At 40.0% G+C, this 1087500-nt stretch overlaps 4 protein-coding genes and 1 non-coding gene across 8 annotated transcripts in view; 2 read left to right on the forward strand and 3 right to left on the reverse strand.

Annotated features, from left to right (window-relative positions):
* Positions 1-244879, forward strand: part of SLC16A10 (solute carrier family 16 member 10) — a 256305-nt gene extending 11426 nt beyond the window's left edge. The window contains exons 2-6 of the mRNA XM_053710863.1: positions 161209-161353; positions 198985-199423; positions 204512-204655; positions 212354-212582; positions 241792-244879. Of these exons, the coding sequence (XP_053566838.1) occupies positions 161209-161353; positions 198985-199423; positions 204512-204655; positions 212354-212582; positions 241792-242027 (1193 nt within the window). The 3' untranslated portion in view covers positions 242028-244879. The remainder of the gene's footprint in view (positions 1-161208; positions 161354-198984; positions 199424-204511; positions 204656-212353; positions 212583-241791) is intronic.
* LOC128658302 (5S ribosomal RNA) lies at positions 97098-97216 on the reverse strand. The gene has a single exon (XR_008402147.1). It is a non-coding gene; the product is annotated as a 5S ribosomal RNA (ribosomal RNA).
* A 51396-nt stretch (positions 244880-296275) lies between the features above and the next one.
* Positions 296276-341430, forward strand: MFSD4B (major facilitator superfamily domain containing 4B). The gene is made up of 4 exons (XM_053710864.1): positions 296276-296775; positions 313237-313405; positions 329689-329805; positions 339559-341430. Exons 1-4 carry the CDS (start codon positions 296494-296496, stop codon positions 340785-340787), a joined length of 1797 nt encoding a protein of 598 aa, XP_053566839.1. The 5' UTR covers positions 296276-296493; the 3' UTR covers positions 340788-341430.
* Positions 341431-440838: 99408 nt separating this feature from the next.
* On the reverse strand, positions 440839-911890 carry REV3L (REV3 like, DNA directed polymerase zeta catalytic subunit). The gene is made up of 32 exons (XM_053710865.1): positions 911196-911890; positions 752542-752734; positions 730762-730836; positions 716154-716314; positions 690752-690848; positions 690489-690583; positions 689431-689535; positions 644622-644706; positions 643622-643767; positions 629728-629856; positions 610276-610510; positions 609840-609976; positions 603543-607620; positions 587580-588499; positions 586236-586318; positions 579764-579889; positions 567118-567307; positions 566168-566279; positions 557571-557686; positions 555358-555476; positions 535107-535225; positions 534200-534341; positions 514677-514921; positions 504325-504433; positions 487366-487572; positions 485877-485986; positions 479290-479404; positions 478794-478931; positions 472024-472214; positions 461123-461369; positions 449748-449957; positions 440839-442037 (listed from the first exon to the last, which is right to left on the reverse strand). Exons 1-32 carry the CDS (start codon positions 911332-911334, stop codon positions 441897-441899), a joined length of 9315 nt encoding a protein of 3104 aa, XP_053566840.1. The 5' UTR covers positions 911335-911890; the 3' UTR covers positions 440839-441896.
* A 159947-nt stretch (positions 911891-1071837) lies between these two features.
* The window catches only part of TRAF3IP2 (TRAF3 interacting protein 2), a 121821-nt gene continuing 106158 nt past the window's right edge, over positions 1071838-1087500 (reverse strand). For all 4 annotated transcript variants that reach the window (XM_053710869.1, XM_053710867.1, XM_053710866.1 and 1 more), the window contains 2 exons: positions 1083974-1084048; positions 1071838-1073150 (listed from right to left, as the gene is read on the reverse strand). In XM_053710869.1, coding sequence (XP_053566844.1) covers positions 1073004-1073150; positions 1083974-1084048 — 222 coding nt within the window. In that variant the 3' untranslated portion in view covers positions 1071838-1073003. The remainder of the gene's footprint in view (positions 1073151-1083973; positions 1084049-1087500) is intronic.

A 1087500-nucleotide genomic window follows, 5' to 3' on the forward strand; every position in this document is an offset into this window, starting at 1 on the left:
TTTTAAAAGGATTTTACCTTTTATTTATTTTTACTTAATTTGTGAAGGGTCCATTACTTCCTATCACAGCCCCTCAAGGGGGATAAGGTCTCTACAGGAAAGCATATCTAGCTTGATGTCATAAACCTTCAAGAGCAACATGAGCTGGCTTACTGTTAAGTGAATGCTAGAGAAACTGAAGTCAGTTTCTTGCCCATGCTCAGTAGAGGCCGAATGCAATTTAAGTTCTCAGCATGTCTGCTCCCTTATGTAACTAAAAAGAGAGGTCACACTGTGCTAATTTTGCAAGAAAAGAACGGCCAGATAACAAGTTTTGCGTTATGAGCTGTGCAGTGCTAACGTGCAGTTTATTGTCACCGTTCGCTTACCTGCAGCGCTGGTATTACGTTAAAAGGCAAGAAGTGAGCGTAGAGCAAAATTGAGCTCCATACCGCACTTCAATACCAGCGCTGCTTAAGTCAGCGGTGAGCTGGTCGTACGTGCTCGTGCACGATTTCCCCATAGATATCAATGGGGAGAGCCGGCTGAGAAAAAGTGTAACACCTGCAAAAAAGCAGCGTAAAACTCAGTAACACAGCCCCATTGATTCATCAAAATTGACATTTCACTCGTGTTGTGAAAAAAAACCTTACCTTTTAATCTTGACAGCAGCTCCAGCTTCCTCCACCCGTCGCAAAGCCTCTTCCTGGGCATAAAATGAGGAATCGGGCTTCCTCCAATCACGGCATTGAATTAGACACTGATTGGAGGATGACCTATCCATCATTTCTGATATCAGAAATGGCTTGCGACGACCGGAGGAAGTTGGAGCTGCTGTCAAGTTTAAAAGGTAAGTTTTTTTTTTACAACACGAGTGAAATGTCAATTTTGATGAATTAAAGTGCCCCTGTTTTTAATCGAATTTTTAAAAAACCGGGCACTTTAGCATCAAAATTTACATTCACTTTAAAGTTCCTTTATTTGTCTGCACCTCAGGCTGCCCACGGCAGAACACTATTTTGCAGTGAGGTGATCTTAGCCAATAGCGTGCTAGCTATCCAGAATAATGCCAGCTGGCCTGCACATCTATTGGCTAAGAGTTGGAAAAGTCACCTCATTGAAAAAATAGCGTTCTGCTGCAGGCGGCCTGAAGCTGCAGACAAAAAAAGGAACTTTCACTATGAAGTATTTTATACTTCATGACTGAAAATCCCCTTTTTTGTTTGCACTGGTAAATCCTAGCATTTCACAAACGCTAGGATTTACTATCTCTTTAGTGATTCCTTGAATCCCCCTTTAAAGGTGCCTACAATATACAGTACAAACAAACTAAAGTTGTTTGTGAGAATAGAATTGAAATATATACACAAACACAAGTTGTTTGCGACAATAAAAGTAAACAAGGAACTGGTTTTCTGGTAGTTGTTATTGTTGTGTGAAGTAATCTGTAACTATTGCTGCAGAAGCAATGATAAATGCTTTGCCTTGAACACAATAATATTTGTATTTACTAAAATGTATATTTTTTACAAAATACTTGACTTACTGTACAAGGTGTTTTCATTGTGCAATATGGGACCTGTGATTTTTTGTTTTTGTTTTCATCAGTCATTTAATAAAATTTTCTTTGTGGTGAATTCATTGCATTTTTGTTCAGATACTTCAGTCACCTTCATTTAAGAGACACAAATATTCTTTTTAAAATTGCTTCCAGTGACCACTTAAAAGGACAGTACACTGTAAAATTGTTTTTATATTAATGTATTTTCAATGACTTGTTAAACCAGCTGCAGAGTATAAAATGTATTAGAAATTGCATTTTCAGGTTTATTTGTATATAGGAATTAGCTGGTCTTGTGCTTTTAAACCACAGCCTATTAAAATGTACGAACGGACATGATACGATGTAGTGTATCATGTCCGCCGCACATTGATAAATGCAGACAGCATACGCTGTCGGCATTTATCAGTGCACAAGCAGTTCTTGTGAACTGCTGGTGCAATGCCGCCCCTGCAGATTTGCGGACAATCGGGCGCTAGCAGGGGGTGATAATCAGCCCGATCGTAAAGGATCAGGCAGATTGATGTCTGCAGCCTCAGAGCAGGCGTACAAGTTATGGAGCAGCGGTTTTTAGACCGCTGCTTGATAACTGCTGTTTCCGGCGAGCCTAAAGGCGAGCCATTCGGAGCTTGATAATTCGGCCCCTTAGACTAGACATATAGCTGTCTCTAAAAAGATGATAATATGCATTTCAGCAAATTGCTTTTTTTGCTAATGCAGAAAAACTGTACAGAAGTTATTTACTTTTATGAATATAATCTTATTCATGAACATGCAAGCATTTGTAAACACAGAATTATACAGCAACTGTGTGTCCTTGTCAGATGTGTGATAATTATATGTGTAGTTTATTTATAAAGGAGGGTCTTATATGCTTATTTCTCCAGTATTTGTGCTGAGTAAACCAAGCGCTGTGTACTGTGATATAGGGATAAAGTCCTACCTTATCTAAAGATCTTTGAGAACATTGAGGGGGTGTCAATCAGCCCGATCGTATAGGAATGGATTGAAGACCGCAGCCTCAGAGGCAGCGGACAAGTTATGGAGCAGTGGTCTTTAGATCGCTGCTTCATAACTACTGTTTACGGCGTGCCTGAAGGCTCGCACAGAAACAGGGGCATCAAGCTCCATTCCGAGCTTGATAATTTGGCCCCTTTGTGCACACACACTTGCTTCCTTATCTTATATTTTTCTGGAAAACCAAAGCTGAATACTTAGAACAATGGAAAATTATCATGTTATTACTTAACTATCCTCCACCCCGCTGTGAGTGTAATTTATTCTGCTGGTTGTGTTTACTTAGGCTATTCAATAGCCGAGACTCCAGTATCAAAACTTTCAGTATAGGTTGGGATACCATAAGCTAAATCAGCTATTTCAAAGCCCAAAATAGGGGTAAAGGAGCTACTTGGAAACAATTTAAATACACTATACACTAATATACACTCCAGCAGGTAAATAGATCATTGGGAACAATTTAAAGGGGGGGATTTTTTGGGGTGAACTGTCCCTTTCAAAGCTTAAAAGGGACACGAAACCCCCCAAAAATGTCAGGATTTGCCAAGCTCTGCTTTACAATATTTTATTGTTTTCCCAAAAAACAGCATTTGGGTGGGAATATTGACTTAGTAGAAAGTTATGTTTTTTTAAGTTTTCCAGTTGATTCAGACTGAAAACATGAACTTTCCGGCAAGTGGTTTCTAAACAAATTTTCATATACATTAGAATAGCAGCAGAGATATCTCCAGGAACCGTATATGGAATGAAGGCACAAAGTCAAAAGTAGAGGGGCCACAAATTACTTCCAGTGTCAAAGACCTACTAATGAAATAATAAATCATATACCTATACATCTCTAAAGATAGATAGACAGACAGGGATAGACAGGCAGATAGTTTTACTGCAATGCCAAACAAATTGTGCTAAATCCCCCTCATGCATTATGTAATTTGTGGAATGAAGGGAGTTTAGATAAAAAAAAATGACAGAGCAGAACTGTCTACCTTAGATCTTAATTTAGACATTCCTTCTACCTATTCTGCATTCTTACATTAATATTAACTACTAAGGAAAAAGTATTATTTTATTGCTAAATATTGATATATACATACCCCCCCCTCACCCTCCTTACCCTCCCTTCCTCCCATACCTCCTCACTCCGGAATATTTACCCCCTTTACAACTCCTTTTTCTTCTTCTCCTCTTATATACATCTTCACTTTCTATGATTAAAGTATAATATTAAGACCCTTAATTAAGGGCTGCAAAATCGTTTTTCCTTAATCTTTTGCTTTATTAATTAGTTAACAATGATAATAAGAACTGGTTATGTGAACCTGTAAAAATAACAGCTGTTGAAATTAAACTACTGAGGAGCTGTGCCTCCTACTGCCTGTAATGTTTTATTTAACTTTCAATAAAGTTGTTTGAAAAAAAAAAAAAAAAAAAAATATTGATATATACATATATACAAATCATATGGTGTCTTTCATTGGCTCCTGCAAATAAAACAAAATTCTAGTTTGTAAACATGATGTATTTTTCCCCTGTACTGTAAAATATACTTGTTTTGTACAAAGTATAGTGTTGTTAATTCACAATAAGCATAAAAAAAAGAATAAAAATTACCCTACAGCCCTTGCAGAATTCTCAAAATATGATGTGTCTGACCTAATATTTTGTCCAGCAATACAGCTCATCAGTTTTAGGTAACTATCATATAGCACCAGAAACGACAAACGTTATCTGTATCAGCACTATTACTAGTCTAGCTTGTAGCACTTATCACTAGTCTAGCATGTACGTACACTGTATGGTCTGTATTTTATAATCGGAAAGGACAGATTTGCTTAATCATTGCAAGAAACTTAAAGGGATAGGAAAATTAAACGTGCATGATTCAGATAGAGCTTGTCATTTTAAGACACTTTAAATTCACTTCTATTTTCAAATTTACTTTGCCCTCTTGGTATTCTTTGTTGAAAAAAAGAATATGTAAATATACTACACTGCTGGGAGCTAGATGGTGATTGTTAGCTACACACATTTGTTTCTTGCCACTGGGTCACCAGATGCGCTCAGCTATGTGTGAGCTACAAAGGCACAGGAAATTTGGTCAGAATTGATGGCAAGATGAATGCAGTATGTTATCAAACAGAACCCCTCATTTTCCACTTCTTGATTAGAGTTTGAACACTGCTGATTTGCATTCTCAATTCCTTGGATATCTTTTTATATCCCTTTCCTGTTTTATACAGTTCAACTACCTTTTTCCCGCAGATCCTTTGACAATTCTTTTGCTTTCCCCATGACCCAGAATCCAGAATCGTCAGTGCAGCACTGGATGAAAGATGCAAGGGTCTGTTAGGAGTCCAGAAACTCATTGACCTTTTATACACACACACGAATTACAAGCAAACAGATCACAGGTGAGGATGGTTACCTTTAATAGCCATTCAAACCCCTTTGTGTCAACGTGTGTGCATGTTATCAGGCCAAAATCACCAGGGTATGTCAACTTTTGATCAGGATCATTTGGGTAGTTTCTGTTGTCATTGTGATTTAAAAAGAGTAAACACATTTGATTGATAATAAATGGTGTCAGCCAAACACTAACCATGAGTGAAAGAAAAGTTTTTGTGTTATCATTCATATTCTCTGAAAAATGGCCAAAAAATCATAAATTCTGCCAGGGTATGTAAACTTATGAGCACAACTGTATATGTCTCTCATCCTTTTACTTGGTCCATACCAGAAAGTTCTGATACATTTTGGTGCCCAAGGGTAGATACATTAATCTAACCTTTTTACTTGAGGTTAAATCCTATCATTGCACAATTCAGCTAATTTCATATGAGTTTAAATGCTGAAGCTGTCATACATGGTATTTACTTTGGTACTTTGTTTATCTAACATGTCAGAAAGCTATGTAAGGAATATTATTTATTTAAGATTTGTTAATTGTATCCCCCCCCCCCCCCCACAAACCTATCTAGAAACATTTCAGTACTACAACTAGGGCAAACTGCATACTTGGTGATCTTGTATATTTTGCTAATATTTTGGTCTGTACACATTAAAACATTCATTTTAATAGAAACACAGCTATAAAAATCTAGGTTCTAGTCTAGAGCTATAAAATGTAATGCTATTGTTACTTTTTGCTATCCTTTGGTGAATGTACATGCAAGAATTATGTAGTAATGATGCATGCAGCTTTTAGATCACATGACTAAGACCTGATGTCACTTCTCCCCAACATCCATGCACGTGCTTGCAGGTGTGATTGGCCAAACACAAAGGCTGAATAGCACCTTCTTTATATGGAAATGCTCTGGGGGAGAGTTGGATTGAGAATATTCACAGGAGAATCTGAAGGGGTTAATGGAGGACTTGCACAGAACAAGTTTAACAGGAACCTTTGGATTTTGTTTACTTTACTCTGGTGCATTTATCTCACCCTATTTTATGGCCCTTTATTAGCACTTTATTTCCCTTCAGAATCTACAAAAAGAGGCTGTTTAGAGTTTTTTCTTCAAAGCACAGATTAGCATCACTTGCATGCACGGGCATCAATCTTATAATTTACATGGCTGGGCACTGACATGACATATACCTACCTAGGATGTGCCTATAATTCTAAAGTTGGTGTTGAGAAAAAGGCTAAAACAGGTTATTATTATAATTTTTTTTTTAAGAAGCACTATGCATTAAAAAGTGTCCTGAAGGGGTTTGTCTCTGGGCAGCACCTTAAGTGGTCACAACATTGGAAGCTAGGAGCAGATATCTGTTAAGCCTCCAAATATCAGTAGATATTAAACCCATCCAACTTCAAAACTTAAATATTTGTTTTCAAGAGTGAAAGCTGTGTTGATTGATACTAATTTTGTTGGGGATCTGCTCCATCTCTCTGTTTTATTGTGCTGAAGCCTGTGGCGGCCATGATAAGAAGAGGCTATCAACACCCCCCTCCTCGGTAAACGGGGCTAAACAGTACAATGATACTGTTACTAATTGAGCAATGGAGGACCCTCAAATCCTTATCACTAATCTAATATTGATCTTGGAAGCTCATAGAACCCAGCTTCTCTATGTCATAGAGAGGGCATTCCACCTTGACTGTGACGAGTTACTGTGTGCAAAATAGAGGCGCAGTCACAGTTAAAGGGACATAATACTCATATGCTAAATCACTTGAAACTGATGCAGTATAACTGTAAAAAGCTGACAGGAAAATATCACCTGAGCATCTCTATGTAAAAAAGGAAGATATTTTACCTCACAATTTCCTCAGCTCAGCAGAGTAAGTTTTGTGTAAAAAGTTATACTCAGCTGCTCCCAGCTGCAGGTAAAAAATAAATAAAATGAAGAAATGAACAGCAGCCAATCAGCATCAACAGTGCTGAGGTCATGAACTCTTTTACTGTGATCTCATGAGATTTCACTTAACTCTTATGAGATTTCATTGTAAACTTCCTTACACTGAATAGGGAAATAAGATGAGTGTGCACGTAAGTTCGCTCCTTCCGCTGTCCTGGGACAGACATACTGATTTGTTGCTTAGAAGTCCTTTACAATGGGATGTGGATATTGAGAAACTTTTGAGGTAAAATATCTTTTTTTTACATAGAGATGTTCAGGTGATATTTTCTAGTTAGCTTTTTACAGCTATACTGCATCACTTTCAAGTGTTTAAACATTTGGATACTATGGCCCTTTAACAACTCTACCTGATTTTCCTCAGGAGTCTCATACAGGTTATTATTTTTTATTTTTTACAAGGGTTCAAAGGTATATAGTATATGACAAGGTATTTGACTGGAAAGGGCTACAATGTGTGTGTGTGTATGTATATATATATATATATATATATATATATAGTGGCTGCAGAAGTAACAGCCCAGCAACTTTATGCCTAATTGGAAGTTATGACATCAGATGTAATTGTTATACACTAGTATAGTTTTAACTTATACTTTTAGGGTTGAGTTATTTGAGCTTTCTGACATGTTTAGTGTTATATGTTTGATTTTATTTATATATAAACTTGTATATCTCTCCCAACATTAACGTATGCTTCTGGCGAGAAAATGGGACCTATAAAATATGTCAGTTAATATACATATACCGTTTGTGAGGTCTGAGGTTACAATGTATTTTTTTTTCTTCTCTTTTTAGGTTGTTATTGATGTATCGACTACAAGATCTAACATAATACTGTGTTTTTTCTACTAGTCTTTTCTGAGATATTTGAAAGCCAGATACCTTCCTGCTGTGTTATGTTTATATGCCCAATTGAGATATCTGGTTTCTAACTATATTACACCCTAAGTTGCTTACCATGATATCATTTAGTTAGCCGCTTATGTCTGTGTGTGCTTAGGCAATGCCCACACATTATGATTGTGCTATACAAGCAAGAGTAGATTTTTAGTAACATTTTAGTAACATTTTTAGTAACATTCTATTATTATTGGTTTTGCTTCAGAGTGTTTAGTTAGTGCAAGTCTTATAAACAGTGTAATTAAAGCGTACACAAACTATTAATATTGGCCACTATCATTACATGATTGCTGATTCTCTACGCACTGCACCTGTATGGGAATAAAGCTGTTGCGCACTATAACCATAATGTTATTTGTAACTCTGTTGTGTGAATTTTTATTTTAGCCTAATTGTTGTAATCTCATTCATCTAGTCATATTAATAGAAGCCAAGCTGTCAGCAGGCGAGGCTGTGTGGCCCATTTAGAACAGATAGCTATTATAATAATAAGATAATGATAATAATATGATCTCCAGACAGGGGGTCAAGTCCTACAAAAATAAGTGTGGGAATTTACCAAGACTTCCACCCTGCACACAATTAAAGTGAATGTAAATTTTGATGCTAAAGTGCCTGGTTTTTAAAAATTTGATTAAAAACAGGGGCACTTTAATTCATAAAAATTTACATTTCACTCGTGTTGTGTTACCTTTTAAACTTGACAGCCGCTCCAGCTTCCCCCGGTCATCGCAATCCATTTCTGACGTCAGAAATGGTGGATTGGTCATCCTCCCCTGTCACAGAGTCTCACCCACTTAAGGTCCAACAGTCCTATTTCTGCGGAGGGAAGCTAAATAATCCCAGAGCAAGCCACACAGAAATGTAAGCACCATGTATTCCACACAGTTCAGGGTGATTACACAGCAGGACCGCTGACAGGCTTGAACTTAGTGTATTGTAGAAAGTGTTACTGCCCATTACTAGAGGATCTCAATATCCCTCTAACCAGATTGTGCTTCAGCTCCTCACACCAGCAGCAGCAGTGTTTACTGAGTGTTTCTGTTCTCTGTCCAGGGGAAACTTAGTTCCACCTGCAAAAATAGTGCAGGAACTGCTTTCCCATGCGTCCCTGCTGAACTTGACCCCTATCTCCAGATATTAATGTTTGGAATGTATTTTTTTATGCTCATTAAATATAAACACGTGTAGAGGTTATCAGTGTTTCAGCATGCTACCTCCATAGTAGAAGTACCAGAGCTCTCTAAATATTATCTATTTGTGACCTAGGGCTATACCTATAATTTGAGGTCACCTGTTTTTTTTGTTTTGTTTTATTATTATAATGTTCACTCCATAATTCTAGCAGATAGGGCTGGATTTTCTTGTGAGCTCTTCCTCTTGTAATCATAACAGCTTTTCCCTTTATGTGGTTTAAAGGGACAGTATACACTCATTTTCATATAACTGCATAACTATAAAGAATAATATGCACAGATACTGATATAAAAATCCAGTATAAAACTGTTTAAAAACTTACTTAGAAGCTGTCAGTTTGGCTCTGTTGAAAAGGTAGCTGGAAAGTCCACTGCAAGTGGCAAATAAGACCCTCCCCCTCCCCCTTCTTTTGCATATGAAAAGACCCTTTACACAAACAGCAACAAGTTGGAGAAGGTAGCTGACGGTATTCAAATAAAACTTTGGGGCTTGGTTAGGAGTCTGAAAATCAGAGTAATGTTATTTAAAAATAAGCAAAACTATACATTTATTTTAAAAAAAAACTTTATGGGCTATATAAATAGATCATCTACAAAACATTTATGCAAAGAAAAAATGAGTGTATAATGTCCCTTTAATATAGTTGCTGCTAAGAAGAATTTATATTTTTCCAGAGGCCCAAAAGTGGTCCATTGTGCATCATAGTTCTCAATATTCCCCGTTATTCCTTGCATATACAGTAAGGTCAGGGGTATAATTAATTGACCTCTATTCTCTAGATGGGGGTAACATGCTTATCAAATATTAAGTATTACAGGGATTAAACCTCTTATACAAATCATAGAAATGTGACCAATTCTGTGATATTCAGACACTTTCTAAGCCATTCTCTGCTTTGTTAGAAATAAACATGGCTAGTTTTGGCTTTGGCATTTATACTGCGTTGGAGTTTATTATATGGCCAACATTTATGCATGTGCAGATGTTATTGTATGTAATGCCATTTCTCCTGATGTTTGATTTGCCTGTAACTCTGAGTTTTTACCTCAATATAATGTATTTAAAAAAAAAAGATTCTTGAAATAGTATACTGGGTCTGTGACTTTAAATAACTATATTTCTTGCTATTTAGGACCAGATTTAACAAAGTAAGGTAGACAGGGGCGCACATCTTCGCCCCTGTTTGTCCGACTTCACACCTGGCTTATGTGAACCTGCAGCCGACACCACTCCAACCCCTTATTAAATCTGGCCCGTAATGTGTAAAAAAGCAAAGAAGATTTTTTTTTGTTAAACAATGCTGTATTAAATCTCCCCCTTCCTCAGAATTATCAATTAACATTCACCATTAAATATAAACCTTAATCTAATTAAACAGTATTTGTACAGTCTAATTTATTGGGACATCAGCTAGTGTTTGAACGATTGTGCTCATGAAATGTGGCTGAAAACATACAAAGGGGGATCCCTAATCCTTATTATCCTAGCTCACTGACTGGGATAAAGGAGTCATTGTGAACTAATCTATAGGCAATTGCTTGGATTTGTCATGGATGGCTAATTTTCACAGCAGTCACTTTTACTTAGAGTTGTTGAACTGTCAAAAGCTGTGTGAATCCTCACCAATGAATTGTAAATGATACAGTGCTATAAATCTTCAGCGTTTAGTTTAGGATAGTCCAATTTAGGGCCCAGGAGCCACGGTGAGGATTAGCTGTGTTTACTTCTACAACCTGAATGCTGTATGTGGCAGAGCAAGAATGAGCATTTTTATTTTATAATAGCAAAATTATTATCTGTCAGCAAATACATTGGAAACAGAATTGGAGGAAGTCCTGTATGTGTGCCTGTATGTCATATATACATCAAATCATTATCATTTGTGCAAGCCAAAACGCTGACCTATAGCGATTTGCAGCGATTTGCTAATACTGTACTAATACGGAGCTGAAGTCCAACCTCCAAAGATTTTGAAACAGTACTGTACTCATTGCAAGAAAGGCGACTGGCACCATATTGTTAAGTGCAGTTTGGTCCATTTACAGCATTGAGGTGCACTCCGTGTCTCAGTTTTGTAATCTGTCAAATTTTGCTACAGTGATTATCACTGTTTTATAGGTACTGTACAGTTTTTATTAAATAGTAATTAAATACTTTACTGTACTGTGCTAGTGTTAAACTAAACTTAGCGCTATTGCACACCTAATATATGTTTTTTTATATATATATATATTAGCATTTTGCTCAGTTTATTAACCTTTCAAGCTTGTATATAGCCTCACAAAAAGGTTGATCAAATCAATTTTAATTAGTGTGTTATTGGGCTTGACAAAAGCCACAGACCCTGAAAAATTGTGCCTGACATCTTGATTAATGAGCCCTGATAATCTGCATTTTCCTGCCGCAATACTCCTTTGTGGACAATTAAAGTGATGGTCAATTTATCCAAACCAATTAATGACAAATTAATTAACATACAATGCATGCTTCAGTCGCTATTTAAAAATAAATAAATATATATAATCAATCATTATTTATAAATACACTTTAGTTTCTAATATACGCAATCATTGACACGCTAAAGGAAAACACAAAAGAAATAAAAAGGTATACGTGACGGGGCTTTTGGAACGATCATTACAACAGTAGCATTTAGAATAAGAAATACCGAAGTTAGAATGCAAAAGTAAGTTTTTGCTGAATGAAACTAATATTATTATTTTATTTGAAATCTGATTTCTTCTGTTATGTGTGATCAGTCCACGGGTCATCATTACTTCTGGGATATAACTCCTCCCCAACAGGAAATGCAAGAGGATTCACCCAGCAGAGCTGCATATAGCTCCTCCCCTCTACGTCACTCCCAGTCATTCTCTTGCACCCAACGACTAGATAGGATGTGTGAGAGGACTATGGTGATTATACTTAGTTTTTATAACTTCAATCAAAAGTTTGTTATTTTACAATAGCACCGGAGCGTGTTATTACCTCTCTGGCAGAGTTTGAAGAAGAATCTACCAGAGTTTTTTACTATGATTTTAACCGGAGTAGTTAAGATCATATTGCTGTTTCTCGGCCATCTGAGGGAGGTAAAAGCTTCAGATCAGGGGACAGCGGGCAGATGAATCTGCATTGAGGTATGTAGCAGTTTTTATTTTCTGAATGGAATTGATGAGAAAATCCTGCCATACCGTTATAATAACATGTATGTATACTCTACACTTCAGTATTCTGGGGATGGTATTTCACTGGAATTACTCTGTTAAAAGTACATTAAACCTTTTAATAGGTATTTATTATGTTAAACGTTTTTGCTGGAATGTAGAATCGTTTGCATTTTCTGAGGTACTGAGTGAATAAATGTTTGGGCATTATTTTTCCACTTGGCAGTTGCTTGTTTTAATTGTGACAGTTTCGTTTCTCTCTCACTGCTGTAGTGTGAGAGGGAGGGGCCGTTTTTGGCGCTCTTTGCTACGCATCAAAAATTTCCAGTCAGTTACTCTTGTATTTCCTGCATGATCCGGTTCATCTCTAACAGAACTCAGGGGTCTTCAAACTTCTTTGAAGGGAGGTAGATTCTCTCAGCAGAGCTGTGAGACTTATATATTGACTGTGATTAAAAACGTTGCTCTGTAATTTTTATGTTTCAAATTTAATTATTGTTACTTTACTAATGGGAACAAACCTTTGCTAAAAGTTGTGTTGTTTTCAAGGATTGATGCTTTAACTGTTTTTCAGTTCATTATTTCAACTGTCATTTAATCGTTTAGTGCTTCTTTGAGGCACAGTACGTTTTTGTTAAATAAGATTGTAACCAAGTTGCAAGTTTATTGCTAGTGTGTTAAACATGTCTGATTCAGAGGAAGATACCTGTGTCATTTGTTCCAATGCCAAGGTGGAGCCCAATAGAAATTTATGTACTAACTGTATTGATGCTACTTTAAATAAAAGCCAATCTGTACAAATTGAACAAATTTCACCAAATAGCGAGGGGAGAGTTATGCCGACTAACTCGCCTCACGTGTCAGTACCTGCATCTCCCGCCCGGGAGGTGCGTGATATTGTGGCGCCTAGTACATCTGGGCGGCCATTACAGATAACATTACAAGATATGGCTACTGTTATGACTGAAGTTTTGGCTAAATTACCAGAACTAAGAGGCAAGCGTGATCACTCTGGGGTGAGAACAGAGTGCGCTGATAATACTAGGGCCATGTCTGATACTGCGTCACAGCTTGCAGAGCATGAGGACGGAGAGCTTCATTCTGTGGGTGACGGTTCTGATCCAAACAGATTGGATTCAGATATTTCAAATTTCTTCTGTTATGTGTGATCAGTCCACGGGTCATCATTACTTCTGGGATATAACTCCTCCCCAACAGGAAATGCAAGAGGATTCACCCAGCAGAGCTGCATATAGCTCCTCCCCTCTACGTCAGTCCCAGTCATTCTCTTGCACCCAACGACTAGATAGGATGTGTGAGAGGACTATGGTGATTATACTTAGTTTTTATGACTTCAATCAAAAGTTTGTTATTTTACAATAGCACCGGAGCGTGTTATTACTTCTCTGGCAGAGTTTGAGGAAGAATCTGCCAGAGTTTTTTACTATGATTTTAACCGGAGTTGTTAAGATCATATTGCTGTTCTCGGCCATCTGAGGGAGGTAAAGGCTTCAGATCAGGGGACAGCGGGCAGATGAATCTGCATTGAGGTATGTAGCAGTTTTTATTTTCTGAATGGAATTGATGAGAAAATCCTGCCATACCGTTAAAAATGACATGTATGTATACACTTCAGTATTCTGGGGATGGTATTTCACCGGAACTACTCTGTTAAAGGTCACTAATCCTTTTAATAACTATTTTTCATGTTAAACGTTTTTTGCTGGAATGTAGAATCGTTTACATTGCTGAGGTACTGTGTGAATAAATATTTGGGCATTATTTTCCACTTGGCAGCCTTTTTTGCTTTTATTTGTGACAGTTTCGTTTCTCTTCACTGCTGTGTGGGAGAGGGAGGGGCCGTTTTTGGCGCTCTTTGCTACGCATCAAAAAATTCCTGTCAGTTACTTTTATATTTCCTGCATGATCCGGTTCATCTCTGACAGATCTCAGGGGTCTTCAAACTTCTTTGAAGGGAGGTAAATTCTCTCAGCAGAGCTGTGAGAATTCTTATAGTGACTGTGAATAAAAACGTTGCTTTGCATTTTTTATGTCAAATTTAATTATTGTTATTTTACTAATGGGAACAAACCTTTGCTAAAAGTTGTGTTGTTTTAAAGTTTGATGCTATAACTGTTTTTCAGTTCATTATTTCTACTGTCATTTAATCGTTCAGTACCTCTTTGAGGCACAGTACGTTTTTACTAAAAAAGATTATAACCAAGTTGTAAGTTTTTTGCTAGTGTGTTAAACATGTCTGACTCAGAGGAAGATATCTGTGTCATTTGTTCCAATGCCAAGGTGGAGCCCAATAGAAATTTATGTACTAACTGTATTGATGCTACTTTAAATAAAAGTCAATCTGTACAATGTGAACAAATTTCACCAAACAGCGAGGGGAGAGTTATGCCGACTAACTCGCCTCACGCGGCAGTACCTGCATCTCCCGCCCGGGAGGTGCGTGATATTATGGCGCCTAGTACATCTGGGCGGCCATTACAGATAACATTACAAGATATGGCTACTGTTATGACTGAAGTTTTGTCTAAATTACCAGAACTAAGAGGCAAGCGTGATCACTCTGGGGTGAGAACAGAGTGCGCTGACAATACTAGGGCCATGTCTGATACTGCGTCACAGCTCGCAGAGCATGAGGACGGAGAGCTTCATTCTGTGGGTGACGGCTCTGATCCAAACAGATTGGACTCAGATATTTCAAATTTTAAATTTAAATTGGAGAACCTCCGTGTATTACTAGGGGAGGTCTTAGCAGCTCTCAACGATTGTAACACCGTTGCAATACCAGAGAAACTGTGCAGGTTGGATAAATACTTTGCGGTACCGGCGAGTACTGAAGTTTTTCCTATACCTAAGAGACTAACTGAAATTGTTACTAAGGAGTGGGATAGACCCGGTGTGTCGTTCTCACCCCCTCCAATATTTAGAAAGATGTTTCCAATAGACGCCACCACTCGGGACTTATGGCAAACGGTCCCCAAGGTGGAGGGAGCAGTTTCTACTTTAGCTAAGCGTACCACTATCCCGGTGGAGGATAGTTGTGCTTTCTCAGATCCAATGGATAAAAAATTAGAGGGTTACCTTAAGAAAATGTTTGTTCAACAAGGTTTTATATTGCAACCCCTTGCATGTATCGCGCCGATTACGGCTGCGGCAGCATTTTGGATTGAGTCGCTGGAAGAGAACCTTAGTTCATCTACGCTAGACGACATTACGGACAGGCTTAGAGTCCTTAAACTAGCTAATTCCTTCATTTCGGAGGCCGTAGTACATTTAACAAAACTTACGGCTAAGAACTCAGGATTCGCCATACAGGCACGTAGGGCGCTGTGGCTAAAATCCTGGTCAGCAGATGTTACTTCTAAGTCCAAATTACTTAATATACCTTTCAAGGGGCAGTCTTTATTTGGGCCCGGTTTGAAAGAAATTATTGCTGACATTACAGGAGGTAAGGGCCACGCCCTACCCCAAGACAAAGCCAAAGCTAAGGCTAGACAGTCTAATTTTCGTCCCTTTCGGAATTTCAAAACAGGAGCAGCATCAACCTCCACTGCACCAAAACAGGAAGGAGCTGTTGCTCGTTACAGGCAAGGCTGGAAGCCTAACCAGACCTGGAACAAGAGCAAGCAGGCCAGGAAACCTGCCGCTGCCCCAAAGACAGCATGAACCGAGAGCCCCCGATCCGGGACCGGATCTAGTGGGGGGCAGACTCTCTCTCTTCGCCCAGGCCTGGGCAAGAGATGTTCAGGATCCCTGGGCACTAGAGATCATATCTCAGGGATACCTTCTAGACTTCAAATTATCTCCCCCAAGAGGGAGATTTCATCTGTCAAGGTTGTCAACAAACCAGATAAAGAAAGAAGCGTTTCTACGCTGCGTACAAGATCTGTTATTAATGGGAGTGATCCATCCGGTTCCGCGGTCGGAACAAGGACAAGGGTTCTACTCAAACCTGTTTGTGGTTCCCAAAAAAGAGGGAACTTTCAGGCCAATCTTAGATTTAAAGATTCTAAACAAATTCCTAAGAGTTCCATCGTTCAAAATGGAAACTATTCGGACAATTTTACCCATGATCCAAGAGGGTCAGTACATGACCACTGTGGATTTAAAGGATGCTTACCTTCACATTCCGATCCACAAAGATCATCACCGGTATCTAAGGTTTGCCTTCTTAGACAGGCATTACCAGTTTGTAGCTCTTCCATTCGGATTGGCTACGGCTCCAAGAATCTTCACAAAGGTTCTGGGTGCCCTTCTGGCGGTACTAAGACCGCGAGGGATTTCGGTAGCTCCGTACCTAGACGACATTCTAATACAAGCTTCAAGCTTTCAAACTGCCAAGTCTCATACAGAGTTAGTTCTGGCATTTCTAAGGTCGCATGGATGGAAAGTGAACGAAAAGAAGAGTTCTCTCTTTCCTCTCACAAGAGTTCCATTCTTGGGGACTCTTATAGATTCTGTAGAAATGAAGATTTACCTGACAGAAGACAGGTTAACAAAGCTTCAAAATGCATGCCGTGTCCTTCATTCCATTCAACACCCGTCAATAGCTCAATGCATGGAGGTGATCGGCTTAATGGTAGCAGCAATGGACATAGTACCTTTTGCACGCCTACACCTCAGACCGCTGCAATTATGCATGCTAAGTCAGTGGAATGGGGATTACTCAGATTTGTCCCCTACTCTGAATCTAAATCAAGAGACCAGAAACTCTCTTCTATGGTGGCTTTATCGGCCACACCTGTCCAGGGGGATGCCATTCAGCAGGCCAGACTGGACAATTGTAACAACAGACGCCAGCCTACTAGGTTGGGGCGCTGTCTGGAATTCTCTGAAGGCTCAGGGACTATGGAATCAGGAGGAGAGTCTCCTGCCAATAAACATTCTGGAATTGAGAGCGGTTCTCAATGCCCTTCTGGCTTGGCCCCAGTTAACAACTCGGGGGTTCATCAGGTTTCAGTCGGACAACATCACGACTGTAGCTTACATCAACCATCAGGGAGGGACAAGAAGCTCCCTAGCAATGATGGAAGTATCAAAGATAATTCGCTGGGCAGAGTCTCACTCTTGCCACCTGTCAGCAATCCACATCCCGGGAGTGGAGAACTGGGAGGCGGATTTCTTGAGTCGCCAGACTTTTCATCCGGGGGAGTGGGAACTTCATCCGGAGGTCTTTGCCCAAATACTTCGACGTTGGGGCAAACCAGAGATAGATCTCATGGCGTCTCGCCAGAACGCCAAACTTCCTCGCTACGGGTCCAGATCCAGGGATCCGGAAGCAGTTCTGATAGATGCTTTGACAGCACCTTGGAACTTCGGGATGGCTTATGTGTTTCCACCCTTCCCGCTGCTTCCTCGATTGATTGCCAAAATCAAACAGGAGAGAGCATCAGTAATTCTAATAGCACCTGCATGGCCACGCAGGACTTGGTATGCAGATCTAGTGGACATGTCATCCTGTCCGCCTTGGTCTCTACCTCTAAGACAGGACCTTCTGATACAGGGTCCTTTCAAGCATCAAAATCTAACTTCTCTGAAGCTGACTGCTTGGAAATTGAACGCTTGATTTTATCAAAACGTGGTTTTTCTGAGTCGGTTATTGATACCCTGATTCAGGCTAGGAAGCCTGTTACCAGAAGGATTTACCATAAAATATGGCGGAAATACCTATACTGGTGCGAATCCAAAGGTTACTCCTGGAGTAAGGTTAGGATCGCTAGGATTTTGTCTTTTCTACAAGAAGGTTTAGAAAAGGGTTTATCAGCTAGCTCATTAAAGGGACAGATTTCAGCTCTGTCCATCTTGTTACACAGGCGTCTGTCAGAAAATCCAGACGTCCAGGCTTTTTGTCAGGCTTTAGCTAGGATCAAGCCTGTGTTTAAGGCTGTTGCTCCGCCATGGAGTTTAAACTTAGTTCTTAACGTTTTACAGGGTGTTCCGTTTGAACCCCTTCATTCCATTGATATAAAATTGTTATCTTGGAAAGTTCTGTTTTTAATGGCTATTTCCTCGGCTCGAAGAGTCTCTGAGTTATCAGCCTTACATTGTGATTCCCCTTATCTGATTTTTCACTCAGACAAGGTAGTTCTGCGTACTAAACCTGGGTTCTTACCTAAGGTAGTCACTAACAGGAACATCAATCAAGAGATTGTTGTTCCATCCCTGTGTCCAAATCCTTCTTCAAAGAAGGAACGTCTTCTACACAATCTGGATGTAGTTCGTGCCCTCAAGTTCTACTTGCAGGCAACTAAAGATTTTCGCCAAACTTCTTCCCTGTTTGTCGTTTATTCTGGACAGAGGAGAGGTCAAAAAGCTTCTGCTACCTCTCTCTCTTTTTGGCTTCGTAGCATAATACGTTTAGCCTATGAGACTGCTGGACAGCAGCCTCCTGAAAGAATTACAGCTCACTCCACTAGAGCTGTGGCTTCCACTTGGGCCTTTAAGAATGAGGCCTCTGTTGAACAGATTTGCAAGGCTGCAACTTGGTCTTCGCTTCATACTTTTTCCAAATTTTACAAATTTGACACTTTTGCTTCTTCGGAGGCTATTTTTGGGAGAAAGGTTCTTCAGGCAGTGGTTCCTTCTGTATAATGAGCCTGCCTATCCCTCCCGTCATCCGTGTACTTTTGCTTTGGTATTGGTATCCCAGAAGTAATGATGACCCGTGGACTGATCACACATAACAGAAGAAAACATAATTTATGCTTACCTGATAAATTCCTTTCTTCTGTTGTGTGATCAGTCCACGGCCCGCCCTGTTTTTTAAGGCAGGTAAATATTTTTTAAATTATACTCCAGTCACCACTTCACCCTTGGTTACTCCTTTCTCGTTGTTTCTTGGTCGAATGACTGGGACTGACGTAGAGGGGAGGAGCTATATGCAGCTCTGCTGGGTGAATCCTCTTGCATTTCCTGTTGGGGAGGAGTTATATCCCAGAAGTAATGATGACCCGTGGACTGATCACACAACAGAAGAAAGGAATTTATCAGGTAAGCATAAATTATGTTTTTAAATTTAAATTGGAGAACCTCCGTGTATTACTAGGGGAGGTTTTAGCGGCTCTTAATGATTGTAACACTGTTGCAATACCAGAGAAATTGTGTAGGTTGGATAAATACTTTGCGGTACCGGCGAGTACTGACGTTTTTCCTATACCTAAGAGACTAACTGAAATTGTTACTAAGGAGTGGGATAGACCCGGTGTGCCGTTCTCACCCCCTCCAATATTTAGAAAGATGTTTCCAATAGATGCCACCACACGGGACTTATGGCAAACGGTCCCTAAGGTGGAGGGAGCAGTTTCTACTTTAGCTAAGCGTACCACTATCCCGGTGGAGGATAGCTGTGCTTTTTCAGATCCAATGGATAAAAAGTTAGAGGGTTACCTTAAGAAAATGTTTGTTCAACAAGGTTTTATATTGCAACCCCTTGCGTGCATCGCGCCGATTACGGCTGCGGCAGCATTTTGGATTGAGTCTCTGGAAGAGAACCTTAGTTCAGCTACGCTGGACGACATTACGGACAGGCTTAGAGTCCTTAAACTAGCTAATTCATTCATTTCGGAGGCCGTAGTACATTTAACCAAGCTTACGGCTAAGAATTCAGGATTCGCCATTCAGGCACGTAGGGCGCTGTGGCTAAAATCCTGGTCAGCTGATGTAACTTCTAAGTCCAAATTACTTAATATACCTTTCAAGGGGCAAACTTTATTTGGGCCCGGTTTGAAAGAAATTATCGCTGACATTACAGGAGGTAAGGGCCACGCCCTGCCTCAAGACAAAGCCAAAGCTAAGGCTAGACAGTCTAATTTTCGTCCCTTTCGGAATTTCAAAGCAGGAGCAGCACCAACTTCCACTGCACCAAAACAGGAAGGAGCTGTTGCTCGTTACAGACAAGGCTGGAAACCTAACCAGTCCTGGAACAAGGGCAAGCAGGCCAGGAAACCTGCTGCTGCCCCAAAGACAGCATGAATCGAGGGCCCCCGATCCGGGACCGGATCTAGTGGGGGGCAGACTCTCTCTCTTCGCCCAGGCTTGGGCAAGAGATGTTCAGGATCCCTGGGCGCTAGAGATCATATCTCAGGGATACCTTCTAGACTTCAAATTCTCTCCCCCAAGAGGGAGATTTCATCTGTCAAGGTTGTCAACAAACCAGATAAAGAAAGAAGCGTTTCTACGCTGTGTACAAGATCTGTTATTAATGGGAGTGATCCATCCGGTTCCGCGGTCGGAACAAGGACAAGGGTTTTACTCAAACCTGTTTGTGGTTCCCAAAAAAGAGGGAACTTTCAGGCCAATCTTGGATTTAAAGATCCTAAACAAATTCCTAAGAGTTCCATCGTTCAAAATGGAAACTATTCGGACAATCTTACCCATGATCCAAAAGGGTCAGTACATGACCACAGTGGATTTAAAGGATGCTTACCTTCACATACCGATTCACAAAGATCATTACCGGTATCTAAGGTTTGCCTTCTTAGACAGGCATTACCAGTTTGTAGCTCTTCCATTCGGATTGGCTACGGCTCCAAGAATCTTCACAAAGGTTCTGGGTGCCCTTCTGGCGGTACTAAGACCGCGAGGAATTTCGGTAGCTCCGTACCTAGACGACATTCTGATACAAGCTTCAAGCTTTCAAACTGCCAAGTCTCATACAGAGTTAGTTCTGGCATTTCTAAGGTCGCATGGATGGAAAGTGAACGAAAAGAAGAGTTCTCTCTTTCCTCTCACAAGAGTTCCATTCTTGGGGACTCTTATAGATTCTGTAGAAATGAAGATTTATCTGACAGAAGACAGATTAACAAAGCTTCTAAATGCATGCCGTGTCCTTCATTCCATTCAACTCCCGTCAGTAGCTCAATGCATGGAGGTGATCGGCTTAATGGTAGCAGCAATGGACATAGTTCCCTTTGCACGTCTACACCTCAGACCGCTGCAATTGTGCATGCTGAGTCAGTGGAATGGGGATTACTCAGACTTGTCCCCTACTCTGAATCTGGATCAAGAGACCAGAAACTCTCTTCTATGGTGGCTTTCTCGGCCACATCTGTCCAGGGGAATGCCATTCAGCAGGCCGGACTGGACAATTGTAACAACAGACGCCAGCCTACTAGGTTGGGGCGCTGTCTGGAATTCTCTGAAGGCTCAGGGACAATGGAATCAGGAGGAAAGTCTCCTGCCAATAAACATTCTGGAATTGAGAGCAGTTCTCAATGCCCTTCTGGCTTGGCCCCAGTTAAAAACTCGGGGGTTCATCAGGTTTCAGTCGGACAACATCACGACTGTAGCTTACATCAACCATCAAGGAGGGACAAGAAGCTCCCTAGCAATGATGGAAGTATCAAAGATAATTCGCTGGGCAGAGTCTCACTCTTGCCACCTGTCAGCAATCCACATCCCGGGAGTGGAGAACTGGGAGGCGGATTTCTTGAGTCGCCAGACTTTTCATCCGGGGGAGTGGGAACTTCATCCGGAGGTCTTTGCCCAAATACTTCGAAGTTGGGGCAAACCAGAGATAGATCTCATGGCGTCTCGCCAGAACGCCAAACTTCCTCGCTACGGGTCCAGATCCAGGGATCCGGGAGCGGTTCTGATAGATGCTTTGACAGCACCTTGGAACTTCGGGATGGCTTATGTGTTTCCACCCTTCCCGCTGCTTCCTCGATTGATTGCCAAAATCAAACAGGAGAGAGCATCAGTGATTCTAATAGCGCCTGCATGGCCACGCAGGACTTGGTATGCAGATCTAGTGGACATGTCATCCTGTCCGCCTTGGTCTCTACCTCTAAGACAGGACCTTCTGATACAGGGTCCATTCAAACATCAAAATCTAACTTCTCTGAAGCTGACTGCTTGGAAATTGAACGCTTGATTTTATCAAAACGTGGTTTTTCTGAGTCGGTTATTGATACCCTGATACAGGCTAGGAAGCCTGTTACCAGAAGGATTTACCATAAGATATGGCGTAAATACCTATACTGGTGCGAATCCAAAGGTTACTCCTGGAGTAAGGTTAGGATTCCTAGGATATTGTCCTTTCTACAAGAAGGTTTAGAAAAGGGTTTATCGGCTAGTTCATTAAAGGGACAGATCTCAGCTCTGTCCATCTTGTTACACAGGCGTCTGTCAGAAAATCCAGACGTCCAGGCCTTTTGTCAGGCTTTAGCTAGGATCAAGCCTGTGTTTAAAACTGTTGTTCCGCCATGGAGTTTAAACCTTGTTCTTAACGTTCTACAAGGAGTTCTGTTTGAACCCCTTCATTCCATTGATATAAAGTTGTTATCTTGGAAAGTGTTATTTTTAATGGCTATTTCTTCGGCTCGGAGAGTCTCTGAGTTATCAGCTTTACATTGTGATTCTCCTTATTTGATTTTTCATTCAGATAAGGTAGTTCTGCGTACAAAACCTGGGTTCTTACCTAAGGTAGTCACTAACAGGAACATCAATCAAGAGATCGTGGTGCCTTCCCTGTGCCCGAATCCTTCTTCAAAGAAGGAACGTCTTCTACACAATCTGGATGTAGTTCGTGTCCTCAAGTTCTACTTGCAGGCAACTAAGGATTTTCGACAAACGTCTTCCCTGTTTGTCGTGTACTCTGGTCAGAGGAGAGGTCATAAGGCTTCGGCTACCTCTCTCTCCTTCTGGCTTCGTAGCATAATTCGTTTAGCCTATGAGACTGCTGGACAGCAGCCTCCTGAAAGAATTACAGCTCATTCTACTAGAGCTGTGGCTTCCACTTGGGCCTTTAAGAATGAGGCCTCTGTTGATCAGATTTGCAAGGCTGCAACTTGGTCTTCGCTTCATACTTTTTCCAAATTTTACAAATTTGACACTTTTGCTTCTTCGGAGGCTATTTTTGGGAGAAAGGTTCTTCAGGCAGTGGTTCCTTCTGTATAATGAGCCTGCCTATCCCTCCCGTCATCCGTGTACTTTTGCTTTGGTATTGGTATCCCAGAAGTAATGATGACCCGTGGACTGATCACACATAACAGAAGAAAACATAATTTATGCTTACCTGATAAATTTCTTTCTTCTGTTGTGTGATCAGTCCACGGCCCGCCCTGTTTTTTAAGGCAGGTAAATATTTTTTAAATTATACTCCAGTCACCACTTCACCCTTGGTTTCTCCTTTCTCGTTGATTCTTGGTCGAATGACTGGGAGTGACGTAGAGGGGAGGAGCTATATGCAGCTCTGCTGGGTGAATCCTCTTGCATTTCCTGTTGGGGAGGAGTTATATCCCAGAAGTAATGATGACCCGTGGACTGATCACACAACAGAAGAAAGAAATTTATCAGGTAAGCATAAATTATGTTTTTATTGAGTACTCTGTCTAAGTTTAAGTAGAGCAGAGAACTGTGAGTTGCATTATGGAATCTATAGTTCTGTTGCACTTGTGAAACTACAACTCCCATCATGCCACACGTGACTAATTCAAAGTGCAATGCTGGAAATTGTAGGGTCCCAGATTAACACAATATAAAGCCACTGGATCACATATAAATTTAGTTATCTGCTCAAATTGTTCCTGACATTTAAGGGGTCAAATCACTGTGCCAGGTACGTTATGCATATCTAACCTTTTGATTGGTCATGTATGTCCATGGTAACGAATAGGATAAGTGTGTGTGTGTATAGATAGATAAATAGATATGTACAGTGATAGAAAATATTTCCCCATAACTAAAGAGGCAGTAAAGTTAAAATTCAATTTTCATGATTTAAATACAGCAATATTAAACAACTTTCCAATTTACTTCTATTATCCAATTTGATTTGTTCCCTTGGAATCATTTGTTGAAAGACATACGTAGGTAGGCTCATGAGCAGAAGTGCACTATTAGGAGCTAGGTTATGATTGGTGACTGCACATATATGCCTCTTGTCATTGGCTCATCAATGTGCTCAGCTGGTTCCTAGAAGTGCATTGCTGCTCCTTCAGCAAAGGATATGAAGAGAATCAAGCAAATTTGATGATAGAAGTAAATTGGAAAGTTCTTTAAAACTGTACGCCCTAACTGAATTATAAAAGAAAAAAAAAATAGTTTCCTGTCCCTTAAAGTGGTCAGGGAAGAAATTCTACCGGTACAAATACCCAAATCCGGAATTCCAAAATTTGAAAATAGAAGTGAATTTAAGTGACTTAAAATGACTTGCTCTGTCTGAATCATGCAAGTTTCTTTTTACGTTTCCTTTCACTTTGCTTTTTTTTTTTTTGTATATGAAAAAAATGCGTAGGGGCCTATTTATTAATGTGCGAGCAGACATGATACGATGTAGTGTATCATGTCCGTCGTGTATATGAATTAGCTGATTTTGTGCTTTTAAACCACAGCCTATTGAAATAGGTTGAGTTTCAGGTAATATCATATCTCATTGTGTTATCATTTTGGGGCCGATTTACTAAAATGCGGACAAACATGATACAATGTAGTGTATCATGTCCGCCACACATCGATAAATGCCGACAGCATACACTGTCGGCATTTATCATTGTACAAGCAGTTTTTGTGAACTGTTTGTGCAATACTGCCCCCTGCAGATTCGTGGCCAATCGTATAGGATCGGGCTGATTGATGTCCGAGGCCTCAGAGCAGGCGGACTAAAGACCACTGCTTCATAACTGCTGTTTCCGCGGAAACAGGCGCATCAAGCTCCTTTCGGAGCTTGGTAATTCGGCCCCTTAGTCTAGACATATAGCTGTCTCCAAAAAGATGAAAATATGTATTTCAGCAAATTGCTTTTTTTGCTAATGCAGAAAAACCGTACAGAAGTTATTTACTTTTATGAATATAATCTTATTCATGAACATGCAAGCATTTGTAAACACAGAATTATACCGCAACTGTGTGTCCTTGTCAGATGTGTGATAATTATATGTGTAGTTTATTTATAAAGGAGGGTCTTATATGCTTATTTCTCCAGTATTTGTGCTGAGTAAACCAAGCGCTGTGTACTGTGATATAGGGATAAAGTCCTACCTTATCTAAAGATCTTTGAGAACATTTGACTCGTTTTCTGTAAATTATAAGTGTTTTATTTATTTCCTAGAGAGGTACATTTGTTACTTTACCATAAAGGTTACTAGCCAGTAACTCTGTTTTTATAATTTATATACATATGGAAATTTCCACCTCTGACATGATGCCAGATTCAGTATTCATTCAAAAGCTTATGCTTTAAAGGGATTTTGTTGACTAAAAATATCTTACCTGTGACAGTACAGCAATTATAGAAACATATTAAAAATAAAATAGCGATGAAAGAGGATAAAACGCTGTTTACATTTACTCTGGAATTAGGATTCATGTGCTGCACACCTAGGCCGATTTATTAATGTCTAGTGAATCATGTCCGCCAGACATCGCTGAATGCTGACAGCGTATTAACATTGCACAAGCAGTTCTGGTGAACTGCTTGTGCAATGCCGCCCTCTGCAGATTCACGGCCAATCAGTCGCTAGCAGGGGGTGTCAATCAACTCGATTGTACCCAATCGGGCGGATTGCTATCCGCCGCTTCAGAGGAGGCGTATGAGTTAAGGAGCAGCGGTCTTAAGCTTAAGCTGCTTCTTAACTCCTGTTTCTGGTGAGCCTGAAGGGTCGCACGGAAACAGATGTATTTTGGCCAATACGGGGCATAATAAATCGGCCTCCTATTCTTCACTGGCTGACAGCAAGAAACCCTCACAGCTGAGGTGCTGACAGACAGGAGCCACGATTTAAAGGGACATTGTAGTGGGTAAATTATATGATCCGATTCATTATAGAGCATGTCATTTTTTCACTACTCACTGTGGGCCAGATTACGAGTGGAGCAAAAAATTGCACTTTTCACAAGCAGGATATTTGCGCTCCACTCGTAATACCAGCGCGCACAATTGTGCGCTGTATTAGAGGTGAGACGCAATGCGAGCGCGGCATCTCGTTCCTATTGCAGGGAAGCTTTACGCTCACGAGAGCGCGCTTCCATAGGCCCCAGATCCACTCACTTTAACCCCTAAAACTGCTTTGTGCAGTTATTATTTTTTTTTTTTAAATGCTAATATGTTTTATTTTAATACAGGTACTACATACTGGTCTCTGGTAAATTTTCGGACCGCTAATTGCTACTGCAAGCTCGTGGTAGCAATAACCAGCCACTTGTATTGGCTGGTTATTTATTGTGCGCCATAAATGGGCAAGTGTGCACAATAAATTAGCGCTCCACTTGTAATCTAGCCCTATGTGTTTAACCTCTCCAAAGGAGGTATTTAGGGTGCGTAGGTCTGTGACCGTCTTTATACCTACAGAGACTGTCTGGTAGGAAATTGGCAACAGTGTGTCAGGCGGCTCTGTAAAATGCATCTGGGCTGTAGGATACTGACTGCTTACCCTTAAAGGCAGTGTTAGTTACTGTTGTGATCTTGTAATCCAGACATCTTTGTTTACCTGTTGAGAAAAAACAATAAACTGCTTCTATGGAACATAACTCTCCAGAGGGTGTAGTTCCCAGGAAAGTGATCTATTTGTAGAAAAGGGATCTCTCATGACTTTTTCTTCACAATGTTTGAAAGTGGAAGGAATATCCCAACCCATTGTTAAATGGACATATTCATGCAATGATACAATGCTGTAATGTGTAGCAGCGTTTTGTTATTGAACAAATAGTAGTACGTCAATTTGTGTATAACCCTTGCAAAGGTTTTAAACATATACTTCATCTCCTGCCAGTTGAGCCGGCCTTGAGCAAGACAAAGCTTGTGAGCCAATCAGATGTGACATACGGATGAAGCTGCCAATTACCAGCTGTGTCAGGACTGACTGAGATAAAATGTTTTTTTACCCCTTTTGTGAGAATTAAACACAAAGTTACATGAAAACTGCTCCTACACATAATACAGACCATTTAGTTTTTTCATTCTATTCAAATATTGGGCCACAACTGAGTTTTTATTTTCATTCACAGGACAAGTTACTAAATTTTTAAATTATTAATAAAAACAAAACAATTATATATTGTTATGAGGATATTTATGAACAAAGTAAGATTCATAAAACATGCACATAGCCCCAGACGTTTGTGCATCAGATAAATGCGTAAATAACAGCTATGAACCATTGGGTTTTAGACCAGTTAAATTATTTTTTCTATTTATGTTTACTGAATACACTATTTCTCTCCCTATTTTTCTCATCTATCTTAAAGGGACATTGTACTGTATTTTTTCCCTACCCTAAAATGTGTTCCCAGTGATCCATTTTACCTGCTGGAATGTATTTGTTTTCATATAGATCATTTACCTTTATTTTGTGGTATGAAATCGCTGCATTTGTCTGTTGAGACCTACTCCTCCATACTACGCATTTTAATACTGCAGTATACACTATAACAAAGCTTTGTAAACAAGAGGAAGCAGAAAAAAATCAACCTCCCAGTGGAGGTAGGAAAAACTCCAGCCTATTTGAAAGTATGTTTCTGCACCATCTGTAAATACAATTAACTGTTTATCATATGCTGCTTTCCTAATTATTCTGTCTCAAAAAACATGTTTGTTTTTGGAAAAATAAAATATGTGCCCTTTAAAGTGATGGTAAATCGAAGTGCCCACGGCACAGTGCTCTTCTTCAGTGAGGTGACGTTTCCACCTCTTAACTAATAGCCGTGCGTGTCATTTGACAGTGTTAGAGGTTTAGCGGTTGAAACGTCACCTCATTGGTAGAAGAGCACTGTGCCGTGTGCTGCCGGAGGCTCTGGGGCAGATTTGCTAATGTGCGGGCGGACATTGATAAATGCTGACAGCATACGCTTTCGGCATTTATCACTGCACAAGCATTTCTAGTCAACTGCTTGTCCAATGCCGCCCCTGCATTTTCGCAGCCAATCGGCCAGTAGTAGGAGGTGTCAATGAACCCGATCGTATCCTCAGAGCTGGCAGACAAGTTAAGAAGCAGCAGTCTTACGACCACTGCTTCTTAACTTCCGCTTCAGGTGGACCTAAAGCGGAGTGGGTCAGAAGCAGCATCCGCTGCTTCATAAATCGACCCATCTGACTTAAGCGAGAAAACTGCTTGTGCAATGATAAATGTCAACAGCGTATGCTGTCAGCATTTATCGATGTGTGGCTGACATGATCGCTACAGCGGATTATGTCCGCCAGACACTTGATAAATCAACCCCATTGGGGCCTATCTATCAAGCTCCGGATAGAGCTTGAGGCCCCGTGTTTCTGGCGAGCCTGCAGGCTCGCCAAAAACACCAGTTATGAAGCAGTGGTCTAAAGACCGCTGCTCCATAACCTGTCCACCTGCTCTGAGCAAGCGGACAGACATCGCCGCAATTCAACCCGATCGAGTACGATCGGGTTGATTGATACCCCCCTGCTGGCGGCCGCATTGCACCAGCAGCTCTTGTGAGCTGCTGGTGCAATGCTGAATACGGAGAGCGTATTGATAAATAGAGGCCATAGTGTGAAGTAATTCAAATGAAGCTACTTTATGGAATGCTATTTGCTTTCAGTGAAATAAATAAATTCTATATTTCATCTTACAGGAACATTATCAGTGGCATTAGTTTGATAATAATACCATGGATAGAGAACACCCAACATTTGTTACTGAATATTATTTGTTTGCACAGCTTTACAAATATGGGAAAAAAAAGATTGTACCTTCAAAGGTTTCCTAGATTGGTAGAATTTGTTAGTGTACATGAATGTTCCTCACTAAGCAAATATTGGCACCTGTGCTGTGGCCTCAGCCTTGACTTATATTCAGAGCTTTTTTTATTTTATTTTTTTGCTACCCTATAGAAAAATATTTTACAAAGGAGTCTATTTTAATTTAAAAAAAAATAAAAAAAAAATTCTGCAAAAGTCCCCATTAATGTGTGTAAATTGATTCTTTTGGTTTAGTGATGTGTTAAGTTTTTATCAGGTTCCCATGATCGATAAAATCTGTTTAAAGAGATATAAAGGTGAAATGTGTGTGGGCGTATTTCAATTTGAAATATAAACATGTTTGCAATATAATTCCATTGGCTACAATGCTTCTAGTAAAAATTATTACTGTTTTTCCTGCGGCATACGCACATATGCTGTGAGGGCCCATGCTCCAGTATGTGTATGATATAAAGGAATTTTGAAAATCTGATTTTTTTTTTCTCCATAAGATTAATATGCTTGCGTGAAAAACTTTTTAATGAACAACATGTACGAGGAGGAGGGATTGATTTAAAGGGGCAGGGTACAGATTTTATTGTTTAAAAAGATAAATAATCCCTCTATTACCCATTCCCCAGTTTTACATAACCAACACAGTTATATTAATATACTTTTTACCTTTATGATTACCTTGCATCTAAGCTTCTGCAGACTGCCCCCTAACTCAGTGCTCTTTACAGACTTGCATTTTAGCCAATTACTGCCGCTTCATAAATAACTCCACAGGAGTAAGCACAATAAAATGCACTGAGATAAGAGGCGGCCTGCAGGAGCTTAGCAAAAGACAGAGATTTAGAGGTTATAAAGTATATTAATATAACAAAGATGTTTATACAAAGCTGGGGAATGGGTAATAAAGGCATTATCTATCTTTTTAAACAATAAAAAAAAAACAATGAGACCCTTTGAATACAAACTATCATTTTCCCACAGCACTTCTGATAGTGCTTTATTTATAGATAGCTTTATTTTTATATTGCAAAGTAACAAATATACTGAGAGTGTGAATTAGCGCCAATAAGGAACAAAAGCAATGCAAACTGAAATCATTGTTCATTTCAAGTCTGGTTATGGAGTAACAGCTTTTAAGGTGCAACCTGCTTCTTTTGCCTCTCCGCCAGCTCAGAAGTATTGAGATCATTTTACCCAACCCTCAAGCAGGATGGTGGCATTGCATGAGCTCTAGTGCAATGTTAAAGGGACAGTCTAGTCAAAATTAAACTTTCATGATTCAGGTAGAGTATGCAATTTTAAACAACTTTCTAATTTTCTTTTAGAATAAAATTTGCTTTGTTCTCTTGGTATTCTTTGTTGAACGCTAAACCTAGGTAGGCTCATATGCTAATTTCATAGTCCTTGCAGAGGTTTAGATACAAGGTAATAACAGAGGTACCAACGACCTACTTACAGCAAAATCAAAAGGCCACTTCTCTCTGCTTATCCTCCTTGATCTGTCTGCAGCCTTTGACACTGTTGACCACCCTCTTTTGCTCCAAAACCTCCAATCCTTCGGCATCTGTGACACAGCCCTCTCGTGGCTCTCTTCCTACCTGTCAAACCGTACCTTTAGTGTAGCCTTCTCTGGGGCCTCCTCTGCCCCGTCACCAGTTTCTGTCGGAGTACAGCAAGGCTCTGTCCTCGGTCCCCTTCTCTTCTCAATCTACACGTCATCACTAGGTTCCCTAATAAAATCCCACGGTTTACAATATCATTTGTATGCTGATGACACCCAAATCTACTTCTCTGCACCAGAACTATCTCCTTCCTTGCTAACCCGTGTCACTAACTGTCTTTCTCACATCTCTAACTGGATGTCCTCTCACTACCTCAAGCTAAATCTCTCCAAAACTGAGCTCCTTATTTTCCCCCTTCTTCTAAACTCTCCACCCCCAATCTCTCTATAAATGTCGACAACTCCATCATTACCCCTACTCCGCATGCCCGATGTCTCGGGGTCACATTTGACTCAGATCTTTCTTTCACTCCTCACATTCAGTCATTGGCTAAAGCCTGCCGCTTCCACCTTAAAAACATCTCTAAAATTAGACACTTCCTTACACAAGACACAACAAAGATTTTAATCCACTCTCTCATTCTTTCCCGCCTCGATTACTGCAACTCTGTCCTCTCTGGTCTCCCCACCTGCCGCCTAACTCCTTTACAATCCATAATGAATGCCTCTGCCAGACTCATCTTCCTTAAACGTCGCTCTTCATCTGCTGCACCTCTCTGCCAATCCCTTCACTGGCTTCCTCTTGCCTCTAGGATCAAACACAAATTCTCATTCTGATATACAAAGCCCTCAACTGCACTGCTCCCCCCTACATCTCAGACCTTGTCTCCAGATATTCTCCCTCCCGTCCCCTTCGCTCTGCTCACGACCTCCTACTCTCCTCCTCTCTTGTCACCTCATCACACATTACAGGACTTCTCCAGACTGGCTCCCATCTTGTGGAACTCTCTGCCTCACTCCACAAGACTCTCTTCTAGTTTAAAAAGCTTCAAGTGCTCCTTAAAGACTCTACTGTTCAGGGATGCATACAACCTATACTAACCTTACTTTATACCAGTCCCTCTCCTCCATTGCTATCCACTGAACCCCCTTAGCATGTAAGCCTAAGAGCCCAGCTGTTTGTAGATCACCTTCTTAAGAGCTGACTACAACAGTGCAACTCTTGGCAGGGCCCTTTACCCATTTGATCCCTATAATTGTTTTGTTGTACTCCGCATTTGTTTATAGCGCTGCGGAATCTGTTGGCGCTCTACAAATAACCGATAATAATAATAATAAGGTAAAAAGTGTATTAATATAACTGTTTGTTATTTAAAACTGGGGAATGGGTAAGAAAGGAATTATGTATCTTATTAAACAATAACAATTTTCAAGGAGACTGACCTTTAAATTTTGTCACGGGATGCAGCATTGCAGGTGGACAGGTTCTCTAGCACGCAAACGATAACTGAAAAGACTTTCTTTAGCGCGCCACATAGAAGTCTATGGGGGCTTTAGCACAGTTGCTATCCTAAGTCCTGAAGTTAGCACACCTAAGTCTTTCACTCGCACGCTAACTTTTGACTTTCAACTTCCAATACCCATGCTAATCAGGCCATGCTAATTTTTTTTTAACTTAAGCGATGTTAGTGATCAGCTAAAATTAGCACACCACTTGTAATCTGGGCTTTAGTAAATTAGTAAATTTTTATTGGCAGATTACATCTGCATTTGATTAGGCATAGACAATAGGAAAATGAAAGCGCCTAAAAAGATAGTATATAATGTATATGCAAATGTGTTGCAGTTGTATGTATGTTGCTAATTGATGCTGTAAACATGTACCTCCTTATTCCTATTTAACTGTTCCCTCGGGTCACATTGTGTTTTAAGAGTTGAGCGGAAAGACATAATTACAATTTAGAAACATGCTGACCTCCAGCCCACATTGGCATGTCCTCTTCTATTTTCTCAGGAGACTTTATATGCCCACAACAAGCTCCTAACAAAGTGTAATGACTGCAGGATATTAAACATAGTGTAATTAGAACAAAATTAACAACCATGAAATTGGTAAAACCTAATCAAAGAATTTACCCAGGGTTCTATAGGCAGCAGGCACTGGATTTCTACACCTTGGGATTAAAATAACTTTTTAGCTTACTCTGGGATTTTTTTTTCTTATAGCTATATAGTAAAAACCTTGTGATAAAAAGTGGGTTTAGGGTTCACCTCCCATTTGTAGTTGGGTAAACACATAGGCTTAGATTAATAGACACTTGTGAGGTTGCCCTTGGGCCTAGTTATAAAGGCGAGATCATATTCAAAATTCATTAAGCATCGCTTCACCTATCTTTTCAAGCATTTTGTTAGGGGTTGCCACGGATAACAGGCTGCCAAGGCCACCCCCTCTCAACCTTGTAGATTATTGTGTTCTCACCAGTTTTCCTTTTATTGTTACTCTTATTACACTTTGCCCTAAAAGAGCTGATCGCTGCCCTGCTGGGCCCTTCCTGACTTGACGAGACCCAGCTGGAGTCTGTAGAACTACTCGCCGGCAAGAAGCCCTTTGCCACAGATCTCCGCTCTTTTGGAACTTGTTATACCTTTGATGGGCATGAGTTGGGGTGATTGCTAAGAGGGAGCTCACTCTGGAATCTGGGGTTTTGGACACCCCTCTACCTCATGCTGGTCCTGAGTACCCTTTGCCCGGCTGCCGCTCTGGCCCCCAGCCACGGATCATTTTGCTTTTTGGACTGTGACATCTGGGCGCCCAGGGCTCTCTAATGGTACCCTTGAACAGCCACCGCTCCCTCGGGAACATCCCGAAACTGCAACCTAGCTATTGTGGGATCTCTATGTGACTATGGCTCCTATGGAGGCGCCAGCCTGTCTGTAGGGGCGGGTATCTTTTGATCAGATAAGGATCTTATCAAGATGGCAAATGTGTATATAAGCTGTGTGTTTGTCCCAATAAAGCCTGTTCGTGTTTCACCTTAAAGGGACAGTTTACAATAGAATTGTTATTGTTTTAAAATATAGATAATCCCTTTATAACCCATTCCCCAGTTTTGCTTAACCAACACAGGGATATTAATACACTTTTTACCTCTGTGATTACCTTGTATTTAAGCATCTTCTGACAGCCCCATGATCACATGATATGGCATGTATTTATTATCTATTGACTTGCATTTAGTATTGTTTTGTGCTAACTCTTAAATAACTCCCTGTGCCACAGTGTTATCTATATGGCCCACAGTCTCTTGTTGTGGAAAGCAATTTAAAAAGCATGTGATAAGAGGCAGCCCTCAAGGGCTTAGAAATTAGCATATGAGCCTACCTAGGTTTAGTTTCAACTAAGAATACCAAGAAATCAAAGCAAATTTGATGATAAAAGTAAATTGGGAAGTTGATTAAAATTACAAGTCCTATCTGAATAATGAAAGTTTAATTTTGACTAGACTGTCCCTTTAATCCTGGTCTTGTCTGGTTATTAGGGTGGGCTCTTGCTAAAATCACTTTTCCCGCTCTACAGCTACAGGTTCCAGGCTGAAGAAGGATCTTTTGGCGGATATGCCTAGCCGAGGTATCCGGAGTCTGTCACAGGGGTGTTTCTGCTATTAACATGTACAGTTAGGTGCCCAATATAGAACATCTTGCACATTAAACCCAAAACGCTAGCAGTGCTGAAAAACAATAATTACAACAGCTACACTTCACAAACACAAAATGGTTTACGTAAATATTTGTAAATGTTATTTATTTATTTTTAATTATTTTGTTCTTGGAGGCTTTGAAGATGTGATTTTGAACAGTGGAACTTATTCTGTCTGCCAAGAAGTGAGCAGTTCTGAGAAAAATGCAGCTCCATTAATGATAATGGAGCTTAACTTAAAGCTGTGACAAACATTGAAACATAGATTTTGACGGCAGATAAGAATTATAGGGCAAACAAGTCTGCCCAATATTTCCTAAAAGTATATACGTAACTAGTTTGTAGGATAGTCTTATGCTTGTCCCAGGCATTCTTAAAGTCCCCCACAGTGTTGTCATTTCCACCTTTTGTGCAAGTTTATTCCATGAATCAATCACCCTTTCTGTAAAGAAGTGCTTCCGCAAATTACTCCTTAAAGAGACACTAAACCCAATTTTTTCCTTTCATGATTCAGATAGAGCATGCGATTTTAAGCAACTTTCTAATTTACTCCTATTATCAAATTTTCTTCGTTCTCTTGCTATTTTTATTTAAAAAGCAGGAATGTGATGCATATCCCGTGAATTCAGTCCCGCCCCCCTGCCGCCACACAGCCAATCACGCGCAGGCAGGAGCTGTCAATCTCCTCGGTCGGACTCGACCGCGGAGATTGAATTTCGCCACCTTAGAGGTGGTGAAGAGGTTAAGGAAGCGGCTTTATAAATTATGGCGAGCAAGTTCTTGTGAGAACTTGCAGCCTTAGGGCTTTGGTAAATCGAGCCCCAAGAGAACGAACAGTAAAGCTAGGTAGGCTCATAAGAGCTCAGGAGTGTGCGCGTGTCTTTAGTTATCTATGGCCGCAGTGTTTTGCAACATTGTATAACAAAGCTACAAATAATGTTACAAAACACTGCTGCCATGGATAACTAAAGACACGTGCACACTCCTGAGCTCTTATGAGCCTACCTACTTTTATTCTTTAATTAAAGATACCAAGAGAACAAATCAAAATTTGATAACAGAAGTAAATTGGAAAGTGATTTAATACTGCATGATCCATATGAATCATGAAAGTTTAATTTTGACGTTACTGTCCCTTTAAGTGAGATAAGAGCACTCTCATTAGAGCAGTGATTTTTAACCTTTTTTTTGCTGTGGCACACTTTTTTACATTAAAAAATCCTGTGGCACACCACCATCCCAAAATTTTAAAAAAATCACACATTGTAGCCTAATACAGCATATATATATACACATACACACAAACACACACATACTGTATGTATTGTGCTGTTATGCCATGCCTCCTACAAACTACCCCTGCACTGGGAGTAAAAAACAAGCAAAGTTTAAAAAAATATGTCACACTGTTGTCAGTCTGCCGTGGCACACCTGAGGATCTCTCACGGCACACTAGTGTGCCACGGCACACTGGTTGAAAAACACTGCATTAGAGAACCTACATTCTACTGTCACATGGTTTTTGCAGCAAAAGTCTCTACTTAGCAAAAGCAATAAACTGACTTCAGCTAGAGCAGGTGTCTCCTAGCAACAACATTAAAGGAAAAACTGCTCCTTTAACTTCCTATAAAGACCACAACCCCTTAAATTAAAAGGTAAAATCCTTTTAAAACAATGAATAATACATATTGCAATTAGGGATGCACCGAAATTTCGGCCGCAGAAAGTTTCGGCCGAAAATGGCATTTTTGGCTATTTCGGTTTTCGTTTTTTTTTGCCTGTTATTTTCGGTAAAATTATTGTGTAGCATGTTTCAAATTTGATGCTAGCCTAGAGCTGCTGTTTAAGGTTATTACTTGACTTACTGTTCTGCATATAATGAGTTTTCTAGGACTATACTTTATTTGGATAATTGGTAAAAAAAAACTATTAAATATGATTCTGTTACATAGAACTAAATGAAGAATAATACAGTATATTGATATTTATAATTGTTTTAACTAGGGATGCACCAAAATTTTGGTCGCAGAAACATTTTGGCAGAACATGGCATTATTTTTTGACTGTTTTTTTTTCTTGGTAAAATTATTGTGTAGCATATTATTGTTTTAAGATATTTTTGTGCAATTTTAGTGTGTTACTTTAATAAAAGTGTGGGCTTTTTTTTCTAGGCTCTAATTATGCAAAAAAAAAAACCTAAAAAAAAATAATTTGAAAAAATACATTTTCGGTATCAGTTTCGGTTTTCGGCCAAGTGCATCCCGGATTTTCGGATTCGGTTTCGGTCCAGAATTTCCATTTCGGTGCATCACTAATTGCAATGGTTTCTATGAAATATAGCCCACTGCTTAGTGCTTTTTATTACAACAATGAAATAGACTGCCTTATATCCCATTAAGAGAGTAAATGATTATAGACAAGGTGAAGGAGGAGGGAGGGATATATTAGTTCACGGAAAGTAGATAACAGTATTAAAGGAACACTCAAGTCAAAATAAACTTTTATTATTCAGACAGATCATGCAGTTTTAAGACACGTTCTAATTGACTTCCATTATCAAATTTTGCAAAGTCTTTTTATATGCACACTTTCTGGGGAACAATATCCTACTGAGCATGTGCACAAACTCACAGGGTATACGTATACTAGTCTGTGATTGACTGATGTCTGTCACATGATACAGGGGGGCCGGAAAATGGGAGAAAAAATAAAGTTGTCAGAAACAAAAATCTACTGCTTATTTAAAATTCAGAGTAGGTGTTAAATCATTATCTTTTTTATTATGCGCATTTTAATTATGCAATCCTACTGCATTGAGTGGTCCTTTATCCAAAACCTCCCAAGGAACATGCACAATTTTTACATGTATTTTACCTCAAAATGCATGAAAATAAATAATGAACATATATTGCAATAAAGTTAAACTTTCAATAATAATTTTATACATGTAATAACTTTTTCTCTAATATTATGTTGTGTCTTTTTATGCCTTCAGACCAATTACATTATGGACAGTTCTGTTTTATTTTACTTGTTGTTTTCTTTAAAAACAAAACAAATGTTAATACTTAAAGTCTCAAGTACTAAGAAGTAGTTTATTACCTGATAAGAGAAAAAAAGGCCGGGTGTAATGTTCTATACATGATGCAGGTACATAAATCCCAGACTACTGGTGAAACCGTACAAAGCTCACGTTGTTCATGATTTATATGAGTGACAGTAGGTGTGGATTTCACGGCCCAGAACCTGTAAAGGGAAAACATCGAGCATTTGTGTAACTGAATGAAGTTTTCACCTCTAGGCATTCTTGTAAATATGTTTTACATTACTTTTAGAAGTGCAGGCGGCTTTATACAATGTAACAGTATTGCTTGGCATCGTGTTTTATATAGAGGCGTTACGCCTTAAAAAAAACAGCCATTATATTTTAGAGATATTTGCTTTTCTTTCAGGGATATTAATTTGGTGGTTTGAGTGCTACTTGATCATATGCAGATGTAGCCTGCGTGCTATTCCATGGAGCCCTGGGAAAATGAGCACTGGTTGCATTTTAATTAGGTAACAGTGTGGCTTATTTTCCCATTCCTGTGTATAAGTGCTGGCAGCCTTATACCTTGGGAAAAATGAAGCAGGTTACATCAGGCACACACCTGCGGCCCTTTTAGATAGCTTACAGCATTTATCACTTACCTTAGTAATTGATGATTCACCGTTGTACACAAATAAGGAGTTTAGTCCATAACTGCTAGAAAAGATTTATACCAACTTTGCCGACAGGTTAAAGTAGTTTATAGCTGCATTTTAGTACCAGGTTTCCATTTAAATATGTTGTGCAGTGCGTGCAGTTACTCTTTTCGTGTAGGGGTAAGTTAATGTTGTATTAACGCTTCCATCCGATGTAGTAATTCTCGAAAATCACGTTATAACAAGAAAGTTGCTATGGTAACCCGACCTTACACTATAATATGTACGTTTAACATTTGCGCTTTATATATAAGCAAACACTTTTTATTATAACTACATTTTCTACTGTATTAATATATGTAATATTTTTTGCAGCCCTAGGCATAGGTTTAGTTTGAATTTTGTAGATAGGTGCTTGCATATATTCTTAGATGTCAACACTTACTGATATTTCCATAAGAACATAAGTGCAACTATTCCTATACATGGGACAACAATAAATATTAAAAAAAAATTCTACATTGAAACACTTGCATTATTTGCAAGTTTAAAAATTTCAATGGGAACTAGGCCTCAAAAAGCATTTTTTTACTCTTTTTACACCTTGTTGAGCTGGGCGTAATTTGTTACAATGGGGCCGATTCCACGGAAACAGAAGTTAATAAGCAGCTGTCTAAACACCACTGCTCCATAACTTGTCTGCCTGCTCTGAGGCTGCGGACAGAAATCAACCCGATCGAATACGATCGGGTTGATTGACACCCCCTGCTAGTGGCCAAAAAGAGCGAAGATACCAAAAGATCGAAGAAAATTGATAATGGGGGCCAAATTATCAAGCTCCAAATGGAGCTTGATGCCCCTGTTTCTGCGCAAGCTTTCAGGCTCGCAGGAAACAGCAGTTATGAAGCAGCGGTCTAATCACCACTGCTTTATAACTTGTCAGCCTACTCTGAGGCTGTGGACATCAATCCACCCGATCCTATACGATTGACATCTCCTGCTAGCGGCCGATTGGCTGTGAATCTGCAGGGGGCGGCATTGCACCAGCAGTTCACAAGAACTGCTGGTGCAATGATAAATGCTGTCAGCATTTATCGATGTGCAGCGGACATGATACGCTACATCGTATCATGTCCGCTCGCACTATGATAATTCTACCCCAATGTATTGACAGCCTCTGACAGTGTATTAACTGTTTGGACTTTCATTGGAAACCTGGTGTAAATGAGCACTTACTGGCTTCCAATACTTTCTATGGGATGTGAAAATATTTTTGGTAGCCGGACCCCAGCTGCCGATATTGTGGTATAAAGCACCATCGGAAGCAGTTGAAATTGGTATATTTATTGGTTTGCAACCTCGCGCAAACCAAATTACGGCTCAGTAGAAAGAAGCCCTTTTTATGTTATAAACTAGTCAGAAAAATATTAACAAAAGAAAGTGTTGTGAAAAAAACATTTAACGGGATGCAGTATTAAAACAGTTATCATGCATATAAAAGGCAAAAACCCTTTTTGCATAAAAAGTTAAAGGGAGAAAGGTCAAAAATAAAATGTGCACAAGTGCATTTCTATCTAAAATATAAGCATTTATGTAATATACTTTCATTAGCAAAAACGCTTCTAGTAAAAGTTATTGCTTTTTTCTGCAGCATACGCACATATCCTGTGAGGGCCGTGCACCAGCATTCAAGCACTATGCTTGCTCAAAGAGGTGGCTGCGGTGTGTATTGCTTCTGAAGACGTAATTTATGTCGTAGAATCTACTTCTGACTCTGAGAAAGTGTGGTGTTTAAATACTGGTGCACAGGATATCTGCGTATGCTGCAGAAAAACACTAATAACTTTTATTAGAAGCGTTTTTTGCTAATGGAAATATATTGCAAAAATGCTTCTATTTCAAATTGAAATGTACCGTCCTAAGCACATTTAATTTTTCACCTCACTATCCCTTTAATAGTTGTTAAAAATGAAACTACCAATACTTATATCTACTGCAGTAACCATATGCTTCCCTTTATTGTATGGTAAAATGAGTAGGAGCCTTTGCATTTTACTTTAAGACTACACTGCAGAGAATTCATTAAACGTGTGGAGGAGCCTGCCACTGTACAAAGAACAGAATTGCAAATGCTTATACACTTGCATAAATATGTGGGAAAAACCCCCATAGAAAACATTCTCCCTGTTTAAAATCAGAAAAACAGAATTTATGTTTACCTGATAAATTACTTTCTCCAACGGTGTGTCCGGTCCACGGCGTCATCCTTACTTGTGGGATATTCTCTTCCCCAACAGGAAATGGCAAAGAGCCCAGCAAAGCTGGTCACATGATCCCTCCTAGGCTCCGCCTTCCCCAGTCATTCGACCGACGTAAAGGAGGAATATTTGCATAGGAGAAACCATATGATACCGTGGTGACTGTAGTTAAAGAAAATAAATTATCAGACCTGATTAAAAAACCAGGGCGGGCCGTGGACCGGACACACCGTTGGAGAAAGTAATTTATCAGGTAAACATAAATTCTGTTTTCTCCAACATAGGTGTGTCCGGTCCACGGCGTCATCCTTACTTGTGGGAACCAATACCAAAGCTTTAGGACACGGATGAAGGGAGGGAACAAATCAGGTCACCTAGATGGAAGGCACCACGGCTTGCAAAACCTTTCTCCCAAAAATAGCCTCAGAAGAAGCAAAAAGTATCAAACTTGTAAAATTTAGTAAAAGTGTGCAGTGAAGACCAAGTCGCTGCCTTACATATCTGATCAACAGAAGCCTCGTTCTTGAAGGCCCATGTGGAAGCCACAGCCCTAGTGGAATGAGCTGTGATTCTTTCAGGAGGCTGCCGTCCGGCAGTCTCATAAGCCAATCTGATGATGCTTTTAATCCAAAAAGAGAGAGAGGTAGAAGTTGCTTTTTGACCTCTCCTTTTACCAGAATAAACAACAAACAAGGAAGATGTTTGTCTAAAATCCTTTGTAGCATCTAAATAGAATTTTAGAGCACGAACAACATCCAAATTGTGCAACAAACGTTCCTTCTTTGAAACTGGATTCGGACACAAAGAAGGCACGACTATCTCCTGGTTAATGTTTTTGTTAGAAACAACTTTCGGAAGAAAACCAGGTTTAGTACGTAAAACGACCTTATCTGCATGGAACACCAGATAAGGAGGAGAACACTGCAGAGCAGATAATTCTGAAACTCTTCTAGCAGAAGAAATTGCAACCAAAAACAAAACTTTCCAAGATAATAACTTAATATCAACGGAATGTAAGGGTTCAAACGGAACCCCCTGAAGAACTGAAAGAACTAAATTGAGACTCCAAGGAGGAGTCAAAGGTTTGTAAACAGGCTTGATTCTAACCAGAGCCTGAACAAAGGCTTGAACATCTGGCACAGCTGCCAGCTTTTTGTGAAGTAACACAGACAAGGCAGAAATCCTTTATTTACAATGTCCGCCACCCGCTTGGGTATAGGAAAAGCTTCGGGGGGCCCCGGGACCTCTAGGAACTTGTCCATTTTACATAGTTTCTCTGGAATGACCAAATTCTCACAATCATCCAGAGTAGATAACACCTCCTTAAGCAGAGCGCGGAGATGTTCCAATTTAAATTTAAATGTAATCACATCAGGTTCAGCTTGTTGAGAAATTTTCCCTGAATCTGAAATTTCTCCCTCAGACAAAACCTCCCTGGCCCCCTCAGACTGGTGTAGGGGCCCTTCAGAACCAATCTCATCAGCGTCCTCATGCTCTTCAGTATTTTCTAAAACAGAGCAGTCGCGCTTTCGCTGATAAGTGGGCATTTTGGCTAAAATGTTTTTGATAGAATTATCCATTACAGCCGTTAGTTGTTGCATAGTAAGGAGTATTGGCGCGCTAGATGTACTAGGGGCCTCCTGTGTGGGCAAGACTGGTGTAGACGAAGGAGGGGATGATGCAGTACCATGCTTACTCCCCTCACTTGAGGAATCATCTTGGGCATCATTTTCTCTAAATTTTGTGTCACATAAATCACATCTATTTAAATGAGAAGGAACTTTGGCTTCCCCACATTCAGAACACAGTCTATCTGGTAGTTCAGACATGTTAAACAGGCAAAAACTTGATAACAAAGTACAAAAAACGTTTTAAAATAAACCGTTACTGTCACTTTAAATTTTAAACTGAACACACTTTATTACTGCAATTGCGAAAAAGTATGAAGGAATTGTTCAAAATTCACCAAAATTTCACCACAGTGTCTTAAAGCCTTAAAAGTATTGCACACCAAATTTGGAAGCTTTAACCCTTAAAATAACGGAACCGGCGCCGTTTTTATATTTAACCCCTTTACAGTCCCTGGTATCTGCTTTGCTGAGACCCAACCAAGCCCAAAGGGGAATACGATACCAAATGACGCCTTCAGAAAGTCTTTTCTATGTATCAGAGCTCCTCACACATGCATCTGCATGTCATGCTTCTCAAAAACAAGTGCGCAATAGAGGCGCGAAAATGAGACTCTGCCTATGATTAGGGAAAGCCCCTAGAGAGTAAGGTGTCCAATACAGTGCCTGCCGGTTATTTTACATAATTCCCAAGATTAAAATAATTCCTCAAGGCTATGGAGTATAAAATATGTTTATATATAAATCGATTTAGCCCAGAAAATGTCTACAGTCTTAAAAAGCCCTTGTGAAGCCCTTTTTTTCTTTCTGTAATAAAAATGGCTTACCGGATCCCATAGGGAAAATGACAGCTTCCAGCATTACATCGTCTTGTTAGAATGTGTCATACCTCAAGCAGCAAAAGTCTGCTCACTGTTCCCCCAACTGAAGTTAATTCCTCTCAACAGTCCTGTGTGGAAACAGCCATCGATTTTAGTAACGGTTGCTAAAATCATTTTCCTCTTACAAACAGAAATCTTCATCTCTTTTCTGTTTCAGAGTAAATAGTACATACCAGCACTATTTTAAAATAACAAACTCTTGATTGAATAATAAAAACTACAGTTAAACACTAAAAAACTCTAAGCCATCTCCGTGGAGATGTTGCCTGTACAACGGCAAAGAGAATGACTGGGGAAGGCGGAGCCTAGGAGGGATCATGTGACCAGCTTTGCTGGGCTCTTTGCCATTTCCTGTTGGGGAAGAGAATATCCCACAAGTAAGGATGACGCCGTGGACCGGACACACCTATGTTGGAGAAAATACAGCGTTTCTGCTGCACTGTAGCAATGGTGAGTAGATCATGCATATAAGCAGATATAACATTTTCACTCGCAAGTTCAAAACCATGATATTTTATATACATTGAAATCATTTTGAGTAGACTTATTTTCAAGTTGGCTCATTAGTTTAGAATTCCATTTATAGGGGTCGATTTATGAAGCAGCGAATGCTGCTTCCGACCCACTCCGCTTTAGTTGTGCCTGAAGTGGAAGTTAAGAAGCAGCGGTCCTAAGACCGCTGCTCCTTAACACGCCCGCCACCTCTGAGGTGGTAGACAGCAATCAGCCCAATCGAATACGATCGGGCTGATTGACACCCCCTGCTAGCGGCCGCAAATCTGCAGGGGGCGGTATTGCCAGCAGTTCACAAGAACTGCTGGTGCAATGATAAATGCCGACAGTGCATGGTGTCGGCATTTATCGATGTGTGGCGGACATGATTCGCTATAGCGGATCATGTTTGTCCGCACCATGATAAATCTTTCACATATTATGTATTGTCCATGTATCTTTCCACTTTTTTTCCCCAGTAGGATTATATTTGATTTTGCAAAACTCTATATTCTTCTTAAAACATTATCCTATTGTACATGTGTATGGGACTTTCCCACCAGCCCCATCTGCAGAGTTTGACATTATTTCCACATGTACCTTTAGGGCTTGTGTTCCTTGTGCACTGTAAATCACTGCTATGAGAGAGGTAAGATTGTTTTGTAGACTGTTAACAGTTTCCAGATGTTGCATGAGGATTACATTTGGAATGTCCTTGTTTAGTATCCCTTATACATATTTACTGTAGCTTTTCCAGCTTCAACATTAACAGCAGTATGTTTTGATCCAATATGTTTGTGTTATTGTACAGGGTGGGGGCGACAAGTTTATTCTTCTATTTTCACTTTTAATGCTAATTCTTGAGATGTGACTGTTTTCTCCAATATAAAAACTATTGCTTTTATGGGTCTGTTTCTGAAATTCCTCAAATGTTATTTGATATGAGCGTTGCTTGGCAGCTGGAAGGAAATAAATACTGTAGGTACATCTTTAATTTAACCTTTTGTGTGCAAGAATATTTTAACATGTTTCAGTCTGTTTACTTTCAAGAATCTTCTGGCACGCTTGTCAAAAAATAATGAATGTTGGCTGAATATTTTTTTTCCTTTGTCAAAAGATTTATTCAAATATCCTGAATGTAACATTCAATTAATAAATAAATACTGAATATTAAAGGGATATGAAACCCCCAAAAAATCTTTTGTGATTCAGACAGGGCATACAATTGTAAAAAAACGTTTTCAATTTACTTCTATTATCAAATTTGCTTTGTTCTCATAGTATTCTTTGTTGAAGGAGCAGCAATGCACTACTGGTAGCTAGTTGAACGTATCAGGTGAGCTAATCACAAGAGGTATAAATGTACAATATATGCCACAGCTGTCCTTATCCTCAAGCATTCAGACCTTTGTAAGATGTGTAGAAGAAGATGTAAACAAAATTGGCATTACTGGAATTGTTGATGACAATTTAAGTAAACAAGAAAGGGTAAGCTTTAGAGGATCTTATCAGTAGAAAGGATCTGGTGTTCAAGCCATCAGACAAAGGTGGCAATATTGTCATCTTAGATCAGTGGGCACATGTCAGTTCAAGAAGTAAAACGACAACTACAAATCAGGGAACAATATGAAGTGGTAAACCAGTTAGAATATGAGAAATCATGCAATGAACTCTTGTTCCTATTGAACTGTGCCAGGGATGAATGCCTGATTACAAATAAAGAATACGAATCACTACATAATCCCTTTCCCATCCTCCCCACTTTTTACTGTATCTCCAAAGTCCAGAAAAACCTCAAACATCCACCCGGGCAACCCATTATCTCGGGAATAGGAGGTCAAACCGAAGGGATTAGTCGTTATGTAGATTTCTTTTTAAGCCCCTTCCTTCAATCACTTTCCTCCTATGTCTGAGATACAGGAGAAGTCCTAAAAAGGCTAGATAGGATTTCGGTAGATCCAGACATGCTGCTAGTAACCTTAGACGTAGAGTCACTCTACTCCTCACTTCCTCATAAGGCAGGCCTCAGGGCAGCTAAGCATTTTCTGGAATTGAGAGGACAGGAGTATGTGGACAACACAAATCTGGTACTTCAGCTGCTGGAATTTGTTCTATGTAACAATATTTTCAACTTTGATGGTAAGCTCTATAGGCAGGTCAGGGTAACAGCCATGGGAGCAACATGTGCACCCACATACGCCTGTTTGCATCTTGGGTATTGAGAAACCAATATAGTGTTTCAGGATCTATCTGAATGGGTGGAGAAGCATGATGCCCTATGGCTGAGATACATAGACGACATCCTTATCTTGTGGAAAGGAGATGAGAAATCAGTATTAGACTTTGTAAATCTTCTTAACAAAAATGATTTAAATCTTTTCCTAACATACAATGTAAGTAACAAAGAAGCAATTTTCCTTGATTTAAACATCTCCAGGTAATGCATTACACCCAACAGTTCACAGAAAGAAAACAGCAATAAACAGCTTGTTATATGCAACCAGCCATCACCCAGAATCACAAAAACATTGTGTCCCAGTGGGACAAATTTTAAGGTTGAAAAGATGCTGCTCATCGATACAGTCCTTTGAGGAACAAGCCAAACAAATGGCTGACAGATTCATGTCAAGAGGGTACTCAAAAAGGCAGGTAAAAAAGGCTTGGGTGAGAGCACGCAATACTCCCAGAAACAGACTGCTGTATAGTAAAAGGGATGCATCAAGGGATAGTAATCATGCGAGGTTGATCACAAGGTACAATTTGCACTGGAAGAAGTTGTGAGGTATCCTAAACAGACACTGAAAAATGCTGTAAAATCCTGTATCTCTTAATGGGTGCATCTCTGAGTATCCTCTATTGACAGCAAAAAGTGCCCTAAGTATAAAAGACAGATTGGTACATAGCGAGGAGTTCAAAAGAGAACAAGGGTCGAACTGGCTGACAGCCATTCACAACCACGAAAGTAGTGTTCCCTGTGAACACTGTGTATACTGTATTTACATAATCAAATCCTCTACTTTTAGTACACCAACAAGAACAAAGCCTCACTACGTTAAGGACAGAATCACGTGTACTACGAAAAATGTCATCTATTTATTAAACTGTCCCTGTCCCAAATTCTACGTCGGTAAAACAACAAGATAACTGAAAAGTAGGATAAGGGAACACAGGGATGACATTACAAATGAAGATAAAGATAGTCCTGTAGCAAGGCATTTTAAAACTTGCCATAACTCTTACTTCACAAAACTTAAAAAAATGGGTATAGAACATCTTAAACCAAATAGAAGAGGTGGTAATCTAGGCTCTTATTACAGCATGAGTCTAGGTGGATGTACAGATTAAACACCTTAAATCCTTGTGGTCTAAATGATAAAATTAAATACTCTATTTTTGTGTAAGCTGCTGGACTACCTCTCCTGTATTTAAAATGCATACAACATGATGTTTCTTATCTAGTGTCTGGCTCAGAGGAGAGCCCAATTATAATGTACTGTATATATGCAGTATGTAAAATAGTGTTACTATCTGTTAGTATGATTAGCAATAACAACAAGGTATAATTAGCTTAAGAATAGTGTCCTGGCGTCGCTGTTTCTGGTTACCTAAAAGAGCCTTTGATACAGATTCACTAGAATACATTGTAATATACTATGAAGTTAAGAAACTACTTATGCCCCAGGTACTATGTAAATAGGGGCAGTTTTAATAGTTGACTGAAAGGTATAAGTAGCAAAGACAGTATGTATTGTCACATCTGACGAAGCCCCATATCCAACCCTTTGTGGGAGAGGTGAAACGCGTTATGATTGGAATCTGATGACGTAGTTGCTACGTCCGACACAGCTGTGAGCTGCTCCTTTGCAGAAGCAAGGCAGGGTTTTTCAAAATATTGCAAGTGAAGACGCTGCCTGACCTATCACTGGAGTCCCGTATGCAGGAGGAGTTTTTTGGAAGCCACCTAACAAGCGGAAGATACAGAGGTCAGTGAACGGCTCTCTATAGACTTGCATCCCCTTATTCTTAGCGAGCTGAATACTCTGCACGGATCCTGACAGTTTGGAGCTGTATATAACTAGGATAGCTATATCCTCTACAATATTTGTTTGGAGTCCGTATACTGCAAAGACCTATACCCTTATATTCCAGGAGTCCTCTGTGGTACAGGTGCGAATCTGATGGCGCTTGATTGCCTGGGTTGACAATATGCCACAATTTCTTATGAACTCTTTACTACACTGATGCTAAATTATGACTGCCAAACTCTAAGCTCCTTACACCGGAGCCATTTCTGTCTCTGGACCGTCCGGCTCCATAATTTGCAAGCTTGTGGGGGTATATTGTAGCTAGGCATCATTGCTGTTGCTCTCATGTATTTATCAGATCATTCATTTATGTGATTTTAACTAAATTTGTGTGTTTGTCTTTTTGGCTCGAGTGGGGAACAAACTTCCACTCTTGCTCCTATGTCCTTTTTGGAATAAAAGCATTGTTTTCACTGAGTGCATCCTCTGTCCTACTTTAACAGGTTAACGTTTTGTAGTTCCTGTTCTATCTTTACTCTATTTTTTGTATATCTATTTAGGGACTGCTGGCACCACCGTGAGCGCATTAGTTGTATCCAAGTGCACCTTGTTTTACTATTTTTTTGTTTAATTATTTCTATATATGTACAGCCACCAATCAACTGCTAGTTCCCAGTAGTGCTTTGCTGCTCCTGAGCCTACCTAGGTAATCTCTTCAACAAAGGACATTAAGAAAACAAAGCAAATTAGATAAAAGTAAATGGGAAAGTTGTTTAAAATGTCATGCTCTCTCTGAATTATAAAAGAAATATCTTGGGTTTCATTTCCCTTTAAGGTTTGCACAGAAGACCTTGGGCTCCATTTATTAAGCAGCTAGCCTGAAACGGAAGTTCAGAAGCAGCAGTCATAAGACTGATGCTCTTTTACTTGTCCGCCACCTCTTAGGTGGCGTATTGAAATTATCCTGATCAGATTGGGATGATTGACAGCCCCTGCTAGTGGCCGATTGGCCGCCAGTGAGTCGGCTGGCATTGCACAAGCATTTCACTAGAAATGCGTCTGCAATGTTAAATGAGAACGTATGCTACAGCGAATCATGTCCGCTCGACATATGATAAATCTACCCCATTGTTTCAAAATTGTGACATTCAGTAGCTGCTGATTGGTGGCTGCACATAGATGCCTCGTGTGATTGGCTCACCCATGTGCATTGCTTTTTCTTCAACAAAGGATATCTTAAGAATGAAGCAAATTAGATAATAGAAGTAAATTGGAATGTTTTTTAAAAATGTATTCTCTATCTTTATAATGAAAGAAAATTTTGGATTTCCCTTTAATAAAACAGTCCACTCTAACACATGCACAAAAGAAAACCTGAACAACCATGTCAGCTTTATAATAGAGGTACTTCACACGGGCAATCAAGTCTTTATGAATTCCGCTAGCTTGGCATAAGTGTAAGTAAAATATCCCTCCAGAAACGCACATGGTTATCTCCTTTTATGTCCAGCGAGAATACGTTTCTATAACAAAGCAGATATTCCAATATTTTACGCTTAAAAACTATTTTATTAACTATGTTGCAAGTTGTTAACAGCTTAGCAATAAGTTCTCATTTCAGGGGCAAGATTCAATGTATTGAGCACTTAAACAAATCATAGCTGTTAATAGCAGGAGCACTCAATAAGTAGCCTGTAGAAAATATAGAGGAATTAATGCTCAGTGAATATCGAACATGATCTCAGGTTTACCAACCTCATAATCATCTATGAATCTAGTCCACCTTTGACTATGCATACAATCTTAGAGCGAGATTTATCATTGCACACATAATTTAATGTGTCTATTTATCATTCTAAAATGAGCCTAAAAATTGGCTAGTTCAACTGTAAAATTCTCCTACTCTGTTCGCGTTCGCCTCGTCGCATAGGAGCACCAAAAAAAGGGTTAAATTAACAGGTTTAATGACTGTGATTAATAGTATGTATAATAATTCAACTAAGAACCTGTGTACACATAAATATAAACCTGACAAACAGTATACTGGTTATATTTTTTGACAGCATTGCATAATGCAAGACTATTTTACTCAAAACTTACAGTATGTAATATGTATTTGCACAAAAGTCTTTCCTTTTTCTTCTATCCTCTCTCATTCTATTCCATCTTTAAATATAAAAAGAAAACAGTTGTTAAAAATATATTATTGTATACAATATTTTATAATTAGTTGAATGTATGTTCACTAACCTGTACACGCTGATGTAATATATGAAAAGAACTTGAATAAAATAGTTACATTAAATAAAAGGTTAAACTGATGGTAAAAATGTTTAAACAAATGCTAGGATTTACCATCACTAAAAATAAAGTGGAGTTTAAGCCATTAGTTATTTAAAAAGGGGCTAAACCAATAACCATGCTAGCATAAAGAACACTGTCAGCTGACATGCATGGCTATTGGTCTAGAGGTGCAAACCTCACCTCATTGAAGGAGAGCGATGTGCCGTGGGTGGCCGAAGGCGCTGAGTTTAGCGATGTGGAGCGGCACAGTCAGGGTGAGTTTTGCACCCTTTTTTTTTTTAAACTGATAACTTAAACTCCACTTTATTTTTAGTGAATCCTAGCGTTTGTTAAATGCTCGGATTTACCATCAATTTAAATTAGATAACAGCAGTTGTATTTTCTATTGTATGCCTTGCTAAATCAGCTAGTAAATCATGTATCTTTTTTTTTTCACCTAGAGCATACTTAAATTTCTCTATAAAATTTTTACATTAAAGTCCTCCATAAGTACTGTTGAGAACAGCAAAAAATAAAATAAAAAAAAATTAATTACCATATAAGAAAAAAATAAATCTTTGCTGTACAATGTGGAAATAGCATTGTGCAGTACATACTCTGCAGCAAAGAATTTAAGACAAAAATATGAGGCTTTATGATATATATATATATATATATATATATATATATATATATATATATATATATATATATATATATGTTTGTTTTATTATCTTATGTTCTTTGGAGGAAAAAAACCCTTTTTTTTATTTAACTGAATGCCCGTTTTTGTTTGTTTGTTTGTTTTTTTTCTTTTAATTCCCCGATTGTAGCTCTGTTTTTGAGGAAAAAGTATAATATTCTGGGAGCTACATAGCATTCTGGAATGTGTAGTTCTCTGTTTCACTGTCAGTATTGTGCCACTGCGGTTCTAGACTCAAAACCCCAAGCATGCATTTTACATTGGTGAGGAGAAAGCTTCCTGGAAGGCAAAAAGTTTTGCATGAGGCCGCGTTCCCTCCACCATGTATCCCAGGCAGGGACTTTACTGTGTGTAAGAGACTACAAGTAGCTAGTACACACTGGGGAAGGCAGCTTAGAATACTGTTTGGCCCTTTACACATATAGTGAAATCCACTGTGACTTTAAACTGCGCTATCATCTCCCTGTCATGTATTTTATTTATTTGTATGGTCAGCCCCCCCTGCCAACAGCACAAATAGTGTACATTTTGCATAGGTAATGTACTATTAGCAATTTTAGGCTTTAAGTGTTAACTTATGTTGGTTCCTTTGTGTTTAGTATTGATTTTGTTTTTCTTTTTTATAACTGTTAAATGCAACTGATCAAATAAGCAAAATACTAAGGGCTAGATTACAATTGAGGCACTATCTTAACGTGTGCCCGTAAAGAGGCGAATTTGTCAGTTTACGGGCACACGTTAGATATCCAGCCATTACAAGTGGCTGGTTAAAGGAACAGTCTAGTCAAAATTAAACTTTTATGATTCAGATAGGGCATGCAATTTTAAACAACTTTCCAATGTACTTCTATTATCTAATTTGCTCAATTCTTTAGATATCCTTTGTTGAAGAAATAGCAATGCACATGTGTGAGCCAATCACACAAGGCCTCAATGTGCAGCAACCAATCAGCAGCTTCTGAGCATATCTAGATATGCTTTTCAGCGAGTGATATCAAGAGAATGAAGCAAATTAGATAATAGAAGTAAATTAGAAAGTTGTTTAAAATGACATGCTCCTTCTAAATCACGAAAGAAAAAATTTGGGTTTCATGTCCCTTTAAGTTGACTGTGAGTTTGCGTCTTCACTTTGAGTTAAGCGCAATTAACCAGAGGCCAGACCTCTGGTTAAAAATAAAAAGTTGCCCCAAATGCCTCCAAAATAAAGAGGACAGTACAGTACCATAAGATAAATATATGAGCAGTTTTATTAAAAAAACAAAAACAAAAACCTGCACAAAGCAGTTATAAGGGTTTAAAGTGAAGGGATGTGGGGTGTTAGAAAAAAACAGCACCTAAAGTGCCTTTACATTGAGGTCAATGGGGAGCTGTGTTTTCTCTATAAATATATATTTATGGAAAGAAGGATTGAGAAAGCGCCTATTCAGAACCCCAGACATATATATATATATACACAAGATTATTATGAACACTTGTTAAATGTCTGAAGAAATGGTACATTTCCATGTGAATAGCTCTAGTCACAATAAAGATACTGATTTAATGCTAATCACACAGACCATGAAAAAATCTTACAGAATAAAGATAAGTCTGTGTGGGTATTCAGTATATCCACACTAAAATGACAATGTTCAAAGTGAAAGAACACACAAAAATGCCGGTGGGTGTGCACTTACTAGAAATGACCCCAATCATATGAGGTAAGTTGCCGCATCTATCAGTGCTGATCCTCCGGTGATGTCTTGTATCTGTCAGAATGATGTATAACTTCTTGTCTCCTTGGAGTATGGTGTGCAAAAGAAAGAGTGGATTCTGAAGTGACTCCTGCAATATTGAGGATAGTAGATATTGGGTGATAGATTAGTTCACTATATCCTCAGCTCAGTAGAGGTTGTAGAACAGAAAAAGTTCAAAGTTTTCACAGTAGGGCTGGGAGGTTGATTTGTTCTTGCATCTCTGGTTTACGTAGCTTTTCTGTAGCCACTCAAAATGTCTTCATCTCACAAAAGTATGTACTCTGTAAACAGTTATACTTCAGCTGCTGTCTCACTCCCCTCAATGAGAAAATGTGTGTAGCTGACCCATTATTTTCCTCCTGGCTTTTGGACACAATATAGGTGTAGCAAGACGGCCATCTTAAACCAGAGGTGCAAGAACAAATCAACCTCCCAGCCCTACTGTGAAAACTTTGAACTTTTTCTAACTTTTTTTTAAGCCTGTGCACCCTTCACTTGTCCCCAGTTTGTTTGGATTGAGAGCTTGCATTGTGTGGCTGTTTTACGGTCCCAGGTTTTTGGAAAGGACCTTGATGTGGTACCTGGGCTTGTCCCATTTGGCCAGATGCGGTAACTAACCCTTCCATTTTTGCTTTTAATCTTAGCTGAGAGCTTGTAAGTGAGTGCTGGACTTTCTCTGTGTGTTGTATTAATTGGTTTTGTAATTTCCCCTATGGTTCTTGCACCCAGACCTGTCAGGGGTTAACTGCCTGTGACTCTGGGGACAGCACAGCTTCTTGTGAGTGCCAGTGAGCACCCAGGGCTGAGCATGTTGCAGGGTCATGGGATGTGTACTTGGTCCGGTCTAGGAGTGCAGTCCCCTTCCGTGTTATATATATATATATATATATATATAGTCTGGGCATATTTCACCACCACCACTGCCCCCCGCCCCCCCAGATTTTTTTTTGTGGATGTCCATGAGGAGTCCTTATCAGATAGCTTAGTAGTTCACAGGCATGCATTTATCCGAGTAGTGTGTTTTTTAAATGTAAGAAACAGGACAGTTTAGTGACTCATGCTGTTTTCAGGTTTTGCAAGGAACAGCAACCATTTCATTGTCATTTCAGCATTATAAAAGAAGGTGAATAATTCATCTTTATCTCAGATCTTATGTCATGTACAAATAGAGATCAAAATGTTACATTATATCCATTACGTTGCAGTTCATTAATACAGGAAAAACTGATAGTCAACAGGTTTCTCTCATCAAAAACAAGACATTTTTTTCAAGCAGACATGTGTTGAAATTCTGACGATTGTAAGAAATTGGGCAATCTAGATGTCAGCTGACTGAGCTTCCACTGAGTGACAATGAGTGTGCATCTGTTTCTGCACTTTCATTACCTCACAGTGGGTAACAAAGGTGATTGATGCTCCACACACACTCAGTTCCCGTTTTGTTAAATTTGGTTTCAATTTGTTTCTTTTAATGTTGCAGGGGGTAAAAATATTTCACAATCACAGTGTGGTATAATCTGTCTTTTTAATGTGCTGCGGCACAAGAAAGCACTAAACCGATGTTTACTGGGCTTGCTCCTAAGATTGTTATATAGATATAGGGCTAGATTACAAATGGAGCACTGTAACTGTGTGTTCCCTGTAAATCTATATGTATATTCTGATATACATATATATTTATGTGTTAATATGTGTATATGTGTACACATATTAACACATAAATATATATGTTTATATTCATATACATATTTATTTAAATTTGCTGCGCTAGTTCTCAATGCTTGTCTCACGGCATGAGAACGAGGCTCCCATTGGAGCCTATAGAAATGCGCTCTCGTGAGCACCATTTGCATGTGCTGGTAAAAGTGAAGCACACATATCTCTTTTGCAGAAGCACTATTTTGCGCTCCATTTATAATCTGGCCTTTAGTAAGTGATACACTACAGTAAAACGAATCCCTTCCATATACCTTTAACAATTAGTGATTTTCTTCTGTTCATCTATTTTTGAGGCTGAAGATATCTGTAAGGAGTGTTGCTCAAAACAGGGTAGAATTTGTATGGTTTAGTGTAGTTGAAATATGGTATGTCCGTATCTTTTCGTAAAGGGACAGCAAACAACTTGAGATTATTATATAAATTGTTTAGTTAAGCGTAATGAAATAACTGCAGTATACTTTCATGATATATTTTGCCCTTGTTTCATGTAATTTAGCACTGAGAATTATGTATTCACCCTGCTGTCTGTTCAAGGCTTACTCTGGTATCTTTCTCCAATTGTCTTTAACTGATAACAACTGCAAAACAATGCACTTTATACTAACTTTATGACTGTGGTTTGCCTTGTTCTCTACAGATTCAAGCCCAGGTGGTTTTTGCCTATTTAAAAACATTTGCAGCAAGTAAGATAACATTTTAATTGGAAAACATCTTGTAATTACAAAGTGGTTACTGTCCCTTTAAGGTCTAGCATTACTGACTTTCTGGTAGCGACAAAATAATGACAAGTTTGGGGGCCTACACTGAAATGTGGCAGGACGGGTCTCAGTGAAGCTCTCTGATCCTGAATCCATTTTTACAAGTTAAACATAGCAAACCTTTAATATTTATTACTCTGAAACGGATATTCATCAAGGTGAATAGATATCTTCTAAGAGTTGATGTTTTGATGGAGCTCCTGCCTATGTTCTTTGAGTCAGCTACGGGACAGGCTTATTATCAGGACTGGAAACCATTTTTGCAACTACGCAGCAACTTGTGAAACAGAAGAAGATCCTGTATAGGTTATGGAACGTAGGTCTGGGGCTGCCGTGCTATTACCCCCCCCCCCCCCCCCCCCCGGCAGCAACGTATCATGGAATCAGTTATGGCTGCTGTTGAACGGTGGGAATGGGAGATACAGTCTCTCCTCAAGAGGCACTTTGAAGAGTTAGAGCAGGAACTATACAAAATGCTGAGGCCACTGATCTCCCCACAGACTCTACAGAAAACAGGGACACTAAGTGTGACCGACTCCGGAGGATTGTTAACGGAAACAGTACAGGGTACTTTTTTACAGCTGATATCTACAATAACCCCTATACAAGAGGTTTGTGCCCCCGCTTACCTACGCGCTCCCGCGAATGCAATCTTGTTACCGAAGACGCCCGATAGGCACCTAAAGGCCACAGGCGAGAAGCACAGCTTACAAGCAGATCTGCGAGGCCCGGCTGCTACGAGTTATAAACGGAAACTGGCATTCCCACCTTTGTGGGACTTGGAACTGATAAGTACCTTGTACCACAAGAAACTTCTGTCTCACACTGCCGGGTAGGGACGTAGACCGTAAGGTATGTTAACATTCCAGAGACTTTAAATTCGGCACCTGAGATGATAGAATCCCAAGTTTTTTGGATGGAACCCTTGCTTTCGGAGGAATGTTAATAATTCGTGGTCTTTCCAGAGAAGCGGAGTGGGCTAAGGCAGTATAACGTTATTGCTTTTTATATGAGTAACTTATGGGACTCTGAGGGGACTTCTTTATGACAATGATGTTACTCCAAGTCATAGAGGTTGGTTAGACATTATTGTTATATACACAACGTTAAAAACCTATAATGTTCATGTTTTCTTCTATTAGTTATTCTAGTATTTGACCTCTCATGCTGTAACCAACAGTACTATTGTTTTTTTTTTTTTTTTTTTAATGCTTAATGCAGCAGCTGAGACGCTACGGCGTCGGATATACCTACAGAGCAAGACTATATACGCTTCTATGGACTTCCCTGGTTTGCACATAGCATTTTAATATCACTAAGTTTTTCTGTTATTATATGTTATTTGTACTGTTCTCATTGTTATTGTGTGCCGGGCTCACCATCAATATGTACCAACTCAATGCTGGCGCGACCCCATTTAGCTTGAGGCAGTCAGTTCTATTGATTTACCAGCATATTGATATTATATATGATAGCTAGGTAAATCCCCCTTCAATACACAGCAACATATATTCAGATTATGTTTCTCCTTAGAGCTCCAAATATCGTTTATTTGTTGTGTACATTACCTGAGGTATACTCTCCAAACTAGATGTTAGCTAAGACTATGCCATCCTGCTTTCCCCTACCCTGCTTCGCACTTCTCCTGGTTTCCCTTTTCCCATTACTATTACATTAGTGTAAAATCTTACTACCACAGATAGAGAGACCATGAGGCTGCCTATATTACACATCACATTTGTGCCAATGCCCTGTAAATGAAGGAGATGCACTACCCAGATAGGGCCAGTTGATAATCTATCTAGCCATAATTCCCTTGTGCTTATACAGAGCCACTTGTATTTTATTTATTTTTTCTGTATCTGATTGGTTATGCCACAATGTTAGATATCTATGCTTTTATCTCAATCTTTATTACGGACAGCTCGGTGCTGATAGGTATAGTGGCAGGAGTCCTAAGGCCCCGTACTCATCTCCTGTGCTAGTGCTGGTGGCTGGTGTGGTTTCCCCCCCTCCATTGTCGTACTGAGTTATGGTTTCATTGCTCGCGGCCGGGGTGGTGGGGCATAGCGTACTTATGAGTAGATATTGATGGGTGGAGCCTTGCCGGCACTAGTCACTGGAATCTCTGACCCGCAGCGGTGTGCTACCATGGAGCTATGTAATTGCCCTACTGGTCCCAAGTTCTTGAGTACTCCAGATTTAGAATAGACCCAAACCCAGTCTCAGAGAAAGGGGCAGCACACTTGAATCCGACAATAATCTCTATGGAAGGTGGATAGTAAAGATCTATTGTCAGTCATGGTTTCCTCATTGTAGCGTGGTGACTTCCCTCTCCCCTCTTTATACCTAGTTTTAAAGCAGGTCTCAAGTTGAGACCCAAAAGTGGTCTCTTTCTATTTGAGTTATCCCTAAATGTTCCCATTATTTTCATATGCCTTTCTGGGTGGTCCAAGAGAGGCCACTATTAATTGCTAAGGGAAATTGACTGATTATTATTTAGTTATATTTCTGTGGGATTTTAACTACATAATACATGGCAAATGTGAGGTTTTGAGAACAATATGTGACTATTGTACATTATAATGCATTTGTATAACTCCATCAATGTCACTGTTGACGTATTACAATTGTAACTAATTATGCCTTTAACCTCAATAAAAATATATAAAAAAAATAATGACAAATGTATAAGGTAATTAATTACAAGTGATTTAATCAGCGTAATAATAATAAATTCGCCTCGCACGTTTCAAGAGCAATTTGAACATTCGTACTGAAGGATCATTGCGGTCACACCCAGGTGAAAAAAAGAAGCAATCTAGATAATTCAGACTTTGTTTATTACGTACTAACTATTTCTTGGCACATTTTAAAGTGAATTTGGTGTCTTCCAAGCTCTTAGTGAGTCTGGATTTTTTGTGGCTTTGAACAATGCAGTGCAAAACGCGACTTAGCAAATCTTTATAAATCTCAGATGTTTGTGGTCAATTTAAATCAAAACCAGTACTTGTTACTCAAAATATCATTTTTTTTTTAAATTGAAAACATTTGTGATGGGGTTTTCTGAATTAATATAGATTTGGTACCCTTTCGTTTATTTTTTTTGATTGAAGGGTCATTTAAGGTGTTTTTGTTGTTGTTAATGTATGCATCAGAAACAATTAACAGTATTACAAAAGACCTGCATGTTTAATAATTTATTTTTTAAAAAACATTAAAAACTGCAATAAATTATACATTGTTTTAGGCCTAAAAATACAACTTTTGAATATTTTTTTTTTAATCTTTCTTTTTTTTGTGACCAGTTGTGAGCTCCTGCACATATTATATGATTACTATTCAGCATATAGGTATAGCAGGGTTCTGTATTCCATGGGTTGCACTAAAATGTGTAGGGTCAAATTGCAGGAAAAGCAGGCAAAGTATGTTTTTTACATACATAATTATTACAAATGTAATTTCAAGTAAAAATTCTTTCATTTTCCACACAGCCTTTATTTAGAATTGATCTACTTATAATTTTACACTTTTATTATTATTATTATTATTATTATTATTATATATAATCGCAGGTCCCATTACTGCACAAAGAAAATAAAAAGAGGATCCGATCGTGTAATGCTCTAGGGAGATGAAAAAAAGGCAATGAATCATATTATTCTCACTAGAGAGCTAAAAAAGGAAACAGGAGTTGTTTTTGGTGAGACATCTTGTAGGAAGTGAATGAAATTGGGTTATGTTAAGATACAAAAGTGCAAATCTGTTTATATCCCAATGAAAACAAAAGTCCATATGGCTCTCAATTTATCAATCAAGGGCAGGCAGGGGCGTACATATTCGCCCCTGTCCGCCCCAGCTGTCCTCTGGCGGGCTGCAATCCGCTGCCCGAATTTAACATTGCACACGAGCGCTATTTTGATGACCGCTGCTTGATAAATCCTGGCTGCAGTCAAAGGGAGGAGAAGGGCTTGATAAATTGAGCCCATGGTATTTTTCAGCTTTAGAATATGGCTTTGAAGATTGAAAAAAGATTCTAAAAAAAAAAGGATGGAGCTTGGCACATGGGAAAGACACAGACCTATATTTATAAATGCTCGTGAGGTTTTGCCAAGGAGCCATGTTATGAAGGCGAGGCCATGTTCGATATTCTAGATTACAAATGGTGGTACCCACTAATTTATGGACACTTTGGGCCTGCTGATGAAAAACTCACCAGCATGGTGAGAAATTGCGCAAAATGTTTGGGAGTTTTTTTTGAGTATTATATTGTAACCCTGCATACTGAGATCAACAGCTCTCAAGCTAAAATCTGCCTTTATAAAATTCTTTGAGTGATCCTACATTACTGACAAGACATCTTAGATAATCTTGCGAAAGCAGAGAGCTTTAGATCATTTGGCGCTTACTTATTGGTTTTCAATATCTTAACAACAGATATAATTAAACATACATCTACATATTATTTTTAGGCTTATCATTGCTTGGAAAACATCAGAAACTTTTGCTGACTTGTGTTATAAGTATTTTTCTCTTAACAGACCTAAGATTCATGCCATAGTTCATGCTATCTCTCCCCCCTCACCAGCTTTTATTGAGTCTGGGGGGCAATGCATGTTTAGGCTTTATTACTTCAGCCTTCAGTTCTGCCAGATGCAGAGCTTAGGTTATCAGCCTGTCAGTCTATCGCTAAGAGACAAAGTGCATGCTGGTTAAAATAGTACAACTTTTTTTTTTTTGTCTAGCTAGCAGCTATATGAAAGACATCCTTTATTTCTGCTTGAGCTTCTGTGAGCTGTACATACATATGAGTTTTGCTCATGGCAAATGTTTTAGAATTGTATGTTTGTATCCACTGAGTATCACATGATATAAATTGCCCTAGATCACCAGCTAATTGCCCTTTGCTAAAAGGATAGTATAGAATAACATATAAGCCAAGCCTTAAAGGGATACTATAACCATTTTTTTTCCTTTCATGATTCAGATAGAGCATGCAATTTTAAGCAACTTTCTAATTTACTCCTATTAAAGTTTTTTCTTCGTTCTCTTGATATCTTTATTTGAAGAGCAAGAATGTAAAGCTTAGGAGCCTGCCCATTTTTGGTTCAGAATCTGGGCAGCGCTTGCTGATTGGTGGCTAAACATTCTATATAAAAATTATCAAGTTTACTTTCCCTTTAAGCACCTATAATTATTTACTTATTTTCTATTGATATTTTTGTTTTTTTAGTTTTTTAGTTTCAAAATGAATATTTAGTTTACAGGCTACATTCTGTAGAAATCTTGTGGAATAAATAGTTGTTATTCCAATTAACATTTGTCCCATAGTAGAGTATATACATCTCTTGTATTCTCAACCTGCCATTAACAAGGATTGATTAAAGGCACAGTCTAGGCCAAAATAAACTTTCATGATTCAGATAGAGCATGTAATTTTAAACAATTTTCCAATTTACTTTTATCACCAATTTTGCTTTGTTCTCTTGGTATTCTTAATTGAAAGCTTAACCTAGGAGGTTCATATGCTAATTTCTTAGACCTTGAAGCCCACCTCTTTCAGATTGCATTTTAACAGTTTTTCCCCACTAGAGGGTGTTAGTTCACGTATTTCATATAGATAACACTGTGCTCGTGCATGTGAAGTTATCTGGGAGCAGGCACTGATTGGCTAGACTGCAAGTCTGTCAAAAGAACTGAAAAAAGGGGCAGTTTGCAGAGGCTTAGATACAAGATAATCACAGAGGTTAAAAGTATATTATAACTGTGTTGGTTATGCAAAACTGGGAAATGGGTAATAAAGGGATTATCTATCTTTTAAAACAATAAAAATTCTGGTGTAGACTGTCCCTTTAATTTATCTGTTTAATAAATGCAGAGATATCTTTCTCATAATATTCAAAGGGTCAGTAAAGTCAACATTAAACTTTCATTCAAGATAATGAAAAACATTTCAGTGTTCTCCACAAAAACGTTTGTCAGCTGGGTGGCATCACGGGTAGGTGCAGTGTAATATTTTGCAAAATAGTGATTCTGTCCGCCTACAATTGACACTTGCAATTTTGCATCACATGGTGAAGTTTAACATTGCACAAGAGAATTTTTGTGCAATGCCACCCCCCTAGCTCCCCCCTACTAAACCCAATTTTTTTTCTTTCATGATTCAGATAGAGCATGCATTTTTAAGCAACTTTCTAATTTACTCCTACCATCAATTTTTCTTCGTTCTCTTGCTATCTTTATTTAAAAAGCAGGAATTTAAAGCTTAGGAGCCAGCCCATTTTAGATTCAGCACCCTGGATAGCGCTTGCTTATTGGTGGCAAACCAATAAGCAAGTATAACCCAAGTTTGTAACTAAAAATGGGACGGCTCTTAAGCTTTACATTTCTGCTTTTTACATAAAGATAGCAAGAGAACGAAGAAAAATTGATAAAAGGAGTAATGATAAAAGATATCCAATGCACAAATTAATTGCATAATTTTGCATAAATTGATTCAATGATCATTTGAGCAACAATCATTAAAAACAGTTAGCTTAATATTAGCTTACATTTTTGCTGGGTGGTTCGTAAAGTGCGCTGCATTTGATAATAAAAGTGGAAAGTTGTTAAAAATGGTATCCTCTGTTTAAATCATGAAAGAAAATGGTTGGTTTCATGTGTTAAATTCATTATTGCAACAAATAGGGTATGGGTAATGCTTATGCACACATAAGGGATAATTTACTCACTGGCTGATACAAACAACTTCCATAACACTAATGGTGGAGAGAGACCCACCTCTACAATCATGGGGGTATATTTATTAAAGTGCGGACGGACATGATACGATGTAGTGTATCATGTCCGCCGCACATTGATAAATGCCGACAGCGTAGCAGCAGTTCTTGTTAACTGCTGGTGCAATACCGCCCCCTGCAGATTGGTGGCCAATCGGTCAATCAACGCGATCGTATTAGATCGAGTTGATTTCTGTCCGCCGCCTCAGAGCAGGCGGACAGGTTATGGAGCAGCGCTTTAGACCGCTGCTTCATAACAAGGGGCATCATACTTCGTGCGGAGCTTGATAAATTGACCCCATGGAATCAAAATGTTGCTTAAAGGGACATGAAACCCCAAATTTTTCTTACATGATTTAGGTAGAACATACAATTTTAAACAACTTTCCAGTTTACTTCTATTATCAAATTTGATTCTTTCTCTTGGTATGCTTTGTTGAAGGAGCAGCAATGCACTACTGGTTTCTAACTGAACACATAGGTGAGCCAATAACAATCGGTTTATATATATATATATATATATATATGCAGCCACCAATCAGTTGGTAGAACCTAGGTTCTTTGCTGCTCCTGAGCTTACCTAGATAAACCTTTCAGCAAAGGATAACAAGAGAAGGAAGCAAATTAAATAATAGAAGTAAATTGGAAAGTTGTTTAAGATTGTATGTTCTACCAAAATCATGAAAGAAAAATGTGTGGCTTCATGTCCCTTTAACTAAGAAAGGAACAGCTGTTTAAATAAAAATGAATGAACAAAACAAATACATGCTGAAATACTAGCTTCTACCTGCAGCTTAGAAAAATAAAATACCAATGTGAAACATTTTTAAATCAACAATACACATTACAGTCTGTACTGATAATCTGCACTTTTCATTGAAAGTATCAGATGAACTAAATATTTTTAGGAAATAAGAAAAAAAATGACAAATATCTGCATGTTCTTTATACCCACATGTGGTAGAACAATAAAACATCCCAAAGTCTGCATGGTCAGAAGTGTTCACAGGATTGGTGGAGCAGGGGGGTGGGACAGAACTAGAAGCTTGATTGGCGTACACTTCCTGACAGTGTTGCAAAGCAAACATGGTAGTTATTGCTCACTGCTTGTACTGGTGGAAACTTAAACAACTGCAGCCTGTGCTAACTGTTACGGGTGTTGTCGGAGGGATATAAAAAGCTGTAAAGTTTTGCATATTTACCTCCTTTAAAAATAATAGAAGGGATTATTCTGGCAGTCTACAATAGTATTATTCAGTTTGGAACTGCAAATAATGTTCCTTATATTGCCTGTATAAGTATTGTAGGAAGACATTTGTTTAGTTTTTCTAAAAACGCAGAACGATACATATATATTGTATTTTTCCCCATACAACAAAATATATACCTTGTGCATTGCACTATAAAATTAGCTCTTATGCCTGGACTCACTTAAAATGAAAGGGACAATCTAGTCAAAATTAAACTTTCGTGATTCAGATAGAGCATGCAATTTTAAATGACTTTACAATTTACTTTTATCATCAAATTTTCTTTGTTCTCTTAGTATTCTTTGTTGAAAGCTAAACCTAGGTAGGCTCAATGCTAATTTCTAAGCCCTTGAAATCCGCCTCTTATCTCTGGGCATTTTGACAGTTTTCACTGCTAGAAGTAGTTCGTTCATGTGTGCCATGTAGATAACGTTGTGCTCACGAACGTGGAGTTACCTAGGAGTCAGCACTGATTGGCTAAAATGCAAGTCTGTCATAAGAACTAAAATAAGGGGGCAGTGTGCAGAGACTTAGATACAAGGTAATCACAGAGGTAAAAAATATATTAATATAACCGTGTTGGTTATGCAAAACTGGGAAATGGGTAATAAAGGGATTATCTATCTTTTTAAACAATAAAAATTAAGGAGCAGACTGTCCCTTTAAGTGGCTCCTAATGTCCATCTGATTCTATCTGATTCTAAGTGTGTTACCACCAAGCGGAGAAACTCCAATGCTTTAGGATTGCTGAAATGTGTTTATTTATAGATTTGTTCTCTTGTAAGATGTTTTGCCTTCCAAAAAAATATATATTCATCTAGGTAAAAGGATAGAAAGCTCAAAATTGAAATGAGCTTGAATGCATTTCAATGTTAAATAGAAGCATTTTTGATATTTATATTTCCATTAGCAAAAAAAATAAATTAAAAAATATCTTCTAGAAAGTTATTACTGTTTCAATGGCATATGTACATATGCTATGTGTGTCTAGAGCATCAGGATTCAGACACCATGCCTGTATATTGTTTCAGTGAAGACTTAAAGTGAATGCAGGTCCTCTGTACTTCGTCAGCAATGATGAAACCGGCTTCCTCCAATCACAGCTTCCCCCAGGGAGCATTCATCTAGTGAGGCCACACCGTGATTGGAGGAAGCTGGTTTCGTCATTACTGTGTAAGTACAGCAGGAAGAAACAGGTGTGGGGGGGGTCGGCGATCCGGCGTTTCAGGAGAAGAAGAGAAGTATTTGTAAAATCCGGTGCAATGTAAACTTTCATGAATGAAAGTTCCCCTGTTTTAAATATTTTTTTAAAACCTTGCACTTTATCAGGAAAGTTGACATGTGCACAATCTTTTTATATTTACACTTTTCGAGTCACCAGCTACTACTGAGCATGTGCAAGCAGTCACAGAATATGCATTTGTGATTGGCTGATGGCTGTCACATGATATAGGAGGAGTGGAAATAGACATAACTTTGAAATTTGTCCAAAAAAAATGATACTACTCTTTTGAAGTTCAGACTAAGGCTTCGAATTATCAAGCTCCGAATCAAGACCGCTGCTCCATAACTTGTCCGCCTGCTCTGAGGCGGCAGACAGAAATCAACCCAATCGAATACGATCGGTTTTATTGACACCCCCTGCTAGCGGCCGATTGGCCACGAATCTGCAGGGGGCGGTATTGCACCAGGATTTATTGATGTGCAGCGGACATGATATGCTACATCGTATCATGTCCGTTCGCACTTTGATAAATATGCCCCTATGGGGTCGATTTATCAAGCTGGGGTGGACATACTGGCGGACTGAATACTGGCGGACTGAATTCTGCTGCCGGAATTCAGTATTGCACAAGAACGCAATTTCTCCAACATAGGTGTGTCCGGTCCACGGCGTCATCCTTACTTGTGGGATATTCTCCTCCCCAACAGGAAATGGCAAAGAGCCCAGCAAAGCTGGTCACATGATACCTCCTAGGCTCCGCCTTCCCCAGTCATTCTCTTTGCCGTTGTACAGGCAACATCTCCACGGAGATGGCTTAGAGTTTTTTGGTGTTTAACTGTAGTTTTTATTATTCAATCAAGAGTTTGTTATTTTAAAATAGTGCTGGTATGTACTATTTACTCTGAAACAGAAAGGTGATGAAGATTTCTGTTTGTAAGAGGAAAATGATTTTAGCAACCGTTACTAAAATCGATGGCTGTTTCCACACAGGACTGTTGAGAGGAATTAACTTCAGTTGGGGGAAACAGTGAGCAGACTTTTGCTGCTTGAGGTATGACACATTTCTAACAAGACGATGTAATGCTGGAAGCTGTCATTTTCCCTATGGGATCCGGTAAGCCATTTTTATTACATAAGAAAAAAAGGGCTTCACAAGGGCTTTTAAGACTGTAGACATTTTCTGGGCTAAAACGATTGATATATAAACATATTTTAATACTTCATAGCTTTGAGGAATTATTTTATTCTTGGGAATTATGTAAAATAACCGGCAGGCACTGTATTGGACACCTTATCCTCTAGGGGCTTTCCCTAATCATAGGCAGAGCCTCATTTTCGCGCCTCTATTGCGCACTTGTTTTTGGGAAGCATGACATGCAGATGCATGTGTGAGGAGCTCTGATACACAGAAAAGACTTTCTGAAGGCGTCATTTGGTATCGTATTCCCCTTTGGGCTTGGTTGGGTCTCAGCAAAGCAGATACCAGGGACTGTAAAGGGGTTAAATATAAAAACGGCTCCGGTTCCGTTATTTTAAGAGTTAAAGCTTTCAAATTTGGTGTGCAATACTTTTAAGGCTTTAAGACACTGTGGTGAAATTTTGGTGAATTTTGAACAATTCCTTCATACTTTTTCACATTTGCAGTAATAAAGTGTGTTCAGTTTAAAATTTAAAGTGACAGTAACGGTTTTATTATAAAACGTTTTTTGTACTTTGTTATCAAGTTTATGCCTGTTTAACATGTCTGAACTACCAGATAGACTGTGTTCTGTATGTGGGGAAGCCAAGGTTCCTTCTCATTTAAATAGATGTGATTTATGTGACACAAAATTTAGAGAAAATGATGCCCAAGATGATTCCTCAAGTGAGGGGAGTAAGCATGGTACTGCATCATCCCCTCCTTCGTCTACACCAGTCTTGCCCACACAGGAGGCCCCTAGTACATCTAGTGCGCCAATACTCCTTACTATGCAACAATTAACGGCTGTAATGGATAATTCTATCAAAAACATTTTAGCCAAAATGCCCACTTATCAGCGAAAGCGCGACTGCTCTGTTTTAGAAAATACTGAAGAGCATGAGGACGCTGATGATATTGGTTCTGAAGTGCCCCTACACCAGTCTGAGGGGGCCAGGGAGGTTTTGTCTGAGGGAGAAATTTCAGATTCAGAGAAAATTTCTCAACAAGCTGAACCTGATGTAATTACATTTAAATTTAAATTGGAACATCTCCGCGCCCTGCTTAAGGAGGTGTTATCTACTCTGGATGATTGTGAGAATTTGGTCATTCCAGAGAAATTATGTAAAATGGACAAGTTCCTAGAGGTCCCGGGGCCCCCCGAAGCTTTTCCTATACCCAAGCGGGTGGCGGACATTGTAAATAAAGAATGGGAAAGGCCCGGCATACCTTTCGTCCCTCCCCCTATATTTAAGAAATTGTTTCCTATGGTCGACCCCAGAAAGGACTTATGGCAGACAGTCCCCAAGGTCGAGGGGGCGGTTTCTACTCTAAACAAACGCACCACTATACCCATAGAAGATAGTTGTGCTTTCAAAGATCCTATGGATAAAAAATTAGAGGGTTTGCTTAAAAAGATGTTTGTTCAGCAAGGTTACCTTCTACAACCAATTTCATGCATTGTTCCTGTCACTACAGCAGCGTGTTTCTGGTTCGATGAACTAGAAAAGGCGCTCAATAAAGATTCTTCTTATGAGGAGATTTTGGACAGAATTCATGCTCTCAAATTGGCTAACTCTTTCACCCTAGACGCCACTTTGCAATTGGCTAGATTAGCGGCGAAAAATTCTGGGTTTGCTATTGTGGCGCGCAGAGCGCTTTGGCTAAAATCTTGGTCAGCGGATGCGTCTTCCAAGAACAAATTGCTTAACATTCCTTTCAAGGGGAAAACGCTGTTTGGCCCTGACTTGAAGGAGATTATTTCTGATATCACTGGGGGCAAGGGCCACGTCCTTCCTCAGGATAGGTCTTTCAAGGCCAAAAATAAACCTAATTTTCGTCCCTTTCGCAGAAACGGACCAGCCCCAAGTGCTACGTCCTCTAAGCAAGAGGGTAATACTTCTCAAGCCAAGCCAGCCTGGAGGCCAATGCAAGGCTGGAACAAAGGAAAGCAGGCCAAGAAACCTGCCACTGCTACCAAGACAGCATGAGATGTTGGCCCCCGATCCGGGACCGGATCTGGTGGGGGGCAGACTCTCTCTCTTCGCTCAGGCTTGGGCAAGAGATGTTCTGGATCCTTGGGCGCTAGAAATAGTCTCCCAAGGTTATCTTCTGGAATTCAAGGGGCTTCCCCCAAGGGGGAGGTTCCACAGGTCTCAATTGTCTTCAGACCACATAAAAAAACAGGCATTCTTACATTGTGTAGAAGACCTGTTAAAAATGGGAGTGATTCATCCTGTTCCATTAGGAGAACAAGGGATGGGGTTCTACTCCAATCTGTTCGTAGTTCCCAAAAAAGAGGGAACATTCAGACCAATCTTAGATCTCAAGATCCTAAACAAGTTTCTCAAGGTTCCATCGTTCAAAATGGAAACCATTCGAACAATTCTTCCTTCCATCCAGGAAGGTCAATTCATGACCACGGTGGATTTAAAGGATGCGTATCTACATATTCCTATCCACAAGGAACATCATCGGTTCCTAAGGTTCGCATTTCTGGACAAGCATTACCAGTTTGTGGCACTTCCGTTCGGATTAGCCACTGCTCCAAGAATTTTCACAAAGGTACTAGGGTCCCTTCTAGCGGTGCTAAGACCAAGGGGCATTGCAGTAGTACCTTACTTGGACGACATTCTGATTCAAGCGTCGTCCCTTCCACTAGCAAAGGCTCACACGGACATTGTCCTGGCCTTTCTCAGATCTCACGGGTGGAAAGTGAACGTAGAAAAAAAAGTTCTCTATCTCCGTCAACAAGGGTTCCCTTCTTGGGAACAATAATAGACTCCTTAGAAATGAGGATTTTTCTGACAGAGGCCAGAAAATCAAAACTTCTAAACTCTTGTCAAGTACTTCATTCTGTTCCTCTTCCTTCCATAGCGCAGTGCATGGAAGTAATAGGTTTGATGGTAGCGGCAATGGACATAGTTCCTTTTGCGCGAATTCATCTAAGACCATTACAACTGTGCATGCTCAGTCAGTGGAATGGGGATTATACAGACTTGTCTCCGACGATACAAGTAGATCAGAGGACCAGAGATTCACTCCGTTGGTGGCTGTCCCTGGACAACCTGTCACAGGGGATGAGCTTCCGCAGACCAGAGTGGGTCATTGTCACGACCGACGCCAGTCTGGTGGGCTGGGGCGCGGTCTGGGGACCCCTGAAAGCTCAGGGTCTTTGGTCTCGGGAAGAATCTCTTCTCCCGATAAATATTCTGGAACTGAGAGCGATATTCAATGCTCTCAAGGCTTGGCCTCAGCTAGCAAAGGCCAAATTCATACGGTTTCAATCAGACAACATGACGACTGTTGCGTACATCAACCATCAGGGGGAACAAGGAGTTCCCTGGCGATGGAAGAAGTGACCAAAATCATTCAATGGGCGGAGACTCACTCCTGCCACTTGTCTGCAATCCACATCCCAGGAGTGGAAAATTGGGAAGCGGATTTTCTGAGTCGTCAGACATTTCATCCGGGGGAGTGGGAACTCCATCCGGAAATCTTTGCCCAAATTACTCAGTTGTGGGGCATTCCAGACATGGATCTGATGGCCTCTCGTCAGAACTTCAAGGTTCCTTGCTACGGGTCCAGATCCAGGGATCCCAAGGCGACTCTAGTAGATGCACTAGTAGCACCTTGGACCTTCAAACTAGCTTATGTATTCCCGCCGTTTCCTCTCATCCCCAGGCTGGTAGCCAGGATCAATCAGGAGAGGGCATCGGTGATCTTGATAGCTCCTGCGTGGCCACGCAGGACTTGGTATGCAGACCTGGTGAATATGTCATCGGCTCCACCATGGAAGCTACCTTTGAGACGGGACCTTCTTGTTCAAGGTCCGTTCGAACATCCGAATCTGGTCTCACTCCAACTGACTGCCTGGAGATTGAACGCTTGATCTTATCAAAGCGAGGGTTCTCAGATTCTGTCATTGATACTCTTGTTCAGGCCAGAAAGCCTGTAACTAGAAAAATCTACCACAAAATATGGAAAAAATATATCTGCTGGTGTGAATCTAAAGGATTCCCTTGGGACAAGATAAAAATTCCTAAGATTCTATCCTTTCTTCAAGAAGGTTTGGAGAAAGGATTATCTGCAAGTTCTTTGAAGGGACAGATTTCTGCTTTATCTGTGTTACTTCACAAAAAGCTGGCAGCTGTGCCAGATGTTCAAGCCTTTGTTCAGGCTCTGGTTAGAATCAAGCCTGTTTACAAACCTTTGACTCCTCCTTGGAGTCTCAATTTAGTTCTTTCAGTTCTTCAGGGGGTTCCGTTTGAACCCTTACATTCCGTTGATATTAAGTTATTATCTTGGAAAGTTTTGTTTTTGGTTGCAATTTCTTCTGCTAGAAGAGTTTCAGAATTATCTGCTCTGCAGTGTTCTCCTCCTTATCTGGTGTTCCATGCAGATAAGGTGGTTTTGCGTACTAAACCTGGTTTTCTTCCGAAAGTTGTTTCTAACAAAAACATTAACCAGGAGATAGTCATGCCTTCTTTGTGTCCGAATCCAGTTTCAAAGAAGGAACGTTTGTTGCACAATTTGGATGTAGTTCGTGCTTTAAAATTCTATTTAGATGCTACAAAGGATTTTAGACAAACATCTTCCTTGTTTGTTGTTTATTCTGGTAAAAGGAGAGGTCAAAAAGCAACTTCTACCTCTCTCTCCTTTTGGCTTAAAAGCATCATCAGATTGGCTTACGAGACTGCCGGACGGCAGCCTCCTGAAAGAATCACAGCTCATTCCACTAGGGCCGTGGCTTCCACATGGGCCTTCAAGAACGAGGCTTCTGTTGATCAGATATGTAAGGCAGCGACTTGGTCTTCACTGCACACTTTTACTAAATTTTACAAATTTGATACTTTTGCTTCTTCTGAGGCTATTTTTGGGAGAAAGGTTTTGCAAGCCGTGGTGCCTTCCATCTAGGTGACCTGATTTGCTCCCTCCCTTCATCCGTGTCCTAAAGCTTTGGTATTGGTTCCCACAAGTAAGGATGACGCCGTGGACCGGACACACCTATGTTGGAGAAAACAGAATTTATGTTTACCTGATAAATTACTTTCTCCAACGGTGTGTCCGGTCCACGGCCCGCCCTGGTTTTTTAATCAGGTCTGATAATTTATTTTCTTTAACTACAGTCACCACGGTATCATATGATTTCTCCTATGCAAATATTCCTCCTTTACGTCGGTCGAATGACTGGGGAAGGCGGGGCCTAGGAGGGATCATGTGACCAGCTTTGCTGGGCTCTTTGCCATTTCCTGTTGGGGAGGAGAATATCCCACAAGTAAGGATGACGCCGTGGACCGGACACACCGTTGGAGAAAGTAATTTATCAGGTAAACATAAATTCTGTTTTTTCACTCTTGTGCAAGCCGTCTCCTGCCCGCGCACAGCCAATCACATACGGCAGGAACTGTCAATCTCCCCGGTCGGACAAGACCGGGGAGATTGACAGTCGCCACCCAAGAGGTGGGGAAAGGTTAGGGAAGCAGCGGTCTGATGACTGCTGCTTGTTAAATACGGATTGCAGTCGTATGCAGGCAAAGCCTGCCCAAGCGTTTGATAAATCGACCCCTAAGTGCTATTTCATTGTCTTGTTATCATGCATTTGTTGATTATGCAAATCTACTGTATTTACCGGTCCTTTAATTTGTGTCATACAAGCCACTGGTGACTCTCTGAGAAGGTGTAGTGTTTTCAATGCTGGGGCATTAGTCCTCACAGCATATGTGCGTATGCCTCTGAAATAAATTAATAAAGTTTACTAGAAGCATATTGCAAAAATGTTAATATTTAAAATATAAATACACTCATGTAACGTTTCAATTTTGAACTTTTTATATTTTTAAGATAATTCACTGCTGTGTGGGAGCGAAAAAAGGGGAAATGGGGAATTAGGAAATGGGTATACATGTTTGTGTGGGAAAATAAAGGGAATATGTGCTGCTGGCTTATAAACAGGAAAAATAATCTCCTGTTTAACAACACAGGATATGGGTATAAGGAGAATCTGCCACGCAGCTTGTATGTTATTGTTACCATGTCAGCGCCTGGTCACATTCCTGCTGCAGCAATGGTGTCACTGGATCCTGACGAGGAAGAGATAGGGAAGAAAACACAGAACCTGACAGAATTGTATAAAAACAGAAAGATAAATAATAAAGATTGTTGCCTTTATACTTGCAGCTGATTTATTAATTCACTAACCAGAAGTGAGTCTGAAAAACAGATTTCCCTTTTTTTGAGATTCCAGAGTTCCAAGCAGCTGAATTAGAATGTTTTTACTTTCACAGACTTAAAGGGACACTGAACCCAATTTCTTTCTTTCTTGATTCAGATAGAACATGCAATTTTAAGCAACTTTCTAATTTACTCCTATTATCAATTTTTCTTTGTTCTCTTGCTATCTTTATTTGAAAAAGACGACATCTAAACTAAGGAGCCAGACAATCTATCTATCTATCTATCTATCTATCTATCTATATATATATATATCAGTGACGTGCAGTGAGCTCAGAGGCTAGTGAGGCAGTGGCTATGATAGGCCTGAGAAGCACATATATGAACCTAATAGAGGTAACTTAAATTTACGATTAAATTAGCCGGTTACACAATGACGATTAGAATAGTATCTAATATCTTGTATTTAAGCCTCTGCAGACAGTCCCCTTATCTCAGGGCTATTTATTTATTATCTATTGACTTGCATTTTAGCCAGTTAGTGCTGTGTCCTGCACAACCCCACAGGAGAGAGCACAATGTTATCTATAATACACACATAAATTAGCAGTCTAAGAGGCTGTCTGTAGTGGCTTAAACAGTCAGAAATTTAGAGATTAAACGGTTATAAAGTATATTAATATAACAATGTTAATTGTGCAAAGCTGGGGAATGGGTAATAAAGGCGTTATCTATCTTTTTAAATAATAGCAATTTTGGTGTAGACTGAATTCTGACCCAGGCAGGATGAAATACTTGCAAGCACACAAACAAGGCTTCCAAACAATCTGACCACATGTTAAAACCAGAAACTCCCTAATGCAACTAATGCATAAAAATGCAGGGGATGACTGGCAATTTTGGAACCAGGGGGCGAGTACAATTCAGTGGCCCAAGTACTGAAACCCTGCCCACTATGAAATTCTATATCTAATAGTTAAATTGCAAGGAAAGTAAAGCACCTAAGAAATGATAGAAATAAGGCTATAAAAACAGAATTTCAATGGAAAAAAACATATATATTTATTTTTTCTAACATCAATGTATAGCCCTAGCATACTGCTGACATCATGTACATTTCCAGAAAACTGCTGACATCCATGTACAGTCCTAACATACTACTGACATCCTTGTACAGCCCCTTACTAAACCATTAATCAGGGCCCCCACACATACATAGAAACACACACTCACAAACATAGATTCACATACACACAGAAGATATACAGAGGCACTAACACATACAGATACACACAGTGACACACACATACAGAATCACACACAGAAATATACACTCAGATATACAAGAAGACTCACACAGACAGACACGCACAGACACGCAAAGCACGCAAGCACCATCAGATACCATATACACATAGGAACCAACATACACAAAACCAGGCACCACATGCACACAAACAGGCACCGAAAAAGCACAGACAAGAAGCCACATACATCATCACTCACACATACACAAGCACCCACAGGAATACACACTAAGAGGCTGGCTAATCCACAAATATATACAGACAAGCACACATACACTCAGATACACACACATACACACTTCCATGTGACTTTTACATGAGTTAAATATATAATAGTTGAATAAAATGTTTTATTAATATTATATGCCAGTTGTACTTGACAAGATGGGGTGCCCCCCTGCTCCTACTTACTGTGTGCCAGTAATACACTACATTTGATTAAGATTAAGGGCCTTTTACAACCACTTATTACAGTTTTCTGCCACATGACTCCCTTCCCTCATTTATGCCACTCATCATATACCATATTAAATCTGCCAATCAGTTCCCCTACTCACATGAATGCCAGCTAAATGACACAATATACCAGGCAAGATGCAAGACTCCCTGTCCCCATACATTCACTGAGATATATCACAGCTCACTTGTGGATTTAATATGAAACCCACTAATAATAATATATCATATAAAATATTTTTTTAATACTAAAAATATAAAAGCTATGCTTTTTAATAAATGACAGAAAGATCATCATATTACAGAAAGACAATAAAAAGTGAGGTGTTATAAACAGGAAAACCCAAAAGCATGGGAAACTGCAGTAAAAAAAGTGTATTTATTGAAATAAAAAACAACATTAGGATGACAGAGTGAAGTACTGACCTTAAATCAATCAGTCTATCTAATCAACATACATAGAAACAAAATCAGCACAGTTTTGTTCTCTTTAGTTTTCAGTGCACATAACTAAGATACTCAGAAGTGTCTGGACCCAGTAGATTTCACCATATATCTTGGGTGACATAGGAGTGTACTCAGCACTGACTGTTTTACAGGAGGGAATGTACATTGTTTATTATACAGACCAGAAGAGGTTCCTGCATAAAAAAGGCACTTACTTTTTTTGCACAAGGGCACCAGCTAGTGACAACACAATACTTACTGAGAGCTGTAGTAATAAAGCATAATTTATTATACAGACCAGGAGAGGTCCCTGCATAAAAAAGGCACTAGCATTTCCTTTTTTTTTCACAAGGGCACTAGCTAGTGACACCACAATACTTAATGAGAGCTGTAGTAATAAAGCATCATTTATTATACAGACCAGGAGAGGTCCCTGCATAAAAAAGGCACTAGCATTTCCTTTTATGCACAAGGGCACCAGCTAGTGACAACACAATAATTACTGAGAGCTGTAGTAATAAAGCATCATGTATTATACAGACCAGGAGAGGTTCCTGCATAAAAAAGGCACTAGCATTTCCTTTTTTGCACAAGGGCACCAGCTAGTGACACCACAATACTTACTGAGAGCTGTAGTAATAAAGCATCATTTATTATACAGACCAGGAGAGGTCCCTGCATAAAAAAGGCACTAGCATTTCCTTTTATGCACAAGGGCACCAGCTAGTGACAACACAATAATTACTGAGAGCTGTAGTAATAAAGCATCATGTATTATACAGACCAGGAGAGGTTCCTGCATAAAAAAGGCACTAGCATTTCCTTTTTTGCACAAGGGCACCAGCTAGTGACACCACAATACTTACTGAGAGCTGTAGTAATAAAGCAGGCTCTGCAGTCAATGTTGTTAATTGGTTAAAAAGCAGCAAATTGCCCGATCACATTAAAAACAAATATTCAGAATAAAAAGTTAAAATAAACTGCCAGCAAAATGTGGGAAGCTATTATCATTACCAGCACTCCTCAGTCACAACAGACAACATTGTTAATAAGTAGAAAGCTTACAGATCACAATAAAAGCATTAATATTAACACTATCATTTAACAGAATGAGGAAAGCTATAAACCTTATTCCTTACTATGCACTTCTTCCTGCAGTCCTTATTCTCCCCTCTTGTTTCTAGTGAAGCCTGTGCTAGTGGGAGGGTCCCAGACTGGATCACAGTAACAGGAAGTCAGTGAACATCAGACAGGGCCAGCCCTGCATCCTGCATAACTAATAATGCCAAGAAGAGTTTTACTTCTCTGATTGGCTCTCTCCCTAAGAGGCATCATGAGGGATGCCTCCTATTGGTCATTATTTTTGCTTCAGGTAGTTTTAAGTTACCACCAGTGGGTGGCGCTGCTGCTATTGAAGAAATGTAACCATGTTTTGCTATGAAGAGATGCAATCCTGTATGATGCCTCTCCATAGCATTACATGGGTGGAAAAAAATGATTTTTTTTTTTATTTTTTTTTACAATTTTTTCTTAATTAAAATTTAACTAAACTTTGGCCCCATATGGCAGGGGAAGCAGTGCCTCCCCTGCCTCCTATGACTGCACGTCCCTGATATATATATATATATATATATATATATATATATATATATATATATATATATATATATATATATATATATTCATACACACACACACACACATACATATACATACACACACACACACATGTTTTTTAAATTATATTCCTGTCCTGAATAAAACAACATTGTCTATTCATTTTGGTGAAGACCATTTTGGTATCACATATACAGCGCAGCATATAAATGCGGCACGTGTAATTTACCCGTCGGCCACAATTTTTACTCCTATAAGCTAACAGAACTGTGTCGCAAATCGGTATCAAGGACTTACGCAGTGAAAATGAAGATATTTTACTCCATTTTCACCTCGTCACACATAGGCAGGTGCAGCAAGCCTTGCGCTGAGTATGTGAGCACCGTAACTCCCGTAGCTGCCTGAAAATATTACCTAACGCATGCGCAATATCTATCTACCGCCTCAAAATAGCTAACGCCTAACGCATAATAATAATAATATCTACCTGTCAACCGCAATAACTAATAAACTATATTAACCCCTAATCCGCCAACCCCCACATTGCAAAACATCTAATTAACCTTTTAACCCCTAAACCACCATCACCCCACAACGCAATATACCTTAATAAACTATTAACCTCTTAATCGCCATTCACCCATATCGCAAATAACCTATTAAAACTATTAACCCCTAAACCGCCACCCCACCAACGCAATAAATTTAATTAACCTATTGAACCCTAATCCGTCAAACCCACACAACGCAATAATCCTATTAAAACTGTTAACCCCTAAACCGCAAAACTCACACAACACAAATGACTAATTAAATTACTAAGACCCCTAACCTAACACCCCCTTAATTAACCCCAATTACCTAGATTAAAAAATACTAAGTTACAAACAATTAAAATAAAAAAGCTAACATTACTTAAAAATAAAAAATTAAATTAATCTAAGATTACAAAAAATAAAAAAATCTAACATTACAGAAAATAATAAACAAAATATCCAAAATAAAAAAAATTAAACCTAATCCCTATGAAAATGGGTAGTTTATTTTATTTTTGTGTTAGGTATTTTTCATTTTGTTGGGTGGGGGGGGGGGTTACTGTTAGAGGGGGGACTTTTTAATTTAATTGTTTGTAACTATTTTTTAATTTAGGTAATTGGGGTTAATTTAGGGGGTGTTAGTTTAGGGGACTTAGTAATCGTTAGACTCGTTATTTGTGTTGTGTGAGTTTGGCGGTTTAGGGGTTAATAGTTTTAATAGGATTATTGCGTTGTTTGGGTTTTGCGGATTAGGGGTTAATAGATTTATAAGGTTTGTTGCGATGTGGGTTAATGACGGATTAGGGTTTAATAGTTTTAATAGGAACTTGGCGATGTGGGTTAATGGCAGATTAGGGGTTAATTCTTTTACTAGGTAGATCGCGATGTATGTCAATGGCGGATTAGGGGTTAATAGTTTAATTAGGCTTATTGCGTTGTGGGGGTTGTGGGTTTAGGGGTTTATTATTAGTTGCAATGTGGGTTTGATAGGGGATATAGGGGTTTTATGTGTCAGGTTTATTTTTGGGAGCTGGTTAGACTTTTACAGGAGATTTTACTTTTTTTTTTATTTTCTTAGGCGCTGGCAGTTTCTAAAGTGCCGTAAATCACTGGCGACTCCAGAAATTTGTAGTTACGCTCATTTCTGGACATCGCTAGTTTATCCGTTTTACGGCACTGTATGAACTGCCGGCGGGGTTTATGTAATACCCCGATGTGCAAGGTGAAATTACGGGAGGTGTGAGATTCAGCGCTTGCGCTGAAGCCTGTGCCGTATATGTAATCTCGCCCCTTGTATTTAAGCTTCTTCTAAAGAGCACTCTGATCAAATGAAATATCATTTATAATCTATTGACTTGCAAATAAACACTTTAGAATCAAAAACAGAGTCAGGTGTGCAATAAAGAACATTTATTTTACCATATATTTTTAAAGATATGTTTCAAAACAAGTTTGAAAGTAAATAATAGCAAGACACACAAAATAAACATATTTTGGATGAAATATAACATGAAATAAATCAACATATGTACAATACTCTATATTTACACAATTAGTGGCCAAATACTGCATGCATATAATCTAGCTTGAACTCCCCTAGCATCATTTTGCTCTAAGGGTAAAAAATTATCATACATCTACATCTGGCATGGTTAAGGCTATGTTGTGAAGCATGCAAAATATCACGAAAATCAGGATGAAGGAGACGTGGGTGGAACCTGGGAATCCGGACTGAACGCTCATGATCCTTAATTTGGAATCACAGATGACTTGTATTTTAAGAAAGTGGTTCTGTTTCCTGTCACAATATGGCTCCTCTCTTCCCTTGGGAGGCTGCACCAGTATATGGGGGCAATCAATTGCACCCAATATGTTTGGCATCCCAGCAATCAAGTAGAACTGTACTTTTAAATGATGCCAATCCTCTGGTGCTTTGGGGAAGTGTACATGATGCACTTGCTGTTGGTGCAAGGCATTTAGAACCACATTTAAATGCCTGGAGAAGCTTGCCTGCCTCATTCCAACAGCTAAACTGGTCACTGCTTGGAAGGATCCTGTTGCCAGAAAATAGAGGACAGGCAGGAGTTTGACCATCCCAGGGATTGCCCTTGTCCTCGATGTGAGTGGTTCTAGTGAGTCTTTTATTTCCTGATAGAGTCTCTCCATCAAAACCCTATTTATCCGGAATCTACGGATCACCTCCCTATCACTGAGGGCATGTAGGCCCATTCTGGGTAAGAATACCCTCGGTACTCTTTCCTTATGCTCAAGCGCAGCCTGGTTCAACAACCTCCTTCTTCTGCGTCGATGAAGGATGTCAAACGCAAACACATTTAGCATCTCCATCTCACAATCCAAACTCCATATAACTGAACCTTTTTATGTTGATAGCCACACCTTTTATAATTGATCAATTAATTATGCATCTCAAATTGAAATTCAAGTATAGACCAATTTGGTGAATGGTGTGTAAGCTTTAAAGTTGTTTGTTAAAAAGTTGGTGAATGATTCTGGTCATTGATATGTATTAATCTGTAATTTTATCAATTGTATATATTTTGTTTCATTTCTTTTTATTATAGTGGAGGTAACTTATTGTTTGGGACCACCTCCAACATCATCTATCTTTGAAAATGTGCTCCTTTGAAGGGACATCACTGTATGAAAGAACAATGCTGTTTAATAACATTTACAAACATGATTTAGAGAGAGTATACTATTTTATTCAACTTTCTAGCTGATTTTTATTATCTAAAATGCTTCATTCTTTGCTATCTTTTGATGAAAAATGTCTATTAATCAGGGTGTGCCCTACACATATTTTCAGACATCTATTACTGTACCATGAGAACAGCAGTTAACCATCGGCTAGATTACGAGTTTTGCGGTATGAGTGAAAAAGCAGCGTTAAGGCTCTTTTTCACTACCGCTGATATTATGAGTCTTGCAGGTATTTCTGGACCGCACACTTTTTTGGCCGTAACGCAACATAATTACCGCAGCTTTCAAAAAGTCCTTTTTCAATGGGACTTCCATAGCGCCGGTATTATGATTCTGCCTGGGAGGCCAAAAAGTGAGCGGTACACCCTATACCGTCAAGATCCATAACGTAAACTGAAAGTCAGTAGTTATGGGTTTTACGCTACAAAGCTGTAGCATAAAACTCATAACTAAAGTGCTAAAAAGTACACTAACACCCATAAACTACATATTAACCCTTAAACCAAGGCCCTCCCGCATCGCAAATAATAAAGCAAAATTATTAACCCCTAATCTGCCGCTCCGGACATCGCCACAACTATAATAAACATATTAACCCCCTAAGCCGCCGCACTCCCGCATCACAAACACTAGTTAATTATTATTAACCCCTAATCTGCCGCCCCTAACATCGCCGCCACCTACCTACATTTATTAACCCCTAATCTGCCGCCCCCAACGTCGCCGCCACTATACTAAATTAACCCTTAAACCTATGTCTAACCCTAACACCCCCTAACTTAAATATAATTAAAATAAATCTAAATAGAACCTACTATCATTACCTAAATAATTCCTTTTTTAAAACTAAATACTTACCTGTAAAATAAACTCTAAGCTAGCTACAATATAACTAATAGTTACATTGTAGCTTCCTTAGGGTTTATTTTTATTTTACAGGCAAGTTTGTATTTATTTTAACTAGGTAGACTAGTTACTAAATAGTTATTAACTATTTACTAACTACCTAGTTAAAGTAAATACAAATTTACCTGTAAAATAAAACCTAACCTGTCTTACACTAACACCTAACCTTACACTACAATTAAATCAATTACATTAAATACAATTACCTAAATTAAACCACCCCCACTAAATTACACAAAATAAAAAAGAAATTATCAGATATTTAAACTAATTACACCTAATCTAATAGCCCTATCAAAATAAAAAAGCCCCCCCAAAATGAAAAAATAACAATACAATAACACCTAACACTACACTACAATTAAATCAATTCCCTAAATTAAATACAATTAAATAAATAAAATTAGCTAAATCACAAAAAAAAACCCATTAAATTACAGAAAATAAAAAACAAATTACAAGATATTTAAACTAATTACACCTAATCTAATAGCCCTATCAAAATAAAAAAGCCCCCCCTAATTAAAAAAAACCCTAGCCTAAACTCAACTACCAATAGCCCTTAAAAGGGCCTTTTGCGGGTCATTGCCCCAAAGAAATCAGCTCTTTTACCTGTAAAAAAAAATACAAACAACCCCCCAACAGTAAAACCCACCACCCACACAACCAACCCCCCAAATAAAATCCTAACTAAAAAAATCCTAAGCTCCCCATTGCCCTGAAAAGGGCATTTGGATGGGCATTGCCCTTAAAAGGGCATTTAGCTCTTTTTCAAGTGCCCAAACCCCTAATCTAAAAATAGAACCCACCCAATAAACCCTTAAAAAAGCCTAACACTAACCCCTGAAGATCCACTTACAGTTTTTGAAGACCCGACATCCATCCTCAACGAAACCGGCAGAAGTCCTCAACGAAGCGGCAGAAGTCTTCATCCAACCGGGCAGAAGTCTTCATCAGACGGCATCTTCTATCTTCATCCATCCGGCACGGAGCGGGTCCATCTTCAAGACATCCGGCGGGGAGCATCCTCTTCAATCAACGTCTTTTTCCGAATGAGGTTTCCCTTTAAATGACGTCATCCAAGATGGCGTCCCTTAGATTCCGATTGGCTGATAGATTTCTATCAGCCAATCAGAATTAAGGTTGAAAAAATCCTATTGGCTGTTGCAATCAGCCAATAGGATTGAGCTTGCATTCTATTGGCTGATTGGAACAGCCAATAGAATGCAAGCTCAATCCTATTTGTGTTGTTTGATACATTGGCAAGAGGTTCAAATAGAGTCAAATGTGAAGTCGGATCATCAGTATTACGCTTGAATAGAGTGGAATATAAAGGCGGATGATCATTAGTCCGCTCGAATACCTCAAGCATCAATCTGAGTCGGATTGATCCCACGGGAGCATATATTATGTTGAACATTGCAACATTTGACGATGTTGATGCTTTGTTAACTACGGCGGATCTATTTGGCGTCTAAATTTGATGCGGAATTCCAGTGTATTATCAGTTGAACCATTGATAAATCGGCCCCTTTGTGTGTAAATAGAAATATAAGATAAGGAGGTCTACTCTCCCTACAAGATCAGTCCATTTTAATGGGAAGTGATTTAAAAAAACATATTTAATGTTCAAAAATAAAACTTAAAGGGATACTAAACACAGATTTTTTTTCTTTAATAATTCAGATAGAGCATGCAAATTAAAGAAAAATCCTGACTTAATTCCTGAATATACCAAAATTACTTTAAACATTGGGAACGCCAGGGCCTAATATCAGTGGCTCAACTGATAATCCTACCTCCCGCTAATTGTTTCCTTTCTCATATCTTCATACTCAATACACCCTTCCCAACACCCAAAGATTCGCCGGCACCAAACTCTGGTGACAGAAAGACTTGCATCGCTTGATATAACAACATTGATACCATATGTAATCTAGCCAAACAGGGCTTACACTCAATCTCACCTATCTACAAACTTATAGCAGCACATTATGAACCACAAACCACACAGCACATCTTGACAAAATGGCAGAATCAATGAAACATTAACGTCACACAAGACCACATATCACAAAGCATAGTCGCTACAAGAGAAGCTACTCTATCCTCAAATCTACGGGAATCCCAAATAAAATTCCTGCATAATGTATATATAATCCTAAACTACGCTCCAAATGGGTCCCAACCGCACAAAGCATTTGTACCAAATGCTCAACCCCTTCCCCAGATCTGGTCCATCTAGTATGGAATTGTCCTAAGCTTCAAAGGTTCTGGGGCAAAACAACATTCTGGCTTTCAAAATTACTTAAGGCAAAAATAACTTTGACTACTTTTCTTGCAGGATGACATCACTGCCCCCACTACAAATTTCTTAACATGGTGGTTTTGATAGCAAGGAAACTAATCTTGCAATACTGGGCCAATCAAAGAGAACCTCCTTTTGAAAAAAACTGACTAACGCGCTGCAACACCAAATATTGATAGAACAAGCTGATGTTCAGGGCAACCAGGATACCAGAGTAAAATCATTCATACACAAATGGAAACCATTCCTATTACTTCTACCTGAGGGCCAAAATTCTGCACCCTTACCGACAATCCCTGTTTATTCTTAATGAAAACCTGCACGGCAGATGGTGCATACCAGTCCCTAGCCAAGACAACTGACTGATCTAGACAGACTGAAAGAAACCCACATCTTGACGGAAAGGTTAGAAATGGAAACGGCAGCCACTCACTGAAGACAGACTTGACCGAACCAACTCAGGTATCTTCTGTAATACACCTCAACCTTAAACCTTTTTTCTTCCTTCCCTCTTTAGTAGTTTTATAGGTATTTGTTTAGTTATAAAATGTCCCACTACAGAATAGACTCCAAAGCTTGAATGCCACATCATATTCATAGCAAACAATTTTGTGGACACATGATGCTGCTAATAATAACTCTGATAGATGTTTTCCCATTTTTCAACAAAAATAGTGTCCCACTAACAACCTTTGCATTTTCAAAGAGATGTGGGCTATGTCATTCCAACTCTACTTTAACATCCTGTTCATGTGATGTTTGTATTGTATAATTTTGTTTTAATTTTGGTTTTAGTTTATGTTTAGTTTTGTTTAAAAGGAGGAATTTGTCCTCTAATATTACAAAAGCAGAGGCTTGATTACTTCGCAATACCATTAGCCTAAATTTGTGGACACATATAAACTGACTCAATTACCGAAATGTGTTAGCTTTGCCATATCTGCACTGTGTGTACCATTGTCAATACTGTCCTGTAATACTTCAATAATAAAGTAATAAAATAAAAACATTGCACATTTTGCAAACAGACTACTTAAAGGGGTAGTGTTCGGTGAGTTTTCCCCTAACTGTGTTTCCCATGAGCTATTATACCAACTGCAAAGTATAATATGTATGGGAAATGGCTCCTTAAAGGGACATTAAACACTTAATAAATGCTAGGTAAAATAATGTATTCAAAGAAAAGATTAGTCTGAGAATGACATGTAGATGTATTTTTTTAAGATTCATTAGCTGTTTAAATATTGACAAAATAAGTGTAACGTTTTAGTGTCTATAAAACAATGGGAGCTGCCATGTTGTAACTTAGGTTACCTTCTCTGCTGTGGCCAATTAGAGACAGTTATAAATAGGTCACTAGAGTGTGCAGCCAATGGCTGAGTTGAATATAACAATGTTCTGCACTTCCAAATTCTACCAGGAACTGAAAAGCTCACACTTTCAGAAAATTAATTCAGGAAAAAGGGAGAAAATAAATAAAATTTAATTCAGAGGTTTTATATATATATATATATATATATATATATATATATATATATATATATATATATATATATATATATATATATATATATATATATATATATATATATATATATATATATATATATATATATATATATATACACCCCTGAGGGTATGAATCTATCAGCATGGCATATCTTGACTTGGCAAGATTTGCCCACTCTTCTTTGCAAAAAACACTCCAAATCTGTCAGATTGCGAGGGCATCTCCTGTGCACAGCCCTCTTCAGATCACCCCACAGATTTTCAATCGGATTCAGTTCTGGGCTCTGGCTGGGCCATTCCAAAACTTTAATCTTCTTCTGGTGAAGCCATTCCTTTGTTGATTTGGATGTATGCTTTGGGTCGTTGTCATGCTGAAATATGAAGTTCCTCTTTATGTTCAGCTTTCTAGCAGAAGCCTGAAGGTTTTGTGCCAATATTGTCTGGTATTTGGAACTGTTCATAATTCCCTCTAGCTTAACTAAGGCCCCAGTTCCAGCTGAAGCAAAACAGCCCCAAAGCATGATGCTGCCACCACCATGATTCACTGTGGGTATGGTGTTCTTTTGGTGATATGCAGTGTTGTTTTTGCGCCAAACATATCTTTTGGAATTATCGCCAAAAAGTTCAACCTTGGTTTCATCAGACCATAACACCTTTTCCTACATGCTTTTGGGAGACTTCAGATGTGTTTTTGCTAAATGTAGCCTGGCTTGGATGTTTTTCTTCGTAAGAAAAGGCTTTTGTCTTGCCACTCTACCCCATAGCCCAGACATATGAAGAATACGTGAGATTGTTGTCACATGTACCACACAGCCAGTACTTGCCAGATATTCCTTCAGCTCCTTTAATGTTGCTGTAGGCCTCTTGGTAGCCTCCCAGACAAGTTTTCTTCTCGTCTTTTCATCAATTTTGGAGGGACGTCCAGTTCTTGGTAATGTCACTGTTGTGCCATATTTTCTCCACTTGATGATGACTGTCTTCACTGTGTTCCATGGTATATCTAATGCCTTGAAAATTATTTTGTACCCTTCTCCTGACTGATACCTTTTAACAATGAGATCCCTCTGATGCTTTGGAAGCTCTCTGTGGACCATGGCTTTTGCTGTAGGATGCGACTAACAAAATGTCAGGAAAGACCAACTAGAACAGCTGAAATTTATTTGGGGTTAATCAGAGGCACTTTAAATGATGGCAGGTGTGTACTGACTCCTATTTAACATGATTTTGAATGTGATTGCTTAATTCTGAACACAGCTACATCCCCAGTTATAAAGAGAGTGTGCAAACTTATGCAACCACATTATATATATATACACACACACACACACACAATTTATCATTTTATATTACCATCTCAAAGTGTTTAATGTCCCTTTAAGGAAATATAGTTTATCTGAGAGAAAACTGGCAAACCTAATGAGCATGTCAAGTTAATCACTACATTGTGCCTTTTAAGACCGGAATAGAGTGCAGCATATTATGATTCACACCTATCGAGAAAACTATTATGTTATAATAATCTAAATCCATCAGAAGAAGAGAAACCCAGGGCTCTCAGTCAAAAGAAAGTCTAGAAAGATTAATACATCGGCTCATTAAAAGTACAGTCTAGCAGAGGCACCTAGAGAACATACTTGCAAGAAGAGAAATCTAACTGGCTTCCTTGAGTAAATAAATTATAGCAAAGCAAATCAATTAGATTTACTTGTTGACAGCTCCGGATTCAGTGGAGCAGAACTGTCAGCACTGGGGCTGACATCATTGCTGCTAACATCATGCTAGCACAGTAGCTATATTTGCCTATATTAGAGCTGCCTAATACAGGGGTCAGTGTTGCTGGTGCTGGGTGGATGAGTATTTTGCTGCCAGATAAAGCACAGCACATGTGGGGTTGGGAATTACTTGCGCACACACAGGGCCTGACTCCAGTGGCAGTTATTAATATTTAGGGGGGCTAACAGAGGTGTTGAACATAATACACGGAGCACTTTGCAGCTAAATGGGGGTGCTACACATGCATTTGGAGGTGCATAGCACCCCCATAGGACCCCCACTGCCTGACTCCTCCTGCGCACCTACATTACTGCAGCCTTGGGCTGTGATGTTATGTCAGCCTGATGCAAACTTCCATCATTAGGCCAAGGTAAAAGTGATAAAACATAGGCTTGTTTTAAGACTAGAAGATTATAAATACAAATATGCTTTTTTCTGTATATATTAGTATTACACATATGTCTCACAATGTACCTCTTTTTTCTACTTGACAAATGTAACAGACACGTTTTAAGAAGCATTATACATAGTACATAGTCACTGTACCTATTATTAGTAAATTAAACTACATACAGATTTAAAAAACAAACTGACAACACACAAACATTAAATTAATCTTTTCATTTTAAATACTAGCCCATTAATGACTAATACTTAAAGGGACAGTTTACCCGAAAACGTTCTCTCCTTTAATTTGTTTCCAATGATCCATTTTACCTGCTGGAGTGTATTAAATTGTTTACAAATAGCTCCTTAGCCTTTATATTGGCATTGTTAATAAGTGATTTAGCCTGCAGTATCCCTACTTATACTGAAAGGTATATATAAGGTTATATACCTAGGTATAGGCTATTGAGAAGCTATGTAAACACAACAAGCAGAAGAAATTACACTCACAGGGGGAGGTCGAAGAGATTCAGCTCTAAAATGTTTATTTTCAATTGTTCAGAGACAGATAAAAAAGGAAAGCATTTGAGTGATAAAATAACAAGATCTGATCTGTCAGCATGCTAGGTCTATTTTGTTGGGCTGTGGTTTCAAGGAGCAAATCCAGCTATTTTTTTTGCAAAAAGAAGCATAAATGAGCTATTTCTGATTCATTTTATTTGCTGCAGCTGGTAGTAAAAGGCATGGGGAACACATTTAGGATTTTTTTTTTACAGTGAACTGTCTTTTTAAGGGTGGCTTATATCACATACTGCAGTTTTCAATGGTTTATCTTACCATACAACATGCTACAAAGTGATAGTTTAACAAATATAGTTTTATCTATACATAAATGGCCACAGCACACTAGATAAGATAAGCATAGTCAAGAGGCTTTTCTAGAGGCTTTTCAGGGGTAGGTCAATGGCAGCAAAACTACACATTTAGCGAAATTAAAGGGACAGTCTACTTGTTTTTTTTATTGTTTAAAGAGACAGTAAAGTTAAAAATGTTCTTTCATTATTCAGATAGAGCATCACATTTTAAACAAATTTTTAATTTACTTCTATTATCTAAATATGCTTCATTCTCTTGATATCCTTTGTTGAAAAGATATCTAGGTAGGCTCAGGAGCAGCAGTATCTGAATCATGCAAGAACAATGTTGGTTTATATGTCTCTTTAAAGTCATCAAACTATGCAGAGCTGGAAATTTCCATTACTCTACAACAGGCCATGTTTTCATTGTAGCTGAGCACAGATGAAATAATCAGCTGATCTGTAACCATGGTTACTAACCCGCGCTCACCAATCAGTAACTGGGCCATAGAACAAGCTATTGATGCTGCTGTTCGTTCCTGGTAGACTGCTTTTCTTTCTGTTTTGCATATGTAAATATGACCCTGGGGATAGTCTCCCTATGGGGGAAACCAGACGTGGACTCCTTGCCCAATGAGCTTAGAGGGATACGGCTGCACCTCACTGACGAGGCCCACAGAAGGCTGAAACGATCGTCTGGGGTTGCCTTTTCCTTGTTCAGAGGAGAATTGCCTGGTATTTCGGGGCTGGACTGACCTTGTCGGCGGGATCAGACTGATATACTACAGGAAAGTTTTCCTCTGTGAAAAGCACAATTGGGCAGAAAGAAGCTACTACCAGGTGGTAACCGGGCCACAGAACAAGCTATTGATGCTGCTGTTCGTTCTTGGCAGACTGCTTCTCATTCTGTTTAACCATGGTTACTAACCTGCTCTCACCCATCAGTAGATTATTTCACCTGTGCTCTAGTTAAGATATCATGAAAATCTGGCCCGTTAGGAAAGTCTGAGGACAGGTTTAAAAACAAGTGCCCTACAATGAGTAAATGAGTAAAATTCTTCCACAAATACATATACACATATATTGGTATCTTAACAATTAAATACTGTATTTCAAAAGATCTGAATTAAAATGCCCTTTGTTAGATAATGGAGAAAAGTAGTAATTCTGTCCACCTGCAATCGTCACTTGTGATGTAGCATTGCGTTGAAAAAATACCATTGAACAAAAGCTCTCTTGTGCAAGTCACCGCTACTCGTGCCCAGTCAACTGAGAGAGAGCAGGGTATGTCAATCATGCAGAACAAGTGAATGTTGGGAGGGGATCTATCTCACCACCTCTGAGGTGGCAAAGAGGTAAAAGAAGCAGTTTCTCCTTCTTAAATTTGATGGTTGCAAATTGTGACTCATTCAATCCTTGATGGTAAATAATTAAACGCTGCAAATGCAGCTTAAAGTGAATGTAAATTTTGATGCTAAAGTGCCCGGTTTTTAAAAATTTGATTAAAAACAGGGGCACTTTAATTCATCAAAATTTACATTTCACTTCTGTTATGAAAAAAAACAACTTACCTTTTAATCTTGACAGCAGCTCCAGCTTCCTCCACCCGTCGCAAAGCCTCTTCCTGGGTCTAAAATGAGGAATCAGGCTTCCTCCAATCACGGCTTTGAATCAGTCAGTGATTCCCCCCGGGGGGGAGGGGAAGCCGTGATTGGAGGATGACCCATCCATCATTTCTGACTTCAGAAATGGCTTGCGACGACCGGAGGAAGCTGGAGCTGCTGTGAAGATTAAAAGGTAAGTTTTTTTTCACAACACAAGTGAAATGTACATTTTGATGAATTAAAGTGCCCCTGTTTTTAATCAAATTTTTAAAAAACGGGCACTTTAGCATCAAAATTTACATTCACTTTAATGTCACATTTTTTTTAAATGAGACATACACATTTAAAGTCCTAAAAAGTTAAAGGGATATAAAACCCAAAACATGTATTTAATTCAGACAGAGCTTACCATTTAAAAAAAGTTTCCAATTTACTTCTGTTATCAAATTTGCTTCTTTCCCGTGATATTATCTGTTGAAGTGATACCTAGGTAGGCATCTGGAGCACTACATGGCAGGAAATAGTGCTGCCACCTAGTGTTCTTGGAAATGGATAACATTCTTGTAAAACTGCTGCCATATAGTGATCTAGAATTGGGCTGACTCCTAAGCTTACGTCCCTGCTTTTTCAACAAAAGATACCAAGAGAATGAAGAAAAATTGATAATAGAAGTAAATTGGAAAGGTTTTTAAAATCACATGCTCTATCTGAATTATGAAAGAAACAGTTAATGAGGGGCATTTTTGTAAGTATGCAATTGTAATGTTAAACCTACTTACGTAGGTTTTAAAGGCCATAGAACTGGAGTGTACAACCCAAGGCTCAGGACCCTCCATTGCTTATCGAGACCTCCAATTCTCCTTCACCCAATTTGCAAAAACGCAAAGTTTTCTGCAAATATTCAATGTTTAATTCAATGAATATGTTTACGAGCATAGGCCAGATTACAAGTAAAAAGTGCGCAAGCAGAACCTGATGAATGGTAACTTCAGCACTTAAGATACTGTAATTGTGTTTACTTCTTCTCCCCATAGACTTAAAACCCCTAGCACTTATCACTCGTTAGTGGTAGTTATGCATATTTTACATTCCACTAGAAATATATATTTAAAAATACTAAGAACAATTTCCCCTATGTGACGAACATTGGAATGTTTAATATTTACAATAAATACACATTAAATATTAATATTGAATAAAATAGATTTTTCATGTTTAGAGGTATTGGAGTGAAAAGGGCTCCGACTTATTAAATGTGTTTATACATATATGTGTGTGTATGTATATATATATATATATATATATATATATATATATATATATATATATATATATATATATATATATATATATATATATATATATATATATATATACCCACACACATATTTAGATACACATATATTAATTATAGCCATTTATATTCAAATATTTTGTTATTTACCATATAACTTTGAACTCTTATAACTTTTTTTTTTTTATATTTATATGAAGAATTTATATTAGATAGTGTGTATATATGAGAGGAATTGTTTATTTTAATGTTTTTATGTTGTGTTTGGTTTAACTTTTTTAAAGCTGTAACCCTTTACGTGAGGTCTTCAGTCACCCTAACCTGACAATTGCAAAATAAGATTGCGCTCGGCAGTGCACATCTATTTTCAACTTGTACTACAAGTTAACCCAGGAGTGATATTGCAATATCGCACTTGCGTTAACAATAGCGCGCCACTTGTATTCTAGCCCTATATGTGAATATAAAGGTTTTCTGCTGTATTTATTGCTAAAAATAATTTAAATGTGTCTCTACACAAGTATATGAGTTACTAGAACGAATATGTTTTCATCAGACTTACAAGTGGAAATAATATCCAATGCAGCCTTCCTTTGGGCAGTCAGAATATTGCCCCTAGCCCTAAGGTCAGTGTGAACAACTAAACCATTCATTAATTACTTAAAAAAATGCATTATATCTTAGAATATCCTTCCACACATAGGGCTCAATTTATCAAGCATCTGCAGACAAGGGCGTACATATGCGCCCCTGTCCGCCGCAGCTTGCTTCTGGCGGGCAGAATTCCATTGGCAGAATTCAGCATTGCACAAGAGTGCTATTTTGCGCTCTTGTGGAACGCCGCCCCCAGCCCGCAGACAGCCAATCACGCACAGGCAGGAGGTGGAGAAGAGTTAGGGAAGCAGCGGGTTTTGGGATACCTATTTAATACCCATTGAGCTGATTCTCATTTTATCAGACGACTGAGGTTTTTTTCATTGTCCTCACTTATGACAAGCCTCACAATTTAATAGGAATGTCTTCTCTTTAGCAGGTGCTCCTTCTCTCAAACTTCTTACTCTGAGTTCATAAATCTAACAGCTTATGTTGTCAGGTACATCCTAAAGCCAGTTTATGCTTCTTGTAGGTCTAATAAAAAGGACAAATAATACATGGAGGCCAAAAAGTGCTGCACTACGTTGTATAGCAGGTTGTTTCAGCTGTCTGGCATCCACTCAGTTAATCACTGTTGGGAGACAGACAGATAATGAGGCTTTGCCAAATAACTGTTTTATCCATCATAGAATTATTGACACATATGCTGTATCAGACACACTCCTCTGCACACAATTACAAGTAACTTTGGTTATGTAGGTTCCTGTTTTTTTGCATTTATCATGTCATAGTCAATATCAGCACTTTTTTCTCTGCCCCATAAGCACTTATTATGGCAGCACCTATCACACACTTTCTGATTCATTAGTAGAGCAGTGTCTACCAGCATTATGGTATTGACAGTGACTAACAGTAGCACACAAAGTTGCAGATTTTCCAGCACAGTCATCATTTGACTGAGGTTATTTCAGGAGTTTGGGTCACAAAGGGACATGGGCAAGTAAGTAAAATTTACATTGGGTAATTGAATTAGTTCATTGTAATTTACTGTTGTAATTTATGGCTTTAAACACTCACGGGTGAATTACTGGAGCACAAAGGATGCCTAACTCAGCATGAGAGCTCAGCTTTCATGTTTCACTAATAAGCGGTTAATATTTGATATAAGCAGCAGGTATCCACTAATGCCAAACTTCTAAATGTTCTGAGTGGTATAATTGGTGAGTGGAGTCCAGCTGCTCTTACGGATATATCTCTACCATCGGAAATATTAAGAAGAAACAGCTGGCTCACCTCTTCTTCAACTCACTGCAACTGGGCAGCAATTACACATAACATGTTGCAACTTCATAGAAAACTGGCCTTTTAATAAAGCATTATACTGTACAGCAGATCAGGGGCTCCTGCATCAGTTAAATGGTTAATGATAAACATGTTCTTGCTTTTACATGGTGATACACAATTCATTTTTTGTTTTACTTTAAGGCTTTCTTTGTTAAAGGGATATAAAACCCAATTTTTGCTTTCATGATTCAGATAGAGAATACAATTTCTCCAACATAGGTGTGTCCGGTCCACGGCGTCATCCTTACTTGTGGGATATTCTCCTCCCCAACAGGAAATGGCAAAGAGCCCAGCAAAGCTGGTCACATGATCCCTCCTAGGCTCCGCCTTCCCCAGTCATTCTCTTTGCCGTTGTACAGGCAACATCTCCATGGAGATGGCTTAGAGTTTTTTTGGTGTTTAAATGTAGTTTTTATTCTTCAATCAAGAGTTTGTTATTTTAAAATAGTGCTGGTATGTACTATTTACTCTGAAACAGAAAAGAGATGAAGATTTCTGTTTGTAAGAGGAAAATGATTTTAGCAACCGTTACTAAAATCGATGGCTGTTTCCACACAGGACTGTTGAGAGGAATTAACTTCAGTTGGGGGAAACAGTGAGCAGACTTTTGCTGCTTGAGGTATGACACATTTCTAACAAGACTTGGTAATGCTGGAAGCTGTCATTTTCCCTATGGGATCCGGTAAACCATTTTTATTAAATAAGAATAAAGGGCTTCACAAGGGCTTTAAAGACTGGTAGACATTTTTCTGGGCTAAAACGATTGATATATAAGCATTTTTAATACTTCATAGTTTTGAGGAGTTATTTTATTCTTGGGAATTATGTAAAATAACCGGCAGGCACTGTATTGGACACCTTTTTCACTGGGGGCCTTCTCTAATCATAGGCAGAGCCTCATTTTCGCGCCTCTATTGCGCAGTTGTTTTTGGGAAGCAAGACATGCAGATGCATGTGGGAGGAGCTCAGATACATAGAAAAAGCTTACTGAAGGCGTCATTTGGTATCGTATTCCCCTTTGGGCTTGGTTGGGTCTCAGCAAAGCAGATACCAGGGACTGTATAGGGGTTAAATATAAAAACGGCTCCGGTTCCGTTATTTTAAGAGTTAAAGCTTTCAAATTTGGCGTGCAATACTTTTAAGGCTTTAAGACACTGTGGTGAAATTTTGGTGAATTTTGAACAATTCCTTCATACTTCTTCACATTTTCAGTAATAAAGTGTGTTCAGTTTAAAATTTAAAGTGACAGTAACGGTTTTATTTTAAAACGTTTTTTGTACTTTGTTATCAAGTTTATGCCTGTTTAACATGTCTGAACTATCAGATAGACTATGTTCTGTATGTGGGGAAGCCAAGGTTCCTTCTCATTTAAATAGATGTGATTTATGTGACACAAAATTTAGAGAAAATGATGCCCAAGATGATTCCTCAAGTGAGGGGAGTAAGCATGGTACTGCATCATCCCCTCCTTCGTCTACACCAGTCTTGCCCACACAGGAGGCCCCTAGTACATCTAGTGCGCCAATACTCCTTACTATGCAACAATTAACGGCTGTAATGGATAATTCTATCAAAAACATTTTAGCCAAAATGCCCACTTATCAGCGAAAGCGCGACTGCTCTGTTTTAGAAAATACTGAAGAGCATGAGGACGCTGATGATATTGGTTCTGAAGTGCCCCTACACCAGTCTGAGGGGGCCAGGGAGGTTTTGTCTGAGGGAGAAATTTCAGATTCAGGGAAAATTTCTCAACAAGCTGAACCTGATGTGATTACATTCAAATTTAAATTGGAACATCTCCGCGCTCTGCTTAAGGAGGTGTTATCTACTCTGGATGATTGTGAGAATTTGGTCATTCCAGAGAAATTATGTAAGATGGACAAGTTCCTAGAGGTCCCGGGGCCCCCCGAAGCTTTTCCTATACCCAAGCGGGTGGCGGACATTGTAAACAAAGAATGGGAAAGGCCCGGCATACCTTTTGTCCCTCCCCCTATATTTAAGAAATTGTTTCCTATGGTCGACCCCAGAAAGGACTTATGGCAGACAGTCCCCAAGGTCGAGGGGGCGGTTTCTACTCTAAACAAACGCACCACTATACCCATAGAAGATAGTTGTGCTTTCAAAGATCCTATGGATAAAAAATTAGAGGGTTTGCTTAAAAAGATGTTTGTTCAGCAAGGTTACCTTCTACAACCAATTTCATGCATGGTTCCTGTCACTACAGCAGCGTGTTTCTGGTTCGATGAACTAGAAAAGTCGCTCAATAAAGATTCTTCTTATGAGGAGATTATGGACAGAATTCATGCTCTCAAATTGGCTAACTCTTTTACTTTAGACGCCACTTTGCAATTGGCTAGATTAGCGGCGAAAAATTCAGGGTTTGCTATTGTGGCGCGCAGAGCGCTTTGGCTAAAATCTTGGTCAGCGGATGCGTCTTCCAAGAACAAATTGCTTAACATACCTTTCAAGGGGAAAACGCTGTTTGGCCCTGACTTGAAAGAGATTATTTCTGATATCACTGGGGGTAAGGGCCACGCCCTTCCTCAGGATAGGTCTTTCAAGGCTAAAAATAAACCAAATTTTCGTCCCTTTCGCAGAAACGGACCAGCCCCAAGTGCTACATCCTCTAAGCAAGAGGGTAATACTTCTCAAACCAAGACAGCCTGGAGGCCAATGCAAGGCTGGAACAAAGGTAAGCAGGCCAAGAAACCTGCCACTGCTACCAAGACAGCATGAGATGTTGGCTCCCGATCCGGGACCGGATCTGGTGGGGGGCAGACTTTCTCTCTTCGCTCAGGCTTGGGCAAGAGATGTTCTGGATCCTTGGGCGCTAGAAATAGTCTCCCAAGGTTATCTTCTGGAATTCAAGGAGCTACCCCCAAGGGGGAGGTTCCACAGGTCTCAATTGTCTTCAGACCACATAAAAAGACAGGCATTCTTACATTGTGTAGAAGACCTGTTAAAAATGGGAGTGATTCATCCTGTTCCATTAGGAGAACAAGGGATGGGATTCTACTCCAATCTGTTCATAGTTCCCAAAAAAGAGGGAACATTCAGACCAATCTTAGATCTCAAGATCCTAAACAAGTTTCTCAAGGTTCCATCGTTCAAAATGGAAACCATTCGGACAATTCTTCCTTCCATCCGGGAAGGTCAATTCATGACCACGGTGGATTTAAAGGATGCGTATCTACATATTCCTATCCACAAGGAACATCATCGGTTCCTAAGGTTCGCCTTTCTGGACAAGCATTACCAGTTTGTGGCACTTCCATTCGGATTAGCCACTGCTCCAAGAATTTTCACAAAGGTACTAGGGTCCCTTCTAGCGGTGCTACGACCAAGGGGCATTGCAGTAGTACCTTACTTGGACGACATACTGATTCAAGCGTCGTCCCTACCACAAGCAAAGGCTCATACGGACATTGTCCTGGCCTTTCTCAGATCTCACGGGTGGAAAGTGAACGTAGAAAAAAAGTTCTCTATCTCCGTCAACAAGAGTTCCCTTCTTGGGAACGATAATAGACTCCTTAGAAATGAGGATTTTTCTGACAGAGGCCAGAAAATCAAAACTTCTAAGCTCTTGTCAAGTACTTCATTCTGTTCCTCTTCCTTCCATAGCGCAGTGCATGGAAGTAATAGGTTTGATGGTCGCGGCAATGGACATAGTTCCTTTTGCGCGAATTCATCTGAGACCATTACAACTGTGCATGCTCAGTCAGTGGAATGGGGATTATACAGACTTGTCTCCGACGATACAAGTAGATCAGAGGACCAGAGATTCACTCCGTTGGTGGCTGACCCTGGACAACCTGTCACAGGGGATGAGCTTCCGCAGACCAGAGTGGGTCATTGTCACGACCGACGCCAGTCTGGTGGGCTGGGGCGCGGTCTGGGAACCCCTGAAAGCTCAGGGTCTTTGGTCTCGGGAAGAATCTCTTCTCCCGATAAATATTCTGGAACTGAGAGCGATATTCAATGCTCTCAAGGCTTGGCCTCAGCTAGCAAAGGCCAAATTCATACGGTTTCAATCAGACAACATGACGACTGTTGCGTATATCAACCATCAGGGGGGAACAAGGAGTTCCCTGGCGATGGAAGAAGTGACCAAAATCATTCAATGGGCGGAGACTCACTCCTGCCACTTGTCTGCAATCCACATCCCAGGAGTGGAAAACTGGGAAGCGGATTTTCTGAGTCGTCAGACATTTCATCCGGGGGAGTGGGAACTCCATCCGGAAATCTTTGCCCAAATTACTCAGTTGTGGGGCATTCCAGACATGGATCTGATGGCCTCTCGTCAGAACTTCAAGGTTCCTTGCTACGGGTCCAGATCCAGGGATCCCAAGGCGACTCTAGTAGATGCACTAGTAGCACCTTGGACCTTCAACCTAGCTTATGTATTCCCACCGTTTCCTCTCATCCCCAGGCTGGTAGCCAGGATCAATCAGGAGAGGGCATCGGTGATCTTGATAGCTCCTGCGTGGCCACGCAGGACTTGGTATGCAGACCTGGTGAATATGTCATCGGCTCCACCATGGAAGCTACCTTTGAGACAGGACCTTCTTGTTCAAGTTCCGTTCGAACATCCGAATCTGGCATCACTCCAACTGACTGCTTGGAGATTGAACGCTTGATTTTATCAAAGCGAGGGTTCTCAGATTCTGTCATTGATACTCTTGTTCAGGCCAGAAAGCCTGTAACTAGAAAAATCTACCATAAAATATGGAAAAAATATATCTGTTGGTGTGAATCTAAAGGATTCCCATGGAACAAGATAAAAATTCCTAAGATTCTATCCTTTCTTCAAGAAGGTTTGGAGAAAGGATTATCTGCAAGTTCTTTGAAGGGACAGATTTCTGCTTTATCTGTTTTACTTCACAAAAAGCTGGCGGCTGTGCCAGATGTTCAAGCTTTTGTTCAGGCTCTGGTTAGAATCAAGCCTGTTTACAAACCTTTGACTCCTCCTTGGAGTCTCAATTTAGTTCTTTCAGTTCTTCAGGGGGTTCCGTTTGAACCCTTACATTCCGTGGATATTAAGTTATTATCTTGGAAAGTTTTGTTTTTGGTTGCAATTTCTTCTGCTAGAAGAGTTTCAGAGTTATCTGCTCTGCAGTGTTCTCCTCCTTATCTGGTGTTCCATGCAGATAAGGTGGTTTTGCGTACTAAACCTGGTTTTCTTCCGAAAGTTGTTTCTAACAAAAACATTAACCAGGAGATAGTCGTGCCTTCTTTGTGTCCGAATCCAGTTTCAAAGAAGGAACGTTTGTTGCACAATTTGGATGTAGTGCGTGCTCTAAAATTCTATTTAGATGCTACAAAGGATTTCAGACAAACATCTTCTTTGTTTGTTGTTTATTCTGGTAAAAGGAGAGGTCAAAAAGCAACTTCTACCTCTCTATCTTTTTGGCTTAAAAGCATCATCAGATTGGCTTATGAGACTGCCGGACGGCAGCCTCCTGCAAGAATCACAGCTCATTCCACTAGGGCCGTGGCTTCCACATGGGCCTTTAAGAACGAGGCTTCTGTTGATCAGATATGTAAGGCAGCGACTTGGTCTTCACTGCACACTTTTACCAAATTTTACAAATTTGATACTTTTGCTTCTTCTGAGGCTATTTTTGGGAGAAAGGTTTTGCAAACCGTGGTGCCTTCCATCTAGGTGACCTGATTTGCTCCCTCCCATCATCCGTGTCCTAAAGCTTTGGTATTGGTTCCGACAAGTAAGGATGACGCCGTGGACCGGACACACCTATGTTGGAGAAAACAGAATTTATGTTTACCTGATAAATTACTTTCTCCAACGGTGTATCCGGTCCACGGCCCGCCCTGGTTTTTTAATCAGGTCTGATATTTTATTTTCTTTAACTACAGTCACCACGGTATCATATGATTTCTCCTATGCAAATATTCCTCCTTTACGTCGGTCGAATGACTGGGGAAGGCGGAGCCTAGGAGGGATCATGTGACCAGCTTTGCTGGGCTCTTTGCCATTTCCTGTTGGGGAGGAGAATATCCCACAAGTAAGGATGACGCCGTGGACCGGACACACCGTTGGAGAAAGTAATTTCTCAGGTAAACATAAATTCTGTTTTTAAACAACATTCCAATTTACATCTATTATCTAATTTGATTAATTATTTAGATATCCTTTGTTAAAGAAATATTAATGCACATGGGTGAGCCAATTACACGAGGCATCTATGTGCAGCCACCAATCATCAGCTACTGAGCCTATTTAGATAGGCTTTTCTACAAAGGATATTAAGAGAATAAAGCAACGCGTTTTGTTCTTACTCATGCTGTCATCCACAGTCTGTAAAAAATTGAAGAGTTAAAACAGGGTTAAAATTTAGACCGCAAATATATAAATAAATTAATCAATAATACCAGTACAGGCCCAGAATAACTCCCTGACTCATGACAAAAAGTATACACGGATAAAGAGTTTCCTGCCCCTCTGTCTGTCTGTCTGTCTTTAAAAAAGATACAGTAATTATCTTTAATACAATGGACATCTAATTTTTACTAATTTCAAGATACAGTTGTTTCAATGAATATTGCTAATATCAATAAATATTACGCATGCTTTACTGCTTTAAAAATGGGGGGGGGGGAAGCCTAACGCACCTGGTGTTCCCAGGCGGTCTCCCATCCAGGTACTGACCAGGCCTGGCCCTGCTTAACTTCCAAGATCAGATGGGATCGGGTGTATTCAAGGCAGTGCGGCGGTAGACACTCAGTGCCTCTTCCCAACGCGTTTTGTTCTTGCTCATGCTGTCATTCACAGTCTGTAAAAAATTGGAAAGTTGTTTAAAATTGTATGCTCTTTCTAAATCACAAAAGAAAATTGGGTTTCATGTCCCTTTAACATTTGATTGACACCATGTGCATCTGCGCCGATCTGTGCTTTTTTTTAAAATATATGCCACGCACGTGTAAAGGGACATGAAACCCAAAAGGTTTTTTCATGACTGAGGTAGAGCATGCAATTTTATACAACTTTCCAATTCACTTCTATTTTCAAAATTGCTTAGTTCTCTTGGTATCCTTTGCTGAAGGAGCATCAATGCACTACTGGGAGCTAGCTGAACACATTGGGTGAACTAATGATGAGGCATATATGTGCAGCTACCAATCATCAGCTACTTCCCCGTATTGCATTGCTGATCTTAAACCTACCTAGGTATGTTTTTCAACAAAGGATAAAAAAAGAACTAAGCAAATTAAATAACATAAGTATATTGGGAAGTTAAAAATGATAAATTAAATTATATTCTCTACCTGAATTATAAAGGTTTAATTTTGACTTTTCTGTCCCTTTAGCATTCAGCACCTGTGTAAGCACAGAGATTGTCCCCACTATACTACCATTGTTTATGTCCCTATAAATATATTTTGATTCCTCATTTGGTACAAATGTCACAAAGCATTTAACAAATCTAGTGTAAGGCCAGATTATTCAATTTTTGTTGAAGAACCTAAGGGTAATTATTTGTGTCACCCATTGTCAAATAGAGTGACAAGAACCACTGTGCAATTTTCTACAATGTTATATTTTGTAGTCTTTTAGTGTAGCAAAACTGGTAAAGCTTCAGAAAGGGCAACGACTGAAAGGTTTCCGCTGTTCCTCGCTTTGTCACATGAGCACATAACATTTATAAACATACAGTTACCTAAATGATTTCTTGTGACGCTTGAAATGCATTTGTCAGTCCTCTTTGTGAAGTGATTGGATCTGTCAGCTTTTTTTTTTTTTGAGTGAAAGCAGGACTGGTCTTTTTTTTTTTTTTGTTTGCTTTTCATATTGCATAAACAATGAATAACATTTATTTGACGGTACGGAAAAATGTATCAGTGAGCTGTGATTTCTGGTTAAGCTGTACATGCAAGCAGAGCTATTCACATGCTGTGGCAATTTCCAAGAAGGAGAGCTAATTAAAAAAAATGTTGTAAAATATTTTAGGCCAGCTTAGTGACAATTCCAAAATATATATATTGTCCTTATAGAAGCTGAGCAAGGAAATAATTGCACTGAAATGAACCTTTCATTCACGTTACATATTTTCACAGGACTTGCATGAGAACATTGTATGTTAAATATGATGTAATGAAGTAGCAATCCTTGGCACAGTTACAATTCCATGTAAAAAAAGTTTACCATTTTGCCTATGCATTATTAAACCTGACCTGATTAAAAAAAATACATGCTATTAAATTGTAGTAGTAAAATGTGTAGTATTATATATTATTTACCATGGCGCTCGGACAAAATTCCGACGGACAAAATGCCGAAGCACATTCGTCCGTCAGACATATGTCCGAGATACACTGCTTCCAACTGCACGCCGAACAGCACAATCATGCAATTGCGTAATTGTCATCAGTAAAAAAGTGGAGAATTTAAATATATATTGTGGCTACTGAGGTAAAAAAACAACACAAACACTTAAATAAATAAATTTAAAAAAAACATATCAAATTAAAAAAATGGAGTTCATAAAGACGTGTAAAGGAGGAAGAAAAATGTTATATGAAGGTTATGCATACATTGTAGACAAAAAAAAAGAAAATGTAACATATTGGAGAAAAAAAAGGTTTTTGTGGAGGAAGGCTAAAAACCATTAATGATATAATTGAAAAAGATGCATCAAATCATTCACATCCACCTAATGCAGCAAGAATTTTATCTATGAAAACAATTGAAAAAATAAAAGAAGTTGCTAAAAATTCAGAAGTAACATCAAGCATAATACAAAATTGCACATCTAATTTCCCCCTTGAAGCAGCAGGAGCTCTACCTAAAAAAGAAACTCTTGCTAGAATGGTACGTCGACATCGAACAACACCAAATGGAAACATTTTAAATGATGATTTAAGAAAAACAACCAGAGGAGAAGATTTCATCATGTACGAAAGTGAAAATTTAATCATTCTGTCTACTAAAAAAAATGTAGATCTTCTTTCAAAAAAACAACACTGGCTCTGTGACGGAACATTTGACTCAGCTCCTTTAGGTTTTCAGTTGTATACAATACATGTTTTAATAGAAGATAACCATACCATACCATTAGTATACTGCATTTCAAAAAATAAAAATCAGGAAACTTATAATTTAATTTTTAGTATTATAAAAGAAAAAAATCCAGATATCAATCCTTTATCAATTACAGTAGATTTTGAAAGAGCAGCAATAAATTGCATGACAAATTTTTTTACAAAATACAATAATTTATGGATGCTTTTTCCATTTTCCCAATGCCTGTGGAGAAAAATACAATCTTTGGGCTTAAAAATATGGTATAATAATGAAAAAAATGCTCTGATCATAAAATGCTTAGAAGCATTAGCATTTGTGCCAGTGGAAGATGTAGTTGAAACATTTAATGACTTTGTAAAAGCAATAGAAAAACAAAACAGTAACATTTTATCTGAATTTTTAGGCAAACTACAACAAGGTACAAGAAGAAAACCTACTTTCGATATTACGATGTGGAACACTTTTGAAAGAACAAAACTAGGGTTACCTAGAACAAACAACTCTCTAGAAGGATGGCACAGAGCATTTGACCAACGAATGTCTATAACCCACCCAAGCATTTGCAGACTAGTTTCAAAAATAAGAAAAGAACAAGCAGAATGGGAGTTAACAATTGAAAAAATTGATTCTGGAGTTGAACTGAGAAAACCAAAAAAAAAAAATGAAATCATAAACAACAGGATAATGAAAGTTTTAGAAAAATACAGTCAATACTCAAGATTAGACTTTTTAAAGGCAATAGCACATAATATATAAGATTTACTTAAATAAATCAAGATACATTCGGCCGAGGGCAGATACGATCCAAAATGTTCTGTTACAATCAGTGACTCGGGCGCCGCAACCGCCTCTGGGAACCTATCCATGGGTCCCTACCCTCACAATGTACTTTTAACATATAATATAATTATTATAATTATAATATTATATATTATAATTAATATGTTATATATAAGTTGATTTAATTGTCTTTTGTCAGTCCACTATTAAAAATGTAATAAAACCGTGATTTTTAAGCTTCATTCTCACCCAGCAGCCGGATAAATGTCTTTCGGAATATTGTCCGTTGGACAAGCGTCAGTCGGATAACAGTCCGGCCACGATTTACCATTGTATACATGTGGAGGTTTGTTATGTTAAAAGGCTATTAAAATAATATTCTGTATATGTGTGTGTGTGTATATATATATATATATATATATATGTGTGTGTGTGTGTGTAGCCAAGCACTCTATCCTGTTGAATATTCTCATAACATGAGTGCAATCCTTAGGTTCATCATACAACTTATCTTTGGTAAAAAGGCACTAAGAGGATTTAAAACAAATACTCTTTATTCTTCAATAATAATAATAAAAGTCAGGGGTCGAAGTTTAGGCTCTACATCAAGCCTTTTTCAAGACAACATGTTTTGTTAGAAACATGAAACCAACATTGTACAGCAGCATTCGGGCCACACTCCGGATAAGTGATGCCACCACTGGACTCTGGAGCAGTGGAAACGTGTTCTCTGGAGTGATTAATCACACTTCACTATTTGGCAGTCTCATAGAAGAATTTATTTGTGGCAGATGCTAGGAGAACGCTACCTACCAGAATATATAGTGGCTTCTATAAAGTGTGGTGGAGGAGGAATAATGGTCTGGGGCAGTTTTCATGGTTTGGACTAGTTACAGTGAAGAATTATATTAATCATACTGGATGCAAAGACATTTTAGACAATTGGGTGCTTCAAACTGTGTGGCAACAGTTTGGGGAGGTCCCTTCCTGTTCTAGCTTGACTGTTCCCCTGTGTACACAGAGAAGACCATGAAGATATGGATTGGTGAGTTTGGCGTGGAGGAACTCAAGTAGCCTGCATAAAGCTCTAACCTCAGCCTCATTAAACACCTTTGGGATGAACTGGAATGCCAATGTCAGACCTTCTCGAACCAACATCACTGCCTGGACTCACAAATGCTCTTTTGGCATAATGGGCGAAATTCCAACAGATACACTCCGAAATATTGTGGAAAGCCTTCCCTGAAGAGTTGTGGTTGTTATGCTAGCAAACAGAGGGATGAGTCCCATGGTTTTGTAATGGGGTGTCCAATAAGCTCATATAGGTGTGATAGTAAGATGTCCACATATAATGTGATTTTATATATATATATATATATATATATATATATATATATATATATATATATATATATATATATATATATATATATATATATATATATATATAGAAAAAGCAAGATAGCGTCAGCACTTCTTCATATAAAATTTCACTTTATTGAGGTTTCAGACAAAGATAAAAACAGCGACGTTTCGAGTCAACACTACATAGATGATATATTTGGCATATGGGGGGGACACATTGGAGTCCCTTGAGAACTTTGTGGAGGAATTAAACAATTGTACAACAAGTTTGCAATTCACAATCAGCCACTCACAGTTCAAAATAAGCTATCTTGATACTTTGGTATACAAAAAAGATGACTGTTTAGTAACGGATCTATACTGTAAACCAACAGATCGTAACACATTGCTTCATTTTGACAGCTACCACCCAGATAGGGTATTTAACGCCATCCCCAAGAGTCAGTTTATAAGAACAATGCGTAATGTAAAAGAAAAAGATCTACAAGAAGTAAGATTAAAACAAATGGGAAAGAAATTTTTAGATAGGGGTTACCCACAAGCTGTCATAACCACTAATGAACAAACAGTTAAATTAAAAACTAGAGAACCAAATGATGTAACATCTAATAAAAGCAAAAACAAAAAGCAGATTGATAAAAAACAACTTATTTTTTCTTCAACATATAATCAATTTAGTAATAATATCACAAAAATTGTTAAAAAACATTGGTATATATTGAACAAAACGAATCCACACATTGAGGAATTTAAAAAACCACCAATTAATTCCTTTAAGAGGGTCAAAAATATTAGAGACCTAGTTGTAAAATCTGATGTAGGTACCAATAAGAAAGATACCATAAACTATCTTACAACAGCTAACAAAGGATCATACCCCTGCCTTAACTGTGCCCAATGTAATTCCATGATTAAGGGGAAATACATAGCACAAATAAATGATAACAAGAAACGTGAAATTAAAGGCTTATATACATGCTATACTGATTATGTAGTGTATATTCTGAAATGTCCATGTGGGCGGGGCTATGTGGGAGAGACCATTAACCCTATCAAGGATAGGATAAGTGCCCATAAATCTTCCATCAGATGTAAGGACATGACACTACCTGTGTCATCACATTTTATCAATGCTGGACATACAGTTAGCCAGCTACGATTCCAAATAATTGACCACATACCAAAACAAAGGAGAGGGGGTAACAGAGAGTTACTGTTAAAGAAAAGAGAGGTATGGTGGATACAGCATCTAAAAACACTCAGTCCGAATGGTCTAAACAAAGACTATGATCTTCATTTGTTTTTATAAGTATTAGTGTAAAATAGTTTTGTAACTTTGTATGATATGTTTTTAAAAATGTGGGTTGTATCACATATGTTGTAACATAGTCTTGGGTTAAAATCACCAAATATAAACCTTGCATCATAAGAAAAATTGTAATTTAGATACAAAGATTATTCACTAATCATTCTGACCTGTTAGGGGTCAAAAATTCCAAAATGGCATTTTGATTATATGTAGGCAAATCAAGTTAATTGATACACAGGTGCTATAAAAGAAGGTGTTTTTTCCCATAATCCATTGCATGACTAAGGGTCTGTGTTGACTCGAAACGTCGCTGTTTTTATCTTTGTCTGAAACCTCAATAAAGTGAAATTTTATATGAAGAAGTGCTGACGCTATCTTGCTTTTTCCATATCTTTAAATGTGGGCTGGCAGACCCCACTCAGTGATCGTGCACTGCTGTAATCTGAAAAAAGGTTGCTGAAAAAATAGCATTAAGAAAGGTGCTGGACTTACCTGTTAAAGTTGTGTGTATATATATATATATATATATATATATATATATATATATATATATATAATATATATATATATATATATATATATATATATATATATATATATATATATATATATATATATATATATATATATATATATATATACATACACATACATACACACACACAGTACAGTATATACACTCAACGGCCACTTTATTTAGGTACACCTGTTCAATTGCTTGGTAACACAAATTCCTAATCAGCCAATCACATGGCAGCAACTCAATGCATTTAAGCATCTAGACGTGGTGAAGAAGACTTGCTGAAGTTCAAACCGAGCATGAGAATGGGGAAGAAAGGGGATTTAAGTGACTTTGAACGTGGCATGTTTGTTGGTGCCAGACGGACTGGTCTGAGTATTTCAAAAACTGCTGATCTACTGGGATTTTCACACTCAACCATCTCTAGGGTTTAAAGAGAATGGTCTGAAAAAGAGAAAATATCCAGTGAGCAGCAGTTGTGTGGACAAAAATGCCTTGTTGATGTCAGAGGAGAATGGGCAGACTGGTTTGAGATGGTAGAAAGGCAACAGTAACTCAAATAACCACTCATTACAACCAAGGTATGCAGAATACCATCTCTGAACGCACAACACATCAAACTTAGAAGCAGTTGGGCTACAACAGCAGAAGACCACACCGGGTGCCACTCCTGTCAGTTAAGAACAGGAAACTGAGGCTACAATTCTCACAGGCTCACCAAACTTGGACAATAGAAGATTGGAAAAAACGTCTGGTCTGATAAGTCTCAAATTTGGCGTAAACAACATGAAAGCATGGATCCATCCTGTCTTGTATCAACAGTTCACGCTGGTGGTGATGGTGTAATGGTGTAGGTGATATTTTCTTGGCACACTTGAGCCCCTTAGTAAAAATTGAGCATTGTTTAAACGCCACAGCCTACCTGAGTATTGTTGCTGACCATGTCCATCCTTTTATGACTACAGTGAACCTATCTTCTGATGGCTAGTTCCAGCAGGATAATGCACCATGTCACAAAGCTCAAATCATCTCAAACTGGTTTCTTGAACATGACAATGAGTTCACTGTACTTCAATGTCCTCCACAGTCACCAGAGCTCAATCCAATAGAGCACCTTTGGGATGTGGTGGAACGGGAGATTCGCATCATGGATGTGCAGCCGTCAAATCTGCAGCAACTGCGTGATACTATCATGTCAATATGGACTAAGATGTCTGAGGAATGTTTCCAAAACCTTGTTGAATCTATGCCACAGAGAATTAAAGGACAGTCAAGTACAAAAAAAAACTTTCATGATTTAACCCCTTAGTGACCAGACCACTTTTCAATTTGTTGACCATCTGGGACCAAGGCTATTTTTGCATTTCTGCGATGTTTGTGTTTAACTGTAATTTTCCTCTTACTCATTTACTGTACCCACACATATTATATACTGTTTTTCTCGCCATTAAATGGACTAAAGATATGATTATTTTCATCATATCTTATAATTTATTATAAAAAAATATATAAAATATGAGGAAAAAAAAATGCACTTTTTCTAACTTTGAGCCCCAAAATCTCTTACACATCTACAACCACCATAAAATTCCAATGCTAAACAGTTTCTAAATTTTGTCCTGAGTTTATAAATACCCAATGTTTACATGTTCTTTGCTTTTTTTGCAAGTTATAGGGCAATAAGTACAAGTAGCACTTTGCTATTTCAAAACCATGTTTTTTCAAAATTGGCGATAGTTACATTGTAACACCAATATCTGTCAGGAATCCCTGAATAACCCTTCAAATGTATATATATTTTTAAAAGAAGACAACCTAAGGTATTAAACTTGGGGTATTTTGACTTTTTTCATGCAACCATTTTACCACCAATCTATGCCAAAGTTTGGGGGGGAAAAAAAAATAATTTGATTTTTTGACAAAATATCAATTTAAGAATACATTTACTGATAATATTAAGGGTTACTGCCAAATAACACCCTAATATGTCTTCAGCAGCATCTCCTGGGTACAGTGATACCACCCATGTATAGGTGTGTCGGGTTCTCGGGGGGCTAAAAGCTCTTATTTTTAGAGAGTGCATTCCAGTTTTTCAACTTGGAATTTTCACATCGGTCATCATGCACCCATGTCCAATTTGGGACATTTCTGAAGCTGGCCAATGGAATTTACCCCCATAAAACCATATATTTTTTGAAAAGTAGACACCCTAGGGTATTTCAAATGCTGGTATTTTAACACTTTCCATGCACTAATTCAACCACCAGTCTTTGTCAAACTTTTGGGTAGTCATTTTTTTGTGTTATTTTTCACACACATTGTACTTTAGGCATGGATTCTCAATTCCTGTTATGTGTTACTGCCAAAAAACACCTCAATATGTGTTCAACAACATCTCCTAAGTATAGTGACACCACCCATGTATAGGTGTGTCGGGTTCTCTGGGGGCTAAAAAGCCTTAATTTTAGGAAGCGCATTCCAGTTTTTCAACTTGGAATTTTCACATCGGTCATCATGCACCCATGTCCTATTTGGGACATTTCTAAAGCTGGCCAATGGAATTTACCCCCATCAAACCATATATTTTTGAAAAGTAGACACCCTAGGGTATTTCAAATGCTGGTATTTTAACACTTTCCATTAACTTATTTAACCACCAGTCTTTGTCAAACTTTTGGGTAGTCATTTGTTTGTGTTATTTTTCCACACACATTGTACTTTAGGCATGGATTCTCAGTTCCTGTTATGTGTTACTGCCAAAAAACACCTCAATATGTGTTCAACAACATCTCCTGAGTACAGTGATACCACCCATGTATAGGTGTGTTGGGTTCTCTGGGGGCTAGAAGGCCTTACTTTTAGGAAGCGCATTCCAGTTTTTTAACTTGGAATTTTCACATCGGTCATCATGCACCCATGTCCTATTTGGGACATTTCTGAAGCCGGCCAATGAAATTTACCCCCATCAAACCATATATTTTTGAGAAGTAGACCCCCTAGGGTATTTGAAATGCTGGTATTTTCACACTTTCCATGAACTTATTTAACCACCAGTCTTTGTCAAACTTTTGGGTAGTCATTTTTTTGTGTTATTTTTCACACACATTGTACTTTAGGCATGGATTCTCAGTTCCTGTTATGTGTTACTGACAAAAAACACCTCAATATGTGTTCAACAACATCTCCTGAGTACAGTGATACCACCCATGTATAGGTGTGTCGGGTTCTCTGGGGGCTAGAAGGCCTTATTTTTAGGAAGCGCATTCCATTTTTTACACTTCCCATTTTCACATCCCATGCACCCATGTTCTATTTAAGACATTTCTGAAGCCGGACAATGTAATTTACCCCCATCAAACCATATATTTTTGAAAAGTAGACATCCTAGGGTATTTCAAATGCAGGTATTTTAACACTTTCCATACACTAATTCAACCACTAGTCTTTGTCAAACTATTGGGCATTCATTTTTTTGTGTTATTTTTCACATACATTGTACTTTAGACATGGATTCACAGCTCCTGTTATGTTTTCCTACCAAAGAAGACACCAATATGTGGTCACCAACATCTCCTGAGTTCAGTGATACCACCTATGAATAGGTTTGGTGGCTTGTTTGGGCGGTGCAATGCCAAATGTCTGACATGTGTTTGTGATTTTTTTTCACATTTAACATATTTTCTTTGCCTATCGTCTTTTTTGGGGGTCTTTTAACATACCCCAATTTATTTGTTTTCCATAAATGTAATTATATTTAAAAAGTTGACACCCCAATGTATTATACATGGAGTGGTTTGATGACTTTGATGCAACCGTTTTAGCCCAAAAAATTGGAGAAAGTATATGGTGGTAATTTTTCAATTTTCATTGTTACAGACACATTGCTTTTTTACTATGATTTAGGAGAGACTGTTGTAAGTTATTGCAAAAGAATACTTCAGGTTGTTTTCTGCAAGGCACCCTGAGTACACCTATGTCCCCCATGCATAGGTTTGCCAGGATTTTGGGAAGGTTATGTTACATGATTTTAGTTATTAAAAATGAGAGTATTTCTTCTGATAGGCCTATCTTTAGTTTGGGGCCTATCGCATACCCCACTTTTATTTATTGCATTCAAAGTGTATATTTTTTAAATGTTGACACTCCAAGGTATTGTATATGGTGTGCTTTGATGCCTTTGAAGCAACCGTTTTAGCCCAAAAAATTGGAGAAAGTGTATGGTGGTAATTTTTCAATTTTCATTTTTACAGACACATTGCTTTTTGACTATGATTTAGGAGAGATTGTTGTAAGTTATTGCAAAAGAATACTTCAGGTTGTTTTCTGCAAGGCACCCTGAGTACACCTATGCCCCCCATGCATAGGTTTGCCAGGATTTTGGGAAGGTTATGTTACAATTTTATGACTTGTGATTTTAGTTATTAAAAATGAGAGTATTTCTTCTGATAGGCCTATCTTTAGTTTGGGGCCTATCGCATACCCCACTTTTATTTATTGCATTGTAAGTGTATATTTTTTAAATGTTGACATCCCAAGGTATTGTATATGGTGTGCTTTGATGCCTTTGAAGCAACCGTTTTAGCCCAAAAAATTGGAGAAATTGTATGGTGGTAATTTTTCAACTTTCATTTTTACAGACACATTGCTTTTTGACTATGATTTAGGAGAGACTGTTGTAAGTTATTACAAAAACATACTTCAGGTTGTTTTCTGCAAGGCACCCTGAGAACACCTATGTCCCCCATGCATAGGTTTGACAGGGGTTTTGGTTAAAAAAAAAAACAGGCCCAATTTTAGAGAAAAATAGAGTAGTGAAATGTAAAAATCTGGCACAGTAAAAGTAAAAAAACCAAAAAAACATCTAACTGTAAACATAACAAAAAAAAAAAATATATATATATATAACAGCAAATGTATTTATTTTTTTAAAAATTGACCATTGTATGGTACCGCTTGAAGCAGTCCCCAATGCAGAGTGCAGGCGGTCCAGGGCAATCAGGACAGTGATATATGGTGTCCCTTCTCTTCCCCCTCTTGGTACAGACTCTGCATTTTTTTTTGTGGTTTCTGCTTTGCGGCAGTAGGGGGGATTTTAAAAATAAAATGGGTAGCCCCAACTCTGCTCTCTCCCATCACCGCCCGGGGAGCAGGTGCATCATGGTACAAAATCCCCGTAATAATCTGGAGCTGAAACTGTAAAAAAGTATTTTTAACTCTGGGGTTTGCTTTTTTGAACAATAAAAAAGCGTTGTGGGTTGCAATCTGCATTAGGTAAATTGCAACCTTTTTGTACCAGGCCCTTGTCTTCCGCATAATTAGGTAGGGCTGCAGCAGCTGATCAGCCAGATCAACCCCACCCATATGCCGGTTATAAGACTTGATGCACACTGGCTTCCTTATGATCTCAGCTCTGCCACGTACAGAAACCGCCACCGTCCTCTCTGTGTGGATGGTGGTAAGAAGGTATACATCCTTCTTGTCTCTGTACTTAAGTGCCAACAGCTCCTCTTGGCACAGAGCTGAGGTCTCCCCACTTCGTAGCCGGGTGCGTACAAGCTGTCCTGGGAAACCTGCGCGGTTCTTTTTAATTGTACCGCAAGCTACTGTATCAAAGCAATACAGTAGCTTGAACAAAAGGACACTTGTATAAAAATTGTCTAAGTACAAGTGATACCCTTTGTTCATTAGGGGTAATATCAGGTCCCAGACAATCTTGCCAGTGGTTCCCATATGTTCTGGGCAACCTGGAGGGTCAAGGTGGCTATCCTTTCCCTCATACACCCGGAAGGCCTGAGTATACCCATTCTCGCTGTCACAGAGCTTATACACCTTTACCCCATATCTGGAGCGCTTGGAAGGAATAAACTGCTTGAATCCCAGTCTTCCCTTATACTTCATTAGGGATTCATCAACGCATATATTCCTTCCAGGTGTATAAGCCTCTGCAAACCTGGCAGAAAAGTGGGTTATCAGGGGGCGGATTTTATACAGCCTGTCAAATTGGGGATGCTCCCTAGGGGGGCACAGGCTGTTGTCGCTGAAGTGCATGAAATGCAGAATCATTTCATACCTCTTCCTCGACATAATCTGGGAGAAAATGGGGGTAGAGCAGATGGGGCTAGTACTCCAGTAGGAGCGAATGGAGGGTTTCTTTATGATGCCCATCAGCATGGTCAATGCCCAGAATTTTTTGAATTCTGGCACATTGATGGGGGCCCATTGCTGCTTTGCCAAATATGTTCCAGGCTTTGCAGCACGGGACTGATGGGCATATAAATTAGTTTGGGCGACAATGTTCCCCAATACATCATCGCCCAAAAACACTTCCAGAAACTGCTGGGGGCTAAAACCTGCCACATCTATATTTATGCCAGCATTTGCTGTGAAGGGTGGGATATCTGGCCTCTGGAGATGAGGTGTTACCCACTCTTCAGCAGCAATGGCAGCAACACGCCTCCTTCTGGCAGGGGGGCTAGCAGGGGGGCTGGTAGGGGGTCTAGCAGCCACAGATACATCACTATCAGTTGAGACTGCATCTAGTGATGTATCTGAGCATATGGCAGGGTCAAAATTGGGGTCTGAGTCTGACATAGAGGCATCTGACTCTGACGCAAGGATGGCATACGCCTCCTCAGCACTATATATTTTCTGTGACATTTTTGTATCTGTCACAGAAAAAATTTACTACATTTTTTTTAAATTAAATGAATTAACTAAATTAATTAACTAAATAAACTAGCAAAAAAGTACTGCTATGCTACTGCCAGTGATTTATAGCGATCACTGGCAAGCTAGGGGTTAATGGCTCTGAAAATTAAATTAAATTAACTAAATGGTTCTGAAAAGAGCCTCTGGATTTTTAAAAAATTACAACAACAAAATTAACCCCTAAAAAAATGCAAAGACAGCAAAAAAGTACAACTATGCTACTGCCAGTGATTTATAGCGATCACTGGCAAGCTAGGGGTTAATGGCTCTGAAAATTAAATTAACTAAATGGTTCTGAAAAGAGCCTCTGGATTTTTAAAAAATTACAACAACAAAATTAACCCCTAAAAAAATGCACAGACAGCAAAAAAGTACAGCTATGCTACTGCCAGTGATTTATAGTGATCACTGGCAAGCTAGGGGTTAATGGCTCTGAAAATTAAATTAACTAAATGGTTCTGAAAAGAGCATCTGGATTTTTAAAAAATTACAACAACAAAAATTGACCCCTAAAAAAATGCACAGACAGCAAAAAAAAGTGCAGCTATGCTAATGCCAGTGATTTATAGTGATCACTGGCAAGCTAGGGGTTAATGGCTCTGAAAAGAGCCTTTGATTCTATATTTTTTAACAAATAAAAGAAATAAATCTCTCTCTCTCTGCTAAAAACAGGTCTCTCTCTCTCTCCAACAAAATCGCAAGTGAGGAGAGGGAGGGAGATCCACACTGATCAGTGTCAATATTTACAAATATTGACATGATCAGACAAATGGGGTATTTTATTATTTTTTATTTTTTTTTGGGTGGGAGGCTCAGATTGGGTGACCCTAGCTTGCCCCTATGATGAGGCAGGCTAGGGACACCCCCAGAGGCCCCATGATGCACTGGGCATCGCCATCTTGGATGCCTAGTGAAGGGGGAGGGGGTGGGGGCTATTTAGGTTTTTTTTTATTTTATACGTTTTTTTTTTGTTTTTTTTTAATTTTATTTTATAACTAACTAAGTGCCTCGACCCACCGAGGCACTTAGCACACAAGCAGAGCATCGGAAGCGTGTCCGATCGCTTCCGATGCTCTGAAACACTGCCGGGCTCCACGTGGAGCGAAACCGGAAGTGATCACTCGTGGGGGAGTGATCAATCCGGTCCCGGCACTCGGGAACAGTATTGCAGGATGCCTAGACATCAAGGCAAGCCTGCAATACTGTTAGAGCAGCTGGAAGCGATTTCGATCGCTTCCAGTGCTCTGTTTAACCGACGACGTATGCCATACGTCCTCGGTCGTTAAGTGCTTTTTTTTGAGGACGTATGGCATACGTCGTCGGTCGTTAAGGGGTTAAATAGGGAATGTAATTTTAAACAACTTTCCAATTTACTTTTATCACCAATTTTGCTTTGTTCTCTTCGTATTCTTAGTTTAAAGCTAGGAGGTTCATATGCTAATTTCTTAGACCTTGAAGACTGCCACTAATCTGAATGCATTTTGACCACTAGAGGGCATTAGTTCTTGTGTTTCATATAGATAACATTGAGCTTTTGCACATGAAGTTACCCTGTAGTGAGCACTGATTGGCTAAAATACAAGTCTGTCAAAAGAACTGAGATAAGGGGGCAGTTTGTAGAGGGTTAGATGCAAAGTAATCTCAGAGGTAAAAAGTATATTTCTATAACATTGTTGGTTATGCAAAACTGGGGAATGGGTAATAAAGGGATTATCTTTTTAAACAAAAATTCTGGTGTTTTACTGTCCCTTTAAGGCAGTTCTGAAGGCAAAAGAGGGTCCAACCCGGTACTAGCAAGGTGTACCTAATAAAGTGGCTGCTGAGTGTGTGTGTATATATATATATATATATATATATATTTATATTATTATATAATTATATATATTATATATTATTATTATTATATATATATATATATACACACACACACACACATATATACACACACACACACATTACTAGAGACTTTAAAAAAAAAAAAAAAAAAAATACATGTTTTATATGCTTTTAAATTGTATTGGTAAAAGTTGTAGTATTTTTACTGCTACAATACCTGAAAAAAAATCTCTTGAGTGTGTATATCATATCTCATTAACAGTGCACAAAATGTGCTTATCTAGGCAATAACTATGTAGCATGTTGCAAGATAAACTACAAAAAATACTGGGCCAGATTAGAAGTTGAACGGTATTTATTGTTCCTGCTCAAGCGTTAATTGCACTAGAAGTAATCTTTTTGCACGTGTTTGGTTGTGCTTGTATTATGAGTTGAAAGTAAACAGTTCTCACAAGATAATGTATCCCCCCATAGCAGTCAATGGAGCAAAAAAAGTGGGAAAACCACCTAAGACCCTACTTGCGCGCACATATTCACATATTCTCAAGTGCACTAACCTGACATGAAAATATTAATATTTCACATTCTAATGTACTTCATATAGCAGACTATGTTCTATTTATTCATAAATAATTATTTCTACATATATCTGATGGTATTTTGGTACAATATATACTTATACCTACCTCAATATATATATATATATATATATATATACACATACACACACATGAAGTGGAGTCAGAGGCTAAGTCTGCTAGGGACAGGTTTGCTGTATTTAGAAATAGATAGAACATTTTCTGCTATGTGCAGAACATTGGAATGTGAAATTTTTACAGTAAATACATAGTTAAACGCTTTATTAAATTGAATATTGCATAAATATAATTTTTGTCTACTTAAAGGTACATAAAACCCAAAAAATGTTCTTTAATGATTCCGATAGAGCAAACAATTTTAAACAACTTTCCAATTTACTTCTTTGTTTTCGTCATCTTTTTTTTTTTTTTAAAGTAGGAAGGTACGTTCAGGAGCGTGCATGTGTCTGTAGTACTATATGGCAGCACTATTTCCTGTCACGTAGTGCTCCAGACATATGCACACTACCTATCTAGATATCTCTTCAACAAAGAATAACAAGAAAACAAAGCAAATGTGTGTGTACATATGTATTTATGTTTATATGTGTATATATGTCTGTAAATACACATATAAATACACATATAAATACATATATACACATATATAGACACATATAAATACATATGTACACATATAAATACATATATACACATATAAATACACATATAAATACATATGTACACATATAAATACATATATACACATAAACACATATAAATACATATATACACATATATATACACACATATAAATACACATATACACATATAAATACACATATACACATATAAATATATATATATATATATACACATATAAATACATATGTACACATATATAGACACATATAAACACATACATATACATATTAAGATATATATGTATGTATCTTTATGTTAAAGCCCTGTGCCTGCTTTTTTGTTGTAACACCTGAGATCTTTTATCTGAGCCTTTATAACTTTTTTTTTTGTGCATTTAATTTTTTTATTTTATTGTGTTATTATGAATGTAACTGTACTTTGTAATGTATTCTTAATGTGTTTGTGACACTCAGAGGACACGGTAATCATTCTAGTGTAATTTTGCACTTAAAGGATCGTGTTTACTTTCAACTTGTAATACAAGCGGAAAACCCGATGCACGCAAACAGCCACGATAAACCCGCTATCACTCAAACATAGCTGTTAACGCGTCACTCGTTATCTGGCCCACTATGTGACACTGCAACATTCAAAGGTGCCAGCTGTCCGGACTTGAAAGGCATTTCTTTTTTCTACATCTAGACCAAGTAAAGCAGTGATAATGGGATTCATACATAAATGAAGTAATAGGCAGCAAATGATGAGGCTTTCCAGCACCAACTGGCACCTTTGGTATTTAGCTTTGTGGTTACATTTTGCTCCAGATTTTAGGGGCTACAACCACCTATCTCTCAGAGACAGAAAAAAACTTGGGGTAAAAACTCAAATTTTTATCTATCTGAAGGTGCCCATCATAAACCACATTAGAGACAGTTGTGTGAACAGAATCAACAACATCTTTTTATAAATAATTTTATATATGTATATATATATATATTTTTATATATATATATATATATATATATATATATATATATATATATGTGTGTGTGTGTGTTTTTGATTGGATCCATTTGTAATATTTGCTCAGTATCATTGCAAATAAATATAAAGTCTTAATATGGACACATAGTACATGAACTACACCTTGTAGAGTTATTGCAAATATTATGCTTCTCTGAAACTGCTAAGTGGTTAATTGTATTTGGTTATCACAGGATAGGAAGTGGATCAGAGTAACTGACAGGATTGTGTAATCTTACTTGCTCCTTGAACTCTAGATGTAGTGATATAAGGGGGCACATAAAGGGTGCTTAATAAGCAGTCTCGCAGGTAAGGACGTCAGATAACCTTTAAATAAGTGTTCTCTAAACATGGATTAGTCTATCTCTTTGTAAATACTTGTAGTCACTGTTAGTTTAATTAGTTTATCTTCACAACTTCCCATTTTATTTTCAGCTTGTCTGGCATTAAACAAAATGACTGTAGATTTGCTATTAATACTTTGTTATTTGCTGTGCTTGTAAGTTTATTTTGCACAGATCAGGAGTACAAAGTGCACATCTTTTTGTTCACTTAATACTATTTGTCAGCAGAAAATGCCTTTAATCAGGAGAAACGTGCATGCTTATAACTGCTTGCTTATCAGAGCATCTCCTTCTATATCCTACATTATGTTGTTTTATTATAGGGATTTTTAACTGCCAAAGGTCATGGTAGAGATGCTTACTATGTAAATATCTTCAGATTCATTAAAATTATTAGCTTCTACTGAGCATGTGCAAGGGTTGACGGTGTATATGCACATGCTTAGTAGGAGTTGGTGACTTAAAAAGTTTAAATATAAAAAGACTGCATATTTCTCCAACATAGGTGTGTCCGGTCCACGGCGTCATCCTTACTTGTGGGATATTCTCTTCCCCAACAGGAAATGGCAAAGAGCCCAGCAAAGCTGGTCACATGATCCCTCCTAGGCTCCGCCTACCCCAGTCATTCTCTTTGCCGTTGTACAGGCAACATCTCCACGGAGATGGCTTAGAGTTTTTTAGTGTTTAACTGTAGTTTTTATTATTCAATCAAGAGTTTGTTATTTTGAAATAGTGCTGGTATGTACTATTTACTCAGAAACAGAAAAGAGATGAAGATTTCTGTTTGTATGAGGAAAATGATTTTAGCAACCGTAACTAAAATCCATGGCTGTTCCACACAGGACTGTTGAGAGCAATTAACTTCAGTTGGGGGAACAGTGTGCAGTCTCTTGCTACTTGAGGTATGACACATTCTAACAAGACGATGTAATGCTGGAAGCTGTCATTTTCCCTATGGGATCCGGTAAGCCATGTTTATTACGATCGTAAATAAGGGCTTCACAAGGGCTTATTAAGACTGTAGACTTTTTCTGGGCTAAATCGATTCATTATTAACACATATTTAGCCTTGAGGAATCATTTTATCTGGGTATTTTGATATAATAATATCGGCAGGCACTGTATTAGACACCTTATTCCTTAGGGGCTTTCCTAAAGCATAAGCAGAGCCTCATTTTCGCGCCGGTGTGGCGCACTTGTTTTTGAGAGGCATGGCATGCAGTCGCATGTCAGAGGAGCTCTGATACTTAGAAAAGACTTTCTGAAGGCGTCATTTGGTATCGTATTCCCCTTTGGGCTTGGTTGGGTCTCAGCAAAGCAGATACCAGGGACTGTAAAGGGGTTAAAGTTTAAAACGGCTCCGGTTCCGTTATTTTAAGGGTTAAAGCTTCCAAATTTGGTGTGCAATACTTTTAAGGCTTTAAGACACTGTGGTGAAAATTTGATAAATTTTGAACAATTCCTTCATGTTTTTTCGCAATTGCAGTAATAAAGTGTGTTCAGTTTAAAATTTAAAGTGACAGTAACGGTTTTATTTTAAAACGTTTTTGTACTTTGTTATCAAGTTTATGCCTGTTTAACATGTCTGAACTACCAGATAGACTGTGTTCTGAATGTGGGGAAGCCAGAATTCCTATTCATTTAAATAAATGTGATTTATGTGATAATGACAATGATGCCCAAGATGATTCCTCAAGTGAGGGGAGTAAGCATGGTACTGCATCATTCCCTCCTTCGTCTACACGAGTCTTGCCCACTCAGGAGGCCCCTAGTACATCTAGCGCGCCAATACTCCTTACTATGCAACAATTAACGGCTGTAATGGATAATTCTGTCAAAAACATTTTAGCCAAAATAAACACTTGTCAGCGTAAGCGCGGCTGCTCTGTTTTAGATACTGAAGAGCATGACGACGCTGATATTAATATCTCTGAAGGGCCCCTAACCCAGTCTGATGGGGCCAGGGAGGTTTTGTCTGAGGGAGAAATTACTGATTCAGGGAACATTTCTCAACAGGCTGAACCTGATGTGATTGCATTTAAATTTAAGTTGGAACATCTCCGCATTCTGCTTAAGGAGGTATTATCCACTCTGGATGATTGTGACAAGTTGGTCATCCCAGAGAAACTATGTAAAATGGACAAGTTCCTAGAGGTGCCGGGGCTCCCAGAAGCTTTTCCTATACCCAAGCGGGTGGCGGACATTGTTAATAAAGAATGGGAGAGGCCCGGTATTCCTTTCGTCCCTCCCCCCATATTTAAAAAATTGTTTCCTATGGTCGACCCCAGAAAGGACTTATGGCAGACAGTCCCCAAGGTCGAGGGAGCGGTTTCCACTTTAAACAAACGCACCACTATACCCATAGAGGATAGTTGTGCTTTCAAAGATCCTATGGATAAAAAATTAGAAGGTTTGCTTAAAAAGATGTTTGTTCAGCAGGGTTACCTTCTACAACCAATTTCATGCATTGTCCCTGTCGCTACAGCCGCATGTTTCTGGTTCGATGAGCTGATAAAGGCGGTCGATAGTGATTCCCCTCCTTATGAGGAGATTATGGACAGAATCAATGCTCTCAAATTGGCTAATTCTTTCACCCTCGACGCCACTTTGCAATTGGCTAGGTTAGCGGCTAAGAATTCTGGGTTTGCTATTGTGGCGCGCAGAGCGCTTTGGTTGAAATCTTGGTCGGCTGATGCGTCTTCCAAGAACAAGCTACTTAACATTCCTTTCAAGGGGAAAACGCTGTTTGGCCCTGACTTGAAAGAGATTATCTCTGATATCACTGGGGGTAAGGGCCACGCCCTTCCTCAGGATCGGCCTTTCAAGGCAAAAAATAAACCTAATTTTCGTCCCTTTCGTAGAAACGGACCAGCCCAAGGTGCTACGTCCTCTAAGCAAGAGGGTAATACTTCTCAAGCCAAGCCAGCTTGGAGACCAATGCAGGGCTGGAACAAAGGAAAGCAGGCCAAGAAACCTGCCACTGCTACCAAGACTGCATGAAATGTTGGCCCCCGATCCGGGACCGGATCTGGTGGGGGGCAGACTCTCTCTCTTCGCTCAGGCTTGGGCAAGAGATGTTCTGGATCCTTGGGCGCTAGAAATAGTCTCCCAAGGTTATCTTCTGAATTCAAGGGACTTCCCCCAAGGGGGAGGTTCCACAGGTCTCAGTTGTCTTCAGACCACATAAAAAGACAGGCATTCTTACATTGTGTAGAAGACCTGTTAAAAATGGGAGTGATTCATCCTGTTCCATTAAGAGAACAAGGGATGGGGTTCTACTCCAATCTGTTCATAGTTCCCAAAAAAGAGGGAACGTTCAGACCAATCTTAGATCTCAAGATCTTAAACAAGTTTCTCAAGGTTCCATCGTTCAAGATGGAAACCATTCGAACTATTCTTCCTTCCATCCAGGAAGGTCAATTCATGACCACGGTGGATTTAAAGGATGCGTATCTACATATTCCTATCCACAAGGAACATCATCGGTTCCTAAGGTTCGCATTCCTGGACAAACATTTCCAGTTCGTGGCGCTTCCTTTCGGATTAGCCACTGCTCCAAGGATTTTCACAAAGGTACTAGGGTCCCTTCTAGCTGTGCTAAGACCAAGGGGCATTGCTGTAGTACCTTACTTGGACGACATTCTGATTCAAGCGTCGTCCCTTCCTCAAGCAAAGGCTCACACGGACATCGTCCTGGCCTTTCTCAGATCTCACGGATGGAAAGTGAACGTGGAAAAGAGTTCTCTATCCCCGTCAACAAGGGTTCCCTTCTTGGGAACAATTATAGACTCCTTAGAAATGAGGATTTTTCTAACAGAGGCCAGAAAAACAAAACTTCTAGACTCTTGTCGGATACTTCATTCCGTTCCTCTTCCTTCCATAGCTCAGTGCATGGAAGTGATCGGGTTGATGGTAGCGGCAATGGACATAGTTCCTTTTGCGCGCATTCATCTAAGACCATTACAACTGTGCATGCTCAGTCAGTGGAATGGGGACTATACAGACTTGTCTCCGAAGATACAAGTAAATCAGAGGACCAGAGACTCACTCCGTTGGTGGCTGTCCCTGGACAACCTGTCACAAGGGATGACATTCCGCAGACCAGAGTGGGTCATTGTCACGACCGACGCCAGTCTGATGGGCTGGGGCGCGGTCTGGGGATCCCTGAAAGCTCAGGGTCTTTGGTCTCGGGAAGAATCTCTTCTACCGATAAATATTCTGGAACTGAGAGCGATATTCAATGCTCTCAAGGCTTGGCCTCAGCTAGCGAGGGCCAAGTTCATACGGTTTCAATCAGACAACATGACAACTGTTGCGTACATCAACCATCAGGGGGGAACAAGGAGTTCCCTAGCGATGGAAGAAGTGACCAAAATCATTCTATGGGCGGAGTCTCACTCCTGCCACCTGTCTGCTATCCACATCCCAGGAGTGGAAAATTGGGAAGCGGATTTTCTGAGTCGTCAGACATTGCATCCGGGGGAGTGGGAACTCCATCCGGAAATCTTTGCCCAAGTCACTCAGCTGTGGGGCATTCCAGACATGGATCTGATGGCCTCTCGTCAGAACTTCAAAGTTCCTTGCTACGGGTCCAGATCCAGGGATCCCAAGGCGGCTCTAGTGGATGCACTAGTAGCACCTTGGACCTTCAAACTAGCTTATGTGTTCCCGCCCTTTCCTTTCATCCCCAGGCTGGTAGCCAGGATCAATCAGGAGAGGGCGTCGGTGATCTTGATAGCTCCTGCGTGGCCACGCAGGACTTGGTATGCAGATCTGGTGAATATGTCATCGGCTCCACCTTGGAAGCTACCTTTGAGACGAGACCTTCTTGTTCAGGGTCCGTTCGAACATCCGAATCTGGTTTCACTCCAGCTGACTGCTTGGAGATTGAACGCTTGATTTTATCGAAGCGAGGGTTCTCAGATTCTGTTATCGATACTCTTGTTCAGGCCAGAAAGCCTGTAACTAGAAAGATTTACCACAAAATTTGGAAAAAATATATCTGTTGGTGTGAATCTAAAGGATTCCCTTGGGACAAGGTTAAGATTCCTAGGATTCTATCCTTCCTTCAAGAAGGATTGGAAAAAGGATTATCTGCAAGTTCCCTGAAGGGACAGATTTCTGCCTTGTCGGTGTTACTTCACAAAAAACTGGCTGCTGTGCCAGATGTTCAAGCTTTTGTTCAGGCTCTGGTTAGAATTAAGCCTGTTTACAAACCTTTGACTCCTCCTTGGAGTCTCAATTTAGTTCTTTCAGTTCTTCAGGGGGTTCCGTTTGAACCCCTGCATTCCGTTGATATTAAATTATTATCTTGGAAAGTTTTGTTTTTAGTTGCAATTTCTTCTGCCAGAAGAGTTTCAGAATTATCTGCTCTGCAGTGTTCTCCTCCTTATCTGGTGTTCCATGCAGATAAGGTGGTTTTACGTACTAAACCTGGTTTTCTTCCAAAAGTTGTTTCTAACAAAAACATTAACCAGGAGATTATCGTACCTTCTCTGTGTCCGAAACCAGTTTCAAAGAAGGAACGTTTGTTGCACAATTTGGATGTTGTTCGCGCTCTAAAATTCTATTTAGATGCTACAAAGGATTTTAGACAAACATCTTCCTTGTTTGTTGTTTATTCCGGTAAAAGGAGAGGTCAAAAAGCAACTTCTACCTCTCTCTCTTTTTGGATTAAAAGCATCATCAGATTGGCTTACGAGACTGCCGGACGGCAGCCTCCCGAAAGAATCACAGCTCATTCCACTAGGGCTGTGGCTTCCACATGGGCCTTCAAGAACGAGGCTTCTGTTGATCAGATATGTAGGGCAGCGACTTGGTCTTCACTGCACACTTTTACCAAATTTTACAAGTTTGATACTTTTGCTTCTTCTGAGGCTATTTTTGGGAGAAAGGTTTTGCAAGCCGTTGTGCCTTCCATTTAGGTGACCTGATTTGCTCCCTCCCTTCATCCGTGTCCTAAAGCTTTGGTATTGGTTCCCACAAGTAAGGATGACGCCGTGGACCGGACACACCTATGTTGGAGAAAACAGAATTTATGTTTACCTGATAAATTACTTTCTCCAACGGTGTGTCCGGTCCACGGCCCGCCCTGGTTTTTTAATCAGGTCTGATAATTTATTTTCTTTAACTACAGTCACCACGGTACCATATGGTTTCTCCTATGCAAATATTCCTCCTTAACGTCGGTCGAATGACTGGGGTAGGCGGAGCCTAGGAGGGATCATGTGACCAGCTTTGCTGGGCTCTTTGCCATTTCCTGTTGGGGAAGAGAATATCCCACAAGTAAGGATGACGCCGTGGACCGGACACACCGTTGGAGAAAGTAATTTATCAGGTAAACATAAATTCTGTTTTTTTTTAATAAAAGTAAATTGGAAGGTTGGTTGAAATTACCTGCTCTAGTTAAATCATGAAAGTTTAAGTTTGACTTGAGTGTCCCTTTAAATTCATCCCGATATATCCAGCAATGTAACTCACCACTCCAGAACCCCCCCATGGCTCATATATTCCTATGGGCAGCATACTTAGCTTTGATGCCCTTTTTTTTTTTTTTTTAACCGGTCGGGCCGTACACGACTGAATGTATGAAAATACATATGTATAGTACCAGCCAAAGATGATTCTCTATTACTTAGGTATAAATAGTGATTCAGAACCCAAGTTCAGAATCACTGTTTACACCTGAATGTTTCAAGGCATCTTTAGCTAGTGACGGAACAAATCGCGGTGTAACATTTAGCAATTTAAACAAGTCTACTGTTGCTTAGAACTATACCATCTATGGCTTTTTAATAGTTATTTTTTATATTCTAATTTGATCACTTACATGTTTTTACTGCAAGTTAAAGGGACACTTAAATCAAAATTAAACTTTCATGTTTCAGATAGAGGGTGCAATCTTAAACAACTTTCCATTAACAAAATGTGCACAGTCTTTTTATATTTACACTTTTTGAGTGACCAGTTTCTACTGAGCATGTGCAAGAATTCACCGAATATAAATATATATGAATTTGTGATTGGCTGATGGCTGTCACATGATACAGGGGGGAGTGGAAATAGACATAACTTTGAAATTTGTCAGAAAAAAAATCTACTACTCATTTGAAGTTCAGACTAAGTGCTATTGCATTGTCTTGTTATTGTGCATTTGTTGATTATGCAAATCTACTGTATTTACTGGTCCTTTAATAAAGGGGAATCATGCCCTCTCTAAAGTCAATCAGCTCTACAAGTAAACAATGAATCCTGTAATTTATTGTTTACATTGGAGCGGCTACAGAGACTGCACATGCATTTGAATGTCAATCTCAGGGGCGCATTTTACTGTCTATGTAAAGAGCAGGGGTCACTTTATCAAGCTCCGACTGCTGCTCCATACCCTGTCCGCCTGCTCTGAGGCGGAGGACAGAAATCAACCTGATCGAATACGATCGGGTTGATTGACACCCCTTGCTAGTGGCCGATTGGCAGGGGGTGGCATTGCATCACAAGAACTGCTGGTGCAATGATAAATGCCGACAGCGTATGCTATCGGCATTTATCGATGTGCAGCGGACATGATACACTACATCATATTATGTCCGCTCGCACATTAATAAATTGACCCCCAGGTGAGAACACTCTCTATGTCGCATGTGCAAGAGTTAATAATGTATACGTAAACTAATCCATAATTGGCTGATGGCTGTCATGTGATACAGGGGTCTCTCAAATTGAAGTACATTTTGAAATTTGACATAAAAATTCTACTGCTTATTTAAAATTCAAACTAAGTGCTATTGTATTATTTTTTTATTCTGTAGATGATCATTATGTAATTGTGCTGTATTTAATGCTCTTTTGAGCTTTACATTGTAGCTCTGTCTATATCTGTTTTTAACAATGTTATACGTTATACGTTTAGGGCTCAAGACGTGTACAATTCTAAAACTACCTACCTACGGTCTCATGGAAAGGAGCTATAGTTTAACAATAGATACCAAAAGAAAAAAAAATGTAAATTTCATAATAGGAGTAAAATTGAAAGGTTTGTCAAACTGTACACTGAGTCATGAAAGTTTAATTTTCACTTCCTTGCCCTTTAAAGATGGGTGTAATAGCCAACTAATTGCAAAATCTCCATGTCAGCTGTTCACTAAAGCCGTGTCTGCTGCAGTCACTTATGACAGCTGACTTATACCACCCAAGATGGTTCTGCTAACCAAACAGCTGTCAAGCTAGTGGCAATCCAAAAAGTACTTGTCAAATCCAGCTGCCTCAATCCGGTGATTTCAAATTGCGTGATCTTTATATGCCCATGTACACCCCAATAGCTGCAATCAGCTTTATTTCTTTTGACAGTGAACAAATGCAGGGGTTAATTGTTAGCACAGTTTGAAAAGGAAAGGGCCATAAATACAATTCTTAAAGGGACATGGAACAATTTTTATTTAAAGGGACACTGAACCCAATTTTTTTCTTTAATGATTCAGATAGAGCATGCAATTTTAAGCAACTTTCTAATTTACTCCTATTATCAATTTTTCTTCATTCTCTTGCAATCTTTATTTGAAAAGCAAGAATGTAAGTTTAGAAGTCGGCCCATTTTTGGTTCACAACCTGGATTGTGCTTGCTGATTGGTAGCTAAATGCACTTACCATTAAACAAGTGCTGTCCAGTGCCTGAACCAAAAATTGGCTTGCTTCTTGGCTTAGATGCCTTCTTTTTCAAATAAAGATAGCAAGATAACGAAGAAAAAATGATAATAGGAGTAAATTAGAAAGTTGCTTAAAATTGCATGCTCAATCTGAGTCACGAAAGAAAAAAATTGGGTTTAGTGTGCCTTTAATGATTCAGATAGAAAGTTTATAACAGATTTTTTTTATTAAAGGGACACTGTACCCAAAAAAATTCTTTTGTGATTCAGATTGAGCATGAAATTTTAAGCAACTTTCTAATTTACTCCTATTTTCAAATTTTCTTCATTCTCTTGGTATCTTTATTTGAAATGCAAGAATGTAAGTTTAGATGCCGGCCCATTTTTGGTGAACAACCTGGGTTGTCCTTGCTGATTGTTGGATAAATTCATCCACCAATAAAAAAGTGCTGTCCAGAGTACTGAAACCAAAAAAAAGCTTAGATGCCTTCTTTTTCAAATAATGATAGCAAGAGAACGAAGAAAAATTAATAATAGGAGTAAATTACAAAGTTGCTTAAAATTTCATGCTCAATCTGAATCACAAAAGAAATTTTTTGGGTACAGTGTTCCTTTAAGTTTATTTTGTTTTTTTGTCATCTTGCCATCCTTTGTTGAACATTAGTTATGTAGGTTCAGGAGCATGCAAGTGACTGCAGCACTATATGTCAAAAGCTTTGTAACAATGTTTTACATTTGCAAGAGCACTAGATGGCAGCAGTGTTTCCTATCGTGTAGTGCTCCAGACTTGTGCACACCTACCTACCTATGTATGCTCTTCCACAAAAAATACCATGATAATAAAGCAAATTTAATAATAGAAGTAAGTTGGAAACTTTAATGATATGCTCTGATTAGCGGAAGAAATCGTTTGGGTTTCCCTTTAAATTGAAAATTTTGTGGCTAGTAAGTTAGTTTAAAAGTTGGTCTCAACCAACTTTTTATGGACTGAAGCCAGTAAACCTCTTTTTGAATTGAGTGAATTCATTCTTTACAGCCAATAAGAATCAAGTTAGGACAGGTCAGCAGATAGGTTAGATTAAGTTTTAACTATCCAGATCAGTTACAGGTTGCTTTTTTTTTTTTTTAATTGTCAGAGATTTGTAAAAACATAGCTGACATGAAGTGTATTATATATATATATATATATATATATATATATGTTTTTTGTTAATCAAAAACAAGTAGAATTCCCAGACTAGCCGGAAAAGCCCAAGGTCTATGAGCAAATAAGGTACAATCTAATCCAAAAGTGTTGGGTGTATACCATCTTAATCCTGTGGTTCACAATAGAGGACACTTATGTATACTCTTACTATACATATAAGTGCAACCTGCAGCTCATCCAAAAGCAAAGAGATAGTCCTCATATATCTCCTTTAGCAGTAATTGATAATAAAGAACATAGAAAGCGCTGGTCGCTCAAACATGCATAGGTATAAAAGATTAATTAATAGCGATAGAAAACCCCACAATGTTTAAACAGTCTTTTCAGAAAAGCATCATATAGAATTCATTGGTGTGTATATGTGTATTCTTGTCCTCTTCAATATCCCCCTTTGGGTGTCCACTTACTTTGTTTTACCTCAATCGATATGAGGTAAGTTTATCAAATCATAGAATGCTCCTTGCTGTGGCTTTTATCAGGGCCTTGTTTTGTAGTGGATATTGTAGTGGACTGAAAGTTTCTACAGCTGAGACTCCAGGAGACAGGAAATATCCACTACAAACGAGGCCCTGATGAATTAATCTTTTATACCTATGCATGTTTAAGTGACCAGAGCTTTCTATGTTCTTCATTATCATATATATATATAATTCTTATAAATGTATGCAAAGGAAAACCTTTTTCCACCATATTTTGCGTAACAGAATCTATTTATTTAATAGCTCTCTGTATTTTTTTTATATATGTATTTTACTGGGGAGCAAACTCATATTTTGTAAATGTTTTCTAAAACAAATAAAGTTTTACATATGCAGGTATTTTTTAACAGGAGTATTCATGTTTAAGTGTTAGCATAAAACACTAAATATTGCTGTGATAAGTAGAGTTACAGCACAGCTAATTCACATGCATACTTTAGGTACTTTAGTTTCTTTTCAATTGTTAGTATTTTATAATTCAAATAATATTCTAGCCACAATGTTTATTCAAGTGAAAGTATCTCTGCAGCGTGATACCCAGATAAACAGATGTGTTTATTTAAAACCTAATGTTAGATCAGCAATTGAATCTTGTACAAAATATGTTGTGAGTTGTGCAACAGTTCCACTCACATGACCAAGTATGATTTACAGCAACCATCTATAGCAGACATCCTGCAGCTGTGCCAGATAAATACATGGCTGGTAACAAAAGCATCTATTTAACACATATGATTTAAAGGGCTTTTTTTACCAGCTGTGTTGTCACTTGTTGTTTTTTTTTATTCATTTTTGGCTCAGGAGCAGCAATGCACTACTGGGAGCTAGCTGGTGATTGCTTGGTACATACATATGCCTCATGTCATTGGTTCCACCAGATGTGTTCAGCCAGCTCGCAGTAGTGTATTGCTAGTCTGGAGCTGACTTTAAAGGGACATGAAACCCCCAATTTTTCTGTCATGATTCAGATAAAAGATACAATTTAAAAAAAAATTCCAATGTACTTCTATTATCATATTTTATTAATTCTCTTTTTATCCTTTCTTAAAAGAGCAGTAATTCACTACTGGGAACTAGCTGCACAAATCGGTGAGCATACAGCCACCAATCAGCAGCTAGCTCCCACTAGTGCATTGCTGCTACTGAGCCTACCTAAGTATTCTTTTAACAAAGGATACCAAGAGAGCAAAGCAAATTAGATAAAAGATGTAAATTAGAAAGTTGTTTATAATTATATGCTCTGTGGGAATCATGAAAGTTTAATTTTGACTTTACTGTCCCTTTAACTTTGTGTTTAACCCCTTGACAGTTAATCTGAAAGGATTATGGAGACTAGCCTTTCTTTCTACTCTCTTTCGGGTGACTCTGTTCTCATTCTCATTTCCCTTAGTGTTGCCTTTGGGGCCTTTGGGCTCTAGAGAAATTACGTGACTTTGTCGTGGCCTAGCACCTTGTTGGGGGGGGGGTTTGACCTCCGGCTAAGGGTGTTCTCTTCCCTTTTAGCTGGGAATTACGAGTGAGTCCTGTACCATTTCCCCGGGTTTCCCGGTTCTCATCCCCTGTGAGGTCTGATTTCTTCAGACGGGGTATCTTGTGTTCCCTGGGGGTGTCGTTCATTCTAGGACGATTCTGGGTCCAAGGTTCTTGTCTTGGATCCTTCTTGGATGTCTGGAGACTTATGATCCTGTGGACTGGTTCGGGAGGACCCATTTTTTCAGGGAATCTATTTTGCGACATAGGGGCTAGCTCATTGGGATTGGAAGCAGGAAGGCAAGATTTCACGTCCACCTTCGGGTACTGGTTATAAAATTTGAGGCCTGACTTGTCCTTTGGACGGAGTGTGCTCCTCTTCATGGAGAGTTTTTTCTCTGTTGGGTCAGCAGTGGTGTCTGGATGATTTTTTCATTTGTTTTGATCATACTATGGCTTCATGTCTTGTGGACATGTACGCTGTTCTTATCTGTGCCCTTCCCTTTTGAGTGGATAGTTTGTTTTCCTTATGAGCTGAGGTTTCCTCTTTCTGGAGGGTCTTGTCCTGCCCTGTGTGTAGGAGGGTGGATCAGGTGACTTATTTGTGTAAGGGGCAGCATCTGCTGCTCTGTGGGCTCTGTTCCACCTGTTGGAATTTTATCTCTCTACGTAGAGACTGTCTAAGAGAGCTGTGACAGGTCTTCCTACGGATCTATTACACTTTTCTCTGTTCCAGGTCCTAGGGGGTTCTCCTTGGGAGTGCCTTAATTTGGAGGAGCGGATTGGGTTGGCACCGGAGCTCTGTTAGGGTGGGTGAGTCCCCCCTTTTTCTTAATCCATTCCCTGTGGGCTTGTGGTTGGGGGTCTTTCTGTCCCCCCTGTCAGACATTACAGTAAGCCTTTTGAGGTTTCTCCTTTCTCCATGTTCAAGATTTGTGGGAAGGACTGGCGGCTCTTAGATAGCCTGCAACGTTTTCCACTGGTTAGTGGATACTTAGCAATCTGAAGGATCCTATCTTCAGCTGCTTTCTGCTTGCCCTGCAAGTATTTAAGTTTCAGAGTAATTTTTAGATGACTGCAGCGTGCAGTGTTTTTGCTTCAGCTGTTGTTCGTCAGACATATCTGAGCTTGCTGCACGAGGTTTTGTTTCTGAATATTTCGGTATTCTGAGCTACCTTTTTGCGACTTGGGGACCTTCGTCTTCAGTTGCTTTTTAGAGTGCACTGTGTTAGGGGAAGATCCTCTTTGTTTCAGACTCCCGGCCTTATTCCGTGGTTTCTGTATTTCTGGGGTCTGGGCGTTGCCTCCCCTTGTTTCTATGAGACTGGTGGGTCTCTGTTGGTCTTGAGTTCCTTATGCTAGCTGGACAGCTAGCTCAGCATACTAAGGCACTGTGGCTACTCTACACTATAGCAAACCGAGGGTTTGCAAGTTCGATCCCCGGTGAGGTCTACTCAGCCTTCCTCCTTTCGAGGCTGATAAGATGAGCAGCGCCTTGAGTCCCTTAAGTTGGATTAGCTGCATTTTACAAGTACATTCATGTTTTCACTGTGTCTTTTCTTCTTTGTGGAAGAATACGGTAGTTTGTTCCCTTTCTTTAGTAAGGGGTGTGTTGTTTGGAGACCGACTGCTGGGCGATGGTGTCTCCTGGAGGCTGTTGACTCAGTCAAGTCTAGTTCCTGCGGTCTCTAGCAAGACTCGTGGACTATCTGCGGTCAGTGTCCTTGGGCCTTTTCCTTTTTTTTAAAAGTTGTTCTTGGCTTTGGACAAAGCAGGATTTTGTTGGGTAGGGATTTTCAGGCCTGGTACCCTCAGGTTGGGCCGCCTATTGTACCCTCCCGTTTTTGCATTCAGTGTCCTCTATAGCTTGGGTATTGTTTTCCCAAAAGTAATGAATGCAGCAGTGGACTCTTTCCATTTATGAAGAAAAACATAAATTATGCTTACCTGATAATTTTATTTTCTTCAGATGGAGTCCACAGCTCCCCTCCCGTATTTTTTGTGGGGCATCTGTTTTTTTGTGGGAGGGGTATTTAAGCCTTTGGCTGGGGTGTCTTTGCCTCCTCCTGGTGGCCAGGTTCTGATTTCCCAAAAGTAATGAATGCAGCTGTGGACTCTTTCCATCTGAAGAAAAGAAAATTATTAGGTAAGCATAATTTATGTTTTTATGGACATTAAAACTTTGTACAATATTTAAACAGGTAATATAAAAAGTACATCTTCAGATTATCCTCAGGGTAATCTTTGCTTCAATTCATCATTCCATCTAGCCTTCTTTTAGTGATAAAAGTCTCTTTAATAGTATAGTATTGCGTAGCCTGACAGATCTTATGGTTTTCACAGGACAGACAACTGATGTAGCGCTTGCTGTGCATTGTGAAAAATATATCATAAATATTATACCTGTAATCTGAAAGCTTTAAGTAATGGGATTGATGATTGCGTTGATGTTGTCTGCCTGAAGCAATCTCTATATAAACCACTGTTTTCCACTTTGTTTACTACAATGCATTTATGTCAGATTCTCAGAGGTTCATTCTGGTGCTATTACATTCATACTGAAAGACCTAAATCCTCTGACATTGAGAATGACATAGATATAGGAGATGTTTCAGTTTTTACAGTGTAATTCTCAGCGACCGCTCACTGGAGCCTATCATTGGGTTATAAGGAATTCTAATTTGATTTAACTGCAGGAAAAAAGTCTGCACAACAATACAGTGAGTCAGATGTGATGTGCTTAAAGGGACATTGTACACTAGATTTTTCTTTGCATAAATGTTTTGTAGATCTATTTATATAGTCCATCTGGTAATGCTTTTTGTAAAAAAATAAAAATATAGTTTTGCTTATTTGTAAATAACATTGTGCTGATTTTCAGACTCCTAACCAAGCCCCAAAGATTTAGATGTAAGTCTGAATGAAATACAGTTTAAAATGTTACAAAAACAGAAATACAATTGTAAACTTTCTTTTCCATTTGTTTAAATGTTGCTAAACTCAGTGATAAATTCCATTTTGGATTCACATCTGTAATCGCTTTTCTCTCCTAGTTGAATCAGGCTCACAAAAGCAACAGAGATCAACTACATCAATGTAGTTTGTTTTTATTTTATTTGTGTTGAAGTTATTTAAATGCTTTTTTTTTTTACATTTAAACGTTGCTTTTGTTTCTTCTTCTATGTGCAATGTACTGAAGCAGGACATGTTAAAGTAGTATTTTCATGAAAATATTCTTAGTAATTATTTTATTTTGTTTGGTGGTTATTTTCTCTAGAAAGGTTATGTTTAATTAACTTTGTTAAAGGGACAGTTTACCCAGTGATCCATTTTATACATTTTATACTCTGCAGCTCCTAGAACAAACCATTGGAAAGACATTAAAGGGACAGTCTACACTTTAGTCATCTTTAAGTCTTACCTTAGATTAAAGGGACACTAAACCCAATTTTTTTCTTTCATGATTCAGATAGAGCATGACATTTTAAGCAACTTTCTTTTTTACTACTATTATCAATTTTTCTTCGTTCTCTTGCTCTCTTTATTTTAAAAGCAGAAATGTAAATCTTAGCAGCCAGCCCATTTTAGTTTCAACACCATTGATAGCGCTTGCTTATTGGAGGCTTACATTTACCCACCAATAAGCAAGCATAACCCAGGTTCTCAACAAAAAATGGGCCGGCTCATATGCATCACATTCCTGCTTTTTAAATAAAGATAGCAAGAGAACGAAGAAAAAATGATAATAGCAGTAAATTAGAAAGTTGCTTAAAAAATGCATGCTCTATCTGAATCATGAAAGAAAAAATTTGGGTTTAGTGTCCCTTTAAGCTGCAAGCACCCTCCTGCACCCCTTTCTATATCATGCAGCAAGAACAGTAGAAAAGTTATTTTAAAACAAATATTGTTTCTGGCCACTTTGAAATGGCTGCCAAGCTCCGCCCACTGATGACATCACAACCTGGGCTGCATAATAGGTTCACTAGTTACAAAAGACTCATCATTAACGAGGCTGACAAGGGTGGAGCAGTTGTTTTAATGAATAAATCTCATTACATTGAAGATATATTGATCCTTTAATGAAACCCAAGTATATCAGAAACTGGATAATGACCCCACAAAGCAGATAAAAAAGAGGTAGAATATATCACTATGAAGGCTGTAAAAAGAGATATTATCACCGATAACTTCAGAAATAGTTTATTGGTGAAACATCCAATCAAGCCAGTAATATATACACTACCCAAAATTCACAAAAATGCCACTAGACCACCAGGTAGGCCGATAGTGGCGGGTATGGGGTCAGTCTTCTCAAAAATCGCAATTTTTTTTTTAGACAAACTCTTACAGCCTTTGTTAACTAAAACAACTTCATCTGTCAATGATACTGCCGATTTTTTAAATAAGATTGAAAACATGGGGTATATAGGTCAAAAATGTATACTTTATACTCTAGATGTATGCAGCTTGTACACATCCATTAGACACACCAGTGGAATAGAATCTGTACAGAATTTGTTAAAATCAGAGGTTACATACTCTGATGGTCAAATCCATTTTTTGATTGAGTTATCAAAACTAGTTTCTTTTTATGGACACATTTTATTTGCAGCAACAAGGTACTGCTATGGGCTCCAATGTCGCCCCGTCATACGCCAATATTTTTATGAGCAGCTGTGAGGAACATTTTGTGTATAATCACAGATTGTTTGTACTCTATGGCGCCTCCTGGTGGAGGTACATAGATGATATTTTTGGTGTGTGTGGCTGGGCGACGACATTGGTAAACTATTGGCTTTTGTAGATGACTTCAATAATTCTATAACTAGTTTGAAATTTACACTGACTGCAAGTGAAATCTCTGTCAATTTTTTGGACACACAGATATACAAAGAGAGGTTTTTTTGAAGTCTGATTTATTTGTCAAGTCTACAGATAAAAACAGCTTATTAAGTTATGACAGCCATCATTCACCTAATGTTTTTAGAGCACTACCTAAGAGCCAATTTGTAAGAGTCAAAGGAATTGTTTCAAACACATCCTAGTGTCAAAAGAGATTGGATGAAATGGCTACAAAATTTAAAGAGAGAGGTTATCCCCACTATCTAGTTGAACAACAGAAAAAAGAGGCAATGCTAGACAATACATAAAACAAAAAAGGATAACAACAAACAAATAGATACATTAATATTTGTAACCAAGTATAACAAGTTGAGTAGCAAAATAACTAAAATACTCCATCTATAAACTCTTTTAAAGATTTACCAATGCCTGCATATAGAAGGAATAAGAACTTGAAAGATTGCCTAGTATGTGTGGACATAGGTAGTAATAAAGTAAACATTCAGAAAACTATTGGTCCTGGGAAAACTGGCTGCTTCCCTTGTTTAAGCTGCAGCAACTGCAACTCGATGATAAAGGGTGGTTATTTTTACCATCCTACTAGAGGTACAAAATAAATCATTTTTTAACCTGCAGATCAAGTTACATCATATATTTGATTAAACGTCTGTGTGGTCTAAATTACGTTGGAGAGTCCACAAGGGAGGCCAGAGAATGCATCATGGAACATTAATCAAATATAAGATGTAAAAATAAAGATGCACCGGTCTCCTCACATTTTCTTGCGGCAGTTCAAAACATTAGCCAATTGCTCTTTCAAATTATTGAAAGAATTGATAGTCCTAGAAGAGGTGGCGATAGAGAACATTTACTAAAAACCAAAGAGATGTATTGGATCCACAAATTACAGACACTAACACCTAGGGGTCTCAATAAGGACTTCAATTAGTTCCTGTTTAGGCAGCAGTGATCCATTTAATTATTGAACAAGTAATCTGCATACCTGCCTATAATGTATTAGCTTGCAGATTCTGATATTGTTATCTTTTCTTATTAATCTTTATCCGTTGTTTCTGGTATTGATGAGTAGTGCTTTCCATTGTTTTAAATTTGTATATATTTTAGCTACTTGTATGTTTTTTTTAAAGAATTATACACAATCTACTGAATGATACTATAACTTTAAGAAAATAAAAGCAATAATTTTTTCTTAATAATTGTAAACTACAACCACTGGGTGGTAGTAACCATATATGAAGTGGGTGTGTTCTGACACGTGTTCAGGTATAAAGGTAGCCATTGTACCTGTAGACATGATTAAGGACCTGTGATAGGTCTGAAACATTGTTAGTTTTTGTACTTTGGACCATGAAGCAATAAAGGTCTGTTTTTACTATATTTTCTGGTCTGGAATGAACTTATCTACATTTACTTGCATTGAGGGGTTGGCTGACCCTTTACTCCGTGTCTACCTTTGGTTCCTGTTCCCTGATCTGTTTGTATGGATTTCACAGACTGTCAATGCTATTAAGCAGATTGACTAGATGCAGCCTAGATCATGAAGTCATCAGTGGGCGGAGCTAGGCAGCCATTTCAAAGTGGCCAGAAACAATATTAATTTTAAAATAACTATTTGCAGCTTAAAGGACCATTATGCAAATTTGTTGTAATGTAAATGTATACATTCACTTTGAATATGTAATATGATCACAAGGTAATGGGAACAAATTGTGTAATTATAGCTACATTTTAAACTTTTACTTACAATTGCAGCCTATGATCGACGCAATTACGCTCCGTCCTTAGATAAGGATAGAGGGAACACATAATATCAGTAAGCCTTCGCCACGCCTTGTGTCCAATAATATAGGATATTTAAATTTTGTACTGATTTTCCCATTATAAGCATGTATGTTTACTTACACTGCTCGCGCGGGCAATGTATCCGCTTCATGCATTCACATTTGATCAAACAGTTATGCGCATTTGAACAAACAGTAACGGTCATCACATGCGCTTCTGCTATAGAAAATCACTCGAGGATGACCGGTGTAGAGCGGCTACATCTCATATTCAAGAAGCACAGTACAACTGCCTTATCCCATGTAAGGTTGAGTATTTGTTCTGCAAAATGTTAAATAAATAAAGGATGCCACACAGCATAAGAAGACCAGCATAAAGGCCATGTAACGTAGCGTGCAAGGAACACGCAGCTCTGCATTTATTCAATATAGCCTATAATATGAAGCATACAAAGCACACGCAGCTCTGCACATACTATGTGCTATACAACACGTACTGCACTGAATACATTTTAACAGCTTTTTCTCACAGCTCTACTGTGAACGAGCATTTTATTGTGCTACTCACAATAGAGCTGGTGTCACAGGGAATTCCAAGCGTGCGCTCTACACACCAGCAGGAAGGGATTGTGCACAGTTCGAAAGCAGCACGAACATGGAAGCAGGGAGCTATGCAGCCAGATGTATACATATGATTGTAAAGGGCTTGGTGAGGATCCACAAAAAATTTTTTCCCAGTGATAACGGCTCCCCTACTTTATCTTATTCTAACTAAAAGTTATTTGTGTATTTTGTCCCTTTACTCTAAGATAAGACTTTTGTTAAGATGACTGCAGCCATGTTAGTTTTACTGATGGAACCTGCTAGTGTATAAGCCATGTGGTTGTAGCTGAATAAAAGTTATCTAAAGTTCCTGCTGCAGAGTCTTCATGATATGTGCAAGAGATGTTCTAATCCTGACTACACAGTGAACATAATAACTTTAAGATGGCTACTGTGTAGACTGTCCCTTTAAGGAAAAAACTATTTTACACCATACTGTCCCTTTAACAGTGGTCCTATGATTATTGACTATTGATTTTAAATACTAGTTTTTACCAAATACACAACTGCTCTACATTTTTGCCTATTTGTGTATTTGTACACTGCTCTATATTTGGCTATTCTCTTCAAAAAGCCTTTCTCTCTTGCTGCATTGTGTTAAGAATACTTACACAGTGCAGCCAGAGCACAGCTCTGTTTGAAGAAAACAGCATGATGTGGAGCAAAGCTGCAAAGTAAAATATCTTATAGTCTCATTCTATCTGCAGACATGCTGCATGTTCTGCAATGACATCTCAGATCACAGCATGTTCTGACTTGGGGTTTACAACATAATTTTGCAGATTAATACAATGACCCTTATTCAAAATCAAGGGAGACTGACACAGCAAAATCCCCTTGAAAAAATTCAAGTCAATATTCCTAATCCAGTGGTCCAGGCTTATATATGTGGCTTGACGGCTGATGTGTGAAAGGTTGCAGGACAATAACTTGCAATACTTCATGCTTGTTGCAGCCATATTGGGCCTCATAGTGCAGATGGTGTGGCAGATGTATAACAGCAGTGTAAAAAATCCCAAATGGTTAACTCGCATTTTTAGTTGGCACTATAAGATACATAGTGCATGCAAGGGAAGCTGTGTATCACAGTCAGCAGCTGACTTACCCTTCCGGTGTGCTCCTCCCAAATTCCTGACGATCCCCAAATCTTCTTGGCTTTAGGGAGGTTTGGACACACCAGGGTATAACAGAGCAGCCAATCTTACACAATTATAACTGGATAAATAAAAACTTTTAATAAAATCAAAGCATGCAACTAGTTTCTCAGCTCATCAGTGAGCCGTTTCATTAGGCATATTGTCTTGGAATGCCATTCAAAAAGAAAGTAATGATACAAACACACTTTAATTCTTATTGCAAATCTTCATCATCTACTACTTGCTGGCTAGCACCATTGTAAGCAATTTAGGAAATAGAGCCAGACAGTAGTATAAAAAAAAGTACTTGTGTATGCATAATGTATTATTTTATTTTTGGTCCCATTAATGATTTCATATTTTTATGTTATTAGACCCCTTAAATTACATTAACAAATACTGAATATTAAAAAAACTGTGAAAGAATACTACCCAAAAATAAAACCTATATATCTGCTTGTTTTTTTTTTAAGCTCTGCTTGAAAACTCACGTTCATTCGCATGTATATCGGGGTGGCGTTTTTTCTCTATATTTATTTTAGAATATGTGTGAAAATATGATGCATACTGAAACAAACATGCTTTAAAATACCCTTTGAATAAATACAACTAAAACGTCTCATGGAAATATCATTCCTGCTTTGCGCTGTAGTGACTGATTGCTCCTTTTGGCACGGAGGGATTTGGATTATGTGTGTTAATAAGGGCAATCATTTCACATTTATAACCTAACATTGTTTTGTTGATCATTGATTTAGCCGCTAGTGGATCCTTTTTCTCCTATGTGTGGACAAGGTGTAAAGCTGTATCAGGTTATGAATGTGGGGGTGAAGCATTAATCACAAATGTAAACGTTTACTTAGATATCATTCATTTTATACTGCTTCAAACAGGATTCCTTATCGAAAGATGAAAGGAAAACACAGATTGTTTATTCATAATACATGATCTGTCTGACAGTGTTTAGCCTTTCTGGCAGTTATTAGTATATCAGCTAATCTGATTTTGGAGAAAGCGCTAACCGGTATCAGTATTTCAATTAATATCACATAACAGTGAGTTTGAGGAGCATCTTTTAGCTGGCTTCTGTTGGTACATGAGAGGGAAGGTCTGCATACCAAAGCCATTTTTTACTTTCTAGCCAGGGCATTTGATTGGCATATTAACTGGTTCTCTGACCCACTGCGTGGCAGAATGACTGACTGGTCCCCTGGCCCATTGCATTGTAGGATGACTGGTCCGCTGGCCCATGGAATGACTGGTCCCCTGGTTTTCCATTGAAGTGAATGATATATTTTGCTTTTACAAATCTGTTAACTAAAATGTCAGTGTAAGTCTATTTTAATCAACATTCATGTGTTATATTTATTTCTTCTGAAAGCTGATTGCTATAGGCTTACATTGAAATCAGTGTACTTCTGGGAGGGAAGTTGTGAAATGTACCTTTCTGGTATATTCAGTACATAATATCTATGAGAATCAAATGAATACAACTTCACTTTTGGACATTGAACCTCACAGGCTTATATTACACACCTGTGAGACATAAAACAAACATGTATGTGTCTATTCAGACAAACAAATGTGGTGTAAATGCACTGTAATAAACAGATGTTGATAAACGTTTGCTGTTACTGCATGCCGATTGCTGCCCATGACTGTCACATTCTAGTGAGACATTTGTGCATGCGTCATTAGTAGGCTGACCATATTGCCGCTTTAAAAAGGGACACATATGAAAAATACATATGTCAGGGTTGTTTTCAGGGCTGTTTAAAGAAATGGTTTTGTATAAGAACCCTCACATATGCATTTTTCATATGTGTTCCTTCTTAAAGCGGCAATATGGTCAGCCTAGTCATTAGGTGTGTGCATTTGTAGGTTTGCTGCACTTGTACAAACATAAGTAACACGAATATCTTGCTAACGTTTCCATACAACTATACATTTTTGTTTTATACAATTTAGCAAATATGTCAAAAATCCCTCATAGCCCTGCACTGAAAAGGCTGGAACCCTCTGCTGTAATTCTTCCAGTGGTGACTAAATGTTTTGTCCCTTAAAGAATTTTCTCTACTGTACAACATGTACTTTATTAGTAACAGGAAATTGCCATTATAGCAATTAATGCCATATGCAGCTTGCAGCGAAGAATACAAACACAAAGCAATGCTGCAGGCTAACAAGTTTAGACAACAATATGAAATATTAACAATGACATGACAGATTAACTACTTGTAAAAGTCTTGCTTTTCAATTTGTGGTGGATTAAGTATTTTTATGTGCTTATGTTAACCACTGCCAGTGAGGGCTTAAGACTGGTTTCAAACCATTTTAGGTTTGAGCATTTTATGTTCAAGGCATTTTGTAAAAACTAGGTTAACAAATTTGGCTGTTTTTTTATTTTTATTATTATTATTATTATTATTATTATTTTGTAGGTTTCTAATGTATTTTAGGAAAGAGATGAAAGAAGGGATTTCCCTGCTTATTTACTATTTGCTTTCTCCCTCTCTCTCTTTAAAACTGAGTAGACTAGTAACTTTCTCTCCAAATCTATAGTGATATTCTCTAGTGTAAAACTGTCAAAATAGTCTGTTTCTTTATTGGGTACAGATGTCATTAATTTACCTCAGGGCTATAGCCCTTAACATCTAAACTTGATGGTCATGACTAGTTCATGTGACTTGGAAATCAATGTACGTTGTAATTGACAAGATATGTGCACCAACATTGTCTGTGCAACGTGAAACCCCCCCCAGTTTAAATGTGTACGCCTAGTGACATATGCAACAAAATGAACAATACAATTGACAAAGACTATAAGAAAAATAAACAAGTCACATACAGTGATAGCTCTGACAAAAAAATAGTTTAAATAATGTAAAAATCCTGCGTGCTCTTGATTAAAATGTGTGCTTTAATATGTAATCCTTTTTGCATGTGTTATAATAATGTGTGTGCCTGCATATGTAGGCTTGTTGTTATATCTTGATAAAGTAGTTTCCACAAAACTATACATTTTTTGTTTTGTTTTATACAATTAAAAAAAATGTCCACCAGCTTTGTGAGTGTGGAAAAAACTCCATAATTGCCCTGTATTGAAAACTTTTAGCATTTATACATGTAGCCACCAATCAGCAAGCACTACCCCAGGTGCTGAACCAAAAATGGTCCGGTTCCTAAGCTTACATTCCTGCTTTTCAAATAAAGATACCAAAAGAACTAAGAAAATTGATAATGGGGGCCGAATTATCAAGCTCCGAATGGATTGATGCCCCTGTTTCTGCGTGAGCCTTCAGGCTTGCAGGAAACAGCAGTTATGAAGCAGCGTTCTAAAGACCGCTGCCTCATAACTAGTCCACCTATTTTGAGGCTGCAGACATCAATCCATCCGATCCTATACGATTGATACCCCTGAACTGCTTGTGCAATGATAAATGCCGACAGCGTATGCTGTCCACATTTATCAATGTGCGGTGGATATGATAGGCTACATCGTATCATCATGTCTGCTCGCACCCTAGGAGTAAATTAGAAAGTTGCCTAAAATTGCATGTTCTATCTGAATCATGAAAGAAATAATTTGGGTTTCATATCCCTTTAACAGCATTTAGTTGAAATTAATGCAAATCATATAAAAAGATTACATCACATATTATTCATATAGGTAAAATCTCTTGCCCCTCCCACCACTTCAAGAAGAGATCTTCAGTTCCTTGCCTAGTAGGCTTGAGTTCATGTGATGCCAGAATGGAAAAAGTAGGATTTTCACATAGATTCAATCAGAGTGGTCTGTATTTCTGTATGCCCACATATATCATTGTAGCTTTCAAAAGAGAGAGGAGTGGATATCTTCCAAGAAGAAAATAGACTTTGTAACATTACCACCATCCTCCTCCCCCTCTAGCTCTCGAATATATAGATTGAATCCCTTTTTCCCCCAACTACAACTGATAACAATAAATATTAAACAACAAAACAAAATATAAACTCTAACTGTAACTTGCCTGTCTCATCCGCCCTCCTGCCGCATATCCAGGGAGGAAGCCCCCCATGTTGTACATGGGTTTCTCATAAACAGTCCGTGTCTTATGTCCCCTTGTAACTATTATTTAATGTCTAAGTTCTATAATGCTTGTGTGTTATAGCTCTTCCTCTGTTGTGTGTTAATATCCCTTCAGAATCCAGTAATTCCATATCTTCAAGAACTGGTCATGGTTCCCTTGTATAAAAGAGGCTGATTCGGACATCTTATATGTAGCTTTGATCTTCTCTATTATTTCTCCCCATGTGGGGGTCCCTGTCTTCCAGTATCTGGCCATACATATCCTGGTGGCTGTGCATAAGGTGCATATGAATGTGTTTATGGCTTTCCTTTAACAGCATTTAAAGGGACACCTAGACCAGAATTTTTATTGTTTTAAAAGATAGATAATCCCTTTATTACCCATTCTCCAGTTTTGCATAACCAACACAGTTATAATAATATACTTTTAACCTCTGTGATTATCTTGTATCTAAGCCTCTGCAAACTGCCCCTTTTTTCAGTTCTTTTGACAGACTTGCAGTCTAGCCAATCAGTGCCTGCTCCCAGATAACTTCTTGTGCATGAGCACAGTGTTATCTATATGAAATATGTGAACTAACACCCTCTAGTGGTGAAAAACTGTTAAAGGAGTGTCAGAGGCCTGATAGGCCAAGGAACTAATAATTACAATACATAATATTATAATGGCCAGGAATCATTAGTCACTGAGGAGAAGGTGGTGGGGGAGGGAAGGGCACGTTTAGATCTATCTTTAGCTATAGATAAGGCTTACACTAACTCTGTATGTTCCTTTGTCTGTTTTTATAATTAAGCTAGTGAGTTTTACATCTCCCATTCCCAGGGAGCCTTTTTATCTAATAATAATGGTTATAAATCTATTCAGAATATCTACTGCATTGAAACAGACTGCGACTACATGTTTTGTTTTGTAATGTTAAAATAATATGCTGAGCCTGCCTGGCTCTTTGTTCCTATTATATATCTGTATACATGTTTACACATGTTCCATACGTTTTCAGGATCGCACTAATATGACTAGGGTTGCCACCTCAGCCATGTTTTCCTGGACACTTATGAGTTACACATGCTGCAGGGTGTGCAGGGAGGAACATGTATTTTATTTCTGGACAGCACTATTTATATTCACTATACATATTCCTCCCTGCACATCCTGCAGCATGTGTAACTTATAAGTGTTCTGTATTTCTCTTGTTAAGTGTGTTCAGTCCACGGGTCATCCATTACTTATGGAATATATTCTCCTTCCCAACAGGAAGTTGCAAGAGGATCACCCAAGCAGAGCTGCTATATAGCTCCACCCCTCACATGTCATATCCAGTCATTCTCTTGCAAGTCTCAACAAAGGAGGTTGTGAGAGGAGATAGGAGTAACATTCTTCAATCAAAAGTTTATTATTTTAAAATAGCACCGGAGTGTGCTGTTTGTTCTCTCAGGCAGTATTTAGAAGAAGAATCTGCCTGAGTTTTTTCTATGATCTTAGCAGACGTAACTAAGATCCACTGGCTGTTCTCGCACATTCTGAGGAGTGGGGTAACTTCAGAGAAGGGAATAGCATGCGGGGTCTCCCGCAAATGAGGTATGTGCAGTAAAATATTTTCTAGGAATGGAATTGACTATGAAAACACTGCTGTTACCCATATGACGTAAGTACAGCCTTTAATGCAGTAGTAGCGACTGGTATCAGGCTGATAAATGTATGCGCAGTTGAGTTATTTTCTAGGGACTAGAATTTAACTTTAAATACTGTTAGTACTGAAATAAATGTATGAGCCTTAACTGCAGTAGAAGCGACTGGTAGCAGGCTTAGTGATAACTTTGCATAACACTGGAAAGTTGTTTTTTAAAACGTTTACTGGCATGTTATTCATTTTGTGAGGTACTTTGGTGATAAATCATTTTGGGCATGATTTTTTTCCACATGGCTAACGTATATTTCTGCATAGACACCGTCATATCAGGTCTCCCACTGTTGTGATATGAGTGGGAGGGACCTTTTTTAGCGCCTTGTTGCGCAGTTAAAATTCTAGCACAGTCTTCCTGCTTCTTCCTCTTTGATCCAGGACGTCTCCAGAGAGCTCAGGGGTCTTCAAAATTCATTTTTGAGGGAGGTAATCAGTCACAGCAGACCTGTGACAGTGTGTTTGACTGTGAGAAAAGCGTTAAATCTTAAATTGATTATCCGTTTGGGGATTGAGGGGTTAATCATCCTTTTGCTAATGGGTGCAATCCTCTGCTAATTTCATACATTTACTGTTTAAAATTGGTTGCTATAACCTTATTAGTTCATTGTTATTTCAACTGTGAGTTTTTTTGTGTTTTTAAAAGCGCTGCAGCTTTTTTTATATTGCTTGTAAACTTATTGAAAGAAATTTCCAAGCTTGATAGCTTCATTGCTAGTCTGTTTAAACATGTCTGACACAGATGAATCTGCTTGCTCATTATGTTTAAAGGCCAATGTGGAGCCCAATAGAAATATGTGTACCAATTGTATTGATGTTACTTTAAATAAAAGTCTGTCTTTACCGGTAAAGAAATTATCACCAGACAACGAGGGGGAAGTTATGCTGCCTAACTCTCCTCACGTGTCAGTACCTTCGCCTCCCGCTCAGGAGGTGCGTGAGATTGTGGCGCCAAGCACATCAAGGCACTTACAAATCACTTTACAAGATATGGCTAATGTTATGAAAGAAGTATTATCTACTTTGCCTGAGTTAAGAGGCAAGCGCGATAGCTCTGGGTTAAGGATAGAGCGCGCTGATGATATGAGGGCCATGTCTGACACTGCGTCACAATTTGCAGAACATGAGGACGGAGAGCTTCATTCTGTGGGTGACGGATCTGATCCAGGGAGACCGGATTCAGAAATATCAAATTTTAAATTTAAGCTTGAGAACCTCCGTGTATTACTAGGGGAGGTATTAACGGCTCTGAATGATTGCGACACGGTTGCAATCCCAGAGAAATTATGTAGGCTGGATAAATACTATGCGGTACCGGTGTGTACTGACGTTTTTCCTATACCTAAAAGGCTTACAGAGATTATTAACAAGGAGTGGGATAAACCCGGTGTGCCTTTTTCCCCTCCTCCGATATTTAGAAAAATTTTCCCAATAGACGCCACCACACGAGACTTATGGCAGACGGTCCCTAAGGTGGAGGGAGCAGTTTCTACTTTAGCCAAGCGTACCTCTATTCCGGTGGAGGATAGTTGTGCTTTCTCAGATCCAATGGATAAAAAATTAGAAGGTTACCTTAAGAAAATGTTTGTTCAACAAGGTTTTATATTACAGCCCCTTGCATGCATTGCGCCCGTCACTGCTGCAGCGGCTTTCTGGTTTGAGTCTCTGGAAGAGGCTATTCGCACAGCACCATTGGATGAGACTTTGAACAAGCTTAAAGCCCTTAAGCTAGCTAATGCATTTGTTTCGGATGCCGTTGTGCATTTAACCAAACTAACGGCTAAGAACTCCGGATTCGCCATTCAGGCGCGCAGAGTGCTATGGCTTAAATCCTGGTCAGCAGATGTAACTTCTAAATCTAAATTGCTTAATATTCCTTTCAAAGGGCAAACCTTATTCGGGCCCGGCTTGAAGGAGATTATTGCGGACATTACTGGAGGTAAGGGTCACACCCTTCCTCAGGACAGGGCCAAATCAAAGGCCAAACAGTCTAGTTTTCGTGCCTTTCGTACTTTCAAGGCAGGAGCAGCATCAACTTCCTCCGCTCCAAAACAGGAAGGAACTGCTGCTCGTTACAGACAGGGTTGGAAAAGCAACCAGTCCTGGAACAAGGGCAAGCAGGCCAGAAAGCCTACTTCTGCCCCTAAGACAGCATGAAGAGAGGGCCCCCTATCCGGAAACAGATCTAGTGGGGGGCAGACTTTCTCTCTTCGCCCAGGCTTGGGCAAGAGATGTCCAGGATCCCTGGGCGTTGGAGATTATATCTCAGGGATACCTTCTGGACTTCAAAGCTTCTCCTCCACAAGGGAGATTTCATCTTTCAAGGTTATCAGCAAACCAAATAAAGAAAGAGGCTTTTCTTCACTGTGTACAAGACCTCCTAGTAATGGGGGTGATCCACCCAGTTCCGCAGACGGAACAAGGGCAAGGATTTTACTCAAATCTGTTTGTGGTTCCCAAGAAAGAGGGAACCTTCAGACCAATCTTGGACCTAAAAATCTTAAACAAATTCCTAAGAGTTCTATCATTCAAAATGGAGACTATTCGAACCATCCTACCCATGATCCAAGAGGGTCAGTATATGACCACAGTGGACTTAAAGGATGCCTACCTTCACATACCGATTCACAAAGATCATTATCGGTACCTAAGGTTTGCCTTTCTTGACAGGCATTACCAGTTTGTAGCTCTTCCCTTCGGGTTAGCTACGGCCCCGAGAATTTTTACAAAGGTTCTGGGCTCGCTTCTGGCGGTACTAAGACCGCGAGGCATAGCGGTGGCTCCGTACTTAGACGACATTCTGATACAAGCGTCAAGTTTTCAAAATGCAAAGTCTCATACAGAGATAGTTTTAGCATTTCTGAGGTCGCATGGGTGGAAAGTGAACATGGAAAAGAGTTCTCTGTTACCACTCACAAGGGTTCCCTTTCTAGGGACTCTTATAGATTCTGTAGAGATGAAGATTTACCTGACGGAGTCCAGGTTATCAAAAATCCTAAATGCTTGCCGTGTCCTTCATTCCATTCCAAGCCCATCAGTAGCTCAGTGCATGGAAGTAATCGGCTTAATGGTCGCGGCAATGGACATAGTGCCATTTGCGCGCCTGCATCTCAGACCGCTGCAATTATGCATGCTGAGTCAGTGGAATGGGGATTACTCAGATCTGTCCCCTTTACTAAATCTGGACCAGGAGACCAGAGATTCTCTTCTCTGGTGGTTGTCTCGGATTCATCTGTCCAAGGGAATGACTTTTCGCAGACCAGATTGGACGATTGTAACAACAGATGCCAGCCTTCTAGGCTGGGGCGCAGTCTGGAATTCCCTGAAGGCTCAGGGATCATGGACTCAGGAGGAGAAACTCCTTCCAATAAACATTCTGGAATTAAGAGCGATATTCAATGCTCTTCTAGCTTGGCCTCAGTTAGCAACACTGAGGTTCATCAGATTTCAGTCGGACAACATCACGACTGTGGCTTACATCAATCATCAAGGGGGAACCAGGAGTTCCCTAGCGATGTTAGAAGTCTCAAAGATAATTCGCTGGGCAGAGTCTCACTCTTGCCATCTGTCAGCGATCTACATCCCAGGCGTGGAGAACTGGGAAGCGGACTTTCTAAGCCGCCAGACCTTTCACCCGGGGGAGTGGGAACTTCACCCGGAGGTATTTGCTCAACTGATTCTTCGTTGGGGCGAACCGGAACTGGATCTCATGGCTTCTCGCCAGAACGCCAAGCTTCCTTGTTACGGATCCAGGTCCAGGGACCCAGGAGCGGTGCTGGTAGATGCACTAGCAGCCCCTTGGGTTTTCAACATGGCTTATGTGTTCCCACCGTTTCCATTGCTGCCTCGTCTGATTGCCAGGATCAAACAGGAGAGAGCATCAGTGATTCTGATAGCGCCTGCGTGGCCACGCAGGACCTGGTATGCAGACCTAGTGGACATGTCGTCCTGTCCACCATGGTCTCTGCCTCTGAGGCAGGACCTTCTACTTCAGGGTCCTTTCAACCATCCAAGCCTAATTTATCTGAGGCTGACTGCATGGAGATTGAACGCTTGATTCTATCAAAGCGTGGTTTCTCGGAGTCGGTTATTGATACATTGATACAGGCTCGGAAACCGGTTACCAGAAAAATTTACCATAAGATATGGCGTAAATATTTACATTGGTGTGAATCCAAGAGTTACTCATGGAGTAAGGTTAGGATTCCTAGGATATTGTCTTTTCTACAAGAGGGTTTAGAAAAGGGTTTATCCGCTAGTTCGTTAAAGGGACAGATTTCTGCTCTGTCTATTCTTTTTCACAAACGTCTGGCAGAGAACCCAGACGTCCAGGCTTTTTGTCAGGCTTTGGCTAGGATTAAGCCTGTGTTTAAAACTGTTGCTCCCCCGTGGAGCTTAAACTTGGTTCTTAAAGTTCTTCAGGGTGTTTCGTTTGAACCCCTTCATTCCATTGATATTAAGCTTTTATCTTGGAAAGTTCTGTTTTTGATGGCTATTTCCTCGGCTCGGAGAGTCTCTGAGTTATCTGCCTTACATTGTGACTCTCCTTATCTGATTTTTCATTCAGACAAGGTAGTTTTGCGTACTAAACCTGGGTTTTTACCTAAGGTTGTTTCTAATAGGAATATCAATCAGGAGATTGTTGTTCCATCATTATGTCCTAACCCTTCTTCAAAGAAGGAACGTCTTTTGCATAATCTGGACGTAGTCCGTGCCCTGAAGTTCTACTTACAGGCAACTAAGGATTTTCGGCAAACTTCTTCTCTGTTTGTCGTTTATTCTGGACAGAGGAGAGGTCAAAAGGCTTCGGCCACCTCTCTCTCTTTTTGGCTTCGTAGCATAATACGTTTAGCCTATGAGACTGCTGGACAGCAGCCCCCTGAAAGAATTACAGCTCATTCCACTAGAGCTGTGGCTTCCACCTGGGCCTTTAAGAATGAGGCCTCTGTTGAACAGATTTGCAAGGCTGCAACTTGGTCTTCACTTCATACCTTTTCAAAATTTTACAAATTTGACACTTTTGCTTCTTCGGAGGCTGTTTTTGGGAGAAAGGTTCTACAGGCAGTGGTTCCTTCTGTTTAAAGTTCCTGCCTTGTCCCTCCCATCATCCGTGTACTTTAGCTTTGGTATTGGTATCCCATAAGTAATGGATGACCCGTGGACTGAACACACTTAACAAGAGAAAACATAATTTATGCTTACCTGATAAATTTATTTCTCTTGTAGTGTGTTCAGTCCACGGCCCGCCCTGTATTTTTTTGAGGCAGTTCTAAATTTTAATTAAAACTCCAGTCACCACTGCACCCTATAGTTTCTCCTTTCTCGTCTTGTTTCGGTCGAATGACTGTATATGACATGTGAGGGGTGGAGCTATATAGCAGCTCTGCTTGGGTGATCCTCTTGCAACTTCCTGTTGGGAAGGAGAATATATCCCATAAGTAATGGATGACCCGTGGACTGAACACACTACAAGAGAAATAAATTTATCAGGTAAGCATAAATTATGTTTTTAAGGGACGGGTGGCAACCCTAAATATGACAACCAATGGACCTGATCACATGGACTTTGGAAATATTATCTGTGATATCACCCATCATTTGTTTATTGGTTATATGACATATTTGTATTAATTTCCATGGTTCGTTGCTTGAAGATAACATGTAATGTGCATTCTGACTTCCGACAATAAAGCTTTCTTGAAAAAAAAAAAAGAAAAGTAAACTGGAAAGTTGTTTAAAATAGTAAGCTCTATCTGAACCATAAAATAAATATATTTGGTTTAATGTCCTTTTTTAATGCCCCTTTAAATGTATCCCCATCAGATAAAATCTTTAGAAAAATTTAAATGTGACGATGTCTGTGTGTACATATTTTCTCAAATATACCAGTTATAGGGTCAGCGTAAACAAGCTGTACAGTTTACTATATACAGTTAGTATATAATTTTACTTGCATCCTACATTCATTTTAATTCATTATAATATATATATATATATATATATATATGTTTGTTTTGATTTCTTCAGAGCATAGTCTGCTAATTATTGTGTATTACAACACACATTATGCAACTAAACCATACTACTAAGTGATAATATTTGCATCCTTTTTGATCTTAGACTTTCCAGTGTACATATAACATAAAATCCTAAGTTAAACTTTTTTATCAGATGTTTTCAGATGTTTGTTTTATTGCTGAGTCTTTAGATCTTGCATCTGGTAACACAATTATCACCCAGTTAAATCTAGCTGAGCAAAGCTGGGAGCAGTATATGAGGTCAAGAGACCCCTTACCACATCTGGGCAGCAGACACTTAGGGGCCGATTTATTAAGCCCCGTATTGGGCCCAATGCCTCTGTTTCCGCGCAAGCCTTTAGACCGCTACTCCTTAACTCTTCCGCCAGCTCTGGCCGCAAATGTGCAGGGGGCGGCATTACACAAGCATTTCTAGTGAAATGCTTGTGCAATGATAAATGCAGACAGAGTATGCTGTCGGCATTTATCGATGTGCGGCGTACATGATCGCTACAGCAGATCATGTCCAGTTCCACTTTGATAAATCGTCTCCTTAGCATAAAAGTGCTCCAGTCTCGCTAGATTTATATTTATGTAAAGTCAGAGCCGCACTTGATACAGCAGCGATATTTAAATTCAGTGATCAAGGACCACTCAAAATTTAGGGTTTACCCACCTGTGCTTATATAGGAATGTCCTTACCTTACATCTTTAATGGGTCATTGTAATCTTATTTATTGACCCAACTGACATGTTTAGTATTCCAAGCTAAAAGTCTTTGTGTTATTAAATATTTTAAAAAAAATGCTGGCCCCCTTGCATCACATGCTCGTGTAACAACAGGCCATGATATAACCAAACATTAACCCCTTAGTGACCAGACCACTTTTCCATTTGTTGACCGTTTGGGACCAAGGCTATTTTTACATTTCTGTGGTGTTTGTGTTTAGCTGTAATTTTCCTCTTACTCATTTACTGTACCCACACGTATTATATACTGTTTTTCTTGTCATTAAATGGACTTTATAAAGATACCATTATTTTCATCATATTTTATAATTTACTATAAATTGTTTTATAAAATATGAGGAAAAAATGGAAAAAAAACACACGCTTTTTCTAACTTTTGTCCTGAGTTTAAAAATACCCAATGTTTACATGTTCTTTGCTTTTTTTTGCAAGTTATAGTGCAATAAATACAAGTAGCACTTTGCTATTTCCAAACCATTTTTTTTTCTCTCCAAAATTAACGATAGTTACATTGGAACACTGATATCTGTCAGGAATCCCTGAATATACCTTGACATGAATATATTTTTGTTTTAGAAGACAACCCAAAGTATTGATCTAGGCCCATTCTGGTATATTTCATGCCACCATTTCACCGCCAGATGCGTTTAAATAAAATAAATTGTTAGCTTTTTCACAAACTTTAGGTTTCTCACTGAAATTATTTACAAACAGCTTGTGCAATTATGGCACAAATAGTTGTAAATGCTTCTCGGGGATCCCCTTTGTTCAGAAATAGCAGATATATATGGCTTTGGCGTTGCTTTTTGGTAATTAGAAGGCCTCTAAATAACGCTGCGCACCACACGTCTATTATGCCCAGCAGTGAAGGGGTTAATTAGGGAGCTTGTAGGTTTAATTTTAGCTTTAGTGTAGTGTAGTAGACAACCCAAAGTATTGATCTAGGCCTATTTTGGTATATTTCATGCCACCATTTCAATGCCAAATGCAATCAAATAAAAAAAAAATTGTTCACTTTTTCACAATTTTAGGTTTCTCACTGAAATTATTTACAAACAGTTAGTGCAATCATGGCAAAAGTGGTTGTAAATTCTGCTCTATGATCCCCTTTGTTTAGAAATAGCATATATATATGGCTTTGGCATTGCTTTTTGGTAATGAGAAGGCTGCAAAATGCTGCTGCGCACCACACGTGTATTATGCCCAGCAGTGAAAGGGTTAATTAGGGAGCTTGTAGGGTTAATTTTAGCTGTAGTGTAGTAGACAACCCAAAGTATTGATCTAGGCCTATTTTGGTATATTTCATGCCCCAATTTCACCACCAAATGCAATCAAATAATAAAAAATTGTTCACTTTTTCACAATTTTAGGTTTCTCACTGAAATTATTTACAGTTAGTGCAATCATGGCAAAAGTGGTTGTAAATTCTGCTCTAGGATCCCCTTTGTTTAGAAATAGCATATATATATGGCTTTGGCATTGCTTTTTGGTAATGAGAAGGCTGCAAAATGCTGCTGCGCACCACACGTATATTATGCCCAGGAGTTAAGGGGTTAATTAGGTAGCTTGTAGGGTTAATTTTAGCTTTAGTGTAGAGATTAGGGTTGCCACCCATCCCTTAAAATACAGAACACTTATAAGTTACACATGCTGCAGGGTGTGCAGGGAGGAATATGAATAGTGCTGTCCAGAAACACAATGTTCCTCCCAGCATACCCTGCAGCATGTGTAACTCATAAGTGTCCAGGAAAACATGGCTGAGGTGGCAACCCCAGTAGAGATCAGCTTCCCACCTGACACATCCCACCCCCTGACCCCCCTCAAACAGCTCCCTTCCCTCTCCCACCCCACAATTGTCACCGCCATCTTTAGTACTGGCAGAAAGTCTGCCAGTATAAAAATAAAGGTGCTTTGTTTTTTTTAATATATATATTATAAGTTTACCCCCAAACCTCCTTGATCCCCCCCAAACAGCTCTCTCAGCCTCCCCCCTCGACCTAATGGCCGCCATCTTAGGTACTGGCAGCTGTCTGCCAGTACCCATTTTACTTACAAATTTGCCCTTTTATTAAAATAAATATAAAATCCACATTTTCTGTAGTGTAGCTTCCCTCCTCCTCAATACCCTACCCCTCCCCCTCCCGGATCCCTTTCCAAACCATTTTTCCCCCTCCTGGATCCCTTTCCCTATCCTAAACTGAACAGTTTCCCTACTTCTAAAACTTTAAAACTCTACTTCTTAACTTTTACATTTGCAGAGCTTTTTACCTTTGAAAAAGCTACATATAACTGTCCATGGCTAAAAACCTAGCTCTGGCAAATAGATGCCAGCTCTTTCTAAAGTTTGTCCCTGAGCTTTGTTAATGGTCATAGCGAATGCTAATTTAACTGGGAATTGTCTTCGTCTTAATTCAAAAGGAAGTTCAGTATTACTTGGGGCTAAGTCTATTAGGCGAATGAAAACATTTTGCCCTTCAGCTGTACCTGTTAATACTTGTGCAATAATTACATTTTCATGCAATGCTTTCACAACCAATCTGGTGCCATTACATAGACTTCTTTTGGTGTTAAGATTACGCAAAAGCATAATAATACTACATTTTCTCTTGTTAAGTGTATCCAGTCCACGGATCATCCATTACTTGTGGGATATTCTCCTTCCCAACAGGAAGTTGCAAGAGGATCACCCACAGCAGAGCTGCTATATAGCTCCTCCCCTCACTGCCATATCCAGTTATTCTCTTGCAACTCTCAACTAAGATGGAGGTCGTAAGAGGACTGTGGTGTTTTATACTTAGTTTATTTCTTCAATCAAAAGTTTGTTATTTTTAAATGGTACCGGAGTGTACTGTTTATCTCAGGCAGTATTTAGAAGAAGAATCTGCCTGCGTTTTCTATGATCTTAGCAGAAGTAACTAAGATCCTTTGCTGTTCTCACATATTCTGAGGAGTGAGGTAACTTCAGAGGGGGAATAGCGTGCAGGTTTTCCTGCAATAAGGTATGTGCAGTTAAAATATTTTTCTAGATGGAATTTGCTAGAAAATGCTGCTGATACCGAAGTAATGTAAGTAAAGCCTTAAATGCAGTGATAGCGACTGGTATCAGGCTTATTAATAGAGATACATACTCTTATAAAAGTGTATTTTAAAACGTTTGCTGGCATGTTTAATCGTTTTTTACATATGTTTGGTGATAAAACTTATTGGGGCCTAGTTTTTTCCACATGGCTGGCTTGAATTTTGCCTAGAAACAGTTCCCTGAGGCTTCCCACTGTTGTAATATGAGTGGGAGGGGCCTATTTTGGTGTTTTTTTGCACAGCAAAAATGACAGACACAGACATCCAGCTTCTTCCTGCATGATATAGGACTTCTCTGAAGGGCTCAAAAGGCTTCAAAAGTCGTATTGAGGGAGGTAAAAAGCCACGGTAGAGCTGTGGCAGTTGTTGTGACTGTTTAAAAAAACGTTTTTGTCATTTGTTATTCCGTTTTTGGTATTAAGGGGTTAATCATCCATTTGCAAGTGGGTGCAATGCTCTGCTAACTTATTACATACACTGTAAAAATTTCGTTAGTGTAACTGCATTTTTTCACTGTTATTTCAAAATTTGGGAAAATTTGTGTTTCTTAAAGGCGCAGTAACATTTTTTATTTTGCTTGTAAACTTGTTTTAAAGTGTTTTCCAAGCTTGCTAGTCTCATTGCTAGTCTGTTTAAACATGTCTGACACATGTTATAGATAAAGATCAGTCTTTATCTATAAAATAATTATCACCAGAGGGTTCTGTCGAGGGGGAAGTTATGCCGACTAACTCTCCCCACGTGTCAGACCCTTCGCCTCCCGCTCAGGAGACGCACGCTAATATGGCGCCAATTACATCAGGGACGCCCATAGCGATTACCTTGCAGGACATGGCTGCAATCATGAATAATACCCTGTCAGAGGTATTATCTAGATTGCCTGAATTAAGAGACAAGCGCAATAGCTCTGGGGTTAGGAGAGATACAGAGCGCGCAAATGCTGTTAGAGCCATGTCTGATACTGCGTCACAGTATGCAGAACATGAGGACGGAGAGCTTCAGTCTGTGGGTGACATCTCTGACTCGGGGAAACCTGATTCAGAGATTTCTAATTTTAAATTTAAGCTTGAGAACCTCCGTGTATTGCTTGGGGAGGTATTAGCTGCTCTGAATGACTGTAACACAGTTGCAATTCCAGAGAAATTGTGTAGGCTGGATAGATACTATGCGGTGCCGGTGTGTACTGACGTTTTTCCTATACCTAAAAGGCTTACAGAAATTATTAGCAAGGAGTGGGATAGACCCGGTGTGCCCTTTTCCCCACCTCCTATATTTAGAAAAATGTTTCCAATAGACACCACTACATGGGACTTATGGCAGACGGTCCCTAAGGTGGAGGGAGCAGTTTCTACTTTAGCAAAGCGTACCACTATCCCGGTTGAGGACAGTTGTGCTTTTTCAGATCCAATGGATAAAAAATTGGAGGGTTACCTTAAGAAAATGTTTATTCAACAAGGTTTTATTTTACAGCCCCTTGCATGCATTGCGCCTGTCACTGCTGCGGCGGCATTCTGGTTTGAGGCCCTGGAAGAGGCCATCCAGACAGCTCCATTGAATGAAATTATTGACAAGCTTAGAACGGTTAAGCTAGCTAACTCATTTGTTTCTGATGCCATTGTTCATTTGACTAAACTAACGGCTAAGAATTCCGGATTCGCCATCCAGGCGCGTAGGGCGCTATGGCTTAAATCCTGGTCAGCTGACGTGACTTCAAAGTCTAAATTACTCAACATTCCTTTCAAGGGGCAGACCTTATTCGGGCCTGGCTTGAAGGAAATTATTTCTGACATTACTGGAGGCAAGGGTCATACCCTTCCTCAGGACAGGGCCAAATCAAAGGCCAAACAGTCTAATTTTCGTGCCTTTCGAAATTTCAAGGCAGGAGCAGCATCAACTTCCTCCGCTTCAAAACAAGAGGGAACTGTTGCTCATTCCAGACAGGCCTGGAAACCTAACCAGTCCTGGAACAAGGGCAAGCAGGCCAGGAAGCCTGCTGCTGCCCCCAAGACAGCATGAAGGAACGGCCCCCTATCCGGAAACGGATCTAGTGGGGGGGCAGACTTTCTCTCTTCGCCCAGGCGTGGGCAAGAGATGTTCAGGATCCCTGGGCGTTGGAGATCATATCTCAGGGATATCTTCTGGACTTCAAAGCTTCTCCTCCACAAGGGAGATTTCATCTTTCAAGGTTATCATCAAACCAGATAAAGAAAGAGGCATTCCTAAGCTGTGTGCAAGACCTCCTAGTAATGGGAGTGATCCATCCAGTGGTCGCATGGGTGGAAAGTGAAAGTGGAAAAGAGTTCTCTATCACCACTCACAAGAGTCTCCTTCCTAGGGACTCTTATAGATTCTGTAGAGATGAAAATTTACCTGACGGAGTCCAGGTTATCAAAACTTCTAAATGCTTGCCGTGTCCTTCATTCCATTCCACGCCCGTCAGTGGCTCAGTGTATGGAAGTAATCGGCTTAATGGTAGCGGCAATGGACATAGTGCCATTTGCGCGCCTGCATCTCAGACCGCTGCAATTATGCATGCTAAGTCAGTGGAATGGGGATTACTCCGATTTGTCCCCTCTACTAAATCTGGATCAAGAGACCAGAGATTCTCTTCTCTGGTGGCTTTCTCGGGTCCATCTGTCCAAGGGTATGACCTTTCGCAGGCCAGATTGGACGATTGTAACAACAGATGCCAGCCTTCCGGTTGGGGTGCAGTCTGGAACTCCCTGAAGGCTCAGGGATCGTGGACTCAGGAGGAGAAACTCCTCCCAATAAATATTCTGGAGTTAAGAGCAATATTCAATGCTCTTCTAGCTTGGCCTCAGTTAGCAACACTGAGGTTCATCAGATTTCAGTCGGACAACATCACGACTGTGGCTTACATCAACCATCAAGGGGGAACCAGGAGTTCCCTAGCGATGTTAGAAGTCTCAAAGATAATTCGCTGGGCAGAGTCTCACTCTTGCCACCTGTCAGCGATCCACATCCCAGGCGTAGAGAACTGGGAGGCGGATTTTCTAAGTCGTCAGACTTTTCATCCGGGGGAGTGGGAACTCCATCCGGAGGTGTTTGCTCAACTGGTCCATCGTTGGGGCAAACCAGAACTGGATCTCATGGCGTCTCGCCAGAACGCCAAGCTTCCTTGTTACGGATCCAGGTCCAGGGACCCGGGAGCAACGCTGATAGATGCTCTAGCAGCTCCTTGGTTCTTCAACCTGGCCTATGTGTTTCCACCGTTTCCTCTGCTCCCTCGACTGATTGCCAAAATCAAACAGGAGAGAGCATCGGTGATTCTAATAGCGCCTGCGTGGCCACGCAGGACCTGGTATGCAGACCTAGTGGACATGTCATCTCTTCTACCATGGACTCTGCCTCTGAGGCAGGACCTTCTAATACAAGGTCCTTTCAATCATCCAAATCTAATTTCTCTGAGACTGACTGCATGGAGATTGAACGCTTGATTCTATCAAGGCGTGGCTTCTCCGAGTCAGTCATTGATACCTTAATACAGGCTCGGAAGCCTGTCACCAGGAAAATCTACCATAAGATATGGCGTAAATATCTTTATTGGTGTGAATCCAAGAGTTACTCATGGAGTAAGGTTAGGATTCCTAGGATATTGTCCTTTCTCCAAGAGGGTTTGGACAAAGGCTTATCAGCTAGTTCTTTAAAAGGACAGATCTCTGCTCTGTCTATTCTTTTGCACAAGCGTCTGGCAGAAGTTCCAGACGTCCAGGCATTTTGTCAGGCTTTGGTTAGGATTAAGCCTGTGTTTAAAACTGTTGCTCCCCCGTGGAGCTTAAACTTGGTTCTTAAAGTTCTTCAGGGAGTTCCGTTTGAACCCCTTCATTCCATTGATATTAAACTTTTATCTTGGAAAGTTCTGTTTTTGATGGCTATTTCCTCGGCTCGAAGAGTCTCTTTGTTATCTGCCTTACATTGTGATTCTCCTTATCTGATTTTTCATTCAGACAAGGTAGTTCTGCGTACCAAACCTGGGTTTTTACCTAAGGTGGTTTCTAACAGGAATATCAATCAAGAGATTGTTGTTCCATCATTGTGTCCTAATCCTTCTTCAAAAAAGGAACGTCTTTTGCATAATCTGGACGTAGTCCGTGCCTTGAAGTTTTACTTACAGGCTACTAAAGATTTTCGTCAAACATCTGCCCTGTTTGTCGTTTACTCTGGACAGAGGAGAGGTCAAAAAGCTTCGGCAACCTCTCTCTCCTTTTGGCTTCGGAGCATAATACGCTTAGCCTATGAGACTGCTGGACAGCAGCCCCCTGAAAGGATTACAGCTCATTCTACTAGAGCTGTGGCTTCCACCTGGGCCTTTAAAAATGAGGCCTCTGTTGAACAGATTTGCAAGGCTGCGACTTGGTCTTCGCTTCACACCTTTTCGAAATTTTACAAATTTGACACTTTTGCTTCTTCGGAGGCTGTTTTTGGGAGAAAGGTTCTACAGGCAGTGGTTCCTTCCGTTTAAGTTCCTGCCTTGTCCCTCCCATCATCCGTGTACTTTAGCTTTGGTATTGGAATCCCACAAGTAATGGATGATCTGTGGACTGGATACACTTAACAAGAGAAAAGATAATTTATGCTTACCTGATAAATTTATTTCTCTTGTAGTGTATCCAGTCCACGGCCCGCCCTGTCCTTTTAAGGCAGGTCTAAATTTTAATTAAACTACAGTCACCACTGCACCCTATGGTTTCTCCTTTCTCGTCTTGTTTCGGTCGAATGACTGGATATGGCAGTGAGGGGAGGAGCTATATAGCAGCTCTGCTGTGGGTGATCCTCTTGCAACTTCCTGTTGGGAAGGAGAATATCCCACAAGTAATGGATGATCCGTGGACTGGATACACTAAAAGAGAAATAAATTTATCAGGTAAGCATAAATTATGTTTTTTTAGATTGAGTTTATGAACTGGCATTCCAGAAGGTGCCAATTCATTTAAAAACTCAACTGGGTAATTATCCCTATCTTCCTGTGATTCATCATCAATGGAATCTGTACTTAAGTAAGTAGAGGTTTCACCTTCTAACAAACTCATTACTTCCTCATTGATTTTATCAACATCACTATTTTTTGGCCATAAAATGGCCATTTTTGAAAACTTAAAAGTATCAGAATCTTTTAACTCTTCACCAAAAATCTCCTTTACAATGGAGTCTTTGCATATCATTTGGGAAAGAATTTCAAAGATGTCTTCATGCAAACCATGCTCATTTATCAGTAGTCCATCTCCAAGCTTTAAAAGCCAAGAGCTAAACTCTGGATCAACAGATCTGACATTATTAGTCAGCTTCAAAAGTTTGAACTTATGCCAGAGTGGATTACATTTTATGCTGGTTTTAACTATAGCTGCTCTACTTCCGTGTGTAACAACAGGAAGAGTTTGTCTAAAATCACCTCTGAGCAGAATAGTTTTGCCTCCAAAAGGTTTGTTGTTGTTCATCAACTCTTGAAGGAGTTTGTCGGCACGTCTAAGTGCATCACTGGAAGACATGGTTGACTCATCCCAAATAATTATTTGCTTGCTCTCATCCTATTGGCTGATGTGAAAATGGGCAATGGGTAGTTTAGGTTTTTTTAGTGTTAAGTTTTTTTATTTTGGGGGGTTTGGTGGGTGGGGGGATTTTACTGTTAGAGGGGACTTAGTGTATTTTGGATGTAAAAGAGCTGATTATCTTGGGGCAATGCCCTGCAAAAAGCCCTTTTAAGGGCTACTGGTAGTTTATTTTTAGATGTAATCTAGCCCATAGTGTTGTTCCCATGATTAAACAGTGCACTGTTATATTTTTTTACTGTATTGCACTTTTAGTTTGTTGGGATTTTACATTTGTTATTTATATATTTAATTGTAATATTTTTATTTATAAACATGTTCTGTGAACTTTGTGAAAACAATCAAATAAAACTGTTTTATTATATCATAATCTATTTTGAGTTACAGTTCTTCATAATTATATAGAAGGTATCTTAAATCATTAGTCTGTATTGTGCTTGGTAAACTGTCACATGACATAAAAAAATCGGTAATTGGTATCGGCGAGTATTTGAAAAAAAGTATTGATACTTGTACTCGGTCTTAAAAAAATAGTATCGGTGCAACCCTAGTATATATGTAGCTGTGTGTTTATATATGTATTTATTTATGTGTGTGTGTATATATGTATTTGTATGTGTGTATATATATATATGTATTTGTGTGTGTATATATATATATATATATATATATATGTATTTGTGTGTGTATATATATATTATATATATATATATATATATGTATTTGTGTGTTTGTATATATACGCATGTATTTGTGTGTGTGTGTGTGTGTGTATCTGTATTTGTGCGTGTATATATATATATATATATATATGTATTTGTGTGTGTGTATATATATATATTATATATATGTATTTGTGTGTGTAAATATGTATTTGTGTGTGTGTAAATTGTGTGTGTATATATGTGTAATGCTAAGTAGCAATGTTGGATCTATTTTTGCAGAAAGATACAAGGAAACATAATCAACCTAAAATAATTATGTTTTCAAAATATGATTTTGTAGCTTAATTCAACTCTGAAATATCACTTAAATCAGATTGTGAAGCAAGCAGTTTCTATATAAACAGTGTTATAGAAGTGTTTATATGAACAAGGTGAATAATCACTTATGGCAACACACTAGTTAATAGCAACAATTGTTACAAAAAGAAAGACAGCAATTTACTATATTGAACAAGTGGAAGGATCGCTATTCCAGGTAATACCAAATGTGTACACAAATAAACTAAAAGACCAAATGTTATTTACATTTCCAGAGCTGTGAGGATTTATTTGTAAGACCAGTAATTATGATTACTAGTAATTGCTTACTTGGAGACTTGGTCCGGATCCAGGAGGAATTTGGAGTACGTTATGCTCCTGTGCTGGTTAGAGAGAGACTGACTAGAGCGGGCGGCGTGACCGCAAACACAGGAAGTAGTTCCGGCTTAACACTGAAAGAGAACAGTGAGACTGAACAGCTGCGGTAGCGGCAAACTGGAGCCGAGTGAGTTGAACCAGGGGGTTAGCTCGATATGACGCTAAGCAGGTAATCAGAGCAACAAAGATTAGAAAGATTCCCAAAAGGTTGTTAGGACAATATTTGTATAAATATATAGCTTGTTTTTGTTAGCGTTTTTGAGTGGAAGTCCCAATGATATACTCACAATATACGAGTGAATTATAAGATTCTGAAAGTCAGGAGAGCAGAATCACAAAGGATATTCCTCAAATTCAGCAACGGCTGGGCAAGAGAGCAGCTAGTGTTACCTAGCAAGGATTCAAATTACCAAGCAATCAGTTAGGGGAAAGGTGAGACTTTATAGGCAGGATGTTAACCAGGTGATCAATCTCCTTAAAGGTGTATGCATGACAATATGTATTTGTGTGTGTGTATATATATATATATATGTATTTGTGTGTGTGTACTCTATATATATATATATATATATATATATATATATATATATATATATTATATATATATATATGTATTTGTGTGTGTATATATATATGTATTTGTGTGTGTGTAAATATACAGTATCTCATAAAAGTGGATATTTCTCCCAATGTGTGTGTGTGTGTATGTGCGCATGTATGCATGGTGAATATTTCTACCATTATGTGTGTGCATGGTGGATATTTCTATGTTGTGTGTATTTAGTGTTTGTGTAATGTGAGTCTGGTATAGATGACATATTTTTATTGTACTTTTATGTCCCTTTAAACTGATTAGAAAAAGTGTGGTTGCACTTATCTCAGAATGGTGCACTTGGTAATGCAGTAGGCTACTTACTTTTACAGGCCCGACACCAGCTCACTCCTGGGGATTCTTTTGAAACATGATGTTAGAATTGAGTTTGCTTTTGGTCTTTCTCACAGCAAGGGAGGGAATAAAATACTGAGGCAAGCTGTTCCATATAAAACAAAATATTGCTTCAGGAATCTACAATATGAGCTGGACTATATCAACACCTTTTATATTTTGTTCTTCAATAACAGAGTGCCTGCTATGCTTTATGTGTTTTCTTCTGACTTATCAGTAATATAGCATTGGTTATAGATGTGCCAATGATAGCAGATCGAAATGTTGGGACCACCTAATGTTCTTGTTTTTATGAGATATTACGCTTTGTTTTCTTTTCCTTGAAATCTTTTCTGGAATGGGCACAATGACCTTTATTGTATCTTCCCTTGAATGGAATTTTTGCATATCATTCTGAGGTAAAGCAAACTGCCCTGGGATAATAATGTGACAACATTCCTCTGAGCACGGGACTTTTGATTGTAGAATTATAGGCCAATTTTAATAGAAATATCCTGTCATGAGGTAATTTATGAATGGCAACTGGTTAGAATTATTGTATTAAGCCTCATGTCAGCTTAGTTCATTAACTATATTATACTGCACGTTACCGGAATGCTTTAGGCAAAATTGTCATGTGGAGGAATATGCTACATCCACATATCCTTAAGGTTATTGTTGAGCAGTCGTCTTATTGCTGCACATGTAATCACATGACATACTTGAATTTCCGGCACTGAGGAAAATTAAGAAGTGCAGATAGAATATCACAAGTAGCTTATTCTTGTTGTTTTTTCAGATTATTAAATCAGTACACTGGATATTACTAAATATAACACGCCTGTTATTGAAGAAAATTAATGTAGTTGCACTAAAACAAGAATATAAATGGTAATGAAAATGTTTAAATAGTATTTTATATGTAAAATGTAATTTGGCTAGATACATTTGTTTTCATAAAGTTTTAGTATTGCCATAGCCTTCAAAAGATTGTTCATGGCAATACTAATACTTTACAGCTGCAGTAGAATTTAGTCTAGTTTATGAAAATAATATGTAGTTGGTGTGACACCCACTGGACAGATTGAAGCATTGTCATTAGGTATAGTTTTCAAAGACATTTCCACTATTCTGTAACTGTTTACATATCAGTTTATCTAAGGCTAGTTAAAATGTATTTACATATCAAAAGAGCATTCAAATTGGTAAATAAAATAAGCAAGGTGTGTAATGTGCATGAAAGAAAGGCTTGATAAGTCAAGCCCAGCTGTTTTGTAGATCCCCTTTATGGGAGCTGATTTACAACAGTGCAATAATTTTACCTTGTATTAGCATATATCATGCATGTGTTTATAGTGCTGCGGGTATTCTGTTTGCTTTGAGAGTTTGGCACCTAAACACAGAGGTGAGGAGGTATTTAATATGTTTTTTTCACCATATTTAAGAGTGTCTTGTACTATATTTGTTTGTTCTGAAGAAGGGGATAGTAGTCCCCAAACATCAATAAATTTGAAAACTTTTGAAAAATCCTGAGGCATCACGGTGTATATATATATATATATATATATATATATATATATATATATATATATATATATATATATATATATAATTTTTATGGCAAATTACCGAAAATACACTGTGTATACGCAAATAATTCACTAAAATAGTTCCATGCCAATACCATGTCCCTTTAACAAGAAGGAAACAATGGTCTGGGGATAGATTAAAGGGTTTTTCTTTTTTTTTAATTTAAACTATTACTAATGTTTAAAAAAACAGCAACACCATAAAACCTCATTAATTAACTTTATATATATATATATATATATATATATATTGTCATGTTATGTTGTCACGTTTGTGGTTCCTGAAATACAGCCTGGAGGAATATGTGTGACAAAGCATATAACATGCACAAGACATTATAGGAATAATCTTAATGACAAATATAAATTATTTTTATGTCAAAGTCTATGTAAGCAAGATAAATCACATCAGGAAATCATGTGCCTTAAATTATTTTTCTAATGATGTCATCACCCAGGGACCGTGTAACCAATCTTAATTAACACAGAATTTCATTAATATCATATATCCAAATCATGCGTTCAAGCACTTCCATGCACGTCTCTAGCGTTCTATGGCTGCAGTGTTTGCTATGTATAGAATCTCTATAAACATTGTTGCAAAGGCTGCTACCACACTTGCACGCTTCTAAGCCCATGTAAGATTTGTAAAATACCATATTACTAAGGACACTAAGAGAATGTTGCTTAAAATGTCATGCTCTGTACTATCTCTTAATTTTGTCTTTACTGTCCCTTAAAGTAATTGTAAAGTTTTATCAATTAAAGCCCAGGATCTAAAAATACTCTTAAAAACAGGGGCACTTTAATTCATTAAACTTTACAAACACGCTTTAAAAAAACAAAAAAAAACTTACCTTTCTGTTAAAGTAAACAGACTGCCGATCCTCTTCCCGCTTCTCTGACTGTATTTTGCATATCGATGACTAATCCGGCTTCCTCCAATCGTTGCGTGCCCCACGAGCTGGACGCCAATGGGGGCACGCAACGATTGGAGAAAGCCAGATTTGTCATTAATCTGCAAAATACAGAAGAAGACACAGGAATTAAAGTGCCCCTGTTTTTAAGAGTAATTTTAGATACTGGACTTTAATTGATTAAACTTTACAATCACTAATACATAAGAAAAAGCATATTTGTACTGCGGTACAAGGGTCCACAAAACCTCCATGTGTGGCCCATGAACCTCCAGTTAGACAGCTCTACTTTAGAGAGTTAGTTAGTGGTTAGTGTTTCTTTTTCTTGTAAACCAGTAAGGTTCAATCCTCAAATTTTTGTTAACGTTATAAATAAATTGAATATTTACTTTATTTTGCATTTTTTGGATTATTTTTCACATGATGCTTTTTTTTATTTTCACAGCATGGGTGAACTCCCTGTCTATGGGTATGATCTTCTTCTGCTCACCTGTTGTCAGCATATTCACAGACGTATTTGGATGTCGAAAAACAGCTGTAGTTGGTGCAGCAGTGGGAATCATCGGCCTCCTCGCCAGTTCTTTTGTAAGGTATGCCCTGATTATTCAATATTTTAAAAATCTAGAGTTTTATTTTTAAAGGTAAATTAACGGCTTGCCAAAGAATTGTTACTTTAAAGGGATGCTAAACCCATTTTTTTTTCTTTCATGATTCAGATAGAGCATGCAATTTTAAGCTTATTAATTTACTCCTATTATGAATTTTTCTCTTGTTAAGTGTATCCAGTCCACGGATCATACATTACTTGTGGGATATTCTCCTTCCCAACAGGAAGTTGCAAGAGGATCACCCACAGCAGAGCTGCTATATAGCTCCTCCCCTAACTGTCATATCCAGTCATTTTCTTGCAAGCCTCAACCAAGATGGAGGTCGTAAGAGGAGTGTGGTGTTTTATACTTAGTTTATTCTTCAATCAAAAGTTTGTTATTTTTAAATGGTGCCGGAGTGTACTGTTTATCTCAGGCAGTATTTAGAAGAAGAATCTGCCTGCGTTTTCTATGATCTTAGCAGAAGTAACTAAGATCCATGGCTGTTCTCACATATTCTGAGGAGTGAGGTAACTTCAGAGAGGGAATGGCGTGCAGGTTTTCCTGCAATAAGGTATGTGCAGTTAATATTTTTCTAGGGATGGAATTTGCTAGAAAATGCTGCTGATACCGAACTAATGTAAGTAAAGCCTTCAATGCAGTTATAGCGACTGGTATCAGGCTTATTAATAGAGATACATACTCTTATAAAAATGTAATATAAAACGTTTGCTGGCATGTTTAATCGTTTTTATATGTATTTGATGATAAAACTTATTGGGGCCTAGTTTTTTTCCACATGGCTGGCTTGAATTTTGCCTAGTAACAGTTTCCTTAGGCTTTCCACTGTTGTAATATGAGTGGGAGGGGCCTTTTTTAGTGCTTTTCTGTGCAGATAAAAATACTGACAGAGACATTCAGCTTCCCTCTGCATGATCCAGGACATCTCTGGAGGGCTCAAAAGGCTTCAAAGTCGTTTTTGAGGGAGGTAAAAAGCCACAGTAGAGAAGTGGCAGTTATTGTGACTGTTTGAAAAAAAAAAAAAAAAGTTTTTGTCTTTTATTATTCAGTTTTGGGTATTAAGGGGTTAATCATCCATTAGTGGGTGCAATGCTCTGCTAACTTGTTACATACACTGTAAAAATTTTGTTAGTGTAACTGCCTTTTTTCACTGTTATTTCAAATTTTGACAAAATTTGTGTTTCTTAAAGGTGCAGTAACGTTTTTTATATTGCTTGTAAACTTGTTTAAAGTGTTTTCCAAGCTTGCTAGTCTCATTGCTAGTCTGTTTAAACATGACTGACACAGAGGAAACTACTTGTTCATTATGTTTGAAAGCCATGGTGGAGCCCCATAGGAGAATGTGTACTAAATGTATTGATTTCACCTTAAACAGTAAAGATCAGTCTTTAACTATAAAAGAAATATTACCAGAAGATTTTGACGAGGGGGAAGTTATGCCGACTAACTCTCCCCACATGTCAGACCCTTCGCCTCCCGCTCAGGGGATGCACGCTAATATGGCGCCAATTACATCAGGGACGCCCATAGCGATTACCTTGTAGGACATGGCTGCAATCATGAATAATACCCTGTCAGAGGTATTATCCAGGTTGCCTGAATTAAGAGGCAAGCGCGATTGCTCTGGGGTTAGGAGAAATACAGAGCGCGCAGATGCTGTAAGGGCCATGTCTGATACTGCGTCACAATATGCAGATCATGAGGACGGAGAGCTTCAGTCTGTGGGTGACATCTCTGATTCGGGGAAACCTGATTCAGAGATTTCTAATTTTAAATTTAAGCTTGAGAACCTCCGTGTGTTGCTTGGGGAGGTATTAGCTGCTCTGAATAACTGTAACACAGTTGCAGTACCAGAAAAATTGTGTAGGCTGGATAAATACTATGCGGTACCGGTGTGTACTGATGTTTTTCCTATACCTAAAAGGCTTACAGAAATTATTAGCAAGGAGTGGGATAGACCGGGGGTGCCCTTTTCCCCACCTCCTATATTTAGAAAAATGTTTCCAATAGACGCCACTACACGGGACTTATGGCAGACGGTCCCTAAGGTGGAGGGAGCAGTTTCTACTTTAGCAAAGCGTACTACTATCCCGGTTGAGGACAGTTGTGCTTTTTCAGATCCAATGGATAAAAAATTGGAGGGTTACCTTAAGAAAATGTGTATTCAACAAGGTTTTATTTTACAGCCCCTTGCATGCATTGCGCCTGTCACGGCCGCGGCGGCATTCTGGTTTGAGGCCCTGGAAGAGGCCATCCATACAGCTCCATTGGCTGAAATTATTGACAAGCTTAGAACACTTAAGCTAGCTAACTCATTTGTTTCTGATACCATTGTTCATTTGACTAAACTAACGGCTAAGAATTCCGGATTCGCCATCCAAGCGCGTAGGGCGCTATGGCTTAAATCCTGGTCAGCTGACGTGACTTCGAAGTCTAAATTACTCAACATTCCTTTCAAGGGGCAGACCTTATTCGGGCCTGGTTTGAAGGAAATTATTGCTGACATTACTGGAGGTAAGGGTCACACCCTTCCTCAGGACAGGGCCAAAGCAAAGGCCAAACAGTCTAATTTTCGTGCCTTTCGAAATTTCAAGGCAGGTGCAGCATCAACTTCCTCCGCTTCAAAACAAGAGGGAACTTTTGCTCAATCTAAGCAGGCCTGGAAATCTAATCAGTCCTGGAACAAAGGCAAGCAGGCCAGAAAGCCTGCTGCTGCCTCTAAGACAGCATGAAGGAACGGCCCCCTATCCGGCGACGGATCTAGTAGGGGGCAGACTTTCTCTCTTCGCCCAGGCGTGGGCAAGAGATGTTCAGGATCCCTGGGCATTGGAGATCATATCTCAGGGATATCTTCTGGACTTCAAAGCTTCCCCTCCACAAGGGAGATTTCATCTTTCAAGGCTATCTGCAAATCAGATAAAGAAAGAGGCATTCCTACGCTGTGTGCAAGACCTCCTAGTTATGGGAGTGATCCATCCAGTTCCGCGGACGGAACAAGGACAGGGTTTTTATTCAAATCTGTTTGTGGTTCCCAAAAAAGAGGGAACCTTCAGACCAATTTTGGATCTAAAGATCTTAAACAAATTCCTCAGAGTTCCATCTTTCAAAATGGAAACTATTCGGACCATCCTACCCATGATCCAAGAAGGTCAGTACATGACCACAGTGGACTTAAAGGATGCCTACCTTCACATACCGATTCACAAAGATCATCATCGGTTTCTAAGGTTTGCCTTTCTAGACAGGCATTACCAATTTGTAGCTCTTCCCTTCGGGTTGGCTACAGCCCCGAGAATCTTTACAAAGGTTCTGGGCTCACTTCTGGCGGTTCTAAGACCGCGAGGCATAGTGGTGGCTCCGTATCTAGACGACATCCTGATACAGGCGTCAAGCTTTCAAGTTGCCAAGTCTCATACAGAGATAGTTCTGGCATTTCTGAGGTCGCACGGGTGGAAAGTGAACGAGGAAAAGAGTTCTCTATCCCCACTAACAAGAGTCTCCTTCTTAGGGACTCTTATAGATTCTGTAGAAATGAAAATTTACCTGACGGAGTCCAGGTTATCAAAACTTCTAAATGCTTCTAAATCCGCGCCCTTCGGTAGCTCAGTGTATGGAGGTAATCGGCTTAATGGTAGCGGCAATGGACATAGTGCCATTTGCGCGCCTTCATCTCAGACCGCTGCAATTATGCATGCTGAGTCAGTGGAATGGGGATTACACAGATTTGTCCCCTCTGCTAAATCTGGATCAAGAGACCAGAGATTCTCTTCTCTGGTGGTTGTCTCGGGTACACCTGTCCAAGGGTATGACCTTTCGCAGGCCAGATTGGACAATTGTAGCAACAGATGCCAGCCTTCTAGGTTGGGGTGCAGTCTGGAATTCCCTGAAGGCACAGGGATCGTGGACTCAGGAGGAGAAACTCCTTCCAATAAATATTCTGGAGTTAAGAGCGATATTCAATGCTCTTCTGGCTTGGCCTCAGTTAGCAACACTGAGGTTCATCAGATTTCAGTCGGACAACATCACGACTGTGGCTTACATCAACCATCAAGGGGGAACCAGGAGTTCCCTAGCGATGTTAGAAGTCTCAAAAATAATTCGCTGGGCAGAGTACCACTCTTGGCGGATTTTCTAAGTCGTCAGACTTTTCATCCGGGGGAGTGGGAACTCCATCCGGAGGTGTTTGCTCAATTGATTCATCGTTGGGGCAAACCAGAGTTTGATCTCATGGCGTCTCGCCAGAACGCCAAGCTTCCTTGTTACGGATCCAGGTCCAGGGACCCAGAAGCGACGCTGATAGATGCGCTAGCAGCGCCTTGGTTCTTCAACCTGGCTTATGTGTTTCCACCGTTTCCTCTGCTCCCTCGACTGATTGCCAAAATCAAACAGGAGAGAGCATCAGTGATTCTGATCGCACCTGCGTGGCCACGCAGGACTTGGTATGCAGACCTAGTGGACATGTCATCCTTTCCACCATGGACTCTGCCTCTAAGACAGGACCTTCTGATACAAGGTCCTTTCAATCATCCAAATCTAATTTCTCTGAGACTGACTGCATGGAGATTGAACGCTTGATTCTATCAAAGCGTGGCTTCTCCGAGTCAGTCATTGATACTTTAATACAGGCACGAAAGCCTGTTACCAGGAAAATCTACCACAAGATATGGAGTAAATATCTTTATTGGTGTGAATCCAAGACTTACTCATGGAGTAAAGTTAGGATTCCTAGAATATTGTCTTTTCTCCAAGAGGGCTTGGACAAAGGATTATCAGCTAGTTCCTTAAAGGACAGATTTCTGCTCTGTCTATTCTTTTGCACAAGCGTCTGGCAGAGGTTCCAGACGTCCAGGCATTTTGCCAGGCTTTGGTTAGATTTAAGCCTGTGTTTAAACCTGTTGCTCCCCCGTGGAGCTTAATCTTGGTTCTTAAGGTTCTTCAAGGAGTTCCGTTTGAACCCCTTCATTCCATTGATATTAAACTTTTATCTTGGAAAGTTCTGTTTTTGATGGCTATTTCCTCGGCTCGGAGAGTCTCTGAGCTATCTGCCTTACAATGTGATTCTCCCTATCTGATTTTTCATGCAGATAAGGTAGTTCTGCGTACCAAACCTGGGTTTTTACCTAAGGTGGTTTCTAACAAGAATATCAATCAAGAGATTGTTGTTCCATCGTTGTGCCCTAATCCTTCTTCAAAGAAGGAACGTCTTTTACATAATCTGGACGTAGTCCGTGCCTTGAAGTTTTACTTACACGCTACTAAGGATTTTCGGCAAACATCTTTCCTGTTTGTCGTTTACTCTGGACAGAGGAAAGGTCAAAAAGCTTCGGCAACCTCTCTTTCCTTTTGGCTTCGGAGCGTAATAAGCCTAGCCTATGAGACTGCTGGACAGCAGCCCCCTGAAAGGATTACAGCTCATTCTACTAGAGCTGTGGCTTCCACCTGGGCCTTCAAAAATGAGGCCTCTGTTGAACAGATTTGCAAGGCTGCGACTTGGTCTTTGCTTCACACTTTTTCAAAATTTTACAAATTTGATACTTTTGCTTCTTCGGAGGCTGTGTTTGGGAGAAAGGTTCTTCAGGCAGTGGTTCCTTCCGCTTAATCCTGCCTTGTCCCTCCCATCATCCATGTACTTTAGCTTTGGTATTGGTATCCCACAAGTAATGGATGATCCGTGGACTGGATACACTTAACAAGAGAAAACATAATTTATGCTTACCTGATAAATTTATTTCTCTTGTAGTGTATCCAGTCCACGGCCCGCCCTGTCCTTTTAAGGCAGGTCTAAATTTTAATTAAACTACAGTCACCACTGCACCCTATGGTTTCTCCTTTCTCTGTTTGTTTTCGGTCGAATGACTGGATATGACAGTTAGGGGAGGAGCTATATAGCAGCTCTGCTGTGGGTGATCCTCTTGCAACTTCCTGTTGGGAAGGAGAATATCCCACAAGTAATGGAGGATCCGTGGACTGGATACACTACAAGAGAAATAAATTTATCAGGTAAGCATAAATTATGTTTTCTTCGTTCTCTTGCTATCTTTATTTGAAAAGCAGGAATGTAAGCTTAGGAGCCGGCCCATTTTTTTTGTTAAGCACCCTGGGTAGCGCTTGCTGATTGGTCGCTACATTTAGCCACCAATCAGCAAGCGCTGCCCAGGTACTGAACCAAAAATGGGCCAGCTTCAAACATATACTCCTGCTTTTTCAAATAAAGATACCAAGAGAATGAAGAAACATTGGTAATAGGAGTAAATTAGAAAGTTGCTTAAAATAGCATGCTCTATCTGAATCATGAAAGAAAAAAAAATGGGTGTAGTATCCCTTTAAAGGGACAGTAAACACCTTGTAATTGCAAGACATTGTTATGTGTTGCTATAGAATAACAAATCAGCCAAGTCTTTTTTCTGCAATTATTTTTCAATAGCCAAACTCCACCCACCATTTGCCTTATTTGGAGGAGCCAATCTGGGCTTTAGTCTGCAGATAACAAGGCTAGCCACTGCCATAAAGTTAGTATAAAGTACATTCACCTAGATTACGAGTTTTGCATTAGAGGCTATGCGGCGCTAATGAGCAGTTTATGCTCACCGCTCACTTACAGACAGCGCTGGTATTACAGGTTTTTACAAACCCGGCGTTAACAGACAAAAAGTTAGCTACTTACGTTAGCGGTGAGCTGGTTGTGCGTGCTCGTGCACGATTTCCCCATAGGGGTCAACGGGGAGAGCCGGCTGAAAAAAAGTCTAACACCTGCAAAAAAGCAGCGTTTAGCTCCTAACGCAGCCCCATTGATTCCTATGGGGAAATAAAATTTATGTTTACACCTAACACCCTAACATGAACCCCGAGTCTAAACACCCCTAATCTTACACTTATTAACTCCTAATCTGTCACCCCCAACACCTACATTATAACTATTAACCCCTAATCTGCCGCTCCGGACATTGCCGCAACTTACATTATACTTATTAACCCCTAATCTGCTGCCCCCAACATCGCCGACACCTACATTACATTTATTAACCCCTAATCTGCCGCCCCCAACGTCGCCGCCACTTTTCTAAATTTATTAACCCTTAAACCTAAGTATAACCCTAACCCCAACCCCCCCAACTTAAATATAATTTAAATAAATCTAAATAAAATTCATATCATTAACTAAATTATTCCTATTTAAAATGAAATACTTACCTAATAGTTACATTGTATCTAGCTTAGATTTTATTTTTATTTTACAGGCAAGTTTGTATTTATTTTAACTAGGTAGAATAGTTACTAAATAGTTATTAACTATTTAAGACCTGTAAAATAAAACCTAAGTTATACTAACACCTAACACTACACTATAATTAAATTAATTCCCTAAATTAAATACAATTAAATAAAATTAGCTAAAGCACACAAAAAAACACTAAATTACAGAAAATAATAAACAAATTACAAGATTTTTAAACTAATTACACCTAATCTAATCCCCCTAACAAAATAAAAAAAAAAAACCAAAATAAAAAAAAAGCCCTACCCTAAACTAAATTACAAATAGCCCTTAAAAGGGCCTTTTGCGGGGCAACGAAGCCGGGAAAAGTCTTCATCCAAGCCGGGCGAAGTGGTCCTCAAGACGGGCAGAAGTCTTCATCCAAACGGTATCTTCTATCTTCATCCATCTGTCGCAGAGCGGGTCCATTTTCAAGACATCCGACGCGGAGAATCTTCTTCATACGACGGCTAGCACTGAATGATGGTTCCTTTAAATGACGTCATCCAAGATGGTGTCCCTTCAATTCCGATTGGCTGATAGAATTCTATCAGCCAATCAGAATTAAGGTAGGAAAAATCCTATTGGCTGATGCAATCAGCCAATAGGATTGAAGTTCAATCCTATTGGCTGATCCAATGATCCAATCAGCCAATAGGCTTGAGCTTGCATTATATTATATTCTATGCATTCTGATTGGAACAGCCAATAAAATGCCATCTCAATCCTATTGGCTGACTGGATCAGCTAATAGGATTGAACTTCAATCCTATTGGCTGATTGCATCAGCCAATAGGATTTTTTCTACCTTAATTCCGATTGGCTGATAGAATTCTATCAGCCAATTGTAATTGAAGGGACGCCATCTTGGATGACTTCATTTAAAGGAACCTTCATTCAGTGTTAGCCGTCGGATGAAGAGGATGCTCCGTGTCGGATGTCTTGAAGATGGACCCGCGCCTGATGGATGAAGATAGAAGATGCCGCCTGTATGAAGACTTCTACCCGTCTGGAGGACCACTTTGCCCGGCTTGGATGAAGACTTCTTCCGGCTTCGTTGAGGACTTCGGCCCGGTTGGATGAAGACTTCTCCCGGTAAGTTGATCTTCAAGGGGTTAGTGTTAGGTTTTTTTAAGGGGGTATTGGGTGGGTTTTAGAGTAGGGTTGGTTGTGTGGGTGGTGGGTTTTAATGTTGGGGGGATTTGTAATTTTTTTTACAGGTAAAAGAGCTGATTACTTTGGGGCAATGCCCTGCAAAAGGCCCTTTTAAGGGCTATTTGTAATTTAGTGTAGGGTAGGGCTTTTTTTTATTTTGGGGGGGGCTTTTTTATTTTGTTAGGGGGATTAGATTAGGTGTAATTAGTTTAAAAATCTTGTAATTTGTTTATTTTCTGTAATTTAGTGTTTTTTTTTTGTACTTTAGCTAATTTTATTTAATTGTATTTAATTGTATTTAATTTAGGGAAATAATTTAATTATAGTGTAGTGTTAGGTATTAGTGTGACTTGGGTTAGGTTTTATTTTACAGGTCAATTTGTATTTATTTTAGCTAAGTATTTATTAAATAGTTAATAACTATTTAGTAACTATTCTACCTAGTTAAAATAAATACAAACTTGCCTGTAAAATAAAAATAAACCCTAAGCTAGCTACAATGTAACTATTAGTTATATTGTAGCTAGCTTAGGGTTTATTTTATAGGTAAGTATTTAGTTTTAAATAGGAATCATTTAGTTATTAATAGTAGGTTTTCTTTAGATTTATTTTAATTATATTTAAGTTAGGGGGGGTTAGGGTTAGACTTAGATTTAGGGGTTAATAACTTTAGTATAGTGGCGGCGACGTTGGGGACGGCAGATTGGGGGTTAATAAATGTAGGTAGGTGTCAGCGATGTTAGGAACGGCAGATTAGGGGTTAATAATATTTAACTAATGTTTGCGAGGCGGGAGTGCGGCGGTTTAGGTGTTAATATATTTATTATAGTGTCGGCGATGTCTGGTTCGGCAGATTAGGGGTTAAAAATGTTCTTTTAGTGTTTGCGATGCGGGAGGGCCTCGGTTTAGGGGTTAATATGTAGTTTATGGGTGTTAGTGTACTTTTTAGCACTTTAGTTAAAGGGACACTGTATCCAAATTTTTTCTTTTGTAATTCAGAAAGAGCATGCAATTTTAAGCAACTTTCTAATGTACTCCTATTATCAATTTTTCTTTGTTCTCTTGCTATCATTATTTGAAAAAGAAGGCATCTAAGCTTTTTTTTGGTTTCAGTACTCTGGACAGCACTTTTTTATTGGTGGATGAATTTATCCACAAATCAGCAAGGACAACCCAGGTTGTTCACCAAAAATGGGCCGGCATCTAAACTTACATTCTTGCATTTCAAATAAAGATACCAAGAGAATGAAGAAAATTTGATAATAGGATTAAATTAGAAAGTTGCTTAAAATTTCATGCTCAATCTGAATCACAAAAGAAAAATTTTGGGTACAGTGTCCCTTTAAAGGACCACTGTAAGTAAATATTTTCTATGCTTGTTATTAACTAACTACCCCAAATACGCTTTTTATCAATAGCATTTCATTAACATATCTCTACCATATATCAGAAATCTTGTCTGCAAATTTAATTGTTTTCCAAACCCACTCCGTGGGTATCCTTTGCTCTATACCAATCCGTTTACAATACCTAGGTTTCAAAATGGCGCTTTAAACACAAAGTTATTGGGTTAAGTATTTTGAACACTCAGTGCTGAAAATAGTGGGCAGGATAACGTGACATCATCGGCGAATAAAAGATATAACTTTTAGAACGTTATGAAACTTCGTTTTGGAGAAAATATAGGTCAGTAGGTTTTAATTAATGTTAACTTTAATATGTTAGTTGTTTAGCTTAAAAATTATAACAGAAAGTAATCCTTTAAGAGTTTTATGCTACGGCTTTGTAGTGTAAAACTCTTAACTACTGACTTTAAAATGCGGTAGCAGACTTGACAGGAGAAGGTCTACCGCTCACTTTTTGGCAGACTCATAATACCGGCGCTATGCAAGTCCCATTGAAAAAAGAGGATACGCAATTTACGTAAGTGGATTTGCGGTATTGCCAAGTCTGGCCAAAAAAGTGAGCGGTACACCTGTACCTGCAAGACCCGTAATACCAGCGGACATTAAAAAGCAGCGTTAAGACCGGCCAACGCTGCTTTTTAAGCCTAGCGCAAAACTCGGAATCTAGGTGAAAGTTTTTCGGTTGTTATCTGATCAAGCCAATTAGGGACATATATCTAGCAGGGTTATAGCCTTGAGAAGACAGCAAGTTCTGAGTATAAGAAATGGCTAAATTACATGTAAGGGGGGCAAAATAATGAAGATATATTGCAAAATTATTTCCTTTTGCGTAGCTAAACATTTTATATAACAAACTCAAGGCGTTTACTGCCCCTTTAAAGGGACAGTCAAGTCCAAAAAAACGTTCATGTTTCAAATAGGACATTAGGTCATTTTAAACAACTTTCCAATTTACTTTTATCATTTGGGGGTCGATCCGATATAAAGCGTCGCCCGCAAAAGCTGGCGACGCCAATATTTGCGCGGATTTGGTATCACATATACGGCGTAACCTAGAAGTTACGCCCGTATATTTCTGCCGTCGCCCGCAGTTTTTTGGGCCATAGGCAGGTATACCAAACCCGCGCAGTTTGGTATCCAATATGCAGCGTAAGGACTTACGTGGCGAAAATGGAGAAAACTTACTCCATTTTCACCTCGCCACAAAAAGCAGCCGTAAGAAGCCTTACGCTGACTATTGGAGCCCCGTAACTCCCTAAACTAACTAGAAAATAAACCTAACACCTAACACATGCGCAATGTCTATCTCCCTGTCAACCGCGATCCCCCCCCCCCCCCCCCCGAAATCCCTAATAAAGTTATTACCCCCTAAACCGCCGCTCCCGGACCCCGCCGCCATCTACATAAACTAACCCCCTACTGTGAGCCTCTAAAACCGCCGCCATCTACCTTATCTATCCCCTAATCTGACCCCTTACACCGCCGCCACCTATATAAAAATTATTAACCCCTAATGTAAGCCCCTTACACCGCCGCCATCTCTATTAAAATGATTAACCCCTAATTTAATCTACCTACCCCGCCGCCAGCTATATTATCTATATTAACCCTAAGTATATTATAGTTAATATAGGTATTACATTATATATATTAACTATATTAACCCCAATTATATTAGGGTTAATATAGTTACTATAGTATTTATATTAACTATATTAACTCTATCTAACCCTAACTAAATTTAGATTAAATTAATCTAATTCATTTATAAACTAAAATATTCCTATTTAAATCTAAATACTTACCTATAAAATAAACCCTAAGATAGCTACAATATAATTAATAATTACATTGTAGCTATGTTAGGGTTAATATTTATTTTACAGGTAAATTGTTAATTATTTTAACTAGGTATAATAGATATTAAATAGTTATTAACTATTTAATATCTACCTAGTTAAAATAATTACCCAATTACCTGTAAAATAAATCCTAACCTAAGTTACAAATACACCTACACTATCAATAAATTTAATAAACTACTAACATCTATCTAAAAATACAATTAAATTAACTAAACTAAATTACAAAAAAAAACAAACACTAAATTACAAAAAATAAAAAAAAGATTACAAGATATTTAAGCTAATTACACCTATTCTAAGCCCCCTAATAAAATAATAAACCCCCAAAATAAAAAAAATTCCCTGCCCTATTCTAAATTTAACAAATTTCAAAGCTCTTTACCTTACCAGCCCTTAAAAGGGCCTTTTGTGGGGCATGCCCCAAAGAATTCAGCTCTTTTGCATACAACAAATACAATACCCCCCCCCCCCCCATTACAACCCACCACCCACATACCCCTATTCTAAACCCACCCAAACCCCCCTTAAAAAAGCCTAACACTACCCCCCTGAAGATCTCCCTACCTTGTCTTCACCACACCGTGTTCCGATCAGCCAATAGAATGCGAGCTCAATCTGATTGGCTGATTGGATCAGCCAATCGGATTGAACTTGAATCTGATTGGCTGATTCAATCAGCCAATCAGATTTTTTTAACTTAATTCCGATTGGCTGATAGAATCCTATCAGCCAATCGGAATTCGGCGGACGCCATCTTGGATGACGTCATTTAAAGGTACCTCATTCCAAGTTCAGCAGTCGGCCGGGATGGATGCTCCGCGGCGGCGGAGCGAAGAAAGAAGATTGAAGATGCCGCCGGAAGAATGAAGACTTTGCTGCCGCTTGGAGGAAGACGTCGCCGGAGGAAGAATTCTTCTTTGCCGCTTGGAGGAAGACGTCGCCGGAGGAAGAATTCTTCTTTGCCGCTTGGAGGAAGACATCGCCCGGATCGGATCAGGAGTTCGGCCCGGTGTGGTGAAGACAAGGTAGGGAGATCTTCAGGGGGGTAGTGTTAGGCTTTTTTAAGGGGGGTTTGGGTGGGTTTAGAATAGGGGTATGTGGGTGGTGGGTTGTAATGGGGGGGGGGTATTGTATTTGTTGTATGCAAAAGAGCTGAATTCTTTGGGGCATGCCCCACAAAAGGCCCTTTTAAGGGCTGGTAAGGTAAAGAGCTTTGACATTTGTTAAATTTAGAATAGGGCAGGGAATTTTTTTTATTTTGGGGGTTTATTATTTTATTAGGGGGCTTAGAATAGGTGTAATTAGCTTAAATATCTTGTAATCTTTTTTTTATTTTTTGTAATTTAGTGTTTGTTTTTTTGTAATTTAGTTTAGTTAATTTAATTGTATTTTTAGATAGATGTTAGTAGTTTATTAAATTTATTGATAGTGTAGGTGTATTTGTAACTTAGGTTAGGATTTATTTTACAGGTAATTGGGTAATTATTTTAACTAGGTAGATATTAAATAGTTAATAACTATTTAATATCTATTATACCTAGTTAAAATAATTAACAATTTACCTGTAAAATAAATATTAACCCTAACATAGCTACAATGTAATTATTAATTATATTGTAGCTATCTTAGGGTTTATTTTATAGGTAAGTATTTAGATTTAAATAGGAATATTTTAGTTTATAAATGAATTAGATTAATTTAATCTAAATTTAGTTAGGGTTAGATAGAGTTAATATAGTTAATATAAATACTATAGTAACTATATTAACTATATTAACCCTAATATAATTAGGGCTAATATAGTTAATATATAATGTAATACCTATATTAACTATAATATACTTAGGGTTAATATAGATAACATAGCTGGCGGCGGGGTAGGTAGATTAAATTAGGGGTTAATCATTTTAATAGAGATGGCGGCGGTGTTAGGGGCTCACTTTAGGGGGTTATAGATATAATATAGCTGGCGGCGGGGTACGGGAGCAGCGGTTTAGGGGTTAATAGCTTTTTTATTGTTAGGCTAGTGAGGGGGGATAGCGGATAGAGGGTTAGACAGTGCGGGCTATGTTAGGGAGGCGTGTTAGACAGTGCGGGCTATGTTAGGGAGGCGTGTTAGACAGTGCAGGCTATGTTAGGGAGGCGTGTTAGACAGTGCGGGTGTTTTAAACTTTAGTCAGGTTTTATAGGCGCCGGCAGATTCTAACGTGGCGCAAGTCACTGGCGACGCCAGAAATTTGTACTTACGCAGATTTCTGGACATCGCTGGTTTGTGAGACTTACGGCACGTTAGCATCTGACGGCGACCTATATGGGATGGCTCGAGTTGCGAGCTGAAACTGCGGGCGACGCCGGTTCCCTCGCTTGCGCCGCAAACTGCGATCGATATCGGATCGCGCCCCAAATGTGCTAAATTCTCTTGGTATTCTTAGTTGAAAGCTAAACCCAGGAAGGCTCATATGCAAATTTTTAAGCCCTTGCAGGCCTCCTCTTATCACATGTTTTTTTATTTGCTTTTCACAACGGGGGTGAGCTAGTTCATGTGAGTCATATACATAACATTGTGATCACGCTTGTTGCAGACACTGCACTAATTGGCTAAAATTAAAGTCAATAGATAATAATAAAATGTTATGTGATCAGCGGGCTGTCAGAAGATGCTTAGATACAAGTTAATCACAGAGGTAAAAAGTATATTAATATTACAGTGTTGGTTATGCAAAACTGGGGAATAGGTATTAAATGGATTATCTATCTTTTTAAACAAAAATTCTGGTGTTGACTGTCCCTTTAAGGTTGCATGTGGTATAGCTGTTTTCCTCATCTAAAGCCTGGGGGCCAGAATGTCTACCCTTTATTGCATAAATATTTGTCCCACTTCCCCATCCAACCTCTACATTGCCTCATTTGCAATACACATAGGGCTAGATTACAAGTGGTGCACAATTTTCTTCATAAATGAAAAGAGTCCACAGCTCCATTCATTACTTTTGGGAAATAAGAACCTGGCCACCAGGAGGAGGCAAATACACCCCAGCCAAAGGCTTAAATACTCCTCCCACTTCCCTCATCCCCCAGTCATTCTTTGCCTTTCGTCCCAGGAGGTTGGCAGAGAAGTGTCAGAAGTTTGTTTTGTCTTTCTCCAACATAGGTGTGTCCGGTCCACGGCGTCATCCTTACTTGTGGGATATTCTCCTCCCCAACAGGAAATGGCAAAGAGCCCAGCAAGCTGGTCACATGATCCCTCCTAGGCTCCGCCTTCCCCAGTCATTCTCTTTGCCGTTGTACAGGCAACATCTCCACGGAGATGGCTTAGAGTTTTTTAGTGTTTAACTGTAGTTTTTATTATTCAATCAAGAGTTTGTTATTTTAAAATAGTGCTGGTATGTACTATTTACTCTGAAACAGAAAAGAGATGAAGATTTCTGTTTGTAAGAGGAAAATGATTTTAGCAACCGTTACTAAAATCGATGGCTGTTTCCACACAGGACTGTTGAGAGAAATTAACTTCAGTTGGGGGAAACAGTGAGCAGACTTTTGCTGCTTGAGGTATGACAAATTCTAACAAGACGATGTAATGCTGGAAGCTGTCATTTTCCCTATGGGATCCGGTAAGCCATTTTTATTACATAAAGAAAAAAAAAAGGGCTTCACAAGGGCTTTTAAGACTGTAGACATTTTCTGGGCTAAAACGATTTATATATAAGCATATTTTATACTCCATAGCCTTGAGGAATTATTTTAATCTTGGGAATTATGTAAAATAACCGGCAGGCACTGTATTGGACACCTTATTCTCTAGGGGCTTTCCCTAATCATAGGCAGAGTCTCATTTTCGCGCCTCTATTGCGCACTTGTTTTTGGGAAGCATGACATGCAGATGCATGTGTGAGGAGCTCTGATACATAGAAAAGACTTTCTGAAGGCGTTATTTGGTATCGTATTCCCCTTTGGGCTTGGTTGGGTCTCAGCAAAGCAGATACCAGGGACTGTAAAGGGGTTAAATATAAAAACGGCTCCGGTTCCGTTATTTTAAGGGTTAAAGCTTCCAAATTTGGTGTGCAATACTTTTAAGGCTTTAAGACACTGTGGTGAAATTTTGGTGAATTTTGAACAATTCCTTCATACTTTTTCACATTTGCAGTAATAAAGTGTGTTCAGTTTAAAATTTAAAGTGACAGTAACGGTTTTATTTTAAAACGTTTTTTGTACTTTGTTATCAAGTTTATGCCTGTCTAACATGTCTGAACTACCAGATAGACTGTGTTCTGTATGTGGGGAAGCCAAGGTTCCTTCTCATTTAAATAGATGTGATTTATGTGACACAAAATTTAGAGAAAATGATGCCCAAGATGATTCCTCAAGTGAGGGGAGTAAGCATGGTACTGCATCATCCCCTCCTTCGTCTACACCAGTCTTGCCCACACAGGAGGCCCCTAGTACATCTACTGCGCCAATACTCCTTACTATGCAACAATTAACGGCTGTAATGGATAATTCTATCAAAAACATTTTAGCCAAAATGCCCACTTATCAACGAAAGCGCGACTGCTCTGTTTTAGAAAATACTGAAGAGCATGAGGACGCTGATGATATTGGTTCTGAAGTGCCCCTACACCAGTCTGAGGGGGCCAGGGAGGTTTTGTCTGAGGGAGAAATTTCAGATTCAGGGAAAATTTCTCAACAAGCAGAACCTGATGTGATTACATTTAAATTTAAATTGGAACATCTCCGCGCTCTGCTTAAGGAGGTGTTATCTACTCTGGATGATTGTGAGAATTTGGTCATTCCAGAGAAATTATGTAAAATGGACAAGTTCTTAGAGGTCCCGGGGCCCCCCGAAGCTTTTCCTATACCCAAGCGGGTGGCGGACATTGTAAATAAAGAATGGGAAAGGCCCGGTATACCTTTCGTCCCTCCCCCCATATTTAAGAAATTGTTTCCTATGGTCGACCCCAGAAAGGACTTATGGCAGACAGTCCCCAAGGTCGAGGGGGCGGTTTCTACTCTAAACAAACGCACCACTATACCCATAGAAGATAGTTGTGCTTTCAAAGATCCTCTGGATAAAAAATTAGAGGGTTTGCTTAAAAAGATGTTTGTTCAGCAAGGTTACCTTCTACAACCAATTTCATGCATTGTTCCTGTCACTACAGCAGCGTTTTTCTGGTTCGATGAACTAGAAAAGGCGCTCAATAATAATTCTTCTTATGAGGAGATTATGGACAGAATTCATGCTCTCAAATTGGCTAATTCTTTCACCCTAGACGCCACTTTGCAATTGGCTAGGTTAGCGCCAAAAAATTCTGGTTTTGCTATTGTGGCGCGCAGAGCGCTTTGGCTAAAATCTTGGTCAGCGGATGCGTCTTCCAAGAACAAATTGCTTAACATTCCTTTCAAGGGGAAAACGCTGTTTGGCCCTGACTTGAAAGAGATTATTTCTGATATCACTGGGGGCAAGGGCCACACCCTTCCTCAGGATAGGTCTTTCAAGGCCAAAAATAAACCTAATTTTCGTCCCTTTCGCAGAAACGGACCAGCCCCAAGTGCTACGTCCTCTAAGCAAGAGGGTAATACTTCTCAAGCCAAGCCAGCCTGGAGGCCAATGCAAGGCTGTAACAAAGGAAAGCAGGCCAAGAAACCTGCCACTGCTACCAAGACAGCATGAGATGTTGGCCCCCGATCCGGGACCGGATCTGGTGGGGGGCAGACTCTCCCTCTTCGCTCAGGCTTGGGCAAGAGATGTTCTGGATCCTTGGGCGCTAGAAATAGTCTCCCAAGGTTATCTTCTGGAATTCAAGGGGCTTCCCCCAAGGGGGAGGTTCCACAGGTCTCAATTGTCTTCAGACCACATAAAAAGACAGGCATTCTTACATTGTGTAGAAGACCTGTTAAAAATGGGAGTGATTCATCCTGTTCCATTAGGAGAACAAGGGATGGGGTTCTACTCCAATCTGTTCGTAGTTCCCAAAAAAGAGGGAACATTCAGACCAATCTTAGATCTCAAAATCCTAAACAAGTTTCTCTAGGTTCCATCGTTCAAAATGGAAACCATTCGAACAATTCTTCCTTCCATCCAGGAAGGTCAATTCATGACCACGGTGGATTTAAAGGATGCGTATCTGCATATTCCTATCCACAAGGAACATCATCGGTTCCTAAGGTTCGCATTCCTGGACAAGCATTACCAGTTTGTGGCACTTCCGTTCGGATTAGCCACTGCTCCAAGAATTTTCACAAAGGTACTAGGGTCCCTTCTAGCGGTGCTAAGACCAAGGGGCATTGCAGTAGTACCTTACTTGGACAACATTCTGATTCAAGCGTCGTCCCTTCCACAAGCAAAGGCCCACACGGACATTGTCCTGGCCTTTCTCAGATCTCACGGGTGGAAAGTGAACGTAGAAAAAAGTTCTCTATCTCCGTCAACGAGGGTTCCCTTCTTGGGAACAATAATAGACTCCTTAGAAATGAGGATTTTTCTGACAGAGGCCAGAAAATCAAAACTTCTAAACTCTTGTTAAATACTTCATTCTGTTCCTCTTCCTTCCATAGCGCAGTGCATGGAAGTAATAGGTTTGATGGTAGCGGCAATGGACATAGTTCCTTTTGCGCGAATTCATCTAAGACCATTACAACTGTGCATGCTCAGTCAGTGGAATGGGGACTATACAGACTTGTCTCCGACGATACGGTTTCAATCAGACAACATGACGACTGTTACGTACATCAACCATCAGGGGGGAACAAGGAGTTCCCTGGCGATGGAAGAAGTGACCAAAATCATTCAATGGGCGGAGACTCACTCCTGCCACTTGTCTGCAATCCACATTCCAGGAGTGGAAAACTGGGAAGCGGATTTTCTGAGTCGTCAGACATTTCATCCGGGGGAGTGGGAACTCCATCCGGAAATCTTTGCCCAAATCACTCAACTGTGGGGCATTCCAGACATGGATCTGATGGCCTCTCGTCAGAACTTCAAGGTTCCTTGCTACGGGTCCAGATCCAGGGATCCCAAGGCGACTCTAGTAGATGCACTAGTAGCACCTTGGACCTTCAAACTAGCTTATGTATTCCCGCCGTTTCCTCTCATCCCCAGGCTGGTAGCCAGGATCAATCAGGAGAGGGCATCGGTGATCTTGATAGCTCCTGCGTGGCCACGCAGGACTTGGTATGCAGACCTGGTGAATATGTCATCGGCTCCACCATGGAAGCTACCTTTGAGACGAGACCTTCTTGTTCAAGGTCCGTTCGAACATCCGAATCTGGTCTCACTCCAACTGACTGCTTGGAGATTGAACGCTTGATCTTATCAAAGCGAGGGTTCTCAGATTCTGTCATTGATACTCTTGTTCAGGCCAGAAAGCCTGTAACTAGAAAAATCTACCACAAAATATGGAAAAGATATATCTATTGGTGTGAATCTAAAGGATTCCCTTGGGACAAGATAAAAATTCCTAAGATTCTATCCTTTCTTCAAGAAGGTTTGGAGAAAGGATTATCTGCAAGTTCTTTGAAAGGACAGATTTCTGCCTTGTCTGTGTTACTTCACAAAAAGCTGGCAGCTGTGCCAGATGTTCAAGCCTTTGTTCAGGCTCTGGTTAGAATCAAGCCTGTTTACAAACCTTTGACTCCTCCTTGGAGTCTCAATTTAGTTCTTTCAGTTCTTCAGGGGGTTCCGTTTGAACCCTTACATTCCGTTGATATTAAGTTATTATCTTGGAAAGTTTTGTTTTTGGTTGCAATTTCTTCTGCCAGAAGAGTTTCAGAATTATCTGCCCTGCAGTGTTCTCCTCCTTATCTGGTGTTCCATGCAGATAAGGTGGTTCTGCGTACTAAACCTGGTTTTCTTCCGAAAGTTGTTTCTAACAAAAACATTAACCAGGAGATAGTCGTACCTTCTTTGTGTCTGAATCCAGTTTCAAAGAAGGAACGTTTGTTGCACAATTTGGATGTAGTTCGTGCTCTAAAATTCTATTTAGATGCTACAAAGGATTTTAGACAAACATCTTCCTTGTTTGTTGTTTATTCTGGTAAAAGGAGAGGTCAAAAAGCAACTTCTACCTCTCTCTCTTTTTGGATTAAAAGCATCATCAGATTGGCTTACGAGACTGCCGGACGGCAGCCTCCTGAAAGAATCACAGCTCATTCCACTAGGGCTGTGGCTTCCACATGGGCCTTCAAGAACGAGGCTTCTGTTGATCAGATATGTAAGGCAGCGACTTGGTCTTCACTGCACACTTTTACTAAATTTTACAAATTTGATACTTTTGCTTCTTCTGAGGCTATTTTTGGGAGAAAGGTTTTGCAAGCCGTGGTGCCTTCCATCTAGGTGACCTGATTTGCTCCCTCCCTTCATCCGTGTCCTAAAGCTTTGGTATTGGTTCCCACAAGTAAGGATGACGCCGTGGACCGGACACACCTATGTTGGAGAAAACAGAATTTATGTTTACCTGATAAATTACTTTCTCCAACGGTGTGTCCGGTCCACGGCCCGCCCTGGTTTTTTAATCAGGTCTGATAGTTTATTTTCTTTAACTACAGTCACCACGGTATCATATGGTTTCTCCTATGCAAATATTCCTCCTTTACGTCGGTCGAATGACTGGGGAAGGCGGAGCCTAGGAGGGATCATGTGACCAGCTTGCTGGGCTCTTTGCCATTTCCTGTTGGGGAGGAGAATATCCCACAAGTAAGGATGACGCCGTGGACCGGACACACCGTTGGAGAAAGTAATTTATCAGGTAAACATAAATTCTGTTTTTATGGAGGGTAGTACTCTTCGACATGGGACGGGAGTTTTAAGTAATCCTGTCAGTCTCTCAGTGAGGGCTTGGATGAATGTTAGAGTCCGGAGATGCAGGAAGAGTCTTTCTGAGAAACCATTCCGACTCATTTTAACAACTCCACAAGCAAGGGCCGTGTTTCTGTTCCACGGCGTAGATTCCGGTAAGATCGTTTCATTTTACTTCTTCATGATTGTACTGTAACTCATTTGTTCCTGCGAACTCACATGAAAAATATAGGGTATCAGAGGGACTCCTTTAGTATCTTGGAATCAAAGGTTAATATCTCCTGAGGGGGATTATTGAACAGGGGTTTTTTAATCATGTTTGTTATGTGATTCAATCTGCTTATGTGTAGTGTTAACTGGGCTCGTGGTTTTGGAACATAACGGCCTTTCGAAGTGACGCGACCTTACGGTCGGGCGTGCTTTTTTTGGACTGTACGGTTTACCTTGTGACCGGGCGTGTTTATTTCTCCTATTTCTCTTACATGGTGTATCCAGTCCACGGATTCATCCTTACTTGTGGGATATTCTCAATCCCTACAGGAAGTGGCAAAGAGAGCACACAGCAGAGCTGTCTATATAGCTCCCCTCAGGCTCCGCCCCCCAGTCATTCTCTTTGCCGCTCTAACAAGTAGCATCTCCACGGGAGGGTAAAGAGTATGTGGTGTTAGATTTATAGTTTTTATTTCTTCAATCAAGAGTTTGTTATTTTAAAATAGTGCCGGTTTGTACTATTTACTCTGAGGCAGAAAGTGATGAAGATTTCTGCTGAGAGGAAAAAGATTTTAGCATGTTGTAACTAAAATCCATTACTGTTCCCACACAGGACTGTTGAGTACCGGAGAACTTCAGTTGGGGGGAACAGTTTGCAGGCTTAACTGCTTAAGGTATGCTCAGTCACTTTTTTTCTAACAAGACTTGGTAATGCTAGAAGACTGACAGAAATCCCCATGTGGGAAGGTAAGCCATATTCTGAGTATAGAAGGATGGCTTAGTTAAAGGGCTTAAATCACTGGTGGACACTGTTATGGGGAAAATCGATTATTTTATTACTATAATCTGACATTTGCACAAGTGTTTATTATGTTTGGAACACTTTTTTGGGGTTTTATACGCCTGGCATATTTTTAGACACCTAATTTGGCTTAGGAAGGCCCCACAACTCCGGAGTGAAGAGGGAGGGGGCCTAATTTTTTCGCGCCTCAGTTGCGCAGTTCCTTTGCAGCTTCACATGTAGAGTCCAGAGATTGCAGGAGGACTACAGGGAGGCTTATTTTCATCCAAAACTAATCCCCAAGGAAGGTAGGGCCACAGCAGAGACTGTGGCATGGTGCTGTGGTGTGTTAAACCGGTGGCCTGCTTCAATTTGCTCCGGTTTGGGCAATAAGGGGTTAATTGTCTTGAAACTTAGTGTGCAATCATTTCAAAGCATTAGGATCATATGGTTTCATAAAGATTGGATGTTTTTTTGAGATTTGGTAAAAAAGTGTGCGCTTTTTATTATTTAAAGGCACAGTACTGTTTTTTCAAAAAGTGTATTTTTCTGTATTTGAGTGCTGTCTAAGTCTGTCTAACATGTCTGAGCCTACAGATAGACCCTGTTCTATGTGTTTAAAAGCCATGGCGGTACCCCCATTGCATTTGTGTTTAAAGTGTGCTAAGGTATCTAAACATTTTAATGCAGTGACACTTAAAAATGTAGCCCAAGATGATTCTTTGATGGAAGGTAATGAAGATTGTCCTCCTTCCTCTCCCCATGTGTCGACACCAGTTACGCCCACGCAAGCGTTGCCTAGTACCTCTAGCGCATTGGGCCCTATTACTTTACAGCAATTAGCAGCAGTCATGGATAATTCCCTTGCGGCATTTCTATCCAAACTGCCAGTTTTTCCAAAGAAGCGTGATAGCTCACTTTTAAGAACAGAGGATGAGCAATCAGAAGCTTTGGATGATTTATCTGTTGTACCCTCACGACACTCTGAAGTGGCAGTGAGGGATGGTCTGTCCGAGGGAGAAATTTCTGAGACAGGAAAAGTTTCTCAGCGGGCAGAGTCAGATTCCTTAGCGTTTAAATTTAAGCTGGAACACCTCCGCGTCCTACTTAAGGAGGTTTTAGCAACGCTGGATGATTGTGACCCCATGGTGGTGCCAGAAAAATTGTGTAAAATGGACAGGTTTTTAGAGGTCCCTGTATACACTGATGCGTTTCCGATCCCGAATAGGGTGGCGGATATTGTGAGTAGGGAGTGGGAGAGACCAGGTGTTCCTTTTGTCCCCCCCCCCCCTATCTTTAAGAAAATGTTCCCCATAAATGACCCCAGGCGGGACGCGTTGCAGACGGTCCCTAAGGTAGAGGGAGCAGTTTCAACACTTGCTAAGCGTACAACTATACCAATAGAAGACAGTAGTGCTTTTAAAGACCCTATGGATAAAAAATTGGAAGGTTTGCTGAAGAAAATGTTTGTTCAGCAAGGTTTCCTTCTTCAGCCAATTGCCTGCATTATTCTTGTAACTACTGCAGCGGCTTTTTAGTTTGAGGCGCTGGAGGAGTCGCTCCAGAGGGAGACTTCATATGACAAAGTCATGGATAGAATTCATGCTCTAAAGCTGGCTAATTCTTTTATCACTGATGCCGCTTTCCAATTAGCTAAGTTAGCGGCGAAAGATTCAGGTTTTGCCATTATGGCGCGAAGGGCGCTTTGGCTCAAATCATGGTCGGCTGACGTGTCGTCCAAAACATACTACTAAACATTCCTTTCAAGGGAAAGACCCTTTTTGGTCCTGAGTTGAAAGAAATTATCGCGGATATCACTGGGAGGAAGGGCCATGCCCTCCCGCAGGATAGACCGTTTAAGGCCAAAAACAAGGCTAATTTTCGCTCCTTTCGCAACTTCAGGAGCTGACCTGCTTCAACCTCTGCTGCCGCAAAGCAAGAGGGTAATGCTTCACAGCCCAAAGCAACCTGGAAACCCTTGCAGGGCTGGAATAAGGGTAAACAGGCCAAGAAGCCTGCGCCTGCTACCAAGACAGCATGAAGGGGTAGCCCCCGATCCGGGACCGGATCTAGTAGGGGGCAGACTTTCTCTCTTTGCTCAGGCTTGGGCAAGAGATGTTCCAGATTCCTGGGCATTAGAAATTGTTGTTCAGGGGTATCTTCTAGAATTCAAGTACTCTCCTCCAAGGGGAAGGTTCCACATTTCTCGTTTGTATTCAGACCAGACAAAGAAACAGGCGTTCTTACGCTGTGTAGAAGATCTTCTAAAGATGGGAGTGATACACCCAGTTCCAATTGCAGAACAAGGACTGGGATTTTACTCAAACCTGTTTGTAGTTCCCAAAAAGGAAGGAACTTTCAGGCCAATCCTGGATCTAAAAATTCTAAACAAATTCTTCAGAGTTCCATCTTTCAAAATGGAAACCATTCGGACAATCTTGCCGATGATCCAGGAAGGTCAATATATGACTACCGTGGATCTAAAGGATGCATTACCAGTTCATGGCCCTTCCTTTCGGGTTGGCCACCGCTCCCAGAATTTTCACAAAGGTGCTAGGGTCCCTTCTAGCGGTACTAAGACCGCAGGGCATTGCAGTAGCACCTTACCTAGGCGACATCTTAATACAGGCGTCGTCTTTTCACAGAGCCAAGGCTCATACGGACATTGTTCTGGCCTTTCTAAGGTCTCACGGGTGGAAGGTGAATGTCGGAAAAAGTTCTCTGTCCCCGCTCACAAGGGTTCCCTTCCTGGGAACACTAATAGACTCGGTAGAAATTAAAATCTTTCTGACAGAGGTCAGGAAGTCAAAACTTTTAAATACTTGCTGAGTTCTTCATTCCATTCCTCGGCCTTCTGTGGCTCAGTGCATGGAGGTAATCGGTTTAATGGTTGCGGCAATGGACGTTGTCCCTTTTGCCCGAATTCATTGAAGACCACTGCAACTGTGCATGCTCAAACAGTGGAATGGGGATTATGCAGATTTGTCTCCTCAAATACAAATGGACCAGAAAACCAGAGACTCTCTTCTCTGGTGGTTGTCTCAGGATCACCTGTCTCAGGGAATGAGCTTCCGCAGACCGGAGTGGATCATTGTCACGACCGATGCCAGTCTGTTAGGCTGGGGTGCGGTCTGGGACTCCCTGAAAGCTCAGGGTCTATGGTCTCTGGAAGAATCTCTTCTCCCGATAAACATTTTGGAACTGAGAGCGATATTCAATACGCTCCAGGCATGGCCTCAACTAGCGGAGGCCAAATTCATCAGATTTCAGTCGGACAACATCACGACTGTAGCGTACATCAATCATCAGGGAGGAACAAAGAGTTCCCTAGCGATGAAGGAAGTAACCAAGATCATCAAATGGGCGGAGGATCACTCCTGCCATCTATCTGCAATTCACATCCCAGGAGTAGACAACTGGGAGGCGGATTTTCTGAGTCGCCAGACTTTCCATCCGGGGAAGTGGGAACTCCACCCGGAGGTTTTTGCTCAGCTGACCCAGCTATGGGGCATTCCAGAATTGGATCTGATGGCGTCCCGTCAGAACACCAAACTTCCCCTTTACGGATCCAGGTCCAGGGATCCCAAGGCGGCATTGATAGATGCTTTAGTAGCGCCTTGGTCATTCAGTCTAGCTTATGTCTTTCCACCGTTTCCTCTTCTCCCTCGGCTAGTAGCCAGAATCAAACAGGAGTAGGCTTCGGTAATTCTGATAGCGCCTGCGTGGCCACGCAGGACTTGGTATGCAGACCTAGTGGACATGTCATCGGTTCCACCATGGAAACTGCCATCGAGGCAGGATCTTCTAATACAAGGTCCATTCAAGCATCCAAATCTAGTTTCTCTGCAACTGACTGCTTGGAGATTGAACGCTTAATTCTAGCTAAGCGTGGGTTCTCTGAATCAGTTATAGATACTCTGATACAGGCCAGAAAGCCTGTCACCAGGAAAATTTACCATAAGATATGGCGGAAATATCTTTGTTGGTGTGAATCCAAGGGTTACTCGTGGAGTAAGATTAGGATTCCAAGGATATTGTCTTTTCTCCAAGAAGGATTGGAGAAAGGTTTGTCAGCTAGTTCCTTAAAGGGACAGATATCTGCTCTGTCTATCCTGTTACACAAGCGTCTGGCAGCTGTACCAGACGTTCAGGCGTTTGCACAGGCCCTAGTTAGAATCAAGCCTGTCTACAAACCTGTGGCTCCTCCATGGAGTCTAAATTTAGTTCTTTCAGTTCTTCAAGGGGTTCCGTTTGAACCTTTACATTCCATAGATATTAAGTTATTATCTTGGAAAGTTTTGTTTTTGGTAGCTATTTCTTCTGCTCGAAGAGTTTCTGAATTGTCTGCTTTGCAGTGTAATTCACCCTATCTGGTGTTCCATGCAGATAAGGTTGTTTTGCGTACCAAACCTGGTTTCCTTCCAAAAGTGGTTTCTAATAAGAATATTAACCAGGAAATCATTGTTCCTTCTCTGTGCCCTAATCCAGTTTCTAAGAAGGAACGACTGTTACACAATCTGGATGTGGTTCGTGCTTTAAAATTCTATTTAAATGCAATTAAAGATTTCAGACAAACATCATCCTTGTTTGTTGTCTATTCTGGTAAGAGGAGAGGTCAGAAAGCGACTGCTACCTCTCTCTCCTTCTGGCTGAAAAGCATCATCCGATTGGCTTATGATACTGCTGGACAGCAGCCTCCTGAACGAATTACAGCTCATTCCACCAGAGCTGTGGCTTCCACATGGGCTTTCAAGAATGAGGCTTCTGTTGAACAGATTTGTAAGGCAGCGACTTGGTCTTCACTGCATACATTTGCCAAATTTTACAAATGCAATACTTTTGCTTCTTCGGAGGCTATTTTTGGGAGAAAGGTTTTGCAAGCAATGGTGCCTTCCGTTTAGGTTACCTGACTTGTTCCCTCCCTTCATCCGTGTCCTAAAGCTTTGGTATTGGTATCCCACAAGTAAGGATGAATCCGTGGACTGGATACACCATGTAAGAGAAAACAGAATTTATGCTTACCTGATAAATTACTTTCTTTTACGGTGTATCCAGTCCACGGCCCGCTCTGGCAATTAAGTCAGGTTCAAATTTATTTTTGTATAACTACAGTCACCACTGCACCCTATGGTTTCTCCTTTTTCTCCTAACCGTCGGTCAAATGACTGGGGGGGCGGAGCCTGAGGGGAGCTATATGGACAGCTCTGCTGTGTGCTCTATTTGCCACTTCCTGTAGGCATTGAGAATATCCCACAAGTAAGGATGAATCCGTGGACTGGATACACCGTAAGAGAAAGTAATTTATCAGGTAAGCATAAATTCTGTTTTCCGCATTCCTGACTGTGTGGCGACTGAGAATTCTAGTCCGCTGGTGTCTGGTTCATAGGAGGTGGTGAGTGCCCCAGCCATTGTGGGTGTAAATTGTTTTATATTTAGTCCATTTTTTTGGTATCCTTTATCCAGTTATGAAGGATGCTGATGTTGAGATTGTTCAACTTTCTGATTCAGATTCTTCGTCTTGTGACAAATGTGAATTGGCCCCATTGACTCAGGTCAGTCAGTTATGTTCTTTAGGCCGTTCTAGAGAGCCTTGTTCCTCGGCTCAGGGATTTAAGGGACTGCTGAGCCATCCGCCTCGGGGGGCCCTGTCCTCCGGGAGGCGAGTTCCCTACCGTTTCCTACTACTACTAAACATGCTTGTAACCCAGGTAATGTTTTTTCCTCCTCGGAGGGTGGATTGTTCCCCTGGAAGTTGTGGCTGGTTTTTGCTTTTACATACTTTTGGCACTTGCGCGTCTACAAAGTTCAGATGTTTATTTGCGATTGTGCTCGTGCCAGATTGCCCCAGGTCTCTTGGCCACAGGAGGGCATGTGCAGTTCCCTGTGGGTGTAACTGTTCCTAAGTGTTGTGCCTTTCGTTACAGGCTGGCTCGCCTTCGTGTTCTACTCAGTCACATTTTTTAGCTGTTTGGGGACCCTATCCTTCTCGGTTATGGGACTCATCAGTCTCCTCCTTCGAATGGCTCACCTCATTAGACATGGGGGGGATGAAGTATTCTCATTTAAGTCTTGTTATCGAGATCCTTCCCAGAAACAGGGTTTCCGTTAGGCTGGTCCTGCAGATCTTTCTGTTCTTCTTGGGCATTAACCCTCAGGTTGCCTGTCATTTTATTTTATCCGGTTAGGATGATTTTTATTTTTCATACTATGTTTCCTATGGGAACTTTCTCTGGGATCGAAACTCACTCTTTGGTTCTACGGAAGTTGTTCGGGACACGTTAGTCCCATGTTTGTCTGTTTTTTTTTCCTCCCTCTCTGAGGGCGGATTTAGCCAGCTTGGCAGTTATGACCCTGGTTGCAGGCTGGTCCTGCTTGGGTTCAGATCTTCTGTCTCGCAGCTTATTCAGACACGTGGTGCCTAATATACCTTGCTGGTCAGGTTGAGGTGCCAAGTGCTCTTAACATTATTTATGTTTCTTTTTATTTGTTTTACAAGTTTCAGCTAAGCATTCTCAAGAGGATTTTCGGGTCCGTGCGGCTCTCGAGATTGTTTTAGTACTAAATAGCCGTCTCTCTGGTGACTGGGTCAGTGAATTTGGCTGCGTCACTCTCTGTTGCTTCCGATACCCTTGGAACCTAGAGTATTCCTTCCCACGTGGTGGGAAAATTAGAGGGTTTAGCGCCACTTTTCCGCTGGTCGGTGGCGACGTTGCTTTAGGAAATTGTCCTTTTTGGACTTGTTTCTTTAGTGGTTCTCTTCTTCATTGAGACCTCTTGGATTTTTTCTGTTTCTCCTTGTAGATGGGTCACCTTCGGGGACTTAGTTGTTCCTTTTTTGGGACATTAGACAGTGAGGTCTTTTTGGGCTCCAGTTAGGGGTCCTTCCCCAGTGTTGGGAATCTCCTTCTTGGCATAGAAGAGGTCCTAGTGGTTTTCCACTCATATGGTTCAGGTATTGCCATCCAGGTGGCATCCAAACCCATGTTTTACTGACTTCAAATCTGAGGTGATGTGGAGGCTTGATGTTTCTCTGTTCGGGTGACTTGTCCTCACTGTTCCTCTTATGTCTGGAGCTCGTGGCTAGCTGAACAGCTAGCCCAGCATACTAATGCTCTGTGGCTGTAGCAAACCGAGGGTTGCTAGTTTGATCCCCAGCAAGGTCTTCTAAGCCTTTCCTCCTTTCGAGGTTGATACACTGAGCAGCGCCTTGTGTCCCTTAAGGGGGATTAGCCGCACTTTTCAAGCACAATCATGTTAATGTTGCTTGGACACCTGTTAGCTCTAGTGTCCTTTTATGGCCCTGGCTCTTTGGAGTGTTGGGCTCCTGCAAGGGGTGGTTTCTTCCCTTTGGGTCGGGACTTGCAAGGGCTTCTTGCTCTTGTTATCCAGGTTATTCTGGATTTTTCCCTGGGAGGTCTGTTTTTTTTATATCAGACGAGAGATTTATATTCCTGGAAGATTGTTTAATCTAAACATTTGTGGGTCCCGGGCTTCTTGTCCTGATCTTCCGGTTGTAGAGGGTTTTACTTGGCATTTTCTCTTTGTGGATCCAGCTGTGGGATGTTACTGGACCTTATGATCTTATGACTTGCCTGGGGGTTCCAGTTTCTGGGGTACTTGGGCTTAGCCCTTGTTCTGGCTGTTCTGTTTTACAACGTGGCCAGATTTACTGAGAGCCGGAGCTCCTTGGGGCTTGTCTTGTGCCGGACGATATGGTTCCCTTGGGACAGCCAACTAATGTGACCTGATGGTGGGCTTTCCTGCCTAGCAAATGGAACGTTTGCGGTTGCTCAGCTGTCATTTTTGCGCCTGGTAAGTGTGCTAGCACAATAGTGTTTTAAGGGGTTCTTCCGTGTTCGTCAGTGACGTGGCCTTGTGTCCTTTCGGTTCTTCTTACGACTTCCTGTCTTATGGGCAGGTGTTTATCGACGCTCTCCTCTTCAGGGGGCTCGCTGTCCTCCTAATGGAGGTATGGTTGCTTTTTTAGGGGCCTCTCCTGTGTTCGTGAGGTTGGAACAGATGTTTTATCTGGTTCAAGGATTGTTCTGCTCTTTGAGTTGTTCCTTTCCATCTGGGGAGCTGCTGGCTCCGCATTGAGACTTAGTCAGGTGGCTTTGCTAGATCTCCTTGGGTCTAACGCCTGCTCGATTGTCTTTAGGTTGAAGTGGCTGTGTCCATTCTTCTGCCCTTTTGGGGGCCGGTCTTGGGGTTCCTTTCAGTTGCTTTCAGATCTGCCGTTGCTTGGGCTGGTCCGGCTAGGTGTAGGATCTGAGATCCTCAGGTCTTGGGGGTAACAGTGGACCTTTTTTTAAGGTTCTATGCCTCTCCCCCTTTGAGATCTGTGAGTAGGCTTGGCGGCCTGGATTGCCTGGAGAGTGTCCTCTGTCTTGGAGATTGGGCAATCTGCTATTTTGTTAAGCCGCTTCTTCCTTATGGATAGTGTTTTCTCCGTGTCTTCCTACGGATGGCAGCGTGTTACTGGACTCAGATGTTTATTTTCTGAGTTTGCTACTTGTAATTTTCTGTTTGCTCAGTCTCTGAGTTCTGACATTTTGAGAACTTGTCTTCAGCTGTCTTTTTCTGTGCTGTTGCACGATGTTTGGGAGATGTTTCTTCTTCTTGATGATGCCCGGTTGCTCCTTGTAGGTCTCCCCTTGTTCTCTGGATCCATTCGGGTCTCTGTGGACTTGGCCTTCCTTTTAAGGGGGTTTTTCCTTTATGGATTTTGCTGTAACTTTTGGGTATCCATTTGGCTTACCCTTGTCCTCTCCCTTTTGGGGATTTTGGTAATGTACTAGTAAGGGTTGTGTGGGGACCGACTGCTGGGCGATGGTTCTCCTGGAGGAGTGTTGGCTTTCGGGTCAGTGTCCTTGGGGCCTTTTCCTTCTATTTTTTTTGGCCGGCTCCGACGAAGCAGGGTTTGGTTGGGTTGTGTTTTTTTCAGGCCTGGTGCGCTCAAAATAGGCCGCCTATTGTACCCTACTGTTTTTGCATTCAGTGTCCTCTATAGCTTGGGTATTGGTTTTCAAAAAGTAATGAATGCAGCTGTGGACTCTTTCCATTTATGAAGAAAAACTTAAATTATGCTTACCTGATCATTTTCTTTTCTTCAGATGGAAAGAGTCCACAGCTCGCCACCCGTATTTTTAGTTTTTATTCTTCTGGTACCTTTTCACCATGGTATTTCTTCTACTGTTCCTTGTTCCTTGGCAGAATGACTGGGGGATGAGGGAAGTGGAAGGAGTATTTAAGCCTTTGGCTCTGGTGTCTTTGCCTCCTCCTGGTGGCCAGGTTCTTATTTCCCAAAAGTAATGAATGCAGCTGTGGACTCTTTCCATCTGAAGAAAAGAAAATTATCAGGTAAGCATAATCTGTTTTTACACGTTATTTTGTTAAAGATAAACGCGACCGCACAAGCGTAAACAAAATTTGCGCTTGTCACATAAATATTAAAAAGTTATAAAGGTTAAAAGGTATATGGTATATGACGAGGCATTTGAATGGAAAGGGCTATAATGGGTATATATATATATATATATATATATATATACACATATACATGTGTATGTATGATTATATGTGTATACATTTGTATATATGTTTATATGTGTGTGTGTGTATATATATATATATATATATACAGTATATTTACACATATATACACTTGTATACACATATATACATATGTATACATACTTTGGAGCCCTTTCCTCTCTAATACCTGAAAATAAGAAAAAATATTTTTATTCAAAAAGTTTTTTACTGTGTATGTACTGTAAATACTTTACATTCCAATATTCTTCACATAAGGGAAAATGTGTTTAAATAGATGTTCCTATATATCTGTATATACCTATATACATTCATATAGATATATATTTTAGAAAAATACATCAGCTATATATATATATATATATATATATAAATATAAAAATAAATAGAACATTTTGTTCTATGTGAAGAACATTGGAATGCAAAATATACCTTTCTCCAACATAGGTGTGTCCGGTCCACGGCGTCATCCTTACTTGTGGGATATTCTCTTCCCCAACAGGAAATGGCAAAGAGCCCAGCAAAGCTGGTCACATGATCCCTCCTAGGCTCCGCCTACCCCAGTCATTCTCTTTGCCGTTGTACAGGCAACATCTCCACGGAGATGGCTTAGAGTTTTTTAGTGTTTAACTGTAGTTTTTATTATTCAATCAAGAGTTTGTTATTTTGAAATAGTGCTGGTATGTACTATTTACTCAGAAACAGAAAAGAGATGAAGATTTCTGTTTGTATGAGGAAAATGATTTTAGCACCGTAACTAAAATCCATGGCTGTTCCACACAGGACTGTTGAGAGCAATTAACTTCAGTTGGGGGAACAGTGTGCAGTCTCTTGCTGCTTGAGGTATGACACATTCTAACAAGACGATGTAATGCTGGAAGCTGTCATTTTTCCCTATGGGATCCGGTAAGCCATATTTTATTACGATGGTAAATAAGGGCTTCACAAGGGCTTATTAAGATTGTAGACTTTTTTGGGCTAAATCGATTCAGTTTTAAAACATATTTAGCCTTGAGGAATCATTTTATCTGGGTATATTGATATTATAATATCGGCAGGCACTGTATTAGACACCTTATTTCTCTGGGGCTTTCCCTAGGCATAAGCAGAGCCTCATTTTCGCGCCGGTGTGGCGCACTTGTTTTTGAGAGGCATGGCATGCAGTCGCATGTGAGAGGAGCTCTGATACTTAGAAAAGGCTTTCTGAAGGCGTCATTTGGTATCGTATTCCCCTTTGGGTTTGGTTGGGTCTCAGCAAAGCAGATACCAGGGACTGTAAAGGGGTTAAAGTGTTAAAACGGCTCCGGTTCCGTTATTTTAAGGGTTAAAGCTTCCAAATTTGGTGTGCAATACTTTTAAGGCTTTAAGACACTGTGGTGAAAATTTGGTGAATTTTGTACAATTCCTTCATGTTTTTTCGCAATTGCAGTAATAAAGTGTGTTCAGTTTAAAATTTAAAGTGACAGTAACGGTTTTATTTTAAAACGTTCTTTGTACTTTATTATCAAGTTTATGCCTGTTTAACATGTCTGAACTACCAGATAGACTGTGTTCTGAATGTGGGGAAGCCAGAATTCCTGTTCATTTAAATAAATGTGATTTATGTGATAATGACAATGTTGCCCAAGATGATTCCTCAAGTGAGGGGAGTAAGCATGGTACTGCATCATTCCCTCCTTCGTCTACACGAGCCTTGCCCACTCAGGAGGCCCCTAGTACATCTAGCGCGCCAATACTCCTTACTATGCAACAATTAACGGCTGTAATGGATAATTCTGTCAAAAACATTTTAGCCAAAATGAACCCTTGTCAGCGTAAGCGTGGCTGCTCTGTTTTAGTTACTGGAGAGCATGACGACGCTGATATTAATATCTCTGAAGGACCCCTAACCCAATCTGAGGGGGCCAGGGAGGTTTTGTCTGAGGGAGAAATTACTGATTCAGGGAACATTTCTCAACAGGCTGAACCTGATGTAATTGCATTTAAATTTAAGTTGGAACATCTCCGCATTCTGCTTAAGGAGGTATTATCCACTCTGGATGATTGTGAAAAGTTGGTCATCCCAGAGAAACTATGTAAAATGGACAAGTTCCTAGAGGTGCCGGAGCTCCCAGAAGCTTTTCCTATACCCAAGCGGGTGGCGGACATTGTTAATAAAGAATGGGAAAGGCCCGGTATTCCTTTCGTCCCTCCCCCCATATTTAAAAAATTGTTTCCTATGGTCGACCCCAGAAAGGACTTATGGCAGACAGTCCCCAAGGTCGAGGGAGCGGTTTCTACTTTAAACAAACGCACCACTATACCCATAGAAGATAGTTGTGCTTTCAAAGATCCTATGGATAAAAAATTAGAAGGTTTGCTTAAAAAGATGTTTGTTCAGCAGGGTTACCTTCTACAACCAATTTCATGCATTGTCCCTGTCACTACAGCCGCATGTTTCTGGTTTGATGAGCTGATAAAGGCGCTCGATAGTGATTCTCCCCCTTATGAGGAGATTATGGACAGAATCAATGCTCTCAAATTGGCTAATTCTTTCACCCTAGACGCCACTTTGCAATTGGCTAGGTTAGCGGCTAAGAATTCTGGGTTTGCTATTGTGGCGCGCAGAGCGCTTTGGTTGAAATCTTGGTCGGCTGATGCGTCTTCCAAGAACAAGCTACTAAACATTCCTTTCAAGGGGAAAACGCTGTTTGGCCCTGACTTGAAAGAGATTATCTCGGATATCACTGGGGGTAAGGGCCACGCCCTTCCTCAGGACCGGCCTTTCAAGGCGAAAAATAGACCTAATTTTCGTCCCTTTCGTAAAAACGGACCAGCCCAAAGTGCTACGTCCTCTAAGCAAGAGGGTAATACTTCTCAAGCCAAGCCAGCTTGGAGACCAATGCAAGGCTGGAACAAGGGAAAGCAGGCCAAGAAGCCTGCCTCTGCTACCAAGACAGCATGAAATATTGGCCCCCGATCCGGGACCGGATCTGGTGGGGGGCAGACTCTCTCTCTTCGCTCAGGCTTGGGCAAGAGATGTTCTGGATCCTTGGGCGCTAGAAATAGTCTCCCAGGGTTATCTTCTGGAATTCAAGGGACTTCCCCCAAGGGGGAGGTTCCACAGGTCTCAGTTGTCTTCAGACCACATAAAAAGACAGGCGTTCTTACATTGTGTAGAAGACCTGTTAAAAATGGGAGTGATTCATCCTGTTCCACTAAGAGAACAAGGGATGGGGTTCTACTCCAATCTGTTCATAGTTCCCAAAAAAGAGGGAACGTTCAGACCAATCTTAGATCTCAAGATCTTAAACAAGTTTCTCAAGGTTCCATCGTTCAAGATGGAAACCATTCGAACTATTCTTCCTTCCATCCAGGAAGGTCAATTCATGACCACGGTGGATTTAAAGGATGCGTATCTACATATTCCTATCCACAAGGAACATCATCGGTTCCTAAGGTTCGCATTCCTGGACAAACATTACCAGTTCGTGGCGCTTCCTTTCGGATTAGCCACTGCTCCAAGGATTTTTACAAAGGTACTAGGGTCCCTTCTAGCGGTGCTAAGACCAAGGGGCATTGCAGTAGTACCTTACCTGGACGACATTCTGATTCAAGCGTCGTCCCTTCCTCAAGCAAAGGCTCACACGGACATCGTCCTGGCCTTTCTCAGATCTCACGGCTGGAAAGTGAACGTGGAAAAGAGTTCTCTATCCCCGTCAACAAGGGTTTCCTTCTTGGGAACAATTATAGACTCCTTAGAAATGAGGATCTTTCTAACAGAGGCCAGAAAAACAAAACTTCTAGACTCTTGTCGGATACTTCATTCCGTTCCTCTTCCTTCCATAGCTCAGTGCATGGAAGTGATCGGGTTGATGGTAGCGGCGATGGACATAGTTCCTTTTGCGCGCATTCATCTAAGACCATTACAACTGTGCATGCTCAGTCAGTGGAATGGGGACTATACAGACTTGTCTCCGAAGATACAAGTAAATCAGAGGACCAGAGACTCACTCCGTTGGTGGCTGTCCCTGGACAATCTGTCTCAAGGGATGACGTTCCGCAGACCAGAGTGGGTCATTGTCACGACCGACGCCAGTCTGATGGGCTGGGGCGCGGTCTGGGGATCCCTGAAAGCTCAGGGTCTTTGGTCTCGGGAAGAATCTCTTCTACCGATAAATATTCTGGAACTGAGAGCGATATTCAATGCTCTCAAGGCCTGGCCTCGGCTAGCGAGGACCAAGTTCATACGGTTTCAATCAGACAACATGACAACTGTTGCGTACATCAACCATCAGGGGGGAACAAGGAGTTCCCTAGCGATGGAAGAAGTGACCAAAATCATTCTATGGGCGGAGTCTCACTCCTGCCACCTGTCTGCTATCCACATCCCAGGAGTGGAAAATTGGGAAGCGGATTTTCTGAGTCGTCAGACATTGCATCCGGGGGAGTGGGAACTCCATCCGGAAATCTTTGCCCAAGTCACTCACCTGTGGGGCATTCCAGACATGGATCTGATGGCCTCTCGTCAGAACTTCAAAGTTCCTTGCTACGGGGCCAGATCCAGGGATCCCAAGGCGGCTCTAGTGGATGCCCTAGTAGCACCTTGGACCTTCAAACTAGCTTATGTGTTCCCGCCATTTCCTCTCATCCCCAGGCTGGTAGCCAGGATCAATCAGGAGAGGGCGTCGGTGATCTTGATAGCTCCTGCGTGGCCACGCAGGACTTGGTATGCAGATCTGGTGAATATGTCATCGGCTCCACCTTGGAAGCTACCTTTGAGACGAGACCTTCTTGTTCAGGGTCCGTTCGAACATCCGAATCTGGTTTCACTCCAGCTGACTGCTTGGAGATTGAACGCTTGATTTTATCGAAGCGAGGATTCTCAGATTCTGTTATCGATACTCTTGTTCAGGCCAGAAAGCCTGTAACTAGAAAGATTTACCACAAAATTTGGACTGGCAGCTGTGCCAGATGTTCAAGCCTTTGTTCAGGCTCTGGTTAGAATCAAGCCTGTTTACAAACCTTTGACTCCTCCTTGGAGTCTCAATTTAGTTCTTTCAGTTCTTCAGGGGGTTCCGTTTGAACCCTTACATTCCGTTGATATTAAGTTATTATCTTGGAAAGTGTTGTTTTTAGTTGCGATTTCTTCTGCTAGAAGAGTCTCAGAATTATCTGCTCTGCAGTGTTCTCCTCCTTATCTGGTGTTCCATGCAGATAAGGTGGTTTTACGTACTAAACCTGGTTTTCTTCCAAAAGTTGTTTCTAACAAAAACATTAACCAGGAGATTATCGTACCTTCTCTGTGTCCAAAACCAGTTTCAAAGAAGGAACGTTTGTTGCACAATTTGGATGTTGTTCGCGCTCTAAAATTCTATTTAGATGCTACAAAGGATTTTAGACAAACATCTTCCTTGTTTGTTGTTTATTCAGGTAAAAGGAGAGGTCAAAAAGCAACTTCTACCTCTCTCTCTTTTTGGATTAAAAGCATCATCAGATTGGCTTACGAGACTGCCGGACGGCAGCCTCCCGAAAGAATCACAGCTCATTCCACTAGGGCTGTGGCTTCCACATGGGCCTTCAAGAACGAGGCTTCTGTTGATCAGATATGTAGGGCAGCGACTTGGTCTTCACTGCACACTTTTACCAAATTTTACAAGTTTGATACTTTTGCTTCTTCTGAGGCTATTTTTGGGAGAAAGGTTTTGCAAGCCGTGGTGCCTTCCATTTAGGTGACCTGATTTGCTCCCTCCCTTCATCCGTGTCCTAAAGCTTTGGTATTGGTTCCCACAAGTAAGGATGACGCCGTGGACCGGACACACCTATGTTGGAGAAAACAGAATTTATGTTTACCTGATAAATTTCTTTCTCCAACGGTGTGTCCGGTCCACGGCCCGCCCTGGTTTTTTAATCAGGTCTGATAATTTATTTTCTTTAACTACAGTCACCACGGTACCATATGGTTTCTCCTATGCAAATATTCCTCCTTAACGTCGGTCGAATGACTGGGGTAGGCGGAGCCTAGGAGGGATCATGTGACCAGCTTTGCTGGGCTCTTTGCCATTTCCTGTTGGGGAAGAGAATATCCCACAAGTAAGGATGACGCCGTGGACCGGACACACCGTTGGAGAAAGAAATTTATCAGGTAAACATAAATTCTGTTTTTGAGTTAGTGCTCGATAGATCTGTTAGTTTTTCCCCCCCAATTTGCACTGTCCATTGAAGTCTGTGGGGAGAAGTTAGAGCGGTCGCAATATCTGAAGTCCTGAAGAAACATATTATAAAAAAAACATATACCAATATTATATATAAATACTCACTAAGCTCATTTAGTGAGAGTTATTTATGTTCTTAGCAAAAATATTGCCACACCTCACTGGTGTCACATCAGGGAAGGCTAACTAGTATTTTTGGGCTGTACTGTCTTTTTTTAAGTGTGATCAGACGGATATAGTCTAATAAAGGCAGATTTTAAGATTAAAAGAGGGTTATTTGGGGGGTAACAAAACAAACTATTGTGCTTTTTGTTTATAGTTGAGATGTTTTGTTTTAGATGGTGGAACCTTCTAATCTTTTGTATTCTGTTCACTAACCGTGTTTTTTTCCTCTCTTTCCCCAGCTCGTTGGAGCCTCTGTACTTTACCTATGGAATAATATTTGCCTGCGGCTGTTCCTTTGCTTACCAGCCATCTTTAGTCATTTTGGGCCAATATTTTAAGAAACGCTTAGGACTTGTAAATGGTATTGTTACTGCTGGAAGCAGCTTGTTCACTGTCTCTTTGCCCTTCATTCTGAGTTACCTATTGGAAAATATCGGGTTGTTTAACACCCTCCGTGTGCTATGCATCCTCATGTTCATTCTATTCCTGGCTGGATTCACCTACAAGCCGCTCGGGCCCAAACACAGCCAACTGGAGTTCAGGAAAAATGGCAAATTCAAAATTCCACCTGCAAACAAAATATTCAATTTCTCCATTTTCAAATCTAGGAGTTACTGTATTTGGGCCTTTGGGATTCCAACAGCACTTTTTGGATACTTTGTGCCTTATGTTCATTTAGTAAGTTCAATATCTCCCGAAATAATAATGCAGTCTGGTTATGCCATTTGCTGTTTTTTTTTTTCCATATTGTTTTATTCTAGTTTGCGTCTCTTTTTTGTACTGATCACAGTTTGTGATCCCACTGATACATGCATTATAGAAGCAATACATCAAGTACTAGCAACTTAAAAGGGACATTAAACATGAAATAAATGCATTCAAAGTAAAGATTAGTCTGAGAATAACATGTAGATTTATTTTTTAAAGTTTCATTACCTGTTTTAATATTGACAAAATAAGTGTAAAGTTTTAGTGTCTATAAAACAATGGGAGCTGCCATGTTGTAACTTAGGTTACCTTCTCTGCTGTGGCTAATTAGGGACAGGTATAAATAGGTCACTAGAGTGTGCAGCCAATGGCTGTGTGGAATATAACAGTGTTCTGCAACGCTCACAATTTTAGAATGGAATTACAGGAAAAGGGGACAAAATAAATAATGAAAGTATATTGCAGAGTTTTTTTAATATATACGATTTATCATTTTATATTACCATCTCAAAGTGTTTAATATCCCTATAACAGTGAGATATGAGTGCTAGCTTCTTAAATAGAGATTAAACACTCTCTCCCACAATCCCTAGAGAGGTCATAAAGCAAATTTGTAAATGCTGAATATTGCCTAAAACAGCTATTTGATTTGCAGCATTTGCAGGTTACATAAAATATTATGGCCTAGATTTAGAGTTCGGCGGTAGCCGTCAAAACCAGCGTTAGAGGCTCCTAACGCTGGTTTTGGGCGCCCGCTGGTATTTGGAGTCAGTGATTAAAGGGTCTAACGCTCACTTTTCAGCCGCGACTTTTCCATACCGCAGATCCCCCTACGCCATTTGCGTAGCCTATCTTTTCAATGGGATCTTTCTAACGCTGGTATTTAGAGTCGTTTCTGCAGTGAGCGTTAGAGCTCTAACGACAAGATTCCAGCCGCCTGAAAATAGCAGGAGTTAAGAGCTTTCTGGCTAACGCCGGTTTATAAAGCTCTTAACTACTGTACCCTAAAGTACACTAACACCCATAAACTACCTATGTACCCCTAAACCGAGGTCCCCCCACATCGCCGCCACTCGATTAAAATTTTTAACCCCTAATCTGCCGACCGCCACCTACGTTATACTTATGTACCCCTAATCTGCTGCCCCTAACACCGCCGACCCCTGTATTATATCTATTAACCCCTAACTTGCCCCCCACAACGTCGCCGCAAGCTACTTAAAATAATTAACCCCTAATCTTCCGACCGCAAATCGCCGCCACCTACGTTATCCCTATGTACCCCTAATCTGCTACCCCTAACATCGCCGACCCCTATGTTATATTTATTAACCCCTAATCTGCCCCCCACAACGTCGCCGACACCTACCTACACTTATTAACCCCTAATCTGCCGAGCGGACCTGAGCGCTACTATAATAAAGTTATTAACCCCTAATCCGCCTCACTAACCCTATCATAAATAGTATTAACCCCTAATCTGCCCTCCCTAACATCGCCGACACCTACCTTCAATTATTAACCCCTAATCTGCCGACCGGAGCTCACCGCTATTCTAATAAATGTATTAACCCCTAAAGCTAAGTCTAACCCTAACACTAACACCCCCCTAAGTTAAATATAATTTTTATCTAACGAAATAAATTAACTCTTATTAAATAAATAATTCCTATTTAAAGCTAAATACTTACCTGTAAAATACATCCTAATATAGCTACAATATAAATTATAATTATATTATAGCTATTTTAGGATTAATATTTATTTTACAGGCAACTTTGTAATTATTTTAACCAGGTACAATAGCTATTAAATAGTTAAGAACTATTTAATAGTTACCTAGTTAAAATAATTACAAATTTACCTGTAAAATAAATCCTAACCTAAGATATAATTAAACCTAACACTACCCTATCAATAAAATAATTAAATAAACTACCTACAATTACCTACAATTAACCTAACACTACACTATCAATAAATTAATTAAACACAATTGCTACAAATAAATAAAATTAAATAAACTATCTAAAGTACAAAAAATAAAAAAGAACTAAGTTACAGAAAATAATAAAATATTTACAAACATAAGAAAAATATTACAACAATTTTAAACTAATTACACCTACTCTAAGCCCCCTAATAAAATAACAAAGCCCCCCAAAATAAAAAATTCCCTACCCTATTCTAAAATACAAATATTACAAGCTCTTTTACCTTACCAGCCCTGAACAGGGCCCTTTGCGGGGCATGCCCCAAGAATTTCAGCTCTTTTGCCTGTAAAAAAAAACATACTATACCCCCCCCCCAACATTACAACCCACCACCCACATACCCCTAATCTAACCCAAACCCCCCTTAAATAAACCTAACACTACCCCCCTGATGATCTTCCTACCTTGTCTTCACCATGCCAGGTTCACCGATCCGTCCTGGCTCCAAGATCTTCATCCAACCCAAGCGGGGGCTAGACATCCACTGAAGAAGTCCAGAAGAGGGTCCAAAGTCTTCCTCCTATCCGGCAAGAAGAGGACATCCGGACCGGCAAACATCTTCTCCAAGCGGCATCTTCTATCTTCTTCCATCCGATGACGACCGGCTCCATCTTGAAGACCTCCAGCTCGGATCCATCCTCTTCTTCCGACGACTAGACGACGAATGACGGTTCCTTTAAGGGACGTCATCCAAGATGGCGTCCCTCGAATTCCGATTGGCTGATAGGATTCTATCAGCCAATCGGAATTAAGGTAGGAATTTTCTGATTGGCTGATGGAATCAGCCAATCAGAATCAAGTTCAATCCGATTGGCTGATCCAATCAGCCAATCAGATTGAGCTCGCATTCTATTGGCTGATCGGAACAGCCAATAGAATGCGAGCTCAATCTGATTGGCTGATTGGATCAGCCAATCGGATTGAACTATATTCTGATTGGCTGATTCCATCAGCCAATCAGAAAATTCCTACCTTAATTCCGATTGGCTGATAGAATCCTATCAGCCAATCGGAATTCGAGGGACGCCATCTTGGATGACGTCCCTTAAAGGAACCGTCATTCGTCGTCTAGTCGTCGGAAGAAGAGGATGGATCCGCGCTGGAGGTCTTCAAGATGGAGCCGGTCGTCATCGGATGGAAGAAGATAGAAGATGCCGCTTGGAGAAGATGTTTGCCGGTCCGGATGTCCTCTTCTTGCCGGATAGGAGGAAGACTTTGGACCCTCTTCTGGACTTCTTCAGTGGATGTCTAGCCCCCGCTTGGGTTGGATGAAGATCTTGGAGCCAGGACGGATCGGTGAACCTGGCATGGTGAAGACAAGGTAGGAAGATCATCAGGGGGGTAGTGTTAGGTTTATTTAAGGGGGGTTTGGGTTAGATTAGGGGTATGTGGGTGGTGGGTTGTAATGTTGGGGGGGGGGTATAGTATGTTTTTTTTTACAGGCAAAAGAGCTGAAATTCTTGGGGCATGCCCCGCAAAGGGCCCTGTTCAGGGCTGGTAAGGTAAAAGAGCTTGTAATATTTGTATTTTAGAATAGGGTAGGGAATTTTTTATTTTGGGGGGCTTTGTTATTTTATTAGGGGGCTTAGAGTAGGTGTAATTAGTTTAAAATTGTTGTAATATTTTTCTTATGTTTGTAAATATTTTATTATTTTCTGTAACTTAGTTCTTTTTTATTTTTTGTACTTTAGATAGTTTATTTAATTTTATTTATTTGTAGCAATTGTGTTTAATTAATTTATTGATAGTGTATTGTTAGGTTAATTGTAGGTAATTGTAGGTAGTTTATTTAATTATTTTATTGATAGGGTAGTGTTAGGTTTAATTATATCTTAGGTTAGGATTTATTTTACAGGTAAATTTGTAATTATTTTAACTAGGTAACTATTAAATAGTTCTTAACTATTTAATAGCTATTGTACCTGGTTAAAATAATTACAAAGTTGCCTGTAAAATAAATATTAATCCTAAAATAGGTATAATATAATTATAATTTATATTGTAGCTATATTAGGATTTATTTTACAGGTAAGTATTTAGCTTTAAATAGGAATTATTTATTTAATAAGAGTTAATTTATTTCGTTAGATAAAAATTATATTTAACTTAGGGGGGTGTTAGTGTTAGGGTTAGACTTAGCTTTAGGGGTTAATACATTTATTAGAATAGCGGTGAGCTCCGGTCGGAAGATTAGGGGTTAATAATTGAAGGTAGGTGTCGGCGATGTTAGGGAGGGCAGATTAGGGGTTAATACTATTTATGATAGGGTTAGTGAGGCGGATTAGGGGTTAATAACTTTATTATAGTAGCGCTCAGGTCCGCTCGGCAGATTAGGGGTTAATAAGTGTAGGTAGGTGTCGGCGACGTTGTGGGGGGCAGATTAGGGGTTAATAAATATAACATAGGGGTCGGCGATGTTAGGGCAGCAGATTAGGGGTACATAGGGATAACGTAGGTGGCGGCGGTTTACGGAGCGGCAGATTAGGGGTTAAAAGTGTAATGCAGGGGTCAGCGATAGCGGGGGCGGCAGATTAGGGGTTAATAAGTGTAAGGTTAGGGGTGTTTAGACTCGGGGTACATGTTAGGGTGTTAGGTGCAGACTTAGGAGGTGTTTCCCCATAGGAAACAATGGGGCTGCGTTAGGAGCTGAACGCTGCTTTTTTGCAGGTGTTAGGTTTTTTTTCAGCTCAAACAGCCCCATTGTTTCCTATGGGAGAATCGTGCACGAGCACGTTTTTGATGCCGGCCGCGTCCGTAAGCAACTCTGGTATCGAGAGTTGCATTTGCGGTAAAAATGCTCTACGCTCCTTTTTTGGAGCCTAACGCAGCATTTGTTTGAACTCTCGATACCAGAGTTAAATTTATGGTGCGGCCAGAAAAAAACCCGCGGAGCGTTAACAGCCCTTTTACCGCCGAACTCTAAATCTAGGCCACAATTTGGCCTCTCTAGAGAGTGTGGATAAGTACAATTTTAAGATGAATAAAGTGCACATTTTATTTTAATTAAAATAATAAACAATAACTAAAAAGTAACAGTTTTGTACCTTGTGTTACAATTCCTCAGATTAATCACGTAAAGGAGCGCATTGGAGGAGATGTAAAGGAAGAGGTTCTCTTACTATGTATTGGAGTTACATCAGGAGTTGGCAGGTTAATCTTTGGGAGAGTCGCTGATTACATTCCAGGTGTAAAAAAAGTATATTTACAGGTACTCTTTTATTTTATTCTTTTATTTAGGGGGATCAAATTATTATGGGATGCATTACAAGGGGAGAGCAAAAATATTAGTGCTATTTTGCACCAACATAGTTTGAGGTAAATCAGAAGCGCTTTAGTTAAAGGGACAGTCTAGTCCAAAAAAAACTTTTAGGATTCAGATAGGGATTGTAATTTTAAACAACTTTCCAATTTACTTGTATCACCAATGTTGCTTTGTTCTTTCGGTATTCTTAGTTGAAATTTAAACCTAGGAGGTTCATATGCTAATTTCTTAAACCTTGAAGGCCGCCTCTTATCTGAATGCATTTTTACAGTTTTTCAATACTAGGGTGTTAGTTCATGTGTGACATATAGATAACACTGTGCTCACGCATGTGGAGTTAACTGGGAGTCAGCACTGATTGGCTAAAATGCAAGTCTGTCAAAAGAACTGAAATAAGGGGGCAGTCTGCAGAGGGTTAGATACAAGGTAATTACAGAGGGAAACATGTTTTAATATAGCTGTGCTGACTATGCAAAACTAGGGAATGGGTAATAAAGGAATTATCTATGTTTTAAAACAATCAAAATTCCTGTGTACACTGTCTCTTTAATTATTTTTTCCATTGACTTGTAATACCAAATTATGCGTTATTCTTAGCATGGCTCCAAGCACAAGATAACACATCCTGCCATTGTGCTCCACTTGTAATCTAGGCCTATAAGTTTATTAAATGTGTATTAAGATAAGAATGTAATGAGTTGCTTGTAACCTCTAGGTGGAGTGGTTTTTTTTTGTTTGTTTGTTTTTTAAGAAAAAACGTCTACATGGCAGTTTGTGAACCACTTGTGGTTTGCAGAGTATTTTTTTCATTTGCAGTTCATTGTCTTGTATATTCTAGTTAGGAATGCACAATATAATGATGTTAATATATAATTAATAATAGTATTACTATTTATTTATATAACTATAAGAAGAATTATGCAGAAAAGTTGTGGAAGGGAAATATAGAGCATGTAGGGAAAAAATAATTATACAGAAATAGTCACAGGTGCTCATTATATAAGTAGCATATTTTTAATTAACAAAATGATCCTTCATATTACTTGACCTTTTGCCTGAAAATATTTCTCCAACATAGGTGTGTCCGGTCCACGGCGTCATCCTTACTTGTGGGATATTCTCTTCCCCAACAGGAAATGGCAAAGAGCCCAGCAAAGCTGGTCACATGATCCCTCCTAGGCTCCGCCTACCCCAGTCATTCTCTTTGCCGTTGTACAGGCAACATCTCCACGGAGATGGCTTAGAGTTTTTTAGTGTTTAACTGTAGTTTTTCATTATTCAATCAAGAGTTTGTTATTTTCAAATAGTGCTGGTACGTACTATTTACTCAGAAACAGAAAAGAGATGAAGAATTCTGTTTGTATGAGGAAAATGATTTTAGCAACCGTAACTAAAATCCATGGCTGTTCCACACAGGACTGTTGAGAGCAATTAACTTCAGTTGGGGGAACAGAGTGCAGTCTCTTACTGCTTGAGGTATGACACATTCTAACAAGACGATGTAATGCTGGAAGCTGTCATTTTCCCTATGGGATCCGGTAAGCCATGTTTATTACGATTGTAAATAAGGGCTTCACAAGGGCTTATTTAAACTGTAGACTTTTTCTGGGCTAAATCGATTGATTATTAACACATATTTAGCCTTGAGGAATCATTTTATCTGGGTATTTTGATATAATAATATCGGCAGGCACTGTTTTAGACACCTTATTCTTTAGGGGCTTTCCCAAAGCATAGGCAGAGTCTCATTTTCGCGCCGGTGTTGCGCACTTGCTTTTGAGAGGCATGGCATGCAGTCGCATGTGAGAGGAGCTCTGATACTTATAAAAGACTTCTGAAGGCGTCATTTGGTATCGTATTCCCCTTTGGGTTTGGTTGGGTCTCAGCAAAGCAGATACCAGGGACTGTAAAGGGGTTTAAAGCTTAAAACGGCTCCGGTTCCGTTATTTTAAGGGTTAAAGCTTCCAAAATTGGTGTGCAATATTTTCAAAGCTTTAAGACGCTGTGGTGAAAATTTGGTGAATTTTGAACAATTCCTTCATGTTTTTTCGCAATTGCAGTAATAAAGTGTGTTCAGTTTAAAATTTAAAGTGACAGTAACGGTTTTATTTTAAAACGTTTTTTGTACTTTCTGATCAAGTTTATGCCTGTTTAACATGTCTGAGCTACCAGATAGACTGTGTTCTGAATGTGGGGAAGCCAGAATTCCTATTCATTTAAATAAATGTGATTTATGTGATAATGACAATGATGCCCAAGATGATTCCTCAAGTGAGGGGAGTAAGCATGGTACTGCATCATTCCCTCCTTCGTCTACACGAGTCTTGCCCACTCAGGAGGCCCCTAGTACATCTAGCGCGCCAATACTCCTTACTATGCAACAATTAACGGCTGTAATGGATAATTCTGTCAAAAACATTTTAGCCAAAATGAACCCTTGCCAGCGTAAGCGTGGCTGCTCTGTTTTAGTTACTGAAGAGCATGACGACGCTGATATTAATATCTCTGAAGGGCCCCTAACCCAATCTGAGGGGGCCAGGGAGGTTTTGTCTGAGGGAGAAATTACTGATTTAGGGAACATTTCTCAGCAGGCTGAATCTGATGTGATTACATTTAAATTTAAATTGGAACATCTCCGCATTTTGCTTAAGGAGGTATTATCCACTCTGGATGATTGTGAAAATTTAGTCATCCCAGAGAAACTATGTAAAATGGACAAGTTCTTAGAGGTGCCGGGGCTCCCAGAAGCTTTTCCTATACCCAAGCGGGTGGCGGACATTGTTAATAAAGAATGGGAAAGGCCCGGTATTCCTTTCGTCCCTCCCCCCATATTTAAAAAATTGTTTCCTATGGTCGACCCTAGAAAGGACTTATGGCAGTCAGTCCCCAAGGTCGAGGGAGCGGTTTCTACTTTAAACAAACGCACCACTATTCCCATAGAGGATAGTTGTGCTTTCAAAGATCCTATGGATAAAAAATTAGAAGGTTTGCTTAAAAAGATGTTTGTTCAGCAGGGTTACCTTCTACAACCCATTTCATGCATTGTCCCTGTCACTACTGCCGCATATTTCTGGTTTGATGAACTGCTTAAGGTGCTCGATAGTGACTCTCCTCCTTATGAGGAGATTATGGACAGAATCAATGCTCTCAAATTGGCTAATTCTTTCACTCTAGACGCCTCTTTGCAATTGGCTAAGTTAGCGGCTAAGAACTCTGGGTTTGCTATTGTGGCGCGCAGAGCGCTTTGGTTGAAATCTTGGTCGGCTGATGCGTCTTCCAAGAACAAGCTACTAAACATTCCTTTCAAGGGGAAAACGTTGTTTGGTCCTGACTTGAAAGAGATTATCTCTGATATCACTGGGGGTAAGGGCCACGCCCTTCCTCAGGATCGGCCTTTCAAGGCAAAAACTAGACCTAATTTTCGTCCCTTTCGTAAAAACGGACCAGCCCAAGGTGCTACGTCCTCTAAGCAAGAGGGTAATACTTCTCAGGCCAAGCCAGCTTGGAGACCAATGCAAGGCTGGAACAAGGGAAAGCAGGCCAAGAAACCTGCCACTGCTACCAAGACAGCATGAAATATTGGCCCCCGATCCGGGACCGGATCTGGTGGGGGGCAGACTCTCTCTCTTCGCTCAGGCTTGGGCAAGAGATGTTCTGGATCCTTGGGCGCTAGAAATAGTCTCCCAGGGTTATCTTCTGGAATTCAAGGGACTTCCCCCAAGGGGGAGGTTCCACAGGTCGCAGTTGTCTTCAGACCACATAAAAAGACAGGCGTTCTTACATTGTGTAGAAGACCTGTTAAAAATGGGAGTGATTCATCCTGTTCCATTAAGAGAACAAGGGATGGGGTTCTACTCCAATCTGTTCATAGTTCCCAAAAAAGAGGGAACGTTCAGACCAATCCTAGATCTCAAGATCTTAAACAAATTTCTCAAGGTCCCATCGTTCAAGATGGAAACCATTCGAACTATCCTTCCTTCCATCCAGGAAGGTCAATTCATGACCACGGTGGATTTAAAGGATGCGTATCTACATATTCCTATCCACAAGGAACATCATCGGTTCCTAAGGTTTGCATTCCTGGACAAACATTACCAGTTCGTGGCGCTTCCTTTCGGATTAGCCACTGCTCCAAGGATTTTCACAAAGGTACTAGGGTCCCTTCTAGCGGTGCTAAGACCAAGGGGCATTGCAGTAGTACCTTACCTGGACGACATTCTGATTCAAGCGTCGTCCCTTCCTCAAGCAAAGGCTCACACGGACATTGTCCTGGCCTTTCTCAGATCTCACGGCTGGAAAGTGAACGTGGAAAAGAGTTCTCTATCCCCGTCAACAAGGGTTCCCTTCTTGGGAACAATTATAGACTCCTTAGAAATGAGGATCTTTCTAACAGAGGCCAGAAAAACAAAGCTTCTGGACTCTTGTCGGATACTTCATTCCGTTCCTCTTCCTTCCATAGCTCAGTGCATGGAAGTGATCGGGTTGATGGTGGCGGCGATGGACATAGTTCCTTTTGCGCGCATTCATCTAAGACCATTACAACTGTGCATGCTCAGTCAGTGGAATGGGGACTATACAGACTTGTCTCCGAAGATACAAGTAAATCAGAGGACCAGAGACTCACTCCGTTGGTGGCTGTCCCTGGACAATCTGTCTCAAGGGATGATGTTCCACAGACCAGAGTGGGTCATTGTCACGACCGACGCCAGTCTGATAGGCTGGGGCGCGGTCTGGGGATCCCTGAAAGCTCAGGGTCTTTGGTCTCGGGAAGAATCTCTTCTACCGATAAATATTCTGGAACTGAGAGCGATATTCAATGCGCTCCAGGCCTGGCCCCAGCTTGCGAGGACCAGGTTCATTCGGTTTCAATCAGACAACATGACGACTGTTGCGTACATCAACCATCAGGGGGGAACAAGGAGTTCCCTAGCGATGGAAGAAGTAACCAAAATTATTCTTTGGGCGGAGTCTCACTCCTGCCACCTGTCTGCTATCCACATCCCAGGAGTGGAAAATTGGGAAGCGGATTTTCTGAGTCGTCAGACATTGCATCCGGGGGAGTGGGAACTCCATCCGGAAATCTTTGCCCAAGTCACTCACCTGTGGGGCATTCCAGACATGGATCTGATGGCCTCTCGTCAGAACTTCAAAGTTCCTTGCTACGGGGCCAGATCCAGGGATCCCAAGGCGGCTCTAGTGGATGCACTAGTAGCACCTTGGACCTTCAAACTAGCTTATGTGTTCCCGCCATTTCCTCTCATCCCCAGGCTGATAGCCAGGATCAAGCAGGAGAGGGCGTCGGTGATCTTGATAGCTCCTGCGTGGCCACGCAGGACTTGGTATGCAGATCTGGTGAATATGTCATCGGCTCCACCTTGGAAGCTACCTTTGAGACGAGACCTTCTTGTTCAGGGTCCGTTCGAACATCCGAATCTGGTTTCACTCCAGCTGACTGCGTGGAGATTGAACGCTTGATTTTATCGAAGCGAGGATTCTCAGATTCTGTGATCGATACTCTTGTTCAGGCCAGAAAGCCTGTGACTAGAAAGATTTACCACAAAATTTGGAAAAAATATATCTGTTGGTGTGAATCTAAAGGATTCCCTTGGGACAAGGTTAAGATTCCTAGGATTCTATCCTTCCTTCAAGAAGGATTGGAAAAAGGATTATCGGCAAGTTCCCTGAAGGGACAGATTTCTGCCTTGTCGGTATTACTTCACAAAAAGCTGGCAGCTGTGCCAGATGTTCAAGCCTTTGTTCAGGCTCTGGTTAGAATCAAGCCTGTTTACAAACCTTTGACTCCTCCTTGGAGTCTCAATTTAGTTCTTTCAGTTCTTCAGGGGGTTCCGTTTGAACCCTTACATTCCGTTGATATTAAGTTATTATCTTGGAAAGTTTTGTTTTTAGTTGCGATTTCTTCTGCTAGAAGAGTCTCAGAATTATCTGCTCTGCAGTGTTCTCCTCCTTATCTGGTGTTCCATGCAGATAAGGTGGTTTTACGTACTAAACCTGGTTTTCTTCCAAAAGTTGTTTCTAACAAAAACATTAACCAGGAGATTATCGTACCTTCTCTGTGTCCGAAACCAGTTTCAAAGAAGGAACGTTTGTTGCACAATTTGGATGTTGTTCGCGCTCTAAAATTCTATTTAGATGCTACAAAGGATTTTAGACAAACATCTTCCTTGTTTGTTGTTTATTCAGGTAAAAGGAGAGGTCAAAAAGCAACTTCTACCTCTCTCTCTTTTTGGATTAAAAGCATCATCAGATTGGCTTACGAGACTGCCGGACGGCAGCCTCCCGAAAGAATCACAGCTCATTCCACTAGGGCTGTGGCTTCCACATGGGCCTTCAAGAACGAGGCTTCTGTTGATCAGATATGTAGGGCAGCGACTTGGTCTTCACTGCACACTTTTACCAAATTTTACAAGTTTGATACTTTTGCTTCTTCTGAGGCTATTTTTGGGAGAAAGGTTTTGCAAGCCGTGGTGCCTTCCATTTAGGTGACCTGATTTGCTCCCTCCCTTCATCCGTGTCCTAAAGCTTTGGTATTGGTTCCCACAAGTAAGGATGACGCCGTGGACCGGACACACCTATGTTGGAGAAAACAGAATTTATGTTTACCTGATAAATTTCTTTCTCCAACGGTGTGTCCGGTCCACGGCCCGCCCTGGTTTTTTTAATCAGGTCTGATATTTTATTTTCTTTAACTACAGTCACCACGGTACCATATGGTTTCTCCTATGCAAATATTCCTCCTTAACGTCGGTCGAATGACTGGGGTAGGCGGAGCCTAGGAGGGATCATGTGACCAGCTTTGCTGGGCTCTTTGCCATTTCCTGTTGGGGAAGAGAATATCCCACAAGTAAGGATGACGCCGTGGACCGGACACACCGTTGGAGAAAGAAATTTATCAGGTAAACATAAATTCTGTTTTTTAGCCACTTACAGGCAGCAGCAACAGGTGGTCTTTTTTTCTCAATTTGTACTGGATTCTAGTTCAAGTTCTCTATATGTATATTTCAATCTTGACGAATAGCCAAGAATGGGTGGGCTGAATTCTCAAAGTGAGCCCACCCATATACAAACCTAATAGGTTAACATAATTAGCCAATCAAATCCTTAAAAAAATTATATATAAGAGGGAACCACTACAACCAGAACACGACTGTGAACAGAACCAGTTGCTGCTGGACAGAAGAATTTAAAATATCAGTTTGATAGGTAATTTTAAGGGTCATGACATTTTTTTAGGACATTTTTGGACTTTTTGGAGATAGGTGGGGTATATGAGATCGGGGTACTTATGGGGGATGTAAATATATGGCCCACAGCACGAAATTAGAACAGTTTTAGAGGGACAAGTCATTTTATAGTTTGTTAGTACATACATACTTCTTTTTAAAAATATGAGCGCCATGGTCAAATGTATTTTTAGTGTTAATATAAAGTATAAAACACAATGCCATTCAGCTAAAATTATACATACTGTTGGCCACTGTTTTTTTTCCTCTGTAATTTCTGATTGGAGGCTTTTTAATTGAAATGAATGTGTTCGCAAATGGCAAGACTCTTGTTGACACTAATGAATGTATTATATCTGTATTCACAAACTGAGTAACATACAGTATAAACTTTTGTCTACAGGTCGTTTCCTTCTTTTTCATTGGTCTTATGTCAATGATGATTCCGGTTTGCCATAACTTTGGGGGGCTGATTGCTGTTTGTCTCTTTATGGGCTTATTTGATGGTTGCTTCATATGCATTATGGCACCAATTGCATTTGAACTTGTCGGACCAGAGAATGTCTCTCAAGCCATTGGGTTTTTGCTTGGCTTTATGTCCATTCCAATGACTGTGGGCCCACCAATTGCAGGTAAATATGTGATTTTATATATACATGTCATTATTTTATGTTGTCTACATCCTAACAGAGTTTCTCAATAATAATTATTCTGTTACTGTATAATTCAGTAAATGTATAACACTTAAATAAATCAATACAAGATATAAATGTATTTGCTGTGAATTTTAGGAAACAATGTTAGATATAAAGGTTGTACATTGTTTATTTTAGCCTAGAAAATGCACTAAAATACAATAAAGTGTTATAAGAAGGAATTACCTTCTCTTTTGATAAATTTGCTACATTGTTTGGCATAATAGGCCAAAATAGCTACAAAGATAGTTGCTTAGATTTTGACTTTTAAGAAAGAAACCCAGACTAGAATAAGACGGTGTGCTGTGTTAATATATTTGTGTGATAAATTGCTTTATGATAGATAATATATAGATAATATGTATCAATGTCCCTTTATATCTATATATTTTTCAATTATCGGTATGCATATAACACAGTTTCTAGGGTGCTATTTTAAAGTAGAGCAGCATTTCCATCCTTTTCTCATAAGGTGCTACATCTGATTTTTTTTTATGACTTGGGATCCATGTTTTTATGAGTAAACCACCTTCAATATCTGACTGGCAATGTGGTGAAGTGATGTACCTGTCTTATCATGTTGATACAATGATGTTGATATAATTTCTCTTGTAAGGTGTATCCAGTCCACGGATCATCCATTACTTGTGGGATATTCTCCTTCCCAACAGGAAGCTGCAAGAGGATCACCCACAGCAGAGCTGTCTATATAGCTCCTCCCCTAACTGCCACTACCAGTCATTCTCTTGCAGCTCTCGACAACATAGGAAGTAGCTAGAGAGATGTGGTGAATTTATGTAGTTTATCTTCAATCAAAAGTTTATTATTTTCAAATGGTACCGGAGTTGTACTGTTTTAGCCTCAGGCAGAAAGTTGAAGAAGAGTCTGCCTGTGGTTTTTGATGATCTTAGCAGGTTGTAACTAAGATCCATTGCTGTTCTCACACATAACTGAAGAGATGAGGTAACTTCAGCTGGGGGAATGGCGTGCAGGGTCTCCTGCTATGAGGTATGTGCAGTTTAAATTTTTCTAGAGAAATGAATATGCTAGAAAATGCTGTTAATACCGGATTTATTTAAGGTAAGCCTGATAACAGTGATTTAATAACGACTAGTATTATGCTTGCTGTAAAAGGTAATATTCGTATTACTTTCGCACATTACTGAAAATAAGATAACGTTTGCTGGAAGTGTTTAAACGTTTTTTTCTACATATTGGTGATAAAACTTTATTGGGGCCCAGTTTTTTCCACATGGCTGCCTAGATTTTGCCTAGGGATAGTTTTTTATGGCCCTCTCACTGTGAGTACAGGTTGGGAGGGGCCTAATTTCAGGCCTAAATCGTGCAGTAGTTTTTGCAGCTTGAGACTTCCAGCTTCCCTGAAGGAGTCCCCTGAACACTTAGGACCTCTACAAAGGGTTTTTGTGCCTTCAAAAGTCGTTGTATGGGCAGGTAGGGCCACAACAGAGCTGTGGCAGTTTGTTGTGACTGTTAAAAAACGTTTATATCGTTTTTTTGATCCGGTTTTGAAACTAAGGGGTTAATCATCCATTTGCAAGTGGGTGCAATGCTCTGTTAGTCTATTATACACACTGTAAAAATTTTGTAAGATTTACTGCTTTTTATCACTGTTTTTCAATTTCTGACAAAAATTGTTTATCTTAAAGGCACAGTACCGTTTTTATTTTTTGCTTGTTTACATTTATCAAAGTGTTTTCCAAGCTTGCTGGTCTCATTGCTAGTCTGTTTAAACATGTCTGACATAGAGGAAACTTCTTGTTCATTATGTTTAGAAGCCATTGTGGAACCCCCTCTTAGAATGTGTACCAAATGTACTGATTTTATTTTAAGTTATAAAGATCATATTCTGTCTTTAAAAGATTTATCACCAGAGGAAATTGACAAGGGGGAAGTTATGCCGACTAACTCGCCCCACATGTCAGAACCTTTGACTGCCGCTCAAGTGGCGCCAAGTACATCTAGTGCGCCCATGGCGTTTACTTTACAAGACATGGCGGCAGTTATGGATCATACCCTTACAGCGGTATTGTCCAAACTACCAGGGTTACAAGGAAGGCGAGACAGCTCTGGGACTAGAAAAAATACAGAGCTCTCTGACGTTTTAGTAGCTATGTCTGATATCCCCTCACAATATGCAGAAGCTGAGGCAGGAGAGCTTCTTTCTGTGGGTGATTTTTCTGACTCAGGGAAGATGCTTCAACCTGATTCTGATATGTCTACATTTAAATTTAAGCTTAAACACCTCCGCGTGTTGCTCAGGGAGGTTTTAGCTACTCTGGATGACTGTGACACCATTATAGTGCCAGAGAAATTGTGTAGATTGGATAAATACTATGCAGTGCCTGTTTACACTGATGTTTTTCCAATACCTAAAAGGTTTTCAGAAATTATTACTAAGGATTGGGATAGACCAGGTGTACCGTTCTCTCCCCCTCCTATTTTTAAGAAAATGTTTCCAATAGATGCAGCTACACGGGACTTATGGCAAACGGTCCCTAAGGTGTAGGGAGCAGTTTCTACCCTAGCTAAGCGTACAACTATTCCCGTCGAGGACAGTTGTGCTTTCCTAGATCCAATGGATAAAAGTTAGAGGGTTACCTTAAGAAAATGTTTATTCAACAAGGTTTTATTCTCCAGCCTCTTGCATGCATTGCCCCGGTCACTGCTGCTGCGGCCTTCTGGTTTGAGTCTCTGGAAGAGGCCTTACAGGTAGAAACTCCATTGGATAATATACTTGACAAGCTTAAAGTGCTTAAGCTAGCCAATTCATTTGTTTCTGACGCCGTTGTTCATTTAACCAAACTAACGGCTAAGAACTCAGGTTTTGCTATACAGGCGCGTAGGGCGCTATGGCTTAAATCCTGGTCAGCTGACGTTACTTCAAAGTCTAAGCTTCTCAACATTCCCTTCAAGGGGCAGACCCTATTCGGGCCTGGACTGAAGGAGATCATTTCTGATATTACTGGAGGAAAAGGTCATGCCCTTCCTCAGGATAGGTCTAATAAATTAAGGACCAAACAAACTAATTTTCGTGCCTTTCGAAACTTTAAGACGAGCGCGGCATCAACTCCCTCTAATGCAAAACAAGAGGGAAATTTTGCCCAGTCCAAGCCGGTCTGGAGACCTAACCAGGCCTGGAACAAAGGTAAGCAGGCCAAGAAGCCTGCTGCTGCCTCTAAGACAGCATGAAAGATCAGCCCCCGATCCGGTAACGGATCTAGTAGGGGGCAGACTTTCTCTCTTCGCCCAGGCTTGGGCAAGAGATGTCCAGGATCCCTGGGCGTTGGAAATTGTGTCCCAGGGATATCTTCTGGACTTCAAAGCTTCTTCCCCAAAAGGAAGATTTCACCTCTCACAATTATCTGCAGACCAGATAAAGAGAGAGGCATTCTTACATTGTGTTCAAGACCTCCTAGTTATGGGAGTGATCCACCCAGTTCCAAAGGAGGAACAGGGGCAAGGCTTCTATTCAAATCTCTTTGTCGTTCCCAAGAAAGAGGGAATCTTCAGACCAATCTTAGATCTCAAGATCCTAAACCTATGATCCAGGAGGGTCAATACATGACTACCGTGGCCCTTAAAGGATGCTTATCTTCACATTCCGATACAAAGATCATCATCGGTTTCTCAGGTTCGCCTTCCTAGACAGGCATTACCAGTTTGTGGCTCTTCCCTTTGGGTTAGCTACGGCACCAAGAATCTTTACGAAGGTTCTGGGGTCACTTCTGGCGGTCCTAAGGCCACAGGGCATAGCAGTAGCCCCTTACTTAGACGACATTCTGATACAGGCGTCGAATTTCCAAATTGCCAAGTCCCATACGGACATTGTTCTGGCATTCCTGAGGTCTCATGGGTGGAAAGTGAACGAAAAGAAGAGTTATCTATCCCCTCTCACAAGAGTTTCCTTCCTGGGAACTCTGATAGATTCTGTAGAAATGAGGATTTACCTGACAGAGGACAGGTTGTCAAAACTTCTAAATTCCTGCCGTGTTCTTTATTATACTTCTCGCCCTTCGGTGGCTCAGTGTATGGAAGTAATTGGCTTAATGGTAGCGGCAATGGACATAGTTCCGTTTGCCCGCCTACATCTCAGACCGCTGCAACTCTGCATGCTCAGTCAGTGGAATGGGGATTACACAGATTTGTCCCCTCTACTAAATCTGGATCAAGAGACCAGGGATTCTCTTCTCTGGTGGCTATCTCGGGTCCATCTGTCCAAAGGTATGACCTTCCGCAGGTCAGATTGGACAATAGTAACAACAGATGCCAGCCTTCTGGGCTGGGGTGCAGTCTGGAACTCTCTGAAGGCTCAGGGGTTGTGGACTCAAGAGGAGGCACTCCTTCCAATAAACATTCTGGAACTAAGAGCGATATTCAATGCTCTTCAGGCTTGGCCTCAGCTAGCGGCAGTGAGGTTCATCAGATTTCAGTAGGACAACATCACGACTGTAGCTTACATCAACCATCAAGGGGGAACAAGGAGTTCCCTAGCGATGTTGGAGGTTTCAAAGATAATTCAATGGGCAGAGAGTCACTCTTGCCATCTATCAGCTATCCATATCCCAGGAGTAGAGAACTGGGAGGCAGATTTTCTAAGTCGTCAGACTTTTCATCCGGGGGAGTGGGAGCTCCATCCGGAGGTGTTTGCACAGTTGATTCAACGTTGGGGCAAACCAGAACTGGATCTCATGGCGTCTCGCCAGAACGCCAAGCTTCCTTGTTACGGATCCAGGTCCAGGGATCCCAAGGCAGCGCTGATAGATGCTCTAGCAGTGCCTTGGTCCTTCAACCTGGCTTATGTGTTTCCACCGTTTCCTCTGCTCCCTCGTCTGATTGCCAAGATCAAACAGGAGAGAGCATCGGTAATTTTGATAGCACCTGCGTGGCCACGCAGGACTTGGTATGCAGATCTGGTGGACATGTCATCCTTTCCACCATGGACTCTGCCTCTGAGGCAGGACCTTCTTCTTCAGGGTCCTTTCAACCATCCAAATCTAATTTCTCTGCAGCTTGACTGCTTGGAGATTGAATGCTTGATTTTATCAAAGCGTGGTTTCTCCGAGTCGGTCATTGATACCTTAATACAGGCGCGAAAGCCTGTCACCATGAAAATCTATCATAAGATATGGTGTAAATATCTTCATTGGTGTGAATCCAAAGGTTACTCATGGACTAAGGTCAGGATTCCTAGGATATTATCTTTTCTCCAAGAAGGATTGGAGAAGGGTTTGTCAGCTAGTTCCTTAAAAGGACAGATTTCTGCTCTGTCTATTTTTTTGCACAAACGTCTGTCTGAGGTTCCAGACGTGCAGGCGTTTTGTCAGGCTTTAGTCAGAATCAAGCCTGTGTTTAAACCTGTTGCTCAGCCTTGGAGTTTAAATTTAGTTCTTAAGATTCTTCAAGGGTACCAAACCTGTTTTTTTACCTAAGGTGGTATCTAATAAAAATATCAATCAGGAGATTGTTGTACCGTCACTGTGTCCTAATCCTTCTTCAAAGGAGGAACGTCTTTTACACAATCTTGACGTGGTTCGTGCTTTAAAGTTTTATTTACAAGCTACTAAAGATTTTCGTCAAACATCTGCATTGTTTGTTGTCTACTCTGGACAGAGGAGAGGCCAAAAGGCTTCGGCAACCTCTCTTTCTTTTTGGCTAAGGAGTATAATACGCTTAGCTTATGAGACTGCTGGCCAGCAGCCTCCTGAAAGGATTACAGCTCATTCTACTAGAGCGGTAGCTTCCACATGGGCTTTTAAAAATGAGGCTTCTGTTGAACAGATTTGTAAGGCGGCGACTTGGTCTTCGCTTCATACTTTTTCAAAGTTCTATAAATTTGATACTTTTGCTTCTTCGGAGGCTATTTTGGGGAGAAAGGTCTTGCAGGCAGTGGTGCCTTCCGTTTAAGCGCCTGCCTTGTCCCTCCCTTCATCCGTGTCCTATAGCTTTGGTATTGGTATCCCACAAGTAATGGATGATCCGTGGACTGGATACACCTTACAAGAGAAAACATAATTTATGCTTACCTGATAAATTTATTTCTCTTGTGGTGTATGCAGTCCACGGCCCGCCCTGTCATTTTAAGGCAGGTGTTTTTTATTTTTAAACTACAGTCACCTCTGCACCCTATAGTTTCTCCTTTCTCTTGCTTGTCTTCGGTTGAATGACTGGTAGTGGCAGTTAGGAGAGGAGCTATATAGACAGCTCTGCTGTGGGTGATCCTCTTGCAGCTTCCTGTTGGGAAGGAGAATATCCCACAAGTAATGGATGATCCGTGGACTGGATACACCACAAGAGAAATACATTTATCAGGTAAGCATAAATTATGTTTTTTTTTTGTCTGCTGCATCTCTATCAGTACACATTATTATCATTTCTTTCCTAAGATATGGTGAGTCCACGGCGTCATCGATTACTGTTGGGAATATCACTCCTGGCCAGCAGGAGGAGGCAAATAGCACCACAGCCAAGCTGTTAAGTATCACTCCCCTACACACAAACCCCAGTCATTCTTTTTGCCTTCGGTGCAAGGAGGAGGTGAAGTTTTGGTGTCTGAAGAAAATTGGATTCATCTCACTTCAATCAAGATTTTATTATTTTATTTTAGAAAGCCAGAGTAGGTTTGCTCTGATCTTTCCTTTTCAAGATTGGGTCTAGCTGTGCTCCACATTAGTCTCTTTAGTAGAGCAGTGGTGGCTTTAAAGCAGTTAGGAACTTGTGAAGTGGGCTTCACTGCGTTTTCCCAACATGTTGCTGCCCTGATATAAAAACCCAGAGTAGGTTTACTCTGTTCTTTCTTTTTCCACAGGTCCCTGTGAGAAGTGGTGTCCTTCCATACCATGAGAGCTGTCTTCTTGCCGGACAGCTGGAGATGCAGGTAAGTGCCTTTTGTCCTTTGGGGGTCTGAAAGAGGCTGGCACTTAAAGGGTTAACCTTGTTCAGGATGCATCATTTTGGGGACTAGTATCCTGGGTTCAGGATCGTGTTAAGGCAGTGGCAGGCACTAGGTTGCATGTGAACTAGAGACATGGGGTTAAACTTCTTTTATTGATAGGAAGAGTTAACCCCATTTCTTTCTTAACACAGGGAGAGTTCACAGCTGTATTCATTACTTGTGGGAATACAGAACCTGGCCACCAGGAGGTGGCAAAGACACCCCAGCCAAAGGCTTAAATACCTCCCCTATTTTCCTCATCCCCCAGTCATTCTTTGCCTTTTGTCACAGGAGGTTGGCAGACAAGTGTCGGAAGATTGGAGTAGTCTCTTATGTAGGGTAGTACTCTTCGAAATGGGACTGGAGTTTTAAGTAGTTCTGTCAGCCTCTCAGTGAGAGCATGGGTGAAAGTTAGAGTCCGGAGATGCAGGGGAAGTTCTTCTGCGAAACCATCCCGACTCATCATTAACATTAACGGCGATCACTCAGATCTATCCCAACAGATCTCTCTGGACAACCGAGTGAGGGAATCCCTCTCTTGGTGGATCCGTCCGGGACAGCTGGCCCAAGGGACATCCTTCTTGAGGCCATCCTGGGAGATTGTGACCTCGGACGCAAGTCTATCAGGATAGGGAGCTGTTTGGTGTGCCAGATGGGCACAGGGCAGGTGGACTCGAGAGGAGTCGACTCTAACAATTAATATTCTGGAACTTCGAGTGATATTCAACGCTCTGAGGGCTTGGCCCCACCTAGGGTAGTCTTGATTCATTAGATTCCAGTTGGAAAACATTACCTCTGTGGCTTACATAAGCCATCAGGAGGGAACGAGAAGCTCCCTAGCCATGAGGGAAGTATCTTGGATTCTGGAATGGGCAGAGACTCACAATTGTTCGCTCTCAGTGATCCACATTCCGGGTGTGGACAACTGGGAAGCGGATTTTCTCAGCAGACAATCATTTTATCCAGGGGAATGGTCTCTCCATCCCGAGGTGTTTGCGGAGATCTGCAGCAGATGGGGGACGCCAGAGATAGATCTCATGGCATCCGGACTCAACTTAAGGCTAGCCAGATACGGGTGCATCAAACAGGAGCAAGCTTCGACCATTCCGATTGCTCTGTTGTGGCCGTGGAGGACGTGGTTTGTGAATCTGGTGGGGATGTCATCGTCTCCTCCTTGGAGGTTGCCCTGTCGCAGAGATCTGCTGGTTCAGGGTCCTTTCTACACCAAAATCTCAATTCTCTGAGGCTGACTGCATGGAGATTGAACGCTTAGTCTTGGCCAAGAGAGGTTTTTCTGATTATTGATACTCTCATCCAGGCCAGGAAGCCAATCACTCGTTGCATCTATCATAAGGTGTGGACGATCTACTTATCCTGGTGTGAGGAACGTGGATATCCCTGGCACAAGGTTAGGGTATCCAGGATTCTGGCCTTTCTCCAGGATGGACTGGATAAGGGTCTTGCCGCCATTTCCTTAAAGGGACAGATTTCGGTGTTATCGGTGCTGTTACGCAAGAAGCTAGCGGAGCTTCTTGATCTGTCTAGTATCAGACCTGTCTTTAGAAACTCTGCTCCTCCTTGGAGCTTAAACTTGGTTTTTAAGGTTTTGCAGAGGGCTCTGTTTGAGCCTATGCATGCGCTTGACATTAAGATTATTTCCTGGGAGGTTATATTTCTTCTGGCTATTGCATCGGCTCGCAGAGTCTCTGAGTTGGCGGCCTTGTAATCTGAGGCCCCTTACCTGTTTTTTCACACTAATAAGGCTGTGCTTCACACTGGGTTGGGATTTTTTCCCAAGGTGGTGTCAGATCATAACATCAATCAGGAGATAGTAGTTCCTTCTTTGTGTCCTAATCCTTCTTCGCCTAAGGAAAGGTTACTGCATAACGTGGATGTGGTTCGAGCCTTGAAGTTTTATCTTCAGGCCACGAAAGATTTCAGATAGACTTCATCCTTATTTGTGGTGTATTCAGGGAAGCGTAGGGGGCAGAGGGCCTCTTCCACTTCTCTGTCTTTTTGGTTGAGGAGCATTATCCATTTGGCCTATGAGACAGCAGGACTTAAGCCTCCTCAGAGGATTACGGCTTACTCAACTAGAGCTTTGGCCTCTTCCTGGGCCTTTAAGAACGAGGCCTCTGTGGAGCAGATTTGTAAGGCGGCTACTTGGTCCTCCTTACATACATTTTTGCTTCGGCGGAAGCTGTTTTTGGGAGAAAGGTTCTGCAGGCTGTGGTGCCCTCAGTTTAGGGTCCGCCTCCTTTTCCCTCCCATTTTGTTCATTCAGTGTCCTCTAGAGCTTGGGTATTTGTTCCCACAAGTAATGAATGAAGTAGTGGACTCTCCTCCCATTAAGATGGAAAACATACATTATGCTTACCTGATAATTTCATTTCTATCTGTGGGAGAAGAGTCCACTGCTCCCGCCCGTTTGCTCCGGTGGGCGGACCTAAATTTAATACTATTCTTCTAGCACCATTTATACCCTGATATTTCTCCTACTGTTCCTTTTTCCCTTGGAACTGGGGGATGAGGGGAGTGGGGGAGGTATTTAAGCCTTTGGCTGGGGTGTCTTTGCCGCCTCCTGTTTGCCAGGTTCTTATTTCCCACACGTAATGAATGAAGCAGTGGACTCTCCTCCCACAGATGGAAATTAAATTATCAGGTAAGCATAATATGTTTTTAAGTTATAGGAGGCCTTTCTATCCTAAATATCCGGCTGGCCCTACCTTCTTTTGGTGGGGCGTCCAATGTTTTTCTTGCATGGCCTTAACTGACATTTAAGTACTTGATACTAGTGTTTTGTCCCAGCATAGCTTGCATGTTTCCTGGGATTTCAAATTCTGCTATGGCAGTATGTTTCCAGTTCCTGAGGTTCTTTGGACAGAAGCTAGAGTCCTCCCTTACGAAGGGGGAATATCAGATGACTACATGGAGATCTCCAGTACCTGGTGTAGGGGTGATTATTTCCCCATATTGGTACTACTTGTGGATGCGATTGTCCGATTTTCAGATCTCTTTTGCCAGTGTTTCTCTCCTCTTTTTTGAGAATTGCTGTGTTTTTTGCTTCCCCTTGCCTTTTTGGGGTAGGGCTTTCGGTCATCTGGTTGCAGAGACTAGGTTCTTAGGGACCGTTTTGTTCCTTGCAGTATCCTCTTTTTGATCCTGTATACTTGGGGATCTGGGGGATTGTTATGCAGTCTCTCTTGCCGTCAACCGATAGGAGTTAGGATGCTCGTTCATTCGTTATTTCTTGAGCTGTAGGGTTGATCCAGACTGGATCTATAGAGACTGTCATTTCTCTTGTTAAGTGTATTCAGTCCACGGGTCATCCATTACTTATGGGATTATATCTCCTTCCCAACAGGAAATTGCAAGAGGATCACCCAAGCAGAGCTGCTATATAGCTCCTCCCCTCACATGTCATATCCAGTCATTCTCTTGCAACTCAACTAGATAGGACGTTGTGAGAGGTCTGTGGTGAACGTGTATCACCACTCACAAGAGTCTCCTTTCTAGGGACTCTTATAGATTCTGTAGACATGAAAATTTACCTGACGGAGTCCAGGTTATCAAATCTTCTAAATGCTTGCCGTGTCCTTCATTCCATTCCACGCCCGTCAGTGGCTCAGTGCATGGAAGTAATCGGCTTAATGGTAGCGGCAATGGACATAGTGCCATTTGCGCGCCTGCATCTCAGACCGCTGCAATTATGCATGCTAAGTCAGTGGAATGGGGATTACTCAGATTTGTCCCCTCTGCTAAATCTGGACCAAGAGACCAGAGATTCTCTTCTCTGGTGGCTTTCTCGGGTCCATCTGTCCAAGGGTATGACTTTTCTCAGGCCAGATTGGACGATTGTAACAACAGATGCCAGCCTTCTAGGTTGGGGCGCAGTCTGGAACTCCCTGAAGGCTCAGGGATTATGGACTCAGGAGGAGAAACTCCTCCCAATAAATATTCTGGAGTTGAGAGCAATATTCAATGCTCTTCTAGCTTGGCCTCAGTTAGCAACACTGAGGTTCATCAGATTTCAGTCGGACAACATCACGACTGTGGCTTACATCAACCATCAATGGGGAACCAGGAGTTCCCTAGCGATGTTGGAAGTCTCAAAGATAATTCGCTGGGCAGAGTCTCACTCTTGCCACCTGTCAGCGATCTACATCCCAGGCGTGGAGAACTGGGAGGCGGATTTTCTAAGTCGCCAGACTTTTCATCCGGGAGAGTGGGAACTTCATCCGGAGGTCTTCGCTCAACTGATTCATCGTTGGGGCAAACCAGATCTGGATCTCATGGCGTCTCGCCAGAACGCCAAGCTTCCTTGTTACAGGTCCAGGGACCCGGGAGCGGCGCTGATAGATGCTCTGACAGCCCCTTGGGTTTTCAACATGGCTTATGTGTTTCCACCATTTCCGATGCTTCCTCGGCTGATTGCCAAGATCAAACAGGAGAGAGCATCGGTGATTCTGATAGCGCCTGCGTGGCCACGCAGGACCTGGTATGCAGACCTAGTGGACATGTCGTCCTGTCCACCGTGGTTTCTACCTCTGAGGCAGGACCTTCTAATGCAAGGCCCTTTCAAACATCCAAATCTAATTTCTCTGAGGCTGACTGCATGGAGATTGAACGCTTGATTCTATCAAAGCGTGGCTTCTCTGAGTCAGTTATTGATACCTTAATACAGGCACGGAAGCCTGTTACCAGGAAAATTTACCATAAGATATGGCGTAAATATTTATATTGGTGCGAATCCAAGGGTTACTCATGGAGTAAGGTTAGGATTCCTAAGGATATTGTCTTTTCTACAAGAAGGTTTAGAAAAGGGTTTATCTGCTAGTTCGTTAAAGGGACAGATTTCTCTTGTTAAGTGTATCCAGTCCACGGATCATCCATTACTTATGGGATATTCTCCTTCCCAACAGGAAGTTGCAAGAGATCACCCATAGCAGAGTTGCTATATAGCTCCTCCCCTAACTGCCATATCCAGTCATTCTCTTGCAACTTCTCAACATAGAAGGAGGTCCGCGAGAGGAGTGGTGTTTTATACTTAATTTATTTCTTCAATCAAAAGTTTGTTATTTTTAAATGGCACCGGAGTGTGCTGTTTTTCTCTCAGGCAGTATTTGGAAGAAGAATCTGCCTGCGTTTTTCTATGATCTTAGCAGAAGTAACTAAGATCCACTGGCTGTTTTCTCACACATTCTGAGGAGTGAGGTAAACTTCAGATGGGGGACAGCGTGCGGGTTTTCCTGCAAATGAGGTATGTGCAGTAAAATATTTTTCTAAGGAATGGAATTGACTAAGAAAATGCTGCTGTTACCAAATTAATGTAAATAAAGCCTTAATGCAGTGAAAGCGACTGTTAGCAGGCTTATTAATGTATGTGCAGTAAAACAATTTTCTAAGGAATGGAATTGACTAAGAAAATGCTGCTGTTACCAAATTAATATAAGTAAAGCCTTAATGCAGTGAAAGCGACTGTTAGCAGGCTTATTAATGTATGTGCAGTAAAGTAATTTTCTAAGGAATGGAATTGACTATGAAAATGCTGCTGATACTGAAATAATCTAATTTAAGCCTTAATGCAGGGAAAGCAAGACAGGCTTATTAATAGAGATACATACTCTTTGTTGGGGCATAATTTTTCCACATGGCTGGCTTAATTTCTGCATAGCAACAGTTAACTGAGGTTTCCCACTATTGTAATATGAGTGGGAGGGATCTAATTTAGAGCTTTTTTGCACAGTTAAATTTACAAAATGAATCATCCAGATTCCCTCAGCAGTCCTTTGAATACTACAGGACATCTCTAAAGGGCTAAAAAGACTTCCAAAATCGTTTATAGGGAAGGTAATCCACAGCTCAGCTGTGGCAGTTTTTTGCATTAAGGGGTTAATCATCCATTTGCAAGTGGGTGCAATGCTCTGTGAACTTATTACATATACTGTAAAAATTTCGTTTGATTTACTGCCTTTTTACAATGTTTTTCAAATGCTGACAAAATTTGTTTCTCTTTAAGGCACAGTAACGTTTTTTATATTTGCTTGTTAACTTGATTTAAAGTGTTTTCCAAGCTTACTAGTCTCATTATTAGTCTGTTCTAACATGTCTGACATAGAGGAAGCTCTGTGTTCATTATGTTTAAAAGCCATGGTGGAACCCCATTTTAGAATGTGTACCAGATGTACTGATTTCATGTTAAACAATAAAGATCATTTTTTGTCTTTAAAAACATTATCACCAGAGGATTCTGTCGAGGGGGAAGTTATGCCGACTAACTCTCCCCACGTGTCAGACCCTTTGACTCCCGCTTTAGGGACTCCCACTCAAATGGCGCCAAGTGGTTCAAGGGCGCCCATAGCATTTATTTTATCAGAGGTTTCTGTCGAGGGGGAAGTTATGCCGTCTAACTCTCCCCACGTGTCAGACTCTTCGACTCCCGCTCCAGGGATTCACGCTCAAATGGCGCCTAGTACATCAAGGGCGCTTATAGCGTTTATTTTACAAGACATGGCGAAAGTTATGAATAATACTCTGGAAGCGGTATTAGTCAGACTACCTGAAATTAAAGGAAAGCGAGATAGCTCTGGGGATAGATACAGAGCATACAGATGCGTCAAGAACCATGTCTGTTACTGCCTCACTATATGCAGTGGGTCATATTTGTGATTCAGGGGAGATGATTTAACCTGATTCCGATATTTCTATATTAAAAATGTATGCTTAAGATCCTCCACTTGTTGCTCAGGGAGGTTTTAGCAGCTCTGAATAACTGGTTTACAATTACAGTGCTAGAAATTGTGTAGACTGAATAGATACTATACAGTGCCGGTGTGTACTGATGTTTCTTTCAATACCTAAAGAGGTTTACAGAAATTATTAATAAGGAATGGGATAGACCAGGTGTGCCGTTCTCTTCCCCTCCTATTTTTAGAAAACTGTTTCTAACAGATGCCACCACACGGGACTTATGGCAGACGGTCCCTAAGGTGGAGAGAAGAGTTTCTACTCTAGCTAAGCGTATCACTAGCCCTGTCGAGGACAGTTGTGCTTTTTTAGAAAATGTTTATTCAACAAGGTTTTATCCTGTAGCCCCTTGCATGCATTGCTTTTGTCACTGCTGCTGTGGCATTCTGGTTTGAGTCTCTGGTTGAGGCTTTACAGGTAGCGACTCCATTGAATGAATACATAACAAGCTTAGAGCACTTAAGCTAGCCAATTCCTTTTTTTTCTGATGCCTTGTTTTCTTTTGACTAAACTAACGGCTAAGAATTCTGTTTTTACTATGCTGGCGCGCACAGCGCTAGGGCTTATATTATGGTCAGCTGTCGTGACTTTAATAAATAAGCTACTTAACTCCCTTTCAAGGGGCAGACCCTATTCGGGCCTGGTTTGAAGGAGATTATTACTAATATCACTGGAGGAAAAGGTAATGCCCTTCCTCAGGAACAAAAAAGTATAATTTTCGAAACTCCAAGACGGTCTGGTGACAAAGATAAGCAGGCCAAGGAGCCTGCTGCTGCCTCTAAGACAGCAGGTAGAACGGCTCCCTATCCGGTAACGGATCCTGTAGGGGGCAGACTTTCATCTTTCGCCCAGGCGTGGACGTGAGAGAGAGGCCCAGGATCCCTGGGCATTGGAAATTATATCCCAGAGATATCTTCTGGATTTCAAAGCTCCCCCCAAAGAAGGAGAGATTTCACCTTTCACAATTATCTGCAAACCAGATAAAGAAAGAGGCATTCTTACACTGTGTACGAGACCCATCCAGTTCCAGGGGAGGAACAGGGATAGAGTTTTTACTCAAATCTGTTTGTGGTTCCCAAGCAGAGGGAACCTTCAAATCTATTTTGGATTTAAAGATCTTAAACAAATTCCTTAGAATTCCATCATTTAAGTTGGAAACTATTCGTACCATCTTAACTATGATCCAGGAGAGTCAATAGAGGGCTACAATGGATTTGAAGGATGCTTATCCTCACATTACAATGCAGAAAGATTACCATCGGTTTTTCAGGTTGCCTTTTTAAACAGGCATTACCAGTTTTATAGTTCTTTCCTTTAGGGTTAACTACAGCCCCAAGAATCTTTATAGAGGTTCTGGGGTCGCTTTGGCGGTCCTTAGGCCGCGGGGCATAGAAGTGGCCCCTTATTTAGACGACATCCTGATACAGGCGTCAAATATCCAAGTTGCCAAGTCTCATACGGACGTAGTACTGGCATTTCTGAGATCGCATGGGTGGAAAAATGAACAGGAAGAGTTCTCTATCCCCAATCTCAAGGGTTTCCCTCCTAGGGATTCTGATAGATTTTGTAGAAATGAAAATTTACCTGACGGAGTCCAGGTTGTCAAAATTTCTAAATTTCTGTTGTGTTCTTCATTCCATCCGCGCCTTTTGGTGGCTCAGTATATGAATGTAATTGGCTTAATGGTAGCGGCAAGGGACATAGTACCGTTTGCACGCCTTCATTTCAGACCGCTGCAACTATGCAGACTCAGTCAGAGGAACGGGGATTACACAGATTTGTTCTCCTGTTAAATCTGGACCAAGAGACCAGAGATTCTCTTCTCTGGGGACTATCTCGGGTCCATCTGTCCAAGGGTATGACTTTCCGCAGGTCAGATGGGACAATTGTTACAACAGATGCCAGCCTTTTAGGTTGGGATACAGTCTGGAACTCCCTGAAGGCTCAGGGATAGTGGACTCAGGAGGAGACCCTCCTTCTAAGATATATTCTGGAACTGGGAGCGGTATTCCATGCTCTTCAGACTTGGCCTCAGTTAGCAACTCTGAGGTACATCATTTTTCAGTCGGACAATATCACGACTGTGGCTTACATCATCCATCAAGGGGGTACATAGTTTCCTAGCGATGTTAGCAGTCTTAAAATAATTCACTGGACAGAGACTCTCTCTTGTCTGTAAGCTATCCATATCCCAGGTGTTGAGAACTGGGAGGCGGATTTTCTAAGTCGTCAGACTTTTCATCTGGAGGAGTGGGATTCCCTCCGGAGGTGTTTACACAAGATCAAGCAGGAGAGTGCTTTGGTGTTTTTGGCAGCGCCTGCGTGGCCACGCAGGACCTGGTATACAGATCTGGTGGACATGTCATCCTTTCCACCATGGTCTCTGTTTCTGAGACAGGACCCTCTACCTCAGGGTCTTTTCAACCATCTAAATATAACTAATCTGAGATGGACTGCCTGGAGACTGAACGCTTGATGTTATCAAAGCATGGCTTTTCCGGGTCAGTCATTGATACCTTAATACAGGCATGAAATCCTGTCTCTAGGAAAATTAACATAGATATGGTGTAAATATCTTATTGTTATGAATCCAAGGGTTACTCATGGAGTAAATTCGGGATTCCAAGGATATTATCTTTTCTCCACGATGATTTTGAGAAAAGGGTTGTCAGCTAGTTCCTTAAAAGGACAGATTTCTACTCTGTCTATTCTTTTGCACAAGCGTCTGGCAGGTATTCTAGATGTTCAGGCATTTGGTCAGGCTTTGGTTAGAACCAAGCCTGTGTTTAAAACTGTTGCTCCGCCATGGAGCTTAAACCTGGTTCTTAAGGTTCTTCAAGGAGTTCCGTTTGAACCTTTTTCATTCCATAGATATCAAACTTTTATCTTGGAAAGTTCCTTTTGGGTATCTATTTTCTCGGCTCGTAGAGTCTCCGAGTTATCTGCGTTACAATGTAATTCTCCTTATCTGGTCCTCCGTACGGATAAGGTGGTCCTGTGTACCAACCTGGGTTTTTACCTAAGGTGGTATCTAACAAGAATATCACTCAAGAAATTGTTGTTCCATTCTTGTACCCTTATCCTTCTTCAAAGAAGGAACGTCTATTACACAATTTGGACGTGGTTCGTGCTTTAAAGTTTTACTTACAAGCTACTACAGATCTTCATCAAACATTCACCTTGTTTGTTGTCTATTCTGGTCAGAGGAGAGGTCAAAGACTTCAGAAACCTCTCTGTCTTTTGGTTTAAAAAAAAAAAAGCACAATTCATTTAGCTTAGGAGACTGCTGGACAGCAGCCTCCTGAAGGGATTACAGCTCATTCTACTAGAGCTATGGTTTTCACTTGGGCCTTTTTATAAATGAGGCTTCTGTTGAACAGATTTACAAGACGGAGTCTTGGTCTGCGTTTTATACTTTTTCAAATTTAACAAATTTGATTCTTTGCTTCTTCGTAGGCTATTTTTGGGAGAAAGGGTTTTTATAGGCAGCGGTAACTTCCGTTTAAGTACCTGCCTTGTCCCTCCCATCATCCGTGTACTTTAGCTTTGGTATTGGTATCCCATAAGTAATGGATGATCCGTGGACTGGATACACTTAACAAGAGAAAACATAATTTATACTTACCTGATAAATGTATTTCTCTTGTAGTGTATCCAGTCCACGGCCCGCCCTGTCCTTTTAAGGCAGGTAATTTTTTCATTTAAACTACAGTCACCACTGCACCCTATGGTTTTTCCTTTCTCTGCATGTTTTCGGTCGAATGACTGGATATGGCAGTTAGGGGAGGAGCTATATAGCAACTCTGCTATGGGTGATCTCTTGCAACTTCCTGTTGGGAAGGAGAATATCCCATAAGTAATGGATGATCCGTGGACTGGATACACTACAAGAGAAATAAATTTATCAGGTAAGTATAAATTATGTTTTCTGCTCTGTCTATTCTCTTACACAAACGTCTGGCAGAAGTTCCAGACGTCCAGGCTTTTTGTCAGGCTTTGGCTAGGATTAAGCCTGTGTTTAAGACTGTTGCTCCTCCGTGGAGCTTAAATTTGGTTCTTAAAGTTCTTCAAGGGGTTCCGTTTGAACCCCTTCATTCCATTGATATTAAGCTTTTATCTTGGAAAGTTCTGTTTTTGATGGCTATTTCCTCGGCTCGAAGAGTCTCTGAGTTATCGGCCTTATATTGTGATTCTCCTTATCTGATTTTCCATTCAGACAAGGTAGTTCTGCGTACTAAACCTGGGTTTTTACCTAAGGTAGGTTCTAACAGGAATATCAATCAGGAGATTGTTGTTCCATCATTATGTCCTAATCCTTCTTCAAAGAAGGAACGACTTTTGCATAATCTGGACGTAGTCCGTGCCCTGAAGTTCTATTTACAGGCAACTAAAGAATTTCGTCAAACTTCTTCCCTGTTTGTCGTGTACTCTGGTCAGAGGAGAGGTCAAAAAGCTTCAGCAACCTCTCTCTCTTTTTGGCTTCGTAGCATAATACGTTGTCGTTTAGCCTATGAGACTGCTGGACAGCAGCCTCCTGAAAGAATTACAGCTCATTCCACTAGAGCTGTGGCTTCCACTTGGGCCTTTAAAAATGAGGCCTCTGTTGAACAGATTTGCAAGGCTGCAACTTGGTCTTCACTTCACACTTTTTCAAAATTCTCAAAATTTGACTCTTTTGCTTCTTCGGAGGCTGTTTTTGGGAGAAAGGTTCTACAGGCAGTGGTTCCTTCCGTTTAAGTTCCTGCCTTGTCCCTCTCATCATCCGTGTACTTTAGCTTTGGTATTGGTATCCCATAAGTAATGGATGACCCGTGGACTGAATACACTTAACAAGAGAAAACATAATTTATGCTTACCTGATAAATTTATTTCTCTTGTAGTGTATTCAGTCCACGGCCCGCCCTGTCTTTTAAGGCAGATTTAAATTTTAATTAAAACTCCAGTCACCACTGCACCCTATGGTTTCTCCTTTCTTGTCTTGTTTCGGTCGAATGACTGGATATGACATGTGAGGGGAGGAGCTATATAGCAGCTCTGCTTGGGTGATCCTCTTGCAACTTCCTGTTGGGAAGGAGATATAATCCCATAAGTAATGGATGACCCGTGGACTGAATACACTACAAGAGAAATAAATTTATCAGGTAAGCATAAATTATGTTTTTCCCTCAATCATGGAGTTCTGATCTCTTTTGGGTACCTCCTTTGTCTTCAGACTTTGTGGGCATTATCTTAGAAGCCTTTTGGGGCTGAATGGACAGCCACTGGGATACTTCATGAGAGAGTTCTAGACTCCATGGGGGTATGGCATGCATCAACTTTTGTGCAAATTTAATTCCAGGTAAATTTGTGGTTGTTACGCAAGGTTTTTGGTCTTGATCCGGCACCTGTTTTTTTGGGGTCCAGTTTGGTTAATCTGTTTTCCAGATTTTATTAGTCTTAGTTCTGTCCGGCATTCAGTAGTAAGCTTATTTTCCCGGTCCTGGGGAAATCTTGTTCCTACTGGGGCGGTGGTTCTCTTTCTGGAGAGATGGAGGAAGTTTTTCCTGGGAATTTATTTACTGGAATACTCCTGGGTTTCTTTGTTTTCCTTCTATTTGGCAGGCTCTGGTCTACTGCGCCTATCCAGTTGGCTCCTTCTGGGGTAGTTTTCCTTATCTGTCTCTAGGAGTTCAGTGGGTTGAGGGTTTCTCTTGTCTGCAGTGTACCCTCGCTTCAGGTTTCTGAGGGGTAATCAGGATAGGTATCCTGGATTCCGAGTTAGTCTCTATGGGTGTTGGTGCCTCTTTCCTGCTTCTTTTCCTTAGGAACTCGTGGCTGGAGATTCGTTATTTGATCTCCGGGCCTTGTCGATGCTGGGATTTTTTAATCTCTCTTGTCCTTGGGGACATTGACAGTCGCTTCTGTAATGGGACTGTTCGCTCAGAGTGGGGGTCAGGAATTCTGACTGTTCTGTTTGTGCATCGACTACGTCTCTTGTCTCCCGAAGGATCCTTACGTAGGTTGGGAGACCTTGCAGTTGATTCAGGAACCTTCCCTTAGTGGGTAGTTGGTTCTTCTTTGTTTGTCAGGATGTTGTCCTCCCTTACCTCGTTTTCTAGTAGGGTGGGAGTTGGTCCACCCTGCTTTCTGATTTTTTTCTCTTGTTCTTTCCAGGAATGTCCTGGTGCAAGTTTGCTAGCTACTTGGTTGGCTAGTTACTATGGTTGGACGTTTAGTCTGACTGCCTATCCGACGGAAGCCTGTGGCTTTCGTTTGTGGCGTAAACAGCTGTTACTATTCCGTTCCTGTTCTTCCAGGTTTTTTTTCTGACCTGCGGGTGTTCAGTTTCTCTGTGCTTGTTAGCTGTCTGTGGTGGGGTGGTCTTGTTCTACCTTTTGTCCTTGTCATGTCCTGTTTTTATATTTGCTGTAATACTCCTTTAAGACTTTGCTATAAACGTACCTTTCACCTGCACACAGGTGCTTAGTAATTTGAATCCTGATGAGACTGTCTCTGCAGCCTCACACATTCAGCTCGCTTTACAAGCTCCTAGCAAGTATTCCAACTTTTCTTTTCTCCCTGGAAGGAATCAACTACTTCACAGAAATTCAGGTTACATTTTCCTAAAAAGATCTCTGCATTTGACATATTTACTGAATCAGCAAATCTATTGTCTTTAGACTCACTGTATATATTGAGCACCAACCTTAGCCTTTACCTCTGCTGTATATACTGTTCCGGCTCATCCCAGCTTGTGACTCCACATCAGAGAATGAGGTAAAGATACGATTTATCTTAGCACCAATCTGTTTTGTTCCGGATTGTTTTCTGCATTTTCTGCACACAAACCAAACAACCTGTTTGCCTGTCAGCTACTGCATGACACTACAGGTTTCACAGACTGCCTAGCAATCAATCTAGGGTGTATGCTGCCAAAAGTAATCTGATACCTCTAGTAACTTTTCTTATATCTGTTTATGTGTATCAGCTCTTACAGGATATAAACTTCCTAGATATTTGTTCTGCAGATGTGATGCACATCAGAAATAATTTAAGTGTGTGATAATTTTACACTTATTTTGGGAGACTTTCACCTAGATTACGAGTTTTGCGGTAACAGGGGTGCGGTGCTAACGAGCAGTTTATGCTCACCGCTCACCTACAGACAACGCTGGTATTATGGTGTTTTTCAAACCTGGCGTTAGCCACAGAAAAGTGAGCGGAGAGCAAAATTTAGCTCCACATCTCACTGTAATACCAGCGCTGCTTACGTTAGCGGTGAGCTGGATAAACGTGCTTGTGCACGATTTCCCCATAGGAATCAATGGGGGAGAGCCGGCTGAAAAAAAACCTAACACCTGCAAAAAAGCAGCGTTCCTATTCCTATGGGGAAAATACATTTATGTCTACACCTAACACCCTAACATGAACCCCGAGTCTAAACACCCCTAATCTTACACTTATTAACCCCTAATCTGCCGCCCCTGACATTGCAGACACCTGCATTATATTATTAACCCCTAATCTGCCGCCCCCAACGTCGCCGCCACTTTTCTAAATTTATTAACCCCTAAACCTAAGTCTAACCGTAACACCCCCTAACTTAAATATAATTTAAATCAATCTAAATAAAATAAATATCATTAACTAATTTATTCCTATTTAAAACTAAATACGGCTCCGGTAACTGTCGTTGTCAACCCTAAGAAGGCTAGTAAACTTCATAAACACTTTGAGGTTCCTTCCTCTATAGAGGTTTTTCCTGTGCCTGACCGGGCCACGGAGATTATAGCACAGGAATGGGAGAAGCCTGGGATTTTTTTTCCCCGTCTCCTGTCTTTAAAAAGATGTTTCCTGTTGCTGACTCTATTAAAGAGTCGTAGCAAGCGGTGCCTAAAGTAGAGGGGACCATTTCTACTCTGGTTAAGAGAACTACTATTCCTATTGAGGATAGCTGTTCCTTTAAGGACTTATTTGAAGAAAATATTTGTTCATCAAGGTCTCTTATGGCAACCTGCCGTGTGTTTTTCCACTGTGACAAGTGCGGCAGCCTATTGGTTTGACGCCTTGTCTGTTCAGGTGGAGACTTCTTTAGAGGAGATTTAAGTCAGGATTAAGACTCTTAAGATAGCTAATTCCTTTATTATGGACTCCTCCATGCAGGTTATTAGATGGGGAGCCAAAATCTGGTTTTGCTGTGCTAACATGCAGAGCATTGTGGATGAAATCTTAGTCAGCCAATGTTTCATCTAAGTCTAAGCTTCTGGCGATTCCTTACAAGGGTAAGACCTTGTTTGGACCCGGTCTCATAGAATTTTTTTCTGATATTCCAAAGGGCGTCAGTAATTTTCGTTCCTTTCATAACTTCAGAGGAAAGTCTTCCCCTTCATCTTCCAAGCAGGAACAGCCCAAGTCTTCTTGGAAATCCAGTCAGTCAGTCTTGGAACAAGGGGAAGCAATATAAGAAACCCGCAACTGAGTCTAAGTCAGCAGGAAGGGTTTGTCCCCGATCCGGGATTAGATTAAGTGGGGGGAGACTTTCTTACAAGATGACTCAGATCCCTGGGTTGTGGACATAGTATCTCAGGGTTACATCCACCTCTCAAGATTATCTGAGTCCAGATAAAAAGAGAGACGTTTTTGTAGTGTGTACAGGATCTTGGTTTCTATTCCAATCTGTTTGTGTTTCCCAAAAAAGAGGGAACTTTCCGACCTCTTCTAAACCTGAACTTTCTAAACAGGTTTCTCAGAGTACCGTCCTTCAAGATGGAAACTATTCGTTCGATTCCTCCTTTGGTGCAAGAGGGTCAGTTCATGATGACCATAGACCTGAAGGATGCGTACTTTCATGTTCCCATTCACAGGGATTTTTTTTCATAATTCTGAGATTTGCCTTTCAGGGCAGACACTTTCAGTTTGTGGCTCTTTCATTTGGCCTTGCAACAGCTCCCAGAATTTTCTCAAACGTTCTGGGGCTCTTTTTGCAGTGATCCGGTCTGGGGGAATTTAAGTAGTGCCCTACCTGGACGACATATTGGTTCAGACGCCATCTTTTCAACAAGCAAACTCTCACACAGAGATCTTTTTGTCTTTTCTACGTTCCTACGGATGGAAAGTAAATCTGGAAAAGAGTTCCCTTGTTCCAGCTACAAGGGTAGTTTTCTTAGGGACCATAATTGATTCCCTTTCGATGAAAATGTTTGATGAAGGTCAGAAGTTCCAAAATTATTTCCTCTTGACTTTCTCTTCAGTCTCCTTTTCGATTGTATGGAAGTAATTGGTCTGATGGTTACTTCCATGGACATCATTCCCTTTGCTCGATTCCATTTGAGAGCTCTGCAGTTATGCTTGCTCAGTCAATGGAACGGGGATCACGCGGATCTGTCTCAGAAGATAGATCTAGATTAGTCGATAAGAGACTCTCCCGTGGTGGCTTTCTCACGAACATCTGTCTCAGGGAACATGCTTTCTGAGAACTTCCTGGGTGATTGTGACCATGAACGCCAGCCTGCTGGGCTGGGGAGCAGTCTGGGACTCGTTCAAGGCGCAGGGACTCTCCCCATAAACATGTTGGAATTGAGAGCGATTTTCAATGCTCTGATGGCTTGGCCTCAGCTGTCCTTAGCCCGATTTATCAGGTTCCAGTCAGGCAACATAATCTCAGTGGCTTACATATCCACCAGGGGGGGAACTCAGAGCTCCTTAGCCATGAAGGAGGTGGCTTGGATTATCAGTGGGCAGAAGCTCACAATTGCTGTCTATCTGCCATCCTCATTCCAGGAGTGGTCAACTGGGAAGTGAATTTCTGAGCAGACAGACATTTCATCCCAGGGAGTGGGGATTCCATCCGGAGGTGTTCTCCAGCTTAAACCTCAGATGGGGGGGGGGGGGGGGCTTTGGTGCTGGAGCTGGATCTGATGGAGTCTTGGCAGAATGCCAAGCTTCCAAGGTATGGTTCAAGGTCAAGGGATCCACAGGCCGCTCTGATAAATGCTCTGGCTGTCCCTTGGGTCTTCAGGTTGGCTTACCGGTTTCCTCTATTTGCTCTCCATCCACAAGTCACTGCTCGTATTAAACAGGAGAGAGCGTCAGTGATTCTAGTAGCCCTTGCGTGGCTTCACAGGATCTGGTATGCAGACCTGGTGGAGATGTCGTCTCTCTCATCTTGGAGACTGCCTCTGAGGAAGGACCTTCTGATTCAGGGTCACTCCTTCATCCAAATTTCGTTTCTCTGAAGCTAACTGCTTGGAGATTGTCCACTAATCGTGGTTTTCTGAGTCGGTCATTGAGACCATGATTAGGCTTGCAAGCCTGTTACTAGAAAGATTTACCATAAGATATGGCGTAAATATCTTTATTGGTGTGAATCCAAGGGCTACTCCTGGAGTAGGGTCAGGATTCCTAGGATTTTTTCCTTTTTTCCAGTTAGGTCTGGAGAAGGGTTGATTAGTCAGTACCCTGAAGGATCAGATTTCTGCGTGATCTATTTTGCTACATAAGCGTCTTTCGGACGTGCCAGATATGCAATCTTTTTGTCAGAAACAAACAAAATCAATCTGAGGATTGATAGATTGTACACCTAAATAGCACTCTTTCCCTAATCAATGGTGGCAAAAGTTGGACAAGAACTGGGTATCCTAGGAGAGGAAGTGCATAGGGATTTTTTAAAATATAACCTTTATTTGGTAATTTAAAAACAAAAACACAAACGCAATCCACATACATACAATGTTTAAAAACACAGGATTTGGTCGGATTGGTTTTAATCCAATGATCACTAAATGGAAAAAGTGGTTGTAGCATACATTTGATGTGAATTAATTTTGAATAAGTCTTAGGTCAGAAGTATCAGTGAGAGTCGGTAGTGATCTAATACAGTACTCTTAGGAATTACATGGTATTTATAGAACTTATACCACTGTAACAGTAAATCTGTTATTACTTATCTTATGAGTCAAAGTTTGAATTAAGGTTGTCTTCCTTGGTGTCTTATAAGTGAACACACAATTATACAATTTTATTAGAACTAGTCTAAGATTGTATATGACAGTATCTTGTTTACATTCAGTCTTATTTCTTGTGTCAAAATGTTTAATTACAAATATGCAGATCCACTATCACTGCAAATATGATAGATTAGATGCAGTGTTTACTTTAGGGTGAGCAGTGCTATCAATATGTAACTGCACTTATTGGTAACAAACTCGAATCTGCCGCTATTACATCTGCTGTCTGAAAATACTAAAAACTTTACCTGATATATTGCCAGAATATTTGCTGGACTGTCAAGCACCTTAGAAAAAAATAACGTTGATAAGATCTCAACTGATTCTGCGATTAGTATTACTTTGTGAAATGTGCTTGTTAAAGTCACTTAAAATGTTTTGTCACATTTAATTAGATCTTATAAAATCTAAGGCAGCTTTCTGTGCTTGAAAGTATATATTATGCTGCTTGATCCACCAAGTGAAGGTCTAATATATTGCTGAAACTCAGCTCAATGAAGTTTGCCGTTCATTTGAAACAAAGTGTTGTGCCTTCCTTGTAATATAATGGTTATCGTAGCAAAGTACATAGGCAAAGTTCAACCTAACCTTTTTTTAATGTCTGTGTAATGCATAGGTTCAAACAGAACCCTCTGCAAAACCTCAAAGACTAAGTTTAAGCTCCAAGCCAGAGCCGACTGTCTAAAGACAGGACTGATTCTAGACAGAGCCTGAACAAAAGATTGAATGTCAGGGAGCTCAGCGAGTCTCCTATGTAACAAAACTGATAATCCCGAAATCTGTCCCTTTAAGGAACTAGAGGCAAGACCCTTCTCTAAATCATCTTGGAGAAAGGACAGAATCCTGGATACCTTCACCTTATGCCAAGGATATCCATACTTCTCACGCCAGGACAAGTAAGTTCACCACACCTTATGGTAGATGCGAAGAGTGACTGAGTTCCTTGCCTGAATTAGAGTATCAATTACACTTTCTGAAAAGCCTCTCTTGGCTAAGACTAGGCGTTCAATCTCCACGCAGTCAGCCTCAGAGAATCTAGATTTCGATGTTGAAAGGGGCCCTGTGACAGCAGATCCCTGCGACAGGGTAACCTCCACGGCGGAGAGGATGACTTCCCCACCAGATCCGCAAACCACGTCCTCCGCTGCCACGAAGGAGCAATCAGAATGGCCGGGGCCCGCTTCTGTTTGATGCGTGCCACTACGCTAGGTAGAAGTGGTAACGGTGGAAAAATGTAAGCTGGGCTGAATCCACAAGGAACCACTAAGGCATCTATCAGCTCTGCATGGGGATCCCTGGACCTCGACCCGTATCGAGGTAGCTTGCAATTGAGTCTGGACGCCATGAGATCTATCTCCGGCTCTCCCCATCTGAGACAAATCTCTGCAAACACCTCAGGTAAAGAGACCATTCTCCTGGATACAAGGATTGTCTGCTGAGAAAGTCCGCTTCCCAGTTGTCCACACCCGGAATGTGAATCTACTCCAGAATCCGAGACACCTCTCTCATCGTGAGGAAGCTCCTCGTACCCCCCTGATGGTTGATGTAAGCCACCGAGGTAATGTTGTCGGTCTGGAAGAGAAGGCCATGCCTTCAGAGCATTGTAAATTGCTCGTAGTTCTAGGATGTTGATCGTAAGGAGAGACTCCTCCCTGGACCACTTTCCTTGTGCCATCCTGGCACCCCAAACAGCTCCCCATCCTGTCAGACTGGCGTCCGTGGTCACAATCTCCCAGGACGGTCGCAAGAAGGATGTCCCCATGGACAGTTGCTTCCTACGAATCCACCAAGAGAGGGAGTTCCGATTCCAAGCATCCATGGATATCAGCTGTGATAGATCTGAATGATCGCCATTTCACTGTCTCAACATGCACAATTGTAGAGGTCTGAGATGGAACCTGGCAAATGGGATGACATCTATGCTTGACACCATGAGACCTATCACCTCCATACATTGAGCCACCGACTGGCTTGTGGAGGACTGAAGGGCAAGACAGGTGGACACAAGCTTCCTGCGCCGCTGATCTGTGAAAAATATCTTTATGGACAAAGAGTGTATTATTGTGCCCAGGAACTCCACCCTGTTGCTGGGAACCACGGAACTCTTTCCTGCATTGATTTTCCAACCGTGAGATTGGAGCAGAAGAAGAAGAGTCCTCGAATGATCCTCTGCGAGGCCGAGCGACGGCACCTGAACTAGGATGTCGTCCAGGTAAGGCTCCACCGCAATGCCCCTGGATCTGGCCACTGCAAGCAACGCCCCAAGCACCTTCGTGAAGACCCTCTGGGCCGTTGCCATCCTCCTGTGACGAAAGGCAAAGAATGACTGGGGGATGAGGGAAGTGGGGGAGGTATTTAAGCCTTTGGCTGGTGTGTCTTTGCCTCCTCCTGGTGGCCAGGTTCTTAATTCCTAATAGTAATGAATGAAGCCGTGGACTCTCCTCCCCTTTAGATGGAAATATAGTTTTGATAGGTAAATATAAAATAAGTTTTTTTTTCTGTTTAAATGGAGTGATGGCAAAAATGCGAAAAAATGTCTGGCTTTTTGGGGAAGTTTTAGTCTGAAATTCCCGGTCCTTTAAGCATGGGTGTTTTTTGGGGGTTGTTGATGTGTAACAGATTTTGGGGGTCAAAGTTAGAAAAAATTAGTTTTTTATAATTTTTTCATCATATTTTATAATTGTTTTATAGTAAATTATATGATTTGAAAATAATGGTATCTTTAGAAAGTTTATTTAATGGCGTGAAAAATGGTTCATAATATGTGTGGGTACAGTAAAATGAGTAAGAGGAAAATTACAGCTAAACACAAACACCGCAGAAATGTAATAGCCCTGGTTCTTAACGGTAAGGAAATTTAAAAATGGTCTGGTCACTAAGGGGTTAAAGGAGCATAATACTCATATGCTAAATCACTTGGGAGTGATGTAGCATAATTGTAAAAAGCCGAAATGAAAATATCACCTGAACATCTATATGTAAAAAAGGAAGATATTTTACCTCAAAATTTCTTTAGCTTTCTAGAGTAAGTGCTTTGTGAACAGATAGAGATGCTGTAAAGCTGCAAGTTGAAGAGAAAAAAAACGCACAATGGGGCCAATTTATCAAAGGTCTTGCAGACCTGATCCGACAGTGCGGATCAGGTCCGCAAGACCTCGCTGAATGCGGAGAGCAATACGCTCTCCGTATTCAGCATTGCACCAGCAGCTCACAAAAGCTGCTGGTGCAACGCCGCCCCCTGCTGATTCACGGCTAATCAGCTGCCAGCAGGGAGGTGTCAATCAACCCGATTGTACTCGATCGGGTTGAATTCCGGCTATTCCTGTCTGCCTGCTCAGAGCAGGCGGACAGGATTATGAAACAGCGGTCTTTAGAACGCTGCTTCATAACTGCTGTTTCTGGCGAGTCTGAAGACTCACCAGAAACACGGGCCCACAAGCTCCGTTCGGAGCTTGATAAATGGACCCCAATATCTAATCAGCATCAGCAGTGATGAGGTCTTGCATTGCTTTGCTGTGATCTCATGAGATTTCACTGTAAACTTATTTAAAGGGACATAAAACAGGTTGAGGTTTGCATAAAAAAATTGCTGGCGAATATTTTAAAATAATTTTTCAAAAATTAGCAAAATGAATTACATAGCTAAGCTGCCTGGAGCAGCCAACTCCACCCCCTTATAAGTGTTTAGACACAGGCATTGTATTTCAACTGAGTTCACAGCTTCTAGGCATGCTCCAGCAGATAATTCCTATGAACTTTTACATTCTACCAAAACAACAATAGATAAAGATACAGCCATAGAAGGAAATGCAGTTTTATGTTGATATTTAGCAAGTAAAATGTCATCCGTTACTTGTGTTTAATAAATGATGTTAACACACTAATATATTAATTTAATCATTTTATTAGTGATATGAAGAAGACCCTTAAATATATGTAATCAACACCATGATGCCAATTTATCAAGTGTCAGGCAAACATGATCCACTGTAGTGGATCATGTCTGACTGACATCGATAAATGCCGACAGCATACACTGTTGGCATTTATCATTGCACAAGCATTTTGTGTGAAATGCTTGTGCAATGCCGCCCCCAATCGGCCGCTAGCAGGGGGCGTTAATCATCCCGATCGCATCTGATCGGGATGATTGCTATCCGCCACCTCAGAGGTGGTAGATGAGTTAAGGAGGAGTAGTCTTACGAACGTTGCTTCTTAACTTTTGATTCCGGAAAAACTGCTGATATTGCAGCATGGTAAATCGGCCCCCATGAGTTCTTTCATCTCTGCAATGCAATTTTAGTTTATAAACAGTTTATTCAGTTATATTTGTTTTATATACAGAGAAAAGAACCAAATCATTTGATTGTAAATGCTTCTGCTTTGTTCATCTTAGCAGATTTTGTATGAGTATGGCAAATATTGAACAGTTCTGTCTCATGTTAAATATTTTCTCCTACAGGTATACTGCGTGACCGCCTCGGCTCCTATGATGTGGCGTTTTATCTGGCTGGCATTCCTCCTATAATTGGAGGACTTATACTGTGCCTGATTCCTTGGATCCATGGAAGGACTAAAATAAAAACAGCACAAGCTGTTAATGGGGACACAGAAGAGAAAATGCTGGATAACGCAGTCAGCACATTGCAGCCAGGCTCAGCTGAGAATACCAATAAAGAAGACATATCTGTTGTGTAATCACCACCCTTTACAAAATGAGAAAACGCAGATTTCCCCCCCCCCCCCCATTTTCTTCCTTTCTTATTTTTTATGACAATTACTGAATGTTATAACTGGTGCTACAATCCCAAAGCTGTAAAATCACAGTAAGCTGTCTGCTCGCTGTTGCTCAGATTATGTCAGTGCTATAATAAGGTACTTTATAAATAGCCAGACGCAGCATATCAGAGCAACCGTGTAAGTGTGCATATCCAAGACTGATAGGCAATGTGAATGCTAGAAAAGGAATCTCACACATAACTTCAGGAAACCTCTAAGAGATTACTTTAAGGCAATGCAGGTTATAGCATTGTGCAGACAGTGATATTCTCTAGAACTGCACACAGATTTATCTGCATCAAATGTTGTTGTGTTTTTATATATATATATATAAAAATATATATATATATATTATAGTATATATTGTAGTATAGAAAAAAACATTTTTTTTACTTCCCTTAAAAGTCCCCCCAGGACTTTAGCCTTTCAGTGCTAATTAATATTGGCATCACTGCCCAGAATTTGTATTGACAGTATGTTAATATCACCCTTTCTTACCTAGTTTTTTTTTCTGACCTCAGTGTGACTTTGTATTTCTACACATAGTAGTCACAAATGGAGTAAGTACATAAATATGTAAAGAAGTGTTAACCGCAGGGTATTTCCAGCATGAAGTATGATTACGCACACAATCACACACATGCCAGAATATCACCCCCAACCATTGCTCTCCAAATTACCAAAGATAGTATGGGTAGGATTAGGGGTAGGTATTTTTACCTCTATTTTCTTCCCTATATGATATAAGTATCCACAAAAGAGGGCTAGATCCTATGTAGGAGTTGCTAATTCAAAAGTGCTTAGAGCTTGGCTTTAGATCAGAAAACAGAGCTGATGGCTTATATATATGCACATCAGAAATCAGCAGTGTTTTATGCAGTTGCTGTTTTTTTAATATTTTATTCAAGAGCTGTCTGGCTCACCTTTTACTTGTTAAGTATCAACCTGTGTTTTGATTGGACAGTGATCCATTGAGCTGGTTTATCTATTACTTGATTGCTGATAATCCCATATAATATGGTAAACCATTGGAAGAATTTTCACCAGTGCCTAAACAGTTAGGAACAAGCTTAGACTTGAACTAGCTGGAACAGAGTAGGTAAAAGCACAGTCTGATATTTTTTTAAATATATATGATATTTTTTAAATATATAACTTTTTTATTTTTTAAAACGAATAGTAACATTTCAGTGACCTGTTTTTTTAGCTAGAATGTATTAGAATACAATTATTCCAAAGTGTTCTTAATATTTATTGACTTGGGGCTAAAAATGGATAACGACTGTTTTTGGGTTCCGGTTTAATAGCAGTTTTACAGCAGCAATATTACATTATTTTTGTATTTACTGTAGCAATTAGCAAATTGCTGTAGACGCTGGTCACAACCACTGATCACCACATACCATAATTATAATAAAATACAGACTGCATTGACGTATGTTTTCTTCCGTGGAGCAAACTTCTGTAGATTTTGCAACTGCACACTATGGGTCCGAATTATCATTGTGCGGACGGACATGATCAGCTGTATCGGATCATGTCCACCGCACATCAGTAAATGCCGACAGCATACGCTGTTGGCATTTATCATTGCACAAGCATTTCTAGTGAAATGCTTGTGCAATGCCGCCCCCTGCACATTCGCGGCCACTCAGCCGCTAGCAGGGGGTGTCAATCAACCGGATCCGATCGGGCTGATTGCTGTTCGCCGCCTCAGAGGTGGCGGACGAGTTAAGGAGCAGCGGTCTTAAGACCACTGCTTCTTAACTCCTGTTTCTGTCGAGCCTAGAGGCTCGCGCGGAAACAGCTGCATACGGGGATTAATAAATCGGTCCCTATAGCTGAATCTGTTGTTAATAATATATCTAATTATTTAATATATAAGCATACCAAAAAATGTCTGATTTATGTTAAACATTTGTTGCTGTGACATATCTTATTTTTTACAGCTTTTGATGGCTCAAAATATGTTTGATGTGCCTGTAAGAAAAAAAGTAAAAGTAATTTCATTCTAAAATGTCTGTATTTCTGCTCCATTTATGCAATGATACAACTTAAAGTGATATAAAACCAAAATGTTTTCTTTCATGATTCAGATAGAGCATGCAGTTTTAAGCAACTTTCTAATTTTCTCCTATTATCTATTTTTCTTCTCCTGGTATAGTTATTTCAAAAAGTAGGAATGTAAGCTAAGGAGCCTTCCTATTTCTTGTTCAGATTGCTGATTGGTGGCTACATTTAGCCACCAATAAGAAAGTGCAACCCATGTTTTGAACCAAAAATGGGCCGGCTCTTAAGTTTAAAATTCCTACATTTCAAATAAAGATACCAAGAGAAGGAAGAAAAATTAATAGGAGTAAATTAGAAAGTCGCTTAAAATTGCATGCTCTATCTGAATCATGAAAGTTTAATTTTGGCTGTATTGTCCCTTTAACTGGAACAAAACATTTCACAGACCCTTAAGAATTTGGGAAATGACATGTTTTTTTTTTGTTTTTTTTTGCTGCTGCAATCATTGGTTTTATTAAAAGATAACAATAACAGACCCAGTAAAGTATTTGTTGATTTTTATTTGGATTTTAAACCTGACACAATTTTAAAATGCTTTGAAGGTCAACAATTATAGGTCTTCTACAGAAATAAGAACAATCTGTTAAATAATGCTGTTGCTATTTGTTCTGCAATCTGTTTTCTATGTTTAAGCTCTAAAAGCAGCTATTTATGTTGCTGCATATTTGAACAGTGTTGTAAATAAATTACTTTGACTACAATGTTGTGCTTTACTGTGATTTTTTTTTAAAATAAATGTATTATCAGCAACTGTGCGCATGATAAGAGCTGGTTATAGATTTCAAAATGCACAATATGACAATACACGGCAAAGATACTTTTCACATGTAAGACAAAATACTTTTTTTCGTTTATATTGTTTTTTAATTAGCTGAGCGGAAAACATTCTTCTGCAACTCCTTCTCTTACTTTATAAAGCTCTTACAAAGCCATATCACATCCTAATAATGAATATGCGTTTTGTTGGCACAGCGTACATGGAAAATAGTATGCAGGCAATGAGGTGTGTGCATGTATGTTTTGTATATAGATGTTCAGATAGAAAGCTAAATATTTGTCATTCCTTTGTTTTTTGATTTATTTCTGTCAAAAAACGACACAACCGCTTAAAAATACACTTAGTTCTATAAATACTCAGTATAAGGGTATTTACATTTATATAATATGAAATATTGCTGCAACCAACAAAGGCAAGAATGAATTACAAATCTATCATTTGTGATATAGTTTATTCATATTAAACTATTTAGGACTAGATTACAAGTGGAACACAAAATATATGTATTACAAGTTAGGTGCAATGCGAACGTGACCTTTCGAGTTCGCATTGCACAGAAGCCTTACATGGGCTCCAATGGGAGCATCGTTCACATGCTGTGAGACACGGCATAAGAACCTAGCGCAGCAAAGGGGGTAAGTCGCTCAGCGATGGGCAGCAAATGTTAAATATATATGTAAATGAATGTATACATATATATTTGTGTTTATATGAGTATATACACATATTAACACATAAATACATATGTAAATAAGCATATACATTTATATTTACAGGGAACACACAGACCCCCATAAACTGCAATGTAAAGGTACTTTTCACTCCACACCCGCTAACTTTAACCCCTCATAACTGCTTCTTGCAGTTTAAAAAAAATGCTAGAATTTTTTTAAATAATAATAATAACTACACTTAAATGTGTGGCACATTCTAAAAATTAACCAGAGATCTGATCTCTGGATAACAATAACCAGCCGTTTACGTGTGAGCGATAAATAAGCGCTCCACTTGTAATCTATCCCTTAAATATGTTGACTGGTAAAGTTGTTTCAATGTCAATACCACCTAAATGACCTTGGTTGATATGTTGTACAAATCACAACTTACGCAGCTATATTCTATCCAGATGTTAAAGTGATTGTAAACTTAATCGTTCTGGGAGTAATCAGTGTAATTATGATCAAAATCTAACCGCACTTTAATTCATGATTACTTAGCTTCAAAATAAAAGTGTTTTTAGAGCTAATAGCTACAGTTTATTCATACCTCTCATCCCAGCGCCGATCACTTTATTTCTCCAACATAGGTGTGTCCGGTCCACGGCGTCATCCTTACTTGTGGGATATTCTCTTCCCCAACAGGAAATGGCAAAGAGCCCAGCAAAGCTGGTCACATGATCCCTCCTAGGCTCCGCCTACCCCAGTCATTCTCTTTGCCGTTGTACATCCATGCAGATAAGGTGGTTTTACGTACTAAACCTGGTTTTCTTCCAAAAGTTGTTTCTAACAAAAACATTAACCAGGAGATTATCGTACCTTCTCTGTGTCCAAAACCAGTTTCAAAGAAGGAACGTTTGTTGCACAATTTGGATGTTGTTCGCGCTCTAAAATTCTTTTTAGATGCTACAAAGGATTTTAGACAAACATCTTCCTTGTTTGTTGTTTATTTAGGTGACCTGATTTGCTCCCTCCCTTCATCCGTGTCCTAAAGCTTTGGTATTGGTTCCCACAAGTAAGGATGACGCCGTGGACCGGACACACCTATGTTGGAGAAAACAGAATTTATGTTTACCTGATAAATTTCTTTCTCCAACGGTGTGTCCGGTCCACGGCCCGCCCTGGTTTTTTTAATCAGGTCTGATATTTTATTTTCTTTAACTACAGTCACCACGGTACCATATGGTTTCTCCTATGCAAATATTCCTCCTTAACGTCGGTCGAATGACTGGGGTAGGCGGAGCCTAGGAGGGATCATGTGACCAGCTTTGCTGGGCTCTTTGCCATTTCCTGTTGGGGAAGAGAATATCCCACAAGTAAGGATGACGCCGTGGACCGGACACACCGTTGGAGAAAGAAATTTATCAGGTAAACATAAATTCTGTTTTTTTTCAGTGACGTTTCTTGATCCGGCCAATTGATTTTCTGGCCTTTAGGTGGCCAAGTCCTTGCCCAGCACGCCCCATGGATCAATTGCAAAATTAATTGGCCAGATGAAGAAACGTCATAAAAAAATAAATAAAGTGTAGATCGGCGCCAGGAGAAGGAGTGGTTAGCTCTAAAACCACTTATATTTAGAAGCGAACACAGAGGTCATTTTTATCAATCTGTGGCGGACAGGGGCGCATATATATACGCCCCTGTCCGCCGCAGCTCGCCTCTGGTGGGCTGAATTCCCCTGGCGATATTCTGCATTTCACGCGAGCGCTGTTTTGCACTCGCGTGCAATCCCGCCCCCTGCCCGCGCACAGCCAATCACGCGCGGGTAGGAGCTGTCAATCTCCCCGGTCGGACAAGACCAGGGAGATTGGAATTCGACAACTAAGAGGTGGCAAAGAGGTCAGGGAAGCAGTGGTCTGATGATTGCTGCTTGTTAAATACGGCGTAAAGGTTCTCTTGTAAGAACCTGCAGTCGTAGGCAGGCAAAAGCCTGCCGAAGAGCTTGATAAATCAACCTCTAATTAATCATAAATTAAAGGGGGGTTCAATTTTGATCATAGTTACACTGATTACTCCCAGAACTATTACATTTACCATTACAAAAATGCAACTACAATTTATTCGAGAGGCAAGCTATCCTCAGCACATCACAGACATTGTTTATCTATGAAGAAAGAAAGTGTGCGTTTTTCCTTTGCATCACAATTATTGTGTTGGAGCCCATAGCATGTAGCCTTTATTTTTTTCTGTCATTGGCAGGCTGTACAATCCAAGCACTCACAGTCATGTAAAGTACACATTTACCCTGTGGTTTTAACGATAATCTTCCAGCATATACTACTTATACACTGCAGTATGGTTTACTGCCCCTTTAATTACTTCATTAAAAGATGCACACTAAGTAGATGCATGTTGTTTGATCAAATCACTCATATGAGTTTTTTAAATGGTCCCTTGAATTCACCAGCAACTCAAAGAATGATATAGTAAGATACTTTCTAAAGACATAGAGCAAGATTACGCATGTGATATCGGACGCAAAACCCGGCGTCGCTAGTTTTTAGTTGAATTGCGTAAGCACATATACGCGCATATATATTACACATCGCTCACAGTTTTTACTCCCATAGACTAACATAGAACTGGCGTTGCAAGTCGGTATCACATATGGGGCAAGATTACATATGCGGAGTAAGTTTCAGCGCAACTGCTGAAACCACCGTTGTCCGTAAGTGCACCTCGCACATCGGGAGAATCACATAAACCGCACCGCCAGATGCTATACTGAACAAACTGGCAAGGTAAAAAAATGTGCGCAAATACACATTTCTGCTGTTCCCAGTAACTTATGCCAGTATATTTCACAAGTAAGTTTTAAATAAAGAGTAGTTTATGTACATGAAGAATTCACACGTAAAAATCGAAACCGAAAGAAATTAATAAACCAACACGTAAATACACCTTTCAAAATCACTATATAAACCCATGCGTAACCACCAGGAGCGGAGGATTTAGATAATGAAGAGAGAGAGGCACATTTTAAAAAGTTAGTTGCATGGATTGAGGAGTATTTGTCACTTACACATATTTTTACATATTGCACACATTGCATACATACATATACATATAGACCACCTCACACATTTTTATTTTTTATACAGTGTGATAGGCTGAGTGCTTGGTTGTAATTGTGTGTGATGACCTGCATGGGAGTGACTGGAAGTGTGTGTGGTGTGTTAGGATGGCAGGGAGAGGTAGGGAGGAAGGGAGAGGAAGAGTGCCCCCCCCCCCTCTAACGAGCAAGGAAGGAAGATGGGAGGAGAGATGCCAGAGAGCCCCAGAGGCCAGGAACATCAAGAAGAGGGACAGAGAGTGCACATGGGGACAGAAGGGGGGGGGGGGAGGATAGGCAGGAACATACACTGCCAAGGACATCTCAGGGAGGAAGCCAAGTGGCCATGGATGAGGAGTGGCTGAGATGTCCCAACTTCTCCTTTGATGAAAATGTTGCCCTAGTCCAGGACAAATATGGTAACCTCTTCTGCCAGGAGAAGGGCAAAAGCAGTGCCAAGAAAAGAAAGACTACATGGCTAGAGGTGGAGGATGCTGTAAACAGCGTGGCCCAGCAGAGGAGGGCTGAAGAAGAGGTGGAATGACTGCAAGAGGCATGACAAGGAGAAGATGGGGCAGGAAGCATTCCACCAGAGGGGAACAGGTGGTGGCCTAGTCCTACCAGTGGAATACAACACCTGGCAGGATATGTTCTGCAGGTCCCTGAGCACCACAGCAGTCCGTGGCCTTCCAGGGCCTTGTGACTCAGGGGTTGCAATCACTGCACATCATGTTGGTGAGTAACATTCCGCACACCTGGATTATATGTAATTGCAACACCCTTCAATCTCACACATTCATGTACATGATGAGGAGCATGGGAGTTGGAGTACTACCAAAACTATCTACAATTTGACTGCACTAGATCTTACTACTACATAACACAATGCCATTCATGATGTGGTCTGGAAAATTTGCAATACTAACATGTCTCAGAGGAACACAAGCACCAAGCTACATGGAGAGTAAGCCTTAAATGGATAATATAGGCATCCCAAAACATTTAGCTTAATAAAGCTGTTTGTGTGCCTAGATCAAGCTAAAGTAAATTTGGTGACTATAGTGTCACTTAAAGTACACATTAGTTCATCATTGACATGTATACATAACTATTGTAGGAAACAAATCCCTGTATGCTGATCCTATTCAAATCACTCATAGACCAACTCACAATGTGCACATGCATGTAATAGAGGTTGACATGTGAATCAGTATAGGCCATACCATGTATCATTGTAAATAGGATACCCACATGTTCATATACCTGACAGTACTAATCCCTCTCATCCTTTAACTCCTCCACAGAATTACTTCTTGAAACACCTCTGAGCAGTCGGCAGGGCCTTCTGCAATGCCACCACCACCATTCTTCCGGCAACCAAATGTGCCACAGGAACATTGGGCTCCCAGGCAGGAGCATGGTTGGCTGGCTTCAATGCAGGAGCCGGAAGTGATGCCACCATCATTGCCCTATGACCTGTGGCAACATTCATGGCCCTAAGAATATCCTACCTTTGGTTTTGAGGGGGAGCCAACACAGGCACAAAGGGTCCATGTATGTACCCCCCTCACAAACTCTATCACAGTCTCAAGCCAGTGACAGCAATTATTCAGGGATACTGTAACAGGATGTGCCTATTGAACAGGCTGGGTGGTCGCACACTTTTCCACAGTGGGACTTTTAATCATCATTGCCGACCTCCACCATCTACTGCATTAGGACGAGCTCCACCATCTGCAGCATTAGGACGAGCTCCACCATCTGCAGCATTAGGACGAGCACCATCTGCAGCTTTAGGACAAGCTCCAACATCTGCAGTTTCAGAAATTACACATACAACAGCAGCAGCTTCAGCAGAAGCACCAACATCATCCTCAGCAGCAGCTTCAGAAGATGCACCAACAGCTTCAGCAGAAGCACCAACATCAGCCTCAGCAGCAGCTTCAGCAGATGCACCAACATCAGCTTCAGCAGATGCACCAACATCAGCTTCAGCAGCAGCTTCATCAATTCCACCTCCAACAGCAGCAGCACATGCACCAGCACCACCTGTTCTACGGACTCCTGGCACTCAACTGCCAGACATGTTGCAGTTGATCAACAGTCTGATTATGCATTAGAGTCTCCCCTGGATACAGAATACATTAGGATCCAGAGGAGGCAATGAGACATATTCAGGAATTAGAGGGGATAAGGGGCTGAAGGGGGTGGGATGTAGTAGTTTCACTCATGCAATTGAAATCTGCAGTATTGAATCCTGCAAAACATAAAATATACACATGCAATGGTATGTGAGGGACAGTCATACATCATAATACATGTGTCCTATATGGGTTAGTGGGCTTATGAACATGTAGCTTACATATGAAGTATTCCCAGATAACATAATCCCTCACTTGGTTCCACCTCAGTGTCCTGTCCACGCCCTCAGGTACAGGCACCACCTCATGTTGCTAAAGCTCAATATCCCCCAATAGACGTGTGTCCGCAGCAATGTTGTGGAGAATACAACATGCATTGATAATGGAACACACTTTGTTGGGGTTATACTATAAAGCAGGAAGCATTTCAAGTCTCCAGCATCATACAAGGCATTTAATAAAACTCAAAACAAAAAGATTGTCCACTTCCTCCCAGCCACCTAATTACTTAAAAATTTTGCATGCTTGGGCAAAAAAAGTAAGCTTTCTGCTGGTTTTGGCAGAATACAAAATAAGTTATCAAGCTAATTTATTCCAGCAAAAAAGTAAAAAAAGTGGAAACTTTGGGTCAGAATTATTGTATGAGTTGTAAAGTCATATTTACAAAGGGGTTTTCTAGCTATGTTTTTGTTGGGGCTTATATCTTTGGAATGGGTGAAAATTACTTATTTGGCTGACATGTGGCAGTCTATACATATGCACAAACACTCATACATAATAATTCAATTATTCAGGTATAAATATATTTATGACAGCAACACAGCAATTTGTCAGTTACTCTATAGGGCTGAGTAAATAAAAGCTTATATAGGTTGCATTAAACATCACAGAGCTTTAAAGCTCTGGGTGTTCAAAATTAATAAAAACAACAATCATATACTGTATATATAAAATAAAATTATTATTAAATTTGTAGTTTACTTTTTATTTAATATATTGCAGAACCTGCAACATATTAAATAAACAGTATTCCCTCGGTAGTCTAGTGTGGAAGCATTTGGTCTGCACCGCTGTCTGTCTGTCTCTCAGTGGTGTGAGTCAGTGCATGCTGCACTGTTTCACACTGGACAAGGAGGGAATCAATTAGTATGATCTGCACCAGACAGAAGTGCTGACCAATTGCTGCCCCACTAGACTACCAGGAAGGGAATACTTTTTATTTAATATATTGAAGGTTCTGCAATATATTAAACATAAAGTAAAATTCCAGCATGCTCGAAGATGGCTTCCAGAGTCGCCGTGGATAAGTAAACTCAACTTTCTGTGATTCACTGGCCAGGTCTGGAGCACTGCTAGCCTGCAACAGGGCTAAAGGTGGGGAAAAGCATAGCCCTTCATGCGACTCACAGTTCATACACACATCTCAACTTTAAAGTTAGACAGGGAGGGCAACGCCGGACTTATAGGTGTTGCGCACCTGAGGCTTTATTTTTTTGCAAAAATAAAGCCTCAGGACCGCAACACATATAAGTCCGCCCCTGCCCTCCCTGCCTAAGTTTAAAGTTGAGATGTGTGTGTGAACTGTGAGTCACATAATGGGCTATGTCAGTGTTACGGTAGTAGAGTGACAAGTCGACGAGTGACGGTCAAGTGACAGTAGTAGGCAGCAGCTGTCTGCTCTTCTTCCCTCTCTGGTGGCGCACTGTGGCGGGATCTTTGGTTTGCGACTGCGCAGGGAGTCAAACAACACCGGTCATGTTCTCCTGGTGCTGTCAATCACCAGGAGAACATACATGACCGGCGCTCATTGGCTAAGAGGCCGCATTAGAGATGCCTCCTATAATAAGTTTTTATCCGCGCTGCAGCGCAAACCACCACCGGGTGGCGCAGCTGATCGGCTACAGCTAGCAAAGCATGATACAATATTGCGCAGCAGAGAGAAATCCGGACCATGTGCTGCCTCTCTCTATTGAACAATATAGAAAAATAGATGGAATTTTTTTTTTAAATTAAAAATGCCCCAAATGGCAGGTGAGGCAGTGCCTCACCTACCTCCTATGAATGCACGTCCCTGATTCAGGCATCGGTAACAACCAAATTTTGGAGCAGATAAAAAAAAAAAAAAGTTTATTTCTGCATCTTTCCTGGGCCAATGTCTGCTCTTACTATTTCATCTTTTTTACTGTTTATTTTTTTTTTTATTGAGGATAACAGAGTTTATACATTATCACAGAGGACCACATACAGAATAAAGATACGTTCCAACAAAATATTAAAGGTCTTCTTACAATTATTTAAATTGCCTCAGTTTATACAATCATATGAATAGATATATCACAGTTTATACAAAAAAAAGAAAAGAAAAAACAAACAAAAAAGACAGGAATAAATACAAAAAAAACCAACAGAAACCATACTTGACTGTATATCATATTAATACCGTTACTCTGTTTAAATCATATTACGCATTGCTACCCATCCAATGAAGAAAGAAAGAAAAAAGAGAGTAGAGCATGTCTCTCTACTTCTCAAAAAGTCCACGCACTTAGATATAGAACTATATCAAAATATGGTAATTAGAACAATCAACATAGAGAAAGAAAAAAAAGGAGAGGGGGGAATTTCTCTCTATTCCTCTCTCTCCCACTCCGGCCCATTGCTACCTATTTAGGCAACAAGAAAAAAAACAAGCAATCTAATAATATTAGATCCTCTATATTAATCTATCTACATAGTTACAAGAAGTAAACGGAGCAAGAAGCTGAGCTTGCATAGATAAAACATTATCCATTTATTACAATATTCTTTAATACTCTAGTCAGATCCCACTGAGCAATCAAATTGTTCCATTACAGCCTGTTTCATCAATAAATTAAATTATGTATTGAGGGTTCTTTTTTATTCTTCCAGTTTTTAATTATCAGATATCTTCCACCCAATATCACAGAATTAATAAAATGTGTGTTAACATGTCTAAATAAGTCAGAATCAGATAGTAAAAAATATATATTTAACTTAATTGAGACATAGGGGCATATCTATCAAGCTCTGTATGGAGCTTGACGCCCCGTGTTTCTGGCGAGCCTTCAGACTCACCAGTGTCAAGGTATAAGTAAAGATTAATATATATATATATATATATATATATATATATAGTAGCCCAAAAAATGCACTCTCAGGTCTTTCACAACAAAGTTACTTTATTCCTGTAACGTTTTCGGAGGTCTTGCCTCCTTCATCAGCAAGGTTAGAATACAACATAAACTTCATATATATAGTGACATACTCACTCACACCACTTCAAACAATCTCATTTCTTAGCGCCAAATGTTCGATATTGGAACGCATACTGCGTTCCAATTGTGCTACGTGCCAGAAGTTGTGCGCCACCTCACTTCCGGTTATCAAAAACATAACTAAAAAGTTGTGAAGACCCACAGAGGAAGGCGAGGGGGTCTAAAAATAAGAAAGAAGGAAGATGCAAAGGAGGTTGATCCAGAGAAAAACAATGGTATATTCAATCTAAGTTCCCACAGACTAACCAAAGAAGAACATTAGGTTCTGGAATTGGGACTCTCCTTCGCACCAACTAAAAGTATGGACAAATTCGATACCTTTGTGAATACAAAGGAATTCGTTAGGAAACTGACCCTAAAAAGGTTCTTTTCCAAAGCATCTACGGACGGAACAACATGGGCAACAAGGGATGGTATAAACTCAAGCGATGCCTATAAACACACAGAACTAAGACCAAAATCAGTCTTTTATCCTACCCAAACCAAAGGAACAGCCATTGAGGCCTTTGAGACGATAGTGGTCAAAGAGCTAAAGGACATTAGGTCCAAACAGTTAAAGATCAGAAGACATAACCTGACCAATCAGCAGACCAATATAATTAAAGATCTGGAGAATAATCACAATCTTATCATCAAACCCGCAGACAAAGGTGGTGGAATTGTGATCATGAATGAAGCGGATTACAGGCAGGAGAACCAAAGAATCCTTAGTGACCAGAACACATATAAAGAACTGTCTTCAAACCCCATCAAAAGATTCAGAAAAGAACTCGTGGTCCTATTAGAAGAAGCTAGACAATTAGGGATTTTAAATGAGAAGGAGTTTAATTATATCAATGTCAGTAATCCAATCACTCCAGTGATATATCACTTACCAAAAATTCATAAATCCCTTCAATTACCACCTGGGCGACCGATTATATCGGGGATTGGCTCGCTTTGTAGCAATTTATCTGAATATGTGGACCTGATGCTACAAAAATATGTGAGACAGCTTCCATCATACCTCAGAGATTCCACCGAGGTTTTGAATCTCCTTGATGAGATCAGTTGGGAAGAAGGATACATTATGGCAACGTGCGATGTCACGTCGCTATATTCCTGTATCCCACATGACAAAGGGATAGAAGCAGTTGAAACATTTCTTGAAAAAGACTCCGAAATCCCAGAAGAACATAGGGACTTCATTCTAGAGAGTATCAGATACATCATGAACCATAATTATTTTTCCAGCAATGGAAGGTATTTTCAAAAAATTTGCGGTACGGCCATGGGGACCAGGTTCGCGCCAAGTTATGCCAACTTGTATATGGGCAGGTGGGAAAATGTCTTCTGGGACTCCTGCCCAGCTAGCGCGGACCTGGTCCTCTACCGACGCTATATAGATGACATACTCATAATCTGGAAGGGTACCAAAACTGACCTAGACTTTACATTCGAGGTCATGAATAAAAATCTAAACAACTTACAATTCACCTACGAATGGAGTACTGTGGAAATAACCTTTCTAGACCTTAACATCAAGATCAACAAAGGAAAAATTGAAACATCAACGCATTTTAAAAAAGTGGATGGCAACAATTACATCGACGAGACCAGTTGCCACCATCCAAACTGGAAGAATAACATCCTAAAGGGGCAGTTAATGCGGATAAGGAAAAACTGTTCCACACAGGAGAAATGGGAAGAACAATCTGAGCATATAAAGAAAAAGTTCGTGGATAGAGGATATAATGAGACAATGCTGAACCAGAAAAAAGAAGAAGTTGGAAATATGGAAAGAATGGAACTGACCAAATATAGAAAAAGGAAAACCAGGATGGAAGAAGAAGAATTGACACTCAATGTTCCAATGATCACTAAATATAGTGCCAACAGAAACATCATAGAAAACATCTTCAGGAAGCATTGGGCTTTGTTAAAGGAAGATGATGTGATTGGGGAGAAGCTTCCAGACAAACCCCGCTTCATCTATAGGAAAGCAAAAAACTTGAGAAGTCATCTGGCACCAAGCATCCAGAAGAAAAGAAAACCAAAAATAAAAGATGTATTTGGGAAGAAAATCACAGGTTTTTTTCCATGCCTATCTTGCAAAGCTTGCAAACATGGGAGAAAATCGACAAATTTCATCTGCCAACACACGAAAGAAACTCATAAGATTCATGAGATCATAAGGTGTCAGGATAGAGGCACAATATACCTATTACAATGTTCCTGTGGGTTACAATATATTGGTCAAACTTCAAGACCCCTGAGGGACAGAATCCGGGAACATTTGCTACTAATAGAAAAATTGAGCATGGATACTGCATTATACAGACACTTCACCACAACACACAAGGGAAACATGAAAGACCTTTTCTACTTGGGGATACAAAAAGTCAAAAAAGACTGGAGGGGCGGCAATTATGAGAAAAAGTTGCTAGCCACAGAATCTAGGTGATCTTTACCTTAGACTGCCTTTTCCCCAAAGGTCTTAACAACAAAGAAGATCTCTCTCACCTATTCAACATGACCTAAATTTAAAGTGTCTGGTTATACAATTCCCCCCAAATATGCAAACACAGACTGAAAATCAAGACACAGGTCTCTATGAATATGAAAGAATACAACAGCTTATTCAAGAACTTTCATTGTCTCTTTAATACCATAGATAAGAATAAAGAGATCATCTCATCTAAAAATATCCTCTGGAGAAATTACTCCCCAGGCTAATATGTTGTTCTATCACGAATCTAATTATAGATTCGTCAAGAGGTGAAATTTTATCTCACACTCGAATAATAAATCCAACTCTAAAAATCCCCTTCCAATGAGTATGACACATGTCCATAATTATTTTGTCCAAAAAGATAAAAATACTCTTAACATTAAGAGATTACCCACATATACTAGCTCTAGATAAACCTGATTTTTAAGTCCCGATAACACCAAATTTTTTATTTGCAAGTATCTTCAAATACATATTTAGGTGGAATATCATGACCTTCATGCCAAACAAATATGATATAGAAATATATTTCTTTTGGTTATATCATACATTGCACATTAATCGATATCCTCTGGATAGGAAATATCCCACAAGATATACATTAAGCCATATAGGTGGTTCCAATAGTGGATAGGAAATATCCCACAAGATATGTATTAAGCCATATAGGTAGTTTCAACAGTGGCAATACCTCCACTAATAGTGGTATAAACTTCCGCTAATAAATATCCAGTCAGACCCTGGGGTCTTCACATTTAGGTCTCTATGGATATATATTTTTATTAGCGGCTAGTTTCTATTAGCAATCTAGTTGCAATATTTTCCAATATGGTTCGAGATAGAACCATACAAATAGGACATTATAAGCGACAGATTATTAATATCCCTACAGCTGTCACTAGACTAAAGTCACGTTCCTATGTACAAGCTTCATGTTCTCTAACTCTTAGATATTATAGACAAAACTCAGCACAAAGTTCCAATACCAGCATGCTTAAATAAGCAAGGTTTGTAAACACCAGTAAGGAAAGTATGAAATATTACCATTTTATTCATATTTTATTGACAATTTTTTATGGTTGTATATTGGTTTACACGATCGATTCATATATGTACGTTATTACATTGAAAGATATATTGATCCACTCACAACATGGCAAACATAATACCATCTTAATATAACGGTACGATCCAACACCCTTGCCCCACTTAACTACAGAGACTATTCCTCTATTTTTTACTTAGAAGAAAGACACCATCTAGGGCATATAAAATTAGCAATTAAGATTTATGCCGAAAGTACTCGATATTTATTTACGTTGGAAATCAATGAATATATAGGATATTGACAACACCCCCAAACTGTCCAATGAGCTTAGTCTAGACCTATGTGTTTAGCCCAACCAAGACGCTCTAACTCGTGATGTCACGACCAATCAGAGTTAACCTGATACGGAACACAAGGGAGTAAACAACATCACTCCCCTAAAACATTCTTAACTCTTAGAGTCATAAAGATTCTAAATATTTACTATTTAGTAATGAACCTTTTAAAAAAACAGTTACAAACATTTACAAATCGTCCTTGATCGCTAATATTAACCCCTTAAGGACCAGCGACGTACCCTGTATGTCGCTGGCCTTTTTTTGGGACTTGATTGTTTTATAGCGCGGTCTTGCCACCAGCGTTGAGACTGCTCTATTCCACAAAGCCTGCTGGAGGAAGAGCATTAATAGTGTGTTCTTGCTAGACTTGTGCTATTATGTCCTGAAAAAACCCTTAACGACCAGTGACATCCAGGGTACATTGTGGTCATTAAGGGGTTAAGCGTCTAACGAAACTCTAACCGGAAGTGACGTCACGAAAAGATCCATAAACTCAGATTTGACAACCTTAGGAATATCATGTCTTAGAAAAATATATGTAGACATAATTTGATGTAAGTGGTTTTATTAAGAACCACTAAATGAGCAAAATAAGATACATTTCTAACAAACGGCTATACCGGAAGATTAGAAAGCGGAAGTAATACACGATTTAATTAAAGGTCAAAACACCCTATATAAGGCACTTATCCATAAACCATAATCAGTCTTGAGAAAGGCCTAGTACAGGCCGAAACGCGTAGACACTGGTAAGCCTTATTCTAGCTGTTTTTATTGTTATACAATCTGCACCATATACCTTTTCTGTTCCTTTTAGGAAGGGATCGTATTTGTATTCAAGTCCTCCTTGTTAGACACATTTCTTCACAATTCCTGTGATATTCACTACAATCAAAACTACCTTGGTGATACTCACATCTATCAAGCATTATATACTTTTAACAAAGACATCGTAGCCAACACTGATTTTTGCTGATCACATCACACCTGTTTTTTCTTATTTATTTGAACTTAGACACTCACACTTGGATTGCATTGGGTTTTTGTTTTTGTTTTAATTTTTCAAGTGATTTTTAAGCGACATATGACACCTAATTTGTTTTTTTTGGATTGACAATTTTTTCATAATTTTTTCATATGTTTATCATTATTTAGTTATGATGGTCTAACACCATCACACCACACAATTTTTTCCTTTTTTTGATTGGAAGCACTACGGATTGTTTTTTATTTATGTACACACACTATTCACTATTTAGGAATACTACCGGACCATTAACCTTCAGAATCCGGTATTCAGCAAACAATACCTTCTAAATCCGGTATTTAGCACACAAGGTGACATATATATACTACATATATAGTTGGTATATACGTTTTGTATAGTCTCTATCTACACCTTTATTGCACTCCACACAGAGGACTCATCACAGCGATTGTTTATATACTACGTCCATATGTTTTAATATTTTTATATTTTTATATGTTTTTATGTTTTATTGCATTGTAAAAACCACCATGGATCCATGAAATATTGGTTTATATTGTTTTCAATGTTTTATATGTTTTGAATGTAATAAATTGATACATATTTATTCCTTGAATATTTCAAGATTCATCTTTTTAGTACAAATTAATACCTGCCTCCATTGGTTGGCGCCTGGGACCCCCCCCCCCCCTTTTTTTAAAAAAAGTTGTGATCTCTCAGCCTATAAATCTTAAATAAAAAAGAGAGGCTTAGTGTATACTGAGTGTTATAAACATAAATAGACGTACTAGTATAGTGCAGAACACATATAAATTCAAAACAAGTGTTTTAACAACGGCTGCCCATCGTCATGGCAACCAGTGTATACATCATACCCCTATCACTCTGCGGATATATTCTTTCCATTCTTATGCTCAGATCCTATATTCAAGATGTTTATTGCCAACCAAACCTTAAGTGCCTTGTAATGACACACATAGCCGATAGGTCATTACAAGGCACTTAAGGTTTGGTTGGTAATCAACATCTTGAATATAGGATCTGAGCATAAGAATGGAAAGAATCTATCCGGATAGGATCAACAAGGAGGACCCATGTAGGAATGGCAGTTTGGTTCCCTGGACACTCTTGGGACTGTACCATACGAAAGGCATTTTGAACTATATGTCATCTCATTTAAGATAGATCTCAATGTGGCCTCAGCACCTGAGGAATAAAGAACTCAGACCGAAGCAATATGAAAAATGTTTTAGTGAGAAAGAAGATCCCCCTTATGGTGCCTTTGGAAATCTGATAATGCAAACCTGGGACTGATAGAGTCATATGATTACCCTTTAGGGTACCACAGTATTGAATAGGAAAACCCTTATAACAATTGTTTTTAATTGTATTTTTGTCTTCACTGAAGTATGTCTTCAAGTGCCTTGTGATTCTGGCAGTGAATGTGGTGTCTGTATGTGAGCGATGGTTGTCTAGCTACAGATATAGAGCATATAGGTACTGTGTGGTTCTCACAGAATAAGGGGGTTTAATCATTAGGCATCCCCACAGAAAACATGGGGGTGATATAGAGGGGAGCGTTATTTTACACTACCCAGCATAGTGAACAGTATAAACTTGATCAGCTTATAGTAATGTGAAGATTACCAAATATATGGTTCGAACATCAATTTATACTGTATACTAATGACAATAGACCCCAGTCAAGCAATAGAATGTGACACATAGTACCTCAAGTTCAAACTAGACAAGTAGGTTATGATCTATATTAGTATTGTGCTTACTATGCACTATAGTGTAAGAGGGCTGTCATACCGTAGCATAATATACAGATTCACTGTCAGTTAGTTGTAGTTTATAGTTTGTGTCTTTTCCAGTACTTTATTTCTAGACATCGTGTTTATATGGGATATAATATGATGTATTTAAGTTTGCACATTATTGCACTTGATTGAAGATCACTTGATTTATGTTTGCTCTCCCCGCAGAGTGATAGGGGTATGATGTATACACTGGTTGCCATGACGATGGGCAGCCGTTTGTTAAAACACTTGTTTTGAATTTATATGTGTTCTGCACTATACTAGTACGTCTATTTATGTTTATAACATTCAGTATACAATAAGCCTCTCTTTTTTATTTAAGATTCTGAGAGATCACGACTTTTTAGTTATGTTTTTGATAACCGGAAGTGAGGTGGCGCACAACTTCCGGAACGTAGCACAATTGGAACGCAGTATGCGTTCCAATATCGAACATTTGGCACTAAGAAATGAGATTGTTTGAAGTGGTGTGAGTGAGTATGTCACTATATATATGAAGTTTATGTTGTATTCTAACCATGCTGATGAAGGAGGCAAGACCTCCGAAAACGTTACAGGAATAAAGTAACTTTGTTGTGAAAGACCTGAGAGTGCATTTTTTGGGCTACTATTTAACTTTAAAGTTGCACCCAGGCAGTTTTCCTTTTGAGGGCAAGATCTGGTGATTTGGATATCTCTCTCTCTCTCTCTCTCTCTCTATATATATATATATATATATATATATATATATACCATATATTTGGCTAGTCAGTAGCAAATGATTTATTCATTCATAAAAATTGACTTAACTCATATTCAGTTCTCCCCCCATTCAGTAGGCAAAGTTATTTTAAACATCCAAGTGAGAACAATAAAACATTTGGTTTATTTAACTTTAACAGCCATTTCAAGAGACCATATGTGGCCACTACCTGAAAATATGTGATAAAATCTCCTACGTTGCCTAGAAGTCTAGTTTAAGTGATATATTTTGTGGGAATGTGACCACTTACATTCAAATGCAAATGACCCCTGCTATGTAACTCTGAAACTTAAATATACGTAATGCAGACACTATGTCTGGGGGAGTATACCAGCACTGAACCATGGACTCAAAACATTTTTTTTTATTCTCTCTGTTTTCCAGAAATCTAATGAAAATTATAAGAGCAATTGATTTAATGAGATATCTGGATGAATATATATATATAACAGATGTATAAAAAATTGCTGTATTGAATCATAACTACATTGATAATATTGCAGATAAACATATTAAATGTATGCCCCAGAGTGTATTGAATATATATCTGGGAGATAAATTTAAATCTGTATGGATTGAATAGCAATTGTGATAGTCCCATTTTTGAATGATATATAACATGTTGTTTTCTGTGTTCCAGATGGGGCTAAAAGATACTAAATACAGGATTGTCTGTATGGAATAATAACCTATTGTGTCTCTATATTTTTCAGACATATAATAACCAGATGTCCTATGAATATGGACCCCAGACAAGATTCATAAATTCAGAATTTGTTAGAAATGCGAAACATGCTGTACTTGTATGAATATATATATATATATATATATATATATATATATATATATATATATATAAAACAGATGTATAAATGCCATTGATTTCAGAATAATTAGCAGTATAATTACTTTAATATAATATAATGTTGAAATCATAACGTATTTGGTATCAGAATAATCAAGAAAAATTATATGATACTGTCCCATCTATAATTAATATTGTAATTGATTAATGCAATGTTATAGTATTGTTTAATATAATCATTATATGGGAAATATTGTAAAATGTTTAGAAATGGTTAAATTAATCTGTTTGTTTGTCATGTGGCCCCCCGATGGACAGAATCCGGTGTTGCGATGCAGGAATTACAGCTAGAGGACAATTGGTTGCTAACAAAGGTGCATTTTCCCTAGCAACCATATATCCCAGGCTGCCCAATCAGAAGGGACAAGGTTCCGAAGGGCCACCCATATTCCTCACCTATGATTAGACAATATAAGTTGGAAGGCAGGATGAGTAAAGGGCTGGCTGCTAAGGATTTTGCTAAACTGACTGAAAACTGTTGCGTGGGAGACAGTCAAACTATTAGCAATTGCAATTACACTTATTTTTATATGAGGTGGGACAAGTCTTGAAGCTGAAAATCATTTGGTAAAGTATATATATATATATATATATATATATATATATATATAAAGTGTTACTTATTACAGGTAATATTTTAAAACAAAATATAGGCATAATCACTGCAGTTTAAAGTACAGTTGAGCGATTTAAAAGAGCAGTTTGTGTTTTAGTTTATATCCATAGTCTGTGTATTGTTAAACATATATCCTTAAACTATTTTATAAATAGAGTTATAACTCAGAGTTTGATTGTTGGCACAAATAATATATATAACTTCAGGTGTTTCAATTAGAGTATATATACTGTCCTATTGTTTAACTAATCATTGTTAAAATTGTATTGCTTGCATGTTAGCAGTTAAAGATCTTGAAATCTCATTGTGTTAACTGAATGAAATTCTATTGTAAGTAAGGCTAATTTTAAGGATATACTTGCATGAACTCTGCATAGTATATTTTAATAGTTTTTAAACGCGTATAATATTGATCATATTCTGGTTCCCATAAATATATTTCAATATGTTTGATAGATATTAACTAATAATAAAGAATTCAGGAATTTATATTAATTTTAGTGTCTTAAGTATATGCTTATTTGATTGTGGGTTTAGTTTAAAGAAAGATTGTTAAATATATTAAGTTATAACCCTGCCATATACTCACATATTATTTGGAGAGTACTGCTAAGATTCTTTTAAATATACTGACACCAGAAACACAAGTTAGGCCGCTGCTCCATAACCTGTCCACCTGCTCTGAGGAGGCGGACAGAGATCACCACAATTCAACCCGATCGAGTTCGATCGGGTTTGATTGACAACCTCCTGCTGGCGGCCGATTGGCCGCGAGTCTGCAGGGAGCTCTTGTGAGCTGCTGGTGCAATGCTGAATACGGAGAGCGTATTGCTCTCCGCATTCAGTGAGGTCTGTCAGACCTGATCCGCACTGTCGGATCAGGTCCGACAGACCTTTGTTAAACAGGCCTCATGGCCTAGCCAAAAACTTAGTCTTGACCAGAATTAATACGCTTTGGGGCAATTCCAAAACGTGTATTAAATTGGCATTACGATTTGAACATCGAGGACAATTATTACAAGAAATAAAAGAGAACCGAGGGGCGCCTCATGTGTGGTATCATCAGTTGAAAAGATGCAAAACAAACAGTCATAGAGCCAAATGAGTACTCACATACTCCAGGAGCACACCTATGTGCTAGTAGGGACAGGCTGCAGAATTATAAAGGTGTGACAGCTCACCCTTCAACCAGTGCTTATGATGCTGGAAGTAAAAGACACAGAAAAAGAAAGCACTATATGTGCAGACCATTAACAATATAACCAGTAATACTTCTTCAGTGATACAGATGGGTACTCACATACTCCAGGAGCACACTTATGTGCTGGTAGGAACAAGCTGCAAATTTTAGGCAGGTGTAACAGCTCACCCCAAATCTGATCTCTTGATGTTGCGAGAGCAGCAATCCAAAATGAGACTGCACTAGGAATCCGGAGAAATTCTTGAAAGTCAGCACAGGCAGTAGGTAGGTAGAAAAATCCACTCAGAGTATTTATAATAAAATACAACATTTATTAAAAACAAAAATAAAACTACACAACACAGCAGTTGTTGTAGTAGGTGGATGAAGGGGTTAACAATATTACCCCAATATTGCAAAGCGTTTCTCGGTTTCAAACCATTTCATCAGGCATAAAAATATAATATAAAATCATTCTCACTCCTACCTCTGCCTTAAATAACAAACTGACAAACATTCACCTCCTTACAAAGGGTGTGTTTCTTAATTGGTAACTTACACCTGTCTAATATCCTCAGTATACTTAATTGGTGCCTCTTGCAAAGTAAAACAAAAAAAACAAAAAACAAAGCTTTAACAATTTCAAATTTCTATACTTAATGACAATTGTATATTCCTACATTTAACAATTTTTATGTATATAATAATAATACTTGATTTATACTGACCAATAATGTTTTTAATCGTACCAAAAGTCTTCCCCTATTGCAAGAGAATTTCTGCATCCCTTATTCCTAAGCGTAGCCCTAATGTTTATACTCACTCACTTTTGCTGATTCTCAACATAAATTTGTATTATAGACTGGTGTGTCTGAAGAAATCTGTCAGTTATGAGAAACCATTTGTTTCAGTGTGTTCGTAAATATTGAGTTCCTATTGGTTCTCATATGTAGCCACAAGCTTATGTGTCCACCCATTAGTTATTGTCAAGTAGATTTCCCTTGACCAATAGTGATCTTGTAAAACGGGGGAGTGTTTTTATCTGTACAATACATGCGAACAATCTCGATGTTATTTCTACTAGCAGTGAAAACGCTTACTTATACTCATTCATAAAGGACGTATACAAAAAGCCAAAAACTTATTCTTGACCAGAATTGATACGCTTTGGGGCAATTCCAAAACATGTGTATTAAATTGGCATTACGATTTGAACATCAAGGACAATTATTAATTGTATTAGGGAACCAGTTATTTAAAGTAGTAGGCACAATATATACCCTGTTGATTAATTTAAGATGGCTTTCCGCCAGCTTGCCTAAAAAGTAGCTTTTTCCACTTTTCGGATACTACTAATAATAGCCTTTTTGTCTATCTTTGGTAATTCTGCTTGCCACTTTAATACTAATATTTGTAACTGAGGGTCTCCAGAAAAATTAAATATCAAGTTGAGCCAATACTTGATTGAGTGAGTAACTGAGTATATAATAGGAGACCCGTCTGTATCCCAGAATGTATCCATACACAATTTGGAATTTTATTTATTTTTAAACCAGTGTCGTTTTTTGTAGCTATGCATAAAAACCTGTGTTTACTAGGTTATATTGTTGCTTTAGATCTGAAAATGAAAGGGTACTAGAAGATTCTGGATCTTTTAGTTGATAAATATATTTTAACCCTTTATTAGCCCAAATTTTGAAAATGTTATTATTCACAAATTCAATAAAATAAGGATTTCCAACAATTGGTAACAGATTGGAAATCAAATAATCAACTCCTAGTCATTTGCATAGGGCATGCCAAGCTTTAATAATTGTGTATAACGATATATGTTTCTTCATCTTTGTTGGTAATTTCCCCACATGACGTAGTGCTTGTAAAGCGTATGGAGATACTATATCTTCCTCAGCCACTAAAGATACAATATAATTACCTTCTGTGAGCCAATCTAATGCCACCTTCCCTAAACACATTTTATTATAAATATACGAGGGAAAGGCGAACCCTCCCATACGTAATATATATAATATTTCAACTTTAATATTTTTGCCCCTTTTAAATGCACCAAACTATTTGTGTGGATTCATTCTTTCAAGACATGCTGATGTTTATTAATGATTTTTATTATTTGCTCACTTAATGGATTGTATTGAGAAATAAACACTAATCTATCTTTTTTACTTTTCCCCTTGTGATTAGTTTTGAATAGGAAGTCTCTGGGTAACCTCCTAATTTCCTTATCTGTTGATTAATCAGAAATTCGGGGTACCCCCGTGTCATAAATAAGTCCCTCATCTCTATCAATCTAATCTCAGTTGTAGGTTCATCAGATACAATTTTCTTCACACGCATTAACTGACTTTTCGGTAAACTCTTTATAAGCCAAAAATATAATCTATATATCTATAAAGTGGAAAAAACACATTCCATATTGTAGAAACAATTTGTTAGTGTAGCTGAATCTCTCCTCATACATGTTTATAAAAAATATTGGAATATGTGGGGGCGACATTTGACCCCATGGCGGTACCCTGACACTGTAGATAGAATTGGTCCTGAAAAAGATAATAATAACAATAATTCCAATATAAACTTAATCTCTGTTTCTTTAAATCTCTCACTGGTTTTCAAAACCTTAAACACTGCATCTGCCCCAATAGTGTGTGTGATGGATGTATACAGACTAGTGACATCCAAAGGGAATAGAATACATTTATCACATTGTAAAGATAGATTCTCCAATTTGGATACAAAATCACCTGTATATTTTAAATATAAGGCTGACTGTGTTACGAAAGGCATTAAAATTTATCTAGATAGATACATTTGTTAGGATAGAGCCAGTGCTAGCCACTATAGGACGTCCTGGGGGGATTTCCTATCCTTGTGAATTTTAGGCAGTGTGTAAAACAAAGGTGTTACAAAACTTTCTAGAACAAGAAATACCAGTTCCTTCTGTGTGATTAGACCATTCCTAAATGCCTTATCAGTACTTTTTGTCAATTATTTTTTAATATCATATGTGTTATCTCTAGACAAAGGTATATATATTTCCTCCTTCCTATATCACTCAGCTGGGTCAAGATTTCTGTTATATAGTACTCTTTATCCAAAATGATGGTAGCTTTGCCCTTATTGGCAGGCTTGCAGATAATATTCTTATTTGTTTTCAAATCCTTAAATACTTTCCATTCATTTTGGGTAAAGTTACCAAGTCCTTGATATTTAATATGGCCAGGTTTTAGAGTTTTGATTTCTAACTCTTTAATATCCCTCTGTACTAGTTGGTAAAGGTATCAACACTTGTATTTGAAACAGCAGTAAAAGTGCTGTTATTTCTGAGATTCAAACATGATAATGACAATTTCTTAACCATATCAAGAGGTCTATCTTTACCCTCTCTGTATGCTTTTGTGGGGGAAAAAAACATTTTCAATTTAATGGTACGAAAGAAAGATTGTAAATCTTTCTGTAGAGAAAAAAATTCACATTTTGAGAAAGGACAAAAGGAAAGACCCTTATTTAGTACATATAATTGAGATTGTGTAAATTCACAATTCAAGATATTCCCCACTACTTCTTGCATGTTGTTCTGTGTGTTCTCCGATCCATCGCTTTGGTGTCTGACCTGTTTGTGGCGGTGTTTCCTGCATCCTTGTTTATATCGTTTTGTGAAGTCCCCCGACGATATGTCAGGAGATGTACTGGAAGCGGGTATTATTTTCTGCATCACGGGGTCGGGGGAATCTGCGCCGGTTGTAAAGCCCTGTGTGTTTTCTTCTGCTATTGTTTTCCTGGGACCATCTGTACACATTACCACTCAGATAATCATGTTCGTCCCTCTGACATTTTTGCCTTTTGGGGACCTCGATAGTTTTCCTAAGTTCCTCCATAGTAGACTTTGTGGCAGAAAGAACCTTCTCCGCCTCCATCAGTGATGTCATAGATTTCAACGCACACTCAAGGCGGATCAGCTCCTATTTCTATGATTGTAACTCCGCCTGCAGGTATTTCACTGTTAACACAATCAGGTCAAAGGAACATTTGTTTAGAATGTAGGTGAACTTCTCTCAATATTCCTTATTATCTTTCATAAATGTGGGTCTAACATTCATTCTCAGCCCCCTAGGTATGCGGCATACGCTATGATATTTAGCAAGGGTCATTGCATGTAAATCGTAAGCTACATTCTTTTTAGCTGATCTCTCATACTGTTTAGATGAAGTCTCTGTCAAGAGGGTTTGTAGAAAATCTCTTGATCCTTGCACCAATGTAATAATGTGTGTTGCTTCTAGATTATAATATGTCAAAGTTTTGGGCTCAGTTCCTGTTTCTATTATTTCCATAGTGTCCTTTTCTCAAAGGGTGCTCAAAACACAGTGCAATAGTATTCCAAATGTAGTAGAAGTGTCCAGCACCAATGGAATATTAGAGAACTCTATGTAAAAATAGAGAACTCTATGTACTTTCTAAACCCTACCTTAATTTTTTTGCAAAATTAGTGCAGTGTCTCAAAAAATGCACACATAGAACATTTATTACATATGATATACAGTATATGATAAGAGAGAGTGCCAAAAGGCTAAAGTATCTATATACTAAAATAATGGAACAAGCAATAATGTTATAATATCAAAGGATATACATATATTACATTACATATCATACATACATTACATAGAAAGATCAAACCCAAATACCTATTGTTCCAAATAATAAATCTATTAACAATGGAATATTATTATTATTATTATCAGGTATTTGTAGAGCGCCAACAGATTCCGCAGCGGAATCTAAGTACTATAGCCCTTACAGATAAGGAAACACAGGTTTTAAATCTAGTTCTTTCTTATGCACCATCTAAAGGCCTTAACAAAATTCAAACATATACACATGTTAAGGACCTGGTGAGGAAATTGATACTTCCTGAAGACTGCAGCAGAAACACAACAAAATACTAGCACTAAAATATATATAGATAAGAATACAAAAGAGAATAAAATTACACACACAGATCTTAAGCCTAAATCAAACTTCTATCCTATTTCACACAAAGGTGGGGCTATTGAAGCGTTCGAAAGAGTGGTATGTGATGAAATTAGAAAATTGAAACCTAAAAAGATCAATAAATATAGACACAACCTATTGAAGGCACAAATTAATGTCCTCAAAGGTCTGGAAAACAATAAAAGTGTGATAATTAAACCAGCTGATAAAGGCGGAGGGATTGTGCTAATGGATTTAGAAGCCTATATGATGGAATCCAGGAGAATACTAGGAGATTCTAAGACCTATGAAATCCTTAAAGGGGATCCTACAAACAGATTCAAGGCAGAATTATATAGAATATTAGAAGGGGTGAAACAGAAAGGGGTTTTAAATGATAAAGAATATAGATATTTCAGAATTGAATACCCAAAAAATCCCCATCTTCTACTATCTGCCGAATATACATAAAACACTGATTAACCCCCCCAGGGAGACCCATCATCTCCGGTATTGGTTCCATCACTAGCAACTTATCTCAGTATATAGATAAGAATTTACAAAAATATGTTAGCACTTTACCCTTAGCACTTTACCCTCATACTTTAAGGACTCCACACAGTTACTGAACATATTAAATAGAACAACTTGGGATGAAAAGTATATTTTAGTAACTTGTGATGTGACGTCCCTTTACACAAGTATACCCCACAAAGAAGGGATAGAAGCAGTGCAATATTTTCTCAATAAAGATATTTCAATGGTAGAGGAACACAAAGATATTATTATGGATGGTATTTCATACATTTTAACTCATAATTATTTTAATTTTGATAATAAATTTTACAAACAACTGTGCAGTACGGTGATGGGGACCAGATTCGCGCCTAGCTACACAAACCTCTATATGGGTAAATGGGAAACCATATATTGGGATTCCTGCCCAGCGAGAATGGATCTGGTCCTCTATCATCGATACATAGATGATATTTTTATGATATGGTAGGGGACTGAGGAAGATCTCAAATTTACAATCGAGATAATGAACAAAAATGAACAAAATCTTAAGTTCACTTATGAATTGAGTCACATCAACATCACGTTCTTAGTTCTTTATATTGAGAAAGAAAATGGTAAAATTGAAACCTCTACTTTTTTCAAAAAAGTCGACTGCAATAACTACATCCACCAATCTAGTTGTCATCATCATGTTTGGAAATCCAACATCCCAAAAGGACAACTACTTAGAGTAAAGAAAAACTGCTCTAAGGTAGACAAGTGGATGGAGCAGTCGAATATTTTGAAAGATAGGTTTTTGGAAAGAAGTTGCTCAGAGGATATATTGGAGAATACCATTCAAGATGTTAATAAAATAGACAGAGAATCTTAGTTGGTATATAAAGATAAACAACCCGAGAGTAAAGATGAGATCATTGTCCCATTGATCACTAAATATAGTAAAAACTGCATCCTGATTGAAAGTATAGTCAAAAACAATTGGTACTTATTGAAACAAGATAATATCTTAGGCGAGAAATTGAGTAATGTCCCTAAATGTATCTATCGAAAGTCTGAAAGCCACAAGTAAATGCTGGCACCAAGTCTACAAAAGATCACAAAGAAATCATTTGAGACTAAGACAAAGGCGAGAGACTTAAAGGCTTCTTCCCCTGTGGATGGTGTAAGGCTTGCCAACATGGCACTAAAAGTGATATATTTATATCTAATAACAGCAAAGAGGTTTTTAATATAAATGACATTATACGCTGCCAAGATAAAGATAAAGGGGTGATCAACCTTATTGAATGCGGTTGTGTCCTCCAATACATTTGACAAACCACACGCAGTGTTAAAGATAGAATTAGGGAGCACCTATTAGCCATTAAATATAACAGAGACAATGTTCCAAGTTTATGGCTATCTGCAAAGCACCAAAACAATGGAGAGGGGGAGACTATGGCAAAAGACTATTACATTGATGGTATATATCCTTTGGGTCTTAATGCCGATATTGAAGTTTTCAACCTTTTCAACTAATTTTATATTTTATACTTTTTATACTATATATTATTCATTATCCATCCATTTCTAGTTCCTACATTGCATATTTTTAAAAGAAGAAAACAATTTTTTAATTTTTTTTTAACAATTTTAAAATATTCTTGTTTTAAAATATTTTTGTATTTATGTTTTTTCATAATGTTTTTAATACTCTCAATTTTTTAATAGTGTCATTTTTTTAATATTTTCGTTTATTATTGCCACTTAATATTGTTACTTATTAACTGGTGCTTTTCAGAGGTAATAATTTGTTTCTGCTTATGTGAGATTCATTTTTAAGCGTTTTTTACTTTCATTGCTATTTTTAGTATCTAGTTTTAGAATATAGTATATAAATGATTATCACACTCCAGTTAATTTTTTTGTAATATATAGTATAACAATTTAATTTTTAATAATGATAGACGCAATTATCTATAAGTGTAAGACTCAAGCAAATTATCAACCTTCTAGTACACATGTATTAATTATCCCAATTATTTCTGTGAGTCTCCTTACAAATCTACACTTCCCAGAATTCAATATTGCAATACCGGTAATGACGATAAAACCGGAAGTTATGTCACAACAGGAAGTGACGCGTCTACCGGAATTTATGTAATACCAATACCGGAAGTTGACGATTTGTTAACACATAAAATGGTAATCCCCCCCCCCCCTTTTGGCCACTGAAGTAAGAGGCCACTTTACTTTGATGTTTCTATGGGGATATAATGATTATAGGGAAATGATCTATATAAACATGAATGATACCAGAAGTGATACCATTTCAGTATGAAGGGCCACCATTTTATTTAAGGGCAATTTAGATTTAATGGTACCTAAAATGGGCAATTTTGAGGTGGGAAAAGTCTTGACTCTGATTGGCCCTCATAGGCTATTTAAGTTTGATGAATTTCAGCAGTAGACATCTTGAGAAAGGCCCAGGTGTGGGCCGAAATGCGTCACTGCTCGAGTCTACAAATAGGGTAAGCTAATTTCCTATTAGTTCTAACACTTTTTAGCAATATTGCACATTTTTTTTTGTATTTTTTGTTTTCACAGGTATCGATTATTGGATTATTAGTATATCACTTTTTGATCACATTTTTTTTTAATCATTAATTTGTATCCTATTTTTTAATTCAATTATTTTAATTTTAACTTCTTTTTATTTTTTCACATTGTATATAATTTTTTCACATTGGGATTAATGAACACTTTTCAACCAGGAGTCACAATAACGGATTTCCAATTTGGACATACAGGACACTAAAGAGGACATTCACTTTTTAGAAGACATTTTTTATTCACACGGAATTTAACTTTGGACATTATTTATATATATTTCTGTTTTATTTATCCTCTACCTATGAGGATAGTCACTCAGCTTTTTGGTAATTGCTTACTGTTTCCATTGATTATATCCAACTGTTTTTATTTTTAATTTGTTTAGGGTACCCTAGTAATAAATGTAATGTAATATATGTATATCCTTTGATATTATAACATTCTTGCTTATTCCATTATTTTAGTATATAGATACTTTAGCCTTTTGGCGCTCCCTCTTATTATATATATCTAGTTAATTTGAGTTTTTAGGGATCTCATTTTGGGAGCCTGTATCTTGTTAAATGTTGGTGCTGTATATAGTATTCATTTTATTGTAGAACATTTATTACATGTAAAAATAGAATTTATACTTACCATTAAATGTATTTCCTTTTGGCTGATGAGAGTCCATAGCTTCATTACATGTGTGATATAGTCCAGCCTATCAAGAGGAGTTCAAGAACCCTCAGAGCTTTAGCTTTTGTTTATGTATAGCCGAGCAGAGAGAAAGAAAAAAAGGTAGGAAAGACAGAAAGCAGGGTTGCAAGGTGCAAATGAGAACTGTCACCCATATACAAAAATAGAGCAGGGGCTATGGACTCTCATCAGCCCGAAGTAAAAACATTTATCAGTAAGTAATTATTCTGTTTCCTTCTTAGCTGATTAGAGCCCATAGCATCCTAACATGTGGAATACAATACCTAAGCTGTGAGTGAGACAACAAATAGGCAGATCCTATTTACCAGATACTGCAGCCTGCCTGCCAAAAGCTGCATCCGAAGAAGAATAAATGTCAAATTATAAAATTTGGAAAAAGTGTGAAGGGAAGACCAAGTTACCACCTTGAAAATCTGTTCAAAGGAGGCATCATCCTTGAAAGCCCAGTAATTAGCAGTTATTCTCTTCAGTGGTGGATTTATCGCAACCAAGTAAGCCTTACAAATAATCTGCTTGAGCCAGGATGCCAGGGCCACCGCCATAGCTTTCTGATACTTCCTAGGACCAGAGTTGTGGACAAATAAACTGGAATTTTGTCTAAAGTCTTTAGTAGCCTCGATATAGAACTTTTAAGCTTTGACAAAATCTAGGTTGCAAAGTAATCTTTCCTTTGGATTAGAAGGCTTTGGACTCAAAGAAGGAACAACTATTTCCTGATTAATATTTTCTGAATATACCACATTCGGAAGAAAATAATATTTGGTCCACTGAAAGAAAAGAACCTTCCAAGTCTAAAATATGCATAATTTCAAAAAGAGAACCTTGAAGAACAGAGAGAACTAAATTCAGGCTCCAAGAAGGAGAAATTGGTCTAACAGCAGGACAAATTCTCACCAGGACTTGAACAAAAATTTCAACATCTGACAACTTAGCCAACTTTTTGTGAAATAAAACAGTTAATTCGATATCTGACCCTTTAGAGAACTAGCGGATAGACCCCTATCTAGTCCATCCAGAAGGAACTAAAGTATTCTGGAAATTTTAATGGAACACCAAGAAAGTAAGCTTTCCATATGCTATGATAAATTCTTTGCTTAACTGGCTTACTTTGCATGAAGCAAAGTATATATATCCAATATCAGAGAAACCACTGATCTTGAGGTCTCATTGGTTAACCTTCATGCCGTCAAATTCAGCAAACTGAGATCTGGGTGAAACAGAAGTCCCTGAGACAAAAGATCCTTCCTTAGAGGTAGGGTCCATGTTAGAAGAGAAGTCATCTGAATTAGGTCCGCATAAAGAGATCTGCAGGCCAATGCCAAAGCTATGAGAATTACTGAAGCTGAATCCTATTTGATTCTTGCAATGACTCTTGAAAGAAGATCAAATTGGGAAAGAACGTTAATTAAATATTCAGGGATAAACTAAGGCATCTATAATAGAGCTTTGGAGTCTCTATATCTGGCACAATATGCTTGAAGCTGTGATTCAGCTTGTACACTATTAGATCTATACATGGTAGAACTCAATTTAGAATAAGCTAGTCGAATATGTCTTAATGAAGAACCCATTCTCCTGACTGAACAGATTAAAGTAGTCTGCTTCCCAATTGCTCACTCGTTGAATATGAAGTTGACAGAGAACAACTTTCCTTCTCTATTCATAACAGAGAGACATTTCTTGCATGTTGAGGGAGATGCAAGCCCCTCCTTAATAGTTGATTTAAGCAACCACTGTAAAGATGTCTGTTCAGAAATGGAGATGGGACTTGACTGAGAATGGTCTATGACCTGAAGACCTCTAAGAAATGCTCAGAGTGGTAACCTCACCTCCAGAGGGAACCAAACTCCTTGCATCCCTCAAGAGTGCTGATGTGAGCACTGAAAACAAAGAAATGAAAGCAAAAAAAGGATGCATATATGCTATAGAGCAAGGAAACAAAGTACCTTGAGATAGCCATATGAAAATAGTAACCTGGTTAGACACTGTAAAAGCTGCCTGAGTATTAGGGCTTACTTTCCACATTTCTAGGTAGACTCTTGAATTCTAAGTGAAATACTGAGTATAGAACGTATCACACATGCATCTGAGAATGAGTCTGTGATTCCTGTTTTGCAGACTCTGCTTTGTCCTTGAAGCACAGGAGGGCTGAGAAAAAACTTGCATCCGACACTTTCTGTATAATAAAAAATGTTAAAACACACATATAAAAGATAACTGTAAAAAGGAAACAGGATCCTTAATCTTGATTAATTTCTAAATGACATCAAGAACCTCCCCTGGCACAGATTAAACCTAATCCCAGATATAGACTAGTCAATTGAATTCTTTCAGTCTAAACTTCTACAGGTTTGGAATTTGCATGCCCTGCTGCGTAAGGTGAGAGTTAAAGGATCACATTTGAACTGGATCACAGCTGACCTAATTCAAATGTTCCAGTTTCGGGATTTATTGTGGTCAAAGTTCAAGCGTACTGGCTCTATGAATGATCACTGCGTATACAGACAATGGCGAAATATATGCACTACACAAACCTGAACTATAACATATCTAACCCTAGAAAGTTTTGGAAAATCATAAATAACTTCCAAACTCCCCCAATCCACTCCCAACCCTCCACTGTCAAAGTGAACAACCAAATCCTGCAACTTCCCTTAGAAGTGGCAAATGCCTTTAACAATTATTTTGTCGGTTGTTCCACCACCCTGATTGCCAATCTAATAAATGACACATATCCTGAAACTACAAATGTGGATCAGACCCCACTAAATTTGCAAAGTCCCAATATAGAGAAGTTCAATTTTAGACTTGTACCTATCAATGTCATTAAGAAACACCTTAATAATATAAAAATTAAAAACCAATCTGCTAATCCTGTCACGACCCTACATTACGAATCTTTGGTGTCTGGATACATACCCAAACTTTGGAAGATTCCAAGAGTAGTGCCTATCCATAAAAGTGGTGACATTACTTTGGTTTATAACTATCGCCCAATATCACTGCTCCCAGTATTGTCAAAAATCTTAGAAAAATGCGTCCATACGCAACTATGTGAGTATTACCAACAATCTAACTATCTGACCCCTAATCAATCAGGTTTTCACCCGAATTACTCCACTACAACTGCCCTTCTAAAAGTTTGTAATGATATTCAAACTGCCATGGAACAAGGAGACCTAACTGGAGTTATTTTCCTTGATTTTGCAAAAGCCTTTGACACAACAGACCACAACATTCTATTGCACAAACTAAAAAACTCAGGTATTGGTGATCGTCCACTAACCTGGTTTCGATCATATGTTTTGGATCGATCACAATATGTCTCCATTTCTGACAGCGACTCCCTCCCTCTCCCAGTCACGTGTGGTGTTTCCCAAGGTTCTATTCTTGGCCCCCTACTTTTCACATTATTTATAAATTATCTACCTAATGTCTACAAATCCTCAATTGTACACATGTACGCAGATGACACAGTAATCCATGCAAGCAAATACGATCTGCCACAACTTGAAGCTGTGCTCCAAGACCAGTTCACAGAGGTAGAAAAGTGGATCACAAAAAACAAACTCTTCCTAAATACTGACAAAACTGTCACAATGATCTTTGGAACTGTTCCTAAATTACAAAATTCCCATCTATGCATTAAAACAAAATTATATAGCACACTGACCACAGTCCACTCTTTCAAATACTTGGATATTTTGTTAGACCCCAATCTATCTTTTGGCCTCCACATAGAAAAACTTGCATCAAAACTTTATCCAAAACTAGATGCCCTGTACAGAAACAAATCCTGCCTCAGCCCTACAGTAAAGGAAAAGATTGTACAGCAAAGGCTGATGCCAATCATTGATTATGGGGATGTAGTATATGCACCTGCACCACAAACTCACCTTAATAAACTTAATACATTGCATAACTTGTTCTGGCGCTTTGTGCTACAAGGTAATTAGAGGACCCACCATTGTGACATGCTAAAAGAACTAAACTGGTTGTTGTTGGAATTCAGACGCATCCTCCATCTTTCTAGCCTTGTGTTTAAGAGTTTTTCTTAGAAGCTCCCACCCTACCTGAGCAGAATTCTCTCCCTGGTTGCTCCCAACGCCTATAACCTCTGATCTAGTACCTGCACTTTATTAAGTCTGCCTCAATATAAAAAGAAAGCAGCTCGATCCTCCTTTTCCTACAGAGCACCAAAAATATGGAATGACCTCCTGCACAATTTCAAATCTTCCCCTAGCCTAAAATCCTTTAAGAGATCCCTCTCTGCATATCTCAAAACAGAATGCACCTGTTATGGTTGATTATATATTTCCTACCTGTTCTATGTTAAATTTTGGTAATATTGTTTATTAATATTGTTTTTTTGTAGTTTATTGTACCGTATCAATGCAATATTTTGTTCATTCAGGACATACTTGAAAACAAGAGACATCTCAATGTATCCTTCCTGGTAAAATATTTTATAAATAAATAAATCCACAGGTCTAATCAAACTCTAGATTCTTTATTAGTGAAACTAGGTATGTTAACAGTAAGCTTGATATAGATATTGTGTATTGAAACTAGCAATGTGTGTTGATGCAAGTATTAAACTATTTTCATAGATCCATGTTTGCATATAGCTGAACATACAATTTAGTATCTGAGATAAAAGTAATTTGCATGGTCTGTCAAAAAACAGACTATACTACTTACAATAATGAGATTAGCCAAAGTACATGATATTAATGAGGTCAGTAGTAACCGGACCACAAAGCATACATGAAAAAGTGCATGTATTGGTAAATTGTATGCATAAAAGTATCCTGTTCTATCAAAACAGTGTATCTGTTGTATAACAGGACTATTATAGAAAAAATATGCAGAGGAAACATTTGTACTGGTAATACAAAACTATATAATACAATACAAAACATGTCTGCATAATGATTACATTTGCAGATTTGGTACATATATGCATGCCCCATTGCACTTACCTGAATTTGAATATTGACTATGTTAAAGTACAATACCATTCAGGCGCTAAAAATGTGTGTGTATATATATATATATATATGAAACCCAGATATATTGCTCAAAGGAATGGTTCGTATATACAACCTATAGTTTTTTGACATTAACTCTGAATGACTGAGAGGACTGCTGTCAATGTAAGAACATATGAGCATTCCATTGTTTTGAGTAAATTACTGTATCTGAAAAATAAATTGATTTTTGTAGTAATCAACGTTTAACTACATGTCAGTAACAGTAAGTAGTGAGATCCCCAGATTTAAGTCTACTCTTATTTACTCAGCTGCAGCTGTATAACATTGGAGTATAATTACAGGGTAGCCTCTAAGAACTAATATTGAATGTAAAACAGCATCATCATTTGTACATAAATCGGTTGTACAGAAGAAATAAAGATATATACTCAGGCATGTAAAAGTCACAAATTCAATTGTAAGTAGATATGTTAGACTATGCAGAGTTACTTCTGAATATATATATGGTGAAGATATACTTGGGGTTTTAATAGATGTGAGTCTATACAATATAGCAAATATAAAAACATAATTTATGTAAGAACTTACCTGATAAATTTATTTATTTCATATTGGCAAGAGTCCATGAGCTAGTGACGTATGGGAAATACAATCCTACCAGCAGGGGCAAAGTTTCCCAAACCTCAAAATGCCTATAAATACACCCCTCACCACACCCACAATTCAGTTTAATGAATAGCCAAGTTGTGGGGTGATAAAAAAAGGAGCAAAAAGCATCAAAAAAAGGAACTGGAAATAATTGTGATTTATACAAAAAATCATAACCACCATAAAAAGGGTGGGTCTCATGGACTCTTGCCAATATGAAAGAAATTAATTTATCAGGTAAGTTCTTACATAAATTATGTTTTCTTTCATGTAACTGGCAAGAGTCCAAGAGCTAGTGACGTATGGGATAGCAATATCCAAGATGTGGAACTCCACAGAAGAGTCACTAGAGAGGGAGGGATAAAAAACATAATTTATGCTTACCTGATAAATTCCTTTCTCCTGTAGTGTAGTCAGTCCACGGGTCATCATTACTTCTGGGATATTAACTCCTCCCCAACAGGAAGTGCAAGAGGATCACCCAAGCAGAGCTGCTATATAGCTCCTCCCCTCTACGTCACACCCAGTCATTCGACCGAGAACCGAACGAGAAAGGAGAAACTATAGGGTGCAGTGGTGACTGGAGTATAATTTAAAAATTTAGACCTGCCATAAAAAACAGGGCGGGCCGTGGACTGACTACACTACAGGAGAAAGGAATTTATCAGGTAAGCATAAATTATGTTTTCTCCTGTTAAGTGTAGTCAGTCCACGGGTCATCATTACTTCTGGGATACCAATACCAAAGCTAAAGTACACGGATGACGGGAGGGACAGGCAGGATCTTTATACGGAAGGGACCACTGCCTGAAGAACCTTTCTCCCAAAAACAGCCTCCGAAGAAGCAAAAGTGTCAAATTTGTAAAATTTGGAAAAAGTATGAAGAGAAGACCAAGTTGCAGCCTTGCAAATCTGTTCAACAGATGCCTCATTCTTAAAGGCCCAAGTGGAAGCCACAGCTCTAGTAGAATGAGCTGTAATTCTTTCAGGAGGCTGCTGTCCAGCAGTCTCATAGGCTAAACGTATTATGCTACGAAGCCAAAAAGAGAGAGAGGTAGCAGAAGCTTTTTGACCTCTCCTCTGTGCAGAATAAACGACAAACAGGGAAGAAGTTTGGCGAAAATCTTTAGTTGCCTGTAAATAAAATTTCAGGGCACGAACTACATCCAGATTGTGTAGAAGTCGTTCCTTCTTTGAAGAAGGGTTAGGACACAATGATGGGACAACAATCTCCTGATTGATATTCCTATTAGTGACTACCTTAGGTAAGAACCCAGGTTTAGTACGCAGAACTACCTTGTCTGAATGAAACTTTCCAAGATAACAATTTAATATCAATGGAATGAAGGGGTTCAAACGGAACACCCTGTAAAACGTTAAGAACTAAATTTAAGCTCCATGGTGGAGCAACAGCTTTAAACACAGGCTTAATCCTGGCCAAAGCCTGGCAAAAAGCCTGAACGTCTGGAACTTCTGACAGACGTTTGTGTAAAAGAATGGACAGAGCTGAGATCTGTCCCTTTAAGGAACTAGCAGATAAACCCTTTTCTAAACCCTCTTGTAGAAAAGACAATATCCTAGGAATCCTAACCTTACTCCATGAGTAACTCTTGGATTCGCACCAATGTAAGTATTTACGCCATATTTTATGGTAAATCTTTCTGGTAACAGGTTTCCTAGCCTGTATTAAGGTATCAATTACTGACTCCGAAAATCCACGCTTTGATAAAATCAAGCGTTCAATTTCCAAGCAGTCAGCTTCAGAGAAATTAGATTTTGATGTTTGAAAGGACCCTGAATTATAAGGTCCTGTCTCAGAGGCAGAGACCAAGGTGGACAGGATGAAATGTCCACTAGATCTGCATACCAGGTCCTGCGTGGCCACGCAGGCGCTATTAGAATCACCGATGCCCTCTCCTGTTTGATCCTGGCAATCAATCGAGGAAGCATCGGGAAGGGTGGAAACACATAGGCCATCCCGAAGGTCCAAGGTGCTGTCAAAGCATCTACCAGGACCGCTCCCGGGTCCCTGGACCTGGACCCGTAACAAGGAAGTTTGGCGTTCTGGCGAGACGCCATGAGATCTATCTCTGGTTTGCCCCAAAGTCGAAGTATTGAAGTTCCCACTCCCCCGGATGAAAAGTCTGACGACTTAGGAAATCCGCCTCCCAGTTCTCCACTCCAGGAATGTGGATCGCTGACAGGTGGCAAGAGTGAGACTCTGCCCAGTGAATTATCTTTGATACTTCCATCATCGCTAGGGAGCTTCTTGTCCCTCCTTGATGGTTGATGTAAGCTACAGTCGTGATGTTGTCCGACTGAAACCTGATGAACCCCCGAGTTGTTAACTGAGGCCAAGCCAGAAGGGCATTGAGAACTGCTCTCAATTCCAGAATGTTTATTGGAAGGAGACTCTCCTCCTGAGTCCATGATCCCTGAGCCTTCAGGGAATTCCAGACAGCGCCCCAACCTAGTAGGCTGGCGTCTGTTGTTACAATTGTCCAATCTGGTCTGCTGAATGGCATCCCCCTGGACAGATGTGGCCGAGAAAGCCACCATAGAAGAGAATTTCTGGTCTCTTGATCCAGATACAGAGTAGGGGACAAATCTGAGTAATCCCCATTCCACTGACTTAGCATGCACAATTGCAGCGGTCTGAGATGTAGGCATGCAAAGGGTACTATGTCCATTGCCGCTACCATTAAGCCGATTACCTCCATGCATTGAGCCACTGACGGGTGTTGAATGGAATGAAGGACACGGCAAGCATTTTGAAGCTTTGTTAACCTGTCTTCTGTCAGGTAGATCTTCATTTCTACAGAATCTATAAGAGTCCCCAAGAAGGGAACTCTTGTGAGTGGAAAGAGAGAACTTTTCTCTTCGTTCACCTTCCACCCATGCGACCTTAGAAATGCCAGTACTAACTCTGTATGAGACTTGGCAGTTTGAAAGCTTGACGCTTGTATCAGAATGTCGTCTAGGTACGGAGCCACCGAAATTCCTCGCGGTCTTAGTACCGCCAGAAGAGCGCCCAGAACCTTTGTGAAGATTCTTGGAGCCGTAGCCAATCCGAATGGAAGAGCTACAAACTGGTAATGCCTGTCTAGGAAGGCAAACCTTAGATACCGGTAATGATCTTTGTGAATCGGTATGTGAAGGTAAGCGTCCTTTAAATCCACTGTGGTCATGTACTGACCCTTTTGGATCATGGGTAAGATTGTCCGAATAGTTTCCATTTTGAACGATGGAACTCTTAGGAATTTGTTTAAGATCTTTAAATCCAAGATTGGTCTGAAGGTTCCTTCTTTCTTGGGAACCACAAACAGATTTGAGTAAAACCCCTGTCCGTGCTCCGACCGCGGAACCGGGTGGATCACTCCCATTAGCAAAAGATCTTGTACACAGCGTAGAAACGCCTCTTTCTTTATTTGGTTTGTTGACAACCTTGAAAGATGAAATCTCCCTTTTGGGGGAGAGATTTTGAAGTCCAGAAGATATCCCTGAGATATGATCTCTAACGCCCAGGGATCCTGGACATCTCTTGCCCAAGCCTGGGCAAAGAGAGAAAGTCTGCCCCCCACTAGATCCGTTCCCGGATCGGGGGGCCTCAATTCATGCTGTCTTAGGGGCAGCAGCAGGTTTTCTGGCCTGCTTGCCCTTGTTCCAGGACTGGTTAGGTTTCCAGCCTTGTCTGTAGCGAGCAACAGCTCCTTCCTGTTTTGGTGCAGAGGAAGTTGATGCTGCTCCTGCCTTGAAGTTACGAAAGGCACGAAAATTAGACTGTCTAGTCCTAGGTTTGGCTCTGTCTTGAGGCAGGGCATGGCCTTTACCTCCTGTAATGTCAGCGATAATTTCTTTCAAACCGGGCCCGAATAAGGTCTGCCCTTTGAAAGGTATGTTAAGTAATTTAGATTTAGAAGTAACATCAGCTGACCAGGATTTTAGCCACAGTGCTCTACGTGCCTGAATGGCGAATCCGGAATTCTTAGCCGTAAGTTTAGTTAAATGTACTACGGCATCTGAAATAAATGAATTAGCTAGCTTAAGGGTTTTAAGCTTATTTGAAATCTCATCTATAGTTATTGAGTCAAGAGTCTCTTCCAGAGACTCGGACCAAAATGCGGCCGCAGCCGTGACAGACGCAATACATGCAAGGGGTTGCAATATAAAACCTTGTTGAACAAACATTTTCTTAAGGTAACCCTCTAATTTTTCATCCATTGGATCTGAAAAGGCACAGCTATCCTCCACCGGGATAGTGGTACGCTTAGCCAGAGTAGAAACCGCTCCCTCCACCTTAGGGACCATCTGCCATAAGTCCCGTGTGGTGGCGTCTATTGGAAACATTTTTCTAAATACAGGAGGGGGGGAAAAGGGTACACCGGGCCTATCCCACTCCTTAGTAATTATCTCTGTAAGCCTCTTAGGTATAGGAAATACGTCAGTACTCGCTGGTACTGCATAGTATCTATCCAGCCTACATAATTTCTCTGGGATTGCAACGGTGTTACAATCATTCAGAGCCGCTAATACCTCCCCTAGCAGTACACGGAGGTTTTCTAGTTTAAACTTAAAATTTGAAATGTCTGAATCCACTCTATTTGGATCAGATCCGCCACCTGCAGATTGAAGCTCTCCGTCCTCATGTTCTGCAAATTGTGACGCAGTATCTGACATGGCCCTATTATTATCAGCGCACTCTGTTCTCGCCCCAGAGTGATCTCGCTTACCTCTAAGTTCTGGTAATTTAGACAAAACTTCAGTCATAACATTAGCCATGTCCTGTAGTGTGATTTGTAATGGCCGCCCTGAAGTACTCGGCGTTACAATATCACGCACCTCCCGAGCGGGAGATGCAGGTACTGACACGTGAGGCAAGTTAGTCGGCATAACTTCCCCCTCGTTGATTGGTGAATGATGTTCAATTTGTACAGATTGACTTTTATTTAAAGTAGCATCAATGCAATTAGTACATAAATTTCTATTGGGCTCCACCTTGGCTTTTGCACATATAGCACAGAGATATTCCTCTGAGTCAGACATGTTTAACAAACTAGCAATTAAACTAGCAAGCTTAGAAATACTTTTCAACTCAATTTACAAGTAATATGAAAAACGCACTGTGCCTTTAAGAAGCACAGAAAAAAAACTATGACAGTTGAATAACAATGAACCGGAGAGATTATAAAAACCAAATTTTTCCCGGTAAAGGCATAAATTTAGCAAAGGATTGCCCCCATTAGCAATGGATAACTAACCCTTAATAGCAGAAAAAAATGTACAAAATATAAACGTTTTTTATCACAGTCAAAGGACAATCTCACAGGTCTGCTGTGAGTGATTACCTCCCTCAAAATAATTTTTGAAGACCCTTGAGCTCTGTAGAGACGATCCGGATCATGCAGGGAGAGAAACAGACTTGTGACTGAATTTCTGATGCGTAGCAAAAGCGCCAAAATAGGCCCCTTCCCCTCACACACAGCAGTGAGGGAAGTTCAGTAAACTGTCTTAAATTAAAATAAACGACAGCCAAGTGGAAAAACAGTGCCCAAAACAATTTTTCACCCAGTACCTCAGATAATTAAACGATTTAACATGCCAGCAAAACGTTTAAAATCAAATAATATGAAATGTCATTAAACAGCCTGCTGCTAGACGTTCCCACTGCAAGTTAGGCTAAAAGTTATATGCATATAGTATTATCCCAGTGAAGTGCCATTCCCCAGAATACTGAAGTGTAAACATATATACATAACAGCCTGATACCAGTTGCTACTAATGCATTTAAGGCTGAACTTACATTATATCGGTATTGGCAGTATTTTCTCAGTCAATTCCATTCCTCAGAAAATAATATACTGCAACATACCTCTTTGCAGGTGAACCTGCCCGCTGTCCCCTGATCTGAAGTTTACCTCACTCCTCAGAATGGCCGAGAACAGCAAAATGAATCTTAGCTACGCCGGCTAAAATCATCCAAAAACTCAGGTAGATTCTTCTTCAAATTCTACCTGAGAAGGAACAACACACTCCGGTGCTGTTTTAAAATAACAAACTTTTGATTGAAGATATAAAAACTAAGTATAATCACCACAGTCCTCTCACACATCCTATCTATTAGTTGGGTGCAAGAGAATGACTGGGTGTGACGTAGAGGGGAGGAGCTATATAGCAGCTCTGCTTGGGTGATCCTCTTGCACTTCCTGTTGGGGAGGAGTTAATATCCCAGAAGTAATGATGTCCCGTGGACTGACTACACTTAACAGGAGAAATAAAAACAGCCATTTTACGCTGAAAAAATTAAATCCACACCCAAAAGAATAAGTTTTTCTCATAAATGCAAAGAAAAAACTTAAAACTTAAGCAGAGGAATCAAACTGAAACAGCTGCCTGAAGAACTTTTCTACCAAAAACTGCTTCCGAAGAGGCAAACACACCAAAATCGTAGAATTTAGTAAATGTATGCAAAGAAGACCAAGATACTTCTTTGCAAATCTGATCAACTGAAGCTTCATTCTTAAAAGCCCATGAAGTAAAGACTGATCTAGTAGAAAGAGCTGTGGTTCTCTGAGGCGGGGCCTGACCCGACTCCAAATAAGCCTGATGAATCAAAAGCTTTAATCAAGATGCCAAGGAAATGGCAGAAGCTTTCTGACCTTTCCTAGAACCAGAAAAGACAACAAATAGACTAGAAGGCTTCCTGAAATCTTTAGTAGCTTTCACATAATATTTAAGAGCTCATACAACATCCAGAGAATGTAAGGATCTCTCCAAAGAATTCATAAGATTAGGACACAAAGAGGGGACAACAATTTCCCTATTAATGTTGTTAGAATTCACAACCTTAGGTAGAAATTTAAATAAAGTCCGCAAAACTGCCTTACCCTAATGGAAAATCAGAAAAGGAGACTCACAAGAAAGAGCAGATAATTCGGAAACTCTTCTAGCAGAAGAGATAGCCAAAAGGAACAACACTTTCCAAGAAAGTAGTTTAATATCCAAGGAATGCATAGGCTCAAAAGGAGGAGCCTGTAAAGCCTTCAAAACCAAATTAAGACTCCAAGGAGGAGAAATTGATTTAATGACAGGCATGACACAGACCAAAGCCTGTACAAAACAGTGAATATCAGGAAGCTTAGCAATCTTTCTGTGAAATAAAACAGAAAGAGCAGAGAATTGTCCCTTTAAGGAACTTGCACACAAACCTTTATCCAAACCATCCTGAAGAAACTGTAAAATTCTAGGAATTCTAAAAGAATGCCAAGAGAATTTATGAGAAGAACACCAAGAAATATAAGTCTTCCAAACTCGATAATAAATCTTCCTAGAGACAGATTTATGAGCCTGTAACATAGTATCAATCACTGAGTCAGAGAAACCTCTATGACTAAGCACTAAGCGTTCAATTTCCATACCTTCAAATTTAATGATTTGAGATCCTGATGGAAAAACAGCCCAAGGTTGGCAACTGGACATCCGGACAAGATTCGCATACCCGAACCTGTGAGGCCATGCTGGTGCTACCAGAAACACAAACGATCGTTCCATGATGATCTTGGAGATCACTCTTGGAAGAAGAACTAGAGGCGGGAAGATATAAGCAGGTTGATAAAACCAAGGAACTGCTAACGCATCCACTGACTCCGCCTGAGGAACCCTGAACCTGGACAGGTACCTAGGAAGTTTCTTGTTTAGATGTGAAGCCATCAGATCTATTTCTAGAAGACCCCACATCTAAACAATCTGAAAAAACACATCTGGATGGAGCGACCACTCCCCTGGATGTAAAGTCTGACGGCTGAGATAATCCGCTTCCCAATTGTCTACACCTGGGATATGTACAGCAGAATTTAGACAAGAGCTGGATTCTGCCCAAGAAAGTATCCAAGATACTTCTTTCATAGCTAGGGGACTGTGAGTCCCACCCTGATGATTGACATATGCCACAGTTGTTATATTGTCTGTCTGAAAACAAATGAACGGTTTTCTCTTCAACAGAGGCCAAACCTGAAGAGCCATGAAAATAGCACGGAGTTCTAAAATATTGATTGGTAACCTCACCTCTTGAGATTTCCAAACCCCTTGTGCTGTCAGAGATCACCAGACAGCTCACCAAGTCAGAGAGAGTCGAACATTGGGATTTAAGGATATTAATTGTGATATCTTTGTATAATCCCTGCACCATTGATTTAGCATACAAAGCTGGAGAGGTCTCATATGAAAATGAGCAAAGGGGATCGCATCCAATGCTGCAGTCCTAAAACTTCCATGCACATAGCTACTAAAGGGAATGATTGAGACTGAAGGTTCCGACAAGCTGAAATCAATTTTATTCATCTCTTGTCTGTTAAAGACAGAGTCATGGACACTGAATCTATCTGGAAACCTAAAAAGGTGACCCTTGTCTCAGGAATCAAGGAACTCTTTGATAAATTGATCCTACAACCATGTCTTTAAAGAAATAACACTAGTTGATTTGTGTGAGATTCGGCAGAATGTAAAGACTGAGCTACTACCAAGATATCGTCCAAATAAGGAAACACCGCAATCCTTGGAGCTGTCGCTAGGCCAAATGGAAGAGCGACAAATTGGTAATGCTTGTCTAGAAAAGAGAATCTCAGAAACTGATACTGGTCTGGATGAATCAGAATATGAAGATATGCATCCTGTAAGTCTATCGTGGACAAATAATGACCTTGCTGAACAAAAGGCAGAATAGTCCTTATAGTCACCATCTTGAAAGTTGGCACTCTTACAAAACGATTCAAAATTTTCAGATCCAGAACTGGCCTGAATAAATTTTCTTTCTTTGGGATAATGAACAGATTTGAATAAAACCCCAGACCCTGAAAGCTCTAGATCTGAAACACACTTCAGAAAAGCCTGAGCCTTCACTGGATTTGCTGGGACGTGTGAGAGAAAAAATCTTCTCACAGGTCTTACTCTGAATCCTATTCGACACCCTTGAGAGACAATACTCTGAATTCATTGATTTTGGACAGAATCTGCCCTAATGGCTTGGAAAAATTTTAATCTGCCCCCCACCAGCTGAGCTGGAATGAGGGCCGCACCTTCATGCAGACTTGGGGGCTGGCTTTGGTTTCTTAAACGGCTTGGATTTATTCCAACTTGAAGAAGGATTCCAATTGGAACCAGATTCTTTGGGGGAAGGTTTGGCTTTCTGTTCCTTATTCTGTCGAAAAGAACGAAAACAATTAGAAGCTTTAGATATACCCTTAGATCTCTTATCCTGAGGTAAAAAAACTCCCTTCCCCCCAGTGACAGTTGAAATAATCGAATCCAACTGAGAACCAAACAAATTGTTACCTTGGAAAGAAAGAGATAGTAATCTAGACTTAGATACCATGTCAGCATTCCAATATTTGAGCCACAAAGTTCTTCTAGCTAAAATAGCTAAAGACATAGATCTAACATCAATCTAACATCAATTTTGATGATATAAAAAATAGCATCACAGATAAAATAATTAGCATGTTGAAGCAAACGAACAATGCTAGACAAATCAGGGTCTGTTTACTGTTGCGCTAAGCTTTCCAACCAAAACGTTGATGCAGCTGCAACATCAGCCATAGAAATGGCAGGCCTGAGAAGATAGCCAGAATATAAATAAGCTTTCCTTAGATAAGATTCAAATTTCCTATCTAAAGGGTCCTTAAAGGAAGTACTATCTTCCTTAGGGATAGTAGTAAGTTTTGCAAGAGTAGAAATAGCCCCATCAACTTTGGGGATTTTTTTCCCAAAACTCCAATCAAACTGCTGGCAAAGGATACAGTTTTTTAAACCTCGAAGGAGGAATAAAAGAAGTACCAGGCCTATTCCATTCCTTTGAAATCATATCAGAAATCGCATCAGGAACTATAAACCACAGGAGGTTTATAAACAGAATTTAAACGTTTACTAGTTTTAGTATCAAGAGGACTAGTTTCCTCAATATACAAAGTAATCAACACCTCTTTTAACAAAGAACGAATATACTCCATCTTAAAGAGATAAGAAGATTTATCAGTGTCAATATCTGAGGAAGGATCTTCTGAATCAGATAGATCCTCATCAGAGGAGGATAATTCAGTATGTTGTCTGTCATTTGAAATGTCATCAACTTTATGAGAAGTTTTAAAAGAGCTTTTACGTTTATTAGAAGGCGGAATAGCAGACAAAGCCTTCTGAATCGCATCACCAATAAAATCTTTTATATTCACAGGAATATCATGCACATTAGATGTTGAAGGAACAACAGGCATTGTACTAGTACAATACAATACATTCTCTGCATGTAAAAGCTTACAATGACAACTAATACATACCACAGCTGGAGATATAATCTCTGCTAATTTACAACAGATACACTTATCTTTGGTAGTGTATTAGGCAGCAGGAATCCAACAGTGGTTTCTGAGACAGGATCAGATTGAGACATCTTGCAAATGTAAGAAAAAACAACAACATATAAAGCAAAATTATCAATTTCCTTATATGGCAGTTTCAGGAAAGGGAAAAAAATACAACCAGCATAGCCCTCTGAGCATAGAAAAAGGCAAGAGGCATATGAGAAGTGGAGTTTAAATTAATAAATTATTTGGTGCCAAGTATGACGCACAACGCAAATGACGCACAACGGAAATGATGCAACCTTGTGCAAGGAAAACGCCAAGAATGACGCAATAAATATCAGCATTTTGCGGCCTCGCAAGCCTAATTTTGCGAAATTTAATGAAAACAGTCAATTTCGAAGAAAAGACTATACCCCAGGTAAGAAGAAATAACTTCCTAAATATGTTTTTCCCAATTTTGAAACTGATAGTCTGCAAAAGGAAATATACATAAACCTGACTCATTGCAAATATAAGTGTGTCTTAAGTAATGAAAACATACTTACCGAAAGACACCCATCCACATATAGCAGATAGCCAAACCAGTACGAAACAGTTATCAGTAGAGGTAATGGAATATGAGAGTATATCGTCAATCTGAAAAGGGAGGTAGGAGATGAATCTCTATGACAGATAACAGAGAACCTATGAAAAGATTTCCCGTGAGGAAAACCATAGAATTCAATAGGTGATACTCCCTTCACATCCCTCTGTCCTTCACTGTACTCTGAGAGGATTCAGGCTTCAAAATGCTGAGAAGCGCATATCACAGAAGAAAATCAAGCACAAACTTACTTCACCACCTCCATAGGGAGGCAAAGTTTGCAAAACTGAATTGTGGGTGTGGTGAGGGCTGTATTTATAGGCATTTTGAGGTTTGGGAAACTTTGCCCTCCTGGTAGGATTGTATATCCCATACGTCACTAGCTCATGGACTCTTGACAATTACATGAAAATAACATATATTGCTGACATAAACTCGTTTTAAATACACTCACTTATGGGCACATAAAGTATACCTATCTGTATAGAAAAGTATAATCATTGGATATGTAAACCCAAGTTATTGGCTCACTGCAGAATAATACTGTGCTGTTCCAGAATATATATATTAGAAGTAGATATGCAGGAATTAAAATATAGTATGAACTTGACAAAAAACACTGCCATACATATGGTTATAAACATGCATGTAACAGAGATTTGTACATTACCCTGCCATGCAACCATAACATAGTAAATATTAATGCTTGAAGAAATGAATATTCGAAGTTGAGCCACTGTAGAGAGATCCTGTACATTCTGTAATGCAAACTCTGATTTTAAAAACAGTCTCTGCAGAGACAATGTACGTCTGCTGTACAATTTCACAACTATATATAGTATTAATGTACTGTAAGGAGAGTATGCCATTTTAAATCTGTATTTTATAGAACACTACAGAAACTCTGTCATAATTGATCATATTCTAGCAGCAAGAACACACGTAATGTTATATGCATACATTTTGTATGCAAATTTAAGCAGCTGAGATATATATAGAAAATTATATATGAGCAATAAATAAATAAATTGTTCATTTACAGCAGATAAGCCGTTTAGAATGTATAATCTCATCATACAAACTAAGGCAGTTTTTATCAGCTTGCTGCATGAAAATAAACCAAGTTGTGGTAATACAGGATTGGCAACCCTGCATAAAATGGAGTCAAAGTGTCCATTGGTGAGTTAAAGGGGTTAAATTTGTTTCTAAATACAAAATATTAGACAGATGGGGATACACAATTAAAAAACCTAATTGCTGTACAAGAACTTGGATTACAATTATTCAAACCGGTACTTGCACACCTCAGAACATAAAAAGAGCTAAGAGAATGAAAATTAAAGGACCAGTAAATACAGTAGATTTGCATACTCAACAAATACACAATAAAAAGACAATGCAACAGCACTTAGGGGCCAATTTATCAATGTCTGGCGGGCATGATACGCTATAGCGTATCATGTCCGCCAGACATCGCTAAATGCTGACAGCATACACTGTCTGCATTTTTCATTGCACAAGCATTTCTAGTGAAATGCTTATGCAATGCTGCCCCCTGCACATTTGCGACTTCTGCTTCAGGTGGACCTGAGGCGGAGTGGGTTTGAAGCAGCATCCGCTGTTTCATAAATCGTCCCCCAAGTGTCCGTTTTTGCTTGGTTATCATTTTGAATGGAAATTTTAGGTTGATATTTGCATTCCGATGGGATACTTGATATCCTGTTCCTGTATTTTAGTACATTTTTGGAGTGGGTTGCTCAAAACTGAATCTGGCTTGCCATCTGTAGTCCATTACTCAGGCAATTTATTTTCGTTTGTGTGTCCTGCTAATTCAGGTGTCTAAAGTTGATGTCTTAAGAGTTGCCTGGGTTATTTGAAGAGCCTATAGTGATGGAAAAGTTGATAAGTTCAATTTCTGTTTTTTAAGGAAATAATTACTCTATGGCCATGGAGTATCGGCTACTGATTGACAAGGTGGAGGATTTGAATTCTCTGGTGTGACAGTTTTTTTTCTTCCTTTGAAGGTAACTTTATGAGGTTTGCAATCTTTGATAAGGAAGCTAAAGGGTCATTCAAGTCCAAATTAAACTTTCATGATTCAGGTAGGGCATGCAATTTTAAGCAACTTTCCAATTTACTTTTATCATAAAATTTACTTTGTATTCTTGGTATTTTTTGTTGAAAGCTAAACCTATGTAGGCTCATAAACTGATTTCTAAGCTGTTGAAGGGGCGCCTCTTATATCAGTGCATTTTGACAGTATTTCACAGTTAGACGGTGCTAGTTCATGTGTGTCATATAGGTAACATTGTGCCCACGCTCATGTATTTGTTTATGAGTCAGCCGTGATTGGCTAAAATGCAAATCTGTCAAAAGAACTGAGATAAGGGGGCAGTCTGCAAAGGCTTAGATACAAGGTAATCACAGAGGTAAACGTATATTAATATAACAGTGTTGGTTATGTAAAACTTATGAATGCGTAATAAAGGGATTATCTATCTTTTTAAACAATAACAATTTTTGAAGTAGATTGTCCCTTTAAATGTTGCATGTGTTTGGCAGTTTAGAATGTTCTTGCTATTCAGTTTATAGTAATATATAACTTATTGTTTGGTTTACATGGTTGGTCAGGCCTTGACTTAATTCCAGTTTAGGTTGATTCTTAAAAAAAAAACAAAAAAAAACAAAAAACATTGGTGCGTTTGGGTTTGTGTCCCAATGATTTAAAGGTCACATTCGTTCAGAACTGGGGTTGGATGAACATGTGATTTAGAAAGTGAGGAAATGGGATTTTAAACATTTTTGTTATGGTCATCCAAATTTACCTTAATTTGTATTATAGTTGTTTCGTAGGATCATTAAAGATTTGTATTGTTGGACATGCATATGTAAACTGGGCCTGTAGTGCATCAGCAGTGAAATAAAGAAGGGCTTCAATGGGGTTTTCCAGGTTTAGAGTTTCATGTTCATGGTTTGGAGAGAGATTACTCAAATTATGTTAAAATCACTTTATTTACAATAAGTTGTTGAAAAGCACTTCTTACATCAGGGATACTAGTGACTTCATTGAAAAACTAAAGAATTAACCATTAGAAAATATAAAATGTATCCTATATACCCTTGATGTAAGCAGTTTGTACACAGTAATAAACCATGAAAGTGGCATAGGAGCAAGTATCTTGGCACTGAGAAATTCAACTCTCTACAATGAAATACAGATACAATTCTTTGAAAATTTATTGAAAATAGTATTATACAACAATTATTTTTTGTTTCAGGATGAGTGGTACTTGCAGACAAGAGGTACGGCCATGGGGTCCAATATACACCAATATGCTTATGAGCAGAGTTGAAGAGAAATTTGTATATGAAAACAGTTTGTTCTTGAAATATGGAGCGTCATGGTGGCACTTCATAGATGACATATTTGGCGTATGGTGTGGCGACGTTGGTACCCTATTGGCATTTGTGGAACAATTGATCAAGCAGTTAACAACCTGAAATTTACACTCACTTTTAGCGAAGAGAAAGTGGTGTTTCTGGATACAGTTCTATATAAGAATGAAAATACCTGTAGTCTTAAAGTTGATATACACAGGAAATAGACAGATAGAAATACCTTGTAAAGGTATGAAAGCTTTCATCACAGTGCCCTGAGGAATTCGCTCCCTTGTAGTCAACTTAATAGGGTGAAAAGAATAGTCAATGAGAATTCCTTAGTGGACTGTAGATTAAAGGAAATGGGAGACAAATTTAAACAGAGGGGTTACCCCACGAAATTAATTGAGAGTGAAATTGAAAAAGTTAAAAATGATGATGGAATGATTATTACTAAAAATAAGCAGGACACTCAACAGAGGGTAGTATGTGTTACCCAATATAATCCCAAAAGTAAAGAAATTAGTAATATAATTTCCAAACATTGGCATATCTTAAAGAATTGTAGTTCTAGTATTGAGTCCTTTAAAAAAAAAAAAACTATGATGGCATACCGTAGGGTCCCCAATTTAAGTGACATGTTGGTAAGAAACGATTTGGACTCTAAAAAGAGTCAGAGATTTATTACAAGTAAAAGATATGGAACTTTCCCATGTTTGAATTGTGCTAGCTGCAATGCAGTTATTAAAGGGGCAGACTTTCAGCATCCACAAACTGGTAAGAAGTTTGGCATAAGAAATCATTACACGTGTGACGCATCCTATGTCGTACCTCATTAAGTGCCCATGTTGTAAAGTATATATTGTCAAGACGATAAGGCAGGCACGAGATAGGATGAGTCAACACAGGTCCAACATCAGATGTGGGGATCAGGAAGCCCCTGTATCATGTCGTTTTTTAGAGGCAGGCCACAACATTAGCCAAATGAGGTGGCAAATTATTGATGGTGTGGATAGGCTAAGAAGGGGTGGTAACAAAGAGCTAATATTAAAGCAAAAGGAGTCCTTTTGGATACATAAACTAGATGCATTATTGCCAAAAGGAGTCAATAGATAGCTTGATCTAAATGTATTTCTATAGTGTGTATAAATTATATAACCAAAGAGTAGTGATCAGGTTAAATGTTCTATCTTTAAATGTACATAGGTAAATGTTTTATTGTTTTTAATTTCACATATAAACTCATTGTAACAATATGATATGTAACCACTAGGTGGCATGAGTATTGAATGAGTGGTTCTCAACCAAAGTGACCTCAAAGCCCGGTAAATTTTAGCTGGACATGTCCAGGGCCCGGTAGTTTTATATATATATATATATATATATATATATATATATATTTATATTTATAGTAAGCAGCAGGGATTTGCCCTATCAGTAACTAAGCAGTTCAGTGTGGGTTTAGTGGGGGCCCTGGAGTGGGGGGGTCCTGCCGAGGGTCTGTCGCTGTGAGGGCCATGGAGTGTGAGGTCAGGCCCTGGAGGTTGGGGGCCCTTTCTTTGGCCCTTAATGTTGGAGGTCCTGGCTCTGGAGGTTGATGGGCCTGTTGGGATTAGGGCAGGGAGGCTACCATGTTCATTTGCATAAATTTGAATACATTTGGGTCAGTGTAAAACAGTTTTCCTGGGGCCTTGATTGGTCTCAGTCTGCCCCTGGTGTGCAGTTGGGTAAGAGTGTGCAGTGGGGGAATGACAGGTCAGGGCCCACCAGCAGGGCTATCACGGACCGGTACTGGGCCACGGCCCGGCTGTTGAGAAACCAGGGGTTAATGTGAAGGCCTATAAGTGCATCTAACAGATGAGGCTCATTAGCATGATTAAGGGATATTCTCCCGAAACGTTGCTGTAACACTTTTGTACCTCCATGGGAGAAGAAGCTGAATACATTTTGTTATACGGAAGGTGTTGTGGAGTTGTTTGTTTGCTGGAGTTATAGGGGTTAACAGTCCCCCTTTTTTCCATGTGCACCTGAATTTTTACCTGGGTGCTGTACACTTCTCTTGGATACATATTATTTACAATAAGTAGTAAATGTGGGGTATTTACCTCAGAAAGAGTTAGTGAGATTGACTAAATGGGATTTAAGTTGTTTAGTTTGTTTATTCCCTTTAATTTAAGACGTATGGTTGGATATGGTTCTGTGGCTTGTCTGGAGGGCAGCATAAAATCAAAATAGGTTGAAGAATAGTAGAAGGAAAGGCAACAAGTTGGTGGGTGACTTTATACTGCAGATAAAGGATGGGTCATTCATCAATCGGATTTAGAAGATGTGGGAGAATTTGAATTTTATTTGAGGAACAGGGTTCATCTGAATTAGATTGGATATAGGGTGTTCCTCTTAGGATTGTAAGAAAGTCTTCAATGAGTATTGGATGAGATGGTGGGTTACATGGCTAAATTGTAAGAATGTGAAGAGCCTTCCCAAGTAATGGGACTATGGGAGAGCTTTGTGGATCTCCTTTTGGGCACTGGAGTGGTGGTAAAATGGATGGTACTAGGTATCACTGAAAGACTAAAAAAACAGATTTGTGTTGTACATAAAAAAATACCTCTCAACATTTCCCTGGAGGCTTTCCTGGACAAGAGGGTAAAGTGACTTATAAGCAGTGTCTTAACAGTATTTTGTGGGCACTGGGCAGAGCAGCAACAAGAGGAACTGGCCAGTGGGTGGAGCCTGTTGTATCATAAATGGGGTTGGTAGGGACTAACATCATGCATGGCTAACTATAGTTGTGTACAAGTTTATATTTGGTTTTATGTCTGTGTGTATATATATACACACACACACAAATGACTGTGCATTCACGAATTATCACAAATTTAAAAATATATATGTGTTTGTGTGTATTTGAAATATTTTCATAAAAATGGAACGTATCCAGTGGTCATTTTAAACCATAGATTGTTATGTATTTATTATTTAAATATTTCTAATTTTAGTACTAAAAGAATGGGGTATGTGTGGGTTGTGTGTTTACCATCAAAATGTAGATGATTTGTAGGTCGAAACAACTTTTTGGGGACAGGGGTCTTTCATTGCGAGTCTGACAATCTATAGTTTTCAGATGTCTGTCAGTATCTACATTCACCATGGTAACATTAATTTGTACAGTGAGATAGACCATGCTTTCTCTCCCATGCACACCTCCTGCAGGCTGTCGTCTCTGCTCCAGCAGCTAGTCACAGTATCCAGTTCCAGGGGGCAGTGCCAGCTTAGAGACACGTATAGGCCGAGCCTCCCCGCCCTCCATCTGTCAGGTGCCGGTGTTTCCTAGATGGAGGAACTGTAAAAGTGACATCCGGGTTTTTCAGGAGAAATAAGGCCGCAACCGGATCTGAACTGACTTCTCTCTTCATTACCTGTCAGAGCCTTAGGCAAGATGGCCAGAACCTGACTTTACCAGTAAAGGCTGGGCCGGGGAGGGAGGGATATGGCTGGGGACGGCAAGAAGAAGCAAGTGCGTTTTGCCCGTGCGGTAGAAGAGGATGAAGCAGCTGACGAAGAAGAGGAGGACACACTGTTTGAGAAGAGACCGGTGGGGTTAAGGCGAGGGCTAGTTGAGGAAGAGCAGGGCCACGGAGCTGCGTTGGATGATGAGGTGCGGCTGGCGCCCAGTGGAAGGAGGAGAGATGTGGGCCGCAGGGAGACATGTATGACCGGGGAGTACCGATGGTGTTCCACAACCGTCCTGTGCGCGGCCTTCCTGGGGCTGGTAAGAATACAACTTCGACACCAAATATATATTTGTTTTCCTGGTCATCAAGCGTGTGAGTGCGATACCGTGACTGCCCCCCTGAGTTTGTAAGTGCCAGTGTGTCACTTATGCTTGAATGGGCATGTTATTCAGTAACAGTTCCCTGTGAGTGTGTATATGATAGTGACACTTACCTTTACGTGTGTATACGGTAGTAACACCTATCCCTTGTGTTTATGTTGGTGGGATATCAGTGTAACAATTTCCCTCTGTATATACCAGAGTGTGACAGGGCATAGCTGTTAAATCCCACTGTCAGTATGATACAGTTTAAGGTTCCCTCAGTTAGTCTATCAAATCTCTTTGAGTGGCTGTGTACATGGGTGACATTTTGAGCATGGTGAGGTGACACTTATTCTTGATTGTGTTTATTGTAATATGGCATTGCATCACTTCACCCAGAGTGCTGATGTTTAACTGTGACACTTATCCTTAAGTGCAGTGTGTATATGTTAGTGTGACATCAGTGTAACCCATCATCACCCCGTGTGCATGTGGCAGAATGAGACTGAGACAGAGCTGTCAAGTCACTGTGATTCTATAAGATGTTTTACCAGTATTATATTATTTAATGGCTATTTTTACCTTTGGAACTATGTATCCCATTAAGGGGATTTCACTAATATTCTTTATGGGAAAGTGAGAAACTTAGAATATAGTGCTCAGTAAAATAAGCTAGTGATTCCTCTCCATGCCACATGGATTTGAGAATCTAGCTGTTAATGTTTGCATGTCAGCATGACACTTATTTTTGAACATGTATAAGTTATTGTGAGTTTTCACCCTTTTTGTATATTACAGAATGTGACTGAGAATTCAATGTAAATAACAAGGCCATACAAGCCACATAGGGGGGGGATACACTGGGAGTCTAAATGTGCTCCTCGTCCCACTTTTACTTAAACTGACATTTTACACTAGATTTTTCTTTGCATAAATGATCCATTTATATAGCCTATTTGTGAGAGTTTTTGTAAACAGTGTATAGTTTTGTTTATTTTTTAATAACATTGTGATGATTTTCAGACTGGTAAACAAGCCCCACAGTGTTAGATGTAAACCTGTGTTTACAGGCTCCTGCTGGCTCCTTTTTATGTTATTTGTCTTTTCATATGCAGGGAATTGGGGGAGGGGGCTGTCTGCGCTTCTTGTTTTTTCAGTACTTTTCACTTAGTGTCCCAATCCACCTAATCAAAAGTGCTAAACTGTGAGCTTTTATATAAGGTGTTTTTAAAAAAAAAAAGTTTTATACTGGAATTTTAGATCAGTATCTGTGCATATTCATCTTTATAGTAGTGTCTATTACATGCAGTTATATGGAATTTGGTGTGCACTGTCCCTTTAAATGCCCTAATGTCTACGTTTGTATGCAAAGGTTTGTCCACCTCTGACCAAATAACATTTAATTTTCTCTGTAACAACCTCTGTCGTGAACAAACATAAACTCCATATATTTCTGAAATGTTAATACACTGTTACTATAAATTTGCTGAATTTAATAGATAGTAAAAAATAAATCGTAAATTTTGCATGTGTAAAAGCTTGGTCATTCTTAAAGTCTGTACTTAGTTACGCCATCTTTGGCAGAAATCGCACCGTCAAACACTTTTGTAGTCGGCTAACATTCTTTTTATTCTTGCTTTGGGAATATTTTCACATTTTTCCTTGCATACTACTTCTGTTCAGAAATATTTTAAGTTTTTGCACATGCACTTAGTGCTTGTGATCAACCCAAAGAGTTTCAATAATGTTAAAGTTTGGGGACCACAGAAGCCTTTCTACAATCTTATTCTTTTGTGTCCTAAAGTTTATTCAAATTCTATGTATTTGCTTCCAGGGTTTGTTGTTGATATTTAGAAGAATACATTCTTCCCTTAAACTTTATAATATTTTCAGTGCCACTTGCAGCCAACATTCAAGCATAATAAAATTGCCAAGGTGTTCTGGTCTTTAAATGATTATTATTTTCTCTCCAAATGTACCTTTTGGTGATTGTAGCCAAAGCACTTAAAGTGAAGGTCAAGTTTGATGAATCAGTGCCCGGTTTTTAAAAACCCTATTAAAACAGGGGCACTTTCATTCATCAAACTTTACATTAAACTTGTTTTGTTAAAATACTTGCCTTTTAATCTTGAAAGCTGCTCCAGAGATGTCCCCCTCCTGCTGCTCGTCACTTCATATGTCAGCAATGACGAATATGGCATCCTCCAATCATGGCTTCCCCCCAGGGGAATCATTGCCTGAGGCAACGCCGTGATTGGAGGAAGCCAGATTTGTCAGTTTTGACATATGAAGAGGCTTGCTACGGGCAGGGGAAGCGCTGGAGTGGCTTTCAAGATTAAAAGGTAAGTATTTTAACAAAACGAGTGAAATGTAAAGTTTGATGAATGAAAGTGCCCCTGTTTTTAATAGGGTTTTTAAAAACCCGGCACTAATTCATCAAACTTGACATTTACTTTAATTTACTTCATCACACAGCAGCATTTGGTTCCAAAAGGCCTCTGGCTTATCTATGTGTTGTGTTGCATAGCATACATCAGATATTCTTTTTAGATGAGATTGCACATAAAGTTTCTTTCTGTTTGCCCTTCCATGAAAACTATGTTTGTTTAAGCATCTCTTCCCAGTGTGCTTTTGGGTTTTTTTTTTCTTGCTTTTATGACCAGTATACAAGCTTCTATTTCTTAATGACAATTTGGACAGTGGAAACTGTAAGAAGGAAGCATTTTAGATATCTTATTATAACCTTCACTGATCCTCAGTCAGCTGCTTAGTGGAGGCTATGGTTGTTCAGTGTAACCACAACACGCTGAGAGGTTCCAAGAGTCAGAGACTTTGCTCTGGAACTGTCACCATTCGATTTAGATCAAGGCCTAATGATTCAATAATGTAACTTAAAGGGACACTCAAGTCAAAATTAAACTGTCATGACTCGGAGCATGCAATTTTAAACAACTTTTCATTTTACTTGAATTAACAAAATGTGCACAGTCTTTTTTTTCTTTTTCTATTTACACTCTGAGTCACCAGCTCCTACTGAGCATGTGCAAGATTTCACAGAATTTACTTATCTTCATTTGTGATAGGCTGATGGCTGTGTCACATGATACAGGAGGAAAGTAGACATAACTGAAATTTGTCAGAAAAAAAATCTTATACTCATTTTCCAAGTGCTATTGCATTGTCTTTTTATCATTTTGCATTTGTTGATTATGCAAATCTACTGTATTTACTTGTCCTTTTAAGGTTCTGTTGCACATGTCCAATTTACTGTTTTATTTTTCCAATTAGTTAAGCTCAGGAAATAAATAGGAACTGTTAACAATCATTTACATAAATGTTTGGTGTTAGTTCACTACAGTGGCTGGCTGTGATAACTTATTTTGTTCTTAGAAGACCAACAAATGTTTTTTGTGTACTCCTGCTCGCACGTTAACTCAGCTAGACTTCAGCTTTTTTGCGTGCATATTACAAGTTGAAAGCAAAAAGGTTTTGTAGGAGTGCTAACCCGACTAGTGCAAAAAGCCGAACTTAGAATATCGTGACCCCGTTAAAGTATTCCCACATAGACTTCAATAAAGTGTGAAAAGTGGGGGAAAAAACATACTCGCGTGTAGACACTATCACGTTTAACCAAGTGTGCTGACCCAGCATGAAGTATTAATTTTTCACATTCCAATGTTCTTCACATAGCAGGATATGTTCTATCTATCTATCATCTAAATTTTGTAGAGTACAGTTGTTAGGTTTACCTCAAAATACTCATGAAGGTTTTATAGCTTGTTAAAGTTTTAAAAATGCAGCTAAATGTATTTTATTTATAGAAATACTGATAATTTAAAGGTACAGTATGTGACATTGCCAACAGTCGGCAAATGGGAAAGAGATGGGTGTGTTTCGCTGCCAAAGCAACCATCTTTGTTATCAGTCCAACAATGATACATTTTTTTAAGAAGTATTTTTTTGCAAACATGCACCTAATTCCAAAATGCTTCTATGAAATTTTTCTGAAATGCATTTCATTGAACATGTCAAATTTAGCACATTCTACATCATTCTATATACTATACATCACTTCACAATGCTATATAAGCACATTTGCTCAATATAAAGGTTTTACTTGCAAAGAGTATCAACCAGATGAATCTCTGATAGTATTCACAAGCACACCTGAAGGTGGGATAGTTTGGTATAGAAGTCCATTTAAAATGGACAGTAAACACTTTGCAGTTACAAGACATTTCTGTTGTCTTGCTATTGAATGACACACCAGCCAAGTCTAAACATTTTTATAACAAATTAACATTCTTTTTACTGCAGTTGTTTTTCAATAACCAAACTCCGCCTGTTTGTTTTATTTAGAGGAGTCAATCTAGGCTTTAGTCTCCAGACAACTAGGCTATCCATAATATTAGTACAAAATGCATTGTTTTGCAGTTGTTAATAGTTAAAGGGACATCCAATCAAAATTTAAATGCACATAGATTAATTATATCTTTGAATTGAAACATATTTGCAATATACATGTATTGTCAAAAATGCTTCAAGTAAAAGTTGTCAGTGTTTTATTGTTAACATTTTTTTTCTCTGCACGTGCATGTGAAGCATAGCTAGATATTCTCAGTGCACCAGCATTTTAAATACTGCAGCTGCTTAGGGCACCAGTGGGGCTTGTATCATGTCACACTTTAACCAATTGAGTCATTACCACATTGTACAAGCACCTTAGGCTTTTTGAGCAAAGTGCTGGTGCTCGGTTCATACTTACAGTATCTCACAAAAGTGAGTACACCCCTCACATTTTTGTAAATATTTTATTATCTTTACATGTGACAACACTGAAGAAATGACACTTTGCTACAATGTAAAGTAGTGAGTGTACAGCCTGTATAACAGTGTAAATTTGCTGTCCCCTCAAAATAACTCAACACACAGCCATTAATGTCTAAATCCCTGGCAACAAAAGTGAGTACACCCCTAAGTGGAAATGTCCAAATAGGGCCCAAAGTGTCAATATTTCTTTTACAAGATACGAGTCCACGGATTTCATCCTTACTTGTGGTATTTAACCTCCTGCTAGCAGGAAGTGGTAAAGAGCACCACAGCAGAGCTGTATATATAGCTCCTCCCTTCCCTCCACCTCCAGTCATTCTCTTTGCCTGTGTTAGTGATAGTAAGAGGTAAAGTGAGGTGTTAGTTTAGATTCTTCAATCAATAAGTTTGTTTTATTTTAAAATGGTGCCAGTGAGTACTATTTTTCTCAGGGGGAAATCGTCAGTCTATTGCTTCCCAAAAGGAGTGGAGACATCTTATTTTCTGCCATGATGTTGATGATCTTAGCAAACATTATCTAAGATCCATGATGGTTCCCAGCATACACTATATGAAGGATTGGTGTACCTGGGATCCCTATATTCTGATTGCCAAAGTATGTAAAAATTTCTTTGACTTATGCAAGGGCTGGACGCTGGGAGCTGCGGTTGGTTTCATAGAGGGCACATGGCTAAAAAAAAATTATGTCGACATGTTTTGTGTATACTTGCGACCCATGCGGGTCTTGTTCAGTTTAGTGTTACGCCGACGGTGGGTGGGGCCTGGCCTATTTTCGCGCGCTCAGGACGCGCACTTTCATCCAGGTCGCATAAGAGGCAGCATCTGGGGCTCCGGTGGGGCCTAAATTGTATCGGCCTTAGAAGTGTTTTAAGGCTATCCGACAACAGCTGTGTCTTCCAGGGGCAGGTAGGCGCCACAGCAGAGCTGTGGCGTGGTGCAGGAGGCCAATCTCAGTTAATACATAAATAACTGTTAAAAATCAATATTTTATTGTGTATTTCAGATCTAAAGCAAGTGGATTCAATACTGAGAGTTTTTTGGGCACAGGAAATTAATTTTATTGCCACAAACACGTTTTTTGAACATATCAGAAAAATAGTTGCGCTTTTTTAAATTTAAAGGCGCAGTACAGTTTTTGTTACATTATCATTTTTACCTATAATTTGAACTCGGAGCTCAATATTTAAGCAGAGAATGACTATTGTTATTATTGCTAGTCTGTCTAACATGTCTGACACTGAGGAGGAAACTCCTTGTTCTATGTGTTTAGATGCCACTGTGGAACGCCCTCTAACTTTTTGTCCCTCGTGTACTGAGAGGGCCTTAAAATGTAAAGCACAGATTTTATGTAAAGAAAATGTGTCTAAAGATGATTCTCAGTCTGAGGAGAATCAGGGTATACCGCTAACTTCTCCCCAAGCGTCACAACCTTTAACGCCCACCCAAGCGACGCCTGGTTCTTCAACCGCGTCTAATTCCTTTACTCTGCAGGATATGGCTGCAGTTATGTCAACTACCCTTAGAGAGGTATTATCTAAGTTGCCAGTGCTACAGGGTAAACGCAGTAGGACAGAAGTCAATGTGAATACTGAGTCCTCTAATGCTTTATTAGCTATTTCTGATGTACCCTCACCGGGATCTGATTTGGGGGTCAGGGAACTTCTGTCTGAGGGGGAACTTTCCGATTCGGGAATTGCGTTACCTCAGACAGACTCGGACGTCATGTCCTTTAGATTTAAGCTTGAACACCTCCGCCTGTTACTTCAGGAGGTTTTAGCGACTCTGGATGACTGTGACTCTATTGTGGTACCACCAGAGAAATTGTGTAAAATGGACAAATACTTAGAGGTACCTGCTTACACTGATGTTTTTCCGGTTCCTAAGAGAATCTCTGAGATTATTAAGAGGGAATGGGACAGAGTTCTCACCCTCGCCTAATTTCAAGAAGATGTATCCCATATCTGACACTGTTCGTGACTCGTGGCAAACAGTCCCTAAGGTGGAAGGAGCTATATCTACCCTGGCGAAGCGTACAACTATTCCTATTGAGGACAGTTGTGCTTTTAAAGACCCTATGGATACAAAATTGGAGGGTCTTCTAAAGAAATTGTTTATTCATCAGGGTTTCCTCTTAAAACCAACGGCCTGCATTGTTCCAGTTACCACTGCGACGGCCTTCTGGTTTGATGCTTTAGAAGAGTCTCTTAAGACTGAGACTCCTTTAGAGCATATCTTAGATAGAATTAAGGCTCTTAAGCTGGCTAATTCTTTTATTACAGATGCCGCCTTTCAGATTGCTAAATTGGTGGCTAAGAATGCCGGATTTGCTACTTTAGCGCATAGAGCGTTATGGTTAAAAGCTTGGTCTGCTGATGTGTCATCTAAGTCAAAGCTTTTGGCTATTCCTTTTAAGGGGAAAACCCTATTCGGGCCTGACTTGAAGGAGATGATTTCTGACATTACGGGAGGTAAGGGTCATATCCTACCTCAGGATAGAACTGCTAAACTGAGGGGTAATTTTGCCCAGACCAAGTCCGTCTGGAGACCCAACCAGACTTGGAACAAGGGTAAACAACCCAAGAAGCCCGCTGCTGCTTCCAAAACAGCATGAAGGGGCGGCCCCCGATCCGGGACCGGATCTCGTAGGGGGCAGACTCTCTCTCTTTGCCCAGGCTTGGGTAAGAGATGTTCAGGATCCTTGGACACTGGAGATCGTGTCCCAAGGGTATCAGCTGGAATTCAAAAGTTCTCTCCCAAGTGGGAGGTTTCTTCTTTCACGATTGTCTGTAGACCGGACAAAAAGAGAGGCGCTCTAAGGTTGTGTAAAAGACCTCTCTACTATGGGAGTAATTTGTCCTGTTCCAAGACTGGAACAGGGACAGGGGTTTTACTCAAATCTTTTCGTGGTTCCCCAAAAAAGAGGGCACATTTTGACCCATTTTAGATCTAAAGAGTCTAAACAAGTTTCTCAGAGTCCCATCCTTCAAAATGGAGACTATTCGAACAATTCTGCCATTGATCCAGGAGGGTCAATATATGACTACCGTGGACTTAAAGGATGCATACCTTCATATTCCTATCCACAAGGATCATCATCTGTTCCTAAGGTTTGCCTTCCTGGACAAACATTTTCAGTTCGTGGCTCTTCCCTTCGGGTTGGCCACAGCACCCAGGATCTTCACAAAGGTTCTAGGGTCCCTTCTGGCAGTTCTCATCCCACGGGGTATTGCGGTGGTGCCTTATCTGGACGATATCCTGATCCAGGCGTTGTCTTATCTGACAAAGTCTCATACAGACATGGTTCTGTCCTTTCTGAGGACTCACGGGTGGTAGGGGAATCTAGAAAAGAGTTCATTAATTCCACAAACCAAGGTTTCCTTCTTGGGAACTCTAATAGATTCCATATCCATGAAAATTTTCTTGAAGGAGGTCAGAAAGCTAAAGATTCTGAATACATGCCGAGCCCTTCAGTCCAATCCTCGGCCATCAGTGGCCCAGTGCATGGAGGTAATTGGATTGATGGTGGCGGCGATGGACATCATTCCGTTTGCTCGATTTCATCTCAGACCACTACAGCTGAGTATGCTCAGGCAGTGGAATGGAGATTATGCAAATTTGTCTCCTCAGATAGATCTGGATCAGGAGACAAGAGACTCTCTTCTTTGGTGGATGTTGCCGGATCATCTGTCCCAAGGGACGTGTTTCCGCAGACCTTCATGGGTGATAGTGACAACGGACGCCAGTTTTCTATTCAATGCGCTTCAGGCGTGGCCTCTGTTGGCTTCGGCCAAATTCATCCGCTTTCAGTCGGACAACATCATGACTGTGGCTTACATCAATCATCAGGGAGGAACAAGAAGTTCCTTAGCGATGACAGAAGTATCCAAGATAATTCGGTGGGCGGAAGCTCACTCTTGTTATCTGTCAGCTATCTACATCCCAGGAGTGGACAACTGGGAAGCGGACTTTTTAAGCAGACAGACGTTTCATCCGAGGGAGTGGGAACTCCATCAGGAGGTCTTTGCCATTCTGATCCTCAGATGGGGCAGGCCGGAATTGGATCTGATGGCGTCTCGTCAGAATGTCAAGCTCCCGAGATACAGATCCAGATCAAGGGATCCTCAGGCCGAACTGATAGATGCCTTGGTCGTTCAACCTAGCTTATGTGTTTCCACCGTTTGCTCTCCTTCCCCGGGTGATTGCTCGGATCAAACAGGAGAGGGCTTCAGTAATTCTAATCGCGCCTGCGTGGCCTCGCAGGACTTGGTATGCCGATCTAGTGGACATGTCCTCTCTGCCACCGTGGAAGCTTCCATTGAGGCAGGACCTTCTCATTCAGGGACCTTTTCAACACCCCAATCTAGTTTCTCTGCAGCTGACTGCTTGGAGATTGAACGCTTGATTTTATCTAAGCGGGGGTTCTCTGATTCGGTTATTGATACTTTGATTCAGGCACGTAAGCCTGTTACTAGAAAGATCTACCATAAGATATGGCACAAATATCTTTATTGGTGCGAATCCAAGGGCTACTCATGGAGTAGAGTTAGGATTCCCAGAATTCTGTCTTTTCTCCAAGAAGGATTGGAGAAAGGGTTATCAGCAAGTTCCTTAAAGGGACAAATATCTGCTTTATCCATTTTATTACACAAACGTTTGGCAGAGGTTCCATAGATATTAAGTTGTTATCTTGGAAACTTTAAGTTTTTGTTTTTGGTTTCTATTTCTTCTGCTCGTAGAGTTTCTGAGCTTTCAGCGTTACAATGTGACTCGCCTTATCTTATCTTCCATTCTGATAAGGTGGTTTTACGTACCAAACCTGGATTCCTCCCTAAGGTTGTTTCTAATAAGAATAGTAATCAGGAAATTGTTGTTCCTTCTCTATGTCCTAATCCTTCTTCTAAGAAGGAGCGTCTGTTGCATAACTTGGACGTGGTCCGTGCCCTGAAGTTTTACTTGCAGGCGACTAAGGATTTTCGTCAATCATCTTCATTATTTGCTGTTTTTTCTGGAAGGCGTAAGGGCCAGAAAGCTACGGCTACCTCTCTTTCTTTTTGGCTGAAGAGTATCATCCGTCTCGCATTTGAGACTTCTGGACAGCAGCCTGCTGATCGAATTCCGGCTCATTCCACTAGGGCTGTGGCTTCCTCATGGGCATTTAAAAACGATGCTACTGTTGAACAGATTTGCAAAGCTGCAACTTGGTCGTCTCTTCATACTTTTTTAAAATTTTACAAATTTGATTCTTTTGCTTCTTCTGAGGCTGGTTTTGGGAGAAAGGTTCTTCAAGCAGTAGTGCCTTCCGTTTAGGTCCCTGTCTTGTCCCTCCCGTTTCATCCGTGTCCTGTTGCTTTGGTATTGTATCCCACAAGTAAGGGAGAAATCCGTGGACTCATCGTATCTTGTAAAAGAAAAGGAAATTTATGCTTACCTGATTAAATTTATTTATTTTACGATACGACGAGTCCACGGCCCACCCTGTCATTTTTCAAGACAGTTATGTACTTATTTTTATAAACTTCAGTCACCTCTGCACCTTTTGGCTTTTCCTTTCTCTTCCTAACTTCGGTCGAATGACTGGAGGTGGAGTGAAGAGAGGAGCTATATATACAGCTCTGCTGTGGTGCTCTTTGCCACTTCCTGCTAGCAGGAGGTTAAATCCTACAAGTAAGGATGAAATCCGTGGACTCGTCATATCGTAAAAGAAATAAATTTATCAGGTAAGCATAAATTTCCTTTTTGTGTGGCCACCATTATTTTCCAGCACTACCTTAACCCTCTTGGGCATGGAGTTCACCAGAGCTTCACAAATTGCCATTGGAGTCCTCTTCCACTCCTCTATGACGACATAACGGAACTGGGGGATGTAAGAGACCTTGCGCTACCCCACCTTCCGTTTGAGGATCTCCATGCCCAAGAGGATTAAGGCGGTGCTGGAAAAGAATGGTGGCCACACAAAATATTGACACTTTGAGCCCAATTTGGACATTTCCACTTAGGGTTGTACTCACTTTTGTTGCCAACGGTTTAGAAATTAATGGCTGTGTGTTATTTTGAGGGGACAGCAAATTTACACTGTTATACAGGCTGTACACTCACTACTTTACGTTGTAGCAAAGTGTCATTTCTTCAATGTTGTCACATGAAAAGATATAATAAAATATTTATAAAAATGTGAGGGGTGTACTCACTTTTGTGGGATACTGTGTGTGTGCACATTAGTGCATTTCAGTTTTGTTAAAGCATATTTGCTAGAAATGTGCATTGTTCAAATTTTTGGTTTGGATAAATCTTTTGTTCCAAAATTTTGAACCCATTAAAAAATCGTCCGACTTTCGTTAAGTATTTCATTAGTTTCAGATGTTAAACAAAATTTGTTAAACAAATTAAATGCCTAAGTTAATTTAAAAAAAACAGCAACAACCCTACCTACAACTATTTAACTCCTAAACCACCACATTGCAACCTCTACTCTATTAATCCCCTAACTGCTAACCCCTAAATCCCTTATGTTAAAAAAAAAAAAGCACCTAAAAAATAAAAAAAACCTGTACTAAAACTATAGTACCCATACAAATAAAAAAGCCCCTTAAGTACCCCCCATAAAAACCTCTATCCTAAAATTAAACTAACACTAAACCCCAAGTTTTACTACTCACCAGCCGTGAGCCGTAGGGGTCCTCTTCTTTTCTTGATCTGGGGGCAGTGGGTCCTCGGTGGTGGTGCTCTCACTGGCAGTGGTCCTCGGCTCCTCATCTTCATGCTGTCCCTGCAGCACACTGAGCCTTGAATGCCAGTTTCATTCTTTTTATATGGGTGTCCTTCCATGGCAGTTCTATTAGTTGATTTCAAAATCGATTTCAGGGACAGTAAAATAAAGATGAGCATGACATTTCAAACAACTTTGCAATTTACCCTTCAATTTATTTTTATTGAGGATATATAAGTACCCAAAAGTAGAGTGCAAAACAGACGAGTTTCATAAGCATCAACTCATATACCATAGTAAATGACAGAAGTGCAAAAAAGAAAAAACAATCATACTGTAATGCAAGCAATAATAGTATGAAGTACAATATAGGTACATTAAAATGCGTGGAGGGTAGCATGATAAATAATGACAGGGAGAAGGCTGAGGTACTAAACCAGCTTTTTCTTCAGTATACACGAGAGGAACCATTGGATGATAATTTGGAACAAAATAGAACATGCCAGTCCATACCATTAACCGGGTTATGTTTAGAGGATATCATGGGGAAAACTGGATAATAGTAAGGTAAATAAAACTCCAGGCCCAGATGGAATACACCCAAGGGTGTTAAGGGAACTTAGTACTGTTATAGACAAACCTCTACTCTTAATTTTGCAAGACTCCATTATTCTCAGGCATGGAACCCCAGGATTGGCGTAAAGCTGATGTGGTGCCACTCTTCAAAAAGGGAAGCAGGGATGATCCAGGAAGCTATAGACCAGTTAGTCTGACATCAATAGTGGGGAAGATATTTGAAGGGATTATAAGGGATTATATTGATGAGCATATTCATGTAATCAAGATTATAAATTCTAATCAGCATGGTTTTAGGAGAAATAATGTCAAACTAATCTAATTAGATTCTACGAGGAAGTAAGTAAAAATATAGATAATGGAGAATCAGTTGATGTGATATACTTAGATTTTGGAAAGGCATTTGATACAGTGCCACATGAGAGATTAATACACAAAATTAAAGGGACTGGGAATAGCTGAAAATGTTAGCTCATGGATAAAAAATAACTAATTAAAAGATAGGGAGCAACGAATAGTAGTGAATGGATCATACTCAGATTGGACAAAGGTAATCAGTGGAATCCCCCAGGGACCAGTACTGGGCCCTGTTTTTTTTTAAATATTTTTATAAATGACTTGGAGCAAGGATTAAATAGCGACATCTCTATTTTTGCAGATGATACTAAGTTTAGTAAGGTCATTAGGTCAGAGCAGGATGGACTTTCATTACAAAGGGATCTGCAAAAATTAGAAGTATGGGCAGGTAAATGGAAAGTGAGATTTAATACGGGAAAATGCAAGGTTCTACATTTTGGAAGTAAAAATAAGCAGGCAATGTATTTTTTAAATGGGACAAGACTTAGCCAAACACAGGAGGAAAGGGATTTGGGAGTAGTAATAGATAACAAGCTAAAGACGGGTGCACAATGCAGGGCAGCGGCTTCAAAGGCTAATAAGATACTAGCATGTATTAAGAGGCATTGATTCAAGGGAGGAAAGCATAATTCTGTCACTATATTAAGCCCTGGTAAGACCTCACCTTGAGTATGGAGTGCAGTTCTGGGGACAGATCACAAAAAAAGATATTGCAGAACTAGAAAAAGTTCAGAGAAGGGCCACAAAGCTAATAAGGGGATTGGAGAATTTAACCTATGAGGAGAGGCTAGCTAAACTGGGTCTGCTTTCTTTAGAAAAAAGGCACTTGAGAGGTGACATGATTACTTTATATAAATATATTCAAGGCCCATATACAGAGATGGTAGAAACTCTGTTTATTCAAAGAAAATTGTTTCTGACAAGAGGTCACAATTTAAGGTTGGAGGAAAGGAGGTTTAATCTCCTGCAATACTGTAAGAGCAATAAAATTGTGGAACTCATTACCAAAGGAGGTAGTGAATGCCAATACCCTACTTACATTTAAAAATAGTCTGGATATATTTCTGTATATAAAGTAAGTATTTTAGATTTGTATAGGTTGAACTTGATGGAATTCGGTCTTTTTTCAACCTTATCTACTATGTATGAAGCCTTACAGGATATCATAGGTTAGACTTGCCAATATGCAACTAGATATAATCTGTCCTTAAGGACTATATTATCCCTTTTTATATTTGCACTCCTCAAACTAGTGAGGCCACTCTTGAGCCTCTGCAATCTGAAAAAATACTATGCGAAGGAGGAGAACAAAGCTGTCAATAATAATGGTAATATGATTAGCTAAGATATATAATGGAATGATTACCCACAGTGATAAAAAGAGGCTTTCAGACGGGGGGTGTCGGAGTCCAATATAGATGATATAATGCTGAAAACAATCTGTCATTTTCTATCACAAATGGGTCACCAGCAAGGTGATATTATGCAGATAATTATGTAAAGTTGAAGCAACAAGCTATAGTGTGTCTTATCATGGTCGCTGCCTGGAATCCCCCCCCCCTGTTATCAATTTTGCATAGTTCCCTAACCCTTGGTATCCTTTGTTAAAGAGTAAGATGAGCTCAGGATCGTACACGTCTTTAGCCATTTAGCAGTAATGTTAGCAACATTTTTGCAGTGCTGAAAATACTGCTGCAAGAGAGTTTAGTTGTGTGCATGTGTCTTAAGCATTTTATATCAGCCTACATAGGTTTACTCTTCAACAGAAGACCAAGGGTACAAAGCAAATTTGATAATAGAGCATGCATTTCAAACAACTATCCAAGCTTATTTTTGGTTTTGCTGTCCATTTAAATGGCCAGTCTACACTAAAATTGTTAATGTTAAAAAGATAGATAGCACCTTTACTACCCATTCCCCAGCCTTGCACAACCAACATTAAAGGGACAGTCTACAATAGAATTTTTATTGTTATAAAAGATAGATAATCCCATTATTACCCATTCCCCAGTTTTGCATAACCAACAGTGTTATATTAATATACTTTTTACCTTTGTGATTACCTTGTGTCTAAGCATCTTTTGACAGCCTCCTGATCACATGACTTTTTATTTATTATCTATTGACTTGCATTTAGTACTGTGTTGTGCTAACTCTTAAATAACTCCTGCGTGAACACAATGTTATCTATATGGTCCACATGAACTAGCAGTCTCCTGTTGTGAAAAGCTAATACAAAAACATGTGATAAGAGGCTGTCTATAGTGGCTTAGAAACTTAGAGGTTTAAATGTAATAAAGTATATTAATATATCAATGTTGTTTGTGCAAAGCTGGGGAATGGTTAGTAAAGTCATTATCTATCTTTTTAAACAATAACAATCCCCCCCCCCCCTTTTTGTGGTACTATATTTTGGTGCAATATAATTTGCATTTACGATTTGAATATTTGTATCTACATTATATGAGGGTTGACATTCACATTGAGTGCAGTGATTAAATCTGACATAGATGTTCTATATTGGTCCAAAAGAGTCTTTAGTGTAGATGCACCTTTGACGTATTCAAATATTTATACGATCATGTTTTGAATATTTATGATATTTTATGTGTAATAGGCAACTATTTTAGGTCTCTACAATATCAAATATTACATTTTTTGAGTGCTATAATGAGTACAAATTCATTAGTCTAGGGTGTTTGTTGTTTTTTTCAACCCCTGGCATTTTTTTTAAAATATTATTTATATATATATATATATATATATATATATATATATATATATATATATATATATATATATATATATATATATATATATATATATATATATATATATATATATATATATATATATATATATATATATATATATATATATATATAATATATTTTTTTTTTTTTTTTTTGTGTGTATGATTAGTGTATGTGTACTCATACCGCACTGTGAGGAATTGTGTTTATTTTGTATGGTTGACATAGTAACCACACTGCCAACACCTGATTGGTTGATCAGGGTTTAAATTGTCCACACATGTGAGGGAGATTATACCTATGATTAAGTGCCGCTGGGTACGAAACATGTAAGGTTTCCTCCTCCTCCACCTTTTGTTTGCAACATGAGTGTTGTTATTTTAGAGAATTTTTGAATAAAGAATGACTTTTTAACTTTTATCCTGGAGTGCCGCCTGTCCTTCTCTACATTGTATTCTGGTCTGCTCAAACCTATTTTTGTGCTGGCACCGCTCCAACACGGACCTATTACTCACTTTCAGGATTCTGGAAAAGATAATTTGTTCTGCCGTGTGACGTGGGCTGAGCGACGCTGCACCTCTTTCACTACTCTATCTTTTTAAACAATAACAATTTTAGTGTAGACTGTCCCTTTAACAATGAAACCTCTAAATTACTGCCTGTTTCAAAGCCAGTACAGACAGCCTATTATCACATGCTTTTTTAATTTGCTTTTCACAACAGGAGACTGCTAGTTCATGTGGGCCATATAGATAACATTGTGCTCACTCACTACCGGGGAGTTATTTAATTGTTAGCACAACACAGTATTAAATGCAAGTCAATAAATAATAGTCATATGATCAGGAGGCTGTCAGAAGATGACAGCCCCCAGATACAAGGTAATCACAGAGGTATAAAGTGTATTAATATAATAACTGTGTTGGTTATGCAAAACTGGGGAATGGGTAATAAAGGGATTATCTATCTTTTAAAACCATAACAATTCTGGTGTAGACTGTTCCTTTAAGCTAACAAAGCAAAAGTGTAACAGCATTATAAAAAATAAAGTGTTATCCTAACCTGCATGGTACATCTGTAGGGAATTAACACAACTGCTGTATAGTGTGTGTGTGAGAGAGTTAAAACCTTTGAAACTTTTTTTTTTATGTGCTGAAAACGACACAAATTGTCATTAAACTTTTCTTTTATTAGGGAATGGCTATTGCTGTACTTGGACCCACGTTTCCTGATTTGGCTATGAATGTAGACAGTAGCGTCGCTAACATTTCCTACATTTTCGTGGGTCGGTCCTCAGGATATCTTGGTGGTTCTGTCATTGGCGGAATCCTTTTTGACTGTATGAATCATCACCTCCTTCTGGGTAAGTAGTTTAACTTCTGTACTTGTATGTTATCAAGAACTTGCCTATGCTTATTTATGTGTTTTTCCAATTATTTCATCATAACATTGCTTTAAATGGATGTTATAGCTTTATTTTGTACTTTAAAGGGATATGAAACCCCCCAAAAAATATTTTGTGATTAAGACAATTTAAAAAAAAATAATTCCATTTTTCTTCATTCGCATGAATGAAGTAGAAGGTTGTTTAAAACGGCATGCTCTATCTGAAACAAACAAAAAAGTTTTGGGTTTCATGTCCCTTTTAAATAAAATTATGAGTATTACCTAACAAAAAAAAACAAACAGAATAGGAAGTCCCTGTTTATAAGTGGATACTGAGGATCTCAAAATAACCAATGCTAGTGAAGCCAGTTGTAGTGAGGACCAGATTGCCATAAGGTTAATGATTTAATTCCTTAACGACCAGCGCCATATGTGTTCTGGGCTGTTGGTGCAACTGTGCTATTTCTGCATACCTGAGGAGAAATGCAGAAATAGTATAAGGAAGGACACCCCAGGCTAGTGAATGCAAAGACAGGGAGGGAGTCCATGTGATCCCATGCCTGTCAGTGGGTTGCCTCCATTTATGAGATACACTCTGATCACAGAGTGTATCTCATGCTGCTGCTGGAAGCCTGGTCGTGAGGCTATCCAGCAGCAGTACAGGAACTGTAAAAAAATTAGTGTATACAATCACTGCGACAATTACTGACAATTACTGGGTTCCTCAGGAGTGAGGCAGTTCAGTGATGCACAAAACGTTGGCCTATGGTCATGTAGTCACTGTGACCGCCATCCATAGTGATTACATGTCAAAAACAACAAGCCATTGTTTAGTATTGACTTGTCTTGACCCCTCCCCTTCTATCTCAGTGAACACATACAGTAAAAAAAAAAAAGGGGTAAAATGTATTTTTAGTTTTTTTTATGTATTTTTATTTTTAACACATTTTATTTTAATAAGATTTTATTTAATTTTTTTTTTTTTTTTTTAATCATTTTTTTTTATTTATATAAAGTGTTTTGTTTTTTGTGGGGTTTTTACCCCTAAATTGTATTTTCTGTCCTTGGCAATAAAAGGGTTAAATATGTGTTGCAGTACCTCTAGATAAATACCCTGGGGTGTCTAAATTCTACAAATATGTACTTTTGTTTAGCAGTTTTGAATTAGGTGACCGCTATTTAGTTTACATTTTTTTTAGCAAACTGGGGTACTGGCTGACAGTACCCAAAATGGAGTCAAATGGGTAGAGGGGGGAGGGTTAGAGAGCTGTTTGGGGGGATGAGGGAGGTTGGGGGCTTAGGGGGGATCCAACACTGCAAAAAAAAAAATAATAATAAATATATATATATATATATATATATATATATATATATATATATATATATATATATATATATATATATATATATATATATATATATATACATACATACACCTGTTTGTTGGGGGTCATGGAGGGATCAGGTAGTGAGATATTTTGGTTTGGAGGCTGATCTCTACACTAAAGCTAAGATTAACCATACAAGCTACCTAATTAACCCCTTAACTGCTGGGCATAATACAAGTGTGGTGCACAGCAGCATTTAGCGGCCTTCTAATTACCAAAAAGCAACGCCAAAGCCATAATTGTCTATTTCTGAACAAAGGGGATCCCAGAGAAGCATTTACAACCATTTCTGCCATAATTGCACAAACTGTTTGTAACATAATAATAATATATATATATTTTTTTTATTATTTGATCGCTGGTGGCATGAAATATACCAAAATGGGCCTAGATCAATACTTTGGGTTGTCTACTACACTACAGCTAAAATTAACCCTTCAAGCTACCTAATTAACCCCTTCACTGCTGGGCATAATAGGAGTGTGGTGCGCAGCGGCATTTAGCGGCCTTCTGATTACCAAATAGTAATGCCAAAACCATAAATGTCTATTTCTGAAGAAAGGGGATCCCAGAAAAGCATTTACAACCATTTGTGCCATAATTGCACAAGCTGTTTGTAAATATTTTCAGTGAGAAACCTAAAGTTTGGCGGTGAAATGGTGGCATGAAATATACCAAAATGGGCCTAGATCAATACTTTGGGTTGTCTACTAAAAAAAAAAATATATACATGTGACGGGATATTCATGGATTTCTGACAGATATCAGTGTTTTAATGTAACTATCGCTAATTTTGAGAGAAAAAATGGTTTGGAAATAGCAAAGTGCTACTTGTACTTATTGCCCTATAACTTGCAAAGAACATGTAAACATTGGGTATTTCTAAACTCAGGACAAAATTTAGCATGGGTATGTTTTGGTGGTTGTAGATGTGTAACAGTTTTTGGGGGTCAAAGTTAGACAAAGTGCTTTTTTGTTTTTGCTTTTTTTTCTCATTTTTTCATCATATTTTATAAAACATTTTATATAGTAAATTATAAGATATGATGAAAATAATGATATGTTTAGAAAGCCCATTTAATGGCGAGAAAAACAGTATATAATATGTGTGGGTACAGTAAATAACTAAGGAAAATTACAGCTAAGCACAAACACCACAGAAATGTAAAAATAGCCCTGGTCCTTAAGGGAAGGAAATTGGAAAGTGCTGTGGTCGCTAATGGGTTAAACCAATAATTCCATCTTTGTAGTATTTGGTCTATATTTACTATAAAGTACATGGAAACATAGATATATGGGATATTCCTAAAAACAGGACAACATAATTTATTTGGAGGTATTTTTCTTTAGCTACATTAGTGTTTTAGAAATGGTTATAAAGATAACTGCAAATTTTCAGTATTTAAATTCCTATTTGTTATTTTACATATTCATATAGGGTATTAATAGAAAGTCATTTTTGTCTGCTAAAAAAATGGTGTATAATATATGTATGGGTGCACTTAACAAGAGAGGAGACAATTGAGGTGAAACCAATACTGAGGAAAAATGCCCAAATTGCTTGTGCCATTTAAGCACAGGAAACTGGGAAAAGCATTGTTCCTTAAGGGGTTAATGTCAAATTTGCATTTAAAATGTTTGGAATGAGGGGAGGAGGACCCAGCATAACTAATACTTCTGTCCCAATCGGGTTGGCCGTTGTTCAGTAATTTTTTTTATGTAAAATTAGATTCAACATTCAGTGGTAGACAATTTGGGGAACATTTGTTTAGTCATTTCAATGTAATTTCACGAATGAAAGCAGATAAGTTAAAAAAAATTTTAAGCATACATTTCTTTCTAATGGCAGTGAGAGTCCATGAATTAATTACCTATGGGAAATACTTCACATGGCCACCAGGATGAGGCAAAGACACTCCAAACAAAGCAATAAGTATCCCTCCCACTTACCCTACCCTCCCAGTAGTTATTTGCTTTGTGTCATGGAGATTGGCAGAGAAAGGTGCTCTGCTGAAGATTCTGATTTTATGGTCCACATTAGATCAGTTTCCTGCAAGAGAGGGCAAAACGAGTTGGTAGTAGCATTTTGGTGAAGTTTAGCTGCTGGATGTCGCAGGGGGAGTTCCCAGGCCTCCTTCCAGTACATTTATGCTATCCTCTCACATAGGTAACCAGTGTTAGTTACACTGCTTTCCTTTTTCCACAGGTCCCTGTCAGTTTAAAGTTATGGTAAACCCTAGCGTTTGCAAAACGCTAGGATTTACCAGTGGAACAAATAAAGGGGATTTTCAGACATGAAGTATAAAATACTTCATGCTGGCAGTTCCTTTATTTGTTTGAAGTGTTAACCGCACTGAGCTCCTCAGCCCACGGTAAAAAGCTATTTTGCTGAGAGGTGACATTTCCACCTCTTAGCCAATAACCGTGCGGGTACAGCTGGTTATTTACCTAAGGTTGTTTTCTACTTCTAACATCAATCAGGAAATTGTTGTTCTGTCCTTTTTGTCCCAATCCGTCTTCCTCTAAGGAGAGGTTGCTGCATAATCAGGATGTGGTTAGAGCATTAAATTTCTACCTTCATGCTACCAGGGAATTCCGTCAGTCTCCTTCCTTATTTATCCTGCATTTTGGTAAGCTCAAGGGTCAAAAGGCCACTCCTGTTACTTTATCCTTCTGGATCAGGAGTTTAATTCACGTGTCATATATTGAAGCGGGCCAGCATCCTTTATTCCCAATTACGGCCCATTGCCTTCTTAATATAAGGAGAGTCCACGGCTTCATTCCTTACTGTTGGGAAATACTGAACCTGGCCACCAGGAGGAGGCAAAGACAACCTAGCCAAAGGCTTAAATACCTCCCCCACTTCCCTCATCCCCCAGTCATTCTTTGCCTTTCGTCACAGGAGGATGGCAGAGAAGTGTCGGAAGATTTCGGAGTTGTTCCTCAGGAGGGATATATGCCTTTTGTTATGGAACTGTAGTTTTAAGTAGTCTTGTCAACCTCTCAGTGAGTGCATTGACGAAAGTTAGATTCTGGAGATGCAGGGAGAGTCTTTCTGCGAACCCATCCAGACTGCCTGCTAACAGCTCCAACCAGTGTTGACGGGTTTCACTGTCTGCTTTCTTCACTCAAGTCCATGTCAGGAGCAATGCTACAAGACTGTCAAACTTGAGAGGCTGTGTTTCTGTTCCATAGCACGGATTCTGGCGTGATCGTTTCAATTTTTACTTATGTTGAAATTGCTAAAGACAGGGTCACAGTGTGACTCCTTTTATAGAATCGTGGGTTAATATCTCCTGAGGGAGGTTATTGAACAGTGGGGATTAATCAAATGCGTTTCCTTTGATTTATGCTGCTTTATGTGTGAGATTTATTTTGGGCTCATAGACTGTTATGCGTTAACGGAACATACAGGTGTTTTACTTTCACTTTGAACGCTGCGCAGCTTGTAGCTTGGCACGCTTTTTCTCATGGCAGGGACAGTCCTGCCTTGCGCACCACGTGACGGGGGTGGTCACACTTTCATTTTCTCTTTCCTGACCGAGCTTGCTGTCGGAGAGGTCGCTTCTTCTCTGGTTTCCTGGGTCTAGGAGGTGGTGAGTGCCCCAGTCATTGGGGGTATAAAGGTGCCGTTTTTGTGAGAAATAAAAAAGTGCATTTATTTGTATCCTATTGTTGTTAGCGTAAGATATGGAGGATCCTGATATGCTTGAGGGTACTCCCTCTTAACTATGTTCCATATGCATCAACAAGGTTATTATGTCTAACAAGGTTAATCCCTTTAGTACGACTGAGCCGTGCATCTCTGAGGACTCGCCGTCCCGTGAGGTGCATACCCATCAATCATCTCCATTGTCACATGCAGATTCCCGTAGCACTCCTGATCCTCCATCTGGAGGGAGCCTTTTACCATCAGACTTTACCGCCCAGTAAAGTAAAGACGGCGGTGTCTGAGGCCCTTAGTGCTCTACCTTGCCCTGCTAAGCAAAAGTTTAAACATAGCTCTCTGGTCCAGGGGACATCAAGTGATTTACTTGATTTGTCTGCTTTTCAAGTATCCCAGGATGGGTCACACTCTGAGTCTTCAGAGGGTGAAATTTCTAGATCGGAGTCTATATTTAGGCCTCCGTCTGCGGAGGAGCCAGCTTTTAGATTTAAAATTGAACACCTACGTTTTCTTCTAAAGGAGGTTCTGTCGACATTGGCGGTTCCAGAGGTCAAGTTGTCTAATGAACCTCTGATCCCTAAATTAGACAGAGTGTACGAGGACGGGGTAGCGCCGCTAACTTTTCCTGTACTTGTAAAAATGGCGAATATTATTACAAACTAATTGGATAGAATTGGATCTTCCTTTTCCCCCTTCTTCTGCCTTTAAAAAATTATTCCCGGACTCTCAGCGGGAGTTGTGGGGTTCCGTCCCTAAGGTGGATGATGCTATCTCCACATTGGCTAAGCGTACTACTATCCCTCTTGAGGATAGCTCGTCTTTCAGAGAGCCGATGGAAACTTTTCTCAGGAAAAGGTTTCAACACACGGGATATTTATTTCGACCGGCAGCGGTTGCTAGAGCTGCGGCCTACTGGTGTGACTCCTTAGGGGAATTGATTGAGGTGGAAGGTCCCCTCAACGTTATCCAAAACAGAATTAAGGCTTTGAGAATTGCTAATTCTTTTATCTGTGATGCAAACATGCAAATTATTCGCCTGAATGCTAAAATCTCTGGTTTCTCAGTGCAGACGCACCCCTTTTATCTCCATTTATCTCCACGGTTACAGGGGGCAAGGGTGCCTTCCTACCGCAGGATAAAAAGAACAAGTCTAAGGGACAAGGATCTAATTTTCGTTCTGAAAAGTTCCAACGTCAGCAGTCCTCCTCTAAGCTAGAGCAAACCAAGAGCACTTGGAAGCTGGCTCAATCCTGGAATAAATCCAAGCAGAACAAGAAACCCGCTGAGAACAAGTTGGCATGAAGGGGCGACCCCCGATCCACAGCTGGATCATGTAGGGGGCAGACTGTCCCTGTTTTCAGACGCTTGGTCCAGGGACGTGCAGGATCCATGGGTCCTGGAGGTCATAGCTCAGGAATACAAGATAGGTTTCCAATCTCATCCACCCAAGGGCAGATTTCTCCTCTCAAGCCTGTCTTTAAAACCAAAAAAGAGGGAAGCCTTTCTGGGGTGCATGCGGGATCTGTCCTTAGGGGTCATTGTCCCGGTTCCTATCACAGAAAGAGGTTTGGGATACTACTCATACCTGTTTGTGGTTCCAAAGAAAGAGAGGGAACTTTCCCCCCAATTTTGGACCTAAAGTACTTAAACAATTTTCTAAATGTCCCCTTGTTCAAGATGGAGACAATACGGTCCATTCTTCTGGTTCATGACCACTATAGATCTGAAGGATGCCTACCTTCACGTTCCATTCCACAGGGACCACTTCCAGTTCTTAAGGATTGTTTTCCTGGATCAGCACTTCCAGTTCATTGCACTTCCGTTTGGTCTTGCTACGGCCCCAAGAAACTTTACAAAGGTTCTAGGAGCTCTCCTGGCCGTCACCAGAACCCAAGGTATAGCAGTAGCTCCCTACTTGGACAACATTCTGGCTCAAGAACCATCCTTTCGTCTAGCAGAGGACCATTCTCTATCTATTCTCTCCTTCAATCACATGGATGGAAGATAAACTTAGAGAAGAGTTCTCTCATTCCAAGCACCAGGGTAGAATTCCTAGGTACTATAATAGATTCAATATCCATGAGGATATTTCTAACCGACCAGAGACGGTATAAGCTAGCTTCGGCATGTCTTGCCCTCCGAACCTCCTTAAGGCCATCTGTGGCTCAGTGTATGGAGGTAATTGGTCTTATGGTGTCCAGCATGGACATAATTCATTTTGCCAGGTTCCGTCTCAGACCGCTACAGTTATGCATGCTGAGGCAGTGGAACGGCGATCATTCGGATCTGTCTCAACAGATTTCTCTGGACAACCGGTCAAGAGAATCGCTCTCTTGGTGGCTCTGTCCAGTTCATCTGTCCTAAAGGAACATCCTTTGTCAGACCATCCTGGGACGTGAGCCTCTCAGGATGGGGAGCTGTTTGGGGTGCAAAGATGGCACAGGGCCTGTGGTCTCAGAAGGAATGCTCCCTCCCGATCAACATTTTTGAACTTCAAGCACTCTACAATGCTCTGAAAGCTTGGCCTCTTCTGGGTTCGTCCCGGTTTATCAGATTCCAATCAGACAATATAACCTTGGTGGCTTACATCAACCATCAGGGGGGAACGAGTAGCTCTCTAGCAATGAGGGAAGTATCTCGGATTCTGGAGTGGGCAGAGGCCCACAGCTGTTCGCTGTCAGCGATCCACATTCTGGGTGTGGACAACTGGGAAGCGGATTTTCTCAGCAGATAATCCTTTCATCCAGGGGAATGGTCTCTCCATTCCGAAGTGTTTGCAGAGATATGCTACATGGCGTCTCAATACCAAACTACCCAGATATGGGTCGAGGTTCAGGGATCCTCAGGCAGAGCTAATAGATGGATTAGCAGTGCCATTGGGGGTTAAATCTAATCTACCTCTTTCCACCATTACCACTCCTTCCTCGGGTAGTGGCCCACATCAAGCAGTAGCAGGCATCAGTAATACTGATTGCTCCATCGTGGCTGCGAAGAACATGGTTCGCGGACCTAGTGAGGATGTCATCTTCTCCATGGAAGTTACCTTGTCGCAGGGATCTGCTGGAACAAGGTCCTTTTGTTAATCAAAATCTAGATTCTCTGAGGCTGACTGCGTGGAGATTGAACGCTTAGTCCTAGCCAAGAGAGGTTTTTCTGAGAGAGTTATTGATACTCTCATCCAAGCTCGTGAGCCGGTTACTCATCGCATCTATCATAAGGTGTGGAGAAACCACTTATTCTGGTGTGAAGAGCGTGGTTTTCCTTGGCATAAGGTTAAGGTTGCCAGGATTCTGTTTCTCCAGGATGGTCTGGAGAAGGGTCTTACGGCCAGTTCCCTGAGTGGACAGATTTCAGTTTTGTCTATTTTACTGCACAAGAGGCTCTCTGAGCTTCCATATGTTCAGTCTTTTGTTAAGGCTCTGATTAGGATCAGACCTGTGTTCAGATCTTCGGCTCCCCCTTGGAGTCTGAATCTGGTTCTTAAAGTTTTGCAACGGGTTCCGTTTGAGCCTATGCATGAAATTGATATTAAACGGACAGTCTAGTCCAAAATAAACTTTTATGTTTCAGATAGAGAATGCAATTTTAAACAATTTTCCAATTTACTTTTATCACCAATTTTGGTATTCTTAGTTGAGAGCTAAACCTAGGTTCATATGCAAATTTCTAAGCCCTTAAAGGCCACCTCTTTTCTCTCAGGGCATTTTGACAGTTTTTCACCACTAGAGAGTGTTAGTTCATGTGTTTCATATAGATAACACTGTGCTCACGCACGGGGAGTTCCAGTGAGCAAGCTTTGGTTGGCTAAAATGGATGTCTGTCAAAAGAATTGAAATAAGGGGGCAGTTTGCAGAGTCTTAGATACAAGGTAATCACAGAGGTAAAAAGTGTATTTATACAACTGTGTTGGTTATGCAAAACTAGGGAATGGGTAATAAAGGGATTATCTATCTTTTTAAACAATAACAATTCTGGTGTAGACTGTCCCTTTTAAATTGTTGTCCTGAAATGTTCTCTTTGGCGTGCAGAGTATCTGAGATTGCCACCTTGCAATGTGACCCTTCTTATCTAGTGTTCCATTCAGATAAGGCTGTTAATCTAGAAATCTAAAAGCAGAGCCCATGCTGGAATGAACAGGAGAGAAAGCCACTTTTATATTTCCCCCTGCTTCATTTGTTAATCATACCACTGTCCACAGTTAGAATAACTGACTGTCCAAGAAAACATGACAATGTTGTATGTCATAAGACCTAATAACTGGCTAGTGGCTACTTTTTAATCACATCACAGACAGCAAATTTTATTTTAACTATTTTGTGGTTTGTATTTTTATGCTCCAAGAGTGTATTGGACATTGAGAAACATGTACATTAAGATTCTGTAGTGTTAAATAAACTTTAGAATGCAAAATGAAGGTGTTATAGACATTTATAAGAAAATTGCGATTAAATCGCAATCACGTGTTTTTTTTTTTTTGTTTTTTTTGCCCATATCGCCCAGCCCTAGTTTCTCCCTAAGGTTGTGTCAGACCGCAACATCAATAAGAAGATTGTGGTCCCTTCTTTGTTCCTAATCCTCCTCCTTTGAAGGAACGTTTACTTCATAATTTGGACGTGGTTCGTTCCTTGAAGTTTTATCTTCAAGCAACTAAGGATTTTAGACAAATTTCTAACTTGTTTGTGGCATATTCTGGGAAGCGTAAGGGTCAGATCTCTTCGACTTGCTTATCTTTTTGGATGAGGAGTCTTATCCGCTTAGCCTATGAAACAGCGGGACATAGACCTCCTCAGAGAACTACGGCTCATTCTGTTAGAGCAGTGGCTTCCTCTTGGGACTTTAAGAAGGAGGCCTTTATGGATCAGATTTGTAAGGCAGCTACCTGGTCCTCCTTACACACTTTTTCAAAATTCTACAAGTTTGATGTTTTTGCTTCAGCTGAAGCAGCCTTTGGGAGACGGGTTTTGCAGGCTGCGATGCCCTCAGATTAGGGTCCACCTCTTTTTGTCCCTCCCATTATCATTCAGTGTCCTCTAGAGCTTGGGTATATGTTTCCCAACAGGAAAAAGCATAATTTATGTTTTTACCCGTGTGGTGTCTGTCTTGGGCCTTCAAGAATGAGGCTTTAGTGGAACAGATATGTATGACTGCTACTTGGTCAACTCTACATACTTTCACGAAATTTTACAAATTTAATTTTTTTTTGCCTCATCTGAGGCATCCTTTGGGAGAGAGGTTCTTCAAGCGGTGGTGACTAGTTTTTAGAACTGCGTTTCCCTCCATATTCATTTCGTGTTCTTACAGCTTGGGTATTGGTTTCCCATAGGTAATAGGTTCCCATAGGTAATGAATTAATTTGTGGACTCTCACTGCTTGCTTTAGAAAGAAAACATTTGTGCTTACCTGATTTTTTGTTGTTGCCAGTGATAGGCCACAAATCCGCCCTGTACTTATGTAGTGGCGGCAGTCTTTTGGCGGCAGTCTTTTGGCACCTCTATACCCCTTGTGTCTCTCTACTTTTCATTATCTTGAGGGTAGGGGAAGTAGGAGGGATACTTATTGCTTTGTTTGGGGTGTCTTTGCCTCCTCCTGGTGGCCAGGTGAGGTATTTCACATATTTCCCATAGTTAATGAATACATTTGTGGACTCTCACTGCCAAGAAAGAAAATAATGAATCAGGTAAGCATAAATAATGTGGGTTTTTTTTTTTAATACTTTCCCTGCACAAACTACAAATGTGAAAGTGTGCATGGACCTTAAGCCCATATCCTAATTTTGACCAACAACCAGCACAGTTTAAAAAAAAAAAAAAAAAAGTATTGCTGACTATTTCATATTTTGACCTGCTGCCAAGTTTCATTTAAAGGCACATGAAACCTAAAATGTTGGAATTCAGAAAGAGCATACACTTTTAAACAACTTTCCAATTTCCTTCGCTAATTTGCTTCATTCTCTTATCGTTTTTTTTGAAAAGCATCCCTCGGTAGACTCAGGAGCAGCAATGCACTACTAGGAGCTAGCTGCTGGTTGGTGGCTGAACATATATACTTTTTATAGGCTCATCCAATATATTCAGCTAGCTCCCAGCAGTGCATTGCTGCTCTTTCAACAAAGGATACTAAGAGTTTGAATGAAATTGGAAAGTTGTTTAGAAATCAAGAGTCAAATTTTGGGTTTCATGTGCTTTTAAGTTTGTAACTTATATAGAGCCCCAGTGGCTGAACATACATTTTTAACCAGGAATTATTGGGAGTTATTTTAACTATTTTCAGTGTTTTGAAAAGAAATGGAAATTTAATTTGCAATATTAAAATGCAGAAAATAAAGTTTTGTCTTTAATGCCAAAGTTTAAATACATACACAGACTTGTTTAAAGGGACATGAAACCCAAGTTTTTTTATTTAATGATTCAGATAGAGAATAACATTTGAAGCAACTTTCTAATTTACTTCTATTCTCTAATTTGTTTCATTCTCTTGGTATCATTTGTTGAAGGAGCAGCAATTCACAAATGGTTTCTAATTGAACACATGGGTGAGCCAATCACAATCGATATATATATATAGAGAGAAATGCACTCACAGGAACGAACAACCAGCTCAATACCATTGTTAGCCTGTTCTATGGTGATTTACCACCTGGGTGCAACTTCTTTTAGCCCAGTAATGCTTTTCACAGTGTAGAACTTTCCTGTAGTATATCAGTCTGGTCCCGCCTATTACGGTCAGTCCAGCGCCGAAATACCAGGCAATTCCTCTCTGAACAAGGAACACAGCAACCCCAGACGATCGTTTCGGCCTTCATTGGGCCTTGTCAGTGAGGTGTAGCAGTATTCCTCTAAGCACACTGAGCAAGGAGTCCACGTCTGGTTGCCCCTTTTTTCCCATAGGGAGACTAAATACACACAGATCGTCTGGGGTTGCTGTGTTCCTTGTTCAGAGAGGAATTGCCTGGTATTTCGGCGCTGGACTGACCGTAATAGGTGGGATCAGACGGATATACTACAGGAAAGTTCTTTTCTGTGAAAAGCATTACTGGGCTAAAAGAAGCTGCACCCAGGTGGTAAATCGCCATAGAACAGGCTAACAATAGTATTGAGCCAGTTGTTCGTTCCTGTGAGTGTGCTTCTCTCTGTGTGTATGTATGTGTGTGTGTATATGTGTGTGTATGTATGTATGTATGTATGTATATATATATATATATATATATATATATATATATATATATATATATATATATATATATATATATACATACATACATACATACATACATACATACATACATACATACATACATACATACATACATACATACATACATACATACATACATACATACAGGGAGTGCAGAATTATTAGGCAAGTTGTATTTTTGAGGATTAATTTTATTATTGAACAACAACCATGTTCTCAATGAACCCAAAAAACTCATTAATATCAAAGCTGAATAGTTTTGGAAGTAGTTTTTAGTTTGTTTTTAGTTATAGCTGTTTTAGGGGGATTTCTGTGTGTGCAGGTGACTATTATTGTGCATAATTATTAGGCAACTTAACAAAAAACAAATATATACCCATTTCAATTATTTATTTTTACCAGTGAAACCAATATAACATCTCAACATTCACAAATATAAATTTCTGACATTCAAAAACAAAACAAAAACAAATCAGTGACCAATATAGCCACCTTTCTTTGCAAGGACACTGAAAAGCCTGCCATCCATGGATTCTGTCAGTGTTTTGATCTGTTCACCATCAACATTGCGTGCAGCAGCAACCACAGCCTCCCAGGCACTGTTCAGAGGGGTGTACTGTTTTCCCTCCTTGTAAATCTCACATTTGATGATGGACCACAGGTTCTCAATGGGGTTCAGATCAGGTGAACAAGGAGGCCATGTCATTAGATTTTCTTCTTTTATACCCTTTCTTGCCAGCCACGCTGTGGAGTACTTGCACGCGTGTGATGGAGCATTGTCCTGCATGAAAATCATGTTTTTCTTGAAGGATGCAGACTTCTTCCTGTACCACTGCTTGAAGAAGGTGTCTTCCAGAAACTGGCAGTAGGACTGGGAGTTGAGCTTGACTCCATCCTCAACCCGAAAAGGCCCCACAAGCTCATCTTTGATGATACCAGCCCAAACCAGTACTCCACCTCCACCTTGCTGGCGTCTGAGTCGGACTGGAGCTCTCTGCCCTTTACCAATCCAGCCACGGGCCCATCCATCTGGCTCATCAAGACTCACTCTCATTTCATCAGTCCATAAAACCTTAGAAAAATCAGTCTTGAGATATTTCTTGGCCCAGTCTTGACGTTTCAGCTTGTGTGTCTTGTTCAGTGGTGGTCGTCTTTCAGCCTTTCTTACCTTGGTCATGTCTCTGAGTATTGCACACCTTGTGCTTTTGGGCACTCCAGTGATGTTGCAGCTCTGAAATATGGCCAAACTGGTGGCAAGTGGCATCTTGGCAGCTGCACGCATGGGCAGTTATTTTGCGCCTTGGTTTTTCCACACGCTTCTTGCGACCCTGTTGACTATTTTGAATGAAACGCTTGATTGTTCGATGATCACGCTTCAGAAGCTTTGCAATTTTAAGAGTGCTGCATCCCTCTGCAAGATATCTCACTATTTTTGACTTTTCTGAGCCTGTCAAGTCCTTCTTTTGACCCATTTTGCCAAAGGAAAGGAAGTTGCCTAATAGTTGCCTAATAATTATGCACACCTGATATAGGGTGTTGATGTCATTAGACCACACCCCTTCTCTTTACAGAGATGCACATCACCTAATATGCTTAATTGGTAGTAGGCTTTCGAGCCTATACAGCTTGGAGTAAGACAACATGCATAAAGAGGATGTGGTCAAAATACTCATTTGCCTAATAATTCTGCACTCCCTGTGTGTATATGTATATGTATGTGTGTGTGTATGTATATGTGTATATATATATATATATATATATATATATATATATATATATATATATATATATATATATATATATATATATATATATATATATATATATATATATATATATATATATATATATATATATATATATATACACGCAGCCCCCAGTCAACAGCTAGAACCTAGGTTCTCTGCTTCCCTAAACTTGCCTAGATAAACCTTTCAGCAAAGGATAACAAGAGAAGGAAGCAAATTAAATAATAGAAGTAAATTGGAAAGTTGTTTAAAATTGTATGCCAGGGTAAGTAAGCTTATGAGCACAACTGTATGTGTGTGTATATATGCCAAAAATAATCGCCATTTTGATGCATCGCGATGCAGCCGTTAACCGATGCTGCATCGATGCAGATCTGAATCGATTCAGGTGTCAGTGACGTCATCGCACAATGTCACGTGACCCTGCCTCTCCCACTGAATGATGTGAGGGCTTAAAGTTATGGCAGACAGAGTAAATATTTATCATGTAAAAGATATTGATTGATTCTATGTTTTTGAACTTCAGCACGCTCAGTGCAGTTGTCTGAAAAGCAGACAGCAGCCTCGTGTAAACATAAACAGTGAATATTTTCTTGTATTATCGCTTCACTGTTTACTGTTGCGGTCTCTGCTGCATGTTTCCTCTTGAGTGTTGCTTGCTATTAGATATAGAAAGTCAAGTTTTACAAGAGTATCTAATAGCAACACTCAAATGCTCGTTTGGGGCTGGGCTAGGGGTCTGACAAATAGGAAACATGCAGCAGAGACCGCAACAGTAAACAGTGAAGCGATAATACAAGAAAATATTCACTGTTACACGAGGCTGCTGTCAGTTCCTCAGACCGCTCCTGTCCTGTCAGATCTCTCCTAGTCTTGAAGCAGGCGGAACAGCAGGAGGGCTTAATTAATCACATTCACCCGGCCAGCCCCTTTACCTCTAGGACACCTTATTGAAGTGGTTCAGTAAGTGGTTGGTGCAGCTGTTGTTAAAGGTTGCGGTAAGAGGAAATGACATAGCATTCCTTCCCTGCTGCAGATCATCACAGAGCCGTAATAAACCTGTTTATAGTGCCTACATGATTGATTAGGTGACCCTTTGTTCATATCAGTTAAGAGCCCTGATCATTTACGGTGACACTGCACTGCTCACACATACCATGCATTCCTTTCAAAGCTCTCCACTCTCCAATACACAAAATACTAGTCTCACTGTCTCGTATGAGCTTAGGGAGCAAAATAACAGCCCATCTATGATCTAAGTGTGTATATGTGACAGGGTATTGTATTATAGTTGTGCTTTGTATGTGTATATAAATAATAGTACAGTATATGTTACATATAAACCTATAGCCTGTTAAAAGCATATCTATTAACTTAAATCTGAATCCATTGTTCCCTGACAAAAAAGGCAAGTCCAGAATTATTATTTAACATGCCAGGACCATAATACCTTATATCCTAGAAACATCCCCTTAGAATATAAGTGCCTCTATAAAATTAATATGGAACATAGATTGTAAGAATATAGATGGGTGTTGAGCAGCATATATAGTAAAAACATAAAGAGAGTTGTTCTTAAAGCACTGCTACCTTTGCCCTCATAGTATAAATACTACACAACTATACACAGAGGAGGAATAAAAATGGGGTCCTATGCTACTCCTGTATTTGTATGTATCTGTTAACATAAGATACAATTGATTCCTCAATTTTAGGAGTTAACAATTACAGCTATTCCCTTCATACTTACATATATATATATATATATATATATATATATATATATATATATATATATATATATATATATGAGACAGAACACAGTTTTACAAAATCATTGTAAGTCAGCTGTTCTGCAGATACTTTACAGTGTTCAGACTTTGCTACATGCAGAACGTATCCTTTTTTTTTTTGAGCAGATAAAATAAAAAAGGGAGTTCTGACTTCTTGAATTTGTTAATGAAAATCATGGGCAGTAATCGTGATGCATCGTGGAATCGAATCGTTGACAGGATAATCACAATCGATTTGTGAGACCAGTGAAGATGCGCACCCCTAATATATACACACACACGTGTTACATACATGTTAAATGATCTTAAAGCATTTATTTTGCAATGCAATGTTTAATTAATACATTCTATGCATACACTTGAAAAAAATCTGATTTTAATGTGAATTAATTTTATAGTAAAATCACTTTGCAATGCTGTCTAAATCTCTCAACTCTTCGTCATCTTCAAAAGATATTTTATTGTTCTAGGGACATCGATGTTGGCGACAGCTGCTGGCCTGTATGCTGTACCTTTCTGTAGGAAAGCATTTTTGCTAACTGGTGTGATGTCAATTGTAGGATTAGCAATGGGATTCCTTGATACTGGTAAGCTGTTTCATTTGAGAAAAAAAAATATAAAGGTCCAGTGTGTGTTTTCATTATTTATAACTCGGAAACAAAAACATTTGAAAAACTTTTAATAATAATATCACGCCATTTAAAAAAAAAAAAAAAAGATTTTTCTAGCTATGTAATGATATCAATTCACTGCTGAAATATCAAATGTACTATATCAGTACAGAATTAGAAGCATGTGCAAGGTTATATTATATGAAATCTCTTGATGAACTTTCTCATTGCATTCATATCAGACATGTGTAGAATTTCATTATTCAGCATTTGTTTCTATTCAGCTGTTTTTGGATCCAGATTTATTAGTGTAAAAGTGCAACACACATTTGTCTGTTGCACTTTTACACTAATAAATCCAGCACTATATGGCAGTAGTTTTCTAAGAATGTTGTACATTGTGGAAACACTGGTGCCCTAGTTGTATGTGTTACCTGTATCATGTAAGAAATTTTTTGGGTCTCATGTCCCTTTTTGAAGGCAGAAATTTATATCTAATGCTAGTATTTTAAAGCTTATGAATTGTAAAAGACTCTGAGAGGTTTTTTTTTTTTTTTGGTTTTTTTTTAGTGGCTTCATTTATGATATCACACCACGTCTATACATATGTAGTGCCATTTCATTTTTATTTAAAAAAAGATTTGTCAACAAAATAACAATGTCTGACATCCCTTTTTTTTTTTTCTTCATGCCACACTATATAAATAGTTGCCATTAGTAATGTGATAGAAGCCTGGTATTTTATAGGCAAACAAATACATCTAGCTGCTTGGGTACAATGCTTTGTAAGGTAACTTTGAATTTTACAGGCTTTAGAAAATCTAGTTGTTGTTTTTCCCCAATGAGATTACTCTTCCAATGAGACACTTTTCATGTGTATTTCTTCTGATATTTTGTGTCTATGTACAAACTTCATATTTAACTCTTACATGTTCTGTCTGGCCTTTTCTATTACATATAGATTTACATTTTGGCAATTTTTTTTTTTAATTTTATTTTGCACTGGTCAATGCTGTTGAGTTAAAGGGACATAAAACCTAAAATATTTATTTCATGATTCAGATATATTGTAAAATGTTAAAAACTTTCCAATGTACTTGTATTATCAAATTTACTTCATTCTCTTGGTATAGTAGGAATGTGCACGTGAACAATATATGGCAACAGTAGGTGGCAGCAGTGTTTCTTGTCCTTCTGCTTCAGAAATCTTTCTTTCATGTAATTAGCAAGAGTCCATGAGCTAGTGACGTATGGGATAGCAGATACCCAAGATGTGGAACTTCCACGCAAGAGTCACTAGAGAGGGAGGGAAAAAAATAAAGACAGCCAATTCCGCTGAAAAATTAATCCACAACCCAAATCAAAAGTTTAAATTTTTATAATGAAAAAAACTGAAATTATAAGCAGAAGAATCGCACTGAAACAGCTGCCTGAAGTACTATTCTACCAAAATGCTTCTGAAGAAGAGAAAACATCAAAATGGTAGAATTTAGTAAAAGTATGCAAAGAAGACCAAGTCGTTGCTTTGCAAATCTGAACAACAGAAGCTTCATTCTTAAAAGCCCAGGAATTAGAAACTGACCTAGTAGAATGAGCCGTAATCCTCGGAGGCGGGGATTAACACGAAAAAATAAAAATAAGCGAAGTTTGTTTTCTCCTATCCGCATGTATTGCCTCTGTGTACTAATTCACTATGAGCCGCCACAGGTAAATCACAGTTCAGATAAATCACAATTCAGATAAAAGTTAATAGCAGGCACACAGCAAACATTAAATTCAAACCGCAATGGGTTTCACTCACTTTCCACAACACTACGGTGCTCGGTCCTGGGAGAGTCTTTTCAACCGCTTGCTGCAGGAATCCGGCCGTGCCGCTTTCTCCCCTCCTCGAGTCACTCGCTGACTGTGGTTCCGTTGGTTTGCGTGTGCCTGTAAGAACTTACTTGATAAATTCATTTCTTTCATATTGGCAAGAGTCCATGAGGCCCACCCTTTTTGTGGTGGTTATGATGATTTTTTTGTATAAAGCACAATTATTCCAATTCCTTATTTTTGATGCTTTCGCTCCTTTCTTATCACCCCACTTCTTGGCTATTCGTTAAACTGAATTGTGAGTGTGGTGAGGGGTGTATTTATAGGCATTTTAAGGTTTGGGAAACTTTGTCCCTCCTGGTAGGAATGTATATCCCATACGTCACTAGCTCATGGACTCTTGCTAATTACATGCTAATATGAAAGAAATGAATTTATCAGGTAAGTTCTTACATAAATTATGTTTTTTTTATAGATATAATTTCTACAAAGAATACCATGAAAAATAAGTAAATTTTATAATTGAAATGTTTTGAAAACCTTTTTTTTTTAAATTGAATGTTCTGTCTGAATCACAAAAGAAAAAATTTGGGTTTGATGACCCTTTTAACCCCTTAACGACATACGTCGTACAGGGTAGGTCATACACAAACTGGTCATTAAAGACCAACAAAGTACCCTGTATGTCATTATGTCATTCCAGCCGCTTTCAAGGTATTGCCGCTATTGAGGCATCACTGCAATACCTTTTTTGGCACACCGATGCAGAGAGGGCCACTCTGTGCCGATCGTCGGTGGGTTGGAGCAGCTGCAGTGAGGTGGGTGGGCAGCCCATCGCTGGACAAGTTCTGGTGACGACACCAGCCACTGTTCCCAGAAGGGCGCGTGAGCGCACAGGCGATCGTCCGATCGGTGAGAGAGAGGGGAAATGTTGTTGGGAATGGAATTGTTGGGAATGGAATCTGGGAGGGGGGTAGGATAGTGAGGGGGGCAGCTACACTATGGAAAAATGGTGAAAAATAAAAAAAAATAAGTTTAAAAAATTTGGGTACTGGCAGGTGGATGACCACAAATAGGAAGAGGGGGGAGGTTAAGAGAGCTGTTTGGGGGGGATTGTGGAGGTTGGGGGTTAGGGGGAACCTACACTGAAGGAACTATTTGTTTATTTCAGAGAAATGATTAAAATAAAAGCGTTTTTTTTTTTTTGTTTGTTTTTTCTTAGTACTGGCAGACTTTCTGCCAGTACTAAGTACCTTCACTTTAATTTTGAGTAGACTATCCCTTTTAAAGTCAGGCAGTGTTAAAGGGATATGAAACTCAAAAACTTCCTTTTGTGATTCAAATAGATAATTACATTTAAAAAAAAAAAAAAAAAAGTTTCCAATTAACTTCTATTAGCAAATTTTCTTTGTTCCCATGATATTCTGTGTTGAAGATATATCTAGATTGGAATCATGAGCACTACATGACAGGGAATAGTGCAAAGGGATAACATTCTTGCAAAACCGCTGCCATATAGTGCTCCGGAAATGGGCCGGCTCCTAAGAATTCGTACGTACTTAATTTTCAATAAAAGATACCAAGAGAGCGAAGAAAAAATAGAAGTAAAGTAGAAAAGTGTTGAAAATTGCATGCTCCATCTGAATCATGTAAGAAAAATGTTGGGTTTTATATCCCTTTTAATGAAGAGAGAGGTATATCAATGAGACAAAACTGGCATCTGCAGAATTTACAGACAAGAATTGATTGAAGAAACTGATGAAGATCAATCCTGTGAGAGAGAACTACTCTATTCCATTGTGCTAACTGTAAAGTATTACCTGTGAAATCTGATAACCTTGAGAAGCATAAGGGGTATTCTGATATAATGTTCTTTTTATACTTATCTGTAGGAAGAAAATAAAGAGTCTATTGTGGTATTTTCTCCAACATTGGTGTGTCCGGTCCACGGCGTCATCCTTACTTGTGGGATATTCTCTTCCCCAACAGGAAATGGCAAAGAGTCCCAGCAAAGCTGGCCATATAGTCCCTCCTAGGCTCCGCCCACCCCAGTCATTCTCTTTGCCGTTGCACAGGCAACATCTCCACGGAGATGGTTAAGAGTTTTTTGGTGTTTAAATGTAGTTTTTATTCTTCTATCAAGTGTTTGTTATTTTAAAATAGTGCTGGTATGTACTATTTACTCTGAAACAGAAAAGGATGAAGCTTTCTGTTTGTGAGAGGAAGATGATTTTAGCAGACAGTAACTAAAATAGATTGCTTTTTCCACATAGGACTGTTGAGATGAAGTAACTTCAGTTGGGGGAAACAGTTAGCAGACTTTTCTGCTTAAGGTATGACTAGCCATATTTCTAACAAGACCATGTAATGCTGGAAGGCTGTCATTTCCCCTCATGGGGACCGGTAAGCCATTTTCTTAGTCAAACAAACAGAATAAAGGGCTTATTATGGGCTAAAAAACTGGTAGACATTCTTATGGGCTAAATCGATTGCTTTATTTGCGCATTTTATTCATATTTATGCTGACAATTTGCATTTATAAACTTTGGGAACGCTTATTAAACGGCAGGCACTGTGTTAGACACCTTTTCCAGTCAGGGGGCCTTCCTAGTTATAGACTGAGCCTCATTTTCGCGCCATTACTGCGCAGTTGTTTTTTGAGAGCAGGGCATGCAGATGCATGTGTGAGGATCTAAAAATTCCTGGAAAAGCTTCTAGAAGGCGTCAATTGGTATCGTATTCCCCTCTGGGCTTGGTTGGGTCTCAGCAAAGACTATAGCTGGGACTGTATAGGGGTTAAATTTATAAACGGCTCCGGTTCCGTAATTTTAAGGGTTAAAGCTCTGAAATTTGGTGTGCAATACTATTAATGCTTTAAGACACTGTGGTGAAATTTTGGTAATTTTTGAACAATTCCTTCATACTTTTTCACATATTCAGTAATAAAGTGTTTTCTGTTTAAAATTTAAAGAGACAGTAACGGTTTTGTTTTAAAACTTTTTTTGTGCTTTGTTGACAAGTTTAAGCCTGTTTAACATGTCTGTACCTTCAGATAAGCTATGTTCTATATGTATGAAAGCCAATGTGTCTCCCCATTTAAATTTATGTGATAATTGTGCCATAGCGTCCAAACAAAGTAAGGACAGTACTGCCACAGATAATGAAATTGCCCAAGATAATTCCTCAGATGAGGGGAGTAAACATGATACTACATCATCTCCTACTGTGTCTACACCAGTTTTGCCCATGCAGGAGGCCCCTATTACATCTAGTGCGCCAATGCTTATTACCATGCAACAATTAACGGCTGTAATGGATAACTCCATAGCAAATATATTATCCAAAATGCCTATTTATCAGAGAAAGCGCGATTGCTCTGTTTTAAACACTGAAGAGCAGGAGGGCGCTGATGATAATTGTTCTGTCATACCCTCACACCAATCTGAAGGGGCCATGAGGGAGGTTTTGTCAGATGGAGAAATCTCAGATTCAGGAAAGATTTCTCAACAAGCTGAACCTGATGTTGTGACATTTAAATTTAAATTAGAACATCTCCGCGCACTGCTTAAGGAGGTGTTATCTACTCTGGATGATTGTGACAACTTGGTCATTCCAGAGAAATTATGCAAGATGGACAAGTTCCTAGAGGTTCCGGTGCACCCCAACGTTTTTCCTATACCCAAGCGGGTGGCGGACATAGTAAATAAGGAGTGGGAAAAGCCCGGCATACCTTTTGTCCCCCCCCCTATATTTAAGAAATTATTTCCTATGGTCGACCCCAGAAAGGACTTATGGCAGACAGTCCCTAAGGTCGAGGGGGGCAGTTTCTACTCTAAACAAACGCACTACTATTCCTATCGAAGATAGTTGTGCTTTCAAAGATCCTATGGATAAAAAATTGGAGGGTTTGCTTAAAAAGATTTTTGTACAGCAAGGTTACCTTCTACAACCAATTTCGTGCATTGTTCCTGTCATTACAGCAGCGTGTTTCTGGTTCGAGGAACTAGAAAAGTCGCTCAGTAGAGAGACTCCATATGAGGAGGTTATGGACAGAGTTCACGCACTTAAGTTGGCTAACTCTTTTATTTTAGATGCCGCTTTGCAATTAGCTAGATTAGCGGCGAAAAATTCAGGGTTTGCTATCGTGGCGCGCAGAGCGCTTTGGCTAAAGTCTTGGTCAGCGGATGTGTCATCCAAGACAAAATTGCTTAACATCCCTTTCAAAGGTAAAACTCTATTTGGACCAGAATTGAAAGAGATTATTTCAGACATCACTGGGGGAAAGGGCCACGCCCTTCCACAAGATAGGTCTTTCAAGGCTAAAAATAAGTCTAATTTTCGTCCCTTTCGTAATTTCAGGAACGGACCGGCCTCTAATTCTGCATCCTCTAAGCAAGAGGGTAATGCCTCACAACCCAAACCAGCCTGGAAACCGATGCAAGGCTGGAACAAGGGTAAGCAGGCCAAGAAGCCTGCCGCTGCTAACAAAACAGCATGAAGGAGTAACCCCCGATCCGGGACCGGATCTAGTGGGGGGCAGACTCTCTCTCTTTGCTCAGGCTTGGGCAAGAGATGTTCAGGATCCCTGGGCGCTAGAAATAGTTTCTCAGGGTTATCTCCTGGAATTCAAGGAACTACCCCCAAGGGGAAGGTTCCACATGTCTCACTTATCCTCAAACCAAATAAAGAGACAGGCATTCTTACATTGTGTAGAAGACCTGTTAAAGATGGGAGTGATACACCCAGTTCCAATAAAGGAACAAGGAATGGGATTTTATTCCAATCTGTTCGTAGTTCCCAAAAAAGAGGGAACTTTCAGACCAATTTTGGATTTGAAGATCCTAAACAAATTTCTCAGGGTACCATCGTTCAAGATGGAAACCATTCGAACGATTCTACCCACTATCCAGGAAAGTCAATTTATGACTACCGTGGATCTAAAGGATGCGTACCTACATATTCCTATCCACAAAGAACATCATCAGTTCCTAAGGTTCGCTTTTCTGGACAAGCATTACCAGTTTGTGGCCCTCCCATTCGGGTTAGCCACTGCTCCAGGGATTTTCACAAAGGTGCTAGGGTCCCTTCTAGCGGTTCTAAGACAAAGGGGCATTGCAGTAGTACCTTACTTGGACGACATTCTAATACAAGCGTCGTCCTTGTCAAAAGCAAAGGCTCATACGGACATCGTTCTAGCCTTTCTCAGATCACACGGATGGAAGGTGAACATAGAAAAAAGTTCTCTGTCTCCGTCGACAAGAGTTCCCTTCTTGGGAACAATAATAGATTCCTTAGAAATGAGGATTTTTCTGACAGAGGTCAGAAAATCAAAACTTCTAAGCTCTTGTCAAGTGCTTCATTCTGTTCCTCGTCCTTCCATAGCGCAGTGCATGGAAGTAGTAGGGTTGATGGTTGCAACAATGGACATAGTTCCTTTTGCACGAATTCATCTAAGACCATTACAACTGTGCATGCTCAAACAGTGGAATGGGGATTATACAGACTTGTCTCCAATGATTCAAGTAGATCAAAAGACCAGAGATTCACTCCGTTGGTGGCTGACCCTGGACCATCTGTCCCAGGGAATGAGCTTCCGCAGACCAGAGTGGGTCATTGTCACGACCGACGCCAGTCTAGTGGGCTGGGGCGCGGTCTGGGAATCCCTGAAAGCTCAGGGTCTATGGTCTCGGGAAGAGTCTCTTCTCCCAATAAACATTCTGGAACTGAGAGCGATACTCAATGCTCTCAGGGCTTGGCCTCAACTAGCAAAGGCCAGATTCATAAGGTTCCAATCAGACAACATGACGACCGTTGCATATATCAATCATCAGGGGGGAACAAGGAGTTCCCTGGCGATGAAAGAAGTGACCAAAATAATTCAATGGGCGGAGGATCACTCCTGCCACCTGTCTGCGATCCACATCCCAGGAGTGGAAAACTGGGAGGCGGATTTTCTGAGTCGTCAGACATTCCATCCGGGGGAGTGGGAACTCCATCCGGAGATCTTTGCCCAAATAACTCAATTAAGGGGCATTCCAGACATGGATCTGATGGCGTCTCGTCAGAACTTCAAGGTTCCTTGCTACGGGTCCAGATCCAGGGATCCCAAGGCGACTCTAGTAGATGCACTAGTAGCACCTTGGACCTTCAACCTAGCTTATGTATTTCCACCGTTTCCTCTCATTCCCAGGCTGATAGCCAGGATCAATCAGGAGAGGGCCTCGGTGATCTTGATAGCTCCTGCGTGGCCACGCAGGACTTGGTATGCAGACATGGTGAATATGTCATCGGCTCCACCATGGAAGCTACCTTTGAGACAGGACCTTCTTGTTCAGGGTCCATTCGAACATCCAAATCTGGTCTCCCTCCAGCTGACGGCTTGGAGATTGAACGCTTGATTCTATCGAAGCGTGGGTTTTCAGATTCTGTGATAGATACTCTGGTTCAGGCCAGAAAACCGGTAACTAGAAAAATTTACCATAAAATATGGAAGAAATATATCTATTGGTGTGAATCCAAAGGATTCCCATGGAATAAGATAAAGATTCCTAGGATTCTCTCCTTTCTACAAGAAGGTTTGGAGAAAGGATTATCTGCAAGTTCTCTAAAGGGACAGATCTCTGCTTTATCTGTCTTACTACACAAAAGACTGGCAGCTGTGCCAGATGTTCAAGCATTTGTTCAGGCTCTGGTTAGGATCAAGCCTGTTTACAGACCTTTGACTCCTCCCTGGAGTCTAAATCTAGTTCTTTCAGTTCTTCAAGGGGTTCCGTTTGAACCTTTTACATTCCATAGATATTAAGTTACTATCTTGGAAAGTTTTGTTTTTGGTTGCAATTTCTTCTGCTAGAAGAGTTATCTGCTCTGTAGTGTTCTCCGCCCTATCTGGTGTTCCATGCAGATAAGGTGGTTTTGCGTACTAAGCCTGGTTTTCTTCCTAAGGTTGTTTCTAACAAAAATATTAACCAGGAGATAGTTGTACCTTCTTTGTGTCCGAATCCAGTTTCAAAGAAGGAACGTTTGTTACACAATTTGGACGTAGTCCGTGCTCTAAAATTCTATTTAGAGGCTACAAAAGATTTCAGACAAACATCTTCCTTGTTTGTTGTTTATTCTGGTAAAAGGAGAGGTCAAAAAGAGACTTCTACCTCTCTTTCCTTTTGGCTTAAAAGCATCATCCGATTGGCTTATGAGACTGCCGGACGGCAGCCTCCTGAAAGAATCACAGCTCACTCCACTAGGGCTGTGGCTTCCACATCGGCCTTCAAGAACGAGGCTTCTGTTGACCAGATATGTAATGCAGCGACTTGGTCTTCACTGCACACTTTTGCCAAATTTTACAAATTTGATACTTTTGCTTCTTCGGAGGCTATTTTTGGGAGAAAGGTTTTGCAAGCTGTGGTGCCTTCCGTTTAGGTAACCTGATTTGCTCCCTCCCTTCATCCGTGTCCTAAAGCTTTGGTATTGGTTCCCACAAGTAAGGATGACGCCGTGGACCGGACACACCAATGTTGGAGAAAACAGAATTTATGCTTACCTGATAAATTACTTTCTCCAACGGTGTGTCCGGTCCACAGCCCGCCCTGGTTTTTTAATCAGGTCTGATGAATTATTTTCTCTAACTACAGTCACCACGGTACCATATGGTTTCTCCTATATATATTTCCTCCTGTCCGTCGGTCGAATGACTGGGGTGGGCGGAGCCTAGGAGGGACTATATGGCCAGCTTTGCTGGGACTCTTTGCCATTTCCTGTTGGGGAAGAGAATATCTCAGAAGTAAGGATGACGCCGTGGACCGGACACACCGTTGGAGAAAGTAATTTATCAGGTAAGCATAAATTCTGTTTTTTGCATAAGCACTTACCCTTTTTATTGTGTGATTTGCTACTGTTTTAAATGTTTGTTCTTATTTTTAGGTGGCAATATTGTAATTATGAACACTTGGAAAGACCAGTCTGGGCCTCACGTGCAGGCATTACACTTCAGTTTTGCATTGGGGGCATTTGTCGCTCCATTATTAGCTAAATTAGTGTTGGACATTCTACCCTTGAGCAAGACTCCAAGCAACTCTGACTTGCCGAATATAAGTACCCCATCTCAAAGTCAGCAAGTACTGAAACTACTTGGATTAGAAATGCAGGGGGCTATGTTGTCCTACATTGTTATTGGAACATTTATTTTGTTGGTCTCTTTATTTTTCTTTATATTATACACAAAAAGTCGACCTCACCATTCAACAGGAAAGGATTCAGAGGAGAAATCAAAGACGGCTAAATACCATAACGCTCTTATTTTTCTCTTGTTCTTATTTTTTTTCTTTTATGTTGGAACAGAAGTTGCCTTTGGCTCATATATTTTTACTTATGCAAAACAATATGTAAACATGGAAGATAAAGATGCTGCCATGTTAAATTCTGTTTTCTGGGGACTATTTGCTGCAGTACGCGGCCTGGCTATTTGTTTTGCTACATTTATGTATCCTGGCACTATGCTGCTTCTCAGTGTAGCTGGTTGTACACTAGCATCTTTGCTTTTAGTTCTTTTCCATGACAATCGCATATGTCTTTGGGCTGGGAGTGCATTGTATGGTGCTTCTATGGCTACTACTTTTCCAAGTGGATTTTCCTGGGTGCAACAATATACTACAATTGGAGGAAAGTCTGCATCCATATTTGTAGTTGGAGCTGCTCTTGGGGAAATGGCTGTTCCTGCTTCGGTTGGCTATCTTCAAGGAATCTTTAGTACATACCCTGTACTTATGTATGCTGCCCTTGCATCTTCTGCAATGAATGCTGTGCTGTTTCCAGTTATGTACAAACTAGCAACATCTTCTGGAAATAAGATCACGTGGGATGGGCAGGAAAGTGAAGACCGAAGAGCTTTGCTTTCAAATTCTGGACAAGAGGAGGAAGAAGATGATGCACAACAGTGGAATGAAGCTGATTTTGAAGCCATTGAAATGAACGATCGAAGCAGTACTGTTATGATAAATTTTGATGAAATGCCAGGGGAGACTATTGCCTCTGATGTCATTAACCAGACTCCTTTAAAAAATTCCAATGGAACAGGTGGTGATCAAGTGGTACTGGTAAACAAATCTCCCTCAAAAAAATTTCTTGGTATAAGCAGAGTGAAGAAGGATTAGAAAATGATCCATATTTGGTTGCATTTTTTTATAGCAAAAAAATTTAAAAAAATATTTTTTTATCTTAAAAGACTACCAAGTCAGTCTTGCAGTCCTTCGGGTTTTACAGCATCTTTTGCACACACAGTACTCTTCCTGGGATTATTTCAAAATACAAAAAATATATATATATATATATATATATATATATATATATATATATATATATAAAATCAGAAATGCCCAAACATTCATCTTGTAATTAATAATGAAAATGTTGTTTTAACTCTGTGACAGATTCATCTAAACATATTATTAATTATCGTACCTTTTTTTTTAATTCTAATATTAATAAGCAAAATTGATACAATTTTATGTACAGGGAGTTCCTAAATAATAAGCCAAGCACCTGGGTTGTCTTATGGTATATATATTTTTTGTTCTGTCATATATATTTGATGAATTACAGATGTTTACTTCAAAGAAGAAAGGAAACCTGAAGGACTTTAATAATTTTAATCATGAAAGTGTTTCTACACTAAATATCTTGTTGGGTTTTGATTTTGAGGAGTTCTATACTTTATTTGTTGTGTTTTCTTTTCTTTTAGGTTTCTTGTTTCATTTATGTGTTCTGGTTAATAAATTTTAATGATTTTGTTGCTTATGATTCCTTTTTATTTGTAGGTTTCCTGAATACATACTCACACATTTTGCTTTTATATATATTTTTTTAAACCATTTATTTATATCCAACAATGAGTACAGGTTCCATGAAAACAAGAAGCCATGATTTTAGAATTCATAAACAACCAACAGAAAAAAGAAAAAAACAATGAAGAGAAAATAATGATTATTAACCAAAGTTACATATTACCCATCATATGCACAATTGATAAAACCTAAGCCGTCTGCCTATCCTTTTATTACTCATTGTTGGAGTGTTTTATTTATAAAAATTAAGGAAAAAAGAAGAGGGAAAAGGAAAAAAAGAAGAAAAATTAAAATTAAAAAAAAAAAAAAAAAGGAAAAAAGAAAATCCCGGATCTCTCATTCCCTCCCCAACTCACCACATACCCAACACCACTAATTCCGAGTTCTTAAATGGGGAGATTAAGTAATCGATTTCTCTCTTAGGGAAAATCTTAATAAATGGTGCCCATTTGTCAAAAAATTTCTTTACATCAGGTTCATTGTCTATGTTAGTAATTTTCTGTTCTAAAACATATTGTTTCTTTAAATGATCCCTGATTTCAACAATGGTTGGCACCGACCTCATCTTCCATTTCTGGCAGAGCAGATATCTGGTGGCTAAGATAGATAGATTAACTAGTTTCTCATTAGGCTGTCGCCCTATTCCAGATTTCAGACAGAATACAATCTGGAACAGGGAGAGAGATATTTGTTCAATTTTAAGTTTACTTTTAAGCCAATATTCCAGCTTGCTCCAAACATTGCTCACTCTAGGACATTGCCAGAACATATGAACTATGTCAGCAGCAAAATAAGAACATTTGGGGCATTTATTAAATTGATGATTACGGACTCTGAGGCCTCTTTCCGGGGTGAAGTATGCCCTATGCAAGAGTTTTAAATGAGCATCACGCCAATTGGAGGAGGATGTTGTTTTTGTTACTTTATTAATTGACAATTGGATAATTTCTGAGTCAATATTGCTGTGTGGGATTAAGGTATCCCAGGACCCAGACAGTTTTTCCAATATCGGGGTTGCTTTAGTAAGGTTCAATAAGTAATAACATGGGGCAATAGACATGGAAGAAATTTTAGTTATCATTAACCAGGTTTCTAAGCTTCCCAAGGTCCAGTTCCATCCAATCTTATGTACAAGCTCTGTAATATAATGTCTTATCTGTAAATATGCATAGAAATCTTTATTTAATAGATTGAATTCATGTCTCAACTCCTCAAAAGATTTAATACATTTTTTCTCCTGATTGACAAAGTGAATAACCCTGTCCAGCCCCTTGTTATGCCATCTATTAAAGATAACTGAATCCAATCCTGGTTGGAAGTTCGGGTTTCTAGTTAGGGGAAGATGTTTTGACCCCATAGGGCTTATAGAGAGAGATTTAGATATTTTGAACCAAGCTTTAATCGGGTTTGAAATAGATTTAAGCTCCTTTATATTTCTGGGGAGATCTTTAGGGCTCGTATGTGCCAGAGCTATTGGAGAATATGGGTCACATATATTAAATTCAAGGTCATTATTTAAGACATAGTTCTTAGTAGAAAACCAGTCTGCTATTATGCGGGCCAAAAAGCAAAGATTATAAAATCTTAAGTTCGGAAGTGCCAATCCTCCCAGTTCCCTTGGCACCATTAGTTTAGCAAGAGCTATTTTAGGCCTCTTCCCCTGCCATACGAACTGCCCGATTGATGAATTCATTGAACGCATGTCTCTCTCAAATAAAACTAAAGGGACATTCTGTAAAATATAAAGCAGTTTTGGGAGCAGGATCATTTTAACTAAGGCTGAACGGCCGGATATTGAAAGTGGTAAATTTTGCCAGGCCTTAAGCCTTTCTTTGATAAAACTTAACATTGGGGTTATGTTCATCTTATATAGATCTTTTAAATTAATTGGTATTTTGATTCCCAAGTATTTCAATGAGTCTGTTACTACTCTAAAGGGTAAGTCTGTCGCACTAGTTTTATTTTTCCTGAGCCACATTAGTTCCGATTTTATCGCATTTACTTTGTATCCTGAGAATACCCCGAAATGGTCAGTAATTTGCAATAGTTTTGGAATATTTTGCGCTGTATTAGATATGTATATAAGTAGGTCATCCGCATATAGTCCGACTTTCATTTCATACCTCCTAATTTTTATGCCCTCCAGTGAGTTCCTAATTCTAATTGCTAAGGGTTCTATGGCTAGGTCAAAAAGGAGCGGGGAGAGAGGACAGCCCTGGCGAGTGCCCCTTTTTTAATGCAATTGGTGGGGAGATATCATCGTTAATAATCAATCTTGTGGAAGAGTGACTATAGAGGCTCTCCACGAATTTAGGGAAATTCCCTACAATCCCGAACCTTGCTAATGAGAGAGTTAAATGTTTATGAACTACCAAGTCAAAAGCTTTTTCCGCATCAAGTGACAAAATGGCCAAGTCCGGGGAGTCCTCTTCCCCCGCCCCCTGTGGGGTCTCTCTCTGAATATATTCCATAGTCACCAGTAATTCCCTAATCTTTGCAGACGAGTTACGATTATTGAGAAAACCAGCTTGGTCCGGATGGATTACTGTAGATAGAATGGGCTGGAGCCTAGTTGCTAAAATGGAGGAGAGTATTTTATAGTCTGAGTTTAACAATGCAATTGGTCTATAAGACTCCTTACATGTAGGGTCCTTCCCTTCTTTTAAGATCAAAGTAGTTAAAGAAGAGGCGAAGGAAGATGTGGGTTGTTTATGAGAAATAAAGATATCATTATAAAGGTTTGCTAAATAAGGAACTATCTCCGATGATAAGATTTTATAGAGCTCATTGGGCAATCCATCCGGTCCATCTGCCTTGTTCGGGAAGTTTAGAGATTATTTTTCCAATTTCTTCCCGCGTAATAGGGGTGTTAAGTCTAGCGGCCTCCTCAGAGGTAATCCTAGGAAAGATAATATTACTGTAGAATTCGGCTGCTTTATCTATGTCAAAGTCTGTATTAGTATAAAGTTGTTGGTAGTATTGGTGAAACAAATTTGTGATTTCATCAGAGCTAGAGAGATATTTCTCATTATGTTGGATTTTATCAATGTTAGATTTTTTGTTCTCACTTTTAATTAGTTTAGATAGCATTTTACCAGACCTATTACCGAATTTGTGTAATTTAGCTTGCAATCTAGCCTCGTTATGTGTTTCCTGAGCTAGAAAAAAGGTATCTCTTGCTGCTTTAGTTCGTATGTACTTTGCCCAGTTTAGAGGAGTTCTCTCTAATAAGTAAGTGTTGTAGGCGTTAACCAGAGAATTATAGGCTTCCTTTTCCCTTGCTTTTTTTTTTTTATTTTGGATGATGGAATATGCTGTGATTTCTCCTCTGAGGACTGCCTTAGCAGTTTCCCAGAAGATATCTGAGCGGTCCACATAGTTGATATTAAATTGCGCATATTCCGTGAATCGATTCCTGAGCCACTGTTTAAACTTCAAGTCAGTAAAAAGAAAATAAGGAAAGAAAAATCGAAGGGTCTTTGATTTGCATTGTACCCAGTTAAATTCAAGGGAGATAGGCCCGTGGTCCGATAGAAAAATTGGCATTATCTGAGATTTAATCTTTAATGAACTCAAATGATCACTAATCAAGAATAAGTCGATCCTGGACAAAGTTTTGTGAGCCTTGGATAGGCAAGTAAAATCTTGTGTGTCAGGATTCTGATATCTCCAAATATCTCGCAGGGAAAGAATTTGTTTAATCTTTTTGACCAACTTAAAATCAAGATTATCCTTCTTCTGTTTCAGAGGCTTAGAATCTTTTCTAAGTCTGTGTATAGGGCATTGGGGGGCCATATTAAAGTCCCCCCCCAGAATTAAATGGCCTTCCACACAGGAAAGAAGTTTAGTTTGTAATAAGTCCCAGAATTCCGGTTCAGTTTTATTAGGGCCATAGACATTACAAATTGTATATTTTGTCTGGCCTATTTTTACTTTGACTACTACATATCTCCCCCCGGGATCGGCCTCAGAGTACAGAATCTCTGCTTGAATTTTTTTGCCTATAAGTATTGCAACTCCCCTTTTCTTCCCTTGACTCGGTGCTACATAGACCTCTTTTACCCAGGATGATTTTAGTTTTAATGACTCCTCTAAACCTAAATGAGTTTCCTGTATTAGGCCAATATCCGCCTGAACCTTCCGCAAATGTGATAAGATTGCTTTACGTTTGATGGGGGAGGAAATTCCTCCAACATTCCACGACACAATTTTAAAATTATCAGGATTAAACGTCATATTTCTCTATGTATAGAGGAAAGTGGTATTGGTGGATTGAGGAGGGACGAGAGAACCGGGCGGGAGGAAAAAAAAAAAAAAAAAAAAGGGAAAAGAAAAACACAGAACCCCCAGAAAAAAAAGTGGGAAAGGGGGTAAAAATAAAAAAAGAATAGGGGGGGTCTAGTTCCCCGTGGTTTATAGTCACTTCCATCATACTCTGCCTACCTAAGCTGCTAATTTGTAAGCTATATTTGTGTATCTAGAGTCTTAAGAAGATTCTCCGCCATTTGAAGATCATCTGTAATGTGTGTTGTCCCATTTATTACTACCTTCAATTTTGAGGGATAGATAAGGGCCGCCCTACATCCTTGATGAATAAACTTAGAACAAATTGGGGCCAACTCTCTTCTCTTTAAAGCTGTATCTGCCGCAAAATCCTTAAAAATCAGAATTCTACTGTCTTCTATTGTGATTGGTTGATTCTTCCGAAAATACTGCAGGAGGAGATCTTTATCTTTATAGTTCAAAAATCTAGCGATTATAGGTCGCGGTCTCGTGCTAATGTTACTGTCAGGGCGTAGAGGTCCCATTCTATGGGCTCTTTCTACTATAATAGGTGGATGTGTAGAGGGGATTTTTAGCGCTCTAGTAAGTGTGTGAGAGATAAAGGTATCAAGGTTTTCAAATTCTTTATTTTCAGGAAGACCTATTATTCTCAGGTTGTTCCGCCTAGAGCGGTTTTCGAGGTCTTCGACCCTGTCTAACAATTTTTGTATTATTTTAGCTGAGGTCTCTATTTTGGTGCTATGCATAGTAGCTTGGTCTTCTAGGTCTGAGACCCTCTGTTCTGCTTCTTGCAGTCTTCCCGAGAATTGCCTCACTTCTTGGGTTAGGGAGGAAATATCTAGCTTAATATCGGTTTTAAGTAGTTCAAATTTGGGGGCGAGAGCCTCCGTGATATTAGACACCAATGCCTGCATATTAAGATTTTCTGGTAATATTGTCATATTACTAGGGTTTATTTGTTCAGTGGCTGAATCCAGCACACCCTTAAGTTTCCTGTCTTTATGTCTTCCTGCCATATTTGGGGAAGGGTTTTTAGGGGAGTTAGAAAGGAATTTATCCATGTACCACGTGGTGTAAGTGAAAAAATTAAGTGCCACACGCGGGGAGGTGGGGGGGGGAGAGAAAAAAAAGGGGGAGTGAATTGGGGGTGATGGATTATGTGCGGGAAAGGGTAGTGCGAGTTGTACCAGTGGGGGAAGATGGGAAGTGAGGGGGTGTGTGTCTAGGGGCTACAAGAGCCCGGCGGTGCAAGGGGCACTAGGCCCGTGGTAAGTGAGCAAATTAAGAGGGTTATAATGTGTGTCGATCGGAAAAAAAAAACGAGTGGAGAAGGACAAAATTGATTTGTGTATTAATTTATAGTGAAGAGTGAAAAAGTGAAAAAGAGAAAAAAAAAGAGAAGAAGAAAATTTATAGTGGTAACAGGGAGCGTTTCTTTCGAAATCCCCAGTGCCTAAGCAGGAATTTAATTATCAATCGTAGTTGGCCCCTTTATCAGAGTTATCCTTTAATATGGAGGATTGGGGGTCAAAGTGAAAGAGAGAGGAGGAAACACAAGGACTAAAGTTGGTGATTCTACTTGTGTAATGTTGTTTCTAGTATATGTAGTATATTTTTTATAAGAGTTGTGAACTACGTGCCTTTTTAGAGGCTAAAGCATTTTTTGGTGAGCTTTTATCCCACCTATTGTGATTATGCAGTTCTATTTGTTGCAGATTCTTCCCTTTTTTTCTGTTTCCTCTCTCCCTCTATAAAAATTCCTTCAGAGAGTCTGTAATCCCAGTATCTAAATTGGCGTTCTCCCTCTTCTTCTTATTTATGTATGTTTAAAGGAGGAGGGTGGAGAAATTGAGTAGCAATTTTAACCTTTTCCCCTCTACTGAGCAAACTGTACAGAATGAGATAATAATTGTTTACAGTTCCTTGTACTCAGCTAAGGTTAAATCTATAGGTTCCTATGTTTTCAAAATATATTAGGTTATATATACATATAGAGTATCCGTGTGTCAATAATAAATTTTAACACAATCACAGTATAATCCCCTGGAGTCGGTACAGGCCAACACAGTACTACAAAGTCAGAAAAAAAAAAAAACAAGGCTGCCGCCGTCTCTACTAGTCATTCAGTCTACAACTTTAGATGTTTTTTAGGAAGAATTAGCGGTGCTCAGGTGGAACCCATGATTAAGAATAGTCCCAGTTATATATGCAGTAGCTATTTCTGTGGTTAACTATTAAGAGTCCAGGCAATATTCAAAAAGCAGAGGTCATCCAGGACTCCATGATGCCTTCTTCTATTTCCATCCCACGAAAAAATTCCTCACATATGTATGATACAGAGTGTGCAATTTGGGAATGTGATTATGATGTAGGTATTGCACACATCTGATTCAAAACACCCACTATGCAAGGTTTAGATTTTACCAGTGGCAGGGGAGCGTCTTTTCGTAAGCTGGGGTTAGTTAAATCTTGTTAGACTGAGTTTGAGAGTTACAAGGCTCTTCAGGTTAGAGTGTAAAATTCGTAAAGAGTCCAAATAGAGCCTTAATAAAACTTTCTTTACTTGCTTTACAAATTCAGGCCACTGCTAGCCCCGTATGGTTTATGAATTCAGGTATATCAAAAATATTTTCCTCCCCAAGTGCCCAATCCCCTGCTGCCCTACACAATCAGTCCCACAGACGTTGTACAATCCATCCTGGCTAAGGAACTCACCCCCTCCTGCGGATCCAGCCTGCAGCCGGTCTCGAAGATATCGAGCAGAGCGTTTCCCCGCTAGGCACCTCTGATCCAACTTCTTGTCAAGGACTGCACTCAACTCCCCCCACGCAGCACCGGTGGAGGGGGAGTGAGCAGTACCGCGCCGGGCGGCTGTGGAGCGTAGGGACAAGCTGCACTTCCGGTCCTCACCTCCAGGCCGGGTTCAGCTCCCCCCCGCGCAGCACCGGTGGGGGAGGGAGCAAGACCGGTCCCAGCCGGCAGGGCCGGGGAGAAAAACAGCCGCAACCAGGTATCTTGAGGGATTAGCCTTATTGTTTGTAGTTTGAGATTCTGAACTAGTGGGTGCAGAGGGAGGGGGTGGTAAAAAGAGAAGAAACCAGCGTCTAAGTTCCGTTGAAATGTAAAGGGATGGCAGCAAGGGTAATTGGGCTTGTTAGTGAAGGAAGTAGTTCAAAGCAGTAGCGCTACTTGGTACAAAGGAGGCCTTCTTAACTTGTGATTAGCTACGGTAGTTTGAAAGATAGGTTTTGAAAACCAAGTAGCTAGCCAACGGGGGTCTGATAGTGGGATGGTGTGCCACTATCTATGGGTCCGGAGTGGATCTTGTAACTGTCCTGAGAAGGGCCCCTTAACCAGGGGCTGGCGTGAGGAAAGTACCGCCAAGGTCCAGGAGACTGGAGAGACGAGCTCAGCTGCAACTGTGTAGCTCCTCCTCCACCGGAAGCCCCCTTTCCAGGGCATGCTATCTGCTTTTATATTTTAAGCAACTCTCCTTTACATAATTTAAGTGACAACCTTGAAAAAAATGTGCTGGTATTTTTTCCCCTTTACCAATTAGATTTATGGTAAGCTGACCATAAGCAGATAGTCTTGGCTATATTCTATTTGTATATTCTACACAGATTCTGCAGTCCCTACTACAAGGAGTATTTGTTCCCCAGTACCCTTTTACAGAGAAGGGGATAGGAAGGGAACCACACACTTGTGGTGTGCTATTTGTACATGGGGTTCTAGTCCTGGAGGCTGGTGCCTGCTGCAGGAGATGCCATAGATATAGGGCCTGCTATAACAACTGCTACCACCCAGGGAAAGATGGGACTAGAGGGACAGATGGGAAGCGAAAGTATGGCTTTTGATAAAAGTACAATTTTGTCTCATTAAAGAAGTGGAGCTTACCTGAATAAAGGGCTCTAATCATTCAAAGTCTGGAGACAAATGTGAATGACATGCTTGTGGCCCTCCAAAGATGCAGATAGACATGATAAAATCAGCTCAAGTGCTATATGTGCAATTTATGTAGGTAAGCAATATTGTTGTGTAGGTGTAGCTTGTGATTCAGTACACGGCTTCACTTAGGATTCATTGAGGGAATACACTAGCATTGAGCATCTATCTTAAAGGGATACTAAACCCATTTTTTTTCTTTCATGATTCATGCAATTTTAAGCAACTTTCTAATTTACTCCTATTATCAACTTTTCTTCGTTCTCTTGCTATCTTTATTTAAGATTTACATTCCTACTTTTTAAACAAAGATTGCAAGAGAAGGAAGAAAATTTGATAAAGTTATTCAGAGAGTATGCAACTTTCTAATTTTAAAGAAAATTGTGTTTAGTATCCCTTTTAAAGGGACATTGAACACAATTTGTAAACTGTAAGATAATCCACCTTCATATATAAAAAATAATTTAGCATTTAATAATGCAGCTTTATCCTGTCAAGTGAGTATTTTGTTTTCTATGTTTTCTTTTCACTGATTTCCATGTCCCTTAGGACAAAAGGATCCTTGCTAACCAATCCACAAACAAATATACATATATAGGTGATAAGTATGAATTGTTGTTTGCATATGTGCAGTTAAAGATTAGGGTAGCTCTGCCCTCTCTTAATGTAATTTGCTACTGAGTTAACTTAGTTTAAATACCTGCTTAATAAATTATTAACTGACATCTCCATCTAATAGCTAAATATAATATACCGTATATAAATATCCACACCTAAACTACCTAGTAGGCCCGCTTTTCCTATCATAACTTATGGCTAGAGATACAAGCGGAAGTGGGGGACAATAATTAAAGGGATATGATACCCAAATGCTGAAACACTTGAAAGTGATGCGTGATAGCTGTGAAAACTGACTATAAAATATCACCTGAACATTTCTATGTAAAAAAGATATTTTACCTCAAAATGTCCTAAGTAATGATCCTACCTCCCCATCCAACTACCGCCCTATTTCCCTCCTCCCTCTTGCCTCAAAGCTTCTCGAAAAACTAGTATATGCATGCCTATCCCATTTCCTTACGTTAAACTCCCTTCTTGACCCATTGCAATCTGGATTCGTCCCTATCACTCCACAGAGACAGCTATTGTTAAGGTTACGAACAACCTACTTATAGCAAAATTAAAAGGCCACTTCTCTCTGCTTATCGTCCTTGATCTCTTCGCAGCCTTTGACACTGTTGACCACCCTCTCTTGCTCCAAACCCTCCAATCCTTCGGCATCTGTGACACAGCCCTATCGTGGCTCTCTTCCTACCTGTCAAACTGTACCTTTAGTGTAGCCTTCTCTGGGCCCTCCTCTGCCCTGTCACCACTTTCTGTTGGAATACCGCAAGTCTCTGTCCCCTTCTCTTCTCAATCTACACGTCATCACTAGGTTCCCTAATAAAGTCCCTTGGTTTCCAATATCATTTGTATGCCAGCGTCACCCAAATCTACTTCTCTGCACCAGACCTATCTCCTTCCTTGCTAACCCGTGTCGCTAACTGTCTTTCTCACATCTCTTCCTGAATGTCCTCTCACTACCTCAAGCTAAATCTCTCCAAAACTGAGCTCCTCATTTTCCCCCCTTCTTCCAAAATCTCCACCCCAATATCTCTATAACTGTCGACAACTCCATCATTACCCCTACCCCGCATGCCCGATGTCTCGGGGTCACATTTGACTCAGATCTTTTTTTTCACTCCTCAAATTCAGTCCTTGGCTAAAGCCTGACACTTCCACCTTTAAAAACATCTCGAAAATTCAACACTTCCTTACAGAAGACACAACTAAGATTTTAATCCACTCTCTCATTCTTTCCCGCCTCGATTACTGCAACTCTGTCCTCTCTTGTCTCCCCACCTGCCGCCTAGCTCCTTTACAATCCATAATAAATGCCTCTGCCAGGCCCCTTTTCCTTACACGCCTCTCTTCATCTGTTGGCGTTCTACAAATAACCGATAAGTATTCACACCCCATTGTAAAGGACTTTAAGCAGCCAGTCAGTATGTCTGTCCCAGGAGTTGCAAGGCAGCGTGCTTTATGGACAGTCATTTCTTTCATGTAAGTGGCAAGAGTCCATGAGCTAGTGACGTATGGGATATACATTCCTACCAAGAGGGGGCAAAGTTTTCCAAGCCTCAAAATGCCTATAAATACACTTCCTACCTCACTCATACCTTTAGTTTTACAAACTGTCCCTCCTTGTGGAGGTGGTGAAGTAAGATGTGCTTGATTTTCTTCTGTGATAGGCGCTTCTAAGGATATTGAAGCCCAGGTCCTCTCAAAGTACAGTGTTAGTCTGAGGGATGTAAAGGGAGTATTGCCTGATGAAGCTATGTTTTCACCTATGGGAAATTTATTCTAAGGCTCTCTGTAATCGGTCACAGGGATTCAGCTGCTGCCTCCCTTTACAGATCGACATTATACTCATCTACCATTACCTCTGCTGATATGTTTCAGTACTGGTTTGTCTGTCTGCTATATGTGGATGGGTGTCTCCTGGTAATTATATACACCCTGTTCCGAATTATTATGCAAATTCTATTTCCGTGTCACAAAGATTAATTTTTTATTTTTTTTTTCAGTTTAATTCATGGATGGCATTGTGTCTCAGGGCTCTTTTGATCACTGAAAACAATCTCGGACACCTGTGATAATTAGATTGCCAGGTGAGCCCAATTAAAGGAAAAACTACTAAAGGAAGGTGTTCCACATTATTAAGCAGAGCACCATTTTCAAGCAATATGGGGAAGAAAAAGGAGCTCTCTGCTGCAGAAAAGAGTGAAATAGTTCAATGCCTTGGACGAGGTATGAAAACATTAGATATTTCACGAAAACTTAAGCGTGATCATCGCACTATTAAGAGATTTGTGGCTGATTCAGAGCACAGACGGGTTTGTGCAGATAAAGGCACATTGAGGAAGATTTCTGCCAGATCCATGCATCAGATCGAGAGCAGCTGCTAAAATACCATTACATAGCAGCAAACGGATATTTGAAGCTGCTGGTTCCTCTGGAGTCCCACGGACATCAAGGTGTAGAGTCCTCCAGAGTGTGGATAAACCTTCCATTCGGCAACCACTAACCAATGCTCACAAGCAGAAACGGCTGCATTGGGCAGAAAAATGCATAAAGACTAATTTCCAAACAGTCCTGTTCACTGATGAGTGTCGTGCAACCCTGGATGGTCCAGATGGATGGAGTAGTGGAAGGTTGGTGGATGGCCACCCTGTTCCAACAAGGCTGCGACGTCAGCAAGGCGATGGTGGAGTCATGTTTTGGGTCGGAATCATGAGAAGAGAGAGCTGGTGGGCCCCTTTAGGGTCCCCGAAGGTGTAAAGATGACCTCTGCAAAGTATGTGGAGTTCCTAACTGACCACTTCCTTCCCTGGTACAGAAGGAAAAACTATGCTTTCCGTAATAAAATCATCTTCATGCAGGACAATGCACCATCTCATGCTGCAAAGAATACCTCTGCATCAATGACTGCTATGTGGATAAAAGGAGAGAAAGTCATGGTGTGGCCTTCATCCTCCCCTGACCTCAATCCTATTGAGAACCTTTGGAGCATCCTCAAGCAAAAGATCTATGAGGGTGGGTGGCAGTTTACATCCAAACAGCAGCTCGGGGAGGCTATTCTGACATCTTGCAAACAAATTCAAGCAGAAACTGTCCAAAAACTCACAAGTTCAATGGATGCAAGACTTCTGAAGCTGCTATCAAATAAGGGGTCCTATGTTAAAATGTAACGTGACCTGTTAAAATGTTTAAAAAGTTTAAATGTTGTTCAAAGTTTGATTGAAATAGCTTTTGATTTAAGTAAATATGCTGCAAATACAACAAATGACAATTTTCAGTTCTTTACAACCTATAAAGTGTTTTGAAACTTACTCTGCATAATAATTTGGAACAGTGCATTGTAAGTTTTTTTTATTGTGGAAAAAAAATACTGTTATCATTAGGTTTGTTCAATAAAATTTGAATTGTACTCTTAATAGTTGATAACATGAGAATTATGCTGACTGTTGTTTACATCAATTATTTAGGTAAATGAGAAATATATAATTGGCATAATAATTTGGAACAGGGTGTGTGTGTGTGTGTATGTATATATGTATGTATGTGTATATATATATATGTGTGTGTGTGTGTGTATAAAAATTTAAGACACACTCAGCTATGTTTGGCACTTTATCTTTTAAAGTTTTAAATGTATATTGTATATATTTGCCATGAGTCAGGTCAGTGTATTTCCCTTTTGCAGTCTAACAGTTTCAGCATGGAAATTATGTTTATGGGAGTTTTTTTAGACTTACCTGGGGTTCCCAGTTAGTTGTAACTTGGAGTCTGTGTCTTTCAAAATTTTCATGGGCATAGGCTTGCGATGATGCAGAATGTTGTTCTTTATTGTGACATTTTTGTTGCGAAGTCGTGACGCAAGTCGCATAATTTCTTGCGACTTTCTTGTCGCAAGTTTTTTGGCGCGAAGTTGCGCTTGTTAAAGATTTGGCACCTAAAAGTTTTTTTCTGCATTTCGCCATTCTTGGCGCCAACATTTGTTATATTAAGTCTCTCCCTCTTTTGCTCTCTGCTCTCATTTGTTTCTTAGAGGGCTAAGTTGCTTGCTTTTGATTATTACCTTATTTCTATCATAAGCATTTTTTTCCCATTTCTGAAACTGCTACTTTGAGGAAATTGGATATTTATTTTTTTTTAAATGTTTTTTCTTTTTTGTTACATTTTTCAAGATGTCTCAGACTGATCCTGCCTCTGATGTTGCTGTAGGAACTAAGCTGCCTGAACACATTTCTACCAAAGCTAAGTGTGTATGTTGTAAATTAGCTGAACTTACTTCTTCAGCTCAAATATATGGCACTTGTTAAGAAAAATTATTACATGCTGATCATGTTTCTATAAGTACAAATGCTTCTACTGTTAAAACTTCACAGTCTAATGTACATGATATTCCTGTAGATATAAAGATTATATTGCTGCAGCCATAGAGAAGGCTATGACTGCTATTCCGCCTTCAAATAAACGTAAAAAGGTCTTTTTTGTAAGAGTCTCAATTTTTAAGATGGTGACTATGACTATTCTGCCTTTTGTTCAGCAAGGTAATTTCATGTCCACAATAGACTTACAGGACGCTTATCTTCACATTCCGATTCATCCAGACCATTAGCGTTTTCTGAGATTCTCTTTGCTAGACAAGCATTACCAATTTGTCGCTCTTACATTTGACCTAGCGACAGCTCCAAGAATCTTTTCAAAGGTTCTCGGTGCCCTTCTATCTGTAATCAGAGAGCAGGGTATTGCGGCGTTTCCTTATTTGGACGATATCTTGGTACTAGCTCAATCCTTTTTATTTAGCAGAATCTCACACAAAACGACTAGTGTGGTTTCTTCAAGAACATGGTTGGAGGATCAATTTACAAAAGAGTTTCTTGATTCCTCAGAGAAGGGTCACCTTTTTAGGTTTTCAAATAGATTCAGTGTTCATGACTCTTTCTCTGACAGACAAGAGACAAATTAAGTTAGTTTTAGTTTGTCTAAACCTTCAGTCTCTATCATTTCCTTCAGTAAATATGTGCATGGAAGTTTTTTTTTTTATATAATATTTTATTAAATCAACAACTGTAAAGTTTATACATAGAATACGTTTCTTGAATAAACAAACATAAATCTCTGTTACAGAATCAATATTTAGATTATTAACTCCAATAAGTCATTCGCTTTTTAACAATATAACACAGAAATCTGTTGTTGCGATTTTATCTATTATACAGAGAGAAAAAAACCCCCCATAACCAAACGAATATCTCTCCTATTATAGCCTAGCTATATATTCCTAATTTTCATATTATGCTCTGTCCAACTACTCTCTCCAGTTATAGCCTCACAAGTAGTTATACCTTTCTAATAAGTGTCCTACACATCTATCCTTGTGGCTATGTAAATTATAACAGGCAATAACATTATAAATAAAATAATCAACGTAAAACAAAACAAAAAGAAAAAGTTTTCTCCTTCCCCCCTGGGACCCCCTCCGACTCTCCCATTTTAAAGGATATTTTTCCATTCTATTGGATACCAATCCGAAACCAAAACAGCTGTAATAAATTCTGTCATCTGTCTCATAGGATAGAGGATTTGAAGCTGAAAGTTTGTCGGAAAAGAAAAAAGTACCTTATCCCATTTTTTTAGGAACTGGTTAACTTTACTGACAGGATTATTTAGAACCTCACATTGCTCTACTGCTATCTGGAATCTGATTTCCTGTAGAAACACTTGGAAGCTGGGACTATGCTTATATTTCCATGATCTAAGAATGAGTTGTCTACCAATTAATATGGCTAAATTAAGAAGTTCTTTGTTCTGAATGTATCTCTCCTCACACAATAGAATGATATAATATGTATTAAGCGTAATTTTATTACTTAAAAATCTGTTCAGCCAGAATTCAATCAGACACCAAAATTTTTGGACTTTAGGACATTGCCAGAAGCAATGCAAGAGATCCGCTTCCCCATGCTGACATCTAGAGCATAAATTCCTCTTGGTCGAATTCCATTTAGACTTCATATAAGGAGTGATATATGCTCGGTTAATCAGTTTCATATGTGACTCCTAATTACCGATGTAGTATAATTATTAATTCTAATAAAAACATCTTTGAAGTAAAAAAATTGCAAATTCTCAAGATCCACTAACCATTTGGCGTACACTAAGCCAATATCCTTTTCTCTTGTTAAGTGTATTCAGTCCACGGGTCATCCATTACTTATGGGATATTCTCCTTCCCAACAGGAAGTTGCAAGAGGATCACCCAAGCAGAGCTGCTATATAGCTCCTCCCCTCACATGTCATATACAGTCATTCTCTTGCAAGTCTCAACATAGTAGGAAGGCTGTGAGAGGAGTGTGGAGTTTTTATACTTAATTATTTCTTCAATCAAAAGTTTGTTATTTTAAATGGCACCGGAGTGTGCTGTTTTTCTCTCAGGCAGTATTTAGAAGAAGAACCTGCCTGCGTTTTCTATGATCTTAGCAGAAGTAACTAAGATCCACTGGCTGTTCTCGCACATTCTGAGGATTGGGGTAACTTCAGAAAAGGGAATAGCATGCGGGGTCCCCTGCAAACGAGGTATGCGCAGTAAAATATTTTTCTAAGGAATGGAATTGACTAAGAAAATACTGCTGATACCGATGTAATGTAAGTACAGCCTTAAATGCAGTAGTAGCGACTGGTATCAGGCTGATGAGTGTATGTGCAGTAAAGTAATTTTCTAAGGAATGGAATTTGACTAAGAAAATGCTGTTAATACTGAAGTAATGTATGAGCCTTAACTGCAGTAGAAGCGACTGGTAGCAGGCTTATTAATAACACTACATAACCTTTAAAATGGATGTTAAAACGTTTACTGGCATGTTAATCGTTTTTTGTGAGGTACTTTGGTGATAAAACTTATTGGGGCATGATTTTTTTCCACATGGCTAACGTATATTTCTGCATAGAAACAGTTAACTGAGGTTTCCCACTGTTGTACTTTGAGTGTGAGGGGCCTATTTTAGCGCTTTTTTGCGCAGTAAAAATTCAGTCAGTCTTCCTGATTCTTCCTCCATGATCCAGGACGTCTCTAGAGAGCTCAGGGGTCTTCAAAATTCATTTTGAGGGAGGTAATCAGTCACAGCAGACCTGTGACAGTGTGTTTGACTGTGATAAAAACGTTAATTGTTAAATTGATTATCCGTTTTTGGGTATTAAGGGGTTAATCATCCATTTGCTGGTGGGTGCAATCCTTTGCTAATTTAATACATTTACTGTGAAAATTTGGTTGCTATAACTGATTTGGTTCATTGTTATTTCAACTGTGACAGTTTTTTTGTGCTTCTTAAAGGCGCAGTAGCGTTTTTTTATATTGCTTGTAAATTTATTTGAAAGTATTTTCCAAGCTTGCTAGTCTCATTGCTAGTCTGTTTAAACATGTCTGACACAGATGAATCTGTTTGTTCACTATGTTTGAAGGCCAATGTGGAGCCCCATAGAAATATGTGTACTAAATGCATTGATGTCACTTTAAATAAAAGTCAGTCTTTACCTGTAAAGAAATTATCACCAGACAACGAGGGGGAAGTTATGCCGACTAACTCTCCTCACGTGTCAGTACCTTCGCCTCCCGCTCAGGAGGCGCGTGATATTGTGGCGCCTAGTACATCAGAGAGGCCCATACAAATCACTTTGCAAGACATGGCTACTGTTATGACAGAAGTATTATCTAAATTGCCAGAATTAAGAGGCAAGCGCTATAGCTCTGGGTTGAGGACAGAGCGCGCTGATGATGTGAGAGCCATGTCCGATACTGCGTCACAATTTGCAGAACATGAGGACGGAGAACTTCATTCTGTGGGTGACGGATCTGATCCAGGGAGACCGGATTCAGAGATTTCTAATTTTAAATTTAAGCTTGAGAACCTCCGTGTATTGCTAGGGGAGGTATTAGCGGCTCTGAATGATTGTTGCAATTCCAGAGAAATTATGTAGGCTGGATAGATACTATGCGGTGCCGGTGTGTACTGACGTTTTTCCTATACCTAAAAGGCTTAAAGAGATTATTAGCAAGGAGTGGGATAGACCCGGTGTGCCCTTTTCCCCTCCTCCTATATTTAGGAAAATGTTTCCAATAGACGCCACCACACGAGACTTATGGCAGACGGTCCCTAAGGTGGAGGGAGCAGTTTCTACTTTAGCTAAGCGTACCACTATCCCGGTGGAGGATAGTTGTGCTTTTTCGGATCCAATGGATAAAAAATTAGGTTACCTTAAGAAAATGTTTGCTCAACAAGGTTTTATCTTACAGCCCCTTGCATGCATTGCGCCTGTCACTGCTGCTGCGGCGGCATTCTGGTTTGAGTCTCTGGAAGAGGCCATTCGCACAGCTCCATTGGATGAGATTATGGACAAGCTTAAAGCACTTAAGCTAGCTAACGCATTTGTTTCTGATGCCGTTGTACATTTAACCAAACTAACGGCTAAGAACTCCGGATTCGCCATCCAGGCGCGCAGAGCGCTATGGCTTAAATCCTGGTCAGCTGACGTGACTTCTAAATCTAAATTGCTTAATATTCCTTTCAAGGGGCAGACCTTATTCGGGCCCGGCTTGAAAGAAATTATTGCTGACATTACTGGAGGTAAGGGTCATTCTCTTCCTCAGGACAGGGCCAAATCAAAGGCCAAACAGTCTAATTTTCGTGCCTTTCGCAACTTCAAGGCAGGAGCAGCATCAACTTCCTCCGCCCCAAAACAGGAAGGAACTGTTGCTCGTTACAGACAGGGCTGGAAAGCTAACCAGTCCTGGAACAAGGGCAAGCAGGCCAGAAAACCTACTTCTGCCCCTAAGACAGCATGAAGAGAGGACCCCCTATCCGGAAACGGATCTAGTGGGGGGCAGACTTTCTCTCTTCGCCCAGGCTTGGGCAAAAGATGTCCAGGATCCCTGGGCGTTGGAGATCATATCTCAGGGATATCTTCTGGACTTCAAAGCTTCTCCTCCACAAGGGAGATTTCATCTTTCAAGGTTGTCAGCAAACCAAATAAAGAAAGAGGCGTTTCTACTCTGTGTACAAGACCTCTTACTAATGGGGGTGATCCACCCAGTTCCGCGGACGGAACAAGGGCAAGGATTTTACTCAAATCTGTTTGTGGTTCCCAAGAAAGAGGGAACCTTCAGACCAATCTTGGACCTAAAAATCTTAAACAAATTCCTAAGGGTCCCATCATTCAAAATGGAAACTATTCGAACCATCCTACCCATGATCCAAGAGGGTCAGTATATGACCACAGTGGACTTAAAGGATGCCTACCTTCACATACCGATTCACAAAGATCATTATCGGTACCTAAGATTTGCCTTTCTAGACAGGCATTACCAATTTGTAGCTCTTCCCTTCGGGTTAGCTACGGCCCGAGAATTTTTACAAAGGTTCTGGGCTCGCTTCTGGCGGTGCTAAGACCGCGAGGCATAGCGGTGACTCCGTACCTAGACGACATTCTGATACAAGCGTCAAGTTTTCAAATTGCCAAGTCTCATACAGAGATAGTTCTGGCATTTCTGAGGTCGCATGGGTGGAAGGTGAACGTGGAAAAGAGTTCTCTATTACCACTCACAAGGGTTCCCTTCCTAGGGACTCTTATAGATTCTATAGAGATGAAAATTTACCTGACAGAGTCCAGGTTATCAAAACTTCTAAATGCTTGCCGTGCCCTTCATTCCATTCCACACCCGTCAGTAGCTCAGTGCATGGAAGTAATCGGCTTAATGGTAACGGCAATGGACATAGTACCATTTGCGCGCCTGCATCTCAGACCGCTGCAATTATGCATGCTAAGTCAGTGGAATGGGGATTACTCAGATTTGTCCCCTCTACTAAATCTGGATCAAGAGACCAGAGATTCTCTTCTCTGGTGGCTTTCTCGAGTCCATCTGTCCAGGGGTATGACCTTTCGCAGGCCAGATTGGACGATTGTAACAACAGATGCCAGCCTTCTAGGTTGGGGCGCAGTCTGGAACTCCCTGAAGGCTCAGGGATTGTGGACTCAGGAGGAGAAACTCCTCCCAATAAATATTCTGGAATTAAGAGCAATATTCAACGCTCTTCTAGCTTGGCCTCAGTTAGCGACACTGGGGTTCATCAGATTTCAGTCGGACAACATCACGACTGTGGCTTACATCAACCATCAAGGGGGAACCAGGAGTTCCCTAGCGATGTTGGAAGTCTCAAAGATAATTCGAGGGGCAGAGTCTCACTCTTGCCACCTGTCAGCGATCTATATCCCAGGCGTGGAGAACTGGGAGGCGGATTTTCTAAGTCGCCAGCCTTTCATCCGGGGGAGTGGGAACTTCATCCGGAGGTCTTCGCTCAACTGATTCATCGTTGGGGCAAACCAGAACTGGATCTCATGGCGTCTCGCCAGAACGCCAAACTTCCTTGTTACGGATCCAGGTCCAGGGACCCGGGAGCGGCGCTGATAGATGCTCTAGAAGCCCCTTGGGTTTTCAACATGGCTTATGTGTTTCCACAATTTCCGCTGCTTCCTCGGCTGATTGCCAAGATCAAACAGGAGAGAGCATCGGTGATTCTGATAGCGCCTGCATAGCCACGCAGGACCTGGTATGCAGACCTAGTGGACATGTCGTCCTGTCCACCATGGTCTCTGCCTCTGAGGCAGGACCTTCTAATTCAGGGTCCTTTCAACCATCCAAATCTAATTTCTCTGAGGCTGACTGCATGGAGATTGAACGCTTGATTCTATCAAAGCGTGGCTTCTCGGAGTCGGTTATTGATACCTTAATACAGGCTCGGAAACCTGTTACCAGAAGAATTTACCATAAGATATGGCGTAAATATTTATATTGGTGCGAATCCAGGAGTTACTCATGGAGTAAGGTTAGGATTCCTAGGATATTGTCTTTTCTACAAGAGGGTTTAGAAAAGGGCTTATCTGCTAGTTCGTTAAAGGGACAGATTTCTGCTCTGTCTATTCTTCTACACAAACGTCTGGCAGAAGTTCCAGACGTTCAGGCTTTTTGTCAGGCTTTGGCTAGGATTAAGCCTGTGTTTAAGACTGTTGCTCCGCCGTGGAGCTTAAACTTAGTTCTTAAAGTTCTTCAAGGTGTTCCGTTTGAACCCCTTCATTCCATTGATATTAAGCTGTTATCTTGGAAAGTTCTGTTTTTGATGGCTATTTCTTCGGCTCGAAGAGTCTCTGAGTTATCTGCCTTACATTGTGATTCTCCTTATCTGATTTTCCATTCAGACAAGGTAGTTCTGCGTACTAAACCTGGGTTCTTACCTAAGGTAGTTTCTAACAGGAATATCAATCAAGAGATTGTTGTGCCATCATTGTGTCCTAACCCGTCTTCAAAGAAGGAACGACTTTTGCATAATCTGGACGTAGTTCGTGCCCTGAAGTTCTATTTACAGGCAACTAAAGATTTTCGTCAAACTTCTTCCCTGTTTGTCGTTTACTCTGGACAGAGGAGAGGTCAAAAAGCTTTGGCTACCTCTCTCTCCTTTTGGCTTCGTAGCATAATACGTTTAGCCTATGAGACTGCTGGACAGCAGCCCCCTGAAAGAATTACAGCTCATTCCACTAGAGCTGTGGCTTCCACCTGGGCCTTTAAAAATGAGGCCTCTGTTGAACAGATTTGCAAGGCTGCGACTTGGTCTTCGCTTCATACCTTTTCAAAATTTTACAAATTTGACACTTTTGCTTCTTTGGAGGCTGTTTTTGGGAGAAAGGTTCTACAGGCAGTGGTTCCTTCCGTTTAAAGTTCCTGCCTTGTCCCTCCCATCATCCGTGTACTTTAGCTTTGGTATTGGTATCCCATAAGTAATGGATGACCCGTGGACTGAATACACTTAACAAGAGAAAACATAATTTATGCTTACCTGATAAATTTATTTCTCTTGTAGTGTATTCAGTCCACGGCCCGCCCTGTCTTTTTAAGGCAGATCTAAATTTTAATTACAACTCCAGTCACCACTGCACCCTATAGTTTCTCCTTTCTTGTCTTGTTTCGGTCGAATGACTGGATATGACATGTGAGGGGAGGAGCTATATAGCAGCTCTGCTTGGGTGATCCTCTTGCAACTTCCTGTTGGGAAGGAGAATATCCCATAAGTAATGGATGACCCGTGGACTGAATACACTACAAGAGAAATAAATTTATCAGGTAAGCATAAATTATGTTTTTTCCTTGGTGTGTTACAAAATTTTTATATAGAAGAGCTGTAGAATGGAAACCGGCTTTATACATTTTAATTATTGTATCTAGGATTCCTAGAGCATGTGTTTCTCTTTTGCAAATCTCCTTTTTTAGAGATAAAATGCCTGACCTGCAGATGTGCAAAGAAATCTTTATTCCTAATATCAAATTCTTGAGCCAATTGTTCAAATAATTTAATAGAACAAGTTTCCTCATTTATACATTGAGCCATATATTTTAGCCCTTTTTGGGCCCATATACGATATAGTCTGGAATCTAATCCAGGTTCAAACTCCGGATTCCCAACAATGGGGAGGAGAGAGGAAAAAGCATTATCTATTCCCAGCCCCTTGCACATCTTATTCCAGGCCTTTATTATGTTTAAAAAAGTAAACTTTGGAATATTAAGTTTAAGCATATTAATGGTACGCAAATGTGGGAGTGACTTAAGAGCGTATGGAAAAACAATACTCTCTTCCATTTGAGGATTGGTAATATAGTCTATCCCCGATAGCCATTCTAACGCTATTTTAGCCATACTTGCCCAATTATATATCTTAATATCGGACAGCGCCATACCTCCCTCTTCTTTGTTACGTGTCAACTTTTTCATAGAAATACGTGGTTTGCTTGTATCCCAGAGAAATTCTGTGCACTGTGAATAGAAACTTTTAATATCTTTACCGTGAATAAATACTGGTAGATTCTGTATTAAGAAGGGAAGATTATAATTTTGATCAGGGATATGGGATATTTTGGCAGAAAGAGAAAGCGGGACACTCGACCAGTCACGTATAGATGTCAAGATTTCACTCCATAACTGAGGATAGTTTAACTCATACCACTGATTAGGATCCTTAGCAAGCAAAATTCCAAGATATTTTGTCTTTTGTATTTCTAGGGAAAAGGGGTTTTCAGTTAAACTATTCTTATGTTTAATAATACATAGTATTTCTGACTTGTTTGTATTGATTTTATATCCAGTAAAAGAGCTATATATTTTCAAGATCTCTAGTAATTTAGGAATAAAGACCTTCGAATTCTTAACATATAATAAAATGTCATCTGCATAGAGTGATAACACATGGTTCTTTCCCCCGATCAAAATCCCTTAAAGCGTTTTTCTACAAGAAATTGCCAGTGATTCTAAAGAAATATTAAATAGAAGAGGAGAGAGTGGACATCCTTGTCTAGTCCCTTTCTCAAGATAGATATTTGGAGTTATGTTACCGTTGATCATCAACGAGGAAGCAGGCTTACTATATAGAAGTTTAACAAAGTTTAAAAAATGACCAGATATCCCACACTTTTCAAGTGAAGTGAACAGATGATCCCATGAAATGGAATCAAATGCTTTTTCCGCTTCTAACGTAATTAATGCAAAATCTTCCATGCTCTGTCTCTTATTCTCCCGTATATTACTTTTATTTTGGCAAGACTCAATAATTGTTAAAACCGTTCTAATATTTTTTTGTACTGTTCTTCCTTGCATGAATCCTGATCTGAATGAATAAGAGGATCTAAAACTTGTTTAAGTCTCTTTGCTATGATAGATGCAAGGATTTTATAATCCGTGTTGAGAAGAGAGATACGACGATAAGAATCCATGGACTCAGGGTCTCTATCTTTTTTGTGAATTAACACTATATTGGATTTTGTAAATAGATTAGATAGCATTTCATTTTGTAGATAATATTTATTATAAAGAGATGCAAGGGTGGGAGTAATATGCTCTGCCATTTTGAATTGGAAGAATCTTTAATGGCTTGAATAATTTCCTCTTGTTGTATTTCCCTATTCAATTAATCTAGAGAATCTATAGTGATTTTAGGTAGATTCAATGATCTCCAAAAAGCTTCTTTATTGCTTAAGGATATCGAGTCCTTAGCGTAAAAAAATTTTTTAAATACTGAAAGAAAGCTTTCTGTATGTCTTTGATATTTGTCATGCGCTGCTCCCCTACTCTTATAACTTCTATGTTATTTTTTTTTGCCCTACTTTAAACAATATTAACCCGAAACTTCGAAGATCTAGGACCAAATTGATCAAAACTAGCTTTATTCTTTATCTCTGCATTGACCAATTGTTTATTAAGGAAGATTCCTCTTTCCAACTTAGCTTCTTGATATTTTTTCCAACTTTCCTTGTCCTTGGATTGCAAATAGGATCTGTATTTGTTCCTAAGCTGGTTAGCTAGTTGCAGATCTCTTGCATTCCAACATCTCTCTCTTTTTTTTTTTTTTTTTTTTTTAACCATATAAGCCTTAATTTCTCCTCTAAGTACTGCCTTCGCTGTCTCCCAGAATATCTCTGGTTTTTATATATATATATATATATATATATATATATATATATATATATATATTCCTGATTGTAAAATTTGAACTCCATCCATTTTCCTATCAGCCAGTTTCTAAAACCTTGCTCATTTAATAAAAATGTGGGAAAGACAAAAGCATTCCCACTCCATTTTTCCTGGGGCTTCTTAACTTTAATTGACAGAGTAATTGGGGCATGATCCGAGATCAAAATCTCCTTAATGTCTGCTTTAGTCTCAAAAGGAGCCTTGTGTTCGCTCGTTAAGAACATATCTATCCTAGAAAATGTACAATACGATTTAGATTTGCATGTAAATTGTTTGGAGTCTGGATTCTGGCTGCGCCACACATCTCTAAGTTTTAGTTTTTTAATAAAATTTCGAAAAACCTTAGCCTCCTTGTTATATCTATAAGGATTCTTTATCCTTTAATCTGTCTAATAGTGGATAAAGAGTTAAATTAAAATCTCCTGCCAAGATCAAATTAACATACAGAAACAGATTTCAAAATTCCACTTGTAGTGTATTAGGAGCATTTATATTACAGAGGACTAAGCGTATGTTTTGTATTAAGATTTCTATGATTACAAATCTCCCATTTTTATCTACTTCCTTAGATACTATTTGATAATCTAGTTTCTTGTTAATAAGAAGGGCCACTAATCTTTTCCTTTTATAGGCAGGGGCAGCAATTACCTCCCCAACCCATCCAATCTTAAGCTTATCCATTTCTTGCGCTGATAGATGTGTCTCCTGAATCATTGCTATATCTGTCGAGAGATATTTCAGCAAATTAACCATCCTTTTCCTCTTGATTGGGGAGGTAATGCCCCCTACATTCCAAGAGGACAACTCAATTTTATTTTTCAGCATACCTCAACCAAGGAGATCGGGGGCCCCAGAGACCCCAAGAAGAAGGGGAGAGAAAAAACCCCCAAAAAATTTTGTTTGGTTTTGTAAAAAAAACTCTAGCCTCGTGGGGTTTGTAGTATGAGTACCTTGGAGTCATGCCATATTTTATTTTTTGCTGGATAAATAAGTGCCGCTTGGAACCCTTGTTTTATAATTTGAGTACAAAGTGGAGACATTTCTCTTCTCTTATTAAGTGTATCTGCTGCAACATCTTGAAATATAAGTATGCGGTTCACTTTGATTGTAAGAGAGTTAACTTAACGGTACATAGACAAAATAAGAACTTTATCCTGAAAATTCAGGAACCTAAATATTATTGGTCTTTTAAGATTTGTTGCATCATCCTGCATTCTAATAGAACCTATTCTGTGGGCTTTTTCCACAGGGATCGGTATTTTATCACTAGGTATACCTAGAGCCTGAGGAAGTGTATATGAGACAAAATGTAACAGATCATTATATTCTAGGGTCTCCGATAGACCAATGATTTTTAAATTATTTCTTTGGGATCTGTCTTCCAGCTCATCTAAGCGTTTCTGCATGAACTGTAGTTTTTTTGTCTTGTTCTTTAATTACCTCCTGGTGAATATTATTTATATCTTCCAGGTCAGAAACCCTTCCCTCTACTTCAGAGATTCTATTTGCAAACTGTTATAGCTCCACTGTTAAACCATTTATCTCTTTTTTAATACTATCAAATTGTGGGAGGAAGATCTCAGATATTTGCTTCACAAGATTATTAGTATCTATTTGTGTTGTAGAATGCGTGTTATGTTCAGTAAGTCCCTCTGTAGCTAATTCTAAGCTATTACATACTTTCCTATCTTTGTTCTTGGGAGGCATAATTGGTGATTTAAGTTTATTAACATATACAAATCTATCCATGGGATGATATATCCACTCTCGGATTGTGGTATTCTTTGTGTAGGTGTGAAAAAAAAAAGAGGTGTGTGTATAACCCTCTCTCTTTTTTATTTTCCTTTCCCCCCCTTCCTTCCCTCTCTATAGGGAGAGAGTTTAGGGGTGTGATGTGTCCCTCTTTCAAGTGCTTATATATACTAAATACAAGATATTCAAATATATTGTGAAATGTGCAAAACGTGCAGGGTAGAGCCTCCTAATAAACAGAGATATCTATATCTTATAGAGCATAGCCAGATCTTATGTAAAGAATATCTATATCTTACAGAGCTTAGCAAGATCTTAGGTAAAGAACACCATCAGACATTAAGTTTAGCTCTTCTATTCAAATAATTTCTGCCTGTTATCTTCAGCGATTCAACTATCACTTAGCGTACAACAATATGTAAGAGTTAACATATAATTACCAATATTGACTCTTCCACTTTAGTAATTTACTAAGCAGAAAAAGAAAATAATTAATATCCTCATATATTTGGCTTTGTTGTAAGCTAACCTATCAATATCTTTAGTCAAGATACAATCCACTTATGTCGTCAACTAGTATAATATACAAAGCAACCACATAGATACAGTACTATACTTTTTTTTTTTTTTTCCTTTCTTTTTCCCACTTTTTAAGCTCTCATATATTCAGTATAATTATGTCCAGCCTTAGTGTTGTCCTGTAGAACTGATTGGGCTCTTAAGTATTAACAGAGAGAGACTTCCAATATACCAAGCGATAGATTTTTAAAGATTTAAGAGTACTCAGTATTCAGCCTCTAGCCAAAGCTATACATATAGTTCCAGGGGTATTAGGCACACTAACAGACTGTCCTTTTATATGCAGAAGAGACCTCCCTTTTTTTTTCTTTCCCTCGCAGGCACAAATGATATGGCTGTTCAGCCCCTTGACAGGTAAACCACAAGCACAAGTAGTGTGGCTGTTCAGCCCCTTGATAAGTAGACCAGAATATATTGAAGCAGTCTTATCCATCACAGCATAACAATCATCACATTTCCTTTGTATATCCCATAGCTGCTTCTTCTGCCCAGAATACACACTCTATCCACTTCTTTCAGAAAGTACTGTTTTACCAGCTATACCATGGCATAGTGATATAGGAAAATACCCTCCTACCCTGTCTAGGTACATAAAAACGTAATGCGGGGTATACCGCAGAGCTTACTGCTCAAGTCAAGCCACAGGGTCCTGTGAGGTTTAGCAGATAGCGGAACCAGCACTACTGATTTCCAGTCGTCTGGATAGATGGCAGTTCTCAGCGTCAGGGTGCAGCTCAACGCATATATATAGTATCGAGTGATAACTGGGACTTTGGACCATAGCTTAGCTCTTACTGCTTTTGCTACTGGCGCTTCCTTGTTACAGCTCCAAGGGGGTTTGTTGTTTCTCCCAGGGGGGTTCCCCCCACAATTTTCCCCTGCAATCTTTTTCCGGAACGGCTTCCACTAGATCCGGCAATCTGGCAGTGGCCCTAGCCAATGGGCCAGAGAAAAGGGCTTGACACCTCACCCCGCTCCAACACCCGGGATTACAGCCGGGAAGAGCCTAGTGAAAGGTAAGTACGTAAGACCACTAGTCACAGCAGGCTATCCTGGATGTAGGCTAGCGGGAGCTTGCTTGTTCGACCTAGGACGCCCCACACACGCATCCAACCTGCTCCGCCCACTTCCGGGGAGTGTCGTGCATGGAAGTTTTAGGTCTCATGACTGCAGCATCGGACGCGATACCCTTTGCTCATTTTCATATGAGACCTCTACAGATTTGCATGTTGCACCAATGGTGAAGGGATTATACTCAAATATCACATCTGATATACTTAAAACCCAACACTCAACTCTCTCTGAGCCTATGTATTTTTTTGGGATATTAAACTTTCTTGGAAAGTGTTATTTCTTTTGGCTATCTCTTCTGCTAGAAGAGTTTCCAAATTGTCTGCTCTCTCTTGTGAGTCTCCTTATCTGCTTTTGCATCAAGATAAAGATAAAGCAGATTTTACTGATCAACCAGCTAAAATGTAAGCCAATATTAAAGGGATACTAAACATAAATTAATTATTTCATAATTCAGATAGAGTATGCAATTTTAAGCAACTTTCTAATTTACTCATATTTATAAATTATTCTTCATTCTCTTGCTATCCTTAAAAAGCAGGAATGTATAAAGCTGAGGAGCTGGGCCATTTTTGGTTCAGAACCTGGGTAACGCTTGCTGATTTGTGGCTAAATGTAGCCACCAATTTAAAAATTAAAATCCAAACCTGTTAAAATGGCTGTTGCCTAGAAGCCCCATAGGGTAGCTGCTACCCATTTTTCCATTCTCAACTTGTGGATAACTGAGACGGTCATAACATTTTCTCATGATGAGATTTTGAACACCTTGCAGATATGTGGGACTCTTGTTGTCACTTCAGTTATTTATAGAAGCAAATGTCAGGGTGTTACTCTACTGTTTAGGACAGAACAATCCGTGAGAGGGATTGGAGGGCCAAGGAAATCATGGTTCTGTTATTAAATTAGTAGACCAGAAACAGCACCTTTTTTTTTCTGCACAAAGATTGTTAATAAATCATAGAATGGAGGATCACTCCCCCCCCCCTCCACTAATTTACTGATAGCAGTAGCCATAATTTTTTATTGCTTATTCAGGTATATACCTAGTCATAACCTTGCATACCAGTAATAAAGCATTTTGTATTACCTTTGTTAGCTAGGAGAAATAAAAAATTAACACTAATAGCGTATATATATATATATATATATATATATATATATATATATATATATATATATGCAACTAACTATTATTTTCATAATCGATTAATTGTCCGATTTATTTTTTCGACTAATCGGATAAAAAAAATTAATAATTTTTTCCTATATTTAAAATAAAATCCACATACTGAGTGTTATAAATATAAACTTCAGACTAAAACTTTACATTAACACAACTGTTGGTCCAATTTTTTAAGCTGCAGAACTGTTTATAACATTCTGTTATTTACTCTTTCAGAAACTTTGCATTGAAGTGCAAAAATGTCAACATATTCACATGCTCCTTGCTGAGGCTCGCTCTCTTTATGCAAGCTATTTTGCCTGCAGCAGAGAAGAGGCGCTCAGATGGTGTTGAGGTGTCTGAGATGCATAAGTAGGGTTTTGTCAATTTCACAAAGGTGGGCTATTTATCTTTGTTAGCTCTTCACCAATGCAAGGGGCCTCTTAAAAAAGTAAGCATGGACTTCATTCTGACATAAAAAAAATATCTTGAATAACTGTATTGTCAAGGTATTGCTGAGTGACATTAGATAAACTGTGCATGTGTCACATAATTTTAATAATTCCATTGAGCTAATATCTACCTGATTTAAATTGATTTGGCTGATTCCCCCCCCCCCCCTTTAACTTATACATCTAAAGGGTTCAAAAGAGAACATTTGTTTCATTAGTTCAGCACAGACCCCTGGTGTGATGGAGACAATATTATGTGTTTTGGTGGAAGATATGCTCCGAATCCCAGGATGTTTGTAAGTTAACAGACACTTGTAAAACTCAAGATGTAATTTTAACAGAGGTTCTTTCCTCTATGTAATAAAAGTTATAAGATAATTAACCCTTGTGGATAAACAGACATAATGTCTGAGATGGGTCTTTGAGGCTTGAGTGTATGCAGAGAAAAACCTGTTTTGACAGAGGAAAATGACCGTTTACACTTAGGTGTTAAATTGATACCTGCTGAGTTTTAGATACACAAAAGGAATCTGAACTCAAGTTACCTACAGATATATGGGAATGCTGTGACTTGATCGTCATATGGGATTATATTAACATGAGATATATATATATATATCAGTGATGTCAGAGGCTGGTGAGGCACTGGCTAGGATACACCTTCATTCTTTAGATATCCTTTGTTGAAGAAACAGCAATGCACATGGGTGAGCCAATCACATGAGGTATCTATGTGCAGCCACCAATCAGCAGCTACTGAGCATATTTAGATATGATTTTAAACAAAGGCTATCAAAAGAATTAAGAAAATTAGATATTAGATGTAAATTGGAAAGTTATTTAAAATTGCATGCTCTTTCTAAATCATGAAAGAAAATATGGATTTCATGCTCCTTTAAATGGTGTCTTGGAAAACTGGTCAACTTAGTAAACATTTGATTTTAGTCTAAAGAATTGTAACAGAAATTCTTGCCAGATAACAAAATGCTTGCTCTGATTATGAGATCTAGAAATCCAGGCTCATTAAAATATGTTTAAAACATATTTTTTACTTTAATGCTGCAAATTATGCTTATAGACATATAAAATGTCTTGATCCAGTAGCGGCTGGTGAAATTTAAAGATGGTGGGGCGCTTGACCCCACCCCTTTAAATAAAGCCACACCCTCAGATGGCACCACCAATTCATTAATTAAATAAATAAAAGGTAGACAGAAACACAGAAGAGCACTCGGGGGGGGGGGGGGAGATGGGGAGAGAGAGACAGAGGGTTAGAGAGAGAAAGAGAGACACAATCATGCACAGAGGGTGAGAGAGACACAGAGGGTTAGAGAGAAAGAGAGAGAGACACACAATCACGCACAGAGGGTTAGAGGGACACATAAGGGCTGAGAGAGTCAGAGGAGGAGGAAGAGAGAAAGAGACCATGGGGGGAGAACGACACATAAGGAGAGAGACAGTGGGAGAGACAGGGAGAGAGAAATATGGATAGAGAGAGAGACGGATAGAAAGAGAGAGAGAATTTGTAAGTAATATTTTAAGTGACTATCAAATGCTAATAGTCTACAATCTATTTTAAATATCTGAAACAGAACAGCACATATGAATGGGAGCATTAATAAATTATTTCTCTTGTAAGGTGTATCCAGTCCACTGGTTCATCCATTACTTGTGGGATATTCTCCTTTCCAACAGGAAGTTGCAAAGAGGACACCCACAGCAGAGCTGTCTATATAGCTCCTCCCCTAACCCCCACCTCCAGTCATTCTCTTTGCAACTCTCGACAAGATAGGAAGTATAAAGAGATATGTGGTGTCAGTGTAGTTTTACCTTCAATCAAGAGTTTGTTATTTTTAAACGGTACCGGCGTTGTACTGTTTTACTCTCAGGCAGAAATTAGAAGAAGAATTCTGCCTGGAGGTTGATGATCTTAGCGGTTTGTAACTAAGGTCCATTGCTGTTCTCACACATAACTGAAGAGTATGGGAAAACTTCAGTTGGGGGAATGGTCTGCAGATTACCTGCTTTGAGGTATGTTCAGTATTTTTATTTCTAGAGAGATGATAAGTTCTAGAAAATGCTGACAGAGCCTTGTGTATTTGAGGTAAGCTAGATGCAGTGATTTTGCAACGACTGGGATCATGCTTACAAAACAGGGTAATACTCATGTTAATACTCGTATTACTTAGTGACAAAACGTTTACATGTTTCATAAATAGAACGTTTTTTTCTCTGAGGGTGATAAGTCTTTAATTGGGGCCTAGTTTTCCACATGGCTAGTCAGATACTCCTAGGAGTATTTCCTTAAGGCCCCTCTGACATCGAGTACATGGTGGGAGGGGCCTATTTTCGCGCTTTAGATGCGCAGTTTTCTTCCAAACTGAGACATCCAGCTTCCCTAGAGAAGTCCTCTTGCTTCTGAGGACCACTATAGAGGGCCTATTTCTTCCCTAACCGTATTTGAGGGCAGGTAGGAGCCACAGCAGAGCTGTGGCAAGGTGCTTAACTGTCTTGTACCGTTTTTTAAATCCGGTTTGGGGGCTAAGGGGTTAATCATCCATTTGGGTGCGATGCTGCTTTAGTCCCTTATACACACTGTAGTTTACTACTTTTTAACACTGTTTTGCAGTTTATGTGCTAGTTTTTTTCTCTTAAAGGCACAGTACCATTTTTGTTTAATTGCTGTTTCACATTTATTATAGTGTTTTCCAAGCTTGCTTGTCTCATTACTAGTCTGTTAAACATGTCTGACATAGAGGAAACTCCTTGTTCAATATGTTTAGAAGCCATTGTGGAACCCCCTCTTAGAATGTGTACCAAATGTACTGAAATTTCTATAAACTATAAGGACCATATTATGGCTCTTAAATATTTATCACCAGAGGACTCTCAGACTGAAAAGAGGGAGGTTATGCCATCTAGCTCTCCCCATGTGTCAGAACCTATAACTCCCGCTTAAGTGACGCCAAGTACATCTAGCGCGTCTAATTCTTTTACTTTACAGGACATGGCGGCAGTTATGAATTCTACCCTCACAGAGGTATTGTCCAAACTGCCAGGGTTACAAGGAAAGCGAGACAGCTCTGGGGCTAGAACAAATACAGAGCTTTCTGACGCTTTAATAGCTGTGTCCGATTTACCCTCCCAATGCTCCGAAGCTGGTGCAAGGGAGTTTCTATCTGAGGGTGACATTTTAGATTCAGGGAAGGCCTTACTTCAGTCTGATTCTGAAATGACAGCGTTTAAATTTAAGCTCGAACACCTCCGCTTACTGCTCAGGGACGTTTTAGCGACTCTGGATGACTTTGACCCCATTGTAGTTCCAGAGAAGTTGTGTAAAATGGACAAATACTTTGCAGTGCCTGTTTACACTGATGTTTTTCCAGTCCCTAAGAGGTTTTCGGAAATTATTACTAAGGAATGGGATAGACCAGGTGTGCCGTTCTCTCCCCCTCCTGCTTTTAAAAAGATGTTTCCCATAGATGTTGCCATACGGGACTCGTGGCAGACAGTCCCTAAGGTGGAGGGAGCTGTTTCTACCCTAGCTAAGCGTACAACTATCCCCGTTGAGGACAGTTGTGCTTTCCTAGATCCTATGGATAAAAAATTGGAGGGTCTCCTTAAGAAAATTTTTATACATCAAGGTTTTATTCTCCAGCCTCTTGCATGCATTGCCCCAGTTACTGCTGCAGCGGCTTTTTGGTTCGAGTCTCTTGAGGAGGCTCTTCAGGTGGAGACCCAGTTAGATGATATTTTAGACATGATTAAAGCTCTTAAGTTAGCTAATTCCTTTATTTCTGACGCCGTTTTTCATTTAACCAAGCTAACGGCTAAGAATTCAGGTTTTGCCATTCTGGCGCGTAGGGTGCTATGGCTTAAGTCCTGTTCAGCAGACGTTACTTCAAAGTCTAAGCTTCTTAACATCCCCTTCAAGGGACAGACCCTATTCGGGCCTGGCCTGAAGGAGATCATCGCTGATATTACCGGAGGAAAGGGTCACGCCCTTCCTCAGGATAGGTCCAATAAATTAAGGGCCAAACAGAATAATTTTCGTTCCTTTCGAAACTTCAAAAGTGGCGCAGCTTCAGCTTCCTCTAATGCAAAACAAGAGGGAAATTTTGCCCAGTACAAACCAGTCTAGAGACCTGAACAGACTTGGAACAAGGGGAAGCAGGCCAAAAAACCTGCTGCTGCCTCTAAGACAGCATGAAGGGGTAGCCCCCGATCCGGGACCGGATCTAGTCGGGGGCAGACTTTATCTCTTCGCCCAGGCTTGGGCAAGAGACGTCCAGGATCCCTGGGCACTAGAGATTGTTTCCCAGGGATATCTTCTGGAATTCAAGGGTTCATCTCCAAAGGGGAGATTTCATCTCTCACAACTATTTGCAAACCAGATAAAGAGAGAGGCATTCTTACATTGCATTCAAGACCTACTGGTTATGGGAGTGATCCACCCAGTTCCAAGGGAGGAACAGGGGCAGGGCTTCTATTCAAACCTGTTTATAGTTCCCAAAAAAGAGGGAACTTTCAGACCAATCTTGGACCTCAAGATCCTAAACAAATTTCTCAGGGTCCCATCCTTCAAGATGGAGACAATCCGAACCATCCTCCCTATGATCCAGGAGGGTCAATATATGACTACCGTGGACTTAAAGGATTCTTTTCTCCACATTCCGATTCACAGAGATCATCATCAGTTCCTCAGGTGCGCCTTCCTAGACAGGCATTACCAGTTTGTGGCTCTTCCCTTCGTGTTAGCCACGGCGCCAAGAATCTTTACAAAGGTTCTAGGGTCCCTTCTGGTGGTTCTAAGGCCGCGGGGCATAGCGGTGGCCCCTTACCTAGACGACATTCTGATCCAGGCGTCAACTTTTCAAATCGCCAAGTCCCATACGGACATTGTTCTGGCCATTCTGAGGTCTCACGGGTGGAAAGTGAACAGAGAAAAGAGTTCTCTCTCTCCTCTCACAAGAGTTTTCTTCCTAGGAACTCTGATAGATTCAGTAGAAATGAAAATTTTTCTGACAGAGGTCAGGATATCAAAGCTTCTAACTTCCTGCCGTGCTCTTCATTCCACTTCTCGGCCGTCAGTGGCTCAGTGTATGGAAATGATCGGCCTAATGGTAGCGGCAATGGACATAGTTCCGTTTGCCCGCCTACATCTCAGACCACTGCAACTTTGCATGCTCAACCAGTGGAATGGGGACTACACAGATTTGTCTCCTCTGTTAAATCTGGATCAAGAGACCAGGGATTCTCTTCTCTGGTGGTTATCTCGGGTCCATCTGTCCAGGGGAATGAGTTTCCGCAGGCCAGAGTGGACTATAGTGACGACAGATGCCAGCCTTCTGGGCTGGGGCGCAGTCTGGAACTCCCTAAAGGCTCAGGGTTTGTGGACTCAGGAGGAAGCCTTCCTTCCGATAAAAATTCTGGAACTAAGAGCGATATTCAATGCTCTTCAGGCTTGGCCTCAACTAGCTGCGGTCAGATTTCAGTCGGACAATATCACGACTGTAGCCTATATCAACCATCAGGGGGGGACAAGGAGTCCCCTGACAATGATGGAGGTTTCCAAGATAATTCTATGGGCAGAGGTTCACTCTTGCCATCTCTCAGTTATCCATATCCCAGGAGTAGAGAGCTGGGAGGCGGACTTTCTAAGTCGGCAGACTTTTCATCCGGGGGAGTGGGTGCTCCATCCGGAGGTATTTGCCCAGCTGATTCAACTATGGGGCAAACCAGAACTGGATCTGATGGCGTCTCGTCAGAACGCCAAGCTTCCTTGTTACGGGTCCTGGTCAAGGGATCCCCAGGCAGCGCTGATAGATGCTCTAGCAGTGCCCTGGTCCTTCAGTCTGGCTTATGTGTTTCCACCATTTCCTCTCCTCCCTCGTCTGATTGCCAAGATCAAGCAGGAGAGAGCTTCAGTGATTTTGATAGCACCTGCGTGGCCACGCAGGACTTGATCTACTCCAAGGTCCATTCAAACATCCAAATCTAATTTCTCTGCGTCTGACTGCTTGGAGATTGAACGCTTGATTTTATAAAGACGTGGTTTCTCCGAGTCGGTCATTGATACCTTGATTCAGGCTCGAAAGCCTGTCACCAGGAAAATCTATCATAAGATATGGTGTAAATATCTTCATTAGTGTGAATCCAAGGGTTACTCATGGAGTAAGGTCAGGATTCCTAGGATATTATCATTTCTCCAAGAAGGATTGGAAAAGGGTTTATCAGCTAGTTCCTTAAAGGGACAGATTTCTGCTCTGTCTATTCTTTTGCACAAGCGTCTGGCAGATGTTCCAGACGTTCAGGCGTTTTGTCAGGCTTTAGTTAGAATCAAGCCTGTGTTTAAACCTGTTGCTCTGCCATGGAGTTTAAATTTAGTTCTTAAAGTTCTTCAAGGGGTTCCGTTTGAACCTTTGCATTCCATAGATATCAAGCTTTTATCTTGGAAAGTTCTGTTTTTAGTTGCTATCTCTTTGGCTCGAAGAGTTTCAGAGTTATCTGCCTTACAGTGTGATTCCCCTTATCTGATCTTCCATGCAGATAAGGTAGTTTTGCGTACCAAACCTGGGTTTCTTCCTAAGGTAGTATCTAATAAGAATATCAATCAGGAAATTGTTGCTCCGTCTCTGTGTCCTAATCCTTCTTCAAAGAAGGAACGTCTGTTACACAATCTTGACGTGGTTCGTGCTTTAAAGTTTTATTTACAAGCTACTAAGGATTTTCTTCAAACATCTGCATTGTTTGTTGTCTACTCTGGAAGGAGGAGAGGCCAAAAGGCTTCGCAACTTCTCTTTCTTTTTGACTGAGAAGCATAATCCGGTTAGCTTATGAGACTGCTGGCCAGCAGCCTCCTGAAAGAATTACAGCTCATTCTACTAGAGCGGTAGCTTCCACATGGCTTTTAAACATGAGGCCTCTGTTGAACAGATTTGTAAGGCGGCGACTTGGTCTGCGCTTCATACTTTTTCTAAATTCTACAAATTTGATACTTTTGCTTCCTCTGAGGCTATTTTTGGGAGAAAGATCTTACAGGCAGTGGTGCCTTCCGTTTAAGTTCCTGCCTTGTCCCTCCCTTCATCCGTGTCTTAAAGCTTTGGTATTGGTATCCCACAAGTAATGGATGAACCCGTGGACTGGATATACCTTACAAGATGGACAACAAAACAAAATTTATGCTTACCTGATAAATTTCTTTCTCTTGTGGTGTATCCAGTCCACGGCCCGCCCTGTCACTTTTAGGCAGGTGTTTTTTATTTTTAAAACTACAGTCACCACTGCACCCTATAGTTTCTTCTTTTTCTTACTTGTCTTCGGTCGAATGACTGGAGGTGGGGGTTAGGAGAGGAGCTATATAGACAGCTCTGCTGTGGGTGTCCTCTTTGCAACTTCCTGTTGGGAAGGAGAATATCCCACAAGTAATGGATGAACCCGTGGACTGGATACACCACAAGAGAGAAATTTATCAGGTAAGCATAAATTTTGTTTTGTTGTCCAACATACACCTAAGGAATGGCTGGTTTAAATTAAATACTATAGCTACATGAGACAGAGGGGAGAGAGAGACACAGAAGGGAGAGAGGGAAGAGAGAGAGACACAGAGAGAGAGAGACAGAGAGGGAAGAGAGAGAGAGAGAGGTAGACAGGGGGAAGAGAGAGACAGAGAGGGGAGAGAGAGAGACAGAGAGGGGGGAGAGACAGAAAGGGGAGAGAGACAGAGGGGAGAGAGAGACCGGGTAGAGACACATAGGGGAGAGAGAGACAGAGAGGGGAGAGAGAGACGGGGGAGAGAGACACACAAAGGGGGGGGGAGAGAGACAGGGGAGAGAGAGAGACACACACAGAGGGGGGAGAGAGGGGGAGAGAGAGAGACAGAGGGGGAGAGAGAGACGGGGGAGAGAGACACACAAAGGGGGAGAGAGAGACAGGGGAGGGAAAGAGACAGAGGGGAGAGAGAGAGACACACACAGAGGGGGGAGAGAGGGGGAGAGAGAGAGACAGAGGGGGCGAGAGAGAGAAAGAGGGGAGAGAGAGTGAAAGAGGGGAGAGAGCGACAAAGGGGAGAGAGAGAGAGCGACAAAGGGGAGAGAGAGACACACAGAGGGGAGAGAGAGACAGAGAAGGGAGAGAGAGACGGGGGAGAGAGACACACAAAGGGGGGGAGAGAGACAGGGGAGAGAGAGAGACACACACAGAGGGGGGAGAGAGGGGGAGAGAGAGACAGAGGGGGAGAGAGAGACGGGGGAGAGAGACACACAAAGGGGGAGAGAGAGACAGGGGAGGGAAAGAGACAGAGGGGAGAGAGAGAGACACACACAGAGGGGGGAGAGAGACAGGGGAGGGAAAGAGACAGAGGGGAGAGAGAGAGACACACACAGAGGGGGGAGAGAGGGGGAGAGAGAGAGACAGAGGGGGCGAGAGAGAGAAAGAGGGGAGAGAGAGTGAAAGAGGGGAGAGAGCGACAAAGGGGAGAGAGAGAGAGCGACAAAGGGGAGAGAGAGAGAGCGACAGAGGGGGGGGGGGAAGAGACAGATGGGAGTGAGACAGAAGGGGGAGAGAGGGAACACTGAAATGAAGGAGGCACCACTAAATGTTTAAGTAATATTTTAAGTGACTATCAAATGCTAATAGTCTACAATGTATTTTAAATATCTGAAACAGAACAGCACATATGTATGGGCGCATTAATACATTATTATCTGTTCTCTACATCAGGGTTGTCCAACATACACCTAAGGAATCACTGGTTTAAATGTAATACAATAGCTACAGGAGCCATGGAAAATATTTTCTATAACTAATTCTAAACTGCTTGGTTTCATTTTTCATTACCATGCTTTTGGTCTAGCTTACTCTGGTCAAATAACAACTCTTCTTACTATTATGCTGTTTGTATTGATAATGTTGTGAGAAAACACTGTTGCAGAGCTACAGAAAGTTCATAAGTTCAGTAAGAGAGTGAGACTATATACTAGTGTGCAGTACAGAGGCAAGCTGCTAAGGTAACATTAATAAGTCAGTAAGAGAGTGATACTATAAACTAGTGTGCAGTACAGAGGCAAGCTGCTAAGGTAACATATAAGTTCAGTAAGAAAGTGAGTCTATAAACTAGTGTGGAGTACAGAGGCAAGCTGCTAAGGTAACAATAAGCTCAGTAAGAGAGTGAGACTATATACTAGTGTGCAGTACAGAGGCAAGCTGCTTAAGTAGTGGGTGTAAAAGAGTAAAAAAACACTAAACGGCATTCATTAAATTATAATTTTCACTAACAGAATCCCTTTCAGCAAAATTTAAGGTTGCAGCACTTCAATAAAATGTGACTAAAACACTGCTCACTGCATCTCTTCCTGCCCTGTAAGGAAGTGACAGCGGCACATTCCACTGCACTTGGAGGGGAAGTACAGAACTCTCTTTTTCACTGAAGCAAAGCTGGCGGCTGCACAGGGCAGCAACAAAATAAATGAAAGTTGTTTTTTTTTCCCGTTTTTGTTTTGTTTTATATGATTTAACATCCAGCTCCAACCCTAAGTTCCCCTGACTGATGCCTCTCACTGGATTGGGTCAGCCCCAAAGAGGCCTGCCTCAAATAAGCACTTATGGATTGTAAGCTTGAGAGCCATTCTACCTGCAGGCCACTTTGTGTTTAAAGTGAACTACTACTGATTGTGCTCAAGGGCGGGGCATTTCTCTCCTTTTGTATAACTGAATTATCGCACCTACAACTGTTATTTACCCCTACTGTACTTGTTTGTATATTACTGTTTCCCTGTAATGTTTTTTATTCTTTGTATAGCGCTGCGTAATCTGCTGGCGCTTTATAAATAAATGATAATAATAATGGGCCATGCACTGATCTTAACCACTTTCATCCAGTAGGTGGCCCAGCATGTTGTGTAATGGAGGGCAGCAGTCCAGCTTGTGCCTCTCCATTGCACAACATGTAGCTGTGGGGGGGGAAATTTGCCAATTTATTTTTTATTTTTTTATTTTTTTTAAGCCAATAAATTTTTTTTTATTTTGTCCGTATGAGAGGTGAAGCCATACCTCACCTGCCTCTAGTGACTGCACGTCCCATATATATGTATTGGATACATGTCTGCTGTATTGAATAAGTAGCTGTATAGTAAATTAAAAATATCTAACCAAATTATTTCAAAATAAATACATTTGTCTTTGTTTTCCAGAAAATCTAATGAGCCTTACAGGGAAGATAAGTTTTAAGATGAGGGTTCTAAACTAGATGCTATGAGTTGACATATAGATGCATCTTAGATTTTGAGCCCATGTCTTGGACACTGTTGAGACATGTATTAATAAAGAACTATAATGCTCATGTATATCTATGATATAAGATGTGACTAGGAAATAAAATATGTACCAGTATGTCAAATGAACTGATATACATAATAAGTTAGATAGACATATATATATTTTATTGATCGATACTGCTAGTCCCTCATAAAAATGCAACTTAAGAGGCATCTTCTAAAATGTTATGATAAATATATCATGTTTGGTATTGAGATGGTCAGACAAAGTAGCACTATATGGTCCCATGTGTATTGATCAAGTGATTTGTTGATGCTGGATATTGTATAGTGTATTTTATAAACATTTTCTTTTAGATATTAAACTGTAGCAGTATTGATGGCAAGACTACATTTCTGGTTGTCTGCTGCCATCTAGTGGTTGATGCAAGAATTTCAACCAAAGGGAATTATAGTATCAAATAACCATATGCTCCCAGTAAGCCAATCAAATGTTCAGCTCGAAAGGCCTATCACAGACAAGCTTTGTTAAGGGCCTATCAAAAGATAGCACCGTGGGGCGTATCCAAAAAGGTTCACTAATGATTAGAATAAAAAGGGGTGGGGTGTATCACGTGATATAACCTCTTGCAAGGGGATAGAAGGGGGTCTTTGCTTGCTACAATATAGACTGATAACCTTGCTGGCCTGTTGGAAACAAAGTCTCTATAAGCAAAAATTGGGCTAGCTTCCTTATCCATATTGCAAAATACCTCTTAATTTATGAGGTGAACTGGATTTATCTGAAAAAGCAGAAACCTCAATTTGGTGGATCTGGTAACATATAAAAGGTTATTTCATACTTTTATATTTAAATCAAAGGTATTTTGTTGCTACAGTTAGATTGCAGATGGTAATTTAAAGAGCACAATTGGTATTTTAAATTTTTATCCATAGTCCTGTGTAGTTTTAACTAGTCACATTAATGCTAAATAATTTTACTTGCTAGATAAAGTTATTTTGTATTTTATATCTTTAAGTCAGGCTTATTATTGCAGTTACATTTCTTTGGTGTATTAAGTTATTTGTAGCTATTGTGATATATTTTAAATTTTGTTTTTTGGTGGCTAAATAAGAGGTTATTTCAGCTCAGATAAATTGGCATATCAATTGGATGTTAAAGTATTTTGTTATATTTTTTAACTAAGCGTTGTTAGGCTAATAGTCCATATTCTGATATTTGGAGTGAACTAAGCTGGGTAATTATAGACTGTGCTGGGATTCTCATGCATGGTGTTTATTGTAAGTAGGTGCAGACTGTAGATTTAAACAGGTGTAACAGCTCACCCACAACAGGAATTTCCCTTGTGCTGTAGTGCTGGGATAAAGCAAACACAAAGACAGGCACTACATGTGCAGATCATTTAGAGTACAATTAAATTAGCTTTAGTAGTAAGCCAAATGGGTACTCACATTTAGGCTGAGCACACTAATGTGCTGGTAGGAGCAGGCTGGCAGATTGGGGAAAGGTGTGTCAGCTCACCCCATATGAAGAACTCCAAAATAGGCTGTATTTCAGGAGCATACAGATATAAATGGTTGATCTCCCATGTATTGATCAGATTAGCAGGCAGGTAAGGTATATCCACTCAGAAAGTTTTTTTCCCATAAAAAGTGTAATATTTATTAAAAACAGAATAAAAAACAGCAATGCATAAAAAGAAGGTGGATAAGGGGTATTCCAATGACCCCCTAAAATTGCAACGTTTTTCTCGGCTTAAAACGCCGTTTCCTCAGGCATATGTTAACCTTACCATTCAACCTGCATTATATATCTGCAGATTTCTAGATTTCTGCCCCTTTTATCAGCTTTTATCTTTGTGCGCACGGTGTCCAGCTGTTCACTTTGAGCCTCGTGGAAGCATAAGAGGGGACCAGACCGGGAAGTGGTGAGACATCCCTAGCACAGCTTTAAAGGGGTTTGAGGAGATTAAAGGAGAATTTATAGCTTTTAGCTATGGAGGACTCTATATCTGACAGTCAGGATGATGTTGGCCCTGCTCCTTTGATTCAAATAAATGTATGTTTTGCCAATTAGTTGTTGTTATCTGACTTGTAAGTTGTAATTCTAAAACAATAAAAAAAACTATTATTAAAAAAAAAAGTATGTTTTGCAAAATGAGCACAGTGTCCCCCCAGCTCAATTGTGTAATGCTTGCCTTACTACTGTCCTGCAGTCTCATTCTAGGATGCATAGTACCCAGATGCCTGGGACACTGTCTCCAGGCCTACCTAATGTGGTGAATTCTGCGGCTTTACAGATATCTGTAAGCCCTGATATGCCTTTACTGCAACAAATTATTTCACCAGCAGTACCCTGCAAATTATCTCTTCTCTAGACTTTGCTACCCAATTACAATAGTCAGTTACCGCTGCTAAGAGGAAAGTTAAACATGGCTGAGTTTAGGTCCAATAGGCCTCTTGAGTCTGCTGCAAGCATCATGCTCAACTTTCTGATGGGGGAAGATTTCTTATCTAGCTAGGAAGAACTGTCCTCCTCTAACTCCTCCGGGGTGAAGTTTTAGGAGTAAAAGGATATTAATTTCAGATTTAAAATTGAACACATGAGGTTCTTACTGGAAGAGGTTTTGTCTAAACCAGCTGATGAAAAAACAGGTTCACAAGCTGGATAGGGGTTTAGGCCTAAGATAAAGACCACTAAAGTGTTTCCAGTACCTTCTTTGGTGGCGGACATTATCTCCAAGGAATGGGAGAAGCCTGGGGTCCCCTTCTCCCAATTTCAAGAAAATGTTTCCTGTCCCATATAACCATTTAGAAGCGTGGAATACGGTTCCTAAAGTGGACAGTGCTATTTCCACTCTGGCAAAACGCACTACTATTTCATTTGAGGATAGTGCTTCTTTTAAAGATCCTATGGATAGGAAATTAGAGGGATACATTAGAAAGTTTTGTTTCTTCAAGTCTGCTTACTTTTCCAACCTGCTGTAGGTATTGCAGCGGTGGCAAGAGCTGCCAACATTTGGTGTGATTCCTTATCTGAATTGATTTCGGTGGAGTCTCCATTGAAAGATTATTATTATTATTATTATCATCATTTATTTGTATAGCGCAGCCAAACTCTGTAGCGCTGGGTACAATGATAGGGGTATACAATGACAAAGATTTGTGATAAAATACAAAACATAACAAAACTAAACAAATCTAGTACAGGAGGAAGAGGGCCCTACTCCGGAGAGCTCAGTGTCTATAGGTTTAGGGTGCAGAGACACAAGGTTGGGGTAGCTTGTTACATCGGTTGTAGTTGCAGCAGTAAGTCAGGCAGTTCATGTATTAGTTTGGCTCGGATGAGGGATGGAGGAGAGATGGTATGCCTCTCTGAATAGGTGAGTTTTCAAGGAGCGTCTGAAGCTATACAAGGTTGGAGACAGTCTTATGGAGCGAGGTAGAGAGTTCCAGAGGACAGGAGCAGCACGTGCAAAGTCTTGGAGGCGGGAGTGGGACGTAGAGATAACAGGAGTGTAGAGACGTATATCAGAGGTTGATCGAAGAGAACGGGATGGGGAATATTTCACGATGAGAGAGGAAATATAGTTAGACTGTTGAGTGATTTGTAAGTTAGGGTTAATACTTTAAATTGTATTCTGTAGTGTATGGGGAGCCAGTGTAGAGACTGGCAGAGCGGAGCATCTGATGTAGATCGGCGACTTAGGTGGATGAGTCTAGCAGAAGCATTCATAATAGATTGGAGGGAGGAGAGGCGGTGTTTTGGAAGGCCATTTAGGAGTAAATTGCAGTAATCAATGCGTGACAAAATGAGGGAATGAATAAGTATTTATGTAGTTTTTTGAGTAAGGAAGGGACGAATTCTGGAAATGTTGCATAGGTGTGAATGGCAGGATTTGGTAAGCGCTTGTATATGTGGGTTGAATGTGAGTTCTGAGTCTAGTGTGACCCCAAGACAGCGGACCTGGGGTGAGGTGTTGAGACTAGAGTCTCCAACCATCAGAGAAATGTCAGGTGTTGGATGTCTCGAAGAAGCAGCTCAGTTTTGGACAGATTGAGTTGGCGGTAGTGTGAAGACATCCAAGAGGAAATTGCAGAGAGGCAATCAGAAATCTGGTTGTGTAAAGAGGGAGAGATATCAGGAGAGGAAAGATAGATTTGGGTATCATCTGCATATAAGTGGTACTGGAATCCAAAGGAAGCTATAAGTTTTCCAAGGCAGGATGTATAGAGAGAAAAGCAAGGGGCCCAAGACAGAGCCTTGCGGTACTCCCAACTGAGAGAGGCATAGGATCACAAGATATGGTGTTAAAGGAAACTGAAAATGAGCGGTTTGAGAGATATGAGGCAAACCAGGAGAGGGCTGTGTCTCGTATGCCAAATGAATGTGTATTTTTAGGAGGAGAGGATGGTCAACTGTGTCAAAAGCTGCGGACAGGTCAAGAAGAATTAGTAAGGAGTAATGGCCTTTTGCTTTAGCTGATAACAGGTAATTTGTTACTTTAGCAAGAACGGTTTCTGTTGAGTGTTTAAGGCAGAAACCAGATTGTAGTGGATCAAGTAAGGAGTTAGTTTTGAGAAATTGAGTTAGCCGATTATAGACTAGTCATTCCAATAATTTTTAAGCAAAGGGAAGTAAGGAGACCGGTTGATAGTTAGAAGGCGTGGAGGGATCAAACTTTTTTAGGATTGGTATGATTGATGCATGCTTGAATGTGTCAGGAAATGTGCCAGCAGTGAGAGATTAGTTAAAGAGATGAGTTAGGGTAAGGGTTAGTGAAGCAGAGAGAGAGGGAATAAGTTGTGAAGGAATAGGGCCAAGTGGGCAGGTTGTGAGATGAGCCAAGGATAGGAGTGCAGAGACTTCTTCCTCTGTTACAGCAGGGAAGTAGCATAGAGTTTTGTTAATAGAAGGGGTGGGTAGGATTGCTGGGTTTGATGGGTGTGAGGTGCAGATCTCTTTTCTAATGGTGTCAATTTTATTTTTGAAGTGATCAGCAATAATTTGAGCAGTGAGGTTGGTAGTGGGTGGGGGTGCAGGCAGACGTAGAAGAGAGTTGATGTTTCTGGGGTTGGATGCATGAGATGACACAAGGGAGAATAAATAGACTTGTTTGGCCAGGCTGAGCGCAGAGTTGTAGGACTTAAGGGTGAATTTATAATGCTGGAAATTGGCACAGGTGCATGATTTCCTCCACTGCCATTCAGCAGCCCGTGAGCATCGCTGAAGATATCTGGTCTATTTGGTGCGCCACGGTTGCCGTTGAATGATTGATGTACGTCGAAGAGTGGAGGGTGCAGTTTTGTCAAGTGTTGATTTTAGTGCCGAATTATACTGTAGAGTCACAAGATTTGGACAAGAGGGGATGAAATGTCAGAGAGCAGAGGACTCAGTTGAGTGGAAAAGTCTGTGAGATTCAAGTCATTTAAAGAGATGGTAAGGGATAGAAGTTTAGAGGCAGCAGGCATGTTAGGCTTATCAAGGGGTATGTTGAAGTCCCCTAAGATGATATATTCAGGACCGCATTAGGGCCCTAAAGACGACCAATTACTTTATTTGTGATCATCCAAGTTATTCACCTCAATGCTAAGACCTCTGATTTTGCTGTACTTGCCTGAAGAGCTCTCTGGTTAAAGCCGGACAGGGTTTCCAAGTCGAGGCTTCTATCTCTGGACTTTAAGGGTAAGACCTTATTTGGACTATAATTAGACTATCATTTCTACTGTCACTGGTGGTAAGGAGGTCTTCCTACCTCAGGACAGGAAGGCTAAATCTAAGGGATGTCTTGAGGTAATTTACGTTCCTTTTGTCAGAACAGGACTCAGAGGAACTCGGCCTCTTCTAAAGCGGATCCACCCAGAAGTACCTGGAAACCAAACCCGGTGTGGAGCAAAAACAAGCAGTCTAAGAAATCGACGCCTGCCATCAAGTTAACATGAGGGGTTGGCCACTGACCTAGGGTCAGGTCAAGTAGGGGGAAGATTATCTCAATTCCAGAAAGTTTGGACTCATTTTGTTCAGGACCCTTGGGTTCTGGACGTTATCTCCCAAGGATACAGAATAGGTTTTTCGCTCTCGCTCTCCAAGGGGTAGGTTCCTCCTAACAAGGGTTTCAGGGAGGCCAGAGAAAAGGACGGCCTATCTATGCTGCCTGGAGGACCTAGTATCCATGGGGGTTATCATCCCAGTTCCCCAGGCAGAGAGGGGAAAGGGATTTTATTGAAATCTATAGCTATTTAAAGGGTTCCTTACATCAAAATAGAAACCATCAGGTCCATTCTTTCCCCTCATCCTAGTTCATGACCATCATAAATCTGAAGGATGCGTATCTACACATCCCCATAGGTCATCAATAACTTAGTTTTGCCTTTTTAGACAATCACTTCCAGTTCATAGCCCTTGAATTTGGCTTACCTACGGCTCCGATGATCTTTACAAAGGTCCTAGGGGCTCTCCTTGCAATAATCAAACTGCAAGGGCTTGCTGTGGCACCTTACTTGGATGACATCTTCACACAGAGATGCTACTTTGGTATCTCCGGACACATGGCTGGAAGGTAAATCTGAAAAATAGCTCACTTGTTCCCTAAACAAGAGTGAACTTCCTTGGGATCATAATAGGTTCCATCAACATGCATTTATCTCACAGACCAGCACATGGAGAAGCTTTAGTCCGCCTGCCGTCTACTTTAAACCATTCCTCTGCCTTCAGTGGCTCAATACATGGAGGTGGTAGGTCTTATGGTTGCGGCTTTGGGTGCTATTCCTTTTGCTCTCTTTCATCTGAAACCTCTACAGTTATGTATGCTCAGGCAATGGAATGGGATTAAATCAGACCTGTCTCAGAAAATATCCCTTGACTCAGTGACGAGAGAATCTCTCTCCTGGTGGTGGTCTCAGGAGACTGTAAGCCAAGGTATGTGCTTTCTTCACCCATCCTGGGAGATTTTAACAGATGCGAGCTTGACAGGCTGGGGTGCAGTGTGGCGTTCCATGAGAGCTCAGGGGATCTGGCTTCCAGAGGAAGCAATTCTACTTATCAACATTCTGGAACTAAGGACCATTTTCAATGCTCTACAGTCGTTATGCCCATTTTATTCAATTCCAATCTGACAACATCCCAAAGGTAGCCTATGTCAACCACCAGGGTTAAACTCGCAGTTCTCTGGCAGTGACAGAGACGTCTAGTATTTGTCAGTGGGCAGAGACATATCAATGTCAGATTTAAGCCATCCACATTCCAGGGGTGAACAATTGGGAAGCGGATTTTCTAAGCCGACAGACTCTCCACTTAGGGGATTTGTCTCTAAATCAGGACGTTTTCTGCGAGATCTCCCGCAGGTGGGGGTGCCCGGAGATAGATCTGATGGCTTCCCGTCTCAATGACAAACTGTCAAGATACAGATCGATGTCCAGAGATCCTCAAGCGAAGTTGGTGGAGGCTTTAGCAGTTCCATGGCACTTCAATCTAATATATTTTTTTTCTCCAATTGTTCTTCCTCAAGTTATAACTCGAATCAAACAGGAGGGAATTCCAGAGATCCTGCTAGCTTCAGCGTGGCCAACCCGGACTTGGTATGTGGATCTAGTAAAAATGTCATCTGCTCCACCATGGTGGTTACCTCAGAGGCCGGACCTTCTGGCGCAGGTTTTTTCCTCTACCAAAATCTAGATTCTCTGAAGCTGACTGCATGGGGATTGAACCCATAGTCTTGTCTTGGAGAGGATTCTCTGAGACGGTTATTGATACCTTGTTTCAGGCTAAGAAGCCTATTACCAAGCGAATTTACCACAAAGTGTGGAGAACTTATCTGCAGATTCTTCAGGATGGTTTGGAGAAGGGCTTGTCGGATAGTTCTCTTAAGGGCCAGATTTCTGTTCTTTCTGTTTTGTTACATAAAAGTTGGCTTGTTTGCCAGATGTTCAGTCCTATGTTCAGGCTATTTCTAAGGTTATATTAAAACCTATTCCTCCATTTGAGCCTATGCATTCTGTTGATATCAAACTTCTAACTTGGAAGGTTGTGTTTTTGTTAGCAATCTCTTTGTCTCATAGAGTTTCTAAATTGTCTGCCCTTTAATGTGAACCTCCTTGCCTAGTTTTTCATGCTGGTAACGCTTTTCTGCGAACCAGGATGGGTTTCTTACCTAAGGTTGTTTCAACTTACATTATTAATCAGGAGATTGTGTTTCGTCTCTTTGTCCCAACTCTTCTTTTCCTAAGGAGAGGCTTTTGCAAAATCTAGACGTAGAGCGCTGAAGTTCTATCTTCATGCTACCAAGAAATTTTGTCAATCATCTTCCTTATTTGTCCTGTATTCTGGTAAGCGCAAATGTCAGGCCACTGCTGTTTCTATTTCCATTTGGATCAGAAGTCTAATTCCCAGGGCATATTTACAAACGGACCAGCAGCCTCCATCCAGGATTACAGCACATTCTACCCGTGCCGTTTCTTCCTATGCTTACCTGAAAAATGCTTTTCTTTCTTGGCAGTGAGAGTCCACGTACCTGCCCTGTATCATTGTAGTGGAGGCATTTTTTTGCACCTTCTCTACTTTTCCTTATCCTCAGCTTGAACTACTGAGAGGGTAGGGGCAGTGGTATGGAAATGTAAAGCTTTGTTGGGGGTGTCTTTGACTTCTCCTAGTGGACAAGCGGAGTATTTCCCATAGGTAATGAATGAATTTGTGGACTCTCACTGTAGAGAAATAAAATAATTTATCAGGTAAGCCTAAATTATGTTTTTATATGCATAGTATTGAAGTTATTCCCCACCTCCCTCTATATTTCACTACATTCCAGTGCTGGCCTGTTTCCCACATGTGCAGCAACTCTGCTTTTTATACCTGTAGTATAACCTAGATTACATAATGGAGCATCCATGATTAAAGTGAGGTGCATGAAATTGTGTTTTGTGTCCCTTTAAGTAATATAAATAAATTGGAAAGTAGTTTACAATTGCATGTTCTACCTGAATCATGAAATAAATATTCTGGACTTTATGTTCCTTTTATGCTTAAACATATACAGGTAGCTCTCAGTTTACGCCGGGGTTAGGTTCCAGGAGGAATGGTTGTAAATCGAAACTGTTGTAAATTGAAACCCAATTTATAATGTAAGTCAATGGGAAGTGAGGGAGTTCGGTTCCAGGCCCCTGTAAAAAAATTGTTATAAGTAACACCTAATACATTATTTTTAAAGCTTTGTAATGAAGACTTTAAATGCTAAACAGCATCATAAACCTAATTAAATAATCACACAGACTGTATCATCAAACTAAGTTTAATGAACAAAAACGTTTTTTTACTTGCATTTTTCTGCAATCAGTTCTCTGCATTGTTAGCATATTAGATAATATTGGGTCTGCACCTATTCTATGCATTTCAGTCTGCAGTGATTAATAAGCAGTTAGGCACCCTCACCTTAAGCTGCTGGACAGGAAGATAATAGGGAAGTGCCTGCTAAATTTTGCTCGATAGATCTGGTCTGATCTGTGTACACAGATCAATTTAAGGCTGTTAAGTTGCATAACTTTGCTGCAAAAATTGGACAGCTCCACCTACTGGCTATTTTAATTAGTGCATTGATTTCCAAAGCTTTTCAATAGCAGTCACATGACTGAAAATAAAGGTTATTATTCTGAAACGGCGCAAACTGAACCGGCGTAAACCAAGGGCCACCTGTATAGTTAAACATTTTTTATGGTTTTAAAGAATGTTACCCAAATGCTGAATCACTTGAAAGTAATGCACTGTAGCTATAAAAAGCTGACTAGAGAATATCACGTGAACATCTCTCTCTCTCTCTCTATATATATATATATATATATATATATAAAATAAAAAGATATTTACCTCAAAATGTCCTCAGTAGCCACTTACCACTGTAAAGGGACTTACAACATCCATTTAGGGTGCATGTCCCAGGACTTGCAATGGAGTGTGCATCTGGTCATTTCATTTCCTTCCTCAGTTTAAGTAAGTTTACTATGAAATGCTAATTGGCTGCTGCATACTTTTTAATCCACCATACAGATAACAGTAGCTGAAAGAAATAAAACTGCTCACAGAGCACTTACTCAGGTGAGCTGCAGAAATTTTGGGGTAATATATATTCCTTTACTCCACAGAAATGCTAGTGTTTTTTCTAGTTGACTTTTTACAGGTAAGCTACATCACTTTCAAGTGATTAGCATATGGATAGCTTCTAGATTGTAAGTTCTAGATTGTAAATTCCCACAGGAATAGGGCCCTCAATTCCTCCTATATTTCTTTGATAAATTTTGTCCTGTCTCTTAAAAACGTATTATCGTTGTACTTTTAACTTTTGTACCCAAAGACAGCACTGCAGAATTTGTTGGTGCTTTATAAAATATAATAATAATAATAATATGGATAACATAATTAATTGTGGTTTGTACCCTGAGGATATCACCTTATGCCCTGATAAAGGGACAGGATCCTGTGAAACTTGAACCAGAGGAATCTGTTGAATTTCTTGAGAAAGAAGTAAAAAAAAAAAACAGTTTTGCCAATGTACAAGACGAATAGGGTGAACAGTGGGTTAAAATGTAAATCAAACATTATTTTGCCATACAATGGCAATAATATGAGAATTGTAATGCATCATACAGTTATCAAATTCCCAATCATAGTGTTAGGGCTGAGGGTCTTTCTGAAGGAAACATAACACCCACAGAGACTATCTAAATAAAGAGATCATAATCTTAGATGAGGGCAAACCATGACTTTATGTCCTCAAGTGAGAGACTATTGTAGTAGGGTGAAAGGGGATTTAAGCCAGATGTTAACAGATCTGACTAGACTGGAGGAAGCTGTGAAGGAACAGAACACAGTTTCAGCCATCTATAACAGTTGTTTTTTATTTACAAGGAAATTGTGGGATTTCAGAGTATTTTGTAAAAGGTAGCAAAGACAGGAAAGGCCTGACATATTTGAGGTCTTAGTTATCCAGTGTGCAAAGACGGGTATCTGTAGTCTGTATGGCGATAGTGAAATGAAAAAAGAATGGTCCAACCATGAGAAGCAGACAGCCATGTCTAAATTATCTCTTCCTTTTGTGTAGTCAATGTCAGCTGAAAGTCAACTTGAAACAAGTAACTGAAGTGGTGTTAAAAGAGGGATTAATTGTTTTTTTTTTTCTTTAATCATTTAAAAAAAAAAAAAAGTTTAAAGATTAAAAAAAAAGGAAAAGAAGAAAAAAGTCGAAAACAATTTAGATGTTTTACCCATCTTAAGCCAAAGGCTCTTAATTATATAGCACATATGTACATTTGTTATAATCACTTCATTAAAGCTCTATAGCATATATCAAATCTTAAAATTATGAGGATGAAAGGAGAAAAGAAAAAAAAAGTGTGGAAAAACATAATTTATGCTTACCTGATTAATTAATTTCATGGTGGTGAGAGTCCATGATCCATTACTCCGGGAAATTACTTTTCCCTACGACTAGGAGGAGGCATTCCCAAACCCCAAGAGCTCTATAAACCCCTCCCTCCTTACAGTTACCTCAGTCTAACATATAGCCAAAAAAAAGAAAAGGAGCAAAAAATAAAAGGAGCAGGGAAAACAAATGTGCGCAATAAAAAAAAACACAGGGTAGGGTCTCGTGGACACCCACCACCATGAAAGAAATTAATTTATCAGGTTAGTATAAATTATGCTTTGTATCACACAGGTGGTGAGAGTCCACCATCCATTATTCCTGGGAACTAATACCCAAGCTGTGGAGTCCACGAGTAATAAGACACAAAGAGTGGGATTTAAAAAAATATATTTCTTCTTAAAAGGGAAGAGTCCACAGCTGCATTCATTACTTTTGGGAAATACAGAACCTGGCGACCAGGAGGAGGCAAAGACACCCCAGCCAAAGGCTTAAATACCTTCCCCACTTCCCTCATCCCCCAGTCATTCTTTGCCTTTCGTCACAGGAGGTTGGCAGAGAAGTGTCAGAAGTTTTCGATAGTCTCTTATGGAGGATTGTACTCTTCGCAATGGGACTGGAGTTTTAAGTAATCCTGTCAGCATCTCAGTGAGAGCATGGATGAAAGAGTCCGGAGATGCAGGGAGAGTTTTCCTGTGAATCCATCCCGACTCATATTAACAGCTCCTTGGTAATCAGCGTTGACGAGTTTCGCTGCCTACCTTTCTTCACTCAAGTCCATGTCAGAAGCAAGGCTACTATCTGTCACACTTGAAGGGCCGTGTTCCTGTTCCACAGCGTAGATTCCAGTAAGATCGTTTAATTTTATTTCAATATGAGATGAATTGTTAAAGAAACAAGTTAGGGTCCCAGTGGGACTTCTTTTATCTTAAATGTGGAATCATGGGTTAATATCTCCTGAGGGGGGTTATTGAACAGGGGGGACTTTAATCATGTTTGTTATGTGGTTCTATCTGCAATGTGTAGCTATACTTAGGCTCACAGTCTTTATGGAACATAACAGCCTTCTTTTAATGGTGCGATCTCTCAAGATTTGCGCGCCCATTTTGTGACTGGCATGGTGCACCTCGTGACGGGTGCGGTTACTTTGTTTTTTTCACTTCCATGTGCTGAGTGCGACAGAGAGAGTCTAGCTTGTGGGTTGTCTGGTTCACAGGAGGTGGTGAATGCCCCAGCCATTGGGGGTGTCAAAGTGTGCCAGTTAGTTTTGTCTTTTTGTAATCCCAAGATTATGGAGGATTCTGATATACGCGACACGGATGCCTCCGATACGGAGGATGTGTCTTGTTCCCTTGGTAGAATGACTGGGGGATGAGGGAAGTGGGGGAGGTATTTAAGCCTTTGGCTGTGGTGTCTTTGCCTTCTCCTGGTGGCCAGGTTCTGTATTTCCAAAAAGTAATGAATGCAGCTGTGGACTCTTCCCTTAAGAAGAAAATGAAATTATCAGGTAAGCATAATTTATGGGGGGGGGGGTTCCACTGAAAAACTAAATCCACAAGAACCCAAAAAGGCTTTTCTTTAAATGCACTTAAACTTTGATAACCAGGCAAAAAAAATCAATCTGAGACAACTGCCTGAAGGACTTTCCAACTAAAAGCTGTCTCAGAAGAAGCAAAAATAAAATAATGGTCTTCTTTGCATACTTTTACTAAATTCTACTAAGTAGCTTCCATGCAAATTTGGTCAACTGAAGACTCATTCTTGAAAGCCCAAGAATTTGCAACTGATCTTGTAGAATGAGCAGTAATCCGTTTGGTGAAGGCTGACCTGCCTCCAAGTAGTCCCTATAAATTAAAAGTTTAAACCAAGAGTCAAAAGAAAAAGCTTACCGTCCTTTCCTAGAGCCAGAAAAGTCAATAAACAATCTAGACATTTGTTTGAAATCCTTGGTAGCATCAATATAATACTTCAATTCTCTAAAAACATCCAAATTATGCAAATATATCTCTGAAGCATTCGTGGGATTAGGTTACAAAGAACTGCCAAAGACATGTTTTTAACATTAATTTTAATAATATTAAATACAGCATAACAAATAAAGGAATTAGAAAACTGCTCTGAAATGATTCTTTGAAAGGATTCTAACTTCCTTTCTAAAGGGTCCTTAAAAGAAGTACTGTCTTCCAAAGGGATAGTAGTACGCTTAGCCGGAGTAGAAAGGCCCCATCTGCTTTAGGAATCGTCTCCCTCAAATCAATATTAAAGGCAGATAAGGTGTATAACTTCTTAAACCTTGCAGAAGGATTAAAAGAATTGGCTTAGTCCATTCCATAGACAATATTTCAGAAACAGCATCTGGAATAGGAAAAACCTCAGGGGTTTTAACAACAGTCTTATAGACTGAATCTAAATGTTTAAAAGACTTATCCTCAGAACCCTTAGAGTCTTTAACCTCTAAAGCAGTGTTTCCCAACCGCAGTCCTCAAGTACCCCTAACAGGCCTGGTTTTCATTATAGCTGAACCAGTGCACACATTAAGAGGATGCAAAAGACAAGTCCCTGTGAACACTATGGAAGGTTTGTGACAACATTTCTGATTAGGTGAAAAAGAGAGTCACAAACAATACCCCATATAAATCCCTCTGACAAACACTGTACTCTGAGGATAAAATGGTCAGCCAAAACATAGACTGAAAACCCCTCTCTATGAAGAATCAAATGCACATCTTCATTCTTCGACCACCTCCAGTGGAGGCAAAGACAAGACTTAGGTACCTGTGAGGTAGAAGGGGTTTTATAGAGCTCTTGGGGTCTGGGAATCTTTGCCTCCTCCTAGAGGTAGGGAAGAGTAATGGATCGTGGATTCTACCCACTTGTATGAAAGAAAAAGAAAATTGAATCATCTCATCATATTGAGTGTGAAAGGAAAATATAAAGGAGTGAATTATCTCATATCAAGTGTAAAAGGAAAAAAGTGAATACTCTCATATCAACTGTAAAGGGGGGAAAAGTGAATCATCTCATCATATCAAGTGAGAGAAAAAAATTTGTTTTTTTCTCTCTACTCTCCCTCTAAGTCTTCATTAAATATCCATTACCCTCTTTACCTTGCTTCCAGTATATATTCAGAATTAGTAAATGGCCACAATATTTGTTCCTGAATAACTTTTGATAATTAAATTAATAATTTAGATAATTAAATAATATAAATCTCCCATTTCTCAAAATATTGCTTAACTCACTTTTTAAGGTCTTCTTTAGCATCAAATTGTTCTATGATCAATTGTTCATATATCATTCTTTTCAATTCTTTAACTGTTGGAGCTTTTTTCTTTGTTCCAGTATTTGCATTTTAACCTTCTGGACAATAAAAAGCTCTCAAATTTTTTTTTTTCCACAGCCTTTAAAGCTTGAGAGGCCTTAAAATAACTTCCACTCTATTCAAGAACTTTGATCATAGGAAAAGTCCAAATAAAATGAATATTAGAATCAAAATATTGACTTTTTTAAACACATTAAATTCATCTAACTTTTATTTCCGATCTATTTTTGGTATTAACTAGATCGGATGTAATAGTTTGATATGTGCATCTCTTGAATTTGCAGGTAGGGTGGATCAATATATCTTTTTAATACTTATTTCTATCATACCATTATCTATTTCTCCAAACAGCAAATTCCTCCATTTATACCTAATCAGGTTGACAGACCTACCTCCATCAATCTGATTACTTTTGTATATAATGTCTCATCTTAATATAAGAATATCTATGTTTATCTGGTATAGAATATTTTTCCTGTAATTGTCGCATTCTAGAAACTCTATAAACTCTTTTATCACTTAGATTAAATACGTGACCTATTTCTGTTCTCATACCTATCAATCCTTAAAAGTTGTTGAGGTTATTCCTGGGAGATCAAAGGATTGCCCTGTAGGGGTAAAAACCTAGCAACTTGATGATCTATTTTCAAACAAACCTTAAGAGGTTCATAATATATATATATATATATATATATATATATATATACACACAGTTACACACATAAAAAAAAGTCCAGCACTCGCTCACAAGCTCACAGCTAAGAATAAAAGCAAAACTGGAAGAGTTAGTTACCGCATTTGGCCAAATGGGACACGCTCAGGCACCACGTCAAGGTCTCTTCCTAGTGCCTGAGTCCCTAATACAGCCACACAACTGCAGCAACACACACAAATGCAGGCTAATAAACAAACTGGGAACAAGTCAGGGTTCACAGACTTATGTAATCACTCCAGGCGTAAGCAAAGTTAAGAAGTGGAACAGCACATCCAGAATGGACCGGGTACACATCCCATGACCCACAACCAGGCTCAGCTTTGGTTGCTATTGCACTCACATAAAGCTACATCCACTTGCAGGGTCACAGGCAGTTAACCCCGGGCCTGCCTAGGTGCAGGAATCAAAGGGTGAATTACAGAAACAAACACAGTTACACACATAAAATATATATATATATATGTATATATACATAGAAAAAGTTCAGAACGCACTCCTGACTATACGGCAAATGCCCTGGGTGCACCAAAATTATATACAGTAGAAGCAAAGAAGAGCACTCCCTGGGACTTATGAATTAACCTTTACCAACGTTGCCGCTACTATAATAAAGTTATGAACCCCTAAACCTAAGTCTAACCCTAACACCCCCTTAAGTTAAATATAATTTAAATTAAACGAAATAAATTTACTATAATGAAAAAAATTATTCCTATTTAAAACTAAATACTTACCTATAAAATAAGCCATAAGATAGCTACAATATAACTAATAGTTACATTGTAGCTATTTTAGGATTTATATTTATTTTATAGGCAACTTTGTATTTATTTTAACTAGGTACAATAGCTATTAAATAGTTAATAACTATTTAATAGCTACCTAGTTAAAATAATTACAAAATTACCTGTAAAATAAATACTAACCTAAGTTACAATTACACCTAACACTACACTATCAATAAATGAATTAAATAAATTAACTTCAATTATCTAAACTAAAATACAATTAATTAAACTAAACTATAGTACAAAAAAAACAAAACAGTAAATTACAGAAAATAAATTTTTTTTAAAAGAAGTTTAAACTAATTACACCTAATCTAAGCCCCCTAATAAAATAAAAAAGCCCCCAAAATAATAAAATGCCCTACCCTATCCTAAATTACAAAGTAATCAGCTCTTTTACCAGCCCTTAAAAGGGCTTTTTGCTGGGCATTGCCCCAAAGTAATCAGTTCTTTTACCTGTAAATAAAAATACAATACCCCCCCAACATTAAAACCCACCACCCACATACCCCTACTCTAAAACCCACCCAAACCCCCCTTAAAAAAATCTAACACTAACCCCCTACCTTGAGTCGTCTTCACTCAGCCGAGCCGAATTCTTCATCCAAGTGGGGCAGAAGAGGTCCTCCATCCGGTTGAAGTCTTCATCCAAGCGGGGCAGAAGAGGTCTTCCATCTGATTGAAGTGTTCATCCAAGCGGCATCTTCTATCTTCATCCATCCGGAGCGGCAGCATCAGCCAATCAGATTGAAGTTCAATCCGATTGGCTGATCCAATCAGCCAATCGGATTGACCTCGCATTCTATTGGCCATTCCGATCAGCCAATAGAATGCGAGGTCAATCTGATTGGCTGATTGAATCAGCCAATCAGATTTTTCCTACCTTAATTCCGATTGGCTGATAGAATACTATCAGCAAATCGGAATTCGAGAGACGCCATCTTGGATGACGTCATTTAAAGGAACCGTCATTCATCGCTCAGTCGTCTGCCAGGATGGATGTTCCGTGTCGGAGGTCTTCAGGATGCTGCCACTCCGCTCCAGATGGATGAAGATAGAAGATGCCGCTTGGATGAACACTTCAGTCGGATGGAAGACCTCTTCTGCCCCGCTTGGATGAAGACTTCAATCGGATGGAGGACCTCTTCTGCCCTGCTTGGATGAAGAATTCGGCTCGAGTAGGGGTATGTGGGTGGTGGGTTGTAATGTTGGGGGGTATTGTATTTTTATTTACAGGTAAAAGAGCTGATTACTTTGGGGCAATGCCCCGCAAAAAGCCCTTTTAAGGGCTGGTAAAAGAGCTGATTACTTTGTAATTTAGGATAGGGCATTTTATTATTGGGGGGGGGGTTATTTTATTAGGGGGCTTAGATTAGGTGTAATTAGTTTAAACTTCTTGTAATTTTTTTTTATTTTCTGTAATTTGGTGTTTGTTTTTTTTTGTATTATAGTTTAATTTATTTAATTGTATTTTAGTTTAGATAATTGTAGTTAATTTATTTAATTCATTTATTGATAGTGTAGTGTTAGGTGTAATTGTAACTTAGGTTAGTATTTATTTTACAGGTAATTTTGTAATTATTTTAACTAGGTAACTATTAAATAGTTATTAACTATTTAATAGCTATTGTACCTAGATAAAAAAAATACAAAGTTGCCTGTAAAATAAATATAAATCCTAAAATAGCTACAATGTAACTATTAGTTATATTGTAGCTATATTAGGGTTTATTTTATAGGTAAGTATTTAGTTTTAAATAGGAATATTTTTTTTCATTATAGTAAATTTATTTCATTTAATTTAAATTATATTTAACTTAGGGGGGTGTTAGGGTTAGACTTAGGTTTAGGGGTTCATAACTTTATTATAGTAGCAGCGACGTTGGGGTCGGGAGATTAGGAGTTAATAATTGTAGGTAGGTGGCGGCGATGTTAGGGAGGGCAGATTAGGGGTTAATACAATTTATTATAGTGTTTGCGAGGTGGGAGTGCGGCGGTTTAGGGGTTAATACATTTATTATAGTGGCGGCGATGTCCAGTCGGCAGATTAGGGGTTAATAAGTGTAGGTAGGTGGCAGCGAGGTTGGGGGCGGCAGATTAAGGGTTAATAAATATAATATAGGTGTCGGCGATGTTAGGGACAGCAGATTAGGGGTTCATAGCTATAATGTAGGTTGCGGCGGTGTCCGGAGCGGCAGATTAGGGGTTAATAGTATAATGCAGGTGTCAGTGATAGCGGGAGATTAGGGGTTAATAAGTGTAAGGTTAGGGGTGTTTAGACTCGGGGTTCATGTTAGGGTGTTAGGTGTAGACTTAGAAAGTATTTTCCCATAGGAAACAATGGGGCTGCGTTAGGAACTGAACGCTGCTTTTTTGCAGGTGTTAGTTTTTTGTTACAGCCAGCTCAGCCCCATTGTTTCCTATGGGGAAATCGTGCACGAGCAAGTTTTTCCAACTTACCGCTACTGTAGGCAACGCTGGTATTGAAAGTTGAAGTGGAGCTAAATTTGTCTCAACGCTCCCTTTTCTGAGGCTAACGCAGCCATTCAGACAACTCGTAATACCAGCGTTGTCTTAAGGGTGCGCTGGAAACAAAAGGCTCGTTAGCACCGCGGGACTTTACCGACAAAACTCGTAATCTAGGCGATTGTCTGTAAACTGTCTTTTCGTTTGTAAACGGTTTTATACCATTTATTATAATTTTGTGTTTTATCTTTTATTAAGCCATAGAATTAAAGATTTTTCAATGATTTGACAGTTTGTTTGTTTTTTAACATTAACGGGTTTTGCATAAATACCATCATATCATCAACATATGAGACATTTACTTTTCACCTACCAATTTCTGTACCCGCCCCAGAGTCTCTAATTTTAATATCTAAAGGTTCTATTGCTAAGTCAAACAGCAAATGACAAAGAGGACAGTCCTGTTTAGTTCCCCTTTGCAATATAGACATTTCTGTAAGGTACCCATTTGGGCATTAGTTGCTCTATATAAACTTTGAATAACTTAAAAAAAATTCCTTTCTATCCAACATTTCCTAAGAGGCAAAAAAATAGTCCCATAATATTTTGTCAAAAACCTTCTCGGCATCCAAACTAAACAGGCTTCTAAAAACAGGATTTATGCTTACCTGATAAATCTATTTCTTTCCAGATATGGTGAGTCCACGGCTTCATCAATTACTGTTGGGAAATCCACTCCTGGCCAGCAGGAGGAGGCATAGAGCACCACAGAAAAGCTGTTAAGTATCACTTCCCTTCCCACAATCCCCAGTCATTCAACTAAAGTGAAATGGAGAAAAAAGGAGTAACACAAGGTGTAGAGGTGCCTGAGATTTAGTAAAAAAAATAACTCTTGAAATAAGGGGCGGAGCAGTGGACTCACCATATCGGGAAAGAAATAGATTTATCAGGTAAGCATAAATCCTGTTTTCTTTCCTACGATATGGTGAGTCCACAGATGAATAGGGAGGGACAAGACAGGCAGACCTAAACAGAAGGCACCACCGCTTGAATAACCTTTCTCCCAAAAGAAGCCTCAGCCGAGGCAGAAGAATCAAATTTCAAGTTGCAGTCTTGCAAAACCGATCCATAGAAGCTTCATCTTTGAAAATCCAAGAAGAAGAGATAGCCCTCGTGTACTGAGCCATAATTCTCCCAGGAGACTGCAGCCCCTCAGTCTGAAAAACAAACAAAAATACACTTCTCAACCAGAGAAAAGAGAAGTAGCAGTAGCTTTCTGATACAGAGAAAACAAACAAAAAACAGAAGAAAAAATATTAAGTACGCACAACATCCAAATTGTGCACACACGTTCCTTAACATATAAGAATTAGGACATGGAGAGGGAACAACAAATTCCCCCCAAAAAATTCCACTTAGGATAAATAACCGCCTTATCCGAAAAAAGATAAAGCGAATAACACTGCAAAGCCGAGAGTACCTTAACTCTCCGAGCAGAAGATATTATTTAAAATTTATGGAATGCCATGGTTCAAACTGAGCCTGCTTAACCCCTTCGCTAACGAGGATGTGCCAGGAACGTCCTACAAACAAATACCCTTAAGGACCAAGGACGTTCCTGGCAGGTCCTCTGGGGTTTAAAGCGGTGGAAGCGGTGGAAGTGTAAGGTATTGCAGTGATGCCTCAATATTGAGGCATCACTGCAATACCTTTTTTAATCCACCAATGCAGAGAGGGCCACTCTGGGTGGGACCGCTACACTATGGAACATATACATATGATGAGGGTGATCTGAGCGCAGGAGCCGCTCAAACAGTATTGCAGTGATGCCTCGTTGTTGAGGCATCCTGCAATACTGTTCCTGACTGCTGGGCTCCATTTTGGCTCCACGTGGAGCCCAGCAGTCAGGCAGAGCATCAGAAGCCATCGGTCAGCCTTCTGATGCTCAGTAAGTGTGCTAAGTGTCTTGGTAGGTCGAGGCACTTAGTAAAGTATAGTAATAAATTTAAAAAAAAACAATAAAAATATATATTTTTAATAAATTAGCCCCCTCCTCCCTCCCCCATGTGGCTTCAAAGATGGCGATGCCCAATGCATCATGGGGCTTCTGGGGGTGTCCCTAGCCTGCCTCATCATATGGGTCAGGCTGGGGTCATCCAATCTGAGCTTGCTCTATAATTTAATTTATAATAATAAAATATCCCATTTGTCTGATCATGTCAATATTAGTAAATATTGCCACTGATCAGTGTGGATCTCCCTCCCTCTCCTCACTTGCGTTTTTGTTGGAGAAATAGAGAGATCTGTGTTGAGAGAGATTTATTTAGTTATATTAGTTTAAAAATTTAAAAACCCAAAGGTTCTTTTCAGAGCCATTATCCCCTAGCTTGCCAGTGATCACTACAAATCACTGGCTCTTGCACAAAAGCACTTTTTTGCTCTCTGCATTTTTTTAGGGGTTCATTTTTTTTAGTAATTTTTTGTGAGACCCAAAGGCACTTATCAGAGCCATTTAGTTAATTTAAATTTTATGTTGATTTTTTTTTTAGTAATTAACCCCTAGCTTGCCAGTGATCACTATAAATCACTGGCTCTTGCACAAAAGCACTTTTTTGCTCTATGCATTTTTTAGGCGTTCATTTTTTTTTAGTAATTTTTTGTGAGACCCAAAGGCTCTTATCAGAGCCATTTAGTTAATTTAAATTTTGTGTTGATTTTTTTTTTAGTAATTTTTTTTCTCTGTGACAGATACATATAAATCATGTCACAGAGAACATATAGTGCTGAGGAGGCATATGCCATACTTGTGTCAGCGTCAGACGCCTCTATGTCGGACTCAGACTCCAATTTTGACCCTGCCATATGCTCAGATACATCATTAGATACAGTCTCAACTGATAGTTATGTATCTGTGGCTGCCACCCCCCTGCTAGCCCCCCCTGCCAGAAGGAGACGTGTTGCTCCAGCTGCCATTGCTTCTGAAGGGTGGGTAATGCCTCATCTCCAGAGGCCAGATATCCCACCATTCACAGCAAATCCAGGCATAAATGTGGATGCGGCCGGATTTAGCCCCCAGCAGTTTATGGAGGTGTTTCTGGGCGAGGATGTATTAGGGAACATTGTCGCCCAAACTAATTTATATGCCCATCAGTTCCGTGCTGCAAAGCCTGACAGTTATTTGGCAAAGCAGCAATGGGCCCCCGTCGATGTGCCAGAATTAAAAAAATTCTGGGCATTGACTATGCTGATGGGCATCATAAAGAAACCCTCCGTTCGCTCCTACTGGAGCAGTAGCCCCATCTGTTTTACCCCCATTTTCTCCGAAAGTATGTCGAGGAAGAGGTATGAAATGATTCTGCATTTCATGCACTTCAGCGACAACAGCCTGTGCCCCCCTAGGGAGCATCCCCAGTTTGACAGGCTGTATAAAATCCACCCACTGATTACTCACTTTACTGCCAGGTTTGCAGAGGCGTATACACCTGGAAGGAATATATGTGTGGATAAATCCCTGATGAAGTATAAGGGAAGGCTGGGATTCAAGCAGTATATTCCTTCCAAGCACTCCAGATATAGAGTAAAGGTGTATAAGCTCTGTGAGAGTGGGTATATTCATGCCTTCCGGGTGTTTGAGGGAAAGGATAGCCACCTTGACCCTCCAGGTTGCCCAGAACATATGGGAACCACTGGCAAGATTGTCTGGGACCTGATATTACCCCTAATGAACAAAGGGTACCACTTGTATTTGGATAATTTTTATACAAATGTCCTTTTGTTCAAGCTACTGTATTGCTTTGATACAGTAGCTTGCGGTACAATTAAAAAGAACCGCACAGGTTTCCCAGGACAACTTACACGCACCCAGCTACAAAGGGGGGAGACCTCAGCTCTGCGCCAAGAGGAGCGGTTGGCAGTACAGTGACAAGAAGGATGTGTACCTTCTTACCACCATCCACAATGAGAGGACTGGGGAGGTCTCTGTACGTGGCAGAGCAGAGAGCATAAGGAAGCCAGTGTGCATCAAGGCTTATAACCGGCATATGGGTGGGGTTGATATGGCAGATCAGCTGCTGCAGCCCTACCTAATTATGCGGAGGACAACTGCCTGGTACAAAAAGGTTGCAATTTACTTAATGCAGATTGCAACCCACAACGCTTTTTTGTTGTTCAAAAAAGCAAACCTCGGAATGAAACTGACTTTTTTACAGGTTTAGCTCCAGATCATTTCGGGGATTTTGTACCAAGATGCACCTGCTCCCCGGGCGGTGATGGGAGAGAGCAGAGTTGGGGCTACTCATTTTATTTTTAAAATCCCCCCTACTGCCGCAAAGCAGAAACCTCAAATAAATGCAGAGTCTGTACCAAGAGGTGGCAGAGAAGGGACACCACCTTTTACTGTCCTGATTGCCCAGGACAGCCTGGACTCTGCATTGGGGACTGCTTCAAGCGGTATCACACACTAGTAAATTTTTTTATTTTTTTTACCTTTGCCGTTGTGTTTTTTTTTTTTTTTGGGGGGGGGGTTTGGTTACGTTTACTGTTACTGAGTTTGTTTGTTTTTGTTTTTACTGTTACTGTGCCAGAGTTTTACATTTCACTGTTTTATTTTTTATAAGTTCTAAAATTGGTGCTGTATTTTACCAAAACCCCTGTCAAACCTATGCATGGGGGGCATGGGTGTACTCAGGGGGTCTTGCAGAAAACAACCTGGAGTGTTTTCTTGCAATAACTTACAACAAGCTCTCCTAAATCATAGTAAAAAAGCAATGTGTGTGTAAAAATGAAAATTGAAAAATTACAACTATACACATTCTCCATTTTTTTAACTAAAACGGTTGCATCAAAGGCATATACAATACCTTGGGGTATCAACGTTTCAAATATATACACTTTTATGGCAATAAATAAAACTGGGGTATGCAATAGGCCCCAAACTAAAAATAGGCCTATCAGAAGAAATACTCTCACTTTCAACTCAAATTACAAGTCATACAATTGTAACTGAACCTTCCCAAAATCCTGGCAAACCTATGCATGGGGGGCATAGGTGTACTCAGGAGGTCTTGCAGAAAACAACCTGGAGTGTTTTTTTGCAATAACTTACAACAGTTTCTCCTAAATCATAGTCAAAAAGCAATGTGTGTTTAAAAATGAAAATTGAAAAATTACCACCATACACTTTCTCCATTTTTTTGGCTAAAACAGTTGCATAAAAGGCATCAAAGCACTCCATATATAATACCTTGGGGTGTCAACTTTTCAAATATATGCACATTTATGGAAAGCAAATAAATTGGGGTATGTAAAAAGACCCCCAAAAAGACAATAGGAAAGAAAATATGTTAAATATGAAAAAAAAATCACAAACGCATGTCAGACATTTGGCATTGCATTCTCCAAACAAGCCAACAAACCTATACATAGGTGGTATCACTGTACTCAGGAGATGTTGGTGAACACATATTGGGGTCTTCTTTGGCAGTAACACATAACAGGACCTGAGAATCCATGTCTAAAGCACAATGTGTGTGAAAAATAACACAAACAAATGACTACCCAAAAGTTTGACAAAGACTGGTGGTTGAATTAGTGCATGGAAAGTGTTAAAATACCAGCATTTGAAATACCCTAGGGTGTCTACTTTTCAAAAATATATGGTTTTTTGGGGGTAAATTCTATTGGCCAGCTTCAGAAATGTCCCAAATAGGACATGGGTGCATGATGACAGATATGAAAATTCCAAGTTGAAAAACTGGAATGCGCCCCCTAAAAATAAGGGCTTTTAGCCCCCAGAGAACCCGACACACCTATACATGAATTATTTTCATTAATATAACTAATATTTTAGTTAAGTGAAGGCTTTAGATGATAAAATTGAATTCCTTAAAATTGTGTTAATGTTGTAAGAGGGATCCTTAACTTTTTCTATCAGTATCTTATTCATCTGGTAATCTATCTAAACCCAGAGTTTTCTGCATACATGGGCCTAGATTTGGAGTTTTGTCGGTAACGACCCGAAAAACTAACGCCGGCTTTTTTCTGGCCGCACCATAAAAATAACTCTGGTATCGAGAGTCCACATAAAGGCTGCGTTAGGCTCCAAAAAAGGAGTGTAGAGCATTTTTAACGCAGCTTCAACTCTCGATACCATAGTTGCTTACGGACGCGGCCAGCCTCAAAAATGTGCTCGTGCACGATTCCCCCATAGGAAACAATTGGGCTGTTTGAGCTGAAAAAAAAACCAAACACCTGCAAAAAAGCCGCGTTCAGCTCCTAACGCAGCCCCATTGTTTGCTATGCGGTAACCCTTCCTACGTCTGCACTTAACACTCTAACATGTACCCCGAGTCTAAACACCCCTAACCTTACACTTATTAACCCCTAATCTGCCGCCCCCGCTATCGCTGACCCCTGCATATTATTATTAACCCCTAATCTGCCGCTCCGTAAACCGCCGCTACTTACATTATCCCTATGTACCCCTAATCTGCTGCCCTAACATCGCCGACCCCTATATTATATTTATTAACCCCTAATCTGCCCCCCACAACGTCGCCTCCACCTGCCTACACTTATTAACCCCTAATCTGCCGACCGGACCTGAGCGCTACTATAATAAAGTTATTAACCCCTAATCCGCCTCACTAACCCTATCATAAATAGTATTAACCCCTAATCTGCCCTCCCTAACATCGCCAACACCTAACTTCAATTATTAACCCCTAATCTGCCGACCGAATCTCGCCGCTATTCTAATAAATGTATTAACCCCTAAAGCTAAGTCTAACCCTAATACTAACACCCCCCTAAGTTAAATATAATTTAAATCTAACAAAATTAATTAACTCTTATTAAATAAATTATTCCTATTTAAAGCTAAATACTTACCTGTAAAATAAATCCTAATATAGCTACAATATAAATTATAATTATATTATAGCTATTTTAGGATTTATATTTATTTTACAGGTAACTTTGTATTTATTTTAACCAGGTACAATAGCTATTAAATAGTTAAGAACTATTTAATAGCTAAAATAGTTAAAATAATTACAAATTTACCTGTAAAAGAAATCCTAACCTAAGTTACAAATAAACCTAACACTAGACTATCAATAAATTAATTAAATACAATTGCTACAAATAAATACAATTAAATAAACTAGCTAAAGTACAAAAAATAAAAAAGAACTAAGTTACAAAAAATAAAAAAATATTTACAAACATAAGAAAAATATTACAACAATTTTAAACTAATTACACCTACTCTAAGCCCCCTAATAAAATAACAAAGCCCCCCAAAATAAAAAAATGCCCTACCCTATTCTAAATTACTAAAGTTCAAAGCTCTTTTACCTTACCAGCCCTGAACAGGGCCCTTTGCGGGGCATGCCCCAAGAAATACAGCTCTTTTGCCTGTAAAAAAAAACATACAATACCCAGGCCCCCCAACATTACAACCCACCACCCACATACCCCTAATCTAACCCAAACCCCCCTTAAATAAACCTAACACTAAGCCCCTGAAGATCATCCTACCTTGTCTTCACCATACCAGGTTCACCGATCGGTCCAGAAGAGCTCCTCCGATGTCCTGATCCAAGCCCAAGCGGGGGGCTGAAGAGGTCCATAATCCGGCTGAAGTCTTCATCCAAGCGGGCCAGAAGAGGTCTTCCATCCGATTGAAGTCTTCATCCAAGTGGCATCCATCCGGAGCGAAGCGGCAGCATCCTGAAGACCTCCACCGCGGAACATCCATCCTGGCCGACGACTGAACGACGAATGACGGTTCCTTTAAATGACGTCATCCAAGATGGCGTCCCTCGAATTCCGATTGGCTGATAGGATTCTATCAGCCAATCGGAATTAAGGTAGGAATATTCTGATTGGCTGATGGAATCAGCCAATCAGAATCAAGTTCAATCCGATTGGCTGATCCAATCAGCCAATCAGATTGAGCTTGCATTCTATTGGCTGATCGGAACAGCCAATAGAATGCGAGCTCAATCTGATTGGCTGATCGGATCAGCCAATCGGATTGAACTTGATTCTGATTGGCTGATTCCATCAGCCAATCAGAATATTTACCTTAATTCCGATTGGCTGATAGAATCCTATCAGCCAATCGGAATTCGAGGGACGCCATCTTGGATGACGTCATTTAAAGGAACCGTCATTCGTCGTTCAGTCGTCGGCCAGGATGGATGTTCCGCGGTGGAGGTCTTCAGGATGCTGCCGCTTCGCTCCGGATGGATGCCGCTTGGATGAAGACTTCAATCGGATGGAAGACCTCTTCTGGCCCGCTTGGATGAAGACTTCAGCCGGATCATGGACCTCTTCAGCCCCCGCTTGGGCTTGGATCAGGACATCGGAGGAGCTCTTCTGGACCGATCGGTGAACCTGGTATGGTGAAGACAAGGTAGGATGATCTTCAGGGGCTTAGTGTTAGGTTTATTTAAGGGGGGTTTGGGTTAGATTAGGGGTATGTGGGTGGTGGGTTGTAATGTTGGGGGGGGTATTGTATGTTTTTTTTTACAGGCAAAAGAGCTGTATTTCTTGGGGCATGCCCCGCAAAGGGCCCTGTTCAGGGCTGGTAAGGTAAAAGAGCTTTGAACTTTAGTAATTTAGAATAGGGTAGGGCATTTTTTTATTTTGGGGGGCTTTGTTATTTTATTAGGGGGCTTAGAGTAGGTGTAATTAGTTTAAAATTGTTGTAATATTTTTCTTATGTTTGTAAATATTTTTTTATTTTTTGTAACTTAGTTCTTTTTTATTTTTTGTACTTTAGCTAGTTTATTTAATTGTATTTATTTGTAGCAATTGTATTTAATTAATTTATTGATAGTCTAGTGTTAGGTTTATTTGTAACTTAGGTTAGGATTTCTTTTACAGGTAAATTTGTAATTATTTTAACTTTTTAGCTATTAAATAGTTCTTAACTATTTAATAGCTATTGTACCTGGTTAAAATAAATACAAAGTTACCTGTAAAATAAATATAAATCCTAAAATAGCTATAATATAATTATAATTTATATTGTAGCTATATTAGGATTTATTTTACAGGTAAGTATTTAGCTTTAAATAGGAATAATTTATTTAATAAGAGTTAATTAATTTGTTAGATTTAAATTATATTTAACTTAGGGGGGTGTTAGTATTAGGGTTAGACTTAGCTTTAGGGGTTAATACATTTATTAGAATAGCGGCGAGATTCGGTCGGCAGATTAGGGGTTAATAATTGAAGTTAGGTGTTGGCGATGTTAGGGAGGGCAGATTAGGGGTTAATACTATTTATGATAGGGTTAGTGAGGCGGATTAGGGGTTAATAACTTTATTATAGTAGCGCTCAGGTCGGTCGGCAGATTAGGGGTTAATAAGTGTAGGCAGGTGGAGGCGACGTTGTGGGGGGCAGATTAGGGGTTAATAAATATAATATAGGGGTCGGCGATGTTAGGGCAGCAGATTAGGGGTACATAGGGATAATGTAAGTAGCGGCGGTTTACGGAGCGCGCAGATTAGGGGTTAATAATAATATGCAGGGGTCAGCGATAGCGGGGGCGGCAGATTAGGGGTTAATAAGTGTAAGGTTAGGGGTGTTTAGACTCGGGGTACATGTTAGAGTGTTAAGTGCAGACGTAGGAAGGGTTACCGCATAGCAAACAATGGGGCTGCGTTAGGAGCTGAACGCGGCTTTTTTGCAGGTGTTTGGTTTTTTTCAGCTCAAACAGCCCAATTGTTTCCTATGGGGGAATCGTGCACGAGCACATTTTTGAGGCTGGCCGCGTCCGTAAGCAACTATGGTATCGAGAGTTGAAGCTGCGTTAAAAATGCTCTACTCCTTTTTTGGAGCCTAACGCAGCCTTTATGTGGACTCTCGATACCAGAGTTTTTTTATGGTGCGGCCAGAAAAAAGCCGGCGTTAGTTTTTCGGGTCGTTACCGACAAAACTCCAAATCTAGGCCCATGTATGCAGAAAACTCTGGGTTTAGATAGATTACCAGATGAATAAGACTGATAGAAAAAGTTAAGGATCCCTCTTACAACATTAACACAATTTTAAGGAATTCAATTTATATCTAAAGCCTCATTAACTAAAATATTTTATATTAATGAAAATAATTCATGTATAGGTGTGTCGGGTTCTCTGGGGGCTAAAAGCCCTTATTTTTAGGGGGCGCATTCCAGTTTTTCAACTTGGAATTTTCATATCTGTCATCATGCACCCATGTCCTTTTGGGACATTCTGAAGCTGGCCAATAGAATTTACCCCCAAAAAACCATATATTTTTGAAAAGTAGACACCCTAGGGTATTTCAAATGCTGGTATTTTAACACTTTCATGCACTAATTCAACCACCAGTCTTTGTCAAACTTTTGGGTAGTCATTTGTTTGTGTTATTTTTCACACACATTGTGCTTTAGACATGGATTCTCAGGTCCTGTTATGTGTTACTGCCAAAGAAGACCCCAATATGTGTTCACCAACATCTCCTGAGTACAGTGATACCTATGTATAGGTTTGTTGGCTTGTTTGGAGAATGCAATGCCAAATGTCTGACATGCGTTTGTGATTTTTTTTTCATATTTAACATATTTTCTTTCCTATTGTCTTTTTGGGGGTCTTTTACATACCCCAATTTATTGCTTTCCATAAATGTGCATATATTTGAAAAGTTGACACCCCAAGGTATTATATATGGAGTGCTTTGATGCCTTTTATGCAACTGTTTTAGCCAAAAAAATGGAGAAAGTGTATGGTGGTAATTTTTCAATTTTCATTTTTAAACACAATTGCTTTTTGACTATGATTTAGGAGAAATGTTGTAAGTTATTGCAAAAAAAACACTCCAGGTTGTTTTCTGCAAGACTCCTGAGTACACCTATGCCCCCATGCATAGGTTTGCCAGGATTTTGGGAAGGTTCAGTTACATTGTATGACTTGTAATTTGAGTTGAAGTGAGAGTATTTCTTCTGATAGGCCTATTTTTAGTTTGGGCCTATTGCATACCCCAGTTTTATTTATTGCCATAAAAGTGTATATATTTGAAACGTTGATACCCCAAGGTATTGTATATGCCTTTGATGCAACCGTTTTAGTTAAAAAAATGGAGAATGTGTATAGTTGTAATTTTTCAATTTTCATTTTTACACACACATTGCTTTTTTACTATGATTTAGGAGAGCTTGTTGTAAGTTATTGCAAGAAAACATCCAGGTTGTTTTCTGCAAGACCCCTGAGTACACCCATGCCCCCCATGCATAGGTTTGACAGGGGTTTTGGTAAAATACAGCACCAATTTTAGAACTTATAAAAAATAAAACAGTGAAATGTAAAACTTGGCACAGTAACAGTAAAAACAAAAACAAACAAACTCAGTAACAGTAAACGTAACCAAACCCCCCCCCCAAAAAAAAAAAAAAACACAACGGCAAAGGTAAAAAAATAAAAAAATTTACTAGTGTGTGATACCGCTTGAAGCAGTCCCCAATGCAGAGTCCAGGCTGTCCTGGGCAATCAGGACAGTAAAAGGTGGTGTCCCTTCTCTGCCACCTCTTGGTACAGACTCTGCATTTATTTGAGGTTTCTGCTTTGCGGCAGTAGGGGGGATTTTAAAAATAAAATGAGTAGCCCCAACTCTGCTCTCTCCCATCACCGCCCGGGGAGCAGGTGCATCTTGGTACAAAATCCCCGAAATGATCTGGAGCTAAACCTGTAAAAAAGTCAGTTTCATTCCGAGGTTTGCTTTTTTGAACAACAAAAAAGCGTTGTGGGTTGCAATCTGCATTAAGTAAATTGCAACCTTTTTGTACCAGGCAGTTGTCCTCCGCATAATTAGGTAGGGCTGCAGCAGCTGATCTGCCATATCAACCCCACCATATGCCGGTTATAAGCCTTGATGCACACTGGCTTCCTTATGCTCTCTGCTCTGCCACGTACAGAGACCTCCCCAGTCCTCTCATTGTGGATGGTGGTAAGAAGGTACACATCCTTCTTGTCACTGTACTGCCAACCGCTCCTCTTGGCGCAGAGCTGAGGTCTCCCCCCTTTGTAGCTGGGTGCGTGTAAGTTGTCCTGGGAAACCTGTGCGGTTCTTTTTAATTGTACCGCAAGCTACTGTATCAAAGCAATACAGTAGCTTGAACAAAAGGACATTTGTATAAAAATTATCCAAATACAAGTGGTACCCTTTGTTCATTAGGGGTAATATCAGGTCCCAGACAATCTTGCCAGTGGTTCCCATATGTTCTGGGCAACCTGGAGGGTCAAGGTGGCTATCCTTTCCCTCAAACACCCGGAAGGCATGAATATACCCACTCTACAGAGCTTATACACCTTTACTCTATATCTGGAGTGCTTGGAAGGAATATACTGCTTGAATCCCAGCCTTCCCTTATACTTCATCAGGGATTTATACACATATATTCCTTCCAGGTGTATACGCCTCTGCAAACCTGGCAGTAAAGTGAGTAATCAGTGGGTGGATTTTATACAGCCTGTCAAACTGGGGATGCTCCCTAGGGGGGCACAGGCTGTTGTCGCTGAAGTGCATGAAATGCAGAATCATTTCATACCTCTTCCTCGACATACTTTCGGAGAAAATGGGGGTAAAACAGATGGGGCTACTGCTCCAGTAGGAGCGAACGGAGGGTTTCTTTATGATGCCCATCAGCATAGTCAATGCCCAGAATTTTTTTAATTCTGGCACATCGACGGGGGCCCATTGCTGCTTTGCCAAATAACTGTCAGGCTTTGCAGCACGGAACTGATGGGCATATAAATTAGTTTGGGCGACAATGTTCCCTAATACATCCTCGCCCAGAAACACCTCCATAAACTGCTGGGGGCTAAATCCGGCCGCATCCACATTTATGCCTGGATTTGCTGTGAATGGTGGGATATCTGGCCTCTGGAGATGAGGCATTACCCACCCTTCAGCAGCAATGGCAGCTGGAGCAACACGTCTCCTCTGGCAGGGGGGCTAGCAGGGGGGTGGCAGCCACAGATACATAACTATCAGTTGAGACTGTATCTAATGATGTATCTGAGCATATGGCAGGGTCAAAATTGGAGTCTGAGTCCGACATAGAGGCGTCTGACGCTGACACAAGTATGGCATATGCCTCCTCAGCACTATATGTTCTCTGTGACATGATTTATATGTATCTGTCACAGAGAAAAAAATTACTAAAAAAAAATCAACACAAAATTTAAATTAACTAAATGGCTCTGATAAGAGCCTTTGGGTCTCACAAAAAATTACTAAAAAAAAATGAACGCCTAAAAAATGCATAGAGCAAAAAAGTGCTTTTGTGCAAGAGCCAGTGATTTATAGTGATCACTGGCAAGCTAGGGTTAATTACTAAAAAAAAAATCACACAAAATTTAAATTAACTAAATGGCTCTGATAAGTGCCTTTGGGTCTCACAAAAAATTACTAAAAAAAATGAACCCCTAAAAAAATGCAGAGAGCAAAAAAGTGCTTTTGTGCAAGAGCCAGTGATTTGTAGTGATCACTGGCAAGCTAGGGGATAATGGCTCTGAAAAGAACCTTTGGGTTTTTAAATTTTTAAACTAATATAACTAAATAAATCTCTCTCAACACAGATCTCTCTATTTTCCAACAAAACGCAAGTGAGGAGAGGGAGGGAGATCCACACTGATCAGTGGCAAATTTACTAATATTGACATGATCAGACAAATGGGATATTTTATTATTATAAATTAAATTATAGAGCAAGCTCAGATTGGATGACCCCAGCCTGACCCATATGATGAGGCAGGCTAGGGACACCCCCAGAAGCCCCATGATGCATTGGGCATCGCCATCTTTGAAGCCACATGGGGGGGGAGGAGGGGGCTAATTTATTAAAAATATATATTTTTATTGTTTTTTTTTAAATTTATTACTATACTTTACTAAGTGCCTCGACCTACCAAGACACTTAGCACACTTACTGAGCATCAGAAGGCTGACCGATGGCTTCTGATGCTCTGCCTGACTGCTGGGCTCCACGTGGAGCCAAAATGGAGCCCAGCAGTCAGGAACAGTATTGCAGGATGCCTCAACAACGAGGCATCACTGCAATACTGTTTGAGCGGCTCCTGCGCTCAGATCACCCTCATCATATGTATATGTTCCATAGTGTAGCGGTCCCACCCAGAGTGGCCCTCTCTGCATTGGTGGATTAAAAAAGGTATTGCAGTGATGCTCAATATTGAGGCATCACTGCAATACCTTACACTTCCACCGCTTCCAGCTTTAAACCCAGAGGACCTGCCAGGAACGTCCTTGGTCCTTAAGGGTATTTGTTTGTAGGACGTTCCTGGCACATCCTCGTTAGCGAAGGGGTTAAGCAGGCTCAGTTTGAACCATGGCATTCCATAAATTTTAAATAATATCTTCTGCTCGGAGAGTTAAGGTACTCTCGGCTTTGCAGTGTTATTCGCTTTATCTTTTTTCGGATAAGGCGGTTATTTATCCTAAGTGGAATTTTTTGGGGGGAATTTGTTGTTTCTCCATGTCCTAATTCTTATATGTTAAGGAACGTGTGTGCACAATTTGGATGTTGTGCGTACTTAATATTTTTTCTTCTGTTTTTTGTTTGTTTTCTCTGTATCAGAAAGCTACTACTTCTCTTTTCTCTGGTTGAGAAGTGTATTTTTGTTTGTTTTTCAGACTGAGGGGCTGCAGTCTCCTGGGAGAATTATGGCTCAGTACACGAGGGCTATCTCTTCTTCTTGGATTTTCAAAGATGAAGCTTCTATGGATCGGTTTTGCAAGACTGCAACTTGAAATTTGATTCTTCTGCCTCGGCTGAGGCTTCTTTTGGGAGAAAGGTTATTCAAGCGGTGGTGCCTTCTGTTTAGGTCTGCCTGTCTTGTCCCTCCCTATTCATCTGTGGACTCACCATATCGTAGGAAAGAAAACAGGATTTATGCTTACCTGATAAATCTATTTCTTTCCCGATATGGTGAGTCCACTGCTCCGCCCCTTATTTCAAGAGTTATTTTTTTTACTAAATCTCAGGCACCTCTACACCTTGTGTTACTCCTTTTTTCTCCATTTCACTTTAGTTGAATGACTGGGGATTGTGGGAAGGGAAGTGATACTTAACAGCTTTTCTGTGGTGCTCTATGCCTCCTCCTGCTGGCCAGGAGTGGATTTCCCAACAGTAATTGATGAAGCCGTGGACTCACCATATCTGGAAAGAAATAGATTTATCAGGTAAGCATAAATCCTGTTTTTAGAAGCCTGTTTAGTTTGGATGCCGAGAAGGTTTTTGACAAAATATTATGGGACTATTTTTTTGCCTCTTAGGAAATGTTGGATAGAAAGGAATTTTTTTTAAGTTATTCAAAGTTTATATAGAGCAACTAATGCCCAAATGGGTACCTTACAGAAATGTCTATATTGCAAAGGGGAACTAAACAGGACTGTCCTCTTTGTCATTTGCTGTTTGACTTAGCAATAGAACCTTTAGATATTAAAATTAGAGACTCTGGGGCGGGTACAGAAATTGGTAGGTGAAAAGTAAATGTCTCATATGTTGATGATATGATGGTATTTATGCAAAACCGTTAATGTTAAAAAACAAACAAACTGTCAAATCATTGAAAAATCTTTAATTCTATGGCTTAATAAAAGATAAAACACAAAATTATAATAAATGGTATAAAACCGTTTACAAACGAAAAGACAGTTTACAGACAATCGCCTAGATTACGAGTTTTGTCGGTAAAGTCCCGCGGTGCTAACGAGCCTTTTGTTTCCAGCGCACCTTAAGACAACGCTGGTATTACGAGTTGTCTGAATGGCTGCGTTAGCCTCAGAAAAGGGAGCGTTGAGACAAATTTAGCTCCACTTCAACTTTCAATACCAGCGTTGCCTACAGTAGCGGTAAGTTGGAAAAACTTGCTCGTGCACGATTTCCCCATAGGAAACAATGGGGCTGAGCTGGCTGTAACAAAAAACTAACACCTGCAAAAAGCAGCGTTCAGTTCCTAACGCAGCCCCATTGTTTCCTATGGGAAAATACTTTCTAAGTCTACACCTAACACCCTAACATGAACCCCGAGTCTAAACACCCCTAACCTTACACTTATTAACCCCTAATCTCCCGCTATCACTGACACCTGCATTATACTATTAACCCCTAATCTGCCGCTCCGGACACCGCCGCAACCTACATTATAGCTATGAACCCCTAATCTGCTGTCCCTAACATCGCCGACACCTATATTATATTTATTAACCCTTAATCTGCCGCCCCCAACCTCGCTGCCACCTACCTACACTTATTAACCCTAATCTGCCGACTGGACATCGCCGCCACTATAATAAATGTATTAACCCCTAAACCGCCGCACTCCCACCTCGCAAACACTATAATAAATTGTATTAACCCCTAATCTGCCCTCCCTAACATCGCCGCCACCTACCTACAATTATTAACTCCTAATCTCCCGACCCCAACGTTGCCGCTACTATAATAAAGTTATGAACCCCTAAACCTAAGTCTAACCCTAACACCCCCTTAAGTTAAATATAATTTAAATTAAACGAAATAAATTTACTATAATGAAAAAAATTATTCCTATTTAAAACTAAATACTTACCTATAAAATAAGCCATAAGATAGCTACAATATAACTAATAGTTACATTGTAGCTATTTTAGGATTTATATTTATTTTATAGGCAACTTTGTATTTATTTTAACTAGGTACAATAGCTATTAAATAGTTAATAACTATTTAATAGCTACCTAGTTAAAATAATTACAAAATTACCTGTAAAATAAATACTAACCTAAGTTACAATTACACCTAACACTACACTATCAATAAATGAATTAAATAAATTAACTTCAATTATCTAAACTAAAATACAATTAATTAAACTAAACTATAGTACAAAAAAAACAAAACAGTAAATTACAGAAAATAAATTTTTTTTAAAAGAAGTTTAAACTAATTACACCTAATCTAAGCCCCCTAATAAAATAAAAAAGCCCCCAAAATAATAAAATGCCCTACCCTATCCTAAATTACAAAGTAATCAGCTCTTTTACCAGCCCTTAAAAGGGCTTTTTGCTGGGCATTGCCCCAAAGTAATCAGTTCTTTTACCTGTAAATAAAAATACAATACCCCCCCAACATTAAAACCCACCACCCACATACCCCTACTCTAAAACCCACCCAAACCCCCCTTAAAAAAATCTAACACTAACCCCCTACCTTGAGTCGTCTTCACTCAGCCGAGCCGAATTCTTCATCCAAGTGGGGCAGAAGAGGTCCTCCATCCGGTTGAAGTCTTCATCCAAGCGGGGCAGAAGAGGTCTTCCATCTGATTGAAGTGTTCATCCAAGCGGCATCTTCTATCTTCATCCATCCGGAGCGGCAGCATCAGCCAATCAGATTGAAGTTCAATCCGATTGGCTGATCCAATCAGCCAATCGGATTGACCTCGCATTCTATTGGCCATTCCGATCAGCCAATAGAATGCGAGGTCAATCTGATTGGCTGATTGAATCAGCCAATCAGATTTTTCCTACCTTAATTCCGATTGGCTGATAGAATACTATCAGCAAATCGGAATTCGAGAGACGCCATCTTGGATGACGTCATTTAAAGGAACCGTCATTCATCGCTCAGTCGTCTGCCAGGATGGATGTTCCGTGTCGGAGGTCTTCAGGATGCTGCCACTCCGCTCCAGATGGATGAAGATAGAAGATGCCGCTTGGATGAACACTTCAGTCGGATGGAAGACCTCTTCTGCCCCGCTTGGATGAAGACTTCAATCGGATGGAGGACCTCTTCTGCCCTGCTTGGATGAAGAATTCGGCTCGAGTAGGGGTATGTGGGTGGTGGGTTGTAATGTTGGGGGGTATTGTATTTTTATTTACAGGTAAAAGAGCTGATTACTTTGGGGCAATGCCCCGCAAAAAGCCCTTTTAAGGGCTGGTAAAAGAGCTGATTACTTTGTAATTTAGGATAGGGCATTTTATTATTGGGGGGGGGGTTATTTTATTAGGGGGCTTAGATTAGGTGTAATTAGTTTAAACTTCTTGTAATTTTTTTTTATTTTCTGTAATTTGGTGTTTGTTTTTTTTTGTATTATAGTTTAATTTATTTAATTGTATTTTAGTTTAGATAATTGTAGTTAATTTATTTAATTCATTTATTGATAGTGTAGTGTTAGGTGTAATTGTAACTTAGGTTAGTATTTATTTTACAGGTAATTTTGTAATTATTTTAACTAGGTAACTATTAAATAGTTATTAACTATTTAATAGCTATTGTACCTAGATAAAAAAAATACAAAGTTGCCTGTAAAATAAATATAAATCCTAAAATAGCTACAATGTAACTATTAGTTATATTGTAGCTATATTAGGGTTTATTTTATAGGTAAGTATTTAGTTTTAAATAGGAATATTTTTTTTCATTATAGTAAATTTATTTCATTTAATTTAAATTATATTTAACTTAGGGGGGTGTTAGGGTTAGACTTAGGTTTAGGGGTTCATAACTTTATTATAGTAGCAGCGACGTTGGGGTCGGGAGATTAGGAGTTAATAATTGTAGGTAGGTGGCGGCGATGTTAGGGAGGGCAGATTAGGGGTTAATACAATTTATTATAGTGTTTGCGAGGTGGGAGTGCGGCGGTTTAGGGGTTAATACATTTATTATAGTGGCGGCGATGTCCAGTCGGCAGATTAGGGGTTAATAAGTGTAGGTAGGTGGCAGCGAGGTTGGGGGCGGCAGATTAAGGGTTAATAAATATAATATAGGTGTCGGCGATGTTAGGGACAGCAGATTAGGGGTTCATAGCTATAATGTAGGTTGCGGCGGTGTCCGGAGCGGCAGATTAGGGGTTAATAGTATAATGCAGGTGTCAGTGATAGCGGGAGATTAGGGGTTAATAAGTGTAAGGTTAGGGGTGTTTAGACTCGGGGTTCATGTTAGGGTGTTAGGTGTAGACTTAGAAAGTATTTTCCCATAGGAAACAATGGGGCTGCGTTAGGAACTGAACGCTGCTTTTTTGCAGGTGTTAGTTTTTTGTTACAGCCAGCTCAGCCCCATTGTTTCCTATGGGGAAATCGTGCACGAGCAAGTTTTTCCAACTTACCGCTACTGTAGGCAACGCTGGTATTGAAAGTTGAAGTGGAGCTAAATTTGTCTCAACGCTCCCTTTTCTGAGGCTAACGCAGCCATTCAGACAACTCGTAATACCAGCGTTGTCTTAAGGGTGCGCTGGAAACAAAAGGCTCGTTAGCACCGCGGGACTTTACCGACAAAACTCGTAATCTAGGCGATTGTCTGTAAACTGTCTTTTCGTTTGTAAACGGTTTTATACCATTTATTATAATTTTGTGTTTTATCTTTTATTAAGCCATAGAATTAAAGATTTTTCAATGATTTGACAGTTTGTTTGTTTTTTAACATTAACGGGTTTTGCATAAATACCATCATATCATCAACATATGAGACATTTACTTTTCACCTACCAATTTCTGTACCCGCCCCAGAGTCTCTAATTTTAATATCTAAAGGTTCTATTGCTAAGTCAAACAGCAAATGACAAAGAGGACAGTCCTGTTTAGTTCCCCTTTGCAATATAGACATTTCTGTAAGGTACCCATTTGGGCATTAGTTGCTCTATATAAACTTTGAATAACTTAAAAAAAATTCCTTTCTATCCAACATTTCCTAAGAGGCAAAAAAATAGTCCCATAATATTTTGTCAAAAACCTTCTCGGCATCCAAACTAAACAGGCTTCTAAAAACAGGATTTATGCTTACCTGATAAATCTATTTCTTTCCAGATATGGTGAGTCCACGGCTTCATCAATTACTGTTGGGAAATCCACTCCTGGCCAGCAGGAGGAGGCATAGAGCACCACAGAAAAGCTGTTAAGTATCACTTCCCTTCCCACAATCCCCAGTCATTCAACTAAAGTGAAATGGAGAAAAAAGGAGTAACACAAGGTGTAGAGGTGCCTGAGATTTAGTAAAAAAAATAACTCTTGAAATAAGGGGCGGAGCAGTGGACTCACCATATCGGGAAAGAAATAGATTTATCAGGTAAGCATAAATCCTGTTTTCTTTCCTACGATATGGTGAGTCCACAGATGAATAGGGAGGGACAAGACAGGCAGACCTAAACAGAAGGCACCACCGCTTGAATAACCTTTCTCCCAAAAGAAGCCTCAGCCGAGGCAGAAGAATCAAATTTCAAGTTGCAGTCTTGCAAAACCGATCCATAGAAGCTTCATCTTTGAAAATCCAAGAAGAAGAGATAGCCCTCGTGTACTGAGCCATAATTCTCCCAGGAGACTGCAGCCCCTCAGTCTGAAAAACAAACAAAAATACACTTCTCAACCAGAGAAAAGAGAAGTAGCAGTAGCTTTCTGATACAGAGAAAACAAACAAAAAACAGAAGAAAAAATATTAAGTACGCACAACATCCAAATTGTGCACACACGTTCCTTAACATATAAGAATTAGGACATGGAGAGGGAACAACAAATTCCCCCCAAAAAATTCCACTTAGGATAAATAACCGCCTTATCCGAAAAAAGATAAAGCGAATAACACTGCAAAGCCGAGAGTACCTTAACTCTCCGAGCAGAAGATATTATTTAAAATTTATGGAATGCCATGGTTCAAACTGAGCCTGCTTAACCCCTTCGCTAACGAGGATGTGCCAGGAACGTCCTACAAACAAATACCCTTAAGGACCAAGGACGTTCCTGGCAGGTCCTCTGGGGTTTAAAGCGGTGGAAGCGGTGGAAGTGTAAGGTATTGCAGTGATGCCTCAATATTGAGGCATCACTGCAATACCTTTTTTAATCCACCAATGCAGAGAGGGCCACTCTGGGTGGGACCGCTACACTATGGAACATATACATATGATGAGGGTGATCTGAGCGCAGGAGCCGCTCAAACAGTATTGCAGTGATGCCTCGTTGTTGAGGCATCCTGCAATACTGTTCCTGACTGCTGGGCTCCATTTTGGCTCCACGTGGAGCCCAGCAGTCAGGCAGAGCATCAGAAGCCATCGGTCAGCCTTCTGATGCTCAGTAAGTGTGCTAAGTGTCTTGGTAGGTCGAGGCACTTAGTAAAGTATAGTAATAAATTTAAAAAAAAACAATAAAAATATATATTTTTAATAAATTAGCCCCCTCCTCCCTCCCCCATGTGGCTTCAAAGATGGCGATGCCCAATGCATCATGGGGCTTCTGGGGGTGTCCCTAGCCTGCCTCATCATATGGGTCAGGCTGGGGTCATCCAATCTGAGCTTGCTCTATAATTTAATTTATAATAATAAAATATCCCATTTGTCTGATCATGTCAATATTAGTAAATATTGCCACTGATCAGTGTGGATCTCCCTCCCTCTCCTCACTTGCGTTTTTGTTGGAGAAATAGAGAGATCTGTGTTGAGAGAGATTTATTTAGTTATATTAGTTTAAAAATTTAAAAACCCAAAGGTTCTTTTCAGAGCCATTATCCCCTAGCTTGCCAGTGATCACTACAAATCACTGGCTCTTGCACAAAAGCACTTTTTTGCTCTCTGCATTTTTTTAGGGGTTCATTTTTTTTAGTAATTTTTTGTGAGACCCAAAGGCACTTATCAGAGCCATTTAGTTAATTTAAATTTTGTGTTGATTTTTTTTTTAGTAATTAACCCCTAGCTTGCCAGTGATCACTATAAATCACTGGCTCTTGCACAAAAGCACTTTTTTGCTCTATGCATTTTTTAGGCGTTCATTTTTTTTTAGTAATTTTTTGTGAGACCCAAAGGCTCTTATCAGAGCCATTTAGTTAATTTAAATTTTGTGTTGATTTTTTTTTTAGTAATTTTTTTTCTCTGTGACAGATACATATAAATCATGTCACAGAGAACATATAGTGCTGAGGAGGCATATGCCATACTTGTGTCAGCGTCAGACGCCTCTATGTCGGACTCAGACTCCAATTTTGACCCTGCCATATGCTCAGATACATCATTAGATACAGTCTCAACTGATAGTTATGTATCTGTGGCTGCCACCCCCCTGCTAGCCCCCCTGCCAGAAGGAGACGTGTTGCTCCAGCTGCCATTGCTGCTGAAGGGTGGGTAATGCCTCATCTCCAGAGGCCAGATATCCCACCATTCACAGCAAATCCAGGCATAAATGTGGATGCGGCCGGATTTAGCCCCCAGCAGTTTATGGAGGTGTTTCTGGGCGAGGATGTATTAGGGAACATTGTCGCCCAAACTAATTTATATGCCCATCAGTTCCGTGCTGCAAAGCCTGACAGTTATTTGGCAAAGCAGCAATGGGCCCCCGTCGATGTGCCAGAATTAAAAAAATTCTGGGCATTGACTATGCTGATGGGCATCATAAAGAAACCCTCCGTTCGCTCCTACTGGAGCAGTAGCCCCATCTGTTTTACCCCCATTTTCTCCGAAAGTATGTCGAGGAAGAGGTATGAAATGATTCTGCATTTCATGCACTTCAGCGACAACAGCCTGTGCCCCCCTAGGGAGCATCCCCAGTTTGACAGGCTGTATAAAATCCACCCACTGATTACTCACTTTACTGCCAGGTTTGCAGAGGCGTATACACCTGGAAGGAATATATGTGTGGATAAATCCCTGATGAAGTATAAGGGAAGGCTGGGATTCAAGCAGTATATTCCTTCCAAGCACTCCAGATATAGAGTAAAGGTGTATAAGCTCTGTGAGAGTGGGTATATTCATGCCTTCCGGGTGTTTGAGGGAAAGGATAGCCACCTTGACCCTCCAGGTTGCCCAGAACATATGGGAACCACTGGCAAGATTGTCTGGGACCTGATATTACCCCTAATGAACAAAGGGTACCACTTGTATTTGGATAATTTTTATACAAATGTCCTTTTGTTCAAGCTACTGTATTGCTTTGATACAGTAGCTTGCGGTACAATTAAAAAGAACCGCACAGGTTTCCCAGGACAACTTACACGCACCCAGCTACAAAGGGGGGAGACCTCAGCTCTGCGCCAAGAGGAGCGGTTGGCAGTACAGTGACAAGAAGGATGTGTACCTTCTTACCACCATCCACAATGAGAGGACTGGGGAGGTCTCTGTACGTGGCAGAGCAGAGAGCATAAGGAAGCCAGTGTGCATCAAGGCTTATAACCGGCATATGGGTGGGGTTGATATGGCAGATCAGCTGCTGCAGCCCTACCTAATTATGCGGAGGACAACTGCCTGGTACAAAAAGGTTGCAATTTACTTAATGCAGATTGCAACCCACAACGCTTTTTTGTTGTTCAAAAAAGCAAACCTCGGAATGAAACTGACTTTTTTACAGGTTTAGCTCCAGATCATTTCGGGGATTTTGTACCAAGATGCACCTGCTCCCCGGGCGGTGATGGGAGAGAGCAGAGTTGGGGCTACTCATTTTATTTTTAAAATCCCCCCTACTGCCGCAAAGCAGAAACCTCAAATAAATGCAGAGTCTGTACCAAGAGGTGGCAGAGAAGGGACACCACCTTTTACTGTCCTGATTGCCCAGGACAGCCTGGACTCTGCATTGGGGACTGCTTCAAGCGGTATCACACACTAGTAAATTTTTTTATTTTTTTTACCTTTGCCGTTGTGTTTTTTTTTTTTTTTGGGGGGGGGGTTTGGTTACGTTTACTGTTACTGAGTTTGTTTGTTTTTGTTTTTACTGTTACTGTGCCAGAGTTTTACATTTCACTGTTTTATTTTTTATAAGTTCTAAAATTGGTGCTGTATTTTACCAAAACCCCTGTCAAACCTATGCATGGGGGGCATGGGTGTACTCAGGGGGTCTTGCAGAAAACAACCTGGAGTGTTTTCTTGCAATAACTTACAACAAGCTCTCCTAAATCATAGTAAAAAAGCAATGTGTGTGTAAAAATGAAAATTGAAAAATTACAACTATACACATTCTCCATTTTTTTAACTAAAACGGTTGCATCAAAGGCATATACAATACCTTGGGGTATCAACGTTTCAAATATATACACTTTTATGGCAATAAATAAAACTGGGGTATGCAATAGGCCCCAAACTAAAAATAGGCCTATCAGAAGAAATACTCTCACTTTCAACTCAAATTACAAGTCATACAATTGTAACTGAACCTTCCCAAAATCCTGGCAAACCTATGCATGGGGGGCATAGGTGTACTCAGGAGGTCTTGCAGAAAACAACCTGGAGTGTTTTTTTGCAATAACTTACAACAGTTTCTCCTAAATCATAGTCAAAAAGCAATGTGTGTTTAAAAATGAAAATTGAAAAATTACCACCATACACTTTCTCCATTTTTTTGGCTAAAACAGTTGCATAAAAGGCATCAAAGCACTCCATATATAATACCTTGGGGTGTCAACTTTTCAAATATATGCACATTTATGGAAAGCAAATAAATTGGGGTATGTAAAAAGACCCCCAAAAAGACAATAGGAAAGAAAATATGTTAAATATGAAAAAAAAATCACAAACGCATGTCAGACATTTGGCATTGCATTCTCCAAACAAGCCAACAAACCTATACATAGGTGGTATCACTGTACTCAGGAGATGTTGGTGAACACATATTGGGGTCTTCTTTGGCAGTAACACATAACAGGACCTGAGAATCCATGTCTAAAGCACAATGTGTGTGAAAAATAACACAAACAAATGACTACCCAAAAGTTTGACAAAGACTGGTGGTTGAATTAGTGCATGGAAAGTGTTAAAATACCAGCATTTGAAATACCCTAGGGTGTCTACTTTTCAAAAATATATGGTTTTTTGGGGGTAAATTCTATTGGCCAGCTTCAGAAATGTCCCAAATAGGACATGGGTGCATGATGACAGATATGAAAATTCCAAGTTGAAAAACTGGAATGCGCCCCCTAAAAATAAGGGCTTTTAGCCCCCAGAGAACCCGACACACCTATACATGAATTATTTTCATTAATATAACTAATATTTTAGTTAAGTGAAGGCTTTAGATGATAAAATTGAATTCCTTAAAATTGTGTTAATGTTGTAAGAGGGATCCTTAACTTTTTCTATCAGTATCTTATTCATCTGGTAATCTATCTAAACCCAGAGTTTTCTGCATACATGGGCCTAGATTTGGAGTTTTGTCGGTAACGACCCGAAAAACTAACGCCGGCTTTTTTCTGGCCGCACCATAAAAATAACTCTGGTATCGAGAGTCCACATAAAGGCTGCGTTAGGCTCCAAAAAAGGAGTGTAGAGCATTTTTAACGCAGCTTCAACTCTCGATACCATAGTTGCTTACGGACGCGGCCAGCCTCAAAAATGTGCTCGTGCACGATTCCCCCATAGGAAACAATTGGGCTGTTTGAGCTGAAAAAAAAACCAAACACCTGCAAAAAAGCCGCGTTCAGCTCCTAACGCAGCCCCATTGTTTGCTATGCGGTAACCCTTCCTACGTCTGCACTTAACACTCTAACATGTACCCCGAGTCTAAACACCCCTAACCTTACACTTATTAACCCCTAATCTGCCGCCCCCGCTATCGCTGACCCCTGCATATTATTATTAACCCCTAATCTGCCGCTCCGTAAACCGCCGCTACTTACATTATCCCTATGTACCCCTAATCTGCTGCCCTAACATCGCCGACCCCTATATTATATTTATTAACCCCTAATCTGCCCCCCACAACGTCGCCTCCACCTGCCTACACTTATTAACCCCTAATCTGCCGACCGGACCTGAGCGCTACTATAATAAAGTTATTAACCCCTAATCCGCCTCACTAACCCTATCATAAATAGTATTAACCCCTAATCTGCCCTCCCTAACATCGCCAACACCTAACTTCAATTATTAACCCCTAATCTGCCGACCGAATCTCGCCGCTATTCTAATAAATGTATTAACCCCTAAAGCTAAGTCTAACCCTAATACTAACACCCCCCTAAGTTAAATATAATTTAAATCTAACAAAATTAATTAACTCTTATTAAATAAATTATTCCTATTTAAAGCTAAATACTTACCTGTAAAATAAATCCTAATATAGCTACAATATAAATTATAATTATATTATAGCTATTTTAGGATTTATATTTATTTTACAGGTAACTTTGTATTTATTTTAACCAGGTACAATAGCTATTAAATAGTTAAGAACTATTTAATAGCTAAAATAGTTAAAATAATTACAAATTTACCTGTAAAAGAAATCCTAACCTAAGTTACAAATAAACCTAACACTAGACTATCAATAAATTAATTAAATACAATTGCTACAAATAAATACAATTAAATAAACTAGCTAAAGTACAAAAAATAAAAAAGAACTAAGTTACAAAAAATAAAAAAATATTTACAAACATAAGAAAAATATTACAACAATTTTAAACTAATTACACCTACTCTAAGCCCCCTAATAAAATAACAAAGCCCCCCAAAATAAAAAAATGCCCTACCCTATTCTAAATTACTAAAGTTCAAAGCTCTTTTACCTTACCAGCCCTGAACAGGGCCCTTTGCGGGGCATGCCCCAAGAAATACAGCTCTTTTGCCTGTAAAAAAAAACATACAATACCCAGGCCCCCCAACATTACAACCCACCACCCACATACCCCTAATCTAACCCAAACCCCCCTTAAATAAACCTAACACTAAGCCCCTGAAGATCATCCTACCTTGTCTTCACCATACCAGGTTCACCGATCGGTCCAGAAGAGCTCCTCCGATGTCCTGATCCAAGCCCAAGCGGGGGGCTGAAGAGGTCCATAATCCGGCTGAAGTCTTCATCCAAGCGGGCCAGAAGAGGTCTTCCATCCGATTGAAGTCTTCATCCAAGTGGCATCCATCCGGAGCGAAGCGGCAGCATCCTGAAGACCTCCACCGCGGAACATCCATCCTGGCCGACGACTGAACGACGAATGACGGTTCCTTTAAATGACGTCATCCAAGATGGCGTCCCTCGAATTCCGATTGGCTGATAGGATTCTATCAGCCAATCGGAATTAAGGTAGGAATATTCTGATTGGCTGATGGAATCAGCCAATCAGAATCAAGTTCAATCCGATTGGCTGATCCAATCAGCCAATCAGATTGAGCTTGCATTCTATTGGCTGATCGGAACAGCCAATAGAATGCGAGTTCAATCTGATTGGCTGATTAGGGGTACATAAGGATAACGTAGGTGGCGGTCGGCAGATTAGGAGTTAAAAAAAATGTTTTGAGTGTCGGCGATGTGGGGGGACCTCGGTTTAGGGGTACATAGGTAGTTTATGGGTGTTAGTGTACTTTAGAGTACAGTAGTTAAGAGCTTTATAAACCGGCGTTAGCCCAGAAAGCTCTTAACTACTGACTTTTTTCCTGCGGCTGGAGTTTTGTCGTTAGATGTCTAATGCTCACTTCAGACACGACTCTAAATACCGGAGTTATAAAAATCCCATTGAAAAGATAGGATACGCAATTTACGTAAGGGGATCTGCGGTATGGAAAAGTCGCGGCTGGAAAGTGAGCGTTAGACCCTATTTTGAGTGACTCCAAATACCGGCGGTAGCCTAAAACCAGCGTTAGGAGCCTCTAACGCTGGTTTTCACGGCTACCGCCAAACTCTAAATCTAGGCCATAATTCTTTAATAGCTTTTCCAACTCTTGTATTTCAAGATCCTTATTCAATATACATTTTTCCTCCTCGCTAATGCCTGGTCAAATCTTGATAATATTCCATAAACGCTTTTCTAATTCCACTATTATGTGTTATTATCTGTGTTCCATCTTTATTATTATTTATTATTAGACTTCCTCTGCAATTTAATGTGATAAGCCATTAATTTCCCAGCCTTATTCCCAAATCTATAAAACATTCCCAGTTGTTTACTATTCATAATAAGGGTTTGTTTTAAATAAGTATCTCTTATTTTATATTGTTTTTCCTCTCTGATGAGTTTAAATATCTCTTTATATGCATATACGTTTATTTACTATTCCATTTTGTTACTTTTATTAAAACTTAAAGCAAAAGCGGTTATTTTTACCTTCATTGCCACCTTTGCAGTTTCCAAAAAAAAGTTTAGGGTTATTACCCTGTTTATTGAAATTTGCAAATTCTTCCCATTTAGCAAATTTGGCATTATTGAAAAGATAACCTGATAAAAAAACAAAATATTATACCTTCTATAAGATACGACGAGTCCACGGATTCATCCTTTACTTGTGGGATATTATCCTCCTGCTAACATGAAGTGGCAAAGAGCACCACAGCAGAGCTGTCTATATAGCTCCTCCCTTGACTCCACCCCCAGTCATTCTCTTTGCCTACTCTAAGTAATAGGAAGGGTAAAGTGAAAGAGGTGATAAAATGTTAGTTTTTATTTTCTTCAAGCAAGACTTTTTATTTTAAATGGTCATTTTAATTTTGAATCTGAAATATTTTAAATCGGATAAAGATAAATTCTGGATGTTATACTTTGTTAACTATGTGAGTCCAATCTCAGTAATACTGGAAGAGGAACCCTAATTACTCTGTATATAAAGCACCTGTATATTCCAAGGGCAGCACCTTTCAATTTTAAATTGCTTGAGAAAGACGAGTTCATCGTTGAAGCGCGTAGAGCCATTTTATAGAGCTAATTTATATGTTTTAATAAATGTTTGTTTTGCAACAAATATTTGTTTGCTGCCTGTTGAAATTGCAACACTATCACTACAGCCATCGTGCGAGAAGCTGGATTCCAAGTATCTTGGAGTGAGTATACTGCACATTATTTACACTGTTGTATATAACATATTTCAGTGAAAGTTTTATCATCTGAAGTTACGCAAACACCTGGGGGGACTAGACAGAAGCTCCACCCCCTATTGATCATCTGCCCTTATATTTGAGGAAGTTGGACTCTGAAATTTTCGGGGTAAGTATACTGCAGTAATTATTTAGTGTTGATCTGCACAAACCAAAGTTGAGCTTTCTCTTCCCCAGTTTAAATTGGGAATTACGGTAAATTGGAGTATCGAATCAGAACATCACAGGATCTGAACGGGATGATGTTCATTGCCGCTACCATCAGCCCATTACCTTCATGCACTGAGCCACTGATGGCTGAGGAGAGGACTGATGTGCTAGGTAGAATCGAAAATCTTTGATTTCCTGACTTGTCAGAAAAATTTTCATTGATGAGGAAACTATTATGGTTCCAAAGAAAAACTACCCTTGTAGTTGGAGCTAAGGAACTCTTTCCCAAATTCACCTTCCAGCTGTGAGACCGCAGGAAAGATAACAATGTTTCCGTGAGTGATCTTACTTGTTGAAAGGAGGGCGCCTGAACCAGAATGTCGTCCAGATAAGGTGCCACTGCAATGCCCCGCAAGGAGCACCGCCAGTCGGGATCCCAAAAACCTTTGAGAAATTTCTGGGAGCTGTGGCAAGGCCAAATGGAAGAACCACAAACTGAAGAGTTTGTCTAGAAAATCAAAACTTAGAAACTTGTGATGGTCCCTGTGATGGGAACATGCAAGTATTCGTCCTTTAAATCCTCTGGACGAAAGAAAGAATGGAACAATAGATTCCATCTTGAAGGACGGCAATTTGAGGAACTTGTTTAGACTCTTGAAATCTAAAATTGGAATAGAACCCCAGACCCCGTTCCTGCATCAGAACAGGAACTAACACTCCCAGGTCGGAGAGGTCCCAAACACAGTGTAAGAAAGTCTCTCTTTTAGTCTGGTCTACAGATAATCTTGAAAGCAGAAACCTGCCCCTGGGAGGAAAATTCTTGAACTCTAGTTTGTATCCCTGTAACACTATGTCCAACACCCAGGGATCCTGAATATCTCAAACCCATGCCTGAGTGAAGAAAGAACGACTGCCCCCCACAAGATCCGGTCCCGGGGCAAGCCCTTCCTGCTGTTTTTGATTCAATAGCAGGCTTTTTAGATCGTTTTCCCTTGTTCCAAGACTAATTGGACCTCCAGGAAGGCTTAGACTGCTCCTGCTTGGAAAAGGGAGTCCCTTAAAACTTTGAAAGGAATGAAAATTACTCTGACGTCCCTTATGTTTATTTCTCTTATCCTAAGGGAGGAATGTCAGAAATTATTTCCGTCAAACCAGCCCAAACAAGGTCTTTCCCTCGTAAGGCATCGCCAAAAGTTTAGACTTAGATGACACATCCGCAGACCAAGATTTTAACCATAAAACTCTGCGGGCCAGTACGGCAACACCGGAAATCTTAGCTACTGGCTTAATAACCTTTAGGGAAGTATCTGTGATAAAGGAGTTGGCCAACTTAAGGGCCTTTATCCTATCCTGAATTTCTTTGAGAGGAGTGTCTGTCCGAATAAAATCAGACAACGCATCAAACCAGTATGCTGCCGCACTGGTGACAGTAGCAATACCAATGGCATGGAGTCATTGTAAACCCCGAACAACCCCTCTAACTTCTTATTATAGGTAATGGAGAAAAAAAGGGGTACCCAGTCTCTCTCATTCCTAGTAAAAATCACTGTAGCCCTATAAGGTACAAGGAATACTTCCGCCATGGAGGGCACGTTAAAAAACTTGTTTAGGATTGACTATGACCGTAGTATCAGATCGTCCAGGGTAGCTAAAACCTCCTTAAGTAGAAAATGGAGGTGCCCTGGCTTAAATCTGAAGAATAACACTCCAGCATCAGAGGAAGGGATTACACTGTCTGATTCTGAGATCTAAATCTCAGGAGATACCGAAATATCCTCTTCTTCAAACTTATGAGAGGGAAGTTCGGAATAGATCCAGTCGAGACAGAAACCATACACACTTGGGAGTTGGGAGGAAAAGCATGGCAATGTATTACTAATAATAAAACAATTTGGGGACACCAGACACCAGAGGAGAAAATTGCAGAATATTTTGAGCATTGTCAAAAATAAACTCCCAAACAATATTGGCTCATAAATAAAATAAATAAATCTTGTGTTCCTCAACACATGAGGAACATACAAGGACTGGCCGACTATATAATAATTTAAACCAAGGAGATAGAAATTAAAACTTTGATATATATACTTCTAACAGAAATAAATAAGACAAATAGAACATTTCTCTAAAATTTTATATAGAAAACAACGTTACTGTTTCTTTAAATTTTAAAAGGTAACTGATTATTTTGATGAACTGCAAAAACGGAACTGTTTTATTCTTTGAAGTGAAACCACGTAATTGCTTTATTTTTGTGGGTGGGAGGGAAGGGATATTTAACAGCTTTGCTGTGGTGCTCTTTGCCGCCTCCTGCTGGGCAGGAGTGATATTCCCAACAGTAATTAATGATGATCTGTGGACTCATCGTGTCATTAGAAAGATATATACTTACCCATAGACACTTGTCCACTTATTAACAGACAGCCAAACCAGTATTGAAACATATGAGCAGAGGTAATGGAATAGGAGTATAACGTTGATCTGTAAAGGGAGGCAGAAGAAGAGTCCCTGTGACCGAATTTGCAGAGAGCCTATGAGGCGGAAACATATCATGGGGCAATACTCCAATCACATCCCCCTGACAAGCACTGTACTCTGAGGGGAATTGGGCTTTAATATGCTCTAAAGTGCCTTTCACTAAAGAAATCAAGCACATCATCATGCTTCAACCACCTCCAACAGAGGCAAAGTAAAAATAAAGGTATTTGTGAGTTGGGAGGGGTTTTATAGGCTTTTTGAGTTCCTCCTGGTAGGGATGAATATCCTATAAGTAACAGGTCGTGGACTCTCGCCACCTATATGAAAGAAAACTGATTTTATATTCCTTAGAAATGATTTCCAGTGCCCAGGGTCTGATATGGATTTTGCCAAATCTCCCCAAAAAGTCTCAATCTGCCCCAACAAGAACACAGAAATAAGTAGCTTGTCAGCTGAAAAGACATATGAAAGCCATCAAGCTGCCTATCCATGGGGTCTTTGGAAGAGGTACTAGGTGAATAATGGTACACTTCACTAACGTGGAATGGTCTCCAATACCTCTAGGGTAACAGCAGGTAAAGTAAATATGGCTTTAAATATAGTTGAAGGAACAAAGAATGCCCAAAATAGAATCAGGAACAGGTAAGGAGGTAGGCTGTTTAGGTGCAGGCTTTAAAAACAAAATGTATGCTTACCTGATAAATTTCTTTATTTGCGGATATGGAGAGTCCATGTAGTCATTCAATTACTAGTGGGAATATTACTCCTGGCCAACAGGAGGATGCAAGGAGCACCACAGCAAAGCTGTTAAGTGTCACTCCCCTACCCATAATCCCCAGTCATTCGACCGAAGGGAAATGGAAAAGGAATAACACAAAGGTGTGTGTAGAGATGCCTGAGGTTTAGTCAAAAATAACTATCTTAATAAAGGGTGGGGACTCTCCATATCCGGAAAGAAATTTATCAGGTAAGCATAAATTTTGTTTTCTTTCCTATGATATGGAGAGTCCACAACGTCATTCAATTACTAGTGGGAACCAATACCCAAGCTAGAGGACACAGAATGAACTGGGAGGGAGAACAAGACAGGCAGACCTAAACAGAAGGCACCACCGCTTGAAGAACCTTTCTCCCAAAAGAGGCCTCAGCAGAGGCAAAAGTATCAAATTTTTAAAATTTAGAAAAAGTATGTAGAGGACCAAGTTGCAGCCTTGCAAATCTGTTCCACAGAAGCTTACTTTTTGAAAGCCTAAGAAGAGGAGACAGCCCTAGTAGAATGAGCTGTAATTCTCTCAGGAGGCTGCTGTCCAGCAGTCTCATAAGCAAAACGAATCATACTTTTCAACTAGAGGGAAAGAGAAGTAGCCTTTTGACCTTTATGCTTTCCTGAGAAATAAATAAACAGGGCAGAAGACTGGCGAAAATCCTTAGTCACCAGTAGGTAGAATTTTAGAGCACGCACAACATCCAAGTTGTGCAACAGACGTTCTTTATGAGAAGGAATGGGAGAGAGAGAAGGAACAACAATTTCCTGATTAATATTTCTATCCGAAACCACTTAAGGAAGAAACCCCAATTTAGTACGAAGAACCGCCTTATCCGCATGAAAGATAAGGTAAGGCGAATCACACTGCAAAGCCGAGTTCCGAAACTCTCCGAGCAGAAGAGATAGCAATAAGAAACAAATCTTCCAAGATAGCAACTTAATATCTATGGAATGCTGCATTGGCTCAAACGGAGCCTTGCTGCAAAACTTTAAGAACAAGATTAAGGCTCCAAGGAGGAGCAACAGGTTTAAACACATGCCTCACTCTGAACAGGGCCTTACAAAAAGATTGAACATCTGACACATCTGATAGATAATGCAGAAATCTGACCTTTCAAAGAACTGACAACCCTTTCTCCAGACCTTCCTGGAGAAAAGACAAAATCCTAGAAATCTTGACCCTACTCCAAGAGTAGCCTTTGGTTCACACCAATAAAAGTATTTACGCCATACCTTATAGTAAATTTTACGAGTAACAGGCTTGCGAGCCTGGATCATGGTCTCAATGACCGACTCAGAAAATCCACGCTTAGACAGAACTAAGCGTTTCAATCTCCAAGCTTCAGAGAAACGAGATATGGATGGAGGAATGGACCCTTAGTTAGAAGGTCCTTCTTCAGAGGCAACCTCCAAGGTGGCCGAGATGACATCTTCACTAGGTCTGCATACCAGATCCTGTGAGGCCATGCAGGAGCTATTAGAATTACAGATGCTCTCTCCTGTTTGATACTAGCAATAACGGAGGAAACAGGTATGCTAGACCGAAATCCCAAGGAACCGTCAGAGCATCTATCAGAGCGGTCTGAGGATCTCTTGACTTTAAACCGTACCTTGGAAGCTTGGCGTTCTGCCGAGACGCCATCAGATCCAACTCCAGCACCCCCAATTGAGGTTTAACCTGAAGAACACCTCCGAATGGAGAGCCCACTCCCCAGGATGAAATGTCTGTCTGCTCAGGAAATCCGATTCCCAGTTGTCCACTCCAGGAATGTGGATGGCAGATGGACAAAAATTGTGAGCTTCCGCCCACTGAATAATCTGTGCCACCTCCTTCATAGCTAAGGAACTCCGAGTTCCTCCCTGGTGGTTGATGTAAGCCACTGAGGTGATGTTGTCCGACTGAAACCTGATAAACCAGACTAAAGACAATTGAGGCCAAGCCATCAGAGCATAGTCCCTGCGCCTTTAACGAGTCCCAGACTGCTCCCCAGCCTAACAGGCTGGCGTCCGTGGTCACAATCACCCAGGAAGGTCTCTGGAAGCATGTGCCCTGAGACAGATTGTCCTGAGAAAGCCACCACTGGAGAGAGTCTCTTGTCGACTGGTCTAGATCTATCCTCTTAAACAGATCTAAATGGTCTCCGTTCCATTGTCTGAGCATGTATAATTGCAGAGCTCTCAAATGGAATCGAGTAAAGGGAATGATGTCCATGGAATCGACCATCAGACCAATTACCTCCATACATTGAGCCACTGATGGCCGAACAGTAGACTGAAGAGAGAGGCAAGAGGAGAGAATTTTGGATTTTCTGACCTCAGTCAGACAAATTTTCATAGATAGGAAATCTATTATGGTCCCTAAGAAAACCACCATTGTATCTTGAACAAGGGAACTCTTTTCCAGATTCACTTTCCAACCGTGGGAACGTAGAAAAGACAACAAGATCTCTGTATGAGAGTTTGCTTGTTGAAAAGATGGCGCCTGAACCAATATGTCGTCCAGGTATGGCGTGTCAAGGTATTTGAAATATTATTAAATAATATATAGAAGTATATTTGTCTTTATTTAGTAAGTCTGTGGATGTGCACACTGTTTGTAGAACAAAGGATTGTTTCTGGGAGATCTCACACACTCAATATGCTAAATTATGCAATTGTATAATTTAGCAAGGAACTGAAAATTAACACAGTTTCAGAAACCATCTGTATGATTGCCTGGGAACCAATGTTAAATTACAGCATTCTGATACCTAGAACAGGATACATGCCCATATATGGGTTTCCTCCAAGGGAGATGCCGATCCGTCTGAAGAGATGTGAAAAATGCAAGCATTTTTCAAAAGGGACTGGTAATTAGCACAGATTTGTTTGAGTGGCTCATGCTGTGTGGTTACTAACCCTGGAATATACAAGATGTGGTGAATAAGAGACATTGTGTCTAGGGGAGGACAGCATACAGTGAAGGCACATGGCTTACATTATGATTTCATGCAACTGTACTTAGATTTTAAATAAAAATAAATACATTTTTGCAAAGGGAATAATACTAGTTTCATATGTGTTTGGAAAAATTCAAATAACCCAGATATGTATATATATGGGACTGAGACATTTTATATTAAATGAATGATTGCTATGTTGAGTAATGACTACATCAAATACATATGAATGCTTGGATCATTTCTAATAATTATTTCTATTTTTATTGCAGACAACCATTGGTCATGGGCATCAATCTATGCACTTAGAAAGAGATGGAATGCCTGCATGAAATGAAATAAGTCATATCATATGAATGTGCAATAAATGTTTATAAAGTTCTAAATATATCTCTTAAAATATAGTGAGATGAAGATATGGAAGTTACTTTGATGAAATATAAATTTTCTGTTAGACCAAATAAAATATAAATTATTTTAATATAATGTTAGATATATTTGATGTTTCATATCAAAATGATCAGAGAGGTGGCGTGATCCTACCCCATATAAAATGAATATTGTGAGAGATCAATACAAGAAATTAAGGCAGTTATTACATAGTTTACAGCAATATTTCACTGTCTAAAAATGTTGGTTAAATGAATTTGTATGTATTGTCATGCTGAATTGTTTTGTCTGGATACCTGCTGCCACCTAAGGGCCAATACTGGTAGGACAGTTAAGAGAATTTAACTGTCCAAAAGATACGTTGCCATGGTAAACATGTTTCAACTCTAAGGGCGGACCAGGGACCAGCACGAGGGCCAATCCGAAACAAGGTTTCCGTTTTGGGGCGTTTCCAATTCACCAGTGAGGAGAACCCATATAAAGTGATTGCGAACATAAAGAGAGGAGATTTTGCGGAGCTAAACTTGAAAACTGGTTCCTGCTGGGCGTGAAAAAGACCATTTTATTTTGGCAAAGCTGATCTACCACTTTCTCATTGACTGCAAATTATACTTTTTGGAATTCTGAGGTGAAACAATTCCTATTAAGGAATATTGGATATCAACTGCTCTTTACCCTGGTAACGTATTCAAGGTTATTGGCAAGACTATTAGTTAAGTTCTAAGTCACTGCAGTTTAAAGTACAGTTAAAAGATTTAAAGAAGCAGTGTGTTTTTCAAGTTCATATTTTATAAGCCTAGGTATTGTTTAAATTTGTATCTGGTAGACTAAGTGATTTATCTATGAAAGTTCTGGTGTTTTAAGTCAATATTGTATTAGGATAAATTGCAGTTAAATAGCAGAATATATATATTATCCTATTGTTTAAGAGCACAGTTTAGAATTGTATTGCTTGGATGTTAAAGGCTATTTATAAATAAGGTTGGTTCTAAAGATAAGCGTGTATAAACTTTGCATAGCATATTTAAATAGTTTTCAAGCGCATATAAATTTATTTCATATTCCTTTTATTGCAAATATATTTCAAAAATGTTCATGGATATTAACTAAATAAAAGAGTTCAGGTATTTATATTAATTTTATTGTTTCTAGTAGATCAGGGGTGTCCAAACTTTGCTCTCCAGAGGTTTTGGAACTACATTTCCCATGATGCTCAGCTAGATAAAATGCTGGCTGAGCATCATTGGAAATGTAGTTCCAAAACCTCTGGAGAGCAAAGTTTGGACACCCCTGTAAGTAGATGCATGTTGATTAAGGGTTTCTATTTTTAAGGAAAATTATTGTTTGTATTGTGTCATAACCCTGCCATAAGCTGATATATTATTTGGATAGCACTACTAAGATTTTCATAAATATACTGACAGACGCCACTGCAATTCCCTAGACCCTGCCAAGAGAGCCCCCAGAACCTTTGAGAAAATTGTGGGAGCTGTGGCAAGTCCAAACGGAAGAGCCACAAACTGAAAATGTTTGTCTAGAAAGGCGAATCACAGGAATTTGTGATGATCCCTGAGGATGGGAACATGAAGATACATGTCCTTCAGGTCTATGGTCATCATGAACTGACCCTCTTGGGCTAAAGGAAGAATGGAACGAATGGTTTCCATTTTGAATGACAGTACCCTGAGAAACTTGTTGAGGCACTTTAGGTCTAAAATGGGTTAAATAGTTCCCTCTTTTATGGGAACCACAAACATATTTGAATAGAATCCTAGACCCTGTTCCCTTACTGAAACTGGAACAATCATTCCCAGGGACGAAAGGTCCTGAACGCAGTTCAAGAATTCCTCTCTTTTTACCTGGTCTGCAGATAATCTTGAGAGGTGGAATCTGCCCCTGGGAGGGAAAGTTTTGAATTCTATTTTGTAACCCTGAGTCCAAGGATCTGGGACATCTCGTCTCCACCCTTGACCAAACAGGGAAAGTCTGCCCCCCACTTGATCCGATCCCGGACCGGAAGCCGACCCTTCATGCTGACAGACTCAGCTGAGGGTTTCTTTGATAGAAGACTTGGACTGCTCTTGCTTGGAAGAGGAGGACTTTTGACCTTTGAAGTTATGAAAGGGATGAAAATTACTTTGAAGTCCTTTGAGTCTGTTCTTGTCTTGCAGTAGAAAAGACCCTTTTCCACCCATAATATCAGAAATTATTTCTGCCAGATCAGGTCCGAACAAGATCTTACCCTTTTAAGGAAGCGCCAAAAGCTTGGACTTAGAGGTAACATCAGCTGACCAAGATTTTAGCCACAATGCCCTACGGACTAGGACAGAGAAGCCAGACATATTGGCTCCCAGTCTAATAACTTGCATGTTAGCATCAGAAATAAAGGAATTGGCTAGTTTGAGAGCCTTAATCCTATCTTGTATCTCCTCCAACGGAGTCTCTACTAAAATTAATTCAGACAAGGCGTTGCACCAATAAGATGCCGCACTTGCTACTGTGGCAAGACAAACTGCAGGTTGCCATTGAAGACCTTAATGAACATACATCTTCAAATACGCTTCCAGCTTTTTGTCCATGGGATCCTTAAAGGAGCAGCTATCCTCTATCTATAGGGATCGTAGTTCTCTTAGCCAGAGTAGAAATAGCCCCTTCTACTTTAGGCACCATGCGCCAAGAATCTTTAATGGAGTCAGCAACAGGAAACATCTTTTTAAATACAGGAGACAGGGAGAAGGAAATCTCCGTCACATGGTCTTCTTATGGTTGGCAACGACAGAAGTATTGGGGTCGTCCAAAGTAGCCAATACCTCCTTTAACAGTACACAAAGGTTTTCAAGCTTAAATCTGAAGTTTACTTCTTCAGTATCAGATGAAGGAATAATACTGTCCAAATCTGAGATATCACCCTCAGAGACTACCGACATATCCTCTTTATCAGACTTATGAGGGAGGGCAACCTGCGTAGCAGTAGGTGGAACAGAAACCTTACTATCTGAATGTCTAATTATCCTCTCACGTTTTTCCAGCATAGGAAAAGTAGATAATGCTGCAGATACCGCAGAAGATACCTGTGCAGCAAAATCTGCAGGCAAATAAACTCCTCCAGGAGGCTGAGAGGAAATGCAGGGCACTGTATGTGACGTCATAAAGGCTTGGGAAGTTTGAGGAGAAAGCTGTGGCATTGCCTGAACAGCATCATCCTGAAAGACATTGGGCTCAGATGGCAAGTGTTCTAGCTAAGCATGCAGCACAGAATTGCATAGGCAAAACAATTTGTGCCTCATGGCATAACAAGCATTTGTCAAAAGACATAGTCTTGGTCCATGTCCATAATACTAAATAAAAAAATTCCCCAAATTGTAGAATTTTTTTAAATACATGGTCACTTTTTTTTTTTTTATACCACAGCCGCTTAGGTTATGCAAAAATTATTTAAAATAATAAAACCAATCAGGCCCCCTTACACAAACGCTCAAGCAGTCTATCAGTTAGCCTGTTCTAGCTAAGCAAGCAAAGAAAACCAACTGCCAAATTTTAAGTTTATACATAAATCCCTGTATAAAACATAAGTCACACAACTGCCAAATTTTAGCCCAAAGAGGAAAAACGTCCCAATAAAGGGAAGATTAACCCCTAGTCTCAACATACATAATGTGCCTGCCCACTGCCAAAGAAAATCCTGTATAGAGGATTTTAAATATGTCCCCATCTTCTCCATATGACATTCCAAGACCTAGAAGACAAAAGCACTTACCTGCAGTCTAACTGTCCGGCAGGAAGACAGCTCACAAGGCGTGAAAGGACACATACTCCTTACAGAGACCTGTAGGAAAAGAAAGAACAGAGTAACCAACTCTGGCTTTCTGTACCATGGGAAGCAATGTGTTAGAAAACAAAGCAAGGACTACCTCACAACTTCCTAACTGCTAAAAAGCCACCACTACTCTACTGAAGAGATTGACGTGGACTCAGCTAAACCCAAATCCTTGCTTTCAGGGAAAAGTACCTGAAAAAGGAATTCATTTCTTCAGACACCAAACTTCACCTCCTCCATTGACAGAGGCAAAGAGAATGACTAGGGATTATGTGTAGGGGAGTTACACATTAACAGCTTTGCTGTGGTGCTCTTTGCCATCGTCCTGCTGGTCAGGAGTGATATTCCCACTTGTAATTGAATGACATTGTGGACTCTCCATATCTTAGGAAAGAAAATGTATCAAAAATGTAAGCAGAAGCCTCAGGAGGCGTGGGATCCTCTATTACCTCTAAAGGAGTGTTTTTCAACCAGTGTGCCACGGCACACTAGTGTGCCGTGAGAGATCCTCAGGTGTGCCGCGGCAGACTGAGAACAGTGTGACATATTTTTTAAATTTTGCTTGTTTTGATGTGACAGGCTCATCAGGCAGACAGGCAAGCATCATTTACAACCATGACATATTGACATTCATTCACAGACAATCATTATGATGTATAATATATGCTGTATTATTCTACAATGTGTGATTTTGTAAAATTTTGGGATGGTGGTGTGCCGCAGGATTTTTTAATGTAAAAAAGTGTGCCACGGCAAAAAAAATGTTGAAAATCACTGCTCTAAAGTATGCAGTACTTACTTTAACAAGGCATGGGGGGATCCTAAGAACCAGACAAGGAGGAGCTGTTAGAGTCTGACATCACCTTAGATCTCTCAGGGGAACTATACAGGTCACTAATCATAGGAGACTCTGGGGAAACTTATCTAGAAAAGTACAAACTGCAGCTAGTACCTGCCTTAGCTTTGGTAGGGGGGAGGCATAACCACAACCAGTTGTTACACAGTAGATTGGATATTATCCCTAAGATATGGGGCTAGGTCAGTAGTATTTCCTGAATGACTGTCAGAAGGAACCACAGCACCTGTCTAGAATATACAATATGCTCAGTACAAGTGTCACACAGCAACAATTACAGTTTTGCAGATAATACACAGAGAAGGAAAGCAAGCATGGTTCCCAGATCTGCCATCAATCCTGCAGGACCTAAAGATGCCTCATTTAAATCCAAAACAGAAGAATGGGAGAGAGGAAAGTGTAATAAACACAGTAAGGTACAGAGTAACTGAATACAGCAACCCACAAAGTCTCAAAACACAAGCACGCCGGTAAAAATTCTTCCAAAAAAGTTATACATTTTCTGCAGAAAATACACAGAACTCAGAAATGAAAATAGTTTATTATAAAAAGTGATTTTGGTGCTCTAAAGTGTGTTAATTGGCCACACCACCTTTAGAAAAGCCGGAATACCAATATAGAAGGCATATTAGATTGCCACTGCACATGTCCATGCTGTTTCCCTAGTTTTAACAACTTCCTACCCAAGTGCCGTTTTATGAAGAAAAAGCAAAATCTAAATTAAACAAACGTGGCTAATGTTGCAGCCTGTTAAAAGCTGATCAGACTGCTATGTGCTGGTTCCGGCCTAATCAAAGGGTCTGTATCTTAAAATTACTAGATTGTAAGAAATAGTGCCAAAATGTTTCTAAAATAATAAATACCCCCATGCTATTTGAACCTACACTATAGTGTATCTAGCCACTGGTATGTGGAAGGTAGTCCTGCTGCCACCGTCCTCTACCCTGCACCACCTGAGAGCAGACTGCATTTAGTAGAAGGGCAAATATGAGAATGAAGAGCAGCACACGTGGGGGATTGGCAGATCATTTTCTATTTTACTTGGGAAGCCAGTGACAACTTCACACTATAAGAAGCTGCTCAGCTGGCTTCTTTCATCCCCTCAGAGCAGTTAGTGAATCTCTATCAAATTTCTATACAGGTATACCTCACTTTACAGCGATTCGCTAATACAGCGCTTTGTGGAGCTGAAGTAAAACCTCCAAGGATTTTGAAACAGTGCTGTACTCATTGTGAGATTGCTAAAAAAGTGAATGGCACCATTTTGTTATGCTTAGTTCACTCTGTTATTAGCATTGCAGTGCAATCTATGTCTCAGTGCTATAGTCTGGCAAATTGTACTACAGTAATTGTCACTATTTTACAGGTGCAGTATTTATTGAATACTAATTGAATACTTGCTGTGCTAGTGTTAAACTAAACATAGCACTATTTCACCCCTAATATATGTTAGTTCAAACATGTTTTCAGGATTTTAAACACTGAAAAGAAAGCTAAAACTGCCTTGTTTCACTTTAAGGCGGTTTTCACTTTACAGCGGGGCTCCGGTCCCTAACCCGCTGTATGAGCGGGGTATACCTGTATATTATAACTTTACAATGTAAAGATCACAGCACTTCAGAAGTTCACCTCACTTCTATGGAGGCAAATGAAAAACGTCTCCTCCTGGTGGCCAGGGAATGAACAGCACACATGATGATATTTGCAGACTTTCATAGGAAAATGTTAAGTAAAAGTGAAACTTGTATACTATGTCAGATTTTTGTTTTATAGAAAAGTCAGTTTCCATATTACATATTTTATTAATTTTTAATATTGTTTCCATTTTTAAATTTTCAAACAAAATGATTTCCAGTTTAGAAAAACGATACACTGACAACATAATTCCTTCTTTAGTATAATACAGTTATACAAATAGTCTAAATACAATGTTGTGTTCAGGGTGATGGCAAATAAGATTTAACTGTACATAAGGAAAGAAAAAAAATATTTTAAGCATATTTAAAAACCATAGAAATGTCTATACAAAACAAGCAAAATGTAATAAATCTTAAATTTAAAGTATTGCAACAGTCCCACAGTTTTTTTTGTTTGTTTTTTTTTAAACAAAAATGTCTTTGCACAGTTCCTCACAATGCCCCATTAATAGCTAAAACAAGACTTTCTTTTTTTTAAATAATTTTGCTTCTTTTCTTTATGAAATGGACGCCTGAAATGTTAAACAGAAATACTATTTGCACAGTCCAATAAAAAAAATCATCTGGATGGAGTAAAACTTTGAAGGAAATATACCTACCAACTTCCAAATCATTTGTATAAAATACATTGCACATTATTTTACTCGGTTGTTTCAAAAGTAAAAAAAGGTATATTTACAAAATATTTTGCAAAATAAACTTATAAAGAAAATGGACGCTTTAGGCTTGAAGAGATAGTTCTTATATGGATGTATTTTAGTAATAATAATTCCGTGACCTCAGTGCTCCTTCCGTAGCTGTAAGCCAGAAAGTAATCAAAGCTATTATTTTAAGAAATGAATTTACAGTATGATTTCTCTATCTAGTTCAAACATCTGTGATATAAAACAGTATGTTACAAAGGTGAATGAAAAAGAAAGTACTTTGTACATCATAAAAAGATAAAACAATATGAAGTCTAATCCCAGCACTGATGGAGATAGCAAGTGCTTGAAAGTTTGAAAAACAGTCTTATTAAACCAATAATAAAAATAATTAAAACAATGTAATTCAAAACAGCACCATGCACAATAGGTTGTAGTGTGATTCAACACTAAAAAATAGCACCAGTAATCTTACAAAAAAAAAAAATAAAAAAAAAAATCAAAACTGTTCTAGAAGCTGACGTAGATAGGGAGCCTTTGACAATTCCCGACCAACTCTGGAAAGCTTGAAAAGTACTGGACAGTTGAGGGAAACACATTGGATTTGTTGATCGCTGCAACCTGTGCAATTCTTGCATAACTAAAATCAAAAGAAAAAAAATATATATATTACTTTGTTGTTAATTACTTAAAGGGACAATTAACCCAAATTTTTTCTTTCATGATTCAGATAGAGCATGCAATTTTAAGCAACTTTCTAATTTACTCCTATTATCAATTTGTCTTCATTCTCTTGCTATCTTTATCTGAAAGGCAAGAATGTAAGTTTAGAAGCCGGCCCATTTTTGGTTCACAACCTGGGTTTTCCTTGCTGATTTGACAGCACCAATAAACAAGTGCTGTCTAGTGTACTAAACCAAAAATCGTCTAGCTCCTTAGCTTAGATGCCTTATTTCTCAAATAAAGAAAGCAAGAGAACAAAAAAAAATTGATACTAGGAGTAAATTAGAAAGTTGCTTAAAATCGCATGCTCTATCTGAATAATGAAAGTAAAAAATTGGGGTTAGTGTCCCTTTAAAGCTACACACATTGTGCAAAAAAGGAACACATTTATATATTTTTTCATGTTCCACCTAAAATGTATTAAAAAAAATAAAAGGATATATATATATATATATATATATATATATATATATATATATATACACACATACATACACACACACACACACACACACATATATATGTATATTGAGGGTACAGCCCTACGATTACCTGGGTAAAACTGACATTACCCAAGTGGCTGTGGGTAAAGCCTGATGTATGATCATAAATCCCCTCAGAGTGCGGAGTCACTGCATCAAACATATGGCATGCACTGTAATTTGCCATCTTCACTATCTTTTTTGCCCCCACCTGGGGGGTTTAAGGGGGGGTGAAGCCCCCGTTGTAAACCTCTTTCCCAAGGTTCACTTGGGGTGGATGCCAGTGGTTCGGCAGTGCGCCTACCTTGAACCCACCAGGTGGAGGCAAAAAAAAAAAAAAAAAATAGTGTAGAGTGTAGGGAATTACAGAACATTGGGCTTTACCCACAGCCACTTGGGTAATGTCAGTTTTACTTTACCTGTAACATATATATATATATATATATATAGGGAATTTATAAAACCATTTATGCTTACCAGATACATTTCTTTATTTCATGATAGTGAAAGCTCACGAGTCATCACATGTGGGGATATTCCCCTCCTGACACACCAGATCTTTAAAGCCCTCCCACTTCCAATGATCCTCAGTCATACATATAGCCAAGTAGAAGAGGAAAACAGGAAAGATCAAGTGGGACAAAGAAGTACAAAAACAAGTATTGCTGGCACCTAAACAAAAGGAAAGGGCAGGGCTCATGGACTTTCACCATCATGAAAGAAATTAATTTTTCAGATAAGCATCAATTTTGTTTTCTTTCGTCAGATGGTGAAAGTCCACAAGTCATCATATGTGGAAATCAATAACCAAGTTGTGGAATCCACAAGACCATCGTAAATGGGGGATGGGGAGACAAACAGTGAAGGAAGGACGTTACTATTCAGGCACTATGGCTTGCAGTACTTTTCAGCCAGAGGCAGCCTCAAAAGAAGCATACACATCAAGTGATAAAACTTAAGACCAAGTAAGCTGCCTTACAAATATGATCAAAAGAAGCCTCAATATGAAACACCCTATCAAGCAGCAACTGGTCTAGTGGAATGAGCAGTAATTCCCTCAGGGGGAGTTTTCCCGGCAATCAATTAAGCCTGGCAAATTAAAGCTTTAAGCCAAGCTGCTAAAGAAACAGCTGTAGCTTTCTGACCTGAATTGCATTAACTCAAAAGGAGTAGTTGGAAAACCCCTCAAAACCAGATAATTATTCCAAGGAGGAGAAACTTGAGGAATAAATGGTTTAATTTTGATCAGAGGCTTAGAGCTTTATCTAAGCCTTCCTGCAGGAACACAAGAACTCTAGGAATTCTAAAAGAATTACATTTGTAACTGTTATGTCTAAGCACTGGGGCAATCACAAACTAGGTCTCACAGTAGTAAAAAAATAGATATTTACACACGAGAATGCAGTATAATCACTGTTCTCATAACAATCGAAAATTCTCACACTTGTGCGGTAGCCCTATATCCTTTGGATTGTGACGTCCCACTTTTTCTAGATAATAACACTGCTTGAAAACAGAACAACAGAGTGAAATTCCAGTATAACATTTCTTAAAGGCATTTCTCTTAAGGGCATATATTTTTTATGTGATATATGTGATATGTATGCATATTGGATAATGTATATATGTTGTCTAAAAAGCAAACTTTTACTAATACATTAATTGATTAATTATTTGTGCATGGAATCATGAAAAGTTTCCAATCCCTAACAGTAACCTTCGCAAGAACACAAAAAAAGGTTTTCCAGATTTAATGATAAATACATATGGTAACAGGTTTCCTGGCCAGAATCAGGGTATCAATAACCTTGTCAGAAAAACCTCTCTGAGACAGAATTAAGTGTTCAATCTCCATGATGTCAAATTCAGAGTTTTTAGGTCTTGAGAAAAGAAAGGGCCTTGACAGAAAAGATTGTTTCTTAGAGGAAGCCTCCAAGGCGGGCACAGGGACATCTGCACCAAATTCTGCAAGGCGATGCTGGAATAATCATAATTGCTGAGGCTTGTTCCTGCTTGACTCTGCCTATCACTCTGGAAGATAGCAACACAAACTGAGGAACATTGTAAATCATGTTGAACATTCAGGGACCAAGGCATCTATCAGATTCCTCCAAGGGTCCTGAGACCTGGCACAATACTGAGGCACTTTGTTATTTAAATAAGAAGCCACGAGATCTATCTCTAGCAGACCCCAACATCTCATAATTTGCTCAAGAACGTCCTGATTCAGAGACCGTTCCCCTGGGTTAAGAGACTGGGAGACTGAAAAAGTCTGCATCCCAATTGTTCACCCCCAGAACATGGGGAGCAGAAATCCTGAAAACATAGTGCACTGTTCAAATGATGATGTGGGAAACTTCCCTCATTGCTAAGGAACTGCTCCCTGAAGATTGCATGGAGTTCCAGAATATTTATTGGTAACCTTGCTTTCTGCACTCTGAGACTCTCCACACTGCACCCCAACCTAACAGGTTGGCATCTGTGGAGATCAAAGAAAGAAGGCTCCTTTAACCAAAGATGGGTAAGTCTGCCACCAAGTCAAGGACTTTCTTTAATTTTTTGGAAGATTTATTTTCCAACCATGAAGTAACTAAAGAAGCATCTGAGTGTGAGACACAGCCAGATGATAAGAATGTCATCCAAGTAAGGAACTACAGAACTTCCTTGAGCTCGAACTACAGAGCTCCCAGTACTTTTGTAAACACTCTGGGAGCTGTAGCCAGAACGAAAGGGAGGGCCACAAACTGATAATGCTTGTCTAGAAAAGCAACTTTCAGAAACTTGACATGATCCCTGTGAATAGGTATATGCAAACAAACCTCTTTTAAATCTATGGTAGATATAAACTAACCATCCTGCACTAAAGGAAGTAAAATGCAAATTGTCTCCATCTTGAAAGTAGGAATTTTTAGTAATTTGTTACATATTTTGAGATCCAAAACAAGGTGAAATGTACCCTTCTTTTTTGGCAATATAAAGAGATTTGAATAAAACCCCTGGTTTAATTCTGTAGTTGGAACTGGAGTAATCACTCCCATTAATTCCAGATCTTTTACACAAGCCAAGAAAGCTTGGGCATTTAAAGGATCTCTAGGTACTCAAGACAGAAAGGATCTTCCCTGAGGAGGCCTTGAATTAAAGTTTATTCGATACCCCTGGAAAGTTATTTGCAATACCAATGGATCCTGAACAGATCTCTCCCAAGCCTGCCGAAAGAGACTAAATCTGCAACCCATCATTGACAGATCTGGAAAGGGGCTGCACCTTCATGAGTTCTTGAGAGCCTGGTTAGACTTCTTAGACTGTTTGTTTTTCGACCAAGAAGAGTTAGACTTCCAGGAGGAACTGGAGTAACCAGTAGGATTGTGCATTCGGATCCTTCGTTAATATTCAAATGCAGAAGCAATCGCTATTAAGCTCTTTTCAGAGCAGGATTGATTCTGGTGCAAGATCATCCGTTGAGATCTGTGCACATTTATTAACACATAGCATTTATACCTATGTGCTCAATGGCAACCTCCAGCCTGCAAGCCTCCGGGTTTCCCACTTAAGACCCACCCACCAACACATTTCGTCACGCGTGTGACTTCGTCAGGGTGAGGGGCGTGTCCTGCTTACGTCTCCTAATGTATTGCTAAGAGGTAGATTTTATCGTACCGTTCATTTTTCAAATGCAACTTTCAAATTTGCAGTTCTTCAAATTGTTTGGCTAGTGTCATCTTTATCATACATAATGTTTATAATAATATCTGGGACTGAACTGGGATTGACATCCTTACTTTTACAATGGTTGTTTTATCATATTCCCATATTAAACAATCCTTAATAGTCAATTTCACTCTTAATAAAATAAAACAATTTACTGCTGGATTCCTATTTTATATATAGATATTGCTCCAATTACAGGCTTTATTTAGCTGCTGTTTAGTTTGTTAATTATTTAATTCTTATTTATTAACTAAATCATGATTCTTCATGTGCACACAAATATTTTTGATCCATGAAAACTGTATTCTGTTCAATGTTGTAACTGCCCCCTGTTTAAGAGGATAGTTTTAATTCCATCTAGTTCCTTCTTAATTTGTAAGGATGTATGTTATTATGTTATGGAATCATTAACACTATATAATTATAAATAGAAATATTGTATTTAAGAAAGCTATTAAATGAGAAATCTTCATTAAAGGGACATGGAACTCAAACATTTTCTTTCATGATTTAAGTAGAACATACAATTTTAAACAACTTGCAGTTTACTTATATTATCAAATTTGTTTCATTCTCTTGGTATCATTTGTTGAAGGAGCAGCAATGCTACTGGTTTCTAACCAAACTAATGGGTGAGACAATGACAATAGTTTTATATATATATATATATATATATATATATATATATATATATATATACATACACACACACACACACATATATATATATATATATATATATATATATATATATATATATATATATATACACACACACATATATATATATATATATATATATATATATATATATATATATATATATATATACACACACACATATATATATATATATATATATATATATTCAGCCTCCAATCAGCAGCTAGAACCTAGGTTCTCTGCTGCTCCTGATCTTACCTAGATAAACCTTTCAGCAAAAGATAACAAGAGGAAGCAAATTCAATAATTGAAGTAAATTGGAAAGTTGTTTAACATTGTATGCTCTGTCTAAATCATGAATATCTAATTATGACTTCACAGTCCATTTGGGCTCACTGTATTTAGTCGATATGTCCACTGGCTTTCTATCTGCAGTAATAACTTACTATAGTCACCACGCCTAATGTTACTCTTTATTTGGTCAATTGCAAAAAACTAATATTATACTTATTATTAGGGTGGAATGTATTCCTATGGTTAGCAACTGGTACTGGATGTTTCCATTTAATATCCCTTAAATGTTCCAACATTCATACTCCCAATTCACGTCTCATTTGACCCACGTAAATTAAATCACATTTGCAGATGGCCACATAGACCACAAATTTAGATCTACAGTTTAGAAAGTGATTTTAAACATTTCTACTGTTTTAGCATGTATGAATTCTTTTAAAGGGGGCATTTTCTGACATGCTTTACAATTTCCACATTTGAATGATCCTATTGGTCTTTTAAGCCAAGTAGCTTGTTGTGGTTTTGAAAAGTGACTTTTGGAGACCAGATCTTTAATGTTTTCAAATCTCCTGTGTGTGATTTATGGTCTGGGAGTTATTACTTCTTGCAGATCTGGATCATTGCCTAATAAGGTCCGGTATTTTGATAAGATCTTCCTCACATTGGCAGTTTGATCATCAAAGTTGCCTATTAGTCTTATTGGTTCAGTTTTATGCTCACATTTCTTTTGTTGATACAGGATATCATATCTATCCACCTTCATGGCTATTTTGTATGCTCTTTTTAGGCATCTTTTAGAATAGCCTCTGGATAGAAATCTTCTTTTTAATAATTTTGCTTCTCTTATGAAAGATTCCATATCACTGCAGTTTCTATGTAAAAGGAAAAATTGCCCTATTGGGATACCCCTCTTCAATGTATCAGGATGATGACTGTCCCAGTGTAATATTATTAGTTGCCATCTCCTTTCTATATACTGTGGTACTGATTTTACCATCTTGATCTTTGTTTATTTCAAGATCTAGAAAGGTAATTTGCATTGAATCTATATGGTAGGTAGTGTTATTCAACCACTTCATAAATTCTCTACATTGTTCTATAGATCCTAACCACAATATTAAAACATCTATGAATCTTATCCAAAGATCTATAATAGGGAAAAATGTATTGTCATAACACTAAAAATCAAGTGGCTTTTAAGCGACGAGATATGTAAAAAAGTGTGCTAAAACACACCCTGAATGTGCCGTTGTACATCGCTAGACTAAGCAGCTACGGCCACTAACGGCACATCGGTCTCCTTCAATAAGGTGATGTTTGCACCTCTAAACCAATAGCCGTGCTGTCAACTGACTGTGTTCTGTATGCACACATGGAATACTAATAGCCAGGGCGCTATAAAGGTGCAGGTACTTACCTCTTAGCACCATTGTCCACTGTGCTTACCTCAGCTGCAGCAACATGCTTACAAGCCTATCCTAGGAAGTGTGAGCATAATGCCAAGGACCTAAATCAATTACAGCATCTCAACTCAGGGGATTTGGTGGACACATTTCACCTGGGAGGCCTGTGACATTTCTCACTGAGAAAAGACCTTTTACTGCCTGGCTGATAACTCTTTGTCTGCCCCTCTCAACAACAGGTTACTGAGGAGGAGGACCGGGCCTCAGGTCGGTTAGAGGATCCCTCTTCAAACAATAAGTAGATCTTGCACTTCCCTCCTCATCAAGGAAGCAAACGAAAATGACTGAGGATCATGGTAAGTAGGAGGGATTTAGAGCTCTGGTGTGTTGAGGTATCTTTTGCCTCCTCCTTGTGGTCAGGAGGGGCATATTCCCATATGTGATGACTCATGGACTTTCTGTGCTGAATAAATTAACTTTTGCCATGGGTATGGTCTCTATCAGCCAGTACCCAATGGGAACCTAGGTATCAGTTGTATACAGACATGCACTTATTTGGTGCTCCCTTCATAAACATTTTGAGTACTATGTCCCCTTAAAACCTTTCAAACAAATTTGGTAGATTTTTCAAAACCTAACTAGTGCTGACAGAACTAGTAATGACAGAATGAAAATAAAAAATATCTTAATTGGACATTCTAGTCTAAACTACAGCAAAGCTTTTTTTTACTAAACTCATTTTTTTTTCTTTCATGATTCAGATAGAGCATGCAATTTTAAGCAACTTTGTTATTTACTCCTATTATCAATTTTTGTTTGTTATCTTGCTATCTTTATTTGAAAAGTAGGAATCTAAGCTTAGGAGCCAGCCCATTTTTTATTTATAACCCTGGGTAGCACTTCCTGATTGGTTGCTACATTTAGCCACAATCAGCAAGCGCTACCCATGCATTGCTGACATTCTGCCAGTCCCACTTCCCTTTAAATGAAAGTGAAACAAAGAATTAAGGCTAATATAAAAAATCAATTAGATTTAAATTAAGTACGTATTTGAAACAATGTGTGTCTGTTTCCTACCTTGACTAGTTGGTCTTGTCGTTGTTCAGATTCTCTCACTTCCTGATTAAGAATCACTGCCACATGCTGGGGTTGGCTTCTGCACTTGCTACAGATTCCATGCTGAGTTAGTTCATCACATATTGGACAATGTAAAGTTGTGAAATACTGTGAGATTGTACCCTTTCTTCCATCCTGCTCATTTCGCGCACTTGTGAAAGCCTTCTGAATCTTTAAAGAAATGCATAAAATAATTTAATTAAAAACAGCATTTACAATATATATATATATATATATATATATATATATATATATATATATATATAATTCTTTATTTAAAAAGCGCCAACAGATTCCACAGCGCTGCCCATGGGTACAAGGATAACAGTACAATGGAGAAACAATACGACAAAATTTTACAAAAAAAACGGGGAATTGAGGGCCCTATTCCTGTGGGAACTTACAATCTAGATATATATATATATATATATATATATATATATATATATATATATATAAATAACAATTTACGCTCACCTGATAAATTACTTTGTTTCATTACTCTTTCCTGCCACTAGGCGGAGGCAAAGATTCCCAAAGATTCTTTTTTTATATACAATTAAAATGACTAACAGGCAAAATCACAATTATCATGGGACAACTACCTGAAGGAATTCTTACTAAAGGCTGCCTCAGAAGAAGCAAAAAACATAAAAATTATATCATTTATTAAAAGTGTGCAAAAAGACCAAGACGCTACCTTGCAATATTGGTCAACAGAAACCTTATTCTAAAAAGCCCAAGAAGTGGATACTTATCTGGTAGAATGGGCAGTAATCCGACTAGGTGGAGGCTGTCCTACCTCCAAGTAAGCCTTATTGATCAAATGTTTTAACCACAAAGCCAAAGAAACGGCAGCTTTCTGTCCAATCCTGGAACCAGAAAAGTGAACAAACTAGAAGTTTGTCTGAAATCCTTATAATACTAAAAGGCTCTTACAACATCCAAGTTATGAAGAAGCCTCTCTGAAGAATTCTAGGATTAAGACATAAGGGACAACAATTTCTAGATTTTTATAATTCCAAGATACAACCTTGGGGGAAAAAAAGTCAAATATAGTCCACAAAACTGCCTTATCCTGTTGAAAAATAAGATAACGAGAATCACATGAAAGAGCAGACAACTCTTCTAGCAAAGAGATAGCCACTAAGAAAACAAAACCTTCCAAGAAAAAGAAATTGGCTTAAGAAGAGGTCAAATTTTAGCCACTTCTTGAACAAAAGAATGAATGTCAGAACGATTATTGTGGAACAAAACTGAAAGAGCAGAAATCTGACCTTTCAAAGAGCTGGCAGACAAAACCCTTATGTAAACCATCCTGCAAAAATTATAAAACCCAAGGAATTCTAAAAGAATATCAGGAAAAAAACATGATCTATACACCGGAAAATAAAGGCCTTCCAAGCCTTATGATGAATCGTCCTAGTCACAGGCTTGCAGGCCTGTATCAAAGTCTCAACAACAGAATCAGAGAAACCTCTCTGCCTGAGAACAATTCAATCTCCATGCCATTAAGCTTAGAGATTCAAGATCCTGATGTAAAAAAACTAATTTATGCTTACCTGATAAATTATTTTCTTTCCTGGCATGGAGAGTCCACAAATCCATTCTAATTAGTAGTGGGAATTCAACTCCTGGCCACCAGGAGGAGGCAAAAAACACCCCAGCAAAAACTTTAGGTATCCCTCCCACTTCCCATAATCCACAGCCATTCAGCCGAGGAAATATGGAAAGAGAAGAGGAACACCAAGGGTATAGAGGTGCCTGAAGTTTAGAAAAATAATAAAATGTTTTGAAATTAGACAATGGCGGGTCTTGGACTCTCCATGCCAGGAAAGAAAACAATTGATCAGGTAAGCATAAATTTTGTTTTTTTCCCCAATGGCATGGAGAGTCCACTAATCCATTCTAATTACTAGTGGTAACCAATACCCAAGCTAGAGTACACAGAAAGGAAAGCGAGGGAGAAACAAGCCAGGTGGACCTAAACTGAGGGCACCACTGCATAAAAAACCCCTTTCTCCCAAAGGAAGCCTCAACTGAGGCAAAAACATAGAATTAGAAAAATTCAGAGAATGTACGGAACAAGGACCAATTGGTTGCCTTGCAAACTTACTCCACATAAGCCTTGTCATTAAAGGCCCAGAAGAATAAACAGCCCTATGTAAATGAAACAAATTCCTCTCAGGTCGTCGATGTCATGCAACCTCAAAAGCCAACCGAATGACACTCCTCAACCGAAAGGAAAGAGGAGCTGACATGTCCGTCTGGCCCCTATGAATGCCAGAAAACATCACAAAAAAGGGCAGAGTATTGACCAAAAACCATAGTAGGCTGCATATAGAATATTATATCACGCACCACATTCAGTGTGTGTCACAAACGTTATTTCTAAGAAGAAGGATCAGGACAGAACAATGAACGACAATATCCAAAAAGACCGTAAGAACAAATCCTAATTTAGAATGAAGGACCACATTATCAGCATGGAAAAACAGAATGCATAGGTTTAAACTGAGCCCGCTGCAGAACCTGAAGAAAAAAAGTAAAGCTCCAAGAAAGAGCAACAGGAAAAACACAGGCCTGATCCTGACCTGGACCTGAATAAAGGACCGAACATCTGAAAGTCGGCCAGACGCTTATGAAACAGAACAGGGAGAAAACTGACCCTTCATGAACCTGACTGACCAACCCTTCTCCAGACCCTTCTGGAGAAAAGATAGATTAGGGGGACTGCACTCCATGCCAAGAAAACCCAGAGAGTCACACTAGTACAAATATGTGCTCCAACCCCTATGGTATATATCTTGCAAGGCACCGGCCTTATTATTTTACGAGCTTGGATCAAGGAGAGAATCCTATCCAAAAAGACTTCGTCTTGCTAAGACGAAGCAATTAACCTCCTCACAGGTAGCGTCAGAGAATCTATATATTGAAGAAGAAAAAGACCCTCAAGTAGAAGCTCGATCCTCAGCAGAAACTTTCACGGAGGAGAAAAACGTCATCTCCACCAGGTCTGCAAACCAACTCCTGCGCGGCCAAGCTAAAGCAATTAGAAACACTAAAGCCTGGACCTGTTTGATACGGTTATCATCCAAACAAGAAGGGCAAACAGAGGAAAATGGTAAATCAGACTGAAAACCCACAGAAACACTAGGGTGTCTACCAAAAACTGACTGCGGATCCCTTGATCTGGTCTATAAACCACCAAAGTGATGTAGCCCAATTGAAATCAGATAAACAGGACCGAACTCTGATGGGTCAAGACTCTGTCGGAATCCAGATACCCTGATCTCTCAAGGAACGACAACTCCATGTCAGGCTCAAGAAGCATGTACCTTGGGACCGGTGGGCCAGAGAGAGTCACTAAGGCAGAAGGCCTTTTGTCAGGAGGTCTAGGACTGTCCACTGAGGCAAATCCGAGAGCTCTCCACTCCATTGTCGGAGCAAGCAAAACTGTAAAAATCTTCAGATAAGGTTAGAGCAATAGGGAATAATATCCACGGATCCACCATGAAACCAAGGAGATCCATACTCTGCATCCAGAGGAGACACCGCAATTCCTTAAGATCTGGCTACTGCCAAAAGAGCCTCCAGAAACTATGTAAAGGATTCATGGGGCTGTAGCTAGGCCGAAAGGCAGGGCTACAATTGGAAGAATTTAAAGTAAAAAACATCTGATACATAAAATACAGAGATTTATGTCGCCATGCTCATCTTATTTTAAAAGAAAAAGGGGAATAAACCCAGATGTGCTTGAGCCTTCTACCTAGAAGGAAACAAGCACTTACCTTTGGAGCCTCAGCTGTGAAACAGACAGAGCATCCCAGGCCTGTCAGATCCAGACACCCTCTGACAGGGAAATGAGAAAAAAGACAAGCAGAGTAAACAACTCTGGAGAACTCTAAAAGGGGATAGCATAAAATGGTAGAGGAGAAACCAGGACGACCCTGCTGACCTCCAACCCCACAACTCTTACTTAAGAGGGGTACTAGGACACCGTATGAGCACTATCCTTACGTGCAGGTAAACTACTCAATAAAGGATAAATAAATTATATATATATTTCAGAGCACCCTGTTGAGGCAGTGCATATCCAAAATAGTTGATGAAATCACCATGGTGTGAAATAGGACAAGATGTCCTAGGCATAACACCTTCTCATAAGAAAATATATAATGGAATCCTATCTACAATAGGTAAGAAGAAAACAACTCCTTAGAGTCCAAAGAACCCTAAGAAAGGAAAATATTCTGAACTCGGACCATACAATGTGTCACGGGAATAAGAATAAAATCTCAACAAGAGAAAGATGAAATTATCCTCAAGATCCCCAGATCACCAAAGAAAATATCACCTAGTTTACGAGTTTTGCGCTAAACAGGGTGCGAAACTAACGCCAAAAAAGTTGCGTTATTTCACCCTCCATAGCGATAGTTACTGAAAAGCCTCCTTGTGCGTGCAATATGGTGGCGTTAAGCTCCATACCGCACAAAATCCAAGGGCTGCTTTGATGTGCTCATGCACGCTTTCCCCCAAAGACATCAATGGGGAGAGATTGTTAGAAAGGTTTAGGCCGGAGGTTTAGGGGTTAATAACCTTATTAGTGTTGGCGATGTCGGGAAGCAGCGGAATAGGGATTAATAAATTTATTATAGTGGCAGTGATGTCAGGGAGCGGCGGAATAGGGGTTAATAATTTTTATTAGTGTCGGCGATGTCGGGAGTGGCAGTTTAGTGGTTAATAAATTTATTTAATAGTGGAGATGTGGGTGGGTGGCAGATTAGAGGTTAATAGGTTTAATATGGTGTTTGCAATGCGGGAGGGTGGCAGTTTAGAGGTTAATAGGTAGTTTATGGGTGTTAGTGTACTTTGTAATGCTTTAGTTAGGAGTTTTGTGAAACATTTTTGTGGGGCAAAACTCATAATTACTGCTCTCAGATGGCGGTATGGATCGTGTCAGTATAGGCTCGCAATAGCTGCGTTACTGCCATTACACTGAAATTGCCATTTTTTCAGCGTTAAAAGCCGTAAAGCAAAACTCGTAATCTACCTGTATATGAATATATTTATAATGATGGTCAAAAAATAAATGTCAGAGACATTTCAGAAATCACTTCAATAAGAAAGGGATTGCAAATCTACTAGGAATGCCAGTTGTCACCCGAAGCACACATCAGATAAGAAAACCTACCTTAACTGGGCTCAAACTCATCCATATAGACAAAATAGGGTCACAAGTGACAAAGTATATTACCTACATTTGTAAATATCACCTCGACATGCAAGAGATTATAGTAAAGGTTTATATATATAAAATATGAAAACAGAAAAATAAATATATTAGTGTCCGAAGATCACTAAGAAAATTTTAAAGATACACAAAACAATACATGTCACAGACATTAGTAAAAATCACCTCAATATGAGAGAGATTAATATATAGAGCCCCCATGGCTAACATAGGAAATACATGTCACAGACGTTCGTAAAAATAACCATAATATTAAAATGATTAATATAATGTGCCCCTATACATTAGAGCCATATTGGTGATAAGAAATATATTTTACATTAGACAATACATGCTGAACAGATCAATTCACAAAATCATGAATTATACATCAAAACTATGCTGCAGCCGACATGAGAAAAAGCCTGTACTGAGAAAATCTCATTCTATAGTAAATATAGAGGACAAAGATCACTACATAAATCTGTCCTCAATGTAATCTCATGTAGCAACAATAAAGCATGTATTCAATCCCAGTAAACAACTGCAGAGCAGAGATAAGGGAAAAATACGTTGAAATAAGAACAGGAGGGTTAGAGTATATGACTACATATACGCAAGTCATCACCATCTAGCTTAAACATTTCAAATGGTAAAATACACCGGGCACAGTTATGATAATTATATATGTGTCTATAACCATCAGTTAAGGACATATTGATAGATATATGTCTGCATCTCTGAAAGCTAAACAAGTATAACATAAGAAACTACTCTAAAAGGAAGGTAGATATCAGCATCTTGATGAAGTTACAGAAAAACGGGATAATTCACAAGGTGCTACCAAAAACAGCCACTAGATGGCAGCAGACATTAAGAAAATGCAGAGAGACTATTTTTTTTTAACTGAAATAAAAATGGCAGTCTACACCGCAATTAGAATCTGAGTACCACACAGTAAAATAGGTAAATCTCAGAGCCCACACATTATGAAATAAAGAACATACACTTTTAGCATATATCCCCTATATATGTCTGCGTCTTAATCAGATCGCTTCAGAATCACTTCAAAAACAAAGGATTGCAGTACAACTCACAGTTACGTTTGCCATTTTAAAGATAAACTGTACAGGAAGCGAGATACAAAGAGATACTTATGCTGAGAGCAGTCTCACAACGATCACAGGCAAAGTTCACCAAAAACACCACCAATGGCGGGAGAGAGATACGGCGCAACAAGCCATAGACTTAAAATGGCGACGTCTTTACTGTCAGAGTTATTAAAAGTGTGCATAGTGATCGCACTACATAAACAGTGCCCCACACTTGACATCCATTATAAGCGATCATCGCCCCATTAGAAGGAAGCTCTAAGGCTGTCTCAGGGCTACAGTAACAGAAGCCCCTATATAATACCCAGTTATAGAGCCGTGGCCAATACCTCTGTCACCAACGTACTTAGGATGGGTGCTCAGAGGGTCTAAAAACAACAAATAGGAGCTAACAAAACAGCGTGCAGTGCTTCCACTCTAATGCTTTAAACAGAGGCGCCGCCGCTGAAAAAGTAAACATACTGGCATGAAGAAGCTAAACCTAAAAGCTTCATAGCAAACAAATGCCTCTAAGTAGTGCTCAAAAATGCCTGCCCCCACTGAGTGGATATAAAAGAGCAAAGTGGCAAAAGTCCCCCCACCCTTAGCCGTTAAGCCTTCTTACTTAGACCACAAGCCAGAGGGATAAGGGAATCCAGAGACTTACCAGTCTTGCAGCTTTCTCAGCAGCCCCAGGTCTGACAGAAACATCTTCATCCTGACAGGGACCTTGGAGCTTCAGCTGCAAGGCAGGAACAGTAACCCCGGTCTGACAGATCCAGACGACTTCTGACAGGGACCTGGGGAGAAAGGAAAAGCAGAGTAACCAATCCTGATTTTCCATATAGGGGTTAGCATAAATTGTTGGAGGAAAAGAAAGGACTATCCTGCCGACCTCCAACACCTACTAGCCACCACAACTCTTACTCAAGAGGATTACATGGGCACATCATTACCCCAATCCTTACTTGCAGGGAAACTACCCATTAAAGGATCAAAACTTAATTTTCTTTAGACACCATCTTCGCACACCTCCATGATGTACAAAGGCAAAGAATGACTGGGGATTATGGGAAGTGGGAGGGATACTTAAAACTTTTGCTTGAGTCTTGAGAAATTTCCTGTTTAGGACCGAAACGCGTAGACAACGCTGATTTAACGGCTCAGGTTCCTCTCACACTGGTAAGCATATTACTTATTGTTACGGATATCACTAGCGATATTGCACTATGTATTTTATCTCTTAAAGGAGATCGTCTCACACTATTTTTGCACATACACCAACGATTATCACCATTAGAAGGATAATTATATAAAGACCATCACTTTTTTGTTACACACGTATGAAAAGCATTTCCATCCCACCCCCCCCCATTTTTATTATTATTACTATTTTTTATGTTTTTTGTTGTACACCTATTTTTAATTTTGCAGCTTTGTATATTTTTTCTTTGGACACAAATTCACACGTATTTTTTGGGAATACTTTTGGATATATAACTTTGGATATTATTATAAGACACCCTTTTTTGACACATTTGGACACAGTTTTTTGATACACTGGATACAGTCATCTCTTGGAACTTTATTTTTTGGAACAATAGGAAACTGCATTTATCATCTCTATGGAATCATTTGGACTGTTCTTTAGTACCTATATCTCAGTGCTATATTTATATTTATGTCATATAGAACAAGCAGACATCCCACACAGATTTTTGTATAGGATAATTTATATAGAACTCAACGTACTGTATAGAACACAGTTATACTGTATTTTATTGTTTTTTATATTTTATATATTATATTATTGTACTCCTTTCATTGTCAACTATCAGCCTTTATACAATTCTAAGGGGTACTATGTTTTTATGTATTTCGAATCTCTTCTTGAGTAATAGTTTTTAACTTTTTTAATGTATCTTAAATAAATTCTTTTAACCCTATCTTTAGGTTTTGTAGCTATCTTAGCTGGCCTAGCACTCCTCCATTTGCACATTTTTGGTGTTCTTTGCCTCCTCCTAATGGCCAGGAGTTAAATTCCCACTGGCAATTAGAATGGATTTGTGGACTCTCCATGCCATTGGGAAGAAATAGATTTTTAGACAGAAGGTTTGGACGCAGAGGAAGAGACCAAAGAGGGCAGCTGGATATCTGAACAAGATCTGCATACCAGAACCTGCAAGGCCAAACAGAAGCAATCAGGATTCTAGCCTGATTTTGGTTAACACATATCCACAAACTCCCCTCACATAGTATTTGAAAAGTTTATTATTCAATCGAAAGGCCATCAGATCTATCTCAGGGAGACCCCAAAGATGTACTATATGATTGAAAACAGACTGACGACTGAAAAACTGCTTTACAGTTGTTCACTCCCGGAATAGGAACTGCAGAAATCAGGCAACAATTGGCTTCTTCAAGACACTTCCTTCATAGCTAGGGGACTACAAGTTTCCCCCTGATGAATGACGATTGCAAAACATTTGTCTGTCTAAAAACAGAAATAAGACTCCCTTTCAACAGAGGCCAACTCTGAAGGTCTCTGAAAATTGTGTTCTATAACATTAATTGGCAACCTCCCCTCCTGAGGAAACCAAACCCTCAGAGACCCCCAGATGGCCCCACAACCTGAAAGACTGACATTACAGTCAAAATAGGAAGAGCAAAAGAAGCCTCCTGCATAATAAGCTGATGATTCAGCCACCCAGACAGAGACTAACTTATCCTATGATCTAGATAAATCTTTTAAGAATATGATCCCTGCACCATTGCTGAAGAGGCCTCAAGCAAATATGAGCAAACGGAAAAGTATCCGATGCAGCAATCATGAGAGCTAATACCTCCATGTAAATGAGCAACTGAGAGAAAAGAAAGACTGAAGATTGTGACAAGCTAACACTAGCTTCAACCTTCTTAGATCTGTCAAAGAGAGATTCATGGAAACAATCCATCAGAAAAACAACCCTTGTGTGTGGAACCATGTTGTTAAAGAAACAACAACAGTCAATGAAAAAATAAAGCATAATCAAGATATCGACTAGGTAATGAAATACCGAATACCCCGAGTTCTGGTCACAGACAAAAGGGTAGAGCAAGAAACTGAAAATGTTTGTCTAAGAAGGTAAACCTTAAAAATTAGTAATGTTTCCTGAACTGGAACATGAAGGTAAGCATAGGAACAGGAAAAATCACTTCCACAGATTCTAGATCCTAAACGGACTGAAAAAAAAGGCCTGACACTTCACAGGATTTTTTTAAACATTGAACAGAATAAACCTTCTGTTGTATAAAGAGGGAGCACATGCGTTATCTGACGTCAGACAAAGAGCGCGCCAAAAAATGTTGAGATGCCTACGTGCGCTATCCCGATGCTCGCAGACTCAAAAGCCGCAGCACAAAAAAGATATACACAAACTTACAGAAAAAATGTGCACACAAAATACTACGCACACTAAAAAATATACTTAGATTTTGTATTTTTTATTTAAAAGGGCAATAACTGTCCCAAGGCTAGTATTTAAAACATTTTTATATAATATACAATATATATATATGAATATCCCCTATCTTGCTTTATAGGGTGCCAATATATAATAATAAAAACTACTTAACTATAAGCACTCATCCACTGGAAAAAAACAGCAAAAAACAAAACCAGTGCTGAAACATATCAACAGAAAATATGGAATAGGAGTATATCGATGAACCAACAGGAGGAGGCAAAGGACAGATTCCCGTAACACATGTGACTAATTCCCATGAGATTAAAAAATATGTCACTACCCATACTCTCAATACATCCCCCCATCAAACACTGCACTCTGAGGGGTAATGGACCTCAACTCAGTCTGAGAATCCCTCTCACTGATGAATAACATGCACATCTTCATTCTTCACCTTTCTCCAGCGGAGGCAAAGACAAGACTGATTTATGAGTGAGGTAGGAGGGGTTTTATAGAACTCTTGGAATCTTTGCCTCATCCTAGTGGCAGGGAAGAGTAATTCCCAGGAGTAATGGATGGTGGACTCACCACCTGTATAAAATATTTTATATATATATATATATATATATATATATATATATATATATATATATATATACACACACATACACACACATATATTTACCTGAAATTAAACTGTTGCTATTGCTTTAAGTATTTAAAAAGGAATACTAATGTATTTTATACACACACATATATGTATATATATATATATATATATATATATATATATACACACACACACACACACATACATACACTTTTAAAAAATACATAAGTATCCCTTTTTAAATACTTTAATTTCAGGTAAAGAGACACTAATGAGTCTGGAAAATAAAACAGGGAAACTTTTCCCTATATAAAACACTGTAAGCTCTCTTATACCACTACTAATAAACAGTTCAATATAGTTACTACACCAAATTATGTGTTTGTACTATGTAAATAAATGAAGCTGTTCTTATTTCCTGTACTTACAGGAAGATGAATGTTTTTCACTTTTCCTTTGTGACTGACAGCTATATTTTAAAGCTCTGTTCACATAACCAAACTCTCACTGTAAATATTACATTCTGCCAGTTGATATCCCAAGTAAATGAGTAAAGAACTAAAGAATTCCTTAAGAAATAAAGCTAAGGGATACTTTAGTAATAACACCTTGCTTAACGCAATTTACGTTACGTAATTTTATATGCTTAGGTCTACGATTGTAGTGATAAATGTATAATACATAACTAGAACCAATATAACATCTATACCATTTAAAAGCTGTTTTCTTTGGTTAATATATATATAAGTCATTGAAGGTACATTTTTGGCAGACAAATTTAATCAGATTTATTTTAGCTGATACAGTATGTTTAGGGAATGAGTACCGTATTAAAAAAACAAACTGTAAATTCCAAAATATATGTAATACTTCTGTATATATAACAATTCATACTCCCAGTTACTATATGTCACAATCTTCTTTAAAAACATGCATTGGTGTTTAGTTATCCTTACCCTGGGTAATTCATCGTACCAACTGAAAACATCAACTCCGATCAATGAAAAAATTCTGTTTAGAGGTGGCAGTATTTGTTTAGTGATGTAATATGTTGCATTTAATCTCAAATTATGATCCTGAAGAACATCAATGGGTCGTCGGACTAGCTGAATGAGAGGCACGCCAGGTGTTCCGTACACTATAACATAAGGAACTCTCTCCCCAACACGGGGTTCAGAACGTCGGTCATAGGCCACCATCTTCCTGTTAAATAAAAAAAAAATGAAATAAAAATATATGAATTAAATAACATTAATTCAAATACAAATAAATCGCATAAGTGTAAAATAAAAATGCTCAAAAACCTGCATTAATATTCCCCTTGCTAATCCATAAATGTACTTTAAGTTTGTTAAGTTTTGTTAAGTTTTGCATAACCAACACTGTTATATTAATACACTTTCCTACCTCTGTGATTCACATTGAATCTAAGCTTTTGCAGACTGTCCCCTTATCTAAGTTCTTTTGACAGACTTGCATTTTAACCAATCCGTGCTGATTCATAAATAACTCCAGAGAGTGAGCACAATGTTATCTATATGACACACATGAACTAGCACTAACGGTAAAAAGCAGTCAAAATGCACTGAGATAAGATGCGGCCTTTAACGGTTTAGAAATTAGGTTGAGCCTACCTAGGTTTAGCTTTCAAAAAAGGATACCAAGAGAACAAAGTAAATTTGATGGGAAAAAAGTAAATTGGAAAGTTGTTTAAAATTGAATGCCCTATCTAAATCATGAAAGTTTAATTTTGACTTGACTGTCTCTTAAAGTTGTATTATATTTCGCCAATAAACTCAAATTATATTATATCTCCAAGAATGCTTGAATTGCTTCCTTGCAGATTCTAGAGTGAAGAAGAAAGTTTGTTCTGATAGTAATAACTATATCAAGCCTAGGCAGGAAAGCCTACACATTCTTGGCAGAACAATCTCAGGACTTCATAATCTGAAAAGTGACTAATTTCTGCAAAAATTAAGTAACTTTCCTATCCAGATCAATTTGTGAGTAAATTAGGGGTGTCGAAAATGATCGTTAGCCCGATGCATCGTGATGCAGACTTAAACGATTCTGCATCGATGAACTGAAGTTAAGAATAGATTACGGAGTGACGTCATCACACAACGACATGTAACCCCAAGCACATTTTACCGATGCACCAAGCCCTGCGCCCGTTTGCCGTGTTCTCGCTGCTGTTATTGGCTGGGACAGGTATAGCAGATTAGATTGTATCCGGAGCTGTCATTGAACGTGCTTCCTCTCGGTATAGGGGGTTGGTTACGGTGTTTGCCCACGGATGGTTGTGCTGGTGTCAGCAGCAAGTGCCGGCGGTGATGGTGGAGTAACTGGTGCAGAAAGTTTAAGTCTCTGAGGTGAATGAGAGAGTAGGGTTATAGAACACAGGCCCCGTGATGAACAATAACCCTCAATTGTTGTGCATCACGGGGTCTGTGTTCTATAATCCTATTCTCTAATTCACCTCAGAGACTTTAGAGAAGTTTAACTACCCCATAGCCCACACTGTGTGAATCACATAAGTTGGATGCATTCATAGGCTACATCATATGCAATTTAACGGTTGCGTTTCCCCATGTATCCAGTTAGATTATGATTTTTACAACATACTAATATTTTTAAATTTTAAGATCTTTAGAGCTGTGATATGTGTCACTGCATTTCTATCTGCTCTTGCTGTGTTAAAAGACAGTATTCCCTTTATATTTACAACAAAGTGGCAGTGTGTGGCTGGCTGCATGCATGTGCATTTTCTTTTCCCCTACTGATCTGAATGTTCCAAGTTTGACTTTTATCACCCATTTAATACTCGTATGTGCAAGAATTGACATCTTTAGGGGTCTTATGATATTTAAAGGGACATTAAACCCAAAATACTTCTTTCATGATTCAGATAGAGAATACAATTTTAAACAACATCCCAATTTACTTCCATTATCTAATTTGCTTCATTATTTATATATCCTTTGAAGAAGAAATAGCAATGCACATGGGTAAGCTAATCACACGAGCCATCTATGTGCAGCCACCAATCAGCAGCTACTGAGCCTATCTAGATATGCTTTTCAGCAAAGGATATCAAGAAAATTAAGCAAATTAGATAATAGAAGCACATTAGAAAGTTGTTTAAAATTTCATGCTCTTTCTAAATCACAAAAGAAAAAATTTGGGTTTCATGTCCCTTTAAACTTCTTCTTATATTTCTATTATAACAGAATCTGTTTCAGTCCTGATGATTCAATAAAGAATCTGATTGGCGCAAACATATATGCAAGTAGGAAAATGAGAAAACCCCAAACAAGTGCATCTGATCAGAGAAAGAATGAGAACGGAGGAGTGTAGGGAAGCACGTAGGAGTAGGGTAGGAAAGAGAAACACTGGCATTATGGTATTTACTGCATAAGTATTATGCCTATATTCCTCATGTGCATGGAATAGAGAACATTTTAGGCAGATCTTGTACTTCTATGAAGGAGTGTACAAATGGGTGTACATAAATGTGTTGAGCCATGTGAACAGATAACTCATCAGTCTCTGATGACAATGTAGGTATCACAATATAATTGAGGATTATATTGTGATACCTACATTGTCATCAGAGACAGATGAGTTATCTGTTATACATGAGGAAACTGCATATGGTGTAGACTATGAATGTATCCAACATCTGTGATTCACACAGTGTGGGCTTTGGGGTAGTCAAACTTGGCATGCAGTAAAAGCTTTGGAGTAACATAGTGCATGTGGTGTAGGGTATATATTATATATAGACATTACAAATTAGGAATACCCCAAAACCTTTGGAAAATGCATTATCTAAGAGTCTGAAAATCAGCATAATGTTCTTAAAAAAAAATAATCAAAACTATATATTTTTATAAAAACACTACCAGATAGGCTATATAAATGGATCTTCAAAACATTTATGCAAAGAAAAATCTAGTGTACAATGTCCCTTTTACAGTTTGATGCCATTTAGTATTTACTGTTCTAAATAAATATTGTTGTTGTCTGCTGTGTTCAGGCTTTGCTAGATGCAGGAAGTGTCTTTTTTTTTTAGAGCAGATAAAATAAAACATAATTTATGCTTATAAGATGAATTCCTTTCCTTCCTGGCAGGGAGAGTCCACGACTTAAAGGGACACTGAACCCAATTTTTTTCTTTTGTGATTCAGATAGAGCATGCAATTTTAAGCAACTTTCTAATTTACTCCTATTAGCAAATTTTCTTTATTTTCTTGGTATCTTTATTTGAAATGCAAGAATGTAAGTTTAGATGCCGGCCCATTTTTGGTGAACAACCTAGGTTGCCCTTGCTGATTGGTGGATAAATTCATCCACCAATCAAAAACTGCTGTACAGAGTTCTGAACAAAGAAAAAAGCTTAGATGCCTTATTTTTCAAATAAATATAGCAAGAGAACGAAGAAACATTGATAATAGGAGTAAATTAGATTGTTGCTTCAAATTGCATGCTCTATCTGAATCACGAAAGAAAAAATTTGGGTTCAGTGTCCCTTTAATTCCTTACTGTTGGGAAATACAACACCTGGCCACTAGGAAGAGGCAAAGACACCCCAGGCAAAATCCTAAATATCACTTCCACTTCCCCTATCCCCCAGTCATTCTGCCGAGGTAACAAGGAAAAGTAGGAGAAACATCAGGGTATAAAAGGTGCCATAAGAAAAAATCTAAAAAGGGAGCCACCCATCAAAAAAATAAATTACGGGCAGGGTCGTGCACTCTCCCTGCCAGGAAGGAAAGGAATTTATCTGGTAAGCATAAATTATGTTTTCCTTCCATAAGGCAGGGAGAGTCCACGACTTCATTCCTTTCTGCTGGGAAAACTATACCCAAGCTCCAGAGGACACTGAATAAATAACGGGAGGGAACAGAAAAAAAGATGCGGACCCTATTCTGAGGGCACCACAGCCTGCAAAACTTTTCTCCCGAAAGCTGCTTCAGCCGAAGCAAACACATCAAATTTGTAAAATTTAGAAAAAGTGTGCAAGGAAGACCAGGTTGTAGTCTTAGTAGCCTTCTGCCCCTTACGCTTCCCCTAATAGATGAGAAACAAAGAGGAAGATTGTCTGAATTTCTTAGTAGCCGGAAGATAGAACATCAAGGCACAAACCACATCTAGTTTATGAAGCAAACGTTCCTTCGCTGAAGAAGGATTTGGACACAAGGAAGGAACAACAATTTCTTGATTAATGTTACGATTCAACACCACCTTAGGGAGGAACCCTAGTTTAGTGCGTAAAACCGCCTTATCAGCAGGAAACACCAGATAAGGGGATCACATTGCAAAGCAAAAATCTGAGAAACTCTGCGCGCAGAGGCAATAGCCAACAAAAAAAGAACCTTCCAAAATAACAATTTAATGTCAACAGCATGCATAGGCTCAAACGGAGCCTGCTGCAAAACACTAAGAACAAGATTGAGGCTCCAAGGCGGAGTCCCAGATCTAAACACAGGTCTGATCCTAGCCAGAGCCTTAACAAAGGACTGCACATCTGGAAGCTCAGCCAATCTTTTGTACAGTAACACAGACAGGGCCGATATCTGTCCCTTCAGGGAACTAGCAGATAGACCCTTCTCCAGTCCATCCTGGAGAAAAGATACAATTCTGGCAACCTTAAAGGGACACTGAACCCCAAATTTTTATTTTGTGGTTTAGATAGAGCATGCAATTTTAAGCAACTTTCTAATTTACTCCTATTTTCAAATTTTCTTCATTCTCTTGGTATGTTTATTTGAAAAGCAAAAATGTAAGTTTAGATGCCGGCCCATTTTTGGTTAACAACCTGGGTTGTCCTTGCTGATTGGGCAGCACCAATAAACAAGTGCTGTCCATGGTTCTGAACCAAAAAATTGCTGGCTCCTTAGCTGAGATGCCTTTTTTTCAAATAAAGTTAGCAAGAGAACGAAGAAAAATTGATAACAGAAGTAAATTTGAAAGTTGCTTAAAATTGCATGCTCTATCTGAATCACAAAAGAACAAATTTGGGTTCAGTGTCCCTTTAACCTTATGCTAGGAAAAGCCACGCTCTTCACACCAGTACAAGCAAGTCCTCCACACTTTATGGTAGATACGACGAGTAACTGGCTTACGAGCTTGAACCAGAGTGTCGATAACACTCTCAGAAAACCCTCTCTTGGCTGGCAACCTCCATGCAGTCAGCCTTAGAGAATCTAGATTTTGATGAACGAAGGGACACTGTATCAGCAGATCTCTGCAACAAGGTAACCTCTACTGAAGAGATGAGGACAGGTCGGGAGAACTGTGTTTAACTTTTCTCTTGCGTTTGTTAGAGCAAGGTAAGGCACTCAGGGCCGCAGACACAGCCGATTGCAACTGCGCGGTAAAGTCCACTGGAAAAAAGCCCCCTCCAGATGGAGGATGAGTTGAGCCGCGGGGAACTGCATGTGGAGTGGGTAATGTAGAAAGGGTAGTAATTTCTCGGGAACCAGATTCCTGAGAAGTAGATGGCTCAGAAGGGCTAAAAGTGCTATGAGTATTAGCAGGCTTGTCTCCCTTCTTAGACTATAGAACAGTGTTTAGGCAAATGGAAAAAAATAGCCTCCTCACAATATAAACAGGAATTATTAATCAGTACAGAAGGAGTAGAACCTTCTAATGTAGTATCAGAATCCTCCATAACTATGTATATACCCACAAAAGGACAATCAAAAAGAAACACTTTTATTTAAAAAACGGCATCTTAATACTCCCAATGGCTGGGGCACTCACCACCTCCTAGACCCAGACAGCGAACAGTGAAAACGCTATCCTCAGCAGTGATGATGTCTGCAGCAGGATCTTAGGAAATGAAAGAGACCGCACCCGGTCATGTGGTACGTAAGACAGGACTTCCCCTGCTATGAAAAAGGGCTCCAAGCTATTATGAGCTGCACAACGCTTCAAAAACAAAAGTGAAACCTGTTTGTTCCAAGCCAAAAACACACAGCCTACGAGCCTAAAAAAACTCCTCTCACATTAAGCAGATATAAATCCCCAAACTGTTCAAATATTCTCCCTGAAGGAGATATTAACCCTTAATCCTACTGAGGTATAAAGGAGCCACACTGTGACCCTGTATAGCATTTTAAAATGTATATATAAAAAGACGTCTTACCCTCCAGGATCCATGCTGTGGAACAGGCACAGCCTCTCAACTGTGACAGTCTTGCAGCAGCGCTTCTGACATGGACTTGAGTGTGTAGTAGCAAGCAGTGAAACTCGTCAACACAGATTGCTTAGGAGCTGTTAGCGACAGTCTGGATGGGTTCGCAGAAAAAAACTTTCCCTGCATCTCCCAGACTCTAACTTTCATCACTACTCTCACTTAGATTCCAAGTTTTGCACTATAGAGGGTGTGAAACGAATGCAACAAAAGTTGCGTTATTTCACCCTCCATAGCGCTGCCATTACGAGTTTTAAAAAAGCCCCCTTTTTGTGCAATATGGTGGCAATAAGCTCCATACCGCACAAAATACAAGCGCTGCTTTGACATGCTCGTGCACGCTTTCGCCATTGACATCAATGGGGAGAGCGTGTTTAAAAAAAAAAACACCTGCGATCGCGGAATGAAAAGCTCTGTAACGCAACCCCATTGATGTCTATGGGGAAAAAAGTTACGTTTAAACTTAACACCCTAACATAAACCCCACATCTAAACACCCCTAATCTGCCGCCCCGGACATCACCGACACCTACATGTTATTAACCCCTAATCTGCCGCTCCCGACATCGCCGCCACCTTAATAAAGTTATTAACCCCTATTCCGTCGCGCCGCCAATATAATAAAGTTAACCCCTATTCCCCCGCACCCCAACATCGACCACACTATAATAAAGATATTAACCCCGATTCCGCTGCTCCCCAACATCGCCACCACTAAATAACGTTATTAACCCCTAAACCTCTGGCCTCCCACATCACTGCCACTAAATAAACCTATTAACCCCTAAACCGCCGGCCCCCATATCGTAACAACCTAAATTAACCCCTAAACTTAACCGTAACCCTAACACCCCCTAACTTTAACATAATTAAAATATACCTAAACTAAAGTTACAATTATTAACTAAATAATACCTATTTAAAACTAAAAACAAACTTACTTGTGAAATAAAAATAAAACCTAAGCTAGCTACAAAATAACTAATAGTAGCTAGCTTAGGTTTTTATTTCACAGGTAAGTTTGTATATATTTTAACTAGGTAGACTAGTTAGTAAATAGTTATTAACTGTTTACTAACTACCTAGTTAAAATAAATACAAACTTACCTGTGAAATAAAAGTAAAACCTAAGCTGCTTTACACTTAAACCTAACATAAAAAAAAAAAACTAACATTACAAAAATAAAAAACATTAAAAAAAACAACAACAAAAAACACAAATTACAAAAAATAAAAAAAACTACCATTACAAAAAATAACAAACGAAATTATCCAAAACAATAAAAATGATTCCTATTCTAATACCCTGCTAAAAAAAACAAAACAAAAAAAAAAAAACAAAACAAAATAAAAAACCCCAATCTATAATAAACTACCAAGGGCCTTTTTTTTTTTTTGCTAAAAAAGAAAAACAAACACCCCTAACAGTATACAAACCCCCCCCCCCCAAACCCACAAAATAAAAATAAAGTTAAACCTAATCTACCCATTGCCCTGAAAAGGGCATTTTTTATGGGCATTGCCCTTAAAAGAGCATTCAGCTCTTTTGCTGCCCATTAAAAATAAAAAAAAATGGCTATTCTAAAAACAAAACAAAACAAAAAAAACACCCCAAAAAAAACACATTACACAAAATAAACGAATTATACAAAATAAAAAAAAATTACTCCTATTCTAATACCCCGTTTAAAAAATAAAAAAAAACACCCCAAAATAAAAGAACCCTAATCTATAATAAACTACCAATAGTCCTTAAAAAGGCCTATTGTAGGACATTGCCCTAAATAAATCCGCTCTTTTGCTACAAAATAAAAATAAACACCCCCTAACATTACAAACCCCCACCCCCCAAACCCACAAAATAAAAAAACTTACTAAAAAACCTAATCTACCCATTGCCCTGAAAAGGGCATTTGTATGGGTAAAGGGCATTCAGCTCTTTAAAGATTGCCCAATAGCCCTAATCTAAAAAAAAAAAACAAACCCCAAAAAACCTTAAAAAAAACCTAACACTAACCCTTCTTTAGGTACTCACAGTTGCGGAAGTCCGACTTGAACGATCTTCATCCCAGCGGCTCCATCTTCATCCATTGAGGACCGGCATCTTCTTCATCCCTGCGAAGGGGTAGCGGTCGATGCGGAGGTCCATCGATCCGACGTGGAGGCCCTCTTCATACGATCGTCTGCCGCACATTGAGGATTCAAATGCAAGGTACCCCTTTTATACTGGGGTACCATTGCATTCCTATTGGCTGAAAAATTTAAATCAGCCAATAGGAATTAGAGCTATCCTATTGGCTGTTCAAATCAGCCAATAGGATTTAAGCAGCTCTCATTCCTATTGGCTGATTCGAAACCTCTGGCTTGAACCTTCGCCTCCGCAGGGATGAAAAAGATGCTGGTCCCTCGATGGATGAAGATGGAGCGGCTGGGGTGAAGATCGTTCAAGCCTGACTTCAGCAACTGTGAGTACCTAAAGAGGGGTTAGTGTTAGAGGGGTTCAGGTTTTTTTAAGGTGTTTTTTTTTAGATTACGACTATTGGGCAATCTTAAAAGAGCTGAATGCCCTTTTAAGGGCAGTAAAAGAGCTGAATGCCCTTTTAAGGGCAATGCCCTTTTCAGGGCAATGGGTAGATTAGGTTTTTTTAGTTAGGTTTTTTTATTTTGTGGGTTTGGGGGGTGGGGGTTTGTAATGTTAGGGGGTGTTTGTTTTTATTTTGTAGCAAAAAAGCTAATTTCTTTAGGGCAATGCCCTACAAAAGGTCCTTTTAAGGGCTATTGGTAGTTTATTGTAGGCTAGTTTATTTGTGGGGGGGCTTTTTTATTTTGGATAATTTCACATTTTAATGTGTAATTTAATTGATTTAATTTGTAGTTATTGTAATTTTAGTATAATAGTAAGATTTTTTTTAATTTCCCAGGTAAGTTTTTATTTATTTTAAGATAGGGATCTCGTAATTTTAATTTAAAGTTATTGGGTTGTTAAGTTTAGGGGTTAATAGTTTTGTTTTTTGCGAAGAAGGGGGGCTGGCAGTTTAGGGGTTAATAGTTTTTTTTTTTTTTTTTTTAGTGATGTGGGAGGCCAGAGGTTTAGGGGTTAATAACTTTATTTAGTGGCAGTGATGTCGGGGAGCGGCGGAATAGGGGTTAATATCTTTATTATAGTGTGGGCGATGTTGGGGTGCAGGGGAATAGGGGTTAATAACTTTAGTATAGTGGCGACGATGTCGGGGAACGGCGGAATAGGGGTTAATAAATTTTATTAGTGGCTGTGATGTTGGGAGCAGCAGATTATGGGTTAATAATTTTAATATAGTGTTTGCGATGCGGGAGGGCGGCGGAATAGGGGTTAATAGGTAGTTTATGGGTGTTAGTGTACTTTGTAACACTTTAGTTATGATCTTTATGTAACAGTTTTGTTGCGTAAAACTCAAAAGTACTTGTCTCAGATTGCGAAACGGATCGTGTCAGTATAGGCTGTAATGCAAGCTTTTTAGCCTCACCGCAAAACTTGTAATGGCAGCCCATAGAAATCCCACACAAAAACGTAATTTTTTTGAGTGCGGGACTGACGTTGCGTTACAGGCTAAAAGGCTTGCAGTACAGCTATACGACAAGACTCGTAATGGCTGCGTTGCTGTTTTAACGCAGAAATGGCCATTTTTTCAGCGTTAAAAGACAAACGCAAAACTCGTAATCTAGGTGACTGAGAGGTTGACATGATTACTTAAAACTCCAGTACTTTCTCGAAGGGAACATACCCATATAGGACTATCCAAATCTTCTGACACTTCTCTGCCACCTCCTATAGTGACGAAAGGCAAAGAATGACTGGGGGATAGGGGAAGTGGGAGGGATATTTAGGCATTTGGCTGGGGTGTCTTTGCCTCCTCCTGGTGGCAAGGTGTTGTATTTCCCAACAGTAAGGAATAAAGTTGTGGACTCTCCCTGTCTTATGGAAGAAAAAGGGAGTTCTTCTGACTGCTTGAATTTGTTGATGAAAACCATGGGCAGTAATCGTGATGCATCGCGGAATTGAATCGTTGACAGGATAATCTTAATTAAATCGAATCGTGAGACCAGTAAAGATGCGCACCCCTAGTCAATAGTGTGAGGTTCAGGAACCTGTTATATCAATTATCCTAAGAATGTGGGAAAGATGTATCCTATAAACTTCTAGACTATTTTTTTTTATAGATGATGGCAAGACTAGTAGGGCATTATTATTGCATTCAGGTAACCCTGTATTATATATGAAAACTTAACCACAGCAGAATAATACATGGTAAAGCAGACAGACAATTCAAGGTATAAGGTAATGAGTTTAGTCTGGGCCTGAAACTGGCTTACAAGTGGGAACAAGTCTGTTCTGCTTATTATTAGCAATTAAGAAATTTCAAAATTGGGATCTACCCCATTTTTTAAGAGACAATTTTAGGGTCTACTCTTTCTAGCAGAGCAGGCTGTTTATTTTTCCCCCCTTGATACCGGTGATTTCACCAAGAGAAATGGTTTGATTGGAAACAAAGTCTGGTGCTAAAGTTTATGAATGTAAATTAACATTAAACAAAAATGAGGATTATCCAATAATGTCAATTTATAATGAATCATAAAATGTTACATATTTTGTAAAGGAGGGTGATATAAATGTTCTACCTTGTAAGTTCTAATGCTGGGACACAGGCTCCTGGTCTGTAAGCAAAACTCCCTCTGTACTCCTTGGCAAAAATAAGATCCTGCATACTGGCTTTACCTTCCACAAGCTTTAAACATTGTCTCTGCACATACTGTTTTATTTGACTTATATCTCTTGTTTCAAATAGCAGCTTGATGGACCTTTCAAGTATCTGTAAATGAAACAAAATGATGTTACATGTTTAAAAAGACAAATATTTTTAGTTTCTCATTGCTCCCAAACTTGAATGTACAATGTTTGTACAAGTCACAGAGTGTTAGTTCACTTTGAAATCGCTTATTAAATTGCGTACAAACTTGTGGTATAAAATATTTTTTAAGGTCTGTTCAAAATGAAAAACATTTATTACTTACATATTTTTACTTTATCTTGCCCCCACTTATTGGCTCCTGCAGGTCTTGTCACTAAACTAATTCTGAAAGCTGTAGTTATTTACTCTTGAAGGTATTGATTTAAAATGGGTTTAAACATGATTTTAATTAAATCAATTCTGCAGGTTCTTATTTAAAGGACAATTAAATACAGTAGAATTGCATATTTTACAAGTGGATAATAAAAAGACAATGCAATAGCATTTACTCTAAATTTCAAATAAGCAGTAGATTTTTCTGACAAATTATTTTTTTTACCTAATTGTTGTCCCCCTGTATCATGTGACAACTATCAGCCAATCACAGACTAGTATACATGTACACTGTTTACTGGACATGCTCAGTAGGAACTGGTGCCCCAAAAAGTGTGCGTATTAAAAGACTGAGCTAAATTATGGAAGTATGGGTCATGGAAGTAAATTGGAAAGTCACATAAAATGCTCTTTCTGAATCATGAAAGTTTAATTTTGACTTTAGTGTCCCTTTAAGTTGTTTTGTATTGGATAAAAATACAGGCTACATATATGTATAATATGCTTTTACAGCACACAAAGTTATTTTAAAATAAATAAACAGGTACAAATCCCCAAATCCAAAATTCTAAAATCCAGAATTATTCTGAAATCCAGACTTTCATTCAAATGTTTACACAAAATTAAATAAAAAATTGACATTTTCCCCAGTATCTTTGGTTTGTCTGGTTTTCTAAAATGCAAATGTTAGTCTATATTTATTAAACAACTACTGTTACCTTTCTGATTAGAGCACTGTACTATCTTTCTGATGCCACAATGTATACAAACGTATTAAAAATGATGTAAAAACTATTTAGGTTGTATGTATAGGCTGTATTTTAATGTAAATATTGTATAAATGACATAAGATATTGTTGTTTACACCAGGCCCCATCCCTTCCTCCTAGCTTTCCCATTTTATATGTAAATATACTAATACAGATAATAATCCCCGAATGCGGAATTCCAAAATCCAAACTTATTAATTAATATTTTTTAACAATAAAATTATAAAAAATTACTATATTTTCCAGTCTAAGTCACATTCGTCTCTGCGTGTGTCTTTGGTTTTGTGTTGTAAAAGGCAAATAATAGTCTATATTCATTTAAAACAACAAATGTCACCTTTCTGATTACAGTGCTGTACTATATTTCTAAGGGTACTATGTACACAAGTATTAAAAATGATATAAAACTACCATCAGGTTGCATGTATAAGCTGTATTATGACGTAAATATTCCATAAATAACATGAGATATTGTTATTTACATTTGGTCCAAAATCCAAACTATTCCGAAATCCAAACATTTTTAGGTCCCAAGCAGTTTGGATTAAAGGTTTTTACCTGTAATATAATTTGAGATTGACAATGATAAATACCTTCCACTTTCATGTTCCTGAATGGGTAATTTGGGTGATATTTAAATGGGCCTATCATTGTTAACATTACAGGTGCTCTATATAGGTTGCGTATATAACCAGTTATGGATGCACAATATAATGCACTTTAAATGTATCAGATACTGGAAGGTACCAGATTTGGACTCACCTACTGAGAAATTTTACTTGGCCAAAATACGGTACTAAAAATTCCCTTTTTGGGGATAGTGTACAAAATAAAAAGACAGTGCAACTTGTTTTCTTGTTAATTCATTTTAATTTAGTATCAAGATGATACTTTTTAAGTAGTTTAAATGAAGGTTATGTTTTAATCCTAGGCCAAATCATTTGACTAGGGATATTGATAAATATAAGTGAGTGCCAAGTAGCTATATCTTTTTCTTTCTTTTTGGAGCATTGTGTATTAATATTTACCTTGTCAACCCTGGCACTCCTAGATGTGAAGTGAGTGTATGGGCAAATAGGTAAGATAGTTATTACAAGATCACAGTTCTGCACCTGTTTCTTATGAATACAACTTAATTGGTTGTCATGGTAAATTTTGAGAAAAACTGAATTTAATGCAAAGCATAAATTCATTAATTAATTCATGAAAGTACAAAACATAGGCCTAGATTTAGAGTTCGGCGGTAGCCGTCAAAACCAGCGTTAGAGGCTCCTAACGCTGGTTTTGGCCGCCCGCTGGTATTTGGAGTCAGTGATTAAAGGGTCTAACGCTCACTTTACAGCCGCGACTTTTCCATACCGCAGATCCCCCTACGCCATTTGCGTAGCCTATCTTTTCAATGGGATCTTTCTAACGCTGGTATTTAGAGTCGTTTCTGCAGTGAGCGTTAGAGCTCTAACGACAAGATTCCAGCCGCCTGAAAAAAGCAGGAGTTAAGAGCTTTCTGGCTAACGCCGGTTTATAAAGCTCTTAACTACTGTACCCTAAAGTACACTAACACCCATAAACTACCTATGTACCCCTAAACCGAGGTCCCCCCACATCGCCGCCACTCGATTAAAATTTTTAACCCCTAATCTGCCGACCGCCACCTACGTTATACTTATGTACCCCTAATCTGCTGCCCCTAACCCCTATATTATATTTATTAACCCCTAACTTGCCCCCCACAACGTCGCCGCAAGCTACTTAAAATAATTAACCCCTAATCTTCCGACCGCAAAGCGCCGCCACCTACGTTATCCCTATGTACCCCTAATCTTCTGCCCCTAACATCGCCGACCCCTATGTTATATTTATTAACCCCTAATCTGCCCCCCACAACGTCGCCGACACCTACCTACACTTATTAACCCCTAATCTGCCGAGCGGACCTGAGCGCTACTATAATAAAGTTATTAACCCCTAATCCGCCTCACTAACCCTATCATAAATAGTATTAACCCCTAATCTGCCCTCCCTAACATCGCCGACACCTAACTTCAATTATTAACCCCTAATCTGCCGACCGGAGCTCACCGCTATTCTAATAAATGTATTAACCCCTAAAGCTAAGTCTAACCCTAACACTAACACCCCCCTAAGTTAAATATAATTTTTATCTAACTAAATAAATTAACTCTTATTAAATAAATGATTCCTATTTAAAGCTAAATACTTACCTGTAAAATAAATCCTAATATAGCTACAATATAAATTACATTTATATTATAGCTATTTTAGGATTAATATTTATTTTACAGGTAACTTTGTATTTATTTTAACCAGGTACAATAGCTATTAAATAGTTAAGAACTATTTAATAGTTACCTAGTTAAAATAATTACAAATTTACCTGTAAAATAAATCCTAACCTAAGATATAATTAAACCTAACACTACCCTATCAATAAAATAATTAAATAAACTACCTACAATTACCTACAATTAACCTAACACTACACTATCAATAAATTAATTAAACACAATTGCTACAAATAAATACAATTAAATAAACTATCTAAAGTACAAAAAATAAAAAAGAACTAAGTTACAGAAAATAAAAAAATATTTACAAACATAAGAAAAATATTACAACAATTTTAAACTAATTACACCTACTCTAAGCCCCCTAATAAAATAACAAAGACCCCCAAAATAAAAAATTCCCTACCCTATTCTAAAATACAAAAATTACAAGCTCTTTTACCTTACCAGCCCTGAACAGGGCCCTTTGCGGGGCATGCCCCAAGAATTTCAGCTCTTTTGCCTGTAAAAAAAAAACATACAATACCCCCCCCCCAACATTACAACCCACCACCCACATACCCCTAATCTAACCCAAACCCCCTTAAATAAACCTAACACTAATCCCCTGAAGATCTTCCTACCTTGTCTTCACCATCCAGGTATCACCGATCCGTCCTGGCTCCAAGATCTTCATCCAACCCAAGCGGGGGTTGGCGATCCATAATCCGGTGCTCCAAAGTCTTCCTCCTATCCGGCAAGAAGAGGACATCCGGACCGGCAAACATCTTCTCCAAGCGGCATCTTCTATGTTCTTCCATCCGATGACGACCGGCTCCATCTTGAAGACCTCCAGCGCGGATCCATCCTCTTCTTCCGACGACTAGACGACGAATGACGGTTCCTTTAAGGGACGTCATCCAAGATGGCGTCCCTCGAATTCCGATTGGCTGATAGGATTCTATCAGCCAATCGGAATTAAGGTAGGAATTTTCTGATTGGCTGATGGAATCAGCCAATCAGAATCAAGTTCAATCCGATTGGCTGATCCAATCAGCCAATCAGATTGAGCTCGCATTCTATTGGCTGATCGGAACAGCCAATAGAATGCGAGCTCAATCTGATTGGCTGATTGGATCAGCCAATCGGATTGAACTTGATTCTGATTGGCTGATTCCATCAGCCAATCAGAAAATTCCTACCTTAATTCCGATTGGCTGATAGAATCCTATCAGCCAATCGGAATTCGAGGGACGCCATCTTGGATGACGTCCCTTAAAGGAACCGTCATTCGTCGTCTAGTCGTCGGAAGAAGAGGATGGATCCGCGCTGGAGGTCTTCAAGATGGAGCCGGTCGTCATCGGATGGAAGAACATAGAAGATGCCGCTTGGAGAAGATGTTTGCCGGTCCGGATGTCCTCTTCTTGCCGGATAGGAGGAAGACTTTGGAGCACCGGATTATGGATCGCCAACCCCCGCTTGGGTTGGATGAAGATCTTGGAGCCAGGACGGATCGGTGATACCTGGATGGTGAAGACAAGGTAGGAAGATCTTCAGGGGATTAGTGTTAGGTTTATTTAAGGGGGTTTGGGTTAGATTAGGGGTATGTGGGTGGTGGGTTGTAATGTTGGGGGGGGGTATTGTATGTTTTTTTTTACAGGCAAAAGAGCTGAAATTCTTGGGGCATGCCCCGCAAAGGGCCCTGTTCAGGGCTGGTAAGGTAAAAGAGCTTGTAATTTTTGTATTTTAGAATAGGGTAGGGAATTTTTTATTTTGGGGGTCTTTGTTATTTTATTAGGGGGCTTAGAGTAGGTGTAATTAGTTTAAAATTGTTGTAATATTTTTCTTATGTTTGTAAATATTTTTTTATTTTCTGTAACTTAGTTCTTTTTTATTTTTTGTACTTTAGATAGTTTATTTAATTGTATTTATTTGTAGCAATTGTGTTTAATTAATTTATTGATAGTGTAGTGTTAGGTTAATTGTAGGTAATTGTAGGTAGTTTATTTAATTATTTTATTGATAGGGTAGTGTTAGGTTTAATTATATCTTAGGTTAGGATTTATTTTACAGGTAAATTTGTAATTATTTTAACTAGGTAACTATTAAATAGTTCTTAACTATTTAATAGCTATTGTACCTGGTTAAAATAAATACAAAGTTACCTGTAAAATAAATATTAATCCTAAAATAGCTATAATATAAATGTAATTTATATTGTAGCTATATTAGGATTTATTTTACAGGTAAGTATTTAGCTTTAAATAGGAATCATTTATTTAATAAGAGTTAATTTATTTCGTTAGATAAAAATTATATTTAACTTAGGGGGGTGTTAGTGTTAGGGTTAGACTTAGCTTTAGGGGTTAATACATTTATTAGAATAGCGGTGAGCTCCGGTCGGCAGATTAGGGGTTAATAATTGAAGGTAGGTGTCGGCGATGTTAGGGAGGGCAGATTAGGGGTTAATACTATTTATGATAGGGTTAGTGAGGCGGATTAGGGGTTAATAACTTTATTATAGTAGCGCTCAGGTCCGCTCGGCAGATTAGGGGTTAATAAGTGTAGGTAGGTGTCGGCGACGTTGTGGGGGGCAGATTAGGGGTTAATAAATATAACATAGGGGTCGGCGATGTTAGGGCAGCAGATTAGGGGTACATAGGGATAACGTAGGTGGCGGCGGTTTACGGAGCGGCAGATTAGGGGTTAAAAGTGTAATGCAGGGGTCAGCGATAGCGGGGGCGGCAGATTAGGGGTTAATAAGTGTAAGGCTAGGGGTGTTTAGACTCGGGGTACATGTTAGAGTGTTAGGTGCAGACGTAGGAAGTGTTTCCCCATAGGAAACAATGGGGCTGCGTTAGGAGCTGAACGCTGCTTTTTTGCAGGTGTTAGGTTTTTTTTCAGCTCAAACAGCCCCATTGTTTCCTATGGGAGAATCGTGCACGAGCACGTTTTTGAGGCCGGCCGCGTCCGTAAGCAACTCTGGTATCGAGAGTTGCATTTGCGCTAAATATGCTCTACGCTCCTTTTTTGGAGCCTAACGCAGCATTTGTTTGAACTCTCGATACCAGAGTTAAATTTATGGTGCGGCCAGAAAAAAACCCGCGGAGCGTTAACAGCCCTTTTACCGCCGAACTCTAAATCTAGCCGATAGTGTCTACATTCGACAAACATACTATCATGATTGTATGAATGTAATTAATACTATTCTGCTGTAAAAATGATTTCCAAATGTAACACAATTAATAATATTCTTTGCATTTAATTCTTACCTTGCCCACAGCAGGGCATGCATCTCTCCGAACAGTTTCTATTCCTTTAGCATCAAATACTGGATCTTTTTGGTCCAAAGTTTCATACATGTAACCAACATATCTCTTCTTGGTTTGTAAAACACAAGGCAGATATACCTGCAATATGTTATTAGAGTTGTTACTGTAAAAAAAAGATTATTTCCACAGTATAAAGAACACAATGTATAGTAATATTGTGTATAGTCTCTTACAACTAAACAAATTCATAAACGTATACTAAATATAAGGGATGAATCAACAACTAAGTTTTGTGACATTTTAGAAGTTCACAGTCATTACTCAGCTCTGGATTGGCTGAAAATGTCCAAGCAGCCAACCCAAAGCAGATATTGGTGTAATGCATAGGAATGAGCATTTGCTAGGCAGTGGGACGGTTCTGAGTTGGTGGTGCCAGTTAGTAGGCAGTGCATCCTGGGATTATAATTACAAACATGCTATGTTTTCACATTCTTACCTTTTCAAACTTAAGTTTTACTGGCTTTGGATTGGTGGCAGTTACAGCCTCTGCAATTTCTTGGCCAATCTTGAAAGACTGCTCCTTTGTGGCTCCTTTCAACAGCACAAACATGCTGTAGATTAAATATTACATTTATTAAATACTTCATTAACATCTTAGTACATAGGTGAAGTATTCGCAATGAAAAGTCCTACAATGTCTAACTTATTTCATAACAACTATAAAAGTTACAATCCAAAATCAGTTTTTAATTTATGGTTCTTTAGGCTTTACCTTCTTTTTTTTAAATGTTTATTTTATTGAGTTATAAAACATGATACAGTCAATGAAAAATAAAGGAAAACAATACAATAAAAAAATCCATAATATGAGTCAAGGTGTAACCTCTTTATTTCTACCTCATCATTTTGCACCCACATTGTCTTCCCTTGATAAAATGTTATACTCTTGGCAAAGTCTGTATTTTGGTATCTCTAAAGCCAACACTTTAACACAGTGGCCTACTAAGCCATACAAAACAGCCCACATAGCTATGGTAAAAACAGAATTTATGTTTACCTGATAAATTACTTTCTCCAACGGTGTGTCCGGTCCACGGCGTCATCCTTACTTGTGGGATATTCTCTTCCCCAACAGGAAATGGCAAAGAGCCCAGCAAAGCTGGTCACATGATCCCTCCTAGGCTCCGCCTACCCCAGTCATTCGACCGACGTTAAGGAGGAATATTTGCATAGGAGAAACCATATGGTACCGTGGTGACTGTAGTTAAAGAAAATAAAATATCAGACCTGATTAAAAAAACCAGGGCGGGCCGTGGACCGGACACACCGTTGGAGAAAGTAATTTATCAGGTAAACATAAATTCTGTTTTCTCCAACATAGGTGTGTCCGGTCCACGGCGTCATCCTTACTTGTGGGAACCAATACCAAAGCTTTAGGACACGGATGAAGGGAGGGAGCAAATCAGGTCACCTAAATGGAAGGCACCACGGCTTGCAAAACCTTTCTCCCAAAAATAGCCTCAGAAGAAGCAAAAGTATCAAACTTGTAAAATTTGGTAAAAGTGTGCAGTGAAGACCAAGTCGCTGCCCTACATATCTGATCAACAGAAGCCTCGTTCTTGAAGGCCCATGTGGAAGCCACAGCCCTAGTGGAATGAGCTGTGATTCTTTCGGGAGGCTGCCGTCCGGCAGTCTCGTAAGCCAATCTGATGATGCTTTTAATCCAAAAAGAGAGAGAGGTAGAAGTTGCTTTTTGACCTCTCCTTTTACCGGAATAAACAACAAACAAGGACGATGTTTGTCTAAAATCCTTTGTAGCATCTAAATAGAATTTTAGAGCGCGAACAACATCCAAATTGTGCAACAAACGTTCCTTCTTTGAAACTGGTTTCGGACACAGAGAAGGTACGATAATCTCCTGGTTAATGTTTTTGTTAGAAACAACTTTTGGAAGAAAACCAGGTTTAGTACGTAAAACCACCTTATCTGCATGGAACACCAGATAAGGAGGAGAACACTGCAGAGCAGATAATTCTGAAACTCTTCTAGCAGAAGAAATTGCAACTAAAAATAAAACTTTCCAAGATAATAACTTAATATCAACGGAATGTAAGGGTTCAAACGGAACCCCCTGAAGAACTGAAAGAACTAAATTGAGACTCCAAGGAGGAGTCAAAGGTTTGTAAACAGGCTTAATTCTAACCAGAGCCTGAACAAAAGCTTGAACATCTGGCACAGCTGCCAGCTTTTTGTGAAGTAACACAGACAAGGCAGAAATCTGTCCCTTCAGGGAACTTGCAGATAATCCTTTTTCCAATCCTTCTTGAAGGAAGGATAAAATCTTAGGAATCTTAACCTTGTCCCAAGGGAATCCTTTAGATTCACACCAACAGATATATTTTTTCCAAATTTTGTGGTAAATCTTTCTAGTTACAGGCTTTCTGGCCTGAACAAGAGTATCGATAACAGAATCTGAGAACCCTCGCTTCGATAAGATCAAGCGTTCAATCTCCAAGCAGTCAGCTGGAGTGAAACCAGATTCGGATGTTCGAACGGACCCTGAACAAGCAGGTCTCGTCTCAAAGGTAGCTTCCAAGGTGGAGCCGATGACATATTCACCAGATCTGCATACCAAGTCCTGCGTGGCCACGCAGGAGCTATCAAGATCACCGACGCCCTCTCCTGATTGATCCTGGCTACCAGCCTGGGGATGAGAGGAAACGGCGGGAACACATAAGCTAGTTTGAAGGTCCAAGGTGCTACTAGTGCATCCACTAGAGCCGCCTTGGGATCCCTGGATCTGGACCCGTAGCAAGGAACTTTGAAGTTCTGACGAGAGGCCATCAGATCCATGTCTGGAATGCCCCACAGCTGAGTGACTTGGGCAAAGATTTCCGGATGGAGTTCCCACTCCCCCGGATGTAATGTCTGACGACTCAGAAAATCCGCTTCCCAATTTTCCACTCCTGGGATGTGGATAGCAGACAGGTGGCAGGAGTGAGACTCCGCCCATAGAATGATTTTGGTCACTTCTTCCATCGCTAGGGAACTCCTTGTTCCCCCCTGATGGTTGATGTACGCAACAGTTGTCATGTTGTCTGATTGAAACCGTATGAACTTGGCCCTCGCTAGCTGAGGCCAAGCCTTGAGAGCATTGAATATCGCTCTCAGTTCCAGAATATTTATCGGTAGAAGAGATTCTTCCCGAGACCAAAGACCCTGAGCTTTCAGGGATCCCCAGACCGCGCCCCAGCCCATCAGACTGGCGTCGGTCGTGACAATGACCCACTCTGGTCTGCGGAATGTCATCCCTTGTGACAGGTTGTCCAGGGACAGCCACCAACGGAGTGAGTCTCTGGTCCTCTGATTTACTTGTATCTTCGGAGACAAGTCTGTATAGTCCCCATTCCACTGACTGAGCATGCACAGTTGTAATGGTCTGAGATGAATGCGCGCAAAAGGAACTATGTCCATTGCCGCTACCATCAACCCGATCACTTCCATGCACTGAGCTATGGAAGGAAGAGGAACGGCATGAAGTATCCGACAAGAGTCTAGAAGTTTTGTTTTTCTGGCCTCTGTCAGAAAAATCCTCATTTCTAAGGAGTCTATTATTGTTCCCAAGAAGGGAACCCTTGTTGACGGAGATAGAGAACTCTTTTCCACGTTCACTTTCCATCCGTGAGATCTGAGAAAGGCCAGGACAATGTCCGTGTGAGCCTTTGCTTGAGGAAGGGACGACGCTTGAATCAGAATGTCGTCCAAGTAAGGTACTACAGCAATGCCCCTTGGTCTTAGCACAGCTAGGAGGGACCCTAGTACCTTTGTGAAAATCCTTGGAGCAGTGGCTAATCCGAAAGGAAGCGCCACGAACTGGTAATGCTTGTCCAGGAATGCGAACCTTAGGAACCGATGATGTTCCTTGTGGATAGGAATATGTAGATACGCATCCTTTAAATCCACCGTGGTCATGAATTGACCTTCCTGGATGGAAGGAAGAATAGTTCGAATGGTTTCCATCTTGAACGATGGAACCTTGAGAAACTTGTTTAAGATCTTGAGATCTAAGATTGGTCTGAACGTTCCCTCTTTTTTGGGAACTATGAACAGATTGGAGTAGAACCCCATCCCTTGTTCTCTTAATGGAACAGGATGAATCACTCCCATTTTTAACAGGTCTTCTACACAATGTAAGAATGCCTGTCTTTTTATGTGGTCTGAAGACAACTGAGACCTGTGGAACCTCCCCCTTGGGGGAAGTCCCTTGAATTCCAGAAGATAACCTTGGGAGACTATTTCTAGCGCCCAAGGATCCAGAACATCTCTTGCCCAAGCCTGAGCGAAGAGAGAGAGTCTGCCCCCCACCAGATCCGGTCCCGGATCGGGGGCCAACATTTCATGCTGTCTTGGTAGCAGTGGCAGGTTTCTTGGCCTGCTTTCCCTTGTTCCAGCCTTGCATTGGTCTCCAAGCTGGCTTGGCTTGAGAAGTATTACCCTCTTGCTTAGAGGACGTAGCACTTTGGGCTGGTCCGTTTCTACGAAAGGGACGAAAATTAGGTTTATTTTTTGCCTTGAAAGGCCGATCCTGAGGAAGGGCGTGGCCCTTACCCCCAGTGATATCAGAGATAATCTCTTTCAAGTCAGGGCCAAACAGCGTTTTCCCCTTGAAAGGAATGTTAAGTAGCTTGTTCTTGGAAGACGCATCAGCCGACCAAGATTTCAACCAAAGCGCTCTGCGCGCCACAATAGCAAACCCAGAATTCTTAGCCGCTAACCTAGCCAATTGCAAAGTGGCGTCTAGGGTGAAAGAATTAGCCAATTTGAGAGCATTGATTCTGTCCATAATCTCCTCATAAGGAGGAGAATCACTATCGACCGCCTTTATCAGCTCATCGAACCAGAAACATGCGGCTGTAGCGACAGGGACAATGCATGAAATTGGTTGTAGAAGGTAACCCTGCTGAACAAACATCTTTTTAAGCAAACCATCTAATTTTTTATCCATAGGATCTTTGAAAGCACAACTATCCTCTATGGGTATAGTGGTGCGTTTGTTTAAAGTGGAAACCGCTCCCTCGACCTTGGGGACTGTCTGCCATAAGTCCTTTCTGGGGTCGACCATAGGAAACAATTTTTTAAATATGGGGGGAGGGACGAAAGGAATACCGGGCCTTTCCCATTCTTTATTAACAATGTCCGCCACCCGCTTGGGTATAGGAAAAGCTTCTGGGAGCCCCGGCACCTCTAGGAACTTGTCCATTTTACATAGTTTCTCTGGGATGACCAACTTGTCACCATCATCCAGAGTGGATAATACCTCCTTAAGCAGAATGCGGAGATGTTCCAACTTAAATTTAAATGTAATCACATCAGGTTCAGCTTGTTGAGAAATGTTCCCTGAATCAGTAATTTCTCCCTCAGACAAAACCTCCCTGGCCCCATCAGACTGGGTTAGGGGCCCTTCAGAAATATTATTATCAGCGTCGTCATGCTCTTCAGTATCTAAAACAGAGCAGTCGCGCTTACGCTGATAAGTGTTCATTTTGGCTAAAATGTTTTTGACAGAATTATCCATTACAGCCGTTAATTGTTGCATAGTAAGGAGTATTGGCGCGCTAGATGTACTAGGGGCCTCCTGAGTGGGCAAGACTCGTGTAGACGAAGGAGGGAATGATGCAGTACCATGCTTACTCCCCTCACTTGAGGAATCATCTTGGGCATCATTGTCATTGTCACATAAATCACATTTATTTAAATGAATAGGAATTCTGGCTTCCCCACATTCAGAACACAGTCTATCTGGTAGTTCAGACATGTTAAACAGGCATAAACTTGATAACAAAGTACAAAAAACGTTTTAAAATAAAACCGTTACTGTCACTTTAAATTTTAAACTGAACACACTTTATTACTGCAATTGCGAAAAAACATGAAGGAATTGTTCAAAATTCACCAAATTTTCACCACAGTGTCTTAAAGCCTTAAAAGTATTGCACACCAAATTTGGAAGCTTTAACCCTTAAAATAACGGAACCGGAGCCGTTTTGAACTTTAACCCCTTTACAGTCCCTGGTATCTGCTTTGCTGAGACCCAACCAAGCCCAAAGGGGAATACGATACCAAATGACGCCTTCAGAAAGTCTTTTCTAAGTATCAGAGCTCCTCTCACATGCGACTGCATGCCATGCCTCTCAAAAACAAGTGCGCAACACCGGCGCGAAAATGAGGCTCTGCCTATGCTTTGGGAAAGCCCCTAAAGAATAAGGTGTCTAAAACAGTGCCTGCCGATATTATTATATCAAAATACCCAGATAAAATGATTCCTCAAGGCTAAATATGTATTTAATAATGAATCGATTTAGCCCAGAAAAAGTCTACAGTCTTAATAAGCCCTTGTGAAGCCCTTATTTACGATCGTAATAAACATGGCTTACCGGATCCCATAGGGAAAATGACAGCTTCCAGCATTACATCGTCTTGTTAGAATGTGTCATACCTCAAGCAGCAAGAGACTGCTCACTGTTCCCCCAACTGAAGTTAATTGCTCTCAACAGTCCTGTGTGGAACAGCCATGGATTTTAGTGACGGTTGCTAAAATCATTTTCCTCATACAAACAGAAATCTTCATCACTTTTCTGTTTCTGAGTAAATAGTACATACCAGCACTATTTCAAAATAACAAACTCTTGATTGAATAATAAAAACTACAGTTAAACACTAAAAAACTCTAAGCCATCTCCGTGGAGATGTTGCCTGTACAACGGCAAAGAGAATGACTGGGGTAGGCGGAGCCTAGGAGGGATCATGTGACCAGCTTTGCTGGGCTCTTTGCCATTTCCTGTTGGGGAAGAGAATATCCCACAAGTAAGGATGACGCCGTGGACCGGACACACCTATGTTGGAGAAATTTGTGTTAAATAGGTGTCACTGCAAGATCAAGAAAGCGCTTAAGAGAAGTACATTTCTGGATATTAAATATAAAAAGAAATATATATATATTTATTAAGTAAATTGCTAGATTCCTATTCCCAAGGTGTGTTAACATGGAGTTATTCCCCACATAACTTTCAGTAATATAATTACCTGTCTGTGTCGCCGTATACAACTCTTGCTCCCCACTTCTTTGTGTCGTTAACCAGCTTTATAGCACGCTCCAAAGTCTCCCGAGCCTTATGGATAATACTGTCTCCAATCTATGGTTTAAAAAAATAAATAAAATAAAGCATCTTAAAGGGCCATGAAACCCAATTTTTTTTCTTTCATGAATCAAGTAGAGCATACATTTTTAAACAACTTTCCAATTTACTTCTATTATCTAATTTGTTTAATTTTCTTGGTATTCTTTGTTGAAAGCATATCTAGATAGGCTCAGGGGCTTCAAGCTAGCTGCTGATTGGTGGCTGAACTCATATGTCCATTTTAATTGGCTTACTGATGTGTTCAGTTAGCACCCAGGAGTGCATTTCTGCTTCTTCAATAAAAGATACTAAGAGAAAGAAGAAAAATTGATTACAGAAGTAAATTGGAAAGTTGTTTAAAAATGTATAATCTATCTAAATAATGAAAGAAAAATGTTGTGTTTCATGTCCCTTTAAGAAACTGCCAAGTCTACTTAGGAAAATGTGAAAAGCAGAGAAAAAAGGTCTCAAACCATGACACTTGTTCATTAGCAACTTAATAGACATATTCAGGACCCATTTCCCTATACATTCCAATTCCTGTAATCTTTAGTTTAACATACAGACTAGAAAAGGAAGAAAGGAAAAAGCCCAACACACAAGGGGACTGACTTAGGATTTTTTAACCCCTTAATGACCACAATGTACCCTGTATGTCACTGGTCGTTAAGGGTTTTTTAAGGACATAAAAGCACAAGTCTAGCAAGAACACGCTATTAATGCACTCCCTCCAGCAGGCTTTGTGGAATAGAGCAGTCTCAACGCTGGTGGCAAGACCGTGCTATAAAACAATCAAGTCCCAAAAAAAGGCCAGTGACATACAGGGTACGTCGCTGGTCCTTAAGGGGTTAATGGATGTTCCTGAGCAACTTTTTATTTTTAAACTTGTGGAGAATTGTCCCTGCTCACAAGCAGAGCTGTGGAGAATAGGCTTTTCCAATCTATCATGTGACCAGTGGAACACAAACCGGTTTTCCAGCTTTAACAAAACAAATCTTACATGAAAACATATTTTGACATATTAAAATGCTGTACTTTTATACGTATGACACTTTATAAACTACAAAGCAGTGTATAAATTATAAAGTAAAGATGAGTTTATAAACAAGAAGGTAAAACATACAATATTTTGAACAATTGATATAACATGGGTGAGCAATCATTTTTTAACTATATGAAATGTATTGAAATTGTATAAAGTATTATTATTGTCATCATCATTATCATTTATTTGTATAGGCTTCAAACAACAGTTTGAAAGATTAAATATCAATGATCCTTGATCAACATCAATAGATCTAAAGTGTAAAAGTTACAATGTCCTTCCTGAATGAAACATAATACAGTAAAATATGGAAAATGGGAAAAAATGATATCACATAATTGGAGCTTACCTCTACACAAGGCATTCGTCCAGAGAAGTTAGCAGCGGTATAGCCAAAAGTAACATTGGCAATAAGCTTGAGACCTAGCTGACGTGCATCCAACAGTCGTGTTAAAGATTTGTCATGTTTATACTGTTTCATTGACTGTTTCACCATTATTCTCGTCTTTAAGATTTCTTCAAGCATTCTCGGTAACACCCCTTTTCTCACAGAAGCCTTTAATAAATTTAAAATCACAATAATTTTACACTCAGATCCAAATGGCTACTATGTTACAAACGTGTTATGGTTTGTTCTGAATACAAAAAGGATCATCAATCATCTTTATAGCAATGGCTATCTAAAGAATTTGTCAAGGGAAAACTAAAAGATTTAAAATATTGTCTTAAAATATGAGCTTTTTTGTCACATTAATATATTAGACACATTGAATTTACAACAAACCCAACTAAAAAGAAGAGACAAAAAGCCAGCCACATGTGCTTTAGTTTATAGTTGATAAGAATGATAAAATTGTATGTATATATATATATATCTGGTAACTGAATACTAAGAAAAAATAGTGTTTACTCAATGTGTTTAACGATGTGCAGCAGAAATGATTAATACATTTAAATATGGTGTTTACTACAGTATCTTGATAAAGCAATACCTTATATGTATATATGGTATATAACTAAACAAATATGCATTTCCAGGGCAAAATATATTTTTATTTTAAATCAAAACCCTTCCAGTATAAAATTGTAACAATTATCATGCTTTTAGGAGCACCTGATCACACATTATTTAATATATTGCTGGGTACAATATCACACTGTAACACCTGTGTGTTTTTTACCTTTTAGTCATTGATATGCAGATCCTGAAAAAATTATTTTTTTGTTCTTAATAGAAACAAATTTGTTATAATAAATATAAGTTGTCTAAAAACTTGAAAAAAAACTTGCATTTTTTTCTCAGTTACAATTGTAAAAGATATGCATAAACTTAGATATAAGCATTCTGAAATAAAGAGTAACTGACAAAGTATGAATGACTGGGGATTATGGGTATGGGAGTGACACTTAACAGCTTTGCCGTGGTACTCTTTGCCTCCTCCTGCTGGCTAGGAGTGATATTCCCACTAGTAATTGGAATGACATCGTGGACTCTCCATATCTTAGGAAAGAAATATGTTTTTTAGGGTGACAGTTCCCTTTTGCAACTAGATTTTCAGGTCTTTGTCCTTTCCTACCTCTTTTATTTCTATTTTCTACTTGCTTTGCTATACGTACAACTGGCATACCAGTGAGGTTGGAGAGATGAAATTCTCAACAAGTTTCTCAGGGTACCGTCCTTCAAAATGGAAACCATTCGTTCCATTCTTCCTTTGGTTCAAGAGGGTCAGTTCATGACGACCATAGACCTGAAGGATGTGTATCTTCATGTTCCCATCCACAGGGATCATCACAAGTTCCTGAGATTCGCCTTTCTAGACAAACACTTTCAGTTTGTGGCTCTTCCGTTTGGCCTTGCCACAGCTCCCAGAATTTTCTCAAAGATTCTGGGGGCTCTCTTGGCAGTGATCAGGTCTCAGGGAATTGCAGTGGCGCCCTATCTGGAAGGCATATTGGTTCAGGCGCCATCTTTTCAACAAGCAAACTCTTATACAGAGATCTTGTTGTCTTTTCTACGTTCCATGGATGGAAAGTGAATCTGAAGAAGAGTTCCCTTGTTCCAGCTAGAAGGGTGGTTTTCTTAGGAACCATAATAGATTCCCTATGAAAATTTTTCTGACAGCAGTCAGAAAATCCAAGATTCTTTCCTCTTGCCTCTCTCTTCAGTCTACTGTTCGGCCGTCAGTAGCTCAATGTATGGAAGTAATTGGTCTGATGGTCGCTTCCGTGGACATCATTCCCTTTGCTGGATTTCATTTGAAAGCTCTGCAGTTATGCATGCTCAGACAATAGAACGTAGACCATTCGGATATGTCTCAGAGGATAGACCTAGACCAGTTGACGAGAAACTCTCCCCCGTGGTGGCTTGCTGAGGAGCATTTGTCTCAGGACATATGCTTCCGGAGACCTTCCTGAGTGATAGAGACCACGGACGCCAGCCTGCTAGGCTAGGAAGCAGTCTGGGACTCATTAAAGGCTCAGGGACTATGGAATCGGGAGGAGTCTGCTCTTCCAATAAACATCTTGGAGTTGAGAGCGATTTACAATACTCTATTGGCTTGGCCTCAATTGTCCTTAGCCCAGTAATATGAGGGATTTGTGACATTGTGAACTGTAGCATATTTTATTACTATGTATCCTTTTTTAATGTTTACTGTGTTTGATTGTGACATTGAAGGGTTAAAATATGTACCTGTCCACGGCCTGTGTATAAGAAGGCTGTGGTTAGAACACCTGTTGTCTCTGATGAAGCGCCACTAGGGGGCGTGAAACGCGTCAGACGTTCAGTCCATGATGTACCTGTGTGCTTGAAAGATTGTTTAATAAAGTGAAACATTTTATCACTACTATGTGCTGCCAGAACTTTTCTTTCCTGGATATTGTTGTCAAGTAATCCGTTGCTTCATGGGCATTGCACCCGATCACCGCAAGCTGAATACGGAAGCGTCAGTGACGTCATCCCCAGGAGTCTGCCACCGGAGTATGGTGTGTAAGCTGGAAGCGGCCTCTCCTGTTACTTGAAGTTCTAGTAAAGATGTCATCTCTGCCACCTTGGGGGTTGCCTCTGAGGAAGGACCTTCTATCTCAGGGTCCATTCCTCCATTTAAATCTTGTTTCTCTGACTGCTGACTGCTTGGAGATTGAACGCTAAGTTCTGGCTTTTCTGAGTCGGTCATTGAGACCATACTACAGGCTTGCAAGCCTGTTACTCGTAAAATTTACCATAAGGTATGGCGTAAATACCTTTATTGGTGTGAATCCAAAGGCTACTTTTGGAGTAGGGTCAGGATTCCTAGGATTTTGTCTTTTCTCCAGGAAGGTCTGGAGAAAAGGTTTTGTTTCTTATTTCTATCTCTTCTGCTCGGAGAGTTTCGGAACTCTCGGCTTTGCAGTGGGAATCGCCTTACCTTATCTTTCATGCAGATAAGGCGGTTCTTCGTACTAAATTGGGTTTTCTTCCGAAAGTGGTTTCGGATAGAAAATATAATCAGGAAATTATTGTTCCTTCTCTCTATCCCAATCCTCCTTCTCATAAGGAACGTCTGTTGCACAACTTGGATGTTGTGCATGTTCTAAAATTCTACCTACAGACAACTAAGGATTTTTGCCAGTCTTCTGCCCTGTTTGTTTGTTTCTCAGGAAAGCGTAAGGGTCAGAAGGCTACCGCTACTTCTCTTTACCTCTGGTTGAGAAGTATAGTTCATTTTGCTTATGAGACTGCTGGTCAGCAGCCTCCTGAGAAAATTACAGCTCATTTAACTAGGGCTGTCTCCTCTTCTTGGGCTTTCAAAAATGAAGCTTCTGTGGAACAGATTTGCAAGGCTGCAACTTGGTCCTCTCTGCATACTTTTTCTAAATTTTACAAATTTGATACTTTTGCGTCGGCTGAGGCCTCTTTTGGGAGAAAGGTTCTTCAACCGGTGGTGCCTTCTGTTTAGGTCTGCCTGTCTTATTCTCCCTCCTGTTGTGTATACTAGGTTACAATATTATTTATTATTATCTCAGCAGTAACCTCCAATTATGTTGATACATCTCAGGAGTGTCCTCCAGCGTGTTACATTTTGTAATTATGAATATTAATAATTAATAGCAGTATAAAATTATATACACTTCAGTAAGCTATCAAATCTCTGCAGTGTACTCCAAAATATCCCTATAGAGATATACATGAATTGGACAACAATATTATTAAAAAAAAATATTTAATCCTTTGTTCTGAAGAGTTATATTTATAGACACCTTGAATTATATTTATGTAAGAACATATTCTGTTACAATTTTCTATATAAAACAGCACATAAAATATATCTCTAAAAATTAACCTTACTTACAATGAATTGCTTATTAAAATATTACGAATAAGAATACCAGAACAGTCTATAATTATCCAGCAATATTTACTCCAATACAAAAACATAATTTATGCTTACCTGATAAATTCCTTTCTTCTGTTGTGTGATCAGTCCACGGGTCATCATTACTTCTGGGATATAACTCCTCCCCAACAGGAAATGCAAGAGGATTCACCCAGCAGAGCTGCATATAGCTCCTCCCCTCTACGTCAGTCCCAGTCATTCGACCAAGAATCAACGAGAAAGGAGTAACCAAGGGTGAAGTGGTGACTGGAGTATAATTTAAAAGATATTTACCTGCCTTAAAACAGGGCGGGCCGTGGACTGATCACACAACAGAAGAAAGGAATTTATCAGGTAAGCATAAATTATGTTTTCTTCTGTTATGTGTGATCAGTCCACGGGTCATCATTACTTCTGGGATACCAATACCAAAGCAAAAGTACACGGATGACGGGAGGGATAGGCAGGCTCATTATATAGAAGGAACCACTGCCTGAAGAACCTTTCTCCCAAAAATAGCCTCCGAAGAAGCAAAAGTGTCAAATTTGTAAAATTTGGAAAAAGTATGAAGCGAAGACCAAGTTGCAGCCTTGCAAATCTGTTCAACAGAGGCCTCATTCTTAAAGGCCCAAGTGGAAGCCACAGCTCTAGTGGAGTGAGCTGTAATTCTTTCAGGAGGCTGCTGACCAGCAGTCTCATAGGCTAAACGTATTATGCTACGAAGCCAAAAAGAGAGAGAGGTAGCAGAAGCTTTTTGACCTCTCCTCTGTCCAGAATAAACGACAAACAGGGAAGAAGTTTGGCGAAAATCTTTAGTTGCCTGCAAGTAGAACTTGAGGGCACGAACTACATCCAGATTGTGTAGAAGACGTTCCTTCTTTGAAGAAGGATTTGGACACAAGGATGGAACAACAATCTCTTGATTGATATTCCTGTTAGTGACCACCTTAGGTAAGAACCCAGGTTTAGTACGCAGAACTACCTTGTCTGAGTGAAAAATCAGATAAGGAGAATCACAATGTAAGGCTGATAACTCAGAGACTCTTCGAGCCGAGGAAATAGCCATTAAAAACAGAACTTTCCAAGATAACAATTTTATATCAATGGAATGAAGGGGTTCAAATGGAACACCCTGTAAAACGTTAAGAACTAAGTTTAAACTCCATGGCGGAGCAACAGCTTTAAACACAGGCTTGATCCTAGCTAAAGCCTGACAAAAAGCCTGGACGTCTGGATTTTCTGACAGACGCCTGTGTAACAAGATGGACAGAGCTGAAATCTGTCCCTTTAATGAACTAGCTGATAAACCCTTTTCTAACCCTTCTTGTAGAAAAGACAATATCCTAGAGATCCTAACCTTACTCCAGGAGTAATGTTTGGATTCGCACCAGTATAGGTATTTACGCCATATTTTATGGTAAATCTTTCTGGTAACAGGCTTCCTAGCCTGTATCAGGGTATCAATAACCGACTCAGAAAAACCACGTTTTGATAAAATCAAACGTTCAATTTCCAAGCAGTCAGCTTCAGAGAAGTTAGATTTTGATGTTTGAATGGACCCTGTATCAGAAGGTCCTGTCTTAGAGGTAGAGACCAAGGCGGACAGGATGACATGTCCACTAGATCTGCATACCAAGTCCTGCGTGGCCATGCAGGCGCTATTAGAATCACTGATGCTCTCTCCTGCTTGATTTTGGCAATCAATCGAGGAAGCAGCGGAAAGGGTGGAAACACATAAGCCATCCCGAAGTTCCAAGGTGCTGTCAAAGCATCTATCAGAACCGCTCCCGGATCCCTGGATCTGGACCCGTAGCGAGGAAGTTTGGCGTTCTGGCGAGACGCCATGAGATCTATCTCTGGTTCGCCCCAACGTCGAAGTATTTGGGCAAAGACCTCCGGATGAAGTTCCCACTCCCCCGGATGAAAAGTCTGGCGACTCAAGAAATCCGCCTCCCAGTTCTCCACTCCCGGGATGTGGATTGCTGACAGGTGGCAAGAGTGAGACTCTGCCCAGCGAATTATCTTTGATACTTCCACCATTGCTAGGGAGCTTCTTGTCCCTCCCTGATGGTTGATGTAAGCTACAGTCGTGATGTTGTCCGACTGAAACCTGATGAACCCCCGAGTTGTTAATTGGGGCCAAGCTAGAAGGGCATTGAGAACTGCCCTCAATTCCAGAATGTTGAATGAAAATTAGACTGTCTAGCCTTAGCTTTGGCTTTGTCTTGAGGTAGGGCGTGGCCCTTACCTCCTGTAATGTCAGCGATAATCTCTTTCAAACCGGGCCCAAATAAAGACTGCCCCTTGAAAGGTATATTAAGTAATTTGGACTTAGAAGTAACATCAGCTGACCAGGATTTTAGCCACAGCGCCCTACGTGCCTGTATGGCGAATCCTGAGTTCTTAGCCGTAAGTTTGGTTAAATGTACTACGGCCTCCGAAATGAAGGAATTAGCTAGTTTAAGGACTCTAAGCCTGTCCGTAATGTCGTCTAGCGTAGATGAACTAAGGTTCTCTTCAAGCGACTCAATCCAAAATGCTGCCGCAGCCGTAATCGGCGCGATACATGCAAGGGGTTTGTAATATAAAACCTTGTTGAACAAACATTTTCTTAAGGTAACCCTCTAATTTTTTATCCATTGGATCTGAGAAAGCACAGCTATCCTCCACCGGGATAGTGGTACGCTTAGCTAAAGTAGAAACTGCTCCCTCCACCTTGGGGACCGTTTGCCATAAGTCCCGAGTGGTGGCGTCTATTGGAAACATCTTTCTAAATATTGGAGGGGGTGAGAACGGCACACCGGGTCTATCCCACTCCTTAGTAACAATTTCAGTTAGTCTCTTAGGTATAGGAAAAACGTCAGTACTCGCCGGTACCGCAAAGTATTTATCCAACCTACACAGTTTCTCTGGTATTGCAACGGTGTTACAATCGTTGAGAGCTGCTAAGACCTCCCCTAGTAATACACGGAGGTTCTCCAATTTAAATTTAAAATTTGAAATATCTGAGTCCAATCTGTTTGGATCAGAACCGTCACCCACAGAATGAAGCTCTCCGTCCTCATGCTCTGCGAGCTGTGACGCAGTATCAGACATGGCCCTAGCATTGTCAGCGCACTCTGTTCTCACCCCAGAGTGATCACGCTTGCCTCTTAGTTCTGGTAATTTAGACAAAACTTCAGTCATAACAGTAGCCATATCTTGTAATGTTATCTGTAATGGCCGCCCAGATGTACTAGGCGCCAAAATATCACGCACCTCCCGGGCGGGAGATGCAGGTACTGCCGCGTGAGGCGAGTTAGTCGGCATAACTCTCCCCTCGCTGTTTGGTGAAATTTGTTCACATTGTACAGATTGACTTTTATTTAAAGTAGCATCAATACAGTTAGTACATAAATTTCTATTGGGCTCCACCTTGGCATTGGAACAAATGACACAGATATCTTCCTCTGAGTCAGACATGTTTAACACACTAGCAAAAAACTTACAACTTGGTTATAATCTTTTTTAGCAAAAAACGTACTGTGCTTCAAAGAGGTACTAACGATTAAATGACAGTTGAAATAATGAACTGAAAAACAGTTATAGCATCAAACTTTAAAACAACAAAACTTTTAGCAAAGGTTTGTTCCCATTAGTAAAATAACAATAATTAAATTTGACATAAAAAATACAAAGCAACGTTTTTATTCACAGTCACTATAAGAATTCTCACAGCTCTGCTGAGAGAATTTACCTCCCTTCAAAGAAGTTTGAAGACCCCTGAGATCTATCAGAGATGAACCGGATCATGCAGGAAATATAAAAGTAACTGACTGGTATTTTTTGATGCGTAGCAAAGAGCGCCAAAAACGACCCCTCCCTCTCCCACACAGCAGTGAAGAGAAACGAAACTGTCACAATTAAATCAAAAAAACTGCCAAGTGGAAAATAATGCCCAAATATTTATTCACACAGTACCTCAGCAATGTAAACGATTCTACATTCCAGCAAAAACGTTTAACATGATAGATAGTTATTAAAAAGGATTAGTGACCTTTAACAGAGTAGTTCCGGTGAAATACCATCCCCAGAATACTGAAGTGTATACATACATGTCATTTTAACGGTATGGCAGGATTTTCTCATCAATTCCATTCAGAAAAAAAAAAACTGCTACATACCTCAATGCAGATTCATCTGCCCGCTGTCCCCTGATCTGAAGCCTTTACCTCCCTCAGATGGCCGAGAACAGCAATATGATCTTAACTACTCCGGTTAAAATCATAGTAAAAAACTCTGACAGATTCTTCCTCAAACTCTGCCAGAGAAGTAATAACACGCTCCGGTGCTATTTTAAAATAACAAACTTTTGATTGAAGTCATAAAAACTAAGTATAATCACCATAGTCCTCTCACACATCCTATCTAGTCGTTGGGTGCAAGAGAATGACTGGGACTGACGTAGAGGGGAGGAGCTATATGCAGCTCTGCTGGGTGAATCCTCTTGCATTTCCTGTTGGGGAGGAGTTATATCCCAGAAGTAATGATGACCCGTGGACTGATCACACATAACAGAAGAAAATATGGACTTCTAACTTAACAGTGCTTAGTTAACAATATAACAAGATACTTCACACAAATCTTACTAAATCTCAGTAAATCTAAGAGAACTTTCAAAAAAGTATAATAAAACAAATTAGCCCACAAATGGCTCTATAAAACTTCAATTAAACCACCAGAAATTGTATATTGTTAATGCAACGGCCTATTTATATGCCAATTAATCTGGCCTGAAACAACCTCTTATTTAGCCACAATAAGACAAATTCTAAAATATATTGCAATAGCTACAATTAGCTTATGACATTAAAATACAAAAAATATTTCTAAATATTAATATTTAACACCAGTATACTTACTACCCTTGGTCTAAATAATATTTAATATAAGAATAAATTACCTTATAACTCACAGCTGTAGTAGTTTAACTATGCTGTAAATAATTTCTTTGCTAAAATCTATTAAAAGATAAAATAACCATTAATTTAATCTTTTTTAGATAAATCCGTTCAGTCATATGAGAGGTATTGCAATTCTGGAAATAAAAAGGTTAGGCCCAATTTTGCTTTCTAGAGACTGTGTCCACGGCAGCAAGTTATGTCACTCAGTCAAAATTGAGCAGCATGTCACCGCAGGGGTTCATTATCTATTTGGACCTTGTAGGCAGGAAACTCTATATATGGGCGTTCAGATCTGAAGGTGCCATGTGATAAAATTCCTTTGAAAAAACCCCCTATCTTTTTAGCTACACAATTGTTTGTTCCTTTTGATTTCTGATGTTCTGTTATCAGGGAAAGGGGGGTTGGTCTGTTGTGGCTATGGCCCATTTAACTCATGTCAGGGGAGATATTAGCTGACATGAAATATTAAATTGCGATACATGGCTAGTTATTCAATGTTACTTCACAGGTACCCTGACACTTCCTATTCATTCTGTGTCCTCTAGCTTGGGTATCAGTTCCAACTAGTAATTAGAATGACATTGTGGACTCTCCATATCTTAGGAAAGAAAACAAAATGTATGCTTACCCGATAAATTTCTTTCTTTCCGGATATGGAGAGTCCCTGACCCCACCCTTAATTAAGACAGTTATTTTTTACTAAACCTCAGGCACCTCTACACCTTTGTGTTATTCCTTTTTCCATTTCCCTTTGGTCGAATGACTGGGGATTATGTATAGGGGAGTAACACTTAACAGCTTTGCTGTGGTGCTCTTTGCCTCCTCCTGCTGGCCAGGAGTGATATTCCCACTAGTAATTGGAATGAGGTTGTGGACTCTCCATATCCGGAAAGAAAGAAATTTATCAGGTAAGCATACATTTTGTTTTTTGTTTTCTAGCTAGAGACACACTGGAGGCCTTTTGACCTTTACGTGGACCCAAGAAATGAATGAACAGACAGGATTTTCTAAAACCTTTGGTAGCCAGTAGGTAAAAATGTTTAAATCCCTTACGACATCCACATTATTTAAAAGTCTTTCCTTTGAATTTTGAGGATTAGGACAAAAAGAAGGAACTACAATCTATTGATCAATATTATCAGCAGACACTTTTGTTAAGAAAACATAATTTATGCTTACCTGATAAATTTATTTCTCTTGAAGTGTGTTCAGTCCACGGGTCATCCATTACTTATGGGATATATTCTCCTTCCCAACAGGAAGTTGCAAGAGGATCACCCAAGCAGAGCTGCTATATAGCTCCTCCCCTCACATGTCATATCCAGTCATTTCTCCCGAAACAAGACGAGAAAGGAGAAACTATAGGGTGCAGTGGTGACTGGAGTTATAATTTAAAATTTAGAACCTGCCTGGTGGAAGCCACAGCTCTAGTGGAATGAGCTGTAATTCTTTCAGGAGGCTGCTGTCCAGCAGTCTCATAGGCTAAACGTATTATGCTACGAAGCCAAAAAGAGAGAGAGGTAGCCGAAGCCTTTTGACCTCTCCTCTGTCCAGAGTAAACGACAAACAGAGAAGAAGTTTGCCGAAAATCTTTAGTTGCCTGCAAGTAGAACTTCAGGGCACGGACCACGTCTAGATTATGCAAAAGACGTTCCTTCTTTGAAGAAGGATTAGGACATAATGATGGAACAACAATCTCTTGATTGATATTCCTGTTAGAAACAACCTTAGGTAAAAACCCAGGTTTAGTACGCAAGACTACCTTGTCTGAATGAAAGATCAGATAAGGAGAATCACAATGTAAGGCAGATAACTCAGAGACTCTTCGAGCCGAGGAAATAGCCATCAAAAACAGAACTTTCCAAGATAAAAGCTTAATATCAATGGAATGAAGGGGTTCAAACGGAACACCCTGAAGAACTCTAAGAACCAAGTTTAAGCTCCACGGAGGAGCAACAGTCTTAAACACAGGCTTAATCCTGGCCAAAGCCTGACAAAAAGCCTGGACGTCTGGATTCTCTGCCAGACGCTTGTGTAAAAGAATAGACAGAGCAGAAATCTGTCCCTTTAGCGAACTAGCGGATAAACCCTTTTCTAAACCCTCTTGTAGAAAAGACAATATCCTAGGAATCTTAACCTTACTCCATGAGTAACTCTTGGATTCACACCAATATAAATATTTACGCCATATCTTATGGTAAATTTTTCTGGTCACAGGTTTCCGAGCCTGTATTAATGTATCAATAACCGACTCCGAGAAACCACGCTTCGATAGAATCAAGCGTTCAATCTCCACGCAGTCAGCCTCAGAGAAATTAGATTTGGATGGTTGAAAGGACCCTGAATTAGAAGGTCCTGCCTCAGAGGCAGAGACCATGGTGGACAGGACGACATGTCCACTAGGTCTGCATACCAGGTCCTGCGTGGCCACGCAGGCGCTATCAGAATCACTGATGCTCTCTCCTGTTTGATCTTGGCAATCAGTCGAGGCAGTAACGGAAAAGGTGGAAACACATAAGCCATGTTGAAAACCCAAGGGGCTGCTAGTGCATCTATCAGCACCGCTCCCGGGTCCCTGGACCTGGATCCGTAGCACGGAAGCTTGGCATTCTGGCGAGATGCCATGAGATCCAGTTCCGGTTTGCCCCAACGAAGAATTAGTTGAGCAAATATCTCCGGATGAAGTTCCCACTCCCCCGGATGAAAAGTCTGGCGACTTAGAAAGTCCGCCTCCCAGTTCTCCACGCCTGGGATGTAGATCGCTGACAGGTGGCAAGAGTGAGACTCTGCCCAGCGAATTATCTTTGAGACTTCTAACATCGCTAGGGAACTCCTGGTTCCTCCTTGATGATTGATGTAGGCTACAGTCGTGATGTTGTCCGACTGAAACCTGATGAAACTCAGTGTTGCTAACTGAGGCCAAGCTAGGAGAGCATTGAATATTGCTCTTAATTCCAGAATGTTTATTGGAAGGAGTTTCTCCTCCTGAGTCCACGATCCCTGAGCCTTTAGGGAGTTCCAGACTGCGCCCCAGCCTAGTAAGCTGGCATCTGTTGTTACAATCGTCCAATCTGGTCTGCGAAAGGTCATTCCTTTGGACAGATGAACCCGAGACAACCACCAGAGAAGAGAATCCCTGGTCTCCTGGTCCAGATACAGTAAAGGGGACAGATCTGAGTAATCCCCATTCCACTGACTTAGCATGCATAATTGCAGCGGTCTGAGATGCAGGCGCGCAAATGGCACTATGTCCATTGCCGCGACCATTAAGCCGATTACTTCCATGCACTGAGCTACTGATGGGCTTGGAATGGAATGAAGGACACGGCAAGCATTTAGAATTTTTGACAACCTGGACTCCGTCAGGTAAATCTTCATCTCTACAGAATCTATAAGAGTCCCTAGGAAGGGGACCCTTGTGAGTGGAAACAGAGAACTCTTTTCCATGTTCACTTTCCACCCATGCGACCTCAGAAATGCTAGAACTATCTCTGTATGAGATTTTGCATTTTGAAAACTTGACGCTTGTATCAGAATGTCGTCTAGGTACGGAGCCACCGCAATGCCTCGCGGTCTTAGTACCGCCAGAAGCGAACCCAGAATCTTTGTAAAAATTCTCGGAGCCGTAGCTAACCTGAAGGGAAGAGCTACAAACTGGTAATGCCTGTCTAGAAAGGCAAACCTTAGGTACCGATAATGATCTTTGTGAATCGGTATGTGAAGGTAGGCATCCTTTAAGTCCACTGTGGTCATATATTGACCCTCTTGGATTATGGGTAGGATGGTCCGAATGGTTTCCATCTTGAACGATGGAACCCTTAGGAATTTGTTTAAGATTTTTAAGTCTAAGATTGGTCTGAAGGTTCCCTCCTTTTTGGGAACCACAAACAGATTTGAGTAAAACCCTAGCCCTTGTTCCGTTCGCGGAACTGGGTGGATCACTCCCATCACTAAGAGGTCTTGTACACATTGTAGAAATGCCTCTTTCTTTACTAGGTTTGTTGATAACCTTGACAGATGAAACCTCCCTTGAGGAGGAGAAGTTTTGAAATCCAGAAGGTATCCCTGAGATATAATCTCCAACGTCCAGGGATCCTGTACATCTCTTGCCCAAGCCTGGGCAAAGAGAGAAAGTCTGCCCCCCACTAGATCCGTCTCCGGAAAGGGGGCCCTGTCTTCATGCTGTCTTAGGGGCGGAAGTAGGCTTTCTGGCCTGCTTGCCCTTGTTCCATGACTGGTTGCCTTTCCAACCTTGTCTGTAACTAGCAGTAGTTCCTTCCTGTTTTGGAGCGGAGGAAGTTGATGCTGCTCCTGCCTTGAAATTACGAAAGGCACGAAAATTAGACTGTTTGGCCTTGGATTTGGCCCTGTCCTGAGGAAGGGAGTGGCCCTTACCTCCAGTAATGTCAGCAATAATTTCCTTCAAGCCGGGCCCGAATAAGGTCTGCCCTTTGAAAGGAATATTCAGTAGTTTAGATTTAGAAGTTACATCTGCTGACCAGGATTTAAGCCATAGCGCTCTGCGCGCCTGTATGGCGAATCCGGAATTCTTAGCCGTAAGTTTGGTTAAATGCACTACGGCATCCGAAACAAACGCATTAGCTAGCTTAAGCGTTCTAAGCTTGCTCAAAGTCTCATCCAATGGTGCTGTGCGAATCGCCTCTTCCAGAGACTCAAACCAGAATGCCGCTGCAGCAGTGACAGGCGCAATGCATGCAAGAGGCTGTAATATAAAACCTTGTTGAACAAACATTTTCTTAAGGTAACCCTCTAATTTTTTATCCATTGGATCTGAGAAAGCACAACTATCCTCCACCGGGATAGTGGTACGCTTGGCTAAAGTAGAAACTGCTCCCTCCACCTTAGGGACCGTCTGCCATAAGTCTCGTGTGGCGGCGTTTATAGGGAACATTTTTCTAAATATCGGAGGAGGGGAAAAGGGCACACCAGGTCTATCCCACTCCTTACTAATAATTTCTGTAAGCCTTTTTGGTATAGGAAAAACGTCAGTACACACCGGTACCGCATAGTATTTATCCAGCCTACATAATTTCTCTGGGATTGCCACCGTGTCACAATCATTCAGAGCCGCTAACACCTCCCCTAGCAACACGCGGAGGTTCTCAAGCTTAAATTTAAAATTTTAAATTTCTGAATCCGGTCTCCCCGAATCAGAACCGTCACCCACAGAATGAAGCTCTCCGTCCTCATGTTCTGCAAATTGTGACGCAGTATCAGACATGGCTCTCGTGTCATCGGCGCGCTCTGTCCTTAACCCAGAGCTATCGCGCTTGCCTCTTAACTCGGGCATATTGTATAATACTTCTTTCATAACATTAGCCATATCATGTAAAGTGATTTGTAAGTGCCTTGATGTACTTGGCGTCTCAATCTCACGCACCTCCCGAGCGGGAGACGAAGGTACTGACACGTGAGGAGAGTTAGACGGCATAACTTCCCCCTCGTTGTCTGGTGATAATTTCTTTATCGGTACAGATTGACTTTTATTCAAAGTAATATCAATACAATTGGTACACATATTTCTATTGGGCTCCACATCGGCTTTTGAACATAATGAACAAGCAGATTCCTCTGTATCAGACATGTTTAAACAGACTAGCAATGAAGCTAGCAAGCTTGGAAATTACTTTCAATAAGTTTACAAGCAATATAAAAAACGCTGCAGCGCTTTTAGAAAACACAGTTGAATTAACAAAGAACTAATTCAGTTATAGTCAACAATTCTTAACGGTAAATGTATTAATTAGCAGAGGATTGCACCCATTAGCAAAAGGATGATTAACCCCTCAATACCCAAAAACGGATATCAAATTAAGATTTAACGCTTTTATCACAGTCAAACACACTGTCACAGGTCTGCTGTGACTGATTACCTCCCTCAAAAACGAATTTTGAAGACCTCTGAGCTCTCTAGAGACGTCCTGGATCAAGGAGGAAGAAGCAGGAAGACTGTGCTAGAATTTTAACTGCGCAACAAGGCGCTAAAAAAAGGCCCCTCCCACTCATATTACAACAGTGGGAGACCTGATATAACGGTTTCTATGCAGAAAAATACGTTAGCCATGTGGAAAAAAATCATGCCCAAAAAGGATTTATCACCAAAGTACCTCACAAAACGAATAACATGCCAGTAAACGTTTTAAAAACAAACTTTTTCAATGTCATGCAAAGTTATCACTAAGCCTGCTACCAGTCGCTTCTACTGCAGATAAGGCTTAAGCATTATTTCAGTATTAACAGTATTTTCTCAGTCAAATTCTAGTCCCTAGAAAATAACTCAACTGCGCATACATTTATCAGCCTGATACCAGTCGCTACTACTGCATTTAAGGCTGTACTTACATCATGTGGGTAACAGCAGTGTTTTCTTAGTCAATTCCATTCCCAGAAAATATTGTACTGCACATACCTCATTTGCGGGGGACCCCGCATGCTATTCCCATTTTCTGAAGTTACCTCACTCCTCAGAATGTCGAGAACAGCCAGTGGATCTTAGTTACGCCTGCTAAGATCATAGAAAAACGCAGGCAGATTCTTCTTCCAAATACTGCCTGAGATAGAAAAACAGCACACTCCGGTGCCATTTAAAATAACAAACTTTTGATTGAAGAATAATTAAGTAAAAACTCCAACTCCTCTCGCGACCTCCTTCTTTGTTGAGGGTTGCAAGAGAATGACTGGATATGACATGTGAGGGGAGGAGCTATATAGCAGCTCTGCTTGGGTGATCCTCTTGCAACTTCCTGTTGGGAAGGAGAATATATCCCATAAGTAATGGATGACCCGTGGACTGAACACACTTAACAAGAGAAATCAAACTTAGTCTTTAAGACCGCCTTATCTTGGTGAAAAATATGATAAGGAGAATCATAAGAGCTGATAACTCAAACTCTTCTAGCAGAAAAAAATGCAAGTAAAAACAAAACCTTCCAAGATAGATTTTTTAAATCTAGGAATGCTAAGCGTGCTAACCAGAAACATGAGCACAAAAACTTTATTGTGCATCGGCTTTTACTACGGAACATGCTATAAAGCCAGAGCACTTTACATCTAGAGCACGCAAAGAAAAATCCAAGATGCACTATAATAAAATCGAATACGCACTATTAATCCTTAGAGTGGGGGACACACTAAATATAAAGAATAAAATAACCAGGACTAATAAAATATAAAACAGAGTTCCCTACTGTCCTCTCAGTCTCCAGGACACACATACCATAACAAAGGTAGACTAATGTGTGAGTATGTCTGCTAAGTCCCCTGGGCTATGATGTACCATGTCCCTACTAATTGCCTGTGGGGCTATGAGAGTGCCAGTGAAATCTGTACTTACCTGTCTAGCACCTGTACCACTGGGCTTACTGCTGAAGAGTAACTGCTTCCAGTGAGTAGACAATCCAGTGCTGAGCACATTACAGCAGAGGATATAAATGAAGGAGTATACCGACAAACCAACAGGATGAGGCAAGAAAACTGTTCCCTCCAACACCTGTAGCAGGACTGTGACTAACTCCAGCATCAAGAGTAATTGTGTCACTACCCCATACTCCAGCCCACCCACCTCTGTCTCTCAGTAGTAGCTTTCTAAGGGGAAAAAATGGGTCTCAACTCAGTCTGAGATCACCTCTCAACAAAGAATCATAAGAGCACCTCAACTCTTCACCCACCTCCTGGGGGGCAAATTTTAAACTGGCAAACCAGTGAGGTAGGAGGGATGAAGTGCTCTTGTGAGTTTGGGGAAACTTTGCCTCCTAGTAGCCAGGAGTTAAAACCAATGCGTATCGGATTGTGGACTCTCACCATCTTATGAAAGAATACTAATTTTCTATGGAGTTATAACTAACTTGCACATGTATGAACATATTCACACTAAGTTTTATGGTGCTACAAGTAATGAGATATGGAAGCCACCAATGGTGATGGATAATGAAAAATATTAACCATATGGAAAAGAGAACTGTATATTTGGAAGCATGGCAAAGTTTTTACCTTAACAAAAGCAATTCCATTTGGAGATATTGTAATATCATGCCGGGTCTGGTACAGTAGATCTGGAGGGATGCGCAGAGATGTGCAGCCAAATTTGAATTCGTCATTCCTGGAAAACAAACAATAAAAATTAAGCCTCTATTACTAAAATAAAAATGATCTACTGTACATAATTCTACCAAAATGAGTATGTTTCTTAAAGGGGACATTAAACATTAAATAAATGTTATAACTCTCCTTCAAATACCGTCAGTGTAACCCAAGTTCCATAATGGCATCACCCATGGTTAGAGGGCGGTGCATAAAATGTATTTAGTGTCTAATGTCCCTTTAAACTAACAGAAAATTTAAATTATTGCATTCTTTTAAAGAGCATGGTAAACTAGCCATTTTAACCTCAAAATCTTTTGGGATCCAGACTTTATTCCTAGTGGCACAATTAGTGGTGTCCAAAGACCTATGCATGTATTTTGTTATGGAGTTAGGTTACCTCTTCAAACCTGATCAAGAACAATGTACCAGTTACATGAAAAAGGTTATGTTTCAACAAAAACAAAACAACAGTAATTAGGCCAAGAAAACACACAAATAGTGATAGATCATACATTCTAGGGCTGCAACCAACGATTATTTTCATAATTGATTAATCGGCCGATTATTTTTTCGAATAATCGACTAAAAAATATATATTTAAAATAAAATCCACATACTGAGTGTTACAAATATAAACCTCCGACTAAAACTTTACATTTACACAACTGTTGTCCAATTTTTAAGCAGCAGAACAATTTTTTTTTAATTAAGCAAAACAAAACCACAAAACTGTTTGAAAAGAGGTAGAACTAGTAATAGGTAGACTATCACTGTTTATAACATTCTGTTACTCTTTCAGAAACTTTGCATTGAAATGCAAAAATGTCTACATGACCACATGCTCCTGGCTGAGGCTGGCTCTCTTTTTACAGCTATTTTGCCTGCAGCAGAGAAGAGGTGCTCAGATGGTGTTGAGGTGCCTGAGTAGGGTTTTGCCAATATCGCCAAGGTGGGATATTTATCTTTGTTAGCTCCACCAATGCAAAGGGGCCTCTTAAAGTAAGCCTGGACTTTGTTCAAACATAAAAATATCTTGAATATCTATATGCAATGGTAAACAACCAGCTATAAGGTTAGGGATAAAATATCTAGTCTGCTCTTAAAATAACAGATGTATACTTGAAGGTTGAATCTGGTACATATTACAATTAATTAAAAATATAAAAAAAATAAGAAAAGTCAAAAGAGCTATGGACTATATATCAATAACAGGACAAAGCCATACACATTTATCTATACCGTAAATATAATCAGTAATAGCATGCATTCGGCTAATAATTGTGCAAAAACATAATAGTGCACATCAATTCAAACAACAGCTCCTATTAATCTAGGACTAGGGGTAAATAACAAGCTTGGCACTCTATCATGCAAAGCATGGTCCCAAATCACCTGATTTAATACAAACAGTCCAATTAATGACTCCTATTATTTCTGGGTTGCACATAAGCCAGAAGTAGTTGTAAACTTAAAAAGAAACTTATACCGTCCTGAAAAAGAGAAAAGTAAATGTCTGTAGATGTCCTATAGGCTTAAAGACATAACCATAAAACACAATACCATGTGCAGGAGCTCATTGGAGTGAAGCAGTTGGTGCTGTGCACAGACAAACTAACTGCAAACCAACTAATCGATTATGAGATTCGTTGACAACTATTTTTATACTCTATTATTATCGATTAGTTGTTGCAGCTCTAATACATTCCTTAAATTGCAGGTGCCGACAACTTTGAATTTGTTTATAAAAAACAGAAAAACTTAAATTATGCTTACCTGATAATTTTATTTTCTTCAGATGGAAAGAGTCCACAGCTGCATTCATTACTTTTGGGAAAATAAGAACCTGGCCACCAAAAGGAGGCAGACACCCAAGCCAAAGGCTTAAATACTCCTCCCACTTCCCTCATCCCCCAGTCATTCTGCCGAGGAACAAGGAAACAGTAGACGAAATATCAGGGTGAAAAGGTGCCAGAAGAATAAAAATACAGATGCCCCACATAAAAAATATGGGTGGGGAGCTGTGGACTCTTTCCATCTAAAGAAAATAAAATTATCAGGTAAGCATAATTTAAAGGGCCATAATACCCAAATGTTTAAACACTTGAAAATGATGAAGCATAGCTGTATGTAAAAAAAGAAAGATATTTTACCTCAAAAGTTCCTCAATATCCACATCCCATTGTAAAGGATTTCTAAGCAGCATATTAGTATGTCTGTCCCGGGACAGCTGAAAGGATGAGCCTCGTGCACTCTCATATTATTTCCCTATTCAGATTAGGGAAGTTTACAATGAAATCTCATGAGAGTTAAGTCAAATCTCATGAGATCACAGTAAAAGTTCATGACCTCAGCACTGCTGATGCTGATTGGCTGCTGTTCATTTCTTCATTTTTATTATTTTTTTTACCTGCAGCTGAGCAACAGCTGAGTATATCTTTTTACACAGAACTTACTCTGCTGAGCTGAGGAGATTGTGAGGTAAAATATCTCCTTTTTTACATAGAGATGCTCAGGTGATATTTTCCTGTCAGCTTTTTACAGTTATACGGCATCAGTTTCAAGTGATTTAGCATATGAGTTTTATGTCCCTTTAAGTTTTTCTTCATAAATGGAAAGAGTCCACAGCTGCATTCCTTACTTTTGGGAAAACAATACCCAAGCTATATAGAGGACACTGAATGCCAAGACGGGAGGGTACAAAAGGTGGCCCATTCTAAAGGCACCAGGCCTGAAACCACTACCCAACAAAACCCTGCTTCGTCCGAAGCCGAGAAACATTGAAAAGAAAAAAGGCCCAAGGACACTGTCCCGCAGATAGCCCGGAAGCCTAGCTAGAGACCGCAAAATCAGACTCAACTGAACCAACAGTCCTCCAGGAGACACCATCGCCCAGCAGTCGGTCCCCAACCACAGCCCCTTCACTAGCAAAGGGAACACCAACCCAAAACTCTCAAAGGAATAAGGCAAGGAGAACCAAATGGAAACGGAAAGGTCACCACGATTCCATAAAAGAAAGAACTCCCAGAGTGAGCCCAGCTCACAAAGACCCAAATGGGTCCTGACCGGGCATCAGCACAGAGAAAACTTTCCTCTCAACATCATGCGAAGCACAGAGAAAGACAACTAATGACGGAGTCCTCAAAACGTCAGAACTTAGAATACTGAAGTATTCAACACATAATACGTGTAGCAGACCCAGACGAGGTAAATACCTGAGTCAAGAACACGCAGTCATCATCAGGATGACAGAGAAAGAAATACTTGCAGAGAAGTAAAAAATGGCCAAACAAGAGATCAGATTGCAAAAACTCCAAGATAAAGAGCACACTCCAGGCAATCTAAGCCGCCAGACCGACACTTAGGTCTCAAAAAGGGAGAAGCACAGAACCTCAACTAGGCCCACTGTTCCCCCGAAGATGAACAACAATCTCAGAACCTACTCCCAGCCGGACCAGCCCAAGCGTCGGCAGGTCTGAAAACAGGGGAACAAAAGAACCCCAACACCAGCTCCCAAAAGAGCGGAAGAATGGCCCCAGCCATTACAACAGAGTTCGGGTGCCCCGAAACTCCTCAGAGACAGTCGACAAGGCCCAAGACCCAAATCTAGCAAAAAAAGGCCAAACATAGTCTCAACGCAGAGCCAGCAAGACTCCAGATAGAACAGAACAAACCAGACATCATGTCTCCCTTCAACATAGGTTAAATCCTCTGTTCCACCTCCTGAATGTAGGAGAAGCCCTAAGACAAGGACCACACCTCCGTGAGGAGAACAAGCCCCCCTAAGAAAAAGGGGCCATTAAATACAGAGCACCTGCCCACAAGACACAAGCTGAACAAGAGATCAATCTCCAACGCAGATGAACTTGAAAGGAATCCCCTTAGAAAATAGCCTGCTAGCACACCGACAAGGTGCAATAGCTGCAGCAGATACCCTGCAAACCCTTCGCCTGCTGAACTGCAAAGCCATCAGGTTACTTTAGCCAACTGCCCAAAGGAAACCGTTCAAGAAGCGTAAGGCAAGCCCCATGAGCATCAGCACACAGAAAACCTGGGCAACCGTGACCAGGTCAACTAGCCAGACCAAAGGTCATAGCCTAAGTTCCCTGGAAGTGGAGAACCCAGAACCTGCCCTAAAGTCTGCAAAGTCCGGAAACAACCAGCAACAGGAACCACAAGGGAAAACGCTGAGAGAAAGCCTCAGCAACCAGACGAACCAGGGCGATGACAGGTCCGAGCACCCAATTGTTTAAAAACTAACAATAACTTAAATTATGATTATCAGTTAATTTCTTTTCCATCAAGGGCAGGAGAGTCCACGGCTTCATTCATTATTATTGGGAATTAAGAACCTGGCCACCAGGAGGAGGCAAAGACACCCCAGCCAAAGGCTTAAATACCTCCCCCACTTCCCTCATCCCCCAGTCATTCTTTGCCTTTCGTCACAGGAGGATGGCAGAGGAGTGCCGGAGTTTCGGAGTAGTCTCTTACGGAGGGTAGTACTCTTCGCATTGGGACTGGAGTTTTAATTAGTCCTGTCAGCCTCTCAGTGAGGGCCCGGGTGAAAGTTAAAGTCCGGAGATGCAGGGAGAGTCTTTCTGCGAAACCATCCCAACTCATATTAACAGCTCCATAAGCAATCTGCGTTGACGAGTTTCGCTGCCTGCTTTCTACACTCAAGTCCATGTCAGGAACGACGCTACTAACCTGTCACACTTGAAGGGCCATGTTCCTGTTCCACGGCGTAGATTCTGGTAAGATTGTTTCATTTTTTATTAATTATGATAACATAGAAGACAGGCTCACAGTGTGGCGCCTTTTTATCTTTACAGAATCGAGGGTTAATATTCCTGCAAGGGGGATTATTGAACAGGGGGGGTTATACATGATATTGTTTATTGTGTCATTGCTGCGTTATGTGCAAGATGAGGCTCTGGCAATGTATAGAACTTTCAGGTTACTTGCGGGAATCTTGCGCGACCATTTTTGGCGCGATTTTCCCTAGTGCAGGGGCGGTCCTGCCAGGCATTCCACGTGTCTGGGTGTGTCTATCTATCCTTCTCTGTTGATCTGCGGCGAAGGAGACGTAGCGGTTTCTGTAGTCCGGGTCCTAGGAGGTGATGAGTGCCCGGCCATTGGTGTATAAAGGTGCGTTTTTGTAAATTAAGTTAGTCTACCCATAAGCACAAGCGATGGAGGACTGACGCGTTAGAGGGCTCTCCCTCCTTAACAAAGTCTCATTCCTGTGTTTATTGTGAGAAGGTTCTGGTAGATTAGATTGCTCAACTATGTTCCACATGCCTTGATAAAATTACCACATCTAAAGGTAAACGGATAACTAGTACTACTGAGCCGTCCACCTCTGAGGGTTCTTCGATCTGGGAGGTGCGCTCCCTACATTAATCTCCGATTGCACATGCAGCACCCCGGGGTCCAACCGTTACTCCTTCGGGAGAGATTTGCTGGCCGTCAGACTTTGCGGACAAACTGGAATTGCCGGTTTCAAAAGTGATCCATGCCTTACCACGTTCTGCTAAGCGCAAGGTTTATCATAGCGGCCCGGCCCAGGGTTTGTCATCGCCGATGAAAGATCCAGAGGCTCTATATGATGACGAGGCCCACTTCGACTCTTCGGAGGACCCTTCTGGGTCGGAGTCCGTGTCATCTAAACCTCCGGCGGCAGAGGAGCCTAGTTATAGGTTTAGGAACTGAAAATGTTCCCTGTGTATCGGAACGTGAAGGTATGCATCCTTCAGGTCTATTGTGGTCATAAACTGTCCTTCCTAAAACAGAGGAAGGATTGACTGTATGGTCTCCATCTTGAAAGAGGGAACACTCAGAAACTTGTTTAGGCACTTTAGGTCCAAAATTGGATGAAAAGTTCCCTCCTTCTTTGGAACCACGAAAAGGTTTGAATAAAACCCCAAACCTCTTTCTGCTGTAGGTACCAGGACAATTACTGCTAGAGAGGAGAGATCCCGTACACAACCTAAGAAGGCAGCCCTCTTTTCTGTCATGTAGACAGACTAAGGAGAAGGAATCTGCCCCTGGGTGGATGAGACTACAACCTTCAGGACCCAAGGATCCTATACATCCTGGAACTAAGTGTCTGAAAAAAGAGACAGCCTGCCCCCTACTCGATCCGATCCCGGGCCATCCGTTCATGCCGATTTGTTCGCCGTGGTCTTCTTAGTCTGTTTGGACTTATTCCAGGATTGAGCCGGCTTCCATGTACTCTTGGGCTGCTCGGACTTGGAGGAAGATTGCTGTTGTTGTGATTTGTCAGAACCAAAATTAGACAATTGCCGTAATTTAGGCCTTTTCTTCTTAGGTCTATTCTTCTTATGTGGTAGGAAGGCACCTTTCCCTCCAGTAATTGTAGAAATAATGGAGTCCAGCCCGTGACCAAATAAAATCTTCCCCTTGAACGGAAGAGAAAGGAGTCTGGATTTGAAGTCATATCCGCAGACCAAGACTTCAACCAGAGAGCCCGGCGGGCTAGGACTGCAAAGCCAGAAGCCTTTGCATTTATGCGAATAATCTGCCTATTCACGTCACAGATGAAGGAGTTAGCAATTCTCAGAGCCTTAATTCTCTCATGAATATCCTCGAGGGAAGTCTCCAACCTCAATGAGCTCCGACAGAGTGTCGCACCAGTAGGTAGCTGCTCCAGCAACCGCAGCTCCAGCTGCCGCCGGTTGAAATAAAAACCCTGTATTTTGAAACATCTTCCTCAGAAAGGTTTCAATTTTCTTATCCATAGGCTCTCTAAAAGAAGAACTATCCTCCAGAGGGATAATAGTACACTTAGCCAGAGACTATCACTAGCACTATCCACCTTAGGGATGGAACCCCACAAGTCAGAGTCAGGGACCGGGAATAATTTTATAAAAGTAGACAAGGGGGGGGGGAAATAGAAGTTCCTATTCTTTCCCATTCGTTACTAATAATGTTCGCCATCTTAACTGGCACAGGAAAAGTCAGAGGAACCTTCCTGTCTTCATAAACCCTGTCTAATTTAGGGATTTTGGGTTCCTCAGGGAGTGTAGCCTCTGGAACCTCAAGCGTAGACAGAACCTCCTTTAATAAAAAACGCAGATGCTCAATTTTAAATCTAAAGGAGGGTTCCTCCGCTGAAGGAGGTTTAGAAACTGAAGTCTCCAACTCAGAAAGTTCACCCTCTGAAGCTACAGAGGTTAACTCATCCTCTGATAGCTGGGGCATAGAAGCTAAATCCGACAAATATTTAGATTACTCTAAGTCAGGAGAACTATGTTTAACCTTTATCTTGCGTTTGTTAGAGCGAAGTAAGGCAATCAGGGCCACAGACATTGCTGATTGTAACTGCGCGGCAAAGTCCGCAGGAAAAAAGCCCCCTCCAGATGGAGGATTAGATGAGCCGCAAGGAACTGCATGTGGAGCTGTTAGTGTAGAAAGGGTAGTAATCTCTCGGGACCCAGATTCCTGAGAGGTAGACGGCTTAGAGGGGCTAATAGCGCTATGGAGTATTAGCAGGCCTGTCTCCCTTCTTAGACTTTAGAACAGTGCTTAGGCAAATGGAACAAAAATGAGCAGGCGGGCAAACCACGGCCTCCTCACAATATAAACAGAAATTATTAATCAGTACAGAAGGAGCAGAACCTTCTAATGTAATATCAGAGTCCTCCATAGCTAGGATATCTTCACAGAAGGACAGTTAACACTTTATTAAAAAAAATTGCACCTTTATAATCCCAATGGCTGGGGCACTCACCACCTCCTAGACCCAGGCAGCTAACAGAGAAAACGCTCTCCTTAGGAGCGATGTTCATAGCAAGATCGTTGGAAAAACTTAAAGACTGCACTCGGTTACATGGTGCGGAGGACAGGACTTCCCCTGCTATGAAAAAGGCGCCAAGCTATTATGAGCTGCGCAACACACCAAAGTGAAAGTGAAACCTGTTTGATCCAAGCCAAAAGCACACTCAGTCTATGAGCCCAAAAAACTCTCACATAAAAGCAGTTATAAATAACCCTTTGCTGTTCAAATAATCTCCCTGAAGGAGATATTAACCCTTGATCCTACCGAGGCATAAAGGAGCCACACTGTGACCCTGTATAACAAAGGAGTATATATAAAATGATCTTACCTCCAGGATCTATGCTGTGAAACAGACACAGCCACTCAAGTGTGACAGTCTTGCAGCAACGCCTCTGACATGGACTTGAGTGTGTAACAGCAAGCAGTGAACTTGTCAACACTGATTGCCCAGGAGCTGTTAGGCAGCAGTCTGGATGGGTTCGCAGAAAAACTTACCCTGCATCTCCAGACTCTAACTTTCATCATAAATCTCACTGGGAGGTTGACATGATTACTTAAAACTCCAGTCCTTTCTTGAAGGGAACATACCCATTACAGGACTATCCAAATCTTCTGACACTTCTCTGCCACCTCCTATAGTGACGAAAGGCAAAGAATGACTGGGGGATAAGAGAAGTGGGAGGGATATTTAAGCCTTTGGCTGGGGTGTCTTTGCCTCCTCCTGGTGGTCAGGTGTTGTATTTCCCAACAGTAAGGAATTAAGTCGTGGATTCTCCCTGCCTTATGGAAGGAAAGACACATATCTCAAGTGGAAACTTTGTTTCAGGTGTGGGGCCAGACCTAATTCAGGGTCTCCACCTCCCTTAGGGATTTACCCACAAGGGGCAAGAAGAAGGGAAAAGGAAATGGATATATCCATTTAGGGTGAGAATAATGGCATTAAGGGAGAGGGAGAAACTCCAAAACACCTCCAAAGGTTCTTCACATACACACACACACAGACACACACTACATAAAGGCGAGTACAGGCTAAATATAATATAGTAAACACTATCCTTGGAAGTATGCATTTGATACCATAGAATAACTGGAGCACAAACCTCGCCGAGGTATATTCAAGACCTCTCAGCTATGCAATCAATCCTTGGGGTGGGGGGAGGTGATGGCTCTGCAGTAGGAAGTTTAGCAGTTAAAGGGACACTGAACCCAATTTTTTTCTATCGTGATTCAGATAAAGCATGCAATTTTAAGAAACTTTCAAATTTACTCCTATTATCAAATTATTTTCATTCTCTTGGTATCTTTATTTGAAATGCAAGAATGTAAGTTTAGATGCCGGCCCATTTTTGGTGAACACATTGTGTTGTTCTTGCTGATTGGTGGGTAAATTGGGTAAATTGACCTACCAATAAACAAGTGCTTTCCATGGTTCTGAACCCAAAAAATAGCTTATATGGCTTCTTTTTCAAATAAAGAAAGCAAGAGAACAAAGAAAAATTCATAATAGAAGTAAATTAGAAAGTTGTTTAAAATTGCATGCTCTATCTAAATCACGAAAGAAAAATTTTGGGTTCAGTGTCCCTTTATTAAAAGGCAGCAAATGTTGCAATAATTGTGAGCAACAGTAAATGTGAGTTAAATTAGAAGAACTTTAAGAGAGACAAATTCATACACATCACATGCCATTACAGAAAAAACCCTCAGTTCAGGCAAACCGTGAGTGAGTGGTCCATATGGCTGCTATGGCTTTTATGCATAAAGAGCAGGAGAAACATGGCTCACTGCTTTGGCTGCTAGCTCTGTCCCCTGCATTACAGCATTTCATTATTTTATTTATTATTATTCTTGCGCTTTAGCTTGCGTCTAGCTTTGTGTTTATCCACCTTACAGCTCCTGAGCAAATACACAGGATTGGCTTACAATTTAGTCTCCATTTATATTTTTTACACCAGTATGTACTTTTAAGGATAGAGAGAAGTATTTAAAGTAGATTCACATTTTGTTGATCAAACCTTCCCTTAAACTAAGAAATAACAAATATTCTAATATTGTGAAGAAAATAGAAAAACCTATTACTGTACCAGAATAGATTTCTGTCTCTAGGGAGTTAAGAGAATGGTCATTTACACAAATGTCTGTAGCCTCCCATGTAAAGTTTTTTTTAGTCAAATTCAACATTAAATACAACCTGGCTGAGATCAGGTTTTTGACCAATCCCCATACAGAGAGGGGCAATGAATATAGACGCCCCTTTTATGGAAGGCCAAGCAATAGCTCACAAGAAAAATTATATGACATACAGTATATATATAATAAAAGAAAACAATGAATTTCAACTAAACATTTTCAAAAAGGATTAACACATTTATTAAACTTTTTTTTTTTATCCTTTACAGTCCTAGTGCTTTTATTAAGCTATCATATTAGTAGTCTTAATAAATTAAAAAAAAAAAAAACTTACTTTCCAAGGTATTCCATGTTTCCAAGGCAAGTAGAGTAACAATAGTTATAAGCTATTACAATGGATGGGTACAATGACTGAAAATCCAAAACTAAAATGGAATTGCTGTAGAATTTTGACTCTGGTTCCATCACAAGAGGAATACACTGAGGGGCTCTCATTTGAGACCGTTGTTGGGCACTGGGAGTGACAGGGATGTAATTCATTGGCTTGGCAATACGAAGCATCATTGATTCCACACGGTACTAAATTGAAGTAAGAAAAAGGGGCTATTTAAAACAATCTGAACCAGAAGAATAAAAATAAAAAAATAAAATACATTTTAAATTGACAAATGCCTAGTCACATAATACAGCGTTTTAGTCTTTATGATCAGTTGTAAAAATAATATGGGTCTGTAGTAGCTAATGTTTTAGCTCCATTTAAAAATAATAAGGCAGAAAAACAAACTTTTAAACCCTGTAATCACGTTATTAATTGAATTTGTACAGTTCCCATTCTGGAGTTAAGTTAAACTATTCAAAATGTATCCCATGTGTTGAGTTACGTAGCCTTTGACAAACAAGAAATGCAGTTTCGCTTCTGATAGTACAAAACCAGCTACAGCAGCATCATACATTACAAAATACTACTATGTTCTGTATTTAAAATTGGCAGTGGAAGGTAAGACTGTAAGTAAAGAAACCTCTGACAAGTACTACGGTATGATTTTGCATGTGCTCTACTATGGGAAGGAATTAACCAAGCTACAATATAGAGAGATACAACACCCTGGAGAATAAAGCCTTTAATTTAATCATTAAAGGAATACTAAAGTCAAAATGATATGCGCATGATTCTGATAAAGCATACACACACACACATCACTTTCTAATTGGCACCAGCTCCTACTGAGCATGTGTAAGAGCTCACAGAATATATGTATTTTGTGATTGGCTGATGGTTGTCACATGATGCAGGAGGAACAAAAATAGAACTAACTGCAATCTGTCAGAAACACATTTGCTTATTTGAAATTCAAACCAAGTGCTTTAGCATTGTCTTTAGTATTAGACTAGGCGATAAGCCTGCCTAGAGGGCAGCCTATGTTTAAAATATACAAACCCCTAAGTTACAAAAAACTTAAGAAGTAAAATTACAGAAAAAAAAATAAACAAAGCTATCTAAAATAAAAAATGTAAACCTAAACTAATACAAAGGGGCATTTGTATGGGAATTGCCCTTAAAAAGGCATTCAGCTCTTGTTCAAGCCCCAAAAAACCCTAATCTTTAAAAAAAAAAAAAAAAAAAAAAAAAAAAAAAAACACCCACAAAATTTAAAATACAAAAGCCTAAACCTAAGCCCCAAATAGATACTCACTGTTCCTGAAGTCCGACGGAGAAGGTCTTCTTTCAGATGGATCCATCATCTTCTATCTTCATCCAGAGTGAAGGAGGCTCAGAGAAGAGGTGCGGAGCTGTGTGATGCCTGGTTCCTCCGCGTTGGTCCTCAGTGTCGTTGATGTTCCTCGGCGGCATGGAGGCTCCTCTTCACTTGATGTCTGTCGTACACTGAAGATTGAATGCAAGGTACCGCAATCAATTTGGGGTACCTTGCATTCCTATTGGCTAAAATTTTGAAATCAGTCAATAAGATTAGAGCTACTGAAATCCTATTGGCTGTTCAAATCAGACAATAAGATTTCAGTATCTCTCATCCTACTGGCTGATTTCAAAATTTCAGCCAATAGGAATGCAAGGTACCCCAATAAATATGGGGTAATTTGCTTTAAATCTTCAGTGTGCGACGGATGATCGCATGAAGAGGAGCCTCCACGCCGCTGAGGACCGCCGCCGTTGAGGATCCAGGCATTTGGATGAAGATAAAAGATGATGGATCTGTCTGAAAGAAGACCTTCTCCACCAGACTTCAGGAACAGCGAGTACCTATTTGGGGGTTAGGTTTAAGCTTTTTATTTTAATTTTTGGGGTGTTTTTTTTTTAAGATTAGGGTTTTATTGGGCTTGAAAAAGAGCTGATTGCCATTTTAAGTGAAGTAAAAGAGCTGATTTTAATTGTAATTTAGTAGTAATTAGGGTAATTTAGGGGGTGTTAGGGGGCTTAGTAGTTAAATTAGTTATTTGCGTTGTGGGGGGGTTGGCGGTATAGGGTTTAATATATGAATTAGGGTTATTGTGATGTGGGGGTTTAGGGGTTAATAGGTTAATTAGCGTTATTGTGATGTGGGGGGTTGGTGGTTTAGGGGTTAATAGGTTAATTCGGTTTATTGTAATGTGGGGGGTGGTGGCTTAAGAGTTAATATGTTAAATAGGTTTTTTTGCAATGTGGGGGTTTTACAGTTTAGGGGTTAATTAGGTTTATTGCAATGTGGGTGGTTGGCGGTTAAGGGGTTAATATTTTAATTATGTTATTTGCAGATTAGGGGTTAATTACTTTATTGTTTTGCGATGTGGGGGTTGACGGTTTAGGTATTTGTTAATACTTTGTGTGGGAGGTTAGGTTTATTTTGTTATACTTCATGCGCGCGGTTACGTTTTTTTTATTTTGCGCGGGCGGCTGCATGTTTTTTTTTTTTTTAAGGCTTCGGGTTTGCCTACGCTGCATCCAGGTGGATTCGAAAATGGCAGGGTGGTGGAATCCACCTGGATGCATCTTCTCTGCATCCAGGTGGATTCTTTTGGCTGTGCGCGCAGCCAACATTCTTTTGGCTGCCTCACACAGCCAACATTCCTTTGAGGATGCGTGCACAACTGGCGACTGACACTTTTATAGTATAGATTGTTGATTATTTATTTTTACTGTTTTAATGTTCCTTTAAGCATGGAGGAAAACTGACTTAAGTTATTAGCTGTCCCACAATCAGAAGTACAATTTATTTTACTCTAATTCCACCCTTCACGAAGGAAACAGAAAACAGATTGGAATTTTGCGATCTGCCTTTTGAAGACAATATAATAATTTTGAAAATAAAATGTTATACATAGAGAAAATCACACTTCTTGTAATAAATAATTACTATAAAAAAATAAAAAAAATGTCATGATGTCCACGAGCCATCATTTGTAGGATTAAAGTCCATTCCTACAGGAGGAAGCAAAACACACAACATAGCTTTAATTCATCCCACTTGCTCATGACTCCTTAGTCATACATATGGTCACGAGACAGTAGGAAAGGATAATACAGGGTAAAAGAAGTGCAAACTGGTATTGAAGCCAACTGTTTAATGAATAAACAAGGGCGGGTCTTGCTGACTCTCACCATCATGAAAAAAATGAATTTATTAGGTGGTGAGAGTCCATGAGCCATCACATGTGGGATCCTATACCCAAGATGTGAAGTCCACGAGACCACAATGAAATAGGGATGGAAAAATAGTTAAGGTAGGTAGAGGTACTAAACAGACACTGCCGCCTGCAGTACTTTCCTACCAAAAGCAGCTTCAGAAGAGGGAAATGTGTCAAAATTGTAGAATTTGGTAGAGGTATAAAAAAAATGACCAAGTAGCTGCATTACATGCCTGTTCTATGGAAGCTTAACTCTTAAAAGTCCAAAAGGTGGCAACTACTCTGGTAGAAAAGGCAGTAATTCAGAGGGAGACTTCCCTACTACTAGGAATTCTTTGCAAATTAAAGCTTTAAGCCAACCTGCCAAGGTGATTGCAGACGTTTTCTGAGAAATAGATAAACAAGGAAGAAGAAATTCTAAATTCTTAAGTAGCTTGAAGATATAATTTAAAGACACATATTACCTCCAAGTTATGAAGTGATCTTTCTTTCCTGGGTGATGTTTTATAGAAGAAACAACCTTTCAAAGGAAAGAGTAGTTTTTTCTTAAAACTGCTTTTTTCCTGTTAAAAAAAATCAGGCAAGGAGAATCAGAAAATAGAGCAGAAAGCTCAGATGGCTAAGGGAAAGAGAACCTTTCAAGACAACAGTTGAATGTCAAGACCATGCATAGGCTCAAACAGCTGAGCCTAAAGAAACCCTCAAAACCAAGTTAAGGTTACAGAGAGGGAAGCAGGTGTGATAACTGGTCTTATCCTGACCAAAGCTTCAACAAAGGTTTGAATGTCAGGTACTCTCTAAATCGTCTTGTGATACAATAGTGAGAGACCAGAAATGTGGCCTTTATTTAAAAAATAAAAATAAGAATGTAAAAAATATTAAAGAGTTCCAATGGTAATTCTTAGACTTACACCAGGAAATAAAAAATGTCTAGACTTTGTGATAAATATGTCTGTAACAGGCTTTTCTAGCCTGAATCAAAGTGTCTATAATTTGATTAAAAAAAAAGATTTGAGAACTTGATGGCAGAAGGGACCTTGAGAGAGAAAGTCCTTCCCGGAGAGGAAGATACCAAGGCTGGCTTTAGGACATTTGTTGAATAATGGTACTCCAGCCTTGGCAGGTTTCATAAACTGACCTTTATTTTACCATGGTCCACACAAAAAACAAAGTTTCAGAACTTTACTAGGTCCTTAGTCATGTCTACATGAGTATACAAAGAGACTACCTTTATACCTATGCACAGGTGCAGGTCAATCACCCATTAATTAAGTTACAGCGCCACCTAGTGCAAATTGTTTTTACAACAAAAGTACTTCTTGTCTTAAGGTGGCAGTGCAAATAATGGGATATAAAAGCAGTACAAAGTATACAATAAAAATATATACATAAAGCCACTGTATATACCATTTTAAAAAATGAGAAGCAGCATTACAAAATTGAATTCCACCATAATCTATATAGAGTATTAAACACAGAAAAAACTAACTGCAGATAAGGTAAGATAAAATAACTATGTGGCATGATATACAACAATCTTACAAATATATTCTACATAAGATCTATACGAGCATTATAAAGAAATATCAAATGTGTAAACAAGGGGATATTTATCTGAAGAGTGACCAATCAAAGTCCTTATTAAGGCCTCATTGGTTTCAAAATTTGCAACTTGTTAATCCAATGCATTTTCCTAGTTTTAAGGAGATGCTCTCTATCACCACCCCTCCTAGGGGTATCTACTCTCTCGATAATCTGAAAGCGCAGTTGGCTGATGTTATGTCCAGCTTCAATAAAGTGTGATGTAACAGGGGCATCTTTATTATTACACCTTATGTTAGATTTGTGTTCTGGGATGCGCTCTCTGGCTTCTCTACAGGACTCGCCAATATAATTAAAGTGAATGTAAAGTTTGAGGAATGAGTGTCCGGTTTTTAATAATCCTATTAAAAACATGGGCACTTTCATTCATCAAAATTTAAATTTTACCGCTTTTTAAAAAATACTTACCTTTTCTTTCTGCAAATCGCTCCAGCGCTTCCTCCGCAAGCCTCTGCCAACGTCAGAAATTCCGATTCCGGCCTTCCACCAATCATGGCGTTGCTTTAGGCAATGATTCCCCCGGGGGGGGGGAATCATGATTGGAGAATGCCGGAATCGTCATTCCTGACGTAAGAAGAGGCTTGCGACGGGCTGGGGAAGCGTTGGAGCGGCTTGCAGGAAGAAAAGGTAAGTATTTTAAAGCAGTGTAATTTAAAGTTTGATGAATGAAAGTGCCCCTGTTTTTAATAGGATTATTAAATACCGGGCACTCATTCCTCAAACTTTACATTCACTTTAAGGCCACACGGACATTTAATAAGATATATTATGTACTTAGATCTACATGTTCCTTGTGTGGGGTGGTAGAACAATTCTCCCTTAATCATGGAGTTACAGTTGCTACAACTAAGGCATGGGTAACAACCTGTCTTGCCTGGGCCTATAGTTTTTTGTATGTAAACGGAATAAACACATAAAAGACATTTAGTCCGTGCTGATATAGGTAGTGAGAAAATTAACATACAAAAAAACTATAGGCCCAGGCAAGAAAGGTTGTTACCCATGCCTAAGTTGTAGCAACTGTAACTCCATGATTAAGGGAGAATTGTTCTACCACCCCATACAAGGCACAAAATATAGGATAAGACAGTATTGAACATGTAGATCTAAGTACATAATATATCTCATTAAATGTCCGTGTGGCCTTAATTATATTGGCGAGTCCTGTAGAGAAGCCAGAGAGTGCATCACAGAACACAAATCTAACATAAGGTGTAATAATAAAGATGCCCCTGTTACATCACACTTTATTGAAGCTGGACATAACATCAGCCAACTGCGCTTTCAGATCATCGAGAGAGTAGATACCCCTAGGAGGGGTGGTGATAGAGAGCATCTCCTTAAAACCAGGAAAATGCATTGGATTAACAAGCTGCAAACTTTGAAACCAAGGGTCCTTGGTTTCAAAGGACTTTGATTGGTCACTCTTCAGATAAATATCCCCTTGTTTACATTATTGATAATATTTCTTTATAATGCTTGTATAGATCTTATGTAGAATACATTTGTAAGATTGTTGTATATCACGTCACATAGTTATTTTATCTTAACTTATCTGCAGTTAGTTTTTTTCCTGTGTTTAATACTCTATATAGATTATGGTGGAATTCAATTTTGTAATGCTGCTTCTCATTTTTTAAATTGCATATACAGTGGCTATATGTATATATTTTTATTGTATACTTTGTACTGCTTTTATAACCCATTATCTGCACTACCACCCACAAGAAGTACTTTTGTTATAAAACAATTTACACTAGGTGGCGCTGTAATTTAATTAATGTGTGATTGACCTGCACCTGTGCATAGGTATAAAGGTAGTCTCTTTGTATACTCATGTAGACATGACTAAGGACCTAGTAAAGGTCTGAAACATTGTTTTTTGTGTGGACTATGGTAAAATAAAGGTCAGTTTATGAAACCTGCCAAGGCTGGAGTACCATTATTCAAGATTTGCTGATACGGAGGGGTGGCTGACTCCTTGCTCCTGTGCCTGATTGTTTTGAGTGCTGTTCTCCATTATTCTGCTCTATTGAGGATATTTGTACCAGATCTGCGAACCAAGCCCTGTGATGCCATGCAAGAGCAATTCGAATCAAGGAGGCCCTTTTCTATTTTATCCTGTATAGTAAATACAAAGGAGGAAAGATGTAAATCAGATTAAATGCCCAGGAAATCAATAGTGCATCTAATAGAGTCACTTGTGGAACTCAAGATCTCGCACAATACTGCGGTAGCCATCAGGTCTATGTCTGGTCTTCCCCAATGATTCCCAAACTGGTCGAATACCTCCTGATTAAAAAAGCATTTGCTAGGGTGAAGGTACTGATGACTAAGGATGTCCACTTCCCTACTGCCCACTTCCCTATTGTCCACACCTGGAATATGAATAGCTGAAATCATGAAATGATGGCCTTCTGCCAAAGTCAGAATGCAGGCTACCTCTTTGATTGCTAAGGCACTTTGAGTTTCACCTTGGTGACTGATGTAAGCCACATTGTCCAACTGAAACCTCAGAAAAGACTCCCGTCTTAACAAGGGCCAACTCTGAAGAGCTCTGGAGATTGCACAGAGCTCTAAGATATTGATTGGTAACCTTGCCTCTTGAGGAGACCAAACTGCCTGCATTTTCTGGAAACCCTAGAATGTGCCCCAACCCAGCAAGCTGGCGTCTGCAATTCCAAATTCTAAAGAGAAATGAGGCTCCCTAAATCAATAACTGGTGAGCCTGCCACCAAGTTAGAGAATGTCGTGTCTTGAAGTCTAAAGAGATCTTCTGTGACAGACTGTTGTAATCTCTATTCCACTGTTGCAACATTTGAAGCTGCAAAGTAAATAAGTGTAAACTAACAAATGGTATGGCATCTGAAGCCAATACCATGAGAGCAACTACTTCCATGCATTGAAGCAGTGTAGGAAGAAGAGTCTGATGAAGAAGAGCACAGGGATTCTGCAATCTGAGTTTGCGAGCATCTGAGAGATTGTATCATTGTTACAGAGTTTATGATGAAGCCCAAGAAAGGCAACTTTGGTTTGTGGTAGTAAAGAACTTTTCAGGAGGTAAAATTGCTAACCACGAGAACGAAGGAACTGAGTTTGTATGTTTCTGAGCCACCTAAAAGAAACATCCTATACTAGGATGTCATCTAGCTAAGGAGCTACTGCTGAGCCCTGAGCTTTCACTATTGACAATAGAGCTCTGAGAACCTTTGAGAAGATTCTTGTTGTTGATGCCAGACCAAATGGGAGCTGCACATATTGGTAATGCCTATTTAGAAAGGCAAATCTGAGAAACTGTGTATGATCCCTGTGAAAAAGGGATATGCAAATAGGCATCTTTCAAGTCTGTGGTAGACATAAATTGACCCTACTGCACTAAAGGTAATCTAGTGTGAAAGTCTCCATTGTAAAATCAGAACTTTCAGAAATTTGCTTAGAGTTTTGATATCCAAGATGAAAAAGGCTTGAATAGCACCCCTAATCTGCTCCCCCAAGGGGACTAGCGTAATCACTCCCATGCCTTCTAGGTCTGTTACACATTTCTTTAAATGATCAATTGCAACATGAGATAGGAGGAATCTTTTTTGAGGAGGGCGAGAGTGAAAAACTATGTGGTACTCCTAGGAAGTTATGTTTAGTACCCAAAGAACTTGGGGGCTGCAACTTCATGCTGATTTGGAAGAAGGACAGGCTTTTTTTTGGGGGGTCTGTTTGAACTTAAACCAAGAGGAAAAAGGCTTCTGTGTGGACTTGAAAGTGTCTGATTTATGAGACACTGAAGAGGAGGATTTTTGCATTTTGGAATGACAAAAGGAGAGAAATCATCCAGCAGACTTAAAGGGACACTGAACCCAAATTTTTTCTTTCATGATTCAGATAGAGCATGAAATTTTAAGCAACTTTCTAATTATCTAATTGAATCATGAAAGAAAAAAAAAATGGGTTTAGTATCCCTTTAACCCTGTCCTTAGGGTTTTGTCTTACAGTAGGAACGCTCCTTTACCTACAGAGACTGTAGCAATGATAGCATCCAGTCCAGTCCCATTTCAAGGCTCTTTCCTTGAAATGGGAGGGAAAGAAGTCTGCCTTTGCATACTATATCAGCAGACAATGGCTAAAGCCATAAGGCTCTTCTAGCAAGAACAATTATAGCAGCGCTCAAGCAGTCCTGATTTTGATCAAGTGAAGCGTCTTGGGAAATAAGGTCAGAGATGTTTTCACACTAAACTACAGTAGCTGCAGATACGCAGGATACACTAACAGCTGGACTAAACATATAACCTGCTAGCTGAAAGAATCTCCTGAGGAAACTATAAAGTGATGGTAAACTTTAACTAATCAAATGCCATATATGTAATCTTTCCATTAAAAAAGTATATTTGTACCTTTTTTGTTTTTAATCCATCTGTGAAAGGGTTAAATTAGTTCATATAGTAATGCTTCTATTACAATTCACTTGGATTAACTTTTTTTTTTTATAATGGCAATTCCAGTGAACATCCAAGCAACATGTGTCATGTGACAATCTTGAAGTCTAGCCCCTTTAAAGCCCTTAATAAGCTATATATATATATATATATATATATATATATATATATATATATATATATATATATATATATATACACACACTTTAAAAAAAATTGTGTGGTTTTACTTGCAAACTAATATATTTTTCATTGCAACAATATGAATTTTACCATCACTTTAAAGCTTGCTGTCCATCTGATCCTTAAAAGTGGCACTGTCCTCTAAACTGGAATAGTAGTCTGCCTAACCAAAGTGGAAATAGCATTGTTCATCTTTGGAACAATCTCCCATACCTACAATTTTTCGGGTGTGGGGGGGGGAGAGGAAACATGTTTCTGAAATTGGTTAAGGAGACAAAGGGAATATCTGGTTCCTGCCATGACTTGTTAATTAGCTCAGGAACTGCATCAGGAACCAGGAAGGTAAATAGTAATATATTTATTTGGGGGGGGGGGGGCAGCTTTATGAATTTATTAACCCTTTTTACAAATTGCGTGCAGGTGGAAGGTACCCCAATTTGCAAGGCAAGTAAAAACAGGAATAGAGCGAAAATGTGCTCCAATTTGAAATTAAAGGGCACATCTTCTGCTACTTCTTCATATTTCTGAATAACTGTCCTCAACTAAGGGAGGAGAATTATAATCCTGGTAGGTAACAAAATACTGAGTACTCTGCTGCAAATGCAACACTGCATGACCCTGTCTAGACAGACTCAACACATAGGTTACAAAGATTAATAGACAACACACCAACACTTCCTTACATCGAAAAGGCGTTAAATAGGCAGTAGATCACCCTTCTAAGAGATAAGTGTTATGTCCTAATACTTTAGCTACACCAGTATGGTCTGGTAGCGGGAGCGAGCTACATTCATTTTTATGGCGCGATCGGGCAAGCTGTGACCAGACAGCGTGCCTGTGATGCACTTAGGAAAAAACAGACCCGCTCAGTAGAGCCAAGAGTGGCGTCCTGCAAAACTGAGCTGCGTAGTAAAATAGCTCAGCAATACTTTGTTGTATAATGTTGGCGCTCAGCTAATGTTATATAATTCTGCACTATGTACAGAATTATATAACATTATTTTGTAGGTTTACTGCACCTTTAAGATAGTATGGACAGGCAAATATTTAAAATTAGCAGCACAGAAATACAGTATGACAGGTATAGAGGAACACACAAATATTGGTACAATGTAAGACTGAAGTCCCTGTGAGGGAAATAGAAATAATTGGGTAGTGTCTCTTTAATAGAAAAAAAACTGTACTTTAAAATATAAAAAAATGACAGTTTGTGTCAATAAAGGGTTAAATAAAAATAAATTTATGCAAAATCCTAGTTGCTTACCACTAAGGCTCTAAGGAGAAATTGCAGTGTTTCATCAAATATGGCCGCTGTCAGTGAGGGGGAAAGAAGAAAAAGCACAGTTTGTGTGTGTGTGTGTGTGTGGGGGGGGGGGGGGGGGAGTTAACTCTCTGAGGTCTGCACAAAAGGAAGCTCAGAAACTTATGAAAATGAGCTCCATAGCGTCAGGAAAAAAATCCTGATCTGAGAATGAGGAATGGCATGTACTAAATACCAGAAATAAATGTAAAGAATCAGTATCTCAATTTTACTATAAAAGTGCCTAAAACTATATGTAGTGTTATCTGGTGTATGTTTCTATGTCAACAGGCTATGTGAATCATATATACATGTTCATGCTAATAGTCTGTGGGCTATGTGAGTGTCTCAGCCTCACATGAGATAGGAGGAATAGCCTCAGTGTCAGCACTCACTGTACTGTGCTAACCAAGCTGCAGGAGACCTGCATCCAGTAGAAGAACCCATATGTAGTATGCACTGATATAAGATCTATGGAAGGAGTACTCCGAGAAGTCCAATAGGAGGAGGCTGCAGGACCAGTACCAGCGACACCTGTGGCAGGCAAGTGAAAAACTCCTGCGGACAATTACTCTCACTGCCAATGTACTCCCCTCTGGCTCTCTGAGGGGAATAATGGGTCTCACATTGGTCTAAGAACCCTTTCAATTGACATGCAGATCAAACCTTCAAGTTTCACCATCCTCCTTGTTGGAGGCAAAACATGACTAAGGAATCATGGGAAAGTGGATTGGATAAAAGGTCTGTTTTGCCTCCTCCTGTAGGACAGGCTTTTAATCCCACATGTGATGTCTTGTGGACTCTCACCTTCTTATGAAAGGCATGGGACCATAGATCAAATTTTAGAAGACTTAAGGGTTGCATACAAATGTATGTCTATTAAGCACACAAATATTACAATTTTTGCTAAAAATGTTCAACGGCCAGATTTAGGTTAGGCTGCAGGGATCCCTATGTCAGCTCTCACCTCCACAGAGGCTGCAAAAATTACTGCTAGCAACATGTGGCCTTGGGTTGCCAGTTGGCCATCTCTAAACTAGAGGATGACCTTACTGAATAGTAGGCATGTGCATTCAGCAGTTTCATTAGCTGCCGAATATCGAAGGCGGCGGCTGTTCATGGCATTCAGCTCTTTTAAGAGCCGGATTTCTTCTTGTAAACTGCAACACAGTAAGATCTGTGCAAATCCAGACCTTTGTGCTTTGCACTTTAACAAGAACAAATCCGTCTCTGGAAATTGCCGAATGCACATACTTACTGAATAGTGCATTTACAGTCAGTAGAACATGTTTGATAGGCATTTCCAAGAAAAAACTCATTTTATCATTTAAGTTATTGGTTAACGGGAAGTAAATCTTAACGTCATGGCTGTTTGATATACTACAGAAAAACTTTTATATACTACAGAAAATACATTTCATCAACCAGCATTTATGCGTTTAGTCATTTATTATAGGCAGAACTGGAATGAAAGGAAAGAAGATATATTTCTTTTTTGATGCTGAACCTATTAACTTCGTAGGTATAAAATATAGAATTGGCTTCAGTACCATCTGGCTTTGGGACAGATTCTCAAAAACTTGCTGGCACAGAGAGAAATCATCAGCTTATTTTACCAACAACTAGATTGTAAAGTAAGTATTTCCTTTACATAAAGCATATTAGTAAACTCTTCTTAATGAGAAACACAGTACCCGAAGTAAAAATTGCCTTTCAAACAATCCCTGAGAGGTCTGGTAATACTGACAAGACAACTTATAGAATCTCACTAGACAGAGAGCTTTAGAGAACCAGGCCCTTTGTCTTGCAGAAACAAAATATGGAGATTTTCATACAGACTGAAATTCTGCAAAGGTACCTGAAGTGAAAAAGAACATTGCAAATTTTTTATTTCTGCTATGTTCCAAAGTGATTTAAACTGAAATATATTTAAATGCTGTAGAACCAAAGTCGTATGGCCTAAAGTAAGGAAAGCGAGTAATAATTCAAGTACCTTTAGGAAGCAAAAATGCTCCAGTTACAAAGTTCTTGATGCCTATACAGTCAATGTCAAATGCATTACCATCACCTGAATTCCGCTTTATTTTGAAACAATGAATTGCTTTTAAGTATGAAACTGTTTCTTAAAGCAGAGAAACAAGGATGAATGTTGGATGCTCATTATAACAAATGATATAGGCCCAAAAAACATAATTTATACTTACCTAATAAATTAATTTCTCTCATGGTGGTCCACGATCCATTACTCATGGGAATTACCCTTCTCTTCCACTAGGAGGAGCAAAATAGTCCCACATACATCAGTCTAACGTATAGCCAAGCAAGTGAGCAAGAAAAAGCCATAAAAAGAAGCAGGGGGAAAAAAAACTATCCCCAGAAAAACACAAGGGTGGGGTCTTGTGAACTCTCACCATCATTAAAGAAATGAATTATTCAGGTAAGTATAAATGATGTTTTTTTATACAGGTGGTGAGAGTCCACGATCCATTACTCATGGGAACTAATTCCCAAGCTGTGAAGTCTAAGAGTAATAACAGGGAGGGATGTAAAACACATTTTTCACTGAGAAATTAAATCCACAACCTCAAATAAATATTATCTTCATGATAGTATATATATATATATATATATATATACACACACACACACACACAGAGATAAGTATATATATATATATATATATATATATATATATATATGTATATATATATACACACACACACATATATGCACACACACATATATATATATATATATATATATATATATATATAAATGCATACATATTACACAAACATATATATGTTCTGAAGAAGGGGTTAAGTTTGACCCAAAACGTCAATAAATTTGACCTGTTTATTCACAAATCCTGAGTGCACACATTCTTATTTGTCTATTGTACTTCAATAGTGCACACATGTGGATTACCTTTTGGTGGGATTTAAACAATGAAGTGGATATAGATATATATATATATATATATATATATATATACACACACACACACATATATATATACAGGTAGCCCTCAGATTACGCCGGGGTTAGGTTCCAGAAGGAATGGTTCTAAATCTAAACCGTTGTAAATTGAAACCCAGTTTATAATGTAAGTCAATGGGAAGTTTGGAAGTTAGATTCCCGGACCCTCTCAAAATTGGCATAAGTAACACCTAATACATTATTTTTTAAAGCTTTGAAATGCTAAACAGCATTATAAACCTAATTAAATAATCACACAACAGACTGTATGATCAAACTAAGTTTAATGAACAAAAACATTTTTTTACTTGCATTTTTCTGCAAACAGTTCTCTGCATTGTTAGCATGTTAGATAATATTGGGTCTGCACCTATTCTATGCATTTCAACCTTTAATAGGCAGTGAGGCACCCTCACCTCAAGCAGCTGGACAGGAAGATAATAGGGAAGTGTCTGCTAGATCTTGTTGCTTGAAAGTTGCTCGACAGCTAAAGTCTGTTCTGTGTACACAGATTAATTTTAGTCTGCTAAACTTACATAACTTTGCTGCAACACAAGCGGACAGCTCCACCTACTGACTATTTTAATTAGTGCACTGCTTTTCAATCGCAGTTACATGACTGGAAAAAAAAAGGTTGTTATTCTGAACCGGCGCAAATTGAACCGGCGTAAAACGAGGGCCACCTGTATATATATATATATATATATATATATATATATATATATATATATATATATATATATACACATATATATATATATACATATACACACATACATACATACATACATACACACACACACACACACACACACACACATATATATATATATATATATATATATATACACACATACACACACACATACATATTACACACGTATACATACACACACACCTACCTAAATTAGGCAAACAGGCAAAACCAAAACTGAGACAACTGCCTGAACACACTTTCTTCCAAAGGCTGCTTCAGAAAAAACAAGAACCTCAAAATGTAGAATTTAGAAAAAAGAAGCAAAGAAGACCAAATGGCTGCCTAATTTATATCAACTGAAGTCTAATTCTTAAAAGTCCAAGAAGTTGCAACTGACCTAGCAGAATAAGCAGAAATCCGCTGCATCGGGGGCATACCCGCCTCAAAAAAAACTTTGAACAACAAAAGTTTCAACCAAAAGGCTAAAGAAAAAAACAGCAGAAGTCTTCCAACCCTTCCTAGGATCAGAAAGAAGAAAAAATAAAAGTTTGTCTAAAATCCTAGTAGCAGCAGCAATGAAATGTTCAAGTGCCCAAACAATATCCAAGTAGTGCAAAGCTCTCTCAGAAACATACCTAGAATAAGGACACAATGAAGGAAAAACAAGCAATCTCTCAACTAAAGTTGTCTTAAGAAACCACCGTAGGAAAGAAATCAGAATGAAGACCGAAAAAACAGCCTTATCCTGATGAAACATCAGATAAGGGGAATAAGGGACTTACCTAGTCTAAAGCCTTCAACTAGACTGGGACCTGAAATACAGAGAGAAAGCAGTGTAACTAACACTGATCATCTGTACAAGGAGGACAGCCTATGTATCTGGAAGGAGGTATGAGAACTTCCCTACAAAAAACAGAGGCTAAGAAACACAAACTCTTACTGAGAGGATTACTTGGCAAATGTCCACTCCCCTGCCCTCTTTTGCAGGAAACAATCTATTGAGCGCAATCAGAATAGAGTCTTCAGCAGAGCACCTCTCTTTGCCAACCTCCATGAAACGAGGCAAAGAACTACTGAGAGGGTAGGGGAAGTTGAAGGGATATTTAATGCCTTTGTTTGGGGTGTCTTTGCCTCCTAATGGTGGCCAGGTGTAGTATTTCCCATAGGTTATAATGAATTTGTGTACTCTCACTACCATTAGAAAGAAACCAGCCTTATCCTGACGAAACACCAGTTAAGCAGGATCACAAAAAACAGGTAACTCAGAAAGCAGAAGAAATAGCCAAAAGAAATAACACTTTCCAAGAAAGTAGATACATGGTCAGACTATGCATAGCATCAGAAAGGAGGAACCTGTAGTAACTTTAACACCAGAAAAGGATTCTATAGCCCTTAGAAAACTGTCAGATAGACCCTATCCAGACCATCCTGCAAAAAAACAAAAACAAAAAAAAAAAAAACCCTGCAGAATCCTAGGAATTCTGAAAGAAGGCCAGAAAAAAACATGATTAAAGCACTATGAAATAAAAAGCATTCCAGATTTTCTTAGTTACAGGTTTACAAGCTTGAATTAGAGAAACCCTATGTCTAAGGATCAAGGGATCAATTTCCATGCCATCAAGTTCAGAGACTTGAGATCCAGATGGAAAAACAGACTTTAAGATAAGAGGTCTGACGACAGATAAAGGCCTACAAAAACACAAAGATAAAACTTTTTTTCCCCCCTCCCCTTTCAAGAGGGACCAGGATTAAAAAAGCTTGAAGAACCGCACAAAGTTCTAAAACAAAAACGGGTAACCTTGCTCCTAGAGGACACCAGACTCCTTATGCTCTACAAGAAAAAAAACAGACAAATAAAGAGTAATCTGCTAAACCAATTGCAGATAATTTCCAACCACTGATTGCGCCTTAACAGAAAAAAAGGTTGCAAATCCAGTGAGCGTCTGATAGAAAAGAAGCAGGATTCCAGGACAGACACCACCTGAAGTTTATTCTGCATTATTTCACCAGCAATAAACACATTAGAATAGAATCGTAATGTCTCCTAGAAAAGACATTTTTAAAGCTGGATATGGGCACAGTTAAAGGGATGGTTAATTTAACTATGTCAGACCAACAATTAACGTTTATCAATAGATAATGTTGATAGTCGCTAACTTATAATTTTATTTTCTAACCATCTTTTCAAATAAACTTGAAACTTATTTCGTTATGTATTGCCAAAGCTCCGCCCCCTTTAAACTTCCTGGATATTTTTTTCTCCGATATCGTCTCCACCCCCTCTATTACAACGTTATTGAGATCATAATATTTCCAAATGACAATATTTTTTTTATTTTTTTTTAAATGTCAACAAATATTTATCCATTATTGTGTAGTTTAGCACTGGTAAATTCATTAATTCAATCAATCTGATTTCGCTCGCCTACAGTAATTATAAAAAGTGTATTTACTAAAACAAGTTTCTAATTATGCGGTCCGTGTTTTTTTCGATGAACTGAGGGCTTCAAACTTGAACTGCGCATATGCGACTCATGGAAAAAAATAAAGCATGACGTCGATAACACATGCACCATGGCTTTGATTGGTTGATGCTAAAACATCACAAAATAGAAAAAAAATGCCCTTCATGTCGGGGCTGACGGCGGACGACATTGTAAAGTAGCGCATATATATTTTTATGTAATAGATTGTAAGATATAAAAAATTGATGAGAAAGTCCAGTTATTTTTTAATTCCACATACACTTGTGATTAGTATGGAGCTTCAGTTTACCATCCTTTAAAAAGACCATAAGTAAAAAGTATAAATGTAACAAATACATATAAACTGTAACATAAGGCAGTCATCAGAGAACCTTCACACTATCAGAGCTTTGCTGCAACACAGAAAATTGGGGCATTCTGCACAAATACTACAACAGATTAAAGTAAATCCCCAGATTTGCACTTATGCTACTTAATTTTAGAGATAGCCATTAAACAATCTTGATAAATAAATGACTAAATGTCCATAAAACATAACTCGCATTAACAGTATAATAACCAAGTATGGTTATATATGTGATTGCTGAGTTTCTGTGCTGGATATGAACCTGTCTCTCCTGGTCCTTAGTTCAGTATGCTACTTACTGAGCTATTCAGAACCTTACACACACTGGATGTATATTTAGGTAAAACAACATTTGAAGTCCGTGTCATATACAGAACAGAATTCCTTATAGGAAGTAGACTATTATGGCTAATTGCATGAAAAATTAGAGATACAAAGCTTTGACATAAAGTTGACATAACCTAGTACTGGAACAAATTTGTATAGTACATACAACAGTGGATACAGTTTGTTTTCCATAATACAGTGTAAAAAAACAGCATACACTAGATATACACAGATAATGAAAAAACAAGTACAGTGCTCTCTAAAAATCCTTGAACACTCTTTAAGCTTAGTGTTATTACACTTAAAAAAAAAAAAAAAAAAAAGACTGCAGACTGAAAATTCTAAATAACCCCCCCAGGCAGCATGAGTACTCACCCCATTCTAGAAACTAAATCCACAATTAGATGCCTCAAACTGGATAAATAAAAGATCCAGAAAACTGCACAGCTTATCTATACTGAAGAAGGTCTCAGGAAGTTTATAAAAGTTGTGTGTGTGTGTCCTGGCATCCCCTACACTACAGAGTGCACTACTAAACAGTTAACTGCACAAAAAGGCCAGCAGATATCATAAGGGCCAAACACCTATTACAGAAGGGTGCTGCCAGAGAGTTAATACAGCCATTCAGTATTGTCTGTAATGTTTTAAAAAAACAGTATAAAGTTATAAGGAACCTGAAAAATAGGCAAAAAAACTGTGTCAAGAGGAGACATAGGGTGAGTCCCCTGACTATGTAGGAAATACCACAGTATAAGGCTGCAGGACAAGTCCCTGTGACATCTGAGGGCAGCCATGGCAGAAATCCCATGATAAATACCTTTACTGCTTCTTTAAAAGTGAGAGAGCAGCCAAACACTTAAAAACCACAGCCTTGAAAAAAATCTCATGGCAGGAAGCACTATTCAATAGACACTTGTCCATTAACAAACAAGAAGCAAACAGCCAAACCAGTACTGAAACATATCAGCAAAGGTTATGGAAATAGGAGAATATTCTACATCCATAAAGGGAGGCAAAGGACAAGTCCCTGCGACCGATTATAGAGGGTTTATAAAAAATTCACCATGAGGTGAAACAAAGAATCATAAACACACTCCAAATACATCCCTCTGACAAACACTGTACAGGAAAAAGGGCCTCAACTCAGACTGAAAACCGCTTTCTCTGAAGATCACATGCATATGTTCATTCTTCAACCACCTAAAGCGGAGGCAAAGTAAAGACTGAGGTATGTGTGAGGGGGTTTATAGAGCGCTTGGGGTTTTGGACTCTTTGCCGCCTCCTAATGGTAGAGAAGGGTAATTCCCATGAGTAATGGATCATGGACTCTCACCACCTGTTCGAAAGAAATCACTTGAAAGAAAACTTCTGTCCAACAGTGTGCTCTAAGGTCACAAACAGAAGTTCTTAAAATGCCTACTCAGGCTCCTCTGCATCATTCTAAGTAGGTATCCACAAGTTCCTGTTCTGTAGCACAGTTAGGCCTCATTTTGTCAACTGGACAGTGAACAAAAACAATATTACCAGATATTATTATACATACAGTAAAATGAATGCAAAATAACAGATTCCTCAGTTTATATGGCAGCACAATAATTATATACCTAACTGTAGCACAGAAATGTGACTGACTGCACAGACAAAATAAAAACTACATTTCAGATAGTTCTATGGGTTTTTTTGTTTTGTTTTTAAATTATTGTGTATGTATAAATTAATGTCTTGACTTTTACTGTACTAATGTATATATGTGTATTTTCCCAAAATGTTTCTTGAACTGATGCCCTTTGCTAGTTCCACAACTTATAAAATATATACAAAAAGCATTCAGCTCCTATGGCGAGAAAAAAACAAGAGGGGTAATACAAGTTACATGCTTTAATCCTTACCTGTGACCCTCTAGTTAAGACATGTAAAAACTGAATCCCAAAAAGTCTTGCCAGTTCACTAGTTCTGCCAATTAAATCCAGCTGTTCTAACAACTGTAGAGTTCCATGCACACGGCTGATATAAAAATCAGTCATTCTCCACCTTGAATTTCAAGAAAAAAAAGAAAAAAACCACATGATGAGGTTCTATACATTTAATTTAAGTCTAACATGTGCCCACATATTTAAAAAACAGACCTACTGTTCTGAAGGGAATAATAAAGCTTAATGGGTATGAAAGATTCGGGAAGCAGACCGGTCCTTAAAGGGACACTGAACCCAAATTTTTTCTTCCGTTATTCAGATAGATAGAGCATGCAATTTTAAGCAACTTTCTAATTTACTCCTTTTAGCAATTTTTCTTCATTCTTTTGCTATCTTTATTTGAAAAATAAGGCATCTAAGCTTTTTTTTTTGGTTCAGACTCTGGACAGCACATTTTTATTGGTGGATGAATTTATCCACCAATCAGCAAGGACAACCTAGGTTGTTCACCAAAAATGGGCCGTCATCTAAACTTACATTCTTGCATTTCAAGTAAAGATACCAAGAGAATAAAGAAAATTTGATAATAGGAGTAAATTAGAAAGTTGCTTAAAATGTCATGCTCTATCAGAATCATGAAAGAAAAAAAATTGGGTTCAGTGTCCCTTTAAAACAAAGTAGTGATATCCCAGAATTAAACAGAGGCAATTGCTATAAGCTTGATAACTGTTTTTTTGTTGTTTTTTTAACAAAGATTTTTGATTTGATGCACAAGGTTAGCTTTTGTGTTTGCTGTTTTTTTATTTTTTTATGAACTAATAGGATGAATTATATGTGATTTATTAAAAATATATAAAATATTTGGAAAAACAAAAAAAATTACCTGTAAACATCTGTTTTATTGTCAAACCAATCAGACAATGTTCGAAAAGTAAATAATGGAAATCGCTGATGAAGAACATGGAAGGCAACGTTTTCAAAAGTATAGTTAGTCAGAGCCACCTGAAAAACACCAGAAACACACCAAAAATAGGTCATATTTGTAGAACAGATAACAGGATCTTTAATTGATCCTAAAGCTCATACAAACGAAATAAAAAATTCATAATTTATCGGCTAGATTACGAGTTTTGCGTTATGGGTGAAAAAGCCTCATAACGCTGCTTTTTCACTACCGCTGGTATTACTTCCTTTTTCAATGGGAATTCCATAGCGCCGGTATTACGAGTTTGCCTGTCCGGCTAAAAAGTGAGCGGTACAGCCAATACCGTCAAGATCCGTACCGTAAACTGAAAGTCAGTAGTTATGGCTTTTATGTTACAAAGCTGTAGCATAAAACTCATAACTAAAGTGCTAAAAAGTACACTAACACCCATAAACTACCTATTAACCCCTAAACCGAGGCCCAACCGCATCGCAAACACTAAAATAAAATGATTAACCCCTAATCTGCCGCTCCCGACATCGCCGCCACTAGAATAAACATATTAACGCCTAAACCGCCATACTCCCGCATCGCAAACACTAGATAAATATTATTGACCCCTAATCTGCTGTCCCTAACATCGCCGCAACCTACATTACTGTTATTAACCCCTAATCTGCTGCCCCCAAGATCGCCGCCACTACACTAAAGTTATTAACCCCTAAACCTAACCTTAAGTCTAACCCTAACATCCACTAACTTTAATATAATTAAAGTAAATCTAAATAAAAATTACAATTAATACCTAAATAATTCCAATTTAAAACAAAATACTTACCTATAAAATAAAACCTAAGCTAGCTACAATATAACCAATAGTTACATTGTATCTATCTTAGGTTTTATTTTTATTTCACAGGTAAGTTTGTATTTATTTTAACTAGGTAGACTATTTACTAAATAGTTATTAACTATTTACTAGCTACCTAGTTAAAATAAATACAAATTTACCTGTACAATAAAACCTAACCTGAGTTACACTAACATCTAACATTACACTACAATTAAATAAATTACATTAAATACAATTAACTAAATTACAAAAACACCCCCACTAAATTACACAAAATAAAAAAGAAATTATCAAATATTTAAACTAATTACACCTAATCTAAGAGCCCTATCAAAATATATAAGCCCCCCTCGACGAACCGCAGATATCAGTAATCCTATAATACGGGAATGTCTCGCTATGTGGGATAAATTGAGGCACTACCCACATATAGCTCCACATCCCTCACCTATCACTCCCCTGTCGGGTCTTCTCCAAGGATTACCTGACTGCCATCCACTCGGGTGGGCCCAAGCTGGTATTAGAACAGTCTCAGACCTCTGGATCACATCCCCAACCCCACGTTTTATAACACTCACAGAATTACAGGCTAAATCCACTGTGCCTAGGCACATGATCTATGAATATACAAGGCTGAAAAGCTTCCTCCTTAGCTGGGGTTTTAAACCCGATCAACATAGACCCTGAACACCATGGGAGGCAACCTGGCAACAAGGCAGTAGATTACACAGGCCCCTCTCAATTCACTACTCTCTGTTAGGAAGCCCAGATTCTGAGACCAAGCTCCCTCATTTACTCAAATGGGAACTATCCCTGAACATAGCTATACCCACACAGACATGGCAACATGTATTATCCCTTACTAAGAAAGCCTTACACTGTGTCACCCTATTTGAAACATATTACAAGATTCTAACACATTGGTACCTCACCCCCTCTAGACTTAATAACATGTTTGAATCCTCCTCGCCTCTATGCTGGCGTCAATGTGGGAAAAGAGGAGACCCATTACACATATGGTGGGAGTGCCCTAGACTACGACCATTATGGAATGTCTGCTTCCGGACGCTAACCAGTCTGGGCATAGCACTCCCCAGGACCCCTGCAAATGCCCTCCTACATATTGGTATACGTAACTTACCTAAACATCAGGTGTATTTATGTGTTTACCTACTGACAGCTATAAAAGCAGCAATAGCCAAATCATGGAAAACTAAATCCCCCCCAAAATGGCCATATATCTTAAACTACATGGCATATATTTATAATATGGAGAAACCTATTTTTCACACCTTAAACAACTCAGACCTATTCAAATTGATTTGGGCAGACTGGCAAAATAGGTACGATACTACCTGGTCCCCGAATCTTGGGATATATACAAGTTAGATATCTCTACAACACTTATTCTATAGACAGGTTTCTTTTATTTGCCTCCTACACCTCATTCTAATTTCCCCCTTCTTTCCTCTCTTTATTCCCTATCCTTCCCTCTCCTTGCCTTTCCCCACTCCTCATCAATGCACTTAATTTTGTAGAGCATTATATTATGTTTACCTTACGTAATTTCCATTTCTAACAACTTCGAATTGTTTGACATGTTTGAACTAAATGTTTTACTTGATGTGGAGGAGCCTGTGCGCTCCAAGTATAATTTTTGTTACCTGAAAGTAATTTATTCCAATAAAAACTTTTCAAAAATAAATAAATAAATATATAAGCCCCCCAAAATAAAAAATACCCTAGCCTAAACTAAACTGCCAATGGCCCTTAAAAGGGCCTTTTGTGGGGCATTGCCTCAAAGAAATCAGCTCTTTTACCTGTAAAAAAAAATTCAAACAACAACCCCCCCAACAGTAAAATCCACACAACCAAACCCCCCAAATAAAATCCTAACAAACCTAAGCTCCCCATTGCCCTGAAAAAGGCATTTTGATGGGCATTCCCTTAAAAGGGCATTTAGCTCTTTTTCAGCCCAAACTCTAAGCTAAAAATAAAACCCACCCAATAAACCTTTAAAAAACCTAACACTAACCCCCGAAGATCCACTTACAGTTTTTGAAGACCGGACATCCATCCTCAACGAAGCCGAGAGAAGTCTTCATCCAAGCGGCAAGAAGTGGTCCTCCAGGCGGGCAGAAGTCTTCATCCAGACGGCATCTTCTATCTTCATCCTTCCGACACGGAGCGGCTCCATCTTCAAGACATCCGGTGTGGAGCATCCTCTTCAATCGACGGCTCTTCCAGAATGAAGGTTCCTTTAAGGGGCGTCATCCAAGATGGCGTCCCTTGAATTCCGATTGGCTGATAGAATTCTATCAGCCAATCGGAATTAAAGGTGAAAAAAATCCTATTGGCTGATGCAATCAGCCAAAAGGATTGAAGCTTCAGTCCTACTGGCCGATTGCATCAGCCAATAGGATTGAAGCTTCAGTCCTACTGGCCGATTGCATCAGCCAATAGGATTGAAGCTTCAGTCCTACTGGCCGATTGCATCAGCCAATAGGATTGAAGCTCCAGTCCTACTGGCCGATTGCATCAGCCAATAGGATTGAAGCTCCAGTCCTATTGGCCGATTGCATCAGCCAATAGGATTGAAGCTCAGTCCTATTGGTCGATTGCATTTGAAAATAGGATTGAAGCTCAGTCCTATTGGCCGATTGCATCAGCCAATAGGATTTTTTCACCTTTAATTCCGATTGGCTGATACAATTCTATCAGCCAATCGGAATTCAAGGGACGCCATCTTGGATGACGTCCCTTAAAGGAACCTTCATTCTGGAAGAGCCGTCAAATGAAGAGGATGCTCCATGTCGGATGTCTTGAAGATGGAGCCGCTCCGCGTCGGAAGGATGAAGATAGAAGATGCTGTCTGGATGAAGACTTCTGCCCGCCTGGAGGACCACTTCTTGCCGTCTGGATGAAGACTTCTCCCGGCTTCGTTGAGGACTTCTTGCCGCTTGGATGAAGACTTCTCCCAGCTTCGTTGAGGATGGATGTCCGGTCTTCAAAAACTGTAAGTGGATCTTCGGGGGTTAGTGTTAGGTTTTTTCAAGGGTTTATTGGGGGGGTTTTATTTTTAGCTTAGGGTTTGGGCTGAAAAATAGCTAAATGCCCTTTTAAGGGCAATGCCCATACAAATACCTTTTTTCAGGGCAATGGGGAGCTTAGATTTTTTAGATAGAATTTTATTTGGGGGGTTTGGTTGTGTGGGTGGTGGGTTTTACTGTTGGGGGGTTGTTTGTATTTTTTTTTTACAGGTAAAAGAGCTGATTTCTTTTTAAGGGCCATTGGCAGTTTAGTTTAGGCTAGTTTTTTTTTGTTTTGTTTTTTTGGGGTGGGGGGGCTTTTTTATTTTGATAGGGCTATTAGATTAGGTGTAATTATTTAAAATATTTGATAATTTCTTTTTTATTTTGTGTAATTTAGTGTTTTGTTTTTTTGTAATTTAGTTAATTATATTTAATTAATGTAATTTATTTAATTGTAGTGTAAGGTTAGGTGTTAGTGTAACTCAGGTTAGATTTTATTTTACAGGTAAATTTGTATTTATTTTAACTAGGTAGCTAGTAAATAGTTAATAACTATTTAGTAACTAGTCTACCTAGTTAAAATAAATACAAACTTACCTGTGAAATAAAAATAAAACCTAAGATAGATACAATGCAACTATTAGTTATACTGTAGCTAGTTTAGGGTTTATTTTATAGGTAAGTATTTAGTTTTAAACAGGAATTATTTAGGTATTAATTGTAATTTTTATTTAGATTTATTTTAATTATATTAAAGTTAGTGGGTGTTAGGGTTAGACTTAGGGATTAATAACAAGTATAGTGGCGGCGACATTGGGGGCGGAAGATTAGGGGTTAATAAGTGTAGGTAGGTGTCGGCGATGTCGGGGCGGCAGATTAGGGGTGTTTAGACTCGGGGTTTATGTTAGGGTGTTAGGTGTAAACATAAATTTTCTTTCCCCATGGGAATCAATGGGGCTGTGTTACGGAGCTTTACGTTCCTTTATTGCAGGTGTTAGGCTTTTTTTTAGCCGGCTCTCCCAATTGATGTCTATGGGGAAATCGTGCACGAGCACGTAAAACAAGCTCAAAGCAGCGCTGGTATTTGAGTGCGGTATGGAGCTCAATTTTGCTCAATGCTGACATATTGCCTGCTAACCCCGGGTTTATGAAAACCTGTAATAGCAGTGCTATAGGGAGGTGAGCGGTGGAAATAACTTGCAAGTTAGAACCGAGCTGCTCATAACGCAAAAAACTCGTAATCTAGCCGTAAATTAATAATGAAAACTTTCAATAGATTAGCTTGTTATTTGCAACTACAGCCAATGAATGTTCCATAGCATATGTACAGCAATCATGTTATTGAATATGTGAATCCCAATTTTTTTTCTCTCATTATTCAAATAGAGCATACGATTTTAAACATTTTTTATTTATTTATCAAATTTGCTTTGTCCTCTTGACAAAGGTAAGCTCAGGAGCAGCAATGCACTACTGGTAGCTGCACAGAAATGCCACTTGTCCCTGTCACCTTACATGCTCATCTAGAACCCAGTAATGCATTGCTACTCCTTCAACAAATGATACAAAGAGAATGAAGTCAATTTGATAATACAAGTAAAGTTGGAAAGTTGTTTAATTTTGTCTGTTTTATCTGAATCATAAAAGAAACTATTCATAACCTATGGGAAATCAATACCCAAGCTAAGGAGTACACGAATATTAGGAAGGGAAAGTAGGAAAGGCAGTCCTAACAACTAGACACTACCTAAAAGATGCCTCCTCAGAGGCAAAAAAAACCAAGCAAATATTTAGAACCCTAAGAAAAGAGAAATGAGGACCAAATAGCAGCAAATTTGGGCAACTGACATCCCATTCTGGAAAGCCCAACAAGAAAACCCTGCACTGAAGAGCGTGCAGTAATTCGGGAATCGGGATGGAGCCTGCTGGCCCAAATCTGTGGAAACCTTGCAAAACTGTTTTCATAGTCAGAAGGAAAGAAATACAACTGAGGCCTTCTGCCCATTGCACATAATAGAAAACAAACAAGGAAGATGACGGACAAGATCCTTGGTAGCGAGAAGGTAGAGCTGAAACACACTGACCACATCCAAATATGCCTCTCCTAGGAGGGAAACAGATTGGAACAAAGACGAAAACACAATGTCCTGGTTGATGTTGTAGGTAGTTACTACCTTAGGTAAAAATCCAATATTGTAATCAGAACCGCTGTATCTGAATGGAACAGCCAGTATGGGAGGTCACATTGGAGGCCATATAACTAACACTCTGTGAACAGAGGAATAGCTAACAAAAAGTTCACCCTCCAAGAGAACATCATAATATAAAAAAAAAATGCAAAGTCTCCAAAATGAGCCTGTTGAAGAACTCTAAGAACAAGAGTTTGAACACAACAGGTTTGAAAAAAGGGCTATACTAGCAATAGCCTGAACAAACCCCTAAACATCAGGCAACATGTCAACTCTTGCGAAACAGAACCAAAAAGGTAGGAACTGAACCATAAGTAAATTGGCCAACAGGCCTTCCTCAGACTATCCTGAAGGAACTGTACTAGACATGGATGCTTACTATATGCCAGGAAAATCCACGCTATTCACACCAAAGGAGAAAAACCCTCCAGACCTTAAGATAAATACATCTAAAACAGGTTTGCCTGCCTGAAAGAAAGGCTCACCTTCTCAGAGGATCCTCTCTGAGACTAGACTAGCCGTTGAAACCCCCAGCGGTCATCTTCAGAGAATCTAGTTTCTGATAAAACGGACCTTGATCTAGAAGGTACGGCCTCAGAGACAACCGCACAGAGGAGCAAATGACCTTCTCCCTAAGTCTGTATATCAAATCCTGAGCAGCCAGAAGAATCAATAAAATTCTGATTGAACAGAGTTACCACTCGGGGCAGCAGCAAGATCCGGAAAAAAATGGATACACCAGATAGAAGGCATCTGAATGTTTAGAGGAACACCAGATATGTTTATTTTCTACTGCAGCAATGAGAGAATTTCAACATTAGTAATGCGAAATATGCTCATAAAATATATATTCTACCTTAGAAATAAGGGTGTTTAATCCTCCAAACTTTAATAAATCACTACATATATTGTGAATAAGCACCTTTAATGCTAATATATATCTATATATATATACATACACACACATACACACACACACACACACAACTCCGCACTCAGAGTGAAGAAATCCAAATCACGGCCACAAGGTAAAATCTTGAAGTTTATTTGGAACAACTTAAAAACAAAGGATCCAGGTAAAAAATATTAAGCACAAAAGTGTACACTAGTGCACAGCTGTACGCGTTTCGGGCTCCACCTAGCCCTTGCTCACCAGCTGTAATGGTCCTATCCTAATTAGGCATCTTTAAATACCCTTTGAGAAGGTAACATTTCCTAATTCTCTTAAAGTGATACTTACTTTATAAAAAGAAAGCATCACCCATTGACAATCCTCCACCATTACCAATTTGAAAAATATAACATTTAAACAAATGCATCCAATATGATAATACAATATTAAACACTTAAATCAAATATAATATAATATGCTTACCTGATAAATTACTTTCTCTTACGGTGTATCCAGTCCACGGATTCATCCTTACTTGTGGGATATTCTCATTCCCTACAGGAAGTGGCAAAGAGAGTACACAGCAGAGCTGTCCATATAGCTCCCCCTCAGGGTCCGCCCCCCCCCCCCCCCCGTCATTCGACCGACGGTTAGGAAAAAAAAGAGAAACCATAGGGTGCAGTGGTGACTGTAGTTTTAAACGAAATTTTTTTTATCCTGACTTAAATGCCAGGGCGGGCCGTGGACTGGATACACCATAAGAGAAAGTAATTTATCAGGTAAGCATAAATTCTGTTTTCTCTTACAAGGTGTATCCAGTCCACGGATTCATCCTTACTTGTGGGATACCAATACCAAAGCTTTAGGACACGGATGAAGGGAGGGAACAAGTCAGGTAACCTAAACGGAAGGCACCACTGCTTGCAAAACCTTTCTCCCAAAAATAGCCCCCGAAGAAGCAAAAGTATCGAATTTGTAAAATTTGGCAAAAGTATGCAGTGAAGACCACGTCGCTGCCTTACAAATCTGTTCAACAGAAGCCTCATTCTTGAAAGCCCATGTAGAAGCCACAGCTCTGGTGGAATGAGCTGTAATTCGTTCAGGAGGCTGCTGTCCAGCAGTCTCATAAGCCAATCGGATGATGCTTTTCAGCCAGAAGGAAAGAGAGGTAGCAGTCGCTTTCTGACCTCTCCTCTTACCAGAATAGACAACAAACAAGGATGATGTTTGTCTGAAATCTTTAGTTGCTTTTAAATAGAATTTTAAAGCACGAACCACATCAAGATTGTGTAATAGTCGTTCCTTCTTAGAAACTGGATTAGGACACAGAGAAGGAACAATGATTTCCTGGTCAATATTCTTATTAGAAACAACTTTCGGAAGAAAACCAGGTTTGGTACGCAAAACAACCTATCTGCATGGAACACCAGATAGGGTGAATTACACTGCAAAGCAGACAATTCTGAAACTCTTCGAGCAGAAGAAATAGCTACCAAAAACAAAACCTTCCAAGATAATAACTTAATATCTATGGAATGTAAAGGTTCAAACGGAACCCCTTGAAGAACTGAAATAACTAAATTAAGACTCCATGGAGGAGCCACAGGTTTAAAGACAGGCTTAATTCTGACTAAAGCCTGTGCAAACGCTTGAACGTCAGGTACTTCTGCCAGACGCTTGTGTAAAAGGATAGACAGAGCAGATATCTGTCCCTTTAAGGAACTAGCTGACAAACCTTTTTCCAATCCTTCTTGGAGAAAAGACAATATCCTGGGAATCCTAATCTTACTCCACGAGTAACCCTTGGATTCACACCAACAAAGATATTTCCACCATATCTTATGATAAATTTTCCTGGTGACAGGCTTTCTAGCCTGGATCAGAGTATCTATAACCGATTCAGAGAACCCACGCTTAGATAGAATTAAGCGTTCAATCTCCAAGCAGTCAGTTGCAGAGTAACTAGATTTGGATGCTTGAATGGACCTTGAATTAGAAGATCTTGCCTCGATGGCAGTGTCCAAGGTGGAACAGATGACATGTCCACTAGGTCTGCATACCAAGTCCTGCGTGGCCACGCAGGTGCTATCAGAATTACCGAAGCCTTCTCCTGTTTGATTCTGGCTACCAGCCGAGGGAGAAGGGGAAACGGTGGAAAGACATAAGCCAGATTGAAGGACCAAGGCGCTACTAGAGCATCTATCAGTGCCGCCTTGGGGTCCCTGGACCTGGATCCGTAAAGAGGAAGTTTGGTGTTCTGACGGGACGCCATCAGATCCAATTCTGGAATGCCCCATAGCTGGGTCAGCGGAGCAAAAACCTCCGGGTGGAGTTCCCACTCCCCCGGGTGAAAAGTCTGGCGACTTAGAAAATCCGCCTCCCAGTTGTCTACTCCTGGGATGTGTATTGCAGATAGGTGGCAGGAGTGATCCTCCGCCCAATTGATGATCTTGGTTACTTCCTTCATCGCTAGGGAGCTCTTTGTTCCTCCCTGATGATTGACGTACGCTACAGTCGTGATGTTGTCCGACTGAAATCTGATGAATTTGGCTGCCACTAGTTGAGGCCATGCTTGGAGCGTGTTGAATATCGCTCTCAGTTCCAAAATGTTTATCGGGAGAAGAGACTCTTCCCGAGACCATAGGCCCTGAGCTTTCAGGGAGCCCCAGACCGCGCCCCAGCCTAACAGACTTGCGTCGGTCGTTACAATGATCCACTCCGGTCTGTGGAAGCACATTCCCTGAGACAGGTGATCCTGAGACAACCACCAGAGAAGAGAATCTCTGGTTTTGTGGTCCAGTTGGATTTGAGGAGACAAATCTGCATAATCCCCATTCCACTGTTTGAGCATGCACAGTTGCAGTGGTCTGAGATGAATTCGGGCAAAAGGGACTACGTCCATTGCCGCAACCATTAATCCAATTACCTCCATGCACTGAGCTACAGAAGGCCGAGGAATGGAATGAAGAACTCGGCAAGTAGTTAAAAGCTTTAACTTCCTGACCTCTGTCAGAAATATTTTCATTTCTATCGAGTCTATTAGTGTTCCCAGGAAGGGAACCCTTGTGAACGGGGACAAAGAACTTTTTTCAACGTTCACCTTCCACCCGTGAGACCTTAGAAAGGCCAGAACAATGTCCGTATGAGCCTTGGCTCTGTGAAAAGACGACGCCTGTATTAAGATGTCGTCTAGGTAAGGTGCTACTGCAATGCCCCGCGGTCTTAGTACCGCTAGAAGGGACCCTAGCACCTTTGTAAAAATTCTGGGAGCAGTGGCCAACCCAAAAGGAAGGGCCACGAACTGGTAATGCTTGTCCAGAAAGGCGAACCTTAGGAACTGATGGTGATCTTTGTGGATAGGAATATGTAGGTACGCATCCTTTAGATCCACGGTAGTCATATATTAACCTTCCTGGATCATCAGCAAAATTGTCCGAATGGTTTCCATTTTGAATGAGGGAACTCTGAGGAATTTGTTTAGAATTTTTAGATCCAGGATTGGCCTGAAAGTTCCTTCCTTTTTGGGAACTACAAACAGGTTTGAGTAAAAACCCAGTCCTTGTTCTGCAATTGGAACTGGATATATCACTCCCATCTTTAGTAGATCTTCTACACAGCGTAAGAACGCCTGTTTCTTTGTCTGGTCTGAAGACAAACGAGAAATGTGGAACCTTCCCCTTGGAGGAGAGTCCTTGAATTCTAGAAGATATCCCTGAGCAACGATTTCTAATGCCCAGGGATCTGGGACATCTCTTGCCCAGGCCTGAGCAAAGAGAGAGAGTCTGCCCCCTACCAGATGAGGTCCCGGATCGGGGGCCACCCCTTCATGCTGTCTTAGTAGCAGCCGCAGGCTTCTTGGCCTGTTTACCTTTGTTCCAGCCCTGCAAGGGTTTCCAGGTTGCTTTGGGCTGTGAAGCGTTACCCTCTTGCTTTGCGTTTGCAGAGGTTGAAGCAGGGCCGCTCCTGAAGTTGCGAAAAGAGCGAAAATTAGCCTTGTTTTTGGCCTTAAACGGTCTATCTTGCGGGAGGGCATGGCCCTTTCCCCAGTGATATCCGAAATAATTTCTTTCAACTCGGGGCCGAAAAGGGTCTTTCCCTTGAAAGGAATATTTAGTAATTTTGTTTTGGACGACACGTCAGCCGACCATGATTTGAGCCAAAACGCTCTCCGCGCCATAATGGCAAAACCAGAATTTTTCGCAGCTAACTTAGCTAACTGTAAAGCGGCATCTGTGATAAAAGAATTAGCCAGCTTTAGGGCATGAATTCTATCCATGACTTTGTCATATGAAGTCTCCGTCTGGAGCGACTCCTCCAGCGCCTCAAACCAAAAAGTCGCTGCAGTAGTTACAGGAATAATGCAGGCAATCGGTTGAAGAAGGAAACCTTGTTGAACAAATATTTTCTTTAGTAAACCTTCTAATTTTTTATCCATAGGATCTTTGAAAGCACAACTGTCTTCTATTGGTATGGTTGTGCGCTTGGCTAGTGTTGAAACTGCTCCCTCTACCTTAGGAACCGTCTGCCACGCGTCCCGCATGGGGTCAGTTATGGTGAACATTTTCTTAAAGATAGGGGGGGAACAAAAGGTACACCTGGTCTCTCCCACTCCCTAGTCACAATATCCGCCACCCTCTTCAGGATCGGAAACGCATCAGTGTATACAGGGACTTCTAGAAACTTGTCCATTTTACACAATTTTTCTGGGACCACCATGGGGTCGCAATCATCCAGCGTAGCTAAAACCTCCTTAAGCAGTACGCGGAGGTGTTCCAGCTTAAATTTAAACGCTAAGGAATCTGATTCTGCCCGCTGAGAAACCTTTCCTGTGTCAGAAATTTCTCCCTCAGACAGCACATCCCTCACTGCCACTTCAGAGTGTTGTGAGGGTACAACGGATAAATCATCCAAAGCTCCTGATTGCTCATCCTCTGTTCTTAAAACTAAGCTATCACGCTTTTTAGGAAAAACTGGCAGTTTGGATAGAAAGGCCGCAAAGGAATTATCCATGACTGCTGCTAATTGTTGTAATGTAATAGGGGCCAATGCGCTAGAGGTACTAGGCATCGCTTGCGCGGGCGTAACTGGTGTCGACACATGGGTAGAGGAAGGTGGACTATCCTCATTACCTTCCGTTAAAGAATCATCTTGTGCAACATTTTTAAGTGTCACTGCATGGTCTTTAAAATGCTTAGATACCTTAGCACACTTTAAACACAAATGTAAAGGGGGTTCCGCCATGGCTATTAAACACATAGAACAACGTCTATCTGAAGGCTCTGACATGTTAAACAGACTTAGACAGCACTCAAATACAGAAAAATAAAATTTTAGAAAAAACAGTACTGTGCCTTTAAATAATAAAAAACGCACACTTTTTTAGTAATTCTCAAAAAAATCTAACACCACATTCACTTTACCCTCCCGTGGAGATGCTACTTGTAAGAGTGGCAAAGAGAATGACTGGGGGGGCGGAGCCTGAGGGGGAGCTATATGGACAGCTCTGCTGTGTGCTCTCTTTGCCACATCCTGTAGGGAATGAGAATATCCCACAAGTAAGGATGAATCTGTGAACTGGATACACCTTGTAAGAGAAATATTGTTTGTTTGCATATTGGATCATATATTGTATCATTAACATATTAAGTAATGTATTATTATAAATAGTGGAAGACATATATTAAAGAAATACAAAATAAAGAACAATGGATTAAATGTTTTACTTAATCTCTGTATGCAAATTTTGCTGTTACATACTTTTAGAATATATGCAAATATCCCCAACACTCTCACAGGGCTTTGAAAAATTTTAATAAAACAAATTTGTATCCATATGTGAATTCAAACCTAACGGGGATCTAGTATTTAGATGAAAGATTCAGTAGACCTCACTCTGGTCCAATAATCATTCTCTATATGAGACTTCCCTCAGACCCCCCCTATCCAATATTCTACTATCTTATATGGTCTTGTTGATACATTTATACATAAAGGAGCTATATCTGAAAAAGTGGGAGAGTCTATTCTACCTCTGAATCCGGTCATGCCTATTTTTCACTATTTACCTAAATTGCACAAAGATGGTAAAAAAAAAACGCCTGGGCGACCTATAGTGGCTGGAATAGACTCAATGAAAAATTATCTGATTTGGTTGATTTATATCTTTAACCTTTAGTAAGAAATTTACATGGATATATACAGGATACTACTTTTATTAATCAGGTTGAAAAATTTACATGGTGTGAACAATATAGATTAGTTACAATTGATGTTTCTTCACTGTATACCTCCATTCCACACCACTTGGGTATTAAGGCAATTGAGTTTTTTTGGATAATTATTCTCAATATGATGAAGATCTAAAACAATTTTTTATACAATCTATTAAATATTCACTTACAATTTTTTTTTTTTGAGGGTATTTACTATCTCCAAAGACACGGGACAGCTATGGGGGCCAAATTTGCTCCCTCATATGTGAACCTCTTTATAGGGTTCTGGGAGATCTCCCGTGTCTTTGGAGATGGGAACCCTTTTAAGGATCATATTGTACATTATGGTAGATACATAGATGATCTCATACTGGTGTGGAATGGAGATGCGGAGAGTGTAAATAATTTTTTCAAGTATATTTACTCAAATGAAATGAATTTGAGGTTCACCATGGAACAACATCCTGATAGGATTAATTTCCTTGATGTTTGTCAAAGGGTGAATTTTGATGAAAATTGTTTGGAAACTGAACTTTATAGGAAGGACTCTGCGGGAAATACAATTTTGAGGTATGACTCTTGTCATCCGAGACACCTGCTTAGATCCATTTCTAAGGGACAATACGTAAGGACTAAGAGAAACTGTACAAGTAAAGAGAAATGTGATAAACATCTGAAAGACATGAGTAAAAGATTGATGGAGAGAGGATACACACAGGAGGTCTTAGACATAAACCTTACCAAGGTGGAAAAATTGTCACGTAGATCATTATTGGAATACAAAAAGAATGATAATAGACAGAAGTCTGACAGAAGTAGAAATAACAAAAAACATGTTTTATAACAGGTTTCAGTAACGATTATCATAAAGTTTGTAAAATTATTAATCAGAGTCTACCAATTCTTCATGAAGACATTGTTTTGAAAGAGATTTTGAGTGTAGGATGTAATTTTTTATCTAATTAAGCTAAAACAATTGGCAATGTATTATCCCCTTCTATGTTACCTAAGTTAGACGTAAATCATACATGGTTAACAAGAAAGAATGGGTGTTACAAATGCAGGGCTAGAAGGTGTAAAACGTGTCAATATGTGAAGGAAGGTGAAACATTTGTTTCTATAGCAATGGGTAATCAATATACTATTAAGAATCACATTAATTGTAACACTACACACGTCATATCTTCTGACATGTAAAGCGTGTAACAAACAAACAGTATACAGGTCGTACAAAAAGACCTATGAAGGATAGATTTCTCCAACATTTGAGCTCAATTGAGGATATAGATACTAAGACACCTGTTGGGAGACACTTTAGGGATAAACATGAAGCAAATACTGATCTTATACAAATTCAAGGTATACACTTTATACCAAAACCAGTTAGAGGCGGGGACAGAAAACGATTATTGGACCAGAGTGAGGGATCTGGATCTTTCATCTAAATACTAGATCCCCGTTAGGTTTGAATTAACATATGGATATAAATTTGTTTTATTAATTTTTTTCAAAGCCCTGTGAGAGTGTTGGGGATATTTGCATATATTCTAAAAGTATGTAACAGGAAAATTTGCATACAGAGATTAAGTAAAAAATGTAATCCATTCTTCTTCATTTTGTATTTCTTTAATATATGTCTTCCACTATTTATAATAATACATTACTTAATATGTTAATGATACAATATATGATCCAATATGCAAACAAACAATATATATTTGATTTAAGTGTTTAATATTGTATTATCATATTGGATGCATTTGTTTAAATGTTACATTTTTCAAATTGGTAATGGTGGAGGATTGCCAATGGGTGATGCTTTCTTTTTATGAAATAGGTATCACCTTAAGAGAATTAGGAAATGTTAAGTTTTCAAAGGGTATTTAAAGATGCCTAATTAGGATAGGAGCATACAGCTGGTGAGCAAGGGCTAGGTGGAGCCCGAAACGCGTACAGCTATGCACTAGTGTACACTTTTGTGCTTAATACTTTTTACCCGGATCCTTTATATTTTTACGTTGTTCCAAATAAACTTCAAGATTTTACCTTGTGGCCGTGAATTGGATTTCTTCACTCTGAGTGTGGAGTTGTATTTTCTTCTGTTGAGTATCTTACCACTTGGACGGAGGCGGTCTCCTTGCACCGACTAAGTGATCACCCTCTTAGGACGTGTGCCGACGCTGAAGAGGGCAGCAGGCTGGTAATGGAGGTTTGAGCGCTGCGGGTCTGCATCCACTTTTTATATATATATATATATATATATATATATATATATATATATATATATATATATATATATATATACACACACACACACACACACACATAGATGTATATGTCCCACAGTGGAAAAAGTGCAATATAGCATCTGTAATGCTAATAAGTTACCATATTTCTTTTCTTAAGCAGAAATACAACACCAATTCTGAAAAAGTTGGGACAGTATGGGAAATGCAAAAAAATAAATACAAAAATAAGTCATTTAAAAATTTAATTCACCCTGTACTATATTGAAAACACGTTATTAACACATTATTGGTTAATTTAATGTATTTTTTAAAAAAATACACTCATTTCAAATCTGATGACTGCAACACTCCAAAAATGTTGGTACAGTCAACTGTTTACATCAACTTTTCTTTTAATAACACTTATTAAGCGTTTGGGCACTGAAGACACTAGTTTGTTAAGTTTAGCAAGTGGAATTTTCCGCCATTAATCCATTATGCATGTCTTTAGCTGCGCAACTGTACTGGGCCTTTATTGCCTTATTTTGTGCTTCATAATGCGCCACACATTCTTAATCAGAGACAGGTCAGGACTGCAGGCAGGCCATGCAAGCACCCGCACTCTCTGCTTACGCCACCATGCACTTGTAATCCGGGCAGAATGTGGTTTGGCGTTGTCATGCTGGAAAATGTAGGGACTTCCCTGGAAAAAAAGACTATGTCTGCATGGCAGTATAATTTGCTCCAAAATGTATACATTTATTTCTGCATTAATAGTGCCCTCATGGATGTGCAAGTTACCCATTTCATGGGCACTGACACACCCCCATACCATGACAGACACTGGCTTTTGGACCTGACGCTGATAACAGCTTGGATGGTCCATTTCGTCTTTGGCCCGGAGAACACGACAGCTGTTTTTTCCAAATATTATTTGAAATGTTGACTCGTCGGACCACAAAACACTATTCCAGTGTGCTACTGTCCATCTCAGATGAGACTAAACCCAGAGAAGTTGGTGGCGCTTCTGGACAGTGTTTATGTATGGCTTCTGCTTTGCATAGTAAAGCCTTAACTTTGTGGATGCAGCGGAAAATGGTGTTGACTGACAAAGGTTTATCAAAGTATTACCGAGCCCATGTCAGGATATCCATTACAGACTCATGACTGTTTTTGAGACAGTGACGTCTGAGGGATAGGAGATCATGTCACATTTAGAAGTGGTTCTCGGTCTTGCCCTTCACGCAATAAGATTTGACCGGATTCCTTGAATCTTTTAATTATATTGTGCACTGTAGAAGGTGAAATGCCCCAAAAAATCCTACTGATTTGTCGTTGAGGAATGTTGTTCTCAAAGTGTTGGATTATTCACGAACGCTGTTGGCAGATTGGCGAGCCTCGACCCATCCTTGCTCATGAAGGACTAGGACTTTTTTGGAGGCTCCTTATATACTACGATTACATGTTTGCCTCACCTGTTTCACATCACTTTCCTTTTTCAACTTGTCACATCGCTATAAGTCCTAAATTGCCCCTGTCCCAAGTTTTTTGAAACGTGTTGCAGTCATCAGATTTGAAATGAGTATATATTTTCAAAAATACTTTAAACTCACATTGTAAAACATCAAATAATGTGTTTTCATTATAGTACAGGGTGAATTGAATTTTCAAATGACTCTGTTTTTTTTTGCATTTTCCATATTGTCCCAAGTTTTTAGAATTGGGATTGCAATATGATTATGCCTCTTTAAGACCAATAAGAAACATACACTCCCCCCCTCATTTTATTCTCTTCAGTAGAGATGTTTCTTCCATGAAAGGAAATAAATATGATCAGAGATTGATCCTGCAAAAACTCACCATACATGTTTATTTTCAATATATTAACTAAACATGTTTGATATAGACAATGGCTGGTAAGAATGAGTGAGCATTGGTTGTCTGACCTGGCAACACTAAAAGGTAGAATGGCTTTATTGCTTTCCTTGGCTCCACTGAATATGTCAAACACACAAGTACAAGGTGTCATATGTATAACAGCCACTAGATGTCAACCAAGTACTCATAATGTAATAAACAGTTGGGCTGTGTGCTATAGGTAGTTTATTTAATTTTCAATCTATTCCTAAATATTTAAATTTGGTATATTAGTTGTAGCACCTTACCGCTCCTTCCTCCGCCCCTTTCAATTTCCAAGTTCTGTGACATAGAGAGCGATCCCACCGCTCTCTACGTAGGCATCCAAGCTCCCTCTTGAGATTAGCAGTGGTGGACATGCACAATTCACTTCTATATGCTCTGTCGAGCGAGGTATCCGAAGAAAAATTAAGAGCAAGCGCGATGGATCAAAGGGGCGTTTTGTGTGGGGAGTTGGCCGCCTAAAGGCCAGAAAATCATTTGGGTAGATGAGGAACGTCATTTAAAGAAAAAGGAGTATATCGGCTACGGGAGGAGAAGGGGTATGTGAAAATCAAATGTAATTATCTGTAATAAAACTTTTATTTTAAAATATAAAAAATCATGAATGAAAGTGGGGTTTTATTTTAATACTATTTACATGGATATGTTCCATACCCATCAAGTTTACCATCACTTTAATATAAAATAATAAGATATAGCTCTGTAACTGCAAGCCCTGAAATAGCAAAATACTTGTGTGAGAGCTAAACTCACAGACAGGTGGTTATGAGATTGCAGAGCTACCAACTGCGCTAGTCAGTTACACACAGAAAAACAGTAAAAACAGTCAAATGATCATGTCTGATGCTGGAAAAATAGCTATCTTTTCCAAACTAAGAAGATCATCAGGCCGCGCTCGACAATGTAAAGCTTGCAATGGCCGGATAACCGATCTCTAGGTACATAGCTGAACATGCACAAGAAGACTGCCGGTGGCGGGAAAAAAAGCATTTAAACCCGCGCACCGCCACAGAGCAGTAAAAATGGCGTTACCGAATACCGGCATTACGATATGCAGCCCAGATAATAAAGGCACTAGCCTTAGAGGTCGCTCTCCTACATGCACAAAGAAATAATAGCGAGCACTGTTGCAGAACTCCCGTAGCCCTCATATAGAGCATGCAAAGCTAAAAAAAAGCGTTCAGTGACATCCGATTAGCATATCTGATGCGCAGCAAGGAGCTCAGGGCGGTGAGTAAAAGCGCGGCAAAATTAAGCGCAACAACACGCCGTCTCCCTATCAGACATCGGCCACTTCCCTTAGTGCCGACCGCGCTGAAAATGTTGGGCGCCATTCATAATCATTTGCTCAACCTTCAGAAGCAACTGGCATGAGTGAAAATCCAGATGCGATTGAGCCCCTATATATATATGTAATGTGCGGTACCTGCCGCTGTAACAATATAGCTCCCTGACAGTCCTGTGGTAATCAGAGCCGCAAATAAACACCCTCTGACCACTCCGCACTGAGTAGCATTAGTTTCACAAATAAAATAACACACACTCTCTGCCCACTCCACACTGAGTAGCATTAGTTTCACAAATAAAATAACAGACACTCTCTGCCCACTCCACACTGAGTAGCATTAGTTTAAAAAATAAAATAACAGACACTCTCTGCCCACTCCACACTGAGTAGCATTAGTTTCACAAATAAAATAACAGACACTCTCTGCCCACTCCACACTGAGTAGCATTAGTTTCAAAAATAAAATAACAGACACTCTCTGCCCACTCCACACGGAGTAGCATTAGTTTCACAAATAAAATAACAGACACTCTCTGCCCACTCCACACTGAGTAGCATTAGTTTCACAAATAAAATAACAGACACTTTCTGCCCACTCCACACTGAGTAGCATTAGTTTCACAAATAAAATAACAGACACTCTCTGCCCACTCCACACTGAGTAGAAATAGGTCACAAATAAAATTACACTCTCTGCGCACTCCACACTGAGTAGTAATGCATTGTGTCCAAGTTGCTGAGTGTCCAGCTCACCCTCACTAGAGGATCTGTGATTTAAACCCTTACTCTGAGCCATGTACAGCCCAGAGCTAACCTTACAGAAGTCTTCTTGTTAGGGCACTCTCAGCTGCTTCAGATTTGACAGTAGAATCCATCCTCTGACAGGGATTACTGGAATGAGGTCTCAGAACTTCCCTGGGACATCCAGTAGCTACACTTTACCACTACTCTACTAAGAGGTTTACATGGCTACTCAACACTCCCCTGTCCTCTCTTGAAGAAAACAACAATCCATTGAGGACACTAACTTAAATCTTCAGCAAAGCACCTCTCTCTGCCAACCTCCATGATGCAAGGCAAAAAACTACTGAGTACTGAGAGGGTAGGGGAAGTGGGCGGGATATTTCAATGTTCTGTCTGGGGTGTCTTTGCCCCCTCCTGGTGGCCAGGTTAAGTATTTCCCAAAGGTTATGAATGGTTTCATGGACCCTCATTGACATTAGAAGGAAAAATTGTAATTCATGCTACTTTAATATCCATGTAATACTATCCAGAAAAACAAATCTACTAAAACATTTGTACCAACATTTCCCACAGTGATCACTGTAACTGCTTCAAAACAAATTGCCACAGTGACTGATAACAAGTGTATAGGAAAGATAACAAAAAAGTTAGATAAATGTAAAACTTAAGAGTCATGGCTCCCAGTGCCTCCAAACACTGCTGGGTTAAAAAAAATACTTTGCAAGAAGGGCATAGTTTATCAAGTACCAAATACAGTATCTGCTTCCACTAACATAGAAATAAAACACTTACATGCATATAAACAAGATACTCATCTCATAAAAGCTTAATGTTGATGCACAGTAATTTACCTCACTTCTCATCATCCTCCAGACGTTTAATACAATTCGCCCAACTATATTTATTTCACTCATTGTGTCTGCACCATATTCATCCTTATCTGATGTAAATCTGTTTTCATTCTTATCATCTGCAAGTAGATTAAATATTCATGTAAGACCATTGCTTGAAGAAAAAAACACACATTTTAACAGAGCGATAAAGACATAAAATATTAGTGCGTGTGTATATATAGAGTGAGGCAAAAATGACTTGACCATTGTATTTATTAATGCAAGATGAAATAAACCAAAATCTGAAATACACTATATTGTAAGAGTTTAATTGATTGCCATCAGCATTTACACACTTCTGTAATCTGTTGCTAAAAAACATGCATGTGGTCACCTCTAATATATCACTGCTGTTCATTAGCCTTGCAGTTAAACTAAGCAGACATTCTAGTAACTTAAAGGGATATGAAACTCAATATTTTTTCTATCATGATTCAAATGGAGGATACAATTTAAACAACTTTCTATTTTACTTCTATTGTCTAATTTGCTTCATTCTCTTGGTATCATTTGTTGAAGAAGTAGTAATGCACTACTGGGAGCTAGCTGAACAGAATTGGGCAAGCTAATATGATGCATATATGTGCAGCCACCAATCAGCAGCTCCATAACCTTACCTAGGTATTCTTTTCAACTAATGATATCAAGAGAACAAAACAAATGAGATAGAAGTAAATTGGAAAGTTGTTTAACCCATTAAGGACGTGCTATGTACATCCTCAAAAAATGGCAGTTAAGCACCAAGGACGTACATAGCACATCCTCAGTGAAACTCAGTGCTGGAAGGGTTCATGATCGCTTCCAGCTGCTCTCAGGGTATTGCAGCAATGCCTCGATATTGAGGCATCGTGCAATACTCATCGCTGGAGGAAGCAGGAGGAGATTTGTTAAGGGGGCATGAAGGGAGGCGGGAGCGGGTGGGACCACTATGCCAAGCTACATCCTGTCAGTGAGGAAGGAGGTGGGGGAAGGAGGGAGAGGGGGATCCGTTTCTGGAAAGCGGTCTGGGATGGGAAAGGGGGTAGAATTAGGGAGGGGGGCCACTACACTATGGAAAAAAATGTTAATAATTTAGAGCAACTGGATACTGGCAGACAGCTGCCGGTACCTAAGATGGCGGCCAATAGGTTGAAACACCTTTATTTTTATACTGGCAGACTTTATTCCAGTACTAAAGATGGGTGTCACCATTGAGGAGTGGGGGAGGGAAGAGAGCTGTTTAAGAGGGGTCAGAGAGGGAGCAGCGATCAGGGGGTGGGATGCTGATCTCTACACTAAAGCTAAAATTAACCCTACAAGCTACCTAATTAACCCCTTCACTGCTGAGCATAATACAAGTGTGGTTCGCAGCAGCATTTAGCAGCTTTCTAATTAACAATAAGCAACACCAAAGCCATAAAAATCTGCTATTTCTGAACAAAGGCGGTAAAATGGTGGCATGAAATATACCAAAATGGGCCTAGGTCAATACTTTGGGTTGTCAACTAAAAAAAATATATACATATAAAGGGTTATTCAGGGATTCCTGATAGATATCAGTGCTAAAATCTAACTTACGCAAATTTTGAGAAAAAAAAATGGTTTGGAAATAGCAAAGTGCTACTTGTACTTATTTCCCTATAACTTGCAAAAAAAGCAAAGAAAATGTAAACATTGGGTATTTCTAAACTCAGGACAAAATGTAGGAACTATTTAGCATGGGAGTTTTTTGGTGGTTGTAGATGCGTAAGAGATTTTTGGGGTCAAAATTAGAAAAAGTGTGTTTTTTTTCATCATATTTTATATATTTTTTTATAGTAAATTATACGATATGATGAAAATAATGGTATCTTTAGAAAGTCCATTTAATGGCGAGAAAAACAATATATATATGTGTGGAATATGTGTGGGTACAGTAAATAAGAGAGGAAAATTATAGTTAAATACAAGCAGAAATGTAAAAATAGTTCTGGTCCTTAACGGTAAGAAAATTTAAAAAATGGTCTGGTCACTAAGGAGTTAAAATCACAAGCTCTATCTGAATTATGAAAGAAAAAAAATTGGGTTTCATGTTTCTTTAAAAAACAAAACAAAACCCCCCAGCATAAAACAGAATCTACAGGATGTCTTTTATTTGGGTAAACTGCACCTTAACAGATATGCAACAAGTATATTCCCAATACTATACTCACCAGGTATTCTGGACATTTGTTGGCACAGATCTACATTCAAAGCAGATGCCCGTTGTAAGAGATAACCCCAAGAGTGCATCTGGACTTCATATCCTAATAAAATATCTGGATTATACCTGCATAAGAAATATATATTTTCAGACAACAAAAAGTTCCTTCATCTGTGATAACAGAACCATACATTGCACACACACACACACACATATAATATATGCATATATATATATATATAAAGTATATATAAACAAGGTACCCAAATGAATCCGCCCTCCTAGGGTCAACCACCTAGCTGTTCAGCTTGTATATAATAGGCATCCAAAAAACAGCAACAAACCAGGATTTTCACCAAAGAATGTGGTCAAATTTATTGACGTTTCGGGATAAGTTTCCCCTTCTTCAGAACAACTATTACACACCAAAACCGTGCTTAAATAATGTACAAACACACACACATTACCTACCACATCCTGTGGAAAAAAAAAGCACCAAAATATGCATCATATCCAGTATTCATCGATGTCTACAATCAAGTGACCCGGAAGTTATCACTATTCATGGTTTTTAAAGTGTTTACATCATTAAATAAGTGTCAGATCCTTAAACAACATAAACAATATTGTAGCTAATATTTTTAAGGATATACATTCCTACAGTGCACATACATAATTAAACATGTGCCGCTGTTGCCTACAGCCTTATTGGGTAATCAGAAGTTGTCAATTTGCATCACCTCCGGTTTCGTAACTACCGGATGTTGGCATCTTACATCACATCCGGTTTTGTAAATACCGGAACTTCCCATAAACTGCTATTTCCGATCAGTGCAGTGTATCCTATTTTATATACTAAATGTAAAACAACATAACCAAAAAAATCTTCAGTTAAGTGAACACATATTACCACTTTTATAAAATCATATTATCAACCAGAGTGACAATTATAAAATCTTATTATCTTATTATCAGAGTGACATGGCATTATATAGGTAGTGTACCACAGTGGTATTGAAATAATATTAAACCCATATTCACTCTTAGAGATGTGTGTGTTTGTACACTATTTGAAGGGGAAACATATCCCCAAAACGTAAATAAATTTGACCACATTCTTTGGTGAAAATCCTGGTTTGTTGCTGCTGGTGAGCAGTGTTTTAGCCACATTTTATTGAAGTTACACAGAATATGTGACTGAAAGACCACTCTACCAACTTCAAGGAGCAAAGAAGAGGGGAACTTTATGACCTACGTGGGTGATCCTTCTCATTGTGCGGCACTTACCTCATAAGATTGGGGGTAAGGAATGTAAGTAGGAACCCCAGCGGGGTCTTTAATTATTATTCCTCACGCTTCCTTTGGAATACATAGAAGAATCTGCTTTTTGTGATTTGGACTCATATGCTATTTTGTTTATTATAGTGAAGTATTAAACATCTTCTTGATAAGAATTATATATATATATATATATATATATATATATATATATGACGATCATATTGGTGTATATATATATGTGATGATCATATTGGTGTTATAATATAGAGAATAACTGTATTTTCTTACTAAGCGCTCTACACGCATTTGCTTTTCTAATTTTTGCACTTTAGTATTTAGTGTACTGTTAAGGGACTATACACTTCATACTCAACAGGTAGTAGCTGCTGTTAGAAATACAGTGTGTTCTCTGGTTTAAGACTACAACATTGAGGATCTCTATACCCAGCACTTTTTAAATTTCTTTCTCACTATATATATATATATAAAAGTAATGTTAGTGGATGTGTAAGATTAGACTTTTTTCCTGACACTCATATATATATATATATATATATATATATATATATATATAAATATATATATATATAAAACTCCAACAAAAACAGAAACAAACCAGGATTTCTTTAAATGTAAAAGTCAAATTTATTGATGTTTCGGGGACTTGTGCTCCCCTTCTTCAGAACAACAGTGTACACACACAAACATGCTTAAATATAATGAACAAGACAAACAGTTACCTCCTTCTTCCTGTCAAAAAAGCACCAAAAAAAACATCATATCCGGTTGACCCCAAGAGGGCGGATTCACATTTTGACTGTATGTATGTATATATATATATATATATATATATATACACACACATTATGCACACATTTTGTACCAATAGTTAAGTAAATAAGATTAATAAAAGTATTATTTAAATATGAATTGTAAAATGTCATTCATTTTACTAATGTTGCATAAATGCAGTAGGTTAAATATCACTGTACACATAGGTTATTTAAAATTATTTAAATGTATATCTTGGATTATTATAAAGAACCTCAGACTGTTCTATCAGATACCTGCCACTCAATTTTAGCTTTATACGTAGGGTGACCATATTGCCGCTTTAAAAAGGGACACATATGAAAAATACTTATGTCAGGGCAGTTTTTATGGCTGTTTAAAGAAATGTGTTGTATAAGAACCCTGACGTATGTATTTTTGATATGTGTCCCATTTTAATGCGGCAATATGGTCACCCTATTTATACGAAAATGTATTCATAGCCACTTCAACATCCAAAGCTTTTCTCTTAGCTAAATTAATTATTACTATTTACTTCATAAATGCTTAAACTCAAAGGGCCAAATTACAACATTTATTGTGGGGGTTCGCGCTCGTTGGTAAAGTATAGTTTAGGGATAGACCGATATCCTTTTTTCAGGGCCAATACCGATTATTGACCCCCTTTCAGGCTGATAACCGATAACAGGGGCCGATATTCTGTACATTTAAAGTTTTGAAAAATCAAAACATTTTGTACACAAATCTGGTATAAACTGAACATGCTTATTAAAATTTTAAACATTAAAAGTAAACAACTGGAAAAAATAAAGTGCTTGAAAATTGAAGAGACACTGACCCCAAATTGTTTCTTTTGTGATTCAGATAGAGCATGCAATTTTAAGCAACTTTCTAATTTAATCCTATTATCAAATTTTCTTCATTCTCTTGGTATCTTTATTTGAAAAGCAAGAATGTAAGTTTAGATGCCGGCCCAATTTTGGTTAACAACCTGGGTTGTCCTTGCTGATTGGTGGATAAAGGCTGAATGCCGAAACGCGTAGAAACCTGATTCTAAACTAGGAGGACAGTGAGAGCCTGCTATCCAAAGAGGCTCTAAAGAAGAAAAGTACCAGCTAAAAGACGCAAGGTCCCTGAGAAATAACAACCAGCGGAAGCACTAGCCGAGTTAGGAACACTCGCAAAGTATCAGTGAGCCTATAGAAACCCGAGATTTCCCTTAGGTATATTACAGCGGATTCCGACACTTAAAGAGTGATTAACACTTGAAGAGGAGCCCCTATCGGAACATCCGGTAAACGGGGGCTGGAAGCCACAGCACTCCACCGGAACCATCTGTCCGACAAGGGAGAACATCGAAACACTGCACTGTTGAACCGGAGGAGACTTCGCAGAACGCTAAGCGCCAGCAAAACCGAATGTACATACTATGAGCTTAAGCTAGCTTTTTACAAGTACCCAGCTGAACCATTTTATAGAACCTTTAACAAAGGAGAATGGACACTATAGGCAGCCTCACGTAAATGTGCACAGCTAAGCCACAAACTGTTTGTCGAAACACTTGCCTAAATATAACAAGATTACTTAGAATTTATAAGTCAAGATCTTAAATCAAGCCTAGAAAGGTATTTGCAACCTAATCTTGAAAATATTAACCACAACCAACAGAGGGTTAATCCGAAACGAGATTTTTTCAAGAGATATTTAATTAATAGCAACATTGTTTCAAGGGCTTTTTATGTTTCCATTTTAATGTATCAAGCACTTATATGTTTTATTAATAAGTGTACATGCTTTTGATCTATTTAGATCCATTTAGTAATTGTAATATATAATATGTATTGAATTTAGAGTGATAGCAATCAACACCGGTGTTTTTTAAATAAATAAAGTATTTTTAGCATTGTATTTTAAGAATTTGATATTGTATAATAAAAACATTATATTTCATCTTAACACACTGATTATTCCTATTTGAAACCTCTCACGGAGTTAAACAACCTACAAAACCATAAGGATAAATAGAGACATACCACCCATGTTATTTTGGAACACATATATTTAAGGTCTTTAATATTATATATTATTATATATTCCAAAAAGGGTCGCATATAGTTCAATCAATTATAAACCTGATATCTACCCTGAAGGACATCATAAGACCTATATAATAACTAGCTAAAGTTTATTAGAGCAGAAATCGTCATTAGTTTGCGCCACCTTATATTAAGCATTGGCTTGTTCTTGCTAATTGGTGGATAAATTCACCCACCAATAAACAAGTGCTGTCCGGATCTGAACCAAAATTTGGCTGGTTCCTTAGCTTAGATGCCTTCTTTTTTCAAATAAAGATAGCAACAAAGAAAAATTGATAATAGGAGTAAATAAGAGTTGCTTAAAATTGCATGCTCTATCTGAATCACAAAAGAAAACAATTTGGGTTCAGTATCCCTTTAACTTATTAAATGGCTTCCCAAAACATAGAAACATTGCATAAATCCCTTTAAAACTGCACACTGATATAAAATAAATTTAAGTCACTACTGCAAAGCTAGACACTACACAATTTCTTTAATACTCCCAGTTAAGTAGAAAAACATTATAGTGCAGAAAGCACAACATTTCAGCATGTTCTCCTGTTAAACGTTTTTTTTTTCATATATTGCTGCCACTTCACTAAAAACACGCTCACTTGGTACATTTTACAGAAGGGTTAAAAGTAAAGTAAAAAAAATATATACAATATATACTGCCACTTGACAGGGAAAGAAAGGACATGCTGGAATATCAGTGCTAGATTTATTTATTTGCTTTCATTTTTAATATGCTCATATATTTACTGGATTGAAAATACCTTCCCTGGTACTGAGGAGTGGACTATAAGTTTCTTTAATATGTCACTTATGGGCAGTTTTATACATGTGTAACAGCGTCACCTAATCGTCAGATCATTGTTATCCACTGCTAGAGAATAATGATACTAGTCTCCTATACTGCATAGCTTTCTACTCAAGGTTTGTTGTTGTGGACATTTAATTGATGTGCCTGAACTATCATTTTTTTAAATGTTTTTTTCTATGCCCATGAAAGGGGAAAATAAAATATTTAAATAAAAAAAATTGCAACTTTAGTGAAATGTTTTGCAAATGTGTAAAATGTATCAGAATGCAACAAATAATGTTCTATTTGTGACAGCAATTAGCAAGCGGATTGAAGTTGGGTATTGCTGATCCCTATGACTAAATAAAAAAATTATTTAACTCTGTGTACTTCAGGGCAACTATGTAGCTTTAAGTGCCACTTAAAGATCACATTTTCCATTTCACAAATCATATATGTTTGTTTATGCAAGTCTATCTACAGGCCTGCCATGTATGGTAGTTGGTAACTGGGCTTGGACTCTTATCAGTGCTATTTATTATTAGATGCTGTGCTATGTCCAGCATATACAGTATGTGCTATAGATGATTTCTGTGATGATTTGTGTCACTTAAAACTACATAGTTTCCCTGAAGTACACAGAGCTACATTTCTTTTGATTTGCTCCATATCGGTAATATTGGTAAGTTTCTGGCCAATACCGATTATTTCAGAAATTCCAAATATCGGCCCTAATAATCCGCCGCTCCGATATATAGGTCTACCCCTAGTATAGTTATGTATGTGTGTATGCGTGTGTGTGTATATATATATATTTATTTCGGGTTAGCGCACATGAGAATATGTGATCGGGTTTGCAAGCGAGCAGGGTTAGGTTTTTTTCCACTTTATTTCCTCCATTAACATCTATGGGGGCATACGTGATAAGGACTCAGCTGTCAGTCATTTAAGGACTCATATGAGATATGAACTCTAGCACATACTAAGCAGTAGCTGGTGCCTCAGAAAGTGTGCATACTCCTCCAAGAATAAGCAGCTGTTCTTGCTCATACTCAGGAGCTGGTGCCTCAGAAAGTGTGCATACTCCAGCAAGAATAAGCAGCTGTTCTTGCTCATACTATCAGGAACTGGTGCCTCAGAACGTGTGCATACTCCTCCAGGAATAAGCAGCTTTTCTTGCTCATACTCAGGAGCTGGTGCCTCAGAAAGTGTGCATACGCCTCCAGGAATAAGCAGCTGTTCTTGCTCATACTCATCAGGAACTGGTGCCTCAGAAAGTATGCATACTCCTCCAGGAATAAGCAGCTGTTCTTGCTCATACTCAGGAGCTGGTGCCTCAGAAAGTGTGCATACGCCTCCAAGAATAAGCAGCTGCTCTCGCACATACTCAGGAGCTGGTGCCTCAGAAAGTGTGCATACTCCTCCAAGAATAAGCAGCTGTTCTTGCTCATACTCATCAGGAACTGGTGCCTCAGAAAGTGTGCATACTCCTCCAGGAATAAGCAGCTGCTCTTGCTCATACTCAGGAGCTGGTGCCTCAGAAAGTGTGCATACTCCTCCAGGAATAAGCAGCTGCTCTCACGCATACTCAGCAGGAGCTGGTGCCCCAGAAATGAGCAGCTGTTTATTCGAACAAGATTTTTTTTTACTTATTTTACAGATAAAGACTTCTGTCAGACTAGAAAACTAAACAATATCTCCAAGTGCATGATAGATTATATATATATATATATATATATATATATATATATATATATATATAGTGCTTAAAGGGATACTAAACCATGATTCAGATAGAACAATTTTAAGCAACGTTCTAATTTACTCCTATTATCAATTTTTCTTCCTTCTCTTGCTATCTTTATTTGAAAAAACAAGAATGTAAGGTTAGGAGCCCGTCCATTTTTGGTTCAGCAACAGGGTAGAGCTTGCTGATTGGTTTGCTACATTTAGTCACCAATCAGCAAGCGCTACCCAGGTGCTGAACCAAAAATGGGCTGGCTCTTAAGCTTATATTTCTGCTTTTTCAAATAAAGATAACACAAGACAAAGAAAAATTGATAATAGGAGTAAATTCAAAAGTTGCTTAAAATTGCATGCTATATCTGAATCATGAAAGAAAAAAAATTGGGTTTAGTATCCCTTTAAGACACGTGCAAACATGAATAGATCTGCATTTGCTCTTCAACAAAGGACACCAAGGAAAAGCAGTAGATTTGATAACAAAAGTACATTTGAACATTTCTAAAATTGCAAGTTCTACCTGAATCATGAAAGTTTAAATTTTGGCTTCAATGCCCTTTTAAGCAGATAATGCATATACTCAATAACTGACAGTGAAATTGGATAGAAAGGAGTCAGCTTATCAGGAACAAATAAATGCTTCTTAGCTTTCTTTTACTCAGCCTGAAATACATATAATATTGCAGAAGATACTGGAAATTCAGGCCACTGTTCTGATGCAGATGCCTGCTAGTTAGATTTTGTTGATGTAGAAGGAATAGTTTATAAATATGGAGGGTATCTTTAAAGGGACATTAAACACTTTGAGATTGTAATATAAAATGATAAATCATATAAATACAAATAACTCTTCAATACACTTTCATTATTTATTTTGTCCCCTTTTCCTGTAATTCCATTCTGACAGTTGTGAGCTTTTCAGTTCCTGTTAGACATGGAAGTGCAGAACACTGTTATATTCTACACAGTCATTGGCTGCACACTCTAGTGACCTATTTTTATCTGTCTCTTATTAGCCATTATTAGCCACAGCAGAGAAGGTAACCTAAGTTACCACATGGCAGCTCCCATTGTTTTATAGACACTAAAACTTTACACTTATTTTGTTAATATTTAAACAGTTAATGAAACTTTAAAGAATACATCTACATGTTATTGTCAGAATTATCTTTTCTTTGAATGCATGAATCTGTCAAGCATTTATTTAGTGTTTAACGCCCCTTTAAACACTAGGGTTCTCATAGTGAAAAAGTCATCTGCACCAGGCTCCAAATACAACTTAAAGTGTATCAGAGGTAGGTTGGACAAAAGATGAATAGCCCCAAGCAGGGGGTTCAAGTGAAAGAAGTGAAGAAATCACAGTCACTCCAAGCCTCTTTAGTACATAATGCAAAACTCTTTGTATGTCACTGTCCCAGGACAAAAACATAGAAAACATATGAAGAGAAAAATGATCACTCTCAAACCAAATCTGAGTTGTGGGGGACTGAATAATAAAGACTAGGGCCCCAAATACTATTTGAAGGGAGGACAATGTTCCTAGCTAGGGAACCTGTCCGCTTGTGTTTTTGCAGTGAGCTGTTTGCTCTCCAAATTTAATATTAGATGAGGAAATTCCTGTGCAGCGCCATCCCCTGATCTTCCACAACCAAACAAGAGCAGCATCTGTCAAGCACCTTGAACAAACTATTTATTATATATTAAACAGTAATGAAAAGAGCTACATCCAGCATGGGAGTAAAAAACCGCACAAGTGAACGTGGTCTTTTAAAAGCCTTGGTTACATTTTTTGGTATCATTCCACGTGGAAGAATAAGCTTTGTTGGTTGTTGACTGCATTATCATTACTATTGCTAGAGTTTTTAATGTTAAAGAGTCTATAATGTATATTTTCCAAAATTGATGACATACCTTCTGATTAATTCTAGGAGTTTCTCAAAGAGCTCTTTCTCATCTGCAGCATATGTGACATGGAAGCCTGTAACGCCAGACCTGGTAAGCAATGGGGCATGTTGCCTACTACCTACAGAACAAAATAGACAATTACAAAATATAAGTAACAATCTGGCCTTAAGCTGTATTAAACAAACATGAAAACATGACAAGATATTTACATTTTTATTTTACATGTGAGGTGTCAGTATGACAAAGATATAAAAAGGGACATTCTAGGGCAAAAATAAAATGTACTATTCTGTTAGAGCATTTGTAAAAAAAATAGATTTGCTTAATCTCACTTTACGTGCAACCCCAGCTGAAACCCAAATGTTTTCTTTCATGATTTAGAAAAAGCATGCAATTTTAAACGACTTTACAATTTACTTCTATTATCTAATTTGTTTCATTATCTTGATATCCTTTGTTGAAAAAAAAAAAGCATATCTAAATAGGCTCAGTAGCTGCTGATTGGTGGCTGCACATAGATGCCTCATGTGATTGGCTCACCCATGTGCATTGCTGTTTCTTTCAACAGAGGATATCTAAACAATGAAGCAAATTAGATAATATAAGTAAATTGGAATGTTGTTTAAAATGGTATTCTCTATCTGAATCATGAAAGAAATTTATTCGGTTTCATGTCCGTTTAACTCATAGTTAAAGTCATGTGCCTGGCAAAGGGCATTACTACCTAAGGTAAGGATACAGTCCGCAAGGCAATCATGCATGACTTATGTATGTTTATACCAATCATTGTCCTGATTCTAATGTGGTAAATTTGTTTAAAAATAAAATAGATACCATAATATTTTTTAAGAAGTATATTAATATTAGATTACAGTAACTATTTGGAAATATATAAATTATAAAAGGATGGCACAGATAAGGGTAGAAATGTTAACATATATAGATTTACACTACACCTTCACTTGTCCCATGGTTCTGATGAATTACAATTGCACCAGTAATTTCTGCTTTGTCAACATTAGGCAGTGCATAGTCTGAAGAGATGCAGTAGAATAAAGCACAAATGGGATCAAATTCAGGATCTGGTTCCAAATCACGTCGAGTTCTTGCGTGCAACTCCATACTAATGAGTGTAAGGTGCTGAACCTGTAGAAAATAGTGAGGTGCATTTTTATCTTGCTGGCAATTATTCATTATTATTACCGTATATATGATTATTTATTTATTAAAAAAAATATGTTTTAAAGATTGCGCATGCAACATTTGTTTATATCACTTATTTAGAACAAAATATACCCATGAAAGGGTGAAACACAAATCAATTTTGCACCAAAACGATGTAACCCATTCCAAAATACAAAATGTATGCTTACCTGATAAATTCTTATCTTTCGGGATGATGATGGTCCACAGTCCTCCATCACATATGGGATATATTTCCCGCCACTTGGAGGCCAAAAACCCATATCAGAGCTTAAAATCCCTCCCACCTCCCTTTTAGTTTAACATATAGCTGAGTAGAGAATAGGACACATATAGGTAGGAAAGACACAGCAGGGTGTGTAGAGGTGTCATTAGAACTGTCACCCAAATACGGGCGGGGTCTGTGGACCATAATCATTCCAAAACAAAATAATTGATCATGTAAGTATCATTTTTATTTTCTTTAGTAAAAACATAATTTATTCTTACCTGATAAATGTTTTTCTTTCTTGACATGGTGAGTTCAAGTTTCATCTTAATTACTGTTGGGAACATCACTCCTGACTAGCAGGAGGAGGTAAAGAGCACCACAGCAAAAGCTGTAAAATACCACTCCCCCTACCCACAATCCCCAGTCATTCAATCAAAGGGAAAGAAGAAAGGAAGTAATCTAAGGTGCAGAGGTGTCTGAAGTTTATAGAAAAGCAACCTGTCTGAAAAATAGGGCGGGCCGTGGACTCACCGTATCAAGAAATAAATACATTTATCAGGTATGAATAAATTATGTTTTCTTTCTAATGACACGGTGAGTCCACGGATCATCTTAATTACTGTTGGGAACCAATATCCAAGCTAGAGGACACGGATGATAAGGGAGGGACAAGACAGTTAACCTAAACAGAAGGCACCACTGCTTGAAGAACCTTTCTCCCAAAAGAAGCCTCTGCTGAAGCAAAAGTATCAAATTTGTAAAATTTTGAAAAAGTATGCAAAGATGACCAAGTCGCAGCCTTGCAAAGCTGATCTACAGAAGCTCCATTTTTGAAAGCCCAAGAAGGTGAAACAGGCCTCGTGGATTGTGTCGTGATTCTCTTAGGAGGCTGCTAACTAGCAGTCTCATATGCCAAGCGAATAACACTCCTCAACCAACAAGAAAGAGAAGTAGCCGTAGCTTTCTTACCCTTACACTTCCCATAAAAGATAACAAATAAAGAAGAAGACTGGCGAAAATCCTTAGTCGCCTGCAAATAATATTTCAATGCACGAACCACATCCAGGTTGTGCAACAAGCGCTCCTTATGAGAAGAAGGATTAGGACACAAGGAAGGAACAACAATCTCTTGATTAATATTCTTATCAGAAACAACCTTGGGAAGAAAACCCAAGGCAATACGCAGAACTACCTTATCAGAGTGAAAAATAAGAAAAAGCAATTCATACTCTAAGGCTGAAAGCTCCGAAACTCTTCAAGCCGAAGAAATAGCCACCAGAAACAAAATCTTCTAAGATAACATCTTAATATCCAAAGAATGCATAGGTTCAAACGGAGCCTGTTGAAGGACTCTAAGAACCAAATTAAGACTCCAAGGTGGAGTAGTAGACTTAAACACAGGTCAAATTCTAACCAAGGCCTCACAAAAAGAATGAACATCTGGCACATCTGCCAGGCGCTTGTGCAATAAAATAGTTAAAGCAGAAATTTGACCCTTCAGGGTACTAGCAGATAAACCTTTCTCCAAACCCTCCTGGAGAAAAGCCAAAATCCTAGGAATCCTAACTCTACTCCACAAGTAGCCTTTGGATTCACACCAATACAAATCATAGTCTCAATGACTGACTCGTTCAATCTCCAAGCAGTCAGCTTCAGAGAAACAAGATTTGGATGAAGGAAGGGACCCTGCAGAAGCAGGTCCTTCCTTAATGGAAGACGCCAAGGTGGAAGGGAAGACATCTCCACCAGATCTGCAAACCAGTTTCTGCAAGGCCACGCCGGAGCAATGAGAATCACTGATGCCCTCTCTTGTTTGACCCGAGCAATGACCCGAGGAAGAAGAGCAAACGGAGGGAACACATATGCCAGACTGAAAGTCCAAGGAACTGCCAGAGCATCTATCAGAACAGCCTGAGGATCCTTTGACCGCGACCCGTACCTCGGGAGCTTGGCATTTTGACGAGATGCCATGAGATCCAACTTCGGCTTCCCCCAACTGAGAATCAAGCTGGAAAATACCTCTAGATGAAGTTCCCACTCCCCCGGATGAAAAGTCTGTCTGCTCAGAAAATCCGCTTCCCAATTCTCCACCCCTGGAATGTGGATAGCAGACAGAAAACAGTTGTGAATCTCCGCCTACTGAATAATCTTGGCTACCTTTGTCATGGCCAAGGAACTCTGAGTTCCTCCCTGATGATTGATGTAAGCCACTGACGTTATATTGTCCGACCGAAACCTAATAAACTGGGTTGAAGCTAGTTGAGGCCAGGCTAGAAGAGCATTGAAAATTGCTCTCAGTTCCAAAACATTTATTGGAAGAACAGACTCCTCCCGAGTCCATAGACCCTGAGCCCTTAATGAACCCCAGACAGCACCCAGCCCAGCAAACTGGCATCCGTGGTTACAATCACCCAGGCAGGTCTGCGAAAGCAAGTTCCCTGAGAGAGAAGATCCTGAGACAACCACCATGGAAGAGAATCTCTGGACATCTGATCTAGAACAATCCTTGGAGATCCACATAATCCTTGTTCCACTGCCTGAGCAAGCATAACTGCAGAGGTCTGAGATGGAACCGAGCAAATGGACATCATTCCATCACTGAAACCATCAGACCAATAACCTCCATGCACTGAGCCACTGACGGCCGAGGAAGGGTCTGAAGAGTAAGACACGAATTGAAAATATTTGACTTTCTTGCTTCTGTCAGAAAAATCATCTCTAGAGAATCTAAATTGGTCCCCAAAAATAACACTCTTGTAGCCTGAATTAAGGAACTTTTTCCTAAATTCACCTTCCAACTGTGGCGGCGCAGAAAAGACAACAACAACTCTGTGTGGGAGTTTGCTAGTTGAAAAGATGGAGCCTGGACTAGAATGTCATCCAGATAAGGAGCCACTGCAACACCCTTCAATCGAAGCACCGCCAACAATGCTCCCAGGACCTTTGAAAAAATTCTGGGAGCTGTTGTCAGACCAAAAGAAAGAGCTACAAGCTGGAAAGGTTTGTCTAGAAATGCAAATCTTAGGAACCTGTGATGATCCCTGTTAATGGGAATATGCAGATACTCATCCTTTAGATCCACTGTGGTCATGAACTGACCTTCCTTAACCAAAGGAAGAATGGAACGAATAGTTTCCATCTTGAAAGATGGAACCCTGAGAAACTTGTTTACACTCTTGAGATCTAAAATAGGTCTGAAAGTTCCCTCCTTTTTGGGACTGACAAAGAGATTGGAATAAAAACCCCAGACCCTGTTCCTGAACCGGAACAGGAACTATCACTCCCATGTCGGAAAGATTCTGAACACAACGTAAGAACGCCTCTCCTTTTATCTGGTTTACAGATAACCTGGAGAGAAGAAACCTGCCTCTGGGAGGAAAATTCTTGAACTCCAGATTGTAACCCTGGGATACGATATCCTGAACATCTCGAACCCAAGCTTGGGCGAAGAAAAAGAGTCTGCCCTCCACAAGATCCATTCCCAGATCGGGGGCAGACAGGCTTCCTGGACTGCTTCCCCTTATTCCAAGACTGATTTGACTTCTAAGATGGCTTGGACTGTTCCTGCTTGGAGGAAGAAGAGGAAGATTTACCAGAGAAGTTACGAAAGAAATGAAAATTATTCTGCCGACCCTTCTTTTTATTTCTTTTATCCTGAGGAAGAGAATGCCCCTTCCCTCCCGTAATATCCCAAATAATCTCAGCCAAACCTGGCCCAAACAAGGTCTTACCCTTGTAAGGAAAAAACAAAAGCTTAGACTTAGAGGACACATCCGCAGACCAGGATTTTAACCATAAAGCTCTGCGAGCTAAAATGGCAAAACCAGAAATTTTAGCTCCCAACTTAATTACCTATAGAGAAGCATCTGCAATAAAGGAATTAGCCAACTTCAAACCTTGATTCTTCACAAGGAGTATCTTGCTGAATAAAATCAGACAATGCATCAAACCAATATTCTGCCGCACTAGTAACCATAGCAATATATGCAGCCGGTTGCCATCGATACCCCTGGTGAACATAAATCTTTTTAAGCAAAGCTACCAACTTCTTATCCATAGGGTCTTTAAAGGAACAGCTGTCCTCAATATTTATAGTTGTCCTCTTGGTCAGAGTGGAAACTGCTCCCTCCACCTTAGGAACCATCTGCCAAGATTCCTTAATAGAATCAGCAATAGGAAACATCTTCCTAAAAATTGGAGAAGGGGAAAAAGGAATCCCAGGCTTCTCCCATTCTCGTGCAATAATATCTGAAACACGATCTGGTATAGGAAAAACTTCCACCGAGGAAGGGACATCAAAAAACTTTCTTAGGAATTACCATGACTGATGCCTCAGAGTCATCCAAGGTAGCCAAAACCTCCTTGAGTAACAAACGGAGGTGCTCTATCTTAAACCTAAAGGAAACACTATCAGAATCCGAGATCTCACCCTCAGATGCTACTGAAGTATCTTCCTCCTCAGACTTATGAGAAGAAACACTAGACACAATTGGAACAGAATAAGAAACCTTATACTTCCTCTTGCGCTTCCCCTGCAACATAGGAAAATCAGACAAAGCCTCAGATACTGGCGAGGATATATGGGTAGCCATATCCTGCAAGGAAAAAACCAACCTGAGATGAAACACAGGGCACTGTAGAAGATTGGGACGTATGAGGAGAAAGCTGAGGATTAGCCTAAACAGAAGACTCCTGAGCAACATCCGCCCTAGACAATGAAGGCTCAGAATCAAAAAAGTCTATCCTTGTAATGTAATGTTCTGTCAATACAAGAGGAACAAAAAGGGATAGAAGGCTCAACATTAGTATTTAAACATAGAGAACAAGCAACAGCTTGCAGGGCTTCTTGGTCCATCTTATTCCAAATGAAAAAAACCTTAAAGGGACAGTCTACACCAGAACTTTTATTGTTTTAAAAGATAGATAATCCCTTTATTACCCATTTCCCAGTTTTGCATAACCAACACAGTTATAATAATATACTTTTAACCTCTGTGATTATCTTGTATCTAAGCCTCTGCAAACTGCCCCTTTTTCAGTTCTTTTGAAAGACTTGCAGTCTAGCCAATCAGTGCCTGCTCCCAGATTACTTCACGTGCATGAGCACAGTGTTATCTATATGAAATATGTGAACTAACACCCTCTAGTGGTGAAAAACTGTTAAAATGCAATCGGAAAGAGGTGGGCTTCAAGGTCTATGAACCTCCTAGGTTAAGCTTTCAACTAAGAATACCAAGAGAACAAAGCAAAATTGGTTATAAAAGTAAATTGGAAAATTGTTTAAAATTACATGCGCTATCTGAATCATGAACGTTTATTTTGGCCTAGACTGTCCCTTTAATCAATAAAAAAATTCTAAGTGCAAATCAGAATTTTAATGAAACAAAAAACGTTACTGTCCCTTTAAGTTTTAAACAGACTTTTTGTTGTTTTTTAACTAAAAAATCCTTAAATAAACTGCACAACAATTTTTCACAAAATGAATGCAAAAAGAGACAAACGTTATAGTCTCTGAAATTCTGACAGAAACTTAAATATAAACAGAGCACCAGCCCCACAAAAAAACAACAGGCAACCTCCGCACCTCAGCAAGCTCTGCTGAGTTGCCTACCTGACCTCCTTGATGCCGGAAACAAAGTCAGAAAATGATCCGGACCCCTATACAGCCGCACCGGAGAGAACGCTGAACCACCTCTGAGGAGCTATGCAACAGAGCTGCAAAATCCAGGAACAACAGGAAACAGCTAAAAGAGCGCCAAAAACATACTTGCTATCTCAGATAAGCCCGCCTATTGGGGGCATGGCCTAACAAACCTACCTGTAGCCATTAATACACAAACAAAAAACATGTACACCAAAGTGAAAACATAATAAACTGAGCCAAACATCCCCAGTGCCTGCAAAACTGCCATACAATAAACCGTTAACCTAGAAGGCTGATTGTATATTTAGACAGAATTAACTGTCAAAGTGCCAAATTCTCCTATATCAAAACAGGGAAAGAAATAGGCACTTACCTCAAAAATCTGTCCGGCAGCAGGACAGCTCACTTGGTATGAGAAGGGCTTCCTACCTCACATGGACCTGTGGAAAAAAGAAAAAAGACTTACTCAAACTTTCCACCAAGGGCAGCATGAAATTACTTAAACCCCAAAGAAAACCAGAGCAAACTTGCTCTGCTTAAAAAATAAACTCTTGATTGAAGAATCAGACACCTAACTTTACCCCTCCTTGCAACTGATACAAGCAAAGAGAATGACTGGAGATTGTGGGTAGGGGGAGTGGTATTTAACAGCTTTTACTGTGGTGCTCTTTGCCTCCTCCTGCTGGTCAGGAGTGATATTCCCAACAGTAATTAGGATGATCCGTGGACTCACTGTGTCATTAGAAAGAAATAATGATGGTCCACGGTCCTCCATAACATATGGGATTAATACCCAAGCAGATGGTCTATGTTACACAAAGGGTGGGATACTTTTTTCTGGCAGTTCCTATTTAGCTGACACCGCAGCCTGAAGAAATTTCCTGCCACAAGCTAGTTGCGATGAAGAAAAAACATAAAAACGATAATATTTGGAAAAAGTATGCATAGAAGACCATGTGACAGCTTTGCAAGTCTGCTCCAAAGTCACTTTTAAAAGCCCTCAATGTTACAACTGTAACACTTAGGAGGCAACTTTCCCGCCACCAAGTAAGCCTTGGGAATCACTTGTTTAAGCCAACGCTACCTTAGTAGCTTTTTCTCCTTTACTGCGACAGTCCCTATTTAGAGGTAGAAGGATCTGGATACAATGAAGGAATAACAATTTCTTGACTGATATTTTCTGTAGCAACTATCTTAGGAAGGAAATACTATTTGGTACGAAGTACAGCCTTATTCTTGTGAATGATTAAAAATAGAAAATAGCAAGACAGTACTGACAATTCAGAAACTCTCCTTGCAGAAGAGATTAATAACATAAAAAGCACTTCCCTAGACAACAGAATGATGTCAATGGAACGTATTGGGTAAAAGGGAGAACCTTGTAATATGGAAAGAACTAGATTCAAATTCCAGGGTTTACATATAGGTTTTACAACTGGCCTAATTCAAACACCTGGACAAAAGTCTGAACATCAGGATGTTTAGCTAACTTACTATGAAAAAGAAGGGATAAAGCATAAATTTGACCCTTTTAGGAAACTAGAAGACAAACCCTTGGCTATTTCATCCTGTAAAAATTGAAGGATTCTAGGAATCCTAAAGGAATACAAAGAAAATAATTTTGGAAGAGCACCACTCAAAATAGGCCTTCCTAATTTTGTGATAAATCTTTTGTGTCGCAGGCTTTATAGTTTGTATCAAAATTTCAATGTCCAAATCTGAGAAACCTGTCTCAAAACTAGGCATTCAACCTCCACACCATTAAATTTAGACATTTCAGATCCTGATGGAAAAGAGGACCTTGCGACTATAGGTCTTGTCTTAGAGAAAAAATCCATGGAAGAGATGAGGACATCTGCACTAGATCCACATACCATGTCCTGCAGGGTACAGGCTGCAGCAATTACGATCACTGATGCTGACTCCTGTCTGATCCAAGCAATGACTCTTGGAAGAAGAACAAACAGAGGAAACAGAAATACTGAATGAAAATCCAATGGTCATACCAAGGCATCTATCATGTGAGCCTTTGTGTACAATACCTTGGAAAATTGTGATTTAAGCGAGAGGTCATTAGATATATGTTCTGTAAGCTCCATTTGATCACTAAGGGATCGAAAGTGTCCTGATGGAGAGAACACTCTGTAGGATGGGTCGATTAACTGCTGAGATAATCCATCTCCCAGTTGTGTACACCTGGTATGTGAATTGCCGACAGGGAGAAATTATTTCTCTTTGCCTAAGACAGAGTCTTGAGATACTTCCTTGATGATTTATGTAGCACACTGCCATGATATTGTTCGACTGGAAATGGATAAACATTTCCTTTTTTAAAAGGGGCCAGGTCTAAAGAGCCTAAAGAATCTCTCAAAGTTGCAGAATGTTAATTGGTAGAGGAGACCAAACTCCTTGAACTCGTCGAGAAACCCAATCAGCCCCCCAGCCTGACAGACTGGTGTCCGTCGGCACAATTGCCCATGACTGACGAAGGAAGGATGCCCTAATAGTCAAAGAAAGATTTTGTGTCCGCAAGAAAGAGATTGTCTGACGGAGAAATCCAAAGCCATCTGTTATTCCAAATGTAGATAATTCTTTGACCACTGAGGTAGCATAGACAAATAAAGAGGTATCCAGTGAAGAGGTGTAAAAGGAAAAGCATTTGAGCAGTTTCCATTAGAACAACCGTTTCTATGCACTCAGTTACTGATGGAAATGGATCCTTTTGTAGGGAGAGACATGCACTCTTAATCTTTACTTTGCGAAGTCCTGTAAGAATTGAGTCTATTATGACTCCTATAAATGCAGGATATATTGAGCTTTTAGGTACATTGATTTTCCAACCATTGTCTTGAAGAAAAATAGAAGCTTGTAAGTATGAACAATATTTAGTGACATGGAATAGGTTTGCACTAGTATGTTACCCAGATACGGTGCAACTGAAATGCCCTGAATTCTCTACACTGCTAAGATTGTACCCAACACAGAGTGGCAAATTGGCAGTGTTTTGCAGATATGCATACATCAGGAGTTGGAAGTGACCCCTGTGTAAATGTTCTTCCCTCATAACACGCCGCTCCCCTGCCTAACCAGTTTCCTCTATTGACCAGCTTACTGCACTGAGCAGTTAACTGTTTTCTTAAAGGGCCAGGCACCTATTTTCTAAAAAGTATCATACATATTTCCCCAAAGCTGCCAGTTGGATGTGAAGTGCAACAGTGTTACTTAGCTATGTCCCTGATAAGAATAGGGTAGGTAGGACATTGAAAAAAAGTGTGTCATGAGGACAGCAAGGTTAAGTCCCACTTATTGCTTGAGTACCTACAAATATTTTCTGTGCTGTGTAAAGTCACTTACCTTACACAGCACCCCTCCCAATGGCTTACCAGCATGTCACATATTTTGCAATGCAGCAGTATCCAGTAGAGAGCCCATCCAGTGCAGGTATCAAGTACTGCACAGGATTACAGTACAGAATACCTGTGTCCCTTAGGAGGAGGCTAGGAACAAGTCCCAGAGATACCTGAGGGTAATTATGGCTAAAATCCAGTTAGGAATACCCTGTTATGTGCACAGCATTCCTCTATGTCCCTGTATAATTCAACTGCTGTGAAGAGTCTTTTCTGTCTTCTTTGTAAATGATACTCTCCAGGGACTCTGGGTCTCACATAGGTCTGAGCTCCAAATTTGTAATCTATAAGCAAGTAGCTGGAACAACCTTTATTCTCAACCATCTCCTATGAGGCCAAGAACAAAACTAAGAGAGAGGAGGTGGGAGGGATTTTAAGCTCTGATATGGGGTTGACCTCCTCCTAGTGGCAGAAAATATATCCCATATGTTATGGAGGATTGTGGACCATCATTTAACAAAAGGTTGCTTCTTCAATATAGAGAGATATCTACATGCAGACACTAAAAGATGCCAGTATTTATGCCCTTGCTCGAAAAAAAACAAACAGATAAAAATAATAACAAATGTCAGCACATATGAACTATTTCTAAAAGTTTGTCGATTCTGTAAATTAGCATCAAACAATCCTTACAGAAACAGATAAAGAGCTTGATTTGTATTTTGAGGTAAACGGAGATAAGTAAATGACAGTAAAATATATGAAAAAACTTCTCACAAGTCCAACTTATTTACAAACACAGAGAACTATTTCACAATGTACACAATGCAAAATAATACTGCTTAACACAAAATATAAACAGAGAGAATGAAAGAAAATGTTGATAAAGATTGACAAAAGCAGAAGGTATGTGACATTTGAAGAATGCATAAAGGACAATAATAAAGCGATATCATGATTGCAGGCAAACAGGTTCTTAAAGGGATAGAAATGATGTGCACAGGAGCATTTCAATTTAAAATATAAGCATTTTTGCAATATACAGCTAGTAAAAGTTATGACTGGTCCTGTGAGGGCACCTGTATTCAAACACTATGCTTGCTCAGAGAGGTGGCGGAGGAGTGTATTGCTTCTAAAGACATATTTTGTGTCAAACAAGGTACTGCTGACTCTCTGAAAAGGTGCATGGACTTTCACAGCATATTTTTAAAAAAGCATTTTTGCTAATGGAAGTATATTGCAAAAATCCTTTTATTTCAAATTGAAATGCACCTAGGCAGATTAATTTTTTTGCCTTTCTATCCCTTTAAGTAGAGCACCTGTCCTCCTGCAGTCATCACTTGGGATGGGGCATCGCATGACGAAATGTAATATTGCACAAGAGCTCTTTTGTACAATGCTGCCCCCTGCTCTTATGCCACACATAGCGCAACAGCAGGACATATTCACCCCAACGCACAGTCTTGAGAAAGTAATGAGAGTAAAGAAGCAGTTTTGGCTTCTTAAAGGGACACTCAACCCAATTTTTTTCTTTCGTGATTCAGATAGAGCAAGCAATTTAAAGCAAATTTCTAATTTACTTCTATTATCAAATTTTTTTCATTTTCTTGGTATCGTTATTTGAAAAGCAAAAATGTAAGTTTAGATGCCAGACCATTTTTGGTGAACAACCTGGGTTGTTCTTGCTGATTGGTGGATAATTTCACCCACCAATAAACAAGTGCTGTCCAGGGTTCTGAGCCAAAAATTGTCTGGCTCCTTAGCTTAGATGCCTTCTTTTTCAAATAAAGATAGCAAGAGAACGAAGAAAAATTGATAATAGAAGTAAATTAGAAAGTTGCTTAAAATTGCATGCTCTATCTGAATCACGAAAAAATTTGGGTTTAGTGTCCCTTTAAAATTTGTGGATGTAGGTCCGCTAATGCACCACAAAAGCTTTAAAAGCTGTGAAAGCAGTTTCATAAATCTTTTCGTAAAGTCCCCAAGCTATCAGAACTTCTGTGTTAAAACCCTGTATGCTCAGTGATTTTTTTGTTTTTACTTGTTTTTTGTTGTTTATATTTAAACAATTCCAAATAATTACAAGAGTTCCAATATGAATTAGTAAAGCTGCTCAAAAATGATAAACATCAAAACAGGAAAATCTAGTAAAAAACACTTTAAACAAATGAAAACTTTAAGAAATTGGGGAATGACAGACGTTAAGGACCAAAGCAAAATATGTCAATCAATTCCGCACTGATGATGACAATACAACATGTAAATGCATTTTTTTCACGTAACCATTAAAATCAATTACTGACTTAATAAAACTTTTGTACATTATAATTAACATATTTACAAATAAATACACTTAATTGCAATTGTAAATTAATGTGTTTCATAATGTTTCACATATGTGATTTGAGCACTATTGTTAACATTTTATTAAACAAAAAAATCAACTGTATTTATAAGCATTTGAACTGAGTAAATGACAATTTTTTTTAAAAAGTACAAAAAGTATGCACATAAGCTCCAGAAAGACAATGCACTAAAACAGTGGTTTTCAAAGTGTGAGGAGGCCTCCCCAGGGGGGTCTGGAGTATATAAGGCGAGGCGCGGGAGCAGTGACACTTTGCAGTATCCAATGGAAACCACAAGCAGCAGCTGACATGAAAAGGGTGGGATGTAAGTGGAAGAAAGGCACTGAGGTCAAAATTGCTCAGAGACTGCGCTGCGCCTGTTGACTTAATCAGTACCTTGCATTTAAAGCAGAATTAACAAACTGCAAATTGAACCGTTAGTGAAGCACTCTTTTGGTTGCCCAGAATCAGCTTGAAAGCTGTGCGCAAACCCTGGATCATTATATGTAAATTCCCCAAATTAAAACTAAAAAAAAAAAAAAAAAAAAAATATTTAAAGAGAAAAAATATAGCAAGATGTATCATTGGGGGGGGGGGGGGGCTGTCCTATAACTTTTGTCAGAATAGAGGCCCATTGCCTAAAACTTTGAAAACCCCCTGATCTAAAATAATCCCATGTAAGGTATAGAAATGAAATAAAGTGGTAATAACACTTTCTAAATGGATTGGAATTCAGCTGCACTGGAATAGAAGCCTGTGTGAGGGAGGCCCTATAAAGGGACACAGTGTATGAAAGAAGATATTCCGATCAAAAGAATATGGATAGTACAGAAGAATACATATAAACATTACCTCATGTAAAGCTTTTGCTTCTTGGAGATTCTGAACACTGACTTTGAAGCCATATGAATTGTTTAATGATGGCCCTTCGATCTGAGAGGTTTCTTTTTTCACATGAGTCATTGCAGAAAACTGATTCTGTTTTAAAAGGGAAACATATTAAATAAGTGCAGATACTGATATGATTTAATACATTAAAGAAAATGCCAAGGCAAATAGAGTGTTTCTAAATTTTTTTTTACTCTTTTGTGAATAACATCTAAAAACAATACATTTCTGGACCATAAGGGCCAGATTACGAGTGAAGCACTATCAGTTACGTGTGAGTGATAAGGTGTTTATCACAGGTGTTGACGTGCGTTTGGTTTTTAGCTCGTATTACAAGTTGAAAGTAAATTCGATCGCTTGAGCGCAATTGTTAAAGGGATTCTAAATCCAATTTTTTTCTGTAATGATTCAGATAGAGCATGCAATTTTAATCAACTTTCTAATTTACCCCTACTATAAATTTTTCTTCGTTCTCTTGCAATCTTTATTTAAAAACCAGGAATTTAAAGCTTAGGAGCCAGCCCATTTTAGGTTCAGCACCCTGGATAGCGCTTACTTATTGGTGCTAAATTTAGCAAACCAATAAGCAAGCATAGTCCAGGTTCTCAATCAAAAAGGGTCTGGCTCTTTAGCTTTACATTCCTGCTTTACAAATAAAGATAGCAAGAGAACAAATAAACCTAAATCAGAGAGACAGTAATTTGGTTATTAAGCTTATATATTGTCAAGGAAAGTAAAGTAATAATTTCCTCGCCTGCAGACATACAACCCTCCTTCAGCATCCAGAGGTCCGCACTGGGCACCGCCTCATCCTGCAAACTCCTAGGATTACCAGTGGTGACACTCAACCACCTACCATCTAGATTTTCCATCAGCATAAACTCACTATTCCTAAATGGATACAGCACCCTATGGGACCGATTTATCACCGGTCTGTCCGAAATGATCCGCTCAGCGGATTATGTACGACAGACATTGATGAATGCTGACAGCATAGGCTGTCGGCATTTATCATTGCATAAGCAATTCTTGTGAACTACTTGTGCAATGCCGCACAGTGCAGATTCACGTCCAGCAGGGGGTGTAAATCAGCCTGATCGTATAGGATCGGGCGGATTGATGTCCACAGCCTCAGAGCAGGAGGACCAGTTATTTTCTAAAATATCTTAATGCGGTTTTCTAAATCCTCCTTGACATCAGCCTGTTCTATGAATAGTTTATAGTTGGGATTGTACTGCATCCAGAATTTGTTAAACTGGAGGTGCTCTGTTAGTAGCCAGTATTTTAATATCAATCGCCTAGCTAGTAATACCACCAGCGCAATACATTTAGACTTCTGTGAGTTTTGGTCATCACATTCTAGAAACAAAACATAAAGCAGGGTCAGGACTACTCTACTTTTTGTAACTTTTGTCAACCAGTAGGCAGGTTTACATTTTAATTTAGGGTAATCCCACCATAAATGGATTAAGTCTGGCTTTGCTGCTGAGCACTTAACGTAAGAGTCTATCGCCCCTGATACCCACTTTGTTCTCTGTCCCGGTTTAATCTATGCTTGAGGTATTAGGTGTGTGACTCGCTTATATCTAAAGTGTTGCATCTCTAACCCATAGTGAAGCTATGTATAATGGTCTCCTCCGTAAGCCTGTCTCTTAAAGCTTGCCATTTGAGTAGTGCATGTTGTATGAATGATGGTGAATAGTGCATACATATCAATTGATATATTGGCGACATAGAGTTTTCACCTTGCTTTGCCAATACGCAGAGTCCGTCAACATCAGTAATTTCCCACTAGAGGAAGCCACTTTGTAAAAGTGCATGTACATAATGTGTAAACTGATAGTAAGCAAAACTAACTATTGTGAATTTAATATTTATCCTGTACATCTTGAAATGTGAGAACCTGCTGTAAACTAGGGTTCAATATGTGTGAGAAAAATGTGATGCCCTTACATTGCCATTGGCAAAAATAGTTAGTCCGAAAGGAACCTGGGGTTACCCTGCAAAGGCAGGAAACTGTTGACTTCTCTCTGTATACCCCATAATCTACAAGCTAGAGCACAGGCCTTCAAGGGACCCTTAATCAAAACATTAGTCCTAATGTGAGGTGGAAAAAAGGTGACGTGTGGGGCAAATAACCTGGGAGCAGAGGGTGCACAAGTTACCTTTCCAAAGAAGCCACCCCAAAGTAATTTGTGTTTGTAAGCCAACCTATTACTAATGTAAAGAGTGTCATCCAGTTCTACCAATGAATATTTGGGAGACCCAAACCCCCTTATTCAACCGAAAAAAGCCAATTGTTTCTAACCTAATTATAACTATTCTTAAATAAAAGTCACTCAATCCAGCATCCCTTTGCAACTATTGCCCAATCTCTCCTCATCCCCTTGCCTCTAAACTGCCTAAATGCAATACAAAAATGGATCAAAAAGAAGTGAGAGGCAGGCAAGATGGTCAAATCAGTTCTGTTTATGTCTGTTTATGTGCGTTATTGGCCGCCAAAGAGGTAAAATGATTGATTTCTATGTTACTGGTAGCCAAGAGGTAAAATTACTGCTTAGTTATGTAAAATATACATTTTGTGTACAAAGGTTGGAGCTGAGGTAGAGCTCTTGGAAGCCAAAGTGTTACTGTAATTTACAATTGTTCCCAGTCACAGACAGACTAGCCAGTATTTTTGTGGAGGACAGTTGGCAACCCTAACGACAATTAATTTGGTGAAAGCTATTTTTAAATAACATTTTCCTTAAAACAAACACTTTTGAATACCTATTTAAAGGGACAGAATATCCATATTCTAAATCCCTTGAAACGGATGCAGCATAACTGTAAAAAGCTGCCAAGGAAATATCCCTGAAAACATTTCTATGTAAAAAAAGGAACATTTAGCTACTGTAAGATGCATGTTGAGAAAAAAAAACCCCAACAACAACAGCCCATCAGTGCTGATATCACACTTTGCTTTACTGTGATTTCATGATATTTCACTGAAATCTCACAAGATTTCATAGTAAACCTCCTTAAACTGTATAGGGAAATAACATGACTGTGGATGCCAGAAGCCCGCTACCTTGCGAGTCCTGGGACTAGCATCCTGATTGGTTGCTTAAAATCCCTTTACAATGGGTTGTGGCTACTTAGGAAATTTTGAGGTAAAATATCTTCCCTTTCTACACCGAGATGTCCTGGTGATATTTTCTAGTCAGCTTATTACAGCTACGCTGCAGCACTTTAAATTGCTTTAACATTTGGGTACCATGTCCCTTTAATGTAAAAGTGACCTTTTTCAAATATCCATCCTTCATCTTTAGCCATGCAGATTTATTGTTTCTCAACCAAACGTTGGGCCTGTAATATTCTTAAATAAAGCTTCTCTAATGGTCTATACATACAACCCTAACTATTCTATCTCCCTGCTCGTATGCATTGGTAAAGGGATCAACTTTGTGTTTAGGTGTTGACAAACCAAATTTGATTACTTTCTGGCTTTGACCACAGTCAAGGTAAACCAGAGGAAGCTCTAAATGTTAGCTTTCATACTTCTGCTGTATCTCATAAACTTGCTTTTAGATTTTCCTTAGGATCCCACAATCATGGGTAAGGTATAAGAAGATAACATTTTCCTAAAGCATATGGTAAAACAAACTTTCTTTCAGGTTAAATACTTAGAAAAAAAAAAGAGCAAAAATCATTTTTTTTTATTTTGTTTCTTTTTTTTTTTAATCTATGAAACTAAAGCTTAAAGGGACAGTCAACTCCAAAAAATGTTATGGTTTAAAAAGATAGATTATTCCTTTATTACCCATTCCCCAGTTTTGCACAGAAAACATGATTATATTAATAGACTTTTTACCTCTGATTACCTTGTATTTAATCCTCTTCTGAGAGCCCCATGATCACATTATTTTTTATTTATTATCTACTAGTCCTAAAGCCCGTTCACACGGGCCATTTTTTGCAGTACAGCGGTCCCACCCCTTCTCTCTCTCTCCCCCTCTCTTTTGTGCTCTCTCTCGCTCCCCCTCTCTTTTGCTCTCTCTCCCTCTCTTTTGCTCTCTCTCTCCCCCTCTTTTGTTCTCTCTCTAACCCTCTCTTTTGCTCTCTCTCTTTCCCTCTTCTTTTGCGCTCTCTCGCTCCACCTCTCTTTTGCTCTCTCTCACTCCACCTCTCTCTTGCGCTCTCTCTCCTCCTCTCTTTTGTGCTCTCTCTCGCTCCCCCTCTCTTTTGCTCTCTCTCCCTCTCTTTTGCTCTCTCTCTCCCCCTCTTTTGTTCTCTCTCTAACCCTCTCTTTTGCTCTCTCTCTTTCCCTCTCTTTTGCGCTCTCTCGCTCCACCTCTCTTTTGCTCTCTCACTCCACCTCTCTCTTGCGCTCTCTCTCCTCCTCTCTTTTGCGCTCTCTCTCCCCCCTCTCTTTTACGCTCTCACCCCTCTCTTTTGCGTTCCCTCTCTCTCTTTTGCGCGCTCTCTCTCCCCCTCTCTTTTGTGCTCTCTCTCTCCCCCTCTCTTTTGTGCTCTCTCTGCCCCTCTCTTTTACGCTCTCTGCCCCTCTCTTTTACGCTCTCTCTCCCCCTCTTTTACGCTCTCTCTCCCCCCTCTTTTACGCTCTCTCTCCCCCCTCTTTTATGCTCTCTTCTCTTTTGCGCGCTCTCTCTCTTTTGCGCGCTCTCCCCCTCTCTTTTGCTCTCTCTCTCGCTCCCCCTCTCTTTTCCTCTCTCTCTTCCTCTCTCTCCCCTATTTTTTGTTCTCTCCCCCTCTCTTTTGCGCTCTCTCTCGCTCCACCTCTCTTTTGCTCTCTCTGCCCCCCTCTTTTGCTTTCTCTCCCCCTCCTCTCTTTTACGCTCTCTCTCTCCCCGTCTCTTTTGCTTTCTCTCTCTCTATTGCGCTCTCTTTTGTGTGCTCTCTCCCCCTCTCTTTTGCGCTCTCCCCCCCCCCCTCTTTTGTGCTCTCTTTCTCCCCCCCTTTTGCGCTGTCTCTCTCCCCCCCTCTTTTGCGCTCTCTCTCTCCCCCCCTCTTTTATGCTTCCCCCCCCTCTTTTGCGCTCTCTCTCCCCACTCTTTTGCGTGCTCTCTCTCTTTTGCGCGCGCTCTCTCCCTTCTCTTTTGCGCTCTCTCCCCCTCTCTTTTGCGCTCTCTCGCACTCCCCCTCTCTTTTCCTCTCTCTCTCTCCCCCTCTCTTTTGTTCTCTCTCTCCCCCTCTCTTTTGTGCTCTCTCTCACTCCACCTCTCTTTTGCTCTCTCTCCCCCTCTCTTTTACGCTCTCTCTTAGGGTTGCCACCTCAGCCATGTTTTCCTGGACACTTATGAGTTACACATGCTGCAGGGTGTGCAGGGAGGAACATGTATTGCGTTTCTGGACAGCACTATTCATATTCCTCCCTGCACACCCTGCAGCATGTGTAACTTATAAGTGTTCTGTATTTTAAGGGACTGGTGGTAACCCTACTCTCTCCCCCCCTCTTTTGCGTTCTCTCTCTATTGCGCTCTCTCTTTTGTGCCCTCTCTCTCCCCCTCTCTTTTGCCCTCTCTCTGCCCCTCGCTTTTGCGCTCTCTCTTCCTCCTTGCGCTCTCTCTCCCCCCTCTTTTGCGCTCTCTCCCCTCCTCTCTTTTGCAATCTCCCCCCCTTTCTTTTGCGCTCTCTCTCCCCCTCTCTTTTGCGCTCTCAACCCCCCTCTCTTTTGCACTCTCTCCCCTCCTCTCTTCTTCTATTTCTGTCTCCTCTCTCTCACGCCAACCTTGCCCGGTCACGCCCACGCTCCCGCCCGGCCATGCCCACTTTCACTGCAAACAGCATGTCAGGTAAGGCCAGGTGTGTTTGTCCTCGTGCTGTCTGCGCATGACAGTTTCGGACAAACACACACTTTGCCTTTAACCCCTTAATGACCACAATGTACCCTGTATTTCACTGGTCGTTAAGGGTTTTTTCAGGACATAATAGCACAAGTCTAGCAAGAACACGCTATTAATGCCCTCCCTCCAGCAGGCTTTGTGGAATAGAGCAGTCTCAACGCTGGTGGCAAGACCGCGCTATAAAACAATCAAGCCCCAAAAAAAGGCCAGCGACATACAGGGTACGTCGCTGGTCCTTAAGGGGTTAATATTATAGGATTGACTTGAATTTAAGCAAATTAGTGCTATGTTGTGCACAACCCACGGGCGTGAGCACAATGTGATCTATATGGCTCACATGAACTGGAAAAAAATTATGTGAAAAGAAGCTGTCTTTAGTGGCTTAGAAACGGGCAGACATTTAGAGGTTTAAAGGTTATAAAGTATATTAATATAACAATATTGGTTGTGCAAAGCTGGGAATTGGGTTGTAAAGGTGTTATCTATCTTTTTAAACAATAACCATTTTTGTGTTGACTGTCCCTTTAAATTAGCTAATTTAAAAGCCAAAATAAAAAACAAACAAAATGCTAGCAACAATTAAATCTTACCTTCATCTGTGTAGTTAGAAGAACCCGTCTTAGTTTATCTGGGTTAGCTCCTCTCTTCTTACTCATTTTTTGCACTCTTTGTTCTAAAAGAAACCATGTCCAAAATAAAAATAAAAAGTTAAAGGGACACTGAACCCAAATTTTTTCTTTTGTAATTCAGATAGAGCATGTAATTTTAAGCAACTTTCTAATTTACTCTTATTATCAATTTTTATTTGTTCTCTTGCTATCTTTATTTGAAAAAAAAAGGCACCTAAGCATTTTTATTAGTTCAGCACTCTGGACAGCATTTTTTTTTTATTGGTGGATGAATTTATACACCAATCAGCAAGAACAAATCAAAAATGGTCCAGCATCTAAACTTACATTCTTGCATTTCAAATAAAGATACCAAGAGAATGAAGAAAATTTGATAATAGGAGTAAATTAGAAAGTTGCTTAAAATGTCATGCTCTATCGGAAACACAAAAGAGAAAATTTGGGTTCAGTGTCCCTTTAATTGTATGGGTAGCCAACATGTTTCACAACATAATATAAATAGATACCAAACTTCCATCAATGCTGCTGTTTTGCTGTAATTAATTATAATTTTATATTGATTTGGTCAGTATACAAATATAATTAAGTTTATTGTCAATACATTTGTTAATTCACTGTAGTTCATGCTCTTTATCTAATTATTGCTTAGAAATAGTCCAGCAATGTTTGTTGATTATGCATGAATCATTTATTATTGATGATTATTTAGATTTTATAATCTTTTAATAAAGCAAATTAATTTGATTTGATATCTAGGGAGTGGAAGCACATTTAAAAAACAAAACAAAAACTCAGAGGTGTTTAATACCAGTTTAAAAATGCTCCATCCAATACTGTACAACTGTAAGAAAGATCAGACTCTCTAGAATAATCTACTAAAGGTTTCCTTTTGTAAAATATGACAAACGTCTACTTTCATCTTGTTTGAAGAACATAGGCTTATATATCCCTTCCAATAATGAAAACACATTATGGTACTATTAAACAATTGGACAATGCTGAAGGGTGAAGTTAAGAAGGAAATGCTGAAATAAATTCAGATTGAAGACTTTTTTTAATATAAATTATCATAACTACTTTACATAATTTACTTTTAAATTTAAAGGGACACTCAAGACAAAATAAACTTTAATGATTTAGATAGAACATGCCGTTTAAATACACTTTCCAATTTACTTCCATTATCAAATTTTGCACAGTCTTTTTACATATACACTTTCTGGGGAACAAGATCTACTGCATTGAGTGGTCCTTTAAATATCAACCTGCATAAACAAAAAAACACAATGACATTCTGTCATATACCTGAGGTCACAGGAGTACAGGAGAGCCCGTCAGGTGACTCATCACAGTGACTTCTTTCTGTGATAGGGGTACTATGCATGCAGGCATATTTAGATTTGTGCTTGCCCTGTTTGAAATGATTAGGAGTAGTGGGAGAGCACCCTTTCACTTCATTCTTCACTTTATCTGCAACCTCCTTAAAATCATCTGTACTGCACACCACTGGAGGAAAGAGAGTATCTTCATTTTTTAAGTCTGTATTATCTCCAACACGAGGTTTGCATTCAGGAGATACAGGATGTTGCCAGGAAGGCAGCACTGGAGAACCTGGTGAAATGTAATTATCCATTTCTTCATTTTCATTAGTCCTACTACTTGGTTCAGTATCGTCTGTACCAGGAAGAAAATCAATCCCACATTCAATTGGTTTGCAGTCTGTAGTATCAAGAGCAGGAGGACGACTAGCTAAGTGAATCTCTAAGCTATTTGTACTAGCCAGTTGATCATCGGAGCCTGCTGGCTGAGCTAGTAAAACAGGGATTTCATTTGGAGGCAAGCTATTACAGCGATTAAGTACAGTTGCTGCCTTGCAATTCTTACTGTCATTTATTTCTGTATTTAAAAGATCTTTGCATGGTGTCTTGTAAGCTTCATACAGCTCTTTGGCTTGAAGCCACAGCTGAACTCTCTGAGGGTCGGGGGCACTTTTACAAGGCATGATTATGAGCTTCTTATCTTCAGAATTTGTCCTGATCTTCTTCTCTAGGTCACTTATCAATTTATTCATCTGATCTGGAGGAGGTATTGGTTTAGGATTCTGCGTCATTGCAGAAAAGGCGGTCTTCCATAGCCTCAAACCTTCCATTGAGAAGTCCCCTTCAAATTCAGGAAGATTGTGTGGCAATTTGGTTTCTACCGTGAGCACTCTTCCTCCAATCTCTCTGCAATGAAAATAAAGATGAACAAAGACTTTCTGTACACACAAATTAACAAAAGAAAACGAAGACAACTTGTTCTGTAAAACACCAAAGTAGTAAAAGTAAATGAGACCACCACTATACCTTAAACATGGTTTGTATATAAATATATTTGCTTGTAACAGTTTATTGCATTACTCATCTACTTTTTCTATAATACTATTTTAAGCAAACTCTTTTAAAAATAAAATTATATGTGTGTATGTGTATTATAAAATAGAAGATACAAGTCGCATTAAAGGGACATGAAAGCCAAAATTAAAAACTTTCATGATTCAGACCTGTCCTCAGGCCTCCCCAACAGGCCAGGTTTTCTGGATTACCTTGGATGAGAGCAGGTAAAATAGCTATGTTTACTAATTGGCTGATTATTTCACCTGTTAGAAAGGGCTGAGGACTGGTTTGAAAACCAGTGAGAGAGAGCATGCGATTTTAAGAGACTTATTTTAGCAAATGTGGCAGATGTGTTCAGCTATCTCTGTGTAGTGCATTGCTGCTCTGGGACATTAAACACTAGATACATTTTACATGCATAGTATTGAGGCTATTCTCAGCCAGCCTCCTAATCATGGGAGCCGCCGTGTTATTCTCTGGCTTTCACTACATTCCAGTGCTCATATATTTGCACATGTGCAGCAACTCTCCAGATGCCTGCGGTATAACCTGGTTTCCAAAATGTAGGGTGAATGAAATTATTTAGTGTGTAATGTCCTTTAGAATATTCGTGTGACTACTTTACAGGGGTAGAACACATTTATATCCAAGCAATAAAGCACTAATAAAACACTGGGACACAATGTGCTAGCAATAAAAGTTAATTTTACAAACTTACCAGAGCAGCCCTAGACCACGCACATTATTTAAATGGATATGGAACTCAATTTTTTTCTTTGAAGATTCAGATAGAGCATGCAATTTTCAACATCTAATTTACTATTATCAATTTCCTTCGTTCTCTCTGTATCTTTTGTTGAAAAGTAGGGACACAAGCTTAGACGCTGTCCCATTTCTGTTACAAGAACACTAGATGGCAGCCATGTAGTGCTCAAGGTGCCTACCTAGGTATCTCTTCAACACAGAATATCATGGGAATGATGCAAGTTTAGTAAGAGAAGTAAATTGGAAACTGTTTTTAAAATGGTAAGAAATATTTTGAGTTTTATATCCCTTTAAGGCAGTTCTGGAAGACGTCCCAAGTTGAGCAGCTTCCCATAGAATGCAATGAAGCACTCTGGAATGCAGACTCTTGCATTCACTAGTTTATCAAGCATATTTTTCTATCTGCACGATCAATACATTGTTTATTGTAAAACGAAACCCAGCAGCGTTCATTACGTGAGATAAAGGCGAAACATGCAGAGAGAATATGATGACCTGTGAGAAACTTCAGACACACCCAGGAAACTCTTTAGCTCATTCGCCAAGGATGACAGATTCATTTTACAACAGAAAAATTAAATACACTTTGAATTTTGTAACATTTGGTTCTTTTAACTCAGTGTTTTGAAACCAAATTCTTTTTATATTCATATAGATATATAGGTATAGATATCTATTTTTTTTAAATAATCATATGTATGTTGAAATATATATTTATAAATAAATACAACATTTTCATCTATGATAGAGCATACAATTTTAAACAACTTTCCAAATTACTTTTATTATCAATTTAGCGTCATTCTCTTTATATCCTTTTTTGAAGGAGCAGTAAAGCATTACTGTGAGCTAGCTAAGCACATGTGTAAGCCAATGACTAGAGGCATATATGTGCAGCCACCAATCAGCAGCTAGCACTCCAGAGCCTACCAAGGTATTCTTTTCAACAAAGAAAATTAGACATCAGAAGTAAACTGTTAACTTTTTAAAAATTGTATGATCTATCTGAATAATGAAAGAAAATGTTTAGGTTTCATGTCCCTTTGATGCATATTTTAATACAAATTTCCATGTGTATTATTAAAGTGAAAGTGAGGTCAAAATTAAAATATGTATTAGTGCATTTTAATATTAAAATCATTTTTACAGTATACTTCCATTAGCAAAAATGATTTTAATAAAAGTTATTAACGTTCCAGTGGCCTATGCACCTATGCTATGTGTGACTAGTGTTGTGTATTGCATCGGTGAAGCCACTGCTCTCTGAGAAGCTGGTGCACAGGGCAATCGCAGAATATGTGCATATGCTGCTGTAAAACAATAGATTTTACAAGAAGCATTTTTGCAAAAAAATTCTACTCAAAACTGAAATTTTGATATTTCTATTCCTTTAATGCAACTTGTTATACGAGTAAAATCTATTTTCAATACACTTTTAAAACTGCTAATTTTATTGACCACTATATTTTAATGTATGGATCTCTCCTTCCTATATAGAAATAAGAGTATGGAAATCGAATCTCCAAAAAAACAAACAATAACATAATATCAATGTACATAAACACAATGGGACAGATTACAAGTGGTACGCTAAATAAATTGCTCAAAGTATAAACTAATCGTGGGCGTGTTAGCGCGTTCATTACAAATTGAAAGTAAAATTAGCATGGATACAGTGACTTCACTTTTCCCCCAAATACTTCTATGAGGCGCACTGTAAAAAACAAAACAAAAACACTTATCCCTTGCACGCTAATCCGACATTCGCTAGACCAACTGCGCTAAACCCAAAGTGAGTTATGAATACTTTACATTCCTACGTACTTGACATAGAAGAAACCGTTCTATTAAAAAAGAAAATCTATTTATATATTTTTGTCACAATTTGATATATATATATATATATATATATATATATATATATCTCAATCAATGTAAATATTTGCATAGGAAATTAGCACATCTAGGCAAGAATCCCCGCTTGCTTTTCCCCAGAAATACCTCATATACAATGTTACCAATGCACAAGAGAATTCTGGGTAAGTTATGCAAATTCTCAGTTTTTTTGCTTCAAATATACTGTTTTAACACAGCTATCCTTTTAACAGAGTTATTACAGCAAATCAGAAATCACTCACTAGACAGTCTGTTTCGTTCTATTTGGAACTCATCAGTAGGAGATAGATTTCTGGTTGCTGCATTGATAAAGCTATTTTCAAGGTTAAACCAAAATTCATTAAAATTATGGGGGGAGATAAAAAACTGAAATTAAAATCCTCCATGTCTCAAAATTAAATCAATGTAAATATTTGCATAGGAAATTCTTGCCAGATGTGCTAATTTCCTATGCAAATATTTACATTGATTTAATTTTGAGACATGGAGGATTTTAATTTCAGTTTTTATCTCCCCCCATAATTTTAATGAATTTTGGTTTAACCTTGAAAATAGCTTTATCAATGCAGCAACCAGAAATCTATCTCCTACTGATGAGTTCCAAATAGAACGAAACAGACTGTCTAGTGAGTGATTTCTGATTTGCTGTAATAATCCTGTTAAAAGGATAGCTGTGTTAAAACAGAATATTTGAAGCAAAAAAACTGAGAATTTGCATATCTAGAAGATGCCGCCTGGATGAAGACTCTGACCTTCTGGAGGACCTCTTCTGCCCGGATAGGATGAAGACTTCTGACCGTCTGGAGGACCACTTCTGCCCGGTTGGGTGAAGACGGCTCAAGGTAGGGTGATCTTCAAGGGGGTAGTGTTAGGTTTTATTAAGGGGGGATTGGGTGGGTTTTAGAGTAGGGTTGGGTGTGTGGGTGGTGGGTTGTAATGTTGGGGGGGTATTGTATTTTTTTTTTTACAGGTAAAAGAGCTTTTAAGGGCTATTTGTAATTTAGTGTAGGTTAGGGAATTTTTATATTTTGGGGGGCTTTATTATTATTATGTAATTAGTTTAAACAAATTGTAATTATTTTATTATTTTCTGTAATTTAGTGTTTGTTTTTTTAGTAATTTAGTTTATTTAATTTAATTGCAATTAATTGTAGTTAATTTAGCTAAATTATTTAATTATAGTGTAGTGTTAGGTGTAATTGTAGCATAGGTTAGGTTTTATTTTACAGGTAAATTTGTATTTATTTTAACTAGGAAGTTATTAAATAATTAATAACTATTTAATAACTATTGTACCTAGTTAAAATAAATAAAAAGTTGCCTGTAAAATAAAAATAAATCCTAAGCTAGCTACAATGTAACTATTGGTTATATTGTAGCTATCTTAGGGTTTATTTTATAGGTAAGTATTTAGTTTAAAAAAGGAATAATTTATTTAATTATAGGAATATTTATTTAGATTTAAATTATATTTAAGTTAGGGGGGTTAGGGTTAGACTTAGCTTTAGGGGTTAATAACTTTATTACAGTGGTGGCGATGTTGGGGGCAGCAGATTAGGGGTTAATAATTGTAGGTAGGTGTCGGCGATGTTAGGGACGGCAGATTAGGGGTTAATAATATTTACCTAGTGTTTGTGAGGCGAGAGTGCAGCAGTTTAGGGGTTAATATATTTATTAAAGTGGTGGCGATGTCCGGTCGGCAGATTAGGGGTTAAAAAATTTATTTACGTTTTTGCAATGTGGGGGGGGGGGGGCTCGGTTTAGGGGTTAATAGGTAGTTTATGGGTGTTAGTGTACTTTTTAGCACTTTAGTTAAGAGTTTTTTGTTACGGCGTTAGCCCATAAAACTCTTAACTACTGACTTATAAATGTGATAGGAGTCTTGACAGGAGAGGCTGTACTGCTCACTTTTTCCAAGACTCGTAATACCGGCGTTAGGAAAATCGCATTGAAAAGATTGGATACGCAATTTACGTAAGTGGATTTGCGGTACGCTCGAGTCGCGGAAAAAAAGTGAGCGGTACACCTGTACCTGCAAGATTTGTAATACCAGCGGGCGTTAAAAAGCAGCGTTGGGACCTCTCAACGCTGCTTTTTAAGGCTAACGCAAGACTCGTAATCTAGGTGATAGTATGGTATAGAAGTGATCAGATCGTGGCTCCCAATCAGAGTATTTCAGATGGTTTACGTATTGTCATAGGAAAACAAATGACTCTCCAGTCACAATGCTGATAGAAAAGGATTTATTGTTGAAGAAATCTATGCAATAAGGTGTAAAGATCCAGGCTTTCACCTATGCATAGTTCAAGATCAAACAAATGTCTCAGAGTAAAATATCTCACAATGGAGATTTTTAACGAATGCTGATTTAGTAACAGTTGAATAATGCTCAGTTCGTTTAGCCAGTGAAAGTGCAATAAACCTGGCTTAGGTTAGGCGTTTCTGTGAAAAACAGTAGGGGGTCCTGTAGGAGATTCACACAAAAGTCCTGATGAGTCTTTCAAACCCTGTGTGCGTGTGGTCTTGCTGGACGGGAAGTGACGTCACTAAGTGGGTGGTCCCAATATATATATATATATATATATATATATATATATAGTTGCAAAATGTGCAAAACAATCACGCATACTTATTGAGAACTACTGAATGTAAAATAAAGTAAATTAAGATAAGCTAAATTGTAACAGATGCTACAATTGTTAATCTGCCCCTGATACAATAGGAGCTAACCAATATAGTTACATAGATAAATAACTGACTTACGAATAACAATGTATCTGATTTGAATAATATCTATAGTATCTACATTCCATGGGATATGTTTAGATAATTATATACATGCTGGCTGATCTCATACCGTAATTCTTTTATATTACCAGAAGTTAATGACATCAGTTTCTATATTCATGCCTAGTGGTTGCCTAGTTGCTAAAGTATAAATCCAGTAGGCCTCCTTTATACGTACCTCACGCAATCTATCACCACCCCTAGGTCGTTTGCGAATCTGGTCTATAACCATCCATGAGAACATACTCATGTCTTTACCATGAACATGCTCAATGTCTTTTTTGTGTACACACACACGTTCCCTTGCCTCCCTTGAGGTACATCCAACTTACTGTTTAGTACATGACGAGCACGTGATCACATAAATTACATGATTAGAGCTACAATTAGTGCAGTGGTAGTGGGAGTACACCTTTTGTGTCACACTTGATTGAAATATTTTACCAACCATTACATAGCTACATACCTTATAGGTGCCTCTTCCACATTTGAAGTGTCCCTTCGTAGTCAACCAACTACTTTTGGGAGCTGGATTTCTTAACATTGATGGCAAGACCATGTTGTCAATGGTTACATTTCTGCATGATAAGCAGAAGCAGCCATTCTTGACCTCATCTTTAAGGTCATCATCTGCTAGTAAAATGGGGAGGTTCTTACGTATTATGATGCAAACTGCATAATATTGAGAGCTGTAGGTAGTGATAAAAGAAGATTTATCTTTGCGATCTTTACTTTTGGGGAAGTCATCCAATAGGGCAGACCTGTCCTGTCACTTTACATCATCAAATGCTCTTTGAATTATGCTTAGATCATAACAAACCCTTATATATATGCGTTTTGTGCATTTTTTTATACCCTCACACTTTAATTCAGGTCTCAAGCCGCGCTAAATATTCTAGTGCAGTACCAGCTTGCACTCGAGCAAAAACTATAACTTTTAACTTGTAATACTAGTGCAAATTAGCGTGGTCGCGATATTTATTTAAAGTAATGGTTGCACTCGAGTGAAGTCGGCTGCTTTACTGCTTCTCTGGTTGTTGCGCTTTACCATTGACTTGTATTATCAAAGTTGCATACTAATGGTAGCACGGTCAAGCAAAAGAAGTTATTGTGCGCTAGCTATCATTAGTGCCCCACTTGTAATCTAGCCCAATATGTATGGTTTTAATATACAACCATATTAAAAGTAAAGAAATTATAAGGATAATTGGTATTTTTAAATCAGCCGCATATCATGACGGTTACATGACCTACAATTTAAAGAACATCAATTGCTCTCTGTAATGTGAAGTTTCATCTGTCTGTTAGTTTACTTTTGGCAGAAATATTGTGGAGCCTCCTTAAAAGGTACAGAAAAGTCAAAAATTAAAATTTCACGATTTAGATAGAACTTTGCGCTGTTCTCTTGGTATATATTGTTGAAGCATAGGTTCAGAAGCAGCAATGCTTTACTGTGAGCTAGCTGAAAATGTTTGTTAAGTCAATAACAAGAGGCATGTATGTGTAGCCGCCAATCACAAGCTAGCTCACAACAGTGCATTGCTGCTACTAAGCTTACTTATGTATGCTCTTCATCAAAGGATACAAAAAAAACAAACCAAATTTGATAACAGAAGTAAAACAGAGAGTTGCTTAAAGAGACAGTCTAGTCAAAAATAAACTTTCATGATTCAGATAGGGCATGCAATTTTAAACAACTTTCCAATTTAATTTATCATCAAATTTGCTTTGTTATCTTGGTATTCTTTGTTGAAATCTAAACCTAGATAGGCTCATTAGTTTCTATGCCCTTGAAGGCTGCCTCTTATCTCAATGCATGTTGACAGTTTTTTACAGCTAGACAGCGCTAGTTCATGTGTAACGTATAGAAAATATTGTGCTCACTCTCATTGATGTACCTATGAGTCAGCACTGATTGGCTAAAAAGTAAATTTATGCTTACCTGATAAATTAATTTCTTCTATGGTACGACGAGTCCACGGATTCATCCTTTACTTGTGGGATATTATCCTCCTGCAAACGGGAAGTGGCAAAGAGCACCACAGCAGAGATGTCTATATAGCTCCTCCCTTAGCTCCACCCCCCAGTCATTCGACCGAAGGTACAGGAAGAAAAAGGAGAAACTACAAGGTGCAGAGGTGACTGAAGTTTAAAATAAAAAAATATAATCTGTCTTAAAATGACAGGGCGGGCCGTTGACTCTTAGTACCATAGAAGAAATTAATTTATCAAGTAAGCATAAATTGACTTTTCTTCTATAAGGTACGACGAGTCCATGGATTCATCCTTTACTTGTGGGATACAATACCAAAGCTATAGGACACGGATGAACGGGAGGGACAAGACAGATGGTTAAACAGAAGGCACCACTGCTTGAAGAACTTTTCTCCCAAAAATAGCCTCCGAAAAAGCAAAACTATCAAATTTGGAAAAGGTATGAAGTGAAGACCAAGTTGCAGCCTTACAAATCTGTTCAACAGAAGCATCAATTTTAAAAGCCCATGTGGAAGCCACCGCTCTAGTAGAGTGAGCTGTAATCCTTTCAGGAGGCTGCTGTCCAGCAGTCTTGTATGCCAAACGGATGATGCTTTTCAGCCAAAAAGAAAGAGAGGTAGCCGTAGCTTTTTGACCTCTACGTTTTCCAGAATAGACAACAAACAAAGAAGATGTTTGACGAAAATCTTTGGTTGCTTGCAAGTAAAACTTCAAAGCATGAACCACGTCCAAGTTGTGCAACAGACGCTCCTTCTTAGAGTAAGTATTAGGACACAGAGAAGGAACAACAATTTCCTTATTGATATTCCTATTAGTAACAACCTTAGGAAGGAATCCAGGTTTGGTACGCAAAACCACCTTATCAGCATGGAAAACAAGATAAGGCGAGTCACATTGCAATGCAGATAGTTTAAAAACTCTTCGAGCCGAAGAGATAGCAACTAAAAACAGAACTTTCCAAGATAGAAGCTTAATATCTATGGAATGCATAGGTTCAAACGGAACCCCTTGTAGAACTTTAAGAACTAAATTCAAACTCCATGGCGGAGCAACAGGTTTAAACACAGACTTGATTCTAACTAAAGCCTGACAGAATGACTGAACGTCTGGAACATCTGCCAGACGCTTGTGCAGTAGAATTGATAAAGCAGATATCTGTCCCTTTAAGGAACTAGCTGATAGCCCCTTCTCCAATCCTTCTTGGAGAAAGGACAAAATCTTAGGAATCCTGATCTTACTCCATGAGTAGCCTTTGGATTCACCCCAATAAAGATATTTACACAATATCTTATGATAAATTTTCCTGGTGACAGGCTTTCGAGCCTGAATCAAGGTATCTATGACCGACACAGAGAAACTCCGCTTGGATACGATCAAGCTTTCAATCTCCAAGCAGTCAGCCACAGAGAAACTAGATTTGGATGCTGGAACAAACCTTGAATCAGAAGGTCCTGTCTCAGTGGCAGAGTCCATGGTGGAAGAGATGACATGTCCACCAGGTCTGCATACCAAGTCCTGCGTGGCCACGCAGGTGCTATCAAAATTACCGAAGCTCTCTCCTGTTTGATTCCGGCAATCAAACGAGGAAGGAGAGGAAATGGTGGAAACACATAAGCCAGGTTGAACGACCAGGGTACTGCTAGAGCATCTATCAGTACTGCCTGAGGATCCCTTGACCTGGACCCGTAACGAGGAAGTTTGGCGTTCTGACGAGACGCCATCAGATCCAATTCTGGTGTGCCCCATTGCTGAATCAATTGAGCAAACACCTCCGGATGGAGTTCCCACTCCCCCGGATGAAAAGTCTGACGACTTAGAAAACCCGCTTCCCAGTTCTCCACTCCTGGGATATGGATTGCTGATTGATGGCAAGAGTGAGTCTCTGCCCATCCGAATTATTTTGGTAACCTCTATCATCGCTAGAGAACTCTTTGTTCCCCCCTGATGATTGATATATGCTACAGTCGTGATATTATCCGACTGGATTCTTATGAATCTGGCCGAAGCCAGCTGAGGCCACGCCTGAAGCGCGTTGAATACCGCTCTCAGTTCTAGAATATTTATTGGGAGGAGAACCTCCTCCTGAGTCCACAAACCCTGTGCTTTCAGGGAATTCCAGACTGCACCCCAGCCCAATAGGATGGCGTCCGTCGTCACTATGACCCACGCTGGCCTGCGGAAACACATTCCCTTGGACAGATGATCCTGTGACAACCACCAAAGAAGAGAGTCTCTGGTCTCTTGATCCAGATTTATCTGAGGAGATAAATCTGCATAATCCCCATTCCACTGTTTGAGCATGCATAGTTGCAGTAGTCTGAGATGCAAGCGAGCAAACGGAACTATGTCCATTGCCGCTACCATTAAGCCGATTACCTCCATACACTGAGCCACTGACGGCCAAGGAATGGAATGAAGAGCTCGGCAGATGGATAAAATCTTTGATTTCCTGACCTCCGTCAAAAACAATTTCATGTCCACCGAATCTATCAGAGTTCCCAGAAATGGAACTCTTGTGAGAGGGATAAGTGAACTCTTTTTTACTTTCACCTTCCACCTGTGAGATCTTAGAAAAGCCAACACGATGTCCGTGTGAGACTTGGCTAGTTGGAAAGTTGACGCCTGAATTAAGATATCGTCCAGATAAGGCGCCACAGCTATGCCCCGCGGCCTTAGAACCGCCAGAAGGGACCCTAGCACCTTTGTGAAAATTCTGGGAGCTGTGGCCGACCCAAAGGGAAGAGCCACAAACTGGTAATGGATACGCATCTTTTAAGTCCACGGTGGTCATATATTGACCCTCCTGGATCATCGGCAAAATAGTCTGAATGGTCTCCATCCTGAAGGATGGGACTCTGAGGAATTTGTTTAGAATCTTGAGATCCAAAATTGGTCTGAAGGATCCCTCTTTTCTGGGAACCACAGATTGGAGTAGAAACCCTGCCCCTGTTCTGTTTTCGGAACTGGGCAGATCACTCCCATGATATATAGGTCTTCTACAGAGCGTAAGAACGCCTCTCTTTTTGTCTGGTTTACAGACAAATGAGAAAGATGGAATCTCCCCCTTGGAGGAGAATCTTGAAATCTAGAAGATACCCCTGGGTTACGATTTCTAAAGCCCAGGGGCCCTGAACGTCTCTTGCCCAAGCCTGAGCAAAGAGAGAAAGTCTGCCCACTACTAGATCCGGTCCCGGATCGGGGGCTACCCCTTCATGCTGTCTTGGTAGTAGTAGCAGGCTTCTTGGCCTTTTTACCCTTGTTCCACATCAGCAGACCAGGATTTAAGCCATAACGCTCTACGCGCTAAAATGGCAAAACCTGAATTCTTTGAAACAAGTATCCCGTGTGCTGAAACATCTTTCTCAACAGAGTTTCTAGCTTTTTATCCATGGGCTCTTTAAACGATGAACTATCCTCAAACAGGATAGTAGTGCGTTTAGCAAGCATGGAGATAGCGCCATCAACTTTAGGGATGGAACCCCACAACTCCAATTGAGAGTCCGGAACCGGGAATTATTTCTTAAAAGAAGAAGGGGAAAAAGAAGAACCAAGTCTTTCCCATTCATTCTTAATAATATTCGCCATCTTTACGGGAACCGGAAAAGTCTGTGGTACAACCCTGTCCTCGTAGACCTTATCTAGTTAAGGAATACAAGGTTCCTCAAGTAATTTAGGTTCTGGAACCTCTAAAGTAGCCAAAACTTCCTTTAACAGAAAGCGTAAGTGTTCAATCCTAAATCTAAAGTTTGGTTCCTCCGCAGCTGGAGGCTTAGAGGCAGCAGATTCCGACCCAGAAAGAGCATCCTCTGAAGTATCAGAGGCGTCTTCATCAGCGGATAAATCCAACAAGTTAGTAGATGACCCCTGGGAAGGATAGTAATATTTGACCTTTCTCTTGTGCTTAGCAGGGCAAGGTAAAGCACTAAAGGCCGCAGACACTGCTGTTTGCAGCTGTTCAGTAAAGTCTTGCGGTAAGAGGGCCCCTCTAGAAGGAGGATTAACAGTGCAATGGGAAGCTGCATGTGTAATAGGAGATGACTGCAGGGAATGCACCTCACGGGCCGGAGACTCCTCAGAGGTGGACGGCTCAGTGGTACTAAACATCTTTGTTTTCTTAGATATCATTACTTTATCAAGGCATGTGGAACATAATTGAGCAGGCGGATATACCATAACCTCCTCACAATATAGACAGGTATTAGACTTAGGAAAAGAGGGAGTACCCTCTAACGTATCAGAGTCCTCCATAGCCTGCGCTTGTAAGATGGACTATAGAAAAAGATAAATGACACCTTTATACCCCCAATGGCTGGGGCACTCACCACCTCCTATGACCCAGCCCCCCCACAGAGAAACCGCTTTGTCTCCTGTAAACTGCACGGTCAGGAAAGAGGAAATCAGTGTGACCACACCAAGTCATGTGGTGCACCATGCAGGACCGCCCCTGCTACAGGAAAAAGCGTGCCAAACGGAACAGATACATGGCCTCTCAAGTTTGACAGTCTTCTAGCATCGCTCCTGACATAGACTTGAGTGATGGAAGCAGGCAGTGAAGCTCGTCAACACTGATTGCTTAGGAGCTGTTAATAAGTATCTGGATGGGTTCGCAGAAAGACTCTCCCAGCATCTCAAGACCCTAACATTCGTCAATGCTCTCACTGACGGACTACTTAAAACTGCAGTCCCATTCCGAAGGGTACTACTCCGTATCTTCTGACACTTCTCTGCCAACCTCCTGTGATGTAAGGCAAAGAATGACTGGGGAATGAGGGGAGTGGGGAAGGTATTTAAGCCTTTGGCTGTGGTGTCTTTGCTCCTCCTGGTGGCCAGGTTCTGTATTTCCCACAAGTAAGGAATGAAGCCATGGACTCTCCTCATAATAAGGAAAAACATATTAACCCCTAAACCTCCGGCCTCCCACATCTCTGCAACTAAATGAACCTATTAACCCCTAAACCACCAGCCCCCCACATCGCAAAACACTAAATTAAACTATTACCCCTAAACCTAACCCCCCCCCCCAATATAACTATATTTAAAAAAATAAAAACTTACCTGTGAAATAAATATAAACCTACCATTAAACTATAAATTAACCTAACCTTAGTATTCTAATAAAATAAAAAAATACTACCAATTAAAAAATCTAAATTACAAAAAATAATAAACACTAAATTACGAAAAATAGTAACCGAAATTATCAAAAATAAAAACAATTACACCTAATCTAATAGCCCTATAAAAATAAAAAAGCCCCCCCCCCAATAAAAACACCCCCTAGCCTACAATAAACTACCACTAGCCCTTAAAAGGGCCTTTTGTAGGGCATTGCCCTAAGTTAAACAGCTCTTTTACCTTTAAAAAAAAAAAATACAAAGTCCCCCCCAACAGTAAAACCCACCACCAACCAACCAAAATAAAAAAAAAACTAACTCTAAAAGAAACATAAGCTACCCATTACCCCTAAAAGGGCATTTGTATGGGCATTGCCCTTAAAAGGGCATTCAGCTGTTTTACAATGCCCTTAAAAGGGCATTTAGCTCTTTTTCAAATTGCCCAAACCCTAATCTGAAAAATAAAAACAACCCCAAAAAATGAAAAAAAAATACCTAACACTAACCCCAGAATATCTACTCATGGTTCCTGAAGTCCATCTCCATCCAGGCAGCGAGAAGTCTTCATCCAGACGGCAACATCTTCATCCATCGCGTGGGAATCTTCTATCTTCATCCCGGCGGCGCGGCGAAGACATCTAGAGCGGAGCGTCCTCTTCATACAGTCCCAAGCCAATAGGATTTCAGTAGCTCTCATCCTATTCGCTGTTTTGAATTTGAAGAATCAAATCAGCCAATAGGAATGCAAGGTAGGCAATTTTGAAACCGCTACTTTGCATTGAAGCTTCAGTGTATGGCGGGGACGCTCCGTGCTGGATGACTTCGCCGCTCCGTTCCGCGCAGCTGGGATGAAGATAGAAGACGCCCCCGCGATGGATGAAGAAGCCGCCGCCTGGATGAAGACTTCTCGCCGCCTGGATAGAGATGGATGTCCGGACTTCAGAAACCATGAGTACATATTCTGGGGTTAGTGTTAGTTTTGTTTTTTCAGATTAGGGTTTGGGCAATTTGAAAAAGAGCTAAATGCCCTTTTAAGGGCAATGAAAAAGAGCTGAATGCCCTTTTAAGGACAATGCCCATACAAATGCCACTTTAGGGGCAATAGGTAGCTTAGGTTTTTTTTAGAGTTAGTTCTTTTATTTTGGGGGGTTGGTTGGGTGGTGGGATTTTGTATTTTTTTACAGGTAAAAGAGCTGTTTAACTTAGGGCAATGCCCTACAAAAAGCCCTTTTAAGGGCTATTGGTAGTTTATTGCAGGCTAGGGGATGTTTATTTTGGGGGGCTTTTTTATTTTTTATAGGGCTATTAGACTGGGTGTAATTGTTTTTATTTTTGATAATTTCGTTTTTTTGGGGTTTGTTATTTTTTCTAAGTTTAGATTTTTAAATTTTTCTCGTAGTGTTAGGTTTTTTAAATTTGTAATTGAGATTTTTTAATTAGTAGTATTTTTTTAATTTATTAGAATAGTAAGGTTAGGTTAATTTATAGTTTAATGTTAGGTTTATTTTTATTTCACAGGTAAGTTTTTATTTATTTAAAGATAGTAATATTTTAATTTTAATTTAAAGTTAGGGGGGTGTTAGGTTTAGGGGTTAGTAGTTTAGTGTTTTGCGATGTGGGGGGCTGGCGGTTTAGGGGTTAATAGGTTTATTTAGTGGTGACGGTGTGGGAAGCGAAGGTTTAGGGGTTAATAGGTTTATTATAGTGTCAGTGATGTCGAGGAGCGGCGGAATAGGGGTTAATAACTATTATAGTGTCGGGGAGTGGCGGAATAGGGGTTAATAACTTTATTAGTGTCGGCGATGTCGGGGAGCAGCAGAATATGGGTTAATAACTTTATTATAGTGACGGCGATGTCAGGAGCGGCAGATTAGGGGTTTATAACTTTATTTAGGTGTCGGCAATGTGGGGGGCGGCGGATTAGGGGTGTTTAGACTTGGGGTTTATGTTAGGGTGTAAGGTTTAAACGTAACTTTTTTTTCCCAGTAAACATTAATGGGGTTGCATTACGGAGATTTTTCATTCCGCGATCGCAGGTTTTTTTCTAACACTCTCTCCCCATTGATGTCTATGGAGGAAAGCGTGCAAGAGCACGTCAAAGCAGTCCTTGGATTTTGTGCGGTATGGAGCTTAACGTCACCATGCCGCACGCACAACGAGGCTTTTCAGTAACTCGTAATGGCAGCGCTATGGAGAGTGAAATAACACAACTTATTTTGGCGTTAGTTTCGCACCCTGTTAAGGGGAAAACTCGTAATCTAGGTGTTTGTTTTTAGATAATAAAATTGCAAGATCTAAAACGGTTCCCATTAAAAATGAATTTTTAATTCACTTACCTTGGTTTTTCTGGTGCATCAGAAGGATTGCTGCAAAAAGGTTCTTGATAAATAGTCTCCATAAGGTCATGATCCAATAAAGTTGCCATAATTTCTTCCCGACTAGGTGGCGACATCAGAGGTTTTAGAATATGAATAGCCCTTGGAGTAGCATTTCCAGTTTTTGACTGAGATAAGGAACTGACGGATCTTGGTGAACTGTTAGGTGATGGTGTTAGCTCATCATGTTGTCTTGATATATACAATTCTATATCTTCTGAAACAAGGTCACCATCTGGTGAAGGTAAAAGTTCCGTAAAGGAAGAATTTGAGTCAAGTTCCTTGAACCCTTCAGATTGGATCCAAGTTTGATCACTTGAATTATATATTGATTCTTTTTTTGCTCCTTTTTTACTTTGCCTACATATTTTAGCTAAACAATTTTCTGATTCTCGTTTATTAAGTCCACCAATTGAAGATGCATGTGGATGTAAATTATTTTTCCACTGACTAAGAGGGTTCTGTTTAGTATCATGAGGGGATTTTTCAAATAGATCAGGGCTAAGTGAATTTGGTCTTTTAAGCAAAGGCTGTTCTAATTTACGCACTTTTTTAAGTTCACATAGTGGATAGTCATGATTTACATGCTCATTTTCAAGACTATGGCAAGGAAAAGCATCACTCAATAACTTCTGGGGTAAGTTTGGGTCTGCTGCTATAAACTGACTGCCTGAGTATAAACTACAAAGACCAGTTTGTCCCACAGAATTAATATCAAAATTGTAGCTATGCTCAGGAGACAAGCTGTCTTCAAGTGAGTAGCAGCTTTCAAAACCAGGGTCAGAGAAGATCCCAGGACTTCCATCAGATGCAGGGCTTTTCTTTATTAACGTCTCCTTCACATTCTTAGCTGTTTTAGATTTTGTGTTTCTTGGAGCCCTTGGCTTTTTACAGGATGCTAATTTACGTTTAGTTTTTGTTTCTGCCGAAGAAGATAAATTTCCCTTTAACTTATTAGTGGAGTCTACTATTTTTGCTTGTTGTTTTTTATGAAGTAATTCCTTTAAAACAGCTATTCCAGATGGCCCATCAAATATTCCTTGTGGAGCATCAGATTTAAAATGATTCTGAAGAGCTTTTGAGCATCTAAATGCATCAGCTCCACAATTTGGACTATTTTTCCGAGTTGTTTCAATATCTCCTGTTTCTTTTTGTTCACAAGGAGATATTTTTTCAGGACTCCTTAGAGAGGTTACCAAACCTTGCCTAGGAGACTGAAATGCCTCATGACCATTCTCTGAATACATTATAGATGACTTGGGATCAGAATCCTTAGCTGAATCAGGTAAACATGTGGTTTGCTGCTGGTTAGAAGTACATGGGAAAATCTTTGACTGGAAATTATCAAAATGATGCAAGTCTGAACCCTGAATTTCATGTAACTTTCCAAGAGATGCTGAAAGTCTTTTTTGAACCTCTGTAGGATCTTCTATACTTTTAGGTGTATTACTAAAAGTGAATTGTGCATTTTGTATAACCTGAGATGTACGAGTTAATGAATTAAGTGTCTTATTTTTAGCTTTAAGCTCTTTATTTTGAAATAAATTAGGGCATTGTGACCTAGATGGACTTATTTTGAAGGATTCAACTACTGGGCTTATTGATATAGGTGTCAAAGAGGAATTCATGTCTTTCTGACTTACAGAGTTGTGCTGAAAATGCATCGAACATGGTGTGCCTGTTCCAGATTTGAAAGAACTTGAGGAATTCTCTTGCGTGCCTGATGAGGGTAGTTGTGTAGAAGGAAGATGCCCAGTTGAATATCCAGAAAAGGGCAGTTCAAATTGGTTCATAGACTGAAGCTCTTCGCTTTGAAGTGCAGTTGTTTCTGAGTCATCCAGATAAGCATTTGTATTCTTATCCCGATCTTTAATTTTAGTGAGCTTCCTTTGCCCTTTTTCATTTTTTTTCTGTTGTGATTTTCCCCTTTTCTTTCCCTCGCCCATTTTAAGCTGGCCTACTTTGTTTCCTTGCTTTGCTACTGCTATGGGACTTATCACAGCCTTTTTCTTAGACTTGTTTGCTTGAGTTCTCCTCTCACGGTTTTTAAACAAATTTAAACCTTCTCTCTTACTATCTCCTACGAAAGAACATTTAAACAGTGGAGTCTCATCTACTGAAGTGGTCATAATTTCATCTGCTTTTGGATCAGTAGGTGACCAGCACCGCGGAGGAGACATCTGTAATGGGCTTGGGCTTCTTTCCAAAAGAAAGCCTAGTTTTGACATAACATCCTTATACTCTGTATCACAATCATCAGTTTCCGTATTATATGAAGGATTTGGAAGAGAAAGAAAAGAGTGTATCTTCCTTCTCCTTACAAGTACATTTTGTTTTAAGATGTTACTCTCCATCTTTGGAAGTCTTCCAGGCTTCTTCTTTGCAGATTTCTGTTTAGACTTCTTTTTGTAGCTCTTCTTTGGTGTTATTGGAAATATTGGAAATTTGGTTGCAGGAGAATCTGGCACTTTGGGCCAGAAATCTTTTAAAGGTGCTATTTTACTATACTGTTGAATCTTATCTTCTGTTAATTTCACATTCTCTTCAGTGTGATCTAGCCTTCCTATTTTTACTTGCATGTTTTTTCTGCCTTTAAATCGGTTTATTATTATATATTTAATAATTACAGGAGGTTGCTTACTTGAAGTTTTTCTTCGCTTGCGCACCTTTTGAGGATTTACCACATCTTCGATTAATTCTGAGGGGTGAGGTAAACTTAGTTTGGAATTTTGTGCTTCCAAGCCAGATTCTCCATCTTCACTTTCCAAATTAGCTTTTCGTTTTGTCCTTAAAGTATATTTATTTTCATAAAGTGCCAAAGATGGATCACATTCTGTATTTTCTACAAGAAAGTTGCATTCAGATCTACTTATATCACACATATCTCTTTGAAATGCACCATCATCCATTATGACAGCTAGATCACAGGAAGGAACTCTATCAACATCTGGAGGACTTTTGCTACAAGCATTACCAGGAGCATAGCTGATGTCTTTTACAAGTGCATTCTCACCTCGACCTACAGACTCTTCATAATCAAGAAAATCCATTTTATCATTTTCAGCTGCTGGTGGTTGATTAAATACATTGTTTGTTTTCTCATGTAATCCTACAGATTCCTGATGGCAAATCTCTTTTTCATGCGGGAGATCTTTGCGAACATCAACCTTGATTTTTTTGGCTAACTTCAGCCTTGATTGTTTCTTAGGCCCTTTAATCTTGCATGTTGTTGGTGAAGTTTTTTGTTGGCGGTTTAAACAATTTGACAGAACAACACTAGGAAAAAACTTGTAATGTGTCGTGTCTGTTTTCTCATCCTGTAACTCTTCATTTTGTGTCTTATGTTTATTTAGGCTTCCTTCATTATTCTCATTATCTAAAGTACGTACTGTGGTTCTACTGCTATCTGAATATGGTACCATGTCACAACTTTCATTTAAGGTGCCAGGCAAAAAACCTATAGAGTTATTACTGCATTTATTGAATACATCATTGGATTTTTTAGTGCTACTACTTAACTCTGTAAAGTTCCGCAGATTCCTTTCTGATGAATTATCATTTATATGGCGTGTTATATTCAAAAAACAAGACTCCTTATCAACTTTTCTAATGCTGGTGAATTTCCTTGAGTTCACATGTCTACTCAGTGAAGAGATTCCATCTTCATAGATGTTTTTGTCACTTGCTGAAATAGAGTCAGTGTCATTTTTGCTTCTTTCATTAGGAAGAATTTCTGTGTGTCTAGAATTGTCAAAATGTATAGGGTATTCCATACTATAAGTGCTATTTGGAAATGACTGTGCAGAAAGTTCAGTTCCATGTTCTACAGCTGACTTTGAAAATTCCTCTATCAAACACTCTTTTTTAAAAACATGACTTGAAAGGGCACTTGTGTGTTGACATTGAAAAGCTGTTTTAGCAGAAGATTGTGGTTCAAGAGAAGCAGCATCTTTATGGAAGATTGATGTCTTCATAGATAACTTGCTTTTTGCAATCACTGAAGAGTGAGTAAGTGAACTTTCATTATTCAGTGGGCTATCTAGAAAAAAGGAAAGAAAATATTATTTTCTGCATTCCTTTTTTATGATGTAACAAAAAAAAAACCCACAAACAATCAATTAACTGTTTAAAGACATCTGTCTTAAGGAAGTTCCATTTTTCAATGTAACAACTATGGAAAGCATTTTTTTTTTTTTAACAAAATGGATTTATATTTAAAATAAATCAATTTTGTCACGTTTGAAGTGGTACCGTATTCATTTTGTGTACAATGTTCAACACCAAGTAGGTAGAAAATACCCAAGTTCTTCAGTCTCCTCATCACTCTAGAGCAGGGATGGTGAACCTTGACCCTCCAGATATTTCAGAACTACATTTCCCATGATGCTCAACTGGACTTCAGAGTGCCTAAGCATCATGGGTATTGTAGTTCTGAAACATCAGGAGTGCCAAGGTTCCCCTATCCCTGCTCTAGAGCCAAACGGGATGTCCCATTTAGGAACCATCTAGATGAGAGAACTGCCCCAACAATTGCAAAGAGCTAGGAGCTAGTTAAAATGTATTCTTATGAAAGGATTGCTTGACTACTGGATAAACCACATGAATGCATGTGCAGGACAGAAAAACAAACTACTGTCCAATTCTGCAAAAAGCAATCTGCAAGATTTTCATTCCAAATTGTGCTTGGGGAAAAAACATATTCAATATATAAAATGTAAATGTGTGCAACATAACTACATGGCTAGCTAGGGGTGTTATGCTTTAACCTATGAAAGCTGGTCAGTCTTCTTTTTTTAAATACAAAGCCACAAAGCTTGGTTTAGAGCACCTTACAAAAATGGAGTTTAAATACATTTTTTGGACTGCTGTCAATGAAACCAAATACTTACACAAAACAGAAGGTATTGGCGCACATCCACTTGCAAACAAAACATTTTTAAATGCTGCAAAAATTGCCTGCAAAAATCACCTATGCTTTTATATTAAAACTAGTCCTAAAGCCCGTTCACACGGGCCATTTTTTGCAGTACAGCGGTCCCACCTCTTGCGCTCTCTCCCTCCCCCTCTCTTTTGCTCTCTCTCTCCCCCTCTCTTTTGAGCTCTCTCTCTCCCCCCTCTCTTTAGCACTCTCTCCCCCCTCTCTTTAGCACTCTCTCTCTCCCCCTCTCTCTTTTGCGTTCTCTCTCCCCCCTCTCTTTTGAGCTCTCTCTCTCCCCTCTCTTTTGCGCTCTCTCTCTCCCCCCTCTCTTCATGGCAGTGTCAGTGATGTCACCAAGTATGCACGTGTGATGTCACAAAAGGGCTGAACCAAGTAATTGCAAGGGAGCTATTCAAGCCCCTTAATCTCAGCTCTCTTAGCAGCCACAAACCTCAAAGACCCCTCCATTTGAAAGAGAATCTCTGCTCCTTCAAATGGTGGTGGTCTTGGAGCAGTATTTTCTAGGAAACTAATCCCTCTTTTAAAAAAATATATATGAATTTTGTCTGTATAGTCAGGTGATTATTGTGGTAACAGTGAAAACCTTTGGAGAATAAAATGCTTTAATTTCTGTACTGCACAATAGGCCTCTCTAAATCTTTTATTATAACCCACAAATTTCAAATATGGTTACCCTTGATGGCAATTTAGTAAGGTGATCGAAGCAGTGGTCACTGAGCAATGTTCAATTTTATTTATATGCAAAATTATGCATATTGTTTACAGTTTTTGCTGCAGCTATCTCATATGCCATGAATTATAAATATAATAATGGCATATTGTGAATCTGCTGGACCTGCTGAAGAAAATAATATATAATTTGTGTGGGTCACTCACTGAAATTTGACCTATAATAGGGGTTTAAATGTAAGTAGCAAAAAAGCTCAACATTGGCTCAGCACTGGGGTGGAAAAAAAAAGGCTTAGCAGCGAAAGGGTTAATCCAAATGGTTTAGTCTATCATGAACATAGATCAACGCACAATTAGGGTTTTATATTTCAAGATATATAGGATCATTGGAATTTCAGGTCAGTGTTTAATGGTATACTACAATATACAAAACATATTTATGAGAATATTTTTTATCTACATTAAATTGCCGTATCAGTGACTTTTTGGTATGTGATATATTACGGTGTAGTAGTAGCTGCTGTTGGCGTACTACAGAACTCTTCCTTTATAATAACGAAAGTATTGCAAAGAAGTAGATTACATTTTCTATATTGCTATTAAAATAGTTTCCTTAGACACTGATGTAATTATACCAATACTTTATTTACCACTGTTCTCATCTGCCGTGCCATCTAACTGAGGTATAGAAAGGTTTGCTAGTAGCAATTTATTACTATTCCATTCCATTTCATTATCCATTAATTCCTCTTCTTCAGATGAGCTTCCATCCAATTCCTTGTTGAGGCTAAAAAACAAAAATGCAGATGACTGATTATAATGGATAGACATCCATTACTATATAGAGTGTAAAATAGATATATATCTCACAGGATCTTCAAAGATCACAGCCACTAATAAAATACATCATTTAATTACAAATAAAGTAACCATATCACTCTCTGCCAGCTTATTAGCCTATATATACAAGACATAGACATATATATTTAACCTTATTCACAAGGTATTTGCTTGTATTCTATGTTTTCAGAAAAAAAGATTAGAAAGTCAGAATGAGGAAAGATGGGAGGGAATCTGATTACATACTGTCTTTTGGTATCACTCTCTTCAGTGTTGCTGTCCCATCTTTGAGACATTAATATACTAAGTTCCATCTCCTCCTTCTCCACCCGTGGTTCATTTTCTTCATCATCACTGTTCTGCATGTTGCACTTTGTGGAGAATGTGTGCTGTGATGCATGTCTAGGCCTCTCCATTTGATACCCATCATCCTCGAGTCCAGCTAACAAATTGATCATGGCTTGATCTTGACTATTATCCACTGATAAGAAAAGAAAAAATATTACCAATGTAAAACAAACCCAGACAAATGATAATCTATTTTGTGATGGTGACAAAAAAGCTAATTAGCATGTTTGCGAATTATGACTATTTTGGTGCAGTAGACCAAAAATCTTCAACCATTAATGTGGTTCAATAATGCAACAGGAAAAGAATATTTTTTCCCCTTTCTCATATTAATCATATGATAAAGGATAAGAAACAAAAAGGTTTTACTTATAAAATGAATTATTGCCCAATGTGAGAGAAATTGTAATGGATTAGTGTATAATAACAGATGACAAGCCCATTGGCTCCCACACTGCTTTCTATACATCTCTATTAGATCACAAACAGCTGTGTACTTTGTACACTTTTGGTTGGTGATAGAATTTACTCTGTCTGCCAGCAAAACAGCAGCCTGTCCTTTAACCCTTGCGTGATATATATTAAGACCCTTTTTATTCATGAGACCAGACTATTTTTTTCAGTGACATTTCAGATGAAATCTTTAGTATGTAATATTTGATGTCAGATAAGTGTGTTTATTTCCCATTCCTTTTGCACGAGAAATTGCTACCAATAATTGACTCCCAACAGGTAATACAATGCTGTTATATTGCTTTAGATCATTTTAAATTCAAATCATAGCTCTTGAATCTGAAAACAATAATAATATGATACAAATTATAACACCATGATAGCTTACTTTTGTATTAATAGTCTCTTAAGAACATGACAGAAAGAGTCAATTTATGCTTACCTGATAAATTGATTTCTTCTATGATACGACGAGTCCACGGATTCATCCTTTACTTGTGGAATATTATCCTCCTGCTAACAGGAAGTGGCAAAGAGCACCACAGCAGAGCTGTCTATATAGCTCCTCCCTTGACTCCACCCCCCAGTCATTCGACCGAAGGTATAGGAAGAAAAAGGAGAAACTAAAAAAATATAATCTGTCTTAAATTGTCAGGGCGGGCCGTGGACTCGTCGTATCATAGAAGAAATCAATTTATCAGGTAAGCATAAATTTACTTTTCTTCTATAAGATACGACGAGTCCACAAATTCATCCTTTACTTGTGGGATACAATACCAAAGCTACAGGAAACGGATGAACGGGAGGAACAAGACAGATGCCTAAACAGAAGGCACCACTGCTTGAAGAACTTTTCTCCCAAAAATAGCCTCCGAAGAAGCAAAAGTATCAAATTTGCAAAATTTGGAAAAGGTATGAAGTGAAGACCAAGTCGCAGCCTTACAAATCTGTTCAACAGAAGCATCATTCTTAAAAGCTCATGTGGAAGCCACCGCTCTAGTAGAGTGAGCTGTAATCCTTTCAGGAGGCTGCTGTCCAGCAGTCTCGTATGCCAAACGGATGATGCTTTTCGGCCAAAAAGAAAGAGAGGTAGCCATAGCTTTTAGACCTCTACGTCTTCCAGAATAGACAACAAACAGAGAAGATGTTTGACGGAAATCTTTGGTCGCTTGCAAGTAAAACTTCAAAGCACGAACCACGTCCAAGTTGTGTAACAGACACTCCTTCTTAGAGGAAGGATAAGGACACAGAGAAGGAAAAACAATTTCCAGATTAATATTCTTATTAGTAACAACCTTAGGAAGGAATCCAGGTTTGGTACGCAAAACCACCTTATCACAATGGAAAACAAGATAAGGCGAGTCGCATTGCAATGCAGATAGTTCAGATACTCTTCGAGCCGAAGATGTAGCAACTAAAAACAGAACTTTCCAAGATAAAAGCTTAATATCTATGGAATGCATAGGTTCAAACGGAACCCCTTGTAGAACTTTAAGAACTAAATTCAAACTCCATGGCGGAGCAATAGGTTTAAACACAGGCTTAATTCTAACCAAAGCCTGACAAATCGACTGAACGTCTGGAACATCTGCCAGATGCTTGTGCAGTAAAATTGATAAAGCAGATATCTGTCCCTTTAAGGAACTAGCTGATAACCCCTTCTCCAATCCTTCTTGGAGAAAGGACAAAATCCTAGGAATCCTGATCTTACTCCATGAGTAGCCTTTGGATTCGCACCAATAAAAATATTTACGCCATAGCTTATGGTAAATTTTCCTAGTAACAGGTTTCGAGCCTGAATTAAAATATCTATGACCGACTCAGAGAATCCCCGCTTGGATAAAATCAAGTGTTCAATCTCCAGGCATTCAGCCACAGAGGAAATAGATTTGGATGCTGGAACGGACCTTGAATGAGAAGGTCCTGTCTCAGTGGCAGTGTCCATGGTGGCAGAAATGACATTTCCACCAGGTCTGCATACCAAGTCCTGCGTGGCCACGCAGGTGCTATCAAAATCACTGAAGCCCTCTCCTGTTTGATTATGGCAATCAGACGAGGAAGGAGAGGCAATGGTGGAAACACATAAGCCAGGTTGAATGACCAAGGTACTGCTAGAGCATCTATCAGTACTGCTTGGGGATCCCTTGATCTGGACCCGTAACAAGGAAGTTTGGCATTCTGACGAGATGCCATCAGATCCACTTCTGGTGTGCCCCATTGATGAATCAATTGTGCAAACACCTCCGGATGGAGCTCCCACTCCCCCGGATGAAAAGTCTGACGACTTAGAAAATCCGCTTCCCAGTTCTCCACTCCTGGGATATAGATTGCTGATTGATGGCAAGAGTGAGTCTCTACCCATCGAATTATTTTGGAAACCTCTATCATCGCTAGAGAACTCTTTGTTCCCCCTTGATGATTGATATATGCTACAGTCGTGATATTGTCCGACTGGGATCTTATGAATCTGGCCGAAGCAAGCTGAGGCCACGCCTGAAGCGTGTTGAATATTGCTCTCAGTTCTAGAATATTTATTTGAAGGAGAGCCTCCTCCTGAGTCCACACACCCTGTGCTTTCAGGGAACTCCAGCCCAATAGGCTGGCCTGCGGAAACACATTCCCTGGGACAGATGATCCTGTGACAACCACCAAAGAAGAGAGTCTCTGGTCTCTTGATCCAGATTTATCCGAGGAGATAAATTTGCATAATCCCCATTTCACTGTTTGAGCATGCATAGTTGCAGTGGTCTGAGATGCCAGCGAGCAAACGGAACTATGTCCATTGCCGCTACCATTAGTCCAATTACCTCCATACACTGAGCCACTGACGGCCGAGGAATGGAATGAAGTGCTCGGCAGGTGTTTAAAATCTTTGATTTTCTGACCTCCGTCAGAAAAATGTTCATGTTTGCCGAATCTATCAGAGTTCCCAGGAATGGAACTCTTGTGAGAGGGATAAGTGAACTCTTTTGTACTTTCACCTTCCACCCGTGAGATCTTAGAAAAGCCAACACGATGTCCGTGTGAGATTTTGCTAGTTGGTAAGTTGACGTCTGAATTAAGATATCGTCCAGATAAGGCGCCACTGCTATGCCCCGCGGCCTTAGAACCGCCAAAAGGGACCCTAGCACTTTTGTGAAAATTCTGGGAGCTGTGGCCAACCCGAAGGGAAGAGCCACAAACTGGTAATGTTTGTCCAGGAAGGCGAACCTGAGGAACTGGTGATGATCTTTGTGGATAGGAATGTGAAAATACACATCCTTCAAATCCACGGTGGTCATATATTGACTCCTGAGTCATTGGTAAAATAGTCTGAATGGTCTCCATCTTGAAGGATGGAACTCTGAGAAATTTGTTTAGGATCTTGAGATCTAAAATCGGTCTGAAGGTTCCATCTTTTTTTGGGAACCATGAACAGATTGGAGTAAAACCCCTGCCCCTGTTCTGCTTTTGGAACTGGGCGAGTTACACCCATAGTATATAGGTCTTCTACACAGTGTAAGAACGCCTCTCTTTTTGTCTGGTTTACAGACAATCGTGAAAGATGAAATCTCCCCCTTTGAGGAGAATCTTTGAATTCTAGAAGATACCCCCCTGGGTCACAATTTCTAATGCCCAGGAACCTTAAACGTCTCTTGCCCAAGCCTGAGCGAAGAGAGAAAGTCTGCCCCCTACTAGATCCTGTCCCGGATCGGGGGCTGCCCCTTCATGCTGTCTTGGTAGCAGCAGCGGGCTTGCTTACCTTTATTGCAGGTCTGGTTAGGTCTCCAGACAGACTTGGATTGAGCAAATTTCCCCTCCTGCTTTGTGGCAGGGGAGGAGGTAGGAGGACCAACTTTGAAGTTTTGAAAGGAATGAAAATTATTTTGTTTGGTCCTCATCTTATTTGTCTTATCTTGAGGAAGGGCATGGCCTTTTCCTCCAGTGATGTCGGAAATGATCTCTTTCAGTTCAGGCCCGAATAGGGTCTTACCCTTGAAAGGAATAGCTAAAAGCTTAGATTTTGATGACACATCAGCAGACCAGGGCTTAAGCCATAACGCTCTACGCGCTAAAATGGCAAAACCTGAAGTTTTTGCCGCTAATTTAGCCAGTTGAAAAGCGGCATCTGTAATAAAAGAATTAGCTAGCTTGAGAACCCTAATTCTATCCAAAATATCCTCTAATGGGGTCTCAACCTTAAGAGCCTCCTCTAGAGCCTCAAACCAAAAAGCAGCTGCAGTAGTTACAGGAACAATGCATGTTATAGGTTGCAGAAGAAAACCCTGATGAATAAATATTTTCTTTAGAAGACCCTCTAATTTTTTATCCATAGGATCTTTGAAAGCACAACTGTCCTCAATAGGTATAGTTGTACGCTTATCCAGGGTAGAAATAGCTCCCTCCACCTGCCAGAAATCCCGAATGGTGTCAGATATGGGAAACATTTTCTTAAAAGTAGGAGGGGGGGAGAATGGAATACCTGGTCCATCCCACTCCTTAGTAACAATGTCCAAAATCCTCTTAGGGACCGGAAAAACATTAGTGTAAGAAGGAACCTCTAGAGATCTATCCATTTTACACAATTTCTCTGGAGGAATCTCAATAGGGTCACAGTCATCCAGAGTCGCTAAAACCTCCCTGAGTAACAAGCGGAGGTGTTCAAGCTTAAACTTAAAAGCCGTCATATCTGAGTCTGTTTGAGGGAACATCTTTCCTGAATCGGAAAGCTCTCCCTCAGACAGCAATTCCCTTACCCCCTATTCAGAGCATTGTGAGGGTACATCGGAGATGGCTAATAAAGCGTCAGAGGGCTCAGCCTTTACTCTTATACCAGACCTACTGCGCTTCCCCTGCAAACCAGGCAGTTTAGATAATATCTCTGTGAGGGTAGTAGACATAACTGCGGCCATATCTTGCAGGGTGAAAGAATTAGACGCACTAGAGGTAGTTGGGCTTGTGCGGGCGTTAAAGGTTGTGACACTTGGGGAGAAGTAGATGGCAAAACCTGATTCTCTTCTGACTGAGAATCATCCTGAGACATACTTTTATCAGCTAAAATATGTTCTTTGCAATGTAAGGCCCTTTCAGTACATGAGGGACACATTTTAAGTGGGGGTTCCACAACGGCTTCTAAACACATGGAACATTGGCTTTCCTCAATGTCAGACATGTTCAACAGGCCAGTAATGACCACAAACAGGCTTGAAAACACTTTATTTAGTGAAAAAATAACAATCTTAAAAACGGTACTGCGCCTTTAAGAGAAAAAAAGCATAAATTTTTTCCAAAACTGCTTAAAAACAATAAAATTGTCCCAATTTTATGGTAAAAGCATCCCAATACTGCAGCTAAGTTTGCCCCACAAGGAAAGGAATACTTAACCCTTACAGGAAAAAAACGGAAAATTACAAACACGTTTATTTCAATAAAAAGCACCCCCTGCACCTCGCCACAGCCCTGCTGTGGCGCCTTCCTGCCCTCAGGGGTCTGTAAAACCGGGATAAACCTTCGTTTTGGCCCAATAAAGCTCACAAAGGCCCACCGGATCAGGAGCTTGCTGCTTACTTGATAAAAACAACTGCGCAACGGAGGCGCAAAAATAGGCCCCGCCCATCTCACTCAATGTCTTACAGCCCAAATTGACCACACCAGAGCGGTCTAAAACCTAGCCATGTGGGTTCAGAATCCCAGAAATGAAGCCATGTGTACCCTCTTAATAAAACATAAAAACATCTCTTTTAAAAACGTTAACTGCACTCCCAACATATAAACGTTTGCCCACAAACATTCAAACATCAGTGTCAACCATTTTTGTATAGCCCATAAATGCAAGTCCAGTAATACCCCTTTTTATATACTTTAGGATTACTGCTTACCCTCTCCCTCATGGGGATACTGTCAGCCAATTCTGAAATAACACAGTCTCTCTAGAAAAAAAAATGACTGACCATACCTCACTGCTTATAGCATGAAAAATGTTCCTCACACTGAAGTTTCTCAAGTACTCCTCAGCCATTCTGTGGGAACTGCTCTGGATCTCAGTAACAACTGCTAAAATCATCAGCCTCCAGGCAGAAGTCTTCATCCATCTGCTGCCTGAGGAAAAATAGTACACATCGGTACCATTTAAAATAAAAAACTCTTGCTTGAAGAAAATAAAAACTAACATTTTATCACCTCTTTCACGTTACCCTTCCTATTACTTAGAGTAGGCAAAGAGAATGACTGGGGGGGGGTGGAGTCAAGGGAGGAGCTATATAGACAGCTCTGCTGTGGTGCTCTTTGCCACTTCCTGTTAGCAGGAGAATAATATCCCACAAGTAAAGGATGAATCCGTGGACTCGTCGTATCTTATAAAAGAAATGTTTTATTCTATAATCATTAGAGAGGTGCAGCAGATGAAGAGCGACATGTAAGAAAGATGAGTCGGATGCTATTAATCACTGTAAAGCACTTTGAATTTTTTAAAAAAATTTGTACAAACTTTTCGACATTTGTTTTCCAGAAAAAAAACGCTAATTGTCTCTATATTAAGTTAAAAATGTTAGATATTTAAAAATTTATGTTGAATCTCACAGACTACCGGAATCAACGTTCAAATGAAATATTCAAATGTTATATTCAAAGTCAAGTATTTAAGTTAATAGTTAACTTCTAATTCAATAGAAATATTTTTTAGGAAAATAATGTGTTCCCAATAATGCATTTTAATTGTTGGAGTATATATTAAGCTGTTTCTTTAACTTTATTTTGTCATTTGAAAACATAATTTATGCTTACCTGATAAATTAATTTCTTTATATAACCCCTCCCACCTCACACATATCTCAGTCTAATGCATAGCCAAGCAGAAGTGAGGTAAGAAAAAAGAGCAAGAGACAAAAATGAAACAAGGAAAAAGATGTGCTTAAACCCCCCCCCCCCCAAAAAAAACAACCTTATAAAACAAAATAAGTTGGGGTCTTGTGGACTCTCACCACCATGAATAAAGTGAATTTATCAGGTAAGCTTAAATGATGTTTTCTTTCATACAGATAGTGAGAGTCCACAATCCATTACTCATACGAATTAATACCCAAGCTGTGGAGGCCATGAGTAATAACATAAAGGGAGGGATTTAAAAAACATCTTTTTAACTGAGAAAATAAATCCACAACCCCCATATTTTTTGAAATGCACTTACAAAGATGAAACAGGCAAGAATCAAACTGAAACAACTGCCTGAAGCACTTTTCTACCAAAAGCTGCCTCAAAGGAAGCAAAAAAATCAAAATGTATGCAAAGAAGTTAGCAAAGAAGACCAAGTAGCTGCTTTACAAATTTAATAAACTGAGGCCTCATTCATAAGAGCCCATGAAGTGGCAAATTACCTGGTAGACTGAGCAGTGATCTGTTGCGGTGGTGGCTGACGTGCCTCCAAATAAGCCTTGTGAATCAAAAGTTTCAACCAAGAAGCCAAAGAAACGACAGAAGCCTTCTGTCCTTTCTTAGAGCCAGAAAAATGAATGAACAAACTAGAAGTTGGTCTAGAGGCCTTAGTAGCATCTCTGTAATACTTTAATGCCCAAACATCATCCAAATTATGCAAAGCTCTTTCTGAAGCAGACTTGGGATTAGGACACAAAGACGGAACAACAATTTCGCTGCTGATGTTATCAGAAGAAACAATATTTGGCAAGAATCAAAAGTAGTTCTTAAGACTGCCTTATCCTAATAAAAAATCAGATAAGGAGGTTCACAAGAAAGCAGAGAGAGCAGATAATTCAGAAGCTCTTCTAGATGAAATAGCTAAAAGAAACAACACTTTCAAAGAAAGTGTCTTTAAGTCAATCGTATGCATAGGTTCAAAAGGAGGAGCTTGCAAAACTCTTAAAACCAAGTTAAGATTCCAAGAAGGAGAAATTGGCTTAATTACAGGTTTGATGGAAAACAAAGCCTGGACAAAACCATGAATTTCTAGAAGATTAGCAATATTCCTATGAAAAAAAACCTGAAAGAGCAGAAATCTGTAGAATCCTAGTAATTGTAAAATAATGGCAAGAAAAACCATGGGCTATACACCAAAAAATAAAGTCTTTCCAGACTTTATAGTATATTTTTCTAGTTACAGGCTTCCAAGCCTGAATTAAGGTTTCAATCACTGAATCAGTGAAACCCCTATATTTAAGAACTAAATGTTTAATTTCCATACCATCAAGTTCAGACACTTGAGAACCAGATGGAAGAGCAAATTTAGAAATAGTTGGCCTAGTCCCAGGGACAGAGGAAAAACAAGGCAACTGAACCTCTTTACTAGATTTGGATATCAAATCCTTTAAAATTGTTGGATTACCAAGACCACTAATGTTCTTCCTAGGCTCAGCTTGAAAACTATTCTGAGTAGACGTATCAATAAATACACAGGCTGAAACAACAACAAGAGAAGTAGTAATAATACTAATACTATGTAAGGGACACTGATCCTTACCAAGTGCCTGAGAAAATTGTTCAATATTGGATGGAACACATGCTGAAGTAGAAACCACTCCTTTAGGAGACAAAACTGAGGACTGTAAAGATTCCTTTCCCAAATGTTATTAAAGGAACAGTCAACATCAGAATTTTTATTGTTTTAAAAGATAGATAATCCTTTTATTACCCATTCCCAAGTTTTGCATAACCAACTCTGTTATATTAATATACTTTTTACCTCTGTGATTACCTTGTATCTAAGCCTTTGCAAACTGCCCCTTATTTCAGTTCTTTTGACAGACTTGCATTTTAGCCAATCAGTGCTGACTCCTAGGTAACTCAACATGTGTGTCATATAGATAACACCCTCTAGAGGTGAAAAACTGTCAAAATGCATTTAGATAAGAGGCGGCCTTGAAGATCTAAGAAATTAGCATATGAACCTCCTAGGATTAGCTTTCAACTAAGAATACCAAGAGAACAAACAACAAAACAAAATTGGTGATAAAAGTAAACTGGAAAGTTGTTTAAAATGACATGCCCTATCTGAATCATGAAAGTTTATTTTGAACTAGACTGTCCCTTAAAAGTACCAGTAAATACAGTAGATTTGCATAATCAACAAATGCATGAAGACAATACAATAGCACTTAGTCTGAACTTCAAAGGAGTAGTAGTTTTCTTTTTTCTGACAAATTTCAAAAGTTATGTCTATTGCCACACCCACTGCAGAAGACTGTGCACATTTTGGCAATGGAAGTAAATTGGAAAGTTGTTTAAAACTGCATCGTCTATCTGAATCATTAAAGTTTAATTTTGACTTGAGTGTCCCTTTAAGCTAAGAGGGAATTCAAAACATTATCCTTTTTTCCATGAAATTGAGAATTCCCCTCAGATGGATGACCTAAGTCACTACTGTGACCATATCTTACTGGAAGAGGAAAATAAACTTTCTTTTCAACAGAGGCTAAACCTAAAGAACCATGAAGGTTGCACTGAGACTCAGAATCTATATTGGAAACCTCACCTCCCGAGGAAACCAGACCCCATTGTACTCTTAGAAACCCCCATACAATTGACAGGATCCTTAGAAGCAAAAACGTGATGCAGTTACAAACGGGACTGGAATAGAACCTGAACTTTTCAAAGAAAGGTTAGTATATAGAACAGAAGAAACTTTTCTTTTAGTCGGAAATCTATCTGATTTACCTAAAGAAACTTGAGCAGTAGCCAGAGAATTAGGACAGACTAAAAGGAAGCCTTACCCTGGCCTCTACCAAAAGATCTGGATCGGGGGGCTGCACCTTCATGCGTTTTTACTTGCAGGAGTAGATTTCTTAGCATTTATTCCAGTTAGCACAGGGTCTTTTAACTGAACCATTAAGAAAAAAATAAACTAAACGCCAGCACGAAATATTAAGAAAAAAAAATACCCAATAAAATAATTATCCCCTAAATCCGCCAACCACAACATCGACAAACTACCTAATAGATTTATTAACCCCTATTCCGCCAGCCCCCCACAAGGCATTAAACCTAATTTACCTATTAACTACTAAACTGCCAACCCCCACAACGCAAAAAACTAATTCAATGACTAAGCCCCCTAACCTAGCACCCCCTAAATTAACCCCATAGTTACATTTTTTTTAAAAACTGCATTACAATTAAAATAAAATTTTAAAAAATTGACATTACATTAATCTAAAATTACAGAAAATAAAAAAGTCTAACATTACAAAAAATAATAAACAACACTATCAAAAATAAAAAAATTAAACCGAATCCCTATTAAAATAAAAAAAAGCGCCCCAAAATAAAAACATCCCTTAATCTTAGAATAAACTACCACTAGCCCTTAAAAGGGCTTTTTGTAAAGAAATCATCTCTTTTACATTAAAAATAAACAAAGTCCCCCCTAACCGTAAAACCTCCCACCCACCAAACCCCCCAAAATAAAAAAAACCCTAACACTAATAAACCTAAACTACCCATTCCCCCTAAAGGGGCATTTGTAAGGGCATTCAGCTCTTTTTCAGTGCCCTTAAAAGGGCATTCAGCTGTTTTGCAAATTGCCTAATAAACCCTAATCTAAAAAAACAACCCCCCCCCCCCCAAAGAAAATTAAAAAAAAACCCTAACATTAAAGCCTCAAATAGGTACTCACGGTTTCAAATGTCTGGCGGAGAAGGTCTTCTTCCAGGCAGGTCCATCATCTTCATTCACAGCGAAGGCGACGCAGAGAGGCGGTTCGAGCGGTCTTCCCAGATGTGGTGGTCTTCTCAGATGCGCGCGGAGCGAAGGCGGAGTGGAGGTCCGGAGAGGTCTTCCCAGATGTGGCGATCCTCTGCAGTGGTCCTCGGCGAAGGTTTCTATTCATGCGATTGTCCGCCGCACACTGAAGATTGAATTCAAGGTACCCTATATTTATTGTGGTACCTTGCATTGCTATTGACTGAAATTTTCAATATCAGCCAATAGGATGAGAGCTACTGAAATCTTATTGGCTGATTTGAACAGCCAATAGGATTTCAGTAGCTCTAATCCTATTGGCTATTTTGAAAAATTCAGCCAATAGGAATGCAAGGTACCCCAAATTGATTGCGGTATCTTGCATTTAATATTCAGTATACAACGGACATCGGATGAAGAGGAGCCTCCATGCCACCAAAGACCACCGCCGCCGCGAGGACCGCGGACACCGCCACAGATGACCACCGCCGAGGATCGTCACATCTAGGAAGACCACTCCGGACCTCCGCGCCGCCTTTGCTGTGGATGAAGATGATGGACACACCTGGAAGAAGACCTTCTCCGCCGGACTTCTGAAACCGTGAGTACCTATTTGGGGCTTTAGTGTTAGTTTATTTTTTAGTTTTTTTTGGGGGGGTTTGTTTTTTTAGATTAGGGTTTATTGGGCAATTTGCAAAAGAGATGAATGCCTTTTAAGGGCACTGAAAAAGAGCTGAATGCCCCTTTAAGGGCAATGCCCATACAAATGCCCCTTTAGGGGCAATGGGTAGTTTAGGTTTATTAAAGTTTTTTATTTTATTTTGAGGGGTTTGGTGATAGGGGGGGACTTTGTTTATTTTTAATGTAAAATAGCTGATTTATTTAGGGCAATGCCCTACAAAAAGTCCTTTTAAGGGCTATTGGTAGTTTATTCTTAGATTAGGGGGTGTGTTTTTTCGGGGGGGCCTTTTTATTTTCATAGGGATTAGGTTTATTTTTTTATTTTGGATAGTGTATTATTTTCTGTATTTTTACTTTTTTTATTTTTTGTAGATTGGGGGGGTTACATTTTTCCCACATAGACTGCCCTCTGGGTAGGCTTATCAACTAGTAAGATAATAAGGCCATTGTGTATAAAGAGAAATTTTTTTTTAGAATGTCTGACATTTTACACCTGGGATCTTGCAGTGGTATAAATACTGGAAGGGACTTATCTGTGGTTGCCTGTCCACAGACAAAGTTATTTTTCTACTCTCTCTCTCTATATATATATTTTTTTTTTCTCTCTTGGCTCTCTTTATCCTACATACACATTCTTAAATACTGGTTAGAAAGGAAATGTGAAATCAAAAGATATTAGATTTTACCCTTATCTTCAGAAAACTATACGTCAATAGTAGACCTACAGAAAATTATGTATTCTATTGTATTTTATTTCTAATCACACTAATTGATACTTGTTGTTAATCACATCATATTGTTAATCATGACCTTAAGGGAGGGTCTCAGGTGACTGTATAATTCAGAGTTGATCTAGTTGAAGGAGCATGTTGACAGTAACCAGTATAATTTACTTTTCCAGAATGTCTGTTAACTCTTTTTGTAATAGTATGTATTTCCATGTAAACTTAAAGTGAAGGTAAATTTAAATGATAAAGTGTCCGGTTTTTAAAAATCCAATTAAAAACAGGGGAACTTTAATTCATCAAAAACATAAATTATGACTAAACAGATAATTTCCTTTCCTTCTGTATGGGAAAAGTCCATAGCTGCATTCCTTACTTGTGGGAAATACTGAACCTGACCACCAGGAAGAGGCAAAGACACCCCAGCCAAAGGCTCAAATACCTCCCCCACTTCCTCATAACCACAGTCATTCTGCCGAGGGAACAATGAACAGTAGGAGAAACATCAGGGTGAAAAAGGTGCCAGAAGAATACATTTAAATTTAGGGCCACCCATCGGAGAACACGGGGGGAAGCTGTGGACTCTTCCCATACAGAAGGAAAGGAAATTATCTGGTAAGTCATAATTTATGTTTTCCTTCTTAATATGGGAAGAGTCCACAACTGCATTCCTTACTTGTGGGAAACATATACCCAAGCTCTAGAGTACACTGAATGCTAACGGGAGGGAAAAAAGAGAGGCGGACCCTAATCTAAGGGCACCACAGTCTGCAAAACCTTTCTCCCGAAGGCTGCTTCAGCAGAGGCAAAAATCTCAAACTTGTAAAATTTGGAAAAAGCCTTACAAAATCTGATCCATAGAGGCCTCATTTTTGAAGGCACAAGAGGAAACCACTGCTCTCGTAGAATGAGCCGCAATCCTCAGAGGAGGCTTATGTCCCGCTGACTCTATGCTAAACGGATGACACTCCTCAGCCAAAAAGATAAGAAAGTCGAAGACTCTGACCCCTTCGCTTCCTGGAAAGGAGAACAAACAGCGAAAGAAGTTTGTCTAAATTCCATCGTAGCCTGAAGATAGAACTTCAAGGCACAAACCACATCCAGAATTATGTTATAAACGTTCCTTTGACGAGGGTTTAGGACATAAGAAAAGGAACCACAATCTCTTGATTGATGTTGAGAAATGACACAACCTTAGGAAGAAAACCTAACTTGGTTCGTAGAACAGCCTTATAAGCATGGGAAGCCAGATAAGGAGGGACGCATTGCAAGGTAGCAATCACAGAATCACAGAAGCAATAGCCAGTAGAAAAGGAACCTCACAAGACAACAATTTATTGTCTACTTCATGCATAGGCTCCAACTAAGCCTGTTGCAAAAACTTTAAGAACAAGATTTAAACTCCAAAGAGGAGCATTAGATCTAAACACAGGTCTGATCCTAGCAGAGCCTTAAGAAAGGACTGCACATCTGGAGGCTCAGCGAACCTCTTGTGCAGTAACACAGACAGGGCCGAAAACTGTCCCCTCAGGGGACTTGCAGAAAAGCCCTTCTCCAGTTCATCCTGGAGAACAGAATAAGTAGGTCCTCCACAACTTATGACAGATGCGATGAGCAACCAGCTTACAAGCTCGAATGAGAGTAAAAATAACTCTCTCAGAAAACCCTCTCTTGGCTAGGACTAAGCGGACAATCTCCACGTAGTCAGCCTCAGAGAATCTAGACATTGATGAACAAAGAGACCTTGGTCAGCAGAACCCTGCGACAAGGTAACTTCCACGGAGGAGATGATGACATCCCCACTAGATCCGCAAACCATATCCTTCGCGGCCAAGACGGAGCAAACAGAATCACTGATGCCTGCTTGATTCGATCCACTACTCTAGGAAGTAGTGGAAACATCTGGAAAGATAAATTGGATTGAACCTCCAAGGCACCGCTAATGCATCTTTTAGCTCCGCCTGAGGATCCCTGTACCTCGACCCATATCTGGGTAGCTTGGTAATGAGACTTCATAAGATCCACCTCTTGCAAATCTCAGCAAACACCCGGGATGGAGAGACCATTCCCCCGGATGAAAGGATTGTCTGCTGAGGAAAACCGCTTCCCAGTTGTCCACATCCGGAATGTGGATCGCTGACAGCGAACAAACATGGGTCTCAGCCCACTCCAGAATCCGAGATACTTCCCTCATAGCTAGGAAGCTTCTCATTCCCCCCTGATGGTAGATGTAAGTCACCAAGGTTATATTGTCTGATTGGAATTTTATAAACTGGGACAAACCCAGCAGAGGCCAAGCCTTCAGAGCATTGTATATTGCCTGAAGATCCAAAATGAGATCGGGAGGGAGCAAGTCCTCCTGAGTCCCATGGCCCTGTGCCTCCCTGGCAACCCAAACAGCTCCCCATCCAGGCAGACACGCAACCGTAGTCACAATCACCCAGGATGGTCTTAAGACAGATGTCCCTCAGGACAAGAGATCTGGACAAAAATACCAAGAGAGCTGTTCTCTCGATCGGATGTCCAGAGAAATCTGTTGAGACAGATCCGATGATCGCCATTCCACTGCTTCAGCATGCGCCGTTGCAACAGTCTGAGGTGAAACCTGGCAAAGAAATAATGTCCATGCTGGACACCATGAGACCAATCACCTTCATACACCGAGCCACAGATGGCCTTAAGGAGGTCTGAAAAGCAAGAAATGTTCAAGCTAGCTTGCAACGTCTCTGGTCCGTTAGAATATTCCCATTCTAATATAGTACCCATGAATTCTATCCTGGTACTTGATACAAGAGAACTCTCTCTATCTTCCATCCATGGGATCGAAGAAGACAGAGGAGAGATTCCGTATGGACCACTCTTTGAAAAATATCTTGGAGCCGTAGCTAGACCAAACGGAAACGCAATAAACTGAAAGTTTTGGTCCAGGAACGCAAACCTTAGGAACTGGAAGTGGTCCTTGAGGAATGGTATGTGAAGGGAGCATCCTTCAGATCCATCGTGGTCATGAACTTCCCTTCTCGAATGAGGGGAAGAATGGATCCATTGTCTCCATCTTAAACGAGGGGACATTTAAAAACTTGTTTAAGCACTTTAGGTCTAGAATTGGACGGAAAGTTCCCTCCTTTTTCGGGACCATGAAAAGGTTTGAATAGTATCCCAAACCTCTCACTGCGATAGGCACCGGAAAATAACTCCTAAGAGGACAGATCCTGTACGCACCTCAGAAAGGTTTCCCTCCTTTCTGGTCAGGAAGACAGGAGAGAGAGGAGGAATCTTGAGTGGCTGAGACTTGAAACCTATTTGTAACCCTGAGCTATGACCTCCAGGACCCATGGATTCTGCACATCCCTGAACCAAGCAACTAAAAAGAGCGACAGACTGCCCCCTCCACGATCTAGAAGAGGACCGGGGACGGGGACCGCCCATTCATGCCGACTTAGACTCGGCGGGCTTCTTACTCTGCTTGGATTTATTCCAGGACTGAGCCGGCTTCCAAGAGCTCTTGTTTTGCTCTGGCCTAGCGGAGGACTGCTGAAATGGGTTTTATCAGTACGAAAAGAACGAAAATCGTCCCTTAGACTAGTTCAAATTCTCTTGTGGTAGGAGGGCACCCTTGCCCCCTGTGACCGTGGAGATAATCGAGTCCAGGCCTGGACAAAACAAAATCCTTCCCTGAAAGGGGAGGGGAAAATAGTCTAGACTTAGAAGTCATATACGCAGACCATGACTTCAGCCAGAGCCCAATGGGCCTGAACAGAAAAAGTTGAAGCCGTAGCATTCAGACGAATAATCTGCATATTAGCATCACAGATAAAAGAATTAGCAACCTCAAGGCCTTAATTCTTTCCTGAAAAACGCTGAGGGGACCCTCCCCCTCGATCAAATCCTGTAAAGAGTCGCACCAATAGGTAACTGCTCCTGCAACCGCGGCAACAGCCGCCGCCGGTTGAAAAAACAATATCCCATATGTTGAAACATCTTTCTTAACAGAGTTTCCATCTTTTATCCAAGGGCACCTAAAACGAAGAGCTATCCTCAAGCGGGATAGTAGTACGTTTAGCAAGGGCGAAGTTAGTGCCATCCCTTTTAGGGACAGAACCTCACAACTCCATAGAGAGTGCAGGACCGGGAACAATTTGTTAAAGGGGAAGAGGGAAAAAAGGAATCCAATCCTGTCCCATTCATTCTTAATAATGTTCGCCATCTAACAGGAACAGGGAAGGATAAGATACCACCCTGTCCTCAAACTCTATCCAATTTAGGAATCAAAGGTTCATTAGGCAATTTGGCCCCTGGAAACTCTGAATTTGCCAACAACTTCCTTTAGTAAGAAAGCGCAAATTCCTAAAACTAAAGTTTGATTCCTCCGCAGCCGGAGGTTTAGAAGCAGCATACTCCGACCCAGAATGATTATACTCTGAAGTCTCAGAAAGAACTTCATCCTTGGATAACCGTTCAGTTAAATCCAATAAATTATCGGATATACTCTGGGAAGGAGTGCAATATGTAACCTTTTGCTTATGCTTGGCAGGGCAAGGTAAAGCATTAAAGGCCGCAGTCACCGCCGTCTGAACTGCGCAGTAACATCTGGTGAAAAAAAGGCCCCCTCCAGATGGAGGATCAGCAATGCTACAGGAAACTGCATGTTTAGAGAGAGAAGAATGTAGGGTACGCACCCCACTGGACGACAACTCCTCAGAGGTGGACGGCTCAGTGGTATCAAACATGTTTGATATTATCACATTATCAAGGCATATGGAACATAATTGAGAGGGCGGATCTAAGGTCTCCTCACAATATAAACAGAAATTACTCTTGAGGACTAGAGGGAGTACCCTAAAGTAACAGAATCCTCTGTCGCTAGTGCAATAAGTGGAGAAATATAGAAAATAAAACAATCTTATTTTATTCACAAAAAAACGGCACCCTTATACCCCAATGGCTGGGGCATTCCCCATCTCCTATGACCCAGACAGTACAGAGATTTATGACTCCTCTCTGGTAAACACCCAGTCAGGAAAGAGGGAATGAAAATTGCACAATGCAAGACCGTCTCTGCTATGAGAAAAAGCGTGTCAAACTTGTAAGCTGCACAGCTCTCAAAGTGAAAGTGAAACCTGTATATTCCATAACAGCCTATGAGCCCATAACATCTCACACATAAAAGCAGCATAAAATCAAATAAACATATGAGATTATTCCCCACTGTTCAATAATCCCCCTCATGAGATATTAACCCTTGAATCTATACAGATAAAAGGAGTCACACTTAAAGAATAACTGGGGTTATAAGGAAGTGGAGGAGGTATTTGAGCCTTTGGCTGGGGTGTCTTTGCCTCCTCCTGGTGGCCAGGTTCAGTATTTCCCACAAGTAAGGAATGCAGCTGTGGACTCTTCCCATATTAAGAGGGAAATTTACATTTCACTTGTGTTGTAAAAATACTTACCTTTTAATCTTGACAGCTGCTCCAGCGATTCCCTCGGTCGTCGCAAGCCTCATTATACGTCTGAAATGATGGATCGGTCATCCTCCAATCACGGCTTCCCCCCGGGGGAATCAGTGTCTGATTCAACGCCGTGATTGGAGGAAGACTGATTCTTCATTTTAGACCCGGGAAGAGGCTTTGCGACGGGCGGGGCAAGCGATGCAGCGGCTGTCAAGTTTAAAAGGTATTTTCACAACACAAGTGAAATGTTAAATTTTGATAAATTAAAGTGCCCCTGTTTTTAATCGGATTTTTAAAAACTTGGCACTTTATCATCTAAATTTACCTTCACTTTAATAAAACTGTTTTAAAAAACACTAAACCTAAAGATGCAATTCCTCATATTTTATACACTGAAGCTTGTATAACAAGACATCAGAAACACATTAAGGGAAACCAATTTTACGGTGCACTGTCCTTTTAAGGGGAACATTCTTTGTAACAATCAAAAGTCAAAATTCTGACATTTACAGACACTAAATTCATCCTCAGGTAAGGAGAAGAAAACCAGTGGGGCCTTTGGATGCCGGTATCTTAAACAAATGTTTTGTATGAGATTTTGTATCTATTCTTAAAATGCAATATAAACTTAAACATACTATATGCACCCCTGGGAGATCACGTGGATGCCAACTACTTTAGCATTTGCTCCAAAAGAAAGAAACTTGAAATGAAGCATGAAGGTAGGCTGGAAGGAAGACTTGAAGAACAATGGTTTACATAAGATTCTTTTTCAAGTGGATGGGGAATGTTTAACTCCTACAGGGACATTCTAAAGCAATAAATTACACATTCTAATTAATGATATAATATAATTTGTTTTCTATAGAAGTCCTTGGAGAGCCAACCAGTATTGGCAGTTGCACGATGCTACCAATACCAGGCTGTGCCCTGCTCAAGAGATGCAAAACTTGAAGATCCGGAGCAAAATTTTATCTATGTGTTCAACCCTTTGTGTAATGAAGGCTTATTAATGAATAAGAACATATATTGTTTGCACTAAAATATGCCTTTTATAGTTGAATCTAACTATATGTGCTGTACCAAGAGAATGTGCGAGGAACAGGGGCGCTAAATGAAACTTGCTGCATGATATAGGCTATGATTTTATAAAACTATCAGCAATAAAAAACCCATTCAAGAATATCCGTGTGTGCCTTTCTTCCTTGCTTAGCTAAATAAAATTATTCAAAAGGTACTAAATTTACTTATTATTGTCATGTCTATAGGGCATTTAATATAAAGGTTCATAGTTCATCATTAGTTTTGCCGTCATGTAAGTTGGCCATAAACTCACGTTTTCAAGGTGCACCTTAATGCCATCACATATTACTTACGGAAGACTGGAGACTGACTCAGCCTTTGAGACAAATGCTGAAAGTTTTGACTAGTTTCCATGATGTTTAAAATGGCTTCTTCATCAATAACAGCTTCTGCCTGGCCATCATCAATTCTGTCCTTTATGTCTGCAAAAAATAAACAAATAAAAATAAATACATATGTACATAAAGACCAGTTTCCAAATAGGTTTTAATGCTATACTGAAACAAATATAACAATCTTAAAAACATAATTTATGCTTACCTGATAAATTCCTTTCTTCTGTTGTGTGATCAGTCCACGGGTCATCATTACTTCTGGGATATAACTCCTCCCCAACAGGAAATGCAAGAGGATTCACCCAGCAGAGCTGCATATAGCTCCTCCCCTCTACGTCAGTCCCAGTCATTCGACCAAGAATCAACGAGAAAGGAGTAACCAAGGGTGAAGTGGTGACTGGAGTATAATTTAAAAGATATTTACCTGCCTTAAAACAGGGCGGGCCGTGGACTGATCACACAACAGAAGAAAGGAATTTATCAGGTAAGCATAAATTATGTTTTCTTCTGTTATGTGTGATCAGTCCACGGGTCATCATTACTTCTGGGATACCAATACCAAAGCAAAAGTACACGGATGACAGGAGGGATAGGCAGGCTCATTATACAGAAGGAACCACTGCCTGAAGAACCTTTCTCCCAAAAATAGCCTCCGAAGAAGCAAAAGTGTCAAATTTGTAAAATTTGGAAAAAGTATGAAGCGAAGACCAAGTTGCAGCCTTGCAAATCTGTTCAACAGAGGCCTCATTCTTAAAGGCCCAAGTGGAAGCCACAGCTCTAGTGGAGTGAGCTGTAATTCTTTCAGGAGGCTGCTGTCCAGCAGTCTCATAGGCTAAACGTATTATGCTACGAAGCCAAAAAGAGAGAGAGGTAGCAGAAGCTTTTTGACCTCTCCTCTGTCCAGAATAAACGACAAACAGGGAAGAAGTTTGGCGAAAATCTTTAGTTGCCTGCAAGTAGAACTTGAGGGCACGAACTACATCCAGATTGTGTAGAAGACGTTCCTTCTTTGAAGAAGGATTTGGACACAAGGATGGAACAACAATCTCTTGATTGATATTCCTGTTAGTGACTACCTTAGGTAAGAACCCAGGTTTAGTACGCAGAACTACCTTGTCTGAGTGAAAAATCAGATAAGGAGAATCACAATGTAAGGCTGATAACTCAGAGACTCTTCGAGCCGAGGAAATAGCCATTAAAAACAGAACTTTCCAAGATAACAATTTTATATCAATGGAATGAAGGGGTTCAAACGGAACACCCTGTAAAACGTTAAGAACTAAGTTTAAACTCCATGGCGGAGCAACAGCTTTAAACACAGGCTTGATCCTAGCTAAAGCCTGACAAAAGGCCTGGACGTCTGGATTTTCTGACAGACGCCTGTGTAACAAGATGGACAGAGCTGAAATCTGTCCCTTTAATGAACTAGCTGATAGACCCTTTTCTAAACCTTCTTGTAGAAAGGACAATATCCTAGCGATCCTAACCTTACTCCAGGAGTAACCTTTGGATTCGCACCAGTATAGGTATTTACGCCATATTTTATGGTAAATCCTTCTGGTAACAGGCTTCCTAGCCTGTATCAGGGTATCAATAACCGACTCAGAAAAACCACGTTTTGATAAAATCAAGCGTTCAATTTCCAAGCAGTCAGCTTCAGAGAAGTTAGATTTTGATGTTTGAATGGACCCTGTATCAGAAGGTCCTGTCTTAGAGGTAGAGACCAAGGCGGACAGGATGACATGTCCACTAGATCTGCATACCAAGTCCTGCGTGGCCATGCAGGCGCTATTAGAATCACTGATGCTCTCTCCTGTTTGATTTTGGCAATCAATCGAGGAAGCAGCGGGAAGGGTGGAAACACATAAGCCATCCCGAAGTTCCAAGGTGCTGTCAAAGCATCTATCAGAACCGCTCCCGGATCCCTGGATCTGGACCCGTAGAGAGGAAGTTTGGCGTTCTGGCGAGACGCCATGAGATCTATCTCTGGTTTGCCCCAACGTCGAAGTATTTGGGCAAAGACCTCCGGATGAAGTTCCCACTCCCCCGGATGAAAAGTCTGGCGACTCAAGAAATCCGCCTCCCAGTTCTCCACTCCCGGGATGTGGATTGCTGATAGGTGGCAAGAGTGAGACTCTGCCCAGCGAATTATCTTTGATACTTCCATCATTGCTAGGGAGCTTCTTGTCCCTCCCTGATGGTTGATGTAAGCTACAGTCGTGATGTTGTCCGACTGAAACCTGATGAACCCCCGAGTTGTTAATTGGGGCCAAGCCAGAAGGGCATTGAGAACTGCTCTCAATTCCAGGATGTTTATTGGAAGGAGACTCTCCTCCTGATTCCATAGTCCCTGAGCCTTCAGAGAATTCCAGACAGCGCCCCAACCTAGTAGGCTGGCGTCTGTTGTTACAATTGTCCAGTCTGGCCTGCTGAATGGCATCCCCCTGGACAGGTGTGGCCGATATAGCCACCATAGAAGAGAATTTCTGGTCTCTTGATTCAGATTCAGAGTAGGGGACAAATCTGAGTAATCCCCATTCCACTGACTTAGCATGCACAATTGCAGCGGTCTGAGGTGTAGGCGTGCAAAAGGTACTATGTCCATTGCCGCTACCATTAAGCCGATCACCTCCATGCATTGAGCTACTGACGGGTGTTGAATGGAATGAAGGACACGGCATGCATTTTGAAGCTTTGTTAACCTGTCTTCTGTCAGGTAAATCTTCATTTCTACAGAATCTATAAGAGTCCCCAAGAATGGAACTCTTGTGAGAGGAAAAAGAGAACTCTTCTTTTCGTTCACTTTCCATCCATGCGACCTTAGAAATGCCAGAACTAACTCTGTATGAGACTTGGCAGTTTGAAAGCTTGAAGCTTGTATTAGAATGTCGTCTAGGTACGGAGCTACCGAAATCCCTCGCGGTCTTAGTACCGCCAGAAGGGCACCCAGAACCTTTGTGAAGATTCTTGGAGCCGTAGCCAATCCGAATGGAAGAGCTACAAACTGGTAGTGCCTGTCTAAGAAGGCAAACCTTAGATACCGGTGATGATCTTTGTGAATCGGTATGTGAAGGTAAGCATCTTTTAAATCCACTGTGGTCATGTACTGACCCTTTTGGATCATGGGTAAGATTGTCCGAATAGTATCCATTTAGAACGAGGGAACTCTAAGGAATTTGTTTAGAATCTTTAAATCTAAGATTGGCCTGAAAGTTCCCTCTTTTTTGGGAACCACAAACAGGTTTGAGTAGAACCCTTGTCCTTGTTCCGACCGCGGAACCGGATGGATCACTCCCATTAATAACAGATCTTGTACACAGCGTAGAAACGCTTCTTTCTTTATCTGGTTTGTTGACAACCTTGACAGATGAAATCTCCCTCTTGGGGGAGATAATTTGAAGTCTAGAAGGTATCCCTGAGATATGATCTCTAGCGCCCAGGGATCCTGAACATCTCTTGCCCAGGCCTGGGCGAAGAGAGAAAGTCTGCCCCCCACTAGATCCGGTCCCGGATCGGGGGCTCTCGGTTCATGCTGTCTTTGGGGCAGCAGCAGGTTTCCTGGCCTGCTTGCTCTTGTTCCAGGACTGGTTAGGCTTCCAGCCTTGCCTGTAACGAGCAACAGCTCCCTCCTGTTTTGGTGCAGTGGAGGTTGATGCTGCTCCTGTTTTGAAATTCCGAAAGGGACGAAAATTAGACTGTCTAGCCTTAGCTTTGGCTTTGTCTTGAGGTAGGGCGTGGCCCTTACCTCCTGTAATGTCAGCGATAATTTCTTTCAAACCGGGCCCAAATAAAGACTGCCCCTTGAAAGGTATATTAAGTAATTTGGACTTAGAAGTAACATCAGCTGACCAGGATTTTAGCCACAGCGCCCTACGTGCCTGTATGGCGAATCCTGAGTTCTTAGCCGTAAGTTTGGTTAAATGTACTACGGCCTCCGAAATGAATGAATTAGCTAGTTTAAGGACTCTAAGCCTGTCCGTAATGTCGTCTAGCGTAGATGAACTAAGGTTCTCTTCCAGAGACTCAATCCAAAATGCTGCCGCAGCCGTAATCGGCGCGATACATGCAAGGGGTTGCAATATAAAACCTTGTTGAACAAACATTTTCTTAAGGTAACCCTCTAATTTTTTATCCATAGGATCTGAAAAAGCACAGCTATCCTCCACCGGGATAGTGGTACGCTTAGCTAAAGTAGAAACTGCTCCCTCCACCTTAGGGACCGTTTGCCATAAGTCCCGAGTGGTGGTGTCTATTGGAAACATCTTTCTAAATATTGGAGGGGGTGAGAACGGCACACCGGGTCTATCCCACTCCTTAGTAACAATTTCAGTTAGTCTCTTAGGTATAGGAAAAACGTCAGTACTCGCCGGTACCGCAAAGTATTTATCCAACCTACACAGTTTCTCTGGTATTGCAACGGTGTTACAATCATTGAGAGCTGCTAAGACCTCCCCTAGTAATACACGGAGGTTCTCCAATTTAAATTTAAAATTTGAAATATCTGAATCCAATCTGTTTGGATCAGAACCGTCACCTACAGAATGAAGCTCTCCGTCCTCATGCTCTGCAAGCTGTGACGCAGTATCAGACATGGCCCTAGTATTGTCAGCGCACTCTGTTCTCACCCCAGAGTGATCACGCTTGCCTCTTAGTTCTGGTAATTTAGACAAAACTTCAGTCATAACAGTAGCCATATCTTGTAATGTTATCTGTAATGGCCGCTCAGATGTACTAGGCGCCATAATATCACGCACCTCCCGGGCGGGAGATGCAGGTACTGCCGCGTGAGGCGAGTTAGTCGGCATAACTCTCCCCTCGCTGTTTGGTGAAATTTGTTCAAATTGTACAGATTGACTTTTATTTAAAGTAGCATCAATACAGTTAGTACATAAATTTCTATTGGGCTCCACCTTGGCATTGGAACAAATGACACAGATATCTTCCTCTGAGTCAGACATGTTTAACACACTAGCAATAAACTTGCAACTTGGTTATAATCTTTTTTAGCAAAAACGTACTGTGTGCGTAGCAAAGAGCGCCAAAAACGGCCCCTCCCCCTCTCACACAGCAGTGAAGAGAAACGAAACTGTCATAATTAGAACCAAATAACTGCCAAGTGGAAAATAATGCCCAAATATTTATTCACTCAGTACCTCAGAAATGTAAACGATTCTACATTCCAGCAAAAACGTTTAACATGATAAATACTTATTAAAAGGATTAGTGACTTTTAACAGAGTAGTTCCGGTGAAATACCATCCCCAGAATACTGAAGTGTATACATACATGTCATTATAACGGTATGGCAGGATTTTCTCATCAATTCCATTCAGAAAATAAAAACTGCTACATACCTCAATGCAGATTCATCTGCCCGCTGTCCCCTGATCTGAAGCTTTTACCTCCCTCAGATGGCCGAGAACAGCAATATGATCTTAACTACTCCGGTTAAAATCATAGTAAAAAACTCTGGTAGATTCTTCCTCAAACTCTGCCAGAGAAGTAATAACACGCTCCGGTGCTATTGTAAAATAACAAACTTTTGATTGAAGTCATAAAAACTAAGTATAATCACCATAGTCCTCTCACACATCCTATCTAGTCGTTGGGTGCAAGAGAATGACTGGGACTGACGTAGAGGGGAGGAGCTATATGCAGCTCTGCTGGGTGAATCCTCTTGCATTTCCTGTTGGGGAGGAGTTATATCCCAGAAGTAATGATGACCCGTGGACTGATCACACATAACAGAAGAAATAAGATATTTTTACCATGATTCCCCTCCTTTAGAGAGTAACACAAGAATAAATTGATCTGCTGAGCTAACAGTTCATCCAACCTTACAAATGTATTTGTACGTTTGATACAACGATGATGTTCTACAAAGATGATATAACTCAATCAGCTCTGGCTGCAATGCTACTCACATTAGATTGCCATCAAACTGCATTTAGGATGGACAACTTTGACAACATCCCATCAAAATATGTTGCTTGATCAGGCTGAAGCCAGTGTTAGAAACCTAGATTTCCATAGGAGATAAGAACCAGCAGGACTCAGAGTGTTAACACATTTCTTTGTTAAGTGGAAGCTTAAAAATCCATATTGTAATATTTTGCATTTCTACACATTTGTAAATTCTCTATTTGAAGTATTTATTCTTATCGACTTTATTTAAAGTGTACTCCATGAATCTGCAACCCTACAGAAACATAGAGAGAACATAGAAGGGGCTATCAATGTATTGCAGTTCCAAGGGGATACTTGCAGGATTACATTCCTTACATTTGTATCCATGCTGGTTTATACTATCACCTATGATATTCTCTATGTGCCAACACTGCTAGGGACATTATGCCAGCTGTACGGATACACTAGCCACCTAGGTAAGATTGAAAGAATAAAACATACTGGCATTTAGGTTAAAATAAAATAAATGCACAACCAGACATGTTTGCATTCTCCTAAACTGAGCCAATAATATTATAGGGAATGACTGAGCTGTTGTTCAATGATCTTAAACAATACATTTTAATGCTTGTCACTTGAAAATAACTTAAAAAATAAACTGGTGATGTAATGAATTCAAATATTAACACAAAATACTAGAAATGTAAACCCACATATAGCAATTTCAGATTACCACAAAAGAGATACAAGCTAAAGATAATTTGCATTGTTATACTAATTTGGTAATGACACTTATGCAGCATATGAAATGAATACCCTCTGAAAAAACATAATTTATGCTTACCTGATAAATTCCTTTCTTCTGTTGTGTGATCAGTCCACGGGTCATCATTACTTCTGGGATATAACTCCTCCCCAACAGGAAATGCAAGAGGATTCACCCAGCAGAGCTGCATATAGCTCCTCCCCTCTACGTCAGTCCCAGTCATTCGACCAAGAAACAACGAGAAAGGAGTAACCAAGGGTGAAGTGGTGACTGGAGTATAATTCAAAAGATATTTACCTGCCTTAAAACAGGGCGGGCCGTGGACTGATCACACAACAGAAGAAAGGAATTTATCAGGTAAGCATAAATTATGTTTTCTTCTGTTATGTGTGATCAGTCCACGGGTCATCATTACTTCTGGGATACCAATACCAAAGCAAAAGTACACGGATGACGGGAGGGATAGGCAGGCTCATTATACAGAAGGAACCACTGCCTGAAGAACCTTTCTCCCAAAAATAGCCTCCGAAGAAGCAAAAGTGTCAAATTTGTAAAATTTGGAAAAAGTATGAAGCGAAGACCAAGTTGCAGCCTTGCAAATCTGTTCAACAGAGGCCTCATTCTTAAAGGCCCAAGTGGAAGCCACAGCTCTAGTGGAGTGAGCTGTAATTCTTTCAGGAGGCTGCTGTCCAGCAGTCTCATAGGCTAAACGTATTATGCTACGAAGCCAAAAAGAGAGAGAGGTAGCAGAAGCTTTTTGACCTCTCCTCTGTCCAGAGTAAACGACAAACAAGGAAGAAGTTTGGCGAAAATCTTTAGTTGCCTGCAAGTAGAACTTGAGGGCACGAACTACATCCAGATTGTGTAAAAGACGTTCCTTCTTTGAAGAAGGATTTGGACACAAGGATGGGACAACAATCTCTTGATTGATGTTCCTGTTAGTGACTACCTTAGGTAAGAACCCAGGTTTAGTACGCAGAACTACCTTGTCTGAGTGAAAAATCAGATAAGGGGAATCACAATGTAAGGCTGATAACTCAGAGACTCTTCGAGCCGAGGAAATAGCCATTAAAAACAGCACTTTCCAAGATAACATTTTTATATCAATGGAATGAAGGGGTTCAAACGGAACACCCTGTAAAACGTTAAGAACTAAGTTTAAACTCCATGGTGGAGCAACAGCTTTAAACACAGGCTTGATCCTAGCTAAAGCCTGACAAAAGGACTGGACGTCTGGATTTTCTGACAGACGTCTGTGTAACAAGATGGACAGAGCTGAAATCTGTCCCTTTAATGAACTAGCTGATAAACCCTTTTCTAAACCTTCTTGTAGAAAAGACAATATCCTAGCGATCCTAACCTTACTCCAGGAGTAACCTTTGGATTCGCACCAGTATAGGTATTTCCGCCATATTTTATGGTAAATCCTTCTGGTAACAGGCTTCCTAGCCTGAATCAGGGTATCAATAACCGACTCAGAAAAACCACGTTTTGATAAAATCAAGCGTTCAATTTCCAAGCAGTCAGCTTCAGAGAAGTTAGATTTTGATGTTTGAATGGACCCTGTATCAGAAGGTCCTGTCTTAGAGGTAGAGACCAAGGCGGACAGGATGACATGTCCACTAGATCTGCATACCAAGTCCTGCGTGGCCAAGCAGGTGCTATTAGAATTACTGATGCTCTCTCCTGTTTGATTTTGGCAATCAATCGAGGAAGCAGCGGGAAGGGTGGAAACACATAAGCCATCCTGAAGTTCCAAGGTGCTGTCAAAGCATCTATCAGAACTGCTCCCGGATCCCTGGATCTGGACCCGTAGCGAGGAAGTTTGGCGTTCTGGCGAGACGCCATGAGATCTATCTCTGGTTTGCCCCAACGTCGAAGTATTTGGGCAAAGACCTCCGGATGAAGTTCCCACTCCCCCGGATGAAAAGTCTGGCGACTCAAGAAATCCGCCTCCCAGTTCTCCACTCCCGGGATGTGGATTGCTGACAGGTGGCAAGAGTGAGACTCTGCCCAGTGAATTATCTTTGATACTTCCATCATTGCTAGGGAGCTTCTTGTCCCTCCCTGATGGTTGATGTAAGCTACAGTCGTGATGTTGTCCGACTGAAACCTGATGAACCCCCGAGTTGTTAACTGGGGCCAAGCCAGAAGGGCATTGAGAACTGCTCTCAATTCCAGAATGTTTATTGGAAGGAGACTCTCCTCCTGATTCCATAGTCCCTGAGCCTTCAGAGAATTCCAGACAGCGCCCCAACCTAGTAGGCTGGCGTCTGTTGTTACAATTGTCCAGTCTGGCCTGCTGAATGGCATTCCCCTGGACAGGTGTGGCCGATGAAGCCACCATAGAAGAGAATTTCTGGTCTCTTGATTCAGATTCAGAGTAGGGGACAAATCTGAGTAATCCCCATTCCACTGACTTAGCATGCATAGTTGCAGCGGTCTGAGGTGTAGGCGTGCAAAAGGTACTATGTCCATTGCCGCTACCATTAAGCCGATCACCTCCATGCATTGAGCTACTGACGGGTGTTGAATGGAATGAAGGACACGGCATGCATTTTGAAGTTTTGTTAACCTGTCTTCTGTCAGGTAAATCTTCATTTCTACAGAATCTATAAGAGTCCCCAAGAATGGAACTCTTGTGAGAGGAAAGAGAGAACTCTTCTTTTCGTTCACTTTCCATCCATGCGACCTTAGAAATGCCAGAACTAACTCTGTATGAGACTTGGCAGTTTGAAAGCTTGAAGCTTGTATTAGAATGTCGTCTAGGTACGGAGCTACCGAAATCCCTCGCGGTCTTAGTACCGCTAGAAGGGCACCCAGAACCTTTGTGAAGATTCTTGGAGCCGTAGCCAATCCGAATGGAAGAGCTACAAACTGGTAGTGCCTGTCTAAGAAGGCAAACCTTAGATACCGGTGATGATCTTTGTGGATCGGTATGTGAAGGTAAGCATCCTTTAAATCCACTGTGGTCATGTACTGACCCTCTTGGATCATGGGTAAAATTGTCCGAATAGTTTCCATTTTGAACGATGGAACTCTTAGGAATTTGTTTAGAGTCTTTAAATCTAAGATTGGCCTGAAAGTTCCCTCTTTTTTGGGAACCACAAACAGGTTTGAGTAGAACCCCTGTCCTTGTTCCGACCACGGAACCGGATGGATCACTCCCATTGTTAACAGATCTTGTACGCAGCGTAGAAACGCTTCTTTCTTTATCTGGTTTGTTGACAACCTTGACAGATGAAATCTCCCTCTTGGGGGAGATAATTTGAAGTCTAGAAGGTATCCCTGAGATATGATCTCTAGTGCCCAGGGATCCTGAACATCTCTCGCCCAGGCCTGGGCGAAGAGAGAGAGTCTGCCCCCTACTAGATCCGGTCCCGGATCGGGGGCTCTCGGTTCATGCTGTCTTTGGGGCAGCAGCAGGTTTCCTGGCCTGCTTGCTTTTGTTCCAGGACTGGTTAGGCTTCCAGCCTTGCCTGTAACGAGCAACAGCTCCTTCCTGTTTTGGTGCAGTGGAGGTTGATGCTGCTCCTGTTTTGAAATTCCGAAAGGGACGAAAATTAGACTGTCTAGCCTTAGCTTTGGCCTTGTCTTGAGGTAGGGCGTGGCCCTTACCTCCCGTAATGTCAGCGATAATTTCTTTCAAACCGGGCCCGAATAAGGACTGCCCCTTGAAAGGTATATTAAGTAATTTGGACTTAGAAGTAACATCAGCTGACCAGGATTTTAGCCACAGTGCCCTGCGTGCCTGTATGGCGAATCCTGAGTTCTTAGCCGTAAGTTTGGTTAAATGTACTACGGCCTCCGAAATGAAAGAATTAGCTAGTTTAAGGACTCTAAGCCTGTCCGTAATGTCGTCTAGCGTAGAGGAACTAAGGTTCTCTTCAAGCGACTCAATCCAAAATGCTGCCGCAGCCGTAATCGGCGCGATACATGCAAGGGGTTGTAATATAAAACCTTGTTGAACAAACATTTTCTTAAGGTAACCCTCTAATTTTTTATCCATTGGATCTGAGAAAGCACAGCTATCCTCCACCGGGATAGTGGTACGCTTAGCTAAAGTAGAAACTGCTCCCTCCACCTTGGGGACCGTTTGCCATAAGTCCCGAGTGGTGGCGTCTATTGGAAACATCCTTCTAAATATTGGAGGGGGTGAGAACGGCACACCGGGTCTATCCCACTCCTTAGTAACAATTTCAGTTAGTCTCTTAGGTATAGGAAAAACGTCAGTACTCGCCGGTACCGCAAAGTATTTATCCAACCTACACAGTTTCTCTGGTATTGCAACAGTGTTACAATCGTTGAGAGCTGCTAAGACCTCCCCTAGTAGTACACGGAGGTTCTCCAATTTAAATTTAAAATTTGAAATATCTGAGTCCAATCTGTTTGGATCAGAACCGTCACCCACAGAATGAAGCTCTCCGTCCTCATGCTCTGCGAGCTGTGACGCAGTATCAGACATGGCCCTAGCATTGTCAGCGCACTCTGTTCTCACCCCAGAGTGATCACGCTTGCCTCTTAGTTCAGGTAATTTAGACAAAACTTCAGTCATAACAGTAGCCATATCTTGTAATGTTATCTGTAATGGCCGCCCAGATGTACTAGGCGCCAAAATATCACGCACCTCCCGGGCGGGAGATGCAGGTACTGTCGCGTGAGGCGAGTTAGTCGGCATAACTCTCCCCTCGCTGTTTGGTGAAATTTGTTCACATTGTACAGATTGACTTTTATTTAAAGTAGCATCAATACAGTTAGTACATAAATTTCTATTGGGCTCCACCTTGGCATTGGAACAAATGACACAGATATCTTCCTCTGAGTCAGACATGTTTAACACACTAGCAAAAAACTTACAACTTGGTTATAATCTTTTTTAGCAAAAAACGTACTGTGCCTCAAAGAGGTACTAACGATTAAATGACAGTTGAAATAATGAACTGAAAAACAGTTATTGCATCAAATTTTAAAACAACACAACTTTTAGCAAAGGTTTGTTCCCATTAGTAAAAAACAACACTAATTAAATTTGTACATAAGAAAACAAAACAACGTTTTTTATACACAGTCACTATAAGAATTCTCACAGCTCTGCTGAGAGAATTTACCTCCCTTCAAAGAAGTTTGAAGACCCCTGAGATCTGTCAGAGATGAACCGGATCATGCAGGACATATAAAAGTAGCTGACTGGAATTTTTTGATGCGTAGCAAAGAGCGCCAAAAACGGCCCCTCCCTCTCCCACACAGCAGTGAAGAGAAACGAAACTGTCACAATTAAAGCAAAAAACTGCCAAGTGGAAAATAATGCCCAAACATTTATTCACACAGTACCTCAGCAATGTAAACGATTCTACATTCCAGCAAAAACGTTTAACATGAGAATAGTTATTAAAAGGATTAGTGACCTTAACACAGTAGTTCCGGTGAAATACCATCCCCAGAATACTGAAGTGTATACATACATGTCATTTTAACGGTATGGCAGGCTTTTCTCATCAATTCCATTCAGAAAATAAAAACTGCCACATACCTCAATGCAGATTCATCTGCCCGCTGTCCCCTGATCTGAAGCCTTTACCTCCCTCAGATGGTCGAGAACAGCAATATGATCTTAACGACTCCGGTTAAAATCATAGTAAAAAATCTCTGTCAGATTCTTCCTCAAACTCTGCCAGAGAAGTAATAACACGCTCCGGTGCTATTTTAAAATAACAAACTTTTGATTGAAGTCATAAAAACTAAGTATAATCACCATAGTCCTCTCACACATCCTATCTAGTCGTTGGGTGCAAGAGAATGACTGGGACTGACGTAGAGGGGAGGAGCTATATGCAGCTCTGCTGGGTGAATCCTCTTGCATTTCCTGTTGGGGAGGAGTTATATCCCAGAAGTAATGATGACCCGTGGACTGATCACACATAACAGAAGAAAGAAGAAAATCAAACTCTACAGGTCTCAAATACAATACAAAATCTCATGTATTATAAAGACAAGGAAGGTAATTACACTCTCAGGCTGATCTGGTTCTAAGCATCTCCTGGAGAGTACTGCATTACCATACAAGTCCATACATGTGGAGCAAAAAAACTGTGTATTAACTAAGAAAATCTGAAGTATACTTAGAACCTCAAATAGCTTTATTTAGCAACCATACAAAACACTGCAGCAAAATTACCATGGCAGCAATGTCATAGAAGCCAAAATGTTTCCTAGATGGTTTGTAACACCAATTTAAATGCTAAAAGGACATTGTAACGTATTGCCCTCCTAATCCTAAATGTACTGCATTAAACTAATACTAGTTCCACAAAGCATTATTGAAGCAGCAATTCCCCTGCCACATAGCCAGCTAAAGGGACACTAAACCCAAAGTTTTTCTTTCATGATTCAGATAGAGCATGCAATTTTAAGCAACTTTCTAATTTACTCCTATTATCAAATGTTCTATGTTCTCTTGCTATCTTTATTTCAAAAGCAGGAATGTAAAGCTTAGGAGCCGGCCCAATTTTTGTTCAGAACCTGGGTTACTCTTGCTTATTGGTGGCTAAATGTAGGGCCAGCTCCTAAGCTTTACATTCCTGCTTTTTTTAAAAAAAAGATAGCAAGAGGACGAAGAAAAATAACAGGAGTAAATTAACAAGTTGCTTAAAATTACATGTTCTATCTGAATCATGATAATAAAAATAAATGGGTTTAGTGTCTCTTTAACAGATATAAATTTTATTGATCTATATTGGCCACTTGTATACAAAAAAAATCAAAATAAAAACAGCATCTCAATTGGTGTGTCAGAACTGGACACCAAATGTCCCATGTTCCTTATGCTCTGGAAGAAGCTCCTGGTAAATAGGAAGCAACATACAGGTCAGACTGAAGGATATAGCCAGTACCTCCATATGACAAAGGTGTCTAGACTTTATTTAAATACTGTTTTATCAAGTGTATAATTGTAATCTACTTGTGAATATGATAAATGTAAGGCAAACTGTGCTTGAACATATCATTAAATGAAGTTCCTATAACTCTTGTGAAGAATCCACTGGCAGATCCAGATCTGGCTTCTGGGCAAAGCTGTCCAACAGCATTTGTATAAATAATATAGGAAAATACATTTGCAATAAATTGCAAAATAGGTATCACAATGTCCCTTGAAAAATCACAACAAAAATACTATCTTACTTTGCTTCTGATCTGTGTGCACTTCAACCATATTTGCTGATGTCCTAGGAATTGCTTCTGGTGATTCAAATTGAGAATGCAGTGTCAATTCTGCAGGCAAATCTTCATCAAATACATTACTGCAGTCAATTGAATTTGATAGTGTCCTGTTTGAAGAAACATGAATGATGAAGTATTCAGAGCAAACGCACAACCAAATGATAAAATCAGGTTTAAGAAGAATGTACTTCATATATGTTAGAATTATATTTTAAAGGAATATTGGTTGGCCAGCGCTTAATATTTCGGGTTAAGACTGGCAGGAAGTTTGTACATGCTTTAAAAAGTTAAAGGGACACTGAACCCACATTTTTTCTTTTGTGATTCAGATAGAGCATGACATTTTAAGCAACTTTCTAATTTACTCCTATTATCAAATGTTCTTTATTCTCTTGGTATCTTTATTTGAAATCCAAGAATGCAACTTTATATGCCGGCCCATTTTTGGTGAACAACCTAGGTTGTCCTTGCTTAGATGCCTTCTTTTTTATATAGAAATAGCAAGAGAACGAAGAAACATTGATAATAGGAGTAAATTAAAAAGTTGCTTAAAATTGCATGCTCTATGTATGTATGTATGTATTGGGTACTTGTAAAGCGCGGCTAATCACCCGTAAGGGTCTCAAGGCGCTGCTCATTTTATCGACCTCGGAAGGATGAAAGGCTGAGTGGACCTTGCCGGGGATAGAACCTGCAACCCTTGGGTTGCTACAGCGCTCAGCCACAGTGCCTTAGCATGCTGAGCTATCTGTCCGCTTTCTGAATCACAAAATTATTTTTTTGGGTTCAGTGTCCCTTTAAATACATCAATGTTAATAATTCTGCTAATGTTAAAGTGATGGGGGGGAATGCATTTACACATACTGGTTGCTACTTATAGCTGGTCTAAAACTGACAACGTTTGGCAAACATGTCCTTTACTTGTATGCGTTATTTCCATCTCAATGGAGTTCATACTTACACAGAGAAATCATTTTGCTTAAGGATTTCTTTAAGTCTCTTCTGAAAGATTTTTTCACTTTCTGTCACAGCCACAAAGCCACGATCTTTAGACAAAACATCATGTTAAAATCATTCTGCATAAACAAGATTTTTAAACAGGTGCCAAGGCTTTACATTAAATTAAGGTTTAGGAACAGGTGCCAGAGAAAATTATACGTTTACTTACCAGTAAACCACATTGAGTTAAACCACAGTACAGTTAGCCTTAATTGATGGATGTTTAGCTTCTGACAACTTAGATAAGCAAAACTACAACATATAAAATATTTGGTGTCTCCTTTCCACAGCATGGTATCGGCTCACTCTCCAATTAGCTAACAACCAAGCTGGAAAATGGCGTAATAAAAAAGCAATAGGGCAACAACTAATGAAACACTGCACACATGCATCCAAAAACTTGAATTAAATTGAGCTATGACTGCTTTGACTTAAATGTTTTGTTGGTGTCTAACACCTGCTTATTTGTGAGGTAACCAATGTTCTAGTAGAGTGAAGAATTATCTGATGGGTAGTAGTATTGTATAAGGTAGGTAAATAGTTTTGTTGATTTGACTATAGAAGCATTTGAGGATCTATTATGACTAAAATATTATCTACCCAAAGTATTTCTGTTTAAAATCACATTACAGGCATATCCACTGAATGTCCTAAGAGATGACTTACCTCAATCAGATATCAGTCATGGAAATGTATAGGGCCGCCCACAACTCAACTCTAAAACCTTCCTCACCAATGACACTGGCATTACCAGCACAGCTTTCAAGTCAAGCTTTTGATAGTAACAACATGCCGTGGTTTAAAATTAGGCCCTTGCAAGCTCCTGTCACTTGAATAAGGCTATAAAGCAAAGTAAGCCTCTTGCATGTGTTCTACGTTTTCATACGGTAGGGTAGAAACCAACTTCCACGAGGTGCTCATACTCTACAAATGCTCATACGTTTACCCCTTCCTCCTTGTAGGCACTGTTTTGGTAGACAGTGACATTATGAAGTTATCCCCTGCATGTGTTAATTCAAGGGACATGAAACCCACATTTTTTATTTCATGATTCAGATAGAGCATACAATTTTAAACAACTTTCCAATTTACGTCTTATCTAATTTGCTTCATTCTCTTGGTATACTTTGTTGAAGACGCAGAAATGCATTACTGATAGTTAGCTGGAAACCAATAACATGGGGCATATATGTGCTGCCACCAATCAACAGAACTAGGTATCTTTTTCAACAAAGGATATCAAGAGAACACAACAAATTAGATGATAGAAGTTAACTAGAAAGTTGTTTAAAATCACATGCGCTTTCTGAACCATGAAAAAAAGAATTTGGGTTTTATGTCCCTTTAAGTAAGAGCTTGTAAGAAGGATGTATTGCCCTTAATAAGGGAAGTAACTAGGTTAAATGCTTATCACCTGCATCTCTACATCTGCATTTATAAAATATAACAGAAGCATCACTGATTGCTTTATAATAATACTTGAATCTCTTCAACCACCTTGCCCTCTTCAGTCCACAGCCAATTCTTAATTCAAAAATATTGCATCATTAGGGTCGCCACCTTTTAACTGGCTAACTCCTGGACATTTTGAGGGGGTGGGGTTTGTGGGCGCAGCTTCACAGATTTATGTTAAAATATTTGATTTTGCCATTTTTGGTAAAGATTTGTGTCTTATAGTAATCCATATTTATTACAGGAGACCTAATTTGAAATAACTTATCTTTATTGTGTATATGCTAAACTTTAAACAATACAGAAGGCTGCTAACTTGCACGTGCAGACAGTCATAGAAAACCAATTGTTAAAGGGACAGCAAACTAAACATTGTTATGTTTTCCTGCATAGAGATAACAGCTACATTTCAAGTAACTGTAACTTTGTTAGTAATTACTATGCAATCAGAGAATTGTATTTACTGTAACGTGCAATATACATTGGTTTCTTTTTTATAGTTCACTGTCACTTTAAGAGCAAAAACATTGGAAAAGAATGCGCACGTTTTGATAATAGAAGTATATTGGAAATTTTTTTTCTGTTTAAATTGTATGCTTTCTCTGGATAATGAAACTAAGTTTGACTTCACTGGTTTTTTAAATGGCTATACAAGTTCTCCAAGGAACCCTTAGTGCTCTTTTTTAATATGAAGCAGATTCCAGCCCAGAATCAAAAAACATAATTTATGCTTACCTGATAAATTCCTTTCTCCTGTAGTGTAGTCAGTCCACGGGTCATCCATTACTTATGGAATATTTCTCTTCCTAACAGGAAACTGCAAGAGAATTACCCAGCAGAGCTTGCTATATAGCTCCTCCCCTCACCTATCATACTCAGTCATTCGACCAAGGCAGACGAGAAAGGAGGAACCATAGGGTACAGTGGTGACTGGAGTTTAATTAAAATTTAGACCTGCCGTAAAAACAGGGCGGGCCGTGGACTGACTACACTACAGGAGAAAGGAATTTATCAGGTAAGCATAAATTATGTTTTCTCCTGTTAAGTGTAGTCAGTCCACGGGTCATCAATTACTTATGGAATACCAATACCAAAGCTAAAGTACACGGATGAAGGAAGGGACAAGGCAGGAACATTAAACAGAAGGAACCACTGCCTGAAGTACCTTTCTCCCAAAAATAGCCTCCGAGGAAGCAAAAGTGTCAAATTTGTAAAATTTTGAAAAAGTGTGAAGTGAAGACCAAGTCGCAGCCTTGCAAATCTGTTCAACAGAGGCCTCATTTTTAAAGGCCCAGGTGGAAGCCACAGTAGAATGAGCTGTAATCCTTTCAGGAGGCTGCTGTCCAGCAGTCTCATAGGCTAAGCGTATTATGCTACGAAGCCAAAAAGAGAGAGAGGTAGCCGAAGCCTTTTGACCTCTCCTCTGTCCAGAGTAAACGACAAACAGGGAAGAAGTTTGACGAAAATCCTTAGTTGCCTGCAAATAGAATTTCAGGGCACGGACTACATCCAGATTATGCAAAAGTCGTTCCTTCTTTGAAGAAGGGTTAGGACACAGAGATGGAACAACAATCTCTTGATTGATATTCCTGTTAGTAACTACCTTAGGTAAGAACCCAGGTTTAGTACGCAGGACTACCTTGTCTGAATGAAAAATCAGATAAGGAGAATCACAATGTAAGGCAGATAACTCAGAGACTCTTCGAGCCGAGGAAATAGCCATCAAAAACAGAACTTTCCAAGATAACAACTTGATATCAATGGAATGAAGGGGTTCAAATGGAACGCCTTGAAGAACATTAAGAACTAAGTTTAAGCTCCACGGCGGAGCAACAGACTTAAACACAGGCTTAATCCTAGTCAAAGCCTGACAGAAAGCCTGAACGTCTGGAACTTCAGCCAGACGTTTGTGTAGAAGAATAGACAGAGCAGAAATCTGTCCCTTTAACGAACTAGTAGATAAGCCCTTTTCTAAACCATCTTGTAGAAAGGACAATATCCTAGGAATCCTAACCTTACTCCATGAGTAACTCTTGGATTCGCACCAACGTAAATATTTACGCCATATTTTATGGTAAATTTTTCTGGTAACAGGCTTCCTAGCCTGTATTAAGGTATCAATAACCGACTCCGAGAAACCACGCTTTGATAGAATCAAGCGTTCAATCTCCATGCAGTCAGCCTCAGAGAAATTAGATTTGGATGTTTGAAAGGACCCTGAATTAGAAGGTCCTGTCTCAGAGGCAGAGACCACGGTGGACAGGACGACATGTCCACTAGGTCTGCATACCAGGTCCTGCGTGGCCACGCAGGCGCTATCAGAATCACTGAAGCTCTCTCCTGTTTGATCTTGGCAATCAAACGAGGAAGCATTGGGAATGGTGGAAACACATAAGCCATGTTGAAGACCCAAGGGGCTGTCAGAGCATCTATCAGCACCGCTCCCGGGTCCCTGGACCTGGATCCGTAACAAGGAAGCTTGGCGTTCTGACGAGACGCCATGAGATCCAGATCTGGTTTGCCCCAACGACGAATCAGTTGAGCAAAGACCTCCGGATGGAGCTCCCACTCTCCCGGATGAAAAGTCTGGCGACTTAGAAAATCCGCCTCCCAGTTCTCCACGCCTGGGATGTAGATCGCTGACAGGTGGCAAGAGTGAGACTCTGCCCAGCGAATTATCTTTGAGACTTCCAACATCGCTAGGGAACTTCTGGTTCCCCCTTGATGGTTGATGTAAGCCACAGTCGTGATGTTGTCCGACTGAAATCTGATGAACCTCAGAGTTGCTAACTGAGGCCAAGCTAGGAGAGCATTGAATATTGCTCTTAACTCCAGAATATTTATTGGGAGGAGTTTCTCCTCCTGAGTCCATAATCCCTGAGCTTTCAGGGAATTCCAGACTGCTCCCCAGCCTAGAAGGCTGGCGTCTGTTGTTACAATCGTCCAATCTGGCCTGCGAAAGGTCATCCCCTTGGACAGATGTGGCCGAGAGAGCCACCATAGAAGAGAATCTCTGGTCTTTTGATCCAGATTTAGTAGGGGGGACAAATCTGAGTAATCCCCGTTCCACTGACTTAGCATGCACAATTGCAGCGGTCTGAGATGCAGGCGCGCAAATGGTACTATGTCCATTGCCGCTACCATTAAGCCGATTACTTCCATGCACTGAGCTACTGACGGGTGTGGAATGGAGTGAAGGACACGGCAAGCATTTAGAAGTTTTAATAACCTGGCCTCTGTCAGGTAAATTTTCATCTCTACAGAATCTATAAGAGTCCCTAGAAAGGGAACTCTTGTAAGTGGTAATAGAGAACTCTTTTCCATGTTCACCTTCCACCCATGCGACCTCAGAAATGCCAGAACTATCTCTGTATGAGACTTGGCAGTTTGAAAACTTGACGCTTGTATCAGAATGTCGTCTAGGTACGGAGTCACCGCTATGCCTCGCGGTCTAAGTACCGCCAGAAGTGATCCTAGAACTTTTGTAAAGATTCTTGGGGCCGTAGCTAATCCGAAGGGAAGAGCTACAAACTGGTAATGCCTGTCTAGGAAGGCAAATCTCAGATACCGGTAATGGTCCTTGTGAATCGGTATGTGAAGGTAGGCATCCTTTAAGTCCACTGTGGTCATGTACTGACCCTCTTGGATCATGGGAAGGATGGTTCGAATAGTTTCCATTTTGAATGATGGAACTCTTAGAAATTTGTTTAGGATTTTTAAGTCCAAGATTGGTCTGAAGGTTCCCTCTTTTTTGGGAACCACAAATAGATTTGAATAGAATCCCTGCCTGTGTTCCGTCCGCGGAACTGGGTGGATTACCCCCATTAGTAAGAGGTCTTGTACACAGCGTAGAAACGCCTCTTTCTTTGTTTGGTTTGCTGATAACCTTGAAAGATGAAATCTCCCCCGTGGAGGAGAAGTTTTGAAGTCCAGGAGATATCCCTGAGATATGATCTCCAACGCCCAGGGATCCTGGACATCTCTTGCCCAAGCCTGGGCGAAGAGAGAAAGTCTGCCCCCCACTAGATCCGTTTCCGAATAGGGGGTCCTCTCTTCATGCTGTCTTGGGGGCAGCAGCAGGTTTCTTGGCCTGCTTGCCCCTGTTCCAGGACTGGTTAACTTTCCAGCCCTGCCTGTAACGAGCAACAGCTCCTTCCTGTTTTGGAGCGGAGGAAGTTGATGCTGCTCCTGCCTTGAAGTTACGAAAGGCACGAAAATTAGACTGTTTGGCCTTTGATTTGGCCCTGTCCTGAGGTAGAGCATGGCCCTTACCTCTCGTAATGTCAGCAATAATTTCTTTCAAGCCGGGCCCGAATAAGGTCTGCCCTTTGAAAGGAATATTAAGCAATTTGGATTTAGAAGTCACGTCAGCTGACCAGGATTCAAGCCACAGCGCTCTGCGCGCTTGAATGGCGAATCCGGAGTTCTTAGCCGTAAGTTTGGTTAAGTGTACAACGGCATCAGAAACAAATGAGTTAGCTAGCTTAAGGGTTTTAAGCTTGTTCATAATTTCATCCAATGGAGCTGTGCGAATGGTCTCTTCCAGAGACTCAAACCAGAATGCCGCCGCAGCAGTAACAGGCGCAATGCATGCAAGGGGTTGTAATATAAAACCTTGTTGAACAAACATTTTCTTAAGGTAACCCTCTAACTTTTTATCCATTGGATCTGAAAAAGCACAGCTATCCTCCACCGGGATAGTGGTGCGCTTAGCCAAAGTAGAAACTGCTCCCTCCACCTTAGGGACCGTCTGCCATAAGTCCCGTGTGGTGGCGTCTATTGGAAACATTTTTCTAAATATAGGAGGTGGTGAAAAGGGCACACCGGGTCTATCCCACTCCTTGTTAACAATTTCTGTAAGCCTTTTAGGTATAGGAAAAACATCAGTACACACTGGTACCGCAAAATATTTATCCAGCCTACATACTTTCTCTGGAATTGCAACCGTGTTACAATCATTCAGAGCCGCTAATACCTCCCCTAGCAATACGCGGAGGTTCTCAAGCTTAAATTTAAAATTTGAAATCTCTGAATCCAGTTTACCCGGATCAGACCCGTCACCCACAGAATGAAGCTCTCCGTCCTCATGTTCTGCAAATTGTGACGCAGTATCAGACATGGCTCTACCATTATCAGCGCGCTCTGTTCTAACTCCAGAGTGATCGCGCTTACCTCTTAATTCTGGCAATTTAGACAGTACTTCTGTCATAACAGTAGCCATGTCTTGCAAAGTGATTTGTATGGGCCGCCCTGATGTACTTGGCGCCACAATATCGCGCACCTCCTGAGCGGGAGGCGAAGGTACTGACACGTGAGGAGAGTTAGTCGGCATAACTTCCCCCTCGTTGTCTGGTGATAATTTCTTAACATATAAAGTTTGACTTTTATTTAAAGTGACATCTATACATTGAGTGCACAAATTTCTATTGGTATTGGGCTCCACATTGGCCTTTAAACATAGTGAACAAAGAGATTCATCTGAGTCAGACATGTTTAAACAAACTAGCAATGAGACTAGCAAACTTGGAAATACTTTTCAAAATTAATTTACAAGTAATATAAAAAACGTTACTGTGTCTTTAAGAAGCACAGAAAAACCAACACAGTTGAAATAACAATGATCAAAAATAGTTATAGCAACCAAATTTTCACAGTAAATGTATTAAGTTAGCAAAGGATTGCACCCACCAGCAAATGGATGATTAACCCCTTAGTACCCAAAAACGGATAACAATTATATAATTAACGTTTTTCTCACAGTCAAATACACTGTCACAGGACTACTGTGACTGATTACCTCCCTCAAAATGGATTTTGAAGACCCCTGAGCTCTCTAGAGACGATCTGGATCATGGAGGATGAAGTAGACAGATTGTGACTGGATTTTTACTGTGTAAAAAAGCGCTAAAAACAGAATTTATGTTTACCTGATAAATTACTTTCTCCAACGGTGTGTCCGGTCCACGGCGTCATCCTTACTTGTGGGATATTCTCTTCCCCAACAGGAAATGGCAAAGAGCCCAGCAAAGCTGGTCACATGATCCCTCCTAGGCTCCGCCTACCCCAGTCATTCGACCGACGTTAAGGAGGAATATTTGCATAGGAGAAACCATATGGTACCGTGGTGACTGTAGTTAAAGAAAATAAATTATCAGACCTGATTAAAAAAACCAGGGCGGGCCGTGGACCGGACACACCGTTGGAGAAAGTAATTTATCAGGTAAACATAAATTCTGTTTTCTCCAACATAGGTGTGTCCGGTCCACGGCGTCATCCTTACTTGTGGGAACCAATACCAAAGCTTTAGGACACGGATGAAGGGAGGGAGCAAATCAGGTCACCTAAATGGAAGGCACCACGGCTTGCAAAACCTTTCTCCCAAAAATAGCCTCAGAAGAAGCAAAAGTATCAAACTTGTAAAATTTGGTAAAAGTGTGCAGTGAAGACCAAGTCGCTGCCCTACATATCTGATCAACAGAAGCCTCGTTCTTGAAGGCCCATGTGGAAGCCACAGCCCTAGTGGAATGAGCTGTGATTCTTTCGGGAGGCTGCCGTCCGGCAGTCTCGTAAGCCAATCTGATGATGCTTTTAATCCAAAAAGAGAGAGAGGTAGAAGTTGCTTTTTGACCTCTCCTTTTACCAGAATAAACAACAAACAAGGAAGATGTTTGTCTAAAATCCTTTGTAGCATCTAAATAGAATTTTAGAGCGCGAACAACATCCAAATTGTGCAACAAACGTTCCTTCTTTGAAACTGGTTTCGGACACAGAGAAGGTACGATAATCTCCTGGTTAATGTTTTTGTTAGAAACAACTTTTGGAAGAAAACCAGGTTTAGTACGTAAAACCACCTTATCTGCATGGAACACCAGATAAGGAGGAGAACACTGCAGAGCAGATAATTCTGAAACTCTTCTAGCAGAAGAAATTGCAACTAAAAACAAAACTTTCCAAGATAATAACTTAATATCAACGGAATGCAAGGGTTCAAACGGAACCCCCTGAAGAACTGAAAGAACTAAATTGAGACTCCAAGGAGGAGTCAAAGGTTTGTAAACAGGCTTAATTCTAACCAGAGCCTGAACAAAGGCTTGAACATCTGGCACAGCAGCCAGTTTTTTGTGAAGTAACACCGACAAGGCAGAAATCTGTCCCTTCAGGGAACTTGCAGATAATCCTTTTTCCAATCCTTCTTGAAGGAAGGATAGAATCCTAGGAATCTTAACCTTGTCCCAAGAGAATCCTTTAGATTCACACCAACAGATATATTTTTTCCAAATTTTGTGGTAAATCTTTCTAGTTACAGGCTTTCTGGCCTGAACAAGAGTATCAATAACAGAATCTGAGAACCCTCGCTTCGATAAAATCAAGCGTTCAATCTCCAAGCAGTCAGCTGGAGTGAAACCAGATTCGGATGTTCGAACGGACCCTGAACAAGAAGGTCTCGTCTCAAAGGTAGCTTCCAAGGTGGAGCCGATGACATATTCACCAGATCTGCATACCAAGTCCTGCGTGGCCACGCAGGAGCTATCAAGATCACCGACGCCCTCTCCTGATTGATCCTGGCTACCAGCCTGGGGATGAGAGGAAACGGCGGGAACACATAAGCTAGTTTGAAGGTCCAAGGTGCTACTAGTGCATCCACTAGAGCCGCCTTGGGATCCCTGGATCTGGACCCGTAGCAAGGAACTTTGAAGTTCTGACGAGAGGCCATCAGATCCATGTCTGGAATGCCCCACAGCTGAGTGACTTGGGCAAAGATTTCCGGATGGAGTTCCCACTCCCCCGGATGCAATGTCTGACGACTCAGAAAATCCGCTTCCCAATTTTCCACTCCTGGGATGTGGATAGCAGACAGGTGGCAGGAGTGAGACTCCGCCCATAGAATGATTTTGGTCACTTCTTCCATCGCTAGGGAACTCCTTGTTCCCCCCTGATGGTTGATGTACGTAACAGTTGTCATGTTGTCTGATTGAAACCGTATGAACTTGGCCCTCGCTAGCTGAGGCCAAGCCTTGAGAGCATTGAATATCGCTCTCAGTTCCAGAATATTTATCGGTAGAAGAGATTCTTCCCGAGACCAAAGACCCTGAGCTTTCAGGGATCCCCAGACCGCGCCCCAGCCCATCAGACTGGCGTCGGTCGTGACAATGACCCACTCTGGTCTGCGGAATGTCATCCCTTGTGACAGGTTGTCCAGGGACAGCCACCAACGGAGTGAGTCTCTGGTCCTCTGATTTACTTGTATCTTCGGAGACAAGTCTGTATAGTCCCCATTCCACTGACTGAGCATGCACAGTTGTAATGGTCTTAGATGAATGCGCGCAAAAGGAACTATGTCCATTGCCGCTACCATCAACCCGATCACTTCCATGCACTGAGCTATTGAAGGAAGAGGAACGGAATGAAGTATCCGACAAGAGTCTAGAAGCTTTGTTTTTCTGGCCTCTGTCAGAAAAATCCTCATTTCTAAGGAGTCTATTATTGTTCCCAAGAAGGGAACCCTTGTTGACGGGGATAGAGAACTCTTTTCCACGTTCACTTTCCATCCGTGAGATCTGAGAAAGGCCAGGACAATGTCCGTGTGAGCCTTTGCTTGAGGAAGGGACGACGCTTGAATCAGAATGTCGTCCAAGTAAGGTACTACAGCAATGCCCCTTGGTCTTAGCACAGCTAGAAGGGACCCTAGTACCTTTGTGAAAATCCTTGGAGCAGTGGCTAATCCGAAAGGAAGCGCCACGAACTGGTAATGTTTGTCCAGGAATGCGAACCTTAGGAACCGATGATGTTCCTTGTGGATAGGAATATGTAGATACGCATCCTTTAAATCCACCGTGGTCATGAATTGACCTTCCTGGATGGAAGGAAGAATAGTTCGAATGGTTTCCATCTTGAACAATGGAACCTTGAGAAACTTGTTTAAGATCTTGAGATCTAAGATTGGTCTGAACGTTCCCTCTTTTTTGGGAACTATGAACAGATTGGAGTAGAACCCCATCCCTTGTTCTCTTAATGGAACAGGATGAATCACTCCCATTTTTAACAGGTCTTCTACACAATGTAAGAATGCCTGTCTTTTTATGTGGTCTGAAGACAACTGAGACCTGTGGAACCTCCCCCTTGGGGGAAGTCCCTTGAATTCCAGAAGATAACCTTGGGAGACTATTTCTAGCGCCCAAGGATCCAGAACATCTCTTGCCCAAGCCTGAGCGAAGAGAGAGAGTCTGCCCCCCACCAGATCCGGTCCCGGATCGGGGGCCAACATTTCATGCTGTCTTGGTAGCAGTGGCAGGTTTCTTGGCCTGCTTTCCCTTGTTCCAGCCTTGCATTGGTCTCCAAGCTGGCTTGGCTTGAGAAGTATTACCCTCTTGCTTAGAGGACGTAGCACCTTGGGCTGGTCCGTTTCTACAAAAGGGACGAAAATTAGGTTTATTTTTTGCCTTGAAAGGCCGATCCTGAGGAAGGGCGTGGCCCTTACCCCCAGTGATATCAGAGATAATCTCTTTCAAGTCAGGGCCAAACAGCGTTTTCCCCTTGAAAGGAATGTTAAGTAGCTTGTTCTTGGAAGACGCATCAGCCGACCAAGATTTCAACCAAAGCGCTCTGCGCGCCACAATAGCAAACCCAGAATTCTTAGCCGCTAACCTAGCCAATTGCAAAGTGGCGTCTAGGGTGAAAGAATTAGCCAATTTGAGAGCATTGATTCTGTCCATAATCTCCTCCAAAGGAGGAGAATCATTATCGACCGCTCTTATCAGATCATCGAACCAGAAACATGCGGCTGTAGCGACAGGGACAATGCATGAAATTGGTTGTAGAAGGTAACCTTGCTGAACAAACATCTTTTTAAGCAAACCTTCTAATTTTTTATCCATAGGATCTTTGAAAGCACAACTATCCTCTATGGGTATAGTGGTGCGTTTGTTTAAAGTGGAAACCGCTCCCTCGACCTTGGGGACTGTCTGCCATAAGTCCTTTCTGGGGTCGACCATAGGAAACAATTTTTTAAATATGGGGGGAGGGACGAAAGGAATACCGGGCCTTTCCCATTCTTTATTAACAATGTCCGCCACCCGCTTGGGTATAGGAAAAGCTTCTGGGAGCCCCGGCACCTCTAGGAACTTGTCCATTTTACATAGTTTCTCTGGGATGACCAACTTGTCACAATCATCCAGAGTGGATAATACCTCCTTAAGCAGAATGCGGAGATGTTCCAACTTAAATTTAAATGCAATCACATCAGGTTCAGCCTGTTGAGAAATGTTCCCTGAATCAGTAATTTCTCCCTCAGACAAAACCTCCCTGGCCCCATCAGACTGGGTTAGGGGCCCTACAGAAATATTATTATCAGCGTCGTCATGCTCTTCAGTATCTAAAACAGAGCAGCCGCGCTTACGCTGATAAGTGTTCATTTTGGCTAAAATGTTTTTGACAGAATTATCCATTACAGCCGTTAATTGTTGCATAGTAAGGAGTATTGGCGCGCTAGATGTACTAGGGGCCTCCTGAGTGGGCAAGACTCGTGTAGACGAAGGAGGGAATGATGCAGTACCATGCTTACTCCCCTCACTTGAGGAATCATCTTGGGCATCATTGTCATTATCACATAAATCACATTTATTTAAATGAATAGGAATTCTGGCTTCCCCACATTCAGAACACAGTCTATCTGGTAGTTCAGACATGTTAAACAGGCATAAACTTGATAACAAAGTACAAAAAACGTTTTAAAATAAAACCGTTACTGTCACTTTAAATTTTAAACTGAACACACTTTATTACTGCAATTGCGAAAAAACATGAAGGAATTGTTCAAAATTCACCAAATTTTCACCACAGTGTCTTAAAGCCTTAAAAGTATTGCACACCAAATTTGGAAGCTTTAACCCTTAAAATAACGGAACCGGAGCCGTTTTGAACTTTAACCCCTTTACAGTCCCTGGTATCTGCTTTGCTGAGACCCAACCAAGCCCAAAGGGGAATACGATACCAAATGACGCCTTCAGAAAGTCTTTTCTAAGTATCAGAGCTCCTCTCACATGCGACTGCATGCCATGCCTCTCAAAAACAAGTGCGCAACACCGGCGCGAAAATGAGGCTCTGCTTATGCTTTGGGAAAGCCCCTAAAGAATAAGGTGTCTAAAACAGTGCCTGCCGATATTATTATATCAAAAACAGAATTTATGTTTACCTGATAAATTACTTTCTCCAACGGTGTGTCCGGTCCACGGCGTCATCCTTACTTGTGGGATATTCTCTTCCCCAACAGGAAATGGCAAAGAGCCCAGCAAAGCTGGTCACATGATCCCTCCTAGGCTCCGCCTACCCCAGTCATTCGACCGACGTTAAGGAGGAATATTTGCATAGGAGAAACCATATGTTACCGTGGTGACTGTAGTTAAAGAAAATAAATTATCAGACCTGATTAAAAAAACCAGGGCGGGCCGTGGACCGGACACACCGTTGGAGAAAGTAATTTATCAGGTAAACATAAATTCTGTTTTCTCCAACATAGGTGTGTCCGGTCCACGGCGTCATCCTTACTTGTGGGAACCAATACCAAAGCTTTAGGACACGGATGAAGGGAGGGAGCAAATCAGGTCACCTAAATGGAAGGCACCACGGCTTGCAAAACCTTTCTCCCAAAAATAGCCTCAGAAGAAGCAAAAGTATCAAATTTGTAAAATTTAGAAAAAGTGTGCAGTGAAGACCAAGTCGCTGCCTTACATATCTGATCAACAGAAGCCTCGTTCTTGAAGGCCCATGTGGAAGCCACAGCCCTAGTGGAGTGAGCTGTGATTCTTTCAGGAGGCTGCCGTCCGGCAGTCTCATAAGCCAATCGGATAATGCTTTTAATCCAGAAGGAGAGAGAGGTAGAAGTTGCTTTTTGACCTCTCCGTTTACCAGAATAAACAACAAACAAAGACAAAGTTTGTCTGAAATCCTTAGTAGCTGCTAAGAAAAATTGAGAGCACGAACTACATCCAAGTTGTGCAACAAACGTTCCTTCTTTGAAACTGGATTAGGACACAAAGAAGGCACAACTATCTCCTGGTTAATGTTTTTGTTAGAAACAACTTTTGGAAGAAAACCAGGTTTAGTACGCAAAACCACCTTATCTGCATGGAACACCAGATAAGGAGAAGAACACTGCAGAGCAGATAATTCTGAAACTCTTCTAGCAGAAGAAATTGCAACCAAAAACAAAACTTTCCAAGATAATAACTTAATATCAACGGAATGTAAGGGTTCAAACGGAACCCCCTGAAGAACTGAAAGAACTAGGTTGAGACTCCAAGGAGGAGTCAAAATTTTGTAAACAGGCTTGATTCTAACCAGAGCCTGAACAAAAGGCTAGAACATCTGGCACAGCTGCCAGCTTTTTGTGAAGTAACACAGGCAAGGCAGAAATCTGTCCCATCAAGGAACTTGCAGATAATCCTTTTTCCAATCCTTCTCGAAGGAAGGATAGACTCTTAGGAATCTTAACCTTGTCCCAAGGGAATCCTGCAGATTCACACCAACAGATATACCAAATTATGTGGTAATTTTTCTGGTTACAGGCTTTCAGGCCTGAACAAGAGTATTAATAACAGAATCTGAGAACCCTCGCTTTGATAAGATCAAGCGTTCAATCTCCAAGCAGTCAGCTGGAGTGGGTCGAACGGACCTAGAACAAGAAGGTCTCTCAAAGGTAGCTTCCATGGTGGAGCCGATGACATATTCACCAGATCTGCATACCAAGTCCTGCGTGGCCACGCAGGAGCTATCAAAATCACCGACGCCCTCTCCTGATTGATCCTGGCTACCAGCCTGGGGATGAGAGGAAACGGCGGGAACACATAAGCTAGTTTGAAGGTCCAAGGTGCTACTAGTGCATCCACTAGAGCCGCCTTGGGATCCCTGGATCTGTACCCGTAGTAAGGAACTCTGAAGTTCTGACGAGAGGCCATCAGATCCATGTCTGGAATGCCCCACGGTTGAGTGACTTGGGCAAAGATTTCCGGATGGAGTTCCCACTCCCCCGGATGCAATGTCTGACGACTCAGAAAATCCGCTTCCCAATTTTCCACTCCTGGGATGTGGATAGCAGACAGGTGGCAGGAGTGAGACTCCGCCCATAGAATGATTTTGGTCACTTCTTCCATCGCTAGGGAACTCCTTGTTCCCCCCTGATGGTTGATGTATGAACTTGGCCCTCGCTAGCTGAGGCCAAGCTTTGAGAGCATTGAATATCGCTCTCAGTTCCAGAATATTTATCGGTAGAAGAGATTCTACCCGAGACCAAAGACCCTGAGCTTTCAGGGATCCCCAGACCGCGCCCCAGCCCATCAGACTGGCGTCGGTCGTGACAATGACCCACTCTGGTCTGCGGAAGGTCATCCCTTGTGACAGGTTGTCCAGGGACAGCCACCAACGGAATGAGTCTCTGGTCCTCTGATTTACTTGTATCTTTGGAGACAAGTCTGAATAGTCCCCATTCCACTGACTGAGCATGAACAGTTGTAATGGTCTTAGATGAATGCGCACAAAAGGAACTATGTCCATTGCCGCTACCATCAAACCTATCACTTCCATGCACTGCGCTATGGAAGGAAGAGGAACGGAATGAAGTATCCGACAAGAGTCTAGAAGTTTTGTTTTTCTGGCTTCTGTCAGAAAAATCCTCATTTCTAAGGAGTCTATTATAGTTCCCAAGAAGGGAACCCTCGTTGACGGAGATAGAGAACTCTTTTCCACGTTCACTTTCCATCCGTGAGATCTGAGAAAGGCCAGGACAATGTCCGTGTGAGCCTTTACTTGAGGAAGGGACGACGCTCAAATCAGAATGTCGTCCAAGTAAGGTACTACAGCAATGCCCCTTGGTCTTAGCACCGCCAGAAGGGACCCTAGTACCTATGAGAAAATCCTAGGAGCAGTGGCTAATCCGAAAGAAAACGCCACGAACTGGAAATGCTTGTCCAGGAATGCAAACCTTAGGAACCGATGATGTTCCTTGTGGATAGGAATATGTAGATACGCATCCTTGAAATCCACCTTGGTCATGAATTGACCTTCCTGGATGGAAGGAAGAAGTGTTCGAATGGTTTCCATCTTGAACGATGGAACCTTGAGAACTTGTTCAAGATCTTGAGATCTAAGATTGGTCTGAACGTTCCCTCTTTTTTTGGGAACTATGAACAGATTGGAGTAGAACCCCATCCCTTGTTCTCCTAATGGAACAGGATGAATCACTCCCATTTTTAGCAGGTCTTCTACCCAATGTAAGAATGCCTGTCTTCTTATGTGGTCTGAAGACAACTGAGACCTGTGGAACCTCCCCCTTGGAGGAAGCCCCTTGAACTCCAGAGAATAACCTTGGGAGACTATTTCTAGCGCCCAAGGATCCAGAACATCTCTTGCCCAAGCCTGAGCGAAGAGAGAGAGTCTGCCCCCCACCAGATCCGGTCCCGGATCGGGGGCCCGCATTTCATGCTGTCTTGGTAGCAGTGGCAGGTTTCCTGGCCTGCTTTCCTTTGTTCCAGCCTTGCATAGGTCTCCAGGCTGGATTGGCTTGAGAAGTATTACCTTCCTGCTTAGAGGACGTAGCCCTTGGGGCTGATCCGTTTCTGCGAAAGGGACGAAACTTAGGTTTATTTTTGGTCTTGAAAAGACCTATCCTGAGGAAGGGCATGGCCCTTGCCCCCAGTGATATCAGAGATAATCTCTTTCAAGTCAGGGCCAAAGAGTGTTTTCCCCTTGAAAGGAATGTCAAGCAATTTGTTCTTGGAAGACGCATCCGCTGCCCAAGATTTTAACCAAAGCGCTCTGCGCCACAATAGCAAACCCAGAATTTTTTCGCCGCTAACCTAGCCAATTGCAAGGTGGCGTCTAGGGTGAAAGAATTAGCCAATTTAAGAGCACGAATTCTGTCCATAATCTCCTCATAAGAAGAAGAATTACTAATAATCGCCTTTCCTAGCTCATCAAACTAGAAACACGCGGCTGCAGTGACAGGGACAATGCATGCAATTGGTTGTAGAAGGGAACCTTGCTGAACAAACATCTTTAGCAGACCTTCTAATTTTTTATCCATAGGATCTTGGAAAGCACAACTATCTTCTATGGGTATAGTGGCGCGCTTGTGTAGAGTAGAAACCGCCCCCTCGACCTTGGGGACTGTCTGCCATCAGTCCTTTCTGGGGTCGACTATAGGAAAACAATTTTATAAATATGGGGGGAGGTACTAAAGGTATACCGGGCCTGTCCCATTCTTTACTAACAATGTACGCCACCCGCTTGGATATAGGAAAAGCTTCGGGGGGCCCCGGGGCCTCTAAGAACTTTTCCATTTTACATAGTGGTTCTGGAATGACCAGATAATCACAATCATCCAAATTGGATAACACCTCCTTAAGCAGAGCGCGGAGATGTTCCAACTTAAATTTAAAAGTAATCACATCAGGTTCAGCTTGTTGAGAAATGATTCCTGAATCTGAAATTTCTCCCTCAGACAAAACCTCCCTGGCCCCCTCAGACTGGTGTAGGGGCCCTTCAGAAACCATATCATCAGCGTTCTCATGCTCTACAGAATTTTCTAAAACAGAGCAGTCGCGCTTTCGCTGATAAGTGGGCATATTGGCTAAAATGTTTTTGATAGAATTATCCATTACAGCCGTTAAATGTTGCATAGTAAGGAGTATTGGCGCACTAGATGTACTAGGGGCCTCCTGTATGGGCAAGACTGGTGTAGACGAAGGAGGGGATGATGCAGTACCATGCTTACTCCCCTCACTTGAGGAATCATCTTGGGCATCATTTTTACTAAATTTTTTTATGACATAAAATACATATAGTTAAATGAGAAGGAACCTTGGTTTCCCCACAGTCAGAACACAATCTATCTGGTAGTTCAGACATGTTAAACAGGCATAAACTTGATAACAAAGCACAAAAAACGTTTTAAAATAAAACCGTTACTGTCACTTTAAATTTTAAACTAAACACACTTTATTACTGCAATTGCGAAAAAGTATGAAGGAATTGTTCAAAATTCACCAAAATTTCACCACAGTGTCTTAAAGCCTTAAAAGTATTGCACACCAAATTTGGAAGCTTTAACCCTTAAAATAACGGAACCGGAGCCGTTTTTATATTTAACCCCTTTACAGTCCCTGGAATCTGCTTTGCTGAGACCCAACCAAGCCCAAAGGGGAATACGATACCAAATGATGCCTTCAGAAAGACTTTTCTATGTATCAGAGCTCCACACACATGCAGCTGCATGCCATGCTGTCCTCAAAAACAAGTGCGCCATACCGGCGCGAAAATGAGGCTCTGACTATGATTAGGGAAAGCCCCTAAAGAATAAGGTGTCTAAAACAGTGCCTGCCGATATAATCATATCAAAATACCCAGAATAAATGATTCCTCAAGGCTAAATATGTGTTAATAATGAATCGATTTAGCCCAGAAAAAGTCTACAGTCTTAATAAGCCCTTGTGAAGCCCTTATTTACTATCTTAATAAACATGGCTTACCGGATCCCATAGGGGAAATGACAGCTTCCAGCATTACATCGTCTTGTTAGAATGTGTCATACCTCAAGCAGTAAGAGACTGCACACTGTTCCCCCAACTGAAGTTAATTGCTCTCAACAGTCCTGTGTGGAACAGCCATGGATTTTAGTTACGGTGCTAAAATCATTTTCCTCATACAAACAGAAATCTTCATCTCTTTTCTGTTTCTGAGTAAATAGTACATACCAGCACTATTTTAAAATAACAAACTCTTGATTGAATAATAAAAACTACAGTTAAACACTAAAAAACTCTAAGCCATCTCCGTGGAGATGTTGCCTGTACAACGGCAAAGAGAATGACTGGGGTAGGCGGAGCCTAGGAGGGATCATGTGACCAGCTTTGCTGGGCTCTTTGCCATTTCCTGTTGGGGAAGAGAATATCCCACAAGTAAGGATGACGCCGTGGACCGGACACACCTATGTTGGAGAAATACCCAGATAAAATGATTCCTCAAGGCTAAATATGTGTTAATAATGAATCGATTTAGCCCAGAAAAAGTCTACAGTTTTAATAAGCCCTTGTGAAGCCCTTATTTACGATCGTAATAAACATGGCTTACCGGATCCCATAGGGAAAATGACAGCTTCCAGCATTACATCGTCTTGTTAGAATGTGTCATACCTCAAGCAGCAAGAGACTGCACACTGTTCCCCCAACTGAAGTTAATTGCTCTCAACAGTCCTGTGTGGAACAGCCATGGATTTTAGTGACGGTTGCTAAAATCATTTTCCTCATACAAACAGAAATCTTCATCTCTTTTCTGTTTCTGAGTAAATAGTACATACCAGCACTATTTCAAAATAACAAACTCTTGATTGAATAATAAAAACTACAGTTAAACACTAAAAAACTCTAAGCCATCTCCGTGGAGATGTTGCCTGTACAACGGCAAAGAGAATGACTGGGGTAGGCGGAGCCTAGGAGGGATCATGTGACCAGCTTTGCTGGGCTCTTTGCCATTTCCTGTTGGGGAAGAGAATATCCCACAAGTAAGGATGACGCCGTGGACCGGACACACCTATGTTGGAGAAATAGGCCCCTCCCACTCATATTACAACAGTGGGGAAGCTCAGAAACTGTTTCTATGCAGAAAACAAAAATGGCCATGTGGTAAAAATCATGCCCTAATAAGTTTTATCACCAAGTACCTCACAAAAACGATTAACAAGCCAGTAAAACGTTTTAAACATACATTTAACAGTTATGTATTATTATTTACAAGCCGGCTACCAGTTGCTTTTACTGCAGTTAAGGCTCATACATTATTTCAGTATTAACAGTATTTTCAGAGTCAATTCCATTCCATAGAAAATACATTCAGTGTACACACACACACACACATCAGCCTGATACCAGTCGCTATCACTGCATTTAAGGCTGAACTTACTTTACAATGGTATCAGCAGTATTTTCTCAGTCAATTCCATTCCTCAGAAAATAAATTACTGCGCATACCTCATTTGTTGCAGGGGAGCCCTGCATGCTATTCCCCTTCTCTGAAGTTACCTCACGCCTCAGATGAGAAACAGCCAGTGGATCTTAGTTACGTCTGCTAAGATCATAGAAAAAAACCCAGGCAGATTCTTCTTCTAATGCTGCCTGAGAATAAACAGCACACTCCGGTGCCATTTAAAAATAACAAACTTTTGATTGTAGATATAAACTAAGTTAAAAAACACCACAGATCTCTCACAGCTTCCTTTTTAGTTAGGCTGCAAGAGAATGACTGAGTATGATAGGTGAGGGGAGGAGCTATATAGCAAGCTCTGCTGGGTAATTCTCTTGCAGTTTCCTGTTAGGAAGAGAAATATTCCATAAGTAATGGATGACCCGTGGACTGACTACACTTAACAGGAGAAATATCATACATATCATAGAATATCATACATATGAGGGAGCGTGGCTGGAGTTCATCAGTCAGCCCACACCCTCTTCTAAACAATTAGTTAAGCTTTCTGACATCTCCGCTTTTAAAATACGGCCCACATGGATACCCACCGTTTTCTACAGATGTGCACACCTTACAGGGAATGGTGGCTGGCAGGGAGGGGAGAAGTTGCAGAAGGAGGAGAGCAATCTGGCATATTTGGAGGATTTTCCGGTACAATGGACATACCTCCCAATCCCGGGGCTGTCCTTGTCATACTGGAATGGGTGGTAACCCTAATCCGCATTAAGTCAATTACTCCAAATATGTGTTTTCTTACATTCTGTTGTTATGCATCTGAATAAATATGTGCTTAGGCGTTTTTTTGCTGCATCTTCCTAGGCAGAAAGTATCTTTGTTTTATCATGAAGTGAACCATAGTAAGCAAACTTAACTAAAAAGTATCCTACGTTAAACATATATGTGTTATATTACACAAGTATTATACCAGGGAGTGGTGCTGTGTACTAATTAACCCCTAAGTGACCAGACCATTTTTAAATGTTCTTACCGTTAAGGACTACAGCTGTTTTTAAATTTCTGCGGTGTTTGTGTTTAACTGTAATTTTCCTTTTACTCATTTACTGTACCCACACATATTATATACCTTTTTTCTCGCCATTAAATGGACTTTCTAAAGATAGCATTATTTTCATCTTATCATATAATTTACTATAAAAAATGATATAATATGATGAAAAAAAAATTGGAAAAAAAACACACACTTTTTCTAATTTTGACCCCCAAAATCTCTTACACATCTACAACCACCAAAAAACACCCACGCTAAATAGTTTAAAAATTTTGTCCTGAGTTTAGAAATGCCCAATGTTTACATGTTCTTTGCTTTTTATGCAAGTTATAGGGCAATAAGTACAAGTAGCACTTTTAAATTACATTGTAACACTGATATCTGTCAGGAATCCCCGAATAACCCTTCACATGTATATATTTTTTTAGTAGACAACCCAAAGTATTGATCTAGTCCCATTTTGGTATAGTTCATCCCACCATTTCACCGCCAAATGCGATCAAATAAAAAAGAATGTTAACTTTTTCCAGTTTCTCACTGAAATAATTTACAAACAGCTTGTGCAATCATGGCACAAATGGTTGTAAATGCTTCTCTGGGATCCCCTTTGTTCAAAAATAGCAGACATATATGGCTTTGGCATTGCTTTTTGGCAATTAGAAGCCCGCTAAATGCAGCAGCGCACCACACTTGTATTATGCCCAGCAGTGAAGGGGTTAATTAGGTAGCTTGTAGGGTTAATGTTAGCTTTAGTGTATAGATTACCCTCCCACCTGACACATTCCACCCCTTGATCCCTCCCTTATCCCTCTCAAACAGCTCTCTTCCCTCCCCCACCCCACTATTGCCACCCCAATCTTAAAAGGACACTAAACCCAATTTTTTTTCTTTCATGATTCAAAGAGAGCATACAATTTTAACCAACTTCTAATTTACTCCTATTATCATTTTTTCTTCATTCTCTTGCTATCTTTATTTAAAAAGCAGGTATGTTATGCATAGGAGCCGGGCCCATTTTTAGTTGAGAACCTGGGTTATGGTTGCTTATTGGTGGGTAAATGTAAACATCCAATAAGCAAGTGCTATCCATGGTGCTGAACCTAAAATGGGCTGGCTGCTAAGATTTACATTCCTGCTTTTAAAGATAGCAAGAGAACAAAGGAAAATTGATAATAGGAGTAAATTAGAAAGTTGCTTAAAATGTCATGCTCTATCTGAATCATGAAAAAAAAAATTTGGGTTCAGTGTCCCTTTAAGTACTGGCAGAAAGTTATTTATTTATATATATCTATATATCTATATCTATATATCTATATATATATCTATATATATATATATATATATATATATATATATATATATATATATATATATATATATATTCTGCAGTGTAGGATCCCCCCTTAGTCCCCAACCTCCCTGATCCCACCCAAACAGCTATCTAACCCTCCCCCCTCTACCTATTTGCCGCCATCTTGGGTACTGGCAGCTGTCTGCCGGTACCCAGTTCGCTACAAATTATTTTTTATTTTTTTTATATAATAAATAAATAAAAAGACCCCATTTTTTCTGTACTGTAGCTGCCCCCACAATATCCTACTCCCCTCCCATATCTCTTTCCCAAGAAGTATACCCCCTCTCATTCCTTCCCACTCACTAAACTTTTGCCATAGTGTAGCGGTCCCACCCGCTCCCGGACCTCATACCTCCTTCTGCCCCCTCGAGCGATGGATCGCCCCACCCTCCTCCCTCCTACGCCACCTCCCTCCTATCCCTCCCACACCACCAACGATTGGTACCATCGCTGGCCGATGCAGAGAAACTTTGGAGCTTGGTTAGGAGTCTGAAAATCAGCACAATGTTATTAAAAAAAAAAAAAAGCAAAACTATACATTGTTACAAAAACACTCACAGATAGGCTATATAAATGGATCATCTACAAAACATGTATGCAAAGAAAAATCTAGTGTACAATGTTCCTTTATAGAGCATTGGGTAATTCCTTCATACCAGAACGCAAACTATTGTTAAAGCTTCCCTGCTAAAAGTAGCCAGCAGAGGCTAAACCCTTTTTTTAAGTGATGGTAAACATTAAAGGTTGTAGCTCTGCGACCCAGACCTCTGCTAAAGAGGTAAATAGTGCAGAGCTTCAATTTTCAATGGGGCGGATATCACAGCTTTCTATTGGCTGTACTGCCCTCCCTGTGTTTTTTTTTTTTTTTTTTTTTTAAAAAGACCGTAATGAAGGGGCAGGAAATAGCAGAAAAACAGAGATAAAATAAATAGCTTTTGCTTTGACCAAAAAGTAAGTGTACAGTTAACATTCTTTAATATACTGGCCTCTGCTTTTACAAACTTTGCCATCACTTTAAGTGATTTTTATTTTTTTATTTTTTAAGCCAGACGTGCAAATAGCAGTGGCTAGCACCAGCTGCTTCACTCCAATGAACTCATGCACATGGTATTGTGTTTTATGATTAGGTCCTTAGCCTAAAGGACGTCTACAGACGTCTACTTTTCACTTTTTCAGGACATTATACGTTTACAACTACCCCTGGCTTATGTACAACCCAGATATAATAGGAGTCATCATTTGGATTGTTTATATTAAATCAGGTGATTTGGAACTATGCTTTGCATGATATAGTGCCAAGCTTGTTGTTTACACCTTGCCCCTAGATTGATGGGAGTTATTTAAATTGATGTGCCCTATTATCTGTTTGCACAATTATTTGCGTATTGCTTGCTTTTTCTGATTATATGTACTGTAAAAATACATGTGTAAGGCTTTGTCCTGTTATTGATATATAGTCCTTAGCGCTTTTGATTTTGGTTTTTATTGTTTTTTAATATTTTTAATAAATTGTGATATATACCAGATTCAACCTTTATAAGTATATATCCATTATTTTTAGAGCGGACTAGATATTTCCCCTAACCTTATAGCTGGTTATTTACCATTGCATATAGATATTCAAGATATTTTTATGTTAGAATGAAGTCAAGTGTTACTTTATTGAGAGGCCCCTTGCCAAGGTAGAAAACACTTAGCATTGGTGAAGAGCTAACAAAGATAAATATCCCACTTTGGTGAAATTGGCAAAACCCTACTTATACACCTCAACAGCCTTTTCTCTGCTGCAGGAAATATAGCTGCAGAGAACCAGCCTTAGCCAGAAGCATGTGGACATGTTGAGATTTTTGCATTGTAATGAAAAGTTTCTGAAAGAGTGAATAACAGAATGTTATTAACAGTGATAGTCTAACTCTTTCTAGTTCTACCTCTTTTCAAACAGTTTGTGGTTTTGTTTTGTTTATTTATAAAACTGTGCTCTGCTGCTTAAAAATTGAAGAACAGTTGTGTTAATGTAAAGTTTTAGTCTGAAGTTTATATTTGTAACACTCATTATGTAGATTTTATTTAAAACATAGAAAACTATTATTGATTCTCTTTTTATCTGGTTAGTCGATTAATCGAAAAAATAATCGGCCGATCAATTGATTATGAAAATAATCGTTAGTTGCAGCCCTACTAAAAATGTGTTTGCAAGCCTACATGTTTAACCTTGAACTTGTAGACAATAATGCTGGTAAGAAGACAAGCAAGGAAGCAGCCCGTCCTAAGTGTATCTAAGCAAGGGTAGGCTATCCCAAATACAATTCTTACTTGTATAAAAAATTACACTTGGGTATTTGTCTCTCTAAGGCCCTGATATTCAAAGATTCTAAAGCCTGGAGAGAAACTGTAGTTCAGACTTCACAATGGATGAACTCATTGAATTTTCAAAAGAAAAAGGGTGGAACTCTCCAGCATGGCTAGATCTCTCTCATTTATGTATGTGAGACAAGCCCAGTGCAATATACCACTGCATGATATGACAGTTTTGTATTTGATAATGCAGTGCATTGTATTTTATATTACTATACATTTCATATTTTGTCCTTTCAGTATTATTGCATTTAAGTTTTGCACTCTCATTTGTATCTTAATACATTTAAATTTTGATCTAGCAGTGATCTTACACATTCTGATTATGCTTTGAAAGTTTCTGTGTATCTTTTAAAAATTACATTGCACTTTGTATTTTTTCCATCATAAACTGACAGTTTCAGAAAGTGGGAGGGACAGGACAGTTCCTTAGGCTGAACAGGGGAGTTACCAGGGTATGTCTGAAGCTCTCTTACAAGTCTTATGACATTTTCTAAGCATTTTGAGCAAGCTGGTCTTACTAATTTGTCTCACCAGCTGTATGCAGGTGAAGTTTGCTCAAAATTCACAATACACTTATTTTAACTAACAGACAAGTATTATATACTAAAATATAGACAAAGGCAAGTTAAATTATAGTCAAAACCTTTCAGTTTAATTTGGAATTGATGCAAACAGAGCCTTTATATAAGCCCAGTGGTTCTCCAGTTATCCTTTCTCTCCCATGTAAAAGTTTGTATCCCAGAGAGCCTTATTGCTTTCTATGGGGGGCACTTCTCATCTCTCTGGGATTTCCAGGTTCTTCCCCTTTTCTTAGAAAATTCCACGAGTTCTGCCCCTGTAAAGTCAGCACTCTAATCTCTCTCTCTAAACTAGAAAATGCTTGCTTATCTGGCTTATTAAAAGTTATGACGCTCTGTGGGAAACTGAAGCTGACAGTTTTTCAGTTTTAATTTAAAAGGGACATTCCATTCAAAATTTAAATGCACATAGATGACTTACATCTTTAAATAGAAACCTATTTACAATACACATCTATTGGTGAACATGCTTCTAGTAAAAGTTATCTCTATTTTAGTGTTACATTTTTTTTTCTCTGCACGTGCATGTGAAGCATAGCTAGATTTTTTTTTTATTTCAAACAAGCTTTATTGTTGAAAAGAGTAACAACATTACAATTATATCAATGTTACATCATTAGATGTACAATCATGAGCTTCAAAATGCAAATATAAACATGACTCGGTACAAGCCTCTGAAATTCTGCAAAACACAGACAGCTGATACTATGTAATGAGCTTCGAGCTTGCATCCACAAGCGAAAATGCCTGTGGCTGTGTTAAAACCGTACACTTATATAGTTATATATTTTGTCAGATCTACTTAGGTCCTCAGCTTACATAACACATACAGCTGAGGTTAGCTTAATACCTGATGTTGTCAACTATACAGGTGTAAAAACAGAAAAGAGAGATAGAGAAGAGAGAAAACATCTACGAAGGGGAAGGAAAGGAGGGGGGAAAAAAAAAAGAGAAAGAAAAAAAAAAGGAGGGGGGGGGGAAGAGTGAATCCAGGGGATAGCAAATACCTATTCTTATGAAGGGCAAGGCTCGATAAGAGTTTCACAGTCCCTTTCCCTCCCTGGTCAGTAATATCATTTCATGTGTACCTAGTTTGCCAATTTTAAGATAATTATATCTTTCAAGCCTCAATAGCTCCCCTATCCTGACTCTCCATTCCTGTAAGCTTGGGGTACGCTGTTCTTTCCAATGTGCTGGTATTAGACCTTTTGCCCCATTTAACATTAACAAGAAGAGCAGATATCTATCCTCCCGAATTATCTTGAGTAGTTTGTGGTAAATCAAATAGGTTGGCCTAGGGGGGATAATAATCTTAAGAAGCCTGCTCATTTCTCCCAAGGACGTATATGTGGACAAGTCCACCAAATGTGAAGGAGAGTAGCCTCCTCACCGCAGCCTCTCCAGCACTCCCAACTTGTGTGTTGATATATTTTTTGAAGCCTTTGGGGGGTCAGGTACCATCTACTCAAAAATTTATAATGCATCTCCTGAATACGTACCGAGACAGACACCTTATTTGCTCTCTCGAAGATCTTGAGCCAGTCTTTATGACCTATGTCCTGTCCCAGATCAGTCTGCCAAGCATTTGCATACGTAGGAAGAGTGGATCCACCCTTTGTCAGTAGGAGTTTGTACAACTGTGATATAAGATGGGTAGGGGTCTGAGGCGTTGTATACAATACCTCAAATAGTGACCTACATCTCCTCAGTGCAAACCTCTCTCCATGGGTGTTAAAATAATGTGTAATTTGTGCTACCCTAAACCATGACGAGAAGATGCCTGGGTCTGCCAGCTCTGTCTGGGTTTTTATTTTATCTTGCTGTATTATATTGAAAAACATAAATTATGCTTACCTGATAATTTCCTTTTCTTCCGTGGGATAAAGTCCACAATCACATTCATTACTTATGGGAAATAAGAACCTGGCCACCAGGAGGAGGCAAAGACCCACCAGCCAAAGGCTTAAATACACCTCCCACTTCCCCTATCCCCCAGTCATTCAGTCGAGGAACAAGGAACAGTGGAAGAAGCATCAAGGTGAAAGAGTGCCAGAAGATAAAAAGAACAATGGAAGAAAAGGAAATTATCAGGTAAGCATAACATTTATGTTTTTCTTCCTAATGGAGTCCAGAGCCACATTCATTGCTTATGGGAAATTTATACCCAAGCCAAAGAGGACACAGAATTCCAAAACGGGAGAGTAAGAGGCGGACCACATGATGGCACCACCCAAAAAACACATTCCCAAAAAAAAAACCCTGTTTCGTCTGAAAACAGGGAACAAGAACTCCTTGAAAAAAAGGCAGCTCCAATGACGCAAATCTACTAACAGGTCATAGAACCTGAATGTTCGCCACGAATAGACGTAACCGAGATCAAGGACCCCAAGGACACTATCTCTCAAGGCAACAGCCCAGCCGCAGCTCCTCAACCAACTAGGGGATCCGACAAAACATTCCTGAAGGGAACACAAGCCTAACAGAAGGAGGAAACCCCCAGGTCGTCAAGAAGACAACCCAACTCTGTTTGACAGGCGTACTCTAACCCATGTCCCATTGACAGGAACAGAAATCAGCAGAATACAAGAGAAAAACCTGAAGAGAACAAACAGATCTCAAGGACCAGAAAGCGCACAAACAGCTAAAGAGCAGGGACCAATGGCACTCCTATGAAAACCCGGTCACCAAGGTGAAAAACCCTTACCAGCTAACAGGAGAAAACAATACCCAGTCCCGCACCCCAGACCACAGGAGACTGATGGTGCCGTACTAGCAAGGACCAATTCTAGAGATGGAAAAAAAAAAACAATGAAAAAGATACTGGACATAAAGGAGAAGCTAGTGGTGCGAGCAAGAAGCGGAGCCCTTCCTATAAAAATAAATACCCCACCTTGCTCCTGTGTAACCAAGACAGTACAGCCACTACAGGTCACAGAGCAGCAAAACCTAATCTCCAATCAAATCCCCGACAACAGAAGGAACCCAAGGATCCAACTCCCCAGAGGATTCCCAACTAGTACCAAAAACAGCTAACTAGCAGCCAAATTAACTAGCAGCCGAGGAGCAGATAACTGTAACCGGTTTCGAATGCAAAACCCTTCAAGTCTGCTCTTCAGCAGACTCCCTGTACGCCAAAGCATCGCTGTTCACACAGCCTATAAACTTAGCTAGGGTTAGTGCAGTGATTAAAAAACAACCCATCCAATTGACCGGTAGCCAGACAAGCCAACAGGCCACAACTGCTAGCAACCGGCACACACCTCCACTCAAGAAAAAGGGGGGGGGGGATTAATCAGTCACTTATGATAAAAAGACTAGACCCTGAGATAAACCACCTAGAAATGGGTAACAAGAATCCCAACCTCTGAGAGACAATCTCTGGGGCCCCCTAAGCCAGTCAGGCGACTAAAATACAGAAGTGGGGAAAAAGACCAACACGCTAATCATTGACCCTACAGGTCGAGAACAAGACTAGGACAGTACTCATGGAGACAAAACCCCAAGCCCAGCTTCAGAACTGGGTATTTAACCGGAAACTTCCAAACTCCCCATAAATGAGAGACAAAGGAGCGCACACAGAGGAGACACTGCGATGAAAACCACAACACTGAATCCAACGGACACTAGATCCAAGGATAGAGGTCAACCTGGTTCTAAACCCTAAAAGGGGCGACATAATGACCTATGAACCCTAGTGACAGCACCTGAAAAAGGTGAACCACACAACCCGAGCATAAAAGCTCCCAGAGGCGAAGATAGTGAAACCAACCACCTCTAAACGTCCCCTAAGAAGAACTTCCACAGGCCAGTCCAAGCGCTTCCCACATCCAGACCCTCAGGTCTAAATGAAGTATTAGTGTAGTTTTTTTTTTCATACAAAAAAAAGAAAAACGAACAATCAAGTCCCGCCGGACCAGCCAGGCCAAACATGCGTCACTAACAAGCAACAAGGCACACAAACAACTCTGGACGAAATCTGGAAGCAAGTTCTATAAAAGAACGTAAATCGAGCAATCCCAAAATTTCCATAGGGAAGAAAAAACAGAAAGTAAATAATCCTTATGGGATAAAAAAAAAAAAAAAACAGGGCACCCGCAGGCATCCGCCCAGAAGGAACCATGCCTCTGTAGTACCTGTCACCTGTAACCTTCAGAAAAACGACTGGGAAAGCTCACATGAGACTGACCGGTGAAAAACACACCCCATTAGTCTATCTCACAGAACCCTGAGAAGACCCCTGATGATACAGGAAAGGATCCCCCAATAAATCAAACAGACATCGTAGTAGGACACGCAGCCGCACGTTTGGAGGAGGAAGTGGAAGGATTTCTCTTGAAATTACGAAAGGAACGAAAATTACTCTGACGTCCCTTTTGTTTATTTCTCTTATCCTGAGGGAGGAAATGTCCCTTTCCTCCAGTGACGTCAACCCTGGCCCAAACAAAGTCTTTCCTTTGTAAGGAATCGCCAAATGTTTAGACTTAGATGACACATCCGCAGACCAGGATTTTAACCATAAGGCTCTGCGGGACAGAATGGCAAAACCAGAAATCTTAGCACCCAGCTTAATAACCTGAAAGGAAGCATCCGTGATAAAGGAGTTGGCCAACTTAAGGGCCTTTATCCTATCCTGGATTTCCTCGATGGGAGTGTCTGTCCGAATAGATTCAGACAATGCATCAAACCAGTATGCTGCCGCACTAGTAACAGTAGCAATACAAACCGTGGGTTGCCATTGTAAATCCTGGTGTACAAACATTTTCTTGAGTAACCCCTCTAACTTCTTATCCATAGGATCCTTAAAGGAACAACTATCTCTATAGGAATAGTAGTTCTCTTGGCTAGCATGGAAATTGCCCCTTCCACTTTGGGTACCGTCTGCCAAGATTCCTTGATAGAATCTGCTATAGGAAACATCTTTTTAAATACAGGGGATGTAGAAAAAGGGATACTTGGTCTCTACCCTTCCTTAGCAATAATCTCAGTAGCTCGATCTGGTACAGGAAAAACTTCCACCATGGAAGGTACATCAAAATATTTATTTAGCTTACTGGATTTTTTAGGATTGACAACGACCATGGTGTCGCTGTCGTCCAGTGTAGCTAAAACCTCCTTGAGTAATAGACGGAGGTGTTCTAGCTTAAACCTTAAGGATACAACTTCAGTATCAGCAGGAGGAATTACACTGTCTGAGATTTCACCCTCAGATGCTACCGAAGTATCCTCCTCCTACTCAGGCTTCTGGGAGGGGGCATTTGAAAAAGCAACAACTGTGTCAGTAACCTCACTCACTGATTGTTTACCTTTCCTCTTGCGCTTTCCCTGAAGCATGGGAAAAGCAGACAACGCATCAGAAACTGCAGAGGACATGAGGGAAGCGATGTCTTCAAGGTAACTCCAGGTGGAGTAGTGGAGGAAGCGCAGGGCACTGGTTGTATCAACGCTAAGTTTTGGGACACTTGAGGAGAAAGCTGCGGCATATATTGAACATTGTCAGAAGGCTCCTGAACAGCATCCGCCCCAGACAATGTTAGCTCAGAAGAAAGTCTAACCCTGAACTGTAAAGTTCTCTCAATACATGAGGAACAGAAAGGGATTGGTGGGTCCACATTAGCATCAAAATATAAAGTACATGTAATGTCTTGCAGGGCCTCTTGGTCCATCTTTATTAACAATTTGAGCAAATAAAAATTGGATAAACCTATATCTTAACTTGAAATTACCTCACAAAAAAAATGTTACTGTGTCTTTAAATGATAAATGTAACGTTTTTATTTTGCTTTACAAGAAAAAATTTAAATTTTTACAACAAACAGCAGACAATCACCTAAGCTTTGCTGAGGTGCCTACCTGCCACCGGATCGTATATTTCATAGATAGTAGACATCCGGACTCAATCTAATATTCTTTAATAACGTATCCGAGACTGTTCTGCTGCGTCACCATAACGTAGCAGAGAAAAAACTTTTTAACCGCTTGTCACCACTCTCCGTAACACCGGAAATGAAGAGAGACAGACAAAAAGAGCGTGCAAACATTGTGGGCGTATCAAAAGTAAACCTCCCAGTCGGCAAATGACTGTAAAATAAAGCCGTTGGGAGTTGTGAAACGCACCTAACACATGAGCCACATCTCCTCGTCCCCAGTGCCTGCCATAGCTGCCCTTATAATGTAATCCTCACTCCCAAGGATAATATCATTTTTGTGTCCTTATTATATAATAATTTTCCTGTGTCCCCAGAAAATAAACTTAGCACTTACCTTTAGAAATCTGCCCGGCAGTAAGACAGTTCACCAGGTTTGAGAGATCCTCTCCCTCACATGGACCTGTGGGAAAAAAAGATAAAGTCTGAGTAATCTTACTCAGGCTTTCAGTATTAGGGCAGCATTAAATATATGGGAGGTGCAGTGAGAATTATGTCCCACAAGTTCCCATTGCTTGAAAGCCACCACTACTCTACTGAAGAGACTGATGTGGACTACGGCTACACCCTAGCAGAACAAACAACACAAGCTTGTGTTGTTTAAACAAAATAATAAACTCTTGATTGAAGACACCTAATTTTACCACTTCCTTGCTCTAACGTAGGCAAAGAGAATAACTGGGGTTAAAGGGAAGGGAGGTGATATTTAACAGCTTTGCTGTGGTGCTATAGTAATTAGATGATCCATGGACTAATCATGTCATTAGAAAGAAAGGGAGATAATCCCTTGATTCCTAGATCGAAGCAGAAGGTGCCTCAATGAGGCCCATACTGAACTATCATAACAAATTACATTACAGCAACATAATAAAATGAAACAATCTTACTGCAATCCACACCGTGGAACAGGAACACGGCCCTTCAAGTGTGACGAATAGTAGCATCGCCTCCACCGTGGACTAGAGAGCGGACAGCAGGTAGCGAAACGAAGTTCGGCAACGCCAAGTGCTGAAAAGGAGCTGTGAATACGAGTTGGGATGGTGTCGCAAGGGGAAGCTCCTACTGCTCTCCGGGCTCTCACTTTGCCCAGGCCCTCCACGAGATGCTGACAGGACTACTTAAAACTCCCGTCTCATGTCAAAGGGTAGCACCCTCCATAAGAGACAAAATAAAAAATAAAAATAAATTAAAGTATAATAAAAAAAACTTCTGACACTTTTCTGCCAACCTCCTGGGACGAAAGGCAAAGAATGACTGGGGGATAGGGGAAGTGGGAGGAGTATTTAAGCCTTTGGTTGGTGGGTCTTTGCCTCCTCCTGGTGGCCAGGTTCTTATTTCCCATAAGTAATGAATGCGGCTGTGGACTCTTTCCCATTAGGAAGAAAATCGAGGATTCCGCTAGAGTGTGGGACCCAACGGGGGCGTGTGGCCCAAACTCCAAGCCCAGATCCGGATTCTCTTTTATCGGAGTGACCAGCGAGTTGAAGGTGGAGATATAGGGCATTTCACAGATTAGTCTATCCCACCTCTTGAACACTTCCTCAATTAGAGGGTATTTTTTGATGATTGCTGGGTGATTTTTCGTGGAAATCCAGGCCAACGCCCCCACGTTCCCCCTCCGCAGCATCTCGTTGTCAATTTGTATTCAAGCTTTGTTGCACAAATTTTTGCTCCATTCCACCAATCTCTGTAGAGATATGGCTCTCTGATACCCTTTTAAATGAGGGACTCCTATCCCTCCTCTATCTCTGGGCATATATATGGTGTGCTTACTAATTCTGGGTTTTTGCCAGTTCCAGATGTAATCTTTAATAGCGGACTGAATATGTTGTATGTAATGAGAAACCGGTGGAATTGGAACTGTTTGTAAAATGTATAACATTCTTGGCAGTATATTCTTGACAACCCCGACCTGACCCAGCCAGGAGATAGTTTTATTTTTCCAATTGGCAAGGTCTCTGAGGATGTCATTTCGTATGTGTTTATAATTAAGATCTGCAATTTCTACCAAGTCAGGTGTGATCGTAATCCCTAGGTATTTTATAGCGTGTTGGGCAATTTTTTTTTGAAAATCGGATTTAAGGGCCTCAAAGAGGCCAGGAGGTTCAGTGATGTTTAGAATTTCTGATTTTAAAGGGTTGAGGAGGAAGTTCGACACCTTGCCAAATTCTGAAAATTCCATCAAGGCTTCTCGCAATTAACTGGCCGAGTCGGTTATCGTCAAGAGAACATCATTCGCATACACTGCGGGTTTATGCTCAGAATTACCGATATTAATCCCTTTAATTTGTGGGTTTGCCCTAATTTTCCCTGCCAACACCTCAATAGTGTGGGCAAATAAGAGGGGCAAGAGAGGGCAGCCCTGCCTAGTCCCATTTTTAGTGCACCAGCAAGCACCAGTGGGGCTTGTATCATGTCAGCAATTAACAAATTGAGTAATTACCAGTTGATACAAACACCTTAGGCTCTTTCAGCAAGTGCTGTGTTTAAAATGCTAGTGCACGGTGCATACTTAAATACACCTTTGAAACAGTTATAGCTTTTTTTTTAGAAGCATTTTTGCTAATACATGTTTATTACAAAAATGCTTCCATTCAAAACTGAAATGCATCCATGTGGATTCCAATTTTGGTTGGAATGTCCCTTTAAATAAGAGACAATCTAATTTATAAAATATACACATATATATATATATATATATATATATATATATATATATATATATATATATATATATATATATACACATATACAAAGTATGAGCCTAATTTGTTGAAGTTACACGTAAAAATTGAAGCAATAATCTGCAGTTAGCGTTACAAATCTCTTATTTCAGGTCTGGTCTGTTTTAGCAGATATGCTTTAGCCATGCTCATCTCTTTAAAAGTGAGCTAATAGAAGATTAAACTGGGTGGGCTCTATTGTACACAACAGCCTACTAAGCTTTTTTGATACCCAACTGAGAACCTCTCTTTCTTGTAGTTGGATATATTAAATACATCTGGAGCCCTCTGAAGCTGCAGTCATTTGTTTTTCACTAACCATCAACATAGCAACAAACAGTATGAGTAAAGAAAGTAAATGGCAGCATGAAACAAATTATCAGAAATTCTATTGCAGACTAATTATTAAGTTCTAACGGCAGAAGTATTTCTTAGGAATTTGTTTAAAGACAACAGCAGATGAAGCACTGATTTCAAGCAGAAACTCAATGTGCATCTGCACAGTAAACACACACATACACCACCACTCACTAATAAAGGTCACCAGGTCCCCCTGAAAACATTAGAACAGGAGGGAGTAGGAGAGAAATGAAATAGGACAAGTACTTGTAGAAAAGGAAATGTCAATGAGAAAAGAATGGTCTTGTTACTTTTTTGCCACCAGGCAAAATTGATAATCAGGAATACATTAACCCCTTGAGCCATTTGGACGTAGGTACTAAGTCACACATACTTTGCCCAGCGTATTGATGTAGTACCTATGTCTAAGACAGAGGTGCATGCTGCGATCCCTGCTGTCAGCATAGACAGCAGAGAATGCAGCTGGGGCAGAAGGCATCTGCCTTTATATGGTAAGGGAGCGCTAATTATGCTCCTTTACCATATAAAGGCCTATCAGCGATCGTTACAGAGAGTGACACTGTATCACTCTGTGACAATCATGATTGTTGCCGAGTGGGAGCAGTGGGAGGGGAATGGATAAGCCCAGCGGAGGAAAAATGTGAGTCCGGCAAAAGGGAGGGATGGGGCCCTAAACTATGGAACAAAAATCGGCTGGAGGGGGGATTCTACACTACACAAAAAATGGACCTCAGATTACACAAAAATAAGGATTTGTTACTGGCAGGCTGGCTAGCTGCCAGTAACAAATATTGTTTTGGACAGGACCAGGGAGGTGGGAGTTTGAGGATGGACCCCTGCAATACAAAAATAAATATATATTTAAAAAAAGCCCTAAACTGCAAACTGGCAGACTGTCTGCCAGTACTTAAGAAGGTGGTGACCAGTGTGTGTGTGTAGTGGTGGTGGGGGGGGGGGGGGATTTAGAAGGGATCAGTGGGTGGGAGGTGTCAGGTGGGAGGGTTAAAGGGCCATTATACACTCATTTTTTCTTTGCATAAATGTTTTGTAGATGATCTATTTATAAAGCCCATAAAGTTTTTTTTTTGTTTTTTTTAAATGTATAGTTTTGCTTATTTTTAAATAACATTGCTCTGATTTTCAGACTCCTAACCAAGCCCCAAAGTTTTATTTCAAAATACCATCAGCTACCTTCTCCAGCTTGCTCCTGTTTGTGTAAAGGGTATTTTCACATGCAAAAGAAGGGGGGGGGGGAGTGTCTTATTTCCCACTTGCAGTGGGCTTTCCAACTGCCTTTTCAACAGAGTTAAACTGAAAGCTTCTAAGTATGTTTTTAAACCATTTTATACTGGATTTTTATATCAGTATCTGTGCATCTTATTCTTTATAGTAGTGTCTATTACATGCAGTTATATGAAAATGAGTGTATACTGTCCCTTTAATATCTTCACTACAGCAACAATTAACTTTACAAGCTAACAAATTAACCCCTTCACTCTGGAAATTTCAGAAGTGAGGTGCGCAGCTGCAATTAGTGGACTTCTAATTGCCAAAAACTAATTGCAAAGCCATGCAGGTCTGCTGTTTCTGAACAAAGGGGACCCCAGAGAAGCTTTTACAACCATTTGTCTTATGACTGCAGTAATTGTGTGTAAATAATTTCAGTGAGAAACCGAACGTTTGCAAAAAAGTTAATGATTTTTTTTTATATGATCGTATTTGGAGGCTAAACAGTGGCATCAAATATACCAAAATGTGCATAGATCAATGCCTTGGGTTGTCTACTTTAAAAATATATATCATTTTCATAGGTAAATCAAAAACCAAAGGGTCTATTTATGTTTAAACAGAATGAGAGAAAAAAGCTAAAAATTCTCTGGTGCTCTGGGAAAGTTTTTCTCTGAAATTTCCAGTAGTGAAGGGGTTAAACAGGGGAACATTTTATGGTACATTGTCCCTTTAAGAGCTGATAAGAAAATAATTGGATACACTATTGATTGTCTCCTAATTTTCTTTCTGTGCTTTCTATGAAATACCTGTCAAAAGGCTCCAGAAAAAAATGGCTTAGGTCCTTCGGTAAACCTTTAATTGAGGGCTTTAAAAAAATGTTCTGATCAAAAAAACTAAACGTGTAAATTAAAAAAAAAAAAAGTTGAGCAGAACCCAATTCTTCAAGAAGGTAATGTTTTAAAAGGAGATTGGTGTAGTGGAGAGATATGCATTTGATTGTTTTGTTAATTTCATTTAATTCTACCTCTCCAAGTGATCAGAAGCTAAACATCCTGCTATGAAGGAAATATGTCTTGTGCTGCCACAAATATTTTGAGAGAAATGACTGCAGCCACTTGTTTGTTAACTATAAATTTAATTCCCTACTTATAGCTAAATGGTTTCAATAAACAGTCTTCCTACTACTATATAACAACAACTGAATTATAAACTTGTTCTATTGCTTTAACAACTTTTGGAGAATGACAAAAATGACATACTAAAAAAAATCTTATAGATAATATCGGTGTCTCAATATCACTGCAATGAGTGACATTATTCATGCAACTGAATGGTTGATTGAAGCGGAAAGCAGATACACTGCTCTTAAAGGGACAGTCTAGTCAAAATTAAACTTTCATGATTCAGATAGGGCATGACATTTTAAACAACTTTCCAATTGACTTTTATCATTAAACTTGCTCTGTTCCCTTGGTGGTATTTTTGAAAAACTAAACCTAGGTAGGCTCAAAATTATTTCTGAACCGTTGAAAACCGCTTCTTAGCTCAGAGCATTTTGAAAGTTTTTCACAGTTAGACAGTACTAGTTCATGCGTGTCATATAGATAACAACATTGTGCTTACTCCCGTACAGTTATTTAGGAGTCTGCACTGATTGGCAAAACTTCATGTCTGTCAAAAGCACTGAGATAAGGGGTAGTCTGCAGAAGCTCAGAAACAAGGTAATCACATACAGTAGGTGAAACGCCGGTCCGGATGTCCTCTTCTTGCCGGATAGGAGGAAGACTTCGGAGCCTCTTCTGGACCTCTTCTTGCCGGATAGGAGGAAAACTTCGGAGCCTCTTCTGGACCTCTTCTTGCCGGAGAGGAGGAAGACTTCGGACGCTCTTCTGGATGGATCAGTGATACCCGGCGTGGTGAAGATAAGGTAGGGAGATCTTCAGGGGCTTAGTGTTAGGTTTTTTAAGGGGGGTTTGGGTTATATTAGGGGTATGTGGGTGGTGGGTTGTAATGTTGGGGGGGGGGTATTGTATGTTTTTTTTTCAGGCAAAACAGAATTTATGCTTACCTGATAAATTACTTTCTCCAACGGTGTGTCCGGTCCACGGCGTCATCCTTACTTGTGGGATATTCTCCTCCCCAACAGGAAATGGCAAAGAGCCCAGCAAAGCTGGTCATATGATCCCTCCTAGGCTCCGCCTACCCCAGTCATTCGACCGACGTACAGGAGGAAATATGCATAGGAGAAACCATATGATACCGTGGTGACTGTAGTTAGAGAAAATAATTCATCAGACCTGATTAAAAAAACCAGGGCGGGCCGTGGACCGGACACACCGTTGGAGAAAGTAATTTATCAGGTAAGCATAAATTCTGTTTTCTCCAACATAGGTGTGTCCGGTCCACGGCGTCATCCTTACTTGTGGGAACCAATACCAAAGCTTTAGGACACGGATGAAGGGAGGGAGCAAATCAGGTCACCTAAATGGAAGGCACCACGGCTTGCAAAACCTTTCTCCCAAAAATAGCCTCTGAAGAAGCAAAAGTATCAAATTTGTAAAATTTGGCAAAAGTGTGCAGTGAAGACCAAGTCGCTGCCTTACAAATCTGGTCAACAGAAGCCTCGTTCTTGAAGGCCCATGTGGAAGCCACAGCCCTAGTGGAGTGAGCTGTGATTCTTTCAGGAGGCTGCCGTCCGGCAGTCTCATAAGCCAATCGGATGATGCTTTTAAGCCAAAAGGAAAGAGAGGTAGAAGTTGCTTTTTGACCTCTCCTTTTACCAGAATAAACAACAAACAAAGAAGAAGTTTGTCTGAAATCTTTAGTGGCCTCTAAATAGAATTTTAGAGCACGGACTACGTCCAAATTGTGTAACAAACGTTCCTTCTTTGAAACTGGATTCGGGCACAAAGAAGGTACGACTATCTCCTGGTTAATATTCTTGGTGGAAACAACTTTCGGAAGAAAACCAGGCTTAGTACGTAAAACCACCTTATCTGCATGGAACACCAGATAGGGCGGAGAACACTGCAGCGCAGATAACTCAGAAACTCTTCTAGCAGAAGAAATTGCAACCAAAAACAAAACTTTCCAAGATAATAACTTAATATCTACGGAATGTAAGGGTTCAAACGGAACCCCTTGAAGAACTGAAAGAACTAGATTAAGACTCCAGGGAGGAGTCAAAGGTCTGTAAACAGGCTTGATTCTAACCAGAGCCTGAACAAACGCTTGAACGTCTGGCACAGCTGCCAGCCTTTTGTGAAGTAAAACAGATAACGCAGAAATCTGTCCCTTCAGAGAACTTGCAGATAATCCCTTCTCCAAACCCTCTTGTAGAAAGGATAAAATCCTAGGAATTTTTATCTTGTTCCACGGGAATCCTTTAGATTCACACCAACAGATATATTTTTTCCATATCTTATGGTAAATTTTTCTAGTCACAGGCTTTCTAGCCTGAATCAGAGTATCAATTACAGAATCTGAAAACCCACGCTTTGATAAAATCAAGCGTTCAATCTCCAAGCAGTCAGTTGGAGAGAAACCAGATTCGGATGTTCGAATGGACCTTGAACAAGAAGGTCCTGTCTCAAAGGTAGCTTCCATGGTGGAGCCGATGACATATTCACCAGGTCTGCATACCAAGTCCTGCGTGGCCACGCAGGAGCTATCAAGATCACCGAAGCCCTCTCCTGGTTGATCCTGGCTACCAGCCTGGGAATGAGAGGAAACGGTGGGAAAACATAAGCTAGGTTGAAGGTCCAAGGTGCTACTAGTGCATCCACTAGAGTCGCCTTGGGATCCCTGGATCTGGACCCGTAACAAGGAACCTTGAAGTTCTGACGAGACGCCATCAGATCCATGTCTGGAATGCCCCATAATTGAGTTATTTGGGCAAAGATTTCCGGGTGGAGTTCCCACTCCCCCGGATGGAATGTCTGACGACTCAGAAAATCCGCTTCCCAATTTTCCACTCCTGGGATGTGGATTGCAGACAAGTGGCAGGAGTGATCCTCCGCCCATTGAATTATCTTGGTCACTTCCTCCATCGCCAGGGAACTCCTTGTTCCCCCCTGATGGTTGATATATGCAACTGTCGTCATGTTGTCTGATTGAAACCTTATGAATTTGGCCTTTGCTAGATGAGGCCAAGCTTTGAGAGCATTGAATATCGCTCTCAGTTCCAGAATGTTTATCGGGAGAAGAGATTCTTCCCGAGACCATAGACCCTGAGCTTTCAGGGGTTCCCAGACCGCGCCCCAGCCCACCAGACTGGCGTCGGTCGTGACAATGACCGACTCTGGTCTGCGGAAGCTCATTCCCTGTGACAGGTTGTCCAGGATTAGCCACCAACGGAGTGAATCTCTGGTCCTTTGATCTACTTGAATCGTCGGAGACAAGTCTGTATAATCCCCATTCCACTGTCTGAGCATGCACAGTTGTAATGGTCTTAGATGAATTCGTGCAAAAGGAACTATGTCCATTGCTGCAACCATCAATCCTATTACTTCCATGCACTGCGCTATGGAAGGACGAAGAACAGAATGAAGAACTTGACAAGAGCTTAGAAGTTTTGATTTTCTGACCTCTGTCAGAAAAATTCTCATTTCTAAGGAGTCTATTATTGTCCCCAAGAAGGGAACTCTTGTTGACGGGGAAAGAGAACTTTTTTCTATGTTTACTTTCCATCCGTGAGATCTGAGAAAGGCTAGGACGATGTCCGTATGAGCCTTTGCTTTTGACAGAGACGACGCTTGAATCAGGATGTCGTCCAAGTACGGTACTACTGCAATGCCCCTTGGTCTTAGAACCGCTAGAAGGGACCCTAGTACCTTTGTGAAAATTCTCGGAGCAGTGGCTAATCCGAATGGAAGTGCCACAAACTGGTAATGCTTGTCCAGAAAAGCGAACCTTAGGAACTGATGATGTTCCTTGTGGATAGGAATATGGAGGTACGCATCCTTTAAATCCACCGTGGTCATAAATTGACCTTCCTGGATGGTAGGAAGGATCGTTCGAATGTTTTCCATTTTGAACGATGGAACCCTGAGAAATTTGTTTAGGATCTTGAGATCTAGAATTGGTCTGAATGTTCCCTCTTTTTTGGGAACTATGAACAGGTTGGAGTAAAACCCCATCCCTTGTTCTCTTATTGGAACTGGATGAATTACTCCCATCCTTAACAGGTCTTCTACACAATGTAAGAATGCCTGTCTTTTTATTTGGTTTGAAGATAATTGAGACCTGTGGAACCTTCCCCTTGGGGGTAGTTCCTTGAATTCCAGGAGATAACCTTGAGAAACTATTTCTAGTGCCCAAGGATCCTGAACATCTCTTGCCCAGGCCTGAGCAAAGAGAGAAAGTCTGCCCCCCACCAGATCCGGTCCCGGATCGGGGGCCATCCCTTCATGCTGTTTTGGTAGCAGTGGCAGGCTTCTTGGCCTGCTTACCCTTGTTCCAGCCTTGCATCGGTCTCCAGGCTGGTTTGGGTTGAGAAGTATTACCCTCTTGCTTAGAGGATGTAGAAGTAGAGGCTGGTCCGTTTCTGCGAAAGGGACGAAAATTAGGCTTATTTCTAGCCTTAAAAGACCTATCCTGAGGAAGGGCGTGGCCCTTTCCTCCGGTGATGTCTGAAATAATCTCTTTCAAATCAGGACCAAACAGTGTTTTGCCCTTGAAAGGGATGTTAAGCAATTTTGTCTTGGAAGACACATCCGCTGACCAAGACTTTAGCCAGAGCGCTCTGCGCGCCACGATAGCAAACCCTGAATTTTTCGCCGCTAATCTCGCTAATTGCAAAGCGGCATCTAGAATAAAAGAGTTAGCCAATTTAAGTGCATGAACTCTGTCCATAACCTCCTCATACGAAGATTCTTTATTGAGCGACTTTTCTAGTTCTTCGAACCAGAAACACGCTGCCGTAGTGACAGGAACAATGCATGAAATTGGTTGAAGAAGGTAACCTTGCTGAACAAACATTTTTTTAAGCAAACCCTCTAATTTTTTATCCATAGGATCTTTAAAAGCACAACTATCTTCTATGGGAATAGTAGTGCGTTTGTTTAGAGTAGAGACCGCCCCCTCGACCTTAGGGACTGTCTGCCATAAGTCCTTTCTGGGGTCGACTATAGGAAATAATTTCTTAAATATAGGGGGAGGCACAAAAGGTATGCCGGGCCTTTCCCATTCCTTGTTTACTATGTCCGCCACCCGCTTGGGTATAGGAAAAACATCGGGGGGCACCGGAACCTCTAGGAACTTGTCCATCTTACATAATTTCTCTGGAATGACCAAATTGTCACAATCATCCAGAGTAGATAATACCTCCTTAAGCAGTGCGCGGAGATGTTCTAATTTAAATTTAAATGTTACAACATCAGGTTCAGCTTGTTGAGAAATTTTTCCTGAATCTGAAATTTCTCCCTCAGACAAAACCTCCCTCCTGGCCCCTTCAGATTGGTGTGAGGGTATGTCAGAAGCGTTATCATCAGCGTCCTCTTGCTCTTCAGTGTTTAAAACAGAGCAATCGCGCTTTCTTTGATAAGTAGGCATTTTAGATAAAATATTTGCAATAGAATTATCCATAACAGCCGTTAATTGTTGCATAGTAATAAGTATTGGCGCACTAGATGTACTAGGGGCCTCTTGTGTGGGCAAAACTGGTGTAGACACAGAAGGGGGTGATGCAGTACCATGCTTACTCCCCTCATCTGAAGAATCATCTTGGGCACTATTATTATCTGTGGCATCATTGTCCCTACTTTGTTTGGACGCCATGTCACAATTATCACATATATTTAAATGGGGAGACACATTGGCTTTCATACATATAGAACATCGTTTATCTGATGGTTCAGACATGTTAAACAGGCTTAAACTTGTCAACAAAGCACAAAAAAACGTTTTAAAATAAAACCGTTACTGTCACTTTAAATTTTAAACAGAACACACTTTATTACTGAATATGCGAAAAAGTATGAAGCAATTGTTCAAAATTCACCAAAATTTCACCACAGTGTCTTAAAGCCTTAAAAGTATTGCACACCAAATTTGAAAGCTTTAACCCTTAAAATAACGGAACCGGAGCCGTTTTTACATTTAACCCCTATACAGTCCCAGGAATCTGCTTTGCTGAGACCCAACCAAGCCCAGAGGGGAATACGATACCAAATGACGCCTTCTATAAGCTTTTTCAGTGGATCTTAGCTCCTCACACATGCATCTGCATGCCTTGCCTTCCAAAAACAACTGCGCATTAGTGGCGCGAAAATGAGGCTCTGCCTATGACTAGAGAAGGCCCCCATCTGAAAAAGGTGTCCATACAGTGCCTGCCGTTTTTTAACAACAATCCCCAAGATTATAATAACTATAAAGCGCTATAATCTGTCAAATATGCTTAGCAAGTAATCGTTTTAGCCCAGAAAAATGTCTACCAGTTTTTTAAGCCCTCATAAAGCCCTTATTCTTATACTTAATCTAAGAAAATGGCTTACCGGTCCCCATAGGGAAAATGACAGCCTTCCAGCATTACCAAGTCGTGTTAGAAATGTGGCCATCATACCTCAGGCAGAAAAGTCTGCCAACTGCTTCCCCCAACTGAAGTTACTTCATCTCAACAGTCCTGTGTGGAAACAGCAATCGATTTTAGTAACGTTTGCTAAAATCATCTTCCTCTCACAAACAGAAATCTTCTTCTCTTTTCTGTTTCAGAGTAAATAGTACATACCAGCACTATTTTAAAATAACAAACACTTGATTGAAGAATAAAAACTACATTTAAACACCAAAAAACTCTTAGCCATCTCCGTGGAGATGTTGCCTGTGCAACGGCAAAGAGAATGACTGGGGTAGGCGGAGCCTAGGAGGGATCATATGACCAGCTTTGCTGGGCTCTTTGCCATTTCCTGTTGGGGAGGAGAATATCCCACAAGTAAGGATGACGCCGTGGACCGGACACACCTATGTTGGAGAAAAGAGCTGAATTCTTTGGGGCATGCCCCGCAAAAGGCCCTTTTAAGGGCTGGTAAGGTAAAAGAGCTGTAAACTTTATTTTAGAATAGGGTAGGGCATTTTTTTATTTTGGGGGCTTTGTTATTTTTTTAGGGGGCTTAGAGTAGGTGTAATTAGTTTAAAATTCTTGTAATCTTTTTTATTTTCTGTAATTTAGTGTTTGTTTTTTTGTAATTTAGTGTTTGTTTTTTTTGTAATTTAGTTTAGTTGATTTAATTGTAGGTAGTTTATTTAATTAATTTATTGATAGTGTAGTGTAGTGTTAGGTTTAATTGTAACTTAGGTTAGGATTTATTTTACAGGTAATTTTGTAATTATTTTAACTAGGTAGCTATTAAATAGTTATTAACTATTTAATAGCTATTGTACCTGGTTAAAATAAATACAAAGTTGCCTGTAAAATAAATATAAATCCTAAAATAGCTACAATGTAATTATTATTTATATTATAGCTATATTAGGGTTTATTTTACAGGTAAGTATTTAGCTTTAAATAGGAATAATTTATTTAATAAGATTTATTTTATTTCGTTAGATTTAAATTATATTTAATTTAAGGGGGTGTTAGGGTTAGGGTTAGACTTAGCTTTAGGGGTTAATACATTTATTATAGTAGCGGTGAGGTCCGGTCGGCAGATTAGGGGTTAATAAGTGTAGGTAGGTAGCGGCGACGTGGGGGGGGGGCAGATTAGGGGTTAATAAATATAATATAGGGGTCGGCGATGTTAGGGGCAGCAGATTAGGGGTACATAGGAATAATGTAGGTTGCGGCGGTGTGCGGTCGGCAGATTAGGGGTTAAAAAAATTTATTAGAGTGGCGGCGATGTGGGGGGACCTCGGTTTAGGGGTGCATAGGTAGTTTATGGGTGTTAGTGTACTTTAGAGCACAGTAGTTAAGAGCTTTATGAACCGGCGTTAGCCTAGAAAGCTCTTAACTCCTGGCTTTTTTCTGCGGCTGGAGTTTTGTCGTTAGAGTTCTAACTCTCACTTCAGCCAAGACTCTAAATACCGGCGTTAGGAAGATCCCATTGAAAAGATAGGATACGCAATTGACATAAGGGGATCTGCGGTATGGAAAAGTCGCGGCTGGAAAGTGAGCGGTAGACTGATTCTAAATACCAGCGGGCGGCGAAAACCAGCGTTAGGACCCCCTAACGCTGGTTTGGACGGCTAACGCAGAACTCTAAATCTAGGCGTAAATGATTCACTAATGAAGTTTGAAATCTAATGTAAAATTAGGGAAACTAACAACTGCTTTAATCTAACACCCAGACCTATTTTGTATCTATTTATTTATTTATTTTTTGTTTTACAGAACATTTTTTTTTTTTTTTAATTACTTCATTGTAAAAATGCTTTTGGTAAAAAATGGTTTAAACGCACAGTAGTGCAGGATTTTTAAGAATTAGAGCATGTCATTTTTTGACATTATGGCCTTTAAGGACTAAAGATAAGGGCAGATATATTTATTGGTTATATAAATTTACATTATGATGCTAGTATTTTTTTTTGCACTGATTTTTTTCAAATTACATTTTATAAGTTCCATTTTATACTCCGTTCTTTATTTTCCTGTAACAGACATATGTATGTTATGCCAATCTACTTCTGCAAATTGTAGAGATAAGAAAGGAAATTCTGGAGCATAAAACTAAAGAAGCAAAAATTTTGAAACTATCATAAGAGAAGTCACATATTTCTTTACAATGCGTTAATCCTACTGCAATTATACAATAAGAAACCTACAAAGAGGCTTATTACCTTGTGAATCAGGTAGGCTAATTTGAGAAGACTCTCTTTTCTCTCTGCGACGCAGTTTTTCATCTTCCCATATTGCTTGAAGACCAGGATTCTTTCCTATTTGGGCTGCAGTATATATATAAAAAAATAATCATTATTTATTGCATAATAACTCTTATGTAGTGATGTCATTCCTACCTATTACACAGTTTTTTTTCTTTCTTCTACTAAAGTTATTTCTTCAAGATAATTAAATGATACACAATTTATGCTGAATAAAAAGGTACCACATCACAATACAGTTAATTAAACATATTGCATTGTTTCTGCCTCTAATATGTAGAATTTACAGATGTGCAAAATTTGGTATTTCGTTATTTGTTTTGCAAATGAATAGCAAAATTGCCCGACATTTCTGTCATTGGGTTAGTTCAGACACTGGATGAAATAGAACAGAAGTGCAACCGAAAAAATCTTATTTTCCTATATATCTTTATTTTCACATATATTTAGAGTTGCACTTCTGTTCTAATATATTCAGTGCTTGAAAGGGAGGGCAATTTTGTAATTTGTTTGCACACCGATTAATGAAATACAACATTTCACACATGTATACGAAATAGTGATGTAATACTACGAATGTAACAGAAATACCAAACAAAATATACTTTATGAGATAAAAGACCAATGATATTAAACGATATGCAATTTTTAGTGTGATATTAATATAACAGCTACACAGTCTCAAGGAATGGTTTTAATGGTCTCCTATCATGGGATCATGTAAAAGACAAAATTCTAAATCGCAACTGAATAATGTTGCAGCACTTTAATAGCAGTGCGCAATAACCTACCGCTGGTAATAACAGGATTTTGAATTATTAATGATAACTATGTGAAGTGACTTACTTTTTCTGTTGAAGCACCGGTGTGCTGGCAGAAAGCTAACCTGTGAGACAGCCCTGTGCTGCTATGGATAATTATAATAAAAAAAAAGAGAGAGAGAGAGAGAGAGAGAGAGAGAGAGACGGGATACTTTCTTCCATGCTAATCATGAATAACACCAAAAGCAATCTCACCTTCAATTTCCTGCCGATTTAAAATATCTGCTGCAACACCATCCACTTCCAGTTCACAGGTACTTTGTGGCGCCACACCCTCCAACATACAAGAACTGTAATAGAGTTAACAGATTACGGTTATGACTGGAGAGTTTATAAACACTACAAATATTAAATAAGATGTCAAAAATATATTTTCTTTAAGTATTTCACGGTTTCACACAAAAATAATGACATGGGCTGCATTATAAGATTTTATTATTCAAAAGATAAGAACAGACCTTGGAATTTCATCTTCCTCCCAGCGAGCAAAGGTACCATTAAATGATTTCTCTGGTGTTGTATCTTTATGTAACTTAGGATCTTGCGAACCATCCCCTAAATTATGAAATAAGAATAATGCATTACACTTTCAGAGACAAATGACAAAGAATGTAGAGCTTACATAGACAGTGAGACTCATGTGTGCTTGTATTTTGCTATACTGACTAATGCTTAATATTAATCTTTAATAAATTCTACTAGTGTGATCTACTTGTGACCATACCAGATTATATATATATATATATATATATATATATATATATATATATATATACATACATACATACATATACATATATATATTTATGGTTTAGATTATAGCACAGAAAATAGCTGTGAGAAAAATGTATACATTTCTTTCATGTAATTGGCAAGAGTCCATGAGCTAGTGACATATGGGATATACAATCCTACCAGGAGGGGCAAAGTTTCCCAAACCTCAAAATGCCTATAAATACACCCCTCACCACAGCCACAATTCAGTTTTACAAACTTTGCCTTCTATGGAGGTGGTGAAGTAAGTTTGTGCTAAGATTTCTACGTTGATATGCGCTTCTCAGCATTTTTTAACCCTTTTTCCTCTCAGAGTACAGCGAATGTCAGAGGGATGTGAAGGGAGTATCGCCTATTGAATGCAATGGTTTTCCTCACAGGAGATCTATTTCATGGGTTCTCTGTTATCGGTCGTAGAGATTCATCTTCTACCTCCCTTTTCAAATCGACGATATACTCTCATATTCCATTACCTCTACTGATAACCGTTTCAGTACTGGCTTGGCTATCTGCTATATGTGGATGGGTGTCTTTCGGTAAGTATGTTTGCATTACTTAAGACACTCTCAGCTATGGTTTGGCACTTTATGTATTAATATAAAGTTCTAAATATATGTATTGTATTTATATTTGTCATGATTCAGGTTTATGTATATTTCCTTTTGCAGACTGTCAGTTTCATATCTGGGAAATGCATTTTTTAGAAATGTATTTCTTACCTGGGGTGTAGTCTTTTTTCAATTGACTGTCATTTTTCAAATTCGCGGGCAGAATTAGGCTCCCGAGGGCGCAAAATGCAAAAGTTTATTGCGTCATTCTTGGCGTGAGATTTTTTTGGTGCGAAGTTATGTTCGTTGACGCAAATTCGTCATTTCCGGCGTCTTAGTTGACGCCGGGTCCTTTCACAATGTTGCGTCATCTATGACACGAGTGTGTCGTTTCCGGATGTTTTGGCGCCAAAAAATATTTTTCTGTTTGTTGTGCGTCATACTTGGCGCCAAATATTTTCATTATTTTAGACCCCATTCCGATTTGCCTCTTGCCTTTTTTCTACGTCAGAGGGCTATTCTGTTTGCATTTTTTCCCATTCCTGAAACTGCCATATAAGGAAATTGATCATTTTGCTTTGTATGTTGTTTTTCTCTCTTACATTTGCAAGATGTCTCAATCTGTTCCTGTCTCAGAATTTATTGCTGGATCCCTGCTGACTGATAACAGTTCTACCAAAGCTAAGTGCATTTGTTGTAAACTTGTGGTGATTATACCTCCAGCTGTGGTTTGTAATAGTTGTCATGATAAACTTTTACATGCAGAAAATGTATCCATCAGTAGTAGTCCATTATCTGTTGCTGTTCCCTCAACATCTAATGCACAAGATATACCTGTAAATTTAAAAGCATTTATTTCTGATTCTATTCAGAAGGCTTTCTCTGCCATTCCGCCTTTTAAAAGGTATTTTAAAACTTCTCATAAGGTTGATGAAATTTCAAATGACCAGCAACATACTGAATTATCCTTCTCTGATGAGGATCTATCTGATTCAGAAGATCCTGCCTCAGATATTGACACTGATAAATACTCTTATTTATATAAATTGGAGTATATTCGTTCTTTGTTAAAAAGGAAATAAAAGGTTTTTATATACCTTACAACAATGGCTTTTATGAACTATTGCATTTTAAAAAGGGGTATAACATATTTGTTTTAATGTCTGAAAATGAACTTGTGCTTGATATAACTTTGTTTTGAAGCTGATGGAGATAAATTCTAGTCTATGAAAAGAGACATTGGAGCTGCATTTATTAGTCAGGGAGCAAACTGTGCACAAACATGCATTTCCTGTTGGATTTAACATCAATGTAAATAGCTTTTAATTAACCGTTTTCACTAACAAAACATAAGTTTAAATTCTTGCTCTTTCATGTGCGTTATATATATATTTTTTAGGTTTACTATTCCTTTATGGAGGATTTAGGCAGCTTAATACACATACCTTGATTGAGTCTCCAATTAGTCCTTAACATGAAAGTACAGAACACAGAGCTGCCCTCCAAATGCACATGGCCATGCATTCCTCCCACACTGGTTGCACACACACTTGTAACCAACCCAGGATCCACACTTGTGTAATGCAAAGGCAGCATACATTTGGAAGGAAGTGTAAAGTGATAAAATCAGCTGTACCTTTGGCACTTTCAAGTATACCACAAGAGTAGTTTTTGTCAAATTATGCATTGTTTGTGATGAAAATTGGTCTAAATCCAGTTTGGTTATAGAGGAAGATTTTTCCTTAAATGTATACTAAAGTCATTTTTTATTTGTTGCATCAAAGAGAGGGTATTTTAAAATGTATTATACTTTGTTTTTGCATTTTTACTGGATGTTCCTGTACTCAGGGCCGTATTTCCCATTAGGAACAGTAGGCATGTGCCTACAGGCGCATTGCAGTGAGGGGCGCCTGTTTGTAGTCAGTGTATTAAAAAAAAATCTGAGGGCATTAATTTTAGTAAGAATTGTGCTGCCAGCTGCTTACAGAGTTGAGTGTTTCATTGGGAATATGTTACAGCAGTCCAGGGAGCCATGAAGGAGAGAGGGGCAAAGATTAAAACTAAACCCCTCCCATTTTCGCCAGGCATGTTTACTGTGAAAGTTTTACTTTTATTTTATGTACTTCTGTTGCCTTCCTCACACAGCCAAGCTCCATGCTGATAACTGTGGTGCAGACACTTTTTGTTGAAGGAATGAAGGCTTCAGGACAGGTTAGGACTGTACACGGTTTCTAATGCAGCCTAGAATGACAACATAACCAGCAGAGCACACTTTAATCCCTTGGCTACCAGAGAGGATTGCAGTGTATTCACCGGTTATGTGCTGCAGTGCATTTTGATAGCCAGGGGGTTAAATTCTGCTTCAGGATGAATGTTTTTGTTCTATAAAGGCATTGGATGTGAGGAGGTTATGTGGGACTAGCTGCTCTGCTCTTTATTACAAGCTGCCGATTGTGATTTACAGCCTTTAGGGCACTTTGACAATGATGCTTGTAGACTGTAAGGCTGTTGCTATAAATGAAGAGCTTGATTACTAAAGGTTAACTAGCAAAATAAAAATGTGTAAGTATGTGTGTAAACCACTCACATGGCATATTTGTGTGTGTATGTATATATATATATATATATATATATATATATATATATATATATATATATACACACACACACACACATATATATATATATATATACATACACACACACACATATATATATATGTGTATATATATATATATATATATATATATATACATACACACACACACACACATATATATATGTGTATGTATAAAGTTATAGAGTTCAAATGTCACTTTAAAAAGGGACATTAAACACTAAATACATTTTATATGCATACTATTAAATGTATTCCCTGCCTCCTCCTACTCATGGATACCGCCATTTTGAAATGTACCTTTTATTGCATTCTAGTGATAACGAGTTCCCCGCAAGATTCCCCGCTTGCTTTTTCCCAGAAATACCTCATATACGGCTAGATTTAGAGTTTTGTCGGTAACGAGCCGCGTAGCTAACGCTGGCTTTTTTCTGGCCGCACCTTTAAAATAACTCTGGTATTGAGAGTCCACAGAATGGCTGCGTTAGGCTCCAAAAAAGGAGCGTAGAGCATATTTAACGCCACTGCAACTCTCGATACCAGAGTTGCTTACGGACGCGGCCAGCCTCAAAAACGTGCTCGTGCACGATTCCCCCATAGGAAACAATGGGGCTGTTTGAGCTGGAAAAAAAACTAACACCTGCAAAAAAGCCGCGTTCAGCTCCTAACGCAGCCCCATTGTTGTCTATGGGGAAACACTTCCTACGTCTGCACCTAACACCCTAACATGTACCCCGAGTCTAAACACCCCTAACCTTACACTTATTAACCCCTATTCTGCCGCCCCCGCTATCGCTGACCCCTGCATATTATTATTAACCTCTAATCTGCCGCTCCGTAAACCGCCGCTACTTACATTATCAATATGTACCCCTAATCTGCTGTCCCTAACACCGCCGACCCCTATATTATATTTATTAACCCCTAATCTGCCCCCCACAACGTCGCCTCCACCTGCCTACACTTATTAACCCCTAATCTGCCGAGCGGACCGCACCGCTATTATAATAAAGTTATTAACCCCTAATCCGCCTCACTAACACTATAATAAATAGTATTAACCCCTAATCTGCCCTCCCTAACATCGCCGACACCTAACTTCAAACATTAACCCCTAATCTGCCGACTGGAGCTCACCGCTATTCTAATAAATTTATTGACCCCTAAAGCTAAGTCTAACCCTAACACTAACACCCCCCTAAATTAAATATAATTTAAATCTAACGAAATTAACTCTTATTATATAAATTATTCCTATTTAAAGCTAAATACTTACCTGTAAAATAAATCCTAATATAGCTACAATATAAATTATAATTATATTATAGCTATTTTAGGATTTATATTTATTTTACAGGTAACTTTGTATTTATTTTAACCAGGTACAATAGCTAAAATAGTTAAAATAATTACAAAATTACATGTAAAATAAATCCTAACCTAAGTTACAATTAAACCTAACACTACACTATCAATAAATTAAATAAAATACCTACAATTACCTACAATTAAACTTAACACTACACTATCAATACATTAATTAAATACAATATCTACAAATAAATACAATGAAATAAACTAACTAAAGTACAAAAAATAAAAAAGAACTAAGTTACAAAAAATAAAAAAATATTTACAAACATCAGAAAAATACTACAACAATTTTAAACTAATTACACCTACTCTAAGCCCCCTAATAAAATAACAAAGACCCCCAAAATAAAAAAAATGCCCTACCCTATTCTAAATTACTAAAGTTCAAAGCTCTTTTGCCTTACCAGCCCTGAACAGGGCCCTTTGCGGGGCATGCCCCAAAGAATTCAGCTCTTTTTCCTGTAAAAAAACATACAATACCCCCCCCCCACATTACAACCCACCACCCACATACCCCTAATATAACCCAAACCCCCCTTAAATAAACCTAACACTAAGCCCCTGAAGATCTTCCTACCTTATCTTCACCATACCAGGTTCACCGATCGATCCAGAAGAGCTCCTCCGATGTCCTGATCCAAGCCCAAGCAGGGGGCTGAAGAGGTCCATGATCCAGCTGAAGTCATCATCCAAGCGGGAGCTGAAGAGGTCCATGATCCGGCTGAAGTCTTCTATCAACGGCATCTTTAATCTTCTTTCTTCCGGATCCATCTTGTAGACCTCCGACGCGGAACATCCTGCTGGCCCGACGGACTACCGACGAATGAAGGCTCCTTTAAGGGATGTCATCCAAGATGGCGTCCCTCGAATTCCGATTGGCTGATAGGATTCTATCAGCCAATCGGAATTAAGGTAGGAAAATTCTGATTGGCTGATGGAATCAGCCAATCAGAATCAAATTCAATCCGATTGGCCGATCGAGAATAAGAGTTAATTAATTTTGTTAGATTTAAATTATATTTAATTTAGGGGGGTGTTAGTGTTAGACTTAGCTTTAGGGGTTAATAAATGTATTAGAATAGCGGTGAGCTCCAGTCGGCAGATTAGGGGTTAATGTTTGAAGTTAGGTGTCGGCGATGTTAGGGAGGGCAGATTAGGGGTTAATACTATTTATTATAGGGTTAGTGAGGCGGATTAGGGGTTAATAACTTTATTATAATAGCGGTGCGGTCCGCTCGGCAGATTAGGGGTTAATAAGTGTAGGCAGGTGGAGGCGACGTTGTGGGGGGCAGATTAGGGGTTAATAAATATAATATAGGGGTCGGCGGTGTTAGGGGCAGCAGATTAGGGGTAAATAAGTATAACGTAGGTGGCGGTCGGCAGATTAGGGGTTAATTATTGTAGGTAGCTGGCGGCGACGTTGTGGGGGGCAGGTTAGGGGTTAATAAATATAATATAGGGGTCGGCGGTGTTAGGGGCAGCAGATTAGGGGTACATAAGGATAACGTAGGTGGCGGTCGGCAGATTAGGGGTTAAAAAATGTAATCGAGTGTCGGCGATGTGGGGGGGGCCTCGGTTTAGGGGTACATAGGTAGTTTATGGGTGTTAGTGTACTTTAGAGCACAGTAGTTATGAGCTTTATAAACCGGCGTTAGCCCAGAAAGCTCTTAACTACTGACTTTTTTCTGTGGCTGGAGTTTTGTCGTTAGAATTCTAACGCTCACTTCAGCCACGACTCTAAATACCGGAGTTAGAAAGATCCCATTGAAAAGATAGGATACGCAATTCACGTAAGGGGATCTGCGGTATGGAAAAGTCGCAGCTGAAAAGTGAGCGTTAGACTCTTTTTTGACTGACTCCAAATACCGGCGGTAGCCTAAAACCAGCGTTAGGAGCCTCTAACGCTGGTTTTCACGGCTACCGCCAAACTCCAAATCTAGGCCATACAATGTTACCAATACACAAGAGAACGCTGGGTAATATATGCAAATTTGATATGCAAATTCTCAGTTTTTTTGCTTCAAAATACTGTTTTAACACAGCTATCATTTAACAGGACTATTGCAGCAAACCAGAAATCAGACACTTTTTGGAACTCATCAGTAGGAGATAGATTTATGGTTGCTACATTGGTAAAGCTACTTTCAAGGTTAAACCAAAATTCATTAAAATTATGGGGGAGATAAAAAACTGAAATTAAAATCCTCCATGTCTCAAAATTAAAGCAAAATAACAGAGAATTTGCATACATGGAGAAATTTAAATTTCAGTTTTTTATCTCCCCCATAATTTTAATGAATTTTGGTTTAACCTTGAATGTAGCTTTACCAATGTAGCAACCAGAAATCTATCTCCTACTGATGAGTTCCAAAAAGAACGAAACAGGCTGTCTAGTGAGCGATTTCTAGTTTGCTGCAATAATCCTGTTAAAAGGTTAGCTGCGTTAAAACAGTATTTTGAAGCAAAAAAACTGAGAATTTGCATATCTAATTTGCATATCTTACACAGAGTTCTCTTGTGTATTGGTAACATTATATATGATGTATTTCTGGGAAAAAGCAAGCGGGGAATCTTGTCTAGATGTGCTAATTTCCTATGCAAATATTTACATTGTTTTAATTTTGAGACATGGAAGATTTTAATTTCAGTTTTTTCACACAAATATATATATATATATATATATATATATATATATACACATACACACACACACAAAACACGGGAGGGGTCAGCACTCTCAGTCCGGACCGGGTACACATATTATGACCCTGTAACATGCACAGCCCTGGGTGCAAAACAGCACTCTCAAAAAGCTGCACTGTCACCAGAGTCACAGGCAGTTAACCCCAGGCAGGCCTGGGGGCAAGGCCCAAACAGGGAAAATTAAAAAAAAAAAATACATTAATATTGCACACAGAGGAAGTCCAGCACTCACTCACAAGCTCACAACTAAGATAAAAAGCAGCAATGGAAGAGTTAGTTACCGCATCTGGCCAAATGGGAAAAGCCCAGGTACCTCGTCAAGGTCTCTTCCAAAAACCTTGGTCCCTAAACAGCCACACAATGCAGGCTCACAATCAAACAACTATGTAAAAATGAAGGGTGAACAGGCTTATGTAATCTCCCCAAACATATACAAAACACAGGAGGGGTCAGCACTCTCAGGCCGGACCGGGTACACATCCTATGACCCTGTAACATGCACAGCCCTGAGTGCAAAACAGCATTTTCAGGAAGCTGCACTGTCACCAGAGTCACAGGCCTGGGTGCAAGGCCAAAACAGGGAAAATTACAAAAAAAGTAAATTTATGCTTACCTGATAAATAAATTTCTTCTACGATATGACGAGTCCACGGATTTCTTCCTTACTTGTGGGATTTATCCTCCTGCTAACAGGAAGTAGCAAAGAGCACCACAGCAGAGCTGTATATATATATATATATATATATATATATATATATATATATATATATATATATATATATATCTCCTCCCTTCCCTCCACCTCCAGTCATTCGACCAAAGTTAGGAAGAGAAAGGAAAAGCCAAAGGTGCAGAGGTGACTGAAGTTGATAAAAAATAAAATATAAATCTGTCTTAAAAATGGGAGGGCCGTGGACTCGTCATATCGCAGAAGAAATTAATTTATCAGGTAAACATAAATTTACATTTCTTCTACAAGATATGATGAGTCCACGGATTTCATCCTTACTTAGGATACAATACCAAAGCTACAGGACACGGATGAAAGGGAGGGACAAGACAGAGACCTAAACGGAAGGCACCACTGCTTGAAGAACCTTTCTCCCAAAACCAGCCTCAGAAGAAGCAAAAGTATCAAATTTGGAGAATTTGGAAAAAGTGTGAAGAGACGACAAAGTTGCAGCCTTGCAAATCTGTTCAACAGAAGCATCGTTTTTAAATGCCCATGAGGAAGCCACAGCCCTAGTAGAATGAGCCTTAATTCTTTCAGGAGGCTGCTGTCCAGCAGTCTCATACACCAGATGGATTATACTCTTCAGCCAAAAAGAAAGAGAGGTAGCCGTAGCTTTCTGACCCCTACGCTTTCCAGAAAAAACAATGAATAATGAAGATGATTGACGGAAATCCTTAGTCGCCTGCAAGTAAAACTTCAGGGCCCCGGACCACGTCCAAGTTATGCAACAGACGCTCCTTCTTAGAAGAAGGGTTAGGACATAATGAAGGAACAACAATTTCCTGATTAATATTCTTATTAGAAACAACCTTAGGAAGAAAACCAGGCTTGGTACGTAAAAACCACCTTATCAGAATGAAAGATAACATAAGGCGAGTCACATTGTAACGCTGAAAGCTCAGAAACTCTACAAGCAGAAGAAATAGCAACCAAAAACAAAACTTTCCAAGATAACAACTTAATATCTATGGAATGCATGGGTTCAAACGGAACCCCTTGAAGAACATTCAGAACTAAATTCAAACTCCAGGGTGGAACAATTGGTCTAAACACAGGCTTGATCCTGGTCAAAGCCTGACAAAAAGACTGAACGTCTGGAACATCTGCCAAACGTTTGTGTAGCAAAATCGACAAAGCAGAAATCTGTCCCTTTAAGGAACTTGCTGATAAACCTCTCTCCAATCCTTCTTGGAGAAAAGACAGAATCCTGGGAATCCTAACCTTACTCCATGAGTAGCCCTTGGATTCACACCAAAAAAGATATTTACGCCATATCTTATGATAAATCTTTCTGGTGACAGGCTTACGCGCCTGAATCAAAGTATCGATGACCGACTCAGAGAAACCCCGCTTAGATAAAATCAAGCGTTCAATCTCCAAGCAGTCAGCTGCAGAGAAACTAGATTTGGATGTTGAAAAGGACCTTGAATGAGAAGGTCCTGTCTCACTGGAAGTTTCCACGTAGGCAGAGAGGACATGTTCACTAGATCTGCATACCAAGTCCTGCGTGGCCACGCAGGCACGATTAGAATTACTGAAGCACTCTCCTGTTTGATCCGAGCAATCACTCGGGAAGGAGGGGAAACGGTGGAAACACATAAGCTAGGTTGAACGACCAAGGCACTGCCAAGGCATCTATCAGTTCGGCCTGAGGATCCCTCTACCTGGATCCGTATCTTGGGAGCTTGGCATTCTGTCGAGACGCCATCAGATCCAACTCCGGTCTGCCCCAACGGAGAATCAGTGAGGCAAATACCTCCGGATGAAGTTCCCACTCCCCCGGATGAAAAACCTGTCGGCTTAAAAAGTCTGCTTCCCAGTTGTCCACTCCTGGGATGTAGATTGCTGACAGATAACAAGAGTGGGCCTCCGCCCATCGAATTATCTTGGATACTTCTGTCATCGCTAAGGAACTCCTCGTTCCTCCCTGATGATTGATGTAAGCCACAGTCGTAATGTTGTCCGACTGGAATCTGATGAATCTGGCCGAAGCCAACTGAGGCCACGCCTGAAGCACACTGAATATTGCTCTCAATTCCAGAATATTGATTGGAAGTAGAGACTCCACCTAAGTGGAGACCCACATTTGCAGCTGACACTGCTCTCTGCATCAGCTGACTTAAAGTATACTCACAACAAGTCTAAGGAACATTCACAGACCCACATTTGCAGCTGACACTGCTCTCTGCATCAGCTGACTTAAAGTATACTCACAACAAGTCTAAGGAACATTCACAGACCCACATTTGCAGCTGACACTGCTCTCTGCATCAGCTGACTTAAAGTATACTCACAACAAGTCTAAGGAACATTCACAGACCCACATTTGCAGCTGACACTGCTCTCTGCATCAGGTAGTTACAGGAAGAAAGTCATCTTATTATATTTCACCCCTGTTTTCTAATAATGTGTATGTTGTAATATGTATTTGCTATTATTTGTATTCTGTATTTTAAATACATACTGGAGCACACTGATGGGCCATTTATCTTGCTTGTTAAATGGTTTTATTTTCCTCAATGGATACCTCTCTTATCTCTTTAATTTGTGATCTTTCTCTGTGTTATTTTTCTTGGTTTTTCTTTTCTTTTTGGCCTGTATGACCCCTAGCACCCTCCCTTAACTTTTTTTGCAGACCAATATAACACTAATTTATCTTTCCCCCCAGCTGACTTAAAGTATACTCACAACAAGTCTAAGGAACATTCACAGACCCACATTTGCAGCTGACACTGCTCTCTGCATCAGGTAGTTACAGGAAGATAGGATGCAAGTCAAAAATCATTGTTATCTCTGAATCATGGCTAACTGCAAAAATACCTGACTCTGCCATTGCAATACCTGGGTATTCATGCCATAGAATTGACAGAGCAAAGAGAGGAGGCGGCATTGTAATTTATGTTGACAACTCCACAAAGTTCACCCCCATACAAAAATCTAGCTCTCCTGCCACCTGATTTCCTTTCTGGCAAAATTGAGATCCCGTGCAGTAAATCAATCATTGTTGCAGGAATCTACCGCCCACCAAGCTCCCCTGTGCATTCCATTTCGGACATAGCACAGCTCCTTAGTGAATCCATAACTCAAAACCCAAAAGTGAAATTTTGTTTTTTGGAGATTTTAACATCGATTGGCTGAATCCAAAAAATAACAGTTGTCGCTCGCTGTTTAAATCTTTGCAGCTAACGCAATTAATCTCCTCCCCAACTCGCATAAACATCAAAAGCCATAATCATACCCTGCTCGACTGGATTCTCTCCACTTCTCCCGACCGAATCCAGGAGGCAGGTGTTCTCCCTAACAATTTCAGTGACCACTGCTTAGTGTACTGCGTGCGCAAAATAAAGGCAACTAAATCCTCTCCCAAGGTTAAAATCACCAGGTACTTCAAAAAATTTAATCTTCAATCATTTCTAAATGACATCAAGAACCTCCCCTGGCACAGATTAAACCTAATCCCAGATCTAGACTCTGCAGTTGAATTCTTTCAGTCTGAACTCCTACAAGTTTGGAATTTACATGCACCGCTGCGTAAGGTGAGAGTAAAAGGAGCACACTTGAATTGGATCACAGCTGACCTCATTCAAATGTACCAATTTCGGGATTCATTGTGGTCAAAGTTCAAGCATACTGGCTCTATGAATGATCACTGTGTATATAGAAATTGGCGAAATATATGTACTAAACAAACAAAATTGGCTAAGGCGCAATATTTCTGTGAAAATCTGAACAATAATATATGTAACCCTAGAAAGTTTTGGAAACTCATAAATAACTTACAAAATCCACCAATCCACTCCCAACACTCCACTGTCAATGTGGATAACCAAAACCTGCAACTCCCCTTAGAAGTAGCAAATGCCTTTAACAATTATTTTGTAGGATGCTCCACCACCCTGATTGACAAACTAATAAATGGCACACATCCTGAAGCTACAAATGTGGATCAGGCCCCACTAAAACAGCAAAGACCCAATATAGAAAAGTTCAATTTTAGACCTGTACCCTTCAATGTCATTAAGAAACACCTCGATAATCTAAAAATGAAAAACCAGTCAGGACCTGATCAAATCCCAGCAATGCTGTTAAAGCTCAGTGCGCCGGCAATTGCCAAGCCTGTTGCAACCCTAATTAACGAATCCTTGGTGTCTGGATACATACCCAAACTCTGGAAAACTGCAAGAGTAGTGCCTATTCATAAAAGTGGGGAGTTAACCTTGGTTTCTAACTATCGTCCTATATCACTGCTCCCTGTATTGTCAAAAATCCTAGAAAAATGCGTCCATACGCAATTATGCGAGTATTATCAACTTTCTAACTATCTGACCCCTGATCAATCAGGTTTCAGACCAAATCACTCCACTACAACTGCCCTCCTAAAAGTTTGCAACGACATCCAAACTGCCATGGAACAAGGAGACCTAACTGGAGCTATTTTCCTTGATTTTGCAAAGGCTTTTGACACAGTGGACCATGACCTACTACTTCTCAAACTAAAAAACTCTGGTATTGCTGATCACCCGTTAACCTGGTTTAAATCATATGTATCGGATCGATCACAATATGTCTCTGTCTCTAACAGTGACTCCCTCCCTCTCCCAGTCACGTGTGGTGTTCCCCAAGGTTCCATTCTCGGCCCCCTACTATTCACATTATTTATAAATGATTTGCCTAATGTCTGCAAATCCTCAACTGTACACATGTACGCAGACGACACGGTAATCTATGCAAACAAATCTGATCTGCTGCAGCTTGAAACAGTGCTCCAAGACCAGTTCACAGAGGTAGAAAAGTGGATCTCAAAAAACAAACTCTTCCTAAACACTGACAAAACGGTCACAATGATCTTTGGAACGGGACCTAAAATACATAAATTACAAAATTCCCATCTTCGCATCAAAACAAAATCCAATTGCACGCTGACCGCAGTCCACTCTTTTAAATACTTAGGTATGTTGTTAGACCCCAATCTATCTTTTGGACTCCACATAGAAAAAATTGCCTCTAAACTTTATCCAAAACTAGGTGCCCTGTACAGAAACAAATCTTGCCTCAGCCCTACAGTAAAGGAAAAGATTGTACAGCAAATGCTGATGCCTATCTTGGATTATGGGGACATAGTATATGCACCTGCTCCGCAAACTCACCTTAATAAACTAAATAAGTTATATAACTCGCTCTGTCGCTTTGTGCTACAATGTAACTACAGGACCCACCATTGTGACATGCTAAAAGAACTAAACTGGCTGTCGCTGGAATCCAGACGCACCCTCCATCTTTCCTGCCTTGTCTTTAAGAGCCTTTCTGGGAAGCTCCCACCCTACCTGAGCAGAATGCTCTCCCCTGCTATTCCCACCTCCTATAACCTCCGATCCAATAACAGCACATTATTTAGCTTGCCTCAATACAAAAAAAAAGCAGCTCGATCCTCCTTTTCCTACAGAGCGCCACAATTATGGAATGACCTCCCTCACACTTTAAAAACTTCCCCAAGCCTAAAATCCTTTAAGAGATCCCTCTATACATATCTCAAAACAGAATGCTCCTGTCATGGTTGATTAAATATTTCATACCTGCTCTATGTTAAATGTTTGCATATAATGTGTATTTTTATTATTGTTTTTGTATTTTATTGTACCCTATTGTATCAATGCAATGTTTTGTGATCCCAGGACATACTTGAAAACAAGAGAAATCTCAATGTATCCTTCCTGGTAAAATATTTTATAAATAAATAAATAAGTCCATACACCCTGAGCCTTCAGGGAATTCCAGACTGCACCCCAGCCTAGTAGACTGGCGTCCGTTGTCACTATCACCCATGAAGGTCTGCGGAAACACGTCCCTTGGGACAGATGATCCGGCCACAACCACCAAAGAAGAGAGTCTCTGGTCTCCTGGTCCAGATTTATCTGAGGAGATAAATTTGCATAATCCCCATTCCCCTGTCCGAGCATGCACAGTTGCAGTGGTCTGAGATGAAATCGAGCAAACGGAATGATGTCCATTGCCGCCACCATCAATCCAATTACCTCCATGCACTGAGCCACTGACGGCCGAGGATTGGACTGAAGGGCTCGGCATGTATTTAGAATCTTTGACTTTCTGACCTCCGTCAGAAAAATCTTCATGGCTATAGAATCTATCAGAGTTCCCAGGAAGGGAACCTTTGTCTGTGGAATTAGTGAACTTTTTTCTAAATTCACCTTCCATCCGTGAGTTCTCAGAAAGGACAACACTGTGTCTGTATGAAACTTTGTTAGATAAGTTGACGCCTGAATCAGAATATTGTCCAGATAAGGCGCCACTGCTACGCCCCGCAGCCTGAGAACCGCCAGAAGGGATCCAAGAACCTTCGTGAAGATCCTGGGTGCTGTGGCCAACCCGAAGGGGAGAGCCACAAACTGAAAATGTTTGTCCAGGAAGGCAAACCTTAGGTACTGATGATGATCCTTGTGGATAGGAATATGCAGGTATGCATCCTTCAAGTCCACGGTAGTCATATATTGACCCTCCTGGATCATTGGTAAAATTGTTCGAATAGTCTCCATCTTGAAAGATGGGACTCTGAGAAACTTGTTTAGACTCGAGATCTAAAATGGGTCTGAACGTTCCCTCTTTTTTGGGAACCACGAAAAGATTTGAGTAAACCCCCGCCCCTGTTCTAGTCTTGGAACAGGACGAATTACTCCCATGGTAGAGAGGTCTTTTACACAACGTAAGAACGCCTCTCTTTTTATCTGGTCTACAGACAATCGTGAAAGAAGAAATCTCCCTCTTGGGAGAAATCTTTTGAATTCCAGTTGATACCCGTGGGTCACAGTTTCTAGTGCCCAAGGGTCCTGAACATCTCTTGCCCAAGCCTGAGCAAAGAGAGAAAGTCTGCCCCCTACTAGATCCTGTCCCGGATCGGGGGCCGCCCCTTCATGCTGTTTTGGTAGCAGCAGCGGGTTTCTTGGGTTGTTTACCCTTGTTCCAAGCCTGGTTGGGTCTCCAGACGGACTTGGCCTGAGCAAAATTCCCTTCCTGTTTTGCGGAGGAAGAGGAAGAAGAGGGTACTCCTTTAAAGTTCCGAAAGGAGCGAAAATTATTTTGTTTATCCCTCATCTTAGCAGACTTATCCTGAGGTAGAAGATGACCTTTACCTCCAGTAATGTCAGAAATGATTTCCTTCAACTCAGGCCCGAATAGGGTCTTACCCTTGAAAGGAATAGCCAAGAGCTTCGACTTAGATGACACATCAGCAGACCACGATTTTAACCATAACGCTCTAAAATGGCAAATCCTGCATTTTTAGCTGCCAGCTTAGCAATTTGAAAGGCGGCATCTGTGATAAAAGAATTAGCTAGCTTGAGAGACTTAATTCTATCTAAAATATCCTCTAAAGGGGTCTCAATCTTAAGAGACTCTTCTAGAGCATCAAACCAGAAAGACGCTGCAATAGTAACTGGAACAATGCAGGCTGTCGGTTGTAAAAGGAAACCCTGATGAATAAATAATTTCTTTAGAAGACCCTCTAACTTCTTATCCATAGGGTCTTTGAAAGCACAACTGTCCTCAATAGGAATAGTTGTACGCTTAGCCAGGGTAGATATAGCTCCCTCCACCTTAGGGACAGTTTGCCAAGAGTCCCGATTGGTGTCTGATATGGGATACATTTTCTTAAAATTAGGAGGAGGAGAGAACGGTATACCCGGTCTGTCCCACTCCTTTATAATCTCTGAGATTCTCTTAGGAACCGGAAAAACATCAGTGTAAGCGGGAACTTCCAGATATTTGTCCATTTTACACAATTTCTCTGGTGGTACCATAATAGGGTCACAGTCATCCAGAGTCGCTAAAACCTCCCTAAGTAACAGGCGGAGGTGTTCCAGCTTAAATTTAAAGGACATGACGTCCGAATCTGTCTGAGGTAACACACTTCCCGATTCCGAAAGTTCTCCCTCAAACAAAAGTTCCCTGACCCCCAACTCAGATTCCTGTGAGGGTACATCGGAAATAGCCAACAAAGCATCAGAGGACTCAGTATTTACATTGATTCCTGTCCTACTGCGTTTACCCTGTAACACTGGTAACTTAGATAATACCTCTGTAAGGGTCGTTGACATAACTGCAGCCATATCCTGCAGAGTAAAAGAATTAGACGCGGTTGAGGAACTCAGCGTCGCTTGGGTGGGCGTTAAAAGTTGTGACACTTGGGGAGAATTAGGGGGCATATCCTGATTCTCTTCAGCCTGAGAATCATTCTTAGGCACACTTTCTTTACATAAAATATGCTTTTTACATTGTAAGGCCCTTTCAGTACAAGAGGTACACAAAGTAAGAGGGGGTTCCACAATGGCCTCTAAACACATAGAACAAGGAGTTTCCTCAAGTTCAGACATGTTAAACAGACTAGCAATAGCCACAATAGTCGTTAATAAGCTTATTTACCGATTAAAAATTTTTCTGAAAAAAATGTACTGCGCCTTTAAAAAATACAAGCGCAACAATTTTTATGTACTGCACCAAAAACGATTTTTATCACTAAAAAAAATATAGAAAAAATTGCCAAAAATTATTGCACCCTTTAAGAAAAGGCTAAATCACCCTTTAAAGAGACTTTATATTTCAAAAATACACTTTAACAACGAAAACAGCCCCTGCACCTCGCCACAGCTCTGCTGTAGCGCCTACCTGCACCCAGGGTACTCAAGATTGACTCGACAATGATCCGGTGACTGAAAATCAACTTTAGACCCCACCGGAGCTAGTGCCTGCTGCCTTCTAGTGAGGAGAAAACTGCGCGCCTGAGCGCGCTAAATAGGCCCCGCCCACCGTGGGCGTCGCATTCAGTCTCCATAACCGCATGGGAAGTGGTTTTAATAAGCCATGTGGCCCCCTTCACACACACATAACGTTATGCCATCTATTAAATATATATAAAGTGTAACAGCTGCCTCTCCCAGTGTCAAGCCCCTATTGAATTACCTAACCATAGTAATTAATATGTATATAACACAGTAAATTCAGTAACACCATATCCATACAGGTCTACTGCTTACCCCTTCCCTTACAGGGAATAATGTCAGCCAGTTCTGATATAACAAGTCTCCTCAGAAATAAAAGACTGAACATACCTCAATGCTGCTTGTAGCATGACACCGTTCTCCACACTGAAGATTTCTCTTGCACTACCTTCAGAAGCTCTGTGGGAACCAGAATGGATCTTAGTAACGTCTGCTAAGATCATCAACCTCAGGGTAGAAAAAAGATCTCTTCATTCCTCTTAGGAATCCAGACTGATGATATCACCCTGAGGAAAATAGTACTCACCGGTACCATTTTAAAATAAAAAACTTCTTGATTGAAGAATCTAAAACTAACACCTCACTTTACCTCTTCCTATTACTAACACAGGCAAAGAGAATGACTGGAGGTGGAGGGAAGGGAGGAGCTATATATACAGCTCTGCTGTGGTGCTCTTTGCCACTTCCTGTTAGCAGGAGGATAAATCCCACAAGTAAGGATGAAATCCGTGGACTCGTCATATCTTGTAGAAGAAAATAATACATTAATATTGCACACAAAGAAAGTCCAGCACTCACAAGCTCACAACTAAGATAAAAAGCAGCAATGGAACAGTTAGTTACCGCATCTGGCCAAATGGGAAAAGCCCAGGTACCTCGTCAAGGTCTCTTCCAAAAACCTGGGTTCATAAACAGCCACACAATGCAGGCTCACAATCAAACAACTGTGTAAAAATGAAGGGTGCACAGGCTTATGTAATCTCCCCAAACATATACAAAACACGGGAGGGGTCAGCAATCTCACGCCGGACCGGGTACACATCCTATGACCCTGTAACATGCACAGCCCTGAGTGCAAAACAGCACTCTCAGGAAGCTGCACTGTCACCAGAGTCACAGGCAGTTAACCCCAGGCAGGCCTGGGTGCAAGGCTCAAACAGGGAAAATACAAATATATAAATCCCATTTCTGCTGATAGTGGTCACAAGAGGAACAGTGTTTCCAAATTAACAAGAGATAATGGAGTGGATCATGATGAATTCTACATTAAAGAAATTTGTCAGTAACATTATTGTTTTAAACAATGCAGTGATCATTCTCTGAAAATTCTGAAGTTTTCCTATAACACTAATTTGAACAAGAAATGCAAATACATTTATAGCAGATGCTTGACCACATGCATAAAACCCATATTTTTTCTTTCATGAAATACATTTTTGGGGTTTTAGGGACATTAAACCCAAAATATATCTTTCGTGATTCAGACAGAGGATACAATTTTTTAACAACATTCCAATTTACTTCTATTATCTAATTTGCTTCATTCTTTAGATATACTTTCTTGAAGAAATAGCAATGCACATTGTTGAACCAATCACACAAGGCATCTATGTGCAGCCACCAATCAGCAGCTATTTAGCCTATCTAGATATGCTTTTCAGCAAAGGATATCAGGAGAATGAAGCAAATTAGATAAAAGAAGTAAATAAGAAAGTTGTTTAAAATTGCATGCTCTTTCTAAATCATGAAAGAAAAAACATAATTTATGCTTACCTGATAAATTCCTTTCTTCTGTAGTGTGATCAGTCCACGGGTCATCATTACTTGTGGGATATTAACTGCTCCCCTACAGGAAGTGCAAGAGGATTCACCCAGCAGAGTTGCTATATAGCTCCTCCCCTCTACGTCACCTCCAGTCATTCGACCAAGGACCAACGAGAAAGGAGAAGCCAAGGGTGTAGTGGTGACTGGAGTATAATTTAAAAAATATTTACCTGCCTTAAAAAACAGGGCGGGCCGTGGACTGATCACACTACAGAAGAAAGGAATTTATCAGGTAAGCATAAATTATGTTTTCTTCTGTTAAGTGTGATCAGTCCACGGGTCATCATTACTTGTGGGATACCAATACCAAAGCAAAAGTACACGGATGACGGGAGGGATAGGCAGGCTCTTTATACAGAAGGAACCACTGCCTGAAGAACCTTTCTCCCAAAAATAGCCTCCGAGGAAGCAAAAGTGTCAAATTTGTAAAATTTGGAAAAAGTATGAAGCGAAGACCAAGTTGCAGCCTTGCAAATCTGTTCAACAGAGGCCTCATTCTTAAAGGCCCAAGTGGAAGCCACAGCTCTAGTGGAATGAGCTGTAATTCTTTCAGGAGGCTGCTGTCCAGCAGTCTCATAAGCTAAACGAATTATGCTATGAAGCCAAAAAGAGAGAGAGGTAGCAGAAGCTTTTTGACCTCTCCTCTGACCAGAGTAAACGACAAACAGGGAAGACGTTTGTCGAAAATCTTTAGTTGCCTGTAAATAAAATTTAAGGGCACGAACTACATCCAGATTGTGCAAAAGACGTTCCTTCCTCGAAGAAGGATTTGGGCACAAGGATGGAACAACAATCTCCTGATTGATATTCCTGTTAGTGACTACCTTAGGTAAGAACCCAGGCTTAGTACGCAGAACTACCTTATCCGAGTGAAAAATCAAATAAGGAGAATCACAATGTAAGGCTGATAACTCAGAGACTCTTCGAGCCGAGGAAATAGCCATTAAAAATAGAACTTTCCAAGATAACAACTTTATATCAATGGAATGAAGGGGTTCAAACGGAACACCCTGTAAAACGTTAAGAACAAGGTTTAAACTCCATGGTGGAGCCACAGCTTTAAACACAGGTTTAATCCTGGCCAAAGCCTGACAAAAAGCCTGAACGTCTGGAACTTCTGACAGACGCTTGTGTAACAGAATGGACAGAGCTGAGATCTGTCCCTTTAAGGAACTAGCAGATAACCCCTTTTCTAAACCTTCTTGTAGAAAAGACAATATCCTAGGAATCCTAACCTTACTCCAAGAGTAACCTTTGGATTCGCACCAATATAGGTATTTACGCCATATTTTATGGTAAATCTTTCTGGTGACAGGCTTCCTAGCCTGTATTAAGGTATCAATAACTGACTCAGAAAAACCACGCTTTGATAAGATCAAGCGTTCAATTTCCAAGCAGTCAGCTTCAGAGAAGTTAGATTTTGATGTTTGAAAGGACCCTGAATCAGAAGGTCCTGTTTCAGAGGTAACGACCAAGGTGGACAGAATGACATGTCCACCAGATCTGTATACCAAGTCCTGCGTGGCCATGCAGGCGCTATTAGAATCACTGATGCTTTCTCCTGTTTGATTCTGGCAATCAATCGAGGAAGCATCGGGAAAGGTGGAAACACATAAGCCATCCTGAAGGTCCATGGTGCTGTCAAGGCATCTATCAGGACCGCTCCCGGATCCCTGGATCTGGACCCGTAGCGCGGAAGCTTGGCGTTCTGTCGAGACGCCATGAGATCTATCTCTGGTTTGCCCCAACGTGGAAGTATTTGGGCAAAGACCTCTGGATGAAGTTCCCACTCCCCCGGATGAAAAGTCTGACGACTTAAGAAATCCGCCTCCCAGTTCTCCACTCCCGGGATGTGGATTGCAGACAGGTGGCAAGAGTGAGACTCTGCCCAGCGAATTATCTTCGATACTTCCATCATTGCTAGGGAGCTTCTTGTCCCTCCCTGATGGTTGATATAAGCTACAGTCGTGATGTTGTCCGACTGGAACCTGATGAACCCCCGAGTTGCTAACTGGGGCCAAGCCAGAAGAGCATTGAGGACTGCTCTCAATTCCAGAATGTTTATTGGAAGAAGACTCTCCTCCTGATTCCATAGTCCCTGAGCCTTCAGAGAATTCCAGACAGCGCCCCAACCTAGTAGGCTGGCGTCTGTTGTTACAATTGACCAGTCTGGCCTGCTGAATGGCATTCCCCTGGACAGATGTGGCCGATAAAGCCACCATAGAAGAGAATTTCTGGTCTCTTGAATGGAATGAAGGACACGGCATGCATTTTGAAGTTTTGTTAACCTGTCCTCTGTCAGGTAAATCTTCATTTCTACAGAATCTATCAGAGTCCCCAGGAAGGGAACTCTTGTGAGTGGAAAGAGAGAACTTTTCTCTTCGTTCACTTTCCATCCATGCGACCTTAGAAATGCCAGTACTATCTCTGTATGAGATTTGGCAGTTTGAAAGCTTGAAGCTTGTATCAGTATGTCGTCTAAGTACGGAGCTACTGAAATTCCTCGCGGTCTTAGTACCGCCAGAAGAGTGCCCAGAACCTTTGTGAAGATTCTTGGAGCTGTAGCCAGTCCGAATGGAAGAGCTACAAACTGGTAATGCCTGTCTAAAAAGGCAAACCTTAGATACCGGTAATGACTTCTGTGAATCGGTATGTGAAGGTAAGCATCCTTTAAATCCACTGTGGTCAAGTACTGACCCTCTTGGATCATGGGCAAAATTGTTCGAATAGTTTCCATCTTGAACGATGGAACTCTTAGGAATTTGTTTAGGATCTTTAAATCCAAGATTGGCCTGAAGGTTCCCTCTTTTTGGGAACTACAAACAGATTTGAGTAAAACCCTTGTCCTTGTTCCAACCGCGGAACTGGATGGATCACTCCCATTAATAAAAGATCTTGTACGCAGCGTAGAAACGCTTCCTTCTTTGTTAGGTTTGTTGACAACCTTGACAGATGAAATCTCCCTCTTGGGGGAGAGGATTTGAAGTCCAGAAGGTATCCCTGAGATATGATCTCTAACGCCCAGGGATCCTGAACATCTCTTGCCCAAGCCTGGGCGAAGAGGGAAAGTCTGCCCCCCACTAGATCCGGTCCCGGATCGGGGGCCCTCAATTCATGCTGTCTTAGGGGCAGCAGCAGCAGGTTTTCTGGCCTGTTTGCCCCTGTTCCAGGACTGGTTAGGTTTCCAGCCTTGTCTGTAGCGAGCAACAGCTCCTTCCTGTTTTGGTGCAGAGGAAGTTGATGCTGCTCCTGCTTTGAAATTACGAAAGGAACGAAAATTGGACTGTCTAGCCTTGGCTTTGGCCTTGTCCTGAGGCAGGGCATGACCTTTACCTCCTGTAATGTCATCAATAATCTCTTTCAAGCCGGGCCCGAATAAGGTCTGCCCTTTGAAAGGAATATTAAGCAATTTAGATTTAGACGTAACATCAGCTGACCAGGATTTTAGCCACAGAGCTCTGCGTGCCTGAATGGCGAATCCTGAATTTTTAGCCGCAAGTTTAGTTAAATGTACTACGGCATCTGAAATAAATGAATTAGCTAACTTAAGGAATTTAAGTTTGTGTGTGATGTCATCTAGTGTGGATGATTGAAGTGTCTCTTCCAGAGACTCAAACCAAAATGCTGCTGCAGCCGTGACAGGCGCAATACATGCAAGAGGTTGCAATATAAACCCTTGTTGAACAAACATTTTCTTAAGGTAACCCTCTAATTTTTTATCCATTGGATCTGAAAAAGCACAGCTATCCTCCACTGGGATAGTGGTACGCTTAGCTAAAGTAGAAACTGCTCCCTCCACCTTAGGGACCATTTGCCATAAGTCCCGTGTGGCGGCGTCTATTGGAAACATTTTTCTGAATATAGGAGGGGGTGAGAAAGGCACACCGGGTCTATCCCACTCCTTAGTAACAATGTCAGTAAGTCTCTTAGGTATAGGAAAAACGTCAGTACTCGTCGGTACCGCAAAATATTTATCCAACCTACACATTTTTTCTGGGATTGCAACTGTGTTACAATCATTCAGAGCCGCTAATACCTCCCCTAGTTACACACGGAGGTTCTCAAGCTTAAATTTAAAATTTGAAATGTCTGAGTCCAGTTTATTTGGATCAGAACCGTCACCCACAGAATGAAGCTCTCCGTCTTCACGTTCTGCAAACTGTGACGCAGTATCAGACATGGCCCTTGCATTATCAGCGCACTCTGTTCTCATCCCAGAGTGATCACGTTTACCTCTTAGTTCTGGTAGTTTAGCCAAAACTTCAGTCATAACAGTAGCCATATCTTGTAATGTGATTTGTAATGGCCGCCCAGATGCACTCGGCGCTACAATATCACGCACCTCCTGAGCGGGAGATGCAGGTACTGACACGTGAGGCGAGTTAGTCGGCATAACTCTCCCCTCGTTGTTTGGTGAAATATGTTCAATTTGTACAGATTGACTATTTTTTAAAGTAGCATCAATACATTTAGTACATAAATTTCTATTGGGCTCCACTTTGGCATTAACACATATAGCACAGAGATATTCCTCTGAATCAGACATGTTTAACACACTAGCAAATAAACAGCAACTTGGAAATACTTTTCAAAGTAATTTACAAATAATATGAAAACGAACTGTGCCTTTAAGAAGCACAGAAAATATTATAACAGATAAAATAATTAAGTTATAGCATCAATCTTTGTCAGAATATACAGTTTTAGCAAAGGATTGTTCCCCTCAGCAAATGATAACTAACCCAGGCAGCAGAAAAAAAATACACAAATAAACGTTTTTTATATCACAGTCAATACAATCAGCACAGCTCTGCTGTGAATGATTACTTCCCTCAAAAAAGACTCTTGAGATCCCTGAACTCTGTAGAGATGAACCGGATCATGCAGGAAGAAAATGAACCTCTGACTGAGTTTTTCTGATGCATAGTGAAAGCACCAAAATGGCCCCTCCCCCACACACATAACAGTGAGAGGGATCAGTGAACTGCTCTAATTTAAATCAAAACTATTGCCAAGTGGAAAAAAAGTGCCCAAAACATTTTTTCACCCAGTACCTCAGAGAAAAAAAAAGTTTTTACATGCCAGCAAAAAAACGTTTTACCTCAATAATTAATTGTCATTTAAAACCTATTGCAAGTCCCTGCAAAATAGGTTAAGTCTATGTATACAGTTTAAAAGCCAGAGAAGTACCATTTCCCAGAAAACTGAAGTGTAAAATATACATACATGACAGCCTGATATCAGCTACATCTACTGCATTCAAGGCTGAGTTTACATTATAACGGTATGGCAGGATTTTCTCATCAATTCCATGTCAGAAAATAATAAACTGCTACATACCTCTTTGCAGATTAATCTGCCTGCTGTCCCCTGATCTGAAGTTTACCTCTCCTCAGATGGCCGAGAAACAGCAATATGATCTTAACTACTCCGGCTAAAATCATAGAAAAACTCAGGTAGATTCTTCTTCAAATTCTACCAGAGAAGGAATAACACACTCCGGTGCTATTATAAAATAACAAACTTTTGATTGAAGATATAAAAACTAAATATATCACCATAGTCCTCTCACAGATCCTATCTAGTCGTTGGGTGCAAGAGAATGACTGGAGGTGACGTAGAGGGGAGGAGCTATATAGCAACTCTGCTGGGTGAATCCTCTTGCACTTCCTGTAGGGGAGCAGTTAATATCCCACAAGTAATGATGACCCGTGGACTGATCACACTTAACAGAAGAAAATATGGGTTTTATGTCCCTTTAACGTTCTACTTCTGAAATGGTAACTGCTGAAATTACATGTGGGTTGTGCTCTGTACATATGATTATTCATGTCACTTCCTTTCTTTTATCACTGGTCAGTCACATGCCCTCAAAGTTTATGTAAACCACCACTGATATTTGTCTGTTTGCATTTCAGTATAATAACGGGAAAGCTATACTATCTATTCTATTAACAGTATGATAAATAGCATGGCTTTCCAAGATATTTCTATCCTAGTGTTATGAGGGTTTGGGTTACATATTACCCTTATACAGGCATCAATGTGTATCACCATCCATTCTTGTTATCTATGGACTGGACATATTCATGAGATCTGTACCAGGAAAGAGACTGACAGAAAATATGCATTCTGCCTGACAACTCTCCCTTGTATCCCAGCCCAAGATAAAAATAATATAAATACAAAAAAAAGTTATTCACATATAACATACATATCACATTAATGATATACACAGATTATTACACATTTCACATACAAAGAACATATGACATGCATATAAGCCAGGATGTCCAACTCCAGTCACCTAGGACCACAAAAGCTAGGGATCAATTATCTGTAGACAGCGACCTAGTATAGATGACTCAAGATAATGATCTTACCTGTGCTCTAAAAGGTTCTGAAATCCTGGCTTGTTTGTGGTTTGTTGGACCAGAGTTGGACATCCCTGATAAAAGGAGACATTTTCAACCTTGAAAAAATAAATCTAACTGTCACCTTTTCTGCATGCCTTTCTGAACTTCACAGCTGCTAGATTTATTAAGTTCATTCCATATAAATTATAGTCAATAAACAGTTGAAGCAAATAAGGGACATGGGCTTCATGTGGCTGATAGCACTTGTTCATGACACCTCCACCTTGTAAAAGTTCGCTGACTCTAAAGGCAAGGAAGAAAGAAAATATATTAAAAGACATTGTTAAGCATTTCATGAACAATAAATTGAAGACCTTTAAGGATTGTGTTGTACTGGCTAAACATGACCTATCAACAAATGCTTTTATATACAGTAAAGTGCTACTGTGCAGTATGTCCGTGCTTTGGTATTCCCCAAAAGCACAGCCTCAAGATTCTCAAAAGCACACATTATATAGTAGATATGTCCATTCGGCAGCTTCATTCAGGCTATTTTTGTATGAAGCTATTTTCGGTATATATTCTCTTGTGCAAGCGAAATACACTAAGATCTGGGTTTGCATAGATCTTAGTGTGTGTTTAACTTGCAGAAAGAGGATATTTGGTTTTGAAAACAGCCGGATACCGAAAATAGCCTCCTACTTCCACATTTGAAAGTGAACATCTACCATACAGCTCCCTATAGCTTGGAAATTACAGCTTTTTATTAGATGTGCCTAGCAGGTTCCCCAAAAAATGCATTAGCATGGACCAAATCTGCGCCAGAAAATCGGATATTGTTGCATTTAACATGTGCAAAAACAAAATATTGCATAAATACTGACTTTAAGTGATGCTTTCAAATTAATGCATGATGTTCATGTCCCTTAGCTCCATCACCTCCAAGCTCTTTTAATCCATGTCAAAACTTAAATTATGCTTACCTATAATTTTCTTTTCTTCTGTACGGGGAGAGTTCACAGCTGCATTCATTACTTTTGGGAAATACAAAACCTGGCCACTAGGAGGAGGCAAAGACACCTCAGCCAAAGTCTTAAATACTGCCCCCCACTTCCCTCATCCCCCAGTCATTCTGCCAAGGGAACAAGGAACAGTAGGAGAAATATCAGGGTGAACAAAAGGTGCCAGAACGACTGAGAAAATAAAATGTAAGGCCGCCAACAGAAAAAAAAAATGGGCAGGAGCTGTGGACTCTCCCCGTTCAGAAGATAAGAAAATTATCAGGTAAGCATAATTTCAGGGAGAGTCCACAGCTGCATTCATTACTTTTGGGAGAACAATTCCCAAGCTTATCTTCCACAGAAGCAGGAAGAACAAAAATATGGAAAGAGGACAAGGTAACTGCCCATCAATTAGACCCATAAAGATGTCAATTAGAGATCACTCTAAATTCTGGACTCCACTGAGCACAAGAACCTCTGAGGAGACCAAAGTCCTTCACTCTAGAAGCACACAAATAAAAACCTCTTCATGAACAATGGCAAGGGAAACAACAAAACAACTCCCACACCACATTCTCCCTAACTGAAAGAAAGGAAGAATCAGACAAAAAGGTTAAAAAAACCTCCATAAATAATCCTCGAATATTCAAGGACAAAAAACAGAGATAAAAGCCCCTAGCAGAACTTGAAAAGAAGCGGCTACCAGGATGCAAGAGGACAAAGTCCCATAGAAAACACTCTACCGACTGAGGAGAGCAAAAAAAAGGAAAAATTCCAAATCACCTCCTACATGGATTCAAAAGGAACCAATGTAAAGCCTTAACCGGAACCGAAGTCCCAGAAGGACAAAGGACACAAGTAGAACAAGACTACCTTACCATATCAGCTAACTAGCACAGAGAAACTGCACACCCATAGGTCAGAAACCACCCCGGAACCAGAACAGGAATGGAATAAGAACATCTGTGTACACCACAAACGAAAGCCGCAGGCTTCCAATGGAAAGGCAGTCAGACTAAACGTCAAACCATGGTAACTAGTCAACCGAGGAGCTAGAAAACTCACACCAGGACATTCCTGGGAAGGAACAAGAGAAAAACTCAGAAAGCAGGGCGGACCAACTCCCCCCCTACTAGAAAACGGGGTAAGGGAGGACAACACCCCGACAATAAGGAAGAACCCGCTAAGGGAAGGTTCCTGAACCCACTGCAATGCCTACCAATCCAGTAAGGACCCTTCGGGAGACAAAATACGTAGTTGATGTCCAAACAGAGCAGTCAGAATTCCTGACCCCTACATGAACGAACAGTCCTATCACAGGAACGACAGTCAATGTCCCAAAGGACAAAGAGATTAAAAAATCCCCGCATCGACAAGGCCCAGAGATCAGATAATGAATCTCCAACCACGAGTATCTCAGGAAAGAAACAGGAAGGAGTCACCGACAGCCGGAGAGACGAACTCCGGATCCAGGATACCTATCCTCATTACTCCTCAGAAACCCGAAGGGAGGGTGATACTGCAGACAAGAGAAATCCCTCGACCCACTGAACTCCTAGAGTCAGATGAGGAAAACTACCTCAGGAGGAGCCAACTGAATAGGTGCAGTAGACCAGATCCTTCCAAATAGAAGGAAAAACAAAGAAAACCCAGGAATATTCCAGTAAAGAAATTCCCAGGAAAAACTCCTCCATCTCTCCAGAGAGAGAAGGAACCGCCCCAGTAGGAACAAGGAGATTTCCACAGGAAAACAAGCCTGCTACTGAACGCTGGACAGATTCAAGATTATTAAAATCTCGAAATTAGAGTAACCAAAATGCTGAGGTTAAAAAAAACGGACCACCAAAACCAGGTGCCGGATCCAGACCAAAAACCCTGCGGAACAACCACAAAGTTACCTGGAAATTAAATTTGCACCAAAGATGATGCATGCCATACTCCCATGGGATCTTGGACTCTGATCTCTCATGATGAATCCCAGTGTAAGTCCTCTCAGCTCACAAAGTCCGAAGACAAAGAAAGGACCCAAAAGAGATCAGAACTCCAAGTTAGAGAGACATGACAGTCTCGAAAGATCCCTCTGGATCAACCCTCAGAAAACCTACAGCACAAGGAATTAGCGTACAACTCCCATCGGTAGGCTGCAAGAGAGACTGCATAACGTTCCCCCCAGATCCCCAGTATATAGGATCAAAAGGGGATACTGCAAGGAGAAAAAAACGGTCCCTAAGAACCTAGTCTCCACAAGCAAAAGACCAAAGTCCTACCCCAAAAGGCAAGAGGAAGCGAAAAAGAGGAGAGAAACACTGGCAAAAGAGATCTGAAAATTGGACAATCCAATCCACAAGGAGTACCAATAGGGGGGAATAATTGCCCCCTACAACAGGTATTGGAGATCTCCAAGCAGTTATCTGATCCTCCCCCCTCGGAAGGGAGGACTCTAGCTCCAGTCCAAGGACATCAGGAACTACAAACATACTGCCGTAGCAGAATTCGTCCTGTGACGAAAGGCAAAGAATGACTAGGGGATGAGGGAAGTTGAGGAGATATTTAAGCCTTTGGCTGGGGTGTCTTTGCCTCCTCCTGGTGGCCAGGTTCTGTATTTCCCAAAAGTAATGAATGCAGCTGTGGACTCTCCCCGTTTTAAGAAGAAAAATAGAATAGTTTAATGTGTGTTTCCATTGCATTGTCTACTGGCCATAACAGCCTTTAAAACGAAAGTTTCCTTTTTACATAAAAAATACATATTACAACACTCTCTGCACTCTTTTCTTCTTCTTCTTTCAAAAAGACGGCATTCGATAGGAGGTTGCCACCCAAGACATTAAGAGTTATAGAGAGGACATCCAGATACTGGCAAATCAATCATTACTGTCTAATTCATAGCGTTTCCAATCTGTATGAAAAGTTAATGGCCAAACTGCACAAATATCTAAATTATATACGAAATGTGAGTAGCAGCTATGGGTGGGGAGAATTCAGAGTCTGGTACAAAAACTACATCTGTCCACATCCATTTCAATGACCTAAATCACTGATAGAGCAACTTCCATATATTCATTTCTCAATAACTAAAGACAATGTTTATAAAAACATAATTTATGTAAGAACTTACCTGATAAATTCATTTCTTTCATATTAGCAAGAGTCCATGAGCTAGTGACGTATGGGATATACATTCCTACCAGGAGGGGCAAAGTTTCCCAAACCTTAAAATGCCTATAAATACACCCCTCACCACACCCACAATTCAGTTTAACGAATAGCCAAGAAGTGGGGTGATAAGAAAAAAGTGCGAAAGCATATAAAATAAGGAATTGGAATAATTGTGCTTTATACAAAAAAAATCATAACCACCACAAAAAAAGGGCGGGCCTCATGGACTCTTGCTAATATGAAAGAAATGAATTTATCAGGTAAGTTCTTACATAAATTATGTTTTCTTTCATGTAATTAGCAAGAGTCCATGAGCTAGTGACGTATGGGATAATGACTACCCAAGATGTGGATCTTTCCACACAAGAGTCACTAGAGAGGGAGGGATAAAATAAAGACAGCCAATTCCTGCTGAAAATAATCCACACCCAAAATAAAGTTTAATGAAAAAACATAAGCAGAAGATTCAAACTGAAAACGCTGCCTGAAGTACTTTTCTACCAAAAACTGCTTCAGAAGAAGAAAATACAACAAAATGGTAGAATTTGGTAAAAGTATGCAAAGAGGACCAAGTTGCCGCTTTGCAAATCTGATCAACCGAAGCTTCATTCCTAAACGCCCAGGAAGTAGAAACTGACCTAGTAGAATGAGCTGTAATCCTATGAGGAGGAGTCTTACCCGACTCAACATAGGCAAGATGAATTAAAGATTTCAACCAAGATGCCAAAGAAATGGCAGAAGTTTTCTGGCCTTTCTAAAACCGGAAAAGATAACAAATAAACTTGAAGTCTTTCGGAAAGACTTAGTAGCTTCAACATAATATTTCAAAGCTCTAATAACATCCAAAGAATGCAACGATTTCTCCTTAGAATTCTTAGGATTAAGACATAATGAAGGAACCACAATGTCTCTACTAATGTTGTTGGAATTCACAACTTAGGTAAAAATTCAAAAGAAGTTCGCAACACCGTCTTATCCTGATGAAAAATCAGAAAAGGAGACTCACAAGAAAGAGCAGATAATTCAGAAACTCTTCTGGCAGAAGAGATGGCCAAAAGGAACAAAACTTTCCAAGAAAGTAATTTAATATCCAATGAATGCATAGGTTCAAATGGAGGAGCTTGAAGAGCCCCCAGAACCAAATTCAAACTCCAAGGAGGAGAAATTGACTTAATGAAAGGCTTTATACGAACCAAAGCTTGTACAAAACAATGAATATCAGGAAGAATAGCAATCTGTCTGTGAAAAAGAACAGAAAGAGCAGAGATTTGACCTTTCAAGGAACTTGCGGACAAACCCTTATCTAAACCATCCTGAAGAAACTGTAATATTCTCGGTATTCTAAAAGAATGCCAAGAAAAATGATGAGAAAGACACCAAGAAATATAAGTCTTCCAGACTCTATAATATATCTCTCTGGATACAGATTTACGAGCCTGTAACATAGTATTAATCACAGAGTCAAAGAAACCTCTTTGACCAAGAATCAAGCGTTCAATCTCCATACCTTTAAATTTAAGGATTTCAGATCCTGATGGAAAAAAGGACCTTGAGACAAAAGGTCTGGTCTTAACGGAAGAGTCCACGGTTGGCAAGAGGCCATCCGGACAAGATCCGCATACCAAAACCTGTGAGGCCATGCCGGAGCTACCAGCAGAACAAACGAGCATTCCTTCAGAATCTTGGAGATTACTCTTGGAAGAAGAACTAGAGGCGGAAAGATATAGGCAGGATGATACTTCCAAGGAAGTGATAATGCATCCACTGCCTCCGCCTGAGGATCCCGGGATCTGGACAGATACCTGGGAAGTTTCTTGTTTAGATGAGAAGCCATCAGATCTATTTCTGGAAGTTCCCACATTTGAACAATCTGAAGAAATACCTCTGGGTGAAGAGACCATTCGCCCGGATGCAACGTTTGGCGACTGAGATAATCCGCTTTCCAATTGTCCATACCTGGGATATGAACCGCAGAGATTAGACAGGAGCTGGATTCTGCCCAAACCAAAATTCGAGATACTTCTTTCATAGCCAGAGGACTGTGAGTCCCTCCTTGATGATTGATGTATGCCACAGTTGTGACATTGTCTATCTGAAAACAAATGAACAACTCTCTCTTGAGAAGAGGCCAAGACTGAAGAGCTCTGAAAATTGCACGGAGTTCCAAAATATTGATCGGAAATCTCACCTCCTGAGATTCCCAAACCCCTTGTGCCGTCAGATACCCCCACACAGCTCCCCAACCTGTAAGACTTGCATCTGTTGAGATTATAGTCCAGGTCGGAAGAACAAAGAAGCCCCCTGAACTAAACGATGGTGATCTGTCCACCATGTCAGAGAGTGTTGTAAAATCGGTTTAAAGATATTAATTGAGATATCTTTGAGTAATCCCTGCACCATTGGGTCAGCATACAGAGCTGAAGAGGTCGCATGTGAAAACGAGCAAAGGAGATCGCATCTGATGCGGCAGTCCTAAGACCCAACATTTCCATGCATAAGGCTACCAAAGGGAATGATTGTGACTGAAGGTTTTGACAAGCTGATATCAATGTTAAACTTCTCTTGTCTGACAAGGACAGAGTCATAGACACTGAATTTATCTAGAAACCTAAAAAGGTTACCCTTGTCTGAGGAATCAATGAACTGAATGGTAAATTGATCCTCCAACCATGAAATTGAAGAAACAACACAAGTCGATTCGTATGAGATTCTTCGAAAATGAGAAGACTGAGCAAGTACCAAGATATCGTCCAAATAAGGAAATACCAAAAACCCTATTCTCTGATTACAGAAAAAAGGGGCACCGAGAACCTTTGAAAAAAATTCTTGGAACTGAGGCTAGGCCAAACGGTAGAGCCACAAAACTGGTAATGCTTGTCTAAAAAGAGAATCTCAGACACTAAAAGTGATCTGGATGAATCGGAATATGCAGATACACATCCTGTAAATCTATTGTAGACATATAATGCCCTTGCTAAACAAAAGGCAGGATAGTCCTACAGTAACCATCTTGAATGTTGGTATCCTAACATAACGATTCAATAATGACAGATCCGGAACTGGTCTGAAGGAATTGACCTTCTTTGGTACAAATGAAGAGATAAAATAAAACCCCAGCCCCTGTTCCAGAACTGGAACTGGCAAAAATACTCCAGCCAACTCTAGATCTGAAACACATTACAGAAATGCTGAGCCTTTGCTGAGTTAACTGGGACACGGGAAAGAAAAGAATCTCTTAGCAGGAGGCCTTAACTTGAAGCCAATTCTGTACCTTTCTGAAACAATGTTTCTGAAACCAGAGATTAAGAACGGAATTGATCCAAATTTCTTTGAAGAAAACGTAATCTGCCCCATACCAGCTGAGCTGGAATAAGGGCCGCACCTTCATAGGTACTTAGGAGCTGGCTATAGGTTTCTATAAGGCTTGGATATATTCCAAACTGGAAATAGTTTCCAAACTGATACCGCTCCTGAGGATGAAGGATCAGGCTTTTGTTCCTTGTAAGGAAAGGAACTAAAATGATTATTTACCCTGGAAAGAAAGGGAAAGCAAAGATGACTTAGAAGACATGTCAGCATTCCAAGTTTAATCCATAAAGCTTCTCTAGCTAAAAATAGCTAGAGACATATACCTGACATCAACTCTAATGATATCAAAAGATGGTATCACCAATAAAATTATTAGCATGTTATAGAATAATAATAATGCTATAAAATTATGATCTGTTACTTGTTGCTCTAAAGCTTCTAATCAAAAAGTTGAAGCTGCAGCAACATCCGCTAAAAATATAGCAGGTCTAAGAAGATTACCTGAACATAAGTAAGCTTTTCTTAGAAAGGATTCAATTTTCCTATCTAAAGGATCCTTAAATGAAGTACTATCTGCCGTAGGAATAGTAGTACATTAGCAGGAGTAGAGATAGCCCCATAACCTTAGGGATTTTTGTCTCAAAAAACTCTAATCTGTCAGATGGCACAGGATATAATTTGCTTAAACGTCTAGAAGGAGTAAATAAATTACCCAAATTATTCCATTCCCTGGAAATTACTTCAGAAATAGCATCAGGGAGATAAAACACTTCTGGAATAACTACAGGAGATTTAAAAACCTTATTTAAACGTTTACATTTAGAATCAAGAGGACCAGAATCCTCTATTTCTAATGCAAATAACACTTCTTTAAGTAAAGAACGAATAAATTCCATCTTGAACAAATACAAAGATTTATCAGCATCAACCTCTGAGACAGAAACCTCTGAACCAGAAGAACCATTATCAGTATCAGAATGATGATGTTCATTTAAAAATTCATCTGAAAAAAGAGAAGTTTTAAAAGACTTTTATGTATACTAGAAGGAGAAATAACAGACATAGCCTTCTTAATGGATTTAAAAAATAAAATCTCTTATGTTATCAGGAACACTCTGAAAATTAGATGTTGACGGAACAGCAACAGGTAATGTAACAGTACTAAAGGAAATTTTATCTGCATTAATAAGTTTGACATGACATGCAATACAAATAACAGCTGGAGAAACAGATACCAAAAGTTTATAGCAGATACACTTAGCTTGGTAGCTCCAGCACTGTGCAGTGACTTTCCTGAAGTAACTTCTGACTCAGTTGCAACGTGGAACATCTTGCAATATGTAAAAGAAAAAAACAACATATAAAGCAAAATTGATCAAATTCCTTAAATGACAGTTTCAGGAATGGGAAAAAATGCCAAAGAACAAGCTTCTAGCAACCAGAAGCAATAAAAAATGAGACTTAAATAATGTGGAGACAAAAGTGACGCCCATATTTTTTCGCGCCAAATAAGACGCCCACATTATTTGGCGCCTAAATGCTTTTTGGCGCCAAAAATGACGCCACATCCGGAACGCCGACATTTTTGGCGCAAAATAACGTCAAAGAATGACGCAACTTCCGGCGACACGTATGACGCCGGAAACGGAAATAGAATTTTTGCGCCAAAAAAGTCCGCGCCAAGAATGACGCAATAAAATGAAGCATTTTCAGCCCCCGCGAGCCTAACAGCCCACAGGGAAAAAGTCAAATTTTAAGGTAAAAAATGTTAAATTAAAATGCATTATCCCAAATATGAAACTGACTGTCTGAAAAATAAGGAAAGTTGAACATTCTGAGTCAAGGCAAATAAATGTTTGAATACATATATTTAGAACTTTATAAACAAAGTGCCCAACCATAGCTAGGAGTGTCACAGAAAATAAGACTTACTTACCCCAGGACACTCATCTACATATAGCAGATAGCCAAACCAGTACTGAAACGAGAATCAGCAGAGGTAATGGTATATATAAGAGTATATTGTCGATCTGAAAAGGGAGGTAAGAGATGAATCTCTACGACCGATAACAGAGAACCTATGAAATAGACCCCTTAGAAGGAGATCACTGCATTCAAATAGGCAATACTCTCCTCACATCCCTCTGACATTCACTGCACGCTGAGAGGAAAACCGGGCTCCAACTTGCTGCGGAGCGCATATCAACGTAGAATCTAGCACAAACTTACTTCACCACCTCCATCGGAGGCAAAGTTTGTAAAACTGAATTGTGGGTGTGGTGAGGGGTGTATTTATAGGCATTTTAAGGTTTGGGAAACTTTGCCCCTCCTGGTAGGAATGTATATCCCATACGTCACTAGCTCATGGACTCTTGCTAATTACATGAAAGAAATATGGTAGCAGGTAGGTGAGGGCCTATACAAAAGGACTAGATTTATAAAGCTGCATTCACAGCTTTTTCAGCTATGTGTAGCAGGTTTGCTTAAGCGAGCCTGCTGCCACATATTTAAAAAGCGGATGCAGCTTCTTTTTTCCTCTCCGCCAACTCCGAGTTAGTGAGTTCAATCACACCGACACTTGTTCGGGATAATTCACATTCCCTACTCTAGATCAATTGGTTGCACCAGAGCAGATGTCGGCATTGCAAAAGAATCCTCTTGAGCAATGTTAACTTTCACCATACAATGCAACATTGCTAGTGGCGACTGGAGGCAGCCAGGTTTAATACATACAAACCTGTCCGCCTATAGGGTCAATTTGTCAATTTTGCATAGAAAAGCAAATATTGCATGGCAAGTTAATATCTTTAACTTTCAGAAACAATAAGAAATCATAAGAACAATGACTATAATCATACCTGGAAATGTTTTTATAAAACTTAACATGTGTTAACTAATATTTAAGTACAGAATACAATTTTTACACAAAATCATGGAATGTTACTGGATTCTTTTCCCTGACCACTTCACCTCATGGCTACCTTATTTCCTCTCCTGTGTCATCTGCCCTCATTCTTGGGAACGTCAATATTACCATTGATAATTCTAGTGTTTATGGAGTTTCAAAGCTCCTGGAGCTCACTTTATCATTTGGCTCTCACAGTAGACTAATTCCCACACTCACAAAGTTGGACATTCAATTGCCATAATCTTCAGCCAACATTGTTCTGTTTCTCAGTTTACTAAACTACCCATTCCCACCTCTAAGCACCATCTCTTAAAATGCAGCATCACTACAACTACAGCATACATACAACCTAACCCTTCAAAAAGACTCCATAGAAATTCACACACCATAAACCCAGAACTAATCTAAACCCCTTTCTCCCTGCATTTTCCTCTCATTCCTGTCCTGAGGAATCTATCTCTCTGTATAATTCCATTCTGACCTTAACAAAATAGCCCCTCCTTCCATAGCTCGCACCCGATGGAAGCACCCCCCAAACTTGGCACACACATCTGACACCCTACTTGCAAAAATGCACCTGCAGAACAGCACTGGAGGAAATCTTACTGTCTCCTTCCTGCATAACAAATTTATGATGTGCTCCCACTCTTCCGAATGCAACCTCTCCAAACAAAACTTTTCATTTACTGTATGTCACACAATCCTAAGAGTCTTTTCTCCAGTTTTAATACCATCCTGTGCAATCCTTCTCCTACCATTACCACTTCTCTTATGGCACATGGCTTTTCAATACAATTTAAAACCAAAATTTACTCCATCCAAATAGAAATAACCTCCTACCACAACAATATCTACACCTAAAAAATCACTGCAAACTTATAAACTCAGCCTACCCCAAATTCAGCACATTCACACCTGTTACAGAGGACATTTCTGCTCTCCTTTCATCTTACTATCTCATGGCCTGTCCCCTCAATCCTATTCCCTCGTAACTGCTAGCTTCCCTTTTCCCTACTAGAAGAATTTTTGCAATATACTTCCACTAGTAAAATGTACTGTATTCAACCACCACACCTTCTCAGAGAGTCAGTGGTGGCATATATGACACAAATTACTTCTTCAAAGAAGCAATACACACCATCAATAATATTTTAAGGTATAATATTAGTGCATTTAATGATGAATCTGCGTAAAAATGTGTAATTTACATTGGAGGCTGCTGAGAACAGCGTATATGACCATTTTACTTCCAATCTTATATGGGACAAGGATCTGTGCTGATACGTTATGACATTCTGTTATTTTATCCTTTTCATTTCTATTGTTTGCTTTGTTTACTTTTGTTACTTTATGAAAGGGATGTGAAACCAAATTTTTTTTCTCTTTCATGATTCAGATCATACAATTTTTTTTTTTTTATTATTTTTTTTTTTTAAAGATTTTTTTATTGAAGTTTCAAAAAAAATACAAATGATACAAAGTACAACCTTTGCCCATTCAGAATATGAACATTAGAGAACAACATGCAATATTATAACATCGATTTTATCTATGTGTATAGAAGAGGAGTAACTGAAGTATGTGTCAAGTTAAGTCATAGATCATAGATTTTCAGGGCTCATAGAGATAAGCATAACTATAATAATACGATAAGGCCAGGCTTAATATACCTTGACTTATGTGGTGTCTATAAAGATGCTAGATGTATGCTTGGGCAAACTGAAATGAAACTTCATTTTATATTTTAATAATTGTGATCTAGTCTCCACGTCTCTATGGTAAAGAATTTCTGCGATAATGTGGGGAGTTAGTTTTTAGGATGACCCATAGTAGGTCATAGAGAACTGGAAGAAAGAGGGATTACAGTGGACAAGAGCCACTCGAGTTGTGGTGGGGGGAGGGGAGGGGGAGGAGAAAGTGAGGAGGGCGGAGCCCACTTTGATAGGACCCCAGTGTGGGCTTGTGTCTAGGTCTACACATGCCATATATGTACAGAGCAACAACTAAGATGGGGGCTATGGGAGGCATCTAATGTACTATGTATGTCTATGGGGCAAGGGTAGCGTAAGATATTATAGGAGCCTATACGATACTGCATATCATAAAGTGTGAAAGGCTTGCCTTAGTTGGTAGTTAAAGCGTAAAAGAAAAGGTTATGATTTGGGGTTATATGGAGATAATATAGTTATAGTGTCTGTGCAGGTAGCCCCTACAGATTTAACTTAACTATACAAATGAGGCATATATACGCAGTTGTCTGTAAGACTATGTGAGGGTATGGGATCTAGCATTATAATAAAGGGAATTAAGATGAGATGTGCTATATAGGGTTTCACTTAGCTGTGTGACAAATTATGTGTTAGAGTCTGACTTATATCACTGCTGATCAAGTACTATTTTAGGACTTTAAGGATCCTCATTTTAGCCATAGGAGATAACTATGTTTCAAACTGAAAATGGCTATGTGTGAAAGCAGCTGCAAATCAATGACACTGGTATATATCCTTGTGGAGAACAGAGTGAGTACTCACCAACTCCGGAGAGTAACAGGCTTAAACTAAACACATAATAAAACACAGACGAATAGGTAAGGCTATTAGGGCAGCAGCAGGAAGGGAAGCTGTTGCCATTAAGTGATTAATGTCTAGGGCATATTTGTACCGAAGAGAAATGTTATGACGCTATACAGGGCTTCTTCTCAATCCTACTATTAGAGGGTGATAATAAAACTATATTTCAGACTCGTTGGGATTATAGAATATTCAGGAAGTCAGGACTCTAGTATCCGTGTTATGCACATGTCCAAGTTCAATGGGGTGTAAATTCTAATACATTTAGGACATTAGGTATAGGCCCTCTTTAAATTAACGTCTAGATCAACAATCTTATTTAAGTATCCTGGTAATTGCATTCCTAAAAAAACAAACATGTAAACTGGTGAGTAGCTACAACATACAAAAAGGGATGAAAAGAACCGGTCTATTTTGCAACTGAACCATGCAGCATTATGACTTTGCGAGTCAGCCTACCCCAGACCGGCTCTGATCTTGTGAATAGTCTCCTGTGTGGAGCCTGGCTATGGGGTCATGTAAGGCACAATAGCATAGTCCAGTGATATAATTCAAAGTCCCGATCGTGAAGACCAAATAGAATAGTCTGTTTATTGCATAGCTCTGGAGCCAGTGGAGGGTAAACAGTTAGTTAGAGCCCATTTCTTTTTGAGATTGTGGTCTCTTGCTGCGTGCTGAGAGCTCTTGGTAGGACATGTCGCGATCGCTGCAAGACTGCCTCGTGGTTGAGGCCTCTGACTGTACTCCGCTATCTAGGAGCAAGTCTTCCACATCGCTGCCTACCTTCCCCGTGGCGGAGTGAGTAGCTGCGTCATCGATTTGCACTAGATCTGGCGGGTCATCTTTATAGTAGGTTCTCATAATCCTGTCCACCTTAACCCCGAGCCCAGTCTGCCGCTCCAGGGCCAGAGCTGAGAGTGGTTTAGTGGAGTTGGAAGTAGGATCAGCTTGCTGGTGCAATGTTGAAGGTACTTGGCTGGTTGCGTCCGCCATTCTATCTTGTTTAAGTAAATGTGCGACCGGGGAGGGTAAATTGTTGGGATCTTCTTCTGGCCAGTTAGATGAGTTCTCCCGGCTGAGAGATAGGTGCTTAGAGAGGATAGTGAACTGGGCATCCATGCGGGATCCCAGCGCGATCAGAGCTTCTAGTATTAAAGAGTCCATCCCCTCAGCTCAGTAGAGGATCCGAACCGGTGAGGAATGAGCCTTAGTAGGAAGTCTAGGAGCTCCAGATCATACAATTTTGAACAATTTCCAAATTTACTTCTATTATCTGATTTACTTCATTCTCTTGCCTTCACTTGTTGAAGGAGCAGAAATGCACTACTGAGAGAAAGCGGAGAGCCAATGACAAGAGGCATATATATGCAGACACAAATTGGTAGCTTCTGAGCCTACCTAGGCATACTTTTCAACAAAGGATACAAAGAGAATAAAAACAAATAGAAATTGAAAAAAATTAGGTTTCATGTACCTTTAAGTTTTGCTGGGTTAACAGTTGCAGGGCAAGTAAATCCTTTCTGTCACATCCTGTATCAGTGAATACCACATATTAACCCAGCTAAAAGTTTCCCTTATTTTTCAAATAAAGATTAAAAAATATTTTGAACTTACACAGATTAGAAATCAAGAAGTTGTACTGTACTCACACCTCATGACATGGTAAATTCACTTTCTGTATTAAACTGCAGTGAAACACTAATCAGAAAGAGTACAATTCTACATTAACATCTAATACATTGAAACTTCTTAATAAATCACAAATTGTTTAATAAGTGAACATTATGATTATATGGTTTGAAATACCTTTTCACCATTGCCGGGTTATAAAGATAGATCTTCATAAATTGCCTTTCCTTTTCATGATATCCATAGAAAGGTCTGCATAAGAAGCATAAAAACAAATCAAATTACTAAGAAGTACTAATTTAAAATGGAAGCATAATTTATGCTAATAAAACTATTCTATGCACATTACTTCTAAGAATGCTGATGAATAAAGCAATTTGAAAATATATAGTCTATACAAGTTTTAAAGAAACCTTTATAAAACAACAAAACATTCAATAGAATCAGTCAGTATATGACTGTAGAGATTACAAAAGCCAAAATCACAGGAAAAGTGTGTAGTGGTAATTTATTTCCTATAAGAACAAAAAAGACTTAAAAAAAAATAATAATAATAAAAATCTAATGACAACAATGCTTGCTTCCCAAGATGATAACGTTTTAACAGCTCATTAAATGTTACCTACTTTTCTACTAACTAGTTAGTTATTCCTATGCTTTCTTCACTTTTCTGTTTTTTTTTTACAGTACTTTAAATCAGTGTGAATAAAATCAATGATATATATATATATATATATATATATATATATATATATATATATATATATATATATATATATATAAAAAATAATTAAAATCAATTTTTTTATTTAACTTTTTTTTATTTAAAATTTGATTTCTTTTGATAAAATTCATGTTGAGGAAAGTGTTGTCCACAGATAGCTTTCTATTCAAGATACATTAACGCTAAATGTTATTCATCCTGAATTCAGATTTTTTTTTTATTATGTAGCATGAGGCTGCATATTAATGGCTACAATGTTTTTTTTGGTAAATTAATTCCATTAATCCATTCACAATGTCATGCTCTCCCAGAGGTTTTTGTAACATTATTTTGACCATATTTTCTATCTAAAAGATATAACCACAGGAGCAACCTGCAAAACACTTAACACCAGTTAAAGATTTCATGGAAGAGAAATAGGCGTGATAACAGGTTTAATATGAACCAGAGCCTGAACAAAAACTGTGAACAGTTAGATTAGCAATCTTTCTATGGAACAAGACTGAAAGAGCAGAAATCTGCCCCTTCAGAGAACTAACTGGCAGATAGGTCCAAAAACTGCAGAATCCTAGGAATTCTGAAAGAATGCCAAGAAAAACCCATGCTCTATACAGCAGGAACTAAAGGCCTTCCAGACCTTGTGATAGATCTTCTTTAAGAACCTGAATCAAGGTTTCAATCACAGAATCTGAGAAACCCCTATGTCTAAGGACTAAGTGTTCAATTTCCATGCCATCAAGTTCAGAGACTTGAGATCTGGATGGAAAAATTGACCTTGGGACAAAAAGGTCTGAACGCAAAGGAAGAGGTCAAGAAGGGCAACTGGACATCTGAACCATTTCCACATACCAAATCTTACGAGGCCATGGTGGGGCAACCAGGATTACAGATGACTTCTCTAGGCTTATATTAGAAATTACTCTGGGAAGACGAATCAGATAAGCAGGCTGAAAAGACCAAGGAACTACTAGAAAATCCACTAAATTTGCCTGAGGATCCCTGGACAAAGCAAACTACCTTTGAAGTTTGTTTTTCAAACGAGAGGCCATCAGATCTATCGCTGGTAGAACCCAAAAATCCACAATCTTGTTGAACACATCCTGGTGAAGAGACCGCTGGATGTAGAGATTGACAATTGAGAAAGTCTGCCTCCCAGTTGTTCACTCCGGGAATATGAACTGCAGAGACTAGGTAAGAATTGGTTTCTGCCCATGAGAGAATCCGAGACACCTCCATCATTGCCAGGGAACTGCAATTTCCCCCCTCTGATGGTTGACATAAGCTACTGCTGTTACATTGTCTGTCTGGAAACACAGATGAGACTCCCTCTTCAACAGAGGCCAAGCTTGAAGGGCCCTGAAAATTGAATGGAATTCAAGAACACTGATTGGTAACCACACCTCCTGAGGATCCCAAACTCCCTGTGTTATCAGAGACCCCCAAACAGCTTCCCACCCTTATAGACTTGCATCTGTAGTGTTCACAGTCCAGGTAGGATGAGCAAAATAAGTCTGAATAATAAAGTTATAATCATGCCACCAAGTTAGAGACTGACTTGAACTAAAATCCAAAAATATCCTTTGGGACAGCTGAGTATAATCCCTGCACCATTGGCATACAAAGCTGAAGAGGCCTCGTGTGAAATAGAGCAAATGGAACTACATCCGAGGCTGGAATCATGGGACCTAGGACTTTCATACACATAGCCACTGAAGGAAACGAGACTGAAGTTTCAGACAAGCTGACACCAATTTTGCCTTCTCTGTTCTATTACAGAAAGACTCATGAATACTGAATCTATTTGGAAACCCAAGAAAGTTCCCTTTGACTTAGGAACCAAAGAACTGTGCTGTTGAAAAAGCAACAAGGTTTTGGTTGGTGCGAGATACTGCTAAAGAAAAGGATGGAACTTGAACCAAGATGTCGTCCAGGTATGGAAACACTGCAATACCCAGAGACCTGGTCACACACAAAAGGGCACCCAGAACCTTTGTGAATATTCTTTGCGCTGTAGCCAGACCAAAATGTAGAGCAACAAACTGAAAATGCCTGTCCAGAAAGGCAAACCTCAAACTGGAAATTATCTCTGTGAATAGGAACATGAAGGTAAGCATACTTTAAACCTACTGTGGACATAAACTGACCTTGCTGAACAAAAGGAAGAATAGCCCGGATAGTTTCCATTCTGAAAGATGGAATCCTTACAAACCTTTTCCGAGCTTTTAGATCTATAACTGGTCTGAAAGTACCTTACTCTTCTTTGGAACAACAAAGATTTAAATACAATCCCATCACCTGTTTATGCAAAGGAACTGGATAAATCACTCCCATATCTTACTGATCTGAGATCTACAGAAGAGAAGGTTTACAGGATTCCATGGAACATTAGATAGAATAAAACTTCTTCTGGGAGGCCTTGTTCTGAATCCTATTCGATATCCCTGATAAACAATATTCCGAACCCAGGGATCTGGAACAGACTGAAACCAAGCCTCCTGAAAGAGGGTAATCTGCCCTCTACCAGAACTGCTGGATTAGGGGCCACACTGAAACTACAGTTTTGGTAGTAGGGATAGATTTCTTATACTGCTTTGTCTTGTTCCAGTTAGCATTAAGTCTCCAGACTGAACCAGAGGAACCTTGCTTTTGGAGCAGAGAAGTCAGCTTTTTGTTCCTTATGCTGATGAAAGGAACAAAAACAATTAGAAGATTTGCATTTCCCTCTAGACTTTGTCTTGAGGAAGAAAAACCCCTTTACCTCCAGTAACAGTAGATATAATAGAATCTAAATAAGAACCAAATAACTTCGTTCCCTGAAAGGAAAGGGATAATAATCTAGATTTAGAAACCATATCGGCAAACCAGGATTTAAGACACAAGGCTTGCCTGGCAAGGACCTCTTCTATGTAAAGTGCAATTGGGCTAAAAGAAGCTACTCTCAGGTGTTAACTGGGCCATAGAAAAAACTACAGAGCTGTTTGTCTCTGGCAGATTGCTTCTATTTCCGTATGTACTTGTTTTAGGACTCTGGGGAAATGGTCCATGTCACACAGCCAGGTCAATCAAGATGTGGGCGGAGGACCACCAGATGAAGACCCTGTCATGACCAGCCCAATCTACAGACCTGAACTCCATTAAAAACCTCTGGAATGTAATCAAGAGAAATCTAGATGGTCACAAGCCATCAAACAAAGCTGAGCTGCTTACATTTTTGCGCCAGGAGTCACCCAACCACAATGTGACATGGAGAACATGCCAAGACGCATGAAAGCTGTGATTGAAAATCAGGGATATTCCACCAGATATTGATTTCTTATCTGTGGCTTAGTTAAAACATTAGTATTGTGTTTAAAAATTAATATGAACTTGTTTTATTTGCATTATTTAAGGTCTGAACACACAAAATTTTGTTATTTTGACCAGTTGTCATTATCTGCAAATAAATGCTCTAATTGACAATATTTTTATTTGGAATTTGGGAGAAATGTTGTCAGTAGTTTATAGAATAAAACAAAAAAAACAGAATTTATGTTTACCTGATAAATTTCTTTCTCCTACAGTGTATCCAGTCCACGGCTTCATCCTTACTTGTGGGATATTCTCAATCCTTACAGGAAGTGGCAAAGAGAGCACACAGCAGAGCTGTCCATATAGCTCCCCTCAGGCTCCGCCCCCCCAGTCATTCGACCGACGGTTAGGAGAAAAAGGAGAACCATAGGGTGCAGTGGTGACTGTAGTTTACAAAAATAAATTTAAACCTGACCAAAATGCCAGGGTGGGCCGTGGACCGGATACACCGTAGGAGAAAGAAATTTATCAGGTAAACATAAATTCTGTTTTCTCCTACATTGGTGTATCCGGTCCACGGCTTCATCCTTACTTGTGGGAACCAATACCAAAGCTTTAGGACACGGATGAAGAGAGGGAACAAGTCAGGTAACCTAAACGGAAGGCACCACTGCTTGCAAAACCTTTCTCCCAAAAATAGCCTCCGAAGAAGCAAAAGTATCGAATTTGTAAAATTTGGTAAATGTATGCAGTGAAGACCAAGTCGCTGCCTTACATATCTGTTCAACAGAAGCCTCATTCTTGAAAGCCCAAGTGGAAGCCACAGCTCTAGTAGAGTGAGCTGTAATTCGTTCAGGAGGCTGCCTTCCAGCAGTCTCATAAGTCAATCGGATGATGCTTTTCAGCCAGAAAGACAGAGAGGTCGCAGTCGCTTTTTGACCTCTCCTCTTGCTAGAATAGACGACAAACAAGGAAGATGTTTGTCTGAAATCTTTAGTTGCTTTTAGATAAAACTTCAAAGCACGAACCACATCGAGGTTGTGTAACAGGCGTTCCTTGTTAGAAACTGGATTAGGACACAGAGAAGGAACAACTATTTCCTGGTTAATATTCTTATTGGAAACCACTTTTGGAAGAAAACCAGGTTTGGTACGTAAAACGACCTTATCTGTATGGAACACCAGATAGGCTGAATTACACTGCAAAGCAGACAATTCAGAAACTCTTCTAGCAGAAGAAATAGCTACCAAAAACAAAACTTTCCAAGATAGTAACTTGATATCTATGGAATGTAGAGGTTCAAACGGAACCCCTTGAAGAACTGAAAGAACTAAATTTAGACTCCATGGAGGAGCTACAGGTCTGTAGACAGGCTTGATTCTGACTAAAGCCTGTACAAACGCCTGAACATCTGGCACTGCTGCCAGACGCTTGTGTAACAACACAGACAGAGCAGATATCTGTCCTTTTAAAGAACTAGCTGACAAACCTTTCTCCAATCCTTCTTGGAGAAAAGATAGTAACCTTGGAATCCTAATCTTACTCCATGAGTAACCCTTGGATTCGCACCAGCAAAGATATTTCCGCCATATCTTATGGTAAATTTTCCTAGTGACAGGCTTTCTAGCCTGGAGTATCTATAACTGATTCCGAAAACCCACGCTTAGCTAGAATCAAGCGTTCAATCTCCAAGCAGTCAGTTGCAGAGAAACTAGGTTTGGATCTTGGATTAGAAGGTCCTGCCTCAAAGGTAGCTTCCATGGTGGAACCGATGACATATTCACCAGGTCTGCATACCAAGTCCTGCGCGGCCACGCAGGAGCTATCAGAATTACCGAAGCCTTCTCCTGTTTGATCCTGGCTACTAGCCGGGGGAGAAGAGGAAACGGTGGAAAGACATAATCTAACACCACAAACTCTTTACCCTCCCGTGGAGATGCTACTTGTTTAGAGCGGCAAAGAGAATGACTGGGGGGCGGAGCCTGAGGGGAGCTATATGGACAGCTCTGCTGTGTGCTCTCTTTGCCACTTCCTGTAGGGATTGAGAATATCCCACAAGTAAGGATGAAGCCGTGGACCAGATACACCAATGTAGGAGAAAATCATTTTACTCAAACACATAGCTATAAATAGTAAAACCAGAGGAACTGATAATTTTGCAGTCAGTGGTCTCTTAATTTTTTTCAAGAGCTGTATATACATATAAACACACACATACATACAGTATCCCACAAAAGTGAGTACACACCTCACATTTTTGTAAATATTTTATTATATCTTTTCATGTGACAACACTGAAGAAATAACACTTTGCTACAATGTAAATTAGTGAGTGTACAGCCTGTATAAAAGTGTAAATTTGCTGTCCCCTCAAAATAACTCAACACAGCCATTGATGTCTAAACCATTGGCAACAAAAGTGAGTACACCCCGAAGTGAAAATGTCCAAATTGGGCCCAAATAGCCATTTTCCCTCTCCAGTGTCATCTGACTCAGTGTTACAAGGTTTCAGGTGTGAATGGGGAGCAGGTGTGTTAAATTTGGTGTTATCGCTCTCACACTCTCTCATTGTGGTCACTGGAAGTTTAACATGGGACCTCATGGCAAAGAACTCTAAGGAACTAAAAAAAAGAATTGTTGCTCTATATAAAGATGGCCTTGGCTATAAGAAGATTGCTAAGACCCTGAAACTGAGCTGCAGCATGGTGGGCAAGACCATACAGACGTTTTACAGGACAAGTTCCACTCAGAACAGACCTCGCCATGGTCGACCAAAGTTGAGTGCACATGCTCAGCGTCATATCCAGAGGTTATCTTTGGGAAATAAGACGTATGAGTGCTGCCAGCTTTGCTGCAGAGGTTGAAGAGGTGGGGGATCAGCCTGTCAGTGCTCATACCATACGCTGCACACTGCATCAAATTGGTCTGCATGGCTTTCGTCCCAGAAGGAAGCCTCTTCTAAAGATGATGCACAAGAAAGCCCGCAAACAGTTTGCTGAAGACAAGCAAACTAAGGACATGGATTACAGAAACCATGTCCTGTGGTCCGATGAGACCAAGATAAACTTATTTGGTTCAGATGGTGTCAAGCATGTGTGGCGGCAACCAGGTAAGGACCAAGAGTGTCTTGCCTACAGTCAAGCATGGTGGTGGGAGTATCATAGTATGGGCCTGCATGAGTGCTGCCGGCACAGGGGAGCTACAGTTCATTGAGGGAACCATGAATGCCAACATGTACTGTGACATGCTGAAGCAGAGCATGATCCCCTCCCTTCAGAGACTGGGTCACAGAGCAGTATTCCAACATGAAAACGACCCCAAACACACCTCCAAGACGACCACTGCCTTGCTAAAGAAGTCGAGGGTAAAGGTCATGGGCTGGCCAAGCATGTCTCCAGACCTAAACCCTATTGAGCATCTGTGGGGCATCCTCAAACGGAAGGTGGGGGAGTGCAAGTTCTCTAACATCCACCAGCTCCGTGATGTCGTCATGGAGGAGGAGAAGAGGACTCCAGTGGCAACCTGTGAAGCTCTGGTGAACTCCATGCCCAAGAGGGTTAAGGCAGTGCTGGAAAATAATGGTGGCCACACAAAATATTGACACTTTGGGCCCAATTTGGACATTTCCAGTTAGGGGTGTACTCACTTTTGTTGCCAACGGTTTAGACATTAATGGCTGTGTGTTGAGTTATTTTGAGGGGACAACAACTTTACACTGTTATACAGGCTGTACACTCACTACTTTACATCATAGCAAAGTGTAATTTCTACAGTGTTGTCACATGAAAAGATATAATAAAATATTTACAAAAATTTGATGGGTGTACTCACTTTTGTGAGATACTGTACATACATACACACACACACACATGCGTACACACATACATACACACACACATATATACACATATGCACAAACCACAAAAAACACTGCAGCTTAGTGAGCATGTCTTTATTTTATGTGTTATTTGCTTCCACAGAGTGGAATGTATCAGGACTTTATAACTATTTACATCTCAGCAACCACTGCTTGTTTTTTTCAGAGGTCCTTTAAGGAAAAAAAAAGAAGATAAACATATTTTCTTAATAAGCCCTAATACATTTAAATTAACTTCAAATTTTCATCACTTCTGGTCCTCGAGGGTGCCCATATAAATGCCTAGAAATGAAATCCTAAGTTACAAGAACCTAAGCTGACTCTAAGATTTCAGTACAATTCAGTACTTTTTTAAAGGGACAGTATACACCAATTTTCATAGAACTGAATGTAATAGACACTACTATAAAAAATAAGATGCACAGATACTGATATAAAAATCCAGTATAAAACTGTTTAAAAACTTACGTAGAAGCTCTCAGTTTAGCTCTGTTGAAAAGGCAGTTGGAAAGCCCACTGCAAGTGGAAAAAATAAGACACCCCCCTCCCCCTTCTTATGCATATGAAAAGACCCTGTACACAAGCAGGAGCAAGCTGGAGTAGGTATCTGACGGTATTCTGCTAAAACTTTGGGGCTTGGTTAGGAGTCTGAAAATCAAAACAATGTTATTTAAAAATAAGCTTCATGAGCTATATAAATAGATCTGCAAAACATTTATGCAAAAAAATGTGTATAATGTCCCTTTAACATTAAAAATAATGCTAAGATTTTAAAAGACGTATTTTCTTATTTTCAGAGTTCCAAAAGACCTCAAAAAGCACATCCTCATAATATATTTTTGTAGTATTCCTGCAGTCCATTCATATCTGATTTGCGAGTAATTCATTGGAAGACGGAATTTGGCAGGCAATGGAAAGCTCAAGAAGCAGTTATGACCTTGGCTTTTTCAAAATCTTCTGCGGGAAGTAGTCTATTTGAAGTATGTCCTTTTTTTTGAAAGAAAAAAAAAAGCCTTGGTTTATAAACATACAATATGGCCTTTGAGCCAAAACTGTGGTTATCCAACTCTGAAATCACTGCAACTTTCTTTTCTTACGTTAGTGAGACTACACACACACAATACAGGGTATCAAATTCTGTGGTAAAAGTGAACTTAAAGTACCAGCAAATACAGTAGATTTGCATAATCAACAAATGCATGATACCAAGACAATGCAATAGAACTTAGTCTGACCTTCAAATGAGTATTAGATTTTTCAGACAAATTTCAAAGTTATGTCTATTTCCACTCCCCCTGTATCATGTGACAGCCATCAGCCAATCACAAATGCATATACGTATATTCTGTGAATTCTTGCACATGCTGAATTCACAGAATATACATCAACAAGACTGTCAACATTTTGTTAATGGAAGTAAATTTGAAAGTTGTTTAAAATTGCATGCTCTCTCTGAATCATGGAAATTTAAGTTGGACTTGAGAGTCCCTTTAAAGGGACATTATACACTCATTTTTTCTTTGCATAAATGTTTTGTAGATGATCTATTTATATAGCCCATAAAGTTTTTAAAAAATAAAAATGAATAGTTTTGTTTATTTTTAAATAACATTGCTCTGATTTTCAGACTCCTAACCAAGCCCCAATGTTTTATGAGAATACCGTCAGCTACCTTCTCCAGCTTGCTCCTGTTTGTGTAAAGGGTCTTTTCATATGCAAAAGAAGGGGGAGGGGGGAGGGTCTTTTTTCCCAATTGCAGTGGGCTTTCCAGCTACCTTTTCAACAGAGCTAAACTGAGAGCTTCTAAGTACGTTTTTAAACAGTTTTATACTGGATTTTTATATCAGTATCTGTGCATCTTATTCTTTATAGTAGTGTCTATTACATGCAGTTATATGAAAATGAGTGTATACTGTCCCTTAAGTTGCTACAAAAAGTGCTGAAATTCCTTCTTTTTTTGTTCTTTTTATTAAGGAATAGTTATGTTAATTGGTGTATTGTGAAGAAAAGTATTTTGTAGTTTAAATTTAATTTTTTAGACTTATGATAACTACAGTAGTAGTGCCTCAAAATGTGGTTTGATGTAATTCCAGCAAGATTTCTTTAAAAAAGGAAAAAAGGAAACATATTCAATGTAAACAAATTGCATTCGTTTTCTAAGCAAACTAACGGCTAGATTTGGAGTTTGGCGGTAAAAGGGCTGTTAACGCTCCGCGGGTTTTTTTCTGGCCGCACCATAAATTTAACTCTGGTATCGAGAGTTCAAACAAATGCTGCGTTAGGCTCCAAAAAAGGAGCGTAGAGCATATTTAGCGCAAATGCAACTCTCGATACCAGAGTTGCTTACGGACGCGGCCGGCCTCAAAAACGTGCTCGTGCACGATTCTCCCATAGGAAACAATGGGGCTGTTTGAGCTGAAAAAAAACCTAACACCTGCAAAAAAGCAGCGTTCAGCTCCTAACGCAGCCCCATTGTTTCCTATGGGGAAACACTTCCTACGTCTGCACCTAACACTCTAACATGTACCCCGAGTCTAAACACCCCTAGCCTTACACTTATTAACCCCTAATCTGCCGCCCCCGCTATCGCTGACCCCTGCATTACACTTTTAACCCCTAATCTGCCGCTCCGTAAACCGCCGCCACCTACGTTATCCCTATGTACCCCTAATCTGCTGCCCTAACATCGCCGACCCCTATGTTATATTTATTAACCCCTAATCTGCCCCCCACAACGTCGCCGACACCTACCTACACTTATTAACCCCTAATCTGCCGAGCGGACCTGAGCGCTACTATAATAAAGTTATTAACCCCTAATCCGCCTCACTAACCCTATTATAAATAGTATTAACCCCTAATCTGCCCTCCCTAACATCGCCGACACCTACCTTCAATTATTAACCCCTAAACTTCCGATCGGAGCTCACCGCTATTCTAATAAATGTATTAACCCCTAAAGCTAAGTCTAACCCTAACACTAACACCCCCCTAAGTTAAATATAATTTTTATCTAACGAAATAAATTAACTCTTATTAAATAAATGATTCCTATTTAAAGCTAAATACTTACCTGTAAAATAAATCCTAATATAGCTACAATATAAATTACATTGATATTATAGCTATTTTAGGATTAATATTTATTTTACAGGTAACTTTGTATTTATTTTAACCAGGTACAATAGCTATTAAATAGTTAAGAACTATTTAATAGTTACCTAGTTAAAATAATTACAAATTTACCTGTAAAATAAATCCTAACCTAAGATATAATTAAACCTAACACTACCCTATCAATAAAATAATTAAATAAACTACCTACAATTACCTACAATTAATCTAACACTACACTATCAATAAATTAATTAAACACAATTGCTACAAATAAATACAATTAAATAAACTATCTAAAGTACAAAAAATAAAAAAGAACTAAGTTACAGAAAATAAAAAAATATTTACAAACATAAGAAAAATATTACAACAATTTTAAACTAATTACACCTACTCTAAGCCCCCTAATAAAATAACAAAGACCCCCAAAATAAAAAATTCCCTACCCTATTCTAAAATACAAAAATTACAAGCTCTTTTACCTTACCAGCCCTGAACAGGGCCCTTTGCGGGGCATGCCCCAAGAATTTCAGCTCTTTTGCCTGTAAAAAAAAACATACAATACCCCCCCCCCAACATTACAACCCACCACCCACATACCCCTAATCTAACCCAAACCCCCTTAAATAAACCTAACACTAATCCCCTGAAGATCTTCCTACCTTGTCTTCACCATCCAGGTATCACCGATCCGTCCTGGCTCCAAGATCTTCATCCAACCCAAGCGGGGGTTGGCGATCCATAATCCGGTGCTCCAAAGTCTTCCTCCTATCCGGCAAGAAGAGGACATCCGGACCGGCAAACATCTTCTCCAAGCGGCATCTTCGATCTTCTTCCATCCGATGACGACCGGCTCCATCTTGAAGACCTCCAGCGCGGATCCATCCTCTTCTTCCGACGACTAGACGACGAATGACGGTTCCTTTAAGGGACGTCATCCAAGATGGCGTCCCTCGAATTCCGATTGGCTAATAGGATTCTATCAGCCAATCGGAATTAAGGTAGGAATATTCTGATTGGCTGATGGAATCAGCCAATCAGAATCAAGTTCAATCCGATTGGCTGATCCAATCAGCCAATCAGATTGAGCTCGCATTCTATTGGCTGATCGGAACAGCCAATAGAATGCGAGCTCAATCTGATTGGCTGATTGGATCAGCCAATCGGATTGAACTTGATTCTGATTGGCTGATTCCATCAGCCAATCAGAAAATTCCTACCTTAATTCCGATTGGCTAATAGAATCCTATCAGCCAATCGGAATTCGAGGGACGCCATCTTGGATGACGTCCCTTAAAGGAACCGTCATTCGTCGTCTAGTCGTCGGAAGAAGAGGATGGATCCGCGCTGGAGGTCTTCAAGATGGAGCCGGTCGTCATCGGATGGAAGAAGATCGAAGATGCCGCTTGGAGAAGATGTTTGCCGGTCCGGATGTCCTCTTCTTGCCGGATAGGAGGAAGACTTTGGAGCACCGGATTATGGATAGCCAACCCCCGCTTGGGTTGGATGAAGATCTTGGAGCCAGGACGGATCGGTGATACCTGGATGGTGAAGACAAGGTAGGAAGATCTTCAGGGGATTAGTGTTAGGTTTATTTAAGGGGGTTTGGGTTAGATTAGGGGTATGTGGGTGGTGGGTTGTAATGTTGGGGGGGGGGTATTGTATGTTTTTTTTTACAGGCAAAAGAGCTGAAATTCTTGGGGCATACCCCGCAAAGGGCCCTGTTCAGGGCTGGTAAGGTAAAAGAGCTTGTAATTTTTGTATTTTAGAATAGGGTAGGGAATTTTTTATTTTGGGGGTCTTTGTTATTTTATTAGGGGGCTTAGAGTAGGTGTAATTAGTTTAAAATTGTTGTAATATTTTTCTTATGTTTGTAAATATTTTTTTATTTTCTGTAACTTAGTTCTTTTTTATTTTTTGTACTTTAGATAGTTTATTTAATTGTATTTATTTGTAGCAATTGTGTTTAATTAATTTATTGATAGTGTAGTGTTAGATTAATTGTAGGTAATTGTAGGTAGTTTATTTAATTATTTTATTGATAGGGTAGTGTTAGGTTTAATTATATCTTAGGTTAGGATTTATTTTACAGGTAAATTTGTAATTATTTTAACTAGGTAACTATTAAATAGTTCTTAACTATTTAATAGCTATTGTACCTGGTTAAAATAAATACAAAGTTACCTGTAAAATAAATATTAATCCTAAAATAGCTATAATATCAATGTAATTTATATTGTAGCTATATTAGGATTTATTTTACAGGTAAGTATTTAGCTTTAAATAGGAATCATTTATTTAATAAGAGTTAATTTATTTCGTTAGATAAAAATTATATTTAACTTAGGGGGGTGTTAGTGTTAGGGTTAGACTTAGCTTTAGGGGTTAATACATTTATTAGAATAGCGGTGAGCTCCGGTCGGCAGATTAGGGGTTAATAATTAAAGGTAGGTGTCGGCGATGTTAGGGAGGGCAGATTAGGGGTTAATACTATTTATGATAGGGTTAGTGAGGCGGATTAGGGGTTAATAACTTTATTATAGTAGCGCTCAGGTCCGCTCGGCAGATTAGGGGTTAATAAGTGTAGGTAGGTGTCGGCGACGTTGTGGGGGGCAGATTAGGGGTTAATAAATATAACATAGGGGTCGGCGATGTTAGGGGCAGCAGATTAGGGGTACATAGGGATAACGTAGGTGGCGGCGATTTGCGGTCGGAAGATTAGGGGTTAATTATTTTAAGTAGCTTGCGGCGACGTTGTGGGGGGCAAGTTAGGGGTTAATAAATATAATATAGGGGTCGGCGGGGTTAGGGGCAGCAGATTAGGGGTACATAAGTATAACGTAGGTGGCGGTCGGCAGATTAGGGGTTAAAAATTTTAATCGAGTGGCGGCGATGTGGGGGGACCTCGGTTTAGGGGTACATAGGTAGTTTATGGGTGTTAGTGTACTTTAGGGTACAGTAGTTAAGAGCTTTATAAACCGGCGTTAGCCAGAAAGCTCTTAACTCCTGCTTTTTTCAGGCGGCTGGAATCTTGTCGTTAGAGCTCTAACGCTCACTGCAGAAACGACTCTAAATACCAGCGTTAGAAAGATCCCATTGAAAAGATAGGCTACGCAAATGGCGTAGGGGGATCTGCGGTATGGAAAAGTCGCGGCTGTAAAGTGAGCGTTAGACCCTTTAATCACTGACTCCAAATACCAGCGGGCGGCCAAAACCAGCGTTAGGAGCCTCTAACGCTGGTTTTGACGGCTACCGCCGAACTCTAAATCTAGGCCTATATTCTCACACGCCTTCAAGTACACAGCAGAAGCTGGCAATGGTGGAATCTTCCCATTCATTACCACATATGCCATAACTAGTATTTAGATTGGTGTTTTTAAACAAGATTAGTTTCATTGGAAGGTTCATGTCCTGCTTTAAGATAAATTCAACAGGTGAGGATTTTTTGCATGTATTTATGTATCCAAAATGAAAAACACCCTCATTATCAAAACTGTTTTTTGAAATCTAAGATTCTTTTTATGCCTATAGCTTGCTATTTAATATTTGTATGCATAAATGAGGTGCAACTTTATTTTAAGCTGAAATAATAGTTCCTTTTTCAGCTATTTTTTTTCTTAAAATGGTTTAAATTGCTAATTTGATCATTTTGATTAAACTTTAGTATGTCCAGAGAGTGTCCTTTAACAATCAGAAATAATTTTTCCTGTTTTCAGAAATCAAATTCATCCGTAAAATATAATTTTGGTTTTTGAAGTGATGTTGCATCATCGATCTAATTCTAAACCTATGCATTAGTTGTCTTTAAAAGGGACATTAAACACCTCAAGATATTAATATACATTATTTAATTTACATGTAGTAAAACAACTTTGCAGTATACTTTTATTTATATTGTTCTCCTCTCCTGTAATTGAATTCCGATTCTGAATATTGTGGGTTTTCAAATTCATCTAAACATAGAAGTGCAGACACAGCTATATCCTGCATAGTCATTGGTTGCACTCTCTAGGCCATTTATAACCATTTCTAATTGGCCTCAGCAAAAAAGGTAACCTAAGTTTCAATATAGTGGTGACCACTGCATTATGGGCATTAACTTTACACACAACAGAATTTATGCTTACCTGATAAATTACTTTCTCCAACGGTGTGTCCGGTCCACGGCGTCATATAGTCCCTCCTAGGCTCCACCCACCCCAGTAATTCGACCGACGGACAGGAGGAAAAATATAGGAGAAACCATATGGTACCGTGGTGACTGTAGTTAGAGAAAATAATTCATCAGACCTGATTAAAAAACCAGGGCGGGCCGTGGACCGGACACACCGTTGGAGAAAGTAATTTATCAGGTAAGCATAAATTCTGTTTTCTCCAACATTGGTGTGTCCGGTCCACGGCGTCATCCTTACTTGTGGGAACCAATACCAAAGCTTTAGGACACGGATGAAGGGAGGGAGCAAATCAGGTTACCTAAACGGAAGGCACCACGGCTTGCAAAACCTTTCTCCCAAAAATAGCCTCCGAAGAAGCAAAAGTATCAAATTTGTAAAATTTGGCAAAAGTGTGCAGTGAAGACCAAGTCGCTGCCTTACATATCTGGTCAACAGAAGCCTCGTTCTTGAAGGCCCATGTGGAAGCCACAGCCCTAGTGGAGTGAGCTGTGATTCTTTCAGGAGGCTGCCGTCCGGCAGTCTCATAAGCCAATCGGATGATGCTTTTAAGCCAAAAGGAAAGAGAGGTAGAAGTCGCTTTTTGACCTCTCCTTTTACCAGAATAGACAACAAACAAAGAAGATGTTTGTCTGAAATCTTTTGTAGCCTCTAAATAGAATTTTAGAACACGGACTACGTCCAAATTGTGTAACAAACGTTCCTTCTTTGAAACTGGATTCGGCATAAAGAAGGTACAACTATCTCCTGGTTAATATTCTTGTTAGAAACAACCTTTGGAAAAAAACCAGGCTTAGTACGCAAAACCACCTTATCTGCATGGAACACCAGATAGGGCGGAGAACACTGGAGAGCAGATAACTCTGAAACTCTTCTAGCAGAAGAAATTGCAACCAAAAACAAAACTTTCCAAGATAGTAACTTAATATCTATGGAATGTAAAGGTTCAAACGGAACCCCTTGAAGAACTGAAAGAACTAGATTTAGACTCCAGGGAGGAGTCAAAGGTCTGTAAACAGGCTTGATCCTAACCAGAGCCTGAACAAATGCTTGAACATCTGGCACAGCTGCCAGTCTTTTGTGTAGTAAGACAGATAAAGCAGAGATCTGTCCCTTTAGAGAACTTGCAGATAATCCTTTCTCCAAACCTTCTTGTAGAAAGGAGAGAATCTTAGGAATTTTTATCTTATTCCATGGGAATCCTTTGGATTCACACCAACAGATATATCTTTTCCATATTTTATGGTAAATCTTTCTAGTTACCGGTTTTCTGGCCTGAACCAGAGTATCTATCACAGAATCTGAAAACCCACGCTTTGATAGAATCAAGCGTTCAATCTCCAAGCCGTCAGCTGGAGGGAGACCAGATTTGGATGTTCGAATGGACCCTGAACAAGAAGGTCCTGTCTCAAAGGTAGCTTCCATGGTGGAACCGATGACATATTCACCAGGTCTGCATACCAAGTCCTGCGTGGCCACGCAGGAGCTATCAAGATCACAGAGGCCCTCTCCTGTTTGATCCTGGCTACCAGCCTGGGAATGAGAGGAAACGGTGGAAATACATAAGCTAGGTTGAAGGTCCAAGGTGCTACTAGTGCATCTACTAGAGTCGCCTTGGGATCCCTGGATCTGGACCAGTAGCAAGGAACCTTGAAGTTCTGACGAGACGCCATCAGATCCATGTCTGGAATGCCCCATAATTGAGTTAGTTGGGCAAAGATCTCCGGGTGGAGTTCCCACTCCCCCGGATGGAATGTCTGACGACTCAGATAATCCGCTTCCCAGTTTTCCACACCTGGGATGTGGATCGCAGATAGGTGGCAGGAGTGATCCTCCGCCCATTGAATTATTTTTGTCACTTCTTTCATCGCCAGGGAACTCCTTGTTCTCCCCTGATGATTGATATACGCAACGGTCGTCATGTTGTCTGATTGGAATCTTATGAATCTGGCCTTTGCTAGCTGAGGCCAAGCCCTGAGAGCATTGAAGATCGCTCTTAGTTCCAGAATGTTTATCGGGAGGAGAGACTCTTCCCGAGACCATAGTCCCTGAGCTTTCAGGGATTCCCAGACCGCGCCCCAGCCCACTAGACTGGCGTCGGTCGTGACAATGACCCACTCTGGTCTGCGGAAGCTCATTCCCTGGGATAGATGGTCCAGGGTCAGCCACCAACGGAGTGAATCTCTGGTCTTCTGATCTACTTGAATCATTGGAGACAAGTCTGTATAGTCCCCATTCCACTGTTTGAGCATGCACAGTTGTAATGGTCTTAGATGAATTCGTGCAAAAGGAACTATGTCCATTGCTGCAACCATCAACCCTACTACTTCCATGCACTGCGCTATGGAAGGACGTGGAACAGAATGAAGAACTTGACAAGTGCTTAGAAGTTTTGACTTTCTGACCTCTGTCAGAAAAAATCCTCATTTCTAAGGAATCTATTATAGTTCCCAAGAAGGGAACTCTTGTTGACAGAGACAGAGAACTTTTTTCTATGTTCACCTTCCATCCGTGTGATCTGAGAAAGGCCAGAACGATGTCTGTATGAGCCTTTGCTTTTGACAGGGACGACGCTTGTATTAGAATGTCGTCCAAGAAAGGTACTACTGCAATGCCCCTCGGTCTTAGAACCGCTAGAAGGGACCCTAGTACCTTTGTGAAAATCCTTGGAGCAGTGGCTAACCCGAATGGGAGGGCCACAAACTGGTAATGTTTGTCCAGAAAGGCGAACCTTAGGAACTGATGATGTTCTTTGTGGATAGGAATATGTAGGTACGCATCCTTTAGATCCACGGTATCCTTCCTGGATAGTGGGTAGAATCGTTCGAATGGTTTCCATCTTGAACGATGGTACCCTGAGAAATTTGTTTAGGATCTTCAAATCCAAAATTGGTCTGAAAGTTCCCTCTTTTTTGGGAACTACGAACAGATTTGAATAAAATCCCATTCCTTGTTCCTTTATTGGAACTGGGTGTATCACTCCCATCTTTAACAGGTCTTCTACACAATGTAAGAACGCCTGTCTCTTTATTTGGTTTAAGGATAAGTGAGACATGTGGAACCTTCCCCTTGGGGGTAGTTCCCTGAATTCCAGAAGATAACCCTGAGAAACTATTTCTAGTGCCCTGAACATCTCTTGCCCAAGCCTGAGCAAAGAGAGAGAGTCTGCCCCCTACTAGATCCGGTCCCGGATCGGGGGCTACTCCTTCATGCTGTTTTGTTAGCGGCAGCAGGCTTCTTGGCCTGCTTACCCTTGTTCCAGCCTTGCATCGGTTTCCAGGCTGGTTTGGGTTGTGAGGCATTACCCTCTTGCTTAGAGGATGCAGAATTAGAGGCCAGTCCGTTCCTGAAATTGCGAAAGGAACGAAAATTAGACTTATTCTTGGCCTTGAAAGGCCTATCTTGTGGAAGGGCGTGGCCCTTTCCCCCAGTGATGTCTGAGATAATCTCTTTCAATTCTGGTCCAAATAGAGTTTTACCTTTGAAAGGGATGTTAAGCAATTTTGTCTTGGATGACACATCCGCTGACCAAGACTTTAGCCAAAGCGCTCTGCGCGCCACAATTGCAAACCCTGAATTTTTCACCGCTAATCTAGCTAATTGCAAAGCGGCATCTAAAATAAAAGAGTTAGCCAACTTAAGTGCGTGAACTCTGTCCATAACCTCCTCATATGGAGTCTCTCTACTGAGCGACTTTTCTAGTTCCTCGAACCAGAACCACGCTACTGTAGTGACAGGAACAATGCACGAAATGGGTTGTAGAAGGTAACCTTGCTGTACAAAAATCTTTTTAAGCAAACCCTCCAATTTTTTATCCATAGGATCTTTGAAAGCACAACTATCCTCGATAGGAATAGTAGTGCACTTGTTTAGAGTAGAAACTGCCCCCTCGACCTTAGGGACTGTCTGCCATAAGTCCTTTCTGGGGTCGACCATAGGAAATGATTTCTTAAATATAGGAGGGGGAACAAAAAGGTATGACGGGCTTTTCCCACTCCTTATTCACTATGTCCGCCACCCGCTTGGGTATAGGAAAAGCGTCGGGGTGCACCGGAACCTCTAGGAACTTGTTCATCTTGCATAATTTCTCTGGAATGACCAAGTTGTCACAATCATCCAGAGTAGATAACACCTCCTTAAGCAGTGCGCGGAGATGTTCTAATTTAAATTTAAATGTCACAACATCAGGTTCAGCTTGTTGAGAAATTTTTCCTGAATCTGTAATTTCCCCATCTGACAAAACCTCCCTCATGGCCACTTCAGATTGGTGTGAGGGTATGACAGAACAATTATCATCAGCGCCCTCCTGCTCTTCAGTGTTTAAAACAGAGCAATCACGCTTTCTCTGATATGTAGGCATTTTGGATAAAATATTTGCTATGGAGTTATCCATTACAGCCGTCAATTGTTGCATAGTAATAAGCATTGGCGCGCTAGAAGTACTAGGGGCCTCCTGTGTGGGCAAAACTGGTGTAGACACAGTAGGAGATGATGTAGTATCATGTTTACTCCCCTCATCTGAGGAATCATCTTGGGCAATTTCATTATCTGTGGCAGTACTGTCCTTACTTTGTTTGGACGCTATGGCACAATTATCACACAAATTTAAATGGGGAGACACATTGGCTTTCATACATATAGAACATAGCTTATCCGAAGGCACAGACATGTTAAACAGGCCTAAACTTGTCAATAAAGCACAAAAAACGTTTTAAAACAAAACCGTTACTGTCTCTTTAAATTTTAAACAGAAAACACTATTACTGAATGTGAAAAAGTATGAAGGAATTGTTCAAAAATTACCAAAATTTCACCACAGTGTCTTAAAGTATTAAGAGTATTGCACACCAATTTTCAGAGCTTTAACCCTTAAAATAACGGAACCGGAGCCGTTTCGATACCAAGTGACGCCTTCTAGAAACTTTTCCAGCTACTTTCAGATCCTCACACATGCATCTGCATGTCTTGCTCTCAAAAACAACTGCGCATTAATGGCGCGAAAATGAGGCTCAGCCTACAACTGGGAAGGCCCTCCCTGACTGGAAAAGGTGTCTAACATAGTGCCTGCCGTTTAAAAACGTTCCCCAAGTTTATAAATGTGAATTATCAGCATAAACATGTATAAAATGCCCAAATAAAGCAATCGATTTAGCCCATAAAAGTGTCTACCGGTTTTATAGCCCATAGTAAGCCCTTTATTCTGTTTGCTTGACTAAGAAAATGGCTTACCGGTCCCCATGAGGGGAAATGACAGCCTTCCAGCATTACATGGTCTTGTTAGAAATATGGCTAGTCATACCTTAAGCAGAAAAGTCTGCTAACTGTTTCCCCCAACTGAAGTTGCTTCATCTCAACAGTCCTATGTGGAAACAGCAAACGATTTTAGTTACTGTCTGCTAAAATCATCTTCCTCTCACAAACATCAATCTTCATCCTTTTCTGTTTCAGAGTAAATAGTACATACCAGCACTATTTTAAAATAACAAACACTTGATAGAAGAATAAAAAACTACATTTAAACACCAAAAAACTCTTAACCATCTCCGTGGAGATGTTGCCTGTGCAACGGCAAAGAGAATGACTGGGGTGGGCGGAGCCTAGGAGGGACTATATGGCCAGCTTTGCTGGGACTCTTTGCCATTTCCTGTTGGGGAAGAGATATTTCCCACAAGTAAGGATGACGCCGTGGACCGGACACACCAATGTTGGAGAAATATATGTATATATACACATATATATATATATATATATATATATATATATATATATATATATACACACACACACACACATATACATATATATATATATATATATATATATATATATATATATATATATATATATATACATATATACACTAGTGTGGGATCCAAGCACTCACTGTTAGTGGTATTGCCTGGGTGCACTCTATGGTAGGTAGGTAGAAACTTCTCAAAAGAAGAGGCACTCACAGGTCTTAATAAGCATAAAGTTTTTATTATTTCATATATTCAGTCAACGTTTCGGTCATCGCAGGGACCTTTGTCAAGACTGTTCTCAGTAATCCTCTGTATGGCTGACCGCCATACAGAGGATTACTGAGAACAGTCTTGACAAAGGTCCCTGCGAGGACCGAAACGTTGACTGAATATATGAAATAATAAAAACTTTATGCTTATTAAGACCTGTTAGCGCCTCTTCTTTTGAGAAGTATATATATATATATATATATATATATATATATATATATATATATATATATATATATATATATATATATATATATATTTATTTTTAAAAAAAATACATGAACAAATTATTCTCAGGCTAATCTTTGCTCTGAATACATCATTCAAGCAATTATTTATTTAGTGTTTAAAGTCCCTTTTAACATTCTTAATATTAGACTTTGTTTATGGTCTGTTTAGGGATAGTCATGTTCTGAAGCAGTATACCCAGTTTCTTTTTATCTTCCCATTATATAATTCCTCATCAAGATAATGCAATGTTTAGGATTTATTTACTTTGATATGTGAATCAATTATCAAAACATCAATTCAGAGATAACCTGTTTGATTCTGTCCTAATACCCATAATTATAAGGAAGATTTTTCACTTGATGGGGTTAGAGCTTTGCAAGCAATATTTAGAAGCTAAAAAGCTAGTAGGAAGACTAAATATATATTTATACTTCAAACAAGGTTCACCCAGGTTTATGTAGAAACTTTTAAGACAAAAATGAAAAGCAACAAAACAAGACAAATAAATAGACACAATATATTAACTTTAATACTTACATTCCAGAGACCAGTGTGACCTTGAACACATGCTGTGTAGTGGATGATGGATTTCCTAAAGCCACATTAAGTGCTCTGTCAATGCTGAATGCTACCTGGCGGAGATAACGCTCCTGATTCTGCTGCCCAAAGCCATCGTATGGCACATAAAGGTAAGGAAAGATACCATGGAGATGTAGGCAAGTCTTCTGACCTAAAAAAGTGAAGCATATGATACATGAGAATATGTAAATATGCTTAATTGTGTATTATTTTACTTAAAAAAATGAAAATAAAATAAAAAAACACATACATCAAAATGTGTTATATTACAGTACACTTTGTTTTTAGACATAAAGCAAATAAATCTCGGCTGTATCTGGATACATGCAAAAATATATGTCAAACTGATTTAGCAATGCAAGAAGTATGGTGATTTTTATAATGGTTAGACCAGTGTCTCTCAAGCCCCAACAAGCAGGCCAAATAAGTATTTGCAGACTTTGGCAATTTAGTAGACTAATCTTTGTGATTGGCTTTTTTGTTCTCATGAAAGAAAACAGAATTTATGCTTACCTGATAAATTACTTTCTCCAACGGTGTGTCCGGTCCACGGCGTCATCCTTACTTGTGGGATATTCTCTTCCCCAACAGGAAATGGCAAAGAGTCCCAGCAAAGCTGGTCACATGATCCCTCCTAGGCTCCGCCCACCCCAGTCATTCGACCGACGGACAGGAGGAAATATATATAGGAGAAACCATATGATACCGTGGTGACTGTAGTTAGAGAAAATAATTCATCAGACCTGATTAAAAAACCAGGGCGGGCCGTGGACCGGACACACCGTTGGAGAAAGTAATTTATCAGGTAAGCATAAATTCTGTTATCTCCAACATTGGTGTGTCCGGTCCACGGTGTCATCCTTACTTGTGGGAACCAATACCAAAGCTTTAGGACACGGATGAAGGGAGGGAGCAAATCAGGTCACCTAAATGGAAGGCACCACGGCTTGCAAAACCTTTCTCCCAAAAATAGCCTACGAAGAAGCAAAAGTATCAAATTTGTAAAATTTGGCAAAAGTGTGCAGTGAAGACCAAGTCGCTGTCTTACATATCTGGTCAACAGAAGCCTCGTTCTTGAAGGCCCATGTGGAAGCCACAGCCCTAGTGGAGTGAGCTGTGATTCTTTCAGGAGGCTGCCGTCCGGCAGTCTCATAAGCCAATCGGATAATGCTTTTAAGCCAAAAGGAAAGAGAGGTAGAAGTCGCTTTTTGACCTCTCCTTTTACCAGAATAAACAACAAACAAGGAAGATGTTTGTCTGAAATCTTTAGTAGCCTCTAAATAGAGTTTTAGAGCATGGACTACGTCCAAATTGTGTAACAAACGTTCCTTCTTTGAAACTGGATTCGGACACAAAGAAGGTACAACTATCTCCTGGTTAATATTTTTGTTGGAAACAACTTTCGGAAGAAAACCAGGCTTAGTACGCAAAACCACCTTATCTGCATGGAACACCAGATAGGGCGGAGAACACTGCAGAGCAGATAACTCTGAAACTCTTCTAGCAGAAGAAATTGCAACCAAAAACAAAACTTTCCAAGATAATAACAATATCTACGGAATGTAAGGGTTCAAACGGAACCCCTTGAAGAACTGAAAGAACTAGATTTAGACTCCAGGGAGGAGTCAAAGGTCTGTAAACAGGCTTGATCCTAACCAGAGCCTGAACAAATGCTTGAACATCTGGCACAGCTGCCAGTCTTTTGTGAAGTAAAACAGATAAAGCAGAGATCTGTCCCTTCAGAGAACTTGCAGATAATCCTTTCTCCAAACCTTCTTGTAGAAAGGATAGAATCTTAGGAATTTTTATCTTGTTCCATGGGAATCCTTTAGATTCACACCAACAGATATATTTTTTCCATATTTTATGGTAAATTTTTCTAGTTACAGGCTTTCTAGCCTGAATCAGAGTATCTATTACAGAATCTGAAAACCCACGCTTTGATAAAATCAAGCGTTCAATCTCCAAGCCGTCAGTTGGAGGGAAACCAGATTCGGATGTTCGAATGGACCCTGAACAAGAAGGTCCTGTCTCAAAGGTAGCTTCCATGGTGGAGCCAATGACATATTCACCAGGTCTGCATACCAAGTCCTGCGTGGCCACGCAGGAGCTATCAAGATCACCGAGGCCCTCTCCTGATTGATCCTGGCTACCAGCCTGGGGATGAGAGGAAACGGTGGGAATACATAAGCTAGGTTGAAGGTCCAAGGTGCTACTAGTGCATCTACTAGGGTCGCCTTGGGATCCCTGGATCTGGACCCGTAGCAAGGAACCTTGAAGTTCTGACGAGACGCCATCAGATCCATGTCTGGAATGCCCCATAATTGAGTTATTTGGGCAAAGATTTCCGGATGGAGTTCCCACTCCCCCGGATGGAATGTCTCACGACTCAGAAAATCCGCTTCCCAATTTTCCACTCCTGGGATGTGGATCGCAGACAAGTGGCAGGAGTGATCCTCCGCCCATTGAATTATCTTGGTCACTTCTTTCATCGCCAGGGAAGTCCTTGTTCCCCCCTGATGATTGATATATGCAACGGTCGTCATGTTTTCTGACTGAAACCTTATGAATTTGGCCTTTGCTAGTTGAGGCCAAGCTCTGAGAGCATTGAATATCGCTCTCAGTTCCAGAATGTTTATCGGGAGAAGAGACTCTTCCCGAGACCATAGACCCTGAGCTTTCAGGGATTCCCAGACCGCGCCCCAGCCCACTAGGCTGGCGTCGGTCGTGACAATGACCCACTCTGGTCTGCGGAAGCTCATTCCCTGTGACAGATTGTCCAGGGTCAGCCACCAACGGAGTGAATCTCTGGTCTTTTGATCTACTTGAATCGTCGGAGACAAGTCTGTATAATCCCCATTCCACTGTCTGAGCATGCACAGTTGTAATGGTCTTAGATGAATTTGTGCAAAAGTAACTATGTCTATTGTTGCAACCATCAATCCTATTACTTCCATGCACTGCGCTATGGAAGGACGAGGAACAGAATGAAGTACTTGACAAGAGCTTAGAAGTTTTGATTTTCTGACCTCTGTCAGAAAAATCCTCATTTCTAAGGAATCTATTATTGTTCCCAAGAAGAGAACTCTTGTTGACGGGGACAGAGAACTTTTTTCTTTGTTCACCTTCCATCCGTGAGATCTGAGAAAGGCTAGGACGATGTCCGTATGAGCCTTTGCTTTTGACAGGGACGACGCTTGAATCAGGATGTCGTCCAAGTAAGGTACTACTGCAATGCCCCTTGGTCTTAGAACCGCTAGAAGGGACCCTAGTACCTTTGTGAAAATCCTTGGAGCAGTGGCTAATCCAAATGGAAGTGCCACAAACTGGTAATGCTTGTCCAGAAAAGCGAACCTTAGGAACTGATGATGTTCCTTGTGGATAGGAATATGTAGGTACGCATCCTTTAAATCCACGGTAGTCATAAATTGATTTTCCTGGATAGTAGGTAGGATCGTTCGAATAGTTTCCATTTTGAACGATGGTACCCTGAGAAATTTGTTTAGGATCTTTAGATCCAAAATTGGTCTGAATGTTCCCTCTTTTTTGGGAACTATGAACAGATTGGAATAAAATCCCATTCCTTGTTCTCTTATTGGAACTGGATGTATCACTCCCATCTTTAACAGGTCTTCTACACAATGTAAGAATGCCTGTCTCTTTATTTGGTTTGAAGATAATTGAGACCTGTGGAACCTTCCCCTTGGGGGTAGTTCCTTGAATTCCAGGAGATAACCTTGAGAAACTATTTCTAGCGCCCAAGGATCCTGAACATCTCTTGCCCAAGCCTGAGCAAAGAGAGAAAGTCTGCCCCCCACTAGATCCGGTCCCGGATCGGGGGCTATCCCTTCATGCTGTTTTGGTAGCAGTGGTAGGCTTCTTGGCCTGCTTACCCTTGTTCCAGCCTTGCATTGGTTTCCAGGCTGGTTTGGGTTGTGAAGTATTACCCTCTTGCTTAGAGGATACAGAATTAGAGACTGGTCCGTTTCTGCGAAAGGGACGAAAATTAGGCTTATTATTAGCCTTAAAAGACCTATCCTGTGGGAGGGCGTGGCCCTTTCCCCCAGTGATGTCTGAAATAATCTCTTTCAAATCAGGTCCAAATAATGTTTTACCTTTGAAAGGAATGTTAAGCAATTTTGTCTTGGAAGACACATCCGCTGACCAAGACTTTAGCCAAAGTACTCAAAGTACTCGCCACGACAGCAAACCCTGAATTTTTCGCCGATAATCTAGCTAATTGCAAAGCGGCATCTAAAACAAAAGAGTTAGCCAATTTAAGTGCTTGAACTCTGTCCATAACCTCCTCATACGAAGATTCTTTACTGAGCGATTTTTCTAGTTCCTCGAACCAGAAACACGCTGCCGTAGTGACAGGAACAATGCATGAAATTGGTTGTAGAAGGTAACCTTGCTGTACAAAAATCTTTTTAAGCAAACCCTCTAATTTCTTATCCATAGGATCTTTGAAAGCACAACTATCTTCGATAGGAATAGTAGTGCGTTTGTTTAGAGTAGAAACCGCCCCCTCGACCTTGGGGACTGTCTGCCATAAGTCCTTTCTGGGGTCGACTATAGGAAATAATTTCTTAAATATAGGGGGGGGAACAAAAGGTATGCCGGGCCTTTCCCACTCTTTATTTACTATGTCCGCCACCCGCTTGGGTATAGGAAAAGCGTCGGGGGGCACCGGAACCTCTAGGAACTTGTCCATCTTACATAATTTCTCTGGAATTACCAAATTGTCACAATCATCCAGAGTAGATAACACCTCCTTAAGCAGTGCGCGGAGATGTTCTAATTTAAATTTAAATGTCACAACATCAGGTTCAGCTTGATGAGAAATTTTTCCTGAATCTGAAATTTCTCCATCAGACAAAACCTCCCTCATGGCCCCTTGAGATTGGTGTGAGGGTATGTCAGAACAGTTATCATCAGCGTCCTCTTGCTCTTCAGTGTTTAAAACAGAGCAATCGCGCTTTCTCTGATAAGTAGGCATTTTGGATAAAAGATTTGCTATGGAGTTATCCATTACAGCCGTTAATTGTTGCATGGTAATAAGTATTGGCGCACTAGATGTACTAGGGGCCTCCTGTGTGGGCATAACTGGTGTAGACACAGTAGGGGATGATGTAGTATCATGTTTACTCCCCTCATTTGAGGAATCATCTTGGGCAATATCATTATCTGTTGCATTACTGTCCTTACTTTGTTTGGACACTATGGCACAATTATCACATAAATTTAAATGGGGAGACACATTGGCTTTCATACATATAGAACATAGCTTATCTGATGGTACAGACATGTTAAACAGGCTTAAACTTGTCAACAAAGCACAAAAAACGTTTTAAAATAAAACCGTTACTGTCACTTTAAATTTCAAACTGAAAACACTTTATTACTGAATATGTGAAAAAGTATGAAGGAATTGTTCAAAATTCACCAAAATTTCACCACAGTGTCTTAAAGCATTAAAAGTATTGCACACCAAATTTCAGAGCTTTAACCCTTAAATTAACGGAACCGGAGCCGTTTTTACATTTAACCCCTATACAGTCCCAGAATGAGGCTCTGTCTATAACTAGAAAGGCCCCCATCTGAAAAAGGTGTCCAACACAGTGCCTGCCGTTTTTCTAAACGTTCCCCAAGATTATAATACCAATAAATAGTTAGAATCTGCATAATATGCCTAGTAAAGCAATTGTTTTAGCCCAGAAAAATGTCTACCAGTTTTTAAGCCCTTTTTGAAGCCCTTTATTCTTTTATGTTTAACTAAGAAAATGGCTTACCGGTCCCCATGAGGGGAAATGACAGCCTTCCAGCATTACATGGTCTTGTTAGAAATATGGCTAGTCATACCTTAAGCAGAAAAGACTGCTAACTGTTTCCCCCAACTGAAGTTACTTCATCTCAACAGTCCTGTGTGGAAACAGCAATCGATTTTAGTTACTGTCTGCTAAAATCATCTTCCTCTTACAAACAGAAATCTTCATCCTTTTCTGTTTCAGAGTAAATAGTACATACCAGCACTATTTTAAAATAACAAACACTTGATAGAAGAATAAAACTACATTTAAACACCAAAAAACTCTTAACCATCTCCGTGGAGATGTTGCCTGTGCAACGGCAAAGAGAATGACTGGGGTGGGCGGAGCCTAGGAGGGATCATGTGACCAGCTTTGCTGGGACTCTTTGCCATTTCCTGTTGGGGAAGAGAATATCCCACAAGTAAGGATGACGCCGTGGACCGGACACACCAATGTTGGAGAAAACTCTTTAAATCTGGCTTGTTGGTGTGACTTAAAGGGACATTGTACATTCATTTTTTCTTTGCATAAATGTTTTGTATATGATCCATTTTTATAGCCCATCTGCAAGTGTTTTTTAACAATGTATAGTTTTGCTTTTTTTTTTTTTTAATAAACATTGTGCTGATTTTCAGACTCCTAACCAAAACCCAGAGCATACGATTTAGACTGAAGTTACAGATTCCTGCTTGCTCCTGTTTGTGTAATCTGTCTTTTCATATGCGGGGGGGGGGGGGCTAGTCTGCTCTTTCTGCTTTCCCAGCCCCTTTCATTGGTTGCCCCAGCCTAACCTCATCAACAGTGCTAAACTAGGAGTGTCTAAGTGAGTTTTTAATATAGGTTTCATACTGGATTTTTAGATCAGTATCAGTGCATATTATAGTAGTGTCTATTACTTTCAGTTAAATGAAAATTGGTGTACACTGTCTCTTTAAAAGGGACATGAAACAAAATATTTCTATCATACTTCAGACAGGGTATGTGATTTTAAACCACTTTCCAATGTACTTCTATTATATAATTTGCTTGATTCCCTAGGTATCCTTAGTTGAAAAGCAAATCTAGGTGGGATCAGGAGCAGCAATGAATTATGAAGAGCTATAAATAAAAAGAAAGGGTTAAAAAACACCCTGAGGAGGTGCTATATCTCGAAGAACCAATCTCATGTACAGAATTGTGGACTCTCAAAAATAGAGAATAAGATAACAAAATAAAATACACAATAAGAGACAATCTCTCACTGAAATACCATACAATACCAATATACTGTTGAATTAAAAATAGTAGTAGTGGTTCAGTCCCAAACAAAGTCTTATTGATGTGGTAGAATACTTTAGTGGACGCTGAACACTTATGTATTGTCTATCCGGATCAGGCTGCTCTCTAACTTCACCAAGGGTAGGTAGTTCAGAAAATAACAAACACAAGGAAAGAGGCGCCGTATGTGTGAATCAATTACTGACAAGATATCAGTACATAATTAACACAGGGTACTCACATGATGTAAAGGCACCCACACTTGTGCCAATAGAAGCAGGCTGGTTCTTCACAGCAATCCAGCTAGCTGGACTCAGGCAAACCCTGTATAATCCGGAGAGGTGAACCCCACAGGGGGCAGCTGGATCAAGATGTCGTTTCACTCCCCAGGAGGGCCAAACGGAGGGATATAAGGGAGGTAGAGCTATAGGTCTCCCTAGGTAGCGTAGTATAATGTGCGTACAGCAATGAGAGCTATTGGTTAAAACTTTTTCAAAGTTATTTAATAAACCGATAAAAACAAGTTAAAAAGCACTCATGCAGAAAATGGTGCAGATACAATGCAACGCGTTTCACGGTTACAACCGTTTCATCAGATGCCTGATGAAACTGTTGTAACTGTGAAACTCGTTGCATTGTATCTGCACCATTTTCCGCATGAGTGCTTTTTAACTTGTTTTTATTGTTTGATTAAACAACTTTGAAAAAGTTTTAACCAATAGCTCTCATTGCTGTACGCACATTATACTACGCTATCTAGAGAGGCCTATAGGTCTACCTCCCTTATATCCCTCCGTTTGGCCCTCCTGGGGAGTGAAACGACATCTTGATCCAGCTGCCCCCTGTGGGGTTCACCTCTCCGGCTTATCCAGTGTTTGCCTGAGTCCAACTAGCTGGATTGCTGTGAAGAACCAGCCTGCTTCTATTGGCACAGGTGGGTGCCTTTACATCATGTGAGTACCCTGTGCTAATTATGTGCTGATATCCTGTCGGTAATTGATTCACACATACAGCGCCTCTTTCTTTGTGTTCATTATGAAGAGCTAGCAGCTGATTGCACAAAGTCATCAAATGTTTGTGGCCAAAGCTCAACAGAACCTTCTATTTTGTATTTTCATTAATTAATAATTGAACAAGAATCGCTAGCATAAATGAGCAGGGCCCTAAAACTACAGACCATGGGACATATCCCTTCCTACAAGGGTTTTGTGCATGCCAATAAGTGACCACTGTCAGTGTCAACAAATATCAGTAACTGGTTCTAAAAAAAAAAAAAAAGGTTCCATAGTCGTTATTAGGAAATTAAGCATGTGTTATTGTACCAAGTGTACAAACTTGTAAGTTGAATTTTTTTAATGGCAACAAATTTCAAATTTCATTTTTAATTAATAACCAATTAAAATTGTATTTTATTTTGAACCTTTATCTTTATCAGTGCAAACTCTGGCCAATTCTACCATTAGTGATTGGTTTGGGTACCCCTGAACTAGAGGCATTTTTGCAAATCAAGTTGCTAGTGGCAGTATGTCATTAATAAAATGTGAGTGGTATGAATGTAATAATGACAAGCTGCACAAATTAGCAACCCACTATATACTATACTTCAGAAATAGGTAGAAAAGTGTAAATATTAGAACAAAGAAAGAGTCTGCCTTTTTATTTATTTTATAATGCAGTGATTATATATATATATATATATATATATATATATATATATAAACACAATGCAATGTTTTAATTTGTTTTAAAATGTCTAGTACAGTTGTTTAATGTAGAAGTTATTCAAACTGAGATCCAGGATGCATCACAACTCTCACTACCGATTCAATAAGTCATAGACAAAAGAAGTAAAGTAACCACAATTGTCTGTTAGTAGAACAAGCACACATCCTGGTGTAACAGAAAGAGCAAGATGTGCAGCTACTCTCCTGCAGTTGGCAGGTCAGGAGTAAAAAGCACAGGGGCAACATCAACACCACTGCTACCTGTTGTCTATCACTACCAGAAAAATGTAACTAAACATGCAAAAACAGTAGAGGTCCCCAGGGCAAAAGAGAATTAATCAGCCAGTACTAGACAACATATTGTTGTGTAGTTACAGTCCCAATAGAGATGATATCTTAATTGTTGTGTCTAGTCACATTTTCTCTAAAGAATATATAAAATGGCATTTAGAGCTTGTAACAGATTACAATTTCTGCAAGCCTTCAAATAAATCCAGCAAACAATAGAGTGTTTTGTGTGTGTGTCTGTCTCTCTCTATATATTTTAGACACACACACATATATATATATATATATATATATATATTTATATTTATATATTACACACATATACACATACAGGTATACCTCGCTCATACAGCAGGTTAGGGACCGGAGCCCGCTGTAAAGTGAAAACCCCCTTAAAATGAAACAACGTGGTTTTATCTTTCTTTTTACTTGCCAGTGTGTTTAAAAAATTGAAAACATGTTTGAACTGACATATATTAGGTGAGCAATACCTCTAAGTTTAGTTTAACACTAGCACATTACATTATTCATTTAGTATTCCATAAAAACTGTACCTGTAAAATAGTGACAATTACTGTAGTGAAATTTGCTTGACTACTACGCTGAGACAGATTGCACTGTAATGCTGTAAACAGAGTGAACTGTGCATAACAAAAATGGTGCCAGTCTCCTTTCTCACAATCTCACGATGAGTAAAGCGCTGTTTCAAAATCCTTGGAGATTGAATTTCAGCTCCACAAAGCACTGTATTAGCGAAGTGCTGTAAAGTGAGGTATACCTGTACATACATACATACACACACACACACACATATATATATATATATATATATATATATATATATATATATATACACATACACTCACACTTAAAAAAATAAAATAAAAGTTCATCAGTCCTTCAGGTTATGCAATAATCATGTTAATGTACATGAAATGAATTATGATTCAAAAGTCAAAATGAAACCAGTCACAATAAATGAAAAGCAAGAGACTGAGTTGAAAGCCAAGGTAACAACTCCCTTCCGGAGAGTGTACTTATAGGATCTTACTTCAATTCAAAGACAAAACTGGACTGAGATCAAGACCAGGAATAGACCCAGCATTTGGACCAGAAAGAAAAAAAAAAACGATACGGTTGTATTCTAAAGCACTAAGAATGGCTCTCACATACCGCCTTATTGGATTGGGGTAAGATACTCCTGTAAGTAGACACAGTTATGAAATAAAGAAAGTACACCCTCTTTAAATTCTATGGTTTCACATACCAGGACATAATAATAATCTGGTCCTTAGCAGGCCTTAAAATTAGGTAAATACAACCTCAGATGAATAACAACACATAACATATTACACCATTTCATGATTTATTTAACAAAAAAAATAAATCCAAAATGGAGAAGCCATGTGTGAAAAACTAAGTACACCCTTACTGCTTCCATAGGAATTAAGAAGCTAAGTAGCAGCCAGGTCCTGTTAATCAACCACCACCTCTATAAAAGTTTTAGCAGTTTGCTGGTCTGGAGCATTCAGGTATAAACACAATGCCAAGGAGGAAAGACATCAGCAATGAACTTAGAAAAGCAATTGTTGCTGCCCATCAGTCTGGGAATGGGTATAAGGCCATTTCCAAACAATTTAAAGTCCATCATTCTACAGTGAGAAAGATTATTCACAAGTGGAAAACATTCAAGACAGTTGCCGATCTTCCCAGGAGTGGATCTCCCAGCAAATTCACCTCAAAGTCAGACTGTACAATGTTCAGAGAAATTGCAAAAAAACTAAGTGTTACATCTCAGACTCTACAGGTCTCAGTTAGCATGTTAAATGTTAAAGTTCCTGACAGTACAATTAGAAAAAGACTGAACAACTATGGTTTGTATGGAAGGGTTGGTTGCCAGGAGAAAGCATCTTCTCTCTAAAAAGAACATAGCAGGAAAGCTTAGGTTTGCAAAGTTGCATCTGAACAAACCACAAGACTTCTGGAACAATGTCATTTGGACAGAGGAGACCAAAGTGGAGATGTTTGGCCATGATGCACAGACTTTGGCGAAAACCAAACACAGCATATCAGCACAAACACCTCATACCTGCTGTCAAGTACAGTGGTGGAGGGATGATGATTTGGGCTTGTTTTGCAGCCCCAGAACCTAGCTACCTTGCAGTCATTGAGTCGACCATGAACTTCTCTGTATACCAAAGTCAAATGTGAGGCCATCTGTACAATGACCCAGAACACCAGCAAATCTACAACAGAATGGCTGAAAAAGAATCAAGGTGCTGCAATACCCAGTCAAAGTCCAGACCTCAACCCGACTGAAATGCTGTGGCGAGAGAGAAGGAAGGAGGAGGGAGGAAGAAGAAAGAAGAAAAAGAAGAAGAAGAAATTGTTTTAAAAGATAGATAATACCTTTATTACCCATTCCCCAGTTTTGCATAACCAACACAGTTATATTAAATATACTTTTTACCTCTGATTACCTTATATCTAAGCATCTTCTGACAGCCCCCTGATCATATGACTTTGTATTTATAATCTATTGACTTGCATTTAGTATTGTGTTGTGCTAACTCTTAAATAACTCACCGGGCGTGAACACATTCTGGTAGATTACGAGTTTTGCGTTAACAGGGGTGTGGTGCTAACGAGCAGTTTATGCTCACCGCTCACTTACAGACAGCGCTGGTATTACGGGTTTTTACAAACCCAGCGTTAACCGCAAAAAAGTGAGCGTAGAGCAAAATTTTGATCCACAGCTCACCTCAATACCAGCGCTGCTTACGTTAGCGGTGAGCTGGCTGAACGTGCTCGTGCACGATTTCCCCATAGGAATCAATGGGGGAGAGCCGGCTGGAAAAAAAACCTAACACCTGCAAAAAAGCAGAGTTTAGCTCTTAACGCAGCCCCATTGATTCCTATGGAGAAAGAAAATTTATGTCTACACCTAACACCCTAACATGAACCCAGAGTCTAAACACCCCTAATCTTACACTTATTAACCCCTAATCTGCCACCCCCGACATCGCCGACACCTACATTATATTATTAACCCCTAATCTGTAGCTCCTTTACTCCTATTTCAGCATTTGAAATAGCTGATTTAGCCTGTGGTATCGCCACTTATACTGAACAAATTAATACTGGAGTATAGGCTATTGAATAGCCTAAGTATACACAGCCAGCAGAAGAGATTAAACTCTCAGTGGGATGCAGGATAGTTAAGTAATAAAATGATAATTTTCCATTGTTCTATGTATTGAGCTTTGGTGTTCCAGCCAAATAAAAGATAAGGAAGCAAGTCTGTTTACACAAACTTAAAACATAATGAGATCTGATATCACCTTTAAGTTCAACCCATTGTAATAGGCTGTGGTTTCAAAGCACAAAATCAGCTACTTCATATACACAAATAAGCATGAAAATGCAATTTCTCAAATATTTTATACTCTGCAGTTGGTATAACAAGTAATTTAAAATACATTAATGGAAAACAAAAAAAAACAAAAAACACTAAATTACAGAACAGCCAATAGAATGCCAGCTCAATCCTATTGGCCGATTGCATCATCAGCTAATAGGATGGGACTTCAATCCTATTGGCTGATTGCATCATCAGCCAATAGGATGGGACTTCAATCCTATTGGCTGATTGCATCATCAGCCAATAGGATGGGACTTCAATCCTATTGGCTGATTGCATCAGCCAATAGGATGGGACTTCAATCCTATTGGCTGATTGCATCAGCCAATAGGATGGGACTTCAATCCTATTGGCTGATTGCATCAGCCAATATGATTTTTTTCTACCTTAATTCCGATTGGCTGATAGAATTCTATCAGCCAATCGGAATTGAAGGGACGCCATCTTAGATGACATCACTTAAAGGAACCGTCATTTAGTAAGAAGGATTCTCCACGCCGGATGTCTTGAAGATGGACCCGCGCCGGATGGATGAAGATAGAAGATGCCGTCTGGATGAAGACTTCTTCCCATCTGGAGGACCACTTCGCCCCAGCTTGGATGAAGACTTCTCCCGGCTTCGTTGAGGACTTCGGCCCGGTTGGGTGAAGACGTCTCCAGGTAAGTAGATCTTCAAGGGGTTAGTGTTAGTTTTTTTTTAAGGGGGATTGGGTGGGTTTTAGAGTAGGAGTGGTTGTGTGGGTGGTGTGTTTTAATGTTGGGGGGGGATTTGTAATTTTTTTTACAGGTAAAAGAGCTGATTACTTTGGGGCAATGCCTCGCAAAAGGCCCTTTTAAGGGCTATTTGTAATTTAGTGTAGGGTAGGGGCTTTTTTTATTTTGGGGGGGCTTTTATATTTTGTTAGGGGGATTAGATTAGGTGTAATTAGTTAAAAAATCTTGTAATTTGTTTATTATTTTCTGTAATTTAGTGTTTGTTTTTTTTGTACTTTAGATAATTTTATTTAATTGTATTGTAATTGTATATGTAGTGTAATTGTAACTTAGGTTAGCTTTTATTTTACAGGTACTTCTGTATTTATTTTAGCTAGGTAGTTATTAAATACTTAATAACTATTTAGTAACTATTCTACCTAGTTAAAATAAATACAAACTTGCCTGTAAAATAAAAATAAACCCTAAACTAGCTACAATGTAACTATTAGTTATACAGTATTGTAGCTAGCTTAGGGTTTATTTTATAGGTAAATATTTAGTTTTAAATAGGAATTATTTAGTTAATGAGTTATATTTATTTAGATTTATTTAAATTATATTTAAGTTAGGGGGGGTTAGGGTTAGATTTAGGGGTTAATAACTTTAATATAGTGGCGGCGACTTTGGGGGGGCAGATTAGGGGTTAATAATATTTAACTAATGTTTGTGATGCGGGAGTGCGGCAGATTAGGGGTTAAAAATTTAATTTTAGTGTTTGTGATGTGGGAGGGCCTCGGCTTAGGGGTTAATAGGTAGTTTATGGGTGTTAGTGTACTTTTTAGCACTTTAGTTAAGAGTTTTATGCTACGGTGTTGTTGTGTAAAACTCTTAACTACTGACTTTAAAATGCGGTACCAGGCTTGACAGGAGAGGGTCTACCGCTCACTTTTTGGAAGACTCGTAATACCGGCGCTATGCAAGTCCCGTTGAAAAAATAGGATACGCAATTGAAGTAAGTTGATTTGCGGTATTTCTGAGTCTGGCAAAAAAAGTGAGCAGTACACCTGTACCTGCAGGACTCTTAATACCAGCGGGCGTTAAAAAGCAGCGTTGGGACCGGCCAACGCTGCTTTTGAAGCCTAACGCAAAACTCGTAATCTAGCCGATAGTTATCTATATGGCCCACATGAACTAGCAGTCCCCTGATGTGAAAAGCAAATACAAAAACATGTGATTAAGAGGCCGTCAATAGACTTTGAAACAGGCAGAAATGTAGAGGTTTAAATGTTATGAAGTATATTAATCTAACAATGTTGGTTGTGCAAAGCTGGGGAATGGGTAGCAAAGGCATTATCTATCTTTTAAACAATAAAATATTTTGTGTAGACTGTCCCTTTAATCAAAAGTGTTTTTTTTGTGACAAAAAAAAAAGTCTCTTTCAAATGAATGTGGCCAGTGGTATCAGTACCTCTAACCTTCAATACATTTTTGGAAAACAGTTCAAATTGTTAGCATATAAAAAAAAAATACTTTTAAAGTGGGCAGCCGGAGCGCAGGGTATTTGAATTTCAGCTACACATAAAAGGGATATGAAACCCAAATTTGTTCTTTCATGATTCAGAAAGAGCATGCACGTTTACCCACTAATCAGCAAGCGCTACCCATGTGCTAAACCAAAAATGGGCCGTCTCCTAAGCTTACATTCCTGCTTTTCAAATAAAGATACAAAAACATAAATTATGCTTACCAGATAATTTCCTTTCCATCTGTATGAGGAGAGTCCACGGCTTCATTCCTTACTTGTGGGAATACAGAACCTGGCCACCAGGAGGAGGCAAAGACACCCCAGCCAAAGGCTTAAATACCTCCCCCACTTCCCTCATCCCCAGTCATTCTGCCGAGGGAACAAGTTACAGTAGGAGAAATATCAGGGTATAAATGGTGCCAGAAGAACAAACAAAAATTTTGATCCGCCCAACGGAGAAAACAGGCAGAGGCCGTGGACTCTCCTCATACAGATGGAAAGGAAATTATTTGGTTAGCATAATTTATGTTTTCCATCTTAATATGAGGAGAGTCCACGGCTTCATTCCTTACTTGTGGGAATACAGAACCTGGCCACCAGGAGGAGGCAAAGACACCCCAGCCAAAGGCTTAAATACCTCCCCCACTTCCCTCATCCCCAGTCATTCTGCCGAGGGAACAAGTTACAGTAGGAGAAATTTCAGGGTATAAATGGTGCCAGAAGAACAAACAAAAATTTTGATCCGCCCAACGGAGAAAACAGGCAGAGGCCGTGGACTCTCCTCATACAGATGGAAAGGAAATTATTTGGTTAGCATAATTTATGTTTTCCATCTTAATATGAGGAGAGTCCACGGCTTCATTCCTTACTTGTGGGAAACATATACCCAAGCTCTAGAGGACACTGACTGAAACGGGAGGGTAAAAAGAGAGGCGGACCCTATTCTGAGGGCACCTCAGCCTGTAAAACCTTTCTCCCAAAAGCTGCTTCATCCGAAGCAAAAACATCAAATTTGTAAAACTTTGAAAAGGTATGTTAGAAGGACCAGGTAGCCACCCTACCAATCTGCTCCATAGAGGCCTCATTCTTGAAGGACCAAGAAGAAGCCACAGCTCTAGTGGAATGAGCCGTAATCCTCTGAGGAGGTTTATGTCCCGCTGTCTCATATGCTAAGCGGATAACGCTCCTCAACCAAAAAGATAGGGCAGTGGAAGCAGTCTTCTGTCCTCTACGCTTCCCAGAATAAACAACAAACAATGACGACGTCTGTCTAAAATCCTTCGTAGCCTGAAAATAGAATTTCAAAGACCGAATCACATCCAAATTATGAAGTAATCGTTCCTTCGAAGAAGGATTAGGACACAGGGAAGGAACCACGATCTCCTTATTGATGTTGCGATCAGACACCACCTTAAGAAGAAAACCTAACCCAGTACGAATAAGAGCCTTATCAGCATGAAAAACTAGGTTAAGAGGCTCACATTGCAAGGACGCAATCTCAGAAACTCTGCATGCCGAAGCAACAGCCAGTAGAAAAAGAACATTCCAAGACAGTAATTTAATGTCAACCGAATGCATGGGCTCAAACGGAGCCCTCTGCAAAACCTTAAGAACCAAATTTAAACTCCAAGGAGGAGTGGACTATCTAAACACAGGCCTGATTCTAGACAGAGCCTGAACAAACTACTGTATATCAGGAAGCTCAGCGAGCCTCTTGTGTAATAACACAGATAGAGCCGAAATCTGTCCCTTTAAGGAACTAGCGGCCAATCCCTTCTCCAAACAGTCTTGGAGAAAAGAAAGAATCCTGGATACCTTGACCTTATGCCAGGGGAATCCGCGTTCTTCACACCAGAATAAGTAGGTCATCCACACCTTATGACAGATGCGACGGGTGACCGGCTTTCTAGCTTGGATGAGAGTATCAATCACACTCTCAGAAAAACCTCTCTTGGCTAGGACTAAGCGTTTAATCTCCACTCAGTCAGTCTCCGAGAATCCAGATTTTGATGAACAAGGGGACCCTGTATGTTGATCGGGAGGAGATATTCCTCTTGATACCACCGGCCCTGTGCCTTACGGCACCCCAAACAGCTCCCCATCCTGATAGACTTGCATCCATAGTCACAAACTCCCAGGATGGTCTCAAGAAGGATGTCCCCTGGGACAGGCGATCTGGACAGAGCCACCAAGAGAGCGATTCTCTCGACCGGTTGTCCAGACAAATCTGTTGGGATAAATCCAAGTGATCACCGTTCCATTGCCTCAGCATGCACAACTGAAGAGGCCTGAGATGGAATCTGGCGAATGGAATGACATCTATGCTGAAGACCATGAGCCCAATTACCTCCATACACTGGGCCACATATGGCCTTAAGGAGGTCTGGAGGGCAAGACAATTGGAAGGAATTGGTCTGTAAGGAAGGAATATCTTCATGGATATGGAAACTATTATCGTGCCCAAAAATTCCACTCTGGTACTGGGATCCAGAAAACTCTTTCCTAAGTTTATCTTCCATCCATGAGATTGAAGAAGCAGAAGAGCTCTTGATGGGTCCTCTGCCAGCCGGCAGGACGGAACCTGGACCAGGATGTCGTCCAATTATGGCGCTACTGCAATACCTCTGGATCTCGCTACAGTGAACAGAGCCCCTAGAATCTTCGTAGAGACTCTTGGGGCAGTAGCCAGACCGAAAGGAAGAGCCACAAACTGGAAGTGCTGGTCCAGAAAGGCGAATCTTAAGAACTTGAAGTGATTCTTGTGTATTGGCACATGAAGGTAAGCATCCTTCAAGTCTATCGTCATGAACTGTCCCTCTTGAACTAAGGGCAGAATAGACCTTATCGTCTCCATCATGAACGATGGGACCGACAGAAACTTGTTTAAGCACTTTAGGTCTAGAATCGGGCGAAACGTACCCTCCTTCATTGGGACCACAAAAACAAATTATGCTTAGCTGATCATTTTCTTTTCTTCAGATGGAAAGAGTCCACAGCTGCATTCATTACTTTTGGGAATTCAGAACCTGGCCACCAGGAGGAAGCAAAGACACCCCAGCCAAAGGCTTAAATACTTCTCCCACTCCCACTCCCCTCATCCCCCAGCCATTTTGCCGAGGAACAAGGATAAGAAATATCAGGGTGAAAAGGTGCCAGAAGAACAAAAATTACAGCTACCCCACAGAAAAACACGGGCGGGGAGCTGTGGACTCTTTCCAACTGAAGAAAAGAAAATTATCAGGTAAGCATAATTTATGTTTTTCTTCATACATGGAAAGAGTCCACAGCTGCATTCATTACTTTTGGGAAAACAATACCCAAGCTATAGAGGAAACTGAATGCAAAAACGGGAGGGTACAAGAGGCAGCCCATTCAGAGGGCACCAGGCCTGAAAACCCCTATCCAACAAAATCCCGCTTCGTCCGAAGCCAAGAACAACCTTGAAAAAGAGGAAAAGACCCAAGGACACTGACCCGCAGATAGTCCACAAGCCTTGCTAGAGACCACAGGGACTAGACTGAGTCAACAGCCTCCAGGAGGAGACATCGCCCAGCAGTCGGTCTCCAAACAACACACCCCTTACTAAAGAAAGGGAACAAGCTAACGTAATCTTCGACAGAGAAGGAAAGACACAGAAAACATGAATGTACTTGTAAAGCGCAGCTAATCCCCCTTAAGGGACTCAAGGCGCTGCTCATCATATCAACCTCACCGGGGATTGACTTGCAACCCTCGGTTTGATACAGTGCAGATTAGCCACAGTGCATTAGTATGCTGAGCTAGCTGTCCAGCTAGCAAAAGGAACTCCAGACTAACAGAGACACACTAGTCGCATAGAAACAAGGGGAGGCAACGCCCAGACTACAGAAAAACAGAAACCACGGGAGTCACGGGAGGCCGGGAGTCTGAAACAGAGAGGATCTTCCCCCAACACAGTGCCATCTCACTCTAAAAAGCAACTGAAGACGAAGGTCCCCAAGTCACAAAAAGGTAGCTTAGAATACCGAAATATTCCGACACGAAACCTCATGCAGCAAGCTCATATAGGTCTGACGAACAACACCTGAAGCAAAAACAGTGCACGCTGCAGTCATTTAAAAAGTACCATGAAAATTAAATACTTGCAGGGCAAGCAGAAAGCAGCTGAAGATAGGATCCTTCAGATTTCTAAGTATCCACTAAAAAGCGGATAACGTCACAGGCTATCTAAGAGCCGCCAGTCCTTCCCACAAATACTAAACATGGAGAAAGGAGAAACCTCAAGAGGCTTACCGTACATCGAATGCTCCGAGGACGAATTTAGCACAGAAACAGATCTCAGATCCTGCTCCAACACCGGACCAGCCCAAGTGACAGACATGTCTGATAAACAGGGGGAACAGAAAGACCCCAACCACAAGTCCCCAGAGAATGGTCAACAGAGCTCGGGTGCCAACCCAATCCGCTCCTCCAAAATAAGGCACTCCTAAGGAGAACCCCCCTGCGACCTTGAACAGAGAAAAGTGCAATAGATCCGTAGGAAGACCTGTCACAGCTCCTGAAAAAACTGGGTCTTCCCGAACCAGTTTAAAGGATCATAAGTCTCCAAGACATTCAAGAAGGATCCAAGACAAGAACCCTGGACACAGAATCGTCCTAAAATGATCGACACCCCCAGGGAACACATGATACCCCGTCTGAAGCAATCAGACCTCACAGGGTATGAGAACCGGGAAATCCGGAGAGCGGGTACAGGAATCACTTGTAATTCCCAGCCCAAAGGGAAGAGAACACCCTTAGCCGGAGGTCAACATCCCCCCAACAAGGTGCTAAGCCGCGAAAAAGTCACGCAATTTCTCTAGAGCCCAAAGGCCTCAAGGGCAACACTAAGGGAAATTTGAACAAGAACAGAGTAGAAGAAAGGCTAATCTCCATAATCCTTTCAGATTAACATTCCAGAGGACCACACCCAAGGGAGAAGAATGCAAAGCATCCCGAACCCAGACAGGAAAACATCCCCTAAGCAAAAAGCTTGGAAAAAGAGACACCTCCTATCGCCCCTGATATGGAGACGACTAATTCCAGAAGGAAGACAGAGCCTAATGAAGTGGCCAAATCCACCAGAAAAAACAGACGAAGTCCAGAAAGTCTCAACCCAAAGTAAGAGAACCTCTAAAAGGAACAAGTCCTAAAAGGCCACTTACGAAGAGACCATGAAAGGCAAAAACATAAGAACGGCGGTATAAAGGACCTAAATCCTCCAAGCCTCTAACCCACAATAGGAAGGAACACTCTAGTTCCCGGTAAAATCGGAAACGACTGAGCATGTCGCCGCGGAGCTCAACGGAGTCCCGGACCACTAGATTGAAAGGCGAATGAGAACTGAACCAATCCCCCATGCCCCTTAGCAACCACGGACCCTCAAGTCCTCTCAGGATGCTAGTTGAAGCTAGTAAAATAAAACAAGAAAACAACACAAATCATATTGTGATCACTAGGCGCCCTCACCGGACCAACTAAACGTAAAAAGGCACCACGTGTCTCAACTAGGCCACAAAGATAGAAGGATTAGTACCCAGTGAGGACCAGCATGAAACAAAGGGCCCCAGCACTGTAAAGGCCACAGAGTCTCCCCCGAGATTGAGGGATAAAGAACAGTCAGACAGACTTTTGTAAACAGTTTGACCACAAAATCGCCAGTATCAATTCCAGAGAAGAAACATCACACCACAACCTGAGCTATAGACCAAATAAAAATCATCCTCACCGGATGAAGAAAAAAGATAAGGCAACCCGTAGGTCATCGCCAAGGAAGAACCTGCAGGACCAGCCCAACAGGGGTCCAAGACTTCAAAGCTCAGAACTTGAACAGGATACACAAATAACAGACTATAAGAAGACTTAATCCCCTTATGTCTATGCATCCAAGCAAGTCGAAGATTAATACTGAGAATCCCCAGACCCCTTAAGAGTGGGATCCAGCAGCGCCAAAAACGTGCCTTAGTAGAACACGAAGGCGAGTCAGTCTATAATGAAAGGCGCAACATATCTACGCCGGGACAAAAAAAAGCACCGGCCCCGAAGGTTGACCCCCTGAGGCCTCAGGGGCAGTCGCTCCCCCGGAGGGCTAAACTGGACCAGGCGATCCCACGCCTGATGAGCCCCGGTTAACGGAACACGGATAATGCCGTAAGCACACTCCCGGGAGGTGAGGTGCAGATACGCCAGCACCAAAGGTATGGCAATGCGGAACCGTGTTGTAACCTCCGGTGGGAACAGGTCACACTCCATAGAAGGATAAGTAGCGTTTGGGTTACCTGCATGCGTAGTAAGAGTTGGTGGTAGAGAACTCAACTCGTGGGAAATAGAATCCCCAGAGACGGATGGCTCAGTGGGCACCTGATTCCCCGATCCCGAGGAACAGAGCACTCTAAAACGGCATTCGGATCATAACTGATGGGCATGTATCACCCGGGCAAATTCATATTCTTCGCAAGAAGTAGAGTCTGAATTAGAGACATCCGTCTCCAAAAAATCAGAATCCTCCATAACTGGGACACTGAATAAAAAATGAACCAATAAGAAAAATCTAAACTACACCTTACACAATGGCTGGAGCACTCACCACCTCCAGATAACCAGACACCAGCGGACCAGGATATCTCTGTCGCCACACGGTCAGGAATGCGGAAATGGAGTCACAAGGTAAACCATGCAGTCCATGCAAAAGCGCGCCCGACCGTAAATCCCCCTGTTCAATAACCCCCCCCCTCAGGAGATATTAACCCTTGATTCCTAAATACAAAAAGGAGCCTCACTGAGACCATATGTTAAAGTTAACCCCAAAAGGTTGTAGCCCCTCTCGGATAAACAGTTGTAATTACAATACATCCATGATGAAAGTTAAATGAAACTATCTTAACAGAATCTACACCGTAAAACAGGGACACGGCCCTTCAAGTGTGACAGATAGTAGCGTCGCTTCTGCCATTGACTTGAGAGAAAAAAGCAGGCAGCTAAACTCATCAACGCTGATTGCTTGTGGAGCGGTTAATATGAGTTGGGATGGTTTCGCAGAAAGACTCTCCCTGCATCTAAGAACTCTAACTTTCACCCATGCTCTCACTGAGAGGCTGACAGGTATACTTAAAACTCCAGTCCCAAGCCGGAGTACTACCCTCCATAAGAGACTATCGAAAACTTCTGACACTTCTCTGCCAACCTCCTGGGACAAAGGCAAAGAATGATTTGGGGATGAGGTGAATGGGAGGAGTATTTAAGCCTTTGTCTGGGGTGTCTTTGCCTCCTCCTGGTGGCCAGGTTCTGAATTCCCAAAAGTAATTAATGCAGCTGTGGACTCTTTCCATTTATGAAGAAAAAGGTTTAAGTAGTACCCCAGACCTCTCTATGATAGAGTTACTGGCACAATGACACCTAGGGAGGAGAGATCCCTCACGCACCCTAGAAAAGCTTCTTGTTTTTTTGGTCTTGAAGACAGGTTTGATAAGAGGAATCTGCCCCTGGGTGGATCAGATTTGAAACCTATCCTGCAACCCTGAGCAATGACCTCCAGAACCCAAGGGTCTTGCACGTCTCCCAGCCAGGCCTCCAAAAAAAAGAGATATAGTCTGCCCCCAACACGATCCAATGACGGATCGGGGGCCGCCCCTTCATGCCGATTTTGTCTCTGCAGGCTTCCTGTTCTGCTTGGATTTATTCCAAGACTGAGATGGCTGTTAAGTTCCCTTGGGCTGATCAGGCTTCGTGGAGGACTGCTGGCGTTGGGATTTACCCGAACGAAAGGGACGAAAATTAGGACCCTGTCCTTTCGATTTATTCTTCTTATCCTGCTGTAGAATGGCACCCTTGCCCCCCGTGAACGTGGATATGATAGAGTCCAGGCCTGAACCGAAAAGAATCTTCACCTTCAAGGACCAGTCAACACAGTAGATTTGCATAATCAACAAATGCAAGATAACAAGACAATGCAATAGCACTTAGTCTGAACTTCAAATGAGTAGTAGATTTTTTTTCCTGACAATTTTAAAAGTTATGTTTTTTTCCACTCCCCCTGTACCATGTGACAGCCATCAGCCATTCACAAATGCATACACGTACCATGTGACAACCATCAGCCATTCACAAATGCATACACACTTATTCTTGCACATGCTCAGTAGGAGCTGGTGACTCAAAAAGTTTAAATATAAAAAGAATGTGCACATTTTGTTAATGGAAGTAAATTGGAAAGGTTGTTTAAAATGGCATGCTCTATCTGAATAATGAAAACAGAATTTATGTTTACCTGATAAATTTCTTTCTCCAACGGTGTGTCCGGTCCACGGCGTCATCCTTACTTGTGGGATATTCTCTTCCCCAACAGGAAATGGCAAAGAGCCCAGCAAAGCTGGTCACATGATCCCTCCTAGGCTCCGCCTACCCCAGTCATTCGACCGACGTTAAGGAGGAATATTTGCATAGGAGAAACCATATGGTACCGTGGTGACTGTAGTTAAAGAAAATAAAATATCAGACCTGATTAAAAAAAAAAACCAGGGCGGGCCGTGGACCGGACACACCGTTGGAGAAAGAAATTTATCAGGTAAACATAAATTCTGTTTTCTCCAACATAGGTGTGTCCGGTCCACGGCGTCATCCTTACTTGTGGGAACCAATACCAAAGCTTTAGGACACGGATGAAGGGAGGGAGCAAATCAGGTCACCTAAATGGAAGGCACCACGGCTTGCAAAACCTTTCTCCCAAAAACAGCCTCAGAAGAAGCAAAAGTATCAAACTTGTAAAATTTGGTAAAAGTGTGCAGTGAAGACCAAGTCGCTGCCCTACATATCTGATCAACAGAAGCCTCGTTCTTGAAGGCCCATGTGGAAGCCACAGCCCTAGTGGAATGAGCTGTGATTCTTTCGGGAGGCTGCCGTCCGGCAGTCTCGTAAGCCAATCTGATGATACTTTTAATCCAAAAAGAGAGAGAGGTAGAAGTTGCTTTTTGACCTCTCCTTTTACCTGAATAAACAACAAACAAGGAAGATGTTTGTCTAAAATCCTTTGTAGCATCTAAATAGAATTTTAGAGCGCGAACAACATCCAAATTGTGCAACAAACGTTCCTTCTTTGAAACTGGTTTCGGGCACAGAGAAGGTACGATAATCTCCTGGTTAATGTTTTTGTTAGAAACAACTTTTGGAAGAAAACCAGGTTTAGTACGTAAAACCACCTTATCTGCATGGAACACCAGATAAGGAGGAGAACACTGCAGAGCAGATAATTCTGAGACTCTTCTAGCAGAAGAAATCGCAACTAAAAACAAAACTTTCCAAGATAATAACTTAATATCAACGGAATGTAAGGGTTCAAACGGAACCCCCTGAAGAACTGAAAGAACTAAATTGAGACTCCAAGGAGGAGTCAAAGGTTTGTAAACAGGCTTGATTCTAATCAGAGCCTGAACAAGGCTTGAACATCTGGCACAGCTGCCAGCTTTTTGTGAAGTAATACCGACAAGGCAGAAATCTGTCCCTTCAGGGAACTTGCGGATAATCCTTTTTCCAATCCTTCTTGAAGGAAGGATAGAATCCTAGGAATCTTAACCTTGTCCCAAGGGAATCCTTTAGATTCACACCAACAGATATATTTTTTCCAAATTTTGTGGTAAATCTTTCTAGTCACAGGCTTTCTGGCCTGAACAAGAGTATCGATAACAGAATCTGAGAATCCTCGCTTCGATAAAATCAAGCGTTCAATCTCCAAGCAGTCAGCTGGAGTGAAACCAGATTCGGATGTTCGAACGGACCCTGAACAAGAAGGTCTCGTCTCAAAGGTAGCTTCCAAGGTGGAGCCGATGACATATTCACCAGATCTGCATACCAAGTCCTGCGTGGCCACGCAGGAGCTATCAAGATCACCGACGCCCTCTCCTGCTTGATCCTGGCTATCAGCCTGGGGATGAGAGGAAATGGCGGGAACACATAAGCTAGTTTGAAGGTCCAAGGTGCTACTAGTGCATCCACTAGAGCCGCCTTGGGATCCCTGGATCTGGCCCCGTAGCAAGGAACTTTGAAGTTCTGACGAGAGGCCATCAGATCCATGTCTGGAATGCCCCACAGGTGAGTGACTTGGGCAAAGATTTCCGGATGGAGTTCCCACTCCCCCGGATGCAATGTCTGCCGACTCAGAAAATCCGCTTCCCAATTTTCCACTCCTGGGATGTGGATAGCAGACAGGTGGCAGGAGTGAGACTCCGCCCAAAGAATAATTTTGGTTACTTCTTCCATCGCTAGGGAACTCCTTGTTCCCCCCTGATGGTTGATGTACGCAACAGTCGTCATGTTGTCTGATTGAAACCGTATGAACCTGGTCCTCGCAAGCTGGGGCCAGGCCTGGAGAGCATTGAATATCGCTCTCAGTTCCAGAATATTTATCGGTAGAAGAGATTCTTCCCGAGACCAAAGACCCTGAGCTTTCAGGGATCCCCAGACCGCGCCCCAGCCTATCAGACTGGCGTCGGTCGTGACAATGACCCACTCTGGTCTGTGGAACATCATCCCTTGAGACAGATTGTCCAGGGACAGCCACCAACGGAGTGAGTCTCTGGTCCTCTGATTTACTTGTATCTTCGGAGACAAGTCTGTATAGTCCCCATTCCACTGACTGAGCATGCACAGTTGTAATGGTCTTAGATGAATGCGCGCAAAAGGAACTATGTCCATCGCCGCCACCATCAACCCGATCACTTCCATGCACTGAGCTATGGAAGGAAGAGGAACGGAATGAAGTATCCGACAAGAGTCCAGAAGCTTTGTTTTTCTGGCCTCTGTTAGAAAGATCCTCATTTCTAAGGAGTCTATAATTGTTCCCAAGAAGGGAACCCTTGTAGACGGGGATAGAGAACTCTTTTCCACGTTCACTTTCCAGCCGTGAGATCTGAGAAAGGCCAGGACAATGTCCGTGTGAGCCTTTGCTTGAGGAAGGGACGACGCTTGAATCAGAATGTCGTCCAGGTAAGGTACTACTGCAATGCCCCTTGGTCTTAGCACCGCTAGAAGGGACCCTAGTACCTTTGTGAAAATCCTTGGAGCAGTGGCTAATCCGAAAGGAAGCGCCACGAACTGGTAATGTTTGTCCAGGAATGCAAACCTTAGGAACCGATGATGTTCCTTGTGGATAGGAATATGTAGATACGCATCCTTTAAATCCACCGTGGTCATGAATTGACCTTCCTGGATGGAAGGAAGGATAGTTCGAATGGTTTCCATCTTGAACGATGGGACCTTGAGAAATTTGTTTAAGATCTTGAGATCTAGGATTGGTCTGAACGTTCCCTCTTTTTTGGGAACTATGAACAGATTGGAGTAGAACCCCATCCCTTGTTCTCTTAATGGAACAGGATGAATCACTCCCATTTTTAACAGGTCTTCTACACAATGTAAGAACGCCTGTCTTTTTATGTGGTCTGAAGACAACTGCGACCTGTGGAACCTCCCCCTTGGGGGAAGTCCCTTGAATTCCAGAAGATAACCCTGGGAGACTATTTCTAGCGCCCAAGGATCCAGAACATCTCTTGCCCAAGCCTGAGCGAAGAGAGAGAGTCTGCCCCCCACCAGATCCGGTCCCGGATCGGGGGCCAATATTTCATGCTGTCTTGGTAGCAGTGGCAGGTTTCTTGGCCTGCTTTCCCTTGTTCCAGCCTTGCATTGGTCTCCAAGCTGGCTTGGCCTGAGAAGTATTACCCTCTTGCTTAGAGGACGTAGCACCTTGGGCTGGTCCGTTTTTACGAAAGGGACGAAAATTAGGTCTATTTTTTGCCTTGAAAGGCCGATCCTGAGGAAGGGCGTGGCCCTTACCCCCAGTGATATCAGAGATAATCTCTTTCAAGTCAGGACCAAACAACGTTTTCCCCTTGAAAGGAATGTTTAGTAGCTTGTTCTTGGAAGACGCATCAGCCGACCAAGATTTCAACCAAAGCGCTCTGCGCGCCACAATAGCAAACCCAGAGTTCTTAGCCGCTAACTTAGCCAATTGCAAAGAGGCGTCTAGAGTGAAAGAATTAGCCAATTTGAGAGCATTGATTCTGTCCATAATCTCCTCATAAGGAGGAGAGTCACTATCGAGCACCTTAAGCAGTTCATCAAACCAGAAATATGCGGCAGTAGTGACAGGGACAATGCATGAAATGGGTTGTAGAAGGTAACCCTGCTGAACAAACATCTTTTTAAGCAAACCTTCTAATTTTTTATCCATAGGATCTTTGAAAGCACAACTATCCTCTATGGGAATAGTGGTGCGTTTGTTTAAAGTAGAAACCGCTCCCTCGACCTTGGGGACTGACTGCCATAAGTCCTTTCTGGGGTCGACCATAGGAAACAATTTTTTAAATATGGGGGGAGGGACGAAAGGAATACCGGGCCTTTCCCATTCTTTATTAACAATGTCCGCCACCCGCTTGGGTATAGGAAAAGCTTCTGGGAGCCCCGGCACCTCTAGGAACTTGTCCATTTTACATAGTTTCTCTGGGATGACTAAATTTTCACAATCATCCAGAGTGGATAATACCTCCTTAAGCAAAATGCGGAGATGTTCCAATTTAAATTTAAATGTAATCACATCAGATTCAGCCTGCTGAGAAATGTTCCCTAAATCAGTAATTTCTCCCTCAGACAAAACCTCCCTGGCCCCCTCAGATTGGGTTAGGGGCCCTTCAGAGATATTAATATCAGCGTCGTCATGCTCTTCAGTAACTAAAACAGAGCAGCCACGCTTACGCTGACAAGGGTTCATTTTGGCTAAAATGTTTTTGACAGAATTATCCATTACAGCCGTTAATTGTTGCATAGTAAGGAGTATTGGCGCGCTAGATGTACTAGGGGCCTCCTGAGTGGGCAAGACTCGTGTAGACGAAGGAGGGAATGATGCAGTACCATGCTTACTCCCCTCACTTGAGGAATCATCTTGGGCATCATTGTCATTATCACATAAATCACATTTATTTAAATGAATAGGAATTCTGGCTTCCCCACATTCAGAACACAGTCTATCTGGTAGTTCAGACATGTTAAACAGGCATAAACTTGATCAGAAAGTACAAAAAACGTTTTAAAATAAAACCGTTACTGTCACTTTAAATTTTAAACTGAACACACTTTATTACTGCAATTGCGAAAAAACATGAAGGAATTGTTCAAAATTCACCAAATTTTCACCACAGCGTCTTAAAGCTTTGAAAATATTGCACACCAATTTTGGAAGCTTTAACCCTTAAAATAACGGAACCGGAGCCGTTTTAAGCTTTAAACCCCTTTACAGTCCCTGGTATCTGCTTTGCTGAGACCCAACCAAACCCAAAGGGGAATACGATACCAAATGACGCCTTCAGAAGTCTTTTATAAGTATCAGAGCTCCTCTCACATGCGACTGCATGCCATGCCTCTCAAAAACAAGTGCGCAACACCGGCGCGAAAATGAGACTCTGCCTATGCTTTGGGAAAGCCCCTAAAGAATAAGGTGTCTAAAACAGTGCCTGCCGATATTATTATATCAAAATACCCAGATAAAATGATTCCTCAAGGCTAAATATGTGTTAATAATCAATCGATTTAGCCCAGAAAAAGTCTACAGTTTAAATAAGCCCTTGTGAAGCCCTTATTTACAATCGTAATAAACATGGCTTACCGGATCCCATAGGGAAAATGACAGCTTCCAGCATTACATCGTCTTGTTAGAATGTGTCATACCTCAAGCAGTAAGAGACTGCACACTGTTCCCCCAACTGAAGTTAATTGCTCTCAACAGTCCTGTGTGGAACAGCCATGGATTTTAGTTACGGTTGCTAAAATCATTTTCCTCATACAAACAGAATTCTTCATCTCTTTTCTGTTTCTGAGTAAATAGTACGTACCAGCACTATTTGAAAATAACAAACTCTTGATTGAATAATGAAAAACTACAGTTAAACACTAAAAAACTCTAAGCCATCTCCGTGGAGATGTTGCCTGTACAACGGCAAAGAGAATGACTGGGGTAGGCGGAGCCTAGGAGGGATCATGTGACCAGCTTTGCTGGGCTCTTTGCCATTTCCTGTTGGGGAAGAGAATATCCCACAAGTAAGGATGACGCCGTGGACCGGACACACCTATGTTGGAGAAAGTTTAATTTTTATTGGGTGTCCCTTTAAATGGTAGGGAAAGCAATCTAGATTTTGAAGTCATGTCAGCAGACCAAGACTTAACCCTACAGTCTACAACAGAAAAGCCTGATGTCTTGGCTTTCAAGCGAATAATCTGCATGTTTGGATCACAGATAAACAAATTAGCTACCCTCAAGGCCTTACTTCTTTCATGAAATTCCTTGAGGGGAGTTTCCACCTCGATCATCTCCGACAGAGAGTCACACCAATAGGTAATGGCTCCAGCCACCGCAGCAACTGCCGCTGCAGGCTGTAATAAATACCCCGTGTGCTGAAACATCTTTCATAACAGAATTTCAAGCTTCTTATCATGGGCTCCTTAAACGACTAACTATCCTCAAGCGGGATAGTGGTGCGCTTAGCAAGCGTGGAGATAGCTCCATACACCTTAGGGTCCGACCCCCACAACTCCAATTGAAAATCAGGGACCGGAAACAATTTCTTAAAGTAAGAAGAAGGGGAAAGAGAAGATCCAAGCCTTTCCCATTCATTCTTAATAACATTTGCCATCTTTACAGGAACCTGGAAAGTCTGTGGCACACCCTCTCCTCATAAACCTAATCAAGCTTAGGAATAGAAGGTTCCTCTAGTAATTTAGGTTTCCGGAACCTCTAAAGTGCAAACACTTCCTTTAACAGAAAGCATAAGTGCTCTATCCTAAATCATAAGTCTGTTTCTTCCGCAGCCGGAGGCTTAGAGGCAGTCAATTCTGACCCAGAAAGAGCCTCCTCTGAAGTATCAGAGGCTTCTTCATCAGCGGATTATCTAGTATCTGAAAAATCCAACAAGTTGGTAGATGACCCCTAGGAAGGATAGCAGTATTTAACCTTTCACTTGCGCTTAGCAGGGCGTGGTAAAGCACTGAAGGCCGCAGACACTGCCGTTTGCAACTGTTCGTTAAATTCTGGCGGTAGAAAGGCCCCTCCTGAAGGAGGATTAGTAGTGCAATGGGGAGCTATCTGTGTAATAGGAGATGATTGCAGGGAACGCACCTCGCAGGAGGGAGACCCCTCAGAGGTGGAAGGCTGAGTGGTACTAAACATCTTGGTCTTTTTAGATATAATTACTTTATCAAGGCATGTGGAAGATAATTGAGCAGGCGGGTATACCGTAGCCTCCTCACAAAAAACAGGTATTGGATATTGGTAAGGAGGGAGTACCCTCTAACATATCAGAGTCCTCCATAGCTTGCTCTTTGAAGATCGACTATAGAAAAAAAAAATGGCACCTTTATACCCCCAATGGCTGAGGCACTCACCACCTATTATGCCCCAGGCCCCACAGAGAAACCGCTTCTTCTCCTGTAAACCGCATGGTCAGAAAAGAAGAAGTTAATGAGGCCACACCCGGTCACATGGAGTGCCATGCAGGACCACCCCTGCTGCAGGAGAAAAACGCGCCAAACTAACAGGCTGCGCAGTTATAAAAAAAAACTAAAGTAAAACCTGAATATTCTCACATCTGCCAGAGCCTTATCTCACATGTCGCAGCATAAAACATAATAAAGCAAATCATGTATAAATCCCCCCTGTTCAATAATCTCCTTCCGGAGATATTAACCCTTGATTCCATACAGATAAAGGAGTCACACTGTGACCCTGTCTTCTTACGAGTATAAAATGAAACAATCTTACTGGAATCAAAGCCATGGAACAGACACACAGCCTCTCAAGTTTGACAGTCTTGTAGCATTACACCTGACATGGACTTGAGTGATAGAAGCAGGCAGTGAAACTTGTCAACACTGATTGCTTAGGAGTTGTTGATACGAGTCTGGATGGTTTCGCAGAAAGACTTTCCCTGCATCTCCAGACCCTAACCTTCGTCAATGCTCTCACTGAGAGGCTGACAAGACTACTTAAAACTCCAGTCCCCTGCCAAAGAGTACTACCCTCCATAAGAGACTACTCCAAATCTTCCGAAACTTCTCTGCCATCCTCCTGTGATGAAAGGCAAAGAATGACTGGGGGATGAGGGAAGTGGGGGAGGTATTTAATCCTTTGTCTGGGGTGTCTTTGCCTCCTTCTGGTGGCCAGGTTCTGTATTCCCACAAGTAAGGAATGAAGCCAAGGACTCTCCTCATAATAAGATGGAAAAGAGAACAAAGACAAATTGATAACTGGAGTAAATTATAAAGTTACATAAAATTACCTGCTCTATCTGAATCATGAAAGTCTATCCTTATTACAACTGATTAATTAAACTCCAGGTCTGTTAATACAAAGGGGAAAATTTACCATCACTTTAACTACGTAAGCTGTTTGATATATTAAAGTGAAGGTAAAGTTTTTTGTATTACAATACATCAATGCATTCTTTATCAATAGAATAATATAATCGCTAAGTTTATTTTTTTTTTACATTTTTTTTTAAGCAGTTATTTGTATATATATATATTCCTACCATTTCCATGATAACTCCTCCCAACCTCTACTTCCTATGTTTCTGTGCTGTGACGTATAGAGCGGTCCCACCCGCTCAATACGTATCTCAAAAGCCCGTTCACAATGATCCTTTGAAATGCGCATGCGCGATTAGCACGCTCAAAGTCTACTGCGCATGCGCTTCCTAGCGAAACCAGTCTACAATGTGCATGATTTAGAAACATAATACTCAATGAATAGCTAAAATCTATTCATTCAGTACTATGTTATGCGCGAAAGAGCCGTCCGTAAAAGCCGATGTTGTTTTGCGGTGGTTCAAAATAAATTGACTGCGCATGCGCGAAACGGGAGCGCGCTCAGAATAAAATATGGGGATAAAATATTAGCGCATGCGCAGAATAAGATGGAGGCAGATGACGCACATTGACGGCCGCCTAACGGCCAGATTTTCAGTTGGCTAGTTAGAAAACGTGACCAAGATAGTTTTTTTTTTTTTTTTTTTTAAACAGGTTGAATTCGGGCAGCATAAAAAATCAATTTATTACGGCAATAACTTATTTTACACAAAAATTGGAAAATATTGATGAATGAAACTCATATTATTTTGGCACAAAGAATGATATTGTAGATTAAAGACCAGGTAAGTTTACCTTCACTTTAACCATTTGGCTTAGAGCCACAATCAGGATGCAAGCAAAAACATCTATATTAAATGACAATTTATCAAGTAAAAAAATTAGAGGGAACATCCTCCCCCATATATATATATATATATATATATATTTATTTATTTATTATTACCCCAGTAAGGGAATAGAGAACGTTATATTCTAGGTGCACAGTAATGTAAATGAATCATATCCACAGAGCGTATTACCTACATAGTTTCAGAAATCAGACTATACCGATAATTATACTACATTGAATTGCACCACTATCTAAAACTCTGTTGCAAATAAATAACAAATAATCCAAATATTTTACAGACTATATATAACCCAAGAGATCAAAGAGAGTATATTTTCACTTCAAGACATTTTTTATAATGGTATAATCATTCACAAGAAAGCTCTTCTACAATGACAAGAAGAAAAGATCATCAGGCACGTCCAACATATTCAGTTCGATTTAATACTAACACGTATACAGCAGAACTTAACTGATGTTAAGATTAGACCAAAGGAGTTACACAACTGTTCATCTGGTTTAATATCTCTATCTTTGTATATTTTTCCCTTCATTCATAGACAAATATACAATTGTATGCAAAAGTTTAGGCACCCCCGACAATTTCCATGATTTTCATTTATAAATAATTGGGTGTTTGGATGAGCAATTTCATTTTGATCTATCAAATAACTGAAGGACACAGTAATATTTCAGTAGTGAAATGAGGTTTATTGGATTAACAGAAAATGTGCAATATGCATCAAAACGAAATTAGACAGGTGCATAAATTTGGGCACCCCAACAGAAATATTGCATCAATATTTAGTAGAGCCTCCTTTAGCAGAAATAACAGCCTCTAGACGCTTCCTATAGCCTATAATGAGTGTCTGGATTCTGGATAAAGGTATTTTGGACCATTCCTCCTTGCAAAACATCTCCAGTTCAGTAAGGTTTGATGATTGCGGAGCATGGACAGCCCGCTTCAAATCACCCCACAGATTTTCAATGATATTCAGGTCTGGGGCCTGGGATCGCCATTCCAGAACATTGTACTTGTTCCGTTGCATAAATGCCAGAGTAGATTTTGAGCAGTGTTTTGGGTCGTTGTCTTGTTGAAATATCCAGCCCCGGCGTAACTTCAACTTTGTGACTGATTCCTCAACATTATGCTCAAGTATCTGCCGATATTGAGTGGAATCCATGCGACTCAACTTTAACAAGATTCCCAGTACTGGCACTGGCCCCACAGCCCCACAGCATGATGGAACATCCACCAAATTTTACTGTGGGTAGCAAGTGTTTGTCTTGGAACGCTGTGTTTTTTTGCCGCCATGCATAACGCCCCTTGTTATGACCAAATAACTCAATCTTTGTTTCATCAGTCCACAGCACCTTCTTCAACGAAGCTGGCTTGTCCAAATGTGCGTTTGCATACCTCAAACGACTCTGTTTGTGGCGTGTGTGCAGAAAAGGCTTCTTCCGCATCACTTTCCCATACAGCTTCTCCTTGTGCAAAGTGTGCTGAATCGTTGAACGATCCACAGTGACACCATCTGCAGCAAGATGATGTTGTAGGTCTTTGGAGGTGGTCTGTGAGCTGTTTTTGACCGTTCTCGCCATCCTTTGCCTTTCCGCCCCAAGGCAGAACACTGTGCGATCTGCGTTCTTATTGCAGAAACTGAAGGATCTCTGCAGAAAGAACGGCAGTGGCAGTTAAAATTATTTTTTTGCCTGCACTTTTAATTTCTACCTGCGGGTGTCACTGTTCCGTTCTATCTCAATGTAAATATTTGCTAGGTTCCTCTCTGCTGTTACCCGGGACAGGGTAACAGCACATTGCAGAAAAGTTAAGTTAGAGCTTAACCCCTTAATGACCACAATGTACCCTGTATGTCACTGGTCGTTAAGGTTTTTTTCAGGACATAATAGCACAAGTCTAGCAAGAACACGCTATTAATGCCCTCCCTCCAGCAGGCTTTGTGGAATAGAGCAGTCTCAAAGCTGGTGGCCAGACCGCGCTATAAAACAATCAAGTCCCAAAAAAAGGCCAGTGACATACAGGGTACGTCGCTGGTCCTTAAGGGGTTAAAGGGACATGAAACCCAATTGTTTTTCTTTCATGATTTAGAAAGAGTATGCAATTTTAAACTACTTTCTAATTTACTTCTATTATCTAATTTGCTTCATTCTCTTGATATTGTTTGTTGAAAAGCATATCTAGATAGGCTCAGTCGCTGCTGATAGGTGGCTGCACATAGATACCTCATGTGATTGGCTCACCCATGTGCACTGATATTTCTTTAACAAAAAATATCTAAAAAAATGAAGCAACTTGGTTAATAGAAGTAAATTGCAATGTTTAAAATTGTATTCTCTACCTGAATCATGAAAGAATATTTTGGGTTTAGTGTCCCTTTAACAAATGTATTCTAGGAGTATAGGAGCCAACCAAAATACTTATTTTTTTCTTTTGTTCTTTAATACATGTGTGTGTATATGGCGTGTGTGTGTATATGGCGCGTGTGTGTATGTATATGGCGCGTGTGTGTATGTATATGGCGCGTGTGTGTATGTATATGGCGCGTGTGTGTATGTGTATGGCGCGTGTGTGTATGTGTATGGCGCGTGTGTGTATGTATATGGCGCGTGTGTGTATGTATATGGCGCGTGTGTGTATGTATATGATTGTACGCGTGTGTGTATGTATATGATTGTACGCGTGTGTGTATGTATATGGCGCGTGTGTGTATGTATATGGCGCGTGTGTGTATGTATATGGCGCGTGTGGCGCGTGTGTGTATGTATATGGCGCGTGTGTGTATGTATATGGCGTGTGTGTGTGTATGTATATGGCGTGTGTACACATACACAACATTTAAAATTAGGGGGAGGTAAAAGGCGAGTTTAAAATCCTCCACTACGCACAAAATATAGAGAAAATAACTAATTGTGTAGTAAGTAACAAATCTAGACAGGATAATATTAAATTAGGAAAAAAAGAGGTATCATGTGGCACACTTATTTTGAGAGCCTAAATTGCTATTATATAGCAATTTAGGCTCTCAAAATAAGTGTGCCACATGATACCTCTTTTTGCTAATTTAATATTATCCTATATATACACCGGTATCAGGCACTGCCCTACTGAGATACATAGGCTTATCCTGTAGGGAACCTCTCTTTGAAAGCCTAAAATCTGTTCCCACCATCAATTCACCTTAACAAAGGGAATTATTCTTTTCACAAATCTAGACAGGCCAGAAGGCTTGTTTTTCCCACAGAAAACCTCTGAATTACATTGTTTCCAATGCAGCAAAGGATTCTGGGAAAAAATGCAAATTAGGTTAATGACACACCTTTTTACGTCAAGTCTGCTTTTCAGCAGATTCCCTTTACGCCAAAGCTTTGCTGTTCACACAGCTTATAAGCTTAGCTAGGGTTAGTGCAGTGATTCATAACCATCCCAGGACAGACTGTTTCGTAGGTATTGGTACTCATCAGCTGGGAGAAGGTTTGAATCACTGCTGGGTGAAGTTGATTCCGGGCAAAACACAACAACATTTAAAATTAGGGGGAGGTAAAAGGTGAGTTTAAAATACTCCACTACGCACAAAATATCGAGAAAATAACTCATTGTGTAGTTCATTAACAAATCTAGACAGGCCAGAAGGCTTGTTTTTCCCCACAGAAAACCTCTGAATTACATAATTTCCAATGCAGCAAAGGATTCTGGGAAAGATATGCAAATTAGGTTCACAATGACACACCTTTTTACTTCAAGTTTTTTTTAAAGATCTCTACTGGAATCAACTCTGAGGTTGAAATAAATAAATAATATACAGCATGTGTGTGTGTATGCAGTATAAGCATGGAACAGCAGCCCCTCTAAAATAAGCATATAGACCCCAGCAGTACAGTAGAGCAGGTTCCTAGGCAGACTGACACTGTGGGAACGTAAAGCAGATATCAGCGAGGCTGTACATGAACCTGTCATCATGCACACCAAGTAAGGGCCACAAACACAGTAACACTAGCTCATTAGAGACACTGCAGAAAATTTTTTACTAAAAAATTCTCATCGCAGAAAATGAAAAAAAAGTTCTGCGTCTGGGCCTATTTTACTTGGCCTGCCACTTCTGGCCTTAACAAGAACTGTGCCTGTGGTCTTCCATTTCCTCACTATATTCCTCACAGTGGACACTGACAGCTTAAATCTCTGCGATAGCTTTTTGTAGCCTTCCCCTAAACCATAATGTTGAACAATCTTTGTTTTCAGGTCATTTGAGAGTTGTTTTGAGGCCGCCAAAGAGGAGTCAAAGAGAACAACAACAAAAACTTGGCAATTGGCCACTTTAAATACCTTTTCTCATGACTGGATGCACCTGTCTATTTAGTTTAAAGCTTAAAGGGACATTGAACCCAAATTTTTTCTTTCGTGATAGAGCATGCAATTTTCAGCAACTTTCTAATTTAATCCTATTATCAATTTTTCTTCATTCTCTTGCTATCTTTATTTGAAAAAGAAGGCATCTAAGCTTTTTTTTGTTCAGAACTCTGGACAGCACTTTATTGGTGGATGAATTTATCCACCAATCAGCAAGAACAACCCAGGTTGTTCACCAAAAATGGGCCGGCATTTAAACTTAAATTCTTGCATTTTAAATAAAGATACCAAGAGAATGAAGAAAATTTGATAATAGGAGTAAATTAGAAAGTTGCTTAAAATTTCATGCTGTATCTGAATCACGAAAGAAAAAAATTGGGTTCAGTGTTCCTTTATTTGGCTCACTAAACCAATTGTGTGTTCCAATTAATCAGTGCTATGTAGTTACAGGTATTCAAATCAACAAAATGACAAGGGTGCCCAAATTTATGCACCTGTCTAATTTCGTTTTGATGCATATTGCACATTTTCTGTTAATCCAATAAACTTAATTTCAATACTGAAATATTACTGTGTCCTTCAGTTATTTGATAGATCAAAATGAAATTGCTGATCCAAAAACCCAATTATGTATAAATGAATATCATGGAAATTGTCAGGGGTGACTAAACTTTTGCATACAACTGTACATATATACACACACACACACACACAATCTCACAAAAGTGAGTACACCCCTCACATTTTTGTAAATATTTTATTATATCTTTTCATGTGACAACACTGAAGAAATGACATTTTGCTACAATGTAAATTAGTGAGTGTACAGCCTGTATAACAGTGTAAATTTGCTGTCCAATCAAAATAACTTACACAGCCATTAATGTCTAAACTGTTGGCAACAAAAGTGAGTACACCCCTAAGTGGAAATGTCCAAATTGGGCCCAATTAGCCATTTTCCCTCGCCGGTGTCATGTGACTCAGTGTTACAAGGTCCCAGGTGTGAATGGGGAGCAGGTGTGTTAAATTTGGCGTTATCGCTCTCACACTCTCTCATACTGGTCACTGGAAGTTCAAAATGGTACCTCATGGCAAAGAACTCTCTGAGGACCTAAAAAATAAGAATTGTTGCTCTACAAAAAGATGGCTTAGGCTATAAGACGATTCCCAAAACCCTAAAACTCAGCTGCAGCACTGTGGGCAAGACCATACAGCGGTTTCACAGGACAGGTTCCACTCAGAACAGGCCTCGCCATGGTCGACCAAAGAAGTTAAGTGCACATGCTCTGCGTCATATCCAGAGGTTGTCTTTGGGAAATAGATGTATGAGTGCTGCCAGCATTGCTGCAGAGGTTGAAGGGGTGGGGGGGTCAGCCTGTCAGTGCTCAGACTATATGCCGCACACTGCATCAAATTGGTCTACATGGCTGTCGTCCCAGAAGGAAGCCTCTTCTAAAGATGATGCACAAGAAAGCCCACAAACAGTTTGCTGAAGACAAGCAGACTAAGGACATGGATTACTGGACCCATGTCCTGTGATCCGATAAGACCAAGATAAACTTATTTGGTTCAGATGGTGTCAAGCATGTGTGGCGGCAACCAGGTGAAGAGTACAAAGACAAGTGTGTCTTGCCTACAGTCAAGCATGGTGGTGGGAGTGTCATGGTCTTGGCCTGCATGAGTGCTGCCAGCACTGGGGAGCTACAGTTCATTGAGGGAATCATAAATGCCAACATGCACTGTGACATACTGAAGCAGAGCATGATCCTCTCCCTTCGGAGACTGGGCCAAAGGGCAGTATTCCAACATGATAACAACCCCAAACACACCTAAGACTATGCGTCTTGCTTAAGAAGCTGAGGGCAAAGGTGATGGACTGGATGTGAAGGGTGATAGTAAGATACAACACTCTTGATAAAGGCCCCTGGTGGATGAAACGCGTAGAATTTGCCTACTTTTGGTTACGTACTATTGCTACCCCGGTGTGATCACGTCAGTAGATAGGACAGGTACATTGAGCAGTCAAGAAAACACACTCTGAGCTGTCTCTGTATGTGTAATTCCTGTCCCAGGACCTACTGTTACGAACCCACCTTCTGTGACATACATACTTTGCTTACCTGTTTATTGCAAAGCCTTTGGAAATGCAATTGGAAATGAAAGGAATCACTCCTGAACTCTAACCCGGATCTGTTGCTAACACAGAGAGAATTACTGCTTTAACCGACTGCTTTAACTGCCTGCGTGGATTGCTGACACCAACACAGAGAGGTTCACTACCCTAACCGCTTGCGGGGAACACTAAAAACCTATTCGATCTGCTGGACAGAGTTTTTAAAAAAACGCAGATTCATGGAGAGGATATCACCTTTACAAATCAGGTTTTATCTGCCACTTTTTACCCACAGGAAATGTCCAAATTGTGAAAATACACTGTTGCGATATAAAAAGGACACAGGTTCTCAATATACAAGATACGGTATTCGTTTGTCATAACTGTTGGGTACATTGTTTATAGATTTTGTTACATTTTAGCCTTGTCCATGAATTCAGTTACATTTTAGCATAATTATATATGCACTTTCTTACATTTTATATATTATGCATATTATTTAAATTTGTTTTTTATTTTGATGCCGGCATCCCCTTTTTATCTTATATCAGTTTATTTATACTTTAGTGGTTCTTTACGGTGTTGATCACCTATTAATGCTAAGAGCACTTGAATTTATACGTTGACTCATATGTCCCCAACTATATTTTTGGGCCTTTCTCATCGTTCATATGAATTGCTTTACTCATTTTTTCATCATTTAGTATAAATTGCCCATTTCATCAAAGCAGAGCTGTCCATATAGCTCCCCCTCTGGCTCCGCCCCCCAGTCATTCGACCGACGGTTAGGAGAAAAAGGAGAAACCATAGGGTGCAGTGGTGACTGTAGTTTAAACAAGAAATTTTAACCTGACTTAATTGCCAGGGCGGGCCGTGGACTGGATACACCGCAAGAGAAAACAGAATTTATGTTTACCTGATAAATTACTTTCTCCAACGGTGTGTCCGGTCCACGGCGTCATCCTTACTTGTGGGATATTCTCTTCCCCAACAGGAAATGGCAAAGAGCCCAGCAAAGCTGGTCACATGATCCCTCCTAGGCTCCGCCTACCCCAGTCATTCGACCGACGTTAAGGAGGAATATTTGCATAGGAGAAACCATATGGTACCGTGGTGACTGTAGTTAAAGAAAATAAATTATCAGACCTGATTAAAAAAACCAGGGCGGGCCGTGGACCGGACACACCGTTGGAGAAAGTAATTTATCAGGTAAACATAAATTCTGTTTTCTCCAACATAGGTGTGTCCGGTCCACGGCGTCATCCTTACTTGTGGGAACCAATACCAAAGCTTTAGGACACGGATGAAGGGAGGGAGCAAATCAGGTCACCTAAATGGAAGGCACCACGGCTTGCAAAACCTTTCTCCCAAAAATAGCCTCAGAAGAAGCAAAAGTATCAAACTTGTAAAATTTGGTAAAAGTGTGCAGTGAAGACCAAGTCGCTGCCCTACATATCTGATCAACAGAAGCCTCGTTCTTGAAGGCCCATGTGGAAGCCACAGCCCTAGTGGAATGAGCCGTGATTCTTTCGGGAGGCTGCCGTCCGGCAGTCTCGTAAGCCAATCTGATGATGCTTTTAATCCAAAAAGAGAGAGAGGCAGAAGTTGCTTTTTGACCTCTCCTTTTACCGGAATAAACAACAAACAAGGAAGATGTTTGTCTAAAATCCTTTGTAGCATCTAAATAGAATTTTAGAGCGCGAACAACATCCAAATTGTGCAACAAACGTTCCTTCTTTGAAACTGGTTTCGGACACAGAGAAGGTACGATAATCTCCTGGTTAATGTTTTTGTTAGAAACAACTTTTGGAAGAAAACCAGGTTTAGTACGTAAAACCACCTTATCTGCATGGAACACCAGATAAGGAGGAGAACACTGCAGAGCAGATAATTCTGAAACTCTTCTAGCAGAAGAAATTGCAACTAAAAACAAAACTTTCCAAGATAATAACTTAATATCAACGGAATGTAAGGGTTCAAACGGAACCCCCTGAAGAACTGAAAGAACTAGGTTGAGACTCCAAGGAGGAGTCAAAGGTTTGTAAACAGGCTTAATTCTAACCAGAGCCTGAACAAAGGCTTGAACATCTGGCACAGCTGCCAGCTTTTTGTGAAGTAACACAGACAAGGCAGAAATCTGTCCCTTCAGGGAACTAGCCGATAATCCTTTTTCCAATCCTTCTTGAAGGAAGGATAGAATCTTAGGAATCTTAACCTTGTCCCAAGGGAATCCTTTAGATTCACACCAACAGATATATTTTTTCCAAATTTTGTGGTAAATCTTTCTAGTTACAGGCTTTCTGGCCTGAACAAGAGTATCGATAACAGAATCTGAGAACCCTCGCTTCGATAAGATCAAGCGTTCAATCTCCAAGCAGTCAGCTGGAGTGAAACCAGATTCGGATGTTCGAACGGACCCTGAACAAGAAGGTCTCGTCTCAAAGGTAGCTTCCAAGGTGGAGCCGATGACATATTCACCAGATCTGCATACCAAGTCCTGCGTGGCCACGCAGGAGCTATCAAGATCACCGACGCCCTCTCCTGATTGATCCTGGCTACCAGCCTGGGGATGAGAGGAAACGGCGGGAACACATAAGCTAGTTTGAAGGTCCAAGGTGCTACTAGTGCATCCACTAGAGCCGCCTTGGGATCCCTGGATCTGGACCCGTAGCAAGGAACTTTGAAGTTCTGACGAGAGGCCATCAGATCCATGTCTGGAATGCCCCACAGCTGAGTGACTTGGGCAAAGATTTCCGGATGGAGTTCCCACTCCCCCGGATGCAACGTCTGACGACTCAGAAAATCCGCTTCCCAATTTTCCACTCCTGGGATGTGGATAGCAGACAGGTGGCAGGAGTGAGACTCCGCCCATAGAATGATTTTGGTCACTTCTTCCATCGCTAGGGAACTCCTTGTTCCCCCCTGATGGTTGATGTACGCAACAGTTGTCATGTTGTCTGATTGAAACCGTATGAACTTGGCCCTCGCTAGCTGAGGCCAAGCCTTGAGAGCATTGAATATCGCTCTCAGTTCCAGAATATTTATCGGTAGAAGAGATTCTTCCCGAGACCAAAGACCCTGAGCTTTCAGGGATCCCCAGACCGCGCCCCAGCCCATCAGACTGGCGTCGGTCGTGACGATGACCCACTCCGGTCTGCGGAATGTCATCCCTTGTGACAGGTTGTCCAGGGACAGCCACCAACGGAGTGAGTCTCTGGTCCTCTGATTTACTTGTATCTTCGGAGACAAGTCTGTATAGTCCCCATTCCACTGACTGAGCATGCACAGTTGTAATGGTCTTAGATGAATGCGCGCAAAAGGAACTATGTCCATTGCCGCTACCATCAAACCGATCACTTCCATGCACTGCGCTATGGAAGGAAGAGGAACGGAATGAAGTATCCGACAAGAGTCTAGAAGTTTTGTTTTTCTGGCCTCTGTCAGAAAAATCCTCATTTCTAAGGAGTCTATTATTGTTCCCAAGAAGGGAACCCTTGTTGACGGAGATAGAGAACTCTTTTCCACGTTCACTTTCCATCCGTGAGATCTGAGAAAGGCCAGGACAATGTCCGTGTGAGCCTTTGCTTGAGGAAGGGACGACGCTTGAATCAGAATGTCGTCCAAGTAAGGTACTACAGCAATGCCCCTTGGTCTTAGCACAGCTAGAAGGGACCCTAGTACCTTTGTGAAAATCCTTGGAGCAGTGGCTAATCCGAAAGGAAGCGCCACGAACTGGTAATGCTTGTCCAGGAATGCGAACCTTAGGAACCGATGATGTTCCTTGTGGATAGGAATATGTAGATACGCATCCTTTAAATCCACTGTGGTCATGAATTGACCTTCCTGGATGGAAGGAAGAATAGTTCGAATGGTTTCCATCTTGAACGATGGAACCTTGAGAAACTTGTTTAAGATCTTGAGATCTAAGATTGGTCTGAACGTTCCCTCTTTTTTGGGAACTATGAACAGATTGGAGTAGAACCCCATCCCTTGTTCTCTTAATGGAACAGGATGAATCACTCCCATTTTTAACAGGTCTTCTACACAATGTAAGAATGCCTGTCTTTTTATGTGGTCTGAAGACAACTGAGACCTGTGGAACCTCCCCCTTGGGGGAAGCCCCTTGAATTCCAGAAGATAACCTTGGGAGACTATTTCTAGCGCCCAAGGATCCAGAACATCTCTTGCCCAAGCCTGAGCGAAGAGAGAGAGTCTGCCCCCCACCAGATCCGGTCCCGGATCGGGGGCCAACATTTCATGCTGTCTTGGTAGCAGTGGCAGGTTTCTTGGCCTGCTTTCCCTTGTTCCAGCCTTGCATTGGTCTCCAAGCTGGCTTGGCTTGAGAAGTATTACCCTCTTGCTTAGAGGACGTAGCACTTTGGGCTGGTCCATTTCTACGAAAGGGACGAAAATTAGGTTTATTTTTTGCCTTGAAAGGCCGATCCTGAGGAAGGGCGTGGCCCTTACCCCCAGTGATATCAGAGATAATCTCTTTCAAGTCAGGGCCAAACAGCGTTTTCCCCTTGAAAGGAATGTTAAGTAGCTTGTTCTTGGAAGACGCATCAGCTGACCAAGATTTCAACCAAAGCGCTCTGCGCGCCACAATAGCAAACCCAGAATTCTTAGCCGCTAACCTAGCCAATTGCAAAGTGGCGTCTAGGGTGAAAGAATTAGCCAATTTGAGAGCATTGATTCTGTCCATAATCTCCTCATAAGGAGGAGAATCACTATCGACCGCCTTTATCAGCTCATCGAACCAGAAACATGCGGCTGTAGCTACAGGGACAACGCATGAAATTGGTTGTAGAAGGTAACCCTGCTGAACAAACATCTTTTTAAGTAAACCTTCTAATTTTTTATCCATAGGATCTTTGAAAGCACAACTATCCTCTATGGGAATAGTGGTGCGTTTGTTTAAAGTGGAAACCGCTCCCTCGACCTTGGGGACTGTCTGCCATAAGTCCTTTCTGGGGTCGACCATAGGAAACAATTTTTTAAATATGGGGGGAGGGACGAAAGGAATACCGGGCCTTTCCCATTCTTTATTAACAATGTCCGCCACCCGCTTGGGTATAGGAAAAGCTTCTGGGAGCCCCGGGACCTCTAGGAACTTGTCCATTTTACATAGTTTCTCTGGGATGACCAACTTGTCACAATCATCCAGAGTGGATAATACCTCCTTAAGCAGAATGCGGAGATGTTCCAACTTAAATTTAAACGTAATCACATCAGGTTCAGCTTGTTGAGAAATGTTCCCTGAATCAGTAATTTCTCCCTCAGACAAAACCTCCCTGGCCCCATCAGACTGGGTTAGGGGCCCTTCAGAACCATTATTATCAGCGTCGTCATGCTCTTCAGTATCTAAAACAGAGCAGTCGCGCTTACGCTGATAAGTGTTCATTTTGGCTAAAATGTTTTTGACAGAATTATCCATTACAGCCGTTAATTGTTGCATAGTAAGGAGTATTGGCGCGCTAGATGTACTAGGGGCCTCCTGAGTGGGCAAGACTCGTGTAGACGAAGGAGGGAATGATGCAGTACCATGCTTACTCCCCTCACTTGAGGAATCATCTTGGGCATCATTGTCATTGTCACATAAATCACATTTATTTAAATGAATAGGAATTCTGGCTTCCCCACATTCAGAACACAGTCTATCTGGTAGTTCAGACATGTTAAACAGGCATAAACTTGATAACAAAGTACAAAAAACGTTTTAAAATAAAACCGTTACTGTCACTTTAAATTTTAAACTGAACACACTTTATTACTGCAATTGCGAAAAAACATGAAGGAATTGTTCAAAATTCACCAAATTTTCACCACAGTGTCTTAAAGCCTTAAAAGTATTGCACACCAAATTTGGAAGCTTTAACCCTTAAAATAACGGAACCGGAGCCGTTTTTAACTTTAACCCCTTTACAGTCCCTGGTATCTGCTTTGCTGAGACCCAACCAAGCCCAAAGGGGAATACGATACCAAATGACGCCTTCAGAAAGTCTTTTCTAAGTATCAGAGCTCCTCTCACATGCGACTGCATGTCATGCCTCTCAAAAACAAGTGCGCAACACCGGCGCGAAAATGAGGCTCTGCCTATGCTTTGGGAAAGCCCCTAAAGAATAAGGTGTCTAAAACAGTGCCTGCCGATATTATTATATCAAAATACCCAGAATAAATGATTCCTCAAGGCTAAATATGTGTTAATAATGAATCGATTTAGCCCAGAAAAAGTCTACAGTCTTAATAAGCCCTTGTGAAGCCCTTATTTACGATCTTAATAAACATGGCTTACCGGATCCCATAGGGAAAATGACAGCTTCCAGCATTACATCGTCTTGTTAGAATGTGTCATACCTCAAGCAGCAAGAGACTGCTCACTGTTCCCCCAACTGAAGTTAATTGCTCTCAACAGTCCTGTGTGGAACAGCCATGGATTTTAGTGACGGTTGCTAAAATCATTTTCCTCATACAAACAGAAATCTTCATCTCTTTTCTGTTTCTGAGTAAATAGTACATACCAGCACTATTTCAAAATAACAAACTCTTGATTGAATAATAAAAACTACAGTTAAACACTAAAAAACTCTAAGCCATCTCCGTGGAGATGTTGCCTGTACAACGGCAAAGAGAATGACTGGGGTAGGCGGAGCCTAGGAGGGATCATGTGACCAGCTTTGCTGGGCTCTTTGCCATTTCCTGTTGGGGAAGAGAATATCCCACAAGTAAGGATGACGCCGTGGACCGGACACACCTATGTTGGAGAAAGTAATTTATCAGGTAAGCATAAATTCTGTTTTCTCTTGCAAGGTGTATCCAGTCCACGGATTCATCCTTACTTGTGGGATACCAATACCAAAGCTTTAGGACACGGATGAAGGGAGGGAACAAGACAGGTAACCTAAACGGAAGGCACCACTGCTTGCAAAACCTCTCTCCCAAAAATAGCCTCCGAAGAAGCAAAAGTATCGAATTTGTAAAATTTGGCAAAAGTATGCAGTGAAGACCAAGTCGCTGCCTTACAAATCTGTTCAACAGAAGCCTCATTCTTGAAAGCCCAAGTGGAAGCCACAGCTCTGGTGGAATGAGCTGTAATTCGTTCAGGAGGCTGCTGCCCAGCAGTCTCATAAGCCAATCGGATGATGCTTTTCAACCAGAAGGAAAGAGAGGTAGCAGTCGCTTTCTGACCTCTCCTCTTACCAGAATAGACAACAAACAAGGATGATGTTTGTCTGAAATCCTTGGTTGCTTGTAAATAGAATTTCAAAGCACGAACCACATCAAGATTGTGTAAAAGCCGTTCCTTCTTAGAAGCTGGATTAGGACACAGGGAAGGAACAATGATTTCCTGGTTAATATTCTTATTAGAAACAACTTTAGGAAGAAAACCAGGTTTGGTACGTAAAACTACCTTATCTGCATGGAACACCAGATAGGGTGAATTACACTGCAAAGCAGACAATTCTGAAACTCTTCGAGCAGAAGATATAGCTACCAAAAACAAAACTTTCCAAGATAATAACTTAATATCTATGGAATGTAAAGGTTCAAACGGAACCCCTTGAAGAACTGAAAGAACTAAATTTAGACTCCATGGAGGAACCACAGGTCTATAGACAGGCTTGATTCTGACTAAAGCCTGTGCAAATGCTTGAACGTCTGGTACTTCTGCCAGACGCTTGTGTAAAAGGATAGACAGAGCGGATATCTGTCCCTTTAAGGAACTAGCTGACAAACCTTTCTCCAATCCTTCTTGGAGAAAAGACAATATCCTTGGAATCTTAATCTTACTCCACGAGTAACCCTTGGATTCACACCAAAAAACATATTTCCGCCATATCTTATGGTAAATTTTCCTGGTGACAGGCTTTCTAGCCTGGATCAGAGTATCTATGACTGATTCAGAGAACCCACGCTTGGATAGAATTAAGCGTTCAATCTCCAAGCAGTCAGCTGCAGAGAAACTAGATTTGGATGCTTGAATGGACCCTGTATTAGAAGATCCTGCCTCGTTGGCAGTGTCCATGGTGGGACAGATGACATGTCCACTAGGTCTGCATACCAAGTCCTGCGTGGCCACGCAGGCGCTATCAGAATTACCGAAGCCTTCTCCTGTTTGATTCTGGCTACCAGCCGAGGGAGAAGGGGAAACGGTGGAAAGACATAAGCTAGACTGAAGGACCATGGCGCTACTAGAGCATCTATCAATGCCGCCTTGGGGTCCCTGGACCTGGATCCGTAAAGAGGAAGTTTGGTGTTCTGACGGGACGCCATCAGATCCAATTCTGGAATGCCCCATAGCTGGGTCAGCTGAGCAAAAACCTCCGGGTGAAGTTCCCACTCCCCCGGGTGAAAAGTCTGACGACTTAGGAAATCCGCTTCCCAGTTGTCTACTCCTGGGATGTGAATTGCAGATAGATGGCAAGAGTGATCCTCCGCCCACCTGATTATTTTGGTTACTTCCTTCATCGCTAAGGAACTCTTTGTTCCTCCCTGATGATTGATGTATGCTACAGTCGTGATGTTGTCCGACTGAAATATGATGAATTTGGCCGCCGCTAGCTGAGGCCATGCTTGGAGCGTGTTGAATATCGCTCTCAGTTCCAAAATGTTTTTATCGGGAGAAGAGACTCTTCCCGAGACCATAGGCCCTGAGCTTTCAGGGAGTCCCAGACCGCGCCCCAGCCTAACAGACTGGCGTCGGTCATTACAATGATCCACTCCGGTCTGCGGAAGCACATTCCCTGAGACAGGTGATCCTGAGACAACCACCAGAGAAGAGAATCTCTGGTTGTCTGGTCCAGTTGGATTTGAGGAGACAAATCTGCATAATCCCCATTCCACTGTTTGAGCATGCACAATTGCAGCGGTCTCAGATGAATTCGAGCAAAAGGGACTACGTCCATTGCTGCTACCATTAATCCGATTACCTCCATGCACTGAGCTACAGATGGCTGAGGAATGGAATGAAGAGCTCGCCAAGTAGTTAAAAGCTTTAACCTTCTGACCTCCGTCAGAAATATTTTCATTTCTACCGAGTCTATTAATGTTCCCAGGAAGGGAACCCTTGTGAGCGGGGACAGAGAACTTTTTTCGGTGTTCACCTTTCACCCGTGAGACCTTAGAAAGGCCAGAACAATCTCCGTATGAGCCTTAGCTCTGGGAAAAGACGACGCCTGTATTAAGATGTCGTCCAGATAAGGTGCTACTGCAATGCCCTGCGGTCTTAGTACCGCTAGAAGGGACCCTAGCACTTTTGTGAAAATTCTGGGAGCGGTGGCCAACCCGAAGGGAAGGGCCACGAACTGGTAATGTTTGTCCAGAAAGGAGAACCTTAGGAACTGATGGTGATCTTTGTGGATAGGAATATGAAGGTACGCATCCTTTAGATCCACGGTAGTCATATATTGACCTTCCTGGATCATTGGTAAGATTGTCCGAATGGTCTCCATTTTGAATGATGGAACTCTGAGGAATTTGTTTAGAATTTTTAGATCCAGGATTGGCCTGAAAGTTGCTTCCTTTTTGGGAACCACAAACAGGTTTGAGTAAAAACCCAGTCCTTGTTCTGTAATTGGAACTGGAAATATCACTCCCATCTTGAGTAGATCTTCTACACCGTGTAAGAACGCCTCTTTCTTTGCCTGGTCTGTAGACAGACGAGAAATGTGGAACCTTCCTCTTGGAGGGGAGTCCTTGAATTCTAGAAGATATCTAACACCACATTCACTTTACCCTCCCGTGGAGATGCCCTATCTGTTAGAGCGGCAAAGAGAATGACTGGGGGGGCGGAGCCAGAGGGGGAGCTATATGGACAGCTCTGCTGTGTGCTCTCTTTGCCACTTCCTGTAGGGAATGAGAATATCCCACAAGTAAGGATGAATCCGTGGACTGGATACACCTTGCAAGAGAAATATTGACACTTTGGGCCCAATTTGGGCATTTCCACTTATGGGTGTACTCACTTTTGTTGCCAACGCTTTAGACATTAATGGCTGTGTGTTGAGTTATTTTGAGGGGACAGAAAATTTACACTGTTATACAGGCTGTACACTCACTACTTTACATTGTAGCAAAGTGTAATTTCGTCAGTGTTGTCACATGAAAAGATATAATAAAATATTTTTTAAAATGTGAGGGTGTACTCACTTTTGTGAGGTACTGTATATATGTGTGTGTAGATGTATACAAATATACATACACACATACATACAGAGAAAAATAACTTTAGTTGACAATAACTGAATGTCAAGGGAATGCATAGGTTCAAATGAAGAAGATTGTATAACTCTTAGGACCAAGTTAAAGGTTCCAAGGAGGAGAGATCAAGTTTTTAACAGGTCTTAATCTGCCTAAAGCTTGAACAAAACTTTAGATATCAGTAAGTTTAGCAATCGTTTTATGAAACCAAACAGAGAGAGCTGAGCTCTGACCCTTTAAATAACTAGCAGACAGGCCAATGTCTAAACCCTCTTGCAAAAATTGAAAAAAAAATCTAGGAATTCTGAAAGAATGCAAGTAAAATTATATCTTTCACACTAGGGCTGTGCGATATAGGAAAAAATGAAAATCGCGATTTTGGCCTTTAAATTATTTAAAAATAACTGTTAAACATGCATTTATCAATAAAACAATGCATTAAACTGTACATAATCTTAAAGTACATGTTTCTTATTGTTCAATACAGGCTAAGCCAAGCAGATGGCTCATCTCAAACACCTTCCTGTGCCCACCATCCTCACCCTGGAGATCCTGCTGTTTGCTTGTGTCATCCTTACAAGACCAACTGCACCCCAGAATGGTAAACCGGATGAACAGTGTTGGTGGGTAAAGGGGAGTGTGCATGGGGTGAAATGGCAGAAGAGGACCGTGTGATGGGGCAGAGTGGTAAGCAAAAAGGGCGCACATCACACTTTGGGTGGCAGTCAGCTAAACGATGACAGGTCTACATACATGAGCAGCTGAACAGTGGTACTAGAGAGGGGATTTTTTATTTATTTATTTAAAATCGCATACTCTTGCGATTTGAAATCGCAAGATTATAAAATTGCTATTAATCGCATCATGGGATTAATCACATCATGGGATTAATCACACAGCCCTATTTCATACCAACAAAGGTAAACTTTCCAGATCTTACAATAGATTTTTCTCGTAACTGGCCTCAATTAAAGTGTTCATCACCAATTCTGAAAAACCTTGCCCTGAATCCTATTCTGTATCCCTGAGAAACAATATTCAGAACCCAGGTATCTTGAACTGACTGAGCCCAGACCTTCTAAAAAAAAGTGAAATATTCCAACTACCAGAAGAAGATCAAGATTAGGGGCAGCACCTTCCTGCTGATTTAGAGACAGATGAGGGTTTCTTTGACTGTTTAGATTTGTTTCAACTGGAAGAAGGCTTCCAAGAGGTTTTGGAAGAATCATTCTTTAGAGAAGAGGAGAATCTTTGGTTTCTTGACTGCCAAAAGGAAATAAAACAAAAAACACAATTAGAAGAGTTACCCTTCCCTTTGGATCTCTTATCCTGGGGAAGAAAAGCTCCATTACCTCCAGTGACAGAGATAATAACATCTAAATCCGGATCAAAATCTTCCTCTTGAAAGAAACAATCAAAAGTCTGGTCTTAGAAGCCATATCAGCTGACAACAATTTCAGCCATAAGGCCCTTATGGTTAAAACAGATAGAGCCATATTCTTGGCATTGATCTTGATGATAATATTAATTTAATTGCATATGAATGCATTAGCAGACCTAATAAAGTCTAAAAAATGTTGAGAATTTTCATCCATAAAGTAGCCGCTGTTGCAACTCAGGCAATGCGAATAGTTGGTCTGAATAGAATTCCAGTTTGTTGAAAGGCTTGTCTAGGGTAAGACTCTAATTTTCGGTCCATATGATCCTTGAAAGAGGTACTGTCCTCTAATGGAATTGTTGTACGCTTTGCTAAAGTGGAAATAGCTCCATCCACTTTAGGGACAAACTCCAAAACTTCCAAATTAGAGGATGGTAAAGTAAACATTTTCTTAAACCTAGATGGCTGGATTGTAAGAGACACCTGGCCTAGCCCATTCCTCCGTAATTATCTCAGTGATGGCATCTGGAACAGGAAAAAACACAGAAGCTTTAGAAGAAGGCTTAAAAATAAATGAGATCTAATTGCTTAACTGTTTGTTTCTCTGCCGGGTTACCATCCTGAATTCCTAGCGTAAATAATACTTCCTTAAGTAATGTAGAAAAATGTTCCAATTTAATATAAGGAAGAAAGAATCTGAATCTTGCTCAGAGACCGACTTTTGTGCTTCAGAGATACATTCACACTTAATAAATCTAAGAAATCTAAATCCTTCAGGATATCTTTAGTCAGATTTGATTTCATGATCCAGAGTGAGAAGGCAACTTCGCATTAAGGAGAGTGACAAAATTAGATATTTTATTCTTACTTGTAGGGGGCGCAGCCACCAACATTTCTGAAGAGCTCCCCTGTACAGAAACAATGAAGGATAGACTCCTTTAGAAATAGCAGCCATAGTAGAAAGATGCACATGCAACAGGAGATCCATACAAGTAGAACACAGATGAGCCGGAGGAATGGGCCTAAATCAATACATTGGAAATACTATTGCTGTTTAAATGGAATGATCGCAAAAATTCTCTGGTACTTTGGACAAGTTGTTCTCTGAAACTCCCAGTACTGAAGGGGTTAAAGACTAGCCAATTTACTACCTCTTTGGTGCGGATGTATTAACACTTAAGTGCACAGACTATTAGGGACAGTGTTTTTATACTGGTTTCTGGACTATATTAAATGCAACTCTTGCATTGTTGAGTGCGAACATGTCTTCTCTTACAGTTTGACAACTGAGCTGTTAGTCAGGTATACCATAAGAGTTTTTAAAGTGAAGGTAAAAGTTTTATTAATTTGAAGACGTCAATGCATCAATTAATATTACAAGGAGCTAATCGCTAAGTTTATTTTAATATTCTGTATAGATTTTGATAGTTTTTATATTTATTTGCCTACCGTTTCCATGAAAACTCCTCCCAACCTCTACTTCCTGATTTTCTTTGCTGTGACGTATAGAGTGGTCCCACCCGCTCCATACGGATATCTAAAGCGTGTTCACGATGATCGTCACTAATGCGCTAATTGGTGAATTCTCCAGCTACTGCACATGCGATATTCTAAAATCCCAGTCTGCAATGTGCATGCGTTAATTGCGGTTTGAAACATAGTATTACATAGTAGTTTCTCAGCCTACAACTGGCTGTTTCCTCAGGCTATGATCATAGCCTGAGGAAACAGCCAGTTGTAGGCTGCGAAACGCATTGCTTTTAAATAAAAATATTCCTTTTAACTAATACACTTGCTGCTGGATTTTATCTGGGAATCCATCTACACTCCTGCATCGGTTTTGGGAGCTATCTTATCTGCTGAAACCTTTGAAACAGTCAGCTGAGCGGCTGAGAAGTCCCAGTCTGTGTATATTGCACCTGGAGGTGCTTTGCTACATGAACCAGGAGGACCTCACTGGTGAAGAACTACTACAGAATTATCTCTGTGTCTGTTCAGTTTGCTGGGCAACTGTGAAGTTCCAGTCTGCTTCCTTGCACTTTTTGGTGCTATTTGTTTGTGAGTATTAGTCTTACATATTTTGCTTGTCCCTTGGTATTGTGGTATTAGGCCATTGGGCGCCTCTGTGTTTCTTTTTTCAGACCATCTGTTATTAGGATTTTGACCCCCCCTACGACAGAGAGCTGACCTTTGCAATCATCTGGAGCTATTGTGACTTACTGGATATCATTAGGTTTTGGACATTTATTGTGTTTCCAGTCATAAGGTTATCTCTTTATCACTGGTATTATGCTGTTCATTTTTAGAGTGTTGTTGTATACATTATTATTGTACTTTTTACATTGTGTTACATCTGTTTTGATTGAGAGCGCCCCCTTGAGGATTGGTGTGCTTCCACACACCATATCTATATATTTAAAAGAATAAATTATACTGTATTCATTCAATACTATGTTTTGCGAGTAAGAGATAATCTTTTTCAGAGGTAAAGTGATGTTCTTCTCAGTTTCAGAGAATGCGGGTATTCATAATAAAATCTATTCCACATGCGCAAAACTGGAGCGTGCTTTGATTCGAATATGGAGAATAAAATGATAGCACATGCACAGTTTAAATAGGAGGTGGGTGACGTAGTTTGACGGCCGCCTAACGGCCAGAATTTCAATTGGATGTTTTTAGAACATGATCAAGTAAAAAAAAAAAAAAAATTACGGGTTGAATTGGCTAAGCTTAAAAAATAGATTGATTACAATGATAACTTCATTTACCGATAATTTTGAAAAACCATGATGAATGAAAGTCATATGTATTTGGGACAAAGAATGTAATTCCAGATCGTCAAACAGGTAACTTTACATTCACTTTAACGATGGGCTAGATTACAAGTGGAGCAATATATTTACATGTGCCAGTAAAGAGGCAAATTTAAATAAACCAGTTTAAAGAGAAAGTACCCGGTTTTTAAAAATACTCATAAAAACAGGGGCACTTTCATTCATTAAACTTTTTAAGCATTTTTTTTAAAAAAAAAATACCTTTTTCCTTATGACAGCAGACCGGCGATCCTCCGCCCACTTCTCATGCTGTACTTAGCATTTCGATGACGAATCCGGCTTTCTCCAGTCATTGTGTGGCCTCACAAGCTGGATTCCTTGGGATGCATGCAATGATTGGAGGAGGCCGGATTCATCATTGCTGTGCAAAGTACAGTGGGAGCTGTAGGAGGAAGATCGCCGGTCTGCTGTCATAAGGAAAAAGGTACCTTTTTTTTTTTTTTTTTTTAAACGCTGCAATGTAAAGTTTAATGAATGAAAGTGCCCCTCTTTTTAAGAGTATTTTTAAAAACCGGGCACTTTCTCATTAAACTTTAAATTCACTTTAATGCTTTCACAAGCACTTGCAATTAACCAGAGGTCTTAACCAGAGGTCAGACCTCTGGTTAATTTAAAAAATGTCCCCAATTGCCCCTTAAATAAAGTGGACAGTGTGCGTTGCTATTACTGAGTGGAGCGCAAAAATTGCGTTTGCGAAAGCGCAATTTTGGGCTCCCCTCGTAATCTAGGCCTTTATGTTTTTATTCTGTGGAGGCTGCTATATACCCAGATAATAAAAATATTTGTTTTCTATTTGCATGCAGCCTTGTGACCCTTTGGCGCACAGATATGTGTGGCATGCTCTGTTCTTTTTGACTTGTCGTTAATAGATCCTTTAACTCCCCAGTCAAAGGCTTAGATACCTCCCCCACTTCCCTCATCCCCCAGTCATTCTGCAGAGGGAACAAGGAACAGTAGGAGAAATATCAGGGTGAAAAAAAGGTGCCAGAAGAACAAAAAACTACAGCCGCCTCATAGATAAAAACACGGGCGGGAGCTGTGGACTCTTCCCTTCAGAAGAAAATTAAATCATCAGGTAAGCATAATTTATGTTTTTCTTCTTAAAAGGGAAGAGTCCACAGCTGCAATCATTACTTTTGGGAAAAGAATACCCAAGCTAGAGGACACTGAATGCAAACAACGAGTGGGTACAAAAGGCGGCCCCTTTGAAAGGCACCACAGCCTGATTACTTAAAACCGAAAAAGTATAGACGACACATGTGAAAACCCGAAGTCCAGTTAACTGCATATTAGTTACACTAAACCACTCAGTCCCAGAGACTGTCAAGCCCAAACAACCTCTGAGGAGTCAACCCCTCGGATCACGACTCCCATGAAGGTACCGGCCAAGACAAGGACCGATATCTGCCCCCAAAAAGGAGAACAGAATCTCATGAAAATCCAAAGGATCAATCCACTTTGCAGAACATAGAACAACCCATGGTTGTTATACAATAGCAACACCCAGGGAGATGAACTCCCTAGAACACAAGGACCGAAGAAAGAGAGATCCATACACAGGGAAACATGTCCCAAAAAGGACTCGAGGAACACCCTCATATCCCTGACCCTGTACCATACCTAAAGGTACTCCAGGAAAATCATGAGTTCCCCGTTGCTTCATAATAAATCTAGAGCTGCAAGCTAGACAGCAGAGACAGCAGAAATAGGATAACTATCCCAGCAGCTAGTAAAGAGTTCTCCAAAAAGAACACCAACTGCTGAACAGGAACTCCCAATGACCAGTTTCCAGGTAGAAAGCTGATTCACCGTTGCTTAACCCAAACACCGAAGGCGTTTCAAAGCTTGTTAACACCCAGTCAAAGTGCAATAGCTGTAGATGGATTCAACCGTAAACCTTCCAAGGGCTCACAGCCCTCCGAATATCGGCTCCAAGGAATGCTCCCTCCCAGCATCCAATGCCAGTGGAAAAGAGGAGGACATCCAAGACCTCCCACAAAAGGAGAGAACCGACTCTAAAGAAACACGGTCAACCCTGCATAGAGTAACCGACCCCCAATTTTCCATCTAGGATAATGGTCCTAGCCCAAAGGCTAGTCAAGACCAAAGACAAGAGTCCCAGACTTCCAGAAGAGAAAAGAAGGGTCAATGTAGGAACAGAGCCCCCGGTTAGACCGCTGACCGTTACTACAAACGGTATGCTACCATGAGTCAGAATAGACATTGTGCTCGGGTGCGAAACCCTCCTACACGGCTGTTTTCTCAAAAACAAGGAACACTTCAAGGGAAGAAGGTCCTCAGACCCTCAGCATCCATATATCAGAATCCAACATATAGCAGGAGCCTCACTACATTGCAACTCCCCTTCCAGGATTCTGAAACGCAAGAAGGGAAAAACTCTTACACAAGGCAAGACACCAAGGACCCACAGGTCTCTCCAAACACTAAGGTAACTCCGAATCGCCAAATCGCCAACCTAGGAGAAGATACCTGGAGTCTACAGGAACAGCGTAAATGCGCCAGAAAACCAGTAGGGGACCGTCAGAGGGACCTAAAGCCTAAGCCACAAACAGATAGGCATCTCTCACATAGCCCCAGCCTCTACGGAGAAAGGCCCGCGGGACCACAAATATCTAGAGTGAGAACGAATTGTCCACAACCATCCAAGGAGAGACACGGACCCAGGTCAGGGTCCTCGAAAAAGGAATCAAACGAAGATCCAACTTCCAGAGGAACCCTAAGCTGCCTCCTACAAGAAGAAACGCACCTCAAAAGTCCGTAGACTAAGCGATCTAGCAATAGCCTGAAACCCAAGGACTTCCTTAATGGTCTAAGATTCAGCACCCAGGGCACTTGGATCGCAAAGAAATCTCGTAGGCAAGCGTTAATACGTGCTACACACACAGGCAAGGTAGCAACCAACACCCAAAGCTGAATGAGAAACCTGTGCCCTGCTTGCCATCCCAGAGAATCGTACTTAAGACACCTCCCACAAAGTCCATAACGGAGCATCGAGGATAATCCAAGACCTCCCACAAAGTCAACTACCTGACCCCAGAAAGGCAGCCCTCCATAACCGACAAGCCCCAAGGCTAGAGTTGCAATAAGGACGGAAAAACACCCAAACGTCGAGACCATGGTCAGACTAAGGGTAATGGAAGAGATAACAGCCAGGGATCATTGAAGAACCTATCTTCCAAAAATCTTCTTTATGCAGGCAAAAGCTGGAGATTCGCAGCTCCCCACAGAAGGCAGGGAACCCCTGCACACCAACTCTTAAGTTACACAACTCTGAGCAGAGAAATAACATGCCCGCGCATCCAGACTATATGATCCACCCAAGGCGGGAAGGAAGGAAACTCCGCCACCGCAATAAAATGCTTAATAGGTTAAAGAGTCAGCGTCCGGAAGAACCTCGAGTGAAAATGCAAACCATTAATCACTTGGCACACTAGACCACATAGGTCACACACATCTCCCAACTCCAAAGAATGGAATAACAGTTCTGAGTCCCCGGGGACCTGAGAACCAAGATGACCTCTGTAAAAACAGATCCGTATCCCAGGCGAGAAGCCCAAACAACCAACCTAGATTGGTACACATAACCCTCCGTTCGGAGGGGATGTATTGAATCAACAGGCCTCATACATCAGTAGGATCCGAGCCCGGAGTCCATAGAATAGGTCACGTGACATTCAAAATCCAACAGGATTAATCAACACCACGAGGGTGACATTAACCCTGGTAACAGTCGAAAAAGCATCCGACCAGTACCTGCTTGATATAAGGACACTCTAGGACTGTCCAAGGTCCAAGAAAATTTGTCTCGAAGGATCGATAAATGAACTAGAAAAACATAATTCTATTATTCAACAAGTGCGCAACTTCCGAGGAAGTGCCGGTTCCAGAGAAGAACGTTTATAAAAAACGAAAATCTAACAGGCATGAGCTTAAGAAAAAAAATAATTAAACGCATCCATCCGGATCAAAATAAAATGACGGCAGCACCCCTCAGATGAACGCCAAAGGTGAATGAGGACGACAACGGGACCAGCCGATTAAAAGCCCCATTTTCCCAAGCTCAGAACTGGAACCGAAAATTATAAACAAAAAGAAAAAACGGCGATGTTAAGGAGATTGGCTTCATCCCCAAATGTCAGATCCATTTTGCCATCCAGCTTCTAAGGCCTCGGATCCCTTGGCCCGCTAGGACTGGGATCCTCCAACATTGCCAAAACATGTCTTAAAAGAACATGAAGGAAGAGCCAGCCTATAACGGAAGGCAAAATCATCTCTCGCCAGATCAATTGAAGACCCTGGCCCCGAGATAGGAGCCCCTGAAACCTAAGGGGCCAATGCTTCCCCAGAAGGCCGAACTGAATCGGGCGATCCCAAGCTCAACGGGCCCTGGTTAACAGAACACGGACAGTATCTTAGAAATACTTCACTTGGGAGATGTAAATGATTCAGAGCCATAGAAATCGTCATGCAGAACCTTGCCGTAACCTCTGCAGGAAACAAGCCACCCTCCGGAGGAGTAAAGGCCATAGGGACACCTGCTTGTGTAGCCGGGAAATGGCTGGGGCACTCACCACCTCCTGTGAACCAGACAATCCCTGAGCAAGACTCTTTCAGTCGCACACAGTCAGCATACAGAAGTGAAAAACAATGTAACCGCACCCGTCACAAGGTGCACCGTGCCAGTCACGAAAAGGGAGTGCAATCTTGAAGATTGTGTCATTAAAAGAAGGCCCTTAATGTTCCGAAAAGGCTGTGAGCCTAAGTATAGCTACACATTTGCAGATAGATCCATAGAACAAACATGATTAAAAATCCCCCCTGTTCAATAACCCCCCTCAGGAGATATTAACCCATGATTACTTATTAAGATAACAGGAGTCCCACTGGGACCCTACCTTGTTTCGTTAACATCACATATCGAAATAAAATGAAACGATCTTACAGGAATCTACGCCGTGGAACAGGAACACGGCCCTTCAAGTGTGACAGACATGTTCTGACATGGACTTGAGTGACGAAAGGTAGGCAGCGAAACCCGTCAACGCTGATTACCAAGGAGCTGTTAATATGAGTCGGGATGGGTTCGCAGGAAAACTCTCCCTGCATCTCTGGACTGTCATCCATGCTCTCACTGAGAGGCTGACAGGATTACTTAAAACTCCAGTCCCATTGCGAAGAGCACTACCCTCCATAAGAGACTATCTTGAACTTCTGACACTTCTATGCCAACCTCCTGTGAAGAAAGGCAAAGAATGACTGGGGGATGAGGGAAGTGGGGGAGGTATTTAAGCCTTTGGCTGGGGTATCTTTGCCTCCTCCTTGTGGCCAGGTTCTTTATTTCCCAAAAGTAATGAATGCAGCTGTGGACTCTTCCCTTTTAAGAAGAAAATATTATTATTATTATTATTAATACTCATTTGTATAGCAGTGCAAAATTCTGTACATCAACACTTTCTCTTCTGCAAAATTACAGGAAAGGGGGGCACAATTAAAATATTTTGCAAAATTATTTTACTATACATAATAATTTTATATTAAAAATTCAGCGTCTCATGTCCCTATAAAGTCTGTTGTGTTATTCAAAAAACCAATTACAGTAATTAGACAATGTCTGTGTGAAGTAATCACAAAAATTATTAGACATTATAATAATAATAATAATAATAATATCTACTAAAAGTTATCCATCATATCAGTATTAACATTTACCTACTTCTTTAATTTGACTATTTTGGCTTTACAAATGTTTCTTATATCTACGTTTTTCTATCTACTAATATTTTTATTTCAACAGAGACAATATATTTCACTGTACAAGGAAAGCAGTAAATAAAGACAGGACATAAGGGATTAGAGGTCCCTGCTCCAGAGGGTTTAAATACTATACAATGACAAAGTCTGACTGGTGCTACAAAAAACACTGGCAGAACCCAACAGATCAGCTCTACTTTTATATCAAGTTCATTAAAACTGCTCACTGTTCCAAAGACAAGTCTACAGATGCTTGCATTTGTAGCTGTCAGAAAACTGCTACTCTGTAATAGCTTTAGCTTCATGTGACTATAATTGCAAAAAAAGCAGACAATTAAATCCTTAACTGGTATAGCTAATAATTGTATATAGACATTTAAAAAGGACATATAACCATGCTGTAGCTGTACTACCTTAATGCAGTACTGGATAGTTATATTTTTTTTCCCTCTCAAACTTGTTAATGATTAGCCTTATTATTATAGTTCAGTCCATACTAGGTTTTGGTAGAAACTGTTCAGAAGCCTTAATAGCAAGGCTTAAAAACCTGGATTTCAGGGCTCTTGCATTGCTCTATATTTGCATTGTGTTGGAGTTTAACAGCAGTTGAAGCATTTGAGCCCTGCATAGTCTCTATTTGTTCTACTGACTGTGCATGTCATTCTGGGAATTATAGTCCCAGTGTCTTCATGAGAACCATAAATCTCAACATGACATTTATGTGTGATGCCAGTGCACGCAACTTGTAAAACATTAATCTGAGGGAAATTAGTTTCAGTTAGAGCATTCAGCTGCCCGCACAACAGCACATCTGAGGAGGTGCAACTCAGCAGTTTGGGTGACAGTGCTGTACCGCTCCCCGTCAAATAATTTTCAGGTAGTGGAATAGAGGACAACAAATTGTGAAGTGTAGGTGTACTCGGTTCCTGAAAGGAAAACATTTTTGAAGGAGACCAGAGCTGAGAAGCCCTGCATCTATTAGACTTGAGACACTATAAAGGCAAGTAATTTGCATGGTATCAGAATGATAAATAAATAATAAAAATAACTCATTGCCCTCCAAACAATACAAAACAATAGTTATTAACTCACAATTAGCTGAATTCTCTGTATTATTTTAAGACAAATGGTTTATCATTATTGTGTACGCTACTGGTTAACAAGGGGTTACTTTTCTTTCCTGTGTATGCATTGTTTATATATGAAGGTGTGAGTGTACAGAAGTTAAAACATTTCTGCTTCTACATATTGAACCTATTTCTCAAACCCTGCTTTACAGCAGTGTTTCCCCTTCCCTATAATCACCCTACCTATGTCAAGACAATTCTACCTATATGGTGTTAGGGACAGATTGTCAGGATATCTGAACTAGAACACAGGTGAAATCAGTTGATTTAGTAACTATGGTTTTTAGTCTGCTCTCACCCACAGACATCCTGAAAACCTGGCCTGTTAGTGTTTCCTAAAAAACAGGATTATGAAAAACTGCTCAGGATACATCCTTTGATTTTTCATGTAGTAAGTTCTGATTTATCATAGTTGATGTCCTTTAGGGGCTATTAAGGTTTCTTACCTTATTCTGCTTCCCTTGATCTTAGTCAGGCGAGGTAACTTCGGACCTCTGCTGTTTTTTTTGGCTGCTGGCGTTTCTTCGCTATTCCGTCACAGTTGTGCCACTTCCGTGTTTCTCGTCACGTGTGTGGATTCCACCAACCAGAGCGCTATTAACCGTTAAAATAAAATTCCAGCAGTTTGCTTTGTCCTCCCAAAAAATTCACAGTTTGTGTTCAAACTGAAGGAGTGACCAGGTACATTTACGCCAATCATGGGCCTTTATCAAGATGATCTATTTGGGAGGACAAAGCAAACTGCTAGAATTTTACTTGAACAGCTAAACAGCTCTCCGGTTGGTGGAATCCACACACGTGACGAGAAACACGGAAGTGGCACAACTGTAAATAGCGAAGAAACGCCAGCAGCCAAAAAACCTGCAGAGGTCCGAAGTTACCTTGCCCGACTAAGATCAAGGGAAGCAGAATATGGTAAGAAACTTAATAGCCCCTAAAGGACATCAACTACGAAAAGTGTGAGCTGAAAGAAAGGCAAGTAAAACTCACAGTTTGAAAAAGTTGTTTGAACCGGGGGAATTAAAGAAGCCATACTTGCCCTGACTAAGAGGGGACACTATCTATATACAGAGGTATACACACTGACCATCAATGAGCTACAAAACAGTGACTTTTCCAATGATAAAGATCTGGTAATAGCCATCTTGTGGACATTGCATTTGGAATTTCCTATAAAAGTACAAAGTATATGATCATATGATCTAACTATTACTGCTATTTTCATTGCCGATTTTATTTTAATGTGTCTCTTTATTTTTTCTATTTATTTTGTGCAATTTGCATTTAATAAGTTTTATATATAGGATAACCATAGAATAAATTTCATCTTTATATTATCCTGGATGGTGTTGCTTTTTTAGCACACTTTTTGATTGTACATATTTATTTTTAGAAAAGTTGTAGAGGCTTTTCTTTTTCTGAGTTGCTAACACATCAGGGGGTGAGATAGGTTTGACCTTTGTGTTTCTCTCACTGATTATATGGGACACAATGAAGATATTAGTTATATCCTTTTATTAGAAATTGCTGTGTGTGGGGGTAATTTTCAGCATACAGTCCTTGGGGGTTTTCTATTTTGTCCCTGCACTAATTTATCTGGCATAACTAATCTTCTGTAAACAGATTGTGTGTATGGAATCAGTATTTATTTTATCCAGTATACCCGAGACTGGCACTGTAGTTAAAAGAACTGGACCAAGCTTGCAACCAACAAAGGCAATAAGAGTGTTTCCAAGCAACAGCAGTAGCTTTTGCAAAATTGGAAACATCTGTTCAGTGGTTCTGGGTGCTCTATTTCGCTCTACTCCTGCAAGTATTACCTTCTCTTCCCCAAGTCAGATAAGCAGATTATCAACATAATCATTTATTATCATAGATTTGTGAAGATTTGCCAAATTCCACAGTGCTGAGCTCTGCTATAATTACTTCTTTACCAGGGGCAAGGTGTGGTGACTATGGTTACTAAGGATTATCTACCAGGAGACTAAAACCCTTGTGTACCTGCTACCACTGAGGGAGTTTAGTTTCCTCTATTGGGGTTAGGGCATGTGCTGTTTACATAATGTGCTGCAGGGAAGCTGGTTAACATGTGTACTCCACAGTAGTCATTTCTAAAAGCTCTCTCTTGATTCAGGGGTTTGTATAATATTTCTGTTGGGACCGAGGTCTTTTCGGGATTTCTCTTTATTGGCGTCCCTGAATTCACTTTTTTTTTTTTTTTATTAACTTGTTTTAATGTCCTGAATAATTTTATTTGTATCTCTGCTGGAGCTGAGATTTCTGACTCTGACCAGGCAATCACTAATAAGAAGAATATGCATAAAGCTAAACATCCAGCTTTCATCACCTTTATTAACCCCTTAAGGACCAGCGACGTACCCTGTATGTCGCTGGCCTTTTTTTGGGACTTGACTGTTTTATAGCGCGGTCTTGCCACCAGCGTTGAGACTGCTCTATTCCACAAAGCCTGCTGGAGGGAGGGCATTAATAGCGTGTTCTTGCTAGACTTGTGCTATTATGTCCTGAAAAAACCCTTAAAGACCAGTGACATACAGGGTACATTGTGGTCATTAAGGGGTTAAGTAATGACTGGGAAGCGTACATTTCTGAGCTTACTTTTACTTCTCACATTATCCATTTGGTTTCAATTTATTTTCCTTTGATTCTTCCATTCCTTAAAGGGACACTGAACCCAAATGTGTTCTTTCGTGATTCAGATAGAACATGCAATTTTAAGCAACTTTCTAATTTACTCCTATTATCAAATTTTCTTCATTCTCTTGGTATCTTCTTGCTGATTGGTGGATAAATTCACCGACCAATAAACAAGTGCTGAACAGAGTTCTGAACCAAAAGTTTTCTGGCTCCTTAGTTCTCTTGCTATCTTTATTTGAAAAAGAAGGCATCTAAGCTATGAAAATTTGATAATAGGAATAAATTAGAAAGTTGCTTAAAATTGCATGCTCTATCTAAATCACAAAATCATTTATTTCGGTTCAGTGTCCCTTTAAGTTTGCCTAATATGGAAGCACATTTGTTCTATGGTCTTTTTTGACATTTTGGAAGGATTTGTTGATCTAAATACTATAAGCAGTTTTCCTATTCTAAAGCTTAGGGGCAAAGGGTTGACACATTTTCTCACTTAATTTCCTTAACTTTTTTTCCTTCTACCATGTTTCTGTCTACCCCCCACACCACCACCACCACCACCATTTCTTCTCTACATTGTGAATTTCTGTTATTACATTATTCTGCAGTTCTATATGTTCCCCTGACTCATCCACACAGTTTATTAATCTCTTTAGTGCCTCACTACCCTACAATCTGTCCCGGTGACACATATGCCTTCATTTTAATGCTTTTAATATCTCTGTTGACAATCCTACTACCCATTGTTTTTCAAAGGGCTCTAGTCTAATTCTTCCTAAAGGCTTTCATGGTCTACCAGTCAGCAAAGATGACATTTGATCTATCTAATCTCTAGCAACTGATGTAATGCTTATAACTTTACTAACCTCCCACTTCTGCTCTCTGATCACAATCACTAACACCCACTGCTTCCCATCAATCTTATACCACTATAAGATTCCAAAGTAGTATAAACTAGGCTGATTCCCAACATTTCTACCTACATCTCATCTTCCAGCTGCACTGGGCAGTAAATATATCTCTTTATGACTCTGCATTAACCTCAGCCCCCTCATGATCCCTCCTAAGTCCTGCACTCTGCATTCTCTTCACCAACGGTATTATATCCAGCTGACACACTATATGCAGAAATGCTCTTGCAATGCTGAGCAGAAGTGGAAGAAAACATACACCTCAGCTAACTTTTTGCACTACAAGTTTATATTACACTCGCTACACTCGTGTCAAAAATTCCTGTAGGCAGAAATACTTTACTTTTCAAATGTTACATCAACTGTTCTCTAACTGCGAACATGTATTCTCCACTGTTAATGCCATTTTTTAGCCCACTGCCCCCCTCAGTACAAGACTACCAACCACTTAAAACAAAACAATCAGTTACATCAGATTAGGTATCTGCCCTCTTATGCTCCCATCTCACAAAAACCTGCTTCCCTACCTTTCATCTCCTCTTACACACACATTCAATACATACTTGTGCTCATTTCTATCCCTTAAACATGTATATTTAGCAAATTATTCTGTTGCACATAATCTGTGCCTTTAACACTTTGAAAGTTTAAGTGCCACAAAACATGATTCTAGGTTTCCTTTTCAGTCTTCACAGCACTGGTTCCTTAACATAATCTTGTGAGTTTCAGTATCAACTGTATACTGATGACACCCAAATCCACTACTGTTAGAGTGGAGCATCACAGCTTTGAAATCCTCTCGGTACCTAAATCTGGACATCTCCAAAACAGAGCTGCTTTTAATTCATTATTCCTAACCTAAAATGCGGATAACTCTGACTTATCACTTAAACTTGTCAATCTACACAGCCTTGGTTTTATATCTAATTCAGATCTTTAAAGAAATATTAAACCCAATTTTTTTTTCCAATTTACTTCTATTATCAAATGTGCTTAGTTCTGATGGTATTCTTTGTTGCAGAGATACCTAGGTAGGTGTGTCGGGCACTACAGGGCATGAAATAGTGCTGCCATCTCGTGCTCTGGCAAATGGACAACATTCTTACAAAACTGCTGCCATATAGTGCTACAGACACGTGCACACTTCTGAGCTTACATCCCTGGATTTCAACAAAAGATACCAAGAGAATGAAGAAAATCTTTATCGGAATCATGAAAGAAAAAACTAAATGTATATGGGATTAAAGTCCAGTCCTACAGGAGAAGGCAAAACACCCCACACAATAGAGCTTTAAGGAAGAAGAAATTCTGAATTCTTTAGTGGCTTGAAGAGAACATTTCAAGGCCCAAACTACAGCCAAGTTATGATGTGAACTCTCTAGTGTTTTTTTTTTTTGTTTTGTTTTGGTTTTTTTATAGCACTGGACAAAAATTGTTTTCAGAAGAAACAACTTAGGAAGGAAAGAGTAGTTTGTTCTTAAAACTGCTTTATCCTGATATAAAAAAAAAAATCAGGTAAGGAGAATCACAAGATAGAGCAGAAAGCTCAGATGCCATTCAGGATGAGGAATGGCTAAGAGAACCTTTCAAGACAACCGTTGTAGGTCCAGACGATGCATAGTTTCAAACGTCTGAGCCAAGTTAAAGTTACACAGAGAGGAAGCAGGCTGGTCTTATGCTGACCAAATCTTGAACAAAGGCTGGTCTTATGCTGACCAAATCTTGAACAAAGGCTTGAATGTCAGCCATTCTTGAAATCTTCTTGTGATACAAAACTAAAAGGGCAGAAATTTTGCCTTTAAGGAGCTAGCTGATAACCCCTTATTCAGACCATCCTGCAAAACATTTTAAGAATTTAAGAAATCTGAAGAGTATAGTAATCTTAGACTCACACCAGGAAAGAAAAAACTTTCCAAACTTTGTGATAAATATGTCTTGTAACAAGCTTTATGGCCTGAATCAAAGTAGCACTTGATCTGGAAGAAAAAAAACTCAGAGACAAAAACAAATATTTAATTGCTATACCATCAAATTGAGACACTTGAGATCTTGATGGAAGAAGGGACCTTGAGAGAGATAAAGTCCTTCCTGAGAGGAAAATAAGGCTGGCTTAAGGACAATTTTACCAGATCTGTGTACCAAGTCCATGACAGAGCAATGAAAATCAGAGGCCCTTTCCAGTTTTATCCTGGCTATTATCAATGTTTTCAAAGAGCCAATCCAAATTGTTATTATTAAAGGGCCATAATGCCCAAATGTTTAAACACTTGAAAGTGATGCAGCATAGCTGTAAAAAGCTGATTAGAAAATATCACTTGAACATCTCTATGTAAAAAAGAAAGATATTTTACCTCAAAAGTTCCTCAGTAGCCACCTCCCATTGTAAAGGATTTCTAAGCAGCATTTTAGTGTGTTTGTCCTGGGACATCTGAAGGGACTAGCATCGTGCACTCTCATATTATTTCACCAATCAGGTAAAGGAAGCTTACTATGAAATCTCATGAGAGTTAAGTCAAATCTCATGAGATCACATTAAGAGTTCATGACCTCAGCACTTCTGATGCTGATTGGCTGCTGTTCATTTCTTCATTTTTTTAAAATTTTTTACCTGCAGCTGGGAGCAGCTGAGTATAACTTTTTACACAGAACTTACTCTGCTGAGCTGAGGAAATTGTGAGGTAAAATATCTTCCTTTTTTACATAGAGATGCTCAGGTGATATTTTCCTGTCAGCTTTTTACAGTTATACTGCATCAGTTTCAAGTGATTTAGCATATGATTATTATGTCCCTTTAAGTTAAAGTGAATGTCAATTTTGATGCTAAAGTGCCCGGTTTTTAAAAATTAGATTAAAAACATGGGCACTTTAATTCATCAAAATTTACATTTCACTCCTGTTGAGAAAAAAAAAATTACCTTTTAATCTTCACAGTAGCTTCAGCTTCCTCCACCCGTCGGAAAGTCTCTTCCTGGGTCTAAAATGAGGAATCCGGCTTCCTCCAATCAGAGTGTTGAATCAGACACTGATTCCCCCAGGGGGGAAGCCGTGATTGGAGGATGACCTATCCATCATTTCTGACATCAGAAATGGCTTGCAACAACCGGAGGAAGTTGGAGCTGCTGTGAAGATTAAAAGGTAAGGTTTTTTTTCTCAACAGGAGTGAAATGTAAATTTTGATGAATTAAAGTGCCCCTGTTTTTAATAAAAAGTTTAAAAACCGGGCACTTCAGCATCAAAATTGACATTCACTTTAATATGTTTTCTCCTTCCAATAAAGTACACCTGAAAAGATGATCAAATATGAATGATTAACCTATTAAAAGGAACAGAAAGGTAAAAAAATTAAATGTGTGTGGGCGCATTTCAATATGAAATAGAAGCATTTTTGCTATATACTTTCATCAGCAAAAAAACTTTTAGTAAATATTATCACTGGTTTTCTGCGGCATACACACATATCCTGTGAGGGCATGTGCACCAGTATTTAAACACCATGCCTGCTCAGAGAGCTGCTGTTGGTGTGTATTGCTTCTAAAAGGCATAATTTATGTTATTGTCATACTACAATCATGTGGAGTAGTCGATACCTGGATTGGCTACCCGGCAGAGGTGGTATTGTGTCCTCAGCCTGGAAGAGGTTAATGTGAATTGCTTTTTTCTGTGTGTGAAATTGGCTTTCAGAAAGCTGTAAGCTGAGACCCCCCTCCTTCCCCCCCTCCTTAGTAGTGTAACTGTGTGTAGGAATGCAGAACGCTCCTCCCCTTGGAGACTGATAGTGGGAGCTAAGACTTGTTTGCATTGGTTGAACCCGTAAATTATAACCAGGGTGTTGTCTTTGACAAGACAAAGGAAGTTTGGTTTAAGTATGCAACAGAGACTTTTTAGTCAGAACTGCCCGGGGGACCAAACCACTAACATCAGGACCGGCATAACCACATATCTAAAGGAACTTGGTAATAAGTTAGATATTGTGTGTAATTCTTTTCATGTCCCATTTTCTTTTTAAAGAACTGTAGCTTTGCATTTGTATGTTATTTTGAATGTCTATAATTTTGCAATGTGTAACCTGTATTGATATTTTGTTATTAAACACGTAGAAAATCTAATTCTGTCTTTTGGGCGCTAATATTCAAATTCACACTCCTGTTGAGACAAGGTTAAAGGCACATTACCTAATTGTTAAATAGTGTGAGTTTTTAGGGGTTCCCCAAAACTCCCCTTTAGTTTAAAAGTTTTGGTGGTGGCAGCAGGGAAATTGTTAGAGCAGTGTGGACAAGATTTGGGGGCTAATGAGGTGTCCCCCTTTTAAAGGTCCTTTTGCAGAGTTGCAAGGTTAAGGGAACCAGAGCTGTATGCCATTAACCCCTTCATGTCCACACCCCTCTATTGTGACGCTGAGAAGGTTTGATTTGTCACAGTTATACAAGTCACTAATGTACTGTTTGAATACTGGTGTACAGGCCTTCAAAAAATATGTGCATATCCTTCAGAAAAACAGTAATAACTTTTACTAGAAGCAATGTAGATAATGAAAGTATATTGCAAAAATACTTCTATTTTAAATTGAAATGCACACTTCTTTTTTTTAACCTTTCTAGACCTTTAAACTGGAGATAACATAATTTATGCTTACCTGATAAATTCCTTTCTCCTGTAGTGTGGTCAGTCCACGGGTCATCATTACTTCTGGGATATTAACTCCTCCCCAACAGGAAGTGCAAGAGGATTGTTACGGTACCAACTATATACCAAGGGTTAATACCAGATGAACAATGTCCTGCATACAGTATCAGCACTTCACAACCTTGATCAGTTTCCCTGCAAACATGAGACCAAGCTCCACATTTCAGGTTTAAAACAGGATAATAACTTTATTTGAAGGCAGCACACAGATTTATACAGGTTTTTGACCCCCCCACAGATGGGGGTTGAAAGAATGTTGTACATTAGATAAAAGGGAGAAGCGCCCTTGACATGATACAATAGGATTATATTACTTAAACACTTCAACCACAGGACACTCTTGACTCTCCTTATCACTTAGGCGTTTTTCTCTCTGGAGGTGATCAAACAATAGAATGCTAAGCATTAATTAGATTGTAGCTGGAGCCAGCCACTTGTGGTTAGAAAATAAAGTTAACACTTTCAGTCCTGACCGAAGGGTCTGTCACAAGGATCACCCAGCAGAGCTGCTATATAGCTCCTCCCCTCTACGTCACACCCAGTCATTCGACCGAGAACCAACGAGAAAGGAGAAGCCAAAGGGTGCAGTGGTGACTGGAGTATAATTTAAAAATTTAGACCTGCCATAAAAAACAGGGCGGGCCGTGGACTGACCACACTATAGGAGAAAGGAATTTATCAGGTAAGCATAAATTATGTTTTCTCCTGTTAAGTGTGGTCAGTCCACGGGTCATCATTACTTCTGGGATACCAATACCAAAGCTAAAGTACACGGATGACGGGAGGGACAGGCAGGCTCTTTATACGGAAGGAACCACTGCCTGAAGAACCTTTCTCCCAAAAACAGCCTCCGAAGAAGCAAAAAAGTGTCAAATTTGTAAAATTTGGAAAAAGTATGAAGAGAAGACCAAGTTGCAGCCTTGCAAATCTGTTCAACAGAGGCCTCATTCTTAAAGGCCCAAGTGGAAGCCACAGCTCTAGTAGAATGAGCTGTAATTCTTTCAGGAGGCTGCTGCCCAGCAGTCTCATAAGCTAAACGTATTATGCTACGAAGCCAAAAAGAGAGAGAGGTAGCAGAAGCTTTTTGACCTCTCCTCTGACCAGAATAAACGACAAACAGGGAAGACGTTTGTCGAAAATCTTTAGTTGCCTGTAAATAGAATTTCAGGGCACGGACTACATCTAGATTGTGTAGAAGACGTTCCTTCTTCGAAGAAGGATTAGGACACAAAGATGGAACAACAATCTCTTGATTGATATTCCTGTTAGTGACCACCTTAGGTAAGAACCCAGGTTTAGTACGCAGAACTACCTTGTCTGAATGAAAAATCAGATAAGGAGAATCACAATGTAAGGCAGATAACTCAGACTCTTCGAGCCGAGGAAATAGCCATTAAAAACAGAACTTTCCAAGATAACAATTTGATATCAATGGAATGAAGGGGTTCAAACGGAACACCCTGTAAAACATTAAGAACTAAGTTCAAACTCCATGGTGGAGCAACAGTTTTAAACACAGGCTTAATCCTGGCCAAAGCCTGACAAAAAGCCTGAACGTCTGGAACCTCTGACAGACTTTTGTGTAAAAGAATGGACAGAGCTGAAATCTGTCCCTTTAAGGAACTAGCGGATAAACCCTTTTCTAAACCTTCTTGTAGAAAAGACAATATCCTAGGAATCCTAACCTTACTCCATGAGTAACTTTTGGATTCGCACCAATATAAGTATTTACGCCATATTTTATGGTAAATCTTTCTGGTAACAGGCTTCCTAGCCTGTATTAAGGTATCAATTACTGACTCAGAAAAACCACGTTTTGATAAAATCAAGCGTTCAATTTCCAAGCAGTCAGCTTCAGAGAAATTAGATTTTGATGTTTGAAGGGACCCTGGATCAGAAGGTCCTGTCTCAGAGGCAGAGACCAAGGTGGACAGGATGACATGTCCACTAGATCTGCATACCAAGTCCTGCGTGGCCACGCAGGCGCTATTAGAATCACCGATGCTCTCTCCTGTTTGATTCTGGCAATCAATCGAGGAAGCATCGGGAAGGGTGGAAACACATAAGCCATCCCGAAGGTCCAAGGTGCTGTCAAAGCATCTATCAGAACCGCTCCCGGATCCCTGGATCTGGACCCGTAACAAGGAAGCTTGGCGTTCTGTCGAGACGCCATGAGATCTATCTCTGGTTTGCCCCAACGTCGAAGTATTTGGGCAAAGACCTCCGGATGAAGTTCCCACTACCCGGGATGAAAAGTCTGACGACTTAGGAAATCCGCCTCCCAGTTCTCCACTCCCGGGATGTGGATTGCTGACAGGTGGCAAGAGTGAGACTCTGCCCAGCGAATTATCTTTGATACTTCCATCATTGCTAGGGAGCTTCTTGTCCCTCCTTGATGGTTGATGTAAGCTACAGTCGTGATGTTGTCCGACTGAAACCTGATGAACCCCCGAGTTGTTAACTGGGGCCAAGCCAGAAGGGCATTGAGAACTGCTCTCAATTCCAGAATGTTTATTGGCAGGAGACTCTCCTCCTGAGTCCATGGTCCCTGAGCCTTCAGAGAATTCCAGACAGCGCCCCAACCTAGTAGGCTGGCGTCTGTTGTTACAATTGTCCAATCTGGCCTGCTGAATGGCATCCCCCTGGACAGATGTGGCCGAGAAAGCCACCATAGAAGAGAATTTCTGGTCTCTTGATCCAGATTCAGAGTAGGGGACAAATCTGAGTAATCCCCATTCCACTGACTTAGCATGCACAATTGCAGCGGTCTGAGATGTAGGCGTGCAAAGGGTACTATGTCCATTGCCGCTACCATTAAGCCGATCACCTCCATGCATTGAGCCACTGACGGGTGTTGAATGGAATGAAGGACACGGCATGCATTTTGAAGCTTTGTTAACCTGTATTCTGTCAGGTAGATCTTCATTTCTACAGAATCTATAAGAGTCCCCAAGAAGGGAACTCTTGTGAGTGGAAAGAGAGAACTCTTCTTTTCGTTCACCTTCCATCCATGCGACCTTAGAAATGCCAGTACTAACTCTGTATGAGACTTGGCAGTTTGAAAGCTTGAAGCTTGTATCAGAATGTCGTCTAGGTACGGAGCTACCGAAATTCCTCGCGGTCTTAGTACCGCCAGAAGAGCACCCAGAACCTTTGTGAAGATTCTTGGAGCCGTAGCCAATCCGAATGGAAGAGCTACAAACTGGTAATGCCTGTCTAGGAAGGCAAACCTTAGATACCGGTAATGATCCTTGTGAATCGGTATGTGAAGGTAAGCATCCTTTAAATCCACTGTGGTCATGTACTGACCCTTTTGGATCATGGGTAGGATTGTCCGAATAGTTTCCATTTTGAACGATGGAACTCTTAGGAATTTGTTTAGGATCTTTAAATCCAAGATTGGCCTGAAGGTTCCCTCTTTTTTGGGAACCACAAACAGATTCGAGTAAAACCCCTGTCCGTGTTCCGACCGCGGAACCGGATGGATCACTCCCATTAGTAAAAGATCTTGTATACAGCGTAAAAACGCCTCTTTCTTTATTTGGTTTGTTGACAACCTTGACAGATGAAATCTCCCTTTTGGGGGAGAGGATTTGAAGTCCAGAAGATATCCCTGAGATATGATCTCTAATGCCCAGGGATCCTGGACATCTCTTGCCCAAGCCTGGGCGAAGAGGGAAAGTCTGCCCCCCACTAGATCCGTTCCCGGATCGGGGGCCCTCAATTCATGCTGTCTTAGTTGCAGCAGCAGGTTTCCTGGCCTGCTTGCCCTTGTTCCAGGACTGGTTAGGTCTCCAGCCTTGTCTGTAGCGAGCAACAGCTCCTTCCTGTTTTGGTGCAGAGGAAGTTGATGCTGCTCCTGCCTTGAAATTATGAAAGGAACGAAAATTAGACTGTCTAGCCTTAGGTTTGGCTCTGTCTTGAGGCAGGGCATGGCCTTTACCTCCTGTAATGTCAGCGATAATTTCTTTCAACCCGGGCCCGAATAAGGTCTGCCCTTTGAAAGGTATGTTAAGTAATTTAGATTTAGAAGTAACGTCAGCTGACCAGGATTTTAGCCACAGTGCTCTGCGTGCCTGAATGGCGAATCCGGAATTCTTAGCCGTAAGTTTAGTTAAATGTACTACGGTATCCGAAATAAATGAATTAGCTAGCTTAAGTGTCTTAAGCTTGTTTGAAATCTCATCTATAGTTAGAGTCAAGAGTCTCTTCCAGGGACTCGGACCAAAAAGCGGCCGCGGCCGTGACAGACGCAATACATGCAAGGGGTTGCAATATAAAACCTTGTTGAACAAACATTTTCTTAAGGTAACCCTCTAATTTTTTATCCATTGGATCTGAAAAGGCACAGCTATCCTCCACCGGGATAGTGGTACGCTTAGCCAGAGTAGAAACCGCTCCCTCCACCTTAGGGACCGTCTGCCATAAGTCCTGTGAGGTGGCGTCTATTGGAAACATTTTTCTAAATACAGGAGGGGGGGAAAAGGGTACACCGGGCCTATCCCACTCCTTAGTAATTATCTCTGTAAGCCTCTTAGGTATAGGAAATACGTCAGTACTCGCCGGTACCGCATAGTATCTATCCAGCCTACATAATTTCTCTGGAATTGCAACGGTGTTACAATCATTCAGAGCTGCTAATACCTCCCCTAACAGTACACGGAGGTTTTCGAGCTTAAACTTAAAATTAGAAATGTCTGAATCCACTCTATTGGGATCAGAACCGTCACCTGCAGAATGAAGCTCTCCGTCCTCATGTTCTGCATACTGTGACGCAGTATCTGACATGGCCCTAATATTATCAGTGCACTCTGTTCTCACCCCAGAGTGATCACGCTTACCTCTAAGTTCTGGTAATTTAGACAAAACTTCAGTCATAACATTAGCCATGTCCTGTAATGTGATTTGTAATGGCCGCCCTGAAGTACTCGGCGCTACAATATCACGCACCTCCCGAGCGGGAGATGCAGGTACTGACACGTGAGGCGAGTTAGTCGGCATAACTCTCCCCTCGTTGTTTGGTGAATGATGTTCAATTTGTACAGATTGACTTTTATTTAAAGTAGCATCAATGCAATTAGTACATAAATTTCTATTGGGCTCCACTTTGGCTTTAGCACATATAGCACAGAGATATTCCTCTGAGTCAGACATGTTTAACACACTAGCAATTAAACTAGCAACTTGGAAATACTTTTCAAAGCAATTTACAAATAATATGAAAAACGTACTGTGCCTTTAAGAAGCACAGAAAAAAAGTTATGACAGTTGAGAAAACAATAAACCGGAGAAACTATAACATCAAATTCTTTCCGGTAAAAACACAATTTAGCAAAGGATTGCCCCCATTAGCAATGGATAACTAACCCTTAAATAGCAGAAAAAATGTACAGAATATAACGTTTTTTATCACAGTCAAGCACTATCTCACAGGTCTGCTGTGAGTGATTACCTCCCTCAAAATAACTTTTGAAGACCCCTGAGCTCTGTAGAGACGAACCGGATCATGCAGGGAAGAAAACAGACTTGTGACTGAATTTTCTGATGCGCAGCAAAAGCGCCAAAATAGGCCCCTCCCCCTCACACACAACAGTGAGGAAGGTCAGTAAACTGTCTTAAATTAAATAAAACGACCGCCAAGTGGAAAAAAACAGTGCCCAAAACAATTTTTCACCAAGTACCTCAGATAATTAAACGATTTAACATGCCAGCAAAACGTTTAACATCAAATAAATGAAATGTCATTAGAAAGCCTGTTGCTAGTCGTTCCCACTGCAAGTTAGGCTAAGAGTCTTATGCATACAGTATTATCCCAGTGAAGTGCCATTCCCCAGAATACTGAAGTGTAAATATACATACATGACAGCCTGATACCAGTTGCTACTACTGCATTTAAGGCTGAACTTACATTATATCGGTATTGGCAGTATTTTCTCAGTCAATTCCATTTCTCAGAAAATAATATGCTGCTACATACCTCTTTGCAGGTGAACCTGCCCGCTGTCCCCTGATCTGAAGTTTACCTCACTCCTCAGATGGCCGAGAACAGCAAGATGATCTTAACTACGCCGGCTAAAATCATACAAAAAAACTCAGGTAGATTCTTCTTCAAATTCTACCTGAGAGGGAACAACACACTCCGGTGCTGTTTTAAAATAACAAACTTTTGATTGAAGATATAAAAACTAAGTATAATCACCACAGTCCTCTCACACATCCTATCTATTAGTTGGGTGCAAGAGAATGACTGGGTGTGACGTAGAGGGGAGGAGCTATATAGCAGCTCTGCTGGGTGATCCTCTTGCACTTCCTGTTGGGGAGGAGTTAATATCCCAGAAGTAATGATGACCCGTGGACTGACCACACTTAACAGGAGAAAGTTTACCTCCCAATAATGTCATTAATTTCAAATATCTATCAATGCATATCTAATGATATATAACCAAATCAGTAAAAGGTCTGATGTAACTGGAAAGATAATCTGAAAAGTTGTTCTAAAAATGGAAACCATGATTTAAATCTTTTTAACCGATTAGTAATTTAAATTGTGATTTAAATCAAAGCCACCCTTACCCAGATGCAAGTCTATGTAGTTGGGTACTGTTTTTTTTTCTTTTAAGTAATTTCAGATTTGAAGGAAGAAGGTCACCTCACAACTTCTCCATCATGATAGAAGTCCTAGATCTCAGTGGCATGTTTTGGGACGGTTAAGCCCACCACAGTCTAATCATATGTACAATGTTTAAATCTAGCTTTTGCTGTATTCCAGCTGATGACTTTACACATGTGAAGCACCTCTCCTTCAGATACTTGCAATGAAAGCTAGGTTCCAAAATGACAGCAACCATAATTAGAGTGAGGTGCATGGAATGTACTTACTGTTAAATGTCTCTTTAAAGGGGCAGTCTAGTCAAAATTAAACTTTCATGATTCAGATAGGGCATGTAATTTTAAACAACTTTCCAATTTACTTCTATTATCTAATTTGCTCAATTCTTTAGATATCCTTTGTTGAAGAAATAGCATTGCATATGTGTGAGCCAATCACACAAGGCCTCTATGTGCAGCAACCAATCAGCAGCTACTGAGCACATCTAGATATGCTTTTCAGCAAGTGATATCAAGAGAATGAAGCAAATGAGATAATAGAAGTAAATGAGAAAGTTGTTTAAAATGACATGCTCTTTCTAAATCACGAAATAAAAAATGTGGGTTTCATGTCCCTTTAACCATAAACTCAATCAATATGACTATCTGCCTAACTCAAGGCTTGACAAATGTTTTCAAAGAGCCAATCCAATGGGTTGTCAGAAACAAGTAAAAAAAAAAAAAAAAAAAAAAAAAAAAACAGTAATATAACATCTTGGTTACCAGAAACACAGACATTTCTTAAACCTAGATTACTGCTTGGAACATAGTTACATACAACAATGATTCTCCTTTAACCCAGTCAAGTGTCCTGACACCTGCACAAAAGAAATGAACATTTCTAGGGATAAATATCTGCGATTTAAAGAATAATAGGAGCTCTTATTTTAGAAATATGATCACCACTCATGGTCTAACAAACACAAAAGGTGGATTTCATGTAAATATCTCTATAAAGTACTGATGATTACTCTTTTTAAGAGTTCTTTTAATTATTTATTTTTAATAGAATAAAACTGATCTCTTTTCAAATTAAATATATTTTTCCTTTAACCAAAGATGTCTGGCTCCTAAATATTCTTATTGACTCCTAAATTTTACAGATTTGTGGAGCGCTGCACTAAAAGGTGAGAAATAACATGCTATTCTACAAGCAAGCAGCTGTGCACCGGTGTATTTCCTATGTGTATGAATCGCCCCTATGGCTTCTTAGGTTCCGTAACAACTTGGACAAAATGGAGGGGGAGTTCTCTTCTGTATGAAAAGTGTAAGGCATATTTTTAAGGTTACATTTTCTAATAAATAATAATATTGGAAAATGTAAAATACAGAGAAGATTTTAATTTATTCTGGACATGTCAGGAATTTCCCAGTGACACTTTTTTTAACCTTACTCACTACTGCTGGGATTATAAATGGATAGTTACATACATGTATAAAGATACATGTAAATTGATGTTAATATCCTGAAACCCAACAGATGAGTAATATTACATTTTTGCCATTGGATGTTAATTAAATGTGTGTCTCTCTGAACAGAACAAGAGCATTTCAAAACCTAATCACGCAGACAGCTTCTGAAAAACGAGCTAAAATGTAATAAAACATTCACAGTAAGTACTGGGCTGACAGAGCTGAAGTGCAGCTCAAATGGTAGCGTTGCCATGAATACAGAGAAGAGTATAGAGCAGCAAATGTTTGTAATAGGATATAAGGTTGCATAGCCTGTCATGTGTTGTGCACACATGGTATTGAACAATTATTAAACAAAAAAAAGACACAAGATATACCACACACCTAAATGACTAATATTTGCTGACTAGTACCAGGCTTAACAGGACATGATCCTCATAGGTCACACAGAAATTAAAAAAACAGGTAAACAGCCGAAGAAAAATATATTACTAAGTACCTCTGGAAACCACCAGTACATTCAGTCTTAAAAAAAAAAAAAAAAACCTAGGTACCCACAATACTCTAACACCTAGCACAATGTTGTACAATGTCAAATACAAATTATCCAGGGCTCTGAGCTGCTTCCTCAATACGTATACATCATATGGAAACAAAAGACACCACACTCTGTCTTGACAGTAGACTTTCTCTTGCTAACTTCAGATTCGGATATAGATCTATACCTCAATCCAAGAAGACAGCTGCACTCACCAAACATTCCAAATTCACATGCTTATTGCAACACCAAGGTGTATAAACAAAACAGCGTTTCTGGCCTCCCACCTTTAGTCATGTCAGAATCTGATATAACTATGGGCGTGATGCCCGAAATGTCTTATTTATACACCTTGGTGTTGCAATAAACGTGAATTTGGAAGATTTGGCGAGTGCTGGGGTCTTCTTGGATTGTGATATTTATTGTGGAGGTCAGGAGTGGAAACTCTAACAGATTTGCACCACCACCTAGTAACTTATTGTGCTTTACTGAATTGGACTGTTACAGAGCTATACCTCCAACACTTGCATGTATCTATGTGCACATACTATTAAATTCCAACATAATTCATCTCCCATATACAGGCTTTACTATTCAAAATGCATTTACCCTAATGAATTATACTTATTTATAACTTATGTGGATAACTATTTGACTGTGCCATGAGTCAAAATGGCATATTTTATTTCCTCACTGAATGTTTAAAGGGAGGGACAGTCAACAACAGAATTTTTGTAAAAAAAAAAAAAAAGACAATCCCTTTGTTACCCATTTCCCAGTTTTACATAACCAACCGTTCTAATATACTTTTTACCTCTGTGATTACCTCGTATCTAAGCCTCTGCAAACTGCCCCCTTTTTTCATTTCTCTTGACAGACTTGCATTTTAGCCAATCAGTGCTTACTCCTAGGCAAATTCACGTGCTTGAGTTCAATGTTATCTATATGACACACATGAACTAATGCCCTCTAGTTGTGAAAAACTGTCAACATGCATTCACATAAGAGGCAGCCTTCAAGGTCTAAGAAAAGGAAATTTATGCTTACCTGATAAATGTATTTCTTCTACGATATGACGAGTTCACGGATTTCATCCTTACTTGTGGGATTTATCCTCCCGCTAAAAGGAAGTGGCAAAGAGCACCACAGCAGAGCTGTATATATAGCTCCTCCCTTCCCTCCACCTCCAGTCATTCGACCGAAGCTAGGAAGAGAAAGGAAAAGCCAAAGATGCAGAGGAGACTAAAGTTTAACAAAAAATAATATATTCCTGTCTTAAAAGATGACAGGGAGGGCCGTGGACTCGTCATATCATAGAAGAAATAAATTTATCAGGTAAGCATAAATTTCCTTTTCTTCTAGAAGATATGACGAGTCCACGGATTTCATCCTTACTTGTGGGATACAATACTAAAGTAACAGGACACGGATTAAACGGGAGGGACAAGACAGGGACCTAAACGGAAGGCACCACTGCTTGAAGAACCTTTCTCCCAAAACCAGCCTCAGAAGAAGCAAAAGTATCAAATTTGTAAAAGACCAGAGACGACCAAGTTGCAGCCTTGCAAATCTGTTCAACAGAAGTATCGTTTTTAAATGCCCATGAGGAAGTCACAGCCCTAGTAGAATGAGCCGTAATTCTTTCAGGGGGCTGCTGTCCAGCAGTCTCATATGCCAGACAGATGATAGTCATCAGCCAAAAAGAAAGAGAGGTAGCCGTAGCTTTCTGACCCCTACGCTTTCCAGAAAAGACAATGAATAATGAAGAAGATTGACAAAAATCCTTAGTCGCCTGCAAGTAAAACTTGAGTGCACGGACCACGTCCAAGTTATGCAACATACGCTCCTTCTTAGAAGAAGGGTTAGGACATAATGAAGGAACAACAATTTCCTGATTAATATTCTTATTGGAAACAACCTTAGGAAGGAAACCAGGTTTGGTACGTAAAACCACCTTATCAGAATGGAAGATAAGATAAGGCGAATTACATTGTAATGCTAAAAGCTCTGAAACTCTACGAGCAGAAGAAATAGCAACCAAAAATAAAACTTTCCAAGATAACAACTTAATATCTATGGAATGCATGGGTTCAAACGGAACCCCTTGAAGAACATTAAGAACTAAATTCAAACTCCAGGGTGGAGCAATTGGTCTAAACACAGGCTTAATTCTAGTTAAAGCCTGACAAAAAGACTGAACGTCTGGAACATCTGCCAAACGTTTGTGTAGCAAAATTGACAAAGCAGAGATCTGTCCCTTTAAGGAACTCGCTGATAACCCTTTCTCCAAACCTTCTTGGAGAAAAGACAGAATCCTGGGAATCCTAACTCTACTCCATGAGTAGCCCTTGGATTCACACAAAAAAGATATTTACGCCATATCTTATGATAGATCTTTCTAGTGACAGGCTTACGCGCCTGAATCAAAGTATCAATGACCGAATCAGAGAACCCCCGCTTAGATAAAATCAAGTGTTCAATCTCCAAGCAGTCAGTTGCAGAGAAACTAGATATGGCTGTTGGAAGGGTCCCTGAATGAGAAGGTCCTGCCTCAATGGAAGTTTCCACGGAGGCAGAGAGGACATGTCCACTAGATCGGCATACCAAGTCCTGGGAGGTCACGCAGGCGCGATTAGAATTACTGAAGCCCTCTCCTGTTTGATCCGAGCAATCACCCGAGGCAGGAGAGCAAACGGAGGAAACACATAAGCTAGGGTGAACGACCAAGGCACTGTCAAGGCATCTATCAGTTAGGCCTGAGGATCCCTTGACCTGGATCCGTATCTTGGAAGTTTGGCATTCTGACGAGATGCCATCAGATCCAACTGCGGTCTGCCCCATCTAAGGATCAGAGTGGCAAAGACCTCCGGATGGAGTTCCCACTTCCCCGGATGAAACGTCTGTCTGCTTAAATAGTCCGCTTCCCAGTTGTCCACCCATGGGATGTAGACTGCTGACAGATAACAAGAGTGAGCCTCCACCCACCGAATTATCTTGGATACTTCTGTCATCGATAAGGAACTCCTTGTTCCTCCCTGATGATTGATGTAGGCCACATTTGTGATGTTGTCCGATTGAAAGCGAATGAATTTGGCCGAAGCCAACTAAGGCCACGCCTGAAGCGCATTGAACATTGCTCTCAATTCCAGAATATTGATTGGAAGAAGTGGCTCCAACTGAGTCCAACCTAGAAGGCTGGCGTCCATCATCACTATCACCCATGAGGGTCTGCGGAAGCACGTCCCTTGGGACAGATGATCCTGAGACAACCACCAAAGAAGAGAGTCTCTTGTCTCCTGATCCAGATTTATCTGAGGAGACAAATTTGCATAATCTCCATTCCACTGCCTGAGCATGCTCAGCTGTAGTGGTCTGAGATGAAAACGAGCAAACGGAATGATGTCCATTGCCGCCACCATCAATCCAATTACCTCCATGCACTGGGCCACTGATGGCCGAGGATTGGACTGAAGGGCTCAGCATGTATTCAGAATCTTTAACTTTCTGACCTCTGTCAAGAAACTTTTCATGGATATGGAATCTATTAGAGTTCCCAGGAAGGGAACCTTGGTCTGTGGAAACTTACCACCCGTGAGTCCTCAGAAAGGACAGAACCATGTCTGTATGAGACTTTGTCAGATGGTAAGACGACGTCTGGATCAGAATGTCGTCCAGATAAGGCGCCACTGCGATACCTTGCGGCCTGAGAACCGCCAGAAGGGACCCTAAAACCTTCGTGAAGATCCTGGGTGCTGTGTCCAACCCGAAGGGAAGAGCCACAAATTGAAAATGTTTGTCCAGGAAGGCAAACCTTAGGAACTGATGATGATCCTTGTGGATAGGAATATGAAGGTATGCATCCTTTAAGTCCACGGTAGTCATATATTGACCCTCCTGGATCAATGGAAGAATTGTTTGAATAGTCTCCATTTTGAAGGATGGGACTTTAGATCTAAAATGGGTCGAAAGGTGCCCTCTTTTTTTTTGGGGACCACGAAAAGATTTGAGTAAAACCCTTGTCCCTGTTCCAGTATTGGAACGGGACGAATTACTCCCATAGTAGAGAGGTCTTTTACACAACGTAAGAACGCCTCTCTTTTTGTCTGGTCTGCAGACAATCATGAAAGCAGAAACCTCCCCCTTGGGAGAGAACTCTTGAATTCTTTGCGCTAAAATAGCAAATCCGGCATTCTTAGCCGCCAACTTGGCAATCTGAAATGCGGCATCTGTAATAAAAGAATTAGCCAGCTTAAGAGCCTTAATTCTATCTCAAATATCCTCTAAAGGAGTCTCTGTCTTAAGAGACTCTTCTAAGGCATCAAACCAGAAGGCCGCCGCAGTGGTAACTGGTACAATGCAGGCCGTTGGTTGTAAAAGGAAACCCTGATGAATAAACAATTTCTCCCTCACCCCCAAATCAGATCCCTGTGAGGGTACATCGGAAATAGCCAACAAAGCATTAGAGGACTCAGTATTCATATTGACTCCTGTCCTACTGCGTTTGCCCTGTAACACTGGCAACTTAGATAAAACCTCTGTAAGCGTAGTTGACATAACTGCAGCCATATCCTGCAGAGTAAATTAATTAGATGTGGTTGAAGAACCAGGCGTCGCTTGGGTGGGCTTTATAGGTTGTGACGCTTGGGAAGAAGTTAGCGGTATAGTTAACAATTAAATTATAAGCGCTAGAGGTGGACAAACCAGCTTAACTATTGAATTCCCCTCCAGGAAAGCAAGAGATTGAGAGCAAAAGGTCAGATGGTAGTTAAGCGCTAAGAGCAAGGTTTGTGGGAGGATGTTATATATCTATAAATAAAGCTATGTAGCGGTGTATATAGTGGATATAAAATCTAATATTGGATAAGTGATAAGGGCTGTGTAGGTATCAGTACTCGAAATATATATATAAAAATATAGTGAATTAAAGATAAAGGAAGCGAAGAAAGTACAAATATAGATACAATTTATTAAAAATAGGTTAAAACAATATATCAAATATTAAAACATCTGTATCTAAAAGTGCAGGGACGTCTCCCTTATTCGTTACTGTTTAGTAACAGTTGATATAAGAGATCAAATGGCAGTGTAAAGTACTTGCGTTTTAAATTGCTGTTAGCAACTGTGAGGTGAAAATGTATCTCCTTAGATGTTCAGTAGAGATGCGGAGTAACAGTCGGGTAGAGACCGCGTTGTATGTGGTTTGGCGTTACCAGATGGTGTTGATTGCGCCTTTTTTGTGACCGGTGTGACGTCACTAAAGCCGGTTGCGTGCGGCGTTTCTTTGGTAGCCCCTATTCCGCAAAGATTGTGGAAGTCTTGGGGGAATAAACTGTGGGACTTGGCGGTCAAAATAAGTGACTTGATGGTTAAAAGCAATATAGGGATGAAATGATCCTCAAATTGTGCAGGCTGTGCGGTTGCGATGTAGCGACTAAAAGTGCGGTTTGTTCCCTTTGGTTGCTAGTAGCAACTGGTGGATCCTTTTAATGTTGAAACTTGGCGGTCGTTAAAGAACGACTATTAAGGCAGGTGTGTCTTTGCGGTCGTTATCAAAAAACAACTAAACGACTAGAAAGTCTTAGAATAGCTTGGCGGTCACTTTATAGCGACTGGGAGATCTTTTGCGGTCGTTAGTAACGACTCTGATGTTCCTATATAAATGTGACCAGGCACAAGAACATAGGGTAAACGTCCTCCAAATGTGCAGTATAGTGAAATAAACAAAGGCTAAAAACAAATAGCACAGTGTCTCAGTCAAGCCCGTGGGCTTTATCAAGACATGTTGTTCTGTGCTAACATGTGGGTATTTGAATACTAACATCCATTTTCATTGGTGAACCAATTAAACAATTAAAGGTGGAATATGCTATTCATAGCAGATAAGACTTAAGGTGGAATTGCTCAGTAATAGTAAAACTTTCAGCATATAGTACATACATTCAAAAAATGGCAAGATGTATATCTAAAGTTTGTAGACAGCGTGCTTAGGTGTTATTTTTAAAAGATTGCTTGTCTAATAAAAAAAAATGTCTAAAATGGCAATATATATATATATATATATATTTATATATTAAGCATGAGGAAAAATTAAGAATGAGGAAAAATTAAGAATAGACACATATTTTGAGGATTATCTGCTTATAAGAAAGGGGTAATGTCTAATTCAGAGTTCAGCCCTGTGGGGTGTAATGTGTCCATATTGTATATCATTTTGGCTTCTAATTTCAGTAATTGGTTTTCTAAATTACCCCCTCTCCAATTAAGTTTTACTTTTGCAAGGCCCCAAAATTTAAAGTGTTTCAGATTATTGTTGTGACTTTCCCTGAAATGTGAGTACAAGTGTGTATCAAGATTCCCTCTGTCTATACAGGAGAGGTGTTCCCTAATTCTTTCACGGAGGGTCCTGGTAGTTTCTCCGATGTAATATTTTTTGCAAGAACATTCAATGATATAAACCACTCCTTTGTCCTGACATCTTATGGTATCTTCTATTTTGAATTTAAAGTTATTAACCTCAATTTTTCTTTTTGCAGCTGTATTTGCAAGAGCGACACCCAAAGCATGGAAAAAAGCCAGATAGCTTTTTCCCTTCTAAGTTAATCTCATGGCTCTTTTTTGACAGGGGTTTTAGTTCACTTTGTGCCAGTTTATTCTTTAAGTTTTGTGCTCTTCTGTAAATAATTCTAGGCTGTATTGGTACTTTCTCTCCTATTATTGGGTCTGTTTGTACTAGGTGCCAATGTTTTGTTAGAATTTTCTTAATTAGGTTGCTGTTGCTATTGTAGTTTGTAATAAATGATACATCTATTGTGTTTGATTTGTCTTCGTAGTTTTGGCTCTGTTTATCTTTATTCTTGTATGTGAGAAGTGTTTTTCTGTCTATTTTATCTACTTCTTCCTTTGCCGAATTGATAATTTTCTCGTCATACCCTCTTTCTCTAAATTTAGTTTCTAGAATGGTTATTTGTTTTTCATAGTCTGTATGTCTCGAGCAATTTCTTTTTATCCTTAAGTATTGCCCTTTAGGGATGTTATTCTTCCACCTTTCTAGATGACAACTGTTATAATGTACAAAATTATTGGCGTCTACCTTCTTGAAATGTGTAGTGGTTACAATTTGATCATCTATTACTTCTATGTCGAGGTCAAGAAAGATGGCTTTGTTTTTACTGTATGTATATGTAAAGTTGATGTTTCTATCATTTTTATTCATATCATCACAGATCTCTATTAGTGCAGATTCATCCCCTTTCCATATGAATATAATATCGTCTATGTATCTTTTGTATAGTACACGATTTGCACCCAGTCTATGCTGAAGGAAAAGGATTCCTCCCAGTTACCCATGACGAGATTAGCATAGCTGGGTGCAAATCTTGTACCCATGGCAGTTCCAGTTTTTTGTAAGTAAAATTTCTCATTGAATGAGAAATAGTTCTGATTAAGAAGTTAGCGGTATACCCTGATTCTCCTCAGACTGAGAATCATCCTTAGACACATTTTCTTTACAGAAAATTTGTATTTTACATTGTAAGGCCCTCTCAGTACACGAGGGACAAAAAACCAGAGGGGGTTCCACAGTGGCATCTAAACACATAGAGCAAGGAATTTCCTCCTCAGTGTCAGACATGTTAAACAGACTAGCAATATTAATAATAGTCATAGTTAGCTTAAAATATTGAGCTCTGAATTCAGATTGTATGCAAAAAAGTTAATGCAAAAAAATTGTACTGCGCCTTTAAATTTTAAAAGCGCAACTATTTTTCTGAAAACTGCAAAACCGTGTTTGGAACCGAAAATATTATATTAAAGTGCCCAAAATAGTTTCTTAGTATTGCATCCACTTGCTTATATATGTAATAAAACAGAATACATTGAATATAACAGAATTTTATTTAATATCTAAATTTGGCCCCTGCACCATGCCACAGCTCTGCTGTGCCGCCTACCTGCCCCAGGAATGCACTTAGAGTAGTCTGTAAGCTTGAAAAGACCTTTCAATAGGACTAGACCCTTAGGCCCACCAGAGCCCCAGCCTCTTGATTGTTATGCGATCCGGAGATACTGCGCATCTGAGCGTGCGACATTAGGCCCCGCCCACCGTGGGCTTACACTAATCCTGACTAAGACCCGCATGGGTCGCAAGAAAAAACAACATGCCGACTAGAAATAAAAACATAAGCCATGTGCCCTCATGTATACACAACATCGTAACACTGCACTCCCTCAGGCCAATAAAAAAGTTAACCGCTCCTTAAGCAAACCACAACTCCCAGCGTCCAGCCCAAAATAAGCCTTAAAGTTATATTCACATACTTTGGCAAATAATATAAAGGGAATTCAGGTACACCATTTCCTTTCATATAGTGCATACTGCTTACCCTTCCCCATATAGGGAAAAATGTCAGCCTGTTCTGATGCATCAAGTCTCCCCAGAATACAAAAGACTGAACATACCTCAGTGCTGTTTGTAGCAAGACACCGTTCTCCACACTGAAGATTTTCTTACACTACCTTCAGCTGTGCTGTGGGAACCATCATGGATCTTAGATAATGTTTGCTAAGATCATCAACATCAGGGCAGAAAATAATATGTCTCCACTCCTCTTGGGAAGCAATAGACTGACGATTTCCCCTTGAGAAAAATATTACTCTCTGGCACCATTTTAAAATAAAAAAACTTCTTGATTGAAGAATCTAAACTAACACCTCACTTTACCTCTTCCTATTACTAACACAGGCAAAGAGAATGACTGGAGGTGGAGGGAAGGGAGAAGCTATATATACAGCTCTGCTGTGGTGCTCTTTGCCACTTCCTGTTAGCAGGAGGATAAATCCCACAAGGATGAAATCCGTGGACTCGTCATATCTTGTAGAAGAAATTAGCATATGAGCCTACCTAGGTTTAGCTTTCAACTAATACCACCAAGAGAACAAAGCAAAATTGGTGACAAAAACATAGATTATGCTTACCTGATAATTTTGTTTCCATCGTGGGGAGGGGAGTCCACAGCTTCATTAATAACTTGTGAAAATTAAAAACCTGGCCACCAGGGGGAGGCAAAGACACCCCAGCCAAATGCTTAAAGGGACAGTACACTGTAAAATAGTTTTTCCATAAATGTATTTTAAATGACTTGTTATACCATCTGCAGAGTATAAAATATTTGAGAAATTGCATTTTCGGGTTTATTTGTGTATCTGAAGTAGCTGGTTTTGTGCTTTGAAACCACAGCCTATTACAATGGGTTGAGCTTCAGGTAATATCAGATCTCATTATGTTAGCACTTTCATGTACACAGACTTGCTTCCTTATCTTATATTTGTCTGGAACACCAAAGCTCAAAACAGAGAGAACAATGGAAAATTATAATTTTATTACTTAACTATCATGCCCCCACTGAGGGTGTAATCTCTTCTGCTGGCTTTGTTTACTTAGGCTTGTCAATAGCATATACGCCAGTATCAAAACTTTCAGCATAGGTTGGGAAACCACAAGCTAAATCAGCTATTTCAAATGCTGAAATATGAGTAAAAGGAGTTACTTGCAACCAATTTAATACACTCTAGCAGGTAAAAAGGATCATTGGGAATAATTTAAAGGGGAGAAAGTTTTTGGGTGAACTGTCCCTTTAAATACCTCCCCCACTACCCTCATCCCCCAGTCATTCTGCCGAGGGAGAAAGGAATAGTAGGAGAAATATCACGGTATAAATGGTGCCAGAAGAACAAATAGAAACAAAATTATCAGGTAAGCATAAATTAAGTTTTCCATCTAAAGGGGAGGAAATCCTAAGCCAGTGCGAAGAACAGCATTATCTGCATGAAAAAACAAATAAGGAGGCTCCCATTGCAAGGCCACCAGCTCATAAACTCTTCGTGCCGACGCAATAGCCAACAGTAAGAGGACCTTCCATGAAAGAGTCTTAATGTCAATAGAGTGCATAGGTTCAAACGGAACCCTCTGCAATACCTTAAGAACTAATTTTAAGTTCCAAGGAGGAGCGGACTATCTGAAGACAGGCCTGATTCTAGACAGAGCCTGAACAAAAGACTGAACGTCAGGAAGCTCAGAGAGCCTCTTGTGCAGCAAAACTGATAATGCCGAAATCTCTCCCATTAAGGAACTGGCGGCAAGCCCCTTCTCCAGACCATCCTGGAGAAAGGAAAAAATCCTGGATACCTTAACCTTATGCCAAGGATATCCATGCGACTCACACCAGGACAAATAAGTCCTCCACACCTTATGATAGATGCAATGAGTAACCGGCTTCCTCTCCTGGACTAGAGTATCGATCACCCTCTCAGAAAAACCTTTTTTGGCCAAGATTAAGCATTCAATCTCCAACCAGTCAGCCTCAGAGAATCTAGATTTTGATGTAGAAAGGGACCCTGTTCCAGCAGATCACTGCGACAGGGTAACCTCCAAGGAGGAGATGACATCCCTACCAGATCTGTAAACCACGTCCTCCGCGGCCATGACGGAGCTATCAGAATGCCGAAGCTCGCTCCTGCTTGATGCGGGCCACTACACGAGGAAGAAGAGGTAACGGTGGAAAAATGTAAGCTAGGCTGAATCCCCAAGGAATCACTAAGGCATCTATCAGCTCTGCTAGGTATCCCTTGACCTCGATCCGTATCTGGTTAGCTTGCAATTGAGTCTGGACGCCATGAGATCTATCTCCGGCGTTCCCCATCTGAGACAAATCTCTGCAAACACCTCAGGGTGGAGAGACCATTCCCACAGATGAAAGGACGGCCTGCTGAGAAAGTCCGCTTTCCAGTTGTCCATAACGGGAATGTGGATCGCTGAGAGCAAGCAGTTGTGGGACTTCGCCCATTTAAAAATCTGAGACACCTCCCTCATTGCTAGGGAGATTCTCGTTCCTCCATGATGGTTGATGTAAGCCATCAAGGTAATGTTTTCGGTCTGGAATCTGATGAAGCTGAATGACCCCAGAGGAGGCCACACCTTTAGAGCATTGCATATTGCTCTAAGTTCCAGAATGTTTATCGGGAGGAGAAACTCTTTCCGGGGCCATTTTCCTTGTGCCATCCTGGCACCCCAAACAGCTCCCCATCCTGCCAGACCCATGTTCCGTGGTCACAATCTCCCAGGACAGTCTCAGGAAGGATGTCCCCAGGGACAGTTGTTCCGGACGGATCTACCAAGAGAGGGAGTTCCGAGTCCGAACGGCCAAGGATATCTGTTGTGATAGATCTGAATGATCGCCGTTCCACTGCCTCAACATGCACAACTGAAGAGGTCTGAGATGGAACCTGGCGAATGGAATGACATCTATGCTAGAAACCATGAGTCCTATCACCTCCATACATAGGGCCACCGAGGGACTTGAGGAGGACTGAAGAGACAGACAGGACGACGCAATCTTCCTGCGTCGCTGCTCTGTGAGAAACATCTTCATGGCTATAGAGTCTACTATCGTGCCCAGGAATTCCACCCTGTTGCTGGGAACCAGGGAACTATTTTCTGAGTTGAGATTGGAGCAGGAGAAGAAGGGCCCTCAAGTGATCCTGTGCTAGACTGAACGACGGCGCCTGAACTAGGATGTTGTCCAGATAGGGCGCCACAGCAATGCCTCTGAATCTGGCCACTGCAAGTAGCGCCCCCAGAACCTTTGTGAACTCTTGGAGCCATCGCCAGACCAAAAGGAAGGGCCACAAACGGGAAGTGTTGGTCCAGAAATGCAAATCTCAGGAACCTGAAGTGATCCCTGTGGATTGATACATGAAGGTAAGCATCCTTCTATTGTCGTCATGAACTGTCCCTCTTGAACTAGGGGCAGAATAGATCTGATTGTTTCCATTTTCAATAATGGAACAGCCAGAAACTTGTTTAAACATTTAAGGTCTAGAATCGGGCGGAACAAAAAGGTTTAAGTAATACCCTAGACCCCTCTCTGCCGGGGTCCTAGTACAATAACTCCTAGTAAAGATCCCTCACACACTCTAGAAAATCATTTTCTCTTTTCTGGTCTTGCAGACAGATTACATAAGAGGAATCTGTCCCTTGGCGGATGAGATCTGAATCCTATCCTGTACCCTTGGGTCGACAACCTCCAGAACCCAAGGGTCCTGAACGTCCTGCAACCAGGCTTCTGAGAAGAGAGATAACCTGCCCCCTACTTGGTCCAGAGACTGGTCGAGGGGCCGCCCCTTCCTGCTGACTTTGACTCCGCGGGCTTCTTGTTCTGCTTGGACTTACTCCAAGACTGAGCTGGCTTCCAAGTTCCCTCGGACTGATCCGCTTTTGCGGCGGGCTGCTGGCGTTGGGCCTTGTCCGCACGAAAATGGACGAAAGGTAGAACCCTTTGGCTTAGCCTTCTTATCCTGCAGTGGAAAAGCACTCTTGCCTTCAGTGACCGTGGATATGATCAAATCCAATCCTGGACCGAACAGAATCTTTCCTTGAAAAGGTAGGGAAAACAATCTCGACTTAGAGTCATGTCCGCAGACCATGATTTTAGCCACAGGGCCCTGCGAGCTAAAAAACGGAAAAACCTAGATATCTTTGCATTCAGGTAAATAATTTGCATTTTAAAGTCTCCCGCTCGACCATATCACACAGGGATTCACACAATATGTCGCAGCTCCGGAAACCATGGCTACAGCCACTGCTGGTTGAAAAACAAACCCTGTGTGCTGAAACATCTTTCTTAACATGTTTTCTATCTTTTTATCCTCAAGTGGAATAGTCGTCCGCTTCGCGAGCGTAGAGATGGCACCATCTACTTTAGGGACAGTCCCCCATAGCTCAAGCTGAGAGTCCGGAACGGGGAACAGTTTAATAAAGTAAGAAGAAGGGGAAAAAGGAAGAACCTAATCGCTCCCATTCATTCTTAATAATATTAGCCATCTTTTTTTTTTTTTTTTTTTTGTTTTAAATGCTTTATTGAAACATTCACAATACAGTCATAATTAAGAACATCAATCATTAAGGATACATAGACAATAGCCATTTTCAGCAGTTAATACATGACGATAAGACTCATAAGGCGTAGGTCACAGCATATAACAAGATAATTGAGCTTGTAAAAGTCTTAAGAAAGTATAATGTCCTGCAGCGTAATGAGAAAATGGCTTCAATATTCAGTATAACCATATAATTATGACAATGTGACAATCATTAGATAGTAAATAACAAATAATTAGCAAACATTATAAAGCTAACTTACATGTAATGTATTTAAAACAACGAAGCAAAACGTTCTGTAAGGTAGCCTATATCTAGGTCTCGACAACAGATGATATCTCCAGAAGGAAATAAGAAGAAGAGAGAGAGGGAAGAGGAAAGGTATATTAGAAGCAGTAAAAGAGAAGAGATAGAAAGAGAAGGAAAGAGGAAAAAAAGAGAAAAAAAAAAAAAAAAAGGGGGGGGGGGAGGGGGGGGGGGGAAAGGGAGGAAGCTGGATGATGGATGGGGGGGGGGGGAGGGGTAGAGGGGATATGGAATGATTATCTTAAAGGCGTATAAGTAGAGGGAAGTGGATCACAATCCAAAGGACCAGGAGGATGTAATCACAGGGACACAGAGTCCCAAAGTGTATTGACTTGGACAAGAGTTACAGAGGCTATTAAGCCTGAAAAGCGCTAATCCGGGCAAAACTCCCAAATCAGGGCGTGTTGATCTTCAGTACTGTGGACATGAGACACATAGGCTTCCATTGACCTGAGATATTTTAGGGTCTCCACAATTTGGTCCCAACTTGGGGAGGTCAACTGTAGCCACATCCTAGCAATAGATAGTTTAATTGCAAGGAATAAATAGACACAGAAACTTTTCTGTGGAGCAGGCAACTTAGGAGGCAAGATGTGAAACAAGGCCATACTGGGTGTAGATGGTATGAGAATACCTTTAGTGTTACAGTAGTGAATTGCTTTTTGCCACAATGGCATAATCACCGGGCAGGACCACCAAACGTGGGTGGGGGTGCCCAGGGCATCACAGCCTCTCCAGCACTTCGGAGAATTCGTGTGCGAGATCTTAAATAAGCGGATCGGCGTCAGATGCCACTGTAAAAGTACTTTGAGAAACAACTCGTATAGTGTGACACAATGTACCGTTTTTCTAGTTAGTTGGGTCGCCAAATGCCACACCTGTGGTTCGTGAGTTACATTTAGGGAGGATTCCCAGCTCTTTATCGGTAAGGATTTGAGAAAAACTGGGGGACGTAGTATGTCTTGGTAGGATGATGAGAGTAATTTCTTAAACGAGAGTTTAAGATCCCATTTCGACTCCCACCTGGTTCTAGGACGCAGTGGGCCTTTGTCAAAACCCCAAGATTTAAGGAAACTACGTAGTCTCCAGAACTCGAAGTGGAGAGGGAGCGGTGGATGGTATTTTCGGAGGAAAGCCTGGTAAGAAAGCAGCTGGGTCCCTTCATAAAGGTCTGAGATTCTAATGATACCCAGGTCCTCCCAAAGGAGTGGGTGGGTGTCCGGTAAAGCAAGAAGGAGACTTCTAATCGGGTGAGATGGAGACGGATGGGGCGCAATCGTGGGTAAGTTATGAATCTTATCCCAAAATTTTAAATTGGCTTTTACTATAGGGTTTACTAGAGCCATTGTTGGCCTAGTGTGTGTCGGAAGCCAAATCAGGTCTGCAAGGGTAACCCCCGGTGGAAGGGAAGCTTGTTCCAACTCTGCCCATCGACTACAAGTCGGTGAGCCCCACTGAGTCACATGCGATAGGCGGGCGGCTTCGCGATAGTAGAGAATATTAGGGGCAGCTGCCCCTCCTGAAAGTATGGGCTGTTGTAGGGTGCTAGTTGCAATTCTGGGGACTTTATGTCGCCAAATAAATTTATTGCACACCTGTTGAAATTTCCGGATTAGAGACTTAGATATCGGGATAGGCAAAGATCGAAAAAGGTAAGTCAGCTTAGGCAAAAGGTTCATTTTAAATGCGGCTATGCGCCCTAACCACGACAAGGAGGGAACATTCCATGTTTCCGTGGCTTTAGCTATTTCAGTCAGTAAAGGGGAGAAATTTAGTGAGAGAATAGTAGGGATACTATGGGACAGACACACACCTAAGTGCTTAATATGTGAGGTAGACCAACGAAATTTGTACATCTTCTTCAACTTATTCAACGTCTCCATCGGGACATGAATGGCATAAGCCTCCGTTTTGGAGACATTAAGCTTGTAATAGCTAATTGAAGCAAACCTCTCCAATAGTGCAAAGAGGTGTGGTAAGGAACCGATAGGATCTGAAAGTAGTATTGTCAGGTCATCAGCGAATAAGGCTGTAGTTTGAGTAGTATGATATACGTCCACTCCTAGTATATGGGGATGAAGCCGAATGGCAGCGGCTAGTGGTTCCATCACGAGGGCAAAAATGAGTGGTGACAGCGGACAGCCTTGTCTCGTGCCATTTGTGATTTCAAAGGGATCAGAGCAGAATCCAAGACCTTGAACTGTGGCCGAGGGGCTGGAATACAGAGCCGCTATAGAGGTTATAAAAGAAGTTGGCAAGCCGAACTTCCTCAGGACTGCGAACATATAATCCCAGTTCACCCAGGCGAAGGCTTTTTCTGCATCCAACGACAGGGTGACACACGGTAAGTTCAATTCCTGAGCAGCAAAATATATATTCAATAGCCTCCTGGTGTTGTCGGGTCCCTCTCGACCCTTGACAAAACCGACCTGGTCGCAATGGACCAGAGCTGGTAATAAGGAGTTAAGACGTGTAGCCAAAATTTTCGCATACAACTTGATATCCAAGTTCAACAATGAGATCGGACGGTAACTGGAACATTCCGTAGGGTCCTTCCCTTGTTTAGGTAATGTAATAATCGTGGCCTTCAAGAACTCGGTCGGGAAAGTGCCACTTGAGCTAGCCTTAGCGAAAAAACGTAACAAAGGTGGAACAAGCTGCGCTTGGAATTTCTTGTAGAAAAGATCTGAGAAGCCGTCCGGCCCAGGCGATTTGAGGGCTTTGAGGGAGAGAATGGCGTTTTTAATTTCCACACCAGAGATAGGGGACAACAGTGCCTCCGCTTGGAGGTCATTCGTCACCGGGAGGTCTAATTTGTCATTTATGCTATCTAAGGTAGGAGGTGGGATCTGTTTATCCTTCGATAGGTTGTAAAGAGACAGATAGTAATTTGTGAAAGTCGCCCCTATCTCACGTGGATGGGTTACAACTCTATCTCCTGCTTTTAGGGAATGTTTACGAGCCGCCGCCGTGCGTTGGCGTAACCGGTTAGCTAAGAGCCTATCCGCTTTATTGCCTTTAAAATAGAATACCTCTTTGAGTCTTAGGAGCCTAGTCGTCGACCGTTCAGTTTCTAATTGGACTATTTTCGTTTTAACAGCTATCAACTGTTCATACAGGCGCGGTGTGGGATCCTTTTTATGTTCAATAGTGAGATTGCGGAGGGATAGTGTTAATTGAGCCAGAGATTTACCTCTGTTTTTTTTTTGTGCCGCTGCTATTTTCATAAAGGACCCTCTCACATATGCCTTTAATGATGCCCATAAGGTGAAATCATCTACTTCTCCATTATCGTTAATTCGGAGGAACTCAGAAATATCCCTAGAAATATCAGCTGCTACACTAGGGTCCGAAAAAACAGATGGGGAGAGACGCCAAGTTGGGATGCGCTGGAGTTCTAAAGGAGATTTAAGAATGATATATACGGGGTCGTGGTCCGACCAGGGGCATTGAGAAATCCATGATCTAGAAATGCAGTCTAATAGTCCCGGGTCACAGAAGAAAAAATCTATCCGTGAATAAGAATGGTGGACCGACGAGAAATATGTATAGTCTCGTGAAGTCGAATTGAGAGCTCGCCACACATCAAATAAATTAAATTGACACATAAGATTTTTAAATTTGTACGATAAGTCCGCCACAGCTTTGTCACATTTATGAGAGTCTGCCCTTTTTTTGTCCAAGAGGGGGTCCCACACAGAGTTAAAGTCCCCTGCAAGAAGAAGGGAACCCTGCCGTAAGCTTTCCACTTTATGTAGGAACTTACGCAAAGTCGCAATGTGTTGTTTGTTTGGTCCATAGTAGGACGCCAAAGTGTAGATCACTCCGTCTAATTTACAGAGGAGAATCAAATATCTTCCTTGCTGATCTGTTTCTAAATGAATAGGTTCATACGCTATATCCTTGTGTATAAGGACAGCAACCCCTCTCGATTTCTGCGAGAAGCTTAAAGCCTCCACCACAGGGAACAATTTAGACCGTAGGGGGATTACCATATCCCTGAGCCAGTGAGTCTCCTGGAGGAAGACCAATTGGGCTCTACTCTTGTGCAGAGATCTCAGCAGCATACTTCTTTTGGTCGGGGAATTTAGCCCCCTAACATTCTGTGTGATGCAGGTGTACGGCATGGTGCCGATTGTCAAGAAGCCTTATAGGTGGATGAGTTAAAGGATAGGAAAGAGGAACGGGGTAGGGGAAGCGAATGAAGGGGGTAGGGAGAGGAGAGAGAGGGGGAAAAAAAAAAAAAAAAAAAGGGGGGGGGGGGAGTAAAGAGAGAAGGAGAGAAAAAGAAGTAAGGAGAGAGGAAAGGAGAACGCAGATATCACAATAGAGACCTTATCTGAGAGTCATGACCTAATGCCACAAAGTAAGGATGTGCGGTATATAAAAAGGATAACCGCCTTGATAGCCTCTGAAGGCAAAATTCAGAGTACCTTAAAAGGGGGGGGGAGAAAGTTTTAAGCCACCGTGACTTACAGACAGTCAAAGGTGGATTATGTGGGGTGTGTTATAGGAGATATTATAAGAGAAGGAGGAGGGGGGGGGGGAATCACTTTGGAGGGTGCATGTATGGAGGAGAGAAAAAAAGAAAAAAAAAAAAGAGTAGTATGTTCAAGCAACTAGTAGATATGGAAAGAGAGCGGGGCAGAGCACTTCAGATAAATATAAGGTAGATAAAGAAAAAAACATAACATCTATAATGAGATTCAGATATAAGTATAACATAAAATCAAGCTTATTTATAAGTGACTTGTCCAGAGCATAGTAAAACATTTTTAGTAAAACGATATTAAATAATGGTCCCTGGTGTGCTCCTCCATAGTGGAGTAGATCCTGAAACCATAGTAAACATATAATATCATTTAAACATGTAACATATATGAAATAAAACTTCTACAGCTTCTTAACTGGGAACTCAGTTCTAGGTACTAGGGAGAGGAGAGAGAGAGAGAAAAAAAAAAAAAGAGGATAAAAAACACTATATGTAGGTAATCATTGGGCCTGGAGAACAGTGTAATGTGAGCCCTTCTATTAAAGGCATAGGGGGAGATAGTGTGTGCAAGCAAATCATCAAATGTGAACATTGAAACAAACAATTAGCTAGGCACATTTAAAGCTAACTTATCCAAAACAAAGCTAAAATATATCAGGGCTTCAACAGCCTTCAAACATGTATTTCTACCATTTAAACTGAGCAGTTGATAGAACGAGCAAACAACAACATAACAATATTGAGTAATATATGATTGATCGTACACATAAGGGGTAGGTATCCAAGGCACAAAGAGGAGAGAGAGAAAGAAAAAAAAAAAACATAAAGGGAAAAATAAATCACAATCGCATATTATATATTACAGCTTAGTAACAGTATGAAGTTACATAGAGACGCCTGAAACAAAAAGAAAGGTTAGTATACATATTACCCTACAAACCGTCCATATTCAATCATCTTCTGCTTCTTGTGTAGAACCAGAAGGGTCTGTATTAGTTGAAGACCCCGGTGCAGAGGAGGCCCAAGGTTGAGCCGAGGGGTTCAGAGAGTCTCTCAGGGGACAATCACTTGAGGCTGAGGTGTCCCATAGTTTCATGAGCCGTTGGCTCTGATCGAGTGTAGTAACGATGTGTTGTTGATTGTCTTTGTGGACTATAAGTCTGGTGGGGTGACCCCATCGATACTTGATGTCATGGGTCCTCAGAAACTTAGTGAAGTCTCTATATGTCTTCCTCTGCTGGAGTGTGTGATAAGAGAGGTCAGCAAACACAGCAATATCTTGGAATTTGGTTGGAAGGGTAGGCTTAGTGAGAGATGCTCGGACTATCCTTTCTTTGTATGTAAAAAAGTGCAGTCTCACAATGACATCCCTTGGCTTGTCTGATGATACACTTCTAGGTCTTAGCGCCCTATGAGCTCTATCAATAAGGCCCTCGGTTGTGTCAACAGGACGAGCAAGTTGTTCAAAGAACTCTGCTAGAAAAGGAGTAAGGTCCCCAGGAGCTATGCTTTCTGGAATACCTCTCAATCGCAAGTTGTTTCGACGGGAGCGATCCTCCATATCTGCTAGTTTGTCTTCCAGGCAAATCATTTGTTCAGCTAAACTCTGGGCATAAGCAAGTACATTGGCTTGGTCGACAGCCATGTCCACTTGTTTCCTCTCTACAGTATCCACTCTTTCTGAAGTTGAAGTGAGATCTCTGCGAAGGTCTGCTAGAGAGGCAGTTACCTGAGATTGGAAAGCTGAATGGTGGGCAGCTAGCAGAGATTTGAGAGAGTCCAGGATTAAAGTAGGGGTCACTGTAGCAGGAGCTGCCTCTTGGAGTGCTTGAAAAGTAGAGGCCACAGTATCTCCTTCCGCTTGGGACATGTTTGAATCCTCCTGTTGGTCATCCGGAGATGCGGGGGATATAGTGTGGAAATGATCCGCTACTGTTCTTTTAGGCCGAGTTGTTAATGCCTTAGCTTTTCTTTTGTTCAGATGTGCCATAATTATAGAGTTCTGTTGAGCAATAAGGAAGGATTAGTAGTAGAGATAATTAGAGTGTTGTTATGCTCGTGTCTTACTACCCCACTCCGTTGTCAACACAGCTAAGCTGAAACTGCAGGGAAGGTTGCAGGAGGCTAAGAAAAACAGGCAATAATAAAAAAATAAAATAAAAAAGAAATTAAATAAAAAGGAGCAAAATATGCACAGTGATTCACATCACCCCCTCCTCCTTAGCTTCCAGCACATTAGCCACTCATTTGTATGTGGTTTCTAGGCTAGCAATGGGGCTGCTGGCAATAGCGTTTACCATAGGTAGGGCACAAGTGAACCACCAACACTGCTTGGCTCTAATGGTATCCTCTTTCAAAGATTACTTATAATGAATTTAGCGTGTGGCACGGGCCTTGTTGAGATCAGAATATTAGTAGTAGGTCCCCTGGGAGAAATCAGCAATTCCTTGTAGTATGAGTACCTGAGGTAGTAATAGATAATAGAAAGTTCAGTGGGCCACTTGTTAGATTTTAGATATGAGACAATTGGTGTGACAAACCGGCTCACGTGCAGTTTATATAGGCCTCTCCAGCTTGGGCCTAGCTTTAGCACTATGTGGTCTGTGCAAAGGGCAAATCAAACAGACTGAGATGGCATACAAAACATTAGGGTAATCTGAATAGATATTGGCTCACAGTCTATATTAATCCTGCATGCTTCTTAAGATATTGTATGAGTTCAGAGCTGAGGGCTATGCCACGTGGCCTGATTATATGTCTCTACGGGCAGTTGGAAAAATGGCGCCTTTACGCGCCCCCCTCAAAACAAGTGTGAGTATGCAGGTGCCTGTGTAGTTCAAGTGACCGTCGGTCAGCTTACCCAACGGGCCTCCAGTCCAATGCAGGACACTCGATAGGTGCCACTCTGACCTCTCGAGGCGCCCCAATCATCCGTTATCCCCCGGGGCCTAAACTGCGCAGCCTCGATCTGGTGTGCAAGGGGTTCCTACGGCCCGGTAAGTGCGATTATTCTCACCGTAGGACAGAGTCTGTGTGTTGTGCCTGCAGCGGGGCTCCGACTTCCCCAATCAGCGCCCTCGCCACTTATAATCTCCGATCTCCGGTGTTCCACAAGGCCGCCAATGCAGCCCAATTGCCTAGCTCCGGTTGTGCTCCGTTAGGATGGTAGGTAGTAAAGCGGGATCAGAGTACCGGTTCTTGCAGTAATACCGATGTTCGATTAGCACTTCAGCCGCCGGAGCGGAGCCCCGACCCTCCGGCGTCTGTCACGAGTGCTTGCGATCGTTGAGTACTTGATAGTCCTTAACCTCTGTCAGCGTTCTTTGTTTAAAAGCAGGAAAAACTGTCTATTTGCTGGAGTATAAGTTACTATCACAGTGAGATAAAAAAATAATAACTTAATTTAGGTATTTTTAAGGTTTTCAGTAAAATTAGAACAGAGCTCTCCTAAGATGAGTCTATCCTGCTTGGCAGTTAGCTCCGCCCCCCAATATTAGCCATCTTAACAGGAACCGGGAAGGTTTAGGAATCGAAGGTACCTCCGGATGTTTCGGTTCCGGAACCTCCAGAGTAGCAAGCATTTGCTTCAGCAAAAAGCGCAAATTCTCCATCCTAAACCTAAAGTCAGGCTCCTCAGCAGCTGGAGGCCTAGATGATACAGATTCCGACCCAGAAGGGGCCTCCTCCAAAGAGTCGGATTGGGCCTCATCAGCAGATAACGCCTCTGATATTTCCATAGGCGTAGAGAAACCCTGGGCTAAACCGCCAAGATGCGCCTTTAACTTGCGCTTGGCAGAACGTGGTGAAGCATGGATCACCTTCGATACCGCCGTTTGCAGTTGATCCACAAAACCTGACGGCCAACTAAGCTCTCCTGTAGAAGTAATGGTTGGACCCTAGTGCACTGCATATGCAACAGGAGATGGATGCAGGGAACACACCTCACGGGACGGGGAACTCTCAGAGGTGGACAGCTCAGTAGTACTAGACATCCTCTTATTTTTAGATGTCGCAACATTATCAAGGCATGTGGAACATAGTTGAGCAGGCTGATCTACCAAAACCTCTTCACAATAAATACAGGTATGATACCGTTAAAGAGGGAATACCCTCTAACGTGTTAGAGTCCGCCATAGCTTGCACTTTTATTACGGACTAGTCTTTCTTAAAAATAAAAAGGGCACCTTTATAACCTCCAATGGCCGGGGCACTCACCATGACTCGGACTACAGAAACCGTTTTGTCTCTTGCGCCGCCAGTCAAGTAGAGGAAGATGCCTAGGCCACACCCGGTCACATGGAGTGCCTCGCAGGACCGCCCATGCACTAGGGGGAAAAAAAACGCACCAAAATAGCTGCACAAATACTCCCGGAAGAGAACCTGTCAGTTCCACCATTGCCAGAGCCTCATCTCGCACATAATGCAGCATGACACAAACAATATTATGTATAAACCCCCCCCCCTGTTTAATAAGCCCCTTCCAGGAATATTAACCCTTGATTCTATAAAAATAAAGGTGTCAAACTGTGACCCTGTCTTCTCTGTTATTATGAATAAAATCAAATGAAACTATCTTACTAGAATCTATGTCGTGGAACAGGAACACGGCCCTTCAAGTGTGACAGGTTAGTAGCATCGCTCCTGAAATGGACTTTAGTGCAGAAAGCAGGCAGCGAAACTTGTCAACGCTGATTGCTTATGGAGCTGTTAATATGAGTCAAAATGGTTTCGCAGAAAGACTCTCCCTGCATCTCCGGACTCTAACTTTCACCCAGGCTCTCACTGAGAGGCTGACAGGACTACTTAAAACTCCATTACCATTCCGAAGAGTACTACCCTCCATAATAGACTACTCAGAATCTTCTGACACTTCTCTGCCATCCTCCTGTGACAAAAGGCAGAGAATGACTGCAGGGGACGAGGGGAGTGGGGGAGGTATTTAAGCCTTTGGCTGGGGTGTCTTTGCCTCCTCCTGGTGACCAGGTTCTCAATTCCCACAAGTAATGAAGCGGTGGACTCTCCTCCCCTTTAGTTGGAAAGTTGTTTAAAATTACATGTCCTATTTGAATCATGAAAGTTTATTTTGGACTTGACAGTCCCTTTAAAAGGGACATAAAACCCAACATTTTTATTGCCTGATTCAGATTAAGAACGCAATTTTAAAAAAGTTTCCAATTATTTTAATATCAAATTTGCTTTGGTCTCATGTTATTCTTTGTTGAAGAGATATCTAAATAGGTAGCGTGCACGTTTGTAGCACTGCATGACAGGAAATAGTGCTGCCATTTAGTGCTCTTGCTAATGTATATCATTGTTGCAAAACTCCTGCAATAGTGGCAGACACGTGTACACTCCAGAGCATATATGCCTGCTTTTCAACAAAGGATAACAAGAAAACAAAGAAAATTTTATAATAGAAGTAAATTGGAAAGTTGTTTAAAATAGCATTCTCTATCTGAATCACAATGGAGTTTATGTCCCTTTAATGAAAATAAAAGAACTTTGAAAATGTGTACCGCTTTACTCAACTGTAGTGTTAATTGCCTTTTACGCCAACAATACTTTCTGCGCTCGAAGAGCTGGAGTTAACAGTAACAAAAAGGTTTCACAAAACACATCAAAACTACATTACAAAATACAGTTACACTCATATTAACACTGTCTAATAAAAAAAAATTAAATATTGCACACAAAAGTTATAATGGCTCAGATATGCGATCTTGGGTGTTAGAAAAAAAAAAAGGCCGGCAAATGGCTTTAACATTGAGAGACATACACTGCTAAAGATCTATTGTATGTATGTATGTATGTATGTATGTATGTATGTATGTATGTATGTATGTATGTATGTATGTATGTATGTATGTATATATATATATATATATATATATATATATATATATATATATATATATATATATATATATATATATATATATATATATATATATATATATATATATACACACATACACAGTATATATATAAAAAAAAGTGCATTATATCCCTTTGCCATTAAGCAGCTAAAAACATGATAAAACATTTATGCAATATTCATATTTAATAAAGATTTTAAACTGTGTATTTACTGCAAATATTTAACATTTGTTAATGCAAATATGTATTGTTATATACGCGATGGGTGTCAACATTTCTTTTTCTCCATTGACTTCTATGGGGAATGCGAAAATGCGATTGAGTTTTGGCACTCTCGGGTGTTAGGGTTTTTTTTCCACTTTTTTTTTCTCCACTGATCTTTATGGGGGAATACATGCACGAGCACGCAAAAATGCAAGTTACTTTATGCACAGTATTTGGGTAAACGTACACACAAAATAAGTTATTTTTCAACTTGTAATACCTGCGCAACCCCAAAGGCGCAAAAACCTTAAACGCGTGCAGTGTTTCCACAATTGCGAAAAACAGATTTGTCTCGCCACTTATAATCTTGCTCATAGTATACAAATGAACAAAGGAATCTTCTTCTCCTCCCACTTTGAATAGTAGCGCCAAACATAACCTCACAGACGGAACTTCAGCTTGCAGTACCGTCAGACTGAAAGTCGAACCCCATCTCACAAGCACACCGGACGTGAGACGGGGTTTGACTTCCGCTCTGACGGTACTACACGCTGAAGTAAGTTCCGGTTGTGAGGTTATGTTTGGTGCTACTAGTCAAAGTGAGAGGAGGTATTCCCTGAATCCTTTGTTCATTTGTACACTATATAAGCACTGTAGTAGCACTATTTTGTTGTTTTGGAGAAGGGTATTGTATATACAAGGCTTGGCAAATCCCATATGCTAAAAAAAAAAAACACAGCTTGACTAACTAATCCTGCTACATGCTACACAGTTACTGCTTAAATTAATGAGGGGTCGGATTTTCAACAGTCTCTAAATGGACACAGCAGAGGAGTCTTCTGAAGTAGCACAACTCAACAAATGTCTCAAAATGACACATATAAAACATGTATTTGGCAATACAGCAATGCAAAAGGTGTACCTATATGAATATTTAAAAGGGACACAAGACAAAATTAAAACATTCATGATTCAGTAGAGCATGTAATTTTAAACAACTTTCCAATTTATTTCCATTAACAAAAAGTGCAGTCTTTTCATATTTACACTTTTTGAGTCACCAGCTCCTACTGAGCATGTGCAAGAGTTCACACAATATAGGTATATGCATTTATGATTGGCTGATGGCTGTCACATGATACAGGAGGAGTAGATTATCCAAATCTACAGTATTTACTGGTCCTTTAACTTATTTTACTTCCCCTTTAATTATTAGTGCAGATTCTCTCCTCCACATTAGTCATCATGCTTGATTAACTCATAAATGGCTAAAATCCAAAAGTTAGCTAGTCTGTCTTCTATTATGCCCAAATAAAGAATAGGATTGAAGATGGCGGACTAAATTTGCTAAAATGCTGGTTTCTGCAAGGTTTTATGATTGGGCCGATTCGTAGAAGACTGATCTATATGACTCATTCTTCAAAGCGCTTTAAGCAGATTTCTAATCTTTGTAAAAATGAATACAACTATACAAACAAGCAGAGTAGCAGAAACAAAGAAAGCTACAGGCTGACATGCTGAATTTATTGCAAATCATACATATATAAATTTCCTAACTTACAAAATTCTCTAAATTGCAAGCTGGCATTTACACACTCACAAATACTGCATTTGCTGCACAGGTCTAGAACAGTGCTGACGGAACCACAGTAAACGTACAAATAAAGAGAGAAACAAACAAACCGCAAACAGAACAAAACAACAGAATATGTGCCTAGTTATATGGCAATAGAATTTAAAAAAAAACACACTTCTCAGAATTTTGTTAATTAGCTCTCCAAATATTATCCAAATACAACAGTTTGCAGTGTGATAACAGAGCTCAACAAAAATCTATCAAAACGCCATTTGCAAAGGTTATTGCATGCCCAAGAGGCAACAGAACAGCTTTTACATTAGGACTGTCCATTACTAATTCATAAGGGCACAATTTAGATGGCAAATGCTTTGTACTTTGACATCTGCACTCCCTCAACTCCAAAATCAATTCCAAATTCAGGGAAGTAGCTTGCAATTTCAGGTTTTCTTTGAAATTCCAAGTTGCACAGCTCCAACATGTGATGGTCTTGTGTTATTGCAAAGCATTTGGCTTTGATGCCACACAACTCTCCTTACTCACTGCACCCACCCATGTGATTCATCCGTACAACTGGCAGACAAATTGGAAAAAAGCTCTCTCATTTCTCAGCAACTAGCATTCTTCCCAGGGTGGAAGCTTTAGTGTATGAAAATTTGATATAAAAAAAAAAAAAGATATAAAAACACAGCAACAGCCTAACAATTGGAATGGTATCTACCCTTCAGCTTTAGAACAATGATATTTCAACAAAGCAAAATTGTCACATTCCTAATCGTTCATTTATCATTTTCCAGTCTATCTGAAAACGGCAAGTATGAGCTGGTTAAGAAAAGAATGTTGGCGCAGAGAAAATGGAGACAGGAACAACAAAACATGTCCCTAGGCAGAAAGTAGTTTACACAGAAGAATGGCATACAGTTTTGTTTTCAGCTTAAACAATTCTAATATAAATAAACCCCAAAAATGTATTAAATGACAGTAGGAACCTACACTGGCTGTTGTACATATACCACTGCAAACTATATTTCTTGGGGGATTTGGGAATTATATCAAAGGGACACTGAACCCAAAAAAATTCTTTCGGGATTCAGATAGAGCATGCAATTTTAGGCATCTTTCAAATTTACTCCTATTATCAAATGTTCTTCATTCTCTTGGTATCTTTATTTGAAATGCAAGTTTAGATGCCGGCTCATTTTTAGTGAACACACTAAGTTGTTCTTGCTGATTGGTGGATAAATTCACCCACCAATAAAAAGGTGCTTTCCATGGTCTGAACCAAAAAAATAGATTAGATGCCTTCTTTTTCAAATAAAGAAAGCAAGAGAACGAAGAAAAATTGGTAATAGGTGTAAAATTGGAAAGTTGCTTAAAATTGCATACTTTATCTGAATCACGAAAGAAAAAAATTGGGTTCAGTGTCCCTTTAAGCACCAGAGAACTTTTATGTATACATTTATATGTAGTGAAATCCAAAATGTTAGGAGCCAAACGTAAAATTCTACGAGCCCTGCCTTCTTGTTCCTGGGATATGTCAAGCCTTGTTTATAGAAATGAAAAACATAATTTATGCTTACCTGATAAATTCCTTTCTTCTGTTGTGTGATCAGTCCACGGGTCATCATTACTTCTGGGATATAACTCCTCCCCAACAGGAAATGCAAGAGGATTCACCCAGCAGAGCTGCATATAGCTCCTCCCCTCTACGTCAGTCCCAGTCATTCGACCAAGAAACAACGAGAAAGGAGTAACCAAGGGTGAAGTGGTGACTGGAGTATAATTTAAAAAATATTTACCTGCCTTAAAAACAGGGCGGGCCGTGGACTGATCACACAACAGAAGAAAGGAATTTATCAGGTAAGCATAAATTATGTTTTCTTCTGTTATGTGTGATCAGTCCACGGGTCATCATTACTTCTGGGATACCAATACCAAAGCAAAAGTACACGGATGACGGGAGGGATAGGCAGGCTCATTATACAGAAGGAACCACTGCCTGAAGAACCTTTCTCCCAAAAATAGCCTCCGAAGAAGCAAAAGTGTCAAATTTGTAAAATTTGGAAAAAGTATGAAGCGAAGACCAAGTTGCAGCCTTGCAAATCTGTTCAACAGAGGCCTCATTCTTAAAGGCCCAAGTGGAAGCCACAGCTCTAGTGGAGTGAGCTGTAATTCTTTCAGGAGGCTGCTGTCCAGCAGTCTCATAGGCTAAACGTATTATGCTACGAAGCCAAAAAGAGAGAGAGGTAGCAGAAGCTTTTTGACCTCTCCTCTGTCCAGAATAAACGACAAACAGGGAAGAAGTTTGGCGAAAATCTTTAGTTGCCTGCAAGTAGAACTTGAGGGCACGAACTACATCCAGATTGTGTAGAAGACGTTCCTTCTTTGAAGAAGGATTTGGACACAGGGATGGAACAACAATCTCTTGATTGATGTTCCTGTTAGTGACTACCTTAGGTAAGAACCCAGGTTTAGTACGCAGAACTACCTTGTCTGAGTGAAAAATCAGATAAGGGGAATCACAATGTAAGGCTGATAACTCAGAGACTCTTCGAGCCGAGGAAATAGCCATTAAAAACAGAACTTTCCAAGATAACAATTTTATATCAATGGAATGAAGGGGTTCAAACGGAACACCCTGTAAAACGTTAAGAACTAAGTTTAAACTCCATGGCGGAGCAACAGCCTTAAACACAGGCTTGATCCTAGCTAAAGCCTGACAAAAGGCCTGGACGTCTGGATTTTCTGACAGACGCCTGTGTAACAAGATGGACAGAGCTGAAATCTGTCCCTTTAATGAGCTAGCTGATAAACCCTTTTCTAAACCTTCTTGTAGAAAAGACAAAATCCTAGCGATCCTAACCTTACTCCAGGAGTAACCTTTGGATTCGCACCAGTATAGGTATTTCCGCCATATTTTATGGTAAATCCTTCTGGTAACAGGCTTCCTAGCCTGAATCAGGGTATCAATAACCGACTCAGAAAAACCACGTTTTGATAAAATCAAGCGTTCAATTTCCAAGCAGTCAGCTTCAGAGAAGTTAGATTTTGATGCTTGAATGGACCCTGTATCAGAAGGTCCTGTCTTAGAGGTAGAGACCAAGGCGGACAGGATGACATGTCCACTAGATCTGCATACCAAGTCCTGCGTGGCCATGCAGGTGCTATTAGAATTACTGATGCTCTCTCCTGTTTGATTTTGGCAATCAATCGAGGAAGCAGCGGGAAGGGTGGAAACACATAAGCCATCCCGAAGTTCCAAGGTGCTGTCAAAGCATCTATCAGAACTGCTTCCGGATCCCTGGATCTGGACCCGTAGCGAGGAAGTTTGGCGTTCTGGCGAGACGCCATGAGATCTATCTCTGGTTTGCCCCAACGTCGAAGTATTTGGGCAAAGACCTCCGGATGAAGTTCCCACTCCCCCGGATGAAAAGTCTGGCGACTCAAGAAATCCGCCTCCCAGTTCTCCACTCCCGGGATGTGGATTGCTGACAGGTGGCAAGAGTGAGACTCTGCCCAGCGAATTATCTTTGATACTTCCATCATTGCTAGGGAGCTTCTTGTCCCTCCCTGATGGTTGATGTAAGCTACAGTCGTGATGTTGTCCGACTGAAACCTGATGAACCCCCGAGTTGTTAACTGGGGCCAAGCCAGAAGGGCATTGAGAACCGCTCTCAATTCCAGAATGTTTATTGGCAGGAGACTCTCCTCCTGATTCCATAGTCCCTGAGCCTTCAGAGAATTCCAGACAGCGCCCCAACCTAGTAGGCTGGCGTCTGTTGTTACAATTGTCCAGTCTGGCCTGCTGAATGGCATCCCCCTGGACAGGTGTGGCCGATAAAGCCACCATAGAAGAGAGTTTCTGGTCTCTTGATTTAGATTCAGAGTAGGGGACAAATCTGAGTAATCCCCATTCCACTGACTTAGCATGCATAATTGCAGCGGTCTGAGGTGTAGGCGTGCAAAAGGTACTATGTCCATTGCTGCTACCATTAAGCCGATCACCTCCATGCATTGAGCTATCGACGGGTGTTGAATGGAATGAAGGACACGGCATGCATTTTGAAGCTTTGTTAACCTGTCTTCTGTCAGGTAAATCTTCATTTCTACAGAATCTATAAGAGTCCCCAAGAATGGAACTCTTGTGAGAGGAAAGAGAGAACTCTTCTTTTCGTTCACTTTCCATCCATGCGACCTTAGAAATGCCAGAACTAACTCTGTATGAGACTTGGCAGTTTGAAAGCTTGAAGCTTGTATTAGAATGTCGTCTAGGTACGGAGCTACCGAAATCCCTCGCGGTCTTAGTACCGCCAGAAGGGCACCCAGAACCTTTGTGAAGATTCTTGGAGCCGTAGCCAATCCGAATGGAAGAGCTACAAACTGGTAATGCCTGTCTAAGAAGGCAAACCTTAGATACCGGTGATGATCTTTGTGGATCGGAATGTGAAGGTAAGCATCCTTTAAATCCACAGTGGTCATGTACTGACCCTCTTGGATCATGGGTAAAATTGTCCGAATAGTTTCCATTTTGAACGATGGAACTCTTAGGAATTTGTTTAGAATCTTTAAATCTAAGATTGGCCTGAAAGTTCCCTCTTTTTTGGGAACCACAAACAGGTTTGAGTAGAACCCTTGTCCTTGTTCCGACCGCGGAACCGGATGGATCACTCCCATTAATAACAGATCTTGTACGCAGCGTAGAAACGCTTCTTTCTTTATCTGGTTTGTTGACAACCTTGACAGATGAAATCTCCCTCTTGGGGGAGATAATTTGAAGTCTAGAAGGTATCCCTGAGATATGATCTCTAGTGCCCAGGGATCCTGAACATCTCTTGCCCAGGCCTGGGCGAAGAGAGAGAGTCTGCCCCCCACTAGATCCGGTCCCGGATCGGGGGCTCTCGGTTCATGCTGTCTTTGGGGCAGCAGCAGGTTTCCTGGCCTGCTTGCTCTTGTTCCAGGTCTGGTTAGGCTTCCAGCCTTGCCTGTAACGAGCAACAGCTCCTTCCTGTTTTGGTGCAGTGGAGGTTGATGCTGCTCCTGTTTTGAAATTCCGAAAGGGACGAAAATTAGACTGTCTAGCCTTAGCTTTGGCTTTGTCTTGGGGTAGGGCGTGGCCCTTACCTCCTGTAATGTCAGCAATAATTTCTTTCAAACCGGGCCCAAATAAAGACTGCCCCTTGAAAGGTATATTAAGTAATTTGGACTTAGAAGTAACATCTGCTGACCAGGATTTTAGCCACAGCGCCCTACGTGCCTGTATGGCGAATCCTGAGTTCTTAGCCGTAAGTTTTGTTAAATGTACTACGGCCTCCGAAATGAAGGAATTAGCTAGTTTAAGGACTCTAAGCCTGTCCGTAATGTCGTCTAGCGTAGATGAACTAAGGTTCTCTTCCAGCGACTCAATCCAAAATGCTGCCGCAGCCGTAATCGGCGCGATACATGCAAGGGGTTGCAATATAAAACCTTGTTGAACAAACATTTTCTTAAGGTAACCCTCTAATTTTTTATCCATTGGATCTGAGAAAGCACAACTATCCTCCACCGGGATAGTGGTACGCTTAGCTAAAGTAGAAACTGCTCCCTCCACCTTGGGGACCGTTTGCCATAAGTCCCGAGTGGTGGCGTCTATTGGAAACATCTTTCTAAATATTGGAGGGGGTGAGAACGGCACACCGGGTCTATCCCACTCCTTAGTAACAATTTCAGTTAGTCTCTTAGGTATAGGAAAAACTTCAGTACTCGCCGGTACCGCAAAGTATTTATCCAACCTGCACAGTTTCTCTGGTATTGCAACGGTGTTACAATCGTTGAGAGCTGCTAAGACCTCCCCTAGTAATACACGGAGGTTCTCCAATTTAAATTTAAAATTTGAAATATCTGAGTCCAATCTGTTTGGATCAGAACCGTCACCCACAGAATGAAGCTCTCCGTCCTCATGCTCTGCGAGCTGTGACGCAGTATCAGACATGGCCCTAGTATTGTCAGCGCACTCTGTTCTCACCCCAGAGTGATCACGCTTGCCTCTTAGTTCTGGTAATTTAGACAAAACTTCAGTCATAACAGTAGCCATATCTTGTAATGTTATCTGTAATGGCCGCCCAGATGTACTAGGCGCCATAATATCACGCACCTCCCGGGCGGGAGATGCAGGTACTGCCGCGTGAGGCGAGTTAGTCGGCATAACTCTCCCCTCGCTGTTTGGTGAAATTTGTTCACATTGTACAGATTGACTTTTATTTAAAGTAGCATCAATACAGTTAGTACATAAATTTCTATTGGGCTCCACCTTGGCCTTGGAACAAATGACACAGATATCTTCCTCTGAGTCAGACATGTTTAACACACTAGCAAAAAACTTACAACTTGGTTATAATCTTTTTTAGTAAAAACGTACTGTGCCTCAAAGAGGTACTGAACGATTAAATGACAGTAGAAATAATGAACTGAAAAAACAGTTATAGCATCAAACTTTAAAACAACACAACTTTTAGCAAAGGTTTGTTCCCATTAGTAAAATAACAATAATTAAATTTGACATAAAAAATGCAAAGCAACGTTTTTATTCACAGTCACTATAAGAATTCTCACAGCTCTGCTGAGAGAATTTACCTCCCTTCAAAGAAGTTTGAAGACCCCTGAGATCTGTCAGAGATGAACCGGATCATGCAGGAAATATAAAAGTAACTGACAGGAATTTTTTGATGCGTAGCAAAGAGCGCCAAAAACGGCCCCTCCCTCTCCCACACAGCAGTGAAGAGAAACGAAACTGTCACAAATAAAAGCAAAAAAGGCTGCCAAGTGGAAAATAATGCCCAAATATTTATTCACACAGTACCTCAGCAATGTAAACGATTCTACATTCCAGCAAAAAACGTTTAACATGAAAAATAGTTATTAAAAGGATTAGTGACCTTTAACAGAGTAGTTCCGGTGAAATACCATCCCCAGAATACTGAAGTGTATACATACATGTCATTTTTAACGGTATGGCAGGATTTTCTCATCAATTCCATTCAGAAAATAAAAACTGCTACATACCTCAATGCAGATTCATCTGCCCGCTGTCCCCTGATCTGAAGCCTTTACCTCCCTCAGATGGCCGAGAACAGCAATATGATCTTAACAACTCCGGTTAAAATCATAGTAAAAAACTCTGGCAGATTCTTCCTCAAACTCTGCCAGAGAAGTAATAACACGCTCCGGTGCTATTGTAAAATAACAAACTTTTGATTGAAGTCATAAAAACTAAGTATAATCACCATAGTCCTCTCACACATCCTATCTAGTCGTTGGGTGCAAGAGAATGACTGGGACTGACGTAGAGGGGAGGAGCTATATGCAGCTCTGCTGGGTGAATCCTCTTGCATTTCCTGTTGGGGAGGAGTTATATCCCAGAAGTAATGATGACCCGTGGACTGATCACACATAACAGAAGAAATACATATTAATACATTTCTTGTTGCATTCCCATATTCTTTTGGGATGCCAAAAAAAAAAAAAAAAAAAAACGATGCTGCCAGACCTATTGTGTGTACCAGCGGAGGACTATGCCTTACTTTTGTGTCTTACATTTAATCCAAATGAAAGGGGCTGTCAACAAGTAACAAAAAAGGTTCTAGATAGCTATTTGCCTTTAAAAGGTCTCTAAAACTAGGAACAGTAAGTTGAAGTACATTTAAATGGAATTATTTTACATTTGCAATCATGTCCTGCAAGACTTCCCCAGCTGCCCCAAAACTGCTAATTTCCTGAAATTGTATCAGTGGGCAGTATAGCCAATGAGAAGCATACCACCTGTACCATTAAAGTATAGTGCGTGCCATCAGTTAAAGTCTATATGACTGGCTTGTATAGGTTCATGCAACTAAGGAGAAAAAAAAGTCAGCTATGGGGTGACAGTAACCCCTTAAAACTGCTTTGTGCAGTTACATTTAAAAAAAAAATAAAGATTCTGATATTTTTTTATTTTATTAAGCAAAATTATGCACACTTTATTTTGGGGGCAATTGGGGGACATTTTTAAAATTAACCAGAGGTCTGACCTTCTAATGGCTGGTTATTTATCGTACCCCCTTAACCGGCGTATTTGCCTGTTTACAGGTGCACGACAAATTAGCGCTCCACTTGTAATCTAGTGATTTCAGCAAAATAATATTGTGATTGTACATGGCCACAGCGTGCCACAGCGTGTTTTACTGTATTTCTACCATCTCCCTGTAACAGAGGCTATTCTGGTAAAGTTGTAGGTTCTGTTATATTTCTCCATTTTAATTTAAACCCTGTTTTGCTTTTGTGTGTAATTGTGTTCAACTTCTTTTTTTATATAAATGAACCGACTCTCTTTAGGTCTTAATAAATGTTCTTTTATTAAGTTTTACCTTTGTCTAATATTTGAACCACATTACCGAGTAATATCAGTAGTAGTGTGTTTTTAGATTGATTTTTGCCAAATAGTGTTTAGGATTTTTAATTAATTTGTCAGTTTTTCCTTAGGATTTCACATATAATAATCTTACGTTGGTGGCAGCAGAGATAGTTTAGTGTGGGTGGCATAAAAGGAGAGTTTGGGCATTTTTCTGTGTCTAGTGAGCTAAGTCACAGGCTTGCCGGGAGTGGATAGACTGTGACAAACTGGCTAAAGGTGGAAAGGGTTGGTTAACCCTTTCTGTGACAAACTGGTGACTGTTGCAGGGTTGGTTAACTGTGTATGTCACATACATCTATATGAACAGTACTCCTAAGGAGTAAGAAGACCCTCATAAATGAATGCCCGGCATAAATGTATTTTAAGGGACATCAAACACCATTTTTTTTCCTTTCATAATGATTCAAATAGAGCAAATACATTTTAAACAACTTTTCAATTTACTTATATTATCAAATTGCTTAATTCTCTTGGTATCCTTTGTTGAAGGAGCAGCAATGCAATTCAGGGAGATAGCTGAACACATTTGGAGAGCCAATGGCAAGAGCCATATATGTGCAGCTACCAATCAGCAGTTAACCTTTTTAACCTTTCAACCTTTTCAACAAAGATTACCGTTACCATGAGAACGGAGTAAATAAGATAATAGAAGAAAATGGGAAAGTTGTTTAAAATTACATTCTCCATATTAATCATGAAAGAAAAACTTGGTGTTCTAAACATGTGTGACTGATCATAATATACATACACATCCCACATACATAATATGCCAATGTTTAGAGGTCTAATAAATCGTATGATGTTGATTATAAGTGAAAGTGACAGACCAGAAAATATCTATTTAAATCTAGAAATGCTTTATATATATATATTCCATATCACAAAATCAGCCAATGAAACAAAATATTGGTTATTCCGTAGTGAGCATCAAGGAAACTAAGGCACAGTCACCAAGTTTAGTATTTCAGATAAATAAGGCCAACATTGGATGTGTTTTTGTCAGATAAATAATATACTGAGGATACAACATTGTAGGGGACACCATATATGCTTTAGGCAGAGTATGACAAATTCATGGTGCCAGGTCACCATCTGGATTCAAAAATTGGGCCTCATGGATAGATTTTTGAGTCCTAGCTCTGCCAATTGCTGTGCTTTTACTGTAATGCCAGGTGCATATCAAAAACTACAGTCCCCAGCATGCATTGTGTGATTGATATGATGATGCTGGCAGCCACAAGGCTCTCGTATCAGCACTTTGTGAGGCAATCTCACAGCATTCATGGGTTTAACCTAGTGACAAATCTAAACTATAATCGGGTTAGTAATGCGCCTGTCGCTGACGGAAGTTGCGCACGCATCCTCAAAAGAATGTTGGATGCGTGCGCAGCCATCTCAACGAGAGACAGCTTCAGGAGCTCCAACTCTCAGCTGTAACATAACAGCTGAGAGCTGGAGCTCCTGAAGCTTCAGGCATCTGCCGCATATGGAGTCAGAGCACGATCGGTGCTCCGCCTCCATATGAGGCCAGATGCCTGATCGTTACAGACGGTGACACTGTGTGTTACTGTCTGTAACGATCTTCTGCTGGTGCCGGCGGGAGGTGTGGGCGGGTGGAAGGTGGGCGGCTCAGCAGGGAAGGGGAGGGAGTGAGAGTGCCCTAATACAAAAAAAAAAGGACAAGGGGAGAGAGAGCAAAAGAGAAGGGGGAGAGGGAGAGCAAAAGAGAGGGGGGGAGAGAGAGATCAAAAGAGAAGGGGGGGGAGAGAGAGCAAAAGAGAAGGGGGGGGAGAGAGAGCAAAAGAGAAGGGGGGAGAGAGAGCAAAAGAGAAGGGGGGAGAGAGAGAGCAAAAGAGAAAGGGGGAGAGAGAGAGCAAAAGAGAAAGGGGGAGAGAGAGAGCAAAAGAGAAGGGGGGGGAGAGAGAGCAAAAGAGAAGGGGGGGGAGAGAGAGCAAAAGAAAAGGGGGGGAGAGAGAGCAAAAGAAAAGGGGGGGAGAGAGAGCAAAAGAAAAGGGGGGGAGAGAGAGCAAAAGAAAAGGGGGGGAGAGAGAGCAAAAGAAAAGGGGGAGAGAGAGCAAAAGAAAAGGGGGAGAGAGAGCAAAAGAGAAGGGGGGAAAGAGAGCAAAAGAGAAGGGGGAGAAGGGGGGAAAGAGAGCAAAAGAGAAGGGGGGAAAGAGAGCAAAAGAGAAGGGGGGAAAGAGAGCAAAAGAGAAGGGGGGAAAGAGAGCAAAAGAGAAGGGGGGAAAGAGAGCAAAAGAGAAGGGGGGAAAGAGAGCAAAAGAGAAGGGGGGAAAGAGAGCAAAAGAGAAGGGGGAAAGAGAGCAAAAGAGAAGGGGGGAAAGAGAGCAAAAGAGAAGGGGGGAAAGAGAGCAAAAGAGAAGGGGGGAAAGAGAGCAAAAGAGAAGGGGGGAAAGAGAGCAAAAGAGAAGGGGGGAAAGAGAGCAAAAGAGAAGGGGGGAAAGAGAGCAAAAGAGAAGGGGGGAAAGAGAGCAAAAGAGAAGGGGGGAAAGAGAGCAAAAGAGAAGGGGGGAAAGAGAGCAAAAGAGAAGGGGGGAAAGAGAGCAAAAGAGAAGGGGGGAAAGAGAGCAAAAGAGAAGGGGGGAAAGAGAGCAAAAGAGAAGGGGAGAAAGAGAGCAAAAGAGAAGGGGGGAAAGAGAGCAAAAGAGAAGGGGGGAAAGAGAGCAAAAGAGAAGGGGGGAGAGAGAGCAAAAGAGAAGGGGGGAGAGAGAGCAAAAGAGAAGGGGGAAAGAGAGCAAAAGAGAAGGGGGGAAAGGAGAGCAAAAGAGAAGGGGGGAAAAGAGAGCAAAAGAGAAGGGGGGAAAAGAGAGCAAAAGAGAAGGGGGGAAAAGAGAGCAAAAGAGAAGGGGGGAAAGAGAGCAAAAGAGAAGGGGGAAAGAGAGCAAAAGAGAAGGGGGGAAAGAGAGCAAAAGAGAAGGGGGAAAAGAGAGCAAAAGAGAAGGGGGAGAGAGAGCAAAAGAGAGAGGGGAGAGAGAGCAAAAGAGAGAGGGGAGAGAGAGCAAAAGAGAGAGGGGAGAGAGAGCAAAAGAGAGAGGGGAGAGAGAGCAAAAGAGAGAGGGGAGAGAGAGCAAAAGAGATGGGGGAGAGAGAGCAAAAGAGAGGGGGGAGAGAGAGCAAAAGAGAGGGGGGAGAGAGAGCAAAAGAGAGGGGGGAGAGAGAGCAAAAGAGAGGGGGGAGAGAGTAAAAAAAGAGAGGGGGGAGAGAGTAAAAAAAGAGAGGGGGGAGAGAGTAAAAAAGAGAGGGGGAGAGAGTAAAAAAGAGCGGGGGAGAGAGCAAAAGAGAGGGGGAGAGAGCAAAAGAGAGGGGGGAGAGAGCAAAAGAGAGGGGGGGGGAGCAAAAGAGAGGGGGGGGAGCAAAAGAGAGTGGGGAGAGAGAGCAAAAGAGAGGGGGAGAGAGCAAAAGAGAGGGGAGGGAGAGAGCAAAAGAGAGGGGGAGAGAGAGCAAAAGAGAGGGGGAGAGAGAGCAAAAGAGAGGGGGAGAGAGAGAGCAAAAGAGAGGGGGGAGAGAGCAAGAGAGAGGGGGGAGAGAGAGCAAAAAGGGGTGGATTCCGAAAATGGCAGGGTTGTTCGGTGGTTCCGTCACCACAATAGACTCTGCGCAGGCTTTCCCACTAGTGAAATAAATAAATATATATATATATATATATATATATATATATATATATATAATAAAAGGAGAACAAAATCCGGACAGGTAGTCAGTGCGAATAGAGTTTATTCTCTTAAATGGTAGTTTAGCTGGAGCAGCCTAAACCATCTGACATGTTTCGCGCATGTCACATGCGCTTCTTCAGAGATAGTGGTCTGGGTGCCACAGGTGAGTCTAAATAGGCTAGAACAGCCAATTAGGTAAAGGTGGGTTGATCTTAAGATGATAGGTAGATCACTCAGGCTCAGCTGTGGCAGCCAAGATGTAAACTCTGTAGGATGATACACTGTTAAGTTGAAAACATAATGCTAAGCATAAACACTCAATGTTACAAGTTGTTATCACATCTTAACAAAGGTGTAAAATGGAGAAAGATAGATATACTTCACAGTTTAAATAGTTTAACATACAAAATAGCAAATAATAAATACTGAATGTTGAATGATAAGAACTAAAACAAAAATATATACTAACAATTATTTCTAGATTAAAATGGTAAAGAAATATTTCTCAAATCTGATTCAATATTAGATTATCATTAAAGGGATACTCCTTTGTTTTTCAATAGTATAATATGGTCCTTAGTGCATCAACTTATTTTGCAAAGGACTTGTGTAAGGTGTACAAACCAACAGCGGAATATAGTTGGTCCCTAAAATGTAAATTAATTTATTGTTCCTCTCTAGTGTACAAGGGAAAACGATGTGTGGGATAGAGACTGGTTAGGCCCTCTTAAACAGCCTTAGAACTTTGGTCATGTGTTTGTGGCTATATAAGAGGCTAAATAGAGAGTATTACTAGTGACTCATGGTTATATTTCTCACGTCCAGGTGAATGGGTGTACCCTGGCTAATGCAACTTAGGGTTGGTTTTAATTCCTCTAGTTGTGTTAAATATATGTATTTACTTAAATAGTACTATCAAAAGAGCTAAGAGATCTTATGTACACATAAGAAATCCTATCCGTATATCCATATTGCTACGAGATCCTGTATGCTCTCAGGAAATCCTATCCGTATATATTATAAACATTTAAAAAATTTCAGGGTTGTTCGGTGGTTCCGTCACCACAATAGACTCTGCGCAGGATTAGGGCTGCACAATTAATCGCGGATGCGGTTTTGAACCGTGATTAATCGCTGCGGTTTTAAAACAGCAAGAGTAGGGGGGCGGAGCTAACCACTGAAGTGACTGGAAGCATATTGCAGCAGCTCCTAGCTTTATCAAATAATTTGGGCTTTTTCCTTCACTTGATTCCCCATAACAAAGGAGAGACATATTGTGATCCCTATCTAAGACTCTATTACACAGCTTAGAGGGAGATAGGGAAGAGAGAAAGGAACTTCCACGACATATTCTCTGGTTTATACACTGCGGCCTCCTTGTGAGGCGGTGCTAAAATGGCGGATCTTCACATGACTATGTTTGCCCTTTTCGAAGACTATGGCCGTAAATTGATAGACAGGCTAGACCGTCTCATACTGGCTATTGGACCCCGGGCTGGCAGCGTTGAACCTCACGGAAGAGCAGCAGCGACACCTGTCTCACAAAGGAGCACCACCCAGGGGTATAATGCCCGACATCCTCTACCGGCCGCGACCTGCCCCTCAGAGTCCATTTCTACTTACGGGAGCAGCAGATATTCAGCATTCGTCTCTGACTTAGGAGCCGCGGTCGATTTCCTGGAGCACAGAGCGTACCGCTTATACATGCAGCGGTTAGTAGCTGTGGGAGACGCTGAGGAGGGGTTCCCGGTGACAAATGGATACAGGTCTGTGGTTGTGACTGACCGGGAGGCTGTAACCCCAGAGGCGACTTACTCTATCAGCTGGCCTCATTCTTCCCGCTACCCTGATTCCCCGCAGTGTACTCAGCCCGTTCCACATATGTTTGAGCCGGTTTCCCAGGGATATAGAGGGGACGGCAGGGGCGTCCTTGGGCAGATTTCTCTCTACAAAAAAGTTGTAATAGGCTGACCTTTTCACCCTCCATAGCTGGGAACGATTAACCTAGCATACCTCTTTTTTGTCTTTTTTCTTTTCCCCTCTTTGCACTCTCTTGATTATGACGACACAGCTGTCTGATTTTACTAAGGCTCACATGCAAGCAGTTAACTATTGACAGAGGGATGAACACTTGTTATACAATTCAGTGACTCTTTGTGGTGACATTTGTTCCCTTGAGTGGGTGCTATGCTACTGTCTATCACATCATAGTTGCTATGTTTTATACTCTGGAGTCTACTTTAATTAACAATGCTGCCTGGAACAGTGTAGATTTTTCACCCACAACTGCTCCTGTGTATGTTTACTTTTGGATCTGATAGATAATTGTGGGGCTGTGCACCATAACCCACACCTGTCGCCCAGTGAAGAGAGTTGATATAATCCCTGAAACCACGTGGACCTCTACATTTATTGCCTGTGTTGTTATTGTTTGCAGATCCTAACATTTTATTGTTTATTTAGTTTAAGAACTAAGTTTATGTTTAAACTTCCTTTATTCTAGAGCAGGACTGTGCATATTCATGCCTCTTATTCTAGCTAAAAGTGTTTTGTCTCTGATCCCTATATGCTTATGAGTGCGAGTGGTGTGTGATGTATGTCCCCTTTTGGCCTCATGATTGCTTCTTATATGCTGGTATACCCCCCGCTCACAGATAGCAAAGCAAATGATTAAGCCCAGGTATTTGTAAGTCTCAAGCAGTCACACAATATTTATAGTCTTGTATCCAACCTATCCAAGATAATACTGTATGAAGACTGTAAAAGCCGATACGTATATGCAACATGTGCTTAAGCTAGTTCACTGCTAATTACTTACTGAGCATATTTGAATATTTATCTACGCTAGTTACCTGCTCATCCAAAAATCTAAGTACATATGTCTATGTATGTAGATCCCTTAAAGTGTCATTATATACTAAGTCCTGACTCTCAAAGCTCTTAAGGGGTTACTCTATGTTCGTGCTATTTAGAAGCAGCTATTTAACTAATGTAATACAAAAATGTGAGTAAATGTTCTGGAAATGTTGTTTGAGACTATAACTGGGAAAACATGTATACAGAATCATACTAGCTGCTCTTGATACCCGAATAGATACCTACTGTTCCCAGTACCCGTGGGACTTATCTTAGGGATCACTTGTTAATTATCTGCTTTAAATCCGCCCCCCTCTATACCTCTTCTCCTTCCCTTCCCCCCCCTCCCCCCCTTCCCCCCTCCCCCCCTCTTTTTTCTCCCTTTACCCCTCCCTCTCCCCCCCCCTCTCCCCTTCCCTCTCTCTTCCCCCTTTCCCTTCCCCCCCATCTCTCCCTCTTTGCCTCTTCTTCTCTCTCCCTCCCCTCCCCCTACCCTATCCCCCCTTTTCCTCCTTCTTCCTCCCTTTTTCAAGTATGTGGTAAGGGATAAACACCTTATCCTCCACATTCCCATTTGGCAGAGTTGTGTTGTCTCTGCCCTGCCCGTGGAGCCTTGTTTGAGTGTGTCCCGGTTTGATTATAAAAATGGCTCTTCGGGAATTTACTATGTTTATTACTCTGTGTTCAATACTTCTAGATACTTTTTCACTCTCATTTTAGTATAAGAGTTCTCTCACCTATGTACCTAATGCATGTGATAACACTACTGGTGCGTTGCAATGGGTTCAGGGATTGTATATTTCTCACCTGATTATTAGTCTTTTGAACCTACAGCTTTTAGACTCACATTCTTATTAACCTCCTGGTAGCTGTTTTAATGCGAATAGTTATACGCTGGCGCCTATTAAGGCTCAAGTTTATTTATGAACCAATCCCTGTTGCTTATTTCCTTGAAGTAGTGTAAACATCACATACCCTTTTCCAGCTGATTCCCGTATCCTACCTAATCCATTCTGAGAATTTTTTTTTTTCCTTACGAGTTACGTCTTCAGACAAGTATTAAGTTCCAGGTCCCATAAGTGGACCTATTTTATCCTGTTGACACGTGTTTCTCCTGTTACTAAAATATATAAAATGGGGCTCTATTAGGGTCAATATAATGCTCCTTTTACTGACTATTGCACTTATGTTCGAATGATGGAATACTGTCATGTAATTGTGTTTGAGATATTGCCCTACCTTTTATGTTTGTACTCTGTCTTATTATTGCCTCAATAAAAATATTTTTCAAAAAAAAAAAAAAAAAAAAAACAGCAAGAGTACGCAATCTAAAAAACAAAATCTTCAGATCGTCATGAAAACGGAGGCAGAGAGGGAGGATGAGAGGTGGACCAGTGTGCGGCATTTTGGAAGAGATTGAAGAGTGTGTGGGACTAATCTGGGAGTGTTGTGGAGGTGGTCAAGCGGTGGGACAGCTCAAAGTCGTGAGCAATAAAGTGAATATTGTAAAAAAAAAAAAAAAAAAAAAAAAAAAAACTTTTTTTACTGATTTTTTTTTAAACTTCTGTGACACAACATTGAGTTTGATTACATATTACATAATACAATATATTTTATTTATACATGTTCATTAAGGGTTGCTTGTAGGATACATTGTGAAGTGAATTGTAAAATATAATATATTCAACATGATGTTACCAAAATATATATAAATAATATCTACTACGTACTGCTCTCTCTCTATTATCTACCTAGTAGATAGATTATAGAGGATGAATGATATATAGAGTTACTAACTATATAGATAGATGATAAATGTAATATTATATTTATTATATATTTACTTAATATATAATTTAGTTGAGTCAAGTGTAGATTCCCAGAAGATAGATCATCAATCATCAGTAGTAGTACACAGTGGTGCAGTGCACAACAAGTTTTTTTTATTTTTATGCTCCAAGAGTGTATTGGACATTGAGCAACATGTAGAGTAATATTATGTAGTGTTAAAGTTTTATTGAAAAATTAAGGTGTTATAGTAATTTTTAATAAAACCGCAACCACAGTTTTTTTTTTATAAATCGCAATTCCCCCCCCCCCCCCCCATATCGCCCAGTCCTAATATATATATATATATCACCTGAACATCTCAATGTAAAAAATAAAGATATTTTACCTCAAAAGTTTGTCAGTAGCCACATCCCATTGTAAAGGACTTCTAAGCAGCAAATCAGTATGTCTGTCCTGGGACAGCTAAGGGAGTGAGCTTACGTGCATACTCATCTTATTTCCCTATTCAGTTTAAGGAAGTTTACTATGAAATCTCATAAGAGTTAAGTGAAATCTCATGAGATCACACTAAAAGAGTTCATGACCTCAGCACTGCTGATGCTGATTGGCTGCTGTTCATTTCTTCATATTTTATTTTTTACCTGCAGCTGGGAGCAGCGGAGTATAACTTTTTACACAGAACTTACTCTGCTGAGCTGAGGAAGTTGTGAGGTAAAATATCTTCCTTTTTTACATAGAGATGCTCAGGTGATATTTCCCTGTCAGCTTTTTACAGTTATACTGCATCAGTTTCAAGTGATTTGGCATATGAGTATTATGTCCCTTTAAACATTGGCAGAAGCAAGACAAAAAAGAAATACCTTCTGTTCAAGAATACTAAAAATCTAAATCCAGACTTAGCTAGCACACAAAGTGGGCATTCCCCCTGTTACGTTCAAAAATAGTATTTCTACATGTAAGATATTTATTTCTTGAATACACACACTTCAGCACTGCAGCCTGATTTAGCAAACCTTATAAGGAAAAAACGCTTATTGTTTATGAATATAGCCACAGGAATTGTGCTTAATATTTCTATACAACCTTCAAGACGGAATCAAATTTGAACCTTCAGTCACACTAAACAAATGTAACATAGATTTAGAACAGCCAAGCATGGACAGAGTTAAAACCCTAAGGCACAAAAACAAACAGCTCACACTAAGCATGCTAGAAATAAAAATACAAAGGAATGCAGAGCACAGGAAAGGCCTTGTTATGTCATGCTCTTGATAATGACAGAACATGGAAGCCAGCTGCTTGGAATCCCTTGAAATGAAAAGGCGGCCCCTTCCTTCTGAAGATTGTGCTTCCCACACAAGCAAAGTATGTCACAAGTTTAAACTGTACAGTAAGATGAAGATGGAAATACATACCAAACTGTACACTAAGATAACAACCAAATGACATGCCCTCAAAAGAACTATGCAAATCATCATGTACTAAATATAAAAGGTACAGATAAACTTAAAGGGACATAATACTCATATGCTAAATCACTTGAAACTGATGCAGTATAACTGTAAAAAGCTGACAAGAAAATATCACCTGAGCATCTCTATGTAATAAAGGAAGATATTTTACCTCACAATCTCCTCAGCTCAGCAGAGTAAGTTCTGTGTAAAAAATATATACTTCAGCTGTTGCTCAGCTGCAGGTAAAAAAAGTGAAGAAATGAACAGCAGCCAATCAGCATCAGCAGTGCTGAGGTCATGAACTCCTTTACTGTGATCTCAAGATATTTTACTTAAAAGGAAATAAAACCCAAAATTTTTCTTTCATGATTCAGATTGCATTATCTAATTTGCTTCATTTGTTAGATATCCTTTGTTCAAGAAAAAGCAATGCACATGAGTTAGCCAATCACACGAGGCATCTATGTGCAGCCACCAATCAGAGGCTACTGATCCTATTTAGATATGCTTTCTACCAAACAATATCCAGAGAATTAAGCAAATTAGATACTAGAAGTAAATTGGAAAGATGTTTCAAATTGCATGCTCTTTTGGAATCATGAAAGAAAAAAAATTGGGTTTTTATGTCCCTTTAACTTTCATGAGATTTCATATTAAACTTCCTTAAACTGAATAGGGAAATAATATGAGTGTGCACGAAAGCTCACTCCCTTAGCTGTCCCGGGACAGACATACTGATTTGCTGCTTAGAAGTCCTTTACAATGGGATGTGGCTACTGAGGAACTTTTGAGCTAAAATATCTTTATTTTTTTACATAGAGATGTTCAGGTTATATTTTCTAGTCAGTTTTTACAGCTATGCTGCATCACTTTCAAGTGTTTCAACATTTGGGTATCATGGCCCTTTAAGACCTTGACATTTGTTACACCATTTTAAAAAGTACCCTATTTTATATACTGGTAAAAGATAATATTGTATTTGTAGGGCCAATCTAGGGTTAAGATGTTTATATTGGTATACTGCCAGTCCCAGGGAAGCAGCCTTCAGTAGTTTGAAAGCGAAGCACAAGGATTAACATTAAAGGCAAAGGAAAGTCAAAATTAAAATGTTATTCAGATAAAGTGTTCAATACCAAACATTTTTTCCAATTGACTTCTATTATTAAAAGTTGCTTTGTTCTCTTGCTACCATTTATTTAAGAGTAAGCGTAGGAAGGCTCAGAAGCAGCAAAGCACTAGCTAGCTGTACCCCTTTCTATATCATGTAGCAGGAACGGTAAAAGTTATTTTAAAATTAGCCCCTTGAGTGCCAACAACGCAAATTGTCCCAGTCAGGTGCTGACAACGGCTCAGAGCCGTCGCTAGCAGTCACTCACCTTGAGGGCAATCTGGAGACTCCCATCTACTCCCACCCCAGCGATCTGACCTGTATAGTGACAGGCATCGCCGGGGCTTGACGCTTTGCGCGGTGACGTCACGCACAATGACGTGATGACGTCACCGCGCAACTTTATTTAAAATTAACAATGACAAGTAAAGGAAGATGGGGGCATGCTGCTTAGAAGCCTGTATCTCAGGCAGCTAAGCAGCTACAGACCCCCAAGACCCACCGTTGGAAAGGTAATCGCCTAACCTTTCCAATTTTATGTCTTGGGGATCTGTAAAAAAAAATATATATATATATATATATATATTTAAAAAAAAATCAAAACCAGCTTAGCACCTAGGTGGAAAACGGCTTAGCAGCCAAAGGGTTAATATTGTTTCTGGCCAGTTGAAATGGCTGCCAAGCTCCACCAACTGATGACATCACAATCTGGGCTGCATATTGCTTCCAATCACAAAAGGCTAATGTCATCGGTGGGTGATGCTTCATAGCCATTTCAAAGTGGCCAGAAAAAATATTAATTTTAAAATAACCTTTTTACTATTCCTGCTGCATAGAAAGGGTGCAGGAGACTATGTGCAGCTAATCTAAGGTAAGACTTTAAGGTGACTAAGGTGTAGCACCTAGGTGGAAAACGGCTTAGCAGCCAAAAGGGTTAATATTGTTTCTGGCCAGTTTGAAATGGCTGCCAAGCTCCACCAACTGATGACATCACAATCTGGGCTGCATATTGCTTCCAATCACAAAAGGCTAATGTCATCAGTGGGTGATGCTTCATAGCCATTTAAAAGTGGCCAGAAAAAATATTAATTTTAAAATAACCTTTTTACTATTCCTGCTGCATAGAAAGGGTGCAGGAGACTATGTGCAGCTAATCTAAGGTAAGACTTTAAGGTGACTAAGGTGTAGACTGTCCCTTTAAATAGGGAACTGTTTTTGTTTGAACTAAACATAAATGTATCAGTTTGTGCAAAACAAACTACTACAACAGATTCCACATAACAAATGGAAAGACGTACTCTGCTGACTTGTGACAACTTCTCCCATAGTAGTTTGCACACAAGAATATATATGAATGACCTTGAATCTGTGCACAAATATATTAAACCTCTCAAGTAAAATAAATGTAATGTACGCATCATTAATCTGGATCTCTTTCAAATCTGGTGCACTGCAGAACAAAACTTTTTCCAGTTGCTTCTATTATAGCTGTTTTAAATTAATCAATGCAGGATCACAATCAGTTTCAAGGCTTGCTGGGAAAAGTAAATGGAGGGGGTTAAAACAAATAGGTCTGTGTCATTGCTTGGCAGAATAGATGATTTAATATTGGATATTCGCAAGTGACACATTGTGGCTTTTAAGTCTAAAAGGAGAAAAACAAAACACTATTTCCATGCTATTGCAATAGGATTAAAGGGACAGTTTACTCAAAAATGTTCTCCCCTTTAATTTGTTCTTAATGATCCACTTTACCTGCTGGAGTGTATTAAATTGTTTACAAGTATTTCCATTACCCTTATATTAGCATGTGAAATAGTTTATTTAGCCTGTGGTATCCCCACCCATCCTGAAAGTTTTTGGCTACGAGGCCAAGTTGTATTAACACAGCCAGTAGAAGAAATTACACTCCCAGTGGGTTATTGAAGAGATAAGGTAATAAAATATAAATTTTCCATTGTTCTCTCCAAGTATTGGTGATTGGTTTATGGACAGATAAGATAAAGAAGCAAGTATATGTACACAATGTGATAAAGTAATGAGATCTGATTATACCTACAAGCTCAACACATTTTATTAGGTTGTGGCTTCAAAACACAAAATCAGCTAATTCATATACACAAATAAGCCTTAAAAAAAGCAGATCTCATACATTTTATACTCTGCAACTGGTAAATAAAGTAATTGGAAACACATTAAGGTAAAAACAATTTTATAGTATACTGTCTCTTTAAGTTAAGATATTTTTTCTTATTTAGTTTTAGATCTAGTTTGGTTTCACTCACCCATCTTTTGTTCAAAATTAATTTAGAAAGTAAACGGTTTCTGCCCAAGCGTCACAATGGTCTGATGAAAAAAAATGTCTGCTTAGAAACAAATATATATGTCTATTAAAGGGACATTGTAGTGGAAAAATGTGTAGAGCATGTAATATTTACACTCCTTGCTGTAGAACCCTATGTGTTTAAAACCCGCAAAAAGGGGTTAAACACGCAGATTAAGTCCCGCTCATGAGCAGCAGTGAACTTCTGGTCCTGACCAGGAAACAGCTGGTAAGTCAATCTGCAGTGGCAGTCACATAAACCCACAAATCACTTGCTGTGTTCAGCACAGGAACTGATGTGCTTGCGACTCCAGAGTTGGACTTTACCTATGTGTTAAACCCCTTTGCAGGGGTTAAACACCAGATTCTACAGCAAGTAATACAATTACATGTTCTTACCAATTAGAGAGAGTCATTTTTACACTACCGTGTTCTTTTAAAAAGAAGATACCTGCAGTCCCACCCCAAGTACAGGAAATGTATAAAGCATAAAACATATTATATGTAATATTAATCAGGATGCAAATAAGATAGTCGTGCAATTATTCATCCCAAACAAACAAAGAAATAACAAATTAGACATTACTGTTTGTTATATTCTGATAATGTTTTGCAGAGCTACTGAGGTTATTATCAGCATGCAGTTAACAGTACACAAGGGGAAAGCACCTGTCTAAATTCAATCTAAAACAAAAAGCAAAATATCAGGAAATTCGTCACTGGACATAGGAAACATTTAGGCTAACTACAGCTGTAATTTGCTTGATCTATGGACAATAAAAAAAAATAATCTATAAACCAACCTAAAAATTCAGGAGCAAAAATGTTAATTTTCATGGTGCACCTGAGTGTGCATTTTTTTTTTCTTTTTTTTTTTTTCTTACAGAACAGTCCCATAATTATCAGCAAAATACTAAAATTGAATTCCCTGGTTAAAAGTAAAGCAAATGAAGCCGTAATTTAACCATTGACTTGAAGTAAAAGAGGTGAATTAATCATTTAATTGCCTAGAAAACACAGCAAATCAAAGCACAAGCTGCTATTCTTAAACCAGTGATTTAAAGGTTAATAAAACCCAACATTTTTCTTTCAAGATTCAGAGCGTGTGATTTAAAAACGACCTCCCAATTTACTTCTATTATCTATCTAAAGCATACCTAGGTAGGCTGACGAGCAGCCATATACTACTGGGAGCTAGCTGCAAATCAGTGGCTGCACACGCATGCCTGTTGTCATTGGCTCACCGATGTGTTCTGCTAGCTCCCGCTATTCATTCAACAAAGGATACCAAAAGAAAGAAGCAAACATGATAATAGAAAGACAAATGGAAAGTAGTTTAATATTGCAAGAAAAAAGTTGTATTTTGTATCTGAATTATGAATATTTTGGGTTTCATGTTCCATTAACTTTAATTATTTAATCCAAATATATTTCTTTATTACCGAACAGTTTAATTCTCTGACTATACAAAGCCTGTCTAAGACTTTAGCCACTATAAATACATCTTTGCCAAAAAGTAGTGAAGCGATTATTTGTTCCACATAGTGCAGAACAGTTAGGTCAATGTGAACGATAACAATATTCAGTAATATGCGGCTGCCACTGGAATTTCCACCAACTACCAAACTAGTGCTCTCCTAAAGGGAAGTACTAATGTCATTAAAGTCATCATTTTATATCGGAAATCCCTAGTTATAATATATAAACCAAATGTATTGACTGAAAAACCTCAACCGTGCACACTGCAAAACCAATAACAAAACTAAAGATTTCCAAATAAAAGGACATACAATCTCAGTAGAATGCTGTGTGAATGAGCAGCTTAACAAAAATTAAAAGTTGCTTTTTGTTGGTTTCTTTTAATGCTGATATCGCCCCAAAGTGAAAATGTGCAATGCCAAACTCTTGTGCTTTCACTGGTGCTGATAGGTAAGTACTCCGTGTCCTAAGCACAGAGCATACGTACCAATAAGAGACAATGCACCAGGTATGTATATGATGCTGATAAAATATTTTGAAATAGCTAGACATGCCCTTTTAATATTAAAGGGAATTAATGACTTCCGTGACCCTTTTAACAAGCCATCTTCTGCAGGAAAAAAAAATATCAGAACAAGATTACTGAAGGTAACATGCGTGTACTCAGGTAGCCCTCAGTTTACGCCGGGGTTAGGTTCCAGAAGGAATGGTTGTAAATCGAAACCGTTGTAAATTGAAACCTAGTTTATAATGTAAGTCAATGGGAAGTGAGGGAGTTAGCTTCCAGGCCCCTCTCAAAATTGTCATAAGTAACACCTAATACATTATTTTTAAAGCTTTGAAATGAAGACTTTAAATGCTAAACAGCATTATAAACCAAATTAAATAATCACACAACAGACTGTATCATCAAACTAAGTTTAATGAACAAAAACATTTTTTTACTTGCATTTTTCTGCAATCAGTTCTCTGTATTGTTAGCATGTCAGATAATATTGGGTCTGCACCTATTCTATGCATTTCAATCTGGAGTGATTAATAGGCAGCTAGGCACCCTTACCTCAAGCAGCTGGACAGGAAGATAAAAGGGAAGTGGCTGCTAGATCTTGTTGCTTTGAAAGCTGCTCGATAGCTAAGGTCTGTTCTGTGTACACAGATTCATTTCAGTCTGCTAAGCTTGCATAACTTTGCTGCAACACAAGTGGACAGCTCCACCTACTGGCTATTTTAATTAGTGCACTGCTTTTCAATAGCAGTCACATGACTGGAAAAAAGGGTTGTTGATCTGAAACGGCGCAAATTGAACCAGCGTAAACCGAGGGCCACCTGTATTATGATCAAACAGGATAAAAAAAAAATTAGATCAGCAACAGGAAACAGTTTAGACCAGGGCTGGACAAATATAATAAAAATGCTAGAGCTACACTTATAAAACAGGCCTGTTTTTCATATGTTGACAACACAAAATCTTTCTGATAGTGTATATATTGAAAGCCTAAGGCATTGCTTGATAAATTAGCTCCTCTCATATGCAACTCTCTTATGGTATGTATGTGAATAGAATCTCCATTCATCTGCAACACTATTCACTGATTTCTGGTGTTTCACCTCTCCTATGTAACTCTCTTATGGTATCTATGTGAATTGAGCATGATTATAGGCTGTTAAATAAGTCCTGTATTTATTGTAATGTTATCTCCAACATCTTATTTCTAATGTCTTGTAAATTGCCATGTGGTTTTCAATCCTTATTTTTATTCTTATATTTATAGCTGCCATATGCCAAAGCTTCAACCTCCTCCAAATTGTAGTGTCTGTTTTTTAACTTCTCTAACTCTGACAAGAATCTAACTTTCCAATTAGCCTAATTTAGTGGACCCATCTGACTGCCCTGCCTATATATTTAACACTAGCCTGGGCAGTGTGCATTGTCACAATAGCACATGTTCACATTTTATAAGTGAGACAAATTTTATAAGCGAGACAAAGCTAAAATGTATACAAGGATTGGACAAGGGACAGGACGCTAGGCAAGTACACTTGTAATATTGTGTTTTATGTATTTCACTGTTTATCTTTTTGCAAATTGTTCCATATCATTATGTTCCCATTTGCTACCTCTTGTCTGTTTAATTAAACTATACCTTTCATTTACTCCTTTAACCTCAGTCACCACTAATACATTCATCAGCCCATCCCTTTTATCCTCACCTCACTTCTGCTCTCATGAACTTCATATATTCTTAAACTCTCTCTCTCTCCCCCCTCTGCTCCATATTCTCAATACTGAAAATCTGTATGTCATCTTATGTAACTCTCCCTCTTACTAACTGCTGGTGATATATCCCCCAATCCTGGTCCCCCACAACTTCTTAAACTCACCCACCCATGTATGCCTTGCCTTCGACCTAAAACACCAGAACTTTGGAAACCCTATTCAAGTGCCTCTTGTAACGAAAGCAAACAGCCCCTTCACTTGTGCACTCTGGAACTCTCGCTCTGTGTGCAACAAGCTCACGTCTATCCATGACCTCTCCCACTCCCCACAACCTTCTAACTCTCACAGAAAACTGTCTCTCTCCATCAGACACAGGCTTCCTCTGCTGCACTTCAGCCACCCCCGATGCCTGGAAACAGGCAAGGAGGTGGTGTAGGTATTTTACTTTCCTCTCGTTGCACCTTTCAACAAATACAACCCATCTCTTCCCTCACATTTTCCTCCTTTGAAAACCACACAATTAGCTTATTCTCTCCTCTCTCTCTACGTGTTGCAATTATATATTGTTCCCCCTTACCCCCTGGTTTGTAAACTCAATTTCTTGATCATTTTGGATCCTGGCTACATATTTCCTCTCCTCAGACATCCCTGCCCTCATTCTTAGGGATTTCAAACTCACTGTCGACAATCCTGCTGCCTCTACTGCAAAAAACTTCTCCAGCTCACTTGATCTTATGGTCTGTCACTATGGCCTGACTCTCCCACTCACAAAGATGGAAGCTCCCGATTTTCAGCTATTGATGCACTCTCTCTCAAACATCACAAATTCCCCCTTTCCTCTTTCTGACCATCATCTCCTCACTTGTAATATCACAGCACTTCCTACTGCCCTCCCTCTTTCTAACCCTCACACCAAATACCACAGGAGCATTAAAGGTACAGTCTACACCAGAATTGTTATTGTTTTAAAAGATAGATAATGTCTTTATTACCCATCCCCCAGTTTTGCATAACCAACATGGTTATATGAATATACTTTTTACCTCTGTGATTACCTTGTATCTAAGCCTTTGCAGACTGTCCCCTTATTTCAGTTCTTTAGACAAACTTGCATTTAGCCAATCAATGCCCTCTAGTTTGTAATTCCACGGGTGTGGTCACAATGATATTTCTATGTTACACATGAACTAAAGCCCTCTAGTTGTGAAAAACTGCCAAATGCATTGAAATAAAGGGCGGCCTTCAAGGGCTTAGAAATTGGCATATGAGCCTACCTAGGTTTAGCTTTCAATAAAGAATACCAAGCGAACAAAGCAAATTTAAAGATAAAATTGAATTAGAAAGTTGTTTAAAATTGCATTCCCTATCTGAATCATGAAAGTTTAATTTTGACTAGACTGTCCCTTTAAGTCACTTGATCGGCAACATCTTTAAAAATCTCTCAAACCTCAACTTTCTGCCATCTCCTCCTTTTTCTGCCCTGACCAATCTATATGTCTCTATAATTCCACTCTTACAATGGTCCTTGACAATTTAGCAACTCCTACCATAGCCAAAAAGTCACACACTCATCCTCAGCCCTGGCATACTCCTCTGACACCACTACCTACGTAGATGTTCCCACACAGTGACATTGGAGAAAATCCTGTTGTTCAGCTGACTTCCTTCATTACAAATTCAACTTAAACTCCTACTCTTTGTCTGCCCTTAACCTATCCAAGCAGGACTACCTCTCTACACGTAGCTCTACTCTTTTTTTCAAACCCAAGAAGTCTGTTCTCCACTTATCACCCTTCAACACCAACCTCCTATTTCCACTTCTCTCTCAGCTCAAGATTTTGCCAACTACTTCACCAACAAAATAGATTCCATCAGAAATGAAATCATCTTTCAACACACTAATAGTCTCCAACCCCCTCAACCAATCACTGATGTCCAAAACCTGTAAAGCCACAGACTCCAATATTTTGCTCCTGTTACTGAGTAAGAAGTTTCTGCCTTTATATCCTCCTGCCCCCTAGATCCCACCCCATCACAATTACTGCCCTTCCTCTCTCCTACTCTTACTCCTATCCTCAAACATTTCAATCTCTCCCTCAGCACTGGTATGTTTCCCTCATCCCTTAAACATGCACTAATTAGACCTATCCTCAAAAAAATTCTTCTCTTGATCCATCATCCCCATTTAACTAACTAAGAACAAAGGGAATAACCCAATAGGGGGCGCTACTAAGAACGGTGTAGAATATATATGTAGGCCCACGTTACCATATATGGATGTTTCAGACAAACAATCAACAAAGTACTAATATAACATAGATACAATGTAAGTGTGTGTATTCACAATATTATACCCAATCCTAGATCAGGATGATAGACAAATATACAAAGTCCAGGATAACCCAATCTGGTATAGGTATCTGTCTTCTATTGGACTGGAGGCAGCACTCGATCTTCACCCTCCAAAGGTTATAAATCTAAAATCAAACACAGGAAAGAGGTGCCGTATGTGTGAATCTGAAGAAGCCAACGACAAATATAAGACATGTGCAGGGTACTCACAATGTGAAAAGGCACTCCAATGTGCCTATAGGGGCAGGCTGGTATTCACAGCAAACCAGCTGGCTGAACCGGCTAACCAGGATACCCAAGGTAGAGGACTCTATGTCTTGATGGACTGTGTATACTGGATCCAGCAATGTGGGAACAGGAGCTAGGTGCAAACACAGGCACACCACTGTGTGAATCTGTAGGAGTACACAGGTAAATATGCAATCTGTGCAGGGTACTCACATTCTGTAGCGGCACTCAGTTGTGCCAGTAGAGGCAGGCTGGCTTTCTCAGCAACCCAGCTAGCTGTGTAGAGTATGAAGCAGGATACTAGGCAGCAATCAGGATTGGCAGGTAGCTCAGAAATGGAAAGGTGTCCCACATCAGACCGGTCCTATACTAACCAGTTTCCACACTGCAGCAAGTCATGTCTACACAGTGACACTGTGTAGACATGACTTGCTGCAGTGTGGAAACTGGTTAGTATAGGACCGGTCTGATGTGGGACACCTTTCCATTTCTGAGCTACCTGCCAATCCTGATTGCTGCCTAGTATCCTGCTTCATACTCTACACAGCTAGCTGGGTTGCTGAGAAAGCCAGCCTGCCTCTACTGGCACAACTGAGTGCCGCTACAGAATGTGAGTACCCTGCACAGATTGCATATTTACCTGTGTACTCCTACAGATTCACACAGTGGTGTGCCTGTGTTTGCACCTAGCTCCTGTTCCCACATTGCTGGATCCAGTATACACAGTCCATCAAGACATAGAGTCCTCTACCTTGGGTATCCTGGTTAGCCGGTTCAGCCAGCTGGTTTGCTGTGAATACCAGCCTGCCCCTATAGGCACATTGGAGTGCCTTTTCACATTGTGAGTACCCTGCACATGTCTTATATTTGTCGTTGGCTTCTTCAGATTCACACATACGGCGCCTCTTTCCTGTGTTTGATTTCCATTTAACTAACTCCCTATTTCCCTATTCCCCCTTGCCTCAAAACTTCTGGAGAGGCTCGTATATACACGTTTATCACATTTCCTCACATTAAACTCCCTCCTTGAGCCATTGCAATCAGGATTTCGCCCATAACACTCCACAGAAACTGCAATCATTAAGGTTAATAATGACCTAATTACAGCAAAATCAAAAGGCCACTTTTCTTTTATAATCCTTCTTGATCTGTCTGCAGCTTTTGACACTGTTGAACACACTCTCTAGCTCCAATCCCTCCAATCCTTCGGCATCTGTGACACGGCTCTTTCGTGACTCTCCTCTTACCTGTCTAACCGGACCTTTAGTGTTACCTTCTCTGGCACATACTCTGACCCTTTAGCACTTTCTGTTGGGGTACCACAAGGCTCTGTCCTTGGTCCCCTTTTCTTCTCAATTTATACATCATCCTTAGGTTCCTTAATACAGTCCCATGGGTTTCAATACCATTTTGTATGCGGATTATACCCAAATCCACATCTCTGCACCACACCTATCCCCTTCCTTACAAACTTGTTTCAATAACTGTTCTAATATTTCATCCTGAATATCCTCTCACTACCTTAAAGGGACATTATACACTCTTTTTTCGTTGCATAAATGTTTTGTAGATTTATTTATATAGCCCAAAAAGTTTTTTGTTTTTTAAATTGATAGTTTTGCCTATTTTTAAATAACATTGCTCTGATTTTCAGACTCCTAACCAAGCCCCAAAGTTTTATGAGAATACAGACTTATACCTACTCCAGCTTGCTTCTGTTTATGTAAAGAGTCTTTTCATATGCAAAGAAAGGGGGAGGGTCTGATATTTCCCACTTGCAGTGGGTGTTCCAGTAACCTTTTAAACAGAGCTAAACTGGAAGCTTCTAAGTAAGTTTTTAAAAGGTGTTATACTGGAATTGTATATCAGTATCTGTGCATATTATTCTTTATAGTAGTGTTTAAGCTAAAATCTCTCCAAAATTAATCTCCTTATTTTCCCTTCTTCTTTAAAAATCCCTACCCCCCAATTTTCTCTGTTGATAATAGCATCATTACCAAAACCCCACATGCCCAAAGTCTTGGGGTCACATTTGACTCCGATCTCTCACTTCCCACATCCAGTCTTTTGCAATTCCTGCCACCTCCACCTTAAAAACATCTTCAAAATTCACCACTTCCTCACACAAGACGCAACTAAGACTTTGATCCAGTCTTTCACCATTTCCGGCCTCGACTATTGCAACTCCATCCTCTTTGGCCTCCCTAGCTGCCGTCTATCTTTTTTACAATCCATAATAAATGCCTCTGTCAGGGTAATCACCCTAACACGTCACTCCTCATCTGCTGCACCTCTGTGCCAGTCCTTTCCCTAGCATCCTCTAACCTCCAGAATAAAACATAAAATCCTGACTTTTAAAAGCTCTCAATAACACTGCTCCACCCTATATCCCCAACCTAGTCTCCAGTTATTCTCCCTCCTGTCTCTTCGCTCTGCTTATGACCTCCTTCTCTCCTCATCTCATTAGCTCCTCACATTCCCATCTAAAAGACTTCTCCAGGCTGGGCCCAATTTTGTGGAACTCTCTGCCTCGCTCTACATGACTCTCCCCTAGTTTTCAAACTTTCAAGAGCTCCTTAAAGACTCTACTTTTCAGGGATGCATATAATATACACTAACATTTTCCTATCTTAGTTCCTCGCTTCCTTATAGCTATCCCATTGAACCCACTTAGCATGTAAGCCTACAAGCTTAGCTGCTTTGTAGATAACCTTCATGAGAGATTATTTACAACAGTGAAACTCTTGGCAGGGCCTTCTATCCCTTTTTTCTTTATTTATTTTTTATTGAGGTAATGATTTGGCATACAAAGGATTGCAGCAAAATACAATAGAATTTTAAAATGGCTTATAACAAGTTACATCATATGGGTTACACAGAGATGCATATGTAATATACAATAATTGCTATCTATATGATGTAAGGCAAATAATATATGCCATTGCTGCAAGAAAAAAAGAGAAAAAACAGCTCAATAACCTGCTTGTCTTCCTAAGGGGCCGCTCTTGGACCCCACAACATATGTAAAAAAATAACAATAACGAAAGGTTACATCAATAGTAGAACCGCTTAGTTAGTCCTCCTAATCTAGGAGGCTCTTTATAGAGAAAATAGCAGGATTACTAAATTACAAAGTATGAAGGGAACAGGACGCTCTAGGGTCAGTTGTACAAATGCACTGTGTAGACATTATAATATAGGTATAGTTCTCTAAAGACAAGTGTTTAGCACATATATGACTAGTAGGACTGATCTGAGAGGTGCTTGTTCGATATATGGGAATCGATTGGTGTGCAAACTGAAATCTAATGTGAGGGGTAAGATTGTAATCTGAGCATAGTTAGTTTTGTTTGTAGGCATTTATGATTTGTACTAGCCCATATCTGTTATAGAAGGTAGGGTTATGATCTGAGGAGTGCTAGCATGGCATATTGGAGTTATAATTTTTTCTAGCCTGTGTCTGCTGTGTAGGGTAGGCTTAAATTAGATATGTAGGGGTCTGTAAAACTTTGAGATTCAGGGCACTATTGGTGTTTAGGCTTGGGGTAGATATTAGTAAGGCTTACTTTAATACATTCTACCAAGGCGGTGGTATGCCTCTGGGATTAGCTTAGTGATATACATTCTCAGTTACCATTTCCAAGAGCTAGCTATATATATTGAACCCCCCTTTTTGTGCTAAAAGTGTTGCTGCGCTAATGCCAAACCACATTATAGGAGAAATTATAACTAGGCACAATTTACATATACAGGTCTGCTGAGGGAAACCTTGGAATAACTTACATGAAGGTATCTCTAAATCAATGTGCATGTTTTGGACCAGTAAACACAGTAGATTTGCATAATCAACAAAGATAACAAGACAATAGTATAGCATTTACTCTGAATTTCAAATGAGTAGTAGATTTTTTCTAACAAATTTCAAAGTTATGTATATTTCCACTCCCCCTGTACCATGTGATAGCAATCAGCCAATCACAAATGCATATACGTATAGTCTGAATTCTTGCACATGCTCAGTAGGAGCTGGTGACTCAAAAAGTGTAAATGTAAAAGACTGCACATTTTTTTTAATGGAAGTAAATTAGAAAGTTGTTTAAAATTACATGTTGTATCTGAATCATGAAAATTTAATTTGACCTGACTGTCCCTTTAAAAACAAAACAAAAAAAAACAGTATAGGTTGTAACAGAAGTTACTAGTAGAATATATGAAATCTCGCTTAGAATTAACAATATGTTATGGTTAAGTTAAAGCCCACCATGCAAAGAGACGACCATAGCCACACCTCAATTATACAGCCATATAAGAGAACATCAAAGTAAGCAGAGGATAAACTTAAACTATATAAAAATAGAAAAACCTTAGGTATAGCAACATGAGAGTCTCAATTTAAACTTATGTAAAGGCATCAGGTGAAGTCTTCCAAACAGCAGGCTAGATGACAGAAACCTTGTGCCTCTTACTGGAATTAACCAATTCCAAGTCTAATGCGTTGTAATAAGGTGTCCAACCGTTGTATCAGACTTGCTTGAACTCACTGGAAGTTGTTTTGTGAAAGATATCCCTTGGCATAGAAGTCTTTTGGGACAGCAATGTCCTTTATCTGTAATGCATACGGAGGTCTCCCAACTTGCGGCAGACCAAGATCCCTGCCCTGGGTACTCATACCTATAAACTGCGAGGTCACTCTACACTCCGATAAGACCAGGGGCCAAGGGTGTAAACTTTTACCTGGCTTCTGTATGTATAAGTTCGGTCCCACTAGAGCGCTAGTCAGGCCAGCGGTACTCCACTCAAGTTCGCTGGAATCTGCCGGAGGATGTGGGGTTTTAATAGGACACAGATCTGTCAACGTCTCCAATCCAGTGTGCCCAGTGTCCGAGGGGTGAGACTGTCTAGCAGTCTCCATGGGGGAGACAGCAAGGTTGGTTATAGCTGTGAGGAGTAAGGAGCTGAGATCCCTTTCAAGTTGCTGGTAGTGTTGCAATATCGCATTCCGCACGGCACGCTCCCATGGCCTCCATATTGTGCTTGATTGGGCTCTCCCTCCTCCAAAACTAATGTGATCCGTTGTGCGATGACCTAGGTAGCACCCAAATGAAAGACAGATCCAAAGCGGATTAGGGGGGAGGGTGGTGTTGGTGATCTTTCTAGGCCGCCATTTGTGATCCGCCACTTGTTACAGAATGTGACATTTCCAGTAGGATAAATTGTATTGTTTGGTATCATTCGATTTAGCTAAACTTCCTCATTCAGGTTAAGTTTTCTTAGAAAGGAGATGATGAATATAAAGGAAGATAACCGGTAGATTATCAAAAATCTATGCAGAGCTTTCTATTATGCAGCTTATCATGTTATAAGGAACAAACTCCTTTAAAGGAACACAAATGCTGTACCTTTAAATGTTATAGTGTATCACTGAATAATTGTGAATCCTCTATTAGTTAAAAAAGGATTCAATAAGTATTTAGTGAAGATTAATAAAGGTTAATTCTGTATATTACTTCATATACAAGAACTCAAGTTAATGGTGTTAACTTAAAGGTATTGTCAGAATCCTAAGTATTCCAGAGTAAGTAAAATTAAAGTATCACTTAGGTATTTTGAATAACTTCAACTTAGGAAACAAACTTGTGGTATTCAGTCTTGAATATATGTGTCAGCAAAACCCCAAACTTGATAAAACAGTCTTTGTATTAATTAACAATAAGGACAGCTTCTGAATAAATTGACTAAATTTTTACCTTGCTTGTACTTTTATTTCCGGTTGTAAGTGCTGCGGTATCGTGGCTTTTGCTTTCAGCAGGAGGCTGTATTAGTTCGTAGTTTGTTGCCTCTGGAAATAAACTGCTTCAGTAGTCAGGTATGAGCTGTAGCGGAGGCTGTGTTAGAGGAGAGAAAGAGATGTAACTCTTACCGCGGTCCGGTGGCGTCTGACGTCACAGAGGGGAGGAGAATGGAAAGCCGTTGCTCCGGTCCGGTCTGTTTTCTTACTGACAAGGTACTAGGCAAAGTATTGAGAGGAGGGTTTGCCAAACAAATTCCGGATTGTTGAAGTAAGAATGAATCTTTAGATGAGATTTGTAAAATTACAGCAGAATTGTAAGTTGATATTATGTTTCCTTAATAATTGTTTGAGAAGGTATCAATGCTTTGTGGTTTGAAAGAAATAACAAATCCTTACTTGAAAGAATTGTGTTTGGTAGGCTTCAGTACTTCCAAATGAATTCAGGTAGCTGTAAGAAAATTACTAAGCACTGAGTAAAGGAAGTGGTAAGGATTTAAAGGCGTTGCTACCAATCAGATTGTTTCTAAAACTTAAAGGGACAGTGTGAAATCCTGACATAACCCCCCCCTTCAAGACAGCTGTCCCACAGCTGTGGGTCTAGGACGGTCTGGATGTCTGCGATGGAAGACAGAAATTAACCTAGGGGCATTAAGGTTAGAAGCCGGTTCCCAAGTATCATCATCAGGAGAATAGTTCTTCCACCGGATTAAATATTGAAGTTCACCCAAATGATATCTAGAATCCAGTATTGATTGTACTTCATATTCATCAGGGTCCAAGGTCTGTGGTTGAGGAGGTAGGACAGTTGTATCCTGTCTAGTACTCAAAAAGGGTTTCAGAAGAGACACATGGAAGGTGGGATGGACTTTAATACTGTCAGGTAATTGAAGGGTTACAGCGTTGTCATTCACAACCCGTATAATAGGAAAAAGGTCCAAGAAATAAAGTTGCCAATTTCTTACTGGGTATCTGTAATCTTAGATTCTTGGTAGATAACCAAACCTTATCTCCGATTTTATAAGGAGGAGGAATTCTTCTACGAAGGTCATAATATGATTTCTGTATGGTTTGTGCTTTTTTGATATTATTATGGATGAAAGAAAAATTGTCAAGAAGGGAATTCTGAAAATCTTCGACAAGGGGGGAATTAGTAATCTCTTGAGAACTTATATTGATTGGTGGATGAAACCCATAATTGGCGTAGAAAGGAGTGAGTTTAGTTGAGGAATTCAAGGAATTATTATAAGCAAACTCAGCCATTGCAATGAATTTCATCCAGTCGTTTTGGTGGTAAGAGCAGAAACACCTTAGATATTGCTCCAACCATTGGTTAAGACGTTCAGCTTGTCCATTGGTTTGAGGGTGGAAAGCAGTGGTGTATCTATGTTCTATGCCTGTTATTTTACAGAGATTTTTCCAAAAATGAGAGGTGAATTGAGATCCCCTGTCGGTTGTTAGAATTGGGGGAATACCATGAAGTTTGACGATATTATTGATAAAAAGATGTGCTGTTTCTGAAGAGGTCGGAAGCTTATGGTACGGGATAAAGTGAGCCATTTTCGAGAAGATGTCAATTACCACGAAAATAGTATTTTGATTGTTAGAATTAGGCAAATCAACTATAAAGTCCATTGACAAATGGTACCAAGGTCTAGTGGGGGTAGGTAATGGCATAAGTAGACCATAAGGAGGTTTCTTTTCTGATTTTGAGGTTGTACAGATCAGACAGCTTTGGACGTGTTCTTGTATAGTCTTCTGCATGTTAGGCCACCAAAAATCCCTTTTTACTAATTCAGTTGTACGTAAAATTCCAGGATGTCCTGCTAGAGGAGTATCGTGGTAAGTCTTAAGAATTTGTGATCTCATTGCTTCTGGAACATAGAGTCTCTCACCATGGTAGTAATTGTCTTCTTTCTTTATAAGTGATGGATGTGGAGGATCTGGTTCTTGACTTGTAAATCTCCTTATATCTTCAAGGAACAGGTTTGTGAAACCAATAAACTGGTCCTTAGGAATGATAGGGTAATTGTTATTAAGGTCTTGAGGTTTGTCGGGTAATCGTGAGAGGGCATCTGCCTTGCCATTTTTATTTGCTGGTCTATATATGATATTAAAATTGAACCTAGTGAAATAAAGGCTCCAACGAACTTGTCTTGCAGATAGTGTTTTATTGCATTGCAAATACTGAAGATTTTTGTGGTCAGTATAGACTGTAACAGGGTAAGTAGTGCCCTCCAACAGATGTCTCCAATGCTCAAAGGCTTGTTTAATAGCTAACAGTTCTTTTTCCCCTATTGGGTAATTTCTTTCTGCTGGCGTCATCATTTTGGAAAGGAATGAAACAGGGTGGATAGGGCTACTAAGATTTTCTTGTTGTGAAAGGACTGCTCCTAAAGCAAAATCAGAGGAATCCACCTCAAGTATATATGGTAGATTGGGGTTTGGATATTTCAATATAGGAGCGGTAGTAAAGCGTTTTTTTAAAGCAGTAAAGGAAGTAGCAGCATCAGTGTCCCAATGGTAAGGAATTAAAGAACTGGTTAAACGTGTAAGTGGTTTTGCAATTTTCGAATAATCTTTTATAAATTTTCTGTAGTAGTTGGAGAATCCTAGAAACTTTTGAAGCTCCTTTTTGTTTCTAGGGGTAGGCCAATTTTCAACTGCTTCAACTTTTTCTTTTTGCATTTCTATTCCCTGGGGGGAAATGTTGTATCCAAGGAAAGAAACTTTGGTCGTATGAAAAATACATTTCTCCAATTTGGCATATAATTTGTTCTCTCTCAACCTTTGAAGTACCTTGCTTACATGTTCAATATGGTCTGACTTATTTTTTGAGTAAATGAGTATGTCATCTAAATATACTACAAGGCAATTATCCAGAAGATCACGGAAGACATCATTAATAAAATGTTGGAACGTGGCGGGTGCGTTGCACAATCCAAAAGGCATGACAAGATATTCATAGAGTCCGTATCTGGTTCTGAATGCAGTTAACCATTCGTGTCCTTCCTTTATGCGAACCAGATTGTATGCTCCTCTCAGATCCAACTTGGAGTAGATGGTGGCTTGTGAAAGACGTTCGATTAATTCCGGTATTAATGGTAAAGGATATCTGTTTTTTATGGTTCTTTTGTTGAGCTCACGATAGTCTATTATTGGCCTGATGGTTGAGTCTTTGTTGCGTACAAAAAACATCCCAGCTCCTGCTGGGGAAGTTGAAGTTCTTATAAAGCCTTTCCTTAGATTATCGTCGAGATATTGTTTTAGGTAATCTAATTCAGGTTGGCTCATAGGATAGAGATGTCCGTAGGGGATGCTGGCCCCAGGTTGTAACTCAATGGGACAATCGTATGGTCGATGAGGAGGGAGATTCTCTGCCTCTGTTTTACTGAACACATCTTGGTATTGTTTATATTCCTTTGGTAATGTTTCTTCAGGAGAATCAACCTGCAGGATTAAAGACTCAGGTATACATTGTTTTTTACAATATGTGGAGGAAAAAGTAATTGTAAAAGGATTCCAATTGATGTATGGATTATGAAGTTTAAGCCAAGTAATACCCAGGATAATAGAAAAATTTGGGGAAGGAATCACATCGAAAGATAATAGTTCTGTGTGTCCTAATAATGAAACAAGAAGTGGTTCTGTGTGATGTGTAATAGGCCCTGTGGGAATGGTAGAGCCATCAATGACACGAACACAAACAGGTTTTGGTTTGCAAATCAAAGGAATTTTATTAGAAACAGCAGTGTGGTAATCAATGAAATTTCCATATGCCCCAGAATCAATAATGCCTTCAACCTTCAGTTGTCTTTGGTGCCACTGTAGAGAGATAGATAAAATGTTAAAAGAAGATTGGTTGGTGGTCTGTATAGAGTTATTAAGATATGTAGACTTACTTCTTTTAGATTTTTGAAGTAAAGGACAATCTTGCACAGTATGTAAAGGATTTGCGCAGTACATGCATAGACTTTTAACTCTTCGGCGGAGCCTTTCTTCTGGAGTTAAAGGTCCTCTGAGCACTCCAATCTCCATAGGTTCAGCTGTATTTTTGGTCGTGGGTGTGTTATGAGCCTGGGGATAACTTGATGACTTAGGACGAACCTCAGAAGTGTAGCGTTCTGCTCTGCGTTCACGTAGCCTACGATCCAGTTGGACTGAGGTTCTCATCAGAGCATCTAATGTTTTGGGTAACTCAAAACGTGCTAATTCATCTTTAAGATTTTCAGCTAATCCAAGACGGAATTGATTCCTTAAAGAGACTTGATTCCATTGAGAGTCGGCTGCATACATCTTGAACTCTGTGATGTAATCCTCCACAGGTCTTTTCCCTTGTCTTAAATTCCTCATGGAGGATTCTGCTGTAATCTGTACATCAGAGTCTTGATATAGCTCATCCAATGATGTAAAAAATTCTTCTAAGGACTCTAACAAAGGGTCATCATTCTCACAGAGGTTATCAGCCCAGGTCCTGGGTTCCCCTCTGAGAAAAGAGATGGTGCTTAAAACTTTTACTCTTTCTGTGGGGTATGTCCTGGGTCTAAGATTAAACAATAACTGACAGGAGTTTTTGAATTGTCTATATAGTTTTCTGTTTCCTGAAAAAGTCTCAGGCAAAGAAACTTGCGGTTCAGGGGAATTCTCATGTTGTGAAGCTCTTACTGTAATTGAGTCTCTTATAATGGTTCTTAATGATTGATTTTCAATCTGTACATCTCGAACTGCTTGAGTGAGTTGGTCTACCTTTTGAGAAAGATTGTAGACGATTTGTGGGAGGTCAGCTGGTTCCATAATTTAAGGCTTAGTAATTATATAAGGAACAAACTCCTTTAAAGGAACACAAATGCTGTACCTTTAAATGTTATAGTGTATCACTGAATAATTGTGAATCCTCTATTAGTTAAAAAAGGATTCAATAAGTATTTAGTGAAGATTAATAAAGGTTAATTCTGTATATTACTTCATATACAAGAACTCAAGTTAATGGTGTTAACTTAAAGGTATTGTCAGAATCCTAAGTATTCCAGAGTAAGTAAAATTAAAGTATCACTTAGGTATTTTGAATAACTTCAACTTAGGAAACAAACTTGTGGTATTCAGTCTTGAATATATGTGTCAGCAAAACCCCAAACTTGATAAAACAGTCTTTGTATTAATTAACAATAAGGACAGCTTCTGAATAAATTGACTAAATTTTTACCTTGCTTGTACTTTTATTTCCGGTTGTAAGTGCTGCGGTATCGTGGCTTTTGCTTTCAGCAGGAGGCTGTATTAGTTCGTAGTTTGTTGCCTCTGGAAATAAACTGCTTCAGTAGTCAGGTATGAGCTGTAGCGGAGGCTGTGTTAGAGGAGAGAAAGAGATGTAACTCTTACCGCGGTCCGGTGGCGTCTGACGTCACAGAGGGGAGGAGAATGGAAAGCCGTTGCTCCGGTCCGGTCTGTTTTCTTACTGACAAGGTACTAGGCAAAGTATTGAGAGGAGGGTTTGCCAAACAAATTCCGGATTGTTGAAGTAAGAATGAATCTTTAGATGAGATTTGTAAAATTACAGCAGAATTGTAAGTTGATATTATGTTTCCTTAATAATTGTTTGAGAAGGTATCAATGCTTTGTGGTTTGAAAGAAATAACAAATCCTTACTTGAAAGAATTGTGTTTAGTAGGCTTCAGTACTTCCAAATGAATTCAGGTAGCTGTAAGAAAATTACTAAGCACTGAGTAAAGGAAGTGGTAAGGATTTAAAGGCGTTGCTACCAATCAGATTGTTTCTAAAACTTAAAGGGACAGTGTGAAATCCTGACACATGTTCGCTAATTGGACCCGCCCCCTATCCCTTTTTCCTAACATAATTGTCACCTTGCATATTAGATCCATGTCTTTAACGCTGTGGAATCTGTTGGCACTCTAGACGACGACAAATAATAAAAGGCACTGTCTACTTTAAAAATATTATTGTTTAAAAAGATAGATAATCCCTTTATTACCAATTCCCCAGTTTTGCATAATCAACACTGTTATATTAACACTTTTTACCTCTGATTACCTGTATCTAAGCCTCTGCAGACTCCCCCCTTATCTCAGTGCTTTTTACAAACTTGCATTTTAGCCAATTAGTGCTGGTTCCTGCCTAACTCCACAGGAGTGAGCACATATCAACTAGCACTGTCTGTCTGTAAAAAAAACAAACAAAATTTATGCTTACCCGATAAATTTCTCTCTTTCCGGATATGGTGAGTCTACGGGATCATCAATTACTGTTGGGAATATCACTCCTGGCCAGCAGGAGGAGGCAAAGAGCACCACAGCAAAGCTGTTAAGTATCACTTCCCTTCCCACAAACCCCAGTCATTCGACCGAAGGTAAATGGAGAAAAGGAATAACACAAGGTGTGGAGGTGCACCTGAGGTTTAGACAAAAAAAAAAACGGTCTTTAAAATGTAAGCATACATTTTTATTTTTTTTCCTAAGATATGGTGAGTCCACGGGATCATCAATCACTGTTGGGAATCAATACCCAAGCCAGAGGACACAGAGGATTAGGAAGGAACAAGACAGGTAACCTAAACAGAAGGCACCACCGCTTGAAGAACCTTTCTCCCAAAAGAAGCCTCAGTCGAAGCAAAAGTATTACACTTATAAAATATGGAAAAGTAAGAAGGAAAATTAAGTTGCAGCCTTGCAAACCTGTTCCACAGAAAATTCAATTTCGAAACCCTCGTGGAATGAGCTGTAATTCTCTCAGGAGGCTGCTGTCAAGCAGACTCATAAGCCAAACGAATAATACTTCTCAACCAGAGAGAAAAAGAAGTAGCAGAAGCTTTCTGACCTTTACGTTTCCCAGAGAAACAAACAAACAGGACTGGCAAAAACCCTTAGTGGCCTGCAGATACAATTTAAGAGCACGCACAACATCCAAGATGTGCACCAAATATTTCTCATGAAGAGGAGGATTACGACAAAGTAAAGGAACAACAAATTCCTGAATTTCTATTCAAAACCACTTTAGGAAGGAAACCTAACTTAGTACAAAGAACCGCCCTATCGGCATTTAAGATAATGCGAACCACATTGCAAGGCTGAGCGTTCCGAGACTCTCCGAGCAGAAGAGATATTTAGCAAAAAGAAGAAAACCTTCCAAGATAAACTCAATATCTATGGAATGCATCAGCTCAAACGGAGCCTGCTTCAAAACCTTAAAGGGACACTGTACCCAAAATTTTTATTTCGCGATTCAGATTGAGCATGAAATTTTAAGCAACTTTCTAATTTACTCCTATTATCAAATTGTCTTCATTCTCTTGGTATCTTTATTTGAAATGCAAGAATGTAAGTTTAGATGCCGGCCCATTTTGGTGAACAACCTGGGTTGTCCTTGCTGATTGGTGGATACATTCATCCACCAATAAAAAAGTGCTGTCCAGAGTACTGAAACCAAAAATAGCTTAGATGCCTTTTTCAAATAATGATAGCAAGAGAACGAAGAAATTGATAATAGGAGTAAATTAGAAAGTTGCTTAAAATTGCATGCTCTTTCTGAATTACAAAAGAAAAAATTTGGGTACAGTGTCCCTTTAAGAACAAGGTTAAGGTTACCAACAGACTGAAACACAGGCCTGATTCTGACCAACGCGTGACAAAAAGATTGCATGTCTGGCACGACCACCAGACGCTTATTCAGCAAAGTATATAATGAAGAAATCTTACCCTTCAGGGTACTTATCGACAAGCCCTTCTCCAGACCTTCCTGACCCTACTCCAAGGAGTAGCCCTTGGATTCACACCAATAAAGATATTTATGCCATATGTTGTGGTAAAACTCTTAGTAACATACTTGTGAGCCTGAATCATTGTCTCAAAGACCGACACAGAAAAACCACGCTTAGACAGAACTAAGCGTACAATCTCCAAGCAGTCAGCTTCATAGAAAATGAGACTTAGATGAAGGAAGAGGCCCTGAATCATAAGGTCCTCCCTCAGAGGCAGCCTCTAAGATTGAAGAGAAGACATCTCCACTAGGTATGCACACCAGATCCTGCGAGGCCACGCAAGGGCAAATACAATCACCAACGTTCTCTCCTGTTTGAGATGAGCAATGACTCATGGAAGGAGAGCAAACGGAGGAAAACAGACATAAAAGACTGAAGCTAAGGATGTCCATGGAAACCAACAGACCAATTCCATCCATACATAGAATCACTGAATAGTGAAGGTAAAATCAACTGTAGCTAGATCCAAACTCCCAACCTCCTGGTTGCAAGATAGCTAAGTTATCTACCGGGCCACTATAGCTTGCTGTTGGCCAGACAGAAGACTGCCGAAAGAAGAAAAGGAATAATAAATCCTTGATTATCTGACCTCTGTTAAACATCTTCTCCTAGATAGAGAATCTATCAAGGTCCAAGCTCACTGCACCTGGAGTTTCCAGTCAGTCTTCAAAAAGACATCCATCACCTAGCTGGACTCGAACCATCAACCTTCGAGTTGCAAAATCACAGATAACCACCAGGCTACATTGGCCTGCTCTCCATCCAGGTACTCACCAGGCCTGGCCCTACTTAACTTCCGAGATCAGACCGATCAGGAGCAATCAGGATATTGTGTCGGTAGACCCAAGTAAATCACCCTTGAAGATGGGACAAGGGAACTCTATTACAGATTTATTTCCCATCCATAGGAAAATAGATTGGACCAGATCTCTTAAAAGAGTTTGCTCGAAGGAAGGATGACACCTGAACCAAATATTGTCCAGAAAAACCCCTTCATGCCTATGGACAGATCCTCTTGAATCAACGGAGAAAAGATACTACTTTGAAGGTCGAAACCTGAGTTACATGCAATAAATACCAGATCCTGTTCCCAAACTGGAACTATCACTCCCAGAGAAGAAGGTCCTGGCCTCAAATCAGGGAATGTTACTTATCATACGTGGGTTGCAGATACTCTAGCTAGCAGCACTGAAGTGCATAAATAATAATTCTCAATTTTTTCCCAGGAGAAATATGCCCCTGGGAGGAAATCTTCGATTGGACTCAAAAAGACAAGACTGTGCAAAAAGAGGAAAAGTAAAGTCTTCCTTTAGTCCTACTCTCCTGACAAGTGGTAGAAAAAACCTTTTCTGTTTTACCCAAAAGTCAGAGGATAAGTCCAAACAGGGTCTAATCCTTAAAAGGAGACGCCAGAAGCGTGGATTTGGAGAAAACTTAAAATATTGAACCTGTAACAGCAGCCCTCTAACGCCTAGACTGTACCACTAAGTCACGAGTAGGCTTCTCAGCTGAACCAGACTTCAGCCACAATGCACAGCAGCTAGTACATCAAGTCTAAAAGAGACAAGGCATTGCTATAAATTAACACTTAAACCTCCAGCTTTTTATCCATGGATCCGTAAATCACCGTCCATAAGGATCAAAGTTCTCAGAGCCATAGTAGAAAGCACTCCCTTCTACTTAGGGCACCATGCAATTTAGTGAAGTCAGCGACAGGAAAATCCATTAAAGGACGGAAAACAAGGAGAATGGTATCCCTAGCTTCTCCTATTCCTGTGAAAATATCCAAGGCACGTTAGAAACACTTACTCATAGGAAGAAGCGTCATAGAAAAGGTAAAGTTCACAAAACTTTCAAAGGTTGACAACAACAGGGCTATCGATATTGTCCAAGTAGCCAAAAACCTCCTTTAACAGTACACGAGGTGTGCAAGCATACATCTGAAGAGGACCAGGAATTATACTGTCCGATCTGAGAATTTTTACTGTCCGATCTGAGAATTTACCCCCAGAAGCTACTAGAGAATTCTCCTCACCAGACTTAGGAGAGAGAGCAACCTGTGTAGCAAAATGAGGAGCAGCAACCTTCTTATCTGGATTTTCTCCTCTTGCATCTTCGAGGAAAGATTCCCTGCACTATCTGGAACAGAACCACAGTGGAATCCTACTAAATATAAAATTTACTAGATATCTTAGGGTTGACAGCGACAGGATATCAGAGTCATCCCAAGTAGCCAAAACCTCCTTTAACCATACACAAGGTATTCAGGCATACATCTAAAGGATATCACTTCAGCATCACATGAAGGAATTATACTGTCCAAATCTGAGATTTCACCCTCAGAAACTACCGGTGAATTCCACTCACCAAACTTAGGAAAGAGAGCAGCCTGTGTAGCAGAATGTGGAGCAGAAACCTATTATCTGAAACTTTAAATATCCTTTTGCATTTACCCTGTAGGAAAGGGAAAGGAGATAAAGCCGCAGCTACCGCAAAGGATAACTGAGCAGCAAATCTGCAGGCAAATACACTACTCTAAGAGAGGAATCGCAGAGCACTGTATGTAACGCCATAGAGGCTTGGGACGTCAGAGGATAAAACTGTTGCAATGCCTGAACAGTATCATCCTGGGAGACAAGAGGCTCAGAAGGCAACAAACTATCTGTACATTATATAGTTTGGATATTTGTGCCCTACCAGAAAAGGTAATCAAACCAGTAAAACTGCTTATGAGAGAGACATGAGGCATGATCTTTATTATGCAGAAAACATCTTGAATATGAGGGATAAAATTCTTAATTAGGTCCTCAAAACCAATAATCCCTAGTTCCTAGGAACATACCCTGTCCCAAGAAACAAAAGCCCCAAAAGATTAAACCTCCTTTTAACAATTTGACTTGCTTAGCACTAACTACAGTGGTATTCAAAAATTAGACCTTAAAGGGACATTAAACCCAATTTATTTTTCATTATTCAGAAAGAGAATACAATTTTAAACAACGTTCCAATTTACTTCTTTAATCTATATTGATTCATTCTTTAGATATCCTTTGTTGAAGAAAGAGCAATGCACATGGGTGAGCCAATCACACAAGGCATCTATGTGCAGCCATCAATCAGCAGCTACTGAGCCTATCTAGATATGCTTTTCAGCAAAGAATATCAAGAGAATAAAGCAAATTAGATAACAGAAGTAAATTAGAAAGTTGTTTAAAATTGCACGTTTTCTAAATCATGAAATACTTTTTTGGGGGTTTCATGTCCCTTTAACTTGAGGACTAGAAAATATTTGCCCTTTTATTTACATTTTCTCTTGTTTTTAAGTAACGTTTTTATCCAGAAACGTTATCCACAATTAACACTACTATCAGAGCAATCTCTCTATAAAGAACTGCTCCTCAGAGACAGGCATAACAAGAACTCCGCTCCGTTCTCAGGTCGGCAAATGAGGTGGAGTTACAGACACTAACTCGTATTTTCATTTTCTCCTCCAAAATGGCACCGCTCTGCTTCAATGAGGAGGCGGAGCCATGAAAAACAGCATGGGGATGAAGCGCAGTTCTGCGCTTCATCCTGCCATCACACAAAAAATCTAGTCAAGGAAATTTTACCCCCAAGTAGCCTACAGGACAATAAAATAAAAACCAAGGACACTGCTCCGCTTTCTCTCAAAAAGTGGAGGAAATGCCACAGTGCACACTCCCTATTAGCATGATACAGTGTACTCTCCCTTTAGACATGGCGCTGTAAGTGGAAAAGCGCGCTTCTCCTAAAAACACCACAAATACTTCTGAAACAGAGAATTAGGGTAGGATTAACCCCTAAGGATTAAATAAACAGGGTCCTGCTTTAAATTAAGATGGTATTAAACCAAAAACTTCACCTCCTCCTTGCACCGAAGGCAAAGAGAATGACTGAGGTTTGTGGGAAGGAAAGTGATAATTAACAGCTTTGCTGTGGTGCTCTTTGCATCCTCCTGGTGGCCAGGAGTGATATTCCCAACAGTAATTGATGATCATGTGCACTCACCATATCTTAGGAAAGAAAATAATAAAATGCACTGAAATAAGAGGTGGCCTGCAGGGGTTTAGAAACAGGCAGGGATTTAGAGGTTATAAAGTATATTAATATGACAATGTTGGTTGTGCAAACATGGGGAATGTGTAGTAAAGGCATTATCTATCTTTTTGAACAAAAAAAATAAATAAGGTAAACTGTCCGTTTAAGTTAGGAGGCAGAATTGTTTATGTATAGGTTTGTTTATACTATATTACACAACCTGACAAATATCAAGCACCAGGTCACTACAGCAATTAATAACTGGTCTCTGGAGCCCGCAAAATCGTCCCATCAGCCTACCCCTAAAGCTGAACATTCCCATTTACCCCATTATCACGGAGGTGGTGGAAGAGAGCAAGAAATGTGCTCTTCAATTTGGGTTCATCTCTGCTCTCTACCCCATACCTTTCTTCTCTTAACGGCACATTCCAAATCAGAAACAAACCCACCAGTCTGTTCTCCATGGCAGTATCACCCAGGATCAGTCTTTTCCTCTTCCCTACATTTCAAGTTAGTCCCTGCAAATGCTGTTATATGAGACAACTTCAGGGTCAAGGATATGTTCTGGAGCCTTGTGTTACACAGACCAAATTGCCAATTACTTTTTAACCCCTTCACTACCAGGACTTTCAGAGAAGAACTTGCCCAAAATACCGAAGAATTTTTAGCATTTTTGCTATTACTCCATTTAAACAGAGCCTTTCTTATTTTATTTACCTGTAAACTTTATATTTTATTTAAACAGACAACCCAAGTTATTGATCTAGGCCCATTTTGTTATATTTCAAACCACCCTTTCCCTGCCCAAATAAAAAAAAAAATGTAAGTTTTTCATAAACTTTGGGTTTCTCACTAAAATTATTTACATACTGCTTGTGCAATCATGGCACAAATGGTTGTAAAAGCTTCTCTGGGATCCCCTTTGTTCAGAAACAGCAGACATACATGGCTTTGCCATTGCTTTTTGGTAATTAGAATGCAAATAATTGCAGCTGTGCACCACACTTCTATTATTCCCGGCAGTGAAGGAGTTAATCAGCTAGCTTGTAAGGTTAAATTTTAGGTTTAGTGTAGAGATTACCCTCCCACCTGACACTTCCCATCCCCCCCTGATCCCTCTTAAATAGCTCTTTTCCCTCCCTCACCACCATCTTAGGTACTGGCAGTCTGCCAATATGAAGAAGACAATTTTTTTATTTGATAAATATTTTGGGCCAGATTACAAGTGGAACGCTAAATATCACTTTTATGAAAGCGATATTAGCGTTCCACTGTGCAATACTAGCGCTCACTTGTGTGCGCTTGCATTACAAGTTTTCAGCAATGCGCTCACGAGAGCGCAATTCTATAGGCTCCAATGGGAGCCTCGTTCTGATGCCGTCAGACGGCACACAACCTAAGCGCAGCGAAGGGGGTAAATAGCGCAGTCATGGCAGTATATATATATATATATATATATATATATATTTACTGGGAACACACAGTTCTCATTAACCACAACACCCCTACCCCCCAAACCCCCTTGTTTTCATTGCGTAGCTCCCTATCCCTCCCTCAATTTTTTTTAATATTGTAGGGCCCTAAAAAAAGCTTTGACTGAGAAAATCTCGGAGGGAAAAAAGGTAGCACCAATATTCAAATATATGCACTGGATTACATAAAAAGCAATTAATCAGCAGCAGAGGTACTTTCTCTGTGATAGGAGGAGCTGTCTAGGATGAAAAAGTAGAATCAAATGAAAGGAACTGAAGAACACTGTTAAAAACTGTAATATACACAAAATATTCACAACACAAAAATGCTTTTTGGGAGGTCAAATAATTACATATATGGAGCCCAATTTCAGAATTATTAACTATCAAAAGGAGGGAGGACTTCTACTAAACAAATAAGATTGAATTTTAAACGATAATTTTAAGCACACCAGGTATCAAATGTCCCCTTAATTGAGATATGTATACATACATATATATATGTATGCCGGGGTTAGGTTCCAGAAGGAATGGTTGTAAATCGAAACTGTTGTAAATTGAAACCCAGTTTATAATGTAAGTCAATGGGAAGTGAGGGAGATAGGTTCCAGGCCCCTCTCAAAATTGTCATAAGTAACACCTAATACATTATTTTTAAAGCTTTGAAATGAAAACTTTAAATGCTAAACAGCATTATATACCTAATAAAATAATCACACAACACAGAATATATAATTAAACTAAGTTAAATGAACAAAAACATTTGCTAAACAGCATTATAAACCTAATAAAATAATCACACAACACAGACTTCACTAGCATTTTTCTGCAAACAGTTCTTTCTATGCATTCCAATCTGGACTGATTTATAGACAAGAAGATCTTGTTCCTTTGAAATCTGCTGACAGCTCAGGTCTGGTTAAACTGATTAATTTCAGCTTGCTTGGCTTTGCTGCAACACAAGCGGACAGCTCCACCTACTGGCTATTTTAATAAATGCACTGCTTCTCAATGCTTTGCAATAGTAGTCACATGACTGGAAAAAAAGGTTGTTATTCTGAAACGGTGTAAATTGAACAGTTGTAAAACGAGGGCCACATATGTATGTATGTATGTATATACACACACACACATATATATACACACATACAGAGAGAAGTGCACTCACAGGAACGAACAACTGGCTCAATACCATTGTTAGCCTGTTCTATGGCGATTTACCACCTGGGTGGGTGCAGCTTAAAAGAAGCTGCACCCAGGTGGTAAATCGCCATAGAACAGGCTAACAATAGAATTGAGCCAGTTGTTCGTTCCTGTGAGTGTGCTTCTCTCTCTCTGTGTGTGTATATATATATATATATATATATATATATATATATATATATATATATATATATATATATATATATATATATATATATATATATATAAAATAATTAAATGTATCTCACAAGAAAGTGATGTGCAGCATAGCACTTCAATCTGTCTCTTCCCAGTAGCAAGAACAGCTGATTGAGTGTTCCCATTCATACTAAAGGCTTGGATGAGAAAATCTCTGATTGGCTGCAAGCTTCCCAGCCATCTCTGGTGGAAAGATGCACAAGAGTGGGGGTAGCCAAAGCTGAACAAACTAGGCAGACATAAAATGTATTTATTGTACAACACATTGGGGTTTTTTTTTGGTTGTTTCACATTGCTTGTTTTTGAAGGGTGCATTAAATGTTATGCATGACTTTAAGTCACTGCAGTGGTTTGCAAGCTATTTGTGTAATGTATTCTTATTTTTGCAAATGTACAATCATTACAATTTGTATTGCTGACTTTTGACACCCTCTCCTTTAGGTGGCTCATGGCTTATAGCTAAAGACCAGATCATTTATCGTCACATATAAAAGGGTATGTGCTACTGTTATATTGTCACTATACTGGTTCATAAAGCATGTAAGGGAACCACTATTTAATTCCTGTATAATAAAAGTGCTGCTGCAATAGGCACTAGTGCTACAGTAATGGCTACAGAAAACTGTGGTATTGTGAAAAAGGTGTACTGCCTCAAAATGTATTACAACAGTCCGTAATTGTTCAATAGGGAAATTCTAGTTAAATAAGCCATGGGATCTGCCACTGATGTGGCAGGTGAAACAATCAGCAGACGCATAAATACAAAGAACAAAAAAAAATACTTAACCCTTTCGTGACTGGGTTAAAGTGTCTACATCGGAACAGTTGTGCACACGATCGCGAGACTTCAATTATTGGATCGCGTCTGGGGGGCGTCCCTACAACCCTAGGAACGCCCTCCAGACCGCAATCAAATCCAGGAAGCGCAGTAGGCTTCAGGACAGCCGTTGGCTATGACGTTCTATTCCGTCATAACGGCTCTAAAGCCCAGTGTAATTATGACGGAATAGAACGGCATAACTGCATTAAAAGGTGCTTTTTAAAGAAACAAAAAGTTGCTTAATTTCTGACATAAAACATTTTTCTTCCTTTAAGTGCCACTTAAAATCCCAGAGTATCAAATCGCCTGAGATCTAACATTAGCAACAAATAAAATGTTTTTAATTAAAACAACACTACCAATATGCTCTTTATACTGAACATGCCATAGATAATGTGTCTTATCATAAATAGGTTCATATGTTTGATACAAATTTACTTGACAGTATTTTCCAGTTATTCATTTTACAAGACAGGGAAACCCAACTTAACAATTGTGAGAAGAAAAAAAAATGTGTGAAATACATTCATCTGAACTAACGGAGCAGCATGCAAACCTGGGTCAGAACCCACATCTCATCCACAGTCACATATTATATAATAGGAAACAACACTGGTGTGCAATTTTGCATCAAGAACGTAAGCAATAGATGTGGCAGGTTTACAAGCAGCAGCACGGAAGGGGTTAATGTCAGAAATAGAGAAAGGTCTGTAAACACACAGCAGTAATAACCTCTTTGCATATAATAAGCAGTGATTAACCCCTTATTGGAAATCAATATCTATCAAATGTCCAAACACTGATACGCCCTGGCCCACAATGCACAAATTAGTGGTTAATCCTACCAAGACACAAAAGGCAGGATACGTTATGTATTACGTAATATCTAGTCTCTCTCTCTCTGGCATGATATGGGACAAGACAGACATACATTGTATATGACAGTGGATAGGTACTGAAAAATGATGCTGGGCATTACAGCTAATTTGAGCTGGGGGCATGGCTAATCTGCTGTCTCATTGCTATTGGCCTGGCAGCAACTTTAAAGAAGCCACATGTAACTTCTCACACAGCAAGCACATAGTTGTCATACCATGGGCTTTGTGGTACAGCACAGGTTAATCACAAAGTTTGTGCTATGTCGTCAAACTGTAAAGATGGATGGGACATGGTTGATCTGTAGTTCCAGCGCTAAAAGAAGCAATGTGTGCACTCTCTAGGTACTGGGAACGAAATAAAGTGTATGCTGCAGTTACTGAGTACTGTGTATATGAATGGCACATATTCCCAGATAGCACTTGAATGTACATGAGTACCAGATTTCTAAATCCTATGGTAGTCTGTCACTTGCTTTATTTAGCTAGGCAGACAAACATGGGAACACTAAAGGGGTTAATATCACATAACGTGTGCATAATGAGACTGGTAGTAAGGTTGATGAAAGAGGAGAGAAGAGATATTGAAGAAAGTCACAGGGAGCAATGCCAGAATCAGGTGGGCTGCACCTCTGTCACTTGAATACACACACATGTATTCATACTGATCCATACAGGTCCTGCATTTTTTTTATTATTTTTTTAATTAACATTAAAATATGCATATGGCTTGACCCATGTGGCCACATATTGTAGAACAATACACATGTACTTGAGTGACAGATCTCTTTGAATCTTGCTAAAAGATTAATCTAAAAAGGTCACCCACCAAACAAGGATATTTAAATGTGTCAAGCCCTTCAAATTATAGTATTTGCTCTTCATCTTTAACTGGTATTTGTCTTGCTGATTCCAATATTTAAAAATGTGCTCTCTCTAAAATGTGATTGGGTGAATTAAGGATATCCGCCCTCTCAATCAAGATCTTACAGTGTAGGTTGCCATGGTAATATTAGTAGTAGTGGTTGAAGACCTTTCCTTTTGATGCAGATTTGCACAGCACATAAATTAACAGAAAACTGTAGAAAGAGCCTTCCATTACGATTTCAATAAACAATTTAAAATGATCTTCTGCGCACAAAAGCAGACACTCCAAAATTTGGAGTACAGTTATTAATATTTAGAAAGGGCTATAGTAATATGCGCAAATACAGAAAATACAATAAACAAAAGAATCCTGGCTATGAGATTTTATAATCTGCAGTAAGACTGGGAAAGGTTAAAGTAAATATTAGCTTTATGTGCCAATCTCAGACATAACATACCTAAACTTACTGTTCATGCAAGTGAGTGTAAACTTTAACCAATTAAAGCCCAGTATCATAATAATTCTTAAAAAAACAGGGGAACTTTAAAGGGACAGTCAACACCGATGAAAACATTATCCCATACCTTCGATCAAGCAAAAAAAAAAAAAAAGAGCCTGCACCGCATCCTATCTTCAATAACACTAACGTTAGGTGGCTAATCTTCAATGAACATTTAGTTAACAACGGCAGATATGGTCGCCAAACTCCTCCCCCTGGTACGTAGGAGGCTTCTTCTCTAACTCTTCATCCAATGCGAATCAAATCCTCGGCTAGATTCTTTAGCCGCGTTCACGGAGACACTGCTCTATTTCTAATAGCGAGCGTGCGCATTAGAAATAGAACAGAGTCCCTGTGAACGAGTATGGGTTTAAAACAAGAAGCCTCCTACGTAACAGGGGGCAGAGTTTGGCGGCCATATCTGCCGCTGTTAACTAAATGTTCATTGAAGATTAGCCACCTAACGTTAGTGTTATTGAAGATGGGATGCGGTGCAGGCTCTTTTTTTTTTTGCTAGATGTAAGGTATAGGATAACGTTTTCATCGGTGTTGAATGTCCCTCTTAATTCATTAAAGTTTACAAAGACGCTTATTTTTTTAAAATACTTACCTTTGCGTTATGGTAAACATAACACCGATCCTCTGCCCGGATCTCTTGCTTTCATTAGTATAATCGATGACTAATCCGGCTTCCTCCAATTGTTGCTTGCCCCACAAGCTGGACGCCAAAGGGGGCACACAACGATTGGAGAAAGTCGGATTCTTCATTGATATGCTAAAGAAAGCAGTAGATGTGGGCGGTGGATCGGCGTTATGTTTACCATAACGCAAAGGTAAGTATTTTTAAAAAAATAAGCGTCTTTGTAAACTTTAATGAATTAAAAGGGACATTCAAAGTGCCCATGTTTTTAAGATTATTATTAATACTGGGCTTTAATTTGTTAAAATTTACAATCAGTTTAATTCAGTTATAAAACACACACCATGAAAACGTATTTTTGAAAGCACTAAAAGCAAATTGCTGCATACAGTGTTTTCATCTGCTCCAAGAAACCCTGTACCTATGATTTACAAGCATAATACATGAGTGTTTTAAGGGAACATGCAGTGTGAAGCTTTAGCCCTCTCACATGCAGTAAGATGTTTTCATGAATACTTATTTTACTAAAACAACTGAACAGACAGACATTAACATACACAGTAAAGTTGATCAGGAACATTTATGTTCCTTTGAAATGCCACAAATTAACTACGACAAGGGTGGCAAAACTATGGGAATTTACCAAAGGTGCCACACAACATACTTTTGTTGGCTACAGTGTGCATTAATTTTTTTTTAGAACATACTGACAATTTGGTCACACACTGACATCTCTGCTTGATAAATAAAAACAGCATCTATACTATAATCGCGTTTGTAACGCGTCCGTCGCCAGTTGCGCACGCAGCCAAAAGAATCCAAAGCTGCAACCCGGTGGATTCTGAAAATGGCAGGGTGTGGATTCTTTCACCACCCTGCCATTTTCGGAATCCACCTGGACGCAACCGCCGGCACGAAGTATAAAAAAAAAACCCACCTAACATCCCGCACAACGTATTAAACACCTAAACCGCAAACCGTGACTAGACATCATCCACCCACTCATTAAACAGCGCATGCGCTACTTATTTTTTCATTACATTCAACACCGTGCGAACTCCTGTTTCGCGCATGCGTTCTAGTTCCAGGTAGGAATCCCTTAAGATGAAAGCGAAATCGGCGATTAGCACATGCGCAGTTAAAAGCTGCATCGTGAATGCGCTTTTGAGAGACGTAGAGAGCGGGTGTGACCACTCTTTACATCACAAAGCTGAAAAAACAGAAATAGGGGAGGAGTCAGCTGCGAAACGGTAGGGATTTATAAATATAAATATGTTTAAAACTAGACATGAAATATAGAAAAATACTTAGCAATTACATTATAGTCATATTAACAAATGCATAGCTATAGCTGTCTTCAAGAAGTCTAAACTTTACCTTCACTTTAAACTGAATAGGAAAATAACATGACTGTGCCTGCACATGACAGATGCACACTCCTTAGTCTCTTTACAGTGGGGTGTGAATATTTAGGCACTTTGAGGTAAAATATCTTCCTTTTTTTAGAGAGATGTTCAGGTGATATTTTTTTTAGTTAACTTTTTACAGTTACACAGTATCATGTCCCTTTAAAAAGCATAGAAAGGTCAAAATTAAACTGTGTATTGGTGAATTTTCATTTTAAATAGCATCATTTTGCAATATACATCCATTAGCAAAAATGCTTTTAGTAAACGTTATTACTGTTTTTCAGCCACATATGCACCGGTACTAAAACACTACACCTTCTCAGAAAGTCAGTAGCAGTTAGTATGACACAAATTAAGTCTTCACAAACACAATGCACACCACCACCTATCTGAGCTCTGAATACTGGTGCACAGGCCTTCTTGGCATATGTGTGTATGCTGCTAAATAAAAACCTGCAGTAATAACTATTACTAGAAGCATTTTTGCTAATGGGAGTATATTGCAAAAATGCTTCAATTTAAAATTGAAATGCGCCCATGCGCAGTTCAATATTGACCTTTCTATCCCTTTAAATCCTGTCCTTGCCCTCAAGAACTACAGGCAGGACAAAGAACAAGGAGCAACAGGTAAAAATGTAATTCTTTGCTATTTCATGTACGATGGGGTCACGTACTTATATTCAGTCATATGCTTTGTGCTCTTGGTATTTGTTTATTGAATAGCGTACCTGGGTAGAATAAGGAGCAGCAATACACAATTGGTTAATTGGTGGCAGCACGTGCCTCTTGTCATTGGCTCACTATATGCATTCAGGTAGCTCTAATTAGAGCATAGCTGCTCCTTTAACAAATAATGTGATAATAGAAGTTGTTTAAAATCATATACTCTATCTGATTCATGATAGAAAAAAATGTGGGTTTTAGGTCTCTTTAATTTGGAAATTAATATTAGTATAGTATTGGTTGTACATAGTGACTTAAAATGAACTCCCAAATGAATGAATATAATTATAAAAGAGTGTGCTATATACGTTCCAAAACTTTTTCCTGTGACAAACATATCACCAAAAGTCTAGAAAGCTTATATTTGTTTTGCAGCAAATGTTATCTAATCTTCCATCACACCTCAAATGAACAAGTTGTTTAAACTTGTGAAGCAATTATAGAAGTATATATACACACACATTACATTTTAATTATACATACTTCTATATACAAACAATAGTGGCTCATTAAAAAAAAAAAAAGCATATGGCGGAATCCTCCATATTCTTGCTGACTCCTAAATAAACCTGTTAAAAGGGACACTGTACCCAATTTTTTTTCTTTTGTAATTCAGAAAGAGCATGCAATTTTAAGCAACTTTCTAACTTACTCCTATTATCAATTTTTCTTTGTTCTCTTGCTATCTTTATTTGAAAAAGAAGGCATCTAAGCTTGTTTTGGGTTCAGTACTCTGGACAGCAACTTTTTTATTGGTGAATGAACTTATCCACCAATCAGCAAGGACAACCCAGGTTGTTCAACAAAAATGGTCCGGCATCTAAACTTACATTCTTGCATTTCAAATAAAGATACCAAGAGAATGAAGAAAATTTGATAAAAGGAGTAAATTAAAAAGATGCTTAAAATGTCATGCTCAATCTGAATCACGAAACAAAAAATTTGGGTACAGTGTCCCTTTAACTAGCCTCTTATTCATCCTCCTAACAATTTTTTTTATCTTTAAAGCTGTATGAAACCCAAATTCTTTCTTCCTTTATTCAGATAAAACATATATATATATTTGGCTTACCATTGTGTCCAGTTTGCTCCCATTGCTGCTGCTTTAATAAAGGATACAATGAAAATGTAGAAAAATTGATAATATTGGTAACTGGAAAGTTAGTTGAAATATAATGTTGTATCTGAATCATTAGAGGAAATGTTTGGGTTTCTTGTCCATTTAAAATAATTTAAATTAATTGCACCAAGGTCTTTTAAAGCTATACATTGTATATGATGGAACATTACTAACACACGAACAGATCTGTACTACAAACTTTTTAAGATGAGTCAAATGAGACACTCACTGAGAAATAGTTGTTTTAAATCCCTGTTTATAATAGGCCCTTTGTGGTAGACAGAGGAAAATGTGATGTCTGTGTTACATATACGGCAATAGAGCAGATTATGGTAGACAGGGTTGAAAGAAACAATAAAATGTAGAAAGATGTACTGCGCCTCTGTAGAAAGCTGAAGGGAAAGTGACAGCAGTTTCATAATATATTCTCTTAAAAGAGAGAGAATAACCCAGGAGACAGGGGTATTACCCAGAGAGAGTGAAGGAGGGGAGGGCTTATCACACACACACATCCTCCCTGGACATTAGCAGTGTGTGGGAGGTATCTTTGCCTGCCCTCTGGGTAACACACTGTAAAAGGGAGGGGGACGGTTCCCTCCATCCAAGGCAGGTCATGTGAGGTCCTCCCCCTGCACTAGTCCTATAGTAACTCCACAAAAGAGGTTTTCTTCTCACTGCAGTAGGTCACATTGGAGGTCCCTAGCATTGTGGCACAGGTGTCATATACACAGTGTCATTGTTACACATGAAGGGTATGGTGTGTGTGACAGCGTCAAAAAAGGGACAGTTGTCACAATGCCAAAACACAACAAAATGCAGGAAATCGGAAAACACAACAGCATGGCTGACTCTGAGGGTCATACGGTAACAGCCAGATGTGCATGTCTGGGCTGTCACTCAGCTTCGTGTTTGTCACACGTTATTTACTGGTTTAGGATTCACTAACAATTCACAAAACTCTACAATAGGACACATATTAAAATGTCTATTTTGTTGATTTACTTGTATGTGGAAAGCTAAATCATGCTTTATTGAAAGATACAAATAGATAACACATAGCTGCTTAAATTCTTGTTGAGTCAAGGCATCGTCTCTTTCTGTTACCAGCCTAGATTCACTAAGTACTGAATCCAAGGGTAAGGAGACAGATATTCGGATTTTCGTGAATCGCCTCTCTGGGCTAGTAAAGGAATTTTAGCAGTTTCAATGTATAGTTCTCTCACAACATATTAAGAAACCTATCCCCTGTCTCAGACAGACAGTGTCTGGCAGTCTTACCTGCGGGGGTGGCACCGAACACTCGCACCACCGGTATTCTCCGCACAGGGCTGTCTCTGAAGTGGGATCGGGTGACATCCAGGCCGGGTAGTGGGGCAGCTAAGTAATAATCCGCCGTCACCAGGCGCAGGGAGAACATGTTTCGAGGCCGGGCTCCCCTCCCCGTACCTCAGTGCTACAGACAGGGAGACGTGTCTGCTGTCCGCCGCCGTCGGCACACGCACCTAATGTTTGTGTCACAGCTAAAAATAAACGTGACCGGACTATATTTAGACGGGCTATGTGTGTGTATCCACTAATGAGCCTACATGTGTACACAGACGTTCTTCAGTCCGATATATGCCCGTACACAAGCGCCCTTATATACACATAGCTGGCTGCGCACAGCACTACAAACATACACAGATCATGTATGTCTTCCCAATAAATGTAGAAACATGCCGGGCCCCGCGCAGTTGTACGTGTCTGTAGTTTCTGCACACCTAGCAGTCTTGCGTACGCTCGCTGTCACTGTGTCACTATGCAACGGTCCCTAGTGCCCAGTCACTCCCCGCCGGGGGAGCCTCATGCCTGTGCGCGGCCTCGCACCGTAGCCGGTCCTCGCGCTCCCTGTGGCTCTACCACCAGCCGGGCTCGCGGCTTTACACTCTTCCTATTACTGCTAGCGAGCTGCCGCAGCTGTTGTTGCCATGATGGTGACATCACGGGGTGGGATGGCGACAAAGATGGGGAATAGGGGCGTGTCCTGAGTGCTGGAAATGGGTGGACTCAGACTGCGGCGGGCACGCCCTCTTTTTTGAAGGTTTACATACAAAGGTGAAGACAAAAACATCTGGCTACAATAATAGAAATGGGAAATTGTTCAAAATGTTTTGTTTTTTTCTATTGCAATCACAAACACAACGTGTTTTTTTGTGGGGGGTTTTATAACAAAGTATACAACGGATGTATAATGCATAGTCAAATGTCTATAATGCATTTTTGCAAACATATTGTAAATGGAATGTAACTGTCCTAATAATGACTTTTTTGTTACATTATTAAATGTTGATCAGCTACTTTAATCAAGTTTAAGTATTATAGTTTGTTATTTTAAATAGTTATTTGTTTTGTTTTGCCATTTATTTTAAAAGTTGTTCAACTACACAAGACAACTAGGCAACTGCCAAGGGCGTTTATATGCAAGTCTTTTTGCAGAACAGAAACCATGTCAACCTTATGTTTATTTTTTCTCTTTTGTTTTCCTATAATCTGAACACAATTTTATAGACTACAAATGTAATAGAAAAACATAAACATAATCCTACTTTATGTAATATAAGACATAAGGTATTGAATCTGTAGTGTTTTAGCATAAAAGTAATATTATATGGATAATTAATTCTGAACAATTTCTAACATAGCCTTAAGAAGTGCAGTAAGGAGGGGTAAATATTCAACATACCCCTCAATCTCAGCTCATTCAGCCCTAGAAACTTCAAGATCCACTGTTTAAAAGGCAATTGCTCTTTTAAAAGGTGTGTGTCTTGGGCATATAAAGTATAAGCACACTTTTAAAAAACATAAAAAAATAAATATTTTAACACATTTACACATAAAATAGGTATAACAGGCCATCAAAAAGGTCTGGAGATCCTATGTCCCCCTGCTATAAAGCCAAAAAGCCTCTCATTAGCCACTTTCCCACCTGGGTGCTAAGCTGTTTTAAGGTTTTTTTTTGTTTTTTTTTAAATATATATATATTTTTCCGAGATCCCCAATACTTACACTGTTGGAAAGCTTAGGCGATTACCTTTCCAATGGTGGGTCTTGGGGGTCTGTAGCTTGTTAGATGCCTGAGATACAGGCTTCTAAGCAGCATGCCCCCTGCTCCTATACTTAACATTGTTCATTTTAAATAAAGTTGTGCGGTGACGTCATCACGTCATTGCGCGTGACGTCACTGTGCATAACGTGAAGCCCCAGCGATGCCTGTCACTATGCAGGCCCAATCGCCGGGGTAGGAGCTGGTGGGAGCCCCCAGATCTCCCTCAAGTTGGGAGAGTGCTAGCAACGGCTCTGAGCCGTCGTCAGCACCATAGTGGGAAACTTTGCGATAGCTCAGATCCGTCGTTAGAACTCAAGGGGTTAAAATAAAGCCACTTTATAAGTTTTAATCGCCAGGTTATCACTGTGGCAATAGTGATAACTTGGCATTAATAAATGTGACTTTATTTGAGTAGAGGGTTGTGTGATCAGAGCGCCTCACGAACAAGGCCAGATGACTGAAAACTACAAATGTGTGGAGTAGAATAAGTGGTGATAATCAGGTATGATATACGGAAAATTTAATCATAACACATTAGTCATAAAACAGAAATAAATTCACAATCATAAAATCATAAAATCATAAAATGTGGATCCACAATTCAGACAAAAGTAAAAAGTAAAAAACAAATAAACAATAAGCATAAAAACAAAGGGCAGGTTGATAACGGATGTCCAGCTGGTGGACCTCAGCCTAGTATTGGTGATACCCAATAAGAGGGGTGTGAAATCACTGAAAGATCTGTGTTAGGGCTGTGAAGGTGTGGTGGTGTAAGAGTAGTACAGAGTGCAGTTATAACTTGAATGTGGCGATTTAAGACGGTATGATCTGGTTGGACATAGTCTGAGGTGGTGTAGTTAACACAATAAAAAATATACAAAATTCAAAAAACAACAAAAAACAAAAGATCAAAAATCTAAAAAATAAAAATAAAGGAGAAAAAAGTGAAAAATTTGAAAAAATGCTAAAAAATCCAGTGAGAGTTATACAGACTGTGTAGGTGAATGTCAAAAGGAAAAAGTGTGTGTACACACAAAATAAATTGTAATCCAATGGGAAAAAACAGTCAATATTGATAGTTAAAACGACCTTATTTCTTGGTGGTGAGATTCCTTTCTTAGTGATGAGAACCCCTGTGGTGGCGAGAATCCCTGCGGATGGATCCTTGGTCTCTCAGTTCATAAGTTCAATGTCCTAAAAAATAGATATAGATAGTGTAGATTGTATAGGATTTGTTTTTGGATTGAAAGTATGCTTACCAGCTCTTTAGTTAACGCGTTTTGACCTCATCCAGGCCTTTCTCAAGACTAATGTCTGTCTGCTATAGTGGTTTTCTTACACCCCTTGTGAAATTAGGGGCGTGGCTAAAACCGGATGTGTCATCTTGTCATTAGATTTTGTGTCTATGCATTTATCCTTTTGAGTTGTCCTTTCTAGCCTTTACTTATGGGATCATGGGATCTCTAAAGTAACTTGTTTTGGACCGTAACATTATTCAGAATATTGTCTGCAATGTGACTGTCAGAACTCGTAGTCTCTGGGATTTGATTGGTTATGATGTCATATCCTAGTGTGTCTGATTAGTTCTTGGTTTGTTTACCAGACTGTGTGTGTTTTAATTCTGGTTATATGTGTAATCATTATCAGACACTTGCGGTTTTTCCATAAATTATATATAGAGGTTGTGTCAAGCCTTTGCTTGTGGGATCATAATATCTCTAAAGTAACTTGTTTTGAACCGTTACATTGCTCGGTATACTGTCTACAATGTGAATGTCAGAACACATAGTCTCTGAGGTTTGGTTGGTTATGATGTCATATCCTAGTGTGTATGATTGGTTCTTGGTTTGTTGACCAGACCATGTGTGTTTCCGTTCTGATTATATGTGGTTGCCACTAGTGTAATCATTATAAGACACTTGCCGTTTTTCCATAAATTGTTATGTAAATGGTAATGAAATAAATGCAGTCAATGTTTAGCTTTAAAGGCGATGTTCGAATCTTGATTGTAATTGGTATCTGGAACATATGTGTTATCTTGTTAGATTATGTTGACGTTGTCATGCTGACAGCCAGCTTTCTATTTGAATGTGGGAGGAGATAATGGGAGTGTGTTATATGGCTTAGATCAGCCTGAGGCTATTTCCAAGGGTACAGTAGTGTCAAGGTATCTGTAAATGTCAGTGGATAATACATATCTATATAATAAGATAAAATCAGCATGCAATCAATCAAATATTAAGGTTGAGCATGCTTAATACCATTTGCTGAATAAAAAAAATGAAATACAACTGGTATAATTTTAAATACTGTATAAAAATGTAAAATTCTCAAACATTAAATATATGCCTCAGGCTGTATTAAATTTCTATAAATGGATATGGGGAAATGCAATTCAGATTGTAATGGATTAAATAACAATTGTAATAATCCCACTTTAAAACATATAACATATTTTTGTTTTTCTGTCTTCCAGATATCTAAGGGACAAATTGGGACGTATATATGCTGAATTTAATAAGTAGCTGTGCAGTCAATTTAAAATGTCCAATTTGTTTCGAATTTGGTAACCTATTCTTTATATTTTTCAGGCGTCTAATAAGTACATAGATAATTGGTGCTTTAAATAATATCATATGTTTTATACACTCAGCAATAGATATACAGATATAAAATATTAATCTATATGGGATAGTAATCCAATATAGATATAATTATATGAAAATGACATCTGATTGCTGACCTCAAGGTATGTATGTGATATTAAAATGATAACTGAGAAAGTAATTTAAACCATGATGACGGTATTATAATCCTTTTAAATCATTTCATAGAAAATATGATTTTTAAACGCATTTTAATATATTATAAGTGGAATATTTTCACGTTTGGTTTTAAAATGATCAGAGAAAATGGCACTGTGCGGACCATATATGAAACATATGATTTATTAATACAAGAGATTATAGTATGTTGGATAAACATTTTAAAGGTTAAATAATTAAACTGTTAGCAATATTGATGATGAGACTGCATTTGTGGTTGTCTGCTGCCCCCTAGGCAATTAAAACTGGTATGTCAGCCAAATAAATGAACTATTGGAACACATGCAGAGCCAGATGAGCCAATCAGGGAGGCATCTCTCAAATAACCAATCAATTCTAAGCACCCGAAGGGCCAATCCAAAAGACAAGAACTGTGGGGCATTTCCAAATAATCACCAATGATTAGAAAGAATAACAAAAAGGGTGGGGTATATCACATGATATAACCTCATGCAAAAGGAGATAGAGAGGAGGTCTTTTGTCTGCTAAACTGGTGACTGAATAACTGGCTGCCATATTTGGGACACAGTCACTTTAAGCAAAATCTGAGACCACTTCTTGATTTATATTGCAATACCTTTCTTCATATGAGGTGACCTAAATCTACTTGAAAAAGCTGAAACATTGATTTGGTTATTTGAGTAAAGTATAAAGAAATACATTAATTGTTGCTACAGTCTAATTGAAGATAGTAATTTTAAAAGGGTACTTTTTATTTTAGCTTGTATTCATAATCCTGTGTAGTTTAAAACTAGTCTTTTGTTTGCTAAGTAATTTATCATTTCAGCTATATAGATATATTTTAGAATTTGCCTTATGGTAGATAAATAAGAATTTATTTCAGCTCAGATAAATTGGCATAAATTGGCTGTTTGCACTAATAATATATATAATTGCTGATGTTTTAAATTGGAGTTATATAGGATCAATTGTAGGCTAAATAGCTTAATTGTACTCGTCTGAAAGTTAGTGGCTCATAGTACTTTGGTATTTTAATGCAACTTTGATTTGAGGGATTATTGTGAGTAAACTTAATTTTAAAGGTACATTTGGTTTGCTTTGTAAAGAGTATTGTAACAACATAAGTGTGTATCATTTGATTCATAATCTGGTTTCTATAAATATAATTCAATGTGTTTATAACTTTAACTTATCGTAAAGAACTTAGGAATAAATATTGTTTTAATTGTTTTGTATATGCATTTTAATTGGAGGTTATTTTAAAGAATAATTATTAATACATTATTATAACCCGGCCATATACTGACAGTAGTGAGCCAAGTTTTTCCAAAGTCAGCTTTTTTGTGTAGCTGGTGAAGGTTTAGTTATATTTAGCGATAAGATACGTATATATTAATTGTCTTATGAACACGCTGGAGCAGGCTCCTGCGTGGGTCGCTCAACTTACCTTTTCATTAATATGCATGATCATAACAAACACTGCAGCGGCTATAGTTACATTGTAGAGCTTAGTGCAATTTGTTATAGGAGCAGGACAGGCCATTCAAATCTCCTATACAGTGATACGTGTGACCATAATTGCAGGTCGCTACAGATGGTATAGTTACGCTGCAACGCTTAATGATATTGATTGAAAAGTATTGTGTGTATCTTCAAGATGTGAATTGTCGCTCTCCTATATAGATAGTGGTTCAAGTCTCATTATTAGAGGATAATGCAGTGGTAGTAATGGTGATGTGTAGTAGTAAATTCTAACACATTGTCTAAAGTTAGGGGGAGGTTCTGATATGGGTAGCCCTATCGTAATGGGCCCTCTAATATGTTCACTTGATTCTTATAGTTAATCTGTTTGAAATTTTCCATACCGATGCAACTGTTAGTCAGTGAGTAAGCTTTCAGTCTACTTATGTGGCTAATATCAGGTGAGTGGGTGTTTAAATAGCTGCACTCTCTGGTGACCCAGTGTAGTGGTTAAATCATATATGTCACAGTTGAGACATATTTGCTAGCTATAGATTCTATGTCTATATTTGTTTGATCTGAAGCGATATGGCTGAATTGTGTATGTTTGAGAAGCGTTAAGCACTTTGAGGGTTAACTTAATGTGAGGTACCTTTTGGTGTATAGGGTATGTCACAGTTCGAAAATGTTTGTTATAGTTGATTTTGTTTGTATAAGAGCTAAAAAGTATTAAGTCTTTGGTGAATGTTATCATTTATTTGGGTAGGAGTTATAACTTCTACACAATAGAGAACATCAATATATTGGCATATTAGATGAGCATCAAAAGGTTTGATAGATAAAAACCAAATCTGATTGCACATAGATATCCAAATAGTACTCAGAGTCATCCTCTGGTGATCTTTATCACATATGTTCCAGCTGGAATTAAGTTTGGATCTTATTGTCAGTTATATTCGCGGCTAGGGGGACTTGTCATATGGCACTGATGGGAATAACATTCATTATATTTTTGTTTAGTGAGGCTTATAGTTTCATGTAGTATCATTCGCAATATGTTCAAAGGATGATAAAGGTTTGTTTTGGCCCTTGTACAACTGAGGAAGTAAAGGGATAAAGGAATATATATATCAAGGCATAAACTAACTTACTGTGTGTCTATTTTGTTAGTTAAGGGATGTGGTCTTAAAAAAGTTTTTGGCAGGAAGATGGGCAATGTGAGAAGTCTTTGTAGCTTGACTCGTAGACTAGTAAGATAAAACATGTGAACAGTTAGCGTCTGTAGATATTCTCATGTCTTGCAATAGTTTCTTCAATGGTTAGGAACTTATGTCTCTAGAGGTTAAGTAGATGGATAAGATCCTCCTTGTTGTTGAGGCCTTTCGGATGTAGACAATCTAATTGAAAGATCCATTTTGACTCTGATGTTAAGAGTTTTCTTTCAAAGTCTCCACCCCTCCAATTTTTCTTGACCTTCTGTATGCCAATAAAATTGAGGTCTTTTATGTTGCCCTGGTGTTTGGTAGTAAAGTGCTTGTATAGGACTGTATCCATATTCAGTTTTTCTATAAGCAGTATGTGTTCTTGTATTCTGTCTTTTAGAAGTCTTGAGGTTTGTCCGACATACTGGAGTCCACTCTTCTTTTGAGTGTTTGGAGTGGAATTTGTCTGTTTTCTTGCCGTATTTGCAATCTTTGCAGCTTGGGCAAGGAAAGAAACCCTTAATTATTTTCCCACAGATGTTAGTGGTTTCTTGTTCCTTAGGCCTTTGGATACTGGGTGCCAACCTGTTCTTTAGGTTGTCCATTTTTCGGTAGATGAATCTGGGTCATGCTGGTAATTTATCACTGATGAGGTCATCTTCTTTTAGTATAGACCAATGTTTTCTAAATATTCCTTCCATAATATGTCTATTACTACTAAATTCAGTGATCATAGGGATATTCAGTGACCCATCATCTTTATCCAGTATTTTATGATCTTTATATTTAAGGAGGTTCTTTCTTTCAGTCTCTTTAGCTTCCTCTATTTTGAGCTCTAATAAGTCCTCATTATATTCCCTTTCCATAAATTTCCCTTTCAAGAGTAATACTTGCTCCTCCCATTTTTGTGGATTGGAGCAATTCTTCCGGATCCTTAAAAACTGCCCTTTCGGGATGTTGTCTTTCCATTTCTCGTGGTGACAACTGAGGTTATGGATGTAGTTGTTACTATCTACCTATTTGAAGTACGTAGATGTTTCCCATTTGCCATCCTTAACTTCTATCCTTAGATCCAAGAATGTGATGCTCCTATGGCTCCATTTGTGTGTAAACTAAAGATTGCAGGTATTTTTATTCATCACCTCTATCGTATATTCAAGGTCTTCTATGGACCCTCTCCAGATGATTATAATGTCATCTATATATCTGCGGTATAGATCCAGGTCCCTGCTGGCCGGGCATGAGTCCCAGAAAATTTCTTCCCACTTGACCATATATAGATTAGCATAGCTCAGCGCGAACCTGGTCCCCATCGCTGTCCTGCATATCTGCTTATAATACTTCCCTTCGTTGCAGAAATAATTATGCGTTAGGATATATTTGAAGCTGTCTAATATGAACCTACTTTGTTCTTTGGGAATTTCCGGATCTTTTTCTAAGAACTATTTTGTGGCGTCTATTCCTTTGCTATGTGGAATGCTTGTGTATAGTGATGTCACATCGCAGGTAGCTAATATATAGCCTTCTTCCCACGGTACATCTTCTAGTAGGTTGAGTATTTGTGTGGAGTCTATCAAAAATTAGGGGAGTTGTCTAACATACTTTTGCAGGTTCTTGTCGACATATTCGGAGAGGTTACTCGTTAATGATCCGATTCCGGATATTATTGGTCTACCAGGCGGATTCTGTAATGTCTTATGTATCTTTGGTAGGTTATATATTATTCTATGTCTATATTTGTTTGAGTGATTGGATGTTTTACATCAATAAATCTGAATTCTTTATCATTCAGCACTCCCAATGTCTTTGCCTTTCCAAGTAAGATCTTTAGTTCCTTCTGGAAGCCCTCAACAGGGTTGTTCATCAGTCTCTGATATGTAGTGTGATCGCTCAATATGCGTTAATTCTCTTTAACATAATCTTCTCTGTTGAGAATGACGATCCCTCCTCCCTTGTCGGCTGGTCTGATCATCAGTTTGTTATTATTCTCGAGCTGCTTACTGGTCTACATTTGGATTTTTGACATATTTATTGTGCTTAACGTTCTTCATTTTCCTTGAGTTGATATTCTTTATTTCATTGCAGACTATCGTCTCAAATGCCTCTATTGCACTCCCTTTGCTGTTAATGGGGTAAAAGGTAGACTTTGGTCTAAGGTCTGAATGTACGAAAGGATCTTGTTGTGAACTAGTACCGTAACTTCTTAGTGCTGTTGTTTCTATTGGAGATTTCATGAAGAACCTTTTTAGAGTTAGTTTTCTTATGAATTCTTTAGTATTTATGAATGTTTGGAATCTGTTAAGGCTTCTTGATGGTGCAAATGAGAGGCGATTAAAAATTCCATCATTCGTTGTATTTCCATTGGTGGTCGGAGATGTGTCTGTATTATTGTTTTTCTCAGGTTTCTTCAATCTGATGCCTCCCCTCTTCCCTCTATGGGTCTTCTTTTTGTGTTTGCTGGAATGGTGTCCTCTGATTCCATGTTTTTCTTTTTTGTTTGTGTTCTCTCCTTGTTCTTCGCGACTGGCTGATTCAGCTCTAAAAAAGATGAGGAGGAAGGGGTTTGTGCCAACGAAGTCGCATCTGTCCCCTGGTTTCTTGAGGGTGCAGACTTGTATTTCTGTGTTTGCTCCCTCCATCTTTTGACGTTGTTATTATCCCCTCTTTGACTTCTATGGTTTTTGGATTTTTCAAATCGTCTCTCCTTGGTGTCTGGATCCGTCTCCTTCCAATATGGTGTATTGTAAGTTTCTCGTGTTGGTCTTCTGTTATAGTGATCCTCGGTCCTTGGACCTGTCTCCTTCCAATATGGTGTGTTGTGGAATTCTCTTATCGGTTTTCTGTCGTAGTTGTTGTAGTAAGCCCTTTTGTCTTCATATTCATATCTTGGAGAGTAGTAGTTCCTTACATCTGGTCTCCTATTCCAATGTTGGTGATGACTCCTTCTGAAGTTGTTATAGTCGCCATTGTGGTTTACACTTATCATATTGTTTTCGTCACCTCTGTAGGGTCTATTGTAATTTGAACCCCATCTGTAGTGTAGTTTGTTCCATGTTTCGTGGTAATGTTGATCAATCTCCCCTTCTTCATCCCATGTTCTATTATTCTGATATGTGTAGTTATCCCTATGCGACTTATAATTATAGTCCACATATGTCTTGTTTTGATTCATGTTTCGCCATTTGAAAGTTTGCCTATGTGTGTAATAAGAAGGGTGGTTTCTGTTTTTGTACGTAACTTTAGTCCATCCTTCTGGGTTCTCACTCTCGTTCTCTACATTATCCTCACTGATGTTTTCTTGATTTTAATTTTCTATCTCTATTGTTGTGGTGTTCTCATTATTCTTCATATCTATTTCTCTCTTAAGTTTTCTACTCTATTTTGAGATAACATCCTCCCTTATTTTGGCCACTCTTTTTATTAGGTTTGACTTGCCTTCTGTAATGTCTATACCTGAACTTTCTAAGTTCATAAGTATTTCCTCATCTTCTTTAATGTCTGCGTCTATTTTTTTTAACAATAGTTCCCTATACTCTATAATGATGTTCATCAGTGTCCTAGAGGTCTGATGAGGTTTATTTGACTAGAGGCTCCCTAGGGAGTCCCTACATGCACATCAAAGTGATATAAATATGCCCAGAGGCCCTAATTTATATAAGGATAACTCCTTCTTATTGTTACTTTAAAGTTTATTTAAAAAAACAAAACAAAAAACATACCAGTGTTTGCAACCTTTTTATTTAATTTTTTTTAATGAGAGTGTTTCTTGGTGCTTATAATAGTCCAGGAAAAAAACCTTGTTTATTAAAATTTTAATGAAAATATACATTGTTTCAAATGTTTTGATGTAGAAATGTTATATGTCATGATATATACATAAAATAATGGTATAGTTTGAATGTTCTCTGTCAGTTGAAAAAAAATAAACAATAACATCACTGGATGTTTTTGAAGAAAAAAATACAACTTGAAACAACTGGTCCAAGTTCAAAAGGTTATTATTGTACAATTAAGCAAGATTACAACAAAGTGACAGCATGTCATCACTTTAAAGTAACACAGGCTGGCGCGCAAATTCAGATAAGAACAGTGTCTCTTTATAGTCTCTATTGTCCCATGTCCTGTGCTTTAGGCCATTCCAGAACCACTTGGGTGGTTTTTACTTAGCTAGAAGTTTATATTTTTGCAAGCACAACAAAATAATTGTTCTTAAAACTACAAACATTAATTTAATATAAAGCATAGGGCAAAATGGCAGAGTTAAAATATTTTTCTCTAACAATGTCTACCAGACAGAACAGAAGATAGGCAATAATGACCAATTAGTTGTGAATGTCTATGATAAAGTTATTGATGATGCAGTTATACAGATATTAAATAAAAGCTTATCATTTGTACAGTGGCAGTGAGCCATTTAGCTGCCCTCCATTGATTGAGCAGCATAGATGCTTGACAATGGTTCCTAACTTACTAGGAGCTAGTGCCATCCAATGGTAGCTGTTTGCGGCCCATATTAAACTCCAATAGAGGCAGTTCTCCAAGCTGCCTCTATGATGGAGCCAGCTAGACAGCCAATCAGCGGTGCACGTCATCACGATCACGTGGTGACAGTCTCTCTTGGGGAGGCGTGGATGTGAGTCAGACTAGCGGGATGGGAAGTGAAGGAGGGAGCTGCTGCCGACAAGTGGGACAGTGAGTGACACAGTGTGACCGCGACCGTCGTTGTGAAGCCCTGTGTTGCAGGAGACTGATTGGGTGCCAGACAAACTGACACTGCAGAGTGAGTCACTAATCAGCTGAGCTGCCGAGGAGAGAAGAGGAGCTGCTGACCTTCCTAGTGCCACTGCCCTGGAGGACCTGGTAATTACAGTAAGTAATCATTTTTTTTCCTTTACCTTCCACCAATCCTATCCAAACATCAAACAGAGAACTGTATAAAATGAGAGGAAGCAGGCAGAACAGCTGATACAACACTTAACCATTACACCCCCTCCCAGGGCAAGCTATGTATCTACAACCTTTTATCCTCCACACTGCTGGAGGGAAACCACAGAAACTACAGCACTGAACTGTTTGTTTACAAGCAGGTGGATGCGTCACTAAAGATAACTGTAAAAAAATATTATAGCATCACAGACTGGGACAGTGATATGATACAGTCTGCCATATACATTTAGTACTAAGCATTTCCCTAAATAATCAAGGAATTCTGATAAGAGTAAGCTTGACACCTAAGAGGTATTCTTACTCATCCCTAGACTATAAGATCTCTGGGACAGGGTCTCCCATTTCTAGTGTCTGGAATCATGTTTGCGTTTTCTGTGCCATATTGTCATATTGGTATGCAATGGAGCAGAGTACCCATATTATGCTGCCATACAACAGAGATCACCCAAATAATGTTAGCAAATTTGTAAATACACAGAATTTTACTATGAAGTTTAAATTCCCCACATAATGCTAGAATAAGTCACAGAATGTATAGCACTCTAATAAAATGTGCACCTTCTAGGTAGGAGAACAACCACATAAAGCTGCTATGGAGCATTAAAAAACACAATCATGACATATACCAGAGCATACTTACTAAATACAAAAGCAATACTAAACCCAAATAAATACAGGGATACTAAACCAAATTTTTTCATAATTCAGATAGAGCATGCAATTTTAAGCAACTTTCTAATTTACTTCTATTGTAAATGTTTCTTTGTTCTCTTGCTATCTTTATTTAACAGGCAGGAATGTAAAGCCTAGAAGCCAGCCCATTTTAGGTTCAGCACCCTGGATAGCGCTTGCTTATTAGTGGCTACATTTAGCCACCAATAAGCAAGCATAACCCAGGTTCTGAACCAAAAATTGTCAAGCTCCTATACTTTACATTCCTGCTTTTTAAATAAAGATAGCAAGAGAACAAAGAAAAATTGATAATAGGAGTAAATTAGAAAGTTGCTTTACATTTCATGCTCTATCTGAATAATTAAAAACACAATTTGGGTTTAGTATCCCTTTAATGCTGCAACACTACCCACATGGTGCTGCCAGGTAACTGAGAGCCCCCACACTATATTGTCTAAATTGTGTGTAAATGATTGTGTATGTGTGTGCGTGTTTGTGTGTGTGTCTTCAGTGCATAATATCTGCTGGTGTTGGAGCTGTATTTGAGATATACTGTATGTATTACATTACTGCTACATGCTTTTATCTGCTGGTATTGGGGTATGCACCTTTTAAACTCTATATAGCAATCCCTTGTTGGGTTAAAAGTTATGCAAGGCAAGGGCAGTTTGTGTGTGCTCCACTAACTTGCTCTCACCCATCAGCTGATTATTTCACCTGTGCACTGGTTCAGCTATAATGAAAACCTGCCCTGTTGGGGATACTTGAGTACTGTGTTGAGAAACAATGCTGTAGTTTAATTTAAGCTACCTCTATTGGGTTTATATATGTGTTTCTCTGGCATATCATAGCTAGTGCCTCACCAGCCTCTGACCTCACCGCATGTAACTGTATGAAGGGGTCAATAGTATTTTGCCTCTGGTTCCTTTACTTTTTACTCTACAAAGGTCCTAAAGGGACACCAAATTAACCCCAAACCCTGCCTACACCACCCCGTTTAACAATGCTGCCACCACCAAGAGTTTAATAAGGGTGTCTTGGAAACCCAATAACTCACAAAACTAACAATTAGGTAACGCGCCTTTAACCTTATCTCTTCAGAATGTGAATTCAGATATTACCGGTTCAAGCTCAGGTAAATCAGCATTAACCCTAGGCTCTCCTTCCCAGCAACCATGTTCAATAGAATCAATGTTGCCACAATCATTTACACAATCATTTATAATACATCCCTCCTCACTAGAACAAGACATTGCTGGTTTAAACACAGGCAGAGCTGCATTAACCCTCAGCTACCCCTCCCAGCAACCATGTTCAAGGGAAGTATTCTCCATCCTTTGGTAGGACACCTCCGGCGCTGGTGCAGCTAGAGATTTGTCCATCCCCAGCCTGCCCTCTGAGTCCACCAAAGTTTTACACAGTACCTTAGTTGGTGTAGGGCCCTCTGCTGGTTGCAGGTGTTGACTTCTGGGGCATACTGACAAAGCATCCAGCCCAAATCATCCTCCAGTAAAACATCAACAGGGATATCCACAGAAATCCCCACTTCCTGCAAACCTTTTCCCACACCCCAATCTAGGTACAGTTGTGCCATAGGCACTGTGGGGCAAACTCCCCATATTCCTTGAATATTCCTGGTATAATGTCCTCTGGCTTTACTATTCCAAGATGCACCAAGGTAACCAAAGCTCCACTATGTCACACGGTCACCCACAGATACCCTCTGTAGATTATCTCTCTGCTTCTATCTTGTGAACCCACAAACCCCCAGTCACATTCCCACCCTCAGGCTTCTTCTTCTCTGGGCAGGTAAAACTCAGATGCCCCATCTGGTTACAATGAAAACACCGGCGGGTGTCCCCCTGTCCCTCTGGTTGTAGGGTGTAGTGGAGATGGTCTCTCTGCTGGCTTGGTTGCCCTTTTCCATTTAGAGGATGCCGCTTGCACAGTTGCCTGCCTTGCTGCAGGCGCTCTGTTGTTGGCATAATCATTAGCCAGGTCTGAAGCTTCTGCCACTCTTTTGGGCTTTCTATCCAGAATTAATTCTCTGGCCTCAGGACCCTGTGTATGCAATAATTGGAAAATACTCCAAGCAGGGTTTCTCTCATGCTAGTTCCCCACGATCACTGATTTGGGGAGTCAGGCTGGTTCTGTTAATCCACAAAACCTCCAGGTAATGTCTCTGTTGAGCCTCTTTTTCTCTTCTTTTCTCCTCTTGATACTTGAGGATCAATTCCAGCTTTAGTTGCGGTTCAGCATATCCAAGTACCTTAGTGCTGTTTGTAGCTCAGACTCCATGGCACTCGCAGGGTTAACAGTGTAAGGTACCAGCTATTGGGTTACAGAGTTCCACAGTAACCCTTTCTGTGTCTGTTTCTTGCTCTGCTGTGATGCAATCTGCCTGATGCAGCTCCTGGATCAACTGCTCCTTTGTTTTGTCAAAAGTTATTGCTCTTTATTGACAAAGCAACTCAAGTGACTCATTGGGCATCTTTCTGTATGCTTTCATACTGTTAGTAGAGACAGACAACAAGAGGAAGGGGAAAATAACTGCTTTCTTTAAACTGTATGTCTGTAATTAGGCACTGAGTTCTGTCTTTGGGAAATTACTCAAAAAACATGTAAACTATTTTAGTACTATACAAATAGCACTAAAAAACTCTAGATACCCTGCTGCCAACCAGTTTGTGATGATTAAGCCTATCCACCCAGTCATCACTATGGGGAGAGTGTGGGCATGAAGCATTTAACCTTTGGTTCACTTACCATTTACTCTACAAAGGACATAAAGGGACACCAAATTAACCACCAAATATTGCCTACACCACCCCAGTTTAACAATGCTGCCACCACCAAGAGTTTTGAATAAGGGTGTCTTGGAAACCCAATAACTAACACAATTAACAATTAGGTAACGTGCCTTTAACCTTGTCTCTTCAGAGTGTGAATTCAGATATTAGAGCCCAAAGACAGTTTTAGATTATTATATGTTTAATAGCAAAAGCCAAAAACACTGTGCCAAATTACAAAAACATGCGAAATAACACAGTTCTTTAAAATAAAATGGGACATAAACTAAACACGAATACCTAAACTTTAAACATATTACCGAGTTTCAATAGGTCTGTGGAGAACTCCTTTAGATGTTACTGCTTCTTGTCCCAGGCAAGTTCTGAATACTTTTTCTGTTACATTCAATTATATCTCAGTCTCCCTTTGTCTTGTCAAGACCACCGCCCTTATGTTAATTTACAAATAAGAGGGGGAGGTGATCTTTAGACCACAAGATTCCTTAACACAAACAAATGCTACACAAAGGAAGAACATTTCAGAATAACCTTGGCAATGCTGGGACCACAATACCACCTCTGCTGGGTAGCTAATCCAGGTATTAACTACTTCTCATAAGTGTATCATGACACTGCTGATAAAGGTGGAGCCCTGGTGATCATGGGGCGTGACAAATATAGAAAGGAAATTGTAAGACAACTCTCAGATGTAGAGAATTATAAAACCATTCTCTTTTAACCTACAATGAGAATTCAACAAAAATTGCCAGAGTAATTGATGAAGCTGTGGATAGTGATATAATTACACTGAAACACACAACCTTCTTAAAAAAAAGACAAATCCAGTTATTCCTGTGTTCTATATCCTTCCAAAGATTCATAAAAATGTAACATACCCCCTAGGCCATCCAATTGTGGCAGAGATGGACTCCCTTGTCCAACCATTAGAAATTTTTATTTTTGGATCATCTTATAAGACCATTATTAGGATGTGTTAAGTCTTATTTACAAGATAAAACAAATTTCTTAAATAAAATTGCATCCCTGAAGGTCCCTTCTAATTGCATTTTGGTAAATATGGATATAACCAGTTTATATACTGCAATTCCTCATGTTCTTCTAGTGTCTTCTATTTTTTGGATAAGGAAGGTCTATATACTCTATCTGAACATTAGGGACCTATTTGAGATTATACTATATGAAAATTTACTTTTTATAAGAGGAACCTGTATATATGGATGAATCATTTGTTTAATCTATACTATGTTGGTATCGCTATATAGACAATATCTTTTTTATTTGGACTGGGGTAGAGCAAGACCTACAGGCATTTGTTCATACATTAAACCAGGCTACTGGCTATTTGAAATTTACTATAGTAACTAATGTAGAAAATATTAGTTTCTTGGACAGTATTGTGATTAAGAGGGAGAATTAGTTGGATTGTGATATATTCCTTAAGGAGACAAATAGAAACAACCTTCTACATTATGGTAGCTTCCATCCACCAACAATGATTAGGAGTCTACCATATAGTCAACTCTTAAGGGCGAAAAGGATTGTTAATGACCCTATAAGATGCCAACAGAGATGATAGGCACATTTTGTGAAAGAGCATACCCTGATCAATTACTGAATCAATCCTTAGACAGGGTTAATAAAATAGAGAGAAGTAGTCTACTACATAAGCAGTCACATGCACCTAAGAAATTTCAGTCCCTTTTGTTGTGTAATATTATCATGAAACATTGGAATTTACTTAGGGAGGATGCAGAGGTTGCAGAAGCCTTTGTAGACCCCTCCTTATTTTCATTAAAAAGGAATAGAAGCCTAAGGGATGAATTAGTGAGGGCAGATTTGGGTTTAGCCAGTAGTCCCTCTCCCCTGCAGAATTTTTTTTTTCTCAATGTATGAACTGTGCACAATGTCACTCTTTACAATCTGGGGAGTTTGTAACACATCCACATACTGGTAAAGAAATTCCAATTAGAGGCACATATACATGCAATTCTAAATACATCATACATGTCATTAAATGCCCATGTGGAATGGCATATATGGGGGAAACAACCCAGTGTGCCAAGGATTGGATCCGGCAACATAAGGCGGCAATTGGCAATTTGGATAAGGATGCACCAGTTACCTATCACTTCACAATGGCATCATATAATAAATGCCAATTAAGGTTCCAAATTGTGTATGGGGTACCTCCCCTTAGAAGAGGAGGTGATAGACAGAGATTACTTTAAAGCAAAAAGAAGATCGATGGATTAGAAAATTAGACTCATTAGTTAATAGAGGTTTGAATTACCTAGAAGACATCTCTATTCAATGTATCTTCAGATTAGATTGCGATCATTTTCTAGACCTCTTGGAATCATAAGAGCTGTAAACCTATGTTTAGTAGACATAGATCAGGTAGTATACATTAATCGTAGGCTCTGTATATATTTTCTATACTACATAATGGTCTTGTTCTGATTTTAAATTATTTTTTCCTTTGTTTTGGACATTTAAATCCATTGGATGACAATAGCTAAAACATTTGTTTTCAATAATTCAACCTACAAAGATATGTTTCTTCTATAAGAATATTTTTTTTGAAATATGGAAATACATTTGTCCTATATAGTGATTTGAATTATATGTATCTGGTGGCTTTGATGATAAATGATTAATCAAATGTGTAATGGCTATGTTATTGTGTATGTATCATTAAGATGTAGATATATTTATGGAACATTAAATTAGTTTATATAGAGTAACTTAATAGCTTGTTATTATTATAAGTATTTCACCTTTAGGATGCGTAGTATGCATAAGAGGTGTGGATGTAGAGGCTATCTAATCATATGCTGCCTATAGACTATTAGTAGCGAGAATCCCAAAACGCACATTGGAATTTTTATCAATGTCATCACAGGTGGAGAAGCACTGCTAACAAATGTTGCTGAACAATGATTATCTACCCACCAGAACACTGCCAAATGTCAACGTGGAATGGTCACGGATATTAAGGAACACCAACCCCAAGTATTTCCCTATGTCCCTTGTAATATGAACATTGATAGGGTATGCAGGGGCGGAGTGGAGCTAAACTGTTAGCAAGGAGACAAAGAGTCAATTAAAGGAAAAAAACTACAGCTTGAACTTACCTGTGTTTGTTGAGACCTGTGATATGGTATACAGGGGCGGTGTGGAATTGCGCTACATGTTTTGTGCTCTGTGATACAATATATATTAGCAGCTATCAGAACACATCTGGTGAGCCAATGACGAGAGACAAATGTGTGTAGCCATTAATTATCCATTAACTCTCTGTACTGTATTGCTGCTGCTGATAAGTACATATGCTTTTCAATAAATTATACAAAAGAACAAATTAAATTTGATAATAAAAGTTAATTTAGAAATGTCTTAAAATGAAATGCTCCATCTGAATAATGAAAGTTATATTTTGAGGTTCATGTTACTTTAATGTAAGAACAGTGACTGACTTGGAATGATGCACTGAGCTCGACTCAGGACTTGTATTTATATATATATATATATATATATATATATATATATATATATATATATATATATATATATATATTTATATATATTTTTTTTTAATTATTATTTTTATAACATTTGCAGGTATACATCAGATAGGTACATATTTTTTCTTAATACAAATATGTCAGAATGTCATTGGTCAGAGATAAAGCAAGATATGTATTTGCTAAAAGAAGGGGGAAGGAAGGAGGTTGGGGAGGCTCATGGGGAGGGGAAAAGATAAAACGAGGAAGAACAGGGGAAAACAAAATGGGAACTCTGCTTACTGCCTGTAACTTGAGTTGCCGATCTTTTTTTACACAGTTCATATGTATGAGAGGTGAGCCCATCAGCTGTACTGATTAGTGTTATAAAACAGGACGGTTTGATGGGACACTCCTAGAAGTTGAGGATTAGGGGAGTCAAGAGATTAAAAGTAGAGATAAAATAGATAGTTGTTGAAGGGTGTAGATATATTTGTCAGTGCCAGGGAAGCCACCCTGCAAAGAGCTGTCTCGTTCTATTGTTAATAATTGGATACTTGTATAGCGCACAACCTCAAACGTAATCGACTTGCGCCACTGATAACAGGTATTATTATTACCCAACTTAATGGTACTCATTTTACCGATCTTGGAAGGATGAAAGACTGAGTGGACCTTGCCGGGATCGAACCTGCAACCCTTGGGTTGCCACAGATCTCTGTAACAGTGCATTAGCATCTGTCCGGCTTGTTGACTTGGTGTATTGTGTGTGGGGGTGGGTTGTGGTTGGACCGTGTTTGGTGTTTTGGTTGACTCTTCCCAGTGGAGTCTTTCATCTAGGAAGAAGGCTAAATTCGTTATGTTTAAGGTAGCCGTATTCTATTGTAAATAGATCTGAAACTTTATCTCTCCACATTGACACGGTGGGGGCAAGTCTAAATTTCCAGTTGCAGGCAATTAATGATCTGGTTGTGTTGAATCCGATCTGAAGGAGAAGTAGCTTAATTTTGCATGCCTTCTTAGGTAGATTGTTCAATAATGCCATGCTGGGCGATAATTTGACATTTCTGTTAAAGATAGATTGGAAGTGGAGTTCCACGGCCTCCCACAGTGGTTGAATTATGTTATATTGCCACCACATATGAAGCAAGTTGCCTACCTCTCCACACCCCCTTCAGTATCCATCTGAGGAGTTTGGATATATTGTGCTTAATCTCGTGGGGGTAAGATACCAGCGGAGTAAGATTTTATAATTCGTTTCCAATATTCTTTGGGATGAGAAGGATTTTTTGGTAAGCTGAAAAATGATGTCCCAGTCTTTCTTTTCTAGTTGGAGAGGTAACTCGGCACTCTTTTTACTGCATAGGGTGGTAAGTTTGTTTCTAGGTTAGTACAAAGGAGTTTACAGATTAAGGATAGAGGACTTAGTATTGTCTTGCCCTTGTCACATAGGTGTTCAAATTGCATCAGTGGTATTAACAAGTCTAATTTATCTGGAGATGTGTGAAGAAAATGATGTAGCTGCTCATATTTCATCCAGTTAGTAAATCTGCCCTCCACTATGTCTGCTAGTTTTCCCCTACTTAGGAGTGTACCTGTCACGGATACCGGGCTGCAAGGGTTAAACCCCTACCCCTCTATTACCTCACCCCTGTTGTTTCTCAGCGGTTTTGGGCTTCAGAGAGCAACCGCAATCTCTCAGACTTTTTGTTTCCTTTATTTTGTGATGAGTGCTTTGCCAGAGAAGAGCTGGTCTCTGACCGGAAAAACCCTCCTAGGCTGGCTGGGCTCCTGGAACTCCCAGTCAGCCACCTCACAACGGCCACCTGCCTGTCCCCTCTCTGGCTGACCGGGCTCCTAGAACTCCTGGTCGGCCACAGAAAAGCAGGACACCGCTAACTTTAACCCTGGTCGCTCCAGTGGCCCTTTGCCCCAGAGCACTGCTCTTTTGGGGATTAGTAGCCCCTAGGGTGGACAAGAGGTTGGGGAATTAAAGGAGGGGAGCTTCTTTGGGAACCGGGGGTTTTGGACACCTTTACCCCCATAACGTCAATGGACTGTATCTCTGTGGCATTTGGGGACCAAGAGCTTTAAAATGACACCCTTGATCACCCCGAAACCACCACCCATGGGTACTGGGATTCTGTGGGACTGTGGCTGCTATGGAGGCGCTAGCCTGTCTCGAGGGGTGGGAATGGTGGGAAAATTGTGTGATTGTCCAGTGTCTTATCAAGATGAGCTGTGTGTATAAAAGATGCGTGTGTTTCTCAATAAAGGTAGTCCTTGTTTCACCTGAATTCTAGTGTGTCTAGTTATTTGGGTGGGCTCCTGCTAAATCACTTCTTCTCCGCTACATAGCAGCTGGTTCCAGGTGTTGGGAGATCAGTTGAAGGAACTACCCAGTTGGGTAGCCTGTAATCCGTCACATTGGTGGCAGCGGTGGGATGATTTCATCTACCTGGAACGTCCAAACCACCACCTAAAGATAGTCTCGGATGGAGACTCGTGGAAAGACTGCGGGTAATAAGAATAAGACAGCCCTCACCCGAGAGATGATGGAGAATGACCGAGCGAACAAGGCATCCGGTGGATCGGATAACAACTAGGGTAACAAACCACCCCATACAGTGCCCAGTACAGCACCCAGTACAGCGTCCACCCCGGGGTCCTCCATGTCCGATATACAACGGGAAGCGGAGTGGCGGATTGCGCTGTATGATACCTGACCACCCCAGGAGGTCATCATCAAGATCATCTCGGATGTCACCCAGCTAAAGTTAGCAGAGCTCCACCAGTCCACTGGAGGGGCCCCGCCATCCTTTGGGGTGCAGGCCCCCTTTCCACCCAAGTTACCACATGGAGCCTTCTAGGCCTTCAAGGAGGAATATATCGACTGCTATCTTCAATGTGAACTGCAGGGGGTTGCCCATGCTGACAGACTCTCTGTTCTGATCAGCACATTGTCCAGAAGAGCCTTGGCAGCTTTCCACTCTACCCCTTCAGAGGACCAGAAGGACTATACCAAGGTGAAAAACAGCATCCTTGCTCACTATGGGCTCACGCCGGAAGCTCACCGAAAGAAATTCAGGGAGCTGAGAAAGCGGAGTGGACGCACCAGTTCACCATTTGATGGACTCTTGGCTAGCCGGCTGCAAAGCCACCACTGGAGCCGAAGTTGCACAGCTTTTTCTACTGGAGCATTTCAATAATTATGTTCCAGTAGAGGTCAAGGAATGGGTCTATGACCGGCAACCCACCACAGCATACCAGGCGACCATAATGGCAGACCAGTATGCAGACGCTCGCTGCCCAGTTCACTCTGAACCCCAGCCAACCATCTGCCCTGCTTCAACTGTTGCCTGCCCCCCAGCGGCCACCAGATACCCTTCTGCACCGCAGCCGAGGAATCCCCAGCCAGCTCAATGGGGGAGTGCTCCAGCTAGGCCCTACCGAGCCTCTGCCCACTGCTTGTATGCACCAGCACTGACCGAATATCAAAAGAGGTTAGTATCCTACAAGAGGTTAACCCGGTAGCCCAGGATAACCGCCAGCACCATCGTCAGACCATTTGGGTCAGTAGAAAGGAGGCCCAGGGGAAAAGGTACACTGGGTCCACCATCACTTTGCTTAAGCCACACCTAGGCTCTGCTTCAACCCCTACCAGAAAGATCCTCGCTATTCGGGTGGTTGGAGGCGCTACTGTGTGAGTCCCCACAGCAAACATCCATACAAACTGGGGCACCGGAGCCCGTATTGTAGAGGTGGGCATTGTGGAGAATCTTCCCACCGAGGTCCTGCTAGGGAACAACCTCTGCCTCCTTGTTTCAGCCTTTTTGGGGGATACTCCCCCAGATGCCTGTCCTGTGACCACATGCTGGCAAGCCAGACATCAATGCCCCGACTCCTACCCCCCTCCCAGACCAACTATCCTGGGCTTCCCCTTCAGACTTTGCAAAGGAGACCTTGAGCGATCCGACCCTTGCCCCCTTCCGAGACCAGGTAGGGACTGACCCCCAGGGCCCCGGGGAAGAACAGTTCCAATGGGAAAATGGCCTGCTGTACCAAGTCTCCCAGAGAAAAAGAGGGCCAGTGCCCAAGCACCAGCTGGTGGTACCGAAAAGGTATTAGTGTGACCTGCTGCAAATAGGGCATGATATTCCCTTGGCAGGACATTTAGGCAACTCCAGAAAGCACCACCGCCTTACTCAGATCTTTTTCTGGCCAAGGATCACAAAAGAAATTAGGTGTAGAACTTGCATGGTGTTCAAAAAGGTAGGAAAGACCGGGACCATACGAAAGTCCCCCTAAACCCCCTCCCTGTTATTTAGCAGGGAGATATAATGGGTCCATTACCTCGACCCAGCCCCTTCGGGAAAAAATATATACTCACGTTAGTGGACAATGCCACTAGGCAGAGCCAATACCTCTGCTGATTATCCAGGCGGAGACAGTGGCAAATGCCTTGCTCTGGATATTCACCAGGGTAGGCTTTCCCCAAGAAATGGTCTCAGACCGGGGGACCCAGTTCAAAGCAGAGATCACCCAAAAGTTATGGGAACTGTGCAGAATAAAACCCCTGTACAGTGCCCCATATCACCCCTAGCCCAATGGGCTTTGTGATCGGTTTAACAGGACCCTGAAGCAGTTGCTTCGGACATTCTCGGCCACTCACAAAGACTGGGAGAGATACCTGCAGCACCTTCTTTTTGCCTACAGAGAGGTGCCCCAGGAATCCACCGAATTCTCACCCTTTGAGCTGCTGTATGGCTGGAAAATAAGGGGACCCCTAGACCTGTTGAGAGCCCACTGGGAGGGATCAGCAGGGGAGAAAGGAGCCTCCGTTGTGGAGTACATCCTGAAGTTCAGAGACCGACTGAAGGATCTCACTGCCATGGTGCGGGAGAACCTTCAGGTCGCTCAAGGGAGACAGGAATGGTGGTACGCCTGTAACACTCGTAGTCAAAAACAGACAAGCTACAGGCTTCCTGGCAAGGACCCTACCAGGTGCTGGAACAGCTGAATAGCACCACCTACCTTGTAGCAAAATGTTCAGAGGACAGGGTCCAACGTACCTTTCATTTGAACATGCTCAAGGAGTACGTAGAGTGACCCAAGGACATAGCCACTATTTGTGTTCTGGCTGTGGAGGACTCTGAGAGCCTTCCCATGCCAGACCTCCCCGGGCCAGATGAGACCCCCCAAGGTGTATCAGACATTACCCTAGATGAGAGGTTAGTGGCTGGACAGAGACAGCAAGTCTGGCATTTACTAGAGGACCACCACAAAATGTTTTCCAATCTCCCTGAGTATACCACACTGGCCATACACTGAGTGGAAACTCCGGGACAGGCTCCCCTGAGACAGGCAGCTTACAGAGTGCCTGAAGCTGTTAGAGACAGTATGCACCGGGAGATCCGGGGAATGTTGGACCTCGGTGTTGTTGAACCGTCCAACAGTCCCTGGGCCTCCCCGGTGGTGCTGGTCCCCAAGAAAGATGGTACTACTCAGTTCTGCATTGACTACCGTAAGCTCAATGACAGAACCACCACCGATGCCTACCCCATGCCCCGAGTCGATGACCTCTTAGATAGAATCACCAGAGGTCACTTCCTAACTACCCTTGACCTCTGCAAGGGGTATTGGCATATCCCCTAGACCCGGAGTCCACCTTCATCACCCCTTTCAGCCAGTTTTTTTAAGGTCATGCCATTTGGGATGTAGAACACTCCAGCCACCTTTCAGAGGATGGTGGATCGCCTGCTGGATGGCCTCCAGGACTATGCCTGCGCATAGCTGGTTGACATCGCCATCTTCAACGATACCTGGGAGGACCATTTGATCCACCTGGGCATCGTTTTAGATCGCCTTAGAGCTGCCGTGCTGACCCTGAAGCCCGACAAATACACCATAGGTCACTCAGAGGTCCAGTACCTGGGCCACCGAGTGGGATGCGGGAAGCAGTGGCCAGATCAGTGAGCTGATCAAGGTTGAGGCAGTGGCAAACTGGCCCACTCCTCGAACCAAGACCCAAGTCTTAGCTTTCCTAGGAACCGCCGGCTATTACCGAAGGTTTGTCCCCAATTATAGTACCCTCGCCAAACCCATGACCGACCTGACACGTAAAAGACTGGCCCGACAGTGTGGTCCCCAGAATGCAAAAACACCTTTCAGAGACTCAAGTCTGCCTTGATCTCTGCCCCCGTCCTGGCCACTCCTAACCCCACCAAACATTTTTGTGTCCACACAGATGCCTCCATGTTCGGGTTGGGAGCAGTGCTAAGCCAGGTGGACGAAGGAGGACAAGACCACCCCATAGTCTACATCAGTAGGAAGCTGTTAACCAGGGAGGTAGGCTACATGGCGGTGGAAAAAGAATGCCTGGCCCTGGTATGGGCCCTCAAGAAATTACAGCCATACCTCTATGGGAGGCCCTTCACTGTTCTCACCGATCACAACCCTCTGGTTTGGCTTAACAGAGTGTCGGGAGACAATGGACGCTTGCTAAGGTAGAGTTTAGCCCTGCAGCCCTTCAACTTTATCGTTCAGTACAGGCCGGAAAAAGCAATGGGAATGCGAATGGTCTTTCCCGGCAGACTGAACTAGAATGCTCCTCAAAAAGCCCCAAGTAGACTCGTATGGATCTAACCGGGTCTGCCGAACTGGAAGGGGGGAGTTGTCACGAATACCGGGCTGCAAGGGTTAAACCCCTACCCCCGTACTACCTCACCCCTGTTGTTTCTCAGTGGTTTTGGGCTCCAGAGAGCAACTGCCATCTCCCAGACCTTTTGTTTCTTTTATTTGGTGATGAGTCCTTTGTCAGAGAAGAGCTGGTCTCTGACCAGAAAAACCCTCCTATGCTGGCCGAGGCTCCTGGAACTTCCGGTCGGCCGCCTCACAACTGACACCCGCCTAACCCCTCTCTGGCTGGCCGGGATCCTGGAACTCACGGTCGGCCACAGAACAGCAGGACACCCACTAACTTTACTTTGGATTGTCCAGTGTCTTATCAAGATGAGCTGTGTGTATAAAAGATGTGTGTGTTTCTTAAAAAAGGTAGTCCTTGTTTCACCTGAATGCTAGTATGTCTAGTTATTTGGGTGGGCTCCTGCTAAATCACTTCTCCACTACATAGCGGCTGGTTCCAGGTGTTGGGAGATCGGTTGGCGGAGCTACCCAGTCGGGGTAGCCGGTAAACCTTTACAGTACCTTTTCACACAAATCTAGCAAGAGGAATAGCGTTTAGAGCTATTGGGAATAAGGGGGACCTGCCCATGGAGATACTGTATATGGTTTGGATGCTATTATGTGGTTGTTTATCTAAGAGAAGCTAAAAAAAAGGATACATTTAAGCACTCATTCCCTCTCAGATAATATGGGTGGTTACATCAATATTATAAATAAAAACACACTTTATTTATGCTAGACATGGAAAACTCATGAATAATAATGCACCCAAGTAAAATGTATACTAAGGGTCACCAAATTGCAATATTAAGACTGCTAGGTGCGAGTCAGATATGATCACTATTGTTATATATACCATTAAATAGTACAGAGGTACGAGTGACAACGAGTGGTCTATTAATGCCGCTTGCGACTAAGGGTCACCAAATGTGAGTAAAAATTGCTATGTCAATATCAGACATAACTTATATAATATCTATAGCGTTAGTTGTATAGAAAGATGAAAGGCAGGCAACAATATCTCAGTATTGGGTGTGTGTTGTGCTTAGGTGAAAACATAGAATGACGCTTGTGTATCAGGGCCTTTCTCTGCGCTTCTTTAAGTAATATGGAGTTTAGTTCTCTTCTGGTGGTTGTTATAGATGTTAAGGTGTTAGTGTCAGTTGGAGAGTTTTTATGTCGTAGCTCTAGTCGGTGAAGTTGTGATGTTAAGGTCTGGACTTTGGCATTTCAATTCAATTTCAATTTCTTAAGGAAGGCCTTTTTTTTTTCAATACATTCTCCCTTATGACCGCTTTGTGTACTTCCCAGATTATTCTAGGGGAGAAGTCAGGTGTCACGTTGAGCTGAAAATATTTCTTAATAGTGGTGGTCAGTTTTTGTACTACTGGAGGTTGGTGGAGTAGGTAGTAGTCAACTATTTTCCAGATAAATGGATTTATTGGGGTATCAGGCCATTCCATCTTCACAGAGATCATGGACCTATGTCATTGTCTGTGATCATCGGCAGGCTGGATTGGTCTATAAATAAGTAGTCTATTCTGATGTATATTAACCATGGATGCTAGTAGAATGTGTAGTTGCGTTGTACGGGATGTTGAATTCTCCACATGTCAATTACACCTAATTGTTTGAAGCAGTCGAGTACAGAGTTTGGGGGTCGTGAGGTGGCCCATGTTTGTAGAGATGAGGAATCTCGTATAGGGTCTAGAGTCACATTAAGATCCCCTCCTAATATCAATGTGCTTCTCCTGAATTCTAAAACTAGGGAAAGTAATTTATTAAAGAAGGGTGTTCTATTGGAGTTCGGGGCGTACATGTTAACTAATGTGCTTGGTCTATTACACTGGTTTTCAAACCTGTCCTCAGGCCTCCCCAACATTCCAGGTTTTCTGGATTACCTTGGATGAGAGCAGGTTAAATAACCATGTTTACTAATCAGCTGATTGTTTCACCTGTACTCTAGTTGAGATATCCTAAGAATGGGGACTGTTAGGTAGGCCTCAGGACAGGTTTGAAAACCAGTGGTCTATTGTACAGTAAGCCTACTACGATTATTATGCGTCCCTCTGTGTCAGTAGTGGTGGACAATTGCTGAAAGGGTAAAATGCAGTGTATAAGGATCCCCACCCCATTTTTTTTCTTATTACTAGAGTGGAAGAATCCGACTGAGAATTCTCTAGAGGAGAACTTAGGTTCTTTCGTTTTGGTAAAATGAGTCTCCTGGACAAATATTATGGAGCCTTTTTGTTTAGCAAACCGTCTCAATGCTATTGACCATATGTTAAGGGAGTTTAGACCCTTACGGCTAGATTACGAGTTTTTGTCGGTAAGGCTTGCGGTGTTAACGAGCATTTTTTCTCACCGCTCACTTAAGACAACGCTGGTATTACAGGTTTTTTTAAACCCGGCGTTAGCCGCAAAAAAGTGAGCGGAGAGCAAAATTTAGCTCCACATCTCACCTCAATACCAGCGTTGCTTATGGTAGCGGTAAGCTGACAAAATGTGCTCATGCACGATTTCCCCATAGGAATCAATGGGGCTGATTCAGCTGAAAAAAAACCTAACACCTGCAAAAAAGCAGCGTTCAGCTTCTAACGCAGCCCCATTGATTCCTATGGGAAAATACTTTTTATGTCTACACCTAACACCCTAACATGAACCCCGAGTCTAAACACCCCTAATCTTACACTTATTAACCTCTAATCTGCTGCCCCCGACATCGCCGACACCTGCATTTTATTATTAACCCCTAATCTGCCGTTCCGGACACCGCCACCACCTACATTATCCCTATGAACCCTTAATCTGCTGCTCCCAACATCGCCGACACCTACTTTTTATTTATTAACCCCTACTCTGCCGCCCCCAATGTCGCCGCCACCTAACTACACTTATTAACCCCTAATCTGCCGCCGCCAACGTCGCCACCACTATAATAAAGTTATTAACCCCTAAATCTAAGTCTAACCCTAACCCTAACACCCCCCTAACTTAAATATAATTTAAATACATCTAAATAAAATTACTATCATTAACTACATTATTCCTATTTAAAACTAAATACTTACCTATAAAATAAACCATAAGATAGCTACACTATAACTAATAGTTACATTGTAGCTATCTTAGGGTTTATTTTTATTTTACAGGCAACTTTGTATTTATTTTAACTAGGTACAATAGTTATTAAATAGTTATTAACTATTTAATAACTTCCTAGTTAAAATAAATACAAATATACCTGTAAAATAAATCCTAACCTAAGTTACAATTACACCTAACACTACACTATAATTAAATTAATTACCTAAACTAACTACAATTAATTACAATTAAATTAAACTAAAGTATGAAAAACCCTCACTAAATTACAGAAAATAATAAAATAATTACAATAATTTTAAACTAATTACACCTAATCTAATCCCCCTAATAAAATAAAAAGCCCCCCAAAATAATAAAAATCCTTACCCTATACTAAATTACAAATAGCCCACAAAAGGGCCTTTTGCTGGGCATTGCCCCAAAGTAATCAGCTCTTTTCCCTGTAAAAATAAAATAAAATACCCCCCCAACATTAAAACCCACCACCCACACACCCAACCCTACTCTAAAACCCACCCAACCCCCCTTAATAAAACCTAACACTAACCCCTTGAAGATCACCCTACCTTGAGACGTCTTCACCCAACCGGGCAGAAGTGGTCCTCCAGACGCCCAGAAATCTTCATCCAATCCGGGCAGAAGAGGACCTCCAGACGGGCAGAAGTCTTCATCCAGGCAGCATCTTCTATCTTCATCCATCCGGAGCGGGTCAATCTTCAAGCCATCCGACGCGGAGCATCCTCTTCCATACGACGACTAACACTAAATGACGGTACCTTTAAGTGACGTCATCCAACATGGCGTCCCTTCAATTCCGATTGGCTGATAGAATTCTATCAGCCAATCGGAATTAAGGTAGAAAAAATCCTATTGGCTGATCCAATAGAATGCGAGCTTAATCCTATTGGCTGATTGGATCAGCCAATAGGATTGAACTTCAATCCTATTGGCTGATTGCATCAGCCAATAGGATTTTTCCTACCTTAATTCCGATTGGCTGATAGAATTCTATCAGCCAATCAGAACTGAAGGGACGCCATCTTGGATGACGTCACTTAAAGGTACCGTCATTTAGTGTTAGTCATCGGATGGAAGAGGATGCTCCTCGTCGGATGGCTTGAAGATGGACCCGCTCCGCTCCGGATGGATGAAGATAGAAGATGCCGCCTGGATGAAGACTTCTGGCCATCTGGAGGACCACTTCTGCCCGGTTGGGTGAAGACATCTCAAGGTAGGGTGATCTTCAAGGGGTTAGTGTTAGGTTTTATTAAGGGGGGATTGGGTGGGTTTTAGAGTAGGGTTGGGTGTGTGGGTGGTGGGTTTTAATGTTGGGGGGATATTGTATTTTTTTTTACAGGTAAAAGAGCTGATTACTTTGGAGCAATGCCCCGCAAAAGGCCCTTTTAAGGGCTATTTGTAATTTAGTATAGGGTAGGGCTTTTTATGATTTTGGGGGGCTTTTTTATTTTATTAGGGGGATTAGATTAGGTGTAATTAGTTTAAAATTCTTGTAATTATTTTATTATTTTCTGTAATTTAGTGGGTTTTTTTTCCGTACTTTAGTTTATTTAATTTAATTGTAATTAATTGTATTTAATTTAGTTCATTTATTTAATTATAGTGTAGTGTTAGGTGTAATTATAACTTAGGTTAGGTTTTACTTTACAGGTAAATTTGTATTTATTTTAGCTAGGTAGTTATTAAATAGTTAATAACTATTTAATAACTATTGTACCTAGTTAAAATAAATACAAACTTGCCTGTAAAATAAAAATAAACCCTGAGATAGCTACAATGTAATTATTAGTTATATTGTAGCTAGCTTAGGGTTTATTTTATTGGTAAGTATTTAGTTTTAAATAGGAATAATTTATTTAATTGTAGTAATTTTTTTTAGATTATTTTAAATTATATTTAAGTTAGGGGGGTTAGACTTAGGTTTAGGGGTTAATACATTTAATATAGTGGCAGCGACGTTGGGGGCGGCAGATTAGGGGTTAATAAATGTAGGTAGGTGTCGGCGATGTTAGGGACGGCAGATTAGGGGTTAATATATTTATTACAGTGGCGGCGATGTCTGGTCGGCAGATTAGGGGTTAAAAAATGTATTTAAGTGTTTGCGATGTGCAGGGGGGGGGCTCGGTTTAGGGGTTAATAGGTAGTTTATGGGTGTTAGTGTACTTTTTATCACTTTAGTTAAGAGTTTTATGTTACGGCGTTAGCCCATAAAACTCTTAACTACTGACTTTTAAATACGGTAGGAGTCTTGATAGGAGAGGGTCTACCGCTCACTTTTTCCAAGACTCGTAATACCGGCGTTAGGAAAATCCCATTGAAAATATAGGATCCGCAATTGACGTAAGGGGATTTGCGGGATGCTCGAGTCGCAGAAAAAAAGTGAGCGGTACACCTGTACCTGCCAGACTCGTAATACCAGTGAGCTTTAAAAAGCAGCGTTGGAACCTCGCAACACTGCTTTTTAGGGCTAACGCAAGACTCGTAATCTAGCCTTTTGTGTTTTGAGATATTATGCGTAGTACTCTGTTACTTATGTTGTTTCGATGTGTGGTGTACTGTAGATAGGGGTGTATGGAAATTTTTACCATGTAGTTCGGCTGTCATCACAGAATTGAAAAAGGGAGGAGCGGCACAACAGCTAAGAGGCAACATGATATAAGTATTCTAGTGTCAATTCTGTAAGAAGTGAGCAAAAACTGTTAAATAATGAACAACAATTCAAACAATAAACAATTTAATGAATCTATGAACTTGACCCTATAGGGGACATAATGGGTAAACCTATATTGGGAGGAAGGGGGTTTAGCAATGTTTGGGAACTGCTATGGCTACCCCTTGAGAATCTGTGGACAGGTTTGGGTAATAAGATTTAGAGTTTGAACCCTGGGGGCAGGGAGGGGAGAGGGGTCATTATGGGGTATTAATTGCTCCTAAAATGGAGGTTGGGGTGGTGATGTGCAGAAGTACAAATTGGAAAAGATTATATAGACTTCTCAGATGCGTTGAGTTAACTCTATGGTTCGGCCAGAGTGGCCCAGTGTTCAATTAACTGGAGTCTAGAGAGTTCCTTCTCAGGGTGAGTTCTTGATATGGGTATTTGAGGTTTTAGAAGCTGAAGTAGTGGTCCTACGTTTTTTAGAGACAGTGGACAATTGCTGGCATTGGGGTTTGGGTTGGGTGCTTTTAGTCAGTTGGCTGTCAGGCGCTGCATTCTCTGGTTGTGGAAGGGTTGGTTGAGGGATGTGCAACTGGAATCCTCAGCTGCAGGGAATGCCAAGTCCTTGCAGGTGTGTTGTCAGAAATCCAGCTTCCTTCCTTTTTGCTAGTCTGAGAGGGCTGAGGTCTGCAAATATTTTAAAAGTTTTTCCATTTATTTTGATGGGTGATTTCTTTCTAGCTGCTGCAAATAGTTTTTCATTGTCCTTGAAACTGTGACTTCTTAGTACAACATTTCTTGGTGGGGCCGGAGCCGGCGGTAGAGGTGTACTCTGCCATATAGGAGGATAGCGAAATTGTTTTGCATAATGTGACTTCAATTAGAGGTTCCAATTTCTCACCCTAGTAGTCTAGCAGGAGTTTGTGATAAGCTCAACTGCTTCTATGGGGTAACAGTGTGATATGGTGTCCGCATCTCAGTCATAATGTACAGCTTTAGTGTAAATGGCCTGTGGTAGGGTTATTATATGTAGGGATGTTGCTTATTTTTATCTGTGACCGTATCTTCTGCAGCAGGGCCACATGATATTGCTGAGGCACTGTTCTTGTGCTATGTGGTACTGAGAAGTGCTGTGTGAGTGGTTTTCAGGTTGGGTCTTATGCGCAGCATGTGGCCTGAGCATCAGGTACCTGCTGTCTTGGCAGATTGCGGCGTTTGGCGGATGGGTAAAGGCCATGTCAGCATTGGGATGGTAGGCTTGCGATTGTGGTAGTTAGGCGTCCGTTGTAAGCCTGGTGTATCGTGCTTTGCGCAGCTTAAATTCAAGGAACTCCCATGCCTCTTTTGTTGGTAAAAGAGTGATGGAGAAAGCAATGGTGCTATTCACGCTTCTTCCGTTATACCCCTGCTTCTCACATTGGTTTCTGTGTTGTCAGGGTGAGTGTTAGGCTGAGCCAGGGTTTTTTGTTACTTTTTCAAGGGAATTGCAGCAAGGAGCCTCACAGGGCTACTTGCTGCTATTCCCTTGAAAAAGTAGCCATGCTGTTTTTTCGGCCTGTTCTTGGCCAACTCCGCCCTCCGGGACTTGTATATTTTTAGCGACCAGCTTGCATCTTGTGGGAAAAAAAATGTTTTTCTAAAATGCATCTTCATAAATTTGATTAACAGCACAGCTTTGTTTATCTTGAGACTTGGAGTAAAAGGAATGAATACATCACTGATAATTAACTTCCATTTTTCCTTTGTAAAAATAAAACTGCCATCTGAATCCAGTTTATTAAATCCAGAAGGAGATGCAATAGGCCAAAATGTAATTAATATATATCAATATAGCTTCCCTATTAAGAAATGTACCTTCCAAACTAGAACCAGACAACCTCTTCCACTGCTCTGGAATGTGATCTTTAGCAGAGGAAGACAGACCATTGAACTAGAGCACTGCACTATAAGCTGGTCCTATATATATAAATATAAACCACTTTGTAGGCTGGGTGACTGGCACCTGTGACTTTATAGGCCCATATAATGATAGCTCGGGACTCGATAATCAATATCTCTGGAAAGCGTTAGCATTAGCACATAACTTCATAATTTAAGTCCATGGTAAATCCATTTACCAGAAAATGGTTAGCGTGACAGACATTGCTGTAGAGCAACCTACACGTTCAATGGCTATTGCAACTGTGCTAAATAGGGCTCATAATAAAAGTAAAGAAAATTATAGGTTGCGCTTAAACAAGAACCGAAATTGCGCTAGAATATTTATTGCAACTTGAGACCTAAAGTAAAGTGTAAGGGTTAAAAAAAATTACAAAGAACATGAAAAACATATTATCATACAGTATAACACTCATATATACACTTTAAAAAAAATATTATATATTAAATATAATATATATATATATATATATATGTATATATATATAAATATATATATTTAAATATATATTTAAATATGTGTATTTGTGTATATATGTGTTAACATGTGTATTTATGTGTTTATATGTATAAATATTTATGTGCACACATAGAATACATACATATATACATATATACACATATAAACACATATATACATGTATATAGAGATGCACACTTTTAAACCTTTATATATCTGTATATACAATATCTATTTTCCTCTCTTGGCCAGATGATCTAAACTTCACCAGATCAGGGGCTGTCCTGGTGGAATTATCGGAAAAAAAGGGGCAGTCTCCTGTTGAAAGAAATGGAGTTTGCTATTTTTTTGTTTAGGTCTGGAAGTGACAATTTTTGCAGACTTCTATTCTCTTATGTTTTTTTCTTTTTAAAATGTATTTTATTTGTGAAAAAAGCTTCAACAATTGACAATAAAAAAGAAAATATAATAATGTCAGGGACATCTTACTATATATCATAAACAGTTATGTAAGATGTCCCTGACATTATTATATTTTATATTTCATTGTCAATTGTTGAAACTTTTTCATAAATAAAATAAATATAAAAAAGAAGAAACATAAGAGAATAGAAGTCTGCAGAAATTGTCACTTCCAGATTGAAACCAAAAAATAACTCAGATTCCTGATTCTTTGCATGCCATGATTGCTATAAGAATGATCTGTGGTTTATAATTATTAGCAATTATTATGTAAAAGTTAAATCTATGATGAAATCAAAGCATATACACTGTGGGACTGATAAACTGTGGGACTGATAAAGTGCACTATACAACATAAATGTAACATAAAAGTAATTTTAGGAAAACTTCACCGTGGGTAGACACGCTAAAACCCTAACTGTGAAGTGAGAGATGGGTCAGCCGAGCTGAGAAACCCACCAACTTAGTTACAGGCTAAATACTCTTTACTAAACTTGATTTGAGAGGAGCGTACAATCTCGTTAGGATCAAGGAGGGCCATGAATGGAAAACAGCATTTAACACCAGGAGCGGGCATTATGAGTATCTTGTAATGCCCTTTGGCCTATGTAATGCTCCTGCTGTTTTCCAGGAATTTATTAATGATGTCCTACGAGATATGTTGCAACAGTGTGCTGTGGTGTACCTAGACGACATCCTCATACACTCACCCACACTTGAGGCTCATAAAGTGCACTATACAATATAAATGTAACATAAAAGTAATTTTAGGAAAACTTCACAGTGGGTAGACACGCTAAAACCCTAACTGTGAAGTGAGAGATGGGTCAGCCGAGCTGAGAAACCCACCAACTTAGTTACAGGCTAAATACTCTATGTGATTTCTGTGCCTCAGCTATCTTAATATCTGTCTGGGTTTTTTCCCTATTTTGTTTGCCATGTGCTGCTGGCAGCCATTTTACTCACCTTTCTTGCCGGGTTGTGCTATGGAGGAGTATGTTGCCGATGCTCTGTCACGGGTGATCATCCGCAAGTCCTGCTCTCCTGCAGGTGCTGGCTTCTTCTTTGTGAAGAAAAAGGGTGGCGAGTTAAGACCATGCATTGATTATAGGGGTCTTAATCGTCTTACCATTAAGAATGCTTACCCTATTCCGCTCTTTACGGAACTCTTTGACCACCTCAAGGGAGCTACGGTCTTTACTAAACTTGATTTGAGAGGAGCGTACAATCTCGTTAGGATCAAGGAGGGCCACGAATGGAAAACAGCATTTAACACCAGGAGCGGGCATTATGAGTATCTTGTAATGCCCTTTGGCCTATGCAATGCTCCTGCTGTTTTCCAGGAATTTATTAATGATGTCCTACAAGATTTGTTGCAACAGTGTGTTGTGGTGTACCTAGACGACATCCTCATACACTCACCCACACTTGAGGCTCATAAAGTGCACTATACAATATAAATGTAAAATAAAAGTAATTTTAGGAAAACTTCACCATGGGTAGACACGCTAAAATCCTAACTGTGAAGTGAGAGATGGGTCAGCCGAGCTGAGAAACCCACCAACTTAGTTACAGGCTAAATACTCTATGTGATTTCTGTGCCTCAGCTATCTTAATATCTGTCAGGGATTTTTCCCTGTTTAGTTTGCCATGTGCTGCTGGCAGCCATTTTACTCACCTATCTTGCTGACTCTGGTGCATACTGTGTGATGCTGCTCATTTCCTGCACTTCCTTTTATGGCCAGACTGGTATACATCATCCGTGTGAGACAGGATGCAGTCTCAGAATTGTGATGTCATCACTTATTATTTAAAGGGCCTCTGTTCCGTATGCTTTGCCCTTGCGTTGTCTCAAACCGAGCTCCTGTGTATTACCTGGCTGTCTGACGTCCCTCCTGGTTCCTGATCCCTGGCGTGTTCCTGACTTTGCTGTTCTCCTTGTTCCTGATTCCGGCTCGTCTGACTACTCGCTTTGGCTCCTGACTCAGCTCGTCTAACTTCCAGCTCTGGTTTTGATTCCTGGCTTGTTATTTGACTTGTGGACTTTTTATTATTTTTTTTGCTATTAATAAAGGTGTGGTTATTTTTGCACTTCTGGTCTCAGTCTGATTCCTGGCACCCTGACATTACGCAAGGGCCATGAATCCTGATGGTGTTAATAATCCACCATTACCTGCCATACTTTCCAGGATGGATGAACAGGATCACTGCTTGGATCAATTTGCCCTAGCCCTGCAAACCCTGCTGACTCGCACTGCACATTTGGACCAAAGTGTCCCGCAAGTTATGGCTGCTCCTGTTTCTGCTGCTGCACCTAGTCCTACCAGGAGCATATCCGGTTCTGCACCTCTACCTCAGCGATATGGAGGCGATTCTAATCAGTGCAGAGGGTTTTTGAACCAGGTGGGCATTTAATTTGAGATGTTACCTCAGGCGTTTCCCTCTGACAGAGCTAAGGTGGGATTTCTCATCTTGTTACTCTCTGACACAGCTCTTGCCTGGGCTAATCCCTTGTGGGAGACTAATAAACCTGTGATTTCAAATTACCCTGAATTTGTGGCCTCCTTTCGAAGGGTATTTGATGTTCCAGCTCGCTCCTCCTCTGCTGCTAAATGACTCATGTCCATTCAGCAAGGTACAAGATCTGTTGCTCAGTATGCTATTGAGTTCCGTACGCTTGCCGCAGAGGTAGGTTGGAACAATGAAGCCCTTGTTGCCACCTTCTTTCATGTGCTCTCTGATGCGATTTAAGACGAAGTTGCTGCCAGAGATTTACCAGAAGATCTTTAGGCATTGGTGTCTTTTTTATCCTAATTGACATCAGACTAAGTGAGAGGCCCTCTTTCAATGAGCGCTTGCGGAAGCCTCCTGTTCTGTTGTCTCCTACGTGTTCGTTCCCACCCATGCCTCTCTCTCCTCCCATGCCTCCTGGTCCCGAGTCACCAGGTACTGTTGAGCCGATGCAGTTGGGATTCATGTGTCTCTCCGTGGCGGAGAGGGCCTTTAAGAGGAGGGATGGGCTCTGCCTCTATTATGGGTTACAGGGCCACCTTTTGAAGTCTTGTCCTACACGGCCGGGAAACGCTCACACCTAAGGTCCTGTCGGGGGCAAACCTTGGGTGGTTTATCCTCGTCCCTGGAACCGCTAAAGGAGAACCCTTTGGTCACGGTTGTCCTTTCCTGGGTGGACTCCTCCATAGTCACCCAGGCTCTTGTTGACTCCGGTGCTGTGGGCTATTTCATTGACAATGCTTTTGTATCAAAGCACTCCATTCCTTTTTTGCCTCGGTCTGTTCCGCTTGCTATTGAGGCTATTGATGGCAGGCCCCTTCAGCCCGCACTCGTTACTCACGAAACTGCTCCGTTATCCTTGGTTGTTGGGGCTCTCCATTTTGAAACCATCCAGTTCCAGGTGATAAACTCTCTGCATTTTCCGGTTGTTCTGGGTTATCCCTGGCTCCAAAAGCACAATCCCAGTCTCGACTGGTGCAGGTCCGAAATTTTGTCATGGTCTCCGCAATGTATTTCCACTTGTCTTCAGAAACCAGTTAAAGTCTTGTGCACTTCTTTGGTATCTCAATTGCCAGAGGAGTACCGAGAGTTTCTAGACGTTTTTGACAAGGTGCGTGCCGGTACGTTGCCTCCTCACCGGTCTTATGATTGTACCATAGACCTGCAACCCGGAGCCATTCCTCCTCGGGGCCAGGTTTACCCTCTGTCTGTTGTGGAGAATTGTGCTATGGAGGAGTATGTTGCCAATGCTCTGTCACGGGGGATCATCCGCAAGTCCTGCTCTCCTGCAGGTGCTGCCTTCTTCTTTGTGAAGAAAAAGGGTGGCAAGTTAAGACCATGCATTGATTATAGGGGTCTTAATCGTCTTACCATTAAGAAAGCTTACCCTATTCCGCTCTTTACGGAACTCTTTGACCGCCTCAAGGGAGCTACGGTCTTTACTAAACTTGATTTGAGAGGAGATTACAATCTCTTTAGGATCAAGGAGGGCCACGAATGGAAAACAGCATTTAACACCAGGAGCGGGCATTATGAGTATCTTGTAATGCCCTTTGGCCTATGTAATGCTCCTGCTGTTTTCCAGGAATGTATTAATGATGTCCTACGAGATATGTTGCATCAGTGTGTTGTGTTGTACCTAGACGACATCCTCATACACTCACCCACACTCGAGGCTCATCGTTCTGATGTTACACGGGTTCTTCAGAGACTACGTGAGAATGGCCTGTTTTGTAAACTTGAGAAATGTGAGTTCCATCAGACTCAAGTAACCTTCCTAGGTTATATTATCTCCGTTGCAGGGTTCTCCATGGATCCTGACAAGTTATCTGCAGTTCTGCAGTGACCTCGCCCAGTTGGTCTTCGGTCTATTCAAGGTTTTTTGGGGTTCACCAATTACTTTAGAAAGTTTATTAAAAACTTCTCTTCCTTGGTCAAACCTATCACAGACATGACCCGTAAAGAGAATGATCCACTCCTTTGGTCACCTACTGCCATTAAGGCCTTTGATAGTCTTAAGATTGCCTTTGCTGCCGCTCCAGTTCTGGCTCATCCTAACCCTGTCTTGTCTTTCATTCTTGAGGTCGATGTGTCTGAGACTGGAGTAGGTGCCATCTTGTCTCAACGTCCTACGCCTGACGGTTCCTTGCATCCATGTGGTTTCTTCTCTAAGAAATTGTCTCCAGCGGAGTGCAATTATGAAATTGGCGACAGGGAATTTCTGACCATAATTTTGGCACTCAAGGAATGTAGGCATCTTCTTGAGGGTACTAGCTTGCCAGTGCTCATTCTTACTGACCACAAGAATTTAACTTATCTATCTGAAGCAAAATGTTTGTCGCCCCGACAGGCCAGATGGGCGCTATTTTTGTCTCGGTTTAATTATGTGGTCTCCTACCTGCCTGGTAGTAAGAATGTTAGGGCTGATGCCCTCTCTCGACAATTTTCGCCTCTGTCCAAGGAGGAGTCTGTACCTACTCCAGTTATACCTCCTGACCATATTTTGGCTACCATACGTACTAATTTGACTTCTCCCTTGGGGGAGGAGATCCTGGCTGCACAATGCACCTCCTGAGAAACCTAGTGGTAAGTGTTTTGTTCCTGAGAGTTTTCGAACTAAACTTTTCCACACTTACCACTATCCAAAAGCCGCAGGTCACCCAGGCAAGAACCAAATGATTTGATCTGTCACTCAACAATTCTGGTAGCCAGGTCTTCGTTCTGATGTTGCTGCATATGTTGCCTCCTGCTCAGTTTGTGCACAGAATAAGACTCCTCAACATCTTCCTGTGGGTCTTCTTCAACCTATTGCTAATGGTGAGCATCCTTGGACACATCTTTCCATGGACTTCATTGTCAAGCTCCCTGTTTCCAATAGCAATACTGTTATCCTTATGGTGGTTGACCGTTTTTCTTAAATATCACATTGCATTCCCTTGAAGAAGTTGCCTATTGCTCAGGAGCTTGCTTAAATTTTTGCCCAGGAGGTCTTCCATTTACATGGGTTACCCAAGGAGATAGTGTCGGACCGGGGTAGCCAGTTTGTCTCCAGATTTTGGCGTTCCTTTTGTGCTCAAATGGGGATCCAGCTTTCCTTCTCCTCTGCATATCACCCTCAATCCAATGGGGCTGTGGAACAGTCTAATCAAGTTCTGGAACAGTTCCTCCATTGCTATGTCTCAGATCACCACAATAATTGGTCTGAACTGTTACCTTGGGCAGAGTTTGCTCGTAATAGTGCTATTAATGCTTCCTACAAGTTATCCCCGTTCATGGCGAAATATGGGTTTCAACCATCCTTGTTGCCCGATTAATTCATGTCTCAGGGTATTCCGGCTTTGGAGGAGCATCTCTGGCAACTCTGTTCCACGTGGGTGCAGATGCAGGACTGCCTTCATCGTTCTATGCAGCGCCAAAAGTTCCAGGCTGATCGTAGGCATCTGCCCGCGCCTTCCTACCAGGTTGGTGAGAGAGTTTGGCTGTTCTCCTGCAACTTGAACCTTTGTGTGCCTTCCAATAAACTGGCTTCCCCTTATGTTGGTCCTTTTTGAAAACTCCAACGGGTCAATCCTGTGGCCTACGCTCTTGACCTTCCTCCTGCAATGCGCATCTCCAATGTTTTTCCATGTCTCCCTCTTGAAACCATTGGTTTGTAATCGGTTTACCACTGTGTTGCCTCGTCCCCGTCCTATCTTTGTTGACAACCATGAGGAGTATGAGGTCAGCAGCATTATTGACTCTTGTATGTCCAAGGGCCGCGTACAGTATTTGGTTCACTGGAGGGGCTACGGTCCAGAGGAGCATTCATGGGTTCCCTCCTCTGATGTTCATGCTCCCGCCCTCCTCCGTGCCTTCCATGCCCGTTTCCCCAATAAGCCTTTTGTCCTGCTGCGGGGAAGGGGTCATTGAGAGGAGGGTACTGTCAGGGTTTTTTCCCTGTTTTATTTACCATGTGCTACTGGCAGCCATTTTACTCACCTCTCTTGCTGACTCTGGTGCATACTGTGTGATGCTGCTCATTTCCTGCACTTCCTTTAATCGCCAGACTGGTATACATCATCCGTGTGATACATGATGCAGTCTCAGAATTGTGATGTCATCACTTATTATTTAAAGGGCCTCTGTTCAGTATGCTTTGCCTTTGCGTTGTCTCAGACCTGTTTGTGAGAGCTCCTGTGTATTACCTGGCTGTCTGACGTCCCTCCTGGTTCCTGATCCCTGGCTTGTTCCTGACTCTGCTGTTCTCCTTGTTCCTGATTCCGGCTCATCTGACTACTCGCTTTGGCTCCTTACTCGGCTCGTCTAACTACCAGCTCTGGTTTTGATTCTTGGCTTGTTATTTGACTTATGGACTTTTTATTATTTTTTTTTGCTATTAATAAAGGTGTGATTATTTTTGCAGTTCTCGTCTCAGTCTGATTCCTGGCACCCTGACAATATCTACTAAGAGAACATTTTATAAAGGGTGGCAGTCTGGCAGAGAAAATACTGCAATCAGGTCATAAATAAGCAGGTAACTTCTCCTTCCACAGTTATAATTAGAAAAACAGAACTGAAATGCTGGTTACTACAAAGAATAAAACATGTGGTTCATGATGGTAAATTAGAAAGGATACTGCTGCAAGCAGAAAGTTATTTGATTTAATAGTTTGGCACACTTATTTCAAAAGGGCTGAATAACAAATAGTGCTCAGTTCCTTTCTACTCTTTCATTTGTAAAGATATTGGAGTGGTTGTAATGTGAGTAGTTATTCTGTATAAACGCACATTAGTGAGACATGATTTCATGGATATGTTATATATATGTGTTTAAGATTGTATTAGGACGAGCCAATATTAGAGACCTGAGATATCTAGGCTGATGTGTGTTAGCTTATATTAAAGATTATTATTATTATCAGTTATTTCTAGAAGTCCAACAGACTATGCAGCGCTATAAACATAGACGTGGTATACAAGGTAACATTGGATGCTCCTTAATAGGGGCGGTAGGGGCAGCGCACCACAATTTTTTTGGGGGAAAATAAATAAAATAAAAATAATAAAATGCCATGGTGGTGGTACAATTATGGATGGGTGTTTTTGTTTATTTGTTTTTTTTAGTTGCTTTTCTTAAAAAAAAATAAAACCCTTGCATTTGCAAAGTATTCTCAGGCAGGGCGTTTTGGTAATCTGCCCTGTTTGAGAGGACTTTGCATATGCTTTGTATGTGCACCCAATCTGTTAGCATAGGGGATGTCTAGGCTTTGGCACCCACAGGAAAGGTGCCTGCCTCCAACTACACGCACCCACAGGAAAGGTGCTTACTGAGGGGCTCTCGTGTCTCCGACACTTCGCAGGGCCAGAGCGGAGAAGAGTGCTAAACATCCATGGCTGTTTATTTACTTGGACCCATTTTGTCATGAATTGTATAATGGTCTTCAATTATTTTTTTTAAAATGGTTTTTATTGAGGTTATATGTGTAATACTACAGACACTTTCGCCTAGATTACGAGTCTTGCGTTAGGGTTAAAAAGCAGCATTGTTTATATAGGTATATTGCGTTATTTTGGGTTGGCGGATTAGGGGTTAATAGGTGTCATGTATTCCTCACGGACTTACTTCTCTCTCCTATCCTTTGCCTGACTTGTCCTTGCACACTGTTCACATTCGCTCCTCCTATTCAATACTGCTTAAAGGTGGACATCTCCCTTCATTCATTGCTTGATTATTCTTGCCTGAGCAACCAGTTATTTCCTATTGAGCTTACGAACTCTCCTACTCCTTTTGCAAGGAAACTCCTCAGCTGTCTAAAGCGGATCTAACAAGCGGTGACGTCACACGCCACCGCACACGCTGCTTGCTCGCAGCTAACACAGGAGCGCTTACTCTCACACCTTACCGGATCGCATAACCCACTAAAGGATATTCTTCAATATCGCTTTCTAATCTTATCTGATTGCGGTAAGTTCCGGTCTCCGGACCAACTTCTCCCCTCTGGGTTACGCACTGTAAACAAACTGCCGTTTTGGGAAATAATCTTTGGTACAAACAAGTACTTGTCTTTTCCATGCCTCCTTAAATCTACTACATTCCAGTACCTAATGTAGTATCTGTTATAGTGGCTGCATACTCAGTGATACCAAACATATATATATATATATTTATAACTTTACTATCAGGCACATAATAGTTACTCTGGCTCAAATCCTTGTGAAATTACTTACAGCTGTTTATTACTGATACACACAGCAATTGCTAAAAACATACTACCAGGGAACAGATTAACTATACTGAGTAGAGTTATACACTCACAGGTCTCAGCCATTGTTAATCTAATCCACAAATCAAAGTGTTCAGTATCCATTGATTCTGCATATACGCTGCGTCACGAATTAACCATTGCAGAATCAAAGATACATTCACTACACAATTTACCTGCAGTTGTGGTCCTAAAATCCTTCTCTTATTTGCAGGGAAGATAAATATTTCAACAAGCTGACAGTAATAATCAAGCCTAAACATGGACCCAGCAGCTCTAGTAAACCATGTAGAAAAACTAACACAAACAGTGGACAACCTCACAAAGGGACTGACTGCTCTACAGTTAGAGAACACTACCCTAAAGAAGTATATCAATGATAAGATAGACACGCTTACTACACGTATAGGTTCCCACGAACCCCAACCTAACCCCCCACAACCATTTAGTGGGCAAAGATCAGAGTTTAGGGAATTTAGAAACTCCTGCTATCTTTATTTCCAACTTAAACCTAAAACCTATGTCAATGACCATTCAAAGGTGCTTACCACAATATCATATCTACGTGGGGAACCACGTATTTGGGCTAATTTATTTTTTGAGATCAATGACCCCATACTTTATTCTTTTGACCAATTTTTCAAAGCAATGAGTCAATTATATGACGATCCCTACAAAAAGCTATCTGCTGAAACAGCAATGAGGTCCCTGCGACAGAATAAAAGGCCTGTGGAGGACTACATTGCTGAGTTTAAAAAATGGTCCCCAGACACGCAGTGGAACGATCTCTCATTGCGTAATCAATTTTGTTTAGGTCTCTCAGATACACTAAAAGATGAACTAGCAAGACAACCTCTCCCTGACACTCTAGAGCACCTAATAGAGGCTAGCATTATCTTAGATAGACGCATCAGAGAAAGACGCTTAGAAAAAACCCACACTGACGTCACTCCAAAACATATCAGCCAAACTGCCACTTCTCCTCCACAAAAACTCCAGCCAAGGGCTCCCGACATACCAATGGAATTGGGGTTTATCAGGGACCCACTCACCCAACAGGAGAAACTTAGAAGAAAAGCCCTTAACTTATGCATGTACTGTGGAGGCATTGATCACTCGGTTAAAGACTGCCTTCAACTACACCGTAGGAAGGGTAAGCATAAAAGCAATGGATTGTGTCTATCTGCTAAACAAATAGACTCTAATCATTGCTCCCTTCCTATCCTATTGCAGTGGGAACACCAACGACTCAAATCCAAGGCAATCCTTGACTCAGGAGCCAGCCACAATTATATGGATCACCATTTCTCACTTGTAAATAAAGTCCCACTCATAAAAAAGATAGTTACTAGTGTGCTTCGTTTTATTGATGGTAAAGAAATTTCTTCAGGTCCCATCTTACACACCATACCATTAAGGGTTACCACACAAGACCAACACTCAGAGTTCATTACTTTCAATGTCATACCTTCACCTCTATACCCTATTGTGTTAGGCATTACGTGGTTAAAAAAGCATGACCCCACAATAGTCTGGTCAACCTCACAAGTACAATTTAATTCCTCTTACTGCACTAACACTTGTCTCCATCAAGAACAACTTCTCTTAGTTGATACAGCTCACTACCCAGCAGAATATAATTCTTTTTCCGATGTTTTTGATAAAAAAGAATCAGAAAACTTACCTCCACATAGGGTTTATGATTGCCCCATAGACTTACTTCCAGGGGTTGACATTCCTTATGGTCATATATTTCCTTTGTCCGAACCAGAACTACAGCATCTTAAAACTTACTTAACTGAAAATCTTAAAAAAGGGTTCATACGCCCTTCTACCTCCCCAGCAGGGGCAGGTATATTTTTTGTTAAAAACAAAGACCATTCCCTGAGACCCATAATCGACTATAGGGAGCTAAATAAACGTACCATAAAAAAACGCTACCCTTTACCGCTTATACCTCAGCTTATTGATAGATTGAGAGATGCTACTGTCTTTACAAAATTAGATCTTAGGGGTGCCTATAAGTTGGTGCGTATTAAGGAAGGTCATGAGTGGCTCACTGCCTTCCGCACACGTTATGGCTTGTTTGAATACACTGTTATGCCATTTGGTCTTTGCAATGCCCCAGCCACTTTTCAGTTTTTCATAAATGACATCTTTAAGGATTTCTTAGATTTATTTATGGTAATTTATTTAGACGATATACTCATTTACTCAGCAACACTTGCAGAACACGTCAAACATGTCACTCTAGTCTTAACCCGTTTGAGAGAAAACTCTCTATATGTTAAACTAGAAAAATGCATATTCCATTCCAAGGAAATTAAGTTCCTAGGCTATATCATATCACCTCATGGTATTCAAATGGAGAATGATAAGATATCGGCTATCCAGAATTGGCCCAGTCCAAAAAACAAAAAAGATGTACAAAGGTTTATGGGCTTCGCCAATTTCTACAGGAAGTTCATTAAAAACTTTGCCGACCTAACTAGACCTATAACTAGTCTGACAAAGTCTGATAAGCCTTTCACCTGGAACACTGAGTTACAACACATATTTGATTATCTGAAAACTGCTTTTACAACTGCACCTATCCTTCACTTCCCCGACCCTTCGCTACAATACGTCTTGGAAGTGGATGCCTCAAACTATGCTTTGGGGGCTATCCTCTCCCAGAGATTATCACCTAAGCACCCCTTACATCCAGTTGCCTTTTATTCACGTGTGCTTAATGCAGCAGAAATGAATTACCCGATTGGCGACAAAGAATTACTCGCAATCAAAAGCTCCTTGGAACAATGGAGACACCTTCTTGAAGGCACCACTATTCCAGTATTGATCTTAACAGATCATAAGAATCTGGAATATCTAAGAACTAACAGGACTCTTAGTTCCCGACAAGTCCACTGGAATTTGTTCCTTTCACAATTCAATTATCTCATCACCTACCGACCCGCAAACAAAAATAAGAAGGCTGACGCTCTTTCAAGACACCTAGAAGATCCCATGCTACTCCCAGAGCAGGCACCTTTGATACCATTGGACAGATTCTTATCTTTAACTGCAGAACAAAATGATCACTTCAAAACTGAGCAACTATCTGACACACAGAAACCATTACAAGACTTAACCTTACATACTGATGGTTTATATTACCATCAACAACAAGTGTACGTTCCCGGAACACGCAGATTAACAGTTCTACAGACCATGCATGATTCTCCGTGGGCAGGACACATGGGCATAAAGAAAACTCAGGAACTGATTTCCCGACATTTCTGGTGGCCTACTCTCCTACTAGACACAGTCAACTATGTCAAGACCTGCAAGATCTGTGAAACATCCAAGACAGGCAGGACTTCCCCGTACGGACAATTGATTCCTTTACCTACACCTGACCGACCATGGACAGATATAGCTATCGATTACATAGTTGACCTCCCAACTTCGGAAAAGAATAACACTATATTAGTTGTTGTAGATCTGTTCAGCAAGATGGCACATTTTATACCATACCATAAACTTCCAACTACTTCAGAAACTGTATCATTGATGTTCAACAACGTTTTCAAGTTACACGGACTCCCAAACTCTATCACCTCAGATAGAGGAAGCCAATTCACAAGCATCTTCTGGAAACAACTCTGTCACACTCTGGGTATCACTAGACGTTTGAGCACCTCCTATCATCCTCAGACCAACGGACAGATGGAAAGGACCAATCAGTATATTGAACAATACCTAAGATGTTTCATTACCGCCAAACAGGACAACTGGACTCAACTTCTACCCTACGCTGAATTTGCATTTAATAATTCTATCCATTCTTCAACAAAAACAACACCGTTCTATATTAACTATGGATTCCATCCCACTTTTGAATGGGAATCTTGTGCTAATTCTATGTGCCCTGTTGTGAATCAACTCATAAACTCCATTGCTTTCTCTTTTTCATTAACCTCACGTAATATTCGGTTGGCAATAATTCGTTACAAGCTTCAGTATGATAAAAAGAGGATTCCTTCTCCTAAATACTCAGTCGGGGATTATGTCTGGCTATCATCACGTAATCTACATCTTCCAGTACCATCTAGGAAACTTTCTTCCACCTTCATTGGGCCTTTCCCCATAGTGAAGATAATAAACGCAAACGCTGTTACACTTGCTCTACCAGCCTCTATGAAATCACATCCCACGTTCCATGTTTCACTCCTGAAGCCTTATAGACGGCTACGTCAACATGATCCATCCATTCCACTTCTTCTACCTCTCTTAGCTGACTCCCTGGAGTATGAGGTGCATGATATCTTGGACTCAGACGCCTTCGGGGTCAACTTCAGTATTTGGTCCATTGGAAGGGATATCCTGACTCTGACGATTCCTGGGAGCCAGCTGCCAACTTATCTGCTCCTAGGTTGATTGCCAGGTATCACGAACGTTACCCGGAACGCCCAGGTCCTGATCCCCGGAGTTGATCCATGGGGGGGGCATCCTGTCATGTATTCCTCACGGACTTACTTCTCTCTCCTATCCTTTGCCTGACTTGTCCTTGCACACTGTTCACATTCGCTCCTCCTATTCAATACTGCTTAAAGGTGGACATCTCCCTTCATTCATTGCTTGATTATTCTTGCCTGAGCAACCAGTTATTTCCTATTGAGCTTACGAACTCTCCTACTCCTATTGCAAGGAAACTCCTCAGCTGTCTGAAGCGGATCTAACAAGCGGTGACGTCACACGCCACCGCACACGCTGCTTGCTCGCAGCTAACACAGGAGCGCTTACTCTCACACCTTACCGGATCGCATAACCCACTAAAGGATATTCTTCAATATCGCTTTCTAATCTTATCTGATTGCGGTAAGTTCCGGTCTCCGGACCAACTTCTCCCCTCTGGGTTACGCACTGTAAACAAACTGCCGTTTTGGGAAATAATCTTTGGTACAAACAAGTACTTGTCTTTTCCATGCCTCCTTAAATCTACTACATTCCAGTACCTAATGTAGTATCTGTTATAGTGGCTGCATACTCAGTGATACCAAACATATATATATATATTTATAACTTTACTATCAGGCACATAATAGTTACTCTGGCTCAAATCCTTGTGAAATTACTTACAGCTGTTTATTACTGATACACACAGCAATTGCTAAAAACATACTACCAGGGAACAGATTAACTATACTGAGTAGAGTTATACACTCACAGGTCTCAGCCATTGTTAATCTAATCCACAAATCAAAGTGTTCAGTATCCATTGATTCTGCATATACGCTGCGTCACGAATTAACCATTGCAGAATCAAAGATACATTCACTACACAATTTACCTGCAGTTGTGGTCCTAAAATCCTTCTCTTATTTGCAGGGAAGATAAATATTTCAACAAGCTGACAATAGGGTAATAGGGTACTTTGCGTTGTGGGGGATGACGGTTTAGGGGTTAATAGTGTTGATTGGTACTTTGTATTGTGGGGGGTTGGCAGATTAGAGGTTAATAGTTTAATTAGTTAGATTGCATTGTCGGGGGATGGTGGTTTAGAGGTTAATACATTTTATTATTAGGTGCGATGTTTGGTAGGTTTAGACTGTCTAGCTGGTGGGGAATCTAGCACACCTGAAGTAAACTTTATCCCAAAGTTTAAAGAGTTATAGTTAGTTGTAGTAGGTGGCGCAAAACAAGTTGCTATTCCCAATGTGTCTTACTGTAAATATATGTGATAATATGTGGGTTCAATTTATGTTAATGTTTTGATGAGTCCTAATTTTATATTCTCTTTTGGAAAAAATTGGATGTCGAAACTTGTTAAGAAATAAATATAAAAAAAGAAAAACATGGAGCGCAAAAAAGAAAACAAAGAAAAGATCATTGTGCAGTAAATCAGGATAAAAATGACAATTTAATAATGACAAAAAACAAACTCACAAACAAACCCTCAAACAATATGAGGTATGTGACAGCGTGTTGTATAGATGTTACTATACGATCTCACAATATCCTTTTTTCTCCCTCCTGGCTAACTTGGCTGTGACCGTTCAGTCTCAGTGTGTCTCACAGGAAGTCAGGATACAGGGTCTTAGTTACAGTCCTTCAAGCAGTCCTCCCGCTCTGACGAAGCGGGAGGAGTCCCGCGAAACGCATAAGGCCACGCCCACACGCACACGCTGAGTTACGCTGTGATCCCTAAGGTTAGGAGTATCTGTTGCCGGCTATACAGATTTACCTACCGTATGAGGGAAATCACAGTTGGAAATTTTGCTTGAAGGACTGCTTGAAGGACTGTAACTAAGACCCTGTATCTTGACTTCCTGTGAGACACACTGAGACTGAACGGTCACAGCCAAGTTAGCCAGGAGGGAGAAAAAAGGATATTGTGAGATCGTATAGTAACATCTATACAACACGCTGTCACATACCTCATATTGTTTGAGGGTTTGTTTGTGAGTTTGTTTTTTGTCATTATTAAATTGTCATTTTTACCCTGATTTACTGCACAATGATCTTTTCTTTGTTTTCTTTTTTGCGCTCCATGTTTTTCTTTTTTTAGCTTCTATCTCATCGCCATCACACCAGTGATTTAAAAGGAGCTGCATAAGAAATAGAGACGCTGCTTTTTCACTTGGACATTGCTACACAGGCATCCAAAGAGACACTACCTGCAATAAAGTAGGAAGGCTTCCCTTATTATTTATTCTGGTTTAACTGTATTGCATGTTTCAATATTGTTGGTATTTATATACATTTTACATTCGCTTGTCTGTTTTGAAATATTTTCAAGATTTTACTTATACAGCAGCATTCTAAGGATATATGAGTTTGGCGCTTTTCAAAGTGTTTGTTTGTTTTTAAGAAATAAATATGATTCTTTATTTGATTATGGTAAATTTACCCAATGGTAGTGATGCTAAAAGTACAATTAATCAAAAATTATTGCAATTCCTTCAAGGTTTAAAAAATGACACCGTTGTCTCTATGTATAAAATATATAAAAAAATAAAATTAAATTAAAATAATATTGTTGAAATCTTACAATTTATACAGTTTTAGGTTTATCACAAGTTGTAATTTCTAACAGAATGTTTGTAAATACAATTTTATAGTGAATAAAACAATAGTTGCTGTATAGTTCATATAGGATACTTTGTTTCAAGTTCAGCTATGCAATTGAGATCTTATCTTAGGCAACTATATATCAAATGTAGAGGTATGTTGGTGCGATTTTTATCACACTGTGATATAAGTATACAAATTTATGCGTTTATTTAACCGCAATTATCTCACAAAAGTGATATCAAACAGATACACTTCAAGGTACTAATTTGTATACTTATATCACAGTGTGATAAAAATCGCACCAACATACCTCTACATTTGATATATAGATACCTAAGATAAGATCTCAATTGCATAGCTGAACTTGAAACAAAGTATCCTATATGAACTATACAGCAACTATTGTTTTATCCACTATAAAATTGTATTTACAAACATTTTGTTAGAAATTATAACTTGTGATATACCTAAAACTGTATAAATTGTAAGATTTCAACGATATTATTTTAATTTTATTTTATTTTTTATATATTTTATACATAGAGACACCGGTGTCATTTTTTAAACCTTGAAGGAATTGTAATCATTTTTGATTAATTGTACTTTTAGCATCACTACCATTGGGTAAATTTACCATAATCAAATAAAGAATCATATTTATTTCTTAACAAGTTTCGACATCCAATTTTTTCCAAAAGAGAATATAAAATTAGGACTCATCAAAACATTAACATAAATTGAGCCCACATATTATCACACATATTTACAGTAAGACACATTGGGAATAGCAACTTGTTTTGCGCCACCTACTACAACTAACTAATACATTTTATTATTAGTTGCGATGTGGGGGGATGGCGGATATAAGGGTTTTGATGTGTCCAGTTTATTTTTGGAAGGCGGGCTAGACTTTTACAGGCGATTTAATCTTTTTTTGTTTTTTACTTAGGCCCCGGCAGATCATATACTGCCACAAGTCACTGGCGACTCTAGAAATGTCTATTTCTGCACATTTCTGTACCTCTCCGGTTTATCCGACTTCAAGCACTATCTGATCTGCCGGGACTGTATTTGTGATTCACCCAATGTGCGAGGTGAACTTACGGGCGGCATGGGTTTCATCAGTTGCGCTGAAACCTACGCCATATATGTAATCTTGCCCTCTGTCAATTGGTAGAAAAATAAACTAGTTTTCAGTCAACAACAAAAAAATATCTCTCAGTAATAACAATTATTGACCTCCCACCTATGGAAATGTTGTGGACTGCATACTAATTAACCAGGCAAATAAAATGATCACAGTAAAATGAACTGTGTAACAAAACTTTGATTGAGTGGATAGTATTTTTTTTCTTTTTGCATACATTGATTTGTAAAAACAGAATGCAAGTTGAGGCCAAATGTCTTTGCAGCTTTCTCGGCCCAATTGACCATCCTTATTAAGTTTGATCCAACATAATTTAATTTACTTTATAAATTACATTGCTTTAGATACAAATTGCCATAGGGCCTATGAAATGTCTGAACTTATCTGTATTTGTTTCTAGAAAAAAAAATACAAAGGAAGAGGATTATATATCTCTATTTAAAGTATAATAGTTTTCATTATTAAAAAACACCTAACAATTAGTAAAATATGAGATCAATCATGTCTCATTTTAAACACAATATATATGGGGCGAGATTACATATACGGTGCAGGCTTCGGCGCAAGCGTTGAAACCCGCGCCGGCCGTAATTTTACCTCGCACATCGGGGTATTACATATATTGCGCCGTTAGATGCTAGACTGGTGTAAGTAGGACTAACTGGCGATCTTCTGAAATGTGTGCAAATACACATTTTAGACATCGCAAGTAACTTACGCCAGTATTATGTCCACGGAAAGTGTCAATAAAGAGTAGTTTTATGCAAATTAGGTTAACACATGTAAAAACTAACCCAGAATCCAAATAAAAATGTGACACGTAATTACGCTATTCAAATTCAAATATAAACCCATGCGCAGCTGCCATTTTCTTCAGTGTGTTTGGATTGTTCGTTGAGCTACAACACACTATACTGGAGTGGAGGATAAGTGAGAGTAGAGAGAGAGAGGTGCAAACAGAAGAGTTAGGTTGCATTGTTGTTGAGTAGGCTTGTACACTTACACCTATTCTTACATATTGCATACATACATACAACACTTTTTTTTCTAACGCCTCACATATTTTATTTTATTTTTACAGTGTGATAGGCTGAGTGTTTGGTTGTGATTGAACTGGGAGTGAGTGTGATTGTGTGTAGTGTGATTTAGTGTGAGGATGGTAGGGAGAGGTAGGGAGGAGGGGAGAGGAGTGACAGGGAGAGGAGTATTGGAGAGGACAGGAGGAGCAGTGGGCCCCCCATCAGGGAGTTAGTGGAGTGGGGAGAGGGATAGCCAGAATGGATGATGGGAGGGGAGATTCCCGAGAGCCCCAGAGAGCAGGCACATCTAGGAGAGGGACAGAGGGTGCACATGGGGACAGAAGGGGGAGGAGGGAGAGGATAGGAAGGAACCCACACTGCCAGCGACATCACAGGGTGGAAGCCAAGTGGCCATGGAGGATGAGAGGCTGAGATGACCCAATTTCTCATTTGCGGAAAATGTTGTCCTTGTCCAGGCCATCATGGACAATTACAGTGCCCCCCAGGAGAAGGGCAAAGGCTTTGCCAAAAGGAGAAAAACTGCATGATTGGCGGTAGAGGATGCCATCAACAGTGTGGCCCCGCAGAAGAGGACAGTTGAGGGCCTGAAAAAGCGGTGGAATGACTGCAAGAGGCGGGTCAAAGAAAAGATGGGACAGGAAGCTATCTACCAGAAGGGAACAGGCGGTGGTCCAGCCCTGGATATTGAGTATAACACCTGGCAGAAGATGATACACAGGTCCCTGAGTATCACAGCAGTCCGTGGACTTCCAGGGGCTCATGACTCAGGGGCTGTAACCACAGCACATCATGCTGGTGAGTAACATCCCACACACCAGTATTATATGTATTTGAGATGTAACATCCTTTAATATCACACATTCATGAACACGATGAGGAGCATGGCATTTGGCGTACTAACAAAAACATCTACAATTATACTTGTCCTTACTGCTACTTAACACAATGCAATTCATGATATGAGGTGGAATAGTGCAATACTAACATGTCTCAGAGTAACACAGGCCACAAGCCACATGTAGAGTTTTCATTAAATGGAGACTATAGCCATCACAATACTTTTAGCTCAATAAAGCAGGTTCTATGCCTAGATCAAGCTAAAGTAAATTGTGTGACCATAGTGTCACTTAAACAACACATTATGTCATCATCGACATGTACACATAACTATTGTATGAAGCACATCCCTGTATACTACTCATATTCAAATCAATCAGAGAACTCACAATGTGCACATGCATGTTATAGAGTTTGACATAAGAATCAGTATAGGCCCTAGCATGTATCAATGTACATTGTATGCCCACATGGACATATATCTGACTGTACTAATCCCTCTCATCCTTTGACTCCTCCACAGAACCTCCTGTCACGAGGATACAAACATCCATGCCGCCACCACCACCACCACCATTTAGGCATCCGCAAGAACAGTATGCTCCCAGGCATGAGCATGGTTGGATGGCTTCAATTGAGGACCCGGGAGTGATGCCACCGCCATTGCCATGTGACCCCTGGCAAGATTCCTGGCCAGAGGAATATCCTTCCTTTGGCTTTGAGGGGGAGCCAAGACAGCCACAAAGGGCCTATGTATTTACCCCCCACCCCCACAACACAATCTCATGTCAGTCATGGATATTACCCACAAACTATATCACAAGAAGTGCCATTTGGAAAGGCTGAGTGGTCACACACTGGTCATCAGTGGGACTATCAATCAACCATGAGAGCTCCACCATCCTCATCCATGGGACAAGCTCCACCATCCTCATCCATGGGACGAGCTCCACCATCCTCATCGATGGGACGAGCTCCACCATCTGCAGATGGAAATATAGCAGAAACTACAGCTGTACCTCAAGCACCAGCATATCAAACTACAGCTGCCCCACAAGCACCAGCAGATGCAGATGACCCTGCCTCACAAGCACCAGCAGATGCAGGTATCCCTGCCCCACAAGCACCAGCAGATGCAGGTGACCCTGCCTCACAAGCACCAGAAGATGCAGCTGAACCTGCCCCACAAGCACCAGCAGATGCAGCTGAACCTGCCCCACAAGCACCAGCAGATGCAGCTAAACCTTCCCCACAAGCACCATCAGATGCAGCTGAACCTGCCCCACAAGCACCAGCAGATGCAGCTGAACCTGCCCCACAAGCAACTGGAAGCCCTGTTGCTCAAGAGCCTGTGGATACATTGTATTCTCCCCTGGTTGAGGAATACATTGCACTCCAGAGGCTCATAACAAGCACTGAGAGCATACAAAGAGGTCAATAGAGGTTCTTCAGGAATCAAGAAAGGTTCATCAGGAGCCAAAAGAGGATACAACAATGTAGCATAGAGCTGCAGAGGGACATGGCAGCATCGTTAAGTGCAAGTGTTCAAAACCAGTCACAGATTATGCAAATTTTGTCTGATATGCAGATGCAGATGGACAATAGATGGAGAGAACAAAATAAACTCTTGAGTGTGTTGGTTGAGCACTTTAAACACCAGCAGGACACTGCCTCCAGCCTTATCATATGTGGCCAGCACACCAGCAAAAACACCAGAATCTTCTAAAACCAGGAGAACAAGGACATCCACTACAGGCACCTCAGCTCCCTCATCCAAGAAGCCAAAAAATAAATATTATTATAGTTCACCATAAACCTTGTCCTCTGTTATTTACCATGTAATTGTCATACACATCCATGTGAGGTGTGTTTTATTACACCAATATTGTTAAAACATATAATATGACCTGTGTGGAAATGGCAATAAAAACAGGTAATATTATCATGTTCATGACATATTCTTGTACTATAACTCCCATCCACAATAGTTGTTTATGAAGGGTACATATAGTAATATTCCCTTCTAAGATGTAAATCAATGTATCTCACATCCAATATAAATTGACACATGGGTATATATAATACTGATGTTACTGATAGAGTGTGCATTAGCAGGTTTTTTAAGGCTGCAGGTGAGAGGTTGTGTTGTTTGTAATTGGTTTGACACAATTGCAAAGAAGCGGCCTTTAGAAATTATCATATGAGCCTTCCTAGGTTTAGCTTTCAACTAAGAACACCAAGAGAACAAAGCAAAATTGGTGTTATTATTACATTGGAAAGTTGTTTTAAATGACATGCCCTATTTGAAACAAGAAGGTTTTCTTTGGAATTGACCGTCCCTTTATATATTTTAGCATCAATGCCAAGCTGTGTTAACAGTAGAATAATTTACACTCCCAGTGGGCCTAAAGAGATAAGGTAATACAATTATGATTTCCCATTGTTCTCTCCAAGTAGTGGTGATTTTTTTTTAAGAACAAATATAAAGTAAAGAAGCAAGTATATGTACACAATGTGATAAAGTAATGAGATCTAATTATACCTACAAGCTCATTCCATTTGATTAGGTTGTGGCTTCAAACAACAAAATCAGCTATTTCAAATACACAAATAAACCTTAAAAAAAAACAATCTCATACCATTTTATAGTATACTGTCCCTTTAACTATTTGAGATGCTACTTATATGTATGTGTTTGTTAAGGCTTAGAGGGAGTTACATTGCTATTTTAGTCAGTGCAAGGGTTGCTGCGCCTGCCATGTGTGGCGAGATGAGAATGGAGTAGATTTTCTGAATTCTGCCTGCAAAAGTCCTTACGCTGTATATTGGATACCAAATTGTGCGGCTGTTCTATGTTACTCTATGGGAGAAAATAATACGGCTGATGGGTGAAATATAAGCGCGTAACTTGTATGCTAGGCCGTATATGTAATACCGTTGACAGCTTTTGCGGGAGCGCCGCCGCATTTGTAATGGGGCCCATGGTGTTCAGATAGATCAAATATATTATTCCAATATGGAAGGATAAGTGTTCACAGTAATAATACATTTCTATAACATTTAGGAATTGGAAACCACTCCCCATTGACTCAAAAAAAATCATCTGCAAAGCTTAGAAGGATGTTGTAGGGAAAACTCCTACATATATGAGCCCCCTTGAGCTATAATATTTATCAGGGTAAAGACCAGGAGGAGTAAATTAAATAATGTAAGATTATGTCTATGCAGCCAAATTGCTTGTTACAGACAATAGCAGCAGAAATGTTTTAGATATGCTATTGATACAATATATTAGTATAAAATCTTAGTACATTTCCAATACAGACAAAAAAGGGAGAAATTTACAAGAGTTTATGATTAGTTAATTAATTAGTGTGATCATCTGATAATCACTGGAAACCCAAACTCACTAATCCCTTGTTATGACCACTCCACCACAGTAAGGCCTATTGAGCCAGTAGATAATAACACCTTTCCACTTTGACCTCTACCACTGTTAAAGGAACAGTATACACCAATTTTCATATACACCATCTCACAAAAGTGAGTTCACCCCTCACATTTTTGTAAATATTTTATTATATATTTTTATGTGACAACACTGAAGAAATGACACTTTACTACAATGTAAAGTTGTGAGTGTACAGCCTGTATAACAGTGTAAATTAGCTGTCCCCTCAAAATAACTCAACACACAGCCATTAATGTATAAACCGTTTGCAACAAAAGTGAGTACACCCCTAAGTGGAAATGTCCAAATTGGTCCCAATTAGCCATTTTCCCTCCCCGGTATCATGTGACTCTTTAGTGTTACAAGGTCTCAGGTGTGAATGGGGAGCAGGTGTGTTAAATTTGGTGTTATCGCTCTCACACTCTCTCTTATACTGGTCACTGAAAGTTCAACATGGCACCTCATGACAAAGAACTCTCTGAGGATCTGAAAAAAAGAATTGTTGCTCTACATAAAGATGGCCTAGGCTATAAGTAGATCTCCAAGACCCTGAAACTGAGCTGCAGCATGGTGGGCAAGACCATACAGCTATTTCACAGGACAGGTTCCACTCAGAACAAGCCTTGCCATGGTAGACCAAAGAAGTTGAGTGCACGTGCTCAGTGTTATAGCCAGAGGTTGTCTTTGGGAAATAGACGTATGAGTGTTGCCAGCATTGTTGCAGAGGTTGAAGGGGTGGGGGGTCAGCCTGTCAGTGCTCAGACCATATGCCGCACACTGCATCAAATTGGTCTGCATGGCTGTCGACCCAGAAGGAAGCCTCTTCTAAAGATGATGCACAAGAAAGCCTGTAAACAGTTTGCTGAAGACAAGCAGACTAAGGACATTGATTACTGGAACCATGTCCTGTGGTCTGATGAGACCAAGATAAACTTATTTGGTTCAGATGGTGTCAAGCGTGTGTGGCGACAACCAGGTGAGGAGTACAAAGACAAGTGTGTCTTGCCTACAGTCAAGCATGGTAGTGGGAGTGTCATGGTCTGGGCCTGCATGAGTGCTGCCGGCACTGGGGAGCTACAGTTCATTGAGGTAACCATGAATGCCGAAATGTACTGTGACATACTGAATGCATGATCCCCTCCCTTTGAAGACTGGGACGCAGGGCAGTATTCCAACATGATAATGACCCCAAACTGAAACTGAGCTGCAGCATGGTGGGCAAGACCATACAGCTATTTCACAGGACAGGTTCCACTCAGAACAAGCCTTGCCATGGTAGACCAAAGAAGTTGAGTGCACGTGCTCAGTGTTATAGCCAGAGGTTGTCTTTGGGAAATAGACGTATGAGTGTTGCCAGCATTGTTGCAGAGGTTGAAGGGGTGGGGGGTCAGCCTGTCAGTGCTCAGACCATATGCCGCACACTGCATCAAATTGGTCTGCATGGCTGTCGACCCAGAAGGAAGCCTCTTCTAAAGATGATGCACAAGAAAGCCCGTAAACAGTTTGCTGAAGACAAGCAGACTAAGGACATTGATTACTGGAACCATGTCCTGTGGTCCGATGAGACCAAGATAAACTTATTTGGTTCAGATGGTGTCAAGCGTGTGTGGCGACAACCAGGTGAGGAGTACAAAGACAAGTGTGTCTTGCCTACAGTCAAGCATGGTAGTGGGAGTGTCATGGTCTGGGCCTGCATGAGTGCTGCCGGCACTGGGGAGCTACAGTTCATTGAGGTAACCATGAATGCCGAAATGTACTGTGACATACTGAATGCATGATCCCCTCCCTTTGAAGACTGGGACGCAGGGCAGTATTCCAACATGATAATGACCCCAAACACACCTCCAAGATGACCACTGCCTTGATACAGAAGCTGAAGGTAAAGGTGATGGACTGGCCAAGCATGTCTCCAAACCTAAACCCTATTGAGCATCTGTGGGGCATCCTCAAGCGGAAGGTGGGGGAGCGCAATGTCTCTAACATCCGCCAGCTCCGTGATGTTGTCATGGAGGAGTGGAAGAGGACTCCAGTGGCAACCTGTGAGGCTCTGGTGAACTCCATGCCCAACAGGGTTAAGACAGTGCTGGAAAATAATGGTGGCCACACAAAATATTGACACTTTGGGCCCAATTTGGACATCTCCACTTAGGGGTGTACTCACTTTTGTTGCATTAATGTCTGTGTGTTGAGTTATTTTGAGGGGGCATCAAAATTTCACTGTTATACTGGCTGTACACTAACTACTTTACATTGTAGCAAAGTGTTATTTTTTGAGTGTTGTCACATGAAAAGATATAATAAAATATTTACAAAAGTGTGAGGGGTGTACTCACTTTTGTGAGATACTGTAACTGCGTGTAATAGACACTACTATAAAGAAGAATATGCACAGATACTGATCTAAAATTACAGTATAAAACCTTTTAAAAACTTAATTAGAAGCTCCCAGTTTAGCACTGTTGATAAGCTTAGGCTGGGATATCCAGTGAAAGGGACTGAGTAATCAAAAATAGCTGACCCTCCCCACCTCCCCCCTTCCCTGCATATGAAAAGACAGATAACATAAACAGGAGCCTGCAGGAGTCTGTAAATGTACAGTATGTATACATTTGACATTGTGGGGCTTGGTTAGGAATCTAAAAATCAGCACAATGTTCTTAAAAAATAAGCAAAACTATACATTGTTATAAAAACACTACCAAATGGGCTATATAAATAGGTCATCTTCAAAACATTTATGCAAAGAAAAATCTAGTGTACAATGTCCCTTTAACCACAGCGACTCCCTGTGTTTGGTCATCACTCTAATTAAACTCTTCTGACAATGAGCTTTTGCAATTCATCCTGATAAGTTAAATAATTAACTAATCAGGATTACACACACACTTATATATAGAGTCAAATTATCTATGCCCTCCAACACATCTGTATGCTGTAAGCAGAGCCTTATTTATAGCATATACTCTTTCTAATTTTTGTTTTTCTCCATGATCTAGTGTAACAATAATAGAAAACCTCATGACCCAAATCCCTTTCTTAGTATTAAAATATCTGACATAATATAAAACAAATTGATAGGTAAGCTTGACTCATTAGTCAATATATACTGTATTGATTTGAGAAAATTCTTTATAGTTAATCAGATACGACCTCCTGCCAGATACATGCTACCAGCAACATCTTTAACACACTATATGCCCAAAACTATTTTACATTTGAATGGTACAATTAAGTTTTCCCATTAACATTTTTTCCTTGAAAATAGTTTCTACTTTTAAATGTTTCAAAGATATCATTTCCCTTTTTAAATATAACATTTTATTAAAAACACACACATAAGAGAGTGATATTAAACATTTAAATGTTGATTCGCTTAGACTTTGAGAATAAACTCTAGAACATTACATTTGAATGTCATATCTGAATTTTAATTATTGTAATTTAAAGGTCTGCCTGAAAATTTTTATTGTTTAAAAAGATAGATAATCCCTTTATTACCCATTCCCCAGTTTTGCACAATCAACAGTGTTATATTAATACACTTTTTACCTCTATGATTACCTGTATCCTCTGCAGACTGTCCCCTTATCTCAGTATTATTTACAAACTTGCATTTTAATTCTGGTTCATGCATAACTCCACGGGAGTGAGCACAATGTTATGTAGATGACACACATGAACTAGCACTGTCTAGCTGTGACAAGCTAACAAAATACACTGAGATAAGAGACGGCCTTCAAAGGCTAAGAAACAGTCAGAGATAAGGTTATAAAGTATATTAATATAACAATGTTGGCTGTGCTGATTTGGGAAATGGGTAGTAAAGGTCTCATCTTTCTTTGGAATAATTCAGCTTTCAACATTATTTTAATGTTTTCTTAACATTTTAAATAAATAATTTTTTTGATTATCAGAATGCAAAATTCAATATTCATTAAGAAAGAACAAATATAACCCGACTATAACCAACATGAAATCTTTTAAACAAATGGTCTAAAATACCGACCAAGTGGGACCCACTTGTGTTGTGAAATAGGAGCAGTTGGAGTAACTCAATAAAAAGCACATTGTGAGCCAGTAGTGGGTCTTAAAAGGACACTAAAGACAAATTTAATGATACAGATATGCAATTGAAACAACTGTCCATTTTATTTCCATGATCAATTTTTCTCTTTATATGCACACTTTCAGAAGCACCAACTCCCCCAGCATGTGCAAGAGCTCACAGTGTATATGCATATGAGTCTGTAATTGGCTAGTGGCTGTCACATGGTACAGTGGGTAGGAAAATGAAAACAATCTTTGGAAATTCTCAGACAAAAATCTAACTGATAATTTTAAATTCTGAGTAAATGTGATCTGCATTGTTTTTTTTGTTTTTTTTTAATTCTGTATTTGTAGATTACGTAATTCTATTGTATTTTATGATCCTTTAAATGAATAGCCTAGACCCAATACATCCATTTTGATAACTTATTGTTACATACCAGATAAGCATCCTGCAACTGGCCTCACATCTATAAGCTTCTAAGAAGTACACGAAACATTTAAATATTCATCGTTTGTTAGGAAAATGGCTACCAAGCTCCACCCACATATTGCATGTGTATTGTGTAACGTTTTCCTATTCACACATGCTGATTTGTGCATGTGCAATTTGAAATAGCTAACTGAAAAATATTAAACGTACACTGCTAAACTGTCATACAAGTAGACAGCTAACTGGACAAAAATAAATCTGTGGGTTGAGCTTGGCGGTCATTTTTGGCTGCTAACAAATGATGATTATTTTAAAGTTTCATGTACTTCTTACAAGCTTATAGATATGGAATTGGTTGATGCTTGTCTGGTATATAACAATAAGTAATATAGGCCTCTATTTATGAAAGGTTTTTTGGACCTGATCAGACAGTGCGGATCAGGTCCGCAAGACCTCGCTGAATGCGGAGAGCAATATGCTCTCTGTATTCAGCATTGCACCAGCAGCTCACAAGAGCTGCTGGTGCAACGCCGCCCCCTGCTGACTCGCGGCCAATCGTCCGCCAGCAGGAAGGTGTCAATCAACCTGATCGTATTCGATCGGGTTGAATTGCGGCGATTCCTGTCCGCCTGCTCAGAGCAGGCGGACAGGGTTATGGAGCAGCGGTCTTTAGGCCGCTGCTTCATAACTGCTGTTTCTGGCGAGTCTGAAGACTCGCCAGAAACACGGGCCATCAAGCTCCATTCGGAGCTTGATAGATAGGCCTCATAGAATTAAGTAGTGGGTCTAGACTGTCCTTTTAACACTTTGGAGCTAATGATAAAATACTTGTTGCATGGAGAGAAATATCACAAAATATATATTGTTTAGGCATTATGTTGTATTGTATTTGCCTCTCTTTCACATACAGAACCTTGCATAGTGTGACAAACAGCTCTCAAGCTAAAATTTGCCTTCTAAAATTATTTGAAGGACCTCACAGTACTGACAAGACATCTTAAAGGGACAGTAAACCTTAAAAATAATGTTATATAATTCTGCACATAGTGCAGAATTATATAACATTATTTAGGTGCTATAGCCATAAAAGCATTTTTTACCGTTTAATTTGCTAAAATACGGCGCTTTTACAGACCCGCTCTCTGCTCTCTGCTGAGCGGGTCTGTTATTTTTAGTCAGCGCATCGGGCCAGCTGTATAGTCACAGCCCGGCCCGACCGCGCCATAGCACTAAGTGCAGCTCGCTCCTGTCACAGGAATTATATAACATTATTTTTAAGGTTTACTGTCCCTTTAAACAATCTCCCCAGACTTGAGAGCTGTAGATTATGGCCTTCTTAAAATTCCAAAGGGCAAAATGCGCCAATTATGATATCCACTGAATATGGTCTCTAGATTAATAGTTATTACTGTAGCATGTAGTTCAGACCAGGGTATCCAACTTTTTTACACATAGCGATTTTTATTTGTAGTTTATTGGCATGTGAGCAGCTTTTTATAAATACTATTCTATAGTCTTCTTCTTCTATTTTATGCCTCCTGCATCTTTATCATTTCACATTTATTTAAGAGATATTTCCAATCATATATCCATATACAGAATCATTTCTTACTGGTGTTTAGTTAGAATAATCATATAAAATACACTGAAAGACTACATCATGGCCCCAGGCCTTATGTTGTCAACCTTGGATTAGACTGGTTAAAGGGACAGTAAACGCCTTGTTGTAATTACAAGGCATTTATGACTTGTTTTCTTGTTTGTTTTTTTAAATAGCCAAACTCCACCCACCATTTGGCTCATTTAGAGGAGCCAATCTGGGCTTTTGTCCACAGACAACAAGGTTACCCACTGTCATAAATAGTAAAAAATCTTATCTGTTATCTGCTAAAGCCAATTAGGGACATATATGTAGCAGTGTTAGCCTTGATAAGTCAGCAGGGTGCATTTCAATTTCTGAAAATTTAAAACTGCTCAATTTTCAGAGCTAAATTATATGACAATGGGGAAAAATAAAAAATGAAAGTACAGTACATTGCAGAGTTATTTCATTAAACCTAACTAAACATTATATATATATATATATATATATATATATATATATATATATATATATATATATATATATATATATATATATATATATATATATATATATAGGAATTGCTGTTTGTTGATAAAAAAAAAAAAAAAATATCTGCTGTAAAATTTATCTAGATTTTTAAAATAGATCATTGCTGGTTATGCCCAGGTAGTTAAATCTGCAACCAGAACATATTTTAATTTATTACAGCATTTTCTTATTGCACTACAGCTTGCCTATACAGTGTATAAATGATCTAGTGCTGACTTTAATGATGTGTTTAACCCCATTGTGAGGGTATACATATAGGTAAGTGATAGTGCAATAACAAAACGCACTAACATGTTAGAGCATTGTTGCATGTTACACAAGAATAACAATGTTTATTTCTAGATCAGTGCGTGAGCAACTAATCTAGCATGAGCATCTGCATTATCCTGCATTTGCTAAGTGCTTTTATTAAAAGGCAAGTGATTTGATTGCATTCTTGCTGTGATGTATAACTGGATAGTACTTATTATTCATTCCAGTAAGGCATATTAACAAAGCACAAATAGCAGAAATGCCAATATCTGTCATCATAATTCTTCCCCTGCTGATTTTATTTTTCTGAAATACAGGAAAATGGTAGAAGTCTACTCTTCCCATACTATAACTGTTTGCTTGTATAACATACTGTATATCATACATAGTACACACATGATTCCTTCTTTTGTTTAAACATGTACTTTATTGCTTTAATAATGGGAGGGATATACAGGACCACCAATAAGTGCCCCTGTAGTATCCTTGTTAGCTGTATACACACATCACTTTACTTCAGATTATGTGAAGCAGATCCACCAAAAAGATACGCACTGCATTTACATAGCAGGATTCTGTATACTGTGAGGGTTAAATGAACCCCCTCTCAAAAATGAAAATGTTATGATTGCACAGCTGTCTGAAAATTGTAGGCGAATTATCTAACGCCTAGATTACGAGTAATGCCTAGATTACGAGTTTTGCGGTAACAGGGGTGCGGTGCTAACAAGCCTTTTTTTCCCACCGCTCCCTTAAGACAACGCTGGTATTACAGGTTTTTTTAAACCTGGCGTTAGCCGCAAAAAGGTGAGCGTAGAGCAAAATTTAGCTCCACATCTCACCTCAATACCAGCGTTGCTTAAATCAGCGGTAAGCTGGCTGAACGTGCTCGTACACGATTTCCCCATAGGAAACAATGGGGCTGAGCTGACTGAAAAAAAACCTAACGCCTGCAAAAAAGCAGCGTTCAGCTCCTAACGCATCCCCATTGTTTCCTATGGGGAAAGAAAATTTATGACTGCACCTAACACCCTAACATGAACCCCGAGTCTAAACACCTCTAATATTACACTTATTAACCCCTAATCTGCCGCCCCGCTATCGCTGACACCTACATTATATTATTAACCCCTAATCTGCCGCTCCGGACACCGCCGCCACCTACATTATAGTTATGAACCCCTACTCTGGCCCCCAGAGTATTGACCCCTAATCTGCCGTCGCCAACGTCGCCGTCACTATTATAAATTTATTAACCCCTAAACCTAAGTCTAACCCTAACACCCCCTAACTTAAATATAATTTAAATTAAACAAAATAAATTTACCATAATTAAATAAATTAATCCTATTTAAAACTAAATACTTACCTATAAAATAAACCCTAAGCTAGATACAATAGCTTACAATGTAACAATAGTTACATTGTAGCTATCTTAGGATTTATATTTATTTTACAGGCAACTTTGTATTTATTTTAACTAGGTACAATAGTTATTAAATAGTTATTAACTATTTAATAACTACCTAGTTAAAATAAATACAAATTTACCTGTAAAATCAACCCTAACCTTACCTAAGTTACAATTACACCTAACACTACACTATCATTAAATAAATTACCTAAGCTACCTACAATTAATTACAATTAAATTAAATAAACTAAAGTACGAAAAAAACACTAAATTACAGAAAATAAAAAAAGAATTACAATTTTTTTTAAACTAATTACACCTACTCTATTCCCCCTAATAAAATAAAAAAGACCTCCAAAATAATAAAATTCCCTACCCTATACTAAATTACAAATAGTCCTTAAAAGGGCCTTTTGCGGGGCATTGCCTCAAAGTAATCAGCTCTTTCACCTGTAAAAAAAATACAATACCCCCCCAACATTAAAACCCACCACCCACACACCCAACCCTACTCTATCAGCTCTTTCACCTGTAAAAAAAATACAATACCCCCAAACATTAAAACCCACCCAATCCCCCCTTAAAAAAACCTAACACTACCCCCCTGAAGATCTCCCTACCTTGAGCCGTCTTCACCCAGCCGGGCACAAGTGGACCTCTAGAGGGGCAGAATTCTTCATCCGATCCGGGCAGAAGAGGTCCTCCAGGCGGCATCTTCTATCTTCATCCATCCGGAGCGGAGCGAGTCCATCTTCAAGCCAGCCGACACGGAGCTATCCTCTTTAAACGACGTCCTAACACTGAATGAAGGGTCCTTTAAAAAGGAAAAATCCTATTGGCTGATTGGAACAGCCAATAGAATGCGAGCTCAATCCTATTGGCTGATCCAATAGGATTTTTCCTACCTTAATTCCGATTGGCTGACAGAATCCTATCAGCCAATAGGAATTCAAGGGACGCCATCTTGGATGACGTCATTTAAAGGAATCTTCATTCAGTGTTAGGACGTCGTTTGAAGAGGATGGCTCTGCGTCGGCTGACTTGAAGATGGACCCGCTCCGCTCCGGATGGATGGATGAAGATAGAAGATGCCGCCTGGATGCAGACTTCTGCCGCTTGGAGGACCTCTTCTGCCTGAATCGGATGAAGACTTCTGCCCCTCTGGAGGTCCACTTGTGCCCGGCTGGGTGAAGACGGCTCAAGGTAGGGAGATCATCAGGGGTGGGTTTTAATGTTGGGGGGGATTGTATTTTTTTTACAGGTGAAAGAGCTGATTACTTTGGGGCAATGCCCCGCAAAAGGCCCTTTTAAGGGCTATTTGTAATTTAGTATAGGGTAGGGAATTTTATTATTTTGAGGGGCTTTTTTATTTTATTAGGGGGATTAGATTGGGTGTAATTAGTTTAAAATTCTTGTAATTCTTTTTTTTTTCTGTAATTTAGTTTTTTTTCTTCGTACTTTAGTTTATTTAATTTAATTGTAATTAATTAGGTAGTTTAGGTAATTTATTTAATGATAGTGTAGTGTTAGGTGTAATTGTAACTTAGATTAGGATTTATTTCACATGTATATTTGTATTTATTTTAACTAGGTAGTTATTAAATAGTTAATAACTATTTAATAACTATTGTACCTAGTTAAAATAAATACAAAGTTGCCTGTAAAATAAATATAAACCCTAAGCTAGCTACAATGTAACTATTAGTTATATTGTATCTAGTTTACGGTTTATTTTATAGGTAAGTATTTAGTTTTAAATAGGATTAATTTATTTAATTGTAGTAATTTTATTTAGATTATTTTAAATTATATTTAAGTTAGGGGGGTAAGGTTTAGACTTAGGTTTAGGGGTTAATACCTTTAATATAGTAGCGGCGATGTCTGGGGGTGGCAGATTAGGGGTTAATAAATGTAGGTAGGTGTCAGCGATGTTAGGGACGGCAAATTAGGGGTTAATAAAATTTAACTAATGTTTGCGAGGCGGGAGTGCGGCGGTTTAGGGGTTAATATATTTATTACAGTGGCGTCGATGTCCGGTAGGTAGATTAGGGGTTAAATAATTTTATTATAGTGTTTGCGATGTGGGGGGGCCTCGGTTTAGGGGTTAATAGGTAGTTTATGGGTGTTAGTGTACTTTGTAGCACTTTAGTTAAGAGTTTTATGTTACTGACTTTTAAATGCGGTAGGAGTCTTGACAGGAGAGGGTCTACCGCTCACTTCTTCCAAGACTCGTAATACTGGCATTAGGCAAGTCCCATTAAAAAGATAGGATACGCAATTGACGTAAGGGGATTTTCGGTATGCTCGAGTCGCGGAATAAAAGTGAGCGGTACACTTGTACCTGCCAGACTCGTAATACCTGCGGGCGTTAAAAAGCAGTGTTGGGACCTCTCAACGCTGCTTTTTAAGGCTAACACCAAACTCGTAATCTCGCCGTAAGTTAGTAGAAAAAATAATGTACTACCAATTTGTAAAAAAAAAAGATAACATAGGGGGCGTGTCCATGCAGCAATCCTGAGCAGTCGCAATCTCCATGAGCTCTGATAAATTAGACATAAATCTCCTACAGTTTAAGAGCTACCTTCAGCTACAATGTCAATAAACAGCTCTGTTGCAAGCATATCATTGCCTTTTGAACTGTATACGTGACATCAGAGCCCAGGATTGAACATCATAGGCCTGAATCGGCGGCTTTTACCAGGTGGTGTTCCCCCCTCGGTAGGCCGAGGTATCCGACCATAACTGGCTACATCATATTAACATTGCTTGACACCATCGGAGCTAATACTAAACTACATTAAAAAAATCAGCACCTCACAGTGTCACATCAGATGGCACAAATGGAAACCATGTGGCAGCGTCATGACACACGCTATTGAGGCCATCTTAAAAAGAATGCTAGATAAAGCCCCATCGGAACAGCAGTTACAAAGCTTGTGTCAAATACAATCTTCAATAGCACCTAACAATGAGTCTCAGGATTCTACTAAACCGGAGACCTCCGCATTAGATAAGTAGCTGAAAACTGCGCACCATAAGAAACAGAAAGCGTGCCTACCGGGTCATGCATGTTCCACAACTCTTGATGACCAAATTTTGCTCACGCGACCACCTAAAGGAAGAAGCGAGCTGATCGCTAATCTCACTTTGCAGCACACGCACTTGCCCCCAGGAAATCTACCAATGAAACTTCAGAATCCCAACACAGAGAAATCATTGAGCTACCTGGCCCTTACTGAGGGAGTCAAAACAGATACTGGTAACGGGCGCGATCCTTCCCCTACCTTCTCGGCTCCATCGAGGTCAGAGAGAGTCATACAGGCTGCGCCTCTTCCACAAGCTCCTGGAGTATAGCAGATTGAGGCGATCAAGCAACCATCTGAGTTGGGACTCGGCTTAGTTAGCATTTCAACACAGCAGAAAAAGAGCGTACCTCCGGACACAAAAATAACTGGCTTAAAGGGACACTGAACCCAAATTTTTTCTTTCGTGATTCAGATAGAGCATGCACTTTTAAGCAACTTTCTAATTTACTCCTATTATCAAATTGTCTTCATTCTCTTGGTATGTTTATTTGAAAAGCAAGAATGTAAGTTTAGATGCCGGACCATTTTTGGTGAACAACCTGGGTTGTCCTTGCTGATTGGACAGTATCAATAAACAAGTGCTGTCCGTGGTACTAAACCAAAAATTGGCTAGCTCCTTAGCTTAGATGCCTTATTTTTCAAATAAATATAGCAAGAGAACGAAGAAAAATTGATAATAGGAGTAAATTAGAAGGTTGCTTAAAATTGCATACTCTATCTGAATCACGAAAAAGAAAAAATTTGGGTTCAGTGTCCCTTTAACAAAGAGACAGTCAGTAAATTCTCTGTTCTTATACCCACAAGATGTACACGCAGCAAGCTAGCGGAGCTAATAAGCAATATGCTGCCTATCCTTCTACCTCTCATCCGAATTTCTATAGCTAAGACTGAGCCTAACTATAACGTAGAGGGAAATGGAACCTTACTGGAACTGTATGGAAACACTTAAAACAAATGTGAATCATAACAATATCGGACAATATGTTATAACCAGTAACTCTCCTAGTCCATATAGGTTATAGTATTCTTGTTGGTTATCTTATGTTTTGTTGCAAAGGGTTTGGATTGTTATGTTTATATGGTTTAATTTGACAAGGACAATATTCGTTTTGGCACATATAGTGTATTATATTTATGTTAGTCACACCATTCTATGTTGCAAAAGGGGTTTAGAATATTATGTTAAAGTGGCAGGGGTGATATTACTGTTTGCGATAACCTGATAATTGTCATGCAATCTAGAATACACAGGAATTGCAGTTTAGCTTAATACCTCCAATAATTGAATTGGCATAATACCTAAATGTTTTAAAATACTATAGATATATTCTGATACAGGGCCTCGGGGACTCTCTGGTTTGCTGCCACGTGTTTTCTACTGCTATAGCAGGAATCTTTTACTCATACACATATATAAATGAAGCAAAACTCATACACAGTTATTTTAAGTCCTCCTTATATACTGATCGCATTACATTAGATGGGATCTAACTGCATAACCTCAAGACTGGCGCTCATTTTACAGCTTGGGGCTGGAGCTGTGGATGAAAGTTGCATATCATTATAGGTCATAGATCCCTTCCCACAATTGTTAAGATTGGTATCTTTATTGATGCCGGATTTTAGGATGATTACTGGTTACGTTCATGTACTCCAACCTTTATATAATTGCGCACTGCTATAATACCGATCCCCTACAATGACAACCTACTAGTTGACCACCAGATGGCTTTACGTACATACTACCAGGCTCAATTATAAGTGCTCCACAACAACAACCCTAGGTGATAAAGGAAACTTACTCTTATATTTATTAACAAATCACTTTATGTTACTACTGCTGTATGATAGCAATTATACCAATTATACCATTTGTGCTCAATTATACTTATGCTAATAGCTGTTTATGCCGTTGGACTGTCACCAACATATAGTAACATCTTGTTTACTGTGCTCAGTTATGGTCTTTGCTCCCTATACCAGGAAGCAAATTTTGTTTTGTTATTTTTGCTCTATTTTATAATCTACTATAGCGATACAGGTTCATGAGAGACCTACACAGGCAATATATAAGTTCCTCTTTTAATTTGAATTCGAATCCATCTCAGATTCCCTACTAAATCCAAGCCCTATCCCCAAATACGCCCAATATGGATCATTTGTGAGTTTGTTAAAGACCCAAAAGTTATAACTAGGGCCAAATAAGAAATACACTGAATTAAAGAGAGTATTCCTAGGTGCTAAAGTTGACCAATGCGACGTATGATATATGTTTATGTATAGTTAGCTCATTGAATCATTATGAAGAACCAATATACTGTAATACTCTTGATGTTTGCTTTATATATGCAATTTATGATGTGTATGTTCATTTGATCTAAATAAAGCTCTTTTTAAAAGTAAAAAAATAAATAATTTTTCACAGACCAATACATTAACATTCAGAAGCATTTCGTATTGCGTTCTGTCTGTGGTAACAAAATTAATTTTAATGTAAAAGGCCACCGTTTATTCTTCAACAAATTATGTCATTTTTTAAATTAAAAAAGCATGTTTTTGAATTATAGATTATGATTATACACAGCACACACAGATTTCACAAAGCTATGACCATGGGTACATGGATTACAAAGCACAATGATGCAAAACTTAAAATGTAGAAAGCACTGCAGGTAGATGGTGTTATATGTCACATTTACGCAACATGTTCTACCAGACAGTTGTATGTGTTAGCTTAAAGGGATAGAAAGGTCAAAAAGGAAATCTGCATGGGTGAATTTCAATTTGAAATATAAACATGTTTGCAATATACTTTCATTAGCAAAAATGCTTCTAGTAAAAGTTATTACTGTTTTTCTGCAGCATATGCACATATCCTGTGAGGGCCTGTGCACCAGCATTCAAACACCATGCCTGCTCAGAGAGTCAGCAGTGGTTTGTATGACACAAATTATGTATTTAGAAGCAATACACACCACTGCCAGCTCTCTGAGAAGGTGTGGTGTTTGCATAATGGTGCATGGGCCCTCACAGGATATGTGCATATGCAGCAGAAACACAGTAATAACTTTTCCTAGAAGCATTTTTGCTAATGGAATTATATTGAAAAAAATGTTTATATTTCAAATTTAAATTCTCCTATGCATATTTCAATTTTGACGTTTCTATCCCTTTAAATAGTCAGTAAACACCTTTTTATATAAAATGTAGTTATACATAATAAAACAATATATTTTCATTATTTATTCTGCCCTTTTTTCATGTAATGTAGCTCTAATGTTTTGTTGTTGTAATTCTCAGAATGTAAAATGCCCGCTGCTTATATCTCAAGGCTAACCCTGCTACATATATTTCCCTAACTGGCTTTAACTGATAACAGCTGATAAACAAAGCATTTTGTTCTAGCATTATGGCCATGGCTAGCCTGGTTTGTAGACTGAAGCCCAGAGTGGCTCCTCTAAATAGGACATGTGGGGGGGGGGGGGTTGGCTATTAAAAAACAATTACATTAAGCAAAATGTTAATTTGTTTTAAAAATGTTTAGACTTCACTGATATGTTATTCAATATTCAACATAAATGTCTTGTAATTGCAAGGTGTTTACTGTAATACTGTCCCTTTATATACCAAAAGGTATAATGGGAAGCAGAGGAGACAAGTGAGATGCAGAGGTAAAAGTAAAAACAAGAGAGACATGATACTATACAATACATGCATCCTGAACAAATACAATTTTAGGGCTCATCTGAAGCCCAAAAACTTGGGGTAAGTCTCACAGGATCATATAAAATAAATTGGTGGCATTGACAGAGTACATGAAAAATCATATACAAAGGGAAATAAGAGAATTAAGTTACAGACCCCTATTTATCAAGGTCCGCCAGACCTCGCTGAATACGGCGAGCAATACGATTGCCGTATTCAGCATTGCACCAGCAGCTCACAAGAGACTCGCGGCCAATAGGCCGCCAGCAGGGGGGTGTCAATCAACCCAATCATACTCGATCGGGTTGTATTGTCGCGATGTGTGTCCGCCTGCTCAGAGCAGGCGGACAGGTTATGGAGCAGCGGTCTTTAGACCGCTGCTTCATAACTGCTGTTTCTGGCGAGCCTGCAGGCTTGCCAGAAACACGGGTACATATGTCCCTAAATATTTGCAAGAATCTTTTTTTTGTAAAGCCTAATAAATGAAGAGGAAAATATATTTTAGGGACGCAAGAGTTACAATTAAATGTTCATGATTCAGAGCCTATAATTAAAAAGAATCCGATTTTTTCTTTTTATATGCACACTTTGTACAGTATTTATGTATGTATATGATAGTGTGATTTGCTGGTGGCTGTCACATGATACAGTGGTCAGGGAAATGGAAGAACATTTTAAAATTGGTCAGAAAAACAATCTACTGCTCATTTGAATTGTAAAGTAAGTAACAGTGCATTGTATATTAGTAATGCATTTAGTAATAATGGAATTTTGCTTTATTTAATGGTCCACGTGTAGCTGGACATTTATTGTTATTCCACCACTAATATAGAAAACATTATATAGTGGATTTCATATTTTGGCTTAAAATATGTGAATGTGGCAGATGTACAAGACACACCTTAATAATATTTGGAAATATTTAGTAGGAGTCTTTGCCTTAATCTGTGTAAAGTTCCTCATGTTCACTTACATGGCAGAACATTTTCAGTATTATACTCATGTTACTGCCTGCCATATCATGTTTCTGACAGCTACAATCTTTTCATTGGCATAAATAATCCCAAATAAGAAGTACTTCTATTTAACAAACACAATTGCTTACATTGTAGTGCATTCAAATGGAAAACTAAGGCCTACCTTGCCAAGGAATGTGTTTTCAGCATAAACAATCCAACATTAAAGTGACACTCAAGTCAAAATTAAAGGGATGGGAAACCCCAAAATTTTCTTTCATGATTCAGATAGAGAATACAATTTTAAACAACTTTCAATGTTACTTCTATTATCAAATTTGCTGAAGGAACAGCATTGCACTACTGGCAGCTAGCTGAACACATTTAGTTAGCCAATCACATGACACAAATGTGTGCAGGAACCAATCAGAAACTAGTTCCCACTAGTGTAGGATATGTACATATTCTTTTTTTAATAAGGGATACCAAGAGAACAAAGCATGTTTGAAAATAGAAGTGAATTTAAAAGTGTCTTAAAATGACAGGCTCTATCTGAATCATGCAAGTTTAATTTTGACTTTCCTATCCCTTTACATTTTCATGATTCAGAGAGAGCAGCAATTTTAAACAACTTTCTAAACAAATAGCAAACTGTTTAAATGATTACTTTTGTTCTGTCTTTACAACAAATGGTAAATATAGTGAGATTCTATCAAGGGATGTTACTGTAAATGATCATGTGAGTAGTACTTTTCTTTTTACAGAGGAAGAGGTTTCAAGGGCGTTATCAAAAATAAAAGTAAATAAGTATGTGGGTCCAAATACTATTCATCCAAGGGTTCTAAGAGAACTTTGATCCGTGATAGCTACTCAATTAGTGGATTTATTTAATAAGTCACTTCTAACAGGAGTTGTTCCAAAAGACTGGAAAATTGCCAATGTTGTCCCTCTTCATAAAAAGGGTAGTAGGGAAGTTTCTGATAACTATAGGCCAGTCAGTTTGACTTCCCTCAATTGCAGGGAAATTAATGGAAACTCTTTCCTTCAGACAAACAACTTAGAAGACAAAGGACAACATGGTTTCACTGCTGGAAGATCAGACTAATCTAATTGATTTATTTGACCATGTAACTAAATTAATAGACCAGGGAGGAGCCGTAGATGTTGCATATCTAGACTTTAGCAAAGCATTTGACACCGTCCCACACAACAAACTTATTCACAAAATGTATCTTTGGAGCAGATGCTAAGATTGTTAAGTGGGTAGAATGCTGGCTTAAAGATAGACGACAGAGGTTTTCAATTAATGGAGTACATTCAAATGAGGCATCAGTTACTAGTGGTGTTCCCCAAGGGTCAGTTCTTAGGTCTGTTTTGTTTAACATGTTCATAAGTAATATTGGAAGTGGGCTTAAGGGGAAGGTTTGCTTGTTTGCTGATGATACAAAAATTTGTAACAGACTTGATGTTCCAGGAGGGGTCGATCAAATGAACAGTGGTCAGAGGTCAAATAAATGGAATCTGAAATGTTATATTACCAAGAGCAAAAGTATGCATATAGGATCCAAAAACCCTAAGGCCAATGATAGTATCAATGGTACATTACTGACTGTAACTAAAGAAGAAAGGAACTTGGGAATTATTATTTCAGATGATTTAAAATGTGGTACACAATGCAGTAGTGCAGCCAGTAAGGCCAGTTGAATACTTGGTTGCATTGGGAGAGGTTTTAGTAGCAGAAATAGCAAGGTTTTTAATGCCACTTTACAGATAATTAGTTAGACCAAATCTGGAATACTGTGTACAGTTCTAGAGACCATATCTTCAGAAAGATATCAATAAATTAGAAGCTGTCCAAAAGAGGCCTACTAAAATGGTACATGGTCTAAAATATAAAACATACAAAGAAAGACTCCATGATGTAAACATGTATAGTTTAGAGGATAGAAGGGAAAGAGGTGACATGATAGAAACCTTCAAATATATGAAGGGACTTAATAAAGTAGAAGTGGAAAGCATTTTCCACAAAAAAATAAATGCCAAAACAAGGGGTCACAATCTATAGTTGACAGGACTTATGTATTTATGTTTGCTCATGTATGTAAATTGTCTACTTTTGGGGGTCTATTTAACAAGGGCCGAACAGCCCCTGTTCCCCTTATTTTCATGCGAGCCGAAAACAGGAGTTAAGAAGCTCATACACCACCTCTGAGGCGGTGTATAGCAATCCGCCCGATCATGTACGATCGGGCTGATTGACACCCCGTGCTAGCGGACGATTGGTCGCGAATCAGCAGGGGGCGGTATTGCACCAGCAGTTCACAAGAACTGCTGGTGCAATGATAAATGCCGACAGCGTATGCGGCGGACATGGTTCGATATAGCGGATCACGTCCGCTCGCACATATATAAATAGACCCCTTGGTATCTGTTAAAGCTTGAAATAAAGCCCATTTAACGTGTTTTTTTTCCATCTTTCAGAATTTCTTACACATGGTTAGGCCATAGTTGATAATGAAAAGCTGGAATTTTACTTCCCAGGAGAAATGTGAGGAAGCATTGTTTTACAGAATGGGTAATGGATTCATGGAATAAACTTCCATTTGAGGTGGTAAACACAAACACTGTAAAGGAATTCAAAAATGCCTGGGACATGCATAAGGCTATCCTAAGGAAAAAGTAACATGTAATATGGGTAGACTTGATGGGCCTTTTTGGTTCTTATCTACCGTCAAATTCTATGTTTCTAATTTACTTCCATTAACAAAATGTGCATTTTTTATATTTATACCTTATACCATATATACGTATATGCATTTGTGATTGGCTGATGGCTATCACATGGTACAGGGGGAGTGAAAATAGACAAAACTTTTAAATTTGTGAGAAAAAAATCTACTACTCTTTTGAAATTCAGACTAAATGCTGTTGCATTGTCTTTTTGTCATGCAGTTGTTGATAATGCAAATCTACTGTATTTACTGGTCCTTTAATTATCTCTCCTGGCTGAAACTGACATGTTGGAAGATCTTTAGACTGTTATGAGCATTTTAGCCTTAATTTTCCAATCATCTAATGTTATTTGCCTTAGTAGCAGCCTGGGGATGCTCTATCCTAATTTCATCAATCAATATAATGTTGTTAGAAACCATAATTGTCTATAAGCACCTGCTAAAGTTTGTGATACAATAAAGTTATGTCTTTCTTATTTTGATATTTTGACAGGACTTATGGATTTGTATTTGCTCATGTATGTAAATTGTCTACTTTTGGTATCTGTTAAAGCTTGAAATAAAGCCTATTTAATGTGTTTTGATTCCCATCTATCAGAATTTCTTACACATGGTTAGGCCATAGTTAATAATGAAAAGCTGGAATTTCATTTCCCAGGGACTAATAAAGACTTTTCAGCATATTTTTTACTTCTATGGTGGCCTGTATAATATATTGATGGACCCCCATACCTGGTTGATAAGGATGCTGCAGAAACCAACAACACCATGAACACCAAGAACAGGTGAGCTTGAGTCATCAGAGTTTTCCCACATAAGTATTCTGAAGGTCACAGACAGCAATGTACTGAAGGAAGCAATAAACCAGAATGCAATTCTTAATACTGGAACTCTAAATATGAACCAGCCCCAAAGAACTAAAGGTGTTAATGTTTCCAGTGGCGTCACTAGGGTTGGTGTCACCCGGTGCGGTAAGTTATGGTGTCAGTCACCCCCCCCCCAGAAAGTAGACACACACAAAAACACAGGCACACACACATACAAACACTCAGACATACTTACATACATACTCAGATGCACACACAAACACTCGGAAACACATTCAAACACACACACACAAACACACACACAAAAACACTGAGACACACACACAAAAACACTGAGACACACACACACACACAAAAACTCAGAAACACACATACAAAATATGTAAACTGCACTGCATTAATTATAAAGCTCATGCCTAGAGCTGCTCCCTGGCTCAGCAGAGCATCAAATGAAAGATAAACAGAGCACTCTAAAATAAATCACTGAAGAAAAGGTTTAGGCACACAAACTATGAAAATTCTGCTCTCTGACCCTGTTCCAAGTCTGTCAGTGCACAGCCCTGGGCCGCATGTCACTAAGCAGTGAGCACAGATAGGCAGGCAGGTTTAGGCTAGCAGCGCAACTTTGCAAGCCCCACGGCACGCCCACAACATTCATAGTGAAATTGGGCAGGGGAGGAGCAAAGTACAAACAAGCAAAAGCAGCTGGGAAAACTATTTGTTGAAATTGCAGCACTGGTTCAAGGGGCAAAAAAATTGTGTGTCTACAACGTCCCCAGTCCCACTAATGTTCACAAATGCCAGACCCTCTAATAAAATAATCTATGCATCTCAACGTATTTCTTTGAATTTCCTTAAAATTAAAAAAAAAATTAAAAAATTTTTTTTGGTGTCACCTCCTGGAGGGTGTCACCCAGGTGCGGCCCACCCCCCTAGTGATGCCAGTGAATGTTTCATCTTTTGTATTTCACACAGCTAGCGTTTTGATCCTTTCAGAAAATAAAAAATGGCTCCTGTTGCTGTTTTCCTTTTCACTTTGAGCACTGCAGTGTGGAGTTTTCATGTTTAGTATGTTTACTGGAGTCACAATTAAAGTAATAGATCACCTCTTTATTTTTATTTTTTATTTTTATTTTAAATATTTTATTTATGTGAAGAACATATCAAACACAATAGTGTAACAGCTTTAAAAATACAAGATAATCTTTGATATCTAAGTCTGGTATTTAAACATAGAATACATTGTGGTTCAACATGTCCTCAATTTTCCAAATTTCTCACTTCATCCTCCTTCTACTACCTTGCCCTTGCCCATGAGGGTCCGGACAGACCACCTCTTTATTATCTAGATTCACTACCTCCCACAACATAGATCCCAATTGATTCTAAGTCATTATAACCTAAAATGCCTTATTTTACAACCTTTTTTTTTTTGCATCCAAGCATATTGAATATTCATATTGAATCCCATTACCCTGCTAATGTCCTGTCTACTTTTCAGAATCATAAATTATTTCTGGACAAGGACTGAAGTGGCATCTCTAGCTTTTCAAGGTTGACCATAAATATGCACTGTTAATTACATCCATGCTTGATTTTTGTAGTCTCATTTAAATAAATATGCTCCCTAATACATGTTGCATGTTATTATTTAAAATCTTAGCACCAACCCATGCCCTCTGATCTTTGTTGAGGTAGTCTGGGTAATGTTAATAATTTATGGATGCTTTAATTTCTCTGGGTCCCCCATATGCTGCCCTATAATAACTTGACATTACTGATATACTAATGCTTATGTCCCTGTGGATTTTTACAGTGTAAGGCTGGTATACTTTAAAGGACTTTTTTTTCCTTTTAGTATGGGCAGTTGATTGGAGCTGGACATCTTGGACAAAAAAAAAATCTGAATTTTTACTGTAGAGATTTTGGTTAATGGGATATGAAACACATTTTTTTTTCTTTCATGATTCAAAAGGAGCATGTGATTTTAAACAGCTTTCCCATTTACTTCTATTATCTAATGTTTTGTTTTTTTAGTATGCTTTCTTGAAAAGGATACCTAGGTAGACACAGGAGATGCTGATTGGTGGCTGTACATATATGCCTCTTGCTATTGGCTTGCCCCATGCGTTAACTTGCTCCCAGTAATGCATTGCTGCTCCTATAACAAAGGATACCAAGAGAAGGAAGCAAATTAAATAAGAGAAGTAAATTGGAAAGTTGTTTAAAATCGTTTCCTCTATCTGAATCATGAAATACATTTTTGGGGTTTCATGTCCCTTTAAGTATCTTGGGATTTAGTAGCTTTTTAGATGAATATACTGGCAGGTTTATAGTTATACCATTATGCTTGTCATATGTTATAGTACTTGTACTATTATTTCTATAATTCTAGTTGCAAAGGTCATGAATGCTTAGTTTATAAGTCTCATAACTTTATCGTAAAAGAAGATTTTCACTTCTTTAACGGGTTACATCTGATTACCTTTCTTTATTGACCAGTCAGTTTATTTTTATTTTTTTTAACATCATTTTTATTATTTTTTTAAAAAAAAAAATAGTTACAATCACAGGAAATACCACACAGGGTATACAACAACAAAAAAAATAAGAAAAGAGTATGCAAAAAAGAAACTTGCAACCACCGCTCCTACAGCTGTGGTTGTAAACACAAAATACAGTATCTTTGGCATATTGCATGAAGAAAAAACAAGAGTCCCTGTGGTTTAAAAAATTTGGTTTCAACTAAAGTACAATAGTAACAGAACCTCTGTTATCCAATTTCTTGAGTTTTTTATTTCTTTGAAAATCTGATCTAAAAAAAAAGAAGACTATTATATTGTGTTGCATAACCAGACTCATGGTTGGATACTAAGGCCCTAATCAGTCAGGGCAGAGCCATAGCTACTTCAACAAAGACAGAGACAAAAACCAAAAACAAAAACAAGGAAAAAGAAAAAAAAAAAAAAGGGGGAGAAAAACTTCCTCCTCCCGGGCCTTCCTCACAACTCTAATACGGTACATATCCTCAAATAGAAAGTTCGCCTCTAAGGCAAGCTTCTAGAACAGGAACTGAGTTACGGAACGGAAAAATGTATTGTTTTTGTATACCCGTAGGTAGACTTTGTAGGAAATTAATCCATTTATTAAGAAATTTTTTAATCTCCTGTTCTGAGTCGATCGAAGTATCGTATTGTTCAATGGTTAATTTCAGGTGCATATTATTTATAAATTGCACAAAGCTGGGAGAACTCTTTGATTTCCAAGAAGCAAAAATAGTATTCCTAGCACATAAAATTGTGAAATTTACGAACGTTATGTTCAAATTGAGTGTTGGAAGTGACTTTTCATATAACAGAATAATATCATCTACTTTGAGGTGGATCTGGTACCTGAGAATTTTTGAGAGCCAAAATGAAATTTTAGCCCAAAAGGATGCAACCTTTGGGCAACTCCAGATACAATGGATCAAATTGGCCATTGGGAAATTACATCTCCAGCAGGCATAACGTTGATTTTTATTCCAAAGATTTAATGCATGGGGCGTTACATATGTGCGATTAATCAATTTTAATTGTGCCTCTCTCCAAGCTAGTAACGGAGTAGCCTGCCAGGCCCTCAAAAAACTTTTACTAATTGCTTCAGTGTCAATCCCTGGCATGTCAATTGACCACCTTTGTACCAGGCCAGTAAGATGCTTCTCTCCTTCTTTCTGCAGTAACAATTTATACCAGTAGGAGATGGAGTGCACACCAGCACGGAAGAGGGCGATCCCTGTATGCAAGCCTTCCCAGCCTGTATTATCAAAACTAGTTTTCTTAGTGTTCAAAAAGTGTCTGACTTGTAGGTATCCAAAAAAGTCTTTATTATCAATTTGAAATTTAGTTTTGATGTTTTCAAATGAAAAAAGGTTTCCAAACTCCCGGTTGATACATTGATCAAAGTAAATCAGACCCTTAACCTGCCAATTTTTAAAGATCTTATTGTTTATACCTTCTGTGAATTCAGGATTACCTATGATGGGTAGATATTTAGAATAGCTATGATCGGCTTTTATAGATTTACATACCTTATGCCATGCGATAATAGGATTTCTAAAAGTACACATTTTTTTCATCATAATAGGTAATTTAGATATGTTTAAATGAATGAGCGCTTTGAGAGAAAAGGGCAAGAAAAAGTCCTGTTCTAACTCCTTTATTTGAAAGTGTCCCACGTCCATTAGCCAGTCTGGAATAATTTTAACCAGACAAGCCCAATTGTATTTTTGAAGACAGGGAAAACCAAATCCCGCCGAGTCTCTCTCAAGGACAAGTTTATTTAAGGATAATTTAACTTTTTCTTTCCCCCACAAAAAGATCTTAAAGGCTTTATTCATTCTTTTCAGATCACAAGATTTTATAAACAGAGGCATATTCTGCATTATATATAGAAATTTAGGGAGAATAGTCATTTTAACCAGGTTTATTTTTCCTGCTAATGTAAGCGGGAAGTTTAACCATCTTGATAGGTCATTTTCCACTTTGTTAATAAGCCCTACAAAATTTTCCTCATACCATTTTTCTGGCGAAATATTAACATTAATCCCTAAATACCTCAAACTCTCGACTTCCTTAAATGGACATTCACTTTTACAGTTACCTGACTTTTGAACCCATAGTATTTCCGATTTTTGTGAGTTTACCTTGTACCCAGAAAACATACTAAAACTGTCAAGAATTTTCATGAGTTTCATGAGTCGTCCGCATAGAGGGATATTCTGAACTCTTTAGAGCCCACTCTAATACCTTGCAAGTTATTCCTCAACACTGTTGCTAATGGTTCTATACATAAATTAAACAGCAGAGGTGATAGCGGGCATCCTTGTCTAGTCCCTCTATTCAATTGGAAACTTTCAGATAATAGGCCATTTACCACTAAAGCTGAAAATGGGTTATCATAAAGTTTAAAAATAAATTTAAGGAAATTACCTATTAGGCCAAAACGAGCTAAAGAGTTAAAGAGGTGCTGCCACTCTATCGCGTCAAAAGCTTTTTCTGCGTCTATGGCGATCACTGCCTTATCATCCCTCTGATATGTATTATCCTTAACCTGAGCATTATAGTAGTCTACTGTCAGGAGCAGTTTCCTTAAGTTGGTAAATGAGGAACTGCCCTTCATAAATCCAGTTTGGTCACTGTGTATTAACCTTGGTAGTAACTTCTGGAGTCTTGCTGCTATTATAGCTGTTAATATTTTGTAATCGGAATTGAGCAATGAAATTGGGCGGTAGGCATCCAGAGATTCGGGATCTTTACCTTTTTTGGGAATTAAAATAATTGTTGACCTAGTGAATTCTTTAGATGGAGTTGCACCTTTAATATAAAAGTAATTAAATAGGTCAACCAAGTATTCTACAATATTATTTTGTAAAATTTTATAATATTCGTTTGGGAGCGCATCCGGCCCTGCAGCTTTATTCCAGGCTAAATTATTGATTGTTTTCTCAACTTCCTCTTGCGAAATTGGACTATTTAATTCTGTTAACTCTTCTTTCCCGAGGTTTGGTAGATTACATGCTTCCCAGAACTTTGTCTTATTATCCTCATTACTTACAGAGGATGAAAAGATTTGCTTATAATATTTTAAAAATTCCGCGCTGATATCATTAAGTTGGGTTAGTCTTTTCTTATCACTTTTTATAGCCAAGATAGATCTTGAACCCTTAGTTGCTTTAACCAAGTTAGAAAGGCATTTGCCCATTTTCCCCCCATGTCTATAATATTTAGCATTTGTTTTTACAACTTCTAAGGCTGCGTTCTGATGTAAGAAAATTTCCCTTTCCCTCTTTGCTTGCTGGTATGCACTCCATCCTCCACTTGACAGATCCCTTAAGTAGGCATTATATGCATTAACTAATTGATTGGCAAGTTGTGTGTTGCGCTCACTATTCTTTTTTTTAATATGGCACAGGTATGCCTTTATTTCTCCCCGCAACACCGCTTTAGAGGCTTGCCATACAATTTCAGGGTTTTGAACTGAGTTTTGGTTAATGTAAATATATTCTTTCCATTTTTCATTTAGCCAAATTTTAAATTTAGAGTTATTAATAAGATATTTTGGAAAGCTAAACGAAAGATAAGATCTTTTTATCAGGTCAGTTTGTAATTGTATTGTAACAGGGGCGTGATCTGACAAAATGATTGCAGAAATTTCTGTCCTTGGTATCCTGCCTGCTAATTTTTTATCTATTAAAAAATAATCAATACGTAAGAAAGTTTTGTGTGTTTTAGATTCACAAGTGTATTCTTTTACATCGGGATTTTGCAATCTCCAGATGTCCACCAAGTTCAATGTTTTTTTGAATTTTTTTAAAATCTTTGTCTCGGCCTTATAGCTTTTATTTTTATTGTTGTTTTTTTTTTTTTTGAGTCATGCTATCCATTCTATGTGAGCGATCCAGGGGATATTGTGTAATTAGATTTAAATCACCTGCTATAATCAGACCGTCATCTAAGTAATTTGTTAGTCTCCTTGTTAAGTTCTTCCAGAATTCTTTATCACTGTTGTTTGGAGCATAGATATTACATAACGTATATTTATGATTGGCTATAACTACCTGTACTATAATCAGTCTACCTTCTTCGTCAATAAATTTATGTGTTATTTTGTAGTCTAAATTTTTATGGAACAATATTGCTACTCCCCTCTTTCTTTTGATACCCGAAGTCGCCACTACTTCACCGACCCAGCCTGACTTAAGTTTAAGAGCTTCATTAGCTACCACATATGTTTCTTGTAAAAAAGCAATTTGCGCCCTGCACCCCTTTAAGTGTTTCAAAATGGCTTTTCGCTTAATAGGTGTTGTTATTCCGCGAACGTTCCATGAAACCAGATTAATCACTGTCTCACTTATATTTTATTGATGTACCACACACAACAAGTTGAACAGCGGCTTTTCGAAAAAAGTGTGAGGAAGGCCAGGGAGAGGAGGAAAAAGGGAAAGGGGAAAAAAAGAAAAAAAAAAAAAAAAAGAAAAAGGAAAAAGAAAAAATGGAAAAGGGGGATGAACCCTCTTTTTGAATAAAAAAACTTTTTTGAGACCCTTTCATTATGACTTTTCGATGTTGCCATTACTTACATCAAAGGATTTATCTACGAACAACTATATTTAATTCCTATTCGATTATCTCTAGTTGTTCCTAAATATTATCCAGAAAGGAATTAGCTTCCGATTTGTTAGACAAAACGTGCCATTCTCCAGACTTCAGCACTTTGATCTTAGCTGGATATAAAAGAAAAGCATTGAAACCTTTTTCTATTAGTTTAGAACAAAACGGAGCCATTTCCTTTCTGCGATTAGAGGTCTCAGTAGAATAATCTTGAAAAAGAAAGATTTTTTTGTCATTTACAAGAACTGTGGCTTTCTTTTTCCTATAATAACTCATAATGGCAACTTTATCTTGAAAATGCGAAAATTTCACAATTATGGGTCTATTTAGTACTGTGCCATCTGGTCTTTTTTTTTCGGGACCTATTCTATGAATTCTTTCAATCAATATTTTAGTTCGACTAGTAGGCATCTCTAATAGATTTGGAAGTATTTCATCCATAAAATTATTAAGGTCAGCAAATTCTTGGGTTTCAGGAACACCTACTATTCTTAGATTATTGCGTCTGGAACGATCTTCTAGATCGTCCAGTCTATCCTGTAATTTTTTGATTGTGTAATCATAATGCTTAGAGTCTTGCTCTCGTGAGTTCAATCTATCTTCAATTTCAGAGATTCTAGCCTCTGCTTCATCTAACCTGTTGTTGAACTGCCTTACTTCCATTGATAGTGCTGCTACATCCTGTCTGATCAACTCTAGGTGGGGTAACATTGATAGTGAAAACTGTTCTACCAATTGTTGAACATCTAGATTTGTCTGGAGAGTAACAGGTTCCTCTGTTATACTATCTTGGGATAACGAGGTCTGGGGTTTAGCTTTGTGTTTGTCTTTTTTTGGTGGCATCGTGGGTGATTTATTTTTAGCTATATGTACGAATTTCTCCATATAAAATGCAGAAAAAGTGCTAAAAGAGTGAAGAATATGGTGAGGTGAAAAAGAGAGAAAAAAAAAAAAGGTAAATAAAAATTGGTATGTGAAGTGAAGTATAAGCTGTGTCTTACTTAAGGGTGAGAGAAAAGGAAAAAGGGTGAAAATAAGAAGTGTGAGTGTGAAGTGCAAAAATAAGGATGATCCTCAAGTGGGAATTAGTGCATTTATAAGAATGTGTATAAAATGTGAGAAAAAAGTCTGTAGACTAAACTGGACAGAAAAAAATTCTACTTTTAATTAATTTTCTTGCTCCCTTTTTATTTCCTTCTTCCTCCCTCGCCTCAGTATTCTATAGTTTAAACCAGAGTGTTTATGGTTTATGTAGAGGATTAGCAATTCATTTTAAATGTCAGCCATAAAAAAAAAAAATTAGCTAGTCTCTTTAACTCAGGGGATTCTTAGTTATTACAATCACCCGACTAAAGAACTAATAGTCAGAGGGACACAGTTTTAGTAACCTAAATTGCTATGATCCCCATGCTGAGTAAGAATTTGACATTATTAGAAAGACTTCTTTTGCAAATGAGAGTGTTCACAGAATATAGAGACAATACCTTAGACTTAAATTGCCACCTGTGGTGGACTACCTATGAAGAGAAAAAAAAAAAAAAAACACCAACTAGTCAGCTAGTCAAATTTTTCTTGGCTTTTAGCACACTCTCAATCTTAATATATAAGACAGCCTAAGATTAATCTAAAAAATGTCAAATGAAATACATCTATGCCTGCCTTTAACAATGTAGTTATACTTCCTCAGCATAGAAAAAATAGCTCTGGGTATGCCCACCAGAGTGAGTGACATAAATCTGTCTTTATCTAACCAGTAGCAGTATTCTCTGAATAACTGTCGACCCTTATTTCACACAAATTGCTTTACAATTAGTTGGGCAGATAGAATATAGAACATCATAACTTTAAAAATCATTCAATTCCAACTAGCAGATATTACATTTTGGTCATTGCTGCAAAAAAAAAAAAAAAAAAAAAAATTAAATACATTAGCTAGTACACTGCCCTACGCAACCATTTGTCCAATACAAAATCCTTCCTTCCCCCTTTCTTCTTTTATCCAAAAGCACTCCTGCTGGTTTAAGGCTAGCTTCACTGGGATGCCATTTTCCCTGAGGGGGGACTTAAGTCCCTAAGTTCATGCCGCTTCCTGACTTCCTGAACCAGGTCAGGGGCCTTTGATATGCGGATGATTTATATATATATACAGAAATGTTCATTTACCTTCACCCGCCTTCTCTAGGGCCCAGACTAGATTAGCCTCTTATGTCATGTGGGGGAAGAGACATAAATACCCACTTCTACGAAATGCCAGGTGTGAGAAGGAATGTGAGCTTTATTGGGTTGCTATTAAAGCACAGTCCAGCAAAATCCTGAATATCCTGACTGACTTCACTGGGATGTGTAGATTTTGGGGGTAGGGCTTAGTAATAACACAGTTAATCTATTCCCAGGTTATAAAAGCTGTTATATTGCAAAATTTTATCCTTCCCTTATTTCCTCTCTCCTTTTTCTTTTTCTTGTTCTTGCCAACTCTTTTAAGGGAATGCAAACAGGCTTCACCTACCCTCTTACACACCCAGACTTACACTCCAGGGGGACATAAATTATTGGATGTCAAATCTGATAAGGAAAAAGTACTCCCCAAATTACACTTTTACTGGTATGGGAAAGTCCTCCAAAGTGCTGTATAACTTTCTTGACCCAAATCTTGTGCTACAACATACTGGCAGACACTAATTAGAGGAGGGCCAATAATATATTTAAGAAACAGGGATCCTGTTTAGCAGTCAGCAACAAACTGTCCTTGGCCAGGGGACTTATTCAGGGCCAATTTAGAGTTACCGGATCAAGCACACGGCAGTGTGCTTTGAACGACTACCTCGCCGCTTCTCCGCTCCTTACTCCCGCGGCCTCACTCAGGCGGGACCAGGCTGCCACGAGCTGTGTCGCCCTCGCAGAACTGAAGTGCAGGGGTGAGCCGGCCAGAGATGCTTGGATCGTGCCAGCGTTGTGAACTTCCGCCCGACTGGGTACTCCTCCTGCCGTATAGAAGCTGACCCGGCGGGCTGCTGGCACTAGCAAGCTACGCTGCGATGAACTCCTGGAGGCTCGTGGGCCTACACACCACACTCACTGCTCACGCACGTCAGGCGCGCACGTCAGGCGCGCACGTCAGGGCTGCTGACGTCAGATCCGGGTCCCTGAATACTCTCCGACCAGTCAGTTTATTACCTGATCCTGAAAAGCTATTTGGTATTGGTACATATGATAAGTATGGACTTGTCCATTTATTTTGCCCCTGTATTTGATTGTTTTTTATACAATATTATTGTGTTTCTGTTCTCACAAGAAAAAAATGATATAAAAACATGTTATAATTTATTAATGAAAATATTTTAAAAACGTTTTTAATAGTACTTTAAAAGGTATTCATATCAAAAGTGAAGCTGCAGAATCGATAAAAACAAGTTTGTAAAAAAAGATTTTTCTTCGGAGTTAGGAAGCGCATGAAAACAAATGAAAAGTAAATTGTAACAAAGTGACATATTACTTGTTTTTTATGTATTTTTATTTTAATTTTATTTTTTTATATTTTTTATTGAGGAAATGCACATTACAATTATTATACTGTCATACAAGGAAATAAAAGTACAAGCATTACTTAGAAAACATGTTTGTACATTTTAAGCAATAATCCTTATTTTTGTCCCTATTATCAATAGTTAGAGCCTCTCTTGGGTCCTCTTAGTTTTAACATAAAAAGGGATATAGGGATGTTGTGAGTTTAGCTATTCTATTGAGAGCATAGTAGTGTGAATTGAAAGTAAAGAGAGGAAAAGGGAAATAAAAAGGAGGAAAGGGGTCAGGGGAAGAAAAATAAAGAAAAAAGCCAGGACTGGGCATTCTGTTTATAAACTAGGGCTTGATAAACTCTGAGTATGTTAGGGAGGAAGGTCTCTTATATTCTTACTTAGTGCCCAATAAGATATATTATGATATATATTAAGGGCTTTAATATCCCTTCTGATGACTATCGGGCGAGTTAGGTTGTACATGTAAGTATAACCATGACCTATAGTTAGATGCTCCTTACGGTGAAATTATACAGACTGAGGACCAATATTAGTGGGCAATATCAATTAAATGATTATATAGAGTTAAAAACCTTATAGTTACTATATTTTTGGTAAATGTAGTGAACTACTGAAGCACTTATCTCTTTAACACAATAATTGTCATATAAACCATATATTATAACAGTATTGAAGGTATATGAAGGCTCATTAATTATAATTAGAGTGTCCTTTTCATGGCCTTGGCCGCTGGCCACAAGAGGAGAGTCTTGATGTGGGTCACATGAGCCAACATTATTAGCGGTATAATGGAGAGAACTGCTAGAAATCAGTAAACATTGTGCTAAAAATTAAAACCTTAAACTGAAAAAAATATGGCAAACAATAACTTTTTAAACATTGGTTGGGTCTTATCTCTTACAAAACAGCCTGTCCAGCTACTGTGATATGAACATTTAAATAAGTGTAACTGCATACATACTCGAAGGCTAAGAGAACATAACTGTTTTATTAAGGGCCGAGGCAGGGGTAGCAACTTTGAAGGGGCTCAGTGTATTCAAGTTATCGCTGAGGGGATATTGTCAGCGGGATAGCGCATCCCTCTTTGCCCATGCACATACCAGCCAGAGTCCTGTATAGTAAAAGTCCTATGTCGATATGTAGGCCAGACGAGAGTGCTCCATTTACTTCCAGCCAGGAATATATATGAAAGAGCAGTGGGATCCTGCATCCCATCTTTTATGGTTGAAGAAATGATCTCCAAATGATGAGACATATGTTGTCCGCTTTGGCTGATTTCCTTAGGTATAAGTTTGGAGATCAAGTCAGTGGCTGAAGTTTGTGAGTCTCTTCTGGATACAAGTTGTACCGGTGTTGCCGTGTGGTTCCGACCTGCTAGCCGGCCGGGCCCCGCAACGTCTTGAATGTTTTCGTTCAGCTGCACTGTGTAGTCTGCCCACTGGTGTCTACTGGTGTCTACTGAATCAGATTCTTGTTTATGTCTGGTGAGCCTGTAGTTGGAGTTAGGGATGCTGTGTTTTTCTGTTTTTTCTGTTGTCTCCATAAGGTTTAGTTGGGGTAGTAGTCCCACTTGATATTTCTCACTGGCTTTCTCACAGGAAGATCTGATGTTGTTGGCAGGAGTTCTAGTCTCTGTTTTATCAAAAGCAGAGTCTGTGCTGCCCTTAGTGAAAATTTTTAAAAGGTAGTCTGCTGGAGCTCTATCGATTAGGGATTGCATGAGGCGATCAAGCCTTCTGAAGCAGTGTTCTGTGGTTTGTAGATGCATTCCCGCCATAGCTGCCATTTCTAAAGTTATTGCAGTGGCTTGTTCATAGGTCTGAATTTTAGTTAACTGAATCATTTCCACCAGGAATCTTGATAGGGGTAGTTTCATCAAGGTGGATCTTTCCTTAGATGTTAGTGTTAGTCGATGGAAGAGTATTATATCCAGTTGTGGCATAGATACCTCGGGTATACCAAGGGGGGTGGCACCGCCTGTGATGAGCCATCACTCCAGGCCCCAAATGTCCATTCTAGAGTTCAGGTGTCAAAAACACAACCGCTAAAGTGGTGATTGGCTCCGTACAGAGCTTAGAAATGATAAAATGTTCAATGTCTGTATTGGAGCTGTAGGATGTAGCCTGATCTCGGTGGTTATAAGGCTAATCGGTCAGAGCTCCAGAAAATGCGACCACTTCGGATCGCTAGTTGGACACTCCCCCCTTTATGAAGCCTTTTTTTTTTTAATTGAGGTTTTAATCCAGACATAAAAACAGTATACAGAAAGCAATAGGAAAACAAATACATTACAGCACTGAAGCAAAATGCACTGTATACTAACCAGTATAAAAATAATGAAGAGCTCCAAAATGTATTATGCCAGGGCTTAGAGAAATACTTATTATAGTTAAAGCAACATGGACAGTAATACATGAATTTAGCTGATCATTAACATTTAGTGGAGATTAATTCATCCTACTCCCAATTTAATAATAATTTGAGAAAAGTTACTTGAATTTGGTAGACCACAGGATCTTCCATAATTTAAAAGCCAGGATGCCTTGAGAGGACCAGTAGAGTTATATATAAGCCCTATAAATTGCAGCAGCTCTGGGTTCTCTGGATTGTGATGCCGAGCTTCACCGCCATAACCCTCATTAGGTTTAAAGAAGGTCAATGGCTTTAAAGACATTTTGCAAGAAGTCCCCGGTAGGTGCCACCACAGTTGGGACTGTAACAGCATTCCGGTGCTGACCAAGCTCTTCACGACGCACAGCGTCTGAGTCCATACCAACGTGTTTTTCCGGGCCTTTACTCTGTACCCTGAGTGGGCCACCCCTTTGTAGTTTGAATCTTAGTGGTGGTATTGCAGAGGGGGTAGAAGAATCTGGGGTCCCAAAGCTCCAATATCCCTAGGTAATGTAGCACTATAGCCTGTCTCCTTTACACAAGTAGTGGTGTGGGTAGAGTTAAATGCCAGTATATCAATGGTAATCTCCATATTTCAATTAGGGCATTGAGTATGCATAAAATACCTCTCGCTCGGAGAGGTGGGTTGCGGCTGAAAGTTAAGTCAGCATTGCCACACCACTGAGACCTGTATCAATTAGGTTTAATACAGGCCCTTGCCACTGACTATACAGGTGGCCCTTGGTTTACAACGTTTCAATTTGCACCGTTTCAGAATAACAACCTTTTTTTCAGTCATGTGACTGTTATTGAAAAGCACTGAGAAGCAGTGCATTGATTAAAATAGCCAGTAGGTGGAGCTGTCCTCTTGTGTTGCAGCAAAGATATGCAAGCCAAGCAAGCTAAAATTAATCAGTTTAATCAGACCTGAGCTATCGAGCAACGTGCAAAGGAACAAGAACTTCCTGTCAATAAATCAGTCCAGATTGGAATGCATAGAAAGAACTGTTTGCAGAAAAATGTAAGTAAAGTCTGTGTTGTGTGATTATTTTATTTGTTTTATAATGCTGTTTAGCAAATGTTTTTGTTCATTTAACTTAGTTTAATTATATATTCTGTGTTGTGTGATTATTTTATTAGGTTTATAATGCTGTTTAGCATTTAAAGTCTTCATTTCAAAGCTTTTAAAATAATGTATTAGGTGTTACTTATGACAATTTTGAGAGGGGCCTGGAACCTAACTCCCTCACTTTCCATTGACTTACATTATTAACTTGGTTTCCATTTACAATGGTTTCGATTTACAACCATTCCTTTTGGAACCTAACCCCGGCGTAAACTGAGGGCTACCTGTACTCTGTTTTGAGACCACCAATCTTCAAAATTGTTATATCAATTGATGCATAATATCTTCCTATACCTTTTAGTGCTGTTGATAATAATGGATGCTGCATCAAACCAGATATCTTTAGTAGATTGAGCGGACCTCTGCAGAAGCCAGAATTTTTGCGACCAGTAAGGTGGTCACCATCGGAAGTTGTCTCCCCCCCCCCCTGTAGCTTTTTACAGGGATTTTTCAAGACCTTTAAGGAAGCAGAAAATACAAAGCCAAAGTAAAACTGTTAATTATTTTTTTAGGCCCCTCAAAGCTAAAAAGAATCAACCACCCCTTACTTATTTTAATTGAGAAACCAACAGTAAGGGATTAGTTACATATACCATGTAAAGTAGTTCATGACTCAAAATATACAAACCTAAAATTATAAGTAATTATAGTGTAATGCACTTACCTGTACTAATGCTCCCAAGGGTACTCCTGCTGGTCGTCCATTGGTTTCCAGACTCAGCAGTGCAAAGCCAGCTGTATCTCCATGTGCTGCTGTTGGAATCCTCCATATTGGTGCAGAGCACCTAGTGGCAGCAATGCAGTATTGGATAAACAGTATTGCACAGGAGATGTGAGAGATTTAAAGACAACATCACACCCCTAATCAGCTGTCACTCATTTAGCAACCCTATAAAGCACTGCTGTTCAGTGAACACAGTGCTCAGTTATTAAAGAGCTATCCTTGAGTTAAGTCCTGTGTATGAATCTTGGTTACCTGAACTTTCTGACTTGTTTACCGTTTATGAACCTTTGCTGCTTGTGCTGACCTTGAAATGTTTGACCTATCTTTTGGATTTTCCTTCTGTACCATGCACTCCTGTGTTGTCTAGCGGTCGTGCTTAGCTATACTCCGCTACTGGGATCCTATTCTTCATCAATCCTGACAAAATAACTGAGCCCATATGGATCCCGCAGAGGTTTCTAAAGCTTTAGAGATGATTAGTCAGCAGCTAGGGATCCTCACACAATCTGTACAAGAGATGCAAAAGGTACAATCCACCCTGCAAGACAATCAGATGAGACTTAACCAAATGATGCAAATGCCTGCAGCACCTGCTTCGGTACCAGATCCTGCTCCTGTTTTCCCGGAAGGTGCTACTGCTGCCCCTAAACCCTGAATAGTACTTCCAGAGGAGTTTGGTGGAGATAGATCACAGTACCGCAGTTTTGTGACATCTTGTTAAATCCTGTTTTCTCTCCAGCCCAGAACAAACTCAACTGATTTTAAGCCTGGGCTCATCATCTACTCAGAACTAATAGCCCTATACTGAATTCCTGGGCTTCCTTTCTACCAGAAATGGATAACAGGTATGATGATCCCCATAGAGTCACTAATGCCACTGCTTCCCTACGGGCCCTTAAGCAAGGAAGAAGAATAGTAGAGGAGTACATTACAGATTTCCGTCATCTGGCACTTGATTCTACTTGGAATGAGCCAACATTACTAGATCAATTTAGATTGGGCCTATCCAAATGGCTCAAGGATGAACTAGCCATACCATCCACCCTGGAAGACACGATTGCTCTTTGTATACAGATAGATCACTGATTCAGGTAATGAAGACAAGAACGTACAAGTTCCTATTATTCTCCTGTTAAGCAACCAGTGTATACCAGTACTCCACCAATTCTCCCAGAGTCTCCTGCTAAAGAACCTATGCAAATAGGTGTGGCCCGCGGTCCCTTTTTAGAAGAAGAAAAAGCCTGCAGATGATGCAAAGGTCTTTGCTTATACTGTGGAAAGGCTGGACATCAAGTCAGAAGAAGCAAAACCCAGACCTACAGGAGGTGAGCACACAAGACTTGTTCTTAGTACTAAGACTGCAGTGCATCATTCATCATCCCACTTATCATTACCTCTCTCCTTACAGCTGAATAAATCATCTGTTGATTTGATGGCCATTATAGACTCAGGAGCCAGCGGCTGTTATATGGATACTACCATCGCCAAATCACTGTCAATTCCTACGATTATCAAAGAAACACCTACCTACATTCAGTTGATTGATGGCTCACCTCCTAGTTCCAGTCCAGTTACTAAAAAAACAGAACCCTTACATATTTTAATAGGAGAGAGACATAAAGAGATGCTTTCTTTTGGCCTAGTGCATTCACCAATATTGCCTTTGGTAATATAATAGGTTTATCGTGGTTAAGGAAACACAATCCTTTAATCAACTTGGATACTGGAAGTATACAGTTTATCTAGGGAATCTTGTATAAAATGCTGCCTGTCAGATATTTGTATTGACCTAACTCTTGAACCATCTAACAACAGTTCTCATAGTCAATTACCTACTTGTTTCAAATAATTTTATGATGTATTCAAGGAGAAAGGGGCAGAAGAACTAACCCATCCTAGAGAATACAACTGTCCAATAGATCTTCTTCCAGGTGCTCAAATTAGGTTTGGTCGTATATACCGTCCTTCTTAACCAGAACTTCAGGTTTTAAAATGTTATATTGATGAAAATCTTGCTAAAGGGTTTATAAGACCTTCTACTTCTCCTGCAGGAGCTCTGATATTCTTTGTGGGCAAAAACGCATTGAATGCAGTAACAATAAAAAATTGATATCCTTTGCCTCTGATACCTGAATTGTTAGAAATATTACGAGAAGCCACTACTTACAACAAGATCGATCTTTGTGGGGCCTATAATCTGGTTAGAATCAGAGAAGGGGATGAATGGAAAACCGTATTTCGTTCAAGATATGGGCATTACGAATACCTAGTTATGCCCTTTGGCTTATGCAATGCCCCAGCAACTTTTCAAAGATTTGTAAACAATATACTAAGGGATATATTGGACATATTCATTGTTGTTTATCTGGATGATATTCTGGTTTACTCTACTTCACTTCTAGAACATTTTATACATGTAAAAACTGTATTATCTCTTCTGAAAAAACAAAATTTGTATGCACAACTGGAGAAACGTGCTTTCAATGTAGAGTTACTTGGCTATGTAATCTCTCCAGGCACTTTAGAGATGGACTCTAGCAAGATAAAAGCTATCCTCTCCTGTTCAGTACCTACTAATAAGAAAGGGGTACAACCTATCACTACCTTAACCAAGAAAGATACTACATTTAATTGGAATCCTCAAGCCCAGAAGGCATTTGTAGAGTTAAAAAGATTATTTACCTCAGCTCCAATACTGATTCTACCAAATCCCAATAACCCCTATTTTTTGGAAGTTGATGCTTCGGAAACGGCAGTTGGGGCTATTCTCTTGCAATGTTACGGAACTAAGGAAATTATACATCCAGTAGCTTTCTTCTCTCGCTCTTTATCTACAGCTGAGCAGAATTATGATGTTGGAGATAGGGAGATGTTAGACATAAAATTGGCTCTTGAAGAATGGTGACATCTATTAGAAGGAACAAAAAATCCTGTCACAGACGATCGCAACTTAGAATACTTGCAATCCAATCTGCACGTCGATTAAAACCAAGACTAGCCAGATGGGCTCTTTTCTTCAGCAGATTTAATTTGATCATAACATAAAGACCTGGTTCTCATAATGGCAAGGCTGATGTTCTTTCTCGCATGAGAGAAGAATTACCCATACCTAAAGAAAAACCCAAACCAATATTATCTCAAGAGTTTTTTCTCTCTACTGTTCATTACATTTGGGATAAAATTAAACAGAGCAGTACTACTGTAGACATACCAGATATAGGACCACCATTGATATCAGAAGAGGGGATCTATTTATAAAAAAATTAAGTTTTTGGTCCTCCCTTAGTCATTATGGACATCCTTCAATATCATTATAATAATCCTCTAAGTGGGCATGTTGGGATAAAAATGACCAAAGACCCGATTACCCATTATTTCTGGTGGTCATCTCTCACTAAAGATGTAACAACATATGTAATTGCTTTTCTGGTATGTGCCAGATCTAAAGGTTCCCATAAAAAACCTCAAGGGTTGCTAAATCTATTACCCATACCCAAAAGACCATGGTCAGACATTTCTATGGACTTTATAGTAGAATTAACTAAATCCCAAGGGTATGATACACTACTAGTGATATTAGACTGTTTTACTAAAATTACACATTTTATACCTACCAAAGGCATTACTTCAGCAAAGCAGACTGCTACTCTTTTCATCCAAGAGATATTCAGATTGCACGGCATACCTGAATGTATAGTTACAGATAGAGGCACACATTTCACAAGTTTTGGACTTCCTTTTGCCAAGAGTTACATATTCAGAGATCATTATCCACTGCCATTATCCACAAACCAATAGTCAAACTGAACGTACAAACCAAACTTTGGAACAGTATTTGCAATGTTTTATATCTCATCTACAGGATGATTGGAATCAATATATAACGCTAGCTGAGTTTGCCTATAACAATCAAATTCATAGTTCTACAGAAATGTCTCCCTTTTTTGCTAATTATGGTTACCATCCTGCAATGTTGCCTGGATTACCTATTTAAACTTCAATTCCTGAGACAGAAAAACGAATTAAAGACCTAATAACACATTTTTCAGTTATCAAAAGAACTTTGGTCAAAGAACAAAAAAGATATAAATATTTTGCTGATCAACATCTAAGTCATATTACTGATTATAAAATTGGAGACAAAGTATGGCTCTCTACTTTCCACCTGAAATAACAATGTCCTTCAAAGAAACTGGGTCCTAGATATATTGGGCCTTTTGAGATTATTCAAATAATATCCCCTTCTGCAGTAAAATTATGTGTACAAAATGATTACTCAATACACCCTGTATCTCACACATCCTTATTAAAGTCTATGGTTCCTGATCCCTTTGTATCAGGAAAGCCTCCTAGACCTGATCCTGTGATTATAGATGGAGAGGAGGAGTCTAAAGTACAAAAGCTTCTTGATTCCAGAAGGAGGAGGAGGTGCCTTGAATATCTAATCCACTGGCAAGGTTATGGACCAGAAGGGAGATCTTGGGTTCTTCCAGAGGATGTCCATGCCCCTCTATGTGTTTGAAGGTTTCACAGAAGTCATCCAGAAAAGCCTGGTCCTGATTGCCCCCAGATAGTGCACCTAAAGGGGGGCACTGAAATGCACTTACTTGTACTATTGCTGCCAAGGGTACTCCTGCTGGTTCTCCATTGGTGTCCAGGCTCAGCAGTGCAAAGCTAGCTGTATCTTCATGTGCTGCTGTAGGAAACATCCATATTGGTGCAACATTATTTCTGTTCCCTACTGTACCTTCATTTAGCAACCCTATAAATCACTGCTGTTTAGTGAACTCAGTTCTCAGTTATTAAACAGCTATCCTTGAGGTAAGAGATAGTCTACAGCAGAATTTTTATTGTTTTAACATTTTTGATAATCCCTTTATTACCCATTCCCTAGTTTTGCATAACCAACACAGTTATATTAATACACTTTTTACCTCTGTGATTATCTTGTATCTAAGCCTCTGCAAACTGCCCCCTTATTTCAGTTCTTTTGACAGACTTGCATTTTAGCCAAACAGTGCTGACTCCTAGGTAACTCCACGTGCGTGAGCACAGTGTTATCTATATAACACACATGAACTAACACCCTCTAGTGGTGAAAAACTGTCAAAATGCATTCAGATAAGAGGCGGCCTTCAAGGTCTAAGAAATTAGCATATGAACCTCCTAGGTTTAGCTTTCAACTAAGAATACCAAGAGAATAAAGCAAAAATTGGTGATTAAAGTAAATTGGAAAGTTGTTTAAAATGTCCTGTGTAACAATCTTGGTTACCTGAACTTTCTCCCTTGTTTCCTGTTTAGGAACTATTGCTGACTGCCCTGACCTCTTGCTTGTTATACTGTTTTTGATCCTTTGCTGCCTGCCCTGACCTTTGAACGTTTGACCTTGCGTTTGGATTTTCCTTCTGTACCGCGCACACTCCTGTGCTTGCTTTACTCAGCTACAGGGCTCCTATTCTTCGTCAATCTTGACATATAGTGAGAGAAACAGGTAATGATTAAAGAAAATTTTAGAAAAAAAAATTAAGCAGCATGTCTCAAAAAGGGTGTTAAAGCATTATGGGCTAGATTACAAGTTAGCGCACGATATTGAATTCATTTGCGTGTATATTACAAGTTTAAAGTAAACGTGTTTTCTTGAGCACAATCAAATTAAACATGCCTCAGGTTATCGCAACCTAAGTCCTTGCGTAAAGGGTTAGAGATAAACATTAAAATAAAGAGTATCACTCATATAAACACTAATTAAAATTATTTACAAGGGTTCAAAGGTATATGGTATATGGCCATGTATTTGACTGCAAAGGGCTATAATATATATATATATATATATATATATATATATATATATATATATATATACACACAGTAGTATCTCACAAAATATATATATATCTTTTCATGTGACAACACTAAAGAAATTACACTTTGCTACATTGTAAAGCAGTGAATGCACAGCCTGTATAACAGTGTAAATTTGCTGTCCCCTAAAAATAACTCAACACACAGCCATTAATGTCTAAACCGTTGGCAACAAAAGTGAGTACACCCCTAAGTGGAAATGTCCAAATTGGGCCCAAGGTGTTAATATTTTGTGGGGCCACCATTATTTTCCAGCACTGCCTTAACCCTCTTGGGCATGGAGTTCACCAGAGCTTCATAGGTTGCCACTGGAGTCCTCTTCCACTCCTCCATAATGACATCACGGAGCTGGTGGATGTTAGAGACCTTGCGCTCCCCAACCTTCCGTTTGAGGATGCCCCACAGATGCTCAATAGGCTTTAGATCTGGAAACATGCTTGGCCAGTCCATCACCTTTACTCTCAGCTTCTTTAGCAAGGCAGTGGTCATCTTGGAGGTGTGTTTGGGGTCATTATCATGTTGGAATACTGCCTGTGGCCCAATCTTCGAAGGGAGGGGATCATGCTCTGCTTCAGTTTTTTACAGTACATGTTAGCATTCATGGTTCCCTCAATGAACTGTAGCTCCCCAGTGCCAACAGCACTCATGTAGGCCCAGACCATGACACTCCCACCGCCATGCTTGACTGTAGGCAAGACACACTTGTCTTTGTATTCCTCACCTGGTTGCCGCCACACACGCTTGACACCATCTTAACCAAATAAGTTTATCTTGGTCTCATCGGACCACTGGACATGGTTCCAGTAATCCATGTCTTCTTGTAGTCTGCTTGTCTTCAGCAAACTGTTTGTGGGCTTTCTTGTGCATCATCTTTAGAAGAGGCTTCCTTCTGGGACGACAGCCATGTAGACCAGTTTGATGCAGTGTGCGGCATATGGTCTGAGCACTGACAAGCTGACCCCCACCCCTTCAACCTCTGTAGCACTCATACGTCTATTTCCCAAAGACAACCTCTGGATATGACGCTGAACATGTGCACTCAACGTCTTCGGTCGACCATAGTGATTCCTGTTCTGAGTGGAACCTGTCCTGTGAAACCACTGTATGGTCTTGCCCACCGTGCTGCAGCTCAGTTTCAGGGTCTTAGCAATCTTCTTATAGCCTAGGCCATCTTTATGTAGAGCAACAATTCTTTTTTTCAGATCCTCAGAAAGTTCTTTGCTATGATGTGCTATTTTCAACTTCCGGTGACCAGTATGAGAGAGTGTGAGAGCGATAACACCAAATTTAACACACCTGCTCCCTATTAACACCTGAGACCTTGCAACACTAACGAGTCACATGACACAGGGGAAGGGAAATGGCTAATTGGGCCCAATTTAGACATTTCCACTTAGGGGTGGACTCACTTTTGTTGCCAATGGTTTAGACATTAATGGCTGTGTGTTGAGTTATTTTGAGGGGACAGCAAATTTACACTGTTTTATACAGGCTGTACACTCATTACTTTACATTGTAGCAAAGTGTCATTTATTCAGTGTTGTCACATGAAAAGATATAATAAAATATTTACAAAAATGTGAGGAGTGTACTCACTTTTGTGAGATACTGTATATATATATATATATTTATATATATACATATATATATGTGTAAATGAAAAGATCAGCCTCTTTTTGCTCAGCATGTGCCTTTCACAGAGATGAACTTTCCTGTTGCATATCAGCTGGATCCTGACTAAACAGTGCAGTCCAGTCCCGAAATATCAGGCAATCCCTCTCTGAATGAGAGAAATGGCAAAACCCCAGATGCTAAGGGTCATAATTTGCATAAATAAAAAGAGAGAAGCGCTCAGCCTCAACCTGGGAATGAACAATAGCATAATAGCTTGTTCTATGGCTAGTTACCAGAGAGAGGGATTGACTGGTATTTTGGGACTGTACTTCACTGTTTAGTCAGGGTCAGACTGATATACTACAGGAAAATTCTTCTCTTTGAATGGCAAATGTTGAGCAAAAAGAGGCTGTTTCTTGGGTGGTAACTAGCCATAGAACAAGCTATTATGCTATTGTTCATTCCCAGGTTGAGCACCTCTCTCTTTTTATTTATGCAAATTACGAACCTTAAGGGAAGTCTCCCTAAGGGTATAGCCCCAACAGACACTAGTACTGTCCCAAGCACAGGTCTATGCCTCCCCCAAAAACCAATGCTCTTCTAAGGTTTAATGTGTACATATAGTTGCCATTAAAGGGTTTAATAAAAAAAAAACTGCCTAAAAGGGCTGCAGAGACATCTGCATAAGAATTGTACATAACTTTTAATTTCCCTTTTTTAAAAAGCTGCAGTGAATGTGTTACCACAAATTTGGACCACCAACACTTTAAGTGACCCTACCCTTAACTGCCATAACTCCCACTGAATGTAACCCCTAAACTGCTATAATTTCCATTGTAAACCCCAGCTATTAACCCCTAAATCTCTATAACCCCACCAGAAACCCTCTCCACTAAAACCACTAACTGCTCTTACCCCTTACGCCTACAGACTCTATCTTAAAAAATACCTGTTGCTAAAACTCCTTCAATCCTATTAACCCCAAAGCTGCTAAACCCCTTCACAATTTACTCTCCATTACTAAAACCTCTTAACTAATATTAACGACGTAACCATCATAATTCCTTAAACAATCTCCCCTAACCCAAAAATATATATTTCACCACTAAGGCAACTGACCACTAAGACCCCCACTCTGAGGTAACCCCCTACAAAGACCCACCATAGAGGGCCCCATCATCACAAGACCCCCCCAAACAGAGTTACTAAGTGACTCCTATCATAAAACTCCACAAAACCCCTAAAACCTTTTAATTACAAAAAAATAATAAAACTTAATTTAAAAATAGCTATATTAAAATAAAAAGGTAAAAAAACAAAAGTCATATGGTGGCTGAAATCGTTTTTAACCAAAGTCCTTCTTCATATGGTTTTTACTAGCCATACTTCTTTTTATTCCTTTTGGCTGATTTAATTCAAAATCATGGTTAATAGAATGTTTTTGTGTTGGGATTTATGACACACTTTTAAAACACACTTTCCCACACACTTTCAAAACTTCCCCAAGCCTAATATCCTTTAAGAGATTCCTCTCTATATATCTCAAAACAAAACCTGTCATGCTTGATTAAATATTTCCTACCTCTACCTGTTCTATGTTAAATGTTTGCATATATTCGGCTAGATTTACGAGTCTTGCGTTATGAGTAAAAAAGCAGCGTTAAGCCTCATAACGCTGCTTTTTTACTACCGCTGCTATTATGAGTCTTGTAGGTACAGCTGTCCCGCACACTTTTTTGGCCTTACCGCAAATCAACTTACGCAAATTGCGTATAGTCTTTTTCTATGGGACTTCCATAGCGCCGGTATTACGAGCTTGTCCTGGGAGGCCAAAAAGTGAGCGGTACAGCCTACCCGGTCAAGATTCGAAACGCATTTTAAAGTCAGTAGTTATGAGTTTTACAGTACAACGCTGTAGCATAAAACTCATAACTAAAGTGCTAAAAAGTACACTAACAACCATAAACTACCTATTAACCCCTAAACCGCCGCCCTCCCGCATCGCAAACAATAAAATTATTAACCCCTAATCTGCCGCTCCCACTAGAATAAACATATTAACCCCTAAACCGCCGCACTCCCGGCTCACAAACATTAGTTAAAAATGATTAACCCCTAATCTGCTGTCCCTAACATCGCCGCCACCTACCTACATTTATTAACCCCTAATCTGCCGCCCCCAACGTCGCCGCCACTATTTTAAATTTATTAACCCCTAAACCTAAGTCTAACCCTAACCCTAACACCCCCTAACTTAAATATAATTAAAATAAATATAATTAAACATTCCTATCATTAACTAAATAATTCCTATTTAAAACTAAATACTTACCTATAAAATAAACCCTAAGCTAGCTACAATATAACTAATAGTTAAATTGTATCTAGCTTAGGGTTTATTTTTATTTTACAGGCAAGTTTGTATTTATTTTAACTAGGTAGAATAGTTATTAAATAGTTATTAACTATTTACTAACTACATAGCTAAAATAAATACAAATTTACCTGTAAAATAAAACCTAACCTAAGTTACAATAACACCTAACACTACACTACAATTAAATAAATTCCCTAAATTAAATACAATTAACTAAATTCAAAACAATTAGCTAAATTACAAGATCTTTAAACTAATTACACCTAATCTAATAGCCCTATCAAAATAAAAGAAAACACCCCGAATAAAAAAAAAACCTAGCCTAAACTAAACTACCAATAGCCCTTAAAAGGGCTTTTTGCAGGGCATTGTCCCAAAGAAATGAGCTCTTTTACCTGTAATTTTTTTTACAAACAACCCCCCCAACAGTAAAACCCACCACCCACACAACCAATCCCCCAAATAAAACCCTAACTAAAAAAACCTAAGCTCCCCATTGCCCTGAAAAGGACATTTGGATGGGCATTGACCTTAAAAGGGCATTTAGCTCTTTTGCAGCCCAAAGCCCTAACCTAAAAATAAAACCCACCCAATACACCCTTAAAAAATCCTAACACTAACCCCCGAAGATCCACTTACTGGGAGAAGTCTTCATCCAAGCGGCAAGATGTCCTCAACGAAGCTGGCAGAAGTGGTCCTCCAGATGGGCAGAAGTGGTCCTCCAGAGAGGCAGAAGTCTTCACCCAGACGGCATCTTCTATCTTCATCCTTCCGACGCTGAGCGGCTCCATCTTCAAGACATCCGGCGCGGAGCATCCTCTTCTGACAACGTCTTCTTGCTGAATGAAGGTTCCTTTAAATGACGTCATCCAAGATGGCGTCCCTTAGATTCCGATTGGCTGATAGAATTTTATTAGCCCATCGGAATTAAGGTTGAAAAAATCCTATTGGCTGATGCAATTAGCCAATAGGATTGAACTTCAATCCTATTGGCTGATCCAATCAGCCAATAGGATTGAGATTGCATTCTATTGGCTGTTCCAATTAGCCAATTTGGGGCGGCAGATTAGGGGTTAATATGTTTATTATAGCGGCGGCGATGTTGGGGCAGCAGATTAGGGGTTAATAACATTATGTAGGTGTCGGCGATGTTGTGGGCAGCAGATTAGGGGTTAATAAAGATAATGTAGGTGTTGGCGATGTTGGGGGCAGCAGATTAGGGGTTAATAAGTATAATGTAGGTGGCGGCGATGTCCGGAGCAGCATATTAGGGGTTAATAAATATAATGTAGTTGGCGGCGATGTCGGGGGCGGCAGATTAAGGGTTAATAAGTGTAAGATTAGGGTGTTTAGACTCAGGGTTCATGTTAGGGTGTTAGGTTTAAACATAGGGAATCAATGGGGCTGCGTTACTGAGCTTTACGCTGCTTTTTGGCAGGTGTTAGACTTTTTCTCAGCCGGCTCTCCCCATTGATGTCTATGGGGAAATCGTGCACGAGCACGTACAACCAGCTCACCGCTGACTTAAGCAGCGCTGGTATTGGAGTGTGGTATGGAGCTCAATTTTGCTCTACGCTCACTTCTTGCCTTTTAACGCCGGGTTTAGAAAAACCTGTAATACCAGCGCTGTAGGAAAGTGAGCGGTGAGAATAACGTGGCAGTTAACACCGCACCCCTCATACTGCAAAACTCGTAATCTGGCCGATTTTGTATTATTATTGTTTTTATATTTTATTGTACCCTATTGTATCAATGCAATGTTTTGTGGTCCCAGGACATACTTGAAAACGAGTGAAATCTCAATGTATCCTTCCTGGTAAAATATTTTATAAATAAATAAATAAATGACTGTTAGAGGAGGGGGTTAGCAGGGGTTTTTGAATTGTGGTTATGGTAGTTAGAGTATAAATAGAAGGGGGTGTTTTTTTACTGGGCATTTTTGTGGTTAGGGTTTTAAAAGTGGGGGCTTTGTGTTGTGTTAATGGTTATTGGGCTTTATAAGGGTTTTGAGTTGGGGGGTCTGGCAGTTTAGAAGTTACTAACCATTCAGGGTGTTAAAAGGTTTTGTTGTTCACAGAGCAACAGGCACAGCAGTTATAGGGGAATTCATTTTTAAAAACATTTAGTTTATTTTTACTATGTATACTGCAGTCAAAATTATTGTGAGTCGCAAAAGCACTAAGCAAAATGCAAGCAGTATGGATTTCATGTGCACAATATTAACTCAACCATTGTAAGGATCCATCAGGTTTTCAAATTTGAGTGCACTAGTTTGCCTAACTTCCCTACTATTCCACTAATGCTATTGTAAAGATTTTAGTATGCGGAAAATGAGCCCAATTCATTCTATAAAACAGATTGCTTTATTAAAGGGACAGTATACACCAATGTTCATATAACCGCATGTAATAGACACTACTATAAAGAATAATATGCACAGATACTGATATAAAAATCCAGTATAAAACCGTTTAAAAACTCACTTAGAAGCTCCCAGTTTAGCTTGGTTGAAAAGGTTAGCTGGAACACCCACTTAAAGTGGTTGTATAGCAAAAAACAGACACTTCCACCCTCCCCCTTCCTCTGCATATGAAAAGACGCTGTACACAAACAGGTGCAAGCTGGAGTAGGTATACATTAGTATACTTAAAAAATTTGGGCCTTGGTTAGGAGTCGGAAAATCAGCGCAATGTTATTTAAAAATAAGCAAATCTATACATTTTATAAAAAATAAACCTGTATAGGCTATATAAATGGTTCATCTATATAACATTTATGCAAAGAAAAATCTAGTGTATAATGTCCCTTAAGAAACACTAACATTTTCAAATATTGCATCCTGTAGAACTGTTAAGCACAACTTTTAAAATTAATTTTAAAAATGACTCCTAGAACATACAATAAGCCCCACTGTCGGATTTCAATCAATGGTTCATCATCGGTAGTGTTTGCTTGTATCCTTTAGATATATCTATGCACATCTTTCCCATCAAGTCAGGGGCGTATTTAGATTTTGTGCTGCCCTAGGCACTCAAAATTCTGCTGCCCCCCACCCCCCACCCCACCCCAGGTTTAAGGTCTTTTTTTAGACATAATATTTTTGGGGCAGGGTGTAAAAAATGTAAAAAATAGTGTCTTTTTAAGTAGATGTTCACCAGGGCTTGCATTCACTCTGGTCACACACACACACACACACACACACACACAGTAAATGTACAAGTATTTAGTGACTAATCTGTTTAAGTATTTGAATGCCTAATGAAGATGTATTGAAGGGAGAAAGGCATATGCTGTTTCACAGTGGCCACGTTGTAGTGCACACTGCACTGTGTAGTCTGTGTGAGTCTCAATCACGTGGTGGAGCCAGGAAGAATACCGCTTTCCCTCTCAGTCCAGGCCAGGCTGCACAAGTGAGCTCCACCTCCACTGTCACCACGTCATGCGCACCCACATACAATCCCATAGGATAGCAATTGCCGGGCCAGCCATTTAAGTCATTAGTAATTGGTTGATTTAGCCACCCGACCCTGAGTTCAGTAAAGTGGCCCTAGGGACTCAAAATTCTGCTGCCCCTTAAAAATCTGCTGCCCTAGGCACCGGCCTTGTAGGCCTATGCCTTAATACGCCCCTGCATCAAGTCCTTTTTCCAAGTGATTAGTAGTACATCACGCTATGAAAGAGAGACAATCCAGATGTTTGAAGAGCCTGCCAATTACACTGACATGATTTACATTCAGCCTCATTCCTGTACAGTAATATTCATCTCTGATTACATTCCAGGTACAATTGTATTCAGTGCTAGCGTATGCCCATTTACTAAAATGGAAGTTTGCCTCTAAAGGGAATATTGATAGCAGGCAGTCCTCGTGCCAGTATCACTTCATCACAAAGAAATAGAACAAAATATGGCACCATTATATATTTGTTTAGTAAGAGACTTCCATTAGTTTTTTACTTGTAGTCTTATGCTTCATAGAGTTGCATTATGGGGCATTATTGTTTCCAGCAGAACCTTCGCTACACAGCACTAATTTACTCTTTAGCACATTTATTTACAGGTCAAATATGTGGAACATAATGTTCTCTGGGCCTTATGGCAATGTAATTGGTGTAAAGGGAAAACAAAATTACATTTTAAATTAAGATGAAAGTTATGGTGGCTGCAATGTGTAATACAGCAGGTCTGCTGGAAAAAATAAATAAAAATCATAGGGCTAGATTACAAGTGGAGCGTTAAATTATTGCGCTCCCGCAAATGGGCACATTTGCAAGTGGCTGGTTATTGCTACCGCAAGCTCGCGTTAGCAATTAGCACTCCGAAAATTAAACAGAGATTAGATCTCTGGTTAATTTTCTAAAAAGTGCCCCAAATGCCCTCAAAATAGAGGACATTGTGGTATTTTATTAAAAATATTTTACCATTTAAAAAAAAAAAAAAAAAAAAAAGCACTAGGCAGTTTTGGGACATTAAAGTTGGTGGGAGTGGGGTGTTAGAAACAAAACGGCACTGAAAAGTGCCTTTACTTTGCGGTCAATTTGAACTGTGTGTTCCCATAGACTGCAATGTAAATATATATGTTTATGATTATATACATATATATTTATGTGTTATATGTGTATACACCTTTTAACACATAAATATATATGTATATATTCATATACATATATTTTAAAAAATGCTGCGCTACTTACCTCCTTCGCTGCACGATGTTCTGGAGTCTATGGAAGTGTGATCTCATGAGCACAATGCTTCCTAGCAATGCAATAACGAGCTCGCGTTCGCATTGCGATTATTTTGTAATATAATAATGTCACACAAATGTGTAGTCCGTTATTATTTCTATTACTAGAATTTCTAACATGCATGATTTTATAATAGAAATTAATAGCATATATACATTTTGCTGCTTATACAGTGACAGGGTCACTATATGCACGCTGCTGTGATTACACAGGAGGAGAGTAGACGATTTGATCATTCACCTGTTCTGTTATGTTAGTCTCTCTGGATAGAATGGAATTTGTCTCATCAATCTTGCAAAACTGGCCAAATTCTCAACTGGACGCAAACTATATATATTTTGTAAAGTGGACAACCCAAGGTATTGGTCTAGGCCCATTTTGGTATAATTCATGACATCATTTGGCCATCAAATGTGATCATAAAAACAAAAATTATTAACTTTTGATAAACTTTTGGTTTCTCACTGCAATTATTTACATGCAACTACTGAAGTCATAAGACAAATGATTGTAAAAGCTTCTCTGGAATCCCCTTTGTTTAGAAATATTAGACATGCATGGCTTTGCTATTGGTTTTTGATAATAAAAAGGCTGCTTATTGCATCTGTGGCTGTGCAACACACTTCTGAAATTCACAACAGCGAATGGGTTATTCAGTTAGCCGTGCATACCTCCCAACATTTCAAAATTCAAAAGAGTGACACCACACACCCCTCCACCCCCCCCCCCCCCGCGGCAAAAAATTGAAATGTGGTGGGCGGGGCTTAAAAAATCATAAGACCAAAGTAATATAAATAAAATTCTAAATAAAGTCATATATTTTAATATACTTAGGCAGCAAATCAAACACAAGCTCAAACCACTAGTATAGCTATGTGAGCTATGTATTTAATTAGCCTTTGCAAAGACATTGCTAAATATTTTTATCTTAATTGGACATTTAATAATTAATTAATTATACATGCAGATACACACACACTACATAGCATACACTTATACATGCAGATACACACACTACATAGCATACACTTACACATGCAGAAACACACACACTACATAGCATACACTTATACAGGCAGATACACAGACACTACATAGTATACACTTATACATGCAGATACACACACACATTACATAGCATACACTTATACATGCAGCATACACTTATACATGCAGATACACAGATACTACATAGTATACACTTATACATGCAGATACATACTTATACATGCAGATACACATACACACACTACATAGCTTACATTTATACATGCACACACACACACACTACATAGCATAAACTTATACATACAGATACACACACTGTTATGGATACAGATAGACACACACACTACATCATATATGGGTATCTGTAATTCATTGTATGGGATCCTGGGGTTGGCAAGCACATTAGCTGGCAGTCTGCGGCTGCCACTGTTCGTTACCCTGGTATTAGCACTGCTCATTGTATAAAACTGAAGGCATGCTACTATTATCATCAGGGGTTAGACATCATCACTACCAGAGGAAGGTTAGAGAGGTCACCATTACCCGTGGTCAGAGTGTATACAGTCTTCTTACTCCTGCTTAACCCACACACCATTCCTTTTCCACATGGAATCTAACAGGTATCTAACCCTGTGAGAGCAAAGCCAGCTGCTTCTGAGTATGGGCCCAATAGAATTTTAAAAAAAAATTGCCTGGGGCAAATCGGGACAGATGGCTAGCAACCCGGGACAGGGGGATAGACCCCTAAAATCGGGACTGTCCTGCGAAAATCGGGATAGTTGGGGGGTATGTGTTAAGGGTAGTATTTGCTGTAGTTTAGGGATTACCCTCCCACCTGACATCTCCCACTTCCCTGATGCCTACTTGATCCCTTCCAAACTGCTCTTTTAATCCCCCCCACATACACACACATACATTGGTCACCCCCATCTTAGGTACTGGTAGCCAATCTGCTAGTATGCAGTTTTTTTTGTGTGTTTTTTTTTGCCTACACTCCCCCACTTACCTGATCCCCCACAAACAGCTTACTAACCCCCCCCTCCTACTGTTCCCCATCATCTTTGTTACTGCCAGCCAGTTTTTGTTTTATAATTATTCATTTATAATTATTCTATTCTGTAGTGTAAGGATCCCCCCTCACCCTTCCCACCACCCTCCTCCAAGTAATCTGCTTTTTTATTGTTTCTGTAGTGTAGGGACCCACTTTCCCCTCCTAGCCAGCAGTTTTTCAGTAGTGTAGGGACCCATCCCTTCCTCTACCCTGTTTGCCATAGAGTAGGGACAGCCCCAACCTCCCCTGTTCTGTGACTTCTTCCTTTTCACACCTTTCACCAGCACCACCCCAAGATCGTTACAGACATTGACACAGAGTGTCACTGTCTACAATGAACTTCGATCTGGCTTCATATGAATCTGTACTCCCTTACCATATAAAGGCAGATGCTTTCTTTCCCCTGATTTCAGCTCCCACTGTAAAAGCTGACAGCGGGATTCAAACCTGCGCCTCTATGCTGGATGTAGGTACAACTTTAACACTGTACACAGGGAAAAGTATTGTGTGTTGTAGTACCTACATCAAAAAGGCGCAAGGGGATAGCCCTGCTCTATCTCATGAAATAAAAAATAGGTTTAATATCCCTTTGAAATATGATTACTAATGTGGGTTCTAAGAAATTAAGTCCCATAATAGAAAAAAGGCACAGATTCTGAGCTTTTCCTCTGACCTGTAAAGTAGATCCAGAATCATTCTCTGTGTGTGTTTTTTTTCCCATATGTTTTTGAGACAAGCAAATAAATGTGTATCTATAATCCAGTTCTCTCTGTTGTATTACATATCCCAGTATTTAAAGGCAGAATGTTTATTGAGTAAGATAAGGCACAGTCCAGCTTTCCTTGTCTAATGTACAGTAGATAACCACTGAAGGCGTACAACACCAATTGGTGTAATTCCTGTCTGTTGCCATGGCAAATACATTACACACGAAGGCCATGCAGCTTCCTAACTGCATTATCACAGTAATCTCTTTTTTTCATACATTCATGGATATTTTTCTGCAGTCTACTCTGTTCATGCAGATATATAATAATATTAAGTGCATGGGTTTAACACTCCTTAGAAGAGTGCTGGAACAATAAAGCCTTACAATCTTTGATAAACTTAACCCATAGTGTCAGCTGAAAATGTGCTTACAGGGTGCCATCCATTCTATTGTTCCAGTGATATATTTAACTCATTCATGCTAGCACTAAAAAAAATGGCAGTACTCCCCTCACCTATATACATTATATATACCATTAGAAATGCTGAGGTTACTATTTGCTGATGAGCTTAGCTCCTTTTAATTAATGCAAAAAAAAAATGTTATTTGTGAAAGTGTTTTTGTGACAATTACTCACTACAGCATGCATGATAGATGGTAAACTTCACATCAGATGAGGAATAGAACCATTGCAAATGAGGCAGAATGAGAGAATTAATAACAAAGGAAAATGCAAAATCATTCAGCTCTATACTATACTTTTAGGATGACTAAATACCGTAAATATTATTTTGGGAAGTATTATTTATCTCACAGTTTGACAGTAGCGTGCTCTGCAATGACTTGCTGAAGCTTGACATAATTCCTAATAAAAGGGAGGGGAAAAAATGTTTTATCTCACATTTATAGAAGGTTATCTTTCCTTAAAGGGACATTAACAGATGTTTTTCTTTGTTGTATCTAAAAGAGACCATTTTAAAATAAATTGAAATTTTTGGTTTGCTGAAAAATAAACACTCTGGGGCTGAATTAATGGAGCTTGATGCCCCTGTTTCCGTGCGAGCCTTCAGGCTTGCCAGAAACAGCAGTTATGAAGTAGCATATGCTGGCTGCATTTATCGATGGGCGGCGGACATGATACGCTACATCGTATCATGTCCACTTAAACTCTCTTAAATCAGCCCCTCTGTGTCCGATTTATCAAGGGCTGAACAGCCCTTGATGCCCCTGTTTCCGCACAAGCCTGAAGGCTCGCTGGAAACAGCAGCTATGAAGCTCCTTAACTGGTCCGCCTGCACTAACGCTGCGGACACCATTCCGCCCGATCCTATACAATCGGGCAGATTGACACCCCCTGTTAGTGGCCGTGAATCTGCAGGGGGCGGCATTGCACAAGCAATTCTGGTGAACTGCTTGTGCAATGTTAAATGTCGACAACGTATGCTGTCGGCATTCAGAGATGCCTGTCAGACATGATACGCTACAGCGTAACATGTCGAACAGACATTGATAATTCGGCCCCTCTGAGTGTATTTTTGTTGGACATGTCACTGATCACAAATAGGTAATTATGTGTAGTGTGATAGGAGCGCCTAAAGGTGGATTCCTGCTGCTAAAAAAGTTCTTCCCTCAAAGAGAACTAAATGGTGGATAAGAAGAAAAAATGGGGTTTTATTTAGCAGCGCTAAAAAAAAAGCTAGGAAATGATGATACCAATCTAACTTATGTTTTATACAATCTTGTTTATTTAAAAATTCTTATAACACATAAAAACAACAGCAAATGCTATTCCTAATTAATAAAGGGACGTCTCCCTTATACAACACTTATAAAAACAGACTAGAACCATATATTGATAAACCCTAGAATTCCAGGTATAAAGGAATTAATTCTATAGATAACATATGGCAAGCAACAAATTCTAAGATAAATGGTGAATTAAATATTTAAAAGGCACAAATGTATCAATCCTAATATATTAAAAGCAAATAGATTCAGCGCTAATGTTCAAATTGATTCAACTGTAATTAGAAGGTGAGCGTAACGGCTTTGGTTCAACTGTGATTAGAAGTTGAGCGTAACAGCTTTACAGTTCTTCAGTAACAAATACAGTTATAAAGTTACACAGTTACTTTCCTTGAACATATAATTAGCTCAGGTGTGCTGGATAGTTAAAAAGGCAAAAAACAGCCGTTATTCTGATTTTGGTGTCAAAACAATCGTGGTTAATGGAAATGGTTAATTTAACATATGAATACCTTGACGTCTTTAAAGTTCAGTTTGCGTGTTTTAAAAACCGCAGTGCAAATTAGTGTAGAGGTACCTTAATCTGTCCTGGTTGCAACCGCTGATATTCTTCACTGTGAGGGATTCACAGACTGTTGGTTCCTGGTGCTTCTGATAAGTCACCTGACCTTCTCTTTGATTCAGAGGTCAGGGGTGATGATCCGTTCTGGTGATGTAGTTATCCTTTTTTTTTTTTTTTCCTTTCTTCTTATAGCCCAAATATTGTTTTCATCTGGGTTCCCTCAGACTTCTTAAGGTTTGAAGAAATCTTTGGTCAGTGTTTAGCAGTAACACCGTATTCCCTGAAGTTACCAAAGGTAGATTTTAACTTGCAGGGTCAGGAGAAAAGTTTAAAGTTGCAGGGTCACACAACTTTGTGATAGTAGTAAATTAAGTTTAGTAGAGTGTAGCAGGTCCCATTCAATGCGTTTCACCCTTCTGGGCTTTATCAAGAATAAATAATCTTGATAAAGCCCAGAAGGGTGAAACGCGTTGAATGGGACCTGCTACACTCTACTAAACTTCATTTACTACTGTCACAAAGCTGTGTGACCCTGCAACTTTAAACTTTTCTCCTGACCCTGCAAGTTAAAATCTACCTTTGGTAACTTCAGGGAATACGGTGTTACTGCTAAACACTGACCAAAGATTTCTTCAAACCTTAAGAAGTCTGAGGGAACCCAGATGAAAACAATATTTGGGCTATAAGAAGAAAGAAAAAAGAGGGGGCGGAGTTAGCTGCCAAGCAGAGAAGACGTGCATTAACAGAGCTCTCTGCAGGTTTATCTCAAAAATTAAAGTTATACCTACTTTATTCCAAGTTTGGACTTTGATATACCTGGGGGGAAATCCCTAATTATATTAGGACTTGCAACACAGTGAAATCGGCACAATTTGCAGACCCTGTACAGCACTAAAGACTACGAAGCCTGGAATACTGAGGCCGCATCAGTCCGGGATCTAAACCCCAGCACCAAGACTTCAAACTACCAGCCTATTGTACTCTGGAGGGTCGGGGATCCGCTCCGGAGTATTGAGGTGCACTGCTTAGGGGACTCTTAGCCCACAAGTGTATCTTGCAACAGGGCTCCATAGAAAGGAGTGAGGCTGCGGGAGTTAAAAGTTAGAAGAGCAACGGGATTACAGATTACTTGCGCTCACAGCACACAGGGGATTGACATACCGAAGACCCGGTAACACAGCGACACAGGCAGAAAGGATAAGCAGAAAACTGAGCTCATCTTCCCCAGCTTACCCAGGGCGCGAAAGCCTGCCATCTTGGATACTGCGCCCCTGACAGGAGTTCAAGCCAGATCGCAGAGAGTGTGTGAAGCGGTTGCAGAGGAGAGACTTTGATACGCTTGCTAACACGCTGGTAAGAAACTAAATACCACATACATCTCTGCCATTTCCTTTCACACCTAATTACCTGGCCACAAGTACAACAGTTAGCTCATACCCCACGTGACATCTAGGGCCTTATAGTTCACGGCACTATCTCCTGCTCCTGTCTGGCCACACTGCTGACACCCACGCGACAAACTATCACTGGCAAGTGCGCAACACTACCCATATACCCACAATCTCTGGCTGAGGCCTAGCCGCTCTGTGTCCGTTATATACTCAAGAACGGAGACCTAATTAAACCCACATAACATCTGAGGGATTAGAGGCACGCAAAGAGGCCATTTTTGTACATCTCTTGTACTCTCAAAGTTGCAGCCTGCTTCTTAAAAGTAAACAAGTGGTGTAAAGGGATTGTGGAGGAAGGAAGGGAACGCTTCAATAATCAGCTCCCACACACCTAGAACTGCCTTAAAGACATTTGTTTTGGTACACTGCTGGGCCAGACCAGAATACCATAGACTTCTCCTATACCCTTCCGGCTCCAACTGAACAGACCCAGAGACAGGGAGCCTATCCAAAAGCCTGCACCCTGAACAAAGCTGAGCCCTTTCCATTCTTTCAAACTCCTATACTTTAATTAGTACTCAACAAGGGACCTCCAGGCCTGCCATAGACCACTATCTTCTAATTCCAGACTGAAGCCTCAGCACCCTAAAGCTTGAGCGCGCTGTGTTAACACCCCAGGAGGATAGTTGGGGTGCAGATTTCATCTTTTAACTACAGCTCTCTCACAGGTCTCTCCCCTCCCTTTCCCGCCGGCCCTGATTGCCTGCGGGTCATACCCCTATACCTTCTCCCACATCGTCCTAAGGGGACAACCCCCCAGGGGAGAGACTAGATTAGAATATACACCTTTGTGAAAACCACCTCAGCTCCCAGGCCTTACGGCACAGCTCTTAACTAGCTCAGCCTCAATTTATATGTGATGCCAGGAACTGTGTAAACAATGTGCTAGCTTTATGCACTGATGCCATAGCCCCAGTCGGCCCTGAAGCAGATACCTTTATAGTGCAAAACAGTCTTTTCCTTTTCCCACTATTTGCCTTCTATATCTCATGCCACTACAATTGCAAAAGCACAAGATTCCACAATCCTTTAAAAGAAAACAAAATTCCCACAAAACTCCGAAGAGAACAGTGGCAGACCACTTTAGCCAACACACATCCAGACAACAATCTGGCTCGGAAGAGGATGCCTCAGACACAAGCAGCCTTAACGATGCTCGCATCAGAACAACACTATCCCAGGCCACAGGCCGTCTACAACACCAAGATGCTGACACTGATAACAACATAATGGACTCTATCAGGTCGCTCCTGGCCTCGCATCATGACTCCCTCTCCAAGAAGTTTGATAAGGGACATGCTGATCTGAAAAGGGACATAGCCCTTATAGGAGAAAGAACAGATGCGTTGGAACGCAAGCAGGAAGATCTCAGGGTAGACCACGGCAATCTCTTAGATTACTCGCAGAGTCTGGCAGAGCAGATCACTGACCTCGAGCTCAAACTTGCAGACCTTGAGGATAGGACTCGCCGCAACAATATTAGGGTGAAGGGTATCCCTGAATCTGTGCCCCCACAGGAGCTTGAAAAATTCCTCCAAGGCTTTTTTGTTGCAGTCCTTGGTCCGGAGATTGAGAAAGAGATGCTCCTCGATAGAGCCCATAGAGCCCTGAGGCCGAGGACGGCCGAGGGCGATAAACCACTGATACCACCCCAAGCAATCGTACCTGGTAGAGGCCTGAGAGCATCAGCCCCCGAGTGGGGCTCCCTTCCACAGAGACCCAGCAGTGACCAGAGGAATACCTCAATATCTAAGACTAGAGACGCTCCCTCGTGAGATACTCCATCCTGGTCATTGCTCTGATGTGCAGATAGTTATCTCCCCAATTGGGGACTTATAATTGAGAGACTCTTTACTACTACAGAGACTGACTCGTGTGTACCGAGGGTACACGAAGATTGGTGAGACTGCTAAGACATAATGGATGTTTTTTCTTTTTTACATTAATGTTCTCTGGCTATCTCTCCTCCTCGTCTCCCCTCCACTCCCTTCCTGTTTCTCTTTTCTTTTTCTTTTTTACACTACTCTTCTTCTCTTCTTCCTTTTTCCCTCCCTTTCTTACTCTACCTCCTTGTGCCTGTAATTATTCGTAAATTGTACTTATCTAACTCATTAAGGTCAGTCAAGTGATGTTGTAGCTTGTGGCTTACTATGTTCTAGCACTTTACTTAGATGACCACTGCCTAGTGAGGCACATGCCCTAACTACACTAAAGGGATATCCCACGGTAGCAGAGTGCATTAACAACAGCTCTACACTCCCACTCTAGACTGCCTACTCCCTCTAGATTAATGAGTGCTACGAAAGAGAGTGAATCCCCACCCCTTTTTACCCCAATGCTTAGGTGTGCACTATCCAGAGTCGCGCTTGCTTTAATCTTCAGTTAAGAGAAATAACTAAGAAGTAACGTGTACAGTAAATAGCTTTACACCCTCGCCTTGGGTAGCATACCACCTAGAATTAAAAAAGACTACACATGTTTGAATACCCTTGCCCCTCTAAACTACAACTACTGAAGCAGCCGTCTTTCTCCTTACTGGGATAGGCAGGAGTTGGGTCACTTGAACACCTATTTGGCATTCATCTCCCGTTAAATAGCAGCCTGAGTTCCCAGAACTATATAATCCCTAAGTTGGTTCTTTTGGGCTGATGGTCATCTTTATGTGATGTTATTTGTATCCATGTTGTTACTGTTTACTCTGTTGATGTTTTTACTGATATTTATGTATGTACCTCAAGTTATATAAGATGTACAGAAACCAATATCTGCCCAGAAACGATATCACCTGTGGTTTAATATGTTTTCGCCTAAAGTGTAGATGGCTGTCATCAAGCGTTGCACACACTTCAACCCCCTCTTGTGACCAATATTGCAAATTTTAAGTACAACGTTTATAGCCGCTCATCATCTTCTTCGAATATATACCCCCTTACCTGAGACGGTCTTATGCCGCTTAAATCACCAACCACCCCCACCTCTGCCTGACCAATCAGGAATTTGATTAGTCTTCAACCTGGCGACCACCAGGTCCCCACGTTGTTGCTGTTCTAACTGATATTTATGTATATACCTCACAAAGGTTAGATGGCTATCGTCAGGAGTTGCACACTTTTTAATCCCCACTTGTGACCAATATCCCTAATGTTAAGTACACCATTTATAGCTGTTCATAATCACCTTCAATATATGCCCCATCGACTGTGTTGATCTCATACCATCTATACTAACAGCCCCCCCCACTTGTACCTGATCAACCAGGAATTAGATTAGTTCTCAACCTGGCGGCCGTCAGACTTACATGAGAAATTAGCTCTAAGGTACAAGATCGACAACCCTCCCAAGCTTCGCCTCTGCGAACTGACGATGGCCATCATATATTGTCTGTTTATAAGTATGTTGATGTTGTTTATGGTTGTTTTTCTTTTTATTGCTTTGGGCTGTCCATCCTAATACCTCTGTTCATAATAGCGGAAATTTGGGGCCTGGAATACCTTCCCCCACAAGAGCACCTTGTATGCACATAACCTCCCTCGAGGAGACATTATAGACAGAGAACCATAAATACAGACTAACACACGAGTCTCCCATTCTCTCCCCCAATCTTCATTCTTGCAGAACTGAGATTAGACTTCCCTTACCCCAATTTTTCTCTTAGCCTTATACCAGAGATAACAATATGCACCCATTACAGTAATATACTATAAGACCCTCGCCTACAGCGAGAAAATTACAATAGTGACTGGGGGCGTGAGAGAGGGGGGGGAAGAGTTTTCTCTTTCTCTCTCTTTCCCTCTCTCTCTCTCTCCCTATTCTTGCACGTTTTAAACTGACTGACTGGGGCTCGGCTATCTCTGCTGGCCTCTCCCCCCCCCCACACATATATAGTTGTGCTCTCCAACTGTTAGTTGCGAGATCACTCATTGTGATAGTGTTTATATACACATCGACATACGCTAGTAGCGTTTGAATCTCAAGACATCCTGTTCGTGGCCTGAAGTGCTCCAACACCCGCCTCCCTCCTTTTCCCACCCATATCCCCTCGTCCCCACTCACCTGCGCCACCCGCCTTAAAACCTTTCCCCTTACCCGCAAATGAGGTCCTCATTTGTTACCCAGGAGGCGCCCGCTCATAACATGGCTCCCGTTTTGGCTGCCACCCTGAACGTCCAGGGACTTAACACACCTACTAAAAGGAGTCTCCTGTATAACTACCTATTCGCCCACAAAATACACTTAATGTTTTTGCAGGAGACCCACTGGGAAAGGGGCTCTAAACAGCCCAGGAGTTCCCCTTTATATCCGATCTGTGAAACTGCCTCCTATACGAAAAAAAAAAGAGGAGTTGCCATAATGATCCACCGTGATGTCAGTTGTAAGATAGACCATATTGAACGAGACCCTGAGGGTAGGTTCCTTATTCTAGTTTGTGCCCTGAATGGAGCCCTCTACACGTTGGCGTCCATCTATGCCCCGAATACGGGACAGATCCCCTTTCTCCGAAAATTCTTGAACAAGCTAGATCCAATCAAGAGAGGACATCTCTTGGTGGGGGGCGATCTGAATCTGGTCTGGAACCCAGTGCTAGACAAGAAAAAGAACACAAACCACCCAACTGACCGTAACCTAATTTCACTGTCATTGGCCTTTCGTAGGCTAATGTATCAATTTGGACTGTTTGATGTCTGGAGATGCTTAGCTCCGACCGAACTAGACAACACACACCACTCGGTGCCCCATAATTCATACTCTTGGTTGGATTATCTGCTCTGCGACTCATGGACACTTGACAAATTTGCTGTATCAAAGATCAGGCCCTGTCCGTGGTCAGACCACGATATGGTTAGTGCCCAACTCTTAGCCTTACAGTCCCCTGACTGTAGGCCGTCCTGGAAACTTCCAGACCAGTGTCTTGCGGAAACAGAGATTCCACTCCTAAATGAAATCATCCTAGAAATCATCCTAGATTTCTTAGCACACAATGACACTGGGGATACGAGTCTTGATAGTCTGGGCCACCCTTAAAGCGTAAAAATATACAAGATGTCAGTTGCTGCAATTAAAAAAAAGTCTCTTTATTTAGAAATATTTAAAATACAGAGGGAACATACCCTATTAGAAAAGAACAGACTAACATGTTTCGGCTTGCGCCGTACTCATAGTCCTTAAAGCGTACCTGAGAGGTCATTTCATAAAAAAAAAGGCCCAATGGAAAGCGGCTCATAAGATTCCCTTATCAAAACTGTATGCCGAACTAAGACTCCTAGAGATGGCCAACAAAAAAGCCCCGGACCCCGCTCTTGCCACCCAGGTGGGTGCGATAAGGTCTGAGATCAACAAACGAGAGCTTTTAAAAGTGCAAACCAACCTATTCAAATTAAAACAAATATACTATAGCAAAGGGAACAAAGCCGATAGGCTTTTGGCCCGCAAACTTCGTAATAGGGCGGTTGCCAGTAGGATCCCGGCCATCAATTCTGTCCGTGGCATGGTCTGCTCTCCTAGGGAGATTGGTCAAGCCTTCTCAGACTATTATGCTGCCCTTTATGATCTAGACAGCGGTTCTAATGACCCACCGGTGAGCGGTGGGGAGTTGGGGCAATTCTTAACCAAGTTGCGTCTACCACAGCTGAGTGAGGAGTCTGCTGCAGACCTTGATAGACCATTCACCTTAGAGGAAGTGAAGGCGGCCGTCCTGTCCCTTAAACCTCACAAGGCCCCTGGTCCGGATGGCTTCTCCACCCTCTTCTACAGAACCTTTGTCTCTCTTCTTTCTCCTCTTCTACTCCGACTGTTTAACGATGTGGCTAAAGGAGGCAAGATGTTAAGGGAATTCTTGGAGGCTAATATTATGACCATCCCTAAAGAAGGGAAGGACCCCAAGGAATGCGGGAGCTATAGACCTATTTCCCTTATCAATGTGGACATCAAGATATATTCTAAAATTCTTGCGACACGACTAGGGAAACACCTCCCTTCTATAATCCATCTAGACCAAGTCGGATTTGTTCAAGGCAGACAGGGCTCTGACAATACCCGTAGACTGCTGAACATCTTCGCTGAATCACACGATATGGGCTTGCCCCTTCTCACCCTGTCATTAGATGCTGAAAAGGCCTTCGACAGGGTGAGATGGGAATATATGTTTGAGACTCTGAGAACATTTGGGATCCCGCTCTCATTCTGTAGGGCGGTTGAGGCCCTATATACCCTTCCCACAGCGGTGGTCAAGGGGTTAGGTTTTTGCTCCCCTAAGATACACATACGAAATGGAACGAGGCAGGGATGCCCCCTGTCGCCGCTCCTCTTTGCGATGGTTATGGAGCCATTAGCGGAAGCCATTAGGCAGGACACCCAAATCCAGGGTCTGTTACTGCATAATTCAGTACAAAAGGTGGCATTATTCGCTGATGATCTTACACTTTTCATTGTCGAGCCGACCTTATCGCTCCCACCGCTGATGGCTCTTATTGAAAGATTCGGTGTACTCTCTAACTACAAAATAAATGTAGCCAAGACGGAGGCGTTCCCGATTCATCTGGACCATCAAGAACAGAGAACTTTGCGACAGCAATACTCCTTCAAATGGTCTACCAGAGGTATCCGGCACCTTGGGGTCTTCTTGTCTCATGACAAGGAGACGGTCCTCCATGAGAACTACCACACCTTGTTGAAGGCAGTTGACAAACACCTGAGAGCAAAGAAATATGACGAACTCTCCTGGATGGGTAGAATTGCAGCCCTGAAAATGATGCTACTACCCAAGCTAACGTACATTATGCAATGTATTCCCCTCCCAGTCCCAGATAAAATTCTGAAAAATTTTCAGACCCTTTTTAATAGATATGTCTGGAACAACAAGAAACCCAGAGTCGCGGCCTCAATCTTACAGTCCCCCATTGATCAGGGAGGGCTGGGATTGCCAAGCGTGAAGATGTACTATGAGGCGGCAATGATCTCTCATGTCTCAGCTTGGGGACGAGACCTCCCTCCCACGAGATGGAGGGACCTGGAACAGGCATCATTGCCTGCCTATATAGATCTATCTGATTTGCTGTGGTTCCCCCCGCATCTTGCCATCTTGCCACCGTACACACCATCTCTAACTCAATTGTTAGAGGATGCCAAATGCTATGGTATAAATTGCGACACCACACTCAGATCGCCCCCCATCCTTCTCCTATCCAACCTGTACTCCCCATACTTCAGACCCTCCCCAATATGAGACTGAACTGGTGGCGGCAGATCGGAATTTTGACAGTAGGTGACTTTTACGTAGAAGATCGGCTTCTAACGCAAGACGAGATGGTGGCAAACTTTGAGGTCCCGCGGCAATTGGAATTTGAACTTCTAAGATTAAGATCTCTACTAAAAGCCTGGGGGTTCCTGAGAGATGCCCCACGGCCTCTTACGGCTTGGGAATCTCGATGGAAAACGGGCCTCCAGACCTATAAACCCCTCACGGCACACTATCGATGCCTACTGGTTCCCCCCACAATTCCTAAGATGAGACACATGCTCTCCTGGGAGGCAGAGCTACAAACGGTATACTCCCCTAAGAAATGGGCATTGGCCATCGCCAAGACCAAGGCTGCCTTACATTGCACCACGATGTACGAGCTCTACTTTAAAATGCTCACTAGGTGGCATCTAGTCCCAACCAGACTGCAGACCCTCTATCCTAATCACCCCCCCTCCTGTTGGAGAAACTGTGGTGGCATTGGCACCCCACTACACACCTGGTGGACTTGTCCCAACCTAAAGGCACTCTGGGGTAAGACCAGTAAGATCTGTTGCTTGATGGGCCTTCCAGAGATAAAGGACCCCGGAATGGCTCTTCTACACTTGGGTTTAGAGAAAGTGCCTCCGCACCAGAGAACCCTTCTTATATACATACTCACCTCAGTTAAAATGGCAATTGCCAGGAACTGGAAAAAAGTGCACCCTCCAAAATGGCAGAGTGTAATGGAATACCTGAATTATGTCAAGTCCATGGAAGACTTTGTCTACAGAGTCCGGCGCAAGTCGGAAACTTTCTGTCTTGTCTGGGAACCCTGGGAAGCTTACCTACAGAGCCTCAGAGCTAAATCTTAGGATTCCCTGCCCCTTAGTGTCACTGGCCCCTGATACGGGACCAGGACGGTCTGTCCACCCCTCTCCCCCCCCTCCACCCCCCCCTCCACCCAATGAGCCCCCCCCCCCTCCCCCCCCTCATCTAATATCCTCTCCCCCCTCAAAGGGGGTACTTTAGCCCACGATAGCGCAAGGATGACTGAATCTTGATTTCACTCCTTTGGAGCGGTGGCCCTTGTTGGCCCCGCGCATCCGCTCAACTGCTTATACAGGCAATACCCACATAACAACCGACTACTAGCTTAACTCTGCTTCTATAAAGCAGATCAAAAGGCGGCAAAAACGCCAAAACCTTAACCTACCAACTGACAACGACTCTCCTAACCTGTAAACGCTCCTACTCACTCCTCATTTCACCTCCCACTCAGGTATAGTTTGACCTTTGGATCTGTTAGAAATGGAGGTGAAAACCTGGTTATATTATGCAATATCTATGTCATCTCAATGTAATGCGAGATACCATTCTTGTGATTTCTGTGTTTGCTTCATATTTGTAACGTTTGAAAGAGTTGTGATAACCTATGCATATAATAAAAAAATATTTAATAAAAAAAAAAAAAAAAAGGAAAACTACATCACCAGAACGGATCATCACCCCTGACCTCTGAATCAAAGAGAAGGTCAGGTGACTTATCAGAAGCACCAGGAACCAACATTCTGTGAATCACCCTCACAGTGAAGAATATCAGCGGTTGCAACCACGACAGATTAAGGTACCTCTACACTAATTTGCACTGCGGTTTTTAAAACACGCAAACTGAACTTTAAAGACGTCAAGGTATTCATATGTTAAATTAACCATTTCCATTAACCACGATTGTTTTGACACCAAAATCAGAATAACGGCTGTTTTTTGCCTTTTTAACTATCCATCACACCTGAGCTAATTATATGTCCAAGGAAAGTAACTGTGTAACTTTATAACGGTATTTGTTACTGAAGAACTGTAAAGCTGTTACGCTCAACTTCTAATCACAGTTGAACCAAAGCCGTTACGCTCACCTTCTAATTACAGTTGAATCAATTTGAACATTAGCGCTGAATCTATTTGCTTTTAATATATTAGGATTGATACATTTGTGCCTTTTAAATATTTAATTCACCATTTATCTTAGAATTTGTTGCTTGCCATATGTTATCTATAGAATTAATTCCTTTATACCTGGAATTCTAGGGTTTATCAATATATGGTTCTAGTCTGTTTTTATAAGTGTTGTATAAGGGAGACGTCCCTTTATTAATTAGGAATAGCATTTGCTGTTGTTTTTATGTGTTATAAGAATTTTTAAATAAACAAGATTGTATAAAACATAAGTTAGATTGGTATCATCATTTCCTAGCTTTTTTTTTAGCGCTGCTAAATAAAACCCCATTTTTTCTACTGATCACAAATAGAACTGTAGGGTTTTTCTTGTGATATTTCTATAATTTGAATGCAGATGTAAATCATTCATATGATTCATTATGACACACTTCCATGCCTATAATACGTCTACTGAAGCAATGTGATAGTAAATGTAATTCTGCTGCAAAACAGACAAAAACGTTTACACTTATTGGATGTCAATGCTGTATTTTTTTCAATAAAACCGTTACATATATGTAGAAATATTTATTTATGAATAAATAGAACATATTCTGTTACGTATAGAACATAGAAAAATTAAATATTCATATTTTCAGGTCGAGTTAGCGCTATTGCGAATATGTGATGGTGTTTGCGTGAGAAAGTGGGGTGTTAGGTTTTTTTCAACTTTTTTTCTCCATTGACTTAAGAGAGCTGAAGAAATAAAGCGGTGGAAGTGGCTGCCAAAGTCTGCCTCCGCGAAGATGGGCCCCGATGCCTGAAGCCTGGACAAAGATGGGCCTCGCTGTTGAAAAAAATTGCGGAGCAGCGGAAGAGGCCACGGCAGCCCAACTCCGCCGCTGTGAAGATGGGCCCCCGGCGCCTGGAGCCTGGATGGAGATGGGCTTGATGACGGATCAATAGGAGCCAGAGTCTTCATCAACTGTGAGTAACAATTGTGGGGTTAAGGCTTTTTTGGGGTGGGTTTTTTATTTTTCGGAATAGGCTTTGTTATTTTTAAGTTTATTTTGTAGGCTAGGTTTTTTAGTTTAGGTTTTTTTATTTTGGTGGGTGGGTGCTTCCTTAAATGTAAGTGGAGGGTTCAGTAACTTTTTTATTTTTCTTATGCAAAAGATATGAGGGAAATGCCCTTAAAAAGGCAATTTTAAGGGCTATGGTAATTTATTTTAGAATTAGGGTTTAATTTTTTTAGTTTTTTTTTTGGGGGGGTGTATTTTATGGAGGATGTAGTTTAGTGTTAGGTGTAATTTTTTTTACTTGGGGTAATGTATTTTTTATTTTTTGTAACTTAGTTTCTTATTTTCTGTAACTTTAACTTTTTTGTAACTTTGTGGGGTTAGTTTAGAGTGGTGGGTTTAGTTTAGAGGGTGGTTAGTTTAGAGGGTCGTTAGTTTAGAGGGGGGTTAAGTTGTTAGTGTACATTTAGGCTTTAATCTCCTAACCACCCCCATACCTGTATGGGGGTTGATTGGGTTATTATTATTAGTTAGGAATTTGTAGGCTTTAATCAATTAACCAGCCCTCATAACTGTATGAGGGTTGATTAGGTGACTATTGATGGTTATGATTTTTAGGCCTTAATTTACCTAACCACCCCTCATACCTGTATGAGGGTTGATAAGGTGGTTAGGTTAGGGCATCTTAGGGGTAAATAGTATTATTATCTGAAATTTTTAAAATATTATGCATGCTTATGTTTAATGCATATTCTTATAACATATATAAATTAATATGTATTTATTTTGTTGTGATGTGTTTTTTATTTTAAATATAAATATATCTTATAAAATTTGTATTCATGTTACAAAAGGCATTAGTGTGACAATTGTTTTATTGCATAACAGGCATGCAGTTATGTGATACTATAATTATAATGCAACTGTCTTTTATAACATAAATGTATATTTAAAAATATATTTTTATTTACAATAATAAATGCATCAAGCAAGAATATCTACATTTTAATTTATAAATCCAATACTTATATGCATTATACATGGCCATGCATTTTATTTCAAAGATTGTAGATATAATGTAGTCAGGCCTTATATTGATAATCAATATTTAAACAGTTATGCATGTATATTGCATAATTGTTTAACTATTGCATATACATCAACATGTGTTAATGTAAGCTTGTTATGTTTATAAGAGATAACATAGATATATATGTTAATATATATTTATGTTATACTAGTCAGTATCATTTAATTATATATTTCTTTCCTAAGATATGGTGAGTCCACGGCTTGAGTAATTACTGTTTGGAATATCACTCCTGGCCAGCAGGAGGAGGCAAAGAGCACCACAGTTAAAGGGACAGTCAAGTAAAAAAAAAAAAGTTTCATGATTTAAATAGGGAATGTAAGTTTAAACAACTTTCCAATTTACTTTTACCACCAATTTTGCTTTGTTCTCTTGGTATTCTTAGTTGAAAGATAATTATAGGAGGTTCATTTGCTACTTTCTTAGACCTTGAAGACTTCCTCTAATCTGAATGCATTTTGACCACTAGAGGGCATTAGTTCATGTGTTTCATATAGATAACATTGAGCTCATGCACGTGAAGTTACCCTGGAGTGAGCACTGATTGGCTAATATGCAAGTCTGTCAAAAGAACTGAAATAAGGGTGCAGTTTGCAGAGGCTTAGATACAAATTAATCACTGAGGTAAAAAGTGTATTTCTATAACAGTGTTGGTTATGCAAAACTGGGGAATGAGTAATAAAGGGATTATCTTTTTTTTTTAAACAACAAAAATTCTGGTGTTGACTGTCCCTTTTAAATGTATCACTCTCTTACCCCCAACCCCCAGTCATTCTCTTTGCCTTGCATGGAGGAGGTGAAGTTTAGGGGGTCTATTTAATAATATGCGGACGGACATGATCCGCTATAGCGAACTATGTCCGCCGCACATCAATAAATGCTGACAGCATATGCTGTTGGCATTTATCATTGCACCAGCAGTTCTTATGAACTGCTGGTGCAATACCGCCCCCTGCAGATTTGCGGCCAATGAGCCGCTAGCTGGGGGTGTCAATCAGCCTGATCGTACATGATCAGGCAGATTGCTATACGCCGCCTCAGAGGCGGCGTATGAGTTTAGGAGCAGCAGTCTTAAGACCGCTGCTTCTTAACTTCTGTTTCCGGTGAGCCTGAAGGCTTGCACTGAAACAAGGGAAACAGGGGCCATTTGGCCCTTTTTAAATAGACCCCTAGGTGTCTGAAGAAAAATGTTGATTTCATCTACCAGCAATTTTTGGGGTATAGCCATATTCCACGTCACTCCTTGCAGTCGGGTAGTGGTGGCTTTAAAGCCATTAGGAACTTGTAAAGAGGTAGTTACTGCTTTTCACTAACAAATGTTGCCCTAGTTTAGAAAGCCAGAGTTGGCTACTCTGTTCTGTCTTTTTCAAATTTCTCTGTGAAGAACTGTTTCCTCTCATACCTTGTAACTGTCTATATGCCAGACAGAAGAGCAGGTAAGTGCTTTTTCTTCCAGTTGGGGAGACCATGCACTTAACAAATTAAAAGACACTGCTTTTTTATTGGGACATAAGATAATCCTGTTGTATGGGTTACATTGGGGCACAAAGCATGCACTGTAGCATGTGTGAGACTAACATTTAAACTCTTTTAAAAATAAAGGGTAAAAACATAATTTATGTAAGAACTTACCTGATAAATTCATTTCTTTCATATTAGCAAGAGTCCATGAGCTAGTGACGTATGGGATATACATTCCTACCAGGAGGGGCAAAGTTTCCCAAACCTCAAAATGCCTATAAATACACCCCTCACCACACCCACAAATCAGTTTAACGAATAGCCAAGAAGTGGGGTGATAAGAAAAAGTGCGAAAGCATAAAAAATAAGGAATTGGAATAATTGTGCTTTATACAAAAAAATCATAACCACCACAAAAAGGGCGGGCCTCATGGACTCTTGCTAATATGAAAGAAATTAATTTATCAGGTAAGTTTTTACATAAATTATGTTTTCTTTCATGTAATTAGCAAGAGTCCATGAGCTAGTGACGTATGGGATAATGAATACCCAAGATGTGGATCTTCCACGCAAGAGTCACTAGAGAGGGAGGGATAAAATAAAGACAGCCAATTCCGCTGAAAAATAATCCACACCCAAAACAAAGTTTAAATCTTATAATGAAAAAAACTGAAAATATAAGCAGAAGAATCAAACTGAAACAGCTGCCTGAAGTACTTTTCTACCAAAGACTGCTTCTGAGGAAGAAAACACATCAAAATGATAGAATTTAGTAAGAGTATGCAAAGAAGACCAAGTTGCTGCTTTGCAAATCTGATCAACCGAAGCTTCATTCCTAAATGCCCAGGAAGTAGAGACTGACCTAGTTGAATGAGCTGTAATCCTTTGAGGCGGAGTTCTACCCGACTCAACATAAGCAAGATGAATCAAAGACTTTAACCACGATGCCAAAGAAATGGCAGAAGCCTTCTGACCTTTCCTAGAACCAGAAAAGATAACAAATAGACTAGAAGTCTTTCGGAAATCTTTAGTAGCTTCAACATAATATTTCAAAGCTCTACCCACATCCAAAGAATGCAACGATCTTTCCTTAGAATTCTTAGGATTAGGACACAATGAAGGAACTACAATCTCTCTACTAATGTTGTAAGAATTCACAACCTTAGGTAAAAATTTAAATGAAGTTCGCAAAACCGCCTTATCCTGATGAAAAATCAGAAAAGGAGACTCACAAGAAAGAGCAGATTATTCAGAAACTCTTCTAGCAGAAGAGATGGCCAAAAGAAACAAAACTTTCCAAGAAAGTAATTTAATATCCAGCGAATGCATGGGTTCAAACGGAGGAGCTTGCAGAGCCCCCAGAACCAAATTCAAACTCCAAGGAGGAGAGATTGACTTAATGACAGGTTTTATACGAACCAAAGCCTGTACAAAACAATGAATATCAGGAAGATTAGCAATCTTTCTGTGAAAAAGAACAGAAAGAGCAGAGATTTGTCCTTTCAAGGAACTTGCAGACAAACCTTTATCCAAACCATCCTGAAGAAACTGTAAAATTCTAGGAATTCTAAAAGAATGCCAGGAAAAATGATGAGAAGAACACCAAGAAATGTAAGTCTTCCAAACTCGATAATATATCTTCCTAGATACAGATTTACGAGCCTGTGACATAGTATTAATGACAGAGTCAGAGAAACCTCTATGACTGAGAATCAAGCGTTCAATCTCCATACTTTCAAATTTAAGGATTTGAGATCCTGATGGAAAAAAGGACCTTGCGATAGAAGGTCTGGTCTTAACGGAAGAGTCCACGGGTGGCAAGTAGCCATCCGGACAAGATCCGCATACAAAAACCAGTGAGGCCATGCTGGAGCCACCAGCAGAACAGACGAACGCTCCTTTAGAATCTTGGAAATCACTCTTGGAAGAAGAACTAGAGGCGGAAAGATATAAGCAGGATGATACTTCCAAGGAAGTGACAATGCATCCACTGCTTCCGCCTGAGGATCCCTGGATCTGGACAGATACCTGGGAAGTTTCTTGTTTAGATGAGAAGCCATCAGATCTATTTCTGGAAGTCCCCACATTTGAACAATCTGAAGAAATACTTCTGGATGAAGAGACCACTCGCCCGGATGTAATGTCTGGCGACTGAGATAATCCGCTTCCCAATTGTCTATACCTGGGATATGAACCGCAGAAATTAGACAGGAGCTGGATTCCGCCCAAACAAGTATTCGAGATACTTCTTTCATAGCCAGAGGACTGTGAGTCCCTCCTTGATGATTGACATATGCCACGGTTGTGACATTGTCTGTCTGAAAACAAATGAATGACTCTCTCTTTAGAAGAGGCCATGACTGAAGAGCTCTGAAAATTGCACGGAGTTCCAAAATGTTGATTGGTAATCTCGCCTCCTGAGATTCCCAAACCCCTTGAGCTGTCAGAGACCCCCATACAGCTCCCCAACCTGTCAGACTTGCATCTGTTGAGATTACAGTCCAGGTCGGAAGAGCAAAAGAAGCCCCCTTAACTAAACGATGGTGGTCTGTCCACCACGTCAGAGAGTGTCGTACAATCGGGTTTAAAGATATTAATTGCGATATCTTTGTATAATCCCTGCACCACTGGTTCAGCATACAGAGCTGAAGAGGTCGCATGTGAAAACGAGCAAAGGGGATCGCGTCCGATGCAGCAGTCATAAGACCTAGAATTTCCATGCATAAGGCTACCGAAGGGAATGATTGAGACTGAAGGTTTCGACAAGTTGAAACCAATTTCAGACGTCTTTTGTCCGTTAGCGACAGAGTCATGGACACTGAATCTATCTGGAAACCTAAAAAGGTTACCCTTGTCTGAGGAGTCAACGAAATCTTTGGTAAATTGATCCTCCAACCATGTTCTCGAAGAAACGATACAAGTTGATTCGTATGAGATTCTGCTAAAAGTGAAGACTGAGCAAGTACCAAGATATCGTCCAAATAAGGAAATACCACAATACCCTGTTCTCTGATTACAGATAGAAGGGCACCGAGAACCTTTGTAAAAATCCTTGGAGCTGTTGCTAGGCCAAACGGCAGAGCCACAAACTGGTAATGCTTGTCTAGGAAAGAGAATCTCAGAAACTGATAGTGATCTGGATGAATCGGAATATGCAGATATGCATCTTGTAAATCTATTGTGGACATATAATGCCCTTGCTGAACAAAAGGCAGAATAGTCCTTATAGTTACCATTTTGAATGTTGGTATCCTTACATAACGATTCAATATTTTTAAATCCAGAACTGGTCTGAAGGAATTCTCCTTCTTTGGTACAATGAAGAGATTTGAGTAAAACCCCAGCCCCTGTTCCAGAACTGGAACTGGCACAATTACTCCAGCCAACTCTAGATCTGAAACACATTTCAGAAATGCTTGAGCCTTCACTGGATTTATTGGGACACAGGAAAGAAAAAATCTTCTTGCAGGAGGCCTTATCTTGAAGCCTATTCTGTATCCTTGAGAAACAATGTTCTGAATCCAAAGATTGTGAATCGAATTGATCCAAATTTCTTTGAAAAAACGTAATCTGCCCTCTACCAGCTGTGCTGGAATGAGGGCCGCACCTTCATGTGGACTTGGGAGCTGGCTTTGGCTTTCCAAACTGAAACCGTTCCTGTAGGGGAAGGATCCGGCTTTTGTTCCTTATTGTGACGAAAGGAACGAAAACGATTAGCAGACCTAAATTTGCCTTTAGATTTTTTATCCTGTGGTAAAAAAGTTCCTTTCCCCCCAGTAACAGTTGAAATAATAGAATCCAACTGTGAACCAAACAGTTTATTACCTTGGATAGAAAGGGAAAGCAAAGTTGACTTAGAAGACATATCAGCATTCCAAGTCTTAAGCCATAAAGCTCTTCTAGCTAAAATAGCTAAAGACATATACCTGACATCAACCCTAATGATATCAAAGATGGCATCACAAATAAAATTATTAGCATGTTGAAAAAGATTAACAATGCTATGAGTATTATGATCTGTTACTTGTTGTGCTAAAGCTTCTAACCAGAAAGTTGAAGCTGCAGCAACATCTGCCAAAGATATAGCAGGTCTAAGAAGATTACCTGAACATAAGTAAGCTTTTCTTAGAAAGGATTCAATTTTCCTATCTAAAGGATCCTTAAAGGAAGTACTATCTGCCGTAGGAATAGTAGTATGTTTAGCAAGAGTAGAGATAGCCCCATCAACTTTAGGGATTTTGTCTCAAAACTCTAATCTGTCAGATGGCACAGGATATAATTGTTTAAACCGTTTAGAAGGAGTAAATTAATTACCCATATTATTCCATTCCCTGGAGATTACTTCAGAAATAGCATCAGGGACGGGAAAACCCCCCAGAATAACCGCAGGAGATTTAAAAACCGTATTCAAACGTTTAGATTTAGTAACAAGAGGACTAGAATCCTCTATTTCTAATGCAATTAAGACTTCTTTAAGTAAAGAACGAATAAATTCCATTTTAAATAAATAAGAAGATTTATCAGTATCAATCTCTGAAACAGAATCCTCTGAACCAGAAAAATCAGTATCAGAAACAGAATCAGAATGATGATGTTCGTTTAAAAAGTCATCTGAAACATGAGAAGCTTTAAAAGACCTTTTACGATTACTGGAAGGAGGAATAACAGGCATAGCCTTCTTAATAGATTTAGAAACAAAATCTCTTATGTTAACAGGAACACCCTGAATATTAGATGTTGAAGGAACAGCAACAGGTAATGGAACATTACTAAAGGAAATATTTTCTGCATTAACAAGTTTGTCATGACATTCATCACAAACAACAGCCGGAGAAACAGTTACCACAAGCTTACAACAAATACACTTAACTTTGGTAGATCCAGCATCAGGCAGTGATTTTCCAGAAGTGGCTTCTGATTCAGGGTCAACCTGAGACATCTTGCAATATGTAATAGAAAAAACAACATATAAAGCAAAATTGGTCAAATTCCTTAAATGACAGTTTCAGGAATGGGAAAAAATGCCAATGAATAAGCCTCTAGCAAACCAGAAGTAATAAGCAATAAGACTTAAATATTGTGGAGACAACAATGACGCTCAAATTTTTTTTAGCGCCAAAAAAGATGCCCACATTATTTGGTGCCTAAATGCTTTTAGCGCCAAAAATGACGCCACATCCGGTAACGCCGACATTTTTGGCGCAAAAAACGTCAAAAAAATGACGCAACTTCCGGCGACACGTATGACGCCGGAAATGACAAAATGTTTGCGCCAAGAAAGTCTGCGCCAAGAATGACGCAATAAAATGAAGCATTTTCAGCCCCCGCGAGCCTAACAGCCCACAGGAAAAAAGTCAAATTTTAAGGTAAGAAAATTTTTATTTATTTATATGCATTATCCCAAATATGAAACTGACTGTCTGAAATAAGGAACGGTGAATATCCTGAATCAAGGCAAATAAATGTTTAAACACATATATTTAGAACTTTATACAAAAGTGCCCAACCATAGCTTAGAGTGTCACAAAATAAGACTTACTTACCCCCGGACACTCTTCTACATGTAGTAGAAAGCCAAACCAGTACTGAAACGAGAATCAGTAAAGGTAATGGTATATATAAGAGTATATCGTCGATCTGAAAAGGGAGGTAAGAGATGAATCTCTACGACCGATAACAGAGAACCTATGAAATAGACCCCGTAGAAGGAGATCATTGAATTCAAACAGGCAATACTCTCTTCACATCCCTCTGACATTCACTGCACACTGAGAGGAAAACCGGGCTCCAGCCTGCTGCGAAGCGCATATCAACGTAGAATCTAGCACAAACTTACTTCACCACCTCCATGGGAGGCAAAGTTTGTAAAACTGATTTGTGGGTGTGTTGAGGGGTGTATTTATAGGCATTTTGAGGTTTGGGAAACTTTGCCCCTCCTGGTAGGAATGTATATCCCATACGTCACTAGCTCATGGACTCTTGCTAATTACATGAAAGAAATGTTTTTATTAGGCTTTATTTTCTGACACATATTTACTTGATAAAACAATTCAAGTTTAAACTGAAAGTAAGGCTGAATTTTCTATTTCAGCAGCTCATTCATTTCCCCTTTGCTTTAAAATAAAACGATGCAACATTTTAAACCGTCCAGTTTGAAAAAATGGTTATTTCTGGTACTCAGTGTACCAGGAAGCTATTTTTAGTGCCTCTTTGTGTCTCAGCAGTAATTTGAGCTTCACAGTTGCGCTCAAATGACCGACTTTACTTCATAACGTTTCTGAGGAAATTTTTTTTTTTCTCTATTTCTGGGTGATTTGGTCTTAATTTGTAGCAAGGCACCTCAGTAATTGAGGTGTGGGGTTGCCTGAAGGGGTATTTTAGAAGTTTATTTGATGTTTATTAAATGTTTTTTCTTAACTTTTTCTTACATAATTTTAGCTGGGGATCGATCCTAATTTGGGATAACATTTATCATCTTTTAAAACTTATTTGTACAAGTTTATTTACTGTTTCACAGCATGTCTGATATGGAGCAAGAGCCTGCTCTCATGAATTCATGCTTATTATGTTTAGATGCACAAATTGCAGCTCCTATGCAATTTTGTTCTTTATGTGTCAAGAAAACTTTGCAAAATAAAGGTAACATTTTTTTAGCCTAATGTCTCTCAGGATGATGCTGTTAAAATAATACCTCAGCTTTCTCCTACTACGTCCCCAGCCTCAATGGTGTCACATGCAGTGCCCTGCGGTTCCTCTATAACTCCTAGTGAAGTTTATCTAAAAGCTGAAATTGAGGCCCATGTATCTTCAGTGGTATCTGCAGCATTAGTTGCCATTCCCAGATTACAGGGAAAACACAAGAGGAAATATAGAAATTCAGAAAGTAGGGTGCCTGTCCTCAGTTCTGCTTCCCAAGTTGCCCTTGGTATACTGTACCCAAAGTTAAAGGGGCCATTTCCACTCTGGCTAAGAGAACCACTTTTCCTATTGGGGATAGCTGCTCTTTTAAGGATTCGATGGACAAGAAGCTGGAGGCTTATTTGAAAAAGATTTATGTTCATCAAGGTCTCCAATGGCAACCTGCGGTGTGTATTGCGGTGTGTATTGCCACCGTGACTAGTGCAACATCTTATTGGTTCAACGCCTTGATTCTCTTCAAGTAGAAACTTCCTTGGATGAAATTCAGGATAGGATTAAAGCTCTTAAGTTGGCCAATTCCTTTATTGCAGATGCCATTTTACAGGTTGTTAGACTAGGAGCTAAAACTTCTAGTTTCGCTGTCCTAGCCCGCAGGGCATTATGGTTGAAATCCTGACCTGCGGACGTTTCCTCTAAAGTAAGGCTTCTGGCAATTCCTTGCAAGGGCAAAACCTTGTTTGGACCCGGTTTGGCAGAAATTATCTTTGATGTTACGGGTGGGAAAGGGTATTTTCTACCTCAAGATAAGAAGAATAGGCCTAAAGGACGTCAGAGTAATTTTCACTCCTTTCGTAACTTCAAAAGAAAGCCTTCCCCTTCTTCTTCCAAGCAGAAACAATCCAAGTTTTCTTGGAAACCCAATCAGTCTTAGAACAAGGGGAAACAATCAAAGAAACCTGCAGTTGATTCAAATCAGCATGAAGGGTTGGCCCCTGATCCGGGTTCGGATCAGGTGGGGGCAGACTTTCTCAGTTATCTCAAGCCTGGATATGAGATGTCCCAGATCCCTGGACTGTGGACATAGTATCCCAGGGTTACAAATTGGAATTCAAGACTTTTCCTCCCAGAGGCAGATTCCTTCTATCAAAATTATCTGCAGACCAGATAAAGAGAGAGGCGTTCTTGAAATGTATACAACATCTTGTCTCCCTGGGAGTGATAGTTCCAGTGCAGGAACAGGGTCTTGGGTTCTATTCCAACCTATTTGTGGTTCCCAAAAAAGAGGGAACTTTCCGTCCCATTCTAGACTTGAAATGTCTAAAAAAGTTTCTCAAAGTTCCATCCTTCAAGATGGAGACTATATGCTCCATTCTCCCTTTAGTACAAGAGGGTCAGTTCATGACAACCATAGACTTAAAGGATGCGTATCTTCATGCCCCATCTTTTCAACAAGCAAAATCTCACACTAAGATATTGTTGTCTTTTCTTTGTTCCGATGGATGAAATGTGAATTTGTAAAAAAAAGCTCCCTTTCCCCTGCTACAAGAGTAGTGTTCTTAGGGACCATAATAGGTTCTCTATTAATGAAGATTTTTCTGACATAGGTCAGGAAAAACAAAATAATTTCCTCTTGCCTCTCTCTTCAGGCTCATCCTTCAGTAGCTCAATGTATGGAGGTAATCAGTCTGATGGTGGCTTCCATGGACATCATTCCTTTTGCTTGATTCCATTTGAGAGCTCTCCAGTTGTGCATGCTCAGACAATGGAATGGGGACCATGTGGATCTATCTCAGAGAATAGAGTTAGACCAGTCGTCAAGGGATTCTCTCCCGTGGTGGATTTCTCAGGAACATCTGTCTCAGGGCACATGCTTTCAGAGACCTTCCTGGGTGATCGTGACCATGGACGCCAGCCTGCTGGGCTGGGGAGCAGTCTGGAACTCGTTAAAAGCTCAGGGCCTTTGGACTCGGGAGGAGTCTGCTCTTCCCATCAACATCTTGGAGTTGAGGGCGATTTTACAATGCTCTTTTGGCTTGGCCTCAGTTGTCCTCAGCCCAGTTTATCAAGTTCCAGTCAGACAACATAACCTATGTGGCTTACATCAATCAACAGGGAAGAACTCAGAGTTCCTTAGCCATGAAGGAGGTTACTTGGATTCTTCAGTGGGCAGAGACCCACAATTGCTGTCTATCTGCCATCCACATTCCAGGAGTAGACAAATGGGAAGCAAATTTTCTCAGCAGACAGACTTTTCATCCTGGGGAGTGAGAACTCATTTGGAGGTTTTTTCCAGCTTAGTCCTCAAAAGGGGGGTGCCGGAGTTAAATCTGATGGTGTCCCATCAAAACGCCAAGCTTCCAAGGTACGGTTCAAGGTCAAGAGATCCGCAGGCCGTTCTGATAGATGCTCTGGCGGTTCCTTGTGTTTTTAGGTTGGCATACCTGTTTTCCTCCGTTTGCTCTCCTTCCACGAGTCATTGCTCATATCAAACAGGAGAGGGCATCAGTGATTCTAATAGCCCCTGCGTGGCCTTGCAGGATCTGGTTTGCAGACCTAGTGGAGATGTCATCTCTCCCACCTTGGAGACTACCTCTGAGGAAGGACCTGCTGATTCAGGGTCCTTTCCTTCATCCAAATCTCGTTTCTCTGAAGCTGACTGCTTAGAGATTGAACGCTTAATTCTGTCTAAGCATAGTTTTTCTGAGTCGGTCATTGAGATCATGATTCAGGCTTGCAAGCCTGTTACTAGAAATATTTAACATAAGATATGGTGTAAATATCTTTATTGGTGTGAATCCAAGGGCTACTCTTGGAGTAGAATTAGAATTCCTAGAATGTTATCTATTCTTCAGGAAGGCCTGGAGAAGGGATTGTCAGTCGGTACCCTAAAGGGTCAGATTTCTGCTTTATCACTTTTACTACATAAACGTTTGGCGGGTGTGCCAGATGTGAAATCTTTTTGTCAGGCCTTGGCCAAAATCAGGCCTGTCTTTAAGTCTGTTACACCTCCATGGAGCCTTAACCTTGTTCTTAAAGTTTTACAGCTGGCTCTGTTTGAGCCGATGCATTCCATAGACATAATTTGTTGTCTTGGAAGGTTTTGTTTCTTGTTGCTATCCCTTCTGCTCGAAGAGTCTCGGAACTCTCACCTCTGCAGTGTGATTCCCCTTATCTTAATTTTCATGCTTATAAGGCGGTTCTTCATACTAAATTAGGTTTCCTTCCTAAGGTTGTTTCTAATAGAAATATCTATCGGAAAATTGTTGTTCCCTCTCTATGTCCTAATCCTTCTTCTTCCAAAGAAGGTTTGTTACACAATTTAGATGTTGTACATGCTCTTAAATTCTACTTTCAGGCGACTAAGGATTTTCACCAGTCCTCTGCCCTCTTTGTCTGTTTCTCTGGGAAAGGTAAAGGTCAGAAAGCTACTGCTACTACTCTTTCATTAAGGTTACAAAGTATAATTCGTTTGGCTTATGAGACTGTTGGACAGCAGCCTCCTGAGAGAATTACAGCTCATTCCACAAGAGCTGTTTCCTCTTCTTGGCTTTCAAAAATAAAGCTTCTGTGGAACACATTTGCAAGGCTACAACTTGGTATTCTCTACATACTTTTTCAAAATTTTACAAATTTGATACTTTTGCTTCGGCTGAGGCTTCTTTTGGGTGAAAGGTTCTTCAAGCGATGGTACCGTCTGTTTAGGACTGCCTGTCTTGTCCCTCCCTATTTATCTGTGTCCTCTAGCTTGGGTATTGGTTCCCAACAGTAATTACTCAAGCCGTGGACTCACCAGATCTTAGGAAAGAAAAAAGTAAATTTATGCTTACCTGATAAATTGATTTCTTCTATGATACGACGAGTCCACGGATTCATCCTTTACTTGTGGGATATTATCCTCCTGCTAACAGGAAGTGGCAAAGAGCACCCCAGCAGAGCTGTCTATATAGCTCCTCCCTTGACTCCACCCCCAGTCATTCGACTGAAGGTATAGGAAGAAAAAGGAGAAACTAAAAGGTGCAGAGGTGACTGAAGTTTTAAATCAAAAAAGATAATCTGTCTTAAATTGACAGGGCGGGCCGTGGACTCGTCGTATCATAGAAGAAATCAATTTTTCAGGTAAGCATAATTTTACTTTTCTTCTATAAGATACGACGAGTCCACGGATTTATCCTTTACTTGTGGGATACAATACCAAAGCTACAGGACACGGATGAACGGGAGGGACAAGACAGATGCCTAAACAGAAGGCACCACTGCTTGAAGAACTTTTCTCCCAAAAATAGCCTCCGAAGAAGCAAAAGTATAAAATTTGGAAAATTTGGAAAAGGTATGAAGTGAAGACCAAGTCGCAGCCTTACAAATCTGTTCAACAGAAGCATCATTTTTAAAAACCCATGTGGAAGCCACCGCTCTAGTAGAGTGAGCTGTAATTCTTTCATGAGGCTGCTGTCCAGCAGTCTTATATGCCAAACGGATGATGCTTTTCAGCCAAAAAGAAAGAGAGGTAGCCGTAGCTTTTTTACCTCTACGTTTTCCAGAATAGACAACAAACAGAGAAGATGTTTGACGAAAATCTTTGGTCGCTTGCAAGTAAAACTTCAAAGCACGAACCACATTCTTAGAAGAAGGGTTAGGACACAGAGAAGGAACAACAATTTCCTGATTAATATTCTTATTAGTAACAACCTTAGGAAGGAATCCAGGTTTGGTACGCAAAACCACCTTATCGGAATGGAAAACAAGATAAGGCGAGTCGCATTGCAATGCAGATAGTTCAGAAACTCTTCGAGCCGAAGAGATAGCAACTAAAAACAGAACTTTCCAAGATAGAAGCTTAATATCTATGGAATGCATAGGTTCAAACGGAACCCCTTGAAGCACTTTAAGAACTAAATTCAAACTACATGGCGGAGCAACAGGTTTAAACACAGGCTTGATTCTAACTAAATTGAAAGGACAAAAAAGAAAAACAACAACGGCACTACATTAGCTGTGTCCCTCAGTATGTTGTATTCTCCTGGAATTTGAGAAATAACACAAAATCAATATATGTGGGGACTTAGGTGCTGTACACTAAAAGAGGCAAACTGGAAAAATCAATTGCAAACTGCAATTGAAAGAGTGTACTGGTAGCACTCAACAGCAAAACACTGGTGAATTGGCCTGATATGCCTAGGTACTCGGCCCCAGACAAGACGATTTAAAACTTAACTTTTATTAGTTTTATGATAAAAAAGAAAAAAGGGGTGTTAAAATTCCAACTAGTGTTGAAATGGGAGAATGTGACTCCTAGGGAGAATGTTCTGACAAATAGGTGATATGCTCTCCAGGTTGTGTTTACTTAAAGGGGAGGAAGAGATAATTACACATATAATAATTCCCAAAATTATAGGATGGTATTTCTTCCTTGTAGCTGCCCCCCTCTTTTAGGTAGATTCCTCACAAAATACAGGGGTGAGTGAGACCACTAAATAGGGAACCCCTAATTATAGTTTCCGAATGGAATATACTTGTATAGGAGTCACGGTTGTGGATATTGTACTTTGAAATATCATGCAATAGTCCCCATGCACCACAACAGGTATTTAATTCGAAATAACAAATAAACTGAAATTGCTCTACTATGTAACCCCCTTAAAAGGTCACTGTATTTACAGTTCTATACTGTTGAATGGACTCAAATAGCGGTGTCCTATCGGCTATTCTAACTTATAATCATACCACCAGTGAATCAGAGTCAGTTCTCACTCTGTGAGAGTGTAACAAATATCTTCAATCCTAGATTCCTGATTACGTTTTAATATTGCACTATATTTGTGCTTAACTTGTCTGTATTGATGATCTTAGATAGACAACGCGTTACCATATGTCCTAATAGGGAGCTATTGGTAGAATTCTAAAGGTAGTGTGAAGGTTACGTTAAAGTTATTAAGCCTAGGGGAAACCCCTTTTAAGATACCACCGGTTATATAGAACCCGCTATTTTTATATTATTATCAAAGTAGTTTACTTGAGTATACAATGTTAGAGCAGTTCTGATAAACAGTAGATTCGTGTCTGTTCAGTGTGTTTGGTGCACTATATAAATCTCGAGATAAATTGTTACTCCAGGGTATTTATTGCTTGTATATTTGCAGTGGAGTCGTTGTACCGTTTGTAAATGACTCTCCGGTATTGTAATCAGTGTATTCCAGAATACCGGTGTTAGTATTAGCAGGGTCTCTATGTATTAGAGGCTTAATGTAGTTTAAGCTGAATCGACTCACGGCTTAGGTCTAAAGTACTTCGTATGCGGTTATGCACTATATATTTAAAGACCAAATGTAGTTTAAGCTGAGTCGGCTCACCGCTTCTGTCTAAGGTGCCTGTTTGTTATTGTCTTGTCTGGGGCCGAGTACCTAGGCATATCAGGCCAATTCACCAGTGTTTTGCTGTTGAGTGCTACCAGTACACTCTTTCAATTGCAGTTTGCAATTGATTTTTCCGTCTTGATTCTAACTAAAGCCTGACAAAACGACTGAACGTCTGGAACATCTGCCAGACGCTTGTGCAGTAAAATTGATAAAGCAGATATCTGTCCCTTTAGGGAACTAGCTGATAACCCCTTATCCAATCCTTCTTGGAGAAAGGACAAAATCCTAGGAATAATGATCTTACTCCATGATTAGCCTTTGGATTCACACCAATAAAGATATTTACACCATATCTTATGGTAAATGTTCCTAGTGACAGGCTTTCAAGCCTGAATCAAGGTATCTATGACCGACTCAGAGAATCCCCGCTTAGATAAAATCAAGCATTCAATCTCCAGGCAGTCAGCCGCAGAGAAACTAGATTTGGATGCTGTAACGGACCTTGAATGAGAAGGTCCTGTTTCAGTGGCAGTGTCCACGGTGGTAGAGATGACATTTCCACCAGGTCTGCATACCAAGTCCTGCGTGGCCACGCAGGTGCTATCAAAATCACAGAAGCCCTCTCCTGTTTGATTCTAGCAATCAAACGAGGAAGGAGAGGAAATGGTGGAAACACATAAGCCAGGTTGAACGACCAAGGTACTGCTATAGCATCTATCAGTACTGCTTGAGGATCCCTTGATCTGGACCCGTAACAAGGAAGTTTGTCATTCTGACGAGATGCCATCAGATCCAATTCTGGTGTGCCACATTGATGAATCAATTGTGCAAACACCTCCGGATGGAGCTCCCACTCCCCGGATGAAAAGTCTGACAACTTAGAAAATCAGCTTCCCACTCTTGGGATATAGATTGCTGATAGATGGCAAGAGTGAGTCTCTACCCATCGAATTATTTTGGAAACCTCTATCATCGCTAGAGAACTCTTTGTTCCCCCTTGATGATTGATATATGCTACAGTCGTGATATTGTCCGACTGGAATCTTATGAATCTGGCTGAAGCCAGCTGAGGCCACGCCTGAAGCGCGTTGAATATCGCTCTCAGTTCTAGAATATTTATTGGAAGGAGAGCCTCCTCCTGAGTCCACACACCCTGTGCTTTCAGGGAATTCCAGACTATACCCCAGCCCAATAGGCTGGCGTCCGTCTTCACTATGACCCATGCTGGCCTGTGGAAACACATTCCCTGGGACAGATGATCCTGTGACAACCACCAAAGAAGAGAGTCTCTGGTCTCTTGATCCAGATTTATCTGAGGAGATAAATTTGCATAATCCCCATTCCACTGTCTGAGCATGCATAGTTGCAGTGGTCTGAAATGCAAGCGAGCAAACGGAACTATGTCCATTGCCGCTACCATTAGTCCAATTACCTCCATACACTGAGCCACTGACGGCCAAGGAATGGAATGAAGAGCTCGGCAGGTAGTTAAGATCCTTGATTTTCTGACCTCCGTCAGAAATTTTTTTCATGTTTACCGAATCTATCAGAGTTCCCAGGAATGGAACTCTTGTGAGAGGGATAAGTGAACTCTTCTGTATGTTCACCTTCCACCCGTGAGATCTTAGAAAAGCCAACACGATGTCCGTGTTAGATTTGGCTAGTTGGTAAGTTGACGCCTGAATTAAGATATCGTCCAGATAAGGCGCTACTGCTATGCCCCACGGCCTTAGAACTGCCAAAAGGGACCCTAGCACTTTTGTGAAAATTCTGGGAGGTGTGGCCAACCCGAAGGTAAGAGCCACAAACTGGTAATGCTTGTCCAGGAAGGCAAACCTGAGGAACTGGTGATGATCTTTCTGGATAGGAATGTGAAGATACGCATCCTTCAAATCCACGGTGGTCATATATTGACCCTTCTGGATCATTGGTAAAATAGTCCGAATGGTCTCCATCTTGAAGGATGGGACTCTGAGAAATTTGTTTAGAATCTTGAGATCTAAAATCGGTCTGAAGGTTCCCTATGGGAACCACGAACAGATTGGAGTAAAACCCCTGCCCCTGTTCTGCTTTTGGAACTTGGCATATTACCCCCATAGTATATAGGTCTTCTACACAGCGTAAGAATGCCTCTCTTTTTGTCTGGTTTACAGACCACTGTGAAAGCTGAAATCTCCTCTTTGGAGGAGAATCTTTGAATTCTAGAAGTTACCGCTGGGCCACAATTTCTAATGCCCAGGAATCCTGAACGTCTCTTGCCCAAGCCTGAGTGAAGAGAGAAAGTCTGCCCCCCACTAGATCCGGTCCCGGATCGGGGGCTGCCCCTTCATGCTGTCTTGGTAGCAGCAGCAGACTTCTTGGCCTGTTTACCTTTATTCCAGGTCTGGTTAGGTCTCCAGACAGACTTGGATTGAGCAAAATTCCCCTCCTGCTTTGTGGCAGGGGAGGAGGTAGTGGGACCACCTTTGAAGTTTAGAAAGGAACGAAAATTATTCTGTTTGGCCCTCATTCTATTTGTCTTATCCTGAGGAAGGGCATGGCCTTTTCCTCCAGTGATGTCGGAAATAATTTCCTTCAGTTCAGGCCCGAATAGGGTCTTACCCTTGAAAGGAATAGCTAATAACTTAGATTTTGATGACACATCAGCAGACCACGACTTAAGCCATAACGCTCTATGCGCCAAAATGGCAAAACCTGAATTCTTTGCCGCTAATTTAGCCAGTTGAAAAGCATCATCTGTAATAAAAGAATTAGCTAGCTTGAGAGCCTTAATTCTCAAGAGCCTTGAACCAAAAAGCAGGTGTAGTAGTTACAGGAACAATGCACGCTATAGGTTGCAGAAGAATACCCTGATGAATAAATATTTTTTTTAGAAGACCCTCTAATTTTTTATCCATAGGATCTTTGAAAGCACAACTGTCCTCAATAGGTATAGTTATACGCTTAGCTAGGGTAGAAACAGCTCCCTCCACCTTAGGGACCGTCTGCCACGAATCCCAAATGGTGTCAGATATGGGAAACATTTTCTTAAAAGTAGGAGGGGGAGAGAACGGAATGCCTGGTCTATCTCATTCCTTAGTAACAATGTCCGAAATCCTCTTAGGGACCGGAAAAACATTAGTGTAAGAAGGAACCTCTAGATATCTATCCATTTTACACAATTTCTTTGGAGGAATTACAATAGGGTCACAGTCATCCAGAGTCACTAAAACCTCCCTGAGTAACAAGCGGAGGTCTTCAAGCTTAAACTTAAAAGCTGTCATATCTGAGTCTGTTTGAGGGAACATCTTTCCTGAATCAGAAAGCTCTCCCTCAGACAGCAATTCCCCTACCCCCAATTCAGAGCATTGAGAGGGTACATTGGAGATGGCTAATAAAGCGTCAGAGGGCTCAGCATTTACTCTCATACCGGACCTACTGCGCTTCCCCTGCAAACCAGGCAGTTTAGATAATACCTTTGTGAGGGTAGTAGACATAACTGCAGCCATATCTTGCAGGGTGAAAGAATTAGACGCACTAGAAGTACTTGGCGTCGCTTGTGCGGGCGTTAAAGGTTGTGACACTTGGGGAGAAGTAGATGGCAAAACCTGATTCTCTTCTGACTGAGAATCATCCTGCGACATACTTTTATCAGCTAAAATATGTTCTTTGCAATCAATGTAAGGCCCTTTCAGTACATGAGGGACACATTTTAAGTGGGGGTTCCACAATGGCTTCTAAACACATGGAAAATTGGCTTTCCTCAATGTCAGACATGCTAAACAGGCTAGTAATGACCACAAACAGGCTTGAAAACACTTTATTTAGTGAAAAAATAACAATCTTAAAAAACGGTACTGCGCCTTTAAGAGAAAAAAAGCACACAATTTTTCCAAAACTGCTTAAATGCTGCAGCTAAGTTTACCCCACAAGGAATACTTAACCCTTACAGGAAAAAACGGAAAAATGCAAAACGTTTATTTCAATAAAAAGCACCCCCTGCACCTCGCTCCGCTGTGGCGCCTACCTGCCCTCAGGGGTCTGTAAAACCGGGTTAAACCTTCGTTTTGGCCCAATACAGTTCACAAAGGCCCACCAGATCTGGAGCTTGCTGCTTGCTTGAGAAAAACAACTGCGCAACTGAGGCACGAAAATAGTCCCCGCCCATCTCACTCGATGCCTCACAGCCCAACTTAACCGCACCAGAGCGGTCTAAAATCCTAGCCATGTGGGTTCATAAACCCAGAAATGAAGCCATTTGTACCCTTCTTAAATAAAGCATAAAAAACGTCTCTCCTTTAAAAACGTTAACTGCACTCCCAAACATGTAAACGTTTGCCCACAAACATTCAAACATCAGTGTCAACCATTTTTATATAGCTCATATATGCAAGCTCAGTAATACCCCTCTTTATACTTAGGATTACTGCTTACCCTCTCCCTCATGGGGATACTGTCAGCCAATTCTGAAATAACGCCTAGATATTTAGAGTTTTGCGGCCAAAGGGGTGCGTTAGCTACGCATGTTTTTCCCCCCGCACCTTTTAAATAATGCTGGTGTTGAGAGTTCTCTGAAGGGCTGCGTTAGGCTCCAAAAAGGGAGCGTAGAGGCATATTTACCGCCACTTCAACTCTCAATACCAGCGTTGCTTACGGTAGCGGCTAGCTTGAAAAACGTGCTCGTGCACGATTCCCCCATAGGAAACAATGGGGCAGTTTGGGATGAAAAAAACCCTAACACCTGCAAAAAAGCAGCGTTAAGCTCCTAATGCAGCCCCATTGTTTCCTATGGGGAAACACTTTCTAAGTCTGCACCTAACACCCTAACATGAACCCCGAGTCTAAACACCCCTAACCTTACACTTATTAACCCCTAATCTGCCGCCCCCGCTATCGCTGACCCCTGCATATTATTATTAACCCCTAATCTTCCGCTCCGGACACCACCGCAACCTACATTTTCCCTATGAACCCCTAATCTGCTGCCCCTAACATCGCTGATAGAATGCAAGCTCAATCTGATCAGATTTTTCCTACCTTAATTCCGATTGGCTGATAGAATCCTATCTTCCAATCGGAATTCGAGGGACACCATCTTGGATGACGTCACTTAAAGGAACCTTCATTCGTCATCTAGTCGTCAGGAGAAGAGGATGTTCTGCGCCGGAGGTCTTGAAAAACACAACAACGCGTTTCTCAGTATCCAGAGAAACTGGATACTGAGAAACGCGTTGCTGTGTTTTTAATGTGTTACAATAAACACTTTTATTTATACAACTTGCTACTTTGCCTGTCTGGACATCCCTGCTTGGTTTTTACACCTGTTACTGCTGGAGTTGAAAATACACCTGACTCAAACAGCACTATTATCCTGTGATTACCATCTGGCATTGGGGGAGATCTTGCCTGAGAGGAGAGTTTTACCGGACAACTCTAAGGTTCCGGCATGCCCAGCCTGCATCACATCTTGGTGCTTTGCTAAACGTGAGTGCATTTGAGTTTTCTATTTCATTACCTGATATATCTCACGGAATTATGCTATTTGGCGCCTTCTCTGCTTCTTTATAGACATTTCTTGATGTGGATGGCCTTATACTTCGAGGAGAGCTGCCAGATATCGTTATAACCTCACCTTGGATACTCTTGTGACTATCTGGTGTATTTGGGACTTTTTGTACTCATATATATGTATATAACTCATTTATATTTATATATATATACAGGTTACATTTTATATTGGTATAACCTTGCTACTCTGTGGTGAACCATTATTGTGTACATATATATACCAATTGTACACTACCATCTGGTGATACCCCATTGGGTTACATATACTGTATACTCTTTATGATAGCGCCCCTATATTTTACTCAGTTTGGGTATATTATATAGAATAAATATACATGCATTTGTGATAGGCTGATGGCTGTCACATGATACAGGAAACAGACATAACTGAAAATGTTAGAGAAAAAAAATCTACTACTCATTTGAAGTTCAGACTCAGTACTATTGCATTGTCTTTATATCATGTATTTGTTGATTATGCTTGTCCTTTAAAGGGACAGTCTAGTCAAGATTAAACTTTCATTATTCAGAGAGGACATGTCATTTTTTTCTTTTCAATTTACTTTTATAATCACAATTGTTTTTTTCTCTTGGTATTCTTAGTTGAAACTAAACCTAGATAGGCTCATATGCTAATTTCTAAGCCCTTGAGGGCTGCCTCTTATCACAGGCTTTTTAAATTGCTTTTCACAACAAGAGACTTGATAGTTCATGTGGGCCATATAGATAACACTGTGTTCAGGCACAGAAAGTTATTTAATATTTAGCACAACACAATGCTAAATGCAAGTCAATAGATAATATATAGTCACAGTCATGTGATCAGGGGGCTGTCAGAAGGTTCTTAGATACAAGATAATGACAGAGGTAAAAAGTATATTAATATAACTGTGTTAGTTATGCAAAACTGGGGAATGGGTAATAAAGGGATTATCTATCTTTTAAAACAATACAAATTATATTGTAGACTGTCCCTTTAAGGAAATCAGCTTTGTGATTAAATGCTTGATGAAACAGCTGGTGGTTAATTAAGACAAATATAGCTTCACGACTCCAAATTTGTTTTCATGCGTCTTCAAAGTCAGTGTCTCACCTTATACTTTGGAAAGATTGGTCAGCTAATTCTTCAAGGCATGCTTACCCCTGGGGTGCTTTCTGGATGTTTAATTTACATCTGCCAGAAAGATGTTATGTTTGTGAAAGGAATACAGACCATCTGTATCAAGGTCACCCATGGGTCACTTCTCAGTCAAGATCAGTCACACAGGACTCAATGTCAATTAATATCCTTACCTTTGTCTCCTACTGTCCTGGTCTACCCTGATTCTTTAGATTACATAAGACTACGGCCCCTATTGATTAAGCCGTCGACCGCAAATACGCTGGAATTCCGCAGCGTAATTGTGGAGAGCTTGATTTACCTTATTTATCAAAGGCTACAGACCGGCAAAAGTAGAATTTTGTGATGTAACATACGATCCGCTGGTCTCAGTCCGACACAGATCGATGCTTACGTCACTACAGATGTTCGAATGCAAATTTGTCACTATCTGACTACTTTTGCTAGTTAACAAATATCTACCAGGTACGCTCTCCACTATTCTGGTCCAGCGTACCTGGTTTTCAATCCGCCACCCTGGAGGTGGCGGATGCCATAGAAATCAATGGGAGTCTGAAAGCAGCGAAAGCTTATGTTCGCAGCTGCCCGATATCCCATTGATTCCTATGGTATAATAAAAGTTATGTTTACACCTAACACCCTAACATGTACCCCAAGTCTAAACACCCCTAATCTGCCGCCCCCTACACCGCCGCAACCTACATTATACTTATTAACCCCTAATCTGCCGCCCCTACACCGCAGCCACCTACATTATACTTATTAACCCCTAATTTGCCGCCCTCTACATCGTCGCCACCTACATTATACTTATTAACCCCTAATCTGCTGCCCCTACACCGCCGCCACCTAAATAAAAGTTATTAACCCCTAATCTGCCGCTCCCGACACCGCCGCCACCTACATAAAGTTATTAACCCCTATCCCGCCGCTCCCGGAGCCCACCGCAACTAAATAAAGTTATTAACCCCTAAACCTCTGGCCTCCCACATCACTAGCACTTACTAAACCTATTAACCCCTAAACCCGCTAACCTTACATTAAATATTAACTCATCCATATTTTATAATAAATTTAAACTTAACTTTAGATTTAAATTAAACTATATTAAACTTTTAATTAATCTACCCTAACTGTTATACTAAATTACATTAAACTATATTAAACTAATTAATTTAATCTACCCTAACTGCTATACTAAAATTACATCAAACTACAAATTAAATTAACTATATTATATATTTAAACACCTAACCCTACTCAAATAATTTAAATATACTATTAAAAATTACAACTAAGTTACAAAAAATAACAAAAACTAAGTTACGCAAAAAAATAAACACTAAGTTACAAAAAATAAAAAAGACATTATCAAAGCTTTAAACTAATTACACCTAATCTAAGGGCCCTATGAAAATAAAAAAAGCCCCCCCAAAAAATAAAAAAAACCCCTAGCCTACAATAAACTACAAATAGCCCTTAAAAGTGCCTTTTGGTGGGCATTGTAAAAAAAAATTACAAATACCCCCCCAACAGTAAAACCCACCACCCACACAACCAACCCCCCAAATAAAAAGCTAATCTAAAAAAACCTAAACTCCCCATTGCCCTGAAAAGGGCATTTGGATGGGCATTGCCCTTAAAAGGGCATTTAGCTCTATTGCAGTCCAAGACCTAATCTAAAACTAAAACCCACCCAATGAACCCTTAAAAAATCCTAACACTAACCCCAGAAGATTTACTTACAGTTTTGAAGATCCGACATCCATCCTCCAAGAAGCCGGGAGAAGTCCTCAATGAAGCGGCCGACGTCTTCATCCAAGCCCGCAGAAGTCTTCACCCAGACGGCATCTTCTATCTTCATCCATCCAGTGCGGAGCGGCTCCATCTTCAAGACATCTGACGCGGAGCATCCTCTTCTGACGACTACCGACGAATGAAGGTTCCTTTAAATGACGTCATCCAAGATGGCGTCCCTTAGATTCCGATTGGCTAATAGAATTCTATCAGCCAATCGGAATTAAGGTTGAAAAAATCCTAATTTCAACAGCCAATAGGATTGAGCTTTCATCCTATTGAAAGCTCAATCCTATTGGCTGATTTCAACAGTCAACAGCAATGTAAACCTTTCTACGTGACCAAATGAAAGGTATGTTAAACCATAGAATTGCATATTTCCATGGTAACTATAGAGGTAATATATTTTTCAAGCATAAGTTGAAATATATATGTGGATTTCTAATTCGCTTTTACTGTCCTTTTAGGACTCTGGAGGATCATTGTGACTTGATGTAGTGAAACTTCATCTTGTATGGTACTGCATTAAAGAGTGTATATGGTATTTGAGCTGGCTTGTTTGGTAAAAATGTATCTCAATTACATTGAGCCTTTGGTAAATAGAATAATTAGATGACCAACTGCATTTTGCTTCTAAACTTATTAGCTTTTCTAAATCTAATGAATTTAGACCAGAGTTTTTATTTTTTTTTATAGAAAAATAAATGGGAAAATACATTATGACCGAGCATACAATTTTTTAAAAAAAGTTTACAATATATATACCATGTTCCCATGGTATTCTTTGCTAAATAAATATCTAGGTAGTTGTCTGGAGCACTACATAGCAGGAAATACTGCTGCCATCTAGTAACATTCTTGCAAAACATGCACGCTCCTGAGCTTACATTCCAGATTTTCAACAAAGGATACCAAGAGAAGAACAAAGATACTTTTAAAATAAAAGTTAAAGAGACAGTCTACACCAGAATTTTTATTGTTTAAAAAGATAGATAATCCCTTTATTACCCATTCCCTAGTTTTGCATAACCAATACAGGGAGATTCCACAACTTCATTCATTACTTGTGGGAATACAGAAACTGGCCACCAGGAGGAGGCAAAGACACCCCAGCCAAAGGCTTAAATACCTCCCCCACTTCCTTTATCCCCCAGTCATTCTTTGCCTTTCCTCACAAGAGGATGGCAGAGAAGTGTCGGAAGATTCGAAGTAGGCTCTTATGGGGGGTAGTACCCTTTGGTATGGGACTGGAGTAGTCTTGTCAGTCTCTCAGTGAGAGCATTGATGAAAGTTAGAGTCGGGAGATGCAGGGAGAGTCTTTCTGCGAAGCCATCCAGACTCACATTAACAGCTCCCTAAGCAATCAGTGTTGACGAGTTTCGTTGCCTGCTTGTCTTCACTCAAGTCCATGTCACAGGAACTGCTACAATCTGTCAAACTTGAAGAACCGTGTCGCTGTTCGATGGCATAGATTCCGGTAAGATCATTTTTATTTTATACACATGTTAACGATAGAAGACAGGGTCTCAGTAGGACTTCTTTATCTTTATGGAATCAAGGATTAATATCTCCTGAGGGGGGTTATTGAACAGTGGGGATTTTTTTTATCATGTTTGTTATTTGATTTTGACTGCTTATGTGTAAGAACGTTTGGGCTCTTTGGCTGATACGGAACGTACAGGTTACTTTCATTTTAAGAGCTGTGCAGTTTTTTATTAAGCTGGCTTGCCTTTTTCTTAGCAGGGGCGGTCCTGCATGAGCACCATGTGACTAGGAGTGGTCAAGTTTAATCCCGCTTCCGATTCCTGACTGGGTGTCTGCGAAGAGAAGCGTATTCTCTACCTGTCGGGGTCATAGGAGGTGGTGAGTGCCCCAGCCATTAGGGGTATAAGGTGCCAGTTGTTTTCCTCTTTTGATAACAACTTAGATGAGTTATGGAGGATTCTGATATATTAGAGGGTATCTCTCCGAGACAGAATTTGATACCTGTGTATATTGTGAGGAGGCCCGGGTAACCCAGTCCTCTCAATTATGTTCCGTATGCCGCTATAGGGTGTTCTCATCAACCAATGTGTTGTCGGAGACCGCTGAGCCATCCGCCACTGAATCCAGTGAGGCGTGTTCCCTAGATTCTTCTGTTCCTACATATGCAGTTTTACAGAGTTCCGCTCCCCCTTCGCCTGTGAGGGGGTTGTTTCCACCAGAGGTTACTACGCAGTTCCGCATGGCTATCTCTATGGCCTTAGCGATGCTACCTCTTCCTGCTGCGTGCAAGCGAAAGGGTCAATCCAGGTTCTCATGACCAAGGGCCGTCGTGTAAAATGACGATTGTGTCCGATCATTCCTCTGGGGATGCGGTTTCCTCCAGGGTTGGGGTCTATGGACTTGAATTATCCGACTGCGGAGAGCATAGCGTTTAGATTTAGATTGGCATGCCTGCGTTTACTTCTGAGAGAGGTTTTGGCGATGTTAGAGGTTCCCAGTACTGATCCGTCAGTTGAATCTCAGTCCTCTAAATCGGATAACGATCTTGAATAGACGAGTGGAGAGGATTGGGTTCCTATTCCTTATCGTTTTGATTTACATTTTGTTTTATTCTCTTATTAGAATCCCAGTTCCGAGCTCTAGGGGGGGGGGGGGGGAATTGTGTGTGTGACAGGCTGGACCTGGTTTTGTTTACACACTCACTGTTTTTAATTAACATGTTTGGGCGTTTGCCTATTTTTCTTTTGCATTCCATTCCATTTTAGGATAGTTTTAAGTTTTTAGAGCTCTGGGTTGTTATATAAACTCTTACAAGACGTTTCGGCACATGGGATTTTGAGACTATCGACTAAATTGATCGAGATTGTTGTTGACTTCCGGTGGAAGCATTTAGATCTCTGTTCGGGGTGATGGTCCCCCGATAATTTCGAGACCATTTTTTAAGCCATGGAGCTTATATTCTTTAGTTTGTTTATCTCAGTTTTTCTAGCATTGCTGGAATTTGAGAATTTCTGTTAGCCCTTGAATGTTTTCACAGATGTGTTGTATCCTTGATGAGATGCAGGACATGTTTTGGGTGCTAGTTAAGTCTGTTCCTTCCCTTTACACAAAAGAGGGAGTCTTTTCTAGCTTCTGGTCCAGACACTTCAAGTTCTCCTATACTAGAGTACAGGCTGGACCTGGCTTTAAACTTTATCTTGCATGGGCGCTTGAGGGATCTAATGGATCTAGGAGTCCTAGAGACAGAGCTAGACTTATTTTGGGCTGTTTTCTTTTCTCTTGATTTTGTCTTTGGGAAGTTTCGGGTGACTTTTGGATTTATTTTCCCGGTATCTATTGTCCTGTGGGAATAATTTCTTTCCACTGTTGGTGTATGGTCCAATAAGGAGGGGGGATTTCTGTCCTAATTGGTTTCTCTGACTGTTTAGCAGAGCTTTTTGGGCTCCTGTTGTCTGAGACTGTAAGATTCTCTTTTCTTTTGTTCAGGTAGAAGGCTGTCTTTCCTATTTCATCCTTTTTTAGAGAATCAGGTTCTTAGGAACCATTTCTTCCAGCGAACCTCGTTCTGATCCTAGGTTTCCCTTTTGGGATCTGGGGTTTTAGGTGGCAGTACCCTGCTCCAGATTTTGCAGTAGCTCTCGGATCTTGGCTTCTGATTTCTTACCATCGGCTTTAACTAGACTTTTAGGGATTTTCTCTTGTCTTTTGGATCCTCAGAGTTGGTTCTAGACTTGAGTTTCTGGTTTAAACACCAGGGTGTTTTCTGGGATGCTGTTTTGTCTTCGGACAGGAGGTTTTTTCCTGAGATCTTGCGATATGCCCTCCAGTCCCCCTTCTGGTCTTCGTTGGCCCTGGGTTGGGGGTGATATGGTCTGCCAAGGCTGAGTCTTTGGCATGACGTTGTTCCCTTTCTATATATGTTTTAGCGGACTTATAGGGATTATTGGTGGGGGGATTTGATCCCCTGTGTTTCGTTCAGATCTCTCTGTCTGAAGTAGCTCTTCAGGGACGGTTTTGTCTTTGTCGCTTCGCTGCCTGTGGGGAGCGAGTGTCATATATGGGAGTCCGTGGATCAGGAGTTTTCCTTCCTTTTTTTCCTATGGTTCTTCAACCGAGCATTCAGCCTTGAGGCTTTGGTCTTCTGGGTTCGTACCAGTTGGGACCTTTTTGGTGGGTAGCTCCCTTTGTTTGGAAGAGGAGAGTTACTACTGCATAGTCGGAAGAAATTGATATTTGGTGGTGGGCGGAGGCACACTATGGCTCTTTGTCAACAGTCCTCTAATTAAGCAGGCTCTTCAGGAATGGATGTTCCCGACTATCTTTTCTTCTCGAGGAGTGGTATCTGAGAAGCCGATCAGGAGTCTTTGCCTATCCCTGGTTTCCTCTTACGCTCTCAGGGAGATGCGGCGTAGTGGTTAGATCCACCACTTCTGAATCAGAAGGTTGTGGTTTGGAACCCAGGTCAACTTCTGTGTTTTTTCTGCCAGAAGGTGCGTCTGGAGTCTGCTAGCATCCCTAAGTGGAATGTTATTCAGGGACCTTCAGTCTGTGCTGTTGGATCCTCTTTCTTGTGACCATATTACTCGTTGTTGGGGTTGGTCCGATCCTAGCAAAGCTAGGGGCATGTGAGACTGATTGTTCAGTTTATGTCAGTGAGTTATTATCGCGGTTTAAGGGTTTTGCCTCTGTGGGTATTGTTACAGGGTGTCATGGACTCCTATTTCTATGAGCGGATGCGAGAGATCGTTTGGGCTTAGCAGAGAGAGAGTGTTCTGGAAGGGCTACATTCCTTTTGTGGCGCATAGTTGGTCCCTCATCATCTATCATAGATGCTGAGGACCACCCTTGTAGGTAGGAGCTAGTGTGTTCTGGCTCTCTATTGGACTTCGGGAGTCTGTCTTTTTTTCCCCAGGATGAACTGGGGAAGGGTCTTCCTAGCGAGTGCTGACTAGAGCAGTCCTTTTTGGGACAGATTGATTGTGGGCTTGCAAACAATTTTCGATTCCCTGATAGTGCAATGATCCTCTGGAACAATCAGGCATTTCGTTCTTTTTGCTGGGGCACTGACTACAGTCAGGCCGGTACCTTTCTTACTTCTTCTTGGAGCTTAGTCTCTTTTATGGGGTGGCACCGGATTAATTTTTCTAACCGTGCAGGAATGTTCTTTGATTTCCTTCTTCAACGATTTATTCCGTCTGTATATGTTTTTTTACATGCCATTGCCCCTTTGTTGTAATCTTACAAGACGTACTCCTTAGAGGAGTTTCATTTTATTAAGGTTGTTTACAAGTTTGTTAGGGTTTTCTCCCTAAGATTGTTATTTTAAATGTTATTTTCATTTCTAAATTAAAAAGGGTTTTTCCCTCAGAGAATCTTGCCTTCATGGTCTGGGACTTCGGAGGCTTGGTTGCCTTCTTTATTGTTAATGGAGGAGTGTTTTTTTCACTTGACCTGGGATTCAGTGGGTTTCTAGCCTCCTCAGAGGTTATGGCTCAGTTCAAGAACAGTGATGTCTTCTTGGTTTTTGGGCATGAGATCTTTATGGTTCTGATTGTTGGGCGGCTATCTGGTCCTCCGAACATTCTTTTTCTTTTCTACATCTGTTTCAGCAGCATCGGAAGAATGGGTTGGTTGCAGGCTGCGGTGCCCTCAGATTTGGGCCACCTCCCTTTTTGCCCTCCTGTTAGCATTCAGTGTCCTCTGTAGCTTGGGTATTAGTACCCACAATAATGAATGCAGCGGTGGACTCTCCCTGTATTTAAAAAGAAAACATAAATTATGACTTACCAGTTAATTTCCTTTCCTTTGATACAGGGAGAGTCCACAGATCCCGCCCGTGTTCTTCGATGGGCGGCCCTAAATTTATTTTGTTTTCTTTTGGCACCTTTTTTACCCTGATATTTCTCCTACTGTTCCTTGTTCCCTCGGCAGAATGACTGGGGGATGAGGGAAGAGGGTGAGGTATTTAAGCCTTTGGCTGGGGTGTCTTTGCCTCCTCCTGGTGGTCAGGTTCTATATTCCCACAAGTAATGAATGCAGCTGTGGACTCTCCCTGTACCGAAGGAAAGGAAATTATCTGGTAAGTCATAATTAATGTTTTTACCTCTGTGATTACCTTGTTTCTAAGCCTCTGCAGACTGCCCCCTTATCTCAGGGTTTTTGACAGACATGCAGTTCAGTCAATCAGTGCAGACTCCTAAATAACTCCACGGGAGTGAGCACAATGTTATCTATATGACACACATGAACTAGTACTTCCTAGCTCAGAGCATTTTGAAAGATTTTCACAGTTAGAAAGTACTAGTTCATGTGTGTCATATAGATAACATTGTGCTCACTCCCGTGAAGTTATTTAGGAGTCTGCACCGATTAACGGAACTGCATGTCTGTGAAAAGCCCTGAGATAAGGGGGCCTACCTAGGTTTAGCTTTTCAAAAATACCACCAAGGGAACAAAGCAAATTTGATGATAAAAATAAATGGGAAAGTTGTTTACAATTACATGCCCTATCTGAATCATGAAAGTTTAATTTTGACTAGACTGTCACTTTAATTAGAAAGTTGTTTAACAGTGCATGGGTTTTTCATGTCCCTTTAATTATGAGAATGGCATCTCCACAATGGAATTTAAATATATATCTTAACCATGATTGTTATACATTGTATACATTTACACTGCAAGAGATTAATGTCTCCAGAGCATCCCATACTGTCAAAGTAATTAGACTATTAGTGTTACCTTGTGACCTGATCAGTTTTCTCTCTGTAGGCAGAAAAGCGATGTCTATTATTGTAAACAAGACATCCACCTCTCAATGTAGTAGAATAAGAAGAACTATACTACCAGAATATTAACATTGCAAATCAAATAATGAAAAAAATAGTATCATTCGAGAATTAAATATATCTTTTATAATACATTTCCAAACATAATGCATATTCCCTACTCCATCTATAAATAAGAAGTATATGTTGAATTATCTTCAAATCACCAAATATGACATTTCAATCAATACATTAAAGGACAATGGTAAATGACACTGCAAAATTCAAACATGAATTTATAGCACCCTCTACTGGTTACATTCAGTCACTGTATACAACACCACGGGTTCTTGACTAAACTACAATTGGTTGTGATGTTGATGTCAGAGCTCATAGATCTTTATTTCTTTCTGTTAATGAAAAATGCAGATATCCAAATAAACAAGAGAACTGGAGAAGTTTAAAGAAGATGACATTTTGTGAAGTTCTATGTAACATTATTTTTGGTGCAATTATTTTTTTTTCCAGTTATACTGGTTATATTGATGCATTTTCAAAATGAGTTGTCACTCCCCAGTGCAATACATCCCCCTGCGCACGTGCAGCTTATAGCACATGAGTAGGGGCTGTCAATAACCCTACTCTTACTAGTGCAGGTTGATTGCAAACCGGCTGCTCAGAGCTGGGTGTATAGGTTAGGAAGCAGTCTAATGACAGCTGCTTCTTAACTATACAAGCCTGTTTTTTTAATACTTAGGAAATAATAATTGTTGTTATGCACTAAATAGAAAACAGAATTTATGTTTACCTGATAAATTTCTTTCTCCAACGGTGTGTCCGGTCCACGGCGTCATCCTTACTTGTGGGATATTCTCTTCCCCAACAGGAAATGGCAAAGAGCCCAGCAAAGCTGGTCACATGATCCCTCCTAGGCTCCGCCTACCCCAGTCATTCGACCGACGTTAAGGAGGAATATTTGCATAGGAGAAACCATATGGTACCGTGGTGACTGTAGTTAAAGAAAATAAATTATCAGACCTGATTAAAAAACCAGGGCGGGCCGTGGACCGGACACACCGTTGGAGAAAGAAATTTATCAGGTAAACATAAATTCTGTTTTCTCCAACATAGGTGTGTCCAGTCCACGGCGTCATCCTTACTTGTGGGAACCAATACCAAAGCTTTAGGACACGGATGAAGGGAGGGAGCAAATCAGGTCACCTAAATGGAAGGCACCACGGCTTGCAAAACCTTTCTCCCAAAAATAGCCTCAGAAGAAGCAAAAGTATCAAACTTGTAAAATTTGGTAAAAGTGTGCAGTGAAGACCAAGTCGCTGCCCTACATATCTGATCAACAGAAGCCTCGTTCTTGAAGGCCCATGTGGAAGCCACAGCCCTAGTGGAATGAGCTGTGATTCTTTCGGGAGGCTGCCGTCCGGCAGTCTCGTAAGCCAATCTGATGATGCTTTTAATCCAAAAAGAGAGAGAGGTAGAAGTTGCTTTTTGACCTCTCCTTTTACCTGAATAAACAACAAACAAGGAAGATGTTTGTCTAAAATCCTTTGTAGCATCTAAATAGAATTTTAGAGCGCGAACAACATCCAAATTGTGCAACAAACGTTCCTTCTTTGAAACTGGTTTCGGACACAGAGAAGGTACGATAATCTCCTGGTTAATGTTTTTGTTAGAAACAACTTTTGGAAGAAAACCAGGTTTAGTACGTAAAACCACCTTATCTGCATGGAACACCAGATAAGGAGGAGAACACTGCAGAGCAGATAATTCTGAAACTCTTCTAGCAGAAGAAATTGCAACTAAAAACAAAACTTTCCAAGATAATAACTTAATATCAACGGAATGTAAGGGTTCAAACGGAACCCCCTGAAGAACTGAAAGAACTAAATTGAGACTCCAAGGAGGAGTCAAAGGTTTGTAAACAGGCTTGATTCTAACCAGAGCCTGAACAAAGGCTTGAACATCTGGCACAGCTGCCAGCTTTTTGTGAAGTAACACCGACAAGGCAGAAATCTGTCCCTTCAGGGAACTTGCAGATAATCCTTTTTCCAATCCTTCTTGAAGGAAGGATAGAATCCTAGGAATCTTAACCTTGTCCCAAGGGAATCCTTTAGATTCACACCAACAGATATATTTTTTCCAAATTTTGTGGTAAATCTTTCTAGTTACAGGCTTTCTGGCCTGAACAAGAGTATCGATAACAGAATCTGAGAATCCTCGCTTCGATAAAATCAAGCGTTCAATCTCCAAGCAGTCAGCTGGAGTGAAACCAGATTCGGATGTTCGAACGGACCCTGAACAAGAAGGTCTCGTCTCAAAGGTAGCTTCCAAGGTGGAGCCGATGACATATTCACCAGATCTGCATACCAAGTCCTGCGTGGCCACGCAGGAGCTATCAAGATCACCGACGCCCTCTCCTGATTGATCCTGGCTACCAGCCTGGGGATGAGAGGAAATGGCGGGAACACATAAGCTAGTTTGAAGGTCCAAGGTGCTACTAGTGCATCCACTAGAGCCGCCTTGGGATCCCTGGATCTGGCCCCGTAGCAAGGAACTTTGAAGTTCTGACGAGAGGCCATCAGATCCATGTCTGGAATGCCCCACAGGTGAGTGACTTGGGCAAAGATTTCCGGATGGAGTTCCCACTCCCCCGGATGCAATGTCTGACGACTCAGAAAAACCGCTTCCCAATTTTCCACTCCTGGGATGTGGATAGCAGACAGGTGGCAGGAGTGAGACTCCGCCCATAGAATGATTTTGGTCACTTCTTCCATCGCTAGGGAACTCCTTGTTCCCCCCTGATGGTTGATGTACGCAACAGTTGTCATGTTGTCTGATTGAAACCGTATGAACTTGGTCCTCGCTAGCTGAGGCCAAGCCTTGAGAGCATTGAATATCGCTCTCAGTTCCAGAATATTTATCGGTAGAAGAGATTCTTCCCGAGACCAAAGACCCTGAGCTTTCAGGGATCCCCAGACCGCGCCCCAGCCCATCAGACTGGCGTCGGTCGTGACAATGACCCACTCTGGTCTGCGGAATGTCATCCCTTGTGACAGGTTGTCCAGGGACAGCCACCAACGGAGTGAGTCTCTGGTCCTCTGATTTACTTGTATCTTCGGAGACAAGTCTGTATAGTCCCCATTCCACTGACTGAGCATGCACAGTTGTAATGGTCTTAGATGAATGCGCGCAAAAGGAACTATGTCCATTGCCGCTACCATCAACCCGATCACTTCCATGCACTGAGCTATGGAAGGAAGAGGAACGGAATGAAGTATCCGACAAGAGTCTAGAAGTTTTGTTTTTCTGACCTCTGTCAGAAAAATCCTCATTTCTAAGGAGTCTATAATTGTTCCCAAGAAGGGAACCCTTGTTGACGGGGATAGAGAACTCTTTTCCACGTTCACTTTCCATCCGTGAGATCTGAGAAAGGCCAGGACGATGTCCGTGTGAGCCTTTGCTTGAGGAAGGGACGACGCTTGAATCAGAATGTCGTCCAAGTAAGGTACTACCGCAACGCCCCTTGGTCGTAGCACAGCTAGAAGGGACCCTAGTACCTTTGTGAAAATCCTTGGAGCAGTGGCTAATCCGAAAGGAAGCGCCACGAACTGGTAATGTTTGTCCAGGAATGCGAACCTTAGGAACCGATGATGTTCCTTGTGGATAGGAATATGTAGATACGCATCCTTTAAATCCACCGTGGTCATGAATTGACCTTCCTGGATGGAAGGAAGAATAGTTCGAATGGTTTCCATCTTGAACGATGGAACCTTGAGAAACTTGTTTAAGATCTTGAGATCTAAGATTGGTCTGAACGTTCCCTCTTTTTTGGGAACTATGAACAGATTGGAGTAGAACCCCATCCCTTGTTCTCTTAATGGAACTGGATGAATCACTCCCATTTTTAACAGGTCTTCTACACAATGTAAGAACGCCTGTCTTTTTATGTGGTCTGAAGACAACTGAGACCTGTGGAACCTCCCCCTTGGGGGAAGTCCCTTGAATTCCAGAAGATAACCTTGGGAGACTATTTCTAGCGCCCAAGGATCCAGAACATCTCTTGCCCAAGCCTGAGCGAAGAGAGAGAGTCTGCCCCCCACCAGATCCGGTCCCGGATCGGGGGCCAACATTTCATGCTGTCTTGGTAGCAGTGGCAGGTTTCTTGGCCTGCTTTCCCTTGTTCCAGCCTTGCATTGGTCTCCAAGCTGGCTTGGCTTGAGAAGTATTACCCTCTTGCTTAGAGGACGTAGCACTTTGGGCTGGTCCGTTTTTACGAAAGGGACGAAAATTAGGTCTATTTTTTGCCTTGAAAGGCCGATCCTGAGGAAGGGCGTGGCCCTTACCCCCAGTGATATCAGAGATAATCTCTTTCAAGTCAGGGCCAAACAGCGTTTTCCCCTTGAAAGGAATGTTTAGTAGCTTGTTCTTGGAAGACGCATCAGCCGACCAAGATTTCAACCAAAGCGCTCTGCGCGCCACAATAGCAAACCCAGAATTCTTAGCCGCTAACCTAGCCAATTGCAAAGTGGCGTCTAGGGTGAAAGAATTAGCCAATTTGAGAGCATTGATTCTGTCCATTCTACATAGTTTCTCTGGGATGACCAACTTTTCACAATCATCCAGAGTGGATAATACCTCCTTAAGCAGAATGCGGAGATGTTCCAACTTAAATTTAAATGCAATCACATCAGGTTCAGCCTGTTGAGAAATGTTCCCTGAATCAGTAATTTCTCCCTCAGACAAAACCTCCCTGGCCCCATCAGACTGGGTTAGGGGCCCTTCAGAGATATTAATATCAGCGTCGTCATGCTCTTCAGTATCTAAAACAGAGCAGCCACGCTTACGCTGACAAGGGTTCATTTTGGCTAAAATGTTTTTGACAGAATTATCCATTACAGCCGTTAATTGTTGCATAGTAAGGAGTATTGGCGCGCTAGATGTACTAGGGGCCTCCTGAGTGGGCAAGACTCGTGTAGACGAAGGAGGGAATGATGCAGTACCATGCTTACTCCCCTCACTTGAGGAATCATCTTGGGCATCATTGTCATTATCACATAAATCACATTTATTTAAATGAATAGGAATTCTGGCTTCCCCACATTCAGAACACAGTCTATCTGGTAGTTCAGACATGTTAAACAGGCATAAACTTGATAACAAAGTACAAAAACGTTTTAAAATAAAACCGTTACTGTCACTTTAAATTTTAAACTGAACACACTTTATTACTGCAATTGCGAAAAAACATGAAGGAATTGTTCAAAATTCACCAAATTTTCACCACAGTGTCTTAAAGCCTTAAAAGTATTGCACACCAAATTTGGAAGCTTTAACCCTTAAAATAACGGAACCGGAGCCGTTTTAAACTTTAACCCCTTTACAGTCCCTGGTATCTGCTTTGCTGAGACCCAACCAAGCCCAAAGGGGAATACGATACCAAATGACGCCTTCAGAAAGTCTTTTCTAAGTATCAGAGCTCCTCTCACATGCGACTGCATGCCATGCCTCTCAAAAACAAGTGCGCCACACCGCACAATGAGGCTCTGCTTAAGCTTTGGGAAAGCCCCTAAGGAATAAGGTGTCTAATACAGTGCCTGCCGATATTATTATATCAAAATACCCAGATAAAATGATTCCTCAAGGCTAAATATGTGTTAATAATGAATCGATTTAGCCCAGAAACAGTCTACAGTCTTAATAAGCCCTTGTGAAGCCCTTATTTATGATCGTAATAAACATGGCTTACCGGATCCCATAGGGAAAATGACAGCTTCCAGCATTACATCGTCTTGTTAGAATGTGTCATACCTCAAGCAGCAAGAGACTGCACACTGTTCCCCCAACTGAAGTTAATTGCTCTCAACAGTCCTGTGTGGAACAGCCATGGATTTTAGTTACGGTTGCTAAAATCATTTTCCTCATACAAACAGAAATCTTCATCTCTTTTCTGTTTCTGAGTAAATAGTACATACCAGCACTATTTCAAAATAACAAACTCTTGATTGAATAATAAAAACTACAGTTAAACACTAAAAAACTCTAAGCCATCTCCGTGGAGATGTTGCCTGTACAACGGCAAAGAGAATGACTGGGGTAGGCGGAGCCTAGGAGGGATCATGTGACCAGCTTTGCTGGGCTCTTTGCCATTTCCTGTTGGGGAAGAGAATATCCCACAAGTAAGGATGACGCCGTGGACCGGACACACCTATGTTGGAGAAAATTACACAAAATCTTATTTTTTGAAAGTGATTGGTTTATTGAAAAAACAAGTTATGTCTGGATATATATATATATATACTGTATATATATATGTCATGTTTCCAATGTATATGCATGTTTTCTATAACATAAGTCTGTACTCTTTAGTCATTAGATTATTATATTACCATCTATAGTTAAAGGGACAGACTAGTTAAAATTAAACTTTCATGATTCAGATAGGGAAAGCAATTTTAAACAACTTTTCATTTTACTTTAATCATCAAATTTGCTTTGTTTTCTTGGTATTCTTTGTGGAAAGCTAAACCAAGGTAGGCTTATATGCTAATGTCTAAGACATTGAACTGCCTCTTATCTCAGTGCATTTTGACAGTTTTTGACAGTCAATGTTAGTTCATGTGTGTCATATAGATAACATTGTGCTCACTCCAGGGGAGTTATTTAAGAGTCTGCACTGATTGGCTAAATGCATGTCTGTCAAAAGAACTGAGATAAGGGGGCGGTCTGCAGAGGCTTAGAAACAAGTTAATCACGGTGGTAGAAAGTATATTAATATAGCTGTGTTGATTATGCAAAACTGGGGAATGGGTAATAAAGGGATTATCTATCTTTTTAAACAATAACAATTCTGGAATAGACTGTCCCTTTAAATTTGTTAATGAATAGAATTATATATATGTATGTAGATATGCATTGTCTAGAGTTATATGTTGGTGTACAAAGTCAGTAGTTGGAGACCATATTATCTTATTTTTTTAACCTCCTGGACAAGTTCACCATCTGAGCTTCATTTAACTGAATAGGATTAAACATTGCTGAAAAACCACTATCTGCTTTCATAGCTAATTTGTCTACAAACTCTATCGCCATTCTTTGGAGGAGGATCTATGTTTTCCTTATTTGGTTAACCCTATGTAGAGTTTTTGCCACCCCCTCCTTGTGCCCTATGCTACTCTATCCAGATGTCTGTTTACATATATAGTACGGGACAAACAGGTAAACTCTATAAAGGACACAATGACAAATCCAAGCAAAACGTCGGAATAGGAAAGTAAAACCTGGCTTTTATTAAGCTCAAAAGTTAAAAAAACAACAGTACATATATAGCAGTCATTTGGTGGTCAAACAAGCAAATAAGTTCCACTCTACACATTGCCTGCCCAATGGCTCTTTGTCAGGACACAGGACAGCTGGCAACCCTATGCAATATGGTAAGTGGGATTTTTTGCATATGATCACTGGATTCCCATACTTCGGATGTAAAAATCTAGATATGGCCAGCTCTACTTTAGACACCAGAAAAGCAAATATTTTAATGACAACTATACTGTACATTGCCAGGGTTATTATCAAATATTAATTGACAAGCTCTTTTTTATATGAGAAAGAAGTTTAATATTTATGTCAAATACAAATAAAAGGGAAACGTCATTTATACAAAAAAAAAAAAAGATCACAATTAGAACAAAGAGTTAAAGGGACACTGAACCCAAATTTTTTCTTTTGTAATTCAGAAAGAGCGTGCAATTTTAAGCAACTTTCTAATTTACTCCTATTATCAATTTTTCTTCGTTCTCTTGCTATCATTATTTGAAAAAGAAGGCATCTAAGCTTTTTTTTGGTTTCAGTACTCTGGACAGCACTTTTTTATTGGTGGATGAATTTATCCACCAATCAGCAAGGACAACCCAGTTTGTTCACCAAAAATGGGCCAGCATCTAAATTTACATTCTTGCATTTCAAATAAAGATACCAAGAGAATGAAGAAAATTTGATAATAGGAGTAAATTAGAAAGTTGCTTAAAATTTCATGCTCAATCTGAATCACGAAAGAAAATTTTTGGGTACAGTGTCCCTTTAATTAAAATAGAAATTTGCAGTAATTATTATATTATTATAACTGTTTTTTTTAACTTATAATAAAGTATTTCCAGCTTAGGGCAATATGGAAAAATCAGTTGTGGCGCAAAAATGTAAGAGGTTCCTTATATAGTATTAATAAAGCCGTAACCAGGAATTCCCAAGATATTTGGATCAGTTGTTTGAATCAGATGCAAAAAATGAGATGTTACATGATGTAAAGATCGGAAGCCTGTCACCATATGGTTATATTATATATCAATACCAAGAACGCAACTTTATTTGTTTGCTCAGTCAGGCTCCTTCCATCACAAGGCCATGAAGGACAGCCCCTGCTCTTTCTCCTATCTTCAGGTACGCTGAACAAGAATCTTTGGTAGCATTCCAATTGGTGGAGCAACGTATGGTTCTTCTCGCAATAACCGTAGAAACAGCTTTGATCTATCAATTGGCCATCTGTAAATGTTCGTGTTTTTAAGCCAGGTGGGCACATGAGCCTAGGAAAACAAATCAACATCAGTATACATATTTATTCAGATTGTTGTTTATTGAAAGGATAATTTCAGTTAAATTATAACAAAAGTTATGCCCAAGGTTAAGCTCATTCTGGACAACTCTCTAGTCATAATTTAATTGCATGTTTTTATTTACATGTGCTGCTAAAGGGACAGTATATACCAATTTTCATATAACAGCATGTAATAGACACTACTATAAAGAAGAATATGCACAGATACTGATCTAAAAATCAAGTATAAAACCTTTTAAAAACTTACTTAGAAGCTTCCAGTTTAACATTATTGATGAGGTAGTCTGGGACACCCACTGAAAGGGGCTGGGTAAACAAAAAGAGCAAACACTACCCACCTCCCCCTTCTCTGCGTATGAAAAGATAGATAACATAAACAGTAGCCTGCATGAGTCTGTAAACGTGTGTATACATCTAGCACTGTGGGGCTTGCTGAAAATCAGCACAATATTCTCTAAAAAATAAGCAAAACTATACATTGTTACAAAAACACTCCCAGATGTGCTATATAAATGGGTCATCTACAAAACATTTATGCAAAGAAAAATCTAGTGTACAATGTCCCTTTAATTAGTTTTACTGCAATAAAAGATTGATTCAAGTCATTTACCCATATACACATACAATTACAAAATGTCTTCCAACATTTCACAAAGGCTTTGTGGGACAGAGAGGTGAAGGGGATTTGCATTATAAGGGGTGGAATGGTGATGGACAGGGTTGGAGTTGGGTATACCACATGCAGAGCTTCGCTTTGGAAACCGGCACATTTGCCCTGACAAGAGAAGCTGTAGGAGGGACACCAAGTAGAGCTCCCAAACTGATTTAATACTGCAATATCTGGGAATAAAATATTTTGCACTGCACTGATTTAAGCAATCACTATGTTGCATTTTGCAGGGTCAAGATAACTACAGCATACATAAGTAGGCACAAAACTACAGCATCTCATATGTGAGTGGAATTGGCAAAAATTGCAGATGTAAATGTAGTATAAAACATTTTGGGCTAGATTACAAGTGGTGCACAATTGATAGCGCAGGGTGTATTATGTTTGGCGCGACCTTGCACAAAGAATAATGCACAATCTGGTTGATGGCTAAATATTTTATCCAAAGCATCTTAACGCGACTGAAACTTTTTTAGCACACCCTATACTTTAATGAATAGTGCAGGGAGCGATATCAGAATGTTCATTGCTCTTGCTGTAAAATTTAGAGCTTTTTATGACCTGTAGTAAACCATTCTTAGGCACTATCTGCTCAGCGTACCATTGGCTTAGAGTGCGTGCGATACCTGAGATGAATTTTGCTGCATGTCCCTATAGAAATCTATTATATGAGGGATTTAGCGGCCCTGCACCATCCAACATGCAGATGTTGGAGTATTGTGATAGAGCTATAAAATAACTTTAGATTTGTAATATGAGCACCAGTAGAGCAGTAGCACGAATAGAGCAGTGCTATTGATTGCACTCAAGCTATGTTAATGTACAATACATCTAATACTTTTGTGCTCCATTTATAACCTGGGAAATTTAAAGGAACATAATACTTAACATTTTTATTTGTTCCAACTTAAAAAAAGAGTATTTCACTGAATTATTACAGTACTTTGTTTTTTAAAAAATAATATTCCTGTGTGGAACAAACCATTTTTTCTGTGTGAATTTTTACTGTATACCAGTGAGCAGTAGATACCTAGGTATTACTTGCACTTCTGTTTATTTCATTCTAATTTGGAATAGCTTTTACTTAACCTTGTTCATGCAAAACTTTTCTTTACATGTTTAACTGCTCCTCTTTCATATATGTAACAGATCTTATATGCTATGGCAAAAATATGTTACTAAAAACACTCTTTTTTTCCTAAGATATGGTGAGTCCACGGCTTGAGTAATTACTGTTGGGAATATCACTCCTGGCAAGCAGGAGGAGGCAAAGAGCACCACAGTTAAACTGTTAAGTATCACTCCGTTACCCACAACCCCCAGTCATTCTCTTTGCCTTCGGTGCATGGAAGAGGTGAAAATTAGTTGTCTGAAGAAAAATTTTGATTTAATCTACAAGCAAGCTTTGGGGTATAGCCGTATTCCACGTCATTCCTTGGTAGTGGTGGCTTTAAAGCAGTTAGGAACTTGTAAAGAGGTACTTACTGCGTTTTCCTAACAATTGCTGCCCTAGTTTAAAAAGCCAGAGTTGGCTACTCTGTTCTTTCTTTTTCAAAGGTCTCTGCGAAGAACTGTGTATTTTCATACCTTGTAACTGTCTACATGTCGGGCAGTGGAGCAGGTAAGTGCTTTTTCTTCCAGTTGGGGAGACCATGCACTTAACAAATTAAAAGACACTGCTTTTTTATTGGGACACTAGTGGGAAAGCCTGCCCAGAGGGCAGTCTATTGTGGTGACGAAACCACCGAACCACCCTGCCATTTTCAAAAGGGCAGTCTATTGTGGTGACAGAACCACCCTGCCATCCAGGTGGATTCCGAAAATGGCAGGTGGATCCAGGTGGATTCTTTTACCACCCTGCCATTTTTGGAATCCACCTGAATGCAGCTTATGCTGCATCCAGATGGATTCTGAAAAAAACAGGGTGGTGAAAGAATCCAGGTGGATTCTTTCACAACCCCTATGGCTCTCTCTCCCCCCTCTCTTTTGCTCTCTCCCCCCCCTCACTTTTGCTATCCCTCCCTCTCTATTGCTCTCTCTCTCCCCTCTCTTTTGCTCTCTCTCTCCCCCCTCACTTTTGCTCTCTTTCCCCCCCTTTCTTTTGCTCTCTCTCCCCTCTCTTTTGCTCTCTCTCTATCCCCCCTCTTTTGCTCTCTCTCTATTCCCCCTCTTTTGCTCTTTCTCCCCTCTCTTTTGCTCTCTCTCCCCTCACTTTAGTTGTCTCCCCCCTCTCTTTTGCTCTCTCCCCCTCTCTTTTACTCTCTCTCCTCCTCTTTTGATCTCTCTCCCCTCTGATTTGCTCTCTCTCCCCTCTCATTTCCTCTCTCTCCCCTCTCATTTTCTGTCTCTCCCCTCTCATTTGCTCTCTCTCAGTCTATGTGTTGTTAAATTTAAAAAAAAAAATTGAACTACAGAAAAAGATAAACAAATTATCAAAAATAAAAAAATAAAACCTAATCCCTATGAAAATAAAAAAGGGCTTTTTGTAGGGCATAGCCCTAAGTTAAAAAGCTCTTTTGCAGTTACCACAAATTCTAAGTCCCTCCTAACAGTAAAACCCACCACACCCTAAAATAAATAAACCTAACACTAAAAAACCTAAACTATCCATTGCCCTGAAAAGGACATTTGTATGAGCATTGCCCTTAAAAGGGCATTTTGCTCTTTTGCTGCCCATCCCTAATCTAAAAAAAAAAAATATTTAAAAAAAACCCCTAAGTCTAACGCCTAAAAATGTAAAAATTAAACCTAAGTTTAAATTAACCTAAATTACAGAAAATAAAAAAAATCTAACATTACAGAAAATAAAAAAACAAATTACCAAAGTTTACAAAATTAAACCTAATCCCTATGAAGATAAAAAAGCCCCCACCCCAAATAAAAATACCCCCTAATCTAAGAATATACTGCCAGTAGCCCTTAAAAGGGCTTTTTGAAGGGCATTGCCCCAAGATAAACAACTCTTTTACAGAAAAAATACACAAAGTCCCCCCTAACATTAACCCCCCCCCCACCAAACCCCCCAAAATAAAAGAAGCTAACACTAAAAAAACTAAACTATCCATTGCCCTGAAAAGGGCATTTGTTTGGGCATTGCCCTTAAAAGGGCATTTAGCTCTTTTACTGCCCATCCCTAATCTAAATAAAACAACCCCCCCAAAAAACCCTTAAAAAAACCTAAGTCTAACCCCCAGGTTGGTACTCACCGTTTCTGAAGTCCGGCGGAGAAGGTCCTGTTCCAGGCAGTGAAGTGTTCCAAACGGCGACCTCTTCTTTCTTCTTCCAGGAACATCTGGCACGGAGTGGAGCTGATGACCGATGACCGCGGAGCTGAAGAGCGGCGACCCTGGAACTGAAGAGAGGCGACCGCAGAGCCATGGAGCGTGGAGGATCCTCTTCGTACGATCGCCGCCATACACTGAATCGTGAATTCAAGGTACGCGATAAAAGATGGTGTCCCTTGGATTCCTATTGGCTGATTTGATTTTTCGAATTCAAATCAGCCAATAGGGGGTTTTACTGTTAGGGGGGACTTTGTGTATTTTTAATGTAAAAGAGCTGTTTATCTTGTGTCAGTGCCCTGTAAAAAGCCCTTTTAAGAGCTACTGGTAGTTTATTCTTAGAGTAGGGGTTGTTTTTATTTTGGGGGGGCTTTTTTAGTTTTATAGGGATTAGGTTTAGTTTTGTAAACTTTGGTAATTTGGTTTTTTATTTTCTGTAATGTTAGCCTTTTTTATTTTTTGTAACTTTAGTATTTTTTAGTTTAGTTAATTTGCGTTAATTTAGGGGGTGTTAGGTGAGGGGGCTTAGTAATTAAATTATTTGCTTTGTGGGTTTTGTCGGTTTAAGGGGTTAATAGGTTAATTAGGTTTATTGTGATGTGGTTTTTTTTTGCGGTTTAGGGGTTAATAGGGTAATTAGGTTTATTGCGATGTGTGGGTTTTGTGGTTTAGGGGTTAATAGGTTAATTATGTTTATTGTGATGTGGGGATTTTGAGGTTTAGGGGTTAATAGGGTAATTAGGTTTATTGCAATGTGTGGATTTTGCGGTTTAGGGGTTAATAGGGTAATTAGGTTTATTGCGATGTGGGGGTTTTGCGGTTTAGGGGTTAATAGGGTAATTAAATTTATTGCGATGTGGGTGATTGACGGTTAAGGGATTAAAGGGTTAATTAATCTATTATTTTGCAATGTGTGGGTTTGCGGTGTAGGTGTTAATACTTTGTGTGGGAGGTTCTTTTTTTTTTGTTATACTTCGTGTGGGCGGTGTTTTTTTTTTTTTTTTTTGTAATGCTCCGTTTGCCTTCGCTGCATCCCGGTGGATTCCACAAATGGCAAGTTGGTGAAAGAATCCACCTTTGGTGCACCCTGTAATTTTCGGAATCCACCGGGATTCCTTCAGTGAATTCTTTCACAACCCTGCCATTTTCCGAATCCACCGGTATGCAGCTTACACTGCATCCCGGTGGATTCTAAAAATGACAGGGTTGTGAAAGAATCCTCCTTCGGTGGATTCTTTTACCACTCTGCCATTTTTGGAAATTATTTTGGCTGCGCAAGCAACCAACATTCTGTTGGCTGCCTCGTGCTGCCAACATTCCATTGAGGATGCGTGCGCAACTGTCGACGGCGACAGACATTACAAAAATGCAATTATAGTATAGATAGATAATCCTGTTGTATGTGTTACACTGGGGCATGAAGCAGACAGAAAGAAAGGGTAAAATGTTTTTATTAGGCTTCATTTTCTGACACATATTTACTTGATAAACCAATACAAGTTTAAATTGAAAGTAAGGCTGAATTTTCTATTTCAGCAGCTTGTTCATTTCCCCTTTGCTTTAAAATAAAACAATGCAACATTTTAAACTATCTGGTTTGAAAAAACAGATATTTCGTGTACCAGGAAGCTATTTTTAGTTCCTCTCTGTGTCACAGCAGTAATTTGAGCTTGGCAGTTGCACATGACCGGTTTTACTTCATAACGTTTCTGAGGAAAGTTTTTTTTTCTCACATAATTTTAGCTGGGGATCGATCCTAATTTGGGATAAAATTTAAAGTGTATTTTTTCCTTGGCTTATTTTAATTGAATATTAAAATCTTTGAAATTTATCTGTACAAGTTTATTTACTGTTTCACAACATGTCTGATATGGAGCAAGAGCCTGCTCTCATGTATTCATGCTTATTATGTTTAGATGCACAAATGGCAGCTTCTATGCAATTTTGCTCTTCATGTGTCAAGAAAACCTTGCAAAATAAAGGTAAAATTTTTGAGCCTAATGTCTCTCAGGATGATGCTGTTAAAATAATACCTCAGCTTTCTCCTGCTACGTCCCAAGCCTCAATGTCGTCACATGCAGTGCCCTGTGGTTCCTCTATAACTTCTAGTGGAGTTTATTTAAAAGCAGAAGTTGCTGCCCAGGTATCTTCAGTGGTATCTGCGGCATTAGCTGCCATTCCCAGATTACAGGGAAAACGCAAGAGGAAATCTAGAAATTCAGAAAGTAAGGTGCCTGTCCTCAGTTCTGCTTCCCAAGTTGCCCTTTCTCATTAAGTCTTATGAGGAAGATACATCGGGACTTTCTGAGGGTGAACACCTTTGTGTATTGTTAAAGGAGGTTTTAGCTACTTTAGATGACTCTGATACCCCTGTCATTGTCACTCCTAAGAAATCTAGTAAACTTAATAGTTCCTTTGATGAACCTTCCACTTATGAGGTTTTTCCTGTGCCAGACCGTGCTAGGGAGATTATCTCACAGGAATGGGAGAAACCAGGGGTGTCTTTTTCCCAATCTCCCATTTTTAAGAAACTGTTTCTGTCCAGCAGGCCCATTTATCAAAGGGCTTGCGGACCTGATCCGACACTGCGGATCAGGTCCGCAAGACCTCGCTAAATGAGGAGAGCAATACGCTCTCTGCATTTAACATTGCCCCAGCAGCTCACAAGAGCTGCTGGTGCAACGCCGCCCCCTGCTGACTCGCGGCCAATCGGCAGCCAGCAGGGGGTGTCAATCAACCCGATCGTATTCGATCGGGTTGATTTCCGGCGATTCCTGTCCGCCTGCTCTGAGCAGGCGGACAGGGTTATGGAGCAGCGGTCTGAAGACTCGTCAGAAACACGGCCCTTCAAGCTTCGTATGGAGCTTGATAAATGGGCCTGCAGGACTCCATTAAAGACCCTTTGTATACTGTACCCAAAGTTGAAGGGGCCATTTCCACTCTGGCTAAGAGAACCACTATTCCTATTAAGGATAGCTGCTCTTTTAAGGATCCAATGGACAAGAAGCTGGAGGCTTATTTGAAAAAGATTTATGTTCATCAAGGTCTCCAATGGTAACCTGTGGTGTGTATTGCCACCGTGACTAGTGCGGCATCTTATTGGTTCGATGCCTTGTCTGATTCTCTTCAAGTAGAGACTTCCTTGGATGAAATTCAAGTTAGGATTAAAGCTCTTAAATTGGCCGATTCCTTTATTGCAGATGCCATTTTACAGGTTGTTAGACTAGGAGCTAAAACTTCTAGTTTCGCTGTTGTAGCCCGCATGGTTATGGATGAAATCCTGGTCTGCAGACATTTCCTCTAAAGTCAAGCTTCTGGCGCTTCCTTACAAGGGCAAAACCTTGGATGTCAGAGTAATTTTCATTCCTTTCGTAACTTCAGAGGAAAGCCTTCCCCTTCTTCTTCCAAGCAGGAACAATCCAAGTCTTCTTGGAAACCCAATCAGTCTTGGAACAAGGGGAAACAATCAAAGAAAACCACAGCTGATTCCAAATCAGCATGAAGGGTTTGCCCCCGATCCGGGATTGATCACGTGAAGGGCAGACTTTCTCAGTTCTTTCAAGCCTGAATACGAGATATCCTAGATCCCTGGAAATAGTATCCCAGGGTTACAAATTGGAATTCAAGACTTTTCCTCCCAGAGGCAGATTACGTCTCTCAAGATTATCTGCAGACCAAATAAAGAGAGAGGCGTTTTTGAAATGTATACAACATCTTTCCTCCCTGGAAGTGATAGTTTCAGTGCAGGAACAGGGTCTCAGGTTCTACTCCAACCTATTTGTGGTTCCCAAAAAAGAGGGAGCTTTCTGTCCCATTCTAGACTTGAAGTGTCTAAACAAGTTTCTCAAATTTCCATCCTTCAAGATGGCTCTATTCTTCCTTTAGTACAAGAGGGTCAGTTCATGACAACCATAGACCTAAAGGATACATATCTTCATGTTGCAATTCACAGGGACCATCACAGATTCTTGAGATTTGCCTTTCTGGACAAACATTTTCAGTTTGTGCCCCTTCCATTTGGTCTAGCCACGGCTCCTAGAATTTTTTAAAAGGTTCTGGGGGCTCTTTTGGCAGTGATCCGTTCTCGTGGAATTGCTGTGGCACCCTACCTGGACATTATATTGGTTAAGGTGCCTTCAGTGGCTCAATGTATGGAGGTAATCAGTCTGATGGTGGCTTCCATGGACATCATTCCTTGTGCTTGATTCCATTTGAGAGCTCTCCAGTTGTGCATGCTCAGACAATGGAATGGCGACCATGTGGATCTATCTCAGAGAATAGAGTTAGATCAGTCATCAAGGGATTCTCTCCATGGTGGATTTCTCAGGAACATCTGTCTCAGGGCACATGCTTTCCGAGACCTTCCTGGGTGATTGTGACCATGACGCCAGCCTGCTGGGCTGGGGAGCAGTCTGGGACTTGGCTCAGGGCCTTTGGACTTGGGAAGAGTCTACTCTTCCCATCAACATCTTGGAGTTGAGGGCAATTTACAATGCTCTATTGGTTTGGCCTCAGATGTCCTCAGCCCAGTTTATCAGGTTCCAGTCAGACAACATAACCACTGTGGCTTACATCAATAACCATGTAAGCCCTGAGTTCCTTAGCCATGAAGGAGGTTACTCGGATTCTTCAGTGGGCAGAGACCCACAATTGCTGTCTATCTGCCATCCACATTCCAGGAGTAGACGACTGGGAAGCGGATTTTCTCAGCAGACAGACTTTTCATCCTGGGGAGTTGGAACTAACTTTGGAGGTGTTTCCCAGCTTAGTCCTCAAATGGGGGGTGCCGGAGTTAGATCTGATGGCATTCTGTCAGAACGCCAAGCTTCCAAGGTATGGTTCAAGGTCAAGAGATCCGCAGGCCGTTCTGATAGATGCTCTGGTGGTTCCTTGGGTTTTCAGGTTGGCATACCTGTTTCCTCCATTTGCTCATCTTCCACGAGTCATTGCTCTTATCAAACAGGAGAGGGCATAGGTGATTCTAATAGCCCCTGTGTGGCCTCACAGGATCTGGTTTGCAGACCTAATGAAGATGTCATCTCTCAAACCTTGGAGACTACCTCTGAGGAAGGACCTCCTGATTCAGGGTCCCTTCCTTCATCCAAATCTCGTTTCTCTGAAGCTGACTGATTGGAGATTGAATGCTTAATTCTGTCTAAGCATGGTTTTTCTGAGTCGGTCATTGAGACCATGATTCAGGCTCGCAAGCCTATTACTAGAAAGATTTACCATAAGATATGGTGTAAATATCTTTATTGGTGTGAATCCAAGGGCTACTCTTAGAGTAGAATTAGAATTCCTAGAGTTTTATCTTTTCTTCAGGAAGCCCTGGAGAAAGGGATTGCCAGTCAGTACCCTGAAGGGTCAGATTTCTGCTTTATCAGTTTTACTGCATAAACGTTTGGCAGATGTGCCAGATGTGCAATCTTTTTGTCAGGCCTTGGTCAAAATCAGGCCTGTCTTTAAGTCTGTTGCTCCTCCTTGGAGTCTTAATCTTGTTCTTAAAGTTTTACAGCTGGTTCCATTTGAGCTGTTGCATTCCATAGACATTACGTTGTTATCTTGGAAAGTTTTGTTTCTTGTTGCTATCTCTTCTGCTCAAAGAGTCTCGGAACTCTCAGCTCTGCTGTGTGATTCCCTTATCTTATTTTTCATGCCGATAAGGCGGTTCTTCGTTAGGTTTCCTTCCTAAGGTTGTTTCTAATAGAAATATCAATCAGGAAATTGTTGTTCCCTCTCTGCGTCCTAATCCTTCTTCTTCCAAAGAATGTTTGTTACACAATTTGGATGTTGTACGTGCTCCTAAATTCTACTTACAGGCAACTCAAGGATTTTTGCCAGTCCTCTGCCCTCTTTGTCTGTTTCTCTGGGAAATGTAAAGGTCAGAAAGCTACTGCTACTACTCTTTCTTTTTGGCTACGAAGTATAATTCGTTTGTCTTATGAGACTGCTGGACAGCAGCCTCCTGAGTGAATAACGGCTCATTCCACAAGAGCTGTTTCCTCTTCTTGGGCTTTCAGAAATGAAGCTTTTATGGAAGAAATTTGCAAGGCTGCAACTTGGTCTTCTCTACATACATATACATTTTACAAATTTGATACTTTTGCCTCGGCTGAGGCTTCTTTTAGAAGAAAGGTTCTTCAAGCTTTGGTGCCTTCTGTTTAGGACTGCCTTTCTTGTCCCTCTCTATTTATCCATGTCCTCTAGCTTGGGTATTGGTTCCCAACCGTAATTACTCAAGCCGTGGATATACCATATTTTAGGAAAGAAAAACAAAATTTATGCTTACTTGATAAATTTATTTATTTCCTGATATGGTGAGTCCACGGCCCCACCCTTTATTTTAAGACAGTTGTTCTTTTGACTATAACCTCAGGCACCTCTACACCTTGTTTTACTCCTTTTTCTCCATTTCCCTTCGGTCGAATGACTGGGGGTTTTGGGTAAGGGAGTGATACTTAGCAGTTCAACTGTGGTGCTCTTTGCCTCCTCCTGCTGCCCAGGAGTGATAGTCCCAACAGTAATTACTCAAGCCGTGAACATATCCGGAAATAAATACATTTATCAGGTAAGCATACATTTTGTTTTTTCATATATGTTTATGAATTTAATACATTTCAATGGTTAAGAAAAGGGTAAGAAAATTAACCATTTATAGGAAAATGTAGGCACTCTCCTTTCAACACAAATCATGATTTATTTTGACATTTTCCTCAGAACTCCATGAAAAGTCATAATAAATCACCATTTGTTTTCGAAGGAGAGTTCTGAGTTTTTGCTATAATTTAGTTTTGAATCATATATTTATTTATTTTTATTTTTTACTGCTGTGCAACTCACCTCAGTGGCATTTGGAAATAATAAAGGGATGAATCTGTAGTTAACACTTCCTTGGTTGATAAATTCTACTTGCATCTGTAAGAAAATATTGAAAATATCATATAATGTTTAATCAATTTACAGAAAACTAAAAATAAGGAGACTGGAGGGATCCTACTATTCATTTTTACAGTATCTTTCATTTGTATTTACCAAATTATATTTTATTTTTCTTAAAGGGACATGAAACCCAAACATTTTCTTTAATGATTTAGGTAGAACATAAAATTTTAAACAACTTTCCAGTTGCCTTCTAATATCACATTTGCTTCATTCTCTTGGTATCATTTGTTGAAGGAGCAGCAATGCACTACTGGTTTCTAACTGAACACATAGGTGAGCCAATGACAATTGGTATATATATGCAGCCACCAATCAGCAGCTAGAACCTAGGTTCTTCAATGTTTCTGGACTTACCTAGATAAACCTTTCAGTTTAAGAAGAGAAGGAAGCAAATGAAATAATAGAAGTAAATTGGAAAGTTGTTTAAAATTGTATGCTCTGTCTAAATTATGAATTTTTAATTATGACTTTACTGTCCCTTTAAGGCAGTACTTAAAGGGACACTGAACTCAAATGTTTTCTTTCATGATTCAGATAGAGCATGCAATTTTAAACAACTTTACAATTTACTCCTACTTTCAAATTGTCTTCATTCTCTTGGTTTCTTTATTTGAAAAGCAAGAATGTAAGTTTAGATGCCAGCCCATTTTTGGTGAACAATCTGGGTTGTTCTTGCTGATTGGTGGATAAATTCAACAACCAATAAACAAGTACTGTCCAGAGTACTAAATCAAAAATAATTGCTGAGATGCCTTCTTCTTCAAATAAAGATAGCAAGAGAACAAGAAAAATTGATAATAGGAGTAAATTAGAAAGTTGCTTAAAATTGCATGCTCTATCTGAATCACGAAAGAAAAAAATTGGGTTCAGTGTCCCTTTAAAGAAACATTAAACCCCAGAGTGTGTTCCCCAAAAAGGGCTAAATATGTATTGCTCCCGCTTGCGTGTTAACTACTCTAGAAGTCAGCTTTTTGTGTGCGTCAGGTAGCGCACATATTACAAGTTGAAAATAAAACATTTTTGCACAACAACTAATCCGATGCGTGCAAAAAGCCAAACAAGAATATAGTGACTGCGTTCACATATTCCCCCATAGACTTCAATGGAGTGTGAAAAGGGAAAAAAAAGAACTAACACCCAACAAGTTGCGCAAACCCGATCGAATTTAACCAAGTGTTATTTCCCATTCAAATGTTCTTCACATAGCATACTATGTTCTATTTATTCTTAAATACATCAATCTCTCTTTCTCTCTCTCTCTCTCACTCTCTCTCTATGTACAGTATCTCACAAAATTGAGTACACCCCTCACATTTTTGTAAATATTTTATTATATCTTTTCATGTGACAACGCTGAAGAAATGACACTTTGCTACAATGTAAAATAGTGAGTGTACAGCCTGTATAACAATGTAAATGTGCTGTCCCCTCAAAATAAATCAACACACAGCCATTAATGTCTAAACCGTTGGCAACAAAAGTGAGTACACCCCTTAGTGGAAATATCCAAATTGGGCCCAAAGTTTCAATATTTTGTGTGGCTGCTATTATTTTCCAGCACTGCCTTAACCCTCTTGGGCATGGAGTTTACTGGAGCTTCACAGGTTGCCACTAGGGTCCACTTCCACTCCTCCATGATGACATCACGGAGCTGGTGGATGTTAGAGACCTTGCGCTCCCCCACCTTCCGTTTGAGGATGCCCCACAGATGCTCAAAAGGGTTTAGGTCTGGAGACATGCTTGGCCAGTCCATCACCTTTACCCTCAGCTTCTTTAGCAAGGCAGTGGTCGTCGTGGAGGTGTGTTTGGGATTGTTATCATGTTGGAATACTGCCCTGTGGCCCAGTCTACGAAGGGAGGGGATCATGCTCTGCTTCAGTATGTTACAGTACATGTTGGCATTCATGGTTCTCTCAATGAACTGTAGCTCCCCAGTGCTGGCAGCACTCATGCAGGCTCAGACCATGACACTCCCACCACCATGCCTGACTGTAGGCAAGACATACTTGTCTTTGTACTCCTCACCTGGTTGCCGCAACACATGCTTGACACCATCTGAACCAGAAAAGTTTATCTTGATCTCATCGGACCACAGGACATGGTTCCAGTAATCCATGTCCTTAGTCTGCTTGTCTTTAGCAAACTGTTTGCGGGCTTTCTTGTGCATCATCTTTAGAAGAGGCTTCCTTCTGGGATGACAGCCATGCAGACCAATTTGATGCAGTGTGCCGCGTATGGTCTGAGCACTGACAGGCTGACCCCCCCACCCCTTCAACCTCTACAGCAATGCTGGCAGCACTCACACCTCTATTTCCCAAAGACAACCTCTGGATATGACGCTGAGCACGTGCACTCAACTTCTTTGGTTGACCATGGTGAGGCCTGTTCTGAGTGGAACCTGTCCTGTGAAACCACTGTATGGTCTAGCCCACTGTGCTGCAGCTCAGTTTCATGGCCTTGGCAATCTTCTTATAGCCTAGGCCATCTTTATGTAGAGCAACAATTCTTTTTTTCAGATCGTCAGAGAGTTCTTTGCCATGAGGTGCCATGTTAAATTTCCAGTGACCAGTATGAGAGATTGTGAGAGCAATAAGGCCAAATTTAACACACCTGCTCCCCATTCACACCTGAGATCTTGTAACACTAATGAGTCACATGACACCGGGGAGGGAAAATGGCTAATTGGGCCCAATTTGGACTTTTCCACTTAGGGGTATACTCACTTTTGTTGCCAACGGTTTAGACATTAATGGCTGTGTGTTGAGTTATTTTGAGGGGACAGCAAATTTACACTGTTATACAGGCTGTACACTCACTACTTTACATTGTAGCAAAGTGTCATTTCTTCAGTGTTGTCACATGAAAAGATATAATAAAATATTTACAAAAATGTGAAGGGAGTACTCAATTTTGTGAGATACTGTATATATATATATATATATATATATATACGTTCAAAGTAAGCAGTAAGAAAATACAGATAACTAACGCCTAGATTTAGAGTTCTGCGTTAGCCGTCAAAAGCAGCGTTAAGGGGTCCTAACGCTGCTTTTTACCGCCCGCTGGCATTTAGAGTCAGTCAGGAAAGGGTCTAACGCTCACTTTCCAGCCGCGACTTTTCCATACCGCAGATACCCTTATGCCAATTGCGTATCCTATCTTTTCAATGGGATCTTCCTAACGCCGGTAATTAGAGTCTTGGCTGAAGTGAGCCATACACCCTCTACCGACAAGACTCCAGCCGTAGAAAAAAGTCAGGAGTTAAGAGCTTTATGGGCTAACGCCGGTTTATAAAGCTCTTAACTATTGTGCTCTATAGTACACTAACACCCATAAACTACCTATGTACCCCTAAACTGAGGCCCCCCCACAACGCCGCCACTCTTATAAATTTTTTTAACCCCTAATCTGCCGACGGCACACCG

This window comes from Bombina bombina, chromosome 4 (assembly GCF_027579735.1).
Source record: "Bombina bombina isolate aBomBom1 chromosome 4, aBomBom1.pri, whole genome shotgun sequence".
NCBI classification, from domain to species: domain Eukaryota; kingdom Metazoa; phylum Chordata; class Amphibia; order Anura; family Bombinatoridae; genus Bombina; species Bombina bombina.

Bases quoted from the DNA above. Each gene is read 5' to 3' on its own strand.
- MFSD4B (XM_053710864.1), top strand. From the start codon at position 296,494: ATGGCTGGGGACGGCAAGAAGAAGCAAGTGCGTTTTGCCCGTGCGGTA. The intron at 313,406-329,688 runs GTAAGTAGTTTA...TTATTGTTCTAG, and splicing joins GAATCATCACCTCCTTCTGG to GGACATCGATGTTGGCGACA. The intron at 329,806-339,558 runs GTAAGCTGTTTC...TCTTATTTTTAG, and splicing joins AATGGGATTCCTTGATACTG to GTGGCAATATTGTAATTATG.
- REV3L (XM_053710865.1), bottom strand. From the start codon at position 911,334: ATGTTCTCCCTGCGCCTGGTGACGGCGGATTATTACTTAGCTGCCCCA. The intron at 567,308-579,763 runs GTAATGTTTATA...TATTTTCTACAG, and splicing joins AAGCAAAAGCTTTACATGAG to GTTCAGCACCTTACACTCAT. The intron at 487,573-504,324 runs GTAAAAACTTTG...AATTTATTAAAG, and splicing joins ATGGAATTGCTTTTGTTAAG to GCTTCTGTGAGAAAAGGGGT.